Source organism: Drosophila sechellia, chromosome X, assembly GCF_004382195.2.
Source record: "Drosophila sechellia strain sech25 chromosome X, ASM438219v1, whole genome shotgun sequence".
Taxonomy (NCBI): domain Eukaryota; kingdom Metazoa; phylum Arthropoda; class Insecta; order Diptera; family Drosophilidae; genus Drosophila; species Drosophila sechellia.
The window spans coordinates 10,862,096-11,873,114 of NC_045954.1; the positions used below are offsets into that span (position 1 = coordinate 10,862,096).

The 1,011,019-nt window shown below is 42.6% G+C and overlaps 138 protein-coding genes, 8 long non-coding RNA genes and 1 pseudogene across 272 annotated transcripts; 74 read left to right on the forward strand and 73 right to left on the reverse strand.

Moving 5' to 3' along the window:
- Positions 1 to 225: 225 nt before the first annotated feature.
- LOC6617621 (protein sevenless) lies at positions 226 to 14,894 on the reverse strand. 2 transcript variants are annotated; one of them, XM_002041898.2, is made up of 12 exons: positions 14,748 to 14,894; positions 12,142 to 12,969; positions 8,464 to 8,538; positions 7,902 to 7,967; positions 7,389 to 7,784; positions 7,086 to 7,325; positions 6,695 to 7,023; positions 1,978 to 6,635; positions 1,642 to 1,919; positions 1,388 to 1,582; positions 886 to 1,331; positions 226 to 817 (listed from the first exon to the last, which is right to left on the reverse strand). In XM_002041898.2, exons 2-12 carry the CDS (start codon positions 12,856 to 12,858, stop codon positions 520 to 522), a joined length of 7,698 nt encoding a protein of 2,565 aa, XP_002041934.2. In that variant the 5' UTR covers positions 12,859 to 12,969; positions 14,748 to 14,894; the 3' UTR covers positions 226 to 519. The 2 variants fall into 2 exon arrangements, with proteins under 2 accessions (XP_002041934.2, XP_032580553.1); XM_032724662.1 differs by having other exon boundaries at positions 12,142 to 12,981.
- A 2,945-nt stretch (positions 14,895 to 17,839) lies between these two features.
- Positions 17,840 to 18,742, forward strand: LOC6617622. Its single transcript, XM_002041899.2, has 3 exons — positions 17,840 to 18,007; positions 18,076 to 18,214; positions 18,281 to 18,742. Exons 1-3 carry the CDS (start codon positions 17,926 to 17,928, stop codon positions 18,540 to 18,542), a joined length of 483 nt encoding a protein of 160 aa, XP_002041935.1. The 5' UTR covers positions 17,840 to 17,925; the 3' UTR covers positions 18,543 to 18,742.
- A 157-nt stretch (positions 18,743 to 18,899) lies between these two features.
- LOC6617623 (growth hormone-inducible transmembrane protein) lies at positions 18,900 to 20,622 on the forward strand. The gene is made up of 6 exons (XM_002041900.2): positions 18,900 to 19,317; positions 19,385 to 19,496; positions 19,575 to 19,716; positions 19,815 to 20,151; positions 20,251 to 20,383; positions 20,445 to 20,622. The coding sequence occupies exons 1-6, from the start codon at positions 19,098 to 19,100 to the stop codon at positions 20,524 to 20,526; spliced, it is 1,026 nt and encodes a 341-aa protein (XP_002041936.1). The 5' UTR covers positions 18,900 to 19,097; the 3' UTR covers positions 20,527 to 20,622.
- A 305-nt stretch (positions 20,623 to 20,927) lies between these two features.
- LOC6617624 (lanC-like protein 3 homolog) lies at positions 20,928 to 23,470 on the forward strand. Of its 2 annotated transcripts, XM_032724879.1 has the most exons (3): positions 20,928 to 21,259; positions 21,322 to 21,382; positions 21,500 to 23,470. In XM_032724879.1, exon 3 carries the CDS (start codon positions 21,586 to 21,588, stop codon positions 22,843 to 22,845), a length of 1,260 nt encoding a protein of 419 aa, XP_032580770.1. In that variant the 5' UTR covers positions 20,928 to 21,259; positions 21,322 to 21,382; positions 21,500 to 21,585; the 3' UTR covers positions 22,846 to 23,470. The 2 variants fall into 2 exon arrangements, with proteins under 2 accessions (XP_032580770.1, XP_002041937.1); XM_002041901.2 differs by having other exon boundaries at positions 20,928 to 21,382.
- Positions 23,471 to 24,515: 1,045 nt separating this feature from the next.
- On the forward strand, positions 24,516 to 28,994 carry LOC6617625 (apyrase). 2 transcript variants are annotated; one of them, XM_002041902.2, is made up of 8 exons: positions 24,516 to 24,767; positions 24,988 to 25,213; positions 25,271 to 25,468; positions 25,533 to 25,935; positions 26,252 to 26,409; positions 26,463 to 26,559; positions 27,390 to 27,744; positions 27,803 to 27,964. In XM_002041902.2, exons 1-8 carry the CDS (start codon positions 24,628 to 24,630, stop codon positions 27,897 to 27,899), a joined length of 1,674 nt encoding a protein of 557 aa, XP_002041938.1. In that variant the 5' UTR covers positions 24,516 to 24,627; the 3' UTR covers positions 27,900 to 27,964. The 2 variants fall into 2 exon arrangements, with proteins under 2 accessions (XP_002041938.1, XP_032580768.1); XM_032724877.1 differs by lacking the exons at positions 26,252 to 26,409; positions 26,463 to 26,559; positions 27,390 to 27,744; positions 27,803 to 27,964 and adding exons at positions 28,064 to 28,221; positions 28,273 to 28,372; positions 28,436 to 28,787; positions 28,846 to 28,994 and having other exon boundaries at positions 24,605 to 24,767.
- Positions 28,995 to 29,321: 327 nt separating this feature from the next.
- Positions 29,322 to 33,107, forward strand: LOC116802334 (heat shock protein 60A). The gene is made up of 3 exons (XM_032726615.1): positions 29,322 to 29,477; positions 30,836 to 32,206; positions 32,270 to 33,107. The coding sequence occupies exons 2-3, from the start codon at positions 30,836 to 30,838 to the stop codon at positions 32,618 to 32,620; spliced, it is 1,722 nt and encodes a 573-aa protein (XP_032582506.1). The 5' UTR covers positions 29,322 to 29,477; the 3' UTR covers positions 32,621 to 33,107.
- A 76-nt stretch (positions 33,108 to 33,183) lies between these two features.
- Positions 33,184 to 45,487, reverse strand: LOC116802333. Its single transcript, XM_032726614.1, has 3 exons — positions 41,758 to 45,487; positions 36,447 to 41,697; positions 33,184 to 36,373 (listed from the first exon to the last, which is right to left on the reverse strand). Exons 1-3 carry the CDS (start codon positions 44,444 to 44,446, stop codon positions 33,682 to 33,684), a joined length of 10,632 nt encoding a protein of 3,543 aa, XP_032582505.1. The 5' UTR covers positions 44,447 to 45,487; the 3' UTR covers positions 33,184 to 33,681.
- Positions 45,488 to 46,068: 581 nt separating this feature from the next.
- On the forward strand, positions 46,069 to 47,641 carry LOC6617627 (26S proteasome regulatory subunit 6B). The gene is made up of 3 exons (XM_032724976.1): positions 46,069 to 46,198; positions 46,273 to 46,356; positions 46,415 to 47,641. Exons 1-3 carry the CDS (start codon positions 46,163 to 46,165, stop codon positions 47,534 to 47,536), a joined length of 1,242 nt encoding a protein of 413 aa, XP_032580867.1. The 5' UTR covers positions 46,069 to 46,162; the 3' UTR covers positions 47,537 to 47,641.
- A 66-nt stretch (positions 47,642 to 47,707) lies between these two features.
- Positions 47,708 to 49,872, reverse strand: LOC6617628 (signal recognition particle receptor subunit alpha homolog). Its single transcript, XM_032724975.1, has 3 exons — positions 49,656 to 49,872; positions 48,949 to 49,587; positions 47,708 to 48,881 (listed from the first exon to the last, which is right to left on the reverse strand). The coding sequence occupies exons 1-3, from the start codon at positions 49,770 to 49,772 to the stop codon at positions 47,793 to 47,795; spliced, it is 1,845 nt and encodes a 614-aa protein (XP_032580866.1). The 5' UTR covers positions 49,773 to 49,872; the 3' UTR covers positions 47,708 to 47,792.
- A 1,353-nt stretch (positions 49,873 to 51,225) lies between these two features.
- On the reverse strand, positions 51,226 to 57,758 carry LOC6617629 (kinesin-like protein Klp10A). The gene is made up of 5 exons (XM_002041906.2): positions 57,581 to 57,758; positions 55,626 to 56,804; positions 54,227 to 54,473; positions 53,358 to 54,158; positions 51,226 to 52,017 (listed from the first exon to the last, which is right to left on the reverse strand). The coding sequence occupies exons 2-5, from the start codon at positions 56,648 to 56,650 to the stop codon at positions 51,697 to 51,699; spliced, it is 2,394 nt and encodes a 797-aa protein (XP_002041942.2). The 5' UTR covers positions 56,651 to 56,804; positions 57,581 to 57,758; the 3' UTR covers positions 51,226 to 51,696.
- Positions 52,027 to 53,350, reverse strand: LOC116802033. Its single transcript, XM_032724973.1, has one exon. It carries the CDS (start codon positions 53,067 to 53,069, stop codon positions 52,179 to 52,181), a length of 891 nt encoding a protein of 296 aa, XP_032580864.1. The 5' UTR covers positions 53,070 to 53,350; the 3' UTR covers positions 52,027 to 52,178.
- An 838-nt stretch (positions 57,759 to 58,596) lies between the features above and the next one.
- Positions 58,597 to 59,732, forward strand: LOC6617630 (putative protein TPRXL). Its single transcript, XM_002041907.2, has one exon. The coding sequence runs from the start codon at positions 58,792 to 58,794 to the stop codon at positions 59,635 to 59,637; it is 846 nt and encodes a 281-aa protein (XP_002041943.1). The 5' UTR covers positions 58,597 to 58,791; the 3' UTR covers positions 59,638 to 59,732.
- A 674-nt stretch (positions 59,733 to 60,406) lies between these two features.
- LOC6617631 lies at positions 60,407 to 61,198 on the reverse strand. The gene is made up of 3 exons (XM_002041908.2): positions 61,007 to 61,198; positions 60,830 to 60,938; positions 60,407 to 60,761 (listed from the first exon to the last, which is right to left on the reverse strand). The coding sequence occupies exons 1-3, from the start codon at positions 61,071 to 61,073 to the stop codon at positions 60,671 to 60,673; spliced, it is 267 nt and encodes an 88-aa protein (XP_002041944.1). The 5' UTR covers positions 61,074 to 61,198; the 3' UTR covers positions 60,407 to 60,670.
- Positions 61,199 to 61,301: 103 nt separating this feature from the next.
- On the reverse strand, positions 61,302 to 62,969 carry LOC6617632. Of its 3 annotated transcripts, none has more exons than XM_032724250.1 (3): positions 62,882 to 62,969; positions 61,611 to 62,049; positions 61,302 to 61,546 (listed from the first exon to the last, which is right to left on the reverse strand). In XM_032724250.1, the coding sequence occupies exons 2-3, from the start codon at positions 61,895 to 61,897 to the stop codon at positions 61,438 to 61,440; spliced, it is 396 nt and encodes a 131-aa protein (XP_032580141.1). In that variant the 5' UTR covers positions 61,898 to 62,049; positions 62,882 to 62,969; the 3' UTR covers positions 61,302 to 61,437. The 3 variants fall into 3 exon arrangements, with proteins under 3 accessions (XP_032580141.1, XP_032580142.1, XP_002041945.2); XM_032724251.1 differs by having other exon boundaries at positions 61,611 to 61,988; positions 62,882 to 62,967; XM_002041909.2 differs by lacking the exon at positions 62,882 to 62,969 and having other exon boundaries at positions 61,611 to 62,237.
- On the forward strand, positions 62,939 to 64,846 carry LOC6617633. Of its 2 annotated transcripts, none has more exons than XM_032724252.1 (3): positions 62,939 to 63,028; positions 64,230 to 64,362; positions 64,427 to 64,846. In XM_032724252.1, the coding sequence occupies exons 1-3, from the start codon at positions 63,019 to 63,021 to the stop codon at positions 64,545 to 64,547; spliced, it is 264 nt and encodes an 87-aa protein (XP_032580143.1). In that variant the 5' UTR covers positions 62,939 to 63,018; the 3' UTR covers positions 64,548 to 64,846. The 2 variants fall into 2 exon arrangements, with proteins under 2 accessions (XP_032580143.1, XP_002041946.1); XM_002041910.2 differs by lacking the exon at positions 62,939 to 63,028 and adding an exon at positions 63,584 to 63,823.
- A 403-nt stretch (positions 64,847 to 65,249) lies between these two features.
- Positions 65,250 to 65,987, forward strand: LOC6617634. Its single transcript, XM_002041911.2, has 3 exons — positions 65,250 to 65,382; positions 65,451 to 65,613; positions 65,748 to 65,987. Exons 1-3 carry the CDS (start codon positions 65,286 to 65,288, stop codon positions 65,827 to 65,829), a joined length of 342 nt encoding a protein of 113 aa, XP_002041947.1. The 5' UTR covers positions 65,250 to 65,285; the 3' UTR covers positions 65,830 to 65,987.
- Positions 65,970 to 69,632, reverse strand: LOC6617635 (GTP-binding nuclear protein Ran). Its single transcript, XM_002041912.2, has 3 exons — positions 69,528 to 69,632; positions 66,985 to 67,483; positions 65,970 to 66,908 (listed from the first exon to the last, which is right to left on the reverse strand). The coding sequence occupies exons 2-3, from the start codon at positions 67,417 to 67,419 to the stop codon at positions 66,693 to 66,695; spliced, it is 651 nt and encodes a 216-aa protein (XP_002041948.1). The 5' UTR covers positions 67,420 to 67,483; positions 69,528 to 69,632; the 3' UTR covers positions 65,970 to 66,692.
- A 975-nt stretch (positions 69,633 to 70,607) lies between these two features.
- On the forward strand, positions 70,608 to 73,898 carry LOC6617636. Its single transcript, XM_002041913.2, has 4 exons — positions 70,608 to 71,024; positions 71,100 to 71,135; positions 71,812 to 73,303; positions 73,404 to 73,898. Exons 1-4 carry the CDS (start codon positions 70,887 to 70,889, stop codon positions 73,544 to 73,546), a joined length of 1,809 nt encoding a protein of 602 aa, XP_002041949.1. The 5' UTR covers positions 70,608 to 70,886; the 3' UTR covers positions 73,547 to 73,898.
- Positions 73,899 to 74,108: 210 nt separating this feature from the next.
- LOC6617637 (protein quiver) lies at positions 74,109 to 75,072 on the reverse strand. Its single transcript, XM_002041914.2, has 2 exons — positions 74,896 to 75,072; positions 74,109 to 74,627 (listed from the first exon to the last, which is right to left on the reverse strand). Exons 1-2 carry the CDS (start codon positions 74,954 to 74,956, stop codon positions 74,233 to 74,235), a joined length of 456 nt encoding a protein of 151 aa, XP_002041950.1. The 5' UTR covers positions 74,957 to 75,072; the 3' UTR covers positions 74,109 to 74,232.
- Positions 75,073 to 75,766: 694 nt separating this feature from the next.
- LOC6617638 (cytoplasmic dynein 1 light intermediate chain 1) lies at positions 75,767 to 85,603 on the forward strand. The gene is made up of 8 exons (XM_032724781.1): positions 75,767 to 75,972; positions 76,351 to 76,554; positions 82,258 to 82,448; positions 82,515 to 82,915; positions 82,981 to 83,210; positions 83,283 to 83,394; positions 83,466 to 83,651; positions 83,713 to 85,603. The coding sequence occupies exons 2-8, from the start codon at positions 76,463 to 76,465 to the stop codon at positions 83,980 to 83,982; spliced, it is 1,482 nt and encodes a 493-aa protein (XP_032580672.1). The 5' UTR covers positions 75,767 to 75,972; positions 76,351 to 76,462; the 3' UTR covers positions 83,983 to 85,603.
- On the reverse strand, positions 77,911 to 81,019 carry LOC6617639 (armadillo repeat-containing protein 2). The gene is made up of 7 exons (XM_002041916.2): positions 80,619 to 81,019; positions 80,350 to 80,548; positions 80,137 to 80,274; positions 79,437 to 80,062; positions 79,189 to 79,372; positions 78,903 to 79,133; positions 77,911 to 78,838 (listed from the first exon to the last, which is right to left on the reverse strand). Exons 1-7 carry the CDS (start codon positions 81,017 to 81,019, stop codon positions 78,017 to 78,019), a joined length of 2,601 nt encoding a protein of 866 aa, XP_002041952.2. The 3' UTR covers positions 77,911 to 78,016.
- A 3,449-nt stretch (positions 85,604 to 89,052) lies between the features above and the next one.
- On the reverse strand, positions 89,053 to 90,074 carry LOC6617640 (farnesol dehydrogenase). The gene is made up of 2 exons (XM_002041917.2): positions 89,477 to 90,074; positions 89,053 to 89,394 (listed from the first exon to the last, which is right to left on the reverse strand). Exons 1-2 carry the CDS (start codon positions 90,050 to 90,052, stop codon positions 89,218 to 89,220), a joined length of 753 nt encoding a protein of 250 aa, XP_002041953.1. The 5' UTR covers positions 90,053 to 90,074; the 3' UTR covers positions 89,053 to 89,217.
- Positions 90,075 to 90,853: 779 nt separating this feature from the next.
- LOC6617641 (annexin A7) lies at positions 90,854 to 91,624 on the reverse strand. Its single transcript, XM_002041918.2, has one exon. The coding sequence runs from the start codon at positions 91,460 to 91,462 to the stop codon at positions 91,031 to 91,033; it is 432 nt and encodes a 143-aa protein (XP_002041954.2). The 5' UTR covers positions 91,463 to 91,624; the 3' UTR covers positions 90,854 to 91,030.
- Positions 91,625 to 103,442: 11,818 nt separating this feature from the next.
- On the forward strand, positions 103,443 to 104,034 carry LOC6617642. The gene has a single exon (XM_002041919.2). The coding sequence runs from the start codon at positions 103,598 to 103,600 to the stop codon at positions 103,949 to 103,951; it is 354 nt and encodes a 117-aa protein (XP_002041955.1). The 5' UTR covers positions 103,443 to 103,597; the 3' UTR covers positions 103,952 to 104,034.
- A 6,192-nt stretch (positions 104,035 to 110,226) lies between these two features.
- LOC6617643 lies at positions 110,227 to 110,798 on the forward strand. Its single transcript, XM_002041920.2, has one exon. It carries the CDS (start codon positions 110,372 to 110,374, stop codon positions 110,708 to 110,710), a length of 339 nt encoding a protein of 112 aa, XP_002041956.1. The 5' UTR covers positions 110,227 to 110,371; the 3' UTR covers positions 110,711 to 110,798.
- A 16,936-nt stretch (positions 110,799 to 127,734) lies between these two features.
- Positions 127,735 to 204,864, reverse strand: LOC6617644. Of its 6 annotated transcripts, none has more exons than XR_004362453.1 (8): positions 204,299 to 204,864; positions 199,713 to 200,084; positions 199,244 to 199,306; positions 143,804 to 143,995; positions 139,937 to 140,010; positions 133,457 to 133,669; positions 132,616 to 132,835; positions 127,735 to 129,970 (listed from the first exon to the last, which is right to left on the reverse strand). XR_004362453.1 is itself a non-coding variant. In XM_032725103.1 (8 exons), the coding sequence occupies exons 1-8, from the start codon at positions 204,354 to 204,356 to the stop codon at positions 131,756 to 131,758; spliced, it is 2,004 nt and encodes a 667-aa protein (XP_032580994.1). In that variant the 5' UTR covers positions 204,357 to 204,861; the 3' UTR covers positions 127,735 to 131,755. The 6 variants fall into 6 exon arrangements, 2 of the variants coding, with proteins under 2 accessions (XP_032580994.1, XP_032580993.1); XM_032725103.1 differs by having other exon boundaries at positions 127,735 to 132,697; positions 132,746 to 132,835; positions 204,299 to 204,861; XR_004362450.1 differs by lacking the exons at positions 199,244 to 199,306; positions 199,713 to 200,084; positions 204,299 to 204,864 and adding exons at positions 152,896 to 152,937; positions 153,386 to 154,302.
- LOC6617646 lies at positions 154,872 to 155,502 on the forward strand. The gene has a single exon (XM_002041923.2). It carries the CDS (start codon positions 155,019 to 155,021, stop codon positions 155,385 to 155,387), a length of 369 nt encoding a protein of 122 aa, XP_002041959.1. The 5' UTR covers positions 154,872 to 155,018; the 3' UTR covers positions 155,388 to 155,502.
- Positions 204,865 to 210,028: 5,164 nt separating the features above from the next.
- Positions 210,029 to 212,753, reverse strand: LOC6617649. Its single transcript, XM_002041926.2, has 2 exons — positions 212,014 to 212,753; positions 210,029 to 211,118 (listed from the first exon to the last, which is right to left on the reverse strand). The coding sequence occupies exons 1-2, from the start codon at positions 212,751 to 212,753 to the stop codon at positions 210,029 to 210,031; spliced, it is 1,830 nt and encodes a 609-aa protein (XP_002041962.2).
- Positions 212,754 to 216,407: 3,654 nt separating this feature from the next.
- Positions 216,408 to 217,210, reverse strand: LOC6617650 (protein sisterless A). The gene has a single exon (XM_002041927.2). It carries the CDS (start codon positions 217,124 to 217,126, stop codon positions 216,557 to 216,559), a length of 570 nt encoding a protein of 189 aa, XP_002041963.1. The 5' UTR covers positions 217,127 to 217,210; the 3' UTR covers positions 216,408 to 216,556.
- Positions 217,211 to 219,157: 1,947 nt separating this feature from the next.
- LOC6617651 (protein BUD31 homolog) lies at positions 219,158 to 220,160 on the reverse strand. The gene is made up of 2 exons (XM_002041928.2): positions 219,947 to 220,160; positions 219,158 to 219,863 (listed from the first exon to the last, which is right to left on the reverse strand). Exons 1-2 carry the CDS (start codon positions 220,038 to 220,040, stop codon positions 219,523 to 219,525), a joined length of 435 nt encoding a protein of 144 aa, XP_002041964.1. The 5' UTR covers positions 220,041 to 220,160; the 3' UTR covers positions 219,158 to 219,522.
- Positions 220,161 to 220,265: 105 nt separating this feature from the next.
- On the forward strand, positions 220,266 to 228,975 carry LOC6617652 (receptor-mediated endocytosis protein 6 homolog). The gene is made up of 7 exons (XM_002041929.2): positions 220,266 to 220,368; positions 222,936 to 223,104; positions 223,173 to 223,319; positions 223,382 to 227,145; positions 227,210 to 228,058; positions 228,130 to 228,226; positions 228,296 to 228,975. Exons 2-7 carry the CDS (start codon positions 222,958 to 222,960, stop codon positions 228,434 to 228,436), a joined length of 5,145 nt encoding a protein of 1,714 aa, XP_002041965.1. The 5' UTR covers positions 220,266 to 220,368; positions 222,936 to 222,957; the 3' UTR covers positions 228,437 to 228,975.
- A 65-nt stretch (positions 228,976 to 229,040) lies between these two features.
- Positions 229,041 to 234,390, reverse strand: LOC6617653 (kinesin-associated protein 3). Its single transcript, XM_032724813.1, has 9 exons — positions 234,027 to 234,390; positions 233,493 to 233,610; positions 232,528 to 232,693; positions 232,162 to 232,476; positions 231,960 to 232,096; positions 231,708 to 231,896; positions 230,169 to 231,644; positions 229,837 to 230,093; positions 229,041 to 229,774 (listed from the first exon to the last, which is right to left on the reverse strand). Exons 1-9 carry the CDS (start codon positions 234,344 to 234,346, stop codon positions 229,630 to 229,632), a joined length of 3,123 nt encoding a protein of 1,040 aa, XP_032580704.1. The 5' UTR covers positions 234,347 to 234,390; the 3' UTR covers positions 229,041 to 229,629.
- Positions 234,391 to 234,683: 293 nt separating this feature from the next.
- Positions 234,684 to 239,583, forward strand: LOC6617654 (transmembrane protein 68). Its single transcript, XM_002041931.2, has 4 exons — positions 234,684 to 235,336; positions 235,447 to 235,585; positions 238,072 to 238,738; positions 238,803 to 239,583. The coding sequence occupies exons 1-4, from the start codon at positions 235,291 to 235,293 to the stop codon at positions 238,920 to 238,922; spliced, it is 972 nt and encodes a 323-aa protein (XP_002041967.1). The 5' UTR covers positions 234,684 to 235,290; the 3' UTR covers positions 238,923 to 239,583.
- Positions 239,584 to 239,594: 11 nt separating this feature from the next.
- On the reverse strand, positions 239,595 to 242,712 carry LOC6617655 (mannosyl-oligosaccharide glucosidase). The gene is made up of 2 exons (XM_032724814.1): positions 240,953 to 242,712; positions 239,595 to 240,888 (listed from the first exon to the last, which is right to left on the reverse strand). The coding sequence occupies exons 1-2, from the start codon at positions 242,604 to 242,606 to the stop codon at positions 239,993 to 239,995; spliced, it is 2,550 nt and encodes an 849-aa protein (XP_032580705.1). The 5' UTR covers positions 242,607 to 242,712; the 3' UTR covers positions 239,595 to 239,992.
- A 79-nt stretch (positions 242,713 to 242,791) lies between these two features.
- LOC6617656 lies at positions 242,792 to 243,669 on the forward strand. Its single transcript, XM_002041933.2, has one exon. The coding sequence runs from the start codon at positions 242,929 to 242,931 to the stop codon at positions 243,538 to 243,540; it is 612 nt and encodes a 203-aa protein (XP_002041969.1). The 5' UTR covers positions 242,792 to 242,928; the 3' UTR covers positions 243,541 to 243,669.
- A 151-nt stretch (positions 243,670 to 243,820) lies between these two features.
- LOC6617657 (uncharacterized protein C1orf131) lies at positions 243,821 to 244,568 on the forward strand. The gene has a single exon (XM_002041934.2). The coding sequence runs from the start codon at positions 243,894 to 243,896 to the stop codon at positions 244,440 to 244,442; it is 549 nt and encodes a 182-aa protein (XP_002041970.1). The 5' UTR covers positions 243,821 to 243,893; the 3' UTR covers positions 244,443 to 244,568.
- Positions 244,569 to 244,665: 97 nt separating this feature from the next.
- Positions 244,666 to 245,209, forward strand: LOC6617658. Its single transcript, XM_002041935.2, has one exon. It carries the CDS (start codon positions 244,818 to 244,820, stop codon positions 245,139 to 245,141), a length of 324 nt encoding a protein of 107 aa, XP_002041971.1. The 5' UTR covers positions 244,666 to 244,817; the 3' UTR covers positions 245,142 to 245,209.
- Positions 245,210 to 245,324: 115 nt separating this feature from the next.
- On the forward strand, positions 245,325 to 249,903 carry LOC6617659. The gene is made up of 2 exons (XM_002041936.2): positions 245,325 to 245,981; positions 246,393 to 249,903. The coding sequence occupies exon 2, from the start codon at positions 246,406 to 246,408 to the stop codon at positions 249,223 to 249,225; it is 2,820 nt and encodes a 939-aa protein (XP_002041972.1). The 5' UTR covers positions 245,325 to 245,981; positions 246,393 to 246,405; the 3' UTR covers positions 249,226 to 249,903.
- Positions 249,904 to 250,485: 582 nt separating this feature from the next.
- LOC6617660 (segment polarity protein dishevelled) lies at positions 250,486 to 253,306 on the forward strand. Its single transcript, XM_032725460.1, has one exon. It carries the CDS (start codon positions 250,954 to 250,956, stop codon positions 252,823 to 252,825), a length of 1,872 nt encoding a protein of 623 aa, XP_032581351.1. The 5' UTR covers positions 250,486 to 250,953; the 3' UTR covers positions 252,826 to 253,306.
- Positions 253,307 to 253,839: 533 nt separating this feature from the next.
- On the forward strand, positions 253,840 to 256,327 carry LOC6617661. 2 transcript variants are annotated; one of them, XR_004362560.1, is made up of 3 exons: positions 253,840 to 254,145; positions 254,212 to 254,517; positions 254,580 to 256,327. XR_004362560.1 is itself a non-coding variant. In XM_002041938.2 (2 exons), the coding sequence occupies exons 1-2, from the start codon at positions 253,937 to 253,939 to the stop codon at positions 254,369 to 254,371; spliced, it is 369 nt and encodes a 122-aa protein (XP_002041974.1). In that variant the 5' UTR covers positions 253,840 to 253,936; the 3' UTR covers positions 254,372 to 256,327. The 2 variants fall into 2 exon arrangements, 1 of the variants encoding a protein (XP_002041974.1); XM_002041938.2 differs by having other exon boundaries at positions 254,212 to 256,327.
- A 600-nt stretch (positions 256,328 to 256,927) lies between these two features.
- LOC6617663 (tyrosine-protein kinase hopscotch) lies at positions 256,928 to 263,849 on the reverse strand. Its single transcript, XM_002041940.2, has 11 exons — positions 263,193 to 263,849; positions 261,917 to 263,078; positions 261,451 to 261,611; positions 260,509 to 260,715; positions 259,978 to 260,297; positions 259,455 to 259,917; positions 258,989 to 259,338; positions 258,490 to 258,926; positions 257,772 to 257,950; positions 257,537 to 257,701; positions 256,928 to 257,470 (listed from the first exon to the last, which is right to left on the reverse strand). Exons 2-11 carry the CDS (start codon positions 262,976 to 262,978, stop codon positions 257,281 to 257,283), a joined length of 3,534 nt encoding a protein of 1,177 aa, XP_002041976.2. The 5' UTR covers positions 262,979 to 263,078; positions 263,193 to 263,849; the 3' UTR covers positions 256,928 to 257,280.
- Positions 263,850 to 263,953: 104 nt separating this feature from the next.
- On the forward strand, positions 263,954 to 264,698 carry LOC6617664 (mitochondrial import inner membrane translocase subunit Tim8). The gene is made up of 2 exons (XM_002041941.2): positions 263,954 to 264,151; positions 264,215 to 264,698. The coding sequence occupies exons 1-2, from the start codon at positions 264,062 to 264,064 to the stop codon at positions 264,389 to 264,391; spliced, it is 267 nt and encodes an 88-aa protein (XP_002041977.1). The 5' UTR covers positions 263,954 to 264,061; the 3' UTR covers positions 264,392 to 264,698.
- Positions 264,699 to 265,247: 549 nt separating this feature from the next.
- LOC6617665 (disks large 1 tumor suppressor protein) lies at positions 265,248 to 301,979 on the forward strand. 35 transcript variants are annotated; one of them, XM_032725785.1, is made up of 20 exons: positions 265,248 to 265,363; positions 269,603 to 270,287; positions 272,666 to 272,797; positions 277,618 to 277,742; positions 278,800 to 278,976; positions 283,480 to 283,638; positions 289,922 to 289,945; positions 290,871 to 291,422; positions 291,484 to 292,186; positions 293,414 to 293,501; positions 293,559 to 293,772; positions 293,848 to 294,261; positions 294,322 to 294,424; positions 295,346 to 295,420; positions 296,373 to 296,417; positions 298,246 to 298,326; positions 300,791 to 300,940; positions 301,035 to 301,317; positions 301,372 to 301,463; positions 301,542 to 301,979. In XM_032725785.1, exons 2-20 carry the CDS (start codon positions 270,269 to 270,271, stop codon positions 301,646 to 301,648), a joined length of 3,543 nt encoding a protein of 1,180 aa, XP_032581676.1. In that variant the 5' UTR covers positions 265,248 to 265,363; positions 269,603 to 270,268; the 3' UTR covers positions 301,649 to 301,979. The 35 variants fall into 35 exon arrangements, with proteins under 35 accessions (XP_032581676.1, XP_032581700.1, XP_032581701.1 ...); XM_032725784.1 differs by lacking the exon at positions 265,248 to 265,363 and adding an exon at positions 268,792 to 268,852; XM_032725783.1 differs by lacking the exon at positions 265,248 to 265,363 and adding an exon at positions 268,815 to 269,224.
- A 346-nt stretch (positions 301,980 to 302,325) lies between these two features.
- Positions 302,326 to 307,285, forward strand: LOC6619856. The gene is made up of 3 exons (XM_032725609.1): positions 302,326 to 305,623; positions 305,689 to 305,883; positions 305,947 to 307,285. Exons 1-3 carry the CDS (start codon positions 305,548 to 305,550, stop codon positions 306,993 to 306,995), a joined length of 1,320 nt encoding a protein of 439 aa, XP_032581500.1. The 5' UTR covers positions 302,326 to 305,547; the 3' UTR covers positions 306,996 to 307,285.
- A 76-nt stretch (positions 307,286 to 307,361) lies between these two features.
- Positions 307,362 to 308,683, reverse strand: LOC6619857 (putative gustatory receptor 10b). Its single transcript, XM_002044034.2, has 3 exons — positions 308,371 to 308,683; positions 307,590 to 308,312; positions 307,362 to 307,531 (listed from the first exon to the last, which is right to left on the reverse strand). Exons 1-3 carry the CDS (start codon positions 308,608 to 308,610, stop codon positions 307,373 to 307,375), a joined length of 1,122 nt encoding a protein of 373 aa, XP_002044070.1. The 5' UTR covers positions 308,611 to 308,683; the 3' UTR covers positions 307,362 to 307,372.
- Positions 308,684 to 308,766: 83 nt separating this feature from the next.
- Positions 308,767 to 311,252, reverse strand: LOC6619858 (gustatory receptor 10a). Its single transcript, XM_002044035.2, has 2 exons — positions 309,912 to 311,252; positions 308,767 to 309,073 (listed from the first exon to the last, which is right to left on the reverse strand). The coding sequence occupies exons 1-2, from the start codon at positions 310,977 to 310,979 to the stop codon at positions 308,915 to 308,917; spliced, it is 1,227 nt and encodes a 408-aa protein (XP_002044071.1). The 5' UTR covers positions 310,980 to 311,252; the 3' UTR covers positions 308,767 to 308,914.
- LOC6619859 (odorant receptor 10a) lies at positions 311,241 to 313,274 on the reverse strand. Its single transcript, XM_002044036.2, has 5 exons — positions 312,266 to 313,274; positions 311,990 to 312,177; positions 311,641 to 311,930; positions 311,435 to 311,587; positions 311,241 to 311,331 (listed from the first exon to the last, which is right to left on the reverse strand). The coding sequence occupies exons 1-5, from the start codon at positions 312,811 to 312,813 to the stop codon at positions 311,281 to 311,283; spliced, it is 1,230 nt and encodes a 409-aa protein (XP_002044072.2). The 5' UTR covers positions 312,814 to 313,274; the 3' UTR covers positions 311,241 to 311,280.
- Positions 313,275 to 314,713: 1,439 nt separating this feature from the next.
- LOC116802170 lies at positions 314,714 to 315,803 on the reverse strand. The gene is made up of 2 exons (XR_004362544.1): positions 315,623 to 315,803; positions 314,714 to 315,151 (listed from the first exon to the last, which is right to left on the reverse strand). It is a non-coding gene; the product is annotated as an uncharacterized LOC116802170 (long non-coding RNA).
- A 1,744-nt stretch (positions 315,804 to 317,547) lies between these two features.
- LOC6619860 (glutamine synthetase 2 cytoplasmic) lies at positions 317,548 to 324,515 on the forward strand. Of its 3 annotated transcripts, none has more exons than XM_002044037.2 (5): positions 317,548 to 317,746; positions 318,969 to 319,141; positions 322,986 to 323,326; positions 323,419 to 323,610; positions 323,678 to 324,515. In XM_002044037.2, exons 1-5 carry the CDS (start codon positions 317,736 to 317,738, stop codon positions 324,068 to 324,070), a joined length of 1,110 nt encoding a protein of 369 aa, XP_002044073.1. In that variant the 5' UTR covers positions 317,548 to 317,735; the 3' UTR covers positions 324,071 to 324,515. The 3 variants fall into 3 exon arrangements, with proteins under 3 accessions (XP_002044073.1, XP_032581501.1, XP_032581502.1); XM_032725610.1 differs by having other exon boundaries at positions 317,608 to 317,746; positions 318,957 to 319,141; positions 323,678 to 324,471; XM_032725611.1 differs by lacking the exon at positions 317,548 to 317,746 and adding an exon at positions 318,631 to 318,785 and having other exon boundaries at positions 318,957 to 319,141.
- Positions 324,516 to 325,277: 762 nt separating this feature from the next.
- On the reverse strand, positions 325,278 to 348,683 carry LOC6619861 (ecotropic viral integration site 5 ortholog). Of its 5 annotated transcripts, XR_004362542.1 has the most exons (10): positions 348,142 to 348,683; positions 332,926 to 333,370; positions 331,520 to 332,555; positions 331,340 to 331,454; positions 331,098 to 331,115; positions 330,085 to 330,752; positions 329,908 to 330,025; positions 329,740 to 329,838; positions 328,853 to 329,163; positions 327,709 to 327,793 (listed from the first exon to the last, which is right to left on the reverse strand). XR_004362542.1 is itself a non-coding variant. In XM_032725605.1 (9 exons), the coding sequence occupies exons 2-9, from the start codon at positions 333,155 to 333,157 to the stop codon at positions 327,656 to 327,658; spliced, it is 2,424 nt and encodes an 807-aa protein (XP_032581496.1). In that variant the 5' UTR covers positions 333,158 to 333,370; positions 348,142 to 348,682; the 3' UTR covers positions 325,278 to 327,655. The 5 variants fall into 5 exon arrangements, 3 of the variants coding, with proteins under 3 accessions (XP_032581496.1, XP_032581497.1, XP_032581498.1); XM_032725605.1 differs by lacking the exon at positions 328,853 to 329,163 and having other exon boundaries at positions 325,278 to 327,793; positions 348,142 to 348,682; XM_032725606.1 differs by lacking the exons at positions 328,853 to 329,163; positions 348,142 to 348,683 and adding an exon at positions 335,061 to 335,143 and having other exon boundaries at positions 325,278 to 327,793.
- LOC6619863 (sphingosine kinase 2) lies at positions 336,848 to 340,020 on the forward strand. 2 transcript variants are annotated; one of them, XM_032725608.1, is made up of 2 exons: positions 336,848 to 336,942; positions 337,840 to 340,020. In XM_032725608.1, exon 2 carries the CDS (start codon positions 337,906 to 337,908, stop codon positions 339,874 to 339,876), a length of 1,971 nt encoding a protein of 656 aa, XP_032581499.1. In that variant the 5' UTR covers positions 336,848 to 336,942; positions 337,840 to 337,905; the 3' UTR covers positions 339,877 to 340,020. The 2 variants fall into 2 exon arrangements, with proteins under 2 accessions (XP_032581499.1, XP_002044076.1); XM_002044040.2 differs by having other exon boundaries at positions 336,855 to 337,040.
- A 415-nt stretch (positions 348,684 to 349,098) lies between the features above and the next one.
- Positions 349,099 to 353,269, forward strand: LOC6619864 (serine/arginine repetitive matrix protein 1). 2 transcript variants are annotated; one of them, XM_002044041.2, is made up of 4 exons: positions 349,102 to 349,506; positions 349,601 to 350,824; positions 350,992 to 352,092; positions 352,530 to 353,269. In XM_002044041.2, exons 1-4 carry the CDS (start codon positions 349,392 to 349,394, stop codon positions 352,610 to 352,612), a joined length of 2,523 nt encoding a protein of 840 aa, XP_002044077.1. In that variant the 5' UTR covers positions 349,102 to 349,391; the 3' UTR covers positions 352,613 to 353,269. The 2 variants fall into 2 exon arrangements, with proteins under 2 accessions (XP_032580849.1, XP_002044077.1); XM_032724958.1 differs by lacking the exon at positions 352,530 to 353,269 and having other exon boundaries at positions 349,099 to 349,506; positions 350,922 to 350,999.
- Positions 353,270 to 353,824: 555 nt separating this feature from the next.
- LOC6619865 (TWiK family of potassium channels protein 7) lies at positions 353,825 to 371,198 on the forward strand. The gene is made up of 8 exons (XM_032724959.1): positions 353,825 to 354,353; positions 367,627 to 367,788; positions 367,858 to 367,981; positions 369,549 to 369,698; positions 369,994 to 370,185; positions 370,241 to 370,356; positions 370,419 to 370,511; positions 370,577 to 371,198. The coding sequence occupies exons 1-8, from the start codon at positions 354,111 to 354,113 to the stop codon at positions 370,730 to 370,732; spliced, it is 1,236 nt and encodes a 411-aa protein (XP_032580850.1). The 5' UTR covers positions 353,825 to 354,110; the 3' UTR covers positions 370,733 to 371,198.
- Positions 371,199 to 371,806: 608 nt separating this feature from the next.
- On the forward strand, positions 371,807 to 377,901 carry LOC6619867 (cytochrome P450 4g15). Its single transcript, XM_002044044.2, has 6 exons — positions 371,807 to 372,541; positions 373,185 to 373,382; positions 373,823 to 374,005; positions 376,300 to 376,997; positions 377,093 to 377,384; positions 377,491 to 377,901. The coding sequence occupies exons 1-6, from the start codon at positions 372,343 to 372,345 to the stop codon at positions 377,652 to 377,654; spliced, it is 1,734 nt and encodes a 577-aa protein (XP_002044080.1). The 5' UTR covers positions 371,807 to 372,342; the 3' UTR covers positions 377,655 to 377,901.
- Positions 377,902 to 378,316: 415 nt separating this feature from the next.
- LOC6619868 (ubiquitin-like modifier-activating enzyme 5) lies at positions 378,317 to 379,845 on the forward strand. Its single transcript, XM_002044045.2, has 2 exons — positions 378,317 to 378,732; positions 378,825 to 379,845. The coding sequence occupies exons 1-2, from the start codon at positions 378,452 to 378,454 to the stop codon at positions 379,756 to 379,758; spliced, it is 1,215 nt and encodes a 404-aa protein (XP_002044081.1). The 5' UTR covers positions 378,317 to 378,451; the 3' UTR covers positions 379,759 to 379,845.
- A 212-nt stretch (positions 379,846 to 380,057) lies between these two features.
- On the forward strand, positions 380,058 to 381,071 carry LOC6619869 (signal peptidase complex subunit 2). Of its 2 annotated transcripts, XM_032725221.1 has the most exons (3): positions 380,058 to 380,238; positions 380,375 to 380,979; positions 381,047 to 381,071. In XM_032725221.1, the coding sequence occupies exons 1-2, from the start codon at positions 380,200 to 380,202 to the stop codon at positions 380,933 to 380,935; spliced, it is 600 nt and encodes a 199-aa protein (XP_032581112.1). In that variant the 5' UTR covers positions 380,058 to 380,199; the 3' UTR covers positions 380,936 to 380,979; positions 381,047 to 381,071. The 2 variants fall into 2 exon arrangements, with proteins under 2 accessions (XP_032581112.1, XP_002044082.1); XM_002044046.2 differs by lacking the exon at positions 381,047 to 381,071 and having other exon boundaries at positions 380,375 to 381,039.
- Positions 381,072 to 381,281: 210 nt separating this feature from the next.
- Positions 381,282 to 385,714, reverse strand: LOC6619870 (dentin sialophosphoprotein). Its single transcript, XM_032725219.1, is given in 1 exon segment — positions 381,282 to 385,714. A coding segment is annotated over 1 exon segment (3,969 nt). The 5' UTR covers positions 385,528 to 385,714; the 3' UTR covers positions 381,282 to 381,558.
- A 1,315-nt stretch (positions 385,715 to 387,029) lies between these two features.
- Positions 387,030 to 439,078, forward strand: LOC6619871 (death-associated protein kinase related). Of its 2 annotated transcripts, XM_032726654.1 has the most exons (6): positions 387,030 to 387,260; positions 387,587 to 387,889; positions 436,664 to 436,876; positions 436,938 to 437,113; positions 437,195 to 437,513; positions 437,881 to 439,078. In XM_032726654.1, exons 2-6 carry the CDS (start codon positions 387,756 to 387,758, stop codon positions 439,049 to 439,051), a joined length of 2,013 nt encoding a protein of 670 aa, XP_032582545.1. In that variant the 5' UTR covers positions 387,030 to 387,260; positions 387,587 to 387,755; the 3' UTR covers positions 439,052 to 439,078. The 2 variants fall into 2 exon arrangements, with proteins under 2 accessions (XP_032582545.1, XP_032582546.1); XM_032726655.1 differs by having other exon boundaries at positions 387,030 to 387,889.
- Positions 439,079 to 439,103: 25 nt separating this feature from the next.
- LOC116802337 lies at positions 439,104 to 440,985 on the forward strand. Its single transcript, XM_032726657.1, has one exon. The coding sequence runs from the start codon at positions 439,130 to 439,132 to the stop codon at positions 439,460 to 439,462; it is 333 nt and encodes a 110-aa protein (XP_032582548.1). The 5' UTR covers positions 439,104 to 439,129; the 3' UTR covers positions 439,463 to 440,985.
- Positions 440,986 to 441,378: 393 nt separating this feature from the next.
- Positions 441,379 to 444,636, reverse strand: LOC6619872. 2 transcript variants are annotated; one of them, XM_002044049.2, is made up of 4 exons: positions 444,531 to 444,636; positions 442,300 to 442,462; positions 442,043 to 442,228; positions 441,379 to 441,911 (listed from the first exon to the last, which is right to left on the reverse strand). In XM_002044049.2, the coding sequence occupies exons 2-4, from the start codon at positions 442,414 to 442,416 to the stop codon at positions 441,732 to 441,734; spliced, it is 483 nt and encodes a 160-aa protein (XP_002044085.1). In that variant the 5' UTR covers positions 442,417 to 442,462; positions 444,531 to 444,636; the 3' UTR covers positions 441,379 to 441,731. The 2 variants fall into 2 exon arrangements, with proteins under 2 accessions (XP_002044085.1, XP_032582547.1); XM_032726656.1 differs by having other exon boundaries at positions 444,525 to 444,612.
- Positions 444,637 to 447,312: 2,676 nt separating this feature from the next.
- On the forward strand, positions 447,313 to 448,516 carry LOC6619873 (peptidoglycan-recognition protein SA). The gene is made up of 3 exons (XM_002044050.2): positions 447,313 to 447,735; positions 447,794 to 447,912; positions 447,974 to 448,516. Exons 1-3 carry the CDS (start codon positions 447,431 to 447,433, stop codon positions 448,156 to 448,158), a joined length of 609 nt encoding a protein of 202 aa, XP_002044086.2. The 5' UTR covers positions 447,313 to 447,430; the 3' UTR covers positions 448,159 to 448,516.
- A 194-nt stretch (positions 448,517 to 448,710) lies between these two features.
- On the reverse strand, positions 448,711 to 455,751 carry LOC6619875 (DNA-directed RNA polymerase II subunit RPB1). The gene is made up of 4 exons (XM_002044052.2): positions 455,331 to 455,751; positions 452,496 to 454,739; positions 450,187 to 452,431; positions 448,711 to 450,060 (listed from the first exon to the last, which is right to left on the reverse strand). The coding sequence occupies exons 1-4, from the start codon at positions 455,409 to 455,411 to the stop codon at positions 448,967 to 448,969; spliced, it is 5,664 nt and encodes a 1,887-aa protein (XP_002044088.1). The 5' UTR covers positions 455,412 to 455,751; the 3' UTR covers positions 448,711 to 448,966.
- Positions 455,752 to 456,041: 290 nt separating this feature from the next.
- On the forward strand, positions 456,042 to 456,952 carry LOC6619876 (transmembrane protein 242). Of its 2 annotated transcripts, XM_032724098.1 has the most exons (4): positions 456,042 to 456,200; positions 456,287 to 456,528; positions 456,590 to 456,749; positions 456,806 to 456,952. In XM_032724098.1, the coding sequence occupies exons 1-3, from the start codon at positions 456,134 to 456,136 to the stop codon at positions 456,719 to 456,721; spliced, it is 441 nt and encodes a 146-aa protein (XP_032579989.1). In that variant the 5' UTR covers positions 456,042 to 456,133; the 3' UTR covers positions 456,722 to 456,749; positions 456,806 to 456,952. The 2 variants fall into 2 exon arrangements, with proteins under 2 accessions (XP_032579989.1, XP_002044089.1); XM_002044053.2 differs by having other exon boundaries at positions 456,043 to 456,200; positions 456,590 to 456,952.
- A 1-nt stretch (position 456,953) lies between these two features.
- On the reverse strand, positions 456,954 to 457,671 carry LOC6619877. Its single transcript, XM_002044054.2, has 2 exons — positions 457,423 to 457,671; positions 456,954 to 457,364 (listed from the first exon to the last, which is right to left on the reverse strand). Exons 1-2 carry the CDS (start codon positions 457,628 to 457,630, stop codon positions 457,021 to 457,023), a joined length of 552 nt encoding a protein of 183 aa, XP_002044090.1. The 5' UTR covers positions 457,631 to 457,671; the 3' UTR covers positions 456,954 to 457,020.
- A 192-nt stretch (positions 457,672 to 457,863) lies between these two features.
- Positions 457,864 to 458,823, forward strand: LOC6619878. The gene has a single exon (XM_002044055.2). It carries the CDS (start codon positions 458,014 to 458,016, stop codon positions 458,722 to 458,724), a length of 711 nt encoding a protein of 236 aa, XP_002044091.1. The 5' UTR covers positions 457,864 to 458,013; the 3' UTR covers positions 458,725 to 458,823.
- Positions 458,824 to 458,963: 140 nt separating this feature from the next.
- Positions 458,964 to 461,342, forward strand: LOC6619879 (transcription factor grauzone). The gene is made up of 4 exons (XM_002044056.2): positions 458,964 to 459,176; positions 459,245 to 460,386; positions 460,446 to 460,830; positions 460,890 to 461,342. Exons 1-4 carry the CDS (start codon positions 459,051 to 459,053, stop codon positions 461,229 to 461,231), a joined length of 1,995 nt encoding a protein of 664 aa, XP_002044092.2. The 5' UTR covers positions 458,964 to 459,050; the 3' UTR covers positions 461,232 to 461,342.
- Positions 461,295 to 461,788, reverse strand: LOC6619880 (enhancer of yellow 2 transcription factor). Its single transcript, XM_002044057.2, has one exon. The coding sequence runs from the start codon at positions 461,662 to 461,664 to the stop codon at positions 461,359 to 461,361; it is 306 nt and encodes a 101-aa protein (XP_002044093.1). The 5' UTR covers positions 461,665 to 461,788; the 3' UTR covers positions 461,295 to 461,358.
- A 244-nt stretch (positions 461,789 to 462,032) lies between these two features.
- Positions 462,033 to 463,984, forward strand: LOC6619881 (transcription factor grauzone). The gene is made up of 4 exons (XM_002044058.2): positions 462,033 to 462,255; positions 462,322 to 462,995; positions 463,054 to 463,251; positions 463,310 to 463,984. The coding sequence occupies exons 1-4, from the start codon at positions 462,130 to 462,132 to the stop codon at positions 463,944 to 463,946; spliced, it is 1,635 nt and encodes a 544-aa protein (XP_002044094.1). The 5' UTR covers positions 462,033 to 462,129; the 3' UTR covers positions 463,947 to 463,984.
- A 192-nt stretch (positions 463,985 to 464,176) lies between these two features.
- On the forward strand, positions 464,177 to 465,585 carry LOC6619882. Of its 3 annotated transcripts, none has more exons than XR_004362581.1 (4): positions 464,177 to 464,247; positions 464,451 to 464,529; positions 464,643 to 464,659; positions 464,802 to 465,585. It is a non-coding gene; the product is annotated as an uncharacterized LOC6619882 (long non-coding RNA). The 3 variants fall into 3 exon arrangements; XR_004362582.1 differs by lacking the exon at positions 464,177 to 464,247 and adding an exon at positions 464,257 to 464,278; XR_004362580.1 differs by lacking the exon at positions 464,177 to 464,247 and having other exon boundaries at positions 464,254 to 464,529.
- A 383-nt stretch (positions 465,586 to 465,968) lies between these two features.
- LOC6619883 (kinesin-like protein Nod) lies at positions 465,969 to 470,899 on the forward strand. Its single transcript, XM_032725603.1, has 7 exons — positions 465,969 to 466,202; positions 466,267 to 466,461; positions 466,567 to 467,101; positions 467,236 to 467,381; positions 469,480 to 469,670; positions 469,734 to 470,444; positions 470,507 to 470,899. The coding sequence occupies exons 1-7, from the start codon at positions 466,086 to 466,088 to the stop codon at positions 470,610 to 470,612; spliced, it is 2,001 nt and encodes a 666-aa protein (XP_032581494.1). The 5' UTR covers positions 465,969 to 466,085; the 3' UTR covers positions 470,613 to 470,899.
- On the reverse strand, positions 467,131 to 469,354 carry LOC6619884. The gene is made up of 2 exons (XM_002044060.2): positions 467,727 to 469,354; positions 467,131 to 467,670 (listed from the first exon to the last, which is right to left on the reverse strand). The coding sequence occupies exons 1-2, from the start codon at positions 469,337 to 469,339 to the stop codon at positions 467,391 to 467,393; spliced, it is 1,893 nt and encodes a 630-aa protein (XP_002044096.1). The 5' UTR covers positions 469,340 to 469,354; the 3' UTR covers positions 467,131 to 467,390.
- Positions 470,900 to 471,283: 384 nt separating the features above from the next.
- LOC6619885 (protein rhomboid) lies at positions 471,284 to 477,503 on the forward strand. The gene is made up of 4 exons (XM_002044061.2): positions 471,284 to 471,775; positions 475,913 to 476,274; positions 476,342 to 476,684; positions 476,748 to 477,503. The coding sequence occupies exons 1-4, from the start codon at positions 471,536 to 471,538 to the stop codon at positions 477,054 to 477,056; spliced, it is 1,254 nt and encodes a 417-aa protein (XP_002044097.1). The 5' UTR covers positions 471,284 to 471,535; the 3' UTR covers positions 477,057 to 477,503.
- Positions 474,877 to 475,871, reverse strand: LOC6619886. 2 transcript variants are annotated; one of them, XM_032724542.1, is made up of 2 exons: positions 475,848 to 475,871; positions 474,877 to 475,519 (listed from the first exon to the last, which is right to left on the reverse strand). In XM_032724542.1, the coding sequence occupies exons 1-2, from the start codon at positions 475,854 to 475,856 to the stop codon at positions 474,956 to 474,958; spliced, it is 573 nt and encodes a 190-aa protein (XP_032580433.1). In that variant the 5' UTR covers positions 475,857 to 475,871; the 3' UTR covers positions 474,877 to 474,955. The 2 variants fall into 2 exon arrangements, with proteins under 2 accessions (XP_032580433.1, XP_002044098.1); XM_002044062.2 differs by lacking the exon at positions 475,848 to 475,871 and adding an exon at positions 475,680 to 475,823.
- On the reverse strand, positions 477,431 to 483,147 carry LOC6619888. 4 transcript variants are annotated; one of them, XM_032724539.1, is made up of 9 exons: positions 483,036 to 483,147; positions 481,712 to 482,096; positions 481,429 to 481,637; positions 480,577 to 480,918; positions 479,866 to 480,482; positions 479,716 to 479,803; positions 479,394 to 479,662; positions 479,175 to 479,313; positions 477,431 to 479,101 (listed from the first exon to the last, which is right to left on the reverse strand). In XM_032724539.1, exons 2-9 carry the CDS (start codon positions 482,088 to 482,090, stop codon positions 477,929 to 477,931), a joined length of 3,216 nt encoding a protein of 1,071 aa, XP_032580430.1. In that variant the 5' UTR covers positions 482,091 to 482,096; positions 483,036 to 483,147; the 3' UTR covers positions 477,431 to 477,928. The 4 variants fall into 4 exon arrangements, with proteins under 4 accessions (XP_032580430.1, XP_002044100.2, XP_032580431.1 ...); XM_002044064.2 differs by having other exon boundaries at positions 480,577 to 480,795; positions 483,036 to 483,146; XM_032724540.1 differs by lacking the exon at positions 483,036 to 483,147 and adding an exon at positions 482,323 to 482,572.
- A 332-nt stretch (positions 483,148 to 483,479) lies between these two features.
- Positions 483,480 to 486,605, forward strand: LOC6619890 (ATP-binding cassette sub-family F member 1). The gene is made up of 3 exons (XM_002044066.2): positions 483,480 to 483,588; positions 483,660 to 484,751; positions 484,820 to 486,605. Exons 2-3 carry the CDS (start codon positions 483,662 to 483,664, stop codon positions 486,436 to 486,438), a joined length of 2,709 nt encoding a protein of 902 aa, XP_002044102.1. The 5' UTR covers positions 483,480 to 483,588; positions 483,660 to 483,661; the 3' UTR covers positions 486,439 to 486,605.
- A 4-nt stretch (positions 486,606 to 486,609) lies between these two features.
- LOC6619891 (replication protein A 14 kDa subunit) lies at positions 486,610 to 487,354 on the reverse strand. The gene is made up of 2 exons (XM_002044067.2): positions 487,014 to 487,354; positions 486,610 to 486,942 (listed from the first exon to the last, which is right to left on the reverse strand). The coding sequence occupies exons 1-2, from the start codon at positions 487,248 to 487,250 to the stop codon at positions 486,841 to 486,843; spliced, it is 339 nt and encodes a 112-aa protein (XP_002044103.1). The 5' UTR covers positions 487,251 to 487,354; the 3' UTR covers positions 486,610 to 486,840.
- A 422-nt stretch (positions 487,355 to 487,776) lies between these two features.
- On the forward strand, positions 487,777 to 493,066 carry LOC6619892. Its single transcript, XM_002044068.2, has 2 exons — positions 487,777 to 489,806; positions 489,876 to 493,066. Exons 1-2 carry the CDS (start codon positions 488,520 to 488,522, stop codon positions 490,731 to 490,733), a joined length of 2,145 nt encoding a protein of 714 aa, XP_002044104.1. The 5' UTR covers positions 487,777 to 488,519; the 3' UTR covers positions 490,734 to 493,066.
- A 2,369-nt stretch (positions 493,067 to 495,435) lies between these two features.
- On the forward strand, positions 495,436 to 537,235 carry LOC6619893 (tyrosine-protein phosphatase 10D). 3 transcript variants are annotated; one of them, XM_032726731.1, is made up of 12 exons: positions 495,436 to 495,877; positions 524,870 to 525,119; positions 526,771 to 527,052; positions 527,248 to 527,295; positions 528,249 to 528,921; positions 528,996 to 529,420; positions 529,483 to 529,914; positions 530,358 to 531,755; positions 532,166 to 532,848; positions 532,925 to 533,183; positions 533,246 to 533,374; positions 533,666 to 534,006. In XM_032726731.1, the coding sequence occupies exons 1-12, from the start codon at positions 495,764 to 495,766 to the stop codon at positions 533,914 to 533,916; spliced, it is 4,944 nt and encodes a 1,647-aa protein (XP_032582622.1). In that variant the 5' UTR covers positions 495,436 to 495,763; the 3' UTR covers positions 533,917 to 534,006. The 3 variants fall into 3 exon arrangements, with proteins under 3 accessions (XP_032582622.1, XP_032582623.1, XP_032582624.1); XM_032726732.1 differs by lacking the exon at positions 527,248 to 527,295 and having other exon boundaries at positions 533,666 to 534,005; XM_032726733.1 differs by lacking the exons at positions 527,248 to 527,295; positions 533,666 to 534,006 and adding an exon at positions 535,251 to 537,235 and having other exon boundaries at positions 495,437 to 495,877.
- Positions 537,236 to 537,423: 188 nt separating this feature from the next.
- On the reverse strand, positions 537,424 to 538,455 carry LOC6619894 (COMM domain-containing protein 10). Of its 2 annotated transcripts, none has more exons than XM_032726734.1 (2): positions 538,280 to 538,455; positions 537,424 to 538,147 (listed from the first exon to the last, which is right to left on the reverse strand). In XM_032726734.1, the coding sequence occupies exon 2, from the start codon at positions 538,145 to 538,147 to the stop codon at positions 537,542 to 537,544; it is 606 nt and encodes a 201-aa protein (XP_032582625.1). In that variant the 5' UTR covers positions 538,280 to 538,455; the 3' UTR covers positions 537,424 to 537,541. The 2 variants fall into 2 exon arrangements, with proteins under 2 accessions (XP_032582625.1, XP_002044106.1); XM_002044070.2 differs by having other exon boundaries at positions 537,424 to 538,226; positions 538,280 to 538,454.
- Positions 538,456 to 538,862: 407 nt separating this feature from the next.
- Positions 538,863 to 554,177, forward strand: LOC6619895 (transcriptional regulator of filamentous growth FLO8). Of its 3 annotated transcripts, XR_004362338.1 has the most exons (7): positions 538,863 to 539,156; positions 540,733 to 541,003; positions 541,578 to 544,120; positions 547,248 to 547,421; positions 548,965 to 549,307; positions 550,575 to 551,279; positions 552,552 to 552,714. XR_004362338.1 is itself a non-coding variant. In XM_032724336.1 (6 exons), the coding sequence occupies exons 2-6, from the start codon at positions 540,742 to 540,744 to the stop codon at positions 552,560 to 552,562; spliced, it is 3,333 nt and encodes a 1,110-aa protein (XP_032580227.1). In that variant the 5' UTR covers positions 538,867 to 539,156; positions 540,733 to 540,741; the 3' UTR covers positions 552,563 to 552,714. The 3 variants fall into 3 exon arrangements, 2 of the variants coding, with proteins under 2 accessions (XP_032580227.1, XP_032580226.1); XM_032724336.1 differs by lacking the exon at positions 550,575 to 551,279 and having other exon boundaries at positions 538,867 to 539,156; XM_032724335.1 differs by lacking the exons at positions 538,863 to 539,156; positions 550,575 to 551,279; positions 552,552 to 552,714 and adding an exon at positions 553,275 to 554,177 and having other exon boundaries at positions 540,742 to 541,003.
- Positions 554,178 to 554,836: 659 nt separating this feature from the next.
- On the forward strand, positions 554,837 to 564,009 carry LOC6619897 (phosphorylase b kinase gamma catalytic chain, skeletal muscle/heart isoform). 8 transcript variants are annotated; one of them, XM_032724663.1, is made up of 12 exons: positions 554,837 to 554,998; positions 555,533 to 555,648; positions 556,112 to 556,249; positions 556,786 to 556,964; positions 557,031 to 557,315; positions 557,381 to 557,471; positions 558,020 to 558,156; positions 558,221 to 558,318; positions 559,038 to 559,121; positions 560,392 to 560,889; positions 563,033 to 563,191; positions 563,264 to 564,009. In XM_032724663.1, the coding sequence occupies exons 3-12, from the start codon at positions 556,158 to 556,160 to the stop codon at positions 563,396 to 563,398; spliced, it is 1,758 nt and encodes a 585-aa protein (XP_032580554.1). In that variant the 5' UTR covers positions 554,837 to 554,998; positions 555,533 to 555,648; positions 556,112 to 556,157; the 3' UTR covers positions 563,399 to 564,009. The 8 variants fall into 8 exon arrangements, with proteins under 8 accessions (XP_032580554.1, XP_032580560.1, XP_032580559.1 ...); XM_032724664.1 differs by having other exon boundaries at positions 554,852 to 555,016; XM_032724665.1 differs by lacking the exon at positions 554,837 to 554,998 and adding an exon at positions 555,029 to 555,103.
- A 147-nt stretch (positions 564,010 to 564,156) lies between these two features.
- On the reverse strand, positions 564,157 to 564,688 carry LOC6619898. Its single transcript, XM_002044074.2, has 2 exons — positions 564,484 to 564,688; positions 564,157 to 564,404 (listed from the first exon to the last, which is right to left on the reverse strand). Exons 1-2 carry the CDS (start codon positions 564,590 to 564,592, stop codon positions 564,169 to 564,171), a joined length of 345 nt encoding a protein of 114 aa, XP_002044110.1. The 5' UTR covers positions 564,593 to 564,688; the 3' UTR covers positions 564,157 to 564,168.
- Positions 564,689 to 566,673: 1,985 nt separating this feature from the next.
- On the reverse strand, positions 566,674 to 570,069 carry LOC6619899 (alpha-(1,6)-fucosyltransferase). Its single transcript, XM_002044075.2, has 4 exons — positions 569,326 to 570,069; positions 568,414 to 568,963; positions 567,740 to 568,164; positions 566,674 to 567,675 (listed from the first exon to the last, which is right to left on the reverse strand). The coding sequence occupies exons 1-4, from the start codon at positions 569,568 to 569,570 to the stop codon at positions 567,036 to 567,038; spliced, it is 1,860 nt and encodes a 619-aa protein (XP_002044111.1). The 5' UTR covers positions 569,571 to 570,069; the 3' UTR covers positions 566,674 to 567,035.
- Positions 570,070 to 570,263: 194 nt separating this feature from the next.
- LOC6619900 (protein bfr2) lies at positions 570,264 to 575,151 on the reverse strand. Of its 3 annotated transcripts, none has more exons than XM_032725758.1 (4): positions 574,704 to 575,151; positions 573,900 to 573,950; positions 572,911 to 573,833; positions 570,264 to 572,510 (listed from the first exon to the last, which is right to left on the reverse strand). In XM_032725758.1, exons 3-4 carry the CDS (start codon positions 573,707 to 573,709, stop codon positions 571,660 to 571,662), a joined length of 1,650 nt encoding a protein of 549 aa, XP_032581649.1. In that variant the 5' UTR covers positions 573,710 to 573,833; positions 573,900 to 573,950; positions 574,704 to 575,151; the 3' UTR covers positions 570,264 to 571,659. The 3 variants fall into 3 exon arrangements, with proteins under 3 accessions (XP_032581649.1, XP_002044112.1, XP_032581650.1); XM_002044076.2 differs by having other exon boundaries at positions 573,900 to 573,953; XM_032725759.1 differs by lacking the exon at positions 574,704 to 575,151 and adding an exon at positions 574,167 to 574,302 and having other exon boundaries at positions 573,900 to 573,953.
- A 2,004-nt stretch (positions 575,152 to 577,155) lies between these two features.
- LOC6619901 (thioredoxin domain-containing protein 5 homolog) lies at positions 577,156 to 579,994 on the forward strand. The gene is made up of 3 exons (XM_002044077.2): positions 577,156 to 577,428; positions 578,480 to 578,882; positions 578,944 to 579,994. Exons 1-3 carry the CDS (start codon positions 577,238 to 577,240, stop codon positions 579,598 to 579,600), a joined length of 1,251 nt encoding a protein of 416 aa, XP_002044113.1. The 5' UTR covers positions 577,156 to 577,237; the 3' UTR covers positions 579,601 to 579,994.
- Positions 579,995 to 580,094: 100 nt separating this feature from the next.
- LOC6619902 (BTB/POZ domain-containing protein 17) lies at positions 580,095 to 583,926 on the forward strand. The gene is made up of 4 exons (XM_002044078.2): positions 580,095 to 581,111; positions 581,283 to 582,267; positions 582,335 to 582,492; positions 582,586 to 583,926. Exons 1-4 carry the CDS (start codon positions 580,773 to 580,775, stop codon positions 582,838 to 582,840), a joined length of 1,737 nt encoding a protein of 578 aa, XP_002044114.1. The 5' UTR covers positions 580,095 to 580,772; the 3' UTR covers positions 582,841 to 583,926.
- Positions 583,927 to 584,440: 514 nt separating this feature from the next.
- LOC6619907 (synaptic vesicle glycoprotein 2C) lies at positions 584,441 to 596,612 on the forward strand. The gene is made up of 4 exons (XM_002044083.2): positions 584,441 to 584,613; positions 594,172 to 594,699; positions 594,772 to 595,428; positions 595,489 to 596,612. The coding sequence occupies exons 1-4, from the start codon at positions 584,571 to 584,573 to the stop codon at positions 595,896 to 595,898; spliced, it is 1,638 nt and encodes a 545-aa protein (XP_002044119.2). The 5' UTR covers positions 584,441 to 584,570; the 3' UTR covers positions 595,899 to 596,612.
- On the reverse strand, positions 584,965 to 589,252 carry LOC6619903 (mediator of RNA polymerase II transcription subunit 29). The gene is made up of 2 exons (XM_002044079.2): positions 588,743 to 589,252; positions 584,965 to 587,517 (listed from the first exon to the last, which is right to left on the reverse strand). The coding sequence occupies exons 1-2, from the start codon at positions 588,966 to 588,968 to the stop codon at positions 586,682 to 586,684; spliced, it is 1,062 nt and encodes a 353-aa protein (XP_002044115.1). The 5' UTR covers positions 588,969 to 589,252; the 3' UTR covers positions 584,965 to 586,681.
- LOC6619905 lies at positions 587,290 to 592,823 on the reverse strand. The gene is made up of 2 exons (XM_002044081.2): positions 592,390 to 592,823; positions 587,290 to 587,517 (listed from the first exon to the last, which is right to left on the reverse strand). Exon 1 carries the CDS (start codon positions 592,695 to 592,697, stop codon positions 592,452 to 592,454), a length of 246 nt encoding a protein of 81 aa, XP_002044117.1. The 5' UTR covers positions 592,698 to 592,823; the 3' UTR covers positions 587,290 to 587,517; positions 592,390 to 592,451.
- Positions 587,431 to 591,924, reverse strand: LOC6619904. The gene is made up of 2 exons (XM_002044080.2): positions 591,244 to 591,924; positions 587,431 to 587,517 (listed from the first exon to the last, which is right to left on the reverse strand). Exon 1 carries the CDS (start codon positions 591,736 to 591,738, stop codon positions 591,316 to 591,318), a length of 423 nt encoding a protein of 140 aa, XP_002044116.1. The 5' UTR covers positions 591,739 to 591,924; the 3' UTR covers positions 587,431 to 587,517; positions 591,244 to 591,315.
- Positions 593,628 to 593,897, reverse strand: LOC6619906. Its single transcript, XM_002044082.1, has one exon. It carries the CDS (start codon positions 593,895 to 593,897, stop codon positions 593,628 to 593,630), a length of 270 nt encoding a protein of 89 aa, XP_002044118.1.
- A 4,177-nt stretch (positions 596,613 to 600,789) lies between the features above and the next one.
- Positions 600,790 to 616,181, forward strand: LOC6619908. 2 transcript variants are annotated; one of them, XM_032725347.1, is made up of 8 exons: positions 600,790 to 601,096; positions 602,154 to 602,251; positions 609,999 to 610,104; positions 613,024 to 613,177; positions 613,248 to 613,375; positions 613,445 to 613,592; positions 613,690 to 613,812; positions 613,875 to 616,181. In XM_032725347.1, the coding sequence occupies exons 3-8, from the start codon at positions 610,027 to 610,029 to the stop codon at positions 615,281 to 615,283; spliced, it is 2,040 nt and encodes a 679-aa protein (XP_032581238.1). In that variant the 5' UTR covers positions 600,790 to 601,096; positions 602,154 to 602,251; positions 609,999 to 610,026; the 3' UTR covers positions 615,284 to 616,181. The 2 variants fall into 2 exon arrangements, with proteins under 2 accessions (XP_032581238.1, XP_032581239.1); XM_032725348.1 differs by lacking the exon at positions 600,790 to 601,096 and having other exon boundaries at positions 601,862 to 602,251.
- On the reverse strand, positions 610,251 to 611,324 carry LOC6619909 (farnesol dehydrogenase). The gene is made up of 2 exons (XM_002044085.2): positions 610,653 to 611,324; positions 610,251 to 610,588 (listed from the first exon to the last, which is right to left on the reverse strand). The coding sequence occupies exons 1-2, from the start codon at positions 611,226 to 611,228 to the stop codon at positions 610,409 to 610,411; spliced, it is 756 nt and encodes a 251-aa protein (XP_002044121.1). The 5' UTR covers positions 611,229 to 611,324; the 3' UTR covers positions 610,251 to 610,408.
- A 276-nt stretch (positions 616,182 to 616,457) lies between the features above and the next one.
- On the reverse strand, positions 616,458 to 623,399 carry LOC6619910. Its single transcript, XM_032725346.1, has 3 exons — positions 623,253 to 623,399; positions 619,351 to 619,660; positions 616,458 to 619,241 (listed from the first exon to the last, which is right to left on the reverse strand). Exons 1-3 carry the CDS (start codon positions 623,397 to 623,399, stop codon positions 617,605 to 617,607), a joined length of 2,094 nt encoding a protein of 697 aa, XP_032581237.1. The 3' UTR covers positions 616,458 to 617,604.
- A 10,875-nt stretch (positions 623,400 to 634,274) lies between these two features.
- LOC6619911 lies at positions 634,275 to 637,471 on the forward strand. Its single transcript, XM_002044087.2, has 4 exons — positions 634,275 to 634,574; positions 636,318 to 636,455; positions 636,521 to 636,644; positions 636,698 to 637,471. Exons 1-4 carry the CDS (start codon positions 634,296 to 634,298, stop codon positions 637,048 to 637,050), a joined length of 894 nt encoding a protein of 297 aa, XP_002044123.1. The 5' UTR covers positions 634,275 to 634,295; the 3' UTR covers positions 637,051 to 637,471.
- Positions 637,472 to 637,628: 157 nt separating this feature from the next.
- LOC6619912 (casein kinase II subunit beta) lies at positions 637,629 to 646,310 on the forward strand. 6 transcript variants are annotated; one of them, XM_032726387.1, is made up of 7 exons: positions 637,629 to 637,749; positions 638,441 to 638,516; positions 638,788 to 638,890; positions 638,948 to 639,139; positions 639,719 to 639,908; positions 640,008 to 640,089; positions 644,742 to 646,310. In XM_032726387.1, exons 2-7 carry the CDS (start codon positions 638,445 to 638,447, stop codon positions 644,808 to 644,810), a joined length of 708 nt encoding a protein of 235 aa, XP_032582278.1. In that variant the 5' UTR covers positions 637,629 to 637,749; positions 638,441 to 638,444; the 3' UTR covers positions 644,811 to 646,310. The 6 variants fall into 6 exon arrangements, with proteins under 6 accessions (XP_032582278.1, XP_032582281.1, XP_032582282.1 ...); XM_032726390.1 differs by lacking the exon at positions 644,742 to 646,310 and adding an exon at positions 643,103 to 643,564; XM_032726391.1 differs by lacking the exon at positions 644,742 to 646,310 and adding an exon at positions 640,594 to 641,142 and having other exon boundaries at positions 637,630 to 637,749.
- Positions 646,311 to 646,715: 405 nt separating this feature from the next.
- LOC6619913 (endoplasmic reticulum chaperone BiP) lies at positions 646,716 to 651,793 on the reverse strand. Of its 3 annotated transcripts, none has more exons than XM_032726383.1 (3): positions 651,556 to 651,793; positions 649,596 to 649,741; positions 646,716 to 649,155 (listed from the first exon to the last, which is right to left on the reverse strand). In XM_032726383.1, exons 2-3 carry the CDS (start codon positions 649,718 to 649,720, stop codon positions 647,310 to 647,312), a joined length of 1,971 nt encoding a protein of 656 aa, XP_032582274.1. In that variant the 5' UTR covers positions 649,721 to 649,741; positions 651,556 to 651,793; the 3' UTR covers positions 646,716 to 647,309. The 3 variants fall into 3 exon arrangements, with proteins under 3 accessions (XP_032582274.1, XP_032582275.1, XP_032582277.1); XM_032726384.1 differs by lacking the exon at positions 651,556 to 651,793 and adding an exon at positions 650,959 to 651,064; XM_032726386.1 differs by lacking the exon at positions 651,556 to 651,793 and adding an exon at positions 649,982 to 650,055.
- A 2,089-nt stretch (positions 651,794 to 653,882) lies between these two features.
- LOC6619914 lies at positions 653,883 to 661,301 on the reverse strand. Of its 4 annotated transcripts, none has more exons than XM_032726379.1 (8): positions 661,194 to 661,301; positions 659,919 to 660,302; positions 659,453 to 659,637; positions 657,981 to 658,160; positions 656,379 to 657,324; positions 655,666 to 656,078; positions 655,278 to 655,605; positions 653,883 to 655,212 (listed from the first exon to the last, which is right to left on the reverse strand). In XM_032726379.1, exons 2-8 carry the CDS (start codon positions 660,031 to 660,033, stop codon positions 654,680 to 654,682), a joined length of 2,700 nt encoding a protein of 899 aa, XP_032582270.1. In that variant the 5' UTR covers positions 660,034 to 660,302; positions 661,194 to 661,301; the 3' UTR covers positions 653,883 to 654,679. The 4 variants fall into 4 exon arrangements, with proteins under 4 accessions (XP_032582270.1, XP_032582271.1, XP_032582273.1 ...); XM_032726380.1 differs by having other exon boundaries at positions 661,198 to 661,299; XM_032726382.1 differs by lacking the exons at positions 659,453 to 659,637; positions 661,194 to 661,301 and having other exon boundaries at positions 659,919 to 660,008.
- On the forward strand, positions 660,301 to 661,300 carry LOC116802304. Its single transcript, XR_004362672.1, has 2 exons — positions 660,301 to 660,843; positions 661,148 to 661,300. It is a non-coding gene; the product is annotated as an uncharacterized LOC116802304 (long non-coding RNA).
- A 353-nt stretch (positions 661,302 to 661,654) lies between the features above and the next one.
- Positions 661,655 to 681,858, forward strand: LOC6619915 (breast carcinoma-amplified sequence 3 homolog). 2 transcript variants are annotated; one of them, XM_032726378.1, is made up of 8 exons: positions 661,655 to 662,783; positions 667,908 to 669,103; positions 669,414 to 669,717; positions 669,782 to 670,712; positions 670,780 to 671,086; positions 671,161 to 671,411; positions 671,478 to 671,630; positions 674,150 to 679,086. In XM_032726378.1, exons 2-8 carry the CDS (start codon positions 668,232 to 668,234, stop codon positions 677,530 to 677,532), a joined length of 6,201 nt encoding a protein of 2,066 aa, XP_032582269.1. In that variant the 5' UTR covers positions 661,655 to 662,783; positions 667,908 to 668,231; the 3' UTR covers positions 677,533 to 679,086. The 2 variants fall into 2 exon arrangements, with proteins under 2 accessions (XP_032582269.1, XP_002044127.1); XM_002044091.2 differs by lacking the exon at positions 674,150 to 679,086 and adding an exon at positions 679,323 to 681,858 and having other exon boundaries at positions 661,659 to 662,783.
- Positions 681,859 to 683,295: 1,437 nt separating this feature from the next.
- LOC6619916 (probable cytochrome P450 28c1) lies at positions 683,296 to 685,704 on the forward strand. Its single transcript, XM_002044092.2, has 5 exons — positions 683,296 to 683,498; positions 683,569 to 683,914; positions 683,973 to 684,383; positions 684,438 to 684,561; positions 684,621 to 685,704. The coding sequence occupies exons 1-5, from the start codon at positions 683,311 to 683,313 to the stop codon at positions 685,067 to 685,069; spliced, it is 1,518 nt and encodes a 505-aa protein (XP_002044128.1). The 5' UTR covers positions 683,296 to 683,310; the 3' UTR covers positions 685,070 to 685,704.
- Positions 685,705 to 686,386: 682 nt separating this feature from the next.
- On the reverse strand, positions 686,387 to 689,713 carry LOC6619918 (histone-lysine N-methyltransferase 2D). Its single transcript, XM_002044094.2, has 2 exons — positions 689,628 to 689,713; positions 686,387 to 689,455 (listed from the first exon to the last, which is right to left on the reverse strand). Exons 1-2 carry the CDS (start codon positions 689,631 to 689,633, stop codon positions 686,684 to 686,686), a joined length of 2,778 nt encoding a protein of 925 aa, XP_002044130.2. The 5' UTR covers positions 689,634 to 689,713; the 3' UTR covers positions 686,387 to 686,683.
- A 5,258-nt stretch (positions 689,714 to 694,971) lies between these two features.
- On the reverse strand, positions 694,972 to 696,104 carry LOC6619919 (transmembrane emp24 domain-containing protein 3). Its single transcript, XM_032725856.1, has 2 exons — positions 696,003 to 696,104; positions 694,972 to 695,921 (listed from the first exon to the last, which is right to left on the reverse strand). The coding sequence occupies exon 2, from the start codon at positions 695,842 to 695,844 to the stop codon at positions 695,212 to 695,214; it is 633 nt and encodes a 210-aa protein (XP_032581747.1). The 5' UTR covers positions 695,845 to 695,921; positions 696,003 to 696,104; the 3' UTR covers positions 694,972 to 695,211.
- Positions 696,105 to 696,278: 174 nt separating this feature from the next.
- Positions 696,279 to 698,508, reverse strand: LOC6619920 (nudC domain-containing protein 1). 2 transcript variants are annotated; one of them, XM_032726173.1, is made up of 3 exons: positions 698,409 to 698,508; positions 696,980 to 698,257; positions 696,279 to 696,920 (listed from the first exon to the last, which is right to left on the reverse strand). In XM_032726173.1, exons 2-3 carry the CDS (start codon positions 698,235 to 698,237, stop codon positions 696,436 to 696,438), a joined length of 1,743 nt encoding a protein of 580 aa, XP_032582064.1. In that variant the 5' UTR covers positions 698,238 to 698,257; positions 698,409 to 698,508; the 3' UTR covers positions 696,279 to 696,435. The 2 variants fall into 2 exon arrangements, with proteins under 2 accessions (XP_032582064.1, XP_002044132.2); XM_002044096.2 differs by having other exon boundaries at positions 696,980 to 698,508.
- Positions 698,509 to 698,606: 98 nt separating this feature from the next.
- On the forward strand, positions 698,607 to 708,365 carry LOC6619922 (copper-transporting ATPase 1). The gene is made up of 4 exons (XM_032726171.1): positions 698,607 to 699,890; positions 704,432 to 705,678; positions 705,749 to 706,540; positions 706,606 to 708,365. The coding sequence occupies exons 1-4, from the start codon at positions 698,921 to 698,923 to the stop codon at positions 707,359 to 707,361; spliced, it is 3,765 nt and encodes a 1,254-aa protein (XP_032582062.1). The 5' UTR covers positions 698,607 to 698,920; the 3' UTR covers positions 707,362 to 708,365.
- Positions 708,258 to 712,458, reverse strand: LOC6619923 (nardilysin). The gene is made up of 4 exons (XM_032726172.1): positions 712,102 to 712,458; positions 710,284 to 712,044; positions 709,932 to 710,216; positions 708,258 to 709,866 (listed from the first exon to the last, which is right to left on the reverse strand). Exons 1-4 carry the CDS (start codon positions 712,290 to 712,292, stop codon positions 708,693 to 708,695), a joined length of 3,411 nt encoding a protein of 1,136 aa, XP_032582063.1. The 5' UTR covers positions 712,293 to 712,458; the 3' UTR covers positions 708,258 to 708,692.
- A 266-nt stretch (positions 712,459 to 712,724) lies between these two features.
- On the forward strand, positions 712,725 to 714,714 carry LOC6619924 (AH receptor-interacting protein). The gene is made up of 3 exons (XM_002044100.2): positions 712,725 to 712,890; positions 713,045 to 713,221; positions 713,303 to 714,714. Exons 1-3 carry the CDS (start codon positions 712,798 to 712,800, stop codon positions 713,993 to 713,995), a joined length of 963 nt encoding a protein of 320 aa, XP_002044136.1. The 5' UTR covers positions 712,725 to 712,797; the 3' UTR covers positions 713,996 to 714,714.
- A 192-nt stretch (positions 714,715 to 714,906) lies between these two features.
- Positions 714,907 to 716,301, reverse strand: LOC6619925 (BLOC-1-related complex subunit 5). Its single transcript, XM_002044101.2, has one exon. The coding sequence runs from the start codon at positions 716,090 to 716,092 to the stop codon at positions 715,043 to 715,045; it is 1,050 nt and encodes a 349-aa protein (XP_002044137.1). The 5' UTR covers positions 716,093 to 716,301; the 3' UTR covers positions 714,907 to 715,042.
- A 581-nt stretch (positions 716,302 to 716,882) lies between these two features.
- Positions 716,883 to 718,815, forward strand: LOC6619926 (pyridoxal phosphate phosphatase). The gene is made up of 3 exons (XM_002044102.2): positions 716,883 to 717,052; positions 717,423 to 717,806; positions 717,965 to 718,815. Exons 1-3 carry the CDS (start codon positions 717,050 to 717,052, stop codon positions 718,502 to 718,504), a joined length of 927 nt encoding a protein of 308 aa, XP_002044138.1. The 5' UTR covers positions 716,883 to 717,049; the 3' UTR covers positions 718,505 to 718,815.
- Positions 718,816 to 718,914: 99 nt separating this feature from the next.
- LOC6619928 (4-nitrophenylphosphatase) lies at positions 718,915 to 721,124 on the reverse strand. The gene is made up of 6 exons (XM_032724297.1): positions 720,394 to 721,124; positions 720,176 to 720,257; positions 719,948 to 720,114; positions 719,762 to 719,896; positions 719,498 to 719,705; positions 718,915 to 719,434 (listed from the first exon to the last, which is right to left on the reverse strand). The coding sequence occupies exons 1-6, from the start codon at positions 720,400 to 720,402 to the stop codon at positions 719,091 to 719,093; spliced, it is 945 nt and encodes a 314-aa protein (XP_032580188.1). The 5' UTR covers positions 720,403 to 721,124; the 3' UTR covers positions 718,915 to 719,090.
- A 105-nt stretch (positions 721,125 to 721,229) lies between these two features.
- On the reverse strand, positions 721,230 to 730,586 carry LOC6620974 (anoctamin-6). 4 transcript variants are annotated; one of them, XM_032724293.1, is made up of 10 exons: positions 730,373 to 730,586; positions 728,255 to 728,499; positions 726,712 to 727,226; positions 724,821 to 725,393; positions 724,702 to 724,757; positions 723,868 to 724,438; positions 723,183 to 723,804; positions 722,915 to 723,120; positions 722,561 to 722,842; positions 722,254 to 722,499 (listed from the first exon to the last, which is right to left on the reverse strand). In XM_032724293.1, exons 2-10 carry the CDS (start codon positions 728,265 to 728,267, stop codon positions 722,254 to 722,256), a joined length of 3,084 nt encoding a protein of 1,027 aa, XP_032580184.1. In that variant the 5' UTR covers positions 728,268 to 728,499; positions 730,373 to 730,586. The 4 variants fall into 4 exon arrangements, with proteins under 4 accessions (XP_032580185.1, XP_032580184.1, XP_032580186.1 ...); XM_032724294.1 differs by lacking the exon at positions 730,373 to 730,586 and having other exon boundaries at positions 721,230 to 722,499; positions 728,255 to 728,267; XM_032724295.1 differs by lacking the exon at positions 728,255 to 728,499.
- A 101-nt stretch (positions 730,587 to 730,687) lies between these two features.
- LOC116801958 (glycine-rich selenoprotein) lies at positions 730,688 to 731,670 on the forward strand. Its single transcript, XM_032724299.1, has 3 exons — positions 730,688 to 730,846; positions 730,914 to 730,998; positions 731,061 to 731,670. Exons 1-3 carry the CDS (start codon positions 730,828 to 730,830, stop codon positions 731,281 to 731,283), a joined length of 327 nt encoding a protein of 108 aa, XP_032580190.1. The 5' UTR covers positions 730,688 to 730,827; the 3' UTR covers positions 731,284 to 731,670.
- Positions 731,671 to 731,780: 110 nt separating this feature from the next.
- LOC6621303 (glycine-rich selenoprotein) lies at positions 731,781 to 732,625 on the forward strand. Its single transcript, XM_002045441.2, has 3 exons — positions 731,781 to 731,938; positions 731,996 to 732,080; positions 732,140 to 732,625. The coding sequence occupies exons 1-3, from the start codon at positions 731,920 to 731,922 to the stop codon at positions 732,384 to 732,386; spliced, it is 351 nt and encodes a 116-aa protein (XP_002045477.1). The 5' UTR covers positions 731,781 to 731,919; the 3' UTR covers positions 732,387 to 732,625.
- A 38,606-nt stretch (positions 732,626 to 771,231) lies between these two features.
- Positions 771,232 to 772,854, forward strand: LOC6620297 (NADH dehydrogenase (ubiquinone) complex I, assembly factor 6 homolog). Its single transcript, XM_002044464.2, has 4 exons — positions 771,232 to 771,451; positions 771,521 to 771,635; positions 771,860 to 772,485; positions 772,699 to 772,854. The coding sequence occupies exons 1-4, from the start codon at positions 771,270 to 771,272 to the stop codon at positions 772,778 to 772,780; spliced, it is 1,005 nt and encodes a 334-aa protein (XP_002044500.2). The 5' UTR covers positions 771,232 to 771,269; the 3' UTR covers positions 772,781 to 772,854.
- An 868-nt stretch (positions 772,855 to 773,722) lies between these two features.
- LOC6620293 (poly(A) RNA polymerase gld-2 homolog B) lies at positions 773,723 to 778,994 on the forward strand. 2 transcript variants are annotated; one of them, XM_032726299.1, is made up of 7 exons: positions 773,723 to 774,905; positions 774,963 to 776,443; positions 776,512 to 776,983; positions 777,037 to 777,250; positions 777,307 to 777,450; positions 777,739 to 778,048; positions 778,111 to 778,994. In XM_032726299.1, exons 1-7 carry the CDS (start codon positions 773,877 to 773,879, stop codon positions 778,535 to 778,537), a joined length of 4,077 nt encoding a protein of 1,358 aa, XP_032582190.1. In that variant the 5' UTR covers positions 773,723 to 773,876; the 3' UTR covers positions 778,538 to 778,994. The 2 variants fall into 2 exon arrangements, with proteins under 2 accessions (XP_032582190.1, XP_002044502.2); XM_002044466.2 differs by having other exon boundaries at positions 774,966 to 776,443.
- Positions 778,995 to 779,041: 47 nt separating this feature from the next.
- On the reverse strand, positions 779,042 to 784,431 carry LOC6620294 (regulator of nonsense transcripts 1 homolog). Of its 3 annotated transcripts, none has more exons than XM_002044467.2 (4): positions 784,100 to 784,431; positions 783,809 to 783,990; positions 780,414 to 783,746; positions 779,042 to 780,345 (listed from the first exon to the last, which is right to left on the reverse strand). In XM_002044467.2, the coding sequence occupies exons 2-4, from the start codon at positions 783,974 to 783,976 to the stop codon at positions 780,304 to 780,306; spliced, it is 3,543 nt and encodes a 1,180-aa protein (XP_002044503.1). In that variant the 5' UTR covers positions 783,977 to 783,990; positions 784,100 to 784,431; the 3' UTR covers positions 779,042 to 780,303. The 3 variants fall into 3 exon arrangements, with proteins under 3 accessions (XP_002044503.1, XP_032582191.1, XP_032582192.1); XM_032726300.1 differs by having other exon boundaries at positions 779,042 to 780,348; XM_032726301.1 differs by having other exon boundaries at positions 779,042 to 780,348; positions 783,809 to 784,041.
- A 991-nt stretch (positions 784,432 to 785,422) lies between these two features.
- On the reverse strand, positions 785,423 to 786,276 carry LOC116802293. Its single transcript, XM_032726303.1, has 2 exons — positions 785,804 to 786,276; positions 785,423 to 785,716 (listed from the first exon to the last, which is right to left on the reverse strand). The coding sequence occupies exon 2, from the start codon at positions 785,665 to 785,667 to the stop codon at positions 785,455 to 785,457; it is 213 nt and encodes a 70-aa protein (XP_032582194.1). The 5' UTR covers positions 785,668 to 785,716; positions 785,804 to 786,276; the 3' UTR covers positions 785,423 to 785,454.
- Positions 786,277 to 786,374: 98 nt separating this feature from the next.
- Positions 786,375 to 795,989, reverse strand: LOC6620295. Its single transcript, XM_032726302.1, has 7 exons — positions 795,803 to 795,989; positions 791,124 to 791,365; positions 790,386 to 790,469; positions 790,178 to 790,315; positions 789,963 to 790,102; positions 787,705 to 789,907; positions 786,375 to 787,621 (listed from the first exon to the last, which is right to left on the reverse strand). Exons 2-7 carry the CDS (start codon positions 791,298 to 791,300, stop codon positions 787,472 to 787,474), a joined length of 2,892 nt encoding a protein of 963 aa, XP_032582193.1. The 5' UTR covers positions 791,301 to 791,365; positions 795,803 to 795,989; the 3' UTR covers positions 786,375 to 787,471.
- Positions 795,990 to 796,587: 598 nt separating this feature from the next.
- LOC6620296 lies at positions 796,588 to 797,839 on the reverse strand (annotated as a pseudogene).
- Positions 797,840 to 798,933: 1,094 nt separating this feature from the next.
- On the reverse strand, positions 798,934 to 802,001 carry LOC6620298 (leucine-rich repeat-containing protein 20). Of its 2 annotated transcripts, none has more exons than XM_002044470.2 (4): positions 801,480 to 802,001; positions 799,536 to 799,679; positions 799,297 to 799,464; positions 798,934 to 799,228 (listed from the first exon to the last, which is right to left on the reverse strand). In XM_002044470.2, the coding sequence occupies exons 1-4, from the start codon at positions 801,763 to 801,765 to the stop codon at positions 799,077 to 799,079; spliced, it is 750 nt and encodes a 249-aa protein (XP_002044506.1). In that variant the 5' UTR covers positions 801,766 to 802,001; the 3' UTR covers positions 798,934 to 799,076. The 2 variants fall into 2 exon arrangements, with proteins under 2 accessions (XP_002044506.1, XP_032581478.1); XM_032725587.1 differs by lacking the exon at positions 801,480 to 802,001 and adding an exon at positions 799,879 to 800,077.
- A 1,607-nt stretch (positions 802,002 to 803,608) lies between these two features.
- Positions 803,609 to 808,212, reverse strand: LOC6620299 (PDZ domain-containing protein 8). The gene is made up of 8 exons (XM_002044471.2): positions 807,667 to 808,212; positions 807,338 to 807,598; positions 807,028 to 807,220; positions 805,555 to 806,818; positions 805,329 to 805,478; positions 804,640 to 805,272; positions 804,328 to 804,574; positions 803,609 to 804,265 (listed from the first exon to the last, which is right to left on the reverse strand). Exons 1-8 carry the CDS (start codon positions 807,829 to 807,831, stop codon positions 804,077 to 804,079), a joined length of 3,102 nt encoding a protein of 1,033 aa, XP_002044507.1. The 5' UTR covers positions 807,832 to 808,212; the 3' UTR covers positions 803,609 to 804,076.
- A 1,108-nt stretch (positions 808,213 to 809,320) lies between these two features.
- On the reverse strand, positions 809,321 to 861,312 carry LOC6620300 (voltage-dependent calcium channel type A subunit alpha-1). Of its 15 annotated transcripts, none has more exons than XM_032726765.1 (36): positions 860,172 to 860,203; positions 857,134 to 857,558; positions 856,266 to 856,584; positions 856,052 to 856,191; positions 853,922 to 854,022; positions 853,369 to 853,524; positions 853,084 to 853,304; positions 852,886 to 852,989; positions 850,748 to 850,863; positions 849,963 to 850,022; positions 849,795 to 849,899; positions 848,554 to 848,751; positions 847,971 to 848,484; positions 846,851 to 847,186; positions 845,166 to 845,729; positions 841,153 to 841,296; positions 840,594 to 840,795; positions 838,997 to 839,161; positions 838,775 to 838,885; positions 838,573 to 838,656; positions 836,652 to 836,657; positions 833,601 to 833,603; positions 830,952 to 831,134; positions 828,997 to 829,091; positions 826,852 to 827,133; positions 826,070 to 826,272; positions 825,649 to 825,857; positions 823,532 to 823,591; positions 820,872 to 821,089; positions 820,172 to 820,181; positions 817,021 to 817,142; positions 816,801 to 816,964; positions 816,044 to 816,244; positions 813,841 to 813,992; positions 813,398 to 813,642; positions 809,321 to 813,334 (listed from the first exon to the last, which is right to left on the reverse strand). In XM_032726765.1, the coding sequence occupies exons 3-36, from the start codon at positions 856,482 to 856,484 to the stop codon at positions 813,184 to 813,186; spliced, it is 5,844 nt and encodes a 1,947-aa protein (XP_032582656.1). In that variant the 5' UTR covers positions 856,485 to 856,584; positions 857,134 to 857,558; positions 860,172 to 860,203; the 3' UTR covers positions 809,321 to 813,183. The 15 variants fall into 15 exon arrangements, with proteins under 15 accessions (XP_032582656.1, XP_032582657.1, XP_032582665.1 ...); XM_032726766.1 differs by lacking the exon at positions 860,172 to 860,203 and adding an exon at positions 860,048 to 860,133; XM_032726774.1 differs by lacking the exons at positions 828,997 to 829,091; positions 833,601 to 833,603; positions 850,748 to 850,863; positions 857,134 to 857,558; positions 860,172 to 860,203 and adding exons at positions 830,530 to 830,621; positions 852,241 to 852,356; positions 861,080 to 861,312.
- Positions 861,313 to 862,150: 838 nt separating this feature from the next.
- LOC6620303 (serine protease gd) lies at positions 862,151 to 864,131 on the reverse strand. Of its 2 annotated transcripts, XM_002044475.2 has the most exons (5): positions 863,832 to 864,131; positions 863,629 to 863,779; positions 863,405 to 863,564; positions 862,780 to 863,331; positions 862,151 to 862,677 (listed from the first exon to the last, which is right to left on the reverse strand). In XM_002044475.2, the coding sequence occupies exons 1-5, from the start codon at positions 864,042 to 864,044 to the stop codon at positions 862,167 to 862,169; spliced, it is 1,587 nt and encodes a 528-aa protein (XP_002044511.1). In that variant the 5' UTR covers positions 864,045 to 864,131; the 3' UTR covers positions 862,151 to 862,166. The 2 variants fall into 2 exon arrangements, with proteins under 2 accessions (XP_002044511.1, XP_032582666.1); XM_032726775.1 differs by lacking the exon at positions 862,151 to 862,677 and having other exon boundaries at positions 863,241 to 863,331; positions 863,387 to 863,564.
- Positions 864,132 to 864,354: 223 nt separating this feature from the next.
- LOC6620304 (protein twisted gastrulation) lies at positions 864,355 to 865,276 on the reverse strand. The gene has a single exon (XM_002044476.2). The coding sequence runs from the start codon at positions 865,258 to 865,260 to the stop codon at positions 864,517 to 864,519; it is 744 nt and encodes a 247-aa protein (XP_002044512.1). The 5' UTR covers positions 865,261 to 865,276; the 3' UTR covers positions 864,355 to 864,516.
- A 953-nt stretch (positions 865,277 to 866,229) lies between these two features.
- LOC6620305 (fibrous sheath CABYR-binding protein) lies at positions 866,230 to 868,984 on the reverse strand. The gene is made up of 6 exons (XM_002044477.2): positions 868,739 to 868,984; positions 868,577 to 868,680; positions 868,446 to 868,517; positions 867,132 to 868,384; positions 866,868 to 867,054; positions 866,230 to 866,800 (listed from the first exon to the last, which is right to left on the reverse strand). The coding sequence occupies exons 1-6, from the start codon at positions 868,827 to 868,829 to the stop codon at positions 866,405 to 866,407; spliced, it is 2,103 nt and encodes a 700-aa protein (XP_002044513.1). The 5' UTR covers positions 868,830 to 868,984; the 3' UTR covers positions 866,230 to 866,404.
- A 103-nt stretch (positions 868,985 to 869,087) lies between these two features.
- LOC6620306 (sushi, von Willebrand factor type A, EGF and pentraxin domain-containing protein 1) lies at positions 869,088 to 879,978 on the reverse strand. 2 transcript variants are annotated; one of them, XM_032725143.1, is made up of 15 exons: positions 879,835 to 879,978; positions 878,070 to 878,658; positions 874,517 to 874,779; positions 873,378 to 873,852; positions 873,149 to 873,301; positions 872,939 to 873,088; positions 872,683 to 872,859; positions 872,225 to 872,520; positions 871,757 to 872,165; positions 871,476 to 871,655; positions 871,286 to 871,412; positions 871,109 to 871,221; positions 870,688 to 871,041; positions 870,104 to 870,628; positions 869,678 to 869,811 (listed from the first exon to the last, which is right to left on the reverse strand). In XM_032725143.1, the coding sequence occupies exons 2-15, from the start codon at positions 878,236 to 878,238 to the stop codon at positions 869,678 to 869,680; spliced, it is 3,525 nt and encodes a 1,174-aa protein (XP_032581034.1). In that variant the 5' UTR covers positions 878,239 to 878,658; positions 879,835 to 879,978. The 2 variants fall into 2 exon arrangements, with proteins under 2 accessions (XP_002044514.1, XP_032581034.1); XM_002044478.2 differs by lacking the exon at positions 879,835 to 879,978 and having other exon boundaries at positions 869,088 to 869,811; positions 878,070 to 878,238.
- Positions 879,979 to 883,247: 3,269 nt separating this feature from the next.
- On the forward strand, positions 883,248 to 885,903 carry LOC6620307. Its single transcript, XM_032725557.1, has 6 exons — positions 883,248 to 883,487; positions 884,218 to 884,761; positions 884,827 to 884,953; positions 885,028 to 885,179; positions 885,245 to 885,576; positions 885,635 to 885,903. The coding sequence occupies exons 2-6, from the start codon at positions 884,321 to 884,323 to the stop codon at positions 885,786 to 885,788; spliced, it is 1,206 nt and encodes a 401-aa protein (XP_032581448.1). The 5' UTR covers positions 883,248 to 883,487; positions 884,218 to 884,320; the 3' UTR covers positions 885,789 to 885,903.
- On the reverse strand, positions 885,726 to 888,142 carry LOC6620308 (glutathione hydrolase 1 proenzyme). The gene is made up of 4 exons (XM_002044480.2): positions 887,934 to 888,142; positions 886,888 to 887,873; positions 886,621 to 886,814; positions 885,726 to 886,562 (listed from the first exon to the last, which is right to left on the reverse strand). Exons 1-4 carry the CDS (start codon positions 888,022 to 888,024, stop codon positions 886,055 to 886,057), a joined length of 1,779 nt encoding a protein of 592 aa, XP_002044516.1. The 5' UTR covers positions 888,025 to 888,142; the 3' UTR covers positions 885,726 to 886,054.
- Positions 888,143 to 890,215: 2,073 nt separating this feature from the next.
- On the forward strand, positions 890,216 to 894,655 carry LOC6620309 (regucalcin). Of its 2 annotated transcripts, none has more exons than XM_032724901.1 (3): positions 890,216 to 890,313; positions 893,596 to 894,314; positions 894,377 to 894,655. In XM_032724901.1, exons 2-3 carry the CDS (start codon positions 893,596 to 893,598, stop codon positions 894,567 to 894,569), a joined length of 912 nt encoding a protein of 303 aa, XP_032580792.1. In that variant the 5' UTR covers positions 890,216 to 890,313; the 3' UTR covers positions 894,570 to 894,655. The 2 variants fall into 2 exon arrangements, with proteins under 2 accessions (XP_032580792.1, XP_032580791.1); XM_032724900.1 differs by lacking the exon at positions 890,216 to 890,313 and adding an exon at positions 893,156 to 893,249.
- Positions 894,656 to 894,810: 155 nt separating this feature from the next.
- On the reverse strand, positions 894,811 to 895,593 carry LOC6620310 (chromatin accessibility complex 16kD protein). Its single transcript, XM_002044482.2, has one exon. It carries the CDS (start codon positions 895,484 to 895,486, stop codon positions 895,052 to 895,054), a length of 435 nt encoding a protein of 144 aa, XP_002044518.1. The 5' UTR covers positions 895,487 to 895,593; the 3' UTR covers positions 894,811 to 895,051.
- A 1,077-nt stretch (positions 895,594 to 896,670) lies between these two features.
- Positions 896,671 to 898,771, forward strand: LOC6620311 (LSM12 homolog A). The gene is made up of 5 exons (XM_002044483.2): positions 896,671 to 897,330; positions 897,645 to 897,775; positions 897,832 to 897,948; positions 898,025 to 898,156; positions 898,591 to 898,771. Exons 1-5 carry the CDS (start codon positions 897,186 to 897,188, stop codon positions 898,717 to 898,719), a joined length of 654 nt encoding a protein of 217 aa, XP_002044519.1. The 5' UTR covers positions 896,671 to 897,185; the 3' UTR covers positions 898,720 to 898,771.
- Positions 898,772 to 899,116: 345 nt separating this feature from the next.
- LOC6620312 (pleiotropic regulator 1) lies at positions 899,117 to 900,996 on the forward strand. The gene is made up of 2 exons (XM_002044484.2): positions 899,117 to 899,312; positions 899,371 to 900,996. The coding sequence occupies exons 1-2, from the start codon at positions 899,194 to 899,196 to the stop codon at positions 900,698 to 900,700; spliced, it is 1,449 nt and encodes a 482-aa protein (XP_002044520.2). The 5' UTR covers positions 899,117 to 899,193; the 3' UTR covers positions 900,701 to 900,996.
- A 99-nt stretch (positions 900,997 to 901,095) lies between these two features.
- LOC6620313 (ubiquitin carboxyl-terminal hydrolase 7) lies at positions 901,096 to 906,923 on the reverse strand. 2 transcript variants are annotated; one of them, XM_002044485.2, is made up of 5 exons: positions 906,590 to 906,923; positions 906,388 to 906,428; positions 904,554 to 905,983; positions 903,037 to 904,434; positions 901,096 to 902,980 (listed from the first exon to the last, which is right to left on the reverse strand). In XM_002044485.2, the coding sequence occupies exons 3-5, from the start codon at positions 905,793 to 905,795 to the stop codon at positions 902,231 to 902,233; spliced, it is 3,390 nt and encodes a 1,129-aa protein (XP_002044521.2). In that variant the 5' UTR covers positions 905,796 to 905,983; positions 906,388 to 906,428; positions 906,590 to 906,923; the 3' UTR covers positions 901,096 to 902,230. The 2 variants fall into 2 exon arrangements, with proteins under 2 accessions (XP_002044521.2, XP_032580109.1); XM_032724218.1 differs by having other exon boundaries at positions 901,096 to 902,968; positions 906,388 to 906,923.
- Positions 906,924 to 907,435: 512 nt separating this feature from the next.
- Positions 907,436 to 909,154, reverse strand: LOC6620314 (probable cytochrome P450 311a1). Its single transcript, XM_002044486.2, has 4 exons — positions 908,961 to 909,154; positions 908,535 to 908,912; positions 908,082 to 908,434; positions 907,436 to 908,029 (listed from the first exon to the last, which is right to left on the reverse strand). Exons 1-4 carry the CDS (start codon positions 909,109 to 909,111, stop codon positions 907,457 to 907,459), a joined length of 1,455 nt encoding a protein of 484 aa, XP_002044522.1. The 5' UTR covers positions 909,112 to 909,154; the 3' UTR covers positions 907,436 to 907,456.
- Positions 909,155 to 910,659: 1,505 nt separating this feature from the next.
- Positions 910,660 to 913,468, forward strand: LOC6620315 (probable cytochrome P450 318a1). Its single transcript, XM_002044487.2, has 7 exons — positions 910,660 to 911,024; positions 911,087 to 911,278; positions 911,468 to 911,668; positions 912,075 to 912,144; positions 912,197 to 912,512; positions 912,575 to 913,064; positions 913,186 to 913,468. Exons 1-7 carry the CDS (start codon positions 910,856 to 910,858, stop codon positions 913,359 to 913,361), a joined length of 1,614 nt encoding a protein of 537 aa, XP_002044523.2. The 5' UTR covers positions 910,660 to 910,855; the 3' UTR covers positions 913,362 to 913,468.
- An 18,292-nt stretch (positions 913,469 to 931,760) lies between these two features.
- On the reverse strand, positions 931,761 to 933,073 carry LOC6620320 (ubiquitin carboxyl-terminal hydrolase isozyme L5). Its single transcript, XM_002044492.2, has one exon. The coding sequence runs from the start codon at positions 932,932 to 932,934 to the stop codon at positions 931,912 to 931,914; it is 1,023 nt and encodes a 340-aa protein (XP_002044528.1). The 5' UTR covers positions 932,935 to 933,073; the 3' UTR covers positions 931,761 to 931,911.
- Positions 933,074 to 936,262: 3,189 nt separating this feature from the next.
- LOC6620323 (collagen alpha-1(I) chain) lies at positions 936,263 to 942,030 on the forward strand. Of its 5 annotated transcripts, none has more exons than XM_032725176.1 (3): positions 936,263 to 936,333; positions 936,817 to 938,830; positions 938,897 to 942,030. In XM_032725176.1, exons 1-3 carry the CDS (start codon positions 936,292 to 936,294, stop codon positions 941,827 to 941,829), a joined length of 4,989 nt encoding a protein of 1,662 aa, XP_032581067.1. In that variant the 5' UTR covers positions 936,263 to 936,291; the 3' UTR covers positions 941,830 to 942,030. The 5 variants fall into 5 exon arrangements, with proteins under 5 accessions (XP_032581067.1, XP_032581066.1, XP_032581068.1 ...); XM_032725175.1 differs by having other exon boundaries at positions 936,817 to 938,533; positions 938,600 to 942,030; XM_032725177.1 differs by having other exon boundaries at positions 936,817 to 938,005; positions 938,138 to 942,030.
- Positions 942,031 to 946,271: 4,241 nt separating this feature from the next.
- LOC116802268 lies at positions 946,272 to 946,842 on the reverse strand. Its single transcript, XR_004362637.1, has 3 exons — positions 946,673 to 946,842; positions 946,464 to 946,596; positions 946,272 to 946,407 (listed from the first exon to the last, which is right to left on the reverse strand). It is a non-coding gene; the product is annotated as an uncharacterized LOC116802268 (long non-coding RNA).
- A 326-nt stretch (positions 946,843 to 947,168) lies between these two features.
- On the forward strand, positions 947,169 to 947,614 carry LOC6620326. The gene is made up of 2 exons (XM_002044498.2): positions 947,169 to 947,359; positions 947,419 to 947,614. The coding sequence occupies exons 1-2, from the start codon at positions 947,189 to 947,191 to the stop codon at positions 947,596 to 947,598; spliced, it is 351 nt and encodes a 116-aa protein (XP_002044534.1). The 5' UTR covers positions 947,169 to 947,188; the 3' UTR covers positions 947,599 to 947,614.
- Positions 947,615 to 948,387: 773 nt separating this feature from the next.
- On the reverse strand, positions 948,388 to 949,350 carry LOC6620327 (moonshiner). 3 transcript variants are annotated; one of them, XM_032726176.1, is made up of 2 exons: positions 949,099 to 949,349; positions 948,389 to 949,041 (listed from the first exon to the last, which is right to left on the reverse strand). In XM_032726176.1, exons 1-2 carry the CDS (start codon positions 949,279 to 949,281, stop codon positions 948,772 to 948,774), a joined length of 453 nt encoding a protein of 150 aa, XP_032582067.1. In that variant the 5' UTR covers positions 949,282 to 949,349; the 3' UTR covers positions 948,389 to 948,771. The 3 variants fall into 3 exon arrangements, with proteins under 3 accessions (XP_002044535.1, XP_032582067.1, XP_032582066.1); XM_032726175.1 differs by having other exon boundaries at positions 948,389 to 949,044; XM_002044499.2 differs by having other exon boundaries at positions 948,388 to 949,350.
- A 13,133-nt stretch (positions 949,351 to 962,483) lies between these two features.
- On the reverse strand, positions 962,484 to 963,078 carry LOC6621287. The gene is made up of 2 exons (XM_032725655.1): positions 962,835 to 963,078; positions 962,484 to 962,763 (listed from the first exon to the last, which is right to left on the reverse strand). Exons 1-2 carry the CDS (start codon positions 962,946 to 962,948, stop codon positions 962,551 to 962,553), a joined length of 327 nt encoding a protein of 108 aa, XP_032581546.1. The 5' UTR covers positions 962,949 to 963,078; the 3' UTR covers positions 962,484 to 962,550.
- Positions 963,079 to 963,204: 126 nt separating this feature from the next.
- LOC116802105 lies at positions 963,205 to 963,714 on the forward strand. 2 transcript variants are annotated; one of them, XR_004362474.1, is made up of 3 exons: positions 963,205 to 963,458; positions 963,507 to 963,597; positions 963,656 to 963,714. It is a non-coding gene; the product is annotated as an uncharacterized LOC116802105 (long non-coding RNA). The 2 variants fall into 2 exon arrangements; XR_004362473.1 differs by having other exon boundaries at positions 963,205 to 963,454.
- Positions 963,715 to 967,282: 3,568 nt separating this feature from the next.
- Positions 967,283 to 968,261, forward strand: LOC116802094. Its single transcript, XR_004362468.1, has 4 exons — positions 967,283 to 967,517; positions 967,607 to 967,774; positions 967,844 to 968,085; positions 968,142 to 968,261. It is a non-coding gene; the product is annotated as an uncharacterized LOC116802094 (long non-coding RNA).
- Positions 968,262 to 969,923: 1,662 nt separating this feature from the next.
- Positions 969,924 to 970,458, forward strand: LOC116802109. Of its 2 annotated transcripts, none has more exons than XR_004362477.1 (3): positions 969,924 to 970,202; positions 970,251 to 970,341; positions 970,400 to 970,458. It is a non-coding gene; the product is annotated as an uncharacterized LOC116802109 (long non-coding RNA). The 2 variants fall into 2 exon arrangements; XR_004362476.1 differs by having other exon boundaries at positions 969,925 to 970,198.
- A 9,839-nt stretch (positions 970,459 to 980,297) lies between these two features.
- Positions 980,298 to 981,933, reverse strand: LOC6620198 (ADP-ribosylation factor-like protein 3). Of its 2 annotated transcripts, XM_032725238.1 has the most exons (4): positions 981,647 to 981,933; positions 980,911 to 981,578; positions 980,713 to 980,799; positions 980,298 to 980,641 (listed from the first exon to the last, which is right to left on the reverse strand). In XM_032725238.1, exons 2-4 carry the CDS (start codon positions 981,547 to 981,549, stop codon positions 980,540 to 980,542), a joined length of 828 nt encoding a protein of 275 aa, XP_032581129.1. In that variant the 5' UTR covers positions 981,550 to 981,578; positions 981,647 to 981,933; the 3' UTR covers positions 980,298 to 980,539. The 2 variants fall into 2 exon arrangements, with proteins under 2 accessions (XP_032581129.1, XP_032581128.1); XM_032725237.1 differs by having other exon boundaries at positions 980,299 to 980,641; positions 980,911 to 981,933.
- A 2,903-nt stretch (positions 981,934 to 984,836) lies between these two features.
- Positions 984,837 to 991,063, forward strand: LOC6620206. The gene is made up of 5 exons (XM_032726068.1): positions 984,837 to 984,942; positions 985,002 to 985,052; positions 985,119 to 985,294; positions 985,415 to 985,743; positions 985,806 to 991,063. The coding sequence occupies exons 1-5, from the start codon at positions 984,938 to 984,940 to the stop codon at positions 990,975 to 990,977; spliced, it is 5,733 nt and encodes a 1,910-aa protein (XP_032581959.1). The 5' UTR covers positions 984,837 to 984,937; the 3' UTR covers positions 990,978 to 991,063.
- A 16,404-nt stretch (positions 991,064 to 1,007,467) lies between these two features.
- On the reverse strand, positions 1,007,468 to 1,007,991 carry LOC116802093. 2 transcript variants are annotated; one of them, XR_004362466.1, is made up of 3 exons: positions 1,007,728 to 1,007,991; positions 1,007,585 to 1,007,675; positions 1,007,468 to 1,007,526 (listed from the first exon to the last, which is right to left on the reverse strand). It is a non-coding gene; the product is annotated as an uncharacterized LOC116802093 (long non-coding RNA). The 2 variants fall into 2 exon arrangements; XR_004362467.1 differs by having other exon boundaries at positions 1,007,724 to 1,007,991.
- Between the last annotated feature and the right edge of the window lie 3,028 nt (positions 1,007,992 to 1,011,019).

Sequence of the window (1,011,019 nt, forward strand, 5' to 3'; positions counted from 1 at the left end):
TCGGTAAATTCAATAAAATTAAGCATAGTCGTGAGTGGCATTAGATTCGGAATTACAATGAAAATGAGTTTCGAAAGAAGTTTCGCCGTCCCAAGTCGCTGATATTATAATTTAATAAAACAGCAAAGTAAATAAATAAAGAGCACCACAATTTCAATTTGGTGAGAAAATATGGATATTAAACACTTGCATGTCAGCTAAAAATGTACATTAAAAAACATAAGCTAGTACCAAAAATATAATAATATATTTAAGTCTATCCATTCATTGAAATATTACAAACAAATAAATAAATAGCTGTGCAAATAAAACTTATAGACAATGCGCTTGCCCATAATTCCTGTATCTGAGATGAAAAAAAAGTATCTTAATCCGAAATAGAATACAAACTTGCCTTCCTCATCGACCATTTTTCTCCACATTCTCGTACAAATTAAACTTAGAACTTAGATGCTAAAGCTTAGATGGAAAGCTAATTGTTTTGAGAAGACCTTTGTGAGGGACACGGGAGCAACCTTCCTAAAGTCGGGAGACTCCCTCGTTGGCATACAATTGTTTATCCTTGGGCGGCGCTTCCCGCAGCGTCAGGTTCTCATCCTCCGGCTGCTCCTTGTGCTCCCTTTGCTCCTCCGTGGGCTGGCCATCGAATCGCATCTTAAACTCCGGCCTGGAGCAGCTGACCACCGTATCCGCCGTTGCCGAGGCCATTTGGCTGCGCCGCAGATCGGTGCTGATGGCATGGAGTGTGTTGTAGCAGCGCCGGAAACTGGGCCGCTCCCACGGATCCGTTCGCCAGCAAAGCAGGAGCAGGGAGTAACTGGTGGACAGGATTAAACAAGGAACAACTATCGGTAAAGGATAAATTGAAAGCAATGATAGACTTACAGCTTCTCCGTGCACATGGGCGGCTGCTGGAGCCGTCCGCCCTCCTTGACATGGGCCAGCACCTCGAAGTTGTTCCTCGCCGCATACGGCTGCTGGCCCAGGGTGAGGATCTCCCAGCAAAGCACCCCAAAGGCCCACACATCCGACTGTGTGGTGAAGAGCCCGTCGACGAGACTCTCCGGCGACATCCAGCGCACCGGGAGCAGGCCCTCGCCCTCCTTTCGGTAGTAGTCGCTCTTGTAGATGTCCCTCGCCAATCCGAAGTCGCCAATCTTCACGGTGCGCCGACGATCCGTGCTGCCCGTCGATTCCGTGACCAAACAGTTCCGACAGGCCAGGTCGCGATGCACGAAGTGCATGTCCTCCAGGTAACTGCAGCCGTTGGCCACATCAATGCACATGGCCAGGAGCTCGGAGAGCGAGAGTCCAGTAGTGGGTTGTGGCTCCTAGATGACAACATCTTTAGTAAATTTATAATTATTACATCTAAATCTTAGCCCACCTGGGTGCTGGTAGCCCTGGCGGCACGTAGGTAGCTAAGCAAATCGCCCGCCTCCATGTGCTCCATGATCAGCGAGATGGACTCGGTGTCGAAGCAGATGCCCACCAGACACACGATGTTCTCGTGCTTGAAGTTGCTCATCAGCTGAGCTTCCTGGAGCAGCTCGGCAAATTCACTGGCTCCCTTGCGGAGGCTCTGGAGGATCGAAACCAGGTCAATAGTGGCCCCTTTTCCGGCTACCGCAGACTACTCACCTTGATGGCCACTCGTTGCGGCTCCTCGGAGTCCTCCGTCTTCAACTGACCCTCGTACACCTCACCAAAAGCACCGCTGCCCAGAAATCGGAGCAACTTCAGTTGACTCCAATTGATTTGGGGCAGCAGGGCGATGTCCGCATCACTCAGCGTGGTGGAAAAGGCGCGATTCCTGACGGCCATCAGCTGCTGTTGCGTCTGCAAGGTGGACAGGTTGCTCCAGATGCTGGGACGGCTCTGCTGGAGCAGTTTCTTGGCACGCAGGCGTCGCTTTTGAACTGAACGGATATAATCAATACAATATGTTGCCTTTCAAGCCCAAATCTCCTGACCTACCTTTTCGGACGAACACCAATGCCAGAACGCAGCTGGAAACGATGGCAGCCGGCGCAATGATGGCCAGGACCAGGGATCCTCTCTTCTCCGGCGAAACGAAGGGCTCCGCCACCCGTTCGCTCTCCTCGCTGTAAGGTCCCCAGCCGTGCTCCAAACTCCGCGCACGCACCCGGAAGAGGAGCAACCTGCTCGAATGCAGACTCTTCACAATGCAGCTCAGCTCGGTGGTGTTGCAGAAGTCCAGCCACTGATCCTCCACGACCACCGGCTCCTCTGCCCACGGCAGCTGTTCCAGTGACCCACCGCTGTTGCGCCTTCTTCTACGCCTCCGGCGAATGTCGCTTCTCGCCTGGAGTGCCTCCAGATTGTAGAGGGCAATAGGTGCTCCATTACCGCGGGCCGCCGTCCAGGTGACACGGAACACCTCCTCGGCGATGTGCTCCAATTGCGGTTTGCCCGGCTGACTGGGGGCATCTCCCAGAGTCTCGTACTCCTCTGCTGTGCCATGGTACAGTGGAGCTCCCGGAGTCGCCGCATAGCCCAGGAGCAGGCGACACTGATAGCGCGTTCGTGGCTGCAGTGGCTCCACCACCATCTTAGTGTGATTTCCGGCCACATTGCGACGCAGTTGCTCATCTGACGATCGGCATTCGAGCTGCAGGGATCCCAGAGGATCCGGTGTTCCCGCCCAGGTGAGACTCAGAGAATAGGGTCCCAGCTCCAGGAGCTGCAACTCCGGTAATTCGGTGAAACTACGCACATGCAGCCGCTCGCTGCTGTTGCTCTTGGTGGGCGTGGCATGGGCCTGAACCCACAGGCTATACCCAGATCCCGGCTTGATTTCGGTCAATCGATGAGTGCCCGCCGTCTCCAGTCGCCGCTCATGTGCCTCCCATTCCCGCCGATCCTGGACATTCTCACCATCCAGTTCCTGTTGCCAGTGGAGCGTGTAGTAGACACTTTCGCTACGCAGCTGCTCCGGCGGCAACCAGCTGACCTCCAGTTCCCTGGGACTCAGTACACGAACACTGAAGTTTCTTGGAGGCGAGGGCGTGGCAGAGGCGGTAAGGAGCTCCAGTGGTGCCAATGCCAAGGTGGGTAATGCCAACTTCTTTTGGTAATAGCTGCTCAGAATTCCTGATACGCGATAGCGGGTGAAGGGCAGCAAGTCTGTAAGATTCAACGATTCCCCAGCACTGAGCAGCCACTGTCCCAGGGGCTCCACCTCATGCTCTTGCTGCTCGGATCCGTGTTCCTTGGCTAACGTAAGATTAAATTGGTATCTTACGCCAGGAACAGGCAGTGGACAATCTTCAGAGGCTGTGATCATGGGTAAGTGTAATTGGCATCTCTGCTCCTCACAATCGGTAGCTTTCAGGAAGGATCCGCCGGACGAAGGAAGGAGCAGACAGTTCTTGGGCGGATAAGCCTGATAGTTGTGTGCCTGGAGCAGCCGCACCTCCTCCGGCTCCAGTTCCACCGTATACTCCAGCTGCTGGCGCCGGCGACCATAAGCACGAAGGCTCCAGTTTTTCACGGCATAAAGGTATCCCGAATCCTGGGCCAACTGACTAGCAATAGAATCCTCGCCCAGCAAATTCAGCTGTGCCCGCAAAGCGCTGGCCGTGCACAGCTGGCGGGCCACATCGTAGACACACAGCTTGCCCTGGGTGTCCACCAGGTTCAAGGTCTCAGATCCGGGCTCTAAGCTTCCAGCATGCAGACGGATTAGCGGCTGAACCGTTGCCCATTCCAGCTCCGAGCCATCGGTTAGATTTCTGCCCCGAAGCGAACCATTTCTCGGAGATCCATGCTCGTACTCCAACCAGATCAGGGATTGTGCCTGTGGCAGAGCCACCAGATCCTTCAGCAGCCGCCCCCTGGGAGTGCTCCACACCCGATCGCCCTGCAGGATCTTCCCTTCGAAGTTGCACAGATCTAGGCGATAGATTATCGCCGCCTGCGGTGCAGTGGCATCCAGTTCCGCCCAGTAAACGATCCGCTGTATCCAGTCCACGGCCAGTGCCAAGACCTCGGCCCTCATCCTGGCCAACTTTGCAGGAGCTGATCCCGGGACATGGGTGAGCAGCTCCACGTGCTCGTTGACCCACAGCAATCGCTGCTCGCCCTCGATGCTCACCAGATGCTCCACCGGACTGGCCGTGTGCACCAGTCGCATGCGATTCCGCGTGTCCAGGTCCAGTTCGCCAATGAACTCCGCATTGGCATAGAGTACGCGGGGCACCGCCTGCACCTCTGGTGCAACATGAAGGGCATGGCTAGCTGCGCCCGCTGCTGCTCCCGTGGCAGCCACACGTGCCTCCACCTGAAAGTGGTACGTCTGATCCGGTTGCAGGTGCTCCACGCGGGCCTCCAGGGCACTCTGATTGAGGCGCAGCTCCTCGTGCAGCTCAGAGCCCAGCCAGCAGCTGATGTGGTACTCAAGCGCCTGCATCGGCGCCTCCTGACCCTGTTCCGGCGCATCCCAGCGGAGCACAGCACTCACATTGGCCTCCTGCAGGGCGGTGGCCAAGCGCTCCACGAACACGCGCAGCCGACGAGGCTGACTAGGACCCACGGGCGGGGTGGTGAGCTGCACCCGAGTGGTGTCTCCACTTCGCCACGCGGTTCGCGGTGTTATGCTGATCTTCAGCTGCAACTGCGCCTGAGGCAATTGGGTCAGCCGGGCAAATGGTGTGCTCAAATCCAAGGTTTGCAGTCTTTGACCGAACTCGAGGAGCAGACGATAGGAGACGCTGTGATTGCCAGCGGAAGTAGATGGCTGCCAACGCACATGGAAGTCGTCCCAGTGGCCAGCGTCCAGACGCACGCTATCCGGGACCACGGTCATGGGAATAACCCCCTCATCCGGCGGAGGTAATGGTTGTGGGTCCAATAACTGCAATGCGGAGGCAGGAGAGGCCTGGTCCGGAGTCGGTAGCTGCATGACATCCTGAGGAGCAGCCAAGCGGACCAAGCGAGCTCTCCTGCCACTCCGCTCCAGCCAAAGAAGTGCGCCCAAAGGCCGCAGGAGTTGCAAACTATCCGGGACAGCCGGGAAGACGCCCTTAATCTGGTGGATCATCTGCAGCGCATCCCCGCCTGCGGTCAAGGGCGCACGATACAGACTCAGTGCACCAGAGCCTTTAACAAGCCAGAAGAGCTGATCCTGCTGGGTGTCCAGCACAAAGGAGGCGATGCTGCCCTCCAGTCCATTAACACGATAATAGGTGACCGCTTCGTCGGGCGTGGATCCATGTCGCGAGAGCTGGGAGCTGGTGGCATAGTACAGGTGGCCCTGACGCGAATCCAATGCCAGGAAGTTGGCCTCGAAGATGGGCAACAGTTCCCGACTACCCGACCATGGATCCATGCGCACTACGCAATTTCTGGCCAGATCCGTCCAGTAAACTCTTCCGCCCCGCCAGTCGTAAGTCACCGAACCCACATGCTGCAGTGGCTCCGATATGGGGCATCCCCATTGGCTGTGCACCATATTGATGCAGTGCAGCAAGCCCTCGCCAGTGACGTAGTAGCCTACGCTTTCATTCACCATGGTCATGGGGCCGGGTAGTCGCTCCAACTGTTCCTGCTGCACTTCCAAGCCCTCGCCCAGCTCGTTGGTATGAATGACGCTTCCCTGCCGGCTGGCCCATCTCAAGCGATGTGGACCCAGTGGCCAGGTGCGGGCTGCCAGCGGTTCAGTCCACTCGCCCGGCTCTCCATCCACGTTTATTGCCCTTACCCGCAGTTGGTAGAGATTATCCGGCTGTAGGCGCTGCAATCCAAAGATGGGTCCACGAATATTCCGAATGCTAAAGGCACTTTGGCTGGCCACATCGAGCACTTCCAGTTCGTAGCTCCAGCTGCGTGCAGCATCCGCCGATTGGTAGGGATTGCGTTCCGGCTCCTTCCACGAGATCTTCGCCGCCTGTGCTCCCAGCAATGCCTTCAAGCTGTGCGGTTTTCCTCCAGCGCTGGTCAGTGGTTGGCTTCTCGGCACCAGGAGTATAACGGCCCAGCAGTCGGGCAAATTCTTTAGAGGCCATAAGGCACTGGGACTGGCTGCCTGACCCTGCTGCTCAACCAGGATCAGCTGACCAGCATCGGGCAGGAGCAGGGAGCGACCCAGCAGGGCAAAGCTTAGCCAATGACTGGATGCAGGTCCATTTCCAGCTCCATTCGCAGGCAGAGGAAGCGGCAGTGAAAGCTTGAACCCACCATCGTAGCTAATCTCTAGGAATTTGCCCTCCTGCGGAAGCATTAGATGGATGAGGAAGTGTTGCGGCTGCACCAGGAACCAACCGGGTTGCCTGATCCTCACCAGGCGATGGCTCATTCGACCATGCAGATCCTGACGCCACAGCGACTCCTCGTTCCTCCAGAAGATCCAGCCATTCAGGGCATCCACTTCCAGCTGCTCAACGGGCAGATCGAAAGACTCGCCCACTTTCTGTGCTGCTTCACCCAGCAAATCCGTGCTGATAATCTGGAAACTGGATTGATTTCGCTCTGGCGACTCCATGGCGAAGTACAGTCGGTGATGCAGCCAATCGAAGCTCAATCTGCGAGGAACCCATCTTCCACTGGAAATGTTACCCAGATCCAGCTTGAGCTGCTGGGCCGGACTCACCATTTGGCCGGATTCAAATTTTAAGCTGCAAGGATTTCATCGGATTTAGCCAAATAATTTGTATGTATATCTAATCCTTCCCACCTGCGCAACTCTCCATGGACGTTCAGCAGCCACAGTTGTTGCTCCCGCTTTGACCAGGCGATATCCGCCAGTTCCTCCTGAGATTGATAGATCATGGAATTCTCACCGGCCGGTTCCAGCGATTGCCACATCACAGCCCTTCGTCCGGCGAGCAGGACACTTTCTGTCAGATCCTTGACAGGCTTTTCATTTCCGGCGGAGTGAGTCTGCACAAATCCCTTGGCCACCGGACCCTCACCCTGTTTGTTGATCATGCTCAGCGCCAGGGTATAGTTGGCGCCAGCTTGTAGCTGGGAAAAGATGTAGCTACCTCGTCCAGCCGGAACCAGCTAAAAAGGTGAAAGATATGGATACTACGGATAATTGGAATGATTGGATGACCATCTCTCACCTGTTCAATTGTGGCGTTTCCCTCCGAGGAACCCAAACGCAGGCGGTAACCCTCGATGGGACCATTGGTGAAGCGACCGGGATGCCAGTGGACAGCCAGGTGGCTGTCGTCCAGACCCAACAGATACTCGATGACCGGAGCCGAGATGGGCGCGCCCTCGGGGGGCGTTTGGTAGGCGGGCGTGGCCGGGGAGTAGAGCACTTCGTCTCTATTCTCGCCGAAAAGCAACTCAAATCGGAACTGAAGAAATGCATACAAATATATACATATATTAAAAATGAAAATGATGCAACTCAAACGTACCCTGTATTGTGTGTAGGGTATCAGAGCTTCCAGTATCTCGCACACATAATACTCGTCACAGTCGTAATCGGCTAAGTTAAACCAGGCACTGGAACCCGCCTCTCCGGATGCATCCTGGTCTGCCTGCTCGAGTTCCAGCTCCTCGCCGTGGTGATCCACAAACTGGTACTGTATGTTGAAGGGTCTGCTGGCCAGGTAGTGCTCCGGAAAGTGCATCGCCCAGCGGATGGTCAGTGGCGTGACCTGTCCTTCCGCCCGTGGAGCTCGCTCCAGCTGCGGCTGCGTCCGCTCCACCAGGTGGCTGATGGCCAGGCGCTGGAGGTGCCAGTAGTCCCGCTGGGCCATCTCGCAGGCGCCGATGCAGGGCATGTCGTACGGGTAGAACTGGAGAGACAGCTGCGGACGGGCCAAATGGGGAGACAACAACGAACGGGGTCAGACTGGATCTGGATATGGATTGGGTAGTGGGTACTGGGATCTGGGTAGGATGATTGGTGATGGGATGCCACTTACGCAGGCCTCCTGGCAGGACTCCAGCTCCTTGAGGGCGCGATACCACTGGGCACAGCCCTTGGTGCACTGCAAAAAAAGGATGTAAAATGTTTAAGGAAACCCGGTGGAACATATCAAAATAGAGTATCTGTCAAGGAGTTGAGTATCTGTTAAGGAAACCCGGTGGAACATATCAAAATAGAGTATCTGTCAATTTGGCAACATTTAAATATATTTTTGTATCTTTAAAACACACCCTGCGCAAAAATTCCCGTTCTTAGTTACTTTACAGGCAAAACCGCTCATTGATGATCAAGTGTAAATTACCAGCGAAGGAAAGGAAAGGGAAAGGAATGGGTAAGGAGCCCAGGAGCAAGAGGGAGCTCATGAAGATCCTCTTCGATGGCTTCCTCAGTTGCTTGGAGAAGGAGAACGACTGGCAGAGGATCATGCATTTCGAGTTCGTGTCCAATTGATCTGGTAACTGGAGTGGTTAACCCAGAGCGCGAACAATGGTATCGGATTACCCGACTGGTCGATCCTATCCCATTTCAATACCGGCTTCCCAAAGTCTTCGACTTACTCGTGTTTTGTAGCACTTCTCGCCATTGTCCGCCTTCTCGCATTTAATTCCAAACTCGTCCAGAAACAGATCCTCCTGGAAAGGGGGAAATAATTACAATGAAAATGTGAAAGCAATTAGTATTTCATTTTGGTCACTTGGGAACGGAAGTTGCGGTGAGTTTGTATGGGAAAAAGCTGAAGTGAGCACATATATATATCAATTATATAACCATATAGCAATGGCAATATAAACGCGATTTCTGTGCCAATGCCGATGGTTCAATTATTTCGATCAATTATCATTGGGGAGCAGGGAGAGAGACCTCGAGCATCTCGCTAATAAAATGAACACAGATATATGTTATATACACTCTCGATTAAGTTCGCTTCACACACATAATGTATTCCTTCGTTTTATTTTTGCATTGAAATTAGATTTCCGAAAACCAACAATGATGCTGCATTAATTTGGCCGAAACTCGTTTTGGCCACGTGAGCCATGAAGATCTAACGAGTTTTGAAGCCATTTGCATAGACGAGACTTTTTGAGCCACCCAAGGATTCCACATACCGGCTTAAAACGGGGTCATCCATGCAAAACTCGATGCTTGTGGCTTAAATACAAAACAAACCCATTCGCCAGATATTAATAAAAAGTATTTTTAAAGTCATAAAAAGTTATGTTTAGATATATACAAACTGTAACTAAGATTTGATTGTAAACTAAACGAAATTCTAACCTTTTTTACGAGTAAATCTCCAAGTTGAACTTAAAATAAGCAAAAATTCCATGGCTCATTAAACATTTCTTTAAACTTCACACATGTATCTCGCAAATCCGCAATCCTTTGAGTTCCTTTACCCCAAAAAAATAAAATGGAAAGCCAGTACTTAAAATCCAATTTGGCACACTTTGAGTTGCCCCCTGCGCCATTTGGAAACTCCTTAAAGTGGCCAACTTTGTTAATTGTGTTGCTCCAGCTTGCTAAATGGACAAGTAATTACCACGGGATTTCCCGCCGTGGATTTGGATTTCCTCACACTTAAACACGAGTGTGTGTACTTTTTTCTGGTGCTTGCACTTTCCATTTTATTTTATTTTTGTTTTGTTTTGTTTTTTTATTTTTTTTGTGATTCGCACACGCGTCAATTTAATTTAGAGTTCTACGAAATATTTTATTAATTTAGCTTGATTGGCTTTTTCACAAACAGAAATAGCTCTTCACACAGCGAAAGCGAGCTCCTCCCTTTGCCAAGCGGAAAAACGAGGGAAAAAAGACGCCATGAAGCTGGCGAAGAACCCCCCCGGGAAACGGGAGACGAGAGACGAAAGATTGAGCCTGGGGCCCGAGACTAATTGGCATTGGGGGTTTTCATGTCGTCATTGCTCATCTTTTGTTGTACAATTTCTATTACATTAACTCGGAAACCGACCCACACACACACGCGTACATACACACACACACACACACAGGCACACACACATTAGAAAGGGGGCGGGGCCGGAAGGAAGGACGCCAGACTGGGTTGGTGTGTTATTGACACCATTATTGTCCCATTGTTGTTGCTGCCGTCAGGCTCTGGAAAAGCGAGCCAAAGAAAATACACTTGTGTGCTTACGAACGCACAGCAGCGCCCAAATTAATAGTAACTCAATTGCAAATATAAGAAATTAAAAAAAAATAATATTGAATTTTGAAGTTTTAGTGCTCTATTCCAGCGCAAATTGTTGGGCTTTATATATCTTAATCTTTTAAGCTAACTTTAATCATGAGCGAAAGAAGGTACTTATTTGTTAATATATATATATATTTTTTTTTAACAGCACTCCTATTAACTGCACCGCAATTATAGCACTACCTACACGTACCCGTACACTTAAATTGACTAAACATTTTGCTCACTCTCGATTCCAACAAGGCAAAACATCTTAATAAAATTTCTTTTGTTCGCCTCGCCTTTCTAGGCTATGCGAAATCCAGTTACTGGTTGAAAATGGAGGTTTGGTTTGGTCTAGTTTATTCCTGGAGCTAAATCATCACCAGCTCAAGCGATTAAAAGCGGGTCATAGGAAGAACTTAAATGCGTAATCAAGGTTTCGATTAAAATGGCAATTTATACAGCATGAGAACTGAACTAAATAGTTAAATCACACAAATTTACTTAACTTAAGCTTAACTTAAGAGTGATTATATAATTTAACAACTGATTCTTGGATTCATCAATGCTCTTCGGTCATTAAATTGAATTCACTCGCATTCTCAACCCCAGATGGCGCTCGCTTATCATTAATTTTTATTGGCGCGATGGGGCTTGGTGTGTAAGTGGAGTGTCGAACTGTGGATTACTGAATTGGCGCTTTCCTAATGAATGAAGTGCCCGCCAAGTCACTGATTTACATGCGGCTACTAACTCCGATTACACACTCTGCGACAATACAGTAATTACTGTTCGCAAATTTGCACCGCAAAAGATGTATATATGTACTTATGTGCCAGCTGAAGTGCTGACTATATACATGTGTATGATGTACTTGAGCATTTTTTGCAAGTAAATTGCATTGTTGAGGGGAAATACTGGGCATCTTGGAGTAATTAACTCCATAAGAATCATTAATATCATCAATTTCATAAATATTTATATTCAGAATTTAGTATTTTAAACTTAATATGTATTAACATTGCCCTGATTGTTGCAATTGCAAACCAATATGTTTAGCACTTTCCAAAGCTTTGACACCATATCTCATATGTATATGCCCTTATCTATATTTTATAATTAATTAAAGGCACACTTTTTTATCACCCCTTTGACGCATTTCACAGCTCGCATTACAAAAACCTCTGCACTCACTTAGCCGCAATTAAAGCATAAACAAAGTGCATCAAATAAAACAAGTCAATCGGTTGCCTAATTAAAATCCTTTTTAATTAAGCTCACCAGGACATGAAACTAAGTAGTGTGGGGAAATTAATGAAAAATATATGTGGAAAAAAAAATATAAAATATACACGTATACAACACTATGGGTGCCATGATGATGATTTTCTGTGCAAAACATGTGACATGTGACATGAGACTCTATATGGCACAAAAGCCAGATAAAACACACACCCACTCAGTATGCAAATTGCAATAAAGCCGAGCCGAGTGAGTCGAGGAGGTAACCCAAATAATGAGCCAGATTCTAATCCCGATCTGTTCTGATTCAGCTAATTGAAATGTCACTTCATCCAGCCCACATACTTGTATGTATGTATGTAGCGTACATTTAATCACCGACTTAACTCGACGATCTTCAATTACACATATCATTTAATAAGCCGAGTGCGAGTGAGCGATTAATGGCCACTGGAATGGTCGGAAAATTCATTCAACTCAATAAGCTAGTCAGCTAAATGTCTGAGAAATAAAAAAAAATTGTTGAAATATATAACTTGGTCTACGTGATGAGTTAGCCAGCTCGAGTTGCACTTGTTTAGATTGTTTTTCGATTATATCGTTGACACAAGCAAAACTGGAAAAAGAAACATTTCGCACCCGAAAGTCGCTTTTGTTTATTTATTTATTTTTTCTTTGCTTTGATGGATGTTGCACAGCCCTGGGGAAATTCATGTTTTAAGCATGTTTTATGCTCTTTTGACACAATGTGCATTATCACAATGTATGTAAATACAATATAAAATATAGAACTCACCTCAACAATGCAGCGCTGCACACAATCCCTGGTCACGCGTTCCAGGACCATTCGCTCGTCGACGCCGTGCTGTTCCTCCGCCGGATCCCGATCCCGATCCCGATCCCGATCCCGATCCCGATCCCGATCCCGATCCCGATCCTCTGGCGAATGCTCCATTGTTGACTGTGGTCTGCTGCTGATGGCGATGCCCTCGACAATGCTTGGCGGAGCTGCGGCGGCGTGCTTGTGCCAGATGGCCACCTTCTCGACCACATCGCTGTTCAGTTTGGGACGCAGCAGACGCATTTGGTCCTTGGAGACGGGTTCGGGACTCTGGTGCACCGTATAGTTGTGCGATCGGCAGACATCGCAGCAGATCGAGAGTAGAATGAGCAGGAGAAGATTGATGATCAGTATGGTGGATATGCCGCCATGACCATCCTGACCACTGGCCAACTGGCGGCCCAAGCGAGCCAATTGCTGGCGAAGATCGAAGGAGCTGCTCTGCTGGCGGACCACAATCTTGCTGGGTGAGGCATTCTGGGAGTTCGACGAGGCGGAGTTGGTGCCAGGTGCCTGCTGGTTGATATGGGTGGTGGTCATCTTGGTGTTCACATTCACCGCGATCTTCACATTGAAGCTGATGTTCAATCTCTTCGTGGGCGCCGTCGCCTTGGCCTGTTTGTCCTGCTCATCCGACTGGTGGTCTACATTTTGGTGCCAAAACATAGTCATCGAGGCACTCGATCTTCACCCCGAGTTCACCGATTTGTGGCGTTCGATTCCTATTTCACTCGATAATCGTTGTTTTCTTCGGCTGAATTTACATTTTAGTGCCGCATTTGACTGAAAACGAAACTGAAACACATACAATGCGCCGCAGTGAAATAAAAAAGCGAAATGGAAAAACGCACAAATAAAAATCAGATTTCAAATAGCAGAGTCAAAAAACCAATTCAATTGGAAATTTTAAGTACACAAACTAATTTCCATTTTATGCAAATTCGAGAAGCAGCAAAAGAGGCAGTTACAAAAAATGAAATGCAAGTCATATTTTACGGATACCCTTTACTCAACATTATGTCATATAATGTTAAAATATATGAATATATTTTATTTATTTGTAATGAATCTTGCTAACTTTCCATTAAAGAGAATTACTTATTTTTTGTAGGCATAAAAAAGCTGCTAAAAGGTCCGAACCTAGTAATTTGCAAATATTGTATATCATCAAGCCAACTTATATCTAATTAATGGATACTCCAATCACTGTGTTTACAAAGTGGCAGTTCTGCCCTTGCCAAATCCAATATTACTATCATTTTTGTCAAACCGTCAATTATCATGAGTTTTCCGGATTATTTCTCAATTTATTGTAACAATTTACGTGTATATTTGATTAATAGTTGTACCAATAGCATAAAATGCAAATATATGAAATATTATTAATAAAATTGTGTAGGCAAATGAATATACCCCACGAAAAAGCTTAGATACATCGCATTCTACTTATTTCAGATGCAGCTCAAAGGTTCAACGCACAATTGCCGGCGAGATAAAACGGGTAAACACAAACACACAATCTGAGTCCGGATCGATAAGCCAAAATCCCGATGATCTCCATAACTGGTTTGGCCAGCTTCCACCGCCCAACTCATACAAATTTCGCCGGGATTTCGTTTAGAGGACATGGGGATGCGGTCCATGGTCTCATGGTCCATGGGCTAATTAATATGGCGTCTGCATAATCAGCTAGCCAAGCGACAAGTTTCAATTAACATGGCGTAATGCATGGCCAATAAGTCACGCCCCCTTCAACCGCCCACAACAACGAACGGGAAGTGGGAAGTGGCCATAACAAATTTATCCTCATTAAGAAGAATAATCGAGCGGAGTCGCACTTTCAAAAACGGAAATCCCCTTTGCCCGCAAGTTCAGCGAAACCATAGAAAAATATATATATGTACATATAATAGTTAATTGCACTTTAATTTCATATTTACCAGCAACAACAACAGCACAGCAGCACGGAAAATGTTAATTAAATCGCCCGATGAGCAGACTAGACCGAACAAATATATATATACATATATATAAACAAAATGAAACAGAAAAACCGAAAATAAATTGAAATTCAAATTGAATAAACCGCGCGAAATAGTGAAAACACGAAAGATCACAGCGGATTAATTGCATTAAAGTTATTCAGAGAATATTATGCAAATGCTGCCGGCCAGCGTTTTGCATTAATTAGTCGAAGGTATGCTATAGTACATATATATACACAGACACATATATATATTTGTACAATCAGAAAGTCAAAACCGATGGAGCCTTAAACTCTCACCCACATTTCGCTCGAATCGACGCTGTTGAAGTTGTTAAGCGCTGTTCACGCGCTTTAATTCAATTTATTGTTGATTTGAGCGGCTTAATTGCATTTTATTGTTGCAGTTGCGGCCCCAACTGAAAAGCAACTCCTCACAGATACACACACACACACAGGAACACTCAGTGCACGCGAAAAAAAAGGGCATTAAAAGTGACGAAATTCATGCAAACACACACATACGCACGGATGTATCTTGTATATTTGAGTGCGCGAAGTACCGAGCACAACTCACTCGACAAAATGTCGCAGATATCTGGATGTGAATCGGAATCTGGATCTGGAATTCCCGAAGCGTTACGTAGTGCGCAGTGGCGCGATCGCAGCAGAACTGATTTGCCGGCGAGCGGCGGCTTTTTAACCAAGCCCCAAGCTTCAAGTCCAAGTCCAACCCCCCAGCTGGAGAACTTGAGCACGGAACTGAAACCGAACCGAAGCGATGCGATGCGATACGATACCATACGATACCATACGATACCATACGATACCATACGATACCCTACGATGCGATGAACGATGAGTGACGAAGCGCACCGCAACCGAACCGAACTGAACCGAACCGATCTGAAAGGCCCATTGATCTTCTTTTTCGTGACGCAGCAACTGTGACGTCACTGGCAGGGCAACCCCTAAACTGGATATCATGGGTAGATAGCCCACCGGGCTTCTCTTTCCATGGGTCAAAGCTCAACTCAATCGGTTGATCGGGTAAGCAGGTCTTAGGTACAGATAGATAGAAATTTTCCATCTTAAAAAACGAATGTATCTTTTGCAAAATAAAATCTTAATAAGAACATGATCTTAAGATTGTGCTTCTAATTGATGTGATGATTTTGGTTTTAAATAAACTTCGGACTTACATAGCAACATCTTTTTATTACTAAAATTTAAGTAATATATATACTATGTAAATGTATATAATTATATTATATTAATTGAATTATAGTACTAATTTTTAGTCTAGATTTATTAAGACTAAATATATTCAAAGCTTACAAGATGTTTAAATTTCAACTTCTTTCAATAGAAAAACTTTATTTGTTTACAAAAGCTTACAAAAATAATTATAAATAAAATTCAATTTACTGTAAACAAATCGTCACATGAATAGCGCAAATCAACGCGATTTTTCGCCAACAAATAAACGTGGCAGAAAATTTGTTTAAATCGTTTAGCCGACTCACTCTGAGCACATTTAACTAAGCATTAACAGTACACCTAAATTGATTATTAAACTAATTGATCGCAAGCAGCAGTAAACGCTCGAAAATAATTGAATTCAATAGGGAACAAGCCCACACAATCAGAAAATAAAGTCATCAATTGCGGGGTATAGAATCGTAATTCTATGAAAAGTTAAAAGAAAAGAAAGTCATAGAAATACATTGAAAATCTTCTAGCAGCAATATCAAACTCCAAAATATCATATTTCCATAACTTTTTAACCGAAAAATTTGCAACGAATTTCTCAGGGGAGTAAACATCTTGCGAAAAGTAATCGCCATTTATTTCATTCATTTACACAAACATTTAGGTATTTTATTACTCTGTAGAATCGAAAACTGGCAAGCTAAGAAATATGCAATATATTAAAGCATTTTCCGAGCATTTGAAGCACACAAGAGTAGGCAATTTTCCGGCCACACATGACTCGTGACTCATTCAACTGACACTGCGGGATGAAAAATTGAGCGGCGAGTGAAAGGCTTGCGTGACAGCTTCCGTTTCCGGTTCCGCCATCAAGTCCAAGTATCCCTTTCGCTTATGGATTTTTTGGCCAACGGAAAGGATGTGCCGCAGACATCCAAACTGCACTCGTGCGCACAATTTCTTGGCCCGAATAATCAGTGGAAATCCAATCTCCCGTCTGGGATCACCGAATTCGCACTAATCGTTTGAAATATTCTGGAATTGATTAGACGGCACACTGATTACAAACACTTGATGGAAGATGCGGCTTATCAGCCCGAGCGATTATCAATGGATTCGCCAGTGGACTGGGTGTTACATACTTATTTCACAGACTGTCACGTGAAAATCAGATTCCCAGCATTTTTTCGAAATAAGGGACAACCCCGGAAATTCACCTTCTGATTGACGTATTTTTGCATGCAAATTTTTTTCCATGTTGAACTTAAGTGAAATTGGCAATTTGGTAGCAATACAAAATGGTCTTGCATACAAATATATATTTCTTCCTTTCAGTTTAGTCATTGATGTTGTAGTTCTTTTTCAGTTTGTTGAGTAAAAGGCAAAAGATTTATTTGACAATTGAAGAGAAACCAGAGTTAGTTCATACGTTTTAAAGCCGTTTAAAATGTAAAATAAAATTATATATATATATATATACCAAATGGTTTATTGAATCGATTTGGGAACTGTTTTTGGATGATTCACCCATCGATGCCCCAGTGCCCGACTGTCTGCATAATGGACTTGGTGGCATTGGATGATCATGATCGTCCGCCGCGAACCAAAACATTGAAACATAAACAATTCTTTGCATCTCAACTATATGTTTATACAATTTTATATAGCAACGGTCAAGCGAATAGGTACAACCAATTCAAAATCAAAAGTAAAACATTACTGAGATTACTGAGATAGTCGACTTGAATACAATTATTAATAAAATCTGCATTTTCTAGTAGTAAATCGGTATATTCTATTAGTTTCTGCGTACATTTTGCTCTATTAGTGAAATTAATAATAATTGAATTATCCCACTGAAAGTACTTTCTATATTTGTGGATTCAATTATGCGAATATATGTATATATTATTATGCTGATTAGGCAGGTCAGACGGACTTATATACACACAATATGGATCGATATTTGTTTCTTTTTGCATATTGCTATAAATCGTTTTCCTTCCACTTGCTTTAATTTTGTGGCGCGATAAGCAGAGCATTCTAAGGTGCGTTTCGCAACTGTCAATCCAATAATTTACAGAAATTAAATTAAATAAAATCCAGAAATAAACTGAAAGTTAATGGCTTTATAAGGCGTAAGAGTCTGAATGTGTAAATGATGTTGCTCTTCAACTGAAAATATAGCTAAATTTGTATGATTGAATCTATTTTTGGCAAAGCAAGGGAATTTTTCAACGGTATTGAGATCTATTTCAATATCATAAACATTTGTTTAAACACCTATGAAACGCACTGTTGGCGGGCCCGTACGCATAAACATTGAGCAGATCAGAGTAAAATTTGTTAAATTTATTGTAGAGAAAACGCGCAAATGTCGTAAGTGTGTGATTCCATACAAATAAACAATGTACTCTAGGTTTTTTAATATAAAAATGAACGAAGATTAACCGAACGGACTTCAGTTGTGCGCTAAACTTTGTAAACGTCGGGCCAAATTTTGTCCGCCGATCTGAGTTCTTTCGAAAAGGACATTTTCACAAATGGAGTCAATTAGCATCGTGATTTATTTAGTGGCCATGATGTCATTGATCATCGGTGGCAGCCAAGCGATTCCCTATCGATGTACGATTTTTCCAAATAACACATATATTTTTCCGTAATATACGTTGATTTCCCCATTCACCCTATAGCCTCGGCGTATCTGTATACTCAGCAGTTCTGCATGGATACATTGACGGGTCGGCAGCTGTATATTGGCGAAGTCTTCACGCGGGAGGATCAGTGCGTCCGCATTCAATGCCTGGAATCGCAGCAACTCTGGGAGGATAGGTAAGCGGACAGCTCTAGTATGCCATAGTATCGGGTAACAGATCGTCGTACTCATCCATGGTCCAGCTGCCAGGTGCCGAAACTGACGCAGGGCAATTGCAAGCCCATTCCATCGACGGAACCGCATGCCGAATATCCCCGATGCTGCCCACTGTACGAGTGCAAGAGCTACGAGTCGAATTCGGGGGGAACTCTGGAGCAGACCAACACATACAACCACTATGGGACCCTGCGATCATCCCATCTCACCGAGATGATAGTGATCGACAGGCGGACACTCCCTCGTGGCGAGATTCCAACGGCGTCGGCGAGGAAGTATCAGGTGTGAAAAGTGACCTGGTGCTCTGTTCCTAGGACTAGTTAGTCTATAGTGCAGCTATAATAAATACATGAATATATTAAGTAACTTGAAATGTAAAATTTTTGTCTAAAGAAATGTATTTTTCCACTGTGCACGCTTTTCAAACTTAGCGCCCTATCGATAGCATTGCTTAGCTTATCAAATAAATTATCTCAAACAACGGGCTACGATTTGAATTCCTCACTTCAGGATCCTTGGTTTATATTTCTATTTATTTTCTCGGAATTTTCAATATTATATATTAGCGCAATATCGATATTAGCGGTATTTGTAGCGTTCTGCGATAGGCATAGTTATCACGTAGCACGACATCGAATAGCGATTACACCACATATCGATAACAAAGCACAAGAGACAGTAAAATAATTAACAATTTCTACGAATCAACAAGATATAAAACTGCAGTGACCAGTCAAAATCAGTTGGAGAAAACGATAGCGCCCCACATAGGAATCCGAATCAAGCAGCACTTACCGAAAGACAACCAATTGCCCTCCATCGGAATTTCACCACAACAACACAATGTTGCTGCGTCTAGCACTTTCTGCCGCCCGTCCAGCCGGGGGTATCAAGATCCTGGCCCAGTCTCCGGCCCAGCTGTTCCGGGCCAATGCCAATCCCAATCTCAATCTCTCCACGGTGCGCACTTACGCCCGCAGGGTGGTTCGCACCCGTGAGCCCGTCGAAGAGATGCGTGCTCCCTCGCTGAAGGAGAAACTGATGGGTCCGCCGAGTGCCAATGGTAAGTCTCTTGTGTAATCCCCCATTTATGTATATCTGTCGTCTAACTATACTCTTCTGGCGTGCAGCCTACTCCATGGGAAAGGGCGCTGCAGCCGGAGCAGCCGCCGTTGGATTGGGCGCCCTGTGCTACTACGGCGTGGGACTGGGAAAACAAACCAGCATCGCGGATAACGCCATGTGAGTGATAACACGATTCTCTACCTTGCGAAATACAGGCATTGTAATAACTGAGATTATACCTTACCTTCCGTTTAGCATGTGGCCCCAGTTTGTGCGTGATCGTATCCAGAGCACCTATGCCTTTTTCGGTGGCTCTTGCGTTCTCACCGCGGCCGCAGCAGCAGCCACCTTCCGTTCGCACCGTCTCCTGGAGCTGGCCTCGCGTGGCGGCATCTTGGTGAGTCCTCTTGCACAATTCGCAGTTGTTGCCACCTACCTGCCCAACAGACACAACAGAACATAACACTTCCTCTTTATTTGCCTTCAATCGCTTAGGCGACCATTGCTTCGCTGGCGCTGGTTATCGGTAGCGGAGCAGTTGCCCGCTCCATTGAGTACCAGCCGGGTCTGGGAGCCAAGCATCTGGCCTGGGCGGTGCACTGCGCCATTCTGGGCGCCGTGATCGCACCCATTTGCTTCATGGGCGGACCGATTCTGACGCGTGCCGCTCTCTACACGGGCGGCGTTGTTGGTGGCTTGTCCACGATCGCCGCGTGTGCCCCCAGCGATAAGTTCCTCTACATGGGAGGTCCACTGGCCATTGGCTTGGGCGTGGTGTTCGCCTCCTCCCTGGCATCCATGTGGCTGCCGCCCACCACGGCGCTGGGCGCAGGTGAGTTTCTAGCCAGTTCCACTGGGGCTAGCACCACTTTTCATTATATTTTATTAATTGCCAAGCGGAGTTAACCCATTTTTTATTTTTTTTTCGCAGGTCTGGCCTCCATGTCCCTGTATGGCGGCCTCGTCCTCTTCAGTGGCTTCCTGCTCTATGACACCCAGCGCATGGTGCGTCGCGCTGAGGTCTATCCCCAGTACAGCTACACTCCCTACGATCCAATCAACGCGTAAGTTAATTCTTCATTCATGCCGTGCTGAAACTCTATCCTATTTGTTTCTATCTTTTAGCTCAATGTCGATCTACATGGACGTGCTGAACATTTTCATCCGCATCGTCACCATTTTGAGTGGTGGTCAGCGCAGGAAGTGAGCACTGGAGACGAAAATGTGATGCGAGGAGGATACCCTCTGAAATATATTTATACTGTTACTAAAATAAACCGGTCGAGTTAGGAAGCAAAATGCACGAACTTTGTGTTTTGCTTTGGCTAATAACAATAAGTGTCAGCTGTATAGTTGGTACTTTTAACAACCTTCAAGCCTAGAAATTAAATAATATATTGTCCATATCCATATGTCCAAATCTTATATACAATCTCTAAAAAGAAATCGTTTTTGAAGACAATTTAAAATGTTAGTACATTTTAAGCTTGATAGCGATAAATGTAGCTAGCTTTTAACCGATATTTATAGCGGTTGGATTCGTTGTTATCGATAGCTTAAGTACTTTAATTACTGAGCGTTTGCGGTATTACCTATTTAGTTAGATAATTACGCCATAGCAAAGTTGTTCCTCTTAGAAGAAGCTCTGTTTTCTTTTTTTAATTTAAATTCAAAAACCGATGGCAGAGTGAAATTGGGCTAAAGGGACTTATCGATATGGAATCGATGTTTCATTCAGCTCTTTTCGACAGGACCTAAGCGTTCCTGTCAGGAATTGTTTAAATATTTCGAGTCGAGCCGGTCGACAGTTCGGAAATAAGTTCTCCCGCAGAAGCGCCAAGTATTCCGGATTTTAGGTGGCTGTGAGAAGAACATCCACGCCGACTTTCCACACTTGACAAGAATACTCGTCCCTGCAAACACACACATCTCGTATTTCGGTGATAATACAACAAAAGTTTGCCAAATACTGCATATATTAAGTTTGCTGGTCAATCCGCAGCTACGTCCCATTGCCAGAAGGTGCTCGACGAAGTCACGACTGCCGTTTCCACCTGAGACAGGTGAGTGTATGAGGAGGAAGAGGTGGTGGCTCCCAGACGCCCGGCCGCGCCCTTAAAGCCGGCAAATCGATTTCCTAACTTGCACTTACCAAATACCGCATGTATGTACGATTTCAGCTGGTGCCATTGCAAGTCGTCCAGTGGAAGAGGCAGACGTCAAGCAGACCGGCCAACTGACCACCGATCCTGGCCAGGAGTTTGCCATGGAACGCCGCTACCTGAAGAATCCCTTTGTCGATTTCGCCGGCGGGGAGAATACACCTTTCGCCAGCGACGAGGAGCACATCAAGAATCTGATCTGCACCTATGTGGACGCCATACTGGAGCACTGTCATCCGAACAGCGATGATGAGGACAATCGCGGGGATCTGTATGTGGGCAATGCCGGCATAGCCTTCATGTTCTGGAAGCTCAACAGCTGCGAGCAGACACGCGATCTCTATCCGGCACTGGATCACGCGGCCTCCTTCATCCGCAATGCCAAGGTGAATGCCAATCGCTACAAGAAGCGCTCCGCCGAGCGCTACTCCTTTCTGTGCGGCAATGCTGGGATCTATGCCGTCTCGGCAGCCATCTCGCAGGAGCTGAAGGACACCGAGGAGCTCTCCGATGACTTGGCCAACTTCAAGTCGGGCATCCCGTGCAGCAAGGAGTTCATGCACACCAAATACGGCTGCGATGAGGTGCTGGTTGGACGTGCCGGCTATCTATCCGGCTGCTATTGGCTAAACGATGTGCTGCCGGAGAAGAAGATAACCGACGACGACCTGGTATCCATTTGCCAGCTAATCGTGACCAGCGGCCGCGAGTACAGCAAGCAGAACCACTCGCCGTGTCCGCTGATGTACCAATACCATGGCACGGAGTACCTGGGTGCGGCCCATGGCCTGTGCGCCATTCTGCACATGCTGTTGGACAGCCCGTGGTTCCGCACGCTTCCCATTTCGGCGCCGGCCGCCGAGTTGCGCGACATCAAGCGCTCGATTGACTTCTTTCTGGAGCTGCAGGACAGCGATGGCAACTTTCCGGTGGCCCTGGAGGATCTGCGCTCGGGCAGGGACAAGCGTCTGGTGCACTGGTGCCATGGAGCACCCGGCGCCGTCTATTTGCTGGCCAAAGCCTATCTGATCTTCAAGGAGGAGAAGTACTTGACCTCGCTGCGTCGCTGTGCGGATATGGTGTGGAAGAAGGGCTTCCTGCGCAAGGGACCGGGCATCTGCCATGGCGTTGCCGGCAATGGCTATGTCTTCCTGCTGCTGTTCCGCCTGACCAACGAGATGAGGTACCTGTACAGGGCGCACAAGTTCATGGAGCTGCTGACCAATGCCGAGTTCAAACTGCGCGCCCGCACACCGGATCGTCCGCATAGCTTGTACGAGGGTGTTGCCGGCACAGTTTGCTACCTCGTGGATCTGCTCGAGCCGGAGCAGGCCTACTTTCCGTTCATGGACGTCTTTCACTAAACCCGGCGACCCACCCCCACTATCCAGCCCGACCAATGCTCAACACAACATACTTTCGAATCAGGAAGAGTTATCATCATTTCTAGTCACTTGTTTGCCGATTTTTTGCTCATTGTTGCCTTTGCGTTCACCCAGCAAACTGGGACGTTGGAGTGAAAGATGGAGGAGGATGCCAGGTGCTGCATAGATCCCAGGTCCCGATGGAGCCCGTATCCGATCTCTGAGCGCACCGCATGCTGGAATGTTCTCAGTCATTCTCATATCAAAATTCTCTGTGCTTTACGCTAAGCAATTAACTTAATACATTGATACTTATACACAGACATATTACATATACATTATATTTATATACAATTTATAGTATATGTATATATATATATATATAGACACTCCTTATATATATATGTATATATATATATATATACAGACTTGCGCTGACATCTTATATACAGACAAACATAATACTTATATGCATAGTGTGCTTTATACCTACGAGTAATCCACGACGAGCTCTCAATCTATTTGTCAATGAGAATGAAATAAATCGTTGTACTATTTTATACGGATATGTACAATCCCGTGGCCAGTTTCGAATCCATGGTCATACGGCTGAATACCCCAAAAAGAATGACTCTTATTCCAAACAATTGTCTGGGTTAAGATAAAGGGAATCTATATATTATACGTTTACCTCTAGAAATCTATAGTTTACTGATTCTTTGTACGGATTATTGCCATGTTGTGGTTTTATTTTTATTTTATGAACTATCTGCATTAACTCAAGTACTTTGGCTGATGTAAAGCTCGCTTATCGGGTAGGAATTGATTGAAATCTGGTTTATCAACGCCTTATAAACCTGATACGATTGCCTTGTGGCATTAAGGTAAGTTCCAATAATATACTAATATTTTCAGGATAACCTTGTGGTTCGCAAAAGAGGGAGATTATCATCCGTTGAGATCGAAGTTCCGTCTATTTGTAATATAACCAATTCGCTTTTGGCGCTATAAACCAAATTGATTGCCTGTTTATTACATGCCTGTGCGGTGGCTGTCCGATTCCCACGCCCATATATATTTTTGTATATTTTATTTTGGCCCAGAACGCAATAAACAATCGCTTGTAGGAGGAGGGACACTTCACTCCACTCCACTCCATGCCATACATCAAGTGCCGTGCATGTGTAACAAGTGTCAGCGCAGTTGAGTATTACCGGAATAACGACAGTCGAATCCGTTTGACCATATCTCGGCCATACTGGCTTATCGGGGATCTATAGGAGCATATCATTAAGTGTTTTGATACCCAGCAAGTGTGAGCACTAAGGGTATATTTGCAGGCTATTCAGTTTGCTGGCCACTTGACAAAGAAAACGGACAACGCGGCGTATGAGTAATGTGCATAGAACCTATTCTTCTTTTTTTTAGGTTCGTTGAAAAGAAAATTTATTTAACTGGAAATTGTAGTTATCCTTAGCGTTAAAATATATAATTAAATGTTTAAAGTTTCATTTTTTGTCTGTTTGCGGGACTAAGCAATATGCCGCAGTTTTTCGCCGTGTACAGGTCATGCATAACGCACATACTTGGCTTATCAGCGGAGGAAGGGTACCAATCCAGCCCAGATCGGATCGGGTGCGAGGCCCATTCAGATTTCGCTATTTTGGCCATTCAGTTGCCTTATCGACGGCCATCGCGTTGGGTGTGCTTACACTTGAATTTAATTCGTTACCAATTTTTTTTCTGGTGAGGTGAAGTGCAGGTGCAGGTGTGCGTCGGAAAATGGCAACCGCTTGCAATCGACTTACATGGTCGCTGTTAGTGTTGGTGGCGGTGATCGCGGTCATGTCCTCATCCGCGCAGGCTACCGACAAGGAGGGCTTTCCCGTGGCCATAATCCATATAAATGACTTGCACGCCAGGTAAGGCACGATCGGATTGGATCGGTTTATGGCCAGCACATGATCGTAAACCATGGCATACTATCAGGTCCACGTACTGATTTCGTTGCGTATGCCGATTTGACTGATTTCCCGATCCCGATAACGATACGGACGATGGGCCATGGCCATGGCGTATCGTTGAGCACGAGTCCACTCGAGATCTAATCCACGCTTCGATTGCGATCCGTTTCATTTGCAGGTTCGAGGCCACGGACACCTCCGGTGGCACCTGCGACGAGGGCGAGGAGTGCATCGGTGGCTATCCGCGCGCCGTCTACACCGTGAGGCGTCTGCTCCAGGAGCAGGCGGAGCTCAATCCCATCTACATCAATGCCGGCGACAGTTTCCAGGGCACGTTGTGGTACAACATCGGTCGATGGAACGTTACCCAGCAGCTGCTGAACCTTCTGCCCGCCGATGTGATGGTAAGTGATGGTATACATATGCGTTGCTTGATCTCCACAATTGACCAACCCTTGCAGACCCTCGGCAATCACGAGTTCGATCACGGAGTGGAGGGCGTGGTGCCATTCCTGGAGACGGTGGACACCAACATGCTGGTGGCCAACATGGACTGCGCCCACGAGCCCACCATGGAGGGCAAGTACAACAAGTCGATGATTATCGAGCGATCGGGCCGCAAGATTGGCGTGATTGGTGTTATCCTGGAGACAACCTACGTGAGTTTGGGTGATTCCACCATGCAGATGCCATATGAATTGAGTGGATTTTATTGTGCTGCAGGATCTGGCCAATACCGGCAAGGTGATCTTCCGCAACGAGAGCGAGACCATTCGCGAGGAGGCGCAGCTGCTGAAGGCCCAGGGTGCCAACATCATCATCGTCGTCTCCCACTGCGGCTACGATGTGGATCAGCAGATCGCTGCGAATGCCGGCGACTGGATCGACGTCATCGTTGGCTCCCACTCGCACACCTTCCTCTACACGGGTGATCCGCCTGGGCCACACAACCCAGCCGGTGATTATCCCACCGAGGTGATCCACAGCTCTGGCCACCGCGTGCTCATTGTCCAGGCATCGGCCTATGCCCGCTACGTGGGCAACCTGATCGTCTACTTCGATGACAATGGCGATGTGCTGGACTACGAGGGTGACCCGCTCTACATGGACCAATCCGTGCCAGAAGGTCAGTACGATTGAGTCAGTAGGGTATTGTGACTTCTTAAGAAAAATTCGTAACTGTACCTCTACTGCTCGAACGGCCTTATAATTCCCAAGTTCTTTTTCTATAAGAACTAATCCCTCGATTATTTCCTTAGTTGCTTGTTTTTATCTTATAATTTGAGTGCTTAATTTTTACTTGTTATTTTTTGTGTGAACTGCAAGTGATTTGTTTTCAGTGTACCTATAAGTTATGTTGTGTTGTTGTGTGCCATGTGAAAGTCCGCGATTGCAGGAGGATTGTATATCTGATGTGTTCTTGTGCATTGTGCTCCCCGTAGATGAGGAAGTTCTGGTGGCCATGCAGCCGTGGAAGGAGGTGATCGACGAGACGGGCAAGTTAGTGGTGGGCAACACCAAGGTGGATCTCACCAAGGACGATTGTGCCGCCGGAGAGTGCAACCTGGGCAACTTCTTTTGCGACGCCATGGTCCATTCTGTAAGTGGGAAGACCTTTTGTGGATCAAGTATATGCAATCTCTTCGCTTGCAGTTCGTTGGAATGGCTCCATATGAAGAAAAGGTCTGGACGAATGTATCCGCCGGACTCATGAACATCGGAGGACTCCGTGTGCCGCTCTACAGGGGCAGTGAGTATTGGAATTTAATATAACATTCTACTTACAGATTTCGTATTAAGTATAATTAGATTTCTTTTAAAAATAACAAAAATATAGGTATACGAAATTCGTTAGTTATATTTGCTATGCGATTATTTTTGGCCAATTTTCAGTAGAAATACTCCTAAGAAAAATTTTAACATTTTTCAAAAAAAGGTATGCCGATTTTATGCCAAAATTGATCACTTTTTAACGCATAACGATGGAGGTTATTCCATTTCGAATGGCATTCACAGTTTAAAATGCAATTTTTTTTCAATTTTTCGCAAAAAAATTATGATTTCAAAAAATTTAAAAAAAAAATTAAATTTTTTAAATAAAAGAAATTGGTATAGGAATCGTTTATTCGGATCGTTAGCTGTATAAAACAGTAATTTTTTAATATGTGACCATTTTTGGCCAAGTTATGGGATATTAAAATCTTCGAAAATATCATAATTTTGCCAAAATTAATCCCCAATTTTTCAACAAAAATTAATACTCTTTTTGTTCATAGGATTGAAGTTATTAGCCCTACTATGGAATGCCATACCTCGTTGAACTCGTCACAAAATTCCCTTTCGAATGGCATTCACAGTTTAAAATGTAAATTTTTGTGAATTTTTTGCAAAAAAAAATGAATTTAAAAGATCAGAAAATTCGAAAAAAAATATTTCCCGAAATCAATGCACGAGTTACAGGGATAGTTTATGTGGATCATAGGCTGCACAAAAAAGTCAATTTCTTGGTTCTGTGATCGATTTTGGCCAAGTTATAGCAAAAGAGTCCTCTGAAAATCTTCATTTGAATGTGTTCCTCAGATCTTACGTACGCCCATATAATCAGCATGTCGCCCTTCGAGAACATGCTGGTGTCCTACAATCTGCCGGGCAGCAAGATAGTGGAGGCCATGGAGTGGGCTCTGAGTAAGGTGGATCTCGAGAACGGCGTGACCGGATCGTACATCAATCTGCAGTTCTCGGGCATCCGGGCGAAGTACGACTACACGAAGCCGGTGGGATCGCGTGTCATATCCGTAACGATTCGTTGTGCGGACTGCGAGGTGCCCAAGTACGAGCCTCTGGTATCCGACAAGCTCTATCGCCTCACATCGCCCACTTTCCTGCAGGCTGGTGGCGATGGCTACACCATGCTCGCCGAGGGCACTGACCTCCAGTACGTACATACAGGCCGCTCATCTTGTGTCCCATGTTGTAATACCATTTGATTTCAGGTGGGGAGTCACGGACTTGGATGCCCTAATCTCGTACAGCAATCACATCAATCCCATTTACCAGGGCCTCGAGGGACGCATCACAGTGCTCAACTGATTATATGTATTATATCCATAATGTGCAATTCTTGCAGTCACAATAAAGTTATCAGGGAAAGTACACAACCATATCTTTTTTCTGGAAGATTATTGATGCTGGGGAATAAGTTTGGAAGCAATAATAGCATAATATAACCATATACCATTTGAAATCCCCTAAAGATGACATCGTTCTGGAGGCCATGGTGCCTTGGCAACTCGAGATGGAACCCATTGCCGAGCGGACAGTGGGCCAAAGTCGCGTGAATCTCCAGAAGAGTCAGTGTAGCAGTGGGGAATGCAATCTGGGTAACTTCTTCACCGATGCCATGCTTCATGCGGTAAGTATTGGTTTTGTATTGCAACTGACCTAGTCCAATGAGAATCTTCAGTTTGTCAAGGATGCTTCATCGTGGTCTGAGGACAGTTGGAGTAACGTAACCATTGCCTTGACATCCACGGGAACTTTTCGAGTGCCTATTCCAGCTGGCAGTGAGTCCTGAAAACTACATGTATCCTTAATCGAACAATAAGACTAAGTATATCACCCCACAGACATCACCTACAAGCAATTGTTTGCCATGTGCCCATGGCAGAATAGACTGGTGGCCCTCAGTCTGCGTGGTAGGCACATTGTGGAGCTGCTGGAGCACGTGGTGGCGCCCATGAATGCCAGTTCGCCCACGCCGCGTTCCTCCCGATTCCTTCAGGTTTCCGGTCTCCGTATCCGTTACGATTTGAGCGCCGATCAGCGAGTATTCAGTGTGCGAGTAAGGTGCTCCAAGTGCCAGGTGCCCAGGTATATTCCACTCGATTTGGAGCACAAGTACCGCGTGGTGGTCATGGAGTACTTGGCGAATGGCAAGAACGGATTCAGCGTAATCAGCGAAAATGCAGAAGATCCAGAGTAAGCGTGTTAAACAATGTTGACCATAAATATAGTATTAAAAACCTTATTTTGCAAGGTTTGGTCCTTTCGACTTGGACGCCTTAATGGACTACATGAACTCCACCGGGCAAATAACGACTGCAATCGAGCAAAGGATTCAGTTTGTAAATACTTAGAATTTGTAGTATTGTTAAAACATTTAATAAACCTAAATAATAAAATATACATATGTATGGTTTCATTTTGGAAAAAACTTAGCTAGGCGCGAAACTATCGCTTTCCGCACTTAACACATCTCTATCAGAACCACATAAAGCTTGCTACGATAGTTATTTATAATTATATAATTGGATTATTAATAGTTGCGTTGTACTTACATCTTTGTCTATCTTACTATGGAAACAAGAAAACTTATTTATCGGTAAAATATCAAGTTATTCCAAAGTTAACTTGCCATGCGAGTCCCCCAAATGGCTGCCGATAATATTCGATTGCCCTACGCAGGCAATCGATATTCGCCGGCTATTTTCGATGGTCGACGAACGGCCACACCGATACACATTAAGGTTAGGAAGTTCGGACCGCCTGTGCGCACATTTCGAAGCGAGTAAACTGTGGTGAAGTGGGCTTGTTGTTTCACATCAAATAGAATCGGAAACGTTCGCTTAACTGTCTCGTCAATAATTCGCAGTACCAGTTTAATTCACAGTAAGTTCTCAATTTCGATTTCCAGCGCCATTCCCATTTGCCCAATTGCATTTTAAGTTTAGGTGCAAGTGTGTGTGTGTGTGTCCCATTAGCGATTATATAAGAGCGAACAATCTGGCCGATAGCCGGCAAATCGTGTTTCCAGAATGTTCTGCTCATTGATAACTGGAAAGTAAACGATGTCTGCATTGTAGTTAATGAATCCAAATAAGAATTTATTAAATCCACCTCAACACATACAAACACGCATACGGGCGCGCACATTGGAAAGCTGGTGGAAACTCAGTTGCACATGTTTTCCCACTGCTTGCCGGCAATTTCACATTTATCAGAAGTCATTGCATGTGCTGCTACTGCTTGCCCTGCTTTCTTTCTTTCCACTCTCGTTTACGGAAATTTTAGATTCATTGAATAACATGCCCTCCGATTTCGGGAGCTACATATTTGTCTTTCGCCCAAGTGCTGGGTTACATAAATCGTTTCTTCTGGAATGCTCGGTGCCGAGATGTTATTGTTGTTCGTTCCGCGGGGGGTGGGCACTGGAAGGAGGGGGCCTGGCCGGTACAGTGGAGCCTCGCTGCTGTAACGATTTGGTTTACATATTGCTATCAGTACTACCTAAACTCATTGATTTGGTTTAATTTTTCCATTCAAAGCATTTCCTTATAAATATCTCGTGTTGCGTGTTTTTAAATCTATTTCATCATTCTATATGATAAATAGATGTTTATTGTTTAAATTCTTCTTATATTTCATTTTATTGTATTCACATTAATAACAAACTGAAAAAAACTTATTCTTTCTGAGCAAATGGCTTATGCAATTCTTATAGAGATATTAATTAGTTTATGTAATTTTCGAAAATTGTGATTTTTATAAACAGAAACTAGATGTATATAAATCTGTATTTATCTTATCCACGTGTTCTATGCCATACATTAGCTATTTGATTATGCTGATAAAGAGTTCTATACATTGAGTTTTATTACACAAATGTATAATTTTCCTTTATAACTCTTCAATAATTCCCAATTTTGTGCGTTTATGTAATTTCCATACATATCCTCGTAAATATTTTTCCATTGGCTTTGCTGTCAGTAATCTGGGAAGCCTACAGAACTGGTTGTCGAAAATCTCAAACGATCTGTGCTCACGTTATTTTCCCAATTTCACATTCAAGAACGAAGATTTCTGACCTTTGACCCGCTGGAAACACTCGCTTATCAACTAAGAAACTACGGGGTAAACAACGCAAAGATACCGCGTCTTAGTGAAACTCTTGGCCAGAACACGTGCTTTTATTCATCTCTTGCTACCAGCTAGTAATCATCATCCCAATTCTCTCTGCTCTTCCACAGATGTTCCGTTTGCCAGTTTCGCTTGCTCGCTCCTCCATTAGCCGCCAGTTGGCCATGCGCGGCTATGCCAAGGATGTGCGTTTCGGTCCCGAGGTGCGCGCCATGATGCTCCAGGGCGTCGATGTGCTGGCCGATGCTGTGGCAGTGACCATGGGCCCCAAGGGTCGCAATGTGATCATTGAGCAGTCGTGGGGCTCGCCCAAGATCACCAAGGACGGCGTCACGGTGGCCAAGTCCATTGAGCTGAAGGACAAGTTCCAGAACATTGGTGCCAAGCTGGTCCAGGATGTGGCCAACAATACCAACGAGGAGGCCGGTGATGGCACCACCACGGCCACCGTTCTGGCTCGCGCCATCGCCAAGGAGGGCTTCGAGAAGATCTCCAAGGGCGCCAATCCCGTCGAGATTCGTCGCGGTGTCATGCTGGCCGTCCAGACCGTCAAGGACAACCTGAAGTCCATGTCGCGCCCCGTGAGCACGCCCGAGGAGATCGCCCAGGTGGCCACCATCTCGGCCAACGGCGATCAGGCCATCGGCAATCTCATCAGCGAGGCCATGAAGAAAGTGGGACGCGATGGCGTCATCACCGTCAAGGATGGCAAGACCCTCACCGATGAGTTGGAGGTTATCGAGGGCATGAAGTTCGATCGCGGCTACATCTCGCCGTACTTCATCAACTCCTCGAAGGGAGCCAAGGTGGAGTTCCAAGATGCCCTGCTCCTGCTGTCCGAGAAGAAGATCTCATCAGTGCAGAGCATCATTCCCGCTCTGGAGCTGGCCAATGCGCAGCGCAAGCCCCTGGTCATCATTGCCGAGGATATCGATGGTGAGGCCCTGAGCACCCTGGTGGTGAACCGCCTCAAGATCGGCCTGCAGGTGGCTGCCGTCAAGGCACCCGGTTTCGGCGACAACCGCAAGAGCACCCTCACCGACATGGCCATCGCCTCCGGCGGCATTGTCTTCGGCGATGATGCTGATCTCGTCAAGCTGGAGGACGTCAAGGTTAGCGATTTGGGTCAGGTCGGCGAGGTGGTGATCACCAAGGACGACACCCTGCTGCTGAAGGGCAAGGGCCAGAAGGATGATGTGCTCCGTCGCGCCAATCAGATCAAGGACCAGATCGAGGACACCACCTCCGAGTACGAGAAGGAGAAGCTGCAGGAGCGTCTGGCCCGCTTGGCCTCCGGCGTTGCCCTGCTCCGCGTTGGCGGCTCCAGCGAGGTGGAGGTCAACGAGAAGAAGGATCGCGTCCACGATGCCCTGAACGCCACCCGTGCTGCCGTCGAAGAGGGAATCGTTCCCGGAGGCGGCACCGCTCTGCTGCGTTGCATTGAGAAGCTCGAGGGTGTCGAGACCACCAACGAGGATCAGGTACGATTATCAATCCCTCTGTTCTGTTATCCGTGTATTAATGTGTATGAAATCCCATAACAGAAACTCGGCGTGGAGATTGTGCGTCGTGCTCTGCGCATGCCATGCATGACGATTGCCAAGAACGCCGGCGTTGATGGCGCCATGGTGGTGGCCAAGGTGGAGACCCAGACCGGTGACTTCGGCTACGATGCGCTGAAGGGCGAGTACGGCAACCTGATCGAGAAGGGAATCATCGATCCCACCAAGGTGGTGCGCACCGCCATCACAGACGCCTCCGGTGTGGCCTCGCTGTTGACCACCGCCGAGGCTGTGGTCACCGAGATCCCCAAGGAGGATGGTGCTCCTGCCATGCCCGGCATGGGTGGTATGGGAGGCATGGGAGGCATGGGCGGCATGGGTGGCATGATGTAAGCAACTGCCACTGACTGTTCGACAGCCGGAGAGGGGGCGGAAGATGTGATGAGAACCGAAACCAACATACTGTTTAAGTCACGATGTGGAACGATGCCGCCGTGTGGCCGACGGCGAACGCAGCTCATCAGTTAACAGTCATCAGCAGTCGAAGCGAGACCCACCAATATCTCTTACATCGGTGCATCCAGCCGGAGACACATCACCCACCATTTGACACACATTCTAATCCTTGATGGAACCTTGTTTTGCTTCGCATTTATCCTTTGGCAAGAGCAGCGCAACATCAGCACACAAATCCAATCCAACCCAACCGGCTGGATGTGCGCTCGCCCAGACTGCAGCGTTCGCTCCGCCACACGCCGTCGCCTCCATTGTGCTCCACGTTTTTTTAACTATTCCTTAACTCTATTTTTTTTTACATGTTATATATGTAAAGATACCGCTAGTTGTAAAATATATTAAATAAATCCGAAGTTAAATTGAGGAAAACCTGGACGTCTTGTATCTCTGGCGGTTCGCTACTGGGTGGTTACTGGCGTCCTAAATGAGAAGATCGGTCGTCCGCTTTAAATTGTTGTGCTCAAATTTATATTTGTTGCTCTTTCGCATTTTTGTTTGTTTTGTTTATTAATTATAAATACATTTAATAAAAAAAAACCTAAATAATGTAACGCTTAGATGTTTAAAAGAAAGAAAAATATGTTGCATATACTCCGCATACGGTTAATGGGTGCGGGGCCAGGAGGTGGCCTCTGCCAAGTGGATGCTCCCGCTGCCGCTCCTACTCCAGCTGATCCCGATCCCGATCCTGATCCTGATCCCCTCCTGGCGCCGGCGTTAACGATTAACGATGACACAATGGCAGTACGTATGTGATCGATGGCGGCGATGGGTCGTCCGCTGCCCGCGCCGACTCCGACCCTCGAGGCCTATGGCTATGACTTGTCTGGCGGCAGGAGGCTGTGCCCCGCTGTGCTGTGCTCCTACGCCAGCTGTTCCTACGTCTGGTGGCGCTGCTCCACCTTCACGTCCACCACGACCGCGCTTTTTACCCACTCCTAGCACTTGCGCTTGGGCGTGCGCCGCTTGACACCGCAGTTGTCCACCTTCTTGCTGCCCTTGGCGATGGCCAGCAGCTTCACGAGCTTCTTGTGCGAATCGCCCACGATCCAGCCGTGCTTCTGGTACGACTCGTTCTCCTCGAAGTGTTTGCCCGGCGACGGTAACGCCTCCTCCGGCTCCAGTTCCGTTCGTTCGCCATCCCGCTGTTCGCTGCCAGCTCCAGCGCCGCGGGATTCACCGTCGGCGGCCTCCGTCTCGTCGTCCAGGCGTCCGAACTCATCGTCGCTGGAGCTGCTCCAGTAGTACAGCTGCTTCTCGCTGGCTGGCCGCTTTCTGCGCGCCGGCGACTGGCGGCTGGTCTGCGATTTTCGCTTGGCCTTCAGATTCTTATTGCTGCTGCTGCTGTTGTTGTTGTTATTGGTGGTGCTGGTGGTGGTGGCGACGGAGCTGCTCCGCGGATGCGGTGCCGGCGGCGGTGGCTGCTGCTGATTGCCGTGCTGCCGCACCTTGTTCCTCTCCCTTTGCGCTTCCGGTGCAGCTGCAGGCAGTGATGGTAGTGCTGGTGGCGGTGGTGTTGGCGCTATTGGTTCCTTCTCCGGTTCAGTGGCCTTCACCTTGGGCTGCTGCCTGGAGCTGCGAGTCCTGGCTGGTGGCTCAACTTCCACCTCCGACTGCTCCTCCTCCTCTTCCTCATCCTCCCTACTTTCCTGCACCCTTGACTTCTCATTGGATCGCTTTTTGCGATTGTTTGTCGTCTTGGTTGCTGGAGCTTTGCTCTTGGCCGCTGCTTTGGACTTTCCCCTGGCAGGCGGAGTTAGCACTTCTGGCGCAGGCGCTGGCGGTGCCTGGACAACAGGAGGCACATGTGCTGGTGCTGGCGGCGGTGGCTGGTTTCGTTGCCTGGCACGTGGTTTTGGTTGCTCCGGCTCGGCAGGTGCTGGCTTCTTTTCGCTGGCGCGATTCTTTCGTTTACCTGCAGTAGCCTGTGGCGTCTGGGCTTTCTTGCTGGCCACTGGCGGAGCAACTGGCTCCGGCTGGGTGTTCGCCTCGCTGGTCTTGCGCTTGCGCTTCTGTTCCTGCTGCTCCTTCTGCTCGATCAGGGCTATGATGTCCTTGGTGGACAAGAACTCCTCGTACTCATCGGAGCTCCAAGTCTCCACCAATTTCTTGGGTCGATTGGTGGCACAGCGACGCTTGGACTTGCGCTGTCCCTCGTCGATCAGCTGCTCGATCTCTTCGTGACTCATGCCCAGTTCGGACTGCAGCTTGCTTAAATCCTTGCGTGGCTTGCGATTGGACGAGGAAGAAGCAGAGGCAACGGCTTCCACCTTGGATTTCCCCTTTGTCTTGGTCGGTGCGGATTTGTTGGCTGCCTTCTTGGCCGTGTTGACCGTGGAGTTCTTCGGCTTCCTGCCCGGTGGTAATGCACTGGGTGCTGGCATGGCCGCCGGCGCTGCCGGTGCTGCTGGCGCCGCCATGGGCTCCACCTGATGATGGTGGTGGTGATGATGGTGCTGATGATGCTGCTGCTGCTGCTGCTGATGATGATGCTGCTGCTGATGATGGTGGTGGTGGTGTGGCTGCATCTGCTGCTGTTGCTGCTGCTGCGGATGATGCCGATCCCAACCCTCTTGCACCATCGTGGGTGGAGCCTCCATTTCCGTTGACTTGCCCGCTGCGCTACCGCCACGCAGCTCATCGAAGATCTGGTCCAGATTCGCTTGGTTCTTGGGCAACGCCTTAATCTTAGCCATCCCGGGCACCACACTGGGACCCGGAAGCAGTGCCGCCGATGGAGCCATCACTGGCGCCGCCTTGGCACTGCTGGCATGCTTGAATATCCGTCCCATGATCAGTGACTTGTTCTCGAAAGTTTTGGCCGTGGCGCGACTGGAACTGCTGCTGCTACTCCGACATCCCGTTCGGCTGTTATCCGCCGACGAGGATGAGGAGGATGATGAACTGGACGTGGAAACGGCACGTCCTCCTGCCTGCGGTTGAGTCACTCGCCCGGCGGCTACGACTCCACCTCTGACCTCCGGTTCTGGCTCCGGATCCACATCGCCATCGCAGCTCAGGGTTCCGAAGTCGTAGTCATCTCGATCCGAGTAGCTGGCCGTCGAGACGCTGTTGTTGTCCTGCTCCTGCAGCAGATTCACGCACGTCTTGGGCTTCTGGAACGTTATGGGCGCCTTCTCCTCCAGTCCAATGTTCTTGAACGGCCGGTCGGGTATGATAATCCTACCGGATGCCGGTGGCAACGTGGCCGAGCTGGCCACACCCGCCGCCGCCTTGATAATGGACGCATGCATGATGGTCTTCGAGGATGTGGAACTCTGTTGCTGCTCCATCGGCCCCGTTGGCGTCACTGTGGGCGTGCCCGTGGGCGTGGGTGTTGGAGTCGGCGTCTGTTGATTCGCTGGCGGCAGTGATGTCACCGTTGGAGCCACCGGTGCAGGCGGCAAATGGGGCAAAAATTCGCCACCGGGCTTCTCACTACCCAGCGCAATGTCCGCCAATTCCGTTAGCTTGCAGACGCCACGACCCGACTTGGCCAGCTCCAGCATGTCCATCTGCAGATTCACGTTCTCATAGCCCTTCATCGCGGCCTTCGTCTTGAAGCGGGACGTCGTGGTGGCCGAAAACTGCGACACAGCCGAGTAGCTGGGCGAGAGCCGATTGTGGTTGCTGCATGGAGGGGGATTCAAGGATGAATGATATGTGCTATGCAACTATGCTATATGCAACTATGGTAACTCACGTGGGCGTGGTGGTAGGGGTGACTGCTGGCGGGTTCCGGAACAGCTGCTGAATGACCGGCTGGTGGCACACGTTAGCCGCTGGCTGAGCAGCAGCAGGGACTGGCGCGGCAGCAGTTGCCTCGGCGGGTGGCGGCGGCGAGGGTGATGGCGATGGCGATGCCGGCGGTGGCAGGGAAAGCGATGGAGATGCGGGCGGAGGAAGCGATGGCGATGGTGAGGCCGGTGGCGGCAGCGAGGACGAGCGAGATGGCGATGGCGATGCTGGAGGCGGCGGTGGTTGCTTTCTGCCTGCCGTCACGATCACCGATGTGGTGGCTGGACCGGCGCCACCGCCGGGATGCGGACGTGGCGTCTCCGCGCTTTTCAGTATATTGCAGCACTCGTAGAAGAGACGCTCGTCGGGATTGAGATTGAGACGAGAGGCGGTCGGAGCTGTGGGACTGTGCTGGTTGTCGTGCAGTCGCAGACTTGCCTCAGTGATGACATGATGCACTTGCTCTTGCTGCTGCTGATGCTGCTGCTGCTGCAGCTGTTGTTGCTGATGGCGATGCTCCTGCTCCCTTTGCAGCTGCATCCTCTCCTGCTCCTGGACCCTCTGCAGCTCCCGCTCGCGCTCCCGCTCCCTCTCCTGATGGGCCATCTGAGTGGGCACCATGAGCACCGAGGCTCGCATCTGCTGCTGAGCTGCCGCCGGCTGCTCCTCCTGCTGCTGCTGCAGCAACGTCTCCGCTTGGCGTTCCCTCTTGTTTTCCAGATCGTGCGCATCCTGCGGACTAGACGGCGCCGTCTGCGACTGCAGGTACTCCTGTGCGGACACCTTGGACACGTGGGCCAGGGTCATGTTGTGCTTGGACAGCGAGGTGGCGGTGAAGAAGCTTTTGCCGCACAGCTTGCAACCGAACTTCTCGGCATCCAGTTCGCTGCGCTGCGTCCGTTTCTTGGGACGCCGCGTGAGTAGGACACTTCTACGCCTCCTTCTCCGGCGGCCGCGTCCGCCACGTCCCAGATCCTGCGAGTAGCTCGTGTACACGCTCATCTCATCGTCCAGATCCATGTCCATCACCTCGGTGTTTGTGTTGTCGTCGCACATGGAACCAAAGTTCGAGTGCTCATCGTTTAGATTCGGAGCACTGCGCACACTCATCGACGTGGGCGGGCGATAGTATTTGTCCTGGTCCTGATCCTGATCCTGGTCGGGATCACCTTCGCCATCGAACTCGTCGTGGGCAAACTCAAAGTCCTCGTTGGTGGTGGCCGACATGATCTTCTCGTTGACGTTCTTTGCAATCTCCGTAAGGTAGTTGTCATCCTCCTCGGGATTCTCGTTTGTTGTCGGCGTCGCTGACTGGTCCTTGGGCGCCGCCTTGTGCTCCGCCTGCTCCTTGTGTATATTCTTGTTGAGCCGCGGATCCCGACTGAAGGTGGCCGCCGGTGGCAACTGCTCCTGTTTATCCAGCTTACTCTGCTGCTGCCTCGTCAGTTGTTGCTCCCTGGCGACGGCGCTGCTCAGGATGCTGGGCCGCAGGATGGAACTAACGGGCAGCTGGGCCTGATTGTTTCCGCCTGCCGGCTGCGCCTCCTTGGCCTCCCTGGCCTCCTTGGCCAGCAGCTGCTTCTCGATGCCAATGGAGAAGGACTCTAGCGAGGATTTGAGCAGACTGATATTCTCATTGGTGGCCTTGCCAACGCCACCAACACCACCAGCCTTTCCCCTTCGATAGTAGCAACTCTGGCGACGCTTCGGCCTGCCGCGCACGGGCGGATTGGCTGGTGACTCCGCCACGGTGTCGACCACCTCCTTCTTCGCCAGCTTCGCGGCAGCCGCGGATGGTCCTAGGGCTGCATTCCGCTTGGTGCTGGGCATCAGCAGCATTCCGGTGAGCAGCAAATCCTCGCTCTTCTCGTACGCCAGATTCTCCAGCTTCTTGAGGTTATCCCTGCGTGCATTGTCGATCTTAAAGCTTTCCAGCAATTGATCGGCCACAATGGCGGCCAGTTCGTTCTTTCGCCGACGACGTTGCTTCTTTTTGGCGGGCAGCTCCTCGTCCTCCTTGACGGGCGGCGCTTCCTCAGCTGGCGTCGCTGCCGTTGGTATCGGCTGCTCCGATTGGGCGAGACTGTGGAAGCCCGACGACGTGTTGTTGTTCAGATTGCTGCTGTGCTCCTCCATCAGGGAGCTGCAGTTCGTCTCGGCCATGGTGGTGGGCGGTGGAGTCGCTGTACGTGTTGGTAGTGGCAGCACGGCGGGCGCCACCGAGATGACGGACACGGGCACTGGTGCCGGAACAGACGTCTCCGGCAGCGGCAGGCTCACGGGCACAGGATCCGGCGATTCCGGAGACTCCGCTACCGGAGTAGCTGCCGGAATGGTCGTTGAATTGGTGGCCGGCATTACAGTTTCCGCCTTCTTATCCCTGAGACTCATTATTGGACCTTGAACCTGAACGGGAAGCTGGGGCTCGACGACAGCGGGCTTGGGAGCTGGGATTGGATCTGGCAGCGATGGCATCTCTTCCTTCGCATCGCCATTCACCGGCAGCGGGATGCACTGCTGCAAGGATGCCGCCGGCAGAGTTTCCTCCAAGGCGAGCAGGGCGGAGCGACAGTCGATGGTTCGCGAGCGCATGGAACGCTTCTTGGGCGTCAGATTCTTGACAGGCACAGTCTGCGGAGCAGGTGTCACTGGCACCAGAGCAACAGGAGGAGCAACAATAGCTGGAATAGCATTGACAGTTTGGGATTTGTCCAGGGCAGCGGAGGAGAGCACTTCCCCGCAGGCTTGCAACGGCATGATGCAGTTGCTCGACTTGGGAGGCGTTTCCTCCAGCTTTTCCTTCTCCCTCTCCCTTTCGCGTTCCCTCTCTCTTTCCTTTTCCTTCTTGGCCTGCTGCTCCTCCTCATCGTCGTCCGGAAAACTCGCCTGGACAGCCATGATGACCGAGTTGATGGCATCGTCGATATGATTGTTGACCACCTCATCCATGCGAGGACACGCCTTGGCCTGTCCCTTTCCGTGTTCCTTTTTGGAGTTGCCCGTTCCCTCAGTGGAGCGCTTCTTGCCACCCGAACTCTTCACGGGATGAACGGGCGCTGCAACCGTTGCGGAAACCGACACTGCTGGTGGACCACTGGAGGGCACCACCACGCCAGTGCCGGGATTGCGCACCTGTGGAATCTTGAGCAGATCCAGGTTGGAGTAATAGTGCGAAGCCAGCGGTGTAGGCACTCCTGGCACTCCCGGCATGGGCAGCTGGCAGCTCACTGGAGCACCACCAACTGGTGTAGGAAGCGGTGCACCACCTGGCTGCGATTGCGGCGCCAGCGCATTTGCATTCGTCACCAAGGGCAGTGGCACCAGTGGCATTGGCAACTCCTGCTGCATCCTTGGCGGCGGCACCGGTGACGGTTTCCTGCTCGACTTCTTCGACAGATCCAGCGGCTCCATTTCCATGTCCAGGCCGATCAGATTCCGGGCCTCGAAGCCACAGATCGTCTGCCGCCTGGCGGGCATACCGCCAGCACGATGATGCGGCAGTCCGACGAGTCCCGGGTCACCCGTGGTGCCGGATATCAATGGCTTGTGGAGCACTCCGCGCTGACTGGTCAGATTGAGGGGCTGATGATCCGCCATCACGAACATTGCTGTGGGCGCGGGATTGGGATTGGGATTGGAATTCGCTGGCGCTTGCAGTTGGGGCATATACAGCTTGGGCAGCATGTTAACATTCACAGGCACTGGCATTCCCTGCATGCCCAAAGGCATTGCCACGGGCACGGGCACAGGCATGGGCACAGGCACGAGAGGAACTGCGACGGGAACGGGCGGCGCTGGATTCGCAGTCGGCACTGGCAGCGTCGCTTCCAGTGGGGGATACTGTTTGAGGGCGGCCAACGAAGCTGGTGGCTTCGGTGGTGGGGCACCCATCTGTTTAGCCGCCGCCTTGGTGGGCGTTCGTCTCGTCGGTGGATGAACCAAAGCGGTGGCAACTGGCGGCGGAGCAGGTGCAGCGACGGGCAGAGGAACAAGTCCAGCGACAGGCAGAGGAGCTGCTGTCGCAACTGGTGGTGGAGGAACTGGCGCAGGCACTACTGGCACTGCCACTGGCATGCTGGCAAATATGGGAGGCTGCAGCGCTGGAGGAACAGGAGCGGCATTCAGAGTGGCTGGAGCAAGGGCAGGCGGTGGAAGTGCAGGTGGTATGGCAACTACTTCCGGCAGCTCCACTGCTGGAGCTTTCCGCACCTGGATCGACTCCGCCACGGCCTCTGGTGTGGTATCCACCTTGATTATGCGCCGTGACACCGCCTTGCGTTTGGGCGTCTTTGGCTGCACTCGCTCCTTTTCGGCGACCACAGCGGCAGCAGGTGAGTGGTGGTCCACTGGTTTCGGTGTCTTGTCGTGCTTCTCAGCCGGCCTATCCTGCTGGAGTTTCTCCTTTTCCTTTTGCAGCGGCGCAGGCGGAGGCACTTGCTCCGTTTTGAGCTTCTCCTCCAGTTTGCCGGTGAGCATGGCTATGCAATCGCTAATCCTCTTGCTGCGCTTAACAGTCGAATTCGGCGTCGCCTGTCGATTGGCGGCGCAGAAGGGTGGAGCCACGGCTGCAGCAGCTGGCGGGGATTTGGTGGCCGGCGCTGGGGTAGTGGGCGGTGTGGGCATTAGCTGCTTACTAGGCGTGGGCGACGCGGGCTCTGATTCATGAGCGGAGGCGTTTGGAGCGGCTGCCTCCGGAAGAGTTTGAGGCAGCTCCAGACGCAGGGATGGCTTTTCCTCAGCGGGAGATCGTGACTTGGCAGTGACTGTCGGTGCGGGCGCTTTGGCCTCCACCTTGGCTGGCATTTTATCCGATTCGACTGATGCCGGCGGTTCTGGTGGGGATTTGACCTTCTCCAGCTTGGCCTTTTGCTGCTGCTGCTGTTCCTGCTTTTTATGCTGCTGCTTTTGTTGTTGCTGCTTCTGTTTGCGGCGACTGCGCTGCTGCTGGGCGGCGACAGCAGCGGCCGAGGAGCCGGTGGCCACCACAGATGAACGCGAACGCGATCTGGTGGTGCGCAGCAGGTGCTGATTGTAGATTCTCTTGGTGCTGCTGCGCTGCTGCTTGGATTTGGATTTCGACTTGACCAGCGACTTGGCCATGGACTTGGCCTTCGCCTTGTTCTTGGCCTTGCGCTTGGCCTTATTGTCCACGGGAAAGATCTTCTTGCAGATGCGCTTGGCGGGCAGGTTCTCCAGCATTTTCCGAATGGATTCAGCTGCAAATTGGATAATATTTAAAGTGTGCAAGGGAACTCGAAGACTCACAGCATACTCACCATCGCTGGGCCTTTGGCGTGGCGAGTTCTTCAACTTGGATGAACTGGACACGCTCTCCTCGCCCTCCGCCTCGCCATCGCCATCTACCTCGGCATCGCCATCGCCATCGCCCGTTCCCTCCTCCACTTCCACCTCCAGCTTTTCCTTCTTGCGCGCGGAGAGCTGCTTGAGCGGCTTCTTGGAGAAGGCACGTCGCTTCTTGGTGCCGCAGTAGTAGCGGTACTTGCGCTTCTTGGCCAGCGACCAGACATAGTCGCCAGAGCAGTCCAGCATGTGGCGATAGAGATCCATGAGGCCGCTGCACTTGCGACCGCACTTGGTGCAGCTGGAAGGAGCGGACGAGGTGGACGACAGCGTCGTGGTGGCAGCGGAGGAGGTGCAGGTGGAGTTGGACATCGAGGTGCGGGTGGCGGTGGACAGCAGCGTGGAGGCGGACGATGAGCTGGGCGAGCAGGACGACGATGAGGACGCATTGCCCGAACCCGAAGCCGGTGATGGTTGTTGCTGCTCCAGTGCCGATAGCGGAGTGGGTGTGGACACCTCGTATGATGAGCGCGACGAGGCCGACGATCTGGTCTCCTCCTCCGGTTGCACCTGCTCCTGCTTGGGCTGCTGCACTGTGGCGGCCGGCGCAATCTGCGGCCATCGGATGCAGTTGCTCTCGGCGGCAAATCGCCCCAGCGCCCGTTTCGGGATGAAGAGGTGGCGAAGCAGATTGCCGGCCAGCAGCTCGCGTCCCACGACCTCGTAGTGCGTGGCGTAGATGTGCGAGTGGCGGAAGGTCTTGTGCTCCTCCAGCGACTTGCGCTGGTCGAACTTGGCGCCGCAACAGATGCACAAATAGAGACGCGGCCGTGCCCACTCGCCGCTGAGCACGACGGCCTTTTGGTTCCTGCTATGCTCCCGCTGGTCCCGCTCCCGCTGTCGTTCCTGTTCGCTGCTGCCGCCTCTCGGCTGGAGCTGCAGCAGGGAGAGAAAACTCTCGTCGGCGAACGTTTGCGGCAGCAGATCGTCACCGGGATGCGAGTCCAGGCCCTCGTCCTCCTCCTCGTTCTCGCACTTGATGACCGCCTGCTCGTTCTGCTCGAGAATGATGTGCGGCAGCAGGCGGTGGTCCAGGATGAGATTTAGCTGATCCAGCAGGCGGCGCTGCTCCTGGTTCTGCTCCTCCGTCAATGAGAGCGAGAGATCGTGCTTCTGACGCATCGTCAGCTGCGTCCACATGTCCAACTTGGAGAGATCGCGCAGTCCCAGGTAGTTTGGCTGCTTCAGCTTCTTGACCAGCCGACCGCCCTCGTTGATCAGAGTGAACTTCTTTACGTAGTCCCATTTCCACTTCCAGCTGTGCTTCGTGTGCGGTCTCCGGCGGAATTTGGCCAGCGGTAGGAGTTCCCCCGTGCCACCAAATTGATCCGCGGTCAGCAGCGTGGGATAGGAGGCGCCGCCAGGTCCCAGCTGGCTGGGTCCGTGCAGCATAATGAGGTCTGACTTTTGGGATGCGGACGACGATGTGGATGACGTTGTGGACGTCGAAGACGAGGTGAACAACCGTCCGTCGAGGTGATTCTGCAGGTTGTGCCGCACATTAGAGATCACATCCTTGTAGAACTTGTCATCGAACACTGAGTTGGCGACGGAGGCGGAGGATGAGACGTAGGCCATGCTGGTTGGCAGCCGGAAGACTGCATCCGGATTGACAGACTCCTGCAGAGCCATGTTACCCGCTGCAGCGGTCTGCTGATGCGACTGCGACTGTTGATGCTGATTCTGTTGCTGTCGCTGCGCCGCCGCCCGACTGCTGCTCCGGGATTTGCTGCTGGGCGTGGCCAGGGGCGGCGGCTCCTCCTCCTTGCGCTGGTTTCGATTCCGATGGCTGGGCAGACGGTTCTGGGTAAGACCAAGGCGAAAGAGCACCGGCTCGTCGGCGCCCATCAGGCCCGGCTTGGGGGCATGGCCATCCTCCGGATGATGGAGCGAATGCTGCTGGCGCTGGTGTCCCAACAGGTGATCCGCGTCCTGGAACCGCAGGCGACACGGCTGGCAGCCGAAATACTTGTCCGCATGCTGCTCGCTGAGGTGCTGGAACAGTTGCTCCAGATGCTTGGCCGGCAGGCAGATCTGCGGGGGCGTGGCCTGGCGGCGATTGCCCTGCTGGCCACACCACTGGCAGCCGGGGAAGCCGCCGGCGGGATGGGAATTGGAGCTGGTGGAACGACCGCTGCAGCGTCTCTCCTGCCGCTCGGTGTGGAACTTGTCCACATGCTTGGCCTGCAGCTTGCCGGAGGCGAACTTCCTATCACAGTACAGACACAGAACCTTCGAGTGCGCGGCTCCACCCAGGTTTGCGGCCTCTTCCCGCTCGCGCTCGCGCTCCTTCTCCCGTTCTCGTTCCCGTTCCTCCGTCATCTGATGCAGCTTCTCCACCAAACGGGGCAGACGCTCCAGCGGCAGGCTGCAGATCAGCGAGAGCGGCTCCTGTTCCGCCTCCGACTGATCCTCGTGCGGTTCCACCTCTTCCTGTTCCGCGTCCACATCCTCCTCCTGCCGGGTCTGCCGTTTCTTGCGCGGATTGGATGCGGCAGCGACCGTGGCTGGTGCCGTTGCCGGTCCAATTGGATTCTTGCCGTTGACCTGCTCCTCCGAGAACTTGAAGCCACGGCGCAGGCCGAAGCGCGACATGGTCTTCATGTGGAGGCCACTGGGTCGTCCGTGGTTGCGTTGCACAAGTTAACTGCTTCGCCACTCCTGCAAGCAGTGCGGGGTGTGCGAACAACAATTTACTGCTGCACGCACACTGCTTCGTTCTTCCTTCTTTTTGTTGACAAATAAACCGCAAGAAGAAGCAGCGAAAAACAAAAACTACTCACACACACACACACACTCGCACGCACACCTGCTCAATTGGAAATTATACAATAAACATTTTCAACTCCTCGAATTGATCTCGCTCTGTTATCGAACTCTATTGTTTTGGCCAACAGCTATATATAGCATCACTCCACTGCACAAGACCACACTGTCCACTTTGGATATCCCGACTTGGTTTCTCCTGCGTATCGAAAATACGTTCCGTTTTGTTTCGTTCTCTTCGTTTTGTTCTATGTTTCGTTTCGTTGTATTGCACTTGTATTCCGGGATTTCACGGGATTGCTTTCCGTTTTGTTGTTTTGTTTCTTGTTTTTTTTTTCTTGTATTTTTTGTTCTTTTCGCTTCGATGCGGACCAGACCAGGAGCGCCAACGGATCCGTATCAGTGCATTGCATTTAAATTTAAGCACGGCATTGCAGCAGCTCGCCCACCAGTGTAGCCCATTCAATTTTCCCTGGCCGTTCTTTCCACCCTAACAACTGCGTTAGGAGGTATCTAACGTTTAGCCCAAATCGATGCGTGCGTACGGCGCAGAGGGGGCGGCGGCGCGGGCGAAGGGGGCGCGGCACGGCAGCAGGACAACGACGACAACGACAACGATACTTTGTGGGAAACGTACTCGGAATCGGAATCGGAATCGTACTCGTACTCGTTCTCTTTCCCGTTCTGATGCTAGCGATATTGGGTAAACGATTTTTCGGCGACGGCGGCGGCATTATCAGCCATCGAATTGTGCTATATAAACAGCAAATTCGATTTCACTGTCCTACCAGCGCTCGTGTGTGTATATATTTGGTTCGTTCGCACACGCACACATAGCACACACAGCAGCAGCAGGAGCGACCGAAATGTTAAATGTGTGTGTTTTTCTACTCTTTTTTTTCTTATGGGAAATCGAAATCGCGTCAAAATGGTCGGGTTTGCCAGTGTGTACACACTTGTACCCACTGGCGAGGAAGGTACTCGAACTATCGATAGTTGCGTCTCTAGCAGCGATACTTTGACATTGTTCTACGTGAATTACTTAGAAAAACTTGTGATTTTATCAATTACTTATGGGCGGTCTGCATTCCAAATAGTTTTTGTTACTAATAAATCTGTTAGCAGCTTTCGTTCCAATCAGAGCTGGTATATATCGCACAATTAACAGACAGCTGATTTTTCCCATCACTAGGTTCTTTGAAAACCTATTTACAAAAAAATACTTTCCGGATATCAATTGAAAAACATGACATGCGATTTTAGATTTATTTTTATATAAAATTTTTGCTTTACAGGCTAATTGGCATATGATATTGTCCAATAAAGATTAGTTGCTTTCTTATCAGAAAGAGTATATATCGAAATAAAAAAACCGATTGAAAGAGCAGCACAATTTGACTACTCGATAGGTAAATGGCCCCATCGATAGATCATATTCGATTGTGGACAGGGTTGCCAACACAACCCACCGCTGGCTTGTTTTTGACGAGTCATTTTCGTCGCCTCGCAGAAAACGCAAACTAATAAAACGAAACTCACTGCTGAACGAAAAGAATGCCGTACAACATGGACGTACTGATGCCGGAGAAGGTGCGTAGTTGCCTGGCTGCGCCGCCTGGCCAGCGTACTAATCGCCTCATTTCCTTTTACTCTTTTTCCACCAGGACGAGCTCTCCGACTTGAAGCCGAAAGATGCGCACAGTTCCCTGGACGAACTGGACATGGAGGATCTCTACGTGCGCTACAAGGTGAGTCGTCCACTGGTCTTCCATTCGATCAACCAACTAAGCGGCCATTGCGTTGTAGAAACTGCAAAAGACACTGGAGTTCATTGAGGTGCAGGAGGAGTACATCAAGGACGAGCAACGGAACCTGAAGAAGGAGTATCTGCACGCCCAGGAGGAGGTGAAGCGCATCCAGTCGGTGCCGCTGGTGATTGGCCAGTTCCTGGAGGCCGTCGATCAGAACACGGGCATTGTGGGCTCCACCACCGGCTCCAATTACTATGTGCGCATCCTGTCCACCATCGATCGCGAGCTGCTGAAGCCCTCCGCCTCGGTGGCCCTGCACAAGCACAGCAACGCGCTGGTGGACGTGCTGCCGCCAGAGGCGGATAGCTCCATTTCTATGCTCCAGCCGGATGAGAAGCCCGACGTTAGCTATGCGGACATTGGTGGCATGGACATGCAGAAGCAGGAGATCCGCGAGGCAGTCGAACTGCCGTTGACCCACTTCGAGCTGTACAAGCAGATTGGCATCGATCCGCCGCGCGGCGTGCTTATGTACGGTCCGCCCGGTTGCGGCAAGACCATGTTGGCCAAGGCGGTTGCTCATCATACGACGGCGTCGTTCATACGTGTCGTCGGCTCGGAGTTCGTGCAGAAGTACCTCGGCGAGGGACCGCGCATGGTGCGCGACGTTTTCAGGCTGGCCAAAGAGAACGCGCCGGCCATCATCTTCATTGACGAGATCGATGCGATTGCCACGAAGCGTTTCGATGCGCAGACTGGCGCCGATCGCGAGGTGCAGCGCATTCTGCTCGAGCTGCTCAACCAGATGGACGGGTTCGATCAGACCACGAACGTTAAGGTGATCATGGCCACCAACAGGGCGGACACACTCGATCCGGCATTGCTGCGACCTGGTCGATTGGATCGTAAGATTGAGTTCCCGCTGCCCGATCGCCGGCAGAAGCGACTCGTCTTCTCCACCATCACCTCGAAGATGAACCTCAGCGAGGACGTCGATTTGGAGGAGTTTGTGGCCAGGCCGGACAAGATCTCCGGTGCCGATATCAACGCCATTTGCCAGGAGGCGGGCATGCACGCGGTGCGTGAGAATCGCTACATCGTTTTGGCCAAGGACTTCGAGAAGGGCTACAAGAACAACATCAAGAAGGACGAGCAGGAGCACGAGTTCTACAAATAGATTATATTAAGTCACACACACTACACCCGCCCCATTTTTTCCCCACACACTAAACTCTTCTTTGTACGCATAGAGTTATATCATTAATAAAAAACAATTATCAAAGTGGCAAGCGATCCCAAATCCCAAACGAACAGTGGACAAAGCATTCCATTTACGGCAACAACAAACTAGACAAAATATATATATATTTGATTCGTTCAAAAGAGATGCAAACAAGGAGCATTGGAAGGATAGTCTGGGATAGGCGGCTGGCTTACTTCATCAGGGAATTGACCACGGCGTTCACATTGATGGCCTTCAGGTCGGCATACGTCTGACCCGTGCCCACGAACACAATTGGCTGGCCGGTGATGTAGGTCATGGAGATGGCGGCGCCCACCTTGTCGTCGATGGTATCGAATTTGGTCAACACTATGCCGTCGATGATGTGCGGGTTCTCGTTGGATGAGTAGTCGGCCAGCGACTGATTGAACTTGACCAGCTGGTCGACGGCTTCGTTGCCCACCAGTGCCTCGCCCACGAATAGCACCAGATCCGGATTGTTCACCTTGATCAGCTTGGACAGCGAACGCATCAGCGGCTCGTTGTCCTGCATGCGTCCTGCGGTGTCCACCAGCACCACATCCACTCGCGTATCGTGGGCAAACTTGATGGCCTCCATGGCAATGCCGGCGGCATCCTTGCCATAACCCTTCTCGTACAGCTGCACCATGCTGCGTCCATCGTGCTTGGCCGCCGGATGCAGTGCGTTCAGATGGCGTGTGTGTGTGCGCAACTGCTCGACGGCACCGGCGCGGAACGTATCGCAGGCGGCGATCAGAACGTTGAAATCGTTCTCGATCAGCCAGAAGCAGATCTTGGCCAGATTGGTGGACTTGCCGACGCCATTGACGCCGCAGAAGATGATCGTGTACGGGCGGCCGTTGCGCTTCGATTCGAGCGCATCGCGTATGATGTCGATGCGCCGTTTGGGCGAGAGAATCCTCACCAGCGATTCCGTGAGCGCCTCCTTCACCTGGTTGGCGATGCTGTCGAATGTGCCCATTTGCTTGCCATCCAAACTGGCGGCCACCGAGTCGCACAGCTTGGCCGCTATCTCAGAGGCCACGTTCTTCGATATCAGATGGTCGCGCATCTTCTCCAGCGCCGGCTGCAGATCCGCCAGCGACATGGTCTTGGCGCCCACAATGCCCTTGAAGTAGGATAGCAGGCCACCGCGTTTGCCCTTCTTCGACTGCACCTGCTCCTCGGCCTCCCCCTCAGAGGATGCGTCCTCGTTGTCATCCTCGTCCGCGCTCTCCACATCCAAGTCCGGGATGACGCCCTGCATTGTGCCCACCAGCTGCGAGTGTGGAAAATAATAATGATTTCGTGATTTCACTTCGGGGAAAGTGAAAGTTACTACTCACCTCGCTGTTGATGTTCTGGTACTGCACATCATCGGGCGAATCCTTGGAGCGATCGAGCATGACGGCATCCTTGGAATTGTCGCTCAGATCCCAGACGCGTGGCTTCTTGCCGGCCTTCTCGGGCTTGCTAGACTTGGAATCATTGGGCGAGGTCTTCTTGGTGGGCTGGAGCTTCTCGCGCAGCTTGCGCCGTTTCTCCATGATGATCTTGTCCATGGAGGAGGCCGTCGCTGGCGACGACGGCTGTGATTTGGACGGCGGCGGGGTTTCCTGGATGTTCACCCGCTTCTCCACCGGCTTCTTGTCGTCCTGTATCATAGAGGCGACGGTCTTCTTCGATTTCTGTGACTCGTTGTAGGAGCGCATGGTTTTGGGAGCTTTCACTTGCTTGGCGGACGCCTCCTCCGCGGCGCTGAGCACGCGCCGATACTCGCGATCGAAGTCATAGTCATCGCCCAGACGTATGTCGCCGTACTTCTCCTTGAAGGCCGCCTGCATGTCGGTCAGGAATCCATCTAGGTAGTTCAGTTTGATCACCTTCTGGAAAATGGCCGCATAGACCAGGTCCAGTTCGTTGTCCAGCTTAAACTGCACGGCCAGGTGGTCCTCCTCGTAGTACTTGGCCTCTGTGTTGCGCTCCTGCAGCCGCACAAAACCACATTAGTGTCCATTGGTGCAGTCACAACAAAATCCATCCATTCACTTACCTCCAGAATGACGCCACGTATCAGGTTGTTGATGCAGGAGGCGAAGTTGCTACCGGACACGTTCGAGTGCCACAGCACCACGCCGCCCTTGGTGAATATCACCACAAAGTCCAACATTTTAGCTACGCTTCCGATCCGTCACTTTCAACAACGACGCAGTCTACTCGCATTGCATTTGCATCAAATCAAAAGTTGCCACACGTTCCACGTCACTTGCCTAGCGATGGCAGCGCGCTCGATAGATACGCGCGTTATCGATATCGAAAGCTGTCACTTTTGGAAGTTGAAAAACCGTTAAATACAAATAATTCAATTTGAAAAATCAAATAAGCAAAATTAATTACACTAGAAGTGTAATAAAATAAAGTAGTTCCAAGGTTACTTATACATTTTTAATGTATATCAGCAGTTAGGGGATTCCCTGTTTTTTTCCCATTCGAAAGAAAATAAAAAAAGTCGTTTGCTTTTGCTTTACACATCTTTAATGTTAAATTTAGTTGTGTATGTTCTCGCTTCATTACAATATAATTTATTATTTATATTTAATAATACATTATTAGAGTCCAAGTCCTAACACTTTCATTATTTATACCGCATAATATCGAAGCACTCATTCAGTTGGTTTTGCCATATTAACATTGTTTTAAAAACTCGCATTTGGTGGATTAAAAAATGGGTTATCATTATCATTCGCCTGCCTTGTGTTTTGTTTAGTGTTTTCATTTTTAAAGTGCTCTGAGGAAATGCCATAACAAAATGATTAAACGTCTTGATTGGATAAATACTTTAGGAGAAGCACGTGAGTATGTTTCGTTCACATTTTCGATTTAGTTTTAGTTTAGTGTGTTTATATTCTCTTTTTTCTTTTCTTGTTAAGGCTAAGATACTAAGTTCTCCGCTATTTGGGACAGATTTGTGTGTGTGTGTTTTTTCTCAGTGTATTTTGCTTTGTTTTATCGTTTTTATCGCAGCACAAGCAGCAGTGTGTGGAAATCCATGATTTGGTTAAGTTTCGTTTGATTTGCTTACGATAGTTTAGTTTTTAGTCGTGTAAACATAATTAAATATATGCAATAAATATTAGTACAAAATGAAATGCAAATCATCTCTAAATCATAATAATCGTATAGTAAAGACAGTTTGCATTTTAAATTCTTCACCGAAGTCGCTTAAAATGACAAAAAAAATATAATGTAAATTATTTATATATAGAATATATAGATATAAAGAAGGGGGATTTAGTTTCACAAAAAAAAAACACTTGCTGTCTAAAATTGCATGTGAAAATCATTAATAGTTACTGGGTATGGGAATACGTATGTAAATCGGATTTGGTGCAAATAAAATAAATTAAATACAGTTTTGTGGCCTTTAAATAAATACAATGCGCGATTAGTTCGTAATTTAAAAACTAGTAGATTTGTGCCGTGGCATGAACAAACAACTCTGGTCGAGCAATTCTGCAAAATGGACAAAATGAGGAAAACAAATCGCATCGGATCGAATCGAATCGCATAAGGTTATTTGTTAAAAATTAAATGGAATCTCATATCATTTTTAGAGTAAAACGTATGCTTGTAAGTAGTAAATATATATATATTGTATAGTAAATGTCTTTTTCTTTTACACAATTAGAATATCGACTGCGCTGAAATTACAATTATATTCATATAATCATAGTTCACGGCGAATCCAAATAAAGTCGTGGCCAGCCTAGCCTAGCCTGTCTTCAGTTTTTCAGTTGAGTTCCATTTTGTTGGGTTGCGTTGCTCTCATAATGGTAATAATGCTGTGGTATCTGGTCTGTTTCCGTGCTTAGTTCATTTGTAAAATATAGACTCCCGACTATTAAATATCAGTTAAAAACTTAATAAACCATAAACTCGCAGCGACATCGACGGCTTGGGGCAAAGGGGATAGGGACTGCACGACAGACACGTCCGTTGGGAAGCCAGAGGGAATTCGTTATATAAAATGTACGGCTGGGTGAGGTGGATGAGTCTGGGTGGTTGTGGATGATCGGGTCGGATGCGGTAATCAACTAACGCTTGCCATTCGGCGAATTGAAGCTGCACGACAGCATCTCCTCCTTGGCCAACTTGGCGCGATATTCGGCCATCATGTCGCGGCACTGGATGGCAATGTCCAGCAGCTGCGAGAACATCGACTCGCCCCGCTTGCAGTACGAATCCTGATCGTAGTCCACATAGTTGGTCAGATTGTACAGTGCCTTCGACTCGGCGAGGAAGGTCTCCAGGGTGGCGTTCACGGTGCGATGATACTCCACCACCATCTCCTCCGTCTGCTGCAGGTCGTCGATTGCCTGGTGCTGGACAATCAGCTCGTCTGACATCTCGTGTTCCTGCAAATGGCAATGTACAGTGTGTATAAGTGAACAGTATAGGTTGTATGTTTCATTAGGGATCTGTCTAAGGGGAAGAAGCCCTACTTATTTCCATACGAGTATGAATTTTACTAGAATTCAACGAGAACAAGTAATAAAATATATAAGATCATTGATGGCTAGTTGGGTATGGTGCACGAATTCCCCTCAATTGAGCTCCTTTCCGCCACGCGGCGTTCGCACGGCAATCGTTTCATCTTGGGCCGCACGACATCTGGCTGCAATGGATTGCGCACAAAGGGCAGATGGCACGCGTACTTGTACAGCAAGTCATCGCAATCCAAAGTCGAGAAGCACAAGACCGTTTGGGAGCGAAGCAGGGCGAAACGCTGCCCGGAATCGATCGGATCCTCGGCAAACTGCGGCGGCGGCGGCAGCAATGGCCACTTCTTCGCGGCCTTCGCCACACCGTCGTCATCCGGATGCGACTTGACCTTCTCAATGAGGCTGGCCATTTTGGTGATATTTAGCGCATAACGTTCGGCCGCCGTCGGCAAGCGCTGAAACGATCGGCTACGTGGCTCCACTGCCTGCTCATTTGTCGCGGTCGAGGGATTGCCTTTCACTACTATCGCATCCTCTTGCTCGTAGGGCACATAGAAGGATTCGTAGTTGCGAGAGCCGACGCGCTTCTTGCGCTCCCGATGGATGGGATACGGGGGATGGAGCCACTGTCGAATGCCCAGCTTGGATACCTCTTCGCCGGTTAACTTGTCGGCTTTCTTAGAGTAGACGTTATAGGTTTTACATGCCATCTTCTTGGGCTTGTTGCTGTTCCAAACGTGTGACGGTTTCCCGTGATCGTTGACTTGCGCCGTGGGAATCGAGCTTGCAGCAGCAGCAGCAGTAGCAGCAGCTCTCCTGACTGCCGCCTGGCTGACCATGCTGTACACGGATCGCAGGGTCCGTGCATTGGTGTAAACCGCCACATTTGGCGTGTGGCTATCGCGTGCTCTCGCCTTTCCCTTGCCTTTGCCTAGCTGGAGCATTGTGTTGGATGGTATCGACATGTATTTATAACGTATAACTTGTAACCCGAACTAAAGGGAGCTGCAAACTGAGTTGAGACCAGTTGCCGACTGACGAAAACCGTAGTGACAATGCCAAATGCCCTAACTAAGCCTACTAAGCTATATAACATATATTATAGAATATATATTATTGGTTCAACGGCATAGTTCGGTCATAGGTTCTCCATTTCAGCATCCCATCTCATTTCAATTCACTTAATTCCTAGCTTAAAATCGATACCTTGTGACTTCGTGTAACTTCTAGGTGACAAATATGCAAATACTTACGCTCAGCGAACTCAGCATGGCCAGGTCCATGTTGCCGGCGTTTTCGTTCTTGTTGTTGTTATTATTATTGTTGTGAATTACCGCACCCGCCGGAGCACGTTTATTATTCGATTGGGTGGCCGGCGCATGCGAATTGGGATGCAGCTGATGCGAATGCGGATGCACCATGTTGAGCTCCTCCTCCTCCTCGTCGTCCGTGATCTCGATGGGCTCGCTGTCGCCGCCAGGGCAAACTTCGGCGATATCCTTGACCACCAGCTCCTTGACACGATCCGCATAGCGTAGCGTGTTGAGCGTGTGCTCGCAGGAGCTAAGTCCCGGCGAGATCATGGCTATCATGCAGGTCTTGCTCTTCTCGCCAATGAACGAGTCGCGCAGCACCTGGGTGAGTTTGGAGACACGGAAGGGCAAGTGGGCCGACTGTTTGCCCAACGCACGAATGCACTCCTTGAGGGCCAGCAGCGATTTGTTGATCTCGGCGCCCTCCATGCGTGTCTGCCGGTCGGCCGAGGAGGTGTCCACGCCGCGTTCATTGCCCGCCAGATCGATGAACGAGAACTTGCCATGGATCTTCGTCGAGCCCTGCGGCCGCAGCACAATCTGGAAGACGGCGTGCGAACGCGACGAATTGGAGTTGGCTGACGTCTGGCCGGATGTGCGGGCAGCATTGCCGTGCTGGATGAGTTTCAGTACCTCCTCGACGCCATCGACCACCTTCTCGGTGAGGCCCACCACCTGCACTTGCTGTTTGCCATCCTCCAGGACGCGCAGCTTCTGCTTGTCGGCCAGAAGATCGAAGACCTAAGGCAATAACAACACAACGTTCGGATTAATAGAGTTCAGTATGCCAAGTTGTATGTCTCACTCACCTTGCCACTGTAAATCTCAAAGAAACTGGCCGAGACGACTAGATTCATGGCGCGATATCGCGGCATATTCAGGGTCACAAAGACATCCTTGGCCGCCATGGCGTAGATGCCGTTCTTGCAGTCCTGCACCTTGCCATTGAACTCGCCGCCCATGGTGTGCGTCTTGCCCGATCCCGTCTGGCCGTAGGCGAAGCACGTCGCCATTCCGCCCTCGAAAATGGTTTTCACCAACGGCTTGGCTGTGTATCTGCGCGGATGGAGTGCAAGATTAAAGATTAGCATGGGTACTTATGTGTATATAACAGATATAGCAAGCATCTAGCACTAAATGGACTGCCACCATGCCATTAATCCTTGATAAATACATCTATTTGCATTCAAAGTTAGCATCTGCCCAGTAAAAATGATTATCGATAAGAATTATACATACGACTAATTAAAATGCAATAAATAAATGTGTAAGTCGCATTGTTTTCTGAGGATTGATAACGCACGATGTCAGCAGTTGATTCACCCATTGGGATTTGTCAACACGAGCGTGCGTTATCATCGGCGCAGTTTTGGGCATTAATGCCGGTCTATATTACTCATGGGGTATACTTTTTGGGCTATACTTAAGCGATTGCCGTGACGCAACTAATGGCGTTACCAATTCCCGACAGCCACACAATACACACGAGTGCGAAAACCGGAAAGAGAAGCTAAGCAAGAAGTTGCCGGAGAAAGGAAAGAGGGGGCAGCAGCAGCCGTAGCAGCTTTAATTCAATTGAAGCCAAACAATTGCTAATGGACAAATGCCGGGCCACAAGGCAGTTACTTTTCGAAATGTCTTCCGCTGGAGAATTGGGTTTAGAGAACTCGGTGTGCAGATCGGCGGACGGAGTGGCACGGCGGGGGCAGGTGAAGCGTCTGGGGCTTCCAAGTTAGTCATTCAACGAATTTGGCTATTTCGGGAGCAACCGCTTTCGGATGCATGTGTGTGGCTCTGTTGCCGTCTCTGTCGGCATGACTCAATGGGTCGCTCCACCAGAGATGCGCCAACGAAACGAGCTCGAAAAGTGATTGGCACTTTTGGTTACTCGGTGGAAAACTGATAAATAGGGTACGCTATAGACTATATATCATTCCACTGCATCAACAAATTGGGCTTAAGATTGAATGTTAGCTATAGAGGGTCATCAATAACTAAATAAGATTTTCAAGATGACTTCTATAGATCAGTACAATTGAAAGAAAGTCGTTTGCTAGCAAGGATACCCATTAGCAGTTGAAGAAGCCTCCCCAAGACATTGGAATGTGTGGTCACCATATCGAGCGTTTGTTTAGAATCACTACTAGTAATTTAAACAGACCATATATGGCGTTGTTTTGGAGCTAGTTATTTGGATTGGATACTCACTTGTATACCATGGCATTGTCGCACGTGTCGTTGAAGGCGTAGTCGAAGCGAAACTTGTGGTTCTCCAGGAACTTGGTGAGGTCGACCTTGCTGCGCGGCTCGTGCACGATGAGCATGTCCTTGCGCGGCACCGAGATGACATCGATCTCCTTGCGATTGACCTCCTTACGGCTAATGGGACGTTTGCGCACGCACACTGTGATCTGATGGTCATCGACGGCCTGGCCATCGAGCAGCGGGACAAATTCTAGCGTGCTCTGATATTCGCGTATCATCTGCGCCGTCTCCCAGTTGGGATTACCCGGATCCTGATTCATCAGCGCCACCTTCTCCTCCTTCATCTCGGCCTGGCGGGCGCGTCGCTTCTCGCGATTCTCCTTCAGTCGCTCCACCTCTTTCAATGCGTGCGATCGCCGGGTACTAGCTCCGCCAGCTCCCTGGGTTGTGGCCGCAGTCGCGACTCCCTGTGCCGCCGGACCAGCACTGGCTGCCGCGCTGGGATTGGGCAATGTGTTATTAGGCACCGCCGAGGCGATCCTTGTCTGCTGCTGGCCGGTGGCAGCTTGCGAGTACCGTGGACGCTGTAATCCAGTGGTCGCCGTCGAGGCGGTATTGCCCGTGGTGTTGGAGTTGCTGTTTGTATTCACGCTATTGCTGTTGACGATCGGATGGGGGATCGACTGGCTCTCCTGGATCTTGTTCAGCATGTTGCCGGCCATGGTCATACGGCTGGTGAGATTGCCACCGATAGCCGATTGTGTGGGATTACGCGAGAGATTCATCGGCGCTGTGGCCTGTTTCTTGGGCTCCGGGGCGGCGTGCTGCTCGACGGTATCTTGTAATAGCTCCGGATTGAGCGTGAGTATGGCGTCCAGTTCTACCTCCTTGCCCTTCGTTTCGCCGCGCTCGTACCATTCGACTGTGATGCACTTGCCTGACTGGTTGATCACCGCCACCACGGCCATGTGAACGCGTCCATCCGTCCGCTTGATCTTGACGCTTTGCCCCACCGTAATCATGTCCATGATCGTTATATCTTTCTTCTTCACCGATCTCTTCCTCTTTCTCCCGGCTTATCCTGCGTTAACTCCGTGTACTGCTTGATGGACAGCAACTGCTTGCAGAAGGAGTTCCGTTAGTCGTAAATGTAGTAACTACGTTGTGGCGTGAAAAATGTGTCTAAACGGATACATAAAAAAAAAAAACCCAATTTAGTCAATTTTGGTCGAAAATAATTTTGTTCCGTTGGATGTTAACTGTTGACGAACTCTGGGGAAACTGGGGGAAACTAAGCCCCGAACCGAACTCAAGGCATTGACAACTAAATCGCAGCCAACTGCTTGTCGAGGTCGCCGACAGCGTCTGTTTTTTTTTCGAGTGTCCCAGTGTGTGTGTGCTGCTTGCGGGGCTGCGTTAGTATGTGTGGTTGAGCTAAATTCAAATGCCAACTGTCGTTTTCGTTGCGTCCGGCAACGGATAACAAAAAGGAAAAACGGCAGCCCGCTGGCTGGGAATTGGAAATAGGAAAAGGGGAGCTCCGAGCCAGCGTAGGATCGCGAAAATCCCAATCGCGTTGCTGCTTTTGTTGTTGTGCGCCCATTTTGTGGGCACTGGCGGCACTGTGCAACACTGACACAAACATAGCGACACATATGCAGCTGCGGCAAGCCTTTTGGCCGAAATGCAGCGAAAAAAAACAACAAACCGCGGCGTTTGGCAGCCAATCAATGCTTTCCGCTCATAATTAGATGCAAAACTGATGAGAGAAAAACACAACACTCGCACACACACACATATGCATGGAGTGGGGGGGAAATGCGTTTGCTTTATCGCTTTACGTCATACACAGAGCACCCACACACACTCGCGCGCACGCAAACACACACACCGATGCAGAAAACAGACGGTCGCGGAAATTTAATTGAATTTTTCGCAATCTGCTGCCTTTCGCTCACCTTTCCTGCTATCTTCCCAACCGCTACAATGTGCTAGCACTTTCCATTAAAAAAAAACTGGCGGATTTATCGACCGATCACAACGAAATATCACAAAATCTGCTAGAAATAGTTTTGCAAGCGACCAGATGTCAGCAACAAAATTTTTTAGTTTCGCCTCGCCATTGTTTTTTCTACCCGCCGCGTTGCGCAGCACTGGACTGCAGCGCAAACAGTGCTGGCAATCAGCCGTTGTGTTTGAAAAGTGACACAATTGGCGTGTTAATAAGTGAATAAAATCCATTTTAAGCGTGGTTCCTATTGGCTAAGAAGTTTTTGGGTATATTTATGACTTTTTTGTAACAATGGCAAGAAGAATCCTGCGAACTTGAAAGATTATTATTAACTTGGATGACTTGGCCAACACTAGGCAAAGTAACCGTTTAAAACGTCAGCTGTTTGGTAATTTATATCAATAAGTAATAAAGAGAAGCGACCGCTTTTGTTGGCATAAGCATAAGCGTATCAAAATGAACCTAATATAATGAAAGGATCGACGTTTCGGCAATATTATGTGTATTTGTGTGCAATTATGCTTTTCAGCCCCCGAAACTAGACAACACTACACAAGCATAAAGTTCGTTATTTTTAAGACCTAGCAAAATTCGCTGTTTAATTAGACAAATTATCAGGAGAACAATATTGAAGGTTGATAAGTGCCTTATCAAGATGAACTGGATATTATTTGACGTGGATGGTTATTCATTTGCTTGGTTTTACCGTTTTATCATTATCGTATATGTACTTGTGTTACTTCTTTTAATTTGATTGTGCTTAATGGCTGTAAATTATCTCTTTTTCAAAAACATTTAGCCATTTATCAATGGACATAGAGCTGTCCATATATAAAAATTGCTTGTACAGTGGATACATCCACATTCGAGACGCGAACAGGTGGGCACTTCGCATCGCGCTTGTCTATCGATACTATCATCCCAACCATCGACTTTTGTTGGTGGGGGTGTATTTGTTTGTGCGTTGAAGGGAAAGCGTAATAACGCCTCCTGATATCGATATCGATATCATATCACAAAAAACAATAAACCCCAAAAGAAACGCTAAAAACTAGTAGTTTTGTGTGCCAGAAAAACGAAATTAGCAGCTGGACGTAGCCAAGTTGCCACGTCAACCGACCGACATCGACACCAGACACCACAACGCCCAGCGCCACCATGGACATCATGGATATCCAGGCCGTAGAGTCCAAGCTGAGTGACGTCACGGTGACACCGATTCCGCGCAGCCAAGTGCAGAATTTCTACAATTACCAGCAGCAGCGGGAGCAGCGCGAGCAGCAGCCCCAAATCCAGATATCTGCCATCCACCACTCGCGTGGATCCGGTGGCGGAGGAGGCGGATCCAACTCATCTAACGCGGCCACCGACTACTCCACGAGCAGCGGTGGCAAGCGGGAGCGGGACCGTTCATCCGCCAGCGACTACAGCAGCTCGTCCAGCAAGCAGAGCTCCGCTGCAGCGGCCAATGCAGCAGCAGCTGCCGCCGCCGTCGCTGCCCTCCAATACTCCCCGCAGTTCCTCCAGGCCCAGTTGGCGCTACTCCAGCAGCAATCGAACACGACAGCCACGCCGGCAGCCGCCGCAGCTGCGGCCCTCTCCCTGGCCAACATGTGCTCCAGCAATGGTGGTCAGCGGAATTCCGGTGCCGGCGTCTCCTCCACCTCCTCCAGCAGCAATGGGCAGAGCATGGGCCTGAATCTGAGCTCTTCGCAGCTAAAGTACCCGCCACCCTCAACCTCGCCCGTGGTGGTGACTACCCAAACTTCGGCCAATATCACCACGCCGCTGACCTCCACGGCCAGCCTGCCCTCAGTGGGCCCGGGCAATGGGCTGACCAAGTACGCCCAGCTGCTGGCCGTCATCGAGGAGATGGGCCGCGACATACGGCCCACGTACACGGGCTCGCGCAGCTCCACGGAGCGGCTCAAGCGGGGCATTGTCCATGCCCGCATCCTGGTGCGCGAATGCCTCATGGAGACGGAACGTGCGGCGCGCCAATGAGAGGAGGAGACGCTGGCGCCGCAGCTGGCGACGCCGGAGTGAAACGGACCAGGAGGCGAGGATCAGCCTCACCTAGGTTAATTCCCCCCAAACAAACAAAAAAAAAAACACGGACAAAATGGGTAATCTTTGTAACAGTTGTGAGTTCATTTCGCTGGAATATCATAGGATTTATTTAATTTCAATATTTTCCAAAGGTTTTATTTATTTTCGTTTTTTGTTTGGTTTTAAGTTCGCATTTTGTTGCTTTATTTCCAAATTTATATTTTTTTTTAGTTTCTTTATTTTATATTTTCACATTGTTTTTAGTTCAGTTTTGATTTGATTAAAAGAGCCTCCAGAGATTGCCTATAGCAAACGCAAAGATCCATTTTGTCCCAATTTAAGCATTAAACTGTAGCAATTTGTACTAACTTGTAAGCCCCCATCAACTTAATGGCCCTCGGGCCGCCGGACCATAGTTAAAGAATGTTTAGACTAGCTCAGGTTACAATCGGTTAAATCGACAATGCTACGAGTACAGCTGCAGCCCAAGTTATTGGACTTTGTGTATCTCAACCGTATACCCATTAATCTGTATCCGTAAACGCAAGACCCAGTTGCTCCTGTGTGTCTGCGTTAGTGAATGCGATTAATTACGAGTATCTGCCGTCGAGGAGATGCAGATACAAATGCAGATGCAGGGCAGGATGAGTGCGAGTTTGTCACTGCCGGATAATAGAGCTGCTCCTCGTTATTTTAGAGAACTATACAAATGCAGATATGTAGATGTAGTTAAGCAGAGATATATCTATACATATATACTTGTTATGCAAGCGAACAGTGTGCATGTCCAAGTGGAATGGTGAATTAGTGGCAATTGACACGAGAATATTTATATATGTATACACATTATTTACTATATGTATGAGAGCAAATACGACTAAGTTCAAGCATGTATACCAGACCGAACCCGAAATCGAAATCGAAATAAATGCGCAATTTTGGTTTTTTTAAACGCATCTCTGGCTAACTTGCTTCTTGCGAGGCGTTGTCAGCAGTTGAACTTGGGACAGCAGCCGGGATAGGGTTTGCTCAGATCCTCTTCCATTTTGCAGGGCCTCAGGGAGGCGATGGCCGGGCATCTGGATGGCACAAGTGGCGAGGCGGTGGGTGAGTCAAGGAGACATCAATCCATGTAAAAGCTACTCACCCCAAGGCAGTCACTTGTTTGGGTCCCTTGCAGGTGTACTGCAGGCAGCGGCCTTCCGGCGTGTACTTCTCTCCGGCCTTGAACTGATGCCCACCGATCTCGCAATCCACTGCGAATGAACAAGAGGAACATGCGGGCTAGAATTGTTTGTGGCATCGATGCACTGCATCCACTTACCGGCGAACACCAGCAGCGAGTGGGCTCCCAGAACGAGCAGGCAGAGTACGAACGTGACGGACTTCATATTTTGTAGCTAACTGATCAACGGATCGCTCGGCTGGGCGACTATATAGTTCCACTTGTTTCGGGGTGCGCCAGCGATTAGACTGAAAGGTCAAGATCTATGTGCTCCCGCGCGATTGCGTCTCACAGGGGTCCTCGGGTTTATCAAATAGGTGGAAAATTCTCGTTACGTACAGATTCGTTCCGGAGGCTGGCGAAACAGCTGCAGTTCCAGTGATAACATCATTAGTTCCTTAAGCTATGTACGTTTTTATTTAACTAAAGATTATATGTTTACTAGTAGGTTGGCTAACTTTGCCACAAGATCAATGGATTATAGTTTAAATAGAGATAGTATCGATGCTTTTGGACCTAGTATCTAGTCTCTAGTATTCGTCGGAGCACTCGAGTTGCGGACAGCACTCGGGAAACTTGAAATCATAGTCGTTGGGTGAGAGGTGACAGCCAGGTCGCGGCCAGGGCTGTTTGTCGCAGCTGGAAGGGATTGGGGGGAATGTGGGATATAGTTGAGGGCATGCGGTCAAATCTCGAGACTTACTGGCGTATCAGCAGCAGATAGTCATCGGTGCACTCCAGGCGAATGCAGTAGCCCTGCTGACCGGAGGGCAGAACGTAGCCATTGAGTGGAACGGCCAGGTCCAGCTCCTCGTAGAGGCAGTGCCCCGCCAGGCTGGGGTGCTGCGTGTGACCACGATACTGGGTGCTGAACCCATTGCCATCCACCGATGCGGCCAGCAGACACGCCACAAAAGCCAGGGACATCCAAGGTGCTCCGGACATGGTTGCTCTCGTTGTGGAATAGCATAGGGACGTCGCCGGAGCCATCTCTTATAGGCGGCGGCCCAAACAGCTTATCAGCTGGCTATCAACGCTCTCGTGATTCCGATTTCGGCTACGTTTGCCTTGCTCTCGTCATCTGGAAGCGGAGGAAGTGGCGTGCCACGTTATCGCACTTGCTGGCACTCGAGGATGTTGGCCTAGACCAGGAAAGTATGCCCCAAGCAAATGCTATCAGGTATTCGCCATTCCACTCATGGGATAGTTGCAAAACAAGTTAGTTTCTCAATCAACAAATATTGGTTAAACCATTTGGGAGCTGGGTAACTAATTATTAGTTGGGTAAACTATTTCAGGAAATACTAGTGGATTAATAGAAGTTTTTAACAAAAATGAATAACTGTCACAATAACTTAATACGATAATCCTACTATTTTGCATACTAAGTAATGTATCTATCATAGTTAGTAAGTCAATCTATACTGTATCAATCTATCTATCTATACTGTACATATCTATCTAAACTGAATCTATCTATACTATATCTATCTATCAAAACTGAATCTATCTATCTATCTATACTATATCTATCTATCAAAACTGAATCTATCTATCTATCCATCTATATCTATCTATCTATACTGTACATATCTATCTTAACTGAATCTATCTATCTATCTATACTAAATCTATCGATACTGTATCTTTCTATCTATACAGTATATATTCATCTGGACTGTATATATCTATGTATACTCTATTTATCTATCTAAACTAAATCTATCTTTCTATCTCTACTGTATCATCTATCTATACTCTATCTCTATCTACATATATTATATCTATCTACATATATTAAATCTATCTACATATACTGCATCTATCAATCTACATATACTGTATATATCTATCTATCTAAACTAAATCTGTCTATCTATATTGTATCTATCTATTGATATTGTATCTACCTTAATTAGCTCCTTAATCTGCAATCTGTTATGGAAGATGCACGCTTAGAAGATCTTAACTTACGAGTTCTGGTGGGAATCGTGGACTTGACTCCATTCCATTCAATCCCAATCGAATCACGGCGGAATTAACTAATGCAAATACAGTCCAGACGAAATCACAATGCACTTGGACTCGTGAGTGCCATTAAATTTGCATAAATGTATCTAGGTACGTATTACGTACCCGGGAATCAAGTGTTGTGTGCTCAACGTACACTGCGAGAAATAAATGGGCTACATACATACATTCCTCTCAAATTTGACATCGGATTCAGGATCAAGCAGGCATTCTAGGTGTATAATTACTTTTTTTTAGACTATAGATTACCATAGCTTGGACAATCCGCTTTCTCCAAGTGTAGCTGGCCGAAATTCGGTGGCACAAAAGAGTTATTTGCGTGCCGTGATTACCGCGCAACCTTGCCACCGTTTCTCGAACCGTGTCACTTGGCTGTCGGGGATTCCGCCTGCCCGCTTCACTCCGCCGCTGCTGGCCGATCCCCGCCAGAACTCACTCTCGCTTTCAGGGCTGGCTTAATTAATTTAAATTCTTAATTTAAACTAGAGCTGGTGGCGGGCGGCGCAGAGCGGAGAACGCCTTAAGTCGGTCGGCAAACAAAAGCCGCAGATGCTATCGCTATCTGGTTGTGCACACACATGTGTGCCACATACTCGTGGTAGTGCCGCACATGGTTCATTATTAGTTTTATATAAAAGCAACAACAATTAATTGTAATTGACTCAGTCGCACGGGCAGCGCTCAACAGCCAAGTCGGATTTGGATTTCAAGCAATCGTGCTCTTAGTTCATCCAGCCAAAGAAGAAACCACCACCACATCCTCCTTCTCCTCCCAATCCTCCTCGGCGACTATGCGAGCCGGAGTCGCCTGTCTCCTGGTGCTCCTGGGCATCTGCGGAGCCGCTCTGGCGGATCTCACCTACCGCGGAAATGCAGTGCATCCAGGTCGTTAAGAAATGAATACTATATTCATACTAGATAGTAGCTAGATACTGTAGTGAAAACTAGATACTAGATACAATAGTGAAAACTAGATACTAGATACTTTGTAGTACTTGAAAGTGATATCATATGAACAAATTCATATGAATTAAAGGAATATATTATAGTTTCTAGATATCCAGATACTATAGTATCTATAATGACTACTAGATACTATAGTATCTATAATGACTACTAGATACTATAGTATCTATAATGACTACTAGATACTATAGTATCTATAATGACTTCTAGATACTATAGTATCTATAATGACTTCTAGATACTATAGCAATACCATATGATATCAAAGGGATATAGTACTATAGTTCCAACCAGATAATGATCGTTGTGTGCTTTATGTTTCCAGACTATCCTGGCCAGTGCTACTACGAGGAGCTCAACCAGGCCATACCCAAGAAACAGTCCTACAAGCCCATCAATCGCGAGGGCTACTGCCAGTCCATCTACTGCAGACCAGACTATGTCCTCGAAATTGGCTAGTAAGTTAAGAGCACTTATTAGAAATATATATATCTAATGCATAATTACTTACTTTTACCTCAGTTGCGGTCGCCACAATCTGGTGCCCACGGAGAAGTGCAGGATCGCCTCGGATATGCGACGCACCTTTCCGGAATGCTGTCCCAAGCTGGTGTGCCAGGAGTCCGAGAGCAACTACATCTAGCTGGGATCCCCTGTCTGCTTAGTATTATTATATAAACATACTTGCGAGTATTGTACATTTTCTATTTTGGCACAATGTTTGTTAAATATTACTTGTAAGTTTAATTGCGTATTTATGTTGATAGGTTTAGTGTTCTATGTTTTTTTGTTTTCTCACCGGAAATATATATATACATCTATTTTTACAAAAACCGTAAAAGGGAAATCATTGTATATATTTCAAGCCAAAAAATAAGTTCGATTTAATTGAAGTAGTTAATCCACAAAATTTGTTGATTTAAAATCAGCCTAAAATCGTACAAAAAAAAGTAAAGCCAATATAAAAATATAAAACATAAATAATTTATAATAAATATAATGATCTTGCTTTAAACTAAACCATGTTCTTGGATTTTATGCGGATATTTTCTGGATTTATGCTCAAAATTCAATGGTTAACCATTCGATTCAGTCAACTGCATCTTCTTCTCTTTCAGACCATGATCCATTTGGACACCTTTGTACGATCTGGAACAGCACACACTCTCTGTGGAAACTACGCATCTGACCAGTCCGCCTCCCTGGCAATTAAGCAATTAGCAAGTGCCAGCGGAATCCCACTCAATCAAGCAGCTCAAAATGCAAATCACGACGGCTGATTCGCAAACGAGCCGCGCTCCAAGTGGCTCTTTTGGGCAACCTATAAATAGGCAACGGGCAGGGCCAGCTCTCGGCTCAGTATCGTCTCCGCGCTCCAAAGATGCACAACCGATGCGGATCCATTTGGCTGCTGGCGGCCGTCCTGCTGCTGCTGGCGCTCCTGCTACCGCAGGCACTGCTGCCCACCGCCGATGCGGGTGAGCTGGCCATGGGATCTCCTGCTACTGTCCCACATGGCATATATATATATGTTTCTTGTACGTAGCCAGCGAACCCGTGTGCTCATACCGCAACTCGGAGGATGAGACCATATTCCTGAAGTATCTGCCGCTGCTGAGACGCGGACAGGACTACGTGGACTTCGGCAAGGATGGCAAGTGCCTCAAGCGGGCCATCTGCACGGACACCTTCAAGACCATTGTGGAGGAGTAAGTGCATCATGGCAGGGGATCTTAATTAGCAACCCAATTCGCATCTAAAAACGATGAAGAAAACTAAATATTTCCCAGCTGAACTTTGACCTGATCTTCAGGAGATTCTCATCTACAATACCTTTTTGCAGCTGTGCACAGCAGAAGGTCACCTGCGGCAACAAGGATCGATTCACCGGAGTTTTCCCTGCCTGCTGCCTCAAGTGTCCCTAAATCCAAGGAGTTTCATTAAGAGAAGTGTATTCAAATGTAGAAATGTAAACAGTAGACGCTTAGCTTGCGGAATATATGTGCTACGTTTCAATTACAGGGTATGCGATAACTATATTTAATGCAAATACAGCTGCGTTCGGTTAGTTTTTTTTCTTCGACGTTTATTTTTTATTTCTTCAGTCCTTAGATTAATAACATGTGGATGTGAATTCGGCGGCCTTTCTATAGGTAATTTTCTCATAGTTTCCAGTGTTTTCCTTTCTTTTTTTTTCAATAGTATTATTTTTCCTTTGGGAACTCAGTTCATTGGCCAGCTATTGCGCTCTCGCTCGCTCCCGTGCGCCGCTCCGAGCATGCCGTCTCGCTCGTTTCTAACATTCACACTTTTTTTTTCTTTTTTTGTTGGGTGGAAAAGAACATTGTTTTATAGTTTTAAAAAAATACGTGCCGTGACTATTTATTTCTCTCTTGGTTTTCGACTAAGTTACTGTTGCCTGCCTGCTTTACCTTTTTAATTACTTTTTTTATTCTTTGCCAAGAGCCAACGTATAAGGAAACAAACAAAAAAAAAAATCAATTATAACCGACTTATTAATGGATTGGAAACCTAAAATCGACGCCAGAATAGTTGCTTGTTTCCCATCGATCGATTGAAGCACATAAACGGGCTGGTAAACTCGATGGTGTAACCAGTAGAACACAACTGCTAATGATACATTCTGCTCCGTACCGGTTCCTTCATCTCCTCTTGATTCAGTGTGTTGTGTGTTGTGTGTTCGGTGTGGTTTGGTGTTGTGTTCTGTGTGTGTGTATGTGTGTGTTCGTGCAAGCCGGATTTCGCTCTAAGTTAACTACAAATAGGCTTATAGCTCCTCGTCCTCGTCGGGCAGTGCGGTCGCCTGGGCCTCCTGCAAGTCGCGCTCGATCTGCGCCTGCCAATCCTTATCCATCTTGACCTCGGGCGGCAGCAGGGCTGGCATGGCGACAAACTCCAGGTTGGGATCACCAACCAGCTTGCGCGCCAGCCAGAGGAATGGTTTCTCGAAGTTGTAGTTCGATTTGGCAGAAATATCGTAATACTGTTCGATGAAAAAGAGACACAAACACAATAGCGTTAACAACTTAAAATGAACCTTCAAAATGTTGCTAATTTACCTGCAAGTTCTTCTTTCGGTGGAAGACGATGCTCTTTGCTTTCACCTTGCGGTCCTTGATATCGACTTTGTTGCCACAGAGGACGATTGGTATGTTCTCGCAGACGCGGACCAGATCGCGGTGCCAGTTGGGCACGTTCTTGTACGTGACACGCGAGGTAACATCGAACATGATGACGGCACACTGGCCCTGAATGTAGTAGCCATCGCGCAGGCCGCCGAACTTCTCCTGGCCAGCGGTGTCCCACACGTTGAAACGGATGGCGCCACGATTGGTATGGAAGATCAACGGATGCACCTCCACGCCCAGTGTGGCCACGTACTTCTTCTCGAACTCACCGGTCATGTGGCGCTTGACGAAGGTGGTCTTGCCGGTGCCGCCATCGCCGACTAGCACGCACTTGAATGTGGGTATATCCTGACCTTCCTGAGCCATCCTACTAAGTACTCGGAGTCTTCGTTTATGCTATATTTCTGGACTTTAACGATGGAGCCGTGAGCTGCAGATGGAACGATAGCGTTTTGGCTGGTTAGCAACTTGCAACTACTATGCTACTTTATATATTTCTATATAGATATATATAGTGTAGCGGAGCTTGAGCAGGAACAGGAGCGGAATGTGTGGGCTAGGATGTTGTTGGTTCGGCGAGCGCCAGGCGACTGACTGCCCGTCCTGCGAGCCGTCCAAAATGTGACGTGCACAATGGATGCGTCAAAGCCCGCCAAGGACAGCGACCAGCTGTTCGGCGAGGAGCGAGCAGGATAACGACAAAGGACACTGCAGCTGCCGCTCCCGCTGAGCCTGCAAGGAAAAGAAGGCCGAGATGCCGAGCCAGAGCGAGATGGCCACAGGGTCTGGCTGCGTGTGCAGGTAAGCAGAAATGCCAGGCGCACCAAACAACAACAACAACAACAAGGCGGCGGCAAATGTCAGGGAGGCGGAAGGATATACTCTGCATCCTCGCACACATTCCCACCACGTTTATGCGCAGCCCAAAACAGTTTGCCACACAAAAGGAGCAGACCCGGAAAACCCACGGCGGCTCTGACCCACAATTGACCTGGGCAATACTAATTTAAACCCGAGCATAGGAAATCAACGTAAATAACAAGGAAGTAATATATGCTGACATTTCTGTTCGCAAATAATTAGCGCGCATAAACGCATGGCATAAGTTTCGGAATATTTGGTGTAGCATTGGAGACATTCAAAACATTCGAAGAAAAGCGCAGTGTAAACAACATTTTCGAGCTAAAGAAACTTGAACTGTATATAACATAACATTTGTTTATTATTTACTACGAACTGTAATCAAAGATATGAACAAATTTAAGAAGTTATGGTTTTGAATGAAATGGCCATATATAAATTTATTTACTAACATAAGTAGGAAGTACTTTCTGAAGGAACTAAAGCAAACTAACAAATTCATCAATAAAGATGACCATATGTTCAGCAGGAATAATGATCAATTTCATCAATTTGAAATGAGGTGTACAATTTGAATGGAAATATTTCGTAAAACGCTGAAAATGGCATTTGCTGACTCATTCCTTTTGGAGGCAGAAGTGAGTAAATTTTGTAAGGATTGCAAGATTGCGAAATTCCAGTACTGTTCATAAAAGCAGGAAATTCCTTATTTAGAGTGCCGCCTGTAACGCCGGCAAATTACAAGACACACGCGCGCGCACACACACACACACACGCATGCACTCGTATTGGTGAGAACCTGTGGACGCTGCGAAGCGCGGCAAAAAAATAAAAATGCCGACATACAAATAGTGCAGCGTTTTCTTAGCTCATTTGCTGGCTGGCAAACAGCAGCAGTCGCGATTCACGTGAAAATCGCCAATCGCATTTATATATTCTAAATAACAAATCAAATTCTAACACACATACGCACACGCACACAGAGTCAAACAGACGCAGACAGACGACGACGGCGACGTTGCCGCCGGCAGAAGAAACATGAAGCAAATTCATTGCCGTTTTTTTTTTTTTTTTTTGCGATTCATGTTTAACCTCACAAAATGCGAATGGCATGGCAATCGGCGAAAATCTTTCGATGGCCAAAGGACAAGGACATTTGTCCTGCTTCAGTGTGGAGTATGAAGCTGACAGTCCTAACTGGACGGCGCTTTTCCACTGCATAGCTTGCCACGAGCCGGAAAAGCAGGGAAAACAGCACGAGGCGGCACCATGTCGTTTTCGTTTTTTTTGGTCAGCGAAATCTCTGGAAGCTCTACACGCCACTTGTTTTCTGCAACTCTAACCGGCAACTGGGATTGTTGACCGGCTGGACTTGGTGGCCAGAAGCCGGGTGGGCGGTGCCCGTCCGGACAGGCAACAGAAACCGCCGGGCCGGGAATATAGCACACAATTCCAGGCGAAGGGACGCCGTCGTCCATATTGCATGCAGATTTGAGGCGTCACTGGCGTCATGCCGCACATGAACGAGCACTCATTCACATCACGATGGCGAATTGGCCAGGTTGGCAGCGAATTTGCACACAACTTAACGCACATTTTGTAGTTCTACTTACATATTGCTCTTAATTCCTCGGAAACCACAAATTTCTTCTTTTGTCGAAACACAACGCAGTGCTGCCAGACTTGAGTGATAAATTAAGTGTAGCTGTTGCCTCGATGTTTTCGTTATCGGCCAGTGTGACAGTGCAAATGTCGAGAGGTTCCAAATTCTGAAGCCTTCTTATGAACCATTCACACCATCCACACCATTTGTTATTATTGTTGGTTGTTATATATGAGATATATGGTGTAGCAAATACACGTAAACGCGTAGTAACAGAAATAACAAAAAATTTCCTCGACTTTTCAGATACAGTAAGACGTGGAGCACGCTCTGTGAGCTGAGTTAAATAATAAATTTAAATAATGGTATAATAAAATAAATAATAATAAATAAATATTAAAAGTTAGGGCAGAACTCTTATTGTTAATAAAGCGGTTCATGATATTTATTGGCTGCGGTATTTGTACTAGAGAAGGTGGCATTTTCAAATGCCTTTAAACTCCTCCCACTTGTAGGCGATTTTCTGAAAAACTGTAAATAACTTTTTGATGAATTTTTCCAGTATCATTACTTATATAGGCCTACATAAGCCTATAAGCACGGCATTCCGGGACAGGCTCTGTGAACAAGAACAAACATAAATGAATTTCAGTTTTCAGAATTCATTTACAAATAACGAAAAAATAAATAAATAAGGACTTCTCCATGTTCAAATATTCCACCATTCCGCCATCATTTGTGGGACATCAGATTGTCCTTAAATGTTCTTTAAAATGGTCTAGCGTGCATTTTGGAACACGCTCTGCGAGTAAAGATATTCGCCAAGGAGTGGGTAGCCGATATTTTATTAATATATTTTATATACGTACTATAAACTAAGATCGTACATAGATAGTTAGATTTTTCTTTTCTTAAAATTTTTTGCAATTTTTAGAACTCAGCTATAAATAACAAAAAAATAAATTAATAAAAACTTTCCCATGTTCATAAATTCCACCGTTCCGCCATCGATGCTAACTTATCGACGTTAAACTGACGCACATCGATTTTATTTTTCCAAATGCACCTAATTAACAGTTAGCTTCAAAATTCGCACATTGTTCTGTGTCGCCGATCTGGCAACGCTACCAGTTGGTGCAACACATATTTTTTTTGTCTTAAATTGTTGTTTATTGTTAAGTTAAGAATATAGTGACCAATCTACCATATATACAACCACATTCGGTTTTAAATCCCACCATACTCCCTTGTGAAAATTCGCCCAGAATTCCCACAAGTGAATCAAATGCAACGCATCCGAAATCAGTCGCGTGCGTGATTCGCACGATATCCGTCGTTAAATATATAACGTCCATATAATCGGACCAAGATGAGCAAGTTCCAAAAGGAGCGCAAGGACGCAAAGTTCAGGTACTACATGGAGAAGTACTTCGTGCTGCCGCTGGATCTGAAGAACGACCTCATCTACTGCCAGCGTTCGCTGCGCGATTTCCTCAAGGTCCACGCGGTAAGTGCAGCAAGTGCTCCTTGGCGAACAGCAGCTAATATTCGTTTCCTTTGTCTCTGTTCTCCACTTACGCAGTTGGTCTCGGAGGTCTTCGATGAGCAGGCGGATGCGGTGGGTTTAACGCCAAAAGACTGCAAGTCTTTGTACTTTGTTCCCAACGCCACATGAATCCCCGATCCCCCCGGGTGAAGGTGGACGCCTGTAGAACACCCCCCTTTCCCTATAAAAAGAAACCCAACTCAAAGAACTGTATGTAGATGAAGCTATGAAACGTAGTACTTTGTTTAGTGTTCCATTTCCAAGAAACTGATGTATACGCGAGAATTTTGTAGAGTTGAAAGTGGCAACTGCGTTTTATGCAAAACTAATAATGCACTAAAATTGGGTCAAATGTATTAATTTCCAAAGGAACCGCGTTCACAACTCCGAATTTTGTCGCAATTACTTTCACTTTTTTACGTTAAGCTTATTTTTGGTTTTTTTCTTGCAAAGAAGACATATGAGCAATATGTATGTGAGGAATTCGATCAGATAATACATTCTATATGAGCAAATATTGCTGATTTCTTAACAGCATTAATGCGCATTAACTCCGCTTTATTTCAATATTTTCCCAAAGTGCGTCCTTATCCATCAATACCAACCTCAATTGTAATTGAAATGTATTCCCTGTTTTGATCAGTGCTAATGGCCATTATCGTTTTTGATGGCCATTAGCACCTGTGCTGATTCCACCTAACAATCCCAGCCACGCCTAATGTGACACTCACGCTCTTGCCATCATTAGGATCCAATACAGATGCGTCGCATCTTGGACGAACTGGAGGAGGAGGTGTACGAGATCAATGCCGAGCAGAAGTTCCTGCTGCTACGCCTCAACGATAGCCTAATGGAATTCTCCGTGAAGCTGAAGGAGAACAACATCGTGTTCCTGCCGGAAATCGCCAATGAGCACGTTTCCGCCCAGGTAGTGCCTTTGATCAGCGATCTCAGCTACAAGATCACGCCGCAGTCGGTGATGGCTCGTGATACCGAGGAGATGCTCATTCGCAAGCACTTCCTGCTGAGCCAGGACGATGAGGCCGGCATGCCGCCGCTCAAGCTCAGCGAATTGGATGAGAATATACCATTGATGCTGGCTCCGCCGGTTAAGGGATTGGGTCAGCAGATCGCCGCCGTTCAGCCGGAGCCAGAGTGGCTCAAAGCCGATGAGGCAACAGTGCCAGTGCCACCGCCGCCGCCACAATCGAAGTCGAAGCTGATGAAAGGGTCGCTGGATTCGACCACTGTCAAGCGGGAAAAAATCACCCGCAGCTCACCGCCGCCCTTGGCGCCCATAACCCAAACCGCGGTGGCTGAGGTGCCATCAGTACCTCCATCACCACAAGCTGAATCTGCACCAGTGAACTTTCAGGTCGTGGCCCAGAGTCGCAAGAACTTGCATCAGGCATTGAGGAGAGCCAGAAAGACGAAGCAGCAGCCACGTTTGTTCGACGACGAGGAGGACCTGGAGATCACCAGTTTGCAGAACGGTCGCAACAAGAACAAGACGAGCGATGGCAAGGGAACACCGCCATCGCTGGAGCCAACGAATGCTGCCGCCAATCAGGCAGCCAAGAAGACCATCCCACAAATGTCTAGTCAGGGGACGGCGAAGAACAATACCGTGAAGACGAAAAACACGCGCAGGAAATCCTCGCCAACGCCCACAGCCAGTGGACAGCCGCAGCCAGCGTTATCGTCATCCGGCAGTTCCGATGATTCCAGTGCCGAGCTGCAGCAGGAGCAGCAAAGACGCGTCGCATCCGCCGCCCAGTGGCGCGATGAGCCGCGCGAGAGCCGCACCCAGCCGGAGGAGTACGGCCAGGAGACGTTCCTCGGCCTCTTTGAGCTCTACTCGCCGGAGGTGCTCAAGAAGCTCAGTCAGCGCCACTCGAAGCGCAAGCGTCGCACCGTTCAGAATGCCAGCGGTGTGGATTTCCACTATGGCCAGCAGTTGAATGCCGTGGACGCATTGGTCATGGGCGTTCGTGGTCAGAAGAAGAACAAGGAGAAGTCCGAATTCCTTCTCTCGCCGACGGAGAAGCGTCTGCAGGCCAACTCGAAAAGGACGTACACACGCAAGAGCAAGTCGCCGGACGAGGTTACGGAGAAGAGCAGCGCAGGAGGAGGATCTGGCGCATCGGGAACTGCGTCTTCATCAGCCTGTCAGCATAAAGAAGGCGGTGCCTCCAAGTGCCGCAAATGCCGCGAGTGCCGCGAATGCAAACGTCGTGTGGGTGAGTCACCAACCAACTAGATTATTTTTTTGAGCCAGCTGCTCTGATGAGTTGGTTCTCTGGAATTTGTATTACCCATTTAATGCTTGTTTTTTCCCAGAGACCGAAGCGATGTACTGCCACTTGTGCAGCGGATTATACCACATGGACTGCCACGAGTTCACCAAAAATCGCCAGCTGATGCAGCTGCAGAACTCTCGCTGCCCCCCATGCTTGCGCGAGAAAGATAAGTTGGAGAAGTAGCGCGTTGCCACGTGAACCAATGATGTTCAATACCCAATTTTTGTTTCTCATTCACAAAGGAATGTGTATTTTTGAATCAACCCTAGTTGCCTCCTCAGTCCAATGGACATAGGCATTTATAAGACGCCTCCCTCTGTTCCTTCTTGTGGCTCTCCAACGCGAATTTGCAGCTCCACGCTCGTCTTTCATACATTTTTGTCTTTCTTTTTTCAGCAAGGACGAGGGATAGTATTTAGGTTTAAGTGAAGTTAAGTTTTTTCCTACACTCTCATAATTAAGAAAAAAGTTTGTATCTACTCGAAGGAGTGATTTAATTAAATATATGCATATAATATTGTGTTTTTGCGAATAATCGCGGATGTGTCGTTTCTTTGTCTGTTCCACTGATAGCTGATTGACCCGAAGTCGGGATCTATGCCATATGTAGCTATAATCATGATTACATATTGAATGTACCTTATTTGCGATTGGAGTGATCCTTGCCTGCCTGAATGAATCTTTATGCTACGAAAAAATGCCCTGTAAACGGCAATAAAATCTTGAGCAGAGCAAGAACATTCGATTTTAAGTATTAACCAAAAATAGTTTGTATTTATCGAACTGTGGATATTGCATTAAGTGTTGCTGAGTATTGGAAGATATATATATACACATTGTTGGCTAAGAGCACAGAAGGCAAACAGAGTTTAGTTTCGCATCCGCTGGAGCAGCCAGGAGGCGATCAGCGGCACCACGGGAATGAGAATCATCGCAGGTGCACTGGACCAGCTCCTCGCGCCGTTGCACAGGTCGCCCTGGCAGAAGCACATGTACACCTTCTTGTAGTTGTAGATGGTGTCCGCACAGCGGTCCATGTTGTCGTCCGGACCGCGCTGCACGCACATCCGCTGGATGGCCAGGTCGTAGTCGTCGATGGCATAGGTGCCGCCGCCCTCGATCACCTTGCCGCACCAGCCGCTGGCGCACGGGATTGCCGCCACTCCCGGCTCCTGCTCCACGTCCGTAGCATTGAAGGTGAAGGGGTCCTTGCAGCTGCCCAGTTCGCCGCGGGATCGGCACTGATAGCAGCGGCGCAGGAGGCCTACAATTAAAGGTTCAAATATTTATTTATTAAATTTTAAAACATGGGTTTAAAAATCTAAAAGTAGATTAAAAATGAAAATTATAAATTTTTTAAATATTTAATGAAATATTAAGCAAATGGGAAAACGATGCATTGGAAAAAGTTAGTTTTTAATTGATTTTCGCCGTTTTTCCCATGTGAAAATCTAATTATATCTCTCATATCTCTCATACACACAACACATACGCAACCTAAACAAAAGACTTCAACGAGAACACGAACTCACCATCGATTGAGACCAAACTTATGAGAAAAATCACAGCCAGTAAATGGCCCGTAAATTGCATGGTCCCGTTTTCTTATTTCGCCTACTAACTAGTCAATAATGAATAATATATTTAATAAATATATGTAAATGTCAAAATCAAGGAAGATTAATCGTGAATTAGTGTTACCAGGCGCAGGAATTGCACCGACACCAAAGGTAAAAAGCTTTTGCAAAACTAAATTAATATTTTATTTAATATATATATATATATAATTAAATTTATTATGTATATGTGTATTTAAATTATTTATAAAACTTACATCATTTTATCAAAAATATCATACTAATCATACTAAATAATTATCGATGGGAGATTTCAAAAATAAAGCTAGCAGATTTTAAGTAAATCATCGATAGTATTGCAAACTTGCATAAGTGTTTGGTAGAATTTCAGTAGATACCAGAAATAGTAACTTTGCCACAACGCCATCTGTTGGAGATGTGAACAAAGTTCACAATGAGATCAAAGCGACACCTATGAGCAGCGTCAAATCGTTATTGAAATATTTACTTTTTATTTATTAGTTACTCGTGATTCGAAGTAAATTGACGGGTATCTGATAGTCAGCACCTCGACCAAAGCGTTCCATCTTGCCATATAAAGAAACAAAAGCTGGGAGAAAAGTTCTAATAAAAATAGGAAATTGTTATAAAAGTGATTGTTATGGGAACGTTATTTCCCGCACCTGCTAGTGCCGAGTGTGACCATACCCGGCTGGCCTTTTGGTATCAGTATTTTTTGCAGTATTTCTACACGAATAATTGGTGCGAAAGAAAAAGCAAAGCAAAGCAAAAGTGAAGAAGAAGAGCAGTGAAGAGGAGAGGCAGTCAGATTCGACGACGCAACGGCGCTGACAAAACTCCAGTGGAAACGCACACGAACGCGGCTCTTCTCCACATAAATACACATTATATTATTTAAGTTTGCCTTGTCCAATTGGAACGATCGAAAAGCTGTCCAGCGGAGAGGACGTGCGTGCAAATCCAGGGCGCGAGTTTTCATCGGAGAGGAGAGCGAAGAGCGTGAGAAACTGCGTACGTAGGAAACGGAATAAAAAAAGTGGGCAATCAGAAAGGAGGAAAGAAAGAAAATAAAGTGAGAGAGAGAGAGAGAGTGAGTAGAAGAGGAAATTTTGCGAATTTGTCAGCAGCTGTGCGTCGTAACTAAAGCAACAGAATTCCAAGTGAGAGTGGGTGGGAGAGAGAGCGCGGTGACAAATGCATAGAGAATTAAACAAAAATAATACAAGTGCGCAGCCTTGCAGTAAAATTATTTAAATAGACTGCTAAATCATATGCAGCCGACACCTGGCAGCCGTCTCGCTCTGTCGCGCATGTGTTTGTTTTTGTTTGCCAACTGTTTCTCATCTTGCCTCTCTCCCCCTCTCTTCCAATCTCCCTCTCTCTCTTTAGCACTCTCTGTTGCAGCGCCAGCACATCCCGTTTCCCAATTGGATCCAGCCAGGAGTGGAGAGCGTTCCAATAGGAGCACCGCAGCTGCAGCACCAACAAAAACAACAACAACATGGCGATGAACAGTGGGACGCAAACGAATGCGCTGACATCATCCTTTACCACGAAGAAAAAGGATGCGGACGCGGAAAAGGAGAACCTATGGTGAGTGCAATTGCAGCAGTAGCGACTACTTCAGCAAGTTAACCCCCCAAAAAAGCAACACAACCCCAATTGAAACCCCAAAATCAATCAACTAAAAGTGATATATGCGTAATCCCCCAAAATGCAAGCACCAAGATAACTCAAGAGATCAGTTACCAAAAAACAGAAACTATAGAACAAATGATTAGGTAGTTCGAGGTGGAAAAGTATGTTCTTTGAACCATTATAAATAAAATTTAATCCCAAACGAGAGAATCTGAGAAGATAAACAAAAAAAAAAAAGTTCGGAGAGGGCGCTTTATATTTCTCTTCAATTTGTTGATAACTTTCTTTTAAAATGACGTTCGCTAGTTGCTTTTTGCCACCACTACTACTACTATTACTATCTTAAACTTCTGCACGTTGGTAACTAATACTACTTAGTTTTTCGTCTTGCACTTTGTAGTTTGCTTTCCGATAGCCGGCAACTCCCAGTTTTTTTTCTTTTTTCTGGAGCCGCAAACCAGCTGATTTCATTGGCATGTTGTCATTTCTTTTTCTACCAATATTCCTCTACTTAACCTCAAATGTTGCAAAAAGATTTGCCAGCTTTTTAGCGATTATAAATTAATAAACAAAATGCGCGAATAAATAGTATTACGAAAATACGGCAAAGACAGCGGTAGGCGAGATAAAGAGGCTCACAAAGAAAAACAGAGAGCAAAATGATAGGGGAGAGAGGCCGAAAAGAGCAACAATGTGCGGGGATGATTCATAAATTCACTAAACAACAAGAAAAAGCAACAAATCGAGGGCAGCGTTTACCATTTTTTTTTCGCTTTATCAGTTTTTCTACACTCATACTTATAAATAAAACCCAGCTTAATGGGCCGTCCGCCAATAAGACCGATTCCAATTGGATTCCAAACTTGGCTCTAAGATGTGCGTGTATTGGCTTCCGCTGGTGTGTGTGTGAGTGCAAACGATGTTGTCATCACCTGAATATGTCGTTTGGCTTAAACTACACTTGTTAACATAATTTACCAGTAAAATACGGAATAGCAGTTGTCCAAAAAATGGATGGGAATCGAGATTTTTTAGAAATCATTTGATATTTAGGTTTCAAATTACATTGTGCTTCTAATAAAAGCTAACTACTGTCTTAAAAATATGTAGTAGAAGTATGGATTTCGAACCATTTCGAATACATTAGGTTTCTATTGAACAGCCCGAGTTTGTAGCATAGTGTCTCGAAACACTAAGAACTTGAGATAGTCTTCATTGTTTATGTTTTGGGGCATATAATCAATGTTTTACTTGGTAATGATGCTACAAAGGGCATATCATTATCCCAGTTAAATCTCGAATGCAGACAACTATTTCGAAACATTTTTTATTGGCTTTGATAATTTGTTTAATGATATTTATCCAATAATGATGCTGGTTTGCATAGAAACACTAAAAACTATCAAACGAACTGATACTACATTTCCTCGATAAATACATCGTTATCATCTTCGTTATCGGCATTTTGGGGTAGCGATGCCTGCGATTGCTGCTGCCTATCGAAGTTGTTTTGGATGCGTTCCAGCAAATCAGTGGCGACCAGTGCGAAATCCTCCCACAAGGCATCGTGCGCTTCCGGATCCGTATCCGTTGCATTTAAATCTTCAGATTCCCGCTCCGGATCATCCTCGTCGTTATCGTTATCCTCATCGCCGGGCGATAATCGATCCTCATCGAGATAATCGGCCAGCAGATCACTTACTTCATCGAGTATGTTACCACTCTGGCAAAGATTGGCCGCACAATGGCCGTCGATGAGAAGATTCCAGAGGGCCTGGCAAACAATGTTGGCTAGAAACCAATCCTCCTGCTCCAGGGATCCACGCAGCAGTAGCGACAGCAGTTCCGCTCCGCGCAGTTGCAGAAAAGGACCTCGCTGTTCGCCATCGCCCAAGAGGTTCACCAGGACACCAATGGCACAGGTGCGGAGCTCATAATCCTGGCCAGCTGCCTGCTTCGTCAGTTGCTGCACCATCAGTGGCAATCCACCGGCGGCACAGAAACAACGACGTGCTTGCTCGTTCCTCGTCAGGTTACCCAGCACACGGGCCAGCTCCACTTTGGTCACCGACGTCTGACAGTTGCCCAACACCTTGGCCAACGAGGCGGACAGGTCGTCGATCAAACTCTGCAGGGATCCCTCGGCCAACGGCTGCACAGCTGCCTGTTTGTCTTGGTAGAAGCACAGATTGTGCAGGGCTCCCAAGGTGGCATGCAGAAGCTCCTGCTGTTCCGGCGACTAAACCATAGATAAGCAAGCAAAGCTATTAGTTTCTGGCCAGGATTATGCACCGCAAACTCACCTTCTTCTTGGTCAACTCCTCACTGGTCTTGCTCAAAAGCTGCAGCAGCACGGCGCCCAAAGAACGGACATTGCCCAAGCCTGCGCCCACCTCCGGATTCACACTCATATTGGCCACCACTCGTATCAACTTGATTTGAGCATCCAAATGGGACACACTGCTGGGTGAGCGTTCGTTCAGCTGTTCCAGGACATTTAGAAGATACTCCATGGCCACATCGTTGTGAAAGTACTAAAAGGGAATAGTAAATGGAACTCATTCCAACTTAAAGTGTTTAAAAACTCACCTGTATGCGCGCGGATTCGTGTTTGGCCAGTATGTTGCCCAGCATGTAGCCCAAACGACTTAGAACCGCCAAGAGACGTTCACTGCACTGCCCACCGCCGGCACACGAAGGACCCAGGAGCAGGCCAATCCTGGCAGCATAGTTGTGCAGCGTTTCACAGCAATCAGAGTCCTCCGAGAGCACACTAAAAATTGGAATAATCACAGCTCAGTTAGATCTTGCCCCAGAAGAATGAGATGGAAACCCACCTGAGTGTGCGCACCACATTGGCCTGGACCTCCAGTTCGCCCATGGATACCTCGGCCGCTCGAATGAGATGTGGACATGCCAATTGCAGTTGGAGCTGCAGACGCTGCTGTTGCTGGGAAACATCTGCCAGAGCCCTCATGGCCGCCGACAGTTGATAGAGGGTGTGTAGCGGTGGTCCCTGTAGGCGTTTTGTGGCTCCCGCCTCATTCAACATCTGCAGGTGCAGTATCATCAGCTCCACGGCGCCATGGCGAGCCAGGCGGGACACCAACGTTTGCTGACCCGTCAATTTCCTGGGACAGAGCGAACTCGATATGGCCGATAGAGCGGGTGGCATTAGAGCAGGAATGGGCAGCGAATGACTCTCGCCGGAGGTCTCCAAACCAATCCAATTGCGGTTGAGGGCATCATCCCGCTCCTGGGCACTGCTGGCGGTCAGGAAGCGTATGCAACCATAGGCATAAATGCAAGCCTCCGGTTCATCCAGTGGCGATGCGTGTCCCAAACCATCGATAAGCAGCTCCAGAACGTCGTGTTCGTGGAAAAGGGCGTCATGCTGCTCGTGCCTGGCCACCTTGAAGATCAGCTTGCATGCACCCGTGAGATTGCTGCCCGTCACACGAAGCTAAAGCGATTTGAAAGTATTCAAATAAAATGGGGGAAATCCCGAGTGGAATGTCCAAATGGATGATGACTCACAGCCAAAACCACGCGAGCCACGGCCAAAAGGACTCGTGGTGAAGTACATTCCACCAAACCGTAGAGTCCTCCTAGGATGAAGCCACGCTTGTAGTTGCGCTCCTGCTTTCTCACGCGTGTATAAAGCTCCTGGAGGATCTGTGAGCAATATAATTAATAGTCGAACCACTTGCTCTATTGAAGAAAATGATGAAATACTTATTGGAAACTGACCGCATTAATGTGCTGCACTGTCTCGTCGCTGCAATCCTTCAAACCACTGTGCTGCTTGAGCAGTTCGATCAGCGTTTCCGTGCTGGATTGACACAGCAGAGCTCCATTCCGGGTGGGCATGGGTGTGGCAGATACGGAACCCGATAGAGCCGGCAACTGGCGGGGCGTCGATGGTTTCTCGTTCTGCAGATAACGCATGCTATGTGAGGCCAGAAGAAATGGAAACGGATGAATGCCTGTGCCATGGAATCTAGCAATGGGTAACCTACGAAAAGGCACTTGGTGGCCGCCCAGCAAGGGCAACTTTGCCATACAAAACTCGTCCCGATTCGCGGGGCGTAATGGGTCGTCGAGTGCTGACCAAACGAGCACCACCGGTGGCCAAGAGTGGAACGGCGTTCACCGATTCGCCCAGGAACATCTTGGCCTCGCTTATGAGTTCCGCGGATGTCTTGCGCCTGCCCATTCCACTGGTGCCACTGGACACCAGGCCCAGTTTGTTCAGACTCTGTTCACTGGCATGCGGCTGGTGGTGGCGCATCTGGTGGTGCTTCGCCAGCTGCTGCTGCCTGTCCGATTTGTCCGAGTCCGCCGGCTGCTTGGCCATCTCCGCCGGATTCGCCTGAGGACGTGTCTCGCTGCGCGAACGTCGCCGCAATAGCAAACTCATCCTGGATCGCAATACTCCAATTTGTTAATATTGAGAAAACAGTGCAACACTCGACCAGCGCGACGAACAGTTCTCGATGGACTCCTCGCAGGCAGCGAGGAGGTTTGCCTGGAAATTTTACGTTTCGTTTGGCTTTTTCGCGTGCACCATGCCAACGGGCTAGCACTCCACCCCAGCCAACACCTCTGCCCCAGCGAAGGAGTCCACCGAGCACCAGCCAACCAAATAGCCACCACCAAATGGAGAACGTTAAAGCGTTCACTTACCACTGCCTGTACAGTGGGACGCAGGTGGTCTATTGCCCCAAAGTGGGTCAACGCAATGGGAAAGGATAAGGCAAATTGCAGAGAAGGCTGTGGGTTTTAATTGCTTCTCGAAAATGATCGAAAGTTTCGAAAGGAAATGGTAGAAACTTATAAGATTTAATGGAATCCATGTATTAACAAGAATAGAGTGAACTTAACCCACTCTATATATCTTTGCATATGTATGTGAATTAATAAATCCCGAGCCACTGTGCCATATTGGTACGTAAATGAGAAAGCGCCGCTTTCAATAAAGGAACCGACCAAAACAAAACAATCGCCACGAACTCGAAAAGTGCTGCTCGGTTGGGCAATCGATATTCCCCATAGTATAGTCAGAGTCGTCGTAGTCTTGTGGAGAAAGCGGGAGATACGGCGGTAACGTGCGGAGCAGCAGAGCAGGTACCTGTGGTCGATTTGCATGTCCTGGATGGGACAGGACCGGACATTGTGTTGGAGCAGAAAAGTATTCCCAACCATCACATTCACAACAATTGAAAAATTATTTAATTGGTCTAATTGAATTGCCAGACAGCGTCTAGCGACGTTTCGAAAATCGCATGCAAAACTATATATCAAATATTGAAACACTTTGGGGTGGTAAATATGAGAGGCGTGGCTGAAGCATATAATAAAGGTGCTGGGGGGCTCCATTTGGGGGTCCGCCAATTAACTTGATGGCCGGAATGTTGCGAAAAGGGAAATGCGAATGAGTGACGGAGCTCTGACCTGGATACGATTACGTGTGTCAGCGGAAAAGCTACGAAAATGAGTTTACTTCTGGATATATGGAATACTAGGAACATAGCTTTGTATTTCAACTGCTTAGATTTAAAGACTTCTGTGGGGGATTACTTTGCTGAACAACCCACTCATTAAATTTGAACAAACTAAGCAAGTTGCATTTATAAATTCCGAATTTATTTCTTGCAGGTCAGCGATATTGAATGAAGTACAAACACAGGGCAGCACAAAACTTCCATCAAACAAATCTGTACTAGTATTAGGCGACAATGCCACCGGAAAGACGACACTCATTGCCAAACTGCAGGGCGTCGAGGATCCGAAGAAGGGTTCCGGCCTGGAGTATGCCTACATTGATGTCAAGGATGAGTACAGAGACGGTGAGTGATCCGATATCTGTTGAAGTTTTGCAATTAGTAATTGATCTTATGTTGCTTCTATTGCAGACATGACGCGCTTGGGCGTTTGGGTCCTGGACGGTGATCCAGGACACACAAACCTGCTTCACTATGCGCTCAACGAAACGAACTATGCACACACACTCGTCATCCTCACCGTTTCGATGACGCAGCCGTGGGGCTGGCTGGAGCAGCTAAACCATTGGATCAAGGTCCTGGGCCAGCACATCGATAGCCTGCAGCTGGACGCCAAAGAGAAGGAGGCGGCCCGCCAGCGACTGACCACCACGTGGCAGAGCTACTGTGAGGTGGGCGACGATCTGGATCCGGGCTCCCCCGTCAAGCGAACGATGCGCAACAACTCGATCGACGAGGATGACCTGCTGCCGCTGACGGAGGATGCACTAATTACAAATTTGGGCCTGGACATCGTTGTTGTGGTCACAAAGGTGAGTGCGACATGGAAATATTGAAAACTATTACGGATCTCTAATCTTTGGATTTGCTTTTATAGACGGACTACATGACCACGCTAGAGAAGGAGTACGAGTATCGTGACGAGCACTTTGACTTCATCCAGCAGTGGATACGTAACTTCTGCTTGCGGCATGGCACTTCGCTCTTCTACACGAGCGTCAAGGAAGACAAGAACTGTGATGTCCTCTACAAGTATCTGACGCATCGAATTTATGGTCTACCATTCCGTACGCCAGCGCTAGTCGTTGAGAAGGATGCGGTACTCATGTGGGTGTCCCTTTTCTCTATTTTGCACTAGTTGCCATAATTAGCATTTTACTTATCTTTGTATCCCAACAGTCCGGCTGGCTGGGATAGCCTGAAGAAGATTAGTATTTTATACGAGAATATGCATGGAGTCAAGGCCGAGAATCCCTACACAGACATTATCAAATCGCCACCAACTAGAAAGGTATGTTACTCCATTCATTCATTTGCTAAAATGCTATGAGGCATTGCTTACATATTTCACCACTCTTCCAGGCGGTTTCCAATCGCGAGGCGGAAGTGCAGACGGAAGATGAGCAGGCGTTCCTGGCACGCCAGCAGGAGATCCTCAAGCAGGGCGACCAGGTGCGCGGTGAGTCGCCACTGCGATCGCAGGGCGTGGGCAGCAATAAGAGCGGACCCCGAACGCCCGGCACCACGGGACAGAGTTCGCCCAAAAAGGTATGTACGCCCAATGCACACCAAAAGTGCATATAAAGCTCAATCGTTAACCCATTTTCAGATTGATCCCAAGCTGACGCCAGCAACGCCCGGCGCCGAAGGTGTTCTGGCCAACTTCTTTAACTCGCTGCTGCACAAAAAGTCGGGCAGTCCGGGTGGCGGCGGTTCCGGCGCAGCGGGTAATCCGGCGGGTCCGGGTCGCACTGCCAACGGTACGGATGCAGTAATGACGCCCGAGAAGCTGGCCGTGCGCACAGATGCGGCCGCCGAGCTGGATCGATTATCGCGCAGCGTGAAAAAGGAGATCGACATGTCGCAGAGTGATTGTTGAGCCGTAGTCAACCAGGAGCAGCAACACACACACCACAGCATAACAGCAGAACAGCAACGGCAGCAGCAACGAGAGAACCACAACAGCATGAAACCGTTATTTAAGCATCAAGTGAAGGGCAGAGACTCGTTGAGAGTCGCAGGATAGCTGGGCAGCCGCGAAAGGGATCATAATTGGAAACAGCTGCCCTGGATAATTCAATGGTCATCTAGTTGGTGTACGGTCTTTTTATCAGTTTCGCGGGGGCTAGCTTTTAACTTCACGGAACGTGATCAATGCCCAGAGATTGTTCTGCATAACCACTTTAAAACTTTCAAGGTACTCATTTGATGGGTTGCCTAGCCACTAGTGATTCTTTTGCGAGCCTTCTGCTTTATACTCAAACACTTTCGCTAAGAAATTAAACAAAAAAACAAAAGGAAAACTAGGAATGAGAAACAACGCTGAACAAGAGTTGAGACATTCGCCACTTAATGGATAAGCTTAGGAAAAATGTTTTCTATTTGAAGAAGGGAAATTGTCTGCGAGGCATCTTGTTGTACTCCTCCCAGCGCAGCTGGCCCCGCTCTGCATGTGTTTAAAGGGCCTTGGCGAGATGACAGACCGAGAAATAGAGAGAGGATAATGATAATGGTAACGATAATGATAACGCTAAGGATAAGGATAAAGTGAAGTAGGTTTTTTTTTCGTTCGCGGGTCCACACACACATTTGTATAATAAATTATTTAATGAGCTGTAAAATGTAATTAACAAACGGCAGACAAACGAGAGATTCGAACACGATTCAAGATCCCTGCGATGATGAGTATGGCTTGCTCCCTAGCCTGTATGTACTTTTTAATTATATTAATTATTTACACACACACCCACTCACACTTCTGTCGATTCGGTAGGCGAGACGTTTACATTAGTATTTATACCAGGAGACTTCGAGGCGCTCCTCCATTGACATGTGTACATTTTAAGTTTGCTTTTGTTCCAAATCCAAATCCAAATCCAACCAACCAACCAAGCAACACACCAACCAACGAAGCCCATTGTAATTAATTTTATGCCTCCTCAATCCCTTCGATTTTAATGTAGAACTCTTTCGTTATCCGCTCCAGAAGAGCAACCGCAGTCCGTCTTCATTTTAAAGCCAGTTTTTATTTAAGCCATTTTAAACGAGCGTGGATCACGGAGGGTACGCATGCATGTGTCCTGATCGAGGAGACCCTGTTAGACCAAGGCTGGATCGCATCTCGCCAGGCGAAGATTACTCTATTTTACTCTATGATTCGAATCGAGAAGTAGCTTTCCTTTTGCCATATGTATTCCACCATATGTATGCTCTTCTCGTCGGGAGATATAGTTTCCATAATATTCCACAATTTTTCATGACCTCTCCACTGCTCTTCCTCCCGCATTCAACTCTTTGCCTCTCGCTCTATGCCGTGTGTCGTTAGAAGCAACCACAAAAAGAAAATATATATAATTAACAAAAAATAAAAACGAAAAATTAACTGAATGATTTGTGCTACAGAAACTATTTTTATGTATAAATACAAAATAATTATATTAAATATATTGTATAACATTATATACAAATATATAAAACGGAAACCCAGAGCAAATTAAAAACCTTGTGCAAGCGAATTATTTAAACAAATTGAACGGTATTCGAAAACTCCCAAACAAAGAACAAAGCTAAAAAAAAACACACACACACACAAAACTAACTTAATGTAAATTAAACACACACAAAATATAGACAACAAATCAGCGTCGAAAATTGCAACAAAAAAGTAAAATAATTTAAATAAATTTTCCAAAAACACAAAAAGTAAATCGTACAAAAGGTTGTTTTTAATTGTGAGCTACTGAATAAATTCTGAGATGCAATAAATTGCATAGTGACGAAGGATACCTAATAACTTTGAATAAGTGGTACTCTTATTAGTGATGAAAGGCTCGTCTGAACGAGAAAGAAAATGCAGCTAGGTATTTTCATTTTGAAAGTTATTTCTACAATCATTTTTGTACACTTTGCAAAATTGTATACTATATCTATGCTGATAACTATTTCAAGCTATGAAAAGGAAGTTTTTTAAAATAAGTAGTATAGTTTAACTGATCAGCATTTGGGCTATGGGTTATAGGTCTAATAGTAAGGTATTTAACATGTGAAAGGTGAGCGATTCTGGATAGTGATGATGAGGCAGTGGCTCCACCTGTTTGTCAATTACCCAAAGCTCCCAGTGCACGCGTCTATCCAAAGAAACCAAGGACAGCGAGGAACAGCTGCCAGCTGGCTTGGCTTCCCTGCCCTTCCCTGCTAGCATTGCCTTGATGGTACCAAGGATAACACTTTGCTTGACCTTCTCCCAGTATGTGTGTGTGTGTGTGTTGCAGAGAACGCGTGATAAATGATGTCGCCAGTCTACCTCAGTCTCTGCGCCCTTTTGGGTCCTTTGGCTTACTTATTGTTTCAGCCCGCATCCTTTGTGCCCGGCGACAGTTTTGCCAAGTTCCATCCCCTTACCACCCCCCTCCGCTGGATTTTCCCTCGCACGTGCTCATTTTCCTTATTGCCCAGCCTGACTTAGCGCCTTTTCTGCCAGCCTCGATTTGGCTCAAAAAAATATTGACATTGATTTTGATTTCCTTTTTGCGATTTGATGGCTTGCCTCCTGCACGTAGCATAGACCATATACTATATACTACATGCCATATGCCATACCATCTACCATTTACCATCAACTTTCCACACACAGTAACAAAGGATTCTGCTGCACCAGCTGCCAAATGCCGCGAGCTGGTTGCAAACTCGTATCAAAGATACTTTTCATATTAAAATTATATGAGTTTCAATACTTACGCCAATTTTGGGCACTTTAAATTGATATAACTGCAAGTTATATGCTAGAATACATATGGATGCTAGAATGTATCTTTGGTAATTTCTTGATTAAATATGATTGAATTAAAATGTACTTTCCACTTTTATAACTTTCAGTATGCATAATGGATTAATGTGGTCCAGTATATAAATAGATCTACCATGTAAACATCGAAAAAGTTAATAAACATCTAATGCATTCTGACATGTTATTTGATAAAAATTCAGCAGCTTTTAAATTTGCCATTCATTAAATTTGATTGCACTTTTTTCTTCGATTTGCGCTGGCTTTTTGTTTTTTGTGATGGACAGCGAATAAATTGGCAAATAATTTATGCATACACAGACGGCGCTGCAGCGAATAAAATGCAAATCAAATTTTACACAATGTAATTAAGTTGCATTTTGCATTTTTTGTAGTTGTTGTTTTCGTTTGGTTCGATAAAAATCTAATAATAATTAAGCATGCCAGAGATGTGTGTTGGTTAATCGAACAAAATGCATTTACATAAAAATTCTTGTGCAAAATCTTAAATAGATTGCATTGTTTAGGTGCGAAGCCATTTCTTTTCGCTTGAATCGTTAAACCAATTAATCAATTTGCGTTTGATAAGCATGCGATAATCCCACAACTAATTATAATAATATCCAACCAAGCTGTTTTCTGTTTTTTTTTTTCCTTTTCCAACACGAACGACGCGTCTTTCTAGCTGAGTTTCCATAATGACAGCTTAATTGGAATTGGATTCGGATGCGGAATCGCTCGGGATGTGTAGATTGGAGTCCCTGGAAGGGGGTAGTATGTATGTAAAACTTTTGACAGCTGTCGAGGCCATCAAAACAAGTTTGATAAAAGAGCGGCGAAAGACGGACGGACGGACAAACAACGGAGGAGGCAAACAAATAACAAATAAATGCGCGGAGGATGAAAATTTATCAATCTCAAGTTTCGCAAAACAAAAACAAATGGCTGAATAATCGGGGGCGGGGGCAGGGGGGAGGGAAGGAAAGTCCATGAAGGAGCCAATAAATTATTTGCATGCCATTTGCATGGCTAGAAATATTTGATTTTTAGCCAAATAGAAACGTCAGTATTATTTAAAAAATTATTTAAAATTAAATGAAGAATAAATTATGCATATTTAAGGGGTTTTTTAATCAATTTATTATTACCTGTTAACGTCGAAAAACAACTAAAATTAATAATGCTACATTTTCTAACTCCAGCAATTCGAAACACATTCTTTTTGGTTTTCCAAGGACATTTTCAGCTGGCGAAAAGGCCGAGAAAATCGTTTTATTTAATTATTTGGTGCGGTCATCTTTTGATTGCAGTCAATTGGAATTTTCGCAGCTGCAAATTCATTGAGAGCAGTGTTTACTTGGCTTTAATAGACTTGGCCCAGGATGTTCCATTGTCCTTGAAGCGAGTGAGGTCCTGTTTTATGCTCTCCTGCTGCAGCTAGCTGCATCGCATTTGTCTGACAAATTGAGTTTCCGGACGGACACCAAACTCGGAAAAAGCGCAAATAAAATCAAGTGTGTGGCCAGCAGCAAGAAATACACTGTAACATAAACGGTCTAAATAATCATTGGGAATTAAAGACAATTTTTTAAAATTTATACGAATTTGCTGTGACCATTTTCATGCAGGAACTTCCCACAGCAGATTGGTTTTCTTTGGAGAAAATCGCAGAGCGGTTAGTAATTTTTCCCAGTGTGCACAGGAAGCTGGAAGAAGCGGAACGCTCTAATGACTCGGTTTCCTCCTCGAATGAAGCTATTGCTCGAAGATGCCCAATTGCACATGACACTCTTTGACCACAGAGCATTCCATTTGTGCAGGATGGCTTGGCTTGCCTTATTTTCCCATTTATTGCTCGCCTTTTCTGTGTCAATTTTCAATTGTCCTCCTTTTTGGCCAGCAAAAAAAGCCAACAAAAATTGTCAATTAAAGCCATTAGGGCCATTGGCAATTAGTTGCCAGCCCCATTATGCGGAAAGTCATTTGCCATTGCTCGCATTTACTATATAGTACATATATATGTTTACCATACTGAATTTTCAATTTTCCGTTTTACCATGAAAATGCTCTCCCATTTATTTATCGCATTCATTTCATGTGTTGTTACTGCTCAAGACAGGGAATTTCCATTTCAAATTTAAGTAAATTAAACCAGCGTACCAGCTTAAATTTAAATAGTTTTTTTTATTGCAACGTGTATAGCTAAATTATGAATATTTAAGTGTATAAGAAAATTTGGTGAATATGGTGCCTCATATTTACTGTCACGGCAAAAATATTAAGATGAAGAAAAAAATATATAAAAAAAGAACAGAGCTCCTGGAGCTCCGTCTACATGGTCTCGCCAAGTGGCTTGATGATCAGCTCGTGCACCTGGACATGTGGTGGTGTGGCAATGGCGTACAGCACTCCCTGTGCGATGTCCTCGGAGTGGAGCATTCGATCTTTGATGGCCTCCCTAATGCTGTCCGGCAGGATTTCCGTGTCCACCACGCCCGGACTGACGCTCTACGATGGCGGGAAAAGCCAAAAAAAAAGGGTTAGGAAAATGTTCAATCCGAAGAAAGTGAAAAGTGGAGACGGAACCCACCGTTATCTTGATGCGGGTGCCCAGACCAAAGAACTCCTGGCGATATCCTTCGGCCAGCGCGGTAACTGCATGCTTGCTGGGCGGATAGACATTGACATCGGGCGCCACGCCCTCCGTGGCCGTCATGGTCTTGTGTCCCAGGATGCTATTGATGAGCACCACATGGCCGTCGAACTTGCGCTCCCGCATGGAACGCACCGCTCGCTGGGTGCACAGCACAATGCCCATGATGTTCGTCTGCAGTATCTGCTGCATTACGGACGGATTCATGTCCACCAGGTAGCCGGATTGCAGGGTGCCGGCATTGTTGACCAGTACATCGATGGCGCCCAACTTTTGGATGATCCAATCGAAGGCTTCGTTCACGGAACTCTCGTTGCCCACGTCGCAGTAGAGGGCAAAGAGTTTGCCGCGCTTCTCCGCCGGCAGCTCCTTTTGCAGCTCCTTGACGCGATCGACGCGTCGGGCCAGACCCACCACCGTCATTCCGGCGAGGACCAGATCCTTGGCGATGGCCGATCCGATGCCCGAACTGGCGCCAGTGACGACGGCAACGCGATTCTGCCAGCGTTCCATGATTTTCGCTTGCGATTTGAACGATGATTACTCGAATCTCGGCCAGAAGATCCACTTTTTATATCGCTGCGATGGTTGCGTGCGCTCTCCGAACGAGTTCTAGCCTAGTACACTGAGAGAAAAGTTAGAGCAAAACAATAGAATATATATATAATATATATAATGACTTGGTGTCATTAAGATTATGCTGAATCTAAGTAATTTTTGTATTAACCATCGTTTCTTTTTTAAATAATAATTTCTGAATGAGTATACCCATTTTTTTTGAGTGCATCTTGTTAGCGTGTTGAGAAATTGCCGTCTCATCACTGTGACAACCAGCCACGCCCCTTGATACGACAAAAGGGGCGGCGGGCGTTGTATTTGCTTAGTTAGATACGATGAAACTTATTGTTTTTTATTGTAAGTTACAATGCGAATCTCAAGAACATATATTTATACGGAGTACTCAAGATAATCATACGGTGGAAAATTGGGTCTATTAATCTTATAAATGGTTTGCACCTAGTTATTTAAATTTGATTTTTCACAGCTTATTAAATATATTAAAGTGCTGATATAGAAGAATCAAAATAAATAGATTGTAAGCTTGATTTGTGCTTTGAATATTTATATAAAAAATAAAACTAAAATATTAAATAGTAAAATAACAATAGTACTCTTTGCCACACATGACATTTTGCTTATTTAGTAATTAGCATATGAAATATATGTGATTTGCGTTTACAACGCTTCTCACATTCAATTTGCCGCATCTCTGTATTTATTATTGCAATTAACCCTTTTATACACACCCACCTATTTGTGCCAAATGATGGATGGATGGATATTTATTTTTAACATTCCAAGTACAAGTCGTTTGGTTCGAACACTAAATTATGTATATGGCTGTGTAAAGTTAAGAGTGGCCCAGATGCTATTCCCTTTGGTCGTTGTTCAGTGAGGATATTCGTGCTGGCATTGTTCGTGTAATTGGTCCTACCAGTAGCCACCTTTGGATGCACCGCTTCCGCCGTAGTTCATGCTCATGTCCATGCCGTTGTAGGCGCAGAAGGCTTCGCCATTGTCCATGCACGGTTCATTTCGTCCGGGAACATCTCCAAATATCGTGCGATCCACAGAGGGCACGGGTGGCGGCACTAAATGCTGTGGTATCATGGGCATACCACCCGGCATGGCACCTGGCATGGCACCTGGCATGGCACCCGGCATGGCGCCGGCTCCTCCGGCATATGGCAGCATGGAGTGTGCCTGAGCTGCGCCCTGGCCGGGCCAACCTCCTAGTCCGCCGGCTGCTCCTAATCCTGGTGCTGCTGCTCCAGCGGCCGAGTGCTGCATGAAGTCACCCATCTGCGGATAGACGGGAGCATTCACCGGCTGGCCATTCCAGTAGGAAAATGTGTTCGACATGTTGTGAGTTGTTGCGGACTAAATTCAAAATACAACTAATTTGTGAAACTGGTAAAAAAGAAACAGTTTTTTTTCGATTTTTTTTTTTGACCAAATAAAATTTGTACAAAATTTTGCTCCGCTGAACGGTGTGTACTGTTTGGGATCTAAAATAAAACTGATAATCTGGAGCTCCGGCTGGGGTACCTCGAATTTTCGGCTTGACATTTAATGTCATGGATATGTTGATCGGAAATTTTGGTAACTTACCTCGGCCGAATGCAGTTGGCCATGAAAATATATAAGATATAAAATTTAGATTTATTTTAGGCTTAGCTCTTCCATAAAATGCCTAAGAATATATGCCTTTTTAAAATATATTCCAATAGTAAATGATAAGATACCATAGTATATTTGAAATATTTGATTTATTAACCTGACATAAGAACGTATATAAAGGGCATAAAGTTTTTGTGCTTCTAATTCAGGTCATTCCGTGTTATTTAGCATACAATTTTATATTGTGATAAATGACATTTCTTTTCATTTTCATTTCATCTTTTTGCTCTCGTGTCTTGATTCCTATTTCTATGATTTTCTTTTTTGGTTTAGCCTTGTCGGAAAATGGGGGCGGTGGGCGGCCGGGGGGCGTGGCGTGGCCAGCGTTGTGTTAATTTTTGAAAAAGGACGCCAACTGTCGTGATGCAGCACAGATGATAATGACGAAGACGCGGCAACAAACGTTTGTCCAAACGATGGGTATCAAATGGGTATTAAAGACTTGGTACCATTAAATAGAAATAAAAAATCATATTAATTGTGTTACTTTGCTAGCTATAAAACAATTATAATACAATCTTTTAAAGTAATTAAACATTTTGGCAAATATAAGCAATTATATACTATTTCGTGTTTGACTTTCAACTTGATCTTATAGCCCATCTTGCACGTTTTGATTCACACATGATTGGCATTTAAATACGGTATTTTTAAGGTTCTCACTCTGTTGTCCATTCACATTCCACTTGATTCTTGTGCCAAGCATAAAATGCAAAACACTTGAACTGAGTGGAAACGAAGGCGACAGTAAAATAAGCAACAACAAAATGTCTCATAAACCAAACCAAGATGCAGTGAGAGAAAACGCATACTAAAAGTATATTTATCAGTATGAATTATCACTTTCTAATACTGATTCACAATCAGAAATGAAATGTTTCAACACTGCGTATGCTTAATATTCAATGCAGATATTGCGTATACGCAACGTTGACCGTATTTTATTTTTAACTGTGCCTGCGAGTAAGAAGAATAAGCAGTAAGCTGCAAAAAAAAAAAGGAAAAGAACGCAACATGGCAGGGTGTTGATAATGATAGCAAAGACAAAGGCCCACGCCTAATGGGACACAGAATGACGACTGAGGGGCGATGATGAGGCGCTGGCCGGATGGCAGGAAGGCAAGATGGCAGGATAGCTGGATGGTTGGATGCTTGGATGGTTGGATGACTGTAAGGCCGGGTGACCATCCGACTGTCAAGCCCACGTCCTTGACGCGCTGCAGTGGCGACATCGTAGTTAAATTGCCTGTCCTCGGCCGGCGTCAACATTGTGTCATTGCTAGTATTAAATCAGAGCCAAACAAATGATGATACATAAGTGCGACACAAGTGCGCAGAAAAAGAAAAAAAAAACAAAAAAAGCGAAGATAACCGAAATGCTGGGTGGGAAAATTAAAATTACAGCACATAGCTTTGGTGCACTGAGAGAAAATTCCAATGGAAAGGCACACATTTTAATATTTCAGGTGCTTACTTTAACTATATACTAGTTGCAGTGCAATAAAATTGAAGTTAATTAAACCGTTACTATTATTTATAAAATTATTTATAAATTATGATGGAATTCCTCTGTTTTTTTTGTGTCTTAAGCGCTGTGAGTGATCAACTGAGTTCATATTTCACCGCCTGACCTTGGGTCATTCCGAATTATGTGATGCCAACTATGCCGGATGAGAGACTGATGGGCCAGTGCAGCTGGGTTCTGGGAGAAAAGCGGGAAGACAAAGAAGCTAGTGCATAACATAGTTCATCAAGTTTGCAAACAAACGCATACCACAGTCGGACTTCAAGGAGCGAAACGAGGGGGAGGGGGGGATGGGACTTCGACTTGGGTCAAATATGTTAGCAGTTGCATTCTGTTTTGGCTCGGAACAGCAAACATTCAAGTAGCTGGCAAAGGACAAAGGACCAGCACAGTGGGGCAAAATGAAAAAGTAAATATAGTAATGAAACAAATTTGACTTGCTGATTAATTAGTAAGTTAGTTGGCAATATCGCATTTAAAGAGAGCTTTATAAATTATAGATTTATATGACTGCCTCTTAGTGAATCTTCACCACTGTAGTGCAGTGTACTTTTATCGCATTACTACAGCCGGTGGACCACTTTTTCCCTCTCTTTCCAACCACATTTACCTATTTCTTTCGCCGGCTCTGTCTGTTCGCCATGGGTTTCCTCCCATGCCATTAGCAAAAATGGGTAAATAAGCTTAGTTCAACTCCACTTCGAGTGGCGACTTCAGTGGGTGGGAGCGGGATGGCAAATGGCCACTGGTGGGAGCGGGACGGGGATAGTTGCAGGCGGGCGAAAGTGGTGAAAGCACTTGAAAAAGTGGCAAAATAATTACCGATAACACAAATGCCCAGGCACCGATTCCGAACGGTTGAACTTTTTTCCGTGTGTCCGCCGTTTTTCCCGCCCCCTCATCGCAATTTTCCCCCGCCGCTTCACGTGGCTTTTCCTGCTTTTCACCCGCACCCCCAACTCTCTCCTCCGATTTCCTTCTTTTTCTGTGTTTCGCTTGTAGAACTCTGGCTTACATAAATTCAATTGTGCGCCTCTGCGAGTGTGTTTGTGTTTGGCTGTCAGTGCAGTTAGGCTAAACCGATTTGTCTCATCCCAATCCCACCCCTCCCCCCTCCACCCGGCGCACTTTTCCATTTTCCACTCACGATCCTGAATTTCCCTGCAGGATATGCGCTGTTTTCAAGAAGTTTTCGATCCACGCTACAATATTGAATGCCTTATGTTTTAGATTTCATTTTTATTTAAAAGAATTGAAAAGTAATCTCAATCTTTGGCTTTGTTTCTAGTGCTACTCTAAGGTATATTTTTAATTTACCTGTTGTATAAGAAAGCTTAATGAATCTATAAGCGAATAGTTATTTTCCTGATATGCAAACATAATACTTTGATTTCCTAGCCCAGAGTATTCACTCCATCAGCGTTGCGATTTTGAGGACAGGCTTTTCACCAGTTTTTCCCAACCTTTTTTTTTTGTTTGCACTGACCAGTTGACTTTGCTGCTCTCTGCGTCAATTGATGGCCCTCGAATGGACTGAACTCGAGCGGACTGAGTGGGGTCTTCAAGCTCTAGTCCTCCAAAAAAAAAAAAATAAAATAAAATATATCAAGTGTCGTTTGTCAAGTCAAAGCCAACATTCGATAATGTTAATTTGCAGTGGTAAAATCCAGTGAATCCGAATATTGGGTTAGTAGTTTGGACCAGTTGCGGTGAACCTCTTAATGACTGCCGTCTAATCACTCCGCTTCGGTGGAACTTTCTTGTCCGGATTTCTGAGCGCTCCTTGGTGCCTTGGAGCGGGGATTCTTACCGCATCACATAGCCATGCCAATTTATTTAATATGCCGTACGTGAGCTTCCGTTTGCTGTGCTCTTCAGCCAACGTTTATGGCCACTGACTCTGATTCTCGTCCTTTTTTATTTTTTTTGTATCCTGGCCAGCCTGCCCGAATGGCCTTGTGTGTTTTTACTTTCTCGCATTTCATTTCATTTCATTTTACTGGACGTTTTCAAATTTTTCACTTGAGTGAGCTTTAGCAGGCGGTTTCACATCTTTAACGATGTGCAGGCGAAAAAAAAGCGAAAGCGAAAATTTACTGCAGGAACAGGAAGAGAGGACTCCGAACTGGCTGTCCGACCATTTGTAATAACCAAAGCCTCTGGGGAGACTAGCATGTGAGAGGTCCTTCGCTGGCCAAAGCCTCTGCACTAACAGTTGGGCACGAAAACGTATGCGAGTGCTATTGTTGGCAGTTCAAAGGACATATAACTTTAAAAAGCACTTTCAAAAGTGCAAGTATGTTTGGTAAGTAAGTGTAACAAGTTGCAAAACCACTCAACAAGTACAAGTGTAATTAGTGTATAATGATATATGTTTGGTATGTATTCGGTTATTGGTCACTTTAAGCAAGAAGTGTGCACGATTTTCTCAGCGTGTATGCTCCTGTATAATCAGCTGTTTGTGCTATCCTGGTCTTCCGGCCAGCTTACAGCTAAAGAGGATTCCGTCAAGGACACCACGACGGCGAATTGTGTTCGAGTCGCAGCTCATTCGTTCTCATCGCCATCAGTCTTCTTGGTCCTGCTCAAAAAGTGAACCCGACTTGGTCCAAAATCCAAAATCCAAGTCCGACCTCGCCTCATATGCGAGTCTTTGTGTTTGCGCATTCAAGTGGCGTGGTGCGGCAGCTGTGCCGTATGCCCATCCCCATCTCCATCCTCATCCGCATTCGCATCCGTGTCCCCTTTATCCAGTCCTCCCTGTTGGCCGGCAATCCGCGCCGGACTTAGATCCACAGAGAAAGAAAATGTGTGAGCATTTAAAAGCATTTACTGAGGGGAACTCAAAAGTGAAAATTTATTACTTTTAATGCAATTAATGCATTTTAAGTGCTAATAAAAAATGAGCTATAGCTGCATAGATGATTGATCAGTTTTTGTTGGCCAGTGTATATGTACATATCTTTCTCGCAACGCTTTTCTGCTCTTTTTGCCTAGCATTGCGGCACCAAAGTGAGTATTTCCATATTTATAGTTTCTGAAATAGCTTCTAACTAGCTTAGCCGGCTGGCTTTTCCGAGAGGGAAAAGGTTTCCCGGGCGTCCGAGGAGTGCTTGGATATTCTCGGCCACTCCTCGGCAAATTGAATATCTCTGGTCATTTTTGCATAGAAATTACTCGATTTTCATGGCGGCCGGCAAACAATGAAATTGAGTGTCCTCCATTCGCTAGCTTTTTGTCAAGTGATTTTTTCCTCAGCTTTTCCATTGCTATGTTTTCGATCGACTTCGAAATGTAGTTTTATTTTGGGAATTTTATATAATAAAAGAGTTTGTTTTGTATAATTTGTAGTAAGAATTATTTATTTATATTTAAGAGTCATTCCCCCAGGATCCCACATAGTTTCCCATTCACGGATGAACTTATTTGGAGTCAAAGGCATCGCTGGTTTGGGGATTTGGGGGAGTGTTCATTTGGTGGGGGGATCCCGACACTCAATTACAGTTATTCGTAGTTTAGGTCTGCCTGATGACCTTCAACAGTTTACTGACATTTATAAATTTTTATAAGGTTCAGGGGTTCAATAACGCAGCATGACAAAATTTATCGCCACAACGTGTTCATAACACACGCACATACACACACACACAGACTGGACAGCGGCACTCACACAATCAACGCGTAAATATATGCCGGGTTCAAGGGGTTACGGGTTTTCAAGGGTGGCGGAGGGGGGTGGGGTATAAAGGGCAAGAAGGGGGCGGTGGGCGGTATATTGATGGCAAAACTTCATGAAGCATAGCCAACTTTTTTCTCATCGCCTCCGCTTTTATTTTTTTGCAATGCGTAAATGTCAGATAAGCCTGTTCACACACACACACATGCATTTTCTAGAATATAAAGAATCAACTAACTAATACCCTGTAAAAAAAGAATATAAAATATATGATCAATACATTAATGTATATTTTGCATAAGAGCCTTCTGTGTCACAATATCTGTGCATAATATACTCATCTATTTATTATATTTGTTAGGTTATTATAGTAATGTTACAGTAATTATAGTAATGTAATAGTTATACTTAAATTACTTCATGTCGAAATTACCCTTGCTGAGAACTCAACACTTGGTATTTCCGCTGGTGCGTGCAATTTTTAGCTTACAGCTGTCAGCTGACTACATTTACAGAGGGAAAACTAAACGAAACAAACAATTTGGTGGACTGCAAACGAATCGAATCAGAAGGGGAAATCGGAGCCAAGAGGAAAATCAAAGGAGGAAAAATGGCAAACAAAATAAAGGTGCACGGAAATTCAAAGAATATTTAATAATTCCCTGAAAGTTTGACTTTAATGTAGTGAAAAAAATATACATTTTAAAATAATTAGAAGTTTCATTGGCAGACTAACATTTTAAAAAAACCATAAAAATTAAATTAATTTAATATTCAATAAATCTATTGAAAATTGTGTATTTGAACATGAAGTATCCATTTCTAGTCGTATTTGAAAACATATATTTAAGAAAGGAACACAACATAAATTCTAATAAATTCCACATTTTCTTGCAGTGTGATGCGAAGAATGTCGATGTGGCGGAGTACTGCGGAAAAGGACTAGCAGCATTCGCTTGTTGACTATGCATGAGGCGGAGACACCGCAACTTAGTTGGAGAAAATCCAGGAAACTCCGGAAAACCCTAGCCCCACGGAAAAGCCACCCACGAAAAACTCGGACCTGCCTCGCTGCCGATTGCCAAATGAATTTTGTCAGGCAGCGAAGGTTGAAATTGGCTTTTGCCTTTTGGCGAACGTATTTTGAATTTTAATGCGGCCCATAAGAGGAAGACATGGCTAAGAAGCAGAGTAACCCTTTTTTCGCCAGCCGCTTTTGTTTGTCGCTTCAGAAAAAAAAACACACACAAAACAAGGGACTATTTCATTAGCAAGAGCCCAAAGCGAAGATTCGCTTAACCCGTTGATCACATTTCCAAAAATTATTACACAGGCAAAATAACTACTGTTTTGTACAGCTTATGATAAAAAAAGAGCACTATCACTCGTTCGTTTATTGATTTCCAGAAAAAATGTTGGCAAAAATGTGATTTTTTTAAGCGTTCGATTTGCTCTAACTTGGCCAAAAGTGGTCCTACATACAAAATAATGACTGTTTTATACAGCTAATGTTCCAAATAAACGATCCCTATCACAATTTTTTTCATTTAAAAAAATTAATTTTTTTTAAATTTTTGCTTTTTTGTAAGGGGTAACATCATAATTTTTTGCGAAAAATTGACAAAAATTTACATTTTAAACTGTGAATGCCATTAGATAGAAAATTTAATGACGAGTTCAACGAGGTATGGCATTCCATATTTGGATACATAACTTCATTTCTATGAACTAAAAAAGCATTATTTTTTGTTGAAAAATTGGGGATTTATTTTGTCAAAATTTAGATTTTTCAAAGAATTTAATTTGCTATAACTTGGCCAAAAATGGTCACACATTAAAAAAAATTACTGATTTATACAGCTAATGATCCAAATAAAAGATTCATATGACTATTTTGTTAATTTGAAAAAATTAATTTTTTTCAAATTTTCCGATTTATTGTAAGGGGTAACATCATAATTTTTTGCGAAAAATGGGTAAAAATGTACATTTTGAACTGTGAATGCCATTTAAAAGACAATTTTACGACGAGTTCAGCGAGGTATGGCATTCCGCATTCGCACAATTATTTCCATTGTTATGACCAAAAAACTGTTATTAAAATCTGTAAAATAGGAAGAGATTAAAATTCGGTTTTCATCGGTTTCTTTAGCTGTTCTTCCAATTGGTTTATATCAAAACCGACTTCCTTTTTTTAGGTCCTGTGATTGCTAAAAACAATATTTGTATTGTATTAAAATAATTTAGCACACGAGCATATATTTGAAAACGTGGGCATTCGAGGGTTAAGCCGTGCATGGCTTTGGATTTTGTTTAGCTTAAATCAACACATCCCGACACCGAAACGCCCAACTCACCGAAGATACTACAAAGCAACCGCATTGGGATTGGATTAACATTCTGCCAGGATCTATGGCACACTTGTGCGGGGACAGGAGGAAAGTCGGCGAGGATGCGGCCGAGACGTCTAAGAACTGAGTGCCATCTTAGTTGCGGTTGAACACTTGCCTGGCTTGGCGGAAAAACTGGGTGGCGGAAAAGCCAAGTGGGGAAAATTGCAGCATATTTGAATACTTGATTTCTTTTATTAGGTGTCCTTGCGCCTGTTCGTCTGTGTGTGTGTGGGCTCTTAATTTTCAGCCTCAAACATAAATCAGTCAAAGAGGAATTTATTAAAGCTTCGTTCGCAACTCGATTGTATTGCATTCAATTGAAAATTCCTTTGCCATTTTGCTGTGATTAATTAACCAATTCTATTTATCGCACATAAATGCTCGTATATTATCGAAAGTTAAAGCTAATAATTCAATTTTAATGGCACATCAATTTTATCAAATTATTTCCAATTTTTATGTGGCTCAAGCAAAATATGCAGGAAATTGTTGGGTTTAAACAAAAATGCATTTCAATTTATTTGATTTAGCTTAAAGCAAAGGCTAGCTATTTCAGTTAGTGCAGAAATGTTGTATAAAATTATTTTCTTAGCCGCTAGCTTATTGCTTTTTCCTTTGAACCTTTATAAAAATATATCATTTCCTCTGGTTTTCTATTTTATTTTTGTTGGCTGGCTTAATTCAACGTTTAAGTCTCGTTTTGGGCGGCGTTTCATCGCCACGGCAGTTGTCATCGTCCGTTTGTGCGTAAGGTCGTGACACACATTTGACAAAGAGGACCGACCTGTCCTTTGGCCACCACCCACTCCGGACTCCCACCTTCCGCCGCCGTCCTTCCAGGGACCAGTGTCCAGTTCAGGGCCTTTGTTGTTTAGGTTTTGGGCTTGATTAGACTCCAAGTGTGCCTAAGCCCATGCGTGGTGGCCATGTGGTTGCATGTGGGTGTTGGTCGCTGTGGGTGGTGGGTGGTTCGGTTTGGGTGACCTTGCTGTTGGCCCGGTCTTGGAGCGGGGCCAAGTCAAGTCAAGCAAAAGAGCGCGACCATAAAAGTGACGCTCGGAAATGGAAACAGACATGGAAACGAGCAGATAAAACAATAATGCGGAGTGGGTATGAGCCAGGAAATTACGGAGCTCCAAGTGGCCCAGGTGCATTAGCTTCATAATGTTGCGACCAGAAAATCAAACTTTCAAGTTGGCAAAAACATGCTAATTGAATTGGCTATATATTAAAAAACAAAATTGATTAAAATAAAATATAAATATAATAACAAAGTGGAAAGCTAATTAATTAACTAACTAGAGTTTTTGCTGTATGATTTAATGTAGGATATTTAATATTTTGTGAACATAAGAATTGTTACTCATACGCCTCGTTGGCCAGGGATTTTTACCAGTCAAATGGGAACGAAAGACAACATGAGGCGGTGATGAAGGGGGTTGGGGTGGGGGCTGAAAGGCAAGGCTAGCATAATAATAATAAGAAACAGAACCAACAACAGCAATTAAAACGGCGGCAACAACAAATAGGAATGTGATGAAAATAAAAACAGAAGTGAAAAGCCGTCATCCATTCTCTAAACTTACCTCTCTTGGGCCTTACACTGCTAGAAATTGCGGGGCTGTTTAATATGCAGTCGTCAGTATTTTCAAATAAAAAAATAAAGTTTGAAAAAAGGTTTTTAACCTATTAATATGGTATTTTTGAGTATTTTTTTTTAATTCAAATACCAATTGGTAATGGAAACTTGGGCTTTTTCCAGTGATCCTGCCACCATTTCCCGCTTTTAATGACGCAGTGGCAAACACTCGGAAGGCGTCGACCCACTTGGCACAAAGGGGGCGTGGTGAGTGCTGATATGTATGGGTGCACACATGTGTATGTGTGTGTGTGTGTGAGTGTGAGCGCTGAGCAGCTGTTAAATATTTGTTCAGTTCTTTTTTCTTTCTCGCTGCAACCATTTGAAATGTATTAATAATTGTCAAATGTTTAATTAGCCAAGCGAACACAAGCTCAACTCGTTCGTTCGTTCGCCAAGGAAGCCATTCCAGAGCCCCAAAAGAGACAGCTTTGTCACGACGAAATACACAGCAAGAAAAAAGTAGGAACTCAGAGTGATGAAACTAAAATTCAATTTCCCAATTTATATTTGCATCATATTAAACGATTTTTAGCTGTGCCAAAGTAAATCTTTGTTTTAAAGCGAACTTATGGAAATTTATATTTCTCAAAGTTCGCTTCAAAATATGTTAGGAATTTTAATTGGAGTATATGAAAAAAAGTAACTGGCGAGATATTTAATATTAATATCTTAAAGTAACAGCGGAACAGTTTACCGGCGCCAAAAATATGCGTAACATGCTGGAACAGCTTCAACGCAGCAGCAGTATCAGCATTTGCCCCCCGTTTGCCGCCCACTTAAGTCACCCACCGCCCCCTCACCCCCCTCAACCATCAGCTATTCTAGGCACCGCATTAGGAAAGCCAAAAGGAAATATCCTGCGCCTGGGACTTTTCCTCGTCGTCAGCGGAAATATGCGATAGAGAGAATTTCCCAGAGTGCGATAAAGTCTGAACTTCTCGCATGCGAGAAATTTTGTCATCAATTTGGCTGGAAAAGAATTTAAATGATATTCAGGGAAAATTTCAGAATATGTATTTAAATGACTTAGATAAATATAAACTAATTTCTGATCAAGGATCTATTTGGCTTAAGAACGCAAAATTGCCATTAAAACTGTAATTAATTCTTCATTTTATGCAAATAAATTCACTTAAGATTTTATCACCATACGAGTATAACCTTATCTGTTAGCCTTTATTAAAGTCCAATGAAGATACTTTCTATGAATGTGTTTTGGTTAGTGCTCATATTTATTTGCGGAGCTAATTAAATAGGATTAGTTGGGGCAAAGCAGATTAAATGGAAGAAAATGTGCATGTTCATTAAAAGGATTAAAGGTGTGCGTTCTGCTTTTATGAAGAATTTAATACAGCTTTAATAGGGAATTTCTTGTGTATATATACTTAGCGATAAGCATAAAGTTTCCAATTGTTGTTTTACTTTAAAATTATGACTCCGCAGATATTATACAAATATCTATGTGTGTGGTTAAGTTTTATGGCATTTAAAGCGCATTAAAATGAAATTAAATATTCATTCGGAAATTTAACTGGCAAACACGAAGAGGAAGAGCGAAGCGATGATGATGATAATAATAATAATAATAATAATATTGACAACAATGACAGCGCAACTGACACGATTTCACTTAAATGACAGATGCAAAAAGAACGAGAGAAAATTATGTCCGCGAAATGAGAGAAAAGGCAAATGGCGTTCGTGGAACTTTTTATGTGCTACTAATTATTCATTAAAGAACAGATTTCGCAGCATTACGAAGACGCTGCCGAATGAAAAAGACAATCAGAAAATAGGATTAAAACTATCAGTATGCCATTATTTGTGCCACTTGTATCTGGTTTTAATGTTGAGCATTTGCCGTGTAAAGTGCATAATAAAATTGTAGAAAATTTAATTATGCGCAATTAATGCGCATTAAATGCACGCAACAGCGGGCGGCGAATGATCCTGGGCGTAAAGTGGGCGTGCTCCTGTCCAGAGGGGCGTGTCCATTGATGTCGGCTAATTGACTGCCATCGAAGTGGGTGGCGTTGGCCATTGGGGGTGGCATAACCAAATGCTCGGTCAGCTGCTAATTAACATTCTCAGTGGGCGCCAGCGATTGATGGAGGCGGAAAAAAGGCGAGGATTCCATGCCATCTAATCCGGAGTGCGAAGGCTGCCATGTCCTGTCCAAATGCCAGGAATCGACAGAAAGCGCGACCTTAACTGTCAATTAAAATCGCGCCCAAAAGTAGGCTATTCATTTTTCACAGCAAAAGAAGAGAGAAAAAGTAATCCAAAAAGAAGAAAAACTGAATTAAATCCTAGAAAAATTCGAAAAAAAACTAATGTTCCTTAGTAGGCGTATTTACTTTGAAATTTACAAAAATTATATAGACATCAAGCTATCCATGAGAATATATTTCAGATCCTTCAAAGTCAATGCTGGTAAATTTTCAGTAAGGTACAGGTCACCAAACCGAGCACATCAAAAATCAACTTTCGGCAGCATTTTAAAAAAGTTTAAAAATTTCGAATTACCAAATTTCGAGACAAAATTCATCGACGAATTTATTCAAGACAAAACAACACAGCGATGTCGAGCGAGTTTTCCTTCTGGAACGGCCAGCCAGTCAATGCGCCCATCTTTCCCCAGATGGGTGATGCCATGAACGCCGGCCACGTCGGTGGCCAGTGGTCGTCCAGTGTGGCGGCACCAGCATCCAGCGGTCCAAGGACTCAACCGATGCCGCAGGGCATGGGCGACTTCCAGCCGATGAGATGTCCACCAATGCCACCCAACTTCTTTGGCCAGCCGCAGGGCATGGGATCTGGATTCGGAGATGATCAGGGACCCTGCGAACCGTGCATCGATAATGGAGAAGCCTTCTGCGCCTACAACGACTTGGATATGAACTGTGGCGGCAGAATTAAGGGCGATTTCTGGTAGGAAATCTGTTGTCCCATCCAAGACCTTCTTGTTCACAAAGTCGTTGGAATAAATATCGCATTGTTGTCTTCTTGCTAGCTCAAGCATTGGCTACCTTATTTTTGAAGAGGGTTTACGAAATACTGTCTTGTTTGAAACAGGGTTTTATACGAAGTATTGAAGGATATTAATGCTAGATTATATATACAGGAATGCATTTAGCTATGGCATACAAATCATTAAAAGATTTTATGTTTTGCGCTTTGCTGCAATTTCGCACAGCTGTCGTTTGACAAACGACTGCAGTCAAAATAATAGCGACCATAAATCTAAAAAAAAATAATAGTAAATGGCTTACAAAAGTATCAATTCTGCGGAAGAGCTTCTAGTCTTTGAACTCATCTCCTCTCAGAATGCTTAAAGTAAATATGTGTAATAAGATTGTAAAGCTTTTTTAACAATATCCAATCAATTTTCAACTCTAATAAAACACAGAATTTTGCATAGTGAAATGCATTTAAGTGGAGGACTTGCGATGTCCTCTAGCGGATGCATTATCCTTGCTCTGCTCCGTGGCTACAAATTTATGGCGAGCCCTCGGCTCCGTTTGATTGGGAATATTATCTTATTTTATGTCAACTCCTTGCCACTTCCCGCCCCTTTTGAAGGCCATCAAATGCAAAAGTTTATGGCGGAACACGCCCCCTTTTCGAACCCACCATGCATTTGCCATGCATTTTGCATGCCGATGGCGTTGGCTTTTTATGGGTGTGTGCCGTATTTATGGCCCAACTATGGCACCTGCCCCCCGCCACCAAAGGCAACCATTTTATTCTTATTTTTAAAAAAATTTATATATTTAATGAAATTCCTCTCTCAGCGAGTTGACTATTTAACTTCTGGCGTGAATGATACTGAATAAATGCACCACGGGTGATCAATTCGATATGAATTCGATATAATTGTAATCGATTTCGATTGATAAGAAAGATATTGTAATAAGCGATGGAATAAGCCAACCAACTTCCTAATGTTTTGCAATCCCAGCTAATCCGAAATTTGTATTGCAATTTGTTTTGCATTCCCGGCAAATTTCGCATTCGTTTTGCATTCGAGTAAATTTCATTTTGAACAAGAAGTTTTCCAAAACAAAACTTTGCCCATTGCACACACACACATGTTTTGGTGATAGGGGGGAGGCAGCGGTGGCATAAGGGGGCGTGGCCGTTTGGTGACCCCATAAAACTTTGAGCGTTCGACCGGCAGAAGCCAAAACAATGGCATAAGTCATTTTTAATTGCCTTTTATCGAGCGCATGAATGGGGATATTTCTTTGGTAATTGGAAAATATTTTGCGACCAACTGGCTTCTGTTCACTTGAAAAATAGGCATATACTACTCTTTTGAAACGTATAATGGATGGTAGTAGCCAATAGGTTTAAATTGAAAAAGTAAAGTTGTTGGGCAAAAGATAACACGGCTCATTTGTTCAGCAATTTAAATCGTTTTATATAAAATATAGCTTATTTATGAATTTTGTATTTACAATTTATTACCATGGTTAAGAATAGTTTTCAGTGTACAGCAAGTACCTTTTTTCACGCCGTATTTTGGCCAACTCCCGCTGCTTGGCCACGCTCAACTTATTAGTGTCATTTGTTTTTTCTTTTTTGTTTTCGGTTGGCGGGCAAAGTCTGAAGAATGACAGGCGCCGCAGCGCCACTGACATGACAGACATCCTGTTTCCCTGGGAAACGGAAACCGGACAGCCTCCCCCACCGAATTTTCCCATTTTTTGCGCTTTTCCGCCGCGCCGCACAGCACTTTCCCCTCATTAGCGTGCGGCCATAACAAGTAGCCGACCCGTTGACCGTTGGCCGTGCGGCTAACTTATGCAAGTTACTTACCTGTGCTTTCACCTGCCGCTAACCGACGCCTACCCCCTCCCGCTGCCATCGGATTTATGGGCCTGGCTATTAATCAAAGCCAACAGCAGATCCTGGTTTAGAGCCTGTTTTGATTGCCGGAGGAGCCGCAAATTTATGCCCACTGAACAGGCCCGCTTGAACATTCAATTTTTGAAATTGCCTGCGAAAATGTTGAGATTGCAGATGGCTGAAATATGAGTTTCGGTGCGGAGCAAGATGCTTGTCGATAATTATTGCTGGCAGTGCGGATGAGGGAGAATTACCTCGTTGTTTCCCTTGGGGAAATGGGCCCATTTTTGCCCCTGGCAGTTGTGGATCGCTGAGGTTGTCCCAAAATGGGAGTTGGAATGTGAATCCTTTTTATTTTACCAGCTGCATTCGGTTCTTGGCATATTGACAGGGCACATGTTTGCCCACATCCCGGCCAGATTGCGACGCTTCTTCGGTGCGTGAACAGTGGGCCAATGGATCAAAAATAATTGGATGGTAACTATGAAGAGCAGTGTTTAAATTTGATTCAATTATGTACTACAAATGGTAAATATTTTTTGAATTTTATCAAATATTTAAATCATTTAAACCTTGAGTTTTGCAGCATTTTCCAACGACTCGATCACCACGATGGCCTGCATTTGCATATGTTTCTCATGCGTGCGGTGAAAAGAATGGGCTGGAAAAGTGGGCGGGGCTGGCAAGGCGGGTGGGAAGTAGAGGCATTTGTGCGAGAAGTGCAGCTTGTTTGTCTTGCACTTGCGACTGTCGCAGGATTGTCAGGACATTGTCGCATTGATGAAGCGTCTTTTTCGGTGCGCAGGGAATGGCGATGGCGATGGGGGACTGGGTCTTGGGTGCGAGCCTGTCAAAGGATAAATCGCATCAATCACACGGCACCATGTGTCGCCTGTTGGCTGAAACAATAACACACAGGATGGGGGCAAAATAAAGCCAGCGAAGCAGAAGTTCTCGCACAAATCTTAACACTTTCGCCACTTGGGCGTTTTTATTAGCCAGTTTTCCTGGCGAATCGGCAAAACGAGACCGTTCCAATTATCCTTCGGCTTCGCTTCTACCGTTTTTCTATTTTTCCACCCTTTTTTATATTTGTTTTGTTTTATTATTTATGATTGGGCACGGAACACGTGGCTGCTCGGCTGGTTTACTCGGCGCGCTAGAGGCACATACATCTTCCTGTTCCGAAGACGTTTGACAGCGGCACTCATATGTCATACCGGCGTGGTTGTTGTCCTGTATCATTTATCCTATATCATATATCCTTGTTGTTGTGGGCTTGTTTTGGATTTCATGTTTAACATTTTACAGCAACGACAGCAGTTTGACAGTTTCTGGTATTTATTGTGGATGGCAAAGGGAGTACAATTTTTGGGGCCAAGCAAAACATAAATGAAGGCAGAAGAAAAATGATCTCTACTTACATATTATTCGCAATAAGTTTTAATCTATTTCAAAATTAATTCAATTCTATTATGATTTCTCTTGCCAAAGCAACATGGCGTATGCGCAATAATTTGGTATTGATCACCTATACGTCACGTTGCCATTATATTATTATATATATATATTTTTGCTTATTGCTACTTATGACAGCGTTAGCCAAATCATAGTTTCCTAAATGCTCCTAATTTATTGGCTATCTATTTCAGCTAAAAGGCCCACCTGTTCGTTTAGTGGCGGCTCAAATTGATAACTTTGATATATTGTTTGGCAAGTGAAAATGTGGCATCAATTAAAATGCTGTGTGGAAGCGGCAGGGTTAAGCCGCATGCAACATTGGCAAATTGCAGCTCAAGTGCTTAACTCGGCTCATTTCGATGCAGGCCGAAAGGCAGCACTTATTGTTAGTAACGGACACTGCCAACAGCAACAGCAAAAGCAAAAGCAAGAATGGCAGCAGCAACAATTAGGCTATGTAATTACGGTCAAAAGGGGTAGTGGTAGGGGGGGGGGGGGGGGGTAGGTGTGGATAGAGGGGGAGGAGCATAAAGCAGCACCAAAAGGAAAACAGAGAAAATAGCCCCAATAGCCAAGCACTGTGAAAATGGCCAAAACATTTGGCAGAAACTAAGGGAAATATAATATAGTGGGTTTGACTTACTAAAAAATCATAACAACTTATAAAATTATAAAAAAAACTAAATTTGTTGAATGCCTTAAAATTTCTAGTACATTTTTATAAATCGCAATATTATAAGTATATAGTGAACTAGTTACTCATCAAAAAGTAATTGCGTAAAAGTAAAAGTAAAATTTTCACTATTATTATTATTATTATTTTGTACTATTTATTAATCATTTTGTGAAATTAGGAGCTGAACAAATGTTTCGCTAAGTGAAGTGGCAGTGAAGTTCTGAAGTGGCATGTAGCCAGGAAAATAAAAATAAAAGCCAACGGAGAAAACAAAGGGCAGACATATGACAGAACAAAGAGCAGAAACACTGCGAGATATCCAGAGACATGTCCAGTGCATTTGCATTTAAATGGTGGGAAATTGTGGGCGGGGTCAAAGGGCGGGAAAAGTGAGTGCGTGCATGCTAACGATACACGGAAAAAAATTAGGTGACTAAATGAAAATTTTATAATTTAAAGTGAATAAAAACTTTTGCATAAAATATCTTCTAATCAAAGTGGCTTTTATATTATACTTAATTCCCAAAAAAAAAAAAATATTTTATTAATTTGAAAAAAATTAAATACGAATGTTTCAGTGTGCGCCAGGCGACATTGAGAACAGCAAAATGCAATACAATAAACATGGAATGCATTTCGGCCCTGCCTTGTCTGCCAGCGTGTGTGAGTGCGTGATTGCAGAATACACCACATCATCAGCCGCTTCACCCACTATCCCAGTCACCTAACCACCCAACCACCATGCAGACCCCCCACCCACCTGCTACTCAACCCATTCACAAACCATTGAACAAAATGCCCAATTTGGTCAACGTCAACGTTTTGAAGCGACTACTGGCTAAAGGCAACAGCACATAAAAAAAAATTGACTAATTTAAAAACAAACCACAAATATTAATACTAATATTTATCAAAAAATTTATAAAAGCCATGTTATATATATATAAACATGCAAACTTTGTTAACAAACTGCAAGTGCTAAAAGTTGTGATAAACTAAAGGATATTATGGCTTAAGGATACATTTAAGATTGCTCTCACAACATATAATAATATTATATATTTTGTAAAAAATTGTAAATTGTGTGTGCATCTTTTTCTGGGTGCATTTCCCGTTAGTTGACCCCCAGTGAATGTACCACACGTAGCACGCATTTCCAATTTAAACTTGAATACGCATAAATTAGTGGGTATTGCCAACTTGGTAACAACAACAGCCGCCTCCGGGTGCAGCAACAACAATGGCAGCCATGATGACAGGAGCAGGACGTGGATGGTGGCCACCTTCTAAAAAAGGTCTAAAGGGAAGGGAAAGGGGGGAGGGCGGTCGAAAGTGGTCGACAGTGGTCCGCAAATTGCTGCAACAGATATAGTCATAAAAGGGGCGGCACCATGCATGTGTAACTAAAAAAGGCGTGAAATGCGCGAAACTTAGTTCAGCTGTTTAAATTCGATGAGAGCGCAGTGGAAAGTGCACATGGATCCACATGGATCAACTAACTAATTCCAATTAATTGTAGTTTAATTGCTAAATCAATCTTTAAACTTTTGGCAATGTTATAAGATAAGATGGGGCAAGAAAAAATGAGCCCGAAGGACACGCCATTCCCAGGAGTGTCCTGACCCATTCCACTGTGCCGAAAAATGGCGGGTTGACTTTTTCCCTGGGTGGGATGCGCTTCATTAGGCATGTGTTTGTTTGTGGCCTGCGGCCGAAGCTGGACCGGAGCTGACACTAGAAAAGTTTGACCAGGCAGCGGATTGCTATTGCTCCCCTGGGCGGAGTCCTCCTGCCCAAGTCCTTCCTCCTCCTCCTGCTCCTGCTCCACGAAGGGTCGAAAGATGTGGCGCTGGCAGTTGCGAAACGGAACTGGAAATGCGTGTGGGACACGGATTAGGGATTGGGTTTTGGGAGCTGGGATTCGGCGGCCCCTTTACAATGCCACTTTGCTTAATGGCCCGATACTGAGCTTAATCGTTTTGTTTCAAGTTGCCATAAAAGGCCATAAAGGAAATGCATACATCATAAAATGTTTAATGCGAATCTCTTTATGACCACCAGCCACAAATTAGCCATCGAGCATGAAAAAAAAGGGAGGAATATTCCCCCTTTGAGTTCTATTTCCAAGCATTCTAAGATTAAAGTAACTAAAATGTGTAAATTTGCAGCACAAGTAGCCCTTGTGATCGCTGTCATATCGATTTGGCCAGTTTCCAAGAGAGCTGGGGTCAGTTGAAATCCATTCTCGATACCATTCAGATCGTAGTCCCACAAAAAAAAGTACCAAATTCAAAACACAATTTTTTTTACAAAAAGAAAAAAAAAACAGTTCGTAAATATTTCCGATTCCGTACAAATTTGAGCAACATGGTGTGGAATACGCTTTCCTTCTGGGACGGTCAACCAGTCACTTCCCCGGTGTATCCCCAGATGGGGGATGCGTGGAATCCCAATACCTCCGGCTACCAGAATTTCCATCACCCTCAGACCCATTCGCATAATAATTACTATCAGCGGATGGGCATGGGTGACATTCGCCAGATGAGCTGTCCCATGCCGAACTACTGTCCTCATTTCCGGGAGCCCGGATTGGACGATGTGGATGCCTTCTACGCCTACAACGGCATGGATGTGAGTCAGGCCTACGGCGTTGGATCTCAAGCTGGTCAGGGAGAAGGATCTGGAGCGCGGGGCGATTTCTGGTAGTAACCCAACAACCACTATTTGGCGTATGCTCTTTCATTTTCTGTGCGTTTGATCTATGGAACTATTAAAATGTTTTATTGAATAGTAATACCTTCAATTTGTCAATTTCGGGGGTCAAATCCATTTTGTAAGTACATTTGACATCTGATACATCGCTTGCATGTGTCGCATTCGCAAATGAAAAGTTAAGAGGTGCAATTGCAATTTGCCGAAATGAAAGTCATAAAACAATCGTTGCAATTCGTTTCGTTTCGTTTCGATTCGATTCGAATCGATGGCCTTCCTTGGGCATCTCATATTTCTGCAATTCCCATTTTACGGACAGCCTGCAGCCTGCGGCCTGTCATGGCTCGTCCTTAATTGATATGGCTGCGCAAATATTTTGCTATAATTAAACAGTTGTCCGGCTCCAGGATGCCGGGATCTCTGGCTGCACTGCAGCACTTAATGGCCTGGCCACAAACATTTGTCCAGACGCTTGCTGCCACTGCCTTTCACCAGCCTTTCACCTGACTGAGTCCAATGCCTGAGGGCGGTACGGAACGGTACGGTACGGGGGGCGTGGCCGGGCATGCCAGTCGGCGGTTTGTTTCCTTTACGGATCGAAGAGCAGGACTCCGGGCGAGCAAATTGCAGGCGCGCTGCCGTTTCGGCAATTCCGGACCAAGTAAAACTTGATTAATGTCCGCTATTCAATTTCGTCTTTATCATACCCTGGAGCAAAACGATCTCGCAAGGGGTATCACGAGACTATCTTCATTCAGCTCAATTGAAGATTAACGATGTGCAGTTCCCTAGAATTTAAGAATTAGAACAAAGTTGGCTGTTCTACTTAGAATGTGTTACTTCCCTTTAATGATTTCTATTATTATAACGTATTTTTAATTAGTAAATTATTGGATACTGCATACATAGCTATTTTAATCGATTAACATATGCTGAAAATGGATTTCATCAGCCAAATATACAGGAAGTATATTTTGATTCTCAAAATAACGCAGACATTAAGAGGTAGCTAATGGGCTTAATCCTTTGTTGTTCTTCTATGCAATTAAGCCCGAAAGTATTTAACAACAATTCCAGTCGAGTTTTCAGCCGTTTGGCTGGAAAATGTAAATGGAAATGGGAAAAGCGGCGAGTCGAAAGGAAATGGCCAAACGCAAAAGGCGTTCAACTTGAAACACATACACAAACATATATATAAACTTATATATATATATAGAACGCTTCGGGGGAATTCCGTCCGCTTTCACCGCCTTTCTCCATCCATTGTCCATCGCTTTGCTGACTGTGTCAAAAATGTGTTGAAAAGTAACAGCAAAACAGAAAGTGACAGCCGTAAAAAGCGTTAGACTTGCCATCTAGCAGCCATTTTGTGCGCTGACAAATATGGCGGCAACTGGGGCGGGGGCGTGGCAAATCGGGGGCTGCTGGCAGATGGAAGAGATTTTCGCATTTCGTATCATAAATCCCGGACGCTCAGCGGCGAGGAGGCGGATCCGACGGGCAAAAACGATTTACGACCACACGAATGCAGATATCAGACAGGAGTTACAGTCAGTCGCATCTGTACTGTGTATGATACAGCGGTACAGTGAAGACTCGCAATAAAGCAGCACGCTACTCAGCTAAGTTAGTCTATTCATCTTTTATATTTCATAGATTTTTTAAGCCTCTTCGCCAGTTATTTCTAAGTACAGCTACTTGCTAAGTAGTAACAGTATAGAATGCTTGTATCTTAAAGATACTTTCTTGCTTGTTACAAAGATACTTGCATAATGAGCTACAGTACAGAAAAGTTTTCGACTTAAAGTTCCAAACTTAATCACTTTTCCATTCACTATTCTAATGACCAACTATTTCCATTTCATTAGTTTGCTCAAAGAGTTTTCCCTGTGCAAACAATACGTATCTGTATGTAAATAAATAGCGCTACAATTGCTGCGTTTTCATTATCGCTTCCAATTCGATTGCTTTTGGACTTTTGATATATGAAATTGGCAAAAGTTTTTTGTTTATTTGGCGCTCAATGTTAGGGGGCTGAAATGAATTTAGGATGAAAATGGCTGTCAGCCGAGCAGATAACTTAAATGCCAAACAGACATGAAATGTCGGTCTCAAAAGTTTTTTGTTTAATTTCGCATATAGGTTCTGTTGCCTGTTTGTTTCAATTAGATCACGTGACCTTAAATCGTGCGAAATTCTCGACACTTCTGCAAAAACATTAACTCTGTCTGTGGTTTGACTTTCAAAGGCCTTCGTTCCGCCAGTCGACTCATTTCTTATTATATTCCGCCGGCAATTTCACTGATTAATTGCTGGGGTAGCATTAGCTCCTTTGCCAACTTTTGTTTTTATTTTTTTGGTAATTTTATGTGTTTTCAGATACAATTCGTAGGCATTTTGGGTAGCTTAGGCTATCAGCTGGCATGGGCTGGCATGATTAGATATAAACTATTGGAACTACAAAAATTTATACAAATATCAAAAATAGATTATTAACACAATTAAATTGCACAGAAATCCCTGGTAATTTTCGGCTTTTCCCATTTCCCTGAATACTTCCGTTTGCCGATTGCTTTGCTGACCTTCCAAATGAGACTGGACAAACAGTTGGGAAGCGGGGTCAGGGGTCGTTGCGGTACCGTGATTTCGCCTGCAGGGTAACATTTAATCGAACCCTGGAGGCAGCACATTCCCGCCTACTTGTTAACACGCCTCCACCAGCCAAAAGCTGTTTACTTTGGTCGTTTCCCTTTTGGCCAACTTTTGTGGTAGCGACGGCAACAGCTCATCTGTTTTTATTTATGTATTTCATTTATTTAATTCAAACGTCTGACTGAGTTGTGCGCTCTGCGGCCACGCCCCCTTTTTGGCGCCGCCCCCCCTGCGCCCCCCTGCGTCCTGCGAGCGGTCTTTGCTTCGTTGTTTAGTTTTGGTCGGAATTTGCATTTGGCCGAGTCCTTTTCCTTACACACTGAACGAAAATTGTTATTAAATGGTTAGGGTCATAATGAATTAACTGAAAATATACCTATTTGAATATAATATTTTTGAATATATTTGAATATATATACTTTGAATATTTTTGGCTTAAGAAATGAACATATTGCCAATATTTTTCGCAGTGTTCTTTCGCGGCCTTCTGTTTGCTTTGGTGCTTTTCTTCATTAAATGCGTTTGAATTAATTTATAATTTGCTGACGCTTATTTATGCCGCCTTATTCTCGCCAGCGATTCTTCATTTTCTCGTTTTCCTGGCCATTTTCACGCCTCGCCTCGTAACTGTAATTAATTGTCATCGAATTTTCAACGAATCAGCCCATTTTTTCTAGCGCATTTTCATTTTTATTCCTTCGCTGTTGGTAATCGCTTTTTCTTTTCGCCGCCATGCCCAAAAGAATTAGAAATCTCAGTTTGAGTTATGATGTTGATGTTGTGGTGGCTGCTTCATGCATCTTGAATTTTGATATATGAGCTATGGGGGTTCCAGTTCTAAGTTTTTGGCCATCACTTGGTTTTGGCCACTTGCACATCAACTTAGATTAGCCTGACTTATTGAGGAGGCTTATATGGCTAACATAATTTGTTCATATTCCATTTCAGCTTAATTTGTCCAACTAAAAACTAGAGAGTAAGTTGCAACTTATCTATTTCTTGTGAAAAACTGTTTGTTTTCGGCACTCTTTCGTTTTGGCCAATAATAAATGACGAAAGTCCTTGAAAGCCTTGAAGATCTGTCATTGCTGCGTATTTTCGTTTTAATTTTCTGTGCCTGTTCCCACTCTGAGTTTTCCAATTTTCCTTTGTGCGTCGAGCACCACAGATTCTTGCTTATGATTGAGCCCAGGGCCAGGCCAAAAAAAGAAAATGGAAGGAACGAAACAAAGGCAGTACGACTGGAGTACAGGAAAAAGGGTTCAAGTTGAAATGGTAACAGATATTTCGAGTGACACACCAAAAGTGTGGCAATTACAGAACACAAATTGTCAATTGATTGCCACTTAACACGTGCGCTCACTTCAGACGCAAAAATAGACAAAGGACGATGAATCGCAGGTCCGCTGAGAGATCCCTTGTGTCATCTGTCAATTGAGCCGCTCAAAACCCTTTCCGCATTTTCCGCATTTCCGTTGGCCAAAAAAAAAAAACAGAAATCTAGCCAAATCGAACTGATTCGAACTTATGCTAACTGAGCTGCGATAAACTCGACTAAGCCGAAAGTTCGCCTGATTTATCCTATGCAAAAGTCATTCGGCTTCAATCGGTCGTGAAATTGTTTAGTGCATTAAGACGTTGCTGATTTCCCGATTTCCCTCAGTCGTGTATTACATATCTTCATCAAATATTGACAGATGGTAATAAGTCAAAATCAATTGCAAGCCATTAGGTCGGAATATTTTTTTAATAAATGCTTTTTGGGGGCTTGGAGCCGACCAATGTTTATTTTCGCATTTAGGACTTACTTCGTAACCACCTTTAAGTTGACTTTGCTTGGCTTTGAAGTCGTTTAGTTCAATAAAAAAATATATTGGCGGGAGTACAGAAAATCAAACATTTTACCCACATTAAATAGTCTTGAATTTTTAGATTTAAATTATTCAAAAAGTCGGCACATTTGTCTAATTTCCCGCTTACCATCTTGAACTTATATTCCTGATTCTTTTGTGCGGCAACATTAGTCATTTGGACACTTATTCCCATTTTTTTTTGTTCTACCATTTCTTTGACACTTCTTTGGCCATTAAGTGGGTGGCACAAAAAAGAGGCCACTCCATTGTGGACTGTAGCGAACATCAATCAAGAGCTTTTCGTCCTGTTTCAATTTCAATTTCAAACTCGAACACAAATCCAATTTGCAGCGCCGGCATTTAAATGAATGTTTCATTTATATCTATAAATACGCGGCGCGCAGTTAATTAAACATAAATGAATCAACATAATTATATTGTGCACACAGACGACACTCACACATGTCCAATTGTCTCTGTGTGTGTGTGTGTGTGCCGGGTCCTGTTGATTTTATGCAATTTGCTTATGCAAATTTTATTCGCGTAATTTCGCGTATTTTGCCAAGTAAATTTTTCATTTTCCCTTTTTTGTTTTAGCCTCCTCATTTTTTTTTTGCCACCGAATTTGAGGTGAGCTCTATGCACAGTCTGCGTGTTTTATTTTTTGAATATATGTATGAATGTGTCCTCAAATTATGAAGCCGCTTGTGCTTTGCATTAAAAATCGCAAATTTTATGGTCTAGCGTTGGTCTGTAGTTTCACTTTAGTTTAAATTCACATTATAATATATGTATTTATAAAATATAATTTATTTGTTAACACAAATTGGTATATTTGTTGTAAGAAAAACACACATTAATATATTTTCCCCAAAGATTTCATATCCCAAACATATGAAACAACTTGCATCCCAGTGGACAAACCAAATCTGAAAGCAAACAAACAATTTTTATACCTTAAGTCAGTGATGGTTTAAAACACTAAGCTGTAATTGGGGAATTGGCTTGGCCAAAAGCATGGACATGGCCAAAAGTTAACGCACACAATTGCGCAATTCCCTTTTTGGCCAAAAGGTCAACGAATAATAAGTTGGGTAGAAAAGCGAAACGGCGAATAGCTAATACTCTTTGATATACTATTTTAATGGGGTATTTTTTTCTATAGTCGTCCCAATATGGAATGCCATACCTCGTTGAACTCGTCATTAAATTTCCTATCCATTGGCATACCCCGTTTAAAATGTAAATTTTTTTCAGTTTTTTTCAAAAAATGATACAAAAAATTAAAAAATTGAAAAAATTTTTTTTTCTCAATTAACAAAATGGTCATAGGAATTGTTTATTTGGTTCATTAGCTGTATAAAACAGTAATTTTATTTGAATGTGTGACCATTTTTGGCCAAGTTATAGCAAATTAAATTCTTCAAAAAATCTAAATTTTGCCAAAAATAATCCCCAATTTTTCAACAAAAAATAATGCTTTCTTAGTTCATAGCAATAAAGTTATTATTCCAAATACTGAATGCCATACCTCGCTGAAATCGTCATTAAATTTCCTATCTAATGGTATTCACAGTTAAAAATGTAAAATTTTGTCCGTTTTTCGCAAAAAATGATGATGTTACCCCTTACAAAAATTTGAAAAATTGAAAAAAAAATTTTTTTTCTCAATTAACAAAATGGTCATAGGAATTGTTTATTTGGTTCATTAGCTCTATAAAACAGTAATTCTTTAGAGTGTGTGACTATTTTTGGCCAAGTTAAAGCAAATTAAAGTCTTCGGAAAATCTAAATTTTGCCAAAATAAATCCTCCATTTTTCAACAAAAAATAATCGTTTTGTTCATAGCAATGAAGTTATTAATACAAATACTGAATGCCATACCTCGTTAAAAAAATTTAAATTTAAAAAATGGTTACATAAATCGCTTATTTAAATCATTACCTGTACAAAACAGTATTTTTTTGAATAAGTAACCGCCTTTGGCCAAGTTATACTAAAACAACTTTTAGAAAGTATAGGATTTTTACGAAAATCTAGATTATCAAAAAATGGTATTTAATTAAAATAAGTTAGGTCATCCTTTAAAAAAATTATGTTATACACACAAAAATGCTTTATACGTTTAATATATTTAAAGATTTTGGCAAGGTGGCCGAAATAAACGAGAATGCAAAGGGAAATGGGAAAGTGTAAGAGTTCTCAATTCCCCGCAGAGGAAAACCCAACCGTACATGCAGCCATTTTCCAAAACTGTAACTCAGTTTTCATATGGGCATAGCCAAGTCCTCATGAAGTGCCAAATTATATCATTAAAACTTTAGCCAGAACAACAGAAAGTTGAACTAACGCTGAAAAATGTTGGCCATTTCCCCCCCCAAAAAAAAAGAAACAAAAATAACAAATTAGAGGGGCGCCTCGAGGTTGCCAACTCATTGAGCAATTCATTTGTGAATTTATTCATAAAAACAAAGTTGCACTTAAAGCGAACTTGCACTTGCAAATCCGAGAAGGTGAAAGTGGGATTCGAGTTTGCCGGAAAATGGGCTTAGACACTCGAAACCAGAAGCCATAATACATATGTCTGTTGGTTGGGCCAACTTTGTTGCGAGAAACAAAACTTTGGCGAAATGTTTGAGTTCTACATTACAGTGCGTTTCATGATTGTAGTACATAGGAATTCTTTATTTATTCCACAGAATATAATGATTTTTCATGGCTTTTAAGCAAGTAAACCATATAAATGTGGAAATAGAATTCAAGGATATGGATTACTACTTTTAAACAAGTATTCTCGACTGAAATGGTTTCATTTAAACACATATTTATGAACCACACTGTATGACACCCTTGAGGGCGTCAGACCGCGATGTACAGATAGAGATACAGATACATCCGTATTTGTATCAAAGAGACTCACAGAGATACACCCAAATGTGGGTCCACAGACATTTGCATGGAGTGTGGGCAGGATTCAGGGTCAGGGACACTCGAAAATGGCGTCAAGTAGATCCGTATGCAATCTGATGTACACTGGCCTTAAATCAACTTCCAGTAACATGTCGAGCAAAGCGAAGAGTTTTCCGGGAAATGAACTTAGCCACCCAGCCAGGCGTCGACACAAAGATATGGCCAAGATGCCAGTACGTTTTCAATGGACTTCGCAGGAAGATATTTCCCAGAAAGGAGATATGCTAGGTGAATACACAGGACAAAGTGGAATTCAATGGAAATTGGCTTTGCCAATCTGTATGCAAGGAAAATATTTAATATTGGCCTTTGAAAAGTTAATATACATAGCTGTATCCTTTCATTGGAGTATGAATATTATTGGTTATTAAATAAAGTCAAGTAGCAACTATTTGTGATTATCCTTAGCCCAGGACTATAACTTCTGCCCTTAACCAGGCCCAAATCAATGAATTGTAATTGATAGCCGAACTTTTTACGAGGCGCAACAATCGCCTTAAAGCAGTTTTCGCCACTTGTGTGCGTGTATGCGTGAGTGTGTGGGTGACGAGGTGTGTATGTGTGAATATTATTGAAATTATTTAATAACATAAACACGCAAACTTTGGCGACAAGGAAAGGGAAGGGTGGGGTGGCCGAAAAAAGCTGGCACTTCGGCACTCGGTGGACTACAAAAACAAGTCCCGAAAACGTGACAAAGCCCGACACACCTATAACAGCAACACCAACACATATGAATATTTCATATGCCATCCGGAAGGGTGTTGTCATATACATATACGACACACACACATACACGTGCATACATCCATACATATGTACACGAAAAACAGGGGCAAAAGCAAACAATTTCACTTAGTTGGGGCTAATAAATGTCAACGATAATGTTGAACATTATTTTTTCTTCTCGTTTTTTTCACGGCCCGCATTCTCTATCTTTGTATATCTGCTTCTGCTTTGGGTCACACACACGTATGCAAAAGGTGTACGCCTGGAATTACAGGGTATTACGAACAACGTGCACTTAGATAAATGAGGCAGAGATAGCAAAAGCAGAGGTGGTATCAAAAGATTTGAAAATTAGTTTTGGGCTTACTAATTATGTTATTACGTATGATTATAAAATGTTCCCTCCGAGAAGATAGGCAGAAGTATTAGACTCATAATGTACCAATCAATTTACAGGGTATCCTGAAACGGAATCATCTTATTGGACTACCATCCCTGATGAGCAGCAGTGACCTTGTCATAGTTTCGGTTCTTGTTGCGTCCTGTCAACATTTCCGCCTGGCAAATGAATTTCTCTCCAAGATTACCCCTCCCTACTCACTGCTCCCTGCTCCCATCCTAATCCTTATCGGCGAGCAGAAGGGGTGGTAAAGGGTGTAAGGGATTCTGGGGGACATCTCTAATTAAATTAATTACAGTTGTCAGAGGCAGGCGCAGATAACACATATGGAACATGGCGGGTTGCAATAAACTTATGCTGGCACATCGTCAAAATCCAAGGAGTCCTGCACAGGATCCATGTGGAGTATCCTCGCCGCCTAGTTTATGACAGGCGGGTGGTCTTTTTTGGCAAGCCAGTTGGCTTAGCTGGGAAAACTCATCAATCTAATCCCCAGTTATTTCCGTGACATTTTCTTTGTCAACGCCAGGCGGAGGACAACTAAGACTGCCGGGCGGATGAGTACGAAGGACATGACTCTTAAAGGCGCAAAATGGCCTGCTGGAATAGGCGACACTTTCATTTACATTTTAGTTTACGTCTTCGTCCTACCCGGTCCTTTTCCGGGTTTATGTTACCACCTTGTAAGGCCATAAAAAAGATGTCCTTCTTTCGGCCAAACTCGAATTACCCTTGCCTTTTCGCCAGCCAGCCAGCCGACGAGGAGGTGGGCAGGACATTGATTCCACTTGCTCTGCCAGTTGTTTGGTGGGCGTGTTCCTGGATTTTAAGTCAATCTACTCGATGGTTATGGCCCAGTTAAAGGCAGTTGGCCCTGCAGTCTAGAGACTGATGGTATTTGGGCCAGAACTGAGTGAGACATTCACAAAACAAGGCTTTCTAGCTACATTTAAGCAACTTTAGATAGTTTGCTAATAACTAGAGACCGGAAATTCCTTTGGAATGTTAAGATACCTTCCATATTTGGCTAACAGTTCTCACACTTTTGAAGTCTCGCCGCAAAGCGATTGCAATCAATCGAAGTTTGCCTCACAAATGAATCGAAGTGGTTAATTAACATGCCTGATTGGTTTATGCAAATCGCTATGTGATTGGTTTAGGCCCGATTTGAGAGCAAACAAATAATTCGCCACGATTTGCATGTTCAGCAGTTCGCACTCCATTTCCGGGTAATTTTTATTCCGCTTTTGGGTTCGTTTCGATACGGGGATTTGTTCTTTTTTTTTGTATTTTCTTTTTCTATTTTTTTTCTTGGGTTTTCTTGTTTTTTGTTGTTATTGTTTTTTTTTTTTGCCAACCGCAGCCGCAGTGTTCATTTATTTATCGATATCGATGGGGAAAATGGTCTCTATGCCGGCACGTGATGGTGTTTCCTTCCATTTTCCAACCCAAAAACCCCCACCTCCTGGCGCTCCATGCCTCACCACATCGCTTTGTTCCTGACCCGACACTAAATTATCGTTTTCAATGCTTTGCTTGAACTGCCATTTGCTGATTGCCACCGGTCCACAAAAATGGAGAGACCCCTACATACAGATGTCCCTATAATACACACAGTCGCGGTCAAAATAAGTGGTTTTTAAAAAAGAACTATCTAAAAACCCATTAAGATCTACTTTACTTTCAAATAAATTGAGTTTCAAGAGATTCGGCTGATTTTAATATTAAACAAAATATTTTGAAAGAGCCCACTAATTTCTTGACCTCATCTGTGTTTATATGTGTGCATGTTTCGCATTTGGCTCGTGGCATATAAATTGGCGCTCTTTTAACTTCGGCTCAGATTTGGATTTCAATTCAATTGCATCGAGTGTCGTTAGAGTCCGTGTGGCATGTGTTTGTAATCCTGTCGAGGATTAGGCCTAAGCCTTAACCAAGCCAGCCAGCCACCTACCGACCGCCCCGCCTACATTGCCACGCCCCTCGATGACCATTTGCCGTCAGTCGTTGACTTTTTACTGTCTACATGTGGGCACCTAATTGATGCAATGCATTTGAGCCGCCAGTCCTGACATAACTTTGCTTTTAAGCCCCACTCAGTCCCGCCAAAATGGGGAGGGGGTGTCGAAAAAAAGGACCCTGGAAAAGAAAGTGGAAAATGGCAAAGAAAAACCCATCTAAAAGCACATAGGATCAACTTCAGCAGGGAGCAGCCACTCAGGTCTATTAGATGAACTGAAAATGCCAATTGAATATCTTGGCTAAAAGTAGAGGGAGAGCCTTAAAGTGTAAGTGAATCCAATTTGTTGTAGTTTTAAACAATTAGGAACGTGTTTGGCTAAATAATATTGCACTTTTTCCAAGTTATTCCAGACCAGTTGGCACATGTCGCATTGTGGAATTCCTGTTGATAAATTTGGCGCTCGAAACTCAATGGCCTTCATTGGCCTGCTAACTGGAAATTGTTTAGAGCAGCTGCATCTTTTTTTATATGCAGCCGGCACTTAATCTTGATTTATGTGGCCACTGGAGCGGACAACGAATCTATTACGCATACGCCCCATTTGCCCGCGCAAAGCCGCAATAAATGAGCGAAATCAGCAGAATTGGCCAAGTGCAACCGCTGAAACTGCAGCTGTTTATGGACTCATCAACCGCAGAATGCACACGGGAGATCCAAGCGAGCAAAAGTTAAGGTCAGGTCAGTCAGCTAAATCCAAACTGATAATGCCTCGGGCTTAGTTAGCGCCACCATCCATTATTCGATCTGCAGTGGGCGAAATGAGTGTGGTGATAAGTCTGCGTGTGAAGTTTACCTCTTTCTATAAATTATATATTTTATTGCATATAGTTTTATGTGAACTATGCTGTTTAATCGTGGCATTTAAAGATAACGAAGAGCGAAACTTCGGCCCAGGGTTGATTTAAAATCAGAGCGCACTAGTAACCGAAAACTAAACATTCACCTCAGCGTAGTAACTACATCCGATACATTGACTAATTGGGCATGCCATTGTCCTCGAAATCCTCTATTTTGATTACTGAAATTGCAATAGCAAAATGCCAAATTGTGCGAAATTATTATGCTTAATAACCAGCGTTACTTTGCAGCGGCATAATGACAATGGTGGACGAGTTCCGCTTGTTGCATGGCTATGTGTGCTGTTTCCGGTTAACGGTTGTGTTCAGCATGAATGGCAAATGCCACGGCAGTTAAGCAGTGCTGAGCGTTTTCTAAAAATCAAAACAAAAAACGAGATATATTTTCTTTTTACAAGTGTGGTCTATTCAATTTGAATAGAAATTTCAAATACATATAAAGATCGCTAAATAGACGAATGTCATGAAATCCGAGGCAATTGATGGCCACTGCGGTGGGTGGACTGTTCCAATGTGGCTCATTCTCAATTGGAACAGAAAGTGTCGCGCACTGTTATCGTCCTTAATCGTCCTCGGGGACCGGGAACGTTATTTTGCCAGCTGCACCTCTAATTACGCCACATTATCCTCGAAGCCAGGACCAGCGAACAATGTCCATTCTTGGCCAGCACAAATACGTATGTATATACACCTTTATTTCGGCATTTTCGTTCCGTTTCGTTTCGGCCTGGCCGTTGGGTGTGTAATTTATGCGCATATGTTAAATGTTAGAGCCACACTCATAACTCAGACAAAAATATGTAATCAAAAACATTAGGGCCGCATAATGGCTTCAAGAGACCAAGTTGGGGAAATGCTTTGGCATAGATGGTATGCGATAAGTGAAAGCTTAGAATGGAAATGTTAGAATATTATTAAAGGGCTTGGACTATGATCAAATACAGCCGGATGTTATCTGACTTAAAAACTCTCTTTTTTTTGGTTTAGGTTACATTTATCATTAGTTATTAAGCTCAAACTTGGCTGTACTTTTCCAGTCAAGGTCACGATTTGGCATGTGGATGCAGTGACCTTGGCAATGGCAGCACTTTGAGTGCACTTCCAAGCCATTGCACATGTCAAACGATTCGAGGATGATGATGTCAGCGAAAACTCGCTCCCCAAAACACTCGCACATAAACTAATTTGCAATAAATATGAAATTTAGAAACCAGTAGTCGAGCAACATTGTGGTACTTTCTCCACCAAACCCCCAGCTCCCCGTGGATTTTATGGCATTTGCCTTTTGGGCGATAAAAACCAAATAAGCAGCGACTGGCTAACAACTTAGTCCACCCACATATCATCCACTTACACACACACACACGCATGTAAGTTTTAATAATCATAAAAAGCAGAAACGCGCAAAAAACATGTAAAGAACAAAAGAAAAGCAAATTAGAAGGGGGAGGAAATAAAGAAACAAAATAAATAAGAAAGGAAATGAAAGCAAGAGGTGGCAACATTCCAGCAGCAGACAATAGACAAAGTTGAAATGCAATTGAAAAGTTGGCAAAAAGAAAAAGGAAAATCCACTGGGAGGGACTTGGATGAATTCGTGTCTCGGGGCAGCCACAAGAAATGTCATAAATGTTGACTCAGTGTCCTGCGTGACTGCCAATGTGGGCAACTGCACAAGGAAAAATCCATACTAGTCTTCAAATGCCAAAATATGCGCTTATTTCAAAAGGAAATATCCTTTGAAAGTGCTCAAACGGAATTATAAAGCATGTTGTACTAAAAGTTTCTTGTTTTAGAAGTTAATATCCTAAAAAAACCGCTATTATGAAAAATATGAAACCCATTGACTTCATATAACCACTCTATACTTGAATTTATTTTCTAATACTATATTAATTTCCTCTATGTGTGTGGATAAGGACTCGCCAAATCCACATGTAAAACTTTATTGAGGGCAAGACGAAGGGGGGTGGGGGTGTGTGGTAGTTGGTCGAGGGGGCGGGGCTTGGCTGAAACTGTAAAGCTAACAAATTAGCAGCCAGGATAAGGGCGGGGGCGTGGCTGATGGGGGGGTGGAGGGTGTGTGGAAAGTTTCCTGCAACCGGACAAGTTTAACAAAAGTCTTAACATATTTTCGTAATCCAAAAGTTTACTACAAATGCGACTTAATTGTTGGTGAGCGTTGCCATCTTCCGCCAAAGCTTTTCCCACCTCCTTTGTGCCGCTTTTCCCGCTTTTCCTGGCTTTTCCCGGCACTCACCCCCCTCCCCCCACCACCGCAAACAAAAGCCCGTAGAATGCCAAGGAGAAAACCCAAAAGGAATTCGCCGTTGATGATGTTTTGCGCGCTTTTTATTAAGTGATTAAAACAGAAAGCAAAATAAGGAGAGGCAACTGTGTGTGGATAAACTAAGATTAGAGCTCACAATTAAATTTAAATGTGAGTTGGTCGCCTGGCAATCAAGTTCGAGTATCGAGTACTTGCCGAGTAGCAATTAAAGGTCCTGCCTTCAAAGGATGCGTACACATTTTCCGATTCCTGGACACCACGAACAATGTGTCCTTGCGGTCTAAGTCGTATCCCTTTCCCGTCCTTTCCCGCCCTTTCCCGCCCTTTCACCACTTTCCACTTTCTCCAGCCGTTGGCCAAAATCTGAGAGTGTTCGATTATAGCTTTGGTTTTTCGGTTTTCGGTTACGGCCTTTCAATTTGGGCTCCGACTTGGTCTTAAGTCGACTCGAGATGTAAGTGGTTTGCTCAACTTCATCACGGCGCCTTGGCCCGACGGCATCAATAAGTGTGTGTGACATTTGTGTCACATTTATGTCCAGTTTGCAGCTCTCGCTGCTCGCAGTTCTTTCAGTTTGGGAGGCATTAATGTGTCCTGGTTTACGGCCCGGTCATAGTTCGTGTCCGTGTCCTTGCCCCTGCCGTTATGTCCGTATTTATTACGCCAACTCAACTGATGTCCAAAAAGGGGCACTGCCACACTGAGAGAAACTAGAATTAGTAAATTACTTTTATAGAATATTTGCTGGCAAATGCTCGTGATGGTTACTTCTTTTTCATTCGACTTTATTAAACTTTTCTATTCGAACTAGTCATAAACTGTGATGATGGCTATAAGCAGTAATCCTAATTAATTGTTACGATTTTTTCTCTGTGTGTCCCCGCCGATGGTGGGACACTTTCATCTGTCTCCGGCACAGATTCTGATTTTCCGACCCACCCGGAGCACACAAAATAAAGACATAAAAACTTATGAAATCTTTTCCTGGCAACTGTCACCGAATGTGATTATCCCGAATGATATAGGGGTTGTTCATGGTGGTTTGTTAATAAATAGTTGGACAGGAAACAGGATTAAATGCGAGTCCTTGATGGCTTTTATCGATCGATTATCGGCCTGGCCAAAATAGCAAGCAAAAAAGGCAGAAAAAAAAACGTGAATACCGAATGCATTTATGGCCAAATGGTTTTATTGCACTCTCGGCCCCTCAAGGCATGCAGATGAGGCACCTGGTCTCCGAATCCTATGCCGATTCCGAATCGGATCGAGGTCCTTCGATTGGCTTAGTCAACTTGGACCGGCAATCCACTTTAATCGCCGTCAATGTCTGTGCCAACAGTTTGGATAATCCCGTAAATATTTATGCGCAACTTGGCCTAAAAGCGGATGGCCAAAGAAGAGCAGCAGAGCAGCAGCTGATGACAACAATGGCATAAATGGTTTTACCGTTAACTTAACTCGAAAGCACATCGACCATGTATGTCGACAATCGATAATATAGGATTTCTCCATTAAAGGAGCAGCAGTAGGTGGCCCGAACTTAATGCCAATGTTGTGCTAACTTCCTTGTAAGCTGCCGAGAATGTAAGCCAGTTGCCAAACTCACATGAATGCCTGGTGAGGAGGGGGATTAAAGTGGCACATATGCATGGGAAATGGCATAAGTTTCTGGATTTTCACTAGAAATAAAAGTGAAGAGACTAATTGTAATCAAGCGATGATCAAGCAGCTTATGTAGCTATTGAGATATATTTATATATATATTTATAAGAGCAACTATTAGCAAACACATAATCTCTCTAGCAAGCCAAATAGAAGAAGGCCGACATTGCTGTTGCCGTCACGATTCCGGCCAACTCCGTTTTGGCCAGCATGGAGCACCAGCTCAGTTCGGACCAGGCCAACGTGCATGGACATTGTCAAATGTGGCTAGGAGCGCGTACGTGTGCGGCTGGCCATTTGGTATTTGTGGGCCAAAGGAGTGGAGTGGAGCTGCGACGACCGTTTTGGCATTGAAACAAATTGAAAAGTTGCGTTTGTCCATGAAATTGCGCACACCGTTGTGTCCCTAATGGAACATGAAGGCGATACTCCGGGCCAGGGCAATTACACCACGTCCCACACTTGGCCCTGTCAATAACTTCATTTCCGGTACAACGTGATTTAATTAACGATTACCATGCTGACCGCTACCCCATCACCCCACCCCCACCCCCCCCCCCCCCTCCCGTTGGCCCCTTCGCCAATTTTTTATGTAACAATTAAGTGGGTTTCCTTGTGTGCGTGCCCGTAGCCCGACCGCATTATAATTGCAGGACGTGGCCAGTGGAGAGGAGCTTCGATCTGGATTGAGTGGGGGCGAATCATGCGGGCATAACCAGCTAATTCCGTATTAATTTCCCGCTCTGATCGGCATACAAATGCGCCCACTGCGATTCCATTAGCCGCTCGGCTGCATTCCGCATGCATCGGCTAACTTTTCCACTTCAACTTGGCCAGTTGGACCACTTTGGCCAACCGGAAACCTACAAAAGTTGGCTGCTTCCGCAGGTCAAGATATTTTCTACTGCAAAGGAAAGAGTTCTGTTGCTTTTTTGGAATTTTTTCATATCAATATATGATTAATATATAAATGAAAATACCGCCGCAGCATTTGTTTTTATATTTCATTTGGTTTTTTATTTTTCTTTATACCTTTTATTTTTATACATATTTTAACTTCACAAAAAAAATATTTGTTCTTTTTTTTAATTAAGTGTTTTCATGCTCATATTTTTTGGTTTTTCGTTTTCATTACTTTTTGGTTCATGCAGTTTTGCATTTAAACGACACTTCTTTGTAGTTTTGAAACAATGTGTTTTGTTTTTTATTGCATGGAAAGTTTGTTCGCTTGGTATTATCATTTAAAATTTACACCAAAAAAGATCAGCTATGTTTTACGACTAGTACATTAGTATATTTGTGTATATACTCGTAAGTTTATCAATTTGTAATTGTGTTTATATCGTGGCTCAATCGCATTTTGGCCCAGAAGACGTACATACATCGATCGATTGATAACACTGGAAATTCTCTTAGTGGCTTTAAAACGTCGTTTGGCCGATAACAATTCGGTTTTTGATATATATGTATGTATATATAGTACTTCCGTTTGCCTTCTGGAGTCCCCCAATAAATGTCGCACTTAGGCCTATGCTATGACATGTATTTTCTGCTCTTTGTATTTGGTTTTAGTTCTTGTTAGTTTTTTGGTTTTCTTTTTTTTTTTTTTTGGTTTTTAACACACAGTATATCGCTCACAAATAAATGGCTAATACAGTTTTTACATTAACAACTGAAAAATTCAAGTGATTCTCTAAAACGAGAGTTTCTCTGCGTCAATACTTGTTTAATACTTACTTTCATTGGTAAAATTTGATTTCAACAGCTTATAAATTAGGAAAAAACACACACTTCATATGCATATATTTTTTTGTGTTTACAATTATTTGCATTTGTTTAATCGTTAAGGCTTAGGCCTGGAAATTACTTGCAACTAGGTTGGCAATCCTCCAATTTATCAATTTTTTCTGCTTTTCTCTATCTGTTTGTCTCTGTCAATTTGCCAAGTTTTTCTTTGGGGTTTTCTCTATGTTTTTATGTTTTCTTGAAAATTTGACACTTTGTTTTTGAAAAAGATTTTGCATTAGTATTTGATTGCTAATTCACACACACAGACGAGTAGAGAGATATAGAGAGGGAGACAGTGATAGTTAGAGAGAAAGAGAGGGGAGTACTATGTGTGTGTGTTAGTCTGGGGTGGGAGGGTATTATATATGTCGTTTAGTACTTCTGTGGCTCCTTTTCGATATTGTCGTGCCCTTGATCAGACCGATCATATGTAAATACTACATATATGCAGTGGGAAACCAATAGTTCGAAGGATTTAACATTGAATAACCTTGAAAGTGGGCAGAAAATCGATAACATTTATCCAAAAATAATACAGTTCTTCTTCAACTACGACAGCAACAGTTTTGTATATATGGGCTTTATTTATTGGACTCGGTTTCGATTTTTGTTTCGTCTATTAAGAAGAGAGTTTTATTGTTTTTGAAAGCTTTTTGTGGGTGTTTCGGCTAAGGTACAAATTTGCTACAGGTTCAATCTAAGTGGAATAGAGTTATCATCAGCATCTCGGTTCGATTTTTTTTTGTTCGATTACTTTTGGAAGACTACAGCTAAGTACACAGCTATGTATTTAAAGGGTTTAAAAATGCAACAATTACTTTGAGTTTAGAGTTAATATAGAGAAAGATTTGTAGTTGGTTTAACGGCGAAAACAAACCACTCACTAACTATGTACAACAAGATGTCCAATTAACCATTTTCCAATTATCTATTAGCTAATAGTTCTCCATTTATTTTCTGTGTGTCCCTTAGTTCTAGCTACAAAAAATTACAATTACACACCTATGCACTTGTTAAATACTGTATGCCTGGTACATATCTATACATATATATATGCTTTGTGTACATATATATTTATGTATTTATATATATGTATATGTAAATATAATATGCATATACAGCGGATATCGTTTTATGCTACTTCTTTGTTTGCTGTGGTCCAATTTCTGATTCAAACTTTTGTTTTTATTTGATTTAGCTTGCACACTCGCACACACAACAGGCACACACACCAGATGTATATAGTACATATCGCCCCCGACTTGATGACATTTCATCATTGTCACTAATTTGCTAATGGAGAATATATGCGCAGAAACAATACACTCAACATTACGCATACGCCCCGGGGAGCATTTCTCCATTTCTCCAATTCTCGATTCTCCTTCACGTCGCTTTTGTATTTGCGGCTATTATTTTGATTTACACATATATTTACCCACAGGCTTTTGCTTGTGCATGTGTGTGTGTATGTCGTGTGTTTACATATATTTCAAATAGAAAGTCAAACTGGTTCCAATTTAATATAATTAGTATTTTTCTTCTTGCTATTTTCTTTTCGTATAAATATAGTTTCTGGGTAGTTTAAATTTCTCTCTATATATGTTTCATTAAATCGTTAAGAGTAAGTTTTTAGGTTTAGTTTTAGTTTCATTGTGTAAAGCTTTCGTTTCGTACATTTTCAATTTTCAATGGGTTCCGTGTAAGTTGCGTGCACTTACACAGTGTCAATTTTCATATATCTGTGTTTTCTGAAGGCAAGCAGTGGCACTTCCGGTGCGACAATGTACTTACAGTTCAGAACTGCACTGCACTGCTTGCAGCCCTTTAAATGCGACCCAGACAATTATGCCGATAAAATCGTGTTTTCGTTGGCCTCTCCAATTTTTCCGCACACTTTCATTATTTTTACAGTTGCACAAACACATCCATAATTGCATATTAATGGACGTGCGGTACCTAGATTTTTATTTTGGCAGATTCGCGTTGTCTTTCTTGCTACGCATTTCATTTAGTTTCTATGCAAATTTCTGCACATGTGTGTGTGTGTTTATTTAAGCGAGTGTGTGTGAGTTATGTATGTGCGGGCCAGAATGAGAGAGAAAGAGAGAGAGAAAGAGAAAAGAGAGAGAGAGAGAGAAAGGGAGAGAAAGAAAGCAGATATTTTAATTGCCATACACGAATTTCAATTCCCATGCGTTTGCATCCTTGTTGATTTTGCCTTGCATATGTGTGCGGTGTCGGTGTCTCCTTGGTGTGTTCAATGTGGCATAATGAAAACAACAACAAAAGCATGACAAGCAATAACAGTTAGCAAAAAAGTTAACGCTCAGCAAACTTCACAACAGTATGAAGAACACGAATTTCTATGTGAAATAATGCAAATCAAATGGAATTCAAACTGGCAGCCTTTTACATTTATCCAATAAAGTAGAAAGATGCTTTCAATTAAAACAATTTGGTTATTTGACTCATTTTTCGCCAAAGACCAATTCAATATTCAATTTGCATTTGAATGACAACAGCGTTTTTGTTAAAGCCAAGTGATGGCCTGAAATTGGTCTGTTCATTAATCTGCATATAGATTTTATTTAATATGATTTCTGGGTATTTTACAGAATTTAATTAACGGAACGACAGCATTTCAATTTTCGCTTTTAGTCGGAACTATTGCAAGAAAAAACCTTCAAGTGAGGCATTCAAATGTTGAAAATTATTCTGTCAAAAAAGTTTTTCTCTCTAGCTCTCCCAATGCACACACACACACATTTAAAACACACCCACACACTCTAAGCTTCATATATAGCAAGCATTTTCGTTTGAGCAATTTTTTCCCACAAGTTTTGATAGAATCATCCATTTTTTTTTTACAATTAATATTAAAGTTTTTTTTTGTGGTTTAATATACTTTGTTTTTCCATCACAGCTAACGTCAATTTATGTAACTCTAGGACATCTATCAACATTTCTAAGAAGACTTTTCTGGGCACAAATGATAGAACTCAAGGGAACATAAAGTAAACATTTGAATGCTTTTCATATATTTTCGTTTTTGGTTCACTTTCACTTACATTTTCTATAGATTTTTATACGTATTTAAGACTATAACACATTTGACAGTTTGCAACATCAATCGATACACACAGAGAACGTTTTAAATTTCTTGTAAACTTCATTTGTCTAATTACAGTACAAATTATAGGATAAATCGGAAACATAATGCACAATCGGGCGGATCTCAGCTTTAACATCCAATTATATTTTAGAAAATATCTATGGCTTTGTATTTACAATTTTGTATCCTTTTTTTTTAACAATTTTCTATTTTTTGTTAGTTTGTAAACAAACAGTTAAAAACTTAAATTTATGTTGTATCCCTTTAAGAATTAAAGATAAATTTGAGTTAAATTACTAAAGACAATCAATATATTATTTTTAATAATAATAAACTTTAGTTATTGCCGATTTAGATTTTTCAGAGATCCGCCCTGAAACACACATATATAATTTATTTAAGCACAAAATATACATATTGTATACATATATTCAAACACCGAAACGGGAAAGCGTTTTACTGGGGGATGCCACACAGATCTCTAGGGGCTTAAAATAATTCAAATTCTCCGTTTGGGTCCAAAATTGAATTCTATGGATAAATACCGATAGTCTATTCATTCTTGTATAATTTAAAAATGATTTTAAGCATCTAGAGATATCAGTGCCATCCTTTCAAGGGGATTTTGACTGGGGTGCAAAGTGGCTTGTTGGTTGGTTGGTTGGGTGGTGCTGGCAAGAATACTCACTGCTCACCGCGATTAGCAGGAGACACCCTGCTTGGCCACCGTGTACCAGGTGCTCACGGTGACCAGCGACGGCGAGTCGGGGGTGGTGGGCGGTTGTGGCTGCTGCGGATCGACCTCGACCTCGGCCCCGCCCACAATCACGTTGAGGGGTGCAAGGGGGTGCAGTTCGGAGGGCGGTAGCTGTGACGGATCTGCTGGTGGCGCAGGTGGTGCAGGTGGACCAGGTGCTGCTGCAGATGCGGCTGCTGCAGCTTTCGATAGCGGAGCAGATGGGCATGCCCGGTGCTTCCGCGGCCGGGACTTGCTCTTGGACTTCTGGCTCTGCGACTGGGGATGATGGAAGTGCAAGGGCTGGGGTGTGTGGAGGTCGCGACCCACCTGCGGCCCCACCTGCGGACACCGGAAGCGAATGGCCTGCTCGTTGGCCACATTGATTTCCGGCCACCGGGTCAGCTGCTGACCGTGGTGACCCTGATGGCCCTGCTGGCCCTGATGGTGACCCTGTTTGCTCTGGTGGCGCTTCCTGCTCTTGCTGCGCTTGCGCGACTTGGACTGCGATTGCGATCGACGATTGGATCTGGGCTGCTGCACCACCGACTGCGACCTTTGGCAGTGGCGGCAGACAAAGGATCTGTACTCCTCATCGGAGTCCTCATCATCCTCGTCCTGGTCGTCGTCATCCTCCTCCTCCGCTCCGTAATCATATAGGACATTGCAATTAAGTGTTGTTCCAGTGGCCGCCGAGGCGGTGGTGGTGCTGGGGGTGCTATCGCCATCCATGTCGATTATGTGACAACAGTTTTGATGTCTAGTGCTATGTGGTTGCTGCTGTTTTTGCTGTTGCTTGTTCTTCGTCTTGTGGTTGGACTTACGTTTCTCTGGCTCCTGCTGCTGATGCTGCAGATGCTGCTGCTGTGCCGACAGCTGATGACGCCGCCGCCGGGGCACCGTGTACTCATCGCCCTTGTCCGTCGGATATGGTCAGAACGCTGTGTCGAACACGGACATCGACCGGGAGATGGCGTCGTCATTGCGACAGGCCTCCAGAAACTCCTCCAGCGTTACCACGCCATCGCGATTGGTATCCATTTTCTGTAGGTAAGAAGACAAGCAATTACATGTTATAGATTTTAATGGGTGTTTTCTTTATTTCTAATTTCAATCCATATTTCTGTTGCACATTAAAGGAAGCAACAGCTTGCACAGACCGCTGAGTGCTGACTGCTTGCCAACGGCACTGCTTTGACAAACTGCTTCCGTTTCCGGCCCCCAAACGCGTGCTATGGAATTTTGATTTAGAGCGTCGGACAGGACAACTTTCGGAATGCGCCATGAATGATCCTGGCCATCTATCATCAATTCACTCTCGCATGCCGCTGTTTAAGAGCTTTCGCCGGTCGCATTTGATGCGCTCAATTTATTCGGAATGCCAACGACCGCTAATGACAACGCGTGACTGGCAAGCCAAACAGGACGATGTCCTGCAGATGAAGCCAACCTAGCCTGCCCATCCATTCTGGCCAGCCTGAGTTTGCTGGCCGGCAAATTGAAATAGACAATTTGAATTTGCATAATGCAAAGTAAATAAGTTTCATGTTCGCGAGTCAAATTCAAATTGTACGCGCGTAATTAGCATAAATAATGGCAGCGAATTTGGAATTCGAAGATTTTGAGTTTTTAGCGGTGGCGGCATCGCCGGCGACGACGACTCACCTGGAAGATCTGCTCCACCTTGCCCTTGATCTTCTCCTCCTCGGGACACTCGTCCGGCAGGCGGCCCATCAGCTCGTATATGGCAGTTACAATGTCAGTCATTTCCTCCCTCGTAATGAAGCCGTCGCCATTGATGTCGTACAGCGAGAAGGTCCAGCGCAGCTTCTCCTCCACGGAGCCGCGCGACAGTATCGAAAGTCCTTGAACAAAGTCCTGTGACAGGAAGAGAAATAAGTTGGCATAAATACGGCTGGTGGTGGTGGTTGAGGCGGAATTACAGGTATAAAAGAAATTGAAAATATGTTTTAAGAAATTGCTCGTAAACCGCAGTGAAGTACACCTGCGTTCAGCATTCTAGTTCTAGGCAATACTCCATGAATTTGTACAGTAAAGGATTAACTATTATTAACAACTATTATCTTTTCTGTACTATCCTACTAATATTTCTGGTTGATTTTCACGTAATTACTAAACTAAAAAGGTTATTTGGCATTGAATCAATAGCTTTATTAGCTGCGCCTCGACTGTACTTCTTCCTCTTCTTCTTATTTCCGGCTGCTGTTACTGCCGCTGCTGAAGTGGACATTTATTTCTATGCTTTGTATGACAAATGTACCTAGATAAGAACTTGCAAGGAGAATGGGGAAAAGTTTTTACGACCCCCCAGCCCACTTTTCGGTGCCTCAGGAGGTGTTGAGGCATTTTTGGGAAGGCCACAGCTGGCGGTGAACTGAATCTTGCTTTTGCATACCGAATGGGCGAAGTCTGGGGGCAAAATGAAGACAAAAAACCAAAAAGAAATAATACGAAAAAAACAGGAGCAGGAATACGAATTCGGACAGGGGCATCATTTGTGTCTTGTTCTCTGGCCATTTGGGCAATTGCAGCGTCCGACTAATTTATCAAACCGAAATAGAATGGAAAATAAAAAAAAAAAGAATTGTACGAAATTCACCGGAAACGAGGCAAGAAACTTTCACTATTCGACGTGGACAAATTGCCAAGTGGCAAGCTGGCAAAACAAGCTGAAAAATGAAAATTCGAAGTGAAGTTTGCACTCTGGCCGAGTGATTAAGCGGATTTATGATAGTTTTTCCATGCTGTGCCCAATGCTTTGCACTGCTTAATGGGAGTGAATTGGACCATGGAGTGGATGGCTAATAAGGCAATCGAGTGACTTTGAGCCCCTCTTTGTTATCCCCATCGTTTTAAGCAAAAATGGCAACGATAGTCGCACAGAACGGAGAAATAATCCTTCAATTAGAGAGAGAAATTCCGTTCAAATTTCTTGACCATATTGGGATGTGAATGCATTCTTAATGACCAGTATTTAGTTATGCAGAAAATAATACTTGAAAATAATCCGTAACATATTTCTAAGGAATATTGGCTTCATTGTCGAACTAACATTGTTCGATATTTAGATAGTCATTCATCTCGAATTAAGGCCTTAATTTGTTCGAGGGGAATCAAAAGTTTACCATTTCCATTCGAATGTGAGAATTGACCAGCAGTTTTAGTTTTCAGCCGTTTATTTCAGGGTTTGTTTAAGTGATCAAAACAAACTGCTGGCTGCACCACTCAAGTGTCATGTTAACCTGGTTGCTTTACTTCACTGCTTGCCAAAGGCGTCCACTTTCAATCCTTTCTACGCAGTTGCCATGCACTCCTGCTGGATGCCATCTCTATGTGTATGTGTATGTGTCTGTGTATGCATGCATATGTGTGTGTGTCTATGTGTTTTTTATATTTATTTCCCCCCCTTTGGCCAACGCCACTCGATTGCTTTTATCTCGCACACTTGAGCAATTTATCTTTTCTGCCAGCGTAAACAGGTCACACACTCTTTTGCCATTTTACCCCTGGCATATTGGCCCTGCCCACAATTTCACAATTTCAATATGGCCGTGACAGGTTTGCTGTTATCCTGTTTTGAGCTTTTTGCTTTTCTTTTATTTTGCCCTAGCCTGGGCCATTTACTTCTGCCACCACTCTGGTTGGCAGTTTAATAAACGCGACTGTCATGCAAATCGCGCATAAAACACCTTGCAACAATATGTGGAACTTAATTGAAAAGCGGAAGTCTACTTAGTCAGAGCGTCACACACAAAACTACGGAATTACTGCCGTGCGAGTGGGATGTGTATAGGTTGGTCCTTGGGGGGGTTAAGGGTGTGGGGGCAACATGGGTTAAGGGCGCTTCTTTGTACATGCTCTATATCGAGTACGTGCCTCGTAGTCATTACAATTTTGAGGTCATTATTCAACAACGAAAATGGCGAGCAGGCAAAAAGGCAAGAGCTCGCAGGAGATAAGCTGTCGAGGGAAAAGCGGAGAAAGCAGGGAAAGCGGAGAAAGCGGGAAACGCGGGAAAAGCCAGTGGAATGTGGGTAACTGTGGGCCAAATAGGGAGCGAACGCTCAGAGATGGACGGCTGACGTGATTGCGATTATTTCCAGCCAGACACTCGAGGATGTAACGCTGACTGCAATGCACTATTGATTTCTAAATTGCACTCGACTGTTCATAAATGCGAGCGAAGGCCTGCAAATTATCCAATAAAATATTTATGAACTACTATGTTCAGTGGGCTGAGCCCTTCAATTGCACGAAGCCATTAAGTATGACGTTTTTGCCATAAGAAATGTTATTATTGCTATTAAAAAAAAATAATAATAATAAATTATTGGTTTCAGTTGGCATTTTATCCGTGTCACGATCTCTTCTCTTTGCCTCTGGAGTTTATCCTTTTCACCCAGAACTGTCCCATTGTTTGACTTGGGTTTTGCGTTTCTGTTTAGCTGCCATGCCCGGCATTTCCTTTCCTTTCCTGCACTTCTGTCTTCTGTCGGAATGTCATGGACTCGCCTACTCCTATTTTTTCGCCTCTGCCCATGTTTTTCATTGTTTTTCCCCTCCGACATTCCCTGTCCCCTGCCCATTAAGTCACAGTGCCTGACAAAGTTGGCGTTAAAATCGCCATAATTCATCGTTTCAATGGCAGTGTGTGTGTGTGTGCGTGTGTGTGTCGGTGTGTATGTGTTCATGTGTCTGTGAGCTTCCTGTGCCCCCAACTGCTTGCTTCTCTGACAACCGGAAGTGGAGTTCATGCTCGGACATAGCAGGGGCAGTCGCAAGTCTCTGAATAAAGCGAAAAAACAAGAGGCACGCCAGAAAAAAAGAAAAATAGACAAAATCATTCGCAATTTGCATGCGCCACGGGGTGCGGTGGTTGCTCCTCCTCCCGATTCGCGAAAATTTATTCGGTTTTTTCCTCATTTTTCCGCTTCTGCTTCTGCTCCTGCTTTTGTTTTTTTTTTTTTTGGCCAGCTTTTGTTTTGCATTCCACTGGCTGCAATAGAAATGTTGACAATGACAGGCGACAACAGAGAAACACGCGAATGCGCTGCAAACTATAGATTTTCCCCCCAGGCCGCCAGCATTTTTATTTCAATTTCGAGACATTTCACTTTGATTTCCGAATTTCGAGCATTATATTTTTCGGTATCTTGGCACTTTTCCCCCATCCAGCCAAAGCGGGCGAAAATGCTGTGAAAATGCATTTTGCATTTTCCATGGACGATTCAAGCTTTTCCCATTTTTGATGAGCAATAATTTTGCCTAATTCGCAAAATATGCTAATGTCACAGCAGAAAATTATGCCGATTTGAGTATTTTAAAGCTAGATGGCTTTTAAATTTAATTGTTAATTGATTTGATAAGGAAAGTATACTGCTTACATTAATGTGGACTTAGAGAAACTGTTGCAGTCTAAATTTTAAGCTCCAACTGATGGCAACTTTAAGGAGCTTGTGTTTTTAATGGAAATTATTATTACTAAAGCATGCTAAAACCTTATAAACTCAGCCTTTGTTTTCTGCGAATATACTTAGTACTCGACCCAATTCACTTGCCTCCCCCAAATGACCAAACACTTTTCGGTATCCAAAAACTTGAATGTCCTTTAAGATGGATGGGTTGTGGTGGGGCAGGGGACGGTGGTGTTCTTTTAATGCGGGGCGTCTGGCGTCTGAGTGTGTACTTGGCGTATTACAACTTTTATGCTGAGCCAGTTAATAGAGCGCTTAAACATCTATCTGGCGATACTCTTTGTTCCCCCGACTTTCTGTTCCCTGGTCGCTGTCACTAATAAACCGTAACTAAAGGCGCTTACCAGGCCGAGAAGATGTGGCCCCATTGACCTCAGCCCGTCCTTCTTCTTGTTGTTATTGTTGCTCTTGTTCTCGGGGGCGTTTTGCAGCGTCATTTGGCGCCATCCCCCTTTCATAGCCCCCCATTTTACCGCCCCTCTGAGCCAAATCAGCTTCATTTAGAAACTCACGATGCCACACAACTTTTGATTCTAAGCTGCACTGGGAAAAATCGTTTGGCAGTTAAACTCAGAGAAAAAATAGTTTCCCAGATTTTTTGTGAAAAAAAAATTTGGTATTTTGATCAAAACTTTGGAAATAATAACCCAAATAACCCAAAACTTCATACCTCGTTGACTTTGTTTTTTAAATCCCAATCGATTTGCATTCAAGTTTGGGAATTCTAGGATTTTTAAATTTTTCGCAAATTTTGATGATGGTACCCCTTACAAAAAATTCGAAAATTCGGCCAAAAATTAATTTTACAAAATCAGTTTAAAAGTGAAAGGGGTTGTTAGTATTGGTTGTAAGGAATACAAAATGGTTCTCATTTTTGCTCTGTGGCCATTTTTAGTCGAGTTATAGCCAAAGAAGCCAATTTAAAATTTCAGTTTTTTGCCAAAAATAGTTTACCAGATTTTTTGTAAATAAAATATTTGGTATTTTGATCAAAACATTGGAAATAATAACCCAAATATGGAATGTCATACCTCGTCGAGCTTGTTTTTTAAATCCCAATCGATTTGCATTCAAGTTTGGGAATTCTAGGATTTTTAAATTTTTCGCAAATTTTTTTTTACAAAAAATTCGAAAATTCGGCCAAAAATTAATTTTACAAAATCAGTTTAAAAGTGAAAGGGGTTGTTAGTATTGGTTGTAAGGAATACAAAATGGTACTCATTTTTGCTCTGTGACCATTTTTAGTCCAGTTATAGCCAAAAAAAGGTAACTTGAAAATTGAATTTCTGGCCAAAAATAGTTTCCCATATTTTTTTCAAAGAAATAATCTATATTTTTTGCCGTGTAGCTGCCTCAAACCAAGCCAAAGCAAACTGTACTCAACTCGACTCGGCTGTCAGCCATATTTTATACTTAAAATGTCTAAAGTAATTTCATTGTACTTAAGTCCGCAGAGTCTGCTTCTGTTCCTCCCCAGAATCGTGTGGCTCCACCTACCACCCATCATACAGCACCCACACGCACAACTCCCACCCACCGGGTGACCTCAACAATTTCACTTTGCGCCGCATCATCGTCCGGACATTAAGAAGAGGCGCAGCGAGTAAATTAAATTGAATTGCTAGAGCCTCTAGACGTCCGTCCGTGTACTCGAGTCGAGTCCTACGCATTTGCCTGGCCATTCAATTGGCAAGATTAATTATCGATAACGATAGCCGGCGATGTGCGGCAAGGATGCGATTCAATCACAACTATGGCCACACTCTTCTCTGCTCAATTATGTAGTTGGTTATAAATTTTAGCAATGCTGTATTATCTGACGGAAACTGAGTGCAGATACGCTGCGAAAAAAAGTAATTCTTACTCGCACATATTAAAACTGATTATGAGCAACTGAGGCAACAGCGATAGATATTCACATTGGAATCATTGATGCTATTGCATCATCTACCATTCTGATATTCTATATTTTCTGCCAGTGTAACCCCACAAATGGCTAGCTATTGGGGTATATGTTAGCCCACTCGCACGACAGTGTGTTTCCTTGTGCTCGCTTAAATTGCAAATGGCACCGACAGAAAGAAGTGGGCGCCACAAATTGTTGTACGAAAGTTGATTTCTAAGACAATTTCTCAATTTCCTCCCGATGGTCCAATCTAAATCGCAATTTAGCCCGAGGACCAAGGACACACGGCCGAACTCCATTAGTTGCTCTTCATTGGAAGCGAGATTGAGATTGCGATGAGGAGACCTGGTCAGGATCCAAAACACACACATATCGCACACGGAAATAAGCTGCTCAAATGCTTCCCATTGCATTTCTCATACTTGTCTCTGGCCGCAGGACGCACTTTGATGTCGCACGAAGGGAAAAGGGCCTGCGAAATTTCCACAGCAATGAAAAGCTGTGCTGGCGACATGGCACTTTTCACATAGAATTTGTGGATATCATCAAGGCCAAGGCCAAGTTTCGTTAATCAATATGGAAATATTTCACACAATTTGAGAATTTAGCCAGTCACATACCAAGCATATTAACAAATGTGTACCTCAACTTTAAGCCATATCACTGCTGTTAAACTATGGCTAAGTATTTTGAAGTTAATAGAAATAAATTGTATGGTACTGAAAGTCAAAAGTACTAACTTACCTCGAAGCTGACAATGCCGCTGTGATCCTGATCCAGTGTATTAAATACATAGTGGGCGTATAAGGTTGGATTGGCTGTTTATGTTGGTTGTGGCGCATTTTCGACGTTGGTTGGTTGAATGAAAACAAGAAAAGAAGGGCGTTAAATAAGGACATTCCGCGGGTTGGCTGGCAAATGCTGGCAAAAGTCGACCAATTAGGTCTCAACTCAAGCGGTTAAAGTTTTGGTAACATTATCAAATGAACGCTACACATACAAATACACAGACACACACATATAGGTGAACAAATATAATACGAAATACACTTGAATGAAATAAACAAGAAAAATCGAATAAAACAAAATAAATGAAAGCATTTATATTAAAAATGTAAGTAAATAAACATCTTTGTTACTTTTAAACCATAACTAAATGTTCTTTCTTTCTCAATCTCAAAGCTGAATAAAACTAAGTCCTGTTTTTTCCCAGTGCAGGGAGCGATAGCGGTTCAATAGTTCGATGGAGCCCGTTCTTGCTGCGCAACTTCTATGTGGGTCGTCTTCACTGTGAAAACTTTAGCTTTTCCTTTCAGTTTTGTCAACCGCAAAAGTTTTTCCATGTTTTCGTTCCACTTGCTGCTATTATTTGTTAGTATTTGTGCTTTTTGTCTTTGCTGTTTATCAGTGGAAAATTCAACATTTTTTGGGACTCTGGGTAGCCGAAACTTTTCACCGGATGGGGTCAAAGGGGAATGGGAAACAGTTTGCAGCTAATTATGCGAGTGTCTCCTGTGTCTACTGATAAGAACTGCTTGCGCACACTGCTTGTGGCTGATGTTGAAAAAGTGTTGCCTACTTATGAGGGTATTGCCAGTTCAGGGGACTTTTCCCCTTCGGCTAGCTTCTTCAGCCTTGTTATCGCCGACTTTCCGACTTTCAACAGAGCACTTAGTGTCCCCGTCGCGTTTTACGCTGTCAGAAAAATTTCTTTATCTGGCCATCACATAACATTTTGATTATTGCGCTTGCTCTCGCTTGTTCAGCTACTTTTTTACGATTCGCGTTTATGTTTACGGCTTGATGCCAAAGTTTTTTTCTTATGTCTTTATACGCTCACAATGTTTACACCTTTTTGGCAGGAAGTCAGTTCATAAAGCCCCATCAAATGACATTCGGGGCCACAGAGGTCTTTCTTGAAACGCGAACTCATAAAGCTAAAGTTCAGACCATTGCCGAATTTTGTTGCGTTTACAGTTTTGCAGTCGATAACTCCATTTGGGAGCAAGTTTACTAGCTTGCTAAGTGGAAAAAGTTTCTGGTTAATGAGCACTCCATTCAATTAAATGGTATCTGTGACTTATTGCGATTACTAGTTGTAAACTGTACTTTTTCAACACATTGTAGAACACATTGAAATCAAGATCTTCTTGTTAAAAATTCCCAGCACTCCGCCTACTCAAAAGTCCCAACACAAATTGGGGATTGAACTTTAAACTTTGCAGCGCCTTAAAACCGTGAATCGCACTGTATTCACGTACCGCGCGGGTGTATAAATTTATTTGTCAAAATTTATTGTCGCTATTTGATGCTTAATGTCCTTTTATGACGCATGACGCAGGGAGCCACGCCCACAAGGTCACAGCTCAATGGCAAGGATGGCATCTGCTCCTTGGGTTTTTTGTGCGTCGTGCCAAATCAAAAATGACTGCAAATGTGCCATGTAAAAATTGTTATAAAATTTGCGCAGAAATTTGCCAAAAGAAGCCGCGAGAAAAACAAAGCAAAGGGAAAAAAAAGGGAGGAGAACAGCCCAAGTGATAAATCACCATCTTTGATGATGATTTTTTTTCTTCCCGTCTCGTGTGTGTGTGGTGTGTGTGTGTGGGCGTATGTGGGTGGCTGGCTGGTTGTGTGTGTGGCAAAGCAGCTTATCAAAATAAAAAATGATTTCATTATTTATTTTTCATCAGATAACGGCCGACATGATGAAGAATAAGAGGCGTGCTCGGGATTGGGAGCAAATACTGCGAATTTCTTGTTTCCGTTTCCGTCTGTCAATGGGCGTTGGTGTTGGCCACCATTGTAGCTAGTCAAAATAGGTTTATTATAATAATTCAGTGTCGCAACATGTGTAGCAATAACTTTTCCCGAACTGGATTCAAGCGGCCTTAACGAAATTTATGGCCCATGTCTGGCTGAAAGACGAGGTGCGCAGGAATTCTCCAATTTGTGCGAATCGAAGGAACTCAATTTGTTTAGCTGATGGGCTAACGCAACTAAAACCCTTCAGTTATTTACTATATATATATAATCATTTAGCTATTTAAATTGCCCTGCTAAAAATAAATCCTAACAATTTGTCACGTCTAATCTAATACAGAGATTTGTCACGTTTAATCTAATAAAAAGAAGTCAAAAAAGTGTAATTTTGCTTTTAAGAAAATTAGCTACAAACTCAACCCTTTCCCCAACTTTTCTTTACATTTCATTTCTTTGACATTCTTGTTCTCCCATTTCCCCATTTTATTTTATTTTTTTTCTTTTTGGCAACAAACCCTTATCCCAAACCGAATTCCCAGCCCGCAGCAGACCCTTGCCCGCAGTAATCTATCAGAAATTCAGTTAGTTACCGGCCACTGAAAGAATCCATCCCCTTTTCATCCTCGGTCTCATCTTCAGTTTCAGCTTTTGCAAATGTAAATGTAAATTGTGCACAGGCAGAGAGCCCGGCAAAACCGAAAGGGAAAAAAATATATAAAAGTAAAAAATGCAGAACAAAATTTCACTTGTTGTTCAAACGAGGTCAAGTGGGTGGCTCGGCTGCCACGCCCCCTCTGCGACCGCGACTTGTGAAACATGATTTTGCTTTTTATGCTTTTTTGCTAATTTGCTTTCTGCATTTCATATTTCCAGAAGCCAAGGGCCAGCTCGGCCCGGCCAAACAAAGAGTCGCCTTTTGGCCAGTCTGAATATAGCCGAGCATCGTCATTAGCATCATCCTCGGGTTCCCAATACTCCCCTGGCCAACCGGTCTTCCAGCCCATCCTCATCTCATCATCCGCATGATGATGAACTGGCTTTCCCCGATGATCATCCGCAACTCTTTGGTTGCCCCGCCCATGGGTCATACAGTTTTATCAATGGCTTTTGGCTTGGGTTCACTTCTCCTGGTCACGAAGGTTGGAGGTTGGGGGGCTAAGTGCTTGGGTCGGTGGGAAATCTCCAGTCAATTGCCATTTGTTTTGTGGTCCTTTGCTAATCGTAACTCTCATTTTCATTTCCATTTTCATTCGAATTCCGCTTTTCCGTTTCCGCTTTCGCCCAGTTTAGCCCAAATCAATTGGTGTTAAGTGTTGGAAACGAATGGCAGTTTTGGGATGGGCTTAATTTGTTTCTTTACAAGTGAATTGTATGTTGGCAAGCAACAGATATAAAACAAATTGAAGAAATATAAAGTACACAAAATTCAACTTAAGAGCGTTGAAAATAATGTGACTCTCACACACACTCTCTCACGCAAAACACATCAACACAAACGACAAACACTAAAACAAACACAACAAAGAACTAATTTGCAAAGTCAACATTTAATTCTAGATTATAGTAAGGCACGGAACTGGAACACACACATCTAGATCGATAACAAAATCGATATCGTTATCGAGATCGAGATCGGGATGTTGCAAGTCGAACTACACGATGTTTTGGTGGTGACTGTACTGTTTGGCTAGCGTGTGCGACCGATAAGTGCTATCGGCTAATCGCTATCGCAATTTAAATGGCGCTAATGCAGATATGTAAGAGCAACAATACAGTAAGGCAGGCGTTAGTAATCACTAGTTCAAGTCAGAAGGGTTAACGAAACAAAGTATACTGTACCGCACGAACCTCCCTGTGGAAAGAACTGCGAGTAGATCACTTTGAAGGTGTCCTCCTTGACGACGCCCGTCGGGCACTCAGCCTTAAATCCCCGGTAAATTCGTTTGATCTCGTCTTCCGTGAAGCGTGTGGCGCGGCTCAGGGCACTTAGCGAGTCGGGCCTGTACCTTGCCGGCGTTTCGAACTCCTCCAGTTCCGAATCTGCAAGTTTTAACGGAAAATTCACACATTAAATGGGCTGCAAAGCTTATGTTAGTGCATTAAAATAATTTTTTCAGGTATTTTTGTAGAATTTAATAGTGTTTTAAGTAAATTTAAGAAGAAAGCAATCAAATTAATGTCATTAAAAAGTTGTTGGCCAGAATTGTTATTGACAATGATTTGCAGTATTTTTTTTACGAGCTTACAAACTAAAAGTCACTAAGCAATGACGCTGTTCAACTTTTAAAGTATCTTAAATCTATCTTAAAGGAATCTCCTTTGATTCGAGTGGTTCAGTGCAACGAAATATTTTATATTCAACAAAGTCCAATTTGAAAGCTCTCCTTCTTAGAAATGTATCGTCTTTTAACTTTGGGAACATGCCTCCTAAAGCCTTCAATTGTTGTTCTCTTAGTTATTTTGCCTGAGCTGTCTAAAGGCAGAACTGCGAGAATACAAATTCTTTTAAATTTTCTGGAGCAGTTGTCTGATGTACGACAAATCCGCAGCATGAATACGTTCGTTGCCTTTGGGGCACGTTCTAGTCCCAGCTTGCTATTGCCACAAGATGCCCGTAAGAAGGCCCCTAGAAAACCCCTCGAAAGTCCTTTATGCCTCCTACCAACCACCTCTTTTGCCCAAAAAAGCGACACACGCGATTTTGATCTGTTGAGTCGCTCGAAGTGTTTGAATTGACTTGCCAGTTGCCTTAAGTATCTTGTACTTTGCCTGTCGAAAGTTTTTCGCTACTTTCCCAGCTGCCTTCATGGGCGGCGTGGCAGGTGTCAAAGGGGGGTGTGGTTATCAGTGGCAGTTGGGCGGTTGGGTTTCCTACCAAAAAGGTAAAAGCCGCTTGAGTTTTTTTTTTGTGCCTCGGTCTGACTTTGACTTCGGCGTCGGCGTGGTTCCTTTTCAATGGTGAGCGGCAAAAAAAAAAAATGCTCTTTGTGGCTGAGACGCCTCAATTTTAGTTAATTAAAAGTTTTAACCTCACACACGCACACAGCGACTACTTTTAACTGCATTGCAAACAATTTGGGGCATACTTTGTATATAGTCTTGGAAATCAGAGGAATAGTGAAGCCAAGAGTAATGTTTGGCCTAATTAGATATAAATTTAATAAACAAATAGTTCTATTATATATTGTCTCAACTGTTTGTCAAGTTTAGAGATGTGCCTATATTTTTTATATTTATTTATTCTTTTATTTATATATATATATTTATATACATATTTATTGCTTTTATATATTTATAGCTTCCATATTTATTATTATTTGGCTCTGGTATGAAACCTTTTCTTTTAGTGTTCATACAGTTAGTTGCACACACAGAGAAAATTTGGTGAGTTGAGCTCACGCGCTTGACAAATGGCTGCTTAAAAATGCATGAGACCAGGCGGGGGAGAAAACAGAGGGGGGGGGGGGGGGGGGAAGCGAAGAGAGTGGGAAATTCTAGGCAAGGGCGTTGAATTGTTGGCCATGCTAAGCGTCCGAAAAGCAGGTTTCCACCTGGTAACAAAAGGATAGGCGGAGGGGAAAAGGGAAGGCTAAGGGTAAAAAATGCATGGGGTAAGGGGGGTGGAAAATGTGGGAGGTGGGTAGTGGGTGGTCTGCAGACGACGGCCTGCAGTTGTCGTTGCCTTTGGCGTTAGTTTTTAATTTGCTAGCTGGCTTACGCCACACACACGTGTGCAAATGCATTTTCATTTTGGTCAAAATTGGAGAGTTAAAGTCGAGCGCTTATATATTTCGTTTTACTTTCCACAGGGAATTTAATCAAAAACTAAAAAATCTGAAGGCAAACAAAGTAGCTATGACAAATTAAAAAATATATGAATATGTGTTTATGTTTATACATATGTATATTACAGGGTTTTCGCATAAAATTGCTCTTCGTTTAACTAATTTACTTCAATCGGTTTTCCTTTTGGTTTCTCTTCGGGCATTTCTTTTCGTCTTCTCACTGACACTCACTTTGTCTGTTTTTATGGCTTCCTTTTTATTTCTCGTTCCCATTTCCATTGCCATCTTTTCTGTCGTTCCACTCGAGTGGATTTGCATTCGCATTCTTTTGGGTTTCTGCGTTTTATGTCTCTGGCATCGTTTGCATCTTTCTCACATTGTGAGCAAATTGTTGACGAAATGCATTAAGTCTAATATATATTCATGTGCAGCTGGCATCTGGCGTTTTGTTTGCCTTTAATATACCAAAAAAAGTTTTCCCTCAATTCTTTCTGTCCTCTGGCCTCATTTTTTATTTGGGTCCCACTTTATTATCAGTTGCTGGCGCTAAATTCTCACGTAAATGTCTAAATTATTTGTGCGACAAACAAAACGGTTTGCGTTGATGATGCGACAGCTGTTGGGCGAAAAACAAACGAATTTCTAACAAAATAAATCGCAAACAGCGCCCAAATGCAGGCAACGTTTCTTTCGGCAAACTGCTTGCCGAACAGGGTAAGCAGTGCATGCTAGGCCACTTGACAATAGTCTACATTTATATTTAACCAATTGATGTCATTTTTTATTTTATGCAATTTTATGTTTCATAAGTGCTTATATGCTGACAGAGCTGAAATATTAAGAAAATATATGGAAAGGAAAAAGTGGCTTTCATTTCGAACTACTGAGTACTAGTCTCTTCGAGCGTTGCGCTTAATCGGCTTTTGTGGTTTTTGTTTTGGTTTTTATTTCGATGCCACCTGCTGGGGTCAAGGTGTGAAAACACATGCCTCATTTGGTGTGGGTTGCTGGGCGTAAGGCGGTGGGCTGGGGTAGGGGGCGTGGCAGCTGTGCTCTGGCAATTGGCAAACATAACAATAAACAAGAGGATGACAGTGGCAGGGCATTTGCGGGCAGTTGGTGCATGGATTGCCATTGTTGTCCGTGTAATTTCAGATAGAGCACAAAACAACCGAACCCAACTGCAATTGCAGTGCCACCACGCGGTGCCACGCCCACTTATTTGCCGCCCACCGCCCACTCACCTCATCTTGCATGAGTTCGCATAATAAGTTCCTGTTTATCTCGACTCGGTTTGCGTTTGTTTGCCCAACGTTGTCTGCATTCGCCCCCGCTTAGCCCCATCCTTTTCCCCTATGCGTGTGTATGTGCATGCGAGCGTGTGTGTGTGTGTGTGTGTGTGTGTGTGTGGCTGCGCAGGTGTCATGTTTCCGTTTCCGCTGCAACAGCGGCAGCAGCAGCCGCCAGTCAAGTGCAAATATTTTTGCATGCTGCACCACACACACTCACAAACAGCTGGGGCCAAAATAATAGTGGTCAATTAAGAAAAAAAAATATATATAGTATATAATTGGGTCGCCTTCTATTCAAATTAAAATTTGAAGAAATTTATTTTATTTTCTTGTAGGAAATTTCATTTCCATTTCCTTTTGTATTAATATATTCTACTATTTTGACTGCCATTGTATTTGCAGAAAGTGAAAAACCGCAGCCAGCACAGCCCCCTTTTTGGGTTTTTGGGGGTGTGGCACCGCTTGGGTTTTTATTAGGTATGCAGTTCTTGTTTCTGTTTTGTTGTGCAGTAAAAATATTTGCTTTCGTTCAATTTCAAGTGTGCGGCATGTCGATAAGTGCCAGCGACTGCAGTTTTTCCAAATGTTTACCTCGCCAACAGCCACGCCCCCCACCTTTGTCAACTATGAAAGGGCAAATTAATAAAAAATATATATATGTATATGTATTTTTTATATTTTGGGGAGTGGCGGAAGATGGGCGGTTTCTCTGGCCGGTGGAATGCCTTTGAAGATGCGCACTCAATCGAAGTACTCACAGATACTCAGACACGCACACATGCACACAGAAAGAAAGAGAGAGAGAGCTGGAGTGAGAGAGGGGGAGGGAGAGCATCTTCAAATGCCTTTGGCTGATTTTACTGCTTTAATTTTTATCTCTGTGTTTCCGCTTTCTTCCTGCTTTTCTGATCGGCAAACCGAACAAATAAAAGAAATGTTGGAATATAAACGCTCTTCGCGTGCAAAAGGAAATTCATTTTATGCTGGCTATTGAATTTTTTTTTTTGGTATTTCGAAAGCTGAACTTCTTTATGTTCCTTAAAAATTAAAATTACTTGAGAGTGGGAGAGACTGCTTAATTGGCAGCTGCAGTAACTGAATTTTAGTGCGTAAGTGCTTATTAGAAAATTAAGCTTGTTATTCAATTGCAGAAAATTAGCAATGTTGTTTTTGATATGAAAAACTTTTGAATTATAAATTATTTTGCCAAGCTTTAAATTGATCCGCGACTGTTTAAATATTTAAGAGGCTAAATAGCTGGGATCCAAATTTCTGGCGTATGTATTTTTCAATACAACCTAAGCTCTTCGCTCTCACATTTTAAAGCCTCACTTCAAGCCAGAGGATTTTCATTTACTGGTCTTAGCTGGGCAAATAGTTTTTTGTATAAAGAAATGTGTACTTTAGCCGCATTTTCCCTTTCCCACTGCTTTCTTTTTTTTTTCGTCAAGACGAAAATCCCACTAAAAACAGATTTATCCACACATGGACAGCACATAGGAATATAGAAAGGAAAAAAAACGGAGGGGATAAAAACTGGCAAAGAAGGCGAGTAAAAAGTTGGACTGCAAGTTTGCCGCACAGACAATGCTCCGACACTTATCTCATTTAATTTCGTATAATTTTTTCCTCCTCAGGCGGCACACACACATGAAATGCAAGCAGTGCAACTTTGTGCCATGTTTTCCATCACATTGTTGCAGCTTTTGGGTGGCTTCGGCGCGGTGTGGGGGGGTTAATGAAAAAACTTTTTCGGCTTTTGCTTTGTTTTATTGCGCATTTTTGCGGTCGTGATTGTTGGATCCAAGTTGCAGTCGCTGCCTCAGACAATGGGCAAAACAAATTGCTGGCCCACAAAGGGGGCGTGTCCAAATCCCTGCACGCCCCCTGATAAAAACTCACACACCAACGCACACATATGTATGCATGTATGTACGTAGGTGTGCGAGGGGCCAGATAATGTGAGAGCCGAAATGCACTTAACTCATTTACGGCCGCGCCGAATGTGCTTAAATAAATTAAAATGTGGCAGGCCCTGACACTTAAATGCATATGCACACGAAAGGCGAGGTAAGGCGAAGCAGTCGGGCACCTGCCTCGAAGTCTTGGTGCCCTGGAATATTTTTAAACTTAAAATTTATAAAAATTTGGTTTAAAAGTATTCAGCCATTTTGGTTACTTCTATAGAACTAGCCAAGATGGCCTTCTAAAATGTAAAGCAGTGCACTCTGAGCACTGCTTTCTCAACACACTTCCGGTGCACTGCTTTCCGATCATTGTGAAAGTGTTGCTTATTTATAGGTATAAACTTTTTTTACAGTAGCTGCTGCTGTTGTAATTTCTCGCATCCGAAGGCGACCACCTGAGCCGCATTTACAGGGTATGAAAGCCAAGTTGCGACACAGTTACCGCCGCCGACAGGCGACATCCTTGCCACCTCCGCATTCGCTCGACTGACGGTGAAAGGCGAGAAAGTGTGCCAAGAAGCGAGTAACAAGAGACAGTCAAACAAAACCGTGACACAGGGAGCTGGCAGAGCTATGGAGCTGGCTAGTGGAGGAGAGTGCTTCCCGACAGTGGGGCATTGGGGTAAGCGGGTCTCAAAGGACTCGCTGCACTTAAAACATCGCGGTGGCCATTAAAAATTATATGCAATAAGCAGCAGCGACGGCGAACAAACAGCAAATAATGAAATCATAATTAAAGCCAGAGTCGGCCGAAATAGTGCCTCAAGTGCACAAAATGAAGCGACCACAAAATGCAGACAACGGATTCAATTACCTTCCAGGCTCTGGATTCCGGCATCGCAAAGTGTAGACATCGGTGTGGTGGGCGTGGCATAATGAAGAAATTATCAAGTGCATTAAAGCGCAGAAGGGCAAAGGGACGCAGGAAGATGAATACACTGATTGAGCTGCCCCGAGGATAAAGCAGCAGAAAAACGGGAGCAAATAAAAGGCAGCAAGCGATGGCAAAGGACAGGACAATAAAATGCAGCCAGCGGCACTGGCAGCGAAAAAACAGAAGCGAATGGAAAAGAAGCAAAACATCCAGCGAACACGAAGGGAAATCCGTAGAACGCAGCCAAACCGACGGAAAAGTGGAGTAAGCCAGTTACCAAAGCCAAAACGAGCAGCGGCTTCAATTTATTTTCAACCTACGCACACACACGCGCCATAATTGTTTCTGTCTTAATTTCATACACTTCCCGAAGAAATATTCTAGTAAAAAAATAATAATGTCTATAGAAATTTATACCAGCATATATAAAATATTGTTTTCTAATTATTAACATTTCATTATAATATAAATAAAAATTCGTATGATAATATTTATGCCGTGCACCTAAGTCAGAAGCGCCCTTTTCAGTAATTTATATTTTTTGCTCGATTGCAACTTTGCTCGCTTTCATTTGAGTCCGTATATTTTTAGCCTTGCCAGGATACTCAGCTCTGCTCCCCCTTTGGGACCTCCTGATCTCCCTCGTGGCCCCCGGGCCATGGAAGCCTCCATCTGCTCCACCCTTCTTGTAATTAATTGAAATGCCTGTCGCGGCCAAGGCTGACGAAGGATTCTCAATGTCCTTGACTTTGGGGCTCGAATGTGGAGCTATGGAATGGGCGAGAACTAAATTGGACAACTTAAAAAAGCGCTAGATCAATTAGAGATGTAAGTATAGAACAAAAGTAGAATAAAAATAAATAATATTGTTAATGCCTTTACAAATATATGTATATTAAGCATACGTTTGATTTTATAACCATAAGCCTTTAATTTAATTTGTAACAATTTTGTGCACAATTTGCCACCAAATGACCACCACAAATGCTCGTTATTTCGCCGCCAACAAGTTTGCCCACTAAAACAAATTTAAATTCAATTTGCGCGCGCTTTAAACTCAATTAAAGTTTCTGGCCTTAAATAAAATTTAAATGCCATGTCATTTGATAACATAAGCCAGCGATTTGTCACTTGGGTATGGAGCCGTGGAGCCGAGGTATGAGAAATGGAGTGCCGAAAGTTGGGTGGACTTTTTGGGTGGTTATTTTGGGGCTGCTGGCGCAATGGAGTCGCTGCTTTTCGCAGGAAGCCAACTTGTCATTCATCAAACTTTTTCAATAAAACTTTTGCGCCGCTTCTCATCGCTGGCCAAGCTGCAAATCCGTCGCCCATTGCAAATGCCGAAAATACTTTCTCCGAAAGTGGTGAAAGTCAAGTGTGGGCGACTGAGATGCATAGTTCCCCTGCTCCACCCGTTCAATTTCAGTCGAGAGTTTCGATTTCTTGTCTACTGCCATTGTCAACAGTTACCCATGGCCAGCTACCCTGATCCACTGCCACAATTTCCATCGGAATCAAATCAAGACATAATTAAACATATAAAATACCTTATCCCCAAAGCTACTAAATAACTAATAATAAACTTAATTGTTAAACAGTAAATAAGTGTAAGACCTTTTTTAAAATAATTCTAGAATATTTTTTAACCCATTTAGATAGTTATGTTTAAATAAATAAATTTGTAGAACATATAGCATCAAATGAACCCCATATTCATCTCAGTGTAAAACATTTGAATTCGAAGCTCTGACAAACAAATATTATATTGTTTTCCATATCGATTTCCTCTCCAGCCGTTCCTGCATTCAATTTTCAGGATGAGCCATGCAACTTTTATGTTGAGCTCATCATTTTGCCAACTGCTCTTGAGGGGAGGAGGGGAGGTGGGTGATGAAAATTGGGCGGGAAAATCGAATAGGGAAAATACTGAATGGCAGGGAACTAAGCGGAACAGACAAAAAACAAGGATGAGCAAGAATGGAGCCGGAGAGCTCTGGGCGGGCAAATTGACAAAAGAAGCTGCTCGAAGGACTCGATGGCTGAGTGAACTTCCAAGGAGCCAAAGCAGCGATGGGGATCCCCGCTCATAGTTGAGCCGTAAACAATCAATGCAATCTCAACTTGGGGAGCACGAGCAGCCGGAGCTCCATCAATTTCCATAATTAATCATGCAAGACACAGCAGACACAAAAGGGTTAAGCGAAGGATTTCGTTGCTCTTCAGATTAAATCAAATCAAATCGAATTGGAAAGTAACAATGCCAAAGTTTTCCTCGACAATCCGTTGAGGGTTTCCAATAAAATAAAAGAACTTATACAAATTTGATTGATTGTGCCTTTGCTACAGGCAAAAAGATTTGGGCTTCAAATTCGTAAATCTACTTAACAATATTTAGGAAATTTAATATGTTATGCGAATGCCAACACTGCGCATGAGTAATATGTTATAAATCATACGCCGTGTTGGCAGAGCACATTTTTTATAACAATAAAAGCATTCTAAAACGAAATTCAATTTAATGTTTAACAATTATTTTTGGCCTACGGCAATCACCTCAGATCTAAAATACTCGTAAATAAAATTTCAAACACAATAGAGAGGCCAAGCAATTTCCAGCTTCAGGGCTCGCCCACAACAACAAAAAACGCCTAATAGATTTTCAATAGAAAATCCATTCAAGGCCGCTGTGATGATTTATCCGCCCCAAAAAAAAAAAAAGTTCTCCATGCATAAATTTCGGCCAGGCGACAAAAACAGCCGCGGAACCGCAGGCGCGTTTTACGAGCGTTTTTTCCCGCCTGCCAACCTCAAGATGCGCAACAAAAAAAAATATGTATATCTGCAACGCGGCCAGGCCAACGGCTGTGGATTCATGGCCATGAATTGACCCAAACTGAAAATGGTTAGCACGTTTTTGGCAGGGGTTAGTCATGGCCAACGGCGAAACAATCGGGTTAAAGGCGGCGCGGTTAGGGTAAGGGTTAAGGGGTCCAACGGGTGAAGAACAGACATTGCCGCTTACGCTTTGCGATGCAGCCCAAGGCAACCAGCAGAGTTCTCACAGCTACACAGAAAAAAAAAACAGAAATCAAAAAGAAAAAATCAAATATGTAAAGTACACCCTGAAAAAGAATAAAAACAGAGGATGCAGCGATGGCAGGTGAAAGTCGAAGAGTGCTTATGAAAAACTAAAACTTTACAGTATAAAAGTGCTCTTTAAAAACAGAAATCATTAATGGTAATATTTAAATTTTCTTCTGCAAGAATGGTTAAATTTAACTAATTTTTTAAAGTTATAAGTAGATACCAATAGGTGTCAAAAATTAAAATGATATAATTCTTAAGAACTGACAAATGTTAGAAAACCTTTTCATAATATCAAAAGTTTTGTGTTTCCCTCTTTCCTCACAAGAAATCTGCATAAATCATATCTAGCTCAACCCTAGAACCCTAGGAAAATGCATGAAATGCCCAAGTGGATGCAGTTGCTCCTCATACAGAAGCTGCCTTACCATTCTGTGTGGTGCTGCCTTGGAAGAGATTCCGCAGATAGGTGATCAGCCGCCGGTGGAGCGGTCGATGCCGATGGCGCGATGATTTCCTATGCGAGGAGGAGGACTCCTGACCGCCGCCGCCCTGCTCCACATCCTCCACGTCCAGGGTGGAGACAATAGCTGCCCCCGAGCCCGCTGCACCCGATCCCGGACCACTGGCCACCAGCTCCTTGCCGCACTGACTGGCGTCCACAATGATCTCGATGCTGCGCTGCGTGCTGGACTTTTTAATGCCCAATGCCGCCGTGGAGCAACTGCTGCCGGAGGGACCACCACCGCCGGAGTTAATGGTGCTGATGAGGGCATCTGTGACACTGGATCCGGTGCCAGCGATGCTGCTCACCGTCTGGTGATGCACCTGCTGCTGCTGGTGCTGGTGCTGCTGGACCGCTCGACCTGTGAGCAGGTGATGCTGGGCGCTCGAGGGCAGCTCGTTGACGGTGCCATTGCTGTGGCTTCCACGGTAGATGAGCTCCGTTTCGTTGCTCACCTGGCGCAGGGCATGCAGTCCGGTGTGCGATGCACTGCTTGACATTCCGGCCGAGGATCCACCACCTCCGCCGCCGCCTCCAGCTCCTCCTCCTCCTCCGCCGCCGCCGGAGCCACCATTTAGACCCGTGTAGTAGGCGCTATTCGGTCGCTGGCTGTGCTGCACCTGCGGCCCGGCCATGATGTTTTACTCTCAGTGTTTGTTTTGTACTGCTGGAGCGGCTAGAGTTCCACCTCCTTCTGCTGCTCCTGTTCCTGCTCCCGATCCTCTCTAGCGGCTGGCTTTAATTGTCGCTGGCTGGTTTTAGTAGTTTTAGTAGCATGTTGGACAGTTACATGATTACGGCGGTGACTTTGTTAGGCAGATAGGGGTTAAGCGGCGCGGCATCTGCGAGAAGCGAGTAAAATCGAGCAGAATATATATTAGTTCCGATACCAAGGCATTAGTTTCTAAACCGATCAATATCGCATTTTCTTTAGCTTAATTTAGAAATTAAGAACTGTATAAACAAACAGTACCGAATGTTTTCGAAGCTGGTAACTTTATTGTGTTCCCATATTATTTTCTAATTATCTTAATTTGATCGGAATAGAGTAAATAACAAAGAAAACTATTTCCAGGAATTTTCATTTATTCCATTTGCCAGCAGCGTTGCATTTGTGTGTGTGTGTGTGTGTTAGTGTGGGTGCATGCGTGTGTGTGAATTATAAAGCTGTTGTAAGCGCACTTGTTAGCCCATTTTAATCCTATTTACTAAATGATACACTAAACTAGACAATTGCCTTCTCAGTAAATTGCGGCTAACTTAGTTGCCATGTATGTACATCCATTGAGATGCTAAGGAATATTGTAAGCTAATAAATTTATGCAAAATATTACAACTAAATGAAACACTTGTAATTCCAAGTAAGTAGGCCTTGCAATGAAACTCGCATAGATATATCGGCATGGGGGACTTTTGATCAGTATTGGGGCAAACCTTACACCGAACAGTTCGGAAAACGAGCCGAAAAAAATTCAAAATTTTTCCGTGTGAATAACTCCGTGTTTTTCCACATTTTCTACCGTTGCCGTTTAATCGCTGCTGCGCTCACCATCACCATGAAAACCCTCGAGTCCGACGACAAACCCTTCAATCCCTTCTACATTGGCCCACATCCCAGCAAGGCGTGCGCCATTCCCGAGATTCCCGGCCAGCAATGCTCGCCCAACTGTCAGCCAGCTCCTACGAACGCCAATGGTTCTCCAATGGATGCCACGGATGCCAACACCTTGCCAAGCGGAGCTGCGGGCGGAATGCTAATCGTGGCCAACATATATAGCACCGTTGAGGTCCTGGCCGCCGCCGCTCGTATGGGCGGAGCAGCGGGCGCTGGAGCGGATCAGGGTGCGTCGTCTTCCAACAACACCACATGCAAGCCGTATCCCTGCATGGAGGGCGCTCGCAGCGATGGTCCTGGCTGTGGTTAGACCAGAGGAAGTTCACATAGGATCAGGAAGCTTTATCTACCAACTGGCTATTTGAATAGGCTAACCCGCAACACCAAGTTGCCCCAAATACAATAATAAAGCCCCACAAAACCAATCCATTCGTATTTTTTCTTTTTCCTAGAAGGTAAATAGTTAGCCAAATGGAATGCCATACCTCGCTGAACTCGTCAGAAAATTGTCTTTCAAATGGCATTCACAGTTAAAAATTTATTTTTTATACTTTTTTGGCAAAAAATGATGATGTTACCCCTTACAAAAAATCAGAAAATTTGAAAATAATTAATTTTTTCAAACTAACAAAATGGTCATATGGATCTTTTATTTGGATCATTAGCTGTATAATAACAGTAAATAATTTTTGAATGTGTGAACATTTTTGCCCAAGTTATAGCAAATTAAACTCTTCGAAAAATCAAAATTTTGACAAAATAAATCCCCAATTTTTCAACATAAATTAATCGTTGTTTTGCTCATAACAATGAAGTTATGAATCCAAATATGGAATGCCATACCTTGTTGAACTCGTCATAAAATTTCCTATCTAATGACATTCCCAGTTTAAAATGTAAATTTTTGTCCGTTTTTCGCAAAAAATGATATTGTTACCCCTTACAAAAAATCAGAAAATTCGAAAAAAATACATTTTTTTAAATGAAAAAAATTGTGATAGGAATAGTTTATTTGGATCATTAGCTGTATAAAACAGTATTTTTTTTTAATGTGTGAATATTTTTGGCCAAGTTATAGTAAATTAAACTCTTCGAAAAATCAAAATTTTGACAAAATAAATCCCCAATTTTTCAACATAAATTAATCGTTGTTTTGCTCATAACAATCAAGTTATGAATCCAAATATGGAATGCCATACCTTGTTAAACTCGTCATAAAATTTCCTATCTAATAGCATTCCCAGTTTAAAATGTAAATTTTTGTCAGTTTTTCGCAAAAAATTATGATGTTACCCCTTACAAAAAATCAGAAAATTGATAAAAAATTATTTTTTCTAAATTAACAAAATGGTTATTGGAATCTTTTATTGGAATCTTTATAGCAAATTGAATTCATTGAAAGTATGAATTTTTTAGCTAAATGATGTGTTTTCAGAAATCCTTTCGTTAGTTATATCATAGCAATTGATCTTTGGCTGAATGCCCTTTTTTTAAAGAAAGCCAGATGGCTACTTAAATTTTCGGTGGCTAAAGAGTTTTCCCGTTAACCGTTCAACAATAAACGATTCGAGTGGAATCCCATTTGGGGAGCATTATTTTTGGAAAGAAATTCGTTCGCACATTTGCAAGCCGTTGCGATGGATTTCATCTGGAGCTGCAGTTGCATCATTTATGGTTCGCTGGCAACTGGCAAATGGATCAGGAGCAGCAGCATCCACATTCGCATGCACATCATCCTTTGGCCCAGTCGTTTGGGGCGCTGCAGGAGTGCGGTGCGTTCGGCCTGGAGTCTATCAAACGTATTGCTTTTGCAAATTCAATGAAGTAAAAATTTATTATTTATTGATAGACTTATGCAACTGCACAACAGCAGCAGCAGCAGGAACAGCAACAAGGAGCTGAACACTTTATGCCGCCAACCTTGCACCACGAACAGTGTTGCAAAGTTGGCGATATTCGAACCAGTTAACCATTTACTTTTAGACCAATATTTTGACATTTTTCCAAACTAGAAAGTATAGATGGTAGAAGGAAAAAAAAAACGGTAGAATATATAGAATTTAATTAATTTGGAATACATTTGGAATAGCATTTAGAATATCCGTTAATTGATTTTATATTTTTATTTATGTATTATTAACCTTTAAAGTGCCTAAGTAAAAAGTTACTCCTTTTGGTATTGAACTAAATCTTAGTTGAATTGTGTGAAAGCATTCATCAGCTTTGCTGTGATTTTTTTGGTTTTATTTTGGCATCCCTGTCGAGGACAACAGGTATGTATGTGTGTGTGTGCCTTTGTGTGTGGGTGCGTGCATGTGTGTGTGTGCACTCGTCCTGGTACTTGGCAAAATTGCAGTCGATGCTGCTGCCAGTGCTTTTGCTTTTGCTTTCTTTGCCAGCACCTGTTTGCCAAATGATTTATGCATTTCACCCATTTTGCCGTCGACGATGCCACGTGCAACAAAACTAGCAAACAACGGCAAAAACTGCAACAAATGCAAGTGCAACCCGCCGGCAATAACAACAACATTTAATGTGATTTTCTTGTTAAATGCGAGTTGAGTCGAGTCGCGTGGAGTCGCTCTGTTCGCGAAGAAAAATGGAGCACTTTGCTGCCAGTTTTTATTCGTCGTTGTCGAACCCTTAATAGTCGTTAGTTTGTTAAGCTTTTAAGCTACCTCTTCTATTTTTTGAGTGCTTGTCGTTAACGGCATGTCGTTGCACCATTTTACAATTGCCGCTCTAAAATGAAAAATGATAATGGGGGCGACTTGTTTAGATTATTCTAAGAGATCGCGAGGGAAATTCGTACAAAGAAAAGCATTTTTAACCGTTTATCGGAATTAGCTGAAAATAATGCCATTGAATGTAGATTTTAAACTTGATTTACCCAAATATCGAGCATACGCACCGTGTGCTGGCAAAGAGACAGCCCGAAGACAAGCTGAAATCCATGACGCCCATTTCAGCAATTCCATTTCCAGCTGTCAACAAATCGAGTGCAGAAAAGAAACAACAACAGCTGCGTGAAGCGGGGGGGCAACTTAATTTATTGAAATGTCCGGAAATGTAAGCATTAAATGCGCCGCACCACGACGAATGGAAAACAAAGCATAAATATCTATTAAAATGAGATTGAAATAAATTACAATTTACAGGGAAAGTCAGGGCAATGGGAAATGGCCAAACGACACGCCTTCCCAGGCCATTTAATGCCGGGCATCTCGAGCGTCTCCAGCGTCACCCACATTCCCCATAACCATTATCCCACTCCCATTCGCATTCGATTTCGAAGGTCAGGTGGCAGTCTCCTCGGGGTCTTGAGCAAAAACTGGAGTGCAGGGCAAACACTTCTCCGATGGCGAGATGGTCGACATGGTCGAGGAGCAGCCATGTGAACATGGGGGGAAATTAAGTGCAAGGATCCATGGATCCATGGCCATGGACATCGGCGAGAGAAAGGTGAGAGAGGACAACAAAAGGACTCGCATACTTAGACGCACTTGAGCGTGAGGCAAAGATGGCTTGCGATGGAATGGGGCATGAAAAATGGAGGCACCACCGACGAACGGCAGAGGAAATTAAGCTGAACTTTATTATAACAATACACAATAATCGTGTGCCAGCAACGTCTCGAGTTTCCTCCGCCTGATTTTCCGTTCGCCATGATGATGGAGTGCGGCGGAAAACGGAAAGCGGATATGCCGCTCGAAAGGTAAACTGCAACGGAAGCCAAACCGCACAAAATTATGATGAAAACAAATACAAATCTCCTGCCTGCTGGTTGATCGACTGCAGCAATGCCCCTTAATAACGAGTTTCGTTCCCATAACTGAATATAATACGTTGTGATGCAACGAATACCATATTATTTACCTTAGAACTCGATTTGAAATACTGCATAGTTACAACATTGTTGAGTTAACTGATAGGTAAATTGAGCTTTCACATTTTTCCCACCCGCAATAAAACGTTTTTTTTTTATGACTCCAAACAAGTCACGCTCAACAAGTTGAATGGCATGCAATAGCAGAATAAATTAAAACCACCCGGCAATTTCTCACTTTCCACAAAGGACAAACACGCTCGAATGCTAATCGATGGCGAGGCGAGGGATTTTCTCGCAGTGCATTCACGTACACCGCACGCCGAGGCGCTTAACTAAACAAGCAGCAAAACGTGCAGTCAGGCGGGAAATGCATTCCAGTGCAGCTCTCGCTCCTGCGGTTGCATATCGGCTCCACCATCACGAAATCCCAGTAAAATGTCAAGTGCACTTCGGTAGAGCCCAAACCCCATCCCCTTCCTGCCGCAGCCACGCCCGTTTGCATCCTGCAGCCCTAATACCCAGGGGCTAAAGGACTCGACTCGCGACTTCCTGGACTCGCAGATTCCTGGAGTCCTTGCATACCAATAAGTATGCGCAATATTCAAACGGGAAGGTAAAAGGAAATTGGATTTTTGTTGACATTATTTTATAACAAGAAAAAAAATCATAAAATATCCGGGTACCCCCTTAACCGGCCAACTAACAACAATGGACTTTTTGGCGGCGTCATGTCAGTTTGGTCCGAGAAATTCTCAACTCATCGAAAGTTCCTGCCCTTTGACAACAAACGAAAAAAGAAAAACAGCCAACATTTTTCCTCCTGGCATCTGCTCTGGTTTTTACTCAGCTTTTCCCTTTTGCATGTGTGTGAGTTGTTGGCAAGCATATTTTGATTTTGCATAATAAATTGCGTTCTGTGTGCGAACGGCCAAGACAAAGTGGCAGAATATGGGGTATGATGGGGTTATAGGTAGCTGTTAGATAATAAATCGACACAAGGGATACCCTCTTAAATACGCACTTTACTGCTTCACATTGTTTTGTTAAGCATATAGTAATATGCTGCGCTGTACGCTAGAATAGCGCGGTTTAAGCACCAATGGATAGCCGTTAGTCGTTACAGCTATTTGCATTCGTGCATTTTTAGGCAACTCGGGTGTTTCACTCTCGCCAATGAGAAATTGCAGCTCAAAAGCACTTTGTATGCTGGTGCATCTGTTGAGAGCAGAAACCAATCAAATTTCCATGTTTGATATATTCCATGAAATATTGTGTTGCATATGCTTTACTTATTTATATTTTTTTTCTCTCTTATTTGTGAACGAATGGGGCAACTGCCATTTTTTTGTGAGCTGCAAACGAACTGACAAACAAACGCAACGCCCGAAAAGTAGGTGGTGCGCATAAGTGGATGGGTGATCTGGGTGGTGCAGTGGGTGGATAAGTGGTTGAGTGGGACAGGGGGATGGCTGGATTTTTCGGTCTCGAGAGGCAACAGAATGTAAAACAAATCGCCGCCGGCATTGGAAACTGATGAGGTTGGTTATCGCAGTGGCGCAGAGGTAATGACACGCCCACAAGCGCAACACCATGGTGATCTAGGCAAATATGTGTTTAGAACTAAACAGTGGTGGTTAAAAGTATGTGTACCTCACTTAAATGTTGTTCTCTTATTAAAAAAAAAATAAATAAAATATAAAGATTTTACAAAACCTTTTGTTACATATTTCTTTATACCTATTGCAATAGATTGAGTTTGAGGTAAATAAATATAAATATTATGGCCTTTATTATGCAAATATCTCCCTGTAAATGGATACCCTAAGCCAACTTAAGCCCCAAAGTTCATAGGCATAGATGAGCGGCAGGCAGGCAGGCAAATTTCATTTTAAGCCCCTGAAAATCATTTCTTTTCCGTGTCATTTTTTGTGGTCTTACTTTTGGCACTCACTGTGGGTAGCTGGCTGGCTGGTTGGCTGGCTATGCGTTCGTGTTGGCTTGGCAGCCGTCAAAGTGCAAAATATGGGGCTCAAGCGTCATCTGGATGCCTTCACCTCTGCTCTGGCCACACAAACACATGGTTGTAAAGTTGCTCGGGATGCACGTGAGCTGCTGCAATCTGTGGCACACTTTTCGCAAAACGCCAGCGAGTGCTTTTCCCTTCCCACGCCACCAACTGAATTTTCTCGGCTTTTCCGCAGCGGAGGGGGGAAAATGGTGGGTAAGGTGGAAAGGTGGGACTGAAATAACAGCAGCTGGAATGCAAGCAACCAACCAAGTCAGCTAACTGTTTTCATAACCCCAACTGGATAACATAAGTGCACTTGAAGAAATATTCGAGTGACAATTAACGAATTATTAACTAAAATCTAGTAGGCTTAAGTTCAATGCTAAAAAAAATCAGAAATTGAACGTTTTTAAAGACAGTATTGATTGTTAACACATAGGCCCAATTATGTATTCATTTTTTCCGAATTTTTGTGTGGTTATATTTTTATTTCCCAGTTATATTTGGCAGGACATATTGCTCTCTGCGAGCGTATCTATAGGGTCCTTTCCAGCTGTCTAATTTTTCTATTTCGCTGCGTTTTTCGCACGTTTATTTGCGAAAGCGAGAGAGTGGAAAACCCAAAACCCCGATACACCAAACTTATGTACCTTTCGCTCCTAGCCTTTACCACTTTCGAGGGAGACGACTCCCTGCCCCGCTTTTCACCTGGCCTTTTCCTATCTGGTCCCTGTATTTATGGGTTTGCGCGTGTTTCCTGCCAGTCTGCCAGTGTTGCCATCATCGTCATCATCATGCTCAACGCGCCAGTTCGCCAGTCGCCAGTCGCCATTGTGGCAACTTGAGCATCTTTTGGAAAATACAGAAAAACACACGGAAAATTTCTGCCGAGTGGGGTTTCATTTTCAAGTGTTTGTCTTCCTTCACATGGCCCCATGTGGGTGTGTGGTGTGTTATGTGAGTGTGTGCGATGTGTGTGTGTGTGCGATTTGTGTGTGCCAGTTGTAGAAGAGAACGTTTATTTTTCAGCTGTTGCTGCCGTGACATGGACACCCGCAAAATGGTTGGCCTGTCAGCGACAAGGATGCCCCCAGTCAGTTACTCGCAGGATGCTCGGCAGGATCAGCGGCAGGAGGAGGAGGGGGAAAAGCACTTCACTTGGCCACGAAAAAATGCTTTCAATTGTTTCGCTCAGGAGATTCACATTGATTTGAATCCGATTTGGCATGGGTAAACAAGTGGCAAGATGCCATACATTGAGGGAAAAAAGCAGTGCAATAGTTTTCACAAATTCTGTTTCCAATTAAAAAGTTAAATTCTAAACTCGTATTCGTTTGCAGTTGAGTGCTGGCTATTCTTTCGTCATAACTGGCTAAAATACAGCAAATTGTATGTGCTGATTGCCCTTTCTGCAATTTTCACCTACATTATTTCGTGAGGCCATCCCCCTTCATTCGGGTCACAAAGTAACCAAATCCCCATGGGTGCCCGCTCTAAAACTTATCTACGGGTATATCCGTGACAGGTGTATATGCATTACATTTCAAACACAAACACACAAAACATAATACACACGTGGCGCAACTCGAACTCGGGTGGGGGAAAGGAAACTCGATTCGCGTGCAAAGCTCGTAAATTAATTTTTATATCCCTTTCAATTACTTTTCGATGCCACTGCCCCCGCACCATCAGTGCGACCAACTATCAATGCATACTAATGAGTAACTGGTTTGGGGAGGCGGAAAATCCGTAGATCCAGATAGAGCTTATCGGTCCGATTTCATGACCACAGTACTCGCTCCTCTCGATTCTCTCGATGCTCTGGCCCTCGGTCAATGTAATTGCCCTTGTTTCTTGTTCCTGCTCCTGTGTTTTTGGTTTTGTTGCTGCTGCTGTTCCCATTGCAGTCTGGCCATTAAAATCCAAGGAGTGCTCCCACCAGCCATCTCCTTCCAGGCCCAATCCCATTGCCATGGCCAATCCCAGCCAGGAAAACTCCCCGGGAGCCACACGCAGCTTAACAACTTTTGTGTGTAAGCTTTCATCACGATTATGGCCATGGTAAGGCGGTAAATGGTATGTGGGTTGGAATCGGGCTAAAGTTTCACAGAGGCAGACAGTTTTGTACAAGGAAAGGCATATTCCATGCATCGTTCCGAATTATTGGCTTCTTTATTAAATATTTAAATATAATCTCTACGATATTTAATCTTATTAAATCAGCTTTAAGATTATGGTTCTTAGAACTTAAATTTGGCTTTAACTACACCTTTTTAAACCGAAATTCAATTGGCTTGTAAGCTATTTAATGCATTGTTCATACAATTTTATAGCAAGAGTTCTATTTTTCCAGTGCATTTGATTATAAGTTTTGCCTTTGCTCACACTCGGCTTACATTATCACATCGACACAGAAAAAATTTCGAAAGAAAAATAGGAACAAAAATGTGTTAATAAATACAAACTCTACCGGATATACACACACACACGCAGGCACGCACACCAACTCACCTGCAAATAAAAATGGTAGCTACGTCTATTTTGCATAAATGCCACAGCTGCTTCCGTTACCCCCCCCCCCCCCCCCCCCCCCCCCCCCCCTCTCCCTCCACCTCCCCCATTCAGCTACCTTTATGGAAAGCATTTGAATTAATTATACTAAAAGTTGTGAAAATAGAAACTCTTTTGCACCTGATGTCTGACACAAATCCTTGAGGAAGGAGCGCCAGAATCCTTGTAGTTTTATCCGCCTTTTGTCTGCGTATGGTGTGGAGAGCCCCCAACTTGCAACCCCAAAAAGGCCCCAACCATCAGCACAATCACCCCCCATTTAACCCACAAAGCCAACTTAATTTGCAGTGAAATTAAGTGTAGACACACAACTCAGCTGAGGATGCCAAAGGAATTACTCATCTCCAGGCGAGGACAGTGCGTTTCACGGCTTTAAGGCGTTGGGCGTTTCTTCAAAACTGCAGGAATTTCAATACCAATGATTTGAAAATTTCTTATCTGGCTATAAAGAGTATATTTTTCATTTAATAACTAAGGAATTTGAATACATTTTATTTAGAGAGGTAGCTGGTTTGCAATGTTTTCGCTTCCAATTGGTTTACCACTTGCAAGTAGTACATTGCACAAGTGTTTTATCATGGCTAAACTATTTTAATTTAGCTGAGTTCCTAGCCGCTTTGATTAAAATTTGTTTACCACTTTAAATAACTAGTGAATTGCAAGGGATTGCGGTCGAGTCACAATGGTAATGGAATTAAATGCGGAATAAAATCGGAGACAGCGGCCAGAGGTCTCGACTATCCGGGCTTAAAGAGGGAAACCCAATGCCGGGCGCACGTACACCCGGACACCCGGACACCGGACTCCGGATTGTGGACCACAACAACAAGCACAAGTTATCCGGACAATGGACACCACGCCGCTGACAGGCGTCTCACAAAAAGATGAGGGCATCCGATGACGAGCTGAGTTGGGATGAGATGAGAGGCGGGATCCTGCTGCTGCGGCTGATGATGATGATGGTGTGGCCTCCGAATGGAACTATACCCCGCATTGATGTTGCTGTTGAGTTTTATGGCCACCGGGCAAATGGCGCCTCAAATGGAAAACATGAAACCGAATTAACAGCCAAACGGCCCAAGAAGACGACTGCGGCGGAATGGTGAACGACTTCCGGAAACGTATGCCGAAGTGGTACGCTCCTCCTCCAACTCTTGGGCCACTCGGGTAATTATCGCCTGACCGACCGACCGCCTGCCTGGCCAACTCCAATCTTCTTCATTCGCCAATCTCCTACCAGCGACCAGACCCGGAAAATGCCCCCTCATGTTGTCGGGTTGGGCCCCGGAGTCACGAGTCCGTCGCCTCCACTGATGTCATTGCGTGGCTTGATGGATTTGTGTAATTTCTTTATGGCAACAACCGACCCCAACCACCCGATTTGGGTCCACCCTAGAAGGCTGTGGCAGGCTGGGCCACCCCAGAACCCATCATAAATTGAAGCTGGATTTAATTACAGCCTTTGGCCCTGCCCAAGTTTTTCACACGCCTTTGCGGCGACAGCTGCGTTTTTGCAATGCGAATTTGAATTTGAAAGCTCGGGACGACAGTGGGGCAATTGGGAGTGATGTCGAACACAAATTGCCAAATGATATCATAGAAAATAAACTTATTAACCAAATGTTAAGCACAACAATTATAATAACAATTGCATAGAAACTTACTTAACTTAAAAATATGGAAAGTCAGGGAAAATATCTAATCTAAGCGATTTCAAAACGATTGAAACCAGCGCATTTTTGTGCAAATCTTCTTCTGCCACCTTTCTTCCGCCCCTTTCTGCTGGGAAAAAAGTGGGCGTGGTGAAATAAGGAATGCGGAAAGCAATGCATGTCATTTCAAATTTCGGAAGGAAAAACAGAACCAGTTCACAGCATTTCCACCAATTCTCGTTTGATTCTTGAAAATGCACAGAAAATAAATATTGAAAATGTTAGTTAACTAAAATATAATTAAGTTATTTTTCTTATATCTCAACAAAGATTTTTATAGATTTTTAAATATTTTTAAATTTTGAATTCATTTATTTTTTGTTATTTATTTTTGTTTTAAATTTTATTAATTGGAATTAAACAAGCTTACTGCTACCTATATGGCAGCTTTACCAGTTTTACATAAATTTGAATTCATAGTACCTATTAATAGTTGTACTCTATTGTTTGTTAACTTTTTTTTGTCGCCGTGTGCTGATTTGCGGCATTTATTAAAATCACATTTTCACGAATTTCTTTTCGCACTTTGCCGCTGTTGCTGGATTTTTTGTGCAATTCATTTCCTTAATGCTCCGCTGGGTAATTTGGGTCAAAACTAATTAGACGGCAGACGTGACTTTAATTACCCACAGACCAAGGAGCCAAGGACGTCGGCCAGACGAACGGCGAAGGACGAAGGACGATGGGTCTCTCTCCCTCTCTCTCTCTCTCTCTCTCTCTCTCTCTCTCATTTTTCGCAGCGATTTTCCCTGCACTTACCTCGCTAATCGATGGCCAACTCATAAATTCAGCGACAAAACGATTTCGAGCGTCAAACACTTTTGCCTAACCTTCAATTTACACTTGTCACGTGCGCCGACTGCCACGCCCCCCGGCGCCCAACACTTAATTACTTAATTGGCTATTAGCTAAATGGTCACAGCACGTTTATTTCAATATTTTTTCAGTTTTTTCCTAATATTTTTGCTGCCATTTTGACGGGTGCAACAAAGAGCCCGCATCTGAAATGTATTTTCTTCATGCTTTTTTACGCTGCATTTTTTTTTAAATTTTTTGTTATTTTTTTTGTTTTGTTGAGCTCAAATTGCCGCAATTTGCATATGACCAATTTTAAGTGTGTGTATTTGATGGGCGGGAGGGGGTTAAGAAGGGGGTTAAGAGCTGCCGCACAGCGATTCATTAACCCATGAAACTCAGCTGACCACGACTACAACCAACCACAGACCACAGAACGGCAGGCAGGCAGGTAGGCATTAAAGCAACCGAAATGAGTCCATCTGTTCGAGGATATTTACAGGACATTCGACGGCGGACAGATGTCGCCAAAATATGAGGGTGCTCAAAGGATGCAGCTATGTAGTGTTGGGTATTGACGCAACTCACACATTCTTATTACAAACAGTCAATAGGAGTGTTGTAAAAACATTGAAATGCATGAAGGATATACTAGATAGATATCCTTAAAAAGTGTTAAATGTATATAAGCTTGATTCTTAGTTAACTTTTCTATATATTTTACTTAATACATGGAGATATTGTGGTGCACCCATTTTTTTTAGCTTATGCCGAAACGTAGCCACCCAGGCCATCCGCAGGACCTCAGGGTAAGCCACAACGAGTCGAAGAACAAGGACACTCTGTCTGAGGCACATGTTTGCAGTTGATTTACCGATTAACCAAAAACGACAAACAGCAACCGCAACAGCGGCCACATGCATATGGATATGTGCATATGTATATTCCCTGTGCCCCAGCCATTATCTTAGCCCCCTGAAGCCCCCCTCCCCCGCCAACCTTCTTACCACGTAAGATCCAGCAACATCTGCTGCCAAAATGCTTAAGGCAATTCAATTTAATTAATATTATAATTAAGCGCAGATAGCAAAATGAACCGACTTGCTGCGCAGCTGGATTTAGTGTGGGCGGTGGCTGGAATATGGGAAATGGGGGCGTGGCTAGTGAGAGAGGGAGAGAGAGAGGAGTGGGTAAATGCATTCCATCACCGCTGCGTGTGCTGAATTATGTGAGCAATTTTCCAAGTGAGGATTTCGGTTTCGCATTGTTGCGGTGCATATGCGAAAGTCTTTGCACAGGAAACACTTTACATGTGATGTACATATAAAATCCTTGAGATTCCTACGACATATGCAGGATTTAAGATTGCATGTGTGCAAAAAGCTGGCATTTGTCATAAATGAGAAAAGTTTAAAGGAACCCAAACTAAAAGAGAACTCACGAAGGACGCTTTCAAGCTATTTACCTTAGCCGGTTCTCCTGATTTGTTTCCTACATATAATTTAATAACTTAAAACATAATACCAAGATAACAATATTTAACTATAGATTAAATGATCCTGAGCAAGGGGAAACCCATTATTGGAATGGAAATCAATAGATTGAAATAATTCATTCGGTATTCGGGCTGTGGCCGCCGACTTACTGCAATTAATCTCAAATGAAGTGAGCTGATTCAGCTGGAATCAGCCAGAGAGAGAGAGAGGGAAGACGGGCGAGTGAGCGGGACGGAGCATGGGAATCAGAGGAGCTTTCACGCCTCGCCGCTTCAGATTTTGGAAGGATAATTCAGGTCCTTGGCTCTCAGATGTTTAGGCATTTGATTAATGCCAAAAGAGAAACAAATAGCTAAAGTCGACTGCGGGCGAAAGAGACGCAAATAGGCAGAAAAAAAGAGAGGCCAAAGCTGCGATTAATTCGAACAAATCAGACAAACTCGAAGGCGTTGGAGCGAAGTGTGACATGGATTGCATCAAAGGATATGACTGGAGCGCATTAATAAAGCCCGGCACCTAATACACTAAATATCAATATCCCCAAGGCCATTTAATCGCACAATTATTTATTATTGAGCACCCAAATGGCAGGCAATAAATTAATTTATCGTAATTGATGCCTTGCAAAGTTTGGACTTAAAAGCAAAAAGATAAAACAAAATGAATAGCTAAACAATTATATGAGATGACTTGGCAATCGAGTATCTTTCTAAGATTTAGCTATGAAAATCAAGAGCATTTTTAATTGGCATAAAAAGGTCATTAGACTTATGTTTTAATATTTAAGATAATTTAGGTAAATAAATACTTTTGCTGCTATTTACATTTTTCCTCTGTTCATTCAATCCGCGAATTGCTGGAAAACAAGCACTGACACCCCAGAAAAACAAGACGTTGCCGCTTAATTGAGTTGCAGGACGAAAAACAAAACCAAAAAAAAAGTAAGGAAATAAGAGGGAAAACGCTGAAGGACACGACACACGGACCATGAACTTTAACTCGCGGCGACTTTTGGGTGGAATTTTAAACAAATTCCGCCGGCTAATGGATCGCATTCAATTAGCCAGACAGGATGCGCAGAAATTGGAGAAGTCGTGGTACGGAGGGGCATGCATCAATCTTCGGAAGGGGCACAACCATTCCTTGGCTCCTTTGATTTTCGGCTAATTAAGTTCGTTGAGATGCGTGAATTTCGAGTTAATCAAATGCCAATTAACTGACATTTTCATCAGGCAACCCAGATCAACTCATAATGAGCTCTTTTGCCCGGTAATGAAGACATGACCAACATGTGGATGCCTTTGTTCTGCCCAAAATGAATCTCTTTTTCTTACTATTTCTTGTTCAATATTTTCTTGGCTACCCGCATTCAGCTGGCACATATAGTATATATATATATTATATATATATATATATTCTACAAAGACGGACACATTTCCGGCTCATTGATTGCACTACCATCGAACAAAAGCTAGCAAAGTGTCAACTTTTCGAATTGATAGCCAAAAAGATAGCAGGACATGAATGGCAACGAGTTGGGGGGAAATATTATAGACTTTGCCAGATAATAGCGCGCTATATAGAAGGGAAAATAAGACCGAATTCGAAAACCAATGCAACTATATATTGAGGGGGAAATAGATATCAGTTACAAAACGAAACAAATTTGGCGAAAATGGTGGAGAAATGTGAGCATAAATAGGAACACAAATGGAGCACAAAAGTGGCACACAGTGTCCTTTTATTTTGACAAATTTCTGTGAAAACTGGAAAAAAACAGCGAAAATGTTTCAAGTTTCTTCTACAGCTGAGCAAATACAATGTATACACACTTCTTATATTTATATTCATTACATTTTGGTAGTATATCATTTTACCATACATTGAAAATGAACAATGAGTTCTTGAACGGGGTCGAATCTAAAATATTAAATGTTGCGCCGCCGGCTAATCCCAGTTCGACATCCTGGTAATCCCAACCGGGGGATTTATTACCGATTGGCAAAGCCATATGCCCATGAGGGATTTTCAGTTTTGGTCAATTTGAGGGCCTTAGCGACATAATATCGATGCCGGATCTAAGGGCTTAGGGTCGCCAAACCAATTAAATTGGCTTTCGAATGGAAGGGGCAACTTTAAATGCTTAACTCCGTGGGGACTTTCAGATAGATATAGCAACAAATATATATATATGTTTGTTTTATTCTTCTAGCTGCTTTGGCATTTCCTTTCTGCCATTCTGCAATGTAAATTATTCAAACTTGGAAATTGTGACAGTGGTATATGTATCTATACATATATATACATATATCTATATCTATGTAAGAGCGAGATCCGAGAAACGTGCAACTCATGCTCGACATCAACAAACGTGTTTACGAGCCCCAATGAACGAGGCAAGCACTCGCCCCGTCTCTTTCCAGCGCTCCGCCGATTTTTTGTCTCTTTCGAGGGCTTTGGACCCAGCGGCAACAACAACATGAATATGCATAAAGCGCTAGGTGGGATCCCCATGAATTAGTTATGAGGTTATAAGGCATATTGCCAACTGCTTCATAGAGGCCACCTGAAAGCAGTCCTAATAAAATTACGTGAAGCCTTGCAAAAAAAAAGGACAAAAATAAGGAAGGAAGGAAGTAAGAAGAACACAAAATAGTACGGCAAAAGAAAAATAGTGTGGTGAAAAAAAAGAGAAATAGGGTAGGAATAGGAAAATGGCAACGGAAATGGAAAGCCACAAACCAACAGAAGGTAAGAAGGTAAGCCTGCTATTTTCCCACCACTGAAAAGGAAGGATACTTTGAGACTCCTGGGAAAAGCGGGACAAATTGATAAGTACCAGTCTGCACATAGAGATTATTATCGATAGGAAATTATTATGGTACTAGATGCAACCTATACTTGATTATCTCTATATGTCTTGATTAAGTAGCGCAAATATTTAGCTATTTTCCTTCTTTTTTTTGGTTTTGTTGACCCCAACATCCATCACATGTGACCCCAAAACAGCAGCAACTTGTCTTGCAGCAACTATGACCGAAGTAATCAAATTATTAGTAAAATATACCAGCACTTTAATGGCCACTAAACGCAAACGTTTGTGCTTAACAATTTATGCAGACATTTATGTGCACAAATATTTATATGGGTTAACTTGCTATCTGTCCGACTTCCGTCTGCTCGTCTGCGTTTGTGTGTCACTTGCCAGACTTTTGCGTTGTGATATGCAAAATGTTGTCATAAATACGGCGTACAAAAAACAAGAAAATTTTCCCCTGAAATGAAAGCAGAGAAGCTAGCACAATTCTGGAAAATAAAAATAAATAGCTGGGTCAGGTGGTGGACATTATTCAGGGTATTTCCATCCAAAACTTCGACTCTCGCTCTGCAATGCAAATCGCAGTTTAATAACGGTGTTGGTTTGTTTTTCTATGCAGAAATGAAAGGATTGTTTCCAAACTTTACATACTCAAATTGGCATTGCACTGCATTCTTAAATTGTTCAAAAACTTACAAGTTGCTCTTAAATTTTAGTTTAAGCCCTTGCCGCTTTAATAATTTTGGAATATTATTTTCCGCTCTGGTGGGCAATTAATTTGCTGCTGACTGCACCCAAAACTGCATTTGATTGATTAGTGTAATTAAGTGGAAGGCCAGAGGGCACAATTCTAGTTTTTTTGCTTTTTTTGTTCGCCGCATCAAGTATACGCCACGTGCACAGTGCTCAGCTGGATGTCCAGCGATAAATTGACATGAAAAATCCATTTCGCTTGACTCACTTCACAGGCAATTGTCTTTAAGAGGTCTTAAGCACTACACATACATATAGCGGGGCAAGTTTCCATGGCCTTGCGAATGCCAGGCGGCGACATAAGCTTATTAAATTCCATAAGGATTTCACATAATACAGGCAGCTACTTATGGCAAGGATTAAACAAACATGCCGACTTTACAAACTTGGCACAAGCTCGACGAGGGCCCCCATTGCGCCCAAGACGAGAGACTGCGCCAAAGCCTTTAACTGTTGACCAAGTCGTTGACACACATGCACACGCCAGCCACTTTGCCCACATCCTCCACATTTCCCACGCTGCCCACTTCCACCACTTGCCCCACCAACTGGGCCACTCGACGGGCGGTCTCCGGAAAGCTGCAGTGCCATCTGCTGCAGCTCATATCTTTCCGATTTTCCCCACTAAGCAAAAGACAATCGAGATTGGCGGGAACTTGTTAACTCCATTAGGGCTACAACAGCGTTCGCAAAACTAGTGGTGAACTTAAAATAATTAGTAGCATATTTTCAATTTAAAAAAGCCTCCCGAGAGAGTCTAATATTAGGTTAATTAGCCTGCTGCGAATGTGGAAACAAAATCCCTTTGACTTGGCACTTGAAGGGCAATATTTTGTAGCATATACATGGCAGAGCTACGTGCCCAGGTTGCCAGACTAATTACTTTAAGGACTCGCGGTCCTTGGCGTGAGATTCAACAGCCACAGCATCAACAGTCGCCGACAACAAAGGCAAATGAAAAGTGTAAACTTTTTAGCATTTAATTAAAAGAAAAATTAACGCAAACCTCAAAGGGCTCAAGTGTGCACAGGGGGCTGGGCCCACAATCGTTTTAACGTATTCCAACCGAGCTTATTCCCTTAAATTCAGAAATATTTTTCCCCTTTTGGACTCGTCGTCGCGAATGGGTTAAAAAGTCAGTCCTCTGATTCCCGCTGATGATTTGTCAGATCTGTCGCAATGCGTGTCACGCGCTTGTCACGCGCCTGTCACGCGCACAGAATAAAGCGGATGGATATAAAAAATATATATATATATATATCAGATATATATATACAGACAGACAGACCCAGAATAATGACAGAGAATCGGAGAATCCACTTGATTGCGGTCCTCGCCGAGCAATCAACGTGGCGTATGAGTGATAATTTGAAACACTTTCCGTGAAGATTGCAATGAAAAGATAATGATTCACTCAGGCGTGCGCTTTTGAGAAAGTGTGAGAAATGCCATTGTTAAAACACTATTTTATTTGCCAAACAAATAAGTGTTGACTGTAACACTTCCTGTCAAGATTGAATTGAATGCATGATTACTCATGCATATGCTTTCGATAAATTACACCAAGCACTGCAATCGATATACGTCCAGTGATTATTCAAGTTTAAATTTCGTTTAAATTGAAACTTGTAAAGTTTCAAATTTGACCTCCTTAGCATTTAATCAATACTTCGCGTAATTCGTTGTCCTTCAATTATTTAATGTGCCGCCATCTGTCTCAGGCGCCCAGCATTTGGGATGCTGACAATCCTTGACGCACTGCGTCCACCCATCTGCCAGTTGGGCAAGCAAAAGTTTGCGAAATGGGGTTAAGTCGAACCAGGAGACAGGGTAAATTGTTTAGCCCTTGCACAACACAGAAACTTTTCTTATTTTCGCGGCTTTTACATAGTTGCTCCCCTACCCACACCCACTTTCTCCGACTTTCACCGGCATTCTCCCTTACCCAAGGGTGCTTTATTACAATTTAACTTTTCTTTTATTGCAACATTTTTGTTGCCCCTTGCGTTGGGCTCTGCGGCTAACCGGGCAAGGACTTTTCCACCCAAAAAATACACAAAAAAAAAAAAAAAAGAAAAATATAAGAAACCCAAAGGCAAATCCAAAAACCCGAAAACCCAAAAACCAAAAACCAAAAACCAAAAACCCAAAGCCAAAAAGGGTGGAGGACATTAGCTGCTGGTCGACGGAGGAGGCGAAGTAGTCGTTTGGTATCCAAAGGAGCCTGATTATGTGTCATATGGCACATGCGAAGAAGTTGCCTTTGGGTCTTCTTCCATCTTCCATTTAGAGGAGAAGTTCCGCCATCAGCTCATTATATTCAATAGCCAGGAATCTTGAATGCAGAGGGTATAAACGACAGACGACGGCAATAAAAATATAATAAACTTATAATAAAACATAAAGTAAACACTTAACTATATCATAAATACATTTATAGTTTTATCAAAGAATAAGCTGATTTTGGTAATTGGTCATATAAATTATGAAATATTTATGAGCTGGGAAATGGATATGAGATTCAACTATTTGATAACATGACTGTAAGTATGAAATGCACTTGATCGCTTCAATTCACCTTTTCCTCGGTAAATAGTATCCTTCAGTCGTAACCTATCTATCTGGCAACCATTTCCATTTTCTTTTCCTTTTTCCTTGCCACCAAGATTTCCATTTGGCATGTGTGTGAGTGTGAGTGCCGGCATCTGTGTTGTGCATTGTGTGTGTATGTGTGTGTGTTTTGGGTTTCCTTTTATTTTATACGTATTTCACTTCATTTTGCCGCCGTATTGTTGTGTGTCCTGCCAGCTTCCTTGTTTCCTCGCTCCTCTCTTTTCCCACTCTTCTGTTGGGCCATCTTCGTCCCTCTTTCACTTATTTTTTTCCTGTTTTCCGGCCCTTCTTGCCGAAGTTCCTCCGCCTTTTTCTTTGGCTCATGCATATTTGAAATTCCCTTAAAGGCACTTCTGTTGTTCACTTCATTCTGCTGTTGCTTTTGTTATTATTGTTGTTTCGTGCTGCGCTTCAGACAGCAGAGGTACAAATAATAGTGATGATTGAAATAAAACGAAGCATCGGCAAAATCATAACATCACCAATATCCTTATTTTTCCATCGTATCACCACTAGTTTATTGACCCACACTGTGTGTGCTGCTGTTTAGTGTGTGTGAGGAGAGTGTGTGGTCTAACCATCTCTGTCTGACTCACTGGGCCGCCCTTTATCATTCTTATCATCATCAAGCGTTGACGGGCCGTGCCATTGTGGCGACCTTAATGGTCAAATTTAGGTGTGTGCCTGTGTGCGTTGATATCCGTGTGTGCGAGTGTGCGAGTGTGTGTGCTTGTGATTGTGTGGTATCCTTAAACTGCAATTCATGCCTGCTCCAGCTTTTTCCTGCTTCTGCAATTGTGATGATGGCGCATTTTTATGGCCAACGAAATTTAATCGAGTTTATCGTATAATTTTGTGTTTTTTTTTCGTATTTCCTCTGTGCTTGTTTGTGTGTGTGTGTGTGGGTGAAGGGCACTTAAGACGTGCTTATTAGCCCTATTAGTAATAATTGCACTACCGAGCAAATTTAGTTGTCTTGTGCATCATCATCTCACGCTCTCAGCATTACAGCATCCACATTTTGGCTTATTTTGTGGCGGGCACTTAACTTCTGAAGCAGCCTGGTTGTCCTTGCCACTGGAAATCGGGTTTCTGCGGCTTTTGTGTGTTGCTCCAACTCCGTCTATCGTCGACCAACCCACGAACTTAACTTTCAGCTGCCTCCAAGGAGCTGCATTTACTTAGCTATTTAGATATTTATCTTTATGGAGCCTTGTCCAACTGACTTTTATATGCGAATTAATATTTGAATAGCCTGCCAAGCCAACTGGAGAGGGGGACGGACATAGATTAAGGCCAGGATAAGTGGGATTTCCCGATGAGCTGGCATATCAAACGTTAATTTGTTCCATTTATTTATTGGTGGCTCTTAATGAAGTCATAAGTAATAAATAGCAAGTCTGAACCGGGTTTGAACATTATCGGGGGAAGCCATTTATTTTATTGCCTCTACCGGGTCATATATTACTATTTATTAGTGCCCCTGGGGGGTTAATATATACACATATTTAAATACACAAATCCATATTTGCTTTATTTGTAGCTTGGTTGAACTACGATGACACCGCCTCTGAAATTATCCCTTAGTTTGAAAAGAATTTAGCCATGACCTTTCAATTTATATTGCATTTCATAGGATACTTTGTGCGCTTAAATTCCAACGACCAACATCAGTGGAATTTTTCCGATTTTTTGGAACTCCCGTTTGGCCTTCTCACATGCCGGCAGTCAGCAACTATTTCCTAAACAAAACCCAATGAAGGGCCAGCAAATATTTGGCTAATCAAATTGACAAACAAGCGGGAAAGTTAAAGAAGTGGTTGGAAACGGAAAAATATAAATAGACTGACATGGAAATAAAAATTGAATAAAGAGCACCAAAATAACTTAAGAACTATTTTAAGGGCTTTCGACCAATAACTTGTCCAAAATGTTCACACATTCAAAAAAATTACTGTTTTATACAGCTAATGATCCAAATAAACTATTCCCATAATCATTTTGTTAATTTAGAAAAACATTTTTTTTTTCAATTTTTCTGTTTTTTTTAAGGGGTAACATCATAATTTTTTGCGAAAAACTGAAAAAATTTTACATTTTTAACTGTGAATGCCATTCGATAGGAAATTTAATGTCGAGTTCAACGAGGTATGGCTTTCAGTATTTGGATTAATAACTTCATTGCTATGAACTAAAAATGCATTATTTTTTGTTGAAAAATTTGGGATTTATTTTGGCAAAATTTTGATTTTCAAAGAATTTAATTTGCTATAACTTGGCCAAAAAAGGTCACAACTTCAAAAGAATTACTGTTTTATAAAGCTAATGATCCAAAGAAACGATTCCTTTAATCATTTTGTTAATTTAAAAAAAATAATTTTTTTTTCAAATTTTTTAATTTTTTTTAAGGGGTAACATCATAATTTTTTGCGAAAAACTGAAAAAATTTACATTTTTAACTGTGAATGCCAATAGATAGGAAATTTTAATACAAACTCATCCATATACAGCATTCCATATTTGGGCAACTATTTAAATTTCTGTTAAACAAAAACGTAGTTATTTTGATAAAAAAAAAATTGGGATAACAAACTTTGAAAAAATGTCATATTCTTACAAGTTTTTTCACCCTAACTGATTAATGTCATAATTTGCGCACAATACTTTTTAGCAGCCCATATTATTTATTTTATTTTTAAGAGACTTTGCGCTGCGGAAGAATTAGAGTGGGTCAAAATGTCTGGCGGGCGAAAGTGTTTTTGATAATGGCGTCAAGGACGCGACTGTTGAAATTTTTGGTGGGCGATGAGACGGTCGGCGAGATCAAAGCCGATGATAAACTTCGCAGCAAAGTGACCCCAAGGAAAAGTTGAGGGTGGAGCATATAAACCAACCAAACATTCGAGTAGCCCATATTTAAACAGGCTACTCACCATTTTGTCTTCATTTTGCTCACTTTGCGTTTTTCCATTCTTTTATTTTTTTTTTTTTTTTTTTTTGCCCTTCAGACAGCCGACGGGCATTTAATTGTTTGTCTTTCTGTTCGCTTTGTATCTGGCTTTATCTGGGCACTTTGACATTGTTTTATGGCCAACGCCCCGCTCTTCGCAATTTTCCCCGCTTTTTTTTGCACTTTTCCAGCTTTTATTGCATTAAGCGCCTTATTAGATGGCTCAGCAATTTGCATTTTACCTTTTGTCAAATGTTTTCACAACGCGCAAACAATGAGCACATTTTTATTTTATTTTTTTTTTTTTGGCGAGAATGGGCTGGAAAATGGGCGGTGTTCTTGGCACTTTCGCAATTGAAATTGCCAGCCTGGTAATTGGCTTTTTTCGCCACTAAAACAAGTTGTCTTTTAATGGAGCGGCAAAACAAACTATTTGCATTTGTATTTAGTGATTAATTGAATGGAACTGGGTGAATAACAAAGAGACAACAACATAAACGAGTCAATGGAATCACTTGAGTAAATGAAAACAAGGTTTCTTGAATTTAAACTGCTTTAACTTGGAGTGGAATTTAAAAATCGAAGAGTCTCTAAAACTAAATTTAATAATAAATTAACAACTAAAGCCGTGAAACTTAATGAAACCTGCGGAAAATTGCATTATGCAAAAGAAAACACTTGAAGTGTTGCTCTTTATTTAAATTTCGCATGCACTAAATAATGCAATAAATAATAATTTTAAGTGGTGTTAAAAATTAGATTAAGTAATATTAATTCAAAGTTCTTCTTTGTATAACTTTTAAAGGGTATCTGCGATGCGACTACGTCCACACAAATTATATATTGACTCTGCCTCTCATTAAATTCCTTTTGATTTTCGCATAGTTTTCGCATGCAATTAATGTTGTTGGCCATTTTGCAATTGACCAACGGCAATCGGCAATTGTTTGCTGGCCATTTCATAATTTGCCAATCATTATTTATGGACGCTGCATTATGTGCGCTTGATCCTTTTGCGGAAATTAAAAACATTTGCTCCGCCGTCCGTCGCTTTTTGTGCACTCCGCTTGTTTTTAATAATATTTGTATTATTTATTTCGCACTGGCATTGCGGTCCACTCCGGACAGGTGGCCATAAATATGCTTAATGAATCGCACAAATTGAAAAACCGAGCACTGTTGACAAGAATCTGGGGTGTGTTTATTGTTTTTTCACCGAAATGAAATAGGCAAACAAATAAATTAACAAAAAAAAGTGCACTCCTTGCAAACGAAACTAAATCATTGAATGCATAGATTGTCGGCCATGAGTCGTGCAATTAAATTTATTAAACTTCGATCAATAATTCAATATCAGCTCTGACCGCAACTCAACTGAAATTTGTACACGGCGCAAAAAAAAAGGTAAAATTAAATATTAGAGAAAGTAATACATAGGGTAATTTATCAGCAGAATTTGGCAAGGAAAAGTTGGCTGCCAAAATGGCTGACTCTTGTTGAAAGTTATTTAATATAAATTTATTTAATATAAATTGCTAAAGTGCAAAAACATAAAATTGAGAAAATTCTTAAATGGAAACTTATTTTTTTTAGAACCCGAATTATTTTCTTACACAACCAGCTACTCCATCTTCGTGTCCTTTATTTGTGTGACTTCTAACCAATTTTGACTAGAGAACGTATCATATTTTCGAGAATTAACACTTGGCCGAAATGTTGGGGGTTAATTGAATTTCTGTCTCACTGGAAGTTTATTTTTTTTCTGTCTCTGTTTTTGCAAAAAGCACGTTGATGGATGGCTGGTTGCTCATCGAAGGAAGAGAAAAGTATGCGGTTGCACAGCAAAAAAAAAGCGCTATAAAATGCATTTTATAATTTATAAAAAAAATACAAAGGACTCTTGAATAAATGAAACACTTTTCTGTGCTGAAAGATGGCACAGAAACATTATATCACTCACAACTATGCCACCATAACAATTTGCTGACATAGCCTAGATTTTGTTATTAAATATGGGAATATTGCAGAACACATCGCGTTGAAGTTCAAAAGCAAGGATATTCTTTTCTTGGCATATGTGTGAGCGCCTAACAGCTTGACCCAGTTAAATGGCCAGCCAACACATGACCATTAATTGCCAGCCAACTGACCGCAGACCCGATGCCACGCCCCCTTTGCAGTGCATATACGTATCCGTAAGATACTTTCAACCGTTGGCGTTGACTTGATTGAGTTGCAAGGCAACCAGACGGCCTAGACAATATTTGATGGAGAGATAAAGCCGGAGAAAGGGCTAAAATGGGTAGCAGTACTCAAACGAAGCTATGCAAGTGCTACTTTTTTTTGCCAGCAAATGGAAATGAGAGACTGTCCAGCTGGGTGGCTTTTTTGGGACTCGAAAAAAAAACTTGCAATGCTGCGTTTTTTTTATTTCATATGCCTGCCCATAAAATATATGTATATGTATATGTATGTCAATGCTTGTGGGCGGTTGGGTGACCTAGTTGGTGGGCGTGGCCGAGGCTTTCAATGGAGCCATGAAAAATAGTTGCGTCCACTTTGAATTATTCACCAGCAGGTGGGCCAAATCAATTTGAAAATACGTTTTTATCCATGCCTTTTGCTCCCTTAAGGGGCCAAATGCCAGGGTAGCCACACTCACCAAAAGCGTTAATTGATGGGGATAAACGGCATGGCGTTGCGAACACTTGATACCCTTTACAAGTGGCTATGGTATAGGAATTTAACCATAGTGTAAGAGTTAATTCCCAAAGTAATGATTTTCTCTATTTACTATACTTTTCTTCAAAGGAATATGTTTTCGAACTTCCTGCAGTCCTTAAATGTCTTCTTTGATACCCCGTAGTAAAAGGAGAAAATATGAAATCAAATTGAAACCCCATTGGCGTGGAAGTAATTTCGCTTGGCTTTCTGTTTTATTTTTATTTTTTTTTTTAATTTGCTCCCATTTGGCACTCACATCCCGCACACACACACACATACATATATGTGCAGCTCTTAACCCCCGTTCGCCATTAACCCATTGGCTCTTTGTTAAAAACTTTGCTGCATTTTTGCCCCCCTATAATTGACCCAGTCAATTAATAAATGCTTTCACTTGGCCCAACCCTGATTTCTTTCTTTAGCGGCTTTACGCCCCACTGCCTTCGCTGCAGTTGCATTCAAAAAAAAAAAACGGATAAATATGGCAGAAGGCAGCAAGTAGAATATCTTAATTACAGCATAATTAAAAGTAAATTTTTATTATATTTTAATTTACTCTCTCCCTCTCCTTTCCATCCTGCCCACTCCACGAAGTTATTTCACTCATTAAGTTAATGCGAAAAAAGGAGCGGAAAAAAATGGGAAAAGGTGGAAAAGGCCAGATGAAGGTGATTTCGGAGCACCCCACGAATTTTCCGAGTATTGGGGAAAAATGTGCTCGAAAACGGCAAGGAAGCGTTGGGTAAAAGCATACTCTAATTAAAGCCGATGGCTTTCTAAAAATTATGACAATTAGCAACACTTTGCTTTAAGTAAAGATGGTGTTTTATAAAATTGTGTAGTGTTGTGTCAGGGTTTAAAGATACTTCTTATTACAGATACTTTTATCATGGCAAGGATTTACTTTTCATAGAGCATCCGCGGATCGTTATGCTCGACTTGCCGCCTAGAAATTAGATTACGTATACGTATGTGGCATTAACTCCACGAAATAATAATTGATGAGGGTGGACGCTGGTGACCCAGTGTCTTGTCGGTGGATGGATCCAAATTTTGGGGATGGCTGGGGGCTGCTGACGCACAAGCAACACCGAAAAAAGTTTTATTTATAGCAGCTTCCCCTTCAGGAACAAAAACCAAACCGAACCGAACCGAAAAATAGAAATAAAGCGAAAAAGTTGCCATGGATCTGTCGAGGACAATGGAAATGTTAGCGGTGGCTATACAAAAAGGAAAATAAAAATAAAAAACACACAGGATACACAGAAAGTGATATATATCTAGTTATGTATGTGAAAGCAAACAAAATCAAACTTTGCAGCCGGAATTTATTGAATTATTGAACAGCGAGCAGGTCCCTAAATTTGTTTTCTATTTGTTTTTTTTTTTTTGTTTTTTATCAAATCGAAATATGTGAATTTAAAGGACCAACTGGCATAATTAGGTATCTATTCGCAGTGCTGGCGAAAGTGAATTTTAGATCAACCCTTTTGGCCCTTGACGAAGCACTCGCCCCGTGGCCGAAACCCAATTAAAATGCAGTTAACTGAGATTGACTGCCTTGATTTGGCCTGATTATGTTTCTGGCCACTGGCTAAAATAAGAGGGCGATTTAATTGGAGGAAACTGAACTTGCTCTAATTATAGAGGAGTTCATTATAAGCCAAATGTGGGGTATCTATATTTTCGACTTTTGAGTTCTTTTCATTTTCATGTTGGCCTTTCACTTTGCAACAAGTTTTTTTCAAACTTTTACGACTTCAATAACTTGGCATTGGATTTATTCACTTTTTTACCATCGCGGTGAATTAGCTTGGTGGAAAAGTACAATATTTTACAAGTACGTCTTTAATAGAACCCTGTTACGTCGTAGTTCAACACTGATTTATATTGGTTTATGAAGTTCCCACTTAAGATTCTTGGAAATGTCCGACATTCAAGCACTTTCAATTCTTTCCAGCTGTTTGACGCCGAGAGCTAAACTTTTTCTGGGAAATCCAAGCATTTGCTGAATAATTTACAGACTTATTAACTGGAATACGAACAATAGGCAGTAGTATCTTGCTTCAGTTTTATTGGCCCTAACGGTGACTCCAGTCGCAGCCGCTGCAGTTGATCTTCCTGCAAATCCTGCGAGCCAAGGACAACAGTCAACAGCTTAAGCCCGAAGATTGGACAATGCGATGGTGAAATGAATAAGGCACTGGGTGCCAGATGAATTGCTGGTAAAGCTCGTAAAAGGATACGAAGGGACTAGTGTACAGGAAACCAGGAAGCAGACAGCCAAAGCTGGTCACTGAGAAGCTTTGATAATGACTACAAAGTTCAACCTCTGCAACCATGGACGACGGGCAGAGGACAAAGGACATTAGTTTATGGCGACGGCGAATGTATCTGTATCTGCGAGATACAACAAGCGTCATGTAACATATTGCGTACTTTAACAGCTTTCTCTGTTGGGGAAGCAAAAAACAAAGCATATGTGAAGATAAGTATATATTTCCCATGAATCATGTTCTAAAAACACTTTAGAGTAATTTAAAATTGTATATATGCCATTAATACAGGATAAATGTAAATAAAACCCATTTTCATATTAAATTTGGACGTGCAAATTATAGGCTTTCGTTCTCTGCACTGAGTACATCAAAGTATCTCAAAGTCGCAGTCCTTTTGCTCGACATCTCCTCAAATGTATCTTTTTAGCTGGTGTATCTTTTTGTGAGCCCTCAACTTTGACGACAGATTGACGCCTTTTTGTGCGTGTGTGCGTCTGTTAGCCGAACTGAATTTCCCCCTAGAGCTATTTCCTATTTTTAGAATTGCCATCATTTGCCATTCCTGCTTTTTGGCCATACATTTTTTGTTGGTTTTCTTCTTTTATTTTTTGCCCAAACAATGCCCGGGAAAGGATCTCAGACGTAACCTAAATTTTTAATTTAACTGGACAGTTTTTATTTGCGTATGTGGGCCATAAAAAGGTCCCTTGAACGACAAAGAGAGAAAGCTGGAACTTCCACAAACAGTTTAAAGCTTTAAAACCCTTACTTGACTGCAATTAACTTAAATTTGTAGTTAATTCTTTGAGTTGCCCAGCAGCAGGATAAACTAATTTTAGTGCAAAGGGATTTCGCCAGATTCATCTCAAATTTGGGGCACTCAATGTCAGATTTTCCGCATGCACAGCTACAAATGCAGCTCGTATCTGAAGCGCTGTCTGCATATTAAAACGCTGTCAAAATTGCACGGCTAAGTGTCATTTCATTTGACGCTTCCCTCTCTTTCACTTTAGCTCGTGCCGTCTCTTTCCATGTTACTGGCCATCAACTGCAGCAAGCACTCACACATATTACCCCTAATTACCAGGGCCTAAAGCCCACAGTTCCTGAAACCGAAAATTTCGATAGCTCTCGCTTTGATCACCTGACAATTTTGCGGCTGGGAAAACTGACAGTTTCTAATTTTCCCACCGAGTTCAGGTATTTAGCCATCAAAACGTAACTATTAGAAATCACACGAAACAATTTACCCAAATATGTCGGCATTTCGAATGCATCCACTAATTGTCGACTCTAATTATGCATTTAATGACGAAATTATGCGTTTTGTAGACGTATTAAGTGTTCAAATTAAACGACTACTTCAGGTTTTTGGGAGAGATACGTTCACGTTTACAAGAATTGGTATGCAATTGTTTAAACTCATACGCTGGTTTAAAATATTTTCCATCAACCTTGCTGTCTCCGAACTAGATTTTTTGGCAAAGCAAGAGGTCAAAGTGGTGCTCATAAAACATTTTTATAAAATTTTTTCAGCTTGGCCCCCTGGCGCAATGGCTGTTTTCGTTGAGCTGAAAAATTAAAATTTTATTAAAATTTCTCCCCAGATCGTTTTCATTTTGTGCCGCAGAAAGTGGCAAATAATCTTGAAGTTGTGTGTATGAAAAGTGTGCAAGGACTCTCTCCCAGGAATTGGCCAAGATGATGGAGGCAATGAGAATGGCCAAGAAGAAAAGGCAGCGGCAGACGAAGAGGAAAACTGAATGTTCGCAATCGATATGGTGAGCTTTTTTCGGGTTCACAGCGTGGAGACAGTGCGAATTCCTTTACCTTAATTAAAAAAGTTTACAATTTCTCCTGGCACTGTGACAGCCCCGCCCATCCTCCACCGCCCCCTTTTGTGTGTGTGTGTGTGTGTTTCTGCTTTTGCCTTTGCACTTGTATTTGTGTGTCACATAATAAGCCGGGAAAGTGCGTCAAAAAATCAACTGCTAAACAATGAGCAGCAACTTTGCCTCACTTGCCACCATTTTGCTCCTTGAAAGCCTGCGGGAATCAGCTGCCAACTTATTTATTCCTTATTCTCCTACCCCCCGCACAGCAAAACCAAAACCCCAGTGTTTTATTTTATTTTGTTTGCTGTTTCTGGCGTCGGCTGGCAGAAAGTTTTAAAATAAACTTGCGTCATAAAAATTTCAAAAGTTTTGCCAAAGCACGAAAAACAAAAACAGAAATTTGCGTTAATTTTGAAGCCAACGAGGAACGAAATGGGGCGAAACGAACCGGAATGGAACGGAAGGCGCTGGCAAGAGGAAGAGCAACATTTGCTTTTTATGCTCATGTTTCGTCGCGCTCAAAAAGTTGTTCTAATAAATGCTGATGCACATGAAAATAATTACAAAATGGGCGGAAGAAAAACAATTCAATTTTCAGCTGAAAGGAGGAGAAACACTTTGTCCCTAAATCTATTAGTAATTTTATGCAAGTTTAATAGTCTCGGCAAGCAGTTCACACAACAAATACTTGCTATTAACCTTCTGAATTAATCACCCAACATATTTACTGAAAAATTTATAATAATCATAATTTCAAACTTGAGCAAATGTGATTCTTGTCATAATTTTAAGATGCTCGCAAGCTGTTTCAATCTCCATTTTTTATGGTCATTGCTGCCTGGCATCTTCATCATCGTTATGGACATTTCAACTCGTTTTCATTTTATGATCCGATTTGAAGGTCATAAAGCCAAGAAATTTTTTTTCGACAACAAATCCGTTAAGACTTTTTCGCCCCTCAGCGCACCGAAACCAGTAGCTTTTGCCCTTTCCCAAGCGACTTGCGGGCTTTGTCTTGGCCAGAAAAGCGGCGCGAATGACGAAGAAACGCATTAAAACTGATTTATTGCTGCAGATAAGTTTGGATTTATATGCCAGTGGCGGAATGTCTGCTCTGCTCGCTTCACCAACGCACACAATTTTCCGCCGCGATTTTCGGCAAAAATGTTGCCAGCGCTTTGCGTGCCCTAATCTGTTGGAATTTACCCCGCAGTCAAATACAAAAACCTTTGGCACATTTAATTAAGATTTAACCTTTAATTACGATTTAAAAAGATTACAATGTCAAATTCACGCTATCATCTAACCCAACCACCGCCCACCCATCGCCCACTTCCCACTTCCTTTCCTACACTGGTTCCACTTGGCGTCGCATTCCCACATCGTCAGCTACTTTCGCCGAGAGCGATTCTCGATATGCGACCACGGGAAGGATGTGATTACATTCGGGGGCTAGCAGACCAGCTACGAGTATTGCATATCATTTTCTATTCGCAACACTGCGAGAAAATATGGCAAAATGTCACGACACAATGTGTGGTAAGTCTGGATAATTCAGGACTACTGTTCTGATATCAATTGAGTAACTATAGCTAAGTATAAAAGTATAGGATATTGTGTAGATATTTGAATTTGAATAATATTTATAGTTTCTATAAGTGCATGGTCATTTCTCGCAGTGCAAGGTTCTCGAAACTCCTTGCGAATTGCGAATTTTTCGTCCTTTCATGCCCCTCCACTCAATGGCTCGCAAATTATGCAAGCAATGGGCGTAGCAAACTAAATGATGCTATGGCATTATCGTTATCGTTATCGCAATCGTAATCGACCCTGTAATTGTTCTCCCCCCCAAGCAAAATGGAGATATTCATGCAAATGCCAACAAAAGATGAAAAAAAGGGGATTGGCTGAAGGGGATTGCCTTTTGAAATCGGTGACCCCGACGTGATGCGAATCAAGTGTAATTTATTTTGCTCAACACTCTCGAATTCATGTCACTTGTGCATTATTTGTAAGCAACCATCAATTGGCTGCATGTAAGTTATAAGAATCTATGGATCAACAATAAGAAGAATGGGGATACAGAGTCTTACATTTTATTTGTTTGATTAATGGTATTTAACGCAATAAGTATATTAAATTTGATTAGCGCATAACACAGAAGCGAATTGTTGACATTGGCTTTTAATTATGAAATTTAATTTAATCGGCTTCGGATAAAAAATCGCTGATAAATATTAGATAGCGTTGTGTAAAACTTTTCAACGTTCTGTGTAAACAAAACTGAGTTTGTTCTTCCTACAGAGACTTCCTCTTCTTATTTTTCATTAAGTTTTCCTTTTTCACTTTTGCGAACCTTTTGTGAATTGGTGTGTGTTTGTGTGTGTGTGTGTGTGTAGCTGGTCTTGTTCTCGTTGTTTTTGGCGTCATTGTTTCGCTTAGCGATATTAAGAGCTTTTGTTGGGTCCGCTAGTTTGAACGAGCTTGCTTGTCTAACACCTCTCTTTTTTATGCACTGAAAACTATTTTTAGGAATAGTAAAAAACATGGTAATATTACGCTAATTAAAAATATTACTATAGCTAGATCTAAGCGATTAATGAAGCAGTTTAAATAGTATTCAAACATTTGGCTGACAGTTTCTTTTGAGCTTTTGCTCTCAGTGTAGAGTCCACTCAGCCACGCCCCCTTCTCACTGGCACCAAGTGTGTGGGCGTTAATATTCATTACAATGTCAAACGCAATATCTTGGGACAAACGCAGGGACATGTTCTTGTTCTTGTCGTCCTTTATCTGGGCTTTATCCCTCCTTTCCCCACTTCCACCCCCCTCCGAAACATGCTGCTTTCACTCGGCCTTTGCTTTCTCCTATTTTATTTTACTTTATTTATGCCCATGCCTACCCATAAGTTTATTATTTATAATCTCACTCAAGTGCGACACTTTTCTACGAGTGTGCTTACATTTGATCCCCCTGCCCCACTCCGCACACTCGCGCCCAACTTTTTATGTACGCCCTTTGGCAATCGGTTTATATTTTGTATGGTTTATTAACAATTTGCGCTGCACAACAAAGCAAAGTGTATATGTATGCTTTATGGACGCACACATACATAGTAGAAACCGCCCAGTGGGCCTACTTTAATGACCGCCGCTGTGGCGCACAAAAATATTGTCGCCTCAGCGGAAAGTACAAGGCAAAAAGAAATGTTTTTTATTGCATTTTATTGTTAAAGACATTTCCACTTTTATGCTCTCATAAAACCCAGACAAATGCGCCATTTTGTGCCTCCAGGCTCCAAATTGAATTACACAAATACCATATTTGTGAAAATAAAAGGGCAAACGAAAAACCTTAAAGTTAATATGCTTTAAATGCCATATCGCATAACAGACTTTTCCTATTTTAAAGCGCTGTTTGATTCGTTTTCAACATTTTAAGCCTGCATTAAAATGTCTACCGATTTATTCAAATTTCTATTCACCACAAATGGCAAAGTGAAATAATAATCATTTTTCCCATGACAAAATGTAATGAATGCCCTTTGCTGCACTTTGTTCCTTATTTTTGCCGTTTTCATTTTCAAACTGCAATTTGTACTAAGCTGATTGCGAATTGCAAAATTTATCATCATGGTATGGAAATAAGTTATGTAAACATATAAAAGGGACGCAAATGTGTGCGGCTTTGAATGTTTATTTGCCAGAAATTAATAAAGCTTTTCGTACTCAATCTCGTCATAAGCTCTGAAAATTCTTTTGGCAAATGCTAACATAATTTAAATTAAAGATATCTGTAAATTACTAGAGTTAATCGAATTAATCTTTCCGATAAATTTAAGGTGATAACATATCGTGCTTAATTGTATAACAATCGCTAATCGAAGCTAAAGAAAACGATTTATCGTCGCGAACGTTTAATTATTCCTTATAGATAAATGCAGCAATTAACCGTGAAAGCCTTTGCATTGGATGTTTTTCCCGACATCTGTTCTATTATTTCCACATGCATTCACTGCTATCGATTAATATCTATGGGTCATTGTGTTGTCTGGATAACAAAGGACTGAAAAATTATCGATTTTCGATTTGTGCGTGCGTGTGTGTGTGTGTGCCTTCTATGTGTGTATGTGTGTGTTCGGCAGGCATTCAAATAGCGGGCAACAAATGTCGTTTATTGTACACATACAAAAGGGGGAAAGAAGAAAGCGGAGAAAGCGGCAGGGAGTTGAAAGGACAAATGTCAAAGAGCAGCCGACGCCTGCTTGATTACCAAAAAAAAAAGGAAAAGACAGGCGGGTGGAGGTTAAAGGGAGGAACGTACAAGCTGAAAGCAGAACGAAGAGGAGCACGGATAGTAGACAAACGGAGGAGAGGAGAGGACGAATGCGAGGAGACGACGGAGCAGGAGGATAACAAAGGGCAATGCGCTCAGCCGCCTGTTGAATGTCAAAAGTAACGGTATACAGACCCCTTATTCTGCCTGCAAATGACAATGGAAGCCATAATAATGTCGCTGTGTGCGTGAGTAAGTGCGAGTGAGTAAGTGAGTGCGTGAATGTGTGCTAGTGAACTCAACGGAGTGTCGGCATTTGTGGCTGTGTGTGTTGGTGAGCGACGGGCGATGTGAGAGCATTCCATTTGCCTGTGTAATGCAATTTGCTAGGAAACCTCCTTCAGCTATTTTTCCCCATTTCATCGTTTCTTTTGGCCATCCTTCGATTTTCCATGCCGCCAAAAAGAATGCGAATTTTTATACAACATAATGAACACTTTATTTGTTCTACAAAATATATTTAAATTCAGTAAATAATTTATTGAGAAGCTTTATGCTAATGCTTCTTATTGACAGAGATTAGCTTACCAAAATTGGTGTTATGATATTTTTAAATATTCATTCCATTTTCAACACCAACAGCTGTTTTTGTTGCATGTCCTTCGCCGCCCCTTGTGTGTGTATTTTTTTTCGCCCGCCACAACAACTAATTGACTTTCAATGGAAGCTGCGCCCTCTCAATTACGCCACGTAACTTAGTTAGGCTTGTGATGTATGGCACTATGTAGTACAACGCGCACACATTACCCCCGCCACCTAAGCAAAAAAAAAGTTCATTTTGATTATGGGCCGCAAAAAGCCTGCAAAGTAAAATGTCTTTATTCAAAAAGCCAAACTACATGACAACAACGTTGGCAGGATAACGAATCAACAACAACAACGGCAGGAACGATGACAGCAACAACGCCTGTAAATCCTATAAGCCACAATATTTACTGTGATGGCACAGTGGGCGATGTGGGCATGCAACGGGGCAAAAAAAGGGGCGCCAGCAGTAGTTATACGAAAATGGGGTGCGAAAAAACCAGAAAATCCACCAATCCCATTTTGCGGTCAAGGGTTCGACGAGATGCTACATTTCATTAGATTAAGAACCAAATTTTATGGTAACATAAGTTATATACATTTGTTATTTGTTAAATATAACCTATAACTACAAATAATAATAATTATAACCTGTACAACAGTACGTATGGGTAACATCTTAGCTCACAAATTGCTCATACGCACCGTTGTTTTTCACTTGAGAGTCATTTAAAGTGTTTTAAACTTTAAAAAACGGAATATAGCCCAGAATTCTCATCTGACCTGCTCTCTAAAACACCTCGCCGTTTTCACACGGATTGCTTGTGGAAAAAAGGCGGGAAAGCAGAGCAGGAAAAACAAATGATGAAGAGAAGTGAAGAGAAGGGAAAGGTAAGAGATGGGAAAAGGCAGCTCTGGCAACAAAGCAACAACTAAAATTGAAAGGCAGACAAATAAAAAGTGACGAGCAGGAAAACACATACATGCATAAGAAGGGGAAAAAGGGATGCTGAGCAACATGATAAAGGCACAAAAATCAATTTCTGTGTCATTTTTTTCCTTTTTTTCTCTTTTTTTTAGGCGCCGCGTGTGAAGCAAGACGAGAAACACAAAAAATGCGTGCGGTTTCGTAAAAAAAAAGAAGAACAACAAAAAATTGAGAACTTGGGGCGAGAAAAGTGGGTGGGAAAAGCCGAGGTCCCGAACCGCACAAAATGCCGCTCATATTTCAAAACAGTTTCGGGAATGTCCTTGGATTTGTCAGTGCTTTTTCTCGCCGGAGCGAAACAGGAAACAGGAATAGCGGAAAAAAGGGGAAAAATACAATTAAGTGCAGCCAACGCATAAATCTTTCGAACAAAATAAGTCGCCAGACGGGGAATTTTGGCCAAAATTGTTGCCATTGTTATTGATAAACCCCGAGCGAAGGGCCAAAATAACTTCTGGGAACTGCATGGTCAGTTAAGAAGTTTGAAATGCCATTCAGTTTTGATAGTTGATGATAATTAAAAATGCTAAGAATGGCATAAATCTAATTATAGTAGTGAACACGAAAATTAAGTTCCTCATAATTATTTGTAAGCCACCTCTACCATTTATAATACCCGCAGTATTTTGAATTTAATGCGATTTTTTGCGTAATAAAAAAACAGACTAAATATTCACCGCAAAAATAAGGATTTTATACATATTCCCAACCCAAATGAAGACATAAAATCCCTCAGATTAGGTAGCAAACTCCCCGGAAAATGCAAAAATACCGCCTACAGAGGTAAAATGCGAACGAGCAAATGTGGGCGCACGCTGGGCGTGGGCGTGGCGCTCTGGGCGAGGGAAAATATTGCTGACAAGCGAAAAGCACTAGAAAATTTACGAACGAGTGAATTTTGTGCGGTGGTAGTATCATATATTTTGTAGTGAGTATTTCGCATTTTGTAGTTTTTGATGTTGTGTAGTTTTATATTTATTGCATTGTTTACCGAGCGGGGCGAAAGGCAATGACAAGTCGGCCTGCTGCCCCGCCCACTTTTCCATTTTCAAAGGGGGCGTTGCTTTGCCGTTAGCAACAAAGTCACAAGTTATTTATGTGAAAGTCTCGTTTCGTCGTTGCGTGTCTTTGCATTGGATTCGATTTGACGCGAGTGCTTTGATTATTTTACAGCCTTTTTCTGCTTTGATTTTTCGCCCGAATTTCCCGCACCGAATCCCAAAGCCCCCCGATTTTCCCGGGCGTGCGTTTTTCTGCAGTCTAGCCGGGGGAAAATTTATGCCGACATCGCCTATATTTATAGACACCTTCACCTGTCTTGCCAAAAGTCACTTACGAAATTAAATTTGTTGCCGCCACTCGTGCCCTCTCTTTCGCCCCATCCTTGTGCCAACTCTTTCTAGCCGGATCCATTGCAATGGTAAGAATATACAAATTTTCGTTGATTTTTTCTTTGTCTTAGATTGTCAACAGATTGTACTCAAAGGTATTGTCAATTATTTTTCTTTGCTCACATTTTTCGCTGCCATCGATTGGTGGTAGTGTTGGGAAATGGAAAGCGGGGGGAATGGCGCAATATGGGTAACGGTTATGTGGATGGCGCGAAAATCACAGGAATAGACGGGAAAAGAGTTTCGCCTGGAAATGGTTATTATTTGTAACCTATTATATTTTGTGACAAAAAAATATTATAATCTATTAATTTATGTATGACCCATTTTGCAACAAAATTTATGTTCATATATTTAGATGAATAATAAAAATATTTATTGGCATCGTATGTAAATAAACTTTTAATGCATTTTAAAGTGCTTTAAACAGTCTTAATAGCCAATAATATTTGGGTTAACTAAACTAGCTTGATCAAGTAAATAAAGAGTGAAATTGAAGTAAACAAGTTGTAAACGTAATGAACTAAAAAAAGACTGTAACTCGTATGGAAAAAGTTTTAACTTTCCCTTCATCTCGTCTAAATTGTTGAAGTTTTTAAAGGTGCGTGGAAAGTAATTGAAATGCGGGCTTAAAAACTTTTTAATGCAACCGGGTTTTGCTTTCTTTCAATTCAAAAAAAATTCCTCGTTTCGTTTATTCACTTGTTTGTCTTCTGTGGCAACATTACGATTTTTTGGTTTTCCGTGGAAAAACAACGTTCTCAAATTGAGCGTAAGTAGGTAAAATGCCAAACAAAGTAGGAGTAAAAGTAAAGTAAACCATTCCAGTGACATGTCTTTGGCATATTAATAAATAATACATCAGAAATCTCTTGGGCATATTATCAACATACACTCCCTCACTTTTGACTCGTTTATTATTTATATTATTTTATTGTGCACTGCGTCGTTGACAAAATGTTGTTTTCGCCCAATTTCTTATATTTTTCCATAAGCAAAACATTGAAGGCATATAACGAAATCAGTAAGCTATTTCAAATGTTCGATGATTAAAACTTATACGCAAATTGGTCCCAATAAATACTCGTTAAAAATTCCATTAATTTTACGTGTGTATTCCATATTAGATTGCTTATGCCGAAATGGAATAATTTAAACTTAATTTAATGATAAACGCATGAATAAATGCGTTTTTTTTTTGTCGCACAGTAACAAATTAATTTAGCTTAAGCTTTTGCAGCCGGCTTTATTATTTGTAAATTCCATTTAAATTGCCACAAAGGCGAACGCAATGAATTTAAATGAATTTCGAGCTTGGTTTTAAATCGTTTTCCGATCGCATTTTCCGCATTTCCCAGCTAAATTGTTGCGGGGCTGCCGCTCATCGTTCCAAAGCAAATATTTGCCATGTCACAATGTTGCAAATACTTTTGCAGCCAGTTACAAAAAACAAAAACAAAAAAACGGGCAAATAATAGGTAGTAACAAAAAATAGATAAATAAATCACTGCGAAGGACGACAACATTGCCGTTGTTGTTGTTGTTGTTGATTGTTGATTTTTTAGTGGTGATTAATACAATGTTAGTGTGTGTGTGTGTGCTGAGCATTTTTATGCACTTGCTGTTGGAATTTTCCTTCGTGGCTTTTCCACTTTCCTTTTTTCTGTTGGTTGTTTGTTTTCTTTGTTGTTTGTGCAGCGCACGATTTCATTAATTATTTATTTATTTGGCTACTCACCCGCAATTGTTGTTGTTGTAGTTGCTGTTGTCCTTGTTGTTTTTGCTGACTTGCTGTTGCTTTTTTGTTTTTTGTTTTTCTTTTTGGTTTGTTGTTTGATAGTTGCCACAAATCAATCAAACGCCCGACTCGAATATATATAAATCGGTTTGTTTATGGATCTGTATATATTTAAGTATTTTTCTATGGAATTTCTCTGCTTACTTTTTCGCTCTTCACATTGTTTCTCTCAGTGTATCTATGATTTATGCCACAGAAATACATTACTTTTGCTACTCGTGTCATGGTGAAAATAATAAATTTATTTCATAATTTATATCCTTAAACATTTATTCATTGCATCGGTCAGTTTGTTTAATCCGCCATTCATGATTTATTTAGCAAGCGAAAAGTGCGAAAGTGCGAAAGAACCGAGAAAATATTATGAAAAGATACCATAATTCGATCCAGCCGTTAAATACAAGTGTAAACATAAGTTTAACATTGTACTCGATTAGAGTAAACAACTTGTAAACTAACAAATAACTGGGCTGCTACTACAATTTTTTCCCGCTGAGCTTATAATGTTTTTAAAAACTTCTCGCATACATATGTATATAAAGCAATTCCATGAATAATACCTGACTGCTTAAGAGCTGTCATTGCCTGCATAGATCCAATCTCGAAACTATAATAATAATAACAATAAGCACCACCGAGTGAAGGTGCCAAATATTTATGCACATAAATCGACGCCAAATGTTGGTGGCCAATAGTGAATTACACGCAAATTACAATCGCTAAGAATAATCAAAGCAATTTTAATTCAAATTCAGCCGAGCAATGCATTTTTCAAACGAAAAAGCCTTTTGTTTACGCCACAAAAACGATGAAAAACGGCCCAAAATGCTAAACAAAAATGGTTTCTGAATGAAAAATCAACGCCCAGCGAAGTGAATTAGTGTCGCTCTCTCTATGACCATATATTTTCTGGCTGATTTCTGATTTTGTATGACGCTTTAAACACATTACGAAAATCAACAAATAATGTTTATCGATTACATGAGAACAGTGAGCCGCGTATTTGGTTCACTCACATTTTGTGACGAGTTTCCATTCGATTTCTTCTTCCATTTCTTCCGTTTGCCAAACTTGACACTAAGCCCTTTGATTCAGCTGGGAATTTGGCTCCTTTGAGCCAATCAGATTTGCATTAGCTTCAGTCGAAAGTTGAGCGACACTCAATGGCGAAGGAAAAATGGAAAAATCAAAGAGAAAGGCGACAGTTGGAAAGGCAAAGCCAAGTGGAATGTATCTGCAAAAACCAGCCGCTGGTCGCAAAGTAGTTTGACCAAAAGGCCCACTCGCAAGTTGGCCCAAAAATGTGTCAACTCACTAAGGGCAGCCTGATGGAAAGCTGCTTAACGAACTTGAAATATCATTATGGTTATGCAATTTTTAGCTTGATAACTTTAAGCTGCACTAATATTATTATCAAGTTAAAATAATGCCAAACTAAGGCAATATACCCGCTGGCAAATATCACCAATTAAGATGGGCTTTATCGCATAATGTCTCGCATTCCTTGGCACTGACTTTAAATGCAGCAATTTTCATAAATATTTGCAGCTGCGGCCCAAGCGGCGTATGTGTAATATTTCTAATGCCCAAAAAAGATTTCGCTGCAGCTGGCCAAATGAAATGCGCTCAAAATGCTCCAGCGCACACAGGGCGTATGCGCAACATTTTTATAATTATGCGTCGGCAGCTGCAAGTTAAACACGCCAAATGCAATTAAATGCTTTAAACGGTGTTCACTGTTTTTTTTCGTCCTTTTTTTTTGGCAAATTTCTGCTATATTTTTTGAATTTCCTTGCCTTTTTTTCATTCTCAGCTTTGTTTTGTTTTTTAATTAAAAATTGAAACTAAAGCTCCCAAGCAGCTTAAATATTTAACAAGTGAACAGGAATGGTGTGTGTGTGTGGGTTAAGGAATGGGGGCAGCAGGGGGTTAAGGGACGACCCATGCGGAGACAATTAGAAATGCTTTTCGCAGGCGGCAAAGGGGGCGTGGCTGGCGCGTGTGGCAGCCAGTTTTTATGGGAGAAGAAATTCCGTTTTATGCGAATGCCATTGCATACTTTCGGGAGTTGGAGAGTGCCAGGCGAATATTACGTTTACAGGGTGTGAGATTGGTCTAAAGATATTTGCTAGATTGCTCTTTACATTCTGCTCTGTACTGTGGATTTTAAGGCCAAAATGGTATGCATTTAAATCACATAATTTCTGACCAGAAGTAGTCAATTGGCAGGGTTTCATATTCCACGCTCAATTACAGGGTATATTGCGCCCTAATCCATTGCATGCCGTAATGGCATTGTGCCCGGCAAGCATTTGTAATTAATTTGGCACAGAGACACACGGGCTTAGTTTTTTGTTGGTCGAACAAAGCAAATCGCCGGGGAGCACACACACACACTCACACACAGGCAACAGGGAAATGGGTTGGGAAAGTCAGTGGGAAAACTCTAAGGTGCGACTCAAACATTCGGGGACTGAACACTTGAAGCCAAAATGGTTCCATTCCAAAGGGCAAACAGCATGCGAATTGAGCCATGGTCCATCCCACAGCCGTTGCTGTCTGATTGCGGCGAGGTGCTAAGCCGATTTGGCTGCTGAATAGGCTTACACTATTTAATTTGCCATCACACTGCTTTCAGAGTGTTTGTTTTTGTGTAGCGTATTTAAGCCAATTTTAAGTACAACAGAGAGCAGTTTAACGCAGGCAAAAGTGCTTTTAAGTTAAGAAACTTTCTTTGGGTAAATAAATATTTAAATCCAAGTTTAACGAACTCATTTGCTAATCTATTTTTCAAATATCTACTTAAATAGGTGCTTGGATTGTGTTTTTTCCGCTTCACTATAAATATATAAGCTTTGCCAGAACTTTAAATTAAATTAATTCTTTGGAAAATCGTTTAAAATAATCTTCCAAGAAAATACAAAAATCTACTTCCGACATTTAAATGTTTCAAGTCAATATTGAAATAAATCTAAAAAATTTCCACAGACACTTGCGAGCAATTTCAAAAATGTTTCGGGAAATTCTCATGGTCATTATATTAAAATTTTAGAGCATTTTTACTGCTTTCGAAAACGACTTTTTTATAGGGTATTTGATGAATTATGCATTCATTTCATGTTGTTTAGGATAAATGTTTTTGAGCACATAAAAAAAATACAGCCGAACAACTGGGGAATATGGACTTTTCCAATCGTATTTCGTTTTATATTTGATCACAGAAAAAAAAAGGTTTAACCAAAACTCACAACAGGAACTGTTCTATATTTCGTTTTTCGATAACAACTTTAAAATGTTTTTTTTTTTTAATTTTTAAGTTAGCTTTTTTTTTGGCCCGCGCCAATTGACAAGACGACGAGTAATTTTCCCAGATTTTCCCCAGTTTTTCTAGTTTCTTTCTTTTCGCTAGTAAAGCACGTCGTGCCGTCGGCAAAGCTGAACGAGAACTGAAATCAGAATCAAAAAATGCGATGGACGATGCCGAAAAGCGAGAAGCGAAACGAAGTGAGTCGAAGCGCGGCGAAAGGAGAGCAGGCAGCGATTTTCCCGCTTTTCCGACCATCTCGCATGCGAGATTTTCTATCGCAGCGATGGGAAATTCTCTGGGCGCACCGAATTTCCCTTGTGACGCAGCAAACGACAGCGAATCTGAAGGTTCGGCTGGCTGGCTGACTGCTTTTCATCTGGGCCGATTTTCTATTTGGCCAAAGAGAGAGCATCACTCGGTCTCGTTTTTTCTTTGGCCAAATTGTGGGCCTACCTGTTGCTTAGCAACTCGGCTAAAAAGCGAGGAACTGGAAACTGGGAGCTGCGAGCTGGGAACTGGCAATTCGCGGATTGGCTTGGGGTAGGTAGTGAAGCACTCATTATTTCATTGTCGGGTGCCAAAAAAAAGTTAGAATTTCGTTTTACTGCCAGCTGTTGCCAATAAAACAATTGAATCGTGTAAAATATGATAATATTTTAATAATACAAGAGCCCATTGTTTCTCACACATTGTTTACCCTATAACAACTGAAAATTAATAAAAATCAAGTTTAACCATTTTTCAAAATGTATTATTATTGTTTCCAAAAAAAAACCACGATTCTTATTCCTTTTTTAGATCCCATCTGCACAATATGCATGTATGAATTATAATTTACAGTATAAATAATGAATTACCAATATCAAATATACAAAATAAATACTCAAAACAACCCACATAAATAATACAGAATAAATTCAGAATTACCTGCCCTCCTCCGCGCTTCTCATTCGAGACACTTAAACAGCTTCGCCGGCCACTTTCTCCAGTCTTTCTCGTCAGTGTTACTCATCAAATTACTTGGCACTTAATTGATTCGTGTGCGGAAAAGACGAGACTGGGAGCCCTTGAATGGCTTATAATTCCCCAGCCCCCCAGCTAGTATCCGAATTACTGACTGCAATTGATGCGACTACCGGCGCAATGCCCACACTCGAATGCTATCATCGGTAACTCATTTACATGCGAATTTGCCGAATGTCATTTGGATATTTTGACAGTCTTGCCTTCGACTCAAGTGGGCATACGAAAACAAGGAGCCATATGTTTGCACTAGCATTTTCCATTCCCATGTCTTGACCTGACCCTCTTCAAGTGCCAGGGAAAGTCTGTCCTTAAGTGACGATATTTACAACGAGGATATTTCTTGGCTTAAGTCCCGTTAATATTATATTATCAGAAAATGAATTTACTTGAAAATGTATTCCATATGTTTGTCCACATTTATCACATGTTTAATTTCTTAATTTTGGAAACTTAAGAAATGTTTAAATAATAATAATAATAATAGATTTCTATCGTTTTTATCGCTCAGCTGGCACTTTTTGATTCCATTCAGCAGTGGCAACGGCAAAACTACCAAGGAAAGCCAGAATGAGACCAAGAATGGCAAATGCCACTCAACACTCAACATGCCAAATACAAACAGAGAACTGAAACAAGAGCAAGGTGGTAAAAGGGGGGCGGCGAAGGGGCGTGGCTGCTTTGGGGGCTGTTGGTAAAGGGGAATCCCAGGGCATATTGAAGGCAGCAGAAGTGTAAACAGGAAACGTGATATTTGACAGATGAGTGTAGATATTTAGATACGAACATAAATACTACTTATGCCCTGGGAAACCACCCCGTGCAGCCATTTGCTGTGCCCGTCCCCTAGATGCCACCCTATCCCTAATATGTCAAAATTTCTCGCAGTGTGCCGAATTCTCCAGTGTTTGCCGACGCCTCCGCAGTCAGTGTCTCTGGTGTCTTATTGATTTTCTCCTATAGCTTTCACTTGCCGCAATTTGAAGTGCTACACTCACACACCCACAGATACTCACGCATACAGACGCAAGCACGCATAAAAGCGAAAAAGAGATGAAAACGGAGCCACCAAGAAGGCAACGAGAGGAATAAACCACAAAGAGAGACATGAGGCGAAAAGAATCGAAAATAAGTAAATATTTTGATGGATAACTGCTTTTCTCCTGCTTGGCAATGCTGATTTTCATCACTTTTCAAATAAAAAAGGAAAAAACTTACAAAATATAGGTGAATAATTAATTAAAAGTTTATTTGTGGAATGGATATTCGTATGGAATAGGGCATTGTCAAGAAGTGAGTGCAAATAAATTCTATTTTAGCTAACAAAGAATCATTAAAAAAGTGCAGAGATGCTAGTTGTATTGTATATTTGAAGCATCGAAACATTTTCTACTGTATATTTTTGATTGTTTTACCACTTTATCTGCGCATACAAAACCAATTTGGTTCCCTTTGCCACTCGGGCGTATGCTCGATAAAATCCATGGAGCCCTGAAACCGCACCGATGCATCGGTGCCATCGCGATGGCAAGCCACAGTGAAAGCTCACCACAGACGAACGGGGATTTTCCAAGCCACTCGGCGAACTCTTGAATCTATTGCATACTTTTGCGGGCTGTGACAAATGTCGAAGAGGTCGTTTAACCAGAAATTAATCAATAAAACCGCTTTGATTGTGGCTGAGAAAGTCATACATCCTAAGACTGTGATATTCGACAGATACGGATACGGATGTTGTTTAGTGTGGCAAAGTGTTAAATCGAATCGAAGTAAACTAATTAGTTCACAATTAATTATTTGGTGGGAAATGTGAATTTAAGACCTATGGAATTTATGACCATAAAAGGTTTTGACAGCTTAAGATTTGATGATAATTCGTTTATACACTTTAATCGTGCATTTTAAACATGAGATACTTTTGCATACTTATATTATAGCTACCAAGTTAATGCGAAAATCCCACTGATAATATTAAAGATTAATTAAAAAATAATTAATCAGTTCAATTCACAATAAATAACGATAATTAATCACTGACTCGCATTTACTCGTATTTATTGTCCATTTCTGCAGTTTCAGACAAAAGTGGCTTTCACTTGCATTCCCCGAATAGTTAATTATAAATTCCGTATAACCGCTTAAAAAATATAAATATTTAAATCAGCATGGACACAAACTGAGTAAATATCGTACATAGAAGAAGTATTCATTTATCTACCCGTCAATTGCGCACTTGATGTTTAATGACTGACAGATTTCCACCCGCCCTTTCGATTTTATATTTCCCAGCGAAACAAAGAAAATGCTTGAAATGTATAAATATATATATATGTATATATAAGTGCGATAACGAGCGAAAAAAGGAGAAATACGTAAGAAAAATATGATATGGAAATGAGTTTGCATTTTACTCACAGTCATAATAGTCGTATCGATCCGCTTCGCTGGGATTATTGCTGCCCATGATTTTGGCAAAAACTGTGGAGAAAAAATACAACAAGCGGATGGTTGAAAAAACAAGAAAACGATTTAAGAGCTGCCACCAAAGGGTTAACAACAACGTGGACAATACAAACACAACGATGGGAAATCGCAGCAATTCAATTAAAATCGCTGACACAGACTCAAAGCGCTTGGCAAGGGTGAGGAAAAGCGTGAAAATCGAAGTAAAGCTGCCGGAGATTGAGGCGAATGAAAATAGACGCTAAAAGGGTTAAATGGAAATGCAGTTTTGGGCAACAAAAAGACATGCTTCTTTTGCCCGCTCGAATGGGCAAAAGTCAGATTAATACTGTGAGAAAAACTGCAAAACTGATATAACAGCAATATAGTTAGTTATTAATTATACATATATGTATGTTTTATATTTCCAGCAGCTACTCACGTTTGATGAAGGTCCTGCGAATGCGCAGGAAGCAGGATCGCGAGCGTGACAGGCGGACGAGCTCCTCCGGATGCGATCCGTTCTGGATGCAGATGATCGGCGCCAAGGGGGCGATGCGGCAGTGACTGCGACTGTGGCTGCGACTGCGACGCCGTCGTTCCAACAATGGAATGGCAACGAAATTCGGCGCCGGCTGAAGATGCAGCTGTTGTTGTTGTTGCTGCTGCTGCTGCAGCTGCACTGCACCGATTTCCGTTTCCGGTTCAACGCTGTTGTGGTGGTTATTATTGGTTGTACTATTGCTATTATTATTATTATTTAGACTGCTGGCATCGATGATGGTTATCACGTTGACAGCTGTCTCCCGCGCCGCTGAAATTTCAATTTCAAACAATTATTATAAAAAATACGTGCCAAAGAATTTTCCCTTAATCGATAATAAGTAACTTCAGTTTAGCTAAATGTCTTCGTTATATAATCTAAGATAATATATTATTTATTTAACTACAGCCGCGGAGAACATGTTCGCAATAAAAATGCATTTTACGTCAATGGGATATGTGTGTTTGACAAATTCGTTTTTTTCCGCTCACACATCATCTCGTGAATCATTTCGATGAATGCGAAGCGAGGGTAAAAACATCCAAGAATGGGGTTAGTGTGTGGGTGGCTGGGGAATTTCAATTTTCCTCACCGCTGTCATGTACCTGTCAATGGAATCGAGTTGGTGTTGCTGCTTAAAATGCATTTGAGTGCTGGTAAAAGTGAAGCAAAGTGCACTTTTCACACGGCGCGTTTTCTCAGCCAGTGTTGTACAAATTAAGAAAAAAAGCACACATCTGAAAAGGTATGTTAACTTCTGCAACAGAGCGTCTTTCCAATCGTAAATAATATTCCCATTCTGATGATTGCGATAACAATCAATCAAAGTGCTGCCTGCTAATTAAGTGTTGAAAAGCACACAAGCAAAAGTGCTCAACAAATACAAATACCAAACGAATACGAAACGAATGCCAACGAATACCAAAACGAATCTCAGCTCACTCACTTATCATCTCAACAGCTTGGACAGCCCTTTTCCATTTGACTCAAATGCAATTCATTTGATTTATTTGCCCTGCCAGCTGCTTAGCTATTTTCAAGTTGCAAAGAAGCTGCACTGCAAATGAAGGGGCCAACTTGAATTGGAGAATTTTTGGGGAGTTACCGTGACTTTGGGCTGGCAAGTGAGAAAAACACACACATTCGCTGGCAGCTTTTCTTTGGGGATGTTCAGTAAAGTGTCAGTGTCGCAGGCAAGGGGGGTCAAATAAATCGTTTAAAATGTAACTAACTATACTTAGATTTAACATTAGCTAATAAGACGAGTTTGTAACTGAGCTTTTTGTTCAAAAATTAATTTGAACCCATACTTTGTAAGTAGAATAACCGTATTTTTTCAGCACTTATTAAAACCATCTACTTTTTGAACCCCTTTGAACCACAGCCATGTGCCACCGACTCGGCTGGCTGGCTAATTTCTGGCTGATGGCCAACTGCAACTGGGTCTTTGGTTTGGGCGATTGGCTGCTCCTCCGATCTTGGTGTCGTTGGTCGTGTTTATTTGTTGCATATTTCAAACTGCTATCCAAGTGCCAACAAATGGCCATTCAACAGGCTGGGCGTGGAAAAAAAACCAAGAATAGAATAAAACATTTATCCTGGAATATGAAGCACAAATGCGATTCGAAGAAATCATAAATAATATCGGTTTATTTGCCATGAAGCCCACTCAATTAATTGCATTTCTGTGGCACTTTTAATGCACTATTTCGAGTGTCGTTAATTGTGCATCCAGAGCCTGCCACATGCCAATTGCAATTAGAATAATTGTTATTATGATTATTGGCACGTAGCACTGGCAATCGTAAATTTGCGCCTCGTTAAAACTCGGACAGAAAACCATAAACAAGCTAACAGTTTGAATATTGTCAATATCTCAAATAGCTTCAAGCTAATTTACAATCTTGCAAAAGTATTGGCAATAAATTAAACTGTAAAATGGTTTAAAAAAATTATAAAATGCTGTAAAAGTTGATACTTTAAAATGTATATGACTTTAAAATTAAATGAATATTTTAAACATATTTAATTTAAATTTAACACATATTTAATATTTATTTAATTAGATTTAAATTAATAAGAAATCAATTTACATATCTATTTAGTCAGCTATGAAAACTTCAGAAGCCATAAAAAAGTTTGCAAAAAAATATTTGAAACGTGTCTGAAAATAAATATGAAGTTTTTTTTTATTTAGCCAAGGGAAAAACATTTTCCAGGCGGCCTGCGTAAAATCTGTAAATAGTGCGATTTGTGTATATAAATATGTGTGTTGTGCATGGGCAAAGAAATTATTATTGTTATAATTTAGCTTGAAAAACAAGTAATTTTATAACCAAACATTTAAAAACAATCCTTACAGAAGCTCATAAAATCGCATACGAGAAGCCAGAGCCAAAATATTTATATTAATGATATGCATAAATACCCAATCCGCCGTCTTGTAAAAACTGAACTTTGCAGATCGCCGGGCGACGGAATATGTTTATGACGGGAAAACGAGACGCAATCTAAACAAAATCGCCGTTTGCAATGGAAACATATTCCAGACATTGTTTAGATCGCTGGCTTTTCTGGTCGACGGCTTTCAAGTTTTCAGCCTTCTGGCCGAATTGCAGTTTGATGGATAAACTACACCGATCAGCCGTAAATTGTCCCGATCGAAGGCCATTCCGTTTGCGGATATAATTCTGGCCAAGATTTATGACCCCAGCAGTCCGATTGGTTATCAATCCAAAATGCTATTCACATTGAGGGCAATCAATTGCAATGCCTGCGAAGGGTATTTTATCGGCGTATTCTGCGAAAGTTTTGCTCAATTTATATCATAGCTTTTTCGAAGTCATAAAGTTTTTCACGGCTTATGTGGGAAAATATTGAACAGCAATATTTTAAGACATTCCAAGGAAAATCAAAGAAATACACATAACTTTTATACGTCTTTATAGTAAAGTATGTTCATATGACTCATTTTATAATTTAAAACATAACATAAGAGGTATAAATTTTCATTAACCACCAAAGGAATAAATTTGTGTCCTTAAAATGTTTTATTTGCAGATGTAGTATTACATATAATTATTTAAGCACATCTATTTACTTAATGGAAAATCCCAGTGAGCTCATGTTTTTCACGCTTTTTCCGGGAAACAATTTCCCTGCAGCACAGTGTTCGTTTTTGCATCTGTCATTGGCCCCATTTCCACCTTCTGCAGCATTGCAAATCGATCAAACAGTCGGCTGAGATTGAGATTCAAATTTTTTGGGCAACGCAGTCTGACAGTTAAATGAACACATTTCACATATCACATTTTCCTCCCTTTTGCGCGGACAATAAACAATAATAAACACGGATACGCAATGCGAAAAACTTGGCAAATTGTTTTCCCAAAAACACAGTTTTTTTTTTTATTTTCCTCAAGCAGATTTCCGTTTTCGATCGAGCAAATCTGGTTCCGTTCGAATGAAACGAAGAGGAGTCATTAAATGTTCAAACATCAAAGATTTTCGAAAGCGGTTCTTGATCATTTTTTCGCATTTCCTACGGCAAAATAGTGAATGGTAAATATCTATTAATATTTATAATTTATTTTAATTAATTAAATTGAGAGAAGTGAGTGCGATTGCTAAACAACTAAATATCGAAGGCGAACTTGTGGGTGCGAACTGTTTCCCTTTGCTGTTCGCCTTTTTGTTCGGCACAAATAAAATATTTGGTTAGCTTTTTAAGACCAGAACACATGTTGCTCTGGGCCAATTAATGGTCGGAAAAGTTTCGCTGAGGTGTTTTAGATGATATTATCATGAAACTTATATTTATTTATTCAGTTTTGATAATCGCGCCATATAGCAGCGATTATGTTTGGTATGGGGCCATGTGATGGCCGTATTCCTGGGGCCACCAAATCTATTTCCAAATGCGAATCGCAGGCCATTCGAGGCGCCATGGGTGGTCATACTCCTCATGGTTTCGAGGAAAACTCTTTTCCCTTTTTGGCTTTTCGTTATAAATTTTCTTTCTTTCGTTTGTGAAAAGCCGCTTTGATGTTGGCAGGTAGCATCGATAGTATAAAGTATGGATGGCAGTGCATTTGGATTGCGAAAGTGAAATTAAACGAATTCCTCATCCAATTCCGGTCTGTGGAAATTGCTGGACAAACAAACCGAAATTAGCCCGGAGAATTTGCGCCCCCCCTCCCTCTGAATTTTGTGGGCAAACAACACACAACATTTCGTATGCAAACTCAAAATCAAACAAATACGAAAAACAATTGGTCAAAATCAAATTAAATTCGCTGACGGCGAGAGTTCTCATCCAAAATGTTGTTTATCTCTCGATTTTTGCTGTTTTGCATTTGGTAAATCAAGTAAATGAATAAAAATAGACGATTATGAAGGGTGCAACCCATCGATTGGCAGAGCAATTGAAGGTCCTTTTATTTTAAATACTTTTATTTCAAATACAAAATCTGAGAATAACTTACAGATGTCCACAACATCGGATGGCGCCTCCATTTCCATGGCATCCAGTACTTCCGGCATTTCGACTCTGCACTTTTTGAATTTTCTGTTAATATACGATTATTTTGTATGTGCTGACCGAAACTCCATTTTCGAATCCAACACAAGAAAAAAAAACAAATTATTCACTGCGCGCACACTGCAGGTGTTGCCTCTTCTATTTTTTGGCCCGCAGTCGACTGCATTCGGAAAAGGCTAAAATTAATTTTAGACCAAGACCAAAACAAATCCAAAATACAAAACAGAAAATAAATTGTAAAAAAAACAAAATTGTAGCGTAAATATTACACACACAGAGCACCGAGCCAAAAACTATCCGCAAAACTTTGTGACAAAAGGGAAAATTTGATGGGCTAGAAGAATTGCACTCTGTGTCTTCTGGAATACTGGTTTTAGTCTATATTTTCTTTCTTCTTTACTAATATCAATTTTCACTCTAAGCTGCACTTAGTTTTTAATTAATAGCTTGAAAGGCAGCAAAATGCACGGATATTTTGGATTTCCCGGACTTTCGATCACGTCTGTTTGCGCTGACGGCTGTCCGGTTAATGTTTTCTTTTACTTTCCATTTCGTGTTTTAGCTTTGGCCTCAGCCCCGCATTCAATTGCTCTCAAACTGGAATTTTCGCGTGGGAGAGCGTCTAAGGAAAATGCGGAAAACTCATGAGAGGAAAAGTGCTGGGAGCAGTGTGCGATCGGTCGGTTTCACATTCGGATGCGCTCGGCTGATTGCCGATTTGGAAATGGAAAATGAGAGTGGAAAAGTGGTGAGGAAAAAGGAAACTGCAGGAATGTAACTTACTCCAAAAAAGCAGATCATTTGTAGAAAAAATAGAGCAAATATGATCGATACAGTAGCTATTCGATAAAATATAATAATTTTCTAAAACTTATTATGTTATATATGTTGATGCTTGTAATAATAATTTAAGTAACAATTTTATTTTGAAGAATATTTACACTTTACATGTGCAGCAATCATAAATCCACACCATTCAATTTTCTTCAGACTGACAGCGTTTTTCTGGATTTTCCAACCTCCCCAGTTTAATATGAAAAATCGCAATCAATTCACATTTGCAGTAGACAAGGCTGTGACAACGCCAACATTAAATGGAAAATTGAAAAACTACGAAATTCGCGGACGGAGCGGAAAAAGTTCAGAGAGTGCCGTGAGTTTTCCGAGCTTTTCCATGGATTTCCATTCGCAGGTGCATCAGTCGATCGCCAGCTGTTTGTGTTGTTGTCTGTGGGTTTTTCTACGGAACTTCAATAATGAACAAATTCCCAAAACTTGTTGACCTGTCATATCATTGCATGTGTCCGCTTTAAAATGGTGAATATTTTGCAGGAAGTTGTCAAGCTGAAAATTGACAATGCATTTCAGCAACACTCAAAGAAAAGTGTGCCCAGACTTAGCTTTAAAGCAACTTTAAAGGAATATTGGGTGTATTGTATTCTCAATTTTTTTTTAATTTCTTGTTTTATTTTCTTAATAAGTGTATTGTTACTAAAGAACAGTATTATATTAAAGCCATTTATATTATAAGAATAAATGACTATTTTATGTGGTCAATCAATTAATTGTACATAATAGATCCATTTACTCAATATGACTTCCGCAATAAATACCATATGGTTTGTTAAATCGCATTTCATATAGCCCATAGTGTTTGAAATGTTTATAGCATCGAACGTATATCGTTTTGTCAGATCCCCATGCCGAATCGACCATTTCGAATCTCATTTCCCAATATAATTTCAACGCAAATAATTGCCGCATTAATTATTATGATTGGCAATTAAGTTTAACGCCAGTGGGCGTAACCACGCCCCCACTCAGGCGAGGTGTCAAAATGCCTTCGCATTCGGCCAGCAGGGCAAATTCAATAATTTCCTTAAACACAATATTGTCTGCTGATATTTGAAAATGGCAACGAAATGGCCAAGACAAAAAATGGGCGAAAAACAAATCAAATAAACAAGGACAGGCAAATTTTCGTATCGAAATCTCTGACGCCACAGAAGCAAGTTAAACCAATAACACAAAAACATGATCGACTCAATATAAACTAATTGAAAAATTGTGCTCTCCTGGCGGCGTCACTATAATTGGGATACCCTGGAAACTAGGAGTGGTTAAGGCTAGCTGCAAACAGCGTAAAAATTTATAAAAATTCAAATTTATCGTAAAAAGAAGTGCACAATAATTTGGAACAAAGAATACATAAACTGTTTGCAAAAAATATTAAAAAGAAATATATCTTTGTTTGCTTTTAAGGTATCAAATATTCGCTCACATCACTGAAATCCTTTTAAAATGCATGCGAAATAATTTTTCACTATCGGGCGTAATAAAATTGTACGTTTTGTATAAAAACACGAAACAAAAAATGTATGAAAAACCGAACTGAATAATAGACAGAAATCCAACGGGAAGAAAAGCTACTCACCGCAAAAAACAATAATAACAAAAATTTGTGGGTAAATGCGTTGAAATTTATGACTCTTTAAGGTTTACAATATATGTACATTTTATATTATTTACACACAAAATGCAAATCACAAAGGAAAAACCATAGAAAGTAAAATACACTTTATGCCTGCTGTGCAGTATTTGTTTGTATGCCAGTTTTGAGTGCTTTGTTGCTGTTTTTTTTTTGGTTTTGTTTTGTTTTGTTCGTATTGTAAAATAGGAAATAGTTTACTCAAAAGCTAGTTAGTTAAGATGTATCACTTGGCCGGCGAATCAGAAATACATGATTTATATCGCGGATTTTCCAGATTTTCAGAGACTTATCTGGGGTTTTTTTTTGGAACCGAACGCGGCAGCGGACAAAAACAAAATGCAGGGCAGCGAGAGAGAAAAGCAAGAAACATATTAGGAAGAAGCGGCAGCAGATCCAAAAAAGCAACCAAAGATAAACAAAAGTTATGAGTTGGAAATAAACCAAAAATTTTGGATCTTACTCAATGAGCGCGCGTGCCTGAATTTTTATTTTGATATTTATTTTTTCATTTTTTTCTCGTTTTGTTTTAAATAGTTTTCATTGCGTTTGCTTATGGACCTAATTTTTTGTTCAATTTCCTTTTTTTTTAGTCTGTGGGTTTATTTTTAGCTGGAATTTGAATAATTTTTTCAGCAGCAGCAGCAACACTACTCCAGTTTTCGTGGGTGGCCGCTCTCTGGAATTTCATCTTCACTCGATTTTCCCAATCTGCATTATTCGTGAAAATAAAGCAAACGAATGTGAGTAAAGTTCATACAGTCCATATCCCTATTACACACTTAAAAAAAAAATTATTGCTTATTTAAGAAAAATAAAAAAATTCACAATTGCCATCAAAATTTGAGCAATAAAGCACAAGTCCATCAAAATGAATTAACACTGTTGGCAAAAAGTGGCCCGCAAGTGCAAAGAAAAATTCCGTGGAATTCGCTTTTCGGTTTTACTTCTTATTTATATTTTTTTTTTTTTTTGGTAATAAAAATTGATGGTCTCTGGTTTTTGCGCTTTTGGTCATAAATATTGCTGCTTTGTGTTGAAAAACATTTATGGAAATGTATAAAACATCTGGGCACAAAGCTGAAAGCCAATCAAAGCCATTAATTAACCATAAATGACCACTAAGCGAAACTACGGAGCGGCAAAAACTACGTGCTTTTCAATTTCCCATTAACGAGATCATCAAATTCGACTTTACTCCAGTGGAAAAGTGCTGCTGCTCTCATCACTGGCGATATTTAAATCGAGAACCGGTCAATAAAGTGCGATTGGCATGCTCGTCACGTGTTTTCGGCAATGTCCTGCTTAGTCCCTTCCCTCTCTTTCTGCTTCACGCTACCCATCTCTCTCTATCTCTTAAATTGGGACTCATCAAATAATTGACTTTACAAAAGTGCTGAGAAATCAGCTTGTTTTGCTAGCAATGTTAGCATTTTTTCAGGATTCTTTGCCTTTCGAATATATCACGTATACGACATGTGCGCCACATTGAAAAGTTTTTAGTTAAAAATTACATTTGATTACAGGAAATTAGGTGTAAAATATTATTTAGTAGTTGCATCATTATTCTGCAATTTTTCTATATAAAATGTTAATTTTTGTATATTTATTTTGCACAACACTGCTCTGAAATGTGGCAAAAATAAGTGGAAGAAAGTGAATAAAGCGACGATGTCCTGTCAACTGGCAATATGGGACTCGCAAGGAGGAGGTGTCAGAAGGTGCGCGAAAGGAAAACATGGAAAATGTGGGGGAAATGGCAGGACATCTGAGCATCATTAGATCAGTGATGAGAAGGGGGGTGATGAAAGCGGCACTCAAAATTGCGTTCGCCTTATTTTCTGGAAGAATTTGTCAACTTGTCACTTTCCCTCAATTTCCACACAATGGAAAAACTAGCAGAAAAATGCTGGCGACATATTCGACAGACTTGCATTATTTGCTTATCAATAAGGTAACATTGTTGTGATTTTTATTTATGTTATGTTAGTAATGCTAGTGCTCTATGAAAATTCCACAGTATTATATTATTGTATTGCTGCGAAGACCTAAGTAGCTTGAAATCCCTATTCCATCAATGGCACATTCGGCGCATCCTGCAGCTAGAGTGTCCTTGTTGTTACAACGTTGTTGTAAGCGTTGTTGTAAACATTGTTGTTGAACGCTGCTGTTCCTGTCACGATAAGATGACTTGAGCTCGCGCATATTTCATGTGACTGCCGCTTTCGGCGAATTCGCCCATCTCCGTGCGGATTTGAATATTTAAATAAACTGCTCACTGGTGGTGTGTTGTTGTGTTGATGTGTTGTTGTGCCGTTGTAATTGTTGTTGTCACTCGCATTGCGGCTGTTTAATTGTCATTTCGTGTGCAGCAACCGAAATGCCAAATAAACACAAATTTACGCAGGCGACCGATTGACGTGTGCAGGAGTGTTTGTGAGTGAGATGAGCACAGTGGTTGATAGGGTCTTTAAATTATAATAAATTCATAATACATACATATATTTATTTAATTAAGGTATGTGTGTACTTGTCTTATTAGTACTTTAAATACAAAGCATGGCTTAAAACTACAAAATTTAGATGTTGAAATTAAGAATGATTCTTGAAGCTCCAAAAAAATTCACTTATAACATTAATTTTTTTGTTATTTAAAACAGACAGAATCAAGCACCAATATTTTTTATTTAAATGTTTTATGTTTTTAATAGATTTATGGTATTTAAATCGCGTAACTCCAGTTGCGACTGTCGCTTTGCATTGCAAATGACAACCTTGAACCGCCAATTGCATTTTGGAGGCTGCCAATTCGATTTGAACCGTGACTGGTCTCGGCCAGAATTGCAATCGCCGCTGGAGCGTATCATTGTTAACTTGGCCAAATTATATCAGCGATGTGTTGGCCGTTTTGGCCCTTTTTGTGCCGCATGCTGTATGTGTGCTGAAATTGCTTCCTCAATTTCGCCGCTGGCCTATCGAAAATGAAATTTGCAAACGGTACAAGCGAAAATGAAATGTTAGCTGAATTTTCCTTTTTTTTTCTTTTGCCAAATATCGAAAGAATAAATGACAAACAAAATGTGTGAAATTGTTGATTTTATTGTCGTTTGATTGGGCTTACTTTGAAAACAGTTTTATATTGATTTAAGATACATTTCAAATACATTTTATGTACAAAATGCTTATCTATACCCCTTTCTTTTGCAGTTTTCGCCTGAAATGCTCGGCTAGAAAGCCGAGAAAAGCCAACAAATTACCCCCGATGACCACGTAGAAGGCCAACTGCAGATCCCCAATAGTTAGGACCCTCACAAGTTCGGATTCAGCATCGGCTTGCAGGATGCTCGACCTCATTTTGATGTCCACCCAGGACTTCTCGTCCTGGATCCATTTGACAATCAGTCCAGCATTCAGGAATCTCAAAAGCAACGCATTTACAGCATCTTCCCATGGCGAATCCCTCGGCATCACATACGAGATGGTATAGTACTTGGGGCACTCGGGAACCACCCAAATTTTATTGAGCAGCGTTAACTGCGAGGATTCCAATATCAAGGAGGTATATCTGGAGACCCCAGACTGGTTCCTAAATCTGGCCACCTCATCGATGACATCCGCACGTAGATCTCGATTCCAGGTGAGTTTATTATTGAGACTCGCGAATAATGGCGATGTTTCGCTGAAGAACAAATCATCCGCCATGGATGAGTATTTGTAGACCACCTTCAAGCCGCTTTCATCCAACTCCTGCATGGTATTTATATCCCTATAGTACAATGGATGTATATACACCGTGGCCAAGCTGGACTCGAAAATCGCGCCGAATATCACGCTCACCAGACACAGCGTTCCAATGAACATCCTTTCGGCATAGCTCGCTGGCAGGTGACTCAAGTTGAGTCGCACCCAAACCACCCAAGTATCCACCACAATGCCCAATGCCTGTTCCAAAATATGCTGATTGCCCAGACTCACTATCCTCAGCTTCAGATTAATCACCCGCAATGTTAGCCAAATGAGAGCACAAGCAAAGGCGGTCAGCACGAAGCCCAGCCAAATATCATAGCCAACTGCAAATATGGGCAATATCGATTGCGGTATACGACTGGCTTTCGGCACATATATGCACAACTCATCGTCGTACACGGCCACAGTGAAGTCCATGTACTGCTGCACCAGGTAATCCTTGACGAAGAATCCCGTGAGGCAAATGTCCAGTCCATCGTTGATGATCGAACCGATGGCGCCATTGTAGCTCCCATTCGCATAGCGTTCTCTGTTGCGAAGTAAGTGATTTGAATATAATATCATTAGTATCGAATGAAATAAATAAATATTATATCCATTGATGCAGCATACTAAGTTTGTGCAGAAAGATATATCTTTAAATAATAGGCTTTTGCCAAAATCCTTTACTTGGGTTTTACGCCTAAAATAATAAGATTTTTGTACACAGCAATGTGTAATCTGCTGCAAATTTTTGTCCAAATATGGAATGCCATACCTCGCTGAACTCGTCATAAAATTGCCTTTAAAATGGCATTCACAGTTAAAAATGTAAAATTTTGTCAGTTTTTCGCAAAAAATTATGATGTTACCCCTTATGAAAAATGACAAAATTTGAAAAAAATTAATTTTTGTAATTGAAAAAAATTGTGATAGGAATAGTTTATTTGGATCATTAGCTGTATAAAACAGTAATTTTTTTGAATGTATGAACATTTTTGGCCAAGTTATAGCATATTGAATTCTTCGAAAAAATCAAAATTTTGACAAAATGAATCCCCAATTTTTCAACAAAAAATAATGCTTTTTTAGTTCATAGTAATGAAGGTTTTAACCCAAATACTGAATGCCATACCTCGCCTAAATCGTCATAAAATTGCCTTTAAAATGGCTTTCACAGTTAAAAATACATTTTTTTGGCAATTTTTCGCAAAAAATGATGATGTTACCCCTTATGAAAAATCAGAAAATTGGGAAAAAATTAATTTATTTAAATTAACAAAATGGTGATATGAATCGTTTATTTGGATAATTAGCTGTGCAAAACAGTCATTTATTTGGATATGTGATCATTTTCGGACAAGTTATAGAAAAATTAACTAAATGGTATTCCAAATTTTTCTACAAAAAAAATGAAAAAAATAAAAAGACATCGAATTGCTTACCCAAAGTAATTTTCTTCCGGCTGCTGCAGTAGCATGGTGAAATTCAATCGCTCCCTGAGCATTTGGGCCACAAGAAAGTCCACGCCAGTGACTCTGGTCAGCAGACCGGATTCCTTATCGAATTCCGGACGAGTGTAGACGGACTTAAACATCTGGATGCGCAGTGGATAGCCAGCCATGTCGCGGAAGAGCAGCTTATCCAGGGTCTCCGAGCCGTAATATCGCACCAATCGTCCAAAGGCGGAATCGCGACGCTTGAAGGGATCATAGATCCACACACCATCTCTGGTTAGGAAAAACCGATTATAGACTTTGTGCTGCGTCCACAACTGTCGGCAGCTGCCCTCCAAACGGAGTTGTTCATCTGCGGACAGGTCCTCGTCTTGATCTGCCAGGATGTAGAAGAAAGTACCAGCTTTCTGTATCGGTGCAGCCGCTCCACGATTGGTCAAAAGTTGATCCAAACTCATGACCAGGACTAGATTTCTTCGGCCAAACGGATCGTCCATCCAATAGAGATTCTCCTGATAGGTTACGATGCTCAGCGGAATTTCCGTTCGTTGCAGAAACCACTGGACATAGGGATTCTCCTCGTCCCGATGATCTGAACCCGCTTGCAGATAAAGTTCCAGCTGCGCCAAATCCCTGGTGGGTTCCACCAGCAGTCCATCCAGCCGGGTCAAGTTCAGCGTTTTCATGTCCAGCATGGAAAGCAGGAAAAGCGATCCAAGCACCGCCATTCGTATGGGGTTTGTTAGCACAAATGACTGGAGAACTTTTCCAGTATCCAACCCAATCCGTTTCAATCCACTCGAATCCTGTTCACAACTTACTCCGGCCCATTCCTGTTTTGACACCTGCAATTTTGTTTGTTTGCTCGCGCACAATTAGAGACTCGTTATGTCAGGTGTTTTGGGTTGTCCAGCTCTTAAGCAAACATAATTATTATAACCTGCCATTTGGCTGGCTACCAGGGGGTCTCTTTCCCGGAGTCACCATTTAGGATGATTTAAGAGTTCAACTTATTATATATTAATATTAGCTATACTTTAGCAATTCACTTCATTTTAGTTAAATTTTACATAAATTAGAGATAGTTGTGGAATATATAAAAACTTCACCCTTTCGTATCCGACACTGTTGATTATTATTTTTTTATTTCGTATCGAAACACAAAGGTGTTTGTTTTTGTTCCATCTATTCCCATTGTTGTGCTTTTTCATCCATGGCCAAATCAAGTAGACTCACCTGAACGCGGAAATCAAAGAAGAAGCCGAGGGGAAACTCGATGACGATTTTTCCCCCAGCGAGATTTTCCGGTGGTCAAGCTAAGCGACGCTACAGTTGCACGGTGGTATTGAATGGCATTAAAATTAGCATTTTTAAACCGATTTTTATTTATTGATAATAATAATAATTGATAAATAATTCACTAGATAAATGCATGTTTATATTTTAGATTAACATTATACACTAAACGCTTTCATTACATGGACCACTGTTCTGCTTTTTTCAACTTCCACTAAAAAGTTTCGGGCTCAACTCGCCGTTTCCTTGTTCAGGACCCCAATCGGGCGTATATATATTGATATTCATGCAGTGGCACTTGTATATGGACACCGAGTGCCCGCTGTCCGATAACCGCTGGCTGGCGGAGCAACAAAGAGCATCAATAAACTTCGCCTTGTATAGTTTTCAAAATGAAAAATAAATTGGAAAATTGAAAAAGCAATTCATCGCATTAGGAACGTGCAGTGAATGGAGGTGGCTGCTGTTGTGATACCACTCGCCCCTCGAAGCGTCGCCGATGCCCATTGACAATGCCGAAGCTTTTTATCGTCTTTGTGCCAGGTGCGTCCGCCAGACAATGGACGAGAGGGCGGTGGGGCGCATCCTTGACCAGGACCTCCTCAGTGCTGTTCGCCAGCTGCTAGTTTCGTGGGAATATCTCTGAAATGTGGAAGGAAGTCTGGAAAAAGGATTCAGATATTAGGTACTTTTTCACCAAGCAGCTGAAAAGAAGGCAGCAATTTTGTAACTATTTGTAAAGCTATTTGATGTGTGATTGCATGATAAAGATACTTTCCATCAGATACTTTCCTTCAGATACTTTCCTACAGATACTTTCCTTCAGATACTTTCCTTTAAATACTTTCCTACAGATACTTTCCTTCAGATACTTACCTTCAGATACTTTCCTTCAGATACTTTCTTACAGATACTTTCCTTTAAATACATTCCTATAGATACTTTCCTTCAGATACTTACCTCCAGATACTTTCTTCAGATACTTTCCTCCAGATACTTTCCTACAGATACTTTCCTCCAGATACTTTCCTACAGATACTTTCCTACAGATACTTTCCTCCAGATACTTTTCTTCAGATACTTTCCTTCAGATACGTTCCTTCAGATACGTTCCTTCAGATACTTTCCTTCAGATACATTCCTTCAGATACTTTCCTTTAGATACTTTCCTTCAGATACTTTCCTTCAGATACTTTCTTCAGATACTTTCCTTCAGTTTCCTTCAGATACTTTCCTTCAGATACTTTCCTCCAGATACTTTCTTCAGATACTTTCCTCCAGATACTTTCTTCAGATACTTTCCTCCAGATACTTTCCTACAGATACTTTCCTCCAGATACTTTTCTTCGGATACTTTCCTCCAGATACTTTTCTTCTGATACTTTCCTCCAGATACTTTCCTACAGATACTTTCCTCCAGATACTTTCCTTCAGATACATTCCTTCAGAAACTTTCCTTCAGATACTTTTCTTCAAATACGTTTCTTCAGGTACTTTCCTCCAGATACTTTTCTAAGATACTTTCCTCCAGATACTTTTCTTCAGATAATTTCCTTCAGATACGTTCCTTCAGATACTTTCCTTCAGATATATTCCTTCAGATACTTTCCTTTAGATACTTTCCTTCAGATACTTTCCTACAAAAAACGAGATATACTGATCTGTTTTGCAGCGCCATCTACTTCTAGTAATACTATAAGCTGCAGTTACCCATTTTCTCCATAGCATCTGGATGGCCTTCATCACTCCCGGTTTCCTTTTCATTTCTGAAATTCTTCGACTGCATTCAACACAAACGAGCTGAGCTTTTATGGCCGAGCGATAAAATCAAATTGAAGTTCTTTTCCGGCACTTTACAAGAGGGCGTGAAAGAGAGAGAGTTGTGTGGGAAGAATGAGATGGGTGAAGTGGGTGCAAAGTTTCACCCATTTAGTATTATGACAAACAGTGGTGGACAGCGCATTAGTAACTGTACCCAAATATTATAGTAGGCACCAATTAGGTACTTTCAAAATTAGTTGTAACTCCTTTGCAATCATAATATCTTCGTTAGGTACCAAAATTAATGTTGTACCACAGTAGGGTACACGAGGTACCTTTCCCTGCACTGATGACGTTGAATCGCTGAATTGTGTGCACTTGAGTGAGCGAATAAGAGTGAGACGTGCGTAGGTAAGAAGCAGCAGCAGAGAGTTGGGGGGTAGTGGGGGTTAAGCCCGAGGAAAACTGCAGCGATGAAATCATTTGTAACCTGGCACGTGAAAATGAAATTTTTGAGCGAGCATCAGCTTGAAATTCGATTGGCCATTGTGCCGAAATGCGTTTTATACTCTCGTCTTTACATTGCTATTATTTGCTCCTGCATTCATTCTTAATGTTGTACTATTAAAAAATATTTGTGAACAGTAGTAGCGACTAACAGATACCCAAATAGTTGAAAAGATATGAAGTGAAATAGAATAACTTTTTGGGGTAAAAAACAATCCGAAGTATCTATAATTATGCTTTTCATTACGCAGACATCAAGATATTATGAAAATGGCTTTTAAAATATATGTATTGTTCCAAATTGTATACATATAGTAGTTACATACCCTTGGCAAGCATTTAGTAAAGCTTCCAAGTGACTGTGCAGTTCGCAGTTCTTAAATGAAAACACCAACCAGAAAGTGGGTTGCTATTTGCAGTAGTAGCCCCACTAAATTTAGCCACAATCTCTTACAGAAACCTGCTCTTAAGGCCATTACTTCCATTGCATTTGCTGCTTTTGGCAACGCAAATTGTTCGCAAGCCAAAAAAAAAGAAGAAAATAAAAGAATGGAAAGGGGGAAAACGTGAAACGGGGAAAGCGGAGTGCAATCATGTCGGATCAAATGAACTGAACTTAACCAAGTCGAAATGGGTGCATTGCATTGGCCCAATGCCGATGGGATTACCTTCGGTCAGGCGAAGGAATCCCCAAGACTGCCGATGCGTTAAATTCAGAATAAGTGCATCCAAAGTATGGGACGTACATATATCCTTGACTCTATAGGATATTATATACACACATATAAGAAATATTCATAGAATTAATAAAGCATTCGTTTTCAATATGATTCTTAATTTTATTTAAAAATTTAATAATATGCTTAGACTAGATACTAGATATAGTCAACAAGAAAAAAAAGTGGTATGGCTAATGCTGGACTAGTCAGGGATCCGTTCCTATGAGATATGTAACTAAACTACGATATCACTGCTCCATTTCCAGGCCGAAGGTGGCCCGCATCCGCTCGAGGGTGGCGGCGGGGAATCCCCGCTCGAGCAGCTGCTTCTCCGCCTGGGCAATCACATCCCGCATCGTGTCCAACATGACGGCGCTCTTCTTCAGCTGCCCGCTGACGAATTTGTGCCGGAAGCGCAGCTTGGCCTTCTTGATCTTGTTGTTGTAGCGGGATTTGCGGCACGACTCGGCCCTCTGGCGCTGGGCATCCTTGACATCCGAACCAGAACCGGAACCTGATCCGGAACCCGATCCGCGGCAATCCATGGCAAGCTCCGTTTTCAGCGGCGGCGGTGCACGGCGCTCCACAACAATGGGATTCTCGAGGAGCATCTGGTCCACGTAGCGTTGCTCCTCGTCGGCGTAGTGCATCTTGAGATGATGCAGCTGCTGGGACACCAGCTCCTCGATCTGCTCCGGCTTCGATGATGTTGACGATGCTGTTGATAGTGCGGGTGAGCTGCTTCCGTGATACGGTGCGTATACGTGACCCATGGCCGCGTAGCTCAGGGTGGGCAAATAAAGATGACTCCGTTCCATGGTGAATTATTCGGTGTGTGACGTGGTCTTGTGACTGCTCTCGTCGAGATTTCGTGTGCTAATGCTGCCATAGGCGACATGTCAGCCCCGTTTTATACCATTTCCGCAGGTAGCTTGCCATTGGACGCTGGATGGGTTATTCGCGGGTTCTACTACCTTCATGAATGGCGGTCACTGGGATTTATGATCTTGTTTTCGTCAATCTCGCCGCCTGGCTGGACACCGCCTACCTGCATCCGGATTGGCCGACGAATCACAGATATGTAAACAAAGGGATTAGGGTAGCAGACGTACTAAATCTACCTGATAATTGGTCAAATTTAAAAACAAAAGGATCAGGTGCTAACCAATATATGTATGCAAATACACCCCATAATATAAAATATATTTCAAAGCCAAGAGATAGAGATAGAGATAGAGATTCATACGATTCAACTGATAAGGGCGTCATTAAGTCCACAATAATCCCAAGGTCAAGCTGGGCTGCTCGTTTGCCGATTCGCGCCTTATCTAACCGAAATAAGTCAACAAATGTTGGGCATTGTGGAAAATCAACCTGCTTGGGCAAACACGAGTATGTCAAGCGTGGGGATCAGGCGGCGTTATGCGATAAGATACACCAATATCGATTGCCATGGCTACCTGCTAAAGTTGCTATTTGTCCGCGCGGGATCAACCCATCTGGAAGTGGGTTTCCCGCATCAGGTAGCCGTTTCAAGGAGCCACTTTCGACGTGGTGGCAAACAAGTTGCGGCTTGTTGTAGTGGGATTAACCCGTCGAACCCACCGCATTTAGTCTATTAATTAATTTAACAGCCCTCGAAATGATGAGGGGTTCAGCGACCTGCTTAGCAGGCCTCAAAGGGTTAAACCAGAAATCTCTTTGGCTGAGAATAATATCCCATCCCAATAACCCATCCATAAATAGTTGCTATCTCTAGCTGATGTAATGTAATATTTAATATGTATTTAACTAGCCATATTATAGAACAATATGACCAAGCAACTTATGCTAATTAAATAATCAGTTAATTGCTGAACAAAGGGCAGTAAACAATACCCAAAATATAGTTTCCACTTGCTCCTTTTTCGTGTATTTCAATTTACAACGCCGCACATGTGTACCCACTCGAATTACATAACTGGCATAAATAACTCCGCTGGGTAATTGGCAAAAACAATTGAGTATTTTTAGTGACCGAAAGCAGTTTTAATTCGAAATCCCCCATTTTAGCCAGATGGGGGCAAGCTGTCAGCGGCAGACGGGCAAAAATTTTTCCATTTTTCGCATTTTCCATTTTCCATTGCGGCATTAAACATTTGCCATGTGAACAATAAAATCGACAGCGCCGCGTTTGGTTGGTAAATGAGAAAATATGCAGACAAGTATAATTAAAAAACCATTTATAATCATTTTCGACCAAATCCCAATTGGCCACCCAAACGAAAGCAAAGCCAAGCTCCGCAGGAGCACTTGAAGCCTGACAGTTTTCCAGCTCGAGAATCAGTTGGGAATGCCGATGCACGGAATACTCTAGCTGAATTGAATGACTCAAGGAAATATATACGCTTGTTTCTATATACTAAAATATATCTAAGAAACTGGCTTTTATTTGATATAGGGCTTCCATTTTCGGACATTAAAAAGGCATTATACCCTTAGAAAGAGTAATGAAAATCGAGGAGCAAGGCGACGATAAATAGACGCACATGAAGGAGTCTCCGCCACATCCCCGAAAGCGACATTGAGTTTGAATTATGTCAGCGCAGCAATAAATTGTCCAAGGCATTAAATTAAAATATATGTATGTATAGTAGATATCGTTTAAAGGAAAGCTGTGAATTCATTAGAAGGACGTACTTAAATTGCTTATTTCACTGCAGAAATTGTCACAACTCACATATTGTGATGGCTACAATATAACAAATGAATGAATGTTTAAACTAATATTCAAAACTTCGCTGACTTTAAATGTAAATACACCGACATAGTATGTAGGAAATTCAATTTATTAAATGCTTTTAAACATGTTCTTAAACTAAAATCGTTATTTATTTGATTAAACTACAAGTTGTGTCTTATAATTTCTACTTTTTCTATACATTCTAATACAAAAAATTTCTGCTTGCATAGTGTTGCGGATATCTTTAATTTCTACAATTTGTTAACAAATCGGTACGCATTTTCTAACGTTGCCTTGTCGTTTACATAATCGTTTTATTGCAGCATCTTTTCAGATGTTTAGCATGCAATTAAACAAATTTGTGGCTTGTATTTAAATCTATTTACATACTATGAAGAAACCAGGCGAAATCTAAAATGGAACCGACTGAACTATGTATTATAAGAATTATTTGTGTCGAATAAAGATGCCAATGATGCGTCCACATGGAATCTAACCGGAGCAGCCGCGACAACCGCAGTGGACACACTCAACGATGCGACCCTCCTCCAGTTTGCATTTGGGCACCCGACATATGCAGTTCGTGCCGAAATTGGTGTCCCTCGTTTGAATGCAGCGCAGACAGCAGAGGTTCTCGTATCCGGACTTCTTCCACTTGGCAATCAGATTGCCATCGGCGATCTTCTCCTTCAGACAGTAGTCGTACAATTCCCGGCTGATGGCTTTCCGCCGATAAAATAGATCGTAGATGTAGCGTGTCTTCTGGTGGTGGATCTTGAAGATGGGCCAAAGGGATTCCGTGATGCGTTTGCCTTCGTGCGGTTCCGTTTCGGCTGTTTATGAAGGATAATAGTATATGTATAGGATTAGAGCAAAGTTTTCATTTTCGGAGAAGCCGCCGCCACGCTTGTCTTACCTTCGCGCATTTTTTGCTCCAGTTCTTCGAGAGTTGGTTCGATTAGCTCCCAACCGTCTGGCGGTGGTTTGCGACTGCGGCGAACCTTGGGCATCTTAAATGTTCAATTTAATAACTGTAGAACTGTTTAATTTCTTTTAAAAATGCTTGATTTCGCTTGAAAAAAAAATGAACATTTAACAAACAGCTGGCTACTTAGCGATGACACTTTCCACAAATGTCGTCCCCAGCATCAAACGGTTATCGAGCACTCACTATCGATAGTCCGTGTCTAAGCCGATTGGCGATAGCACTTCATTGTTTTTGTTGTTTTCCTTTTGGGAGACGCGTGTGTGTGTTTTGCGTGTGATAATTTATTTATTTTCCCGTTCCGTTTGTTTATGCACAGTAATTTAAGTTCAGTTTTTAGCACAGGCGCAGGAGTAAGTAAAAATTACAAAAAAAAAAAAAAAACCAACAACAAAGCGAGTAATAATTTGTCGAAGTGAGTGCGCAAAAGTGCTGTGATTGTGTGCGCGCGTGTGTGTGAGTGTAACACTTAAAAAATGGTCTAAAAAAACTAGAGATTCATTCATAAAAAAAGCAACAACAAAAGGGGGTCGCCGCCAAAAGAAGTGGAGCGCATAAAGATGTGCTGACGAGATGGGGAGACAAGCAGAGAAGAAGAATCAGTACCAACAGCAATAACATCAATAACAGTTTGGCCTTCTCCTATTGCTAGCGCCCTCTCGCTCCCACACGTACACCCTTGCAATCAGCGCCCACATAACGGACCTACGTTTTGGTGTTACTTTTCATTTTTGTGCTACTTGTTGTTGATTTTTTTTTGCGTGTGTGTTTATGTGCAATTCTCGCCCAAATTCTTTGTATTATTTAGTGCTTGGCACAACAAATAACCAAATAAACTGAACTATTAAACAACCCACACAATTGCAATTGCATATCCACCCCCCAATTCGCACTGAACGCGCTCGTGTGTGTGTTTGTGTGTAATGAGCGCAACAAATCAGTTTTGTTTTGTTTTCTCGTATTGCAAATTCCTCGTTTTTTGTGCGCTATAAAAGTATGTACATATGTGCAATGAAACAACAGTCACCGCCAATAAACAATATTCCCACGTATGACCGACCCATTGTTTATCTTAAGAAAAGGCAAAGACTTTCACACACTTATCGATAAGATAAAATTTAAGCCAAATACAAAGGCTAGTAGATAGTTCTTTCTCACTCGCCGTATGCGACAGTTGCGGCCAACATAATATAGCCAGCTTTCTATTATTAAGCGGACCTACTATTTTCGTCACAGGCAACTACACATAAGTATGCTTAAAAAAATTAGCTTTTACAATATGAATCACATAATATCAAATATGCGTATAAATAAATAAAATAGTTGTCGAACAAGTCATTTTCTGAAGTTCTCGCTGTTTTACATACTGATATTTGCTACGTTTAACGGTGAGTCAATGCCAAGCTGCTATTACAGTGCCCACCGCTGTAACCTGCATAACAACAGCCGTTAATTGAGGCGCAAATATTTGTAGTTGTCTCCCCCTCTTTCTGGTGCTTTGTCCGCGGTGTGGTGAAGGGGTTGGTGGTGCGCCGAGTGACAGGGCATTGGCTTTCGTAATTGACGTCTGCCCTTGACCAAGGCCTAAAAACAACAGCGAAATCGGCGGCACTGGAATGGAAACCGAGATCACAAGCTGAGCCATTGTTCGTGCAAGACTTAAGCCATTTCAAACGACTGAAAACCAATATCTAACTATATTTTTAAAGTCTTTGCAATGCTTCTTGCCACAGAGAAACAGTGCGGGGCGTTTGAATAGCACCACTATGTAGCAAAATATAGAATATACGAAAATACAGCCCATATTAATGTACAGTTTGATATGAAACTTGACTTTATGCCTGAATCAAGATTTAATTTATTTTATTTTATAATATAATCTAGTAATATATTATAAAAAGAAGCTGTTCTAGTCTTAGTACTGTTGTATTTCTGATAATATGAGATTTTTTACGCAGTTTCCACGCACCCAATCATATTTTTCTGCTCCGACTGTGAATTCGTAATCAGTTTCCACTTAGTTTCACTAGTTATTCAGTTAGCTTGGGCCTACATTATTCGAGAGACGCCAATTAGACCGCGTGATACGCTTTCTCATGCGATTTTAGACGTCACAGGTGCAAACAATGGGAATTAAGGTCAGGTTGTAGGGACTTTTAGCGTATCTGAGCACAAAGATCCTCCGTCGCATCGAAATAAACTGATCACGATCTGGCACACCCAACTTAATGTATTTATCCGTTTGTAATGGAGATTTTAAAAAGGTACAATGTATATAAACTTATGTATGAATCATATTATAAACAAAGAAGGAAATATAGTTAATGTAAAGCGACATTATCTAAGCAATGGCTTTGGTACTTGAATATTTTGACAGTCTATTTAAAAATCGATTCGTTTTTAAATCCCCAATTGTCATCCATCAAATGTTTAAAATTCATGTATGTTCATCAATTAAGTGGCGCTCAGCCATTAAACTGGATGACAGCCTGGTTCTATTTGAGTCGCGAGTAACAAACTGATATCAAATGGCACACATTTCCATAAATAATGCAAAGCAATTTAAATTGCGCCAATGCGCAGTTTTTAAGGCAAGGAAAATTGGAAAAGCGAATGGGAATGGGGGAAACGATTGTAGTTCAGAATGAAAGTTAAGCTGAATTCACAGAGATTACTGACGGAAGACAAAATTCAACTATCCCTGATTTCAAATCTCTTTCGAACATAACAAATGTGTAAAAAGTTACGGACATCGCTGGAATTATAAGTAAACAGAATTGGATAAACAATGGACGTACTCTTCCGTACGGAAATGAATGCAAAAAATAGATAATTCTATTTAATTTAAAGCACATTAATATGTAAATATTAAATTAAATTAAATATTATATTAATTAACATTTTGACGCTCTTTTTCCAGCCAGCGAAGGCTGCACCTAGCCATGGAGCCCCCCGCTGCTGGCAATCTGCTGGAGATCATGGACCTGGCCCGCACTCTCCGCCAGGAGCAGCTCTTCATCCAGCAGGAGCAAGCGGCCTTTGCCCAGCTCACTGGAGCCTTTGAGACCAATGCAGGGACCATAACCAAGGTGGGTTTTTCTATTTCCCACAATCACTACTCCTAACACGAGTTACTAACACTTTGGCTCATTCGCAGTTGGCCTTTGTGTGTGCCCAGCAGCGGCAGATACTCAATGAGCTGCTCCTGGCGCGCACAGATCAGGATCCGCTGCTCTTCTGCCGCCGAGCGAGTGCCTACGATAGTGCCCAGTTCGTGGACGCCAAGCAGTTGCTGCCCTATGAGGTAAGGAATAGGAAAGAAGTACCATTATCTGTCTAATAATAATTTGCTTGGTTAATTTCCAGCACGCATTGGCCTACGAAGATCTGTTCAACTACTTGTACAATACACCTTATTTGTTGGCCCTATCCCTGGCCACCGCAGATCGCTTATCCCTGCTCTCGGCCAGCCAGCTTGGCCAAATAATCAATACCATAGCGACGGGCCTGTATGGCAATGCCATCAATACCAAGGATGTGGAACTGCTGCTTAAATTGCTGCGGGAACTGATTGAAATTCAATTGCTGACCAGCGAACAGCCCAGGCGTTTGCTGAGAACCAATAGCAGCTCCTTTGCCCGACTTTATCAGCGATTGGTTGAGAGTCTGTTCTCGGCGAGAATTTTCCTAACCGCCGCGCTCCATGCGCCGCTCATGAGTGTGCTGAGTGAGCACGAGATTTGGCTGGATCTGGATCCGCACAAGCTAATGCAGACCTTCACGCCCAAGGAGCGGGAGAAGCGCTTTGGACGCGAGGGTGATGAGGAATACCAGCGAAATGTGGCTCGCTTTCATGCGGAAACTTTGGGCAAGCTGCACTCCCATGTCCAGGAGTTTGTGAAGAGTTTGCAGCAGAGCTGGGCGCTATTTCCCAGTTCTCTCAGATGGCTACTCCAAACACTGAGCCAACAGCTCCGGCAGTCGTTGCGCCACGAGGAGCAGGAGATCCGCCAGCTGCTCACCGACCTGGTGTTTACACACTTTATTTCACCAGCCATTGCCAGTGCTGATCTCCTGGGCATTATCGATGTTAATGTGAGTGAACGAATGCGGCACAATCTCAATCAGATTGTTAAATTGCTTCAGCGACTGGCACTTAACGATGAGGACAGCGAACTGGTGCAGCTGATGGACCTCTTAATGCTGGGACAGACTGGCGAAGATGTGGTGGCCATATTGCCGCAACAAAGTGACTTCGAGCGTTCCCAATTGGCGATCAATCAAAGGGAGCTGGCGCAGCTCGTGGAGTTCTTTCGTTTACTAACTGCCAGGGACGAATATGACATATCCGTCGAGGAGAGGCAGCGGCTGCAGAGGATTCTCGGCAGGATACCCAAGCAGCAGGTGCAGCAGCAGCAGCAGCACCAACAGCAAACACCCAAGGATGCGACAGATTCCCGAGAAAGTCCGGAGAAGAGCAAGAAAAGCAATAAGAGTCTGATGAGCCTAGGCAAAGCCAAAAAGAAACTGGCCAAAGGCATGAGTTTCAGCAGTGGCAGTAGTAACCACAATCCGGTTCCAGTCTCAGAGCCATTGACCAATGGCCAGGCCAACACCTCGAATGGCAGCGGAGGACTGGGTGCTGATCTCGAGCACTGTTCCTCGCACAGCGGCAGCAACACCAGCTTGAGTTCCTGCGGAGCTAACATGCCAACTACAAATGATCACCTGGACATGTCCGCCTCGTCGGATCCCGTATTGGTATTCAGCCTCTATAATGCGGGAGCAAAAAGCAAACTGAAACCGCTAACAGAGGAGGAGGTCTTGAAGATGAACAGCATCGGTCAGGATGGCAGTAATCTGCTGCCAGCGGTGGTCACCACTGCTCCTTTGGCGCCATCTTCGAACAACGACGATGTGAGTAGTCTGGAGGCCATGCGACGGCCGCAGGATGATGCATCGATAGGAAATTCGGATAATCTGGAGGCTATAAGTGAGGCGGCACATTCAGTTGCCAGTTCGCTGGACTTGGAGGAGCAGCAGGAGCGAGATGTTCACGAAAACGAGGACAATCTCTCCGATATGGTTTCGGCCAATGTGTCGGGCAGGGGAACACCGAACATCAGTGGTCGGGATACACCGTCATCGCAGGTAACTGATGGTGATGGTGCTGGCGGGGATTTGGGCCATCATCATGGTGTTCACGCCCGGGCAGCTGCCAATCCCCAAATGCAAAAGATGCTGCTATCCAAGGCCAGATCCGACATCGAGGATAAGTTCTGCAAATTCGAGCTGAAGAAATTCGAGGGCGACGAAAATGTGAGCATCATATCCGATACGTGGTCCACGGATGTGCTGGCCTCCGATTCGGAGAACACATTGGATGCCACAGTGAGCGAACGCGGAGATAGGGATAGAAATTTCTCCACACCCCTGATACCCTCCGCCGTCGTCCTGCCCGGCGATAACAATTTCGTTGTCGAGGCTTTGGCCAGAGCTGGTCGCGTCTCGGGCGTCCATGGACCACAGTTGGATGCATCCGATCAGCGATCGGAGAGCAATTGGAGCACTGATGTCTTGGCCAGCGATTCGGAGAAGCTGGCTGAAATAGACACCGATGACAATGTTTCCATTACAACCAAATCGGATACGACGGCGCCACAGGCAGCGGTCCTCGACGACGACGATGAGGATGAGCAGACGCCCGGCAGCAGTGGCGATGGTGACCCCGATCCGGATCGTGGAAACGGCAGCGAGCGTAGCCAGGAGGATTCGGCCTTCTTCGATGCCGTCAACTCCTATGAGGATGCCAATCTGTATCATGGCGCCTCTTCGCTGGCCAGAAGCTCGGTGCGGACCAGCTATCATGTTCTGGGCGGCGAGAGCAGTTTCCAGCAGCAGTACAAGTGCAGCGGAGCAGATTCCAGTGGTCGCAAGACCACCCCGCTGATGGGTACATCCTGCATGCGTCGCCAAACGTCCGCGGAGAGCAGCATTAGTAATCAGAGCCTGAACTTGGAGGAACCGCCACCGCCGATGGGCAAGCATCATCACCATCACAGAGAGCATCATCATCGCGACTACCATCATCATCACCGGGAGAGGGAGAGGGAGCGGGAGCGTTCGGCACTTAAGAAGAAGAAACACCAGCAGCAGGAGAAGGAGCATCGCGATCTCATCGATTTCAGCGACTGCAGCGAGGACAAAGAAGAGCTGGCGAGGAATAGGGATGAGGAGCAGCCACCTGGGTTGGTGCAACAACTGCTTGATATGATTAACCAGGATGAACAGACCGGCGCAGTTTTAAGTTCCTCGCCCAATGTGGAACATCGTCGCATCTCCATTGAACAACGCTCGGCCATCATAGATGGTCGGAGAAATGGCATTCTGGCGGGCAGTATGCGGCGCCATCAGAGCTTGAACTACGAGAATCATGAGATTATGCTGAACTCCATGTTGCCCAAAACCGACGATGACAAGCAGGAGATGCTACTTTGTGTGCAGACGCAGCAAATGCAGCTGGAGGAGCGAAGAGGATCAGCCGGTTTAGGGCCAGAGGTGGACGGAGCTGGCGGAATAGCAGCGGCTGGAGGATCGGGCCTGAAGCCACCCACCAAGGCGACCGGAGCCATACCAAAGAGCATTAGTTTCGACGCCAGTGCGGACAAGGACAAGCAGGCGTATCATCGGGACGGGGAACGGGATCGCGAAAGAGACAGGGAACGGGAACGTGATCGAGAAAGAGATCGGGAGCGAGATCGCGAACGGGATCGGGAGCGAGACCACCACGGTGCTGGCATATTCAACAAGCTTAGGCAGGGCATCTTCAAGAATCGGCGTGGAGCCAGCGCCAAGAATGCAAGCAACCCCATTAACCAATCGAATCCTACGGCCAGCTCTTCTAGTGTCCAAGCGGATATTCGCAGCGTTAGCTTCGATCCCAGTGCCGGATGCGATAACTTCGGCACCCACTACTGTGATACGAGCGAGGACATCCTGGCCAAGTACCGGCGCAAGGTGAGCAGCTCCAGCGAGGCAACCAACTCCGATTCCACGGGCAATGGCCATGGTGGAGGGCCGACGGGATCCGGAGGAGCAGCTGCCCATCTGCATAATCACATGAACGGAGGGTGAGTGAATAATGCTCTCAATGTCGTCCTATATTCTATAGCATTTCGGTGTACCACCTTTCAGGCAAATTCCTGGCGTGGTCTTTGGCTGTGTGAAGCAGAAGCTGCGCACGGTGCTCTCCCGTACGGATCTGCATAGTGGCGATTTCCGTCAAACATCGACCACGTCGACAACGATGGCCACACCGCTACAGATCTACCTGCAGATCCAGCTGGCGCAGTGCATCAGCCTGCAGCGATTACCACAGATCTCGCACGTGGCCGAGGCCCTGCGCTGTTTGGCCCAATTGGAGCGACCGCAGCATGGCCAGCTGCTGGCCGAACTGCAGCGGGATCTGGAGCGACGACAAAGCTACCTGCAGTACCTGATGCGACACAGGCAACAGCTCCTGCTGCGATCGGAGCAATTGGAGCAGCTGGAGGCACGATTGCGCGGCGAGGCGCGCAGCAGCCAGAGATGTCTGCTGCAGGCACTGGTCCGGATGTATCTGGCCTGGGCCCGTCAGCAGGAGAAGCTGGAGCAGTTCCAAGCGGAGTTCGCCCAGCTGCGGGCCAGCGATGAACGCGTCGAGCTCACCGAGGAGTTTGTGGAGTCCCTGCTGCAGGAGCTGCGCTCCAGTGCCGATCTGCAGGACGAGTGGCAGGTGGACGCTGCACGCGTGGCCATCGAGCGAATGCTGCTGGAGCAGATGTACGAGCAGGTGATGTTCCCCAACGAGGATGCCGATGTGTCGCGGGACGAGGTGCTCTCGGCGCACATTGGCAAACTGCAGCGCTTTGTGCATCCCGCCCATCCGTCGCTGTGCATCGCCCAGGTGTATTTGGGCGAGGCTCCGTGGACGTTTGCCCAGCAACAGCTGTGCCACATGGCCGCCTACAAGACGCCGCGCGAGAAGCTGCAGTGCATCATCAAGTGAGTCATGTGTGAAGTTCCCATTTGGTATATCATTGCTTTACATGCCATTGTTTCGCACAAAACTTTAGCTGCATCTCGAGCATCATGAGCCTGCTGCGCATGTCCAGTGGTCGGGTGCCCGCTGCGGATGATCTGCTGCCCGTGCTCATATACGTAGTGATAATGGTGAGTCATTAATGGTGAACCATTCAGCGGTTGCTATTAACTAACTAATCCTTTTCCATGCCTGCGCAGGCCAATCCCCCCTATCTGCTGTCCACCGTGGAGTATATCAGCTGCTTTCTGGGCAAAAAGCTGGAGGGTGAGGACGAGTTCTATTGGACGCTCTTCGGATCCGTGGTCAAGTTCATCAAGACCATGGACTATCTAGACTAGCGATATTTGTTAAGGGTCTAGGTGAATGTATTTGTAGATTTGTTTATCGCTTTGTTGTAGCCATTACACCAATCTCCCATCCCACTCTCTCCTCCAGTCGATATTTTCCATATTTATATATGTATATGTATATGTATGTCTGTGTCTGATATTTGTGTAAAAATTTGTTAAAAACCATAGTCTAAGTGCAAAAACTGCGGCAGATGTGCGAAGCGATCCAAGTCGAATCGAAGTGGAAACGGAACACCAATCAGTGGGAGATGCCGATGCTGAAGAGGAGATGTCTAGGTTAAGCTTAGCATTGAACGCTAGAAGGCCTCGCCTTACGGATATCCACGATATATATACATACATATATATATAGTGAACTAGAGAGCATATTCTTCTATTTATATATACACGTACCATACATACATACATAGATATATGCATGTTTATCGGATCGGTCTAGCCACTGTCATAAGTATGTTTCGGAAACGAACTGCAACTTAATATTCCTTATTGTGTAACACAAAATTAAAAGCCAATATTATTTCAAATTGTTGCATTTTAATGGGGAAAAGTACTCAACCCTTTTTTTTGAACCAAAGAAAACCACACGAACTTGGTGAACATTTACATTAGCTTTGTATATATTCTTCGGCGTTTCATTATCTGTTCATTTTTAATATTACAATTTGACTTTTGTTCGTAAAGATATTCGAAACAACGAAAAGTTTGGGTTCGGTAAACTAAAACAAGTACTAACTAAACTAAAAACGTTCGACGTAATACTTTAAGTGAGATATTATTGCACAGTAATTGCGTAGCGAGCAACCAAAGGGGAAGCTAAGCGATAAATCGCACTTAAATAAATTAAATATGAATAAATAACATATAAAAAAATACCAATAAGTAAGTAAGTAACCAAACTTAAACTAACCAGTGTCTGTGCGACGTTGATCGATTTGAATGTCTTGAGTACAAAGTTGCCGCGACGCTAAAATCATTTAACGTCTTTGACTAACAAGCGTGAAAGGTGTCGTCTATATATATATATATATATAAATATCCAATAAATCCAAGCAGAAGGTCGTTAATAGGCAGAGTGACTAAACATGTACACGGGGTGGGGGGCGATCGGCAGAAGCATCTTAATTCAAATTTAATCGTTTCGGGTTAGCCTGCTGCAGAACCTTGCAGAACCTCCTCCCTTAAGCCATCAGCAGCTCCTCGTGCAGGCCATCGGCGTCCAGGGATTTGTTCGACTTGAATATGAAGTTGTTGTCGCTGGAGCCCTGCGACTTGGAACTGGAGGTCATGTTGTACAAGTCATCGAGATCCTGACTTCGGCGATAGCTGTGCCATGGGATTAAACACTTATAAGCTCGAATCGAAGTGGAAACTTGGGCGAAACTCACGTGCTCAGTGGCCTGCTGTAGGTGGACATGGCCGGACTGGCCGGATAGTTGTTGCTGTGGTTGCTGTTGCTATTGCTGTCATTGTCCGCATTGTCGTTGTAGAGATCGCAGTTGTCCAAGTACTCGGAGCGCAGATACGTGTCCAGATCGTTGTCGCACTCGTCCTCCTGGTCGGCGTAGTCCTGCTCATTGTCCTGGTCCTGCTGCGACTCCACCATGCACAGCCACTGCGAATTGTGGTTGCGGAACTTCTCCAGCTGCCATGTAACAAGAAGAAGAAACAAACCAGTTTGTACTGAGACATGCCATATTTGGGCTGGCAAGCAACTCACCTTGATGCGCTTGGCCCACTCGCCGTCGCTTATGGCGATTATGTCCAAGCAATAGTCGCACACCTTGCGGATCTCCTCGTTCTTGTCGTGCATCAGATCGATGAGATAGGCCGGCGATTCCGTCTCCTTGATCATGTACTCCCTGGTGCTTTCGTGCCGAAGGATTTGCTGAAACACAAAGATGATCTGCAGCACAATCTCGTCATCCTCCTGCTTGGCTTTGAGCAGCTCGATCAGGGATATAACCACTTTGGCGCGGCAGAAGAGCAGGGCACACAACTCGTCGCAGGCACAGGTGCCCAAGTAAACAATCGTGTCCAGCACAAGGTCGTCCATTCTGGAGCACGGCAGCAGTATCTGTCTAATCCATGGAATCAACTGGAAGTTCTGCAAGATCTGCGAGTAATCCAAATCGGTGAGGGCCAGGTTACCCAGAATGCCGAGGCACTCGACTATAAAGGCCTCGTCATCGCAGATAGTCAAAATGCGCGCCAGATCTCCCACATAGTCGATGAACTGCAGCTGCAGGGACTCGTGCTGCGACAAGTTGCGCAGCAGCTTCATCAACAAGGCATCCTGGTACTTGAAGGCCCGATCCATCAGGCTATGCAATCTTTGGCCCTCCACCATAATCTGGGCATTACGACGATTTAGCGAGAGATTAATGCACAAGGCAATGAGATCCAGATCGACTTTAACATTGAGGTTTAGGATTATGGCATCCGTGGCCATTTGCACGCACTCCGTTTGCGTGAACATGCCCTTCACTTTGTCGTCCAAGCTCATGTGGTAGAGTATCTTCACAGCAATGCCGTGATGCTTCTCATCGTTGATGAACATCACCAGCATGGGCAGATAGCCGGCGGCAATCATCTTGCGACGAAGTCCGCCGTCGAAGGAGAGATTGAAGACCAGCTTCAAGGTGACCTGCACCAGATCCGTGTGCGTGCTCTGGAACAATCGTGGCAGCTTGGCCACAATGTTCAAAGCGCCCATCTCGTCCTTGTTGTCGCCCACAATCGATAGCTTCTTGAGGAACGTGCTGACGAGCATGAGTAGATCGATATTCTGCCTATCCAGCGCCTTGACCAGCATCTTAACGATATGCTTGCGGCGCATCTTCTCCTCCAGCTTAACATTCTCGGCCATGTTCAGCAGCAGGTAGAAGGCCACGCGCAACAGCTGCTCCTGCTTTTTGGCAAAGATCTTGAGCTGCTTGTTCAGCCGATCGATCTCCTCCTTCTTCACCTTGGGATCATTCCTGTCCAGCGACTCGTTGCTTTGGGCCTTCAGTTCAGCGGGCACAGTCGGAGTATCACCGCCAGGTGAACCGCCGGCGCAGAGGGACTCGTGATAGCTGCTATTCAGGATCTGACTCTTGATCAGCGACGACGACATGGAGCCGTGAAAGCTGCTCCAATTGCCCGACTTGGGACGCTGTTTTAGCTCCGGAATGCGACGACGCGGCGGCTCCATCTGAAAGTGAATTATTGATTATTTTATAGATAGATTTCTCAATAAGTTAAAAGGATAGATTACCTCCTTGGGCTTCTCCTCGTTCATGATGTCCAGGAAGTCGTCGGTGCTGCGGTTCAGCTTCTCCTTGCTGGCCTTCGCCGAGTGTGGAGTGGAGGATCCATTGGGTTGCTTACGCACGTCCAGCTCATTCCGCATTGTCTCGTAGCGACGCAGCTCATAGTCAATCACATCCATGCACAGCGATCCAATCTGACAGAGAATAACAACGATTATATGAGTGCTCAGAACTGAATTAAGAAACTCAATTTCTACCTTATATTGCACAATGAGCGGATGAAACTTGGTGTATGTGGAAAAGCAGAAGAATATGTAGATTATGTTGGTGGAGAGATCCAGGGACTTGCGCCAGTCCTCGCGCAGAACACGTGACAAGGCGCTGAGGCAGGCTTCTAAAATGATGAAATAGTACATTGGGTTTTGGTTCATACCTACAGAACTGCAAACTTGTCCTTACCATTCTTTTCCAGTTCCTCAAGATTATCGGGATTTCGTGCCATCTGTAGAATCATTGCCGAGCCACGAATGCGTTCGCCCAGCTCCTCGTACAACAGCTCCACATACTCATCGATATTGTTGATGGACACATCTGCCGTGGGTGTGGCGGCACTCAGGACATTCGAGACACCATTGCTAGCTCCAGTGGATCCTCCGCCGCTGCCGGTGCTGCTGGTCATGGCCGCCACACTGCTGTGCGATCGGGCAGAGGAGCGGGTGTGCGAGGTATGCAGCGCCGCCGATCGCCGGCTGTGAGTGTTGTTATCCGGAATATCTAATGGGTAGTAAGTTAGCATGGATTTCTGCTTACAATCGAACTGCTTACCATTGCTGGCATTATCCTTGCGATTCTTCAGATAGAAGATTATCTGCTCGACGTCATTCAGCTGGGACTTGTGGATGAGATCGCACTTCTCCACCACTTCTCGTGCCAAGGCAGCCGGATCCGTTTTGGCGTTCAGCGAACGGAGTCGTATGATTTTTTGACAGTGCTGGGCGATTAAATACAATACATGCATTAGTAATGACTTAAATAATGTACTATTAAGCTAATTGTTTTTACTGTTCTTTTGCTTTTTATAAACATTGAGTAAGAGATTGTTTTAAGATTGAAGAACTAGTTTAGGACCACTTCAGTGGGCAATTAACCACTTCGCATGTGAACCAAACTGAAAACTTTTATGGTTGCCAATATTTCTGGCCAAGAGCGACAAAAAAAACAAGAGACTTACTATGTATTTATGGTCGTGAACAATCGGCGAAAAATGAGCTTGTCGCTCAACCAAAAAACGTGAATTGAGGTTAAAGACCCGGCCAACCAACCGCTTTTGGGTATCTTTTTTTTTTGTTGTTTTACATTTTTCACTCACTACTTGGAGCGCAGGCCGTCATCGACCCAGTTGTTGTTGCGTTATCGATTGGGCCGCTCAATGTCACCTTCTGCCCCCCCCACCCCTTAACCCTTTTCGGGGCACACCGGAAGAAACAGAAGTACCTTTTATAAGCACTCATTCGGATGTTTTTGTAGAACAATGACTGCTAGTATTTAAACTAATAAGTACACATCTGGATAGATTTTTCAAACTATTAGATTAAGGATGAAGTTTGTTTCCGTTTTTTTATGAACCTAACATAGTTAAGAACTAATTTACAGATGTTCGCATATTGTTGTTATTATATTTTATCTCTATCAACATCTTTGAAATTCTAACAATGCTGTTGCTACTTCAATTTTCTAAAATTTACTAGCATTTTCTCCCAGTGCAGCGATGTGTAACCGTGCGTTCTTACCTTCTTTTCCTCGATCATCGGATTGTTGGGCTCCCCGAAGACGGTGGCCTCCAGTTGGTAGTTGACAATCAGCGCCTTGTCCGTGGGATGCGGTTCAATGGATCCGCCTTTCCACCTCCTTCGTTTTTTGTTTGTTTTTTGTTGCATTCGTTTTGGATTGAGAGCGAGACAAATTGTTGGATCAATCATAAATTATGCGGTTCAATGCGTAATGAGGTAATAGATTTTTCAATCCAATGGAGAATGTTCTACTCTTGAGCCTGACTTAACGTGTGCTATTGTTTTATTAAAACGAACAACAACGTTGAGAACCCAACGAATAACTAATAACGGTTGCAAATAACAAAAAACAAAAGGAGGAAGCGTGAACGCAAAGTGGAAAATCAATAGAGAGCGCCAGGTGATTGTGGCTCTCTTTCTGACGCATGACGAGTGTTTTAGCTATTTCTTTTGTTCTTCGGCCACTTGTACACCCACACATGAAAACAAACATGCACACACACGAACGCACGATCTAATTCCATACATACGCACTTTTTAATAAACTTGGCGTCATCGTTTGTTTGCATTGCAGTTGTTGTTACTGCTGCTGCTGCTGGCGGAGAGCGACTAGAATTTGTCAAATTGTTTATGGAAAGCACGGGCTCCTCTTCGGTGGGCGGCGGATGCGAGGGGTGGCGATTTTGGTGGCGCGGAGTGGGGCTCCTTTGCAGCTGCTGCTCTCTTTGCGCTCTCTTCTGCTCGCACAGATCGCCGGCAATCGCATTTATTATGTAATAGACGTAGTGTATCACAATTGGCAGCAGCACCAGGCCCGAGATTATTTGGAAAATTAATAACAAAACAAATTGCATGCGATTGCAATGCGACTTCCGATTTAATGTCGATAAGTGCTAGTGCTGGCACAACTGTCTGCGCTCGGGCGCTACAATCGATGGTGCCACGGCACCCGGCAATTATCGATAGAACTCAATCGATAACAACCCAATAAGCGAATGTTCAAACTCAAGTTGGCAGTTATATTCCAATTGGGAATTTTCCATTCATAACATGTTATAAACTTTGTTGTTCATCGAACTTCCTTGTCCGACAAAAAAAAGCGGTGATTAGCCAAGAGAGCATCACTGTTCTGTTCTGGCTGCCAAGAACCAAAGTCCGGCAACGACTGCAGCCAGAACAGCTGGGCCGGCGTTGCCAGGTGCAAATAACGTAGATGAGCAACAGAAAAGCAAACGAAATGAAATGAAATGCAGGAACAACAATAAAAGAATCGCTACTTTGTAGTATTATTAACCAAAAAAAAGCGCGGCGCGATCACAATGTTTCTGACTGCGAACGGCGTCGGTTGTCTCTACTGCGTGTGAGCCGAGCGGAGCGCAGCGCCGCGAATTGTTTACATTCTGCTAAGAAAATCACAACAAACAAACCAGCAAACAGTCGCGACTGACAATAACAATAACAATAGCAAATAACATGCAAATTAAATGCATTTCAAGCGGCGCAAATACTAAATACTGATTCAAATGAAACGCACGATACGATGACCATTTAAAAGAATCGCCAAGCAGGAAGAAGCGAAAATAATTCGAGAAGCGCACAGCGAGCCGAAGAAAGTGTAGAAAATCAGGCCAAACCGATTTGTTTTTTGTTTTGTTTTTGTTGTTTTTTTTTTTTGTTCTCCGTTCTGTCGTATTTTTCCTTCTTTTTTCTAACACTTTTTTTCTGTGTTTTTGTTGTGGTGGGCGGTCGCTTCTCTTGTCGCGCAAGAACAACAAATGCGGTGGAGCAGCGCCTGAAAATGGAATTTCTGGAGAATTTGTACAAAACGCTGCACTCCCTGCTGTGTGAGTAATATCGAATATTTGGCGCCTGATAAGGCGCACCACCCACCTATGTACATATGTACATACATAACAAATGGGCCTCCCAACAACTGCACACCCTGTGATTCTAGCCTCCTACATCGATCTGGACTACTCGCTATGGCTATATCGCTTCCTCACCCCCCTGATTGTCACCTTTCTGCTGCCGCTGGTCTTCGTGGCCCTCATCTACATTTCGTTCCTGGTGCTATTTATCTACAAACTGCACAGGTAAGCGAAATGGAAATGTTGGAAAGCTGCGTATAAGTTGGGTGAGAAATTGGAATTACAACAATTACAGTGTGCTTCGCGGGCTCAATTGCAACTGTTAATGAACTCTCTCATGCTGATCGCGCACTTTTGGAGCCAAGTTTCCCCCACTCACTCCAACCACCCATCCCCCCTATTAGCCGGCGTCTTCCGTCCCGCTCTGCACCTGTAATTAAAAGGGCTCACAAAGAGAGAGGGTGATGGGAGGAGGGGCGTTGAGTGGGAGAGAGTGAGGCAGCCAGTGTTGCCAACAAAAAAAGCTAGATAAAACAAAGCACGGGAATACAGTGCACACTCCATAAGGCAAACAGCAAACTTAATGTGGTGCATTAAGCTTAGTTTTCACTGTTTTTTAAGGAACTTCTTATATTCACATGCATTTCAACTCAATGCAGTTGTTTCACAAAATGCTGATATGACAAACTGCGATTATCTGTTGAATCATCGAAATAATAATAAAAAAAAAGTGCTCAGCAATAATTAATCGTTTTCGGCAAATTAAGTAAATTTACTTAAATACGATAAGCACTTATAATAATAATCTACATGTGTTAATCGATAATGCTGTTTCTAGCTCGAAAAGGTTTTTGAAACTAAAGCAATTTTTTGAGTTCTTAAATTTCAGTTGTAAAATCTGATGTTTTCGATCTAAAAAAAGGCTTCTTTCGAAATTCTGTGATATATGCTGGATTGATAGATGCACCAGGTAGTAATAAATTTGAATTATTTCCATCTAGATGGTATATATATTGTTGGAATATAGCCAAGTTGGGCTGCACTGACTACACTGACCCCTGAAGAACATTACACCCTCGACCATTGCACCGATACTGAAAATGAAAAGCCAAGTCGAACGGCAGGTGATCGACTCGGCCAACTTTTACTCGGCTTATGTATATATATATATATATATACTCATATATATACATGAACTGGCCTGTGTTGGCGTGCTTCTATTTATTCTACATTTCCAACTCTCTAATGCCCAACCGGTTGGCCATGCTAATTAGCCGCGAAGCCCTAATGGCTAAAACCAAATTGGGCAGCGAATTCTGCAGCTCACGGGCTAACTGCACACGGAGAAAAGTCGGTGCATTAGCCCGATTTCAAGAGGGTTCAAGAGGGCTAAGTAAATACAATTCATTCGATTTATGTTTGTTTAGGAATTTAGTATATAATATCACGACGCTAATACGTTGCTCAAACAAGATTATATTTTATGGCGGACTTGGGCTTAAAAAATGCATTACAAGCATATAATATATTTATATATATACATTTCTATATTATTCCATGCAAAACATTGCGTTTTTAATGCAAGATAAATATTTGTATGATAATTTGCTTATTTTAAACATTTCTGCATGAAAAGGAAGTATAATATATATTTTGTTATTATTATTAAAAGCTTAAATAGTGCATAGTTACCAAATTAGTGCCCAATTTTACATTAAAAAACGAGCAAAACTATAGCTATGTTTTTCTCAGTGAAAAATGCCCTTTATTTTGATTACGATTCGATTAGAAACAAGGCAGTTTCTTTTTGCCTAGCATTGTATTGCGTTGTTGAACTGACAGGCTTTACTGTACCGGTGGCTACCCCCCTCCCCTCGCTTCCTGGGTATATGGGGCGTAATCAGGGGAATTATGGAGCCACATTGAATCGAATGCAATTAGCTGTTGGAGCTCTTTGCCGCTGGTTTAATCGCTCTACTTGGACAAGTTCTGAGATAAAAAGTTGACGATGCATAAACGATGTTCTCTCTTTTTTTTATGTGCCACGATAATTATACCATCGTTTTAAGAGTTACGAAATTGCCCAGCGCGACCTTGATATCCGTAGAAAGTAATGACATCCAGAGATTAGCGTGTTAAATCACTAAAGAAATGCAATATCTTTTATATATATAATATATATATATGTATATTAATTGGCTGATATGACTGGGGGATACTTGGCGATTCCCCAGCGACTTTGTTTTGGTCGCCAAGGGGCCAAAAGATTCGTGAATGAACCCTGTTATCAGCGGCCCACTAAACGCAGTTCTTTTTGCCAAGGTGAGGCGAACTGTGTTTATATATATATTGATTTATAAGTTATTTGATATGGAGAGACACGACCATCTTGTGCTGATAACACCTGCGGACAGGCAAACTAAATTTAAACATAATTATCAGTGCCCGCTTGTTCCGACAACGAATGCCAAATTAATTAAGAGAGCTGGCCGAAACTGGAATGACCTTCCCGAACTTTAGTTTTCACCCTCGATGGGCTGCAGATATATATATATACCTGATATGTCAGGCATATGATGCGATATCACTCAGTTAATCAAGGGTTTATACCAGAGCTTAAGTTCAGATACTTTCTAAAAAGCAAAGATTTATATACTATATCATATGTAATTGTTTATGCCAGTTAGTATAGTTAATCTTGCATCTTCCAGGCAGGTGATAATGCGCGCCGTGCAGGGCGATCGCAATTTCTGGCGAGTAGGCCGCAAGATCGTGGCCGCCATTTGGGATGCACATGCTCGGATCTATCATGGCTACGAGGTGATCGGACTGGAGAACGTGCCGCAGGAGGGACCGGCGCTGATTGTCTACTACCATGGCGCCATACCCATCGACATGTACTACTTGAATTCGCGAATGTTGCTGCAGCGCGAGCGTCTGATCTACACGATCGGCGATCGGTTCCTGTTCAAGCTGCCCGGCTGGGGCACCATCTCGGAGGCATTCCACGTCAGTCCCGGCACGGTGCAGTCGTGCGTGAGCATACTGCGGGATGGCAATCTGCTGGCCATCTCGCCGGGCGGCGTCTATGAGGCACAGTTCGGCGATCACTACTACGAGCTGTTGTGGCGCAATCGTGTCGGTTTCGCCAAGGTGGCCATCGAGGCGAAGGCGCCGATCATTCCCTGCTTCACGCAGAATCTGCGCGAGGGCTTCCGCCAGGTGGGCATCTTTCGTACGTTCTTCATGCGACTGTACAACAAGGTGCGCATACCGGTGTATCCCATCTACGGCGGCTTTCCCGTCAAGTTTCGCACGTATCTGGGCAAGCCGATACCCTACGATGAGAACCTAACGCCGCAGGATCTGCAAATCAAGGTGACTTTCGATTCATACACACTTATTGCCTGGCTAATGCGCTGCTCGTTTCCATTCCCCGCAGGTGGCCACGGCCATCGAGGATCTGATCAATCAGCACCAGCGACTGCCAGGCAGCATCCTGCTGGCCCTGCTGGATCGACTGCCCACGTTCAGGCGACGCGTCCGGCGGAAGGAGGAGTGATCCATGGTCGTTTAGCGCATAGAGAGATTAACAGATTGAGCTTGGTCCTGGCCATACAAAAGACTTTGTTCCATGTACTTCATGCTATGGGTGTGTGGGCAGCGCCATATATGCATATATCTCACTTTGTAAATGCCTCCCCAGAACTTTGCCTTCGAGTTCAATGCGATCCGGACGAGCTGTGTGGCTCGAGTATGAATGATTCGATTAGCTCTTTAGATACGACCAAGCACTTGAGTCGAGCAGCGAACAAAGAGGAACTGCATCCTCCAGCTAAATGTTTTTTGTATATGCATGCCTCCTCGACGGAGACACGTGCCACTTGACCACTTTCCCTACCTACCTTTGCTTTCCTTTTAGCATAAATGTAGACTTATTCACACTAAGCAATTATGTCGCTAGTTTTCCATTAGGTATATCATTTTATGTACCTTTTTTAATGCAACAGTAGAAAGAAAGACGATTTACATGTGTGTATGTATCATCAGCCTGTGAGTGTGTGTGTGTGTGTACTATATAGTTAAGGAAATCTTGTATAATATAGCTATAACACCGGAGTATTCCCAGCGACAGGAATTTTCATTAGATCTATGGAATAAAAGTGGAATCAACTGAATCAACTTGCATTGCAAATGGTTTAGTAGTAGTTACTTAAATAAAACTCCACACTGGTTGTCATTTTAAAATTCGTCTATTTAACGCTAGGAGAAATGATTACTTTGCATTCCCAGTATCTTAAGTATCGTACAGCAAACTGGAGCGTGGAATTGCTAACTGGGAATAGATGGGTTGTTTTTCAAGCTTACAATCAAATATCTTATAGCACACTAACATTGAAACAAACTACTTAAGACCACAGCGAGCCATAAATCTTTGGGATAACAAAAGAATCTCCACAGATGATCTTCCATAGTTTAGCTAAAATTTAAGTAAATTTATTTGGTACTACAGATGTTTGTGGTTGAAGCACCCAACTATTCCAAACGCATTGATCTTCGCAAGGAATCCGGGATCGTTCGTTGAGGAACTCACAGCAGTTTTTGGCAGGCTGATAACCGGTTATGCGGGATCTAGAACTGCTCGGCCATCAGCAGGACGACGGTGGCCGTCCAGCCGGTGAACGGATTGCAGCCCTTGCCCTCGCCGCTGGTGTCATCGTACTGCTCCCACAAGTAACCGCTGCGCTTGTACTGCCGCAGGATGTTGCCCACCAGATTGTCGCGCAGTTCGGCGTAAATCTGACGCGCCAGCGCCGCATTCGGTCCATCGATCTTGCCATAGTGATGCAGAGCCTTGGCCGCCAAGTAGTTGATATTAATCCAGATGGGCCCGCGCCAATACGGCGGATCGTGCTCCGTATTGCGTTGCATATACAATGGCGATCTCTTCGACAGCGAACGCAGACCGTAGTTGGTCCACAGCTGTTCTGGATCGCGCAGATCGTTTAGCAGCTTGGTCAGATACGGCGAATCGTGATCCAGTTGCTCCAGCAGCAGCGGAAACAGGCTAACGTAGCCAAAGGCGCTGTCCACGAACTGATAGGTCGGCTCCTCGCCGGTCACACGTCGCATCTCGGGCAGCTGGTAGTGCTGGTGATGATGCCGCTGCTGCTGCTGCGGCGCCATGGACGGCGGACGCTTCAGCTTCACCTGGTCCGTGTGCAGGCCCCAGTCGGCGTACTGTTCGCTGTACGGCGCCAAGTGGAGGCGATTCAGACGCACATTGTCCGTTAAGTACGATGCCGTCTCGTAGTACTTGGCATCGTCCTTGCCCAGCAGCGTGGACAGCTCGGCCATCACACCGGCGGCCAGGGCAATCCAGCAGCGCAGGTCCAGGTGACGCTCCTTGTCCGTGGGATGCGAGGCGCGCGGATAGTCGTCCAGGCCGGAGGACAGGCTCTTGGGATTCAGCTCGCGCATGGTGGTCGCGTTCCTGCCGCGCCACAAATATGTGCCCATCACCTCACCTGGAATAGAGCAGTAGTTAGTAGACGCCACATAGAAAGCGATGCAGGTGGCTTGGTAACTTACCCTTCTGCGTGGTGTTGAACCAATTGAACCAGGCCTGGACACGCGGATACAGCCGCTCCAGCGTGGCCAATCTTCCGTTTTGCGACAACTCCGCCCGGTGGCTGGTCAGCAGTTTCTTGAGCGTAAGGAAGAACGTCGGCGGATTGGCGTTGCTGTTCCGTTGCGTGACGAACTCCTCGGGCACCTTGGCCAGCGCCTCAACGCCCAGGATCTGCTCCCTGGGTATCCAACCCTCCACGTTGAGCAAATCGAACCAATGGCATATGATGTCCAGCTCGATGTCGACGTCCCACGCACTGATCAGCAGGCCGTGGAAGCCCTCGTCCCAGAGGAAGCCCCTGGGAAAGAAGCTACGCGACGGCACGGCCGTGTACAGTGGAGCCTTCCAGTAGGGCACCGGATTCTTCGTGTACACCGATTGCACGCGACTGGAGCCGTAGAAGTAACCAATGCCGCCCAGCAGATTGCTGAATGCGTTGCGCGCGAATCGCACCTCCTCCGGCGAGTGACCCTTCTGCTTCAGCTGGAATCGATCCTCGAAACGCTGCTCAAACTGGGCTATTTTCGCCTGCAGCGAATCCTGATAGGCTCGGCCCGTCGGCGGCTTGGGTATGGACTCGCCCAGCGAGAAGCCCGACGTCGACTGGTACGTGATGTCCAGGGTGAAGTCCACCTCCGCCGTTATCTGTATGGCTATGAAATTGGGCTCCGGATTGGAGGAGGGCAGGCCATTCTGCGAGACTATCTCGCCGGGCAGGCCGATGAAGCGATTGCCCCGCTTGTCGGCGAAGGCGCGGAAGTGCGAGAAGAGCGTATCCTTGAGCTTGGCCAGCGACGGCGCCACCGTGCTGAGATAGGATTTGTGCAGGATCTTGCCCTTGACGGCATGGAAACGCACTTGGAACTCGCCCAGGCCCTGCGCTTCGCCATAGACGCCCGGCTCCGGACTCTTGTCGTCCGAGACGTACTTAATGTGCCCATTGGTGCGCTCATCCAATGCCACGTACCAGATCAGCGAGATGCTCTTGTCCCACGCCCTTGTCGTATTCCTCACCGATATCCTCGCAGTCCAATCGCCGCCGTACTGCTTGCCCTCCGGATACTTAACGAACGAGGTCTTCAGCTCGAAGGGCAGATCCTGGATCTCTTGGACGCCGAAACTGCGGCCATCGTGATGTGTCCAGCCGTACGAGTCCAGTTTATCGCCCTGCTCGCACCAGTGGCGAATGCCCTGGCCACCGGGGCCCAGATTACTGGGCGTATACCACATCAGGCCCATGACCAGGGAGTGCGGATCCCTCGTTTTCATCCCGAAGTACGTCAACGGACGGTAGGAGCCCCAGTAGCGATCAGGTTGCTCCAGGCCGGCATGCACCACCATCTTCTGGTGATCGAAGGGCGTGTTCACGCGCGTCTCCAGGTAGCCCAGATAACCGAAGTAAGAGGCTATAGCCAGGCAAACGCAGCCGATCATCGTTTTCCATTTGTCCAGGATCAAATTCGAGGATAAACTGAAACGCGGGCTGCGCTGCTTCTGTTTGGCATTGGATGCCGCTGCTGCTGCCGCTGCCACCGCCGCCGCTGCTGCTGCGCTCGATCCGGATGAGGATGCAGCGGGCGTGGAGCCCGAGGAGCTGCCCGTGTTCCTGGCCATTTTGCGCTTGTCCCTTGGCTCTGCTTTATCGGCTTTTTGTTGTTGCTTCAATTTTCTTGCCAGCGCATTGTTTTCTTTTTTATTTCGATCTGCGCTGCGTTGCCGGATCGTCGCAAAGTAGTTTCAACTATTTTCTATGCGGAATGACAAGGGTTTGTGTCCCAGCTATATAGTATATTTGAAAATCATAAATTAATCATTTTCTAAATTTGTTCTCAAAATTTTGTAACAAATCATTTTTCCGTCACATTTCACAAATCAAATCGAAGCTTATGCGTCGCTTGCATTCATTTTAAATTCTTAGTAACCTTTTTTTGGGAGAATGCTTAAATATTTGGCTGGAATCTTCGTCAGTCCGCGCAAAGATTACGCGAATGGTCGCTTCAAGATTCCGCATCCGAAGAAACTGGCCGCCAAGAGGAAGTCGCCCCCGGTGAAGATATCCACGAGGAGCGTCATCAATGGCGGCAGGTCGGCAAACGGGAGGCTCAAGACGGAAAATAGAGCCGTATGGCGACGTCGAGAGGGCAATCCCCACCTGCCGCGTCCACACAGCCGATCCTCCCAGAAAGCCATAGGGATCCGCCTGGATCCCATCAGCTACATCGTAAATGTGCCCAATTCCACTTCATCGCTCGACGACGACGAGGAGGAGGAGCCTGTGTCGCAAGTGCCTAACGCAGAAAACAATCTTAAGGTTCGGAGGTATCGGAAAAAGGATTTCGAATGTCTGATTCCACCGCCAGTTAGTCGCGTCCCGAGTTGGACGGGTCCTTTGAATGCCAGTCCCTTCAACCAACTGGATGAGCAGGATTCCATCGCTGGGGATGCGGACGCCATGGCCTGGAATGCGATTTGTTTGCCAGATGATTTTTGGTCGGAGGATTCGGACTCAGAAATCAATAGAAAGTTGAGTAAAATCAATGTCTTTTAATATACTCAAAATTTAGTTTTAATATTCAGTTAACCATTCAGTAAAAACTTATTATGTACGACATTTTACAAGTTAATGAGAGCATGTAAAGAAATTGTATACTTAGTAAATAGCAATACCCTACAAATTAAGCACTATTTTTTAAACGTATTTTCAAATAAATTGATTTTGTGACTTAACAAACATATTAAACGCGCCACCTTACAAACAACAAGCATGACAATCGGCGCTGCCAGATAGACCGAGGCGCTAAGTGAAAATTAGTACATTTTTGGCACTGTACATGTGCATTCAATATTTTGATTTTACTTTTCACTATTATTGCTGCAAATAATCAGAGAACTGACTGCATAATGAACGTCAGCGCTGATTTCAAGCCGGTACCCACGCGAGCAGCGTTGGCACTGCAGCAGAAGCAGGAGAACACCGAATTCCAAGCACACGTCTTCCACGAACCGCAGTTTTCATCGAAAAGTGGAGCAAAAAAGCAGGACGACGGCGCGCAAAAGTCGCACAAAACCAAGGAGGGCGGCATCGAACTGAATCCCGAATTCGATATCAAGAAGGCGCGCCACGAAGTGCTCAATTTTGCGATCAAAAACCAACGTGTGATCAAAAACAAGACCAAAATGGAAATGTTTCAGCTGGTCAAGCTGGGCGCCAAGCCGCTGAAGAAGGCGTCGAAGAACTACAAGGAGCTGAAGGACGAACGCCAGCGGCTGAAGAATATTCGCGAGGAGCGCAAGAAGTTCCATCAGTTGGGCAAAAATCAAACGGGCGCCGCAAGCGTCAAATGCCGCACCAAATCGCAAAAGGAGCGCAACGACAAGAGGCGCGCGCCCGTTTCGCACATCGATCAGCACTACGGCAAGGCGCAGCCCAAGTTTAAGACGAGAAAATAGTTGTTTACCTAGCTCTTAGTTTAATACTAAAACTAGCTTAGTCAAAGGATGGCATTGTTTAAAAATCTATTCCTTTTCTAGCCCTAACGTCAGGCTTAAGTTAGGCAATAAATAACTATACCAGCACTGCCAGCATCTTTAACTGTATAAATAACAATTTAAATATTTAAACCAATTTAAAATATGATCACTTAATTTAGTGCATATTTTTGCGGCCAGGTGGCAGCTTCGCGCTTGCAAGTTGACTTGCCATATTTCTCGCCAATAAGCGCATTTTCCGCGTTACCCAACACGTCCACTTTGTTGATACGTGATTACGTGAATTATTTTTGCGAATTAAAAGCCGCAAGCTAGCCAGCAGCCATCCAGTGCAACATGTTCTCGCCCTCACGTGCCCTGCGCCCAGCCCTTAGCCGCTGCTACAGCCAGATCAAGGGCGGACCCGTTTCCAGCGGCGGCAGACCCAGCGCTCCAGGATCTCCAGCTGTATCCTCGTCATCGGGCGGCGCATCCTCGCCATCGGTTGTGGGACTGACCAGCAACTGCGTGAAACCGAGCAGCGGACCCGTCGGACCAGGTGCCTCCGCCACCGGTGGCTACAAGGTGCCCGAATACTACAGCTTCAATCGCTTCAGCTACGCCGAGGCGGAGGTGGAGATGGCCAAGTACCGCTGCCCACAGCCCTCGGCCCTCAAGTAGATATAGACCAATTGTTGATGTTAAATAAAAGAAATGCCAATTAAAGAGGAAAGCTGAGAATTAGGAAATCGGTGGTTAACCAATCTGTGGCCGTCGGGCCAGCTGGGCTGGCAGACATTTTGCAGCACTGGCCGACCGACCGACCGACGCTTTACAACACCGAAGCGCAGCAACCCTCCCCTCTCTATCCAGTTCCATTTTTCCATCGACAGCAAATCATTTCGAGCGCGCGAATCGTAATCGTGATAATCGTGTCAGAAAGCAAATACAATTTGGTGCGCACATTCAGCTGTTGCAGTTGCAGACGAGCCAAACGATTTGTGTCGTCGATCGCGTGGAATTTCGCGTGCAAAACGCCGAAAAAGGCCCTCGAGAAAAGTAAAAACACACAGGGCCGCCGTGCATGTGTGTGTGTGGTACAGTTGGGTAGAAAAACATCGCCATCGCGCGTTGCCACCTGGTTGCGTTGCTCCTCTCACTCTTTCTCGTTCCCTCGCATTTATAATTTTTTTTTCTTGTTCCGCCACCATTGCCACCACTTTTTCTGTTCTGCTTTCTGTGCAGCAGCTCAGTTGTTCGGTTCGGTTGTTGTTATTGTGTTGTGCATTCTGGCGTTTTGAAAACAACCGAAATAGCAATAGGCAATCTCTTGCCCAAAAAGGAAGAAAATAAAAAAACAGTTGCCCATTAAGAGTGGCCATCCGCAGCAGCAGTAGCAGAGTTGCAGTGAGAGAACAATAAGCGAAAGAGAGAGCGCGGGCTTGTGAAAGTGCCAGCGAAAAGTGCGATTAAATTGAAGGCAATCTAAACGCCCGAGAAAATGTTAAGCGATTTTCGAAGGTAAGTTGCTGAATTTCAATCAAACGATATTCTCATCGCTCCATATTCCTACGTATGTGTGTGTGTGTGCATGTAGCTCTATGTATGTCGTGTGTGTGCCTGCGTGTGCATGTGTGTGTGCAACGACTGGCGCGCGAAAAAGTGACGAAAATAGGCGCTAGAGTTGCCAGAGTACATTACACACATATCAGTGGAATACAGTGGGCCCTGGCTAGGCGATACGTGTGCAATGTTGTAACTTTCCAATAATGCCGCGTACTTGAATTTCCAATTTCCATTGCGTCATTTGGAAAAAATTACTAATTGCATATGGGTGAATCACACGATCCCGCTAGCCACGATCCACTGTACTCATCCTATATGGTCACAATGTAGCTAATAATCCATTCCGCCTCTTGCCCACGATTCCAGCTACCCATGAAAGATGCGAGCTGGAAAAAAGGAGGCAGCTGAAAGCGTCAAGACACGTAATTGCATTGTCTACGTGAGGAATCTGCACGAGGAGCCGTCTTTGCGTAAAGGCACGCCATCCGGCCAACTGAAAAGGAGGGATACCCAAGGGGAGGTGCAGCAGGAGCTGCGAGGGACCCGCTCAAGACGTCAATCCGTCGTCCAGGAGAAGCTCACTCCGCGGACCAGGCACGCTGTGAAGCCAGCAGCGTTATCGCCATCATCATCGCCGCCATCGGCGCGTTCCAAGCTCATCAGGGAGTCGGCCGTCAAGGAGCAGCCATCCAGCAATCTGGCCAAGCGACGCGGCAATGTGCTGCTGGGAGGCAGCAGTCATCACCTGTCCATTAGTGCCCACAAGCTGGGTCTGGTCAAGCCACAGCGACGGCGATCGATTCAAGCGGAGACGCCCAAGATGTTCAAAATGGTGTCCAGCAAGCGTATATCGGCGAGTCCGCCGCCCACCATTGCGGCCAGTCGTTCGCGCCGATCGATCAAACCGAATCCAAAGTATCTCAGCGAGGATATAGTGACGCCAAAGTACGTGGCCGCCCTGTCCGATGGCGGTGGCCAGTCCTTCGGCAGTCGCGGCAGGCGGACCAAGCGTCTGTTTTCGAACGACGATGAAATCAGCGATATGATGGAACTCGATGAGGACGATGATGACGAAGTGGCGGACGCCGCCTTCAATCCGCAGCTGCACAAGTCCGACGAGGACGACGACGACGATATAAGCGAGGCCGAGTACGAGCAGGAGCTGCGACGCAAGCAGCCGCCCGTCAAGCGTGGACGTGGACGTCCACCGAAGGCGAAAAATGTCAATGCCAATGCCAGCGCGACCAGTGCCGGCAATCTGACTTCCACCAGCGGCGCCACACCGAAGATATCCATAAATTCGAGCAGCGGCCGCACTGCGTCCACTAGCCTGCAGCAGATGCGTCGCACAATGGCCACGAATATGGCCAAAAGCAATGCCAGCATGATAGACGGATCGGGCACGGACAAGCGCACTGCGTCCGCCACGGCCAAACGTAAAATGGACACTAGCGAAAACGAGAGTCCTGTGCCACGAAAGCGCATAATCATATCGGGCGGCTCCCAGCAGCGCAGCGGACCGGCCGTGGTGAATGGCGCCACCAGCAAGATGAGCGCGCAAAGTGCGAGCACGGCGCGACCCAAGGTGGGCCAGGCGGGCAGTGTGTCAGCCAGGATGCTGCCACAGCGACGCGGCAGCAGTAATAAGATAAACTCATCGGCGAACTCCAATTCGAATTCGATCAGATCCACGTCCGCAACGCGCTCAACTGGCGGTGGTGGTGGCAAGGGTGGCAATAGCAATGATGCGAAAAACGATTCCGAATCGGAGGATATGCCCACATTCACCATTGTGAACATCGATGACATTATCAATCAGGACGATGTGCTCATTTCCAGATCAAACACTGCTATGGCCTCCGCAGCCGGCGTTAATCCAATCAAAAAGGTCGCTTTGGGCAGGCCCCGTACCAAGAATATCGGCACCGGCCATTCGGGTGCCGGCGATAAGAAATCCATCACTGTCAACAACACACAGAAATCCCTGCCCGCTGCTGTGAATCAAAATAACACGACGGCGGGCAATCAGGCCAAGCGCATCAAGATCCTGGCCAGCAACAGTAGTGTCAATACCAAAATGGGACCCGTGCATATCCAGAGTCAACTGTCCAAGCCCCGGCCCAGGATACTCAACGCGGAAATGGGCAAGAAGACGCAGTCGATGAAGCCGCTGATGAGCATGGGCAAGGAGCTCTGTCCCACGGACGTCGACACCGAAGAGGACGATCCGGATCCAGATCTCGATTTCGATATCGATAATATACCGATATCTATTGTGACCCGTAAGAATGCCAATGCCAATGCCAAGCCCAAGCAGGTGACGACGACGACGACGGTGGCGTCGTCGGCGGCGGCTGCTCCAGCAGCATCCGCGGTCAACAAGTTGAACAACAATCGGCGCAATGTGCTGTCCACGACAGCGTCGTCGGTGAATGCGCGGATTGCGAACCGGAGGCTGAGCAATCTGCTGGCCGATAACGATGTCCAGACGGTGTTCAAGAAGCCGAGCGTGCTTCCCCAGCGTCGCAGCAAGGAGAACCATTTGCTGCTGCAGCAGGAGCAGCAGCTCGACAAGGAGCAGACAACGCTGCGCGAAATATTGCCTACCGGCGGTGGCGACGATTCCAACAGTCCAAAATACTTTCCGCCCGAGACCACAACGTTTCACGAGGAGGATGGCCGTGTGGTGAAGAAGATCACCTGCTACGAGACGTGGAATGTGGTTAGCACGGACAAGGAAACGTCGTCGAAGGTGACGCGCCAGCAGAGCACCTGCCTGGAGCTGGCGCTGGTCAAGCTGGCCAATGTGGCGTCACGGATTAGGGTGCCATCGGGCAAATGGACCAGCAAGGTGACGCTGTACAAGGTTGCGCCGTCGGTGATGCCCCGCCAGACAATGACCATCTTTACGGGCGATCTCAAGGCGTACAACATACTCGAGGAGGACCGCCACAAGTACCAGCCGTCGTGCGTGCTCTTCCGGCGCGCCGTCGTCGACAAGAACAAGTGTCGGGTGCCCTACGATCGGGCCGTCATCTTCAAGAACAAGTGCTTCTATACGAACATCGATGGCAAGCATGTAAATCTGTTGGGCGCACCCGAGACGGTTGCCACCGTCAAGGATGTGGAGATCCTGCTGGACGTCGTCGATCGCCTATCGATCAGCAGCAATATTGTCGAGCTGGTCAACGCCAAGTGAGCGTGGAGTCCTGGTCCACGCTGGCCACATGAAGAGCACGTATCACATTGTAAAAATAATTCACACACAGCACTCCCCTGCCCATCCCCCTCCCCCTACACACCCACAAACACAAACACAAACAAACAAAGCGGACACTCGATAATTCGTTTTATGCAGTAGTTGTATTAAAACGGATGCAAGTTTTTTTTTTGTAAAACCATTAACTTAGTTTTAATAGCTAGTGTAGCGTAAATTTATGTATATTTATATATGTATGTATATACATATATACATATATACATATATACATATATATATATATATATCTCGTATATTCTAAACAGCGGACGGACATACATAAATACAGGAAGCAGATGTATCTATGTAATATAAACTAAACTAAAGAAAACAGTTAATCGTAAAATGCTCGCCCAACTCTCGAAGTGATTGCGAACTTCCGGGTGGTCGAGGTATATCAATTATGATTTTAATTTTAAGTGCGTTGGATTACATAGCCCCCCTTCGCCTCCTTTTTTTTTAAATTGCTATTATCGTGGTCGATTTAATAATATAAAACCGGGCGTACATGTGCCTACGCCCGCGTGGAGGACTAGCCAGTAAGTTAGTCGAGTGTATATCTAAGTGATCCCAATTCAAAGCATACAAATAAAAGCGAAAACTGATTTAAATAACGAGCGCCATAGCGTGATAAATGGCGGGCGGGGTTATCTGGAAATCGGGCAGCTATAAATAAACTGCGGCCAACGATGGAGATTTCCGTGGGAAAAGCTATAGAAGATAAGGAACGCAGGCTTCAAGTGGATGGATGGATCAGTTTCCTTGGTCAAGTTTCCAGGAAAAGGATATGGACTACTATTAAACAGGAAGCTCTTCAATTATGATACATAATTATATGGTAAATTAATAGAATTAAGAGTTTAATATATCTGTAGTTTTAGATTCTACATGTTTTATGTAATGGAAATTGCTATTTTTGTTAAATTACAATAAATATTTGGTTTTGAATAAGTATTCAAATTAAACGATATTTATCGATAACTTTGGTATTTAATTTCAAAAGTGCTTGAATTACATTCAAATTGTAAAGCAAATATCGTTAGAGAGAGCATTTCCACTAGAAATGAAATACATTGTAGTTTCAAGTTGTTTTGCATGCGCTTTTTCGGAAAATTCGTTTGAGAAATTGTTAAGAATGATCGAAATCGAATCGGTCTGGCAGCGCCGGCAGTGTGACCAGCTGCCCGGCGCTTTGGCATTCCGTGCGTGACGAGCGGCTAACACACTGTTTTTTTTTAGTCTCAAAATTCTAACAAATTTATTGATAAACTAGCAATATGCTCGTTTCGCCCCACCCCCGCTGCGTGCACCGATATTAAAGCGCCCCAAATCGTGCTAATGGAGCAATATCGACGCCGTGCAAATCGACGAATTAACAGCCGCCGCTTCCATTGAATCGAAATACCCAGCCCAAAAAAAAGAGAAAGAAAAAGTAAAAGAAACGCGTGCGAGAGCGAGAGGGCTAGAGCGACCAGGGGGAGAAAAGCAAAATCGAGTGAATTTTGTTTGTTGTATCGGCTTTTCCCTGGATTAATCCCGTTTTCCCTGTGATTTTCCCCCACCAACTTTCCACGCCACCTCCCCCTCGCATCCATCGCATTTCGTTTTGATCGCGTTTTATATCGTCGAGGAGTTTTCCCGGGGATTTTCGCAGTCGGCGCAGCTAAAATGGACGCGGACAGGGGCGGTGGGCAGGAGACGAAGGTGATATACCACATCGACGATGAGACGACGCCGTATCTGGTGAAGATCCCCATTCCATCCGCCCAGGTGACGCTGCGCGATTTCAAGCTGGTGCTGAACAAGCAGAACAACAACTACAAGTACTTCTTCAAGTCAATGGACGCCGATTTCGGTGTGGTCAAAGAGGAGATAGCCGACGACTCCACCATACTGCCCTGCTTCAATGGGCGAGTGGTGTCCTGGCTGGTCTCCGCCGACGGTACCAATCAGTCTGATAACTGCTCCGAGCTGCCAACCAGTGAGTGCGAACTGGGCATGGGTCTGACCAACAGGAAGCTACAGCAGCAACAGCAGCAGCATCAGCAGCAACAGCAGCAACAACAGCAACAGCACCAGCAGCAGGTCCAACAGCAGCAGCAGCAGGTGCAGCCTGTCCAGCTGGCGCAGCAGCAACAGCAGCAGGTGCTCCATCACCAGAAGATGATGGGCAATCCGCTGCTGCAGCCGCCACCGCTCACATATCAATCGGCATCCGTGCTCTCCAGCGATCTGGACTCGACCAGTCTCTTTGGCACCGAATCCGAATTGACGCTGGACCGCGACATGACCGACTATAGCAGCGTGCAGCGATTGCAGGTGCGCAAGAAGCCGCAGAGGCGCAAAAAACGGGCGCCCAGCATGTCGCGCACCTCCTCGTACAGCTCCATAACCGACTCGACCATGTCCCTAAATATCATTACCGTCTCCATCAACATGGAGGCGGTCAACTTTCTGGGCATATCCATTGTCGGCCAATCGAATCGCGGCGGCGACGGCGGCATCTACGTGGGCAGCATCATGAAGGGCGGCGCAGTGGCACTCGATGGACGCATCGAGCCGGGCGACATGATCCTGCAGGTGAACGATGTCAACTTCGAGAACATGACCAACGACGAGGCGGTCCGTGTGCTGAGAGAAGTGGTCCAGAAGCCGGGACCCATCAAGCTGGTGGTGGCCAAGTGCTGGGATCCGAATCCCAAGGGCTACTTCACCATTCCGCGCACGGAGCCGGTGCGACCCATCGATCCCGGTGCCTGGGTGGCGCACACCCAGGCCCTCACATCGCACGACAGTATTATTGCCGACATTGCGGAGCCGATCAAGGAGCGACTGGACCAGAATAACCTCGAGGAGATCGTTAAGGCGATGACGAAGCCGGACAGCGGCCTGGAGATCAGGGATCGCATGTGGCTAAAGATAACGATTCCCAATGCATTTATCGGCGCCGATGCGGTCAATTGGGTGCTAGAGAATGTGGAGGATGTGCAGGATAGGCGGGAGGCGCGAAGGATCGTCTCGGCGATGCTGCGCAGCAATTACATCAAGCATACGGTCAATAAGCTGACCTTCTCGGAGCAGTGCTACTACGTGGTGAACGAGGAGCGCAATCCCAATCTGCTGGGCCGAGGACATCTGCATCCGCACCAGCTGCCGCACGGGCATGGCGGCCATGCGCTTAGCCATGCGGACACCGAGAGCATCACCAGCGACATCGGGCCGCTACCGAACCCGCCCATCTACATGCCATACTCGGCCACGTACAATCCAAGTCACGGCTATCAGCCGATCCAGTACGGCATCGCCGAGCGACACATCTCGTCGGGATCGAGTAGCAGCGATGTGCTGACCAGCAAGGATATCTCGGCGTCGCAGAGCGACATCACCTCGGTGATCCATCAGGCCAATCAGCTGACCATCGCCGCCCATGGCTCCAACAAATCCTCCGGCTCCTCCAATCGCGGCGGCGGCGGAGGAGGCGGCGGTGGCGGCAACAATACCAACGATCAGGACGTATCCGTATTTAATTACGTATTGTAGAAACCTTTCTTTTTGCAATCAAATTGTGTTTTTAATTAATTAAATTAAATATGTACGATTATTCTTTTTTATATACGAGTATACAAAGCAAGCAAACAGCAAACCACAATATAATAATTATAATTATAATAATAATAATAATAATAATACTTATGTATATGTATGGTATGTGTAAGTCATAGAAAAGAACGCGAAACACCCAGCCGCAACGAGTCAAGGATCAGCGAGGGCTCGTGAGGCAGCAGGAGGAGCAGCACAGGGATATCCGTGTCCGGCAGCAATCGGTTGTGGACCCGATCAGATCAGATCAACTGAGATATATGATATATGATATATATATATATATATATATATATAGGAACGGATGATGCGCAGCGGAGCGGAGCAGCAGGAACGGCAGCACGACGGGCGAGAATGATTTTGAATAAAGTTCTAAGAATTTAGTAATCACAAAGTAAATAAATACAAATAAAATGAATAATCGATGGCTTTTCCATTTTGCATGAGGTCGGCTTCATTATCGCATTTCAGCTGTTTTCAAGTGCAAATCTAATTGCCAAGAAGATTTTTAAAATATTCCTAAGACATATTAAGGTTTGTTCGAGCATTGAGGAATATTCATTAAAAAAGAAAGCTAAGTTGTGTTAGTTCTTATTCCTTTGTATAGATTAAAAATATTTAAACACTTATTAAAGCCGACAAACTTTGATTAGCCCAACTTTGCATCCTGAAAAGTAAAAGTCTCAACAAGATAATATTGTTCTTCCCCCAAAACCAAACAATGCGCCATCGAGAACAATCCTCGAAGTTGTGTGCACTCGCAGCAGAAACATTCCGGGCATGGGTGTGCACTTCATAAAGAAAAGAATAATGAAACCTATAAATAGAAAATCCATTTCGAGCAGCAAATGCATTCAATTCAACCGCCCAGCTCGGCCACTTTGCAACACTAAACCCGAAAATCGATAGCAACGAACGTGCGTGCTGTTCGATAAGCACGCCAAGGCAATTTATCGCTTTCTTTCCAGAAAGTTCGCCAAGCCAATAAGTTCTGCTGTGGGGAGAAACGCAAATTTCCAGTTAATTTGGATTGTTTAAATCCGAGAAAACGATGGCAACGGATGTGGAGCCGGCGGCGAATACGGTGGACAAGTTCTCCGCCAACGCTGAGGAGCTGGAGGGCTACTATCTGATGCTGGAGGCGGGAAATATTCCGGAATTGCAGTGGCAATTTCCGGGACGCAGGGCTCCTTCGCCGGAGGCGGGATCTGGCGGCAATAGCAAAGAACTCGAGCAGGCCACCGACGCCATTGAGCAGGAGTAAGAACAACTGCAGCAGCATCCGAAGGTTAACATAGCTTATGATTGATTTTCGTGGCTCTGCAGACCGCAGAAGGCCAACGATTTTGATTTCAGCGACGATGTGGCCCCCACCCAGATGCGCGTCCGCAGCCAGACGTCCACGCCAAAGTCGGCCAAAAAGAAGACGGCCAACTTCGCCGGCGTCATGGAGACGCTGAAGAAGAAGAACGCAGAGAGCTCATAGCACACGCCGAAATTCTGATGCTGATCCGCCCCAGGCAACCGGTTGCAGATCGTACTCTATCGCCATGCGGACTAGCCTACAAGCATCAGTCGTCTTGCAGCCATCGAGAGTAGGCGCTGTGAAGCTCTACTGCAAATCGGATCAATGTAAGGATTTAGAAAGAGTTTGAACTTCAACTCACTTAAGATTTAAATTACCATATTTATAGTTAGCATTTAGAGAGGAAGTTTCAACTTCAAAAAATGGACTTACTATGACCTCTATTAGTTAGTATCTAAAGAGGAAGTTTATACTTCAAATCAAAGGCGTGTAATGACTTAAATCACCATATGACTAGCTTGTAGCATAAATTGCAGCAGTCTTTGGACTTCTGAGAACTCAACTCAGACCATATATGTAACTAGCTTTTAAGGTTGTTAACTGCCATTGCATTGGTCAGTTCTTCATTTTAGACTAAGAACTTGTAATTGAGAAGATAGCCTAGAACTAATCAACTTATGTTTAAGCAGAGGGATGTGTATCTGATCCTTAATTAGCACTTAGGAAATTTACGTTCTAAATGATAATTATCCTTATTTGATCTATTATGACAATATTCTTGATAGTATTGTCCGAAACCGACGTTTGAAGACTAGAATATAGGAAAGAACGGATGTAAATTTATATCCAAGTCGGGTAAAGCGGAAACCTAGATAGGCAACTGGAAATCAGTCAACTTCTGTACATACAAGAACTGAATTTCACAAATAGCTGTTAAAACTAGAATATAGAATATAGTATAAAACAGATGTAAATTTAAATTTAAGACGAGTAAAGCAACTGGAGATCAGTCAACTTCTGTACATACGAAAACTGAATATAGAATAGAATTAGAATATAGAATAGAATTAGAATATAGAATAGAATTAGAATATAGAATAGAATTAGAATATAGAATATAATTAGAATATAGAATATAGTATCGAACGGATGTAAATTTAAATCCAAGGCGCGTAATGCTAATTACTAGATAGGCAACTGGAGATCAGTCAACTTCTGTACATACAAGAACTGAATATAGAATAGAATTAGAATATAGAATATAATTAGAATATAGAATATAATTAGAATATAGAATATAGTATCGAACGGATGTAAATTTAAATCCAAGGCGCGTAAAGCTAATTACTAGATAGGCAACTGGAGATCAGTCAACTTCTGTACATACAAGAACTGAATATAGAATAGAATTAGAATATAGAATATAATTAGAATATAGAATATAGTATAGAACGGATGTAAATTTAAATCCAAGGCGCGTAAAGCTAATTACTAGATAGGCAACTGGAGATCAGTCAACTTCTGTACATACAAAAACTGAATATAGAATAGAATTAGAATATAGAATAGAATTAGAATATAGAATATAATTAGAATATAGAATATAGTATAGAACGGATGTAAATTTAAATCCAAGGCGCGTAATGCTAATTACTAGATAGGCAACTGGAGATCAGTCAACTTCTGTACATACAAGAACTGAATATAGAATAGAATTAGAATATAGAATATAATTAGAATATAGAATAGAATTAGAATATAGAATATAGTATAGAACGGATGTAAATTTAAATCCAAGGCGTGTAGAGCAGATTACTTAGTTATTAGGCAACTAGAGATTACTCAACTTCTTCAAACAGCTTTTAGCTGTGCTGATTAGTTGCTCTAGTAAACGATCTTAAACAATGGCTACTTCTCCTTATGAACTAAAAATAGACTTCTAAGAATTTTGACAAACAAAGGAAAACGTAACTCTATCCCTTTCGTTTCCGTAGGAAAACCTTATATATAATAAGATGATATGATAATATGATATATGATGTTATGTATAGATTGGAATTCCCATATGGAAATGATAAAATAAATGCATATGCTGCGAACTCAATGGTTTGCAGTTAATAAAAGTTCGCATTTAAACACGTAAGAAAATTGATTTATTTCGGAAATATCCTTTCTCGTTAACAGCAATAATAAGTTATTGTGCCTGCGGGTGTGTGGTTGTGCATATACCGGCTTGTATAGTGGCTTGTATAGCTTGTAAATATATAATTCGTTTCTGTTTCGAAGTATTGTAGGTTAAAATGGCATTTGATCAACATTAATTGACATACCTTACGACTATATGTGCACATGTTACATTTTTTTTTGTTTTTATTTTTTCGTAGATTAGGCGGTTCGACTAAGTCGCCGAACAGAACAACAGATCGCAGCATCCTTTCGATCCTGTCGACGTCCATTCATTTTGTAAATTACCGTGTGTTGCCGTTTCGCGATTAAACCCTTAACTAATTTAATTATTATTTACACGTTATATTTAATTTAGTTTTGTTTAGTTTAGTTCAGTGTTTATGCGTGTGTGGGCATTACAAAAAAATTGAAGCTCAAGCTTAACAATATTTAACAAAGTTGTCTAAAATGTATAACACAAAGTAGGGTTGAGAATTTGTTTATACATATACATTTTTTTTTTTTTTTTTTTTTTGGATATATTAATTTAAAACTGATATATATATACATATATCATATAAAGTGTGGACTTTCGCTTAGTCAAGATTGGGGGCGTAATGACAGTGGAGGTAGGGGGCGTGGCCAGTGGTAAGCACAATCAAATAAAACTAAGATCTGGCGAGAATCCAAACAGGCTTGCGATGGCGTGAGTGTTCCGGATTTGGTATGGTGGATGATGGATGAATGGTTGGTTGGTTGGGGTCAATGTGATTCTTCCGATAGCGCTTTAAGCCAAGGATTTCGTCAAGTGGTTTTTGGGATCTGGCTTGTGTTGTTTTAAAAACGTACATTTTAAATGCTAACATCTTAAAAGACCCTATGCCTAAGCGTGTGTGTATATCATTTCATTCAGTTGTCAGCAGTCACTCGGCATCCGCCGGCTGATTCGTCGGCGACTGGTGTCCATCCGTCGGGTGCGTCACCTTGGTGGCCACCTCCTTTGTGATGATGTCCACGATGGTCGCGAAACTGGGCCGCGAACGGGGCGTGGCATGCCAGCACAGCTGCATCAGGTCGTAAATGAAATCGGGACAACTGGCCGGACGATTTAAGCTGTAAGCAAACGGAATTACATTAGGCGACATTGGTATTCACATCGAATTACACAAGATAACTCACCGTTCGCCGCTCTGAAGGCGATTGAGGAAATCCTCCTGCGATGTCTGGATCGGCACCAGGTTGGGCTCCTCGCCGCGCGAGAACATTTCGAAGAGCGTCACGCCGTAGCTCCAAACATCCGAATACGATGAGAATCTGCAGGTGGAGATGGCCTCCGGAGAGTACCTGTCCAATGGAAAGCAGAGATATTCAGTTGCGAAAGTGGCCCACATCAATCCAGCTTCATATTCCTTACCATCTAATGGGAATATCCCGCTTGCTTTTCGCATAGTAATATCCATCGGAATTGGCAAACTGCGCCAGGCCGAAGTCTGAGATTTTGACGCAGTCCCCATCGCCGTTGTGGTCCACCAAAATGTTGCGGGCGGCCAGGTCGCGATGGATCAGTCCCATGTCGGACAAGTATTTCATGCCCTGCGGTGAGAAGTATTTGGATTAAGTACTTGATCAAAGGGAATATCACTTCTAAAGTCATAAACATGAATTTTTTTGTACCAAAGCTGTTGTTTTTTTTTTCTTTTTGTCGAAAATGGTCAGTTTTTTGGCCACATCTTGGGTTGTTGTAGCCCAAACATGGATTGTCATACCTCGTTACGCTCGTATTTTGATTCCCAATCGATTGGGGTTCAAAATGGAAACTTTTAATTTTTTGAGATTTTTTGCAAATTTTGATGATGTTACCCCTTACAAAAAATTCAAAAATATGCGAAAATTATGAATTTACCAAATTCAAAAAAAAGTAATAGGATTTGTTAATTGGGATCATAAGCTCTAAAAAGCAGGCATTCCCTTCGACATTTGACCATTTTTGGCCAAGTTATGATGAAAAAACCCTCGAAATAATTGTAGTTTTTCCTTTGAGTTTCACCCTTTTTTCCCCGGAAAACTAGTTCCGTTCCAAAATGTTAGCAAATCATATTCATATTCATATTCGAGTGGACGCGGGCACTTACATTTGCAATGTCTAAAGCGAAGCTGACGAGGCGTGGATTATTGAGATTGGGTGCCGTGAAGCGCAGGTAGATGTCGAAGGAACCGGATTGCAGGTACTCCATGATGATGCAGTGCGACTTCTCTGCCCAATACTTGAACTTGACTATGTTCGGATGACTGAGGGTGCGCATGATGCCGATCTCGCGATGAAAGTCGGTCGACACCTGCATGGTGTTCAGCATTTTGATGGCCACCTGCTCGCGCGGCTGATCCTTGTCGTTGAACTCCAGATGACCCTTGTAGACAGTGCCATAGTGACCGCGCCCGATCATGTTCTCCATGTTGTAGATCACTCGACATTCGCTGGTCAGCGGTATGACCATCAACATATTCGAACGCGGAAAGGGTAGGAAGGCTAGGTCGCTTCTATCGAACACGGCCTCGTCTCCAGTTCCATCTGGAACGAAAAAAAAGAGGAATGTATGCCAATCTCTTGACGCTTTCGCTTGCCCAACTTACTCGTTGCGATCTCGGGTGGCGGCATATAATTGGGCAGAATTTCCGACCTGATCGTGTTGAGGCGCGAGAAAATGTCGTGGTGACTGAAGCGCTTGGTCTCATCATCGGACCAGCCATCCATGATTGTCTCGAATATCGGCGCCGGACAGATGTCCTGATCGAGCATCTTGAGTATGTTGCCATCGAGATTTTTCTGCCTGAGTAGCTGCTCCTGGCGCAGTGTGCTCAGATCTTCCTTGCAGCGCGAGAAGATCTCGTATATGGTGGTAGCGAAGGCCCACAGCTGGGCAAACTGATCCGTTTTGGCCGCCTGCAAATTGCGATAATACTTAACAGGTATCCATGGCGAACTGAAAGTGGAGATTGAATGATGTTATAAAGTTCTTTAAAGTTTGCTTTTTGCTATTCTTATCAAAGAGTATGACCAAACGAGAAAATGATTAGGCGGAAGTTGTCGGCTACTCACTCGGATTCTTGGAAGGGACGCGGATAGCCGGGATCGCTGATTTTCGCGTCTAGCACGTACGAATTCGGATCGTACTTGGTCACGTACAGATTACTGCATCGTATGTAGTTGTGGATAATCTTGTTGTCCTCCAAATAGTGCATGCCGCGCACCAATCCGTGCATCAGGTCCAGTAGACAATGCAGCGTTACATTGGGCGTCGAGTGCAGGAACTTGTTGAGCGGACCATACCGCGAATACTCCATGACCATCGTGTACGGATCGGCGAGCGTTAGGCCGTACAGCTTGAGGAACTGCGGCGACTGGATGAGGCTCCATGTCTGCGCCAATCGAAAGAACTCCATAAAATTGCCGTCGCTCTTCAGCATCTTCATCGTCACGGACACATCCTTGACGGGACTCTGTTGGATCCAATCGCCGCGCATCGTAAACATCATGCCATCGTCGCTAAGCGAAATCGAATCTGCAAAAGGCGAGCGATTAGAACGAAGCAAGGCAATTGAATATATACAGTATGACCCACCTGGATACCACTGCAGATCCGTTCTGGGATTGAAAATCTGCGGATTGCGGCGCTGCAGCTCCGCCTCGCTCAGTTGCAGGTCAGTCTTTTTGGCCTTTAGGTTCTTTGGCAGCAGCAGTAGCAGCAGCGGCGGCTTGTCGTACTTGGAGGCGGGTATGCGATAGCGATCGGGACTGTCCGCTTGGATGATGTGCGCCACTTCGTGCAGCGAGTTCAGTACGTGCTCGCCGTTGTTGTAGCTAAGCTTCCACTGCGAGTCCTTGCGCCCGATCCTGAATGTCTCCGTCTTGCAGCGCTCCTGATCGGTTTTCTTGGCCATGCTGCAAAGGTAGAGGATTTTCGCATGAGATAAAACCGATCACATTTCATTTGGGCATCATGAATCACGACAGGCAATCAGTAAGCGAAACAATTGGCCACATAGCGCACACAGCATTGTTGTGTATCATGTGGCATTGCATACAGAAATGTTTGTAAGCCTGATAACCGGCGTGGAAGTAACTGATAGTGTGAACGCGCGCGTGTACTCACATTTTGGTGTTGATATCAATGTAGTATATGTTGTATTCTCGATCGCATTCGCGTACAATATAGCTGCCGCACTTGTCCCCGTTCTCGTGCAGCTTCATCAGCGAATAGGCACCGCCGATCGGACCATGGCAGTGGAGGGAGCTCAGCTCCTCCAGGGAGGGCGTGCGGTACGAGTGGCACAGATCCTGCATCCATTTGCTCGACAATCTGCAAGGGAAACGGATGGGAAATATGAGTAAAAGCTTCGCTCATTTGTTGAATTGTTATTATTATTATTATGTTTGCATTTGCAAAGTGATTCATAGCTGGGAATCAATTGTTTCAATTATGCGCGCAATTGAGTCCTAAAAATGAGCATGCAAATAATCAACTTTATTGAGAAGTACTTAAGTATATTGGACTGCAGATTGACGCAGTGCGTTCTTTTCAATTCCCCATGCGATATAAATAGTAGTGTAACATTTAAATGCGATTAGTGCGGAATTATTTAATTAAGTTAACTGGAGAAATCTCCTGCAAGCATTTAGTTTCAAATTTCTTGCTTGTTTTTTTTTTAGTCTGATAACAAAAATCGACACAATAACTTAGTTTAAACAAACTTTTGGGCTGTGGATTTAAACAAAAAAAAGGAAGCATTTCAAGCACTGTACTTAGTCGCGTTATCAAATGTCATATTTATGTGGGAATCATAAACTGTGTAATGGCTTGTAAGTGGAATTATTTAGCGTTTGCCATTGTATAATGTTATGAAATGAGTTCGTGGAATTAATGGCTTGATGGTTTTTTTTAAATCAATGGATGTTTAAAAGAAACAATTGATCAATTTGATTAAGAACATTGGGCACTGATTATTTACTACTTTCTGGGAAAAAAGAACAGATTAATAGCTGAAATTTAGGTGGAAGCAGTCTGAAGCTCACCGAGTACGAGTGGACAACTCACCTGATGTAGATGCCCAGGTAGGAGATGAAGGACTTCATCTCCTTCTCGGTCTGGAACTGCATCTCGTAGCCCTTGGGCAGGCCAACGATTTCCAGTCGCACAGAGGTGTCGTTGATTTTGGAGATCATAAAAATTCCCTCCACGGCTCCAACCAGGATCCACTGCAGAGGAAACAAGGATTATCAATGAGCTGCTAGTGCAATTACATGTGTCTGTATGTATGAACATTTCAAGATTCTTTGCCACCGATAAGCCACTTGATTACATTCGCTACGAACCAAGACAATCGCGTTAATTAAACTGAGAAGTCTACGAAAATGTTTTTAAAATAATATCAATGGTATTTCCATATTTAAAATGGCCAGCTAAATGAGTGATCTGCATTAAAATGCGCTTATCGATGGGAAACCAAATACGATTTCAGCAGGAAACATAGCAGATTATGTGACCATATAGTCACAATTACCTTGAGTGTGGCCTCGGAGGTGACCCTGGCCACCTTGAGTCCCGGCTCCAGGGAGTCGTGTGGAAAGACTCGCACATAGACATCGATTCCACCGCTGGTGGAACGTCGTTTGGCCTTCTTGCCACTGCCGCCGAGTCCAACGGAATTTGTGTTGGTGGTAAGCGTGGACAGAGTGTTGCTGGAACCGGAACTGGACAGCGACGACGTCGAGTGGGCCAGACTGGTGCCGATGGATCCGCTGCCGCGGGCCACCTCCTCGTTGGGCAGATACTGAACGGTGCAGGTAAACTGTTCGGTCATATAGGTGGGCGCCAGGTGGGAGACCTGATGCACATAGTGCCACTTCAAACGCTCCACACTCAGCGAATTCGCCTTCAGATTGCGGAAAACCTCGCGTATCTTGGAGCCCACAAAGAAGCTGTGGGCGCGCCACAGGCTGGGTGGCAAATACAGTTTGTAAAGCTTCTCGATGGACCGCATCGCCTGCTGATCCTCCGACTGTTCCTGATCGTCGATCAGCATGTCCATCACGGCTAATCCCGTTGACTTGTCCTTGTGCTCCGGATAGCGAATCTCCGGGATTTGCTCGGTGCGCATATCGTAGCGCATCTGGCGGTAGAGGAACTTGTGGCTCCGTCCATCGATCAGCTCCAGCTGGCTATCCAATTCGGGCACACGGAACCGCATACGAAAGCAGTAGACCAGCTGGCAGTTGAGTCGCTCGCCGGGCAGGCACCACGTCAGATCCAAACGCACCAGCGGCGAGGGCCGTCGCGATGTCGAGTGCTCCCGTATCCCGTAAAGCAGCTGGGCAATTGGAGCAATGCCCAGCTGGCGGCACATCGTATTGCAGATCTCCTCGCACAGCATATTGGGATGGAAGCGCTCAAACTCGCTGGTGGTGAAGTTGAACACACGGATTGTGCCATCGTTGGTGTGGATGCTCTGCGAGGAGGTGCCGCTGCGCAGCGAGGAGTTCGTCAGGCTGGCGCTGTCCGCCAGCGAAGTGCGTCCGCTGCTGCTGTCGTCCATTCTATCCTCTCCCCCGTTGGCCAAGGCCATGAGAGGATTGTCGGTGAGTGGTCCCTTGTGGGCTGGGTGCTTTGCTCCTGCAAGCCCAGTTTCTTGGCTGGAGCAGTTTCCTCACGCGACCTCACTGGAACTAGAGCATGGGAGCTTTTCTAGGAATTTGGCGCGTTCTATTCGCTTCTTAATCTTCTTGTTGTCAATAACAATGACCACCGCGACTGACTTGAGTTGCTACTTTTGGGCTTACTGCGAGTACTCCTAGAATCGGCGATGCTCTTAGCCTTGCAGTTGCAAGGATGCCCCGAACTCCAGCGCGAGTTCCATGGATGTCGCTGGCGGAGAACAACCTGGACTGCTTCTCCACCTCCTGCACTTTAGCAATCGCCAACGTTCCGAGCCAGAGCACTGGAAATCGGAAATCACAGTGCACTGGTCCGAAATTAGACACCCGAAACGCCAGCAAGATCCCGAAATTTGCGGGGCGTTTTGGGAACAGGGCCACGGGAGTGGACGACGATATGGTCGCACCTTGTTTATAGAAGCCTTCGATCTGAAAGTGGGCATGCAGCTGAAACGAAGCTGCAATTACGAAGCTACAATACAAGCCACGAATATCAGTGAAATTTATCGGATAATTTGCACCTCACGATTTCGATTGGCCGACGGCCGAGCCACTTTGTCATCGATTGTCCAATGACCTGTACTATCGCACCAGGTGAACCAATGGTTGGCAACGCGAAGTTCTAATTCTTTTTCGATAGCTTGCACTAAATATAAATATATAATTCTTGAAAATTGTACACCCTCATTGCCATACATTCGCTTGACTGCAGCTTTTGGAAACTTAGTTTTTTTTTCGTGGAAATAAGAAAATTCGGATGGTAAAGAAGTAGCATACTATTATTTGCACTCTATATACTAGCCATTTAAATACGACAACAGTGCAATATGTATATATGTTCCAGTATCGAATAGCTTTGCTATCGAATACACATCGATTTTTGTAACTCCACAGTTCACAGCTGTCACTGCCGTTTATATAACCTCAAACCTTAAAATATATGAAATTCCGGACAAGCCCGGTCAATTTGTAGATTGCTAACTGAAAATCACACGATGTCCGATTTTGAGAACCTTTCCGGCAACGACAAGGAGCTGCAGGAGTTCCTTTTGATCGAGAAACAGAAGGCACAGGTCAATGCGCAGGTGAGCCGAGTCCCCAAACATTCGTAATCATAACAATATGCCCACACTTTATATCGTCGCCAGATACACGAGTTCAACGAGATCTGCTGGGAGAAGTGCATCGGCAAGCCGAGCACCAAACTGGACCACGCCACCGAGACGTGTCTGAGCAACTGCGTCGACCGATTCATCGACACCTCGCTGCTTATCACCCAGCGCTTCGCTCAGATGCTCCAAAAGCGCGGTGGCGGCGACCTGTAGAGTTGTTCACATCATCGACATTGATACCGGGATCTGGGTATCAGAGTCCGTGGGCGCTTCCGTCACTGTCCTACTGTTAAATCTATTTTTAAACAAAAAATTATCATGTAAGAACATTTTTTTCCGCGCTGCGTTTAGCCGCCGGCATCCAAAGTATGTTGCCCGTAGCCTGCACCCAGCCCGAAATTGAAATCCGTGATTCCAGTTCCGGAATTAATCTTTAATTCGGTAGCGCAACTCAATTGTTTGGTCGGACCTACGTTAGCGTACCAAAAATAAATACATCTTTCGTTTCGTATGTTTAAAATGCATTGTGTTGTAATGGTGTGTGCTTGGATATTCTTAATCCCTTTTTAAATAATGATGAAATATTGTAGATAGATGGCTTAATATTATGCTGAATTGAAATTGGATTACATTGTTTTCTGAAAACATTTCATAAGGTTACATTTAAAAGTAACCCCTTTAAAAAATTTAAATTTTATTGGACGGAAAAGGGGCTTAGAATAAAATAGTAGAAGGTATTCCTTAAGTGTTTATTAAAAAAAAATAGTTATTCCATATAGATAGTTATAGTGCTCCCACTCGATAGTATTAATCGGGATAGTATTTTAACTTTCCAATTGAATTTCCTATTCCTATTTACGCAACTTTGAACACACAAGTGTAGCTGCCATTTACTGTTTAAAATTTAATACTAAATGTAATATTTATGCATTTTTGCTAAGACCAAAGGTAAATACAGCAATACTTGCGGAGTTATTTCGCGCGCTCGATTTGAACGTTTGCCCAGGACTTCTGATTGGGCAGCACGCGCAACGCGGCTCTGGTCACACTGATCCCAACTAGAACTAGTGTTCCCGTGAGCAGAGCAGAAAACCGTAATATATATTCTCCAACGTGCTGCCGCTACTTATTTATATTAAACATAAAATGCCCGAAGGCTGTGCCAAACGCATGTCCTTTTTGCCAGTGAGTGTGTGTCCGTGTGTAGTATAATATACAGTCGGTGTCGGTTTCTGTGAAGTGCAGAAGTTCAGAAGGAGAAGCGAAAAGCGTGAAAAAGGATCAAGTGAAGAAGCATGAAAAGTTACCTTGATTTGCCTGTAGGACTAAAAAAGGGACATTACACTTTTTAAACGGTGCAACTTTTAGTTTTTTTTTGTGCCTCTCCTATCTGTGTATGTGTGTGTGGTGGTTGTCCTCCTCCTTGCACTTGTATGTGTGTGAAAGGGATGTTGTTGTAAATACAGATGATGATATAAAGCAAGTACAGGAAAAGTCAAATAATTGCCGAAAGGGCACGTGTGTGTATGTGTGTGTGTGTGCGTAACGGTACAGCAGCCAGCTGATTTTTTTTCCGTGCGAAAACACTGCAGTTGCAATAAGTGTGTATGTGTGTGTGTGGAGCATACATAATTCGCAGCATCCATTTTTTTTTATTTTTTGTGGGGGGGGGGGGGGGGTTAATTTGCAATAACGGGAATTTCGTTGCGGATGTGTGGTACTGGTATTAATAAGTTTACAATGCTCTCTCGCTCTTTCGTCCTCTCTCTTTTGCTCTCCCTCGCCGTCGCTCCGTCCCGCTTCCGCCTTTGTGCATACATTATGTGTGTATTATTTTATTGTAGTATCTGAGTTTTTCGTTATGTTTTTTTTTTGTATTTGTTCGTTTTGGCTAGTCTATAAATAACACGCACACCAAAACGGTCGAATAATTATGCTGTGACTGAATAATTAATGACCACCTCTATCTGCGACCCAGTTTTCCACCCGCCTCCCCGCCCCACACGCCGTTCGATTTTCTCCGATTTTCCTCCAGTTTTTGACATGCTCGCCACTCCGGTCCACCGAAAACAACTACAATTACAACCACGGGCGACATGTCAAGGTCAAAAATCCGCCAGGCGAACGTCAATCCGTAACGGTTAATATCTCGCTGCAATTGTGTGTCTCGAATGCGTGTGTGTGTGTGTGTGGAATTGAGTGTTTATTGCATATGCTCTCCTTTTTGCTGCATACTTTTCTGGGTTCGCGCCTGCAGCAGGTGAATGCGTGTGTGTGAGCATGTGTGCGTGTGTGAGTCCGTTGAAGTGCTTATGTGGCCTACAGTGAACGCTCACTAACAAGGAAACTCCTACATGCATAAAGTATAATAATTTCATATGATTAGATAAATTTTATTTTGATCTTAATTCGATCATTTTTCGACTTTGTCCAATTATTTAACATAATGTTCTTTTTCTATATTTGTACCATAAAATCCGCTGGGTCAGTGTTCACTGTACCACGCACACATGCCCGCTAAGTAGGACTCGCGGACCATAAAAATAGGCAATACAATCGTACACACACGAGCGTGTGTGAGAAAGTATGCATATCAATTATACGACGTGTGTGCGTCTGAAAAATAAAAAAAATAGTACTTCAGTAAACAATTAAAAATAGGAAACAAATGACGCACATAAATTAAACGTATAGAAATCCAACTCACTCACTAAATCAAACAGAGCGTAGTTACACCGCAAGAAAATGGGGCGTCAATTCAAAAATAACCTTGACATTAGGATAGAAATGTAGCGAAATAATAAAAGAATTCGAAAACCATAGATGCAGAACTTAAGTGTAGTATTATATTATTCCTTTTCATATAATATATGCACATATCCGTTTGATTATCAACGCGAAGTATCCATTTCATTTGTGTGTAGGCCAAAGTACGATTACGGCAAACTGCGGGCAGGATAATAATAATAATAACCATAATAACCGGTACGTAATTCCCAAAGGTGATTGAACCCCACAGCCATCGTGGTTGTTGCTGCTGTTGCTGTTATTATTATTATTATTATTCTCGTTGTTGTTGCTGTCTTTGCCGATGCGCGTTTCCTAGTTTCCAGTCGTTAGCTCAGGCTTTCCGCCTCTCCGCTGCCACTTCCTTGCACGCCCACTCCCCCTCACCGCCACCACTTCGTCCGACCTGCCGGGTTCGCTGTGTATTGACCCGTCTAGTTGTTCAATTGTTTTTTAAGTAATTCGCGTCACTGACGTCCACCACATTAATCAAAGTGCCTTTGCCCGATGTCTTTCCCTCTGGTAGAGAACCAAGAAGCCCGAGGATCCCGACTTCTGTCACTTCCTGTCAAAATAATGGACTTCCCGGCAGTTAGAATTGTCGGCTCGGACATTTCCCTGATATTTATGGCAATTTATTTAATAATTTCCAACAGTCAGTCATTTGTTGTCGAAGGAAATTGCATAGTTACGCACATTTCAACTGTTTTGAACTTTCAGATCTTCGTTCTCTTGAATATTTACCCCTTTTTATGACCAAGTTTCCAATACTGCAAGGTTTCAGATCATTCAAATGTTTATTTTATCGCTCATCGCTCACATAAACTTTATTATGATTTGGTTTCTTGTTAATTTCCAATGTCGGAGGACTACCCTAAGCGAATCTGAATTGTGTGTTTGGCTTATTTATGATATCTATAAACAAATTGGACAGAGAGCTTGTTGATATCGCTTGGTAGGGCAGTAGAGCGAAGTATTGCACATATTTGTTTGGAAATAATGGAAATATAAACATTTTCCCTTCAAGCAAATTCTCCTTATAGCACTCCAAAAGCAATATAATAAATTTGAACGAATATATACAATAACCCATTTCTTTGGCCAGATATTGACCAAAAAATGCTAAAGAGTCTGTAGTTATTCTTCTGAAAGGAGTAAGGGAAGCGTTTCAAGATAAATGATAGATGGGATGATAGATAGAAAGATGGAAAGATAGAATGATAGAAAGATAGATAGACAAAATGGAAGATTGAAATATAGAAAGTAGAATGGAAGAAAAATAGAAAGTAGAATGATAGAAAGATAGAAAGTTTCTATAGATAGAAACATAGAATGATTTAAAGATAGAATGTAGATTGATAGAAATATAGAAAGGTAGAAAGATAGCAACATAGAATGATAGAAAGGTAGACATATAGAAACATAGAGAGATAGATAGTTAGAAAGGTAGAAAAATATAAAGATATAAAGATAGAAATATAGATAGTTAGAATGGTAAAAAGATAGAAGGATAGAAAGATAGATGGTTAGAAAGATAGAAATATAGAAAGATATAAAGATAGATAGTTAGAAATATAGATAGTTAGAAAGTTAGAAAGATACGTGTCCATATAGCCCATCTGGTATCTGGCATGGCATCCGGTGTACGAGTATATGTGCTGGCACTAATTGTTGGTCCGGCGAGCGGCGCTCGAGAATCGCTCGGGATTCTCGGTCGGAACGAGAGAGAGAGAGATGGTGGCCAGCTGAGAGGATGGGTGAGAGGTGGAGAGGGGGCGAGAGGCATGCGATTGAGGGCCAAAAGCAGAGCACCGTTATTGCCTCAGTTGGACGTGTGTCTGTGTGCGGTGCGGGTGTGCGGAATTTCGGTCTTTCGACCTGGCCAATGTAACAAGTTATCAAGCCAAAGGCACTGCGATATTCGCAAAAGAAAAATCGCCTGAACTTTGACCGCCAACTATCAGCATTCACTGTATTCGATTCCCTTGTTATGCGTTCTTTTTTGTTAATTTTTTGTTTTTGTTTCGAGTGAAACTAGATCAACTGCACGGCAGAAATAAAAAACCATTTAGCTGAAATAGCAAAAAGCAGGCAGCCACTCACACAGACTGGCGAAAATATGTGAATAAAATCGGAATCAGCTCGACAATGGCGATCGCGAAACAAGCGGGCAGACGAGAATTTCGACATCGCCGCGACGCTTTTCAAGTTTTCTTATTTCCCAAATATGAGTGTCTGAAAAAAAAGTCAGCAACAGTGGTCAGTCGATAAGGGAAATCGGTGTTTTATAATATTATAGGAATATTTTTAGTGCGGCATCATAAATTAAATGATTTTGAAACATTATTCAAATATACCATATTTCTGAATATATTTCATTACTGCTAAAATTTTCATAAAAATATTTGGATATTGAAGAATATTTCCAAAGCTATTAATATTCGATCACAAAAAGAGAGTTACTACTGTACCCATTTTGTTGCAATCGGAAGCGCATTCAACTGCGCCCGTGTGTGTCTGCAATTTTCGTAATTTTTTTTGTTTTTATGATTATACAACAAAATGGGTTCCGTTGAGCAAAATCCAAAGGAGCCGTGTTCCTCAAACCTTCTCCACTTGTTTTCTTTCGACTTTCAGATGGTGAACGCAATATAGAATCAAATCAAGTGAACGAAAAGTAAGCAAATAAACGATGAGTTTTTTTTGTGTTGGTGTTGTTGTGTTGTGACGAGGAGAGTACGACATTTCGATGATAGTCGCATTGCAATATAAAGTGCAATATAAATGCTATAGAACCGATTGTGAACGAGGAGCCATTTAGATGTGAAATGTGAAAATCGCAAAGAAATCGACAGAAAACGCACACGTCAATGTAACCACAAAGCTGCCCCAAGAAAAAGAAAAGTAACATACATATATATAAAAAAAAAAGAATTAAAAAATAAACTAACAAACTGAAAGCGCAAAATTAAAAAAAAAAAAACAAATCTCGAACTTTGTTCGAAAGCCAAAGTATCTAACAAAATAATATTTGTACATAATACACCATCGAATAGTACGGATAGCATATATATATACAGATGTGCTGGCAGAACTAAAAGCAGGAGGACTCAAGGAAAAGCCAAAGCGATTTTCCCGCACATTTCCACTCGAAAGCGACTCCAGTAAATTCTCAAAATTGCGACCCACGCTTTTCCCAGTTCGGCGGCGTTGAACCACACTCAAAGCTGCTGCACCACCGCCATTTCCGCTGCCATTTCCACCAGCACCACCATAAATAGTAGCAGAAACACCGCTCACAGAATGCCAGTGAAAAAGCAAGGTAAGCGAAAAATTGCACTTTTATTCCACATTTATTCTGTTTTTTATTTTTTGTTCAAAATATCTGTCTTTGGCATCCATTCAATTGACCGCCTTATGAATGGTGGTCAGTGAAAATTGCTGTCAGTTTTAAGCAATTGAAAAAGTAGTTTACAACTTTATACATAAAAACAAAATGGTTTAAGACCACCTTCTAAGATCTCATTTTACGTAATTCTATGCATAACAAATTTGCAAAAATAACCTTAATTATTCTAAAATAAAGTTAAACCCTAGTAAAAGCTTTGCTAAACTGCATTGATTTGCTGGTGAAAGTTTTAGGCACCACATAGTATATAGAAAGTTGGCATTAGTTTTTCAATTGTAATTTTAGTAGATCATTTAACTTGCTCGGGCTGCGCAAAGTTTGCCTTCAAAGCTGTTTCCAATTACACACGAGATGGCACTTTTGGCCAAACAAACAATGTAGCCAACTGTGCCTTCAAAGCTCTAAAAAAATATAATAAAAAACCAGCTAAATTAATGCAGACAAAGAATTTTATTTGATTATGTCACATACAAATCATATTTGGGCAACTCAAATGGCCAACAGAAAAGATGAAATGAAATGGGGCGCGGGTTGGTAAAGGGGGCGGGGCTGAAAGAGGAGCAGACGAAAAATGGGAAAACCGGGGAAAAGCGCTGCCAGCAGCCTCGCAAATGGTCAGTGAAGGTCAACGTCGGCGTTTGACGCGTGCTGAGGACATCAAACTGCGGCCACAGATACAATGTTCATTTAGATACGAGTGTGTATAGTTTGGGTTGTGTGTGTGTGTGCTGTGTGTGTTTTGGGACCATAATGCGACTCGATTATAATAATAAATTATGTGTTTAATTTTTTGGCAAACGCAGCCCGAATGACAAGCCAGCGACGGTATGGCACTTGACCCCTGACCTCTCCGCAAGGGGACATCAAACTATGCGCAGCACACAACTTTTCACAGCTTGCGTATATATAGGTAATTCAACGTAGTTTCGTTGGAAAATGTTTGAAAAAATGTATATGCATGTGTTTTAACACCAAGGACTTTTGACACCTTGCGGGTTACAAACGGAATGAGTTATTCAGATTTTCAAGTTTAAGCATTTAGGATGGGGAATGTGAGGCACACACCTTTCATGGAAATAATGGGTTAATAACTGGCGTCCGACAAGCGGTGAAAAATGTTTAAAAAGCGTCAATCTTTATTGATTTATCGGCGGTATCAGCCACCAAACTATGACCATATAGAGCTCAAAAGTCTGGCCAGTTGAGTGCGGCACTTGGGCGCGAAGAGAGGTGTCTTCTTGGCTGGTCCTGGTAATGGATTCGGATACGGATTCGGAGCGGGAGAAGAGCAGCGATCCCAACGAGGGACTGCTCAGTAGCGATGACAAGACATTCCACGACGATGATGAGCCGGCGGAGGACTCCTCCCCGGCGGACGATGAGGAGGAGCCCGAGGAGGAGGAGTGCCTGCTGCCGCAGAAGAAGGCACAGATTCGTTGCGACCAAGACCAGCCACCTTTGGTGGTCTTGGTGCAACCGTCGGCGGAAGCCATAGAAGTGCCCGAAAAAATCGATGAAACCAATCCGGTGGCAGTAGCCACCAAAGCTAGCGATATGGATGGTGACTCGCAACTGGAGGCGGAACACCAAATGGAGACCGTAACCGAACCGGATTCCAAGCCTCCGAAGTGTCCAACATCCCTGCGCGATAGTGTCCGCGAGTCCGTTGAATGCTTCTATTCCGCCCAGGATCTCCTGGAGTACGGACACATGCTGTCCTCCACTTCGATGGTCCGAACACCGGATGTGGAGTCTGGCTACTTCGAGAAGTCCGAGAGCGATGCCTCGCGCGACGAGTGGGAGGGTCCGTTGTCGTCCTCCTCGGGCGCAGCCCGTTGTCGCATCCTGTCCGGCATTTCCGGACTTTCCGTCTCTTCGTCGAGTCGTCACAGTGCCGAGGGTTTGCGCATGGAACTGAGCCGATTTCGCACCATGATCGAGACTCTCGAGCGGGAAAGTCTAGAGAAATCGCAGTCGGAGCTGCAGTTGAAGGCCAAGAGCAAGCCGAAGCCAAAGCCCAAGCAGAGATCCCATGTTCAGGATGCGGCTGGGGAAAGTGGTTCGGAACAGGGTTCCGAGAGGGGCTTCTGGTCAACGATCTTCGGCCAGGCGGGTCTGGGGATCAGCCAAGATGAGGAGGAGCGCACTGCGGACATACAGAGTAGGCACTAATCAGTGGGGAAAATGGGCATAATCCCTTGGGTTTTTGGGTTGATTTCATAATAAAACAATCGAAGTTCAACCAGGCTATGATCATTTGTATTAACCATATTCTTTTCTGTATATTTCAGAAGCTCATCGGGCTCTCGAGCTGCTCGAGGACTACCACGCAAGACTTTCTGAGCCGCAGGATCGGGCGCTGCGTATTGCAATCGAACGCGTTATACGCATATTTAAATCTCGCTTGTTTCAAGCGCTGTTAGGTGAGTAATCGATAATGTATCGATAAAATCGATGAAAATGTCATATATAACTTACTTAGACGCTCAGAAGTGTTTGCCTTTAAAAATATATAAATAATTGGCTATATGAGTGCATTTTTGTGAAATACTTTATTATATATGTAGGTCACTGTGCTAAATAAGTTTTCCACAAGTTGGTTATGAGCAAGAGCCTTAACCAAGCTCATCATCATCGTCTATTGATTCTGAAACTTTAAACGCAAACAAAGTTGCGAACTTTGTGCCAAGATTGTTAGAAAGTAGTTGATGAGCCGGAATCCTTGAAAGATCCTTGAAAAGTAGTTCTTATCTGTGCAGTTGCCTATCGCCAATCGATTTTCTTATCCCTTCCCTCGCGCGGCAAATTATTTTCACTTGACAAGCAGTGAGCACAAAGCAGCAACAAAGGGAATTGCAGCAACAGCGACAGCAAAACGATAATATTGCATAGGATTTGGGTCAAACGGCCCAAGCAGCGCAGCAATGGAAACAGCAGGCGTCCCATAGTAATGCGGCTAATTCAGCTTGTTTTTTCTTTACCGACTCTGCTAACTCAAAAGGGTCGATAGACGGCCTGATTAGTGCTCCAGTTGCATCATGGAATGCATTTTGGTTGCAACTGGCGAAGGAGCCATTGATTTTCACTAACAACTTGTTGGTTTCCCTCATATTCTACCTATAGCCTGAAGCTTAAGATTAACCTACTATCACTATAAGTAAATACTTTCCTATTAAGAAAAGTCAATTTCCCTGCCATTGTTGCCGAATCCATTCTATATTCAAACAGTTTTTTAAGCCGTTCCCATTTATTGACACCTATTTGCCCAAGATTTGACAGCTTGTTTTCCTCACTTGACAGTTTTGTCTGGATTAGCTCTTAGCTACTTTTGGATTTTTGGCAGCACTGTTTGCTGTACACTTTTTTTTGCTCGCCCATCTCTTTTTAGTAACGTATCCGCCTCTCATCTCTCCCTGTCCATATGTCCATCCATTTCGAGACGGTCGGTTGGTCTGCAGTTGTCTGTTTTGTGGGGCTTGCCTGTTGTATAATTTGCAAAAGTTCTGCTCTACCGCCGCGCTCCATCTCTTTCTAGTCCCCGATGGCTCTCTCCCGTTCGCTACCCCTCTCGCTCTGTGACCCCGTCCCTTTCTATTGGACCCCTGGGTGCAAATTGTGTTGCCCGCTGTCAGTGGCAGTTGCATAATCCTTTTCGTTTCGTTTCGCTTGGGTCCTCTCCCTCTACCTCTTTCTACTCTTCCCATTGTTTTGGTTCTCCTTGTTCCTATTCCTCTTGTTCGGCGTATCCCGCTGGTGCTTCCTCTTCTCCCGTTACCGTTACAGTTTCAGTGGCTGCGCTTAGCGTGTCAGAAATGTTAAACGGCTAACAAGCACACACAAACTCAAATGCAAACAAGCCAAACACGTGACACGTTAGAAAACAGGAGCTTTTGTATGGCCAAAAACAAGGGTGGACCTTAATTCAAACACTCGCAGGGTCACACTTCGACAGAATATGATCAGTCAAGTCGTTTTGCTGGTTCAAAAGGAAAGCTAAACAAAATCAAGAAGATAGTTTTTCAAAGCGATGTCCTTACTTGATTTTTCTTATGATAGATATGATAACATGTATTACAATAAAAAGAGTTCACAGCCTTGAAATCAGCCCACAGTTAAGGTCCACCCAAGGGAATTTGAGGTGTGTGTGCGTGTGAAATAATTAACAAGGTATTAGCCGCATCCCAAACACCCGAAACGAATGAGTGTGTGTGTGTGTGTTCTGGGTATAGTATCAAACTTGAGGTTAGGTTCCAGTCTCTTTCCGTCTCTCTCACGCTTTTGTTCAACATATTTGCATTGAATCTGTTATGCTGTAATGACACTGAAAACATTTCAACTGCGTTTGAAAGCACTACTACTCAAAAATTGTTTGCTACTGTGCACCTGATAACACTGCGTATGAGTAATATCGTTTGAAACACTATGTTTGGGCATCCGAGTTTGGTTTTTCCATAGTTTTTGGATTGGTTCTCAGTGTTGCACAGGCACCACAATTGACACTCAAGTTGAAGCGAAGGATAGAGATAAGGATGCGCCAGGGGTTGTGTGGGACGGGGAGAGGGAGCAAAAGGTCATGAAGAGCCATGTGCGGGCGAAATCCCAATTTAATTGGCCTAGAATTGGAATCATCTGCAGCACACTTACATTTACATACATACACGTGTGTATGTATATGTAAACGAGTGAGATACAATTGCGGTTAAGCCAATAGAACCATCATACGTGAAATAAAATGTAACAAGCATTCGATATTCATTTTTAAATCTATACGCAGCTTACTATAGGTCAATTAGTTTCTAACTTTAAGTTATATTTATTAATTGCGATTGAAATCGCTGCTATTATTATACCCAACTATTGTAGATGATATATACATATGTATGCAAATATATTGTGGATACTTTTGAGGGGTCTTATCGATTTCCTGGAATTCCCCACAGCGAGATAAAGATAGAGAGAGATGGCGTAACCTGAAGTTTAGCATCTCTTTTTCATCGGCATTGGCATTCAGCTGAGGCCAGCTAAAAAATGTAGCCGCAATAAAAATTAAACAAACACAAATACCGAGGAAAACCATGCAGAACACAAATTGAAGGCGCACAAATAATGGAGGAAAAAAAATAACAATGCTTAAAAGGGCATTTTCGGGAAGCATTCCAAAGCATTCGATAACTCATTTTAAGTTCAAGTGGCCGAATCCATTGCATAACGTGTACAGTGGTCTCTCGATAAAATGCAGTCAATTCTTCTGTGAAAACTTACAAACTTTAAACAATTTCTTCTTTTTATATATGCTTAACTCATTTATTAATCGTAGCGAAACATATTTTTTTAGGTATCTGAAGCTTGTAAGAATGTTCGAAAACGTTTTCGAAAGTTTCGTAAGCTTGAATAATATTAGTTGGGTGTTATATTCAATATTCAGCTGTGTGAATTTGAAATATGTAGTTTCGAATTGCCTTGCCCAGCTCCCCAGGGAAACCTTTAGTTTCCCACTGAGCTGTACTTTATGTACACACATTTCAATGACTGCGCGTACTTTTCCATGCAATATTGGTGGCCCAGCAATGCCCCATGGAATTCCTTGCTCTCTCGCTCTCGTTCTATCCGACCAGCTGTCTCGCTCGCTCCTTTTGGGGCTGTCCTGTTTTGGGGCGCAGGAAATTAAATGGGCGCCATGGATTTCGTTTCAATTTAGCTTTTTTCTCTTTTTTTTTGCCCTAAAAAGTCGGATTTTTGTTTTCCCCCATTTGGGCCACTTGACTGCTGCTGAAGCGAAACATATTGGCAGCAGCATGTGGGTATATTGTGTGTGTCCGTATAAGCACTGCCACGCCTCCAACGCCCGTTCCCTTCCGCTGTCAGTGGCAGCGTCAGTTTGCATTGAAATGTATGCATTCGAGATGCATTCTGACAGTTTCTGATTTCCGCTTCCCGGGCAAAAGCTGCTCAATGCCTCAATGACACTGCACTAAGCCAACAATTAAAGCCCATTTCACACCGACGGACTGTGTGAATTTAAAGCTGGCTGTTTGGAGGATTAAATAATGCAAGATCTAAAAATACGATTTAAAAAATTAATTTATTTATGCATTGAAAAATGATTGAAAATATCTACTGATTTGTCTTCAATAAATGATAACATTTAATTGTTTTTTAACTTATGCATCAATTTAAACTATTTTTCCGTTTGGTTGTGGCATTTTTCTCAGTGTACCTTCGCACTACAAGTTAACTGCAGAATGCCAACAAAGTTTTCGATCCGTTTGTTTATTCGTTCGACTGCAGTTCAGTTGCTTGTTGTCGTTATTCAATGTGTTCAACATTATTAACCGCAGTGGCCCCTATTTTTTTATTTATTCCCTGTTTGTTTTCACAATCCAAGAATCCGTTCTGGTGTGAAGGAGTTTATCAAAATTAATTACTCGGCTCTCGCTTTCGGTTTTGAGCTTGTTTTTTCCCTTTCCGCTGAGTAGGCAAATTAAAGCAGTTCGATTCGGAAATATCGGAAATAACACACACAACAGCTTTAAAAGCGAGCGACTGAAAAAATAAACTGCCCATTTGAGTCGAGTTTCTTCTCGGAAGGAAATCATGTGTGAGGTAAGCAAATTTGTATTCCGATTAAATGACCAAATTTTCTAACTTGTTTTTTTTTCTTTCAGAATTGGACGCGAAAGATTTTAAGTAAAGACATATATTGGAAGAAACCTTTTTATCTACACGCCAAAAATTTCAGGATTTGAGAAAACGTGTCATCATTAACGAAAAATTAAGAAATATTTAGCAAAAAGATAGAAAGAGAAGAGCTAAAGTATTTGTATATTACAGTACAAGGCTATTAATATAATATGTTAAATTTATATATTTTTGATTGTAAAAATTTATGATATTCTCATGTAATTCTAAAACTATCGATGTTTTTTAAACAACAATAAAAAAATATTATATATTATATACTAAAATATTATAAAAATGTAGAATAGAAACAAGAATTGATTATATTTTAAATGTAGAATAGAAAACCTCCTTGTAGGCATATCTGTCCCACAGAAGTATACCATATTATATAAATATATTTATACATTTAAAAGTGAACAGTTTTTCTGAAAGTTTAATTAACATTGCTGTTTAACCATGATTGCTCCTTAAGCTAGAACAAAACTGCAAACAATATAAGAAAATAGTTTTAAGAATTATAATTATTATTATGTTATTTATTATGTATTTCCTTCAATTGCAGATATACAAGAATTCTATGAATTGACATTATTGGATGACTCGAAGAGCATACAACAAAAGACAGCGGAGACCTTGCAAATTGCAACCAAATGGGAAAAGGATGGCCAGGCAGTCAAAATAGCCGATGTGAGTAGGATCTGTAGGATCGTGGACTTTAAATTGCTTTATATATAGTATTTACAAATCCTGTGTTTGGGCTGAAAGTTAGTGCTTGGTAATACGTATACCCAACTAGTGAACTTATCTCCTGTTTACACCTTAGATCTCAGATCTTAGATTTTCATTTCAACACCATTAACTGTCATTTCGTGAAACATACTTGTGCTTCTGCCAAATTCATAGTTATGATTAATCATCCATTCATTCATATATTCTGTTTCTATTTTTTCATGATTAGTTAGTACCTTTTTCTGACATGAGTTTCTAGTTTTATATAGTGTTTATATTAATCTGTATTCTGACCTGTTCTTGAATCTAGATGGTTTTGTCGCTCCTTAAAATGTATTCTTTTTCTGTTTTGATCCCAAATTCAATTCCTTAGGAGTGCATTTTGTTTGATATATATATATATATATATATATATATATATATATATATATATATATATATATATATATATATATATATATATATATATATATATATCAAACAAAATGCACTCCTAAGGAATTGAATTTGGGATCAAAACAGAAAAAGAATACATTTTAAGGAGCGACAAAACCATCTATATATATATATATATATATATATATATATATATATATATATATATATATATATATATATATATATTGACCTGTTTCTCTTCAATTTTGATATACCCTTTATTAATCAGTACAATCTATTTAAACGAGTTTTTAGATACTTTGGTTCCTAAATTGTGCCACTTAGTATGCAATGATATGTTACTTTGTTCTTAGAGTTTTTTTTTTATTATTTGAGTTTCCTTTGAAACCCCTGATTATTTCTATATCCGCGCTCAAGTTCCGGGAGCATTTACTTCCGTTTCCGCCGTTGTTCGCATCTCACTCGATCTGCTCTACTCTATACTGTTCTCTGTTCTTCTCTTCTTCCACTCCACGCCTACAACAAATACTACAACTTATACTACTACTACTACTCTACTACTATACTACTATACTACTACTACTACTACTACTTACTATCCCCGAAAATCGCACAGTTTATCAAATCTTCAAACCTCAATCGCAATTGCGCCTATGAGTTTAACAACGACGCCTCATCCAATCAAACCAACCAATCAGCACTCAATCAGAATCAGATCGCGAATAATGTGAGTGCCCAAGCGCAGGCCGAGGCCCTCAGCAGAACATTTAAGAGTGAATTGGAAGAGATCTTGGTAAGAAACGCACAGCATACATCCCATTAAGATCATAAACATATGCCTAATATCCATCTGCCATAGTCACAAACTCTGGGAATCTAAGCAAACATAACCTATATAATTACCAAGTATAATTAACTGATTATTAGCTCACTGCTAGATGGGTATGAACTCTTATTGTTCTAAAAATCTCAGTTATGCAGGCTAATATCCTTCGTCCCATTTAAGTGGCGCCCCACTTGGCCCCGTGCATGCAGTTAATGAAAAAAAAAAAAAATCGAGAGCACAGGCATTAGGTGCCCCCATGGCTAATTGAAATCTCTTGAACATGTCCCGGGATCCGAGCACGTGGTGAGTGCTTGGAAATGGTCGGGAGTGGTGCTCAATCCTCGAGAGAGAGGCGGTTGAATGTCCTTACGCCCAGATGTCCCCTCGAATTGCTGCGACTTAAGTGGCGGTGACAACCTGGTGGGGCACTTGGAAATTAAATAGATATGTATGTACATATATGTGCGGGGACGCAATACCCCTTTAAGTGATACCCCTCTATAGGGTATCAGTTAAATAGGCCAAATAAACCAAGAACAACTATACAAGTTTGAGTTTCTTCAACCAAACATCATATGATTATAGTTAGAAATCAGCGAAATAGGCAAACTTTGGAAGGTAATCGCTAGTCGTATCCTTTTCGCTTCCGTTGGAGGTGATTGATGTCGCTATACTATACCTACACATTAAAAAAAAATATATAAACGAAAAAGGAAAGAAAAACTAGGAGCAGACACAAAGGCTCAGATTTCCAACCTTTCGCTTTCGCCTGCCGTCCCGCTCGCACCGCCTGCTGCCGTCCCACTTGCACCCACGGCCCGCTCGGCAATTTACTTTGTTTGTTGTCCTTTCGCGCCCGCATTGTTGTTGCCTTTTTGTTGTTTGTCGCCTGGGACATGCGTACTAAAAATCGGAGGGTCGTCAAGTCGTCGAGTCGTGAAATTCAGAAATCGTGAAATCGGAACGGCGAAATAGCGAAACGGCGCTGGTACACGTCACAAATCGGGCAACGGTAAACGATAGGCGCTAGACGAACGGTAAACTGTTGACGGCTACAGTGTGCACTCGCATATGAAACACCTTTTGTTTCATTATATATTTATATTGGTTATATATTTAAAAACATGGACTTTTGTTACATTTTCTTGTTAGCTTACATATATTATTTTGTGCAACTTTTCGTTTAGCGAGGCTTTACTGCATCGCTTCGATAAATCTGTCTTGGGTTTGAAGGATGCTGCCGGCAAATGTTTGTTATCAGTGCTAACCAATGAATGATTGCCCAAGGTTCTCATTACTTAGTTCTTTTGCCGCTCTCTCTGTTTTGTTGCCAAATTGTTGTATTATTTTTTTTTTTCATTTCTCACTTTTTTTTCTTGCCTTTTTATTTTATTTTTTTTTGTTTGGCCGTGCCGAGGCAGCGCCGCTGGCAGCGACGTCGACGGAGGCGGTAACACACGAACACACTCGGTTTTTGGCGAACGGACATAGACCCGTGGGTCTGGTGTGGTCTGGTGTGCGGTGGTATTCCTCTCGAGGGTGGTGCTGGGTGCTGGGCCATTCCGGGGGGTGGAGGGCACGCCGGTGGGTGGCGTATGGCGCAAAGGAAAAACAGCAGCGGCAAACGGAACGGCAAGGGCGGTAGTAACAGTCGTGCCGTTGACGCGTCGAGTCGCACAACAATTTTGCATAGCGGCGCGTGTCTGTCTGTCTGCCATCTCCAAGTGTGTGCGTGTGTGTGTGTTTAGGTGGTGTGCGTGTGTGGGTGCGGGCAATACCCTTTAACCCTCCAGACGCTGTTTAACCCTCGTTAAACGTGGGCAGGCACAAAAAAAAAAAAAAAACAAAATATAAACGTATAGCACCCACACTTTTGGTTCACAATTCGCATGGTTTTTGTTTGGCTTTTTTTTTAAGCAAAAACTTCAAATATTAATTAAAGATGTGTAAAATTTGTAGATTAGAGCATAATAAGGCTATTTAATGCGCAAATTGTATACATCAATTATAAATATTATACAATAAAAACGAAAGAAAACACACTGCGTATTCAACGTGCAACATATCTTAAAAACAGATATTAAAGTAGTTTATTTAATTTTTCCTTTTGTGTGAGCTCTATCGTGATCAAGTCAATATTTCTGTTTCTGTTGTTATCAGTCGCTGGCCGGCTAATATTTTTTCCCCAGTTTTCTTCGCGTTTCCCTGCCACATGCGTGTCCATCACTCATCGACTTTGGCGCCAAAAAACAAACATTTTACATAATTGTAAGACAGAATGTACACATCGAATGGGAAAAAAAACGAACAAGATACATAAAACAAGACCCAGTTTGGGGGCATTGCTAGGTGGCAGGTGAACAACGGGGCGGATGAGCAACATCAGGCATGATTCCAAATATTACGTATACGCCCCACGTGCCCAACAGCAATCGCTGACCAATTAAAAGCACCACCAGATGGCGCAAATTAAAAGTGACTAAACCCGCACAGCAGTTAATTGAGCCATTACTTTAATTAATCGCTGGAATTCGTAATAAATTCACAGCCATACGGTTGACACGTTTATGTTTAATGCGAAATTCCGTACAAAATTAATACGAATTTTCGATATTAAGTTTTCAGACCATAGACCATCTTGATGAACAAGTTGAATACATTTGCTTGAATATTTGCTCACTCAGCCCTTTCGGTTTCCTTGCTATTTTCCGACTTTTTTCGGTTTCTTTCACTGCCACTCGTCGAGTTTTTCATTCATGGCCGTCTGGCATTGGAAAACATGGTTAGAGCAACAAGAAAAACAACATAAATGAGACGAGCAATATATCAATCTATTTATTTTGGCAGCTCGCATCGCTTGCCGTTTCTTGCGTTTCTTTCAGGCCAAAAAGCGCTTTGGATTTTGATTTTCTGCTGCTAGTTTCGAGAGCATTTTCCCACAGCAGCTACTACAGAATCTTTCGAATTTAGAACATCCGCACATGAAAACACATGTTTCTTAGCTCCGACTGTAAACAAAAAGTGCTCGGCATTCGCTTTTTTGAACCTTGGCATACACTCTATAAAAATCTGAACGCCAAACGAAACTTTCTGCTCCAAAACTCAAAAGAAATGGTGAAAAATCATCTAGAGTTGCTGTTTTATATCTCAACATTGAAGATATCAAAACTAATGCAAACATAAATCATAAATAATACATTTTAAATGTAAATATTGATTCTGGCCAAGTGATCACAAATCAAATTTCCCTCAATGAAAACCAAATAAACAAGTTTCGCAGAAAATAAATGATTGTGATTAATGACTCATTTCAATCTTTGAAAATATTTAGCATTACCCAGCGGAATCAGTTAATTCCGATTAATAAATTGTGTGTATTGTTCTTTTAAATATTCACCTACCAAAAAGTTTTGCTTCGAAAAAGCTATCTTTTTATATGCTTTTCTTTCATTTGCGAGTGGCAAATATGGAAATCGCAAACAGATTTTTATCTGTCGCTGTCTGTGTGTGTGTGTGTAGCCGGTGGAAAACAAACAAAGACAACGAGGGTGCCGATTTCAATTCCAGTCGTTCCAGCTTTTCCGCTTTTCCGGCTGCTTGCACACAACTTGTTGCTATCGCAACTCTTCAGTGGCAAAGTGGGCATCCCATTGTACTGTTGATGTTGAGCACTTTACATGATTTCTTTCGATAAATTACAACACAAGATGATATAAAGAATAAATTAATAACAAAAAACCAAACAAGACGAATTGTGAATCCATACCATCATTTTTCAACACTCAGAAATTTACTTTTTAAGATAAAATGAAACGCACAAAGTGAAAAACTAAAAACCAACCAAATCCCACCGATTAAAAAAAAACAAGAGCTTTAAACTAAGACATATCGCTGGGGAAATTTGGACACTAATACACTGTGAAAAATGATCGACTGGGTGTCGATAGTGCGACATTCGAGGCGCCGCTTTTCCAATTATGTTGGTTCGCGGTCGCCGGTGCGAATGCGTCGACGTCGACGTCAATTGACGGCGCCGCCTCCCCAACAACAACAGCAGCAACACTACCATCAACAACAACAACAGGATCAACATCAATCCAGGGAGCGCCAGAAAAAGGATAAGGAAAAAGAAAAGGAGAAGGAAAGCGAGAAGGACAATGAATCGGGGGGTGGTATCGGTTCGCGATATGCCTGCTGTTGTGCCAACGTAAGTGGGGGAAGGTAGCGCCGAATCCTATCGATATACAAAAAGCGATTTACGATATTTACATATATCGATTTTTATGAACAGCCAATGTGCAAATGTAAGACTTTATAATATATACATAAGTTGGCGGAATGGTCTTATCATGAGAAAAGGCTAGGAATGTGGCAATTAAGAATAACATCGATATCGAACGCTTGTTCGATACACTGAACGATTATTTTTATATTCTTACTGATCGCTCTTCATTTGGGTTTCTTTCGCAGAATCAGCGCATGCGCATCGAATCGGACACGGAAAATGCCAAGGAGCCAATTGCCGAGCAGCAGCAAAAGCAGCAGCAGGCGCAGCAGCGCAGTTCCCGCTCCCCGCAGCAGCAGAATCCGCAGCAGCAGGGATCCAAATCCAGGAGCGGGTCCCAGACTGTAAGTTCCTGCAATTTAATGATATGCGCCAACAGCCTCAGCTGAAAATTAGCCACAGATACAGATACAGTCACTCACACAGACATACCCAAACGCACACCAGCGCAAGCGAGTCCTCGTGAGCCTCCATCCACATCAGCACCAACATCCACATCAACATCAAAGCCAAATTCAACACCAACACCATTACCAACTTCGCCATAACAACGGCATTCAAGCCAAAATGGTTAAGCGCGCCTTTGAGTCCACCTAGTTTTCCCCGCCATTTTCTCGGTGTGGAAAAGTCCTCGAGGGCAGAGCAACCAGCTCGCGGAAAAGCCAAGGAGGTGGAAAACAGCTGGCTTTGTAATTAGCCCCCTGCTCAAAGAATTCATTAGTTCGCAGTTTCGAGGCTGCTCCCATTTGCACTTCATTTGGGGTCTTCACAAATGAATCAAACAAATTAATTAATTTTCCGGAGGCTTTGATTAAATTGCTCAACATTACTCATTTAACTCATAAGGTTGAAAATTTCGTTATTGCTACATTTTGTGTGTGTACATTGATTAGTTAAAAAACGACGCAACCACAGTTTATCTCTTAAAGTTTATCGCTAAGTTAAGCTAAATTTAAACCGTCTTATTCATATTGTTTAATATATGAGGAGACCAAAATGAGGACAAAGATAGCCACCTTCCACTAACATTCAGTATGATAAATACATTGCTCTAGTTTTTTGGTATGGAATCGAGTCAAAGACCGGATTAAGTGCCATATTCAGACAACAGATGGAATTTGAATTCGATTTTTCAAGTTGCATGTTACACTGCAACGTGGGCGGCAACGCCCACAATTTTAAATCGCCAATAGTGAGGCCAGTGTAATTGGGAGCACGCCAGTGTATTTATCCGCCTTTTTGCCCATTTTCCTGCCTTTATAACGAATCGTTTCTTACTTAAGACGCTTAAGGCGCTCGGCCTTCTCGCTTTTGTGGGCCAAGCGTCGCCCATTTCCGTTTCCGGTGCGCTGTTGTTGTTGCTCGTTGTAGCTAAACTGGCCAGAAGGGAAATGTACATATAGCAACGAGAACGGGAAAACTGCCAACGGGCGTAACACATTTTCTTTATATTAAAGCTAACGATGTTTATACTAAGTTTTTAGTGCACGATTTTGTTTGATTAGTGTTTACCAGCGAATAGGGTACTTTGTAAAACACATTAAATCAAGCTTATATATATAATTTTAGCTTAAGTTTCGTGCATGTTTTGGTTATGATTAATGTTTTAAGTTGCCAAATTAAATTTGATTTTGATTTAAGAAACATACCATGTGAACCCCATTTAAAAATATACATACATTTTGCGCTTCTAATTTGACTTGTTTGTTCGTATTTATTGCCTTGATGATTTATGGTTTGTATTGATTTTTATTTTAAGTTTTGAACATGATTATTTTCGCAGGCTGAAAATGTAATATTTTAAAAACTGTTATATTTTCGGAATGCTTAGCGTTGACACAAACCATTCTACAAAACAAAATCAGAATTCCATTATCGCTTCTGCTTTTTTAATAATGATTACAATATTGACTCGATTGAAATGCGCCAAATTATTGCGCACCATAAAAACAGTTGATCATATTTTAAAAACAACTTTAAAAATGTATAATTAAGTGAATAGATAACTAGTATTTTTTGGTATAACTGAACGATCACTATGTGGTCACTCTGTTGCCAATCGATAGGCCGAGCTAGCTGCAAAAATCGATTCTAATAGTTGGGTGTGTTGTTTTCGTCGCGTTCGGTTGCTCGCTTTATTTTTTGTTTGTTTATTTTGTTTTGTGCATTGGAAATGTGAATACAAGTAATTAAAAACGAATGAATTGTTTATGAGTCATTGGCATTGCAATACAGTCGGCGGTGACATATTACCGGAGTGTGGGAAAGGGAGCGAGCATTGCCAGCGCAAGCGATAACGATAGCCCGCCGCCTATCGATCGATACGGAGGGGGAAAAATGCCAGCAAAACAAGGAGACAGAGAGAGAGAGTGTGAGAGAATCTAAGTCGGTATACCGAAAAAAAAAACTCGCTCTCCCTCTCTCGCACACTCTGTGTGCGTACGTACGTGCGTGTGTGTGTGTGCGTGCTCCGTGTGTTGTGTTTGTTGTTTCGGTGGCGGCGGTGGCAGCGGCCTCTTTTCAGTTTCCCGATCGCTAAAACACAAACAACACGCTCGTGCGTGCGATTTAAATATATAGATGTTTCAAAAGTCAACCTCTCTGTTCGCAATTGTGTGCATTTTCGTTTGTCTAGTGCAAAAAGTTGGATAATCACAGGCGGCAAATAAAATAGTAACGAATCGAGTTCAAGAAGAAGAAGAAGAGAAGAGGAAGCAGAGACAGCAGCGCCGGCATTTGTCCGTGTGTTGTTGTTGTTGTTTGTGCGCGGCTGTAACTTTAACCCTCGAACGCCATAAGAATAAAAAACCAAGTATAACAATAAGTTATAAAATCAATTAAACAAAAGCCGCTGCGATATGACAACGAGGAAAAAGAAGCGCGACGGCGGCGGTAGCGGCGGCGGATTCATCAAGAAAGTTTCGTCGCTCTTCAATCTGGATTCGGTAAAAATCGGTCTTACTATATCCATTATCATTTCTACACACATATACAAATAGTATGTATGTATGTAGATATATAGCCAGCAAGCAAAATATCTGTTGGATATATGTAGAAAAAGCTGGGCATCTGCGATCTATACATATAGTGCGCGATGATTCCATGGTTTATGGTACCCTCTACGCGTCGTGGGGTATGCTGAATTCGTTGAGGAGTATGTAACAGGTGGAAGAATATATATATATTTTTGATCAGGATCACTAGCCAAGTAAATCTGACCAAAAAAGCTGTTTTACATTCAATCTATCTAGAGCTTCACTATCTGAGTAAAAGGTATCTAATAGTCGCGAGACTATATAGGGACTATAGTGTTCATTCTTGTTTTCAAATCAAATTCGCAGTCGGACTGAAAGCTTGCCGATTTTCCTCCATTCAATAGCGATACACAAGTGTTCGGACAGCTGTGGGCACGCTTTTAGTGGCAAATTTACTTCAATTATTTTAGTATTTGTTTACGCAGCTTCTAGGATTTGTTTAAGAATTGTTAAACCATTTAAGAATGGTTTTAATTTATGTGCAAATTGTATAACAGTTGTAAATTCAATTGTGCAAAAAGTTTTTTATAACGACTATATAATTCCTATTGGTTGCTTTTACATTTTTTTTTTACGCAACTTTGAATAAGTTTTATATTTTTGCCCACCACTGTGCGCACACTCACACAGTTAGGTGCGTTGTCAACATTTTAGCGTCTTTGCATTGCCTTCGCAGAAAAAAAGTACAAGAAAGAAAACAGACTTTCCTTCGTCTCTTTCTAATGCTCCGATCAACGGTTCTTCTCTTGTTGGATTTGTTATTGTTCTCACCACTCTTTTTGTTGTTGTTGTTGCTGCTGCTGCCCTTAATATTCCGCACAGGCGTTCTTGTTGTTGTTGTCCCCAATTCGATGTTCCATCTCGCTCGCTCTTCTAATTTTTGACAGAAACCGTTTTATTTTCGTAAATTCTACCACCCACAAAAACAAAGGAATTTACAGTGGAAACTGGCTAAATAAGAAGGCTGCATAGGTTGGAAAAATAAATTCCAGAGTTGAGCAAGTTTAATAGCAGATCATTTGATCACTTCTAACTGTTATTATAAATAAGACTATTTTCCCGAATATGCACTTTTAAATCAAAGGTGGTTTTCCCTGTGGATCCAGTATATATATATCTCACCCGATTTTTCCGCAAAAACTTATAAACACATCACGCGTCTGTCGGCTGCAATAACAACAGCAACAACAACAAATGAACGCGAAGGACAAGTTTACACATTGAACCATAATTTTAGTACCACCCACCGCTCCCCGTGTGGCCGGAATAATACAATATTGGAATATGGCTTTGGATTTCCGTTTCGGTTTCGTTTCCCTCGCAGGTGTTTCGACCACGATCCGTTGTCACGTCCGATCGCATACAGTAAACCCCTGGGCATTTTGCCAACATTTCTATACTCGATTTGATCAATGAAGTGCAACGCAGCTTGACGCATTCAAATTTCTCACTGGCCGTGGATTATTTGCGGATTATTAATCAGCTATGTATGTACATATGCATACATATATGGTTATGCTATAATCTTTGCTTTTATGTGGCATAGGTATCACTGGTCTATACTATTTTATGTCCATATCCATATATACAGAGGTGGTCAAAAGTATTTTCACTTTTCACATTTCACTCAAATGCACTTTGTGAAAATAATTTTGACCACCTCTGTAGATTTGACTTCTTTCCACGGATTTCTCACGCATTTCTCCTGTGACTCATGTTTGTTTATCGTTAGCAATTGGGTCTCTGGTTTTTCTGGCCTTTATGATCTGTTTGCTGCTAACTAAAAATACTGCAAATTATGAGCTATACATTTTTATGATCACATACATATTTGAAATGTGTTCTTATTTTTTGGCATTGCAGTAATCTGCCCTGAACATGACTAGGTACTATTATTAACTATTATTCCCATTATTCCGTTTAGACCTTGAAAAGCTCGTTTAGAATTTTCCACTAGTGCATTGCATTGCCTATTAGATTTCACTTTTACCACTTTGCATGCAACGCGAGTAATCGAATAGGCACTTAAATAGACTATAATTTAATGATTCATTTGATTTAAACGTTTGTGCTTACGACACTATGGCATCTCTATTCCTTAAGTAACGAAATTCCATGTGCAGTTGGAATTCTTCTTCGGTTTTCTTACAATGGCTTAAGAATTTTATCGTCTGCGGTTCGGTTTTCCGCATTTTCAGTGTGCTTGTGGTCCCAAGCATATGTTTATCATAGATAAGATAAGCGCTCCATATAGTATGTGATATGATTTGGCTTTAGTGCCAGCTACTAATTTCAAGGGTGTGCAACTTTACAAAAAAAACAAGGTCTACGAAAAAAAAGTGTAGAAGTAGGAGAAAAAAACCGATTGTAGCTCGTTGGCCCCGTTAATATAGCGTGCTGTTGTTGAGGTTTTTTTTCTTTGGGTTTTTTGTTGATTTTTTTTTGCTTGGAGCTTAGTTGGCTCAAAGTCTTGTGTGTGTGTTTGTCCCAACACGCCCATGGCGCCCCCTTCCCGCCCGCCGCATTCCTACCCCACCGAATTAAGTGAGTTCCGATTGTTAACTTTATGATGTAATTTTTCTTCTTTTATAATTCTTTTTGGGTTGGAAAAAGTGTAACCAGAGTTGTCAGCGGAAGCAGGAGCGGCACGAACCTGTTAGCCCAAGTGGCCGCGTACAGTGTTTGCCCGCTAATGGGTTTCTCGCAGATGTAACACGTCTTTAGCTGTAATTACAGACATTAAGCTACATGAAATGTGAATGGGTTAGCGTTAATCTGTTGGCATTTTATGTTCCCTTCAGTTACACTATGAGTTCTAAAGAGATTTTTCAACTATTTTACATATGTTTAATCTTATCATAATCGTTAATTGTAATCAGAAGCGAAAGAAATCGCCTGTAGCGACGCACCACTGTAGCTGCAGCACGAAGTATCCTCCAGCGATTAACCCAAAGAGCATATATTAATATTTTTAGCCCGCCTGCTTAGGCTCCCTAGGCGTATACTTGACTTGACCCACTCCCAGGGTTAATTGGCAATTTTTCGCTAGACAAGAGCGTCCGATATGGGAATTTATGGGTGGGGCTGCGGCGGGTTAAGTGGGTGGAGGAGGGTTGGAGCGACGCCCACTTTTGCAGTGCATAATGTACAGCTTCTTGGGGTTAATGTTGCTGTCGTCGCCGCTTGATGAATTCATTTACACTGGCCTGCTAATCAATTGAACTCGTTTAACGATGCCGCAACCCCCTCCCCCCCGCCCCTTAACCCACTAAGATCGCTGCGAGTTGTGCAAGCTGTGGTTTTTGTTGCCATTTTTAGCGCACAGTTGTTGCTTTTCATCCATTTGTTGTTTGTTTTTTTATATTTATTTTTTTTTGGTCGCCTGTTAATTGCAACGAGAGTTTTGGCTGCACGGCCCAGTTAATTCAAGATATTTCGAGACTCCAATGCCATTGACACCGATTCGCCGCCATCTCCGGCGAGGGTGCGGCCGTGGGGGCTTTGTAGGGTTAATACCGTATGCTAATGAGTCACCGAACCAATTGGGCATCCTCTCTAAACGTTTCTCTTTCACTTTCATCACCTTCTACAGCTCCATAAGGCATCGTCCACAAAGGTAAGCCACACAACAGACGGATCCAAAACGAGATTAGAACCTTAACCCACCTGTTGCCATTTTCGAATTCAACTTCATATTGCAAAAATATAAAGATAGTTTAAACTTGTTATTGGTTTTTTTGTAAATGTATATAAGATTTAATTTAAAAGATCCCATGTTTATAAATAGCTAATCATCATATATGTATTTCCTCCCAACTTCATGCAATATGTAGTAAAATCGAAAATGGAAACGGGCCAAAAAATCAACGTTGTTTGTCGTCGTCTTAACTGCATTTGCATTCAATTGTGTGATCGTCTCCGTTCATGTTGTTTTATGTATTCGCCGCCTAACTGAATTATCCATGCAATGACATCACAAGTCGCTGAAAAGCTGAGAAGCGCATATTCTTGAAATTAGCTCGAAAGAATGTTTTTCGGGGCGTATTTCTAGATATTTCGAGCAATAACCAAGCAATTTACAACTGAAACAAGTGAATCGCTTGCTGCATTTGTTTTAAAGAAAGTGACTTAACGAAGCACCCATGTAAATATGTAATTACTCTCAAAAAATGCATACCTATTACCCACCCAAATATGTAAGATCATATGTATACAGTCTTGGAAAAAGTTCGATACGATCAACATTTTAGATTTTATTATGAAATAACTTAAACAATGGTTTACATTCATAAATTCCATAAATGTTTGGAGCGTAAATCAACTTTCATATGATTATTTTATGCATAAACATAAAACATTTTTCATATTTGTGTTATTCATGTATGTACTCGCATAATAAAAACAGCTTTCATTACATTTCATCATTACCACAAAAAACACTCACTCACCCCGCATTGTTTAAACTATCTATTCCTTGTGTAATGATTTCCAAGCAACTAATCTCTTTATGAACCATTTTAATGACCCTCGATCTCCTCCAGGTGAATGGCGATGATAGCTGGTTATACGAGGACATTCAGCTGGAGCGCGGCAACTCTGGATTGGGCTTCTCCATTGCCGGCGGTACGGATAATCCGCACATCGGCACCGACACCTCCATCTACATCACCAAGCTCATTTCCGGCGGAGCAGCTGCCGCCGATGGACGGCTGAGCATCAACGACATCATCGTATCGGTGAACGATGTGTCCGTGGTGGATGTGCCACATGCCTCCGCCGTGGATGCCCTCAAGAAGGCGGGCAATGTTGTTAAGCTGCATGTGAAGCGAAAACGTGGAACGGCCACCACCCCGGCAGCGGGATCGTCGGCAGGAGATGCCCGGGATAGTGCGGCCAGCGGACCGAAGGTCATCGAAATCGATCTGGTCAAGGGCGGCAAGGGGCTGGGCTTCTCCATTGCCGGCGGCATTGGTAACCAGCACATCCCCGGCGACAATGGCATCTATGTGACCAAGTTGATGGACGGCGGAGCAGCGCAGGTGGACGGACGTCTGTCCATCGGAGATAAGCTGATTGCAGTGCGCACCAACGGAGTAGGTTCATTCCCTTTTGATTGCTAGCAACTAATTTGATAATTGTATATCCTTCCGACAGAGCGAGAAGAACCTGGAGAACGTAACGCACGAACTGGCGGTGGCCACGTTGAAGTCGATCACCGACAAGGTGACGCTGATCATTGGAAAGACACAGCACCTGACCACCAGTGCGTCCGGCGGCGGAGGAGGAGGCCTTTCATCCGGACAACAATTGTCGCAGTCCCAATCGCAGTTGGCCACCAGCCAGAGTCAGAGTCAGGTGCATCAGCAGCAGCATGCGACGCCGATGGTCAATTCGCAGTCGACAGGTGCGCTAAATAGTATGGGACAGACGGTTGTCGATTCACCACAAGCAGCCGCAGCAGCAGCAGCAAATGCATCTGCATCTGCATCAGTCATTGCAAGCAACAACACAATCAGCAACACCACAGTCACCACAGTCACGGCCACGGCCACAGCCAGCAACAGTAGCAGCAAGTTGCCGCCGTCGCTTGGCGCTATCAGCAGCATTAGCATTAGCAATAGCAATAGCAATAGCAATAGCAACAGCAATAATATCAACAACATTAATAGCATCAACAACAACAACAGTAGCAGCAGCAGCAGCACGACGGCAACTGTTGCAGCAGCAACACCAACAGCAGCAGCAGCAGCAGCATCATCTCCACTCGCCAACTCCTTCTATAACAATGCTTCCATGCCCGCCCTGCCTGTCGAATCCAATCAAACAAACAACCGATCCCAATCACCCCAGCCGCGCCGTAAGCGATTCATTTGTTTATTATTTAACCGATATTCTGTTGTAACTAATTTATGCTTATCAATGTCCCGGTCGAGTGTGTTTATCGGAGGTCCTGCGACCTCCTTGCATAAATGCACTTGTGCTGGGCCCTCATCTCTGGTATTTGTATCCTTTCTTTATCTTCTATAACATTTTATTTGATATGATTTATGATTTATGATTGCTATTGTTTGACTATCTAATTTGAACAGTTGCTTTCAACTTGCATTTGTGCATCTTTTCCTATTAATACTTTTTGAATTCATGCCCTGAGAAATTGTATCTTTCTTTATCTGTGTTTAATTGCCAATTCGTTTTAGCATCTGAATTGTTAAACTATTTTGTGCATTTGTTTTGGAACCGCTCGAGTGCATTTATGGAATCTATGGTCTAATAAAGGCACTTGAAGCGAGTTCAATTCCTTACTCTCCAATCATCCCAATCCTTCCTCCTTCGTATATATGCTCCAATACCAATATTTCCCTCCTCTTCCGCCCAAAAATATCTACTGCTATTGCTGCTGTGCCACGTTAATTTGAGGCTCTAGAAAAGATAGCTTTCATTTTCACACGCTGGAAGCTGCTCTCCCGCCTTCCCCTGTAGTCTCCTCCACCGCCATGCTGTTGATTTGAACATCCCGCCCTCCGAAGTTGCGCCTAGTGTTCTAGAGTTGTGTTCTGGATCAGACCGTTATAGTCTGATCAAGCGATCTTTGTGTTGATTTGTTGTGCTGTATATTAAGGTGATATTAAGCGGTATTGGTGTGCCTGGGATCTCGTGTATGCCTGTGTATAGTGTGTGTTTGTGTTGTGGCGGGGATAACAAGTGCAATCTTCAGTTTCCGTTCTGTTGTCTTCCGTTTCTGTTTCCGTTGGCCTCAGTTTTTGTCGCAGTCTTTTACTTTAAACAGTTTCTTTCTCTTTCTCGTCGGTGCCAGCTGTCTCTGTCCCTTTTGCGTTTGTCTCTCTCTGTCTGGACAATTCTGGACGCGCTGAAACCGCAAGAAAACATTCTATTTCTCAAGGCATTATTAACCGCTCTATATCTATCTCTCTCTATCTTTGTCTCTGTCTCCCTCTTTATCTATCTGTCTGTCTCTGTCATTTCTTAATAATAATAATAATAATAACAATAACTCCCATTCAATGTGCAACAAAAACGACCGATAAACCTAAACCAAAATCAAAAATTTCTGATAACAACCTAGAGCCCGGCTCGCGATACGCCTCTACAAATGTCCTAGCCGCCGTTCCACCAGGAACTCCACGCGCAGTCAGCACCGAGGATATAACCAGGTGAGTGGCTCGATCACTTTTCTGTACACACCGATATTTAATAACTCGATTTCACAGAGAACCGCGCACCATCACCATCCAGAAGGGACCGCAGGGCCTGGGCTTCAACATTGTTGGCGGCGAGGATGGCCAGGGTATCTATGTGTCCTTCATCCTGGCCGGCGGTCCAGCGGATCTCGGCTCGGAGCTGAAGCGTGGCGACCAGCTGCTCAGCGTGAACAATGTCAACCTCACGCACGCCACCCACGAAGAGGCAGCCCAGGCGCTCAAGGTGAGTCAAAGTGAAATTTCACCTGAATTCAATCGAAATCGAACAATTAATGAAATGTTATTATTATTATTTCAGACTTCTGGCGGTGTGGTGACCCTGTTGGCGCAGTACCGCCCAGAGGAGTACAACCGTTTTGAGGCACGCATCCAAGAGTTGAAACAACAGGCTGCCCTCGGTGCCGGCGGATCGGGAACGCTGCTACGCACCACGCAGAAGCGATCGCTATATGTGCGCGCCCTGTTCGACTACGATCCGAATCGGGATGATGGATTGCCCTCGCGAGGATTGCCCTTCAAGCACGGCGATATCCTGCACGTCACCAATGCCTCCGACGACGAATGGTGGCAGGCACGACGAGTTCTCGGCGACAACGAGGACGAACAAATCGGTATTGTACCATCGAAAAGGCGTTGGGAGCGCAAAATGCGAGCTAGGGACCGCAGCGTTAAGTTCCAGGGACATGCGGCAGCTAATAATAATCTGGATAAGGTGAGTGGTGTCATATTTACAATGTTATCTTATTAACCATTCGTATTTGCCATCTCGCAGCAATCGACATTGGATCGAAAGAAAAAGAATTTCACATTCTCGCGCAAATTTCCGTTTATGAAGAGTCGCGATGAGAAGAATGAAGATGGCAGCGACCAAGAGCGTAAGTAGACCAAGTCAAGGGAAGCCAGCAGTCCGACTCTGTCTCACAGTCTCAATCGTTCGCTCTTCCTTCGGAGATGGCCAATAATGGGAGAACATCAAGCAACTCAAACTCAAGGCGTTTTTTGGTTTAGTCCTAGGCTTAAGGCTCAAAGACTTTCTCTACTGAATTTCTGTCTGAATGAGAGTGTGTGCTTTTGGGCGGGTGTTTGATTGACTTGTGTTTGTGTCTGTTCTGCTTACGGAGATAAGGAGATATATAAATGTCGTTGAAACTTCTATCGCGAGGTCACCTAAAACTCACTGTCAAAGTCCTTCTCCTGTTCTTTTTTTTTTCTATTCAGTGGTGATTTCTCATAGTTATGTCTTTATGCTGTAATATATGTTTTTAAGTTAATCATCCTACGTGTACGTATCATAAGATTCAGAAAACTCGTTAAGTACTTTGTAACTTGTGGGCATGAAAGGATGCAAGTTTTCTTTTTACACAGGAAACATTGGATAAGAATAGTCATCAAATACTTAAAGTTAATTCCTGTCCCATTTCGTTGTGTTTTATCTCCTGAGTTGAAGTTTTTAACTTATTAAAATAAATTAGATAAATGTTTCGTTTGATGTTTCTGGTTGAAAAGACTTACCCACTGACCCAACCGATTTTTTATTGTTTTGTTTTATGCATTTTATATGATTACATTACTGTTTATTTTCATATGTTTTCCCAACCGAAATCCGTGATGTCCAAACACTCATTCTACCCACATTTACCAAATTCCGGATGAACCGATCGGATCCATCGACGAACCGACGAATCAACCACACTGAAACAAAAACATACTCACACATTTCCTGTCCCATTCGATATGCTTGGATGTTGGATGTTGTATTATTTTGTGTGTGCCCCGATCCCGAACTATATGTTTAGCCAATGGAGTTGTGAGCAGCACCAGCGAGATTGACATCAATAATGTCAACAACAACCAGTCGAATGAACCGCAACGTAAGTGAAAAGTGAAAAGGTTTCCAAACAGAGCCGAAGCTGGCGGTATAAATGTCGAGATGTATCCGCTTGTAAATGTATTCAGGTGTCAGGGCTTCTCAGATGGTCTAGTCTTGGTTAACAATCACACACACACACATAAACAACACCTTGTATACGAACACACCCATACACATATTAGACAGTAAGCTATAGTCACACGATCTTACTAACAGTTAGTCCTCGCGGGGAGTTATATAGCTCATGGCCATCTATCGTGTATATAGTCTTGGATTAAGCTAAAGATAATCGTAACTGTATCTGTATCCGAAGAGTGTTCTTCAGCGGCAGGGTTGCACGTTTTACATCAATGTACATCTTACGATACATCATCCACAGCCCATCGAGATGAAACCAAGTTGATTTCGTTCTTTAGTTCATTTAAAAAGCTTTTCCTCCCGCAACTCTCTACTGACAGTACATTTATCTTCTTATCGCTCTTCTCTCTATCAAAAAAATATACAACCTTAAATTTCTGAGTCCAGCTGCTTTCATCAAATATCTACATCACTACGACTTAAAACAGTTTTTGAAAAACCAGCAACAACCTTAAACTTCTTGCCATCCTGTTCCTATTATAATACATACAGAAGAAGAGGGAACATTTTGATGGTTGTTAAACCTTACAAAAATCTTGAATTGTTCTTACATACATATTTTATTTGCATATAAAACATAAAGCTTACACTTCTAAGCTAATCAATTAATGGTATTCGATGCGATAAGTTCCATTCAAGATCACATTTTAAACCAATTATAATAATATATAATGGTGTGTCTACTCAAATGAACCGATTTCAACCGCTGTTCTGTTTTAAACTGACCAAACATATCTCTTTCGATTTCTTCTCTTCTGTTTTCTCTCTTTTCTCTTCCCTTTCGGTTTCTCGTTTGTTTTCTCTTCGTTTTCTAGCCTTTATGCTTTGCTACACACAAGACGATGCCAATGCTGAAGGAGGTATGTACTCGATCAGATCAATTTACCAACATATCTACTTATACATAACAATCTATCTATATATCTGAGTAAATCCACTGAACATAAAAAAAGACGTAACATACATTTAACCATGCTAACTTTCGATTTTCATACATAGAAATGCATTTGCTGTACGAACTAACACAGTTTCAGCAGAAACACATGCGAATAACCACTTACCTGCATATATACATACATAACATACCTATTTACGTACATGCATACATCAACACATTACACGTGATTACTGTTCCTTGATTTTTAGTTGGTTCCGTTAGAGATTTTGGTTTTCAGCGCTTTTTATTTGCATATATACATCTGTACATCACATGTATCTGGCGATCTCTACTCGTACATCACTCTCTATCGCTATAAATACATGCCAAGAATCTCTAAATATATATAGTCCATTATATTCCATATATATAACCGCTCCGCAAGACAATTGCGGAATAAATGAATCGCCAAAATGTAACTTTTGAAAGAACTCTATCATATGCATGTAAATGTCCATTAAATGTACACTAAATGTATAAAGGAATTAAAAAAAGGAAGTACATATGTTAAATCGGAAGTACGTCTGATTTGCATAGGATATCTGAATATGAATCTGGCCCTCGACACAAAAGGGAGCCCAAACATCGAACCTTCTTACAATCCCACGATGATCTTCCAGGGAAAAGATCTCTATTTTGTAGGGGTTTCTGTTCGTCTTTTAAGTTAATACTTTGGATCCCCCTGGTTGTTCACATTGCATAGTGTGTACATACATATACGGACATGCAGACAGAAATCAAACTATATACCATTTCGATCTCAACTTGCTGTTCTATTATTATGCGCTTGTATCAATCACACGTCGTGTTTCAATGTTGCCACACTCGATGCGATATATACTGTACATATAAATGTAACTGGAATGGCGTACTTGATGTGAATACAGAACAGATCATCATACAGATACACCACCCAGATACAGACAACCGAAGTAATGATTTCCTTGGACAATTCTCAGTTCGGAATGCACACGAATTAACCACACTCGTACACAGGGGAGGAACTCGTAACTAAGAACCCAAACTCAAATATCTCATTTACCTTTTCGAGTTCCATTTTTTTTTTATTTCTCAGTCAGTCACAGACAGACAGTACAAGACATGAGTAAATGGTGATTTCGATTTCGATTTGTTGTTAATCCTTTGGTATTTTTGTTCTTCTTTTACATTTAACCCCTGTGTCTGTGAACTACTTTGAATTCTTGTGTTGTTTGCCTACTACTCAACTACTACCAACCAACCAACCAACCAACAACTACAACTACTTCAACAACAACGACAACAACATCTACTACCGTTCGAATCTACTACTATTCTACTACTATATCTACTACCGATTTATAACTGTGCGTAAAACGCAAACGCAACGCCACTCCATCTCTCTCGCTCTCTGTTTCTCTGTTTCTAAATATATATCGAACTATATATTTTGATGGAACTACACCGAAACTACACACAAATCCTTAATTTGTAAACCTCTGTTTAACTCACAATATTTTCTCTTGTTCTAAATACACACAATCCCATACCACACATATCAATATCACTCTATATATAAATATTTAACTTCTCAAATCAATCAAACAAAACGAACAACAAAAAAATTGAAACCAACAATATGACCACCGATATATATATCTCTGTATACATATATATTTATTATAACCATGCGCTCACGAACTGCGACAACAACCAACTACTAAATTCTTCTAAAACTACGCTATCATCGCTATCGACTAATCACTGCTCAGGCGAGATTATCTACAGGGTGGAGTTACCCGATATGGAGCAGATAACTCTGATCTACTTGGAGAATAATGATGCTGACTATCGTAAGTCGAGCATCTGAACAACCAACAATCACAAAAAATAAAAATCAAAACAACCACAAGAATCAACAGCAAAAAAAAAAAAAAAAAGCAACAAGTCTCTTCTCTTTTTGTAATACTAGTGAAAAATACAACAAAGCTTATGTTTTCTTCTACTTAAAAAGAAACGAAAGAATGAAAGTTAAATATTTAGTTATGAATACAAAGAAACAAAATTTTTGCAAAATCTATTCCTCTTGTTTATATTTTTCGTTCTTTCTTTGATTTCTGCCTATCTCTTGCTTTGTCTCTCACTCAAGCTGTCTCACTCCATCACTCTCTATCTGTTTCTTTCTCTGCTATATATCTATCCATCTCTATGGCGCTTTGTTCCAAGAGAATCTATTTGAATAATAACATTCTGCAAAGGCTTTAAGTAGATTTGGTTTTCTTCCTTTCATTAAATTCATTTCGTGTATCGGAGTATTAACCTTTAAGCCAAAAACTTCATTCTTGCTAGTTGAACAATTGTTTTTATATTATTTAAAACCATATGCAAATGCTGCATACAAACTGTCTTCAAGATTTAAGTGAATTTTCAAGCCCATCCATAAAACTTCCTCGGACACATCGTGTTTTGTTAATATTAGACCTTATAGTTTGTTTATAAGTTCTTCAACTGTTGTGAATTGTTGATAGTTGCGTAGAATCGAATGATGATAGCAAATTATGTGAACCCACCGGAATCACACAACTGACACTTCCACACCCCCTATCGTTTGCCTATTTCTCTTGTTATTTTTTTCCTTGGTTGCCACATTGCGTAGCATCACCCGAGCAGTAACAGAAGTTAACCCATGGATGTGGAAAATATCCGATCCCCACCCGAATGAGCTGAGCCTAGAAAGTACACTTTCTCCTTCTGCCTGGATAGTTGTTTGTCCCAGTCCCTTTCTTAGTTAGCCCAAAAACACACCCACTCACCTCGTCGACACACGTCTCTCTATATATGTAGGTATATAGAGTTCTAGACCGATTCAAATTCAGTTGGTTTGTTGATGTTTTCATGTAATGCTTGTATAGTGTGTCATGTCTTTTGCATGTGCCACCCCAACCGAATCGCCGCAAAATCAGAGTTTTTGTTTGGAAGAATTCAATCAGATTTAATACCGCTCCCCCGAAAACCTTTCGTCTTAGAGTTCAGAGATAATTGTGAATTTTAATTGCGGGTTAAGATGAAACCCAAACACAAACCCAACCAGAAGTGAAACTGAAATAAAGGAATTGTACAAATCGAGGGAGTTTTATTTGGCTTAATCGATCAGTTGTTAATCCAACCCGTAGCGCTCAACGTTCGTGTCTCTGTAAATGAGTCCCAAAATGTGTTGATCTGTGAGTTCTGCAAGGCGTCAAGTGAGTAAATCCCATAACCCACCACCTGGTTAAGGAGAAGTGCGACTGCGTTCCCAAAAACACCTCAGCAGCCAAAAGATATGTGAAAACCCATACCTCCTGGGTGCAACCAAAGACAAGTTAATCACCTAAGCTAGTTCTAATGATCTAAACATAATTATACCACTCTCACTCTCAACAATCGACACACAGATTTTGATTTCATGTTGTCCAATGTTTTTGTGTGCCATGTATGTAACATCATGATGTCATGTATGTAGTATGTAACCATGTAAGACACGTCTGCCAACTGTCTGTTAACTGTTTGCTCGTAGATCGCCTGCTCTATGTACTACTATTTATCATGATTATCATTTCTATATCCTATATATGTATACGACCCAAGACATACATAAGTGTAGTAGCTTTTATTACCATTCCACATTTTGCATTTACATTTGGATTTGTTTTCGATTGATTTCGACACTACGTTTCACATCATTTTATTGTACCTTTAAGTTTTAAGTGACTCCTTCTTAGGAAACCCGATTGAACATTGAGCATTATTTCCTTCGAATGTTTCCTCTGCTCGATTTTTAAGTTATCCACCAAGCACAGTGAATGCTTGATAAGTAAAAAAGTATAACTTGACAAGTATTGACTGATTTTGTACTCTCTTATTTTGCCAATTCATTCCGGAAAATATTATCAATTGAAATTTTGTTGTAAATTTTTGTGTGCGAGAGCTTTATTTTTAACGAACCTAATTTAGAGATACAAATTTTTCCAATAAACCCTTAAATTTCGTAGAAAGCAACTGCCAACTAGCTGAAATTAACCATTGTATACACATTTAGTTCTATCCTAACTGACATGCCTTGATCTTTTCTGATCTCTTTAAATATTAACTTCCAATTGCAATATAGACCGATTTAGAAGTTTGTTTGTAGACTCCCTGATACCCAAGATATATTTGTCCCAAAGAAATTCCCACCTTCCATTCCCCCTCCGATTCCCGTTCATTTAGAACACTTTGCGATGATGTAGAGCACCTGCACGTCAAGGTCCTAATCCAATTGCTTACCCTACTTTCCAGCTTCCGAGGAGAACGTGTTGTCCTACGAGGCCGTACAGCGTTTGTCCATCAACTACACGCGTCCGGTGATTATACTGGGACCTCTGAAGGATCGCATCAACGATGACCTTATATCAGAGTATCCCGACAAGTTCGGCTCCTGTGTGCCACGTAAGTAGTGCATTATGTGCATTATGACTTTTCATGATGCCCCCAAATACAGCGATATTTTAACCAAGTGCAACATATGCTTCTTTCCATTTAGACACCACCCGACCCAAGCGGGAGTACGAGGTGGATGGTAGGGACTACCACTTTGTATCGTCTCGCGAGCAAATGGAGCGGGATATCCAGAACCATCTGTTCATCGAGGCGGGACAGTATAACGACAATCTGTATGGCACATCGGTGGCCAGCGTGCGCGAAGTGGCAGAGAAGGGCAAGCACTGCATCCTGGACGTGTCCGGGAACGCCATCAAGCGACTCCAAGTGGCCCAGCTGTATCCCGTCGCCGTGTTCATCAAGCCCAAGTCGGTGGATTCAGTGATGTAGGTTTTCCGCATGTCCAAAGATTTCCCATGTTAATGGTTTTGTTTTCACAGGGAAATGAATCGTCGCATGACGGAGGAGCAGGCCAAGAAGACTTACGAGCGGGCGATTAAAATGGAGCAGGAATTCGGCGAATACTTTACGGGTATGGTCAAGATAATATAGAAACATCTTATAGATATGATATCTTATGATTATTCTTTTATTTGCCACCGAACTACAGGCGTTGTCCAGGGCGATACCATCGAGGAGATCTACAGCAAAGTGAAATCGATGATTTGGTCCCAATCGGGACCAACCATTTGGGTACCTTCCAAGGAATCTCTATGACCAACAGCCACCACAACTTGGACACTGCCGCCTCGAGTTCGATGTCGACCGGTCTCGAGAACAACAATAGGAGCAACAGCAGCAGCAACAAATCAGCAGCCGCAGCAGAAGACGCCGCACTGATGATGCATCACAGTAACAACAGATACTAATACAACTACAACAACAAGAACAACAACAGCAACAGCAACCACAGCAGCAGCCACACCGACAACAACACTGACAACGACAGGAAACGAAAATGAAAACGGATACGGAAACGTAACCACGGACCTGAACTAACCAACTTGACCACAGACAGAACAAATTTATAACGACGCAGCCGCAGCAGCCAACTTAATGTAGCAAATTGTCCAAAGCAATTTTTTTTGGATGCACTCATTGATGTACGATTAGTAGATTAGGTGAACGTACATCCACCAGCTAGACGATGATGAAAATGAGCGAACATCAGAGCAAAGCATTTGGCATATGAGATGAGATATGGGTGTTCAAACTGTAGCGGACAAAGGTGTATAGTTTTTAGTTAGAACAAAGTTGGATATAAACAAAAGAAGCGAATTATAATATATATATATATATATATATATATTATATATATATATATATATATATATATATATATATATATATATATATATATATATATATATATATATATCAATATATATATATATATATATCAATACATCAATATATATATATCAATATATATATGAATGTATACACCACTTATATAGACTAAGATCCGATTATAAAAGCATAGAGACGAGCGAAGATGAGGGCTTTCAGGAGTTCGTTAAGCGCTAGAGTGTTGTTTGTTTATGTTGATGTTTATATACGAGAGCCAAGAGTTATAGCCAGTTAGTTATGTTGACGATAATGTGTTTTTTTGATATATATTGACCTGTATGAATATGTAAACATGCAGGCGCAGGCACAGGCACCCCACCCATGCACACCGATGTTTTGCCGGTGACAGTGATGTTGAGGCACAAGTGCATTGCATTGCATGGTGGTTAACTTTAAGTACGACAATGTTTAGTAGCTGACTACGAATAATGACGACGATGACGGGACGCAGATGCAGATGCGGATGTGAATGCGAATGCGAACGGTTGCGGATCTAGCGGAAAGTCAGACAATGACGATAACGATTTACGATTACGATCTAATGATAATGATAAATATATATATTGATGAATATTGACGCTAATAACGATGGAGATGATGAAAAACGTTGGTGCATTTGTTGTTAGATGTATGTAATTTTTCCCACTCGCCTTTGCCTAAAAGCAACACAAAATTGAAACAAACAAGAACGATATATAAAACGGATAAAAATTAAATCAATAAACATGCGTATGATAAACACTAGTAACTAGCGGAAAAGTTGCATATAGAACCACGGACATTCATTCACACATCCACTTACTATACTATATCTGTACCATTTAGCCCATAGTCCGCAGAAGATCGTCGAAACAAAGTCATTTTACCATATAAAAACAAAACATCCGCATAATAATGTAAACTACGACAGCAATCGATTGGAAAAGGAGAAATTGAATTTGTTGTCGCGTTGATTTAAACCTATATAATGAGTAAAATATTGTATATTTAACAATCTATAAAACAAATATAGTATGTAGATAATACACACATACACAAACACACAAACCCATAAATAACATACACACACACAAATGGACTACCGCTGCGGTCTAATTATATACACACCAGACAAATCGAATTGCAAAAGCAAATAAATAAATAATTAAGGAAGTGACGATGGAGAAGCAGAGCTGGAGATGAGATCAACTCAAACTAGATAACTATACATATATTTGCTGATTAATTTATGTAAACCAATATACGATTTATAGCCAACGCACAGAAAATGTAAAACAAAAAAACCAACACATACGAAATTTGTTCGAAAAAAATTTAGCTAAATTCAAGTTGAGTGTTAACATTATAATTCATACGAATATGCATATATTTTATTTTTTTTAACTCTCCATCTCTATTGCTCGCTATCTTACGAACTACTTAAAACATTTTTTTTTAATTAAATTTTTTTGTATATTGCAAAAACGTCGACGACGCCACAGCAGCAGCAGCTATGGATATTATTTCAAAAATATATACATATAACTATTATACGAATAAAGAGAAAACAAATTCATTATAATTTTCACAATGTATGCGCCGAGAGCATTGTTATATTTAATAAACAACCTAAAACAAAAAGGACAAACAATGGAAAACAAAATAAAAACTATGCGAATAATTTCCACTCTAAACAAAGCAAAAGAAAACAAAACAAGCAAAAAAAAAGAAGAAGCTGAGGAACTCTAAGTGTAATAAACTAATTAAAAATCGAACTTCTTAATCAATTTGATACATCCAACTAGCATACGGAAAGCATTGCATTAACTAACATTAAACGATGTGCAGAGGAGTTAACTATAGATAATCGCTTAAACAGGGTGACTATTCGTAGCAAGTGATTTTTTTTCGCTCAAACAAAAATATTTAAATCACTGGTTAAGGCCCATTTTCCATGCGGTTCTTCCGAAAGCGAGGCCCCCAGTAAACGAAAAACCTATACCAAATTCAAATCACTTTTCCAACTAGCCTTAGATTTTACTAACAAACATGAAACCCTCGAGAACTAACTATCAAGCAATTATCAACTAGATAAAGAAAATATATATTTAAATTAGAGGCCCCAAGAGCGGCTGAGAAGGGCGACTTTCTTTTCTCAAAAAAAAAAAGAAAAAGAAAAACCCAAAAATAAGTATGATACAAAATGTATAACCCTTTCGTCCCAGATGATATATATATATGTATGTATATCCTATCCACCACACACACGCGCGCGCATACAAAGCATGGGAAAGCGTTTCATCAAAATTGTGCCTTTTCTTTTTGTTGTTGTTGTTGTCGAATCGAATCGAATTTCGATGAAAATATACACACACATAGACACATGTACGGGCAGCTTTCGTATGGTTTCCGCTCACACTTATGTACATCCCGTTTACATCACATTTACATCCTGACCCACTGCCACCCCCCATGGAAACAAAAAACAAGGAAATCGTTTTTTGCTAGTCATACCAACCATGAAAAACTAGGAAAAAGGAGAAAAAGAAGAAGGAATCTTTAGCCTTAGCGATCAGTAAGGAAAGTAAATCAAATTCAATTTCGTTGAAGTTCGCGAACAGATCGGCAGTAGAGCTATATATGCTATACATATATATATACGATAGTGCTAAAACCAAAACGGAAATCGATGGATAGTAATGAGTTTAAGAATTGGGTTGATACAAAAGAATATATGGGCTAAAACACACAAGTACACCCAACATATGTACAATACTCTCATGTTCATGTGCGAGATACAAAATAAGAGACCCCATTCGGCCTCAAATGCGTTTTCATTATGTGTTATGTCAAATGTAATTTGTTCATCAGCGGATGAAACACTCGCCCACACCCCAAAAACACACTCGAAATAAACCGTAATAAAAATACGTAATCATATGCCTGGCATTTTCATTATTCAGTTTTCATGAACTTGATTTTAGATTTTAGCAAATTGACGAGGAGTGTATTCACTTTTTGTAGCATACTTTTCAGGTTGCAGCTGAATCTCATTGTGTGGCTATTATTTTCATTGTATTATGAAAGTATATAATAAAATCGAACAAGAAATATTTAACATTTGTTTACAGTTTATCTGGGCAGGCGTCATATCTAATGTCGTTTTCTTTGGGCTTGCCTTCCAAATTATATAATGGACTCGACTCGAAAGCCATCGTGAAATTCGGTCTCAAAATTCGCCTTCTGTTCTCCTTTTTAACCCTTTTGCATTTCAGTTACAGTTGGCAATGGCCTATACCATCAAGTTGGACTGGATAAGGTTGATCTTGAAGATTTGTGGCTCCCGACAATGTCGTCTTATGCGTAGGGTTCATTAGGTTGCTTATCATGTAGAATATTTCACAAAAGTTGTACCTAATCCTCACCAGATGATGATGCCAAGCCGCGGATCTGCGCGCAGAGTCCCTGGAGACGCCTGATGCAATTGACCAGGAATAACTCGAGCAGTACTTCCGGTGGCAATGAACCCCGCAGACAGGACCCAAATAAGCCGAAGCCCAATAGCAAGCAAATCTCATACACCGAAGGACAAACACCTTTTAGGATCAACACACATCCAAATGGTAGGGTTTCTAAAGATTTAAACTGAATGAAATTTGTAATAATATAGCTTAAAAATGTGGTAGCTAACCTAGTAAGATTGCATCCTTTGGTGAGAGACCAGGACAAAAAGACGAAGAGGCATAAGCGACGCCTTCCGTTTGAAAAATCAGCAACATTGAGGTTATACAATGCGCAGCGAAGAGAGGAGCAGCTGGCCAGGACCATGTTATCCCAGGATTGCAGTGACTCTCACTCATCTAGCTCCACCATACCGCTTAAGATTCTTCAAATGACGCAAAGGGATCGTATGATGTCCTCGCAGCTGGTAATTGATGCGATGAGGACCAGGAATATGGAGAGAATGGTGCGAAAATCGGAGGCCAGGATGTTGAACGAGCGGGTCAAGAAGCTACTGGAGAAACAGAAAGAAGCTAAAGTGGAAGTGAAGAGGCAGCAATCGGACGATGACTTCACTGTTCCCAATCCAAAGATCATGGTGCCGGAACAGCGGCCACTGGAGGTCCAAGCGGTGGTGCAATTGCTAAAGAAGGCCATTTCCCTGGTCCATTTCGGTTACGAGGAGCCCTCCAAGGTGAAGGATGTAAGGATCTCCAGGATGCAGACCAAGCTGGACATAGATGGCCTGCATCCTTGCGGCAGCTCCATTGATTCCTTCGCCAGCACTGACAACCCGCCGTCCTCCAAAGCCTACCACATGCGCATTCGCTGCACCAAGAAATCGGAAATCCAAATCAAATCCAACTCTCAGCAAATAGCCGCCAGTCTGATGAAGGAGGAGCAGAGGCGCCTGGATCGATTGAGGGCGGAAAAGGTGGAGTTAATCAGGTGTAAGGATAACACAAGACTGGGTTTCATAAACAGGAATGAAGGTGATGGCAGGCAGGCCAACTCCACAAATCCTGCCACATCCTCCAAGCCAACAGATCTGAGCATGAACTCCTTAATTGTCGATCCGAAATCTTTTCTCACAAAAGTGCTCGATAAGAAGGAGGTTCTGTCGGTTGATCAGGTTAATAATTTCGTGGAAAATCCGGATGTCTTCTCAAAGGCACCGAAAAGAAAACCAGCGACCAAGTCCAATGGAGGACCTGCTAAACATTTGCCACAATGAAATCGCATGCTTCAAACTATTTTTTCTATATCAAAAAAAGAACCTGTTAAAAATTCCAAAAATTTATAACGTTTGTTATGCTTTATGCCTAAATTAATTTGAAAACTCAACCCATTGGTTTGCAATAAAATTAAAACATAAATCATAGCAACGTTGGACTTTGTTCCACAATTTATATTTATTTCTTACGTTTATGCTTAGCTTAATTCCTCTAGGTTTCACGGTTTTTCGTTCAATAAATATATTGGCTCCGAGGTATGTTTTCATACCACCAGAGATCCAATCCTCCAGATTATCCTGGTAATTAACTTAAGTGAAGCAAACTGCTGATTGAGTGCTGATTGCACCGGCGTAATAATTTCTTTGGAATGGTTAAATTAGCCTGGTATGTATCCAATCTGAATGATTATGATGCCATAGGACAAACTGCAGTTGATCAAAGCGAATGCACATCGCATATCCATTCGAAACATGCCCAAAACCTTGTTTTCTGGCGATGATCGTCTAATAGCTCGTCCCAAAGCGCACATTTCCCACTAGAAAATTAATAAGTATTAATTAATATAACTTATCCGAATTATATAATTTTCCTACCTGTCTGTAAGTCGTCCTGGAAGAAGCCACATCCTCTGGACTGGCGCAGATTTGGTTCTCCTCGGCCAGAAGCTTTTCACAAACGACCTGGAGGAGCACGACGTCCCAAAGGATGACCAAAAATGAGCCGACCGTGAGCAGCATCTTCAAGCCCCTGCCACGCAGGCCCAAGGCGTCGTGCTTCTGGATGAACATGGTGTAGCCCAGGTAAATGGTGGCCGTGTTGAAGAACACCAGGTGAATCAAGGCTATGGCCACCAGCCAGGCGAACATGCGATGCACCCGCCTTCCAATCCTCAGCAGTCGCTCCCGTCTGCGCAGCTGCTTCATGAGGTCGCTGTAGGAGCCGTGCTCCTGCTGACCATTCAGACGCAGTGCCTCCGACAGATTGAGCAGCAGCAGAACATAGACCACCTGAATGGCATCCCTGGCCAGTGAGTTGTAGACGAAGTACAGATTGGCCAGTAAATCGTAAACATTGAAGGGTCGCAGGCCCCAATGCATGATGGCACTTAGGGCAAAGTTGAAGTTGTGCAAAAAATTGTAGACCTTGGCCAGAAAAGCCAGGCAATAGAAGCGACTGTGCTCCTTGAGCTGCAGGTCCTGCTCCAAAATAGTGGACACCTCGTTGTACGTCTGGCACACCTGCCGTTCAAATAGAAGGTGCAATAAGGTGCTGGTCACTGTCATCAGTAGCTGCTGGAATACGTTGCAAGTGGTCACCTGCAATTTGTTTGCAATTGATATGATAAGTATGTTATAGTCTCAGATTTATTCTTACCTGATTCACGAATCCCTGCCGCCTAAACATGCCCTCCAGGAAATACGTCATGGCGTATCTATAGTAGGCATAAAACGCCACCAAGTTGATGACCATCAAAAGCCAGTCGTATGTCTGCAGAATTCTCGAGTGAACCAGACGCCGTCGAGTGGGACTGTAGTAGTGGCTGGAGAATCCCAGGACCACTACCAATCCCATCCAGAAGCGCAAAGCCAGGCGGCACAACTTGCCCACTCGCATGGTGGCCGGCAACTAATTGGCTGGCTCGACGCCATCGTCCATCGTCCCGAAAGTAGCACAACGACCACCCATTGATGTCCTTATCTGAGCTTATGTACAATTGGACTGCTATCTTCAAAGGACACACCTCATTCGAGAGAAGAAACTTCAACGCCATTAGTTAAACGCTTTTATTCAGCTGCATTAGGAACAAGTATTTGTGGTTCTAAAACTATTAAACATTTTCTAGACTTAAAAAAAAACATAGCTAAGCATTTTAAATTCGGCTTGTTGTGATTATTGCTGATTATTAATTGAACACTAACTAGGACTTCTTGCGCAGATAGAGATCGAACTGCACCAGAGTTATGAAGTAGGAAAAGGCGGTGACAGCAATCAGGTACACCAATCGGCGATCCAGGTGCAAAAGTCCACACAGCATGGGCGGTTGGTAGTTGAGCAGCTCCAGCGAAAGGTGTTCTATCTGAACGAGATGTAAACAATTCTTTAAATTAGTAAATACTTCTGAAGATGCAATAAAAGCCGGCTGTATGATAAAATAAAGCGTAGTAAAAAAAAAGGAGCTTCAACTCTACAACTCAAAGGTTTAAATGCTATAAGTAATCTAAAAATGGTCATTAAAGTACAAGAATTACTGTTTTGTGCAGCTAATTACCACTACTAACTATCCCTATCACTTTTTAAAGGATGTTGAAAAATTAATTTTTGGGTCGATTTTCGCATTTTCGGTATTTCGGCATTTCAAAATTTGCGAAAAATTACAAAAAATTAGAAATCCAAATTTTAAATACAGTTTTATTAGAATTTTTAATACGAACTCAACGAGGTATGGCAATCCATATTTGGAAAATTATTTCCAATGGTGTGTCCAAAAAAACAAATATTTTATTCCTTTAAATCTGGAAAACGACATTTGGCCAAAAATACGATTTATACAAAGGGTGTTTTTCTCATAACTTATATTAAAATGGTCATAAAAGTACAAGAATTACTGTTTTGTGCAGCTAATTACCTCTACTAACTATCACTTTCACTTTTTGACGGATTTTGAAAAATTAATTTTTGGGTCGATTTTCGCATTTTCGGTAAGGGGTAACATCATCAAAATTTGCGAAAATTGACAAAAAATTAAAATTCCAAATTTCGAAGGCCAATCGATTGGGAATTAAATTACGAGCTCAACAAGGTATGACAATCCATATTTGGATCATTATTTCCAATATTTTGGTCAAAATTCGTACTCTTCTATGCAGATTAACTTTTTCCTTTATATATATTCTTTTTATTTTTTAGTGGCTCACCTCCCTGGTTAGTCGCTCATCCATTTCCCGCGGCTCTGCGAATCTCCGCATGGTCAGAGCCACCGCCTCCAGCTCCAGCTTGATGTGCTCATTGGTCAACGTAACAATATAGGTGTCTATGTAGAAGCCCGTGGCGTAGACCGAACCCACAACCACCGGATAGCTGACCTCCTCCAGCGACTGTTTGGCCAGCATGTGGAACAGGGTATAGAAGTTGGTCAAGTTGTTGATGAGCGTGCTCAGCATGAGTCCGATCAGCTGGAACTGATGCATCCGAAAGCTCTCGCGCTGCAGATCGTGGATCTCCCGGCACCGCCGTCTCAGCTCCTCCAGGCGATCGCTCAGCTCACAGCAGTGATGGAGCAGCATGCCACCGGGTCTCAGACCATCCATCTCATCCCTAAGCGATCCCAACTGGAGATTGAACTGCCTGTAGTACTTGAGCACCGATCCATTGATCCAGTAGCAGTAGTCCGCCATGTTCTCCGTGTAGTTCCACAGCACAAAGGCGTAGATCGCAAAGTGGACTCGCACCTGGCTAACTGAACCCTTGCCACCTTCGCCGTACTGGGCAAATATGCCACACACCTGGATCATCATCATCAGATTGATCAGGCAGAACTTGAAGTACATGAAGAACTCAAATGGTCGCTTGGGCTCCTGTGGAGCGTTCTGGAACTCGAACTCCAGATGCGTCCTCTGCATGGTGCACCTCTGGTTGATGGCCTCAAAGTGCACGGTATTGGCCACATAGGTCACAATTACGGTGGCATATTTGATGGCCGTATTGGCGAAACTCACATAGAACAGCAATTGCAAACGCCGATCCAGGGTATCAGTTAGGGTGCGAAAGTGGTAGCAGAAATATCCGGGCAATACCACAATCAACAGCATGCTGAATAGGTGACCATATGTAATCAGGAGCACCTTAAAGCCACGTTTCAGCGCCCTTTGGGGCACATAATCGATCACCACTTGTCCATAGATCAGGGCGTACACATGTCCATACCGATAGAACTTGAACTCATGTCGCTCCCAGAAACTCTTGCGCTCATCCGGCGATGTCATTCCGGGTCCGCTTCACCCAGCAAACTGAGCAACTCCTTTTTAGTTGCGTGATGTGGGGTATAGTGTAGTTAGGAAGTGGGTAGAAAGTGGGTACAGTGGACATGGAAGTGGTGCAGTCAGCGCCTGATTATTGAAGATGGCCGATATGGTAGGCTCGAAAAAGGATAGATAATCTCCTGCTAAGTTTCTATTGCATAGGAAGTATGGTTATATGGTAATAAATAGAATTGAGCTATTCCCTTAACATTAAGTAACTTTACTTAAATTAGAAAAATACTGGCACTTTATATTTATTACCAATTTACTGAAAGGACTTAACCAGCGCAATTATGGAACCCGAAGTTTGAAGAATCTGCAAGGTAGTTGGTTAAAATTGATTAATATGAACTTAATAAATTGTTTAATAAATTCTTCTTATTTTTTATTATTTCTACCATTCTTCTGAAGAAACTTACCGCAGCAAAGGTAGCCAACGAAGGCGAAAAGAATGGCACCGCCATGGAAACAGGACGCTGGGATCTGAGGATCAAAAGCTGAACGAGTCGACGTTGTTGAGGCCTAAAAAGCTGCCACGGACAGGCGAACATGATGCGGCACAGACCAGTGCTCTATGGGCAAAGGATTTTGAAATCTATAGCATAGAATCTATCGCCGAACTCACACTTTCGGCCACCAGAGTTCCGCCATAGCAATAGACCAGCAGTTGGCTCAAGGCGGCGACCGTGTAGGCCACATAGAGCAGGGCGCCCAGACCATTATTGCCCAGTGTCAGAAGATTAACCATGCTGAATCCAATCACCATGGCGGCGGACACGAAATGGGCCAGGGTGATAATGGTATAGCGATCCCGAAAAAATCTGGTCAAATCGATGATGGCATTGTGTCTGATGATCACTGATCGCATCTTCTGCTCCAAAGTGTAAAGCTGCACTGGCGACAGTTCCAAGTGATCTTCAAGAATAAATAGAATAATTTAAATATTTTCTTGGAACTTTTTCATACCCACTCACCGGTGTAGGGCCTAAACATTGATTCTATCTCCGCCTGGAGCACTTCGAAAAGAGCTGATAAGTGGGCACAGAACTCGAAATAAAAACCATCACAGCCGCCGAACATAAAGATGGTCACATAGCCCGTATAGGCAATGAATACGTAGGTCAGGGGAAAAAACGGATAGCTTAGCAGAACTTTGGGCATTCTATTGCCATTAAATGATATAATCGCATAGGATATAGTAAGTCAAGTTAGTCAGCATATCATTATAGATGCATCTGAGATCATCTTACGTCATATTGAAGGGTGTAAACCAGACGAAGTCCTCGTAACGATTCTGGAGGTACAATATGATGGCGATCAGGATCGGATTCAGGTTGTAGGTGGTGCAGGTGAAGAATCCGGCTGACAGGGGCCAGAAATTGATGCGGGCCGCCATGGCCGAGTACCTCAGCCGGATGTCCCGCTGCTCGGGTCGCTCCCATTTGGGATCGAAGAGCAGGGCCCTCAGGCGGTTCCACATGATGGAGAGATCCCGACGAAAGCGCAGCATGAGGAACATCTTGAGCAGCGTGACCGCCGATGTGCCAGCTGGACAGAGGGTCTCCAGTGCCATGGTAATCTGCTGTCCGTCTAGAAAACGCATGCCAGCATGCAGTTCGGTGGCCACGCCAATGGACAGTATTGCGAAGTGAATCAGTGATCTCCAGGGCCATGTATCACCAGTTCTTCCCGGCCAATAGCCCATTATGTCTAAACTCAAGCGGGGCACGGCAAAAAAGTACACATCCAGCTCTTGATCGCGTTTCAGAAAGCGATACCACTCGGACATGGTGGACATAGCTGTGTGAGCGACATCCTGGCAAGGAATACTCCTTATATAGCCAGTAGTTGTAACCCTCTTTCATAACAAGTCTTGCATCCAAGCTAATTGACTTGTTATTCGGTGAAAGTTTGGCCAAAGTTAGAACAGTAACTTTTGCATAAGTGGTGCATACGGTCGGGGTCACCTTCTCGATTTCCTTTTGATTCATGAGCTCCACTTGTTATACATGGATCGGGTTGGACGACAGGCACAAGTAGCCGGGAACGAGTCGCAATCAGAGCTAATGCATCAATTAGCGCTAGCCGCTAATTTCAGTAATCAAAATACAAACAAATCAAGATTAAGACACTCGGACATCGGACTCCACGAATTCGTGCGTTTTTAACTAATCTCTAGCCCACTCACGCACCTGTTTTGTTTCCTGTTTTGCTTGTTCACGTGATTTAAGTGCGAGCAATGATATATTTGGGATTCTGGTTTTGGAATAACACTATAGGTAATACCCTGGAAGATCCCAGTTGCACTAGAAGGGGTTACTTAGTTTTCTAGATCATAGGTCCAAAGTTCAAGTCCGAAACTGGATTGTATTGAAGTTGGAGCTCGGGAAGACCTTAGCCCCTCTACCCGTTGGAATCCGCACCTGTTCGCCCCGATGCCCATCACCTGCGGAGTCATAAATCATGCAAACCTGTCCGCCGGTGTGTGTTCGAGTTCGAGTTTGCGTTTTCGAGTGCGATCATTGATGTATTGAAGTTTTTTTATTTTTATTTTTGTCAACGCCACAGACGAGTCTAAGTTATTTTTTCTCTTTATGCCACTTTTTTATGTAGTATATATACTTAGATTGGCAGCGCACGTTCCTCGGCCCGGTGACGTCAGCGGTGGCACGCACACAACTGTGGGCTTACGGGGTATCGGATTGGTTTGATAGCTTTTATTTTTGTGCGTTTGATCGGGTTTGATAAAAGCCGCGACGCCATCGAAGGTCGATCTAGAGCAGCGATAAGGTCACTCCACATGTTCAGGCCCCAAAAAGGTTCTTCTCAAAGTTCAAAGTTCAAAATAGGGAAATGTATATTAAGGTAGTTAGAATAAACTCACTGAAGTGCAATAAAAAGGAGACACTATCTTAATATGTTTAATAATATAAAATAGCCGGATTTAATGGCCAATTTGGAGCTTTCTTGTCCACCGCCCCCTCGTAAATGCAAGGGCATCAAATTGATTTAAAACACTGGACGATCATAGTAATGATGATGGGTAAATTGCTTGATTCGCGGGATTGGGATAGATTTGATGGGCATAATTGCAGCGGCAGTGCCGAGCACCGAGCACCGAATGGCTAGCAAATTGAATCAACGCCAATTGCCCAGTGGTTGCCCCTTTTCCATTTTTCTAGTTTTCACTTGGCTTAGCATCAGCAAATCGCAACTTTCTAGCAACTGAGCTACCCCAGCCCGCTAAGCACGCACACCCACTGCTTAACACGCAACACGGATACAGTAAAGCTCCGAAAATGAGAAACTACCTACAGTTATTGTAATATTTTCAATTTTATATGAATAAATAAATTATTTATATTAGAACTTCACTCCCAAAGCTGAGACAAGAATATCGATATCAAGGATCTAACATGCCCGGTGTCCACTGTACTGGCACGGATAGAGAAAAGGGAAGCATTCCCAGCACTCAGCTCAATTGAGATGGCCTGACATTGTTTTTGAAGAGTCACCCGGAATCACCAGAATCCATCGAGGGAGCCGAGCCGCCATAATTTCGGATGAGGAGGGGCTTGGGCACGGGATTTGGGGGTACGAGAATATCCGATTACGCCGGTCTGTTTCATGACAAGCCGATCTAAAGCAAACCCAACTGAGCTGGCCCGGCACCCCAAATATCCCCAGAACCATGCACATGACTGTTAGATAAGTTTATTAAGCGTGCGGGCCCGAAACTCAAACTGAAACCGAATGCGAATGCGAGTGCCATAAAGAAGTTAAGCAATTCAGACAGTTTAGAGCATAAATTGTTTAATAGAGTTTATACGCCAATTGGGGGCATAAAGAGTGTCGCATTTTATAATTCGGTTTTTTTCTCGTTCTTCTTTTCACTCCGGCGGCTATCGTCCATCGGGCGATGAGTTATGCAACGTTATGACGGTCCTCAAGTGGCCAAAACCCAAACAGAAGAAACTTAATACGAAAAAGAACGAAATCCACTCGATCAAGCGATCAAGATAATCATTTGTCGAAAATGGCACCTAATATTTCGATGACCCCCATTAGGGTGCTGATAACGATTCCAGAACATTACGTGGAGTTCACTGGAAACAAAGCTGCTTCTGTTAATTATCCTATTGAATGAAACCATAAAAACGTAGCAATAACTAATTATACGGTAAGGTACAAAGATAAATAATTGTAAATATAAATACCAGTTAAATAAAGATAACGAAACAATACCAAATGTGACACCAACTATTAGCACCCATTTCAGTGTATTCCCTCAATTTCCCACCGCCGGGATCTAGTCCAGAATCGGATCGAACCGAACTGGTGACCCCGATGAACTGACGCTGCTCGATCGGAAAACTGGCGCCCAACGCGGGGCCTAAAAATAGACCAAATGCCCGATGATGATGGGCCTCGATGATAAATTGTGCCGCTTGATGACCGCCAATTAAAGTGGCGAAATTAATGCGAAATATGAGAAGTGGTAATGCCAATTCAAATTCCCCATTTACCACAGTCTGCGCCAATCAATTAGTCATATATATGTGTATAAATGGGAGACCATATAGTTTCTGCCGCCTTCACCTACTTACCGCTCAGTCGGTTATCGATGCCACGCGTCGCCGGCTCTTCCTCTAGCCGGGTATTTATGGTGGGCCACCTCCTGGGCTCCTAATCTTGACCAGCTAGCCAAGTTCGAGGCGCTATCGCAGATCAAAGTTTTTCGCGTTCCTTTTTTTTTTTTTTGTTTCTCAGCTTTACGGGCTTTATGGCCCTGCGATTGCCTGGCCGTCGCCTAAGCCAATTTGAATGCAGCCGGCGAGAGAGAGGCTCGCGAAAAAGCCTCGTTAAATACGAGCAAACACCAGAAGACGGACGACGACGATCGACGGATGGATTACGGAGGCGGTGGACAGAGGCGGGGGGCAGTGGACGGAGTGGGGTGATGACCGCAGCGGAAAACGCCTGCGCAGTTCACGTGATAGCCAGATAGCCAGAGTGGGCAAATTAGCCGATTTTTTGGCAAAATATTAATATGTTAAGTATTATTAAAAATTAAAATAAATGATATTTATGATATCATATATTAATACATTAATATTTCAGCTAATATCACTAATTTATTCAGTAGGCAAACAGCTATAAACAAAGCTTGAGTAAAGATAACTTACTAATATCACGCATACGCCATGTTGTCTGCGTTGATTCACGGAAATTGCATTATACAATATATATATATAAGCTACAAAATTATCATTTGCATTTCCTAAATGACTAAATGAGAAATTTTGATTAATTTACTTACTAATTGTGAGAAACTCAAAATGACGTATCACTCATACGCAGTGTGGGCCAACTTTATATGGGCACACGTGATGTATGATTAATTTAATGGCACATTGCTGAAATTACGCATTTAGATTTAAAAAACTGTAGTACCCAAGGAATTTCAAGCCAAATTTGTTATATTTTCTTAGCCATCTCTGAGCGGAATCGATTAATAGAAAATTATTTCACGTTTGCCTGTTTGTTGAATTTTATGTGTGTCTGTGCGTTTTCGACTGGCCGGCACATATGTTAATTGTGCATTTAAAATTGAAATAAAATGTAGCTTGTCGCAATTTATTTGATACGTGAAATTGTTGTTTCTTTTGACCGTCTGCCCGTCCAGACGTTTTTATTTGCGTTTAAATTTAGATCAGCTGGCGAATGGTTTACACCCAAGGAGAAAATGAGTTTATCGAACTATGGCCAAACATGGCCATCAAAATAAAATACTCGATAGATTTTAAATGTAATAAAAAGCGGTGTAAATTAGGGATTGTCTGTTCGCTCCGCACAAAATAAATACTAATATTAGTTTTAAGTTAAAAAAAATAAACTTGGCTGTTTTATTTAGCACATCTTTAGGAAGTAGGAACAACTCCGCGAGAATCTTATTTCCACTTACCATTTTAGGCAGTGGCTTGTAAAATATGGAAAACTGCCCTGATAAGTTGTAAATTCCGTTCAATTTACATTACCGCCTAGACGCAGCCATAAAAAATCGAAGCGAACAATTAGCCTTTTTGTGCCAAACTCGTTTGCAATTAACAAATTCACACCTTCGCCTGGCAAACATGGCTAACATTTTGCGTTGGGTGTGTGTGTGTGTGTATGGGTTCAGGATTCGCAGTTGGCAATTTTTTCTTTTTTTTTTATTCGTTGTAGGGGGCTTCGGCGGGGGTCTGTCACTTTTCTGGGCCAAAGGAATTGCTCCCTTTTTGGGGCCTATTTACTTTCGTTTCGCGACCTGACGAGCCGAGCACACAGCCAAATAATAATAATAAAAAAGTGAGAATCTGGAAAAGGTAATTAGCACATGGTCGTGTTTGCTTTATGCGCCATAAAAATAATCAAAAAATCGAGTCACACATCCGAACATCCCCCCAGTTGTCCGAGTGCGAAGTGATCGGTGATCGGAGACCGGAGATCGGAGCCTATAAAAGCGGATCAATCGCCGCTGGATCTGCGCAGTCGCTCCTAAGAAGTGCCCACTGTATCAGCTCCAAGATCGAAACTCCCAATTGGAATTAGAGCAAACAGCTCCCAGCAAACAAAAATTAAAAAAAAACAACAAGAGAACAAGTGTTAGGTGTCAAAGTTCGCGTGTGGAATTACTACTTTCATTCACAGTTCGGGAAATCATTGAAATCACACAATAAGATGCATTCCGCGTAAGTTGTTCATCATTACATCAGCCGACTGTCCTTGTCCTTGTCAAAAAAAAATAAAAATAAAATAAAAAAATAATAATAATACTATTAACAGCTTAACATTTGCTGGCGATCCAGCTGATAAGCGACATTTACTCATTTACACGCATTTGCTGGCACATCAAAAGTGAATTAAAAATAAACAAAACAATTTGGCAACTCAACCTGCAACTGTAAATGTACACTGCACGCAAAAAGGGGTAATTGGGATTACACAAAAAGAAAACCAACAAAATGCACAAAAGTGTGGACATCTTTTTCGGTTTCAAGAGTGATTTGAGTATATTTTTGAAGTGAAATCAGCTGAAGTTCCTTTAAAATTGACATTACCCGAAATCATGAAGTGCTCGACTATTTTTTTCCGTGCTACCGGAAGCGTCAGCCAGGAATCCAATTGGGAGAGCAGCTCTCAGGCTCTCTCGCTCTCGCGCTCACCGGCGACAAACTGCAAAGCGTCTAATCAGACAGTGGCTGGGAGTGGGAGGCGGGCGGTGGGCGGTGGGCGGTGGGCGGTGCGGGCGAGCGAGCGAGCGAGGCAGCAAGGTGGATGAGTGGGGGAGAGGGGGCGTTGATCGTGCGGCGACTGCGCTGCGACAACAGCTGTTGCTTTTGTTTTCAATGGCGTGCTGCCCGCCTTCGCTGCCGGCGTCGCAGTCGCAGTCGTAGCTAGTTTGTTGTAACTATAGTATACAACAACAACCATAACAACAGCTACAGTGACAACAACTACAACAACAACAATAATAACAACAACAACAACAACGGGGGGACGACGCGGGCGCGTTGCTTTTGTTTTGCTTTGTTGTTTACTGTTGGTCATTATAAATTGAGTTGGAACAAGGGGCTCCAGCTTAGTCGTGTTCCAGTAACGCTTCCGCGCACACCAAATCCAATTCAGTACCAAAATCCCCCAAAACAGCGCAAGGACACAGCAGACAGCCGTCGTCCCGCCACCAATCAGAGATCGTCAGTCCAATCAGAAGTGCATTCAAGCAATCAGGTGCGGATCTTAAGTTCCACACGACAGCAAAAGCGTAGGGGTCGCAACCCCCCATCGCCCCCGCCTTCCCCCACCCCTTTGCCGGGACGAGTGCCAAACGAACATTGTTTATTTCTGATCCGCTTTCGATTTGTATCATTATTTTTTTGGGTGCCCTAATCGCAAGAGCAGTATGTCCGCTAGGATCCTGGAGGACTCGCCCAACGCGCGCATCAACAAGACGATCCTCGATCGTTATCTCTCCCTGCCGCTGCAGGAGAACATCGTTCAGGCCACTTATGTGTGGATCGATGGCACCGGCGAGGATTTGCGCTGCAAGGACCGCACCTTGGACTTCATTCCCCAGAGTCCCAAGGGTGAGTACCACCAATGAATGTCCATCAGATCAGGAGTTCCAATGAAAGTTGTGATTAAAATCAAACAGATTCAAACAGTTGAATGGGATTTTGAGTACTTTACCACACTGCCTTAACATTAACATTATAGTGCATACAAAAAAAAAAAAATAGTGCAAATGCAGCGTATTAAAACGAACAGTAATCACAATGCCCGATTAGTTAGTAGTTAAAAATCGCTTGGATTAAGTACTTGAAAGGCCGGCATTAAATAATTACCAACTTATCGGAACATAGGTCGTGTTCGCACTTGATTTATGTGCCAAATACTCGGTTTTGTGTGTTAGTGTTATGTTATCTTATCTGGAGTGTCTAGAGACTTCAAACTGTCTCCGTCTCAGCTAGTTAGTTGGCTAGATTTATCACGCTAATTCGACAGAATCGCCGATCCGCGTTGGTTTTATAACCCGCTGCAAATGGTAATGGGTATTTAATAGGTCGCGTGTGAATGAACTTAAATGCAGAAAATGTAGTTAATCTCAAACTAAGTTAAATTTAAATGCAGAAACTAAGGAATTGGCAAAAAACACGCTACTTGCCAGGTGCTAATTAGTCAGACGCCTTTGATGATCGAAAATACAGGCACACTCTTAAATTAGAAGCTAATTGAGTAGATTTCTAAACTCGGAAACCCCTCAAGTTCACACAGTTCCGTATAGACCAAATAATGGAAGATGATAGACCAATAAATCAAACATATAACATAACATATATTTATTATTCCCATATGGTCTATGCTTCGCACTATCAGCTTAGCATAGATAATAATCTCTTCCTAATTAGAAACTATATAAAAGTACATGTCATCCACTATCTGCCGCCTGCAAATTGCCAGTCTTTTAAATCGCTTTAAATTCGCATTTGGCAGCAATTACTACGCAATAGCTATATGCTATATGGGGCTATACTATAAGTAGATCTGTGCGATTTTACGATCGTCTGAAAAATCTAGCCCATAAACGCCCCAAAAAAAAGAAAAAAAAAAAAAAAAATTGTGTGGCAATGGCCACGTCTGTTGCGGTTTTTTTCTGTTTTTTATTTTATTTTATTGATCCCTCTCACGGGGTTATATAACCCCAACAAAGCCAACCCGGCGATGGGATGACCTTTGCCTTGGCACGATTCTGGCGACGGTTCTTGGGCTCCTCCAAGTTCGAACGTCTGGGGAAGTGCTCGCGACGCTTTAGCTTTATGGTTTAAAAACAGAACAGAAACAGAAACAGAATTTTCACGACTCGCGCGTATGATAATGCGATTTAATCGGGGCGGAGGGGCTTTTTAACAGGCCGTATGGACTTGAAAGAGTTTTTATTGAGTTTTTTTTTCTGCTTGGCACTAATTGATGGCATTTTAATGTGCAATTAGCCGGGGCGTGTGGAAAGAGGAAGCAGTTTAGGGATATGACTTATGGGGCACTGTAAAGTCATTTCGAACTCTCTAACTTTGGCTGTGACACGCGCTTGAAGTGCTCTAATTACGCGGAAAAACGTGAATTTTATCACTCAAGCAAAAGCAAGTGTTTAACAACAATCAGTCATATAAGTTTATCAGCTTCACACAGCTATGTTTATTTGGAATCGAAGTACATTTAGTTATTGCACTTGGAAATAACTAAATTTCTGGAGACTCTACTTTCTTTGTAATGAAAAACCCCATAAGCTGTGTGACAAGGACGGATAGCTGTCGCCCCCAACTTTTTGACTTGCATTTGCAAAAAGCAAAAGCAAAAGCAAAAAAAAAACAGAACTCAATGCCTTAATGTGCACAATTACAAATGAACTCACACGCTCTACCTCCCACTCGCACCAAGGGCCTCCAATTGCCGTTGGAGCAGGAGGGGTATATAGAGCGTCGGTGTGAGAGAGCTGCAGTTTCCTAATATTTATTTTAATTACTTTTGAAGAGTGAAAAAGCGAAGAAGGGGAATTACACTCTCCATCTCACATTTCAGGTTCAAAGTCAAATTGTAATGTGCCACTTGGATTCAATTATTACAAAATTGCCAGGCAAATGACATTTAATCGCTGAAGCGTGCCTCTTTCAATAAAGGACAATCGATTTTGTTGTCTAATCCTTTTGCCAACCCCCCAACCGCGAATATCATTTGCAATCAATAGTAATTGACAACTTTTTAACCCGATTGCATTTATAAACACTTGAGCCACAAAATTGCCAGTCACTTCAAGGATGGGCACGTCAGAAAGAGATAGATGCAAGTACTTGGTGGTAGAAAAGTACAGTTTGCTAAATTGAAAAGACTTACACTTGGAAAAAATGTACTTATTTAAAAATAAACCCAATTAGGAAAGAAATCTGCGGATTAGTTATGTTTTTTTTTTCAATTATTTTATTTAATTTAGCTTATTATTATATTAATCTAATGTTGAGAGCTTCATTTTGCTGAGTGTAACTCTTTTTACGATCTATTGATTGGAGAAGTGATTGAATTTCGTGTTTTAAGATCCACTAATTTGGTATTATGTTTGCTTAACTACTTGATTAAGTAGTAGTTTTCAAGATCAATGATCTTTAGGATTGCAATCTCCAACGACTGATAGTGGCTGATAATAGCCGGCCTTTTGCATTATTTGTCGCCGTGTAGGACAGAAATCGGAAGCAAATAGCAACAGTAGCTATTGGGGGGGCTGTTCAGTTTCGCGAAGGTGAAATCGCGGGGGGGGGGGGAGCTGTGGGCGTTGGGTGGCCGGTTGGAGAGCAAGGCTAATAACTGTAGTGTTGCCGGCACAGTGACACACTGACACACGTGCGTTGAGAACCAGTCGTTCTTGCTGCGTGTGTGTGTGTGTGGAAAAATCTACAGCTGCTTATAAATTCGAGTGGCAAACAGATACACATACACACACACACGCGCACACATGCGGACCAGCAAGTGGGAGAGGGATGGGGAGCGGAGATAGGAAGCCAACACGAGATACCAGATTGTAAATGAAAACGCTGGCTCAAGGTCACCCCTCGCCTGTTACCCCCCCCACTTCCCCGCCAAAAGATTTGCATAAGTGAAATATTTTCATTAGCATTATTTACATACGGGGAATTAACTATTTATTATCATAAACAACAGGCAATGGGGAAAAGGGTTGGCGAGCAAACAAACATTCGTCACCCAACACCTCTTGATTATCTCAACATTTTTAATATTTATTTATTTTTTTTTTTTTTTGAGGTTGGGGGGGGAGGTTGCCGCTTGCGCTTTGAAACTTAATAAGCACAATTGTTTAATCCATTTGAATTTATACTTACGTAAACAAAGGGCTCTAAAGATGTAACGTCACTAAAGATACAATATTTTCTCTCTGAGGAAAACGTGTTCACAATAACACTAAATCATTTGTATATAAATTGGGTACTTTGACTCACTCTCCACTTAACTTTAAAATAGAAGTCTATTAAGTTAGTCTATTAATAGTAGTAAATTAATATATATATATATGAAAGTTCGAGCTAGTAACAATTTAGAAGCTAAATAATGATTTTATGATTTAATAGCAGAACGGGGATAAATCTGTACCGGTTTTTACAGTACCTATCATTTTGCTATGTAAACATTTTTCAATTGGATTTACAAAAGTACGTTAACGAGTTATGGTTTCGAAAATACGGGGGATGTGAACTTTCGAACGGAACCCCGCAATCGCAAGTCAATTGCCCTCAATTATATTTAATTCGAGGGTATCGCATGCTAAGTGAGCGACGAGGTCACCCCTTTCAAATTAACCCCCATCGTGCACAAATGTCCAAAGACTAAGCCCCCCAATTTTTGCATTTTTATGTTCGAATCTTGCAGAGCTACCCGTTTGGAACTACGATGGAAGCTCGTGCTACCAGGCCGAGGGCTCCAACTCGGACACCTACCTGTATCCGGTGGCCATCTACAAGGATCCCTTCCGGCGCGGCAACAACATCCTGGTGATGTGCGACACCTACAAGTTCGACGGCACCCCCACGGACACCAACAAGCGCAAGACCTGCCTGGAGGTGGCCAACAAGTGCGCCGCCGAGGAGCCCTGGTTCGGCATTGAGCAGGAGTACACCTTCCTCGACTTCGATGGCCATCCGCTGGGCTGGCCCAAGAACGGTTTCCCCGGACCCCAGGGTCCCTACTATTGCGGCGTTGGTGCCAACAAGGTGAGTTCGTTTATTTGATAACACTTTTACCCAGCCAATGGGGCGTATACGTAATTTGATTTTTAAACACATATTTTTGAATTGGCTTGCAGGTCTACGCACGCGACATTGTGGATGCCCACTATCGCGCCTGTCTGTACGCCGGCATCAAGGTGTCCGGCACCAATGCCGAGGTGATGCCCGCCCAGTGGGAATTCCAGGTGGGACCCTGCGAGGGCATCTCCATTGGTGATGATCTCTGGATGGCCCGTTTCCTCTTGCACCGCATCTCCGAGGAGTTTGGCGTAAGTTTCATAAGCTACGATCTCTGCGGAGCAAGAGTGACTATATATATTTGCAATATCCGCACAGATTGTGTCCACTCTGGATCCCAAGCCGATGCCTGGCGATTGGAACGGTGCTGGTGCCCACACCAATGTGTCCACGAAGGCTATGCGCGAGGATGGCGGCATCCGGGACATCGAGAAGGCGGTGGCCAAGCTGTCCAAGTGCCACGAGAGGCACATTCGCGCCTACGATCCCAAGCAGGGCCAGGACAATGCCCGTCGTCTGACCGGAAAGCACGAGACGAGCTCCATCAACGATTTCAGTGCCGGCGTGGCCAATCGCGGATGCAGCATACGCATTCCCCGCGGCGTCAACGATGATGGCAAGGGCTACTTCGAGGATCGCCGCCCCAGCTCCAACTGCGATCCCTACTCCGTGGTGGAGGCCATCTTGCGCACCATCTGCCTGGACGAATAGGACGGGACATGGGACATGCCTATCTCCCGAATTGTTGTTATCGATTTATAGCTTGTTGTTAAACCACCTTTTGATCCACTGATCCAATGACCCACGAACACCCGATCAACTGAACACCGAACGCGAAGTTATTTGCATAACGTAGGATTAGTTTTTACCTAACGTATTTCCCACAACCCAGAACTAGAAACCTAAGGCAGCCCCCTCCTCCTCTTGCTGATATTTTCAAAGTTTTTTTTCTTTTTTTTTGTAGCTGCTGTTACTTAGGTTTTAGTATGAGTTTTTTTTTGTGTTGACCTATAAAATATATATTAATGTGGTCAGCGTAATGACGATGAAATGAAGAGGAGCAAGAACCCAAAAAAGACATCCCCACGAAGAAAAAGAAAAAGAAAAGATAACATAAAGCTCTAGTATCAAACAATTCCCTGAGACCCCGAAAAAAGTAAACTCAGCCCCCTACTTGTTAATGATATTAAATAATTAACTTTAATCCTAAACTACATACATATACTCTCTAGTTAAGTAAATGCACTAAAAAATAAAAAAAAAATAAACAATACAAAGCGGAGACTTTCTTGATTACTTGGTAACTCGCCAGATATCTAATTGCTAAGATCATTTTACAATTTAAAAAGAATACTTAGTATGCCAGCGAACGTCTAGACTTTCTCCTGAGTCGCCGGCACGCGCTGATTTTATACTGTATATATAGTACATATATAGTATACAGACTGCATGCAGATAAGGATGAAGTTCAGTTCGGCGAGAGTTCATTGATGGGGTTGATGTACATATGTTTTCCACTGGCCGATAAGCCGTATTTACCCCAATATAAAGCCCATTTTTGTTGGTTTTCATTTTATTTATTTAATACTAAAAATTGTAACTTTGATTTCGTTTTGTATATCCGTTTAATTTTATTGATTTGTTGTAGTTTTAGTTGAATTTTACTTCTTTCTGCTCTTCAGTTATCAGTTTTATCGTTATATTGATATAGTTAGGTATATGTAAAGTATATAACACTATTTGTTGTGGTATTTTGTCAACTACTTTCCAGTTCTTGTGAATTTTTGTTTATAATTTTGTCGCCTGGCTTTGCTCAATGGATCAACAATGAATGAAACGATGAAACGCAATCAATAAGTGCAAATCAAGTTGAACACAGAACACATAACACCGAAGACTATAGACTGTTGACTGTAGAGTCTTGCTCAATGGAAGCTGAACTTGATTTATTTGAATTAAGTATACGCACTGAGCGAGTGTGCTCGCTAATTAATTGCGTTCGAAGGAGTTTCGATCGTTCTCGCCGCCCAAGGTCAACAAATCATTACCGTCTGCTTTCTGTCTGGGCCCAAAAGTCGTTGGCATTCGCACGCTGAATTGATAAACGCCAAGAGTCTTTCTTTGCACATTTCCACATTTATCAAATCGAACTGACAGGGCAGGGCATTGAAATTAGCTGCTATTGACGAGGGGGTTCATTATACTACCGCCCCGATGAGTCACTTAAGTGGGGGGCCCAGTTGTTTGAACGGTAATTCGCACGAGTTCCACACTTATTGGTCAATCAGTTAACACCGAACTCTGCGCAGGCCAAGTCTAGACTTTGGCCAACAATGATGCTCTCCATTTGCGTGTATAAATTTGTATAAACTATTTTAGATATCTTATAATTTGTGCCTTCGCTTGCCATAACATAATACGCAATTAACTCTAGACTTGCCAATTTTTTAAGATTCGAGGCTGTTGGAGGGAATTTGCTTATCTTTCACATCTTTTCTTTTCTTGGGGGAAATTTGACTTTCTCGGGAATGTTTGCTATATTTAAATGTCTGTTAACTGCTGCTGATTTTTAATACTGCCCCTCCCCCAGCAGCCTCCTCTTTTAGCCGCAAACATATCATTATATATATATATAAATGTGGTACATACATTACATAATCATAATCATTAATTATCGCGTAGAACAAAAAATTCTAATAGTTCTGCCAAAGTCGGGAACAAAACTTAAGCATTACATACATACTTAGTGTTTACATAACAAAGTTTTGTGACATCATTTTCGACATTCTTAAAAGCTACGAATCCTACTTTTACATAGATCTCTTATTTCTCTCGCTGTTTTTTTTAATCGGTTTGTCATGATAGGCAAATCAATGGAATTACAAAAAATTAAGTTAATTAAGTTAATCGGTCTTAGTTGCGATAAGTAACAAACCTAAGCACTGAGGACGTCATGCTAACAAATGATAATAAAAAATTGTCATAGAATACGAAACGCAATTGAAGCGAAAGTAAATGTATAATATTGCACATGGAAAACATGGTTCAACCTGAATAATTGTATTGTTTGTGAATAATTGTTGTTAATCGTTCGAAAGTCGATGTCCAAATCGAAATCGTTTTTCGCGACAAGCTGCCAAATATGGGTTAAATTAACCATAGAAATCATATAATTGTATTTTGTTTGTTTTGGGGATAATGACAAGTGTTACTGTTAACTAAGTAGAATACCGTAAGTAGTGTGAATATCGTAGTAGTTATCGTAATATCGTTCTTAAACGGGGGAAATTGTGGGCCCCTTTCTCGTGGTTCTTTCACATATCGTTTTAAACTATTTTTAATAGTTATATATTGGTTTCTCAGTTTCTCATCCTGCATTTGGCCACGCTTGTTACTTTGTCTTTCGCACTTGGTTTTATTTTAGTTATCGTTTTAGATTTAGATTGGTTTAGCTTACTGCTTACTATACGAGAGTTACAAAATTCATTCCAGACAACTATGTGTTTGAGTGTTAATATCATTCTACAGGGATGAAATCATAATACAAATCAAGTGGATAAACCAAGCATATTCCGCACACTTTAAACAGGTGTGGGTGTTGATTAAAATCGTTTTTTTTTTTTTTGTTTGTAGCCAAGAACAATTGGATTCGCTTAAAACTTACATTAAAAGTGGTTCACAGGATGCGTGGGTTGGGAAATGGTTTTGTTTTTCCCTCAGGGGGTTTACATAAAATTCATTGCATTGCATATGTGCCATACATCTAGGGGATATCAAAATGCCAATCTCCTAACTCCAATCCATCGCATCGCATCGAATCGGATTAGTTGCCGTATTGATTAATGTACAGGGGTGTAAAATACTCTCACAATATCGTTTCAATTAGGATTTAAAATAAATAAATATGAGTGTGTTTCGATTGCAAAACATAACAGTAATAAAATTATTGCAAAAAAAAAAATTGATTATAATAATCGTAATAAAATATCCACATATCGTAATAGTAGTAGTACAATTTTAACGAATATTATACATAACTAATATTGTAATGGGATTGCAACTATTCTGCCCTCTTTCTCCTCCTACTTCTCCCTTCACTCGATGCTACTCCCTCCCTTTCCGTTTCCGTTTCATGATCACAGGCCCCTCATATATATAAATATATATAAATCGCCTACAACTTTTACCCACCCATATAGATTTGGGTGTATCCTGTACTTCCCTCTCACTCGCTGATTTTCTCCTGGTTGTGGCTATTGGTTGGTTAGGATATGCTAGATCTGATCCATCTGTAGGTTATGTGGAGAGCTCCGTGCTCCCGCGCCTCACCATATTCAGATCATTGAAGTCGATCTCGGTCGATTCGATCGATTGGATCGAGGAGCTGCGCAGTTTGGCGCCCGGAAATTTGCCACGACTTTTCAATGCCGTCAGCTGCAGTAAATCGAAAAGATTTATTAGTTAAATAGTTCGTTAAAAAATAGTTATAAAATACATACGTATAAAATACGATTACAAGGCTAAAGCAGTTGCTAATTTTGATCATGCGGCATTTGAAAATTAGACATTTTTACTTCAAATGAACATAACTTTCAAATGTAACTATTATACCAAGTATCACAAAACTTATAAAAAAAGCCGCCTTAAGTGCTTTAACCTAGTAATTAGAAAACAAGTAACATAGATCCGACTACAGATAAATCTTATTTAATGTCCGTGTAGTGGAACGTGTCTTAAATACCTTATTGATTAGTGTGCTGTAAGTGTGTCTGTTAGATAAGAAGGCATGCGAGCGTGCAGAAAATTAATAATATTACAAAATGCATTTCGATAAATCATAGCTATAGAACACTCCATAATCCATAGCAAGGTCGCAACAAACTCGTGTCAAAACAGCATCATTCTCATGTCAAGACCAACGATTACAATACGTCATTACAAGTACGCAAAACAAATAACAGAGGCTTTCGATTAAAATCAAGCCGACACCTTCCACATGGCACCATCAGTCAATCTTAAAGCGAATGCTACTCGGAGTCATTGACCCACATCGAAATAAGTGATATAGAATCGATCGGAACTAGAAGGTATTCCATATAAAGGTTCGCGTACAAGCTCAAAGCTCACAGAAAGCTTTTTTTCAAAATTCGGAGAGATGTACACTATGCAGCACGTCTAAGGTACAGTAATAATAATATATTATTTTATGCTGTATAGTTTTGAGCTCTAAAAGTTATTATGCGTAAGTGAATATGGCTTACTAAAATCGACTTTCGGATGAACTACGATGAACTAGCAATACAAAAATGGTTAACTGGGGGGTCATTCATGCATTTTCAAACTATGGAAATGGGATTCAATGGCGAGGATTCTAGGGACTACAGATCGTGCGAACGAACTATGGGATGGATGGTAGGGTCAACAGCAAATGCTACAGATACGCAATGATTAAAACTACTGAGTTTTTTTGTTTTTGAGCAGTTTCATAGAGACCTGGGTTGAGTTGGTAGCTTGGCCTGCTGCTTGACTTTTGAATTTCTTTAACGTTTTCGGGAGTTGAGTGTGTGTGTGTTTGTGTGTGGCAATATAGATTAGAGGATAATTGTGGCTTCTTGACTTTCAAACTGGGTTTCGGTAATTTGCTTTTTAAATCTTCTTTTTTTTTTGTAATTTTCATAATTTTGATCGTTTTGTTTCGTTATCAATCAATTTCGTGTGTTTTCGTGTTCGGGGGCGGTGTTAAAATGAGTTTAGCTTATCCATTTCCACGGCTCAGTGTCGGGGCTGGTTATTGGCGTGGGATACTATGGAGCAAGACCAACAACGCATTGTATTTTTTTGTTTTTTTTTTTTTTGCGTGTGAAAGAGAAATTCAATGAGAAATACAAGATTATTATCTTGGCTTACGGAATGGGTTTTCAAAATTAGCCAACGAAAATTAAAAACAAAACGTACAATAAAATCCCAGAATAGCAATTATAAATGGGTGTACAGTAAAGCACAGCAAACTCAAAAATTCTTTAGTTTTTTCTTTTAAATTAGTATATATATGTATATTTTGCTATTTGAGCATAGCAATTGCATAGCAAACAGATTTGACTCGCGCTCAGCTAGCAAACCAAGCATATTTATAGTGAAAATCCGCTACAGGAGGCCACAGCGTGCTCCTCCAGATTGGAAACGTGTCTCTGATCTGGCAACTGGTTTAGTCAGTTGGGTGGGTGGACATAAAATGAGTGGGTGGGACGTGTTAATATTGAATGTCTGCTGCTGCTGGCATTTGAATGAACTTAAAACCAAACCGAAACCGAAACCGAAACCAAAAGCAGTGGGGGATTAGCGACAAATGCTGTGGGCATTGCAAGTCATCCCGCGCTCACCTCCGCCTTCATGTCGGCCAGCCTGTCCTGCAGGTCGCGCACCTTGTCCGAATCATCCAGATTCGCGCGCAGTTCGCCCTCGGCGAGCATTTCCGAGTTCTATAATTTAGTAAAAATCAGTAATTTCAGAAATGTGCAAACAAGTTATCAAATGCAGTGAATAAATACCTTGGTCTCAAGTCGGGAAATTTCCTGTTTCAGTTCAGCCACCGTTTGGCTTTGCTCGGTGAATTTGATTTTCACATTCATCAGCTCATCCTTCATGCGAGATTCCAGATCCGAGTATCTAAAGATGAATTCATATATATATAACGTGACATGGCTCGTGAAAATAATGCAACTAACCTGTGTTGCTGTTCACGCGCCTTGTTGGACATGTCCTTCTCCCGGGTCACGGCCATTTCGAGCTCCTCCTTCAGCTTCTTGTGCTCCTCGTCCTGCCGCCTCAGCTGATTGGTAGACACTTGGACTTGCGTCTCCAGCTCCATGACCTTGAGCCGCAGCTCCTTGAGCTCGGTGAGCGTCTCCATCTCGCGTATGCGCGTGGTCATCAGCTCCTCCTCGAGCTTCTGCGTGTGCTCGCTGCTCTTGGAGCTGTCAAAGAAGTTGGTCAGCAGCTTCTTGGGCGTCGAGTCCACAGCGTTGGTGGTGCGTTCGCTTTCGCTGCGCTGATTCTCGGCCAACTGACGCTGCCACTGGCTGCTCAGCTCCTGCACCCTCTGCTTGAGATCCTTTAGCGAAAGCGAGGCCTCGGCCTCGCGAAGTTTACTAGCAATCAGTTCATCCTGCAGATGAGCCACCGAATTGTCTGGCGTCGTTTCCCGCAGCGTCTTCTTGTCCTCCTCCAGCTCCTCGACCTTGGCCTTGAGGTTCCTGATCTGATCCTCGCTTTCGGCCAGTCCCTGACGCACCTTCACTAGTTCCTCCAGCAGACAGGAGACCATCTCGTCGCGCTGCTTCAGCGCCTCCTCCTTCATGCAGAGCTCGTCAATGGACGACTGCCGGGAGTTATTCTAAATGTCAATCGATAATGGGATTAGTTGAGCTGTTTTATGTTAACATTAAAGGATTTTGGGCATGCAGAATGTGAGTTGTTAGCTATGAGACAAAAAAGTCTACAGGGTTAAGAAATCGCATTATGTACTTATCCTAGATTATAGTTTTAATTTAAAGCGAAGTACGATTTCCGAATTAAATGTTATTGAATACTCGCTGGGCGTACTGATTACAAATACGATATTCTATTTATGTATTTAGGGCAAAGCAATAAACATGCAAAACAACAGAACGGCAGAGTTATTGTATTGTACATTCAAACTACAAAGCAAGGTTGCGTGAACAACTCACGAGATACTTACGCTGTCGATGGATACGTTCTGTATGTGATTTGAGAATTTATTTTGGATTTATTTGTTTTCATATTAAAGCGAACAATTTGTGTGTGTGTATTTTGAAGCACCACAACCATAAGAAATCAAATAAAATAGAAAAGAATACAGAAGATTAGCAACAGATTCCGTTTTAGTTACAGGACAAATGACCGAGACATGGGATCGCATATCGCCGAAGCCAATTGGGCTGTTCACCCAACAATACTCACATTCTCCTGCAGCCGAAGACTCAGGCCGCGCACCTCCTCGTTGGCGTTTTCCAGCTGATGCGAGACCTCCAAGTATGATCGGCGCAGCTGCATCAGCTCCGTCTGAATGGCATAGCTGTATGGGAAACAGGAAAACAACCAGTTTATATATGCATTGATAAACATATTCCAATTGCCTACCTAGTTTCCTCCTCCTCAGCTCGGGAGACCTGACCACGCACCAGGCGATCGGCCAGTTCGGCGCTCTCGGCCTCCAGCAGCTCGTTGCGCTGCTTCAGCAGGCAGTTCTCGCGTCTCAGTCGCCGCAGCTCGGCCATCTCCTCCTGCTCCTTCTTCTTGAGGTCCTGGTACTCCTTCTCCATCTTCTTCATACGCTTGGTATTCAGCTTTATGGAGTACGCTAGACTGAAGAAGCCCTCTACATCCGCCTCCACGCGACCGGGCAGCTCCTTTTGGAAGAACTTAAGCATGGCCTCCATGTCCAGGCAGAGCAACGTTTCCTTGCCGGTGAGCAGCAGGGCCAAGGCCACCTTGAAGATGAACTCCATGCCCTCGCTGAGGAAGACGTCCATGATGCGACAACTTAGATTGACATTCAGAGTGGTCGTGTATAGGGTGAGGAACCAACTGGAGGCGTACATGGTCGTCTGGAAGCCCTGCTGCTGGAAGTGAATGTGCATGTCGGGTATTTGCTCCTGCACCAGATTCTCCAGCTGGTACATGCACAAGCCCAACTCCGACATGGAGGGCTTGAACATGTGCCGCATCCGATGTTGCTGCATGATCTGCACGAGCACAGCGAATGCCTCCTCCTCGGGCATTTGCATCAGCAGCAGGCCCACAATGAATCCCGAGCCCTGGCAGTAGCCCACCTCGCGATCGTGCAGGGAATACGCTTTGATCACATTGAAAAGGGCCTCCTGTCCGGGTCCATCCTTCTCCTTGAAGAACTCCACCTCGGGATAGGTGCGGGCAATGTCCCGCCGTATGACCTTCTCGCAGGCACTGGTCGCCTTGATGTACTCCGCATACTGCTTCTTGTCGCCCTCGGACGCTCCACTCAGCTGCTGCCACACGATCGCTCGGAAGTGGTGTGGAATTCCACGACGCACCAGCTCACTGACGCAGGGATTCTTTCGTTTCAGTGCTCCCTCCCAGTCATTGAGGATGGTGGCCCACGTCGTCCAGATGTCCTCTTCGGCCACCGAATTTCCACCTGAAGCGAACACACTAGTTAGTCATCGAGCTCTCTTTGTTTAACCACTTGCTACTACATATTATGACATATATTACCCAGGTAGTGGAACATAACATATCACAGTTTAGCTTGTAATTTTGTTAATGTGTTTAGTCACCGATTATTAGTCAGCTTGTCACCTAGTCACCTAGCCACCTATTCACCATTTAGCTATCTCACATCTCGGATCCCTTATCGATAATATCTATTAAAGTGGATTTTGCTTTTGGTCGTTAAAATAAAATGATAAACTTTAACCCGAACAGAAAACCAGATAGGATATACCGAGTATTTAAACCTTGGTAAGGTAATGCCACTTGAAGATCCACTACCACTAACTCATACTTACTCGATGAGAGGCTGATCTGACTCGTGTCCGAGTTCTTGCGACTGTGCGTGGAGTGCAGTGAGTTGAGGGACTTGGCATCGCTCTCGATGAGCTTGTTGGCCGCCTCCAGCTTGGCCAGCAGATCCATCTCGGAGGTGGGCAGGTTCTCTTCGCCGGGAAGTGCGCCGCCCTTCACGTCCATTTTCGCTTGGCTCTCGGCTGATGAGGCAGTGGTCGTTGTGGTCAGGGTCATCTTCTGACACAGAACGACGTTCTCCGATCTTTGATCTCAGTCTATACTCCCCTCTTTCACTATTTTGCGTCCCTGGAACACCCTTTTTCCTCGAATTCGATTGCTTCAATCTGTAGTGCTCCTGATACTGATCCTGTTCCTAATCCCGAATCGTGGTTAATAGTTCTTTGCTGCTTCTCTAAAACCGCCACATGGTGCTCCTAGTTTCGCAAACTGTAAGAGAAGAGTTGGAAAATTGTGTTGTTAGTTAATTTGTCAATTGAGTTAGTGGCTGGCTGGCGAAACTGAAGTTACCGGAATTCGAGAAGCCAGCGAAATGAACTCCTCTCGAGATCTGGCAAGTGCCACATAATGGAAATACTACAAAATACTATATATGTACATATATACATATATATTAAACAAATAGAAGCGCGAGTGCAAAGTATTCCACTCTGTTTGCCAGCCTCTGTGTTTTTGTTACCCTCTTGTTTTGTTTATTATTCGTGCGCCCTACAAAACCCGTGCTTATAAAGGGGGTTAGAGGGGGGAAGGCGGACCAGAGGGGGGTGTGGGGTTTGGACCTGCAACTGAACAATGGAAAAAGTTGTCAGGGCTTTCTGTTGATTGCCTCTAGGCGGCAATTTCTTTGCGGCGGGTATGTTCAACTTTACCACGCAACTAGATCAAGTTTAACTTTCTTCTTTTTCGCTCTCAATAAAAAAAGAGCAGCGAAAATGCTTAACAAATAAGGTAATTAACTGACTTAGAAAATAAGTAGTTAAAATTAAAGCAGAACTTAGAAATGCAGCCATTAATTAGAAATATTGTCTTATAAAACATAAAAAAACATGACAAGTGAAATAATATAAACTATATTCACTGAGAACACCATATTCTTATCAAGAATTTCCGACTTTTCTGGCTGTCGCGACAAAAACATAATAAATCCAAAGGAAGTTCAAACTTGTTACAAGAAACGCATCAATTATCAATTCGGAGAGAAAAGATAGAGCCACAAAGAAGGCAGAAAAGAAACAAGACAATAAAAGGCGCAATTTTAGATTGGTAATTATTAAGACTCAATTTTGATAGCTTCCACATTCTTCGGCGGTTTTTTAATCAATCAGTTTGGTTTTAATGCAGTAAAAAACTGCGGATGATTTTTTTAATTTTCAGTGGAAGTAGGACGCTTTTATCAACGTTCCGATAATCGAATATTATTGCCGCAGTTACTGTTTTCTATTAATCCGACATTCCTAATTAAACTATTCCAAGGAAATGTTTTAATTGGTGTATCTATGGATTTGGAACATTTCGAATTTATCAAGTTTCATTGTATCAAGAGGTATGTGATCTTATCTAAAGGTATCAAAATTTGATAAATGCTGATAAACAAAGTTGTCATTTATAAAAATATACAACGAAAACTAGCTTATTTTAAATGTAACCTTTTCTTTTTGTGTGCACTATTTGCCGTTCCTAATGGATACACTTGTAGTCCATCAGCTGGCTCTTAACCCCCTTCCAAGCCAGCTGTTCATATCTGGCGGCACTCTGAGCCGCCTTTGGGATTGCGTCTGCTCCGTCTGGCCATTATCTAATGGACTCCTCTGGCCAGACAATGCCACGCCCCCAGCCCCCCCACCGCCCACAGATGGCTGCTCCTGCCCCCCCAATCGGTGTGGTCTCAATAGAACTGAAAGGCAAAGTAAATTCAAACAAATATGTAGGTCAGGAAACGATAAACAAGCAAGCAGCCAATGGAATACTTTTCGACTTTTCGTGAGCAAGTGCATTCAGATGTATGTTTGTATGTTTATAGATATGTGTGCGTTGCAGTTGCACCACTTGAGTGGTTCCCTTTTCAAATGATAAATCAAAGTTTTTAAGCTTTTGAGACTAATGAACGAGTTATAATTACCAAAGTGGAGTGTATGTTATTGCCCCTACTGCACTGTCTGCATTGCTCCTACTTTTTTTTTTTGGTCTGATTCACTTAGGTGCGAACGCAAAACCTTCCATGAATCAGTGAGAAAACGTTTTAAGCCCATTAAATATTCCATTTTGGCGTGTCTTTTCTTACAAGGCATATCTCTCAATTTAGCTACAGTAAAATACGGGTAGGTACGTCCACTTGCGTCAATATTATTGACTTAGCGAAACTTAGGTGTGTTTAATTTGGAAAACTGAAAACAATTTTATTGCCTTTTTTAAAAGGTTTGTTTAAAGCGAAGGAATGGTTGCCACTATATGATCAAAATGGAAAAATATATATATTTATAATACAAAAGAATTTAAATCTTAAATGAAATGTAATATTAAAATTTTGAGTTACTTTGCTTCAAGTTAAAATCATACATATAGCTACTTAATTATTCGTTTAAAATTCATATCACTTTGGGTGTTTTTTTCGTATTACCACTGTACTTTGTATGTGTCCAGGAATGACCGTGGCCAATATCAATAGACTGTACAATCTTTATTTCGCTTACTGATATCGATAAACGCGCAGTTTAAAAGCAAATAGAAAATATTAAAAGAAAAAAATACAATTTGTGCACCTGCCAGAGGCAAACAACAAACAAATTTGATTATTCTGAAGAAATTGCGATTTATTTATGGCAAGCCTGTAAAATCGCAAATTGACATAAACATATCAAGTAGATCCAAAACCAACACCTGCCAGCCGATTCTACCGAAATGGTTACTTACATTATTTTTTTTTTTTTTTTTTTTTTGCCATTTAAGAGCGTTAAATGTGACACTTTGGGTGAATTGTGATTCGGTGAGTCACTGGGAGACATGATAAGCGATAAGATCTGAGGACCAACGTGACGTATACGCAACATGTGCCGCAATGCCCCTTCTCCACTGCCTATTACTCACATATCCCACGCAAAATGATCGATTAACACAATAGACAGCTCACACACACACACACACACATGTGTACAGAGAACTGTTGGGGTTAAGTGCCGTTTTATTGTCTATGTAAGCAAACAATTGCATTGTCGGTACATTGCAAAAAGCTGGCACATGCACAGTGGTCAAACAAATTCGTGACTTCTTCACCTTTTCTATTGTATTTCCCTATTTTATTATACTAGTCCCAAAAATTCAATATTTAGCAACAAAAGTCCAATAATAATACATGTACATACATATACATATTTATTATGCATTGATAATGCATTTGATTTGAATAGTAACCCAAAAATGCAACACTGCTACGCCCAAGGCAAATACAATTTATCGACTGATCACTGTACCTAAAAAAAGACCTCAAAAATGCAACATTCCCACATCCCCAAACGCACAATGCCAAAAAGCTCGCGTTCCCAAAGTCAAAGGCAAATTGTTCAATTGCAGAAGTGCACTGAGAGAAAAGCCCCCGCGGCCAAGCAAGTCAAAAAATAAAAGCAAAGTGGAAATGATAAAGACTTGGCGCAAAGGCAGCCCACAGGTAAATATCTCATCGATACGATACGTGTTGATTAGATTTCGACATGACATACAAAAAGCCAAAAACCCACAAGTGTATGTGCGCTGATGTGTGTGTGAGAAAGTAAAAAGCAAAGTAAAAAACAACGGCAAAAGCAAAGGCAAAAGCAAAGGCAAAAGCAAAGGCAAAAGCAAAGGCAAAAGCAACAGCCATACAGTGCAATCGTAAAACCAAATCTCCATTGAAAATAAGGTTAGTTCACCCTCGCGATTCAGAGTTTCAGTACGAATTGTCGTGTCAAGCGCACAGGAAGCGATCGCAACCCGGATCGGATTGGATCGGCCGGATCGAGCCGCCATATGTACTATATACACGCACATATACATCTATATATATATACCTATATATCGCAGACTTTACCGTGAACAGCGTCGATCGCATGTGGACAAACAATTAAATGTAATGCCAAACCAAAATAGTAAATAGTTAATAGCGAATAATAATCGGCAGTCGGGTCGAGCTATCAACAAAAAAAAATTAATAATAATAACCCTTAATACGTAAACATCGCAATGGAAATTGCCAAATAAAGCGTAAATAAAATAATACAATTCCGTATGCCACAAATAAACAATAAACAAGACAGCGCTATCAACATTCAATGTGCATAGTTTACACAAAACACTATACGTTTCTATATAAATTAATAACTAATAACTGCAACAATAAAAACTTAAATTCTCTTGTGCACTCAGATATAAAAAAATATTTCTTTTAAGTATGAGCAATAAAAAAAACTCAGTTCTATATTGTTTGTTACTTTATTACTCCATTTCCGAGCAACACAAAGAAAATGATAAAACAATGAACAAAAATTGTTATTAACAAATGTCAAAAGAAAGAAACTTAATCATTAACTGGTTTGCAAACTCCACAAAAAGTTAACAAATTTATTTTCTTAAAGTGTAATTTAAGGAGTTTATTTTGGTTACCATTCAAGTGAAATCATCACCAATCGCGGCGCATATAAATTTCAACACAAATCCGAGGGAAATAGAAATAAATGTATATATATAGTAGATATTATTTACTGGAACAAAAACCAGTTTTGAAACTCAAATTTCACATAGATGGAATACAAATAATGATAGTAAAAGCCAACGCACAATAAACAGCGAAATAAACGAGTTTTCAAGTTGGCAATTATAATGTGTTTTTTGTTTTGTTTTTTTTTTTTTTCTATTTTTTGCATGTGAAGACAAGGTCAAAGAAGCGCTAAAAAGAGAAGTTAAGTCGAAATAAACACGAAGATACCAACGAAGTTATGACGGCCAACACAGCGACGTCGGAGGAAAATCTGCTGGGAAAAGGTGGACAGCCGCATGAGCCCTCCACGCCCACCTCGGATACGGAAGTGGGCGGCGGCACGCCCACGGAACTGAGCGAGATCTTCTTCGTAGACAACAGTCGGCGCAAGCAGAGCATCAAAATCCAGGTGAAACTGTGTCCGGAAGGCGTTTACCTGCGTCGCGAAACCGACGAAGATGACCACATCTATGAGCAGCTGATCAGGATCGATGATATCATAGGTTCGCGCTACGGACCGCGTTTGAAGAAACGAGCCCGGGGCGGTCTAAACTCCTGCCGCAATCCAAATGTTCCGGGCCAGGAGGCGGATCCGGAACCGGATAGCGATAATAGCGCCTACTTGTACATCTATGCGTACTTGAAGAAGGAGAAACCGTTGCGGCGTGTCCAAACGCTCAGGATTCTACGCTTTCGTTCGAGCAATGACTATGGGGTGAATCTACAGACCGCCGAGTTGTGGCATCATACGATTCGAAGGCACAAGCGTGGCAATGGCAGCAGTTCGCCCGCCGATTGTGGCAAACAGTTGCTCATCCTACTGAATCCGAAATCCGGTTCGGGCAAGGGGCGTGAGCTCTTCCAGAAACAAGTGGCACCCTTGCTGACGGAAGCAGAGGTGCAATACGATCTCCAGATCACCACACATCCGCAGTACGCCAAAGAGTTCGTGCGGACCAGGAGGGATCTGCTGGAACGCTATTCGGGCATTGTGGTTGCCTCCGGCGATGGTCTGTTCTACGAAGTGCTCAATGGGCTGATGGAGCGCATGGATTGGCGCCGAGCCTGCAGGGAGCTGCCGCTTGGCATCATACCATGTGGCTCCGGGAATGGTCTGGCCAAAAGTGTGGCCCATCACTGCAACGAACCGTACGAACCGAAGCCCATTCTCCATGCCACCTTGACCTGCATGGCGGGCAAAAGTACACCCATGGATGTGGTCCGAGTGGAGCTGGCACCGCGGGACAAGCACTTTGTGATGTACTCCTTCTTGTCGGTGGGCTGGGGTCTGATAGCCGACATCGATATAGAGAGCGAGCGATTGAGATCGATTGGAGCGCAAAGGTTTACGCTGTGGGCCATCAAGCGATTAATCGGGCTGCGCAGCTACAAGGGACGATTGTCCTATCTACTGGCCAAGGGCAAGAAGGAACCACCAGTGGAAGCGGCAAAGGAGGCGCGAGAGATGCCTGCAGAATCAGACCAACCGAAGCGACCGTCAACCGCTGTTGCAATCCGTTCATCTCTGCCTCTGAATGCCGGGGAATTCCATGATCTACCCGAGGAGGAGGAGGTGGAGGAGGTGGAGGAGGAGGCGGTTTTGGATGGAGAACAGTTCGCCGATGCCATATCCCTGGATCGTTCGGTTTATCGCCAGCATGCCGACAGTTGGCACTCGGCCATGTCCAGGCGAACGGCATATTACTCCCTGGGCGGACCCAGCATGCGATCCAATCGCAGCCGGATGAGCATTAGCCAGCGGATCGAGGCGGCCAATGCGGAATTCGCTGAGAGGGTGCCAACGGGCACCATTCCGGGATTACAGATGCCACTGCCCAGCAGCGAGGGTTGGATCTGCGAGGATGGTGACTTTGTGATGGTCCATGCCGCCTATACGACCCATCTCTCCTCCGACGTTTTCTTTGCGCCCGAATCCCGTCTGGACGATGGCCTCATATACCTGGTTATCATCCGGAGTGGCGTTAGTCGCCATCAGCTGCTCAATTTCATGCTGAGCCTAAACACAGGCACCCATCTGCCCATCGGCGAGGATCCGTTCATCAAGGTGGTGCCCTGTCGGGCATTCCGCATCGAGCCGAGCAGCTCCGATGGCATCCTGGTGGTGGACGGCGAGCGGGTGGAATACGGACCCATTCAGGCGGAGGTTATGCCCGGCCTGATCAATGTGATGACCACCAGTGGTCAGTAGTGGAATTTTTAATCCGTGTGCTTTGCAAAGACGAGATACATTCGAAGAATGTCAACATTCAATGGCTTCTTTAGATCAAACTTAGTTTATAAGAAGCTCACCTAAAACTTGTTGCCTTTCCATTAATAATACTTACTAAATTCATACCTTTTTTTATCTGCTAGGAACTTATTAGGTGGTAAAGTTGACAAAAGTTCTATTATCTCTGTTTCTATTGTTAGTGAAAACCCATTCTCATGGCTCTGAAACGCAATCTGTAATTTTTCCATCCGCCCATGTATCAAAAGAAAAAGGAACTTCACACTATGCACTTAAGTAGTTGGTTATAAGTTGTTTTCTGATATTTTTTTTTTTGTCGTTATTAATCGGTCGATAGTGTTAATTATTTTAAGAACCATACGTAGACAAATAAACCAAAATGCTATAAAAAAAAATGTGGCAAAAGATTGTGCGGGTACAAGGGCTACTGGTACCTTGCAGGTGTTTTGTTGCCTTGGAAACGACTGATTGATTCTATTGCATATTTAGCAAATTCGGCTTTGCAAATTTGCAAATTCACAAATACACTGAAAAAATGTGGGAATTCGCCGCTCATCCGGTTGCATGGCGATCTTTATCGATATTGGGACCCCAAAGTTGGGGCCTACGAAAGCACCAACACGAAGGCAAATGGAAACGCACCTGGTCGATGTTCAAGTGGGGACTTCATACTTGTGTTAATACAAACACCGATTGGCCAGATTAACCCTGACTGAATAGGAAAAAACAAAAAAAAAAAATAAAACAAGCAAACCGATTGCTAGGGATTACGGTTACCCAACCAACCAGATGGAAAATTAACACCTAGTAATCGTGTGTAAACACTAAAGGTCAAGTTGGTCAATTTGTGGCGATGATGTAGCGCTAATCCATGGAGTTCATAGATATGTAGTTACCTAATTAATCAGGCTAAACAATAAAACATCATCAAATATTAACTATTTGATATAGAAATTCTATGAAAATACGCTCATGCGAAGACAAGACTTTCCTTACTGAATTGAAAAACACAAAATGCGATAGAAGTGACCCATTTTCCCCAGTACAGTGTAATTACGCAGCCTTTCCTTTTCTCTTTTATATCGCACACATCAGGTGGAATTATCTTTGACAGGCACTAAAACAAGTTGAGCAAATAAACACTCTTTGATAAAATTACATTCGAAAATGGTAATAAACTGGTAGATAGACCAAAGACCAAACGCTCACACATCCAGAGCGGTTTCTTCATTGATATTTGGCTCAAAAGCGCTTATGTAGACGAGTCTAATGCGGATACACTGATAACAAGTTTAGCTCTTATCATTCACACACACACACACACGCGTTAAACGGCTTGAAATACTAAAATCAAACTTGAGGTATACTTTTAGGCCATACTAGTTACTGTTTTTGATTTGTTATTAACAAATTACTGTTGACGTCACAGAGGCACGAACATTTTAACCCGATTTCCGATCAATGAAAATCAATAGGTATGTGTGTTGGTTTACGCTCATTCAAAGTAGTCATACTTTTAGGCGGTACCATTTTTGTGACAGTGCGACATGGATATATGGAAACCAACAAGTTTACCTACACATACTTACATATAGAAACTTTGATTTCGTTATTTTGAAATATATAATGAAACCATAAAATATGAATTTATATATGATGCCATCTGCTATATATTCAAGTGGTGTGCTTTGCGGGTGACCACTGTACCACTAGCATGTATATTTTTGTGCTGAATTGGCAATCCAGTGACATTATTTCACTGCCACTATCAATTCAACGCAAAGATAATTGCGACAACAACAACAACAAATCGAGCGAAAATAATGCCAGCAGACAAGTGTACATACATATGTACATCCATATGTATAGACGGAATGAATAACGATAACTAATTGTAGTCACAGTCTGTTAACAGATGTTTACATTCCGCTGGTGGACTTTAATTAATGGATCTTAAATTAGACAGAAGAAGCAAACCATAAGTTTGCAGCTTAAACGACAGAGGACACAACATATAGTTTGTGCATATATGTATGTACATTGTACATCTATACATTTACATATATTTCTTGCATGGTCTGCGAGTTGGGCCCCTTAATTATTAACGCCCACTGTGGGTTCTAAGACCTCTCAAGTTTCTACAGCCTTAAGCTTGAGTGCATATATGTATGTACATATAAAAAAATTATATATATATATATAAATACATATTTATGTACCAGCACATAGAGTGAAGAGTGAAGTGGCATGTGTGTGCTGGCAGATATTTCTGCACTATTTCCAGTCTAATTCATTCATAAAAAGTTCTTCACATTTCGCTTTTTTACTTCAGCTTCTTGGCTTTAAGTCGCTGGCTTCGTTGGCTTTTATGAGAATCGTTAGTTCCGAGCCGACTCATGGTTTTGGCATTATAAATATATGCATTATGCATACATATATGCACGACCGTTAGAATCGTCGGCAGCCCGCAGATGGAAAAGGCAAACAAAGAGTATAAAAAACACCATCACAATTTCCGATTCGATTCGCGGGGTATTTCAAACCAATCGCTCGCTTTGTCGCAGGTAAGTTTTTTTTTTTTTTTTCAGCCAGATTTTTTGTGACTCATGGCATTTGGGATGTACAGTATGTATATTAGGTATTTCCAAAACTTGTTTTGCTCACCCTTTCACTATCGATTTCTAAAATATCTGTTTTTAAATACTGTTTTGTATTCAATTGCTTTAATTCATGGGAAGATCGTTTAGACTCAAAAACTTGCAATCAAAACATTTGCGTTATTAGCAAGAATATTTAACTATCAATAAATCTTATATGAAATAACTCAGACTTAGAAATTGTATCAGATTCGATTGTACATCCTATTTGGAAAGTTTCTTTTCCAAAGTAGAGCATAGAATATAAACATTTATAATAATCTTTGTGCCAGCCACATGGCAGTGTTATTTTATTTTATCTCAGCGGTTTACTTAAATTATACATCTGTTGCGACCGCAGTCACATCTGCTCCACATCTTTTGCCGACAGCCTGTCGCGCGTATGACCCATTTGAATGGACTCCACTGTACCGGGGCAGCGATTAGTCAGAAACCTGATGGTGAATGCTTTAGCTAATTTTTGTCCGTCTCTTTTTGACTCTTGCCACTTTCGAACAAATCACAATTTGCTTATTTCGTGTTTTTATTTCACTTTGTTTTGTTTTGTTTACGAGTTTTGTTTGGTTTTTTGTGTGTGATTTCTGTTTCATTTTTTTTTTGCCGGACAATAATGAATAATACATGGGTGACCGGGGCGATAGCATTTAGCGAAGTTCATTTGTTGTCTTGCTAATTTGCGCACGCACACACGCCGCATTTGCATTTGCATTTGCATCTGCAATTTGCATTTGCATCTTTTAATGCAACGAGTCACGCCCCCGAGCCAAATAGTACCACTTGGCACACTCGCGTCCATGGCTATAAGGCACATAAATATGCACACAGCCAGTGCGCTGATTAGCCTGTTATCACATCATAGCTTGGTTGGCTTAGAAACTCATTTATTCATAGGTTTGAAATATGAAAGTGTAGATTTATGCAAGTTCGACTTTAAGCAAATTGAATGCAACTAGTATCACAAATTTCTCAACGGATATGTTGGTTATAAACCCATGGGATGGCAGCAAATCCTAATCATACGTCTGACCCGTATAAGAATGTTCCCTAATATCACAGCAAAGTTGTTGTGCTTCGCTTGCGCTTGCTGTCCCCAATGTAATTTAAGCCCAATCATCAAAAATTCAAGAGTGCCACGCCCACGCAACCCCACGCCCAAACCGCCGCCCACTTGTGTGTACATGCATATAGATACAGATACATTTACAGATACACAACACCGATACATATAGAACCAAGCCCTGAGTTGGCCAACTCTCATTAACCCAATTTGAATTGTTGACTCGCTGGCTATCTCGCTCGAACGCACGCCAATCGAGCCCTTGGCAATGGTGTGACGTCAGTCACAGTAAACACTCGATAATGAAAGCTGCCTAAATTATTCACATATTTTTGCGACCCCCTTTTTTTAATAGTTCAAATATTTGAAACATTTGGTTAATATACAATGGGTTTAAAAAATTATTTTATTTTGAAACAATGTTCATTTTAAGGCATAGCTAGGGTTTCACTTAAGGAGCGACCACTGTCCCTGGGTGGCAATTACAGAATGCATTTACCTGTCTGCTTGCCACAATTAGTGGAAATGCCAATGTGGCCACGTACATACATACATAATTCCCAAGTGTCGCCCCAACTCGAACTCAATTTCCCATCTATCGCCACGAATTCTAAACAAGTGAAAAACAAATGCAACAGTGGAACTGATAGGCCGTAGTTACCCATTAAAAACCAGAAGCAGGAAGGGCCAAATAGAAGGCACAGGGGGGTGTACGATGCCTATACGATAAGAATTCGACGATTTCTTCAATCAGTCGAAAGACGCACTCCGCTCGAGCACAATTCAAGATTTGAGAACAATGAAACTTTATCGCGCAAATTACATTTACAGATGCAGTCAGAAAAATAGGTTAGTTTAGTGGTTTCATATAAATTCTAAATCAGCTTTTATAATTGCATAATAACTGAATAAATGGTAAGTTTGCAAGTGAAATACACTTTAAATTGTATAGTTTACATTTAATTTATTAGTTATATTTCAACAGCTTTTGTAGTGCATTTGAGTGGATCGAAAGGGGCGGCACGATGAAATAAAGTTTAGCAAACTGAAAATATGAAAAAAAGGGGAAAAGCAGCGGCCAGATGGAATTATGAAATACAATTCCCCTGAGTTTTTTTTGGCCAGCCCACGGAAGCCCAACTCCCAACTCCCAAACTCATTAACATAATTTATTTAGCACATGATGTTGTATGCTACTAGTACACTTGAAAAAAAAAAAACAGCTGAGATAACGCAGAGTAATATTTTAGCTGTTTTTTGTTTTTTCATTTCAGTACTTAATGAGATGATCACGAAAAGCAATGACCTTTTAACTTAATCATTTCAATTAGCAATCAATTTAAATGTCAAGTTCAATTCCAAAAGGGATTGTTACGACACGATTCGAAATAATACATCTCCATTTACAGTGTACTCGTACAATTGTTGTTTCAGTTTCCATTGGCTAAAATAAGTTCCCAGTAGCATTCACAAGTGCTTCAATAAAAAGTGTTTTCAGCGCAATATTCGAGCCGTTTTGGATTTCAACACAGCCGCAAGAAACCGAATCCGAAACCGAGACTAAAACGGAAATTGAAATCGAAATGGAAATGAAAATGGAAACAGACGAAACTCCTTCAGTTTCCAACAATAATAAATAGCAAAAACGATATGTGTCTGCAATTGCTGTTGAATGACTGAGTGAAAAAATATAGGGAACGGCAAACAAAAACAAAAGCAAAAAAAACCTCAACAAATCAGGAAAGAAAACTGGCTGGCTGAAGAAAACAACAAACAAACCGACATTGTTGGCCAAACTGTAAATTCATTGCTTGAAATCTGGAATTCGACCAAACACACAGTGGCTGTTGACTGACACAAACAAAGGCAACCATATCAATGTAAATACAAAAAGTACACAAATTATAATAATAAACAATATTTCTGGTTCAACTGATAGAAAAATAAAGTAATTATTTCGCACTTATCGAGCATTCACTGTGCCCCGAAATACCAGCACGTCTGCATTGGAGATTGGCACACATATCGGTATCGCCACTACCGCTTCTGTTGTTACCTGCTTTTCTATGCTTTGGGGGAGGTAAATCAGGTAAGCCTCCAGTTGGCCAAGTGGCCACAATAGCTTGGCCACGACTGTGTGGATGCTGGATGCCGCCCCATTGTTGTTATTTTCGATATTTCTCGGCGTTACATATGTATGTGTGGGTTTTATGCTGTGGAAGCTATTGCCTCTGATTTTACATAACGGCACTTTTTGCTTCGCCAGAAAGGGACGGCTAACAAAAGGTAGCTGCGCAATCGCAAGAGACGGCATGAGGTTGTCAAACTTTTTCGAAAACATATTTCAACGGAAGTAACGAAATGCCAATAAAGTAAAGCCACGCTACATGGATACTTTTCGTTGAGCACCAAGAAAGGTGGCAGCTCGATCATGAACTTGACTCCAATAATTAGTATTCGCTTAAACAAGTAATTACAGATATATTTTAGAATTTTAAATGCACTTAAAATGTTAACAAAATCGTATTTATTTCGGAGTCTTTTTTTTGCACAGTGATCACTGTAATTTCACAGTTGGCTTACTTAATTTGCGTTTAGTTTTGTTGCGCGAAAACGTGTTGGCAAGCGCTTGGTATGATCCGTTAAAAAATATGTATACACACATAAATACAAAATAAACGCCGATAGGGAAACAGACTCAAGTGCAAATTATTTTTGACATATATTTTTTGCGGCTTTGCGGCGAAGGTCGAAAGCTCGCGCGATCCAAATGGGCAACATAATAAGCAGCAACAAACAACCGCCAAAATATCATAAAACAATGCAAATAATGAAACATGGCGAAAACACTTGAGCAGATAGTTGAAAAACCCGCTAAACGCAAAAAGAATTCCGTTTGAAATAACCCAAAAAAAGTATCTTGACTTTTGTTATTTATCATTTTTTTTTTATATATGTATATTTGTTTTTTTTTTGTTGGCCAGAGAAGGCAGAATGAAGGCTATCCTGCCCCAACCTTCTCCAGATAATGACGGATGATACACCAACACACCCACGCGCTCTGCAAATTTATGATCATAATTAACATGACGATGACTTTCTGCTCCATGTGCTCCACTAGTTTTAATGCTCGTGATTTAAATAAATAGCACAACTGAAATTTGAATAAGCACGCAACAATCCCCGCGCACAAAAAAAAAACAAAAACAAAAGACTTGAGGGCGATGGGTCGAGTACAGCAGAGGTCAAAAGACTATGGCTTCATTTTCAAAGCAAAGTAAAGTACTGTAACTATCTGCCTTTGGGCATCTTTAAGATCTCAATATCATTTAGCAAAAACACCTCAGTTGCACGTAGATGTAATCTACATACGGATATAAATCTTATCACGACCGGCAGATAACCAAGAGTTCAGCCATCTTTAAGCTAGTTTCAAGGAAATTCGCTGCAGCGAGTTTGTTTTTAATGCAATGAAATTGTTAAATTAACTGTATTCATATTAAACCAACAACACAAGGTTGACGTAAGCTTAATAAGCTAGTAACTTACTATTTTACTACCAAATTATTGCTAATTTTTTCACCCCCACTGTTCGTTGCGTCTATGTGGGCCATGTGCAAGGTGGCAACGCTGCCTGCAAGGTGTCGCCGAGTTGGCAATGCGCAGGCGCAGAGCGAGCTAGAGCGAGATGGAGCTATGCACAGTGAACATTGAAGAACAATGCAGCTTGTGTAAAGTTGTCTGAGGTTTTTAGATTTTATTTTTAAATATTACTAAGCCATTAGTCGTTATTAATGGTTTACTGAAGAACGGACGTAGACTTATTATTTCCATTTTCTAACTGACAAATAGTTTCTCCACCCCTCGATTGCTGAATTTTCCCACTGTGCGTTAGGCTCACAAAAAGTGGGTGGAAAGCAAAGGAAAGGAGAGCAAGACAAGGTTACAACAGAGCAAGAACAACAACAACAACACCAACAACCAGTGGCAGGAGCAGCTGATGCGGTGGGAGTGGAAGAGCAAAGCGAATTGGAAAGAGGAATTGGGAAAGGGAAGCGGGCAGTGGGAAATGAGCAATGGGAATGGCAATAGGAATGGAAATGGAAAAGGAAGGAAGAGCAGGACTGCCCTGTTGTCATTGTTGTTGTTGCTCAGCGAAGCTGCGAAGAACGATGATGAATGATGATGGACAATGAGCGATGAGCAATGGACAATGGACGCTTTTAATTACATTAATGCGCGAAATTTAAGCATACTAAATTTGTTGTACCCGTTTTTCTTTTGCTGCTTCGCTAATTTGTAAAAAAAAGGTAGCAACTCACACAGACACACACACGCGAGCAGAAACCCACACAGACAGCGAAAGAAAGTTTCTGTATTTTTTCTTACTCCACTTTTTTCGTTGATAATGTTTACACACACACGTTCAGTTATTTTACGGAAGAAGAAGTGAAGATGATGAAGAAGAAGAAGAACGACACATAAAATATAAATAAAGATGCTGGAACTCACCTTTGCTGCTGCTTCTTCGGCCACTGTGAATGAACCGTTAGGCTGGAACAGGGGGTGGTGGTGGTTGTGTTAGTGCGCTGCTGCGCTGCTGTTGTTGATGTTGCGGCAGCAACAAATTGCCGTTGTTTATCGTTTTTTTATCAGCGATTCGTTTTCAATCAGCTAGACTTTTCCACATCCGACCAAATCAATATGTCGCGATCAACTCGTATCCGATCGAGAATCGTTTGCATTAACTTTACGCGACAATTTTGACGACACTACCGAACTTTTTGCTGCTGTAAACGTCACACAAACACACACACACACACGCACAGGCAATTGCACACACCTCAGCAGCAGAAATTTTTTACCCTCGCTCTCTCTCTACCACTATACTGTTCTGTATGACTTTATTTTTATTTATTTACTATTACTTTTTGTAAAGGGACTACTTTAATTCAATCACTCGTTATACATCGACCGAATATTGCACTGGAAAAAAATACAGCGTTCGTTCGACGACGGTGAATTCACGAATGTTTTTTTTTTCGCCCACTGGCAGTGTGACCGTCGTGCAAAAGCTGAAATGAGCCGCTAAATAAGTAGCACCATATACTAGAATTCTCAGAAACGCAGATAACCGATAGATTAGTTTCTACTGCACTATCGATTATCTAAACAATACAAAAAATACCAATGATAGCTGTTTAGCTTGGACTCAAACCTGTACAGTGGGCTACAAGTGCTGTTATTACATGTTTGTAAATGATTTTCAAACATTACAACATGTAAGATGTAAGAGAGATAAGTATGAATCTTCATGAAGTTAGGTTGCTCAGAGTTAGGTTGTTGATCGGCATTTCAATTGATGATCTTTGTCGTTTAATGATAGGGAATAGGCTTTTTGTTGATAAATTTAAAATAAATTGGCGCCATAAATAACCTATAAAAATGCGCCGAGGCGGTGAAATAATTTCGCGGTCTCTGCGCACGGTCACATCGGCTGGATGGCGTCTTTAGGAGTGCGTAAAATTAATAAGAAAAGTTGCCTGAATGCAAACGCGATTTTAAAGGTGGAATCTGCTGATTAAGTGGACAAATCGAGTGCTCCTCGGGCCACAATTAATCCGTGGTACAGTGGACCCAATAATTGAGCAAAACACACAGCTCTAAGCGCATATAAACCGTATATTTTAAAGCGGGAAATCTGCGCTCTTTGCTAATTTTCATTTTCGTGGGAAAAACGCAAAGGGCGGAATCCTGCGATAATGGATATTTTTGATATGGTCAAAGCGGCGCCGCCGCCGCAAACTATTAATCCGGTGGACACCAAACTCTCCACTCCGTCGCCCATACCGCCCGATTCGCCAATCGACGTAAATGGTAAATTAAGCATAATTTTGTTTGCCTGTAAATTGGCTAGCGATCCTCAAAATTTAATCAACAACGTCTTCTGTTTTTTTTCATTTTCTGTCAGACCTCCTGGAGAGTGGAAACGTGGACGAGAACGACTTACACACGACGAGAAAATCGAAGAAAGTCGAACATTGCATTGATCTATTGGATTCGGAGACATCCTTCGACGATCTCGACGATCTCGACGAGCTATTGAACAAGAAGAGTCGTAAGAGCGTGGCTACCTCAAAACCGAAAAAAACGAGGAAATCCACTGTCTCTGCATCGACGCCACACAACAAGAGTACAACAGTGTCCATGGAAGACGTAGGCGAGGCCTTCGAGGAGGACCAGCAATCGATGGTGGTCGGTCCCACCAAGACGAAGGCTCAGCAGAAGATGTTCAGCGATCAGCAGGCGCCGAACGTTAAGAGAAAGGTGCGGGTGCGAATACGTCGCCTGAAACAGCCAGAAATCGATTCGGCCGTCGAATCGTTGGCCAATTCATCATTTGTCAATGTGCCCGAGATCGTTAACCAGAGCGTTACTAGTGGCCGTAGCAGGCCCAAAAAGAAAAAAACGTCACCCAAGAAACAAAAATCATCAACAGCGCAGACCAATTTCCACATCAAAGTTCCTTTGCAGAATGGCGCCAAAAAGCGTGCTCTGAACCACTCGTTGCGCGCTCATACACCGCCGCCCAGTTTGGCCAAGAGGGCTGGAAGCACACAGTCGGCACTGAAGCCAAGTCCCAAGCCCAAGATCAGGGCGAAGAGATTCTCCGGTCGCGGCCGCAACACCGATCCGGATTTGGTTAAGCGTTATGGCGCGCGTTTCTTTGGCTGTGTGGTGAAGGTGAGGAGGACGCGTTTACCAACTGCCAACTGCCCACCCATTGGCGTCGGCGGTCTCAGGAAGGGGTATCCCAAGAAGGCGGTGTCCTTCAGCGAGGCCGTCGAGATTCTGGGCAGTCCCGGGGGTCCATCACGTCGGGCTACTTTCGGTTCGCTTTCATCGAGAGGAGCTCCGAAACCAACACGCCTGCAGCGTGTGGATGCCACTGGCAATGTGCTGGAGGACATAGCACTGACCTCCACGCCGCTCTTCTCGCCATCTTCTGGAGGCTCACGCGAGCGGGGTAGGCGCCGCTCATGCAACGGTACGCCCGTGGTCGGAAGGCTCAAGCGCTCCAACCAGAATGTGCAGCTGCGCAGGTTGGGCCGCCTGAGCATAGACAACAACTCCTCCAGGTCTGGTGCAGATGGAGATGAAGATAATGATGATGACGACGATGAGGAGTATATAGGTAGGTAGATTCATTAATTGAACCGACATCAAACTGAATGTAATCGCATTAATCGTGTCTCATTTGTTATTAAATGATTTCGTTATTTTTATGACAGGATTTGACCAAATGAAATTAAAGAAGAATTGAGCTAAAACTAATGCAATTCTCTCCATTTTCACGTCCAGTGCCCAACGATGTGCCGGGGTCCCAGAGATCTGGAACGCCTCCGCCCAAGAAAAAGAAGATATCCTTTACCACGACTATCAGTGATGATGAGGACGAAAAGCCGGTAGTGAAAAAGCAGAAGGATGCACAAAAAAAGCAGACAAAACCCCTAAAAGCAAGCTCAAACAAAAAGACGGACAAGATGCTAAAGGAAAAGGGGACGACTGACAAAACGCAAACGAAAAAGGAGAAAAAGACGGAAAACTCAAATGAGATTGTTAAGGGTGTACTTCCACAACCAGATGTGGAAATTGAATCCTCCGATGCTGATGACCAAATCAAACCACCAGCGAAGGAAATCCAAACGGAGGAGCGAGAGGGAGACGCACACGAAACTGAGACAAATGAAGTAGAAAGAGATAGAGAAGAACAAATTGAGGATGCAACAGAGCAAAATACAGATGAGGCGAAGGAAAGAGTAGTAGTAGAAGAAGAGGAGGAAAAATCGGAAGATGATCAAGAAGAAGCTTCGCTAGACGAGGACGAGGAAAATCTGGAGGAAAAAGCAGCTGAAACCATCGATAAGCCCGGCGAATCTCCAGGAAAACCAACGAACGAAGACAGGGTTGAGAAAGTAGAGGACGTGGTCGAGCAGGTCGAGGAGTTCAGTGACTTGCCGACCCCACCACAGCTCCCGTCCACAACTGACGATAACGAAGATGACGTGCTGGAGATTCAGACGTCGTTGGACGATGTCCGTCAATTGCATACGCCATTATCCCGCCAGAGTACACCCAAACCGCGCAGTCGTCTCGATTCCGGTGACTCCGATTGCAGCTTTAAGTCCGCCAGCGAAAACGCCAAGCTGCTAGCTGGACAAGCCATAGAGGAAACTGAGAAGGATGCAAGCAAAGAGTCGGACGATGACGAGGATCAAAAAACAGCAGCAACCATCATCGATGTTCCCATCGATTCAGACGAACTTCCGGCCGAGCTTATGACCCCGCCCTCGGCGCCCAGGACAGTGAATGGTGATCCCAGCAGCGCATCGGCGCCATATTACTCGTCCATTGATGATTCCATGGCCACGATAGATGACGTCATCAGGGAACAGCTATCCGGTAAGTGCCAGACGCTCTCCGACGTCGAAAGGCAATCTAAAATAATAACACGAATAATTAGTCAGTTGAAGTAGGGACTGTTAGGTTATTTTCTACTTTGATTATTTTCAATTTGTCTCGCTTTTCACGAAACTCCTCTATTTTGTGAGGCCAAAAACCCTCACGTTTAAGCTTTAGCGACACTTGGTCATTGGTCAAGCATTCCATTGGTTGATTTAATCATCATTCGCCCGTTGCGTACATTTGTCATTAGAACAACTACTTAATAGGCTTTTTTTTTTGTACTTTCTACAAGTCTGGGTATCTTAATTAGGTGTAAGTGTTTACTCAATGCACAATTTCCAGTTGCAATTTGAACTTGCTAATATTTCATACTTTCCTAGTTGTTAATTTGAATGCACCTTCTAATAACTATTTGCTCTGCTTGTGCCTTTTAGAACCCGACTTTCAATTGAACTCCAGCCGCCATGCAATCTCGAGGGGTACACTGGACGAAATAATGACCGCGTTAGAATCGTAGTAAGCTGGCAAACAGATAGTCAGATAGCAGATACAGATCCAAAACGAAGCATACACACGGACACAGACATAGCTACAAACTCACACACACAACACACGCAGTTTTATTAAGGACCGATTAAATTCTACAGTTAACTGAAATTATAATTAGTTCTCCCTACGATCAAGAATTAGTCATACGTTTATTTTTAAAGACATATTCGATTTGTAGGCTAACTCACGTTGAAAATACCAAAGTATTTTTGCAAGAGAAAGCTATTGGTGCATACTTTAATATTTAGCACTTATGATTGCTGAATAAGGGACAAAAATCAACACAACTCACTCACTCAACTTGCAAATGTGTGCGATAGACCATGGAAATTAATATTTTAATATAATTAACGGTTAAGCGGAATCAGAAAATCAATTTTCAATGTTTAAGCTACTTAAACAGAGCGTTACCTTAATTTTACTTTAAAGAATACGTACTGTTCGTTTCTCCCCCTTTTTTTGACAACTTAGATTTAAGCAAAAATTGCGTTCATGCACATATATAAATATAAATATATATTTAAGTATGGATCATCTTAAATGTACTGTAAATTCAATGTATTAATGTACATCATCATGAAATGTATGTATGTAAAAAGAAAACAGATTAAAAATGTATAAAATATGTTGCCAGTTTTCGATGGGATTGGCCGAGAAACTTTTTTGAGATTTGCCGCCTTTTGAAGATGTTGCCACATTCGAAATTTGACGTTGCCATACTGTGAAAAGTTTTGTACCGTTTATTTTAAGCTATGCAAAAATAATATTATTTTTATTACTTAATCACTCATACATAAATACATAACATTACATGATTTTTTTCACAAAATATTCTACAGTTAAAAAGAGATTTTTTTGTGACTAATTTGGAAAAATTGTTTCTTGCCTTATGAACACACACTTAACTTTCTTATATATTAATCAATCAGCATAAATTAAGCTCGTTTTTTTTTCATTTTCTTTTGTATAATTAATATAATAAAATGTTTGTATACTTACGCAACCATCGCTCAGTTTTTTCCTTTTTATATATTCGTATTATTATAAGTATGTATTATTTCCAATGTTCAATGATTTTACGTTCGTTCAGTTTCGCTGCCAACGCTGCCACATGCTTGCCCCCAAAGTGGCCACCTTTCGTGGGGAGCCCTGCGTATCCAATGCAGCGCCAAAAGCAAAACAGTCGCAACTTTGACTTGTTGACGGTTGGTTCTCCTCGGGATTCTGGGGCTGCGTCGAATTCCAGATCGTTTGGCGCGAGTGCGAAACATTTCAAAAGTTGCCCCTTTGCGTGAGACGTGCCCCCGAAATGTTGGACTCACAGGACCAAGGCGGCCCGGGCCCCTGAAAACCAAAACCAAAAAAAAAGAAAGAATTTAAGTAGTTATAAAAAAAATACACAATTAAATGATAGCACAAGTAATTTGGGCATAGGCCGGCCAAATCAACCAGAAACGGAGTGCAGAATGCCCATGAAGAAGGTGACGGTGAAGGAGTACGATTCGCAGGATGAGGCCAGCACCGAGCTGCTGGAGAAGCTCAAGCATCTCGACCGCCGTGTGGATGCCGCCGAGAGCGGCGGCGTGGCCAAGGGAACTGCCGGCGGCCGAAGGAGCACCGCCTGCTGGCAGTCGATGAAGTGGAAGTCGGCGCTCAATCACATCGGACTGCTCGTCTCCCTGTCCATTTACTGCGGCGTGGGCGGATTGGTAAGCGATGTGTTGGAGGAATGGATGGTGGGGGCGCCGCGTGTGCCCAGTTCGGTGCCCACCAGACCCGAACATAACTAGGCAAATATTTAATTATTTTCAATATGTTTTTATTTATTTATTTTTGTTTTTCCCCCCACTACCACCACCCCCCTCACTTTGGCTCGCCTTTTGCGGCTGCCGCGAACATGCAAAATGATTTGTGTTGTTGGGCCAAAAGCCGAAAAATGGCTAGCGTTCAAATTGTTTGGAAAGAAAGAAATGCAAAACACACATAAATACAGTGACCAATCGAGCTGGGGAATTAACTGGGCCCATAAGAAATATTTCAAATCCATCTAATGCCAACAAATTTAAAAAGCCAATCAAATATAAAACATTGGACCCATAAATGCTGTCACATTTAATTAAATGTTAACTCTTAAATTATGAATCCAACGATCGCACACTGTACCAAATGCGATTAAAAACAATAACCCAAACAGAGCGCAAATTTATTGCAGTGGGAAATAGTAAAAATTAGACCAAAATTAAGTCATAAAACTATTTTGTACATTGAAGTGCCCCGCCTCCCCTAATTGCCACTGCACACATATCGCCACATATCCAGACGCCCAAATCTGTCTGGCTGGCGGAGCAGGAGGCAGTGCATCATGTGGACCACGTCCAGGCCTTCTTGGCCTTGTCTAAACATTTACATTTTCGCCAATGACGTCGTGGTTTCAGCTCTTGGCCAAGTTATAGATACATATACACTTGTACATATATGTATGTGTATTTGGAAATGATGCCGTCAGTTGTCCACGACTGCAAACTACTACTTACTGGCTGCAGTTAATCCGCGGCAATGTTGGAACTCCAGCAGGAGCTGGAGTCAGCCAGGAGTCCTAATTGCTGTGTCCCACGACTTGACATATGGCCAAGTGTCGTGCCGGTTGGGTATTTGTTATATTGCCTCTCAATTTCCGCGGACTACAACAATTGGCCACTGCGAAACGGATACGAGGGTGTGGGTGACGGGCCAAATGAGCCAAGCGACTGAATGTCGAAGCTTATCGAGAATGTCTGATATATATAGAGGATATACGATGGAGATAGCCATATATATAGCATCTAAAGCAGACTATTTGTGCTTAAGTAGGCGCAGATTAGTTGATTTCTAAGATGTTAAGTTATTTATCATTTATTTGACTTGAGCTGGCGAACTTAAAATAAATGTTGTTAGCAAATTGACTCTATTTTAATGTACTTCTATCGACGGACCGCCTTGGCAACTAATGATGATTCATGGCGCCTTGAGTTGCTCGATATTTTCCTCTCGGCCACATCGAATGGGAAATCGCACAGCATTATCTTGGCCAAATCGCTGATATATCGGGCGATTTGCGCAGATTTCTGGCAACTAGAGCCGTGCATTAATCAGGCAACACATTCGCATTCATATGGATTGTCGAGGAATCCCGACCCCATTCTACGCCCTAGCCGAATTTTCCGACGAACGGATCGGTACGGGACCCTTCAATCTCTTGGCCACACAACACATGTTGGCCAATTATGCGCACTTCTCACTTAAATGGCTCATCAAATTTATTTCGGATTCAAATTCACATGGCGAATGGCATTTGTTTTATGTTTCGATTTACAGAGGCCTCAATCGCTTGATCTTTTTCTTCATCCCCATAAACTGAATGCATTTGAGCTGTTGAAATACAAATTATAAGAGTAAATGGCAATTTACAAATCATAATCGTTCTTAAATTAGGTGCCACGTGGCATACAAAATATTGGCAACTTAAAAGTTAACCCTGCGACTTTTGGTTTGCAATTTCGCACCCACTTACTTAACCCTTTAAACGGAAATGAATCCTGCGACGTGAGCGGAAGTGTCCACATCAGCATATCAAGTCATTCAAGTTTTCGCACAGTTTTTCCTCTATGTTTTCCGATGCCGGAAATCAGTTTCGGTCACTTGACCAGCGACAAAAACTAGCATTTTCTTCGATATTGGTTTTAACAAAAGTTTTGGTTCCCAAAAAATACATAGCTTTAAAATATGATCTTTGGATTTTGGGTAAAAGTATAGAGTTTTGTGTTGATTTAAAAGCCTCTTTGTTAGTTTTAAAAAGTTATAAGTATCTAAAGCTTACTAAATTCAAAAATTAAATAATACAATATTTAAGATACTGATATGTTTGTTTTTTAAACATTTAAACAATATTTCTATGGCGTCATCCTTTTGGGTGTCTCCATTTCCCGGAGATGAGCCACTTTAAAGTGAAATCACTTTTTGGGTGGCACAAGTCCATAAAGTTTTAATTGCTTTTGTTGACGAGCTGGCCATGAAGCAATTGACATTTATCTATTTAATGCGTTCGCTTCCTTTTTTCCCCACGACAGCAAGTTTATTTATTAATTAAGCCAAATTCCCAGGGGATCGAGGGGAGTGGGTCTCGAATTACCAGCAAACAGCCTCCCTTTCACATATGGCAAAAAAAAGGAGAAAAACTCGTGGGATGAGTGGCCATAAATCATTTTAATTAGCATTTTGTAGCATACTTCAAGGCGTCGTCGATTCCCTGCACGTATGTGTTGTATGTGTGCTTTCTCCCTTTATCTGTGTGTGGCTCTGTGTCCTTGTGTGCGTGTGTAAAAAATTTCACTTTGTCAAAAGTTGTCCGGCGGAAAAAGTTAGAGGCCGAGTGAATTAAGTTGCTGGCCAAAACAACAAAACGGCCAATTAGACTCAAGTCAACCCAGCCCATTTTCCCACTTTCTCCCCTTTCTGTCCATGGGACATTGAACAGCTAAGGCCAAGTTATTAGCAACTGTCAGCAATATGTAACAATAATAAAAAGGAAACATCTTTAAGTGGCTCGGCCAGGAAAAATGAAAAGATACTGGGCAAAATTAACTCAGTTTAGTAAATATTCTCATAATTTCAATGATTCTCAATAAATTACAATATAAACTATTTAAGCTATTAAATCTGGTATTTTTTGTGTAATGTTTTTAGTATTTGGCTTTAGGACAACTATTTGCTTGACCCCTGCTGTCTTGTCTTATATGTGGATTGTCTCATGTGTTTGCTGGTGTTATCTGATTAACTGACCCATCCAAGCCTGCCCAGAAATGATTTTTCATATCGAGGCCAATTTGCTTCTTGGCCCTGAACGCAGGCCAAAACAGCAAAAGACAAAGCCAAAAGTCAGGAACTAGGCACGGCCCAATAGACGCTTTTCCGCTTTTCCGCATTTCCAACGCGGATGTTTGCAGCAGGTAAAGCAAAGACGTAGACGAGCGAAAGGACAAAAGCGCGGCGAGGAAAATTCATTTCGTAGAACGCTGGAAAATCACGTCAGGTTCACATTAGCAGCATATTTTGACAAATTTTCTTGGCCAGCCATCAGGCTCAAAGGTTAGACAAGCGAAAACAAGCGATATTACAAAAGATAGTTAGTCTGTCGGCTTTTCATTATATATATTTTGTGGCTATGTATAATGAAACATATATATTTCACTTTTACTTTGGTGACTGCTACATAAATTGAGTTATTCGCTTTGTGCACTCTGACCACAAGTCCATTTGATTTGGTTTGCTAATGCTAAAACCTACCTTCTTGCAAATTCCAATCATGTACGCTCCATTTGCGCAACCCGAAACTTCAGCCTAAATTACAAAAGGATGACAATCCTGGCAATTCGCTGCCAGATGGGCGTGTAAATAAACGAAGTCTGTTCGAAGTGTTTAAGTGTATTAAGCGAAAGTCCCTCATCCTTGCCACGCATGTGGCATACAAAGCGGCATTTGCGCAATTTGCAACCGAAAAAGGGAACACAGATCAGATCAGTTGGAAATCGCCAGTCATAGTCATATCCATCGTATCGAATCGAATCGAATCGAATCGTTCATTTTCGAGGGCGCAAAAGTGGAAAGCCATCGGCAATTTAACACGCAAGAATGAGCCGGCCCCCTTTTGTTTTACATGTGTCAAGTGGCACGAGATACAAATTATTTTTGGCCAGCGGCCAGGAAAATGAATATACATATAAACTGAATGAAAGTATGCACATCGAGTGGATGGGTGGGTGTTTGCTGCGAGTTGGAGAGCCGTAAAATTATTAACAAATTATGCGGCGACAGGCAGGTGACAAGTATGGGACAGATTTATGCGTCGAGTCGCCAAGTGTGAAATGAATTTATATCCAAAAAAATCGAGAGTTGCCCCTCCGTCGCGTGTGCCATCCAAAAATACGATATAAATATGCATCGAATTGAGTCATTTGGGGAAACTCGTTAACTTGCACACACTCAAAGCGGCTGTGTACACAGATCTTGTATATACTCGTATATAGTGGATGCACAGACGATCCAGGTCACCGAAGTGCATGGGGCAGTTAGCCCCGATCCGCTGGAAGCTGAAAGCTGAGAGTTGGATCCATCAATCAATCGTTAATGTCCCAGCCAGTTGGTTCATCGCATTTATCAGTTTTTACTTTTAATTGTTTGTTTACACGATGCGATTTATTATTTATATATCCCTGGGCCCCCATATAAATCTGGCCCAAATTTGGCGAATTTATGTACTTAAAAGTGCGAGAAACGGATTTGACACGAATGTTTTACGGAGCAACTTTTTTTTCAGCGAAAGTTATTCGCAAACTTTTTGGTAAATAAGCGCTTGCAGATTTATATAGTTATAATATAACTTTCCATTTCGAGCCTATGAATAACTATTCCTTTGCTAGAATAAACGAAATGATTTCTCCAAGAAATTGTAAACTTTTTTTTTTTTTTGCCAGTCACTGTTTGTGGGCGGGGCACATCGCACACGCCCCTTGACAATAGCAACAATTAAAACACCCCCACCCCCCCTACCATCACTATCACTTTCATTTTTCCGCATTGTTGGCTTGTTCGCATCGTTCTCACCTTGTTTTCTTATTTTCTTTTTTTTCTTGCGGCGCACGAGGCGTATGAGTAATATGCGTATGCGTGATTTTTTGTATGCTACCATGTAGCATATTCCACATACCCCCCCTCTCGTTTCGGTTTCTATCTTTAAGCGTGAAGCAAATAAATTTGAAGAATTCTTTGTTTGCATCGGACTTTTTCTCGATTTCGTTCTCGTTCGCGCTTCCAGCTCGCGGAAATAAATTGAAAATCATTTGTAAACTATTTGCAGAATCGCTGTATAATTATGATGATGATTGTTGGCCGTATGTCTGCCAAAACAAACTGGCCATTGAAAATGAGCTGGCATTAATAATTTATACAATTTATTAGCGCAAATTAAAATAATAAACTACCGCTGCCGTCGATTTGATTTATTTATTTGCTTAGCATAATGCTTCGTTCGTTGCGCGAATATAACGAATTTGTGGTGTGAAATTTAAATTGGCAACAAGGAAAAATAAAGAAAAACAAATATCAACATGGAAAGAACCAAACAATTTTATGTGGAGTTGGTTGTTCTTGCTCTTCGCAAAGTCTTGTTATTTTCACTTTTTTTTTTGTATTCTGCGGTTTTTGTAGGTGGGTGTAAGTGGGTGGAAGTGGGAGGAAGTGGCTTATAACAAAACGTTCGACGGCGAATTAGCATAATTGAAACGGAGTTGTGGCAAGTACTTCAGTTAACGGAAAGGAAAAAAACTGAATCAATGCTCTTTTGTATGTAAAATGTGATTTTATAACAGTAACACTTAAATTTTAAATCACAATTTATTTAAACGCATTTATAATGTTCTATAAATGGAAATACAACATTTTTATTAGCAAGAATCGATGGGCGTGTGATCGAATCCAGATGCTCATTATGATTTCTAGCATATGATAGCTTCTACTAGAAGACAGCTAAATGAGCAACTGACTTTGATCTCTGCTCTATGGGTTCTTTGGCATGTCTAATATTTCTATATATTTATTCCATCAATTTCTGTGAATTAATTTGTTTATGTGCTGCTAAAGGAATATTGTTTATTGGCCTTGGCATAAGAGAATACACTTTCACCGTCATTTGGACCATTCGCACCAATTACCAGCAGTTAAGAGCCATGCCAGCAAGAGGAGCCAACACAGAATTTGGTGGCCAAAAAACAAGCGAACTAGAACTCGGTCAACTTTTTAGTCCCGGCCATTGTGGCGCCTTGCGTGCTGCACCAAAATCACTGCTAAGCCAAAATCCAAGCCAACCTCAGCCCCATTAACCCACCTCCAGCTCCACCAGCTCCTCCAGCTCCAACTTTCAACTGGGCCAATTTGCCCCTACCTTCACTTGAACATTGACGCGGCTTTGATTGTTTTACTTCCTTTCCCGCAGGTCGACAGTCGACATAATCTTAGACATCAGGCAGCACGCGATTCCGAGTCGAAGCAACTCAATTTTGAACGGAAAACGCAGAGGAAGAAGCAGATGCTTAAAAGGTTTGCCCAGGGTATCAACAGGGCATGCTGGGCTAACTAAAACGTAGCAGAAGTTCATTGATGTTCCTGCTGCTAAGTTAGATTCTCCAACTTATGTACAACTCGATGCTATTTATAAATAATTAACTTAATGGGTATATTATAGTTGATATGTGCCGATTCCACTTCCGCGGCAAAGTTGCGTGCAACATTTTTGCATGTCGAAATGGCGTTGATTGATGGTGACTTTATGTGTGTGGCCGCGAGTGTGCGCTAAATGCACATAATGCGCATACGCAGCGTGTGCCGGCGTTTGGGCCAAAGTTTGCCGCGACTCAGCATATTTTCCGCCTTGGCAAGAAGCAGAAAAAAAGAAGAGAAGTGAGCGACAGGCGGCAAACAATAAAAACACTTACACACTCACCAGCAAGTAAATAGATGGATGTAATACGTTGCTGAACTTTGACAAGCGGCAAAATGCATTAAAGTTTAACTTATTGAAAAGGGGGGCGGGGTTGGGGTGCCGAGTTATGAAAGTTACACAAGTCGATTATGTAAATTGCCAGCGAAGTTCAGACAATGTTAGTAGGTCTTGGACTTAAGGCGCCTTGGCTACGGACTTATGTGTAACTTTCTTAAGCTAAATTAAATTTTTTGACAGCATTTACTTGCACATTTTGCTAGATTGTTTATTAAATAACAATGCCATATGATTTACATATGCATGTGGTAACTTAAATATCCATTTCTAGATTCAAACCAGATATAGCAGACTATTTTGGCCAACTTATTATAGCCTATCAGTTTCATGGCTTGAAATGATGCCATCGCTTGCAAATTGAAAGTAAATAAAATAGAATAAAATGAAATGAAATGAAATAAAGTGAAATATGCGCGAGTGAAAGCCACAAATCATCGTGGCCAAGCCAAGAACAGCAATCTCATTAGTCAACAAATTCATCCGGCAGCTGGCCACAGCACAGTGTCAATCAAAAGTCAGCGTCCATCGCCCCCCCTTTTTCACATGGACAGTTGCCAAAAAAAAAAAAAAAAAAATACTGATGCCATAATACACCCAGCTCATAATTAGAAAATTAAAAAACTATCATTCTTGGCTGTCCACGAAATTTGCCTAGCACTTCATTATGTTCGAGCAATCATTATGTGTGTTTTCATTTCTTGTTTCGCTCATTAAGACACTTGATCTCGAAATATTTATTAGAGATGAGACTGAGTCCAGGGATTTTTCCAATTTGGACAGCTCAAATTCATGACTCATTATATATGCCTGATTCCGAAAATGGGTATATAACAATTTTAAACACTGCATATTTAGGGCGCAACTACAACTTTCTTGTTATTTCCACGAATCTCTCTTATTGGCACACGCAAAGTTGCTAGAGAGGAGCATGGATTAACGCTATTTCTAAGCTTTCAAATATTATTTATAAACTTGATTATAAATTATATTATCTTATATACATATATAGTTTTTTATTTGAATGAAACGTTTTTATACGTAAAGGTAAGCAAGCAATCAATATTCTGTGGCAAGCTGTGCGATACTATCGCATACTATCGTAAGTGGCATCCGTCGCCAGCCTCCGCCTCCACACCCTTCCCCCTACCCCTGCCCCTACCCCTGCCCCTACCCCTGCCCCTACCCCTGCCCCTACCCCTCCCCCACCATCCCCTTGTAATGCCCTTCCATGTGGCACGCAATCCGAAGACCTCCATTCCGATCCCACGGGCGTAATCTTTCTGCTGCCATGTTTGGCTCACTCGCACTCGCAATCGCGGACGCGGAGCGGTAAAAAACGCACAAATCAAAGGCGGAACTTACATGAAGCAAAACAGGCAGTCAGGTGGGCGGGGGCAAGTGTGTTTGGAGTGTATAAAATGTATATATATGTATATGAATATTAGCTCCAACAGCTGATTTGTTGTCGTGCCATGCAAATGGCACCCAACTCTGCGATTTCCTCTTTTTTTGGTGGTTTTTCAACTTCTCCATTGGCTTGTCACGTGCTGATGGACACGCAAAAAGGGTGGGTCATTCTGGGGGTAGCATGGGTCAAAGGTTGAGTTGAATGTGGGCTCCACTCACGTCGCTTTTACTACGATTTGTTGTACCCAAAAGCAGCGCACAGAGCTTAAAGTCGGCTTTAGATTGAGTCAAGTGATTTGGTGGAACGTAGAGATTGCGTTTTACTTGGAAATATTCCAGTAATTGAAAACTAACTAATTAGATTCGAAACTGAATATGCAATTTGCCAAAAGAGATCATCATCTCTAACTACTTAACAAGTAATTGCAATTGTTATTATGTGCTTCATTTGGGCTTACAAAGCAGTGGCCATCCATTCCTGCTGATTTCCAATTCCTCAGATGATTTCCCATTTCATTCGGTTCGTTTGGATGGCAAATCAAGTGCTCATCCTGGCCATGTGGCTGAATGGGTCTAGAGTCTAGACCCGATGATAACGATGGCAATCTCTGGTAGCTACCACCATGCCCAGCCCATGGATGAGCTTCGTCCGCTGGCGATGGCCGATGTGGGTCAGGCGATGGCATTAGCATAAAACGAACATCCAAACCGGCGCTCCAGGAATCAGGAATGGCACTTACTCGCCGCCTTTTTGCCGGCCATTGCCATTGTGTCCGGAATTGGTTAATTAACCGCAGGTGGGGCACAGTCCACAGTCCGGCATTATCATTCCTTTTCGACTTTAATTCGATTTCAGTCTGCTGTTTTTGTTTCTTTATCTTTTTTTCTTTATTTTATATTTCTGTGCTGCTCGGCCTTGGCCATAATAATTACGCATAAATATGTCAAGTGGGCCAGGGTGCGAATGGAGCATGGAGTGGGCCAAACGGCGGGTGGTCCTCGTCGGGCTGCTGTGCCGTTGGCAATAAAAAGCCATAAACGTTTATACATTTACCATTATAATTGGGCCTTTTTCCTTTGTGTGTGTGTCAACGAAACGATGCGGATGGGGATTTGCCTGGAAGTGTTTTTGGTTTTTGCGTGGAATCCAACTGTTCCAAGTGCCGCCGTGCTGTGATTCTGCTGCTCAGCAAAGAATTTATTACGCTTCAGTTGAGTATAAGTTGATTATTGTAAAATAATAGTCACACCATGCAGAATGATTTATTAAGGTGAGTGAAGCAAAACACACTCATTTCTATTCAGTTTTATTAGTTCAAAAGTTCTTTAAGGATTCACAACCCTATGAGATTTGTATCTCATAAATACTTAATTTCATATTATATACACCCTTTTAAATCCTAATCCTTCACTCAGTTACTAACCGAAAGTGTGGATGCCCCGGTTTTTGGCACTGCCATCAAATCGCCTAACAAGTTCGATCGTTAAAATCTTACAATAGATCTTCGCGTTAAGAGCCCTCAGGCCATTCGGTTTTATTGCGACGAGCGCGGCGCACTCAATAAATAATCAAAACTTAATGGACTGACAGCGATTTATGCGTGCAACAACAAGTTTTGTGGAAATTATGTCTAATTTGGTATCAAATCATAAACTCATAAAATCAACAAGACGCCCGCGGTTTTAAACGCGAACGACAGCAGCGGCGCGGAAAATGTGGGAAAATGTTTTCTCTTTTCCCATAAACAAAGAAGTTTCTTTCTTTTTAACATTATTTAAGGTTGCTGCGAAATCAAAAGCTCAAGAAACGCGCCCAGCAGACGCCGCTGTCCATTTTTCGCATTTTCCACATTTTTCGCATTTTACACATTTTCCGCCTTTGCCACATTTTCCGCATTTTCCACATTTTCACAACGCTTCCGTTTTGGCAGGACTGGCCGAGAGACCTTCCTTGCTTGGGTCAGGGTCCTGTGAGCAACTGGCGGTCATTGCCGCCCATGAAACTAATTTTCAATAAATAATAACAATTTATATTTATTATGCATTCGCTCGCAATAATGTGCGCTTCTGGTAAGTAATCATAAATACGCAAGGTTAAGATTTATTGTTATTTTTTGCGTAGTGTATTGATTTTGGGCCATTGTGATATTGGGCTTTTAAACAAAGGGTATGTAAGTTCAGTGATACGAACTGAATGATATGTATTTATATAAGACCTATAAGAACTGAAATATATGGTTAAATATTTCTGATAATACATATGAATATGATGATGATATGATATGATATATGATATGATATGATATATGATATGATATTATGATATGATATTATGATACAATATTCAATATATGAATATCTTGCTCTATTTCTACAATTTCAACTCATATATGATATATATATACTCAGATATGCTATATATATACTCAGATATGATATTCAGATATGACTTTCATTACTCAAATAAAGTCTAAATTATTTTTTCTTATATCTATCTATCTATATCTAACCCCCTGCTCATCCGAAAGTTCAGCCTTGATAGATCCCGAAAGTTGCCAAAGTTGCTTATAGTCAATCCTGCGCCCCTCTAGTGAATCCTTCAGAGGATGGTGTATTGAATCAATCCGTGACCTTGTGCCGAACTGGTGCTGCCGTCCAGTCTACGGATTGTTTACTGACCGTAGCCCACTTTTCGGGGCACTCGCGGCGGAAATGAATTATCGCCCGCTAAATGGGCGCGCACATCATTATTGCCATACTTATTTGCTCATGGAGGCAGCCGAGCAACATTTTAGATGGGTTTCTTCTTCCTAGGTTTTGTTCTTTTTTTTTTTTTTGCCATTTTTGTTATTTGTAAATGAAGAGAAATCGCAGTGGACATTAAAAAAAAGCAAAAAGGGGAGGAGCTGTAAAAGCGGGGATTACGAAACTGGTTCCGGTCTCTGGGCTTTTGTTTGTCAATCTGGATTAGCTGGGCTGCCAGCTTTACTTCTATATTAACTGCCACTCCCGAAATGTCCGGAATAACGCTGAAAGAAAATATAGTTACATAAATATTACAGAAATATATATGAACATCTTTACAGATAGCTTAAATCTTATCTATATAGCTTAGATATCATGTAGATATCTAGATATCATAGATGGATTAAGTAGTTTACAGATATATAGATTTCTTTATAACCCAAGTAAATACTAAACCAATGAATATAACCAAGCATATACAATTTATTTGTTAATTATTTAATCTAGGAATTCTTAGAATTTTTCTGTTGTGTATACCATGAAGGTGGTTCAGGTTCAGGTGGTCATTTTGGAGCACTCCATTATTTCCATATGTCGTGCGTTAATTGCGGCACATGTATGGTGATGGCTGGGATGGTCAGGGGTTTCAGGATCTGGAGTTGGGAACTGGGTACGGGGCACGGGGCATGGGGCTTGGGGTTTGGGGATTCCCCACTCTGGCTCCGTTCCTTGTGATTTATGGTGTGCAAAGTGGGGTGACAAAGTGACAAGTGCCATAAGCCGGTCACGGCGAAGAGTTGTGGGCAGGAAGTCACTTTGCGAAACAGTGATTTTACGAGCAAAACGGGTAACGAGTTACTTGTCATAAATTTGGATTGGGGCTTAACCCAATTGTATAGTTTGTAGAGCACATTTCTAGTTTTAACTAACACACGCATATTTACAAAGAATAATGTTATAGCAATAGTTACTTACTTACTTACTTACGCATATCTCAACCTGTAGATACATTTTAAGGTACCCACATATCTTAATCTGTAGATACATGTTAAAGTAACCACATATCTCAACCTGTAGATACATTTTAAAGTACCCGCATATCTCAACCTGCAGATACATCTTAAAGTACCAACACCAGTCACGGTTTTTGCTGCCCGGAGTGCAGCTCACCCTGCCACAAACCTTCACTTATCATAACTCAGGGGAACCCCCTGTTTTCCGGGTGGTCAGGCAGCAGATGGGGCAGGGCCCAGGGATAACCCCATGTCCAATAATAATTATAATTTATGCGCCGGCACAGAAATAAACACAGACGCAAACTTTCAGCTGTTCGTCTGTCTGCGGATGTAGCGAACCAAATTACAGATCTGTATCCCTGCTCCTGCCGCAAGTATATCTATCTATCTGTGTGTATATGTATGAGATGGCTCCATTGGAGGTTGGACAACTTGTCGCCTTTAAATTGGTCAGGGAGCTGGTCGAGGGATTGATTTCGGTGGCCGGGAATTAATTAACCAAGTGCAGAAATGTGCAACTGGGCAACCAATTCAATTAATCAAAATGGAGACGTGCGTGGAATGCAAAGCATTTAGCAACTCTGTCAAAGTCATGGAAAGTGATGGAAACACTTTGGGTCACTCAAGGCTGCCCATATATCTTTCTTACCCCATTTTCTTTTCAGTGTGTGTGTGTGAGCCGAAGAAAAATTGTCTGACACATTTAAATTGAATTTCCAAATTCATTTGGTTTCTCTGTCTTTTTTTTTTTTGCAAACATTTCGCTGGCTGTCTGGTTCGCCTTTCGATTTGCTGTTAAAAATAAAACTCGAAATCAATTTGTACAAACTATTTTTATATCGAAAACAACATACTACAAGTTAAACAAATTTCCAGCGATGATGTGCGAGAAATTGAATGAAGATTGGATTCTGTTGTATTTACGTTTTCTTTCCATCACTTAAGAACATCAAACAATAGCATTTCGAATTCCGCTGAATGGGCATTTTTTCTTCTTCCTCTTTGGCTCATTAAAAATAATCGTTAGGTTATTGTTCATCATTATTATTAGTCGTCGGGGGCGAAGGTCACGGGGGAAAGTTCAACATTAAGCGGAATTCGAATGCGTTTGTATTGGGTGCTGGGAAAATACCCATTCTGCATTCCCCAAATAAATCTTATTTATTTAGTTTATTTTTCCTAACTTTTTTTTTTTTTTGCTAACTTTTCACATATTTCCTTCAGATATTTCGCCATTTAGAACGTCCTGCGGAAGTGGATCGCCTTTCGCATCTGAAGGATATTGTGAAAACGCACAGAGAGCGCTTTCTGCACACCATACTAAACAACACCGAAGTGCACAATCTCGACGAGCTGTTGTCCTTCGAGCTGGCCAAATATGAAGCGGTTGGAACCCCTATGGGAAACCCCAAGCTAACCACTGATTAACACTATTTAACGAAACCCATTTTGCAGGCCGTTCAACAGGCGGCTGAGGGAGGGCTACTCATTGTGGCCGACAAAGACTTTCCAGAGCCCTACGAGCGATGGAGCATCCTGCAAGCTGTGTTCTTCTCATCGACTGTGTTAACCACCATAGGTGAGCGAAGCATCATAAATAATTAATAAATTATTTAAAATAACAAACAAGATCCTCAAAGGGTGGAAAGTTACGGTGTTATGGAGCTATGGTGTCAACTTGGCTGAAAATGTTCAAATATCGAAAAGGGTGTTTTTCTCATAACTTCTCTAATAATGGTCAAAAAATCACAAGAATGACTGTTTTGTGCAGCTAATTACCTCTACTAACTATCACTTTCACTTTTTGACGGATTTTGAAAAATTAATTTTTGGGTCGATTTTCGCATTTTCGGTAAGGCGTATCATCAAAATTTCCAAAAAATTACAAAAAATTAGAAATCCAAATTTTAAATACAGTTTTATTAGAATTTTTAATACGAACTCAACGAGGTATGGCAATCCATATTTGGATCATAATTTCCAATGTTTTGGCCAAAAAACTAAATATTTTCTTCCTATAAATCTGGAAAACGACTTTTGGCCAAAAATACGTTTTATATAAAGTGTGTTTTTCTCATAACTTGTCTAAAAATGGTCATAAAATCACAAGAATGACTGTTTTGTGCAGCTAATTACCTCTACTAACTATCACTTTCACTTTTTGACGGATTTTGAATATTTCATTTTTGGGTCGATTTTCGCATTTTCGGTAAGGGGTAAGGTAACATCATCAAAATTTCCAAAAAATGGCGAAAAAATAGAATTTGCATTTTTGAACACAGTTTGATTGAAAATTTAATTACGAACTCAACGATGTATAACATTCCATATTCGCGCTATTATTTTTAAAGTTGTGGCAAAAAAACGGACTATTTGATGTAAGAAATTTGGAAACACGGCTCTTGCCAAAAACTTGATATTTACAAACGGAATTTTTGTCATAACTTCGCTGAAAATTGTCATATAGACGAAAGAATAACTATTTTGAGCAGCTAATTACCAGTGCTCACTATCCTTATCACTTTTTAAAGAATTTAGAAAAATTTATTTTTGGTTCGATTTTCGCATTTTCGGTAAGGGGTAACATCATCAAAATTTGCGAAAAATTACAAAAAATTAGAAATCCAAATTTTAAATACAGTTTTATTAGAATTTTTAATACGAACTCAACGAGGTATGGCAATCCATATTTGGAAAATTATTTCCAATGGTGTGTCCAAAAAAACAAATATTTTATTCCTTTAAATCTGGAAAACGACATTTGGCCAAAAATACGATTTATACAAAGGGTGTTTTTCTCATAACTTATATTAAAATGGTCATAAAAGTACAAGAATTACTGTTTTGTGCAGCTAATTACCTCTACTAACTATCACTTTCACTTTTTGACGGATTTTGAAAAATTAATTTTTGGGTCGATTTTCGCATTTTCGGTAAGGGGTAACATCATCAAAATTTGCGAAAAATTACAAAAAATTAGAAATCCAAATTTTAAATACAGTTTTATTAGAATTTTTAATACGAACTCAACGAGGTATGGCAATCCATATTTGGATCATTATTTCCAATGTTTTGGCCAAAAATCTAAATATTTTCTGTAAGCCTGATTAAATTATTGAATTACTATTACTATTCAACTATTTCAGGCTATGGCAATATTGTGCCAGTGACGACCGGTGGTCGGGTGTTTTGCATTTGTTTCGCCCTCATCGGCATTCCGTTCACCCTCACCGTGATTGCCGATTGGGGTCGACTGTTTGCTACCGCAGTCTCTGTGTTTGGCAAACACATGCCCAGTAAGTAACTTAAAAAACCAACTGAAAATTACAGGTATATGTAGGTAGCAATTCCCAATTAAAGTGATAATTAAATGGTAATATACAATAATAACATAGGAATAAAAACAGAATCGTACACAGTGCGTATGAGCGATAATTATGCGGCTGCATTGAAAAGCATTACGCATACGCACCGTTGACTTTTAAGCATATTTCATTTGTGCAATTATTGCAATGATGCGTGAAGACGCTGCAGCTGAATGAATACTTTATTAATCATATAAATGCATATGTTCTTATATCAACCCACCAGCCAAACCAAAGTTTACCAACTTTATTGGCAAAACCTGGTTCTATGCCATTTTGGCCGTCGGCTTTCTGGGCGTTTACTTGGCCGCTGGAGCTGGTCTTCTCCTGCTCTGGGAAGATGATTGGACATTCTTCGATGGTTTCTACTTTTGTTTCATCACCATGACAACCATCGGATTCGGTGATTTGGTGCCAAGTAGGTTGTAGGAGCACTCACGTGTGTATTTACTTAATTTTGCCATACTCTTCAGAGAAACCCAACTACATGCTACTGTGCACATTGTATATTCTCATTGGCCTGGCCTTGACATCGACCATCATTGAGCTGGTGCGCAGGCAATATGCCACCAGTTGGGCCAAGCTGCAGGTGGGTTCTACAAGTATGCACTATTTTCTTTGTATTACTTACCAAATTTAACCATTTTCCAGGAGCTATCTGGTCCCATGGCGGAGACTCTACGTCGCTTGGGCGAAACAGCGGGCACGGGCCTGGATTACACAGCCCTGCAGAAGGTGCTTACGGTATGATGATTCCCATTAAAGAAAAAAACACAATCATACGATACTAAATGAAGGTGTACCACCAGGTGTCCATGCCCAAATGGAATAGCAAGAAGAACGAGCACAGTCCCGATATTGCGGCCCTGGAAGCCATCACGAATGCCATTTTGAAGGAGGTCAAGGAGGCGCAGAACAACAAGCCGAAGGTCCTGCAGATCGTCATCTACGAGTCCTCCGTTTAGGATTATGCAAATATTAACCAAAAATCGGGGGAAAGAAACAAGACAGCGAGAGATAGAGAGAGCTTCCAACGATGAAAAGTGCTGCATAGTTTTGGGCGAGCGGGCAGAAAAGCAAAGAAAATATATATCAAGCGAAATATCAATTGTAGTTAGGCTGCCGATCGTCAACCACATGTTACAGTGGACACTGGCTACTGTAGCACTGCCAGACTTCCATAAGTTAGTGTCCGTACTTATAGCTATTATATAGTCAAATGTCTAGGCAATAATATTGCTCATACGTACACACACACACATGCAAAGCACGGCAGGTGATTTAATATCTATAGTAATAGAAAATCTTTTTTTTTTGAGTAATTCTAACCGTATGAGGTAGCTTAGGTTATTGGTAATCTTAATCGTAACTCTTGTCCATACCATGCATAAATGTCATCTTAAAAATAAACCAAGAAAAAGACTTCAACAATCTGCAAGCGTTTTTAACCCAAGATATATGTACATACGTTCAAAAGGGTGATTTTTCGAGTGATTTTTTAAGTGATTTTTCAAGTGATTTTTCAAGTGATTTTTCAAGTGATTTTTCAAGTGATTTTTCAAGTGATTTTTCAAGTGATTTTTCAAGTGATTTTTCCCTTTGATCATTCATTTTCCTGCTCGAAAGCTTTGGCTTTGAAGCTCAGTTCTCGTGACGAATGGAACTTTCACCGGGAGGAGCTTAGAGAAGACCTGAGTTCCGATTCACATGATCCAATTCCACAGAGAACCCCCCAATTCCATACGGCAGTTATTTACTCGAGCACTGTGAGAAAATGTGCCCCCATTCGTGCTTAGATCGTGAAAAATCCATATAAAAATATTTGAATGTGCATTGAACTATAAAAGCATTCTTAATATATATAAAAAATAATAATAAATATTTTTGTTGAAAATTTAAGTTAGTTATTGAGATTAGCGGCGCAACTTTTAACAAGCCGATGCATTTGCTTGCGCGCTGGTTGCACAATTTTTTTCGCAGTGCACATATGCTGCACATTGTTGGCTATAAAAGTCGTTCGCACCGTCGGCGCTGTCTAGTCGCTGGAAAAGAGGCGCGAGGAGTGCGAGTGCGCGGGTCCAACGTATCCAATTTATACACATATCCAGCCGATTCCGAGTCCGTAACTCCGCCATCCGATCCGGGTCCGGTCCTCTTTGCTCCGCTCCGATCCCATCACATCTTTATCCATCGCATCCCCTGTGTGTGGGTTGTGATATTCGCGATCATTTCGCGCTTTTTGCCTCGGCGAGGGGCTGTCACCGTTTAGTTGTGCGCTGGCCGAGCAGCGAGTAACATCCGGTCCACAGATCCGATACGATCCTATCCGATCCCGATCCAACCCAGCCCATGGATAGCTGATCAATCCGTGTGTACTGTGTGGGAAGTGTGCGTGCGCCGATCGATTGGTTTTCTTTTTTGTTTTGGTGTTATTGCTGTGACCTGGTGAACATTGTTGACCGATCGAAACAGAGAGAGAGAGACGGAGAGAGAGAGAGAGCGAGAGCGAGCGGAGCGAGAGAGAGGGGGAGAGTGTGTGAGAGAGAGAGCAAGAGAAAGAGGATCCCGACAAGCAATGGAGGTGCTGAAGAAGGACGCCGCCCTGGGCTCACCCAGCAACGTCTTCTACTTCCTGCTGCTGCCCACGCTGGTGCTTTGGTACATCTACTGGCGATTATCGCGGGCCCACCTGTACAGGTTGGCCGGACGACTGCCGGGACCCCGGGGCCTGCCCATCGTGGGCCATCTGTTCGATGTGATTGGACCCGCTTCATGTAAATCCACTAGACTAAGTGCCCTTTTTTTCGCGGGAATAGCCCCTCAGCACACATAAGGGTTAAGCAGCCAGTGAAAATAGGGAGGATAACCAGTTTTAAATACGGATTATCAGACAAACTCAGAATTTAAATCCAATCAAATCAAAATATTTCATTTTTAATATTTTTTAAAAAGAGATCCTGCTGCTAGTGAGAAATCAATTTGGAATAAGCTTTAAACTCTAAGGAAACATAACTACAAACATTTCTGAAACTTTTATAACACTAGTTTGAAAACTTTTTAAAACACCTCTGAAAGTACCAAATTTATTTGAAGCTATACTTTCTAGACTCAACGTTTCTAGACTCGTTGTTGCTCAACAAATCTTTAATTCTGATTTAAAAGTAATTATCATGCATTTTCCTAAATTTGAAACATTGATTGTTAGTTTTTAGTCGCTTGGGATAAAGTTTCAAAATAATAGTGAAATAAAAATTCGTATCCTTTTATTTTAAGAATATTAAAGTGCTGTCGAAAGACCTTATTTCTCACTTTTAAAATATAACATATACTAGCGCACTAATTATCCTTTATCCAAAATGTTCGTGCTATTGAATTGACCCTCCATTAATTAATCCGTGTATCCTCGTATCCCCGCAGCTGTTTTCCGAACAGTCATCCGCAAGAGCGCCCCCTTCGAGCACATAGCCAAGATGTGGATCGGGCCCAAGCTGGTGGTCTTCATCTACGATCCGCGGGACGTGGAGCTGCTGCTGAGCAGCCATGTCTACATCGACAAGGCATCCGAGTACAAGTTCTTCAAGCCCTGGCTGGGCGACGGACTGCTGATCAGCACAGGTGAGGGGAGATGGGATAGGGGAAAGCCTCCCACATTTAAGGGGTGGTGTCCACTTGCCACTAATGCAATTTGCGAAATCATAAATTAATTAAGCAATCCGCTGGCCTGACAGTTGGCACAACAATGCCGCTATAAATAAAATCAACGTCGCAAAAAAGTCACGGAAAAAAAATGCACAGTCGTTTGCAGTAAAGATATACAAATTTCAAATGTAATAAATTCAAAATGATAATATGATAAATAATATTACACATATTGGATTGAATTTAGAGGAGTTTATAGTAATACTATTTGGTCAACATAGAATTATTTGGTTTAAAACTTGAAACTTGTTAGCTTGAGTGATAATCATGAACAAATTTTGAAGATTGTTGGTATTTTTTAAGAGTAGCTTGTTTGTACGATCGGTTCTACATCCCTGCTTCATCCATTGTTGCAGGTCAAAAATGGCGATCGCACCGCAAACTGATTGCACCCACATTCCATCTGAATGTCTTGAAGAGCTTCATCGAGTTGTTCAACGAGAACTCGCGTAATGTGGTGAGGAAACTGCGTGCGGAGGATGGTCGCACTTTTGATTGCCATGATTACATGAGCGAGGCAACCGTGGAGATTCTATTGGGTAAGTGAACAGATCTACAGATATATGGATATACAGATACAGATATATACAGATATACAGATACAGATAGGTGCGATATACGGATACGGGGTTAGAGATAGCCATACCATGATTACACTAAAGTACAGTCAACCCACACGCACTCGCAATCGCAACGATCATCCGAAATACCCATGCCATACGATACCATAGCATACCATGAGCATACAATCCAGCATCATCATCATCATCATCATTTCAGTTATATGCGTGCGCCCAAGTCACCTAATCCCCGCTAGAAACGCCGTGGATATGGGCACATTATATTGTATGCCACACACAATTGAGTGCAGACCCATTTCCCTATATACTGGCAAATCAAAAATTTGCCGCTTTTGTTGTGGCCCCACAATGGGAGCAAATGAGCTATATGTGCTTTTTCACATATATATATATATATATTTCAAATCCCGGCCCCCCGATTTAACCGAATTATGCCAAACTGATGCAAACTGGTTGGATTTGTCCCCCAAACGATCATGTGGCTCGGTTATGAGAATTCCATAAGCAGCGGTTTTTACTAAGTTAAAACTACCAAACGTAGATCAGTTAAAAAGTTAATCGATATCTTATATGTAGAGTAAATTTGCAGCATATTATTCAAAACATAACTATTGTAGCTCAAAGTAGGCCAAAGTTATTTAGGAATTTGAAAGTAATAGCAAAAACATATAACTTGTACAAATATTTATGCTTTATAGAAGCTTAATAATTGTTTCAGTTTTAGTTTCAATTTCATGGGAATATTACACCGAGATATCTGAAAGATCCATGTTCTATAGCAGCAATAAACAACCTCATATTTCTAGATGCAGGTTAAGGTAATCCCTATGAGTTTGGTCCACCCAAATGGGCTTGTTTATGATCATGCCAATGCCACCCAGACGGCAATTCGCTTAAAGCCAGACACGTTTTGGGCCTGGAGTGAAAAGTGAAACCAGCCAGAGCCTAGACAAATTGGCTGGTGGCCAATGTTAATGACATTGTGGAGCTCGGAGTGCTCGGCCGATTTGGGATTGATTTGTAGGCCATTGCATAATAATCCGAGCCCTGCACAATTGAAATGCAGCCAAGATTGCAGAATGCAATTGCCTTGGATTGGATTGGATTGGATTGGATACGATGTGATGTGATGGAATGGGTTGGAATGGGTTGGAATGGGTTGGGATGTGATGGAACCGAGGCGAACCGAACCGAACCGAAATGCAGCGAATGAAAATGCAACGAATGCGGGATTCGCAGTCAGCAGTGCAATTAAAGACACGTCGCACTGCCATTAAGCATTTAATCAGGAAAATTTGAATGCAACGACTGAGGTTGTTGTTCACGGCGATTATTAGTCAGGGGTATATGGGGTCTGGGTCTGACGCAAACGGGCAATTAGCAATTAAGAACTCAACGAAACGAACCCAAATGCCAGACGAAATGCGAATGAAAAGCCGGGCCAGTTTCCACAGGAAAAACCCAAATGTGTCATTGCATAAGCCAGATTTTCATATTCCTTTTCCGCACGAGCAAAATTCAAATTTAGCAGTGTAATTCAAATTTACTGACCTATCTCATTCGCAACCTGAATCTTTCAAATCGTTTTCAGATTGCGCTCTCACTTTCCCCGTACATTTCGTTTAGTTCAATTCCAGTTATAGACCGTGATTCACTGTGATTGCAGATCGAGAGCTTATCCACAAAAAATAAAATGCCAAATTCCAGGCTCGCAGTTTTCCCACAGCACAAAAACACACATGATTGTACACACGAAGCGGATTTGTCCGTAAGCTCGTTTATGCTGTCATCTATAGATCTATTTATGCATTGTATCTACAATTAGACAGGCGGTGGATGGATGGTGAGCTGGCGGGGAATCCGGGGTCTACCTCCGCCGCCTGTTGTCTGTTTGTTAAGTTCAATTGGCGCTTGGGTCAGGCGAGTGCATTCCACTTCCCCCCATTTGTGCTGGGGGTCCATCCCATCCACATCCACATGCCATCCCTTGCCATCTCATCTCATCTCATTCTATCCGATCTCCTCGCATCCGATCTCGATCGCAATCTGCTCTTCAAATCCAGATACGAGTCTCTGCACTGAAAGGAAAAGTACGATTCAAATGTGATGGGATATTGTTTTCCAAGGGATTTCTACTTGGATATGGAGGTTATACCCATACTTCCCTTTAGTTATGAGTTTATATATATCACAACCTAAAGCTCCTTGTATAAATACACACCCTGCTGAGTGCACCGTTTGGACCATTCCAGAGACTGCGATGGGTGTGTCGAAGAAAACGCAGGACAAGTCGGGATTCGAGTACGCGATGGCCGTGATGCGGATGTGCGACATCCTTCACGCCCGCCATCGCAGCATCTTTCTGCGCAACGAGTTCGTGTTCACCCTGACGCGCTACTACAAGGAGCAGGGTCGCCTGCTGAACATCATCCACGGCCTGACCACCAAGGTGATCCGCAGCAAGAAGGCGGCCTTCGAGCAGGGCACCCGTGGATCCCTTGCCCAGTGCGAGCTGAAGGCAGCCGCCTTGGAGCGGGAACGCGAACAGGATGGTGGTGTTGGTGGTGGTGACCAGACCGCATCAACAGCTGGCAGCGAGGAGAAGGATCGGGAGAAGGATAAGGAGAAGGCCAGTCCGGTGGCGGGACTGTCCTATGGACAGTCGGCTGGTCTCAAGGATGACCTGGATGTGGAGGACAATGATATTGGCGAGAAGAAGCGGCTGGCCTTCCTCGATCTGATGCTCGAAAGTGCCCAGAATGGAGCACTCATTACGGACACGGAAATCAAGGAGCAGGTGGACACGATCATGTTCGAGGGACACGACACCACGGCAGCCGGCTCCTCGTTCTTTCTCTCGCTGATGGGCATCCACCAGGACATCCAGGATCGCGTGCTGGCCGAACTCGACTCCATTTTTGGCGACTCCCAGCGACCGGCCACATTTCAGGTGGGTAACTAATGCCACACATCACCATAGTTAGTTTGTTATATTCTTGAATGTCGAACGTTAACCGCATAAAAATGTCCGCATTCCGATTGCAGGACACACTGGAGATGAAGTATCTGGAGCGGTGTCTGATGGAGACGCTGCGCATGTACCCACCCGTTCCATTGATCGCCCGCGAGCTGCAGGAGGATCTCAAGCTGAACTCGGGCAACTACGTGATTCCCAGGGGCGCCACGGTGACGGTGGCCACAGTTCTGCTCCATCGCAATCCGAAGGTCTACGCCAATCCCAACGTCTTCGATCCGGATAACTTCCTGCCGGAGCGGCAGGCCAATCGCCACTACTACGCCTTCGTGCCCTTCTCTGCGGGACCACGCAGCTGTGTGGGTGAGTTGCAGATACATAACACTGAAGCAAATTATGTGTATATTCGGATCGTCTATTAATGAATAACATTAATGTGTTGTTTCATTTATTATACCTTTTTTTTTAGGGCGCAAGTACGCGATGCTCAAGCTGAAGATCCTACTGTCGACCATTTTGCGGAACTACCGTGTCTACTCGGACCTGACCGAATCGGACTTCAAGCTGCAGGCGGACATCATCCTGAAGCGGGAGGAGGGATTCCGCGTGCGCCTCCAGCCGCGGACCAGGTGAACCCCGGTGGCCGCGACGAACATCAGCTAGGCGAACCAGGTGGACCAGGTGGAGCGGGTGGGGCAGGCGGCGCAGGCGGACAGCACACCGTACACCGTACACCGCAAACAATAAGCTACACAGAACGGACACTTATCCATACATATAACTCCACTTGTTGGCAAGTGATAGTCACCGGTTTATACAGTAATATTGATAATATTAAATAATAATAAACGTGCTCCCACACTCGATTTATTGAATAGTATAATGATTATTTTTTTGTCGCATTTAACACGAAAAGCAACCACAACTATCGTCATCTTCCTTTAATTGTTCTACTCCTCTTTTTTTTTTTGGTTATTTAATAATTATAATACCTATTTGTGTGTAATGATTTTGACAATAAATCTTTTGTGTAATTATACAAATGGATTTTAGTGGGAAATTGAAATGTTTTCATACAGCAAATAGAGCTAAGAGCCATTTGGTTGCTGTTATTACTCGTCTTCTACTTTATGTATTTTAAAATTCAAATATGCGCGCCATGGCAACATTAACCAACACTGTACCAGCAAGCAAGGTAATTTGGTATGTTTTTGGTATTTAAATATCGACCCTTGGCCTTCACTAGCATGCGGCGTTGCCCCTTCCCATCGAACGCAAGTACCAAAGTAATTTGGCCATCTGGCAGCACTGGCCAAAAGTGACACGGCGACAACGAGCTTAAAAGCGAAAGTTAACAATTAACAATTAAGAATTGCTGGCGACCACAGCCAAACACACGAGCCAGAAACTGGAGCCACCCCAACGCTAGGATGTCGCACGCCATCGACGAACTGCAGGCGATCATCGCTGATCTGAAGACGGAGCTGGAGACGGAGCCGAAATCCAGCGTTGGCGTCGCTAGCAACAGCCGCCTGGCACGCGATCGCATCGATCGCATGTCCGCCGAGGTGGTGGACTCCAATCCGTACAGCCGCCTGATGGCCCTGCAGCGGATGAACATCGTCAAGGACTACGAGCGCATTCGCGACAAGGCGGTGGCCATTGTGGGCGTGGGCGGCGTGGGAAGCGTCACCGCCGACATGCTAACACGGTGCGTGCACAGCGAGAAGAGAAGGGCAACAGTCATTCTAACTGTGCTGTATTGATTCAAAGGCTATGTATTAATCAATTGATTTCCTGCAGCTGCGGCATTGGCAAACTGATACTCTTCGACTACGACAAAGTGGAGCTGGCTAACATGAACAGGCTGTTCTTTACGCCCGATCAGGCGGGCCTCTCCAAAGTTGCGGCCGCCGCCGCCACGCTGAGCTTCATCAATCCGGACGTGGAGATTGAGACGCACAACTACAATATCACAACGGTGGAGAACTTTGATCGCTTCCTGGACACAATATCGCAGGGCGGTCGGATAGCTGGCCAGCCGGTGGATCTGGTGCTCAGCTGTGTGGACAATTTTGAAGCACGAATGGCAATCAATGCGGCGTGCAATGAACGCAATCTCAACTGGTTTGAGTCGGGCGTTTCGGAGAATGCCGTCTCAGGGCACATTCAGTTTATCCGTCCTGGCGATACCGCCTGTTTCGCTTGTGCACCACCCCTGGTGGTGGCCGAGAACATCGACGAGAAGACGCTAAAGAGAGAGGGCGTGTGCGCCGCTTCGTTGCCCACAACTATGGGCATTACGGCTGGCTTCCTTGTCCAGAACGCACTGAAGTATCTGCTGAATTTCGGCGAGGTCTCTGACTATCTGGGCTACAATGCCCTCAGCGACTTCTTTCCCAAGATGACGCTCAAACCGAATCCGCAGTGCGATGACAGGAACTGTATAGTTCGGCAAAAGGAGTTCCAAGCCAGGCCCAAACCTGTTGTGATCGAAGAGAAGGCAGTCAGCGAAGAGCCGCTGCATGCCACCAACGAATGGGGCATCGAACTGGTCGCCGAGGATGCGCCACAAAGTAATCCAACGCCCGCCGAAACCCCAGTGATGGGTGAAGGGCTGAGGCTCGCCTACGAGGCTCCTGAGAAGTCCAGCGAAACGTCAGAGGAAACTGTAACTGCAGCTACCGCGGACGAAACCAGTCTGGAAGACCTGATGGCACAAATGAAGTCCATGTAAATTGATTCCGTACTCCGTATTTATACACTTTTTGTAAAACACACTGTTTTTTTTTTTTGGATAAACTCCGCTTAGATTTGTGTAAAATTTGGGCCAAGCCATTGTTTTATTTATTTAAATATAAAGTGCACGCTTTTGTGCGGATTTCTATATTATAACTTTTCGTCAAGCTAATTTGTGCTCAAAATGATTGAAATATTTGAATTACGCGGGAAATTTCAATGCTTGCAGTTTTTAGTATTTCAGTATTTTAAGCTTGCTCTATCTGGCAGCACGGTCAGCTAGCCAGTTATCGATTAGCAGCGATAACAATTGTCAATTTTGTTGTCGCGTTGTCACACAAAAACGAAGAAAATTCCTGAATAAAGAGTTTTTCTGGGCATTTCACAAACTTCTCTTGGAAATCAAGGGCAGCAAAACGCAATAGAGAGCAGATAGAAGATGGGCAAGAAGGATGAAAAGTCACAGCAAGGCGAGGAGGTGAGTAAACCGGTTGCCGGCTTGGCATTTGGTCCATTAAGATGTGTTCCACGTCATTGTAGACTGTAAATATAATATGTTATATTATTAATATGTGCATAAACTAACTCGTTCCCTGTTTCATGTGCCCTGCCAGCTGGTGAAGGTCAACAAGTGGGATGGATCCGCGGTGAAGCACGCCCTCGATGATGCAGTGAAAACCTGCCTCCTTGGCGATCGTCCCCAGCTGAAGGAGCAATTCGGCCTAGTCAACACCCGTTTGGCCCTCTGCGCCCTCGCCGTTTCCGTGGCCATAATGGCCCATGCTTGGGACTTCACCCACCCCTTCCCGGAATCCCGTCCAGTGCTCCTATTCAGCGTTTTGGCCTACTTTGCCCTCCTCGGCATTCTGACCCTGCACTCCAGTTTCCGCGAGAAGGGCACCTTTGCGGTCGCCCTGCAGAAGGACAAGGAGCGGGAGCGCCTGTGGGAGGCCAGCTCCGATATGCGCAAGTACGACGACAAGTACCTGCTGACCCTCAGTGTTCGCGACACGAAAAATGGCAAGCGGCGCGAGCAGAGCAGCAACAAGTCGTGCGCCGCCTTCATCGATCAGAATGGCATCGTCCTGGACAACCTGGTGGCCAACGAGGTCAACCGTCTGTTCAACGCCTTGGCTGCCGACAAGAAGAACGCTAGCAGCCTTGCTTCTAATTAAACCAAATTCCCCACTTTTCTCTCTTTAAATTGTACACATTCGTGGTAAGCCGACTGTTTGTCGTTTGTAATAAGCGGAAAAACTATATAAAATGAATTCTTTGATTTACAGCTTATCATAAATTGTCTAAATCTGATAGAAACTTCACCAATGATTTGTGGGCTATTTTATGCTGATTTCATGGGTTCAGCTGCAAAAATCTAAAAGTTAAGAGGGCGGGGATTTCGGTGGCGGAAGAGGAGAGGGTGCCCAAACTGGAACTGGCGGCGATGAGGAAACCCATATTGCGCTGATAAGGCCATTGATATTAATTCCATATTTAACTTGGCAGTCAAAATTAGGGGTTGTCAAAATCAAAACGTGGTGTATATATTCCAAAATTATATATGTTTTTAGCTGATACATGTGACATACTAAAGATTTTGGCTACAAGAGAGTAAATATGTACGACAATCTGAAGTATATTTACAATATTTTATTTTAAATGGCACAATGTGGAGATGACCCAATCCTAGTGTACCCAGAAATCCGTGTCTTGTGTGTGTGTCTTGACCTTCTTTCTGCGGCTTCCTTCCTCCGGCTTCCTTCGTTAAAACATCTCATTATACATATGTTCATTTCCGTCACCATCTTCTTGGGGCAGAATGTCTTCTCTTTCAATTTGCAATGACCATACTCTCTTTAATGGATATAAATATCTTCTCTCTTTCCAATTTCTCAACTTCTAACTTCTGTTGGGCCAGTTTCCTTTTCATACTCTTCTGCTTTTTCAACACCTGTTTTACCATTTTCGCCTTGGCCTTCTTTAGAGCCTTCAATTTTTCCTTAGCTATCGTTAACCTCTTCCCAATTTTCTTTTCCAGTTCCGTCTCCGGCCTCTTCTCTTGCATTTTCGCCGTGGCCATCTTCTGGTTGTGCAAGTTTTGCTTTATCTTATCTTTCTTATTTTTCTTAGGGAGCTTCTTTGATACCTTCCACCATTCTTCAATTTTCTCCTTATTCTTTTCCATTTTCTTTCTTTCCATCTCCTCTACCATGTCCAGCTTCTTCATCACTTTGCTCTCAGAGGGACCGACATCCTCGGCATGGTTACGTTTTAAGGAAGAGATCTTCCTTGGAATAATTATCTCTTTTTTGCTGGTATCAATGCTTTTAAAGCCTGGAATCATCATTTCATCTTCGTTGCTATTGACAGCGAAGTCCTGAGCACCGAATGTGCTGCCTTGATATCGCCGGCCTAGCAAATTGTCCACATCCACTTCCTCCAGCACACTGCTATTATTGGAATTACGGCTCATTGGATCCGGCGTGGGGCGCTCCTCAGGCTTCTTGGTGGTCACGCCGCCCCCTCGATCGGAGATGACATTCTCCAATGTGCTTGGAATGCTGGGACTGTCATCATTCTTGGTATCACTGCTCTCCGAGCCTGGACTCATTATTTCATCTTCGAAAGATCTATAATCCTCGCTAGTATCACTACTGTCCGAGCCTGGACTCATTATTTCATCTTCGAAAGAACTATAATCCTCGCTGGTATCACTGCTCTCCGAGCCTGGACTCATTATTTCATCTTCGAAAGATCTATAATCCTCGCTAGTATCACTACTGTCCGAGCCTGGACTCATTATTTCATCTTCGAAAGAACTATAATCCTCGCTGGTATCACTGCTCTCCGAGCCTGGACTCATTATTTCATCTTCGAAAGATCTATAATCCTCGCTAGTATCACTACTGTCCGAGCCTGGACTCATTATTTCATCTTCGAAAGAACTATAATCCTCGCTGGTATCACTGCTCTCCGAGCCTGGACTCATTATTTCATCTTCGAAAGATCTATAATCCTCGCTAGTATCACTACTGTCCGAGCCTGGACTCATTATTTCATCTTCGAAAGAACTATAATCCTCGCTGGTATCACTGCTCTCCGAGCCTGGACTCATTATTTCATCTTCGAAAGATCTATAATCCTCGCTAGTATCACTACTGTCCGAGCCTGGACTCATTATTTCATCTTCGAAAGAACTATAATCCTCGCTGGTATCACTGCTCTCCGAGCCTGGACTCATTATTTCATCTTCGAAAGATCTATAATCCTCGCTAGTATCACTACTGTCCGAGCCTGGACTCATTATTTCATCTTCGAAAGAACTATAATCCTCGCTGGTATCACTGCTCTCCGAGCCTGGACTCATTATTTCATCTTCGAAAGATCTATAATCCTCGCTAGTATCACTACTGTCCGAGCCTGGACTCATTATTTCATCTTCGAAAGAACTATAATCCTCGCTGGTATCACTGCTCTCCGAGCCTGGACTCATTATTTCATCTTCGAAAGATCTATAATCCTCGCTAGTATCACTACTGTCCGAGCCTGGACTCATTATTTCATCTTCGAAAGAACTATAATCCTCGCTGGTATCACTGCTCTCCGAGCCTGGACTCATTATTTCATCTTCGAAAGAACTATAATCCTCGCTGGTATCACTGCTGTCCTTGCCTGGAATCATCTTCCCATCTTCGTTGCTATTGACAGTGAAGTCCTGGGCACCGAATGTGCTGCCTTGATGACGCTGGCCTAGCAAATTGTCCACATCCACTTCCTCCAGCACACTGCTATTATTGGAATTACGGCTCATTGGATCCGGCGTGGGGCGCTCCCCAGGCTTCTTGGTGGTCACGTCGTCCTCTCGATCGGAGATGACATTCTCCAATGTGCTTGGAATGCAGGGACTGTCATCATCGCTGGTATAACAGCTGTCCCAGCCTGGAATCATCATTTCATCTTCGTTGCTATTGACAGCGAAGTCCTGGGCACCAAATGTGCTGCCTTGATGACGCTGGCCTAGCAAATTGTCCACATCCACTTCCTCCAGCACACTATTATTGGAATTACGGCTCATTGGATCCGGCGTGGGGCGCTCCCCAGGCTTCTTGGTGGTCACGTCGTCCTCTCGATCGGAGATGACAACTTCCAATATGCTTATTATGCTGAGACTGCCATCATCCATGCTATCACTGCTGTCCGAGCCTGGAATCATCTCTCCGTCTTCGTTGCTATTGACAGCGAAGTCCTGGGCACCGAATGTGCTGCCTTGATGACGCTGGCCTAGCAAATTGTCCACATCCACTTCCTCCAGCACACTATTATTGGAATTACGGCTCATTGGATCCGGCGTGGGGCGCTCCCCAGGCTTCTTGGTGGTCACGTCGTCCTCTCGATCGGAGATGACAACTTCCAATATGCTTATTATGCTGAGACTGTCATCATCCATGCTATCACTGCTGTCCGAGCCTGGAATCATCTTCCCATCTTCTTTGCTGTTGACAGCGAAGTCCTGGGCACCGAATGTGCTGCCTTGATGACGCTGGCCTAGCAAATTGTCCACATCCACTTCCTCCAGCACACTGCTATTATTGGAATTACGGCTCATTGGATCCGGCGTGGGGCGCTCCTCAGGCTTCTTGGTGGTCACGTCGTCCTCTCGATCGGAGATGACAACTTCCAATATGCTTATTATGCTGAGACTGTCATCATCCATGCTATCACTGCTGTCCGAGCCTGGAATCATCTTCCCATCTTCTTTGCTGTTGACAGCGAAGTCCTGGGCACCGAATGTGCTGCCTTGATGACGCTGGCCTAGCAAATTGTCCACATCCACTTCCTCCAGCACACTGCTATTATTGGAATTACGGCTCATTGGATCCGGCGTGGGGCGCTCCTCAGGCTTCTTGGTGGTCACGTCGTCCTCTCGATCGGAGATGACAACTTCCAATATGCTTATTATGCTGAGACTGTCATCATCCATGCTATCACTGCTGTCCGAGCCTGGAATCATCTTCCCATCTTCTTTGCTGTTGACAGCGAAGTCCTGGGCACCGAATGTGCTGCCTTGATGACGCTGGCCTAGCAAATTGTCCACATCCACTTCCTCCAGCACACTGCTATTATTGGAATTACGGCTCATTGGATCCGGCGTGGGGCGCTCCTCAGGCTTCTTGGTGGTCACGTCGTCCTCTCGATCGGAGATGACAACTTCCAATATGCTTATTATGCTGAGACTGTCATCATCCATGCTATCACTGCTGTCCGAGCCTGGAATCATCTTCCCATCTTCTTTGCTGTTGACAGCGAAGTCCTGTGCACCGAATGTGCTGCCTTGATGACGCTGGCCTAGCAAATTGTCCACATCCACTTCCTCCAGCACACTGCTATTATTGGAATTACGGCTCATTGGATCCGGCGTGGGGCGCTCCCCAGGCGTCTTGGTGGTCACGCCGCCCCCTCGATCGGAGATGACATTCTCCAATGTGCTTGGAATGCTGGGACTGTCATCATTCTTGGTATCACTGCTGTCCGAGCCTGGAATCATCTTCCCATCTTCTTTGCTATTGACAGCGAAGTCCTGGGCACCGAATGTGCTGCCTTGATAACGCTGGCCTAGCAAATTTTCCACATCCACCTCCTCCAGCTCACCCCAATTATTGGAATTACGGCTCATTGGATAAGGCGCGGGGCGCTTCCCTTGCTTCTGGGTGGTAACGCTGCCCCCTCGATCGGAGATGACACGGTTCTTGTCGCCAAGCACTTTCATGCTGAAATTCGTGGTTATCTTCCCGATATGGCAATGGGAATGGTGACACTAATTCGGCTGACTTGGGAAGAATTACACGGGAAAATAAAAAAATTTTATCCGCTGTGACGCTGTTACGTGGTGAACGACTTTGTTGAAATGAAATGACTCCAAGGAGCGTGCACCAAATGTCAACTTTCAACTGTCAAATCAATCGGTCATATTTGAAAAAAAAAACAAAATGTCGATAGTAAACATTGTATGTACGGGGCTTTATAAGTGTTTCCTATTTTGTTTTTAATAGAAACTACTCCGTTTCTACTGGTTAAACCCCCCCCCCCCCTCCTTTTCAGCCATTTTTTGGGGTTTCTCGCGATCCCATTTTCTATTTTCGCAGTGGCCAAGCATTTTCCCTAGGTCAAAAGCCGGATCTGCTAAACTTGAATGGCTGCCAAGAGGAGTTTTTGGCGAGTTCGTGGCAAGAAAATCCACCACCCGACCAAAAGAAAAATAAAATCATTTTGTAAAAAACCTGAGCAGATCCGGAGACGACAACATTATTAATAGACGGATGCTAAAGGTTTTTGCACTTGGTTTATTTCTGGTGCTCCGCATTCCTGAGATGCCGTCGTGGTGACAAAAATATATGCAACACACACGAGAAATGCAAACATAACGCATATCCACTGCATATCCCATCCAATACGATTACACTGAAAGAAAATAGGAAAGTTATGATTTTTAAACAAAGTAGAAATGGCGAGGTCTAAAATAGATCTATTCCTGAGGAAGGGATTAAAATGTACAATTTTATCAAAAAAAAAGTTTTCTCTGTCACCAAGTAAACTTTTTTTTAAACTTTGGTTAGACTATATTTTAGATCTCAGTAATGATTTAGAGTGCACAAGAAATGTGCAGTGGCTTGCAAGTGGAGCACACACACCTACACACGGTGGGAAATCAGAGCGGGAAATGTTGGAGGGCGAGAAAAAGCCAGGGAACTGCAAGCAAGCATAAATATAAATATACATTTAAAATTGAGAATTTAATGAAGACTCGAGGTGCCAACTATTTGCGGCCTGTGCCACGCCCCGATAACAGGCGCCACCCAAAACGCACATAGGATCCCAAAAATTATATCTTTATATTACGTTTCCACCACATAACAATAATTGGTACATTGAAATCATGCTTTGAATCGGTCGCTGTGTGACCATGTGCTTTCCGCAAAACTTAACATTGGAAACGTCTTACACATACTTTTGTAAGATGAAATGGTGTTCATACAACTGTATATTAAGTTTCACATTAGTTATTAAAACTGAAAGGAAATGGGGCAATTTAAATTTTCCTATTTCTGCCTTTGCTCAGCTAACATAACCTAATGCTGTTAACAGACTTTCGGTATTTTCTGGTATTTTTCGCAGTGCCTAGCGTTAAACGCAGGACAACAGAGTGACCAGAGGCACTGGCAAGAAATACCAGGCCTCAGCAGCAGATTTATTTTCGTGGTGTGCGTTCACTTTAAGCGAACGCGAGTAATTGAAATTTCAATCCGCCAACGAACGGTTCGTGCGCGCTGCTCCGCTGCGAGTTTCTTGTACCTCCGTGCCTCCGCAAAGCGAAACACAAAAAAAAAGAATAAAGCCTGGCCAAAATCTGCGAGCCGTTTTTTCGTATAAAACCCTTTCTGAAACGAGCAAGCGGAGGAAGAAGAAGAAGAGAAGCTGAGGAGGAGTTCTTCGGAGAGAACGGTACTTAACTGGCGAAATACCGAAAATAACAAAAACAAAAACATAACCAGCAGCAGCAACAGCATCACACATACATACACACGCGGGCATTTTTTCGGGCCTCTCTTGGCGCGCGTGTCTGTGTGTATGTTGCAGTTGCATAGTTTTTGCTTCTTTTAATTCATTTGTGTGATTTTTTTTTTTTTGTTTTTGCTGTTTTTGTCTTGTACTGGAATCTTGTCGCCTTCTCCCTCTCTGTCGCTCTCCCGCGCGCAACGTATTCCGCTGAATTATTTTGAAGCGTGTGTTTTTATCACTAAACTACAATTTTTTTTGGTTCTGTGCAGTTGAGATTTGAAATAGTTCGACCCTCAAAGAAATAACAAGTTACCACTAAAAAAATAACAGCCAATCAAACGAAGGATTAAATACAGCCAAAAATCGAAAGAAGATTCGATCTTCAAACACACTACACACACACAAACACCACAATCCCCCCCCACACACACACACAAAATGTTCACCGAAAAGGGAATTTTTCCCATTGGCGACGGACTTTTGGATGTGGACGCCGATCGGCTGAAGGGACTCCTCGTCTCGTGTCCCGACATCAACGAGATCTACGAAGTGGAACAGACGCCGTTTGCCAGGTGAGTTTTCAGTTTTCTGTTTTGAGTTTCGCACTATTATTCTCCTTTTCCCTTGCCAAAAATCCAACCGAAAATAAGAAGCACAAAAACAAGTTTCTCGCATCTCCACACTGCAAAAAAAATCAGCTAGAAAGGAAAGCATATTGATATTTTACACTTTTTTTTGGGAATTCTGGTCAGATTAGGTTCTGACAATCCAATTTTAAAGAAAATTCTAAACTAGGAATTTCTCTTACTTGTTTTAGGTACTTGAACACCATTAATCTATATCGCCTTATTTGTTTTTCTAAGCTCGATCTTTTCCTTTTCGTGTCATATTATTTTCAAAAGTAATCCAAGATAAATATGCATACTTATGCCAAAAATAACCATATTGAAAATGATCTTTTAAGTATTTACAACCTAAACTTATTTTCCGATCACAATTGAAGGTAACTGCTAAAAAATCACACCTAAAATCAGTGAATTTATCATCGTTTAATAGATTTGTTTTCCTTTTTTCGCGAAAGCAGCTGTCAAATACAATAAAAAATAAAAGCGGAATCCCAAAAACCACCGAAACAAAGCTAAAAATGTTAAAGAAAGTCAGTCAGTGGCGAGTCTGTTTTATTTTTCTGAAAAACTTCTGCGTCTCAAAACTTGTTTTATTTACTTTTTTCTTCTTTCTTGCGACTCGCCTGTGTGTGTGAGCTTCTACTCAACACACACACACTGACATGTGAACGGGAGACAAAAAGAGAGTTTTGTGTGGATAACGGCACAGTGGATTTGTTATGAAAATCGAAAGATTCGTAAACAAATACGTATCTATTCAGTATGAATTGGTTTTGGAAAGAGCTCTGTACCCGAAATTCATGAATTGGGATTTAAAAAATTTGAACTTTTAAAAAAGAATTCGCTTGTTACGTATTTTAGTTTTCCATTTAATTGGTACACAATATGGTCAGTTTCGCGATGGTCCTTATGCACTGTGTGTGTATCAAGAGATTCAGTTTCATTTACTTACCTGATTTCGTTTCAAGGGTTCTGCCCTCCAGTTAATTATGTGGAATTTTAGATTTGTGCAACGACCACTGTGCACCTCGTTCTGCTTCTTCCTCTTCTTCAGTTTCTTTGCCTGCTTCCCTCTTCCGCATCTACCTCCCTCTCCATTCATCTTCCTCATTCTGCTCCCTGCATTTTCTCCCTTTTTTCTCACTTCTCCAAAGAGCAGCTGTTACCGTTTGCTGGCGAACTGACCCTCATGCACCGTCGTCTCTTTCTACGTCCCTCTCTAGGCCCTCTCTCTCTCACACCATATGGTCGGGACAGCCCTATCTCTTTCTGCCAAGCATTGCTCTCCTTGTCTCGAATGCCCTTTGACTATCTTTATTTTCAGCTAGATTTGCATTTTGTACCCTTTTTCATTATATATATATGTATGTTTGTATTTTTTTCGCATTGTGTCGTGTTTTTTTGCCTCATTAGTTTTGTATTTCATCGTTTCTTCAAAGTTCTTCAGACTCCGCCACCCACAACACCCATACCCCCTTTTCACCACACGAAGGTCGTTTGCTTTCGAGCGTTTTGTGGTTTCGTGCTGCCCGGTGCCCAATCTATCATCATATTCCCCCCATTCTTTGATAAGCATTGTGTTATCAGCCAAAAAAAAAATTACAAAAAAAAAGAAGAAAACGAAACGAAAATTAATAATAAAACGTAAATCTCAATCGACGTGTTTGAGTTTCGTAAGCAGTCAGGCGTATGAAATACAATTTTTCTGTCACATCGATCGATGGTGGTTCTCAAATCGTAATTCTTATCAGTGAGCCGTTTGTCCGAGGTGTTTGTTGTAAAAACAAAAGCGCAGTGTAAACCACCGTTTATGTATGTGATGTGGGAAATATTTGACAAAAGTGGCTTCGAAAATCCATACATTTTTAGGGGCGTACATATCGCATTAATGTGAAATGCGATCGCAACAATTAACTGTAATTTTCTAATTTAGTTGTTTGCCAAAATTTAATGGATTCAAATTTGTTATAATAAATTCAACTTTCTCGTAAAATGTTATGCTTTGCTATTTGTTGTTTTGCTGATCACTTTGAAGTCTTCAAATTTCTCTATTTTATAACCGATTTGATTTTGCTAATGTGCTTTTATAATAATGTTTTATTTATTTAATACCATTTGGCTTGTATATTTACACTCATAATTTCGTTGTTTTCTCGATTCAAGTTTTAAGTTCTTTGGGCCGTAATATATATTCATTTTATTTAGGTACATACATATATTAAAATGCAACTCCCTTGGAATTCCGTTTGCCGAAATTGCCTTATTTAGCAGAAGTAAATGTTCTGTTTCAGACGGGTTTTATTTTTCCTTGGCAATAGTGCTCTTTTTCACCTTTTCTTTTGTTGGCCATTTCGTTTTGGTTTCTCATGATTCCCTGGTTCCGTCGTATTCGCTCAATACCAACTTGTTGCTGCTGCGTTTGCTTTCGTTTCACGTTTTGTCTTCACTTTGTTAAATTCATTTTTATGTACTTTATACCTTATACTTAATATTTCTTTTTGTTTTTTTTTTTTTTTGGGTCGTTTGCGGCTTTATCAACGCATTATTTTTAAACGTTTCGCCGAAGAAATGCGTTCTTTTGGCTACAAAAAAAGGCTTTAGTTTTTTATCAGTCGCAAAGAGATAAGGAAAACGAGGTGAGGAAGGTGATTTAATGGAGGGGAACTCTTTATTTTATCGCTCGTTTGCAGTGCCATAAATATCATTAAAATCTTCCGCAGAATTGGGATTTAGCTAAAAGTGTTGCAACTGTAGAGAGAACGGTACAAGTTAAGCTCTAACTTTTGTTGTGACAGATTTACTATTCAATTTAATATAATATAATATAATTAAGCACAGAAAGTGTGTTACATACAAATTGAAATGAAGTTGCTAATCGCGCAACAAATGCAATTTATTTAAATTAACCCACCTATGTCACAATGTTTAACCCTAATGACCGACCAGTGGAATATAAGAAAACTGCCAAAATGGAAACATTTGACAATTGCAAGCCGTCAATCAATGCGAATGGCAAATAATTGTGGGTTGGCGAGGGGGGTTTGGTGTATCGCGGGGGGATTCCTGATTTCTGCAAGCCGGAATGCCAAAAAATGTTGGCCAATTGGGCGACGCACATACACAATGTTTCTTATAACTTTTTGAGCTGTGCATAATTCGACTTGGATGGATGGGATGATGATATATGGAAAAATAAAAATAAAAAACCAACTTTATGCTGCTGCTGCTGCTGGCTTATGGCCCAATTTATATGGTACAAAAAAGAAAAAAATTTAAGAAAAAGAAATACAAATTGACAGCGAGACAAATGAAGTTGTGGACACCGGAGTTTCAGATTTGCTAGCTGCTTTTTCAGTTGTCTTTGGCCGTGTTTGCCTGTTTGGCCATTTGGTTGTTGGACTGTTGTGGCTGCCACAAGACTTCACAAAGCCCACTTGACTTCAGCATTGGCACATTGTCCAGTTTTTGTTCGTAGCCCGGAGTTTTTGGCCTTTCAATTGGAAATTAGGACGCACATTTTGTGGGCAGTCGAACGCTTGCATAATGGAAATTTTATTCAATTTTTTGTGCAAACTTATAATGTGTGTACATATGAACATATATAATATATATGTCTATGGTTTTTGGCAGAGAATGCGAATCAATAATAAATAACAATAATTACAATTCAATTGAAGCTCGCACACGAGGAAAGTCACACCTTTGAGAGGCCTTTATTTATTTATTTATTTGGATTGAGCTTGGGATAGGTGTATATTTGTCCATTTATTATTTATATGTCTGCAAATTGTATGCATGTATATTTGCCTAGGCGACGAATATTAAATATTGTATTCCCTAAGCAAATTCTTTAATGTCTCTATTTACCTGAACTCCATACTTTTTGTCAAATCTCTTGACAAATATAATATAAAAAATATAACATAGTGTAATGCATAAAATTTCACCAAGTGTCAAATGTTGCGCAGCCAGACTTACCCACTGAAAAGCGAATTTTCCCCAATGCTTTTGGCACTTTTTTTGGACCTAACATAACCTCATTGAGTGTGACTGACGTCACGGGAAAATCAACCCCCAGAATCCCAACCAAAGCGAGGAAAAGCCCGGGATAATGGAAAGGTGGTGGAGCTGGCCGCCCACACAATAGCAAATACATACATAGGCAAACAGCTGATAGATGATGACTTTTGGGCTCCGGTTTCTCTGGACTCACAAACAAATTTGTGCGTGGGCGAGGTTCAGCCCTTGGGAAAATAACATAAAAGCCTATTATAGCCACCCTCTTCGCCAGCACACGAACATCATTTATTCTCCAGTCAAAGTTTTCTGGTAATCTTAGACGCAGCATTAAGCGGTGCGAGGGGGGGGGGGGGGGGGATGGGGTCATAAATATCGATCAGATGTTATGGGGTCGTGGGCCCAGGTTGGGATGTGCCAATCGCACATCTTGGTGTCCTTAAATGGCTGGAGGACCCATTGAAAAAGTCAACAGGACTTGAGACTCGGAATAAGATATAGGGGTAGTTGGAGGAAAGACTTCCCTACAATGGGCGGAAATTTGAAGTGGCTTTGCTAAATATTGCAGTGATAATAAAACTTATTAATAATTTTTAGCATCTCTTTGGCTATTTAAATGAAAAAACAACGTGTGTTTGTTCCAATTCTTATTTGTTTATCTGCATTCGGTGGTTTGTTTTAATGCATTTGTTTATCTGCTCAAGCGTACGCATTAAAATTCAACTTTAACTGCCCAATGATGCCCACCCACATAAACCCATTGGGGCCGTTGCTCCGTTTCGAATCGCCTTTTTGTTTATTTGCAAATTAATTTTTCAAATTGCCATTTTGGCTAATTAAGCGAAACCAAGTCGAGACGCCCACGCTGCCAATAATTTATTGCCTCGCATTGATACACATTTGATTATCGCTTTTATGGCCTGCGAAATGGAAGAAGAACTGTCGATGATGAGTTCATTTTAATTGAGTTTTTCAATATGCCCCAACTGCTTCTTCTTCTTGAAAGGGGGGGGGGGGGGCTTGTGTCAGTCAGCAGTCAACAGTCGATATAAAAATGTTGGGGTAGTTTACTGGAAATGCGACCTTGACGGCGATTCTATATTGCGGAATGATGGAAATTTCAGTTCTGGAAAATGTCGGCGGGACATGGAAAACCCCATCGCGACATGCGATGAAAAGCCAGCGAACTCTTCAGACCAAAAACAGACAAATTTTCAATGGTGTGGCGGCTAACATTCATTCATTTGTTATGCATGTGAATAAACAACAAATGGTGGTGCTTGTAAACTGGTATAATTATTTTATAATAAAACGCACCCGCATCAGGAAGCGAAAGCATCACAACACTTTTGCGTTCGAAAACAAGAAAAGTTTGTGTTTTCTTTAGATAATTACCGCGTTGACAACTCCGAAGAAAAACAATTAAAGACAGAAGACCGAAGACAGAAGACTGAAGATAATAAAAAGGCAAGCGAGCTGAGGGGAGCGAAGACGCCGAAGAGCCGGAGCTAGATATGTAGAAAGAGACAAAAATAATCGCAAGCTAAGCTTGAGGAAAGTGCAATCAACATAATTTCCGCTGTTACAGGGCACGTTCAATAAAGTGAACCGTTCCATAAAGGAGTTTCCATACATTTTCTCTACCCTGCAATGTAGCTTAAAGTCGTCCTTGTAACACACTTTGCACAACGTATTTGTGTTCACTCTGTGGTGCGTTCACTGTGGCACAGTGAAAATAGGGGTAAAATGCGGCAGCAAAAACGTGAGAGCCAGATATCAGAGAAACAAAAGCTGCTTATCAAAAGAAATGCAAGAAAATATGTGTCTCTGTAAACATTTCCTAGTTGTTGTCAACACTGGATGGAAAATCCGGTGGGTGTTGGAGGAGGAGGAGGGGGTGGGGTGTATGTTCAAAAACCTTACCCCAAAAACAAACGAACGAACAACTAAAACCGAAAGGACAATAAAATGGATGGCAAAACATAAAATTAGAGGAAATGTTCATGTTCTCGACCAAAGTGAAATATGTTAGCCAATAGAAAGTACTTCCAAAAATAAATCGTGCTGTCGACAACCCTGGACATTGACATTAAATAAATGGGCATGGATTGCAACCCTTGGCATGTGGAAATGGTAAACCACCTACGCCCCCACCCCACCGCTCGTTTAATATTTGTTTTTCGGATCTTTTTGGCTACTACAAATGCACTGAAAAAAAAAGGAAACCAAGTTTATATTTAATGCAGATACTAATGCAAAGGTCTAAATCAAAATCTACAGCTTCAACATTAGAAAATTATCGTACATACGATATATTATCCCTTTTGTGTGCGAACAGTTTCGTTTGCTGATCCATTTGCCACTCCATGTGGCATGTGTTAGCCTTCCTCCTCCACTTGCCCGCTGCATTGAACTTTAATTGCTGCCATAAAACCCCCTCCTGCCACATTCCCGCCCAACGCCCCTGGCCCTATTCCTTTTGTTGATAAAGCTGCAGCTGCATTTAATGAGGTTTTTGGCTGTCATTTCGACGGGGATGGGTATGGTATGGGTATGGGCCAGGGGGATGGTTGCCAAGGGGGTGTGGCTGCGGGGGCAGGGTCATTGACAGGGTGACTAAGTCATGGTGACAGCTCAATGTGAACTATGCCCAAATGGCATGCGACAATTTGGCAAAAGGTAAACAGAAGGGTGATCAATAGAGGAGGGTTGGCAGTATTGATTGTTGCATCCCAAATGGTAAGCCACAAAAGCCATAAAATTAGGAAATGCAATTTGGTCAAGTTCTGGAAATACCACATAAAATGTCAAGGACAACTTGACAACTTCCTTTTAGCCTAATGATTTAGTTTGGCTTTTGCGCACACAGCTTGTTATTATTATTATTATTGTCTTTTGTTCATATATTTTGTGTTGCTTGGTTTTTCGGCTTCAGTTGCTTTGTTATTGAGCAATTTTTAGGCCATTTTTTTTGTGTTTTTTCCATTTCCGCTTGACGCGCTGTTAGCTGGCCTTTAACCTTTTAGTTATGAATTCTTTGTTACCCCCCTCCGTTTTTAACGTATTTTATATATGTTTTTAAATGCCTTTTTGTGCTTAGTTGAATTCAGCGAAGGCCGTGCAAAGCCAACGAGTTTGAAATCAATGTGCAGTGACCTTGACAGGGGAACGGCACCCCTCCCTCAAAAGTGAAGCGGCGGTTCTTGCAGATTTTTTGTATAATTTTTTATTCACATAAACATTGCATCAAGTTGGTATTGCAATAGAGTTCGTCTTCAAGTCTCGTGATTACAGCACCTATGTTTTTTTTTCGTAATACTTGTGTATATAGCCCAGTGGAAATTTATCTAGGCACACAAACTACATACCTTGGCTGGGTGGTTTTTGGGTGGTGAGTGGGTGGTATCCAACACCCCCTCCCCAGACTATCTGCCCAACTTTTGCGACGCGTTTTATCATCGCTTCCCTTTGTCTCTGTTCTCGGTGAGAATGATAAGATAATAAAATGCGACTCCGCAACGCGAGACATTTTTCGAATAATTTATTCGCTGAATGCACAGTGAGAAACGCTGCAGACCTTCAAATATCTACATAAGTAAATTATATGGATAAAAGTCCAAAGACTTGCCTTGCAAAGCCACTGCGAAATATTTCTCTGTGTAGCCGGTCAGCTTATATTTCTGCTCTACATTTCTTTGTATCTATATGAGTATTTGTGAATATTTGGTTGCCCTGCACTTGAGTCGCATTTCTACAATACAAAGCCCGTGTGCTTTCCCATTTTCCTGCCGCCCAACCTTCGCCTTCTCGCGTTTCCATGGCTCACAATTCCAAATTCTTCGGCTCAATGACGCATTTCATTGGGGGGGTGAACCAACAATTTTGTTCTTGTCTCTGCTATAGTATTTTTTACACATTTTTCTTTCTTGTGCCATGCCAAATACAAAAGTCAAAATAAAAAGCCGTGGCCTGTTGACATTGACATGGCCATGGGCAACAAAAGGAGTCATTTTTTGGCTTGATTTTATAATTTTTTTTTTTTACTGCGGGAGATGTCGAGAAAGGAACAAAAGTTGGCACTGGTGGATTCGTTTTGAAAAGTTCAAAAGTGAAGGGACGTACTCCTTTGTCCCTCAAATGGAACTGACGCACACATGGGTACAAATGATTGGATGGCTCGCTGGGGTTTAGTTTTAAGCAATATTAGCTTAGTGGTATACATTGTCCGTAGTTCATCCAGCACTTTGTAAGCTTTTGCTGAAAGATTTCCACTTTTCCAAGCACTTCTTTTTTTTTAGAGAACTAGTTCGGTTTGCTGCTGACTGCACAGCGAATGATGCAAGTTAGTTGTTTCGTGCGTTGTTATTCAATCGCCGACAACAAAGTTGTGTTGCGCATGAGAAAACAAATTTCCATATGACGACGAGGGGACTTTGATCGGGATGGCACGGTATGGAGCTTAAGGGCTCTACTATATCTCCCTGTTTTCGTATATAGTCCAGATCAGTTCAGTTCAGTTCATTTCATTTAAGTTGATAAGAGGCGCTGGTAGTTGAAACAGGACGGGTGTTGATAATGAAACTGGCAAGTTGACATTGGCTTGATCGAGGAAAAGCTACGAAGCTAATCAAGCGATTAATCGATCAATCAACTGACACTGAAATTAATGAGCCGCACACACACACACACACACACACACACACACGCACACAATTGTAAAGTAATCGAGTAGAAAGAGCGAGCGACCGATATATGTAATGTACATAGATATATTCCAACTACATAGAGTTCAATTCCAAAATTGGCCAGGCACAAAGGTGACAATGAGGCGGGCTTTTAATTTAAAGCTAACAAAATGCACACGATGGTGGCGGGGGGATTGAAACATTTCCGCTGAATTAATTATAACTGGAAACAAATAATGGGAAGCTGAGAAATGCATTCGAGTGACTAACCAAGCAAAATAAAAGAAAATGAAAAAAGTCCCGGCACACAAGTGCAATGCCAAAATGGCATTGGGCCAAGCCGTGAAAAAGGGAAAAAGAATAAAAATAAATCAAGAGAAATGGAAATGGAAAACCAAACCTCGTTCCCCAAAGCAGAGAAAAAAGTACAAATCAAATCTGAAACAGAATTGGAAGCCAGCAAAAAGCCAAGTTTATGGTCAAGTTGTAACCTTAGTTTTGGCATTCACTTTGGATTCGATTTTTCTTTGCGTTTTCCACATTTTCACTTTTTAACCCTCAAAACTGTACCCATCCGATATCTAATCGATGGTCAGGTCAATTAGTCTGCTTATCGCTCGAGCGATAAAAACTCTGGCCGATAATAATACGTAAACTATCACTCCAAAACTGCTATGCACTTAACTTTTGGCTCGGCTTTTTGTTTTTGCAGTGCCACGTGAAAATAGAAGGGCTAGTTTGTTTATAAGGGATAAGCCAACAGTACTGATAATTTAATATAATTTATAACCAGTATTCGTGAGAACCACACGAAATGTTATCCCAAAGTTATTATTTCAATGGCATATCGATTATTTCGATTGTTAATTAGTTGACGTAAATAGTTTCTGAACAAATGTACTAGTTTTATTGCAAAACAGTAAGCACTTAAAGTTCTAATGAACAGCTGTCGTGCGCAAAATTCTTATCAACAATTAATTTGTAAAAAGACAATTTAAGCTGCCCTACCCAAACAGCCGACCACGAAAAATGATGACTAATTTTAAAATGCTAACGGTGCAATCTTGCGACGAAATTTCCGCACTTCACGCTCGAAAAAAATACAACAAAACAAAATAATAAAAAAAAAGAAGAAAGAAAAAAGCTGGCAAAGCCAATTTACCGTTGCATCAGAAGCCGCTAACAGCGGCAACAACAACTACAACAGCAAATGAAATTGTCTAATTGCCGAAGCAACAGGGCAGCAACTTTTGGACAACATTTGGTCAACGCGGCGTATGCGCAACATTTTCAACCAAGCAATGAAAACAGTTTACGTGATTTGCATGAACAATTGTCGAAGAGAAAAAAAACCCACGAAAAAGTGCACTTCAAAAAACCAGAAGTTAGAAAACCCGTATGAAGAAGCAGATGAACATTTGTTTTTATTTTTGCTTGTTGCTAAATCAAAAAAAAAAAAAATCAAAAGAGGTAAATAAACTTATTACTTTTGCGCCTTTTCTTCTTTTTCGTTGGCCACCAACTTTTCCCTGTCACCCACCCACCCCTTTTGTTGCCCATTTTATGCTACGTTCTTACGACTTGTTTATATACCCTTTAATAGGGTATTTCAGACATGGACAAAGCTTGGCCATGCCCTTTGTTGTTGGAAACGAAGCATTTCTATGCTTACCAATCAATAAATTGTCCGAAATATTTAAATTCATTTAATGGCACATACTATGTGCATATATTTGTTGTATTTTTCAGGGTAAGTTAGATGTTAGTTAGATGTTAGTTAGATGAACTAACTGAAGCAAACTCCATTTCTTCTTTGCCATAATTTTCGTATGTTTATGTTAATTTTTCGCTTAACAACAATACACAAAAACAAAATTGTTGGCAAAAAAACGTGACATCGTTTTGGGACTTCAAAATTGGTTTGGTGCTGTTGCTTTTGCTGTTGTCTCTTGTTGAAGGCTTTAACCCATGTTGACCCTGCTCCCTCTCTATCTCTATCCCTGTCTCTGTCGCCCTTTCTTTCACTCACCTTTTGCATTGTGTGTGTTGCCACACACCGAAAATGGCAACAATATTTTTCTTATTTAACTCTTTTTTTTTCTTTTTGTTTGTACCGCTTCGGGGGCTTGACAAATTTGAAATTTAAATTTTTACGGTTTTTATTTCGAGTTTTTGTCGGGGGTTTTATGGGAAATCGTTGCTGCAATTGCTTTACATCCGAAACGGATTTTTCGGTTTCGTTTCTAGTACTCATTTAATTGAGAGGTTAATAAATGAGGCGTTTTTTTCCAACGCAAATTGAGAATTTTTCCTAGCGATTCGATTATCTAATACTGAAGATTCCCTGATTCGAATTCTTTCGTACTTTGTAGCATTGTTGTCAAGATTGCATTTACATTTGCTTATTTATTGCCACACTTTGTGCGAATTCCTTGGGCTGGCAATATATTTATTTCGCTCCCATTGAAATGAACTCTACATTCATTCATTGATAATTCGCACACTCATTCACTCTTAACCCCTTACGAAACAGAGGAAAACAAAACAACATTGCCCACATGTGTGGAAATGTGTTTCACTTTTTAATTAGTTACATATCTCTTGGTTTTTTTTTTCGTTTGTTTGCTACCCGTTTGCTTTTTGTTTTATAATTCTGTTTTTTTTTTTTTCATATTAAATTAATCGAGAATTATTTTGCAATTGTTGCGTAGTTTTTCTGGTTGCATTTTCCTCTCTTGACCGATGTAATTGCTTTAATTGTTATTCAAGAAATGCGCCGACTGCCCGTTTTCCCTCGATTCCGCGATTCGCGATTCTCGATGAAATTTGCCCACCAACAGAGACAATTAATGGCTTATGGCTTATTTTGCAATTTGTTATAATTGAGTGAGTGCAATATGCAATTGCAATAGATCGTGCGTTGGGGGCGTGGAGGAGGGGTTAAGCGGCATTCGGTATTGGCTTCAAGGCGACATTTGCTTGACTGTTGCTAAGAAAACCTGGCAAAATGTGCGCGGGGAATTGACATGATTCGACACCTTAATGCTCTATAATTTTGAAGTCAAAAGAGCACACTACACCCTCTTAACCTTTTTAATCGAGCATTGTATACACAACAATATACTTAAGTAATAGCTTTCTTTTACGAAACTAAGGAAAAGCTTCCTGAAAGTCTAGAAATCTTTATTTTGCATCATATAAGAAGGGCATACCAAAATTCAGATCGGTTGGCTAACTGAATCCCAAGTTACCCATAGAACCAACGATGAAAGACCGAAAAAGTCTTTTCAAAGCACACACACACACACTGACACCCCGCATCACACTCACTCACGCACGTTCCGCACTATAAACGACCTGGCATGTCAAGTATACAAATTGCAGAAAAAAAAATGAGAGAACGCCAGAGAAGAGAATAGAGTCAAGAACGGATTGCGGAGGAGAGATCAACCCAACCGCACCCGCAAGTAAAATACGAAACAATATTATAAAATGCAAAAAAAAAATCATAAAAAAACATAGCGAGGAATGCAGGAAAAGGCAAATCAAATCAAATGGACAAACCAAAGGAATGCGGCTTTAACGATCATGAAAGAGTGAGACGGGTAGAGAGGGGGACGGGGGTCTGAAGATGCTGTCAAGGTCGTTGGTGTTCGCCTTGAAACCAACAACAAGAGCAACAACAACAACAACAACAGAGATGCAGCGAATGGAACTGCCAAGAAAACTGGTCAGTCTGCAAGAAGATGCAACCAAGCAAAGCGCAAGAAGAGCGGAGAATCGGAGATGGCATCGTGCCGTCTCTTTCTCGGCTTCTTGTTAACCATCTCGTACGCAAACCATTGTTCTTTGAAAAAGCAAGCAAAAAAAAAAAATAAATACTACAAAAAATTCTGGAAAAAAATTGCGAACTCCAAAAAGTACTTGACTAATTAGCAAGCACCACGAAAAATGCTCATGATCATGATGATGCGAAGATGATGTTGATGGATCCCCCAAAAAGTCTGTCCGCTAAATCACAAGCCAAACAAATCTGACAAATGGCCACGTCTTCCACCGCAGTCTCCTCTTTACATAATTTGCACGCTTCAAAGATTTTCGAGCTGAAAGGGTTTTTTGAACCTCTCCCTAAAAACTGAAAAAAAAAATAAATAAGAAAACAAATTAAAGCGATCCATTAACAGCAGTTCAATGGACCGGGAAACTGGGAAAGAGCAAGGCCAGCTTATGGGCATTTAAAGAGCTTTAAATATAAAGTTATAACTAATATAACTATAGTTATATAACTATATAATATAACTATAGTTGCCAAAAAACCATCTTTCGAATTTGATTGTCTCAATGTTTGTCTCTATGTAAATTCCAAAGTACTTTTTGTAGATCATTAAAGATTGCATTTAAAGCCCCGCGTGACCTTCCGTTTACCTTTCTCCGCACCCCCGTCTCTCCACCTGCCTATGTTGACTAATTAAATGACATTTATTATCCTTAGCTAACCAGCTTGAAGGTCTCTTTGTGATTGGATAACTTGAAAAATGCTTAATAATTTCGCATTTTTCGCTGGCATTGTTTGTAGGCTCCTCTTTTGTTGGGATTAGGTTTTTTCCTCATTTCATTTTTATTGTGTTGTTTTTTTTCCTGCCTTAAAAGGTAATTAACACTCGTCCACGTTAATTTGTTTTTAATTATTGAGATTTATTGATTTTTCTCACATTTCGGCCAAGCCTTGAACTTTTGAACTTTTGTGCAGTTTTTTGGCTGGCGTCTTGCTATATATATATATTTTTTTTTTTTTGTTCAATGTCTTTGGAAACCAACCTAGCCAACAATCGAATGAGATATATCTCATATCTCCCGAACTCGAACTTCATGTGCTTTATTCTGATTTGCCTGTGGCGTTTTTAAAAATAACTCGGCAAACGAAAATAAAAATCATAATAATAACATCGTAACCACATGGAGAGAATCGTATTTATAGATTTAGTACGAAGGAGGAACTTGCAGCTTTGGGTGTGGATATTTCTGGCCAGTGTAATTTTTTTTCCACTAAGTTCATTCTATTTCTTTTCATATCATTTTGTTTTGTTTTGTTTGTTTCTTTTGGCATAAATTAAAATTTTTATTGTTTGGAGCAGCGAGAACTTCTCACATCCCATATATGCATGAATGTACATATGATGGGGCATTTTTACTATATAAATATTATTGTTGTTGCTTCTTCATCTTTCGGTGGATTCCTTCATTGTTCGCTCTAAAAATAATGTATATTTCTTTGTTTACTTGCAGGTAAGAGATGCCAAGATAATTGTTATTGTTATGATAACTATTCAATTTGATGGGCCACGGAATGCTCGTGTAAGTGGGAAAAGTTCTCAAATTTCGAGTGGCTTCCAACGGATATTTAGAATATGTATGTTTAATAACTATTTACTATGTATGTGCCTGATCTTGATAAGCCGATCCACTGCCAAGATATCCCATAATTTGAAAATGATCAACTGCAGCAATCACTGCAGATCGAAGCCGAGATTGCCTAATTAATCGTGATGGCGGACAGGTAAACAGGCATCGAATCGCAAATCACAAATGGGATGTCAGTTTGCCTCAAGATCAACGATCATTTCGATCGGAGTTCGTTATTCCGTTTTCCCCGCAAAGACAAGTTCTTCGTGGAGTACACTTTTCCAGGTTATAAACTTCAAACTGTGAAGGGCCTTGCATAATTTGTGCCTCGTACCTGTAACCTGGAGGCCAGCTGCTCTCTTCGAGATGAAAATGCCATGAAAAGGCAGCCGTGATGGGGGGGGGGCTGGGAAATCGGGGGGAAATCCGGAGACAGCGCGAGATCGCCAAAGCATGAAAAGATGATGAACAAGTTCTGGATGCGGCCAGTAGAGGGGAAAGGAAAGGAAAGTCCCAAGTCAGAGTCGGAATCGAGTTGAGTTGAGTCGGTTGGTCGGTGGGAAGTCAAAGCACTTTAGAGCACTTTGAACTTTTGCAGTACACGACTCTATATCTCTATATAGCGTAATGTGTGCAGCCTAAGTGTGCATGTATGTATGCATGTGTTTGTAAAACAAATTGTGGGCAACACAGATGGCAGAGGGTCGGAATGGAGTCCCAGTTGGTTAATGAATAGGAAAGAATTCTACAAATAAATAAATAAATGCTGTTGGAAAGAAAACGGAAAACGGTAAATTATCTTCTATTTGAACTTATTGCACAATTGAAATCTTTCGTTTTGCTCGCAGGGTATTTAGAAGGGTTCTTTTAGAATTATAAATATATAGTGTTCAAATTTTTGAAAAAATATTAAAAATTACTGAAAAAAGAGTAATTTCGTATGGAAATGAAATATCCAATTGTTTGTCCACTAATAGCTATATTAGTGTATTGCTTCTTCGTTAACCTTGATACACGAAAAATTCCCCAAACGAAGTTCTTCTTTCTCTTTTGCCTATATCTTGATTCGATTTGTTGAAATTGTAAAGAAACTCAACGGTAATTGATTGAAGAGAAAGACCGGATGATGACAATGATGATGATGATGATGACGATGATGGTAGATGATGATAGTTAGTTAGTTGCTTGAATCGATCGATCGATCGATCAGTTTAGGGCATCAAATATAATTTCTTTAACCTTAACATTGTCTGCCCATCGCTGATTGATTCCCAGCAAGTCAAGTCAGTCAGTCAGTCCATCGACTTGTTGTCCAGTCATGCAGAACGGAATAGCCCCAAAACCCCACAAAAAAAAAAAATATATATATATATATACAACAAAAATACATACATAAAAAGACCGACTCGTCGCGAAGCTCTTCTCCAATTGTTAAGCACCTCTAATTGCGAAAAGCCCGACAACAGAAAATAAAACTGTTTTCAGTTGGAGCAATTTTTTTTTGTATTTTTGGGAAAGGTTTATTAGTCGAGCGCGTGAGACATTTGTCAAGAGATGTGCGTGTTTTAGAAGGTAAAGGGGGCTGCGGAGGTAAATTACTCACAAAAGTTCAATGTCAAGATTTTCGTTCACTTTTTCGAACAGTTTATTGAACTTTTTCCCCTTACAACAAAATAAATAGCGTCAAAGCCCGAAAAATGTGATTAGTTTTTAATGGAATCCATTTTTGATCGATTCATGTAATTTGGTAGATTTTTAAGGCTTTACACTTTCTGGTTATAAATATATATATTTTTTTTTTATCGATTTAAATTTTAATGTAAAGATAGCTGGGAGAAAAAACACATTCTGATAAGAGCAATTCATAAATATTTGTTGAAATTCCTCAAGCTGTTGTTGATAGCATTTATTTACAAACTGAAAAAAAGCATATTTATGTGCCTTAAGGAATTTGCTCATCTGGGAGATAGAAGATCGTCGGAAAAGTTTTTTAGCTTGGTTTGAGAACCTAATTAAGGCGAACTATGAACGAGTTTCCATTTATTTGTCAGAAAGGCAGCCGAAATATGTGAGCAAACAGAGCAGCAGATAAAGATACAGATACAGATACAGATAGACGGCATACAGATGCAGATGCCACAGATACAAATATGGATAGACAGAGCAGAGATACACACACGCCAAAGATACTTTTTGTTTGGGACCAAGTCTCCAACTCCAATTTGGCGCCGCATTTTGCCGTTAGTCATGCACACACGTACCCAAATGTATATATAAATATATATATATACATACATATCTATATAAAGCTCGCCGATCAGCGGACAAATATTTCAACTTGAAATACAAAAACTTCTTGGAAAACATTGGCAGATAGATACACACAGATACACATATGTACATAAATGCCAACTCAGCAAATACTCTTAAAAGTATTTTATTTTTGAGCCAGTTTCAGGTTTACTTTGTTGTATATCAAAAACTTGCGGGGCAGAGACGATATATGGATATATGGCTATATAGCGATATGGAGAGAACTGAACTGAACTGAAATGTTTGTTGTGCGACTTGGAAACGACCTTTGCAGGCATGTTATTTTTGTTGTTGTGGCCAATACCTCATTTCGTTGCCATGTCCAAAAGTGGGCGGCAAAGAGACAAAACCGAGACAAAACCAGATCAGATCTTAGCCAAACCGATTGGATCGCTCAGCAGATACTTACTCGTACTCACTGAATTGCAGACTAGGCCAAGTCAAAGCTCACTTGTCTGCGGCTGGCCAGAGTAAATCACAACTAACTAGAATGTTTATAAATCAGAAAGTTATGTAAAGCCTGCAGTTGGGCGAATGATAATCCGCGTTCCACAAGACATTTTTGTTATTAACATAAATTGGTAGATTTATTTATTAAGTAACTATTAGTATTTTAAGTTTTTTGACTACAAATTTACTACTTCAACGAAACGAATCACAAGGTTGGTGGCACTGAATGTTGTGGCATCTTCTTTGCATCCGGCTGGAGATCATGATTACCATCATACCATCATCATTATCGTCATTGTCACACTCATCCAAAACTGTCACATTAACTTTGATGAGGTGGTGTGTGTGGTGGTCTAAGATCGGCGGTGTGGAGATCGAAGAGACCGTAGAGCCACCGAAAGTAATCGTCGCTTGGAAAAGTGCAGGCGAAAACTGAAAGAAGAAATTGTATTTATTTTTTTTTTTCTCTCTCTCTCTGTTGCTTTTCTTTTAACTTTCACCTGATGCCGGCGACAGCCCAGCGGCAAAAGACGCTAGCAAAACGCGCGCCGCTCGCGCACAGCATTAGAAGTGATCATGATTGCGATTATGATCGTGATCGTGGCCATGATCATGATTATGATCATGATCATCCACATGATGGAGTTGTGCCGCAAAAAAATTAACGCACACACGCACGCTGAAATGTCACCGCATAAATAAAAAGAGAGTAATACTAATAATAATAACAACAACAACAACGAACAGACAACGGGCAACGAAATTGTGGCAAGTAAATGGAACTGTGTTGGAAAGTTTTTCGATATGTCGCCCATATGTGGAAAGGTAATCCAATCCTCGCCGCGATATGCGAGCCCAAGTGAAGGTTTTCCGCCCCCTTCAACGCATTTCGATTTTCCAATTTCATGACAATGACCTCTATGGTTCACAACTATTTGTTTGTGAAAATCGTTGATTTAAAATATTATTACGATGACTGAAAGCTTATTTCATATGCGTTTGACTCGATTGTAATTAATCAAACAAACATATCTCAAATTGGAGGACACCATATGGGGGTGCTGTAAAAACGGAGTCCCTTTGAAAGAAATAAAAAAAAAAAAAAAATCTCTTGGCAAGGCCAACACAGGCATATCTCAGTGTGTGGTGTTGACCTGCTTTTGCTTTAAATTTACCCCGCTCCCCGTATTTCAAACTGCGTTATCTTTTGCCATGGCACACTGACTTGACTGAAGAGTAAAGAGGTACGACTGCGGACCGAAGACTGTAGACTGTAAAATGTAGACCGGAGACCGGAGACCGGAGACCGAAGACCGGAGACTTGAAGACCGACCGGCACATAAACCAACCATTACCGCCATTAAAGCCGCAACAACAACAGAAAGCGCTTGCAGAGAATTGTAAAAACAATCGTAAACTAAGAAAACAACAAAGCAAAGTTCGTTTTGTGGCTCCGCAGATTGCGCACATGCAAACAAATTGCAAGCAACACTTGCACACATGTGCATACACACATGACCGCGAGTGTGTGCAACCACCAACTGACCTTAGCACTCGACACATCGCACACACAACATCCAACATTCAACATCCGAGCCAGCAATAATGTAGTGACTGACTGCTAGCAAAAGATGCAGCGAAGACTGCAGAATGAAGAATGAAGAATGAACTTCGCACAATGGCGGCTTGTTAACTATTTTGCGTGGAAATACATACCCTAACTGAAAAGAGGTTGTTAAGGTTTATAGCGTAAACACATTGCACACAACTCAAGTACTCAATATTTACAAACCGAATTTTGAAGAAAAAACAAATCCTAAAGAATTCGCGGAATCTTAAGTGATTGATAATACTCCCGTTGCTTGCTAGTTTTTAATCCCCAACATTTGTTTGCAATTTGCATAAATATTTATTTCATTCCAGGGTATTTAAGTCAACGTTCTTGCAAAGTCTTGTGTTTATTTTTGTTAGCATTTTTTTTTTTTTTTTTTTTTTTATGTTGACTTGCTGACTGACTGCTCCACACGAAAATTTGCTTTTATTTCTTACCTTCGCTCCCTCCCCGTCGCACATTCGCCGTCCCGCTCGCTTCTTGTAAACAAAAGACCGTTAATTGACATAGAATTTTTTGGTTTATGCCGCTGACGTGAATACACAAACTTCTCGGTCGAAATAATTTCCATAAAGTTCCGTCGTCAGCGGTCATATACCTACATAATTTCTTCTTTTTTTTTTATTTTTATTTGTATTTTTCTTCCTTTTGTAGTTTAAAACAAAAGCAGTTTGTCTATCGCAGTTCAATAGCCTCTTGAACTGTCAACTCGGAGGTTTTGAACTCGAGGCAGAAGTGCCCAAGTGCCCCATTGTAACCTTTTATGCTGTCATTTTTGGTCAGAGGGGGGAAGCAAATACGAATCGACCCAAATTTATGTGTGGGAAATCAGCTGATTGCCCAAGAACACGATGGTACATTTAAAATTTTAGGAGAACTCCACAGGTGGGCTTGAGGGATATGAGGGACTGACAAAAAAAAAATGGTCGGTGGACACTCTAAAGACACTCTAAAGATGAATGGATGATAATTTTATAGTTTACCTTCTTAGTCATAGGTGGTAGTAATTTATTAATATTTATAACTACAAACCATATTATTATAGATCTCCTTCAAAATGCGAGCATATGTAAATCCCCTTCTTAAAGAACTCAATTTGTCATCTTCCTCTTGCCTAATTTAAACGAAATTAAAAAAATCTTTGTTTTGCGAGCAAACAAGCCCAAGTTAAATGATGATTGATTCCCATTCGTTAATTACATGGATGCAGATTTCCTGATAAACATCGGCATCAACTCATCAACAGCATTATCATCATCTGTCATCGTTTCAGGGGATCGTCTGCCACCCCTCCCACCTGCCATCTCCTCCTGCGATGCACCATTTTAAAGCGCGGCAATTGCAATTGAAATGTTGCGTTAATTGTGACTAATTAGTCATCAATACAGCATAGAAAATAATTAAAAGATACGTCTATATAAGAGCAGGAAACTTGAAGAGATTGACGCGAGAATGACTGATCGACCGAATGAATCAATCAGCACAAACGAGTTTACATTGACCTTTGTCAAACAGCAACTGCAACAAAAGCAAAAAACATAAAACAAACAAGTAAATAAATGAAAAAGTGCTTAAAACACAATGGCAACTACAGATAGTTCTAAGATAACCATGTTTGCTCGAAGGGGAAGGGGGAGTTGCCATGATCATTATAATAAGAAGACGCGGCCATAACAATAACTTTTCATATCTTATGCAAATGAACTTGAAAATTATTTTCATTGCAACTCATATTATCTCTGCGCGCTCTTAGTCATTATGAAACAATTAAAAGGAATACTATATATTGAGCAGAAAATGAAAACAAATAGGAGAATAAGACCATTCGGGGCGTCGGCGTGGGCGTTGAGCTCTATCTGCACAGATACTCGTACTCGTACTTCCAGATTTCCGCTCCATTACTCACCCAGGGATCCATTTGGCGCAACGGCAATAACCATCAATTATCGTCTGTCAATTGCGAGTCTTGTAATGTGTATCTCAGCGATACAGATACATGGCACCGCCGCCACCGCCATCGCCTGCCATTAGATATATTGATAGATTTTTTTATTGCAAAACTTTATTATTCATAATTAATTGATTTTGCATTTTGCATATGGCCCGCACTTCCCGCCGCTCTACGGCTGCTACTTTACATGCTCATTATAAGGATCCCAGGCGATTGCATAATAAAAAATAACGATTTTTCACTTTTGTTTGCTTGCCATTTGTGAAAGGTATACCACACTACAACAATACACTATGCTCAATGGGGGATTGTTGGTAACCGATACAGATTCGGATCGGATCGGATCGGTTTGGAGCTGGTTCGCAAAGAGTTCAACAAACCGCTCGGAATTCAAATCCATTGACCCAAAAACCACTCACAATACATATTTGCAATAAATGGCAATTGAAAAACGATTTAAGAAAAAAAAAATAATAATAAACATAAAAACAGCTCGCAACAAAGTAATAGTGAAGAAAAACAAAAGTGCCAGATCGCAATGCAATATCATTAAGCAAACAATGAGCAATCAGTGGAGGAAAGTTTAATTCCAGGCCAAGGCCAAAATCAGCAGGAAGAAAATTAAGGTACCACTGGCCGATGGAGCGAAAGGGCTAAAAAAAAAAGGAAAAAGTGGCACAAGGCCAAGATAATTTACGGAATTGCCAATCAAGGGAAAGATCAATGAGTGGGCGGCAGGAAATGGACAGGAAAAATATTTATCAGCTGTCAATGAAATAAGAGACCAAGTGCTCGATGTTGGCGAAGGAAGAAGCTAGTTTAAAGTAGTAAAAATATTTATATATTGTTAAGTATTTACAAAGTGTAATCAGGGTAATAAGCCAATGGTGTTCTGCACTAGTCAAAACCATAATAGCAATAATAACCGATTTCTAAACGTTGTTTCTTTAACACTAGTTTCTCACCCCCCTTTTTTTTTTTTTTTTAATTTCACACATTACGTATACGCAGCATGTGCCGCCTTCGGCATTAACGGAACAAAAAGCCACAACAACAAAAGCATTTTTATGGACTACCTTGAACGACCTTGCCGCCGTTTAGGCGCCAGCTAAACAAACTTGGTCAAAATGCATTAACAAAATCGAAATACACCGAAACCAAAACAAAAACCGCACGAGAGTCGCGCTTAACATTTTTGTAGCCTTTTCGTTTCGTGTCGTTTCGTTTGGATTTTTGATTTGGGTTCGATCTGAGTGTGTGTGTGTGTGTGTGTGTGTGTGTGTGTGTGTGTGGTGTTGTGCACCTGTGGATACATCATAGCTACATTTGTATCTGACTATTTCATTATTATTCGGTTACGCATTGGTGTTGTTGTTGGTCTTGCTGATGGCGGTGGCTGCTACTACTTTTTAGGCCTTTTTTTTTGTGAACCCATGTGTGTGTGGGCTGCACTTTGGTCAGTAACTTTTGTGACGATGATATGGTGTCATCATTGACACCACAGCACCAAAAATCCAGCCATAAAATACGAAATAAAACAAAATAAAATCAAGACGTCCAACAGTCGGCGACGCCCACGGAGGTTTGACTCATGGCTTTTCGACCAGGCCTACAACCGTCCTTGTTAACGTCTATCAGAAGAAGCAAGAAACATGGGTGAAACCTACAATTTCACTGCCGCCAACTCTACACATTATTCAAATGACAATTTTATTTTACCAAGGAATAGGCATTAAATTACCAACAGACTTAACGGTTTGCGCTCCAATGCCATCTAGACCAAGAACAAATGGCTTAATTAGGTTAAGAACTGGCGAAAAGAAGCCGACTTTCGCCACCAAAACAATGGCAGCACAAATTTGCCTAACCGTTACAGTAAATATGAATATAGCTCTGGCTGCTATTGGCCAAAGCCAAAAGCACGATTCGTTTGAGCCACAACACAACCTTGAACTTGATGTGGTTTTGGCCAAGCTCAGACATTTATTATATACCCATATATTTAATTACAATCGCTTCTGAAGACTTTGGCACGCAGCTCAAAGAATCGTGACAAACAATTTGGCTGAGCAGCAAACTGAATACCCAAAGACCACAAAAAAAAGGTTGAAAAAACTCTATATATCGAGCAAAACTGACAAGTCGCGATTGCCTGACTGTTTTGACTGTTTATGGAGCGAACACGACACCCCGATTTCGATTTGGCAATCAAAAAACTTGGCTAGCGACATGCGGAAAATGAAAATGGCACCGCAAAGCAGCTTATTACAAATCGAAAACAGAAACATTTTTGTTCTAAAACCTATTTAAGGTGGCGATCCAAAAACTGGTAGAGACTCAAGCTTGAATGAATCAAGTTCAGCTCCGATGTTAATGATTGAGAGTGAATAAATGTCGAAAGTGTGCAGAAATATTTAAAAAAAATGCACATGAAATCCAGTTTATTTCTGCTCAAATGGCAGAAGATCAACAAATGCCAAAGGACTTGAATACCAATAAAATATGAAAGTAAATATATGGCAGAGCTACTAAAGATACGTGGTTAAATAATTCTGTAGATTAAAGATATATTTGAAATTCCCCGCAGTGAATCATTCGAATATTTCATAAACGGAAAAGTTTTGACGAAATAAAGATCATGACGGCAATAAAACTTTGAGATATATCAACATATAATGGCCACTTGGACACACACACACATATACACACTCAAGATGCAGGCCATATGGGAAAAGCAAGCAAGTAACCATTATCTTGGTGACAAATTCACTTCCTCGCCTTGCTCGCATGTAAATATTTATGCCTCTGCCAGAATCTCTGAATATGGCAAAACCCCAGTCGAACCCGAACCCCTTTTGAAAGAATTCTTCCGATGCAAACTAAACCGAACCATACCGAACCGAACTCAACCGAACCGAGTCAAGAGAAACACCTAAGTAAGCTGGTGTATTATGAACGTGTTTTGTCTAGTTTTAATTAGCATAATTTACATGCAAATGCTAAATAGAACCGGGCATTGGGAATGGGAATGAATAGCTGGCTGGTTGGTTGGCTTAGCTTGGCTTTAACTTGGCTCAATTGTGAAATGTGTCGAGTGGTTTCGAAGTTTGATTTGACAGTCGAGAGGCGAGATGATGACGATTACGATGACTATGATGACTGCGATGACTATGGTGATAATGATGATCACAACGACCATATATCGGGCGTGTTCCAGTGTCAAATTAGACGCCATTAAAGCAACTGCAGGTGGTAATAGTGGGGGGATATGATGTCTGGGGGGGATGCTGTAATAACAATGATAAATCATAAGTCCAAACCCAGCTATAAAAACGTATTAAATGTATTAAATGCGATATAGTAATTGCCATTTGGCAAAACGCGTTTTTGGCGCGTGAATTCCAGCTCGCCGCCACCCGCGCAATTTGAAAATAGCTAGAAAAAAAAAGCGATCAAAGGCAACGCCATTCGATACGATCCGAATCCAAAACCAAATCCGAATCCGAATCGATTCTCGCTCCTCCGGTCCAGAAAAAGATGCCAAATGTAGATAGGAGCCCGCCAAATGCTTGATCATTGCTTTTTTCCGTGTTTCGCCGCCAAAACGGGCCAACATTTGTAGCTATTGTATATAAGTTTATTTTTTTTTTTAATTTTTACTTTACGCCGCAAAAAAAAAAATATGTATATATATAAATCTAAAAACAAAAGCCGCGCTCGCGACAAAGCAGCCAGCTCATGATTTAATGCGGTTTTTAGTTGCCCAGTTTGTTGGCAACGTCAAACTTCAATTAGCTTTTTAACTTATAAACTTAAACGTTCAATAAATTGTGATCGCCGCGCTTGCACCACCCCCTTCTTGGCAAATTAACAACGAATACCAACAACTCACGGCTAGAAAAGTCCAACGGACATCGATGCAAACACGTTTAGAGCGGGGCTCAAAACAGGGGCGTTGTCAATGGGGGTCACATGTGAAAAATTAGAGAATTGTATGAGAATTGTAATTACTTAGTCGTTAACTTGGGTTTGTATTTAGATTTGAGATAATATTCTCCATACTAATTAGGATCCCCCTTGCCAACGCCCATGTTGCCGGAGCTAATCTCAAGCATTGATTTATGCATGCAAAGCCAGAAATAATAAACGAGGAAATGGACTGAGTCAGTAACTCAGCAAGTTTCACGGATAGAAATATGTCTGTCTGAAAATTAAGTAGCCAAGAATGTTATCACAAACTAATCTGAATCTGAATCTGAAATGCAATGCAAATAACTCCCACTCGAGAAATCAGTTCCCGTTCACTTGACTGTTAACAATCGCGGTTTGAATGCATAGTTATATTCGAATTAATCGATTGATTATGGGTGCATACTTCGACTCCTTCGGCCAACTGAATGCCCAATTATTTGCATTGGCACAAAGGCTAAAATACGAGAAAATCCCATTTACTTTTCGCTGAAATTGAATTTTCAAACACGGTCGGGGATAAAAGTCCCTGAATAAAAGGAGAATAGCGAAGGGGGCGGTGCCTTGCATTGATAACCACAATTTGTCTGGGGACAACTTTGACCCAATTATGAAATGGAAAAGCGCCGGCGAGCTGAGGAAAACCCAGCAGCATACTAAATGGGACAACGAGGCGTATGATTTATGTGCTAGCGAGCGAATGAATCAATGGTTAAACGAATGAATCAATTCCAAGAAGAGGCAACAACAGACCAGTTTGTTGGCATTCAAAAATCGTTGAATAAAGAAATTAACTTAAATAGTTTATGCATACAAAATATACAGCAAATTAACCAATAATGTTTCGTACTACAATTACAAGAGATAATTGAAAGATATTCTTTAGGAATCTAATCGTTTAATCAAAAAACAACTTAACTGTTGTAGACAATAGGTAATTATATAAAAAAAATGGGAAGAATATGAATATTAAAATGGATTAAGAGTCAATTCTATAGTATAAAGTGCCCACTCAATATCTTAATTTAGCAAATAATTAATAACAAATTAAGACACAATGAAGAAGTGATAGAGAAAAAACCAAGTGAATCATTTATCTAAGAACTTGTTCTGTGAATCATCTCACCACAAAACCAAATCAATTGGCAGTTAATTACAGTTACTTGTTCGCTTTGAGTTTCTGGCCGAAAGTCATTCATTAGCCAAGTCAACGAGCAGCTTGCCCAGAAGCCCCTATAATAATAGAACAAATGTTTTATGAAGTTCTATTTTTTTTTTTTTTTTCGACGCGTGCAAAAAATCATTTTTTCCCCCTTCTTAGTTTTTTTTTTTTTTTTGTGTGTGCATTTTTTAAGTGCGCGTTTTGTTCTGCTTTGCTTATTGTGTTTCTTTTAATTTCTATGATTTTATTACGACATTAGCTTTACCGTTTACAGTCGGTTAAGTACTTGGCTTTTTTTTTTTTTTTTTAATTTTTCCTCGCTGTATTGGGGGCGATGTTGAGGCGTCTAAACAAGCGAAACGTTTTGCCGGTTGTTGCGACTGCGGCCTTTGTTAAATTGCCGCCAATAGCAACAATAGCAACAAAAATGCCACAGTAATTCCAGCAATAACAACAACAACAACAACAACTGGCGAGAGCAATAACAAAAACAAGCGACTAATGTGCAGCCAATATTTATTGTCTTAACAATATATTTATGCAATAATTGCAGCGAAGTGGTGCCATTAATTATCTTTTTGCCACTCTCTCTCTCACTCGCTCTTTCTGTCTGTCCCTGTCCAATGCACCCACACACACACACACGCACACACACACTTGCGGAAGCTGTTGCTGCGATGACCTTAAGTGGTTTGCATCTCCGCTAGAAAGCCAGCCGATTGCACAACCAGTGCCACCGATCCCATTTCCATATCCATATCCATATCGATATGATCTGATCTGAAGGTTTTCGCCGACTTCGTGCTCCTAAAAATCTAAATTAAAAAATGTAAATCTTTGAGTAAAGCCTAGTACTAAGCAGTTGCAATTTTATTTTAGTGTTTCACAATAGAATAGTTCCATTGGAACCCCTTTCTGAATATGAATATATAATTCCAAAATTTAATAAGCAAATCTATCTTGTTCTAATGATTAACTGATTAATACTAATTAATCTACTTATACTTTTACTTCTTGCATTATTCCATTTTAAATACAATCCAAGTTGATTACTCCAAGGTACGCACTGTACTTGTTTTTTAAGTTTATTTATGTATTTTTGCAGCCACCGCCCGCTGCGTTTTGGCCGCGTTTCCCGTGCGTTTTTGGTCGCTAATTTCGTTGTCTTTTCTTCTCTTATTTTTGTTGCGGGTGGTCGTCAATTTGGCCAACTGCTTGATGGCTCGACTGGATGGTGTGTGTGTGTAATAATCCAATCCAAGCCAGTCGACACACGTGGCGGGGGTGTGGCTCCTGCTGTGCTCAAGTTTACAAATAAAATTAAAAATAAAAATACAAATTAAACACCAAGGAAAAGCGGCAGAAATCCATATATGCACATATATTTCTATGCTCAAATGGGTTTCGTTGCGAGATTTTCCAACTCACTCGCAATTGCCGCCAGATTTCTTTTCATTCTGATATTTTTTTCTTTTGCATGCACATTTTTTTTTCCTATTTATTTAAATTGAAACTAAAAAACTTGATGAAAACAAAAGCAAAAAACGAAACTCTTTTGAACTTTTGCCGATGCCATAACGAGCGGACGGCTGTCGTTGCTAAATGCAAATTAAAACGGCAGCAAGAACAACAAAAAAAGACAACTAGAATAACAACAACCACAACAATTACAGTGCAACAAACAGACACCCACAAGAAGAAGAAAAATGTAATAATAAGAAAAAAAATTGATAAAAAGAGAACGCCACAGAAGAAAACTGGGTAGAGATATACAACTATAGCACCCATAGGCCTTCCATCTTATCACTCGACCCCTTTTCCTCACGCCATAAAAATGGGGCGAAAAAGTACAATTTCTGGACAAAAATATACCCTAATTTGAAAAAAAATCATACTTTAAAAATATACCTATTAAAATATGTAAGTCTTATACTTTTCAAGCCTTTAAATAATGTAAATTTTCTTTAAACTTAAAACTTTATTAAATTGAAGTGACCTATTAGCTGAATATTTTCAATTGACTGACTGCCGAATAGTGTATTCCATTATTCGTTGTGATGCAATTCGCGAAGTTAATTTCTTATGTTTTCCGCTTGCTGTTCGTCTCGCTCGTTTTTTTTGTGCTTCTGACTCTTCGATAACAATTCCCAACCCGGCATTCGTTTGTTTTGTTATCGTCACGCCTCTGACCCCGCGACCCCTTTTTCCGCGCCGCCCCTGTCCACAAAAGTTGATTTTGCTGCGTGCGATATGAAGTATAGGGAAATCGCGCGGGGAAAAGGCGGCGGAAAACGACTTGAGACTGCTACTGCATTTTAATTTATTTCGTTGTGCTATTTTACGCAAATTGAGGACAAAAAGAAAAAAAAAAAACGAGTGCTACAACAATACACGCAATGCGGGCTCCATGTTATTGTTGTTTTTGTTGTTGTTCGCAGTGGTGTTGCTAGTTGATAAGAAATTGTCATTTTCCATGATTGCGTCTAGCCCGGCAGAACTGAATTGAAACTGAGAGAAGAGGGTAGACAAAAAGGTGCCTCCAAGTGGGGCTCAAATCCGGGCAATGCACATACACACATGTACAGAGTCCCCAACTTAATCAATGAAATGTATAGAGTATAGTTGTCTATCTCCATACACTGTGCAGCTTATCTATTTGTATTATTCATTATAATTTCTAAAAGCTCCTCAACTGCTATGCAAAATGAAACCCTTTCCCTACGCCCCTGTATTCTTGCACATATGAGCAATTGAATTAATGTTTGTGTTCTCTTTTTCTTTTCTTTTTACAGGTAAGCTTTTGCTCCATCCATAGATATATATATAAAAAAAAAAATGTGAGGAAATTTCGCTGGAACCGAGCTGTGTGAGTTTGCCCCATATTACCCGTATAAATATCTCTGCTGGTGGACAAGGTTTGCCTGAATTATGACACATTTGCTGCGGAAACTAAGCTTTCGGGTAAACTAGACTTTAAATGTCCAAGCATAGGGCTTAGAATATGCTTGTCTTGCACTACTAAAGTAAAAAAAAAACCAATTTATTAGTTTCTCTAGCCATATTGTATCTCAAGTCCTGCGGATACTAGATCTCTAAAGTTAGGGGAAAATGTTAAGTGAGTTATCTGGTAGTTTTGCTTGCTGTCGCCTTGCTTCAGCGAAAATTGCCAACTGTTCACCTGTCAAAGGAGGCTGTAAATAAATTTTAAACATTAGTGGCAGCCACGCCCCGTTCACCCACTGCCGCCCCCTTCATGGATCCTACCGTTTCGTATCCACTCCCAAAATTGTGTTAATTGAATTTGGTTTTTTTTTTTTTTTTTTTTTTCGGGGTGTATTTTACAATTTTGGTGTACTGCCATTTGCCAATTTGCCTGCCATTTGCGGTCACGTTTTTGTTTTCTGCACAGAGAAAAACAATAGTTTTGCCCGAAATGCATTGAAAAACTAAATGTAAGCAGCAAACTTTTTATTCAAATGAAGCATTTTTAAGCATGGCCAATAGTTTTGTGCTTGGTTTTTGTATGAATTGAATTGGTAAATTTGTTATTGTGTATGAATACGCCTCCCGCCACCCACCGCCCGCTTTAACCCGCCTGGTACACCATTAACCCTCGTGCCACTTCACATTTGGTTGCGCAAAATGTGTTTAACACTTTTTGGCCAACATTTTTGCTTTGTGGGTCAGCTCATTGAAAAGTTGACTGCCAATTGCAGTTAACCAATTAGCAATACTCTTTGTTGCTGTTTTTTTTTTTTTTTTTTTTTTTTTTTTTTTGTGGACAAACCGCTTTTCACTTACCCGCAATTTTCAAGCAATTCTGTCAACACACAACAACAAAAAAAAACAGAAAAAAGCCCAACAAAAATAAAACCTTTTTGGCCAAAGCATTTACGTTCTTGGCCCAAATAAGTTGTTGCTTTCTCTCTCCACCTCGTTTATTATAAAATAATTGACAAGCCATATAAAAGCTAAACGCGAAGATGACAAAGTAGAAGCCAAGATCCGTCAGGTAAAAAGCCCGCGGGCAGGAAAAAATTAAATAACATTGCAAGAAATGAAAAGCGCGAAAAATGTGTGTGTGTGTGTGAGGAAAAGAGAAGAGTTGATTGCATTATATCGAGAAGAAGCCGGCTGAACTCGAAAAAGAAAGTAGCCGAGAAGAAACCGCAAAAAGAGCGAAGAAACCAAACGCATGGTAGAGCAAAAAGAAAAAATTCAAAAAACTGAAGAAGAAGTCGCTGAAGAAATGACTTTCTGTTGGCCAAAAGAACCACCTTGAAGATTGGCAATTCAGAGAATCGGAAACATGTACAGCTAAATAAACCACAAATGTTATTTCCACATTCTTTGCCATACCACCTAAATGGAGTTTCTTTTTGATTCTTCTTTGGGCTTTCGTTTCTTTCTCTTCAGTTTCATTCACAGATTTGTAATTCTCTTTGGTTCATTCATTCTACAAATGTAAAGCTGGAATTTTAACGGCAAGATTTGCTACCAAATTTAAGCAAATGTAATTTAATGGCAATTTTTGAATACCATTTCGAACACAAGATCCTTGTACCAATTGCATATTCCCGCGTATTCGTGATTCAATCCAACTGAATGCGAAATGATTTTCAAGCCACCCGCTTGGCCAATTTTCAAGGTAATGTAAGACAACAAAAATTGCATAAAACTCGCCAAAGCGCCTAGCAAATATAAAAAAAAAAATGTGAGAGAGGGGAAGGGCGTGCTAAAATTAACAAACGGCGGCTGCTTTTGTCTATATATATATTATTATCTAATGGGCGGACCGGCGACTGGGACACATTGTCCAAGCCAAGACCGCAAAGCCAGACGCACAATGACTACTAAAAAAAAATGGACAAAATTAAAAAAAAAAATTGAAAACCCGGGGAGGGAACAAAAAAAAAAAAATTGCAGTCGAAGCGTAGAAAACATTTCATGGTTCAATGCCAAAGCAAAAGCGAAATAGAAAGAAAAAACCCAAAAGGAAACATTTCGTGTTACAACTTAGACGCCGCGCTTTCTGCGACAGAAGACAGTCTTTTCTTTTACTGTTTGTTTGTTTCTTTGCTTGTCTTTTTTTTATTTATTTATCTATTTGGTTGTTTTTTTTTAAGACCCACTAAACGCTTGGCCAAGTTGTCCAGGGGGGGCAAAAAAAAAAAAGGGGAGGGCGGTGGTGGTGGGCCACTTGGGGAGGAAACTGTTTTGTCGCCAACTTGCGGTAATTATTATGTCAGTCGGTTGGCGGCGATTCGAGAGTAGGCATACACTGCGCGAAAAGCAGGGAGCGCTTGTTTCCAACTAACCTGGCGATAAATTAACATACAGATTGAAAGGAAACTCATGAAAGTATCTGCTGCATAAACAAGTATCTAAAGCAAATACAAGTATCTAAAGCAAATGCAAGCCTCTTTATGCTTTTACATATGATTTTGTAGTTCAAAGTGCACTTTAAACTTGGCTGGGTGAAAGCTAAGAACGCAAAGCTTAGAACTTGGCCCTTTAAACCTATTATCTGGCATAATCTTGGTGTTTTCTAAGTTAGCGAGGGATATTACCAATTTTTTTCTTTTTTGCCAGGTGTAAAAAGAGGGTTAGGTGGGGAGTGTTGGTAAGTGTTACATACGTGTATATATATGTATGTATATAGAAAAAAGGGGGCCGTGACAGCTCAGAACTCTGCGGACGCCTGCGGCATTTGCAATTAGCCAAACAGCGGTTTGCGGGCAGGCACCGAGTGAAAAACAAACAACAAAAGTGAATTTAATTGATTTGCATATTTGTTTACGGTGATTACAAATCGCAGGCGGTGAGCTGGGGTGCCTAGAAAGGGGTGCACCACCACGCACATGTGTGTGTGTGTGTGTGTGTGCTAATCTATATAATCTGCAGGCCAACTTTTCAAATCGCCAACACAACGCGTTGGCGTTTGCGAACATAATTGAAGCTGCTGCCTGGCGCCAGTTTTTCCAGCATTTTCCTTGCCCCTTCGATTGCTCGCTATGCACATGTAATTTGCAAAGACAATTACCAGATTAAAGGGTAGAACATAGCTAGTACCTTTAAGCCAATTGTTGCTTGGCTTTAAGCGCTGCTTTTGGTTGTTTCAAAAAACATATGTATCGTATATATTTAGAGGCAATTAACATTTCACTGCATTTGCCTATCGGAAAAACCGCAATCATAGTTGCACAACTATGAGAAGCCCTTTTCAAGTGTTGCCGAAACTTGTTAGCCATTTTAAACTTCTAAAAGTCTCGAAGAAAGTGGAAAGTTTGCAAACATTTACTTGAGCGGGAAAACGAGATAGGCGAAACCCTTGCGGTGGTTGCGACTTTATTTAATTTTCTGCACTATATGCAGCCGGATTTTTCAGTTTTTACTGAGTTGGCCAAGGAAAAGTTTCTTGTTGGCTGCACTGTTACATATTAAAGGGAAAAACAAGCGAGCGAAAAAGAGAGGTGAAAACAAAGCGCACTACAAAATAGACAATGGAATGTTGCGGCCCAAAATGGAGTTGGCTAACACCAACACTCTACATGTGTTTGTATTTCGCTGGTGTGTGTGCGTGTCTGTGTGTGGAGTGTGCAATTGTCTTCTTTGCGGTTTCGAGGCGACTCCGACGCGACTTTCGCAGCCGCGTCCGCATTTTTGCCACTTCTTCCAGGCCAATACAATCCAATCCGTCTTCATTTAAATTTTCATCTTCATCTCGAATGCAAAATAGTGGCGAGAAGAAAAAACTACACAAAAAATAAGCTTCCCTTTACATAGGAAACAGTGTTGCATAATTTATGAGGGGAAATTGTTATACTTTCTTGTTTTTTTTTTTCGCACAGCTTTTTTTTTTTCTTTTCTTCTGCTAATGCTGTGCAATAATTCGCCAACATTTAAGGCAGCGGCCTTGAGGTTTTTTTTTTGTTTCATTATTTGCCTATAAGAGTTTACACTCTTTTCTACAAGCCTAAATAATTCCTAATTAACCTGTACTTATTTTTTTTAACATTTTAAGTACCAAAGTGAAATAAAAACTTCGTTTTATTCGTCATTTTTAAAGGCTTATAAACATTCTTTGCTTTTAATTAGTCAAAAATGCTTCGTGCTCTTTCATTTATTTTTGTTTATCAATCGATAATATCAACATGGAATGTGGAAGAGGAAGCGAAACTCAAATTGAAATTTAATTGAAAAATGGCAACGAGTAGAAAACTGAAAACGAAATCGAAGAAGAAGCGTGGCGGCGAGCTAAGAATAAATAAACAATCGTATTTTCCTTCGCTTAATTTGTGCATATGAATGAATGAATGACTGATTGACTGACTGAATGACTGACTGGCTGGCTGGCTGGGTGAATGAATGAATGATCGCACGCATGAATGAATGAAACCAAAAGGCCATCGAAGAGGGTGAGAGCGAGACAGGGCGAGAGGCAGAGAGGGAGCGAGACAGGGTGTGGGAGATCAATGAATGAAAAGTGCGATTGTGTGTGTTCGTAATTGAAGTTAAATTTGTTGATTCTGATCCATACCATGGTGGGCAAGTAACTAGGTGCAGAGCAGGTTGTGCCCGTCAAAATCAATCAAAATCAAATCCATGCCACTTACCTTCTCCCTTTTCCTCTAATGCATTATACAACACATTTCCCTATTTCAATCAATGCAGAAAGATCGTCGTACATCGTTTGAGTGTTCGATCGAAAGCTGTCATTCGATACCAAACGACTTCCTGAATTTCTGTTAACTATTTCCCAACACCTTTCTCCCCCCTTTTAGCCCTTCGGCATCGGCATGAATGAATTGCAAACGAATAAGCTGAGATACTCGATATATTCGGTGGGCTATCAAATGGCCCTACAATTCATTCATGGGGGTGTAAACAATGATTATCAATTGCAATTGAAAGGGAAACGTGCTTAAAGCGTTGTAATCGATCATTATCGTGCCTAAAGATATATTTCGCTAGTATCTCTGTTTTGGCAAAATATTTTAAATATGAATAATGGCTTAAATCCTCCTGATATCAGATGAGTAACAAGTGAAATAGTGTTGAAGTGTTGAAATTTGCTTGCGCATGGCGTGATTCACTAGTTGTAACTTTGATCGATCAATTCATGAATACCGATTGCTGAATTAATTATACAGGAAACATGATGATTTTATGTGTCCAAAAAGAGTTAATTTAAATTCTTTCGGGGTACAAATCCTTTTCCCCCTTTTCTTTACTCTGTTCTTTTTTTTTTTTTGATTCCTGGCCCATTTAAGTGGTCGGCATTGTGAGTGTATACTCCAACTCCCTCGCTCTTTGTTGCTCTTTTACTGTGACCATCTCTTTCTAGCGGAAGTAGTCATACAAATAGAATCATTCACATGCTTGTATAAAAAAATCTTTACGCATGATTTTACCTCGTTTTGTTTGCTCCCCTCCGAAGGGAAACAACAAAATGTGTATATATAGTATAAAAGAATCATAAAAATGCATCGCCTCATGTCGCTCCCTTGCGACATGGGCGTAGTCTATGGGGCAATAATGATAAAAACATTAACCAACTTTCTGTAGTAGAACTATTGGAATTCCTGCACAAAGAACCCCCTTTTCAGTATATTTTATATTATTTGACTACGCCCATGTGTTGGGCTGCTCTTCTTCCGCTGCAATTGGCATGTGGATCGCACTGTGCTCGTCCAGGGGCGGCGGGGGTCAAAGGGGGTGTACGTGCTGGGCATTAATGCGATGTCCCCCATCAATACTTTCCACTAGAAAGACTTTGCGCCCTTGCAACCAAAATGAGTCCAATGCCAAGTCGAGCTTTAGAGATGGGTGCGTGATACCAAAGGTTTTTGAAGTTACTTAAATATAAGTTAAAAAAGTTTAATTTATCCTCTTTGCCAGATTTCAATTAGCTAACAAAAACGCTCAGATATTCAATTCCCATTCATTTAGCATGCTCCCACTCTCTATCTCTTTCTGGAATCCTGCTTCAATGCTGTCGTCTTCCTCTGGCACAGTGTTGCTCTCTCTTTCGTTTGGGACAGGCGGAAGCCACCCACCGGAGAAGAGGAAAGTTGCTGAAACCGAAATGAAACTTCACTTTTCACTCGGCCACCAGACGAGAGCAAACCCCTCTTTTCTCAGTTCCCCCCCCTTTTTTTTTATTTATATATTGCATACCCCTTTCTCCAACTTCCCCTTGACGGCGTCCCCCGGTTTCTGGACCCCCCTCGCCACCGGGCCCTGGGTTAGCCGGTTGCCATGATGCTGCAAACCTGTAAAGTAAAAGCTTGCATTTTCAGCGTCACATGTTTGACCCATTTTTCGACCCCCCCCAAAAAAAAATGAAAAATAAATGGAAAAAGAGCCACAAAAAAATTAAAACTTTTGCACTGAGGTTTCGGTCTAACATCGTTGCTACCATCTTGGGTATTTACTACTCTTTGTGTTATTTTGTATTGCATTTTTCCATTTACTACTACTTCCTCGTAAAAGTGTAAAAATATTTACACACTAGCGAAGGAGACGGCTGCTTAAAAAGATATAAAAATAATTAATTGCCAATTAATTGTTTATTTCACACACGCAAGGTGTGGTGGCATAACTAAATAAAAATCAACATCATCATGATATATGCATGTATAGAAAGAGAGATCTGTGTGGATAAAAGCTATGGGCATGGGTTCAGGGCTAGAAGGTGGAAATAAGTCGAGTGTCCTCGCCAGGGATTAAAGACACCAATCAGTTCGATAAGTACAATAATAAAAATTCATTACAGACCATATTTAACTTTATGACAAAGTTTAATCTAGACAAATAAAAATGTTTTTCTGTTTTATTACCTCTAAATTAAAGGGTTTTATTTCTAAGCACTTTCTTATGTGCACTTTATCTGCCTTGAAGCATATCAAAAAGTTAATGTTATCATTGATCTTTCACACGAAGGCTTTAACACGTATATTTCCAAGTATTATCACCCAGCATTCCCAGCATTCTTAATCTTCATTTTATATAGTATTTTTTTCTTCTGCCGATCCACGCATATTTAATGCATTTTTGATACCTTCGATAGTAGGATAGATAATCATTACGATATGTTTAATTGATAAGTTATCGATAAATAAACCATTTCGGACGACTATCATTTCATTTTTATTTGTGTGTTTCCCCATCGTTTAAATGCTGGCATTTGCATGGCCCCAATGGCTGGCTCTTCTAGACATTTTCCACCGCTTTTCCACGGCTTTTCCCCCGCCATCGCTCACATGCTAGGCGGGTTTTATTTATTTCTCTTTCTTTCACTTGGCCAAGGCTATCCGGCTATTTACTTACCCCCTTCTGCCAATCTGCAGACTGGCTTTGCGTGCCTGGATTTCGATTCGATTATTTTCGTATTTAATTCTCTAATGTGAGCGCAAAAAAATGAAACAACGATATATGCTTGTTTTTTTCCTCGCATTTTCTTTTGAGTGGCAGCTTTTCATTAGTTTTCCATTTGCATTTCGTTTCCACTTTGGCGGCCAGTAGTGCCAAGTTTACGCTCATCATGCCATTTGTTGATTATTGTTATTATTAACATTTTTAACACGATCAACATTAACATAGTAAAGATTTTTCGTCTTCTATTTCATTCAGCTAGCTTTGTTTTATGAGTTGAGATAAGGAAAATTGTTAGCACAAACGATTTCATAGATTGATGTGGAAGTATAATAAATTTGTAGTTAGCGATTGCAAGATGAAATCACATTGTAATCATAAATTCTTTGATGTCATCCACGGGACAAGTTGTATAAAATCATTTAGTTAGCTTATGACTAATATGAATAAAAAATGGTATTAACAGGGTATCAAACTGTATGATCAATGCAAGCAAGCATGGAATCCCCAAGAAGTTTCTTTCCAAATCCCTGAAATCGTACCCTACTCTTCCTTCTACAAACCCCTTCAATGGATTCATTTACTCTATAATTGTAGACGGGATTAGGCTGCGGATTGAAGATCTCCAGACACGCTAATGGGACTGCTGGGCATATAAATCTTTGATTCAGCGAGACGTGAGAACTTTTAAATGGAAACCGAGTGAAGAAAGACTGAAGAATCAGACGGCTGGGCAGTCGGCTTCTGCATGCGAAGAATTTGGAGACTTTAATTTACTCTATAAAATCGAGCTTTTGTATTTCATTTATGCCACTGCACAATCTTGCTCTCTCTCCCTCTGTTTCCTTCGCCTTCTCTGTCTCGCCTTTTCCCACTTTAGCAACGAAAAAATTGTTTCCATGAAATTTCCCACAATTTTCCCACTGCGAACTGCCGTGGAAAACGAGTTTTCATCAAAACGTTTGCCGGCAGTGGCGTGGCAAAAAGGAAAAAGAAAAAACTTTCAATGCTTGGCGGCTGTAAGCTAAAAAAAAACCCCTTTTTCCCACTCCGCCCATCCACTGCAGCACTCCCCCATCAATCTACCCCACCCCCATTTTCGATGCACCCCTGTGCCGCCCCCTTTGTCGCCAGAAAATGCATTCGCATTCATGTGTGAAAACATTTCCACTTTTTCCCAGAGAAATGCCAGCAGCAGGCAAAGAAGAGCTCTAGAAAACCAAAAGAAAAGCGGGGAGGCGAATTTGCATAATTGACTAGCATTCAATTGAGAGCGGAACTGCTCTCGGCTAAAATAAACAAAAAAAAAAACTAAACAACACAAACATTTCAGCGACAAACAGGAAATAAAATAAAGAATTTCATAAAATTATTTTATACCTTAAAGGTGTCGGAGATTGCGAATTATTTCCGTCGAAAAATAGTCAGCATTTTGGCTAAAACACGGCAAATAATGGTCCAAAAATGGATTGCCATACCTCGTTGAGCTCGTAATTGAATTCCCAATCGATTGGCATTCAAAATTGGGAATTTTAATTTTGTGCCATTTTTCGCAAATTTTGATGATGTTACCCCTTACCGAAAATGCAAAAATCGACCAAAAATTAATTTTTCAAAATCCGTCAAAAAGTGATAGGGATAGTTAGTACTGGCAATAAGCTGGACAAAACAGTTTTTCTTTTAGCTTTAAGCTCATTTTTAGCCAAGTTATGCTAATAACTTCATTGAAGTCGCTATAAAATGATCTAATGATTATGCCATTCAAGTTGGCTTATATGACCTTATGGAAACTATTTTTCAAAACTCCATATCCCAAAATTCGTGCTAATATTCTTTGCGACTCGTTCGTTTGCCGTCTTCCCCGTTTCGTTTAATTGAACTGTGTGACTCATTCTACTGCCTCTCGGCGAGAAGAAAAAACTTGAATGAAGAATCTGAGAAGGTAAAATGCGTTCCTGGTCGATGAATCATCGTCGGATTTCAATAAGGAAAGGATTGCTGCTTAACCGTTAATCGAATCAGAAGATTCGTAGTCACCACGCTGATTTCATGATGTAATCGCAAATGTTTCGAGTTTGGTCTTTTGAAAACCGCATTTGAAGAAATCTTGAGCTTTCAAGGGTTAACCGCGTGTGGGTTGCCCTGCTGCATTTGTATGTGAGCGTTGCATGAGTGTATTTTGCGTTGGACCAAAGTCAAAAGCAAGGCAGACACCCCCACCCAGTTTAACCCCTAGTCGCCCCTGGTTTTTTTTGCTCTTTGCCACTTTGTCGTGTAATCCAACGCTTTGAACTTTAACGCTTCGCTGGTTTTCACGCATGCAGAATTCAAATGCTTACTATATTTAATTTTTTTTTTGTTTTCTGTTCGCCTTACATATCGTTGCTATGTGCCACACGATGTAAGAGTTTTGTTGTCGTCCCAATTCTGTCAATCAACTGCAATCTTTTTTTTCCAAGCTCTCGTATTTTTGTGGGTGCCAAAGCGTTTTGTTTGGTTAATGTTAAACCACAAAAGGCCAAAGTCAAAGTATTAATGACAGCTAAGGCAAGGGAAATAACAGCGACGCCATATCATCATCCAGCCGGCCAAAGGGAAAGGCAGGCTCAAAAGCCCAGAAAAATGCATCAAATTGCAGTTGAGGTCAAGGGCTAAGCCCAAAGTGTTGATTTAACCAACTTATTTTGTATTTAACCCCTTGAATAAAATATAAACATACATATGTACATGCTCATAACAAGTGAATCACGCGGCCAACCAAACGAAGAAAAACCAGTTGAGTGAGGAAGAAGGGGTTAACAAATTGGGGACTTGACTCAATTCTGAAACTTGGGCAACAAACTCTCTTCTAAGAAAGCCCTTTCTCTGCGCTTTTCTTGTGCCGCGAAAACCAGTTGAATTAACCAAGAAATAAAACTAGTTCAAACCGTTAGTCCACATATCATACATCATTTCATGTTATTGTTATTATTTTCCTCATTTATACAAAATATACACATGCATACGTATATGGCTATTTTTGCTGCTTTTTTGGTTAAGTTTCAATTCCGATTTTTATGTAACCTCTTAAGCGGCTTAAAGAAAACAACAACAAGCTGGCTGTGCGACCTTCGTCGCCAGCTGCCACGACAATTAAACACGAGAAATCATAATTTGTGGTGACTGCCAGTTGGATTTCCTAAGAAATTCCCATCTCTCGCTGTGCCCTGCATGCAAAATCAGCGCCCGTCTTTCTTTTATAATTCCTCATCTCCTGCTGCATATCCGCATATCGAAGAAGCGACAATAATAACAGGAAAACAAAAAGTAAAACATGCCACATAAATGAGCATAAACTTGAGAAGAAAATAAATGCACCTCCGCGCGAGCTGAACCTTTGAATGGATACCCTCTGAGACTAATGGGTACATTAATATGAAACAGAATCGAGTTTTGGCCAAATGGAATAACTTGATGTGTCGTATTGTGGCGATGATCTACAGAAGTGCAATAAACAATAACACAATAATACAATAAACTGTAGCATCATGTGAAGTATTTATGAAATGAATAAGCTCCCAACAGAAGGATATGGTGTATTGAAAGCTATAACTAACGGACAAGCGATACGGACAAGGTTCTTTGTGCTTTACAGTTTACCAAATTAGTATCTCATGTAGCATAGGTATGATTCTTCTGTTGAAGGAGCATTGGTATTCCTCGCCTATTTTAGAAACTAGTACCCTCAAAATGTGGTCTATTCGAAATGCACCATCCCGGCAAGGGCATTATATCGTTCTCTTGTTGCATCGGGCATGACTCGAGGCCTTGATTGCACCGATGACACGTACAGTACACCATATACAATATGTTAAATGCGTGTTCCGTGCACTTCGTGCTATCTCTCAGTCCGCGACAGCAGTTTTTACGTGTCCAACGGACAACGGCGACAAAATGATGATTCCCAGCCGCAGGAACGAGACCGATGATATTCTACTGGAGAGCCAAAAAGAGATATAGCTCTTCGATTCGTCTTCCCTTTCTTGGGCGCCTGATTTTTTATATTGGCAAGGTCAGCACATGTGTGTGCAAGAATATATATATATATATATACATACATTATATAGTATGTATGTATGAATACTTATATCGGCAAACAAATCCCAATGTTGTTTGCAGTCTCAGTTTCTTGTATTTTGTTTTTGTCCACGGTGTTGTGATTCTTGGGGCTGGCCAATAAATTCATTTTGTCTGGTGGCATGTGCCCCGAGATTAGCCCCACAGCTGCCACATGGAATGGGAGTTGCGTGGAGTGTTGGATGCTGTGGATAGCAACTGGGAACTATAGTTCCCTCGTGGAGTTAAGGTTACAAAAGTCAAAGATTAGCCCTTAAAGTGCAATAAATAAGGATGATCGAACCGCTTATTACTACTCCTACTCCATATATGAATATTGCATTGAATCTAAACTAGTTGCCCCAAACTGGCCAGCTCAGCCCGACTGCAATCAACTACAGTCGACAGTCGCTAAACAAGTCAACATGTCTTGTGATCCGGCTGCAAAGAACTCGAGGAATGCGTCGCCGTCTTATCAATGGCCAGCCAATCACAGTCGATACAGAAATAAAAAACAAGCACAAATGGAAATAAAATGAAATGGCCACTGGCAGCTCAAGGATATCGGGCAGGCCAAAAGCCAACTCAGATCAATTGTGTGACTGTGGCGAACAGAAATCGAAGTGGGGAGCAGCGAGCCAGTACAAGAGGAACAGGCAGCTGTGTGTGCCATATCAGCCAATTGGCAATTGCTAAGCTAATTTATCATAATTAAAGCCGCTTAAATGTTGCTGTGAAAGCGCGAAAATAGGTGAGCCGAACGGAAGCTGCTGAAAAGGGATGTGTGCAAGTGGGAAGGCATCCAGGGGTTAAACCAAACCAACTAAGCTAACGAGCCTGACACATTTTCAAGTGGGTGTCGATGGCCCTGCGCCTATCTCTCTCTGGCCACGTATGGCCCTCTCTTTCTGTTGACTGACTGACTGAAATGAATGTGTCAAGCTGAAGTGGAAAACGGGAAATGGGAAGTAGAAACGGAAATGGGCGTAGGAGTACGGTTGCAAAAAGGATACGAATGCATGCTGTGCGCCAAGAATACTCGGAAATGCATGGCAATGCACAGTGGGTGGCCAAAGTCTGCGTTCGGACCTGGCCAAAGCTATCAAATATTTATTTTTATGCTTTCCAATTAACATTCGAATGGAAATCGGCTAGCCAAATATTAATTCAGCGCTCCTACTGATTCAAATACACATTTGCATACATTTACGTTCGACATGGATTGGCATTTTCAATGATGTCTAAACTATGTTCACATTAAAATAATATAACCACGAAATCGAATGGGGTTCGATGGTATTTTACGGGCTGAATATTATATTTAATTTAATATATAATATTTATGTGGCATCCTAGAGATCCCTTACTTTTGGCACCCACTGTACTTACACCACCTACATTGCAGGCTCTTTTGCCTGAGTCTGCATATATGAGTGTGCGATTTTTTTTGTCTGTAAGCTCCTCGTAATAATGTCAAGTGCTTAAAGCGAAGGCAAAATCTCTCCGCCCGGGCAGAGATGCAAAAGAAAAAGAAGAAAAAAAAGGGGCGGAAAAAACATGAATTAAATATAAACAAAGGCGGGAAAAACAAAAGCACCCAGGACACCCGATTATGAACCTGTCCCTGTTGACAAACCCTCGTCTCGGGGGCTTTGACACGCTCCTAATTGAAAAGGAAATGCATAATGCAAAATCCCAAATGCAAGGCGCAAAAAAAAATGCATGTTGTCATGTGTTCTGCGTTTTTGTGTTTTACGTGTGTGTCGCGAGCAAACAAACAGAGCTGCAAATTAATGAAATAACACAAAGAAATTAATCCTTGACTTTGGTAAAACTCAAACACCAACTCGAAATACAGCTAAAAAAAAAAAAAAAATTAACGCAAAATTATTAAATGAATTAAATGCACACACATGCAAACATACACACGCGCTTGGTTGCCTTTAAGCTCTGACCAAATTTGTCCACAATTAAAAACAAAGCGCGCGCGACGCCCACGCGATTTGTGCGCGTTTTTTGCCGCTTCGCCAGTCACAGTCGATGCTTTTTTTGTGTTTAAGCTGACCAAAAATGGCCAAGCGATCGTCGAAAAAAGCCACCAACTGGGGGCTCTAAGACGCATTAACAATTGACACATTTAACGGAAATTATTGATGTCAATTTGCAAATTGGAAAGTGCCCGACGTAAAAAAAAAAAAAACAAGCCAAAAGCCAATACAATATCATAATCACAATCATCGCACAATATATCTAAAGCAAAATCGTACATTCGAGTGGGCTTCATTCGATCTGAGATTTATTCTGATACTCGTAGCTGGCCAAACGGGAAATGAAATATGATTTGGACAAAGGCCGAGCAAAAATGAAAAGAAACGCGATTTGAGTATCTCGGATGGGCGAAACAAATTTTGAAATAAGTGAACAGAGATAAATCTGCCAATCTTATAAGAAAATATATACTTCTCATATAATTTGTTTTATTAATTAATTCCTTTTGGGTACTTTACTTCAAACTCAAGTTTATTTAAGATTCCCTGTGTGTTTTACAACACTTCGACTTATCCTTGTATTTTGGCACACTCACACCTAGTCGCTTGGCCCCGTCTGTTCGTTTTCCCTTCGCTGGAAGGAAACTGCCCTTGCCTTGGTTTGTTGACATTTTGTGGGTCAAAAACCTAATCAGAACCACCTCGATGCCCCGTCCGTCGCTTCGGTGTTTGCCTTGTGTTGTTATTTGCATAACAAGAGGCTTGTCTCCCCGTCCTCCGCCTCCAGGGACCCCATCCTCTGTGCCTCCATCCCTCCATTCCACCATCCTCCTTCCCAGCACTGTGGATGCACTGGCTGCCCTGCAGCTTAATAATATTATCGTGACGCATGGGCCCTCATCTCGTCAGCGCTTCTCCTCCATATAGTAGTGTGTGCATGTGTGAGTACGATGGTCTGTCTCTTTCGCTCGCCCGCAGGCTGTCTCTTTTGCGCGGCATTCTTGCATTTCACCTCTGGGCAATGCACTGCTTGCACACATTCTTCGCACTGCTTGGATTTCCTGACAAATTTAATTGTCACATTAGAAGCAATCCAGCACACTGAGAGAACATGCGATGCTGTAAAATATAATCATATTAGTAATGATTAATATTGATACCTTTGGAAAATTAATTATTAGTATATTCGTTTACTATTTTATTACGATTTTGAGGAATATCCTGTTTGTTTTTCGTTGATCATTATTTCAGTGACATTTTTTTTTTTTTTTTTGGCTGTGTGCATGAATGTCTCCTGTCTCGTTAGTCACCTTTCAAACAGTCAGTCAAAAAAGAAAACTATTAGTTGGCTTGACGTTAAATGTGATTGGGAATGGGAATGGGGATGTGGATGGGGTTGGGAATGGTTATGGGTATGGGTATGGCTATGGGTATGGGGCGATGAGGACGCGGATGACGATGACGATGATGACTCCACTCTGCACTTCACTCCTGGTTCATTGCACTCGCCGTCTCTCTCTTTCTGCTCCATGCGCACATACCCGTCCTTTTCTTTCGCTGCACTGTGCTAAAAGCATCCATCCAGCCCAACAGCAACAACAACACTTAGATGCACTTTGGGCCCAGACCATCAAAGGCAGCAATACAAAAAAAAAAAAGAAAAGAGGGAAAGAAATAGAAAAACCTCGAGCGAAAAAAAAAGAAAAGAACGTCGAAGATGCTGGGCAAATGAAGAAGAGGAAGCTGAAATTCTTCAGGCCGTCGAGAAGTGCAAGTTGCAAAAATGTTATTGTAAGTCCACAAAGAGGAAATATCTGGGCACCTGGATAGGTTGATCCATTATATATAGCCAGACTGCTCAAGAGACCGATTCCTTAAAATGCATCCCAAATGGCGCTCAAGTTTTTTTGTTTCGAAGGAACTTGGGATGCAGATGCAGCACAATAAACTATATACATTTAAAAGCTGTAAACAAAAAACAAGAAATTAAATAATATCAATTAAATGCACTTCATAATTCAGTCGATTACAATAACAGCAAACCAAAGTTCGCAAACTATATGTAATTACCATACCATTGAAACTCTCATAATTGCTATTTAATTAAAGCGAATGGGAAAGCGCGAAACCTTCGGAATCGTTATGAATCGAATATTTCAGCCATTTCCCATGATCGTTTTGCCGCTTTTGGCCGACTGGCTAACCTTTTGGCTATAGAACAAACAGCACCCGCCTAACAATTTGCACCTTGTTAACAAAACAAATTCTTAAATTCGCAATTTGCAATTCCCAATTAGCTAATGAATGCCAGTGACATTGTTCCGCATCGCATTGCATCAGCATTAGAATGGGAATTGGAATCGGAATTGGAATTGAAATTGAAATCGGATTTCGAATCGAAATGATTCGATCGAAATGTGGGGGAGTTTTGAAATTACAACGATCTCAATGCGATTTGCCAATCGACTGCAGCTGCTGTTCTGTTTGATGTGTTCTATTTGTTGCTGGCTTGTTTATTCGTTTATTTGTTTGTTTGGATTTTGGTTTACATATTTGCCTAATCGCTAGTCCACTCCGACTAACTTAAAAAGCCAAACAACTAAACCAAAAAACCAAAACTGACCCGCTCAAGAGGTGGAATGCGTAAACACGAGCGCCCCGGCGAAAGGCGAAAACAATTAAAATGCCATAAACAACCCAAAAAAAAAAAATACGAATAAAGAAACCAAATGAAACAATACGATTTGCAATCTGCTATAGGAAAAATTAAAGAGGCAACGCTTTTCTGGCTCTCCGTGTGCGGTTGTTTATTTAATTGAGCCGCGAGTAAACAAAAATCCACTTGAAATTATTTGCACATTTTGGCGGGTGATTTGTTTAACGAGGGAGAGAGTTAAGCGAAAAGGCCATCACACAGATCACTCATCGGAAAATTCAGCAATTTAATGTTTAAATAAAAGTCCATTTGAATGATAGCAAACATTATAAAAAAAAAAAAGAAAAAGAGTACGAAATCATTATATTACAGAAAGTCTTAGTTATAGTTAGTTAACCAAAGTACCCTTCTTCTTCTGTCTTCCCCAATTGGGCAACATTAAATGAATAGTAAATAAATCGAGTAGTGTTTACTGTACCTTTCTGGGTATCTTTAATCGCCACCTTCAGAAAACCACTAAACTTTCGCAACATTTACGATTTATTTTCCCAATTTTCTTGCTTATTGTTTTCCAATCTCTCAGCCTGGCGGTAAATGACTGGAAAAGGGCAATGTAAATATTGCGCAGCATTATTATTATTTTTTTTTTTTGGAGCCCCCATCATCAAGTCTTAACCCCAGCAAACCCCCTCGCAACCGTTTCCCCCCGCCTTCCATAATCCCGCTGGCATTATCTTGACACGTGCACGCGCCGCGTTTTCTGCGCGTTTTTAAACGCCACCTTATTTGGCCCTCGGTTTTGGAGCCTCCATCTCCACTGTCATCTCTTCACTTCTCGGTGGATCGGATCAAGAAATCAGCATTTAAGGGGTTAAAGGGGCGGGCTGAATGTGCCATGTTTGTATGTAGATCCGATCAATTGACGATCATTTGAGGCGATCAAACAAAAAGAAGAAAAAAAAAACTGCCAAAGCTGACCAATTTTAGAATCTTCTCCGATTCCACACCACTTCGAATCGAATAAAATTCACTCTCGAATTTTTTGGGATCTCTTTATAAAGCATTTATTATTATTTATTTATTATGTTTTGTCGAGAGCTTTCAAAAAAGCCAGAAGACAACGCAACAACAATACAAAAAGGGCAAAGCTGCGTGGGTGTGTCCAGTTTAATTCTACGCCACCGATCAACCATGAACTCTCGACTATAGCCAACGTATTTTGCCCCTATATCATCATCATCACATAGTCATCATCATCGTCATCGGGCTTGACCTTTTAAAGTTCAGTTAACCAAGTGCCGGACACTTTTTAGTGTCCATAAATACGAAAAACACTTGCAGTCAGAATAGTACATTTCAAAAAAAAGCAAGTAATTGAAAGGTATTAAAAGTCGCTATGCATTACTCTTTGTCTTCTATTTTAGTTAGGTGTTATTCTTTGTTAAATTATATCTTAGGTGCGTACCTAAGAATTCCTCACCGATTTTCGCGATTTTCCGCCCATTACCTTTAAGTTGAACTGTTAACCAAATCAAATTGAAAAATCCCTGAACAAAAAAATGTCCATCCAGTCCAAAAAAAGTCGTGCCAAAAGCATTTCAACTGTCTTACGTAACGGACAACAGCAAGCAATGAGCAAAAAAAAAAAAAAAAAATCCACAAAAAAAAAAAAAGAAAAAAAGAAATAAAAACAGAAACAGAAGAGCAGATAAAATCCCAAAAAGGAGAGTAGAAGAGGGCAATAACTTTATTACGATCAGAGAAGACCTTGCCCAATTAGGCAATGTTTTTTGTTGTAGTGAGGAGTGCAAAAATTGTAATTTAATTAAAATTTATGTTAATGCACAGTCGTCGCAACTTGTGGCTGGCTGGTCGAAACACTTGATACCCTGCCGTAAATGGGGAAAAATAAAATTGAATTAATAATGGGCTAGCATTTAGTAATAGCAATGTACCTCTTATAATTACCCCCTACCTTCCGTTAAAGTAATCCTTATATGCTGACAAGCATGTTTCTACCCTCACCCTCACAAAAAAAAAAAAAAAAAAAAAAAAATTATCCCACATGATCCCCAGGTTCCTGCAACATTGTTGCATTTTGTTTATTCTCATCGCGTATGCAAATCGCCTGGCTAATTAAATCAAACGAAAACATGCATACGAAACCATTGGGAAATTGAGTTGAGGCCCAGACTTCCTTCCATATTCCATATGTATGTCCATGTTGCTGTTGTGTTGTGCCGCTGCAGGCTTTAAATATTTCAATTTGATGCCGGGACAACTTTTATTTTATGACCCGCAACACTACACAACAGGCATGTTGTGTTGTTTGTTTAGTTGTAGACTGCCGACTGGCCCAAATGCTAAACACGGCAGCCGATTCTAGTCATGGATGCACCGCAATAAAAACCTTCTCCTACAAAAACTGAAAATATTTTAACCAAAAGATAGTAAAACTCGTAATAGCACTTCTTATCTTAACATATACCTAAGGTAACTCTTACCAAACTCGACAATTAAATATATTCCTCAGCTAAATTGATCATGCATTGCATAAATCTGGCTTTTCTCTCTCTGTAAGACCAGACAACAACTGTCACTGGAGGAGCTGGTGAAAGCGGGAGGGCAAATAGACATAGAAAGACAGGAGCGCCCGAGTCCAAGTCAATGTTTGTTGTTGTCGTCTGTCCGCTGTCAATGTCCGGGAAAGAGACAGGGACAGTTACCAGGGGCTCGAATAGTTTAGCGAGAGAGAGGGGGGTCGAAAAAACTTTGGCTGCCGGAACGTAGACACAGAACTTGACAGCTCCCCAAAGGCAGGGAGGGGGATGGGGAAGGAGGGTGCCATCTCCGCCAGAGGGGACAATTAGAAAACCAGTGTGGCGAAGGCGACGACGTCCAAGCGCTACTCATTATTGATGGCCAGACAAAGCCCCTTTTTGGGATCGAAGGAGCTCATTAGCTAAGTGACGCCAATGGGCCATCAACCGACTATCAAAATTCAGAAGCAATCTGTGGAAATTTTTGTAAGGCGCTCTTTCTTATGGTTGGAAACTATCGAAACGCATGCTTTAACTATATAAATAATCGGAATTTCTCTTACTTATCGAAAAAATTGACAACAGTATCCATAAAGTTGATAACATGGTTATCTTCATCTCATTTGTATTGTCTGTTTTCACTTAGTCTTGAGCTTGTTAGTAGGCTTTAATCATTTCGCTTAAATGATTTATGCATCTCGCAATATTTGTAATAGTAGTATTAAAGCCTTTCGGCTATTATCGAAATTATCGATAAGTAATCATACTCCCAATGCTAAGAGTATTTGCAATGGGTTGTGATCGAAATAAGTGCCTCCCTTTTATCCATTCCCCCCAAACCATTTAACCGATCGAGGCTTGCGTGATTGTCTTCTTGGCGGGATGAGGTGGGTGGTGGGCGGTGGGGTTCCCGACAAGAGAAGCAGCTGGCCAAGTATTTGGTATGCCAGCTTTGTCACCAAAGCTTCTTTCCTCTGGCCACCGCTCTGGGTTGGCTCTGGCTCCTGTTCTGGCTGCCGGATCGCATCGCCAGTTGTTGTGTCGCTTCGGGTGTTGGCAATACTCGTAGTGTTGCTGTTTTAGTTGTTTTAGTAGTTTGCCTGTTGCCGGAAGCGCAATTGCTTCATTATGGCACGTACTTTGTCAAAAGGCGTCGCGTTGAGTCACTTTTCGTTCGATTTGTGCACTACAAAAAAAAAAACAATTTGAATATCTTAGCAAAACATTAAGATTACCCCTTATGTGTAAATATTTCTGTAAAGCATTCGCTAAGAAAATTGCCATAAGGAATGAATCAAAATGGCTTCGTATCTAACTTTTTTTAATTTTAAGCTTTTTCGTTCAGTGTTTATTATCTGACCAGCGTTCCTTCTTCTTCAAAAATCCACTTAACTTATGAATGAAAAATAATCGCAGCTGGCTCACGCACTGTGTGGGCTGGTCGTAACAGAAACCAGTGGCTCTAATCCAACCAATCAATCTAATACCATCTCCATTCGCAGGGGCAAATTCGCCGCCGTTCGACGCGCCATTCACAAGAACACGGGCTCTCACTTTGCGGCAAAGTTCCTAAAGCGGAGGCGCCGGGCGCAGAGTAGCGACAAGGAGATCAAGCACGAGATCGCGGTGCTGATGCTCTGCGAGGGCGAGGACAACATCGTCAACCTCAATGCCGTCCACGAGACGCGCTCGGACACAGCACTCCTCCTCGAGCTGTAAGTAAAACGATATATACATATGAAATGGGAATCTAAATGGATTTTCCTTCCTTTGCAGGGCCACTGGTGGCGAGCTGCAGACGATCCTGGACAACGAGGAGTGCCTGACGGAGGCGCAGGCCCGCCACTGCATGCGCGAGGTGCTCAAGGCACTGAAGTTCCTGCACGATCGCTCCATTGCCCATTTGGACCTCAAGCCGCAGAACATCCTGCTCGCCGGCGAGCGCATAGAAGGTTTGTATACTTTTGAATCAATTATGCAGATGCAAGCAGAATGGCCTGAACTAATGGATTGCCTTTTAATAACAACAACAGATGGATTGAAGCTGTGCGACTTTGGGATCTCGCGGGTGGTGTGCGAGGGCATCAATGTGCGAGAAATGGCCGGCACACCAGACTACGTGGCCCCCGAGGTGCTGCAATACGAGCCGCTGTCCCTGCTGACGGACATCTGGTCGGTGGGCGTGCTCACCTACGTGCTGCTATCCGGATTCTCGCCCTTCGGCGGCGACACCAAGCAGGAAACCTTCCTCAACATCTCGCAGTGCGCCCTCACCTTTCCGGACAACCTCTTCGGCGGCGTCTCGCCGGTGGCCATAGACTTCATCCGTCGCGCATTGCGAATTAAGCCAAAGTGAGTGTCGGTTTTGTAATTCAATGTATCAGCAGTAGACTAGACTAGACACAAATCTTTAATGAAATGATTCCTAATTTTGTGGTCAGCTGATTAATAATGTTTATACGCATTGATTTAAATATGATGCATGGGATTAATGTAAAGCTTCTGCCTCATGACATTTATTTTGATTAACATGAAAGGAATTCGTAACTTCCGTTGCTGTGAATGCATTACCTATTCCATTAAACAATCAGTGGATTTCCTGTACGTGCCATTTATCGTTAGAAGTTTTGTAAACAGAATGTAATAGTGTTGTTATATTAGAATTTATTTATAATGCAGTTGGTTTAAATTTATTCACCGTGTTTAACTATTCTTGCAGCGATCGCATGAATGCCACTGGCTGCTTGGATCACATCTGGTTGAAGGACGACTGCTCGCTGGACAGACAGATTTATCTGCAGCCCCAGAGCGATGCCGAAGAGGAGGAAGAGGAGGATATCGACGACGATGTGGAGGACGAGGAAGAGGAGGAGCAGGTGGAGGAAGAGGAGGAGGCACAGAACGTGGAGGAGCCAACGACAGAAGCACCACAGCAGCAGCAACAACCTGTCCAGCAGCATCAGCTAGCCAAATCCGGACAAATTCACAGCAAACCGACGCACAATGGCCACCATCGGGCGAACAGCAGCGGCAGCATCTCCAAGATACCCATTGCGACCAGCAAACTGCAGAGTAGTCCCAGCTCCGAGACCACCACGGCCATCCACACGCTGACCAGCAACAGCAATGGACACGTGCACAAGCCCACTCAGATTGTGACGCCAACGCGAAGAGCTTCAGATTCGGACAAGGAGAACACGTATACGGCCACGTTTGTAAAGAAGCCAGTCGCCACCATCCAACTAGGCAGCTCCAATGGCATCGAGGATGCCACGGTGGTGGCCACCCTCACTCTGTTTCCCGACGCACCCACCACACCAAAGGTGATTCGCAAGACGCCGACGGGCGAGTCGAATGGCTCGGCCACGTCTGTCAAGGCTCTGGTGAAGAAATTTCAGCTGGAGGACTCGAGTGGTTCGGCGGTGGCACGGCGCAGTGGAGGAGCGGTGACCAGCAGCAGTGGACTGCATTCGCCAACGACGACATCGGTCAGGTTGAACAGCATTCGTCGCGCCTCGGAGCCGCTGACCACGGTCTACAAGAAGCAGACGTCACAGAATGGATGCAGCGGCACTTCGAATCCGAGCCCAAGTCCCGGCAGCAGTCCCAGCACATCCGGCAGCACCGCCACCCTGCTGATCCACAGCCAGCGTTTGGGCAGCAGCACAGCACCGGCGAGCCACTGCGTCGCCGTTCCAGTAACAGCCACAGCCACCTCCGCCAGCAGCAGCAGCTCAGGGAAGTCAACAAGTGCCGCCCACCATCTGCACCACCATCACATGCACCACCATCATCATCACCACCACCATCATGTGGTGATTGCGGCAAAGAATGCCGCTGCCGTCGCCGCCACCAACAACTTGAGCCTGGATCAGGGTATCATCTGTTAGCTAAGGGCCAGCCGGGCCAGCCGCAATGCCAAAAGTTTCTTTCATCGGTTTCTGTGCTGCATGTAACCACCAGCTGCCATGGCTACCACCACGACCACTAACACGACACCACATCCTCCCCCGACCACCGCCCACTGGCAGAAGGCGAAGAGGAGTGGCTACGAGTCACCTAGCTGCAGGATCACTAGGAAGCGAAGTGGCGATTTGAGGAGCTATGGCTACGGCAAAGGATCACCGTTGGGAAGCCGGTGGAGTTGGAACGGAATAGGAAACGGGAACGGGAACTTGAACATGAACTGGAATTGGAAGTGGAGCTGGAATTGGTGCTGCAGCGGGAGATGGAAGTGGAAGTGGAGAGGGGATCATCCGCCAGACTGGCACGAAGACGATGATGCATTGATTTTGATTTGAGCTTAGTTTAGATAATTTTTTTACGGCCTTAGCATCTGGAGGAAGTGCCACACTATCTCACGGTTGCCACTTGAGAACCTCTTCTCATTCAACGGAAAATTGAAAGTTTTCATATTCATCATACCAAACTTTGCAGTTATATAAGTTAAAGAAATGGATGTTTTTTTAATATTTGTTAAAATGAATGTAGTATTAGACTACACTATTGGACCTTTTCGGTGGCAACCGTGAGTTGGCGACCCGCAGCATACCCCACACACACACACACACACACACACACACACTAGAAAAACGAAAAACAACTTAGCTAAAGTCACGAGAATGCGAAATGTGAGGGAAAAAATGAAGCTAAACGAAAAAAGAGATGAATGTGAAAGATTAAGGGATCGAACAGAGTGTTAGGTGTATTAGAGTAGAGTAAGCTGATTTCAACGGAATTTTTGGTAGACATATCATCCATGTTTGTTACGCGTTTAGAGGAAAACACTAGGAGCTGCTGAGGGGGGGGGTATAGTGTTCATTGTTTCAACGAATATATAAATGTCAATTTTTGGCCCATAAGGCGAGCAAGTAAGTCCTTTGGCCTAGCATAAATTATACAACTAAATACAATATCTATATATACGTACGCATACACATATAGCCTATACATAGCATATATATGTACCAAAAAGTGAAGTGAAACGACATTTGAGAGCCAGCCCGCCATTGGTTATGTAGTGTGTTTGTTAATCGGCCAATCAGTGAGTGCATCAATCAGATGATAATCAATCATATAGCATAGCATAGCATACAGTGTTATTCGCCTAGGGGGAATCAGAATTTAGAGAATGTTACCAGCCAAGCAAAATTGTTAATCGTGTGTCTCGGTGTGTGTTCAATCGTTCAATCGTTCAAATCGTTGCATAAATGTTGCCTAGAATACATTACATTACTTGAAGGAAGGCAGGAAGCCAGCCACATGGATCATATTGGAGGACATCTAGAGGGACATAACTAATTGCTTAGCCCACATAGGCGACCCATCCACCATCTATCCGATCCTTAACCCGATTCCGATTCCAATGCCGACCCAAATCCACATTCACATCCAGATCCAGATCCAGTTCCCAGTTCCCAGCTTCCCCAGTCGTTCGCTCCTCGTTTTAAGTCGGTTTTTGTATATATTTCCAGCCAGCAGAATTCAAAATGCAGCCAGCAGCGAATATAATTAAATGTAATTCTTTTTTTTTCGATAATCATATCTTAATGCTTGATATACGAGTTGTATTTATTAGGCGAAACGTTTGTGTGGTCGGCGATCGAAGGAGGGTCAGTTAATTGTTAAAGAAAAATGCTTAATTTATCGTAATCGATTACCCTTTTCTTTTATATTTAATACTTGCGTGTACTTCTCTTAATTACTATGATTTTTTTTTTAATACACCTAAACCACTTATTTGTGTTTACTGTATATGTAAATTAGTAGTTAAAGGCGAGGGCTTTATGGCCACCAACAGATAATAAAAGCTGCGCCAGATGGAGCGAGAAGTGTGTTTTAATTATTATTAGTAATTAGTAATTTCTATTGATTTTTTGTGTTTAGAGAATCTATTTCTATGAGAAGACAAACAAAGATGCAAATTCTATTATATATTATATTATATAGTAATTATTTTATAGATAACTAATTTAAAATATATTCAATAAAAACCATAAAAATTAGCACAATGTATTTTCTATTCCTCTTCGTTGTTAAATTAAATGAAATTGTAATTTCATCGAAAGTATTTGCATTTCCCGCACAGCCCAAAAGTATGCAACACTTTTTTCAAAATCAGAAAATAAACCCAAAGTACACTGGCCAACACAATTAAGGCATGGCGACAATAAAAAACAAATGCAGCTGAAGCAACAAATATACAAACTACTGCACATTTAAAAAAAAACATATAGACACACATCTTTATTCGAATACATGACAATCTGTTTGGTACAAAAGAAAGTGAGACAAAAAAAAAGTTTTGTATATATCGGTAAAAGTACAAGTAAGTGTAACTAGCGCCAAAGAACGTTTCACAGTACAACAAAGATTCCGCCGCTTGGCACCCACTTTCTCTACACCTATGTATGTATGTATATCCCTGGGCTCTCGCCTCCTCCTCCTGCTTCGCATGGCCAGTGGCTAGGGTTGGATGTGGGAAGAACAAATGCTTCGAGATTGCAAATTCCACTCGCTGAGGGGCTGGGAGATGGCCGAGTGGGCGGTGGGTTTTGGGTGCTTTAGTGCTTAAATGCCGCGATAGGATCGATGGGCCAGGAAGGCGCTGATGAAGTACAGCACCGTATTGACCAGGCCCAAAACGCCGGCTGCCATATAGGCGTCGTGCTTCACATCGCGCAACTTGAGCAGCAGGATGGTGGACGAGACCAGGATCAGGATGGCGGCCACACTGTGGTAAATCAGCTCCTGCAAAAGGTGAATGGTCATTGAAATGCAGTGATTGCAGATATAAGGCCAAGCATACATATGTGTACGTTTGGAGTTCCATGGCTAATCCTAAGTAATCCAAAAGATATAGCAACGATGATTATACTCACATAGATCGTCTTGGCAATAATGCCTCCCGTGCTGAGCGACGTGAGGCAGGCGAGGAGTAAACAGAACGTCCCTATCATAAAGGTAACGGCCATCAGATAATGGAACAGATCCTGCTGGCCATAGAAGTACTTGTGGTAGTCCTGGTAGTTGAACGCCAGAATTCCCACAATGGAAGCACCAATGATCTGCGCAAAAATCGTAATGGAAGGTACATTAATTTTAAAATTGAGATGCAATTTTGGGAGTTGTAACGCACCAGCTCGAAAAGCTTGAGGATGCCGGGGAAGGACTTCAGATAGCCCGTGTTCAGGACAATGTAGGAGGTGTTCGTGGTGCTGGTGGTGGTGCGGGTAATGGTCACTGAGTGCGACATCTTCGCTCTGCTTCGGTGGTTCTTTTCGGGGGGTTAAAGGTGGGGTCTGCAAAGACAAGTAAATAAATTAATAAATAAATTGATAGCAAAACGGCTATTAGCTACTAATATTAATACAGGAATATTACAAACTTCGGTGATAAGAACTGAAATTAAATTATACTATTTATCAAACACTAAATTCCTCAAATTCGTGGAGATAAGCAAAAAAGTTTGCTAGTGATTCATGCTAAGTATATTTGCATACATGTGTAAATCTCTAATTAAATTATTTAATTAAAATGAGTAAGACTCTTAGGTTTTTCTAATTTCACTTATATTCCCCGAATATCGTAATTCATATGGTGTGTTTTTTTTTTTTGTATCTTTTGTACTTTTTGGCCAGCTGTTACAGATCGAACGCCCTTGCCACGCCCATCGATCTGCACTGTATCCATACAATGTTTGTGTATTTTTGGCCATCCATTTGTTGCTGTTTTTGTTTTGGATTTTTGCTGTTTGTCTAATTTTAAAACAATTTTCAATGCCGGCCTCGCAGGCGAAAAAGCGCCAAATGTGTTATTGAAGCAGTGGGAGAATCGGAAAAATCTATTTACTTGACCGACGAGAGAAAACCCCCCCTCCCCGCAACGATTTCCCCCCTTCTTGGGGATCGTACAAAATAGATGAATCGCTCTCGTCTATATGTTCGCCTAGGATTGGATATAAGTCGGTATGTATGTATGTACATATATGTACATATGTATGCATAAACGTCATGAACTTTATGGTCTGCTGCCTGCTGTTCGTTGTGGAAAAGCTGAAGGAAAACTGAAGAAAAGCGCCGCGTTCGTAATTGGGACACACACACACACACTTTAAGTGTACAGATGCCGTGGGTGGGCATAATGTAGGGTATTCGCGAGTGCCGTTCCACACCTCGAAATCAGATTGTGACTATAAGATCTGACTTCAGATTTGATGATTGGTAATCAAGCCGAAAAACATTGTAGGCAAACAAATAAAACCAGTAAAAAAAAGCTTAAAACAAATAACAAACGGAAGGATAGTGAGATTAATGCCAAATTAACTGCTCTGCTATAGCCATATTTACTATATTTGGCTTAAAACAAACAAGAATAGTAAGAACCATACACAGGAGTTGAAAATCGTAACTAATATTATATTTTTGATATTTAACCAAGGAAGGAAGAATTCGATTTAGAAAAAACTACAAGATTTATGGCAATTGAAATTGGAATGGGGTTGGATTTCAGAACTTAGACCTTCCTCAAAATCGGTGGCGCATTAGACGAGTCCAAAAACGATGACGCCACCGGTGACGCAATAGTTTACACACAATGTGAATGATGCTCATAGAAATTCACAAAAGTGGTAGAGGCACATATGTACATATATCCCAGTGGCATGGAAGGGGTGTGGCCCAAATTCCGAAGCGTAATACCGAAAACCAAAAAAAAAAAATCAGAAAACAAAACAAAGCGAAAACCAAAATAACAAGAACCCATGTGCGACATTTTATCGGAATTAAACAAAATACAGTCCGAATATTGATTAGACGGCGGATTTCCGCCGAAGAGCGGAATGATATCATAGGCATGAATGATATGATATACGATAGTTTAATTCGTATGCTAAGCAACTTGGGCCAAGCAACAGGTTGTTGTTGTTTGAGCCCTTCGAGATTCCCTTCCCCTCGGAACCGGAAGAGATGAACAAAGAGGCCGCCTTTGGTAATTTCACAAATGACAACACTTAATCAATATACATAAGTACCAAAAAAGCAAGCTATCAAATGGTCTGCTGATAAGAGTATTTCCCCACTGCAAACGCGACTCACATTCGTTTCGCATTTTCGACCTCTGGAAATGATATCATCGCCGTCAATAATAATGCAGTTTAATGCTTGTAGGAGAAAAAAAAATTAACAACATTTTAATGCACAGCCAAGTACCGAAAATTCCAATTCCTTGTGCTTTTCGAAATGTTCAAAAAAGTATATACAATAAAAAAAAGAAAACAATAAAACACACATATAGTCCCAGCGGAAGAAATGGGTGGCTATGTACCTCTCTCTGTATATCTAAAGTTTTCGGTATGGATCTTACTCTTACTTTTCTCAAAATTCGGCGTAGGACTCGGCCAACTGGTTTTCCTCGCACTTTTCTTTCGACTTTTGCGTCTTTTCGCGCGCACGTTGCAAACGAAACTGAAACCGAAACTGAAAAATAAAAGCGTTTGGCCCGCTGCCTCTGCCTCAGTTTTCAGCGTCGCGGTCGACGCAGCCGAGACGAAAACAAAACACGACCCAGCAGAAGCCTTCCAGCCCGATTTACTGCGACTCGACGCGGCTGATACCCTGTATCTTGGATCACTTCACAAGCGAATTAGGTTTGGTAGTTCAAAACATTCATTGCAATTCTTTAAATAGGTCGATTTTTGGGCAAAAAATGGGAAATAATGGTCCAAAAATGGATTGCCATACCTCGTTGAGCTCGTAATTGAATTTCCAATCGATTGGCATTCAAAATTGGGAATTTTAATTTTTTGCCATTTTTCGCAAATTTTGATGAAATGTGAAAATCGACCCAAAAATAAATTTTTCAAAATCCGTCTAAAAGTGATAGGGATAGTTAGTACTGGTAATTAGCTGCACAAAACAGTTATTCTTGTACTTTTATGACAATTTTTAGAAAAGTTATGATAAAAACACCTTTTGTATAAATCGTATTTTTGGCCAAATGTCGTTTTCCAGCTTTAAAGGAAGAAAATATTTAGTTTTTTGGCCAACATTTTGGAAATAATGATCCAAATATGGATTGCCATACCTCGTTGAGTTCGTATTTAAAATTCTAATCAAACTGTATTTAAAATTTGGATTTCTAATTTTTTGCCATTTTTCACAAATTTTGATGATGTTACCCCTTACCGAAAATGCGAAAATCGGAAAAAAATTAATTTTTGTAAAGCAGCTAAAAAGTGATTCAGATCGTTAGTTTGTATCAAAAGGTGCAAAAAGCATTCATTCTTCCGGCTGCGTGCCCCATTTTGGAGGAGTTACGATGATAAAACACTTTGAAAACCATTAAAAAGAACTAAAACCCCAAAAAACCGAGAAAGCTCTTGCGTCGGACTGGTCGATGCCACCCGTAGGCGTTTTCATCCAGGGTATCAGCAAGGCAATTCAGCCAACAACGCCAACAAGTTGACTTCAGACTGCTGGATAGCGCGGTATAAATGACGCCTGACGTCATGATGTCATCGAGTGAGCGACAGAGCAGCCGAGCAGCGGAGCGGCCAACCTTAATATTTGTAATCTTCAAGTGCAACTAGGCCCCCGGCCACGCCCCCATGACACTGTTCACTAGCCGCCCACGGATTGGCAATTAAAAAGAAAGGAATTAAACTTGCTAGTGGAAGCTCCTTCGAATTTTTCTCTGACTCAGCGCAACCTAAAAGTGGTGAGTGAGAAGAGTGGGTGAGGGGGATAGAGAGTGCACTGGAAAGAAATAGTAGTGTGTATTCATATTACATTCTATTGTAATTATTATATAAATATGTAAATGCTTAGATAATGTATCTAGTACTACAAAGTACGTATGCATACTGTATTTATATGATTATAAATATCTGATCGATCTCATCCTACATTATTTATGGATAACCCATTTATAAACAACATATCTATTACCATTGATAGCAAATACCATTTGCTTGCTTTTCATCATTTGTTTATATCATAAACATGTTGATAAAAGTATCTCATTCGGTGAAGTAATGCTAGAAATTAGATAGTCTTTCTAGCCGTGCAGCAGTAAAACACTGAGCGGTAAGTCCGATGAGTAACGCTTCTGCGGTGGAGATGACGCCGGATTGCCCCGCCCCAGTGGGTGGGTGGCAGTTATCGGGCAAACGGCTTTTATCAATAGCGCCAATAATAACAGAACCCAAAATAGAATGAATGAATGAATGAAAAAAATGTATGCAGTGCTTAAGCGTAATGCATTTGCAATGCGGATCGCCTTCGGAGGAAAACCTTAAGGCAGAGACATGCAAATGCAAATGCCATGAGTAATTCACAATTTATAGACACCACACATCGCAATGAAGTTCATCGCATGGGGGTCAATTATTATCTACTTTGTAAAAGAATCTTTAACTTTTCCCGCGAGCTATTCATCCTAATGAAACTCCCTCTTACCCAAAGCGAACTCTTTTACCCCTGGAAATTAGTGTTAGAAAAGAAAAGCGGACGGCATAAACAATTTAAACGCATTTTTCATTGACCTACAAAATATATTGTTTGTTTGTTAATTTTTTTATTTTACAAAAACTATTACCATTACCATTAAGTTCTATTTAAGGGAAGTATACGTTTTTCCTCGCCCTGTTTTTTAATCCATTAACCATAAATTGATTTAATGTACGCCATGTCGGCATGCGAGCCTTCTATTTTTTTTCATTTATAAACTCGAACGATAATATATCATATATTCGTGAGTAATATTGCTTCATTTATACTTTATTTCATAAATTTCTTACACAATTTGCAAACAAAAAAACCCTTTCAATAAAAAATAAAAAACGCTCTCTGCGGGGCTGTTATCAGCGAACTTCTCGCGAGACTTTCAGCTAATCATTGGATTAAACTGATTGTTAGTATTTGTGCGTACAGTACATATCACATATTTTACTGCTTCTGGGGAAGCATTCGTCACTAGCTGAAAAGCGGAAATGCCAACACAGATCGGCTTTTAACCCGTTTTAAATGGTTGTTTGGGCTTTTTGCTTGTCGCTTCGCAACAGTGATGCAAAACAAAAAGAACCGAACAAAGAACGCGGAGATTTGCGACGGATCGGAAGATCTGGAGATGGCTAATGGTCGGGAGTCCCCTGTGGTGGCTCTGTGGGATCGTAAGCTTCAGAAAGCTCGGATCGTTGGCCCTGATAAATCCGGGAGATAGGCCACCGAGATCAGTTCTCATCCAGCCTCAGATCTTAGCACATCAACATCATGCAGACCGTTCGATTCGGATCTCCTTGGATTATGGCCATCGGACTGGTGCTACTGGTGGCACTCGTCTCCGCCGGAAAGTCGCGTCAGCGTTCGCCAGCCAATTGCCCCACCATCAAGCTGAAGCGTCAGTGGGGCGGCAAGCCTTCGTCGGGACTCCACTACCAAGTGCGTCCCATCCGCTACGTGGTCATCCACCACACGGTCACCGGCGAGTGCAGCGGACTGCTCAAGTGCGCCGAAATTCTCCAGAACATGCAGGCGTATCATCAGAACGAGCTGGATTACAACGATATTAGTTACAAGTACGGCTGGTATCTTCGCAATGATCCAGATAACCATTATGATAACGATCTCTTTCAGCTTTCTGATCGGCAACGATGGTGTCGTATACGAGGGCACTGGTTGGGGATTGCGCGGTGCCCACACCTATGGATACAATGCCATTGGCACGGGCATAGCCTTTATCGGCAACTTTGTGGGTAAGTTGCAAATAGATATTCTTCGCTATGTGGAGCACTACATGACCAACATCTCCGATAGATAAACTCCCATCGGATGCGGCTCTCCAGGCGGCCAAAGATCTGCTGGCCTGCGGAGTGCAGCAGGGGGAGCTGAGCGAGGATTACGCCCTGATCGCTGGCTCCCAGGTGATCAGCACCCAGAGTCCCGGACTGACGCTATACAACGAGATCCAGGAGTGGCCGCACTGGCTCTCAAATCCCTAAATCAACTACAAGGAATAGCAGTTGTCTGCCAGCGTGAGCACATCAGTTTAGTAAAGTAATTAATCCAATGTTGTTGAGTATTTTTTTGCGGTTTTTATTTTATAATTTTCTATTTTGTTTTCTGTCATAATTTACAAAAATGTGTCGGACATAAAAATATATATGAATATATAGGTAGCCTATGGGTGCCCACGTGTTATGCTTTTATACGTAACTTTTGTGTGCAGGCGAAAACAACTGATCGGGTTAATTGGAGGGTATATGGAAAGGGTTTATGGAAAACGCTACAAATAGTGTTTGGCGTTGGCTTGTTGAATTGGTGTTTTTAATAACTAGGGTCTTTATACTAACTTTAGGCCATTTAAGGATAGGGATATTAAAAAAATGTGAAAGTACTTTGCAGAATAGTGACAAGAGTCTTCCAGTTAATAAACAAATTCATACAGTAGGTTGTGCAAAGAAATAGATTCGCATTATCAAATACAGTTCGAGCATTGCAACTTGAAACAATTTGTGCAAATATAAATGGCTTCGAATTCGCTTTTCTGTTAAACGCAAACAATTCAAATTGTTTACTTTACCACAAAACCAAATACGAAACTGCACGCTAATTTATACAAATTACTTAAAGCTTCTATTGCAAACAGTATTGAATTTTCTATGAGAGACCTATTAGCTGTATAAAAACTAGATGTTATTATATTCACCTTTCCCGTTTCGGGCGGTCAAGCGTAGTCGGTACTTAACTACGGCTCGACCGCCCCGGGGATCGGGACGTGCTGGGGGAGCTACCCCCGTCCTCCCTTCCTCAGTCTTCGCTCTCCTCGAACGTGGGACTGCTGGGCGAGTAGGCCGGACTCGTGGGACTGTAGTGCGATGGTGCCGTTGGCGAGTACATCGGTGACGTGGGCGAGTAGTTGCGGGCCGTCGGTGTGTACGTTGGCGAGGTGGGCGAGTACTTGGTGCTGCTCGGCGAATAGATGGACATGTTCGGCGAGTAACGCGGACTCGTCGCCGAATAGGTCGATCCTGTTGGGCTGTACTGGTTTGAGGGCGAGTGCTGTGGCGAACTGGGCGAGTACAGCGGTGAGGTCGGCGAGTACTTAGGCGAGGCCGGCGAGTACTGTGGAGATCCTGGCGTATATTGTGGTGATCCTGGAGACCCATCGTACGAAGGTGACGGCGGCGAGTACGTCGGCGATGTAGGCGAGTACTTCACTCCCGTTTGCGAGTAAGCTGGCGAGGCTGGAGAATATTGCGGGGACGCTGAGTAGTTCGGACTTGTCGGCGAATATGAGGGTGTAACGGGTGTGTAGTTCGGACTCGTTGGCGAGTACGAAGGCGATGTGGGCGAATAGCAAGGCGACGTTGGCGAGTACGAAGGACTCGACGGCGAGTACGATGGTGATGTCGGCGAGTAGGATGGTGAATTGGGTGAGTAGTTGGACGAGCTGGGCGAGTACGCATTGCCCGGCGAGTAAATGTTGCTACCACTGCCCGCAAACGACGGACTCGACTGAAACTGTGCCGTGGGCGAGTACCCCGGGGATGTTGGCGAGTATCCCGATGAAGATGGCGAGTAACCCGTCGACTGGGGATTGAAATTTGGCGTTGTCGAGGCGTAACGTGGACTTGCATAAAGCGGCGATGTCGGCGAATAGTTCGGACTCGAGGGCGAGTAATTGGGCGAGGCTCCACCGGGAGAAGATGCCGTGTAGTTCGGACTTGTTGGCGAATAAGAGGGAGAAACACTCGGCGAGGCTGGGAAGTACGGCGACATCGAAGGTCCTGGTGAACTGGGCGATGAGCCCGGATGAGCCGGCGACCAGCTAGGCGACATTCCGGACGCATCCGATGCAGCCGAAGGCGAGAAACTGGGACCGCCAGGAGTCATGGCACTTACTGCAAGCACAAAAAAGAAAGAGATGAAATATTTTAGGCAATCGAATAAAAAGAGTTATTTAAAAAAAGATACAGCGTTGCTGAGTCGGGAGTATAATCAAAAACACATAATGGATTGGTACTCACCGTGGCCGGGTGGAGAGAAGTATCGCGGCGTGTTGCAGTTAACCCACGGCGTCATCGGTGGTGTCATGCTCGGTGTGGATCCTCCGCCAATGAACATAGCAGCGCCACCTAGCATACTGTTGCCCAACGTATTGGGAATCTCGATGCCGAAACGACACTTCTCTGCATCGAGCAGAAGGTCAAAGCAGCCAGTACCCATTTTGGGCAGCTGTCCCATGATGATGTTCTCAGACACGCCCCTCATGGGATCCGTTTCGGCGTGAGCGGCGGCATCCATCAGCACGTCCACTGTCTCCTCGAAGGAGCATCGCATAAGGGCACCAGTGTCTTGCCTGTTAATGCCGTGACGGGTTATGGCCATTAGATGGCCCTTGGCTGTCATCACATCGCACAACAGGGCCAAGTGACGATAGTTCACGTACAGGCCGTAGAACTGCAGCACGGCGTTCATCTCTTTTTCGACAGACTTTCGCACCGCCTCGATGCCCAGCACCTGGAAAATCTCGCAGATATCGTTGGAGGATGTTCGGATTGGGTCCACGTCACGCTCAGACAGCACTTTCATCATCGATGTGCCGTCCGTCTCGAGCAGCCACTCGCCGATGGCCTTAAACTCTCCGTTCTCAGTGATCACGATACGCTTCTTGCTGTCGGTCTGTGGCAGATGCATGTACACCTTGCCGATGGCTTCGATACCCTGCAGTGTCATGTCCGACAGCATGTTGGCCTCAATGCAGCGCAGGAACATGTCGTCCTCCATCTTGTCGACGGCCTCGTCTTCGTCCTGGAACTTGTTCTCTTCGTTGTTCATGATCCTAATGCGCAGCACCAGCTTATCGGCATTGTCGTCATTGAAGATACAATTAAGATCCTCCCCGAAGCCCACGTTAATCTTCTCGGCGATCTGTTCCATTGTCAGCTTCTTGTCCGTCATCCGCTTGCGGTCCAATTCAATACGTAGCAACCAGGGCGAAATGCGTGTGGGATCAAAGTCGGGCATTTCGTAGTAGACATTCACAAACTCTTGATCCTCGGATATCACCGTTCTCTGGGGATCCGGGTCGTAGTAAATAGCCGTATTGGCCGTAACCTTGCGCAGCGTGGTATGCTCCAGGCGGCACAGTACGTTCTTGGCCTTCTCCGCATCGCGGGCAGCGCCGCCAGTAAGGAAAACGGTTAGCGACGGCGCTTTGGGTTTTTTGGATATGTTGATGATCTCCTTGAGACGCGGCACACCCAGTGTTACGTTCTTTGAAGACACACCAGCAAAATGGAAGGTGTTCAGTGTCATCTGAGTAGCAGGCTCACCCAAACTCTGGGCAGCCAGGGCACCCACCATCTCGCCGGGATTGGCCTGGGCCTGTTGGAAACGCGTCTCTATTTCTCCGACCAACCACTCAAACGCCTCCGTGGAGAGGCGGAACTCCTCCGACACGTATTTCGTACACAGTGTCGAGCGGATTAGGCACTGGAATAGCAGCGTGGCGTTCTCGTTGGCCTGCTTTGAAATTCGATCATTTCCCGTGACAATAACACACCGTTCGAGCAATGTCTTAACGCCCTTGATCACCCGAATGGGCGAGAGATCCGTGGGCAGGCGCTTGTTGATGTGAAAGATCTTCTGCACATTCCAGATCATACGCTGCAGGTTGCACGGCAGTACCACCTTGGATTCGCCGTTGGGGAAGATTTGTCTCAAACTGTCGCGATCGGAAACCAAACGATCCCACTCTGCCTCCAGTTCCTGGATGGCTTCGCTGCTGTCGGTCATCTCCTTGATCACATCATCCGTAAATACCTTCTTCATTAATCGCTCGTTGCTCCAGTCAAATTTGAAGCGCTTTTCAAACGACTTGTTCGACAGTTTCACCGTTGGCATGTTCTGGAACTCAACCAGCTCGCCGCAAAGACCGTCTTCGCCGTAACGCAGCTGAATAAGCTGGCCCACCGAGTTACGCACTGTACCGTCGTAGTTTACCATCACCGACTCCATAGCCTTTATAAGACGACGCTGGATGTAACCGGTTTCAGCTGTCTTTACAGCAGTATCGATAAGACCCTCACGACCACCCATGGCGTGGAAATAGAACTCAGAGGGTGTCAGGCCGGCAAGATACGAATTCTCCACGAAACCGCGCGACTCAGGACCATAATCGTCCTTAATAAAGTGGGGAAGAGTGCGCTTGCGGAAACCGTAGGGGATTCGCTTACCCTCCACGTTCTGTTGACCCACACAAGCAATAACCTGGAAGATAAGAATGCCAGCACATTAAATGAGTTCGAATGAAAATCGCTAGTCAGTTGCTCACCTGGGATATGTTAATGTTGGAACCCTTGGAACCAGACACCACCATAGCCTTTAGATTGTTGTACTCAGTGAGAGATTTCTTGGCCGAACCACCAGTCTTGTCACGAGCATCGTTTAGGATACGGTTCACCTTGTTCTCGAACGTCTGACGCAGAGTGTTACCCGGCGTGGGCTCCAGCTCCATGTTGTGGGCTTTTTGGATAACGTTTATCACGTCGTCCTTGGCTTTCTTGATGGCCTGCTGGATCTCGTTGTAGGTCTGCGGATCGGCAATGGTGTCACCAATACCGATACTATGGCCCTCGAAAAGCAACCAATTGTTGATCACGGTCTGAATGTTGCCATAGAACCGACCAGCGATGTCGTGACCAAGTTCCAGGAAACAAATATGCAGCAATGATCCGGCTGATGTACCCAGTGACTTCTTGCAGAGAATGCCCATGATAAGTTCGCCGTGCTCCACCATTACCTTGGTGTCACCGGGCGAGATCCACTTGTACGGTCCTTCATCCTCCTCGTCCGGATGCGTGGAATGAGTGCGTATCATGTTCACGTTGCCGGGTATGATCAGGGAGAAGATCTGTTTGCCCGTCCACAGGGGACGCGGTTTCAGGATGCAGGGTTGCGGCATTTTAGCGTCCCACGTGGGTAGGAACATGAGCAGATTCATCACCTGCTCGCGCGTAATGAATACGTCGCGCTTGGTCATCTTTCGCACTGCAGTCAGAGTGTCCTGCACGATACCCATGACAGGTTTGTTCGCCTGCGGCGTGATGATCTGTCTGGGTGTGATGTGGATGTTCTCCACCTCGGCGCGCGTCTCCATGGACTGCGGAACGTGCAGATTCATTTCATCGCCGTCGAAATCAGCATTATATGGCGATGTACACGACAGGTTCATGCGGAACGTCGACCAGGGCAACACTTTCACTCTGTGACCCATCATACTCATCTTGTGGAGCGTGGGCTGTCGGTTGAAGATCACCAGATCGTCGTCGCGCAAATGGCGCTCTACTTTGTAGCCGCACTGCAGATGTAAGTCAGAGGATTTAGGATGGAAGCGAAGATCAATACGCTCGCCATTGTCGCGCACAATGTACTTGGCACCCGGATACTGCGAGTTGCCTCTGCGCACCAGCTCCTGCATGCGATCGATGTTGAAGGGAGTGACCAGCTCGGGGAAGGTTAGATTCTGGGCAATGGAACGCGGCACACCGACCTGATCGATACGGAGATTTGGATCGGGTGTGATGACAGTACGAGCGGAGAAGTCCACACGTTTGCCCATCAAGTTGCCACGAATCCTACCCTCCTTACCCTTGAGTCGCGCCTTGATGGCTTTAAGGGGTTTTCCCGACTTTTGCATAGCCCTGGGCATGCCGGGCATATCGTTGTCCACCAGTGTGGCGACGTGGAACTGCAGCATCTTGATGTTCTCCTGGATCACATGCGCTGCCGCTCCACTGGCCTCGTTTTTGCGCAGCTCATTGTTTGCCTTGATGATATCGGACAGCTTGTGTGTCAAATCATCCTGATTCTTGGCAGCACCGAACATCACGACTGCGGGCCGTACGGCCAACGGTGGAACAGGCAGGACGGTCACGATCATCCAATCGGGACGCGCATACTTGGGATCCATGCCCAGAATAAAGCACTCCTCGTCGGTGATATGCTTGAGGATTTCCCAAACCCGCTCCGCCGAGACCACGATCTTCTTCTCCTGCGAATCCTCGTTCTGATGCTTCCACTCGGCGGTGAGATCCAGTCCTGTTCTCCGGATCGACGGCTGGTAGTGACCGCAACCGCCGTGACCGGGCTTTTTGTTTGGATCCGGCTGCTGGTTCTCCTTGGTGAGATCCATGTCCTCGCCGCCCTCGCAAATCGTCTTGCCCTTGCACAGATCATAGACGTAGGCTAGGCGCTTACGCGGCTGTCCCCTGGACTTCATCACGATCTCCTTGATCTTTGGATTGTGTGGCGAGACAAGCATTTTGGAGCAATAGAAGCACACACATCGCAAAATCTTAATTGTCTTGGTGATGAAGCCGATGTGGAACACTGGTTTGGCCAGGTCAATGTGTCCAAAGTGACCGGGGCACTCGGTCATGTTGCCGGCGCACGTCTGACAGCGCGACGTCCTGTCTATGACACCCTGGCGCGGATCCATCAATCCGCCCAGCTTCGGTCGTCCGCCCTCCATCGTCTCTGCAAACTGGACGCCACCCTCGGTGACGGACATGCGACGCTGCAAGCAGGAAAGAAGTAACACATGTTGATCAACAAAAGTCAAATTCGTAAAGTGCGTGTCATATTGATATGGCCAACAGGTTCTTGAAGGATCATAGTTAGAATATATCTATCTGAATTTCCTTGCGTTGAACCCTTTAGATACTCATCAATAACTTGATATTCGAGATAGTAGATTCCCAGTTTCCAAAATCTTGTGTTTTATTTTCCTATACTAAAAAATACTAAGTCTTTTCCCAGGAAACTAATAACAAGTATACAATTTCTTTACGTAATATATTCATAAACTTTATTGAGAAGTAATGATATTCAGCTGGAAAACATTTCTGATACCACGGAGAGATCCTACAGATACATGATTTGAACTATCAGTATTTGTTGCCCTGCTCCCGTTCCATTTCGAATTAACCTTGCAACAAATCAAACTGGAATGCGTGTGTACATGAAATAACCATTCATTTGTCCATATAACCCATATAAAACCACGATATACGAATTGCGAATTCGATGGAATGCTATTTTTGCGTTTACAATATTGTTCAATTTTTCAATATGGCGTCGATCGAATGAATCTCTGAGCCGCACTTACAATTTCATCAGGCGACAAAATGCCGAACTGTACGCGTTTCACCTGGCGCAACGGCGCCTTCGAGTCCGTGGGGGTGCTCATTCTGGTCGTCGGCGGTGCTGGTGGCCACTAGACCAAAGTGGAGCCTGCTTTCGATGTGTGTGTACGGGTGTTTTTTGTTCCACCCTTTTTTTTTTTGCTTTTGCTTTTTCTGCTGCGTCGTCACACTTTTCACCTCGTGCGAAAGACAAGGGAAGGGAAAAGAAGGAGATCGAACGACGCGAATGCCCAAATTGAAGGTAAGCAATCACTGTTTGTTGCTGGCACGCTGAGCGTGCATTCTATACCAGTCGGGAGCTACAGGCGGTTGCGAATGCGAATTAGCCTGTTTTTTAAGACGCGTTGCGATGTGAAAATGCGGACAACGCCGACCGAAAAGTGTGACTGCAGAGCGAGCGGCAAAATACCATATCGCATAGCGGTCGTGATAACAGGGTTGCCAGACTGGCGTTTTTAGCTATTCTGTTCTATATATCTATTAGCAGTCAGTTATTTATTAAATAAATTAGCTGCAGCACATTAAAATCAAACTTCTTGCATAATCTGTAATAAAGGCCAGAACTTGTTGAATATTTTTAACTATCTTCCAGCATTTCACTTCTAGCTTTTCCTCCCGCCATCTTAGCACCTCTGCAAACGCGTCGGTGGCAGTGGCAGCTGCGGCACCAGTGTTGGCGGTCAACAGCGGTCAAGCAATCAGCTGTGTTGTGCGATTCAATTTGGGCATTAGTAGTTACGACAACAATAAATCGCAATTGAGAAGGATGAGTGAGGCCGGCACCAACGCGGATGCAGTGGCGGCCGAGAAGGAGCGCAAGTTCCGCATCCAGGGTGGGTGGTTCTCCAAACACACACACATATGTGTATATCAGCCAGCGACTGACTGGAGGACAACTCCATTTCATCCTCATTTCTAGCCGCCGCCTTTCTGGGTTTGGTGGGCGGAGTGTCCGCTCTGTTCGGCTTCTCGCGCACGCTGGCCACCGCTAAGAAGACGGATAGCAAGGTCCTACAGCAGGCTGGAACGCGGCAAGGCATGATCCTGATGGACGAGGGCGCCACCCTGGCCCTGCGGGCACTGGGCTGGGGCACACTGTACGCCGTGATGGGCACCGGTGCCTTCTGCTACGGCTTCTGGAAGCTATCCGGAGCCAAGGATGTGAGCATTGCCTCCGGTTTGTTCAATGAATTTCGCTTTTAATCTTTCGTTTCGTTCGCAGTTCCAGGAGTTCCGCCTTAAGATGGGCCATGCACTGCCAAGGATTACCAAGGACGAACCACCAGCCAGCCGCACCGATTTCGAGAGTCTCACGGACCTCATGAAATACCTGGCAGCCTGGAACAAGGAATAAGCAGCTCACAAATAACACACAATTTAAAGTAAACCTAACGCCTAAGTAGACCAGAACATAAAACTAAACCTTTGTTAACTTCAGTTTACATTCAGCCAATGTTTTCAAGGCGCTTGACCGGTTTTCATTTCTTTCTGTCAGATTTAAAGGCAGTCGTCATAAGAAGTGCAACTTATGGAGTTATATATTAGGGTAGGAATAAATATAAGCCAAAAGCAAACTGTCTTACAATCTCCGAGTCTTACTTTAATTTATCAATATCTACAATTCACATATGTATATTTATGCATAGCTTAAGGTCACCGTTGGCTGGCCATATTCTGGTGTATAGCGTTGTTGATCATGGTGTTCCGCATGAATAGGTAGTGATCGTCCAGATTGCACTGCAGCTCCATCATGTCCTCGTGCTCCGCCTGAAATCGGATGGCCGCGTTTGTGAACGCCAACGAGCTTCGCACGAAGTTTTGCAAATTGGGTCCCTGATCTAGGTGACGCTGCTGCTCCTTGTTTGGCTGGAAGCTAACCTTGCGATTGTCCGTGTCCAGTGCCACATGCATCACAAAGTCGAAGAACTTTTGCTGCTCCTTCTGGGCGCGCTCCTTGTACTGCTGCACCTCGTCCTGCTGACAGCTGGGATCCCAGACTGAAAGTCTTTACATTACGTAAATGTAAATTTAATTAACCACCAGGATTGCACTTACTATCGTCCAGGTCAATGTTAAACACAGTGCTTGCTTCGTAGCGACGCGGCTTTAAAGTGGCCTCCAGTTGGGCGGGCACGTCCTTAAGATCGATGTCGGAGAGATCACCGCTCGATAGATCGACGGCACTCATGTTGCCCACATCTTCCAGTACGTCACTGCGGCGTACGGATTTCATTATTTTTTCTGGACTTTCGGCTGGCTCCATCGCGTCGCTTCGTTTGTTTTGAGTTTTTAAATCTGTAAACGCTTGCCAACACCCATCGCTGATCCAGTGATGCCACATCTTTGAACGTAATTCGCTCTGGCTCTTTTCAAGCCAAAACCTTTTATTGAAATTCAAATATACGATTGAAAACTAGCTCTTTTAAAATTACTGAAACTAGCTCAACTGAAAAGGCTGTTATAGTCATTTTAGGAATGCTAAGCAGGTCTAGCGTTTAGAATCACATTTCAGTTTATTGTATTTGTTCAATTAGTAGTCAAACCAAACGAACCAAATCGAGAAACGAATACACAGCTATATACTTTCTCAAAATCAGAAATTTAAAAATTATCCATTATTTAAAAATTATTCAAAATTTCCAAATAATGATTTATGCAATCGTGGTACACATACTGTCCCTGCTGGTGGGCTGTTTCTATCCAGCATTCGCGTCCTACAAGATCCTGAGCAATCAGAAATGTAGTGACAATGATCTTCGCGGGTGGTTGATCTACTGGACTGCCTATGGAGCTTTTGTGGCTTTTGATTACTTCACTGCGGGTCTGTTGGCATTCATTCCATTACTAAGCGAATTCAAGCTGCTTCTCCTGTTTTGGATGTTGCCCTCTGTGGGCGGCGGCAGTGTGGTGATTTACGAGGAGTTCCTGCGATCCTTTAGCAGTAACGAATCCTTCGACCAGGTCCTGGGACGTATCACCTTAGAATGGAGAGAATTGGCGTGTCAACAAGTTTGCTCTGTTCTTAGCCATTTGATGATCTTGGCAGATCGCTATCTCCTGCCCCGCGGACATCGTCCTGCCCTCCAAATAACGCCCAGCATCGAGGATCTGGTCAACGATGCCATTGCCAAGAGGCAGTTGGAAGAGAAGCGGAAACAGATGGGTAACCTATCCGATACCATCAACGAGGTTTTGGGAGAAAATATCGACTTAAATATGGATCTGCTGCACGGATCCGAATCTGATTTACTGGTCATTAATGAGCCTATTTCCAAGCCCAAGGAGAGACCTCCAACACCGCCGAAGCCAATGCGTAAGCCGTCATCGACCAACCAGCAAGAAATTAATCTTTCGTAGCAGTTTATGTAAACTCAATTGATGTCCTCAATATGTCAGACAGAAGTTATCAAGGCTCAAAGCGTTCGAAAAGCATACATCTCAGAAATAAAGTTTATACAAAAAAAGCATTTAAATTTATTAATTTTAGTCACAAAATATTGAACCAATGTGTTGGTTATCTTTTTAGCTATTTTTTCTAGCCTATTTTCTTGTGTTTGCACAATCAGATGCGGAGGTCTCTGTTCGCGGTCTGGTAACGCTCACATAACAAAACTCAGCAACGAATCAAAAACAGCTGCATTTAACGCGATTTGACTCGGGATTTGTGTCCTTCCTTTTATGAGATGATATGCCGACTCTGCCTGGAGGATGCTGAGCACGGGGTGCCCATTTTCGGCCAGGAACCGCCAATGGGGCAACCGGCACATCGCCACCTGGCCGAGCTGATCGAGCGACATCTGCTGTTGGTGGTGAGTGGATTCGGACTTTTCTGCCCCAAAAAGACGTTTTTCCTAATGATTGAATCGTTCGTTTTCAGTTGGCGGAAAACGATGTGGTGTCCACGTGCCTGTGCAACCGCTGCTGGCGGCAGCTGGCCGAGATCGAACACTTCTGTTCCATGGTGGCGGATAAGCAGCGGTCGCTGCACCGCTCCCTGCAGCTGAAAACTGAATTACCGGAGCTGCCCGAACTGACGGAGCCGGAGCCCGCCCTGGTCGTGTGGAACACAGAGTCTCCGATCGAGCCAAAGCTCAGCTATGAGGGCGATGACATCAAGGATCACATACTGTGCGAGCCCGTCATCGACGCCTTGTCCGCGGGCGATGAAAAAGACAGCGACTATGGCGATACCTTTGAACCGGACTTCGAGCCGGAATCGCAGCAGGATGAAGAAGAAGAACCGGAGCCGGATCCGGTGAAACCACGCCCCAGGGGCAGGCCGCGCAAAACAGCGCTGCAGCAAACGCATCAAATAATCAAAAGGAAGTACGAGAAGCGCAAACAGCAGAACAAGGCAAAGATCACAGAGTTATCATTGCGGGAATCAAGAGCCCGGCAAAGGGAACTCAAACGCAGCAGTGCTGGACCAGAGGACGATCAGGATGGCGACGAGGACGAGGAGGAGGAAGAAGATGTCGGGGGCGAGCTAACGTTAGATGCCGACGAACAGCCCAAGCCGCGCGGCAAACGTGGCCGACCCAAGACCAAGAAACTGGTAACCGCCGACGATAATGATGATACCTCGGAGGTGCCCGTCAAGCGCAGCAGCATCAAGGAAATGGACGACTATATAGCCGCCAATGTTAAGCTGGACTGCGCCATTTGCGCCGCCCCGCTGGAGGACTTCAACGATCTCAAGCGCCACTTTCGCGTGGAGCACGACTGCACTGGCTATGTGAAGTGCTGCAACAATCGGTACAAGAAGCGGACGCTGTACGTCGACCATTTGCACTGCCACAAGGATCCACAGTACTTTAGCTGCCAGAGCTGCCGGAAGAACTTCCTTAACCGCAACAGCCAGGTGATGCACATGCTGCGCTTCCACTCGCAGCAGCAGGAGCTGGTCCACCAGTGCGCCATCTGCGAGGCGCGCTTTGCCAAGAAATTTCTGCTGACCATGCACCTTAAAGGACACAAGGGCACCGAGCGTCCCGAGGTGTGCGACACCTGCAGCAAGACGTGAGTGGCGCTAGACTGGTAGGCGAATGCACTAATGCGTTGCTCTCTCACTTTCATAGATTCCGCACCAAGTTTGAGCTAAGTGCCCATGTAAAGCGCATGCATGCGGCTGACTTTACGCCCATCATATGCGACATATGCGGTACACACTTCAGGAGCAAGGCCAACTTTCTCATCCACAAGAAGGCGCTGCATCCGGACGGGCCGGTGGCGGAGGTGCAGTGTACCCTGTGCGGCCGCTGGCTGCGGGACGAACGGAGCCTGCGCAAGCATCTGGCACGCCACGATGACCGCGACGGCGACACCAAGTACCGATGCCTGCTCTGCAATGCAGAGAAGTCATCCCGTGCCGCACTCAGCAGCCACATGCGGTACCATCACTCCGCCAAGCGGCACAAGTGCAGTCTCTGCGACAAGGAGTTCAAGCTGCCGCGGGCATTGGCCGTGAGTTGACCGGCGTATCAGATGCTGATCGTGCTAATTCCGAAACGTTTTCATTGCAGGAGCACATGGCCACTCACACGGGCATCGATCTGTACCAATGCCAGTTCTGTACGCGAACCTTCAAGTCTCACGCCAACATGCACAACCACAAGAAGAAGATGCATCCCAACGACTGGGTGAGAAAGTACTCGCAGCCCAGCAGTAGCATTACCTCCACAGCGGCTCCACTTGCTCACCCCAATCATCCTAACCAGCCTGCTCCTCCAGCGGCAGCTCCGGCTAACCTAGCCGGGCACATGCTGCCGCCACTCGGTGGCATTGCCAAGTCGCTGATTGAGATACCCGATACCGAGGGCTTCGATTTCGTCAGCAACAGCTCCGTGTGCCCCACGCCCGACTGAATCTGTGTGTGTGTCTGTGCTTGGTATCTGTCCCAACTTAGTGTAAACGTTCCCTGGTCGGGATTTATGTATAAAATCGTACAAATAAACTTTATTAATATACAAATCCAATGACGCTGAGTTAAAGTTAGGATTCGTCCTCTGGCTCATCGGCCTCCTCCTCAATCTCCGTGAGAATGGTGCGTATCTTCATAAGCAGCTCCTTTTTGACGGCATCCGGGACCAGGGTGCGTGCCTTGGGCGTTACCTCGGCGATCAGCTGCTCTACGGTGAAGCTGTTGTTGGTGCCCTTCTCAATCAGGATGTTGCGACACATCAGACGCACCTCATCCCGCCAACCGCATTCCGTAAGGCGGCTGCAGAGCAAATCCTTGATTTTGGAACGGTCGCCGGTTAGCACCGTGTACTGGTCAACTGCGCTGGAAATGCTCATCCTTGTGTAGCCTATCTACGCTTTGCAAATTACCAAGTTTCCTTTTCTACAGTCCTTGTCGATTTTACAGCGCCTGCTTTTCCGCTGCATCTATCGTTTTCTCCTATGTTTTCGTTTTGTTGTTGTTGTGTTGTTGGTCCAGTGGCTATCGCAAACAGTCTGGCTACCTTGTAGCTAGTTTTTAGATGGAGACATTAACCAACTTCAAATATATGAAAATATGTTACCAAATATACGTAAATTTTTGATAATTTATAGTTTAAATTGGAATGTATGCACAATTCGTATGTTTTCGATCATTTTCCTGGGTCACTTTAAATTTAAGTTACTTTTAAACGCCCACCTTGGCATCTCTGTCGCTCGAAGTTTATTCAGCCTGCGATCTGGCAACACCGCGGCGACGTCTTAAACTGAATTTGCGAGGCAATTAATTGAATTAATTGCTTTTTCTACAGCTGTAGTGCAATGATATGCCGCCTGTGCCTGGACGATGCGGAGCACAGTGTGCCAATCTTCGACCAGGATGACTCCGGCGATCAGCCAGTGCCCTCCAATCTGGCGGAGCTAATTGAGAAACACCTGCAGTTGGTGGTAAGCAGTGAATTCCGTTTAAACCACCAACATTTGTTTATGGCCAGATTGCATCCTTGTTACCAGCTCCTGCCCAACGATGGGGTGTCCAAGAGCCTCTGCACCCAGTGCTGGCAGCAGTTGGCCGACTTCGAGCAGTTCTGCGCCATGGTGATGAAGAAACAATTGGGCCTGCAGCAACTGAAGATGGAGCCGTTCTCCGAGGACGAGGATGCGGACACAAAGGCGCAGATCCTGTGCGAACCTGAGATCGATGTGAGTCCCGCGACCGCCGACAACGAGGAGTGCAACGAGATCGATGGCGATGCCAGCAGCAACAGCAGAAGCAGTAGCACTCGCACCACATCGCTAGGAGAAATGTGCCTGCTGTCGCCCATTAGACGCCGTATGCGTCTACCCCGGGCAGTTACAGCACCCAAAACTCAGGCGCTCAAGGCCAAGGCCAGGTCGATGCCCCACAAGGCGGAGGCGGACGAGGATGAGGATGGCGAAGGCGAGGGCGATCCAGAGAGCCGCAGCAGCAATAGCCGCGAAATGGACAGCTATATCGCTCTGCACGGTCGTTTGGAGTGCAGCATTTGCGGCGGCGACGATCAGTTTCCCAATTTCGCCGAGATGAAGCGGCACTTCCGGAATCATCACCAGTCTCTCGGTTATGTGGTCTGCTGCCAGCGGCGGTACAAGAAGCGTGCCCTATACGTGGACCACCTGCACATGCACAACGATCCGAATTACTTTAGGTACTAGGCCAGCCCAGGCAATTGATTGAATCCCCCCACTAATGAATGAACTGTGCAGGTGCAAGATCTGCTCCAAGCAACTGGTCAGCCGGATTAGCTACGATGTACACATGCTGCGCTTCCATCCCAACAAGGACGACCTGAACTTCGCGTGCGATCAGTGCTCCAAGCGGTTCTCCAAGCAATTCCTTCTCACCATTCACTCCAGGGTGCATCAACAGGAGCGCAATGAGCAGTGCAAGCACTGCGACAGATCGTAAGTGTAGGCAGCAAGTAGAAGAGCGAATTGATGAATTGCATATATCCGCCCACAGTTTTCGCACCGCCGTTGACCTGCGGCTGCACATGCGACGCACCCATGACCCCGCCTTCGTGCCCTTCATCTGTGATTCGTGCGGCGCCAAGTTCAAGACGAAACAGAACCTGCTAGTGCACAAGCGGACCGTGCATCGCGAGGGCTCCCAGCTGCCCGAGGTACAGTGCCAGGAGTGCCAGGTGTGGCTGTCCGACGAGAACAGTTTGCGCAAGCACATGTACATGCATCTGGATGCCGCCTCGCTGCGTCAGTGGAAGTGCGAGCAGTGCGGCCTGGAGAAGGGTTCGCGGGCCAAGCTGGCGGCCCACATACGCTACCATCATCCGAAGGAATACCACAAGTGCACGCACTGCGCCAAGGAGTTCAAGAGCAGTCGCAGCCTCGAGGAGCACACGGCCACGCACACCGGCCAGGATTTGTACGAGTGCGCATTCTGCGAGCGCACCTTCAAGAACTCAGGGAACATGCATAAGCACCGCCGCCAGATGCACGCCGCCCAGGTGGCCGCCCTGCAGCAGCAGAAGAAGGTGCCGCCCAGCAAGCGCAAGGACAAGGGTGACCTGCTGCTCGACGTCCTGGCCGCTGGAGGCAAGGATATGAACCACGTCATGGGCGCGGGCGAGATGAATGACTGATTGAATCTAAAAACCAAATAAACTAGATTGGAATGACACATAAAACACATTTAATCTGAAATTAGTTTGGGTATTATTAGCTTGTACTATTTAAAAGAGTATTTTGCAATTGGAACGGTTTTGGAATCCCGCTATTTTCGCATTCGTGCTGTTCCCATTATATTTTATTTGGTATTTTTGCAGCCATTAGTGTGGCCAAAACTCGAAGATATCAAGGGCTAGAGGAGCTAGATGTTGCGGCATTCGCGGCCTGGTCACTCTAAGCTAGGGCTACTTTTTATATCATTAATCGAGCGTTTAGGTAAGCGAAACAAAAAGAGCTTAAGTTAGAGGTATTAGTTTGGTTGCTATTATTTCTAAATTAAAAACTACACTTCCTTTGATCCAAAAGACACTGAAAAACACGTTTGCAGTTGAGTTCATTATTTTCTGGTATACATACACACTGATTACGCATTGAATTGGCATTTTGCTCTTGTTTTTCTCCGATTGCCTTGCACTCAGCATAAATTTAACGAAAAAGGAACGTAAGTTCGGGGTGTTTAGAAAGTTCCATCCACTTGGTACAGTTCCCATCGAGCTGGTGAGTACTCCGCGCAGTGCAACGTATACACACTTGAACTCGAATTGTGGCAGCAAAATGGTGGTGACCTATTAATAACATCCGTCCAATTCTCCCTCGCTTTTCCATTCCAGTCTCCAAATAGCTGCAAGTGAGTGCGTTACTTCCGAGATCCTCTCCAATAAAATTAAGACATAGATCCAAATCCAACCAGTATAGCATCCATTGAATTAGATTATCCGACACGTTGCGCTCACGACAATCCTAATTCCATCCTCTTCTCTTTCGTTTAGGTAGCTCGGATGGCCATCGGAAGGGTAAATTGGTGTTACATATAGCTTTAGAGATCGTTTCGAATCACATTGATAATGGTGCGAAACGTTCTCCGAAGCAAAATCATAAGAGTAACGATTTCCGCACAGTCGAAAATGTTTAAGTTGAATTGTCTTACGGACAGTGAGATGAGTACGACTATTTGGAAATCAAAAAGCGAATTGTTTTCATGGTTGACACGTTTGTCAAGCTTCAAAACAAAATGAATGAAATACAATACACAATACTATATAATACAAGACAAGAAAAATGTATCTTGGAACGCAACATTGTACAAGTCGCAATGCAAACTGAAGTCTTAAAAGACGTGTAAAATGTTGCAAATTGAGCAAATATATATGCATATATGGGTAATGTTTTACGCGCCTTAACCAGTCAAAATACTAAATAAATTGGTAAATTTCATATAACTAGTGAAATGTTATACGAAACTTAACAATTGCCAAATAATACAGATCTATTTAGAGCGAGATGGCAATAGAGAGGCGATCTCTCTCGTATATGAATCTAGAAAGGAAAGAGAAGGCGAACCGTGCTGGTTTAGAGCGAGATGGTAATACTACTTAACTGCTTTATGAAAAACATTTGTTTAAATGTTTCACTTCCAACATTGCCGCCATTTTGTTGGCGCTAAAAGTAACGGAAATTCGAGATGCTTTTAGGGCTGCCACCTTGGTTTTCAGGGTGACCAGAATTGAAACTTGAATTACATATCACAAATAAAGACTAAATTGACATTGCAAATACCGTTTTAACTGCCTTTTTATCGATCAAATTCGTTAGTTCTTGTTCCAGTTTTGATAAGTTGGCAATACTGATCCTCCGCGCTTGCTATGATTATCTATGATCAAATAGGGTGGCAGCGCAGGCCAGGGCTGGCAAGGGTGGCGCGTTAACAGAGTGCTGTTATGTTATGCTCATAACCAATAGCGATGCCATTGTGCAGGGTATGTTTTCAAAACAAGTTAAGTTGTATTTATTTTCGGCAAGATTAAATCGCTTAACATCAACTTATGTTTAAAATAGAGGCAGCCCCTACAATATACACGTACCGAAAGCAAGGTCACAAGCCTCAATGTAAATATCCATGACACCAACCCAGACAGTTTTTAATGTTATTGCCGCGATGGTCACACTGCCAAAATCGCAATTTGAAATACAAATGACGCTTGGCTTCGTTAAAAAAGTAAAATACTTACGGTGAATGCAAGCATTATTCAAACAACTTCAATCCATCAATCTGCATGGAGGGCGCCAAATTAAGCGCAGTTCGGATTGCGGTCCGCGAGGCGCCGTACCGCCAGTTCTTGGGGCGTCGGGAGCCCAGCGTCGTCCAGTTTCCACCATGGAGCGACGGAAAGGTATGTGCCCCACCATTGGCTATGTGCACATCTAACGGTATATGACCGCCATCTCGCTTTGCAGTCGTTAATGGTGGAGCAGAATGAATTCCACTTCGATCACGCCTTTCCCGCGACCATTAGCCAGGATGAGATGTACCAGGCGCTGATCCTGCCGCTGGTGGACAAGCTGCTCGAGGGATTCCAGTGCACCGCACTCGCCTACGGCCAGACGGGTACGGGCAAGAGCTACTCGATGGGCATGACTCCTCCGGATAAGGTGGGTTTTTGGGTTTAGCCATCGGTTGATCCTCTGCACGAGATCACTCAAAAACACAGTGGCATAAGTCTTACCCTATGATCTATCGCTTTTAATCCTCTACAGATACTGCCCGAGCATCTGGGTATTCTGCCTCGCGCCCTGAGCGACATTTTTGAGCGCGTGACCGCCCGGCAGGAAAACAACAAGGACGCGATTCAGGTGTACGCCTCCTTCATAGAGATCTACAATGAGAAACCCTTCGATCTGCTGGGCTCCACGCCACATATGCCCATGGTGGCGGCGCGTTGCCAGCGATGCACCTGCCTTCCATTGCACAGCCAGGCGGATCTGAATCACATCTTGGAGCTGGGCACTGGCAATCGACGCGTTCGTCCCACCAATATGAATTCCAATAGTTCGCGATCCCATGCCATAGTAACCATTCACGTAAAGAATAAAACCCATCACTCGCGGATGAATATTGTGGATCTGGCCGGTTCGGAGGGCGTGCGGCGAACTGGGCACGAGGGCGTGGCCAGGCAGGAGGGCGTCAACATCAATCTGGGCCTGCTGAGCATCAACAAGGTGGTGATGTCCATGGCGGCGGGACACACAGTTATACCATACCGCGACAGCGTCCTTACCACAGTTCTGCAGGGTAAGTGCTCCGTTTGGGATCGTCTCATGTTCATTTAGTTAATGGAACCATTTGGGTTCAAGCCTTTATTGATTAGCACTATATGACTACTATAAATCTTAACTGCAACTTCTTCCCTTTTTAATTCTTTGCAGCGTCGCTAACCGCGCAGTCGTATCTGACCTTTCTGGCCTGCATCAGTCCGCATCGATGCGATCTCAGCGAGACGTTGTCCACCCTGCGTTTTGGCACCAGTGCCAAGAAGCTTCGCCTGAATCCGATGCAAGTGGCGCGCCAGAAGGTGAGCCATCTATATGTAGTTAAAGTCCACACAGTCGAGGATCACCTCGCGTATACGCTGTTTAAAAGTAGCCTCGTTGCCCGCGCCCAGGAAACCAGCTCCATGAAGATCCGTTGTGGCCCCCGCCTCGATCCGCTCGCTGATCGCCTGAAGGTCGGGCACATCCTGACCCTGCATCGTTACAATGGGTAGAACCATCATGGCAAGGAGCAGGCCCACGGCCGCTTTGGTAGCCACCTGTTCATCGAATGCAGGACGGGGAAAAAGTTGCTCCACCCGCTCGCCTAGTCTGTTGCGAACACAATACAATAGTTGAAGCTCTAGGATTCTCATACTTTCACTTACCTAATCAGCTGCTGGCCCAACTCTTCGTAGTAATCGTGGAGCATACTTTCGAGGTGCCGCTGCCGGAATCGCCGCGATGTGCAGGTGAAGAGGAAGTACGCTAGATCGGTGACCGGCGAGGCATATCGCATCAGTTGCCAGTCGATCAGGCGCACGTCCTCGAGATCTCCCCGCTCTGCAATCTTGTAGAGAATGTTGTTATTCCAGCAATCGCCGTGGCAGATGACAGCGAAGGGTTCGCAATTGGATCCGCTGACCAAAGGCAGCAGCAGCTCAAAGTACGATCCCCTGGCGAAATATGCCTCCAGACGAACTCTGTATGCATCATCTGCCGGTGCGAGCAGTGCAGATAGGGCGCTTCCCTTCAGATTCTCGAAGTAGACACCCAAGGCATGATCATCGCGTCGCTGCTCAAAGATATCCACCAGCTGCTGCAGTTGTTGCATTTTCTCGGGCAACTGCCGCTTCCCGGCCAATGATATCGCATGTAATTTGGCATATGTAAGCATAACGCGACGCACATGCTCGACGGGTAGGTCGAGAAAGCGATTGTGCAGTGAGAAGCCGGCACAGGTTAGATCCTCCAGCACGATGCACTCGTTGGGCTCATCCTGGCGAGTTCCAAAACAGAGCGCGTGCTGCCGGAAACGATCATATCCGGTTATCTTCCACTTATCCTGCATCAACGCAGTCAGCGGCAGAAAAACCTCATATGCTGCCGTCTCGCGCAGGAAACATGGTCGTGCAAAGAATTGCTTGCGGCGCACGCGATTCTGTGGCGGCAGCTTAACCACCAGGCTGCGTTTCGAATCGGAGGCCGCCTGTAGGCGCCACACCACACCCAAATAGTTGTCGCCCTTGGCACTCGCCCTTTCAAGACGAAGTTCCGGATTGGCGCCCAGCTCGGGCCACATCTGGCTGACCAGTTGGCGAAGGAACTGTGTTACCTGCTCGTTGGGCAGATCTTCTTCTGGCTTGGCTGCGTCCTTTTGTTGCTCTACAGGATTCTCCACCCTGTCTGGGTGCTCTCTATTCACCTTCTCGTTTCGTTCATCTTGTTTGTCTTCATGTGGATCTGGATCTGGAGCTTCTAGATTGCCAGTGAGCTGAATCTCACTCGCTGAGATTTCTGCTATCTTCTCTCTGTCCGCCTTCTCTGCCAGCTTATCCTTTGATTTCGCCTCAGGCTCATTATCTCCTTCCAACAACTTATCACCAAATGTTTGATTCAACTGGGGAATACTTTTCTCAAGCTCCTCTATGCCTTTGAGCTCCGGTCTGTCGATTACTTTCGAATCAATCTCTTCGGCTAGTTGTTTTCCAATGTGCTCCACTTCAGCAACTTCCGGTTTGTCCAACTTCGCCACCCATTCCTCCTTTTTCACACGACCATCTTCTAAATCCGGTACTTCTTCGCTGTTATTTGAATCCTCCTCCTTTGGTTTCTCAACATCAATTCGTTTAGGTGACTTCTGGACATCTGGATTACTTTCTGTTGAGTCTGGCGAATTTCCTTGATCGGATGCCACTTCTATAACTTCCCGACTTTGGCGATCTTTCTGTTCATTCTCGCCCTTCTTCTCCTCCTGCGTCTTCTCACTGGGCTGTTCCATGACACACTACGCCACCGCCGCGAGTGTGGATTGTTTATATAGAGAAACCAAACTATACCGAACCCAACCCAACCGCACTGACCGCAAGTCGAACGATGCAGTTACTCGAGTTTCATTCACCCATCTCGCTCTGATTGCAGCAATCGCTGGCCGCACGGACAACACACGTCCTCCGCCAAGCGCTATGCACCTCGACGGCCATCAAGCCCAACGCCGCCAATCATAACAGCCTAGTGGTTCCGAGCTCCAAATATAGCACGACCAAGCCGCTGAGCGGCGTGCTCCATCGAACTCGCTCCGAACTTGGCATGACGCCCAAAGCCAAGAAAAGGTGAGTAACACGGAATGGACGCAAAGCGAACATGCTCTAATCCTCCCATATCTTTCTCCGTAGGGCTCGCAAGCTATTGGAGCTGGAGGAGACCACGCTGGAGCTCTCATCCATACACATCACGGACAACAGTCTTAGTCTGTTGGGTTTCCATAGCGATAGCGATAAGGATAGGCATCTAATGCCTCCTCCAACAGGGCTTGAGACCAGACAAGCCAGCAGCCAGAACTCCACGCTAATGGGCATTGCCGAAGAGGCCGAGCACAAGGAGTCGTCCAAGGTCCAACAGTCAATTGTTGCCAACACTGTGCCCACAACTGTACGCTGCCAGCTGTTCAACACCACCATCAGTCCCATCAGTCTGCGGGCATCCAACTCTCAGCGAGAACTTAGCGGCATCCAGCCAATGGAGGAGACAATAGTGGCTTCGCCACAGCAGCCATGCCTTCGTCGTTCCATGCGTCTAGCGAATAGCATGCGTTCGCAGAACTACGGCGCCATTCCCAAGGTGACGAATTTGCGGCGCAGCACGCGGCTGGCGGGAATCCGGGAACATGCCACCTCCGTTGTTGTGAAAAACGAGACGGATGCGATACCACGCCCTCGAGGTGCAGTGCAGAAGAAACGTCCGCGAAAAGTGAAACCTGCGCCCAAGGCCTGGATGGCCAATAATACTAGATGTTTTCTGGATCTGCTCAACAATGGAAACGTTAAGCAATTGCAGGAGATTCCAGGGATCGGTCCAAAGTTCGCCTTCAGTTTGGCCTTGCACAGGTCAGTCTGCATACTTTCATTTGCGTTTTACCCAATAACCCACCTTAATCCACATTTTTCAGATCCCGCCTGGGTTGCTTCGAGAATCTCTTCCAAGTCAAATCCCTGCCGATTTGGTCGGGAAATAAATGGGAACGATTTTGTCAAATTAACTGTCTCGACACTTGATTCAATTACTAACTAAATGGAATTTTAATTCGAATATAGTATAGTGAGTGTTATTTATGTGCCAAATACTTTGATTTTACAACTATAGAAGGAGTAAAAAAAAGGAGCCGGATATCCTAAAACAAACAGTTATATGAATATGTGTAATATTTCTCAAGATGTTTACTTATTTTTTATTTTCGACTATAATTTACTTGATGATAGCTAGACTACCTATTAATAAGCGCTGTGTAAGTCAATATTTAATGGCATTTAATTGATTTAAAGTAAAATATATATTTCATTTTTAAGTCAATAATAACAATAATAATAGGACTCACATATTTAGTTTTTTTTTTTTTAGATATTTTATTTTTGGCATATAATTTTTAGACAATATATATATACATTGATTATTGAAGTCGTTTTATTTGCTTTGGGGTTTTATTTTTTGTTAATTGATTGTTATAAAAGTATTTAAAAAAAAAAACTAATCAAAACTAAGAAAAACTTTAAAATAAATGACTTATTAAAAGTGCCCAAATAAATACTATTCATTATCTTTTTTAAATTTAACCGCCTTTCAGCGTTGCCAGATTGGGTTGCATGCGGGATTTGATTATTTTTATTCACAACTCCTGGGTAGAGTGTCATTTGTGCTGCTCCAGCAGCTGGTCACACTGCACAGTCGCGCAGTTTGGTTTCATTGGTGCGAGAAGTCGGTTGGTGTTGTTAATTTTTTTTTTAGTTCGCTTCGCTGTTTTGCAGGTGCTACGCGCTTTATGGCCCGCTCTTAATCTTATCGTAAATCAAACCGCGGCCAATGAGCAGCGTAATTGCACTTTTTGGCTAACGGTAACGGCATTTCCGCACTCCGAATTCGAATTCAAACAAATCGCATCGCATTGCATCGAAAAGCCAAACAACAAGAAGTGGCCGCAAAAATGCCCGTGAAAACAGTGAATCGCCAGCAAAGCCAAACGCCCGCCCAACAACTGCAATTGCAGCAGCAGCGGGACGTCGAGAATGGGCTATATCCCACGATTCCGGCCGAGCGACGATCGCCCCCTTCGCGTCCACAAACGCTGCGACAGGACACCATCGATATGGAGGAAATACCGCTCAATCAGACGAACAGCCAAGAGCCCGAGGATCGGCGCAAAATGCACGAGATATTTGACAAGGTACGTAGAACTTATAATACTCGCAAATCCCACAGTTTTCCCAGCACAAGTAGGAGCTCATCCTAAGTCTTAGATATTTTATGTATGAAGAGCCAGCTAACCAAGTAGTAGCCATGGTAACTAGAACTATTAAGGAATTACTGTTTACTTAGCACTATATTCTTAAACTAAATCTGTGATGCTTTAACGTTGATTTAATAGTTATGCCTCATTATTATCGGATAGAATTCCGGAAATGTAGGATTAAGGTGAGGGAATAATTAATTTCTAGTAGTTTTCAAGTCATTTTGGAGAGCACATAGTGGTTAATCCATTAGAACCAGCTACGAGTAATTATTCCAGTTAAAACTGGCCGGTAAGAAACAGAGGGTTTATGCTGAGATCTTGTGAAATTGCAACATATTAATGCATGGGAAATTGGCGAAAAACAGAAGAACAACTGTAATTAAAACACTCAGCCGGCACTTCGCGGCAGTCACACACACACAGCTATACGTGCATGTGAATGGAGATGCTTGTGCTTGTGGGGTGGGCTGCCCTATTGCCATCTTCTTCTCACCCTCGGTGAAAGTTGAGTTCGATGAATCATCTGAGCATCGATTTGCTATGTCGTCGCTCTTCTCTCTTCGCACTCCACCAAAAAAAAAACCCCACCTTTAACCCTTCAATGGGCCGGCGGGCGAAAAGCGACACAATCAGATGCTTTTGTTTGCAAACATGCCAACAGTGGAACAAACTTAAGGTCAAGCGGTTGGGTGTAAAAAAAAACCCTGTATCTTGCGGTGATTAATAAATACGTGAGATTATAGTGAGTTAAGAATTCGATTATATTGTCTAGAGAATCAACTGCTATATGTATTTATACCACACAATCATAATTCAACATTTCGGTGTATTTAACCCATCACCGTGTGTCTGTCACTCAACTTTGCACCTTCCTAGAATTTCGTATCACATTTTATGAGCTATTTTTCGATGCAGTTTGTTTTCTTAACATTGAAAAATCGTGTGTGGTGCAAAAAAAAAAAAAAAAAAAAAATAGGGGGGCTACTGCTGGGGGACTGAGTTTTCTTATCGTGACAGAGGGTTGGGGGAAAACAGCAAGAAAAAAACCGGTTATAAATTATTGTTTGTTCGCTTTGAGTTCTGTCTTTGTTGTTGCTTTATTCTTTGGTGGCGTTAGTCACTTAACCCCCACTGGCCCACCGTCCCCCGTTGACACCCACCGCCCACCTGTTTGCCCGAGTGTTACCATTATCAATTTAACAATTTGTGGATTTCTGCTTTTCGATTTCTGCCACTGCGAGTGCCTCGACGTACACATACTCCTCCTTGATTCACCATTTGTTTATAGCCATATAGAGTGTTAAGCGTTCATATCGCGTTCAATGGCCCCCGGCAACAGGGGGATTCTATCTACGAATCCATCAGTTGAGGCCGCTTCGATTCCAGTTTAGTTAGCACTCTCTCCTGGTAGATTTGGTCTGATATGTACATACATATGTAGGTATTCTGACCATACGATTAGCATACAAGATGAGCTGCCCATCCAATCCAAGCCCATTCGATGCCGCTGCAAATCGGCATTCCAGACACATTCCTACTCTCTCGGCTGGCAATCTTATCTGAATTCCCTCGCTCCAAACATTCAAGTGGCCAAAATACTCTGTTTGGGTTTCCCGAGCGTTGATTCAATAATCTAGCCATGATATAACAACCAAAATAAAGTACACACCAAATAATGGCAAGCATATAGAGCATATTTTGTCAAAAAAAAAATAAATAAATTAATAAATAAAAACACCAATTATCCTTTCAACCAACATTATTCGTTGCAAAGTTCAACTTGAACTCGAAGGGGACTGTATCATTTTGATATTTTTGAAATATCATGTTTGATATGTCAGAGATAACAGTCTTTCTGATATGGGAAAATACCTGATAGATGACCATTTTCGTTGGTATTATTTTCATTGAGCTGTGCCAAAGAGTAAATCTTAAGTTGTCTGTTGGCTAGTATAGGAAAGTTTTGGAACTTCAGGTGTTCGAATGCTTTTACAATTAACTATTTCCGAAAGCCATATTTCTAACAAACTGACCAAGTGGCTTTTGTGTGTTCCGAATCATAAAGCCAGCAAATGCAATGACCAACAACACTTGACGACTATGACTAAGTCCCAATCCCCGCGAGACTCCATAACCACTGGCAGCTTATCGCCTGGTTATCCAACTTTTTGGTTGTTTTTTCCCCTGTTCTGTTCTTTTTAAAGAACACCTAAAGGTGTAATATATTAGTTTACGACTGGAAAGGAGGCTACATGTGTACACGTACATGTGCATCTATCTAATTACCTATAGTATATGCCATTGTCTTTTCTTTTTTTTTTTTGCGTGAATCTAACTTTTAAGTGCGAGCATTGACTTTTCGCTTGTTTTTCTTTGTTATCCCAGTTTGCAGTTATTTACTTAACTATAACTGAAATGTGATGAACGTATCCATAGAGTGAGCTGATGATGTGCCATTGTTTGTATTCCGATTAAGTTCTGGAAACCCATTTGTTTAAACTAGAGTTTTGTGAATATTTCCCAGTACCAGATACCTTTGAATTACATTTATAAATAGACAAATTCGAAAAAGGCAGACGGCTAAATAATAAAAAATAAACCATACTTAAAAGGGTCAGTGCAGAGCAGCTTATCTATGACAAATGTTTTTTATGATCGAGAACCGGGAACACAAATCGATAAGACAGTAACATCCATATAGGGACTTTCTATTGGCGAAATCGCAATTGAGAATTTCGAACTTCTGAAAGGAATAGATCCTTTTGTAGTTATCAGTGGGTACTGACCTTTTGCAAAAACCATCAGTTGCGTTTAGTTAACTATAACTTTGTAGGCCTTTGTGCAACTTCAAGTGACATTGTTTCGATTTGTTTTCGATTAGCCCCGTTTTGGATTTCTAGTTTCTCGTCTCGATCTGTGGCATTCATTCCTGCCCATTTATGGCCACTTTTTGGCCCGACAGCATTCGCGGCTGTGTTGCAAGTGCTGCTGCTGGTGAAGCAATCAAAAAGGGGAAAAATCACTCAACAAACATATTAATATGTGGGGACTTGTTTATTTGTGAACTCATGCCGCTACGCAATGATTTGGAATAGTTCTTCGGGTGGATGGGATTTATTCAGAGTCCAAGGGAATGTCAAAGAAAGTGGAATTTTGGCTCTTGGGAGCGAGGCAACTGGTGGTCTGCTGCTCCTCCTCTTCCACATCCACAGCATCGTGCCAAGCCTGAGAATCCGGCAACTCCTGCTCCTTCTGATCCGTCAGCTGGAGCAGACGCATCTGCAATCGCTCTTGCTCTTGCAGCTGAACGACTGGACGCCTTGAAGCAGCCACTTCGCGGATCAGCGATGGCATGGCGGTCGGCCAGTTTGGCGGCAGAGTTAAGCCAGTTGTCCTGCCCTGCCGCTCCAGACGCTGCAACTGGCGGCGCTCCATGGCCACCAGTTCCCGCTTGGCCCGAGCCCGCACTTGGTTGTCGCTGGTCGTGGTGCAGAGACTCAGGACCGCAAAGATGCCGGCCATGCCCAGGTAGAGAACCAGTACGGTCATAATGCCGGATGATTCCTGCATCGGCTCTTCCTCCGCCTCGACGTCGCATGTGGGCGTCGGTGTCCAGCCAAGCCAAGAGGTCACGTGGCGGGTCATCTCCATCAGTTGCGACATCGTTCTCGGTTGAATCTTGAGGCGAAGATACAAATAAACTGATAAGTATAGTTTATACTAAATAATTATATCATTAACCGATGGCAACATTGTTGATGGCAATGGTAGTTTCTTTACTTCCTTCTAGAGATGAGTCAGTAGTCTAGTTGTAAGAGGTAGGAGATATGATATGTACCCAATTGTAATCGGTGTTTCCAAGATGTTGTTGTTTTTTCTGGATTCGGTGCGGGTCTGTCCGACCACACGGAATTTCAGCTGGGAACTGAGAGTTTGAATCCCTAATATTTTCAAGCCCCCATGACGCTTTAGTATATGGCCTACTGAGTAGTAAATGTTGACTTACCAAGTTCATATGTGTGAGCCTAACCACGATGACTAACCAACCAACTATATATGCCTCTCACACAGCACGACTCTGACAGAGATGGGCTGATCAACACGCACGAGCTGAAGGAACTGATCTCGGATGGCTATTGCCGGGACATTCCCGCCTACATCGCCGACCAGATCCTGAAGCGCAGCGACCAGGACAACGACGGCCACCTGGACTTCGAGGAGTTCTATGCGATGTCCCTGCGCCACAAGTGGATGGTGCGCAACATGCTGACCCGCTACTGTCGCTACGTTGTGCCGCCACCGAAGCCCTTGGAGGGCGATGAGCCCGACGGTGCCTACGAGAAGCAAATGTCCATCTGCCCGCCGCCGCTCACCATGGTGCTCTTCTCGATCATCGAGATCATCATGTTCCTCGTGGACGTCATACATTTCCAGTGAGTAGTGATGGTACAATTGGTTGCATATGATAATATCTATTAACTATTAATGTGCTATGTTCAGGGACGATCCCAACTACCAGGATCGCATAGGCGAGAGCACAAGTGGACCGGCGGCCACCTTGTTCATCTACAATCCGTACAAGCGCTATGAGGGATGGCGCTTTGTTAGCTACATGTTCGTCCACGTGGGCATCATGCATCTGATGATGAACCTGATTATCCAGATCTTTCTGGGCATCGCCCTGGAGCTGGTGCATCACTGGTGGCGCGTGGGTCTGGTCTACCTGGCTGGCGTGCTAGCCGGTTCCATGGGCACCTCGCTCACCAGTCCTCGCATCTTTCTGGCGGGCGCATCGGGTGGAGTATACGCACTGATCACAGCGCACATTGCCACGATAATAATGGTAAGTCGTTGATATTTTTGATACTATTTGATATTCCATCATTACCTTCTGGTGGCCAAATAGAACTACTCGGAGATGGAGTACGCCATTGTCCAGCTGCTGGCCTTCCTGGTCTTCTGCTTCACCGACTTGGGTACCTCGGTGTACCGCCACTTGACCGACCAGCACGATCAGATTGGCTATGTGGCGCATTTGTCCGGTGCCTTGGCCGGTTTGCTGGTGGGGATCGGTGTGCTGCGCAATTTGGAGGTGCGGCGCTGGGAGCGCATCCTCTGGTGGGTCGCCGTCATCGTTTACTTTGCCCTCATGACCACTGGCATCATCATACACGTGTTTGTTCCCGACTACTTCCCAAAACAGGAGTACAACTAGCCCTACCCCTAACTCTAGCTCTAGCCCTAGCCCTAGCCCTAGACCATGTCCAAAGTGCACTTCGATATTGAGCCGAGGTTGCAGTACGCACAGTACTAACTATAGGATTCCCGACCATGTGCCTATGCCAGCTGCGAACATAATTTATTTTCTTACACCTTGCCATGTCAGCTTCATCCCAATCCGAACGTGGTGCACGCATGTCGTACGTATTTTTATATACTTATATACATACATATATGTATTCTCGATCCACATGACGCGACGCGACGCAACGAAATGTCAACGGAGAACAAAACTCAGCTGCATTTGTATTATACATTTCGTCGACATTTTTTTTTCAAGAATAACAAGAGATATCTTTAAACAAAGTGTACTGTATATTTTTGGAGATTTATTATTAAGATCTTATATTTAAATGCAATAAAAACAATGTCTTTGTACGAAGATGATGGGTTGTTTTGCGTATGAATTATATTTTTTAATTGTGTCATTCATGTTCGATTGTAATGAGTACAACTTCGCAGGGCCAGCAGGACCAACAGAACTTACACGCAATCTTACATAAGTACTATAATTCTATAGTGAAATTTATAGTTCACTTCCCAAAACTGTGATTTAAGTCGATTTAGTACGCCCCAGCAATTAACCCATTTATTTATTGTGTTTACAGGTTTTTGTTTTATGTTCATTACAAGCTGATTGCATCGTCCACCGCTTGGGACAACGAAACGTACTGAACGTCGTTCAAGGAAATTGTTGAGAGTGTGTTTAAATGTGGTGTGGTGTTTGGGAGTGATGCTTCTCGAAAAGACTCAGTCTTGGCATTCTCTGCTACTGGGAGGGCTTAAATATGAGCTAACTTATGGCATCTAGGAATTGTTTGTCGGCTTTGGAGGCTTGAGGAAGGTAACCATGGTGCTGTTGAACATGTTCACCTTGACAAACGTAACAAAAGTTGTTGGTGCCACATCGCGCAGAATCATCAGCAGGCGCTTGGCGGGCAAAAAGGTCACGCATTCTGTGTGATCTGTTTCGGTGCAACAGTCGTCGGGAGCACAATAATTTAGGTCATCGTCAACCGGAACTCCCGGTACAGGGCGCTGCACGGGGATCACATCCTTCTTACTTCCCTTGTACAGCTCACCCGTTGCACTTAACAGCTGGGTAACCAATCCCAGGCGGAACACGCGAAGCTGTGAGGCATTTTCGCGAACGGCACGCATCACGGAATAGATCACGTTGGCCGAATTTTGAAGACACTTTGGGACCAGCAGCAGGTCCGTAACAGTAGTGCATATTCCAATCAACGAGGTTAGAAGGTCATCCACCTCGACGTTCACCAGCTCCAGTTGGTTTACCGTACCACCGCTGGCTATACCACCCATAATGTGGTACAGCGGAAAAGTGGTATTGACCATGTGCTTATTTTCCAAGCGGAGTCTGCGTAGATCCGTTAGATAGGGCAGCACTTTCAGGCCAAATTCCTTGGTATTCATGCCCTGGCATGAAGACAACACTAGCACCTTCAGTTTTAATAGTTTCTTCAAGAAGCTGAAGTCCTGCGAGCCTATATAATTCACTCCACGAATATTCAACTCGGTTAGATGCAACAGGTTGCCCAGAGAGTCTAGTGATTCCACTTTGCTTCTGTGGTCCGTCATTAGGATTTCGAGCACGCGAAGCTCAGCGCATTTCTGTTCCAGGTTGGAAAAACTATAAGTTGGACTGCAGCAGATTGCCCTTAGCTCCAGCAGTTGGGGCAAGTTACGAAAGATCGCATAAATGAACTGGTCATCTACTGGACAAGTGCGAAGAACGCGCAATGATTTCAGGACGCTAAGGTCGAGATTAGCGAGAATATCTTGACTCGGCAAAATCGTGCCCAGCATGTCCAGTTCGCGAGTGCCATTCTTTGCGAGTTCACGGATAAAGCACGGCCAGTTGCTGATATGGGTATGGCGTAGCGTGACTGTGCGCCACACACTCCTATCCTGACTGATCATGGACCAAGTTTTGCAAACCTGCGCCATATTTACACGTTCCTGTATGGTATGGGATGGGATGCGATGAGATGGGATTACGAACTTTAACTTTACGATGACCTAGACATTTTACCTTCATCGTCATGATTTTCATAACGGCCATCACTATCTGGCATCCGACGTGGGAATCGGTCAGGCTCTGCACCAAATTGGAGCTAACATTGTCCTTTGAGATCGTTTTAAGGCCAGTCAAATTGATCTGTTTTGGAATCCTGATAATTTGGGGAAATACATATAAATAACTGTGGGTTTCGTAGGTCTTTGCGTTGGTCTTGGAACTAAACCGACTCACACTTTCATATTGAAACCAATCGGATCGGCTTTGATGGCTACAGCCTTGCGCCCTCCAATTACAACAACCTCTTGTTCCTTTGTAGCGGTCTGCTGCACCACGTTTTCTAACTGCTTTTTCTCCGCCTGTGGAACGGATATTTCATCTTCCACGGTGACTTCTACCATACTGATGTCACTGTCGTAATCATCATCATCACGATGACGATAATTTCCTGCAGCCTTGTCCAACCATCTCTTTTTGGCAAATCCCTTCTCATAGATACACTTCTGCAAAAGGATATTATAGGCCTTTGAATGTCCAATAGCATTTCGTAAATTACCTTGCACAACTTAGGTCCAGACGGATGAACCGAAGCCGTGCAGCTCGCACAAGGCTTTGACTTCTTAGGGGCTGCTTTTGCGTGGGATCTGGACATGAAAATACAGACTATATAGAGATCGAAATGTGTATATATATACAATATATCTACCTGCGCCTGCGAATGTTGGAATTACCAATCGGTGAACTGCACGAGCTGCTGTTGGTGTAGTTGGCTGCATCAGCCCGAGAATTCCCCTTCACCGCCATGGTGGAGGTCCAGCCCTCACTCGGTGGACTTGCCCCTTTGGGCACCTTGGGCTTCGACACCCGCTTTCCAGTGACCGCCAAGGTAGGCGTCTGGGGCATAACGCTGGACGGATTGGCCAATCCTTCCTTGCCCTTTACCACCGCCTCTTCCTTTGCCACCGTCTTATCCTTCACCACCGGGACATGCTCTATCTCCGCCACCTTTGGGGCTGGGTTACCATTGGTGCGAGTCCTTGGAATTCCAGAGCTGCGTATAAAGAGATCTCGTTCGACGCCTGTTTGCTTTAGGCGTGCGTAAATAACTTTAAAAGAGGTGTCGGTGCATGTTTCTTTTTCGTCATTTTTCATTTTGTTCGTCTCATCGGTCAGCGGCGTTTGGCTACTGAAGCGCATGGAACAACGCGAATGCATCGGAGGCGAATCATGGGTGGACATGGAACGTTTTATGATGCGAGCGGACATAGCGTCCTTAGTTTCTATAAGAGATTTGTGCGAGGTATCCTGTTTATTAACTTCAACCTAAGGGGAACGAAACAAGCGGAAGAGAAGGTCAATGGTTAGTAAGTCTGCGATATTTCCGACTCTTGGCATAACATTTTTTTAGGGTCTCCACCTGATTGTTTAAGTCTGATGGTTGCATGTTGGTTGCTGTTGTACTGGAACTGGATGTGGTTGCAGTACCAATTGCATTTGGATTGTTATTTGTGTTCAAAGGTTTTTTAATGGCTTCATCCAATTCCCCCCCGGTGGCGTCGAGTTGCGATGTCATTATCGGCGTTGTTAGAGACTGCTGCTGCTGCTGCTGCTGCTGCTGCTGCTGCTGCTGCTGCTGCTCCATAGATTTATTAGTGATATGAGCCGGCTTTGCTGAACCTGCTGCTGTCTCCTCTTGCGGTTCCACTCTCGGAAAAACCTTTAGGCCACTCCATGGCAGTACACCTGACTTGGCCGTCGACTATTGACGTCGTGTGCAGATTGTGTATTGTTTGGTTGAGATTTGAGATAAGCACAGATACGATTTCGTGTTGAGAAATACAATAATACAGAACAAACAAAACGCTGTCCGCGCTCTAACGGACACACAAAAAACAAACATAGTCCTCTGTATACCAGTTACCAAGTTTGGATTGGAATTGGAATAAACCTAGGGCATTAGCCAATAAATAATTAAACTAGAAACCTTAAGCTCTTTGGATGTATTAAAATTTCCGTCCCAAGATTATTTACAATATTTTTATGTTTACTTCGATGGGGCTATTTGAGTATAAGTTTATACTCAAAGTACTTTGATTCATTATGTGTAATATGTGTAATTATGTGTAATATATGCCGACCGAAAGGGAGATTCAAATTAGCCCATTTGTGGATTGGACATGAGTATACAGAGAGGTATGTTCTATAAGCTTGAACAGACAGCAGCAGGCCAGCTCGTCTCCTGGACAGCACCGTCATCCCCTCTACTCACCAACGGATTTTTATCCGAGTTACTTTCGATGTTGGATATGGGCGTTAGCTTTGGGAATTCCCCAGTCCACCCCATCAGACCTAAATCGCACGCTTCAAGTTCGCGCCTGCTGCGCATATACTGACGGAGATGTGGACGTGGGCTACGGCGTCTGTGGGGTTCAGAAGGTCTCTTGTCCCTTGTTGTCTTTGAAGTCATAATCATAGTACCTAAGTGGGTTTACATGAGATGTGTTAGAATACGCTACAGATGCTGGTTCAATTATTTATTTATTTATGCTTACTATTTTTATCCTGCTCAGTGTTCGAGTCTTTGAAGCTAGAGCTATCCCGATGAGCAGAAAGATTCGCGTTTGTGGCATTGGCATTGGACACCGGCAGGTCGCCGTCAATAATGTTGCGTCCTATGCCGGCACTCTGTTTACCGATGGAACCTTTTCCATCTATAGCACCTAAAGCACCTTTTCCATCTATAGCACCTATAGCACCAATAGCACCGCCTGTGCTATTGACACCGGAACTACGTCCTGCAGCTGTAGATGATCCGACTAAGGAATCAACGTTACCATTATCATCAGTATCCGACGATGAATTGGTAGGGCTGGTAGAGTATTCAGCTAAGGGCTTCTTGTTACGCGGCTTTGACGGCCCAGGATTGTCCATGTCGCTCTGGAATGATTGTGCAATAAATCAAGCTAAGTTTCTGCCTATTTGTTGTAAATTTTCTCATAAAACAGTAATACCCATTCACTTATAGAAGCGATAGGCAAACAATTCAATATATCGGCTGTCAAAAATATTGACCTTGAAGACCTGGGTTGTCACCTTTTACAGTAGCGACGTTTTATTGCCGAGTCATTTTATTTCAGAAGTATGCGATGTAAAGTCTACTCACCAGAATTAGCCCTTTTTGGTACTTTACTGTAAGCAAATTCTGAAAAAAAAGCTTTTTGCTCTATATTCTCCTCCTTCCATATAAAACAGTAATTTTGGCTATCGAAAATATTACTTAGCAACTTTTCGAGAAAGACAAGAGTTGTCAGGCCTGCTGTTTAGAAATTAGCTTTACAACAAGCGAACGCCGATTACAAATGTTAAAAAAACTAAATATGTTTTCCTATTCGGACAACACAAGCATTTGGTTTCACACAAGGAGCTAACACTGTATTTTACGCATTTGTGTTCGTTTGCCGGTAAATCTGCACACAACTCACACACACACACACGTATATAAATTTATACAAATGTCAGGGTTGTTGCTTCGCGGTTTGTTTTCGTTACGATTCTGCTTTGATCGCCATAATTGTAAATCGAGAGGAAACCCGAAGCTCACACACGAAAAAACTGAATATCGGGTTCTTGCACTTTCGCCTTCACAAATTACACAGTTTTCCTTTTAAGTTCAATTTACTAGAAATCTTTCGGACCGTTTCGCTTTGTCACTGTGTTTATCAGCCTATGCATTGCCGCCTCTTCGGTGTATCGCGAACTTGCGTTGCAAGTAAGTGTGTGTGGATGCGACGCTTATTAAATCTGCCGCGGATTGTTCACTTAACCGTGCCTAGATCGTGTCGAACTCAACAATTTTGTTTCAATTTTTAAGCTTACCTTTGAAAAAGAAATAAAAAGTTCACTTAAAAAGACACTGAACACGACAACTTCTTTCGGAAATATGAATTTAACTCACAAGCGACTTAACTTGTCGACTTCCATTCACACAATTATTCGGTTAGATGGAAAATCTCGAAAATGATTATTCAATACTATCGAATAAGTTTTGGGATTTTCCTAACACATTTAAATACTAAATATTAGCATAAGATATGTTTTAAAACATACCAACATATACCTTCACTGAGATCACAGATTTTATTCAAACGAATGTCTAATTTTATTTTATTTTTCTCAACACTTGTATACTAAAAGTAACGTTTATCGAAATTGCCACTTCTGGTGCCACCTAGCGGTTTTTCCATCGCACAGTTTCGTTCCATGTGCTGTCATCGATAGTCCAACAAAAAAATATCGCGTGCAATCATCCCTGGCGACACAACTGGTTGTACAAAGTACATATGTATATAGCGATATTACATACACCTATATACTGCCAGCTCTGCACGTGAAATTCGAGGGCGGCTGTAGTAATCTGTGATCAATTCAAGTGAGTCAAGCGCTAAATGCAAGTACCATCTTGCCATACAATACCATCTCTTTATCCCTATGTATTCACAGACATGTCCAAGGCCAAGGGTAAGAAGAAGGAGCGTTTTGATGACGACGAGGAGCAGCTGGAGAAAGTGCAGGAGAAGAAGCTACCGACGAGCAAGAAGGGCGGTAAGAAGGGAAAGCGAGGAGGTGGCGGCGGCGACTCCAGCGACGAGGATGTCACGCCCAAGAATCGGGACAACGAGGATCTGGAGAGCATAGCCTCCTCGAATCAGAGCAAACAGCAGTCTGCCGGCAAAAAGCAGGCCAAGAAGGGTAAAAAGGGCAAGAGGAATGATGACTGGAGCGACGAGGATGAGAAGCCAGAGAAGAGTTTGCCTGCCAACGACCTGGACGATGAAGATGACGATGAGGCGCCTCTGGCATCCAAGCCAGCTGCCAAAAAGCCACAGCCAAGCAAAAAGAACAAAAAGAACAAGAAGAAGAACGACGATTTCTCGGACGAAGATAAACCGGAGCTGGACTTGGACGACCAGGACAGTGAGGACGAGGTGGAAGTGGTTGCTGCCAAGCCAGCCTCCAAGAAGTCCAAGAAGAAGCAGCAGGCTCAGCAAAAGAACAAGTTCGCCATGAGTGATGATGAGGAGGATGAGGTCGCCGAAGATCTGCCAAATGACAGCGAAGAGGAGGAGGAGGAACAGGTGTCCAACAAGGCGGCCAAGGAGTCAAAGAAGGAACAGCAGAAACAGCCCGAAAAGGAAGTTGATGAGCAGGAAGTGGCGCAAGTCCTTAGCGAAAAAGTGGCGAAAGTGAGTCTCAAGGAAAAGACACCTGAGCTCGTACCCAAGGTCGAGCCCGAACCCGAGCCCGAGTCTGAACCCCAACCCGCCGAGGACGGCGAAGCCGAGGCAGATCCCAAGTTCGAAGAGAGCAAAGAAACCAAGGAGAAGAAACTCACTCACAAGGAGAAAAAGAAGCAAAAGAAGCAGCAGGAGTACGAACGCCAAATGGAGGTGATGACGAAGAAGGGTGGTGCCGGTCACTCGGACTTGGACAACAATTTCACCATGTCGCAGGTGCAGAAGAGCGCAGGTCAAAAGGCGGCTCTGGAGCAAGCCGTGGACATCAAGATCGAGAATTTCACCATCTCAGCCAAAGGTGAGTCATCATTGCTATAACTTTTCGTTGTGCATTATGAATTTTAAACCCGAACATTTATTTTTTAGGTAACGATCTATTTGTGAACGCCAACCTATTGATTGCACATGGACGCCGTTATGGTTTGGTGGGTCCCAACGGGCACGGCAAGACCACCCTGCTCCGGCATATTGCCACCCGTGCCTTTGCCATACCGCCCAATATCGATGTGCTGCTTTGCGAACAGGAAGTCGTAGCTACCGATAAAACGGCCATCAATACAATCCTGGAAGCGGATGTGCGTCGCACAGAGATGCTAAAGAAGGCCGATGAACTGGAGAAACAGTTTGTCGGTGGCGATTTGACTGTGCAGGAGGAGCTAAACGATACCTTCGCGGAACTGAAAGCCATTGGAGCCTACTCGGCGGAAGCCAGGGCACGCAGAATCCTTGCCGGTTTGGGTTTCAGCAAAGAGATGCAGGACAGGCCGACGAACAAATTCTCCGGAGGCTGGCGCATGAGAGTGTCCCTAGCAAGAGCTCTCTATCTGGAGCCCACGTTGCTTATGCTCGACGAACCGACCAATCATTTGGATCTTAATGCTGTCATTTGGCTGGACAACTATCTGCAGGGCTGGAAGAAGACCCTGTTGATCGTGTCCCACGACCAGAGTTTCTTGGACAACGTCTGCAACGAGATCATACATTTGGATCAGAAGAAACTGCAATACTACAAGGGCAACTATTCCATGTTCAAGAAGATGTATGTGCAGAAACGCCGCGAGATGATCAAGGAGTACGAGAAGCAGGAGAAGCGCCTGCGCGAGCTGAAGGCCCACGGTCAGTCGAAGAAGGCAGCGGAAAAGAAGCAAAAGGAATCGCTCACACGCAAGCAAGAGAAGAACAAGTCCAAGCAGCAGAAACAGGACGAGGATGAGGGACCGCAGGAGCTGCTGGCCAGGCCCAAGGAATACATTGTCAAGTTCCGCTTCCCGGAGCCATCGCAGCTCCAGCCACCCATTCTGGGTGTCCACAATGTCACCTTCGCCTTTCCGAGCCAAAAACCGCTGTTCATCAAGGTTGACTTTGGCATTGATCTAACTAGTCGAGTGGCCATCGTGGGACCCAATGGTGTGGGCAAATCAACCTTCCTGAAGCTGCTGCTGGGTGAATTGGAACCGCAGGAGGGTGAGCAGCGCAAGAATCACCGACTTCATGTGGGCCGCTTTGATCAGCACTCAGGTGAACATCTCACGGCAGAGGAATCGGCTGCGGAGTACCTGCAGCGTCTGTTCAATCTGCCTCACGAAAAGGCGCGCAAGGCATTGGGTTCCTTTGGTTTGGTCAGTCATGCACACACCATCAAGATGAAGGATCTTTCCGGTGGTCAGAAAGCCCGTGTGGCCCTCGCCGAGCTTTGCTTGAGTGCGCCGGATGTACTAATTCTCGATGAGCCTACGAACAATCTGGACATCGAGAGTATCGACGCCTTGGCGGAGGCAATCAACGAGTACGAGGGTGGCGTGATCATCGTCTCCCACGACGAGCGTTTGATCCGTGAAACAGGTTGCACTCTCTACGTGATTGAGGATCAGACGATCAACGAGATTGTTGGAGAGTTCGATGACTACAGAAAGGAGGTTCTCGATTCGCTCGGCGAGGTGGTCAACAATCCTAGCGTGGTGGCCAATGCGGCTGTGCTGCAATAACCCTCAAGTTGCATACGGACTTGGAGTCCATGCAACTGGTCATCACTCGTCAGCCGGCTCGCCCTATGTTAATTGTTCAACTGTTGAATTGATTATCTGCTAGTTAGCCTTTTTATACCAACATATATACAATAACAAATTGTGAAAGTAAATGTTATTACACAAGAGCGGTTAAGAATGTGTTCTTTATATTATTGATCTAATAAGAAAACAGGAATTATGAGAGTATTTTGTTGTAGAACATACTGGTTGAAAACACCCGTAAATTGTACTCGTAAAATATGTAGATGCTTTTAATATATAATATTTAAAGTTTATGCCAGCTCTGGGTGTTTTCCAAGAAAATGAGAAAAATAACATTAGAGTACATAATATTAATTCTTAAATATAATTGTGGACATCCTAGCCGCTGCGATAGAAGGCCTTGACATTGTTAATCAGGTGGCTCAATCCATTATAGCCATCCTTATCGAAGTCGATGTTCTCGCCGCCAAACTCAATGACCTGCAAGTGAATAGTGGGCAAATGGTTTGCGATCATATATGTATATGACTCCATGGATTGAGTGCACCCACCTCTTTGGCCCTGAGGGTGTCCGCGCCATGGGGCACTCCAATGACCTCCACCCAGGCTCCTTCGGCGGCGCCCAGTTCTCCTGGCAGATTGATCTTCAGCTTGTGGTTGTCCGTGGAACTGGCCAACAAAGTGGATCCCGCGACGCTTTCAACGCGAACCATTATGCTCACGGTTTGGCCGGAAAACTGCTTCAGCATGCCGCCGTTGATAATCGAGCGTGGATCAAAGGCATCCATAATAACTTCTCAGTTAATTCACGTTCAACAAACAGCCTATTTCGGCAGAAAATGAAATGCTGTCAACGAGAAAGAGCGCCAATACAGCTATCAAGTATGCTAATCGATAATATTATTGCATTACGTCTCATATCGATATTATTCGAATTTTGTTGCAAAAATATTTATGGATTTATTGAAACGTCAAAAGTTATTACTTTCCCACAGTAAGAATCTAATAACTTTTTGAATGTATAATAATAATAAAACCAATTGTGTTCTATTTAAACGGTGATTTGCTGTGTGTTATCTGGTTACTAAATATAATAATCCAAATGTTAAATGCAATACGAAATATAACTCTTTTTTATAACATCAATGTGTAATGCGATATTTAAAAAAAGTATCCGGAGTTGCGATATATTCTGAAAATTTACTTCACACCTTATAGATTACATGTATTACAACAATGTTATCGACAAGCAACAAGATGTTCGAGGTTTTCTGATACTTCGTCCGGTGTGAACGTGCGAATTTTAGTACGACAACCAGTTACATCGATGTATCGATAGTTTTTAGACTGGCCAATGTTTATTGTTATAAAATAAATGTTAAAAATAAACAATTAATCACTTAGTATAAACAAAAACTAGTGCAAGCAGCAAGTGCGTTGTTAAAACGACCCCCGCCCTTCGAATTTTCTTATTGCGGGCATTAAAACGCAACAACAACAACGCCACCAGCAGCAGCAACAACAATAAGCAGGAGATTCAGATTCGCAACGCAATCAAAACGAAAAAAAAACGAAAAATAAAAAACTACAAGGCGAAACGCATAAATAAATAGGGAAGCAAATAATAGTAATAATAAGACTAAAAGCAAGTGGAAAAGTACGAAAGCGAAAAGAGAAAACATATGTACGTCGCGTGAGAGTGACGTGTGTGTGTGTGTGTCAGTGAGCGAAGGAGAGCTCGGTAGAGAGGGGAGGCGAGCAAAAACAAAAACAACATCACAGCATAAGCGAGACCTTGAAAACTTTAAAAGCAGCAAAAAAAACAACACAACAGCCAAAAATAAGAAACTAAAAGCTGCAAAAGTAATAAAAAATATATTTTAGCCGAAAAATTTCCATAATAACAATTCTAGAAGTGCGGAGCGTACACTCTGTTATGGAGAGTGACGATTTTCATTTACCGCAAGGCGCCAATTAAAGGGGAAAATCCATAAATCGAGGATTACAAGTGAAAAACAAGGAGGCAGTAACTCCAGAAAACGCCCGAAAAGTCCAAAATGGCAGCAGCAGAGACGGGCAACACGGGCTCCACAGGATCCGCTGGCTCGACAGGATCGGGATCGGGATCGGGAAGTGGGAGCTCCTCAGATCCAGCAAACGGACGGGAGGCCCGTAATCTTGCCGAGAAACAGCGACGGGATAAGCTTAATGCCAGCATCCAGGAGCTGGCCACCATGGTACCACATGCAGCCGAATCCTCCCGTCGCCTGGACAAAACCGCCGTCCTCAGATTCGCCACCCATGGCCTGCGACTTCAGTATGTCTTTGGCAAATCCGCTTCCAGACGTCGCAAGAAACCCGGTCTCAAGGGAACGGGCATTTCTGCCTCACCTGTCGGAGATCTACCCAATCCCAGTCTGCATTTAACGGACACTCTAATGCAACTGCTGGACTGCTGTTTCCTCACCCTAACCTGCAGTGGCCAAATCGTTTTGGTATCCACCAGCGTGGAGCAGCTATTGGGCCACTGTCAGTCCGATTTGTATGGCCAGAATCTGCTGCAGATCACGCATCCCGACGATCAGGACCTGTTGAGGCAGCAGTTAATACCTAGGGATATAGAGACCCTGTTCTATCAGCATCAGCACCACCAGCAGCAGGGTCACAATCCCCAGCAGCACTCCACTTCCACGTCGGCCTCAGCCTCGGGCAGTGATCTGGAGGAGGAGGAAATGGAGACGGAGGAACACCGTCTGGGGCGGCAGCAGGGAGAGGCGGACGAAGACGAGGATCACCCGTACAACCGACGAACACCCAGCCCGCGGAGAATGGCCCATCTGGCGGCCATTGATGAACGACTACGCATGGATCGCCGCTGCTTTACAGTCCGCTTGGCCAGGGCTTCCACGCGAGCGGAGGCCACGCGTCATTACGAGCGGGTGAAGATCGATGGCTGCTTTCGTCGCAGTGACTCCTCCTTGACCGGAGGTGCCGCTGCCAACTATCCCATTGTCTCCCAGCTGATACGACGCTCGAGAAACAATAATATGCTGGCTGCTGCTGCAGCGGTGGCAGCAGAAGCGGCGACGGTCCCGCCCCAGCACGATGCAATTGCCCAGGCGGCGCTGCACGGGATCAGCGGCAATGATATTGTCCTGGTGGCCATGGCCAGGGTGCTGCGAGAGGAACGGCCGCCTGAGGAGACGGAGGGTACTGTGGGCTTGACCATATATAGGCAGCCAGAACCCTATCAGTTGGAGTACCATACGAGGCATCTAATCGACGGCAGCATCATCGACTGTGATCAAAGGATTGGTCTGGTGGCGGGATATATGAAGGATGAGGTTGGTATACTAACATCATCTCCCTGAACAGTTTATAACAACTAATCGTGTATTCTCCACTCGAATCAGGTGCGCAACCTTAGTCCCTTCTGTTTCATGCACCTGGACGACGTTCGCTGGGTGATTGTGGCCCTTCGACAAATGTACGATTGCAACAGTGACTATGGCGAGAGCTGCTACCGTCTGCTGTCCCGCAACGGGCGCTTCATTTACCTGCACACCAAGGGCTTTCTGGAGGTCGACCGTGGCAGTAATAAGGTGCATTCCTTTCTGTGCGTCAACACGCTGCTCGATGAGGAGGAGGGCCGGCAAAAGGTGCAGGAGATGAAGGAGAAATTCTCGACAATCATCAAGGCGGAGATGCCCACGCAGAGCAGCAGTCCCGATTTGCCCGCCTCGCAGGCGCCGCAGCAGCTGGAGCGGATTGTCCTCTATCTAATAGAGAACCTACAGAAGAGTGTGGATTCAGCAGAGACGGTTGGCGGCCAGGGCATGGAAAGTCTAATGGACGATGGCTACAGTTCGCCAGCAAATACATTAACCCTCGAGGAGCTAGCTCCCTCGCCCACGCCCGCCTTGGCCTTGGTGCCGCCGGCTCCCTCATCGGTCAAGAGCTCCATCTCGAAGTCGGTGAGTGTGGTCAATGTGACGGCGGCCAGAAAGTTTCAGCAGGAGCATCAGAAGCAGCGTGAACGAGACCGTGAGCAGCTTAAGGAGCGCACCAACGCTACACAGGGCGTGATCCGGCAACTGAGCAGCTGTCTCAGCGAGGCGGAAACGGCATCCTGTACCCTATCACCAGCCAGTAGCTTGAGTGCCGGCGAGGCACCGGACACGCCCGATCCGCACAGCAACACATCACCGCCACCGTCGCTCCACACACGACCCAGTGTCCTGCATCGAACCCTGACCAGCACGCTGCGATGACGGGCTGATGGAACCTGGTTTGCCTTCTAATTGGGTGTGGAAATGGACGTCATTGGTAGCTCACATGCCCACATACGACTTAGTATCGGTAATATAATCCTGGCCAATCGCAAAGTCAAAACCCAAAATGTATCAGGAAGATTAATCAGATAATTTGAAAATGCAGCCAAAAAACTGAATGTGTTTTTGACAAAAAGAACGTGGGTTGAAGAACCTTTTGTTTTCGTATTCACATTTCCAAGCTTTGGGCAATCAAACAATTTTAAGTTTCAGTATACATATGTATAATGAGTTGGCTTACAAAAGCAATTAACAAATCAAGCAATTGTGTAATTTAATATGGGACTTTCCGCGATTTTTGCTTTCTACGTACTTGTCAACTTGTTCCAAACGCATTCTTCATTATACAGCAAACTGATTCATAAGGTTTGCGTGTTGTAAACGAAATTAACGCGGTTTCATTTGAGTTTAAACATAACCAAATGGATATGTGATGAATATGCAATATAAGCTCGCATTTATTTTGATATTATGACAGTAATAATGATCTGATCACGATAATCGGTTTTCCCAAAACATAAGCGATACATTTTGGGTACATTTGGCCATAACTGTTTCTGTGTGTGATTTCGGTATAAAGAAGTAGTTTGATTACATGTTATATTGAATGGCGATCGGTGGGTGCTGCTAAATGCGTTCCATTATCAATAATCTTCGTTATGTAATTACGTTTAATTTGTAAATATGTATGAGTGGTGAGCGTGAGTGAGTGGTGTGTGTGTGTGAGCGTGTGAGCATGGGTGTGAATGAACATTAGATCAGTGCTCGGATTTGGTTTTAGTTGAAATTTAAGCCCCATTTCCCCGATTTCCCAGTTATCACCTTCCGCCCCAAAACACCAGTGTAAAAAGAGTACAAAAAAAAAAAAAGAAAATAGAAAAACAAACAAACAATTATATATTTATTTCGCCCTAAGTCTAGAACGTGCTAAACACAACTCATTAATAGTTAAACAAACGGATGTTGCAATCGATGGAAATTAAACGCTTGCTTTTAGATTTGCCGTCTCACTCGAAGAAAGAGAGAGGACTACATATGTACAGTCAAACTTTCCAAGTCAAACTCTTCAGTTTTTGAATTGGAGATTTAATTAACTTGTCAGTGAACAATGTTTTTATTTTATGAAGAAGAGCATATTATTTTTATATATATATATTTATATCACAAATCTTCTTCGATATCCCTTTGTAATCTATAAAAACACTTCCAAGCGCAGCTTTATTTTTCAACAGTTTTAGTTTTGGGAACATTACAAAGAATATAGAGAACGATATTAGAAACTAGGAAAGCCAAAATGTGTATTTTAAAATATGCTTACAGCTAACTTCCCCATACTCCATACCCTTATAAACGTTGTAGTTTGTTATAAATTTGTTCAAAAAAAAAAAAAAACCTAAAATCCAATCCGCTAAATACAATATAATCATTGAAATTGTTCTAAGTTACACTTCTATAATGTCTACCGGACAAAATATGATTAAGTTTAAATTCCAAAGTGTTGTTGAGGTTCGTACTAGCGAAGTTTGGCTGTAGTTCAATACTCACAGAGAGGGAGCGAGACATCTTCCCATCTCGCTCCGACCTGTTATCAAAGCCTTTGCCATTGTCCTTGGCGTTGCGTTCTTATCACCGGCGTATCGGAGGGAATATATGATTTTTTTCAGCAAGTGGTTTTAGTGGTAAATATGAGGCGGTGGGTGGTTTCGGGGGGTTGGGGCCATGGCGGTTGGTGATGGGCGTAGAGATGTGGTGAGGGTGGGGGTTTGGTTTAACACGTTTCGTTATTTTTTGTTTTATAGCGAAATTCCTGTAGCTATAAATGTATGCATACATATATGCTATTAACTTTTCGTTTAGCTCAATTTTCTGTTTGTATTTTTAATTATAACTCGGTTTGTCTAGTGTGTAATTTAATTAAAAGTCCAATGCTAATTCCCCAGCGAATCGTTCAGTGTTTGTTCAAACGAGTTGTGCTCTTTAAACACTTTTGGCTTATCATTTAATTTTTGTTTGTTTTCCTTGCGTTGTTATATATCCAAATAAAAATTAAAGTTTGAATTGTTTTTTTTTTTTTAGCAATTTAGTTTTAAGTGTAATGTCAAATGTCAAGAGGTATACTCTGTATAAGAATAATAATGTGTAATGTAATTTTTAGAACTTGCTAATCTCTAGCAATTAAAACATAGCCTGTAATTAACAATAATTAATTATAATAACCAGTAACAGTTCATGCAAATGAAACCTTAATAAATAATAAATTATATAAAAGAAAATTAAAGTGTTTTTATTTAATGAAGGAGTTGGAATACTACACTTTTCTATAGTGGGTACATAGGTTTCAATCGAAAAACTGATTTGAAATGCGCGCCCCATTATTGCTGCCTTGCTCGCGCGCATTGTGGCCGAATAACGGTGATTCAATTCCCCTCTGAGGTGAGTTTGAACTATCGATTATAATCGATAGCATTCGGATTTCGGAAACAAAGAACACCTTTTGAGTTCGATCAGATCGGTTTTGCGCGGAATAAACAATAAAATATGAAGTGTTTTGTTTGTTAACATTTCGTCGTACATGCTGTCTGGGTGCGCATATACAGCCTATCGCCTTGGCTCACTGGAGCTAAGAAGTCCAATTAGACTAATAATAATTACGGAACTCTGACTTGTAATGGCCAAAAACCTACTGCCGCAGTGCTTGGTTCACGTTAAAAACAATCGAGTAAAAGAAATTTAATTGTATTTAACTATTTTATAACCACGCAGCAAAGTAACGGTTAATGCTTATTTGAAATAGTTCACAGTTACAAGCGACCATAGAAGCCGCAGAGGTTCCTATCGATACTATCGGTGTGTCATCGATTATTTGTCCAGCTCTACAGGTGAAACGAGCGTCGACGATTCCGATTCCAATTCCGATTCCAATTTCGACTCCGGACTCGAATCCGAATTTGAATCAGATTCCAATTCAGTGTGGAGAAGAGCGAACGGGAGTGCGGACGGTACGGACGCGAAATCTATTTAGGCGGGCCGCAAAGCAAACGCTCGAAAAACGCAAAATTTGTCGATTGTCCGTTCCGCTTTTTTCTTGTGTCTGTGCTTTGCGTCGCGTGCCTGCGTGTACGTGTAAGTGTGCGTGCGCCTGTGTTTGTTTTTTGTTATTTTTTTATAACCAACGACAACAACAGAAGAGAAGTAAATGAAATACACAAATTAACGGTGTATATATTTAAATGTTTTAGTTTTTTTTGGTGGCGTGCCGAATGAGCAAAATTTGAGAAAAACGCAGTGGAAAACGTAAGAAATGCTGAAATAAAGCTTAAAGTAAAAGCAGAAATTGAGAGTTGTTTGTGTGTGTGTATGTGTGTGCAATAATAATAATAACAAAAAAGATTGGTCGAGGGGGGGCAGACACAGGCAGAGCGAGAGAGGTAGAAGCAACACCTACGCAGCTTTTTTATGTGTTATTTCGTTTTTTGGCATGCCGCTGCTTTCTCTCTTGCACACGCAGCCTCATTTGAATATTTTGTTGTTCTGCGGCAAATTTCTCCACTTCCTGTTTCTCTGACGGCATTCAATATTTTGGGGGATCTTTTTGGCTTGTTTCATAAAATCTCTATTTAATGCTCACAATAAGTTGCGAAAAATTTCCAGCCGCATTAAAAAAACTTGTCCCACATTCAACAATAAATAGGAGGTGAAGAAATACGTTTTTAAAAACTTGTTTTGTTTTTGTGTTTTATGTGCCGAGATCATAAAGCTCTCTCTCTCTCTGTATCTCTCTTCCTCTCTATCTCTCTTGCTCTTCTCTCTCGACCAGAAGGAAAAAGATCAATCAAATCTGCTCTGCTCTTCTTCTGTCTTCTCCTCTCTTTGCAACAAAGTTGAAGGTCTTTTTTGCATGACAACGTTGCCAAGCGCAGAAAGCAACAACAACACAGTGCAACAAAAAAAAATAAACAATACACAGAACAAAATTAGAGTAGCTTAAAAGGAAACACTCCTAAATTAAATTAGTCCTACACCAGGATTACTGATTTATTAGAAGTCTATTCAAAAGATACAAGGATTACAGCTTTAATCTACCAGAAGATATGATAATTGTCAAAACAATTTGATTTTTGTGCCGTGTATCGTTTCGATTTCGCAAAACTGGTTTTCAGACGTTTAGTTTTATTTGTTCTTCATATTTATTTGTTTTATTTGCTGGCTGCGATATTTTAAATATTTCAATGACGTCAGCGGAGGCTAAATTATTGATCAGCAGTATTTTTTTGCAACTGCACAAGACAGTGCAATTAATTAGCACTTGCCTGCGAATTAGATTTAAATGGAATTAATGCATTGCTTAATCACACAGTTCCAGGAATGAAAACTTAAGAAGAACGGGTATTTCAATATTATGTTTATGTTTAGTTTTAGTTCCACTGTGCAGAAATATAGAAAGAAGTCGCAGAAAAATATGTAAAAAAGGAACTGAAGCTTTTGGCGCAAGCGCAAAGTGTTGGATAAGAAGAAGAGGAAGCGGAGCAGGTAGAGAGCAGGACAGCGCCACTATCTAGCTATCTCCTTCTTGAGATCACTCTTTCAGTTATTTTTAATTCATACTCTCTTGCAGATCACGAAAAAAAAACAAACATACAAAAATATGTTATAATCAATTCAAATTAAACCAACAAATTGCAAGCAATTGGATTCAGGATAAAAATATACAAAATTTCACCAAACTGACGGGAAAACTGTGAAAACAATGCATTTAATCAAAGTAAAGACTAAACTCGCGCTGAAAATGCCCGAATTCGAAAGAAACTAGCGAAAAGCGCAATTCAAAAATCGCACAATAAATTGCAACATCCACAGCAACAACAACCATAGGAACAAAAAAAAAATAAAATAAGACAAGAAGCAGGCAACAAAAGAGAGCCAGGAGGAGAGGAAAACAACAACGAAAACAGCAAAACGACGGCCCCAAAATGTTGTACCAGCTAAGTAAAGCCACTACTAGAATCCGGCTCAAAAGGCAAAAAGCCGTTCCACAACATCGCTGGCTCTGGAGTTTAGCATTTCTGGCAGCATTTACACTAAAGGTAAGCGAGAGGGCCAACAAACATGGCCAAAAAACAAACAGTAGCGGGTGGATTTATAGGCCCGTAGAATTACCAGTTTCGTAGTTTTAGCTTGGGAAAAACCATTATTCAACATAACTTTTCATCTTACATCATTATTCATACATATGTACATCAATACAATAGAAATATGCAAAAATAGATAGAAGTTAAAATTATATGATAAACAACAATAACCTCAAAGTGTGCACCATTAACTTTCTAAATTTGAGGGCTATCGGAACGACAAGGTTCTGCAAACATTGTCCGAAGTTACTTAATTATTTATTTGTGACGCCCCCGCCCACGCCCCGCATTAAACCACCCACATGGAAATCATCGTCTTCGTCACTTTTGTCTGTGGTCTTTTCCCATGTTAATTAAATTTAATTATTTCGCATCGTGTTTGCTTTTCGCCATTGTTTATGTGAATGTATTTGTCTCACTGGACACAGTACTAAAAAAAAAAACAAACAAACAAACTCCAACCCGATCAAAGACCTTGAGGAAACAACAAACAAATGCACAATAACCGAACAAGATTTGCATTTTGCATCTTAAGTCGTGTGCTGTGCAGATATGAAGTAGAATGCATTCAACAGAAGACAACGATGATACCCTGTACACTCAGAAGAATTAGGTATATCAAACTTAACAGGCAGTTAGATTTTCGTTTCAAGGAATTTGTCTAAATACTTTGCATGCCTGGCATTTTTAATTGATACTTGGAGCTGTGTATTGCATAATAAGTAATTGCATTGCCGATTCCTCGATGTGTGCAACCAGCTGAGTGATGCAATCGATAAGGCTAGCAATTTTCCTAATTCGGTTTTTCACTGTTGCACTTTTGCACGAATTTCAATTTTCATAAAGTTTATACTTTATGGGAAAATATCTGAGAATAGGGTTTTTCATAGGGCATCGAGTCGTATTTTTACGTACTATTTGCTTTTTACTCGTTACTGGTTACTATGGATAATTAATGTGGGCACGACTTGGCATGAATTCTGTACCCGCAATGAACCGGCTAGAATTCTGGATCGGTTTCATTTTACATTGACAAACTTTCATTTGTTGGCTTTTTTATTTGTTTATTTGCTTAGCAAAATTGTTGGCGCGTAACGACTACTATGTATGTGTGTAAACATTTATTCTATTTCTAGTACAACTATCCAATTGTTTCCCGGTAGATCCATTTCAATTGGGTTTTTTAAGTCATTTGAGATGTCGGTTTGTTTTGTTTGTTTTTTTTTTCTTTAACTGCACCGATAATTGGGCAGAAATATTTGCCATTTGGTCACATACAATCTCAACTTATTTCGTCGCTGGTGGCCATAAGTCACGTTTCAGTTTAATAGTAAACACGAGTACGTACATACATTCATTAATGCGAGTACACATCCATAAGATACTTTTCGCTTATATTCTTTTCCGTTTAAAAAGGTACAGTGTTTAGCCGAATTGTGTTACCGATTATTATGCGATAATGTTGATAGCCTTAAACAAATAAGCAATGGATACATATGTATGCACCGAAGTGCCCGATTAAATGGAGCGGAAAATGTGGCTTACAGAGAAAATTAAAAACAATTATCCCAGTAGGAATCTGAGGGGAACGAGGAAGTGTTGGGTAATTAAATGCCGGCCAGAATGCTCAGATGCACAAGGCAGATAGGACGACACTCTCCTCCCAAAAGAAGCCCCGTGGAAGACCACACCCATTTCATGTCCAGGACACGTGTCAGCCGTAGCCGTAGAAACAAAAACATCAAGATGGGGCACATTTCTTCCAGAAAATAGCCGAGATTGGGGGAAAAAGGTGGCAAGAAGTCAGTCGGTGCAGGATGGCAATTAAATGCAACCCTGCATTGTCATGCAATTGACACCGAAAACACTTAGGTTTTTACCCCCTCGACTGCCGGAATGAAACCCCTTGGTTTTCTTTTTCCAACCAAAGCATAAACCGAATTCTACTCGAAAATGTGCATAAATTAAGTAACAATTAAGCCAAGTCGAGCTGAGCTTATTAACCCTGCGATGGCATGACTAATTGATCTTGTTCGAACTTAGCAATACTGGAATGAGTTAGTTGGAAGTGCAGAATAAAGTGAAGATTTCCTTAGAACTTTGAACCTGAAATTATATTCGATATCTCAGATCATTTCCACTTAACTCGCATAATAAACCAGAATTATTAAAGATATTCGTTGTCGCTTTGGCACACTCTCCCGGTGCGCTTCGTCACTACGCGGACTGCCGTTCACACTGATATATGCCAGATCTACTTTTGCGCGAGTCTTAAAAATATCTTTCAACAATATTTTTTGAACGAGTTACCACTTCGCTTTCCACTCGCTTTCCCAGACATCAAACGCAGACTGAAAATAGAGCCTAATGCCGGAAATGCAACATCAAAATGTGAAATTAAGAGTGCAAAATCGAAAAGGAAAATGTGGGTTTTCGATGTGGGGGGAAACTGCTTCCATAACTGGGTCCATTTCTCTGCCTGCAACATTATTTCAATGATCGATTAAGGCCCGGGGAATCGTTTGGCCAATCCTCCCCGCCTTCAAGAATAGTTTCTGATTGGAAAAACGAGCATTTTTCGGCATCGAGGAAATGTTTGGCCCATTCAGAGTGTTCCTCATTGTCCTGTCACAAAAGCATGAAAAGAACCGAAAACGAAATTGCTCTAACGGTGTTTGCTCCCGTGAGGCGTTTTTCGATTCACCCACTATTTATAAGGGTGACTTTTCCGCACAACTCTGGGCATATAGAACACCCATATATGTATATATCTTTTAAGGTATTTACAACTGCGGCGATGAATGCACTAGTAGATATATAACATACAAAAGTATGTATTTTTTTATATTTAAACTTCTTGTGAATCCTAGTTCGTTTTTTAACACTAAGTTTCATTACAATACTGTTTAGTATTTCGAAAGATTACATTACGAAAGTTACATCTTTTGATACTATTTTTCTAAGTTAGTTCTACAACTGTGAACGCGTCTGTTGCCGAAATATGTGTGTGTGTGTGCGTTTACTATGCGAAGTCACTTAATATTTAGTTCACTGTACACATGATTCATAACCGGGGAGGTTTCTTCCAAATGAGGGGAGTTATTATATGAGGGCGAGGCCGGAAGGAGACTGCACTAGTTCCTGCCGCGACTTGAGCATTATGAAAGTCATAATTTTTGTATGCGAAAACTTTGTTACACGTTTTGTCTGCTTACTAATTACTTGTGTGTGTGTGTGTGTGTGTGGTTGTGTATTCTGCAGCAAAAGGTCGATAAAATGAATTGGCACAAATGGGGAGCTGAAATCTGGTGGCCAAAACTAGACCAGAATAGAATAACAACATATGGTCGGATTATGTGGTGTACCCAGTCTAATCCATTTCGAAATGCAAAACAGCATTCTTCACGGAAAATGTGTGCTAAACACTTTCAATTCTTATTTGATAAATTGTGAAAAAACGATTCAAACTTTCCCTACAACTTTAATTACCTATATTGATCCGCTTTGCATGCTCCCTTTTTTTTTTTAATAAATCCTGACTCCATTTGTGATTAGCTGAACTTGTATTAATTAAAATCGATGCACGTACATTCTGTGCTGCAATCGTAAATCCAGATCCGTTTGTATTCAGGAATTCGCAATTTCAAGTGAACAAAAGGAGAACAAGCAGGGGGGAAAATAATAATAATAATAAAAAAAAAACTAATGAAAAAATGCAATGGAAAATGGGCTGGGAGGCGGGTTGGGGGCGGCGCTGTTTTGCAGTTGCTGTTTGTTTAATTGAAATTTATTGACTGCCCGCTTGTAAATTGTTTCATCTGGAGCCGGCGAGCGGGGGGAAAAGAGAGGAGAACCAGATGCAGGGTGGCCGAAGAAATCACACCCGGGTTTTCCCCATTTTCTGCGCCACTTTTCCCCATGCGTTGACCTTTTCACAAAGAAAATCTTGCGAAATAATCCATAAGATTCTTGCGTGCCCAGTAAAATTACTCCATATGGACGCATTAGAGTAGCTCCATCGAATTTTCCGGGCTTGTCAATCTGTTTATTGGATAGTTCTTAGCCCGATGCCTGTCAGTTGGGCCAAACTGACAGGTTGTCTGTTTTATTCCATATTTTGACAGGCGAAATAAGGTGATTTTTAGATGTGGAGTGAATGAAGTATGTCTAAATACTTGAGCACTGCAACTAAAACTTTGACATCAATTTAGGGTAGAATGTCTATATATATATATTTAAGAGGTAATTTCGAACAGCACTGAAAAAATATCTCATATTAAACGTGCCAATTGCACTTATTAACAATCCCAATGCAGCAAACCACTTTCATGGGGTTATTATACTCGTACATATATCACCAATTCTTTTGTAACAATGAAGCAAGCCAACTGGAATCGAACGAATCCACCCAAAAATCGAAGTTGAACAGGAAGGGAATGGATAGCGAAGACAAATCGGAACGCATCAATGATTTGCCATTGCAGGAAATAGTGACCGATGTCATTGGCCTTGAAATTTTTGTAAACTCGACAACCCTCCTCCAATGGGGGAAAGAAGGGAAAACTCCCTCTAGGAAAACTGTTTGGCCAGCACGATCGTAATTTAGTTGAGTTCGAAGGGTGTGAATTCATTTGTCGATTTAATTATTAGTTGCTGCTGTAGCTAGTGCACTTAAAAAAAAGTGGTAACATTAACATTATTAAATATTATATTGAAGCATCTTATTACGTGACTTGTGCATGTGAATAACATTTTATAGGCCAAGTTGTTTAGTTGCCAACTATTATACAAATATTGATTCATTTTTCTCTCAGTGCCGATTTGTGAAACCCAATTCCCTGGCACTCCTGTTTTATTTTTCTGTGCCGCAGAAGCGTCGAATGCGTAGCGAGGGTGGATAGAAAAAATGTCCACCCCCCGAAGAAAATTATCGAGTGCGTGCGTACAATTCACTGACCTTGGGATATATGCACTCGTATTTGGGAATCGGAATGCGGAAACCTCAAACTCAATCGAATCGGGGTTGCAAGTTAATCCACTCCACATGGTCCACCAATTCAATTAGTCGATGCGAGCAGAATCAAAGATAAAAGCAAGACGGTTATTTGCCATCGATAAATGAATAATGAAAGAATGTCTTTTACTTCAACATGAAAGTGATATCATATAAAGGGCGAGATAGTAACTGATATCGTTCAAGATATTTTCCCTTTTTTCTAATCAAATCTCTTCAAAATGACACCAATCTAAACCCGATTTCGTAGTGTCATAGAACTTTAAACTTCTTCAAACGAAGTTAAATTGGACATAACAAGGATGACAGAGTTCCTGCACATTGCATATTCATCGCTTGCAACCCAATCACCCGCCAGACTGGGCTATGGACTCCATAATTGAGGTGCTTTATGCTCCAGGAAAAAAAAAATGTGCAGGAATATTCAGAGGATGTGCTCCTCCAGGGCTTGGAGTCTCTGAACGAGCATGTAACTAGACGCTAAATAACGTTTAGCATGGAAATGGCAACATTTCGCACAGTTGGCTTCGGCTTCACCTGTGGCCAAAACCACCACCACCACCACCACCATCTGCATCTGCATCTCCATTTCCACACACTTCCTCAAGCCTTCCAACTTCACTCGTGACTTAAACTGTTTGCATAAACATTTCCATTCTTTCTGCCATCCACATACGGCGTTCGCAACTCGCAACTCAGCCAAATCCCACCATGCACCATCATCCAGCATTAGGACTACGTGCTAAAGTGCACTGAGGAGTCATCGGCGTCTTCCCTGCAAATTCAATTTACCGCAAGTTTACCAAACACTGCAAAAATTATCACAAACTTTGTTCGAAGTTATTTTAGTTAGTTGGGTTCTTTGAAAAAAAGTCAAAAAAAGTCTCACAACAAATAACTACAAGTTTGGCCCACCCGGGGGCGCCACAAATGTTGTTCTGATTTTGTAATGCTTAATATATTCAATTGGTTAATGCTTTCAACTCTTATTTAAATATTATATTAAAAAAATTTTTTTTTTAATCCAATTACGATTTTTTCTTATTAGTGAAGATAAAGTTTTCAATAACAAAGTTCATAATTATTTCAACTGTTCTTTATTTTCTCAGTGCCCACGCTGTTGACAGTTATGCCAGGTTGTGGTGGGTGGTTGTGTGGCACGTGGAAATTGGAGGTGTATCCTTAAGCCGTTTCTTAAACGTAGCAATCAGCTTACATGGCCATAATTCGCATAGGGTTTCAAGTCAACTGTGAATATATGATATCGTGTGCGCCAGCGACATTTTGATCGTCCTTTGCAGTTTGTGCGAGTTATCAGCACATTAAACGGTTCACGAATTCAATGACCATTGGCAATTTTCGGTGATAAAGTTCATTAAATGGCCTTTTCGACACGTGTGTGTGTGTGTGAGTCGCGCTTTATTAGCCCAGTATTTTATTGCCATTTTTATGGAATTCACATTTTTGACATTAAGAATGCTGAGACCTTTTCAAGTTTTAATGAAAAAAGTATATATTATTTTTGAAGTATAATAAAAGTTGAATGATTTACTATCCACCTCCAAAGGGAAAAACGCAGCACAAAGAAGGGAAATCAAAGCAGATTTTACCCTCTCCCTCTGTGGAATGCATTTTTAACACTTTTTTGGCACGCATTTTGCGCCACTTTTCCCAAGGGTGGAATAAAAAAATGAAAGGGGGTTCCTCCAGTTACGATGAAAATCGTGGGGTGTGAGAGGGCAACGCGGGGTAGTTCGTTCTGACTGCCTTTATTATTTATCGATTGGCATTCGATTGGCCATTCTGCCTGTTAACAGTTCAGCTGGCGAACAACGGACGACAGACAGACATCAATTGATTATTTTGGAAAAGCACCTCAAGCTCAAAAACATCGTATTTTTTCAATTTACTCAGTAAATGCGTTCAGCAGCGTAGAATAAAGTAAAGAAATGTGACTACTTGGCATGAAATTTGAAATTTGTGAAGCCTTAAATTAAAAAAAATAAAATCTGAAGCCAAATAAGCTGAAAAAGCCGAGACGAAACCAAAAGAAAGCAAACAAACAAACATATCAAACGTCCCTCAACATCTGTTGAAAAATGTTTGAAGAACCAAAATGCCGACCGACACAAGCGAATGGAAAAGGCCAACATATGTGGCAAGCTAACCAACCAGCCATCTATTTTTTGACATCTTTCTGGTATTATGTCACTAGGTGGGCAACGTGTCGGGCTGGCTTATGCTAATTTATTGCTGCACCAGAAGCTCCGGGACTCAGGTTGTACCGATGCTTCCTACGCCTGGTGCCAACTTTGGCCACCACCCGCGTACAATTGAGATATTTGTGTGCTCTAGTTATTTTCTATTTTTTTTTGTTATTTATCCATTCTTCCATTTCGACGAGGGGTTCTCGGAGGTTTTCAGGGGGGTTAAATCGCAGGGCAACAACAAATGACATTAACAACGCTTAGAGCAATTACACAGAGACAGACGACGTATGATGGGCAGGGTGGGTGAAGAAGGGTGCCTCTGGGCAGGGGATCGGATTATTTATAATGAGGCAATAACAATTTGTGCTGCAGTTGGTCATGACATTCGATTAAGCTGTCGGATGGCTTGGCTTTTGTCTCTCTGCCTTCTCACATAAGCAAAAGTTAAGCTGCTGGTTGCCGCCTTTGAATGTTGTATAACTAATTTGTATAACTAAATTTGTTTCCACATTATCATCTTCTGTAATCCGTGTAGTTCTTACGAATTCCTTGCCAGCGATTGAAAGTTATTCAATAATCATACATAATTTATGATGCAATTGGATTAGAATGTGTATTTAAATTCCGTTTCTCGCTCTTATCATTTCAGGTTCGTAAACTAAACTCACGAATTTAACTGTAAAACGTCTATGGTTGCCCGATGAGAAGAAAATTCAACTCTGTGAACTCTCACCACTGAAAGAAAAAGGGGGAATTGCGGAAACTCAGAGGTTTAGGTCTAATGCCACTTGAAAGCACTCAAGTTGTCGCAGTAATGCTCTTAGGAGCAGCTACAACCATATACGCATATGCATTTATATACCATACAAACATATGTACATATAGTAAAATTGCAAGGAGTGGGCGAAATCCATCTCATTGTTGCTCACATAATTCAGTTTTATTGTCAAAAAGTGACAAAGACAAAGTTAAGACAAGTCGCAAACAATTGTTATATTTCCAATATATGTAAACTGCATCTTTAAAGATTTAAAGGCTTTGAAGACTTATCGTAGATTTTGAATAATTTTATATTATTTATTACAAAGGGTTCTTGAAAAGCATTATTGTCAGCCCGAAATTTATTCATGCACTTGGCCCCTGCATAAACTTACTTGCTGCATTTAAATGCATTTAGAAACGCCGAGCTGGCACTGAAAACAGCCAGGTGGAGACGACAAGATATGGGATATGGAAAGATATGTATGTGCATGGGGATTGGTGGGTCAGGGGGTTTGGTGGGGGGCTCCATAAAAGGTCGGCCTTAACCCCTGACAGCCCCCAATGAATAGAGACGAGCTGTGGAGCCCGCTAAGCTAAGACAAAGCTTTCTGGTTTATCTGTCTGCACCAGGCAAGTGCGACTTCTCTTTCGCACTCTTTTGTTTCTGTCTCTTTTTGCCAACGCACACACACACAAACACAGATCAGTGTGTGAGTGCGGCTCTATGCGGTTTATTTATGCCGTCTGCCTGATTTCCGCTTTTTAAATGCTTCTGCCCTCTGTTGCAGCTTCTGCTGGTTTGCTGCTTGAGCGAATACACTGGAAAAAACCGAAGTGAAATTCAAATGATCACTTGCACGAATAATACCAGCCCAACTTAGAACCCTTCTATTATCTATGAAGATTATATGCATTAATTCAGACAACTTAATCAAAAGTTGATATGTACATATATTTATATTAGGTTGGTACTGCCTTTAACTTCTCTCAGTGTATGCTACATCGCTTCTGTCCTTCAAATCACACAACAACAAATTTATTTCCATTCTGTTCTTTTCTATGCGTTCGCAGTTAATTTTCGCTTTTTGTTTCATTCCGTCTGTCCCCCTGCCAGCCTCACTCTCCATCTCTTTCTGGCGGAGGTGCTAAGTGGAACACCAATTGGCCCTGACAAAGGCATTGCAATTAGAGAGGGGAGCAAGCGAGAGGGTAGACGGGCCTGAGTGAGATGCATAGAGATTGAACTGTGGGTGCATAGGAAAGTTAATGGAGAAAGGATTTCTTGTAATAGATCCGTTCCTAATGAACAGCTCCATTTCCTCAATTTGAGAAAGGAAGAGAACTCGAGAAAGTGAGGAGAAATTAATTATAAAAGGGTGAAAAAGTTCTCTTCATCAAGGAGACGTTGGCAAAGGATTGAGAATTAATGTAGAGGTAGAAATTGAAGAAAAGTTTAAACAATGTACAATCATTTGATTTATGGGCTTGCATACATTTTAAGTTTTTTAAACTTTCTGGTTTAAGTTTAAACTGAGATCTGTCAGTTTGCCAGTGTTTCGTTTTCAACGTTCCTACAAAATCGTAGCTCGATCAAGAAACTCTCTCATTAAATATACACTAATTATCTACCTGATACGATAATTTCCGTGTTAAATTCAACCCCGACCACATGGTAACCTAATCAAACAGCAATTTAAAGCATTTCCCCATCGCCACCATCCAAAGTAAACAAATCAAACGGGGTGCAGATAATAAATGGGTGACGTACGGTGGCGAGTTGCATGCAACCCGAAAGAAGAATTAGATGCACTGACCGCAAACTGAAATGGAATTCCCTTGTCCAATGTGTCCGAAAGCCGAAAGGTCAACGCCAATAAAAGGTTTTGTGGATGGATGGATGGATGGATTGACTGTATGCAAATGAGACTAATTAGATGACAGGACACGCACACATGATTAAAACGAAATATTTCGGTTTTGTCGGGGTCACCACATTGGCTATTCTTCGTGTTTTATTTAACCCCGTCCATCCAGCGGACAAATAGAGTTAAAAGCCGAAATTTGAAGCGGTTACACATAATTGTCAACAAATTTGAGCATGAAAAACCTCAACCCCCCACAGAAACCTCAAACATTTTCAAGTGTACACCCTGCTGAGCATTGAAATACTTTTAAGCCAACGCTAAAAGGAAAATGATTAATTGCATTTGCTTCACGGCTAAGGAAAAATGGAAAAACGTCAAGAACAAGAGATTTTTCCAGCTTCTTAAGTAATTCCCTTCCAGCCACTGCCAACACTTTTCGAGGGTTGATGAACTCAAAAAAATCTTAGCTTTTTGATTCGATTTTAAATGTATATATTTGTTTTTGATAATATATATCTGCAGTCAGGTTATGTCGAAGGCATTAGAACGAGTATTCAGTTGCAAGAAAAGTCTTCAAAGCAGTACTTTACTTCCGAAGGGCTTTTCATTTTGTGTAGGCGTGTTCCTCCGTGCGACTTTTACTTTGCCGCCTGATAAATTAAATTGAATTCCCCGCCTTTGCCGGGCTGTGGCGATGTGATGAAATCCGTTTAAACGCAACTTTATATAGACACCCCGTCCCCCAAAACTGGATACCATCCCCCTTATAAGTCTGCCACCCCGCCAAGCTGTCGCATCAGATGATGATGATGATGACGATGATGGTGGGAGCAATGAGCATTTGTTGTCGCTATGGCGATGGGAAGTGCTTTTGACCAGCTCACCAACCCCCGAACTCCCCAGGAAAAATTGTCTAATTTCTGAAGGATTTTGGTGCAAAGGGGGAATAACTCTGGACTCGGTACTCCTCAAAACTCTACCCCACTTTATCCCTTCTTTTGATCAGGAGGGGGTGTGGAGTGGGGAAATAGTTGCTCTAGGCTTAAGCTTTTCCTGTTTGTTGTTGCTATTGTGGTTGGTTTGCTTGTAGTCGCAGGTTTATTTCATTTGAAGAAGGTTATAAAAATTGCCAGCTAGAACTCTGAATGCTTGGGGGGCAGTAAAAGATAAGGGACAAATGCATGGAATAATTAATGGTAAATGATTTTTCGATGGATATACATTTGATGAAGATGGATGCTCTTTCATGCCCTCTTCTTTGCCCATTGAGTTTTAATTACTTAAGGTTAGGAGTACGCTTTGTGATCAGGAATATGATTGATATTAGTTGGCTATGTTATGAGTTGAATTCGGTGTTGCAAACTTTAGTTAACGTTTTAAAATCAGTGATATTGCACCAAGAAAGAGAGAGAGAGCATCGGTGTGGGACCTACTGAAATGACAGTAAAGTAAAGAAAGTCCGTGTTTAAATCACCTTTTCCCCATTTCGCCTGTCTGCCTTCTTCCACCCTCCTTTAACCCCCATTTTTGAAGTCAGCTCGTTGATTTTATCGTCTGCTTTGACAGCTGTCACGCCGTCATTGTTGAATGCCATTGGTGTTGCCGTCGAGCATTGTTGTTGAAATTGCGTTGTCGATGTTGTTGAGTGTTGTTATCATTGCATTCCCCCAAGTGATTCGCAGTGATTGATAGTCGGCAAAGATTTTTGCGAAAAGGAAATGAGTTTGCGACATTTGGGGAAAGGTGTTGACTGAAATTTGTATTCTGGTTCTGATTTGATTCGTGGATAAGCGTTATAAAGTGGATAATTAGTAAAATGGGTAAACATTTGAGTGAAAATCATGGCGGATCCACTAGTAAGATTTGAATAAGGATACAGTTTGGATTTAGGTACTAGTGTCTCCCAGTTCGGAAGTTGTGATACTTGTATCAAATGCACTTTTATTAATAACTGGAGAAAGCTTTTGCGAATTGTGCCCGCAACAAAAGATCACAATTTCATTTCCGTGCTACTCGCTTCCTAGCAATTTCCTGACGCCAGGTGTCGCATTTGTGCATTAATGCTCACCTCATCCATTGTGCTCCGGTAAATTGCATCTGTCTCACTTTTGGTGGCTGTCTCTGTCAAGATTTCCCCCACAGACGACGAATGGAAAAGTGTCGAGGAAAAGTGGAGAAGGTGTATGTGTATGATGGGGTCGGGGTAAACGGCTGAAGTAGCTAAAAGGGAATTGTTTTGCTCTAGTTGTGCATTGTGTGATAGCTGGAAAGGTGGAGATTGCAAGGGAGCAAAGCAAAGGTGTATAGAACACACACACATATTGATCGTTGCGGACCCAATGCGGGCAAATAAACTGAACTATGCATGAACCCAAATCAAATTACCTGTCTGGGTCCACGTCGGACTTCATTAAGCGGTGGAAATCACCTCTTTGGTTCCTGTCAAACCCCTATTTGCCTCCTTTCACCCGGTGTCACAGCTAATTTTCCATGCAATTACATGCAGTTTACTGTGAAGTACTGCCAGTGGTCTCCTCGACTACGTTTTTCACATCCCTCCGCCTTCGCCTTCGCCATCCACTTTCACTCGTCGTGTTGTTGTCCTGTTTGGCCTTTGGGGCATATCCCTTCTGCCGTTTGGTCTTTTAATTGCATCAGCAACGCTTGATTTAACTTGTTCCAAAGCGAGTCATTTGCCAAATGGAAAAAGTCATTTTTGTAGCCATACAAGAGGGACTATTGTTGACCAATATTCCAATAAAAGCATGGTAAAATAAAGACAAAGCCGAATTGGAATACAAAGAAGATCTGCATCAATTTCATAGTTGGATAAAAAATGATGAGCAAAAATTCTATTCATTTATTAATAAAAAATAAAGAACCGGCTAGTATAATTGAAAACTCCACACAAAAAGCATTTGTAAGCCAAATAAAGAGAGGAGAAATATTTGGAAAAATCTGTATAGACCAAAAAAGTGGCCATCAAAGGTGGTCGGAATTAATCAATGAATTTTTGTGGGAATTAACAAGTGGGTCAGATGAAATGCCCATGGAAAACGCACCGAGATACGAACAAACACATGTAAGTAAATACGGAAGGCAAACGGAAGTGGAGTAAAAACAACAGAAGCTTGCCGAAAAAATAAGACTTTTGTGAATGATGGCTGCTGTATCGCTGTCTCTGTCTGTCGCACCATCTCTTTCGCACTTTTTTTCCCTCTGTTCATTCATGGAAATTCAAATTTTCGCCGCTGTTTTCGCATTTATCTAACGGCATTTACTGCGCAACAATCGTGCCCTCTCCCTCCTTTGGCCATTCGCCCTCTCTCTCGCTTCCGGCATCGGGCCCTCTTTTTCGCTCTTAAGCTTTTGGCGCTGTACCACATGACGTATACGTATACGAAAGTTCTGCCGGCAACTCCTCACAGGAGCGAACTGTCTCTGTCTGTGTGTGTGTGTGTCGGCGTGTCTGTGTGTGTATCTCCCGAAATATATTGATTTTCTCTATTCCCTTTTATTAAGCATTTTCTGTTCACTGTGGCTTTTGTTGTCTGCATTTGTTGTTGTTCTCTTTTCTACCCGCAGACGAGACTTTCCATTTTTGTTGTTGTAACTTTTGCAGCAAAAAAAAAAAGGAAATCACAACAAAAAGTTTGCCGGTTCCGGGTGAAGAATACATATAGTTGTAATGCTCATTTAATATTTCCCCCCTTGTATTTTTTTTATTTTGTTGCCTGACAACCCTGGCACAGTGTTGTAATTTGATTTGTAAAGTGCTTTACATACATACATACTACATTCATTTATTTTCTAATTAAGAAAATGTTTAAATTATATTAAAAAATACACGAAAATATACTATGCTATTTATAACATAAATATAATATAATTTTCGGATATTTCCAAATGGTATAAATAAACTTCGAAATATCGTGAATTGATCCCACTGTACAATAAGCACTACATTTGCTTTCTCAGCTTTATTTTTGTTGTACTTTTTTCTGTCGGCTCTTTTTTTTTGTGCAGCTTCCGCTTTCACATAGTTGGGCTTCCATCTGCCACTCCCATTCCCTGAGCCGCCCACTTTCGACCCTCCCATTTGAAAGAAACATTTTGTAGGAGAAAACAAATTGAATTTGTCTGCCCGGTATTCCAAGATTTTGCCGGCAACCAAAGAGAATCCCTCTTTTTTAGGAATTCCCTTCGGAGAAAGTGCAAAAAAGGGCCAGCAAGTACAGTAACTAATTTTGAATATTATTTTTATAGAGAAATTTATAGGAATTATGTATGGGAATCTTTGGAAACATATCGTATATCTGTATGGAAACTTAACACCCCAATATTTAAAATACTGTACAGAAATCTTTAAAGTTAAGCAGTTTTTACTTTATATTTAAACAAAAATGGTATATTTTATGGGGTCCTACTTAGCGAGTGCTCACTGTAACCCTTAGCTTCACTTTCAGGCGGCTCTTTGTAACCGTAAACAAAGCGCCAGGGGAAAAGGTTTCCGGGAAAAGTGGAAAAAGGAGCGGATCCTGAAATGGCTACAGGGCGAACACATTTGTAAACACTCCCACACAAACACATACATACATACATATGCACACACTGATGATGATACATACATACTTATGTACATACATACAAACATCACCCACACACTCGTAGCAATTTATATACTATGTGCAGACACACACTTTGTGGCTGAAAATTGTTTGCACAAATCTTTTGGCAAGCAGTAGAAGGATTTTTTGTATGAAATGAAACTTTTGCCAACCGAAAAGTTCCTGCTGATGATGAACAAACCAAACTTATGTGTGTCTCCTCTTCATGTCTAATAGTATTAAAGTCGGAAATATTCATATTCATTCCGTTCAGCCAGTGAAAGTTTTCCTTCCGCACAGATTTCTCTTTGAATTTTGCATAGATTTTTTAAACAAACGTTGAATGGAAGGACAGGACGCAGGATTTCTTCTGTCTGCACTTAATTGAATTTAATTCCCTGATTGTGTGTATGGCTTTCTTGGGCTATGTTTTTTTTTTTTTTGGGGGGTATCACAGCATCTAATTGGATTATTTAGAGATTCTGCATAGAGGTCCAAGAAAGACCTGAAGTGTGTGTTGTAAATTAACTAAAAGTCCTTGCAAGTCCTTACATACATGTGACTTCGAAGTGAGCTCGGTATAAAGCTACTTGGCTTTTTCCACATTTATGCTGCCTACTTTTATGGGCTTCCATTTTTGGTTGTCTCCTGTTTCAATTGCTAAGTAATAATCACTTTTGTCATAACAATTGTATGAAGGTTTTTTCCTAAGAGATTTATTGTTTTCACATTTTATGGTCTTTAATCAAACATTAGAGTCTGCACTTTTCATTCGGTATCCTTTTACAATCCGGCCAACCTATTAATCATTCCATCAATCAATCAATTCATTAAATTCTCGGACTTTCTCCCCTTCCCATTGTGCAACCCTTTTTTATTTTTGGCCAAACTTTCTTTTTTTTTTTGCCATCATCTGGCTTTTTTTTATTTCTTTGACGTCTTATGCGACTTTGATGGCCATAAAATGTCATGGGATAAGGCGTCATAAAAATAAGATGCGGAAAAAAGGGAAAACGAGAAAAGGGGAGTTCTTTTTGAGGCTTGGGGAAATGGAATTTCAGTGCGATTTTTCGCAGTAAATTAGGCAAATTAAAATGGCAAATTTATGTGCAGCACACGCCCATTTCTCCATTTCTCGCTCAAGGATGTGATCAAGAAATTTTGCAGCGAGAAAGCTGAAAGCCGAGAAAGGATAAAAAACGGGCAAAAACAAAAAGGAAACTGAGTGCAGAGATGCAGAAAAAGGAGTTGGGGATTCTGTTGGGGTAAGCAAAACAATAGGCGGCACATGGCAAGGAATAAAAGCGGAAATGCGAGTGGAAATGGGGAAAAGAAGACGTTGATTTGTGGCGCTGGATCCGCCATAATGTCCTTGAAAGGATGTGAGTATATTTGTCTGTGTGTATGTATATGGCTATGTATACAGGTGGCCCATAGCCAAAAGCCATTTTCCGCATTTTCCAACACTCGCCCCACCATCATTTCGACGCCTCCGACACCGCATTCGCTATTATTCCAGGTCTTATTCCTTTGGCCCTCCATTTCCCATTTCCCTATTAACCGGGAATTGTTTGCACAAATATTTCCACCGCTTGCGGCCTCAAAGGAAAACAAAACAAAAGCTTACAGTCCACACGGCATCCACAAAAGGAAAAGTATAGCGATTTTCATCTAGGATTACTCTAGGATTCGTTGGCAAATATTTTACGGGAGCTCAAGAAGAAGAACCTTTTGGATAACGGGATTGAAATGTGCAGACTTATAGTTATTTCTGTTGTAATCAGTTTATATCGAAAATAGTAATCCAAGTGATTTGAAATCACTAGCAAATTATGCTTTTCTTGGCATAGTTTTTGAATGATTTTGCACTTGAAATCTAAAGTATCAAATTCCGCATTCTACCTATCTTGGCAATTAGAAAATTTAAATTGCCCGAGAAAAGAAGGCAAACTCTGTAGTTGCTCTCCCAAACTCTACGTACATCTGTCTGGCTTTTAATATTCTGCTGCTGTTTCTTCATTTCGGAGTTTGGCAAATGCAAATTGCCGCACAGCTGCCGTAAGTTACTGCCTCCTAATCCTGCAGATCCTGCTCTCCTGCTTTCCTGGGTGGCTGGGTTCCTGCTGCCAACGTTTCAGCCGTTGCTGCAAAATGAGAACAGCAAAATGTTAATTAATTTGAATTTCAGCACCAAGTAGGGCGGGCCAGTCTGCCGTCATTTCCCATTGCCATTGTGTTTTGCTGCAGAGAAAACAATTATGTTGCTTCTAAGCTTGAATATGATTTTTAATATGCATATCATTTGGTTTGTATGAATAAAAAAAGAATAAATAAAAAGAAGCCTACAGTAAAGAGTAAGAAGTATTTAAAATAGCCGCCGCTAGGTGGCGCTCGGCTATCTTATAATCAAAGCACTCCTGTTTCTTTATCACGATGGATTTTAACCGAAAGACCCTGTTCTTTTTTGCTGCATACATTTAAAGATAGCTTTTTAAGTACTTTTATAGCCCATTACATTACACTTTTTTGTACGGTGTATATGATAGCACTCCCGCGAAACTGGCAAACTGATGCAATGACAAACTGACGCCGCTGTCAAGTAGGAAATGCGATGCATTGTTGTAGTTTGTTGTCGCTGTCGCTTATAACAATGACACCAAATTACATCATTAATGAAAAATATAACACAACAAGAAGGCGGCTGTGAGCTGGGCGCTGGAGATGAAAACTTGCATCACGTCAACAGACGCGGCCTGCTTTTGCCACATAAATATATGTACTTATGTATGTACGAGTATATATGTATACATACATATATGAAAAGCAAAAAACCATAGGTACTAACTAGCATATGCATTGCACACACATACTCGTAGATAACCTTATCTAAATATCTACAAGTGTTTGTCTGCATACTTGAGTTTGAGTTTTGCGGTTTGAGTTACATGCGAAGTGAAATCGCTGGAAAATCCCAAATAGGGTGAGAGGAAAACCTTACAAAGAGAAAATGCTCGAGCACTCGAGCATTAAAGTACTTGATATACATTTTTGGTTCTGCGGAAAACCGAGCTACTTAATTCCACTGAATAATGTAATTCCGCTTTCAACGACTTCTAGTTGCGAAAATTTGTGAGAGATTTTCTTTAATTTACTACATTTTATGACAGTTTTATTGCTACAAGTTGAAGTTATCGAATGAAACTTTATTTAATTTTTCCCAATTAGTGCACCAAATAAATGAAAAAGTTTTCATTGAAAGTTTCATCCACAAAAATTGATAGTAAAAAAAATTCGTCGCTTTTCTGCAATTTCAATGCGTTGCATTGCGAAACCAACACGAAACTTTCGGAAATTTCAGCAAAAACTTGGCCATAAAGTTTGCTTCTAAAGAGAAAAAATCTTCAACTTTTGACACTTCCGTGCACTCCGACGCTTCTCAATACATTTTCCAGCACTGGCAGGTGTGGTTTATCGCGGAAAATTGGTCCTCAAGCTGTCGTTCTAGCCGAATAGTGTGTGTTTTTGCCCATATGCACGTATCCATGTATATTTCTATCTTTTCGCATCATCAAAAACCATCAGCTGAAAATGTGTTCGCTATTGGTGGTTGGTTGGTTATATTCATGCACCTACATAGATATAGTATCTATAGCATGGAATATAGTGCAGAGTGCCGGTTTTGGTTTTCAGCAAACAGCTTTTGGTTCAACAAACTTCAATTAATGGCACACGGCAGGTTGGGCTTTTGTTGTTCCGATGTTTGTTTGTTGGCCAAACTAGGAAAAAATGTGGAAAAATAGCGTTGAAAAAGAAAACTTTGCGACACTTTCAAGTGTCGACGGCGGCTGGTGGTGGGCTCATAACGAACACCAGTTGAGAACTAAGCAAACTGCACTGGCAGAAAAACGTGGTAGTTATTATCGGGTCATGTTTTTAACAGTAGTTTTAAGATCTTATGAAGGTGACAATAGGTCATATATTGCCATAATCTCTGCTGACTTCTTCGCAACGGTGTATTTTCAAAGTTCCAATTCGTTTTTTCCAGTGCATCCTCCCCATATACCCTACCCACTGGCACTGCGCCCTCTGTCATTCAACTAAATGTTGCCTAGCCTAGTTTGGTTTTGGTTTAGGCCTTATGGAGGTTTAGGCCTCCGCCACCAATGGAGTTTTTGAATTTTCCTATGGTCTTTCTACATTTCACTCCACCCCACCAACACCACCTCCCATTTAGTTTTCACTCTCTTTTATGCGTTTTTGTTGGCTTCTTCCTCGCTTCTTCTGCTGCGTAAATATTTATGTTGCTTAAAATGTTGCTCTTTGGACTTGTATGGCAGGGGCGTTAATGCCTCAGTGGGCGTGGTTCAATTACCGCGTCTGAGGTTTGTGCAAAACTCACTTCACACATTTTTTATGCAGGAATAAGTTGGTTTCATTACAATGTTGGGCATAAATTGGAGAGAGCTCAAAGTAATGCATGCAAAGCGGGCAACAAAGTTTTTAATTACAAGTGTGACATATTTGCGCCAGTTGTTTGGCTTAAACAACAGAGGACCAAGGTGGCCCAATTAATTGGCAGCACAGGAAAAGGAGAAGGACGCTGTTCATTTGGGCCCAAAATCAGCGCAATTGGGTATCCCATCTGCCTTGGCATCAATCTGCCAGGATTTGGCCAACTGGGCTAAGAAGCGATTCTCCACTCACTCACTTTAAATCCTTAAAGGATTGAGTTCAGCCAGCTGAATTGGGGCTAAGGCCTCGCCACGTTTCGCTGCACATGCTAAAATGGCAAAATGTGCAAAAAGCAAGTGGCTGCGCAAATCCAAATCCAAATGCAAATCCAAATGCGAACGACGCCGAGTGCAAGTCGAAGTCATTTAATTAAAATGCTGCATGCTGCATGCTGCTAACTTTTAATTAAGATTTAACGCACTCGCCATTTAAATCTGAAAATGGCAACTTAATGGAGAAGATACTTAAAAAAAACAATATAAATAAATACTGCAAATACTCACATGATAACTAATCTCTGGAAATGAAATCAAAACCAACTAATATCGCTCAATTTCGCCAAGTTTTTCGTGTTCGTCGATGGAAAATAGGTTGGTGTATAACGAATTTCCCCAACCTCATTTACTCGGTTATGGGGAAAATCCTAACTGACATTTGACATGGCCAAAACCAAGAAAGCTTTGTATTGGCAAAATGTCAAAGGGGCCAACAGCCAAATCCGAAATCGAAAGAAAAGCCGGAGAAATGCAAAGCACACATTAAGGTTAATTCCCCGAGATGGGCATTCGACAATGTATTAATAATGCTAATTTATTGATTTCGTGTTGCACAACTCGATTTTGCTTCCACTCATTTATCTAATTCCACTCTTTTTGTTTATTGCCGATGGTGACCCCGATTACGTAACTGTGTTTTAAATATATTTGGGATTTTAAAGTGTATATTTATCAGAACAAATAACTGAATATTTTTTAGCTTAAATCATGAAAACGACATTTGGCCAAAAATACGATTTATACAAAGTGTGTTTTTCTCATATCTTATCTAAAAATGGTCATAAAATCACAAGAATGTCTGTTTTGTGCAGCTAATTACCACTACTAACTATCCCTATCACTTTTTGACAGATTTTGAAAAATTATTTTTGGGGTTAATTTTCGCATTTTCGGTAAGGGGTAACATCATCAAAATTTGCAAAAAATGGCAAAAAATTAAAATTCCCAAAAAAATTGAATGCCAATCGATTGGGAATTCAATTACGAGCTCAACGAGGTATGACAATCCATATTTGGACCATTATTTGGCAACTTTTAGCCAATTTCCAAAATATGCCCAGTGCGTTATCATGGCTTTTGGGTTCAGACTTTTACCTTAAATAGCCACTGAATGTACTCCCATTTAAATGACCAGTTTTCCAGTTGCCTCAAAGAATCAGCAATCCTCCCCAAAATATTTTCATTTGTATCCCTATCCCGCATCGTTGAGCAGCAAAGAAAATGGCAAAACGAGGAATAATATTCAGTGCAAAAGTTTCTGGCAGAAAGAGAAGAAGGAAAATAAGAGGAGGCTAAGGAGAATTGGCAGCGGAAAATTGTTTCCATCTTTTGGCATAAATATTGATTTTTTCTTTTTTGCATTTGTTATTTTGAATTTTGCATATATGTATGAATGTATGTAAGGGAAGCTAACTGCAGACCCTTCACAATTTCTCCCCTCATTTAAAACATAATTTATGCAATCCGCAGCAGAAACTTTGATGGCAGGAGTAAAAGGGTTTTCAAAAGTGTCATTTTCAGCGCAGCAGAAGTCGGCTCATTAAATTCCCATTGTGCAGTTTTCATTTTTCATTGACTGGCGAAAATGCATTGATTGAAATAGGCAACAATTAAACCGAAATGAATTATGGCGATTCAATCGAAATAAATTGCAATAATAATACACATAAAAAACAATTTGAGTGCAGATAAATTCTCCTGTCTAAGTTTCAAAATATTAGGTGTGAAATAATATCAGTTAAATAATTCGTGAAATGCAGAGTATGCATTTTTGAAAGAATGGGAAGAATACTATATATAAAATGTTAAAACGGTCATTTTGCCTTTATTTTTGACTTTGGGAGCCCATTTAAATTTACATATTCTCGTACATATTTTTCCACTTGCAATGAACATACAAAAACACGATGAACAACAACAAGCACTTGACAATTTTTCCCCCTGGCTTTTCAATTTACATATACACATTCGATATGCAGAAAAGATAAGCAGCAAAAAATTAAAATGGTGAGGTGTTAAAAATATTATGATAAAGCTGAAACAGACTTGTTAAATTTTCAACATTCAGAATACTCAGTAAAGTAATTTTTAAACGAAATTATAATTAGTTGGTAGGTGATAAATAAAATAGTCTTAAAATTAGCATTATCGAAATATTGTTAGAGAAATAATGACGGTTTGTCAAATCCACGAGATGTACAGGCCGTCTCATTCCCACAGTCTACCTGTCTCACCTGTATCCTGTATTAAGCAATTATCAAGATGGCGCCTCGTCTGTGTAACAGGAACTTTTGAATGCTCGCTCACTTTCACATACAGGTAATTTGCCCATGTGTGCAAGAGCACACACACACGGACACACGCATACGGGCACAAACTGCGCCTAGACATGCCATCCCTTTCCCTCCCGCTGCCTATTTTCCGCCACCCACCGCCCACATTTGCCGGCACCTTTGGCTCCTTTTATATGCCCATTTGTCACAATATTTGCCATGAAAGGCAACTAATAAATTCTCTTACTGCGCTACTTGGCCTTTCCTCCTCCTTTTGTCCCTCCTTTATCCACCGTTTCACTTTGTCTGCAAGTTTCCAACTTCTGCACACACACTCGCACACGCACGCACACAGGCCGGCATACACATGTCAACAGGGCAAAAGTTTCATTGGTAAATTGCCTGGTCAAAAGCAAAAGGCGAACTGTAGTTTGCTTCCAGGGAGGCTAAGCAAGTCAGTCCACGAGTGAGTGTAGTTATACACTGAGAGAAATCTGTATTTACTACAAAAAAAAAAGAAATTATGAACAGAACATATTGTTAAATTGACAATTTAAAAATACTTCAGCTAAGCAACCATATTTCACAAGATAGTTAAGAGCAGTTTAAAATTTAAACATATATTAATACATCAACTTAAGCATAACAACTTTATAATAATTGTTATTGTTGGCACATTTTCTCTCAGTGCACAAATACATAAGTTGGTATATCCTTATGTCGGGGAGCCTAACTCAAGTCCACAAATGCTGTCCTTTCGCTGTCTGCTTGTGCTTTATGACTGAGCCATTCACAAAATACTTTTCTATACCTTTGGGCATCTTCAGTGCCAATGGGAATGGGAGCTGGAAAATGGGAAAAGTAGAAGGTACCGAAGCTACTTAGACACTGACCACCGCCGGTGATGAGGATTTGGGCTTTGAGGTTCCTTTGGGACATTTGTTGATTGCAAAATTGAGCACTAAGGCCAATTTGGCAATATTTAGTTAGTTTTTCTTCTTCCTTAGAACTACATTCATTTCTAAACTTGAAGCTAACGAACATTTGTACTTATTTTTGGCGATTCAAGCCCACGGTGAACTGAACTTGCCAGACATTAATGCAAAGCGGAAGTCGTAGGCGGAAAATAATGATCGGCTGAGCTTAAGATTAAGATTCGTCGGATTCCGCTTGATTCGCAACTGCGATTTCGACTTGCAGACAATTCTCTCGGCTCCAATTTAAGTTTCCGGCTTTCGTTGTCAGTTATTAAAGTTGCGGATAATGTTGATAAACTGATAACTGGCGATGTTATGACAACGAGCAAAACAAACAAATAAACGAGCGAGTGAGCAATTCTAGTCACGCATATTAACCAATAAAAGAAAGAAAGGTGAAATGCGGGGTGGAGGAGGGGGGGGATAGGTCTTAAGCGATTTAAATAGCCGCTCAACTGAACTGAGCTCGGCTCAGAGCACAAAAACATCCGTAATAAAAGTAAAAAAACAATAATACGGGTGCAATGCGAAAGAGGAATTCCAAGAGAAATAGAAATGGAAATAAAGAAAAGTAACGAGAAGAAACGAAAAGAAAAGCGACTGAAAACAAAAACATATCCAAAAAAACGAGACGTGCAATGAATGGCAATTTGAACGCAAAGAGATGGCGAAGAAGCAACAAATGAGCATAAATTGAGGCAATTGAGGGGGGAGAGTGGGGAGCGAAGTACACTGCAAAATATAAATTTACCATATTTCACCTTTAGAAACAGTCATTGGGCTACCTTTGTTTAAATCCTATATATACAACATAAGAAAGGATTGTTGCACACTTAATATCCTTGTTAAAATACCTTATATGTATGTATATTTTAAATTAAAGAAATATTAAGAAATATTTCGAACTGAGAAAAGTCTTTTCTTGGTGACACAAAACAATTGATCGTTAAAACGTTAAGATCCGCTTTTTTATTTGTGTACACACGCAATAAACAGACAACTTATTCATACATATGTATTTACATATCTCGCTACCCTGCCTTTTCCGCCACGCCCACTTACTCATTTCATTGTTCACTCTTTATCTTGACCCCCCATCTACCTTCATTCCCCATCTACCTTCATTTCCCCATTCCGCACCACGTCTGTCTTCCACCTTTCGCCTGTAACCTGCAATTCAACCGCCAACTTTTCACACTTCAACTACAGCAACAGCAATAGGTAAAGAACTAGTTGCAACTACAACAGCGTCTGGAGCCAGGGGCGTAGGTTCTGTTTTTTTTTCAAAGGGGGGGATGTAAGCTGAAAAATGTATTCCATATGTATTACATCATATATTAACCATATCCCAACAAGGTTAGTTTATTGACTATATATGATTTCACATCACTATTATAAGATAATAACAGCATATTGCTTTGAAAAGAAATGTAGAGTTTGAAAGAGCGTTGCCGGACATTTATTTTATGATTAGCAATAGGGCATCCTCTTCGTGGCGCCACTGCTATGCGCAACCGACTGTCAGTTGGCTGTCCGAGGCACGAACAAGCTCGAGACCCCCGAATGGAGCACTTTATGCTAATTGCGCTTTTGCCTCTCGGTCAGGTAGCCCGGCAACCAATGCAACTCATAGACAAGTCAAGTGCTCTGCTATTCGCTGAGTGGAGTATGGGAAAGGGGGAGGGGGGACTTTACAAGTAAAAGTTCTGTGCAAAAAAGAGATACAAAAAAGTAGCTTTCAAGTGCACTATTACTGGCTAATTAATGGCTTAAAGCGATCTTAGCAATTATGTTACTCACTTCAAGATGAGTAATAGCTGACTAAATAATAGTTAACAATTTAGCTGTGTTTTTTGCGATTTGCAACGGGCATATTGAAAATAGTGTGGCCTTGCAACACAAAGAAGCATGCACAGCATACAGTGTGAACTTGCAACGCTAAGAAACATTCATTTCCACGTTGAAGTTTTAAATCCTATTTTCCGTTCCTAAATTCCCGCATTTAAACGGATAAACAGAATGCGAACGATATTTAGGTTTCCAAGTGAGAGGAGCAGGGAAAACTTGTGTTTACAACTAAGTACCCAAGTCAAGAAAAGGTCAGGACAGAGGCCAAATTTTCTAAGGGCGAGTATTTACGTGCATTTACCCTAAAAAGCACTATAACAAAATGTGCTCCAGTTGTTTTCTTGTGCTGGCTTATCTCTGGAAAATGTCCAGCTTTTCTTTATTCAGTTGTTGCCGGCATTGTGTTTGTGTGGGCCATGTTGCCATTGTTCTACTTATATTGTTGCTTCTTGTATTGGCTCGTCTGTGAACTTCTTTTATTCATAGGCTGTGCCCCACCTGAGATGACGTTGAACTTTTAACTTGTGAGCTCTCATAACTTCCCGCATCTTGATTTCGCTTCTTATTTCTTGTCCAAATGTCTTCATGGGCTTGAAAAGGTAGGAATCTAGTCGGCAGACTCTGGGGAATTTCATTCTTGGCAGTTTGAAATGCAATTTTACGCGTATTATATTGTTGCTAAAAGTATTTGGGCTAAAGTTTTAACTGAATGTGAGTAGCTCTAAGTAGATCGAGTGCATATTTCAACTTAGGTTCCAATATTGTACCCATGTACAATATCCCATGGCCTAATCCCAAAATGCCTTTGGTTATAACGGCTTTGGACTTGTTAGCCAAACCGTTTTGGCTACTGTGTTTTTAATTATTTAAATGAAACTCGCCCGCTGTCGTTGTTGTTTGTTTGCAGCGTGTGTTTGTTTGCTCCGCTCGTAATGTTTGCTTTGCATTTGTTTGTCTTTTTGATTGTTTGCTCTTGGCCTTTGTTTGCCTTGGCCAGTCTGCATCAGCAGCTGCGACAGCGACGGCAAAAGTTGAAGTTCATGTTTCCTTAGTGGCTCACGGCTAAAAAGCACGCACAAACAAATCGCAGAAAAACCAACATGACGAATAAATATGATTTAAATGCGGGAAAAGTCTTTTACAGAGACATTTTAAACATCAAACATCAACTCTCTAATGTGTGTATTTTAAAAAACAATATCTGCAGTTAAAACCCTCTTTCTGATCGACTTTAAACAATGATCATCCTTGATAATCTGCGATGTTTTCGAAGCCTTGGCCATAAAACCACTTTTTTACGAACTTCAAGACCATGTCTGGCTTAGGGTTTATACTCTATACGTTAAATAACAAATTCGAAGGCTTTGTGGCGCATTGTTAATTGCCATTAATTTTATATTATTATTATTATTATGACTTCTTGTGTATTTCTGCAAAAATCGTGGCTTTGCCTCTGGCTTAAACGCACAATGTGTGAGTCACAAAGCGTGGACTTGAAATGAGAGGAGTGTTGTACATATGGGGTGTGGTTAAATTAACTCAAATGGTTTGTGCCCGAGCAATTGCAAAATAAATAAAAAATAAATAAAACCGCCAGCGAAAACTCATGTGCGAATAATGCAAAGTGTAAATTGAGCATTTAAGTGAAACGAAACCACAACAAATCGTATATATATATCCATATCCATATAATAGACTTCTTCAATGGAGTATGCGATGCGAATATTTAATTGCATAATGTGACCAGACTGACACACTATGCGTTAATAATAATCAACAAACTTACCATCATCATCATCATTAACGCTGCCATTGATTTCAGTGATGTGCGTTTGGAGTTTTTCCAGTCAAACGGCTTTTTATTCAGTCTTGCACCGCCGTTGTTAGTTAGAGCAGGCTATAATTCCCAACTGGTTAAAGCCAATCTAAGTTCTGTTGATAAGAGGCTGCTTCACTTTAAGTTCTCTGGTTTATAATGCATAAAACCCATTGACTGCTAGTTATATGGCTTTGAAATAATATCATCTCTAATTCACACCATCATCATTATCTTGGCTAATGACTAATGGGCCATGGTAGCTGTTGAGCTCATGTAATGGCCAGAAAGAAGTGAAAAGAAAACGCCAGTAACAGACGCACAGCTTGAAAAAGCGAAATGAAGAAAGGAAAACAAGAAGCTCAACAAAAAGTGTTCAATTATGCAAGCGAGTTACAGTTAGGCGCCCACCAAATCAAAAAAAAAAGAAGAAAAAAATGAAAACATTAAATAAAAGAGGTAATACGGGTATTCCATGGGTAAAAGTGGAGTATAGCCGTTTTTGGAGCTGCTGGCCAACATTTCATTTCGATTTCGAAGCGAAAGCGCAACGCAAATTGCAATTGAATTCATTTTGTACATTTTTCTTTTTCACTTTGCCATAGTTTTCTGGCGAAAAAAGTGTTGTGAAAATATTGCAAGTAAGCCGACTGGGGTGGGTAAATAATAAATAATTGATTGTTTGACCGATTGATTGAGTGAGTGACGACGGTAATTGGCAAACTCCATTCCGTATGCAATGGAATGGGTTGCGTTGGAGTGCGATTTTGCGACGGGGGTACAGGTGGGCGCCACTAAGTGCTCTCTTTAAAGTGATAGGCGCAAAAAACAAAAAAACGGGGAAAATTGAGCTGTCAAATCAAACAGGTTGACAATGCTTTTTGCTAAATGGCAATGTGAAAATTGCCACTGAATTAAGATTTGCATACGCTGCTGATTTTTTGCACGTTAAACGGGTTTATGCGTGCCTCAAATTGGTGATTATTCTGATAATATTTACAACTCAAGAACTATGGAAATACGATTAAGGGAATAGTTAAATTTTAATGGAATTTTTTACGAAACACTCTTAATAGTTGTTCTTGGCATAAATATGTATAGTTATCATAAAGTTCTGACGCATAAACATGGCATGCAAGCCACTTTTTATTTGCCGACCAAAGTCATCAATCAAGCCAACAAGTTGAGGAACTTTTCTTTTTTTTTATCCACTTCCTGGCGCCATTTTGTGTGTGTTTGAGTTATACCTTTTTCATTCTGCTGTTCAAACGCTTTCAGATTGATGGTCAACTTGCTTCTGCCTTTTTATGAACTTTCTGTACTCTGTACGGTCATTTGAACACATTTGAAAACATTAGAACAGTCACGCCTCGCATAAAAAAAAATAAGAGTAGTCCCGCAATTTGATCGAATTGAATTGCTGCCAAATGAAATTACAAAAGTTTGCACAACCGCCCCTGAGAAATTGATAGTTTCAGTTGAATTGCAGGATATAACCACGGGTTTCGTTCATTTCCATTTCTCTAATTGAGCGTTAAAATTGAGTGGTTTGCAAAACGTCAAGTAATTGGGGATAGTAATGACCTTAGGAACTAAGAGGAATTTTAGGATTAATCGTGTTTTTCTGGTAAGGAAGGGTCTGTATTAAACTGCTATAAAGATACAAAGCTTTAAAAGGTTTTTTAGCTCTAGAAAACATTTGGTTTTGAAGTTATCAAATGTATGTACTTATTCTAGGTTCTTAAAGTAATATTAATATTTTACTTTCTTTAATTCAAAAGCTATTTTTTATATAAATTTTTCAATTTAAAGATGAACTACATTTCATAAAGTGTACAATTGTCTCGCTTTAATGCAAAGCAATAATGCAGAGTCTGGATTTAAGTCTCAACCGACGGCGACTGCAATTCCGTCATTTTAATCCTTTAATGTGCCGTAGTCCTTTTCGCCGCGCCTGCCGTCCTGCGGGATATGTGGCAGCATCTGTGTCCTGCGTCCCATGTCCCTCTGCCAGTCAAATCCATTATACCTCCTGTTTTTTATTTTATTTTTGCCGCTTGCCTCATTTTCGCGGCAGTTTCATGGGGGACGGGGTGAGGTATCGAGTCCTGCTAGAGGAGTCCAAATAGTTGGAAGTGGGCGTCGGCAGAGCTCATTGTTTGCGGTGTTAATATTTGGCGTCTGGCACCAACAGACAGCGCCAGGAATGCCGACGGATGCACTGAGAAAAAGTACGAAAACTGTAAAAAAATAAATCAGTATTAAAAAAGGCAATAAATCAGAGAGCTAATAAGATCTCTCTGACATACATTTCATAGATCACAATTACTTACGCCCCATTTCTCTCTGTGCAAGCGAGCTGAGTAACAAGGACAACCGTTAACGTCAACACCCACTCATGCCGTCCCTGTCTGTATCTGTATCTGCATCTGCATCTGTATCTGCATCGGTAGCTGCATCTCTATCTGCATCATCGTCATTATCATCAAGATGTGCCATTTAATTGTCACTCGCGTTGCTTTTTGTTTGTTTGCCAGTCGTCCTTGTTGCTTTTGCTGCCGGTATTGTTGCTGTAATGTCATTGCACTTTTTGTGCTAACTGAAAATGACGGAGGGTAAACTTTAAATGCAAGTACATAACAACGAAGTCAAACGTAAACGCATATAAAGGGCAATGTCATAATGAACTATTTATTTAATGAATAAAAAGTACGTTTTAAATTGTATTACACATTTCGAAGCTCCTAACTAACTAAATGTTAAATGTTGCATATCTTATTTCTTGCAGGACGTTCGATGTGCAGATCTAGCCATAAGTATACCCAATAATCCCGGCATGGACGATGGGGCCTCCTATCGACTGGACTACAGTCCGCCCTTCGGCTATCCGGAGCCCAACACGACGATTGCCTCGCGGGAGATCGGCGATGAGATTCAGTTCTCACGCGCCCTACCGGGCACCAAATACAACTTTTGGCTGTACTACACGAATTTCACGCACCACGATTGGCTCACCTGGACGGTGACGATAACAACAGGTGAGTGATAAGTGATAAGAGTAGTCCTGTTATTACTGTATACTTCAATTGTATCAATACCTATAAGATATACGAACATAAGAGGTTGTATTACAAAGCTTTCAACCATATTACTCATACGCAACGTTGACTTAGAACTCATTTACCAAATGCTCTTTGTTGCTTCAACTATTTAAATATATAGCTATTAAATTATAATGTTATTTAGATCTTTGAATTCTAGTAGCATAAATAGAACAAATGATATAACAAAGTTCTTCTGGTAGATCAACGTGGCGTATGCGTAATTTTAAGTTCCTTTAATGCGTATTCTCCAGTATAGGGCAGTATACCAAATATATATAATCGATCGTCATCTTGACTATATATGTATATTGTTGTCTCCCTTTCACTTGCAAACTCTGCTGGTTTTTGAGTAAAAGTGGTTGGCTATTACTGGTTTTGTTTGTTTTGCCTTTGTTTTCTCTCATTTTTTATTGTATTTGTTTTTTTTTTTTTGCTGTCGATCGGCGCCGATAACTTGAAATTTTTGTACACTTTCTTTAGTTGAGCAGCTTGGTTCATTTGTTTTTTTTTTGCAAAAACAGCAGTGAAAATAAAAACAAAAGTGCAGAGAAGAGTGTGTTTTTGCGGAATTTCTTGAAAATGCGTTGGCAATAATAACATAACAGCCTTTTGCTCATTATTGTAAACAGTTAAAACTACAAATGATACAATCGTTTGTAGCGCTTTTCTTTCCTCTTCTTCCCTTCTCCGATAACTTTTCCCCATTTTCCCCAAAACGAGACCCTTGGGTAATTTATAGGCATAGACTGGCACTCAACGCCCTGTTTTTGTCCCCACTCCCACTGCCTTTATCAACCCCTCTTTTTGGCTGGACTTTCGCAGGTGTCGGTCGAATTTTCACCCTCTGTACTTTTTACAGTCGCAAAAATATCGAGTTACTCGTTTAAATCACATTTTATAACTGATCTCAAGAAATATATTTTAGATCCTTAAATTAGTTTAGATTGCACTTAATTTCTTTGCATTTGCTTCAATTTTAATAAATTTTCTATAAATCCTACATAACAACTATTATGCTGGCAAATATGTTTCTATGCAATTTTCTAATTCCCAGAACATACACATATTTTGTATCAGTGTAGACAGAGTGTACTCCGAACTCCCACTCCAATTAACCAACTTTCGTCCTTTTCGCTGTACCTTCCCTTTATCCGTTTGTCTGATTGATTTCGTTACTTAGTTCGATTTGCTCATTAGCCAGCTTACAAACATTTGTCGAGGGGGCTGTTTGAAGGGGGAAGGGGGAGGGGGGAGGGGATGTGTACTATCGAACTGCAATTAGCAGTTTGTGGCACTTGCAACTCGTATTCGGTTGCATGTTTCGTTTGCTCTCTTTCAAACACCACGCAACACAACAGGAAAAGGCAATTAGATGGAAGCCATTTGGAGGACAAGGCCAAGGCAATTAGTTTGTAATCTTGCATCTTGAATTTCAAACTATTTCGAACAGGGGTAGTTGTAATTTTATTTCTAAATCCTTTGAACAGGCTTCCAAAGCTTCTCCAATTGCAAAGCCTTTGGAATATTGATAGGAATTAAATCCAAATCGAATCGTATTAATTAACGTGCTCTCCCCAACCTGCAGCTCCCGATCCGCCATCGAATCTGTCCGTTCAGGTGAGGAGCGGCAAGAATGCCATCATCCTGTGGTCTCCGCCCACCCAGGGCAGCTATACGGCCTTCAAGATCAAGGTGCTCGGACTGTCGGAGGCGTCGAGCAGCTACAACCGCACCTTCCAGGTGAACGACAACACATTCCAGCACAGCGTCAAGGAGCTGACACCGGGAGCCACCTACCAGGTGCAGGCCTATACCATCTACGATGGCAAGGAGTCGGTGGCCTACACCAGTCGCAACTTCACCACAAGTGAGTCCATCCAACTCAATGAATAACTAGAATAATCCAAACCAATACACTCAAAAAACGAAGATAAGTTATTGTTCTATTCGGTGATGGTGACTTAACCTGATTAACTTCTTTGTCTCCCGCTTTCATTGTAACTAAAAACCAAATATACACGCACAAAACATGAACTTAAATTAAAAACACAACAACAAAAAGGTCGAAGGACGCGGCATAAAGAATTGCTGGACATTAAGATCCTAAGAGGTAATATCTAAGCTTATACCACACCAACCCAAAGAACTAATCCCTCCCCGCCTACTACTAACCCATAATCCACTGATTTGTACACTTAAAGAAAACATCAGCACACAAAGATTGGCAATTTCAAGTATTTATACGATTTTCCGTTCATGCGACTCGCACATTACCCATTAATTTTCATTCAGCATGTTTAACCAATTAGTTTACTAACATAAGCCATCAATTGCAGTGAAATGTTTCTGGTAGTTAATTTCTGTCAGTGTACGTAGCACATAACTGACCTCAAGCCACCCCCTTTTGCACAGGCTACAGTCCAAATTGCATTCCAAAATGCATTTTTGATCCGACAATTGGCAACCGCAGTGCACTTTCTCCACCCAAAAATGGAGGAGGAGGCCTTTCCCCATTTTCCCACACTTTTTCCTGCCGCTTTTCTCGCAGTTTTCCCATCGCACAATGTGGCTTGTCCAGCCACAGCAAAGCAACCGAATCGCAAATAACAGTGGTCACTTTGCAAATGCAACGTTTGCTGGCATAGATACTTTAACCGGAAATAATCGTACAAAACGCCAGGGGAAGTTGGAATTTAACGAACAGTAGATTATTATATACTTGATTATATATAATTGCTAATGATTAACCCTTTTACTTGTATGTAATTTTCGGCACTGAAGTTTTCCTTAACTAAACTAGAATATAATTTATTTAGTACTTAAATCTGTGCCACTGTGCCAAACAATTTCTAACTAGCACACACACTCATACCATACACACACACGCACACACACTGCCTGCCCAAAACCCAACAATTCTAACATCCCCGCAACAAAAACTAAAACTCCGACCCAACCAAAAATTCCGTACGCGACCGCAACTAACGCAAAGCCACTTCTCTGTCTTGTCCGGCGAATCCACATCCACTTCCGCATCCACAACGCGCAATTGGGAATCCGCAGAGCCCAACACTCCGGGGAAATTCATCGTCTGGTTCCGTAATGAGACGACACTGCTGGTCCTGTGGCAGCCGCCGTATCCGGCGGGCATCTACACGCACTACAAGGTATCCATCGAGCCGCCGGATGCCAACGATAGTGTGCTCTATGTGGAGAAGGAGGGCGAACCGCCCGGACCGGCGCAGGCTGCCTTCAAGGGTCTGGTGCCCGGTAGGGCGTACAACATATCCGTGCAGACGATGTCCGAGGATGAGATCTCATTGCCGACGACGGCGCAATATCGAACGGTGCCGTTGCGTCCGCTGAACGTGACCTTTGACCGCGACTTCATTACCTCCAATTCGTTCCGGGTGCTGTGGGAGGCGCCCAAGGGCATCTCCGAATTTGACAAATACCAGGTTTCGGTGGCCACAACACGACGCCAATCCACGGTGCCGCGCAGCAACGAACCGGTGGCATTCTTCGATTTTCGCGACATCGCCGAACCGGGCAAGACGTTCAATGTGATCGTGAAGACCGTATCCGGCAAGGTCACCTCGTGGCCAGCCACCGGGGATGTGACACTGCGACCACTGCCCGTACGCAATTTGCGGAGCATCAACGATGACAAGACGAATACCATGATCATTACATGGGAGGCGGATCCGGCCAGCACGCAGGATGAGTACCGCATTGTGTAAGTAATCTTCGGGATTTTTTTCGTTTTTCTAGTTCAACTTTATGGTAATATTTGCCTTTTACGTCCAACAGATACCACGAACTGGAGACATTTAATGGTGACACCAGTACCCTGACCACGGATCGGACTCGATTCACCCTGGAGAGCCTGCTACCCGGCCGCAACTACTCATTGTCCGTCCAGGCGGTATCCAAGAAGATGGAATCGAATGAGACTAGCATCTTTGTGGTCACCCGACCCTCGTCGCCCATCATCGAGGACTTGAAGAGCATCCGGATGGGTCTGAACATCAGTTGGAAGAGCGATGTCAACTCCAAGCAGGAGCAGTACGAGGTGCTGTACTCCCGCAACGGAACCAGCGACTTGCGCACCCAAAAGACCAAGGAGTCGCGCCTGGTGATTAAGAATCTGCAGCCGGGTGCTGGCTATGAACTCAAGGTGTTTGCAGTCAGTCACGATCTGCGAAGCGAACCACATGCCTATTTCCAAGCAGTTTGTAAGTTTGATGAGCAAGATTTTATAATATATTTTTTCTAACTAAAAACAATTATATTTAAGATCCGAATCCACCACGTAACATGACCATCGAGACGGTGAGGAGCAACTCGGTGCTGGTCCACTGGTCACCGCCGGAAAGCGGTGAATTTACCGAGTACTCGATACGCTATCGCACGGACAGCGAACAGCAGTGGGTGCGCCTGCCCAGCGTTCGGTCCACGGAGGCGGATATCACCGACATGACCAAGGGCGAAAAGTACACCATTCAGGTGAACACGGTCAGCTTTGGCGTGGAGAGTCCAGTGCCGCAGGAGGTGAACACCACAGTGCCGCCGAATCCGGTGTCCAATATCATTCAATTGGTGGACTCACGGAACATCACTTTGGAGTGGCCCAAGCCAGAGGGTCGCGTGGAATCGTACATTCTTAAGTGGTGGCCCAGCGATAATCCCGGTCGTGTCCAGACCAAGAACGTCTCCGAGAACAAGTCGGGTGAGTTAGCGATCGATTGGATTGTTGGCGCCTTCTCGAATCCTGAATATAAACCGCAACCACTCTCACATCCTTCTGTCTGAAACCCCCCCTCCTCATCTTTTAAAAATCATCCATTTTCTTTCTGAATTTTCGAATTTCATCTTAACTGCTTCTGCCGTTAGACTTTGATTCGTTTTTCTGGAAATACTCTTCATTGCCCTAAATGGATACCCTAAATTCCTTTGCCTGCAATCTGAATATATTCTCCATTTCTCTGATGGATCAACTTTTCCAAAGTATTTCCTTGTCGGCTATGAACTTGTTACTCTTGTTAACCAAACCATTTATACCACATCTTTTCCTTTTACCTTTCCCTTTCAACTGCAATCTTCTGAAGCTTCACCCTGTTCTGTTCCACTCTAACCCTTCCCCTTCTGCTTCTGTAACTCATCCAACAACAGCCGACGATTTGTCGACAGTGCGTGTCCTCATCGGCGAACTGATGCCCGGCGTGCAGTACAAGTTTGACATCCAGACGACGTCGTATGGAATCTTGTCGGGCATCACCAGCCTGTATCCGCGCACTATGCCGCTCATCCAGTCGGACGTGGTGGTGGCCAATGGCGAGAAGGAGGACGAGCGGGACACCATCACTCTGAGCTACACACCCACGCCGCAGTCGTCGTCCAAGTTCGATATCTATCGGTTCTCCCTCGGCGATGCCGAGATCCGGGACAAAGAGAAGCTGGCCAACGATACGGATCGCAAGGTGACGTTTACGGGTCTGTTGCCTGGTCGACTGTACAACATCACAGTTTGGACTGTGAGCGGTGGTGTGGCCAGTTTGCCTATACAACGACAGGATCGCCTCTATCCGGAACCCATCACTCAGCTGCATGCCACAAACATCACGGATACAGAGATCTCACTGCGCTGGGATTTGCCCAAGGGCGAGTACAATGACTTCGATATTGCCTACCTCACGGCGGACAATCTGTTGGCCCAGAATATGACCACCAAGAATGAGATCACCATCAGTGACCTGCGACCCCACAGGAACTACACATTCACCGTGGTGGTTCGTTCCGGCACTGAATCGTCGGTGCTGAGGAGCAGTTCACCATTATCCGCTAGCTTTACGACCAATGAAGCGGTGCCAGGTCGAGTTGAACGCTTCCATCCCACGGATGTCCAGCCCAGCGAGATCAATTTCGAGTGGTCGCTGCCATCCAGTGAGGCAAATGGCGTCATCCGCCAGTTCTCGATAGCCTATACAAATATCAATAACCTCACGGATGCGGGCATGCAGGACTTTGAGTCGGAGGAGGCATTCGGTGTGATCAAGAATCTAAAGCCCGGCGAGACCTATGTGTTCAAGATTCAGGCCAAGACTGCCATCGGTTTCGGTCCGGAGCGGGAGTACCGGCAAACGATGCCGATACTAGCGCCACCACGTCCTGCCACCCAAGTGGTGCCCACCGAGGTCTATCGCAGCTCATCGACCATTCAGATTCGGTTTAGGAAGAACTACTTCTCGGATCAAAACGGTCAGGTGCGCATGTACACGATCATCGTGGCCGAGGATGATGCCAAGAATGCCTCCGGCCTGGAGATGCCCAGCTGGCTGGATGTGCAGTCGTACAGCGTTTGGCTGCCCTATCAGGCCATAGATCCGTACTATCCATTCGAGAACCGATCCGTGGAGGACTTTACCATCGGCACTGAGAACTGTGACAATCACAAGATCGGCTACTGCAACGGACCACTGAAATCGGGAACCACCTACCGGGTGAAGGTGCGGGCGTTCACCGGAGCGGATAAGTTCACGGATACCGCCTACAGTTTTCCCATTCAGACAGGTGAGTGTGGGGTTAACTGGATAGATATTAAATGTAAGGTAGTCACTAGAACTCATAAAGTTCAAATGAACTTATATCTATGATTCAGATAAACTAAGTTTGTATTTGTAACAAATGATACCTAAACCGTAAATCTCTCTAATTATCCAACATCTATGTATGTCTGTTCCGATATATACTTGTATATAGAAATGCTAAGTTCGCCGGGTAAGCAATTTTAATTATACAATATTGTATTAACCTCATCGTTTACTTAGTTTAAATATAAAATCCATCTTCAAAGTTATGTTTTCAATATTTGAATTTACGAATTTTTTGGCATTTTTTAGCATTTTTTATGATTTATAATTTGGTTTACTGCAATATTTCCTCGATAATCTTACTAATGTATTGTATACTTCCATCCACAGATCAAGACAACACCTCACTGATTGTGGCCATTACGGTGCCGCTAACTATCATCTTGGTGCTCCTGGTGACGCTTTTGTTCTACAAACGACGACGCAACAATTGCCGTAAGACGACCAAGGATTCGAGGGCCAATGACAATATGTCCCTGCCGGATAGCGTAATCGAGCAGAATCGCCCCATTCTGATCAAGAACTTTGCGGAGCACTATCGCCTGATGTCCGCCGATTCGGACTTCCGTTTCAGCGAGGAATTCGAGGAACTGAAGCACGTGGGCCGAGATCAGCCGTGCACTTTTGCCGATCTGCCCTGCAATCGTCCGAAGAACAGATTCACCAATATACTGCCCTACGATCACTCACGTTTCAAGCTTCAGCCGGTGGACGATGATGAGGGCAGTGATTACATCAATGCCAACTACGTGCCGGGTCACAATTCACCGCGCGAGTTCATCGTGACCCAGGGACCATTGCATTCGACTCGCGATGACTTCTGGCGAATGTGCTGGGAGAGCAACTCGCGGGCCATAGTCATGCTGACCAGGTGCTTTGAGAAGGGTCGGGAGAAGTGCGACCAGTATTGGCCAAATGATACGGTGCCCGTCTTCTACGGGGACATCAAGGTGCAGATACTCAACGACAGTCACTATGCCGACTGGGTGATGACCGAGTTCATGCTGTGCAGGGTGAGTTGTCCATCAAGCACGATTACGTACACTCCATACTCACTAACGACCTCTGGGATATCTCTTTGAATTCTAGGGCAGCGAACAGCGCATCCTGCGGCACTTCCACTTCACCACCTGGCCGGACTTCGGTGTTCCCAATCCGCCACAGACACTGGTGCGCTTCGTGCGCGCCTTCCGCGATCGAATTGGTGCGGAACAGCGACCCATTGTGGTCCACTGTAGCGCCGGAGTGGGAAGGTCGGGCACCTTCATCACCCTGGATCGCATCCTGCAGCAGATCAACACGTCTGACTATGTGGACATATTTGGCATTGTGTATGCCATGCGCAAGGGTGAGTATTTATTTGATGTTACCATTGTTAAATGCACATCTATATCGGTTATCAATTTTTAGAGCGCGTTTGGATGGTGCAGACGGAGCAGCAGTACATCTGCATCCACCAGTGCCTGCTGGCGGTGCTCGAGGGGAAGGAGAACATCGTGGGTCCCGCTCGCGAGATGCACGACAACGAGGGCTATGAAGGTAGGTCGTTGGCCCAGGGGCATTGATACTTCCCCAGCTAAGCCCCAACCGTTCGTTCGCACACTGACTAACCAAAGAGAAAGGAAAAAAGAAAGAAACCAGATGGACAAAGAGCCCCAGGACATTGTGGGACTTGCAGCCAGCTGCTTTTTTTTCTGTTTAGTTACTTAGTCCTTAGTAGACCTAAGCTTTATGTTTCGATTTTCATTCTGGTGATGGGTGACTAACTATGAGCAAAATCATTTTCCTTCATTTCCCCCCCAAACAATGCAATGCAAACGCAACACGCAGGCCAACAAGTGCAGCTGGACGAGAACGGTGATGTGGTGGCCACCATTGAGGGTCACCTGTCGCATCATGATCTGCAGCAGGCCGAGGCGGAGGCCATTGACGATGAGAATGCGGCGATACTCCATGATGACCAGCAGCCGCTGACCAGTAGCTTTACTGGACACCACACTCACATGCCGCCCACCACATCGATGAGCTCCTTTGGCGGCGGAGGTGGAGGCCATACAAATTTGGATGCACCGGATAGATGACATTCGGTTGTCAACCAGAGTGATAACAACAATTCGGTGGTTATCGTCCTGGTTGACAACAAGCCCAGCTCGATGATCTGCAAGGATAGCAAGGGCGGCAACATCGATGTGCTCGAATCGCAGCAGCAGCAACAGCAACAGCAGCCCAACCAGGGAGGCCACAACATAACCACCATATCCGCCGTCAACGGCTACAATACGCTACAGCATAGACGGAAATCCCAGCTGATCACGTTCAGCTCGTCGTCCTGTGATATCAAGAACAGTCTCAGTCATGAGTACATCAATGGATCCAATGGATCGGCAGCTAATGGTCCACCCAGTTCCGGTTCTGGTTCCGGTTCAGGTCCAGGCAGCAATCGGGCCAGTCGTGCCAATGTCCGATTAAGTTTCGCCGAGGAAGATGTGATGATCTTGCCACAAAACCACAGTCAGCAATCCAATCATCAAGATGACGAGGTCTTCACGCGACGTCGTTCGCTTCTGGAAGTGGAACTCGGTGTGGAGGTGGGCGAAGATGGTGAACTGGCACCCCACGAAATTGAAGAGGATCTCGAAGAGGAGGACGAGGATGAGGAGCTGTATATGCACGATGAGTTCGAGACCCACATCGACACCAAGTCGAATAATGCCAACGATGACAGCGGTGGCGGCAGCTACGAGGACTCCCATGCCCTGCACTCCTCGCTGGGGGGCAGCAATCGAAATAGTCTGGAGAAGGATGACGACGACATCGAGGTGGATGTGATCAGCACGGACGTTAGCTGTTACGATCAGCTGCTCGGCAGCAGTTGCAACACGCGAAACGGCGATGACGACGACATAGCCACGCTGGTCGGCGATGGCGACTATTCCAAAACGAAACTCAGCAAGGCATCCAGATTATCCGGCCCTGGAGTCGGCGGACTGGTGGTCAGCGGGGGAGGAGGTGGAACTGCCATCGGCGGTGGAATCGCTGTTAACGGTGGTGGTGTTTTGGGAAATGGTGTTGGTTCCGAGGCTGGCGGCGGCATCATCTATGCCAATCCGTTCATGGGTTTGTAGACACTTACGCAAATCCCGAGGAGTGCGTTCAGGTGCATTTCATGGTCAAAACAATATCTTTGTAAATATATAATTTCTGTAGTTAAATTGAAAGTTTTCACCGTGAAACGCACTATGGCCACATTCCGTAGATGTTTTGTATATTTCCTGATTGTTTTTACCTGCATGATTACCTGTTTGTTTCAATTATTGTATGCCACCTTTATGGTTTTCTAACCCCGTGCATGTGCAAAGCTTTTGCTTTGTAGTCATCGTACAATTCTAACCGTGCCATTTTCACTGTCTTTCAGATGACGAGGGCATTGCAGAGTCGGGCATGTAAAGCCATTCCAGAACCCAATACTCCACCCAATCCAAGCCAGCCAAGCAACGAACCAACCAACTGAACTCAACTCAACCGAATGGAAACCCAACCCAACCCAACAGAACCCAACCATCTTGTGGCAACTACATTATTATTTACTTAAGGGACGAAGTGCGGAGAGAGCGCGGAGGAGGATCAACGCTTGATATTATACTTGGATATATGTGTACTACACTGGATACTACTGGATATATATATATACTCTACACCGCGATCTATCGAATGGGAATGCAGCAATCTCGCCAAACAGAACGAATACGCATCAATTTATACATTTTATATATATATATATAAATATATATATCTAAGATATCGAGGAATCGGCGTACAATGTAACCGCAATTGCCGCTTTAAACCGACGGCAATACTAAATACTGGAATACTGATTGTATTTTTACGCTAGCCACAATTTGATATAAACTATATATCTTCCAATTTTTTTGTACACCTAATGTTAGTTGAAATATGTGAGCGAGACGAGCAAATTTTTGTAGCAAACTAAAAGCGCTAAATGTTTACTTTTTTATATTATTATATATATAAATACTTGATAAACATATACCTAATATTAGACCTAAACTAAACTAACTATAAATGGCACACACTCATACACTCACACAAAAACACAATGCAATAATTGAGTTACATAGTTTTAAACAAATGTTAAAACATTTTGCTGCAACCGTCGGAGATGTAGTGTACAATTTTTAGTTTCTCGTATTATTTTTTTTTTATGTCTGTCTTGTGTTTAATTTTTTGTAACTTTTTACAAAGCGTAAACTGTGTATGTATGTGCTACAATGATTTTTGTTTAATTATATAAAGTTTTTATTTAAAAAATCGAACACCACCTTGCATTCTCCTCATTTGAACTTGGCGCTCACACTTATTACTTATATAGGTCGAATACAGCGGGCGTTGGAGGTCAATCCAATCAGCAGAAAGTAATGCAAAACACCGAAGTTAATGTTTAAACATAAACACACAAAGTGAAAAGAGTCGTGTTTCCATATTCACTTGATTTAATCGGCATGCGATGAAAAGAAGTGTTTGGATATTCAGCTTAAGACTCTAGCTTTTAACAATTCAGCAAGCTTCAATCGATAAAATTGTTGTATATATTAAATAGTTTAACACTGTGTAATTTTATTTATCCTAGCTCGATTCTAAGTGCTTGCCCAAATGATCATTTAAATTTGCTAACCCAAAAGAACTTATTTATTGGTTTATTTAGACAAAATTGAAATGAAGTGCATATGGAAACGCAACTCACAAACAGACAGCACAAATAGAACAACAGGAACAAATGACCAACGCATTTCGAAAGGCGATAATCATTTACACGAAAAACCAATATAATTAAACAGAATCCCACGCAAACTGAAGACTAACTAACAACCAAGTTAAGAAGGGCTAGTTTAATGGAGCGACAACTAAATGTAACAATAGCAATAAATTTTAATGAAAATTGTAGTCCAAATAATTTACAAACATTTGCATTTGTCCAAACTTAGTTGAAATGATTAACCGAACTGTGAAAGAGTGCAATAGAAATCGTTTTGCTTCTAGATTAGTGAAAAATACAACGAATCCCCTAATTTGAATACAAAGCAAACCCAAAATCCCCGCCCTCCCGCAATAACAATAAATACACATATGCATAATTATGCAAAAGTTAGAGATGATGAAACTAGAAAGTCTGTATAATGCGTACATAATATACGACTCCATTATATACACACACTCACACATACTAAGGCCGACGACATAACATATGCATATACAATATAGACATATATTAAATATATATCATTGTAATAATTTGTAATGTTTATCAGTAGAATTATGATCCGAGGTGGAGCAGACGAGTAAAACGCATGCAGAGATCCATTAAAGTGTACTGTAAAATGTGCCACATATTGTTTTATCTAAATTTATTAAGGGATTTGTTATTTTGCAGAAGATCCTAATGCATTTTCGAAATCATTGTAACGTTTGATATATCAAAGCAAAACTCTTACTCTAGTAAACATTTGGCTACGTTCGGAAAATTAGCCATAACTTAGGAAAATCCCTACTAAATTAAACAAAAAAACGTGTTTAACATTTGGCTACGATCGTGTTAGTATTGCATACTTTTAGGTCCATCTTTTTGCACAGAGTTTTGTGTGAATTAACAATAAAATTGGCACTGGAATTGGTCGATGGTGTCCCCTATTACTGATTGCCAGGCGCCGTTGCTCCTGAAGCCTTCATGGCCAGCATGGCGTCCAGTTCGCCCTGGATGCTCTCGAACTGATTGTACAGTTCCATTAGTTCCGGTTGTGTCATTTCGATGTTGATATCCTCACCGACGGCCGTTTTCATTTGGAGCACGGCCAACGGGGTCTTCTCCCGCTGCTGGCAATGCGAGGAGATCTCCATGTTGAGCTTCCAGGCCACATCTTCGATGACATTTGATTCGTACCGCTTGCTGGCCAAATTGTTCATAATGGTCGTCGTTTCGCGCACCCACAAACGCAATATGGCATCGATCTTGGCCTCATCCTCCAGCTGGAGTTTCTCGCGCAGCTCACGCTGCAGCAAACTTGGCTTGATGATGAACGTGGAGATGCGACGCAGGATGTAGGAGAAGGTCTTGATCAGCAGCAGGAAGTCCTGACGTGGTACGCCCACCAATCGCTCCAGTTCCTCGAGTGTGTACTCCGGTTCGGTGCTGCTCGTGGGGTTCTCCTCGGTGCTGCTATCCACCCGGCCGGCGGTCGTCACACTGGTGCCCACTGTACTACTGGTGGCACTCGCCGTTGCTCCGCTGGGACTCATCTGCCGGTGGGTGTAGAACAGAACCGTCGTAAAGGTCTCGTAGGGCAAAGCATTGATGATTTTGATGCCCTCTCGGGCTCTAAGATATAAACGCAAGCCATTAATCTCTATTAGAACATTGATATCACATACCTTTCCGTGATCTTTATCCAGTTAATGCTCATTGTTAGATATATTTAATAATTTGTAAGGAACATAGAGTTATTAAGTCTTTAGCAGCACTTTTTTATTTTGGCTTTAATATTATTTGTTTATACTGACCAACAAAATAAAAAAAACTATCGACTTGTCACGGTTCGGCGCTGCCACACAGTTAGTACTGCCAATAATAACGGTAAGTGCTAAAATACGAAAATACTACACCTTGTCGATGTGGTTTTAAACATAATTTTTATTAATTTTTTCGGTTTTTAAGTTAATTTATTTTTCTGTAATTAAGCCTGATTAAATAAACATATAAAATTACAATGTTTTAAATAATATTTCCTGATTTGTTGCCTGCAAAATAAAATGTATGAAAAAAAAACGCTTCAGCAATTATCAATACAAGATTTTCGACCGCACCATTGGACGGTCGACGGTTCAATTTGGTAAAGATTATTAAGTACGTATAGTTTTCCAACTCATTGAAATAATCGTCCTACCTGGCAACTTCGCTTATGCCTATCGATGGTTCGCTCGATAGCGCCAACAATCGATAGACAGTATTTGTGTATTGGAAACGCGGCTTAACTAAATGCAGATTTTTCCGCTGATTCGGCTGCTAAAGATGCACTTTTGAGCCGCAGCGAGTGCACCCACTCCCCCGAGTTCGAGTGCAGTTGCAGTCGTGAAAGCTTGAAAAGTGCGCGGAGCAAGGAGAGCGACAAGTTCGTTGAGCTACAGCGAAACGGAAAAGTGCAAAAGCGGGGGAAACAGGCGCAGCGGAGCGGATGATAAACGGAACTCGGGATCGGAAAATTGGAAGCAAACCCAACCACCGATTATAAAAAAAGGAAGCATCTTAAAAGTAAGGATTTCAAGCTAAAGTTTCTGCGAAAGCGCGAGGAAAACAAAAACGCCAACTAAACTAACGGAACAGTGCGTCGAGATATATGCATGTGTATGTGGTATTCGTATGTGTGACTTTAGCTGCGTGCGATGGTATTGTTCCTGTGTAAATAAACAAAACCCGGCTCTTTAGTCTTCCTTAGTTCGTTTCGCATTTCTCTGCGAGGATTTTTTTATTGAAAACACCTAATTTGGCATAGCATAACTTCCAGTTTATTTCCCTATTCTGCAAACTGTGTGTATCAGTGTTCTGGTGCTTCCAGCATGCCGTAAAAATCGATAGCGCGTCGTCGGTTGTTTATTTTATGCTTCGTCTGCATTTTGCAGCCCCTTTTTATCGCTCTCCTCTTTTCACCCACCCTTGCACTCACTCACACTCTCTCCGGCGGAGTCGTGTGATGCATACACACACACACCCACACACACATGCATACGGCTGATACGGGAAATTAAAAATAATACTTTTTATCGCGGCATGCAAAAGGCAAAGCTGCAAAAACAGACACAATTCCAATTCCAACAGCAATAATCTAGCCATGCAATCAATTTTAGCCAAACAATAAGAAGAATCGTTTGGTTTCAGTTTCCCCGCTTTTCTTTTCCGTTTTTTTTCCTCTTTATATTCGGTTTTATCGCATTTTCCGCTCATTATGGCAGTTTAGCATATTTATGCTGGAAAAATATTGGGGTTTCTTCGCTTCTTACCTTTGTTTTACGTTTTGTTTTGCTGTCGGGCTGTAAAAACAGCAGTTAATCCAATTAAGAAAAATAAAACTCTAAATGCCATCGCCACCACGAATTCGAAATCACCTATTATCTACTCAATAGATATTCATCTTATTTATTTATCTACTCAAAAGATATTCATCTTATTTATTTTCCAAGATAAATATTAAATTGTAAATATATAAAAGTACCAAACACTTGTTCAAATAGAATTTCTGCTAATCGCAGCTGTTTTACAGTCATTATTATTATTATTTATTAACTTAGATTTCTGCAGTTTGCGATTTTATAAAAATGATTCAATTTTTTATCTCGACTTTGCTATTAAACTTGATACATAAGCAGAAAATATTTGCTACAATGACGAATATTTCATTTTCAGCTTATGTGTAACGTAGCTTATTTTTTGTTAAATTAATATTGAAGAATTTACTCTACTTCTTATGTGATATATTGAAAAAATAGTACTTTTGTCTATTAGAATATATTGAAACCGTAACTTATTGGTTAATCTCAAAACTGGTCGAGTAAACAGAGAATCTTGAGATAGTTTCTTGAATTGGTTATAATTTGCATGGTTGGCCTATCTTTTGGGTCGGCTATGCCCGCCTCTTTGCTTCGTAGAGGAGCTTGGGCACCGGGCACTTGCAATTGGCACCAGCTTCGGGCCAGTCAGTTCGCCAGACTTGGTCTTTGGGTCGAGATGTAGAGCTGGATAGTGTGCCACACTATATAGGGGATACTACTGCGATACGGATACCGCGAACACGGCTGACATGCACTAATGCTCCGAATAATGCCTATTGCAGACGGGGATAATGGAGTCACAGAAGCGGCCTTCGTTGGATTTACACACGGATGTGCCAGCAGGATCAGCAGCTGGAGGATCTGGGCTGGGAGCTGCAGCTGAGTTGTCGCCCACTTCCGGTTTCCTGCCGGACATGCCGCAGTGGAAGAAGGACCTCATCCAGCGCCGGAAAACGAACGTGGCCCGCACCCAGGCGGCGTCCATCACCTCGCCCACCGATGGCAGTTGTGGGGCTTTGGCAGAAGCCAACGCAGCTCCAGGTGCAATTGCAGGTGAGTGGTGGTTGGACAAACTGGAATACTTTCACCTGACATGCAAATTAAAGGTATTTTCAAGCCAAGCATTTCTGTCAAGGCATGTTAGGTGCAAGTATTCGTATTTCTAATAGCTATTTCTTGCATTTTTGTGCAAACGGAATACTTGCAATTATTTTTCTTATCCGTTTTAAGAAATACCGTTCGGTACTTATAATAATCTCAACGAACTTCGGAATGAGTTTTAAAATATTTAAAGACTGTCGTAGCAAATAGTAATCAGTGTGAAATATATTGACTGGAAAAATGCGAAAGACTAATTGTGACTTACACAATCTGCAATTGCTCAGTTGGCATTAATCAGCCATAAGTAATGGTAACAAGTGTTTTTAATTCGTTTTGCCAACAGTTGCGATTTCCTATACCAGTATACTTTTAAATTAGCCGCCTTACATATCGATATTCGCTTATCGATAGCTCACAGAGTTGTCAGACTGCGGACGAATAAGATGAAAAAAACAAAGTAATGTTTTAATGTTTTGTCTTTATAACATTTGTATTTGGTTTCTTTCTCCAACCCTTTTTACAACAGATTTCACAGAACCGGCGACAATCAGTAGCACTAGTCAAAAGAGAAACATGATCGGTTCAGAGGAAAAGGCTGAGAAATCTTCTATTTCGAATACCAATTCCGATTCCACTGGAGGTCATCACTCTGTTGTTGCCGTCTCCCTTTCGCCCGATGCGGCAGCAACAACAAATGTAACAGTAACACCAATACCAAAGCAGCGATCGAGTTTACTCAACACAAGAAGTCAGGAGAGGGAGATGGTGCGATATATTCTAAGCGAGAGCGGAGAGCGCGATGGAGAGCCAGAGAGCGGCGAACAGCCGGCTGGTGTGGTGAGTAGCAGCCGGTGCGGTGAAGTTGAAACTGGCACAATTGGATCGCCGTCGTCGTCAGCAAATCAAAATCCAAACCCAAATCATTTAAAAACGAAATGCAAACCGGGACAGAGCGTTGCTGAGGGCAAGCCTTCAGCGAAAGAGACCATCGTCGATAACAGCAAGAGCTGCAGCAAAACCAAGAGTATTTCCGATAAATTGCAGAGCAACAAGTTTATAATTCAACAGCAGCAGCAACAACAACAGCAGCAACAACAGCAACTGTCGCCCACAAAGGTAACGGTAAAACCGACAATGGTCGCCATGCAAGAGATGAAGAAGACAACCAAACAAAATGGCCAGCACCGACATCTAGCGGGCAAAATTGGCAACGTAGCAGGAGGAGATGTGGATCCACAACATGCACCGACGAATCCCATACCAGATTCATTGGACACCGGTGAGGATCTGAGCTACGGGCCCGGAATTGTGTCCAAGCTGCGATGCCGCTACTTGAGCCTGGCCCTCCGCGAGTCCCGCCAGCAGAGCAGTAAACAACGCCTCCAACGCTCCACCAGTCTGAACACCCTGCTCGACCGCGACGATGACGAGGTGGAAGTGGAGGAGCCCGAAGTACCCAACAGCCAGGTGCGTGCCAAATCCACACCGCCACCGATATTGGGGGCAAAACCGACACCGAAACCCAGCAGCCAGCAGCAGCGTCCCGTCAGTCTGGGCGCTAATGGAACTGGATCAGCTGTTAACCCGCCCTCGAATTCGGATCAGGCCCAAACGGGCGCCGTTGCCAATGGAGGCACAGGATCTGGCCAACGATCGCGTCACTTTAAACGCGGCAACGAGGTGATGAAGCGGGCACGTTCCGTGGAGGCTCTGCTCTGCGAGAAATCACCATGGAACAGCCAGAGAATCAGCACTGCCAGCGCAGCTTCAGCAGCAGCGCCTTCACCACCTGCTCCCAAGGCCACAGCCGCTGCTCCCTCACCTGTTACATCGCCCACCTGCGTTACCATCGAGGACAAGATCCACAATGCCCGCGAACGACTGCACAGCGGCACGGATACGGCGCCACCCAAGCGTCTGACCTCCATCATCGATGACACCGAGCGGCCGCCACCAGATCTGGTCAAGCAGACGCTCAAGATGTTTGAGGCGAGTGCCAATCGACGACCGCGCGCGGCCCATCGTTCCAATGGTGTTGGCGGAGTGGCCAGCAAGGTGGCCAACTACAAATCGATCATTAAGGATCAGAAGCAACCATCATCAGCAGCTGCGACGCCTCCGCCGCCCGGCATGGGTTTTGCCTCCTCAACGCCGCTAAGGCATGTCCATCCGGATATTATACCCCGTCAGGTGGATTCGCCCGTATCGGCGTTGAGTGTGATGATGCGTCGCATGGAGCTGCAGGAGCCCGAGACGCCGGAAAGGGAGACACGGGACGCAGAGGCCACACCGCAGAGCGAGGCGCCAAGTGAGACTGAGCGAAATGATCGCGATGAAGGCGATGGCGAAGTCGATGACGACAACCACAACTACAACGACGACGATCACGACGACGGCGACGAAGGCAGCGACAACAATGAGCAACGCGATAAAATGGGCGCGGCGGCGGCAGGCGATAAGCCTAAGCCCTCAGCGGAATCGGCAGCGGGAGGCGCCCAACGATCATTCGGTGCCTCGACGGAGAACGCGCATGTAGCCAGCGGGAGTAGCAGCAGTACCAGTGCCAGTGTACGCAAGCTCAACAACAACAACGACTCCAGCAGCGGACCAGCGGTGACCAAACAGATCGGAGTCATCCGTCCGCTATTCAATAGCCAGGGAGCTGGAAGCATGCCGCTAACGAGTCGCGAGATCGAAAAGAATCGCATCAATGAGATGAAGAAGTCGACGGCCACAGATGCCGGTGGTGCGGTAACCGGATCGGGTTCCGGATCCGGAACGGTTGCTGGTGCTGGATCAGGAACCTCGCCCACCACTAGTCTCGACAGCGTGATAAACACCAAGGAAGCGGCCAGCAGCGAAACGGATGCCAGTGCCTCGCCACTGTGGACACTGCGCAAGCTGAGGAATCAGAGCCAGTCGGCCGGCGGAGGATCGGGTCCCAGTTCGAGCCTTCATTCCACAGAGAACACCTCGATGGTGTTCAACTTTTCCAAGAGCACCAAGGAAGTGCCCGACTACATCGAAAGCGACGTTGTGATTTACAGGCGCAAGCGGGAGCTGCCAAAGGTGAGTCCCCGGATTGTGGAAATGGGTACTACGACTAGGTACTAGGGTTTCCATTTCCATTCCTTCACGCAATTCTTTCGTGCGTTTCGTTTTCATTTTTACGAAATCTTTCCCGGAAGAGTCACATTTTAGAAGTCTTATCGGCGGGCAGCCTTGCGGATTATTTCATGCTTAACAATTACCCCCCATGCATTATTATTTTCGCCGATAGTAATTTGGTTTCTTTCGTCCGTCCCCAATATCTTTGTTGTTTTGGCTCATTTTCCTTTTCTTTCTCGCGTACTTTTTTGTATTATTATTATTTTTTTTGTGTCATACGGCGGCGGCAGCCATGCCGTATAAACAAATATGAAACAAAGCACACAGAGAACAGCGATCATGCGCATTTCGAAATTTCAGGGCGAGAACGGAACTGAGGAACTGCGGAGAATTGGGTGGCGCAGTGACAAAGCGCCACTTGGATACTCTTTCTTTCCTTCATTTGAGGAAACTCGTGTGCCATATGTATGTACATGTATCTTGATATCTTTGCCTTCTGGGAAATTAGTCATGTGTCGTGAATACGTCGTTAATAACGCCAATATTGCCAAGATGACTGACTAACTGCTCACTTGCAATCTCCGCCAGCTGTTCGATCGCTGATCGTTAATGGGTATATATTTATGGGTTGGAGTTTTACAGATTAGGAAGCAGTTGTTAGTTGCTTTAGGAAACTTTGTGTTTTTTAGTTGGTATGGCATTAGGAAACTATTGGGTTACACTTAATATATCTGCAATATATACAAGAGATCAGTAATGGGATGTAATATCAGTAATATGTAAATGCATTATGATACAGTTTCGATGGTTAGGCCTCCTCTTTCAATTATCATTGAAATTAGCAGAACCACAGGTTTCCAATGACTTCTGATGGGTATGTGTGTGTGTGGCCATTTATTATCTGCCGGCAGCCAAATCATCGTGTTGATCAATAAGTATCTGGCCAAGATTACACAGCACAGTCGGTTAATCACAACAATACGGCGATCTGGCAGATCAGTTGGGGGGATCTGCCACTGCCACTGCCATTGCTGGTGCTATTGCTTTAGGAAGTGGCAAACCCCTAATAGAGATCGAGGCTTGCATCACAGCTGCGAATAGTTCGATGTGATCTTCTGGTCCGAGTCAATTAAAATTCGCCTTGAATAGCTTGCCGATCGATAGCCCCGGATCGTGTGCGACATGAGCAGATGCCCCTCCTATATATGCATATACATAACTCGATATATATATATGTACATAACACATATATCTGCATATTCTTTCCCAAGTCTGCTTTGTTCCCAGCCAGATGCAAGTCTCATCTTCTGGCAGTCTTCTGTCTTCGGTCGCTTCTTCTTCGTTTGGGATCTTCTGTGGCTGCACTTTTCGAGATCGGAAGAATGGGAAACCAGTTTTGAAGCATGCATATGGACATGAGAAGATATTTCTGCGCTTCCTGCTGCTGCCAGCAAAAGTCCGAGTCTATGTGTACACAGTGCCCATGAGATATTATGTGTCTGTCTCTCGGTCTGCCTGTCTGTGGGGAACTTTATTCTTGGGGCACACAGCAGCTCCTCGGGATGCCGGTTTCGATGGTATGGGATGGGATGGGATGCAAGGCAATGTTGCTCCTTACAGCTGTTCCTGTTGCCTTGCCAGGCATGTTCAAAAATACCCTTTATTTTGTGCAGGCAATTGAGCTTTTCTTATTGTTTATATTATGATCAGAATTGCTTATCAATTCAATAGCTCAACTTGAGACATCAAATCAATAGAATGATTCTTGTTTATAGTAGATATCCAATACGTATGGGTTGATTTGATATGAAAGAGATACTACCAAATCTCCACAATAGTTTCTAACCCAAATATTAGTCTTCGCAATTGGAAAAGCGAATGGTGCAGCCCATACTCTATAGAGTCTATATAGCTCTCCCTTAGCTTTAGACTTTGCTTTCGGTGCGGTTGATTTTTCCTCTTGCCTTCTTCTCGCTGGCAAACCCGTTTTGTTTGTGCTTAGTGCCGTTCTCCTCTCCCTCTCTCTCTCTCTCTCTCTCTCTTTCTCAGCTGCCATGTTTCTCTCTATGTCCATATCCATATCTCCATATCTCCATGGCTCCATGGCTCCATGGCTCTCTTCGCCCTCTTCCTGCCACTGAACTCAATTTTGTCAATTCTTTTTTGAGGCTCACTTCTACTTACTGTGTTTGCTTTTGCTTTTTGCCTTTGCCTTGTCTCTTTTATCTCGCTATGAACTTTATTATCTGCGGCACTGGTATATATATGGCATATATAGCATATGGTATGGGGGTCGATTTGTGCCACAAAAAAAAAGTATAAAAAAATGGGCCAAAAACAGTGGGACAGTGGGTTTTGGTGAGGGAGGGGAGGAAAGGAGAGGAGAGGAGCGGAGCCGATAGAGTAGATATATGACATGGAACGGGACTGGGAACTGAAATTGGAACCGGGGGACCTGGACTTGGTACTTGGTACACTGCTTTGGAGCTCTGGAACCCCCGGCGTGAGTCACAGATGACCCATAACAAAACGCCGATTAAGAATGGCTTTCCATGAATTTCACTTTTCGAACACATGGTGACCTGGAATTTGGACAGATTTTCGTGTGGAAGGGGTGAAGCTGATCCTCCTTTGTAAATTGTCGAGAGACAGCCATTTAAATCCAAAAAAAGAAACAAATATGAAATACTTATGGTAAACGAGTTATGCATCAGCGAAAAGAGGAGGGTTGCTGGAAGTTCTGCAACTTCTGTAGGTAGTTAAAGCGAAATAAAGGCGTGTTAACCATTAAATGATAATATCTGAAGCAGCAGAAGAACATTGCAAATAGCTTTAACAACATTCGAAAGCAATAACACATTTTTTAAGTGCCTTGTTTGCATTTTAACGAATTTCATTTCCCTGCCAACAAAACGTTTGCACTGAAGATAATGAATATTTTTGTTGGGGGTGTTGTATACTAATTCAAAATCAAAATCTACTGATTTTTTATTATTATTATTTGAACTATTTGAACTACTTGGTAATGCCAAGAGTCAAGTATTTTTTGGTTGTACTAATAGTTTTTTTTATCATCTTATCCTTTTAGCCAAATGAACCTGGCTTCGTGCTGCTGGGCGATCTCTCCGTGGAGACGTCGACGGACACGGACTACGACGACTACTCCATGTGCCCACCATCGCCGTGCGATGTGGAGTTTGAGAACGCCAACATTGTGATCGACGGCAAGTCCAGCATACGCCAGAAACCCAAAGAGTCTTCGGTAGGTACTACACCAATGGATATTGCCGGGATTCGATTGGAGATCGCCTAGATCTCAACTCAATCCCAAGCCATACTTGTATGCGTTCGTTACATACCCCACTACTTGTGAGTGAGTCAGGTGCGGCGTTTTGTTTTTTGCTACCGAAGGGTAGATAGCATTGGTTCTTTTTTCAATTGTGTAGTTGAAAAGGATAAGATAAGATTACTTGTGCCCCTTGGCAAGGAGGGAATGTACATACACACACATTCGAACTGTTTGACCACTCACTCGATGGGTGGTGAGGGCGTCCGATAAGCGGGAATGTAAAGCATAAACACTTTTGCCTTATATAACCTTTATATCGAGTGTGTGTGCGTGTCGGTCGGTCGTCGCCTGTCCCAGGGACTATTAATCAACCCGCATTAGGCTCGCCTTATTTCGGGATTTGTTTGCCCATTTTGTGATTGTGCTGCGGCCAGATCTGTTTCGCCTGTCGCTAATTTATTTATTTATTCCTTTGCTCGGGTGCGTTCCATCAGTGTGACTGATATGGGAATCGCTACTCGACTATTGTCTTTAGCCTCAGCAGCCACCGGCTGTATTTCGGTATCAATTCAATCGTATTACGCGTATCGCATCGCATCTCATCGAATTGCGTCGGCCTGTTGGGGTTTGTTCTCCGATAAGGAAGGAGCCCGATTTCTGCAGTCATTGGGGTTGACTCATACATATGGCATTGCGATAAGGCATCCATCGATGAGTAAGTGCCGACCGGGTTTGCGAGTTGCTTTTGTAACAATCTATTTGCCATTAAACCAATGTCACGGTTAAATGCCTTTATTGCCAGCTGAAAACTGGCCAAAAATTATCAAATGCATTATGCATTTGCACCCCACATTGCCGAAAGTCCATCAATCAGTGGGATATTTTATTTTTATTTATAACAAGGTATTGGTCCAATGCTTTCGTCTAACCTTGAATTTTTATGGCTAGCAGAGAAACTACTTAGTTTCGAACATATGTATATTCAATGATTTCTGGACCGCTAAATGTAAATCGAACCATCTGGTTATGCAAATTACATTTAGACCAATAGTCAAACGAAACCAAAATAAAGGTTAGAAAACAATAAACATATATAAGTGCCTTTAGAGGCCTTAAGTTAATATGTAATCTTAGTCAAAGTGCAATATCCAAATAGTTATCACTAATTTCAATTGCGTCAGTATTAATGTAAATTCTACATTCGCTTCGTTATCAGCAATGCCAGCTAGTCATACATTTATGCCAAATTAAAAATGGTTTCGTTTAAAGGGAAAGTGGTTGAGTGGCATGATTTCAGTTCACTACGGGTATTAATTATATGACTCAAAACAGTTAGGCGTGTAAAGATTTGTCGCAAAAATGGCATTTGATTATTAGTTATGGTTATTATTCAACAAATGATTAATTATAACATGAACGCTGCTGACTTCAGATTCTGATACCCCATTGAAGCCCATCGAAGTGAAACTAATCTCAGAATCGACCACTGATCAGATTTCTTTCGATTTTCCCACAGTTCCGCGTGCAGTTCAATGACACGCTGACGTCGACGTTTGAATACCCCTCCGAGGCATCGATGACCATCGAGGATCCGCCGTACGCCGATCCCTTCGGCCATGTGAGCAAACACCATCAGATGCTGCTCGCCGAGCAGATGCACCTGTTGCAGCACCAGGAGCAGCTGGACCTGGAGCAGATGCACCAGCTGGGACTGGCGCCGGAGCAGCACCATCATGTGACCGTCGACGAGATCATCGAGCTGCCCACATCGACGGCGGGACATGGACATGGCATCGGAATTGGACACAGGGCGGGTGCAGCGGGGGGCGGCGGCACGATGCTGGGGAATTTACCGATGGGTAAGTAATATCTGTTCCACCGAGTCCATCCAAGCGTGCATTGTATTATTATTATTATTATTATTATTTTTTTTTTTTATTGTTGTTGCTGTACGTTGTACGAGATGTATGTTGTGTGTTGTTGTATGTGGCATGCAGCAGCGAATGATGATGGAATGGCTTTTGTCTTTGTCTCTCTCTGCACTCTCTGTCGCCGTCTCTCTCTCTATATATATCTCTCTCTCTGTCTGCCTGATTGCCTGCATACTTGCCTCTCTATCTAAAACAATCTATACCCGTCTCTATCTCTGTCACTTGCCTTGTCCTTAATCTTGACTTACCATCAACCAGCGTTGTGTTCTTGAGTTTTGTTTGTTTGTTTACCATCATTAATACCCACTCATCCATCACACATCGTCGCGATCTCTTTGTTTTTTTTTTTTTTTTTTTTTTTTTGTGTTTGAGTTCAACACTTTCGTTTGCCTTGGGCGGATGGCGAATATAGCAATTGAAAAACCCCAAAGACAACTCAAGACACTTGTTTAGCAATGAACGTAGAAAGGTAGTGCCAATAAGCAGCAGGGAAATATATGTAAATCAGGTGGATAACCATTCTTACAATGCTAGTTATAAAATGTGACGATGTTAAGGAATTTACATGCACAATCTTATGCTCCATTTAGGATTTACAATGTTCTAATTAAAATGTGTCCAAATTAAAAAAATCAATGTGTAGTTCTCGTACAAACTAGAGTTTATAGGACTACGAACCCAGTTCGGAACTGGGTGACCTGGAAGCCCACATCCAATGCCTCGCTAAACTCTCGGGTATATAACAACGAAGGTTTCTGCACTTTACAGATGCTGATAATAGAGCCACAGAGCATATTGTCTCCGTATCCGTTTCTGAGCCCGCTCCACAATTCGCTCCAGCCTCCGTCTCCGCCTCAACTTTCGTAACCGTCTCAGATCCCAAATGTCGTAGCGCCAGGACCTCGGGCAACGGCGGCTGCTGGCCGTGGCCGAAGTTCCGTACGGTCCTTGGTGCTCAGTTTCGCCGGCTGACCAGGCGCATCAGGTGGGTGCAGCCATCAGCTAGCAGCAGCCCTTCCAATGCCCCGTTTACCGATCCCCGATCCACCTGCTCTTCTATATACATACGCTATGTCACAGCTCTCAACGAACCAAAAGCTAAACCCAAGCCACCGAGATCTCCAAATAGCAAACCGTCGTGCTGTGGTCTTTTCTGGCTGAAAGGCTTTCAATTTCCCCTCACGCATATTTGCAGATTACCCAAGTTTAGGGAGGGGTATTATCTTGCCACAGTCGCCACAACAGCAGTCACCGCAGCGGCAGGAGCAGCCAGAACCTGCCATAGCCACATCGGCAACAGCAACACTGGGAGCAGTGGCAGGATCAGCAGTGGCAATGCCAACCGAAGTGGAAATCGAGCCACCACTACCAGCACCACCAGTCACAGTCGCCAAGCGCCCGCAGCTCCCGGCGAAGCCTCCACAGCAGCAGCAACAACAAGCGGCGCGTAGGGCCAGGCCATCGGTGCTTTTGAAACCGCAGTACGCCTGCTTCCTTCAGCACGACGATGATGCACCCAAATCCCAGCCAGCTGCTGCTGGACGACCGCGCAAGGCAGCCTCGTTTTCATTGGGCAATCAACGCCAATCGAAGGAGCAGCAGCAAGATCATCATCATTACCAGCCGCAGCATCAGCAGAGTAAATATGAACGCAGCGATTGCAGTAGGAGTCGGGGCAGTGGCGAGAGTCCAGCTCCAGAACTCCAGCAGCGACGTCGTCGGCCTAGTCTGCCGTCGTCGCTGGCTTTGTCCAATGCCAGCTCGGCCCTGCTCCAGGCACGCATTCCAGGCACCACGCTCTACTATGTCTGATGGCCACCCGATATGAAAAGCACTAATCTCCAAACTCCAGATAACCAGATACTCCAACTCCGAACCGATTTGAAACCGCCAGCGAAACGTAGGCATTGCCCAAGCTTTACTATATGTTTACAACTAGGCTAAAGAACACCCATCATCCCCTGGATACCTCTTGGTGACCCCGTTCCGCTCCCAAAAAATAAAAAACAAATATATATGTTTTGATGGCCGCTAAACTGTAAAGTGTAACCCTGTGCATATCCGACTCACTCCAAAACAAATAACTCAATGCGGAAACCAGGAACACCAAACCCGAACACACCAATCACAACACACACAAGAAAACAAACACTGGGGCAACCGGACACTCGAAACACACGTTTAATCGATTCATAGATGCCACGATGCTTCCCGATGCCGATGCACTGACGCCGTTTATCGTTTATGCGATGCTCTGGATAAAAATCAACAGCAATTCGCGAATTAGCGATCGAAGAATACGCGAAGGATGATGGATTTTAGAACTAACCTAAATGAAGGATTATGCTGGTGTCCCCATGTTTCACTAAATCCAAACCATGTTCCTATGACTGCTGCTTGATAATGCCCTGCTCCCCCGTCTGTATTCATTATCCAAAACCTTAGGTATAAGATGCTCCATAGTCTATAGCAACCATTATATGGTATTTTACCTAGTAAATCGTATGCCAAGCATCATATTGAACTGTAGTATGCCCACCCAGCTCATGTGGAAGTTAATGATGATTGTAGAAAAGTATTTAGGTCACCTATAAATGTTGGAAACGCTTAAGAATTAAGCTAACTATTCAGCTAGAGATCGAAGAAACCATTGCGATAATTGATAACTAAGTGTTCAGGCAATTTTGGGGTGTAACTAAGCGTTTAATAAACCAAAAGCAAGCCTTCAGTTGCAACTAAAGCTGCAGACAAATCAAAGAACCTTATGTAGCGGCTGAGTTCGACATGTGTCCGGTGTAAACCAAACAAAAACGAATCATAGAACACTAGTTAGTGACTATTTTCATTTGAGTTACGTACTTAAGTATACATATTTGTGCACCCGTGTGAGTTGGCGTTAGTTATGTGTTATGTGCTTATGTATGTTTGCTTTGTTTGGCTCAGTTCGGTTTGGTATGCAGTTGTGGGGCATGTATTGAATTGCAATTTGCGATTTGAAATTGTAGCCATGTAGTTACGCTAACCCACCTTCTCGCCCCCGCTGTTTCCCGCCATCCAAATGGTTTTTCATTTCAACAACAACCTTTTGTTAAAGTCACCGCTGTCGCTTTGTTTGTTTGCTATTTGTTTACTTCTATTTCTATTTTTTGTTCATACCAATTTCTTTTTGCAGATATTATTTAAATGTAACAGAATACATAAGCAAAGCGTTGAAATAATATCTATTGTATACCAAAACCAAAAATATCTATGATAACAAACAAGCAAAGGCAATTAAATCGATCCGTAAACTGAATAACCGATTAATAACTGCAGCCGCTCAACCCGAACCGCAATAAATAACTATCAAGTAAAGAATAGAAGAACTTAACAATGAGAAATGCAATATTCAATATGCGAAATGCCAAATGCCAATCCAAATAACCCAATAACCGATTCAAGTGCGAGAACAGATATGCCACACCTCTAACCCAGTGCACTTGCTCTGTCTGCTCCGCTGGGCAATCAAACTAATCGCCAATTCATATTACTATTAAGGTAACTAACCCAGATTAGAACAGACACTCAAACACACCAGCCACCCACACCCACACTTGGCACATCCTAGTCATATCATCAACTTCCATCGCTCATCTCCACTTCCATTTCTCCATCAACTGGTCATGTTTCGTTTTCATTTGCTTGAAAAGATCCAGGCGAGATCCTCCTTTATCCACAACACCGTCACCTCACCTCGATTATATATACATATATATATATATATATATATTCTCAAATATATATTTCCCAACTCGGTGCCACCTTATTTACCATTTTACTAACCCCAAATCCTTCCAAGGATTTAAACCCACTTGAAATTAAGATATACAATCGACTAATCTCGTTCTAATTGCAGGCTCCACGGCTCTGGGCTTCTACACGCCCATGAAGGGCACGGCGATGGACAACCTATTCCAGCTGGGTGTCACCCGGTACGCCCTGCCCGAGAGCAGCAGCAGTGGGAGCAGCAATGGCAGCCACAGCCCGGGCAGCAACGGGAGCAGTCCAGCCGGAGCTGCAGGCAGCCGGTTGATGTTCAACGGGAATGGCAGCATTATGGGCATCGGCGAGGGACTGATCAAGGAGGGCGACTTGGCGGCAGCGGAAGCAGGACCTGGAGCTGCAGATGGAGTAGGTGCCTCCAAGAAGGGTTCAGTTGTTGACGAGGATGATTACCATCTGACGGCGACGCCGGGCGCCGAAGTTGTGTACAGCGAGGGTACACAGAAAACGGATTTGCTATATTAGGTCGCCCTGCCAGCCAAATAAACGGAGCGTCTAGCTCTTTTTCTACCGGTTTCCACCAAACTTCAAACCCAAACTCCAAACCTTCCGAGCATAGTACCCTACCACATCCTGATCGTTCCCCCAATTGAAAAGCGTGCGCTTAGGTAAAATATCAATTTCGGTTAGACACGAAAACAGTAATGAAGGAAATAAAAATAATAACAACAAGGCAACGTAAACCAAGTATGGCAAGATATCCATCAAGATACGTATATAAATAGATATTATTTGTAAGTTTGTAGGCCTAGAGATCCGATGTGTATGTGTACAACAGCAAGCGTGTGTGTCAGTCTTCTTTATAAATATATATATATGGTTTTTTTTTCGATAAATTAATAATTATATTATTGTAATGTATCTACATACGGCACTGAATGAACAACTTTGCTGCTGCAATTGTATTTGTATTTGTATTGTGTATTCCATTTACGGCATTTTGATAGTAAATATACAACAACAACAAATCAACGTATTTCCGACTGCATCCAGAAGGTTACTGAAACCTTAATTCACGAAGTACGCGACGAGCGGTCAGTTCCGCCCGAGTATTAACTTAATGGATCCTAACGATCCGATCTTGTGACCCATCATCATCCCTTTCCGCGACCCTTCCAAAACGAAAATGAAGAACATTCTAAGCTCCGCTTGCCCATTCGGCGGAAGAAAGCAAAGGAAAATGTAACATTTGCCTCATAATTATTATATACATTTAGCGCTTATTGAATATTTTTTACAATTGTATTCCGTAAATAAATATAATATACATCAACTTCTAGTTGCGTGTTTTAAGTTAAAGGATAGCAAAATATTGGCAACAATTATTGTTAAAAGTTAACATTGAATTATTATTAAATTCTATGAAGTGATTAATTTTAATAGTGCAGTTATGTTTGTTATATTTAATTGGTATTTAGAAACGGTTTCATTTAAAATAACTGCTTTGAAGGTTTAATTTTTTTAGTGCGTCTTTGCTAACCATGCCAATGGGGATCAAGTCTTTGCTAAATTGGGTGGGTGTCTTAGCTAGTTGTGTCATCCCTGGTCGATGTATGTCTTTGCTAAAATTAAACATCGTAAATAGATATCGGTATGTTATCGATATGACAGATTGTCGGGAATAATCGATAGTATTACTCCGATATCGGTACTAGTGCCACCTCCAGTTTTGTGATTGTGTCAAAAATACAGGGTTTTATTGTTGCACTAGCAATTTAATCCGAGGAATATATATTTTGTGTAGAGTTATGTTCGAGACGTCGTTGCCAGCGATTCAAGAGGCGAGCGGTCACACGTGTATGTGTTTCACTGGCGGTACGGGCGCCAACTCCGCCAAAAAGCGTACTACTTTTAACCTTAGTTGACATTGAAATGTACCCGCTTAGTTGGATGTCCACGATGGTGCGTGTGTGTGCGTATATGTGTGCTGTGCGGCGTATGTGTGCGCGAGTGTGTGTGTGGGATTGCAAAGGAGGATGGGTGAAACGAGAGCAGAGCAAAAACAAAAACAAAAGGAACCTGCTGCACATAGTCGGTGCATGAGAGCGTGCGTGTGTGTGTGTGCGTGCTAGCAAAACAACTGCAAGAAATCAGCAACAGTAGTAAGAAGAAGAGAAGCAGTATCAGTGATAAGGAGGCTAAACAACAACAAAAACAGCAACGATAATGTGCACCCTTTTGAAATGCAAACAAAACAAAGTTGTAGTTGTGTAATCATTCGTTGTGAACACACCGCACACACACACACACACTTGTGTAATAATACATTTTAATTCTATTATTTTTGATTTAATTTTTGCCTGTTATTCAAATCGATCTGTGTTTTTGCAGTTGGCATTCGTTATTAATTAAATCAGCCGCCAACAGCTGAGCGAGAGAGCAATTGAGAGCAACAGGAGAGGATCCACTTCCAATCGAATCGGGTGGAATCGAATAGCAGGGGCTTGGTAATTAAAAGGAATACCGAACTGAACTGAACTAAACTGAAACGGAACGAAGCGAAGCGAAGTGAGGCGAGGCGACAAGAAACGAAAAGAAAAGAACGAAAGTCGGCAGAGTCGGAAAGTCGGCAAGTCTGATTGTCGGCAAAGTCGCAAAGTCGGAGAGTCACAGTCTCAATCGCAGTCGGCGAGAGATTCCACTCGTGTCACACGTCCGTTCGTTTCCACACTGTCGTTATAAAAATAGCAACGCCTTAAACGATCGCATCAACCTCATCAAAAGAACACTACCAGAAAACACAGCACCCTCCTACTCCTCCATCGCCATCGCCACCGCATCCCATCCCCATCATCTTCATTAGCAGGCAGCCTGACAGAGTAACTAACTGATCTTGATTGCGACCATAATCACCGTCATCATCATGTAATCCTTCACTAACCAATTGCTTTCCGCTCGTTCACCAAATAGATTCCACACTGCCGTTTCGGCAGCCGGCAAGATTTCACGAAATCTAATGGCCAAGGACGAGGAGGATGACCTGCTGCCCGACAAGGATGCGGCCAAGGGCTTCTATGCCAAATACGAACCCAAGGAGATTCTGGGCAGGTAAGAATCAAATTACACTTGCCGTGATCTCAGACCCCTTATCAGATCCTTTTGATCCTGCACTTAACCTGCACAAATACGTTTCTTTCTATTTTCACTTTAAATAATTAATATTCCTGGCGTAGTTAATTTTGCAACTTAAAGATCGTAGAAATATTGATACTTGTATCCTCAGAAATCACTAGAACATCCAAATATCGATCGTTTCTGCTTTCCCAAGCTCTTACTGCCAAGTCTGCAGTAATGCAGTTTGGGCTAAATGGTGCCAAGTGAGTCAGCCTCATCAAGCTTCCATTGCATGGAGCAATGGCATGGGCTGCTTTTCAAGCGGCGCCTGTCTGCCGGCCACTTCTCCGCCCACTCACGCCACAACGAAGATCAGAATTTGCCAAGCAAATAGTAGAGACTAAGCGAAAACAAGGGCTAATTACATATTACAATTCTAGGGATTAGAGATTAGATAAATTCCCGATCATGGCAATGTCAAGTGCAGCAGAAGCAGAGCTCTTTATCTACATGCAATGTTTGTCTTACAGGGGCATCAGCTCGACCGTGAGGCGATGCATCGAAAAAGAGACCGGCAAGGAGTTCGCCGCCAAGATCATCGACTTGGGCGCCACCACAGAGTCGGGCGAGACCAATCCATATCACATGCTGGAAGCAACCAGACAAGAAATCTCAATACTGCGCCAGGTCATGGGGCATCCCTACATAAGTTAGTCTCACATAGCAACCACATTTACTCAATTCCACCACTAACCATCTACGTTATCGTGCACAGTTGATCTGCAGGATGTGTTTGAGTCAGATGCATTTGTTTTCCTCGTCTTCGAGCTGTGTCCCAAAGGCGAACTCTTCGACTATCTGACCTCTGTGGTGACGCTCTCCGAGAAGAAGACGCGCACCATTATGCGACAGATCTTCGAGGGCGTCGAGTACATACACGCCAAGAGCATTGTCCATCGGGATCTTAAGCCCGAGAACATCTTGCTGGACGAGAACCACAACGTTAAGATCACTGACTTTGGCTTCGCCAAGCAGTTGCAAGAGGGCGAGAAACTTACAAGTAATAACGACACAGGATCCTCCTTTATTTGCTAAGCTAAACTATATGTAATTTCCCTCTTTCAGATCTGTGCGGAACGCCGGGCTATTTGGCACCCGAAACGCTCAAGTGCAACATGTTCGAGGGATCCCCCGGCTACTCGCAGGAAGTAGACATGTAAGAGCGTATAAACTAGCCACTTATTACTGCATTACACCTTTTTTTTGGCTCACGTAAATTATAGAGGTAATTTAAGCACAAAAAGTATCACATTTATTGTAATACGAATTGTCTGCTCAAATTACTAAATTGCTCATGTTAACAGCTAGTTTTATTATTACAATTTTTTGCTTACATAAATATAAAAGAAAGGCCTAAACTTTTTTATCGATATTAGACCCGTTTTCCTTTTTTTTTTTATAGACGCAAATTTTGCTGATAGTTGTTTATACATACATTGCCTTTACTGGTGTGATTCGTGTCAGGCAATTTGTTTTGATCTTTAGGTCTGCATTTTAATGAATGAGTCATGAATGAAATCTGAGTAGTTCCGATACCGACGTCTATATTTCTTCGGTTCAGCAAAACGTAGGGCCTTTTGTATTTTCGAGTTCTTTAACGTTTCCCACTGGTATCTACGTTACTTGGTTTCAGCAAAAAATTTTAATAGGAAAAATTGACACCTTTTACCCATTTCTTTTTCGATTTCTTTTTGTTGTTTGCAGATGGGCCTGTGGCGTGATTATGTTCACGCTGCTCGTCGGTTGTCCACCTTTCTGGCACCGCAAGCAGATGGTTATGCTGCGGAATATCATGGAGGGCAAGTACAGCTTCACCTCGCCGGAGTGGGCTGATATTTCAGGTTAGTCCAATTGATATGCACATGCCAAACGTATGCTTACTTGCTTTGTTTCGATTGATTGCAGAGGATCCCAAGGATCTGATACGCAAATGTCTAGTCGTTGATCCTGCGCAACGTATAACCGTCAAGGAAGTATTAAGACATCCATTCTTCAACCAAATGGTAAGTGCTTGAATTGTTGGCAGCCGCCGGGCTCCGATTACCACCACCACCACTACTACAACCGCCTATAAAAGAGGAAAATCAGTCAAATTAGTTCAATTAGTCGCCAAGAATGAGGTCCGCCTTCGAGTCGCCTTTTGTGTTCGGGCAGCAGAGTTTAGCTTTCGGGTTCCTGTTCTTGTACATAGATACTAGATCTCTAGTTGATGGGTTTAACCTCGGGTGGGTTTATCTTCTACACAACCAATCCACCCAACCAAGCAAACACATGGCCCTGCAAATGTTTCTAAACACAACGTACACCTAAGAACACACACTCTGATGGAAAATAACACCCACCTGTGACTCACAAACCAACCACTCACAACAGCCTATTAACTGCTTCTTCTTACTGTTACCTCCTAAAATTACGATTATGATTTATAATTCGGTTAGGGTAGCAGTCTAACCACGTAGCTTAGTTCAATTGTCAGATTTATAGCCTGACAGGATCAGTCATTAGTTTGGATCCCCCGCCCCCTTAAAAAAAAAGAAAAAGAAATGAAAACCCTTCGGACCCTCTTTGCGTTTTGTTAACTTTTTATTTCTATGATTACTATTTATTATACCAAACATTTTCTTTCTTCTTTTCCTTACATATAAACTATATATCAAATCGTATCCAATTAATTTTAAACGAACCCAAACGAACGATAACGAACACACACTACCATCGATAGCTGTTCGAGCAAAACATTGATGGCCTCAAGCGCAGCCTGTCGACCAAGTCCCGACGAATGAGTCGCATCACTGAGATCGCACTGGTAACGAACCGTTCCCGGACTAACCCAAAGCTCTCTCTATCTCTTAATCTCTCTGTGCTATGTGTCTCCGTGTCCATATATTGATATGGGAGACGTAATCGTAATTGCTGTAATAACGATTATCCCGATAATCCTGTTATTCCCGATAATAAAATCAAACAATCGGGCCGGCAGACCCAACTAATGACCATATGCAACCCTGCCGGCCCAGCATTCGTGTGTCTGTGTTTCGTTGCATTCTGTTCTGTTTCGTTCTGTGCCGATCTAATATAACCCAGCTAAACTGTACATCATAGTGCATATCAATTGTATACTATACATGTTTATTTATTTAAAACCCGTTCAGGTCATCTGTGCCAAGCATAATAACTTTTAACCGGTCGGCAATAGCCAGCGAAAAACGAAACAAAATCGAATACGTACCCGATCTGCTTCGTTTTTGTTTGCATCTGATTTGATTTGCTTGTCGACTGATCGATACACCACAATGATAACAAAAAAGAAAGAATATATATATATATCCCATTTCCAATCCCATTCCTTTTTGTACTCGATGTTTTTCGTCGATTTTGTGTGTTTTTTGTACAAATCAACCGATTGCCTCGATAACTAAAAACGATAACACACGTCTGCAGCTCAGCGCTCGCCATTTGAATCATAATCTGTCAAGTTAATAACTGTGTCTGCATGCCAACCAATCAACCAAACAAAAATCTAGCAGGGTTTCCTTTATCCCAACCTCCAAAGAAAACCCCAATTCCTAATTTGAGTCACTGCATGCAAGCGTGCATTAACCATTCAGTTAGCGAGAAGAAGGATATAAAGGCAGTGAGATTTGAGAGGATTTGGTGATAGTACCCCCCATACCTTGAAGAGAATTCACAGAGTAAAATAATAGAGTAGAATAAAATTCAAGATATCGGGCGTACTTCAGATACAATACCCCCACAAGGTGCATATAAGTATGAAAACGTAGGTATATATTATTAGTAGTCCACTAGGATGTTGTACAATTGCCACAGTTCATATAAGTAGACTGTAAGTTGAAGTCATTTTAGGTATTATATTCATATACGTATAAGAAAGTCCTGTGATTCACCCAACCCAATTTTTGATTTAACCCCCGTGACTGATAAACCAATTTTAATTTCTTCCGGGCCTAATCTGCTGCTGCCTCTGACCCTCCTGCCCACTGCCAATCTCATCCTTCCTCCGCCTCGCCTCGCCTTCGGTTTTTTGTGTTTATTAATCGCGGTGTCGACGGGATCAGGTGTTAATGGGTGACCGTCGGCATCCGGCCCCGCCCATCGCGGCCGCCCACACGAACAGCAGGCACCTGCTCCAATCCGAGACGTCATCGAATCGCTTTAGGCAGCTGAACAGCAGTGGCGCCGGTGTCCCCAATTACCTGTACTGTGCGCCACAGAGCTCCTACTCGTCGAATCGAATGCGCGACGGGCCGCTGGACGATGCGGCTGCCAGTGCTGCATCCGCCACCTGCCATGCCATGTCGCCATCCAGCGCCTCCAACTCCTACGCCACCAGCACCAACACCAACACCTCGGCCTTGGCATCCGCCTCCTCCCACAAAACGCTCACGGCGACGGTCTACTATCAGCAGCAGCCGCAGCAGCATCAGACGCAGCAGCAGCAGCAGTACCAGCAGCAACAGACGACACAGCTGCCGGTGCAGCTGCAGTTGCAGCATCAACAATTGCAGGCCGGTGGCGATGGCAAGCAATCGGTGTATGCACCTCCTACAGTGCAGGCAGGTTTTCCAATGATATTCTTTGATCTTGCTTACCCATCACGAATGGCCCAGCGGGCCATGGCAGGAATCGCTAGGGAAACGTTAAATTGCATACCACAGAGCATTAGACTTGCCTGAGATTTTTAGACAGTGTGGTTAGCCATTCAGTCATTAAAGGAATACTTAAAGCTATCCTTTTAAATGTTTAAATGCCTTTTTTTGACAATTGTTTATTTGAACTTTTTGTTTAATGTGTGTTTTATATTTGCTTAAATACTTTTAAATGTAATCTTATGTTGATTACTTTTCAAACATTTAACATTCCTTATTAATTTGAATAATAATTTGGTTAAACACTATGTATCAGTCAGTTTTGTATGGAATTTTTCGTTTTTGCTAACGTTTTTTGACAGCCGCGTGGGTTTTACCTAATATTTAGTTGCCACACGTACTATTACCGATTAATTTCTAGTGCTTTTAGTTGATTCGAATCGGTCGACTCCACTCATCCACAATCATCAGAGACAAGCTGCACTCGATTCACCTTCATTGTATCACTCACCCATTAATCCATTTCACTCCATCATGTCGTTCGGCTGTCTCTTTCTAAATGATGTTTGATCCGTCGATGGATCGTTATATCTAGCGATCGATATGCTTTCCACCGCTGCTTTCCACCCAAAACCAAACCAAACCATTCGTCTACTATTTAGCGTAAGACTTTGAAAGTACCTCTACTGCATTATACTATTACTATTACTATTACTATTATTGTATTCCCTTATAGCTGACACTTAGTCATATCATAGCGAGTAAACACTATGTTTGTATTATATGCACCTTTCTCTAGTACATATCTCTCGGGTGAACTGGATGATATTTACAAGAACTGTATGTAGTTGACTTGCTTCTGCCGTTTATACCTCTGTGTTGTAGCCCCTATAGTAAATAGTATAGTAGTATATAGATCACTAATCCCGCCACTCAGTGTCTCTCATTTGTCTCATGTGTCTTGTGGAGGAAGTCAGGATAGTTAGATAAGCTAACTAGCATGATTGACTTAAACTTAACTATCAATAACCCTACATTCACACTGTGTACATATATACACCCAAAGTAAAACTATGGTGCTTTTCGATCGTAACAAAAGTTATTAACCATTGCTTCTAATTACTTTGTAAAATCAATTCTAAGCTTTATTTTATTCGGATTTAATATACTTTTGGGTGTGCATATGCTGCCCATCTATAATCGTATCAATTATGAAATAACGCCAAAATCGATTCACTGACGGATTATTTTGTTTAATTTCTCCTCTGTTGATGATGTTATACACGTTTTGTTTGTGTGTCATGTTCTCTATATTGTCAGAGTCTCAACGCCCTTATAAGATGTGTGTCTATAAGTCGGTGTTGTGGAGACTCCCTTGTGAGTAAACCAAGTCAAACTGAGATAGATTTGCATTCAGTATTATATCCATACAACCACGCCCACTCCGCATATACCTAAATTTATCATCTATGTATATTCGTACTATCTGCCTAATGCCACACACATGTGTATATATATCTATCTATGTATGTATGTATATCGTGCCAGTTGTCAATGTTGTGGTTCACGTCGAAATGTTTCTCTGACTGTAATTACACCGCTAACCCATTGCCCTAACCTCTGACCCCTGACCCCAAACTGTTGGCTAATGGCTTTCGGTTATGGCTTTGTTGTCTTCTGTTACTGCCTCCGCTTGACCATCTAAACCTAGAATCATTCGAAACGAAAGTAACTAATGCCACCACGAATCACCCATCGAAACACTGACCTCGATGTTGTACTCTTCACTAAAAAAATAACAACCAAAAGAAAAGGACTAACACTACTGGGCATATCGAAACATATCGCTGTCCACGATCCGTGTTGTTGTTCCTCGTTTGTCCGAGGAAGTAACCATTAACCATTAGGCTGTAGTTCACCAACTGCTAACCACGAGTCGAGTTAACAAGAAACCCATAATCCCCTGCTAATTTAACCCGTGGCGTGTGCACCTCTAACCCAAACACGAAGCCAAAAGAAAGAGATCGATCCGCATTGCCGAGCATCCAGATGGTTTAATCCGTATCCTTTGCCCTCTCTCTCTCCCTGTCTCTCTCTATCTGATGTTTAGCTGCGCAAACAAAGTCGCTTCAACGCGCGCAAAAAGTTCCAATTCGCCATACTCGTGATACGGGCCGTCATCCGCATACGGCGCCTGCGCTTCACCGCCGAGCCGCTGCACGTTGAGGAGGCCATCCGGGATCCGTATCGCGTCAAGGTTCTGCGCAAGGTGAGTTGCCACAAGGATCCATATCTCGAATATACATATACTTAGCATGTACTAATTCAACTTTTGTTGCAGGTCATCGATGGCTGTGCCTTCCGTGTCTACGGGCATTGGGTCAAGAAGGGTGAGGGCCAGAATCGGGCCGCCCTCTTCGAGAATACTCCGCGCACCGAGCTCCACGCGCTCTATATCAACAATCTCAGCCGATAGAAGTCGGTCGGGCATGGGGCATGGGGCTTGGGGCATGGGACGTGGGGGGTGGCAGCGTCCCGCTGATCTACACGAGCACACACACACACAGAAAGCAAAAAAAGGAAACACAGCAACAAGAAACCTAGAAACAAACAAACAGACAAACAAACGAATTAGCAAAAGCAGGAAATTGCGATTGCAACTGGAGAGACACCACACCAAAAAGGATTCAATCCATCCATACATTCGGCTCGTTCTGGACGGATATACAAATCGCCTAGTAACATTACCTCCCTGCCTTCGTCGTCCTTGTGATTTTGTTTAATACTTTTAAATTCGATTTTATTGCGTCTAATGCGCCAGCCATCTAGTGTAATCAGTTAGTGTAGTGAGTGTAGCGTTCAACCACGGCCACGCATACCAGCCCGATGGTATATGGCTACCCAGTGGTTCAACGTTATTATCCGGTGCCAGAACGAGCCGAATCGGATGATGAGATTGAAAGTTGGGTTGGGGAATGCACACACACACCTCATCTCATCATACTCCACACCCAACTAAGCCCACACAAGCAAGCGTACATGCATATGTATTTTCTGTTAATGATTCTATTAAATTATTTAATTGTATTGCTAAGCGTTTACATTTTAATTGTTATGTTGTAGTATACACAATAAATAAAACAAACAAAAAAAAAAAGAACGAAATAATAAGCTGAAAACAAATCCATTGCCCATTGCCTCCTAGTTAGTTGAGCAATTTAAGGATTATGGCAATTAATAATGACTTTAGATGTGCTTGTCGCAATTGTATTTCCGCTCGCAGCACGCGGGAAATTCGCGATTGATGTTCACAAAGTCGCGCTGCTTGCAGCCCGGCGGCGGAGCGACTGCATCGCAGGTTTTGAAGGTCACCAAGCCATCCGCATGGCATTCGGCCCGCACACATGGCAGATTCGGCGCCAGACCCGTCTCCCCGGGCGACAGGATCGTGTGCGTGTCCAGCACACACTTGCCGGGATGCGCTGCAAGCAAAGAAGCAAATAGTTAGTATCGTATATGACTGACTGGCTGGCACCCAAGTGGACAGCACCACTAACTTACATGGATTGTTCAGTTTGACCTTGGCAACGGCCGCCTGGCCACCGTGGCCGCCAAGGATGACGACCAGGCCGAGGAGTAGGAGTGCGGCAACGGTACTGAACTGCGACATACTGCTTGACACTGGATTTGGTTTTGGCTAATCTCTGGTGGTAACTCTGGGATCGAGCGAGGTGTTATCAACTGGGATGCTGGTCCGCAAGTGCTGATGTTTGAGCCGCACTGGCAATGTTTTATACGCAGCCGGGGGCGTCGGTTATCAGAAGGCGAAACTGAATCCGAATTCGAGAACGAAGCCAAAGCCCCCGGAATGAGACGGCTTATCCGCTCCAGCTGCCGACGACACCGACGTGACCTTGTCCAACGAGCGGAGCTCCTTTTTCCGATTCCCTGATTGCCGGTTTAGCTGCCTGTTTGGCCGCTTTGTTTTAATTTTATTTTTTTTTTATTATTATTCTTTTTTTTATATCTGGGATCTTTTTTTTTTTGTTTTTTACTTCCCTGCGGTTCATTGAGTACTTAATTACATTTACAATTGCTTCACGCACACAGACGCCTTTAATTTATTTATGCACACACACACACGCGCGTGCTTATTGTATTATTCTTATTTTGTTTTATTGACGGTGTGTGGAGGCTTATCGCGTTTCGAATTTTCGGCACCCGTTTCGTTTTTTTTTTATTTTTTTTTTGGGGAATTTTCTTGTTTTGGTGTTTTGGAATTCCTGCGAGTTTTTTGAGAGTAGCAGTGTTTTACCGCGACTTGACTCATCATCACGAGGGCACGCATCTTCAATTTGCACTTTCACCGGCGCCTCGGGGTTCTTGAACCGCTGCAAAGCGATCATAAAAAACTGGTCCTTCAATATTCGATGATTATATGTATATATTTACAATACAGTGCATATTATTGATGAATGATCATTGATATTCAGCTCAGGTTAAAAAGGCTTTCAACCCACAGGCTAATGTAATTGATGTAAGTCATACGAATAACAAGCTAAAATCAACAAGGTTTTTTTTTTGAACTCCAAATATGTCATTTTGTTCAAAATGTTATATTTGCAATTGGTTTTTTCATCATAAGATATCCTAAAATGGTAAAATAGCTGAAATAGTTACTTTTCTATGCAGCTGGTTATCAATCCTAACGATCCCTATCACTTTTAAAAGGATTTAGGGAATTTTATTTTTTGAACAATTTTCGCATTTTTTGTAATTCATCAAAATTTGCGAAAAATGGCAAAAAATTAGAAATCCAAATTTTAAATACAGTTTGATTAGAATTTTGAATACGAACTCATCAAGGTATGGCAATATTTTTTGGATAATTATTTCCGAAATGTTGGCCAAAAAACTAAATATTTTCTTCCTTTAAATCTGGAAAATGACTTTTGGCCAAAAATACGATTTATACAAAAGGTGTTTTTATCATAACTTATCTAAAAATGGTCATAAAAGTACAAGAATAACTGTTTTGTGCAGCTAATTACCACTACTAACTATCCCTATCACTTTTTGACTGATTTTGAAAAATTAATTTTTGGGTCGATTTTCGCATTTTCGGTAAGGGTAACATCATCAAATTTTGCAAAAAATGGCCAAAAAATAAAATTTCAATTTTTGAACACAGTTTGATTGGAAATTTAATTGCGAGTTCAACGAGGTATGACATTCCATATTCAGGTTATTATTTTTGAAGTTATGTCAAAAAAACTGATTATTTGATGACCGAAATTCGGAAAAACGGCTTTTGCAAAAACTTGACATTTACAAAGGGAATTTTCGTCATAACTCCTCCGAAAATTGTCATATAGATGAAATAATAACTGTTTTGAGCAGCTTATTACCAGTGCTAAAATTCCTATAACATTTTGAAATCAATAAATAATTGATTTTAAAACAAAGTAGAAGCCGGTCTCTGCTGAAAACCAACCAGGCATAACCAGTAAGTAGCAAGATTCCCTTCTGAAATTCCTGTTCGCCTGGTAGCAGAGCCCACAGGCCAGAGTTGCAGAAAAGGACAATCGCTTTCAATAATTTCTTTTTAAAACATTACTATTTATTTCTTTTCTATGACGCTTGAATTTATCAGTTTTAGTTTTGTTTTGCGTTCGTTTTTTATCTTTGTTTTTTTTTTTTAACTATTTTACAGGTGATAGACTATATTGCGCTTAGTGAAACTACATGCACTTCTATATATAATTTATTTATATATATAAATATATTTATGTATATTCTTGTCAACATAATTTCTTCGGCTTTCGACTTACATCTTATTAAAAGACTTGTACAAATGCAGAATAAGAATAAGATTCGGAATCGAAATCAGAGCGTAAAAGTGCGCAGACGAGAACTTGAAGAAAAAGTCACATATTGATGGACAAGTACAGAAAGAGCGAGATTTCATTTGAGATTCTGGACATTCGAAAGATTCTGAATGCTGATCCGAGCCGAATCGAAGTGCACCATGGAAATTCCAGGTGGAATGCGGCAGATAGGATTTACAGATCGATCAGCAACATGGTCGAGAATGTAGTGATGTGAGCAACTAACTAAATGCCCGCATAGAGAGGCAGCTTGGCGGTGTCCACCTTCTCCTCCACCTTGAACGAGGGGAATAGGCCGCCCTGGTTGGTGCGGGTGTTCTTGCCCTTGGAATTGCCATCCCAATGGTTACCAGCCACCGAGACGAGGTCACCAACACGCAGCTGTAGATCCTCGTGCGTGCGCGGCTTGTGGGCGATAACGACGCGGCGATTGTGCGCATTCTGGCCACCGTAGTAGTATATGTCGTCCAGCGACTTGAACCGATGCGCTGCATCCGGATACATCGTCTGCATTATCTCGTAGGCCACGCGACACACCTGCGACGAGAAAGTGCACACCAGATGATCGGACATGGAAAGCAGGTGGATATCCAAAATGATCCCGTTCAGGGCGGTGTCCGTGTATCGCGTGGATACGGACGCCATGCGCGCCACCTCCGGATCACCAATGATCTGGTACTGCGGGTACTTTCGGCGCGCCTCTTCAATAACTTGGGCGTCATCCGACGCGAGGAAAATCCGACGAGCCACAGTGCTGCCGTTTACCTCCAGCGTGCGGTAGTAATCCTCGACATAGGTCATATACTCCTCCACACTGTGGCAGGCCGCCTCTGTGCCCACTTTGTCCGTGCGACGGACATGAACGCTGTAAGGAAAAAACCGAATATTAAATTTCTTCAAGAAAACAAATTCACTCTTGATTCACATACCCAACAATGGGACGCTCCCATCCCAAATTGCGCATGCCAGAGGTAAGGAAATCCCGCGTCGTTGGTTGCGGTCGAAGCAAATACTTAAGGAACTGACCCACCCACCAAACGATGGGGTCTCCATGCAGACGCTTAAGTCTCGGCGCCAGATCCTCGGGAACGGCGAGCGGCAGGTACGGCGGTCTCGGCATCAGCGAGTCGATGATGGGCAACACCAGCACCTGGGTGTTTGGCTTGCCCGGCCAATTGTAGGTGTTGGCGGTGCCCGCATCATGGCAGCTGTTGGACACCGGCTGAAACACCTCCTCCCAGCCGCCCTTGTGATACCGCCATCCGCGGGATTTTAAGATGAGCGTCCGCTCGGTGGCGTAGGCCACTATAAAGCAATACACCACATGGTGCAGTTGGCAGCCGTAGCCACAGCCCTGGGGATTGAGGAATTATTAATTAGATTAGAGTCGTCGATAAAAACATATGAAAGCAGTTACAGAATGAATAGCTAATTACTAATAACTATATAGAATTACAAATTATAAGCCGATTAAGTGATTTACTTGTTGGAAAGTAAACCATTTCCTAGGTATTTAAATATACTCATCGGACTGACAAGTAACGTGGTACTTACCATAACCAAAAGATTAGCTCAAGAAATGGGAATAATCTATAAAACGCACCTTGTTGAGCTTACAGACCAGCTTGCGAGCATTCTGGCAATCACTGGGATTCTGTAGATGGTGCAGGCGCCGCTGTACCAAATCGCTCAGATCGCGTGCCTCCTTGTGCCGCCAGGCCTCGTAGCCATCGGACTGACGCATCCGCTCCATGTCGCTCAGCAGAGAGCGCTTGTGTTCGGCGCCTTGGAGCAGCACCTGGTTGATGGACTCCTCCAAATCGGCACTCGCGTGACCGGCGGCCACTGCCTTACGCACTTTGCCCAGTTCGCTGCTGAAGAAGTTCCAGATCTCTGCGATGTTCGTCTGGATGCGTCTGCGCGTGAACTCGTACTCCAGGCTGGGCTCGAACTCGCCATGATCGGGGACACCGGCCTCCAGATCATTGGGCGCTCCCTCGGCCACATTATTCCAACCGCGCAGATCAGCGGGGGCGGACTCGAACATGGATTCTGGTTCCGGGCCGGCGACCTCGGGCGCCAGCTTTGGATTTAGCGCATCGTTCTCCAGCCTTTGCACCAGTTTCATTGCGCTCTGCTTGTCCAGTTGGTCACTGGAAAATAAAAAGATGGGGGTTCAGGTTAGCAAAGCAGCTTATCGCATGTAATTCCGCGAACGTGCCATGAATAATTAGCCCCGCTGCTGATAAATCATCATAATGGTGATCGCAAAAGTGTAACTGCTATGCTACAATGTTTCAGGAAGCTATATATAATACAAATACTATTGAAGCTTCTTTATTTCTACATAAACCGAGAACTGGTTATTGATTGATGCTAATCTCTTTGATATCACAGCTATGGCGGTATTTAAAATCGCAATTAACCCAAAAGGGGTTCCAGGCGAGTGCTAACAATGATATATTTTGTGCTATTGTGCTGCCCCGGCTGTATCCCCACAGCTCCAGCCACCTACCTCATCAACTCGTCGATAAGCTGTTTAAGTTCCTCGTTGCGCTGCCTCGTGTGCTCCAGCATCTGGAGCGCCTGTGATATGCGACGGGCGTTCAGCTCACTCTCCCCGGCCGCCTGCTGGCCCTGAGTATTGGTCAGCTTGACCACGAACACGTAGACTAATCCGATCCAGGCCAGTACGAATATGATGAGGGCGCGTGCCCAGGAGTTGGCCGAAGCCCCGAATAGCTGACGCACCAGCAGCATGACGGCGTTCCCACAGGTGCTCCTGCTCCTGCTCCTCCTCTGGATTCTGCCCTCCGCTCGTCGGGACCACAATCGATCTGCCAGGGGATCAAGGAACGGAGCTCCGAACGGGGGGCGGACTCGGGAATGCTCTCTACGTGTACTTCGATGTCGAGCTGTTTCGATTCCGGCGCATAGTCCCAATTAACTCCGATCCGGCCAGCAACCAAGGCGATCCAATGACATGGTCGGCGGGGCTAGGTTCCTCTTCGAGTTATAGATATTCTATAAAGGATATATGGACGTATGGATGGTGGCCAGCTGGAATGCAAGTTTCACGCAGCTCGATCAATGCCGGAATGAAATTTCTGACTGACGACGGATGGGCCGGCGCTCTATATCGCCGATCGAGCTGGCCAGGTAGTCGTGGCAAATTCGAATTAAGTGCAAAAGTATTCTATATATTTCCGTCCTGTTCTGTGTTTTCTTTTGATTAGCACTAGAGCTGTGTAGCTAGCACACCATGCTATCGATGCATAGACATCGATACATCTGCCCACCACTTGAAGAGCGTTGCCATATTCGGACAAGCCATAAGATTATTTCCGATAAGTCGATGACTAGTTCCAACGGCTCTCGATGTAACGCTTATTCAAACGCCAAATGCAAAAAACCCATTGAGGTGATAAAACAATTGAAGATGCTTGTGGGATGTTTTCAGTTTTATGCCGTGTTCTCTTAATATTTCACATTTTATTCGCACTTATGCTACTAATAATAAAAATGATTATAATTTTCAGATGTGTTGTTACTTTCAAAGTTCCGACCGATCTGCGAGTGGTATGGGTCGTGGATATCGGGGAAACCACCCGGTACCGGCAACCCAAACCACGCGGAGATCGGACGACCTGCGTCGGGTGCAATTAAGATGCGGACTTCTTATGCTTCCGTTTCTTCTTTTTTCTCGTTTGGAAATCAAATGAAAAGTGATTATCATATAAATTATAAAAAATTCAGTATATGTAAAGTTAAAAAAAAGTTTTACACATAATATAAATTATATTATTATAATTACGACCACAAAAATTTCTTAGTGTTGAAATGAGTTTTGTTTTGTTTCTTCCGAGTGTTTGTGTGTTTAATGTGTGTGGGGAGGGGGTGTATTGTGTGTGCGGCGTGTTTTGAGTGAGAGAGATAGAGAGAGAGCGCGAGTTGCTGCGGGTCGAAGGTCGAGGGGGTGGTGGAGATGGTGGTGGGGGGCTTGCTTGGTTTATACGACAAGTTTTGATTTATTATTAAATTTAAATACCTATGTATATAAATTACGTTTCTGTTTTATTATAATTATTGTTGTTTCCATCTTAATCATTTTGTTTTCTTTCGCTTTTTATTTTTTTTCATATTTTTTTTTTTTTTTTTGTTTTTTTGTATGTAGTGGGCAACTGCGGCATTTGTAAATTTTCTTTATATTTAAATGTTCCTTTTGACTGTGTAAAAATATCGATTTCCATCTGATCTTGTTTTGTAGTTACTATTCATGTTTGCATTTGCTTTTCGTTTCAGTTAAATTACGTTAACGCTGCATTCTGAACTCTCTTTTGCTGCTGCTGCTGATGATTCTGCTGCTTGTTCTTCGGATTCTTCTGATTCTTCATCTTGGCGCGCTTCCTATGCTATTGAAATGTTGTTTGTGGTGCTGCTTACTGCCTTCTGGATCGGGATCCTATATTCCGCTCTGATCTGATCGGTTATGTTCATGTTATGTTGGGTTGTGTGTGTGTTTGTGTCTGTCTGTGGCGTGTGTCGTTTCGTGTTGTGTGTATGACAGTGGAGTGTGTTGGGTGTTCGCTTCTCGTTATATGTTGTATATATATATATATATAATATATTATATGTATGTATAGTTAGTTGCTTAATAGTAGAATTTCTTGAATGTTGTTGTGGTAAAGTGTAGGTAATGTTGCTCTATGTCTCTATGTCGACTCAACTGCACTACATACAATGTCTTTCCACCGGATACGCGGCGAAACGAACCGTGCCGAGCCGAACCGATCCCCGTTTCTGACACGCATCCGCATCCGTATCCGTATTTCGTTTCCTCACCTCCGCCTCATTCGCTGCGCAGTTTCTTTAGCTCCGGTGACTTCTCCCCCACGCCCACACCCACTCCGCCGGCGTTCTTCAGCTCCATATCGCAGTGCAGGGCAGTACGCTTCTGTCCAATGGCTGGTGCCGAGTCTGCACCCGCTGCTACCGGCGAAACCGCATCCACCGTCTTGTTCGCCGCCAGCTGCTGCAGTTTACTGTCCCTCACAATGCCGTTGCTGCTATTGCTCTCGTCAGCCTCTAGCTCCGCCTCATTATCCTCCTCCTCGTCCAGCTCATCTTCCTCCTCGTCCTCCGCCTCATCCTCATCCTCGTCGTCCAGGACGCCGTTCCCGTTACCATTTCCATTGGCTGGTGCTGCAGTCGCTTTGCTGGCTGGCTGTGGTGCTGCTGTAACCGCTTCCTCTTCTGCCAATGGAGCAGCCTGACCGTTGTTGGTGATCGAATTGTTAGTTTTGTGGGGCTGGCTCGGCGCCTGCTTCTGATTCTGGCTCGAGTGCTGTGTGGGAGTCAGGATGGGCAGGCTGTTGGTCTTGGGCGGAGCCTCCTGATTGCTTTCAGAGTCCGAGGCGAGCGGTGTGCCACTCGAACCGATGCCAATGCCAATGTCTAGGGCGATGGGCTCACCGTCCTCTGTGGAGGTAGTGGCCGTTGTCTGTGTGGTGCCATCGTTGTCATCGATGATCGGCTCCTGGGAGGTGGAATCGTTCGAAACAAAGTTGGAATCACCGTCCTGCAGGGCGGCGCCAACGGCAGCTGCGTTATTCTTGGCCTCACCCGACTGTAAAGGCATCAGAGCAGCCGGGTTGGTGTTCTCATTCTCTGTCTCCGATTCTGTAGCAGTGTTGCGACCGCCTGGGGGATAGAAAGCATTGGATTAGCCATCAATAGTCAATTTGTTAACTCAGCAAACTGCGGTCAGAGTAATCGAACAATGAAACTCTCTGTGTTTAAAATTATTGGACGTCCTAACACTTTTGCTAAGCTGCCAACAAGTATAAGCTTAGTGATAATATGTTAAAAGTTACCAATTTTACAGTAGTAACTTTAAAATTCCTCCTTTTTTTTAACATGACACCACGCGTAGCAAATAAATTTTAAATTGTAAATTGACTCCTACGATACTACAAACATATGTTTAATGGAAAATTCCGGAAAGGAAAAAAACTTGGTTTCTGGAAAAGATTACTCGGTTTGTGTGTTTTGTTGCATGTGTGTATCTAGCCGCAGTTACCGGATCATCTTAGCTGCTTACCTGCTCCCTGGCTTTCGTCGTCCAAATCGACACCCACACCATCGTTGGTATCGTCGCCATCGAGCACCTTGCTGCTGTTGCCGTTTGTGCTGAGTGAACCGGTGCCAGTGGCAGAGGCGCCGGATCCCGGCGGCGGCATATCGTCGAGCATCTCGGGACTGAGATCATTGGCCACATAGTGAGACCAGAGGGCCAGCTCCACGCGATGCGGCGACCAGTGCGGCGTATCCCCGCCCACCTCTGCATTGAGGCGCTCCACGGTGGCCTGAATGTGATTGACGAAGTTGAGGTACTCCTTGGTGGTGTAATCGATGCCCTCGATCTCTGGTATGGCCATCAGGCACTCGTCGGCCATGAATGGTGCCGAATCGGGAGCGGCGGCTGCCAGCAGTGCACTGGCCATTGTGGTGCCGACGCCCTTGAGGTTCGATAAAGCTGTGATCGCCTGCTCCAGATTGGGCAGCTTGCGGAAGGCCTTCTTTGTCTCCTGGATGACGGCGCGCGGTGTGTTGACCTTGACCAGGTAGGAAAGCTGCGGATAGAATTTGCCGCGCGACTGCTTCCACTTCATCGACTGGACGAGCTCATCGTATACCATATGCGCATCCTTCCCGCGTGCCTTAATCAATTTAGGCAGTTCATTCTGATACCACTGATCAAGGCGGATCAGCTCTTGCGGCTTCTTGCAGCGCTTCTCGGCCTTTAGCTTAAGAACCTGGGGATAGAGCTGGTAGCAGTACTCGAACTGTGTGGTGCTCCCGGTCTCGAAGAACGAGACCGTCGCCTTGCCGTTGGACATCTTCTGCGGATGCGGATGTGTCGTTGTCGCCTGCTAATGATTGGTGGTATCGCTGTATCTCCGTATCGTGGTATCTATCGTCTTGGGTCCCAGGACGTTGGCTGATCCGCAAGTGCCCGGCTGACTATATATGCGGCGATATATGTACTTAGGTGTAAGCTACTATACGCCAAATCAATTTATTGCTTACTGTTTAATCTCCTGCTTTTCCTGTCCGTTCCGAGCTGCTCCTGTCAACGTACTGCTATTCGTGCGTTGAGAGTTCCCGGCGAGAAAGAAGCGAGTACGTGAGAGACAGAGAGAATGCGAGTGCGAGAGAGGGAGCACGAAGAAGCAGCAACGCAAAGGAGAGTGGATGAAAAGAGAAGAAAAGAGGCACACAATTAGGTTTACAGTTACGATTACATATGCAAGGGGGATCGGTGCGGTGGCATCGGGAGGTAGTTCGATTGATTACTGTTAATGCTGCTGCTGCTGCGGCCGTGTCTCTGTTGTTTGTTGTATTTACTCAATCCGATAATCGCTCACTATTTGCCAAAAATCTGCTCGCTTCCGCCGCCGTGTGCACAGCACACAAATCGAATTTTTACAGTGCGGTCGTCGGGTTCTTTTTAGTCCGCCATGCACTCACACAGGCAAACTGACAGGCACACGGACGGACACACACACACTCACTCAGCACACTCGCTCTCGCCACCCAAAGAGAGCCATGCGCTCATACACAGGCAAAAACACGCACACCACACACACACACTGACTTAAACACACACACACTTATATACTGAGGCAACAGCAGCAGCAGCAGAAAATTTCTTTTCCATCTAGGTTTTCGAAAAAATACGAACGCGAGCATTAAATAAACGAATGGTACTATTTTTTCGCTGTTGTTGTTGTTTGTTCTTTTTTCGTACGTCTTGTCTTTTTGGCAAACGCTGAGAACAGCTTTTCACTAGCGCACTGCACGCACACAGATGAGTGGGTGAACAACAAATACCTTTTAGTTAGTCGCCGCCAGTCTTCCTTTCCGTCCACATCCAAACAACTACTCCAATGCTTTGCTGTTTTTCTGTGTTGCCTCTGCTTTGCTTTGCTTCGCTTCGCCTCTGTGCTTGTGCTGAGCTGCGTGCTTCGTGCTGTGCCCGTGCTGTGCTGCTTCTTCTTCTTCCTCTGCTGTTTCAGTTTCTGCTTCTGCTTTCTGCCTGCAGGGGCGCCGTTGACAACTGACAAATAAAAAGGGGTTACTCTGTTCTCGAAATGAGCACGCCACCGAAAGCACAACAAAAAATTAAAAAGGATCGGAGCGGAGCGATGCAGCTGTGCGATGTGCTGCTAACTCGTGTGACGGGAATTGGGATTGCGAATGGGAATGAGAGGGAATACGAGAAGCGAATATGGGAATGACGAACGACGACGAACCGGGAACAGGAGTTGTCGCTCTATCTCGCCCGCACTCGCTGCCCGAATGTATCTGTATCTCTCTGGCACCCTTGGCGTTCCATTTCATTTTGCCGGCGACGTCCGTGCTCTCTGCCGCCGCTCTGCCATCGTCTCTGCCGCTGCGTTTATGCGCAGTGCGTCATTACACGAATACCTGTTCAAAGCGGAGGCATAAACGCGGCTTTGTCGATCAACATCCATGAAACCGAAAGCCATGTTCGGGTTATAGAAACTTCGAGTAAAAAATACCTATGTATATTGAAGCAATGTTTACCCTTATTAGTTTAGTTAATGCAAATATGTTTTATGTTTTTACAAACAGCAGCATGTTCTTAAAAATATTTATCTCTATATTCAGGCCCTTCGATTAAATCAGTACTAAGTTGCAAAACAAAAAGGAATGGGTTCTGTGAGTGGGTTGGGCTCCAGTGAGACTTGTTAATAATTTAAGAATTCGCGATATTCTAGTGTAAACAGCGTGTCTTTGCATGTTCGCTGCTTTTGTTGTGCCAGTTGTCAGCGGCAGCGGCGTCGTTGTGCCATTATTCATATTCATGAGGGGGTGCGTCAGGTTTGCTGAATTTTACCGACTTGTTTGCGCGAACCGAAATTATTTATGGCTCAGCACGAAGAGCGATAGAAATGCATGCATATGTTGTTGGTTGGTTAAAAAGTTGCCCTTACATGCAGTTAAGTGCATAGAATTTGTCTACTTGCGCATTTAATAAAAATGCATACATATTAAATAATGTACATAATTAATCAGCGGTTTGAGGGTTGGAACATTTACAGATGGAACTATAGTGATCAAAAAGTAGCTATACATGTATAAATATCGAAAATATTACAAAACTGTTCCAGCTTTCAAGCATTAACTAATTCGAGAACAGCTGCTGGTTCCATAATCGAGTACACACGTGTGCTACTCAAAGTCTAAGCTAAATGAGCGGTCGAGCGGCAACTTGATATTTAAAAAACAGAACCCTACTTAACAGTCGACTCAAGTTCGATCCCCCCGCCGGTACGCCCCTCAGTTCACCTATCACTCGTTTGCCTTTGCCGCCATCATTCGCTGTTGCTGTTTTTACCCTATTCGTCCAGCAACATAGCAGCTGCAATTTAGTTGTTTCTGTTTGTGCCTTCCATGTGCCTGCCATTCGTTCATTATACCCTTGCATAGAGCATTATCACTTTTTTAGATAGCGGTAATCCTATCTAATACATTATCAATGTGATCAGTTAAATGGTTTCATATGTACTTCAGTGCGATTTGCCTTCCAATTTGATGATCTACTAAAATGGCAATTGACAATTGCTGCCAAATTGTTCAAGCGAAATTTAATTTACTAGAAACTATTCCAGTTCATAGAGCATTAAAACGTCGGCTAGACGCAGATAGCTTCCTTTTCTCGCGGCGATATGCGTGCGATGTATCGCATCGATACTCGATGCGGATGCCCATCTGTTTTGCGACATTTTCCCGCTTTCCCTGTTGCAAAACCCGTTTTTCAAATTACAAATTCGAGTATATTTCAAAACTTATATTGATTAATTTTCTAAAATCCCCACTGGAGAGCGACATTCGTATTCGTAGTGGTTGGATTTGTATTCTCTCTTTGCCATGACACAGCTGTATGTATTAATCATTCGGTATACAAGCAACTTTTTCGCACAGGCCCCTTTCCAAATCAACTACGTCTCTGTGTGTGCGACTCGCTCGTTTTTGTGTTTTGCCATTCTCGCTGTTCACGCACCAATACACACAAGTGGCTGTTCGAAGTTGCCAGATCAACGTTTTACCGGTGCCAGAGTGTTTTAAACTTGTAGAGGATGATGTACTTGTGCTCATATATTTTTTGTGACTAGAAATTAAATTCTTAAAAAAACGTACATAATTCCGTTTCATTATTATTTTATAATATATAGTTTCTCTTAAAAACGTGTGTACTTTTTTGAAATCGATGATCAGCTGGCCTTGCCTGTCTATCGATTGCCCTTTTTGGCATCTCTAGTCCTATTCATCGAAATTTTATTTTGTATCCGGACGTGGTCCCCCAACACTTTCAGATCTCTCCAAGCGTTCCGTGCATCATGTTGACCAGGTCCATTTTATCCGTTGCCGTGTGCGGCCTCCTTCTGTCGCCCCTCCTGCCCATCACCCGTGCGTCCCAGGAGAAGGACGCCGGCAAGCAGGACAAGGAGTTCGCCGTGGAACTGGACCCGGAAACCTTCGACACTGCGATTGCCGGCGGCAATGTCTTCGTCAAGTTCTTTGCTCCATGGTGAGTTGCAATTCGATTTCGGTTCCTCCACCCCTCCATTCCGCCCTGCGCCCACACCTGAACGAAATAAAAAATCGCCGTCCCAAATTGGCCAACTTTTGCCGGCGAATCGCGGCGGTCCACATAGGTCGTCTATTTTGTGTGACCAAGCCACGCACACATAATTATCAGTGGGTGTTTTGGTTTACACATTCATTCAATTTCTGGCAATTTTATTGTAATGAAACAGATTGTTGATAATCAACAAGTATTTACAAAAATGAAATTTAGCTTACCAAAAATGGTCTTAGAAGGCTAGCGAAAATAAGTATTTAATTAGCAATTTAACAATAGTCGCCTTTATTTGTAGTATTAATAATATAAACTGCTAATCCTGAAATAGGTATTATTTTAAATACGAAATTCAAACCGATGCAAAAATAGCGAAATATCTTTACCCTCATAAATCCTAAAGAATTTGAATCTGAAAATCAGAACATACCTTTTGTTTTGTTAAAATTGGTATATTTCGGCTTGTGAGAAATTTACCTGATGATCGTGAGTGACATAAATTCGTGACCCCGGCAATTTGGTCAAAAACTAAAGATCCGTGGAATTGAAGATTCGTCATGTCTGTCGAGCAAATCGCACGTTCGCCGATAAGACGATCAAAGGGGCTTTGTTGTCCCCCTTGATTGACAAACTAAATACTCCAGGTTTCGGCAACTATTATAGTTTTCATAGCGCCCGGCTCTCACGTCTTATTAAAAGCCATCCCAATGTCTATGAGCTAATTTGATTAGGTTCAATTATGTTGCTAGGAAGTGCCATGCGATTAGAGGGGGGAGTTTAAGGAAGCTCGAAATGCGATTCGGGACAAAGCGCCAAGTCTTATCGCTGTTCATTGTTTCGTGCTCCTTTGTATGGGGGGAAAACAATGTGAGTTTGACCGATTTATCGATTCCTATTTCAAAATCAATTTAATCGCAATAGATTAGGTGTTAAATATTGTTTGTTAAATGTGAGTCATACAGAATTCGTATCCATTTCATATGGCATTTTTTAATCGTAGGTGCGGACATTGCAAGCGTCTTCAGCCGCTGTGGGAACAGCTGGCCGAGATCATGAACGTGGCTAACCCCAAGGTGATCATCGCCAAGGTGGACTGCACCAAGCACCAGGGACTCTGCGCCACGCACCAGGTAACCGGATATCCCACACTGCGCCTCTTCAAGCTGGGCGAAGAGGAATCGGTCAAGTTTAAGGGCACTCGCGACTTGCCCGCCATTACCGATTTCATCAACAAGGAACTGAGCGCACCCGCCGAGGCGGATCTGGACGAGGTCAAGCGCGAGCAGGTCGAGAACCTCAATCTTGGCAAGGTGGTCGACCTCACCGAAGACACCTTTGCCAAGCACGTGTCCAGCGGCAATCACTTTGTCAAATTCTTCGCACCCTGGTGCAGTCATTGTCAGGTAAGCCGAATTCAATGACTGTTCGCCTAAAATGCGTAACTGTGGCATCCTTTTCGTACAGCGTTTGGCACCCACGTGGGAGGACCTGGCCAAGGAGCTGGTTAAAGAGCCTGCCGTAACTATCTCGAAGATCGACTGCACCCAGTTCCGTTCCATCTGCCAGGACTTTGAGGTCAAGGGCTATCCCACTCTTCTCTGGATCGAGGATGGTAAGAAGATTGAAAAGTACTCGGGTGCTCGTGATCTGTCCACGTTGAAGACGTACGTGGAGAAAATGGTGGGCGTGCCACTGGAGAAAACCGCTGGCGAGGCCGGCGATGACAAGGTGGCTATCGAGGAGGTTGCCGGCGAGGAGGACGCAGCCAAGAAGCTGGCCCCACAACAGCTGACTGGCGAGGACGAGTTCGACCAAGCCATTGCCGAGGGCGTTGCCTTCATCAAGTTCTATGCTCCGTGGTGTGGACACTGCCAGAAGCTGCAACCCACCTGGGAGCAGCTGGCCACGGAAACGCACCAGGCTCAGAGTTTCGTGAAAATCGCCAAGGTTGACTGCACGGCGCCGGAGAACAAGCAAGTGTGCATCGATCAGCAGGTGGAGGGCTATCCAACTCTCTTCCTGTACAAAAACGGTCAGCGCCAGAACGAGTACGAAGGCAGCCGCTCACTGCCGGAGCTGCAGGCCTACCTTAAGAAGTTCCTCGGCCACGACGAGCTCTAAAGCGTCTGCCGGTTCACAGGGAATCAGCAGTAGTCGAATGATCAAATAATCGCCCGCCAAATTAATTGTAATCGTAATGATTTTTCTCCAGCATAAACCTCTGTGAGGAGTCCGCATTTAATTAATATATCCAACAACACCCAAAAGACAACGCGCTAGCTGGAATTTTGACTCCCTTTTCCTCTATTTTCGTTTTTGTCCCTCTTCCTTAGCTGTCTTTGTAGACCTTTTTTTATACATATTTGTTTAGTGTTTACGTAAATGGGGCACGGGACTGTGTGCGCGAAGATAAGCCATTTAGCGAACTTTAATTTCAATTTTAAAATCATTTTGTAGCCTACGTTTTTAGGAAAATTTGTCAACACAAAGCAAATAAATATCAATTCGAAAACAATAGCCTGCTGTTTAAAGTATTTTATTATTAAAGTTAGCTTAATACGGTAAGATCGCAAATAATAAACCGTACATATGGTTTATTTGAATAATTGTTTGGGAAAAACCACTATTTAATGTTCCGAGAAAAGCTGAAAAACCAGTTGTTTATTGGTTTTTTGAATAAATAATAATATGCCAATTCTGAGTTAAGGTTTAAGCTGACTTATTGGCGTCCTTCAAATATTTATTTAACACACTTTAAAATCCATGTAGATTTTGATGCCAATTAAAATTATTTAACAGCAGGCAGGTTTTTGAATTGAACTTTTAGCAACGCGCGCTAGTGTCGATAACCATTTATCGATTACTGATATAGTTGAGTATCTTAATTTGGGCTGCCAGATCTACGTAATAGATTAATGTATTTATATTGCACTTAATTATCTAAATTATCTAAAAATCTAAAATTGCTGAACCCGGTAAAATACTACTGAAAACGAAATTGCATTTTGGGGAATAATTATTACGGATACGACTAATCTATCCATATATCGTATATGAAGTGTCATCGGTCTGCCCTGCTGTTTGCAATGCATGCCTGGCACACTGCTGCTTCGATATAAATCGTATCGTGTCTGCATCGTCTGTAGTTTGTTCTTGCATTTGAAGTGAGACTTTTTGCCGTGTCTTTGGGTCGTGCTTACGGAGCACGTAGGTTGTCCTTGTGCCAGTTGTCAGCGCAGAACGAATCCCTAGCCGGGTGCAAGGGTATCCATACCCAATATCCCCGATTCCCGATGAACGACAACGGTAACGGCGGAGCAGCGCCAGTCTCCGCTGGAGTGTGCGGTGTTGGTGGTGCGCACGGAGCGGCTGCTGGCGCTGGTGGTGCTGGCGGTGGCGGTGGAGCTGGTGGCGCAGGTCCGGGCGGAGGTCCCGGTGGCGGAGCAGCTGCTGCGGACTTGGCTGGCGAGGCAGCTGGAGGAGCAGCAGGTGGCGATGCAGCCGACAATACACAAGGAAATGCCAATGGAACCAGCGAGAGCCCAGCGAACGGACTTAACTCTAGCGAGGATCTAGACGCCAAGCGGCGCAAGTGTCGCGAAACGGAAGAAGGCCAGGATGAAGCCAGCACGGTGTGTATAACGCCAAAGATATGATCTTATTTGCCAGATTACCAGCCATATGTGCTATCAACATTTATTGATTTTGTCCACTATGAATGGGGACTAGCTCAGACCTTAGTATTAAGTTAAGTTGATCCTGGGTGAATGTGCTCTAATCCTGATTAAATCTTACCCATCTAGATGATCGATGCAAATAGTGTGCTCAATAAGATCGCCAACCTGTACGCCGAACAGCTTATGTCGGACATAGTACTACTGGTGGACGGCAAGGAGTTTCCCGCCCACCGCGTCATCCTCTGTGCCAGCAGCGACGTCTTTCAAGTGATGCTAATGAATCCGGAGTGGAACGAGTGCAGCAAGCATGTGATCGAACTGCACGAGGAGGCCTGCTGCTCGGCGGTGTTTCCGCAGTTCATCAAGTACCTATACGTTGGCCAAATCGAGGTCACGCTGCAGACGGTGATGCCAATGCTGGCGCTGAGCGACAAGTACAATATTCGCGATCTGATCGATCTCTGCGTGGACTACATGAACAAGCACGTGGCCAAGGCGGCCACCAGCGGTTACCTTGTGTCCTGGCTGCAGTATACGCTCTCCTTCACGCCCACCCACAACGATCTCACCGAAACGCTCAAGCGGTTTCTCAAATGGAACCTCGAGATGGTTGCCGAGTCGCGGGACTTTGTGGAAATGGACCCGGCCATACTGATACTGCTGTTGCAGCAGAACGATCTGGTTGTCACCAGCGAGTACAAATTGTTTGACATCCTGCAGACGTGGCTGCTGCATCGTCGCGAACAGATGGAGGCCACTGGCAGTGGCGGTTTCATGGAGCTGATCGAACAGACTGTGTCCCACATACGCTTCGGCATGATGACGCCGCGCCAGCTCTCACACCTGCTAATGAATCCGCTGGTGGAGTATCACAAAGAGTTCCTCGTCGAGCGCATTGCCATTGGCATGAGCTATCAGTCGGGCCATGAAGATCGTGTGCGGGAGGTGCGAGCCACCGAATCGGGTAAGCTGCAGTTTACGCCGCGGCTCTATTGGAACGACACCTGGAGCGTCGACATCGATGTGCACAACTTTACCGCGATCGAGGACTATAAGAACTATGTGACCTGCTTCTTTTCGCAGCGACACATTGCCGAGACTGAGGAGGACGGTAAGTAGTGGCCGACAGCTGACTTCGATTGATATACAGAAAAAGTTTACGATTACTTAATCGCCAGATCCTTGCATGACATGGGAAATCGAGTTTTTCCCGCGAGGCGTTAGGTATAACAAGGCCAAAATGGTATGGGGCGAGGATGTACCAGGCTGCTCCTTGAACACAGTGCGTCTACGGGTTACCTGCAAGCATCAAAACATCGGAGAGGAGCGATTTAAGGTAATTAAGCGGCAACCGTAATATTCTGTTGCGGATCAACGAGTATTGACGCAATTTGTAGCATATTCTTTCATGCATTATTCCTATTTTCAGATCGCCGTGCTGATCGTGGGCATGCAGAACCAGATTATGCACATCCGCACTGTTGCAGAGCGTACGGAGTACTTCTCCGATACGTCGCGCGTCGTCAACCTGGACAACCTGCTGCCGTACGAGGAGCTGGAGCACACATCACTGTACTTGAGTCCCCATCTGACGGGCACCGCTCGTAACACGCTTACCCTGCACGTGGTCATCACGCCGATGGGCGCCCACACCTGCCGAGATACGCCACCGTTTCAGTTCTAAAAAAAAAACAAAAAAAAAAAAGAAAACAAATTAAGAAGCGGTCCTGTGGGCATCTCAACTATAGCACTCCGTACTTCCCGGCGCATCCACAGGCACCTCATGCATCCACAGCCACCACTGTATTTCAACCTACCATTTAACATGTGTATGTATGTAAAAATCCAATGCGACTGCAAATCCCCCTGGGCTCAACCTTTGCGATCTTAACTGACGGTCTACTCCGGTCGATTGCAATATGATTTGTTATTAGTTTTTTGTTTTATATTACACTATTTCCTTTAAGTTAGGCGCAGCGACAATTACTGCTGAGTGAGTAAGTTCGTAGGCGGAGCCATATTCAGTGATTGATTGGACACGACGCCCATTTGGTACTGTATTCACCTGACCATTTCGCAGGAGAATCGCAAATGAAAATGGACTATGGAAAGGAGTTTTTCTAATAAAAGTTAAACTGTAAATTAAAAAAAAAGAAAACCATAAAATCGCTACCGACATGGCTGAGAAAGAGAGAGGGTCACGTTTGGCTATTTGCCATCTCGTTTGCATGAGGCATCAGTTTTAATGTTTTACAGCCAATAAAAGATACATATGTGTAGCTGCTTAGGCTTTTGGATACCTTTACGAGTGCGTTTATGGCCCGGGATCAACCTGTCGCGTCTCGGGGGCCTATCTTTATGTGTGCTCTGCTGTCCATATAGTCTACAGTGCGGAACACCAAATATGTCATATGTAGATGGGACTCTGGGCTCTGGTCTCTGGATATCCAGATAGCCAAATAGCCAGATAGCCAAGGCATAACGAATATATATGCACAGATGTGTAAATCGGTTCAGGTATCGGCCATCAATCGAATTGATTTAATCTTGGCGTTAATGTAGCTGTTAAATAAAATAATGTCTCTTCAAAAATCAGCTATGGTCTATTATTATGCGTTTTTATTAGACTGAACTAATGAGTAGAATTACTGTCATTTAACGATATAATTTAGTGATTTCGGTTAATTTAATTATTGCCTAACACGTTGACCAGTCATTTTGTAAAATAACGTCTCTGAGAAACCTCGAATAAAGGTGTGTAAAACTATAACTTAATGTTTTTATTACCTCCTGTAGTACAAAATACGATAGGCTTGCATGAGAATATAAATAAAGCATTTTATTTTACTTTAAATCCGAACTATTGTTTTATTATTTCTCATGGCTTATCATTAATTCAAGGGAAATTACCAATTAGTGACCTATCTGTATCTATACCTATGGCTATACCTTCATTGAGTCCGTTTAACAACTGTTGTCATGCTCCACAAATATCCACAAATTGCTTTTCAGACATCCAGTCCCCAGGGGGCTGTTCCTTGATCTTATGCGATGCCCCATTTACGATCGCTTGGTTTAGTCTTATCGCCGATCTTCCAGCTTGCTAGCTCAACTAACCAAGAACTTTATCACCACGATACTGACTTGCAAATTGCTTGAAGATGGCTGGATGGATGGCGGTTATTCAAGATTTACAGCTTTTGTTTTCGTCTTTATTTTTGGTGCGGATATCTCTGGCCGGGTTTACGATTGTGTTACCGTACCGAGCTTTACAGAACGCAATTGCGATCGGACTTTGAAGCACGTACCTCTGCGTTCGGATACCCGGACATACTTCTATGTCCACAGACCCACGGAGCTCATCAGTTGGCCGTGGACCGTGCCGCCAGAAGTTCCTCGAAGTTCCAGGACATCATGGATAATCCCGGATATGTGATTGACTGCGAGCGCGAGTTCGGTGAGTGAAAGAAAGCAATGGTTCCCTATGGGTTCTACGGTTTGAAGTGAGATCTATTGCAACATGGAAATCTGTGTGATACAAAGTTGTGAAATATAAGATGATAAATATTATAACGATAGTAGTCGCATGGACCAAATGACTTTTTTTTTTTACAAGTGAAGATAGTGAAAATATCCCAAAGCATAAATAAAAGATCATGCTTAACTTATTTTTGTTTGCTATGCTTTATTATTGCCAAAATGACTTTGTTTTTCTTGGTATACATATATAAGATATATGCGTTATATAAGATATATATGCGGTATATGCCCATCAGTTACAGATTCAATTCTATATCGTATGCATATCGTTTATACGTATGTTATTATTGATGAATTCAATTCTCGTGTCTTTGGATGCAGATGCAGTTTTACTATCTCTCCCTTTCACTTACTCTCTCTTTTCACCCCTCTATCTCGCGTCCTCTCGTGACCACTTTCCTTAACTATCTCTCCCGCTTTTTCGCTTAGTGTAGTTGGTTTTTGATAGGTTTGCATTTAGTGTTTGAGTATGTGAATAGAACGAGTCAATGTCACGTCACACATCGGTTATATGCCCCATATATATGTATATATGTATATAACCACATATTTGTTCTTGACTTGAGCACGCGCAGGTTTTATCTTGAGAAGCAACGCGCCTATGGGTAATACGTCAGCTATTTATAGGCCACTTTATAGTGCGAATCTTCTGAGTATCATAAACGTTGTAATTGGGCTTACATTTGTTTATCCAATGATAAAGTTCCAAAACTAATATTTTGTTTGAAAAACATATGTTACATAGAAAACCTAAAGTGCTTTTCGAAAATTTTTAAAACCTTTGAAATAGGTTTTTGCCAATTTGAATGAAAAGTAAAAGTACATATTTAGACGTACATAATATAGAATGCATACACCGATATCTGATCATGACATAGTTCTCTTTTTGCGAGAGGCGACTTGGATTGTGTGTGATTCAATCTGATGATGCTGAATTCTAGTGACATTCATCCGCTGCCCCGCTTGCAAGGGGGGTATACTCCTTGGATGGGTTACTGGTAATTGGTAATTGGTAATTGGTTACTAGTTACTGGTTACTGTTTACTGGTAAACTGATTACTCTAGGGTTGCCTAATTATTGTAGTTGGTGTAGCGTTCGCTAGCTGCCTGGAAGCAGTGTCCTAGGTGGGGTGAGTTTGCTGCTGAGCTTGGTGAGGTGAGCCGCCTGTGTGATCCGTGATCCGTATTCCGTGATCCGTAATTCGTGATCCGTGATCGCTGATATCTTGTGACTTTCTACTGAAGTGGGTCCCGTATTATGCGTGAGTGTGTGTCCCTTTCGAGTGTGTGTTTTTGAATTGATTTGAGTTGAGTTGATTTGAGTGGATTGGATTGGAGTGGTGTGTGGTTGGTACATCGACTATCGTTTAGCTATGGTTTCAACTATCCTTTTGCAGTACATAACGTTTATTAACCTCTATATGTGGCCAGGCCTGGCTACGTATATATGGACCAATTTATAGCTCAGTACTGATACAAGTCAAGACTTATCTATAGCAGAAATGAGTTATACAACCGATCTACTTGCTTTGGCTTTAGTTAACATTATTATAGAATAAGCGATTACAACTTTTGTTCCTAAGTTCTAGCTATAAAACGTTAAATTTGTTCAATTGCAAACGCATTCTACGCATTAACTGAGATTATATTTTTACCTGTAAATTTCAATATGAAATGTCTAATATCGCTATCAATTTGGAAAACATATCTACTCGAACTGATTAATTGAAATATTTTCCCCATGCTTATGCCAGTACTGAGCTTAACTGAGTTATTTCTCCATTCAAATAGGTATGACAAGGTATGGAGGGTATTATTGCCCATATGTTAGTCATTTTTTTTTTTTTTTTTCTTGGGCAGTTACCATTTCTGTGAGCTAATCTCCAATTCCGATCTTGACCGTAGTGTATATACCTCTACATGCATTAAAAAAAAAAAAAAATAAAACAATGAACCGCGACGTTTCCTGATTTGGGTGCAGTTCCTTACTTCTCGAAGATCAGCTCGCCGGTGAGGAACGGATTGAGGTAGGTCTGCGCCTCGTAGCCAGAAACCGAGGCCGTCGTGGTCCTTCGCCGGCCGCCGGATTGCGCCCCGTTCCGCCTCTCGCCGTGGACATGACCGTGGGCGTGGTGCGAGGGACGCTTCTCGTCGCTGGGACTCAGGATCAGTGGAATGGGCATCGAGGTGTATAGCTGCAGTTGTGGTGCCTGGACAATGGTTCCTGCGGCCGGATTTAGTGGAGCGTCCATATAACCATGTGGCAAAGTGGCCGCAGTGGCCAAGGACGCGTCTCCTCCGGCTGTGGTGCTCGGCGTGGAGCTGGCCATCGAATTGGCAATGGACAGTTTCTTTTGACCACCGGCTCGGGCTCTATGATGTTTGTAGTGACCGCGATGTGTCTTCCGCTTCAGGTGACCCATTCCGGTTACTTCGACCGGCGGCGAGGTGTCCAGGATTAGCGGCATGTGAGCCTGCTCCGTTTCTGCATCCAACTGATCGCCACCCATAGCGTGACTTATGTTGCCGGGTTGCGGGCTATATGGTCCTAAAAGCGGCTTCTTGGGCGGCTCCCTAGGATGTGGATGGGGATGTGGATGTGCCTGAATGATGGTGGCCGTGGCAAAGACCTCCTGGAAGCGATTGTTTGCCTCCAGCTGCTGCAGTTGGAGATGTTGGCGCTGCAGCAGTTGCTGGCGCTGCTGCTGCATGTGGCTGAGGATGCGGTACTGCTCGAGGATGTGCTTGTAGAACTGCTCCGCGGTCACTTCCGATGAGTTTAGGAGGCGAATGGCTATTTTCTCGGGTATCACAATTTTATCTGCAAGAATCAGGAATCATAAGGATTTGATTAGTTTGTTACTTATGAGTAGTATTTTATGGAAATCTTAACACGTTTCTCATTCAAAATCATATATTCCTAAATATTCCTTGTAATTGGTTGAGTGTTTTGATGCCCATTTTTGCGGCTCTTAATTTAAATTTAAACTGAATGGAATTAAATTGCGAAGCTCCTTCAAAGGGGGGCAAAACTTTAAAAGCGAACACTAACCATATTACCTTACATTCAGCTCTGGTACAGTGCATTCTCGCTATCATAAATTGCAATTTGTTTGGCTTGCTGGCGTATAACTTTCATTGAGCTCCCAGATTCCGCATTTAATTGCATCAAATTAGATTTATTGAACTGCAAACTGCAAATGGAAGTACACCAAGGAAAACTGCACCCTAGCGTGCTTATGGCGGTGGGTGGCTGGGTGGTTTTGCGTGGTTTTGGGTGGTTTCGGGTGTAGTCGTGTGCATGACACCCCATTGACCCAATTTCGAGTTGATTTACAAAAACTGAACAAAAAGCGAAGAATCAGCGGAAGGAAGGAGGCGGAACAAGCTGAAGCCGAAGCGAGTGGAGCGTTGTGGGCGGCTTTTTCACGTACTTTCCCGAGAAAGTGCTGCCAATTGCGATATTTTGCCAAGAAATTTGGGTACATTCTATTTAAACGTTATAACAACAACAGAGTGCTTGGTAGAACAATTGAAGAACAATTATATATTCAAACCATCAATTTAAAAAGGAAAAAAAAAACTTTAATAACTGTCACTTCTTTGAATCAGATATGGCAGTACTTATCCATAATGTGTTCGTGCATTTTCCGTTAAAAGCACTTTATAATGAGGCTTCAAAAAAAAAAGGGTCAACATTATCCTGCCAACCATCGAAGCCCGTCTAATGGTAATGGCTAACTACTAATGGGTAGTCCAGCCCCAACGTTCACCCTAATACCCATACCCATCCCCTTGGCAATCGTAGTACCGCTAGCTCTTAACTCTGGTAGCCTAGATTCGGGCTTTGTCCCAGATTGACCGCTGGCCGCAAATTACCCGGCGCGTGATTGGTTTCTGGCTTTTTTGGTCACATGGTCACTGGTCATTGGTCACCGTTCATTGGTCATTGTTCACCGGTTGGCAGTCATCGGTTTATGATGGAGCAGTTTGGCCGATGATGTGAAGTGTACAGTGATTACACGGTTGACTAACCGCTGCCTTACCGCAATGCGTGGCCTTGGTGACAAAGGGCCGTATGGTGGGGTCCCAGATGAAGATGTAGTATAGGGATAGCATGATGGCCGCCAGTGAAACGCAAAGGACATAGACGGCGACGGTCAGGATGCGGATGACCTTGCGGTTGCTCTGCTGCGGCTGGTAGCATCGGCTTATTGTCTCCGTGGGCGGCAGTTTCACTTTCTCCTCCAGCGAACTGTGTTTCGAGTTCATTTTTGATTCGATCTATTCGTTTGTTTTTTGATTGTTTCGATATGGCTCTTCTTGATTTTGGTTGCTTTCCTCTAAAAATTTATTTGAGTTCTCTTCACGTTTTTTTTTGGCAGTGTCCCGTTATAGTCTAGTATTTTGTTTTTGTTTGATAAATGCAAAGTTCTTTTCGGTTTTTAGCTTGCCACACGTGATTAGTTTTACATGTAAATGATATATATTTGATTCGAATTAATTTATTATTGGTGTTTATGCGTGGCGAGCTTAAAAGTACAAAAAAGGGCGCGCAAAAACTTGTCTGCCAACCGACGCGTCGAAAGTGTGAAAGCGAAATGAGAGCAGAGAGAGAGATTCTGGCAGGAGTTGGTACCGTTTTTCGCCTTCGTGCTTTTGCAGTTCCTGCTTCGTGCGAGAGCGAATCGCTCTCTCGCACTCGGTTTTTTCTTCCTTCGTGGCATTTTCGGCTGCCTTTGGGGGAGTTTACCATTGCATTAGCGATCTTCGCTTTTAATTTCATTCATAAAATCCATCTCTCTCACTCGCGCTCATTTGCATTTTTGGCTGCCCACGCTCATTGTTGTTTCTTCTGCTTCTTTTTTTTGTGTTCTTTTCATTATTCCGTGGGCATTCCTTGAAGGCGAAATAAAAACAAAAACAAACCGCACGTCGGCACGTTGCCGCTCTTTGTGTGTCAAGTGCAGTTTTCACTCCCCTGAAAATCAGCGCTCCCCTTTTTGCGTTCGATTTACATGCGGAAATTAAAATGCGCGCTTGAATTAATTTTCCATTATTTCAATAATTTCAATGCCAATCAAATGTTGTGCCAATTGAGGCGTTTGTTCGCATCGATAAAATCAAATGTTGTGCAATTTGTGGTGGGCTGTTGGTGGGCGGTGGGTGGTAGAGGCCTTTGGTGGGCGTGGGCGTGGCGGTGAACTGCTGGCTTTGACAGCAACCTTCGCAGGTGTCGCGAAGGACGTTTAAACTTTCGCCCCCACCCCCACAGCCTACCTTTAAACCGCCGTGCACACCTTCGTTTTCCGTTGCCTTCGGGGGGTTAACAAACTGCAACTGGGTCACTAGGACAAGTCGAGAGAGAGATTGAGAGAGAGAGCGGCAGAACGAGCAGGAGAGAGCTAAGGGAGAGAGCGAAACGAATGCAGCGCTCGGCGAATTGAAATGCAGACGTGCGAGTGAGAGAGCCAAACGGTATTGCAATGTTGGTCATTGATTTTGTTGTGTAAGTTCCATACACACACACACACACACACACACAAAGAAAGTGCTGGGAAAAGAGATAGCCAGTCACACACCCACATGCATGTGCAGTTACAGGTTGCACTCCAAAACGGAAACGCTGGATTATTGTAATGCCCAAAAGTATGCTACAAAAGCATCAAAATGGGTATATTGATATTTATCATATCTGTAACAACCTAGAATCCTATAAACTATATCCATAAATCTAACAGAATATTCATAAGTCACAGGTTGTTATTAATCAAAAACAAAAACCTATTTGTCGATAGTGGTTTAGTGTTCCAGAAAGTTCCACTGGCGCGTGTTCGCTTAAAACAAAGCTCCACTGTACTTGCACTTAAATGCATATTCATCATGTGGGCCAGGATGTAGGACACGCTCACACTCACACGCAAGTTCACATGCATTTGCCGAGCAGCATTGTTGCAAAGTTTCCTTCAAGGAGTTTAATTCGCCAACGTGGCCAGGTAGAGCCCTCATCCTGCCTATTCTGGCCTCGAAAATGTTTTGGGCCGGCCTTTAGCATTTTCCATTTCCCTCCCCCATCTTCCATTTCCCACTTCCGTTTCCCTCCAGCCATTTTGCCCATGGCAAGTTTAAGGATGGTTTATCCATCTGCTTACTTATGTGCAGACAAAGCTGATTAAGCAGCTCGGGCAGCCGGAACGATGGGATAACTTGGGCTATGGGCCTTGGCAAGCGAATAAGGGTAAACTTATTCCCCCAACATGCATGATACAGATAATTAAACTTAAAGTTTTGCTGGGCGAAAACTTTCTGAGCCAAAAAACGATGGGCGAGACGGGCGGTTTATCAACTTATTAAGAACTAATGGCATGGCTCGAGTAAATGTGTGTGCAGGAAAGATATTGGCTTTGAATTAATTAGACTAAGATGGTTTGCCATTCAACATAAAATGTAAAAGCAATAAATGCTCCGACAACATTGCGTATGAGTAACAAAAGCGTGATCCTCGAATATAACTCATACGCCACATATGTCAGAACGGGATTCTTACCAAAAATGAAATTAAATTTCACTAAGTTGGGAAATATTTCGATGAATGAAGTGGATGTGTAACCAGGCTGCTCTAGCCGAAGGCAGGACCCTTCTTCTGGCCCTTGTAAACGGGTGGCATACGTGAGTCCCAGAAGAAGATGTGGTAGATGGACAGGAAGAAGCCCAGGCTGCAGAGCCCGCACAAATAGATCACGATCACGAAGTATCGGGCAAATCGCTCGGTACACGTGGGCTCTGCGAACACAATCTCCTCCAGCTGCGGTGACTTGGGCACATACGATGTGGCACAGGCACTCCTACGCGGTGCACTGCTGCTGGCCAAGCGGACGCTGCTGCCACTTCCGGTTCCGGTTGATCCCCTGACCGCATCCTCAAGCACCTCCACCTCCTCGCTCTTCACATTCGATTCGATGAGATTGACAATCTTGGCCAGATTCGCCATGCTGGCGGCATTGCCCAGACCCGCTCTGGCGGATTCCGACGTCGTGGACATTACTGCGGATATGTAATTTACTGGTCGCGTCCGTCCAGTTCGCGTTGTGGCAGCTACTGATTTGGAATCGCCACCGCCATTAAATCAAAATCACACAAATGACGCCATATTCCCCACCAGGCTGTGTGGATAGTGTAGAGCAAATGGGAATTGGTGGTTCAAACTCTGCGATTCGTTGGCACGTAGCAAAGCGGATTAGTTTTGTGCCTGGCTGTCAACTTTTGATATTGGCCACGGGGGCTAATTAAGCCACTAAACCAAACCTACAAACAGTGTTGACTGCTTTTTGCCGAGTAAAATCTCTTCAGCGGATTTAATCCACAATAGGATTAAAGAGTACTCTCGCCAAATGTTAATGCAAAATATAAAGGTAAATATATTGTATTGTGCGATTATGATATGGTTATAGTATGATGCACCTCAGTCGAGATGAAGAAACCCCAAGAGCCAAATTCTGTAGCATACTTTTTCGCGCAGTTTTTTCCAGATTTAACATCAGTGAATATTTTCTGTGTGTGTTGCATATTGAATAGCCAATCTAATTAGGTAGCAACGATTTAATTGACAAATAGCCGAGCTGACAGCACTGTCACAATGCGAATGGCCCTAAATGCTGTCCGCTGTCGTGGTCAGTTTCACGTGGCCACTTACCCAATTCCGGTCACTGATGTCGCTGGGAGATGGATGGCCAACTAACTGAAAGCCATCCGATCCTAGCCAATCGGATGCGTGTGCTTGAACACGGGCAGCGGCGGCATGCGTGAGTCCCAGATGAACAGGTAGTAGACCGCCAGTGTCAAGCCCATGCCGCTCACGCCGCCCATGTAGAGCATCAGGGTGAGCAGGCGGAAGGTCTTGGACTCGAAGAAGTCATTCGACTTGGGCATCGGGATCTCCTCATCCTTGGCCTCCTTGACCACATCGGCCAGGTTGGCCATCAGTGCCGATTGTCCGCTCATGAGGCTGCTTCTTGTTTATTTCGGGAATGTACTGAATGACCCAAGCGATAGAGAAAAAGGTGGCCAATTGCAACCGTAACCGCCTCTTCGAACGAACTGAACACAATTGAGCAATTGCTCCGACTGTCCGTGGATCTGGTCTTTGGTTGTGTTTCTTTTGCTGTTCGTGCTTCCTCGATTTTCGCATTCCGCTCGACGGTTTTTTGCGGTTTCTTTGGGTTTTTGGGTGGCGTGGACACCCAAAGGGTTGGGGAGCAGCGGGCTTGGATTCATCGTCTTGGCGGCCACGCTAATAAGATTCGCCAGTTGCACTTTGAGTATCCCAACCGAGCGCAACCCATTCCAACCGGATCCGCATCACGTGCTGCGTTCTTGGACGCCATCGACGACCACTTGACCCGGTTAGGCGTCACTCCTCCAATCCTGATTCCGTGCCCACTTCGCTTTATTCTTTATTCTTTTCCCTGTCTATTCGTTTCCCTCCTATTCCTTCCGTTCCGTCCATATGCAGATCCTATATTCATGTTTGGCCAGGGAAATGAAAGTGACGATGGTGATGGGCAGTGTGTCTACATGGTATAACCGAATTGAAAATCTTCTAGAATGTTTCATTCAAATCATTTGATTCATGAATCATATAGAATCATATGTTATTCGCCTTTTAAATGTTTCCACCTCTAAATTGTTTTTTTCTGATTTGAAAATAAAACTTTGTAATATTTGAAATATTTCCTTTCTTTGTAGCTAGTAAATAATTGTATATTTAAGGGCATCTCCCAGTCGAGATTTCCACTTGGTCATACTTGGCCCACCTTTGCTAGCATTCCCAAATCCAATTAGCAGCAGTCTGCCCTCCATCTCCAACCCGCACTGCCTGCAATTGTGAAGGTACTGGTACTTACCACCCGGCTGGGTCAAGTGGTCAAATGGTCACTGGTACTCGTGCACCTTCTGCACTGGATGGCCGCCAATGGAGACGGGGAACTTAAGATGGATGTCCGGCATGCTGGAGTCGAAGAACATGAGATAGTAGAGGGCCAGCACCATTCCCAGGCCACTGATCCCGCCCATATACAGAAAGATCGAGATTATCCGGAAGGTCTTCGATTCGAAAAAGGCTGGTGGTGGCTGCTCCTTGGGCAGGCGCACATCGTTATTTTCCTCCGGCTTTTCACCCAAATCCAAAGTGGACGAGGCCATGATTAAACGCCAACTGAGCTCGGGATTCCCTGCCAAGCCAACTGCTTGGGTAAAACTTGAATTATTCCATAAACTCTAGGGTTTCACTTTGAATAACACTGATTGACTGATTCCATTTGATTGGTAAACTGAAAAAAAATCAGCTAAAGTTAAGAAAACTTTAAGATACATACATCAAGGATACTTTACATATTTGTTAATTCGAAATTTCAGATAGACTCAATAGCAATATTCTCAATAATTATGGCTCAACAAACATTTTCTCTCTGTGTAGCAACCGTGGAGGGTGGTCGCGAGGAGAACCTGTCGGAGAAGCCCCGCCCCCACACTTTCGAGGAGGCCATCACGCTGACGGGAGTTGGCCGCTTCCACTACAAGTTGCTGCTCATCTGTGGACTGTGCTTCATGGGCGTGATGGTGGAGATTATGGGCGTTAGTCTAATCATGAACCAGATGAAGTGCGACCTTCAACCGACGCTGGATCAGCAGGGCATCCTAGCGTCCGCCGGATTCCTGGGCGTTGTACTCAGCTCACATGCCATGGGCTTTCTGGCGGACACTTGGGGTCGGGCAACCACATTGCGATACGCCCTCTGTCTCAGCTGCGTGTGCTCCCTCGTTTCCGCTTTCTCGGTGAACATCTGGATGCTGATCGTGTTCCGCTTCCTGACGGGCTTCTTCATTTCCGGCGGACAGGCGTGCGTGTTCAGTTTGTGCGGTGAGTTCCATGGCTTGGGATCGAGGATCAGGCATGTGACCCTGCTGTCCGGATTCCTTTGCACGGCCATGATCTTTGCGCCAGGTGAGTTACTATTGGCAAAGTTAATGGTAATTACCTAAAAACCAATTTGAATTGCTGTTAATGTTCTTTTAGCCATGGCAATTGGCATTTTGCCACTGCGTATCGAGACCATTGTCTTGGGTATGCGCTTCTCGTCCTGGCGCGTTCTGCTCCTCGCCAATGTGTCCGTTTCTCTGCTGGCTCTGGTGGGGATCACCGCACTGCCCGAATCGCCCAAATATTTGCTGGTCCAGGGACGTGGCGATGAGTCGCTGGAAATTTTGCGCTTCATTTTTGCCAAGAACTCTGGCCGAGATCCCTCGGAGTATCCGGTTAAGGAAGTGGCTCTGGAAAGCGGTGGCGTCAGCTTGTCCGATGTCCATGGTTTCCTGGATGCAGTGCGCCTCGTTTGGCACCAGACAGTTCCGCTATTCCATCGCACGCGACTGTGGCACACCCTGAACATCTGCTGTATCCAGTTCCTCATCTATTTCCTGGCCCAGGGCATCTTCATGTGGTTCCCCACCATCCTGGATGAGCTGGGCACACGTAATGGCAATGATACGCTGCTCTGCAATGTCCTGAAGGGTTTTAATATGGATTCTGGGTCAGGGGATGAGGCGTCGAGCTGCTCAGTGGAAGTGGACACCTCCACATACCAGGTGATGATCATTATCGGCGCCTGCTTTGTGCTGATCTACCTGATCTTTGCCTTCATCATCGACCTCATGGGCAAAAAGAATCTGCTGAGTGAGTAGCCAAAAAGAGCGCGATTATTGCTTATCCCCTACTAATCCTTGTCCATTCCAGTGGCCTGGATGGTCGTGACCATGATCTGTTTGGTGGCACTGCACTATGTGGAGCAGTTCGCCCTGGTGGTGATCGCCCTGACCGTTGTGATGGCCATTGGCAATTGTGGCGGCCTGGTTAGCACCATAGCCATGGAATTCTATCCGACGCACATCAATGCCATGGGCATGTGCTTCATCATGATGGTGGGTCGTTTGGGCGCCGTGGTGGGCAGCAATATCCTTGGTCGCCTGCTCTTCGCCAGCTGCGATCCGATGTTCTGGGCCCTATTGGTCTTGGTGGTGCTGCTCTGCACCTTGGGCTACTTCCTGCCGGAGAAGACACGCAGCCAGCAGGAGAAGCCCTCTGCCACAGCAAAGGCCATTGTGGCTGCCACCACTAGTCCCATTTTCGCCATTAACTCCAAGTAGGATTAGGCACCGTTAAGTAGAGAGGCTTCATACAGAACATCCATTCAACAACCCATCCATCATCCATCGTTCTATATATTTTCGTTTTGTTAAATACTGTATATATTAAAAACAAAGTAATTTTTGATTTCAATATTATTAAATATGCATTTATACATTATTATAGTCTGAAGTAGAGTATTCGTAAGCTTAATAAATTTTAGGACTTCTGTAAGTTTCACGCTGATACACTCAGTGTATTTAAAAAAAAAAATAACACATTTAAATATTAAGTTAAACTATTTGTAATGCAGAGGAGTGGTGATGGTAAAGAAGAAGTTACACCCAAATGGCTAAGGAATCGAGAACGGGAACAAGAGCAGCCGCCTTGGAAATGGGAAATGGATTAGGTAAATGTTTGTGCCCATTCCTCCGCCAGTGGCGATGGATGTTGTCACCGAGGCAACAGGCACAAGTAGAAGTAGCTGCATTAACATTCCACGCATTCGTCGCTGGGCGCAGGAGGAGGTGGTCACGGGATTGAGGAAGACTAAACGCATTCCAAGTGCCGTCACCAACTTCACTTCAACTGCTCTCCAAGGTAGCGGGTATTCCTGGGGCTTGTGCGGCATATTTGTCACAATGATTAATACTATTATTCTGCCAAATCATTTATAACTATATCATTTAAATAAATAGAAAGCAATGCTTTTGTCCGTAGACTTGTCCGCTCAAGAGAGTAACGATCCTTTGCTGTATTTAAAATGTATCTTTTACAGGGCATAGCATAGTCGAGCCACTTAAACGAGTTCTTGCCCGCTTGTCGGCCAGTGTTGTTGTGCGCCTCTTTTATTTTGTTTGTATTTATTCAGCAAAACGGTATTTGCTCCGCCGGCTGGTCACAGTCTGCGCCTGCGTCTGCGTCTGTGGCGGCACCTCCAACCCGCCGATCAGGTAGGAAATGGGCAACCGAGCAAGTGAACAGGTAACCAGGTAAGCAGCCAAATAGCCAACGAGCCAAGCTAGCTGGCTGGCCAAGCAACAAACCGTTGCCAATCATAACACACACGTTGCCACAGTCAAGCCAACCGACGGCGAGACTATGAGACAGTGTCATTGCGGATTCCTAACGCCGATTCCAACTGCAAGTCCAATTCCGATTACCTCCGCCACAATCCCTGGGCCCAAGCAACGATCGCCATTGATTGCCTAACTGCGCATTTCTCGACTTATATGGCATTGGCCAGATAACCACCTAACAACTGCCAGTCCCCAGTCTTCAGTTCTTCACTTCTCCAGTCTTCGTTTCGGTGATACTCCAGTGTCCACCGTCTGAGTCTCAGTTTCGTCTTCGTTCTGTTCCCAATGCCAGTTCCATTAGCCAACGGCATTGCCATTGCCATCTGCCGATGAGCCATCTGTGGGGGCTAGCTGAGAATCCAGTCCACACAGTCCAGACAACCCACAACGCCCTGGCCACCGCCCAATTGTGGAGGTGGCTCGGGGTCATCGTAGGGGAAACGACATCGATTCTCATTCTAACAAATTAAACTATCGTTATCTACAGAACTAATCAGATATATTTCGCATCGGGGTCACCTGTTGGCAGGAACTGGAATAGTTCTTCGAGATCACTTGCAATAAGAATAACTTTAATTATTTTCAATGATTCGGGGTCACCATCTTTAAGAGTCGGGTGACAAATGAGGCATCCATCTTCCTTGCCCATCGACCGGCCCACTAACCCATAATGCTGGCAAATTAGCATCGACATTAACTCAGTGGCTATATTACCACCTCCTCCAGTCACAAATGCCATGATAATGGCAACAACACTTGCGATGATGGTTCGTAATGGTGATGACAATGAAAGAGTCTGTCCGCGGAGACAGCTTCATTTACTTCTGGGTCACGATGCTTGGTTTCTTTGTTGCTGGTGTCAAATGACTTGGGACATCATTGGAGCCTCATGGAGGTTATAAACATCGCACACGCCCCAAATGGAGCAGCATCTGCCGGCGAGTGACAAAAATAGTTAAATAGCCGACTTAGCCAAATTGACACTTGGCGACCAAGGAGGCAGCGTAGAAAAAGAGGGATGCACTAAAAGAAATGTTAATAGCAAATTTAAGTCATAGATTAAATCAACCAATCAACAGTGAAGTGGCTTTCATGGGTCCAAATTAGTGACGAAAAGTTCTTTTTACCCGTTTAGAAGAATATAATTTCATTTCAAGTTACCTTTTAATGTATAATGCCAATACATTTCTCTGAGTGTAGCAGAAGACAGCAGCAATAGGAACAGCAGTCAGAGCGGAGATGGATTTAGAGGCAGCTTTAGAAGTGCGTTGAGGAATTACAATAATGACAGAACGGGCGGGAGCAGGAATACGGTGAAGGAGGGGGCAGTATGAGTTGGTCCGCCTCCCGACCAGGTATGTATGTCTGGTGGCCAAGGAGGAGGTGAAGCAGCGGGCGGACAAAGTGTGCCGATGGATGTCTTTGAAACGGGCAATGGCGATAGCTAACACGCCAAGTGGGAAGAAAGAACGAGCAACTGAGACGGCGACAGACGCCAAATTCAAAAGTGGACTGCGCATGCGTGGAATGGGAATGGGAACGAGAAAGCGATTGCGAACGGAGCATCAGAGAATCAGAGAATCGGAGAATCGCACTTGAAGAGTTGGGACAGAAACAACTTTGTTGCCCTGACTCCCATGTTGAGCTAATGAAGCGGGCCAAGAGGTGGTTTGGTGGAACGACCAGGAGGACGCCCGCCAAGTCAAACGTTATTTAATCACAATCGCAATGGCCTCAGTGGAAGCAACAACAACAGCGTCAGCTCCAGTCTGGCCTGGGAGAAGTAGCTACGACAGGTGCTGCTGCCGCAGCGGTACTGAATCCAAAGGAATGCATCAAGGCACAAAAAAAGCAGTCCAAAAGATGGAGGATACCTTTTCGAACTGGATTATACTTATCATTACCCCTTCAAATTAATGTGTTACGTTTTACAATTGATTATTTAAAACAGTTTAGAAATTGTTGTTTCAAACGAATTTGGTTTATTAATTCAAGTGCAGGTATTGTAAAATATCTTTTTACAATACAATATAAAATGGTAAGTCAATAAACTAGTTCGCTAAAGGAAACTTCAAAATAAGGAGCTTTGTTAGCTCACATTCTTCTGAAGCCCAGTGATTCTTCCACTTTCTTCCGCTAAAGACATCATGCTCCCAGGTGCTCAAAAGCAGAGGGTACTAAATAAAAAACCCGATGTGGCAGCCGAGACTCTGGTAGAGGCAGTCGCAGTGGCGTGTGGAGTATGCAGGCGCGACGGCCAATCAATTCTCAGAAATGAAAACGCCGTCTTCGGTGGGTATTACCGTTGCTGTTGTTCTGCTTCTGCCGCTGGCTCTTCTGATTCTTCTGGCTCTTCACATTTCTCCGCCTTGTTGTTGGCACAATTGTGCGATGCAACACACAGCAACAGCCACATAAACAGAAAAGAATGCGAAGAAATGCAAAATGCAAACACCACGAACCACAACACAACCACTTTCCAAATGCATTCATGATGTTTACCGTTTAAATGCGCCCAGTCTACAAAGAGAGATAGAGCCAGCACGTGGGAAAGAGATGGAGAGAGACAGGGCGAACGAGAGAGCGAGTGAGGAGCGAGGAGCAGCCTCTCAAACACTAACAACAAATATGGAGAAAAGCAGCTGCCAAGTAGAAGACCAAGAGGAAGAAGAAGAACGAGGAAAAGAAGAGCCAGCATGAAAACCGTTGCAGATTCTGGTGTGCAAAAGTATGTGTAAGCTTGCCAATTCCGATGTGTGTTAAAGAGAGATGGAGCATAAGATCGCAAGAGGAAACGGATTTCGTTCTTTTTTTTAGTTTATTGCTCAAATCAGCTCAGATCAACTTCTGTTCCCATCTTGATTAGTTGTCAACGATGGGCGAAAACTGTTTAACCGTTATGAGCCGGCAGATCGGTTCCCAGCCCCAAAAAGCTAACTTATGCACCTTGCCCACCTGAAAAGCTGGCTACAATATTTCGCCCGCATGCGTACAGTATTTTTCGGATAAGGTATGAAGGGTATAACGATTTTTTTGAATGGCATCAAGGTGCTTACATTTTAATTATTATTTTTGAAGCGTTTCTTTACATTTTATAATTAAATTATTTTGAATAAATATAAGCTTCAAGTTCCTAGGGATTTTCTTATAATCCTATTACGCGTTTCGTACATTTCATAATGCAATAATTTAATGTACATATGGAGAACACTTTAGGGTATCCATTAGGTCGAAAGCTTCTCTACGAAACGAGCGCGCCGAAAGTTCAAGTTCAAGTCAACGTCGGCTGCGCTGCCAGCTTTTCGCTGCGTTGCCATTTTCCTGCAGGAGGAGTTTTCAATATCTCGCGATCTTCTGCTGATTGAGTGGGCGTTCGAATGTATGTATTTTTATTGAAGTGCTAGATGTAAGTTTCTTTTTATTGGTCGTCTAATTGGCAGGCTATTCTATGTCATTAGGCCGCTTGATTAGCGCCACCAACAACAACAACAAGAACAGTCGCAACAATAACAACAACAAGTTCTGGCTGAGCTGTGCTCATTTGCGCAGCTGCCAACGCAGGTGTAAAAAGCTCGTCGCGCAGTCGCAGTCGGCGCAGGCAGACCTACTCTCTCAGTGTGCTTGTGTGTGTGTGTCTAGCTTTGCCAGCTTCTTGCGCTGCCTCTCTCCCCCTTTCTCTTTTGCTCACTCTACTGTGCTTGTGCTGCTGCTTCTTCTTCTTCTTCTTGTGCTGCTGCTGTTGCCTCTTTCTTCGGCTGCTGCTGCTGCGGCTGCTGTTCCCGACAGTTACATTAAGAGGCCAAAGAAAGTATCGCCTGGCTGGCTCGCGTATTTCGCGTTCGTCGCTCGCCGAGTCCACACGTGCTGCTGCTGCTAACGGTCGTGATCGGTGATCGTGATCCGTGATCCCATGCCCAGTGTGCTGTCCAGTCCCGCCTACAACAAATGTTGTTAAAATAAATCAATTTCAAATAAAATATAAAATCAAATAAGTAACACCACCCGAAGTGCTTACAAGTGTTAGTGCAATTTTTTTTATTGTTCTTGTTGTTGCCACTGCCTGTTACCGTTACTTGCTTAAGCTTAGCAAGATACCGAGAAAGAACGAGAAGAGAGTTGAGAAGAAACGTCCCCGCGAAGTGAGTGTTTCTTCCATCCAAAAGCAAATAATTTTTTTTGTTTTTTTTTGTTTTTGTCACATTGCCAATTTGAATTTTGAGTTGTGTGAAATATCCACGATTTGCAACTTTACCAGCAACTTATTCTATTCCTTTGGAGAAGCCAGTCTACGGCTTTCCAACATCTTAAGTCTATTTCTTTTCCTTCCTGTAAAGACTTTATCCAGAATCTGTCATTCCTGCATCTTATTCTTATTCCTCTCTCCGCAGAGCCAATTGCATTGCTTGAGTTCTGTGAAACATCCAATCTTAGTCTTTCCAGCATCTTCTGCCTCGTCTTCTTGCACTGCCAGTGGAGCCGATTAACCAGCTAGACAGCAAATGCAGCCGAGCATTTCATGCTTTCTAATTTTCCCAATTAGCACAAATGCGGCTGGCTTGTTGCCTCCGCTTCTTGTGCGCCCCTGCGTCCTCTCGTCTTCTGCCACTGATTCTTCTGCAGCAGAGTGGTGTCTTCTCAGCCTGGCCAGAATCGAAATCAAAATCAAAGGTGTTGCATGCACTGCGCCTTGGCGGCTGGCACTTTCCAAAGTTTTTCCCGTGTGGAAAATATAACAATCATACATAATAATAGTTAGTCATAACAATCACACGTACCAAGAAGAAGAGACGCGAGACTTAGAGTCCCATAAAAAAGAGCAACGTCATCTGGCGGATCATATTCCCACACGCCCAGCAGGTGCACTATTTATTGACCGAACTCCAAAGCCCCCAATTCTCTCTCCCCCCCTGTCCACGGCCACCCCGCCCAACTCGCATACACCTGTCAAATGGCAACTAATCATCAATCAGTCGCCATGAGCACGGACTTCTCTCGGACTGAAAAGTCTCTGATGACGATGATGATTCTTCTTTATTTGCGTTACGTGTTAGGCGGTCCGGTTCGGTTTGGTCCGTTCTGTTCCGATTTCACTTCTGTCCTCCTCTGCTCTGTACATTTTAATGCCACACCATTTTGCTACTTTTTTTTTTTTTTGTTTGTGCCTCACTCACATTTTAATGCATTTGCCAAACGCAGAGCCGGGATTTCACAAAAGCACGGAAATATAAGGAGTCCAGAGCAGCTGTAACACACTCAGCTGTGTCCTTGACCTTCGGAAAGATTGCACTTTATCGGTAAGTTACGCACATTATCTATCTTTTATTGAAACTACTAACTTAGTGGTAAGATATTTTCATATTTATAACTTTTAGAACTGCGTAAGATATAGAAGCATAAGTTGGCTAAGCTTGCTCTTTAAGGATTCCTAAAGGAAATTGTGGTCATGTTGTATCTTATAAGACAGTCTTCAGACTGTCAGTCAGATTCCCCAGCAAATCAAAGAATACAAACTAAGAACCCCTATCTATGTACTTATTAATTAAACAAGCCAGACGATGGTCAATACAAGCCAGACACAGATAACACGAGGATAAGAGTGGCCAAGAGCACGTTTATTAGCATACTGTTTTGACATCTTTTACTGTCCACATTGCCACCATTAGGCCGTGTGGCAATGCGACAGGCAGCAGATGAAATGTTATGACAACTTTCGTCACTTGGCACTTGGTTCATTAGTCTGCGAGTTTGTCTGCGGAGAGCAGATAAATAGAACAGATCTTTGCACAGATACGGGGCCAAGTAAATGGAGAAGTGAGTGGTAGCGGTGCAAATGCATTTGATCCGTTTTGGAGCGCATTAAATGCACCGTTAACTACTTCGAATTCTAATTAAGCTGATGCGACAATCCGAAGCACGCCGCTGTGGCACAATAAACTCAATTCCAGGAGGCCAGATTGGCAGCAGCAAACAAACACGCGACTTGGCCATAAATGCAACGCCAAGTTGCAGCCAGCTAGTTGCAAGTCTCGTTGTCGCATTCGCATCGGAATCGCTATTGGTATCGGTATATCGGACAACGGCAACTATCTCCACGCTGGACTATCTCTTTGTTTGGCCTCAAATGATTGGCTTTAACCATTATTGGTGGGACCCTAAGCCTCACCTTACCTTACCCCCTAACACTTTTCGATTCAAGGTCTGATTCTGCCCCTTTGTTTCTTCATTCATTGTTCCCGAGCCCCTCGCTCGACTCCACTCATCGATGACGCATAATTTATGAGCTGCTGCCGCGATCGACCCAGTAAATTCTATTCCCAGTGCTCTTTCACATCCATATACCATATACACATTCGCAGATACATCGTAGCAACAGCAGATACATGGATACAGTAGATACAGATACAGATACGAAGACGTGTACAATATGCAGATGCGGATACAAGATAAAACCTCGTCGACAAGTCTTTTCATTCACAGAATGTTAATTTGTATTCAGCCAACATCAAAGATACTTTGGACACTGGAAAATATTTAGATTGTGTGTTTGTGTGTGGCGGGGAGAGGGGGGGGGGGTCTATTGAGTTTGAGATGCCGGCGTCTCGTCGTCTAACTGTTCTTTGCCTTTCTACAAACATTCCATAATGAAATGGAAACTTTTCGTGGCACATTTCGGCCCTTAGTGCATCTTTGGCCCAATCAAACGGTTAGAAAAGTGAGAGTACTGATGGCTAAGATATCTCAAACACTTAGGAATGTTGTTGAGTTGAGATTACAGTTGAACAATACGGTCGAAAGTAAATATTCAAATAATCCAATCCGTAGAGCTTTCTTACAATTTTTCACGTAACTTGGTCAAAACAGGCCGTACAGTCGAATGGCATCAAAATTTGTAAAAATTCGTAAAAAATTCGTAAAAAATTCGAATGGGAATTAAAAAACCTACTCAACGAGGTATAACATTTCTTATTTGGGACATTATTTCGAATGTTATGGTAATGAAACCGATTGTTTTATTACGCTAAACTGCTTTTGGCCAAAATGCACTACTTACAATAGGAATTTTCACCATAACTTGGCTAAAAATGGTCATATATCATAAATAATAACAGTTTTAAGCATCTAATTACCCAGTTTAACGACCCCTATCACTTTTTGAAGGATTTTGAAAAATTGATTTTTGGGTCAATTTTCGCATTTTCGGTAAGGGGTAACATCGTCAAAATTTGCAAAAAATTACAAAAAATTTGAATATCCATTTTTGAACACAGATTTATTGGAAATTTAATTACGAGCTCAGAGAGATATGGCATTCCATATTCAGACTATTATTTTAAAAGTTTTGGCCAAAAATCGTATTATTGTATTATGGAAATTCGGGAAATCGGTTTTTGGGAAAATCCCCTATTTGCGAGGTGTTTTTTCATCATAACTTGGCCAAAAATGCTTATAAAGATGAATCAATAGCTGTTTTTTAGAGCTCATTACCAATACTAACTAACCCTATCACTTTTTGAAGGATTTTAAAAAATTGATTTTTGGGTCGATTTTCGCATTTCGGTAAGGGTAACATCATCAAAATTTGCAAAAAATTACAAAAAATTTGAATATCCATTTTTGAACACAGATTTATTGGAAATTTAATTACGAGCTCAACAAGGTATTGCATTCCAGATTTGGACGAATATTTTTTATGTTGTGGCCGAAAAACGGATTTTTTGATTGCGGAAATTCGGCAATTCGTAAATTCGATATTTGCGAATGTAATTTTTGTCATTACTTGGCTAAAAATGCTCATAAAGTTGAATAAATAACTGTTTTGAGCAGCTAATAATCAATACTAACGATCCCTGTCACTTCTTGAAGGTTTTAGAAAAATTAATTTTTGACTAAATTTTCGCATTTTCGGTAAATTTTACGAAATTTTCATTAAAATTTCCGAAAAATGGTCAAAAATTAATATATTCAATTTTGAATGCCAATCGATTAGGGAATAAATAAGGAGCCCAACGAGGTATGACAACCTACAATGCAATGTTCCGGCCTAAGAACTGATTATATTCATCCGGAAAATCCAACAAATTAGTTAAATTTGCTATTAAGGCGTGGAAATTATGCAGAATCGGTCCTCAAAGTCGAAGCCACTCTGAGTGAGCCTTAAAGCAAATGCCATAAGTACATACATATTTAAAGGCCGCGAGTCCTCTTCAAAAGCAGAGTGCCAAGTGACCCAAGGGCACAGCGCATCGAGCAACTCTTGAACACTCTCTGGCATAAACATGCCCAATAAAGATGTTAGCTTTTCGTCTGTGCATCCGATGATAAGCAGCTGGATGGCTGGGTGGCTGGCTGGCTGGCTGGGCTTGGCTCTGCCGTCGAGACGGTCTGCCCCATTGCTACCAGCTCCAAGCTCCAAGTTCCCAGCTCCACAATCCCCAATCCCCCACTCCGTGTCCCATTCTCGATTCCGGCCAGCATTGTTTGCACTTGACTCTGATGGCTGTGGGGAAGTGGGATTCCGAGTGGGAGTGGGAGTCATGGATGCTGATGGAGGATGAGCGGTCTCTCAGTTGGCAGTTGTCATGTTGACAACAGACTGCCAAACAAAAGTTTCGCTGCAACGGCCTCATCGCACCGAGTGAATAGGCGGGGAGGGCGGTTTTGGTGTTTTGCAAATGGGTCTCCAAGCCGAAGGCATGATTCCCAGGCTCTGGGCCTGGCCCAAATTTGAATGGCAACTGCAACTGTCGGAGGATGGAATGGTATACCATAGTGCGCCATGGCATGGTATGGTGCGGAATGGAGTCAGGGGCCATTTGACACGTTCTCGGTCTTTGCCAGCGCCATTTGAACGTTTTCCAGCTGCAGAATAGCTGTTGACAACAGCTGCAACAACTGGGAAACATCTTCACTGTGTCGCCTCACATCCCATTCCCATCCCACTGCCATGAGATTTAGTGGCAAATTGTTGCCTTCTTCGAGTCGAGGAGGCCCACAAATTTAATATTCTGAAGCTATTAACTCTGGACTGTTCGCAGCTTGTTTGGCAAACTTAAGTTCGTAAATTGGCCATCTCTATGGTTGTGTTTTAATTGCTGAGCCGGCTTTTCGTGCCAGCCAAATTAAGCCGCATAAAATTGCATTTGGCGATTGTGTACGCTGGCAAATGCGCCCCGAAAAAAAAAAATTAAAAACGGTTGCCAAAAGTGGACAAACTTGCTCGAAAAATAAAGGTGGCTAAGTCGGAGGTGGCTAGCTGGTTTGTAACCAGTTTAATTAAAAGAAAGTGAACCATTTAAAAATGTATTTTGATTTCGGCATTGCGCTTTTCCCATAGCCAAAGCATCATTATCATTATCGTGATTATTGTGCTTTTCACTGGGGCACGGTTAGCTAAAAATACGAGATGGTTATGGTATACATAGATGTATCTCATCAAAAAATAAGCCAAGCCGAAAAGATATATATACGTTTATATCTGTATCTAAACTGAAATGAAGCATGGGCTGGTGATTTACCGTTTGCTTTTTGCACAGACCGTTATTCGATTCGAAAGTGGTCGGCGCCATCGGCATTTCCAAGTCGGATCCAACTTCATTTCCACTTCCATTTCCACTGGCATTTCCATTTCCACAAGAAAAGTGAAAACTGGGGTTAACCGTAAGCAAAGTTCGGCATTGATCGCCTTTTGATGCGACAACTTCTATTCGATTTCGATTTCGTTTTGATTCGATTTTGATTCGTTTTTGATTCATATTCGTTCGTTCGACTCGATGACTTGATGCATAGTTAATGAGTCAACGAATGGATCGCATCAAATCAGATCTATTGAAGTGCTTCTATATGTTTGTATGTTTTTTGGCCATTTAGTTGGATTTTAGGGGGCCCAATTCACCGAGCGTGTCGAGTTAACTTCTACTTTTCCGCTCTTCCGCTCTACTCCGCTCTTCTTCACTCTTCTTCTCGCTTCTTCTCCTCGCCGCGCGTTGCAAGTGCGATACTGTTAATTGCACCGCGAGCAGTGGAAGAAGACGAAGAAGAAGAAGAAGCACCACCATCGGCGGCGTCATTAATTAAGCGCCACTAGAGCGTGCAACACGCGGCCAAAGAGCTCTAGCTCCATCGCACTTTCTTTGGCTTAGTTAGTTAGCTAGCTTAGTTGTGCCAGTCATGTCCCCAAGCGATGGGAAAGGTGCTACATACATTTCTATCCTAAAATCAAAGAAGAACTGCCTCTTTTATGAATCTTTGATTCGTCTTCTCTGGCACATTGAGTATAGAACAGACAGCTCAGTTCCTAATCCATAGTCTAATCCATAATCTAGTACGGTAAAGAGACCCGCAGATATGTAGATACCACCCATCAGTGCCCCTTGGGTAAAAACTCTTAATTGGACGCCCTCTGTCGGCGCTCATGCAAACTAGCACCTGAGTTACAGTTAGTCTAGCCGCAGTCTGGAGTTTTTTTGTTCACCTATTTGGGCGCTACTTGGCAATTTTGGGCTCAGATCCGACCAGTTTTCACTCTTCACTCGCTAGATGAAAGAGAAAAAAAAAATAAAGAGTTGAAAAAAAACAATAAACAAGTGGAGAGAAATTAATTGGCTCCGAATTAAAGACAAATAAGCATATCGGCTGTTTGCCGTTTACCGTTGGGTCTGTATGAAGTCGGGTTTTTTTTTATTATCTCTCAGTTTTTTTTTTTTTCTTTTTATTTACAGTTCTGCGCGAGAATCTCCAGTGACCGCATTTTTTCGCTTCATTCGGAGGCTTGTCCATCATCTTTTCGTGCATTCGAATCTCGAATTCGGAATCTCGAATCCGCGGCTTCGAATTCGCTTTGTTTCCCAATTTCATTTTCACCTGTTTTATAGCCGCGCACCTGGGTAAAAGTGGGCACACAAATCGCACAATGAAAAGCAGACAAGAAATGAGATTTTATTATTATTGTTATTATTATTGCTCTATGGCTATGTGATCTGTGCTCTGTGCACTGTGGGCTTGACTGACCAACCGACCGGCCGACTGACTATCTGATTGATTGATTGATTGCCGGCGTCTCCTTAATTGCTGGTCGATCTCTGGTGAACAGGGAAAGTGCAGCCAACGCACAATCGACCGGGTAAATATTTGTCGAATTTATTTATACGCCAATGTGTGCGAAAGAATTGAACAAATTGGAAAGTTTGCAGTGAAATGTTCGTCAATCAAATAGCAATTAATGGCATTTCCTGATGATTCTCTGCGCCTAAAAAAGGTTCTATAAATAGAAGGTTCTCAATGGGGACACCGGAAAGTTCCATAAAGGTGACCAAAAAACGTTGTGCCAAAAGGATGATGTAATATTTCAAAATATTAAGTTCTTTAAAAACTCATGTACTGACATTCCACTGGGAATTTGATGTCTCAATAAATTAGTTTGACATTTGCCACATAATGTGGGCAGTGGGTCGCATGACTCACGACCAGCGGAGTTACCTCCAACTCCAAACATAACTACCCGGCTCCAGCTCCAACTCCAACTGCAACTCCACCTCCATTTCCATTTTCATCGACATCGATCTCAGGCACCTTAATTTGCAATGTTGAAATGACGCTCCCGGGGGTTCCCGCGATCGAATGGATCAGAGTCGATGGTGATCGGCAGGTTGCAAGTTCCAAGTTCGGGTTCGAGGATCAGGTCCGGGCGAAATTGGCCGCCCGGCCGTTTATTAAATTTCAATTTGTTTATGGCTTCTTTTCGTGGTCGCGGCCGCAGCCTCACATTTGCGGCCATTTCACGTAGTCGGGCAATTTTCGGCCGATCCATTTGGCCATTTGGCCAGTGGTTCAATGGCATAGTGGTCCAATGGTCCAGTGGTCCAATGATCCATTGCTGCATTGGCGCATTGGCCGGGGGCGTCAGGTTATGTGCGATCTGGCCCCGGATACGAGCAGCGCGCTAATGACGAGCATCGACATCTTTATTACCCCAACGGGCTGCATCGACGAGCTCAAAAAAAAAAAAAAAAAAAAAAAAAGGATGCATGAGGGCCTTTAACAATTGATATTTAACATACGAATTGGTCGGAGGACGACAACGATGATGATGATGACGATGTGACCGCGCCCACTCTGTGTTCTTGTGCCGCCCCAGCAAAAAAAAAAAAAAAAAAAAAAAAACAAGGGAATTTCATGGGAAAAGACGAAGAAAGGCAAGAGGAATTCGATGGGAAGAAGGTCTGTGGACTGGGCTGTGTAATTAAGTCAGATGGAATTTGCTTAAAGATACAACAATTCAATCGGAAGGTTTAATAAATAGCGGAAATATTTGCGATATATACCTTGATAGCTTGAAGATATTAATTCCCTGCTATATCTCTTTGAAATAGTTTAGCCTAAAACTATCCCGATTTGGGGTTTTCTTCTGGCCAACAACCACCATCGCAATGGGATCAGGAGATCAGTCAATCTCTCAATGCAATTGCCGCAATTTTTATGGCCACATTTACTGCGGATCACGACTTTCGCTCCCTCAACCTGTGCCGCATACCGAATTCGTGCCTACAAATCGATTGCTTGCCGCGAAATATCTACTATGTATAGTGCAACACAAGGCCCTCAGTTTATTGTGCAAATGAGATCAATTAAGAGTGTGCAATTAATTGAATATATACTCCATATATACAGTGTTGATTAGCTGGCACGGACGTAGAATAACACACGCGCAGTGCAGTGAAAGCGTTTCAATTATACATATCTGTTGTGTTTTGGGGGGGAAACAGCTGATTTCTACTTTCTAAATTGAGCATTATTTAAATTGTAGTGAAATAAGATAAATACTATGAATGCCAGTAAATAATATTGTTAAGGTTTTTCACCTTTTCTTGTTGCCCAACGAACAAGCAATCCATTAAGAAAAAATAGGTGAAGAGAGAAAAAACCAGTTAAGACCACTTCTGGATTTCCCCCTTTCAGTGCTAATACACATATTATTGAGGTAGTCCCAGAATTTAACTACTGTTTAAACTTATCTGATTGTTATGAATTTTTCGCTATTTTCAGATCCGATCGCCACGCCCACAGCGCCAACATGTGGAGCCCACAAAAAGGCCCTACACGACTGTGGGACCTTAGATTTAGTAGCTGTATATTTATCTTACACTTAATGGTGAGTAAGCTAAATCTAATTTAAACAATAATAATTTGTGTGAACCATGGGCAAGCAACAACAAAGAACAATATCTTATCTACGGAAATATGATTACAATTTGTGTGAACAACAAATGTTTAAGAAAAGTTAGAAACAATTACGAATTGGTTTGCTAAAGAATTTTAATCACATAACGTTTGCTGCATATGCATACATACATACATAAATATATAATAAAAATAAAATATAGTAGATCAAGTTCATATGACACTTCCTTGTTGTAAACACAAATAGCAGGTGCATCCAGTGGGAAATCGTACGTCTAGAGGGTTTCTCCTATGGGCTTGATGGTCAGCTCGTGGATCTGGACATTTGGCGGGGTTTGGATGCAGTAGCTGATGGCATCGGCCACATCCTCGGAGCGCAGCATTGGAAATTCGGGAATGCCACCGAGGGCCTCCTTGTCGATGATCTCGGTGTCCACGGCACCGGGACTGATGCTCTGCAAATGGAATGGAAGTCATTGAAAACCCAAATCTAAGCAATAGCTCTCTCTGCCCACTTACCGTGATCTTGGTCTGGGTCTTGTTGTTGTGGAACTCCTGACGCAGCACCTCCGTGAGAGCGGTGACTGCGTACTTCGATGGCGAGTACATGCCCATGGTGATGCCCGGGTTGTTGATCACCCGGTGTCCGGCCACACTGTTGACAATCAGGATGTGTCCATCGTTCACATTGCGTCTCTGCAGTGACTTGAATGCCTCGCGGGTGCACCACGAAACGCCCAGCACATTGGTATCCAGAATGGCACGAAGATCAGCGCCATTGCCCTCGTTGGTGATGCCAACACCAATGCGAATAATGCCAGCGTTGTTGACCAGCACATCGGCACCGCCCAGTGTGGCATCGATCCAGGCGAAGGCATCGATCACCTCCTGCTCCTGGCTGACATCGCACTTGCGTCCATGGAAACGACTGGCCTGTTCCGCCGGCAGCGAAGCCTTCAGCTCCTTCAGACGCTCCTCGCGACGTGCCAGACCCACGACCACCAAGCCCTTGGCCACCAAATCCTTGCAGCAGGCAGCTCCGATTCCCGAACTGGCGCCTGTGACAACAGCAACGCGATTTAGCCAGCGATCCATAGTTTGTAATTGCTATTTGTTTATATATATATCTGTATATATATATCTTTGTATATACGGTTGGTTTGCGTTCGCGACCTGATCTAGAACTGCTCTTTCAATGCCGACCCACTTGCTTTTATAGATCACCCCAACCCAGTCCCCTGCAGAGCCGAGCATTTCCGAACTGAAATTCGAGAGAGTAGTAGTATTTCACCATTCGTCTCCATTTTGGCCCGAGTCCAAAACAATCTCGCCCTTCAGCCGACGTTTTTCAATTGTAGCGTAATCGTGAGTCTGCATAAAGCCAACGCGCCTCCGTCGATCAACTCATTCTCGAAAGATACTCCAAGCATATATATATACCTACTATGCAATAGCTCTCCCCTTTCGACTATGATGAGAATGAGCGTGAGTGGAATTCATTATGGGTCAGCACATTTGGCTTGGGGGAGGAGGCTTCCGAAGACGGAACACCACATTGTGTCGCTCGTTTAGAATGATATGGAATCGCTGGCAATCGTCTCTATTTGTTTGATGTAGTTGAATTCAAACATGACGTATATTTGTTTTGCTTGAAAACTGCAGTTCATTGTAAGTAAGCAGTTTGTTTTGCTTTTGGAAGGGAAAATCATTGATAGTAGGCAGTTTATAAGTTTATAAGTATAAATAAACATATGTACATATTATCAGACTAACGAAAATCGAATTTAAGCAAGAGCTAAACTTGGGAAACAAGTTGATGTTTTTATTACGTATACGTACTGTTGACTGTTTGCATTTGACTATTACGTATACGCACTGTTGTCACTGATTATGTTTCAATGTTTTATTTAAAAAAAATAAGCTTGTAAATGCAATAATGCTAAACTATAAGTTGGCTTGATCAAGATGTAAAACAATTACAACGCATTTGCATAAACTAATTTATACAGTAACAAGCAACAAGCAACTGGAAGATCTGGCTGCGATCCATAAGATCCATTCCTGCATTTCCATTCTCGTCCGTTGTGGCGACGCCAGACAATGTGGCACCAGCTAAGATCGTTTGCTATATACCCGGTTATATAGATCCATATATATATATATATATATATATATATATATATATATGAATACCCACTTGTTCAGGAGCCACACATCCAGTAAGTCAACTTTTACTGCGGACGGGGGCAAGGAAAATGCAAATTCCTTGAGCCAGCGACTCGCTCAGACTTCCCTCGATTTGATTTTGCTGATCGAAGACGATCTATGCGGCATGTGGCAAGGCAGTTTGGGGCAGGTATCTGTATGCAAATATGCAAATATGCAAATATGTCAGGTGCAACTACCTCCCGAAAACCACAAGCCCCACAAGCCTGATTGGACTGCACTGGTTCCAGTTAGATCCCCCTCAAAAAGCCAAACGGATGCTGGCCAAGTGGAATTCGCTTTCCCATTTCGATTGGCCTTCATTGGCCATCGAAATGGGGGGAACTGAGGACAGCAGACCGAAGACCGAAGACTGGAGAGCCTGAAGACTGGAGAGACTGGATTGCCGTTTCGTTTTTATTGGCAACACGTTTGTCAGGTGCCAGGTGCCAGTGGAACCGTTAGGAGCCCACCCACAAGGCTGGCCAATGAATTTCGGGATCGGGAATATCAAGTTATAGCTGATATCCATACGACTTGTAATTCATAGAAGACTTTTACGGGTATTTCTGTTCTTTAAGCGGTTCATCACTTAAACTTCGTCCAGCCTAAAATGCATAAAAGTTTTCTTTTTCTTTCTATACAATTAACTAAATTGTGATTCTCGGCTTAATTTTAATTACAGTTTAGTTTAGTCATAGCTGGTAATGAACTGTGGCCCATGGAACGGCCAGACGGAATGCCCAATATCGTCTCACTGGAGGTGATGTGCGGCAAGGATCACATGGATGTACATCTCACCTTTTCGCACCCGTTCGAGGGCATTGTCAGCTCCAAAGGTGAGTCACCTTCATCATATGACAATGTCCCATATAATCCTTTAACTTATCGACTTCATTATCCCCAAAGGACAACACAGCGATCCGCGTTGCGTTTACGTGCCGCCCTCCACGGGCAAAACGTTCTTCTCCTTCCGCATCTCGTACTCCCGCTGCGGCACCAAGCCGGATCTCAACGGACAGTTCTACGAGAATACGGTGGGTGGTTAGAGTGCTCCTCTATAGGAAGAACGTCGTCTGAACATCCTATTTATCTTTTAATGCCAGGTGGTGGTTCAGTACGACAAGGATCTGCTGGAAGTCTGGGACGAGGCCAAGCGATTGCGATGCGAGTGGTTCAATGACTACGAGAAGACCGCCTCCAAGCCACCGATGGTCATTGCCGATCTCGATGTTATCCAGCTGGATTTCCGAGGTAAGTACTTTACAAACATATATTAACTAGTATTATACCCGTTTTACTCACGTGGTCTACTATTGTGGAAAGCAATTAACTTTCTTCGATCTTGCAGGTGACAATGTGGACTGCTGGATGGAGATTCAGCATGGCAAGGGACCCTGGGCGCCGCCAGTAAGTGGTATTGTACCACTCGGCTCAACTTTGACCCTGGTAGTGGCCATCAATGATTATCGAGGTGAGAAGAGGACTATGCGTTAAGTGCTAGATGTAATCTAACTCATACTCGATCTCTGCCAGGCGAATTCGACATGCGTGTGAAATCCTGCGTGGCCTCCGATGGATCTGGTCATGTGATCAACCTGTCCGATGAATTTGGCTGCGTGCTGCGACCCAAGATGATCTCACGCTTCTTGAAGGCACGTGCGCCCGACGAGAGGGCCACCGTGATCACCTATGCCTTCTTCCATGCCTTCAAGTTCCCGGATGCCCTCAGTGTGCACATCAAGTGCAAGGTGGAGATTTGCCGCCACGGCTGCCTCGATCATTGCCAGAACACGGGCGTGGGCGGTGGTGGCGGTGGATCCGGCGAGAGCCTGGGATTGGGTCTCGGCCTGGGACTGACCAATGCCAATGAGCGCAAGGATGTGCACATGTCGGATGCCATGGGCAGTAGCAGCAACGATCTGCTCAGGGATCTGGCACTGCCGCCGGGCGGTCAACACGGCATGGGCATGGGAATGGGTCCAGATCACGACATCTTCTACGAGGACATCATTCACGATCACAAGCAAACGCTGGGCGGCGGAGGAATGCCAGCTGGCGGAGATTATGGCCACGAAAAGAGTGTTAATCTGCAGCCACGACCCGTGCACGAGGAACAGGAGGAGGCGGATCTCTCTGATCTGTTTGGCGATGAGGATCTTGCCGACTTGGACATGGAAGGCGGCGAGGGCGAGCGGTACTTGGGCCTGAAGAAGAGCGGCAAGTTCCCACACGGTCCACGGCAGCTGGAGGCCCAGAAACGTATGGGTGTACCGATGGCGGGACCCCGTTCCCTGGAGCCACACGGTCATGGCGATGAGGACGTGCCACGACCCGTTTACAGACCACAGGCGGAGGCGTTGAAGCAGCCACGCGAGGATCACATCGATTTGGACAAGGAGGAGGATGAGAAGGAGAAGGAGAAGGAACAGAAAACGCAGCAGGAGGACAAGCTGACAGGAGAAGCAGGTGCAGCAGCCAGCAATGATTCCTCCAAGAGCCGTCGCCGTCGTTCGTTGGTCATTTCCGATCGCAAGGTGCGCAGTGCCGACGTGGGCGTCAGCGGTCTGTACGATGTTATATCCGAGGCGGATCTGGCCTTCTCGCCGGACTCCAAACAGGAGGCGGTCACCGTGTTCCAGGGCAAGATTAGCGAGGAGGTCGTCTACGGCATTTGTATGCCAGTGCCCGGCTTCAGCATTCTCTTCATCGTTGTCATCTCGGCCACGATCGTGTCCGCTCTGGTGGCCGGATCCCTGCTATATCGCTATCAGCTGCAAAAGGAGGCGCTGGAGAAGCAGACGCCCATGCCGGTGACCGGAACACTGGCCTCCTGGATGACCCTGCGACTCTTCCGCCTGCGACACATGCAACAGCAGCAGCAACAACAGCAGCAGCAGCAACAAGTGAGGCAGCCGAGTTCAGGTCACGAAACGGTGCAGTGATCATCATTCGGCATCAAGATATAGATCGCAATCAGAATCATAATCAGAACCATAATCAGAATCGGAATAGCAATCGAAAGCGAATTCAAAATCGAAATGGAAACCAGCAGAAAGCGAAATCAAATCACGTTGCCCACATCTACGCCTTCCATTATTATTTATTTATTATGATTATTGTTTTTTTTTTAAACGTATTATTGGGTTGTTTGTTCGGGATCCTGATCCAAACGAAAAGAGATACACATGGTGCAGATATCAGATATCAGAGATCGGGCAACAATGCAATACTCAAACTGCTCGATTCGGTGCTGAATGTTTTAAAAGTTTTTTTTTTGCAATTTGTTTTTTGGTTGCATTTAGTCGTTAAATTGCGTAGAGGAAATCATAGAAAAATAATGGAAGAGTACGCAAAGAGAGAGAGAGATGCACAAACAAAATGAAATGAAGACTCCGGAAAGGTGCTCCGTGCTTAAGGAGACGGATGTTATGCAACGCATCCACTAGGCGTAAGGGAACTTATTTATTTATACATATATCTATAAAGTATACATACGAGATTTAGCTGTAAGTCGTGTGGTATGGAAATTTTTAATTTTATTTTGCTTTCGGACACTTGTTTTGTTTTTTTGTTGTGTGCTCTTTTCAACCGGCATCCAAAACATAATTAGGGGAATTTTAGTTAAATTTTAGTACATTCTCACTCTCACTCACACACACACTCATAAAAGCACAGACTTACTGACGCACACATACAAACCGACTACCATTTTCCATTGAAAGTATGAAGAAAAGCAAATGCAACTCCTTGCATGCATATCAAAATTTAAAGTTAAGTGCAAATTTTATAACTGCAAAATTGACAATTGAATAAAGACTAGTTAAGATGAAAATTAAATAACCTGCCATTGTTGGATTTCATTAGAAGCTTTATGAAACAAAGGTACGCTATTAATCCACACCACTTGCACTTTGCAAGGTGTCTAAAAGTATGCAGTGAAAAATGGAACGCAGACTTCTGAGGCAAATGCGTTCGTCTATCGGACTTAAAATAGTGTTGCATAGTTTTAGACACATTTGTAGGTAATTTCTGTGGCACTAAGCCATTTTAGTGATTTCGCAACACTTACGTAGCATATTAAACACCCTTTCCATAAAATCAAAATCATTAACAGCGTTTTAGGGATTCTAAACAATTTATTGAACACTTTCTCTTCTCACTCGCATTGCTCGGCTTACAAAAGTAGACAAAAAAAATCGAAAATATATATATAAGGCGGTATATATGTGGGTATGTATACGATATGTATAAGTCATTATGCAAATAAATAAGTGGACTATAGGGCGTACTATCTGGGAAAATCTCTGACAGTGGGACGCAGAAGTATTCGGCTTAGTCTACGGCTTAAAGCGCTTAAAATATTTAGTGACTAATTCAAGTGTATATTTGTTATGCATATGTTGTATAAGTGTGCGTGTATGTGTGTGTCTTTGTGTGCAAAATGTGCGTGTATGCGTGTCTACAAAGTCTTAAGAGAGTCTTACGAGAAATACTCTAAGTAATGGATTGTATCGGCTCAAATGCTGAAGAAAGCTACAAGTGATTGTCAGATGGATATATGTACGAGTATGATGTGGGCTGATCATGGCTTAGCACCGTTTTACATGAAATAGAACCTAGGCTTAAACTAAAACAAAAATAGTCGATTATCGGACTGCCACCAAGGAGGGAATGTGGAAATGATAGAAACAAACAGGAAGTGGTGTGCTGAAGGGGGTTTAGAGCTACAGTTTTCACGAAACGGAAATGGAAATAGAAATGAAAATGGAAAAGGAAGTGGAAGTGGAAGAGGAAGAGGAGAACCCAGTAAACGGCTTGAGTTAATGTTAAATGATTTGTATCAAAAATTATACTAACGAAGTGTACGCTACAAATTTAAGAGCCGCAGACGCAGACACAACTGTACCTAGAACCGGAAACGGAAGCGCTGAAAGAACGCAGTAGCTAGTGATGACACTAATTGCAGTTACTTTTCAAATCGGGGTCTTTGGACGTGGACCTTCTCACTAAGACAAAATTATAATTAATTTGTTATAAATAGAATACGATTATAGCAAATATTTTCTTAACCAATTTATATGGTTTTCGATTTCAATTGTAGAATTTGATTACTCGATTTAAGACTGGATTTGAAAAGAACTTCTTCTGTTTGCCACTCAAAAGACCTGATCCCGAAGAAGCTATCAGTAGTGCCATTGCCCAGCCGCCGGAAATCGGTAATCCGCCCGCGGAACTAGTTCCAGTCGCACAGTCGGGGTCGTGCTCACGACATCGCCCGCTTCTTGGAGAGCGTTCCCTGCAGATCCGCCGGCGAGGGAAGCTGGATGACGGGGAGCGGTGCCAGCTGGGGATTTGTGAAGGCCACAGCCCGCTCCTTGGCGCTGCCTGCGAACGAGGAGAACGGACGCAGTCGGACGTAGAGCACCGCAGAGGTAAGGCAGGACGTGACAAGGATACCCAGGAGCACGATTAGCGTGATGGCAAAGCCCGGCGTGGTCATGCAGATCAGGCCCTCCTCGCGCAGTGGAAATACCATGGTCTGTGGACTGCGATCCACGCCGGAGTTCGCGCCATTCGGTGAGCTTCCATTACCGCCGGCCTGCTCATCGATGGCGAAGGTCAGATCGCCGGAGGACACCACCTTGATGATCCTGTTCAGACCCACCTGCGGTTCGGCCACCGCTCGGGCACGTCGCTGCACCCTTCGCTCGTCCCGCCGCTTGCCAATCGCGCTGGCCACGTGGTAGGCATCCACATGAAGTTGCGGCGGTGGACCGTACTGCGATTCTGGACCCACCTGCAAGTGGTGGACATCCTGCAGGTTCGTTTCCGCCGAACATTGCTCCGGACAATGGTAGCGACAGATCTGGATGGTGCACTGGAAATGCACCTCCATCGAGTCGGGGAACTTAAAGGCCTGGAAATGGGCATAGGACAGCACGGACGCAGATGCTCCAAAGTTCTTGATCTTGGTGAAGCGCGACATAAGCTTGGGTCGGGTGACACAGCCCCGCTGGTCGACCAATTGGATGGGCGCCCTCTTGCCGTCGTGCGCCACACAATTCCTCACCAGCATATCGAACTTGGAGTCGTCATCCTTGATCGCCAGCACCATGGTCATCGTCTGGCCGATCTTAACCAGTCCAGAGACTTCGGATGCCCACGGACCCTTGCCCACCTGGATTTGCATCCAGCAGCCAACGTTATCGCCAGCAAAATCGGCCCTCACCACATCCAGCATATCCACCGGGAATGGACGGAAGGTCACGCTCTTCTCGTACTGATCATGCCACGTGCAACGGAGTTTCCTGGCCTGATCCCACACCTCCTGCACCTGCGGATCGTACTGGATAACGATGATGTTCTCGAAGTAGGTGCCTGCTCCCGTGCTGCCCGCCTCATGGCCATACCCCTGGCCATAGTTGTCCGTATTGCCGGCGGTGCCGCATTCGTGCAGTCCAATGTCGAAGCTCGCCGAGCTGCGTCCCAGTCCCGATGGCAAGTGGACGCAGTTCATGTTGCTGTAGTGACCCTTGGAGAACACAATGCCATTGAAGGGCTTGTCGAACTGCACGAACACCTTCATCCCGTTCTTCTCGCACTTGACGTCCAGGGACACAATCTTAGGCATATCCTGTACAGGTGCCGCCCATATCTCATTGTTGCTCGATCCACCCACACTCAAGTCGGGCACCTGCACCTGCTGCTGCTGACCCTGCTGCTGCGTATGCTGGTGTTGCTGCTGCTGCTGTTGCGGCTGCACCTGCAATTGCAACTGCGGCGGGGGCTGCGGTCGCTGCTGCAGCTGCGGTGGAGGTGGTCCCTTGTAGAACTGGGCACCCGGCGGCGGAGGAGGTCCGAACGGCTGGCCAAAGCTCAGCGGAATGTTCTGGTGATTGTCTGTAAGTGCAGCAGCAATATAAGTATTTTTGTTAATATTATTGAGCTGTTTATACATAATTATTCAACCATTTCATATGCAAGTAGTTGCTAGGCTAATTTCACTTACTTCGCATGGTGAGTGCCACATTTGGAGGCGGCTGTGGCATGTTGTGCTGGTAGTGCACCTGCACCTTGGGCACCGATTGGGGCAACTGCATCTGGATTTGCGGCAACTGCTGATGCTGCTGCTGCTGTTGCTGCTGCTGCTGCTGTTGTTGCTGTTGCTGCTGCGCCTGGGCCTGCTGCTCCTGCTCCGATTCCTGGGCCATCTGGTCCAGCTCGTTCTCGTGATCCCCAAGAGCGATGGTCAGATCGTCGTCGGGTCCACCGGCAATCGCCTTCACCACCTCCACATCGTCCGCGCAAACGAGTGCGACCTGTAGCCCCATTTTCGGGTTTGGGGTTGGTGGGGGGTAAGATGAAGAGAGGGTGAAAAGATGAGAAGTTGCGATGATGAAGAACGGTATGATTTCAGTTGGGGAATGTCAAATGGAATGGGCGCAGAGCAGGTAGTGGCAAGTGGTAGGCAGGTTGCAAGGCGGATGCGGCATGCAACTCAATTGCATAAGGCAGCAAAAAGCCACTGGCTGCCGTGGAGAAAGAGAAAAACAAGAGAAAAACCACAGGCACTGCAACAATTTCGCTTTTTTCCGACGTCTGTTTGCCGATTGCCGTTTTCTGTCCGCCGTCTTCTGTCTTCTGTTTTCCAACCAGCAACTCTTCTTGTGCCACATGCAACGTGCGGCGACCCAATTGCCAGGGAGATCCGCCTGGCTTAAAAGGCGATGTCAAGGCTAGAACCAGACCAGACCAGGCCCCAGACCAGACGGCAACACAAACAAAAGGCGAAAGACCATGGACGATGGACCCAGCCCCAAAGACCGAAGACCGAAGACCGAAGACGGAAGACGGAAAACCCAAGACACCAGACATTTCAAGACCCAGATTGAGATCGCAATCGACATGGATGGAACAGGAGATGCCGGCCTGGGATGATGGTGGTGTGTACCCGATAATAGCCGGGTAACAGATTAGATGCAATCCAGATAACTTAGATGGTGGGAAGCACCAGGTCTTTACTTCTGTACTTTTCCAGTAATGTCAATATTAAATGTTAGAAAATAATAACTCGGATAGAATTAACGAGTAATACAGCAAACTTTAACTGATAATGGACAAAATTTCAAGTTAATTTCTATACAGATAAATAGATAAATATATATATGTGCATATATATAAATAAACCTTTCTCTCTGAATCTGAATCGTTTTCAAAATGTATCTGTATCCTTTCTAATCAAGATTCCCATGTCGCATCTTGTGACCAACTGTGCGATCTGCTAATAAACTTAATTAATTTTCCATTACTTTCTTTTTGCGTCCTTCACTTGGCGCGGATTGGATTGGCCAGTGGCCATGTTCCGGGTGACCATTTCTTCATTTCGCCCGGCCATTCAGGAACATCTTAATCCGCGTCGATGGCTTGGCCGTGTACTTGTCGCCGAACTGGACTGATTCAGTTACCAACTCGCCAAGTTTCCAAGTTACCTGGCTATCTCGGCAATTAGACGAAAGAGGAGGAGCAGGAGGAGCGGGAGGTTGGGGGCACTGGAGCAATTGCGGACAGGTGGACGATGATGGCCATGGCCATGGAAATGGCGATCATGGCCAAGATACCCATACCCATACCCAAACCCATACCCATAGCAATCCCATGATGAAGATGCCCAGCGAAGATGGCGAGGCTGCATCCCATTTGGCCAAATCTGTGCCGCACCGCCGAAAACAACTTTCTCCGCCAACTGGGAAGCTGAGAAAACTGAGCATCCGAGTGCCCCAGTGTCTCAGTATCTCAGGTATTGGATTTTTATATTTTTGTACTTGGTTTTTTTTTTTTGTTTTTTGTTTTCTTAAGATGGGATGTCGCAACGGCTGAGACGGCGGCATCCTGAAGCAATCCTGTTTGGTAGAAAGTGATGTGGCAAGCGCGGCAGACGATTGACGACAAAAAGGTAAGTAAGCAAGTAGATGGTAAAATCGCAAATGCTCGATGGGGCAAGATGGCAAACGAGTGGGCCACGAACTCGGGAAAACCCACTGCTCAAAATTCTATAATCAAATTTGCATTGATTTGGAGCAACTGCAGCGGCAGGCCATGAATACCAAAAAATGACTAGTAGAAAGCATTACAAAGTTACATTTTTTTAACCACATTTTTTCCCACTAATACGCCGCCACATGCAAATCCACCAAATGAGCATTGAAATGTATCCTGTTTCGTTTTCCAACTCATATGCGAAACTAATCATCTCGAGAGAACTGCGTTAATTGAAATGTGTGCCAAGTGGGCTACAGTGTTTGCCCATCCAAGCCAGTGGGAAGTCGTGAGTTTCAATAGGCCTCCACTTCCCAAATCCCCCATTTCAAACACCCTGTGCAGTCCCCCCACGTAATACGAAATGGAGAAGACTAATGATGCGACTAAAGACTAAAGACTCAAGACTAGAGACCAAAGACGGAAGACAGAAGACAGAAGACAGAAGAAACCGGCTGTTGTTGCCAATCTTGACCTCGACCAATGCATGGTGCTAGGCTGTTTTTTTTTTTATTTTTGGAGGGGATTTCGGGAAGAGGCTGTCTGCCTGGCAGCGCACCAAATCGGGAGAAAGTGAAACATTAGCAGAGAATCGGAATTCGGCAAACATTTGGGCTGGAGGAGAATGGCGGATGGTGGATAGAGGACGGAGGGTCAAAGGTGAACGCCAGGTCGTTTGGCAGCATTTCTCGACCCCAAGATGAAAGCGAAAAGGAGGCGAAAAGTGGAGATGATGCTGGTTAAAGCAATGAAAATGCTTCGTTTTCCTATGCTTTTTTGGCTACCAGGCTAAATTGTGTCATCGCCCCAGAATGGCCAAAAAACGCTGGCGAACAACAAAAAGAATAACTTTCTAACGTCATGAACGCTGGACGAAAAGAGATTCGGTCTGGGGGATGGGCCTGGGCATGGGGGTATTACCTGGGCAGCACATGGGATGCACATGGAATTTTTAATATGTGCCAAAAGGCGAAAAAGAGAAAGGAATGCTGCGGAACGAGTGCAGAATTATGCTCTGTTATTGCTGAATTCTATTTGCACACATGGAAATACTTCAAAGGACATATAGCCTCAAATTGTTGCAAATGCAGCATTCTTTTAAAACCCGCAATCTTAGTTAAAACGCCACCATTACTATGTATGTTTAGTTTCTAAATTGCAGAGATGGCAACTCCGATGTGTATCCTTTTCATTACCCGCACTAATTACTCGATTTTCCGTTACTTTCCCCGCTGCTCAGTTCACTTGGATATGCTATAAATATATGTGTTCCTGATTGATTCCAGGAACTAAAAGCAGCACATGTAACATTCGCACAAGCTCGAGAAACGAGGCCATGCCAATTACACGTCCCATTCCAGCACATTCCCACCCATTCCGTGCCGTTCCATTCGGCTCCTCTTTATTCCGTTTCATTCCGGCAGAGGCGCTCTTTCACTTGCACACATGCACACTTGGACTCACACGCACACGACGAGGCAGACGACAGGCAGACAGAAGGAGAGGGGGTGGGCGGCAAGGCGGAGAGAGCAGGATGCAGAGCAGTGTCGTGAAAGGGGGAGGGGGGCCAATTGCACCTATTTCAAAGATAATAATAGGCACTGCCTGAACAAATTATGAAATGCTTTAGTTTTGAACTAAACATTCCTTGTATATTCAAGTGGCTATTGAAGAACCCAATCTAATAAGTGTAAGCTCAGTTAAAACCCCCTTTCATCAAAATCCCCGCACGCCACTGAAAGAGAGAGAGAGAAGCTTAAGCCGGCTGCTGCTAATGGGAATTATCTTTTTATGAGCTGATGTTGCTTGTGCTGCCGTTGTGTCTGCGGCTTTTCGCTTAAATTGATTTCAATTATTTGCATCGGCTCAACTCACCTGCAGTGAAAGGAAAATGATAAGCGGCAGCCAAATCTTCTTAGCACCGATTTCTACGTTTCTTCGTAGATTTCTGCAGCGCACTTGCTTGTGTTGTTGTTGCTGCTGCTGCTGCTGCTGCTGCTGCTGTTGCTGCTGATGTTGCATGTTGCTGCTGTTATTGCTGCTGCTGCTGCTGATTGTGTTGATGGTGTTGCTGTTTGTTAAGTGTGTAATTAATTTGTTTATCGTTATTCGATATTTATAGTGTTGTTGTGGGCGGTCAATGAAGGAGAAGAAGAAGCAGAAGAAACGGAAAACGGAAGAGGGAGAGAGAACGTGGCGAAGAAAGTGCTTTTCGCTTTTATTTCTTCGCATTGTTATGGTTACCTGCTATATGAAAGTGTTTCCCGCTAATTGCAATTTATTAGCAATTTCTCAGTCAACTCAATGATGATTGATTGACTTGCTAAGTGTGGTGGGCCCTCTTCTTCATCACCCTTTCTAGCCCCTTTCTAACTCCACCCACTGACCATAAATGTAAAGAATGAAGTGAAAAAGACTGACAGGCAGAAAGAAAGAAAGGGAAGCTGCGACAAGTCAAGAAAGAAAAGAATCTGTTTAATGACAACTCACTTGAGAAAATAAAAGGGTAACTGCGGAGGTGAAAAGTGTTAATAGGTTTCCCCATAACTCAAGTGGGTCATCTTGGCCCAGACAAATACGAGTGGTCTTAGTTGGCCAATTAGAAGGCCAAAGATAGTGACAAAGGTGTGAGGAAATTCCGTCGAAAGAGAGAGTGAGGAAAGAGTGAAGGCGAGAAAGCACCAATCTGGAAGAATTAAGTGAATTCTTCACTCGCTATTTATTGACCTTGAAAACTGATCACTGACTTTTGTCGTTAGTGATGATTATTAATGCCTAATTTATCTATTTTCTCACTTAGTTCGAGGTTTCTCCTTCATAACAACAATCTAAACACTTTTAAGTTATCCCCAGGATTTTAAGTGGCAATTCTTTGCGTTTCAATTTACTACCTTTGTTTTATGAAAACAGAAAGCTTAATAACATTGCATTCTAATAATCTATTTATGTTGTTCTGTGTTCCTAACCCATCTGTATTGATACGTTTGTGATGAAATAATATAATACCTATTAAAAGTTTTTTTTATAGTAAAAAGTAGCTACCCTTTTTAGTTGAAACATGTAACTTAGTAAGTTAGTAACCGCAACTTGGTTACGAAAAGTAGCCTCTGGGCCCAAGATCTCTCCCTATATCTACCTCGTATTTCCCTTATCATTTTCGTATTTTAGGATCCTCTCACAGCTGTTCTGCTGTTTCCGTTTCCGCTGCGCACTAGGCAACTTCCGGCTTGTGGATCCCATCTGCCGGCACTCACCTATTTGGTCCTAGGCCCAATTCCGATTTCGATTCCGGGATGTTGCAGCAAAGTTCCGATTCCAATTTCAATTCCAATTCCGAATCGAAATCAAAAATTCCGAAGGCTGACAAACAGGATGCGTTAGCGGCAACTTTCGAAAACAGTTGCACTTGAACGGTGGCCGTTACTTCTGCCCGCCGATTATGATGTTGTTGCTGTTGCTGCTGCAGTTGATGCTGCTGCTGCAGTTGCTGCAGTCCGCCGATGTTGCCGATGTTGCCGATGTTGCCGATGGGTTGCTGGTAATGACAGCAGCGGGCGAGGAGGGCGGCGTGTTGCACGCGGTCAACAATTAACGATCGCAAGTGGAGCACACACAAAAGAAAATGCAAACAAAAAAAAAAAGAAAAGGACACAAAAAGCGTGTTGATCACCACTTTGCTAACCGTTTTCCCAGCGGTTCTTTCCGTTCCGTTTCGTTTGGCTTTGCTTTATGTTTGTTTGTTTTTATTTACTTATGTTTCTTTTTTGTTTTTTTTGTACATATGTAAATTGGCTTGTTTGTTGATTACGCTCGCATATATCGAATATATTTGTTTGTATATCGGGTATTTTTTGTGTTATTTTTGTTTTTCGCTAGGCATGCGGCTGAGAGCAACGAGGATCGATCGCGCCTGGAGGAGCAGAAAGAGGGAGCAACGCGTCTGCTTCGCGCCGTGGTTAAGCGCCGAATGCTGCAGACACCTGCTTTCTCGCAGCGGAACACTTCGCATGCGCAGCAGCAGCAGCAGCAGCGGCAGCGCGCACTGTCGCCGCCAACGTCGCCGCCTTCGTCGGCAGCGAAATTTCTTCTTTCCATTGAGGCCTCCACTGAGGCAGTCGGCCAAGTCCAAAGCCAAAATACGATGCCAAGTACGACTTGTTCAAGTACAGCTTGCCGGCTCATGTTGCATGTGGCTGTTGCTGCTGCCTGTTGCTGTTGCTGCTGCTGCATGTTGCTGTTGCTGCTGCTGCATGTTGCTGTTGCAGTTGTTGGTGTCGCTTTTTGGGCCCAAATGTTGCTGCAGCAGCATTGCCTTGGCCATTTCTATTGTTGTTGCAGATACTGCTCATGTTGTTGCTTGGGCCATGCTGCTGCTGCTGCTTGTGGCATGCGTCGCCAGTTGGTTTCCCCCAGCCTTCTGTTTGTTTACACTGGGCAGCAGTTAGTTGTATGACTGTATGTACGTGTGTACGTGCAACTTTCAGTTGCGCTGGGTTACAGAAGCAGCAGACGACTTCGTTGACAATTGCATGTGGCACAAGTCCTCTAACTGTTTGCACTTTCTATTCCCCTCCTGCCGCCTGCCGCCTGCCACCTGCCGCCAGCCTTCTGCCTGCTTGCCACTGACCAAGCCCACAAGACGCGGACTCCACAATTATTGGCCACTGCCCATGCTCCAGTTGTGGCAAGCAATCAAGCCGAGCAGCGGGGAAACGCGTGTGCGGGCGCCCTTCGATTGCCGCACGCTGCGCCGCCCCAAGTGGGTGGCAACTGGGTGTTGCAAGGTGGCTTGGCCGGCTTGGGTGGCAGTGAATACGTAAAAACTAACACACACACACACACCCAAGTGCGGCAGAGATATCGTGGCTTTTTCCTGGACTTTTCTTATGCAGACTCCCCTTGTAATGTTTCATCGACTGTTCCACTTTTCCATAAAATATTTTTGCCAACTGCCGCATTTGGCATTGTCGAGCAACAACAAAAACTGTAACACCAGCAACTGAGGCAACAACAAGCACAACACTTGTGCGCCACTTGCTCTCGTTGAAATAATAGGATGAGCAAGTGAGCAACACCAGCGACAACGAAGCCAATTGATAACCAGACGGCACAGTGGGGCAAAAACATTCATATCTCTTGTTTCCTGATTTTCCAGGATCCAGAACAATGGAATTATTGGTCAAAATATGGATTGCCATACCTCGTTGAGCTCGTAATTGAATTTCCAATCGACTGGCATTCAAAATTTGACCTTTTAATTTTTGACCATTTTTTGGAAATTTTAATGATGTTACCCCTTACCAAAAAGGCGAAAATTTAGTCAAAAATTAATTATTCTAAAACCTTCAAGAAGTGACAGGGATCGTTAGTATTGATTATTAGCTGCTCAAAACAGTTATTTATTCAACTTTATGAGCATTTTTAGCCAAGTAATGACAAAAATTACATTCGCAAATATCGAATTTACGAATTGCCGAATTTCAGCAATCAAAAAATCCGGTTTTCGGCCACAACATAAAAAATATTCGTCCAAATCTGGAATGGAATACCTTGTTGAGCTCGTAATTAAATTTCCAATAAATCTGTGTTCAAAAATGGATATTCAAATTTTTTGTAATTTTTTGCAAATTTTGATGATGTTACCCCTTACCAAAAATGCAAAAATCGACCCAAAATTTAATTTTTCAAAATCCTTCAAAAAGTGATAAGGATAATTAGTATTGGTAATAAGCTGTAAAAAACAGCAATTGGTTTATCTTTATGACCATTTTTAGGCAAGTTATGATGAAAAGACCCTTCACAAATAGCGGATTTTTCCAAAAACCCTTTTTGCGAATTTCCGTAATAAAATAATCAGTTTTTTTTACCAAAACTTTAAAAATAATAGTCTGAATATGGAATACCATATCTCGTTGAGCTCGTAATTAAATTCCCATTCAAACTGTATTCATAAATTGGAATTTTATTTTTGACCCATTTTTTGCAAATTTTGATGATGTTACCCTTACCGAAAATGCAAATTTTGACCCAAAATATATTTTTTCAAAATCCTTCAAAAAGTGATTGGTATAATTAGTATTGATTATTATCTCTTCAAAACTGTTATGCTTTTAACTATACGACCATTGTTAGTCCACAAAACACTAATTTACAGAAATAAATTATTAAATTATCAAATTTTCACGGCTTTTTCAAGTAATTGTTTTCGAAATAGTCCATTTAATGTGCAGTATTATGTTTAATGAACCGTGAATGAATTGTAAATTTATCAATTATCATTTTCACGATCAATCGACACTCGCACATTGGAGGCAATAATCTCTGGATGGCCATTTTAATGACCCAATGACCCACTGTGCCGCCCCATGACGATCCCATGTCGTTCCGGGGCATTTCATCGCCATTTCAATTCCACTTTGCGGTTTTGAGTTTTTAGGGGCGCCACGGCGCGTCCACCTCGCGCGATTCATTCCTGTTTGCTAAATATGATCAAAAAGACCCGTTTCGAAATTGGAGTAATTTCGATTGGAGTCACCAGTGGCGGGGACGGCGGGGCCGGCGGTGGGGCCAGCGATGGCCCAAAGCTGCTCCGGTTCCGCCAGAAAGTGGCGTCTATCGCTGCGCATTGCACACATTAAGTAACACGCGCCATTCAGTCTGCCGTCTACCGTCTGCTAACTTGGTCAATTACTTGGTCAATTTTGCATGATCCATGATGATTCGCATTCGCATTCAATACGAAATCTGTGCGGTAGAACCGTGTGCAGCACATGGGGTACATACGTATACGTATGTGGCATGTGGCATGCTGGCATGGTGGCATGGTTGGTACGTTGGGCATATATCATATAAAGAAGGGCAGTAACTCGCTGGATTTTTCTGGTCGCACGCCTCACGCATCTTAAGCGGCATCGCGAGATGTCTTATTAAAAGTATCTTGTTACTTTCACCATCCACCGCCGACTTGAATTGCGCTTCAATTTCTCACAACTTTTTTTCCGTTTTTATTTTCTTCTTCTGTGTGTTTTTTTTTCCATTTTTTTTCTTCTTATTTTGTGGGCTTGTTGGCTGACCAAATGTGGTGGCACATGTGTTTGTTGTGCTGCGTTGCAAAAGGTCTGGGTGAAAACGAGCAGGTCGAAGTACGTCCATCGGAATTCTACGGTTCTTGCGTTGCATCTGAGGCTAATGCAACATATAGTACACCCATACACATACACATGCATATGTATATCTATATATGTGCATACTACATACATACATACATAAGTTGACGGGCCAAAATCCTCTTCGCCACGCCGGTTTTCTAGCCAACTATTTGGGTCGCTCTCACAATTTATTGGTTTAGTTTTCATTGCATTGACACTTCATCATCGCCGGGCAAAACAGCCTGCGTTTGTCATCTGTCGCGCTTGTTGCTGCTGCCGCTACCGCTGTTGCAACGTGCCGCTGCTGCTGCTTGCTGTTGGTATAACCTTTCGGCTGTTTGGCCCAGAGGGGTTACAAGGTGGCAATGGCAGATATCGACCAAAGTGAAAATGCCGACAGCAAAAACAACAAGTGCCACGACAGCGGCAGCAACAGCGATTGCCGCAAGTGCAACTGCAACAGCAGCATGTGTCGCCACAAGGCGGCAAAAGAGCAAACAGTAGCAATAGCTGCCATTAGGCCATGAGAAGACACTTTTTGTCCGCGGTGGGTGTGGAGATATTAAGCGAAGAAGCCGCCAGCCAAGGGAGCAGAATGGGGTTAAAGCCGCAGCCGCCGCTGCACTGCGAGAAACGCGCAGTAATAAGGCTTATAACATATGTAAGAAACGCAAAAAAACACAGAATGAAGTTGGTAGTTTACCATATGCTCCTCATTTTATTTTCCATTGTGTTACAATAGTTACAACTTAAAATACGTAACTAGCTCTTAGTGATTTGTTTCGAATTGCTTACACTATTGTGGCGCATTTTCTCGCCGTGCACGGCCAGTGGCATGCCAACTCATGCCTTTGGAGGCTTAGAAAGTGCCTCCTTAGAATCCCATTCGGATGCCCGCCGCCTGACAGACAGTTTGGAGCTTGGAGCTTGGAGCTCGGATTCGCCGGGAGAGCCACTTGTCTGCCTATCAATTTCACTTTCTCGCCTCGACAACGCTCAAATGAAATTAAACGAAACGAAAGAAAAATAAAACAACATTGAAAGTCAATTAGCCGCTGTCGAAAAAGATTCTTCAGTCGAACCAGTCCCCGGCTCCACAGCCCCTTGTCCACTTCATTCGATTCCAAGCGATATGATACGATCCAATCCGATCCGATTCGATTCGATCCGCTTTGCAATTCGGCAATCTAAGCCAGCAGCACACACGCATGTACATATGTATCTCGAGTATTTCGGAGTATCTGAGAGTACGTATCTCGGCATCCCAAGTATCCGAGCGAGTATCTTGGCCCGCGGCCTTATCTTCAGCCTGGAAATCGAATGGAATTTCAGGTGCGGACTGAATGGCTGGATGGGTACGATCCGTCGATCGATCGATGCGAGTCGGTTATGAAAGTTCCGCAAAAAAAAAAAAAAAAAACAATATATACACTTTTCGGATACTTTTAAGAGCTACATTCTCGCCATGAAAGTTTTATTTCTGGGAAATGAGATGAAGAACTTGATGGGTTGGGTAACACTTTGCAACAGGCACAACTTAATTTGCTCTAAATACGAGAGATGCAAAAAAAAAATAGATTGCTTAATTACACACACTTAAAAATTACTTTGAGCCCGTCTAATATTTCACTTGCTAAGTATATAATAAATTTAGTTTTCACTCGTAAATTAGAAACCCAAAAAATAGTTAAACACTCAGTGCAAATATTTAGAGATCATGCAAAATGTCATCGTAAATTAGATGGGCCACTTAACTGGCGTTGAACTTACCACTCATATTAGGAAGATCAGTTTGAAGAGCATCGTAGATCACTTTCCTCGTTTTTCCACGACATTCCTCGCATTTCCTTTCTTCGGGCCCATAGATTTCAGTTTTTAGTTTTTGGTTTTCAGTTTTCAGTTGACCCCAGTCCATCAGAGGAGGCATTTTCCCAGACTCGAAGCGCCCAAGTAGTGACCACAGCGTTGACATTGGAGAAGGGGACACAGTCTGCGAGTCTGGTGAGGATGGGGAGGCTGGGGAGGCTGGGGAGGCTGGGGAGTCTGGGAGCCCGGCCATTCGGACAGCTAGACAAACACACCCACTTTCCAAATGAAAACAAAATCGCGGACCACCAAATAGCAGCACGAAGTCGGCTCCATCCTCTTCCCCCATATTTCCCATTTTGTTTTTATTTTTCTACTCCATCGCCATAAAAATAAAAAAAAAATGAAAAAAAAGGCGAGTGTCTGAGCCGCAGACCGACGATCGTGAAATATCGATGCTGAATGCGCCGCACATGCGCAAACAAAACGGAACCCACTTGATGGGCTATGTTTTTTCCTTTTTCGGACGATCTTGGACGCCGCATGATGGATGGTGGCCATGGGAAGGGCACGCACAAACCCCAAGACCCCAATCCCCACCCATATCCCCCCACCGATGGATACCACGCCGTTTTTCCAGCATTTACGAGCTTGTGTCTCTGCATAATTGAGCCAACGGCCAGCGAAAACTAGCCATGATCTACGGTGTATCATGTGGCAGCAAGTGTGGCACTCCAAGTAATCCCACACGCTTTCCCAGCCACACGCACTCGAGATCTGGTGGAGGAGCAGCTGATGGCCACCACTGCACTCCAGAATCATGACAGTTGATTTACTTGCAAAGGCCAAGATCTTAATCAACTAATTGCAAGAAATTAGTGGAATATTGAGAAAATATATTAGTACGATGAAATGATATTAGTAGGATATATTAATGTTAAGTTATACGTTTAAGATAAGATTAATTTATGTATCTAAACCTTCTGTTTTTTTGTTTCTAATATGTATTTCATATTTATTAACTTTATGAGCTTGCCAAGCTACTTTTAAAAAAATCTCCAACTTCAAAGTAATGGCCATGTAAAATATATATGTACATATATATATATATATTTGCAATAAAACGAGAAATTTGCCTATCGCTAATCAAGAAGGTCGATTGTCTTGGCAGCTGAAAGTTGCTACCATAATCCATCGGTCTGATCCCAAGTTCGGTATGCCATTAACGAACCCACCGGACGTGGACACCATCCAACAACGTCCAGCTCAATTTCTGCGCTAACTTTTTTTTTATTTTTTTTTTTATTCCATCAATTTGTTGTTGCGTTTTATTTTTGCCATTTTATGCGGCTGTTGTTGCGGATTGCTTGGCAGGGGGGCATCGATCAATTGCAAATAGAAAACAAATCTCCAATCAGCCGGATTGCTTCCATGGATTGCCCATGGGTGGAGCATCGAAAAGGGGGGGAAGGGGACTCAGCTGGATGGGTTGCGGGTGGGCAATTGGCAAAAAAAAAAAAAAAGAGACACCAAACGCAGCGATGCTGCGAAAGAAAGTGTTAAGACCAATTTGGAATATTCGCTGGTGAAATTTAAATCATTTTCAAATTTAATTACCGGCAAATAAACGTTTGACATTCCACACCGCACCGCACCGCGCCAGACATTCCGTCGACTGTCACCTGTAGCTCAAGCTCCAGCTTCAGCTCCAGCTCAAGCTCACCTGTGGATTCCGATTCCGGCTGCAGAGACTTCAGTTTTCAGTTGCCCCACCTGTTGCCCCATTCAGTTTTTGGATGGCAGCTCGAATTCGAAGTCGGATTCGGGTGTGGCACTCCCAGTGAGTGAGGCATTCCGATTCCGGCTACAGACCCCCATTTATGTGGCCATTTCGTTTGGATGGATGGATGATCGGCTGGCGTGGCCGAAAGATCTCAGCCAGAGTCGTTCATTCAGAAAACGCAATGGGTAGCCGGATGAGCACACTGAGAGAAACTGGCGATAACTAAAGTGCTATTGCTCAAAATGTCATGAGTGAGTTCGAATATTCCATTAAACTTTTAAGCCAGCTCACTTTCTGATTTGGTATTCCAACATAGTAAATATCTTTGGCTGAACTTGATAATACCCAAATAGTTCTATAACATGTATTTTTATAGGTTGATTATAGTTAAAATTAATTATTCGAATTATAAAGTATATTTGAATATCTCAATGATATCCTGTTTACTTGAATAGGCTTCAAAATGTTCGCCCACATATGGGTTAAGGTCATTCGGAATGTTGGCCTACTTATTCGGTTTCGCTATCTTCCCCCCCGCTGATCCTGTCCTTCATCCGCCCTTGATCTTGGATTTCATTCATCCGCACACATACGCACGCACAAGCTCCATTTAGAGAGAGAGAGAGCGTGCAGAGAGAGTGGAAAATAGAGAGAGCGAGAGAGCGAAAGGAGCAGGCGACATTTCTTCGATTGCGCACTTGTTGCTTTAGTTTGTTTCATTTCGTCTCGCTGCCGCATTAAGAGCCGCTTTTCGCTTCGGTGCGAAGGAGCACCGGCTTCGAAGGAGCGAAAGGGGGTGCAGAGAAGAGAGGGGTGGGGAAAGGTGGGAGAAAGGCGATGGAAGGGGCGAGGAAGGAGCTGCCGTAGAAGCCGGAACTGGCCGCTAACGCATCGCAACGCAATGCGGCGACGAAAGTTGGGCCGCTTTTTTGGGCTGGCCAACAAAAAACCAGACGGCTCCAAAAGAAATGGGAGAAAAAAGCAAAAAAAAGAGACGAAGCTAAAAGAAGCTAAATTGCAGACGCAGGCGGAAGAAGAAGCGGCGGCGGCGGCGGCTGCAAAAGTAGCAACCTTCGAGGATGTCCAGTTTCATTCCAGTCCGGTCGTGAAAATGCCGCGCAACTCGTTTCGCAATAAAGAGAAAGTGTCCAGCGGATCGCGCTGTTCGTTCTGGCGATCGTAAAGAATAAATTTGCAGGCTATTAAAATGTTTCCTGTTTCCACTCACCACCGCTCAACACTCCCCGCTCTCACCCGCTCTTTTTCGCATCCACTTCGCCACCCCGAAAATTTCGCTCTCCGCGGCGAGAAAGTTGCCTGGAAATCTGGAAATCTGCATCCATGCGACAAGTGAAAACAAGATGCAGCCAAAAATACCTACTCGCGTTCCCCAGACTCTATATATTTCCATGCAAGCCTGCAAATATGTGTATGTATATGTTTACATATATATATACATGTATGTGCGCATTGGAAGGCGTTGACTGGACTTTACTGGCAAACGGACGTTATAATTGATAAGCGCGACTAACTCACCCGCGCTCTTGGGAGCGAGGAGAAATGGAACGGCGACTGATTAAATTCCAATATTAAACTGCTGAAAAGAGATGGCATCGCCTTGGAAAACCGCTAATTTTTCGGTGGTAGCGATTAAAGGAATTACTGGAAAGCCAATCATATCTTGGTTCTCAAATTGTATACTTTTAATTTAATAATTCAATTGATTATATTGTACACGAATGGCACGACAACTGCTACTTTTTTCCGCTCAAATCCACTCCTATATATGGCTAAAATCGAGCCAAGTGCTCAGTAATGTCGCATTTATTTCCAGCTACCCGATAATGACCCAACCACAGCTATTCCCATAGAATTCTGTGGCAATAAGAAGAGGCGCCTTATCCGCAAAAACATCCGAATCCGTTGCGTTCCGATTTGTTGTGCACTCGAAGAAACAACGCTCAACATTTAATAATAATAATAATATTAAGAGCTAATCAATTTGTCTTTTGTAGAACAAGGAATTATTTTGGAACCCTAGATTAAGACACTTAAATATTGTGATGATACAGAGATCTTCAAGACTTTTCTTCCAAAACTAATGTTATTGCACCACTTTGTGCCAAGATTTTTTAGAGTGTACTTATTGCTGGCTGCTAATGTCGCACGCTACTCGCGGAGATGGCGCAGTGCCATCGAAAACAGTTCCAGCTACAGCGCAACGGAGATCGAGCGTCTGAAACCGCCGGAAGATCAACGACAGTAAACAATTGTAGCTCACCGTCATCCGGAATAATGGAGGCGATCATGGGCAGGAATGGATCGCTCCTACTGACCGCCGTGCTCATAATTATCCTGGATGTTTTGCTCATCCCAGTCGGTGCCAACATGTGGACACGACACAATAGCAATGCCTATCAAACCAGGAGGCGCTCAGGTCCCAGCAATCGGTGTCCCAAGGTAAGTACATCACCCACTAGCCCCTCCCGTCAAGGTCAACTAAGCATTGAAGTGCATACATATATGTACATACAGATCATACTATGACTCAGACTCTTGATAGAGATGTAATCTTGCTAAGTGAAAAGCCCCTTATGAAATTCAAATTATGACTAAAACTGAGACACTTCCTACAGAAAATAACAACAATTGTTTTAAAGCAACCAACCAGATATTAAGGTCACCTTCGGGCTATAAATTTGGCTAAGCGAATAGAACGGCAGACAGGCGAGGCAATCCATTAGATAGTCAGACGCAGGTGCAGTTTTGGATGTACAGGTTCCCGTCCCTGGTCACGTCCCCGGCCTCTTCTAACTGGATCACTTTCTTTGGCAACGCTTCGATTCGATTTCATTCTAAGCACAGCCGCCGGAGGAGGAAAGCATCTCAAATCCAAGCCCAAAAGCGAGTCAAACTCAAAGGCTCATCAATATGCCGGGCGCACTGTGACACATTTCAAGTCGCTAGTGATGGCACCATCTAGTTAGCTGGTAGAAAAAAAATAGCGCCTACAGTCGAACTTCCTTAAATCAAACGAAAGCTATGAACCTCTAACCTCAAAGATATGATAATATTCTGTTATAATAGTTCTATGGGTCTTATAGTAGACTTTCCTGTGTCCTCCCCCACTGGAAATCATCCAACGTTTGGCGGGAACGTTCCATCTCTAGCGAGTAGAATGAATGGGACATAAAGCGAGCGCAGAAAGAGCCAGGCAGAAGAAATGGGCTCACACCGATGCCAAAATCAATCACACTTTCTAAGTGGCTCAGACGTCGTCTGAGTCTTGTCTTGTCTTCTCTTCTCTTCTCCGCCCGCCCCCTTTCTGCTCGCTCCCCTCTCTTCGCCGTCTGCATCTCCGTTGGCGGCGACAATTGCACTTTGATGCAGGTGCAGTTCGACAAATACTGCTACGAATACAAACACCGAAAAGCGAGCCAAAAGCCAGAAAACAATCAGCAATAATAGACAAAAGACACGCACGTAGAGACCCGAAGAAAGAAATGGCGGGAAGACAGTACCGAAAGAGGGGGTGCAGTGAAAAGGGGATAAGGGGGGGCAGCACATGCGGTGCAATGCGCTTTTGAGGCGCATCAATCAGAGGCTGTCTTCCAAAACAGCGAAAGAGACGGCAACAGCGGCGCAGAGAGAGAGACGGCCATACTGACTCCTCAATGAACTGTCAGTAGTCAATCACGGTGACAGCGCTAACGGCTTTCGTCGTCTGTCGCTTCTTCGACTCTTTCACCAACCGAAGTTTGTTTTGTTTTGTGGTCGCCAGGGCTAACTATGTAAATACACACATGCAGCTAGCTAAGTTGAATTGGGATTTTAGTCAAGAGGCATTTGTGGTCTAAACGTTTATTGGGCTTATTTATTAGCAGCCCTGACCTCTCAAATTTCATAAAAATGATCGTTCACTAGGGTTTTTAAATACCCATTCAAAAGTACCAATGTCTCAAAGGTGATTATAAATATAAGATATGTATGTGAATCTTTACCAGAAAACATCGTTGTCTAATGTATGTATATATATATAGGTAATAGAAAAAGACTCCCGAGATACTAAAGTATAATAGATCTCGTTATAAATAATATTTTAAGGATCTCTAGAGATGTTCCTGTTTCTCGGTTACAATAACATTATAAAGACCTTCTCTAAAATACTTATCTAACTTATTTTGGATCTTATTTTCCGTTCAGGTGGGCGCCATTAAGAACTTTGACTTGGAGCGCATGATGGGCTGTTGGCACGTGGTTCAGTATTACGCATCTACAGAGGAACTTCCGGAGTACGCGTGCATGCGCAGTCACTTTTCCTTCTCCAAAGAGGATCAACATGTGAGTGGCAGCAAGGATCTCTATCCCCGTCATAAATTATACCTCAATACCTTCATTTAAATTAGATAACGATGAACTTTAGCTACATATTTGCGGAGGATCCGTTGCGCGAGAAGCTCGTGGGCAACATCACCTGGATGATACCAAAATTCCAAGAGCCAGGACATTGGCAGCATACGGAGGACATCTGTGAGTGATGGAAATCTTTATATATACATGTAGTTGAAGATACCTCCTTGCAGATGAGGGCATCTACAACACATACGTTCTGGACACGGACTACGACACGTGGGGCCTGGTGATGCACTGCGCCGAGAAGAAGAAGCAACCACGTTACCTGTCCGCCCTGCTTTTGTCGAGGAAAACATCGCTGGCCGACAACGAGATCAGCTTTCTGCGCGGCAAGTTGCCGCAGGACATCGACACGTCCTTTATGTTCAACATCGGGCAGAAATCGTGCGACAATCTAATGGAATCCAGTCGAGACGATCCGCTGGCCTATGTGGTGAATGGACGCCAGAGAGCCAAGGAAATCTTCAAAATTATCAATAAGCCTGACGGCAGAGTGCGCGCGAGAAGCGAATCAAGAAGCTAAGAGCAAGGCGAGAAGATGGCAGAGTGAGAGCTTTGCGAGAAACGAGCTACTGTGCTTTGAAAATAAACGGTAATTAAAGCACAGGATACAAAAAAACAATGCGCTCTGAGCGAGTTGAAGCGATAAAGCAGGTTGCAAACTGCTCTCTCGCCTTGTCACCTGAGCTCGCAACTCGCTTCGCTCTCACTCTGACAACTTTCGAGCGATCTAATCAATCAACTAAGAGAAAATAATCCACGAATAACCGATTTATTTTGTCGATAATTCAAATTTAAAAACGCACGTTCAAAACATTCAATATAGTGTTACCATACACCTAAACGAAAAAATACCCTAAAATTAGTAGTAAGACAATCGGTAAATTGTTTGACAAATAGCAAAACAGCCAACTAAATGCTGGTAATAAACCATATTATAATAATTGGCTTGCTTTTATTTAAGAAATAATTCCGCGTTTTGTTTGGTTAATTGCTTTCCCGAACCAGTGTTGCGAAACGCAAAACCCTGATTAGCCGATACATCGCTTAGCGATGACACGGCGCCACATCGATTGGCAATTGCCTGCGGACAGCGCAGGACAGCGGTAATCGATAGTCGAGATTGCATACCTGATATCATCGTCTTCGCTGCAATATTTGCCTTTACCGGTTAAGCTGCAGTGCAAAAGTCAATCAATTTGCGTAATTATTAACAATTTAGGTGAGTGCTGGCCACTGGAAGACAGCCGCAGCGGGAAAAATACAGAATAGCAAGTTGGTGTGCGTTGGATTGCGCTCATCAGTGTGAAGGCGTGCGTGTGTGCGTTTGTGTTTGTGTGCGTGTGGTGGCCCCTGTATATGTGTCTCTTTTTTTTTTCAATTTCCAACAGTGTGTGCTTCTTCTTGCTGCTCGGCACATTTTGTATGAGCGCTTGTCAATTGTCACAATACGAGTATAAAAATTTATTTTTATGCTCCCCAATTTCAACGGTGCGATCATCGAAAACTAGTAACATTACACAAGCAACGCGAATTAAACGAAAAACCGAAAACAAAAACCCCGAAAGACCAATCCAACCAAAAAAAAAGAGGAGGAAAGAAGAAAAAAGCGGAAAAAGAGAGTGTGGTGTGTGCGAGCAACAAGAAGCGAAACCAAAAGGAAACGTGAAGAAAGCAGGGGGGTGGATAGACAAGAAAGTGCCAAGATTGCGTTCCATGATATTTTAACAATAAATTTCGCACGCCAGCCCCAAATTACGCAAAATAATCCCCTTAATGTATGTAATAGTGCGTGAGCGTTTGCCTTAGTGTGTGTGCCATGATTGCATGTGTGGTATGCGTGTGCAGGATAATTTGTCAGCAAAAAAACGATGAAAATATGAATTAGCAACTCCATTCGCTTATCTTTGCAGCAAAATGAGCAGCTCCGAGGAAGTCTCCTGGGTCACCTGGTTCTGTGGACTTCGTGGCAATGAGTTCTTCTGCGAGGTGAGATATTATGATCATATCAGCATCAACGACGAATTACCCGCGTTGTTCGCTGTAATCGCGTTATCTAAGCGCGCGCTGTAAGTGCAACAATTGCAAAGTGCAGCCCTCAATCTCTGCCTTAGCGCGCGCGTGTGTGTGTGTGTGCCGCAAGGTGGGGCAATACTGTGCCCAACTGTACACACATGCCCAGATAACCCACGATATAGTGTATAGATATATGGCGGCATATTCCAGTACAGATCCTAATTGCATACGCTTTCGTTTCCAGGTGGATGAGGACTACATACAGGATAAATTCAATTTAACTGGTTTAAATGAGCAGGTACCCAACTATCGCCAGGCATTGGACATGATCTTGGACTTGGAACCGGGTAAGATCGGAATGGACTGTCGTAGTGTATGTAGCTAATGCGCATTACCATCCACAGAGGACGAGCTCGAGGACAATCCCCTGCAGTCCGACATGACCGAGCAGGCCGCCGAGATGCTCTACGGTCTCATACACGCCAGATATATACTAACAAATCGCGGCATCGCTCAAATGATCGAGAAATATCAAACTGGCGATTTCGGACATTGTCCACGTGTCTACTGTGAAAGTCAGCCCATGCTGCCATTGGGTGCGTAACCAGATCCTTGATCAATCTTACCTATAGCTATTAAAAATCGTTACTAATCTTTCTGCGCGAAATTGATTGTAATCTTAAAAAAACAACACATCCTCGAGGAACCTCGTGCTTTTCAAAACTTAAGCTTCACCTAGCAATTACATAGCCAGAAACTATCAACGCGATCATTTGCACATCTAATTTAGTTCCCTGAATAGCATATCAATGGGGATTTCCCATGAAATCTTACACCCAGAAGAAATCAACTCATTCTTAATAGAAACTTCCCTAAACGTTGTTATCCATCAAATAAGACAAACTTTAATCAAATGCATGCACAAATGTAAGATATAATTTCACATTGTAATAAACAAAGTGCTCCATAAGGCAATCTCGTTCAATTTCTGTGAAAATTAACTAGACCAAAGTGGCTAGACGAGCCTTGTAGACATTTCTGTGATCACTATGCATATCATGTTGAGTTGAATCAAGTTAAATATGTTTGTACCAGATTCCATCAACGAATTCCTGCTTTATCTAGCTCTTTAAGTTTCACTGCCACTGCTCTAATCCTTTGATTATCATCCTCAGGTCTGTCGGACATCCCCGGCGAGGCAATGGTGAAGACCTATTGCCCCAAGTGCATTGACGTGTACACACCAAAATCGTCGCGTCACCACCATACCGATGGCGCCTATTTCGGCACTGGATTTCCACACATGCTCTTCATGGTGCATCCCGAATATCGTCCCAAGCGTCCTACTAATCAGTTTGTTCCAAGGTAAGATTTATTCCCAATACAGTACTATAGATGCACATTGTTGATACATTCTCTTTCGTTTTATGTGCCCGATACGACGACAACTTGATCTACACATAGGCTGTATGGATTTAAAATACACAGCTTAGCTTATCAAATTCAGCTGCAGGCAGCAGCCAATTTTAAAATGCCACTACGAGCGGTAAATTTAAAACTTAATAACTAGCTATTAGTATCCTTCCCACCGTTTACCCCACTCTCTCATCTTTTTTGTTGTATTTTATTTTGAAATCTAAAAATCTATATATTGACTAAAAAAAAACACAAAGCCACCAAGGGATCATTCAACTACTAAGCATATAAATATATTATATCTTTTTTATTTGTTTTCTCTCCCCACACATACAAAACCACCAAACCAACCACCACCACTACAATAAAAAACCAAACCAAATCAAATCAAACATCCATAAAATCCGATCGACAACCTGAACCTAAATATGATTATGAATACAATCATGTCTCTGCCTGTCTGAATAAAACCAAAATATCGATACATTATCGATCGTTCCAATCGATCGATTCTTAAAATTGGGTGTAGAAAAACTAATAAAATAAATACACCACATACGCACGAATACAACAACAAACAAACAATCCATTTAACTGCATGTAAACGAAACAAAAACATAAATCGAAATGATAGTTTACAACGGGAAGACCGATAGACAGTAACACACAACAACAACAACAACAGCCACACTGAGAGACGGAGAGACAATTGTATTGAGGTTTTTAAACGCTAGGCGCTTTCATTTATATAAATATAAAAACTAAAAAAAAAAAAACAACACAAAAAACGAAAACCAACTGCGTTTGTATTTCAAAGAAACAGAAGAAAATGTATAACGAAACAAAATAGATAAAAGGACACACAGCCACACGCAGATTCATTTAGAGCCCTTAAGCACTCAGACATGTGGAACTTTATGCGATGTTGATTTTTTATTTAAAACACTGCAACTTCTTATTAATCTAAACTTTATGAAAATATTCAGAAACATGTATTTGTGTTACATTTTAATATTACCGCTGAGCAAAATATCCTTCGCATTGAAGTTTAAGTTCAAGGACTATACATGCATAACTCTTAAATACACACATACACAAACGCCCACACACACACGCTTATATATAGATTATTTTCTTCAGTCAATTAACCAATTAAATGTGTTTTTATATGTTCGTTTCCTCACTTTTTATGTATTTATGTATGTTTTGTGTAACATTCTAAGACACTGGCGGTGCAACACTTGACCAAAAAAAGATAAAAAGAAGAAAACAAAATAAGCAAAATGATACTCGAATTAGACAGAAAAAAGAGAGTGTGTGAGAGAGAGAGAGAGAGAGAGTTAGAAGTATAGAGATAGGTATGAAGAAACTAATTTAAAGTAGAGAAAACAACGATATAAGCAACATAGTACTTCCAAATAATAGAGAACACAAATACCGATCAGCATTTATGTAAACGACAACGCAAATAAAACCCTGTATAAATTCCATAGCCCAATGCGCCAGTCAAAAGCGCGAAGAGTCCCAAAGTAGTGACCGGCAAGAAGATGGCTACTGAAGGAAAGAAGTTACCGGAACCCCAACTCCCAAAGAAGTAGACGAAAATTAATGAAACTAACAAAAACATCCAGTACAGTCATCCCCATCCAACCAAACGCCCACTCACCCACTGATTTACACACACAGCGACTCACTCACACACATAAATACCGCAAAACCCCCCTAACACCACCCACCCATACACAGAATGAATGCAAATGAACGGAAGCAAAAGCAACCGCTTGGAACATAAGGATGTGGATCGAAGAAAAGGATGAAGATTGGCAGCAGGACACGAGCAACGAACCGAACGAATCAAGCCCCAAAATTCCAACAGACACACACACACAATGAAACAAGCACACATACACACTCATGAGCACGCACAGACAAGCGGAAAGCAAAAGAATGGCAGCAGGATCCCTTTTCTTTCCATGATGTGCACACACTGTTATCCAACCGATAGTTACGGCAAGTGTTGCCCTATCGTTCCCAGAAGCAATAACAAACTTGTAGCAGTGTTCAACAATCAATCAAAAGCGCAATAAGAAAACGAATGATAAATAAATTGAAATCTGAAGCCAGCATTAATTTCATTGCAGAATGTGTGTGTTCGTTCAGTAAAGTAAAGAAAACAAAAAAAAATCGGAACGTACATAATACATATATAGCTTTGGCTTTGTTCCAGTTGTAGCGGCATTAATCGGTATAGTTTAGTTTTTTAAGGGTCCAAAATTGGAAACTTTTCCATTTCAAATTCTACTAAATTCAACTCGCCCTCCCCTTGTTGTTCTTTTTATTTCTAATTCTTAACTCTAAACGTATTGTATGTTGTGTGCAAAAGCATTATCACCCAATTGTAATAATATAGAGAATAGCATTTTTTCTGCCAAAACGAATTAATTGAATTTGATTTTTTTTTTGTTGTTAAGATCAATATGAATATTTGCGTGATTAGGAGAACGCAAAACAAAAAACACACAAACAATAAGTCGTGAAGTGAAGAACGTTTTTTAAGAAAATTAGAAATAAAGTATAAATATATATATATATATATGAAAATCTATATAGAGATCGATAGAAAGGCCGAGGACCGTTGATAAGTTAATCTGAACGTGTGCAGAAAACTGTTTACAATTAATTGATGAGAAAATAAAACGAAACGAGAAATGAAAATAATGGAGAACAAAAGTAATAATAACAATAACTAAAATAAAAACGAAACTGATATTTAATACTAAACGCAGTCTATCATTTCGCGCCTCTTCGATTTGAACGTCCCACAATCCACTTACAGATAAAGTCAAGAAAATATTATATTATTTTTGAAAATCTTTCTTTTCATTGCAAACATAAAAAAATGCCGCTCTGCCCTTTACTAACACTTAGTTATATTTGCCATTGGGCCCATTGTCGTAACCGTAATTGATTTGTAGAATTGTGAGTGGCTGCACCTTTTGTTTCCATGTAAGATTTTCGATACGCACGCACAAGGATTGTAATATGTATGTCGCAGCAGTGTTTTATGTTTCATGGGTATTTTCGTGTACAATTTTAATTTGATTTCACTTTTCCATATGCTTCGCTTTTTGCAATTCCTCAAGGACTACATTGCACTCTGCCAGGAGATCCTGAGTCGTCCTGATCCCGAGGCAGAGGCCGAGTGATCGTCGTCAATTCATTTTCCACAGACGAACATCTCTTACACAGAAATTGCATATTTCGAGTCCTAAAGTTGCAAAAATAATGTTCAAAAGCTAAAAAGGATAGGAATCAGTTTGACAGTTTGAAATTTAGTGTTGCCAGACATTTTTTATTCTTTGAAAATAGAGTTCAAATAGATGTTACTTTAGGATTGCCAGTTCAAACACATAGTTGGAGAAGTTCTACTGCTAATATATCTCGATCCATTCACCAACGACGACACACTGCTTCATATTACCTGTGCTTACAGAAGCTGGCTGCTGCAGCACCCGCCTGGCCCATTTTTTATTTATCCTAATGCGAATGTGAAACGAATATGGCAATGAACAATCATGTGAACAAATAAATATGCTGAACTTATACATTATTGGTTTATTTTAATTAACTTAACTTAAATAGGCCCAATCGTGCACCTTAACCGACATTAACACACATACGAATTTACAGTAAGTTCGGCACTGCTTGCTTCTCCATTTCCATGGACATAAAAAACACTAACTCCCGAAAATCACAAACCCTACACTTACACCTGGGAGGGCGGAAGCTCTAGAGATTTAATAATATTATTTCAAAAAGAAAGTATTAATCCAGTGCTTGCAGCGGTATTGTTTTAATCACCTAATATATAGTTTTAGAACCATACTTTGCAGCACTTCTCAAAAATCTTTTCATTTATGTAGGCCTAACATTATAAAAACCAAATGCATTTTTCAAGTACGCTTTTGACTTTACTGTATTTTTGCTGCGCTCAAAAAATTAGTTTGAACTATTTAAATCTCTAGAGATTTCGAGAGTACCACAGAAATTTTGAGATAAAACGACACAATTGGAAAATTAATTGAAGCACACAGAGACGCAGAGACACACACATAATGAAGATTGCTAAGAATTTGGAGATTTAGAAGGACACTCATATCACCGCTCCGTTTTCCCGGATTTCCCATGGAACTTTTCCGTTGGCTCGGCCAACTCATTTGGTATAGACATTCACGGTTCAGATCAATATCCTGATGCCATTCCATGCCATTATAATCTCAACCCGTTTTCCAATTTCGAAACAAAGTTGACTGAGTCACTCTTAATGCAATTGTACTATTTCATACATTTAACAAAACATTCAATTACATATCGAAAGAAACAAATGCCTCATCTAAAGAGCAACTTTTTCCAAATCAAGTTCATAATTTTTAGTTTTGCATTAAAATTAACATTCCCCAACATGTAAATACTAAAACAATTTTACTGTTTCGATTAAGAACTTATACAAATTTTCAAAAACTTATCCGTGAACTTGCACTAATTTTGATTCTGCCGAAATTGGAAAGACGGTTGTATTTACACCAACTTACTCCCACAATTGATTGAATTCATATTGATGTGTGTGTTTCTTCTTTCTCTTCCGCTTTCTTTTTCTACTTTCTCCTATCTTCCACGTTTTTTTTTTCTTCCTGTACGCGTGTTTTTTTATCGCTTGTTTTTCCAACCATTCGCTATGATCTGATCCGATTTCATAATGGTAATTCGCTGATCCCCGTGCAGCAACGTGGTCAGCCGCCCAAGGACGAAGAGCCTGAGAATAATGCCGATACGGTGCCCAAGCGCCTCTAAGCGCAAGCAGTGCAGCCAAGCAGTCCAGCAGCCGATACACCACAACACACACCTGAAGACAGACACAGATACAGATACAGATACACACACACATGCAGGGCGGCCCACACTGAGGAAAACAATTTGGATATAGACAGGAGGACCAACATCAAAATCTTCAACGCTGGATCCAAAACCAACAACAACAAGTCACCAGTAAAACGCATACAGACATACATACACAAACACACACAGCCAGCTCCTGTTCGAAAAAAGAAGGAAAGTAGGATCAGGTGCAGTGTGTCCAGAGTTTTGAACACAAAGGTAAAAACTAATCTAATAACAAGTACAAAATTGAGTAATGCATTATTTATTCCCATGTTTTGTGGTTTTTTATCCTAAAATAATTGTAAGACTTGTTATTATTTTCCTATTTACCATTCGAGTGCATCAAATGTGCTAATTTAAAGTTGACGCACTTCAAATACCAAACTATTTATACTTGTACTTTAAATATTGGATGCTGTGTTAGAAAATTTTTGAAAATTGTTCCTGAATTGAGAGTTATTAGATTACTTTTTACGCTGGTCACACTGAACAGGTGTCGTCAACTATATTCTTTGCATTTTATTTATTAAGTGAAATGAAAGGGGCTAAACCGATTTAGATATATAGTATCTTTAAAATATTTAGTCAAGTGGCCGTATAAACACCCACCTTTGTTCCCTCATTTCCAATACTTCCCTCCTGCCCGCAAAGAGCCCATTTCGATTTCGAATCGCCCAGCCTGTTTGCTTCCTCCTCAAAGCCTGCTACTACTTCAAAAACTTGGATATATCGAAAGCTGAATGCAGCAAATCTACAACAACAAAAACAATAAGAACGGAAAACAAAAACCCAAAACTGAACGTGACCCGAATTCGAATGCGAAATCGTTCGGCGTTCCCTTTTTTCGAAATCTGAGAGTGCATATACTTATATAGAAATACATATACATAAACATATAAACAATATACCGTTAGCTTATTTATTTATGTACACACAACACAAACACACACACACACACACACAGAACATACACACACACACATCCAGACCTGTTCCCAAATTCGAATCGGGTTTAAATTGAGCGAAACCGGAAATTCAGTTGTTTTCACTCACCCCATTCACTCGATGGGGTCAAAATCGCCGCTATTCCGAGTTCGTTAAATTCAAGATCAAATGCGAAAACGAGAACAGAACTGATATTGAAAACAAACAAGAACAACAACAAACAAAACGGAAACCAACAAAATATTTTATGTATTTTTTTAATGTATTTAAGAATAATTAAGATTAAAAAAAAAAGAAAAACAAAAATGAAAGAAAGCAGTTGGCGTAAGATGATGATAATGCAGTTATCGCAGGAATTATATAGCAAAAATCAGAGATAAGGTTGATATGTTGCGCAAGGAAATGAAATGATGATGCATTTCGATGCCAGCGAATGAGGAGAAAACAATAAAGATGAAGAAAAACGAACAGTATTGTTATTTATTTGGGAAAACCAACACCGATTGATTACCCATCATTTCCCATGCCCAATTCAAACAAGCAGATTTCATTTTTTCAATTTTTTTTTTATTTTATTTTTAAATAAATTAGAAAATTCTTCGTAAAATCGAAGAACCCATTTATGAAGCCTGGCCGATGGTGTGTGCCGCTGCTCTCTAGTGGTTTCCGTATCATTTCGTGGTTTATCTCTTGCTTTGCTGCCGTTCGCATTCCTCATCAACCTATTCTCCTCCTCCGCACGACCCGCAGCTCCCTGTGCTCCTCTCTCTCTTCTATATCTCATCAACATAGCCCGATTCCCCGATATATTCGCACTGCTATTGGGATATCAGAGGGGAAATATGCCCGAGGAATTGGTACCACATTACTCGCTTATACATATAACATTTGTCTGTTTGTTTTGTTTGTTGCTACCGCTTTACATATCCGTAGGCTAACCTATTGATTTGCGACTCCTCGGGGATTTCGGGGCTTACAGTCGTCACATTTATGTGTATACATATATAAAAAAAATTTACAGTTTTACATAATTATGCAGCTAACGTGAGGGGGGAGTGGGCGGAAGGGCGTGAGAAATGCGAGGAACACTCGAATAAATCGTTATTACATCTCTCAAATTTTTTTGCCGACAAAAAAATACTTTAAATTTAAGTGTAGAAAAAAAAATGTATAAAAAAAGGATTGTGTTTTTTCTTTTGTTTTGTTTTCATGTTTTTCGAATGGATTTCTTTTTGGGAATTTTGCCTTAAAGGTCGAATGGATGGGGGGATGGCTGCTGAGGGCTGTAAAGTAGTATTCTTTTGCTGTTGTGATCTTTCTCTATCTTTCTCTTCTTGTTGTTGTTGTTGTGGCTACTGCGTTTCCAATTAAGTTATAATTGTTTTTTTCAGTCTGAATTCCAACACTATGATCTCGAATGGATGCAGGCTGGGCTGTGTGTAAGTTATGTGAGGGGGGGTGTCCATCTTACAGCTCGTCCTTGAGATCGGCATCATCGCCGCCCTCTGGAGGAGGAGCACCACCAGCACCCTGGTACAGCTTAGCGATCACGGGCTGAACGATGGCCTCCAGATCCTTCTTCTGCTTCTTGTACTCCTCGGGATCGGCATCGGGATTCTGTTCCAGCCACTTGATCGACTCATCGATGGCCGACTCCAACTTGGTCTTCTCATCGTCGCTCAGCTTGGCGCCCAGCTTGTCCTTGTCACCGATCTGGTTCTTCAGGCTGTAGGCATACGATTCCAGTTCGTTGCGGGACTCCACACGCTCCTTCAGCTTCTTGTCCTCATCGGCGAACTTCTCGGCATCGCGGATCATGCGATCGATATCCTCGGGCGTCAGGCGGTTCTGGTCGTTGGTGATGACGATCTTTTCCTTGTTACCGGTACCCTTGTCCTCGGCACTGACCTGCAGGATGCCGTTGGCGTCGATCTCGAACGAAACCTCAATCTGGGGAATGCCACGGGGTGCTGGTGGGATGCCAGTCAGATCGAACTTGCCCAACAGATGGTTGTCCTTGGTCATGGGACGCTCGCCCTCGTACACCTGGATGGTGACGGTGTGCTGGTTATCGGAGGCAGTGGAGAACACCTGCGACTTCTTGGTGGGGATGACGGTGTTGCGGGGAATCAGTTTGGTCATCACACCGCCGACGGTCTCAATACCCATGGTGAGTGGGTTCACATCGAGCAGGACAATAGCATCGGTATCTTGTTCGCCAGAGAGCACGCCAGCCTGCACGGCAGCACCGTAAGCCACAGCCTCATCGGGATTGATGCCTCGGGATGGTTCCTTGCCGCCGAAGAAGTCCTTAACCAGCTGCTGCACCTTAGGGATACGAGTGGAGCCACCGACCAGCACAATCTCGTGCACGTCCTTCTTGTTCATGTCAGCATCCTCGAGCACCTTCTGCACTGGCTTCAGGGTGGAACGGAACAGATCCAGGTTAAGCTCCTCGAACTTGGCACGGGTCAGGGTCTCGGAGAAGTCATCGCCCTCGAAGAAGGATTCAATTTCGATGCGCACCTGGTGGGAACCAGACAGGGCACGCTTGGCCTTCTCAACCTCACGACGCAGCTTCTGAACGGCGCGGTTGTCCTTGCGAATGTCCTTGCCCTTCTTCTTCTTGTACAGCTTGATGAAGTGATCCATCACACGCTGATCGAAGTCCTCACCACCCAAATGAGTATCACCGTTGGTGGCCACCACCTCGAACACTCCGTTATCGATGGTCAGCAGGGAGACATCGAAGGTGCCGCCGCCCAAATCGAACACAAGCACGTTCTTCTCGCCCTCCTTCTTGTCCAGACCGTAGGCAATAGCCGCAGCAGTGGGTTCGTTGATGATGCGCATCACCTGCAGACCGGCAATCACACCAGCATCCTTGGTGGCCTGACGCTGGGCATCGTTGAAGTAGGCTGGCACGGTAACGACGGCATGGGTGACCTTCTTGCCCAGATAGGCCTCAGCGGTTTCCTTCATCTTGCCCAGAACCATGGCGGAGATCTCCTCGGGTGCGAACACCTTGGCGCCCTGCGACGTGTCCACGCTGATGTGGGGCTTCGAGTTCTTCTCGACAACCTTGAAGGGGAAGAACTTGATGTCGTGCTGCACATTGGTATCGGACCATTCGCGACCGATCAGACGCTTGGCATCGAAGACCGTGTTCTCGGGATTGGTGGTCAACTGATTCTTGGCGGCATCTCCAATAAGACGCTCACCGTCAGCGGTGAAAGCGACGTAGGAGGGAGTGATGCGGTTACCCTGATCGTTGGCGATGATCTCAACGCGTCCGTTCTTGTACACACCAACGCTGTAAGAGAATTTGGGTAAGAAATATTTAGATTAATAACGAATCGTAAATGAAAGCAGTGGTAGAGATACCCATTTACAAGTGTGAGTAGTGCTAAACTTGAACTTGAGTCACTTAACTACATCGAAAATTTCTTATTACAATGCGCACGTGGAAGTGTGTCAGCTAAAATTACTAGTATGGGAGTATAGATAAAGTCCCCTTTTTTTAAGAAGCAAAATCTTATACATTCTACGTTATTTTAAGGTCATATCTACATTACAAATATTTAGTTATAACTGTGATTATGACCCGTAATAAGAACTGATCAATTGCAATGTACACGTCTAAAGCATAAAAATGAACTGTAGGATTTATGGCCACTGTATACTTTATGATCCAGATATTTCACGTAAGCATAAATGGGTTTTAGAGTCGAAGGACGAGCATGTCTAACTTACCAGGAGTACGTGGTGCCCAAATCAATGCCGATCACTGTGCCCAGCTCCTTGTCCTTCTCCTTCTTCTCCTCGCCCAGCGAGAGGCCAACAAAGGCCACGACAGCCAGTAATATGCATAACTTCATATTGAAGATCTCTCAGGAAAACTGCAAATAAGAAAGGGATTGCGTTAATTTTCGACCAATTATTTCAAGCTCGGCTTTTTGTACACGTCAACACAATCACACACATGCAAACACAAATGGGCACAGTATTCTTTTTGGCTCTCTCTCTCCCTCTGCCAGAGAACCAGCACTTATGACGTCGGCCAACTGTCAACATGTACCGTTAGCTGTGCCACTTTGGCAACCTTATTATTTTAACCACGATTCTACCAGTATCAGTACCTTGTAAATCTTACTAGTAGTCAAGATCGAATAAAGAACACGTCTACTCCAATGGCTAACTGCCCGGCAACTGCTAAGCGGTGCGCTCATCTCCGTTCTGCTGACATTGACCGACGTCGACGTCGCCGGAAAGCAAGAAAAGGAGAGAGAGAGAGAGCGAACGAAAGAGCAGCGAAATTTGTATACGTGTAACATTTTTCTGGTTCTTTCTTTGCTGCTGCCGGTGAGAGAGCGGCCAAATAACTGGTTTAATTCTTTTCGTTCTTTCACGCACGCCGAGAAACTTCCCCTCCCCACGCACATTTCTAGAAGGAAAGCTGGATTTGCACAGCTGTTTGTAGCTTAACCAATTGGGTATTTTATTCTTTTCTTTCTATGCCGCACTGACGTGTACTTTGCGACCAGCGGAGAGAGGCACACAGAGAGAGCAAAGGGAGAGCTTATAAATCTGCCAAATAAATGACGTGTACCAAGCGGATTGAGCGCAGACAAACGCACACAGATAGGCCTACTCCCACTCACACAGACGCCAGAATGCGCAGGCGCTTCGCGGTCTTTTAAAAAAAAAAAGGAAATGCAAGCTAAATTAACCGTAAATTAATGTAAAGGGAAAACAAGAACTTCACCTAAACGCAAGCTTAGGCTGTAAGAAACTAATACGAAGAAGAAGACAAAGTTCATTCACCGAACTTGTCATTTGTGTATTATAACTTATTCGTGCGTCACGACCACCACGTCATTGGTTGGCCTTTATTGGTTGGAACTATAATAGAAATTAATTTCACACGTTTCTATTTCTTTAAGGGCACGTGAGGGCCAAATTTTTATAGCAGACCCCTTTTACTTTTGCCAACATGGCGACTGTAAAATTGCAGTGTATTGGTGTCCCTCTTTGCCATCGGTTCCTTTACACGAATATTCTAGCAGTGCAAGTGCACTTTCCTGTATTTAGGCCTTTTCTTTGAATAAACACTTACACTTATCGCTGAGCGGCTAACAATTTCAAATTTGTTTCGATTTAATGTGCTTTCTCGACGCTTCAAAGTGAACTGACAGGGCAGTAGAATATGTGGCTGCTGCTTATCTGACGTTTTTGCCGGCGCTTTCTACGTTCGCACACAGTCACACGCTGCGGCACACACACACACGTGCAACTCTGGGGCCAAAAAGACACGTCAGTGGTAGATCGGTGTTGGAAAGCACGCGATTGTTGGGCCAACGAATAACCGCTTTTTAAATATGTTTTAGAGTTACCAATGTGTCTGTCAAGCAATCCTTTTTTATACTTTTATAAATACTTTTCAGTCAGTTTAAACGCTGAATTTTTGCATCAACTTTGTTTCAAAATAAACAAAAATAGGATATAAAAAAAAGATACAAAGTAATTCAAGCCACTGAATTCCTTGCAGCACATACTAATAAAAAATATATATATATATATTTAAATATGCACTTAATGCTGGTTCTTTTGGGCCGAAGTAAATGTGATAAATATTTTCCTGTTTCTTAGATGTTAATACCAACAGCATCCACTCATATCAACTTTCAATATCATTTTCTTTTCGTATACTTACATTTTCTAACTAAAACTATTAAAAAAAATCACTTATTTAGGTAATTGTCACTTTTTGTCACAGAAGTATTAGTCTTTGTTGTTTTTTGGCTTGGTTTTAATTGATCTAATGGGAATGTAACGATTTCTTGTTTATATTTGCGGTCACAGCGCGTTACAATATTCTTGGGGTAATAATTTGTATTTAATAAATCGCGTTTCTCTTTTGCTGTGCTGTTATTCCTTGTACTTTTGTTTTGAAACTGATTTTCGCTCTCTGTTTTCCGGCTATTTATTGCTCTTTGCTCTCACGTACCACTGACGTGTCGATGAGTTTAGTTTTCTAGAAACATCGATAGAAATCTGGCAATCGAATAAATCGAACAAATATTACGTTAGACCAAAATGAAGGTATTGAGAATATATAATATGTTGATTTATTATTTATTTAAATTAAGACTTGAATAAACAAGCTATCATGCATGTGTAGGTATGTCCAACTATTTTAGACAAATAATTAATAGAAAATTAAAATAATATATTACTATTTCTAGTGTACGGTTTACAATAATTTTAATAATCATTTTTTTAAAATTAACTTATTTTATATATATTCATTTGATTGAATGTCTTTTAATCGATAGCTATCTTTAGCTGTTCCATCTCTAGCACTGACGTGTCGCAGGCGTCGCGGTTCCGCCCACTGAAGCTAACTCTCTCTCTCGCTCTCTCCCAAAGCTTTTCACTATTTGTTTACCCAAACATTTTCGTAGCGGAGAGCGTACGGTGTTTGGCCTTCTTCTTTTTCTTTTTATGGTGTTTGGTTTGTCTGATGCAAATATGCGTTTGCCTTAAGTAACGCAGCAACGAGCACTGACGTGTACATTGCCCCAGGTTAACCGTTATGCTTCCAGCTGGATCTGGATGTTTGCCGTTACTTTAAGTGGGACGTAATTATTGACGATTTCCCAAAACTATTTTTAGACTTGGTAATTGTTCCACCCGATATTTAAAGTTATAATTTGGGTTCTTATTATTATAAGCAAATAAATACATTAGAAATTTAATTTTAGGCTGATTAGCAGCTGTTTTTTAATGCTGTGACAACCGGAAATGGTTGTTGCTGCAATATTAAAATGTAAATACGAAAGATAAATTTTACGGAATGTAAAAATAACTGCTTATCCATAGTTTTGAGTGGTTAACGAACGGAGTTTTGTATTTATAATAAAGGTCGCTACTCGTAATAGAATCAAATCTTTTTTTTCAAACTTAGCTCTTTCATACATATGTAAATGTTCTTTATATATTATATTATTAAAAAATATCTTGTATTATATATATATATGTATGTTCCTATTGCTATTTCGAATTCCATATAGCAACTCTTGATTTTAGCACTTCCCAGAATTTGTATTAATAATATTTATCCGAAAAGTAAGATTTAAAAGCTGTTTACACAATACACTCAAATTCTGATTCATAAATGTTTCGATAATATCATGACTTATATTTGGGGGGATTCAAATGATACGTTTTCCGAAAAAGTCGAAAACACCACGTTTATCTGGCACTTTCCAGGCATTTCGTCGATCTTCATTTGAAATGATAATTTCCATAAATTAAGCGACTACCGATAAGACCAATCCCCAGTCTATATATGTAGCATATTTATAGCGAGTTCTTGACTTATCAGTCCGCATCCGCCCGAGAATGAAAAACACCCACTTTTTAGTTTTCTTTTCTATTTTTTTTTTTGTCGATTTTCGTAATGACACTCATTCAATATCAATATATTTTCATAACAATACATAATAGCATGTAATAATCTTTTTATCATCTCCCCGCTCAGCGCCCCGTCGATATCGTACCGTACTTTACATTATAAACGTAGACGTTGACCAAAATTCTGGTTTGGAATCCAGCCAATTTAGGTTTCTTTCTGTCGCAGATTGTGTGCAGGAAAAACTATGGACAGGTTGTACTCTAAGCAATACATTCAATAATCTCTATTCGGTAATTTTCATATCTATTCAAAAAAATTATAAAAAAAAAAAAAAAAGAATTGATACAATCTAGGTTCTCTATGGCAAATTTGCTAAAATTGGATTATTGATAATGAAAATAAAGGTCGACGTGGTCGAAGAATGGGCCACATCATCTGCTCTCCACAATATTTAAAGCTTACGACATATAAACATTAATTGCTTTACAATGCTGTCGTGTTTTTGTTTTGTTTGGTCAAATGTGTTTGTGGCTATTTGTGAAAAGTGAACTAAAATCGCTAAGGTTTTTATACGTATATACATATATATATATGTATATGTGTATATAAAAAGTCGGAGCATAAAGAAAAGCACATCGAAAAACTATTATTAGTTAATAGTTTGTATAAGAGTATAGTTACAGTTTTCTTCTTTCTTTTCGGCAATAGAGTGCACAAAAATGGTTTGCTTTCTTCGTATATAATATATAAAGTTGCTTTAAATTGAATTTGTATGCTTGGTTTTCCATCGCGAGTTGCTGAAACACTTGAGTTGCATAGATCCGTTTTGAGTGTGTTCTTAGTTTTTTTTTTTTCCTTTTTTTTTTGGTTACCATTGTGTGAGAGTTTTTTGGTCCGAAACTGCGACACGAAGTGATTTATTCTATGGATACAGCATGCTGGCTATGCTGCACCTTTGCGATCCTAGAATCGCCTCGCCTGCTAGTTAACAATATCAACAAAGGGCAAGCTGGTGTTACTGAAAGAGTGTGGAACCATGGAGTAATCTGTGGACAATACCTGCCGGCAGTTGGCCTCAATTATTTACAACAGACAACTAACAACTGCTTGCTTTAAAAGTAATGTCGAAAGGTTGATCAAACATGGAAGCTTTTCGAATTAAATGTAGTATTTTGTGACCCATATCATGTGAGAAAGCCAACTGGCTTGGAATTATCCAAAGATTACTCTTTGCCATTGTCAAACCAAAAAAAAAAAGACACATTCTACATATATCTGTGTATATATAGTGGTGTATATATATATTCTGTGTTCTGCTTGGTGCGGTGGCAGCAAATTGTTTCATCATTTTCCTCCATATCATCCTCATCATCAGCATCATCATCATCATCATAATCCTTCAAGTATCTGCGTGCGGCTCCTACTCGTGCCTCACCCCGCAAATGGACAGGAACGTACTGAAGTTGTGCAGGCTGCAGGCCGGCAGCACTGTGTAGACAATGGCGGCCGTATCCTGGCACTTGAGTCGGAAATCGTGCAGCGCCTGTAGCAGCAGATCCGTTGCCGGTGCGGCATTCACTTGATAGAACAATTTCAGGTGGATCGCCGGCACTGGCTGCTGCTGATCTCCGCCAGCACCGCCCGGTTGCGTGGGCGTGGCCGGTGGAGTTCCCGAATTTGTCGGTTGCTGGGCCTGCTTCTTGGCCAGCGGATAGTCCTTCAGCAGACGATTAACCACGTACGTAAAGATTTCGTCCAGGTGTTCGGCACTAACCGCTTGCGCCAGACGGCAGTGATTCCCTAGAATGTCGTCGCTCAGCTGCGTCAGTTGGGTGGTGGACGAGGCCAGGCCGGTGGACACATAGCAAACGATGGCCGCACAATTGTTCTCGTAGTTCCAGCGTCGTCGTATCGAGATGGTGTAGTCGCCCACCGAACAGCCAGTCTCCTCATCTGTAAAGCAAAATAGTGAAAAAAATAAGGATATGTTTTCGTCATTTATAATGTGTGTGCCTTACAATCGAATCGATCGTTGTGCGTATGCGCCCACACCTGCCATTCGACGAGTGCCTCACGCGGCAGGGCCGGCAACACTATATAGTCCATGATGGCATTGGTGGTGCGACGCTCCCACTGGCGACGCGCCTCGCCAATGAAGGCTGGATGGGTCACAAAGCAGATGCCGTGCACCACATCACGCAGCTGGCCGTGGGCGTTCATCGCCTTGGCAATCCGGCTGATGTGGCGCAACGTGAGCTTGCACTGCGGTCGGATGCCGCCCTCTATGATTGTCATGCTGCCGGGTACGAGGGCGATCTGGCCTGAGATATACGTAATGTCGCCAATCTTTAAAGATACGCGAGTGAGTAGTGATTGAATATAGCCATTGGGATCTGTAAATCTCACCCTGGTGGACTGGCTATATGGACCAATGTTGGCCGGCGCCCAGTGCGAGATGCCCTGCACATGCATCGTGTTCCGTCGTCCGTTGAGCAGCGCCGCCGCAGTCTCCTCGCCCTCGCGATCACGCTCCTCGGCACTGGATATCGTTCCGGCCACCGGCTGGCGGTAGGCAATGGCCTCCATCACCACATGGCAGCCATCGGGCAGCGGACACTCGACACAGACGCGCGTCGGTGGATTATGGAAGTCGAAGGCGCGATGGTAGACACGATTCAGCAAGGGATACTCGCCGATCGAGCGGACATATAGCGTGACATAGCACAGATCCTGCAGATCGTAGCCCTTGGACTGGCACAAATCGCGCAGCGTGTCCAATGCCTGCTGCATGCCCTGCTCAATGCCCTCCGTTCCGGAGCCTGTCGAGGAATTAAGCAAATCATTAGCAATCGATTTTGCAGTGGATATAAATGTCAAGCACGATGGCCTCTTGAAAAATCTACTCGCAGTGTTCTAGTGTTAATTTACTTCTACTTTGGTAAGACATTTTTAAATAGTTTTAGTTTCAGTCTAATTTAACTACGCAATTTGTCAACATCAAAATTGATTATTAGACACGTTAGTAACAAATTCGAAATGGGTTAGTCTACAAAGATCAAGTGGCCACCGTGCCCATTGAAAGTGATAGCATAGAGATGCAATAGAGACTCTTTGGATACCCTGTATGCCCGCCAGCCACATCCAGCCCTTGGCATTGATGGCCGCTCTGGCCTCGTTGGCCAGTGGACGGAATTCCCGCTCGTACTTCAGCGGACTGGGCGGTTGTGTGGTGGCCGAAGGTGCTACTGCTCCTGCACCTGCTCCTACTCCAATTCCAACTCCTCCTCCAGCTCCTCCCGGATGACAGCAGGTATTGGCGCTGAGCCCAAGCGAGGAGATGGCCAGCGACAGCGAGCCGCACACGGCGGCCGTGCTGCTGCCGAGCCCATGGCCACCGCCCTGGCTCTGTGAGCTGGCCAGGCTGCTCAGGCCGTCGGCGGTGGTGTTCAGCAGCATGGACGCACAGGCTGAGGTGGAACAGATTGGCGGTCCTCCAACTCCGACCAGTATCGGCGCCGCCGCTGCTGTGGGCTCGTCGACGCTGGCGCTCTTCGTGACAATGGGTATCGGCGAGGAGGCGGTGGCGGCCAGATGGCGACCAAAGGAGTTACTGCGCGATATCAGCTCACTTTGGCTAAGCGATTCGCGCAGCCTGGTCTCCTTTTCGATCAGTTCCAGCTCCGTTTCGCTGAAATCCGGATCGCTGAGGTCGCTGTACGTCGATTCGTTCAGATCGCTAATATAGTCGATTGAACGCTTCACGAACACCACCTCGTTTCCGCCGCTGCTGGCCGCGCCCGCCGCCTCCTTTGGCTGCAGCGTCAGTTTGGTGAAATTGATGTAGCCCACCGGGCAGATGGGATCGGCACTGCTGATGATCGTCTGGATGTCCTCGACAACGATGCGCTGCCGGAAGAGCGGGCAGTCCAGGGTGAATGTCTCATACTCGCCACCCTCGCCGCACACATTCAGTCCGTACTTGTCGCGCATCTTCAGCAGGTGCGGCTGCATCTCCCGCAGCGACTTGCCCAGGTGACGATCCGGCACGAGGCCCAGGGCAGCCACCTGTGTCCGGGATATCGGGGGAGATGGAGGCGCCATGGATGGTTAAGCGGGGTAATATTGCCACACAAGGAACACCTTCGATGGTGGGCAGATTTCCAATGCTAGCTAGGTTTACTTTCGGCATATGAACTATTTTAGACGAAGGTCTCCAGTAACTACTACTTTTCATTATTTACTATGACTTCTGCATTCAAAACCTCCATCGTTCGCAAATGGAAATGTGGCATATCATCTCTCTTTTAGCTCGCAATTTACTATGTTGTTCATTTGCGTACAATACACATGTTGAAGATTCAAATTGATGGGCAAACAAAACATTAAATTATTTAGTTTATTTACAATTGCTGCATATGGCAGTTGGAGTGGCAGCATCCAGGTGAAATAGCTCATTTTCAGCTGAGCAAGTCGTCGAGCGTTCTGTTTACATGGGCTAAATTTAGCACAAATGACAACTCAGCTGAGGAACTACATACGCATGTAGATAGCTAGCGTGGATTGGATACGATTATGAAACCCACAAACGATTATGTCATGTTAGTCCATCATCCTAAGTACAACCCCTTTAAATCTGCCCAACATCGAAGTTGTTCCTTAACTCTTTTTCTTCACTTCTTTTTTGGATATCTCAACGTGCTGGTGGATTCCTTCGTTCGTACCTTGATGATGATGGCGTGCACCTGGCAGTCGATCATCTCCTGCAGCAATTCAGTCTGATCTCTCCTCCACAGATAGGCCAGGGATATCAGGTTCAGGCGACTGCACACGTTCTCCACACGCACGCGTTGGTAATCGGAGAGGATGGCGCCCACGGCCACCGCATCCACCTGCAATTCGTGCTATGAATTGAATGCAGAATGAGTATATATCGAGCGGAAAAGCAGATAAATATAAATGCTACAAGTGCATATAGGGCGAGGAGTTGGTTGAATAAACAATTAATGAGCTATTAGAGATGATAAGCAAAACTATAGGAACCTAAATGGAATAACCCAAAACTGGAAAATGAGTTGCCCAAAAACCCTACTTGCTTGTTGATCTTAAAGTCATCGTCATAATCAATAAATTCATAGTGAATTATTAGTTCCTATATACGACACATTTTCAATGCAATTAATTTCTTATCAGCTCAAAGCTGATCAAATTGTAATGCACGATAACAGCTAAGCGAATGCAAAAATGTAATTACACTGTGAGTGCAGGCGATACTGATACTGATGGGTCGGTTAATAATACTATAATGCCAATGAGGCCTGCCAAACTGTAAACACCATCAACAAAAGCAAATTGTATGATTATATATTATAATACTCCTGGTTTGCGTTGTTATTGTTTTGGTTTCTGCGGTCTTAATACTTTTTGTATCAATATTTTGAGTTTTTTTATTTTTTATTTTTTTTTTTGCCTTATTTAACCCGGTGGAATGGTTCACGTGCACGGCAACAGTTCGGTTCGTCCCGTCTCGATTGGTTGGGCATCGCGATAAGATTACCTATCGACCCACCGACCCACCGGCGCCTTCCCATCGCGAATGGATGGATGTACATATACATATACCGAGTATGTGAATATTTAAATGCGATTGCGCCCACCCAATTACCAAGTGGTTTGCGGTTGCAGTTGCAATCTGGGCTGCAGTTGATTGATGCGCTGCAACGCGGATGAGTGGGCACGACCAGGAGCCCAAGGACATGGCACAACAAGCGCGGATAGACGAACCAAATCGCAGATCTCTGATAGGCTCACGAACGAAAATTATAAACTATTACGTACAGTAAACAAAATGTTTTCCACTAATATATAATATATTTCAAGCTCGTAAAGATCCAAAAAGGAAATCCCAAGCTCATTTTCTTGCGAATATTGTTTTGATACTGTCTGTAGCTAGTTTTGTCGGTGTATGTAATCCAAACCCACTGAAGGTCATACATATAGGTATATATATATTAAAAATTAATTATTATATACCGAACTTGAAGGGCTCAGCAAAACAAGAGTATCAACACAGCAATTGCAGTCGATTTCTCCCCACTTTTCTTATCACCCATATTAATCAGTGTTTGGGTAAGGGGTTCGGGATTGAGGTTTGAGTTTGAGTTTGGTGCCGGCCAATCATTAAGCAATCAATCACCTTGCATGTCTCCAGCAGACTGTATAGATCCTCGACCTCGTCGTCATCGGTGGGCACGTACTGCTTGCCGGTCTGGGTGCTCTTGCCCTTGGTTTCGCGCCGGTACAGTGGCAACCCCATGGCGCTGGCCAGTATCTCGATGCCCATGTGGCCGACCGTCTGGTACATGAAGCTGTCCAGTTCGTCTGGAAATTGAAGATGCATGATGAGGAGGCGCACAGCGGCAAGAGATCAAATAAGGCGTATCGGTGGTAAGTGATAGTGCAAATAGGAATACACCAAAATGGCACTGTTGGAATCTGTTCGTCACAATAATCCAAATTGAAAGCATATCTTCCTTCTTCAGAATTCAATCATGATTGAAAGGGGATACAGGGTATGTACGATATTTACGTTGGGATAAAGGAGATGTGGTACGTTTTCTATATCCTTTAAACTAAAGACTAAGTGATCGTTGTGGACTCACCTCTGTCCTTGGGATGCAGATTGGCCAGGGCGACGATTTCGTGACCCTCGGCGACGCACTGCATCATGTTGTAGCAGCTGTCCTTACCGCCACTGACCATGGCCACTACCCGCATCTTGAAGACGATTTGCGATGCGGTTTCGCTCAGTGTAATGGCTTGTGCTAGTGTTTGTGTGCGTGTGTGCTTGCGTGCGTGTGTGTGTGTGTGTGTGATGCCTCTGCCTCTCTTTTATCTTTAGCTTTATTTTTGGCTTAGTTTGTGCTGCTCGTTAGTCCCGAAGTGCGTGCTCATTTGGTCTGCTTTTGTTGACTAGACTGATTTGCCGTGTCTTTTGGTTTGTTTTTCACTCTTTTCTCTCTGCCGCCACCTCCGCCGTTCTTGTGCTGCAAAAGAAATAGCAATATAAAAGTAAAAAAACACACACCATAAAAAAACAAAAACAAATAAATATGGAGGAGCTGGGTAAAGAAGGAGAAGGTAAATTGCCTGATTACAAAGCTTTCAAACTGTAAAAGTGCCCGTGTGTAATTGTTTTAAAACCGTAAGTGCTTGTTGCTCGTGGAAATTGAATTAAAGCTGGGAAAATACCCCCCCACACACACATACACGCATGCACAGGCGATCTGATTGCATTATCGCAGGACCTCGCTCTCCGGCTTCCATCCTCTCCTTCGCCGCTGCTTCATTCTCTTCCCCTCTTCCAATTGGAAAATTGCACGAAGGTCACACACACAAACATATACGCGCGGGCGCGCGAATAGATAGATGCTTTTATTTTGCATTTGTTTAGAGCAGAATATTTAAACATGTATAAATCTACGTTTTATAAATAAATCGAATTAGTTACGCCGGCAGAAGAAGCGCGTGCAGCAGCAACAACAAACATGCGGAGCAGCAAAACTAGACGGCGCAAAGAAAACGAAAGTAAGGCGAAAGGAAATCAAGGAAAAAAAAACGAATGTGCCTTATATACAATCACACCCACGCACACACATGCATCCACAGATTTGACCCAAATATATTATTTTCAACATATAACACTTTCTTCATTTCCTTTCCATTTTTCCCAATTGGATGAACTCACTCTGGATACCAAAACACAACCCAACACGCACACACACCCACACGCGTAAGCAAAACCGCAAATAAACACACATTTTGCGAATTTCGAAAAACAACAAACTTAATGCGCCATGTGGCTGTTGTGCAAAAATATGCCGCTGGACAGGATTAGAGGAATGCTGCGGCGAACGGGAGCGATCATGAACGCTTACCAACCCAGCTGGTCGAGCTTTATAATTGTTGTGCGACAGAACTTTACGCCAACGTAAATGGCCAAATTAATTTTTTTTGCCGCTAATGCAGCGACAGTGTTGCCAAATGGCGGTGGTCTGAATTCAATTATCGGTTCCGGCCTAGGGCAATTATATACTAAATAATACTACAAAAGCTCAAATTTGAAAATGAAAAAAAATACTAATTAAAATATTTATTCAATAATTCGATCTTGAAAGTATACGTTTTTTTCAGAGCATATGGTGTTTTGTTTTTATAGTTAAAAAGACGTTTATTACCAAAACAGCTTGATATGAATAGCTATATCAAGCTGTTTTGGTAATATTTTAAATTAATTGACGGCAACTAGAATAATCCGTTACACAGTCGTACACTCAAATACAAAGTTGCATTATAAAATTTGGTATTTCATGTTACAGCTGCCACGGTCACACTGGCATAGCACCAGAAACCAAAAGAGCGAGACAAAAAACAAAGACAGAAACAGCGCAGCAACCAAAATAATAACAATTAATAATACTAAGTGCCCGCTAAAGATATTGCACGAATAAAGGCAAACGCTCGCCAGCAGTCAGACCAGCTAGTACTAGTTTTTTTCCCTTTCGTTCTGGCAACAGTCTCTCTTGGTTATTTTATTTTTTTCTGTTGCGACGCATAAATCGTCTCTTAATCGATATATACATATATATATATATATATATATAGACCTATATATATAAGTTAACGGGAGAGTACGAAAACAAGGCGAACGTTTTGCAGATTTAATGTCGCAGTTACTTTTTGTGCAGCAAAAACAACAGTATTGGCAGTAAGCGACAGCAGCAGCAACAACAACAACGATAACAATAACAAAATCATAAACGAAAAAGGACGAAAAGGAAACTTAAGTAAAACGTACGACGCAGCGCAGTCGTTGTGTCTGTATTGGTGCGTGTGCGTGAGTTTGTGAACGCGAGTGGAAGTGAGCCAGCAATAGGGCTCTGCGTCGACGGCGGCAGCGGCAGAGGAAGACGAAGAAGAAACATACAAAAAATAGTTCAGTTTTTTTCAAACAAAACTCGAGCTCCGCAGTTGAGAATTTGCTGCGCGTCTCGAAAAAGCTTGTAATAATTAGTAGACGCCCAATATTAAGCAACAACAGTTGGAGGGCGTGGCAAATCATAATAATAAGAAGCACATAAACACAACATAAGGGGGAGACGGAGCGAAAGAGAGAGAAAGAGCAAGACGCAATTGGAGATTTTGTTGCTGCTGCTGCCGCCTGCAACAACCAAAGATAATAATAAAGAGGAGCTCTAAACAAGAACCAAGAACAACAACAGCAACAACTGACAAAAAGCACACACCATAAAGGAAATCAACAACAAAACCTAAAGCGAGAAAGAGAGACCAAGTGAGAAAGAGTAGGAGAGCGAGCAGCTGAAACATATGATTTTTGTTTGTGTTGTTGTTTTTGCGCGCGCTCTGCGGAACGTGTGAGAAAAGTGGAACGAGCGAAACGAGTGGCAGTGTTGTTGTGTTTCAGCTGCTGCTGATTCAACCAGCGAACAGCAACAACAACGCAAGTGGTAAGTTCTTCCTCTTCTTCTTCTAGTTGTTTTTGTTTGACGCGCAAAAAAAAAATTGAAAACGAAAAGGAAAGAAAATGGTGTATATATGTGTACGGATATGAAAAATCAAATCCTCTATTTATGCAACTATTTGTTTATTGTTGCTCTGTCGAAATCACAGACGTGTAAGTTGTGCAAACAAAGAGCCAAGAATAGAGCGAAATAAATGGGGAAGCGAAGCAGTGGAAAGAGAAGGAGAGAGCAGAAATTGTACCACCAAGTATTTGCTGTTATTTAAATGTCAAAAGTAGTGGAAATTTTGTTTTGGCTGTGACGCGAAAAAAAACAATATTTCAAAACACAAACAATGAAGGAAAAAAAATCACACAGATACATTCACCCACGTATATATATGTGTGTTTATGTGCGCATTAGACGGCCAACAACAAAGCAGTGGAATCAAAACGAACTGATAGTGGAACACATTTGGGCAAAGTGTGCTAAAAGTGAGAAACCTGTCATAGAAAATAGAAAGCTATTTACCATAATTTGACAAGGACAAATATTATATTTTACTGCTTAACTTTAACACAGTTTTCTTTTTAATCTACAATCTCATTGCACTAAAACTTTTACTTCAAATACAATATGTGTTCATTTTTATGTTCCACTGTGCGACGCTGCAAGGCAAAGAGAGAGAGAGAGAGAGATTGAGAGAGAAATAAAGATCTTAGCTGCAAAAGAGAGGACAGCAACAAAATTTCGTTGCAGCTGAGTTGCTGAAAAATGCGTTTGTGTGTGCATTCAAGTGCAACTGGCTGTGGTTAGAGGTTTGTTTTCGTTTTCGGCTCTCTTCTTCGCCATCTCTCTCTGTCCCACTCACTTTTCGACTTCTGTATATATTTTGATAATTGCTCTGCTTTTGCCTCTTTGTTTTCCAGCTGAATTCGAGGGCAAAAGCAAGAACAGCAAAATGATGTCGTGTAATCAAAGAATAACAAAAATATTTGGATGGCACAAATTGTTTTGGCTTCATTTACAAAATTTAAAACGCACATTAAAAGTGACATTTTTCAATTGCCACCACCGCTGCTCTTCTTCATTCCGCTTCATCACTGTTTGCACCCCACTTTACCCCTGGTCCCGTCTGTGATTTTACCTAATAGAAATGTTTGCCAAAAAATCGCCCAATGTTTGTCCGAGTTGAAAATAAGCATTGCCATTGAAAAAAAGCAGAAACACAGAAGTAGAGAAACAAAACAGTAAAAGCGAAAATGGCATTCCGCCTGTCAGCACTACAGTATTACTTACTTTCGAAATTTCTAATTTTAATTGACAGTAATTTTACTGACAGTAAACGAAAAATGCACTGAAATCAAAAACTATGTAATAAAATACTGGCTCTGTAATTGCCTTATTATTTTTTAATTACCATAAAAATATCTTTGCTTTAAACTGTTCATCTTGAAGGGATTTTACTGTGCTAGTATGGCCTATGGGCTAGTTTTATCTGCTCTAGACCAAGAGGTTCCTTTGTTCGCATCCAAGGACTGCCAAAGGTTGAGGGACGTGGACGGAAGCCCATGTGCCTTATCATCTGGTGAGGTGTATATGGGGGCGTGTGTGACTGATATACGTATGCATATGTACATATGTATTTTACGTTAATCTGCATCAATAGGAATTATTTCGCCCGTCGTAATCAAGTAAAAATAATCAGCTGTGTGTGGGTTGATGAACTTGTGCTATTAAAAAAAAAATCTGTTTCACAAATACTTTATAAAGTTGCTATGTACATATGTACGTATGTAGAACTCGGGAGAATAAGCACTCCAAAATATAATAGTAACCAGGAGATAGATATTTATTTGTATAATTTAAAACAGGTATTTCTCAGCTCAAAATTGCTCATAGCCTAAAAACACGTTTAATTATTAGAACTGGTGAAATTAGTTGTCTAATATCTAAACGGTGTGTCGGTGTGTGATGTTTTTGAGAGGCGATGAATAGTAAGACTGCAGGGACCTGTTCGCGAACTGCAATTGTGTGCGAGAGAGCTGTCGTTGTATGTTCTTAGCCAATTGTAAAAGGAAAGCGAAAGACTTGCTGAGATTTTGTCAAGTGGCTTTTGGCACTGAGCAGCATAAACAATGGGGCTTCCAATGCAAAAAAAAAAATCATGTCTCTCTTTGCATTTCAGCGGTACGATGGAATTGCATTGGGCCTGACACTCGTTTATGCGTAGGCCGAGTTCCTGTTTGAACTTGCTCTGGAATTGATCGAGTGTCAAGGATGCGTGTAAACTAATTCGAGGCCAGGTGCAGTCTTACCTCCATATAAAGAATATCAGTTAACCAAACAACCTAGCAAGTCAAGATAGGAAATGCAACATGCTCAAAAGCACATCAAATAATCTGAACAATCATTTAAATGATTAAACAAAAAGCAACGATCTTGGAACTCAAAATAAATATTGAGTACAGATATACAAATCCATATATGAAATTACTATTTTGCTGACCTACATTTTTGATGCTGCCTTTGTTTCGGAAGTTTGACTGTATCAACATTGAGGGGTCTGTCTCTAGCTCCCTCACTCTTCACTCTGTCTGCGAATTAATGCCGTTTGGATGCCTATTGCTAAACAAAGACAAATGCGTTACTTATGGTCGTCGTGTGTGTGTGTGGAAGCGAGCGAGAAACAGCGAGGGGGTGGTCGATTGTCTCTCTTTTGCTCGCTAGTATGTCGCTTTTAGGTTTGTGTGACATTGCACGTTCCTATTTCAGTTATTGTTTTTGTTGTTGTTTGTGTTGCGCGTGTGCCAAGCCAATTGAGGAATGCAGTGATGCAGCTGCACTCCTTCCACTCTCCCGATTCTGTGGGGGAGCTTAACCCTTGGTTCCCTTTTGAACCCACCACCACCCCCTTGGTCCTGACATTCCGTTTGGGAATTTCAAGTGCTCTAGAGCAATGTGTGCCCCATCTCTCGAAATTCCTCACTGGATTTCGCAATTTTAACAAGCGGTTAATTGAATCATTACGCCTTTACAACACGACTTCGTGCCTTATCATTTGTTAATTCCAATACGGAATACTATAGACGCATATAGCTGTGGTAATTACCTCATTTCTATCTATATGTGGCGAAATACCCGTTTAATCAATTGCCACCACACGTGGAAAAGTTTTGCCAACTGCATATATTCATTATGCATTTTATATGATCAGTCATCATCGATAGGGATCGTTCACCCAACGTCCTTGGAATGGGTTAAATGGTAATTGAATCTGCGAAATGGTTTAAGAGGTAAAGAAAAATTTTTTAAAATTATAATAAGATGATTAAATTAGCTGCGAAGCTTAAAACTGCTTGGAAATAAAAAGTAAAGATAAAAGAGAAATGATTTTCTACGCAGGCTCACAAGGGTTAATGTGTTTTCCTTTCTTGGACATTTGGAAAATGGGAAATGGAGAAGAGATCTTAGGCTTGGCTTAAACGGTTATTTCCAACAAGAAGGGAAAACGAAACGGAGAGAAGAACAAGCTCATTGCGAGCTTCTTTGTGGTTTGCATATTGCGTTTTGCTGGCGAATTTGAGGTGAAAAGCAGCAGAAAACCCAAACTAGAAGCTAAAAGCTAAAGCAAATGGCTAAAGATTTCTTCGTGACTTTGAGGCTTGTTGTTGTGGTTTGAAGCTAGCTTTTCTTTTCTTACGTTTTTACAAAATTTACAAATTTTGTTTTATTTTTTGCGCTGTTTATTTATTTTTTCGATACCTCCTATATGTAAGCGTATTTTGTTGCTGCTTTATTGCACACAATTTTCACCCATGGAATTGAAATTGACAAACGTGGAGGAGATGGGCACAAAAAGCCAAAAAGCTAAATTTAAGTAAAAACAAGCGCAGCGAAGAAATACACGTAATGCGCTAATAAATTGGTAACAAGAGAGTGAAGAGGGGTCGGGGAATTGGGTGCAGTGGGTGGGGGGTGGCACTGTCCAAAGATTAAAGCAATTTGATTGAGACAAAGGGAAACGGAACGAAATGGAATGACCAAAAGAAACTATGCAATGTGCGCATTAGGGTGGACCTCAACTCAATGTTCAATCATACATTTTATATCACGCATACGTAGTGTTGTCATTTTTAGGGAGCTTGTTTTGGAACGAGCTCGCCAATGGTGACCAATGGTTACCAATGGTAACGACACGTAATTTTTGGTTGAATGCTAAAAAACTAGTTTTAGTGTTAATTCTCGTATTTTTTGTAAGGTAAGGTAACATCATCAAAATTTGCGAAAAATTGCATAAAACTAAGATTTTCGAATTTGAATGCCAGTCGATTGGGAAATTAAATTCCCGAGTTCAACGATGTGTGTACAAATTACGATTTTTGGTCAAAATTATGTATTTTCATCATAACTTGTCTAAAAATCGACATAAAGTTGAAAGAATACCCTTTTTATGCAGCAAAATACCAATGCTAACGACCCCTAACATTTTTGGAAGGATTTAGAAAAATTAAATTTTTTGTGAATTTTCGATTTTGATAAGGCGTAAAATTTTGCAAAAAATTCGAAAAAAATAAAATTTCCAAATTTAAATGCCAAAGAATTGAAAATTTAATTACGAGTTCAACGGGATATTACAGTCCATATTTATACCAATATTTTAAATATTGCCGGAAAAAAACAATATTTTTCGGCGGAAAATCGGAAGTTCAAATATCTTTGGACGTATTTTTATTTTTTAGCTTGACAGCAAATACTTAAAATATTGCTTTGTTCAACCAATGTTTAATACGTTTACTGGGCGTAAAGGTATTTAATTTTTTTAATGATTAATCAAGTTACTTTCTGGTATCGCTTGTTTGTGCAACCTGTTTTTTGTGCATTTTAGGTTGTTTTGCTGTACTTGTACTTAGCGATGAATCAACCCACTTATACGAATAATAATGACTCGCAAAAGCGAACAAAAGGTTGGGCAGACTATCAACATAAGATCTTTAAACTATTGGTGCACAGTTCATTTTTCGAAAACTCGACCAAAGGTCGTTTGGGTTCACCCTAAAGAGAGTGGGACAGATGAATGTGAGAGATTGTTCAATTTGTTTATTTATTGTCTTTGCTTTCTATTTGCAGTTGACAACAAGAGAGCAAACGAGAGAGGGACAAAGAGAGAGCGAAACAGCTGGGCAAAAGAAGCAACCGATCAGACGCAGTGTCTCCATAGAAGGCAAACAAGAGAGAAAGAGAGTAGGCGAGAGAAGCTAGCGAGCGAGGCTGCCACCCGCCACCCACTGCCATCAGCCATCCACCATTTGCCACCCCCAGCCGGCCGCTGCCCATTGACCTCCAGTGTGGAGGCACTGCATCATTGGCAACAGCTGTGGTAGCAGCTGGAAGAGGAGCAATTCCGGCGGTCAGCAGTCACCACCGGCCATCCCCCCCAGCAGCCGCTGCATCATGTCCGCGGACTCGCCACGCCGTCATCCCTCTGGCGTGGTCGGTTCCGGCATTGGATTGGGCTCCGGATCCGGTACTGGCTTGGGCTCCGGCTCTGCCGGTGGCAGCAAATCGGGTGCCGCCGTGCCGGCCATTGTACCTCCGCAAACAGTGTCGGATCGATCGATCCTTGACTCGGCCATTGGTTTCATCAACGATGTGACGCTGGCCAATCAGCCGGTGCAAGATCCCAAGGACACGATCACCTGGGCCCGTTTCGAAACGTGTGCGGATGTAAGCGATCCACGTTTCGGTGATGACTGGGAACTGGAGGGAAATGCAGCGCCACCACTACTGCTGATTCTCGGCTACGGTCTGGGCGTCCAAGTGTGGGCCATACCAGCCAACGGCGAGGCGGTCGAGGTGCTATCCTGGCGTCACGGCGTCGTCACTGCGCTTCGTGTGCTGCCCACGCCGGCCACGGCTGTAGCTCTGGATGAGAATGGTCGCGCGGATGAGCCGGTCGATGCGTTTGCCGAGAAACGTCCCCTGGTGGCGTTCGTCGACGGAGGCAGTGCAGCGGCCAGTGGTCTACTGGCTGGCAGCTCGGGATTGGGTCTGGGTGGCGGCAGCGGAGGAGTCACAACAGTTGGCGGATCGGTTGGAGGTGTCGGTGGCATCGGCGTGTCGGCCGCTGCCCAATTCAGTGCCGTAAACTTCATGTCCCTCAAAACGGGTGTCCAGGTGAAGACGATCAAGTTCAAGAACGCCGTGCTGGACATCCAGGCCAATCGATCGGCGGTGGTCATCACGTTCCACGAACGGATAGCCGTGTTTGATGCCAGGACACTGGAGGACCGTCTCACTATTACCACCTGCTATCCCAGTCCGGGGTAAGTGAACTTTATTCCACGTTTAAAAGAATCCACATAATAAATTAGTTAAAATATAAGTTAATTATAACGCCTAATCATATCACATTAACTGAATGTGATAATGATTAATGATAATGAGGATCTAATGGACCTAGTTTTCATTACACGGTGACAGTGGATCATTTTAGATGGTCCATTAACTTTGATAGTGCCTCTTAGTTTTATTATAATTGGGTTTAAAAGTGATGATAGTTAGACTTAGTTGAAAATATTCACCGCTTGTGCTGCTGACGTGAACTTGTCTAATATTGATTGTCTTTCTTGGCAGGATCAACCCCAATCCTATTGCTCTGGGACCGCGCTGGCTGGCGTATGCGGAGCATAAACTGCTCCACTCCAAGCGCAGCGGCGGCGGATGCGATGGCGAGGGTGTCCCCAGCTACACGGCCACTGTTCTCAATGCGGCCAAATCCCTGAGCAAGGGACTGCGAGAGTTTGGTGAACAGGTGGCCGCCGGCCTAACGGGCACCACCGCCGGCAGCGGCGCCAGCTCCAAGAGCAGCAGCTTCGACTCGGCCAGCGGCGGTCCGGATGCCAAGCAGTCCGGTGTGGTCACCATCATCGATGTGAAGGTGCGTGAATGAATATTTATAGTGCCATACTCGATGCATAACTAATCATATTTTTGATTGGCAGCATCCGGTGAAGGACTACAGCCCCACGTCGGGTACTCCGTTGAGCTCCACAGCTGGCTCACAGGGCGGCGGCGATCCCATCGTTGCTCACTTTGTGGCCCACAGCGAGGCTCTGGTGGCCATGGAGTTCGACAGCTCCGGTATGCTGCTTCTCACCGCCGATCGACGCGGTCATGATTTCCACGTGTTTCGCGTACAACCGCATCCTGTCGGTCCCAGCCTGGCTGCCGTGCACCACCTGTACGTGCTACATCGCGGCGACACTAGCGCCAAGGTGCAGCACATTGGCTTCTCGCTGGACTCGCGCTGGGCTGCCGTGTCCACGTTGCGCGGCACCACCCACGTCTTCCCAATCACGCCCTACGGCGGCGCCATGGGCGTACGCACGCACACCTCGCTGCATGTGGTCAATAAGCTGTCCCGTTTCCACCGGAGCGCCGGCCTCGGAGCCGATGGACGCTCCAGTTCCCCGATCTCGCACTCGGAGAGCACGACGTTCGTGCAGTCACTGCAGCCGTATCATAATCCCACTTTGCCGCCGTATCCGCGGCCTTCGGTGGTGCAGCCGCTGGCCCAACTGCGCCAGCCCTTCACTCTAGGATCACCGCCAGGATCGGCGGGTCTGGGCGGTGGAGTGGGCGGCAGTGGAGTGATGGGCTCTGGCGTTAGTTCCGGCGGTCATGGAGTCGGTGTTGGTGTAGGCAGCAATAGCCAACGGCAACGACAACGCCTCTCCTCGCTGTCAGACGATAGCGGCAAACCACTGAGTGTCTGCTCCATCTTCGCCAAGTCGCGCTCCTGGCTGCTGGAGCCACCAATGGCGACGCGAGAGCAGCCGCATCGTGTCCAGCGCAAGGCGGTAGACTCGCTCTTCGTGATGGCCGGCCACGGGGCGCTCATCCAGTACGATCTGGACACGAAGCTAGCCTCACGTGAGTCACTCATTTAGCTTTTACGTAGCATCTACTGTATGGCACACAATCATCTTATCCATTGCAGATGTTGCCAAAGAGAAGATTTGTGATGACACGCCCATCGAGCTGGAGGTTGAGGCCCGCGCCCAGTGGAATCTGGGACGGCGCAAGGATGGATCTCAAGAAATCGCACCACCGCTGGGGCTGGACAATTGGCTGATTAAGGATCGCCATGCCAGCCTGCTGTTGGACAGCGCCCATCAATTCGACGATCCGGACGAGCGGACAGAAAGCTGGTTGGCCCAGGTGGAGATCATCACGCACGCTGGTCCCCACCGCCGCCTGTGGATGGGGCCGCAGTTCGTCTTCAAGAACTACAATACGCCCAGCGGGTGAGAAATAGTTGATTTGTTCGAGCGTAATATGTTGAGTGAAATCTAATCCGTATATGTCTATCCTCTAATAGTTCCAATCTGAACCACGTCGATGCAGAGGCTGTGGAAATTGGCGTGACCAAGACGACGACCACCACGTTGCCCTCGACGGCGGCTTCATCTGCCTTGGGATTGGGTACGGTGGGAGGCAAGGATCGGTCCAGTCCGCTCAATATGCCCCTAAGTGCAGCCACATCGGTGGGAGGAGCTGGTATTGGCAGTTCGGCGGTCACAGGACGCAGCGGTGCCGGTGTACCGGTTCTCATCGAGTCCGGGTCGTACAGTAAGTGGTGAAATCTTCTCTCAACGTACCAATGTACGAACTCTTATATATTCATGAACGAAACAGGCAGCATTGAGCAGAGTCCCAAGTTGATGGATCGCTTCCGACATGGTCACTTGGATTCGGATTATGGCCACGGCGATACACGCCTGAAGGAGGATTTGGCGGATGCCATGCGAGAATCGCCATCAACGGCAGCAGCTCGACGTGAGACTACCGGTAAGTGGCAGGCAAATCCTATATCGTCCTGGATAGATGTACACAAGAATTACGCATGTTGTGCAAGACAATTCGAATGTTAGCCGCTGATTCCGGGAATTAACTTGCTTGTGTGCTTCTGGACGGGATCATTGAAGCGGGTTAGCTCCCGGAATCAAAGGCATCCTCGTTGATCATTTGCCGATTCTCGATGTCTTCACAAATCTGTTTATTAATTGTTTACGTTCTATACAAACGTTTTATGTTCTCTTTCTACATTTTCGATTTTTGATTTGTATTTACGTTTTTGTTTTGGGAACACATATATTTATCTATTTATATATATATATATATATATATATATATATTTATGTTTTTTATTTCGAACGCTTTCAAAATGAAAATGTTTAATTCAAAATATTTTTGGTGGTCAAACATAAGAACAAAACAAAAAAAAAAGCTGTATTTTGATCTTGATTATGAAACACCACGAAATTGGCATTGGTTGTTGGTTGTTGATAATGATGATAAACTTTGATGATATGATGCTGATAATGATGATGTTATAGCCATCCCTCCCACCTCTCACCCTTGCATGTTCCTTTTACTCTACTTCAAACTCATTTCACCAAGCTTTCTCCTCATTCTCCATCCATTCACATTTCCCTCCTTTATCTGTGTGTGTGTGTGTATATGAGTGTGTGTATTGGAGTGTTTTTGTGGTGTAAGTGTGTTGGTAATTTTTTTAAACTTTAGTTGTTGAAACTTTATTTTTCTAGCCGGAAACAAAACTCACTTAACCAAATTATTAATGAACTTATCTTTGGTGTTTTTGTCTAGCCCTAAAATGAGATACCACTAAAATTAATCTATTTCTATTTTATTGACAACTAAATTTAAGCTAACAACATTTTTGCCACAGCAGTGTCCACTATCTAAACGAAAATATAAACCCACAAAACCATACCCCCAAAAAGAATTCTTCTGCAACACCTTATATACACATCTACTTTTGCCCCATTGGTCGCTGTTAATCCTGTCGAGCACTTAAACCCTTGGAATTTGGTCGGACGGATCGGGTGGAATGTATGGAGTTATATATCCTCGATCTTGTCTGATTTTCCTAATGAAAATTTGAACGCTTTTCCCAACACAAAGCAGCACAGTATTTCCATTTTCTTCTTCTCCACCACAGACTTCTGATCCTATTTTACTTTTCCACACTTGATTTCCCCATTAATCTTTTTTTTTCAGTTGCAAGCTTTATTTTAAAAATTTTACTCACCACAAAAGTTTTTTCAACACACTTTTTTACAAGCTAAACTATCCATTCACTTTCCATTTTTTGTAATTTTACCCGTAAAGTAAAAGTTACAAAGAGATTATATTCTGTTCTGTCCGTATCTTTTTTCGCTTGTCCTTCTGCATAATTGTCTGTTGGTATAAACTTCTTAAAAATACCGACAGATAACGCTCTTTTCTGCGAGTTTTTCGAAAAAGTACATTTATTTTCAAATTTATTACCAATGCAACGGGTATCAGATAGTCGAGCATTCGACTATTGCGTTTCTTCATAACTGCACATTGATTCCTAACTTTTCATCACACGTCTGCATTTTTTATCACATGCATTTTCACCATTGTACTTTGCTGCTTCCCCTTCCTTTTCTACTGCTTCACTCCACTTATGGGCGACTATTTTTCGTCCCTTGTCTCTTGTGATTCGTTTGATGCACTTAAAAATTTGTGTTCCTTAAAAAAAAAGAAGAAAAGAAAAATTGTGAACCGAAAGTTTCATTGCACGTGCGAGTGAGAAAGCATTAGAGTGATTGGGGCGAGTGAGATGGAAAGAGGGAGAAAGCAAGGGGAGAGAGAGAGAGAACGGTGGAGAGGAAAGAGCACATTAATCTACATGAATCTCTTAATAAAAAGCCAAAGCCATAAAAATTTCGAAAACGCAATTCAAAATTCACGATTAAACTATTTCCAGTTTCGTTATTACTTCCCCAAATTCAATGTCACGCTATTTTCTTAACTTTATTTTTAAATTATTTTCGTTTTCACACTAAAACAAAACAAACAAACAAAAAAAAAAAGACAGTTAAAAATTGATTTTCGTTTTTCATTTTTTAGTTGCCCAATACAAATATATATATTTACAAATTTATATATTTTTCTGTTTCACGTTCGATTTTTCCTTTTTTGTTTTGAGTGTTTTCCGCTTCCTTTTCAATCGATCAACTGCTCGAGAAAAACAAGTTTTAATAGCGCCTACTGCCAATAATGCATTACAAGCTTAGCTTAAATGTTACAAAATATGTAGATCAAACAGATGCTGAAATGTATTTTCCAATTAAACATTTTCAAAACTTCGAATCAGTATCGAAATCAGTATCAAAATTCGCCTTTGGCTTTTTGTTTTTTGTTTCTTGTACGAACAAAACTGCGCTTTTCTCATAATTTGTTTTCTCTTCTATTTCTCTTTTTTCTCCGCTCTGTGTTCTGTGTCCTGTGCCCCAACGTTGTTGACCCGCCTCCAGTTGCAACTGTTGATCAGGCAGCTCCCCCGTGTGGCGATCACCTGGCTACCGGTGCCTCGCCAGCTTCAGCGGATCTTCTGGCTGCCGGCGCCGGAGGAAGTGCTTCCTCGAATTGTGATAATGCCTGCTATTACGATGCACTCGCCGAGCACGAGAGTCTCAATGATCCGGACGAGGTGGTGGAGGATCAGCATCCAGATACAGAGACGCATTTGCACTCAATGGACTCCATTTCAGCTCTGGCATCCGTTCTGCCCAACATCTGTAGCTATTCGCGTGTGGAGAAAATGGTCAATCCGCTGGGCACAGTGACGGATCTAAATGCTGGCATCTCCGGTGAACTGCAGACGGATATGCTGGACGAGGTGGTCGGCCAACTGGCCGCCGAGGATACGGTCATCCATGAGAATTGCGATGAGGCTCTGTTCCGGCCAGTGGTGGCCATCTTTTGCAGTGATCCGGCTGAGAGACAAAAGCTCCTTCAAAAGGATCAGCAGACGGAAGAAGCGACAGCATCGGAACTGGAACGCGAACAGGCCAGTTGCCAAACGCCCGTTGTGTTGGTCAATAAGTTGGTTGTACCGGTGATTGCCAAGGAGGTGGACGAGGTGCTTGTCCAGAAGGAGAAGCAAAAGTCCCAGAAGCAATCGCACAAGGCACAGCAGCAACAACAGAAAACCCTAAGATCCCTGGCTGCCGCCGAGGATGCGGCACAGGCGCAGAAATTCGCAGAGCTTTCAAATCTCAACAAGCCCAAGGGCAACAGCAACAACAATAAAACTGCCAGCCAGAAGAGTGGTAGTGGAACGTCCGAGGATGAGACCACCACTATCACACTCGCCAAATCAGCGAAGAAGGCCAAGAATAACAAGCAAAAGACCAGCGCAAAAGTCAGCGAAATGAAGCCAGAGCAGACGAATCTGGACGAGAAGAAGGTTGCTGTCGAGAAAGAGGAAAACGAAGAGAGGGCTTTACCGGTGGTCAAGGAAACCACCAATAAGGAGGATTCGGATGCAGAGTCTGATCATGCAGATAGTCTGCTGGCCAACAAGAGCAGCATTGCGGCCGTCATGGTGAGCAGTGCCAGTGCCCAGGGATTAAGTTTGCACGTGGAGATGAGTGCGCCGGATGCGGAGCAAGACGAAGATGAAGAGATAGAAGAGCTCGAGGAGGAGCCACCCAAAACAATGTCTAAAGACAACAAGAAGAAGCAAAAACCAGGAGATGCAGTAGCAACCATGACAATCGACAAGGAGAAAGAAAAAGCCAAGGAGAAGGAGCTGAAGCTAAAGGAGAAAGAACGGGAAGCCAAGCTTCAGGAGAAAGAAAAAGAAGAAAGGCTTAAACTGAAGGAAAGAGAGGAGAACCTTCGGATGGAACGAGAGGAAAAGCTTAAGGAAGAGAAGATCAAGGAGAAGGAACGAGAGGAGAAGTTGAAAGAAGAAAAGATCAAGGAGAAGCAAAGAGAGGAAAAACTAAAGGAGGAGAAGCTTAAGGAAAAGGAACGAGAAGAAAGGATCAAGGAAAAAGAACGCGAAGAAAAGGCTAAGGAGAAGCAACGAGAAGAAAAGCTAAGGGAGGAAAAGATCAAGGAAAAGGAGAGGGAGGAAAAACTCAAGGAGAAGCTAAGGGTAGAGAAGGAGAAGGAGAAAGAAGAAAAGCTCCGAAAAGAGCGTGAAGAAAAAATGAAGGAAAAGGAACGAGAAGAGAAAAACAAGGAGAAGGAGCGAGTTGAAAAGATCAAGGAGAAGGAACGAGAAGAAAAGCTAAAGAAAGAAAAGGAGGAAAAGCTCAAGGTGACGGAAGAGCTGCTCAAGAAAAAGGAGAAGGAGGAAAAGGAGAGAGAAGAAAAGCTCAAGGAAAAGGAAAGGCAAGAGAAGCTCAAGGAGAAAGAACGGGAAGAGAAGCTCAAAAAGGAAACGGAAGAGAGACAACGAGAAAAGGAAAGGGAGGAGAAGCTAAAAGAGAAAGAGAAGGCTGAAAAGCTTAAAGACCTGGAAAAAGAAGCAAAGCTAAAGGAAAAGGAAGAACAGCTCAAGGAGAAGGAAAAGGAGGTTAAAATCAAGGAGAAGAAGGAGAAAGACAAGGTCAAGGAGAAGGAGAAGTCCCTAGAAAGCGAAAAGCTCCTCATCTCGGCAACCGTTAGCAATCCATGGAGGCGAGTCGTCGAGGATGCTCCACCCAAACTGCCTGCGGTTCAGGACTTTCCCAGTCTTGGCAAGAAACCCACTAAAGCGAGTCCGGAGAAGAAGCGGGATGAAAAACTGCTGCCTGGACTGACTACTCCCCCCAAAGAGGTGAACGACACCTTTGAGGACTTCTTGAGCGGCTTAAAGCCACTGGAGGCCTTGCCACCTCTTCCTGCTCTCGAACCCCTGGAGGTTAAGGAGGACTCGAAAAAGGAAACTGTCAGTCTAATCAACTTTGAAAGTCCGTTGCAGGAGACAGCATCCATACCGCGGAAGATTTCCCCACCGCCACGTGGTTTCACCGAACAGAATTTGATCCTCGCCTTGTGCGGTTCCCTGCACTATGAAAATGAACAGGAACGGATCCGGGAAACGGAGGCAGAGGTGCAGCCTGAGGTGGTAACTACACTGGAACCGGTATACATTACCCTGGATACGATGGCCCTGCAGAAATCCACCTCTACATCGAATAACTCATCCGGATCTGAGGAGATTGTCGTCATGGAGGAACCCGTAAAGAAGCTGAGCAAGAAGCACAAGCGACTGAAGCAGCTCCAACTGCAGCAGCAGCAGCAGCAAAGGGAGCGGGAACCGGACGACGAGGAGCTGCGTCCCCTGATCAGCATCAGCATGTGCGATTCCCAGCTGGACGTGCCGGATATACCAGTCAGGGCCATGCCCGACGACGATGAGGGAGTCGAGGAGGAGCCCAAGACGGAGCCGGAGCAATCACTGCCCGAGGATCTGCTGCACTTTGGCAGCAGTGGAGTGGCCACCAATGCCACTACAACGGACAGCGAGGGACCGGTGCCGGCCACCACATCCGATGATAATGTGGTGTACGGCTCCTCCAGCACAACCAATGCCGCACCGCACAAGCTGAAGACCAAGAAGCTGGAGCACAAGATCAATCTGATAGCGGCCATCGAGGCGGCCACCTCCTCGTCCACATCCTCGGCGGAGGAGAGCAGTGTGGAGACGACGGTACATCCAGATCCTACGGGCCTCGGTCTGGGCATTGGCCTGCAATCCCATTCGCCGGTCGCTGCAGTCGGTGCTGGAAGCTCGACCACGGGTGCCGCTACAACTGCATCTTTGCCCGCTGCCGGTGGCGTTACCTCTGTGGGATTGGCCGTAGGCGTGGCCAGCCCACCGAGTGCCACAAAGAAGAAGACGAAGCGCCGGAAGAGATAAGAATTAGCGATCTGTTTGCTGTGCGTCTTTAGCCTGGTGGTGCTGTGGCATCTGTACGCCGCCAATCGACAGGATGGAGCACCCACTGCCCATGCGCTCCAACAACAGCAGCAGCAGCAGCCGCAACAGCCGCTGCAGCCGCCGCCACCGGATCATCCACCACCATCGGAGGAGCCAGGTCCAGCCATTTTTCAGCCCAATCCCATGCTAAAGCAGGAGGAAGTTGAGCAGCCGGTGGGCAGAACCAGAGCCAAGTAGAAGAGCAATGGACGCCAAGCAAACGAGTGCAGGAGGTCACAACTGTGAGCTCCACACAAGAGATTCGCAAAACTATATACATGAGATGGAGATGGCAACCACGACATGATGATGACTCTAGATTCTTAGATTTGTAGCTGAGTGCAAAAAAAGTATATCATTTCAGTAACCGCGAAACAAAAAGAAAACCAACAAAAAACAAAACAAAACACAAAACTCTGCAAAAAAATTGTGATTTATCGAAAAGAAAAACAACAAGTTAGTTATAATGCATAATTTAAAGCGAAACGAAACATAAACAAAAAAAAAAAAACAAAACGACTGTAGCTACTCGTTTAGACAAAAAACATAAAAGAATTAAGGAAAAGCGACAAAAATATTTAAATACTAACCGATTTTTAAGTGCAAAGTTATATTGTTAGCTATACATCTCTAGAAATTAAAAGTATAACAATATATATATATATAAACCAGACACACACATATATATATACATACATATATATATAATATATTGAAAAAGGCCTAAAAGTAAAAACAAACTAATTAATGCTCTCCAATTGTACATAAAAGGCGCCCGAAAATCCACTCAGTGTGGAAATCGAAATTTGTAAAATTGATATCCTGCCCCTTAGCTAACACACACACACACACACACACTATACACACACACATGCAGCTAAAGCTTGCAGGACACACAGTTGGAATTCAATGGTTAAATAGTAATATTCCGACCCATAAATGGGTGGTATTCAATAGAACGAACGACTTTTCCCCCAAACAAAACTACATTTTCCTGCCCAAGAAGCAAACTGCGTGTAAGAACTACTGCAAAGCGACTAATGACTAAACTATGTGGATTATAATACTAATTGTCCAATGTCACAATTGTTTAAACTCGTTTTCTAGGCTTTGCTTTTGTTAAGTTTTCTCCATACTCGTTCAAGTTTCATATAGATCCTCCCAAACTCAAGGTCTCTTTTTTAAATCCTATTTTTTTTTTTTGTTTGTTAATTTATTCATTTTATTTGAAATGGTCTCTGTTTTGTTTTTATTTCGTTTTAATTTCGTAATATGTTCTGTTTCTTGAAAAGATTGTAAAAAGTGAGGAAATCAATTGTTTTCTGTATATAAATATATGTATATCGTATAAAAATTACATCTAACTCGCAGTATTTATGATTTACGTTTGAGAGATGGATGAAAAAAGGAGGCAAGGAAATCGCTAAACACTAAAATTTAATTTAATTAAATGATGTATGATTAAATAAATGCAATTTTAGTTAAAACAACAAATGTGGCCATCAAGTGTTGTTATTGGGAATCGGAAACATGATTTTTGCAGCGATTTGGAATAAATTTCCAGTACTTTCAGTTAATATAAATGCATGACAAACCTATTTTAGATTTGAAATCTTAAAAAGATTAATTTTTAGATGTTTTTATAACCAATTTCTTATGCTGCGTATCCTTTAGATACATTCAAAAATGAAAAATCATAAACTTATGTGCATTGTATGTATATTTTGTAGGCAACTATTTTACCACGGATCAGCTGGATGGCTTGGCTCTGAACAACAACAATAACATCAACAACAACATAATCCCAACCAAAGACAACCCGAATCCCAATCCCAATACCAATACCAATCCGAATGCGATCCCGAGCAGCAACAAGGTCCAGAAAGCGGAGGTCGCCGATGCCGGAGACTATCCCATTCGGCATTCGTACGGCGATCACGGCGAACTGTCGACGGTGGTGAACATCGAGGTGTTCGACGACCAGCTGAGCATGAGCAGCATCAGCACCAACAGTCGCCTCTCCCTGGAGGGACCGCCATCGCAATCGTCGCCGCCGCTTAGCCTGACCAACGGCCTGATGGACACCAATCTGATGCACTTCAGCGAGAGTGCGCATGGCACTGGAGTGGCGCAGGCACATGCGCATGGAAGGGGTGCCAATCGCTACGAGGTGGACGACGACGAGGAGGAGGAGGAGGAGGAGCTGGATGAGGAGCCGGAGCCGGATGAGGATGAGCGGGAGGATCGCCCACTGGGCAGGCGGAATTTGTGAGAGTTAGTGCAGAGGGCGGGCCTGTTGGGTGGCCAGCTCCACCAGATGCGACGTATGTGCGCCCAGCTCTTTAGTGCGCACGCTGGCGAAGATTCCTAGACGAAGCTTTTGGTGCCGTTGGCTACACCCTGTATTCTCTGTAACTGCATATGCATCTGCAACTGCATCTGCCTCGGTATTTGTATCTGTATCTGTGTCTCCGACGAGCTAACGTAGATTAATTTTTTGCTTGTTTTGTTTAGTCCAAGTAGTCGATAGTCGATATATCCGGCAGCGTTTCTGTAGCCATTATACTTCCTATTATTTTTTTTTGATTCTGATTGATTCTGTTTTTTTGATTTCTACGAAAGAGAAGAATACGTACTTTCCCCGAGAGAACTAAAATGTGAAATGCCAATGCAATAAAAGTGAAAACAAAATCGTGTGAAAAGATATATAAGCATAAGAAATAGATCAGATCAGACCTCAGCTGAATGCCGTGATATTTAAAATAAAATTTAACAAAAACAAAGTGAAACGTTATGAAAGGAAATGAATTTAGGAGCGTAGAGCGAGCGAGAGGCGAAATACAGTACATTATTAAATATATATATATTAATAAATATATGTATGTATTCAGAGATCGAAAGGCGCATAAAGCAACCACAATGAACCACAAAATATGAATTATGTAATAGCATAATAATAGCTGCATCTACTTACCCTAGACTAAAGAAGAGCTCCTTTAAGCCCAAAATTCGCTTATTTTTCCAACTCTTATTTTATACCATAATTAAGTAGGAATTTAGTTTTATATACTTTTCTATTGTGAACCAATGAAGTCCAGTTTGAGAATTCACTCTGCGTTTAGTGACTAATGATTTATTTTTACGGATTTTCCTTACCAAATTTTGTGAAATGCACTGAAAATAGTTAACTGATTCCGAGTCCTGAATATTCTGCCTTCAGCATTCACAGTCTTGTTAATAATTCTTCGATGCGGAAACGAGAATTCATTCCAAAACAAATACAAAAAAAAAATAAATAAATCGCGCAATAAACATTAACGTAAAGTCCATAATATAAAGTTGCCCAAATAGATGAGAAAATTTAAACATATCCATTTACAGATATACATATAGTATAAATATTTCCACATTGGTGCATTAACGACAACCCAACAAAAGAAAAAAGAAACAAAAGTCTTGAGAGAACAGTTCAAACTTCATGGCAAAACATATATACTATATATATTTTTTTATAAACGTTGAACGAATGATCTACACATTTATATATTATAGATGAGCATACTAAGAGATCCCATCCCACAAATAATCAAAAATCAATCGCAGATAAGGAACGAGAATTTGCTTTTGTTGCCGCTTCATGTTTCCACCTAAATGTAAAAAGGGTAAAGATACAAAACTGAGGTCGCTGAAATCAAACATAGATACAAATAGCATACACACACACACACGCATACTGCTGGCCAGGTTGAGGTTGTGGATATAGAAGATTGAACATTTTATATAACAACATATTGAAGAGAGGAGATTGAAAGTTTTGTGCAAGGAGAAACCGAGAAGCATACAAATATTTTTTATACTTGCAACTGTCGTCTTCACTTTGTGTTTCGATTTTCAGCAACAAATTTTAGCCAACTAAGTCTACGGATATGATTTCGCATATATACACATATATACATATAGACATATAGATACACAAATTGGCAGACCATTTACTTAAAACCTATACCTAAATATATGAGTATATACATATATCTACGTTTATGTGGGCATCTTATCCCGATGTTCATTTCATGTCGTCGCATGTTTTTCCCCTTAGTTAATCGAAAATCAAACAAAAAAAAAGTCTATAAGAGAAAAATCACAAAAAAATCTATCTTTTTTAATTCATTTGTATAACCGAAAGTGTCATAGAATTCATTTGAGAGGTCGATTCTAGAATTGATTCCACCATATAATAATAATAAATGCATAAACTAAAAAACTCAACAACTATCGTTTTTCTCTGCAAGGATTTTGAGTATAATAATTCCCTTTAAAAAAGTGTTTTGTATATATTATTATATAATCCCTTGAAAGAACTAAAATTCGATTTAGAAATTGTATTTTCCAATGTTTTTCAATTACTTTACTTGGTAAAAAAAAAATGTATATTACGATGTGATATAATCATAGTTTTTGCTGCGATCGGTGGGTTGATTTCGAGGGAAAGGACTCAAATATTTAACCACTGCGCCGGGTACGTCGGACTTTCTTGGTTTTCTTGTCCTTGTTTTTCTTGGCACTATTTGCCAAAATCGAGGGTAAAACTTCTGTTCGTAATTGAAGCATTGTTGGAGCTGTGAGGCATTTTAATAATATCTTTTGCACTTGCGATTTTGTTTGATAGTTCTGTTTCATTTTTGTAGGCAGTTTTTGAGAAAATGTTGGTTCTTATTATATAAGATATATGAATCTGATACAATATATCAGAATATATCATTAGGGATCTTCGCATATCTTGCAGACCAGCGGAATCATCACCTCAAAAGCTGGCCAAGATCTCTTCATGATGAGCTGGAGTCCATTGGATACGCTCTAGTCTCGAGATTCGACTGGCGAAACAATGTGAATGCCACTGACTAGTGGGCTCTTACACTTAATAGTGGGATCTACACTTAAAAACCACCCCTACCTATATATACCTATATATACCTGTATATACCAAAAGTAATCAAAAGTAACCAAAACTTTTTAATAAATATATAAAAAAAAATGTAATATCTATATTTGAATATATAATATAATATAATATATAATCTCGATTTCGCAGTTGATTGATTAGTTCACTAAGCTGACAAACAAGCAACCTCATCTAATGGCATTCGTCACAACGCAAATGGCACAGAAGATGGCAATCTGTCGCGATTCGAAATTGCAAGTGTTTTTCGCTGACGTTTTTCGAAAGAGAGAAATGCTTTGCTTGGAATTTTCTTCTTGCACGAGTCGTTGGTGAATAAATATTTACACTCAAATATGCGAATAAAAAGCAGCTCAACTAAACATTCGACAATGGCCTCTTTTGTTGAATTAAGTGTTCCGCGATTGTCTTGTGACTCTTGACTTTGCTTCGTTCAGGGTTGTCAGGTTGTTGGCAGTTACTTTCACTACCGCTGATCCTAACTTGCTTGTGACCTGTGACCTTTGCTTGAACACGTTCTTTGCTCGACTTCGAAATGCAGCTACTTAGTTGTTCTGATATAAGAGCAGTTCGCTGGTCAATTCGATAATGGCACCCCTCCTAAGTTCCAGCGACACGCAAACCCACATAAGATTAATGCAAAATGGGAAATAATAAGCACGCTACGGAGGAGATCCCCAATCTCCGCCGGTCTCCTTGTGCCCCCCAGATGCGCGTATCCGATTCAATTTCATACACTCAGTTTCGCTTACAACGTCGTCATGTTTGGATCGCTTCTACTGGGGATTGCCACCTTTCTGGGCGCGATCTACGCCTTTCTGGTGTCCAACTTTGGCCACTGGCGGCGGCGCGGAGTCACGGAGCCCAGAGCCCTTCCGCTCTTCGGTTCCTTTCCCAACATGATTTGGCCACGCCAGCACTTCACCATGGACATGCGCGATATCTATATGTGGGTATCCTCATATTTGAGTTGGGTTTTAGTGGATGAAATTACGACCTATACTATGTTTTCTTTGCAGGCATTACAGGAATACCCATAGCTATGTGGGCTGCTATCTGTTGCGTGCACCCAAGCTGCTCGTCCTGGAACCCCGCCTGATCTACGAGATCTATGTGAGCGCGTTCAGTCACTTCGAGAACAACGATGCCTCCCAGATGGTGGACATCGCCAAGGATCGCTTGGTCGCCCTCAATCCCTTCGTGCTCGAGGGCGAGGAGTGGCGCCACCAGCGGGCGGTCTTCTCCACCCTGCTGACCAATGGTCGCATACGGACCACTCATGCCATCATGCAGCGCGTCTGTCAGGATCTCTGTCAGTTCATTGCGATAAAGTCGGCTGGCGGCAAGGATCTGGACTGCATTGATGTGAGTATCACTTGAAACTTCTTCGAAAAGGATGCACTAGCTCGAGGTTCTTGTCCAGCTGGGTCTCCGCTTCACGGGTGAATCGCTGTTTGACTGCGTCCTGGGCATCCAAGCGCGCACCTTCACCGACAATCCACTGCCGGTTGTGCGGCAAAACCACGAGATGTCCGCCGAGAATCGAGGATTGGCCATTGCCGGCGCCGTCCGTGGCCTCTTCCCGAATCTTCCGCGCTGGTTGCGTCCCAAGGTCTTTCCCCGTTCCCACGATCTATTCTACAGCCAGATGATTAGCGAAGCTCTTCGCCTGCGCCGTTCCAAGCACCAGGATCGCAACGACTTCATCAACCATCTGCTCGAGATGCAGAGGGAATTGGATCTCAGCGAGGAGGACTTGGCCTCGCATGCCATGACCTTCATGTTCGACGGCCTGGACACCACCTCCAATAGCATTGCCCATTGTCTTCTGCTGGTAAGTTGCTTCCTCTTGTATTAGATATATTTCAACTCATAGATATCCACTTAGCTTGGTCGTAATCCAGATTGCCAGGGGCGTTTGTACGAGGAACTCCAGTTGGTCAATCCCGATGGTTATCTGCCAGATCTGGATGCGCTGATAGACCTGCCCTATCTGAGTGCCTGCTTTAATGGTGGGTCATGGGTCATGGAACATTGAAGTACCAAATATCACATCCATCTACCTATTCAGAAAGCTTACGAATCTATCCGGCTGGCGGCTGGGCATCAAAGACCTGCACAAAGGAGTACGAGCTCCGGGGTAGCCACCACTCGGAACCCCTCAGGCTGAGGCCCGGCGACAATGTGATGGTGCCCATCTACGCCCTGCACAATGATCCGGATCTGTATCCGGAACCGGATCTTTTCCGACCCGAAAGATTCCTGGACGGCGGTCTGAAAAACTGCAAACAGCAGGGTAGCTTTTTGGGTTTCGGGAACGGGCCACGTCAGTGTGTCGGGATGCGATTGGGTCTGGCCATGGCCAAGGCCGCACTGGCGGCCATTGTCCAGCGATTCGAGGTCCTGGTCAGTCCACGGACACTCAATGGCACAGAGTTAGATCCCCTGATCTTTGTGGGCGTCCACAAGGGCGGCATTTGGCTGCAGTTCGTCGCACGGGAAAATGTGACTAAGAAATAGATGGATCCATTAGTAAGTTCGAGAAAGAAGTTACAGCAGAAACACAAAAAAGGTTTAAGCTGTAGAAGGGGTTGAGTGCAGGAAAATTTAAACAACTATAAACTGAAACCTTTTAGTAAGTTTAAAAATATAATATTCTCGGCTAAATTCTATATTTCTAATTGTTTGCTACAAAAGATTTCAGTTTGATCTATTTTATTTTTTTTTTATATTTTTTTTACACATGGGGTTTCCCATCAACTTTTCAAAGACTTGTATTTTCTTTTCATCTCTGTATGGTTCATCAATGGAAATTAGAGTGGACCATCGCTTTTGTTAGGCTCAGGGTTTAGCTGCATTCAGTTGGGAATTATGTCATCGGGCGATGTCAAAACACTGGAATTATAATTCATCAAAAGGGCGGAGGTAATAAATGCATTCATACACTGAGAGAAAGTGGTGTAAACAGAATAATTAAATTAATTGTGTCGAATATTTATTCAAAATCATGTTAATTACCCCAAAGAAATCCTGAATTTTAATTCAAAATCATGTTAATTACCCTAAAAAAATCCTGAATATTAATTCAAATTAATATTAATTAACCAAAACAAATGATGGAGCATCTTAATAAATATTAATGATATTATTCACAATGGCGACAACATTTTCCCAATAACTTTAAATGAGTTACTTTCAAAATCATGTGGTTTTTTATGCCTACAATATTTGGTATTGAGTAAGGTGCGAATAATTGTCATCGTAGCACGAATAAACTGAAAAATGAAACGTGTAGGCCACAAATCCGGTCTGCCTTTCACTATTAGCCGCTTACTAAGAGCGGAAGCAAACAAATAAATAAAAACCCGTCAAAAGCCCACTGTCCACAGCCCCCAAATGAAAATGAAACCACAAAATCCACGAAGGTCACGCGTTTGGGAGAGAGTTTTGTTTTTGGGTTTGGGTTGGGGAAGACACGCCTCTTGGGATGAATAATTTCGGATCAGAGACATCGTCTAAATTATAGTGGCAATCATAGAGATGCCACAACATGTGTTCACATGGCTGTTTTAAAGTAATAATAGTTATAATAGTTACTCGAACTAATGATTCCACTACTGCTTAGAATGCAGTGCAAATGATTTATAAAGTTGCTACTACAGATCTTTGAATATTCAAGTGAATATAGTGAATACTGAGTTTTGAGTTTGAAATCGAAACCAATTTGAGACGAATAAAACTCGAAATGCACAACCCATTTTCTGTTGACCATAAAAATCTGAAGGTCCAACTCCAATTTCCGATAAGCCCAATCCCCAACGAAATTAAACAGTCACATTATTTACATATTTTACGTAAGTATAAATTTATTAGGTAAGAAATTCGAATCGGTTGTTATTGCATGCAAATGATTTGATTTCGAATGCGATGATTGGCCAGTTGAATCGCTTGTTTGTTCACAGAAATTTCCTGCGAAATGAGGTGAAACATCGACATCAGAGTTGGAACAAAAACTAAAATGCAGAATAATAAAAAAAAAAATAGTGCAGTGCAGACGCTGGATGGATGAGATAGATATATTAACAACTAATCAGTGCTGGGAATTGCGCCCGGGTCCAATCCTGGTCCAATCCTCTACAGACTGGCCACAGGACGCAGACGCAGTGGCTTCGACGCCTGCCGCACAATTCGCGCCCTGGGACGCGCTGGTGGCAAGTAGGCATTGCTCTGTGGCAGCAATCGCAGTGGCTGCTGCACATCGTCATAGATCTTGACGGTCTGCACATGACTCTCCGCACCACTGTGCGCATTCTGGGTGACCACCTTGACCACCTGATGGCGTCCCTGCGGCTGCTCATTGGTCGCTCCCAGAATCTTGATCGTCTTCACACCAGCCTGATCGAGTTGCTCCAGCACCTTGAAGGTTCGTGTGGCATGTGGCTTCACTATCTGTACGGTGCGCACACGGGAGCTGCCACGCAGGGCGGGTGGTGCCACCACGGGCGCCGTCGCCGCCATGGCCACATTCACCGCCACCTGAACGTCCTTGGGCATGAACTTCTGCAGCGATTGCTGCGCCTTGAAGCTCAGCGTGGGCTGCAGCTTCTGCTGGCTCTGCACCACGCGATGGTAGTGGTGGTGCAGGTGGTGCTGGGCCTGCTGCTGGCGGGGCACAGCGTTGCTCACGTAGGCGGGGGCATAGAAACGAGGACGCTTCGATTGCTCACGGTACATGGGCGCCACCTCGATGATCTGTTGCTGCTGCTGCTGCTGGACATGATGATACTGCTGCTGGCGTAGACTGACTGGCTGCGCATAACGTGCGAAGGGCTGCACGGTGTTCATGTAGCTCCTTAGGGAGTGGATGTGTGTCACCTGGGTGGGCGCTGGAGCTGGCAGGGAAATGGCAATGGGAGCGGGTCCACTCACGTGGATGGTAGCGCGAGGAGCGGGCGCGGACGCTGGAATGGGTGCTGCAACACGCACTGGAGCTGGAGCAGGAGCAACAACTCGAACGGGAGCGGGAGCAGGAGCAGCAACTCGCAGAGGAGCTGGAGCAGGAGCTGGAGCTGAAACATGCACTGGAGCAGGAGCAGGAGCTGGAGCCGGAGCAGCAACTCGAACAGGAGCAGGAGCGGCCACTGCTGGGGGCAGATAGCCAGAAGCCCTGTATTGCTGCTGGTAGGCACTTGAAGTAGCTTTAGCCTGGACAACGGCAACAGGAGCTGGAGCTGGAGCAGGAGCAGGAGCAGCCAGGGGAGCAGGAGCTGGAATGGCAACGGGAACAGGAGCTGCAACTGGCGATGGAGCTGGGGCAGTGGCAGTTGGAGGCAGGTAAGCAGGAGCCGTAAACTGTTGCTGGTAGCTGCCGGCAGTAGATGTTGCACGTGTGCTTTGAGGAGCCAAAGCTTGTTGCTGCTGCGACTTGGGGCGACCATAGACGATGTCTGCGTTTTGCTGTTGCTGGGCAACCTGCAACTGAGACTGCACGACGATCTGTTGTTGCTGTTGCTGTTGCTGCTGCTGCTGCTGCTGCTGTTGCAACAGCAACTGCTGCTGCTCCTGCTGTTGCTTCAGCAGTTTGGTTTGAGTCTGCAGGCTGTGCAGCTCGGCAATGGCGGCCTCGGCATTTTCGGGCTTAACGAAATCATAGCCATCGGGAAGGGCACCAGGATTGCTAATGGTTGCCTGTGTAGGAGCAGCATACACCTGTTGCTGCTGCTGAGGTTGCTGCTGCAACTGTTGCTGTGGCTGCTGGTACGTGATCTGAGTTGGTGCCTGAGGACGTGGTTCATCGTAGCCAGGTGGCAGATAGCCAGGAGCACGATACTCGCCGACAGTCTGCTGCACGGATGCAACACTCTGTGCGGTGGCAACATTCTGAACGGACGACACACTCTGCGAGGTGGCGACACTCTGGCTGAGCGACACGGGCAACTGATCGGGATTGGAGAACTCGTAGCCAGGTGGCAGATAGCCAGGAGCACGGTATTCCTGACCCTGTTCCTGCACTGAAATCTGCTGCTGTTGCTGCTGCTGAACGGATTGAATCTGCTGCACTTGCTGCTGCTGCTGTTGCTGTTGCACCTCTTGAACTTGCTGCACCTGCTGCTGCTGTTCCTGCTGTGGTGGCAGATATGTTGGTCCTTGGAAGACCTTCTGTTGCTGCTGGTAGCTGATGGTAGTTGGCAGCTGGTAGTTAGACACTGGCTGAGCAACTGCCTCGCTGGTGGTGGGTGGCAGATATGCTGGTGCCTCGTAGTTCTGTTGGCTGTACTGCTGTTGCACCTGTTGCTGCTGCACCACTTGCTGTTGCTGCTGTGGAACCACTTGCTGCTGCACCACTTGCTGTTGCTGCTGCTGCACATACTCCTGCTGCTGAATCACTTGTTGCTGCTGCTGCTGCTGGACAATGGGTGCGGCAGCCGTGGGTGGCAGATAGGCCTGACCACTGTAACCCACCGAGGATGCAGCCGGAGCCTTGTGCTGGAAATCATGCTGGTAGCTCGAAGGGAAGGGCACGGGAATCGACGCAGGAGCTGCTGCAGGAGCAGCTGCAGCCGAAGTGGCAACTGGCGCTGTAGCTGGCGCATCGGGGAAGTTGAGGAAGCTCAAGTCCAAGCTATCATCGTTGGCATGACCACTTGCAGCCTGACCCTGAGGCGGCAGATAGGCGGGTCCCTTGGCGGCGAAATGGTTGTGCACCTCAAAGATCTGATAGCCGGAATTGCCGTAGTTGCTCTCCTGGAAGCCACCGCCCGTCTTGTAATAATGCTCCTTGGTGATCAGCGGCTGTTGTTGCTGCTGCTGCAGTTGCTGCTGTTGCTGTCGCAACTTGAGCGATATATCCGCTTGGGTTAATCCGTATAGTGCACAGATGGCGAGCGCAATGAAGGCGCCAAAGAACTTCACCGAGAACGAATCGTAAGAGAACACAAAACAAATACTTTGAGTCACAGAAAAAAAAGAACTTATGGATATTATATCACTGTCATAGGATGGATGAATAGATGAATGGAATGTAAATGGATCCTTGGCTGAATGGTAATCCTTAGCCATGGGCAAGTGCCCCGCTTACATTCATCTTCACAGTGGTCGTGCTTGAGCCCTCGATGTCCAACCGATCAATGATGCCCCCATTGACCCAGCCACGCGTTTTATAAAAGAGCCATCCGAAAACTAGTCGGCGCATCTTCATCGACATCGATCGACATCTCCATCTCTCCATCTCCGCATCATTTTGCCCTGTTTGTCGAACCTTCGTCATCTTTCGCCAAGCTCCAAGCGGCCCAGTGGTGGTCAGTGGACAGAAGGGGGCCTTTCATTAGTTTGGGGCTAGTTACCATGGGATGCTGCGCAACATTTTCGAATAGTTGCGCTGTGGCTGCTCGTTCGCATTTCGCTCGGATATTCAGATTCCGCTTATTGAGTTATCGCCGCTCAGCTACACGCAGAAAAATAGTATAGTACATAGTATATTAGCAAAAAAAAAGTTCGATTTGCCTACTTAATAATATAATTATTATATAATAATCAATTATAATTTTCATAAAAAATTTAAAGAAGTTACTTGGAGTAAGCTATCTTCATACACCTAGAAAAATTTGATGGATTAGATGAAAACGATCGCAATATCGGGTTTCGATATCTTGGCTAGATTTTGCGATCGAAGTTCTGAAATCGAGATCGCTGCGAATGATTTTTCCATTTCCAACTTACTTCAGTTTCTCGCAGTGCATGCCGACTAATTCCCGAAGCCGTGTGCTTTGGGCGGATGTAACTAATACGCCTGCCGCCAAAACGCCTCGGACATGGGACATCAGTCACCGGTGGTCAGTGCGTTCTCCGTCCGGATTGCGCAATACTCCGGCTCGTTATCGACTGGCTTGGATTTCCTGTTATTAGCTATTTAGCTCTGCATTTGCATCGGTCTCGGATACGGATACGGACTCGACTTCGGATTCAGATACGCGTTTCGCAAAATGCTTGCTAAAATATCTGGCTGGCATTGCCAAAAATTATTACACCTGTCATTAGCAATGCGTGTCGGCTGATTTCGTTGGGTTTTAATTTTATTTTTATTTGTTTTTTTTTTTGTTTTTCGAGGGCCTATGAATTAAACATTAAACATTGATAAGCATGTCGCCTCACCGCTGTCGCGAATAAAGTTTCAAAAAAATAATACCACCTGCTAAACACGATATATTCGTAGATTCTTGTGCAACATCAGTTGATATTTTACGATGACTTTAAAGTTTAGTATATATAAAAACCCCTTTTTAGTGAGGAAGGCAATTATTATCAGTACTTTTAAATGGCAATATATTTACACAGTGTAAAATATATATTTTATCTTTTGAATATAATATTTCACCTCTGTGCACCAAAAATCGAAACTAGGCCCACCAAAATGTCAACCATTCACAAATCGCCTAGTAAAAAAAAAACCACATAAAACATGACTCTATTCATAGGCTTTTGATACCAATCACAACAAAACAGATTGGATTGTATAACCATTATAGCCACATATGTATCTTTCATTTGGTTTTCCGCAGAAACGCGTGTAATTTTCCCATGGCGATCGGTTTTCGGGGGGATTTACCCCTCGCGCCGCTAATCGAGAAAACCTTGACCCATCTTGGCTCAAATATTTTATGCATATTTGGCCCACCGACTGGCCAACTGGCCAATGCACACAAAACGGCCCAAACGATCGCCAACCACTTGGCCAACAGACGCAAGATTCAGACGAGATGGCCAACAAAGGCGGGACATGCAAATAATTGAATCGAATTGAATTGAATCGAAATATTGGCTAAACAATATCGAAATGGTCAAAAGGGTCTGGCCCAAAGATACTTATTAACTGATTAAATAAAACAATGTGTGAACATTTTTTTATTGTGGAGATTGCACAATTATTTGCATATTATTTCAAAATGTTTTATGACCATATATTGACATGATCTATAGTTTAGAAAAAATGAGAAAAAAGGTTAGCAGCTTAAGAACTCATTATAGATAAATTATAAACTATATATGGAGTATTAGATTGCTAAATTATCTTTTATAAAATATTTACACTTAAATTTTAAGTTTTAAATTAAAGACGTATTTTATTTTGTAAAATATATAATTTAGCAAGAAATAATCATCAATATTATGTTTAAAATAACTAAGTTATTTTATAATTTTTTTTAAATGTGCTTATAATTATTAAGTCTTTAATCAAATAACGCTTGTTGCCACAGTAATTACAAGCATTTAATCAAATTATCAAAGGGATCTCTTAAAAATTAGTTATGAAATGCATTTGTAACTCAATCCGGAATTTTCGTGCGTCTCATCCTCAATTCTTTTGGGCCATAAATTTCGGCTCAAGTTGAATTAGCATTAGATATGCATTATTAATTATTTATGAGTGTTCCCCTGCAGTTTGTTGGCATAACTACAAAATTTTGCCTGGCTTGTTAATTATTTAATTTCTCGCTCCCCGTCTCTCTCTTTCTGCCACTCTATCGCTCTCTCTTTCCGGTTCTCTGTGAAAATGTTAAAATGCTCAAAAACATCAATATGTATGTATGGTACATCCATACATATATTCACATTAACAAACATCGCCACCCATTAGTGGGCCATTGGAGGTCGATTTACATAGTTATTGGAATATCTACCAGTATTGAATTTGTGCCACATTCGAGCTGAAACAGCAACAGCTTGCACTGAAAGAAACGAGGTGTTTCTTCATATATAAAAAATGTAAAAATACCATTTATGATATATCTAGTTTATCTTATTTCTTATTTTTTATATTTGTTTTAGGCCGTAGAGAAGGGTAACTGAAATACTTATCAAGAAATTATCATTTTTATTGCTACTATTATTTCTTTCAGTGCATTGCACATATTTGGCAAAGACGATAAAGATAAACAAACTTACTACCACAAAAAAAAATCACGACACGAAAAATGAAAACGAAATGAAAAGGGAAACCGAATCGATTTTAAAAATGCGTCTGCCAAGAGGGCAGATCTATAGCTTTTCTATAATATGATAAATATAGTTAGAATAATCTATATATATATATTAATCATAGAAACATTTTCATTACAGACGCAGTTCAGAAATCTTTCAGTTTAGAAAACTTTTCTTTCAGAAATCAGTGTCTAAATGAAGAATATTTAATAGTTAAAAATATATTGCCCAATCTTTTGACTATATTATAATAAGCATAATTCGCTCATTGCTTACCTATAAGGAATATTACTTGCCATTTTCCAGTAATTACTGAGCAACCCTCGCAGCATCCGATCCAAGATCGCCCATTTGACGGATGAACCGGTGTCGTCGGATTACTAATTGACACATAAAACCCGTAGAGACTCCGGCAGCCAAAGCGGCGACCTCTTGTCCAAAAAAAAAAAGTGAGGAGGACAGGGAGTGAAATTCACATAAAAATGGGCGTGGCGCTTTAGGAAGCTTGGGCTTATTTGTTTTGGGGGCCTCCGGAGTGACGATTCATTGTCTATTGAGCCACGCCATGCAAAACTTGGGAAACTTTTGAATTCAAAGTTTTTAATAACCGCCCGCTGGCCGCAATTAATTGCTGCACATGAATAATTTATATCAATCAACGATTGTTTATGCAATAAAGGATTGTAGGCTATACAAATATCCTAGTACTTTTTCAAATAAAATATAAGCCAGAACAGAGATACATAGATACATTGAGCTCGCTTTAATCGATGAAAGATACATGATGAAATGTAGATAATACATTGAGCACGCTTTAATCGATGAAAGATACTTGATGAAATGTAATTAAGGTTTCATATCGGTTTCTGGGTCTGCGATTTAAACTGTGACACGCGTGCCAGTGATTATTAGTTATTACTATCATTATAACTGGGTAATTGGCACCCCATGTGCGATTAACCCCATTTTTGGGGGATCAATCGATCCGGATCCGCTGACAATTCATTTACAAAAGTCCTTCGCATCGGTTAACCCTTTCACTTTGGCCTTAAGCTGCCGCTGGCCATCTGTTGTTGCCAAGTCGCGAATTCCGTTTGGGCCAATATCGTTTAGGGCCAGCGCCAGGTAATTAATTAATGTGGAAAAAACCAAGCCAACAAAGAAATTTCAATGTATGAATAATACTATTAACTAATGGGATATTTAGAATATTTAATATTTTGCAAAGTAGTTGTTAAGCAAAAACAACAATAAACTGATAACAAATGTACCCACAGGATAAAGTGTGTATTTATCATTAATTTTACCATTCAATATACATTTGATTAAAAGAAAAAGAGTTAAAATTTTTGCCAAATCGTTTTTGCTTTAGCACTTTTTGCCTGAATGGGGCAATAAACAATTTACTACCAACGATGTGTCACTGTCATTGTTTTGGACTGATTTAAATACTATTAATTGGCCGGCGGACAAACGGCGCTATTTGCATACCATTCATCGCATTTGATATCTGGCCATATATACATATATATATATATATATATATTTGGCAATGCCATATATGCGCTTGACAAAAGATCTGCGAAATTCCAAGAGTCAGTCAATGAAGATCAAAAGATGACAGTCCGTACACAAAGCGGTTAAAAAGATTTATTACATTCGGCGGTGGCAATAAATTGGTTTGCATAATTGTCGTTTAGTAACTCGAATCCGAACGGATTTCAAAATATCCAATACCATTTTGATATAACGGGGTGCGAAGAGATATCCTCTTATCAGCAAGCCCAAATGTATCTCAAAAGTTGACCAAGTTGCACGAATAATTATAATGCCGATAAGATTGATAGCACGAACAAGATTAATGCATTAATAAAAATCAATGATAACTTTTCGTTTCTGATAAGTATATCCCTTTTATTCCACTTGATGGGTACGTGTTACAATTATCATATTCGTGGTTCCTTTAATTTGTATCTTTGTATCCATTCAATTTGATGTCATATCTGTATATTAACTTCCTTTATAGAGACTAAAACTTAATTTCCGTGTGAAGCTAATATGAATTCTGCATTAAAGTACATTTTCTAATACCACCTATTCTCACACGCGGCTAACATTCTTTTCTATTGACTCAGCTGAATTTTGGAAGATATATATATATACGTATATATACGTATATATATATACGTACAGATCTGAGCTATATCTATGTAGTATAATAGCGGCCACGCCATCTGAAATGGGATATGTGGGATATATCTTATGAAAATTCAGTTGATTTGGTGTCCAGATTGGAATTAAGATAGAGTTACATAGTGCTAGATACTTTTACAGCGTGAAATATAGATCAAGTCAATAGGGGTTTTCGATTCTTTGTCCGATTTCCTTGCTTCTGGTCGAGATTCATGCCCGATTGACCCCCTTCTATTGAAACGCTTTGTGAGTTCAGGTTTTTTATGTATTTTACCGGGTGGGGTCTTAACAAAAAATATTACATGTGTCGTTTGGGGGGTTTTTTTCCCGATAAAGAAACCTTGAGGGGGGGATGGGGAGAGGAATGAATACGTTGTGGCTAAGACGAGATTGACAACATTTCGGGGGATTTCGACAGTTGGGTATTGGAGGAGACCCTCTCCATCCGAGGGCTCTGAACTAAGCTACATCCCAACATAAAACCCGATCCTCTAGAGCCGCCCGTAGTGCGCCTGGCTGGGCTTTCGGTCCGTAAAGAAGTTCCTCAGCACCAGAATCTGGACGAGACCGATCAGGATGATTGCGGCCGTCTCCACGGATGACCAGACCATAACCCGCTGATTGAGATCTTCGGCCCGTTTGCGACCTTGCGCCTCCCTCAGTCGATGATGCGTCTGGGCGTCCAGGATGTCGTTGAGGCCCTTGTGAATCGCCTGCGACGATGTCTCCATCTGTGTGAGCACCGTGGCATGTTCATCCACACCGGGCAGAGCCGGCTCCTCGCCCACTTGGAAGTCCACGTAGACGATCTTGTGCGAGAAGGCCGAGAATTGATTGCCAAAGCACGCGGTGTACACGCCCGTTGTCTCCGCAACGAACTGATGACTATCGAAGGTGGCCTTCTCCAGATTGTAGATGACCTTGCCCTGCGGATCCTTTAGGGTGACGTCCACGTCTAATTGACCACCGGCCGACACCTGGAACTCAAAGTAGGCGCTCGAGTTCTTCTTGATCTCCTCGTAGAAGCAATCCACCGCGTTGTCGGCCAGATCAAAGGTGAATTCGACGGCAGAGATGCAGTGCATCATCAGAGCTACCGCAAGTACAACGATTTGTGTGTTCATGGTTCACCCTTTTTGCTTTTTGGTATTCCCTGCTGGATTCGTATGATTCCCTGCTTCACCGCCTGCTATACTTCCAGCTGCAAGAAAAATGCGCTCGGTCAGTGCCAAGATTCCGGCCAAATGCAATGCCACCTGTCATTCCAATTCCATTTACTCACCAGCCTCCGTCCGGATTACGTGACGTGTTTTTGTTATTTGTGATATGCTATCGATATCGCCAACAGTCGGCGTTCTTAGTTATCGCCGCACGATAAGTCGGGGTTCTGACGTGTCAACACTCTTTTCCGCCACTCGCTGTGCAGCACTGGAGACCCACGTAGATAATATTGGCTACTGTGAGCAGCAGAGTTGCCACTCGTTTATTTTGGCGCCATTATCAAAATTTGTTAGGCACTAAAAAATAAACTTTAACAATAAAAATAAATACAACCATATATTTTTAAAATTTTATTTCGTCATCACTCAAGATTGTTGTAAGTCTATTAATTTTTTAAAATATACATTTCAGAATTATAATTGTGAATCCAAAATTTTTTAAAAGTAAATGGAGAAAAAAGGAAAAGCTACTTTCCAATGGTAGCTGAACACGGTCTACACCTGCAGGCGTACCAGTTCTCGGTTGGAGAGAATGGTGATCACATTGTTTGCTGTGGTTATGCCTAGAATTTCTTCTATGGCGTCGTCCAAGGTGATGAAGTTCTGTTTACCCAAGGTGACGGGAGGTCCGTTGCGCCTGCGGAGACCATCAGCGGGGCTACGAGACGGAAAGTAGATGAGCAAGTAGCGAACAGGATCACATATGACCACGTAATCCAAATCCGGACTGCAGACGGTGAATTTCCGCACATCCTTGGAGGCCTGCACGTAGCCGAAGGCGTGAAGCTGGCCCTCGTGGCGGACACTCCATTCATCCGGACGACTGGGCTGGTACATCTGTAGCCATATGGAGGCGTCGACGCCCTGGCGGGTAGAAAAGGCGGCCGGAAAGCCAGGACGCAGCGTGGTGGTGAGCACCAGTGGCGGAGGACCAAGAAAAACAGTGTGGGTGATGCTCCCGCTGGTCAAATTGAAGCGTACTAAAAGGAGAAAATGTATTTATTAAGCATATGCAGCAGATATATAATGGAATGCTCACCCATCTTTATTTCTTCATCTGCGGATATTAAGTCGCATTCTTCAACGGGATCCTGCAGATTTGGAATGGTCAGTGGTGGATCTTGAATTGGATGTTCTTCCTCCGGTACGTCATCTTTCTCCTGCGCAAGCAAACGTGGCCAATTCTGAATCTCCGCCTTTGTAAGTGACAATTCTAGGCCATTCTCAGCCAACTTAAATGCACTTAAATCATCTCCCACACTGGCGTATAACTCTTCGGTGAATATAACCTCATCCAAATGCTTTACAACGACAGTGGTATTAGAACCGCTCACGTCAAACTCTTCAGCGGATGCAGTTGATGGTACATTGAAACAAATGAGCACATTATCATCCGTTTGGGACCAGCTATAACTAGGTGGGCCACCATTTTCCAGCTGGCCATCGTGATCATCTGGGGAATTCAAGCGGGCAGCGGCTGCTTCATCAGCTGCCCGACGCTCCTCGGGAGTCTGAACATCGTGGTTGCTGGCAATGACTAGGGAATCGGCGCGAGGCTCAAAGGCGCAGTAGTGCAATGAGCCAGTGGTCTCTAGCCGTTGACAGATATTATATGACCACTCGTTTTTGGTGGGCGAATGAGTCCACCGTGCCCAGGTCAAGTCCATGTAATAGACGTGCGTCTGATCTGGGCCAACTGCATCACGGCGTGCCACATGACCGGCCACCAGCGAGATCTGCTTGCGTTCCTGCAGCACATCCAGCCGGGCATCGAAGAGTGCAAAGCCGCGATTACCACTGTTATTATTTACCGGCGAGCGTGTAATCCGTTCCCACTCCTGCACACCGGTGCGCGATCTGTCTCCGGTGTCCACAAGATGGTAACTGGTCATACCGTCGCAGATCACACAGAATCGCTCCGAAACGAAAACTATTGTGTAGTTGTAGTCACCCGGCCGATGTAGTTCCTCATCGCCCTGATCGTTATAGTCCACTGTGAGGACAACGCGCTGGGCACGTGCGTTTCCAGTCTGTAGATCGTAGTTACACTGCACCAGCTGATGGCGGTTGTTGAAGAAGTAGCTGCAGTGACGCATCCATGGATCGGCTACCAGGTGATTGTGCTGGGCAAAGAGCTCCGTGTGCAGCAGCGAGAACTGATTGCTGCTCGGTTGCACCGCGTAGGCTTCATATTCATGTTCCTGCCGAAGAACTGGCACCGGATCGAATGTCAACTTGTAGCCAGCAAAGTCCGAGTGCACTAGGTTGCGGTCCACTTTTAGTTCCACCACCGGCATCTTGAGTTACTTCGTCAATCCTTATTTGGATTTTAATGCAGATTTTGAACAAATAGAAATAGATATTCCGAAACAAATCAAATCAAATCGGCAGTCGACCGGATAGGAATGACAGCTCGGGCGATGGCTCGTATCGACTTCTGATCGATGAGTGGGGGATATGTACGATACCTTGGTAATTTTAAAATCTAAGAAGATTCCATTTTTTTGGTTGAAATTTAACTAAACAAAAAAATAGCAAAGAAACCATTAGTTAGTCACAAATTGTTTTTTTTGCTTATCGAATCGAAAGTTTAAGCAATGTATCGATATACCCTACATGGGTATCTCGCTCATCTCGACAAAGCCTGCCTATCGACGGACGGCCATCGCTAGTTGCGTGCCGTGGGAAAAACATAACGGGAGCGGAGCAGCTGTTGCCTGCTAATTGAAAAATTAAACGCAAAATTGTGAGTTTCGTGTGGAGTTTGGCCAAGTGAAAAGCGTTGGCGGGAGGCGACTACTACACCACAACAAATCAGTAGCAGCTGCAATACGACTCACCCGACTCCACAAATTTAGTTTAGTGACACAATTCGGTACGTGCGATAGGGCGAGGGGCAACTCAAAAGTTCAAAATCTCAAGTATCTCAAGTAATTCCGCATCATCGTGTTCCGCCCACCCAAAATTATGCACATTGAGGATGCCAAGTGACGAGAGAGTAGAAGCGACGATGTCCACGGTGCGCCTGCCCATTGTGGGCATGACTTGCCAATCGTGTGTGCGCAATATCACAGAGCACATTGGCCAGAAATCGGGAATCCTTGGCTTGCGCGTCATTCTCGAGGAGAATGCGGGCTATTTCGACTACGATCCCCGACAAACGGATCCCGCCCGGATAGCCAGCGATATCGACGACATGGGCTTCGAGTGCAGCTATCCAGGGGAAGCAGCAAATCCTCCCACAACTCCTGCCAGCGCATGGACCACCATACGGGTGGTGGGCATGACCTGCCAGTCGTGCGTGCGCAACATCGAGGGCAATATCGGCACCAAGCCGGGCATCCATTCTATTGAGGTGCAACTGGCGGCCAAGAATGCCCGCGTTCAGTACGATCCCGCCCAGTATGATCCCGCCCAGATAGCCGAGCTCATCGATGACATGGGCTTTGAGGCTAGCGTGCAGGAGCCTCGATCCTCGTCCCACTCGCCGTCGCCCGCCCCCGCGTCATCACCCAAAAAGAGGGCAACTGCTACTCCTCCACCTCCTTCATATGCTCAAAATGGTTCGGCAGTGGCCATACCCGTCGAACAAGAGCTACTGACCAAATGCTTCCTGCACATCCGAGGCATGACGTGCGCCAGCTGTGTGGCCGCCATCGAGAAGCACTGCAAGAAGGTATACGGCCTGGACAGCATTCTGGTAGCTCTGCTGGCCGCCAAGGCGGAGGTCAAGTTCAATGCCAATGTTGTGACGGCCGAGAATATAGCGAAATCCATAACGGAGCTGGGCTTCCCCACCGAACTCATCGATGAGCCGGACAACGGCGAGGCGGAGGTGGAGTTGGAGATTATGGGCATGACTTGCGCCTCCTGCGTCAACAAGATCGAGAGTCATGTGCTCAAAATAAAGGGCGTGACGACCGCCTCCGTCACACTGCTAACAAAAAGGGGTGAGTGTTTTTTGTGTCCTTAAGCTAAGTGGCTTTCTGGAACTAGTTTATCCAGAGAGAATTTCAAATCACGTTCTGGGTCATGCACACGAATCGAATTGCGGGTCTAGTAGTCTAGTAGCATTCCACAACAAGTGGCAGTGCCAATTGTTATGCAATATTTATAATAATAAACACCTTGAACAGGGCCATCAACCGATATGCACCTGTTGCGCTTTATTTACCATAGACAGCTGTTGGGATATTCTGTTTAAATTTGAACGTAAGGGATCGAATAATGCAATCGGAGTAATGAGAGCTAACAGAAGCAAACTATTGGCAATCGTCGGTTAATGCATCTTATGGCAAATATCAAATATTAATAAGCCATTCAAGGGAATTTCGTAGAATGCCCTATTATTTGCTTATCATTTCGCGGAAAGCGACAGCTGTTCCTTTTTATTAACCCATTAGCATCGAGATCGAGTGGAATCGGTGCAAATGTTTCTTTTATTTATTGTTCGCTTTTCACAATTTCCACAATTGAAAACTGGCCCAGCAATTGTTTATTGCAACTGATATACTCGATTTGCTTTATGCTCCGTGGCCGGGGGGGTTTAGTTTTTTTCTTTCTTTCCTTTTTTCTGGGAAGGGGGAGGTTCGTTGATAAGAAAGTGCGAGGAACACTAATATGCACACATATATATGTACATTATAAACCATACACTACTAACTATGCTTTCAGCAAACAATGCCAGTGGCAACTAGATTAAAGTGCTGGAATCCAGAACGCTCGTGTGCGTGGGCAGTGAAGTTATCTGGAGCACTTGGGTGAGGGGAATTCAAATTGGCGAGCCGAGAGGCGGAATATTTTAAATATTCAAGATATTCGCTGGAAACACATAATATAACTATTATTTTGTGGGGCAGCTTGAGTTTTATTTGCCAGATTATAGCGAGTTTTTTTTTTGCGAGTGTTCAGGAAGAGAGATTAGCTGACAAGGGGGGAGCTCAATTAAAATGCGATGGGCGGGCTAAAGAACAAATGAAATTATACGAGCTCTTTGTTTTCATAAACTTCATACTGGCAATCGCATTTAGCAATTAGCATTTAAGCCTTGAAACTGAAAGTCCGCTTGGTCAAAGAAAAATCAAAACAAAAGTGAAAGAGCTACAAACACGCCTCGAAATACAAGTACATACATTTATATACTTATACATATATGCGTGAATGTTTAATAATTTATATACCCGCGATTGGCGTTCAAACGGGCGAGTAACTAATCTCGCTTTTGTCTGGAAAAAAAAGAGGGAGACCTCTCTCTTTTCAGCTTTGTTGGACTCTTTCTGCTCCGCATGCGTGGCCACGAACTCCACTTCCACTTTGTACACAGCGAGAATTGGGGCTAACTTTGATATTAGCACTAAATAGAAGAGTGCTATCTACTTTCGCATATTATCATATAAAATCTACTAATATTTGGAAGCAGAAATCGTACTATATTCAGCATGTTCCTTTACTCGAGTGCTTATGTTAGGCACACACTTTTTCTTCCAGTGCATTTCCAGTTTCATTCACCTTCACTTTGATTTAGAGCTCGACTCCTTTACTTTTGCTTTGCCCCCCAAAAAAATGTTGCTCTTATCTCGAGTATCTTGATTTGAAATTAGTGAACTAGTGGCGAATTATGCAATAACTTTTGCTTTGAGCCACCACATTCGCATTGAATTCTGGCTGATTCACGAATATCGGTTTGCATACCTGTAGTTATGTATGTACTAAGGTGTACGTGCGCCGTTTTGAGAAGCTCAATTGCAAATTCAAAAATGGAAAATGCATAAATGGGGGGAGCCTCATAATTATGATTGCAATGGAACTGGTTTTTGTTTTCTGTTTCAGTTCAACTGACTTTTTGCGCTTTTTTCGCATTCGACATGGAGATATGCACACGGTGGAGAAAAGCGAGTGAAACTATTTTGATTAAATGTCACTGAAAATTATTTCAGACATTTAAAAGTGGTGTGAAAACAGCGAGTCCACATGAATATCACTCGCTGGCAGCGAGTCATACTGGTATATCATACTGGTATATGAGACACTATATCGTTTGTTTTTAAGTTTTTTTATTTAGTTTATTTGATTATTTTGAACGTACATATACTTTTTAAGATACTTAATTGCATTGTAATCATTTTCGAAAAACAAATACGTACCAGGCATACTTCTGAAAGAGTTCATAGTTGTTTTTGGGTCTGCGAAGTTGGACTTCTGCCATATGGATTGGGCCGATTCCGTGCGGCTCCTTATCATTCAATCAACTAGCACTTAAACTTCATTTAGCTAGCTAAACTTGTTGATTGCCAATTGTTACTTGGCTTGTTTGCAATTTGTTTGCCGCAAGTCGGTAGTTGAAATTGGGAATGTAAACTGTTGAGCAAAACATATGTTTTCCTCCGATTCTTATCGTCCGGCGATAAGTGAACGACAGAGAAAGAACCACAGGCAATCTCAATTCAAATTGAAAATGTTCTAAAATTGTAACAAACGAATCGCGGGCGATAAGATGCAATAGGCGGGCAAATAAAAGAAAGAAAAAAAAAAAAAACAGAAAAAAACTGAATCGAGAGCCCTAGAAAATGTACATTTCGACGACTACTTGCATAACGCATAAGGGTTAGATTAAGATACCTACATATATTACTTATACTACTTTACTTTTGATTCCTTGAAGTTCGAAAAAGCGATTTCGAGTGTACGTACACACGACCCGCATCAATTATCAATTGAAAAGTGGGCGAAGATCGATGGGTAGCACTGATAATTAGCGGCAATTGTCACATTCGGTGTGATCAACCCTAATCCTTCCTCAATTTTTGCACACGACCCATGGTCTGGTGTCCACTGGATGGCCCTCTAATTGAACGATAAATAATGATATCATGGGTTATGTCAGCTCCCAATCTTTGCTATTAAAGCATATTTGCAGATGACTAGTTAGAGATTTCCATAGAAACTCACATTGACATCAATTGAGGGACTTTACCTGGATAAAACATTTTCCCTTTGTCTGATTAATAAATAATAATAAATAAAATAATTGTTTAATAAACAAACCGTTGCTCTAATCTAAACGTAAGTTGGCCTAGTTACAGTTTACGCTATGCCGAAACGTAACAGAATGATCTTTTGTTATATTCTCACGTCTGATAAGAAAGTTGAACTAACAACGATTGCAATGAGTAGGCAAAAGTGCAGGCTCACAAATGTTGATCGACTGAAATGTTGTGTCTGCTAATAAAATATAAAAATATTACTAAGCGCAGCCGATGAATAAATCCAGTTTTCTTGGTTTCTATAATTCTTTTAAAATAATACTTGGCTGGTGGAATAATTAAGTAAATTACTCATTATAGAACTGTGTGATAAATATGGTATATGGATTTCACCTTTGCAAATGAAGGAAAACCAATAAGACGATGAATGGGAGAACCTACTGGGGGAATAACATGGCCAACAGATTGGAAATAATGTCGAGAAATTCCATTTTGCGGGCCAAAATTGGGGCGACAACATCATGCTCTCTAATCATGTAGAAACGGCAGCGATTCAGTTTACACATTCGACATAGTTGAAAAGTAGCTATCTTATCTACAAATTGTGCTGGGGGGAAAGGCAATGAACATACAGCTGCGATATTTTGTACCCAAGATTCCCGGAGCCTCTGTGAGCCCCACGGATTTCTCTATAATTCGGCTGCTTGATGCGATAGTTTTGGCCACATGCCTGATATATGGGCAAATAATACTACCTTAAGTTGTGTAATGAGGCAAATGTATGTGTATGTATTGCAACCGAATCGATTCAAATCTGTCGCCATCGAACCGGTTGTATGCTCCAATTTCAATACCAGAACAACCGGCATTATTTCCACAAACACTATTCATTTGACGCCAGCGAAAAAGGAAACCCACATGGGTTCCCTACTCCTCTGTCCATGTCTAGCATAAGGAAACCCTTCTCCTATAGAGTTTTCGCTGGGGTCTTTGTCAAAACAACAGGAGTGGCCATAAAAGTGATAACAAGCTGCAGAAACTGTGATGAAATTGATATGGCATTCAGATATGCGAGTGTGCACATTCAGATTGAGGTATACATACTCATCGAAATGAAATCGAATATTCCTGCAAAGTGGTAATATATCAATTCCCTAGATATACATGTAGCTAAGCCTAATTATTTTTCTTGGCTTGTACGCTTGGCATAGCTATTATCGCTATTATAGATCAGCAGTATATAGCTTTCACCTCAATCAACTGAATCTGTGATAAATATCCTATGTGAATATTCACTGGCCATTCAAAGTGGCTTTCTCTATTATTTTTTGTTTTACGACTGGTTCTGTAAACGTTGCACATGAAGCAAGTCCGGTTTTTTATTGTACCAATTGAAACGAACTAGGCTGAAATGAGGAGGAATAAGTGAGCTACTACGTCACTGTAATTAACTTATTCAACTGATTTGAATAGATAGCAACTTATAATCTTAATCTTCATTTTTACAGGCAAGTTCCGGTACATCACGGAGGAGACGGGTCCCCGGAGCATCTGCGAGGCGATCGAGGCGCTGGGATTCGAGGCCAAACTGATGACCGGCCGGGACAAGATGGCCCACAATTATCTGGAGCACAAGGAGGAGATACGGAAGTGGCGCAACGCCTTCCTCGTTTCGCTAATCTTTGGCGGACCCTGCATGGTGGCCATGATATACTTCATGCTGGAGATGAGCGACAAGGGACACGCCAACATGTGCTGCCTCGTGCCCGGTCTGTCGATGGAGAATCTGGTTATGTTCCTGCTATCGACGCCAGTTCAGTTCTTCGGTGGCTTCCACTTCTATGTGCAATCGTATCGTGCGATCAAACACGGCACCACGAACATGGATGTACTGATCTCGATGGTCACGACCATCTCGTATGTGTACTCGGTGGCCGTGGTGATCGCCGCCGTGCTGCTAGAGCAGAATAGCTCCCCACTGACCTTCTTCGATACGCCGCCCATGCTGTTGATCTTCATATCGCTGGGTCGCTGGCTGGAGCACATAGCCAAGGGAAAGACCTCGGAGGCCTTGTCCAAGCTGCTGTCGCTAAAGGCGGCCGATGCCATGCTGGTCGAGATATCACCGGACTTCGATATCATCAGCGAGAAGGTGATATCTGTGGATTATGTACAGCGTGGCGATATCCTAAAGGTGATACCGGGAGCCAAAGTTCCAGTGGACGGCAAAGTCTTGTACGGTCACTCCAGTTGCGATGAATCACTAATCACTGGGGAGTCCATGCCGGTGGCCAAGCGAAAGGGATCCGTCGTAATCGGCGGTTCCATTAATCAAAATGGTGTGCTCCTCGTGGAGGCCACGCACACGGGTGAGAATACGACGCTCGCACAGATTGTGCGATTAGTGGAGGAGGCCCAGACGAGCAAGGCGCCCATCCAGCAGCTGGCCGATCGGATCGCCGGCTACTTTGTGCCCTTCGTTGTTGTGGTGTCCAGTATCACGCTGATTGCTTGGATCATCATTGGCTTTTCCAATCCAAGCCTGGTGCCCGTGGCCATGGAGCATAAGATGCACATGGACCAGAATACCATCATCGTTAGTTATGCATTTAAATGTGCCTTGAGCGTGCTGGCCATTGCGTGTCCATGCGCTTTGGGCCTGGCCACGCCCACCGCCGTAATGGTGGCCACTGGAACGGGTGCGATCAATGGCGTGCTGGTGAAAGGAGCCACTGCCCTAGAGAATGCCCACAAGGTGAGCGAGCGCATAAGCATGCAAAACTTCAACCCACTTATACGCTTTTTGCGCTTCCCAAATATTTCAGGTAAAGACTGTGGTCTTCGACAAGACCGGCACCATAACCCATGGCACTCCGATGACCAGCAAGGTTACCCTCTTCGTCACAGCCCAGGTCTGCAGCCTGGCGCGGGCTCTGACGATCGTGGGAGCCGCCGAGCAGAACAGCGAGCATCCGATCGCCTCCGCCATTGTGCACTTCGCCAAGGATATGCTCAACGTGGGCGCCACACCCCAGGCCGTCAGCTTTGGCAAGAGCAGTCACTTCCAGGCTGTGCCCGGATGTGGCATCCGCGTCACCGTCTCCAACTACGAGCAGACTCTGCGACAGGCGTGCAATGCCGAAGGAATCATTAACTACGAGAACCTGCATCGCACTCATCCACAGGGTTCGGTGCCGGTGGACAATGGAGCCAGTATCGAACACTTGCTGCCGCACCGCAGCGTACGCAAGTCCATGGAACTGAACAATCAGCAGTTGCTATCCGACTTGGTATTGGATCCGGAGGAAGAGCTCCTCACGGATCAGAAAATCATCGATGGACCCGAGATTCTGGTGCTGATCGGCAATCGCGAATGGATGGAACGCAATGCCATCGAGGTGCCGCTGGATATCAGCGATTGTATGACACATGAAGAACGAAAGGGACACACCGCCGTGCTATGCGCCCTCAACGGGCAGCTGGTGTGCATGTTTGCGGTGTCCGATATGGTCAAGCCGGAGGCCCATCTTGCCGTCTATACACTAAAGCGAATGGGCATCGATGTGGTGCTGCTCACGGGGGATAACAAGAACACGGCTGCCAGCATAGCCCGTGAGGTAAGTGTCCAGCGTGCTAACAGCAATACTGATCCTAGGCTAATAAACGTATGTATATTCATTAGGTTGGCATCCGAACCGTGTATGCGGAGGTTTTGCCCTCACACAAAGTGGCCAAAATCCAGCGGATACAGGCCAACGGTATCCGCGTGGCCATGGTGGGCGATGGAGTCAACGACAGTCCGGCGCTAGCGCAGGCAGATGTGGGAATTACGATTGCAGCGGGCACGGATGTTGCCGCCGAGGCATCGGACATTGTGCTGATGCGCAACGATCTGCTGGATGTGGTGGCCTGCCTGGACTTGTCCCGCTGCACGGTGCGTCGCATTCGCTACAACTTCTTCTTTGCCAGCATGTACAATCTGCTGGGCATACCGCTGGCCAGTGGCCTGTTCGCACCGTACGGCTTCACCCTGCTGCCATGGATGGCGTCCGTGGCCATGGCCGCCAGCTCCGTGAGCGTGGTATGCTCCTCGCTGCTGCTCAAGATGTATCGCAAGCCCACGGCGAAGACGCTGCGCACGGCAGAGTACGAGGCGCAGCTGGCGGCGGAACGCGCAGGTGGCTCCGAATACGAGCTGGACAAGCTGTCCCTCCATCGCGGCCTTGACGATCTGCCCGAAAAGGGCAGGATGGCATTCAAGCGGTCCAGCACATCGCTGATTTCGCGCATTTTCATGCACGGCAACGGGGGCATCACTTCGCCGGATGGCAAACACGAGGAGGGACTGCTGGATCCCGAGGAGCAGTATGATGGCCGCACCAAGATCGTGAGGAGTCGCTTCCATGCCAATGACAGCACCGAACTGCAGAAGCTGTGAGCTAAACGATGGCAACTAGCAAGCTAGCAACCACAATCCAACCGAAGACCTTAAAACGACAAATTTTCAGTGAAATTATTAGCGGACTTTAAATTGAACCAGTAAGAGAGCGAATTATAAAAACCTATGTACATATTTGCAAATTGTTTTGACAAAGGTTGAGCACTAGGATCCTAGGGTTATCTTTGTACTACGTGGCAGTCTAATATGAGTTTGTGTGACTCAACATAAGGGAAAAGATATAGGTATCTTAAGAAAGTATTCTCGGTATGTAAATATATATATATATAGCTTAATCACAAAGTCATTCGCTTTCATTTTAAGTATGCTTTTTGAACTACTGAGGTGCCTTTTTTTGTCTTTCCTAACTTTGAGAACTACAAACGTTGTATTGGAGATTGTTGAAAACAAAGATGACATTTCGCCACTGATTCTAGAGATCTTTTGTTCTTTGTGGCCGGTTTTCCATTTCTTAGACCCGCGCACCCAAACCGTCCCACTTTTCTATATAATTGTTATTTTCCTATATTTTTTTATTTTATTAAGAAAGTTCGATACGACAGCTTCTTCTTTCCCACTTGATTATATTATTATTATTATTATTGTATGCAAACCTTTTTTTTTTGTTATAATCGTAAGTGCAATATTTTTATTATTAAGTTCAACTGAACAAAGGCAAAGGAGTCCACAGACCAGGTTTATCTCCCAGACATCAATCATTGAAATATTGTTACTCATTGTTAATTCACATTATCATATATATCCACATATGCAAAGGTAAAATAAATCAAAAACGAAAACCGAACAAAAGGATCATTTGACCCCATATCGGCTTTAACACTTGTAATACCAATTGGGCACAAGCGCATAAGAAAAATTGAAACGCAAAAGAACGATTAACATTCTTTATGTGTAACTTTATTGTTAATAAACAAAAAGCACTGATGTACATATTGTATGAATAAAACGATAGATGCGGAAAGAAGAGTCCCCATACCAGCAAATTGCATCGGAAGTTGTTTTCTAATTAGGCAACTTGATCACATCAGATTTTGAATATTTTTTCCTGAAGTACGAAAGTCCATTGGAATCGAACATATATGGTGTCTCCTCTATGCTTTAAAATGCATTCGTCATTTGCTGTGTTTCTAATTTATAATTAATGAGCGTATTACAACATAAGAGTAAATTCCCGACTTGGTCAGGAGGATGTCGTGGAAAAGAGGTTACTTCCTGTGTAACTAATCGTCTACCTTTGGCTAATTAAAAAAAAAATCGAAATCGTAGATAGTTTGTTGGGTGGTGGTGGGTGGTTGGTATGGCCGTAAATCTCACACCTGACGGATTACACTCGCAATGTGAGCAGAGATCAATTCATCCTCCTCTTTCGTCGGCTGGGTCTTTTGCTTGGGAAAAACGTGTTGATCGTCCTTGAATTTACAAATATCCGTGATAATAAATGCATCGTTGAATGAAACGGGCAGGAAGACGACATTCAACTTGTTTTCTAGTGCATAAAATAGATCGTCTTCGTCGGCCACCTCCTTCTCCTCCTCCGATGAAACTTCTTCCTCCTCGTCATTTTCAGATTCACTCTCATCATCCGATTTGCTAGCGTTGTTGGCGGTGTCTTCGTCATGGGTACCACACAATGGTTCCGGGACACCTTCTGGCCGATGGCCAATCACCTGTACGGATAGCTTCCTCATGTTATTGCCGTCAATACCCATAACAAAATCAATGATCTCATTCTTTTGAAGCGTGCGCAATACTTCAATCTGGCGCCGTCGACGATCGAAGAGATAGTGTTCGTTAATGATCTCGTCCCAGTTGCGATTCATTTCCGTGCTCAATGCCATGTCCGCCACCAGCTTCAGCTTGATCAGCGAGTCGCGAGTGTGTTCGTATTCATCCTCAGGCAGGTGGCGCAGAATTTGCAGCATTTTGGCTCGGAACACCTCGATGCGGCCCTCCACATGGCTGGACGTTGTCTTTGTTTCCTGTGAGTTAACCATAATGGAATAGCCAGCAATGCCGTAGTTGACTCTAACAGTGGCGCCCACATGGTAGCCCAGCTGCTCTTTGGTCCTCAATTGGTCAAACAATGGTTCGTCCACGAACATCATCAACAGATCAAGAATGCTCTCCACACGAACGGTATTGGGTCCGATTTGATAGAAGTTTGTGATCACCGTGTTTGTATCCTGCTCATTGAGCGCATGGCATCGGATAATACTAGTTCCCACCGGCAGCTTTACGGTAACATCGTCCAAGTAGTGTCCACGGTCCCTGATCTGCTTGCAGTCGAGGCGACTTAGCAACGAGTTCATTACATTGTGAGCGGACTCCTCCGTATAGTTGCCCTGGATGAGAGACTGGATGTATAGTTGCTTGGGGAACTCCTGGGCGAACTCGCGCATCTCCTCCAAAGTAATACCGTTTAGGCACTTGAACTTGTCGATCATCAGCCAGCGGACTCGTTCCAGAACACAGAGACGAACATCTCTGAAAAATGGCGAGCAAGATGTATAGTTTAGTATCAGCATTGTGTAATTTCAGGGATTTCTTACCTGTTCAGTGCCTTTGGCTTGATCAAAGTGTTGAAAAAGGTTTTACGCTGGTTCTTTACGAAGGCAGAAAGCATATTTTCGTCGAGCGTCTCTGCCACATGGAGCATGCCTTCGGCAATGGCTTCCACGATGAGATGCAGTTTTTCATTGTAGCCGCACACTTTGAGGAGCAAGCCCTTTTCGATGGTGCTTATGGTGTAAGAGAGTCCGGCGCTTATGGCTGGATAAAGTTCCTCGCACACATGGAACCTGACCATTTCCTCGTAAAGTGAGCACATGGCATCGCTGAACGAAAAATTAGGTGTTAATATATGAGAGGAACTTAGAGAACGACGCGTATGTATGTACTTACTTCTTGGCACTTTGCCGCTGCAGCGGCGAGATAAAATAGAAAGCCATATGGGCTTCAGGTAAATCGAACTTATCGTCCTGGCGGAACCAGAGCTCGCACGTGTCCGTCTTGATCAGCAACTTCGGGGATTCGGGAACTTCCGGCTTTCCCATCGAGTGCCAATGCAGTGTGAAGTCTTCCGTGACAAATTTATTCGGCTCGGGCAAGAACAATTCCGGAAGGGGCTTCGAGTCCTCCCACAGCTTGCGCCACTTCTCTGGCATTGGAATGGTGGCGTACTCGGTGCCGAACCACTCTTCCGTCTTATCAAAGGCGGAGACGCCTTCATACTTTTTGCGTGAGGTCACCATCAGGTTGAACTTCATCTCATTCAGGTGGCTAATCAGTTCTTTGAGATGCTCCTCATTGTACTCATAGTAGAGCTCCTTGCCGGTGAGAATATCTTTTGGTGGGAAATACTTCGAGTTCAACACCAGCTCCTGTACATTGTCAAAGGCTGGACGCTGAGCATTGAAACGGAAACCGGTTTCCTCGATGCGCTGTTGCTCCTCGTAAACTTCCTTCATCGAACCGCAGTTCGAAAAGAGCTTGACGTAGGCAAATGTTGCGGCCAAGACCTCGTCCAGATTCTTAAAGCCCTCGTCGGTGAGATAAATGCAAATGTTAAACAGGGCATACATGGAGTTCATATCAAAGCCGTTCTCATCGATGCCAGCAATCAGTTGGAGAGCCCATAGGCGGCGTCTCAGGTAGGAGCACAGGCTGCCACGTCCCTCGTAGCCCAGCAGATACGAGAGGAATTGGTCGGGCTTGCTGCGGTAATACTGACGTACATTCGGCAGCACCCAAGTCAGCTCCAATTTGGTCTCGTTCTCCACCGGCTTGACGAAGAAGACCTGCTCGTGGAACTCGGCCTTAAAGGCGTCCTTGTAGTTGAAGCTGCTCAAATCGGGAGCCTTCACGTCATTGTGTGGAATACCAGAGAAGTGGCTCACCACGAGTGCTTCCAGCTCATCGATGGGCATACGAGCCTGCAGGCAAACGTACATGCGATTGGCGCCATAGTGCTCCTTGCGGATCTCGTGCAAAATCTTGTGCAGCTCCGCATCGTCGACGTTCTCCTTTAGCGACTTCATATTGCCCCAGGCAAAGGTGACGTGGGGGAAACCTTTGGTGGCCAAACTGGCCAGCAGTTGATCACGCCTGGTCTCATCATCCTGAAGAATCTGCTGGAACTCTGAGTCCACGGCGCTGCGCTCGCGTTGCATAGCCTCCTGCTTCATCAGCGGAGCCTTCATCAGGGCCGTAAAATAATCTAAACTGGAGTCCAGATGCTTCTCGGCTACCTCGAAATAGAAAAGCGTCTCCTCGCAGTCAGTGTTGGCATTGGTAAAGCCGCCGCATTTCTTAATATGTGCATCGAAAATGTTCTCCTTTGGGTACTTCTCGGAGCCCATAAAGATCATGTGCTCGAGAAAGTGTGCCAGTCCCTGGTATTTTGTGGGCTCAGCAAAAGATCCATAATCAATCAATAGGGCGCAGGCGGCCAGTTTCTCGTCACCTTCCTCGCTGTCCGTTTCCTCGCTGCTCTCACTATTGGTGGAGGTAGATGAGCTGGAATCGCTGCGTGAAGTCGTGGAACCGCTGGTCGACAGACTCGACTTATTCGAGGACGACTCAGATGTGGTAAAGCCATCGTGTGGCATGGGACTGGGATCAGAGACAATCAACGCATGCAATCCATTCCCCAAGAGCAGAGTCCTAAGAGAATAGCAACCATTGAATCTAGTTCAACTGGGTTAATAGCCCTCAACTTACTTGTAAAGCTTCTTGTCCGTTTCCGACTTGTCCGGTGTGTCCAGATACTTGACCTGGTCGGTCATTTTGCACAACGAGCTGTATGTGATCGCCCGTACGCCGGCTAATTGAGTAATTGGGCTCCGGCGTTTCGTACGTACGTGAAATTCGAATCTCCTGAACAACTGTGCGCTGTATCGCTGCCAGAGCATGCAAAACTCGAATGAGAATAAGACGTATGAGAATCCGTATCAACTGTGATCGGATCTATGGAAAATCCAGATGGAAAAAATCACAGGCTGTCCAATATCCGACGCAAAGGCAACTAATTTATATGTTAACCATACAAGCTCTTAATCGAAAGACGTGGGTTTAGTGATGGACCAGGTGCTTGGGTGTCGCCTTATCGATAACGCCGCGAATGTGAAATGGTTTGTGTGACGACGGTATTTTTACATATAGGGAAAAAATTGGAATAAATTTTGTGATATACGACAGTGTTCTTCATAGCTAATTGATTAGTGATTCAGTGTGGGCTTAGACGAAGGAAAAAAACTACACATAAAATTTCTATCAATAGGTAATAAAAAATACCAAAAGCTTTGCACCGTTTGGCGCAGATATCGAGAACCGATAGGCTTCGATAGGTTCGGACAAAAAACGTCTGGTATCGAAAGGAAATTGTGTTTATTCCAAATAAAACCGATTCCAGCGGAGATGCAGTCGCGCAGCAAGTCCGATATAAAGCCCATACAAAAGGAGATCCTCAATCCGGGAAACGCCTACATAGAGCTAACCCCGGGCACCAGGGTGAGTTACCAAAATCGCTTGGCAGTTTGGCAGGCTTAGTTCCATCGGCGACAGCTGCAGCAGGAGCAGAACAGTGGGAAAATGGGCCAAGGCCACAGTCAGTGGGTGGTGCAACCAACACATCCTCACGCCTCATGATATTGCCCTTTTCCAGGTGAAGTTCCACTTTCAAACGCGGAGGGCCGGCGACAGTCGCATCATCGATGATAGCCGCAAGATGGAGAAGCCCATGGAGCTGGTCCTGGGGAAGAAGTTTAAGCTAGAGGTCTGGGAGCTGATTGTGCAGCAGATGTCCCTTAACGAAGTGGCCAAGTTCACGGTGCATAAGTCTGTAAGGGAATGTTATGTACACAGAGTCTGGACAACCTGATACTCACTGACCTAATTATTCTCCGAAATCTCGCACCTGCAGCTCTGCGCTCAATATCCTTTTATATCCAAGACCCTGCGGGACATTGGCAAGAAACCGGAGGAGCGACGTCACTGCTGCGGAATGACATTGCAGAACGAGGGCATTGGGTACACCGACCTGGATGAGCTGCTGCAAAATCCTGCCGAGCTGGAGTTCATCATTGAACTGTTCTCCATTGAGCTGCCCGAGCAGTACGAAAAGGAGCGCTGGCAGATGTCCGACGACGAGAAGATGCTGGCCACCAGTACGCTGCGCGAACGGGGCAACAACTTCTATAAGGCCAGTCGGTTCACAGAAGCGGAGACCTGCTATCGCGAGGCCGTCGGCATTGTGGAGCAGCTGATGCTGAAGGAGAAGCCGCACGACGAGGAGTGGCAGGAGCTGGCGGCCATCAAGACACCGCTGTTGTTGAACTACGCGCAATGTCGGTTGATCGCCGGCGACTTCTACGCTGTGATTGAGCACTGCAACGAGGTGCTCACCCTGGATCCGCGCAATGTCAAGGCACTTTTTCGTCGGGCCAAGGCCCATGCGGGTGCCTGGAATCCAGCACAGGCACGTCGCGACTTCCTCGACGCTTTGGCCTTGGACGCCAGCCTTAAGTCGACCGTGTCTAAGGAGCTCAAGTCCATCGAGGATCAGCAGCAGGCCCGTAACGTCCAGGATCGCATTCACATGCAGAAGCTCTTCTAGAACATAAGTTGCGTCAACGTGCTGCTCATGCTGCTTGTCTATTGGAGCAGCTACCTGCAGCGCTAGCAGTACTTGTCACTACCTTCTTTCCTTTCGCTGGCCGTCAGCTTCGCTCATGGTCTCGTGCTGCTCTGCTCGATGGCGAACCTATTCCTCTGCTGCTGGACCCTCAAGAAGCTGCTGCGAGCACTGCAGGGGCTCAGCTGGTGATCTTGCGACCACATAACACAATCAACCACCTCGGTACCATACCACCTCATTTTGTGAGATCTGCATTTCGGGGCACTATATGCCCATACTCATCCTCCGCCTCGATTCATATTCAACGGTGAAGGCTAAAGGGTCTAAATATAATGTAAATTTACCATCCAGATGCTTGTGTGGAATTGTAATCGTGTGTATATGGAATGCAAAATGTTGTTTGCGTAGCGTTACCAAAAATAGTAATCAAATGTTTCACATTTGTTGTCCATAGTCGTATATGTATGTTTGTATTGTATTGTATATCCCTATATATGCGATATTTACTCGTAGCTAGAATCTACTCTAAATCTAGACAAATTGTGTAAGATGTAATAAATGTGCTTTTGACCGCTGTCTAATTGTTAATTGTAGTTGGAGACTTTATTGTTTGTATATATGCGGCGAGCGTACGTAATAATATGCATTTGCATAAGAGAATACACTGTATAAAATAAATATCCGAACCTTTAAATGGACAAATAACGTCGTAATCAATTTGTTTTCGCCCTTTATATGAGTTTTAAATGATTATATTGTGGTGAGATATCTATTGTGGTTGGCTGAACGAAATATAATTATCGCATTTGCTAAGCTAGACTCACTAATGATAAAGAATTTTTTCCTGATTATATCGTAACTATTCGCAGTTTGGGAAATAAAATATCAAATTGAGTTTAATATTAGGTTTGATTTACTAATTAAAAATCACGATTAAGCGGCATCGTTAACGAGTAATATACACAATAAATACACGATTATTATGAGCTAGGAAAATCTTTGGAGACCAATAAGTGTGTGGGGATCCTACAGCCGCCACAGGCGACTGCTGTTGCCTCCGATGGCGCCCTCAGCCTCGCCGCGCAGCTTGTTGTCGTCGGTGCGCCAGACGAAGGGCTCCAGGCGGTCCTCGTCGTCCAGGAAGTTATTGATCGCCTCCAGACTGGCTATGTTCTCGTGCAGCAGCGAGTTGCATCTGCTCAGCTGATGCGATATGCTCCGAATCTTGGCGAATTGCTCGGCGTACGAGGCGTACGTTTTCTGCATGTCCACGAATCCGGCAAAGAGGGTGGTGATTGAGTTGCTCACCACCTTGGTGCGTTCCACGAGGTGATTCTGTTCGCTGGCCACATAGCTGGCGCACAGATTCAGGTGTGTTTGCATGCGGGTACATATGTTGACCAAATGCTGCGAGTTTAGCCGCTCAAGAATCTCCGCATCTCGTGTATTGGTCGCTGATGTGATGGACTCACGGAGCACGGGCAAAAACTGCGGTATATTGCGCAATCGTGCCAAGTCCATGTCCACATCCTCGCCAGCATCGCTGGCACCGGGACGCACAATCACTATATTATGACTGGAGGCCGTGGACTGCGGTCGCTTCGGTTTCACGGCGCTGGTGAGTCCACTCGGATGTGACTTCCTGGCCGCCGCACGGCTGGCGCTGCTCTGCTGCAGGATGTGAGCCGGCTTGCTGCGTATCTTGGGCGAATCGCCGATCGGCCGATCTGTATAGGACACATATGGCAGGTCGGAGCAGACGCTAAGCGGCGGCGAAGGCGGTCTGCTCAGTTCGGAGCCGCCGGGCGAAGCGGCCTCGGCGATGATCTGCTTGCTAGCTATCACAATGCTAGCTGGGCCCACTCCAGTTCCCGGGCCCTCCACTGTTCCGCCTACTCCTCCTGTCGTCTGCTGGCGATGACCAACTCCGCGTCGTTTGTTGGCCGCCGCCGTGGCCGCTAGCATCATGGAGCTTCCATCGCCGAGGGATCCAGTGCCCGCTCCTGGTAGCTGGCGTCCGTCGAAGATCTCGTGGCCATCGGCCTCAGCCCGCTGCTGCGAATGCTCGGCGCCCATTTATCGATCCGATGCCTGGCAATTTCGACTCTAAGTACCGCGTACTCCTGGCCCGAAGTATGTGGTTAGCTGGCGCTGTCACTGCTGCTGTCCTGGGCACACCTGCTGCTTCATTTCCAGTGGCCCAAGCCTGCGGATTTACACCTGAAAACAAATCGATGCCAAAGCCTCAAAACGAATCGCAACAAAGTCTCATTAAGGTCCTAAAAATTTCCCAGCTGCCCAGCTGGAATGCGCTAGTGCGTTTTTCGGTATTAAAGTACAGATAACGAGCTATTTCCACTGCACGCATGATGTCAGCTTTCAAATAGAGGGGTTTCCATTTTCATTAAAACTAGGCTTTTCTTAAAAATATCAATATAAAAAAAGTTAAGCTATAATAAATAAGCTATAAAACTATAAACTATAAACCAATGATATTGAAATTATTAAAATATGTTTAAGTTAAATAGTTGCATATTGAGAGCTTTGAGTAAAGTATTTTAAATACAGAAATATTAATTCTTTAGTTTTAAGATCTAGGACATGGAGTTTAAATTTGAAGCTATAGCTTATAACTTTCAATTCCTGTCATTTCCTAGACTTTTAAGGTATCTGTTGATATTTTTAAATATAAATACTATAACTTTTGTTTGTAAGCTCTTATACTTTCGTTGTCTCTTGTTTTGAGATCGTGCTCCATTGGGGACTGTATAAGTAGGGGGATGTCGTTGAGGTTCAGATAAGACCAGGCGATAAGTGGAAAGCCCTCTCTTCCATTGCTTCCGTATAAGTTCGCCAGTGTTTTACCATAGTGGCCGTCGTCGTTCTGCCGTTTGAGGTGCTAATTCTCAGCATCGGATATAGATTCGGTTTTGGTTTTGGTTTCGATTTCAGCTCGATCAATATTCAGCAAAGTCAGTTGGCTGACGACCGTGATCGCAATAGCAACACTTTCACCCACCAGAACGGATTGCAATGGTGAGCAGGGAACGGGGCTTTGTTGGAATAATCTTATCGAGGTGCACCATCGATCCCCACCTAAGTGTTTTTCAAGTCTACGCATATACTATTATTATTACTTTCCATATTTTAGACTAAACTTTAACTAATGTTGGTCTAGATCACGGATGCTAAAAGATGTTTTGTCACTAAGAATGGAATTTTTCTTTTATTGCTAGGAGATAAGAGCTATAGATAAATTAAATTTTGTGTACCAAGCGCCGAATTCGTTTTTTTCAAAAAATTCCATTACTATTCTTTTTTACTAGTTTTGAGTTTAATTATTATTTAGTTTTAAACCGTTCCCTGCTCCTTTTAATCTTTACTGGATTTTTAATTGTCACCTTAGGCCAAACCACAGCACATTTTGCAGCTGAGCGAGGAGCAGCGGAGCAACTTCGTCGACTCCTTCGACCGGGTGATCAGCGACATCGATGGCGTCCTGTGGACCTTGGAGCACAGCGTGCCGCGTGCCGCCGACGGATACGCCGCTCTCGAGCGGATGGGTAAGCAGCTGACCTTTCTGACCAACAACAGCGTTCGCACGTCGGCGCAGTGCGTCAAACTCTTCGACAAGATCGGGATGCAGGTGCGCCCGGAGCAGATTTGGCATCCGGCCCAGTCCATCGTTAGCTATCTGCAGAACATTAAGTTCGATGGGCTCATCTACATCATCGCCAGCCAGTCGTTCAAGACGGTGTTGCGCGAGGCGGGATTCCAGCTCCTGGACGGGGTGAGTGGTAACTAAGATGGGTGGAAAGTGATGCTGGTTTTCAGTGCAGCTGAGCCACTTGCCAAAGATTAGAATCCTTGCATCGTATAGTTTCACATGTAGTTTGAACTTGAACAATCCATTAACCTATCTATATTATATACCAACTCTGCCTGTAGCCCAACGAGTTCATCGAGGAGAGCTATGCCAGCCTGGCCGAGCACATCTTTGGCAGGGAGCCGGTGCGCGCCGTCGTCATCGACGTGGACTTCAACCTGACATCCCCGAAGATTCTGCGCGCTCACCTGTACCTGCGCCATCCGGAGTGCATGCTCATCGAAGGCGCCACCGATCGCCTGCTGCCGGTGGCCAAGGGAGTGAGCATCATAGGTCCGGGAGCCTTCGCCTCCATCCTGGTGGAGTTCAGTGGCAAGAAGCCGATTACGTTGGGCAAACCTGGTCGCGAGTTGGGTGATCTGCTTGTCGAGCACTACCAAATCGTTCAGCCCAGTCGAGTGCTCATGATCGGAGATATGTTGGCCCAGGACGTGAGCTTTGGACGCCAGTGCGGCTTCCAAACGCTGCTCGTGCTTAGCGGCGGATGCAGCAGGGAGCAGCTCCTGGCCGAGACGGATCCGCAGCGCATTCCGGACTACTATGCGGACAGCGTCGCCGATGTGGCTCAGATGCTAGGCGAGGCGCCCAAGTCGCGTGTCTAGACGGCGTCCGGCGGAGGAGATCGAAAAGCGATATATCCATTGGCTATAGCTGTAGTTATGGGTACCTGGGTAGCTGAAATAGTGTCGTATTCCTAACAAGAAACAAACAGAGTTGACGAACTTGGGAGTTCCAGGCAAACAAAACCACTGCAACCATTTGGTCGTAAAAGATCCATAGATGTGCAGTGCATATAAACAAATAAATAGAAATATATATAGTCTGGCTGAAGCAGCACTATATTTTATTAACTGATACGGGATACCCCGCAATTCACAGAGTTCATATATTAAAGGTTGTGAACAAATAAAAAGTTAGTTTTATTTAGAAATTTCGACAAAACATAGATTTAATGGTATTTATATCAGATTAAAAAAAAAAAAAACAAAAAAGACATGCAAGTTAATTGAAACTTTTGCACTTATAATAGTATATAGTGTCTAGATTATAGGGTATTCCCCACTTCCGAAGTCGAGGAACACATTGTGCAGTGAGTAATTGGAGTCACTTTGGGTTTCCGCCTATTACCAACAAACAAACTTGATTAAAAAGCCGCAGATAAGTTTGACAAACACTTGAACACTATCATCACATCGAATGCGCCGAGTCAGAGTTACTCGATGCCGGATTATTGGTTGCTATCTGGCCCAGGCAATCGGCCAGATAGTCGGGCATCTGGGCATGGTCAATCGGCAGGCGCTGGACATCCTCCAGCTTTGTGCCGCCGGTGAGGACGAGGAGTGTCTGGTAGCCACTGGCGCGGGCGAATCCAATGTCGCTGGCCAGACTATCGCCCACGAAGAGCACGCGGCTGGGCGGGATTTCCCGATGGCGTTCCAGCAGAAGCTTGCGCAGATCCTCGCCCGGCTTGCCCAAGGTTATGGGCCGACGGCCAACGGCCTGGGTCACCACATCGATAAAGGCTCCAGGTCCTGTTTTGGATTGGAAACAAAGGGAAAAACTATGACATGGATTTTCCGAAAGACCATGCTTACCTATAATTTCACCCTTGCCAAATGGAATCAAAGCATCGGCAGCTCCGGCGAGGAAGAGGCACTGGGGATTTTGGAGCTGGAAATGGGCACGCATCAACTTGGCCGCCGACAGGTTGAAGTCAACGTCGATGATGACCGCATCCACCGATTCGCCCGAGAAGATGGCCTCGTGCAGATCCTTCAGACTCGTGATGATTCCCGAACCACTCTATTGAAATTCCATCTAGAGATTGGATTGCCTTCACCCAGATCTCTAGTACCTACCTCTTGGGCCAAACGAAATCCGGCATTTACGAGGACTTCCTTGAATGGCGACGTGGCCAGGCAGTAGATGAGTCCCTCGAAGTTAATGGACCTCAAGTGATCGCAGATGGTTTGGGCAGGATGAACGATTTGATGCTGGTGAGGAAGAGATAATAGTTTATGTAGTTCCCAATCATTGCTGCTCACCTCATGAATCGTTAGATGGCCCTGTTTCTCAAACTTCTCGATGTGCTCCTTCACCGAACTGATGCTGTTGTTGGTCACGAAGGTCACATCCTTGCCAAGATGGGTCAAATGGGCCAATGCCTCGGCGGAACCGGGTATGAAATCCCTCAGTGGATACCAAACCACACCTGGAGGAACAAGACCCACTCATGACCATATATTGTGTAGGTACAAATGAAACAAACTTGCCATCGCAATCGCACAAAACCAAATCGAATGAGTCAAAGAACTCATCGCGTTCCTTTTCAGTCATATTCTTTAGATACTTAACCTACGGAAATAGATATTTTTAAACAATTGAAAGCTTATCCCTTTAGATCTGATAAATTGAAAATCAGGCAGCTGAATCGGCTTATTCAACCAGATAATGATTCTCTTATTTATTATTTCCATTCTACCCTACACACCGAGCTCATTCCGATCGAGTGATAGAAACTACGACACAAATCCGGATTTAGAGAGATTTTAGCACGGTATTCCAATTCCAATTCCAATTTCGATCCAGATTCGGATTCCGATTCCTCGCAGCGCAAAGTTCCAGTCCAGTGATGCGACTCAATCGAAGTGCCAGAGACATATGTGTAACCAAGTCCAGCGAGACGAGCTCGCCAATCGGGAAGACCCAGCCCGAAGAGAACTGCCTGGTCGTGGAACGAGGAACGATTGCATTACACATTTCAAATTGCATTAGACCAGCAGCAGGCAGCCCAGCGTGTGCAGATTGTGGCGAGGTAAGTGGCACACACTGCGGGCAAATAGTAGATCAAAATATATATATGATATTTTCAAAAATCTTAGTACAAACTAAGAAAATTGAAAATATAGCAGAGATCTATGTAGATCTATAAGTCTGCGTCACTCGCTAAGATCGCACGACCACCGCAGATTTGCATAGTATAGTAGTAATTGTGGCTGCAGGTGCGCTTCGTCACTACGCAGTTTGTGTGCGTGTGTTTTCCCAGTGTAGTTACACCTCAATCGCTCATAATCCGTGGACTGCTCGACTGGGAACTAGGTGGTGGCAAGGGGCAGTAAGTGGTGTCTCTGTCAATTGAATGTTGTCCAGCCAAGTCGCTGGGTGGCGTTCCAATTGATTTGCTTTCATCGCCTCTCAATTTAGCAATTTGGATGCTACCTTATCCCATGCATCCGGTTTACTTATCTACGAAAATATACTTGTATTTGCATATGCATCATATACAAACCCATCATATACTACATATGGATAAATACAGGGCGATGATCACCGTTCACATTAATGGAGTTAAACCCATTTGATTTATTTGTTATTTTTCATATTTTCTTTTTTATCCCGGGCACACAACACAATTTGTTTTGTTTCTGGCTTAATCTCTATCGTAATCGTAGCTGTTATGATTAGTTTTAGTTCGTATCGTATAAATATGTTTATCAAAACAACAATTCACTATAGGTGTTACGCACTGGTAAGTAGCATTTAGAGTTCTACAAAATATTGCGAAATGTGCAATGCTCTCGCTTCTCGCTTGGCCAATAATCAATAATAAAAACGATGGATTTGTGGGGGGTTTAGGAGCAGGTGGATGAAACGCACATACATATGTCTGAGTTCGCTTCTCGGTTTGTGGGCAACATTGCAAGGTACATTGGATTGTTTCTTAGTGTCTGGATGGATGGGCTGCCAGCTGCTCATTCAGCTCGCACCCACTTGTGGTGTATATAATTCGTGATCGTTTTGCTCATGATCGATCCAACATGGCCACCAGGAGTTGCCCCCTTTCCAAATCATAAATACCCCTCGTTAATGCACTTCGGACGTGTGGTGTGGTTTGGTAGTGTAGTGTGGTGTGGTGTGGTGTATATAATTTAAAAATATTCAAATACATATACCTAGAATTGCAGTACATCTCTGTGTGCTGCTAAAGCGACTTGGCCTTACTGTTGATCCAACCGGGTGATGGATGATTCGGGTTACTCATTGTACAAAATACAATGATCCGTTTGGGAAATCAACTAACAATATAAAATCCTATTCGTGTATGTATATAAAAATGCAATTGCTTGACTCGGGGCTCCGATGCCCCATATTCGTTGAGCATTTCCAATGCAAACACAGTACAAAAATCATCGTAAGTACGAAGCACTGCATCCATGCGATCCCTATAGATCGACAATCCCTAGATATTCGCGTGTCGGTATATACAAAAGTCTAGCTAACTACGTGTTTCTGGGGGTGGGCGGAAACCAAGGAATGATCTGACGAACATGCAGCTTCCATTCGCCGCTTCCTACACGAACGAGGTGGCTTCGTCGCGACTCCGGATCACCGTTTCGTTGTTCCGCTGACGCAGTTCACCTTCCGACTTCTGTTGCCCATTGAGTTCCGTCTGCACCAGTTTCATGGCGTGCTGTTTCTCGTACTCGATAATGTGCTCCCGCAGCAGGAAGTTCTCGCGCTTGATGCGCTTCAGCAGGCGACCAGAGACATCCGGCACGGCCCAGCGCAGGATGCCCTGCAGCATGGTGATAATGTTCTGTGGCGACACGATCAAGGTTAGCTGGAAATTTTATGTGATTTGCACTGATCATTCTCACCTGGTAGATGACGATGAAGGCCAGCCGACCCGTCAGTATCTTCCAATATATCATGGGGCGTTTATAGGGATGCGGATCTTCCGGCGAGTTTCGGAACTCCGTGTAGCGACACACCGTCTCGTTCACATGCTGACTGCCACCGAGCAGTGGCTGCACCTGAAAGTCCTTGGTGTTGAACACGGCCAGCGTGAAGTTCAGATAGTTGTTCAGCTCGGGATCACCCATGGAGGCGGCATACACTATTTTTGGTATGAGGTTCGTGCTAAATGCGATTATCATTGCCTGCAAAGAGGATAAGGATTTGGATGACGAATTGTAAAGCAATTGGGGCAGACATATCTTCCACAGACTCACACTCGAGGCCACGGCAATCCGCGTGACGACGGTCATGATGCTGTGCCAAACGCCAATGTCGCGCGCTCGCATTCCCACTGGCCGTCGCAGGAAGCGGAGCATCTTTATGGCGTCCAGGCGCACCTCAATCACATTGTTCAGCAGGGCCAGCAGCGGCGCCAATGGAAACGCAAGACTAAACAGTGTGATGAAGCCGAATTGCACAACTGCGCAGGAAATTTTTTAATAAATAATAGAGAACTTCGAGCTAAGTTAGAGAAATTCGTACCCATTTCGAGGTATTCCACGTAGAGCGAGTTGTTCTCGGCAGGCAGTAGATTGTAGTCCTCGGTGAACTGGTTGTAGGGCACCAGACGCTGGTCCTGGTGGCTCTTGTACCAGCCGTGGCGGTAGCTCAGCTCCTTGAAGGTGCGCATCAAATAGGGGATTAGCATCTCCACGATGGCATTGACCGCCTGCTTGCCGGCCATAATGATTACCAACTGCATGCAGAGCTCCATAAGGCAGCCGCCAGGATTGCACTCCTCCTGGCGAAAGCCCAGCACGCGATTGTACTTCGCCGGATAGCCGACGAATTTGCCCTTGAGGAAGGCGATGTAGAAGAGCGAGGAGTAGTAATTGACGAACTGGAACACATAGTTTTTGATAGTTAGGCTCTCATCGTACTCCGTCTGGGTGCGACAGTACTCGTAGTTGGTTAGCTTCACAGCCAAACTCGAGTAGACCATGTCCAGCAGCGAGATCACTATGAGGTCAATGATGCCCGCCGTCATGGGCAATATCATAACCTTAAAGGTCATGGAATTCTCGCTGCCCAAAATGCTGTGCGATGCTCGCTGTGCCATTCTATAGATGATTATGCCCGCTATGGCAATGACTGATATGCAAATCTGTAAGAGAATAAATATTATAATGCGTCTCCAATGGCACCAGATCCGTCGAGGTATACTCACAAACAAGACCATAATGCTATAGCTGGTGAAGTTTGGCAGGAACTTGAAACTCCAGAAGGGTACATCCGGATCCAAGATGGTCCGCTTGCCAGCCTGGTCCTGCTCATATGCTTTTCCGGCCAGTCTCTTGGTGCGCGATATTCTGGCCAAGTATTGCGGACGCGGGTGCTCCACGTGGTGGGTAAAGCCAGTCAGTCCCCAGCGGTGCACCAGGCCCGCCGAGTAGCGTTTCCAGAACTCCAGATAAACCACTGCCCAAATGGCCATCGAAAAGGCAAACACCACTGTCATATTGTTGTCTATCAGATAGTTGAACTTGGAGGAGGTACACGTCTCGTTCAGTCGCCAATAATCGCAGCTGCGGTCGCACTGTGGACACATGATCGTTCCATTGTCGTCGCAAATGTCCCGGCTAATCGGATCGCTATTCCACGTGATGAAGCCGTACAGGAAGCAGAGCACGCCGAATACGCTAATGGGTATTAGCATTTGCGTGTAGAATCCCAGCCAGGCAAAGTAGAGTGCCACCTTTGCTCCAAAGTAGTCTTTGATTTGGTCCAGTGGTTGCAGGCTGCAATAAAGTGGTTGTAATGTTTCCATTAGTTGGTTTCCTCAAGTGCTAATCTTATGATATAATAATTTTTTCCGCTTCTATAGCTCCATAGATCTACCAGGAATGCTACATTCGTTCAAGTTATAAGATCTTCTAACATAACACCTGCTTCAGCGGAATTAGATTGTATGTCTGATCGAGCTTGCTTCTGAGAGATCAGATTTCGCTCCTCGAGCGGGCTTTCCAAGAAATCCAACTATTGTTTAAACAGATTTGCTTACTTCTTCCACTTGGATATGTTGGCCCACTCCTTTAGCAGCCGATCGCGATCGTCTTTCTGCAATAAAATATGTATACCTTATGAGTGGAAAATTTGAATTGAAATGGATCTAGAACCCACATCATGCAAGGTGTAGGCGCAGGTGTACACGCCATCCTGGACGAGCTTCTCGATGCCCAGATTGTCGGCCGTCTCCTCGCCCTCCACGAAACGCTGGCGCTGCAGAATGAAATTGATGATGGAGTAGCGGGTGCTGGCGTCAAGAAAGTTCGGGTGCTCTGTATCGTACAGCTCCAGGTAGTTGCGGGAAAACTCCAGATGGATGCGCGGTTCGCGTTCCGGAAACAGGGCTGTATTCAGTTGGACGGAGCTGAAGAGACTTTTGCACATGCGACTGAAGCAGGTCTTGAACTCGTGCGCCGATTCGGCGAAGATTTGATCCTGGCCGGGAATCGGCTTGAGCGGCACCTTGATCTTCAGTATTTCCGCATAGCGATACAGCACCTCCGCCGGCGCATGGATCTTGATGAAGTGGACGCGCTGCACCTTGTTGTGCTCCAGCTGTAAGCCCTCCCGCTGCAGATTCGCCTCAAAGATCTCGCACTTGCGCCGATGCTCCTCCAGCTGCGTCTCTCCGTTGTACGCCAGCACAAAGTCCACGCTCCGTTTGCCATCGTCGAAGCGTCTGTATGTCTGCAGAGATTCCGAGAGATCCGGAGAGGAGCACGTGATGAACAGCGGAAAGAGAGTAACGGAGATGGAGAGCATTAGTATAAATCAGTGTCACGGTGAGTCACTCGAGAGCGATCTTAAAAATATACATTTGCTTATCAACTGGACGGAAACAAAGCGTGTGGGTGCGTGTTTGCCTACTGGCCATTTCCCCCTGGTCACCCCACCCTATCACCGTGGCGGACTCCTCCCGCCGATCTCCCGAGCGCAATCCGCGCAGGAGGCAGCAGTTTAGCATGATGACAGCCCGGGCACCAAACCAAACCGAACCGAACCGAAACACAACCGTCGTGCTCGAGACACTACACGCAAATATTGGATTCTGGCCGCTCTGCAGGCTCTACTGGATGGCCCAGGTGTTTGCTGCAATTAGTAGCGCTGCTCCACAGTAACAAAACGCCCGACTTAGATACTAAATAACAGTATACAAAATTCGCATTAAGTGTTCATACCCAATCCCGCAAGCAAACTATAGGAAATAGAGAAATATAAACAAACAAAAAAGAGCGTGAAAGAAGGCGGCATATAATCTCAAACTACATATGTAAATGCTGCTAATGTAGCAGCGGGGCAATCGTATGTGTGACTGGTGTGGGTACAGTGGTCGCTCCTTAACGCGAAATCCTCTTCGATTCTCTACTATGAATATGAAAGTTACGGAGCCTCTATTCATTCTTCTATGTGTTGAGTGACACATAAAATCTGATAATGAGCTAAATTCAAAGATTCTATTTTTAGAAGATACTCTATAGACTTTTAAAAAATAAAGCTGAGTACTTGTTAGATTGGCATCTAAAAATATTATTAATATATTAAATAATGGGAATTGTTTCGAATTTCGCTAAGTAATCAAACAATAAGTTATAAAATAATGTTTAGACTATCGCTTTGTTTTGCATTTCCAAAGGGAACACTATGAAATTAGGTATGAATTTGAAAAGAGATATTCTAAGTACTATTGTTAAAAGTTCCTTCGGAGTGCGTAGGAACAACCACTGCACCACTGACCATCGAAACTCGTGTGTGAAAGCTGGGAAATGAGCGATCCGGCAGATGGGTGAATGTGACTGGCGAATGGCGAATGAGATGACTGACTGACTCCGGCGCATCCGCAACTGCAAGACAAACATGGAGGTGAGATCGATGGACGTGCGAGGGATAAGGACATCGGCGGCAGTGCAAAAGCGTGGCTTTCAACCGGAGCCATGTGCTTAATCGTTGTGGAACGTATTTGGTTTTGAAAGTTGATTTGGAATCGTATGCTACTGTCGTTGTTTACCCTTGATTTCCACTGGGAGTATGTTATTGGCAATTTCTTATCTTTATTAGAAATGTTGCTACTAGTTCTTAACAGACGTCTAGAGACCTCATCGTCACCACCTCCTTGTCCTCCATCTCCGGTCACACCGATCCCGGTGGGCAGGTGGTTTCGTCCGTTTTGCAGGGCAATCGTTTGGGCGGCAATAGCGGCATCCGTGTGATCACCACCACCGCCGCCGTTGAGGTGCTCTAGTGCTGTGGACTGGCGGTATCCTGGCTGCCAGGCCAGCGCCGCGTGCTCGGCCGCTGCTCCGCCGCCCAAACGCAACCTTCCTCCTCCGCCTCCTACTCCTCCCTCATCGCCCGCCAGATCGACCGCCGAGTGGTAGATGGTGTTGCGCGACTGCGAGATCGACTTGCGATGTGCCGCCGCAGCAGCCGCCGCCTCCGATTCCGCCAGCGATATGGTGTCGAAGTACAGACTCTCCCGCTCGTCCATTTCAGATTCGGGATAGTCGTAGTCGTGGGTGCGGACTGCAACGAAGTTTGAGATTAGTCGGAAGTACTGGAACTCGCATTACAAGTAGGTGAGATTCAGATGAGATGAGTTGAGTTAAGTTGAGCTGAGAGGTGAGGTGAGGTGGTGGTGCTGATGAGTTAGTTGTTACATTGCCACATTTCAATTACACAAAATAGTGCACAATTATATTTAATTTATAAGCGTATCTATCAAGAACAGTAACAACAATTTGGTTTTGCATTAAATATAGTATGAAATATGATCTCTTGATGTTCTTTTAGTTTAACAAATGATAGCTGATTGTTCTGATTTAGCGATTTAAAAGATCATTCTATAAAATTACTTTGAACTGGTAAAAAACGAAAGTGCTTGACCCAATCCCCTCTAGAACGAACATCCAATTGGGCATCATGACATAATAGCAACTTCATTAAATTATTAATTGAGATTAATCGAAATATCAGACCCGCTAATATTAATTACTGATAAGCCCCGAAAATCCCGATAGTGAGTCTGTGGCGATGATAATGGGGATGATGGAATTTGATGGCCTTTCAGGCGTACCCAATTTGGAAGCCAACTTATCGGGCTCCAGCTGTCGCTGATACCGCCGCCGCCTGACTCATTTAAATGCGGTCAATTACATAAGTGGCCCACAAGTGCGTTTCCATGTTTATGGCAGAGTGCGTGTGAGAACTTCGATGAATGAATGGATCGAGGGTTCACTGGATGGACGGATGGATACACAAATGGTTGGTGTGGCCACTGCTGCCGATGGTGATGATCAGTTTCCGGCGCCGGAAACCCCCAGCCCAGTTCTAATCCCAAACTAAAAACGGACAAACATAACCAAATCAAGCTCGAAACAAGAACTTAACAATGACAACGCTCCAAAGATCAATATTATGCGAACGAAATGAAACAAGTTGGACGATCCGACATATTCATTAAGTGTGTACATAAATAGCAGAACAACCAAACAAATTTGCATGACAACGGGTGCGATGTTGGGAATGGTGGTTTACTCAGTTAACTTATTTACCCGCCGAATACATGATTGGTGGCTGGGGAAGAGCAAGGTGAATGTCTTGACGACAGTTTGTGGGGGAAGTCGATCGATCGCTGATCCCTCCAGCGGTCTGTTACCAGCGATCCAGCTGATCCTGCTGAGCCTTCTGCTCCTTCTGATTCCTCGTCGCGAGCGACTCCCTCTTGAATCCTGAATCTTTCGGCACTTTCTCGGCGGCTGCGCAGCGGCACCGACTTCCACGCATTACGATACTCGGACTGCCGGCAGTGGAAGAAGAGCAATTGATGCAGGGAATAAGGTCGTGGCTCCACAGGACAAAAAAAAAAAAACGAAAAACTGGAAATTTCTAAGCAACAAATTGAAACCAAAAGCGAAAGCGAAACACTCGGAGAGATTCACCCGCGAATGATGTCAGAGGGAAAAATAAATGTTGAGCCAGTGGGAATGAAATGTGCGTACAACGCGAGTGTTTGGCGATTACTGAAAACAGAGTACGAAAAGAATAATAGAAGCAGAAATATACACAAATTCGGTTCGGGTTTGCCAGCCAGCCAGCCAGTCAGGCAGCTAACCAACCAACCTCACAAATCGCCGACACAATAAACTGATTGCCCAAATAGGCGTGCAGCTAGAAGTGACGTCGCACAGTGGCCGGAAATCGGTGGAAAATGAGTGCCATAAAGTCTATGCACCCCCAAGAATATAAAAATATGCCAGACTTCAGAAGCATCCAGAAAAATAGAAGAAATAACTTCTGTTCAATCAATTTTTCAGTTAAGGGATCTTGCAGTTCTACATACTTTAGTTTCAGTATTTCAAAAAATGGTCTTGTTTCACATGATATTTATATGAAATATTTAAGAAAATTAAGAATATTATAGCTGCACATCATATGTATATATATCCCACTGTAGTCATATGAACATTAATACAGAAAAAATCTCCATTTTCGTCGAATATTTCACGAGAGAACAACTTTTTTTTGCTCATCTTAAAAAGTAAATAAATCCGAACAGTCGATTGTGGTTTAGATTCAATTTCTCATGTGTTATGCTACTATTGTGCCATATATACACAGCTTTTAATGCGATGGTGAACATTTTTTTCTAATTTTCCACAATTTTATAACCAGAAAACTGATAATAGGTGATGCTTATTTTAATGCTAATTTATGGTTCTATAAAAGTTGAGTATTTAGAAAATGGGAACCCACTACATTTGTAATCTAACTACCGCAGTTGGTAAACATTTTTGTATTTTTCGAAAGAAATACATTTGTTTTAACATAATAGACTGCCATTGACTGCTTATAAAAAAAAAAAAAACATCGATTCTGATTGATGTCAAGTAGTTGACCCGTCTGGTTTGAATATGCTAACAACGACAGGATTTTTATATAAAATATATAAAAGTCGAGAAACGGGCAATTGTGATATAGATTTATGACTCTTCCTAGAGACAGCTCTTCCAACAAAATTCAACCTGATAATGATTCAAATACTAAGTGCAACCTACATTTGTTTTCGAATGTCAAAATCCAAGGGAGAAGCCAGAATCATTAACCTTGACGGAGTACAGACAATCCCTGGGTGGCAGACGCATGTTTGACGGGGGAGAACGGGTTAACATGTTGGCGGCAAAGGTAAAGGTCAAGTTGCTCCCGCAGATTGTTGACAAACCAAAGTGCGAACCGAATGCTCGTATAGAATTCTTTCTGTAGGAACGAAACCCGTTTTTGCATGTGTATAATGGAACACCCATAAATTAAAGGTGGGAGGAACTAGTCCAAGACACGCGAATCGGTTGAGAGAACATGGAAGCATGCCGGAGAAAGCTATATTCCCAAAAATTCTGAATACCGTATGACGATGGTGGTGATGATAATGATGATGATGGTGGTGATGGCCTTTCTGATGATGATGCACTACACCTTCGATTCTGTCTATGTGGACATTTCTATTTTTAGCAAACTGCAGTGGGCGAAAATAAACGGAAGGCCTGCCGCTGGTGGACCATTGAATACTATAGCTACGGAATATCGAGATTTTGGTTAGGAACAAGCTGTTAGTATAGCTGGCTATGCCCTGCCAACGTGATAATTCCAAACCCATTTATCTTTGTTGGTCTCACCTGGGTTTGTTGTCGTTGACTTTAGCTGGTGTTCACCGTAGTTAACATACCCACTGGCCCCCCAATTGAATGCCGCCTCCCGCGCACTCCACTCGATTTGCACAGCCGACAAGCAATTATTGTGCTTAAAGAGACCGCCAGCGAGGCTTGTTTTTAATAAATTTACTTAAACGCCACAACCGAAACGTCCGCGGCCAGTGTTGCCAGATGCATTACATTATCCAATCAGCTGTTGATTGGGTTATTCGTTTTGTGTTTACTAACACCAAATTATCTATCGATAGGTAGATGTTTATGGTGTACGATGCTAGTGACTTGACATTGCAGCTGGTCCATCCCTAGTAGTATTTTGAGATATTTGTTGAACCTAAAACATTCGTAAAAAACATATATCTCCGTTAAATAGTGCATTAAATCGAGGGTGGCTGGAGCTACCCGGAGGATAGCGAGGCGCCATGGTGTACATCGACCATAGTGAGTGCAATTGACTTGGGTACACCCTTGAATTTCCCTCACTTTTCGCATTGGCCTAATTCCACAGATGGGCGCGTGTGGGAGAAGCGTCCCTGGGACTGGCGACGGATTGTGGAGCTATTTGTCGGGATATGGTTTGCCATTAAGCAGCTGTGAGTCTACCACTAGACTGAACGTCGTTCAAAAAAACTAATGCTGTATGATTCCCCCACAGATTCCTCACATTCCTCGCTCCCTTTACGGGCAACGATAACCAGGCCAACCCTCGTCGCGGAAATGGATGGGGAGGCGGTGGAGGATGGGGCGGCGGCGGTGGAGGAGGTGGCGGCGGTGGAGGAGGAAGACCTGGATCAGGATCAGGAGGACTAAGACCAAACCGCCGGATCGGCCGCATTCAGCCGACTATGAGCTGTAATATGCCCGCTGGAGGCGGATGAGGATAGTAGCGACATCCGGTTCCCAAGACTCTTGGGAGGATGTCGCGCCGACAGAAGGCTGGTCATGTCTAGCAGCACCCTAAATGGCCCAGATATCACGGTTTATCCCGCCCACGTGGCACTTATGACGCAGTTGTCTTAAACTCGGACTCGAGCGGGCAATTGCTGAATACGATAGATCACTGATTCCTTGGCCGCTGCTTCATGGCCGTCGTCGGTTCCATTTATCAACTATTAGCTCCAATATATGGCTACAGGTTTTTTTCTATCGGTCTGCGGGTTTACATTCGTTAATTTACAATTGCAAGTTCGAAGTCACAGTACCCAAATAGGATAGTTATTCTGGTAAAATACATAAATAAATACCAACCATAACTTTTGCAAAAAGCTTTTTTTTAATGAATTCATAAAAAACTATATTCCAAAAGAATTTATATTAACATATGAGACTATCGAATGACATCAGCGTAGGCTATGCGATATTTGTTTCATCAGCTGCTTTGCTTGTCCATCTCTAAACACCACGTCAATTTCTTTTTCTACACAAACAGATCAAAATATTCAGGTTTGGCCCAGATTTGGAAATATTTGAAGGAAACGAAAGATATTGAACGCTATATTGCGTTTAGCTTTAAAATGGCGTACGTCGATCAATGTGAGTGCTAGTGAATGAGCATATGATCTCCAGAATGCTAAGCCCCTTGTTTTGCAGATGGTCGTCTGTGGGAGAAACGTCCTTGGGACTTGAAACGAGTTTTGGACATATTCGTGGGTATATGGTTCGCCGTCAAACAGTTGTGAGTGCTCAATGGGTGTTCCGAGTCTAGGATTCCTTAACCCATATCCCTCCTTTCAGGTTTGCATCGTTCCTGTCTCCATTCACTGGAAATGATAGCAACGGAGATAACTTCCGTCGAGGAAATGGATGGGGAAGTAGCAGCTGGGGTGGAGGGGGCGGTGGTGGTGGCGGTGGTGGTGGTGGCGGAGGTGGTGGCGGTGGCGGCGGAGGTGGATATCGCGGAGGCGGATTAAGGCCTAACCCACGAATTGGGCGCATTCCGCCCCCCTCCCAATCCTGCAGTGCCGGAGGATGCTGCGGCTAAGCCAATAGTTCATGCATTTTGGTCCCCGGAGCTGCTTAACCAAAATGCTCCAATAATTAATCCAACTCACCTCTGTGATGCGGCAATTGAAGTAGATAGGTTTTTGTTTTACGTTTATATTAAAGCTATGTTTTAGTCATAATGATTTTGATTAATTGGGAAAATTCAAAATATGCAATCATATATGTATGTACATTTTCATAAAAATATACTTTTTAAATTCCCTAACTTACAATGAATCGTACTTTTACATTCTTTTGACTTATATTTGCAACAATTTTCATAAAACTGTTAATAATTGCCATTTACAGCGAATCAAATATTTGGTTATTTGAAATGAAATCAAATTTCGAATTTATATTTATTGATTTTGGGAACAAGACAGAAAACCGGCTTTAAATTGAATATGATCACACCGCTAGAATAACTACCTGTACTCCTAATGAACAATACTAACCACCCCTTTCACTTTTAAACGGATTTTGTAAAATTAATTTTTGGCCAAATTTTCACATTTTTTTTAAGATTTTGTACCATTATCAAAATTTCCGAAAAATTGAAAAATCCCAGAATTCCCAAACTTGAATGCAATTCGATTGGGATTTAAACAACGAACTCAGCGAGGTATGACATTCCTTATTTGGGTCATTATTTTCAATGTTTTGATCAAAATACCGATTATTTTTTTCACAATAAATTTGGAAACTTATTTTTGGAAAAAACTCAATTTTCAATTTGCCTTTCTTGGCGATAACTAGACTAAAAATGGTCACACATCCAAAAGGATTACCATTTTATACTCCTTATAACCAATACTAACCACCCCTTTCACTTTTAAACGGATTTTGTAAAATTAATTTTTGGCCAAATTTTCGCATTTTTTGTAAGATTTTGTACCATCATCAAAATTTGCGAAAAATTTAAAAATCCCAGAATTCCCAAACTTGAATGCAATTCGATTGGGATTTAAACAACGAACTCAGCGAGGTATGACATTCCTTATTTGGGTCATTATTTTCAATGTTTTGATCAAAATACCGATTATTTTTTTCACAAAAAATCTGGAAACTTATTTTTGGCAAAAAACTCAATTTTCAATTTGCCTTTTTTGGCGATAACTTGACTAAAAATGGTCACACAGCAAAGAGGATTACCATTTTATACTCCTTATAACCAATACTAACCACCCCTTTCACTTTTAAACGGATTTTGTAAAATTAATTTTTGGCCAAATTTTCGCATTTTTTGTAAGATTTTGTACCATCATCAAAATTTGCGAAAAATTTAAAAATCCCAGAATTCCCAAACTTGAATGCAATTCGATTGGGATTTAAACAACGAACTCAGCGAGGTATGACATTCCTTATTTGGGTCATTATTTTCAATGTTTTGATCAAAATACCGATTATTTTTTTCACAAAAAATCTGGAAACTTATTTTTGGCAAAAAACTCAATTTTCAATTTGCCTTTTTTGGCGATAACTTGACTAAAAATGGTCACACAGCAAAGAGGATTACCGTTTTATACTCCTTATAACCAATACTAACCACCCCTTTCACTTTTAAACGGATTTTGTAAAATTAATTTTTGGCCAAATTTTCGCATTTTTTGTTAGGGGTACCATTTAAAAATCCCAGAATTCCCAAACTTGAATGCAATTCGATTGGGATTTAAACAACGAACTCAGCGAGGTATGACATTCCTTATTTGGGTCATTATTTTTAATGTTTTGATCAAAATACCGATTATTTTTTTCACAAAAAATCTGGAAACTTATTTTTGGCAAAAAACTCAATTTTCAATTTGCCTTTTTTGGCGATAACTTGACTAAAAATGGTCACACATCCAAAAGGATTACCATTTTATACTCCTTATAACCAATACTAACCACCCCTTTCACTTTTAAACGGATTTTGTAAAATTAATTTTTGGCCAAATTTTCGCATTATTTGTAAGGGGTACCATAATCAAAATTTGCGAAAAATTGAAAAATTCCACAATTCCCAAACTTGAATGCAATTCGATTGGGATTTAAACAACGAACTCAGCGAGGTATGACATTCCTTATTTGGGTCATTATTTTCAATGTTTCGATCAAAATACCGATTATTTTTTTCACAAAAAATCTGGAAACCTATTTTTGGCAAAAAACTCAATTTTCAATTTGCCTTTTTTGGCGATAACTTGACTAAAAATGGTCACACAGCAAAGAGGATTACCGTTTTATACTCCTTATAACCAATACTAACCACCCCTTTCACTTTTAAACGGATTTTGTAAAATTAATTTTTGGCCAAATTTTCGCATTTTTTGTAAGGGGTACCATCATCAAAATTTGCGAAAAATTTAAAAATCCCAGAATTCCCAAACTTGAATGCAATTCGATTGGGATTTAAACAACGAACTCAGAGAGGTATGCATTCCTTAATTGGGTCATTATTTTCAATGTTTTGATCAAAATACCGATTATTTTTTTCACAAAAAATCTGGAAACTTATTTTTGGCAAAAAAAATCAATTTTCAATTTGCCTTTTTTGGCGATAACTTGACTAAAAATGGTCACACAGCAAAAAGGATTACCATTTTATACTCCTTATAACCAATACTAACCACCCCTTTCACATTTAAACGGATTTTGTAAAATTAATTTTTGACCAAATTTTCGCATTTTTTGCATCATCAAAATTTGCGAAAAATTTAAAAATCCCAGAATTCCCAAACTTGAATGCAATTCGATTGGGATTTAAAGAACGAACTCAGCGAGGTATGACATTCCTTATTTTGGTCATTATTTTCAATGTTTTGATCAAAATACCGATTATTTTTTTCACAAAAATCTGGAAACCTATTTTTGGCAAAAAACTCAATTTTCAATTTGCCTTTTTTGGCGATAACTTGACTAAAAATGGTCACACATCCAAAAGGATTACCATTTTATACTCCTTATAACCAATACTAACCACCCCTTTCACTTTTAAACGGATTTTGTAAAATTAATTTTTGGCCAAATTTTCGCATTTTTTTTCCCATTTTTTGTAAGGGGTACCATCATCAAAATTTCCGAAAAATTTAAAAATCCCAGAATTCCCAAACTTGAATGCAATTCGATTGGGATTTAAACAACGAACTCAGCGAGGTATAACATTCCTTATTTTGGTCATTATTTTCAATGTTTTGATCAAAATACCGATTATTTTTTTCACAAAAATCTGGAAACCTATTTTTGGCAAAAAACTTAATTTTCAATTTGCTTTTTTTGGCGATAACTTGACTAAAAATGGTCTCACAGCAAAGAGGATTACCATTTTATACTCCTTATAACCAATACTAGCCACCCCTTTCACTTTTAAACGGATTTTGTAAAATTAATTTTTGGCCAAATTTTCGCATTTTTTGTAAGGGGTACCATCATCAAAATTTGCGAAAAATTTAAAAATCCCAGAATTCCCAAACTTGAATGCAATTCGATTGGGATTTAAACAACGAACTCAGCGAGGTATGACATTCCTTATTTGGGTCATTATTTTCAATGTTTTGATCAAAATACCGATTATTTTTTTCACAAAAAATCTGGAAACTTATTTTTGGCAAAAAACTCAATTTTCAATTTGCCTTTTTTGGCGATAACTTGACTAAAAATGGTCACACATCCAAAAGGATTACCATTTTATACTCCTTATAACCAATACTAACCACCCCTTTCACTTTTAAACGGATTTTGTAAAATTAATTTTTGGCCAAATTTTCGCATTTTTTTTTCCATTTTTTGTAAGGGTACCATCATCAAAATTTGCGAAAAATTTAAAAATCCCAGAATTCCCAAACTTGAATGCAATTCGATTGGGATTTAAACAACGAACTCAGCGAGGTATAACATTCCTTATTTTGATCATTATTTTCAATGTTTTGATCAAAATACCGATTATTTTTTTCACAAAAATCTGGAAACCTATTTTTGGCAAAAAACTCAATTTTCAATTTCCCTTTTTTGGCGATAACTTGACTAAAAATGGTCACACAGCAAAGAGGATTACCATTTTATACTCCTTATAACCAATACTAACCACCCCTTTCACTTTTAAACGGATTTTGTAAAATTAATTTTTGGCCAAATTTTCGCATTTTTTGTAAGGGGTCATCAAAATTTGCGAAAAATTGAAAAATCCCAGATTTCCCAAACTTGAATGCAATTCGATTGGGATTTAAACAACGAACTCAGCGAGGTATGACATTCCTTATTTTGGTCATTATTTTCAATGTTTTGATCAAAATACCGATTATTTTTTTCACAAAAAATCTGGAAACCTATTTTTGGCAAAAAACTCAATTTTCAATTTGCTTTTTTTGGCGATAACTTGACTAAAAATGGTCTCACAGCAAAGAGGATTACCATTTTATACTCCTTATAACCAATACTAACCACCCCTTTCACTTTTAAACGGATTTTGTAAAATTAATTTTTGGCCAAATTTTCGCATTTTTTGTAAGGGGTACCATCATCAAAACTTGCGAAAAATTTAAAAATCCCAGAATTCCCAAACTTGAATGCAATTCGATTGGGATTTAAACAACGAACTCAGCGAGGTATGACATTCCTTATTTGGGTCATTATTTTCAATGTTTTGATCAAAATACCGATTATTTTTTTCACAAAAAATCTGGAAACCTATTTTTGGCAAAAAACTCAATTTTCAATTTGCCTTTTTTGGCGATAACTTGACTAAAAATGGTCACACATCCAAAAGGATTACCATTTTATACTCCTTATAACCAATACTAACCACCCCTTTCACTTTTAAACGGATTTTGTAAAATTAATTTTTGGCCAAATTTTCGCATTTTTTTTCCCATTTTTTGTAAGGGGTACCATCATCAAAATTTGCGAAAAATTTAAAAATCCCAGAATTCCCAAACTTGAATGCAATTCGATTGGGATTTAAACAACGAACTCAGCGAGGTATGACATTCCTTATTTGGGTCATTATTTTCAATGTTTTGATCAAAATACCGATTATTTTTTTCACAAAAAATCTGGAAACTTATTTTTGGCAAAAAACTCAATTTTCAATTTGCCTTTTTTGGCGATAACTTGACTAAAAATGGTCACACATCCAAAAGGATTACCATTTTATACTCCTTATAACCAATACTAACCACCCCTTTCACTTTTAAACGGATTTTGTAAAATTAATTTTTGGCCAAATTTTCGCATTTTTTGTAAGGGGTACCATCATCAAAATTTGCGAAAAATTGAAAAATCCCAGAATTCCCAAACTTGAATGCAATTCGATTGGGATTTAAACAACGAACTCAGCGAGGTATGACATTCCTTATTTGGGTCATTATTTTCAATGTTTTGATCAAAATACCGATTATTTTTTTCACAAAAAATCTGGAAACTTATTTTTGGCAAAAAACTCAATTTTCAATTTGCCTTTTTTGGCGATAACTTGACTAAAATGGTCACACATCCAAAAGGAATACCATTTTATACTCCTTATAACCAATACTAACCACCCCTTTCACTTTTAAACGGATTTTGTAAAATTAATTTTTGGCCAAATTTTCGCATTTTTTGTAAGGGGTACCATCATCAAAATTTGCGAAAAATTTAAAAATCCCAGAATTCCCAAACTTGAATGCAATTCGATTGGGATTTAAACAACGAACTCAGCGAGGTGTGACATTCCTTATTTGGGTCATTATTTTCAATGTTTTGATCAAAATACCGATTATTTTTTTCACAAAAAATCTGGAAACTTATTTTTGGCAAAAAACTCAATTTTCAATTTGCCTTTTTTGGCGATAACTTGACTAAAAATGGTCACACAGCAAAGAGGATTACCATTTTATACTCCTTATAACCAATACTAACCACCCCTTTCACTTTTAAACGGATTTTGTAAAATTAATTTTTGGCCAAATTTTCGCATTTTTTGTAAGGGGTACCATCATCAAAATTTGCGAAAAATTGAAAAATTCCAGAATTCCCAAACTTGAATGCAATTCGATTGGGATTTAAACAACGAACTCAGCGAGGTATGACATTCCTTATTTGGGTCATTATTTTCAATGTTTCGATCAAAATACCGATTATTTTTTCACAAAAAATCTGGAAACTTATTTTTGGCAAAAAACTCAATTTTCAATTTGCCTTTTTTGGCGATAACTTGACTAAAAATGGTCACACATCCAAAAGGATTACCATTTTATACTCCTTATAACCAATACTAACCACCCCTTTCACTTTTAAACGGATTTTGTAAAATTAATTTTTGGCCAAATTTTCGCATTTTTTGTAAGGGGTACCATCATCAAAATTTGCGAAAAATTGAAAAATCCCAGAATTCCCAAACTTGAATGCAATTCGATTGGGATTTAAACAACGAACTCAGCGAGGTATGACATTCCTTATTTGGGTCATTATTTTCAATGTTTTGATCAAAATACCGATTATTTTTTTCACAAAAAATCTGGAAACTTATTTTTGGCAAAAAACTCAATTTTCAATTTGCCTTTTTTGGCGATAACTTGACTAAAAATGGTCACACATCCAAAAGGAATACCATTTTATACTCCTTATAACCAATACTAACCACCCCTTTCACTTTTAAACGGATTTTGTAAAATTAATTTTTGGCCAAATTTTCGCATTTTTTGTAAGGGGTACGTACCATCATCAAAATTTGCGAAAAATTTAAAAATCCCAGAATTCCCAAACTTGAATGCAATTCGATTGGGATTTAAACAACGAACTCAGCGAGGTGTGACATTCCTTATTTGGGTCATTATTTTCAATGTTTTGATCAAAATACCGATTATTTTTTTCACAAAAAATCTGGAAACTTATTTTTGGCAAAAAACTCAATTTTCAATTTGCCTTTTTTGGCGATAACTTGACTAAAAATGGTCACACAGCAAAGAGGATTACCATTTTATACTCCTTATAACCAATACTAACCACCCCTTTCACTTTTAAACGGATTTTGTAAAATTAATTTTTGGCCAAATTTTCGCATTTTTTGTAAGGGGTACCATCATCAAAATTTGCGAAAAATTTAAAAATCCCAGAATTCCCAAACTTGAATGCAATTCGATTGGGATTTAAACAACGAACTCAGCGAGGTATGACATTCCTTATTTGGGTCATTATTTTCAATGTTTTGATTAAAATACCGATTATTTTTTTCACAAAAAATCTGGAAACTTATTTTTGGCAAAAAACTCAATTTTCAATTTGCCTTTTTTGGCGATAACTTGACTAAAAATGGTCACACATCCAAAAGGATTACCATTTTATACTCCTTATAACCAATACTAACCACCCCTTTCACTTTTAAACGGATTTTGTAAAATTAATTTTTGGCCAAATTTTCGCATTTTTTGTAAGGGGTACCATCATCAAAATTTGCGAAAAATTTAAAAATCCCAGAATTCCCAAACTTGAATGCAATTCGATTGGGATTTAAACAACGAACTCAGCGAGGTATGACATTCCTTATTTGGGTCATTATTTTCAATGTTTTGATCAAAATACCGATTATTTTTTTCACAAAAAATCTGAAAACTTATTTTTGGCAAAAAACTCAATTTTCAATTTGCCTTTTTTGGCGATAACTTGACTAAAAATGGTCACACATCCAAAAGGATTACCATTTTATACTCCTTATAACCAATACTAGCCACCCCTTTCACTTTTAAACGGATTTTGTAAAATTAATTTTTGGCCAAATTTTCGCATTTCATCAAAATTTGCGAAAAATTTAAAAATCCCAGAATTCCCAAACTTGAATGTAATTCGATTGGGATTTAAACAACGAACTCATCGAGGTATGACATTCCTTATTTGGGTCATTATTTTCAATGTTTTGATCAAAATACCGATTATTTTTTTCACAAAAAATCTGGAAACTTATTTTTGGCAAAAAACTCAATTTTCAATTTGCCTTTTTTGGCGATAACTTGACTAAAAATGGTCACACATCCAAAAGGATTACCATTTTATACTCCTTATAACCAATACTAACCACCCCTTTCACTTTTAAACGGATTTTGTAAAATTAATTTTTGGCCAAATTTTCGCATTTTTTGTAAAATCATCAAAATTTGCGAAAAATTGAAAAATTCCAGAATTCCCAAACTTGAATGCAATTCGATTGGGATTTATACAACGAACTCAGCGAGGTATGACATTCCTTATTTGGGTCATTATTTTCAATGTTTTGATCAAAATACCGATTATTTTTTTCACAAAAAATCTGGAAACTTATTTTTGGCAAAAAACTCAATTTTCAATTTGCCTTTTTTGGCGATAACTTGACTAAAAATGGTCACACATCCAAAAGGATTACCATTTTATACTCCTTATAACCAATACTAACCACCCCTTTCACTTTTAAACGAATTTTTTAAAATTAATTTTTGGCCAAATTTTCGCATTTTTTGTAAGGGGTACCATCATCAAAATTTGCGAAAAATTGAAAAATTCCAGAATTCCCAAACTTGAATGCAATTCGATTGGGATTTAAACAACGAACTCAGCGAGGTATGACATTCCTTATTTGGGTCATTATTTTCAATGTTTCGATCAAAATACCGATTATTTTTTTCACAAAAAATCTGGAAACCTATTTTTGGCAAAAAACTCAATTTTCAATTTGCCTTTTTTGGCGATAACTTGACTAAAAATTGAAAAATTCCAGAATTCCCAAACTTGAATGCAATTCGATTGGGATTTAAACAACGAACTCAGCGAGGTATGACATTCCTTATTTGGGTCATTATTTTCAATGTTTTGATCAAAATACCGATTATTTTTTTCACAAAAAATCTGGAAACTTATTTTTGGCAAAAAACTCAATTTTCAATTTGCCTTTTTTGGCGATAACTTGACTAAAAATGGTCACACATCCAAAAGGATTACCATTTTATACTCCTTATAACCAATACTAGCCACCCCTTTCACTTTTAAACGGATTTTGTAAAATTAATTTTTGGCCAAATTTTCGCATTTCATCAAAATTTGCGAAAAATTTAAAAATCCCAGAATTCCCAAACTTGAATGTAATTCGATTGGGATTTAAACAACGAACTCACGAGGTATGACATTCCTTATTTGGGTCATTATTTTCAATGTTTTGATCAAATACCGATTATTTTTTTCACCAAAAAATCTGGAAACTTATTTTTGGGCAAAAAACTCAATTTTCAATTTGCCTTTTTTGGCGATAACTTGACTAAAAATGGTCACACATCCAAAAGGATTACCATTTTATACTCCTTATAACCAATACTAACCACCCTTTCACTTTTAAACGGATTTTGTAAAATTAATTTTTGGCCAAATTTTCGCATTTTTTGTAAAATCATCAAAATTTGCGAAAAATTGAAAAATTCCAGAATTCCCAAACTTGAATGCAATTCGATTGGGATTTATACAACGAACTCAGCGAGGTATGACATTCCTTATTTGGGTCATTATTTTCAATGTTTTGATCAAAATACCGATATTTTTTTCACAAAAAATCTGGAACTTATTTTTGGCAAAAAACTCAATTTTTCAATTTGCCTTTTTTGGCGATAACTTGACTAAAAATGGTCAACATCCAAAAGGATTTACCCAATTTTAATATCTCCTTATAACCAATACAACCACCTTTATTTACATTTTTTTTTTTTTTCTTTTGATCAAAATCGATTATTTTTTAAAATTTATTTTTTGAAAAATTTTTTTGCCTTTTTTGGGTAATTGTTGTTACCAAGATCATTCAAATTATTTAAGGCCAAATAGACAAATTTTACGCATTTATTTGTAGGGGTAACATCATCAAAATTTTGCGAAAAATTAAAAATCCCCAGAATTTCCAAACTTGAATGCAATTCGATTGGGATTTAAACAACGAACTCAGCGAGGTATGACATTCCTTATTTGGTCATTATTTTCAATGTTTTGATCAAAATACCGATTATTTTTTCACAAAAAAATCTGGAAACCTATTTTTGGCAAAAAACTCAATTTTCAATTTGCCTTTTTTGGCGATAATTGACTAAAAATGGTCACACGCAAAAGGATTACATTTTATACTCCTTATAACCAATACTAACCACCCCTTTCACTTTTTAACGGATTTTGTAAAATTAATTTTTGGCCAAATTTTCGTCATTTTTTGTAAGGGGTACCATCATCAAAATTTGCGAAAAATTTAAAATCCCAGAATTCCCAACTTGAATGCAATTCGATTGGGGATTTAAACACGAACTCAGCGAGGTATGACATTCCTTATTTTGGGTCATTATTTTCATGTTTTGATCAAAATACCGATTATTTTTTTCACAAAAAATCTGGAAACCTATTTTTGGCAAAAAACTCAATTTTCAATTTGCCTTTTTTGGCGATAACTTGACTAAAATGGTCACAGCAAAGAGGATTACCATTTTATACTCCTTATAACAATATAAGCACCCCTTTCACTTTTAAACGGATTTTGTAAATTTTTTTGGCCAATTTTCGGAATTTTTTGTAAGGGGTACATCATCAAAATTTGCGAAAAATTTAAAAATCCCAGAATTCCCAAACTTGAATGCAATTCGATTGGGGATTTAAACAACGAACTCAGCGAGGTATGACATTCCTTATTTGGTCATTATTTTCAATGTTTTGATCAAAATACCGATTATTTTTTTCACAAAAAATCTGGAAACTTTTTTGGCCAAAAAACTCAATTTCAATTTGCCTTTTTTGGCGATAACTTGACTAAAATGGTCACACACAAAAGGATTACATTTTATAACTCCTTATAACCAATACTAACCACCCTTTCACTTTTTAACGGATTTTGTAAATTAATTTTTGGCCAATTTTCGCATTTTTTGTAAGGGGTACCATCATCAAAATTTGCGAAAATTAAAAATCCAGAATTCCCAAACTTGAATGCATTCGATTGGGATTTAAACAACGAACTCAGCGAGGTGTGACATTCCTTATTTGGGTCATTATTTTCAATGTTTTTGATCAAAATACCGATTATTTTTTTCACAAAAAATCTGGAAACTTATTTTTGGCAAAAAACTTCAATTTTCAATTTGCCTTTTTGGCGATAACTTGACTAAAAATGGTCACACAGCAAAGAGGATTACCATTTTATACTCCTTATAGACCAATACTAACCACCCTTTTCACTTTTAAAGGATTTTGTAAAATTAATTTTTGCCAATTTTCGCATTTTTTGGGAAAAATTTAAAAAAAAAATCCCAGAATTCCCAAACTTGAATGCATTCGATTGGGATTTAAACAACGAACTCAGCGAGGTATGACATTCCTTATTTGGGTCATTATTTTCAATGTTTTGATCAAAATACCGATTATTTTTTTCACAAAAAATCTGGAAAACTATTTTTGGCAAAAAACTCAATTTTCAATTGCTTTTTGGCTATAACTTGACTAAAAATGGTCACACAGCAAAAAGATTACCATTTTATACTCCTTATAACCAATACTAACCACCCCTTTCACTTTTAAACGGATTTTGTAAAATTAATTTTTGGCCAAATTTTCGCATTTTTTGTAAGGGTACCATCATCAAAATTTGCGAAAAATTAAAAATCCAGAATTCCCAAACTTGAATGCAATCGATTTGGATTTAAACAACGAACTCAGCGAGGTATGACATTCCTTATTTGGGTCATTATTTTCAATGTTTTGATCAAAATACGATTATTTTTTTCACAAAAAATCTGGAAAACTATTTTTGGCAAAAAACTCAATTTTCAATTGCTTTTTTGGCTATAACTTGACTAAAAATGGTCACACACAAAAGATTACCATTTTATACTCCTTATAACCAATACTAACCACCCCTTTCACTTTTAAACGGATTTTGTAAAATTAATTTTTGGCCAAATTTTCGCATTTTTTTGTACCATCATCAAAATTTGCGAAAAATTAAAAATCCAGAATTCCCAAACTTGAATGCAATCGATTGGGATTTAAACAACGAACTCAGCGAGGTATGACATTCCTTATTTGGGTCATTATTTTCAATGTTTTGATCAAAATACCGATTATTTTTTTCACAAAAAATCTGGAAAACTATTTTTGGCAAAAAATCAATTTTCAATTGCTTTTTGGCTATAACTTGACTAAAAATGGTCACACACAAAAAGATTACCATTTTATACTCCTTATAACCAATACTAACCACCCCTTTCACTTTTAAACGGATTTTGTAAAATTAATTTTTGGCCAAATTTTCGCATTTTTTGTAAGGGGTACCATCATCAAAATTTGCGAAAAATTAAAAATCCAGAATTCCAAACTTGAATGCAATCGATTGGGATTTAAACAACGAACTCAGCGAGGTATGACATTCCTTATTTGGGTCATTATTTTCAATGTTTTGATCAAAATACCGATTATTTTTTTCACAAAAAATCTGGAAAACTATTTTTGGCAAAAAACTCAATTTTCAATTGGCTTTTTGGCTATAACTTGACTAAAAATGGTCACACAGCAAAAGATTACCATTTTATACTCCTTATAACCAATACTAACCACCCCTTTCACTTTTAAACGGATTTTGTAAAATTAATTTTTGGCCAAATTTTCGCATTTTTTGTAAGGGTACCATCATCAAAATTTGCGAAAAATTAAAAATCCTAGAATTCCCAAACTTGAATGCAATCGATTGGGATTTAAACAACGAACTCAGCGAGGTATGACATTCCTTATTTGGGTCATTATTTTCAATGTTTTGATCAAAATACCGATTATTTTTTTCACAAAAAATCTGGAAAACTATTTTTGGCAAAAAACTCAATTTTCAATTGGCTTTTTTGGCTATAACTTGACTAAAAATGGTCACACAGCAAAAAGAGATTACCATTTTATACTCCTTATAACCAATACTAACCACCCCTTTCACTTTTAAACGGATTTTGTAAAATTAATTTTTGGCCAAATTTTCGCATTTTTTGTAAGGGTACCATCATCAAAATTTGCGAAAAATTAAAAATCCAGAATTCCCAAACTTGAATGCAATCGATTGGGATTTAAACAACGAACTCAGCGAGGTATGACATTCCTTATTTGGGTCATTATTTTCAATGTTTTGATCAAAATACCGATTATTTTTTTCACACAAATCTGGAAACCTATTTTTGGCAAAAAACTCAATTTTCAATTTGCCTTTTTTGGCGATAACTGACTAAAAATGGTCACACAGCCAAAAAGGATTACCATTTTATACTCCTTATAACCAATACTAACCACGCCTTTCATTTTAAACGGATTTTGTAAATTAATTTTTGGCCAAATTTTCGCATTTTTTGTAAGGGGACTCATCAAAATTTGCGAAAATTTAAAATCCAGAATTCCCAAACTTGAATGCAATTCGATTGGGATTTAAACAACGAACTCAGCGAGGTATGACATTCCTTATTTGGGTCATTATTTTCAATGTTTTGATCAAAATACCGATTATTTTTTTCAAAAAATCTGGAAACCTATTTTTGGCAAAAAACTCAATTTTCATTTGCCTTTTTTGGCGATAACTTGACTAAAAATGGTCACACACAAAGAGGATTACCATTTTATACTCCTTATAACCATACTAACCACCCCTTTCACTTTTAAACGGATTTTGTAAAATTAATTTTTGGCCAAATTTTCGCATTTTTTGTAAGGGGTACATCATCAAAATTTGCGAAAATTGAAAAATCCAGAATTCCCAAACTTGAATGCAATTCGATTGGGATTTAAACAACGAACTCAGCGAGGTATGACATTCCTTATTTGGGTCATTATTTTCAATGTTTTGATCAAAATACCGATTATTTTTTTCACAAAAAATCTGGAAAACTATTTTTGGCAAAAAACTCAATTTTCAATTGGCTTTTTTGGCTATAACTTGACTAAAAATGGTCACACAGCAAAAAGATTACCATTTTATACTCCTTATAACCAATACTAACCACCCTTTCACTTTTAAACGGATTTTGTAAAATTAATTTTTGGCCAAATTTTCGCATTTTTTGTAAGGGGTACCATCATCAAAATTTGCGAAAAATTAAAAATCCTAGAATTCCAAACTTGAATGCAATCGATTGGATTTAAACAACGAACTCAGCGAGGTATGACATTCCTTATTTGGGTCATTATTTTCAATGTTTTGATCAAAATACCGATTATTTTTTTCACAAAAATCTGGAAAACTATTTTTGGCAAAAAACTCAATTTTCAATTGCTTTTTGGCTATAACTTGACTAAAAATGGTCACACACAAAAGATTACATTTTATACTCTTATAACCATTACTAACCACCCTTTCACTTTAAACGGATTTTGTAAAATTAATTTTGGCCAATTTTCGCATTTTTTGTAGGGGTCCATCATCAAAATTTGCGAAAATTGAAAAATCCAGAATTCAAACTTGAATGCAATTCGATTGGGATTTAAACAACGAACTCAGCGAGGGTATGACATTCCTTATTTGGGTCATTATTTTCAATGTTTTGATCAAAATACCGATTATTTTTTTCACAAAAAATCTGGAAACCTATTTTTGGCAAAAAACTCAATTTTCAATTTGCCTTTTTTGGCGATAACTTGACTAAAATGGTCACACAAAAGGATTCCATTTTATACTCCTTATAACATACTAACCACCCCTTTCACTTTTAACGATTTTGTAAAATTTAATTTTTGGCAAATTTTCGCATTTTTTTGTAAGGGGTCATAAAATTTGCGAAAAATTGAAAAATCCAGAATTCCCAAACTTGAATGCAATTCGATTGGGATTTAAACAACGAACTCAGCGAGGTATGACATTCCTTATTTGGGTCATTATTTTCAATGTTTTGATCAAAATACCGATTATTTTTTCACAAAAATCTGGAAACCTATTTTTGGCAAAAAACTAATTTTCAATTTGCCTTTTTTGGCGATAACTTGACTAAAAATGGTCACACATGCAAAAGGATTACCATTTTATACTCCCTTATAACCAATACTAACCACCCCTTTCACTTTTAAACGGATTTTGTAAAATTAATTTTTGGCCAAATTTTCGCATTTTTTGTAAGGGGTACATCATCAAATTTGCGAAAATTAAAAATCCCAGAATTCCCAAACTTGAATGCAATTCGATTGGGATTTAAACAACGAACTCAGCGAGGTATGACATTCCTTATTTGGGTCATTATTTTCAATGTTTTGATCAAAATACCGGATTATTTTTTTCACAAAAATCTGAAACCTATTTTTGGCAAAAACTCAATTTTCAATTTGCCTTTTTTGGGCGATAACTTGACTAAAATGGTCACACATCCAAAAGGATTACCATTTTATATCCTTATACCAATATAACCACCCTTTCACTTTAAACGGATTTTGTAAAATTAATTTTTGGCCAAATTTTCGCATTTTTGTAGGGTACCATATCAAAATTTGCGAAAATTAAAAATCCAGAATTCCCAAACTTGAATGCAATTCGATTGGGATTTAAACACGAACTCAGCGAGGTATGACATTCCTTATTTGGGTCATTATTTTCAATGTTTTGATCAAAATACCGATTATTTTTTCACAAAAATCTGAAACTATTTTTGGCAAAAAACTCAATTTTCAATTTGGCCTTTTTTGGCGATAACTTGACTAAAAAATGGTCACACATCCAAAAGGATTACCATTTTATACTCCTTATAACCAATACTAACCACCCTTTCACTTTTAAACGGATTTTGTAAAATTAATTTTTGGCCAAATTTTCGCATTTTTGTAGGGGTACCATCATCAAAATTTGCGAAAAATTGAAAATCCAGAATTCCCAAACTTGAATGCAATTCGATTGGATTTAAACAAGAACTCAGCGAGGTATGACATTCCTTATTTGGGTCATTATTTTCAATGTTTGATCAAAATAACCGATTATTTTTTTCACAAAAAATCTGGAAACCTATTTTTGGCAAAAAACTCAATTTTCAATTTGCCTTTTTTGGCGATAACTTGACTAAAAATGGTCACACATCCAAAAGGATTACCATTTTATACTCCTTATAACCAATACTAACCACCCTTTACTTTTAAACGATTTTGTAAATTAATTTTGGCCAAATTTTCGCATTTTTTGTAAGGGGTAATTCAAAATTTGCGAAAATTTAAAAATCCAGAATTCCCAAACTTGATGCAATTCGATTGGGATTTAAACAACGAACTCAGCGAGGTATGACATTCTTATTTGGGTCATTATTTCCAATGTTTTGATCAAAATACCGATTATTTTTTTCACAAAAATCTGGAAACCTATTTTTGGCAAAAAACTCAATTTTCAATTTGCCTTTTTTGGCGATAACTTGACTAAAATGGTCACCAAAAGGAACATTTTATACCCTTATAACAAAAACACTTTATTTAAACGATTTTGTAAAATTAATTTTGGCAAATTTCATTTTTTTTCACTAAAATTTGCGAAATTTAAAAATCCAGAATTCCCAAACTTGAATGCAATTCGATTGGGATTTAAACAACGAACTCAGCGAGGTATGACATTCCTTATTTGGTCATTATTTTCAATGTTTTGATCAAATACCGATTATTTTTTTCACAAAAAATCTGGAAACTATTTTGGCAAAAACTCAATTTTCAATTTGCCTTTTTTGGCGATAACTTGACTAAAAATGGTCACACCAAAAGGATTACCATTTTATACTCCTTATAACCAATACTAACCACCCTTTCACTTTTAAACGGATTTTGTAAATTAATTTTTGGCCAAATTTTCGAATTGTAGGGGTACATATCAAATTTGCGAAAAATTTAAAAATCCAGAATTCCCAAACTTGAATGCAATTCGATTGGGATTTAAACAACGAACTCAGCGAGGTATGACATTCCTTATTTGGGTCATTATTTTCAATGTTTTGATCAAATACCGATTATTTTTTTCACAAAAATCTGGAAACTATTTTTGGCAAAAAACTCAATTTTCAATTTGCTTTTTTGGCGATAACTTGACTAAAAATGGTCACACATCCAAAAGGATTACCATTTTATACTCCTTATAACCAATACTAACCACCCTTTCACTTTTAAACGGATTTTGTAAAATTAATTTTTGGCCAAATTTTCGCATTTTTTGTATCCAATCAAAATTTGCGAAAAATTTAAAATCCAGAATTCCCAACTTGAATGCAATTCGATTGGGATTTAACAACGAACTCAGCGAGGTATGACATTCCTTATTTGGGTCATTATTTTCAATGTTTTGATCAAAATACCGATTATTTTTTTCACAAAAAATCTGGAAACTATTTTTGGCAAAAAACTCAATTTTCAATTTGCCTTTTTTGGCGATAACTTGACTAAAAATGGTCACACATCCAAAAGGATTACCATTTTATACTCCTTATAACCAATACTAACCACCCTTTCATTTTAAACGGATTTTGTAAATTAATTTTTGGCCAAATTTTCGCATTTTTTGTAAGGGGTACATCATCAAATTTGCGAAAAATTGAAAAATCCAGAATTCCAAACTTGAATGCAATTCGATTGGGATTTAAACAACGAACTCAGCGAGGTATGACATTCCTTATTTTGGTCATTATTTTCAATGTTTTGATCAAATACCGATTATTTTTTCACAAAAAATCTGGAAACCTATTTTTGGCAAAAACTCAATTTTCAATTTGCCTTTTTTGGCGATAACTTGACTAAAATGGTCACACATCAAAGGATTACATTTATACTCCTATAAATCTAACCCCTTTCACTTTTAACGGATTTTGTAAAATAATTTTTGGCAAATTTTCGCATTTTTGTAGGGGTAAAATTTGCGAAAAATTGAAAAATCCAGAATTCCAACTTGAATGCATTCGATTGGGATTTAAACAACGAACTCAGCGAGGTATACATTCCTTATTTGGGTCATTATTTTCAATGTTTTGATCAAATACCGATTATTTTTTTCACAAAAAAATCTGGAAACCTATTTTTTGGCAAAAAACTCAATTTCAATTTGCCTTTTTTGGCGATAACTTGACTAAAAATGGTCACATCCAAAAGGATTACATTTTATACTCCTTATAACAATACTAACACCCTTTCACTTTTAAACGGATTTTGTAAAATTAATTTTTGGCCAATTTCGCATTTTTTGTAGGGGTACCATCATCAAAATTTGCGAAAATTTAAAAATCCAGAATTCCCAAACTTGAATGCAATTCGATTGGGATTAAACAACGAACTCAGCGAGGTATGACATTCCTTATTTGGGTCATTATTTTCAATGTTTGATCAAAATACCGATTATTTTTTTCACAAAAAATCTGGAAACCTATTTTTGGCAAAAAACTCATTTTCAATTTGCTTTTTTGGCGATAACTTGACTAAAAATGGTCACACATCCAAAGAGGATTACCATTTTATACTCCTTATAACCAATACTAACCACCCCTTTCACTTTTAAACGGATTTTGTAAAATTAATTTTTTGGCCAAATTTTCGCATTTTTTTGTAAGGGGTACATATTTGCGAAAATTGAAAAATCCAGAATTCCCAAACTTGAATGCAATTCGATTGGGATTTAAACAACGAACTCAGCGAGGTATGACATTCCTTATTTGGGTCATTATTTTCAATGTTTTGATCAAAATACCGATTATTTTTTTCACAAAAAATCTGGAAACCTATTTTTGGCAAAAAACTCAATTTTCAATTTGCCTTTTTTGGCGATAACTTGACTAAAAATGGTCACACGCAAAAGGATTACCATTTTATACTCCTTATAACCAATACTAACCACCCTTTCACTTTTAAACGGATTTTGTAAAATTAATTTTTGGCCAAATTTTCGCATTTTTTGTAAGGGGTACATCATCAAAATTTGCGAAAATTGAAAAATCCAGAATTCCCAAACTTGAATGCAATTCGATGGGATTTAAACAACGAACTCAGCGAGGTATGACATTCCTTATTTGGGTCATTATTTTCAATGTTTTGATCAAAATACCGATTATTTTTTTCACAAAAAATCTGGAAACCTATTTTTGGCAAAAAACTCAATTTTCAATTTGCCTTTTTTGGCGATAACTTGACTAAAAATGGTCACACAGCAAAGAGGATTACCATTTTATACTCCTTATAACCAATACTAACCACCCCTTTCACTTTAAACGGATTTTGTAAAATTAATTTTTGGCCAAATTTTCGAATTTTTTGTAGGGTACATCATCAAAATTTGCGAAAAATTTAAAAATCCCAGAATTCCCAAACTTGAATGCAATTCGATTGGGATTTAAACAACGAACTCAGCGAGGTATGACATTCCTTATTTGGGTCATTATTTTCAATGTTTTGATCAAAATACCGATTATTTTTTTCACAAAAAATCTGGAAACCTATTTTTGGCAAAAAACTCAATTTTCAATTTGCCTTTTTTGGCGATAACTTGACTAAAAATGGTCACACATCCAAAAGGATTACCATTTTATACTCCTTATAACCAATACTAACCACCCTTTCACTTTAAACGGATTTTGTAAAATTAATTTTTGGCCAAATTTTCGCATTTTTTGTAAGGGGTAAAATTTGCGAAAAATTGAAAAATCCCAGAATTCCCAAACTTGAATGCAATTCGATTGGGATTTAAACAACGAACTCAGCGAGGTATGACATTCCTTATTTGGGTCATTATTTTCAATGTTTTGATCAAAATACCGATTATTTTTTTCACAAAAAATCTGGAAACCTATTTTTGGCAAAAAACTCAATTTTCAATTTGCCTTTTTTGGCGATAACTTGACTAAAATGGTCACACATCCAAAAGGATTACCATTTTATACTCCTTATAACCAATACTAACCACCCCTTTCACTTTTAAACGGATTTTGTAAAATTAATTTTTGGCCAAATTTTCGCATTTTTTGTAAGGGGTACCATCATCAAAATTTGCGAAAAATTGAAAAATCCAGAATTCCCAAACTTGAATGCAATTCGATTGGGATTTAAACAACGAACTCAGCGAGGTATGACATTCCTTATTTGGGTCATTATTTTCAATGTTTTGATCAAAATACCGATTATTTTTTTCACAAAAATCTGGAAACCTATTTTTGGCAAAAAACTCAATTTTCAATTTGCCTTTTTGGCGATAACTTGACTAAAAATGGTCACACATCAAAAGGATTACCATTTTATACTCCTTATAACCAATACTAACCACCCCTTTCACTTTTAAACGGATTTTGTAAAATTAATTTTTGGCCAAATTTTCGCATTTTTGTAAGGGTCATAAAAATTTGCGAAAAATTGAAAATCCCAGAATTCCCAAACTTGAATGCAATTCGATTGGGATTTAAACAACGAACTCAGCGAGGTATGACATTCTTATTTGGGTCATTATTTTCAATGTTTTGATCAAAATACCGATTATTTTTTTCACAAAAAATCTGGAAACCTATTTTTGGCAAAAAACTCAATTTTCAATTTGCCTTTTTTGGCGATAACTTGACTAAAAATGGTCACACAGCAAAAGGATTACCATTTTATACTCCTTATAACCAATACTAACCACCCCTTTCACTTTTAAACGGATTTTGTAAAATTAATTTTTGGCCAAATTTTCGCATTTTTTGTAAGGGGTAAAATTTGCGAAAAATTGAAAAATCCCAGAATTCCCAAACTTGAATGCAATTCGATTGGGATTTAAACAACGAACTCAGCGAGGTATGACATTCCTTATTTGGGTCATTATTTTCAATGTTTTGATCAAATACCGATTATTTTTTTCACAAAAATCTGGAAACCTATTTTTGGCAAAAAACTCAATTTTCAATTTGCCTTTTTTGGCGATAACTTGACTAAAAATGGTCACACAGCAAAGAGGATTACCATTTTATACTCCTTATAACCAATACTAACCACCCTTTCACTTTAAACGGATTTTGTAAAATTAATTTTTGGCCAAATTTTCGAATTTTTTGTAGGGGTACCATCATCAAAATTTGCGAAAAATTTAAAAATCCAGAATTCCCAAACTTGAATGCAATTCGATTGGGATTTAAACAACGAACTCAGCGAGGTATGACATTCCTTATTTGGTCATTATTTTCAATGTTTTGATCAAAATACCGATTATTTTTTTCACAAAAATCTGGAAACCTATTTTTGGCAAAAAACTCAATTTTCAATTTGCCTTTTTTGGCGATAACTTGACTAAAATGGTCACACATCAAAAGGATTACCATTTTATACTCCTTATAACCAATACTAACCACCCCTTTCACTTTTAAACGGATTTTGTAAAATTAATTTTTGGCCAAATTTTCGCATTTTTTGTAAGGGTACCATCATCAAAATTTGCGAAAAATTTAAAAATCCCAGAATTCCCAAACTTGAATGCAATTCGATTGGGATTTAAACAACGAACTCAGCGAGGTATGACATTCCTTATTTTGGTCATTATTTTCAATGTTTTGATCAAAATACCGATTATTTTTTTCACAAAAATCTGGAAACCTATTTTTGGCAAAAACTCAATTTTCAATTTGCCTTTTTTGGCGATAACTTGACTAAAAATGGTCACACAGCCAAAGAGGATTACCATTTTATACTCCTTATAACCAATACTAACCACCCCTTTCACTTTTAAACGGATTTTGTAAAATTAATTTTTGGCCAAATTTCGAATTTTTTGTAGGGGTACCATCATCAAAATTTGCGAAAAATTTAAAATCCCAGAATTCCCAAACTTGAATGCAATTCGATTGGGATTTAAACAACGAACTCAGCGAGGTATGACATTCCTTATTTGGTCATTATTTTCAATGTTTTGATCAAAATACCGATTATTTTTTTCACAAAAAATCTGGAAACCTATTTTTGGCAAAAAACTCAATTTTCAATTTGCCTTTTTGGCGATAACTTGACTAAAAATGGTCACACATCCAAAAGGATTACCATTTTATACTCCTTATAACCAATACTAACCACCCTTTCACTTTTAAACGGATTTTGTAAAATTAATTTTTGGCCAAATTTTCGCATTTTTTGTAAGGGTACCATCATCAAAATTTGCGAAAAATTAAAAATTCCAGAATTCCCAAACTTGAATGCAATTCGATTGGGATTTAAACAACGAACTCAGCGAGGTATGACATTCCTTATTTGGGTCATTATTTTCAATGTTTTGATCAAAATACCGATTATTTTTTTCACAAAAAATCTGGAAACCTATTTTTGGCAAAAACTCAATTTTCAATTTGCCTTTTTTGGCGATAACTTGACTAAAAATGGTCACACAGCAAAAGGATTACCATTTATACTCCATATAACCAATACTAACCACCCCTTTCACTTTTAAACGGATTTTGTAAAATTAATTTTTGGCCAAATTTTCGAATTTTTTGTAGGGTACCATCATCAAAATTTGCGAAAAATTTAAAAATCCCAGAATTCCCAAACTTGAATGCAATTCGATTGGGATTTAAACAACGAACTCAGCGAGGTATGACATTCCTTATTTGGTCATTATTTTCAATGTTTTGATCAAAATACCGATTATTTTTTTCACAAAAAATCTGGAAACCTATTTTTGGCAAAAAACTCAATTTTCAATTTGCCTTTTTTGGCGATAACTTGACTAAAAATGGTCACACAGCAAAGAGGATTACCATTTTATACTCCTTATAACCAATACTAACCACCCTTTCACTTTTAAACGGATTTTGTAAAATTAATTTTTGGCCAAATTTTCGAATTTTTTGTAGGGGTACCATCATCAAAATTTGCGAAAAATTTAAAAATCCAGAATTCCCAAACTTGAATGCAATTCGATTGGGATTTAAACAACGAACTCAGCGAGGTATGACATTCCTTATTTTGGTCATTATTTTCAATGTTTTGATCAAAATACCGATTATTTTTTTCACACAAAATCTGGAAACCTATTTTTGGCAAAAAACTCAATTTTCAATTTGCCTTTTTTGGCGATAACTTGACTAAAAATGGTCACACATCCAAAAGGATTACCATTTTATACTCCTTATAACCAATACTAACCACCCTTTCACTTTTAAACGGATTTTGTAAAATTAATTTTTGGCCAAATTTTCGCATTTTTTGTAAGGGTACATCATCAAAATTTGCGAAAAATTGAAAATTCCAGAATTCCCAAACTTGAATGCAATTCGATTGGGATTTAAACAACGAACTCAGCGAGGTATGACATTCCTTATTTGGGTCATTATTTTCAATGTTTTGATCAAAATACCGATTATTTTTTTCACAAAAAATCTGGAAACCTATTTTTGGCAAAAAACTCAATTTTCAATTTGCCTTTTTGGCGATAACTTGACTAAAAATGGTCACACAGCAAAGAGGATTACCATTTTATACTCCTTATAACCAATACTAACCACCCTTTCACTTTTAAACGGATTTTGTAAAATTAATTTTTGGCCAAATTTTCGCATTTTTTTTAAGGGGTACCATCATCAAAATTTGCGAAAAATTGAAAAATCCCAGAATTCCCAAACTTGAATGCAATTCGATTGGGATTTAAACAACGAACTCAGCGAGGTATGACATTCCTTATTTTGGTCATTATTTTCAATGTTTTGATCAAAATACCGATTATTTTTTTCACAAAAATCTGGAAACCTATTTTTGGCAAAAAACTCAATTTTCAATTTGCCTTTTTTGGCGATAACTTGACTAAAAATGGTCACACATCCAAAAGGATTACAATTTTATACTCCTTATAACCAATACTAACCACGCCTTTCACATTTAAACGGATTTTGTAAAATTAATTTTTGACCAAATTTTCGCATTTTTTGTAAGGGGTACCATCATCAAAATTTGCGAAAAATTTAAAAATCCAGAATTCCCAAACTTGAATGCAATTCGATTGGGATTTAAACAACGAACTCAGCGAGGTATGACATTCCTTATTTGGGTCATTATTTTCAATGTTTTGATCAAAATACCGATTATTTTTTTCACAAAAAATCTGGAAACCTATTTTTGGCAAAAAACTCAATTTTCAATTTGCCTTTTTTGGCGATAACTTGACTAAAAATGGTCACACAGCAAAGAGGATTACCATTTTATATCCTTATAACCAATACTAACCACCCCTTTCACTTTTAAACGGATTTTGTAAAATTAATTTTTGGCCAAATTTTCGAATTTTTTGTAGGGGTACCATCATCAAAATTTGCGAAAAATTTAAAAATCCAGAATTCCCAAACTTGAATGCAATTCGATTGGGATTTAAACAACGAACTCAGCGAGGTATGACATTCCTTATTTTGGTCATTATTTTCAATGTTTTGATCAAAATACCGATTATTTTTTTCACACAAAATCTGGAAACCTATTTTTGGCAAAAAACTCAATTTTCAATTTGCCTTTTTTGGCGATAACTTGACTAAAATGGTCACACATCCAAAAGGATTACCATTTTATACTCCTTATAACCAATACTAACCATCCCTTTCACTTTTAAACGGATTTTGTAAAATTAATTTTTGGCCAAATTTTCGCATTTTTGTAAGGGGTACCATCATCAAAATTTGCGAAAAATTTACAAATCCCAGAATTCCCAAACTTGAATGCAATTCGATTGGGATTTAAACAACGAACTCAGAGAGGTATGACATTCCTTATTTGGGTCATTATTTTCAATGTTTTGATCAAAATACCGATTATTTTTTTCACAAAAAATCTGGAAACCTATTTTTGGCAAAAAACTCAATTTTCAATTTGCCTTTTTTGGCGATAACTTGACTAAAAATGGTCACACAGCAAAGAGGATTACCATTTTATACTCCTTATAACCAATACTAACCACCCCTTTCACTTTTAAACGGATTTTGTAAAATTAATTTTTGGCCAAATTTTCGAATTTTTTGTAGGGGTACCATCATCAAAATTTGCGAAAAATTTAAAAATCCCAGAATTCCCAAACTTGAATGCAATTCGATTGGGATTTAAACAACGAACTCAGCGAGGTATGACATTCCTTATTTTGGTCATTATTTTCAATGTTTTGATCAAAATACCGATTATTTTTTTCACAAAAAATCTGGAAACCTATTTTTGGCAAAAAACTCAATTTTCAATTTGCCTTTTTTGGCGATAACTTGACTAAAAATGGTCACACAGCAAAGAGGATTACCATTTTATACTCCTTATAACCAATACTAACCACCCCTTTCACTTTTAAACGGATTTTGTAAAATTAATTTTTGGCCAAATTTTCGAATTTTTTGTAGGGGTACCATCATCAAAATTTGCGAAAAATTTAAAAATCCCAGAATTCCCAAACTTGAATGCAATTCGATTGGGATTTAAACAACGAACTCAGCGAGGTATGACATTCCTTATTTTGGTCATTATTTTCAATGTTTTGATCAAAATACCGATTATTTTTTTCACACAAAATCTGGAAACCTATTTTTGGCAAAAAACTCAATTTTCAATTTGCCTTTTTTGGCGATAACTTGACTAAAAATGGTCACACATCCAAAAGGATTACCATTTTATACTCCTTATAACCAATACTAACCACCCCTTTCACTTTAAACGGATTTTGTAAAATTAATTTTTGGCCAAATTTTCGCATTTTTTGTAAGGGGTACCATCATCAAAATTTGCGAAAAATTGAAAAATTCCAGAATTCCCAAACTTGAATGCAATTCGATTGGGATTTAAACAACGAACTCAGCGAGGTATGACATTCCTTATTTGGGTCATTATTTTCAATGTTTTGATCAAAATACCGATTATTTTTTTCACAAAAAATCTGGAAACCTATTTTTGGCAAAAAACTCAATTTTCAATTTGCCTTTTTTGGCGATAACTTGACTAAAAATGGTCACACAGCAAAGAGGATTACCATTTTATACTCCTTATAACCAATACTAACCACCCCTTTCACTTTTAAACGGATTTTGTAAAATTAATTTTTGGCCAAATTTTCGCATTTTTTTAAGGGGTTCCATCATAAAAATTTTCGAAAAATTGAAAAATCCCAGAATTCCCAAACTTGAATGCAATTCGATTGGGATTTAAACAACGAACTCAGCGAGGTATGACATTCCTTATTTTGGTCATTATTTTCAATGTTTTGATCAAAATACCGATTATTTTTTTCACAAAAAATCTGGAAACCTATTTTTGGCAAAAAACTCAATTTTCAATTTGCCTTTTTTGGCGATAACTTGACTAAAATGGTCACACATCCAAAAGGATTACCATTTTATACTCCTTATAACCAATACTAACCACCCCTTTCACTTTTAAACGGATTTTGTAAAATTAATTTTTGGCCAAATTTTCGCATTTTTTTTAAGGGGTACCATCATCAAAATTTGCGAAAAATTGAAAAATCCCAGAATTCCCAAACTTGAATGCAATTCGATTGGGATTTAAACAACGAACTCAGCGAGGTATGACATTCCTTATTTTGGTCATTATTTTCAATGTTTTGATCAAAATACCGATTATTTTTTTCACAAAAATCTGGAAACCTATTTTTGGCAAAAAACTCAATTTTCAATTTGCCTTTTTTGGCGATAACTTGACTAAAAATGGTCACACATCCAAAAGGATTACAATTTTATACTCCTTATAACCAATACTAACCACGCCTTTCACATTTAAACGGATTTTGTAAAATTAATTTTTGGCCAAATTTTCGCATTTTTTGTAAGGGGTACCATCATCAAAATTTGCGAAAAATTTAAAAATCCCAGAATTCCCAAACTTGAATGCAATTCGATTGGGATTTAAACAACGAACTCAGCGAGGTATGACATTCCTTATTTTGGTCATTATTTTCAATGTTTTGATCAAAATATCGATTATTTTTTTCACACAAAATCTGGAAACCTATTTTTGGCAAAAAAAACAAATTTTCAATTTGCCTTTTTTGGCGATAACTTGACTAAAAATGGTCACACATCCAAAAGGATTACCATTTTATACTCCTTATAACCAATAATAACCACCCCTTTCACTTTTAAACGGATTTTGTAAAATTAATTTTTGGCCAAATTTTCGCATTTTTTGTACCATCATCAAAATTTGCGAAAAATTTACAAATCCCAGAATTCCCAAACTTGAATGCAATTCGATTGGGATTTAAACAACGAACTCAGAGAGGTATGACATTCCTTATTTGGGTCATTATTTTCAATGTTTTGATCAAAATATCGATTATTTTTTTCACAAAAAATCTGGAAACCTATTTTTGGCAAAAAACTCAATTTTCAATTTGCCTTTTTTGGCGATAACTTGACTAAAAATGGTCACACATCCAAAAGGATTACCATTTTATACTCCTTATAACCAATACTAACCACCCCTTTCACTTTTAAACGGATTTTGTAAAATTAATTTTTGGCCAAATTTTCGCATTTTTTGTAAGGGGTACCATCATCAAAATTTGCGAAAAATTTAAAAATCCCAGAATTCCCAAACTTGAATGCAATTCGATTTGGATTTAAACAACGAACTCAGCGAGGTATGACATTCCTTATTTTGGTCATTATTTTCAATGTTTTGATCAAAATACCGATTATTTTTTTCACACAAAATCTGGAAACCTATTTTTGGCAAAAAACTCAATTTTCAATTTGCCTTTTTTGGCGATAACTTGACTAAAAATGGTCACACATCCAAAAGGATTACCATTTTATACTCCTTATAACCAATACTAACCACCCTTTCACTTTTAAACGGATTTTGTAAAATTAATTTTTGGCCAAATTTTCGCATTTTTTTTCATCAAAATTTGCGAAAAATTTACAAATCCCAGAATTCCCAAACTTGAATGCAATTCGATTGGGATTTAAACAACGAACTCAGCGAGGTATGACATTCCTTATTTTGGTCATTATTTTCAATGTTTTGATCAAAATACCGATTATTTTTAACACAAAAAATCTGGAAATTTTCAATTTGCCTTTTTTGGCGATAACTTGACTAAAAATGGTCACACATCCAAAAGGATTACCATTTTATACTCCTTATAACCAATACTAACCACCCCTTTCACTTTTAAACGGATTTTGTAAAATTAATTTTTGGCCAAATTTTCGCATTATTTGTAAGGGGTACCATCATCAAAATTTGCGAAAAATTGAAAAATTCCAGAATTCCCAAACTTGAATGCAATTCGATTGGGATTTAAACAACGAACTCAGCGAGGTATGACATTCCTTATTTGGGTCATTATTTTCAATGTTTTGATCAAAATACCGATTATTTTTTTCACAAAAAATCTGGAAACCTATTTTTGGCAAAAAACTCAATTTTCAATTTGCCTTTTTTGGCGATAACTTGACTAAAAATGGTCACACAGCAAAGAGGATTACCATTTTATACTCCTTATAACCAATACTAACCACCCCTTTCACTTTTAAACGGATTTTGTAAAATTAATTTTTGGCCAAATTTTCGCATTTTTTTTCGCAAAATTTGCGAAAAATTGAAAAATCCCAGAATTCCCAAACTTGAATGCAATTCGATTGGGATTTAAACAACGAACTCAGCGAGGTATGACATTCCTTATTTTGGTCATTATTTTCAATGTTTTGATCAAAATACCGATTATTTTTTTCACAAAAATCTGGAAACCTATTTTTGGCAAAAAACTCAATTTTCAATTTGCCTTTTTTGGCGATAACTTGACTAAAAATGGTCACACATCCAAAAGGATTACAATTTTATACTCCTTATAACCAATACTAACCACCCCTTTCACATTTAAACGGATTTTGTAAAATTAATTTTTGGCCAAATTTTCGCATTTTTTGTAAGGGGTACCATCATCAAAATTTGCGAAAAATTTAAAAATTCCAGAATTCCCAAACTTGAATGCAATTCGATTGGGATTTAAACAACGAACTCAGAGAGGTATGGCATTCCTTATTTGGGTCATTATTTTCAATGTTTTGATCAAAATATCGTTTATTTTTTTCACAAAAATCTGGAAACCTATTTTTGGCAAAAAACTCAATTTTCAATTTGCCTTTTTTGGCGATAACTTGACTAAAAATGGTCACACATCCAAAAGGATTACAATTTTATACTCCTTATAACCAATACTAACCACCCCTTTCACTTTTAAACGGATTTTGTAAAATTAATTTTTGGCCAAATTTTCGCATTTTTTGTAAGGGGTACCATCATCAAAATTTGCGAAAAATTTAAAAATTCCAGAATTCCCAAACTTGAATGCAATTCGATTGGGATTTAAACAACGAACTCAGAGAGGTATGGCATTCCTTATTTGGGTCATTATTTTCAATGTTTTGATCAAAATATCGTTTATTTTTTTCACAAAAATCTGGAAACCTATTTTTGGCAAAAAACTCAATTTTCAATTTGCCTTTTTTGGCGATAACTTGACTAAAAATGGTCACACATCCAAAAGGATTACAATTTTATACTCCTTATAACCAATACTAACCACCCCTTTCACTTTTAAACGGATTTTGTAAAATTAATTTTTGGCCAAATTTTCGCATTTTTTGTAAGGGGTACCATCATCAAAATTTGCGAAAAATTTAAAAATTCCAGAATTCCCAAACTTGAATGCAATTCGATTGGGATTTAAACAACGAACTCAGAGAGGTATGGCATTCCTTATTTGGGTCATTATTTTCAATGTTTTGATCAAAATGCAATTCGATTGGGATTTAAACAACGAACTCAGCGAGGTATGACATTCCTTATTTGGGTCATTATTTTCAATGTTTTGATCAAAATACCGATTATTTTTTTCACAAAAAATTTGGAAACCTATTTTTGGCAAAAAACTCAATTTTCAATTTGCCTTTTTTGGCGATAACTTGACTAAAAATGGTCACACATCCAAAAGGATTACAATTTTATACTCCTTATAACCAATACTAACCACCCCTTTTACTTTTAAACGGATTTTGTAAAATTAATTTTTGGCCAAATTTTCGCATTTTTTCGCATTTGCGAAAAATTGAAAAATTCCAGAATTCCCAAACTTGAATGCAATTCGATTGGGATTTAAACAACGAACTCAGCGAGGTATGACATTCCTTATTTGGGTCATTATTTTCAATGTTTTGATCAAAATACCGATTATTTTTTTCACAAAAAATCTGGAAACCTATTTTTGGCAAAAAACTCAATTTTCAATTTGCCTTTTTTGGCGATAACTTGACTAAAAATGGTCACACATCCAAAAGGATTACCATTTTATACTCCTTATAACCAATACTAACCACCCCTTTCACTTTTAAACGGATTTTGTAAAATTAATTTTTGGCCAAATTTTCGCATTATTTGTAAGGGGTACCATCATCAAAATTTGCGAAAAATTGAAAAATTCCAGAATTCCCAAACTTGAATGCAATTCGATTGGGATTTAAACAACGAACTCAGCGAGGTATGACATTCCTTATTTGGGTCATTATTTTCAATGTTTTGATCAAAATACCGATTATTTTTTTCACAAAAAATCTGGAAACCTATTTTTGGCAAAAAACTCAATTTTCAATTTGCCTTTTTTGGCGATAACCTGACTAAAAATGGTCACACAGCAAAATGGATTACCATTTTATACTCCTTATAACCAATACTAACCACCCCTTTCACTTTTAAACGGATTTTGTAAAATTAATTTTTGGCCAAATTTTCGCATTATTTGTAATTTAAAAATTTGCGAAAAATTAAAAAATCGTAGAATTCCCAAACTTGAATGCAAATCGATTGGCATTTAAAAAACAAACTCAACGAGGTATGACATTCCTTATTGGGAGCATTATTTCTAATGTTTTGATCAAAATACCGATTATTTTTTTCACAAAAAATCTGGAAACTTATTTTTGGCATCAAAATTTGCGAAAAATTGAAAAATTCCAGAATTCCCAAACTTGAATGCAATTCGATTGGGATTTAAACAACGAACTCAGCGAGGTATGACATTCCTTATTTGGGTCATTATTTTCAATGTTTTGATCAAAATACCGATTATTTTTTTCACAAAAAATCTGGAAACCTATTTTTGGCAAAAAACTCAATTTTCAATTTGCCTTTTTTGGCGATAACCTGACTAAAAATGGTCACACAGCAAAATGGATTACCATTTTATACTCCTTATAACCAATACTAACCACCCCTTTCACTTTTAAACGGATTTTGTAAAATTTATTTTTGGCCAAATTTTCGCATTTTTTTTGTACGCGTACCATCATCAAAATTTGCGAAAAATTTAAAAATCCCAGAATTCCCAAACTTGAATGCAATTCGATTGGGATTTAAACAACGAACTCAGAGAGGTATGGCATTCCTTATTTGGGTCATTATTTTCAATGTTTTGATCAAAATATCGTTTATTTTTTTCACAAAAAATCTGGAAACCTATTTTTGGCAAAAAACTCAATTTTCAATTTGCCTTTTTTGGCGATAACTTGACTAAAAATGGTCACACATCCAAAAGGATTACCATTTTATACTCCTTATAACCAATACTAACCACCCCTTTCACTTTTAAACGGATTTTGTAAAATTAATTTTTGGCCAAATTTTCGCATTTTTTTTCATCAAAATTTGCGAAAAATTTACAAATCCCAGAATTCCCAAACTTGAATGCAATTCGATTGGGATTTAAACAACGAACTCAGCGAGGTATGACATTCCTTATTTGGGTCATTATTTTCAATGTTTTGATCAAAATACCGATTATTTTTTTCACAAAAAATCTGGAAACCTATTTTTGGCAAAAAACTCAATTTTCAATTTGCCTTTTTTGGCGATAACTTGACCAAAAATGGTCACACATCCAAAAGGATTACCATTTTATACTCCTTATAACCAATACTAACCACCCCTTTCACTTTTAAACGGATTTTGTAAAATAAATTTTTGGCCAAATTTTCGCATTTTTTTTCGCAAAATTTGCGAAAAATTGAAAAATCCCAGAATTCCCAAACTTGAATGCAATTCGATTGGGATTTAAACAACGAACTCAGCGAGGTATGACATTCCTTATTTTGGTCATTATTTTCAATGTTTTGATCAAAATACCGATTATTTTTTTCACAAAAATCTGGAAACCTATTTTTGGCAAAAAACTCAATTTTCAATTTGCCTTTTTTGGCGATAACTTGACTAAAAATGGTCACACATCCAAAAGGATTACAATTTTATACTCCTTATAACCAATACTAACCACCCCTTTCACTTTTAAACGGATTTTGTAAAATTAATTTTTGGCCAAATTTTCGCATTATTTGTAATTTAAAAATTTGCGAAAAATTAAAAAATCGTAGAATTCCCAAACTTGAATGCAAATCGATTGGCATTTAAAAAACAAACTCAACGAGGTATGACATTCCTTATTGGGAGCATTATTTCTAATGTTTTGATCAAAATACCGATTATTTTTTTCACAAAAAATCTGGAAACTTATTTTTGGCATCAAAATTTGCGAAAAATTGAAAAATTCCAGAATTCCCAAACTTGAATGCAATTCGATTGGGATTTAAACAACGAACTCAGCGAGGTATGACATTCCTTATTTGGGTCATTATTTTCAATGTTTTGATCAAAATACCGATTATTTTTTTCACAAAAAATCTGGAAACCTATTTTTGGCAAAAAACTCAATTTTCAATTTGCCTTTTTTGGCGATAACCTGACTAAAAATGGTCACACAGCAAAATGGATTACCATTTTATACTCCTTATAACCAATACTAACCACCCCTTTCACTTTTAAACGGATTTTGTAAAATTTATTTTTGGCCAAATTTTCGCATTTTTTTTGTACGCGTACCATCATCAAAATTTGCGAAAAATTTAAAAATCCCAGAATTCCCAAACTTGAATGCAATTCGATTGGGATTTAAACAACGAACTCAGAGAGGTATGGCATTCCTTATTTGGGTCATTATTTTCAATGTTTTGATCAAAATATCGTTTATTTTTTTCACAAAAAATCTGGAAACCTATTTTTGGCAAAAAACTCAATTTTCAATTTGCCTTTTTTGGCGATAACTTGACTAAAAATGGTCACACATCCAAAAGGATTACCATTTTATACTCCTTATAACCAATACTAACCACCCCTTTCACTTTTAAACGGATTTTGTAAAATTAATTTTTGGCCAAATTTTCGCATTTTTTTTCATCAAAATTTGCGAAAAATTTACAAATCCCAGAATTCCCAAACTTGAATGCAATTCGATTGGGATTTAAACAACGAACTCAGCGAGGTATGACATTCCTTATTTGGGTCATTATTTTCAATGTTTTGATCAAAATACCGATTATTTTTTTCACAAAAAATCTGGAAACCTATTTTGGCAAAAAACTCAATTTTCAATTTGCCTTTTTTGGCGATAACTTGACCAAAAATGGTCACACATCCAAAAGGATTACCATTTTATACTCCTTATAACCAATACTAACCACCCCTTTCACTTTTAAACGGATTTTGTAAAATAAATTTTTGGCCAAATTTTCGCATTTTTTTTCGCAAAATTTGCGAAAAATTGAAAAATCCCAGAATTCCCAAACTTGAATGCAATTCGATTGGGATTTAAACAACGAACTCAGCGAGGTATGACATTCCTTATTTTGGTCATTATTTTCAATGTTTTGATCAAAATACCGATTATTTTTTTCACAAAAATCTGGAAACCTATTTTTGGCAAAAAACTCAATTTTCAATTTGCCTTTTTTGGCGATAACTTGACTAAAAATGGTCACACATCCAAAAGGATTACAATTTTATACTCCTTATAACCAATACTAACCACCCCTTTTACTTTTAAACGGATTTTGTAAAATTAATTTTTGGCCAAATTTTCGCATTTTTTCGCATTTGCGAAAAATTGAAAAATTCCAGAATTCCCAAACTTGAATGCAATTCGATTGGGATTTAAACAACGAACTCAGCGAGGTATGACATTCCTTATTTGGGTCATTATTTTCAATGTTTTGATCAAAATACCGATTATTTTTTTCACAAAAAATCTGGAAACCTATTTTTGGCAAAAAACTCAATTTTCAATTTGCCTTTTTTGGCGATAACTTGACTAAAAATGGTCACACATCCAAAAGGATTACCATTTTATACTCCTTATAACCAATACTAACCACCCCTTTCACTTTTAAACGGATTTTGTAAAATTAATTTTTGGCCAAATTTTCGCATTATTTGTAAGGGGTACCATCATCAAAATTTGCGAAAAATTGAGAAATTCCAGAATTCCCAAACTTGAATGCAATTCGATTGGGATTTAAACAACGAACTCAGCGAGGTATGACATTCCTTATTTGGGTCATTATTTTCAATGTTTTGATCAAAATACCGATTATTTTTTTCACAAAAAATCTGGAAACCTATTTTTGGCAAAAAACTCAATTTTCAATTTGCCTTTTTGGCGATAACCTGACTAAAAATGGTCACACAGCAAAATGGATTACCATTTTATACTCCTTATAACCAATACTAACCACCCCTTTCACTTTTAAACGGATTTTGTAAAATTAATTTTTGGCCAAATTTTCGCATTATTTGTAATTTAAAAATTTGCGAAAAATTAAAAAATCGTAGAATTCCCAAACTTGAATGCAAATCGATTGGCATTTAAAAAACAAACTCAACGAGGTATGACATTCCTTATTGGGAGCATTATTTCTAATGTTTTGATCAAAATACCGATTATTTTTTTCACAAAAAAATCTGGAAAAATATTTTTAATAAAAAACTGAATTTTCAAGTTGGCTTTTTTGGCTATAACTTGACTAAAAGTGGTCTCACAGCAAAAAGTAGTACCATTTTATACTCCTTATAACCAATACTAACAACCCCTTTCACTGTTAGACTGATTTTGTAAAATAAAATTTTGGCCAAATTTTTGCATTTCATCAAAATTTCCGAAAAATTGAAAAATTCCAGAATTCCCAAACTTGAATGCAATTCGATTGGGATTTAAACAACGAACTCAGTGAGGTATGACATTCCTTATTTGGGTCATTATTTTCAATTTTTTATCAAAATACCGATTATTTTTTTCACAAAAAATCTGGAAACTTATTTTTGGCATCAAAATTTCCGAAAAATTTAAAAATTCCAGAATTCCCAAACTTGAATGCAATTCGATTGGGATTTAAACAACGAACTCAGCGAGGTATGACATTCCTTATTTGGGTCATTATTTTCAATGTTTTGATCAAAATACCGATTATTTTTTTCACAAAAAATCTGGAAACCTATTTTTGGCAAAAAACTCAATTTTCAATTTGCCTTTTTGGCGATAACCTGACTAAAAATGGTCACACAGCAAAATGGATTACCATTTTATACTCCTTATAACCAATACTAACCACCCCTTTCACTTTTAAACGGATTTTGTAAAATTAATTTTTGGCCAAATTTTCGCATTATTTGTAATTTAAAAATTTGCGAAAAATTAAAAAATCGTAGAATTCCCAAACTTGAATGCAAATCGATTGGCATTTAAAAAACAAACTCAACGAGGTATGACATTCCTTATTGGGAGCATTATTTCTAATGTTTTGATCAAAATACCGATTATTTTTTTCACAAAAAAATCTGGAAAAATATTTTTAATAAAAAACTGAATTTTCAAGTTGGCTTTTTTGGCTATAACTTGACTAAAAGTGGTCTCACAGCAAAAAGTAGTACCATTTTATACTCCTTATAACCAATACTAACAACCCCTTTCACTGTTAGACTGATTTTGTAAAATAAAATTTTGGCCAAATTTTTGCATTTCATCAAAATTTCCGAAAAATTGAAAAATTCCAGAATTCCCAAACTTGAATGCAATTCGATTGGGATTTAAACAACGAACTCAGTGAGGTATGACATTCCTTATTTGGGTCATTATTTTCAATTTTTTATCAAAATACCGATTATTTTTTTCACAAAAAATCTGGAAACTTATTTTTGGCATCAAAATTTCCGAAAAATTTAAAAATTCCAGAATTCCCAAACTTGAATGCAATTCGATTGGGATTTAAACAACGAACTCAGCGAGGTATGACATTCCTTATTTGGGTCATTATTTTCAATGTTTTGATCAAAATACCGATTATTTTTTTCACAAAAAATCTGGAAACCTATTTTTGGCAAAAAACTCAATTTTCAATTTGCCTTTTTTGGCGATAACTTGACTAAAAATGGTCACACAGCAAAGAGGATTACCATTTTATACTCCTTATAACCAATACTAACCACCCCTTTCACTTTTAAACGGATTTTGTAAAATTAATTTTTGGCCAAATTTTCGCATTTTTTGTACGCGTACCATCATCAAAATTTGCGAAAAATTTAAAAATCCCAGAATTCCCAAACTTGAATGCAATTCGATTGGGATTTAAACAACGAACTCAGCGAGGTATGACATTCCTTATTTGGGTCATTATTTTCAATGTTTTGATCAAAATACCGATTATTTTTTTCACAAAAAATCTGGAAACCTATTTTTGGCAAAAAACTCAATTTTCAATTTGCCTTTTTTGGCGATAACTTGACTAAAAATGGTCACACATCCAAAAGGATTACCATTTTATACTCCTTATAACCAATACTAACCACCCCTTTCACTTTTAAACGGATTTTGTAAAATTAATTTTTGGCCAAATTTTCGCATTATTTGTAAGGGGTACCATCATCAAAATTTGCGAAAAATTGAAAAATTCCAGAATTCCCAAACTTGAATGCAATTCGATTGGGATTTAAACAACGAACTCAGCGAGGTATGACATTCCTTATTTGGGTCATTATTTTCAATGTTTTGATCAAAATACCGATTATTTTTTTCACAAAAAATCTGGAAACCTATTTTTGGCAAAAAACTCAATTTTCAATTTGCCTTTTTTGGCGATAACCTGACTAAAAATGGTCACACAGCAAAATGGATTACCATTTTATACTCCTTATAACCAATACTAACCACCCCTTTCACTTTTAAACGGATTTTGTAAAATTAATTTTTGGCCAAATTTTCGCATTATTTGTAATTTAAAAATTTGCGAAAAATTAAAAAATCGTAGAATTCCCAAACTTGAATGCAAATCGATTGGCATTTAAAAAACAAACTCAACGAGGTATGACATTCCTTATTGGGAGCATTATTTCTAATGTTTTGATCAAAATACCGATTATTTTTTTCACAAAAAATCTGGAAAAATATTTTTAATAAAAAACTGAATTTTCAAGTTGGCTTTTTTGGCTATAACTTGACTAAAAGTGGTCTCACAGCAAAAAGTAGTACCATTTTATACTCCTTATAACCAATACTAACAACCCCTTTCACTGTTAGACTGATTTTGTAAAATAAAATTTTGGCCAAATTTTTGCATTTCATCAAAATTTCCGAAAAATTGAAAAATTCCAGAATTCCCAAACTTGAATGCAATTCGATTGGGATTTAAACAACGAACTCAGCGAGGTATGACATTCCTTATTTGGGTCATTATTTTCAATTTTTTATCAAAATACCGATTATTTTTTTCACAAAAAATCTGGAAACTTATTTTTGGCATCAAAATTTCCGAAAAATTTAAAAATTCCAGAATTCCCAAACTTGAATGCAATTCGATTGGGATTTAAACAACGAACTCAGCGAGGTATGACATTCCTTATTTGGGTCATTATTTTCAATGTTTTGATCAAAATACCGATTATTTTTTTCACAAAAAATCTGGAAACCTATTTTTGGCAAAAAACTCAATTTTCAATTTGCCTTTTTTGGCGATAACTTGACTAAAAATGGTCACACATCCAAAAGGATTACAATTTTATACTCCTTATTACCAATACTAACCACCCCTTTCACTTTTAAACGGATTTTGTAAAATTAATTTTTGACCAAATTTTCGCATTTTTTGTAAGGGGTTGCTAAATCTTCGACATTTCCAATGGACAACAACATATACGTTTTTTAAAACATGTTGGGCACATCTTTGCGTGACTATTTTTTGATAAGTTATTCTTTGATTTAATTCTATAAAACAATTTCAATAATACAAATACACCAGAGGTCATTCAAAAGTCGAGTAACGCGGCCTTATTAGCTTTAATCTTCCTGTTGGCTCGAATGGGACGAATCAAATTGCTGGCAGATTGAGGTCAGGCTGTGGCGTGAAGTGTAAATGGAAATGGAGGTGCATGTCAAATGGAAAAAGATTTCGGGACCACCTAACATCCCTCACTTGGGTGAGCTGAGATCCCTGCGTTCGCTTTCGTTGAGCAGCAATCACTTGCTGTATCTGCCCAGGAAGCTTACTTGTTTGAGTTTGATATCACTGGACGTGAGCAACAACAAGATCGCTAGTCTGCCTCTCGAGATTCAGCTAGAGAACAAACCTCTGACCTCGCCTCCGGCTAGCGTAAGTATATATATATATAAAATACATATTTTAAATTACCTTTGCTTACCTGTGCATACGCGGCCTGGTGCACGTGTTCAAGTTTTTGGAAACGTAGGCCACCAAGGACCACCAAGAGATCCCGGTCAAGTGGCAACTACGATGAATACACCACCAGCGGCAATGTTCTTGAAGCACCACAACAACAACAGCACAACAGTCAAGAAGTCGGAAAAAAGAAGTCAGGAAAATGACGCATGGCAAAAAAAACAATACTTACGGAAGGTATAGTTTAAATATACCTAAGCTAAGCTATAATAATCTATTATAAATTTACCAACAAGTCACATACAGGATTTTGAATCTTCCGCCAAAATTAATTTCCGAGTAATCGATAATACCCCAAATGTGGCCACTTTCTGACTAGCCGAGCGCCATTTGGCAGCACCGCTCAGAACATATGTTCAGTTGTCTGGTGGAAAGAAGAAGCACAGATGCGGCGCCTGGTGCGAAATTGGAATTGCCGATTGTTATTCAACGCCAAGTCCGGCCAAGAAATTGTCAGGCATGCCGGAATTCACCAGGAGGCCAAGATCAATGCGGTTCCCAAGGAAAAGAAAGTGGTTGAGACGGACAAGAATGGATACGGAGCCAAACATTGCATGAGTCTTGTCGAGTAAGTAGCGCAAACTTGTCGATTGCAGTTATCCGTGTAATTGAATATGGATATATTTCGGATAACCAGGAAATACGACTACGAGAACTACCTGTGCACCTTGCTCCTGCCGCGGGAACTGCGACGAGCTGCATTCGCCCTACGTGCATTCAATGTGGAGGTCTCCAGATCGGTTAGCGGCCATGTGAGTGGAGCATCGAAATTCCTTGGGCTTATTTGCTAAGTTAGAACAACGTGGTGCCTTAAATTCAGAAGGAGCTGTTACTCAGCTGTTAACAGAGTTTCTTGTATACACTGAAAGAGTGGAATTTCTCTCCTCCTTTTTAAACGGAAACCGCGTATTTTTTTTAAACTTCTTTTTTCATTCTGTCCAACAAAATCGTTTATATAATGTATGTGTCCTTGCAGCAAATTGAGCCGCAAATAGCTAAAATGCGCCTTAAGTTCTGGCACGACTCCATAGACAAGTGCTTTGAGCCGGATACCCAACGATCGTACGTGGAGGACCAGCCTGTCCTGCGCGAACTGAAGCACACGGTGGGCAGTCGCAAGCTAAATAAGGTCTATTTGCGCCGTCTGGTCACAGCACGTGAACGTCCGCCCACCCATGCATTTGAGTCGATACGCGAGCTGGAGGAGTACACGGAACAGACCTTCTCCTCGCTATTGCTCCTACTGCTGGAGGTGGGCGGAGTGCGTGACCTGAATGCTGATCATGCCGCCTCCCACTTGGGCAAGGCCCAGGGCATCGCCACCCTGCTGCGATCCATACCGTTGGCAGGACGTCAGCAGGCGCCCTGCATTCCGCTCGAGGTGCTAGTGCTGCATGGCGTCAGCCAGGAGCGCATCATTCGCTCCAAGAGCGACGACAAGGGTGTCGAGGACTGTATATTCGATGTGGCCAGTGCCGCTAATACGCACCTAAAGCTCGCCAGGCAGCTGCACGATAAGGTTCCACCGCAGGTGCGCAAGATCTTCCTCTCCGCCGTGGCCACGGATGCATATTTGGAGCGCCTCCGCCGTGCTAACTTCCTGTGAGTTCCTTTGTTCTATATAACTTTGTTTTATTTTACGACAAACACAGAAGGCAACCAACTTCTTTTTGTAGTTAAGATGTTATTTTTATTTGCCTTTTTTTAGACTTCTTTATTTCACCTAGCTATAGTTTGTATTTTGTTCAGTATTCATGGAGGGGACCCTTCTTATTAACAAACCCATAATAATAGAATAATTTTTCTATCTTATAGGCTAACCCACAAGAGCTGCGTAGGCCGCGACACCCTATTACCAGCACGTTTATTCTGGAAGTCGCTGTTTAATCGGTTCTGATAGCGATTATGTTAGTAGTAGTACGAAAAAATTCTTCATTGTTGACTTCTTTAATAAAAATTACTTTAAAATAAGAGCTCTTACTTTTTCTCGGATCAATAGAAAAGGATTTCCAATTTTTATAAGAATACGAAGTGAATCGGATCGTAGATCTTTTGGATGAAAAGGGTTAAGAGCGGATGCAGGAATATCGCTATCTCGCTTCAAATCGGGACGTAAATACTATCGATGACATGTGCACCAAAGGTTCGTCCCGAAGAAGGTATCGGTGGATACGATGCAAGACCCGATTGGTACAGTAGTTGCTAGCTGATTTCAGAGCGTTTCGGGAGCAGTTTTAGTTTTTTATGAATGTTAGAATTGATGTGGAAAGTGTGTGTTGGATATTAATGAGAACGGAGCAGTGCGACGATCGCTCAACAAGATAAGCACCGTTTGTTTTTGGTCCCGTTTCCGGCTTCCGGTTGCTGGTTCCGGGAAAATTGCAACGCCCCCGTATTCTTGGCATGGTGAGTTTTTGGCGCGCTTTCTTCGCACTCCTGGATTGAACTTTGTAAGCCCAGATTCCCTCTCTATTTTAGTTGCCGGCCTTTATTGCCTTTTTTATTTTGCCCACTTTGCGTTGCGATTTCGCTTCTCCTCGCATGTAACGGTTCTTGCAAGCCTCCTATCACACACAACGATACGAGAAGATCAAAGAGAGGAGAAGCAAGGTGACCGCAATTTACGAATACTAGGATAGTGTGTGTGTGAAAATACGGTACTTTACACTGGTGGACGTTGAAAGTGAAAGTCAGAGTCAATATATAAAAATCCTGAAATGAAATAAAGTGTATCTGACTAAAAGCACCAAAATACAAAAAGAAAAGAAAAAGTAAAAAAATATAAAAATACACAAAATTTATAATACATATATATCAAAACAAAAAAAAAAAAAACAATAAAAAATCTAAAAAGTTTTCGAATTTGAAAAGGAAACTAAAAAAATAAAACATAATTTTACCCTAACTTAAAACTAGTTCTAAGCAACTGAGCGCACGGGCCGAGCACTCGAGTCACGACAGCAGCATACCCTAGAAAACCCGATACCTGGGATATGTTCAGCACCCGAATATCCGGCGATATGAAGATCTTTGCCGCAGATGTTGCCGAGAGCAGCGGCACAGCAACATGCAACACGTCCGTGCAGCAGCAGCAGTCGCAGCAACTCGAGTTCCGGCCACGAATGTCCGCCGGATCGCCGATCTCCAAGCCGGGACAGTGTCATCTGAAGTTCGGGAAGTACAACAATAAGACGGTCAACCTGCTGCGCCAGGTGAATAGTTGCCACAGCAGTAACAGCAGCAGCAACACTAGCAACAACAACAACGAGGTCATCAAGGGACAACAACAGCAGCCAGTTCACTACTGCAACAGCAACAACAGTCACTCGTGGGCCCGAAAAAAATACTTTGGCAATGGCAACAACAGCAGCAGCAACAGTCTGCTGCAGCAGCAACAGCAGACATCTTCGTACTTCCAGCGGCAGCAGCAGCAACAGCAAATGCAGCTGCAACAAGAGAAGCAGGTGACGAACAACAACGATGCGCTGATGAAGAATCAGAATGTTGTCAACGCACTCGTGTCTGATTGCAACTCTAGCGACAGCAACAACAACAACAGCAGCACCTGCAACAACAACACTAGCAGCACCAGCAACAATAACACTGGCAGCAGCAGCAGTTGCATCAACAGAACAAAGCCAGCCAAATGGCTCAATGAGAACAGTAGCAGCAGCAGCAGCAACAACAATAATATTAGCTGCAGAAATAACAACACCAGTAGCATTGATACCAAGCGACGCAACTCATCAGTGGACGCAACTGCCGCCTACTATCGCAAATCGGAATCCGGCAGCTCGGAAGGTGCAGCAGAATCGACGGAAACGGATGGAACTCGAACAGGTAGCTGCAACAGCAACAGGACCACTGCAGAATCGTCGAGTGCAGATGATGTCACTAAAGCAATCATGGGTAAGAGCCAGGATCAGGAGCAGGATCAGTCGGTCAAGCAGAGACCGCGACAGCAACCTCTGAGTTTCTGGAAAACTAATTACCCACAGACAAGCGCCAGTCAGCTTAAAGATGTGAGTAGTTGCTTAGATATGCTCTCAACTCAGGGCTTAATCCATGACTACTTTCAGAAGGAAACGGTAGCAGCAGTTGTGTCGGCGGCCGCAGTAGCAGCTGCAGCAGCAGCCGCAACATCATCGGAGCAACAGCAGCAACAGCAGTCACTGTCCATCGAGCACAGGCGCAACTCGGGCTACCAGCAGCATCAGCAGAACAACTACTATTCGTATTACTATTCGCAACCTAAGCAGTTGACCATTGCCTCGTTCCTGCAGAAGGAAATGCTTCCGGATAGCACTGAGAAGTCCAGCAGTAATACGGGCAGCAGCAACATGATTAGAAGTAGCAGCAACGGCAACAGCAACTTCTCACGGCATCAATATGGTCATCAGTCGACGGGGTCTGGATACCAGCAGCAGCAGCAGCGGTACCGGAATGCCCAGAATATCTATCAGCAGTACCAGCATCAGCAGCAACATCATGCGCAGCAGCACACGCATCCGCACTTCCGGCGGAAGCACAGTGACAATGGCAGCGGCATCAACAAGAAGATGCACTATAGTCCACCGGGAAAGAGTGGGGATCCAGCGGACAGATCCGCATCTGGACAGCAACAGCACCACCATCCACATCAGCAACAGAAGACCATCGAGATCTTGGCCAGCAGCCACTTCAACGCCATGCACCGCCGGATGCAGGGTGGGAATAATAAGAACGGATACTATCAGCACAGCTATAACCCGATGACGGGCGAAGTTGGTTCCACGCCCACGCGCTCCGAGCACCAAAATATCTATAATCTTACTTATATTCACGTGGACACGGAGGCAACCGGCGAGACCGCATCATCAGCGGGATCAACACCGGTGGTCAAGCCATCGCTGCTCAGCAAGCCGAACATTTCGATAACGCCAGCTTCGAGTACAACGCCGACAGCTGTGGACAGAGCACTGCTACCGGCGGTTCGCTCCGTATCTGCTCCGGTGTCCGGTTCTGTTCTGCCGGCGCCAGCGAACCACGTACGAAACATGTTTCCACCGCCACCGCTGGCTATGCTTGGTAGCCACGGATTGCTGTCGCCGGTGACCACGACAACGCCCACAAAAATGATTAGCTGCGCCCAGCTAGATGAGGCCATAACTGCCGCGGCCGCCAGTTGTGACAAGTTGTCCACGAGTCCCAGTTATAATCAGGCGGGGCACTACATTATGCCGCCCCAGCAGCAGCAGCAGCTGTCGTCGCACCCAATCCCGACTGGAACGAGTTCACATCCTCCGCCGCCGCCCCCGCCACATATGTTCTTTCACTTTGCCGACGGCCTCAGCAATCCGGGTCAGGGTCACCAGGCGCCTCCAGCTACCGTGTGGCCACACTCTAGCTCTCCCTGCTACCCGGCTTCCTACGGATCCAGCTGCGGAAGCGGAACTGGAGCCGGAACATCACCGCACAACAATGATGGGAATGCCGGTGCACTGCGACCAGCATCGCCAGCACTTTCCTCATCCTCACTTGGCAGTGAGTCCCACTGGAGCGGTACAAGCAATCGCAGTCGGTAAGTTCGAGACGGACTGAGGTCAGGTGAGGTCAAGCTGATGATTGGGTCATTGCATTTATTTCCAGCTTGGGCCACAATGTCCACCTCTCCATTTCGCCAACTCCCAGCGCACTGGGATCTGCCCAGCTATCACCGCATCTGCCCGAGATGCGTGTGCAGCATCCACTGCACCAGCAACATCCTCCATCGCATGCCAGTCATCGTCCACATGGTCAGATGGGCGGACATGCAATGAGCTCCTATGTCCAGCACCGCCCACCGCCACCACCACCACATCCGTCCATCTCGTCGCCGAACCCGACGCCAGTTGCTGCTGGAGCCGGAGGGCCTTGGTACGAGATGATCCTGCCGCCCGATCGCTACTTGGCCCAAGCGCGAAACATTGAGGTCACCGTGCAGCCAGAGAAGCTCATCTGCATGTGCAAGTACGACAATCTGTCGGCGGAAATCTGGAAGAGATTCAGGGGAGCCCAGCAAACGCACAAGAAGTTTAAGCTTAAAATGCGTCTCTGGCGCTACTTGCACCTATGGATGCATGTAAGTTAAAATAATCGATGTGTGAACATTATTAATAGCAACGTAATATTCAGCAACCGATGTTTGAGAGGTATCGCATCTGCCTAGTTGGATCCACCATCACGGGCTTCGGAACGGACTCCTCCGACATCGACATGTGTCTGCTGCCCGAGCAGGGGGTACACCCCCACCAGCATCAGTACCACCAACACCATCACTTCCACAACGAGAAGCGAACGGAGGCTCTGATCATTCTCACTTTATTCAACGCGGTGTTGAAGGACACGGGTAAGGATAGCGTATTCCGTACACTGATTTCGGCACTGAGTGACTGTCGTTTGCAGAGGTTTTCCAGGACTTCAATCTGATCGAGGCGAGAGTGCCGATTCTGCGCTTCAAGGACATCAGCAATGGCATCGAGGTCGATCTTAACTTCAACAACTGCGTGGGCATCAAAAACACCTATCTGCTACAACTTTACGCCCAAAGTAAGATGACCTTCAGAGTCCTTTCGAATTAAAATTTAATTGTGTATTGAAAATTCTTCATGTTCTTGTCAATGAAAGCAGCTTAAACAGTTCTGAAAGAATGTGGTGTACGTTTGAGTGCCTGTCCTAAATGTTTTTAAAAGCTATCTAGCAATCCTTTCAAAAGATAGTGTACAAGTAAGTTTAGAAATGCGAGTTATCGTCTGAATCCATTAAATATGTTCGATGTCAATTGTGTTTCCCACTTTGTATAGAGAATATGCTTTAACTCAAACTATGTCCTTGTAGTGGATTGGCGTACACGACCATTGGTGGTGATCGTGAAGCTCTGGGCGCAGTATCACGACATCAACGATGCCAAGCGCATGACCATTTCCAGCTACTCGCTGGTGCTAATGGTTCTGCACTACCTTCAGCACGCATGTGTGCCCCACGTCCTGCCCTGCCTGCACTCCATGTACCCGGAGAAGTTTCAGCTGGGACAGCAGGACTGCCTGGATCTGGATCTCATCGAACCCATCGAGCCCTACCAGGCGCTAAACACCCAGACGCTCGGCGAGCACCTTCTGGGTTTCTTCAAGTACTATAGCAGCTTTGAGTAAGTTCCGATCCGATCTTGAATCCATTGCAGGTAATCTCCCATTGTTCGTTTGCATACAGCTTCCGAAACTTTGCCATCTCGATTCGAACTGGTGGTGTCCTGCCGGTATCCACATGTCGAATGGCGAAGAGCCCCAAGAACGATGTCTACCAGTGGAAGGAGCTAAACATCGAGGAGCCCTTCGATCTGTCCAATACGGCGCGATCCGTTTACGATGCGCCCACATTTGAGCGTGTGAAGGCCGTCTTTCTGGTCTCGGCACGTCGCCTCGATCACACGCTCGACCTGGCCACCATCTTCCGCCCCATTCACCACGTGCCCGAGCACTTTCCCCAGCTGCAGCACCAGCAGCAGCTTCTCCATCCCATTTCCGGTCAGCAGCGAAGTACTGGAGGAGGAGGAGAAGGTGCCAATCCAGTGTCCAGCACATTGAACCCAAATGCAGCCTCGACCTATGCCGAAACGACTGCAGCGCATGTCGCCTAATTGGAGCCCTTTAAATGGCAAACATAAAAAGAAAGCACAACAACTTTATGGTACTTGGAAACAAGAATGAAGAAACTAAATGGATAGGTAATATGTGCACCAATGTTAAATCGAAACAGAAAAGCTTGTAAATTGAAATTCAAAAGAATCCGAACCGAATCCGTACGGAAAAGAACGTGAAAGCAGCCGCCCGACTGGAATCGAATTTCAATAGACTTTTACATTACATTACATCTTGTTAAATGTTATTATATTCTCCTATTTATACCTATAAACACTCGAATTGTTTGCTCGAATTTCATTAATTATTGTAAACAGCCACGGAGGTTTGCGATGTTCGTTCCTCCAGTGGTGTGTGTGTATCTTTTTGAAAAACAACATGTCAACCGAAAATGTAAAATTGCAAGTTCTGTAAATTAAAAAAGCAACAAAACAGCCAAGTGTCTGGAAACTCGAATTTATATTCAATTTTCACATGCCCCAAAGAGAAAATTCTTGGCGCACTTATTGGTTTTTTTCGCAAGGGAAATCTTTATTTTGAATTTCAAACAAAATGTTCCATTTTCTTGAGACAAATAGTCGCATGAAGGAAGAATTAACTGACAATATATGGAAATATATACAATTTGTATTTCGTTTTAAAAACAATGATCAGGCATCTGGAACTGCATTAATATTATAAATAACTAAACTTTTCTGATCCTGATCATTTATTCCGTTGGTTCGGGGTTTGTTAATGTTTGCGTGTTTTTTTATGGTGTTTTTTTTTGTGGTGTACTTATGTAGATCGGTAAATCGCAATGCGTTTTCCTATCAACCATTCGATATCCGATCTGCGCTGGAAGCATGCATCCGCTTTGGGGGATCCGCCAGCGTTCCCGAGCGATTTAAAATGGTGTATCCATGTGTTTTGAGTTTGATTTTGTTTCGTCTTGATTTTTTGTTTGCGTGATTTTCCTTGTTTTTGTTTGATTTTGTTTTCGTGTTTGTTAGGATAACAAATGCATCAAAAAAGAGTCCAAAAAATGTACAACAGTGGGCATACATATATGGGGATCGGTGTGTGAGTAAGCCGCTTTGGCTGGGAAAATGTTAAAACAGGAGCTAAAGATTGGCTGCAGCACTAGAGGCCAGAAGAAGGTTAGAAGATAAGCCACTTGGTGAATACATGTCCTGGGCGGGAGTGATTGCGTCTTTGTTAGGCTCCGGCTGCGAATCCTGGCTGGCAAAAGAGAAAAGAAACGTGTCGAGAAGTTGTCCCATCTTGTGTGGCGCCTCGCTGGCAGATTGTCTCATCCGTGGGCGAACTCCGTCTTGGGAGCGCACTCGTGACCAATTGCCAATGGCCGGTGGCCACTGGCAAGACGCCTGGCTATGACACCATGGCCCGCGGCGCTACGGGAACAGCGGCTGCAGCTGTGCATCCTGGCAGCCTACAGTGATTTGCACTCGACATTTCGATCATACGACATTCCTCTCCCGTCTCAGTCTTCTTTATAACTTTGCAACTCCACATCTTGCCATCTCCGTATCCATCTATCACGCTGCCTCGTCTCGATTTGCCATCTCTAATGTCCCGCTTTCTCCTAATGTTCTTAGGTCGCATTGTTTCCCGCATCTGTCGTTGTTCCCGTGATAGTCCTATCTGCTTTGTCCCTGCTGCCTACTGATGCTACTCCTTGATGATGACTTCAAAGTTGAGTTTGTTGTTGTTTCGTTTGTGTTGCTTGTTATCGATTGTAGTTATTGCACCTCCAGCCGGATTCTCAATAAGGCTGTGAGAACTGATTCAAACTCCGCTCGCCCGACTGCTACACACAAATAATTCAAATTACCTAATACTCTTTTGATTCAGAAATATCACTTCCACACTTACCACGTTAAAGGCAACATCCTGGGAAAGCAAACCGTCCATCTGCGATATTTGCCCAAAGTCCTGTGAAAGTTCTGGCTGCTGGGACAGAGCAAAACCGCTGGGCTGGGTCATCTGCAGCGACAAAGGCATCGGCTGCTGACTGTATGGAGCAGCATTGGATACCGAGGTTCCTTGTGTTTGCGGTGCTCCACCAGTCCCACCGCCCATTACGCGCGATTTTCCCAGCTTGTGGGTCTTCTTATTGCCGCCTAGGGAGGCGCTTCGTCCGGCTCTGACTCCAGTGACTCCAATACCCGAGTTACCCGGAGAGAAGTTACCCGACTGCTGTTGAATGGCGCGATTCTGCTTGACCGCCATGATCGCCTGCTGGTGCTGGTTGTAGAAACGCGGCGGAATATTGCTCATGTTCATGAACATGCCAACCGGCACTGGCATGTTGCCTAGGGTTGCTGCTCCATGCTCGTTGGATATATAGCCAATGGAGTCGTGGTGGAGTTGGGCAGCTGCCCAACTGGGTCCTGCCCCTCCGAAGTTGTTGTTGCCACCGGCCGCGCCATTGCCTCCGCTGCCCATGCCAAAGCCCATCATGGAGTTGGAGCTGGGAGCACCGTAGCCGAGAGGTGAGTTTCCGTAGGGACTACCTCCACTGCCACCATACTGGGCGCCATTCATTGCCTGTCCCACCATTTGTCGACCTTGGCCGTAACCGCCACTGCGATCGTAAATGGAGCCCGGTACCATCACTTCCTTAGCGTCGGCAATAATGGTAGACATAAAATGTGCCCCAATGTTCATGCTGTTGACGAGCTTCTTGGGCTTTTGGAAGTGGATGAGCGACTCCTTAAGGTTATTCAGAGATCCCTCGACGAGCACCTTACGGTCCTTGTAGAAGTTGAGCAGATGGTTCCACAGCTGCTGCTTGGCGAGCACTTTGGGATTGCCCACAATGATGATGCCGAACTTGGCCCGGGTAAGGGCAACGTTAAGGCGACGTGGGTCGTTCAAAAAACCGATGCCTTGACGCTCGTTAGATCGCACGCAAGACATGATAATGATGTCCTTCTCACGTCCCTGGAACGCGTCCACACTGGCGATCTCGATTTCCTGGTATAGGCGAGAGTGCAGGCTGCCCTGGTATTGCATGTACTGCACCAGGTACGCGCGCTGACCTTCGTAAGGCGTGATGATTCCAATTTGTTCCGGCTTGATGCCTGCCTTAAGGAATCGCGTCGTAATCTTTTCTACGTTGGCCGCCTCTGTGCGGTTGAGGAACGAGGTGCCGGAGCCGGCAATCTCCTCCTGTCCCTGCGTCACCAGGAAGAACATCGGTCTCTCCGGCTGTGGCCAGGGGAAATCCAGCTTAAGGCGACGATCCTCCGCGCAGACGCCGTTCTGCAGCGATCCCTCGTAGAAGAAGTTGGACGGGAACTGGGACAGCTCGGGGTGCATACGATATTGCACCTCCAGCCGGAACGGACGGATGCCCAGAACCACCAGGCGCTCGAACAAACTTTGCGAAAGCCCGGCACGAGCTGCTTTCTTGCACATAACAACAGGTCCCAGCTGGCAGTGATCGCCCACGAGGATCAGCTGCTTGGCGCCCAGCACCACTGGCACCATGCACTCCGGCTCCGTCGACTGCATAGACTCATCGATCAGGATCGAGGTGAACTTGACTCGCGATAGACGTCCATCGCCGGCGCCCACGCATGTACAGCAGATAACGTCGGCAGCCTCCAGCAGTTGGTTCTCGGAGGCACGTTTCAGGCTGCGGTAGCGCTTTTCGTCAGCTGAGCTCAGCTCACCGGTCTCGTCTTTCAGCTGCTGCAGCTTCTTTAGCTCCGAGTTGGTCTCCATGTTACGGATTTGGTTGTGCAGCGCCAGGAAGCTTACCGGGCTATCGATGGCCTCACGACTTTTGGCGCAAACACGCACCACTTTAAGGTTTGTGCGGTGGATCTTCTCAGTTAGCTGATCCACGGCCGTGTTGCTGGGAGCGCACACCAGCACTGTGCCACCATGGAGCTTGACCAGCTGGTAAACGATGGTCGCCGAAGTTACGGTTTTGCCCGTGCCAGGCGGCCCTTGGATCAGCGAGAGCGGACGCTGAAGCGCGTGTTTCACGGCGTACACCTGGCTGCGATTCAAATCGGGCAGATGCGGGGCACTAAAGAGTTTGGGCTGCGGGCCGCGGAACAGCACCTCGTCGTTGGAATTCGCACGACCGTGGCCCAACAAGCGCGAGTAGATGAAGTTTGACACCGAGTTGCGATCGATGGCGAATTTGCGCAGAGCACGAGTCATGCGGTCAAATGACGTGCACTTCCAAATAAAGTCCACCGTAAAGTTGCTGGTGCACTTGACCGGGGCACTCGTTGAGGATTTCAGCTCCAGGCCGACGTCATCGCCGAAATTGTCCGGCACCTTGATAACGTGGCCGATCTCGCTCCACGGATTGTACAGCTCGCCCACGTAGTGCAGGCGCAGCTCGTCGCCATGCATGAGCTTCATGTCCGAATCGGTCTTCGCCAGCGTAAAGTAGGCAATGGTCTTTTTGTTGAGGCCGACGTCCCAACGTACCTCGATGTTCTCCTGCGTGGCCGACTCTTTCAGCTTTTGGTCGTATTCGGCCTCGAGGCGGACAAGCGGCCCAAAGGTCTTCTCGTACTGATAGCCATCCTCGTAGCGGAGTAGCACATGTGCTGGCTCCGAGTCAATGCCTGGCTTCTCCAGATCTTGGAACGTGGCCTCAATATTATCCTTCCATAGCTCCTCCAGCTTGTTGATCTGAGCGGCTGAGATTTGGCGCGCTCGCAGCTGTCCCTGTTCGCTGGGTTGCTTTACCAGCCAGGCCAAAAAGCAGCGGTCTGCAATTAGAGGCTTCCACTGCTCCTGGTCCCAGTTCATGTCCTTTAGCGAATTCTGGGCGGCACACGGCTGGCGGCAGAGCAGCACGACCACAGAATCGGCCTTGGCCGGAATGAAGCCAAGCACAAAGACGTTGCGCACACCACAGGAGTAGCACTCCAGGATTGTCTCCCCCAGGGGACCTTCCCCGTGGAGCGTCACCTCGCGGTGCTTGGCCCTCACCAGATGGTTGATGATGTGCGAACCGGAAGTGCTTCCACGACCGTTGCAAAACCATTTGCGGCAATTGTTGCACATGACCACCGTGGCTGGATCATGGATGCCGCAATACTTGCACGCATGCGGCGGCAGCTCCTTCACATACGAGCTGCCAGGCTCGTCGTCCTCCTCTTCGAACTGCAGATCGGCCAGATCGTTGGTGATGCTGGCCAGTCGTGGATGCGAGTCTCCGGCAGAGCGGCGTGACTGTAAATTAAAAAGGGTATATGCTATTTGGGTTTAGCGGTATGTTTTGGGGGACAACTCACGTGCATCTCGAGCTGATCATTCTGGGTCTGGCTCTGTGAGTTGGAGGGCATGGTGAAGTCCCGGTAATCATACTGCGTGGGTTGAGTATCCGCTCCCGGAAGCAGCTCGTTGTCGTCCATGTCCAGGAACGACAGCGCCGAGCTGGGCGCGTACGTGTCCACGCTCATGGCGCTTGTTGTTTCTTCTCACCCAAGGTGATTATGGTGCGTTTCCGAAGGGATCGTGATGAGATCTAGTTAGCAATGAGCATTGGCCGATAGGTACGTTACCCGGATGGGGCTGATGCTTACCTGCAGTACCTGTTCCAAGACCACGGATCGCTTGGTCAGTGTTTCCGGAATTGACAAATACCTAAGCTTGGAGCGTGGCCGCGATGATTATGGTATGGTGATGGTGTCGTGTGTGCGTTTCGCGCTTTCCGTATTCGGGAGCCCGCCGTTCGGCGCTCTTTCGAAACTGTGGCTGTTGTGTGTTTTGAATTAAGTGTGTTCAAGAGTCCCACGCTATTGCGGGGAATGTAGGATTAAAAAAACGAACACTTTCTTGCTCGTTCAATAAATTTGCCCGGCCTGTTTTGCCAGTAATAAATATACGTCAGTTTGCATTTGACTCACGAGGGGTCTATCGATAACCGCAGATGGCAACATCAATCGCTAGTGTTGACTGTAGATATTATCGGTGACGGGGTGAATAAAATATCGTTTAAGTATTGTGCCTTTAGTAATTCGTAAAATAATTTTCTTGCTAAATACATACAAAAATTACTGCTTACCAAAATATCTCCCAAATTTAAGAAATGAATAAACAAGCATAGGATTCCCGTACTGCGTATTTATTTAACGGTACTTATATAGTAGACTTTATGATGAACTATTACAAACAGCATTTAACCATTAGGTTTAAATTGATACCGTTGGTACCGTTGGAATTATGCAATCTGTTGGATAAAATGGAGGAACAAATAAAACCTTCAAATATTTCCCACTGGTTAAAGTTTTAGTTGCGAATGCAATCATTATAATCAAAACTTTTTCCGTTATCAATAAATATATGATATAAATATATATACAATAATATGATTCATCAAGATTTACCTTCAATAGCAAGTGTTCCTTGTAATTATTAGGGGAATTGAAAACAAAACAAGAGAGAATGCTTTAGTCGAGTTCCCCGACTATCAGATACCCGTTACTCAGCTAGTGTCTATGCGAACGCGAAATTTCATCATTTTTCTGGGATATCGATATATATTGGGAAATACAATGAGAAAAAAATTTAAAATTTTCTAAAGTGTGGGCGTGACTGTTTTGTCGGCTTTAGGGCGTTAGAGTGGGCGTGGCAGAAAGTTTTTTGGCAAATCGATAGAAATTTACAAGACTAATAGAATTAAAAATAAAAAAAATAGAGAAATATGGTTCAAAAAAGTGCCTTCTGCCTGTTGCATACTTTTAAACGTATCTAGTATACCCTACGATCAACGGGTATAAAAATAGGATACACTTAAACTCAAAAACCCAAATCTTAAATAAACAAGGAAACCAATCAAATGTGAACGAATCAGCATAATAAAATACAGTCAAGGTTTTCCCATAAATAATAATACAGTGGTTACCTTAGATTGAACCACTTATAACTTTAACTTTGATTAGCTTAAAAAATATACATATATAGAAATACATATAGCCAGACAAATCAAAAATATGAGAACGCAGCAGCATACTGCAGCCCAGAAAAATAATTGTAGCTTATATTCAATAAATAAATTGTGGGAATAGCTGGCGCAATCCGCAGCATTAACTTTTCCTAAAATATTTCGTCTGTAGTATTGTTCCTGGTTTGAATCGCTGTTGATTTTCATTTTAGAATTAAAGGCGGTCGCACTTAAATTAGATTTGCACAATGTCCACCTATAACACAAAAACGGATTTCAAATATTTGTTATAAAATAACCAACTATGTAATATTTATATCATTTGTGAATTGGCATCACTCACTTTAATTGTCTGCAATTTTTGGATGCAAAAAGCTGTACTAAACAATTACTTAACAGATCGAGATAATTTACGTGTTACCCGCTCGTGTCTCTGAAACGGTTTGAGTTCAGAAAAATGTTGTTTTACTTGAATTGAGCGAGGGCTTCATAAATTTACATTCATTCGCATGTATGTATGTGCATATGTTTGGGCATTTTCCTTAAATTGCGACAGCGAAACAATCAAAAAATGCGCATTCATCATTTAAAATATACACTTGGGAAAATAATTGCATAAACCTTAAAGGTAAATGTTTACAAATCTTGCTATTATTCATTTATTTCATTTTATTCATTTATTTACTTCATTTTATGAATTAAGGTAGCAGAGAAACTGATATATTTTTTTGATTTTGAGCATTTGAATTTGAATATTTAAACACATAAACGTTCAAATTTTGGGTGGTTGCATATCAAACTTAATTTTGCAATTGATGCATTTTTTTCTGATATTATATCTCCTTTTACTCGATTGTGGTGGTATTGAAATGCTTTTAAGAAGTACTTAGAGTTGAAATGAAACCAAGGACGCCTTTGTTAGTGGGTATTTTTATTTATTTATAATTTATTTCAAATTATTTTAGATTATACACATTTTGGAAGGCTTGCCCAGCCAAAAAGCGAATTAAATATGTAAGTTTGTTTATACGGCTGTAGCATGTCGCTTTCGCTGATTTCGCGACAATTATTATTTATCAATTAAACTTATAGTATATGTCTTGGACGGATTAGTACTATGTTACGCGAAAATTGATTATCATGAGAAAGTATATCGTGTGTGCAGCCTGGAAAGGCATCCGATTCATCGTGTATTTGCAATCTACTTGTGTCATTTGTTCAATTAGGATACCCCAACATTAGGCTACTCATATTCAATTCCAATATGCAGTGTATCGAGAAGAATACTAATCAGTAGTAATACTTTTATTTCAAACCTGTGTATGTATCTATCCCAACTACCATAGTGTATATGTATATTTTTAAAGACTGAAGGATCCTCGAATCTGTTCAAAACTCAATCGTGTGCATGTGGCAATTTGTTTATATATACATTTGTAACTAGAAAGTATTGGACTTGCGATCAACTAATTTTGACGATAAGTTGAGAAGTTGTGACTGCTCATACAAATTTCCTATCGAACGGCAGCGTAACATTTAAAGAACACATTTAGCTAGAATTGTAACCATCTGGTTAATTAACTACCCTGCTCTTTTCACTCATCTTTGAACATCTTTGATTAAATGCGAAATCTCAGTTGGGAGTGCAGAACACACGAATCGAATGGAGTTGATACCACTGGGAAATGAATTTCAAAATTACGATAAAAAAAAAAATAATAATCAGAAAACCGAAAACTAAATCATCATACGCTTCGAACTGACAATCAGATTTTTCTTTATAGTGGCTACTTTGTCAGGCAATTGTAATTGGCACGTTTGTTAATTATTGTAAGGTTATTGAGTACTCATGCATATATGACCCATTGATTCGAATTACATGTAAGGGGCATTCTCGAAACTGGCTGAACTGCCCTCGATTACTCGCTCCTGATGGGACAATGGGTGGCTCATCTGGATGTTTTGTGCTATATCGATTGTTAGTTTCAATGGGCGTTGTCTTCCAATCCGTTTACCACTTGCGTGGAGGCAAGGGCATCTCCTTCTCCGCATGGTAGACCCTCCGATGGGTCTCCACGTATTCACTCTGCGTCTGGGTCTGGGACAGCACACGTTCGCCGCTCCTGCCGGTGGCTAAGGCCACTTGATTCGACGACAGGGGCTGCAAAGATTTGATATAGGATGTGCGCATATAGGATCCACGATATGAGAAGTGATTGGGATTCGATTGGAAGGCTGACTCACCTGTCGGGCGCGGCGAGTGTGCGGAGTGCCCTCCGGGGAGGAGACCTCCATCTCGTCGGGCGCAGTCCAGTGCTCGGTGAACTCGCTGGCGGATCGGGCCAGCGAGGGATGGCTGAGGGAGCGGTGGAAGGAGCGCCGATCGTCGTCGTCGTAGTACTGCATCCTGTAGTAGCTGCTGGCGTCGCTCACGTTGTCCGGATGGTCCACCTGGTGCGGGCGCCCAAAGTCGACGGTCACCTCGGACATCGAGCGGAAGTCGTTGTGGTCGGTCTGGTAGGAGGTGCGCGAACTGCGACGCGATCGCTGCATATTGAAGGGTCCGCCAGGTGCCCCGCCAGGTCCTGCGCCTGTCATCAGCATGCCGGACATGCCCGGATCGTTGCGGATGGTCCGCACACTCGATCCACCATCGCTGTCGTACTCGTAGAGCGTGGGCAGCGAGCTGCGACGGGAGCGGGTGTCCCATGGCTGCGGTGATGCCTTCTTGCCGCGCCTTGGCGTGCGCATCTCCACGTCGGGATCATCGTCGCCGGGCGGAGCCAGGATGCGAATGATCACGTCCCAGGTCTGTGGCTCGAACATGCGCTCGTACCGGGTGTCCTGACGAATCCGCTCGAAGTCCTCCCTCACCACCGCCTCGGTGAGCATGGTGCGCAGCGAGGATTGGGTGGTGATGATCTCCTTCCACTTGGCCCGATCGTCGTAGGTCAGATTGTGCACGGAGCTCACGTCGTCTTGGCCCACCTCCGACATCTCGGGCTCCTCTAGGATACGGATCAGCACGTCCCAGTTGGGCACATCCTTGTCCTGTGGCGGCACCTCGATCGGCTTCATGTTGCCCACCAGCTCCGGACTGGTGAGCTTTAGCTTGTTGTCGTGGATCTGAGCTGGTAGCTCCGCCGGCGGCAGACTGAGCTCGCTGCGCTCCATCTTGGGCGTAAGGGTCAGTCCAGAGGCACTGGATATGTCCGAGAAGTTCTCCCACAGCTGCTGCTCCCGGTCGCCAGGATAGTTGCGCACCCGCACATCGAACTTGGGATCCACTTGCGGTGGTGGTGGTGGCGGCGGCAGTGGTGCCCTCGGCTTGCTCTTGTACTCCGTGACCCTACGCTTGTGGCTCTCGATGTCTTCGATTGTCTTCTTTTCAGTCACCGTGCGCAGGTAGACATCGTCGACGGTGTGCGAGGTCACCGGTGGCTCCAACGCCGGCATGAATTCATCCTCGTAATAGTGCATCGTTTCCACAGTCATGTCAGGTGCCTCAGAGGACAAGTCCGTGATCTCACTGGGCGCCGGGCCGTCGGTGTAATCGGACCAGGTCTCTGGGCGACCATCCACCACCTCGTGATGGGTTCGTGTGTACACGGAGAACTTGGGTTCGACGACAGCCGGCGGCGGGAGGGGAATAGATTGGGGTGCTTGCGGTGCTGGATGGAGTTCGGGAACATAGGTGAACTGCGAGTGCATCGTCTCGACCTGCGGCGGCAGGGAGTCCATGGTGAGCACGCTCTCGCGATCCTCGTAGGCCTCCATGATGGTCGAAAGATTGTTGCGATCCGGACGCAAAGTGGCCACACTCTCCGTATCCGAGGTCACTGGGGATGGAGGTGGGGGTGGTGACTTCTTCACGCGCACTTGGACATCGAATTTGGGCGAATCCACGGCGGCCACTGCCTCCTGTATGGGAATCGAGTGGCGGGTCACCGAGGTGGTGGTCAACACCGCATTCGCGGACGGCATCTCCTGAGCCGGAGCATAGTGATCACTGTAGATGCTGGAGGTTTCGTGGACAAAGGCGCGATTCTCGAAGCTACCCGCTGAGCTAAAGGGCAGTGATCTCGTATCGATCTCCTCGATCTCCGAGTGCGATTCACTGGGATAGTCGGAGGGTATCAGTGCACCTTCGCTGCCCGAAGAGCTGTATACTGCCTGCAGGGCGGCATGGGCTCTGGGGATCTTGACGCCCTCGAACGCACTGATGTTACCCACACTGCTGCCACTCAGCTTGGTGATCTCCGATCCGCTGCCCATGCTCATCGGCAGGCGACGTACCACCGGAATTGACCGACTGCGCAGACAGTAGTAGGAAACGGCGAGTCCCAGAAGGAGGAGCGTGAGGAACATGATGGCGCAGATGATCATCAGGATCTGGATGCTCTTCAGCGGCGGCTGCAGCACAGAACTGGTGGCGATCGGGTTCAGGCTGTGGAGGAGCATAGATAGTATCCAAGCAGATAGGTTCGGATTGAAGGACTTACATTGGAGCCGGCAGTGCAGGTGGAAGCGAGGGAACTGGAGGTGGATAGCGGCAGACTATCGTGATGATCTCGTCGCCGTCCATTTCCAGATTGGCGTGGAATCGAACAATGATGTTGTTGGTGAACACACGGGTGGGGTTCTATAGAGGAGAATGGAATAACCAAGACTCAGATCCATCTGCAAGGTATGTAGCTGTCGCCCTGAAGATACTCACCTGGATGGTACCGCATCCCTTGAGCGGCAACTCGAGTCGGTAGCTGAGGGCTCCCTTTCCACTAACGCGGCACGCACTACTGCGATCATAGTCAGCCTGGATAATGCCATGGAACGGATCGTTGAACTTGAGATCAACCTGTTTGGGGGAAAAGCTTAGTTAATTGCGGCTTTGGGATGGGGTAATCCTCGAAAGGAGATCCAATTACCTGCATGGAACCGGCGGCGCAATTGAGAGCGGCCTTCGTTCGGTTGAGGAAAATCAGTGGACTGATGTCGTCCAGTTTGGTAACCTTTAAGAAAGTATAGTAGTTTTTAAAGCCATATTTTTGCATCTCCGAGAATTCCGTTTGGTATTTCCATAAACAATATAAAACCTCCTCCATATGCCCAATAATAATTCCCATATAAACGTATAAGCTTTGACTTTCCACAAAAAACTAACTAGGTGGCTAGGTTCATGCATATTTAATGGCCACTTTCTGCCGTGCTCGTGCTCCATTTCGATCCAAGACAATGGGCCTGGGATTTTCCCTAGGATCTGTGCAACTGGCTCTGTGGCGAACCGAGCATCCATTGTGAGTGTGGACCCCACTTCCATCGGAAGTACAGTTGAATATGGAGCCCAAAGTTACTGATATAACACTAGCTTATAAAACGGAAAGATGAAAATGCATCGCTAACATATCTTTAATTTGTGGTTGCAGTTGCATTTCCTCATTAAAACCATTGCATTTCCTTTCTTTAGCCCATTAGCGATGTATCTATTCTTTTCAGCTGCGATTAAGCCCAGTCTTGGATGCAGTTTTCGACATTGACGTCCGTTTAAATGGATAAACTGGCCACGCTTGATGGATGGCACAGCCATGACGCCCCACCTGGCCCCAACTGGCAATTCCAAGGGCGTTAAACCGAGCGAATGGAGTGCGGTTGGAGTGATCACTCACCTTGCCGTCCAGTGTCGCCTCCTCGGGCAATCCGTTGGTGGTGTAGTTACCGCTGTCTCCATGCTGCACGTAATTGGACTGGGCCGCCGTCTGGCCGGCGAGGCAAATCAGCAGGAGAGCGGCCAGCAGGCCATGCCGTCCTCTTTTGGCCAAGAGTGGCCCTTGGTCCGAGCTCATTTCGGTTGGCAGTTCCACGCGGGGCTCTCCAGAGCCAGAAAAACAGACAAAACGTGGGGTTCGGGCTGTGAAAAAGAAAGCTCAATTAGGGTTTTCCCTTAAAGGAATGGAATAAAAAATAAGAAGTCATGATGTTATCTTTCTCTTTAGATATAAAATAGTTACGTATTCCAAATGGCATACCCATAAAGCGTACAACATGACGTATGCGTGATAAACATCTAATACGACCTGTGTACCATAAGAAGTTCTATCTTTCTCCTAGACTTTCGCGGAACTTCAAAGTAGCTCTGTTAAACAACTGAGCATAAATCAGATAGTTGAAGTGCATAATTTATTGCCATCGCAAAGGGTACCGTTCAGTTGAACCATCATCCGAGTCTTTGAATAAGCTACCTCCACCTCGCCCATTGTATTTATTTTGCTTTTGGCTTTTGGCGGCCTTCTGTCAACGACCTTCGCCCCAAATATCGCGATACGGAGATACATAGATACATGGATACCTAGGCACATACACATATGTATGTGATTCATGTGGAGCACGGCTTAGCTATAAAGCCAAGAACCAATTTTCAAGCGGCTTTTGCTGCGATCTGAGTTCTTTTGTATCTTTTTTCACTTTGCCTTCAATTTTGACTTTGATGGACAAGCGTGGACCGTCGCAGATGAACAGATGTTCGATGCGAAGATTGATAGGTCAGCCAACTTGGTATTTGAAGAGATTTGCGACTGCCATACGCAGATTACACTGGCAAACACAAAATACACAATGATACAGCAGCACTTTTGCCGCAGAAAGAAATATCTTTACTTGGATGCTGATAATTTGGTTTTCTCATCCAGTTTATTTATTTATGCACGCCATGCCATCCACTTACACTTATTGCATAAAAGCGTCTGGGCTCACGCAATGCTGACAAGACAAGAGATTCGATGTAGAAGTTGAGGCCATTGGTAGACCAATATAGACAGACACCTACGACAATTTAGCCATATTTGTCACAGGCACTCGCCTTGAAGCGGATCTCCATCCATCTGCCGACTGCATTGCGACAAAGCAAAGCAAAGCACAAGCAAAGCACAAGCAGAGCAAAAGCAGAGACTAAGCAAAGCAAAAGCAGAGCCAGTTCGAGTCGATCCAAGACAAAAGTGTAGCGAAAAACCAGCAATGGCAGTGGCTAAAACTCTACTACTCCGATATAAGCTTACCACTTTTAGCAAGAACGGGTTTTTCACTCAGCCAACCAACACAAGGCACAACACAGTTTCAGCAGACAGATTCAGATACGACGAAGCTCGGCTACAGCCACAGATACAGATACATTGGCTGGGCAAAAAGCTGGGCACGTAGGAGCGGATTTTGGCCACAGCCCTGGCAAGGTAACTTAATGGTACACCTGGGCCACAATCCTGTTCCAGCCGCTCGATTTAAGCCATACAGCACTCGAACTGCACTGGAAATGCATGTACTTGTCAAGGTTGCTGTCGCGTTTCAATAGACAAACTTTGTTATCATTCGAGTGACTCACGAAGCTGGCTTAAATAGGCGCAAAGAACTTGTTTTTGGTTCCACCGGAAACCCTCTATTTGACTGCCCATTTCAAACGGAACTTGAAATATATTATATATATGATTTCTCTAAACTCTGATCTTTAAAATCCCGTGTTTTTGAATTTCGCTTGAACAGCTAAGCTTTTAAGCTGAGTTATTTTATATATTCATATGTACATACATATATACTATATTTTATGGGGGCTGTAAGTGCAGTCAACCGGAAAAATTCTAAGGTCCTATGAGATAAGATGTTGACTCAATCATTAAAAATGCAATGAGTCAGTTGAATGCGCCGAAGGGTTTTCTTATTCATTTTTCACAAAGGTAATTGCGCGATGAAGCATATAAGTAAACATAGAAACCTATTTATGTTTCTTTTTTTTAGTTGTTTAAATGTATAATAAGTAAGATATCGCTTTCTGAAATATATCGTTTTTTTTTATTTATGAGTATCTTTTTAAATGTACCTTATATGAATAAAATAACAACCAAAATATTTAAAATCTTCCCCAGTTGGAAAATAAAATATGAGCTCACAACTTTGAATACTTTCCACCAAATAAAGAGTTTTTTTTATGTTACTATCCTAATTGCACCGGAAAAATCATAAAAAGTTTTCTAGTTTTATTTTCGTGTACGTGAGGCCGCGCAAAAAATCGCAATTAATTGGATTAGTGTTCTTTCTCATGTAAAAATTTCGGCACACACATCGAAACACACGTGTATGTGCAGCACACCTTTAGCCATGTAAGTGGTTATGTACATATGTATGTATGTATATATGTATCTTTTGTATGCAGCTTCACAGGCACACTCGCACACCAGCACACACATACACCAACCAACACTGGGAGACCAGAAGGTATCTGTAGGATAGGTTCGCATTGTCGCTCAGTTGGAAAAAACTGGTATTTTGACTGGTCGCTCGCTCCGAGTCTCAAACACCCCTGGTAGCTCCACCATGCTCCACAATACTCCGCACACCGCTCCCTCCAGATCCGAGCTATGGTTTAATGATTACGCGACGAACGAGAGTTGGCAAGGCATGAGTGCCAGTTGAAATACAAGTGCACCGAGAGAAATAACAGAGCACATTCTTGAAATCTAATCTATTCTATTTCCTTCTTTACACTGGATTGTAAAATTAACTTATACTTTTCATATTATATTTAATTTTATAATAATATTGACAGAACCCTGGCAGAATTACAAATTAGTAAACTTCTTTTATAGATTTTTGCTCGGTGTACGCCAGGTATGTATCGCGAACTCGGGCTGCGCATGCGCTGTGCGCTTATTGAGCCGTCCCAACCGCTCTTCGCCGCCCCGCATCGCTGCCTCTCTTTCGCGCCCCAAAGACGAGCTTGCCTCATCGAAATGCGTAAGCATCGGAGACACTGCTCGGCGTTTGGTGTTCAAGCTCTGGAAAACAACAGCTTCAACGGCGGCGTTTCGACAGCATTCCAACTGGGCGATACCCACGCATTAGCCATGAATACTCGTACCTCCTGGTGTACAATCAGCACTGAAAATCTGCTGCCTGGTAACTACTAGATTCTGGTTTGGCACACGTTTTACCTTCTTAAGTGGTGCAGTGGCGAAACTGGACTATACTTGTCCTATACTTGCAACATATTTGGTTGCAACCATCTTATATAATCCAATAAGTACCCATATCATGATATTCGTTTTAATTGCTATCCATTCGATATGTCTATGCTTCTAGTGAAACCATTGGTACCTTGCTCTATTTGAAGAAGTTTTAAGGTACCATACAGTATAATGTACCTTTAAAGAATTCTAAGCCAGTTCTAATTGTCTTTTAGACACCAATTACTAGATGACTTGTAGAATATGTTAATGCAGAATCTAACTGCTAGAGTGCCATTTAAGAGCACAAAAGAATGCACTTCCAAAAGCCATTCCAGCTAATCGATTCAAATTCGGCCAAGAGCTAATTGAAGTGCAGCGACTTAAGAGCCCCATAAGCCCAGTGGCATCCGTCCACGAAAAATAGCAGTCGTCACGATGGCGATAACAATTAAATTTGATGAAATCATCAAGGCGGTGAGAACTCTCCATTCTGCCACACTTCCGCACACGATCAGATACAATTGAGTGGAGTGGAGTGGAGTGAAGTGAAACTTTCTCGGATCAGAATCAAACGCCATTTATTCTGCCAGGGGATTACTGTACCTTACTTTTGATCCCTTCTTTTCATTTGTCTGGCAGGGAAAGCCAAAGATTGGTTCTTTTGTGAATGGACCTGCCTCGATTGGAAACAGGGCGCCATTGTCCACTTGACCGCACACTGCCTATTCGAAATGTTAAGCTTTTCAATTTTTCTATTTGCGGCCGAGAATCGTATCCACCATTCCACTGGGTTAGGATTAGTAATGCGAATTCCTGGAAGACCGACGACGATGATTTATATTCAGTACCCAGAAGGCATCTCAACTGAGAAGGCGTCACACACACCTATCTCAAACTCAATTGAGTTGCAGCACAACACATTTCGATGTTTGTTTTTTTGTTTACGTGTTAGCACAGTTGCATTATTGAACAACTTAAACAATGATCTTGTGTTTTTAGAAGGTTGGTGTGTTTAGGCGATTAGCTTGTACTTTTAATGGGCCATCATATCGTAAGCCGTCTTTTTTTTATCAGACTATAACACTACTTGGGTCATTATAGTTTTTCTGGTTACCAACTTAAAAACTTAAAACACTCAAAAAAATAAAACCAAACGTAGTTTCACAGACGAATGTTATTCACAAATGTTGTTTTCTATGCCATTTTCAAATGCTGTTTGCAAGTTGGGGTATTCAAATTAGCCACGAAGAGAGGCAGAGCTTTCGCAAGTGTATTACGGGAAATAGATATGCAAATAACAAAAACTACAACTTAAACGAAATATGAAACAAAACAAAAAAAACGCTGGTATATACTTTTTCCGTTTGAGTCGCGCTTCGACGTCTGGTTGATTTTGGATTTACTAAATGCCGATTTGTTTCTCTTCTGGCTTTTCTCACTATACTTTTTTTTTTTTGGAATTTTGTGTGATCTGAGACCAGACTTGTCTCTAACACTTGTCCGTGCCCGAACGCGCTCTAGTGGATTACTGGCTGGCGACTGACTGTTTGCTTTGGGCCAGACTGGTTGGATCGGCCTTCTCGGCCCACAGCTTTTGAGCCAAGCTCCCAAGTCGCCAAGTTGCCAGTTAGCCAGGTTGCCCGGTTGCCGAGCTGCGGCTGTCTCCCCCCGCCAAACAGCTCTCTGGCTCTCTGGCTCTCTGGCTCTCTCTGTGGCTCTCTCTGTGGCTCTCTCTTTGGCTCGACGGAGATGATCATCTAGCTATAACGAGCGTTTTCTTAACCGAAGATGTCTAAAAGTATGCTCTAACTGGGCTTTGTTTCTCATAACTTGGCTAGAAATGGCATACAGCCGAAGTAATAACTGTTTTGAACAGCCAATTATGATTGCTAACAATGACGGATTTAGGCAAATTAATTTTTTCGGCATTTTATTAAGGCTTCATTACCAATAAAAAACATTCCTTAAATTCCTCTGCTCCACTGAGATCAGGTGCTACTACAAGTTATAACAATTACCATGTAAGCTGGGTATTTGAAGCTTCGGTTTGCTGCACGACCCGCCAACATTTATTTATAAATAAGTTTGCACATTGTTGATGTGCAGGATTAACAGCCTCCCAGATCAAAAACATTTCTAATTTGCGTTCGATGAATTGTTTTTATATTGTGTTTATACAGACAAGGACAAGCGAATTGTTAATATCGGGCAAAACGATGAAATCCTTTCGTACAACGGGACCGGTACCATCGATTTGATAGCTATACTATTTAACCCGTTGGCAAAATGTCAAATGTTGAAGGAGGCTTGATGTTCGTTTCCCAGCTGCGTTGCAAAATTTGTTAGTTAATGCAAAAGAAATAGGACAGTATAATTACTTACTTTGATGCGTTAAACGGTAGTTTTGCCATTACTTTCATGTCGTTACAAAAGGTAATGTGGCGTGGCTGCTAGCACCTGTATCAGCAGGATGGCAATTAATTTGGTTTATGGCTTAAAAGTGGGACGTTCCTAGACTTAGCAACTGCACTCTGTTCGTGTAGGTATCTTGTATCTGTTTGACTTGCATGGCAGTATGATTATTCGTTTGGTTTGCAAGGCAGTATGATTTTCTGTATGTGTGCGTCTAGAAAACAAAAAGATTTGTATTTTTTTTTCTAGTTTCTCACTTTTTAAAAATTCATTCTTTTTTCAAACTTCAACTTCAAACATTCAACTCACACGTCGCTGCGTGCTGCGTGGTCAGTTTCGGCACAGAGATATTCACCATAATAATTTTCACTACTGCCGGCGTTCGCCCTCCAACTCGCCGCAGATGCTGTCGCTGATTTTGCCCGGATCAATCCCGGGCAAGCCGCACAAACATGCTGTGGGCGGCCAAGCGCTTGGCTATCTTCTTGGTCGTGCCCTTGCCCATCACGCGGTGCTCGAGTACCGAACAAGCGATCGTAAAGACCCGCTCGTGGGGCAGACCCACTTCCGCTTCCGTTTCATACAACGGTGGTGGCCATCGCAGTTGCACGCACATTTCCTGCAGCATGCCAATCGGATTTCCCATGGTCCCCTCGCCGGCATCTCCTCCGCCCGTGGCATTCGCATTGCGAAGTCACTGACGGACCAGCGGAGCTGCTAGGCGATTCCGGCAGCTGCGCGCCGCTCAGCTTGTCGATGACCGCACGGTCCGCCGCATTCTTGGCCGCCTCCTTCGAGCGTCCTGCACCCATGGCCGTAAAGGGCGTATCATTGACCTTAAAGGACACGCGAAACCGGAAGGTCGGCTTATGTAGGGCGCCCTCGATCTGGACAAGTTCATAGCCGGGAGTAATTCCCCGTCGGCTTAGCAGCTCTTGCAGAATGCTGACGTTTTTTGTTTTGCTTGTACAATTTGTAGCTTAGCAATTACACAATAATTTGGAAATTTTTAGATTTTTCGTTCCGAAACGAGTTGTGCTCCAGACGAGCTCTGGTGGCAAACTGAATATATTTCGGGTCGGGCAGGGGTACATGGATTTGACAGCTCCGTTTGTTCGATGAAATTAGATCCAAGGACAATGTGATCAGTTGCCATCTACAAGGTATAACATTCCATATTTGGGCCATTCCTTTCCATATTCTTTACTCCTAGTTACCAATACAAACCATCCCTATCACTTTTTGACGGACTTTGTTAAATAAATTTTGAAATATTTAAGAACCAAGAATTTCCACTTTTAAGTTTGAAATTTCAATGCGAGCTCAACGAGGCATGGCATTCCAAAAAAAATGTTGTTCTTTTACGGAAAATCAGGAACCAACTTTTGTTAGCTGTAATTTGGCTACTAAAGCTAACTTGGCTCATCACTGGGTAACTATTGGCCGTCCCTCTCTTTCTCGTGCTATCGTAATTTGAGCTCTGGTTTCGGCTTAAGCCTCGTTTACCATTGCTGGTTCAGCGTATTTCAACCATATTTTAGTTGAAAAACCTTAAGCTTGCACATTTTTCCCACACATTTTCAGAGTCACTAGAAAATAAATGAGCTGCATATATAGATTTCGTAATGTAACAAAGAAATTTAAAGTATAATCGGCAAGTATTCGTTAATATATGTGTATATATATTGTAATTTTGCCCAGTGTATCTTTTATTGAGCTATCGATCTGCACTCTCTCAAGCTCCAAATGTCTCTCCCCACCTAAACATCAAGCTTTTGGGTTCAAAAGCTTATGCTTCTAGTAAAAAGCTTCGCATTTAACCAATTTCCAATGATTTTGACCAAAAAGTGCATTCCACAATAATTAGATCAAGCTTGTTGACCAAATTTTTCCATTTCACAAAACTCTTTTTTAGGAATTTACCTGTGGGCTATAACTTCTATCCAATTCTATTAAAATATCTTTACATATATTGTCTAACTAATTTGAACTAGACATTAAAATAATACATTATAACTTTACTAATGCATAGCATTTCCCAGAACGATTTGCGCCGAATTTCATAACACATGGGTGGGTTTTTGATAAATATATATATAGATTTTATAAACAGAATAAATAAGTTGAAGGAGGGCCGTTTAGGGCGCTCTCTTTCGAGATAACGAGAGATTTGTGTGTGCTGTGTTGGAAAATGGATGGACAGGACATGCATCCGGTTTACCAGTCGTCATCGACATCCTTGGAGATCTCAAGGAGGAAGGGGGTCTTGAAGTTCTGCAGCTTTCGTCGGCAGTTTCTGCTCAGCGGATTATTGCGAAGATCAACGAGGGCCAAATTGTCACTGGTAATTGCCTCATCGGTATCAATTTCTAGTGGATTCAACGTACTTGGATCATTAGGTATTCCACAAATGGACGGTTTTTGTTTTTAGACTTACCCAAAATGGCATTGTTCTGGGCATCCAGACTGGCAAGACTCTGAAGCTTAAAGACTACTTGTGGCAAAACGATGAACGAGTTGTTCGAGATATTCAGCTTGGTTAGCGCAGACAAGCTGGCAAATTCTTCTGGCAGCCTCGAAAGTTTGTTGTGTGACAAATTAAGATCTGGAAAGGGATAAACGATTTGTAATTTAAACATAAGAATATATTTTATATATTATTGTTGGGCAACCCACCTGTGATGGTGCTAAACTTTTGCGAAAACTTGGGCGAAACGCTTTTGAGCACATTGCCACTGAGATTGCAGGTGATCAACTCTGTGTTTCGCATAAGATGATACACTGCATCTGGAATTTGCATCAGTTCACAGCTCGAAAGATCTGAAAGAACCGAAATGTATACGAGTGGTAAATAACCTTCAGATATGGATAACTGAAACAATAATACTGGGTTCAAGAACAGAATGCATGCAAAAATAGCTTTTTGCCATTAAAAAGCTATCATCCAACATAGTTCTTTAAGATCGCAATGTATGGGTTATGGTTACATTGATTTGGCTTATATCTCACGAACTCCTACCTAAATGAGCACTCTCGTTGGCATTCTCACAACGCTCAATCACCCTAACCACCAAGTGCGCCATCTCCAAGTTTCCATGCGATCTCCTCGATTACTACCGATCGCAACCAGCCTTATCACTATACCTATATGTATATATGTATATATAACTTCACGATTCTCTTTGTGTTCGCTCACAGCCGAATTGGTCAACACTGAACACATGAATGGAACTGACTAAATATAAATACATACATTTCCCCATCTGCGCACGCAACTTATTATGCGAAAAGAGCGCCGATATCGGGCGACTCTCTATACTCTAAATGCTCTATACAGTTATAGTGACTCACGATCGCGAAAGCTTTTCGTCGATTTTCGAGTATAAGAGCGAGAGAAAGACTCTGTTTGCTTCGCGGAAACTGCGTTTGTCCACACTGGGAAATTGCGATGTGTTTTCTTTTTGGGGAAAACCAATGAAGTAAAATTGAAAACAAAAACATTGATTTACAACATCTTACAAAGAGTGCCGTTGTATTATTTGTATGTTTTAAAAGCAGAAGCACTCGTAAACATATTAATAGAGTATTTCTGAGAAAAACATTTTTTTTAATGTTTTCGGTTCATGGAAAACGAAAACTAAATAAATACTCCGTTCTTTTTACGTTGCGTTAGGATGTGATATGTACCATTACAAAAATGCCTTAGCATTAAAAATAAGTGCATACATTTAATACATTTTAGTTATTTAAAGTTGCATTGTTTTTAGAAATATTTCTACTGAAATTCATGTGACCCTTACTTTTATAGCAATTAGTTTATAGCATCGTAAATGTTGCCTTACTACGCTATTAAATTGAAACAAATTGCTCAAAGTTAAGACTCTCAGATACCCTTTAAGACAAACAGTTACCAAAGTTTGGCTACACTTCTTATATCAGTTGTGCTAATAATAATAATAAGCTAATACTAATTGCCGATCTTTTGGAACGAACGTATTCTTAAGATTTCTATAACAATTCCTTCGTTATTTAAGAGTTTGAATCGAGGGATCTCGGTCTTTGATTTCATTCATCATCACAACAAATAACCCTGAAGAATAGCTGAAGGCAAATCTGCGTAGAATCGTAGAATCGCAGAATGAAATCGTTTGGGGGTTAATGTCTGGGCAATAATTAACACACCCACTGCCACTTATCGCGCCCATTGATAATTTACCTTTCTTTGTTAACCGATGGGAATTCGTGGCAACAATCTGGTAAAACAATGCAATACCAATATATATGTACATACGTAGTAGAATCGCAATCGGCAGAGACGCACTTTCATCGGCAATTTGTGCGGGGAGTGTTCTTTTCGGATTGGTAATGCCCCTCAATTATAAACAAATTGTCGGCCTTTGTAAGGGGAAGTCGGTGCGCAATAACTGAAATTGGCAATTGGCCAATTGTCCATACTACGACCTATATACGAATTTGTGCATATATGGAAGGAATAAACAGAACCCGTATAGTAGTTGCAACTGCGCCACAAGCAAAAATGACTGATTCACGAATACACATACCTATGTATGTGCTATATGCATAAATAATATAATTATAATTATATTAACCATAACTTACCCAGCTTGTGATTCTCCTTGGCGTCCTCGCACCGCTGAACCACCCGGATAACTCCTTGTCCAGCGATCGGGGGGCAGGTAACGATTCCGCCGATCCTCGCTATATGCGGCGGAATACTCGGATCGTCCGATAGTCCGGACTCCTCGCTGGGATCCTCACTGGAGATGTTGGTGTTCCGGTTGTCGTTGCCGTCGTTGGGACCGTTGTTGCCATTATTACTACCATTATTACCACCATTATTACCACCGTTCGGGATGTTTGTTATGTCGTTGCCAAATGGCCGCATCTTTTGTTTTTTTTCTTTTTTTTTTTGCGATTGGTTTGAACTAGTCTTTGGTGTGGGTATATTTTAATTTGGCTTTGTCCACTGGGTTATCACTCGAAAAAAATATGTGTGTTTTTGTATTTGCAATCGAGCAAGTGTGGCAAGTGCGATTGGTTCAAGATATATCTTTCCTATTATTTGGATTGTTTAAACGCGAGCTACTTCGCAGCCAACTGAACGTGACTATCTTCCGCATTGAAATATTGAAAATGCTTTTTACTTTCGGTTTTTATAGCACAAAGAAGAAAGAAAAGCTGCGCATAACAAAACAAATGAAAAATAAAATGGGAAGAAAAGCAGCAAATAATAGCACAATTTGGCATTTTGAAGCGCACACCGATTCCCAGATACTCTTTCCTTTGCTCCGAAATTAGCCCTGCGATACAAGGTACTATTAATTGGATGTTGCCAAGGCTTGATTGGTAGTATGTTTAAAGAAAATGGGAAGTGATCTCATTAATTTCCATACAAAAGTATCTGTCAGATTATAGTATTTAAGCTTAGGACTAATAGATCAAAAAGAAATATAAAATATTGAAAAATATATACTTGTTTAGGGTAATTTAAATATGTATATCTATAAATATATCTAATTTAAATATGTTATGTTCAAATAAAGGGGTAGGGTGCATCCAATTAACCCCTTCTAAAGGGTGTAACTGCTTCGTAACAAAATGTCTTGTCATCTTAAGAGCAATAGCCTCTGATATAAACAGTCCTTCTTTCTCTTGCCAATAAAATAAGCTTGTTCTATCTGCGGAAAAGTGTAAAAGTTCAATGCGAAAATAGAGAGTGAACGTTTGAGAGAGAGAGAGAGGATCGCACCGTACACTAGTCAGCAAAATAATGGAAAACATAATACAAATAATTTAACAAACCTTAAGTTATATAAGATCTGAGACATATGTATATGCATATACATTCAATATATGTAGTTCATTTGGAACGTCTGTCCAATTTGTTAGCCAGTGTAAATTGGCCAACATACTTATAGAATCGACTTTTACGCATCAGCCCCGTTCGCTGTTTTTTTCCAGTCAAAAACAACTCGTATTGAACACCTCATTTCCATGTATCATATATGTAATTATAAAATAATAAGCAAACATTTGTACACTTCTTCAAGATAATGGCCATTTTCAAGGTTGTCAAGGCTATTCTACCCATTATCTTCAATTTGCGCGGAATGAAGATAATTCCATTTGATCAAAGAGAGCTGCACAAATCCAAAAGGCCAATTTTAAGTTCTGCTCCCCAAAAGCTCCACACTGCACTTTCTTTAAAGTTGGGAAAAGCTTTCGCCACTAAACAATAAACATTTGTAATACCACAATACCCTATAGATACGCACATTATGTAAAATACACGAACAGTTTCATCTATTTAATAATAATTAGGATTGAGATCTTTTTGTATCTAATCTAAAAGATCCGGTGCAGTACCATGTTTAATTTCTAAAATTTCATATCCTTCAGATGAGTATATCTGTATTGAGAACAAAGTGTCTTGTCATCTTAAGAGCAATAGCCCCTGATACAAACACTCATTGCTGCTGGCGCGGAAAAGCTTGTTAAGTCTGCGGAAAAGTGTAAAAGTTCAATATACATGGAGAAAGTGCGTCGTATATAAATCGTACTTATAGAACCGATCATATGATTTTTCTCTGTTCCGGAACTGTCTGTTGTCTCATTAGATATCACTTGGTAGTAAAAACATGCCATTCTGAACTTGACATTTCCACGTTCACGTCTCTCATAATTATATGCAGAATGCAGTATGTTTGTAGAGAAAATCAATGCCAAAATTTTAAAATCAACGTCAAAAATATTTAATTTAATTTGCACACACGTTCATTACGTACTCTATTACATACCGATATACAAACATTTTGCTATAAAATATTAGATTGAATATCATACGAAATGTGATAGAACTTGGTTAAAAATGTTTATTTGCCAAAACAAATTGGAACTCTATGGATGCCATTGATATATCCATTAAGTTTGGGTTAATCCCATATTATGTATGTACAAATCGGTTTCAAAACTGACAAATAAGCGTATTTTGATCGAAACAAATGGCTAAAATTGAAATACTTCTAGTTAAGTATGCCACAACACGAATTAAAAATGCCCATTAGTTCACTAACACATTTCCAGTCTACTACTTAAGATTATGTACGAGTTCACGCGAATACACAAGTATTTAACCATTGACATTACGAAGATGACGGAGATCCTTGTAGTCCATGATCCCAGGATCGCAGGATCATCTACTGCAGCACCACACCCTGGGCATGCTGCAGACCCGTGCACAAGTACAGCATGATGATGCTGAGCGCCTGGACACGCTCGTCCGATCTGTCCGATCTCCAGGGCGAGGATTCGGTGGCCTTCTCCGCATCGTTCATCAGCGTATAGCCCTCGGTCTCCGCATCCAGGGCTACTTTCAGTTTCGTTAACTAGACATAGGAACATTATACATACATATATATATATTTATCCATAAGCCATGCAGACTTACCAACTCGTTTATCTTGGCCACACGCTCATCGGGCGGCAGGGCAACGTATAGGAGTTTGCTGGTGCTCTTGGCCAGATTCATCAGATCCTCGTTGCGGGTGTGACGGATGATGGGCTCCGTGATGACGATCACCTGCTCGAAGCTGAGCTCTGGACAGTCCAAGGGCAAGGCCTCCAGGTGCTGGGTGACGCTCTCGAAAGGATTCTGCTGCAGAGCAGGAGTCGCCTCTTCCACAATCGACGATTTTCTGTCAGTATTCAAATATGGTATTCAATAAGTAGCCATTCCAGTTGGTTCTGTATGCGAACTTACCGGGATGGCGTGTGCTGTGGACTGGGAGGCAAGCTCTTGGAGTTCACCTGCTGACCACTGCCAGTTAGCGAGGATACGATGCCGGGAATGTCCAAGTTGCTCGCCTGCCGCTTGATGCCCTGGGCCAGCATCCCGGTGAGGCTGGATCGATGTACATCCAAGCCAGAGGCCGTTGGCGATTGAATTTGCCCCTGATCTCCAACAGCTGCAGCAGACGTCTCATCCAACGGAGTCGCACCGGTGCTGGAATCAAGGATCTGCGGATTGTCGGCCTGTGTGATGGTGAACTCCGGTCGGCTGGCCATCGAAGGAGTAGAGGAGGTGGCCGGCATGGAGCCGGTACAGTCCACCGGACCGCAGACGGTGGCCATCTGGCACTTGACTATGCACTTCTTGTGGCAGCACATGGAGCACTCCTGGCACTGCATGGCGTCCTTTAACCAAATCTTCTTGCCGCAGAAGTCGCACTGTGTCGCCCGATGGAAGTGGGTTCTCACGAAGTCGTGCGCCCTTGGAGCGGCTGTGGTGGCACTAGAGGATTCGCCAGATGTGGAGCTGTCCGCCATAGAGCTCGTCAGCTTAAGGAACTGCGACTGATCTTCTGAAGCTACTCGATCGCCAGATAAGGGGTTTCTGCATTGGGAGCATAAGAATTAGTTTACTCTTTTAATCCGGAACTTGAAGCTTACCTGGCCGGAGACTGGGACTTGGATGTGCTTTTGATGGGAACATCACCCACCGTCAAATTGGGATTGCCCATCCAGGAGAAAGCAAACAGAATGTCGCCAAAGCAGAGGTTCGGATTGAAGCCGGACTGATTGGACAGCGGATGCGTCTTTCTGGGGATCAGTAAATATATATATCAAAACAATTGTGCATCCTGGAGTGTCCAGTGGCGGTTACTGTCTAACTTACACAGCCTGCAGTGATGCCGGATTGAGACTGATCTGCTTGAGGCACTGATTCAGACTGGTTTCGGAGCACTCGACCAGGATCTGACCGATCTGGACATTGTTGTACCCCAGAAGCACACTCTCGCCGGCGGATTTGCCAAAGACGCAGACGTTGAGGAAGCGACTGGAATTGTCCAACTGGAAGCTGCACACGTCTTCCATGTGGATAAGTGGACTAAACGGACAGTCGATGGTGGAATGCTGGTAGAAGTAGTTGACCGGCTCCTCCACCTCCTCCTTGCCTTTGTCCTTATCCTTATCCTTGTCCTTGTCCTTATCCTTGTCTTTATCTTTGTCTTTATCCTTATCCTTGTCCCGATCCTTATCCCCGCTCTCCCGACTCATTGTCTTCTTGATAGCCTTGGCAATGAGGTTAGACTTCTTGGGGGAATTGGTTGGTGTTCCGCTCAAGCTGGGCTTCACCACCAGGTGCTTGGGTGTCGGATCAGCGGTTGCAGGCTCATCCGTTTCCAACTTCGGCTGGCAGGGATACGAACTTGGCAGATCGCCGATATCCTCGTACTTTTCGAAGTCCTCCAGTATGGCATCGTTGCGAATAATTCCAGGAATAATGCGCTCGATGCGCAGACAAAAGACAGTGGCCTGCAGCGTCTTGACCACCTTGGCGATCTGCTGAATGGTGGTCACCGGCCTGCCCTCGATGGCCACCAGGACGTCGCCGGCCAGCAGGTTGGACTTGCAGGCCGGTGTATTCGGGAGCACGGACTCGATTCGCACCACCTGGCTGCCGCTCTGCTTGAAGACGATTCCAATCTGCTGGTTCTTCGCCTTGTGAATGAACACGTCCAGCGAGATTAGCACATTCCGGCTGTCCCGCTGACTGGCCTCGATAAAGGGCACCGGCGCTAGCGTGATGGTGCAGTACGTCTCACTGGCACCCGGGTAGCCCATCAACCGGGACAGCTCCGCCAGCTTAACGGTGAGCAGGCCATTCGGCTGAATGTCACAGTCGCCCGCGTCCTCCTCCGCCGTCCAGTGGAAGAAGGGCTTGTAGCGCAGTTTGTAGTTGGGTAGCGTGTGTTTCCGGCGCACCGCCTTCCGGATCTGGTTCGAGATCAGGTTGGTTATGTTCGACTGCATCTGGCGGCCTTGGTACTTCGACTCGATGTCCAGGATCAACTCCGGATCGCCCAGGAAACTAATTGACCAATGCGTGTAGGGCTTTCTCGTGAACTGCAGACGCGCCATTCCCGAAAGCTGTTTGACTGCAATAAAAGATGTCTTGATGTTAATAAAAATAGTAGGAATGAGTAAAATATATATGTACATATAAGAACAACATTAAATATTTAAATATTTTTAAATATACACAAAACCCATGCATTTTTTTTTCATTCCCAATAGCTTTTCCAGATTCGTGCAAGGCTGGTGGTAGGAACAATTAAAGCCCATTCCCTGTCGCCAACTTACTCACCCCTAAGCGTTATCGACCCCTTCTTGCCCAGCACCATGTCCGCGTCAATGGAAGTTGTGAAATTGCCAACGTAGTTGATGTCCAGCAGAAGGTCGAGGTTCTCGATGCGCTGCTCATCCTTATCCAGTTCCACGTTGTGCACCGATAGCGACTTGACGTCTGGAAACTGGTCGCCCAACTCGAGCTCTTTAATCTGAAATATAATAGATGATTTTTTAGTACACCAATTAACTTTGCAACTAACGAAAGGGCATAATATCACTCTAACTCTTTTATATTAATCAAAAACAAAACTCGAAATACATCTCACCGTGAGCTTGTCCAGCAGTTTTCCGGTGGTAGTTTTCGAAATCAGTTCGTCCAGCTCGATGGACAGCTTGCGATAGAACCATTTCCGCACCCGATTGGAGTTCTTGAACTCGTGGAAGAGAAACTGCATGACAAAGTTGAGGGAGACCAGGGCGGAGGCCCGCCGGAGGCTCTCCTGCTGGTTCTCGCATCCATTGCCAGCGCCACCTCCCAGTCCGGAATTGGATAGCCTCTTCAGGTTCCTGGCCGTCTGCTTGATGTTCTGCGATTGTGGAGAAACGAAGTTGGAAATTGTCAATCGAGGAAGGGAAATGTACTCCAGGTACTTACCAATGGTAGGGTGTATTTAGCATTCGCCTGCTTCTGCTCCTCGCTTTCGTCGGGCAGATTCGAGAACTTGATGAAGATGAGGTACTGCAGCAGGATCATCACCACACCGCCGATCAGCAGAAAGATCAGGCAGAGCAGCAGAATGTTTGAAATGGGTATTTCCATGCTGGCGACGCCTTCAATTCCCACTCTCACTCAAATTTACTGTCTATTCCTCCGGATCGTATTAGCTGGAGGAGCTGCGAGGCTTCGATTGGACCACCTGGGGAGTCCAAAGCTCCACTGGCCACTGTATATCTGATGTCAGTCTTTTCAATTACGTTCTGAATGTGCTCGCATTGTATCACCCTCGCCCAGTAGTTCGTTCGCAGTTCACACGGAGTTTGGATGCATCCGTATCTGAGCTCTTGACCCATCCATTTGGCTGATACCCTAGCCGATTTCGCCAATTTGAGGCTGTTCCCAGCTATCGGTAGCTGTAAACTTACAACAACTTACAACTGCTGAATAGGCGACATAAAATCAATATGTATCCGCAGCAGTGGCTGCACCTTTTTTTGTGCCGTGGCCCCAGCGCAGTGCGCCTGCGCCCGGATCAGCTGGCAATCTTCCTGGGGGTTGATTCGCAGCCAATCCAATGCGGAGGAAAGTCATCAGCCGGACCCCTTGGAACAGCTGTTCGGAACGGTGGACCCCAATTGCCTTGGGGTAGATAATTCCGAGAGGCGTTGCGGGCTCTTCAATCTCTCAAGGATGCTGGGATCCATGTGCTCATCCATTTAGTCAATATAAACTAAAATAGTTGGTCATGTATTGAAAAGGTATCAAAATCTAGTCAATGCGCAAGTAAAACACAAGATGTGCAATTTTTGTGTTATTTTTTTGACATTTATTTTCTTCTTGCTTTTTTTTTATTATGGTATTCCTTTACTTTATGTAAAATAAGAAAGTATTAATAGTTTTATTAACAAATTTGTTGAAGGCAGGTATTTATGTTATTATATGTTTATGTATGTATATCTTGTATATAAATTACGAGTCATCTTTATAATTACATAATTATTAAATGTAGTTTAATTATCTCTAGCGTATCTTAGTAATTAATTTAACTGCTTTATTCACTAAGTATATTAAATTAAGATATTTATATTTATATTTATGTTTTCTCTCATATATTTATGTATATGTATTATCATTACAATTTAGCCGTAACAGTTACATTCTTCTAATTTTAAACTAATTTTATTATTATTAATTTTGTTTCCTTTCCTATTTGCGTATCATCCCCTCTCACATCCTATATTTTATATTTCTTGTTGCTTTGTAAAAAAAAGTCAGATCTACTTACATATATGTATTTCCTTTTTATTTTTGCTTGTTTCCGTTCTTATTTTTGTTTTAGTTTTCTTAATTTTTTTTTTTTTTGTTTCATGTAACCGCTCACACTAGACAGTAAACAAATAACAAAATATGCAGTCGAATCGTTAAGTTTTGGGTTCAATGGTTAAAAATGTTTGCCATTTCGACATGAGTCAAGTTTAACAACACAGGAGCGGACCGTTTGGGTCACCTCAATTTTTGGATTTGAATTCAAGTGTACGAATTGAGGATTGGCTCGGCAGCAGCCTTGTGTGCACTTCATCATGGTTGCATGCATAAGTAACCAGATTGAGAATATAATGACTCTGGATCTGGATCTGAATCTGGATCGGGCAATGCTTTCCATGGCATCTCCATGCAAGGATCTGGAGCTGGAAGAACAATCGATCGCAGCATTGTGTAACAATATATATTTTTGTTTTAATTTTGTAGTAAATGGCGGGACGTGGTGCCCGAATTGTTCTTCCCCGGAAAGTGATGTTCATATCGGATCCCTGCACTTGGCACCTAACCATACAAGTAGGAGTACATCATGTTGGGCAGAGTTCGCGGTCGGCCAGCTGGGAGCCTTTTACGAAGGACGAAGCGAAGGTTGTGAGCATTAGAAGCGAATCGAATGGAATCGAGTATGCCAATATTTTAGCTAACTAAATATTTCCTCTATAGGCATCATGAACTGGATAAACGTCTGATACTGAAATGCACATCAGTAAACTAACTTCATACTTTGTACTCATTTCTATTTTTTTTTTTTTTTTTGTTTTTCGGTTTTGTTTTTTCTCGTATTTTTTTTTTATTTATTTTCTTTGGTGTTTTTTATTATTTATCTATATTTTGTTTAGTTTTGGCATCGGGGCAATGATTCAGTAGTAGTAATTGAGCTAATGAGCCCTAAGCTGCCCTTCCAAGAACTCTACTGTTGTGTGGGGATATCGCTAGTTATAATTCGAATGTTAATGTTAAGCAAGCGGTGCAAAATGAAGGTAAAAAATCGGATCTTAGCCTAGGACTGAGGACTTGAAACATTTGCCGCGTGGACAAACTTTTACTGGAAGTAGTCAAAAGTGAACCTCGGAAATACAACGTGCAACGTGTATACAATTAATTAATTGATTAATTAATTCATTGGAGAGTGAACTTTTATATCGGCGATCTTTGTTCTATGTTTTTTCCTTAGCGTTGGAGTTCCCATTTTATTTGATACTAGTTATAAACTATTGTATATTTATCTATGTAGGCGTGTATATATATCTTCAATGTATTTCTTTGTCAGCATCCGTAATTAAGATAATTATAGAAGAATACGCTTGTCGGTTACCTTTCTCACACTCCACTCCATTCTCTTTGTCTAGATTTTAGAAAATCGCCATCAAATCAAAAATTCAAGGTTTTCAAAAACTTCACAACGTGCAGGAAGTGTTTACGAACAATTATTTTTCAAAATTAAATCAACAAGTAAAAAATCGTATTCACACAATGATTTTTGCTATTACAAACTAATAGCGAACGAAACCTCCAAATTAAGGATAAAATAGTAACTGAAAAATGCGTTTTGGAACTTCGGAAATTTTCGGAGATTTTTAAAACTTACGGCTCACAGCCAAAGGACATTATAAAATGGCGAGTTTCTAAGTTAAATGGCGATCTTGACCTTTTTTGAGTGTATATTTGGGTTAATCGTTTCTAGGTTAGTCGTTTTCCCTATTCAGTATTGCTCAGTTAATATTTAAGTATCGTACACAGCTAGAGTCAGCTCAGTTAAGTTAGTTTAGGGCAAGTGTTTCTGTTTGCTAAATGTTTTTGTTTTAGTTTTTTCCTTTAACTTCCGTATGCACTCTACGCTAGTCATCGTCATATTCGTAATGGTAAGTTCATTTGCTGTGTAAATTCGCATTACTGCTCAGCTGCTATAATTATTTACTTAAGTTATGGATTCTTTTCTTTAAATTACAATTATTGTGCGCTCTTCGATATCCCGTCGTCCAACATGTACGATTCGTCTATCTATACACATGATGACTGCATTTTCTGGTAGTGAGTTGGAGGGGCTGTGTGCATGGCTATAGTATATTTGAATACATTACGTTTGGTGTGCCATGAGCTCTGCATTTTTACACATTATACACATTCAATTCGAGTGTGAGGAGTCGGAGGTGTATATATTATATCTACACATGTTTTTGTTTACGTCGAGGATGCTCGATTGTGAGAATAATGCCTTGTTTGCTTGTCATTTATAAATACATATGGACATCGAGTTCTTTCAACTGATCGGAAAGTTTGCGAGGAGCTTATTTCAGCATACGAAACGCATTAACAGAAGCATAAACCTCTCTTCGATTACAGATTACAGAGTAACTATGAAAACAACGTTTCATTCGCTAAGGCAAATATATGTATGATAAATAAGCTATTGTAAGTTAGCTAGAGTCTGTATACACAAATGGCACTGAATGATGCTTACTTTACAGATACATGCTTTGGTCATAATTGAGTTATTTGGATCTAGTTTTGGACTTGGATTTGGATGCAATATGCTGGACTTGCCATGTTGCGTGGACTTCTACTAATCGTGGGAAAAAAGTATCCGCTCGAGTATAAATACACAACTGAATGTAAAAAACAGTGGGGGACTAAATTGCGCTGAATTGTTGCTAATATTCGCTATAGGGATTCGTTCCGATGAAAGTATTTATAATAGTAGTCGTAGGTAAATATGTTACATAAAAAAGAAGAAAATAAATAAAAATTTCATATCTACAATTATCTGGTATGTACATTGAGTAAATAAATAAATGTCGCCTTTAAATACACATAATTGAAGTACTAACTTTTAATACAAACAAGTCAAAAACGCTTGCAGATTACCGTACCGATTGCTCGAGCTAAATCCTAGATAACTTACAATGTATGCGAGTACCTACAATCTTTATTTCCTATGTATATTTTCGACCTAGATCTATGTGTGTGTTCTGCTTGAAAGAGTTCTGTTATCGTTAGCTTCATTTTGATGTGCTCTTCGTCTAGACTTGCCCTTACATTAAAAAAAAAGTACAATACACTTGATCATATTCATATCTAAAATTAAATTGTCTACTCCTATTTCTAAGCAAATAGTAGCTCTAATCTGTTTACAATCTCCCCACGTCCACTCCCAATCCAATTGCGTGGAATAGAATCACTCTCACATTCTTTACACCTCGTTTCAGTTTCAGTTTGAATTTCAATTAAAGTTGCACTTTTAGTGGATCTGGTTTCTGGTTTCCAGTTTCTAGTTTCTAGACTCTGGCTACTAGTTTCTGGACTATGAACTATGGATTGTGGCGTCTGCATAATGGATGCTCGTTCTTGATCCTATCCTCCTTACAGCGTATGATACGAATACTGCGGATAGTGCTGGTGATGCTGCTGCAGTGGTGGCTCGTGTTGTAGATCTGGTGTAGTTAGTTCTGGCTGGTGATAATGATGAGCTGGTGCTTCGTCCATTCTGTCATTATCAGTTGCTCGTTCGGTATTATAATTAATGTCATTATCTGAATATATCTTTTTAATAGCTAATGGGGACGTTATTGTAATTGGTACGCTTAATATCATTGCTTCAGTTTTAGTTGTCCTTGGTGTTATTGCAGTTGTTCCGGTTTCACTTCTCTTCATAGTTCTGATGAATTCGATATCGGAGTGGGGCGATGTTGCTCTGGTCTCCGGCAATGATGCCATAACTGGGGATCCGTATGGACCCGATTGCCGGTACCATCTAAGCCACCCATCCTGATGCAGTTGTTGCTCCTGCTTCTGTTGCGATTGCGGTTGTCGATTCGGGTTTAATTCCTGTAAGCTAACTCCAGCCAATTTGATATCAGATATAGTTGTTCCTAGTTTCGGTGTCGATACGTTCGTGCCATACCTTTGATATAGGTGCTGCTCTTGGTGTTGTCGTTGGTTTTGGGTTTGGTGTTGGTGTTGGTGTACTGGTGGACAAAGGTATGGAAGGGTTTGCAGATGTTCGGGTATCTGGTAGCTGTGTCGTATCGTATCAAAATTGTGATCTAAGTTTGGTGCTGACAAAGAGGAGCAAATGGCCTGATGCTATACCCAGATCTGATCCTTTCGATTACGCGATCGCAATCAAAGCCTTTGCTAGCACCAATCCTCCTCATCCGAATCGGAGTGTCGAGGGTTCAGACCACTCTTTGGCTTAAAACCGTTTAGAACTGGAGATGGCAGTACACGACCTGTTCGGCCCATAGCCAGCGCTTGTTCAAACGACAGCGGTGCTATATATTCCAGTCTGCGGGACATATGGGCATATATTACTTGAGTGCTCCAATACTACATATATAGCACCACTCACCTTTCTCTTTCGACCTCCCGCTCGCGATCTCTTTCGCGCTCGTACAACTCCCGTTCCCGATCCCGGTACTCGTACCGCAGGTCGTATTCGTGCAGACGATCGCGATCCCTATCACGATCCCGATCCCTAAGGCGTTCGCGATCCCGCTCGCGTTCTCTACTACTATAGTACATATCCCTTGGATCTCGCAGCAGGTCGCGGTGGTGTGGTAGCGAGTGAACACTGTGGGGCGTTGAGTGGTGTGTCTGTCAGAAAAATTAAACATTATTAATTATGATAATTCTATATAGTTGTTCTCTTTGTTTTCCTATGAATATTAGTTGATATTCTACTGAAGATTTGGTTATTCTCATTATGAGCAAACAGTCGTTTTGATGCTTTCATCCCACTCGCAGGCAGAGTGAGTCTAGGGTATCAGATACCCTCGATCGATAGTCACTTACATGTGTGGGACTGGCATTCAGCTTCGGGAAATTGATATTGGTTGGCTTGAGCTGCAGTGTTGACGGTTTGCTGGGAGTCGGAGGAAGGCGTCTTCCGATTCCGGCTCTTCGGGAGGCCAGTGTTGGGTAACTATGCTGTACATGCGTTACACCTGCGGGAAATCGAAAAATTACTTCCCTGTGGGCTGAACAAGTGCAGTTTAGGGCATAAGTCGTTGCAAAAATACTCTGCTGTTATGATACTGAAAAATGTGTACCTAAGTCGTTCTTCATTGACATTAACATGGACTTAAAACATACATACAAATATATGAAACATAATATAGAATGGGACATGTTCATTTGGATTAGTTAGGACTAACTAACTATCTATTAACTGAAGACAATCAGACAGACTTTATCGTAACCAGATTTATGTGGAATTTTATTGTGCGACATTTAGTGGGATTATTTAGTCTCAGTAAGGACTATTGAATTCTGAAAGTACAGGTCAAAATCAGCGTTAAATGATTTAAGATTTCATTAGTTATTTCTAAAAATACATGTACAAGCATTATAGAAACAAGATTTATTTGACAGGTTCTTTCAAAACTCCTAGCTAATATTTTTTGCACAATTATGATTTTATGGTTATTTTACGATATTGTGTAAAGGATGAACATGTCCCAATCAGAACGTAGTTTACATATTAAACTTTAATGTTGTTTAAAAATTGTTGCTATGCCAAAAATGCATTCACTGTATCTACGTTCATAAGCGTGTGGAATTATTTGAGCACCCTACAGAATTATACAACTTAGAAAAATATGAAACAGTAACAACAGTGCTATATAATGTATTGAGAGAAATATACACAAGTAGTTGGATGATTTGGGGAATGGGCCGGTCGGCAGCTAAATTGTTCATGGCAACATGCGTGACTGTTTTGATTTCGATTTGATCTATAGAGATACCATTTATGCAAAAACGAAAAGGATGGATTAAGAAATGGTGCAGATTACTATTGACGCACATTCACAGATAGATAAGATAGATAAATATGCACACACGTCTAGATACTGAAACACCCGAAAGCTGCAACCCAAATTATTCCTCTGGTTAATATTACATAGACGGGTATGTATGTAGCTCAGTCGATTTCACCGCCCAAAACTGCTACAAAAAACAATACTGGAACATTGCCTGCATATCTGTGGTAGTAACTGGGTGTTTTTTTTTTTTTTTTTTTTTTTGTTTTTTTTTAGAACAAGAAGCAAGCTTTAAATAGAGATTCTTGGTCAGTGTCTTATCCTGTGCTGGTCAGGCTGACAGAGGTCAATTTCGAACAAAAAAAATAGATACATGTACTACATACTATGGCTTACGAACTTCACCTTCTTTGTGGGATAGACTAGGAAATGATGTTCACTTATCTCACCCCTACACATTGCTGTTCTATAACATATTCACACTCCTCTCATATCGATGCTGTTTTTAAAAAGTGACCAGTACTGGGTGTTCTCGTCGGAGTCCGTCGAAAGTAGTCCTGACTCAAAATGGTATATATTTAAACTCCTCAATTGCTATTCAACAGTTCATTTGCCAGAGAGATTCAGTGTGGTAGTTTAATGACGAGGATGAATGTCTGTACATGTCAGCACCATACATACGAGATGTGATTATATTATAAGGTAGATGGTACGAGGATGGCTTCTAGAGAAATGAAAATAATAACGCTGCTAGTGTAACAAGAGTACGAGTACGAGTACGAATAGTTGGGCACATAATCATGAGTTCTTCGGTGTGGTAGATCGCAGATCTGAATGAATTTGAGAGCTGTGTGGGATGTATGAAAAGAGTAGTTGAACTATTCGATTAGTTGAAGCTTATGGTTGACTGATTGGCTGATTGATTGATTGATTGACTGTTTGTTTTCTGATTGAACGTCTGGGCATGACAATACATGTATACATGTTAAGCATGGTTGGCAACTATGTACGAATACAAGTTAGTTACGAGATACGAGTTACGAGTTAACGATTTACGAGTAAGCATGTCTGATCTTTGATGTTTGTTAAAGTTGAGATGGTTGAAGTCGAAATTTGTGTAGAAGAAAATACTAGCATATATAGAAAACAAGTTGAGTAGTTGTTTTTGTTAAATTGTTTAAAGTTGATTTTGATTGAGCTTGTTGGACTTTAGATAACAAGTGCTAAGGATGTACCCATATCAATCCCATAACCAAGTCTGTCTCGTTCACGCATCTCCTGAAGTCTAGCGGGACTCGGCGATCGTGATCTTTGACATAGACTGGTTGTCCCATATGTGGGATAAGGCAGTTGAGTGCGTTTACTGCGAGACAAATGACCACCATATCGAGAAGGCGAAGGCGAACGGGCCGGACTTGTCGATGCTGACCATGAACCTATATTGTACATATAACAACAATAATAAAAAAAAGTAATAATTAAGGATGTCGGGGCACAACATTTTACGTATTGGATCTTAGCAACATATTTTCTCTTCTCTTCTTTTGTTTTGTTTGTTTTTTTTTTCATTTTGGTTTTTTGCGATTTTCAAATTGCTTTCGAAGAGATAAACGATAAACGATAGAGAACCGACTTAACGGAAACGATAAAATTATTATTGAAATATAATATATTTGTATTAAAAGATTTCGTTAATAGCTATGGAATTGTAGACATATATGTATATATGTATATAACTACGGTTCTACAAAATAGATCAAAAATCCCTGGAGTATCCAAGTCCCTGGTTTTGTGTGTGCCCCATGCAAGCCGATCTCAAATGGATACGAAGTGATTAGGGGCAACATCAAGGACAGACAACTCGATTACAGGATAATGTTGACGAATCCCTAACCAGATCATTTGGCTTACAACCAGCACACACACACACACACTATAGTCAGTTGGAAGTAATTAATGGTTAAATGCCATGGATGTCGAGCCAATAAATACCTCTTGGATACCGCGGATGACTGTTGCCATGCCTAGGATGACGAGTCTCCTTGACCATCTCTACAACATTAGATACGGTATCGGAGAACCCGATATCATGATGTATGTATTGATGGCCACGCCGTCGAGGACTCGGAGATCTGGCCAGTGGAGAGCCGTTGTGCCTGCCGTATAATTAATTAATAAGGAAATCTTTCAATCAACTTTGCAGCGTTCTTACCTCAAGCTAGGCGATCGCCGATGGCCATTCATATACGAATGTCCAGGATGTAAATGGCCAGCATCGGCACCGGTAAGCGACTCCTGCGAGGGATGTCTCGACGCGTCCTGCAGCTCCAGCATCTAGTTGGAAGATGATTGTGGAACGTTTTAGTAAGCCAACTGGTTCACCATGAATGCTACCACTCGAAATCAGTCCAAAAAGATTGAGAAGTAGTTCGGGGTACGGGGTTTGGGGAAAGCAGGTGGGTGATTTCGATTGGGGGAAACACTTCCAGATGGTCAAATCGATTCTAATTTGGTCAGCATTTCAAAGTTTTTGTGTTTATTTGGTTTTTTGTTTGGGACTCCTCTAGACCGATTTCTTGTGGATTCATTCATTGCAAGGATACGTAAGTTTAAGTATATCTGTGTATTTATAAATTTAGAACTATAGTTGTCCAATGCCCCGTAATGGAGCGTTGGCAATAGATATGTATATATGCTTGTACTTGTATATAATGCTACAAAATAAATATACATAGAGACATGTATGCTTACTTTGCGGGATATAGTATTTAGGGGATATACGGTATACGGTATATAAAAGTAAACAAAAGCAATCATTACTCCACTGCAACAAAATACATATTCAAATGCGTTTTTAATTGTACTAGTTTGTATAGAAAGGTTCTTAAATGCGGGATTATATTGGTTTTGTATTTGATGGTTAACCTATTTTAGGGCATGTAACATTTAAGGAATTCCATACACTACTCGGGAGTATACATATACATACATATATACTTGGTCACTTTCTCTAGATAATTGGGATTCTTTTGGGTTCTTTTATAATCGACTGGATGTCTGCTTATATTTGAGGTTTTTCTGAAAATGATATGACTGCCATATTGCGTTTCATCTTACGCCAATTGTTTAACATTCGACTTCATCTACGTTATTGATTTTGGTTTATTGTCCTATATTTATGGTGATTTGATGTAGTACAAAAGAAGTGAAACGCAAAATACGAAGGAACAGCTAGTATCAATCGATCTTCGCATCCGAAAAGTGAAGATTTAGCCAGATTTCTCTACAAGATATAAAGGATAGCTACTCATGCAAGTGATTGTGTTTATAGCGACTAGTTGATAAAGCAGTGATATAATCTCAATAACAAAAAGGCGGAACATTGAAAGCTAAGCAAATGTGTAACTATAGGCAGGCACTACTTAGTCAAAATTCTTTGGATAAATGTGTGGTGTGATGGTGGGTAATGGGTTTTGGTCAGGTCCTGAGTCCTTTTCCAATTGCTCCTTTTTGGGCCGTGGAAAGAGCAGCTTCATCGAGCGCCAATTGATTTAGAATCGATAAGGCCGACGAACTTACTTACCGTTCACAAACCGTTTCGCATTCGTGATTGGACTGACGATTAACATTCAAATACCAAAACTGTTTACTTATTACATTCAAATCGAATTCGAAAACAATTACTACCTACACATAAAGCCGCCTTTACATGTGTAACTAGAGGGTTAACTCGCTAGAAATCAACAATCACTTGGGCGAATGGGGTATCTTCGCCACACTTTAAGTCTAAACCATTATAATACAAGTTACAATTTGTGTGCTAAGTGGCTGGCTTTAACTCTAAGAGAAAAAGCCATTCTCTAGTTATGTATATAGTAGTGTTACAGTTGTTGCCCTAAGAGTGGCTACAAATTATTTCCTGATAAATTCATTCACTTGCGACCGAGAATTCAAATGTGGCTTTATGTGTACGTAGAAAAGTCGATCAGGTCATTTCCGGATCTCACTTCCGATGTCCCACCGGAAGTCGGTGACATTGAACGTGACAACTACAAGTGACGTGATTATTCAGTCTGATTGAACCCAAAATTATCGGACTTTGCCCAAAAGGCTGTTGTGAGTGGGAACAGAGTTAGAACCGCCAACTTATTTCACATGGCTGGCACGCCAGATGCGAATTGGAATCAACGATTGTCAATTGTTAATTGTTAATGGGGCAGACTTGATCTGTGAGTAGGAAAATTGCAGTTTCTGGTGTAAAATGAAGGTGTCGCGGTATGTCTAGGTCGCAATTGTACTGGGATTGGTGAGTTAATCATACATTGCTGGCATGTTGTACGTGATAACCAAAGATGTTATTGCACTTGCCTATGCTTACACTATATTCCTAAAGGACCTCGCAAACCAGTCGGCGCAACGGGGTCAAACACTCATTGGAATTGGTGAAAAACGATTGCAAGTCCGCTTTTTGAAACTACAAGTCAACTAAGCCTGCTCAAAGAGGCCACTCAACTTTGTTAACGAAGTAAACTATTTAATAACTGAATAATGCACAGAGAACCACAACTTAAGAGTCATTTATCAGAAGAGTGCGTTTTCAAAGTTAAAACCTCATATCTTTCATTGATGAACTATGGTTCACTGTATATTTTCAGGACTGAATTGTGGGATCAGACGGCAAAATCGGACTGCGATTTATTGGGGTTGAGTGGAGCTTTGCAGAGCCCTTCGGTTCGCTGTTCGTTGCCACTGTTAACTGCTCAACTTGTCCAAGAAACCAACGAACCAAGGAATGCCTAAGTACATGGGAGTACATTTAGTGGTTATAGAAACGATCAAATTACAACATTGAGTACGAGTACGAGTACTAAGCCAAGTTTTGCGTTTCTAATGTTTTTTTGTTAAATTGCTATGCAACATTTAGGTACGAGTATGTATTGCACTATTGAGTAAACGCAAATTAAAGTTTTATAGTAGGTTGAATACGCAGTACACACATGTGCGCATGTATATATGATGTATGTATGTATTTATATATATTCATATTTATGCATGTGGAGCTAAGCTGAGCACCCGGCAATATCTGGCATATTATATATTCATATTGTACATAGTCATAGATACGTCGTACATGGGCGCGTACAGCTATACATATACTTATGAGTGAGTATGTATTTAAAGGTACTAGTTGATTACTTGACTTAATCGGTTTGTGAACAACATTTATATCGGAAACGGAGTATGGACACAAAGAGTATTCACATAAATTTATATAATACACAATTAATTATTATTTTTGATTAGTAAAATTTGTTGATAATTTCATTTTGGTTTACCGCTTGGAGTTTATCAAACTTATTCACCTTTTTGTTTCTGAAATATTTAAAAATTAGAAGAAAAACAATTTACTTATGTCAATGTTGAAGAATGCACAAAGGCACAAAGATCTTGTAGTTAGTTGCTAATAGTGTTGGTAGGTGTTGTTGTTAGTAGTAGTAGTTGTATTTCGATAGTGTTGTGAAGCGAAAGTTATCTTATGCATGTACGTATGTATGTTGAATGTATGCTATGGTCCTTCACGATCAGCGAGATTACTGACTTATCTTCATGGGAAGATATAAAGATTACATCTGATTTTTGGAGAAGCTGCTTGCAAATCTTTAGATAAAAGTTACTTGAACTCAATACTTTTATTTTGGGTTTACAACCAAACAGCTGTTGTAGTGTTGGTAAATACGCTTTTAAGATCCTGAAACTTTATAGAGAATGTTTTACGGAATCGCTCGTTGACTTGTTCGTTTAGCTGGGAAAATGAATTTACAACTGAAGATTATATAGCATACTTTCTTGCGCAAAGCGGAATAGATATTCCGGGAACGAGGTCAGAGCTTAGATCTATGTATATAAAGTACAATCGAGTAAAGAAGACCACTCGTCGTCGTCTGGTTTTATGGCTGATGGAGATCGAATGAATGGACTCAAATGGTGATAATGGCAATGGCGATGGTTATGATACTTTGCACTTTACGGACTATGGTTAAGATTGAAGCTGGTTTAAATTACCTAACTGATCGCTTTCTGATCGTACTCCGCCGTGCTAGTGTTGCCAAACTGTTGTGTTCGGCATCACCGTTTGCGTGGTGGTGGTGCGTGCTGGCTAACAAATGTGTTTGTGAGTTGGCGGCTCCTTCCCCATTCGGCTCGAAACTTATGGAGCCCTGTCGCGATCCTCCTTTGTCAAGGGCGGCCATATCGAGAAGGCAGTTAAAGAATGATTGTTTCTACGGATTTTTCGATTTTGCGATTTTTTGATTGGCAATTGGCAGTCGATTTGGTAGACAGGAAAGTGCAGTGGTTGTAATTCATAGTTTTAATTGCCATTCCGTTCCGTTTTGGTATTGGTATTGGTTTCGTTCGTTGTTGTTCGTTTTCATGAATATTTTTCGTGTATTTTGTTTATATATATATTTTTTTTTTTAAGTTGAAGTTGTTTTTAAGTTGTAGAAATACAGATTTCAGATAGTGTTGCAATTCAATTAAATTGTTGTTTATTGTAGACACAGTTGTGGTTAAAGTTGGGTGATTGGTGAATATTTGATGTAGTAACATTGCAACGCATTGGGATTGGTTTTGATTTTGTTTTTGTTTTGGTTTTTGTTTTTTGTATAAGCATTGAAAATGGAATGTAAGAATTATTATAGAGTAATTAAAAAGTATAAGTAGATTACAGAACAGAAATGATAATTAAAAAGTATCGTTATTATCGCATATATGTATGTACATATGCATAGTATATATTTTGGTTTATACATATGTACGATTGTTAATAATGGAGCGATAGCCCCTGCTTAATATCTTTACATTGAGGTATGGTAGTATATAGCATTTCGAGATGTGTCAAGCTCTATTCGGATTGTGTCGGTATTATGTGGGTTGGTTTAGAGGAGGCAATGTATATAAGAGATGCTTTCGCTTAAGATTTCATAAATAGCTTAAAAGAGAGGCTTGCTTAATATGGTAAAAGCATGCGCAAACATTTTTACAACTCACTATGATTTAAAGAAAATCTAAGAGGTACCACTATGAGACAAAATTGTTACGATTGTTTTTAATATTATTGTTATTATTATTATGTGCCGATTTAGAGAAATGGTCAACCAAACAAGTGAGTTTTATTAAAGTTTTGACTATGAATAACAGAAAAATAAACTATCGGGTGGAAAAGAAAAACAAAACTAATGCTTGCATGGCATTTAAATGTTTGTATCAAATTAATAATAATCTTACATGCCCATATGACATTTGAATATTTGGAATATTGCAATATTTTGAATCAACCAGATTATTATATATTAAACCCTGGTTTTCATGATTTGCTATATGAGCTGTTGATATTTCTTATTTGAATATAGTGAACAATATTTAAAACCTCTTTTAAAAATATCTTCGAATACTTTGCTTTTAACACTTTTAAGTCTCATGTCATATGGGCATATAAGCATAAAAAAATTGGACCGATTTCATTCTTCCATGCTGCTGTTTTTATTAATTTTTTAATTAGTGTCTTAAATTGATGCGATCGCTTGGTTACCTTAAGCATGCCTATTCAGCAGAAAAGATTACAAGAAATTCAGTGGCAATTCGACTTGTAAATGAAAATATTAAATATAGGACATTTGCCTGAGATACTATCACAAATGGCCTGGTTCATATGAAGAATGCTTCCATTGAATCCATGTGTCTTTGAATCTAATCAAATTCCAATATGTACACATACTCTAGAGTTTTTTGTATCAAGGGTTAAGTATATATATATTTGGTCGGTATATTAAAATGCAGACTTGCGATTGAGTGCAATTGAGTCCGATTCATACTTAAAACACAGTGCTTTACTTTTGTAAAGTGTACAATTAACTAAAGGACAATTACTTCAAATGCATCAACACACAAGGACTCAGACGTTCCACAATGTAAAAATAAATATTAAAATCGTAGATCCCTACAGAATTATATTTTCATCGCCAGACTAATAAAATATTCAATTGCTCTATATTCACTTTTTATATATCGATTTTTCCTATATGAAAATAATATTTACAATCCTTCGTTTCAAGTAAAAGTCCTCTGCTGCCATCGTGTTTGAAAATTGTAACAGACTCAAGAGGACGAAGGACTGGTTTCTATGTCAGAACTTCCATCATCACTTGCGCCATTCCAGCTCAAAAGAATAGGCCTTAACACAAAGCTTTTGCCAGGACCTCAGAGGGTCCTTTTAAGGGATTTAAAAAGCAGGCAACCTATATCAGACCACGAGGCATTAGCCCTGTAAAGTGCACACTCTTCTATGGCTATTAAAGTGTGATTGACTAGTGGGTGTGTTAAGCGAAACATAACCATGGCATTGCAGTTGGGTGTTCATCTACAGCTGGATTATTATATAGGATATAGGTGTGTTTTCGTACTGGATTTCGGTAATTGGTATTTGGTTGCACTTTATTTCATTGATATGATGGGTAGGCAGGCTGGTTATTCTGGTTTCCTAGTGATATTATTGCTCTTAGGCGAGTATGCAAAACATGCCTCTAGCCGAGAATGGTGAAACAGTTGGTTGTACAAAAGTAGTAGACGCAAAACATGTGGAAGAGGAGGAGCTTCATATTTAAAGGCGAAAGTAAAACCAAGCGAAAGATAGATAGGTATATATATGGAAATATATTATATACCGGCTCCGCGACTGCCGTTGGGCTATATTTATGCTCATCGTCGTGCTCCAGCTTCTTCCGCTATCATAGATCATCGATGTAATTTACATTTTACATCGTCCAATTATCATTTACGTTCAGTGAACGTGGACCGAATGTCAATTATGGATTTTTTAAGTATCAATTTTGAGTTGTCAATTGATCGTTTGTGTGTTGTGCACAAAAACAGGATAACAGATAAAACATTTGAATTAATTATTTCCATACGAGTGTGTTTAACCCACATGAATTCGCTTTGTTAGGGAATTTCATAGAATCATGTTTTTTTTTTTAACAATTTATTGTAAAAGCGAATCCGAAAGTGGTAAGATTTAGAAATAAAATGGAAGTGTTAGGATGTTCCTTGACCCTCTAGTAATACGACTAATTTTGCGGATATTAAATGTTTCCAAATTTTCTCTTGTGTTCACGTTGTGTAAAAACAAATGGCAAACCTCTAGAAATATCTAAGTATCAATACATACAGTTTTGTGTAACGTAGTTAACTCTGTTTTTGTTTTGTTTGTCGTATCTACTTAGAACGAACATACAATCGCAAACTGGAGAATCAAAATACGAACTTCTCAACTCTAACGATATATATGTAGGTATATATATTTGAGTATGTAGTTACTTAAAGATACTCGACTTCTACTAAACGGTTTTCAATTGCTCATTATACGAGTTAAGTTTAACCGTCACCCCTATTGGGTTGCAATATTTTCAGCTATCGATTTGGAATCTCTTGATTTGATTTTGCATCGAGAAGGAGAAAACTATGCATCCCACATAGTGGCAGATCCAAGAGTTCTAATAATAAACAAAATATCAGGATGGAATCATAGTTTATTTAAATTTGCTCGTTAATTTTCCTCTGGATCCGCCCCTTTTGGTCCCACATGCCTGCCCGTAGATAATTTCAAATTTTGACAGTTAAATATATTGTATTTGGGATCGGATCTGATCGGGCCTGATTTAGCCAATTATGGGCAGTTGCGTGTACACATACTTTATAATATATGTACGCAACTATGTGGTTATATAAATGCGATTGTGTAATTCTAAGTTTCGTGTATTTGAGTCACATACAAACGGGCATGTATGTGCGGAATATATAGGGTATTGTATATACAAATGTGATAAACATGAGGTTGCATATAAAATTAATTATATACCTCCTTCCAGTTCTGCATATTTTCATTATTTCGTTAAATTTGTTTACGTTTTTTTTTTTTAGTTTTAATTGTTGTTTATGAAAGAGTTCATTTATTCAGTCGTATGAGAAGAGAAATCATAATATCACATATTTATTCCATGGTATATAGATTTTATAGAATATTTTGTAGTTGGTGTAGTTGGTGTAGTTTCGTTTCAAAATGTAGGTTGTTTGGGGTGAAAAGAAATTTTATCTTTGCTCTTAAGCAGAAAATCGCCCTAAAATATTTAATAGTAGGATGCTTGTTATTTAAAAACGTCGTGTAAATATAAACCTTATTTTGTATTATATAGTAAGTTTCTGTGTTATATACATAAACGTTCCGAAGATAAGATTTTCCTGCTTCAAATGCGGATTATAAAACCTTTTATTTCTAATAAAGTATATTTTTTGAAAAGTCAAAACTGAAAAGCTTGCAACACTTGAGGTTTATATCTATTCTTGATATATATATATGTACATAGCTTAGGAAAGTTGAAAGTTGTGACGCTTTTTTATAATTCAGGGCGATTTTTTAGAGTGCAGCATGAGCTTTAATTGCTTAGAATTTGCAAGAGACTGATAGATAGATAGTTGACTTAAATAAATCCCTAATCCTGGCTAAATGTAAACTTAGACTTATCATTACATTAAAGAGGACTAATCGACGTACTCCAAATAAATCTGCCTGAGTTTCGGGCCTTACTGATGCCTAAGGATTCCTAACGGGTCGAACCTTAAGTGTCTACCATAAAACTGGGTAATATCTTGACTGGGCGAGTCAGTCCTGGGGGACAGGTGGTCTGACCACCGAATATCGACTCATCTTCGACTCTACGCAACTGGAGTTGTGCGGTAGTTTGTGTTTAAGGAGCTGAATGAGTGGGTATCTTGAGTGGCTTACCGGCATTCCCGAATCGAGTTGACCGAACCGCGTGCTACGCCAGGACTCCAGGATGAGGAAACCTGCATAGATTTTACCCACTGACAGTTTGCCCTTGTTGAGCTGATCGCTGGGCGGCACCAGCAGGTTCAGCATCTTCTTCGCCTGCAATGGCCAGATGTTCGTGATGGTCTCCCGCAGTTCCATGTCCGCCTGGTCCATCTCCTCAGCTGATGGTTAGATGAATATGTTAAGTATAGAGCATTATATTGATTCCATAAAGAACATAAACCCAAATTACACAACAGAAGTGCTGCGTTTTGAAGTCAAATCTATAAATTCTAAACATGCCATTTTGTTTCTTTAAAATTGATATACTACTATATAATACAAGTGATACATGCTAAATATTTATACATTGACTATCAGTAGAAATACATACGCGCTCTCATTTTGATGCTGAGATTCTCACGAATCAAAGCGAATAACGTTGTGGTGAACTGAACTCTCAATTCATCGTCCAATGGCATATTCATTCTAATCAGTTTCTTGTAGGCCAGTCGGTTGGGACACTTGTTGCCAAAACCCAACGGTGGATCCATGTTCTTCAGCATGTCGTACATTTCCGTGTAGTGTATTTTTCCACTAGTTATCCGGGGAACACAACAAAAGTTAGATGCTTAGTTGTTTAGTACCTCAGCTCGGGGAACTTGTTCCGCAACAAAGATCATATCTATAGTCGAGTGTACAGACTATGATTCACCCAGCACTCACATTTCAACTGCTATTCGTGAAATGTGAATACCAGGCATTAACAGTGTAGATAATCGTTTAAATTGGGTAATATCGGACATATTTTGAGTCTCAGACTGGTTTATTTCATGCGAGGAAAAAAGTAAAGAAAAATTAAGTACTCGGCATTGCATTTTACCCAATCCTTCGGCATTTTCCGGTCGTTAGATAGGACTTAAGCTCAACTTGTGCACAAAGCCGCTCGGGAGCGATGTCAACCAACGAGTATGAATCAAATACGACCAAATAATAATCGTTTAATATAGAAAGACAGCCCAGATTGGCTTAAATTTCTCCTGTTCGAATGACAGAAATCGAGTGAAATCAAAGTGAAATCATAGGATAAGAACATAAAATCTGATTTTGAGTGGTTGGTGGGGTAAATGTGGCATGTGTTGTTTGTGATGCTGATTATATTAAACAGATAATTACGTCGCATTTGGATCATATTCCGCCCATATGCGCACAAATTCGTCTAAGTGATGGGCACCCAATATGCTGGAGTCCCTGGTGAGATAATCGAAATTATCCATGATGACGGCGACGAACAGATTGAGCATCAGGAAGGAGCAGAAGAATATAAACGATACGAAGTAGGCGTAGGCCAGTGTGGATCCGCAGTACTCCCCAGGTGCCTTCTCGGCGTCATCGTCGCAGGCCTTGCCCTTCAAACATGCCAGCATTATGTTGGGCCAGGCCTCGCCAGTTGCACACCTGTGCGTCGTTCAGTTACATATACAACAATATACAACACGGTTAATTAATGCGGCTTAATCGTGCCCAGACTTACGGCTCTACATGTGCGATTGATTGGTCGGTACGAAAATGCACTTGATGTTTATAAAATGGGTCGGTTCGCAACTACTGACCAACTTCTAGGTATTTACAGATACCTGGCACTCGAAAGCGCCAGGATGTTCAAGTGTATATACATACGGATGGGGGGACGGCGGGGGTATGGTATATCGGGAACTGAACGATGTTATCGGTATAAAGCTTACTCTATACATGATTACGAGGTATACATATGCACTCTCTTCAAGGCTAGTTGCTATCTACCTATCTATCTAGCCTATCTATCTACGAGCGATGGACACATATTGCTATATATCTCAGGGATCGGAAGGATTGCATAGTACGAGATACATACTATCGCAGCTATGCAGCTTGTTCAATTACCCTGAAATATATGGCTTTCTCATAAATTACCATTAAATTAGTATTAAGCTTACAAATTCTCAATTACACATTAAATATATATGCTATAAAGTTAGGCCGTTCAGTAAACGAAAACAATTTGGAATTGGTATGATTTTCTAAATTCTGACTCTGGTTATATGTTCAGAATAGCTAGGACTATTTTTTTCTCAGTATACACTATAACGATTGATTTACATACAGACTAAGCTACGGTTTAAAATTACTTATGGTATTCCGGACAAACGGATATTTATGCCAATGGGAATTAATGTTTTTATTCCTACAGTCTTTTCATACCTAGAGTTATGGTGTTAATAATGGAATATGATGATATGGATTTCATACAGACATATTTCAATCGAGAGTTCTATTAACTTTGCTATCGATATAGTTATGTAGATATAGAAAATTGTAAGTTGGGATGGGCGTCAAAAATCGTTTTGCGACGTACAAGTATATAACAGCTATATATGTATGTATGTTTATATAAGTAGCTATAACGTAAATTACCAGCAATACTGTAAAACTATTGAACTTTCATTTAAATCTCAACTGATTAACTGCAATAACGAAAAGTGCAAACTTTGAAAAATCAAGCTGCGCTCAAATTTAGTAATTTTTGAATAATATATGTAGCTCTACAGGTTTGTAAATACATTGATATTACATACATATATGTATACGTATATTCCAGTTTTGTTGAATCAGTGTCACAACTCTAGAACTCAATCTACTTACACAGGTATCAAAGAACTTGAATTGTTGTTTTACGCAAAACGAATGTATGTAATGAAATTGGTTCGAGATCTGAGTGGTTTTATATTGTAGTTATGGATTTACCACCGTTTATATGGCTGTCACAAATCCGATATACTCCGCGATCAGCTTGGAGAACCTCGAAAAAGTTACAATTCATCGTACTAGAAACCAATAAGGGTTACATAGGTATATGCTAAGAGAGTCGTTCTAAAATCTAGATTTTTCTATACATGACTTCGAGTTAAATGAGCTAGGCTATTAGTAGTTTGAAATTATTTTGGGAGAATCCGAAAATGGGCTAGGACTTAAAGATCTCTATTAGACGAATATATCCCATTAAGGCTACGAATCTCTAAGTATCTAACTCACACATATCGTTGTTGCTAGGGTTTTTCACTTTCCAAGGTGCTAACCACCAGGACCCTATCGCTACTATTTAGTTATAGGATATGTTAGATCGCGACTGGAACGAGTATCTATCAATGCGAACATATGGATAGTGGTAAAGTTAAATTATGCTAACTTGTATTATATGTATAACTATTAACTTAATTACTGAGAGACGAAACTTTTTGTTGGGTTATAACAAATGACTGGAGAGATCTAGGAGTTACGTACCTGAATAGCAACATGACGCCTTCAATAAATGATTGGAAGTTGTTGTGTCTAGTAATGGAATTTTCCACCGTACCTAGTTTGATATTCCCGAACACCTATTCACGATTCAGATATCGGTAAAGAATGCATTGATTATTGGTTCATTTTTGTTTAGTAACTGAAATGGTTAAGTTATATTCGTTATACACATTACACAGATTTAGATTCGCCTCCACCTCAATAGTATTCAATATTCTCCACAATGCTGTCTCTACTACCAATGCAAAACCCGCGGATCCTGACCAAAAAAAATATATATAGAACGGCAAATCCATGTGTGAGTGATTCAGGACGATCAGGACTACAATGTGTGCCCACTTTCCCCGATTTGCAAAGTCGATGTGGATGTGTAGGTGTGTTTGATTGGATAGTTTGGGAATTGAGTTGCATAGCTAAAACTCTATGACAGTTAACATTGGAACGGGAAACGCTTATTTCATTTACTCAGAGCTCACGAATCCAGTAAATAAATTCAAGTTTCGGGTTATTAAAAAGCTTACTTAACGAGGTTACCGAATTTATAAATTATACTTATAAGTGTGCTATTTACTGAACCCACAAAACTAAAGCCAAATGATAATTAATGCAAACAATAATGACTTCTGGATACCACAAAGAAAAGCAATTCCTTAAACCTTCAAATGCATTTGGCATGTATACTATTAACGAGTTTAGTTAATTTACTTTATACGTTTTTCCTTTTAAGCTGCGTGTTTTTTTACAATAACTTCCGAACAATAGATAAAATATTTATACAGTTGACAAAATCTGAGCATCTTTGATTGAAGCATATCTACTAAATAATTTCAAAATACATCATTGTTACAATATTATGAATCTGTTATTGCTTAATCGTTTTTTTATGCTAACTCGATTCGATTTGGGAAATTGGGAAAGTTTTCAGCTTTTTAGATGCACTACTGGCATCTTTGCAAACACACAAATATTAAAAGGAAAATAACTTCTTTAACTAGCGCATCTATGTACAACATTAAAACAAAATGTGCTATGTAAAAGCTACATTCACATTCGATTAGTGATAGAAACGAGTTCGGGATAATGGAAAGGTATAAAAATCAAAGCTACCAATAGCATACGAATATGTAGCTCGATTCAAAGTCACAAATCTCAACTGCAACTGCAAACAATACGGATCAAACAACTTTCAAACGCATACACTGTATCCACGATTTATAGCGAATATGCATAAGCTTTTAGGGTTTTTCTTTTTTTATTCGAACAGACAATGGATTGATGGTTATAATTTGGTATTTTAGATTATGGAAAGTTGAGCACAACCACAGCGGATGGATGCCCTCTAGTATAATTACACCGACCGAATCCACCACAATCGTAGGATTATTTCGAATAATGACTCGACATATGACTACGTTATGATGTTGAGTAGAGTATATAGGTGACTGTGGTGCCTTTATCGTTTTGGGTATTCGCTATTGAGTTACTATTGCTAACTAGGTTACAGTTCTCGTTTACCGAAAGAGCAGCATGATTCCACCGGAGAACGACTGGAAGTTATTGTGGCGGTTGAGTTGCGTGTCCGGATCATATCTAATGTTGCCGAAAACCTTTTGGTTTGATGTAAACATTATAATTGAATTGAATAGGCATTAAATGGGTCCAGCATTCATGTATTTGTATTATTTGCTTCAAACGAAACCAATGTCCTCGTTTTTTTTCTAATCTAGAAGGCTAGTTCAAAAAGTTACTAATGCAAAACCAAACAAGAAAACTAGTTACTTATTCTACGTGATATTTATTTGTAGATCAACCGAATATTCAACCCCGAAAAGCATTTGACAGTGGAGATAGCCTATTTAACCCTAGCTAAAAAAAAAGTCCACCAGTGTTTATCGTTAATCGTTTTCGGAAATCAGGATTTCCGGTTTTTGACTTACCTGCATGCCGATAATGGCGTATATGAAAAATAGCATTGCTATAAGCAAACAGACATAGGGAAGTGCCTTAAAGGATTGCACAAATGTCCACAGAAGAATTCGAATCGTGTATCCTTGACGAAGTAATTTGATAAGTCGCGCCGCTCGAAATAAACGCAGGAAGCCGACGTTGATTGAGTTCGACTGTAAAATATTATTGGCCAAAGGAAGAGAGTCGAAGAGATAAACAAACAAATAAAAAAACGAGAGAGAGAGAAAACAGAACGGATAAGGAAATTGGCATTAGACTGGTTTCAAGTTCCCATCATTACAGTGCGAATTCAATGAGCTCGGCTCACGGAATCCAAGGAACTCGGGAAACTCAAGGAACTCAAGGATCTAGAAGGCGTCGCCATCGATCTACGTGATTCGATGCATTTCAATCTAAGCTATCGATTATTAGTAGTAAGCAGTAGGTAGTAGTCAGTAGGCAGTTAGTAGCTCGTTCCGTTAGTAGCAGTAGGTAGTTAGTAAGAGTAGGTTGTAGTTGGTGAGGTGCAGTAGTATGGTTTAGTAAGTAGTAAGTAATAGGTAGAGAGTTACATACATAGAAGTGGCAGTAGTAGTTTCTTGGGTTAGTTGTACGTTACAATCAAAGTAAATAATTGAAGCTATTTTAGTTAGTTGTTTGCTCTATCGCAAAAGGAACAGAAATGAATTCATGGCAAAGACAATTAAATTTGAATTTTCGCAAAAAGTTGATCAGCAAAAAGAAAAGTAATCTATTTAATTAGTATTTTGTGCGTATCAGTGTCGGTGTCGTTCTGATTCAGTGTTTTGTGTTTAGATTATCACCCAAAAACATAGTGATTTGTGCGTGGGCATCTGCCAAATACTAATTAACAAACTGTACGGAGTAGAAAAAATTACACATATTATTTATTAGTTTGTTCGTCTAAGGAAGCAATTTGGAAAAGCGATGTTTGTGCGTGGATACTTAATAGTTTTTATTTAAAAAATTGTATTTTGTTTTTTTTTTTTTTTTGTCTAATCTAATCGTCCCAAGGTAAAAGTGGAACATGCGAGGCGTGTTCTACATATGTGTACGTAAATTGAATTTGAAATGGGCCTAGGCTGGCGAAAAACCAATTGGACAGTACAACAGTTAGGTAAGTTATGTACAATGAAATTCTCGATTTGTGAAGAAAGTGAACGTTGCAGTACTAGTTGCTTGTACACGTTGGGTTTGATTTTTGTAAAACTGTATGGTCGAAATCGACGGGGCTTTGGCCAAAATATTTTACGAATCAGCTGTTGAAATCGTCACATGGGCGGATGCAAGCCAGGGTTGCATTTAACCAGGGTTGCGTCCGATCATGCGCGATGTGAATGTGGCATTAAGTGGCGGTTAAAATGTAACCGCCACATCAACCGCTGATTTAAGGACGCATACCGCCTCACCGTAGGATCTGCATTGATAAATCACATTCGACTCGACACTGTAGAACATGGAATTATTTATATATATATATATATATATACTATTGGTGGTTATATTAATATTGCGTATGTACACTGAAACAAACAAAATTGAATTCAATACCGAACGGCATTGATAACTGGGTAGTCCTGAAAACGCAATGAATTGTTATTCGAAAAAGATCAAAATTGAAAGTTATTAACATTATTACACTAAGGCGTAATCTCTCTCGGATCAATTTAGGCCAATTTCGGGATTACCCTATTGCCAATCCCGTACGGATGTGAATTTGGTGTGAGTACTTAACTAATGAGTTTGCATATACTTAAAGTTAGAGAGTGTGTATATAGAGACTACGGAGTCTAGAGCGGATGAGGGATATTAGATGTTTGAGTAGCAAGTGGTGACACTACAGTGTCCTCGTTGCCTGTTGCAAAAACATTGGTGTGAAGTACGTGATCAAAAAATGAAAGAGACTCTAGCGTCGCAGTGTACGTATCCAATGCCACGGTCGAGAGTTATATACACGGGATATAGAATGGCATGAAAGCTAAGCAGAGAGGCTAAATCACTACCTGGGATTCTGCACTCGGCTATATAGTAGTTGGAACAGCTCTGCGGGTTATGCGGGATACAGATTTAGATATAGACAGAGATTGAGGACAGTTCAATGAAGAATAATTCCACGCTGTTGTTCCTGGCGAAGATGTGAGTCTTGGGAAACTTGGAACGACGCACTTAAAAGTAACTTGGATGGACTAATCTAACCCAAAAATCGAAAATTATGGATGCGGGTAAGTACACACAAGTATATATATTCATGATCACAACCCTGACTATACTCGCTCATTTATATATATATGTAAATATATATAAAGGTTTATATATGGTTAACTAGCTAAGAGTAATAACGTAGAGAGTGGGCGAACGAATAAAAGAAAGTTGAACTTGAATCTACAGATGATTCATCGATGTGATCTACTCGTATATAAAGAATTTAAGTTCAAAATGGAAATTACAATTCGTGGCAAACATTCTGATTGAAGTTAAGTTTAGCTAAATTTGCTAATTAGAGAAAAGAATTTTGTATAGTGTTGTGTTGTGGTTTTGTATCATATTGTATTGTTTGTCATCGTTGATGTTGTAGTTTTGAAAGTAGAAAGCTTGTAAGGATAGATTTGTTTACTTACATCCTGTTAGTCAGAAACCATTTTCAATTGAAATTTTTGGATTTGTTTTGAGACAAATCAATGTGCACACAACTCATAAACAGCACAAGAAACGATTCGTATATATATTTGAATATATATATATATATATGTATATTTTTTGACGACTCAGGCAATTGTTCAATCATTGTTGTAGTTGTTGTTGTTAGTTGTAGTAGTAGTAGTGGTTGGTGTTGTTGAATTTATCATTCAGCAGTTTGCAATCGATTGCAATCAGATATTCAGATTTGTAGTTCAGATCGTTGCAATTTACAAGACGAATAACAACAGGGAAATGTTTATGATATTTTTTGCATTCAATTGGTTTCGTTTTTTTTTTTGGGTTTCGTTTTTTTTTTTTTCAGTGCAGTTAATATATACTCAGACGTTTGACGATCGATCAATCACAGGTCAAACGAAATTCGTTGGGCGGCGTTCAATTTGTTGATTTACGTAATGGTTTTAACACAGTTTTTGTGATATTTTCGTTTCGTTTCGATTCGTTTTTTTTTTTTTGTTGTTTTTTTGAAAAATACAGAAAACAAATAAAGTAGAGTTGAAAATTAGTAGGACAAGTTTTCTGCAGTTTCTAGCAGGTATACAAAGATAGATCAAGATCAATATCAGTAAGCAGAGAGTTTTCTATGTTGTTGTGTGTAAATTATGTATGTCATTGTTCTAGTGTCTCGATTGTTTTCTAATTCATTTGGTTGGGGAAATTACAGCTCAGCAAGGGTCTAAAATTTGATATATTTCTATTCGCGCAGATCGGCTTAGCTATGCTAGGCATTTGTTTTATATTCACTTCTACAAGGGCTGTTATATTCGAGCACAGAATTGTATTTATTAAAAATGAATTGAAAACAGAAAAGAGAGAGAGTGGAAGGTTGATAGACGAAATGAATTACGAAAACCGAAAGTTACCTCGGATAATAGCATTCGTTTATTTTTTTTTCATTTTTTTGGTACCTCTCTTACCCAGGACTTGACTTTTGTAAGGACTCGCTGGTATTGTGGTGGAACAACCAATGCAAGCAACTATAACCACACATTTCAGCATTGGAAACTTCTTAAGCAGTTAAAAAGAATTGGGTTTGCGTGTGTTTAGTAAGCGGAAGCCAAAAACTTATTGGATAGAAAAACTCCGAGTGAATTGAACGATCAAAACCGCAAATGTGTGAGTGACTCGAGTTAATGGTTATACCAGAATGTGTATCTGAAGGTGCAAAATGTGAGTGGAACATGCAGGAGATGTAACGAAAGCTAATCCAAAACCCTACTAAAAAGTTGCAGTCATGGTGGTGAAAGATGTGAGCATAGCAAAACTGAATGTGGCGGTGTTAAATAGAATTGTTTTTTTGGGGGGCATTAGTTTACTTTCTTATTGAGGCGGGAGGAGTAAGCATATCTGGAAAGCCATCCTGTGACTAATGATAGAGAGAAACTACTGGCTGAGCCGGCGAAAACATTACCCAGAGAGAAAACTAGCAGGAGCAGGCGGAAAATGGGCTGGGGTTTTCTCAATCAATCACAGACGAAAAAAAAACTAAAGACCAGACAGTAGTATTTGAAATCATGCTTTTGAAGAGTCAAGTTTACGATTGGTTCAAGATCAACAGAATTCAATAGACGTACTATATGTTAAAGGTTAATCCAGTCTGAGCCTTTTTGCTGTTTTTTTTTTATGTAAGTACCTCTTTGGTTGGCCTCAATGCAATTTACTCGCTGACTTCGAATGCGACTACTTACAGTTACTGATCGACTGTTGGGCAGCTCAGAAAATACCTCATCCGATGCACAAGTTCGATGTGATAATGATGGCAATGATGCTGATTTTGATCAGGATTTGTTTATATATCGTTTTATATATCGAATAGTTTCTCGAAGCATTATTCAATATCGGATGTTCTCATGTTAAAAGAGGGTTTGCGTATATTTTAAGTGTGCATGATTGACGACAGTATGAGTGAGCGCAACGAGTTTTGGGTTTTGTGTTCTGGATTGGTGACGAATGTCGTGAAATTGCAATATCGATTAAACCAAAGAAGTCCATGTGCACTGTTAACCAAACGGAAGCAAGTGGATCAAAACTCGAACAAAAGTTGCATAATGCGTATGCATACTGTAGGCACTTTAAGATCAACACCATTGGTTCAGCAAAGGGTCTTACTAAAATTAAGAGTCAGATATAACTAACTTACAGCTGTAATTGGTCATTGATAAGCTCAACAGCCTGAAGCAGAGTATTTTGTTATCGAATCCTTTAGTTGTTCATGATCTCTTGCTCTTTTTTATTCAATGATTAACTATATACCATTTACTATAACCATTTAAAAGCAATTTGTTTTGTATTTATATTAATATTGTAAATAAAACTTCCTTGCTTAATCAAAGCCTAGGATTTAAGTTTGTGAAATATTGATGAAAGCAAATATTGCAAGGACTTTTAATTGAGCTTCCAAACTCCCAAGGATTTGATAACACATATACATATGCATGGGTCTCCCTTTCGTTGTACATTCCACCATTATATTACGCTTGACTATATAAGCCTATATAAGCAACTTTTTACAGGAGACAGAAAAGACAGTTTATAGGTAACCATAAAATACAGATAGATATAGTGACAGACAGAAAGACACAGTAGCAAGTACAAATCGCAATGTAGTGTGCTATGCAACAGAAAATCTGAATGCCAAATCGGAAACGGAAATGAAAATAGGAAATTTAAGCAAGATGGATCAACTAAGTTAAATTAGTATATATAGTGTCGCACGGAAAAATTGAGCTAATGGTCGGTGAGTTAATAATTATTGTGATAAGAACTAAAATGAAACTAGGTAGATGTTCTTAGGCACAAAGAAAATGATAGAGAAGTTAATAGAGTTAGAGTTAGATCGTTCTTAAGGTGGAAGGCCATTACTTAGCGTTTTAAGCGTTTTAAGAATCTAAATTCATCGATTGGTATTGGAATACACATTGAAAACTTTTCGGATAAATGCAAAATCAGTGTAGACAGTGTTTCGTACTTACATCGTGCTGCAGGTTGTGTCGTTTGGTTGTACATTTTGTAATCGATGTTCGGATGTAGTTGTTGTTGATGATGATATATAGAGATATAGCCACGTTCACACATACACGGACACCGGAAACCGGGCACATATGTGTGTGTGCACGTGCAAGGATGCGATTATGCATGTGTATATGTGCGTGCACGCGGTTGATTAACAGACACAGTAGCAGGACATACACATACACATGCATGGGATTGGATTTGATTCGATTTGTTCAGATGATTGATCATTTGTAATCGACATTGTTGATCGATTGTTTGATTAATTTGGTCGATTAATTCGATATGTTGATTGATTCGATTCGATTGGAATTCCATTTCAGATTTTGATTGATTTCATTTGATTTTTGTTCACATTTTGTATATAATAATCGGTTGAATTTGATTGGTTCAGTGAGTTGATATATAAATATTTTGTTTTTTTTTTTCATATACAAATTCGTGATTTGGTGGCATTGGTGATTGTGGTAGTGGGTCAGTGGGTCAGTGGATCGGTGGATCAGTGGATCAGTGGTACAGTGGTTGGTGGTGGTTTTTGGTGATCGAGAGAGACATATATAGAGTTTGTTGCACATTCATTGCATTTGGTATTTGTAATTACATAGATGGTATTGTTGTTATTGGTTGTATTTGTTTTTGTTGTTGTTGTAGTTGTTTGTGTTGAAGTTATTATTGTTTGAACGTTGATTGAATTCGATTTAAATTCATTCCCGATGTGGCCAATTGCAAAGGACATATAAAACGTGGCGTTCGCATATATAAATTACATTATATATAGGATAATTGTACACCAGTGTATAGATGTGGAGATTGGCGTGAGTTATATATATGAAATTACACATTTTTTGAGATGTGTGCGTGGGTTTTTTGGATTGTTGTCATTATTGTGTAGATATATAGTTATATATATCATTGCGTGAGTGATTATTATATATTTTATGTAATTTATTTTATTTATTTGCATTCATCGAAACATATTTTTGGATTGATTCGGATTGGGTTTTCCCGATTTTGAAACCACATTTGGTTTTTGGTATTCGTACATAAATAAATATGGAAAAGGAAATCAAAAAAGATATATGATTATTAATTTCTGTAATTTGTGATGTTTTGTTTCGTTGTTGTTTTATTTGGTTATACTGATTGTGTGTTTTCGATATCATATTCATAAAAAAAAAAACCAACATAAATTCTAGGTGTTTGAATGTAAAAGGATAATTGATAAAACATGTTAAAACAGTGGGTGTAAACTGTACTGTCCTTGCCATCTGTGCATAGTGCCAAATCCTGACTGTTGCGCTGGATAAAAATACGACTTAATGCTAAACGGTAAAGGCCCGCAAAAAAGTGTATTAGATATATGGTTTAAAAGTCCGCAAAATCGGACGAACTTAGCTGATTCCCCCTGTTAAAAGCAAATCGTTGAAATGGTTTTCAAGAGCCAGATCCAAAAGCTAATGACTCTTGAAAGATGCTAACTGGAGCAAGCATTTTTCAAATCTTTTTCCCTGATTCTCTGAATTTTTCGAATAAAATATTTGTTTGCAAAACAACATTCGTGTGTATGAGAGCCTAACGTTGGTTACGAAATTATATAGACTTAAAGATTCACCCGAGATGCATATGAACATACGCATCAGGGTAATCATATAGATACTTATTTTAGATATATTCTTCTTTCTTAGTTGGGTGTTCTTGGTAAGGTGTGCTTGTGTCAAAGTTCAAGTGTAGACTTGTATCTTGGCAAAATAATGAAGCTAGATACATTTGTTATTAGGTTTGGCATTACATTGTTTCTTGTCTTGCAAAACGGCACAGAAATCGAACACAACAATAATATGTATGCTCTGGGTTGTGTAATGACAAGCAACTGATAATTACCCCGAATTCCATCCAAAGTGCATCCACAATACTGCCCAAAACGGTGATTAAATCGAATATGTTCCACGGGTCCTTGAAGAAGTTCTACAACGCGATCAAATTCAGATTATGTATTATTATGCAAAGTAATAGACAGTAATTAATAATACAAAAAGATAGCTAGCTTTCCCATTCAAGAATATTCATAGTCACAAACACTCACCTTAACACCGAATCCAATGATCTTCAGCACCGTTTCTACACTAAACATTCCGGTGAATCCCATGTTGATGTACTTCAGCGACTTTTCGTACATGTCTCCTTGATTGTGATACTGTGGAGATTTACAGATATAATCAGATACAATATATATAAGATTTGGACATAGGATCGATAGCAGATTAGTATACATATGCCCAAAGTGCTTCAAGGCCCAGAAACTTACCTTCATCATCAGCAATAGGGTATTGAATACGATCAACATCATAATGAAGTACTCAAAAGGCGTTGACACCACAATTCGCCACACTTTATACTTGAAGGTGTTCCGATTCTTGGGCATATAGCGTTCGAGAGGTCGTGCTCCTATAGTAAAATCGATGCAGGATTTCTAGAGTGAAGAGAAATGTAATTATGCAGATGAATTTCGGATGTCCTTGAAGTGACGCTCGTGGCTAAATGCATTGCACAATACATTTTGTACCAAACGTTAACATCTTAAATGTTAGTAACACATTAATTCGAATACCAGTTGGTCATTTACAAATGGGATTTCAATTCTATATACACACATTAATCATCAACATCGATTTTAACCACTACATTTCGTTACCAATTTCAACAAATCATTTCAAATCAAAACAAACTCAAAAAATATATATTAATAGGTATATGCAAATTGTTTTGAAGCAAAATAAAAAGTTCTACCCCCTTAGTTAAAGGCGAATAATACATTCATCTAACACATGCCCAATTTGAAATTTATGGTTTTACTTTCGAGTTTTGTCTAGCAGGATGTGTCTGTATTTGGATGGCACAAAAAAAAGGGATCACCCATTTAATCGCAGCTCCAGGTTTCCGAAAACAAAAAGTTTAAACTAATAATACACATTTCTTACGATAGTTCTTCTAATGGCGGATGTTGTAGAATGCATACTTACAATCGTCTTTGTTCGCGATTTGCGATTTGGTGGACAACGAGCGTTTGAAAAGCTTTGGCAACTGACTTAACGATACAGATCGTTAAATATTCCAAAACTAATGCGGAATATTTAAGGACTATCATCGTGTGTGAAATGATATATCTCTATTTTCCGGTAAATGTTCACTATTTATATCAAAAACAAAGGCAACTAATCGAGGCTTCTAAGCGAATTTACATAAATATTTATATGTATATATGGTTCTAGGGACTAAGGACTAAAGTCGTTTTGAGGCCCACCAAAATACACGGGAATCTATGGGCGGATCTATACGCAAGTATATCTATTCAAACATATATGTAGAGATATATGTATATGGAAAGAGAGTGTTTTTTTTTTTTGTGGGAGGTGTTATTGGGGAACATCCACAACGAAGGGCGAAAAAGCAAGGCAAACATTTCGAGTACATACGAGTACATACATATGTATGGAGCTAGACTAGGTTTTACGTTCTTGGATTTGGACACATTCGATGTACGAGTATTTGGCTCAGTGTACAGTGTGTACTTGTTGTGTTGGAGAGTTCGTTGACTTATAGGTATTTATAAGTATATTTTTGAAAAGTAGTAGTTTGTTAGTAGTAGGCAGTTGTGGTAATGTCGATAGCGGGCTTTTACGAGTTAGTGAAATGTACGTGCAAATCTATCAATTCAGTAATAATTAACTTTAACTTTGTTAATGGTTTTTTGGTTTTGTTTTTTTGGGTTTTACATATACGACTAGCAGTACATTACACACACAACACACACATATTTATAAGCAGAGAGAGAGAGAGACGGAGAAAGGTAGAGATTTGGACTCACACATGTAGGTATTACGGGTCGAATGGGTGTGGCTCACCTGATTTTTGTCAATTTCGCCATCTTGTAACTCAGCTTCGCCTTGCTCTTGAAACGTAATAATAATCAAGGCGACGAATATGTTGACGAAGAAGAACGGAAATACAATAAAATACACAATATAAAATATGGACATTTCGATCCGGAAATTTTGGATTGGACCCCTATCTTCATAAGTGGCAGCCATAGAGTGTTGCAAGACCCTATTATTCGTATATTCGTATATTCGCAGTTCATTCGGAATCGAGTTCGATCGATTTCGAGATCGATGTGGAATGCATTTGTCGTTTTGTACACGGATGTGTGTGGATGGACATTCAGGTGCAGTTGTTTTTGTGTTGTGGATTGTTGAAGAAAGAGAGGCAAAAGATATCAGTTAGCTATGTCTTCCATTTCGATTTGTTCATCCGACAGATAGACAGATAGAGAGTTCGATAGACGGGATACAGATACATTTTACAGATACATATAACAGTTGTAGATATGAATGTAGATATAGCGGGGGGAAGTATACAATATTCGATCTTATGAGCTATAACAACAACAACAAATTGGCTTACTGTGGCCATCCCTCGCCGGTCTGAACGGCGAACAGGGTCAACATCGCAGCGGCAACATTGTCGTAGTGAAAGGCCCGGGGCTTCCACACCCGTAGTTCCTGTCTTGGCAGCAGTTCGTCCTCCTCGTACTTGAAGTACGAGCCCCTTTGGTTGCGTATTTAAGGGTTTTTTTTTCGGTTTTTTTTTTTTTTTTGGTTTTCGGTTCGTTCAATGGGGGTTTTCATGTTTATGGTGTGGTTTAGTCAGTTAGTTATGTGGATTTATATTAGTAATTTGATTGAGACTCATTTGAAAAAATACCAAAATAAGGTTTGCACATTAAACACTAAGTTCAAAACGAAAAAAAATATAGCAATGAAACTAAAGTTTGGCAAGCATCTAAAACGGAACCGAACATCAATTGGGAATCGTTGTTTTGTACTAGGTTTTTTTTATTTCCTTATGTTTTGTAGCTTTTGAAATCTTAATGGAGTGGAGTGGTGAAATGATTTTAATGTGAAATCGAAGTCTAGTAAACAGAACGACAGTTAGTTTTCTATAGAAACACATACTGGGGTGCCGTAAAAATCGTTAGCGATTTGGAAAATCAATCTGTGCCGCAAGATATTCAAGATTTTAGGACTTCTGTTTTATGTACTACCAATAAATTTCAGGATTTTTTGACACCCCTTGATTTTGAGTCGAAGAAATACGGTGGACCTTGTTTTTTGTTTTTTAAAATGACATGAGTGGAGCAAGAAGCTGCTGTCACATCTACATACTGCATTGACCTTGTACGAGTGGGCAATTTGACTTGGAATACGAAAGTTCAAACCAAATCAACACTCGATACGGTCTGAATAGGAAGGCGTACAAATAAAGAAATGCTCGAAAATTACTACATACAATAAAAAAAAAGGAGAAATTCTACGCCCATTACCCGTGGAATGGATGAATGGAACCAAAATCTATGGGTCGACTTGGATCTGTGGATCAAAAGTAGAGCTCCCTTTTTACTGGGACTACGTGGTTCGTAGTTGGTAATTCGTGGTTCGGCCCGTTGTCGGTTCGGTGATGTGTAACAAAGCAGCTGCGCTCAAATGAATGGGTTCTCAACGTTAATTTAAAAGAAATCTAACTAGACTACACACCTAGTTTATTTAAAAAAAAGGTTAAAATGCCAACGAAAATGTATTCGAAAACTTTAGCTGTCTGTTACGAGCCTGCACAGGCTCTATTTCCTAAAGTTGAACACGAACCGATTTCAAATTTTGGGAACATTTTGAGTTACTCAAAAAAAAAAAAGAACAGAACATTAACTTTCATCGCTGGCGGCGTATAGACGTGAGTGTAAATGCTAGTGGGCGTTGGGATGTACGTGTACATATGTATTTGGTTTTTTAAGTAAAATTTTTATTAGATTTGATTTGGTTGTCAACTAGGGTTGACCACAGTTATTGCATACGAAGGCCAAACAGCTAAAACAAATCGATACTCATTGGCTTTTGATAGTCGTTGAACGTCCCTCGGTTGCAACGCAAGTATCGTGCTTTGTTTTTCACTTCTCAACAGCGTCGAGTGTAAGAAATACGCGGTGTTATATAATAATATAATACACATAATGATACTCTTTATACACACATAACTTGGGAAAGAGCGCTCGTCATCTAGTTGGATATAGTCTACTACAAAATATGGTTACGATTCCTACGATAGCACTATTCTTTTTTTATGTTTATTTTTTTTTTTATTTTTTTTTTTTTAAAGATCGAAAGACTTATACTGGAACATACAAGTAATGGCGTGTATGTATGGATGATGGCTAGATATTGGGATACACACGTACTACTTGGTTTGGAGAAAAGCTTTGGAGTTAAAGAGGAAGCCAGGACCGTGGGCAAGAACTGAAATTCGAACTGGGCAGGTGGACTGCGTCTGGAGCTTCTTCAAATATTCGATCTGAGTTACCCTATCTAGTAGTCTAGTCTAAAGACTGCTATGCGCGTGCTTATTAAGAAATCTTCTGGTAGTAATATGGACTCTTTGGTATTTGGAGAATACCCAATTTGCAAGTAAAAATGAAACATTTAAATATTGATATAATTATGGTAGTACGCAAGCTAAACGCGAAGATTCTTGGCTAGTTCCATTGGTATTGGTGTTACCCGAGCTTTGGTTTGTGAAGACAACATATACAAACATACACTGATACGGCTTAACTGATTAAATATACATATATAAAATAATTATAGAAAATTAGGCGTAACTGGAAAGGTATTTCAGGTGGCAACTAGAAACTGTAGGTTTTCATTTCTATATCACAGATGTTGGATTCGAACGCATTTTCTCTCTATTTCATATGCTTCTTTTTATCAGTCACTTTTTGATTCGGTTGGTTTTCTTTTTTTTCTTCTTTTCTCTTTTGCCTCTTCTTTTCAATTTTTGTTTATGGTTAGTTTTGGGTTTTTGTTTTTTTTTTCTTTTTCTTTTTTATTGTGTTGTTTTTGGCCCGTTTAATCGCGTGACTGTTAATTAGACAAGTCAGGCAAGAAAAACATGGCGAGAAACTATAAAATGCTACTCTTACATTCTGTTAAATCAGTGCACCTTTTTTGGTTTCATGAAAACAAATATGATAATAGAACAAACGAAAGGGTAATAAAAATGCTCAGGTTAACGAAACAATCGTACAACACACATACAAAACAGGAATGGATCTGGAAATATATTATATAATATCCTAATTGCTCTCTATTAGGACCACTTCAAATTTATACATAAACGTGGGCATTCATAGTTATATACACTAAGCGGGATAGATTATCTAACAAAGGCCTCAACCTGGTTTCTCTCTGCATCGTTTGGTTTTAAATATCCTAGTTGCAAAAGCCCATCAAATATTAATTAAGCTATTCTGAGTGTTAAACTCGCAAGGAAGTAGAATATTTGTAAGCACAATGTCGAAATATTACAGCTAAACATCAATGTATTCGGAGTTTTGAGAGTGTTGTGTAGGCAAAGCACTCCTAAAAAATGCATCTGGCCTAGAAATGTATATAACTTGTAGTATTCATCCCTCACTCCCATCACCTAAAACCACAAGAAGTCTCTGGTTTTCATATGGGTTTAGAACAGTTGTGCAATTCCATCTATGATTTAACTATGTTGTGTAGAAAACAAACGTAGCACCACCAGGATTGATTTACTCAGCATTTTCGAAGGCTGCCCTTTTAAGTAGGCAACATAAAATAGGATAATCGCTAGTCCTAACACACATAGCTAAACACCTACATATGTATAATGATGCATCGGGTCGATTTGAAAGACATTTAGTTTGTTAAATTACTCACTTTAGCTCTACTGTAATAATTGGTGTTTAGGAAAACATTAAAGTTACATTATTTTCTACAACATCTAGTTAAGTCTTACAAACTATTGCACAGCCGACCAGTTAAAAAGTTATAGAAAAGTTGTATAGAGCCAAGGCAATTTGAATGGGTGATGGAAGAGGGTGGTACTATTTGCTTGAACATAGCTATACATGTACGTGTAAGAGCCCAGAAAAATATCGGGAAATGTACGTACGAGTGGGTGGTATGTGTTTGTTCTTTCCGGATCTATAAGCTACATATGTTTCGAGGTATTTTCAATCATCTAGTTGTATAAATGGACCTTAGACAAAGAAACACACAAAGTTAGCAAGAGAGACAGATAGAAAGATAGTCATAGAGAGCGTGTTTTTTGTGGTAGAAAGTAGGGAAAGCTAGAGCGCTACAATGTAACGCGACTATACGATTGTATTGGATTAAATGGTCGAGATGGTAAATCAGAAAAACCGAAAATAGAGATCACTACGGTGGGACAATGATATTGAAGTTGGCATCTCGGCCGGGGTTCCTATGGCAAAATGATAAACGAATAATAGAAAATAATAGCGACACAACATTTGGAAAATCAAGAATAAGATTACGAAGAACTTAGGTAAGCGAACGAACAGTTTGGTAAACTTTGAATTGAATATAAATGTTACTTACTGGCACTCTGCGGAAGTATGTTTACTTTCGTCCGTACAATAAAAAAATTTTCCATTGAACAATTGTACTCCAATAACAGAAAATATAAATTGAAACAATATGTACACGATTAGAATGTTAACAACATTTTTCAATGAGTTCACGACGCAATCAAACACGGCTTTCAATTTCGGTACACGCTTAATGGTCTTCAATGGGCGTAGTACACGCAATACCCGAAGCGATTTAATAGTCGATAAATTTTGTCCAGCGCTGCTACCGCTCATATCGAAACCGAAACTAACAGCAGCGCATATAACGACCACAGCATCCATAATATTCCAGAATTCTCTTAAATAGCTGCCAGGGTGCAGGATCACACCCAAGTCTACAATTTTCAGCAACATTTCTATCGTGAATACGCCGGTAAATGCATAATCGAAATAATTCAATATCTTGTTTCGCCTCGAGTTCTCACGAACGGGATCTTCGGCTGCTAATGCTATTGATGACATTGAGATGACAACCATAATGAAGAAATCAAAATATGGCAAATTAACCACCCAATGGGCGCCGCGTCGTATGCTGTATAAGTCGTACGTTATCGTTATCGTTATTCATTTTGAATTGATCGAATTCATCATCGGTGAATAGGTTTTTAAATTGGTTTCGATTCAGTATTCAGTACATATAAATATATAGAGTTTGGTTTAATCATGTAATCAATTAGGATCATGGTCGTATTTTTGCATTCGGGATTGCGTCAAATTCGGTGGCAGTTTTTGTTTATTATATAGTTTTGATCGTTTTTGATTCGCAATTCGTTTTGGTGTGGGTAGAAAATTTCAAAGGTTTTTGTTCAGGTTTCAATATCAGATCCGATTGTAATTTTCGCATTATTTTTTGGGTTTTATTGATTTGTTTTATTTTTTTTTTTTTGGGTAACCGTTCATTTTTATTGAATTTGTTGATGGTTTTCATTTTTGTCATCATTCCAATTCGCATTGAATTTGTTTAGGTTTCGATTTAGTTTATTGTTTGTTTGAATTTTGAGATGAGTTCGTTGTTTATAATGAATTGTTGTTGTTAAGCAGTTTGTTGTTGTTTGGTTCGAAGTGTCGATGATTTTTTAACAAAATTGTTGCAGTTTTTCGAGATGATTTTGTGGTGGTGGTTGATGGTTGATGATGACGATAATTGTAGTCGGATATTGTGGTTGAATATATTTACAAACACATGTCAATTCGTTAATTTGTTTGTTTGTTTGTTTGTGTGCAACATAAGATTGTAATTCAAAACAGGAAAAAAGGTAAAAAGAAAAGAGTATATTGCATCAGTAATTGATTAAGTTGTACTACGGTTATAGAAGTTTATCAGATATTAGAATATGTCATTGGCTATGGATGATATACGTAGTAACTAGAATAGGATACTGTATAATATGGATAAGGAATACTTCTATAGAACCCGTAAAAACTTTCGATAACCTTCAAAACTGGATCATGGCTACAAAATGATCAAGGCATCATTATAATATCATATAGAGAGTGTTCCAGTAGTCTTATTATCTCCCTAGCAAACGGGATAGGATCCTGGAAGAGACTCGATTAACTTAACACTAGGATGGAACCCTAACTGATAGCACTACGATTGAATGACCCATGACCATGATCAATGGACAGCGGATTGAGTGATGGAATATTTACGGATTGGTTGGTGATAGTATGAACATCGATGAGTAGGGCAGCATCGGCTTGGGACCCTCGGTCACTTCCTCCTCCTCTTTCTTCTCCTCCTCCTTCTTCTTGCCCTTGGACTTGCTGGGGGCGACAGCACTATCGCCGTTCTCCACATGGACTCCATCCGCCTGGAGGGCCTCCATCTCCTTCTCGAGCTCCTGCAGTTGTTTCTCTTTATCCTCTTCGACTTGTTCCTCTTCGGCTGCTGTAAGTTCTTGGGCATTCGCCAAATTATCAACGGCGATAGCCAAGAACACATTCAATAGCGTGTAATTTCCGAAGAGTACCAAAACGATAAAGTATCTGTCGAAAGAGCATCAAGAACACACAAAAAACAATCAGAGTTGAACACACTCAATTGTATCAATCTATTTTTGGGGCATTAGCTCAGGAGAGGAACCTCCTCGATGATATGAAACTCAAAAGATACGTCAACGTGTGCTGGGAAATTCTTAAAAAAACGTAATCGGGTATTAATTGTACGGCATTGTGGGGGCTGTTTGAAAACTGGGGCAACTACGTTTGGTTTTGAGAAACCCATTTCATTTCATTCAATTTTTTCTGTTCTGCTGAATTGCTGTAAAGAGAGATGAGATTGAGAATAGACAAAAGGTATAGCGTTTAATTGGCTGTACAGTTTCAATATCAAAGACCAAAGGCTCTCTACACTTACGGATTAATGGGTATTCACGATGAATGATATAGTTAGTGGGTGGCTTGATTGGCGGTTTCTTGGGACTTGCGCTTGCAGAATTTTGGTGCGTAAAATTCTTCAAGCTCGTAAGTCTAAGGTCGATTGCACACATTAATGGTTCGACGTTCAATGAATTGCGAATATGCTCGCTTGGTAGAAATATCATAATCATATTGTCGCTATCATTTCGATTTTGAGGGATAGAAGAGGGGCGGCAAATAGAATCATAATCCTAACGTCTTTGATCGAGATCAAAAGGTTTTGCATTGTGCGTTAACTACATTTACATTTACATTTACTGGTACTTGTTTGTTCGTTTGTTTGAGTTTTCGACTGGCATACATACAATGCACGTGATAGAATGATGGGTACGTAATACAAACATAAACTTACATAGAGTAAATCATTCCTTTCTGCGCACCACCCTGAGATATGATGCCCTGGTACATAACCTCGTTCCAATCTTCGCCAGTGAGGATTTGGAATACAGTCAACAGTGCTATCGGGAAAGTGTTAAAATTGGTTTCGGGCGTGCCTCCGGGCAGATTGAACTGGCCGCCAAACAACTGCATGCCCAGTAAGGCGAATATGAGGATGAACAAGAAGAGCAGGAACAACAATGAGATGATCGATCTCATCGAGTTCAACAGAGAGATGACTAGATTGCGCAGCGACGACCAGTACTTGGTGACTTTGAAGATGCGCAGCAATCGCAGGGCACGCAGCACAGACAGACCAAACGAACCGCCTTTCACCTCGGACCAGATCACTTCGAATATCGAACCACTAATGACAACGCAATCAAATCGGTTGAACGACGACTCAAAGTAGATGCGGGGCCCCAACGCGTACATCTTGATGAACATCTCCGACATGAAGAGTCCCAGGAAGATGAATTCAGCATAGTCTGCAGGGAATAACACACAGTTTACAATCATTATCCAATGTATATATAAATGGATATCGTGATACGTACACAGAAACTCCGTGAGGAACGAGGGCTGGCCATAATGCTCGACGGCAACGCAGACTGTGTTCAGAAAGACGAGGACGATCACGAACCAGTAGAACCACTGCGTCTTCACCGTGTGCCGGATCCAGAAACGAAACCTCTTCTCCGCCCGCCAAAATCCGGTACAACTTCCTTGAGGTTTCGAGCGCGTTTTGAGGTAACCTACAGAGAGCAGAGTTGGACAGTTAATCAGTTTAGAAGCCTTTAAATACATTGATATATCTCCACCTATGATTACAACCAGGCAAGTGTTGTGACCGTTGTTTAAATACGGGTGCAGTGCACTTCAAAACAATCGACTCTACTGTTTTGAAACGCACTGTTGGCAACAAATAATGTACTCAAATATAATGCGACAGAGGTATGTTGTTGTTGATCTTAGCGATAAAAGAGTATGATTGACTATTTGTAGAAAAGACGACGTTGTACAAGTGCGAAGTTGATTGTTTTGGGTGGGCACTATCTCTAAGAAGAAGGCACTCTGTCCTTGCAATTATAGTCCTTAAAGGTTCTATCTAATGTGCTTATATTCAAATACCAAAGATCCTTCAGCCAAATTCATACCCTCACTACCAGAACGTAAGTAATCAGTGTCTTATTTTTGGGAAAATATGGGCTTTTGTTTACGAAAGCGAATGTTCGTTATGAGTTAATTAGTTGATTTTAGTTTACTAATATTTATGGAGATCGTGTAGCCCAGATACATCTAATACCAACTACTTTCTCGTATTTACACAAGTGACAAGTTTACATATATTTTTCAAGAGTTTCTGTACGATGAGAACAATGAGTTGACTCAAATGTATTTATTTTTTTTTTTCTTTCTAAAACGCTAGTTTTAGAAGGGATTTCAACTATCTGACGCTTGTGCAGATTTTTCACGTTGTGAAAAAATAAATAATAATTTACTTACACATTTTGGAACATATTCAAGGTAAGATTTACAATTTCGTTTGTCGTTGTAAGTTCAAACATAGAAATAAAAAATGTATTAATTGCATATCGAAAGTTCGTTAAAACGCAATGCAATAGGAAAACTAAAAAGTTAAAATAAGTTTGCAGCCAATTGTTTCGGTTTCGTTTATTTGTTATTTGCTTTATCCCATTAAGCATCCATTTCATTTCTTGGAATGTCTTTTATGTTGTGTGTTTATCAATTATAGACCTGAGCTCATTGAAAACTATATTCAAAATATCTTTCTTACCATCGTCTCCATAATCTTCCTCCGCTTCCTCTTCCTCCGTATCCGTGGATTTTGATTTTCCCAAACTTTTCAGCTTTTTCCGCTTGGCAGCGTTTCGTCTTCGAGCTGAAAGGCAAAATGTTGTTATCATTATATATGAGTGCCACAATCCATTTTGTTAGAACTTACCCTCCATTATGTGCATTTTCTCTTCTTCCGTGGTGCGCTCCTCGGCCAGGATTACCTCCTCTGAAATAGCATCAAAATCCAGTGATTGGTGATGGGTCACAACAAGTGGGAATCGATTTGATCAACACATAAGCAGAAAGGATATACTCGTATGTACATTATAGTCAATGTGGTTAGATGTTTATATATTGGGGCGGCATGAGGGATATGTGTCCATATTTCCACGAAAACTATTTTAATTCTGAGTATATTGAGGAATTTATTCACTTTCAAATTTGGCAATGTATAGGATTCGAGGGTTTCAATTCTATGCGGAGAGGGATGCTAAGAATGTGCCAAAAGTGTGCTGGCTATTAAGAAACATCTCAATACAACGTATATTTTATTCTTGTATCACTTTAAATATGTATGAATACATCGTCATTTTATATGAAAATGATATAAACGATATCCAGTTAATGTATCTTTCAGTGAAGCAATGACATTGAAAAAGAATCTTATATAACGTATTTTCTGTGATCCCTGTACGAATTTCGAAAGTAAATTTAATGTGATTACATTTGCCCTATTTTCATTGAATTCAGTTTTATAGTCATAGAAAAGGACCTGATTTAAATGTTGGCATATATCTCGTTTTTATAATATATATATGTACATATGGATGTGGATGAATATGGGGCGCATAGTGTTTAAATTTTTATGTTTGTATATATGTGTGTATGAGAGTTATTCATTGTGTGTGTATATATAGATTTACAAACAAGAAATAGGGGTAAATACTATACCAGCTTTACAAATCCATTCAACATAGCCGTTTAACTCTCTTTCTAGTTGCTGCTGCCTTCTAAGTTTAAGAAACTCTTGTCTATTTTCTACTTTTTCTCGTTCTTTTGCGAATTCACTACAAAAAATAATTAAATAGAACGTGATAAACCAAAAAACAGGATTGATTGATTGCTAAAACGATCATGTATGCTTTGGTATTCGGTAATACAATATCAAAGTTCACACCATACTTTCGTCATTGTTTTTGTACGAGTGTAATCAACAGAGAAGAATAACTTAAAGATTCGTAAAATCAAGAATATTCCAGTGCTTTGTTTTCTTTTTTTTTTTTAGAACACAACAAACGGGCATAAACAGAAAGTCGAAATTATTTACTGGAAATGAAGTAACAGAAATGCAATTTAACACATATTTATATATATTATATATATTTATTGCGCCTCCCCGACGGGAACCTTCAATGAGGTCAAAAGTCAAGGAAAAATATATATAAAAGAAGGGAAATGTGTTAGATTATATGTGTGCATACAAGCATGTATAAGATGATTTATTCGGTGGCGACAAATAAATATAGAGTACGCATGGGGTGATGATGCCATAGCGTCATCGGGTTTTGAATAACTCTAATCTTGCCCTGATTCGCTGGGGAGTCTGGGTGTCTTGGAGTCTCTGAGTCTGGAGCGATGATACATTTTGATGGCGATAGTTAACCGGGGACAGAACATTGATATTGATAGGTGGGTGCACTGCTCTATCAGTGTATATAGTGTATGGGGAGTGTACTATATAGCCGAGATATCGAGAACGAGGCGGCGACTCAACAACAATTCACGAGTCCGCTGGCGGGGATTGTATGTATGTAAAGTATATAACTGGAGGTTAAGTTGACTAACTGCAGTTGAGATAGCTATGTATTTGGTTAGTTTGGTTTATTTGGACTGGGGGAATTCAACTTTATCGCTATGGTAGTAAGAATCGGGTTAAGTGTGTGGCAAAATGCAGAGTATATAATACGCATTACGCACTGCAGAGTATATGGATTAGATTATTGGTTGGTTGGTTAGTTGAAACTATAGTGGGGTGAACGGCATTTTGCAGTTAATATTATTAATTCGGTTCATTGGAAGTACATAGTAGTTGTATTGTATTGATAGTTAGTTAGTTTTGGGTACCAGAACTCTTTGTAGCCGGGGAATTGCTTGCGATCTATTTAAGAATACATAACTAGCAGCAAATCAAACACGTTCTTTATAAACTGGTTAAGGAAGTATAGGTCGGAGTTTGCTTTTTTGGTTTAATTAGATGGGTGTTTAACTCAATGAACTCGCTCGGATTCGATAGCATTAGCATTACGATACGAGTTGACTTATTGTTCTGTTTTGGCCGATAATAGTTATAATTAGTTATAATTGCAGGTTGTGTTGTATGACGTTCGGGTTGATTATGGCAGTTTACTTTGGTTGCACTTAGATATAGATCTAGTTGTATAAACCTGCTTGTGTGATCCAGTCAAGGTACGAGACCATTGCTGTCTGAAACATGGCCCGAAAGCGGCATTTTTGAAACTCCATGCGACGTTCGACACGATTTCGTTCGTTCGAAAACTCTCTGAATTCGGGAATACGATAGTTAAATGCATTGAACAAAATTTCGGAAAAAGATAAAAAACAAATATATAACGAAACGTACAAGTTGAATGCAAATCAAAATGACAGTATATCAAACACGTACATACATATATTTCAATCGTCCGGCCACAGGCGAAAATTTTGAATAATTTACAGCCAAATTGACTTTGTTTCATTTTTTTTTTTGCACCGTGTATGCACATGCACGTAGCTCTACGTAAAACCGATATATACATATGTATAATCTGGCAATTGGACACACTTTCTTTACATTTCATCTTTACAAAAATATTTAAACGCGTCAGAAGAAACACTCGACGACATTCCATATGGAAATGATCTAAACATATGTATGCAGTATTTTCAGATCCCATTTTTTCCATAATGTTTTCTTTTTTACTTTTTTTTCTCAGTAGAACAGAAGTAATCGAAATCATAAGTAGAACATAATGTGAACTGGTGTAGAAGTGGCTTCATCGGCAAAATAAAGCAATTCGCGATCAACTTACCCACTGAGGACACCAAGAACTAAGTTGAGCATAAAAAATGAGCCTATAACTATAAGAGGCACGAAATATATCCAATTAAATCCTGAACCTAATGCGTCGTTGGTCTGTGAATTAGAATCGATTAGGATATGAAACATATTAACCAAGATCAGTGATCACTGATCGAGTCTACTCTCGTATTGATTAATTTCAACTTACCCAATACAGTATTGACGTCCAGCCCTCCATCGTGATACATTGGAATACGGTCAACATGGCAAATCCGATATTATCGAAACTCGTGATACCTGAATTTGGTCCCTCCCACTTCTCCAGACACATGCTCGTGGTGTTATTGCATACGAAGGAGCCGGTGGCCTTTTCCAGGATGTTGTCCGTGTTGCAAGGCGTCTCTGATTCGCCCTCCTTTACTAGTTTGTCTGCTCAGAAACGAAATCGATTAGATGCGCGATCGCGGAATATAGTCATTCAAGGGCATATTACTTGGATCTTCTAAGCTATAACAAGTCTTATGCAGTGCGCCCGAATAAAACTCGAGTCCAATGATTGCAAAAATTACGATTGCAAACAACACCAAGAGACCGATTTGCAGTAAAGGTGCCATCGCCTTGATTATAGATTTTAAAACTACTTGTAAACCTGTTGACGTTGCCGTTCATCCGATCCAGAAACGATTCAGTTAGTTAGTGGTTTGGAGAAGATGGACGTTGGATTAGAAATATGGATATGCTGGATATGTGTTTCACATTTAGGACATGATTGTCGCAGACATGGATAGCTCCACCGCGACAATCATGTGCCCAAACAACCATTCTAGTCAAAAAGAGTACGTTTCAAACGAAATCGAAAACTAAGTGGTGGCAAAAATGCAGGCTCTTGTCTCACTCGTTTTCCACTCACTCGTACTAGAACTTAAAACAGAATCAAAAACAATCTCATGTACGCACATTAAAGAGTCTGGAGCGATATTTGGTTTTAAAATCAAGAATGTAAAGACAACAAACGACATGTAGATTTAAACAGAGGAACTACTCACTAGGAATTCCAGACACTAATTTTAAGGGCCGTAGCACACGAATGGCTCTAAGTGTTCTTAGGTCTACCTCGGGCCCTATTTGTGGGTACTGTGTCATGAATCTGTTTGCAGACGTTAAGCGATCGAAATGAAGTTATATATATTGATTAGCGATACTCAATGGATACAGATCAGATAATCATAATTGGAATATCGAAATCATACGTGTACGTTCGAAACAAAATTTCATACATATGTATTGTGCAGCTTAAATCGAAACGTGAATCGAAAGCAAGAAGCAACTAAGGAGAGTACAAAATTTAAATAACTTAAATAATACAGAGTAACGTTTAACGCGCGGTTAGTTCATATTTTTCGCACACACAATGGGTAACCCAAGCGAAAACGCAGAATAGTTTAGTTTTGCTCTCCATTCCGAACAATATTGGTCAATATTTTCAGGCATTAGTGTTAAAGAGCAAATATAAACTATAGTTTTGGTCATCTATAGAGTTGAATATAAGTTAAGGCTATAATTTAAACTATATATAACATGAATCTATTGCTTATAACATACACACTGCTTATACCAATGTTCTAGGACAGTATAAATAAATTTTCCCTTTAAGAGATACAAATTTGCGATGTATAAAAAATAATAAAAAAATTGAACACATCTAAAACTGATTTTGGTCAGTCACTCTATAGTTTCGGCATTATATATTGATGTAAATTTATCATTTATGTGCCAGCTATTATCGAAAATCAATAATATTCGCTATTATTCTACCACCTTTAAAAGGGGGTTCATAGATGACTTGCAAGTTGCGATCTATTTTAAATCGAATGGAAAGGTAACTTGAATTACGTTCAAGACTTAATGTCTAATATATAAACATTTTAGTCGTCAGAATCACACACAGTTATATAGTCTTTAACTCACTTATATATATAAATATCTAGTTTTTATAAAGCTAATATAATATTTTTTAAACATAAAGAAAAATAGCTAGTCGAAATCACTACAAATCAGAAAGAATATACAGCTATATGTATATATGTATATATTCATAAAAAACTACCGAGTGATAGCCACGAAAGATAATACGGTTTTAAAGTTCCTAAATTCGTGGCTACCACTGTACATGAATTGATTTATATTTAATCCTACAAGTTAACACATTGCATCCTACTGATGCCATCTATAGTTGAATAATACTAATCCTATTTTCTTTATAATAATATTTTACAACCATGCTACCGTTTTCCTGAATATAATTTATTTTGTTTCGTTTGAAGGCTCAAAGGAAATCGTAAGCTTGATTGTGATATTATTATATATGTAGCTACTTAATATATAACTAATTAATATATTTTAGCATCTAATTCGTGGCTCCTAGCATCTAAGTTTGTTTCTGTTTATGCCGTTTTCGCTACTCCTAATCCAATTAAATTTATATTTAAGATCCATATAGGTCAACTAGCTTTTTTGAGTGTAATTTGTTTACTTAATATATATGTTTACTGAAGAAAACGATGTATTATCTGGCCTAGGTTTTTGGTAGTAGCAACTAATGGTTCTTTTTGTTGGCAGATGTCTTACTTGGAATTCGGGATACGAGCTTCAGTGGGCGTAAAACACGAAAAGATCGTAACATACGCAGGTCAACATCTATATTGGCCTCAGCAAATATCGTCATGGCTCTGCAATTGGCATTGTTATTTGCCATATCGAGTTCGTTACACGAATTTGAACATATGGAAGAAGTTGTTAATATAGTCGCTTACTTATAATACATTTATATGCTTTAGTTGAGGCAAATATCTTACCGCAACACAAAAATTTAGTGGGCACTTAATAACTAAATACATATCTTAATAAAGAGTTTGAGTGGTTTTAACAATTTTATATCTTACAACTAAAATGGATCAGATCTATAATGAATGTAGAAAATGTAACTAAGTTTTTCTAGGCGTATTAAGTTAACTTTTTCTTGCGATTCATTATGATCAAGACTTAAACATAGGTGATATTGCTTTGGTTTGAATAAAAACAGATAATGCTTGCACGGCGTGTAGTTTTTTAATACGATATTAGTTGAAAATAAAATTGGTGCATGTGTTTCGAAAATAGTTTGGTTCATTATTTACCCCGTAACTACAACGAAAAAATCCATGATGTTCCAAATATTCCTGAGATAGGAGTGTTTATGCAGAACAAGCCCTAAGGCGAGGATCTTGAGCGACGCTTCTACACAGAAAATGCATAAAAAATAGGCCTCCGTTTTTTCCTAGTTCAATGACCAAAAACGTAGATCAGTCAATCCGTTCACGTTCCGTATACCAATAACATAATTGATCTTACCAATTTTTGAGCCAATACTGTCTTGTCGCCCCCTGGCAAGTGCTCCTCTAGTGCCAACACAACACAGTTGGCTATGATTGTCAATAACACAGCGTATTCAAAGGGCGGCCATTCTATGATGAATCGTGTGTACTTTCTAATTGGGTTATCCTCGGTTAGAATAAACAATGACGTCGGACCACCACCTGGTGGGTTTTCCTCTTTTTTCGGGCCACCCATTCTATCAGCTAAGCGATGGGCTCCCTTTCGACCCAAGTGCCCCCCGCCTAAGGAGTCCTGTTGATGCTCTGCTTGCACTACTTCCTGAGCCGCTTCCAACCTGTATGGAAAAGGATAGAGTGTAAAATATTTACATATGCACTTCCTACGCGAATCAAATTGAGCTATTCCTAGTCAGTTACTAGCGCCTAACATACATAAACCAGATTTTAATGAAGGAATAATTGTTTGGCTTGTATGTGTACCTATATCATTACTGGCCTTATACATTTAAATTAAAAAAAAGGATTTCTAACTTAAATAATCTCAATTCTTGTTGTCTCTAAAGTATTTATAGAAGTATTGCTCATACGCCATGTGGGTGTTGGTTTTGGTCTCTATATTTCATATTTTGCTCACATTACATGCCTGGTTTTAATGTGGTTTAAATATAAAATGAAATTAAAAAGAGACTTTATATTTTGACTAACAAACATCCCAAGGAAATATTCCGTACGGAGTTTACTATTAAGTTTGGCAAAATATATTACATTTTTTTTAGCTTGAATTCAAGGGAAGGGAATGTCAGTCCCGTCCCGAGATTCAGAACATCAAGCTGTTGGAATTCTGAATTCATAATATTTTGTAATTAGATGAAGGTGTCACGTACCGTCACTGTATCCAATTTCTGATACTTTTGTAACGACCGCTCGGCCATAATTATATTAAACAAGGTCAACCACAATACGCATTTGTCGGGAGTGACACGCCGTCCGTATGGAACGATAGCGGCAACTGGACATTTAGCTCGCGAGTCCGATGGCTGTTGCTGGTGATTACTGGAGGATGTGGCGGTTGTTTAGGATGGAGGCTGGTGGCTGAAGGATTCCGGCTGCGATTCCTTAACTGCCTTAACTCGCGTCCTCGTCCTGAATCCCTCGATCGTTGATTTCGGCTCGTCTGTTTTTTTTTTTTTTTTCTTTTATGCACGTTATTATTTATCCCTTTGACGTATTTATCGCTCTTTAAAACGTTGTCTTTTATTATTATTTATTAAGTATTCCGCATTACCACCGTGTTATTATTGCACTTGAACTGAATTTGAAAATACGAATTCGATTAGATGCAAATCACACTCACACACACACACCCGATTCGATTTTGATTTTGATTTCGATTTGAAGTGAAACTGGTCAGATTCCGGAATCTCTGTTTCATTCGCTTGGCTTTGCGGTGGTTTTGAGTGTTTCGATGTTGTGCTACTTATTTTGCCAACCGATAATTATGATGCGCTCGGGTCAATTCAGTTCATGACCTATTGAAAACATGCTCATACACTCGCGCACGAACATATACATACATATGACTGGATGGGAATGGGTACGGGCATGGGTATGGGAATGTGGTTACTTAGGTGCATGCCAAGTGCATGGCTGGTGTTATTTTTGTACCCAATATGGGATGTATCTATAGAGAACCAGATCCACAACATTTAGGACTGGCAATGGCTATGGACACGGTCAGCAGATAGATGTGGTTATTTCGGTTATAGGTATAAAATTCCATTACTGGAACACGCCATGAATGAAAAACGTTAGGGGATGAAAAAGTCAGAGGCTGAGAGACTGGCACACATACAAATGCATGTGTATGGAACACCAAAAAAAAAAGCTCAATACACTCGCACACACACACATACACGGGCTGTGGTGAGTTGTGAAACGGTGAGATTCTGAATTCCGACTGGAAGAATTCTGAAAACTTGTTTACCTTTTCGCGAGTATTCTTGAATTAACAAATTAGCCCATAAGGCAGTGAAGCTACGAACAAGGTTTTATCTTTACAGTTATTTGCAGATTAATCAAATGTTTTGATTTATTTCGCTGATAACAAGAATTGGCATTTGCAAATTTCAACTCTCTCCATTCCATCCACACACACACACGTACCGGCAGAAGCTCTCTCTCTCTCTCTCTCTGGTTTCAACAATCACTGGGTCACACCGATAACGATAACATCGCAGCCACAAATCGCTTGCCTACTTTTAAGGGCCCAGTAAATCTGGTTGCATTTGCATTTAAATTAACTATTGCCCTATTTGGAATAGGTCATTTTCAATTGCGCAAAGCAATGTCTTTTCCTTTAAAGGAAATCGTTGCTGTTAAAAGCAATTATATAGTTCCAGCTCTATTTTCCCTAGTGACGTCACCAGGCACAGTTGTTTGCAGTTTTTTTTTTTTTGTATGTTGACGATGTTATTCGGAACGAGTTTGGGTTTTTGGAATGGGCAGAAGCTATATATATCTGTGTGTCTGACTACAATCGGGCCACAGTGAGACCAACGAACCTGTAATTGCCAAAAATAAACAGCAACAATGACACACTTGCCATCGTCGCCCCCTCTTAACTAACGCTTTATGTTATTTTTTTTTCTGGAAACAGTTACACTTTTAATTGGGCTTAAAGGACCAACTAACTGAAATTTGATATGTCGTTATAATTTAGTTACAGAGCACACGACTACCACAATATTTGTTCATATGCTGGCATTCATACGAATATTCATATGAGAATTGTACAAAGAACAGAGACAAACAAATTTTTCACTTCCGTGCAGAGAGGAGCACATCATTAGAATTCGTTTCCGGTATGGAAAACATACACATGCGTATGTGTGTGTGTGTGGTTGGGTTGGGGAATTTACGACTAGTAAATATTTGTGTGAACTGGGAATATAGTTAATTTAAATATTAATTCAGGGGGTGCTTCCTGCTACATCGCCGCAATTCATTCACCTCCAAAGTGCGTGTACACGTCACAAAAATAAACGATATACCGATAGGCTAAAACACCCGAAAACTCCATATCTCCTTTTCCTTCTCCTTCAGCTTTAGCTTTGGCTTTAGCTTTTCCTTTCGCCTTTGCTTTTCCACTTGCCTCTTGCCACATCGACTTCCATCCACCGCAATATATAGCACCACCAACGCAACATTCCGCCCGTTGTGCTACCGACCCGCTGACCCAATCCCAACAACTATGTATATATATATATATATGGCTATACATATATATGTATATGTATATGAATATGTATATGAATATGTATATTCGTGCGGGTGTGTTGGTGTGTGTGGTGCGTTCGTGGTGCTTGTTAACTTTAACTTTTACAACTGGTTTTTAAGGATAACTTGGGTAATTGGGACTTGAAACGATTGTATATATAGGTATATGTATGTGGCTAAAAATAAAAATTAGATCTGGGTGCCTGGAGGAGCACAATCAGAGGTCGTTTATTGGCTTCACTAAGCCCGAATAATGCTTTTCACTTGGTTTCCCGATTTCTTTTCTTGCTATTTTTGCTGTCCTCGCCGCCATTGTCGCCAATTCGACGTTTTGCCATTGGGTTTTCTCACGATTTTCACGCTTTTCCGACTATATTTCTTGTTCTTGGTTTGGATGTTTGTAGTGTTTTTTCACCACTCGACCCGAATTCGGATGCCAGCGCACACAACATTCGAAATGTGGAATTTTCACAGCACTTTTAAGCCCGCATTGCGAGTGATTTGCACTTGATTTCTTAATACCAGGCTTCTGTATTCAGCCACATTTTGGTTGTCGCACATTTGCTGTTAAATTTGATGGGTCCGAGTTAAAAATAAAAAACAAAAACCGCTTCTACGGGAGCTGTCACCACCGACTTTGTCTCACCAGTTGGACGAAAAACTCAACAAAACGCAAGACTTCAACTCGGCGACTTTGTATCACATACTACCACATCGCCAGGGTCCACACACACGCACAAAGGGCAAAAATATGGGGAAAAAATCTACCAGCCCTGCGCTCTGCGTCCGCCCGAAAGCTCCGTACCAAGCTTCAGTTCAAGCTCAATCGGAGGGGTGGATGCACTGGCCAGCAAGTGCGGGCGAGAGCGCATGCGTGTCCTCCAAGGAAACCCGCTCGTAGGACCGTTACAGTCGTCGATTGAGCTTTAAGCTCCGCTTGCTCTTCACCCCTTGGGAACAAAACTATCGAACTTTCGAGAAATCGAGGTTTTAAAAACCGGGCTTAAATCATAATTCTAAACTTTAAAAAAAAGATGGGCGAAGTTTAACCTACTTAACCATCCTAAGAGATATTTAAATATGTTTAAGGTTGCTGATTTACTACTGCCAAAATTTTTGATAAAGCTTTAAGCTCTGAATACTTTCAACCCCTTATTATAAAAACCATTGCATCAAGATATCGGTTATTTGAAAACCCGGCTTTAACCGAATTACAAAGAATCAAAGGGGCTCTCATGCTTGACCTAATAAATGAGTTTAGAAAACAAACGAGCAACATATTTAACTCTATTTCAGACCTAATTTTATCTCTGTGCATTTCAATAACCATTGTCAGTTGATTCAGTTATTAAGAACAGCAAAGTATTTTCCGAAAAGGTGACATTCCATAATAAGTGAATTTTTTTTGTGCATTCTATCTATAATAAGTTTAGGCAAGTCAGTTTAAAGCTAATGGATTTTTACAATTTTTCAATACTTTTCTAAATATCAATTGATCTTTTAAAAAGATGTTAAGTTTAAATAATTTATATTTAAATTGTTGGTGGTACTCACATTAGGTCGCCTAGATTTGGTCGCGTCTGGACAAGAGCGAAGCTTTCCGGAGCCCGGCGCCTTTTGCTGGACCCTTGCGAGCCGTAGTGCGTGCTCCGCCGGATGACGCCATCGCCGATGATGGCAATATTGTCATCCAGGCCGTTGATGTTGCTAATGGTCAATCGCGCCATAGGAGATGAGCCCCTTCTGCGACGAGCTCCCACTCCGCCCAGCATTCTGGGAATCGGTGAATCGAACTTTGCAATGCGCGAAATGTACTCCAAATATGGCCATTTCTGTAAAATATTCACTACCAACTACCGGGCACGTTCACAATTCAATGCGTTGCACTTGTCTGAAGATCTTCATCGATTGCGGATGTCCGTAGACGAACGGGCCCAGAGCCCCGGGTGTGATGCACCAGCTGCCACGGTCCGGACGGAACTAAAAGTGGATGGCTACCGCCGACTGCTGTCGATGCCCCAACAACCCAGCAAGATAGATAACGGCCCAGATGGCGATGACGACGATTGCGGCTGATGACGTGCTTGATAGTAGTCAGCATATGCGCAGTGCAGTCTGCCGCTGGTAATTAGGGTGTCCAGGTGTCCATGGGTGAACGCCACTCAGACGGGCCAGGCCGCCCACTCCGGAAATTGGCAGCTTCCTTTGTTCACGAGCACCAACACACTGATAACAAAGGCATGGTAAACGTTACTCTGTATTACAATAATTTTCGATATCAAACATACCTGTGATTCTCTCTACATACATGTTTTCTTTATGTTGGTCGGAGGAACTTTTAAACATTGCAAATTTCGAGATTTTTAATGTTAATTTTAAGGTGGAGATCCAAAAGCGCAGCCATTCTATGGGAAAATTGCTTTTGGCTTTCCCGTGCCATAATTTATTATTTGAATTGCCCTACTGTCTTAGATAAAAGTATAACTGAAATGCCATAATCAGAAGTTTTCGTAGTGAAACTAGCCAAAAAAAAAACCGATATCCGCTAATTACTCCGAGTAACTTTTTCCCATCGCCATGCCCAAGGGGCTATCACAGCGCTCACTTAGAAATGCGTTCCCATACACATTTCGGATGCGATTCAAATTACGAAGGCCGTGATCCAGTCCAGAAACTTGGCCACGTCGGCATATATGATGTACTGGTTCTTACAGCAAAGCTTATGGCTAGATTCCGCATCCGGTGACTCTACGGCAGGCAGGGCCGCTGATACTGTGCCACGCAGCATCCAGCGATTGTTCCGGCGTATGAAAAGTCCGGCCCCCGATATACCGGTGTAAATGCTCGCACCGCTCTGATGCGTATCTTTCTCCCCCTGGATGCCGGCGCAAAAGGTTCGGTTTGAGGACAGGCTGCGAAAATGGGCATTGGCCCGAAAGCATTCGGCATTGCCGACAATGGGAGCCTTTACTACCTTGGGTGCACTGGCATCGGTGGAGATCTTGCCCGGTAGCCCCGACGACAGCTTCTGATCCTGCGTCCTGTTCGTTCTGTCAAAGCTCCAGCCGATGACGATGCCCCGCTCGCCCACAATGTACTCCGTTTTGCTGGAACCAGACCACAGGCAAGCGGGTCGAATGAAGGTGTTAAATCTGCGAAGAAAATAATGGTATGTCAATATAATAAATGATATTTATATTGGGTCTTAAATCGCGGTTTAGATTGAATATGTATACTTTAGGCATCGGACCCACCGAACTTCGTCCTTGAGTATAATCACTGCGATATCCGCATCGTAGCTGCTCAGCTGACTGTTGAAGTCGGGATGAATGTAAATGCCATCGACGGGGGCCGCCAGAGATCCCTCCTCGTTCCAGTTCTTCAGATTGTGGCGACCCAGAAAGACGAGCACCTCGTTGGATGTATAGCGTTTGTTGAACAACTTGAAGCAGTGCGCCGAGCTGATTACCACGCGTGCCGAGATAAGCGAACCGCCGCACTGAAAGTCCAGGGAGGTCAGGTTGTTCACATAGATGGCCGCTAGCCAAGGCCACGATCCTCTGGTGATCGATGGCAGGCTATCTGCGCTATCGCTTTCTATCGCTTCTGCTTCTGATTCGTCCACAAACTGATGCTCCAGGACATCATCTTCATCGTCATCGACAAAAACTGGCGATGTGATGCCATCGGAGCTCTTTGGTTCACCGATTTCGCCATGTAGTGATTCCGTTCTTTGGGACAAGTGAAAGTCCAGATCCCTGTCGATGCGTCCGCAAATCTCCTTGGGCGCCTGGGCAAAGGGTTTTCTACAAAAGCGGACATTAAGTAACGAATGAATGTGACGATCGTGTTTTAACCGACCAAAATCCGGATGCATACTTCTTGAACTGGATGTGCGGCGTACTTGGCTGCTTGTCGTCCGTTTTTCGCACCTCCTCCTCCTCCTCGGGATCCAGCAGCAGGGAGCTCTTCTTATCCGGTATAAAGGACAACTTCCTGATGTGCTCCAACTGGATTTGGGTCATGAAGATGCTGTGCTCTGTGGTGCGGGCAAACAAATCATGGGTTAAATCGTTTGCTACCCAAGTTCCATGGATACGCACCGCCGGATCCGAAGCAGATCACATGATTGTTGGCCGACATGAGGAGCAGCTTGGGCGGAAAGTGATGTTTGGGAAAGCGGATCTTGTACAGCACCGGTGCATTGTGGGTGAACTTGCCGCGTGTGAGTAGCTCGATTTCGCCCAGATAGTTCTGTGTGTACTATGAGGATTAGGTAACATCTGGATGACACTGTACCACTTACCGTGGTGGGCTTGCCACGCATCGAGAGCGTCACTCGGATGTGGAGCGGCTGGTGGCCGTCCGGACTGCGCACGGCCATCAGGCCGAACCATTCGCTGCCGTCGAAGCGGTACTGAAACACCTTGGGGCACGGACTGATCGGCATTCCCTGGGCGACCGCCTTGGTTACGTGCTCGATGCAGAGGATGAGGATCGCCGCCAGGTGCAGCCTCATCGTTAGTGTCTGGGAATGCCCGGATGAAAATGATTTTCACTCAAAACAAACGTAAACAACAATGCCGCAATCTCGATCGAAGCTTTGACAGTCCGGGAACACTGTGTGCATTTTATCCACCAACAGAGTTGCCAGACCAAGAAAATAGCCCCTGTTAGTTGAAGTGAGAGAGAAATGCACACGCAAGGGAAATTGATCCTTCAAATTCTCAATTCCGTTCAAGTTCAAATTTTAAAAAGATGAATAAATTATATCCCACAAATATTGATTCAACGTAACATTTACTGGATACTATTAGAACTTAATGGGATATTTTTATAATTTCCAAGTTTATTGCTGTCTTTTTTAATATGAACTTAAATTAGCAAGGCATTTGGTATTTTTACATGGATATTTACAAAGAGATCTTTTGGCATGATGAGCTCCAAGCTCCAAATTGGAGAGCCACATTTATTTGAAATTGTCTGTGCTATTAGGAAAATTCATCCTCCTCGCCATAGCCCCACTCGTCCTCGATCTCCTCGTTGCCAAAGAATCGCTCCAGATCCTGTTCAGCCTCCGCCGGAACGGTATCGGCGGTGAGCAGCTGATCCTGATCCTCCGGACAGCCGCGGCAGCGACTCTCGTTGATTCCGTAATTGAGGCAATTCTCGCCGACGCACTCGCAGCATCCGTCGTGGAACCATCGATAGCTACTGGCTCCCATGCTCTCGCATTGCTGCCGGCACTTGTTCGCCCGGATGCACGAGTTCACATAGATCACGGTGCATAGGGTGACACCTGCAGCCCCGGCATTTCCATTTCCGTTTCCGGCATCACCGCCTGCGCCGCCCTGGACGCGCTGCTTGAAGCCGGCTCGCATGGAGAACCGTATGGTGGACCATTCCTCGTCATCCTCGGCGGTTAGAGTGTCGAACAGCTCGGGCACTCCCTCAATGTCGCCAATCTCCGAGCGCGGCGTCAGCGAGGGCAGGACATCCTTGTGCTTGGGACACATGTCGAGGCAGCCACAGCACTCGATGTACAGTTCGCCAAGGCAATTCAGACAGTCCTTGCAGCAGTGGCAGTCATTCAACTTGCACTGGCAGCTCTGGGTGATGAGGCACTTGGACACCACCGATCCGCAGACCACCTCGTTGCATCCATCGTCGTTGGCCAATGATGACCACGGTGCGATTCCAACGAAAAGTATGACGAAGTAGCACAGCAACTGCATTCTGGTCAAGATCTCGCGGCCTTATGATACATCCACGATTACGGCATGCCTTTATATGTTTTGGTTATAATAGTATCCAGGTGGTCAGGTAGATGGCTAATCCTTACCACAATTCGCTAATCCTCGTGTCGCGAAAATCAGGTAGTTGCCCACATCAGCCGGGCTGGTCATTTAAAACCATTTAGAGGCAACTCCCCCTATAAAATAAGGGATGATCATCTCAAAATAACCTCACCTTTTACCTATATTATTGACTAATATGAACCGCCATAAAATAAGCCAATTAGGTAACATAAATAAAGTCCACTGCTTGGCTGACGCAAAACGCAGATTCTTAAACCTATGTCTTAACCGCAAACAGGTATTATTAGCTCTAAGGAGCTAAAAATCATCACATGGCTAAAAGAAAAACTGTTTTGCGCAGATATTACCAATGCTAAAGACCCATATCATTTTTAAGCGGATACTAAGATATTAATTTTTAGATCAATTTTTGCATTTTTGTTAGGTATCAAAATGTGAAAAAATTAAAAAAAATAAATTACTCAAATTATAATCCAAATCGACTGGAATTTAAATAACAAACTAATTAAGGTATAACATTCCATATATAGACCATTATTTCGAATGTTCTGACCAAAATACTGATTTTTTTTATTTACAAAAAATCGGGGAAACGATTTTTGATGTAACTTGGTCAAAAATGGTCACAAAACCAAAATAATTACCGTTTTATGCTCCTAATTACCAATACTAACCATCCCTAACACTTTTTGACGAACTTTGTAAATTTATTTTTTGACCAATTTTTTGCATGTTTTGTAGATCACTAAAATGGTCAAAAAACTGAAAAAAATAATATATCCAAATTTGGATGCCATTCGATTGGGAATTTAATTATTCGAAACATTATTTCCAATGTTTTGACCAAAATACTGATTTTTATTTGCATAATTTCAGATAGCTATGCACATTTCAAACGCAACGATTTTCGTTACGCAACAAATTTAATGGGTAGCGATATTACTTTTTCTTTTTTTTTTTATTAAATAGATAATTTTAACATTTCAACAACTTGGAATTTTTGCGCATACACTAAAAACTTTAGTAGCCAAATAATGAGTGCTATTGGTTGTCATACTGGTTACTCGGCTGCTGGCTCAGGTGCTGGCTCGGCAGGAGCAGGAGCTTCTGCCTCCGGCTCTGGTGGCGCTTCGGCTGCAGGTGCCTCCTCCTTGGGCGCCTCATGTGGCGCCTCATCCGCTGCTGGGGCTTCCGGAGCTGGAGCTGGAGCCGGTGCCTCCGGCGCCGCTCCTTCGGCGGCTGGCTCAGCTGGTGGTGGGGCTACCGGTGCGGCATCTCCGGCTGGCGGTGCTTCGCCAGCCGCTGGTGCGGCATCTCCTTCCACGGCAGCGGGAGCCTCTGCGGCGGTAGCTTCTGCTTCGACTGGAGCAGGAGCCTCCGGAGGATGAGCCGCCGCTGCAGCTGCAGCTGCAGCCGCAGCCTCCATTTCCTGATTGATTTCGGTGGCCCGCTTGCTCTGAAAAAACGAAATATGATTAATATATTTGTTATTGTTGATGTAATAATATTTAGATATAACCTACCTTCTTCTTTTTCTTTTCGACCTCGACGACGACCTCCTCCTGGGGCTTGTAGTCCTCCGGGAAGAACTTGAGCGCCTCGTCCTTGCCGACAGTTACATTGGGACTCACATAGCTGGGACCGTACGAGACCAGGGATAACATCATGTTGGACTGGACCTTGTTGACCTTCAGCACGATCTTGTCGCTCCTGCAGTTGGGCAAGAAAGAGATTGAATATTGAAGTACTATTGAACAACTTGGACTAATCCCGGCCAGAATACGTACGCTGCGTGAGGGCTGCTCTCGTACTTGTCCGTTGAGGTGGCAATCAATTCGGCCTCATCCGGTTCGGCGCTTGAGAAGAATCCATAGAGCGGCACATCGTCCTTGTGTCGATCGATAACATGCATGATCTCCTTGCGCTTGGAGGCGTCGAAGGCCATGATGACGTGCGGCGGTTCCGGTTTGGGATCCGGTGGCAGAAATCCGGACGTCTGACCGCGGAAGAACACATAGATGAGAGCGGCATGGGTGCGTCGGCTGTTGGGCACCCAAATGGGTGGCATTTTCACCGTCTTGGTGCGAGTGAGTGGCTTCGGTGGCTCCTCCTCTTTGATCTCCTGCACCTCCTCCTCATCTTCGCCGGCCTCATCGACGGGATCCACTTCCAGCTCGAAGCCGGGCATGGATGGGATCCCGCCCATTGCATCGCCTCCGGGCTCAGGCATGACTGTCTCCTCCTCGCTGGCCTCCTCCTCGGCATCCAGATCGGCTGCTTCCTCTTCGGCCAGATGCGCTTCCTCGTGGCTAATGGACTTGGTTTTGGCCTTGCTCTTGGTCTGGTGCAGCCTAGCCTCCTCCTCGGAGCTTATCTCCTCCACCCAAGTCTCGCCCTCCTTCAGCTCCACCTCGACTTTTAGTTTCATGGTTGTGATAAGCGGCGGTATAACATGCTCCTCGGGTATATCATCGTTGGGCGGCGCCACTCGCTCCTTGGTCAGCTCGTGGGCATAGGCCATCAGGACGTTGGGCACTGTGCCGATGCTTTCGTCAATCTTCCAGAAGCACATGAGCAGCTCCTTGCCGTCCAGTTGCTCGATCACATCCGGCGGCATGGGATTCTTGCATGCAAAGTTCACAGTCTCGAACTGATCGCTGCTCACCTGGATGACCCGGCGATCCTTGCACTGCATCTTGAGCGCCTCGGCTGGTTCGGTTAGCTTCTTGAACATATCGCGATTTACCTGCGGTCCAAAGACCGTCACTCCAATATCGGGCATATTCTCCATAATGGAGTCCGTCACATGGGTGAGGTAATCAATCTGCTTCTTGTGCTTTATCTCGCGCTCCGCCCGCTCGGCCCGCTCGATGGCCTCCATCTTGATGCGCTGCTGCTCCACCTCGATGGGCTGCAGTTCGTCAAGTCTGTAGGTGCCTGGACGCGATGCCTTCTGCGTGGTCTTCTCTAGCTCTTTCATCAGCAGCCCCACCAGCTTGGGCACATCCGAGCCGAACAGAAGATTAACGGCCCTGCCGCCCTATAAATCAGATATTATATATCCCTATGTCTAACAATCCAGTGATAAAACTAAGACTTACGGTCACAAAAAGCCAGATGGGCTCGCTACGCTTATTGAATCGTTTCAAGGCCGTGATCGTATCCGATTTGCACTAGGTAAGAAATCAATTAGGGAGCTGAGGATCAAAGTGAATAGTACGAATTAACCCACAATGGCCAGATGCAGATTATCGCCGCCAACATCCAGTTTGATTTTACGCAAGGATCCGACCATACCCTGGCAAGGACCACACCATTCCGAGTAAACATCCAAAACTGATGGGAGGGATTACTTATAGAGTTTTTCAGACCCGAAAATGGGCTGCAGACAAACCCAAGAGTCCTGGCCGCTCCATGAAACGCTCCAGCTCCTCGTCCGTCTGGATGTCAGCCTGCAGTTGTTGTTGTCCCCCCTTCTTTGCCATTTAGCCAAAAATTTGCATACCAACTTCCGAAAACCAAAAAAAAAAAAAGAAACGAGTTTTGGATTTTGTTTCTGAATTTTGAACGCCTATTTTTGCCCCTTTCAATTGGATGCCAAAACGAAACTGAATGTTCCATGAACTATTGATTAAACAAGACGCCCCATTTTCGCCCGCCTCCCAATTTATTTGTTCCATTTACCAGTTTTTTCTCCTTTTTTTTTTTTTGCATTGAATTTAAATACACTTGGCAATCGTAAATAAATTAGTCAACCACAATCGTTTAATTGTTCGTAAAATTAACGCTTTTTACATTACACACATTGGCGAGTTCTTACACATTGCATAACAAAAAAATTGTTCACTCCTCTCACGCTACAAATACAATTCGAATAATTTAAACAATACAAACAAACAAAAATACGAGTATGAATATGGAGCGCATATCTTTCGGCTCGTGATCCAAAATTCCTACGCGACAAGTCACGATTTCAGTACATGGACTGCAGAGTAGGTACATCGATTTGGATATGTTAAGTTCATATAATAATTATAATTATAATAATAGTAATAATAATAATAATAGATTATGCGGTATATGGATAGACCTATGTCATACGAAGGGGCTACAGTGTACATGTGCGCAGGGTGAGCAAGTTTTAAAATTTAGGCGAACTACGAGTAACTCAAAACCTCCCTTAAACAATTAATATGTACAGTTATTAACACAAAACTAACGTTTAACGTTCGTCAATTAATTCTGTCATCCGTTGCCATCCCTTTGGATTTCGATATCAAGACAAGGATGCTTATATAAATAAGGATATCGATATATATATCGATATCGATCTCTATCTCACGGAAATCCCGTTGATGGTGATGACATTACTGGCCACCGGTTCCGGTTCGTAAACCTCATCATTGGTGCGCATCTCGTAGGGAGCGTCGTAGAATTGCTCGTTTGGTATTTGATCGTAAATGTTTTCTGTAAAGAAAAAGAAACAAAAAATATATAGATAATAATGTAGATAATAAGTGAATTTCTAAAATAGTTTTACATGTTCATAATATTTAACATGTCATTTTAATATTAAACGTCCTGAAGATTTTCAAATATTTCTAAACTTTTTTATATTTTTGAAAGCTTAAAACATTTATAAACTACTACTGAAGAAGATTTAAGTATTCTACCCATTTTTAAATATTCGATACAATTATTGTGATATTGTTTATATATTTATGAATATTATGTTCCATATAATTTAATTCCCACTTACCCGACCGATTGTTGTTCAGTCTTTCACCATTGCTATTTGCATCCGGATTACCGCCACCGTTGCTCCTTCCGCCGGCTCCGCCGTGGAACGTGTTGAACGTCGCCGACGGATTGTTGTCCATGTGCATCCGGTTGTTGGCCTCCAGTGTGGAGTAGGACATTACGGCGGCATTGCGCTCGTCCTTCGTCTCTGCCGCCTGCACGTTCTCCGTATTCTTGACGGGTCTCGCCTTGTTGCGATAGAGGAAGATCAGACCAAAGATCACCAGCAGGGCGACAATCACGGTGGCACCAATGCCCACGCCCGTGCCCAGCTCCGAAGTCTCCTGACCCTCCGCCGTGGCCAATTCACAGCGCGGCTGCTTGCCGCTCCAGGCTCCATCCTCGGTGCACTTGCGCAGGTATTGGCCAATCCGGTTGTAGTTCGGTATGCAGTGATACTCCGCCGACCCGCCGTACAGCGTGGAATCGTTGACCACTATCACCCGACCATTCTCGATGGCCAGCGGACGACCACAGTCGACGGCTGAGTTAAAGACGTTGCGAGGTGAATATGAATCTTTGGTTAGAGTGGCATATACTTACGTCTGCAGGTGGGACTCTTGCCAGTCCATTTGCCATTTTTCTGGCAGACGCGCGTATCGTTTCCCATCATGATCCTGCCCTTGGCGCACTTGAAGGTGGCCACGGAACCCACAGCACGCGGACCCGCCTCTACGATCAGATTCTCATTGATGTTGGGCGTATCGCAGACCACCTCGACGCATTCCGGCGCCTCGTGGCTCCAGTTGCCGTGCTCCGTGCACAGGCGTCGTGATACTCCGTTCAGCTTGAAGTTCACATTGCACTCGTAGAGGACAGCGGCGCCGTAGTAGGTGGCATTTGTGGCCAGGACCACCTTGCCATTGTTGATGCCCTCCGGAGCACCGCACTCCACATCTGAAGAGGATTGCAAAATATGATATCATGAACTGCATTCTTGGTAGGATTGGTTCTATATACTTACACACACATTCCGGAATGGTGCCGCTCCATTGTCCACTATCCGTGCAGGTGGCCAGTGCCTCGCCCACCATCTTGTAGCCCCGTTCGCATCGGTACTTGGCCAGTGCTCCAATCCTACAGAAGAAAGCAACCCATAGAATTAGAAGGAGCATTCCGAATGGTGGGATCTATCAATTACTTGTAGGTTTGAGCTGTGTTCTGCGAGGATTCAGCGGTGCGGATAAGTGTCCTTCCATACATGCGATCATTCCCGGTGACGGAGAGCAGACTGTGCGCAGCCAGTTTCGGTTCCGGACAACGGATCTCTGTGGAAGATGTACGCGATGAGCAAGTGCATCGTTGGGACATCTATTCGCTTGGATACTCACCCTCGCACTTGGGCGACGCATCGCTCCAGACAGCCGATTCCAGGCACGTGCGCTTGAGGACTCCGCTCAGTTTGTGCGATTGGGAGCAGCTGAAGACCACCTCGGAGCCCACATATGTGGTATTCGTCACGTACTTGTGGCTGCCATAGGGAATGGGCAGGATTGTGCCGCAGTCGATATCTGTATCGAAAGAAAGATTATATTTTATATATATATAATAATTATAATTACTATGTAGAAGTAAGAAGGTTCTTCTGTAAAGATGGTAACCGATGACTTACATTCACAGTAGGGCGCATCGGCACTCCATTCCCCGGAGTCCAGACACTCGAGCACCGGAGTGCCGTGCATGATGTGACCGGGATCGCAGTTGTACTGGATCTTCGAATGGACATTGTAATCGTAGCCGATGACAAACGAACCGGATGGCACCGATGGCGTCTCGCAGGTGACCAGTTCGCAGACGGGCGCCTCACCCGACCACTTGCCATCCCGGGTGCAATAGAGCTCCGACTGCCCGTCCAACCAGTGATCCTCGTCGCACTCGTACTTGACCACCGAATTGACGGTGGTGGTGCCGTTCAGCAGGATGGCAATGCCACGATTTGGTCGTGCCGGTGCACCACAATCGACGAATCTGCAAGAGGGCGTCTTGCTGGACCACTCGCCACCCAAGCCGCACGAGATGATCTACAGAGTGAAGTTAACTGCCTTAGTTGGTGTACGTAACGGGTTGATTCATTACCTACCGCCTCGCCAACCAGCACATAGCCCGGCTCACAAACGTACGTGGCCGTGGAACCGGCCCGCTTGTCATTGAATCGCACATCGCCACCGGCTATGGGCTGCGGATCCGGACACCAGTCCACCAGGCACTCCGGCTGCTTGCCACTCCAGCCGTCCACGGCGCACGTGCGATTCTCATTCCCGATCAGCGTGTAGTTCTCGTGGCAACTGTACGAGGCCACCACGCCGAAGCTCGTCCGCTCCTCCGACATGTGGATGGAACCAAACTTCAGCTCCGGCAGACTGCCGCAGTCCACATCTGCGGGAGAGTTCAAGGATTTCGATGTGAGATTTTTGATTGAATTTAATTACAAATGAAATTGCAACCCATTTGCCATAATATTTCTGCATAATTGTTTGATCATTACACTTCTCTTTGTTTTGGCTAACTGAAGCAGTGCGATTGCACAATATCGCTTACATTTGCAGGTCGGCGAGGAGCCACTCCAAGTGCCATCGAGTCTGCACTCCCGTTCCGTCTGACCGAGCAGCGAGTGGCCCTTGGGACAGGTGTACTGGATCTTCTCGCCCAGAGTGAACTTTTTGCCCATGACAGTGGTGTTTTGCTGGGCATCCGGCGAGCCGCAAGACAATGGAGCTGCCGGAAGAAGGTAAAGAGACAAAATGAGACGAGCTGGTGATGTGCCGCCATGTGATGGAGCACTGGCAAGACCTACAGTGTTGGCAGATGAAGTGCAGATAGTCCAGATTGCAGCCCACATCGTTCCACAGCCAATTGCGACCTCCATCGAGGACCACGCAGTTCTGCTCGCCATTGTAGTTGTTCGGCTGGTCCTTGCCCCAGGTGGGCTTTTGCACCACATCGCCTGGAAGTTAAGATCAATCATTAGTTAAATGATAGCAAGTCGCTTATTGGCCAGACCTACCGTTCACCCATTTCCAGGTGCGCGATGTGATGCCCGGCTCCTTTTGGGCGCCAATCCACACAAGCTGCGGCTTCAGTTCGCTCTTCCGGCGCTCCAGCTCGGACAAGATGTACGAACTGGTGGCGCCACGAAAATCGTGTACCAAGTCGCCACCTATGATTATGGAGGAATTCATCAGTGCCGCCGGTGGACATGCCCACATAGCGAGGCGGATGGCCAACTAACTCACCAGTTTGCTTGCAAATGGCTTGCGCCTTGTCGAAGCTTTCTCCTTTTGTGATATGAAAGTCGTAGCAGGTTTTCGAGAATGTCGTTACCACGGTGTCCACACCGATTTTCGGACTCAGGCATCGATCCATGGAGAACTCGTCGTTGGTGAAGGTCTCCACCTCGCACAAGCTGAGGCTGCCCTCCACGCCCACCAGCTGAATGGCCACATACTGGCCGACCAGTGGGCGCGCGCACGTGAAGGTCTTCACCACGCCCTCGTCCAGGGTGCCCGGATACCAGGCGCACAGCGGATTCCGCTGCAGATCCGCACTGCTGTTGCCCACACGGATCTCCAGATCCTGCAGTGGCTGATGGCCGCAGCAGCCGCGCGTCGTTATCCGCACCACGTGCACCGCCTGCGGGGTGAGGAGATCGACGCGCCACCACGGCGATGGCTCCTTCTGCGTCTCGGAGCACTCCTGGCCATCGGGATTCTGGGCAGGGAATCGGAAAAGAAACTCATTTTATTCCAAGCCAAGCGATTGAGTAGCTAATGCAGTTATCTTAGTTAGTTTGAGTCTCAAGATAAACATTTTCTACTTGGCCAACATGGCGGATGAGTAATATTTCTAGTTATTTGCATATTATATATTATTTATTATCTATAAAATTTTCCACGCTAACTTAAAAAATATATTGCCAAGCTTTATTAACAATTTCAATAGCTTTTAGTAAATTCTATTATTTTAAATCTATGATATTAATTTTAACAACTTGTTTTAAATCACCTTTTGGATATGAATACATCAATATTTTTTGGCGCAGCCTGACAGATATTATTGTTATTGTTTTTCATTCGCTAAAATGGCAACTACAAAAAAATAGACAAAACTAGCAAACTGAATGTATAATTTGCATGCGATTAATACAACAATTTGACACCTGAACACCTTGAACTTTGACTTGTCGCATGAAAAAACGAAGCATGCAAATTGCAACAATATGGTTGTTAATAATACTATTCGCACTACGGATTAAAAATATATTTGGTAGTAATTAAATCAGTTAAACAGGTCAAACCAAAAGTAAATGAAAGTAAAATTGGCCATTTGCATGTTGGATTGGATGTTATGTGTCCAAAGGACGTGGCCAACTCACCTTGTTGCCCGGCTTGCCATCGTTCGCATAGCTAGCAGGACCGCTGCGCGTGTAGGAGCTCTGGTTGACCGGCTTGCGGTACGCCACATTCACCCCGCAGAAGGGCAGGTCCCGCTCCCAGCCCGTCCGCCGGTCACACTTGACCGCCGATGGCCCGAAGAGCTCGTAGCCAGCGTCGCACTCGTAGTGCGCCTCCGCGATCTGGGAGTCAACGGTGATGGTTCGCACCTTGGCATTCAGCGGCACCGCCGGCGGACCGCAGACTGAAACAAAGGTAATAAACAGCAGGCATAAGACGTTGATATTTGTATGATATATATATCTATACTATATATACAACACGAAAGACTTAAATCTCGAATATCCACACACTCGCCGCTTGACGCAATCGAGTTCTTTTTTTTGCCGAGAAACTGGATTAATTAAATGTAGCCAGAAAGCGAGTTTTAATCGCTTTAGACTCGCCTCAGCTTAATTCATTTTCGAAAGTGCTAATTGCTGTGAGTTTTGGATTTATCGAGGGAAATGCTAAAGATTTCAATGGGTGTTAGAAAATGGGTGTTAGAAAATGTTAGCAAGCATTTAAAAATTGCTCAAAAATACTTAAATAAAGGGTAAGTAAATACACAATAAACAATAATAAATAATAATAAATCGACTTACTTAAGAGAGAATATTTCCTATAAAAGCCTATTTAAATATATCTATTTTTTTATTTTTTTTTTTATTTAAAAAAAAAACAAATTTTTTTTTCTTTAAAGTAGAGTGTTAAAAAATATATCTAAAGCACGTAGAGCCGCAAAAAAGCAAACCAGTTAAGTCGGCTGAGTTGGGAGTTTGCTAAACGATTCCTTATATAGGACGCCAAAAGTCGTGTCTCTTTGTGTTTTTTTTTTTCATTGCGTGGGTATTTTATTTTTTCTTTTTTTTACTTGCTCGTATCTCTCAGCCTTGTTTCTCCATCCGACGAAACCCGTGACCCATTCAGGAAAATTGTAATTTTATAAACGAACACTTTGAGCTAAGAACTTGTGAAAAGTATTTTTCCTATTCCCATGATAAATATGCAAAAGCCTAAAAATTCCAATGCTCCCACAATTGTTTGTTGCTCACAAAATTAGCAAAAAAAAAAAAAGACTACATAATTATGCTGTTCATAGCTTACATATATATGTATATTTCTTTGGGCCTGAGTAATTTCATTAAGAATAAAGCGGCAATTAGGGGACAATGTGAAAAAGAGCGCGAAACGGTTTGGCAAACATGTTTTTGGCCAAGTTAAAGGGCACAAGTTGGCCAAGCCAAGCTGTCTTGTTTCCAAGGGGAACGCCGTTTTGCGAGGCAAACAAAGTGGTTGCGAAATGCAAAGTGCGGTTTGAGTGGCCCAGTTACCACTTTTCTGTATTTGCCGACTGTCTTTCGAACCTAATCTCCCAAAAAGATGCACAAGCCAGTTGAATTCAAACGTATATTCACCTGGCTTATTTTTTGGCAAAAAAAAAAAACACAAGCTGTCTCGAAATCCGACTAAATCGAATTTGAAAACAGTATTTTGCATACGTAGGTTTCTCAGATCGAAATTGGCTTTTATTTGTTATTCGACTGCAGCTGTTGATGGCAGTCAGTCTTGACTGCAAAATGGTAAAATGGTAATGGTAAAAAAAAAAATGGTAACAGCTGCGCTCGCTGAACTCGATGATGTTATTTTTTCCCAACCGCCAAAGAGCCGTTATTGTTATGAGTTTTGAATCGCATTCATCCGGTTTTACTGGTGTCAATGATCTTCCTACACACTCCCAGCCATCCCCCATCCATTCCTCCATCCGTCCATCAATCCCTCCTTTCCTCCTTTCCTCCATCCATCCAACCATCCAACTTCCTCCGAAAGGTAAAAATGCTGAAAGGGCGTGGATCGTTGAACAGCAATGAAGGAAACCAGATTTTTGACAATTTTTTTTATAGGAGAACCCAGTAAGGATGCCTAAAACATTTATGGCTATGCTACAGGCCACGCACAGTGGGAAAAATGCGGGAAAACTGGTTTAAATGAAGAAGAAGCCACCAAAGTAGTTACATTTTTCATACTAAGCCTCATTTACTTATGAAGTTGTAATAAGTTGTAATAGGCAATGAAAAGTTATATATTTTCTATTTTTTACATAAAAAGTCCTGATTAATCCCACTGTGCGTTGGTTCGAAAGTTGCGTATTTAACAAGATTTTTTGGTCTGCGATTCATGGCTGACCTTCGAAAAACTGAAGTCAAGGCGGAATCAGCGTTCAAAGACCTAAAAAGAAATTGTTTCGAAATCTATGAATTATCCCATATTTATAACTTTTTTTCTACCTGAAAAAAATGCGCAAATATCAGTGTTTTTAAGCCACATAAATGAGTGAAAATAGCTGCTCAGTAGCAAAAATAAGCTTTGGGTATTGTGGCTTATTAGAAAGGTGCCCCATATTGCCGATGTGACAACATCGGTGGACGACGATGATAATCAAACGCAAATCGCCAAGGGAAATTGTTATTTAGTGCACGTAGGAGGGCGCAATACCTAAATATATAACTACATACATATGTGAATGGTTGGATACCTGTAACTGTTGGCTAGTAAATCAACAAACGGTGAAATGTACAAACGCAATCACGTATTGCACGACGTGAACTTGTGAAACTTTTGAAGTAAGAATGTCACAAGCAAAGTGCCTTCCTCGAAGCCAACATAAAACCCAACTCAAACACAAGTCGTTCAACCACTGAGTCTTCAGTCTTCCAGTCTTCCAGTCTTCCAGTCTTCCAGTCTTTCCGTCTCCGAGTCTTTGAGCATTTCAGTCTTTCGAGGCACTGCGTCTGTGAAACTTTCACTGCTCCACTCCAGCCCGGCTGTCCATTTCTTCTCGCCCCTCCCTCCAAATGACCCAAAAGAGTTAGCCCCATTTACTTGGCGGCCGAAGCAAACAAACAAACAGCCAGAAGAAGAAGAAGAAACAGGCCATAAGGCAATTTATGTCTCACAGTAATTGGGATGTCTCTTCCCAAACTCTAATTGAAATCACCCCATTAACTGCAAGATCATTACTATGGATTTTGTATGGAAATACTCAAGTAGTTTTGTTAAGAAATTCACATAAAATTTAACATTCTAATCTTACTGATCATTACATTCATTATGAGTTTAAATAAGATTACTTTTCTTCAAAAATCTTCTTTAATAGAGAAGATTGATTATCATTAAAATATGGTATACAGATTCCGAAAGTCACCACTAACAGCTTTTTTTGAACCCCAGGATTGTGTGTTTCTTTTAATTATTTATATAAATATTTATTAAATTTAAGAATAATAAATTACCCGAAGATTACATAAATCGAAACGCGTCTGAACTTATAATTAACTTGAAGCTGCTCATCTGGCGCTTTCCCAAGATCACAAAGAACGACTTGAGAAATCTCAGCGTGGTGACCCCGTTTAGAGGTGATAATTGGAAAATACTACGAGTCTTATATACATATATATTTATATATAGATTGTATATAGTATGGGATGAACTTACTTTGGCCATTCCCAGCTGCGCACAGTGCCAGCAGCAGCAGCATAATGAGTGCCATTGCATTTGGAGGAGTCATGTCTCTTTTTGTGGCCCGTTGCAATGGATATGTGGATATGGATGTGGATGTGGATGTGGCCACGGATGCATCCAGCAGCATGTTGCAGCAAAACATTGTGTTTGTCTGCTGGTGGCAGGTGTGCTGGTATTGTTGTTTCCAATGCCCGGGATGTTGAAGTTGAAGTTGATGATTATAATGCCCGATGCCGTTCGTTGGCTGACGATTAGCATTAGCTTTGGCTATATAGCTTTAGCTTTTGTTGTTTCAGTTGGGGTGTTTTTTGTTGTTGTTGTTGCGGCATCAGCAGCGATTAATTTATGCATACACTTGTCGATTATTCATATATATATATGTATATATATCTCGCTATTTTTTGTGTTGAGATTGTTGTAAAATTTACACATAAACATAACACATAGATGGCGTGAGCGATCGTGATGCGTTCATTAAGGTTTCACTTTGCATTCACACTGAATTTCCACTGGCTAATTATGATGTTTTATGTATATTACATATAGCACTGGATACTGGATACTGCATAAAATCATTGTAATAATCGTGATAATCACATACATAGTATTCGCTGTCGGCCGTTGACTTCACCCTCACCTGTCCAATTCAACCGCTTGCCCAAGTTCCCATACCTTGCTAGCTAATATATACATATCCATATGTATGAACAACTATATAGATATAGATATAGTCTGTCGGGCCGTCTGAGCGGCTCAGTTCCATTCGATTGCTTCGATTGAAAAAGTAAAAGTAAACTTTAAATGGCTTCCCTTTTTGGGGGCTGCCCGGCTATGCCATGGGTATTCGAAAGAATAAGCCACAGACATTCGATGAAATATATATGTATATAGATACAGATACATATAGTATGGTATAGTATAGTATGGTATGGATAAAAGAGAAACAAACGAAATCGCCCGAGGGCGAGTGTTGTGTATTGGTGTTGCTTTCAAGGTTGCAACTACTACTGCCACTCTATAAAAACAAAATAATAAAAAAAAAAAAAAAAACAGAACCCACTGGGACTTGGTTTCACTTCGCCCCGGGGATATGGATCTGAAAACTTGAAACTGGGTACCATCCGGTACAACTTTCGTGCGAGAGCCAGGCCACTATCATTTTATATATGTATGTGGTATATATCTTTCACTAATTATCGGCTACTGTGGATAGCCGCTGGTGGAGAATTAGGAAAGTTTCGGCTTGGGCACTCTAATTCTTTTTTGGTCGGTGCTAATTTGAGCCGTGCGTGAAAGTACACGGTTTTTTATTATTTTTTATTTTTTTTTTTTTTGGCTCGATGGAGAACTAGAAATATTGGGGCACACACACACACACAAGCACAACACTCGATCAAAAACATTCCCGATTTTATTTGCATATTATAGTATGTGTGTACACATACGTATCTCAGCCATGATTCAATATGACCGGATTTAGCCGTTTTTCTGGGTGGGAGCTGTAAGACAAGCAAACTCACTGAATCTCTGACCAGTTCACACACAAAAAAAAAAATAAATAAAAGAAGAAAAGAAACACTTTGAAAACCACTAAAACAAAAATATATACAAAACAGTAACCACACACAGGAAAAAAAAAATAAAATAAAAATAAAGAAAAAAAAAAAAAAGAGCGCGACTTGGTTTTGCGGCTGAATTGGATTGCCGAGGAAAATGGGAAAAATGAATGGCTGGCTACCTATGAACGTGAACTTATTTCTCGTTTTGGGCGACCTGGGCGCATTTGCACGAGTTATTGCTGCTGCTGTTGCTGCTGCAACGGCGAAACAAAAAACCGCCGCTTTCCGATGCGAAACTCCCAGCACGTCTGCTCGGAATGAAAGTTGGCTTATAACTGGTTTTAATGTCCCACAGAAGTTCGCAGCGAACCGCACTCCAAGCTGTATCAAGCCACTCTGCACCGCAGCCGAACCCATACGAACCAAGCCGAACTAGCCCGAACCGAACCGACCCGAACCGACCCGAACCGACCCGAACCGACGCAACACGTTGCGAACTGCGCTGAGCTGAGTACTGCGCATGTGCAGCGACGACTCGCCAATGGAAGCAACCATGGGACAAAAAGAGGCGCTTTTCCCATTTATGAGTTATTTTGATAAAGATCCTACATAGTTTCAGAATCTGCCACAATACGATACTCCCAATATTTCCTAGGTTATACATCTTTTGTTAGCCTTTTCAGTTGAATCAGTTAGTAAGTTGGCCAAAATGGCCCATTGTGCACCGTCACCAACATGAGGTTGATTGGTAGGTTGTCTGCTTGGCTGACCGATCGCCGCTTACACTTGACAAACAGACATTCTCAAAAGTTACTAGATTTTCCCAAAATTGTTAAAATATTTGGAAAGGCGAAAGTATGCTTGGAGAACTTAGAAAACAATGTGCTTCTCACACACTTTTCTTATCACTTCGATCCGAAAGCGAACTTTACAGTTTATTATTTATTAACTCAACCGGTTCTGAGTCGAAAGTATATATAATATATATATATAAAATATTTTATATAGATTTTGCTTGAAACTTTTCTTTATTTTTGTAATTATGCGCTTTTACAAGTGGCCAACTAATGCGGTTTTGATGGAAGTTACTTATGCATATATTTTGATTTTTGTTGGTAACTTACCAGTTCAGTCCCATTTCTCGCAGTGTAGTAGCCTTATTTACCGCTCGACGAATGGCGGTTGCTTTTCGCTGGTCGCTTGGCTGTCTTTGCATTGTGGCGTCGTTGCCGACGCAACGCGAAACACAATATGCGCAATCGCAGAGCTTTACACAATTCGCTCGAGAGTCGGATCGGATCCAAGCGTTCCATACGCTATATACTATACCTTCACTGCCCCCCGTCCACCGAGGCAGTTCATCCGAGCCATCAAGGAAAACGCGGTGGCCAACTATTAGCATATTATCCACCAGATGCTGGACGCACCTTTCTTCAGGAATCTATCACGCACATCCGTTGACTTGGAACTTCTTTTCATTGGAAAGAATCTTTGAATTTTTGCATATATTTTTTAGAAAGTCCGTATTTGGATAGATTGATTGTTTAGAATTCTACAAGAGGCGTATAAACTTATGCCGCCAAAATGGCTAAGCTATAAAAAATTTGTGTAAATTTCGCAATTAGCGGGGGCGAAACAGTCTTTCTTTTGGCAACAAAAAAGTTTTGCTAATTAATCTTGTCTCCCTTTTTGATTCTAGAAATGTTGGATAAAATGTATTTTACAAATAGATGCCTGAATTATAAGGTTTCTAACTCTAAAGCTACATAAAATGGTTATTTTTATACAGAATTTAATAATTAAATTTCAAGAAAATAAGTTAACTCCAGTAGCTATAATTATTAGGAATATATATGAAAGTGTATGCAAACTTCGGCTTCCTCGTTTTCCAGACTTCGCTGGCCAGTTGGTTCCCAGCAAAGTAACCCAAGCCGACAAGTTAACACAAGTTAATGAAAGAAGTGGGACTTAAAACCCGTACTAAAACTGGATCACAATAGTAGCCGTGTTCTATTTAATACCGATAATTGGCAAATGCCCAACGTTCTAAGTCGCAAACTGTGGCAAATTGTGCAAGTAAAAGGTGACGAACGGACTTTCGGATTTTATTTCTATAGTTGTTCTAATTCCAGGTTCAATATACCGCAATGACAAGTGCTATTTTGGCAACAAAAAAAAAAACTCCGAAACTAAAAAGAAAAATCTATAAACGAAACTGGCGATTATAGTTCAACTAGCGGAAAAAGGAAGTCAAATTTGACAGCTTTTTGTGGGAAGCGGGATTTTTAAAATTTGTCATCGTAACATTTTCGATTCATTCTCAATCCAACATTGCGCATGATTAACAATTTATTAACGTTATTCCGCAACATTTCGCAAAGTTGCATTGGTCCGTTGACCAGGCTTTGTCGTCATCTTCGACGTGAAAACAGTCCCCCTTTTTTTTTGCCCCCAACTGACGTCAGTTTATGGTCTTTTGAGCCAGCATTGCAATGCTTCAGTTGGCATATATTATTTAACATTTTTACCTATGATATAACTAGATTAACTGCTAAATGCAAAGACAACTGCGAAGCAATTCAGCGGTCTTGAAATCGAGGGCTAAAACAAAAGAGTGGCCAGCAAAAACTAGCGTACTAGCCATTTTAATCAACGTCTTAACGTCTTGGCTTAGTCGTCTTGCCAACTTTAATAAGAGCTTTTTATATCTAAACCGGTCAAACTGAAAGCTTAGTATAATCAAGCTTGCGAATATGGGCTAAGATATACCCAAATCCATTTAAATAGCAAATTAGTGTTAAGTGAAATTTATCTACAAAATACATTTCGAACTAAGAACTTACGAAGTACTAATGACCTATTAATGATCTATGGTAAAATATTATACAAATTTAGGTATTGGTAGAACCTGGACATCTTAGGCTTGTTCTATAAACTAACACTAATACTATATGCTATAATGCTATAAATGTTATAACAAACCAATTTTCCTAATGAATAAATATATGTGTTCTTCAGTTCATTATCAATGTAAATGGTGTGATAAAAAACGCAATTAGGCGATAATTTCATGAACATATGACCGTAATTGCAGAAGATATTTTTATTTACCATTTTTAAAGGGATATATTCATTTTAACACTAAATCCAGCTCTAAAGAACATCTTAAAATGATTCTCCAAATATGCAAAACTTTTTTAAAAATATATTTTTTTCACATATATTTAAATATTTATTAGTTTCTTCTGGGATCAGCTCTACCCCATCCACATTCCGCAGCAAACCGAAAATGTGGAAAAGCATCTGTTGCTTTTCCAAACACTGAAAGTGGGCAATAGTTTTAACCTTGGCTAAAATGCCTTCTACAAGACCGCACTTTTCCCAACTCTCTCTCTCTCGCGATCTCAGCTTGTGTTTTACTACTTCTCCGAGAGAGCGAGCGAGAGTAGGAGAGAGTAAGAGCGAGGTGTTGGGTAGTACATGTGCATTCAGGTATTTAAGGCCATAGGTGTACACACACACATGCATAGATAGAGAGATAGAGAGCATAAGTGGAAATGGCTCGCTTTAAATCGTACTCGATGAGAATTATTTTTAGTTTGTTTTCGCCTTTTGGTGCGTACAGTTGCACTGACGATCCGTCCAATCCGCTTATATTTTTATTTTTTTTATTATTTTTTTTAGTTCAGCTTCAGTTCGATTTTGTTTTGATTTCAGTTCGTTTTTAGTGCGGTTCGGTTTTTCTTCTTTTTTTGTTTCATTTTGTGAACGCTGCTTTCCCCGCCTTCGCTGTTCTCCAACGCAACGATTCCGAATCGGACTATTTCTGTTGGTACGACAAGTTTGCTCTTTATAAAGTTATAAAGTTTTTAGTCTGGCCCGCCCAACCGACGATCAGAAATGTTTTTTGTTGATTTCGATGTGTGTTATGTGTGTGTGTCCCTAAATAGATCGAAAGTAGTGGAGTTTGGCAATCAGAGGTTTATATATTGATTGCACCAGCGGCAGAAATATCTTCGTATTTTCCCATTAAACGAACGCCTGTCCAGCGATCCGTAACTTTAGAACGGAGAAATTTTGAGAGTTCCAACAAACTGGCCAAGTAACGAAACCAGCAAATACCAATATCGTCGTTCTCTGGAATTTGTGAATAACTATCATTACCCTCGCTCTCTCTCTCTCTCTCTCGCTGTCTGCATCTCCCTCTCGCCGATTGGTAGCATCAATGGGATGCCAACGACCCATTTAAAAACCGGAAAAATCTATGAAACCGGAAAAAATTACTAATCTTTACGCACCGGTGCTTTGAGTTAATAGAACTAGAAATTGTTTCAAAAACAGATCAAATATATATATAATATATCGATTAGATTGCAATCTCAAAATATATAAACATTTAGGATCTCATATTTGCTAACAAAAATAGTAGCATAACCAGAGGCGTGGGAATTGTTATTGAAAAACAACAAACTTTGCATCATTACTTGATTATTTAAGAACTCATATTTCATATATGTATGTAGCTATAGTTTTGTAAACTAAATAAACATTTTTTCTTACAGCGAATGCCGCCGAGAGTACTATGCTCGTAGCACCTGAAGCACTGCTTCCGCCTGGTTACCTCCTAGTTCCGAAATGTCCATCTAGCCAGGCGATTGGGGAGTCATGCCAGTGCAGCAAGTGCGTCCCGTGAGCACCTACGACAACTTGGGCGTCTCCCAGTCCAGGCAGCTGACGGCCGCCGGTATGGCTGGCGAACCGGAAGCCGAAGTCGAAGTGGAGCTCAATGGCAGCCACACCAGCCACAGCATAGCCGCTGTGAAGGCGGCTCTCAACGATGCCAAGTCCAAGTTCTTTGGCATCAACAACTATGAGTCACCCGTGGCCAGCAAGAGTGCAGCCGGAGTGACGACGATGGCCAAGCCGGAGCCAAGGTACCAAAATGTTCCGCAACGCGAGGAGCTGCCGGCAGCGGCTGCTCCCGATCCTCCAGCGCAACCAGCACAGCCGCCGGCTCCAGCTGGCGATCATAGTAGGGCACTGCGCTATGCGACCACCTACGAACAGATTCCGCTCAGCGACTTGGAAGCACCGCAGGCATCGCAGGTGAATGACGCCATCTAGATAATCGAAAAGTCCAAATCAAATGTCCAACTCTTATTCCAAAACAGGCCGTCTACATGAGCACCACAGTGCCGCAGAACATGAAGGGCATGAAGATCGCCGGACGACATACGCCAACTCGCAACAGCCTGAGGCACAGCCGCATGATCGTTGTCAATCACAAAAACCACGACAGTAAGTGCTCCAGCTACATGGAGTGTGTGGGGGTCATCAAAGTTTGGCTATCTATACTTATACTTTATGTACAGGTCTCCAGGCGACCAGGAATCTGAATATATCGCGCCAGCTTCTGGTTATGCAATTAGCTGTTGGTCTGTTCATTGTGGCTCTTGCCGCTTGGATACTAATCCTGGCCCCCAATGCGTCCATATTGATCAATCCGTATCTGAGTGGACTGTCGGTAAGATGAATGTGAAGTGGATGGGATTAGTATGTATAATAAGAATAAACTTATCTCTTGCTCAGCTGCTTTTGGCCAGCATTGCGGGGCTCATACTGCTGCGACGGGATCACAAGATCACGGAGCACCGACCGCCCAACAGTTGCTACAAGGTCCTGCTGGCCGAGTCGTATGTGTTCACTGGCCTGGCGCTAATCTTCTGCTGCTTGGCCCTCGTCTGTGCGGCCATTGAGTTCGCGGAGCTCATCTCATCCGCAGACGGAGAATGTGGCCCAACATCGAGCTCACTGCTTAGCTATCACAATTGCACCTGCTTGGCGGCAGGTGAGATGGTGGCCAACTACTCCTCCTCCAAGGCTCCAACGGCATTCGCAGCTGACCAGGAGGAGCCGTCACAGTAAGTTTCCAACTGCAGTATGCTTAAACATCGTTATGGAGAATATTCTACTTTCTAGAAACGATGGTTGTGCCGAGCTCCGGATCGAATGGAAGTATCTGCTCGCCTTCTCCATGGCGCTCAACACTCTGGGCATTGTTGCAACATTCTTATACATAACGCTATTTATTTGTTGCCACCGCAAGCGAGAACACTTTTACACGTCTGTGTAGGATATTACCTAAATTAAACATAGTACTTAAATTATTTTAGCAACTGATACAAATTACAAATAAATTATTATTCATATCTAAGTACTATTAAAATAACACAACGTTTAAACAAATACTGGTTGTTTTTTCATTCGTGCGGCTTACTAACTTCTTCAAAAATAATTGGTAAATTCAAACATATTTGAGCAATTAACGTGTTTCAACATAATTAATACTTTGTGTGAATACTATATGTGAATACTATATGTAAAAAGTCATCAGACTTCTTAAAATCCACTAACTCCACCTGGCTTCCGAAAATCCGAGTTCACCCAGATGGTATCGTTTGCTTGAGCGATTCCACAGATGACGGAACCGCGGTTCTCATAACGCTCGCATCGATGTCCCCTCTCCACCAAGCTATCCACATAGCTCTGCCGTAGTCCATACTCGTAGATCAGAACATTGGGCAGCATCTGGTGATGGATGCGACTGGCATCGATGGCGGTCTTGATGCTCGCCTCCTGCCACAGGATGCGCACGAGGAGAGGCAGGAGGGCGGAGATTATTTTGGTACCGCCAGCGGCACCCACAACCAAGAGAACTTTGCCAGTGGCGCGTTCGGTGACAATCACTGGACTCATGGAGGACATGGGACGGGCAGCAGGAGCTACACCATTCGTGCCAGCCACGAAGGGCAGATCGAAGTAGTTCTTGAGCTGCTCGATGGAGAAATCCGACATGGCGTTGTTAAAGATGACACCTGTGCGTCTGCCAGTTCGTCCACTGCCAAAACTGCAAAATGTAAAGGTGATATAGGAATATTTATAGAGCATTCTTAATATATAATTACTAGAAATTGATGGAGCTGGTCACTGAAACTGCATCGTTTTCATGGAGCACTGAAGTGTGCGCTGTGCCGTGCTCATCTCGTATTTGAATACCAGGTGCAGCTCCATAGAAGTCTGGGCGGTTAAAGGTATGTGTGTGGTTAATTTTGCTAGCCACGGATTTTGCCAATTCATAACTGGTCAAGTTAGCCAAAAGCTGTAGGATAACGGGTACATTATTAATCAATTTCAAAAGCACACGAATTGGAAAGAGATGGATATGTGCTCACCTCCTCGCTCGCGGATTCGTCCAGTTGCCATCGCTTCACGAATCCAAACTTCATCGCCTCGACCATCAAATGGATTTGGCGTGGGCTCATAATTCCCGCTTTTGCGAATTCCGCCCGGAACTCCTTGAGTATGTTCATCATGAAGCCGAGAACGTGACCACTGCCAGGTGGAGGAGTCAAATGGAGATCATACTCATCCAGTGGCATCACAATCGCCCTACTCAACATGGCGTGCGCTTGGTTGAGGTCTTCCTTAGTAATTGCACTGCCCGCGTCCCCCAAGTCGGCCAGCAGATCATCGGCGATAGATCCGCGGTAGAAACTGAGTGGTCCCTCGTTGGCCAACCGATCGTAGGTGGTGCACAATTGAGACGCGGGGCGGATGAGATGGCCCAATGGCCAGAAGCGCCCGGTGGCGGGATCGATGAACATTCGGCGCAGGCCGGGATCGGCCCTGATCATGTCCTGGTTGAGTATGAGCGCATCGTACTGGTGCTTATACAATCGGTAGCCACAACGACACAATTCCAAAGTGGGCAGCACCAACTCCTTCCACTTCAACCGCCCGAATCTCTGGTGGGCCACCGCATAGCCGGCCAATTCAGCTGGCACGGCAATGGACCAGCCGGATCTCTTGAAATCCTGCTCATCGCGAAACGACGAGAAGTTCTCCGCACGCAGTGCCAGCGGCGCCATTTCCCTGGCCAGAATGCTGTAGGATTTGTTCTCCTTGGCCACGTAAATGTTCATGACCATGCCGCCACCGATGCCCATGCTCTGCATCCCGATGAGTCCGTTGCAAATCAGGGCCGCCAAGGCGCCATCCACAGCACTTCCTCCGTTCTCCAGGACTTTTCTGGCCAACTGGCTGCATACATCGCTGTCGGAGCAAATGGCCGCCTGGGAGAACCGATGGAGCGGCGAATTGGAGGGCGGCAGTGGATCCTCCGGGTTTGGCGGTCTCCTTGTCGTCTTCCTTGTGCCAGCTAGAAGAGAAATGTGGGTTAATTGTGTGCAAATAGCTACTTCTTCGTCGCTCAACCCACCATTTCCGCCCGGATGTCGGTAGATATAGACTGCCACCAGGATGACAATCACCACGGATATCAAACTATTCAATCCTATCCTAATGTACATCGCTAGCACCTAAATTTCCATTGTTTTCAACCCCATTGCCGCACCATCGCAGTTCAAATAGAAATATCCATATCCTTTTCATTTCAAAAATCAGCTGTTCTCTGCTCTTTTCTAGTGGTCAGGTCATACTGCCGTCGATAGGTCTAAATAATCGAATATATATACTAAAATTTTGAAAAATCTTCGGCGCGTTTTTGTTTAAAATTTGTGCCACTTGTTATCGAATGTCAGCGTATGCGCGTTGCCAGACAGTTGGCAACTCCAAAGAGTGTAGAAGGTGGCAGCCCTTTAAGCTACCAGCTGACCCCATAGAGCGTTTTTGTTGTTGTATCTTTTATCTTTTCTTTTACCGCTTTGTTTAGTAATTATTTTGCTTAATTTAAGCATAGTTAATTGTGATTTGCTAATTGCTCATCTTCAGTAAGTAACCACAGGTTGCAAGGTGATGCACAGACGCCGCAAATCTGTCTAATTTGCACAATTATTATAACCTTGACATAGAACAGGGGGCAATAACATTATCGATGAAAACAACAACAAAAAAACGGTTGATCAAGCGCTGTTTATCTTTTTGAATGTAACTGTAGTTCGGCAACAATATGTTTTCATTAAAAAAATCCCCATTTACGTATATAAATATAAACAAACATATAAACATAAATTGTATTTTTTCATGCCTTGAAGTTCAAAAAGACCAAACGCAAAGCTCTCCAAAATCGCACGAAATTATATTTGGCTTAGACGCGTTTTGCACGCGATTTTGGTGCGGTTTGCCACTACTTTTGTTTTTGGCGCGTTTTTTGTGCGTTTGAATTAAAGAATTGCAAAGCACAGAACATTTAAAATAACTGCTTTAGATATATATTATTAATAGTAGCTAAATAATCTAAATTCCTATTGAAAATAATACCTCTAGCAATAATCCCACACAACCAAAAGTAATAGTTAACTTCCAACAGCTGTTTTAAAATTATAAACAAAATGAATATTTAAGTGCTTAGCATTTGGATTTCAGTGGCTACTCTATTGTTACGATTTATTTAGATTTATTGCAAATTTGGTTGGAAAAGGTCGCGCTTTCCTTATCAATAATGCCCATAAATCTTACAGCAATTAATTAAATAACAATTCGAATTTAAAGTACCGATGAAAATAGAAAAAACACCAGTCAGGGGGTAAACCTGTGTGCCAGCCGTCTGCCGATAAGCAATCCATCTTGGACCGTCCAGATTCGGATTTGGACTTGGATTCTGTCCAGTCATGGCTCCCAATCCCATGCCCATGCCCAAATCCAGGGCAGCGGGAGATGCGCCATAAATAACTTGGCACTGGAGGTCACTTGGGCAGCTGATACCATGGACCACCACATGCACCATGTACTTGGAGATCCATCCTTTGGCACTTTGGCACTTTGGGACAGTGGCTCGGATGCGATTTATCGCTGCAACTTATCTCTCGTCCAGCGGAAGCATAGAAATGCGCCCAAGAAATGAGAAACATTGAATGTTTCAAGTTAAAAATTGAAATTTAATTTTATCGCCATTCGCCCACTCCTGTGCATTTATTATTGTAAAAAATTGGCATAATGCCTTAACCCCACAACTTTTACTAAATTTGCTCAGCTTAAGTTTAAGTTTAATGCATTTTTAGTAAAAAAAAAATGCAAGTGGATTAGGTTAAGTTAGGTGAAAAGTTAAGATTAGCCAGCTGAAAATTGAAGTTGATTAGTAGTTAGTTGAAGCCAGCAAATCCTAAAACACATATATTGAACAACTGCTGGTTAAATATTATTTTTTATAGTTACTAAGATACTTTTATAAATTTAGGGAGCTTAATTATTCTGAAAATCATTTTCCAACATTTGGGCTTCAGTTTCTGTTTTCTGTTCAAAAAGTTTTCAAACTTTGCGACGCTTAAACTTGAAAACTTCTCATTACGCTTTTCAAAACTGCGATGCTGCGCTTTCGCAATCTGTTTTGGAATATTTTTTGCAATTTTCCATCGGGTTAATTTGACCGTTGGCGACTTCTGTTGCTCTGTTATCAGACCGGGCTATCCAGCCCTCCAATTGTCCGCTTATCAGTGGGCGGAGGAGGAGGTGAAGGTGGAGGTGGAGGAGGTTTTGGCGAGATTGTATGTCACGCCCGTGCCAGCTGGGGTATATAAGAATTGGGCCGGATCGGATGGCATTCAGTTTGAACGCGCTACTCAAGGGAGCCGTGTCCAAGGATTCTCGATTCTCCATTCTCGATTCCCGATCTCTCAGCTCAAGCTTAAACTATCTCCAAGGTAGGTGCTCTCCTGCGTGGATTCCCCTTTTTTTTCAAGTGTGTTAAAGTGATGCGAAAAAGAAGGTTTAGCTTATGCTGAAAACTTTTTCGAATAAAAATCGAAATAACATCAAAATTAAATGGAAATTTATGAGCTTACCCAAAGGAATCTATATAAATTTGCTAAAAAAATATAGCTTCAATATTTTTCTTCTATTAAAGTAATAGCACAAAAACTTTTTTTTTTAATTATTTTTTTTTTTTATTAAAAAAGAACTGAAGTCGAAACAAATTTTGAATGAGAAACAGATTAAGTATTAAATTTTTTTCATATGCTCTACCCATCTGAGCAGTTACTTGTGAGTTACTTTCATATGTAATATTCGCGCGCTCTTGCCCCACTGTGCCCTCCACATGTGTGCGAATTTTGTGTGCGGGTGCTACCCGCCACGCACATCGCGGGTACTTACAAACACACAGTATAAATCTGAACATGCAGACAAGACACCCCGTTGTGCGCGCACCCGAATCAATACGGTGCCCTGCGTCGCGGGTGCCGATCATACTCGGCACCCATAACGGAGGGTAGAGAAGACAAACAGTCAGAAAAAGACAAATGCCTAAAAAGGGATGAGTGACAAAAACACTTGTGGGTTTACCGTTAAACACATGGGTGTTTCCAAAAATACTCGGGTGTTTCTAAAAATACTCGGGTGGTCTTGTAGATAGTCGAGTGACAGACAAGATGCGTAACTCCATACGTTTACACACTATTCTTTCGGCGTGGCTTTAGACTTTGTCGAATACTTTGTAAAATATGCCCTTCATCTTATTATTATATATTATTACATTTATATATATTATATTATATTTTATTATATTATATATTATTAATATATATATATATATGTAATTTAATAATTATATTATATATATATATATATATTATATTATATATTATTATATATTATATATATTATTAACCTTATTGTTATTTAAATATAGATTATAGTAAAAATAATAGTACATAATGTCACAAAATTCATTTCAAAAATGACTTTATATAAGAATATTTGTCATTAGAGTATTCAGGTAGCGACGTGTGAAAAATTAATAAGGGAATGATTCGAAACGGGTGACACCCATTGAGTACATAAAAGAGCAAAGACATGAGCACAAAATTTTTCTTGGGTATTCCCTTTTACCCTTCATTTCTTATACCCGTCGCGCTTCCACCCATACATATTTTAGACGTACAAAAAATGACCTGCGGCCGATCGTTGACTGTGCGTCCACTCACCCAAACGGCTCTTGCGCAGCAGGCCTCGGGTGGTTTTTTTACTCGTAACAAAAACACCACGTTGGTAAAACCAAAGACACTAGAATAACAAGATGCGTAACGGCCATACAAATTTTTGGCACGCGATTTTTTGGCCGTGGCTCTAGAGGTGGCTCCAGGCTCTCTTGAGTTTTTGTTCGAGAGAGAAAGAGCGGAGAGCGCTACAGCAAACAGCTCTTTTCTACGCATACAGTGATAGCATACAACTGTATGTGTGCACACGTATGCTCATGTATTGTAAATTTGGCAAAATATACCCTTCACCTTAGAAGTTCGTTGACTTTAAATCTATATTATTTTTTATAAATTGGCACCATGCGAAGTGCACAAATGAAAGTAGTGCCTTCTCATTATGGTTTTATGAAAATAATGAATGTTATGCACATAGAACAGATTTGTTAAACAAACTTATAAAAGTTTTGCTTTTTAAGCATTGCAAGTGGACTGTGATGATAGCTGATAAACAAAAAAAGCAAGCTAAGCTCAGCATTCTATCTCATAAATAAAAAAAATGTATATTTAAATAATTGGCGACTGAAAACTGGACGCAAAATATAAAAAAAAAAACAAAAGTTAGAAAAATAACTTAATTGGGGAACATGGAAATGTTTTAATGTTATACATTAAAATATTTCAAGTCGACTCGAAGGCCTAATTAATATAGGACCCCATTACAATTCTAATGGCCTCCCCGTGGTGTTCCCTGGGTACCGAATATTACATATATTACAAATAATTAATTAATATAACATAATATAAATAAAATAAGAATAAAATATAAATATGTAAACGGTAGCTAATTCGAGCGGCGATTTTAACAAACGAATATAAAAAACTTTAAAATTATAATAGTCAGGGAATTTTTATTTTATTTCATCATATTGCTACGAAATTGGCAACAACTCCAAATATGTAAATTCGTTTCTTCGATCAGAATTGATTTCGGCCCGAAAATCGTCTTCTAGCACAACACGCACACATATACGCGTTTTCGTCTCTTGTTTTTACTCACACAAGCAAGCAAATTCTTTTTTTACATTTCTTACGCTCTCAGCGTGAGCGAGCGGAAAGAGAGCAAATTTGGCCTTCACAAAAAAAGTGGCTGCATAGTGCCAAACGAATGTATGGCCGTTACTCATCTTGTTATTCTAGTGTCTTTGGAAATATGATGAAATTCCCCGAAATGATGAAATTACTGTACTTCTGGAATATTCTAACACACAATACAATATGAAATATTCTAGCACATTCACCAGCTTACAAAAGTATGCGTCGACATATATTTAAATGGGAAATACTTAACAAATTGTTTAAAAATATAAAACCGGAAAGTGGCATATGTTAAAAATCTAAAAAGAAAAAAACTCCACTGTGCGGCCTGTGGAAAAATTGAACTTAAAACATGGAAATGGAAGTAAATAAATAATCTCGCATTGTGTTCCGCTTGCGATGATGACGAGGCCGCCGGTTCTCAGCCAGTAATGTCAAGCCCCTGGTCTGGAGGTAATAAAAGCAACTCCGGGCGACGGCTTTGGGCTCAGTTTGGATTCGGAGCCACCGAGCGCAAGATGATGTTACTAATTCCCGTTGTTGCAGTGTGCCTTTTCGGCCTAACGGTACTGCGTCTATAAGTAGGACTAAGAGATCGATGAAAAAAAGTGTTGCGAAAGTCAAGTGTTTGAAAATAGCACGGTTTTGAATTCGTTTTAAGTGGATTTTGCATATATTCTGATTATTTATCCTGATAATTCTATATAATCGCAATGTTGACAGTTCAAATCTTTAGTTTTGTTCTTAATTGTTTAATCCAATTTAAATGCGCTGATTTTAGTCTAATTGAAATGGCAACCTTGATAAAAACCCTGAAGTGCTGTAATGCATTCCACCAAATGCCACATAAATCCATATATAATCAATTGGATGCACTAATCCGAAAATCGCTTTTCCCATTTTCGCCAACAGATGTCGTACAAGGTGGAACCACTGCCCGATTCCTACGCCGGCCTGGGCGAAGGTCCTCACTGGGATGTGGCCAGGCAGAGCCTGTACTATGTGGACCTGGAGGCGGGCAGCCTGCTGCGCTACGACTATGCCCAGAACAAGGTCTACAAGACGAAGATCGAGGGCGAGACCTTGGCCGGATTCGTGCTGCCCGTGGAGGGACGTCCGCAGGAGTTCGCCGTCGGCTGCGGTCGACGCGTGGTGATCGTCAACTGGGATGGCGTCTCGCCCAGTGCCAAGGTGGTGCGCACCCTGTTCGAGGTGCAGCCGCTGATGGATAAGAATCGTCTGAACGACGCCAAGGTGGATCCCCGTGGTCGCTTCTTTGGCGGCACCATGCGCTACATTGGCGATGAGTTCGAGTTCCGTCACGGCGAGCTGTACCGCTGGGAGGCCGGTGGCCAGGTGTCGGTGATCAAGGGCGATGTGGGCATCTCCAACGGACTGGCGTGGGACGAGAAGGCCAAGAAGTTCTACTACATCGATACCACCGACTACGAGGTCAAGTCGTATGACTATAACTTCGATACCGGCGTGGCCACCAATCCCAAGGTGATATTCAACCTGCGCAAGAACAGTCCCAAGGATCATCTGCTGCCCGATGGAATGACCATCGATACCGAGGGCAACCTGTATGTGGCCACCTTCAATGGCGCCACCATCTACAAGGTTAATCCCAAGTGAGTAGTTCACTCTAGCATTCCAATCGTGGTCGAGCTTTAAATGTCCTACTTCATTGCAGCACTGGCAAGGTCCTGCTGGAGATCAAGTTCCCAACCAAACAGATTACCTCCGCCGCCTTTGGTGGCCCCAACTTGGACATCCTGTACGTGACCACTGCCGCCAAGTTCGATCAGCCCGCTCCGGGTGGCACCACCTTCAAGGTGACCGGACTGAACGCCACCGGCTATCCCGGCGTCAACCTGAAGGTCTAGGAGCAGCAATCTCTATCCTTAGCCCCAGTTAAATGTACCAATCGAATCCAAGTGCAATTATATGTTATGCTCTTTAACGTTTTAAATCGCGTCTTTCAACGTTCTGCATGCCAGTAGGGAATTCCTTTTTTGCAGTTCAAGGTCAGCTTAAGGATCACACTCCTTCCTGGGAATATCCAGGATCTGGATGAACATCATCATGTAAACCCATATGCCATATGCTATTAACTAGAGTATCTGATTTCGAACGGCAATCTTATCAGGCGCAGACACACGGTAATCATCCGCGGATCTTATGGTCATTTGGAGGACGCAGTGCTCTTATGCTTCTTTATTAATCAGTGGTTCTATTAACAATTTTTCACTTATCGTCTAGTCTAAAATTAAAGATAGCAGGGTGGCAATAAAATCAGTCGGTGTTTTGATGGATGGATGGATGATCCACTCAATTTCCGTGTAGAGAAATACATCTGCATGACCGTCTATTCATCAGACTCCGATCCCGATTCGGACTCTTCTTCGTCGTCGTCGTCGTCGTCGTCATCGTCGTCGTCGTCGTCGTCGTCGCTGCCGGCGGAGCGATTTAGTCGCAGCATCTCCTGGAACTGATGCACACGAATCTTTTGCGGCACGATCTGCAGCAGAAACTCCAGATTCTTGTTCTTGTTGACCACCTGGGAGAGGTGCTCGTATTTGAGCGTTTCGCCCGGTCGCTGGCTAAATTCCTCCGTGTACGCCGCACCCGCCAAATGGCGAACGAATAGCTCCGTGCACTTGGTCATCAGGAAGAGCACCTCGTTGGTGATCAGGCCCGTGTCCATGGAGCTCTTCATGATCGTACGCACGCGGCTGAGGGGCAGAAAGGTCTCCGCGGTCGGTGGACGCTCCACGGGCGGTTGGCTCCTTGGTTCGCACATTTGTTTATCTAATTCCCAAGCAAACTATGGCTTGGGAATTTTTGGTTTTAGAGCTGGGCTCTCAAGCGGAGCTGGGAAACTATCGATGCTACCATCGAGGAATCAAATTCGTAACTTTCTGAGCCACTATCGATTCCTTTTTGTCGCTATCGATGGGTATGTATATAGAGCCCCTAAGATACTGGAATGTAACTATACCTACGATTTGCACTAGCCATTAGGAGAAGCATTCATCAAATTTTCTTTATATCAGCATTATATAATTCTATGAATAAATAGTACCTACATTTTTATGTTTGCCATAGCGACAGTCTGAGCGCTTGATTAGCAAAGCTAGACTTTTAATAAGAAACCGAAGGGCTTCCCTTAAAGCGAACAATGCTGATATTTATTTTTGAAAAAGAATTGGATTTACAGAATAATATTTTGGTTATTTTCTTAGTTAAATTGACTTGAATGTTCTTTTTTCGTTGGAGAGCTGTTCTCCCATTTAGCTTCTTATATTATTATTTTTTTAAATTTTGTTTATCACACTGCAGGGTAAAAATAATTTTGTTCTCTAATATTTGAAGTTATAGTTATAGCATTAAATATATAGAAATCCATTCGGAAGTGCCTATATTTTCAATGATTTCAATAATTAAAAAAAAAAATGATACTATTGATCGTATCGAATGTTTGCTCTCAAGACATCGAAAATATCGAATGACTACATTATCGAAAGTTTCCCCGCTCTAGCTCGGCTAACAAGTATCGATAAGGACGATGGAACGGGAATTCGCCCAAGTAGCGTTTGCCGATATGCTATCGATAGTCAAAACAAGTATTTAATAAAAGTTTTCGAAATATTTCAATTTTATGTGGAAAAACAGCTCTAAGCAAATTCCTTTAAGTCAATCAAGAGATTAGGGGTAAAAAGTCTAGGATCTACGTGTTTTTTAAGGAAAAATTCAAAACAAGAGCATTTAGACAAGTCAATATTATCTATATTCTATCTTTTCAGTATGCAATCAACTTTGTATTTTAACACTAATAGCTTAATAATCTGCCTTAATTTTTGGACTCTTATATAATTATAAAAAAGGAATTATTATTGCACATGATTTGCTTGCAGCAATGTTGCCAGCCTTTCGCAATCGATGACTATCGAACCTATCGCTGCGCGGCATGTGCAACACTGCGTTTTCTGCCCCCTTTTGGCTGTTGTTTCGTGTGTTGACCAATAAATTTTTCGGGTACTTTTCCAACTTTTCAATTACCGAACCGCAATTGCCGCCAAAATCGATAGCCGATAGCTAGTCAAGCGAGTAAGCAGCGAATTTTTTGACAATTCACGCAAGGATCAGGAGCATTGGAAGCAGGAGCAGGATCTCGACCAGATCGCCAGGAAGCGACATTTCTATTGGAGCGGTTTAAGTGAAAGCGAGGGAGCTGCACGAGCGAACGAGACAGACAGACGGCGAGAGTGAGAGCGAGCGAGAGAGATAGTGAAATCCTTTCGAGAATTCCAGGAATTCAAGCATCCAAAACAGCTGCTGCTGCCGCAAAATCATCAACATCATCTCCGTTTGTGAAACGTTGTTCAAACAGCGGCGTGCCAACAAACCAGTATCGACATTTAGATCTAGATTCAAATCCCCTATCCACATAGCTTGTGGGTGCACTTTTCCAGTTGGCCAATCTCAACCAGCAATTAAAAATGGCCGCTGCCGCTGCGGGCGCAGTGAATGCAGTGAACGACTGCTTCAGCATCGGATCCACAGTCGTCTGCACGACCTGTTTCAACGAGGAGGTGGAGGGCGAGGTGCTAGCCTTCGATCACAACACAAAGATGCTAATCCTGAGTATCCTTTTGCAACAAAATCACCGAAATGCATGCCCACACACACACACACACACACACACACCTTGCCCGCCGGGTGAAAGCGAGCACTTTCTCCGGCTGTCCACAGGGATCTGTTGGATTGTCTGTCCTTTAGTTAGATTCATATATAATTCTAATTCACATCATTTTAACTGATAGTATTTTCATATCACCTATCTCTTATCAAACTGATTTTTTACTGCTTGACAATGTGGTTGTCCGTGCATCGTATATCTTTGCCCCTGGCTTTGCCCCCGCCATTCCTGCTCTTCTCTTCCCTTTCCAACCGCATAGAATGCCGATCCAAGTCCACGGAGGAGCTGAGTGATATCTACGCGATGAACCTCTCGCTCTGCAGCAACGTGCAGGTGATCAAGGAGTGCAACGGCAACTTTGATGATCCGCAAAAGCTCAATCTGGAACAGGTAAGCATGACAGGCTCTGCCCAGAAAGACTAGAGCATCTTTACCCACTTAAACAGGTCAAAATGCGCCTGCGGAAAACAGTTGAGCGAAGACAGGACTACTTGAAGTCCAAGAATGCGGATGTCAGTCCAGAGGCACAGGAACTCTATAGAGCGATAGCCAAACAATACGGGGTAATGACCACTTGCACGATGCCTTGGATGTCAACGTTAATCATTGCCATTCCTATTGCTATTTTGTATTTTGTAGTACAATGAAGTCTCCTGGCAAGGACTTAACATACAGATCCTAAATGAAGTCACCATCTCGCCGCCGTACCGAGTGGACAACGTGGTGTCCAGCTCGAACAACGAAACTTCATGCAACTACATCAAGCGCATCGTAAGCAATTGCCCAACCGCAGCAACTTCAAACAAACTGTCATAAATCGGAAATTAAGTTCGTAAAATCTTAGATCAGCTCATTTATCTTTATCACACATTAGGTTATGTTCAGAGGAATTACTGAACGATTCCTTTTGAAACCTTAATAAATAGAATTAGTTGCCTTAAAAAAAAAAATAGATCAGCTTAAGCAACGATTTAGTTGAATTAATGTTCAGAACATTCTAGATTTGCTATTGTTTATAGGTTATTCACATGTCAAGCGAGTCCTAAATGTTTCAAGTACTTCCAAATGTGGTTTGGGGTTTGATTTTATAAACATACCAATGCACAAAGTTGCGGTCAAAGATATAATGTTTTATGACAGAATTGTGGCAGGTCGGCGATGTTTTGCGTTCATTAGTTAATCCTTACTCCATCTTTAATCCCCAGATCAAACAGTTCTTCAACACGAGGCCATCGCCGGTGCCGGAAAGCGGAGCTGCGGCCAGCACCTCGTCACCATCGGTGTCTCCCACGTCCTCATCTCTTGCATCTGGATCGCCGGTTCCCGCAAACTAATAATAAGCTGCAAAAAAAAAAACAAACAAAACAAAACAGAAAAACAAAAAAACAGAAATGTGCTTCAAAAAAGAAAAACGTATTTTTTTTTAATCTATCGGTGGGCGGATCAAGTTGATACTTTCATGGGTATTCGATAAACGATTCTGAAATCGTTTATTATCCAATCGCTTTTATGGAGCTTTGAATTCAGGACCCACAATTTCTCATATCGACAAAATCATTTGTTTCTTATCGTTAGATAATTCTATTAGATACTAGAAATTTCAAATTAGATATGTATTTACAAACATTCATTTAAAATGTTAATAAAATGAGCCTTGAAAATGGATGCTAACATTTGGCTATAAACAAGCTAGCAGACAGCACTGTTCGATAACCGATAGCCCGATTGTTGTGATTGGCTTGTGGTCAGCTGCAAAAGCCGCGCCGCATTTTTAACAAATTTAGCGAATAAGCAATTAATAACAAACAATGGCCACGGAAGAAGTGCAAAAGCACAGCGTGCACACGCTGATATTCCGCTCCCTGAAGCGCACCCACGATCTGTTCGTCTCCAACCAGGGAAATCTGCCCGAAATCGACGATCGTTTGTGAGTATACTGAAGTTTGCAACTTACGCATTGGTTATTTATGTTTTTCCTAAAACAGAGAGAAGTTGCGACGTTCCATCAAGGCGAAGGATGGCTACGGCCTTGTGCTGGACAAGGCGGCGAAGATAGGCGAGGCTAGGAAGGCATCAGGAGCCCAAACGCCGGGCGACAAGCCGCTGGCCATCACCGATGGCAGTGCAGCGGATGCGGCCAGCGCCGCCGGCAGTCTGGTTAAGTACAATGCGGGCGCCAGGCCAGCGGAGAAGGCAGGGCCACTGGTTGCCGGCACACACACATCCCTGGTGCGCGCCTCCCTGGCGAACAGCAATGGTGATAAGAGCGCCAATGGCACCATCGCCAGCCATCTGCAATTGATACCGAAGAAGGCGCCCAGCATACCCAAACCCAAGTGGCACGCACCCTGGAAGCTGTCGCGCGTCATCTCCGGCCACTTGGGCTGGGTGCGCTGCATCGCCGTGGAGCCGGGCAACGAGTGGTTCGCCACCGGCGCTGGTGATCGTGTGATCAAGATCTGGGACCTGGCCAGCGGCAAACTGAAGCTCTCGCTCACCGGTCATGTGAGCACAGTGCGCGGTGTGGCCGTCAGCACGAAGCATCCGTATCTGTTTAGCTGCGGCGAGGATCGGCAGGTCAAGTGCTGGGATCTGGAGTACAACAAGGTGATACGGCACTATCACGGTCACTTATCGGCTGTTTACTCGCTGGCCCTGCATCCCACCATCGATGTGCTGGCCACCTCCGGTCGCGACTCCACTGCCCGCATCTGGGATATGCGAACCAAGGCGAATGTGCACACACTGACGGGGCACACGAACACGGTGGCTAGTGTGGTGGCGCAGGCCACCAATCCGCAGATCATCACCGGCTCCCACGACTCCACGGTGCGTCTGTGGGATCTGGCCGCCGGCAAGAGCGTCTGCACGCTGACCAATCACAAGAAGTCCGTGCGGAGCATTGTACTGCACCCATCGCTGTACATGTTCGCCTCCGCCTCGCCGGACAACATCAAGCAGTGGCGCTGTCCGGAGGGCAAGTTTGTGCAAAACATATCCGGCCACACGTCCATTGTCAATTGCATGGCGGCGAACAGTGAGGGCGTGCTCGTTTCGGGCGGCGACAACGGCACCATGTTCTTCTGGGACTGGCGAACCGGCTACAATTTCCAGCGCTTCCAAGCGCCCGTCCAGCCGGGCTCCATGGACAGCGAGGCGGGCATATTCGCCATGTGCTTCGATCAATCGGGCAGCCGGCTAATCACCGCCGAGGCGGACAAGACAATCAAGGTGTACAAGGAGGATGACGAGGCCAGCGAGGAGTCGCATCCGATTAACTGGCGACCGGATCTACTGAAGCGTCGCAAATTCTAGAGACCTAGTTTTTAAGCCTAACTACATAGACTACGATTTTCCGAACGATTTCATTAAAAAGTACTTTAAACACGCTCGATTCTTGGAGTAAACAAAACCACCGAATGGAGTTTCCAGTCAAGAATCCTGCATCCAAGTGCAGAGGGAAATGAAAGCGCTCTCCAGTTGAATTCTTGGTATTTTTATTGGGTTTTTGTTTCGTTTTTCGTTCCGTTTATTTTGTACACATAAATAGAATTATTTGCTGCATAAATAATAATAGCATAAGCGGTAGGTTAATAAAATATGATTTCTTATTGGCTCTTTTCTCATTTGATTGGGTTCTTCGAAACGGAAACGGATGCGGGCGCGGATCTCGATTCGTTCGCTATAGTTAACAAGGAAAGAAAAGCACTAAACTGTGTATTATTGTAATTTATTAATTAATTTTATGTTGTCTAGTCCTTTGCGTACATTGTTATCATTTCATGTTTAAAAATCACAAATAATTGTTTGAAACAAATCCTATATTTTTCATCTCCCTTACGCCTTCTTGCCATCTCTTTCGATTTGCTGCTCGAATATATGCATTATATATATATATATATCCACCGCCATCGTCTTCAAGTTTATCTTGCGTCTCGTTTGGTGAATTTTCTCTTTACTTAATCGTTTTGTTTCGTTTAAAGTTAAACTTGTTACATAGTTGCGTTCATTTGTTTACAGCTCTTCCCCTCTCGTTTACCTATATCTATGTATATGCTCCTCTTGCTGGTTGCTTTCATTTAGTTTATGCTCCTTCTATTAGTTTAGGCTTTTTCTCATTTCCTTTCCTCGCCTGCTCTTTCTCTTTCCTTCTTTACATGCTCCTTTCATTCTTTGTTTATGTTTTATTGGGCAACTAGCAACGAACGCTTATTTACACTTGGACAAAAGCGAGTTCACTTCTACTTCTGCCTGCGATTAAACAATTATCGATTAAGAATATTATGTAGTATAGAAGAATAATTATGTAGTTGAGCCTAAGCCTAAATTGAAGTTACTTTAGTTCAAGCAATGAGTCGCTGGACTCCTTGCGAAAGCTGATACTCTGGTCAGGATTGTTCGGCGGACGAAGCGGAAACGGAGACGAGAGAGTAAAAGGAAAGGAAGAGCGGTAAAACGAAGTAAGAAGAGGGGGAGCAAGCTTGCGCGGCATGGCGTGGCCAGTGGATCTGATCTCCAAACACTGCCGTCGGCGTCGGGGACTAATAAATACCTAAATATTACTTAGCTGTTATAGACTACAAACAATTTATATGTATAAAAGTAAAAAGTGTAAGTTCCGCGCTTGTATGTGTGTGTGGTGTCTATGAATCGTTTCCAATGATTGGGCTCTTTGTTTTCGAATTTTGAAGAACAATAAACACATGTGGCAATGATCCCTTGCCCGCTATCCATCGCACTTTCAACATTGGTTCCTTTAATCCCGCTCGGCACGCAAACTTGCTCCGCTCCGCCATCATCCAGTTTAGAGCGTGTGTTCTCCTCATCCTCATTCGTATCCCCGCCTTAGTTGTATATCTTGATGGCCTTCTCGGAGAAGTTAAGCGAGCTGCGCTTGCGCGACTTATTGATGTGATCCAAGCCAAAGAAGGGCAACTGGCCGCTGGTCCACGAGCGATACACCTCCAGATCAACGGGCGTATTGTCGTTCACATCCACACTGTGGCCCATGGAGATCACACAGAATTTGTAGTTTTCCCACTCCTTGTCCTGCACATTCAGACGACGCTGGATGCGCTGCTTGACCGCACCGTACGGCTCGCCGTGGCGCGCCTTGGTTAGGAAGGGTATGCCGAATGAGTTGTACAGCTCCTTGCTGAAATGGGCCACTGGGATGAGGAACTCGTTCTCCGCCAATTGCATTTCCTCCGCCGGCACCTCCTCGATGCGAAAAGTCTTTTGAGCGCCCTGTGTGGTCGTTATGGACTCGTTGGACTTTAGCAGCGTATCCAGCGGTATATCGTCCTTGCATACCGCCACAATCTTATGATTGCTAATCTTCATCAGGCGCAACTTGCGACGGCTGTTCTCCGCAAACGAGATTTTCTTGGCCGCCTCCTCCAGCAGTCCCTTAACCGTATCGTTCTTGTTGGGGTACAGGACCAGCTCCTTCTCGTCCTTGAGGTCGCTGCTCACCCAGACGCACTTGAACTGCTTCTTGTTGTCCAGCTCGTGAATGCTGAGCGACAGTCGTTGATAGAAGATACGCTTCGTTGAGCTCTGTTTGGTGTAAGAAACCAGATCCTTGATTGTGCCCTTCAATAAATAGTAAACTTTAATGGAAAAGGCATTAATTGCATATCTATATTTACCTTAAATGTGTAGGGCACGGCATTGCCCGCCGTCTCCTTGTAGTTGTTGATGCACATGAAGAACTGCAGCTTCTGTGGATCGGTGTTCAAGCGCTCGGCCACCGCATTGGCCAGCTGATCGTAGTTATAGCGATTGGACAGCTCCAGCGTAAAGTCCGGCTCATTGGGATTGCATTTGTCGCTGAAGATGATCTCAATGCGATAGACCAGATCCAGGAAGTAATCCCCAACCGTGGGCAGGTCGAGTTTGGCGTCAACGTTTTCGCGCTCGAAGATTAGGATGTGACCTTGCAGATGATCCTGCGGTATGAACAGCGCACTCTCGATCGGCTCGTTCAGATTGACCAGCTTCTTGTCGGCGTACTCATCGTAGATGGTCAGCTCGGTGTCCGGATCGAAACCCAATTTGCTATTCACATCCGGCACCAGATCAATGAGACGGCGGGTGTGCGGCTGCTGGGTACATCCAATGTAATTGAGACGCTTGTTGCGCGGATCATAGTACTTGATGAACAGCAGGGCTTCGGTCTTGGGATTAAAGGGCGGCAGGGGACCAGGTACATCCGTCCAGGCCAGCTGCAGCCAGATGACCCACGGTTTCTGTGACGTTGATATCTGCTCGATGGTGCGCGATCCCTCCGCCACGAAATCGAAATGCAAGAACTTTTGCGTCTGGGCGGTGCACAAGTTCCACATGCGCATGCGTTGGCGCGACACACCGAAACCCCTAACGAACATGTCCACCAGCTCGTCGACAGTCTGATTTTGTTTGATGCGGAAGACGCGCGGATGGACCTTCTCCAGATCGAAGAGACGACGCTTGTGCTGCTCCTCGAAGTTCTCCTCGAGGATCACGTGCACGGACACATAGGTGTTGGCCTCGCCGCGCTCCTTGCGGCGCGCCATTTCGATGCGCTTCTCCAGATCGAGACGCTCCACCAGATCGCTTGATATCTCGCTCTCCGTTATGTCGCCGAGTACGCGATCCAACTCCGACTGGCGGATGTAGACCAGCATATAGGCATTGCTGCACTTGGCGTGGAACGAGATCTCGTCGTCCATGCCGCCGTAGTTCTGTTCGATTGCCTCCTGCTTGCGGCAACTGGAGACCACATCGTCGTCGAACTTAAACCAACGTCCGTCAGCCTTTGGATTAATGAAGACCACATAGTGCCCGCCATGGTTATCGCCCGAGTGCACCAGCACGGCGTGCAGAACGTAGTCCGCCAAGGTATTCTCGCTCTCGGCCAGGTAGCGATCCAGATTGATCTGTTCGTAGAACTCGAAGCGATCGTTGTACTTGATCGAGCTGTCCGTGACGGGATCGTACTGGAAGCGCATCAGGTGCAGATGCAAAACGGGTGGGAATGAAGTGAAGATGACACCCTTGCTGGCTTCCTAAATTCGCAAGATAATTACTATCTATTACTATCATGAATAAACTGGCAAATATTGTTTTAAATAGTAGCTATTTTTTCTTGGCTTTTGTTCAATTCTATTCAAATCCTGAGACTCACCTGCAAGCCATGCACACCAGCATCGTATTTGTTGTCACCCTCCAGCGTTTCGGGAGCTACGTAATCCTGGAAAGACTCGTAGATATTCTTCTTATCCTTGATGTTCAGCTGGATGTCGTAGAACGTCTCGTAACGTGTGCTGTTGTAGTCGACATTCTTGCACTTGATGTACGACGACATTTTTCCCTCGAACAGACCCGGTATGGTGCCCTCCAGGATGGTGCCCTTCATCTTCGACTCGAGCTTGTCGAGCAGCACGCGCAGAAACTCCTGGACATCGTGCTGCATGAACGAATCGAGCGTTTCCCAGCCAAAGGACTTGGTTAGCTTCTTGGTGCCAACGGGACGGTCACCGAACTGCAGTTCATGGAACACACGCTGCAGCGATAATCCAACTGATTTGGCACTATCGTCAGCCTCCGTGGGTATGCGATAAACAGACAGTCTTAGCGAATTGGTGAAGTACAATGTCTGCAGCAGCGAGTTCATATAGCAAGTGGCGCCTTGGTTTTTAAGGCCAACATAGCCTGTGTGCTTCTTGGAGTCCCACAGAACGCCATGCGGTGCATCCGCAACGACGTGAACCTCCAGGGTGATGCTGTTGTTGTGCACATAGCTCTTTTCGGAATCCTTCAGCTCCTGCCAGGTGATGAAATTCGAGTAGCCATAGTCATTCTCCTTGGAGTAGAACAAATGCTTAATGCGGGCACGCGTGAAAGGCTGTGCATCCGGCTTGTGGCACTTCAAACGCAGCTCGGCAATGGCATTGCACGACCAGGTGGGCGAATCATTCTCCCCATTGCACTGCAGAAAGAAGCCGAGCGCACGATCATTGGGTATGACCATTATCCTCCATGGCAGCATGCGAACAAACACTGGCGGCGACAGTCTCTGCGATTTCAATTGTACCACATTCTCGACGGTAAAGGAGAATGTGGTCTCCGATCGGAACTGATCCTCCTTGGACTCATCGTCAATGCCCATGGCCTCGCCGTCGCCGAACGAAGTGGAGCTACTATCTGCCAATAGTTGTTGTGGCGGCATATTGCCGTTCTCGCTGGGCAATTGGGTCACTGCACCAACGGCGTGCAATTGTGGCTGGATAAGATTCTTGAATTTCGGCAATTGAGGCGGTGAATTCCGCTGCTGTTGTGTCTGTTGAAGGTCACTGGTGAGGATCTCGACCTCTTGGGTGTCCTGGGTGTCCATTGCTTCAATAGACTGATCTGTTTCAATTTCCATTTTAGTCGGCACTTGAATAGTGCTAAAATTGGCGGCACCTCCGCGGAGGATCGGATTTCTCTGGTTAGGATTGTCGCTACTCACTGGATGCGGCTTTCTACTGGACGATGGCAGCCGCTATGCGGCTTCTTCTTCGCTTTACTTTTGTTCGTCTTCTAACTTCGAATTTGTCCACTGAATAGCAAGTCCTGTCGTAAGCAAATGTTCAATTACAATGATGTACGCATAAGATGGGAAGACATACATACATATCGGCGCACATGTACATATATATATATATATATATACATATATATTGTACAATGACTGGATGAAATGTGGTACATACGTACTAACACTTATATGCATGTACCAACTTGCATATGGATAAATGTACAAGTCTATGTATTTTGTTTCATGCAATTTGTTGCGGCCGAGGAGGAGAAGGAAGAAGAAGCAGCAGCGGCGGAATCAGCTTTAAATGCGTCGCCGCTTCACCGTCTTCTTCTTCGCTTGCTCCGCATACGCAGGGGCATGCACTTATTTTGCGTACATATGTATGTACATCCGCCGATGTACATATGGGATGTAAGTATGTATGTATGATGCTTACCTTGCTTGTTCGTTCGCGACCGCTCGCTCTCCGATTTTGCCCTATTGTGGAATACAACAAAAAAAACAACAAAAAATAAGAAGAGTGGGTGGCGGAGGATATATCCGTGGGCGGGCGGCAAGGCTGTTCTCACGCACACACGATGGTTATACGGCAATTCAAAATGAAATCGGCGATGTAACACAAATGTAACGTTTCGCACCCAAAATGTTGACAACAATTGCAGATTCTTTGCGTATTTTTCGCCGTATGCGTGTGCTTGCCTGCTTTCTTTCCAGCACTCGAAGTTATGGCATTTGTATGGGTGTGTGCGTTTTTCTTTTGCCTTCGCTGTTCTCTTCCGTCGCTCCGCTTGGGTTTTTTTTGTAATTTGTATTTTTTACGCCCAAGCAAGGGAGCACGTTATGCCGAAAACAAAACGAAAAAACTAATGCTGTCACAAATGCTAAACTTTTTAGAAACGAACAGCTTTGAAGTATTTAACACGGCACTGCATCGCAGCGTTAACGTATCAATTAATATTTTCGCACACACACATACACATACACTCGTGCAGCTGTCAAAATCGAAACGATAACGGCAGCATATGTTATCGGCGCCAGCAACGCTGCGTGCTACTCACGCGACTATCGATAGCTACCAGGGCGGCAGAAGGTGGACAGATGTAGCTAGATTGTAGCTATTTCCTCGACAGACTCCCTCGAATTAGAGGTGGACAAACATCGATGTTGGCGGACATCAATGTTTTCGATGTTTTTGGCGAAACGTGCAATTTATACACTTTTCTCCTGCGTTGCGAATGGTAAAAACATCGATTATTTCTCGAAAAACGTCGATTATTGTTATTTTTCGAAGACATCGATGTTGGCATCGAACGTTTAGCTTTTTTCTAACCTAGTTTAATTTAGAAAAATTGTATTTCCGACAGCATAATATGTGTTATAAATATTATATATAATATATATATATTTAAATATTGAATATATTTATATATATTATATTTATATATATATATATCTAAATATATATATTTTTACTTAACTAGAAATGAGATTTTAAAAGACCTTTTTTATTGTTTTAAAAATGACACATTTATGCCCTGCTGGGCTTTCAAAACCATTTGGGCCTGCAGCCTGAGCGGAGCCTGCTCCGGCCTCAGTTCCATTTGGAATTCCCTGACAAGGCGGGCGGTGAGCAGCTTCATCAGCAGCAGGGAGTACCGCCTGCCGATACAGACGTGTGGTCCGCCAGAGAAGGGAATGTAGCTGAAGGCGGGTGGGGCGTAAGCGCCATCCTCCGGCAACCAACGTTCCGGCTTGAAGGCATACGGATCCGGATAGTATTCCTTGTCGTGCGCCAATCCGTACATGTTTATCCACAGTGTGACGCCGGCGCAGTAGGTGCGTCCTCCAATCTCGGTGGACTGCGTGGTCTGGCGTCCAGTGGTGGGCACAATTGTGTGCAGGCGCAGCACCTCCTTGATCAGCGCCTCCAGATAGGGCAGCCCGTTGAGGACGTCCAGATCCATGGTTTCATCCAACGCCACATCCTGCAGCTCCTCTCGCAGACGCGTTTGCGTTTCGGGAAACTTCGCTAGAGCATACAGCACAAACGACATGGAGGCCGTGGTGGTGTCCACTCCCTGAAAAGCATCGAATATAAAAGGAATAGATCGTAGTTAAAGGAAAACCCACCGCAAACACAAAGGTGTTGATCTCATCGCGAATTTCCCGCCGACTCAGCGATCGACCCTCGAATTTGGCCAAAAGGAGCGTGTCCAGGAGATTGTGGGTTCTGCCCGCCGCGGGTTCTTCCTTATCCAGCAGCTTCTTGGCGCGCTTCTCGATCACCGACTCCATTAGGGTGTGGATCACCTGTAGCTGCTCGTCGAGATCCCGCCGGAGTTGCGTGCGTTGGAAGATCCAGTCGGACGAGAGGAGCGGATTGATCATGCGCTGGAAGAGGAGCTTGCTGCTCAGATGAAATGCCTGGATGATTGGCGAGTGATCCACGGACTGGGTGTTCAATTGAGCGCCCATTGAGGTGTCTGGAATGGGTGGGAAAACGGTGTAGTTGGTTACTACTCTAAGTTAGAGGGTATCTGATAGTTCACAGATTGAATATACATTTAGAGTTATTAATCTCACCCACGATGGCGTCTAGGAGGCAGGCGAAGAGCGGATCAGTGACCTCCAGGAACTCTCCCCCGGTGGCCGCCAGTCGCCCGACCAAGCGCTCCACATGCCCACCAATCGCCGGAGCAAAGCTGCGCAGCAATTGGGGCTGAAACGCGGGCGTTAGGAGGCGACGCTGCCGCGTCCAATGGGCACCATGGCTGATCAGCAGACCGTTGCCGATGAGCGGCTCCAGCTGCAGAAAGGTGTCCGCCTTGCGGAGCGTGGGATCATGGAGCGCCTGGCGCGTCTCCTCCGCCGAATGGAGGAACACCCAGAGCTGTGGGCCCAGCCAGAGGCGATAGGTGGCACCGAAGCGATCGCGCAGCTCTGTGAAAACGAGAAAGATGTCTGATGAAAGACTATTGCGGATCGCTATTGCGGAGCAAGTGCACCCACATTCCGGTCGGAGTTTGCCCACCATCTGAGCATTGCCAAGGAGTGGAAATGCCCACGGACCCGGCAGACTGCTGCCCAATCGCAGCAGTGCCCACTTCCGCACCAGGATCCATATGCCCAGGGTGATCAGTAGCAGTGGCCACAGCGCCATGTAGCTGGTTGTGTTCTCCTCGAGCGATTCGATCGAACTGAATGGTTTAGCTAAATGAAACCTGATTGGCAGCTAATCTGTGCTGGAGTACATTAACCCATATCAAAAATAGTTATTTTCATTGTATTTTCAACTACGATTATGATAAAAAAAAAAAACGATAAAAATATAGAACTGGTAGCATAGTTAATGCCATTCCCTTTTCAAAACTATAATAAAATAAATTAAATGTGTTTCAAATAATTTTATTATGTATTTATCAGTAATAATACAGTTAAGCCCACATGGGCTTTCTAGGGTTAAGCACTGGATCCACTAACAGATCAACGAACTGTTAACAGTTAACAGAGGCCTAGATTAGATTATCGGATTTTACTCAGACGACATTTACTGGTATATATAAATATATATGTAAATATATATTTATAAATATGCACTTAGTTTATTGTGCCGATGGTTTATGCGGATTATTGAATGCTAACAATCGGTATTTGCTGGCTTTTTCCATCGATCAGAGAGCAATATGTAATCTGCGACTGGAACGATTGAGAAGAGTGCAGTTGTCTGCAGCTTGAACTTTGACCTTGCCAATTTAGATGCAATATCTTGAGGCGACTATGTAGGTAGAATGTTCCAATTAGATTCTTTTATAGATATAGGCTTAAATCTATCTAATTGTACGATGGTTTATTGTGAAGACACAGATATAATTATAACCTAATATCTTATTGTATTGTACATATTGTACTGCATACTTTTTGGCACCTTTGAGTATCTGAATTCACTCTCATTGCTAAAATATTGGAATATATTCGATTATAGTTGATTATATTTGATTAAATTCGATTATATTTGATTATATTGGATAATATTTGATTATATTCGATTATATTTGATTATATTTGAATTTATTTGATTCTATTTGATTATATTTGATTATATTTGCTTATATTTTATTCTATTTGATTATATTAGATTATATTAGATTATATTAGATTATATTAGATTATATTTGATTATATTTGATTATATTTGATTATATTTGATTATATTTGATTATAATTGATTATATTTGATTCTATTTGATTATATTTGATTATATTTGATTATATTTGATTATATTTGATTCTATTTGATTATATTTGAATTTATTTGATTCTATTTGATTATATTTGATTATAATTGATTATATTTGATTCTATTTGATTATATTTGAATTTATTTGATTCTATTCGATTATATTTGATTATAATTGATTATATTTGATTCTATTTGATTATATTTGCTTATATTTGATTATATTTGATTATAATTGATTATATTTGATTATAATTGATTATATTTGATTCTATTTGATTATATTTGATTATATTTGATTATATTTGCTTATATTTGATTCTATTTGATTATATTTGCTTATATTTGTTTGTTTTTGAACTAAACCATCGATGATGACCCAAAATGCCGCCCACTGTCCGCCGGGCAATTAAGAAAGTCATTTCAGTCGCCGACCAACGGTGTTGCCAATAACTGTGTGTACCACATTTCGGCAGTTGCCAACTGTTGGCCCAACCGATCGGTTCGCCACCTCCATTGGAGCCACCACCAAACCACAGAGCCACCAAACCCCCAACCTGAGCCACTATTACCACGTTGATTGCAAGTGTGCTGCCTACAAAGCACCACATTAGGCCGTAAATACGCGGCGTGGAATCGCTGACCATTTGTGGTAGCGACACTACCGATGATGCACCTGAACGTGGCCCTTTGGGCGTGCGGCGCCCTTCTGGCGGTGCTCCTCGCCTGGCAGCAGCGCAAGTGCTGGCGGCTCATCTGGCAGCTGAACGGATGGCGCGGAGTGGTCCAGCAGCCGGTGCTATGGTTCCTACTCTGCATCAATCTGCATCCCAACAGTTGAGTGAGAAGAGTGGCGGCCATTGGAATAGTTTCTTATATGGCTGGCATTCCATTGCAGGCATTCTGGAGAAGGTATCCCAGTATCGGGTGCACTTCCAGCGCCCGCTGGCCGTTCTCGTGGGCACCCGAGTCCTACTCTACATCGATGATCCGGCCGGCATGGAATGCGTCCTCAATGCGCCCGAGTGCCTGGACAAGACCTTCCTGCAGGATGGCTTCTTTGTTCGTCGCGGTCTGCTTCATGCCAGAGGTAAATAGCTGAATAGCTTAATAGCTGAATAGCTGAATAGCTTAATAGCTTAATAGCTGAATAGCTGAATAGCTTAATAGCTTAATAGCTGAATAGCTGAATAGCTGAATAGCTGAATAGCTGAATAGCTAAATAGCTGAATTGCTGAATAGAAATTTCAAAACAGCATTATTATCCTCCAAATTGAAGGGCAAAAATGGAAGTTGCGCCGCAAGCAGCTGAATCCCGCCTTCAGTCACAATATCGTGGCCAGTTTCTTCGATGTCTTCAATTCCGTGGGCAATCAGATGGTCGAACAGTTCCAATCGCAGCCGAATCTCCATGGACAGGCGGTCAAGTTCACGGCTGCCGAGGATTTGCTCAGTCGAGCTGTTCTCGAGGTGTCCTGCTGTAAGTAGCATTGACTAGCAGCTAAAAATAACCAATAAGATCTAAAACTAACTAATTAACTGGCTTAATACGCAAGTCAATTTATTTAGCAATCGATTTGTAAATCATCAATTAATTGCAATCAACCTCCAACTGGAGAATCCGTTGCGGAATTTATAAACAAATTACTAATTGCATTTACTGCCCTTCGAGGGGCGACACGTTCCCATCGTTTCCATGCGACTCACGTAGCCGGAATATGAATGTGGCTATATACCAATATATATAAATATATATATATAACAATATATACTTGTATATCTACATTATTTTATGAGTGTTTGATTGGATTTGCTGTGTAGAGAGAGTTAATATTTTATAATTTTGTGTGATTTTTCTGGCATGGAATCGTTGTACTCTCTTGCAGTGACCATCATGGGCACTCCAACCAATTTCACGCAATTGGATGACGCGCACATTGCCCACAGTTACAAGCGGTGAGTGGAGTTGACTCCTTGCTACTACAACTAACATTCCAATCCCAACCAGACTGTTGGAGATCTCAGCCGTTCGGGTGGTGAAGCCATGGCTACAGATACGCCAATTGCATCGGCTATTGGCGCCGGAACTTTACGAGGAGTCCAGAAAGTGCGCCAAATTGCTGGAGGATTTCGTCGGCGGCATCGTGAGGACGAAGCATCGCAACTGGCGGCTAAGGGACGCCGTTGGCGGTGAAAAGCCTGGAGAGGATTCGTCCAACGGCTGGCAGAGGCGCATCTTCATCGAGCAGATCTTTCAGCTGGCCGCCAATGGAGAGATGACGATCGAAGAGATCATGGACGAGGCACAGTCCATGGTACTGGTGGTGCGTCTCGAAATGTGATGTTTAATATGCATTGAATAGGATAAATTTACCCCCGTTTCCAGTCCTTTGAGACGGTGTCCAATAGCATAATGCTGGCCCTGCTCTGCTTGGCCACCAACAAGGGCGACTGCCAGCGACGTTTGCTGGCGGAGATCAGGGCACTCGTGCCGGATGGCGGCCAGGTGGGCTTGGAGCAGCTGCAGCAGCTGCGCTATCTGGATGCCTTTGTCAGCGAATCGCTGCGCCTCTTGACCACCGTGCCGATGAATCTGCGCCACGTCAGTCGCGATTTCCAGCTGGCGGGCAGGCAGCGCGAAACGATCGTGCCCCAAAACAGCATCGTGGTGCTGGACACCTTCAATATGCAACGCGACGAGCGCTGGTGGGGCGCCAACGCCAAGCAGTTCGATCCGCAGCGGTTTCTCGACCAGGAGCAGGAGCAGCTGTCCCAGGGGCAGAAAGGTTCGGGATCGGGCGAAGCACGGAAGCAGCGTGATCGGCGACACTCCTACAGCTTCCTGCCCTTCTCCAATGGTCTGCGATCGTGTATCGGTGAGTTGGACGAAGTAACACGACTATCGGATACCCATTAGTGAGCTGAAGATCGTGAAGATTATAAAGATTGTTAGCTACATTTTACGACCATCTTATTTGTATCTTTTTATCTTTTTAGGTCGTCGCTATGGACTTTTTATCATGAAGGTGTTCCTGGTCAAGCTAATCTCCAACTTTGATTTTCACAGCGATTTTGAGCTGGAGAAGCTGCAGTTTGTCGAAAACATATCGCTAAAATTCAAAAACGCCGATGACATCTTGCTGACAATCCAGCCACACAAGCTGTCCACTTGAAATGCATTGTTTATCCCCTTTCCAAATACTATAATTGCACTTTTTTTTGTCATATGTCTTATTAAGTTACAATGTAATAAACAAGCTTATGCAATAAATTCCCTTATTTTTTTAGCACTAAAAGTATACTACTAACTTTTCCCAACTATTTGAATTTTTGTGCAAAGCTTTTGAAGTTCGTCGAGCAGAAAGCTTAGTTAAGCTTGCCACCATTGCAGCTTGACCCACAGGTGGCGCTAGCTGAAGAAGTTTAAAATGAATATCTATATATTTGAAATCTATATATATTCAACTAATAATATTAAATATTTTTAAAGCATTTTCAAGCGCTTTTTAAAAACATAAATTTCTTTTATTTATGTACAGCGTTTTATGTGTTTTGTGCAACACCAAACTAAAGAGGACTAACAAGGATTCAACAAGGATAATTTGTTTTTCAACAAAAGATCAAAAGCCCTACTTGCCGACTTCAAGTGCAAAATGGGCAGGGGGCAAAAGTGCAGCTGTCATGGGAGGCGACAAATGTCGGGCGATTGCCGAGCACACGCGACTGCTAATGTGGCAGGACATGGCGAAAGGACTCCACTCGTACGTACGTATGATAATATGCCACAACTGTCAGCAATATTTCCGCTCAGCTCCACTCCGTCGCCGGGTTTTCCGCCAGATTTGCACGTCACCTATGCCTGCATAGCAGTAGTACCAGCTAGCTTACCTTCAGTAACTTCAGTGCCTTCAGTGCCGGGCACATTCACATATCATTGTCAGGACTCGAGTCCTTTTGACTTGTCTGAAGAGTGGCGTCCAAAGAGCGTCCAAAATGCTGGCATCGCCTAAGCAGCTAAACGACAACAGCAGCAGCAGCAGCGGGAGCAGGAGCAACATCAACATCAGCAGTCAGCCGAGTGGCATCATTATAACTTGGTCTACACTGCGCGAAATCCGCCAAGGATCTCACTCATCGCAGCGAGGGGAGTTCTCGATGGAGACATCTTGTTATTTCCCAAATCATTCAGACAAGTGCTCTCACGAGTTTGGCGATAGCCCAGCGAGCTTGGGATCTGGAAACACAGAGCAGATGGCTTTTCTGCCTATAAACCCAGAGATCTATGCATTAGTCTATTCGATTCTATGCACTTATGTATGTTCTTTATAGTTACCCATAGTTAGTTGCATCAAGAAACTTCTAAAATGGGAATCAAGAGGTACTACAAAGCCTAAAAGTCATATTTAAATTCGCTTGAGAAGTTTGTGTGTAGATTAGGCCAAAGTAATGGGTATGTGCTAGTTGAGTTCTCCTGTCCTTTTGGGGTGGAAGAATTTTGGCTTGTGAGAGGAACTTACCTTTCGCCAGGCAAATGACGCCGTCAACGAAGTCATTAGGTGTGTGGGGGGTGGGGGAGTGGCAAAAAGGGGGCGTGGGCGGTGGGCGGTGTGTGGGTAATGTCCTTGCAGTTGCTTCTACTTCTGCCGTTGCTGTTGTTGTTGCTATCGCTGCTGGCATTAACTTGACACTTTCCCCATTGCCGTGAGTGGAATGCATTTGGTGCCTGCGTGTCCATGTCCTTCGTCCTTGCGCCAGGATGTGTGCGGAAATTTATAACCCCCCCCCTTCACCCCTCACATATTTACTTTGATTGATGTGCCGGCACGAAATCGCCGAGGATAAAATATGGCTGGCTCCACTCTAAAACGGAGTCTTAATTATTTGCCGAAGCCTCCGGAAATGCCCGTAATTCCGAACTGTCTGCAGTGGTCAAGCTGGAAGAAGAAGAGTAATGCCCCAAGTCCATTGGGGTTATCCGCATCATGGAAGATTAAGATTAGTACGCAAACAAGCCATACGAATTGTAAGTAAATTGTATTAAACTTTTTGCATAGAAGCAACTACAAGATAGCTGTTTAGTTTTAAAAGTTCGTATGATGGAACTTTTATGGCTGATCAGATGTCCTTTTTTTTTTTAGCTGTGCCTGTTGCCAGGACTTGCCGGTCGGTCCACTCGAATCAGGTTCCTAAAATGCAAATCGTGCTGAATTGCATTTTTCAGCAAAAATGCTCGGGGAACCGAGCCGGCGAGTTTCAGCCACTGGACTTTTGCTGTGCGAGGCGTTGATAAATGTGCCAAGGAGCATCGGCTGAGCGGCCGGAGGATGTGGGCGCTGACATGGTGTGGCAATGGTGACCGAAAACGGACCATGGCCAGTGTCAGTGCCACTGATGTCGTTAAGTGCGACAGAAATCCACTGAGCCGCATAAAAACGAAAGCGTGAAAATGCCAGCGGCCAGCTAATAGAGGAGTCTGCCGCTCCGGCTGGCACCACCAGAACCATGCGAGCCACCAGGAGCATCGGGAGCCACCAGGACCACCAACCACCACCACCACCACTCAGATTCACATGCAGTCGCCAGCGATGGAGGCATTCCAGTGTGGCCGGCATTTTTGGATCATTTTTCTTAGTTTTTGTTGGTCCTTTGGTTCCTTCGCTGGCAACGTTGTTGACAATTTGTCGACGTGTCAAAAGAGTCAACGTGAATGTGACAAGTGACGCTGACGAGACAGGCGCCTACCCATCCTCCATCCTCCAATCTCCGCCATCCCAGCCTCCAGCTCCTGGTCGAGATCCTGCTACTGTTCCTCTTCCTGTTCCGGCTGCTTTTTCGGCCTACTCTATCGCAAAGGCTTTTACACATTGCCTTGGTTTTCAAAAAAATGTTTTCCAACTTCTGCAAACTTTCAAACTTACGATGTTAACTCCAAATGATGATGCGATTTTTATTTAATTGGTTATTCCTGCAGTAAAGTGTCGAACTATGAATGCGTCATCCAGCTGACTTAATTATTATTTTTTATATATATTATATTATATAACTTGTATTTCAAGAGCATAAGTGCAGCACAGTGACATCAATTTTTGGCCAGATGATGTGGCATACGCGATGGATTCCTGTGACGGCGTCGAAAATTAATTTCACCCTGATTCCTCGAGGGCGAGGAGCAACTCTCGACATTTGGTCATAAACGGCATAATTGATATATATACTGCATATGGGAGCGTGTGCGGATAAAGCTCATCAAGTGCTAACAGCGGTCCACTGTCCATCGTCCATCGTCCATCGTCCACTGGCCCCTTGTCACTAATTACATGCATGTCAATTTTTCGCTCATCGTTGCATCGTCGCGCTGGGATTGGGCAATGGGCAATGGGATGGGCATTGGGATCGGGATTGCTGGGCGGGGCATCCCCGCAGCTCTGGCAGCTGAAAAACCAAACATATTTGGACAGTTTGTGGGCGGATGGCGGCGTGGCGTCCATTTGGCGCCCAAGCCATCTGCATCTGTCCATCGGATGCGATGCCATGCAATGCAACACCCTTAACGATGTGCAACGCGGCGTATGCGCAATATTTTACAATATTTTGTACACTTTTTCTCTTGAGCTAACGAGAAAAATTCGATCTGCTTGACAGGCTCACTGTTATTTTGTTTTTTTCTTTTCTCAAAAAGAAAAGAAGACAAAACGAAGCTGTGCAACGTGTCGTATGCGCAATTTTTTAACCTGTTGCTTGAATTACCCATCAGTTGTTGCAAAGATATAACTGATTTTAGATTCAAAATCTTAATAATCCATAAAAAAATATAATAGCTGAAGAGCAATGCTTACATACTATATTACCAAATCAGAACTCAAAACTCAGAACAGCAGAGCATTGAATGCCTCGGCTTGCAGCTTATTTCTTACTTTATTCAATTTTTCATTATTTGCTGACAGCTGTCGGTAAATGGAATTGTTTATTACCTGTCGTCTGCCCCTGTTCATGTCCAAGTCCATGTCCTGCCACCTGTTCCATCCCATCGGCGCCCAACGGAGCCCATTGCCCTGCCATCCCATGGCTTCCCATCCAGCGAGCTGACCACGTGGGTGATTATCATAACGTTTGGACTAACCCGACTGCTCCATCAACTGCCAGCTGAATGTTGACAGTTTTGGTTAGCACAACAAAACGCTATTGTGGACTAACAACGGCGCTGCCCTGCCAGCCTGATAATGATAATGATGGATGTGTGTGCAGAAATCAGGAGTTGAGGGATGAATGCTACGGAGCAGTGGGCCAGCAAAAGGGTTTAATGGCCAAATGGGGCAACTGAAATGTGGAACGTGTACTGCGGGATTACGGGGCTTTATATTGAACCCAATTTGAATCGCATTATCAATGCGTGTTCATTTGGAAAGTTCCGTTGCGAAAATTATTGAACAAGGCAATGCGAAAATTCGATGATGAATTATGGCGCACGTAATGTATTTATGCTATCGCCTGGAAAATTTAAAAAACCAGCCAACTTGATTGGTTAGAATTTATATATGATTTAAGGCCTAAAATCTTGCTTGCTGCTTACTGCTGACATCGATTCGTTTGGACCTCAGACTGCAAATGCATGCGACACCCTTTTTCATGGCTCCACAGGCAATCCTGCCACCCAAAAAAGGAGTCTAATTGCCAGTGCCAAAGTGCCAAAGAATGGAGAGGAGGTGCAAAAAGAAGTGGGAAGAAAGCCGACCTGGCAGCAGCTGCTGCCTGCCTGCAACTGCAACTGCAACGGCAGCAACACCAGCCACATCTGCAGCAGCAGCAACTGAAAAAGCAACAGCAAAAGCAGCATCGTGGACTTGCAACATGAGAACCAATTAAAGACATCGTTGGTGTCGACGACGGCGGCGTTGCTGGCAAACGTCAACGTCGAAAACTAATTAGCATAACAAGCGGCAGCAAAGCGAACCGGGGCCCAAACTCCGCTCCAAAACCGAACCGGAAACTCGGAACTGGAGACGGAAGCATCGCTGGTCACCAGGCGGCTGGCGAGGCGGAGCAGGAGGATGCGGATGTGGATGAGGTGGATCGATGCAGCTGGGCCAGGGATGTTTGTCGATAAGAGGTGTAAACAAGAAATATCGAAAATACCGTTGGATAGTTATCGAAGTTGCAGCGATTTCTGTGGTAACTTGTAGTTTAGTTGAAAAGATCACTCAAATGCAATGTTGGTCACACTACACTGCGATTTTATGTTTTAAACTTGCTAGCTTTAGTCACACTGCACATATTTAATATTATTATTTTGTTGATTATCAACTTATTTGCAGCATCCCTGTTGGCCGAAGGCCAATGCCAAAATCTCGGCCATGTAGCAGACCAATGTGTGGGCTCCTCAAATCAAAAGTGCGCCCCTGGAGCCACACACACATGCACATACATACATATACATTCATATATAAGCAAATACAATTACAAGGCGGTCCGCCCACAACTGCACGTTGCAATCGCTGGCCACGCCCACCGCCCAACGCCGCCTACGCCTCCGCCTCCGACTGGCATTAATAAACTGTCGGCATAAATAAAAGGCAACCAAAATGGAGGAGGAAAGTCTTGGCAAATGGGAAATGCCATCCCAGTTGGCGGGGAAATGGGAGAGGCTTAGGCGGAGAAAGGCGCAGAAAGTGCGAGGAAAGTGGAGGAAAATGGGGAGCTTGGTCAAAGCGTTATGATTTATTCGCTAATGGCACTGAAAAGAAATCAAAGAAAATGTAATAAATATTCAGTAAGCACACCAAGTAACTAATTCGTACCTGAAGCAACTGTTTAGTTAACAAAGCAAATTACTAGGAATCATATTGCTGATTACATCACGAAAGAGAGACCAATTCTTTCAGTGTATTGCCCGCAATGACATCGATGCTGCAATGGCGCTTTCTTCCGGACGCCAGAATGCACAACTAGCGCCACGATTTTTTGGCTCGACTTGACTTGGTCGGAATAATAAAGGCCATGGCAGTGACGGTTCCCAGCCGCCCGGGTAACTGGTAGGTTCTGGCCGGGACTTGAGTCTTGGCCTCGATGTTGACTACTGCGTCCGCTGCGGCGGCGGCGTCGCATGTTTGTGATGGCGACGAGACAGCCAGCGAGACAAGCTCAAAGGGATTAAATTAAAATGTCCTTTGAGTTGTGTTTTAATTACTTCCTCTCTGGCAATGAAAACTGTTTCAGACACGCCCACTCCCAGCCGCTGGCCAAGATTTTGGAGTTTGCCAAAAGTTTCCAGGGGGGGTGGAGCGGGAATCAGAGATCTGGCTGCAGTGGGATCACTGCAAATTAGGCAGGGATCAGCGCAGGATTTCCGTTTATTGTGAGGCATAGTCCAAAATCGGTTTCCGTATTTGAGATTTCTTAAGGAAATATACATATATGTATCCAAGGAAACAGCAAAGTGTTAAATTCAATTGAAGCAGTGCTGGAAGAGATGAATACCCAACCAAGATCTCCGAACTGTGGGCAACCGAAAATGGCAGCCTTAATCCTGTTTGGAACATTAACGGCTTAACGCTGGGCTCAAGTGATGATCAAGTGAGTCCTTTTCGCAGTGCCCTTAACCCTTAACCCCACAAAGCCCAGCAAAGCTGCTTTCCGTTAATGGCAACATCCGCACTCGCATCCGCATTGGCATTCGCAGCACGCATAGATACATTTACATCTGTGCGCTGCATTGCCATTCGCATCCGCAAACGTATCTGTAGCCGAAGCGGCGAATGCATCTGTATCCTGTATCTGTATCTGCAGCGATGGCTCATTCATTCTTATCAGCGTATGGGGGATTTGTCGCCTTTCAAGACAGACAAACAAATGGCAAATTAATTGCCCGCCCGCCGTCGAGAATGGGACCACTTTGGTCTCCGAAAAGGCGGACTGCCATCGATTGTTTATACGAGTATATTTATTTATTTATGCCGCCTTCGATTGGCTACAATTGTCGCTTATCTGCGTGGCGGCGTGGCAGGCGATCTGGGCGCGGATGTGGACGCGGATGTCGATGCGGATCCATGCTTGCCGTTCTGCCATGAATTTCGTGCCCTAGTCGCCCGGCGAATGTTTTTCATATCGGAATCGGAGTCAACGGGTAGGTGGAATTCGTTCCAGGGGGCTTTGCATACATTTTCCCTGACTCAGCCCGGACAACATATTTTAGGCTCTCCATTTCCATCTCCATCCGCAGCCACATCCACATCCACATCCACATCGCCATCGCCATCGCCAATCTCCATCTGACTCCGACTTGCTTCCCAATCGCTCCGCCTGTCCCGCTCAGCATGGAATTTATTTGAGCAAATTTACGAATTATTGCCAGAGTCCTTGTTGGAGACGAAGTCGCTATTGTGCACTGAAAAAAATTAATGCAATGCAATGATTGAAAGCTACGTCATTTAAATAATTTAACATTTTCAGAGACATCATTAATATCCCAAATAATATAAACAAAATATGTTGTTTTCCTTAAAAACCTTTTCTTTTTCAATTTAATATTTTGCGATAATAAAATACATATAATAAATACATAATAATATAATATAATACATAATATTTAATAAAAATAGATTGATTGTCAACCAAAACTAATTTCGAAGGGTGGGCAAACGAAAAAAACTAATTTTAAAGGGTGGGCAAACGAAATAAACTAATTTTAAAGGATGGGCAAACGAAATTATTTAGTTTTAAGAGGTGGGCAATCGAAATTTTTTATTTTTAAGAGTGGGCAAACGAAAAAAACTAATTTCGAAGGGTGGGCAAACGAAAAAAACTAATTTTAAAGGGTGGGCAAACGAAATAAACTAATTTTAAAGGATGGGCAAACGAAATTATTTAGTTTTAAGAGGTGGGCAATCGAAATTTTTTATTTTTAAGAGTGGGCAAACGAAAAAAAATAATTTCGAAGGGTGGGCAAAGTAGACCGAGGTAAACTTGAATGTCTTATATTTTCTAAAGTATAAATTTTTTCAAAATTCTAAAGGGTGGGCAAACGTGGGCAAACGATGTTATTGCGATTTAAAAAAAAAAAAATTGAAAAAAGTGAAATTTTTGATCTTCGAAAATTTTCGAAAATTTCAAAATTCTAAAGGGTGGGCAAACGTGGGCAAACGAAGTTATTGCGATTAAAAAAAAAAAATTTTGAAAAAAGTGAAATTTTTGATCTTCGAAAATTTTCGAACTTGTTCGAAAATTCATATCTCAAAAACTGGACGTGGGCAAAAAAAACTAATTGGTGGGCAAACATGGGCAAAAAATGGGCAAACGATTCCAGCTTTTAAATTTCAAAAATTCGATTTTTCCGAACCCAGCTTCTTTGAGCTGATTAACGAGCTCAGTTCTCGATTCAAAGTCGATGATACAGTGGCTCTCATGTTTGCCCCGATATCAGAGGATACCGAAGATACCCAGCATAGGCAGGCAATATCTTGCACAACAAGGACATGTACCAATTGGCCCGCCCAAAGGGCTCAGTGGGCTGGGTGGGGGGTGTGGGGACATGAAAGATGTAAATCAAATCCAGGAAAAATGAGACCAACAAAAGGCGATGAGGGAGAAGGAGGTGGGTGGGGAGCAGGGGAGCAGGCTGGGCCAGCCAGGACAATTCAATCGAAAGGGCATGGCAGATGACAGGACGAGAGTCCTGCCGCATCCTGGGGGCTAACCCATGGCAATGCCAAAGTCGAGGACACGTCAAGCAGCCAGCTCACTCGATTGAGGTTCCCAGCTTCCAGGTGGCAATGGGCTATGTGAACAACGGATTTGGATTGGGACAGGAATTGGGCAAGGGTAAGGTGCTCCTGCCAGAGACTTCTGCGCTTCCGATGGCTCATAGTCAGACAGAGGCAAAAACTGCCAATTAACCAAACAAAGAAGGCAACAAAAACAAAAAACGCAGAACGCAAGTTAGATTTTCAATGAAACTGCAAATACTCTTTCCAATAAAAAATATTCATATGAATAGGATTTGGTGTTTCAGGTGCCTACAGTTTGGTATAAAATTGGTTAAACATTTGTTCATATATTCATGTGAATGATTGCCATTTGTTGGCATACGTACTTAGCCAAGTTTGTATACCCTTTCATAAGGCATTTGAAAACAAAACACCCGCAGTTCCGAAAGCGGCGTATTAGAAGGGTTCGCCGGTCCAAGTGGGCAGGATGCAGAAAAAAAAAAACCAAAAAGCGAGAAAAAACAACATAAACACGAGACAAGGACTGAGCCTGAATTTGTCCTGGCCAGGATACGACTGCGTTGCTTTGCGTTGCGTTGGTGGAATCAATTAAAAATGCTATGATTTTACACTTGATTGCATGCGTTTTGGGTCGTCCAGGCAACGTGGCCAAGAGCCTACTCCACTGGAGTGTGAGTGGATTGAAGGACGCACGATACGGCATACCGTTCGGGACTGGGTTGGACTAGACTGGACTGCGCTGGGCTGGGCTCAATGGATGTGGCATGCACCTGAACTTGCCGCACGTCCGGGACCCTGCGTACTGGGAGTTCATCCGGCATTGACAAACATGCCATACGCTCAATGACTGCTGGCCAAGCAGTCCGGTCCTCTTCCGTCTCCTCGCGGAATCCAAGTGGAATGGGCTAAACTGACCCAGAGCAGCTGCCGTCAAGTGGGCAATTAGGCAAAGAGGCGGACCTCGGAATCGCAGAGGCACGCGAGTCCTGCGAAAGGATAAAGATACCCCCAACCACCAACAACCCGCTTATCAATTGATTTATACAAATTTCATATGTAAAAATAGTTGCCATTTGGGCTTGTCTTTACTTTGATTGGAAATCCAGCCATGGCTAGGATAATCTTTCAAAATTCCAAAGATTTTACTGCATTTTAGATTCATGGTAGACTTCACCGGATGGCAATTAGCATTTCGGTTTGGGTTTCAGTATTTATTTCAGCTTTGCCGCCGGTGTCTATTTGTTTGGTTGGTTTTTTAATCAAAGATTTTAAGCTGTAATTAAGCAGACCAAAAATTGCATTCCATATGTGCGTCTCTTTCCCCCATGCCAGCCCTCTCGCTCGCACACACCCACTCGCACACAATGGACTTGTTCAGTTGTGCGCTCGTAATACCCCAAAGAATTTAACACATTTTAGTTCAAATTAAATATTTAATGTAACAACAAATTGATATTTGAATTATTAAAATACAAAATAATGCGTCGCCAGAAGCACACACACAAATGCACACTGATCCATACATATGCGACTGAATGTGTGTGCATATTTATTTTTATCCAACACAATACAGTGCGTATCTTAAGTGTTATGCCATTTAATGGGCAACCTAATTAGGAGCTGGATAAAACTTTATACAAACATTTGTGTAACCATATGAACCATATCATTTTAAAGTGGATATTGAGAAAATATTTTTTTAATTTTTGAATTTTTTGTAGCATCATCAAAATTTCCAAAAAAAAAAAAAAAATGAAAAAATTAAGATTTTCATATTGAAACTCTATTCGATTAGGAATTTAAAAACAAAATCAACGAGGTGTGACATTCTATTTTCGAATCCTTATTTCCAAAGTTTTGGTCCAAAAACTTATTATTTTTTTTACTGAAAATTAGGAAAACAACTTTTCGCAAAAATTCAACATTTACGATGGGAGAATCTTTATACAATGGCTAAAAATGGTCTTATAGATAAAAGAAACACAATTTTGAGCAGCTAATTACCAATACAGTCGATCCCTATCACTTTTTGTTCGACTTTGGGAAATTATTTTTTGGATGAATTTTTGCATTTTTTGTAAGGGGTAAAAAATTTGCAAAAATTGGCAAAAAATTAAAAATCCCATGTGTGAACAGTTTGATTGGAAATTTAATTACGAGCTCAGCGAGGTATGACATTCTATATTCAGGCAATTATTTTTAAAGTTGTGGCAAAAAAACTGATTATTTGATGACTGAAATTCGGAAAAACGGCTTTTGCCAAAAACTTGATATTTACAAACTGAATTTTCGCCATAAATTCGCTAAAAATTATCATATAGATGAAAGTAAAACTTTTTTGAGCAGATATTTACCAGTGCTAACAATTCCTATCACTTTTTGAAGGATTTAGGGAAATCAATTTTTGTGCAAATTTTCACATTTTTGAAAGGGGTAACATCATCAAAATTTGTAAAAAATGGCAAAAAATTGATTTTCCCATTTTTAAATACAGTTTGATTGGAAATTTGATTACGATCTCAACGAGGCATGACATTGATCATGCCATGATCAGACCATTATTTTCTAAGTTATGGCCAAAAAACAGTGTATTTTACGAAAAAAATTGGTTTTTGCAAAAACGCAATATTTACACAATAAAATTTTGCAAAAAAATTAAAAAAAAATTACAAATTCGAAATTTAAATGCCAATCGATTGGCAATTTGAATACGAGTTGAACGAGGTATGGCAATCCTTATTTGGTCTAGTATTTCGCCAAAAATCTAGATTTAAGATTTAAGATTTAAGAACTACAGTCGCGAAACGCACTGCACCCATGCATGATTCAGTGAAACGCATTTGCACATGGCCAGGTGGGTTGGCTGCCTGACAGCCGGTCAGTTGGCTGGATTTGTTGTCCGGCTGCTGTTGATTTTGCATGGCGGAAATATCAGCGACAAAGTTACCAAAATATTGAAAACAAATAAAATAAAATTTGCATAAATAAATGCTTTTTATGTGCATGCCGATATGCACGCATTTGTGTGTGTGTGTGTGCGAGTGTGTATGTTTTCAATCCCTAAAGCACTGGATTCAAATAATAAAAACAGAGCCGACAGCCGTGCAATAGCAACAAATTAACAACAAACATGTCGTCGAGCAGCAAAAAGCCAAAAACATGCCAATTGTTTGTTAAATCCAACTGAGCGATGCTGGGAAAGGGGGGAACGGAGATGGGAGGGGGGATGAAAATGTCCTCTGATGCGATTAAAAGCGAATCTTTTTGGGCATTCCTTTTGTTGGTCTATGCCAAAAATTCCAATAAGTGTCCATAAATATTCATAGATACAACCATGGGTTTTTTTTTTTTTTTTTTTTTTTTTTTTTTTTTTTTTGGCATTTTTGAGTGCCGGCCATGACGTTTCATTTGTGCATTATTATTAGCCATGTTTATTGCCAAATACTTACACGCCGTATTAGGCAACTCGAATAATTAATGAGAACGAAAATAAAGTTGAAAACATTTTTGTTTACTACTCGCATTGTTCAATTTGTTCATTTTAATTTATGTACAAGTTGGTGGCTTAGTTTATATTATTGGTTAACCGAAAATATGTTTCAAATTTCCCATTGCGCCGTGTTATTTGTCTGCTGCGAATTTATTTATATTTATTTGCTTTACTCGGGCCAAAAAGGATGCCACCGCATTAAACCTCCAGCGTATTTCATTTAAAAATGTATGCATTTGATTAAAGTACTTTGCTTGATTTTTCATTATTTTCTATGCAAATTGGGTGCCTTGCGCGAAGATTGTTCGACTTTATTGAAATTTAATTCAAGCTTTAATATGTTTTTTAAATTGAATTATTTATAAGTTTATGCAATCTGTAGTTTGGTTTAAATCTTAGTGTTTAGAGATTTTATTTTGTATTTTTCATAAAATATGATTTGAATATCCGGTTTATATGTGAAAATCTGTAATTAATCTGTAATTTACATTGGTTTAATTGTTAAATGTATAACTAAGGGTATATCTAAGTTTTAATTGAATCATTTTCGCTTTGATTTAGTACTTTTATCGTTCGCTGGCAATTTTGATTTAAGCGAAAATAAAACTGAAACCTAGCCAGATAGGGCTATCTATTGCCTATCTTTTATGATTTTGATTTTTTTGGACACGCATTTCCAATTTCCATTGCCGTTGGCCAATAATTCTTGACCATTCCTCGACTTGGTTTTGATTTCGATTTCAGTTTTTGAAATGGGCGCGTGGAGTATTTGATTTTCCTCTGGCTGGTTGAGCATTAATTTAGTCGAAACAATATATGAAATAAAATAAAAGCAAATAGACTACAAGTGAATAAATAAATAAATCAATTTTACAATTCTGTTGTGCAAACAATAATAATGTATGACAAAATGATTGCAAACTGAATGCGCCCGCATAAAAATAATTTGCCATTTTTCAACCCATCAATCGATTGTTTTTTTTTTTTTTTTATAAATGTGTTTGTTCTAATATTTAATTAATGTAATTATTCGTTAATGCGCGCTGGTCAATCGGCGTTTTAAAGAGTTAAAAAACCTTTAAATGTATATTATTTTATTAGAAGCTTATTTTTAAAATGATTTTTTGCTGATGAATATTTCAAATGCCTTCTCAGTTTGTTGCGATAAAATGGTAAAGTGACATTTTCAGGCTCTGTGAAATGTAAAACAATTCCTCAATCTAAGTGGCTCAATCCACCAACCACTTCACCTTGTCCCCTTCTATTTTCGCATTTTGGTTCCCCGTTTTATTTTATTTTTTTTTGAGATGTCTTATCAAATCACCTTTTGCCTCTTCGTTTTGGGGCACTGGCAATAATAAAAGGAATGAAAGGAGGGCCAAAGGAAGTACAACAAAGCAATCGGAAGCAGCGGAAATCAACGGCAAACAAAAGCCAAACACAGTCGCGCTGTGCTGACTGCAGCCAGAAAATGTCCCATTTCCATTTTCGTTTTCATTTCCATTCCAGCAGACCGCCCACCACCCACCAGTGCCACCCACTCGCTTTTCCGCCCACTCCGCGGGGCATTTTCTCCTGTTGCTGCCGCTGACAGTTTCCTTTTGCCCCTGACGCTCGGGGAATTTTTCTTCGTTTTGTCTTTTCCTTGGTCGCGTGCGCGCGCGAAAATTAGGAAAATATTGTTTTGCTTGCTTTGCACCGATTTCTTTTTTCTCCATTTTATTATTTATTTCGCTTCTATTTTTTTTTTTAATCCAGCATCAAATAAGCGGATTTCAATTTCAATGCCGAATCAAAGTGGCGGCATGTTTATTCGGTGGGCGGCCGCGGGGGCGTGGCCGCCGATGTGGGTGGTGTCAGTCGCAGGGAGCAAAGAGCCAACTGCAATGTCGCCACTTTGGCAAAAAACCTATGGCTATTACAAAACCGAAATTCAAGGGATTTATGCATTTAAAACCAAAGATCTATGGCAGCAGAGTTAAAAGGAATTAATAATAATATTTGTTTATAAACAAACTGCAGAACAACATACAAAATTTATGTTGTAAAAGTATCTGTATCTTATATTAGGATGAACCCTTTGGAAGATATTTCATTAGGTAGATTTACTTAGAACTTCGATTATTAAATAACTAACTAAACAACTAAACTTACTAAAACAACTAACGTGGTTTATTAAGCATGTGAATTTTATTAATTTATTTTTTTTTATTTTAATAATTATATATAGTAATTCGTTTGCTAATCAAATCATTTTACGACAAATGAATGATTTGAATTTCATCTAAAGCTTTAAGTTAGTTTTAAAACCAGCCACTGTGACTACTCGCCAGTACTAAAATATTAATTATTTTGCCCGCTATCGATTCGATTGGGGTTTCCTCCTCGCTGGGGTCACCATCCCCAGAAGTTCCCTTTTCTCTACTGACATTTTTTTTTCTATATTTTATTTTGTATTTGATGTAGTGGTTGTTGTAGTTGCGGTTACCGCTTCGGTCTGCTGTTGTTGTTGTTGTTTTAAATCCATTAGGATATGACAACCCCCTGGTTAAATTCAATTAAATTGTTTTCTCTTTGGGTTTACATTTCTTGGCAACTTTATAATTGTTTCATGTGTTTAAACCACTGGCGCCGTTGGAAAAGCCGCCGAGCGAAATGGCGCAAGTGGGAAAGGGATAAGGACAGGGAGCACGCCAGCGCTCCGGTTGGAGCAACAGAGATGCAGCACCAGGACATAGGACGGCACGAAGGACAATGGACAAAGGACGATGGGCAACTGGGGACCGTGACGCCGGGACACCGGGACTCCGAGGCGCAAAGCCAAGAAGCACAGCATAAGAAATGTGTACGTACGATTGCCCAAGGTGAAACGGAGCAGCACCAGGATCTGGAGGGGATCGGGCAAGCAGGATGGCAGAATGGAACGAAGTTTTCAGTAGCCTCAAGAGATTTTCCCAAGCCATTCTTCTTTTTTTTTCGTTTTACACAATTTTTTTTTATCCCTGTGTGTATTTTCCTTCGCCAGTCATAAGTATACATACATATATACCAACCATGTCCTGGGTTCCAAGGATCTGGGCATTCGTTTTGGTCTCTGTTTGCCGTTGTTGTTTCGTGAAATAATCAACGAAAACGAGAAAAAAAAATTGAAAGTAAGCAAGAAATAAATAATAAAACAAAGACAGGGCAGCCGGCAGATGCGATTTTCTTTTACAATTTGTTGAATAACCAAAGCGATCGCCGTTTAGAGCTAATTATAATTAACTCAATCAGTTGTAAGTCAAAGGTCATATCTATTACAATCTTAGCGTATCTATAAAAATACAATGTTAGTAATGTCAATTTAAGGAAGCACAGTATTGACTTAAATGATATTATTATTTATTTATTTATAAAATGTTTGAGATCTTTAATTGCTTTCAGGTTTTGCTCCCACACCTTCGAAACTTTTGGTTTGTCACTGAATTTCAGGATTTCGACCCCTCGAACATATTTTCGAACATTCCGTCTTGAACATGTGCTGGTTTTTTTTATTTTGTTTCGCCAACCCCAGTGCTCTTCACCCTTGTTAATTTATTTTCCATTTTTTTTTTTTTTTTTTTTTTTTGGACAGTCACAGGCGCCAGTTCGCGAAATCACAGCAGCACACACAACATATCCAAAATGGGGGGAAAAAAGATTGAAAATAAGAAACAAGAAACCAAAACCCTCCGCTGAAGGAGGTGGAGTTACAGTTTTACATGTAGTGGTGGTGGTGGTGGTGGTGGTGGTAGCGGTGATGGTGATGGTGACGTCGACATCACCGGCGGCTGACGGACCAGAAAATAAGCATCCTGGCTCATTCCGCGACGCTCCTGGCCACTCCACCTGGCTTGTCCGACTGTTCACCGCCGCTGATGTTGATGTTTTTGGCGTGCGGTAAATGGCAAGGCCGAGTCAGCGGTGGTCTCGAACCCGCAACACAGCACATCATCCCATCCCATACCATACCATCCCATACCATATCATACCATTCCAGCGGAGCGTTTCGTTACTTGGCAGTCACCGCGCAAATGTTACAAATATTTGAAATATTTAAAATGGTACGCACACACAGGACACAAATATGTGTGTGCGTGTATGTGCCAACATGTTGGGTGGGTGGCCCCAAAACTTTCTCACCGAGACCTTTTTGCATTATTAATGGCAAATTTCAATTAGCCTTTTGAACTAGACGCAGCCAAGCGAGGGGCGACCGAAAAGAAGTGCCAAATACTGCAAATCGGTGACTGCTTTTCATGGCATTGTGTTCATTGGTTAGCTAATAATATAAAAACGAAAAATTAATTGGTTTTTTTTATCAAGCATATTGTTAAAATTTTCTAGATTATAGAGTATAGTTTCAGAATTTGGGGTTTGGAAAATTTCAGGCAACTAGACAAATGAAACAGCAATTGCATAATTTGGACCACAAACTTTTGTGACCACCCTCGCTAATGCCAATTTAATGTTTTTGTTTTGTTTGGCATAAAAGTTGAATGCCTTGTGTGTATGTGTGTGTGTGTGAGCACCTGTGGACATATTTCAAAGGTGAGTAGGCAAACGAAGGGGATTCCCCACCTCGGCCACGCCTTCACTTTTTCCGCAGAGGACTTTCCTTTCCACTCACTCGGAAAAATCATTTGCGTAGCTACAAGTTTTTTAATATGATTATCTAATGGTAATATCTCTTAGTATGTTGATTTGAACTAAGCATACAATTTAATCTAAAACATTATTTGTTGTTGTATTAAAATGCATATCGATTACATATGCTGTGCGGTTTTTGCGAGTGCTGGATTTCAGCCTCTATAAACTCCCATGGGCATGTGTGTAAAGGTAAGCACTTCCGCTTCCGCTTTCATGTTGTGTCCTCTTCCACACCCTCAACCCCCTCCTCGTCCTCCTTCTCCACCGCCTCTTCCGCTTCATTTTTGGCCAAAAATATGAAATGAAAGATAAGCAAACCCGAAATCAGCTTCGCACACACACCACAGGCTTCAAAAGGTAAAGTTGCCGACCTTGTTCGCCCGCACAGATCTAAATTATTTAGGGATAATTTGAGTGTGCAGCATTTTTGTTATGATTGCTCTGCTGCACTCGTATTTACATATGTCCACGAGCAGGAAGGAAATGAAAACAGTGTGCAGGAGCAAGTGTAACAAAAGGAAATCCAGCCGAGCGGGAAAAGAGATGGAAAATTGAGCGGGCGCATGTTGAAATGTCTTTTGGTTATTTTGCGGTTTTTTGTACTACATTTTTTCTTTTTCTTTTTATTTTTTTTGTACTCCTGCTGTCTGTGTGTGTGCATGTGTTTTGCCTTTTATGACAGCCACTTCTCACACCCACTGGCACTTCAATTTTCCCATGTCCTTGCGTTTCTGGCCGTGCATTATCCTTTTGACCAGAAGCTTGTCATGCAGTGAAACCCTGAGTGAAGCAAACCGATACCATTTCATAGAAGTAACCGCAAGTATTTTTCAATGACAACCGTTCTGCATCCTGCGAAAAGGAAACTATGCAAAAATCCATTAACATTTAGTTATGAGTTCAATCTAAATATGTTGGAACTTACCTATGAACTCATACATTGTTTTTAAAGTAAAATGTATTTTTTTTTTAACTTTCCATCGTTGAAACGCTCGAAAAAGGTTTACAGCTTCTGCATCCTCCTCCACTCCTCTAGTCCTCGCCCATCATCATGGTTGTCGTCGTCATCTTGTCGTGGGTGTGCGACTCCTGCGGCAAATGAAAATTAGTTGTTTACTTTGTGCAACATAAACAAATAAGCGCAGCGTCCACCGTCCAGAATATCCACCACGTCCCGTCCCAACCGTCATACTCATCCGACTGTTGCAAATGGATGCTGTAGGTTTGGACGTCCTCCGTTTGGATTGGCCCCATCGAAGCATTAAAAAGAAATCATTTATCAGAGCCACAGACGGTTGCGGATGAGGAACCGTCGTGGCTGCAGCAAATGCAAATTGAAAACCGACGACAAGATGTGGTGGGCAGAGCCTCAAGATGAGGGGCACTTGCGCCGTACTGTTGGGCCAAAGTCCAAATGGAATCTGTCATAATTCGCGGCGACAGCACTTGAATGGATACTCAAGGTTTGGGAATTTGTTCTTAAAACAGAGACAGTTTGTTGCACCCATTTTGCATACATTTAATACATTTAATCCCTACGAAATCCCCAATGCGACAAACTGTTCTCGAAACTCAAGTAGATAAAGACGCAATCTTATCACTTAATCGTGCTGAACCCTTTTGTTTGATAAAACGAGAACCGAAGTGAATCAATCATGATTGATGGATGAATAATGCATTACACGATATTTATGTTATACTTCATTTATTAAATATACGTCTAGGAATCTACTAAATCTCGTTCCTAGTTCCATCAAAGTGGAATGTGTGTTCGGTTCCGATTAATCGATGATGCAGTTCAGAGATGTCGCGTAATTTGGTTTGATATCATCATCTATGTTAAGCTTATTGAGGTTGTTGGTCCATAGCGTCTTTGTTCGACTTAGATGGACAAGACCGATCCTTGGCCTTGTCGCAAATGGCCATCAATTGGCCAGTCTCGCCCAGCTGCTTCAGTAGCTCAACGATGAATGGCAGATAATTGTGGCGACGACGATTGTTCTCCTTGCGGTAGCGGCGCTTCTTCTCCTTCTCGAGTTTCACAAAGTATATAAGGGTGGCGATCTCCGCCTGACAATCCGCGTAGCTCAGCGGCGATGATAGTTCGACCAGCATTTGGATCTGCCGCTCGTAGCATCGCTGACGATCCGAGACCAGGGCCATCAGATTGAAGTGGATCTCTCCAACGCTGTAGCGCTTCATGCGTTCCTCAATAATCGGTCTGACCACATCCAGCCAGTTCTGTTGCTGGCCGATCTCGCCGAGCTCGATGGGACCCTCTTTCATTCCGTCCAATTCGTAAAGTTTGCCTTTTATTGGCATAAAGCCCACAAAGTGGTAACAATCTACGTCTTCCGAATCCGCACTGTCTTCAACCACAAAGAGTTCGGGTCGAGCAAAGGAATTGTGTACCTTACGGATCTTTTCCTCTTTGGCCAAGCATTGTCCACGGGATTCCGGACACAGATCCTGGCAGAAGATCTTCAATTCGCTCAAAATTGGACCCAAATCGATGTCTTCATGCTGGAGATTGAGCAGCAGGCAGATGAGAGCCTGTGTGGCACAGGCATTCGTTACCACCTGGCGAGCAAAGAAGATGTCACTCCTATCCGTGACCACGCGACCAGCGGGCATGTTGTCCAACCATTTGAACAGAAAGATCAGACCATGGATGGGCTCCAGGTGACGAAAGGCGTCTGCATTCATGGACCAGATCTCCTCCACCTGGGCACCCGTGCAGCCAAAACCACTAATCATCTCGGTGAAGACCCCCGGATCGCTTTCAATCAGGCACCAGTTGTTTGCGGCGGTTGCCCCTTTGGCGGTGACCGCCTCGACGGTTGCTTGTCCAGGATTGTCTGTGTCCATGGCTAAAAGAGTTATAACTTTAAATTAACCTTTTGGTCCTAAAATATGTGGTTTTTTGATTTTTGTATCAATTCCAGTTAAAACCAACTTCACTATCGGAATTTTGGATTTGTTCTAAGTTTTTTTCTTGACACTTGACATGAACCGTGTGATGTACATACATATGTATGGACATGCCAACTTGATTAATTGACTGCTGATGATTTTATTTTTATTTTTGGTTTCAATTGGACGAATTTGCAATGCAAAGGGGTTGAAATTTACCCCTTCGGGTGATCCAATTAATACAATTTTTCTCAGTGAACTATTAAAAGCCGAAACAATTATATAATGATTCCCACCTTATTGTTCTTTCGCATTAATCTTATCAATATCTTTCTTCCAAGAAACACTTTTAAATTTAGAAACCCAATTTAATTTTGTTTTTATTTTTAATTGCCCGTCTGAAGATTAAAGCTACATCGCTGGGCAAACTGAGTAAAAAAATAAACTTTGCTTTAAATGGCGTCATTTGGAATTTTTTGAAATTTTGAAGTGTGCTCTCTAATCTTTAGAGTTTAATTGGTTATGGCAACACGGTCACTTTAAGGAATTTGAACTTCGAGTTCGAATATTTTCGAATGTTATGCAAAATAAAGCTAGAATTTCTGAGCATACCCTTCTCATTTTCAATCATAATTTCGGGCTTCTCAGCCATCGAACCGCAATTGGCCATCGTCGGAATAAATGAAGCCCTAATGAGCCGCAATCGATCAACTTTGCTGATATGTGGCTCACCCTAATGCGTATATATCCTCCTCACTGTCGTGCACAGTGTGCATCTGGGCGTGGGAGTCACTGGCTGGCTGGCTGGTGGAATGGGGGCAACAGGGACGTGGCAAATGGCGTCGCATCGCCAGGGGATTAACAGGCAGTAGCTGGGGCCGCCTGAGGGATAATAAGTTGGAGCATCAAATCAATAAAACGCCCACACTGGCCCACGGTTGCGACACACAAAACACACACAGGCACTCGCATGGCACAGTGGCCATTGGACATGGGGCATGGAGCATGGAGCATTGGGCATGGAGCATGGGACATGTGAGGATTGTGCGGGTCCCTCGCCCCACTGCCACAAAGAATTCGCTGCATCAGTGGCTGCAATTGCGAAACATTGTTAATTTATGCAAATTTAGCCAACGCCGCTCGCTTTGTGAAACGCCAATGAGGCAAGAGAGTCGAGCCGCGACGCGGCGCTGCCCCAACTGGAAGCCTCCGCAGCAGTGCAACCACCAACGGCGTCGTCATAGCCGCGACCATGGCCAAAGCCGCGACCGCAGCGCCAACAACATTAACGGAGGAGCTGCAGCTGCAGTTGCCACTGCAAAGGCCGGTGTCCCTGCTCGGGCGCCATCTGCGAAAGGTGGAAGTTAAATCGCTGGTCCCATCATCCGGTTGGGCCCTCCGGGGCCTCCGTTGCATAATTTGACCCACCACCACCACCTTGGCGTATTTGCATTTGCCTCCATACATCCATCGCCTAGATCCCGATGCCAACCACAAAGCCTATTTAGGTTTGGGTCCACTACCAGCCACTGGGTTTCGAGCGAATTAGCACTCACCTAGCCAGAAGGTTTCTCATCGATGGCCACTCTAGCAGTCATAATAAAAAAGAAAAGATTGCAGTTTAAATTAAACTACAATTTATTAGAAGCTTAAAGTAAATAGTAATATATTAGATAGGTGATCAGTACAGAGTTTTATTGCTTACTTTATAATTACTGTGTCAAAGTTCAAACCAGCCACACCACTATAACTAACTAATAACTGAACTACATATAAATTCATGATATCAGCTCTTCTATATAATTGCAGTGTATACATATTTGATAATACAAATATATGGCTAACTGTATTTATTGTGTTGTCTAGACACACGAAAACCGCAATTTGACTGCGCCTGCATTGCATTTACCATTTTTTATTTATTTTTTTCTTTTCCAACTCGATATTTCGTTTTTGTTGCACGGCTTAACCGCATTAATGGCAAATAAAAAAAAAAATGAAAAAAGTAAAGCAAATTCGCCAGTTCTGCCGCTCAAAGGGCATATGCAATGGTCCGGGAGAAAGGGCAAGTTCGAAGTTCGAAGGGTGCCGGTGGTGGGAGTGGGACTCGTGGGATCCATGACAGATGTTGGGCGCACCTTTCGACCTCCGGGGCATAATGTGCACTACAGGTGTCCATTTCATATGGTAATTATGGCTCCGGGGGAAACTGGGATTTCTTAACAGAAAATAATGCTAAACTTAGCACAATTCTCAGTTTGGTTTAAAGTGGTCATCGTGGGCACAATAAACAATATGAAACAACAATGTAACGTTACTAAAGATTGTACAAATTTAGCTGGATAAAATTTAAGTGATACTTGAACTCTGGAAAACTCGGCCTCCGATCGTAAATTTGTAAATTTCAAGGGCTCCTCCCCTCCAGTTATACAATATTTTTTTTGGGATCCGCTCAGACTCTATGTCATCTGACAAGATCTGTCCCAAATGATATGCATTTGGGACAGCAGATCACAGCTGAAGCGTTATCTTAAAATGGTAAGCAAAAAAAAAAAAAATATATATATATAAAGAAAAAAAGTGTTTACACCATTTGACTGCGTCATTGGCGAGAAAACTGCACTCTGAGATTTACTCGTTGGGTTACGCGGTCTGTCGACCCCAAAGAATCGGATTGAGTGAAAATTTACGAAGTTGTATGTGAATTGTCTGTCTGTGGGTCTGCTCTCTGAATATGTGTTATTATGTTTATTCAACAAGCTGGGGGCAAATAAAGCAAAGACTCCAGTCAACGGAAATGCGCAGCCCGCTTTATCAACATTTACCTTGACGTTAGTGTTGGCCAAGATTAAGATAACGTATTAAAGAGTCAAAACAAATTGGCCAGAAGAAAATCTTCTAAAACCTAAGATAACAATTCTGAGTCATAGCAGGCTTATAAAGTGCGTACGTGATACATAGAGCCATATCATCTGGGCTTGATCTCCACTATATCATCTGAAAGTTATAAATTATATATCGCTTAATGGGGATTAGAAGATATTTGTCAGTTGATTTTTTAAATATAATATAATACAACCTGTGCCGCAATACCATAAATTGGTTTAGCCAAAACGGTTATCGGCGAGAGCAAACAAGCGATTATCGCGTATTTGGCCAGCGTCAGCAGAGATTTCGCTCGGGAAGCTGGCGAGATTTGAAGATAGCGAGTTTTTTTTTTTTTAGCGAGATTTGCATAAAAACCCTGAAGGCTGGCATACTGAGGATAGTAACGATTCTTCATTCGAACCAAAAACACATCCAACGAACACGATGACAACGAACCGAATCACCAGACTTCTGGTGTTGCTAGTGGTAATTGCATAATACCGGAAATTGCAGCCATCGCGTCATCCAACGATCCAAGTTCAATCGCAACTTGTATCGCACACAGTGTCGCAATGGATTTTTGATCCGAACTCGTTTATTTTTTTTTTGTTGCTGTTCTATTTGTTTATAATTTACTGACGAGTTGTATTTTATTGAAATTCGGAAATCGGTGGTGGCACTTGGATACGCACATGCCGCGAAATCACGAAATCCCAAAAACATAAAATGCAACAATCAAAATCGAAACCGTAACCGAATCTGTAGCTCCCGGGACTCTTGTTACTTTGGATAACGTTCAAAGCGCTCGGCGATCACTCGAAAGTATCCTATGCAAGTGAAAAGAAATCACAGTGTAATTGTTAAGGTCCCGAGACAAACAGTGCACCGATCCAATCCCATGGAGCCCGCATCCACTAACACGATCTCTTCCTCCCCCCACAACCCGTGGGTTCTTTCTCTATCCCACAGTTGACCGCCCTGGTGGCCAGCCATCAGGCGCATGCCGCCGCCGTGGGACTCAAGTGCGGTGGCAAGAGCGCCGTCTGCGTGGGACCACTCTCCTATCAGCAGTGCGTTGATGACCTGACCTCCGGTCCGGTGGTGCCATGCGCATTGAACACCCGCTGTGTCACCGATGGCCTCGAGATCTGTGTGCCGGTCAAGTCGGCCGCTGAGGCGCCCACGGCGGCTGTCGCCAAGATGGTGACCATCACAGACAGTCCCATTGTGAGCGAGTCGGCTCCACTTGTGGATTCCACCACCAGCGGTTCCGGCGTAGAGATCTCCACCGAGGGTGCACCAACCAGCGCTGTTCCAACTAAGCCATCTACTCCGGTTGAGACCACTCAGGCACCGGTAGAGACCACCCAGATTCCGGTTGAGACCACCCAGATTCCGGTTGAGACCACGCAGATTCCGGTTGAGACCACCCAGATTCCGGTTGAGACCACCCAGATTCCGGTTGAGACTACTCTGGCTCCGCTTGAAACCACCCAAGCTCCCGGCGAGACAACTACAGCAGCCATTGAAGAGACTACCACTGGGTCGGAAGCACCACTGGATCCGGAATCGACGGTGCCCAGCGATACCACTCCCGTGGACTCCACATTGGCACCCGGATCGGAAGGCATTTACCCAACCATTGAACCCAACACACCAGGAGAAGATCCCAACGCTCCTGCGGTAACTACTCTTGCTCCTAGCGAAGTCGATCCCAACAGCCCCATCTACCCCAATTCCCCTCTGGACCCGAACGCACCAGAAGAATCTACTAACGAACCCAGTGCAGCTCCTGGCACCCCGGCTGATGTAACCACTGCCGCTCCTGGCACCCCAGCCGATGGATCTTCTGCCGCTCCTGGCACCCCGGCTGATGGATCTTCTGCTGCTCCTGGTTCTCCTGCTGATGTCACTACAGCCGCTCCTGGTGCTCCAGCCGATGGATCATCTGCCGCTCCTGGATCTCCCGCTGAAGGATCTTCCGCTGCTCCTGGCTCTCCTGCTGATGTCACTACTGCCGCTCCTGGCGCTCCAGCTGATGGATCATCTGCCGCTCCTGGTTCTCCCGCTGAAGGATCTTCCGCTGCTCCTGGTTCTCCTGCTGATGTCACTACTGCCGCTCCTGGTGCTCCAGCCGATGGATCTTCTGCCGCTCCTGGTTCTCCAGCTGAAGGATCTTCCGCTGCTCCTGGCTCTCCTGCTGATGTCACCACTGCCGCTCCTGGCGCTCCAGCTGATGGATCATCTGCCGCTCCTGGTTCTCCAGCCGATGGATCTTCTGCCGCTCCTGGTTCTCCAGCTGAAGGATCTTCCGCTGCTCCTGGTTCTCCTGCTGATGTCACCACTGCCGCTCCTGGCGCTCCAGCTGATGGATCATCTGCCGCTCCTGGTTCTCCAGCCGATGGATCTTCTGCCGCTCCTGGTTCTCCAGCTGAAGGATCTTCCGCTGCTCCTGGCTCTCCTGCTGATGTCACTACTGCCGCTCCTGGTTCTCCAGCTGAAGGATCTTCCGCTGCTCCTGGCTCTCCTGCTGATGTCACTACTGCCGCTCCTGGCGCTCCAGCTGATGGATCATCTGCCGCTCCTGGTTCTCCCGCCGAAGGATCTTCCGCTGCTCCTGGTTCTCCTGCTGATGTCACTACTGCCGCTCCTGGTGCTCCAGCCGATGGATCTTCTGCCGCTCCTGGTTCTCCAGCTGAAGGATCTTCCGCTGCTCCTGGTTCTCCTGCTGATGTCACTACTGCCGCTCCTGGTTCTCCAGCTGAAGGATCTTCCGCTGCTCCTGGTTCTCCTGCTGATGTCACCACTGCCGCTCCGGGCGCTCCAGCTGATGGATCATCTGCTGCTCCTGGTTCTCCAGCTGAAGGATCTTCCGCTGCTCCTGGCTCTCCTGCTGATGTCACCACTGCCGCTCCTGGCGCTCCAGCTGATGGATCATCTGCCGCTCCTGGTTCTCCAGCCGATGGATCTTCTGCCGCTCCTGGTTCTCCTGCTGATGTCACTACTGCCGCTCCTGGTGCTCCAGCCGATGGATCTTCTGCCGCTCCTGGTTCTCCAGCTGAAGGATCTTCCGCTGCTCCTGGTTCTCCTGCTGATGTCACTACTGCCGCTCCTGGCGCTCCGGCTGAAGGATCATCTGCCGCTCCTGGCTCTCCAGCTGAAGGATCTTCCGCTGCTCCTGGTTCTCCTGCTGATGTCACTACTGCCGCTCCTGGTGCTCCAGCCGATGGATCTTCTGCCGCTCCTGGTTCTCCAGCTGAAGGATCTTCCGCTACTCCTGGTTCTCCTGCTGATGTCACTACTGCCGCTCCTGGCGCTCCGGCTGATGGATCATCTGCCGCTCCTGGCTCTCCAGCTGAAGGATCTTCCGCTGCTCCTGGTTCTCCTGCTGATGTCACTACTGCCGCTCCTGGTTCTCCAGGCGATGGATCATCTGCCGCCCCTGGCTCTCCAGCTGAAGGATCTTCCGCTGCTCCTGGTTCTCCTGCTGATGTCACTACTGCCGCTCCTGGCGCTCCGGCTGAAGGATCATCTGGCGCTCCTGGCTCTCCAGCTGAAGGATCTTCCGCTGCTCCTGGTTCTCCTGCTGATGTCACTACTGCCGCTCCTGGCGCTCCAGCTGATGGATCATCTGCCGCTCCTGGCTCTCCAGCTGAAGGATCTTCCGCTGCTCCTGGTTCTCCTGCTGATGTCACTACTGCCGCTCCTGGTTCTCCAGGCGATGGATCATCTGCCGCCCCTGGCTCTCCAGCTGAAGGATCTTCCGCTGCTCCTGGTTCTCCTGCTGATGTCACTACTGCCGCTCCTGGCGCTCCAGCTGATGGATCATCTGCCGCTCCTGGTTCTCCCGCTGAAGGATCTTCCGCTGCTCCTGGCTCTCCTGCTGATGTCACCACTGCCGCTCCGGGCGCTCCAGCTGATGGATCATCTGCCGCTCCTGGCTCTCCAGCTGAAGGATCTTCCGCTGCTCCTGGTTCTCCTGCTGATGTCACTACTGCCGCTCCTGGCGCTCCAGCTGATGGATCATCTGCCGCTCCTGGTTCTCCCGCTGAAGGATCTTCCGCTGCTCCTGGCTCTCCTGCTGATGTCACCACTGCCGCTCCGGGCGCTCCAGCTGATGGATCATCTGCCGCTCCTGGTTCTCCAGCCGATGGATCTTCTGCCGCTCCTGGTTCTCCAGCTGATGTCACTACTGCCGCTCCTGGCGCTCCAGCCGATGGATCTTCTGCCGCTCCTGGTTCTCCAGCTGAAGGATCTTCCGCTGCTCCTGGCTCTCCTGCAGATGTCACCACTGCCGCTCCTGGCGCTCCAGCTGATGGATCATCTGCCGCTCCTGGTTCTCCAGCTGAAGGATCTTCCGCTGCTCCTGGTTCTCCTGCTGATGTCACTACTGCCGCTCCTGGCGCTCCAGCTGATGGATCATCTGCCGCTCCTGGTTCTCCCGCTGAAGGATCTTCCGCTGCTCCTGGCTCTCCGGCTGATGTCTCTACTGCCGCTCCTGGCGCTCCAGCTGATGGATCATCTGCCGCTCCTGGTTCTCCAGCTGAAGGATCTTCCGCTGCTCCTGGCTCTCCTGCTGATGTCACCACGGCCGCTCCTGGTTCTCCTGCTGAAGTATCCCCTCCCGCTGGAGGAGCCCCTGCTGATCCGAATGTCCCCGCTGGTGGAGCCCCTGCTGATTCCAATGCCCCCGCTGGAGGAGCCCCTGCTGATTCCAATGCCCCCGCTGGAGGAGCCCCCTCTGGTTCCAATGTCCCTGCTGGAGGATCCCCTGCTGATTCCAATGTCCCCGCTGGAGGAGCCCCTGCTGATCCGAATGTCCCTGCTGGTGGAGTCCCTGCTGATTCCAATGCCCCCGCTGGTGGAGCCCCTGCTGATTCCAATGCCCCCGCTGGAGGAGCCCCCTCTGGTTCCAATGTCCCTGCTGGAGGATCCCCTGCTGATTCCAATGTCCCCGCTGGTGGAGCCCCTGCTGATTCCAATGTCCGCGCTGGAGGAACCCCTGCTGGTTTCAATGCTCCGGCTGGTAGCTCCCCTGGATCATCTGCTCCGGTACCAAATCCGCCAGCTAGCCCAGTTGTACCATCGATTCCTGTACTTCCTGGCGGATCTGGCTCTTGGCCTTGGCATCCTCGACCGAACATTCCAGTCTTGCCACCAACCTGGAGGCCTCTGCTGCCTGGACAAAATGGCTCAGGTGCTCCTGGGAGTGGGCTAATCAATGGCAGCGTCAACCCGCCCCAACGCCCCCATCCCTTCTGGCCCAACTGGCAAAACTGGGTGAACAGCTGGCGACCAACAAAGCCAGTTCCTAGCACCGAGGCTCCTGCCCAACCGCAGAATCCTCAGCAGCCGCAGCAACCCCAAAACCCACAGCAGCCCCAGCAACCGCAGAATCCTCAACAGCCTGGAAACAACAATCCTGAGACCGCCGAAAGCGTAGAGCAAGCTGCTCCAGTACCACCAGCCAATGGACCAGCGTCCAACGAGAATGCCTCCGTCGAGGAGCGCAACAAAGCTTCCAGCGAGAAGTCGAAGGACAAGCCAAAGTCCGGTGAGGATCAGTCCAAGGAGCAGGAACAGAAGAAGCCCAGCTCTGAGGAGAAAGAGAAGGACAGCAAGGAGAAGAACGACAAGGACAGCAAAGAGAAAAAGGACAACGATAGCAAGGACAAGAAGGACAAGTCCAAGGAGGAGAAGGACAACGAGTCCCAGAAGGACAACGAAGGCGACGACGAGCCGAGCTCCAAGGAGAAGAGGCAATACGTGAAGGACCTGATCAAGAAGCTAAAGAAGGGTGAAGAGTGCGACGAGGACGACGTCTATCCGGATGTCCGGGATTGCCGCAAATACTACCGCTGCGAGGTCAAGAAGTCCGGCAAGCACAAGTTCGCCCACCTGCGCTGCGACAAGAAGGAGCGATTCGACTGGCTTACCCAGTCCTGTGTGCCCAAGGACGAGGCCCGCTGTCTGGAGAAATAGGACTGGCTTGGGACACATATCCATCTTCGTTCGATTCTCCGCTTCGCAATGATAACGCCACAATCAACTGCACTTTAATATTGGCAATGATATTCTAACTCCATTTCCTTGGTCCTACCTAATTTATTGCACTTAAACTTAAATATCTTACATTTTTTTGTTTTCCCTATTAAATCTTGAACTTTATGAAAATCTGGCAAATCGGTTGTTTCCTTTTGGTGTAATATAATATATACTTTCTATAAGATTTCGTTTCTTTACGATTTCCAAAAAGATAAAATCGAAATCTTTCAATACTTAAACTATTCGAATGCGTTTAATGCACAGCTGTTTTGAGTCTCGTCCAGTCATCTTTCTTGTTCCTAACAATTTGCTGATTATGCCTCCAATCCTTCTCGATGGCGCATAATGAGTGGAGGAACTTTGGTGGAACGAAGTTTCCGCAGCGCGCTTCCTTAAAGCATCTCACTTACACTTGCCAACTTTTTTTTTCTTTCCTATCTAAATATTTAGTGTAGCATACAATTTTGAAGTGAAATGTAAACAGAAGCAAAAAACGCGTTGAGGGGAAAGTGCATTGGGCTGGCTCCGGTTGAGGCCAGAAGGCAGATATAGCCGAGGAGCCGGAACTGGAGTTCCTGACCCCCAACTACGGGATACCAGATCCAGAAAAAAGGGGGATATATATATATATATATATATATTTATGTATATATATGTAGAGAGAGCAAGTGAGGGAGTGAAGCAGAGCAATACACTTAAGTTGATTCGCTGTCATCCATTGCAGCTCATTTATCATTAGACGGAGTCACACAGGACCAGGCCTGGCGACAGTTTCAGTGTCGTCTAAGCAGGACGAGGACGGAGAGATGGATCAAGGAGGAGCGGGAACATGGGCGCGTCAAGAGCAAGAAGCAAGAACACTTTGCCGGGAACGAAAAGCGGGGAGACCACGACAACGACGACGAAGTAATTCAATTTTTATCGTGGGTAATTTTGTAACGAGAAACGAAGCAAGCAAATGCAATGGGTTTGGGGTTTGCAGCTTTACGGGGATATAAATATATATATATAAATATATATATATATATAGTGTTGGGTTGTGGGTGTGGGCTATAGAGGACCATCGCTGACCGTGCTGATAAGAACGAGATGGAAATGTTATACAGCCACTGACACGAGAATTGCGGGCTGACACCGAAAGCCAAGGCTTTAACCATCCAAAGCCAACAAAGTCACAGCCTATACCTAAACATCTATATCTATAAAAACATATATTTAAACAAATATTGCTCGATATATATAATGATCTACTCGCTGTTAGCCAGAGTAATTTAAGTTAACATGCTGACTACGCAATAGACAGCATTTAAGTTAGAGAGTACTTATAAGTTGAGGGAAATCTCAATTAACTATAAGATCTGAAATTAGTTGACAACGCCAGAGGGTTAAGGACCCAGCACGAGTCGAGGTCGACAAAGAGGAAGGATGAGCTAGCTGCCGCCTGGCGGGTGGTGTCGTGACACGGAGTGGTGCAACGCAATGTGCGACCATACGTTGAAAATTCAATTTGCCTGATGACTTGCTGTGGTTTAAATACGGCCAAAAAGCGACAGCGCACATTAAACTCATTGCCGCCGTTGTGGCCAAACGGATAAAAGGCGAAACGGACCGGCGACGGGCACCATGGCTACAGCATCATGGTTGGGACCCATTGCCCAACAGATTCACCCATCCATGTCCGGCCAGCTGCACATTATATACTTATGCATACGATGCAACAAAAAACGACGAGGAGCCACACTCAAAAAATAAAGGACAAAACCAAAAAATATAAAAAAAAAAGGAACAACAACAGCAGCAGCAGCAGGACAAAAAATAAAGCCAGCAGAATGAGACAGCGGCGCGCAAAAAGCGTAAACTTTGTTAACTCCATTTGACAACACGGCGGAGTGGAGCAGAGTGCATGGAACATGGTGCATGGAGCATGGTATTCAGGATCCCATAGTCCATAGTATGGAATCCAGGCCGGCATCCCGGCCACATGGACGCGCACGGACCCACTTGAAGCCAGGCCGTTGATTGCATTTCATGCGCTTGGAAAATCAATTTTTATTTAATTAATGTGCCTCGTTGCATGCATTACACATATGCCGGAACCATGGTAAAAGTACCACATACAACAGCTAGCCCATATATGGGTTGAGATGTCCATGTAATAATAGCGCAGCTAGCTGAAAGATTTAGTTATCCGGCATGGCCAAACTGACCCTATTCCATAGCTCTATTAGTTTGACATAGTTTTACGGTTAAGGTTGGAAAGTTGATGAGCAGCGTACTCCCTCATCTGTAGGGATTTCAATTTAAATGTATACTATGCCGGCTAAGTACTATGCATTCCAGCCATCCAGGAGCAGGAGTGCCAGCTGAAGACCGCCTTCCGCCTACTCGATTTCCGTAGAGCCACCTTTCGCCAAGTTCTTGAGCGCCCACGAAACCGAGGCGAAGCTCTCCATCTTCGGTACTCCAAACGCCAGCAGCCATCCAACGCCAGGGAATCCAACTGACCGAGCGCGGGTCTGGCTTTGGGAATTCGCGTAGAAGCCGGTAACATCAATCAGCGATCCCATCTAAATGCCATCAAATGGCATTTTCCACTGCCGCCTGCCAGGAAGCACAATGACGCCGCGGGGAGTTCGCCGTCAAGCGGTGGGTTGGTTGTATGGCTGGTTGGATGAGTAGGTGGCTGCGTGGGTGTTTGTTCTGGATCTCCAAGGTACTGCAACAAACAATGGCGGGAGCACACTAACTGGCAACTTGTACTTGTATATTTAATATTCACATTTCAATTGTTTTTTTTTTTCCACTTTTTGTTTTCATTCGAGCGAGTGAGTGTGGGTGGGTTTTGGTTCGATGGTGTGCAGCCGACTTTCACCATCACCCAAACGGATTCATTGCGTAATTTATCCAGCTTGGGGTTCAGTTCGGTTGGGTTCGGTTCCTTGGCCCCAGTGACTTCGCCCCTGTTTGCTTTGACTTTTGAGCTTTCCTTTTCTTTTCCTTACTGTCAAGGAATCTGGCAACAGCTACTCCTGCACATCGCTACTTTTGTATATATAACATTTTCATAAAGTTTCGTGTTATTAAAAATGGAATATATTCTCGCGCGAATACGCAATGGAATATTAATAGCATGAAAGAGCTTGAATTTTAATACAGATCCACAAATAACACTGGTACATAAGTAGCTGCTGGCAAGGCAGCACAATTTCATGTCCTTGGGGAGTCGGGAGAGTGAGCGAAAGTCCTTTTCCTGTCAATGGGAAATCTGTGCATATCTCCGTAAGGGTCAACAATCACGTTTTCACTCACTGGTGTGCTACACTTTCACGAAATCATCAAGATATTCATTTTTAAAATATGGTTTATGGTTTGGGATTTGCAACAAATGCAAACCCTTTACAGTATCCACAATCCCGCAGCTATCTTGGATTAGTTATGAGAAATTGATAAGATTGATAATTTCCCATATATTATCATAGGCTAGAAGCTGCTTCGTTTTTGGTTCAGTGCAAATGAAGGTGTTCCGTCAAAGGCAACATGCTCGACGTTTTCACAATACATCACAGCGTGAAAATGGAGAATGGCCAACAGGATGACCCAGTCAGCGGGCCCGAATCCTGACCAATCTGGGTGCCAAAGTTCACAGTTGGCGGCTGCCAAAGGTTAAGTCAGATCCAGCTGTCCGCCATGCGGATGCGGGGTAATTGCCTTGAAAGGCCGCTGAAAGCCCTCAAACAAATTATAAATTGTTTCTCCACGGCGAGAGGCCCGGCTCAAAAGGGGTTAACAACATTTGACGTCATCCGCCCCAATTCAACTCACTCATTACCCCGACTCTGGATCTGGCTATGGCTCCATCTCCATCCGCAGCTTCTCCTTCCTTGTCCTTCTTCTGTCTGTCTTATCTGAGGCCGCTGATCCATCACCTGGTTCGCATGGCGCACGGAGTCGAAAGTGCCGGGTTCCGGACTCTGGCGTCCTGAGTCCTCAGACTTCGGCTTATGAGGCCGTCGTGGGGCATTTTCTGATTGCGTGTGCATTTTTAATGCCGCCTGCCTTTTGGCCTTTCAGCCACTACGCACTTCATTCATCAATGTGCGCCTGGCCTAAATGGAGCCACTCTCCGCTGCCTTGGTGGCCACCGCCTTCCTCCCGCCAAGACAAATGATGATGTGTATCCAGATTCCTTTTCGACATTTCCCTTTTGTTTTACTCGCTGCGGAGCTGACCTCCTGCTCCTCGATTTCATCATCCCACTCCTTCGGCAGAGTCGTTTACTTTTGTCGAATGGCTTGCACTGTAAGCTCTATACAATGATATGAATATTATTTTATTTGATAAGATAACTACGACAAAGTTATTAGGCCAAGTTTAGCAGATTTTGTTTAACTAACTAGGAGATATCTATTCAAATTCTCATTGGGTATTTAAAGGGAAACATTTGGTAGAATAGTTAGTTATGGGATAGATTAGTATGCAGTTAAGCTTTAAGATTTCAAGAATTGCTCGCAAATTCTGCAAAGATAAGATAATGTACTATGATGTAATATATACATATATGTAGGGTATACCAGTGTCGGTCATCAGAAAGTTCTTCTCCTTGCGCTCGCAGTGCTTACTTTGATTTTTATAAATTTTAGATGGCACACGCCTTTGCCTTTTGCCATCGCATCGCCTTCACCTGCGTTTCTTCTGTGCTGTGCGCTAATGAAATATGAATAATTAACACTGTGTTTTCTTTTTGTTCTACTTCATTTGGAGTTCATTATTTTTGGCTCACTGCATTTGGCCCTGGTATTTGACTTTTGGCCTCGCCCGCGTTGTCATCTTTTGGTGAAGGGATTCTATTCCATGAATTCCGGCTAATTACGCCGGAGCGAAGCCATTTATTCCGTCAATTATTTATGCAAAAGCTACATTGCAAATTGGTTTAAACTTTGCTTGTTATTGTTTGGGCTTCGATAATATTCAGCGATCCGATCACGATTCTCAGCTATATGTTATCGATTACAAGGAACCTGGTTCACCTCAAGTAAATTATTTCATCGTTAAGTATGTTTACATATGCCATATGTATTTAAACTAAAAACGTTAAATATTGCATGTAAATATATTTTAATATATAAATATTATTTTGGTATTATAATACCGAACAAGCACACGGACAATCCTTTGGTATATAAACTTATCGAATATAATCGATGATTGACTGTAATCGTAAGCGGCGTTAGTTTTAAAGAAACTAAAGAAGAACATTTCGTTAAAAGTTTGAGAGCGTTGAGTTTTGGTGGGAAAAATGGCATTCTATCTGGAACACGTGTTCACAGGCGATCGGTATGACTTGAGCGAGGGCATCCAAGTTCTAGGGCGCCACTCCTCTTGCACCTGTGTATTAAAGTACGACTACATGTCGCGATTCCACGCTCTTGTTCGCGTTAATGGTGGCGACATTTTCATCAAGGAGCTGGTAAGATGCGAAATACGATGGTGGAACCGATGGTTATCACTTATTTATGCCTTCCGCAGGGAAACAATAATGGCGTATTTCTTAACTATTGGCCAATGCGAATCGGCATGGGTTGGCACGAAATAGTGGCGGGCGACATCCTGTACTTTGGGGTACAATTAAGCATCGATCACGATGGGGAGATCCCGAATACGTTCGGAATATTCACCGTTAAATCATATGAACAACCCAACGAATAACCATTACTTTTCTGACTTGCTTAAACGTTGAACAGATTTTATACAATTTAAAGTTTAAGAGAAAAATGATAATGTACTCAATATACATGTATTTACTATACCTCTACCTATTGCTTCCTCACTTGGCTGGTAATTATGTAAGAAGAGATCGGGCTCAGTGTGCAGATTTGTAAAGGATTCCCCATGACAACCACCATAATATTAAGTTGTAATGGCCAGAAAGAATATAGAAAGGCCCGGGCAACGACTAAGCTGGCTTGTATTATATAAGTTAAACGTTTTCCCCATTGACTGCTGCCAGTGCTCCAAAGGATATTTTGGATTGTAACGCTCTGAGTGTCGACTGACTCCCACTGACCCCCCACTGACTAATTTGTCACTTTTGTTCTCGCCTCGAAGGGACTTTTTGGAATATCTTGCTTGTTTTTGTTTTTTTTTGTTTGTTGCCATTTTTGGCACTTTTTTTTGCTGGCAACCCTTTTCAAGAGCAATTTCGTATTCAAATGTTGTTTGACTCGGTGTCTGTCTCGCTTTCTCTCCATTTAGTTGCTGTACGTGTTCGTTGTGACCCCTGACCCACGATTTCCGTTTCCATTTTCCCCGTAGCCAGTACATTTGGACCACATCCCCCACCGGGGAGCTCTCATTCGCACGTAATTAGCTGTTAATTTGGACTACCACTTGGCAACCGGGCGTGGAATTTACTTTGTAACTTCTCCATGTTTCGGCGTGTGGGACAGAGCCGCTCGTGGGTAAATTGGGAAAACGTTTTTGATTTGTCCCACAGAAGACGATGGGATTCGTATGGTTTATTAGCTCTGGTTTTGCTTTACACTATGCTTACGTTTAATTGGTATGATTTTACAAAGGTTAATTTGGTTACACAAATGTTATTTTGATTATACAATTGTTATTTTTACTATACAATTGTTATTTTGATTATACAATTGTTGTTTTGACTATACAATTGTTATTTTGATTCTACAATTGTTAATTTGAATTTACAAACGATACTTTGATTATACAATTGTTAATTTAAATTTACAATCGATATTTTGATTTTACAGACAATATTTTGATTTCACAAACGTTATTTTGCTTATACAATTGATATTTTGAATTTACAAATGTTTTTGGTTGCTTATCTTAAGACGCTGTAAGGACTACATTTTCTTACAGGCGACCAATGTTGTCAACAAACGCCTGAAGCTCGGCTTGACCCTGTGCGTCGGGGACTGACATGATCTTGTCGAGAATCTGCCAGTGAATGTGTTTATTCAATAGTCCCTGCTTGATGACAAAGGCGCGCATCAGGATGTTGAAATGGCGAGCTCTCCAAGCGGGACGCAGTCGCGGAATATAGATCCGATTGTTGACCATCTCGTTGTCGTCCACATCGTCGATGTAGACCTCTCTGCGCTCCTCCTCGCTAGGCTGCTCCTGCTGCTTTGGAGGGATTTTTTTAGGCTTCTTTGGGGGTGGAGGTCGGGGATTCGTTACCGGCTGTCGGTTGGCGAGCTTCGCCATCCATTTAGATTGCAGGGCGGCCAGCGCCAGGTACTCCTTGTGTGTTAGGTTTGGCACATCGCGGGACAGTTCCTCCAGCATGTCGATCATCACATTCTCCGGAAAGCTGCACGACTCCGGTATCCAGTTGCCATCGGTGGGCAAAATCTTGGCCATGGAACCAAGCAATGTGGTTACAATTTCTCAATGTTATTGTTTTATAAAAGCTACGCCGATAGATCGTGCTATCGATCGATAATATGATAATCGGCTTACCGCAATGCGTGGGAGGATTATAGAACGTTCACACTTATATTGATGTTATAAGCTATTAAATAAATATATATGTATATAATATAATGCCACAAAATATATTATTTATGTGCATTTATAAATGGTAATTTAATTTAAATACCAAGTTATCTTGCAATCGAAAGAGCCGAGAATATTAGAAGAAAGACCAAACTTAAAGAATCTTTTAACTTAAACTGCGACAACCTGGGCGTTGGACAGCTTCAGTTTCATGCGAGCCGTCACAAGGACCAAGGAGCATTGAACATTGGGGCACCACCACCTGCAGTGCAGCCCCTGGCTCCCTTGCCCATCCATCTGGTGAGCCAAGTAACCCCGGGAACTCAACTGACAAGCAAATTACTTGACCGGGGCCACACCAACCACAAGTCAAGGTATGGCTGGCAACCGTTAACTTTGTAGCTAATTATAAATGAAATCCGATATCAAAAGGCACACTGGGACACACCTTTGTGCAACACCCAGGCACCACCACCCACTCACACACACGGGGGGTTGCCCCATGCACCCCCCCCACACACACACTGAACCAGCCGTCGAATACACAGACAATGTCAATTCATTTGGAGTCTTGGAAGTCCTGGTCTTGGAGTCCTACGGTCCTGGAGTCCTGGATTCCAACCGGCCGCCAGTCTGTGGTTCTCGGCAAACAAACAAATAATGAAAACAGCACAAAGGGGCAGGCATCCGGGCGGCACTGGCGGGGGGAGGGGTGGTATGGTTGGTGTATTGTGGGCGTGGACCGAGAACAAAGTGGAAAATTCATAAAATGTCATTGTCGCTTTATTAAAACGCGCCAAAAACCTTCACGATGCCCCACCACCACTAGCAGCGCAATCTAACCCCCATTTCTAACACACAATTATGCAGTGAAAACAATTGGGTATTGAAAGCAATTTAAGTATAATAAATAAATTCATTTATGTGCTTTATAAACTAAAATCTAATACAAATGTTTTAATTCTGAGATTTTTACTTAATGATTGTATATGTTTTATAAACCTTATTATAAAGCGATCATTTCGATTGGCAGAATTTTTAGCGGTGCACCCACACATTGATGTCAATCGTAGTACAACGAAGGGGGTGTTTCCGCGGGGGGATTTTGGGGGATGGGTGAGGTTTTTGGGGGCGCATGAGTGGGTGGGTGCTTTGGCAAATTGGGCGGACGGCGACGTTGTCTGCTTTGCCATCGACAGCTGTTGGCGTCATTTACAAAAGCTTTTTGGCCGTTTTATGGGATTTTGCAACAGTTTCATTTTCATTTTGCGCAGGGCGCACACACACACACACACTCATGAGCAGGAGAAGGCGGTGGGCGGGGGTGGAGTTTGGGGGTCGCATAATGCCGCCATTAGAAGTTGCCGCCAAGCACTTGCTAACGCCAAAAGATGATGATGAGCAGCAGCAAGAGCAACAAGGACCATATGCCATATGTGTATGCAGTGGCATTCGCAGAAGGGGTCTAAACTATTTATTTATATATTTAAGTACTACTTTTAAACAATAAGTGAAGGTAGCAGGGTACCCTTAAAAACAAGATTAAAGCCTTTGATTGGAAGTTACTTTCTAAAAGAGAAAATATCCCTATATAGACTTTAGTTATAAGCCCCCTTTATCATATGCCAAAGACGCCCATGTATGTTACGCCGCAATTGTATCTGTAGTTGTGCGATGTTGCGACAACGATAATAGCTCCAACGTTTGTTGATTCGTTTGCCGTCTATATATATATATGTCTGCCTGCCCAACCTACGATTTTATTACGCCCAAGCCCCCAAAGTCCACGCCCCGGTCCCCACCCATGCACCCAAAACCATTTTCCCTTGCCCCTTTTTCCCAAGCGTCGTCATCGTCAGCGTCATATTTGAACTTTTAATATTGACGCCATTTAACACGTTCGGGTGGAAATTTTATAAATGACTCTGTCTGTCGTTGGCTGGCTCCCTATTATGACCCCCCTGTAGCCTCCTTGTAACCCCCAATAACCCCGTGTTACCCCCCACTGTAAACGACAACCTTCGATCCCCATCGACGCGACAAGGAACAATGATGATAATGATAATGATAGTGCCGATGATGATGGCGATAGCGCTGATTATGCGGCTGATTTGGGCCGTGAGTAGTTTGGCTTGAAAATGCAGTTACTACGTTGAATTACTCGACTGTTTGTGGCCATGGCATAGATAATTGAATCATGATTTCAAATTGGCCAATTGGTTTATAACTTAAATGGCATGCCTAATAAATCGATCAAATCAAGAGTTTTTAGTTTTGATATTTGAGTATTTCAATTTTATATGTTTGGTGATCATCTTGATTGGAATCCAGGATAGTAGCTCCAAGTTTCGTGTACTCCTTGTTCAAACTGTCAGTAGTCACTTGCGGCTTTTACGTTGGATTGTCTGCGAATTAGCTGGAGAGAGCAAATCACTTAAAGCGACCGCGCAGCTCAATCACGGCAACTCCAGGACTTTTGGGGCGGTACACTGGGACATTAGGACAACGGGACATCAGGACATCAGGACACGACAGTGGAGTCACTATCGAATGTCAGGAGTGTGTGGCATCTTATAAATCGATATGAGTGTCTGTTGCACAGACAGCGAGACTGAGACTGAGACTGAAGTTCGATCGTTACTGCCGTCGACAAGAGTGCCTGTCCTGGCATACACTGCAGGAAATTAAGTAGTTATTAAAAAAAAACAATTTATTCAGCTGCCTTTATTGTCGTTTTGCACGAGAGAGCTTAAGATTGACTATGTTTTAGGCCAAAGTAAAAAAAAAAGTATTTGCCAGTCAGTCGAAAGACGCCGCACAAGTGACCCCTTTTTTCTGCCTGTGCAGCATTGCGAGGGGTGCAAATGGGCGCAGGGACTGTGGCAACGCGTCATCTTGTCAAATATTTCGCGCTAAATTAACACGACAGCGCGCCCAAATGGAGTAAGAAGATGTCAGCCGGGCCGAAAGGACAGACCTGGCACAGAGTCGCTAGTTGCAAGTGCCGGGTCCTCAAAGGACGCCAAAAAAAAGAAAAAAAAGTACAGCTCAAGTGGTGCAGGGGAGTTGCAAAAAGGGGAGCGGGGAAAGGGGCTGCTGGTGCGGATGGCATTGCCATGTGCCGGCTCCTTTGCACATACATACATACTGGCACATAACTCAAATAGCGACGCAGTTGTCTGCACCACCCCCATTTGTATGTGTGTGTGAGTGCATAATTTGTTGGCTTTGTGCAACACGCTTGCAAAAGTTAACACTAACTAAGGACAGGCGGCAAGACAGACAGGGTGGCAGAATGAGAGGGCTTGATAGACAGAGAGAGAGAGAGAGAGAGGCGGCTAGAGTTGGTGTGACAGGGACAGGGGCTGGGTGTGAGAAAGAGATGTCGAGGCAGAGCGACACAGACACGGCATATTATTAAAAATGATAGCAGCAATTTAGGCGCCGGCGTAATTAAAATTAGTCAACCTAATGATGCATCATCATCATTATCAGACAGCGGTGGCAACGAGCTAAGAAGCCAGCCATTCAGCATTCCCCATTTTATTACTATCACTACTATTCAAAGTGGTAATAAATCGGAATTTAAAGATCTTGAAAAATGATCACAACATGAAATAAAACAAAACATTCATCATAACTCAAGTTAATTTCATAAGTCATTAATTTTAAGTGACCATTACATAGATTTATACATTTCCAAGTGAATAAAACTCTATGAATTCTTATCAATTTCAGCTAAATGGCAAGCTTAAGCATTTCTACGAAAATCTGCGGTCATAACTCTGCACATCGAAATGCCAGTTGTAAGTACATAATTTTCTTGCATTTATCCTTCCCTTCGATGACGTCATTATGGGTGGCGCATATGGCACAAAAATTGGGAGGAGGGTGTCCTTACAGGCACCCAAGGACGCATTAAAAGCCAATAACAACATCCGTGATGAGCATGAAATTAATTTACAGAAAGCACTTGATGGGCTTATTGACAGACGCGGGCATCGCACATTTATAGCCGGCCATTTGCGCTCTAAAACTGTGTGGATATATCCATGTGTATATATCTATGTGTATAGGGATATACTATATGGGGGGATGCAACCATAAACAGACGCACACTTATTAATTAAAAGCATACATTAAGGCCACATTCACCCACACAGATGCGCACAAGGAATAGCGCTTTATGTGCGGCCAGATCATAAACTCCATAAAATCCTTATACGACCACCATCTACCACTGGGCACTGCGCAAAAATGTGGCCAGCATATGATGGAAACAACTATTCTATATTTTAAACTGCAAAATATTAACAGACCCACATAACTATTTTACCTTTAATATTTAATTTAATGCTCAATGCTTTATATTTATATTTGGAGCATAAAAAAGTATTGAGTTCTATAAGTATACATTTTTAGAATAATATTTTCGTATTATTTTCCAAATAATTTCGATTTCAAAGGATGAAATGAACTCTCTAAAAATTCTAGTGTTGGTAAATCATTGAGTGTTCATTATTTTTCTCAGTGCCTGCTGGCAGCAACATTTGGTGAGCATATTGAATCGCCTTCTTGGCCTTTTCGGGATAGCAATTGGCTTTGGTTTTGGCTTTCGCTTTGGAGCTCATAAAAATTGGCTTAAACCACATCAATGTTGGCCTGTGTGTGTGTGAGAGCACGATTGTTTATATGGGCCACTATTAAGAGAGTTGAAAAGTTGACATTATTTTTCGTTTATATTTAATCATAATTTCAATTAAAATTGCTTTTACGACACTGCCAACAATGACGTAGTGTTGGCTAAATGGGAGTGCATCGTTAAACTCGTAAAACCGAGTGTGATGACTAAGTAAATCACATCGGGCGGGTTGAGGGGATCATCTGGAATAGTGAAAGCAAGGGTTTTTAGGGCTGAGCCATTATTTGCAGCTGCGCGGGTGAGCGAAAAGTTGTTAAGAAATTGGGGAATTAATAGCTAATTACAAAATAGAGAGAAATTAAAATTACTGCGCAAATATTTGCTAAGATATTACAACATTTCAAATAGTTTGATGGGGTATCGATTAAAGCTAGAATTTAAATTGCTAAGCAGTGATAAATTTGGTCAAAGCCTATTTGATAATTAGTCATTTCATTATACAAATGAAATGCATTGATTAATCGTCGATAACGATAACCTGGCCAGTTATGCACTCGACACAAATGCTGCATTAAATGCAAATGGGAAATAATTATCTGATTGTGAGTCAGCTGCAAGACAGAGATGGGTGGGTTGCGAGAAAGAGATGAAAACAACTGCACAGAAGTCAATAAAGGATCAAAGGAGAATGCAAATCGCAATCGCTAGTGTCAATGGCTGTTTTCATTTTATTCGCCTGTTGTTTTATTTATTTTCTAATGATTTATTTATCTCTTAGCCTTTGTGGTCCGTCGCTGTAGATGTATCTGCATCTGTATCTGTATCACTGCCTGTGGCTGTACATGCATTTGTATCTGCATGTGTATCTATGTCCGTAGATTTGACTTTCACACATGGCACGTACCGTACCGGACAACATGAAACGAAATACAAATAAATATTTTCGCAACAGCTGCAGTTGAAAATATCTACTATATATGCCATAAAAAGCGCCTCCCATTCATTCGCATTCATTCAAATGCATGGCACTTGCCGCCGCTTGCAGTGCAACCCCGCCGTTGCATCCCCCAATCCGACGAGCTCCGGCCGGCCGGACAACTGTACTGAACTGACCTGACCCCTCCTCCTAATCCCCTGCTAATAGTTCCATCTCCACGACCCTGCGGTCATTGCATTTGCGGGCAGTTCAATTAAATTTTCCCAGTTCAATGCATGCGGGTGGCCCAACACTAACTAATAGATGGAGGACGATGGCGGTGACGACGGGTTGGCAAGGCATTTCTATCACTTCATATTTCTTTCTATTAGGTGGAAACACGAACCCCCTGGCTCAATTAATTTATTTGTTTATTGCATTTCATACGCCATATTTAAATCATGGGTTTCTGGAGTCGGGGGAATCAGGCGATATGGGCGCACACACTCGTATCGTTTATCATTATATGGCCTATTAATTACCAAATACCGTTTGCCAGTCTGCAACCCCTGCTCATCCATGGCTCACTATAATACCCAGTACAAAGGGGTATGCTGCATTCGTGATCATGTGGATAGCAGGTGGAGATCGTTGAAGGAATTTTCATCGAGTGCTTACTGCATATTTGGGGGAATCTTAAGATCGAAAGCATAAAGTGCATGAGTCTTAAAGGGTTTCTGATATAACTATGTATATATTCAAATCTAATTAAGATATTAATTTACATTTAAGGCATAAAATGTTATACTCAGCTTGTTTATAAATTATAATTGCTAAATTTCGATTGGCGGGTATCCGAAAGTCTGAATAATGAACAACTTTCTTGTTTTCAAATTGCATTTGCACTTGTTTTTATGGCTTTTGCCGGACTCCTGGTCCTTGGTCCTTGGTGCTTGCATCCTGGACCTGCTTCTGGTTCTGGCTCTGACCATCGCCTGCAGACGGACGGAATGCAATGCAAGTGCAGCTGGCGCCGTTCCTGCAGTGCTGCTCCTGTAGGAAAATGCAAGGGGCACAATGTGGGCAAATGTGAGTTGGAGGTGTTGGCTGCCCGATTGGCTGCTCCAGTGCTCCTCCTGGTGGCGCTGCTCCTCCTCCAGATCTGAGTTGCTCTGTTGTGTCTGGCGCATTTCACATGATAAATGATGCAACAGACTAAACGTTGAAAATCGCTGCAACGAGAACGCAGTGCAGAAATGAGTTCGAATCCGCCCCTTCACGGGGATGAGAATGGAATTGGGTGCTGGGAGCTGGGAGGATCTGGAAACTGGGAACTGAATCGAAAAGGATTCAGGATGGGCGATGGCAATGGCAATGGTCGCCTAATAAGCCAACACACCAGAGCGTGACAAAACAAACAAATTGATGGAATGCCAGGCATCATAAATAATGACTTGCGATCCCCAGCAACAAAGGACAATAATAAACTTGGAGCAACTTCTGTCCCATTTTCTCCGGGGATATGTGAGCAAAGTGAATCCAGAGCGTTTGCCTTAACTTAAAAATTCCAATCAAGTAATATGGTTCAATTAATTGGATAGTAGTTAGTTACATTTTTTAGGCTTTCTAAAATGAGAAAAAATTGAAGCAACCATCTAAGACTTGACTAAATATACCCTGATTTTAGTTAATAACATTAAAATATTAATTTGTAGATTAGATTCTGCTTTGATAAGATCTTTATTATATGTATATTCTTGAAATTGTTAGTAAAACATCTTAATGTCAAAGGAATTGATTTATATATGATAATATATGTGATAATATTTATATTTCTGTACAACTTGTCCATTTTTAAATGTTAGATCTTAGTGACTTAAATGTTATTTACTATTTAATAATATTTAAGTACTTAGCTCTATTTATATTCACCCCACTTGTTCTACATGCAGATGACAATGGGGCGCGAAGAGAGTCCAAAAAATGTTCGATACGCATATTGTTAACGGAGAGGTGGGCAGTGTGGGCGGTGGGCGTGGCGGGCCGAAATCGGATATGTGCACAACAATACACACAGGCTCATGTGGGGCACACGACAAATTCCGCACGGCCGGAATACATATGCAAAATGTATAATTAACCAAACACACACGCACACTTTCAGAGTAAAAAGGACCAAAAAGGAGAGCGTAGGTGCTGTGTGTGTGGGTGTGTGTGTGTGTGGGTGTGTGTGTGTGTGGGTGTGTGTGTGTGGGTGGGTGGGGAAATGTTACGGCCGCTTACACAGACAGCCGGGCACTTCGACCACGTTCCTCGCTGATCCCTCCTTGCCATACTGCCACTTCTTGCACTCCTGCCACTTTGTCCTAACCGGCCGGACATGGCCGGCAAGGCATTGAATATTTTGACTTTACCAAATACCCTGCCAAAAGGGTATTGCCAATCGTTAAGGACAAGGGCCAAAAAAGGGACTAAGCTCTTCTGGGATGGCATTTAAAGGAATGACACTCTCTACTGATAACTCTGCCACTCGAAAAAGTGCAGTATGTTCTTTTTTAAACATCTAAACATCTATAGATTTGCATTTTCTAAAGTAAACCAATATTATTATATATATAATATGCTAACTTGCATTCAATTTCTTCAAAAATCCATTTTGCAAAATTCGCCTCTAATTAAATAAGATCATTGTCATTTTGGACACCACTTCTAGCTTTTTAGCAATTTCAGAGCATCCAAATGTCGTGTTACTTTCTCTAATAATCGCACCCATTCACTTTGCTCGTCCCTTTTTACGAGTGTAACCTGTGTGAGTGAGTGCGGCAGTGGCAACAATGAAACGGGCAAAATGTTGCTCATTTTTTGTCGGTCCTTCCGTCCAGGCACTCTACCCCAGAATTTTTGCCCAAACCATACCAATCCAACCCCCTCCCCCCAACCATCCGTTCCATGGTCCTGGTGATGTTTGGTCCAGTGGTTGCTCCTTTGGCCAATGTTGCTGCTCCTGCTGCTCCTGCTGTTGAATGCTGTGGTCAGCATTGCTGCTCCACCTGCTCCACCCGTTTTTGCAAAAATATGGAAACATTTGGCACTAATTGCATGTGCTCAGCAGCAATGTTGCTGCTGCGGAGCGACAGTTATGACAGCGGCAATGGAAAATGGAGGCGTCGGCGGCGGCGGCGACTGCACAAAGCACAAAAGAAATTGCGCAAAAATGGTTGTAACAAAAGAACAGGACACGCACACACACACATACCCACACACACACACATGTAGCCGCCACATGTGAAATGGGACAATTGCAGGACATCATAAACGTTTGCCACACCGCAAAAAAAGCCAAATAACTTCCACTAAAGATCTTAAAGCATCTAAAGGTTTTGCAATGAAACATAAAGAAAATCCATAGTTATCAAAGCAGAAATGATTATTAGCTATTACTTTATCATATAGAACATTTTTTTCCACTGTATCCCAGGGCGAGGCCAAAAATGTTTCAGAAAGAACCCAAGAATGAGCGAAAGAATGCGCGTGGCGCAGAACAAGGAAATTGGGGGTATGAGTATGAGTATGAGTATGGGTATGGGGAGTCCTTCCGCAGGACTCCTGTTGCTCCTGTGCCATTCTGTTTGCTACTCCTGTCTAATAGTTGTTACACACACGCATAAAAGCCAACGACGAGCAGTAGCAACAGCAGTCCCTGAAAGCGAGAGAGAAAAAAGCGTCAAGAGAATGGTGAAAATCCGGCGGAAAAGTGGGCAAATGGTGGGGGGGGGGGGGGGGGGGGCAAGGACATCCTTGTAAATGGCAATGACAAAGGCAACAATCCGCGGCATATGCACGTCCTGTATACGCCAGCATATTTTACTGACCATGGGCTTATGGCCCCTTTTCGATAAAAATCCAGACACTCGAACGTAAAGAGAGTGCCGCTTGAAAAGATGGCCAATTAATGAAGAATTTCCAGTGCCATGATTGCGACAAAATTAAACATCATTTGGCATTATTAGCATCATTAGAGTTCTTAAAAATTTGGGTCATGGAAAGAGGAGGTCATCGAATTGAGTGTATAAATATGTTTTTATTTATTGTGGCATACTTTTAGACATCCTTGGAAACTATCTCTTAACTCTATCTATCTATCTCTATGGCCAATTGAACGATAATGCCGTCAGAAGAGAGGGCATTCCAAAGACCAATAACCGTTATTGGCGGGGCACTCACCTGTTACCTGTTTGAGTGAACCGCTATTTTTATTCCCACCTGCACTGGAGTTTCTAATTGGTGGCTGCGTTCGTGTGGAAGCGCCTCAAAATGGTGCTTCTCGAGACAAAGTCCTTTTGGCAACAGCAGCCACTGGGACTCGTCTAAGGGGGAGGGGGAGGGGGAGGGGGAGGGGTTAGGGTCAACTCATTTTGGCCATGAAGAAGACATCAAGGGTAAAAAAGAGGCGAAAATTTATTGAAGAGCAAACTCATTTGACTATAACTTATGATTGGATTATCGGTTTAGTATGGCATTTGACAGCAGCCAGCCATGTGAGTGTGTCTGTGCGCCTTTGTGTGTCTCTGTGTGTGTGTGTGTGTGTGTGCGAGAGTATCTGTGTGAGTATCTGTGTGGGCATCTGTGTGTCTGTGATAAGACATATGTCTGTGCGCCTATATGCAGGCTATGCAAGCCAAGAGCCTCGGTGGGAAAGTCATAAATGCGCCGCAGACAAGCGGAAAGATGCTGGCTGACTGTCTCCCTCCGACTGTCCCCGGCACTTTTACCTCTTTCTCCGCCCAGCCAATCCCCCCGCACTCCTTCCATCACATTTCAGGCTGCTCCTTTTGGCCAGCAAATTCGTCTGGCTGGAAGGCACTGAAACAAAAATACTATATATAAATTGAATTTTAATGTTTATTTTTGTTAACATTGTTAACATTAAAGATACTAGTGATGTATTTTGTTTTTTTGTTTTACCCCATAAAATAATACCGGCCGAGTGATAACTTTTTTTAAAAGAGCTGTCTAAAAGTATGCAACTGTATGCTTCTAAACAGGCAGCAGGAAACGCAAAGTTCATTTTATGTTGCATACTTTCAGGCTGCCGTTCAAGTGATTTTACTTGAGTAGCTTCTTCGGAACTCTACTCTTTGTTTTGTTGCTATATACAGTGGCATTAATTACATTTGATTTAATTTTTAACGTCATACCATCATTTCTTTCGGTGCACTTGCTCCTTGGTCTCCGTCTGGGTCTGAGTTTTGGTTTTTTGGGCTTCGCTTTGGCTGCTTCATTTGGCTGTGGCAACATGCAACAGCAAGAGCAGTCAACGCGATTGCTTTATGTCTATGCTACAGCCTGCAGCCGCCAGCCTCCAGCTTCCAGCGTCGAGCATCTAGCTACCAGAGCCTCATCCTCATCCATGAGCACCCCATCGCCCCTTCCGAAAGTCACCCCCTGCGCTTTGTGTGCTAGCCTGTTAGGGTCTGTTTTATTGCGCCATAAACACGCACTTAGGCACATATACGCAAAAAACATAAGCAAATACGAAAATATGCACTGCGAATAAAAGATTGGAGCTTAACTTTGAAAACTGTGTTTCTAGTATAGGAATATATAGTTCAGAATGTATTATATAGTATTAAAGTGGGGTTTTCGTGGCTCATGTTTTATTACATCAACATATAAAACATAAACATATTTTCGCCAGTGTACAGATACTTTTGCATGTATGGCCTAAGTAGTCCCAGTTCCCCGGCCACCTTCTAGCCATAACTTTCGTTAGCCTTTGGAAATGTGTAGCCGAGTGTAAAATTTTGATTTTTCAACCTACACAAACAAAGAGCGGATGACTTGGGAGGGGACACAAAAGAAACTGGGGAATGCGGTGGGGAGCCAAAGGGGCTCAAGAGGCTCGGCAATTTGATAACGATTTCAAGTGCTGAACACTCCAAAAAAAAAAACATTGCAAATCCGCAAAGAAATGGGAAATCACAGAATTAGACCATGCTAATAGGAAAACTCCCAAAACTGGTAAAATCTAGTAACATTTAAAGTAAATTAGCACTAATACTAAAACTACTTTCCATAACGACTAACTTACCAATCTGTAAGGTTATGTATGCCACTAAGTTTCTAGTTTGATTTTCAATCGAATTTATACGTTTGTATTTATTTAAAGAAACACCATCTGTGTTTCCCTTCCAATGGGAAATGAATTTTCCCTGCGGAAACCTGAAGCATAATTTTGCTGTTCTCATAATGCGAGTAGGTCAAAGGACTTGGTGCCAGTATGGTGTGCACTTTGCCCAAACTTTAATGCATTTAGATGGGGCAAATGGAATGTCCTTGCTCCTGCTTTTTGTCCTGCTCCTTGTCCTGCTCCAGCTCCAGCTTCAGCTCCTGCTACTTTTTCCGGTCGCCGTTGCCAAGTGTAGCGCCATAAGAGACGCAAAAATCTCGGCATAAACTAATTATGTCTGCTTTTTAGGCGCTCAGGCAGGCGAACGAACACATTCGCACACATACATACGCACATACGCAAGTCAAGATATTGAATTTCCCAGTGAAATTTGCTTGCAGGAAAAGCTGCTGGCAGATTCAACAAGTTATATGGTTGGGTATGTGCCCCATTTTTGCTACCCCCCCAAACACATTCGCACAAAATACGAATGTTCCAGAAAAATGAGGTGTATGTTCGGTTTATTTTTCGGTTGTTTCTTTTCACTCTGTTTTAATAAAAATGTGAACAAATTATTTTCGAGTGGCCTTAGATTCGCCTCCTTGGCCATAATTGGTTATCCTTCGTTTATTCACCGACTGTAAGCCAAGTTTCACATGACAGTTATGTAACGCCGCAAAGGACTCTGCCAACATAACAGTATGTTGCGCTCTCCGAAGAGAGCAAGGACAACAGTGATGTTAGGTTCGAAAGAGAGCCAGTAAATAAGGGAGAACGCAACTCTCTTAGGTAAACTCTTAGATGAAGTATAACAGTTGCCCGGAAACAAACTGTTCAATTTGTAACGCCTAAGAGAAAAGTTCCGCGGCCACTTAACATTAAACTAGAACTAAAACTAATGTTTTTCTTTAAAAATTTCTAGAAAATGTTTTAGAAATTCTTTTTAATATTTTTAAATATATTTTTCAATGTATTTTAGTAGAATTAAGTTGTTTACTTTAGGAGAATCCTTTTAGCCAAGACACCAATCCGCGAATATAAGAGTTTGGCATGCCGCAAATCTCTGAGGCATTTTATTAGCGTAAACTTCATGTAAACTCGATAATCAATTCCATTTTCCGAACTCTTTTTCAAGAGTTTTCTCTTAATTCTTATCCTTCGACAAAGAACGCAAGCGCACAGAAAATATAAGTCAAGTTTTATAGCATTTAAATAATACTATTTCGGAGTGTCGATTTAATAATGCAAAGTGTAAGATCTGACACAATTTATTCGGCAAATAAACTCTTTTGAATTATTCAATTGAGCGAAAATCGTATGCAACAAAACTCAAAAGCTGATTAAATTTAAAATACTTTATTCAAGCATATGTTCGATTCGATGCAAAAAGATCAAGCGATTTAACGCTTAATAGCCGGTAATGCTGCCCGATACGCGAAGATATCCCTCGATATTGCCAAATTTGAGCTTAACAATGCCATCGATGGCATCGCGGTAGGTAATGATCATCGGACCACCGAACCTTATCCCATTTACGGCCATACATCCGGTGCGACTTTCGTTTTCCAGAAACAATGCCTTCTCGCCGCGCGTCAAGCTGGCATGGAGCTTATGCAACGACTTTTTGTGGTATAAACGGATTATTCAGATTGGGATATGTACATATATACACATATATATTCACAACTCACCTTATCGGGCGAATAGTAGTCAAGACTCTTGTCGTTTTCATCGCTGCCGATGCGCCAAACTTGATAGGTGTGCAACACCTGGGTGGGTCGACCCTCAAACGATATGCTGGCCATTCGGATGCAGTTCACCACTTTGAGTTTAACTTCTGTCGAATTTTCCGGATTGCCTCGAAATTTTGTTTTCTGCTGCTATATGCAATGGAATACGATATCGAACTGAATGTACGACCAAAATTATTTTGACATTTGTCTCAGCATTGCCTACTGTGATGCGGCATATTCCTGATCACTTGGTCCTTGAAACTAGTGTCATCGAACAAACGGAGCTGTCAAATCCATGTACCCCTGCCCGACCCCAAATATATTCAGTTTGCCACCAGAGCTCGTCTGGAGCACAACTCGTTTCGGAACGAAAAATCTAAAAATTTCCAAATTATTGTGTAATTGCTAAGCTACAAATTGTACAAGCAAACCAAAAAAGAAAAACTACACAGAATGTCGTACAACATTTGTATTTCTAGAGTTTCATGCTTTTGTTGACTCAAATACTCGCCATTGCTTTTTGTAAAGACATGAAAGCAATGGCAACGGATTGCAAAGCAACCGCTTAACACAAAAAAGTAAGTAAGTGAAGTGTGCTCTTTTTTTTCCATTAACTAACTAATATTTCAGCATCGTCCTGCTGAGGGGTTTGCTTAAAGTCTAACATATTATAGTTAATTCGACTTATCACTACATGCTTACATATATAATCGTGGGATTGGTAAGCTACAAAATTAACAAAAAAATTAACCGCCACAGAAATCTTACAATATTTCCAGAGTTTCATGCTTTTGTTAACTTAAATACTCGCCATTGCTTGTTGTAAAGCAGAAATGGGAAAGAAATTTCGCAACGCATCTGGATAATTGGTGATGGGCATCTCCTTTGGAATCTGACAATTCGATGGTACCGGTCCCGTTGGACAGTAGCTTGCATCGAATCTAACATGTTATACAACACTACTCGACCAAAAACTATGGTCTTAAATGGGATAATGTGCGTTTAGAAGGGTTAAAAATAAAATATTGTTAAATTAAAACGGAAAGTGTGGAATCTTTTCAAGGGGCTTGTATATATGCGTACCTATGTACATTCCAATTAGTAGTGCCAGTCGAAAGACAATGCTCTGAAATTGTGGGAGGTTGAATCGGGTAAACGGGGGAGTGGCACCGGGAATATCGGCGTATCGTGATGCGTGATTCGTGATGCGGTTGCTTGCAACGTGACTACTCGATAAATTTGTGATCAAAATGCAGACCCAAATTAAATTATCGATCACAGACAGATTTCAGACGTGGATTCAATTACAAGGCATGTGCGGAGTTGGACACTCGAGAGGAGGCTTGTGGGTTAAGGCATCTGGTGGCTAAGGGGGTTGCCCTTTGTCTTCTGAGCTGCACAAATACATACGCATAAATTTGCTTTGCTATTTACATAAATGTGTGTGGGTGGTTTGGGTTGGTAGAGGGTTTTGGTTTGGGTTTTGCGTTTGAGTTTGTGTTATGACATTTGCTTACGAAATGAACATCATTATCGGCATACTTGGGCTTTCCATTTAAGCACACACACTTATGCTTGCACTGCTACAAATTTTATTAAGTAATAGATATATATATAAAACACACAAATAAATAATATAAGTTTATATATATATGTATCATGCTGAAGTCTATCTATATAAGGAATGTGTTGTGTTTTTCTTAAGTTTTTATATATAGTTATTACTTAGATATAGTCTGGCTGATCAAGGCACTTATTTTTTGAGTGTACACTTGGGTGCTTAACGGCCAGTTCCTGATGTTGGTTAATTAGCCACACAGATACACACACCTGATGGGGCACTCCCACTCCCACACGCCCACCCTTTAGTTACTCATCTCGCAACGTAATTGGTCTGTATACAGTTGTAATTATAAACCACTAATAAGATTCGAACATGAAGCGATTTTCAAACTAGCATTGAACGTGGCAAAGCGGTGGTAAATGAGAACCCGCCCCCCACCCCCCGCCGATATTCCACGTTGAATTGAACCCTTCTTTTCCTGTCAGTTGTTACGGCTTCGTCGGCGTTCCCACATCAACAAGTTAATTTCGCATCGGCGGGACGGAGTGGGGGTGTGTGGGAAAATTGGGTGTTTTTGAATCTCAGTGCATTCAAATGGTCGGAAAATGGGGGCGTGGCTGGGCGGTGCGTTGGCGACGGCGCTTAAGTGACTATTTAATGCGATTAAAATTGGAAAAGCTTCGCTTGACCAGGACACTCTGTCGAATCGAGGAGGGTGCGCCGGTGTTGGGTAGGTTGTTCAAAGGGTCAAGGGGTTAAGGCTGCACCCGCCCAGTAAGTTCAAGGGGTCACAGGTTAGCCCCGTAACCGATGACTCCCAGATGCACCGCTTCCAAATTGCATTTGCTTGCGAACTCCCAACTCGTTCATGCTGGCAAATGGAAATGATTGAGTTCCTGGGAAATCAAGTCAAAGAATATTAACCCGAATTATGCTCCAAAATGGTCGAGAACTAGAAAACTGAGTTTCGAGTCGATAAAGCTTCCGGTACAAAATCAATTAATTGCCTCCATTGCGAACGGCTTTTGCGAATTTCGAAGGCTACAATGTATAAATATAAATATAAATATAAATAAAAATACAAAATAAACATATTCTTACAATAAATATAACTTGAATGTTATCCAAGCTAAGTTAGTAATCGTTTATTAACAACTTGGTTTGCATTTCAATTTGTATCAACTTGCATAGGTAATTCCAATTGACCATTGAATCGATGACCTTGTCTAACTCGTTCTCTTCCTCTTGAGCTGAGATTACGCGATTCGGGGACCATCTTCGCATCTCTGCCAGCGACGAAATGAAAATGAAAATGGAAATTGACAAGTGGCCAAGCTGGCAACTGGCAACTGGCGAGGATGTGATGACCACCAAGAAGAGGAATGCACTCACATGTGAAATGGAAAAAATTATAATCCAAATAAGAGAATGCAAAAGGATATGGATGTGGCGAGCGAAGTTTCGGGGTCAGCAGGATTCGCTGGGAAACCCAGTGGAGACCGGGATGAAGCCACCGGGGGGCTGGATGGTTGGCTAAGAAGCCGGCGAAGCGGAGCGAGGCAATCGAAATCGATGACGGATACGCTGGCAGGACAACAAGTCATCGGCTGTCCCGCAGATTGAGCTCCTGCTCCTGCTCCTTGTGTGGCTACTGCTGTAGCCATTTTTGAAAATTTCTTAAAATTCAATAAATATTTATGAGTTGATAATGCCAAAGGCACACACACACTCACACACACAGCTGGCATGGTCGCTTGGTTGAATTAAATGGATTACAGATACACAGTGGCGTTCAAGCTTTATGCGAATGTAATATTAAATAATATTAATATAAAGTGTGCAAATATTAAAGCCTTAAGTATGGATATTTATAAACAGTTTAAAATAACTAATTGTGAAATATTTTTGAGATATAATACTAGTAACTTATGTAAGATAATTGTTTAACTTCGAAATTTTATAGTTTTTATTTATGTTCTTGTGATAAAAATCATAAGCAAAAAACTACTAATATAACTAAATTATTATTAGGGATCGAAATAAAAATAAAAAGACGTGAGCACTATTTTTGTGGCCTCTGCTGTGCAAGGAAGCGCTCAGCGCCACGCACAAAATGCAAACACGCACAGCGGAATAACATCAGAGCGAGAGAGAGAGAGAGAGAGAGTGATGGGGCGACAGCGGACGAAAGAGTCGGACATAGAATATGGGATACACCATATGGTAGAGGGCTTGAGTGAGGCGATGGGTTCAAAGGGCACGCCAAGATGCTCGGTTAGCCGGCTTGTGCTTCTCAAAGTGGAACGGAACACATCTCAAGTAAATGTGCATAATTCATACTCGCAGTTATCCGTTTGCAGTTCGCATTAGTGGACAATCGGGTGAAGGACATGCCACGAGTGTCACAACTTGGTCCGATTCGACTCCATTTAAGTGCCCCACCCCAGCACTGTGCACAAGTTTCGATATTCTTAATAATAAATAAAGTATATACATTATGCTTACTGCATATATAATACCATTTATTTAAGACTAGAGTAAATAGGTACTTAAATAGTAAGTAAGTTTTATGGTCAAGAAGCAACTTTGGCTTTAGTATTGCGATGACAATTGTGGAATAACATACGTTCTTTAGTGAAAAAGAAATTAATTAAATAAAGTTGAATACTTTGTGCAAATGCATATATGGGTGTCTTTATGATGCAGCAATGAATTTCCGGATTTGGTCATGGCCAACTGCCTACATACCGCTTAGAAATTCCTGATCACATTATCCTTGGAACTAATTTCATCGAACAAACGGAGCTGTCAAATCCATGTACCCCTGCCCGACCCGGAATATATTCAGTTCGGCATTAGAGCTCGTACGGAGCACATCTCGTTTCGGAAAAATAAAAATGTGAAAAAAAACACAAAATTTTTCGTTTTTTTTGAAACCAAAAAAAAGTTTTGGTTTGCTTCGGTTCGCTTCGGTTCACTTCGGTCCGCTTCGGTTCAGAGGGACGCTCTTACAAAAATGAAATCAACACCTAAAATAACACATATAATCACACTGATATATAAACTGAGTGCAGTTGGTAAGTTTTTTTTTTTTTTTTTTTTTTTTTTTTTTTTTTTTCGCCTTGTAAGCTCTGAAACGAAACGTATGTTTATCCTGAATATACAGATGCTTCTACCGCACTGACCTAGTGAATCCCGTTCACCATTCCATATGTTAATTGATTGCTTGGCAACAATCAATTGCATAACCAAACCAGAAATACACGCCATTGCTTTTTGTAACGACGTGAAAGCAATGGCAACGGATGCGCAGCAGCCGCTTAACACAAAAAGAGTAAGTAGCTACTTTTTTTTTTTTTTTTTTTTTTAATTCCCCCATTAACTAATAAATTTTTTAACGCAGCTGGGAAACGAACACGTGATGTTTGGCCAACGGGATTACTATGGTATGTCCCTCAAAACAATGGTACTGGTCCCCTTGGACTAGATGATCGCATCGTTTTGGATGCGACTGGTGCGCTTATTATATATGGGGTTTCGTTCCGCTTGCTAGTTGGTAAATGGCCGTTCTTCCGTTCTCATCTCTTCCTTCGGTTGGTTCAGCTTAAATGCAAACTAATGAAGATCGTTCCTATCATAGGATAGGTATGTTTAACAGCATTTCAACCCATTCAATTGCATTAATCGTACTGTCATCACAGATATAACGGAGTAAAACTCGATGGGACCGGTCGCGTTGGACGAGAGGATTGCATCGTTTTGCTTGTTATTAGCATTTCCTTTTTTTCTTGTCTAAATAAACGCGATTCATTGAACGCAAATTAGAAAAGTTTTTGATCTGGGTGGTTGGTTGTGTTAATCCTGCACTTCAGGAAGTCCTGCGGGGTCTTAGCCATCGTCCCAAACACGTCGACGCAGATGAACAAAGTTTGGCAAACAACAAGCGCGGACCGATGCGCAAACTTATTTATAAAGAAATGTTGGCGGGTCGTGCAGCAAACCGAAGCTTCAAATACCCTAGCTTACATGGAAATTGTGGACTTAGGGTAGCACCTGATCTCAATGGTGCAGAGGAATTTGAGTATTGGAAATAAGTAGTAAAGAACGGTAATTGGTTTAGCGGTGTGACCGTTTTAGTCAAGTTATAACCATAAAATCTCGAGATGATCCCAAATTGGGTTTCCCTAGTCGTATTTGTAAAAAAACATAGTCGTAGTTCCCATTTGGCAGACTTCGCCCAGCCGACCCAGGTTTGTTTTTTCCCATTTTTTTTCTTTCTTTGTGCATAACTGTAAGTTGGTCCTGGGCGATTGTCTTCCGTCTCCCTCTGTCTCAAATTGTTTGTTGGCGGGGGGAGCGAGAGGGGGCGTACGTGATGTTCATATTTTCATAGATTCAATAATTCATAAATTTTATGCGCACACGCATACATTGATATGCGCTGATTTAAGCATCCTTTCTGCGGAATGTCCATGTCCTGGCTTTTATTGGCATTCCACTGTCTCGAAACTTTCTGCTAAACGAGAAGGATCTTCGGGCATCAGACAGGATACCACCACACATTTAATCCACAGGTTGAAATATATGAGCACATTACGAGCATGTGCAGTAGCACACACTCGTTTAAATATTACTGCACCAGCGGGGTTTTATTAATTGATTTTTGCTTCATATTTAATTCTTGATGAAAATTAGTAGACATTCTTTTAGACGATACAAAATCCCATCAATGCTTAACCTTTTTTGAAAAAGATAGTTTTTCTGAATTTTGGTCAAAAACTCATATGTATTTTGTCCATAAGTTTATTAATAATGACCCAAATAAGGAATGTCATACCTCGCTGAGTTCGTTGCTTAAATCCCAATCGAATTGCATTCAAGTTTGGGAATTCTGGGAATTATTAAATTTTTCGCAAATTTTGATGATATACCCCTTACAAAAAATGCAAAAGTTTGGACAAAAATTAATTTTACAAAATCCGTTTAAAAGTGAAAGGGGTGGTCAGTATTGGTTATAAGGAGTATAAAATGGTTTTACAACTAAAATATGGTTGGTACGCTGAACCAGCAATGGTAAACGAGGCTTAAGCCGAAACCAGAGCTCAAATTACGATAGCACGAGAAAGAGAGGGACGGCCAATAGTTACCCAGTGATGAGCCAAGTTAGCATTAGTAGCCAAATTACAGCTAACAAAAGTTGGTTCCTGATTTTCCGTAAAAGAACAACATTTTTTTTGGAATGCCATGCCTCGTTGAGCTCGCATTGAAATTTCAAACTTAAAAGTGGAAATTCTTGGTTTTTAAATATTTTAAAATTTATTTAACAAAGTCCGTCAAAAAGTGATAGGGATGGTTTGTATTGGTAAAGAATATGGAAAGGAATGGCCCAAATATGGAATGTTATACCTTGTAGATGGCAACTGATCACATTGTCCTTGGATCTAATTTCATCCAACAAACGGAGCTGTCAAATCCATGTACCCCTGCCCGACCCGAAATATATTCAGTTTGCCACCAGAGCTCGTCTGGAGCACAACTCGTTTCGGAACGAAAAATCTAAAAATTTCCAAATTATTGTGTAATTGCTAAGCTACAAATTCTACAAGCAAACCAAAAAAGAAAAACTACACAGAATGTCGTACAACATTTGTATTTCTAGAGTTTCATGCTTTTGTTGACTCAAATACTCGCCATTGCTTTTTGTAAAGACATGAAAGCAATGGCAACGGATTGCAAAGCAACCGCTTAACACAAAAAAGTAAGTAAGTGAAGTGTGCTCTTTTTTTTCCATTAACTAACTAATATTTCAGCATCGTCCTGCTGAGGGGTTTGCTTAAAGTCTAACATATTATAGTTAATTCGACTTATCACTACATGCTTACATATATAATCGTGGGATTGGTAAGCTACAAAATTAACAAAAAAATTAACCGCTACAGAAATCTTACAATATTTCCAGAGTTTCATGCTTTTGTTAACTTAAATACTCGCCATTGCTTGTTGTAAAGCAGAAATGGGAAAGAAATTTCGCAACGCATCTGGATAATTGGTGATGGGCATCTCCTTTGGAATCTCACAATTCGATGGTACCGGTCCCGTTGGACAGTAGCTTGCATCGAATCTAACATGTTATACAACACTACTCGACCTAAAACTATGGTCTTAAATGGGATAATGTGCGTTTAGATGGGTTAAAAATAAAATATTGTTAAATTAAAACGGAAAGTGTGGAATCTTTTCAAGGGGCTTGTATATATGCGTACCTATGTACATTCCAATTAGCAGTGCCAGTCGAAAGACAATGCTCTGAAATTGTGGGAGGTTGAATCGGGTAAACGGGGGAGTGGCACCGGGAATATCGGCGTATCGTGATGCGTGATTCGTGATGCGGTTGCTTGCAACGTGACACGGGGGGCTCTGCTACTGAATTTTAGGCTTTTTTCATTTTTTGATAATTTTGATCATACAAATTTTTCCAATCGAAGACGAAGGTTGGTTAATAACACCATTTTTTGTTGTCATTATGGTAGTTTTTAGAAAAGTTTTGATAAAAATGACCATCAAGAGTTTTTGCAGTCAGTCTTTTGGTTACAACTTTAAAAGAAAATATTTGAATATGTAATGAAAAATAATCGGTATTTTGCTCAAAACATTGAAAATAATGACCCGAATAAGGTATGTCATACCTCGCTGAGTTCGTTGTTTAAATCCCAATCGAATTGCATTCAAGTTTGGGAATACTGGGATTTTTGAATTTTTCGCAAATTTTGATGATGGTACCCCTTACAAAAAATGCGAAAATTTGGTCAAAAATTAATTTTACAAAATCCGTTTAAATGTGAAAGGGGTGGTTAGTATTGGTTATAAGGAGTATAAAATGGTAATCCTTTTTGCTGTGTGACCATTTTTAGTCAAGTTATCGCCTAAAAAGGCAAATTGAAAATTGAGTTTTTTGCCAAAAATAAGTTTCCAGATTTTTTGTGAAAAAAATAATCGGTATTTTGATCAAAACATTGAAAATAATGACCCAAATTAGAAATGTCATACCTCGCTGAGTTCGTTGTTTAAATCCCAATCGAATTGCATTCAAGTTTGGGAATTCTGGGATTTTTCAATTTTTCGCAAATTTTGATGATGGTACCCCTTACAAAAAATGCGAAAATTTGGCCAAAAATTAATTTTACAAAATCCGTTAAAAAGCGAAAGGGGTGTTTAGTATTGCTTATAAGGGGTATAAAATGGTGATTCCTTTTGCTGTGTGACCATTTTTTATCAAGTTAGAAGGATTACAGCCTTCGTGAGTATTGAATTTTCGTTAAAATAAATAAAATCTGCAATAAATTAGAATTCAATTTTGAAAATCTAGTTTGTTTATTATCATTTATTATATTTATTAATTGTTGGTGTTAGTTCAATAAAAAGCTTTCTTAAAAGACCACCTGCAATAGTTGGAGTGGTAAAATTCGAATACGATGTAACTGGAATGTGAATCGTAACTGCACTCAATTTGCAGATCGCTAAAAGCCGCCTCCAATGACTTTGCCGATGAGTTGGCTAATAGTGTTGCCTACTTTTGCGGGACAAGTGGGCGGGAAATTCTGGTCATGGAATTTAAGGACATGCGACAAACATGCGAAGCACATACATATGTACGGACGTGGGATGACATCGTCGACACTTTCAGTTTTTTAACTCAATTTTCAATAAAAACAGTGCAGGAAACTTTTCCTCGCTGCCTCACTTTGTTGTTAACTTAATTTCGTTTGGCGCTGTTCAGTTGGCAGTTTCGCAGGCTAAAAGCATTTCATTGTTGTCCAACTCTTTCCGCCTGCTGTTGTTCTTGCTCTTGTAATACGCACACAACCTACACACACCCAGCACAACAAAAACACTTCAACATACCGAAAAGGCATTTTACACGCACCGAGAGTTTCCACTTACATCCGCTGGAAGCATCCAAAAGGGCAAAAAACAAGAACCCATGGACAAATGGAGTTATCGCCGATCCTTTATATATAGCATTCCAAAGTCCTGACACATCCCTGCTCCGATTGCTAATTGAATTGATCGATTGCGATCCGCCGGAAGAGCCCATGCGAGGCAAAATTCAAATCCAAAGGACTTCGACTCTGGCGTTGACTCCAATTCATTTCAGTTACCGACGAGCTGGGTAACCCAATATGCCTCAGAGTTTCCTTATCGCCACCCATCGCTCGTTATGGGCATATTTGTTTATGGTCACCTAGGGTGAACCAGAGCTTTGTTCTTTTCCGACTTGTATTAATTTAGAAAACTACATTTGATATAGTTATTATTAGAATTATAGATAATTAATTATGACTAAATTATTAAATGAAATGATTAAAGTTCTTTTAAATAGCGTTTTGGTCCACCCTACTGGCACCGCCCATCGATGGCATCGCAATCATTTTTAGCCACTAATCACTCTCGAATAACAGGCCAGTGGCAGCGTCATAATAAAAATAATGATGTGACATAAAAACAAATTCCTGAGTACAATATGTGGCACTGCCTTCCCTTTGAGCTCCACCACTCCACCAAGTCTTCGATGTATTGTCATAAATCTTTCATTGATTGCAAACGAAGTCGTCGTGGCGGTTGGAGTGGGTGTTGCACGGCATTCGATGTCTGTTTCGATGGTGGTTGCTGGTTCAGGGGAGACACACCGTGGGGTGTGGCAAAATAGAAATTGTATAAAGCGGCCAAGCTGAAATAGATATAAATATTTTAGCTCCTGTGCTTCGTTTCTCCGTTTCGCAAATACCCTTCCACGCGGCATGCGTGTTGTCCTTCAAACACTTGCTCTCATCTTTATGGTATATTATAATAAGATTTGGGTCGCATTATTGCTTAATTTTTTAAGATATATTTACTGAACACTGGACTTAAAATATTTTTTTTTTTTTAAAGCGGAGAGACAGACATTTATTATTCATTAATCTTTAACTCACTAGGAATCGTTCAGTTCCTTCTGAACTTAACCTAATGTGTAGCTTAAAAGATAATATTTTGGATACTGTTCCTTATTTATAATATATACAAATGTACTTAAAATCTAAAGAAATTTCTAGTAAAGCTGAATAAAGGTTGACTTGAAAGCTCGCATTTTGTGCGAACACTGTTCTTAATGATTTCATATAGCATATAGGGTCTCCATCGATTCGTTATAACTTCCACGTATGTCCTTGTTTGTCTGTGACTCTTCTTTTTTGTGTGTTCGTTTATCTTGTTTATCGTGGATTTCATTATGCCCGTGGTTGCGTGTCTTTTGCTTTGCGGTGGCTTATGCCGCCATTCGATTTTGAAAATGTAAATCTCTTGTCGTCGTCGTCGCTGTCGATGGAAGGTGCCTCCTTGCCTGCTGCTCTTGGCTTTTCCTTGTTACCGGCTTTGCCCGATTCCTCTCGACTTGCCCGCTTGCTTTTCCATTGAAGATGGTAATGTTCGGCGGCATCGTTTGTCAACATGTCGGCTGCGCTGATTGGTGATTTTGATCTGAATTATTAAGTTGCTTTTAATGCGTTCGCTTTTGCTTTTTGGCTCCTTTGCCTTGGCAACGGATTCTACTGGGCTTTTCTTTGGCACACTTTTAAGCCGCGCAACCGGGGGAAGTCATTGGGCGATTGTCGTGGAATTTACCTGCACTACTACTACTACCATTGAAATTGCAAGCTAAAAATATGCGCAATTCATTCTAAGGGTCATCAAATTGGGGCTTAGTGTTCAAGGGAAGTGACAATTTAACATTCCATCTTCAATACGAATAATATGCTTCTAAAAATCAACAATTTATTATTAATATGCATCAACTTTGCCACTAGTGTTAATAAATATTTAAAAAAGAACATTTAGCAAACTAAAAGTGAGTTAGCTGGCATAAGAAATAGAAATACTGAATATTTCGAGATTTTCCGACATGTAGAACTCCAAAACATAGCCAGCTGATGCTAATCCTTTTCGCTGCTGCAAAGAGTGGGCACTTTCCTTTTTTTTTGTTTTCTTGCGGAGCCAAAGTCCAAAATCCTTTCACCGCCAGGACTTCATAAATATGCCAAAAAAAAAGCGGACTCTATCAAAATGCCGGGGCAACCGCTTCGGTTTCGGTTTCAGTGTTTGCAAAGGAAGCAAACGGGCCGCAAGTTGAGCAGCTAGTAAGCAAGTAAATTGAGACACGACAGACACGTGAGTTTGATAGATTGAAGGATATACGGGGGGCATACTACACACACACACACGCATGTTTCCTGGAGCGCAGGAATCCTTCGTCGTCTAGCATCCTTGCTCGTGATTGTGCCTGTGTGCGTATTTCATTAACGTCGCCTTTGAAAATCCATTCATTTATCAAAAGCAAACTTCAAACACGCACAACTTGCGTTGTGTGTGTGCGTGCCAGGATGTCTTCGAGTGTTAGCATGTGTGTTTGTTGGCAACAGATACTGCAACAATTTAGCAAGGAGCGTCGTAAAAACGAGACGGCCAAAGGGATCAATGAAGTATGCCTAAGAATCTGTCATTTATGACACATGACATACTTTATGAGGCCTGCCAGCGTTCAGCAGAATCCTGGAAGCAGGATACTGGCTGGGAATTTGGCCAAGGACCACGACTTTTGGGGGGCCAGGATAATAACAGCGGCGATAATAAAGATAAGCCGAACGAAACTTGGCCGAAATGCAATTGAAAGTTTTGCTCTTGGCAACTTGACGCCGTCGTCCAAGAACATAAAATCCGTGTCCTGCGGCTGTGCGTATCCTTGTATCGGCTTTTCGCCCTCATTTTACCCACCCTCCCCCCCCGCACCATCCTAGGCCAAAGTCATGTATGTATTTGTAACTCTTGAAATCTGCTCGTAAATCTCATAGACTTTGCTTTATCGAAGCTCCTGCTCCAGCTCCTGCTCCTTGTGGCATGTAATCCTTTTTCCTTCTTTTTGCTGTCGGCTCGTAAAGCGCCTGGGAATTTATATTTATGGTTTATTACATACACACACATACATTCACACACTGGGAAATATGACGCCCGCCCCGCCCTGGCCCCGCCCACTTTCCATTTGGCCAATTTAATGCGCTAATTTCGTTTAGAGATTCCCTTTCGGCATATGGAACATGAAATTATGCGCCTTTCAATTGTTTTTCAGTGATTGGGGTTAATTCTTGGATTGGTTTTTGTAAAAGCAATCTAAAATTATTATTATAAAACTGAAAAATTGTGCTTATTATTTAATTTGCCACTTGCATTAAGTATAAATTAGTTTATCTATCATAATTAATAAGTAAACAAATTTAAATTCACCACTAATTGTTGGATTATTCAATTAAGTTTTAGTTTTTGTTCCACATTCATAAATATATATCATATCTCCTGTGCTTTTTGATTTTTCCGCCACATGGGCATGCTTATGTTAATTCATAAATATTAATCCCTTAATTACTATCCCCGTATACGTGAGTCGCATGCCTTTTCGCCATTAGCCTTTTAGTGTTTTATGGTTTCGCCCAGTCCCCTGCGAAATGCGAATACTCTGCTCTTTGATGGGCTCCAACTCCCTGAGAACCACGAGGCCTGGCCAAAAAACCTCCAACTTCCAAACTGCCAACTGCCAACTCCAATTTCCCATTTACCAGCTTGAGCTCGATGCGCATTATGAATTAAGCACAAGGCAGTGCGCCTCACACAATAATTGCAAACTACTGAAGCATTTAATATTTTGAGTGCATTTCCGCGTTACGCGTTGACCAACAAAAAAAAGAAAATAATAAATAAAATAAAAATAAAGGGAAAAATGTTTTAAAACAGAGACGGCGGCGAGGGGCCATAAGCTTATGGCCAAAGGATCTGAGAGTGGAGCCGGGTATTCCCCCCGTATGCGATTCGCATCGCATCGAATCGAATGGCATGGAATGGAATCCATTCGAATCGAATCGAATCGAGTTGAAGCGGATGGAAATCGAAAGTCGAGGGCTGGAGATTGAGCCGCCGGCAAAGAAGAGAGGTCAGTTCTCACTCGGTCGATACGCCGTAAAGTTAATAAAGAACCCCTGGGGGCGATAAACAATTTGCGTTGGGAAAAGTCGAGATATATATGTATGTATATAGTAGTGTGGGTGGCGAAAACCCAAACATGGAGCGCTTAAGGCGGACCAACGGACTGCGAACTTGAAATTCTAATTGGCATTTTATGCCATTCCGGACGAGAGGGGCCGTGATTGAGGTCCTGTCCGTATTCGTGGCCAGCTCCTCGCTGCTGCCCCGTCGAACAGGTGTGAAATCGTTGACGAATTCTCACGAATACGTTTAATCCGCTTTCGGATTTTTGCAGCTACGTCCGTGCCAAGGATCTGTCAGGAAATACAGTCAATATTGTTTAACAACATACTGGTTAAGCGAAGTACGTCTTCTGGCTCAAATATTGCTTAATCAATATAAAATTAAACTACATAAAAGGTTTTTCATTTGTTTAAAATACTTTACTTCAAAAAATACTTCAATAATAGTACTACCTAAATTTTCAAATGCATGTTAAGGAAAACTCACTGCGAAGTAAACCCTTTAGCCACCGCCATTCCGTTTGATCCATTGAAGTCGCACTGTACAGTGGAGCAACCTCGGCCGCTTTGCATTTTGTGGGCGATATCATGTTGGATTAAAATGAGCGCTCCTCCGCCTCCATCCTTCGCGTCCTTCATTCCGGCTGCCCTGGAAATTAATTTCGTGCACATGTCCTGCAGCCTTTTTGCGGCAACTTTGTTTGGCGCACACACAATGAGCGCAGCGTATCGCATCGTATATCGTGTCACCCGGTTTACCTCGCCAGTTCATCCCCCCCACCCCCCCCCCCCCTCGATCCCCACCTCGCCAAAGTACCAAAAAAGGCGCAAAGGAACAAAAAAGGAGGCGAAGGAAACGAATTGTCCACAGCCTCACGTGTTGACCGCAAATGTTAAAGCGGCGTGACTTTATTCGATTTTATTGTATGAGGCTTGGAGTTGTGTGGCCGCCCCCCAGAGGCGGATTGGTTACGTAAAAACTTTAGACCCGGATCCGTTTAGCATAACAGCATTGTTGCACCGAAATGAAATTGAAACCCGCTCTCATTTGACCGGGACAATTGTTTTCCGCTGACCAGGAGTGGAGCTATGTTAAAAGAAAGTTATACTCTATTGGGAGTGTAAAATGGGAATGAGAGATGAGCTATCTTAGATAAATATGTATAAAACTAAATAAACTAGTTAGTATTATGCCTGGCATACATATATACATTAAGATATGTATTCTTAGTTAGGAGTTCATTTCAAAGTGATTTACTACCCATTCGTGGAGTGCCGACAGTTATCGAGTTGATGAACAAGTTTGGGACAAGTCCTGGAGATTAATTTGCACTTTGGGCAATGGCTTATCGCCGTTCACTCCCTCAAGGGGGTAACTCACCCTCCTTCTTTTATGTTTTTTTTTTTTTTTTTTGTCCCATTTTGTGTTGTTTGACAACTCGTTGGTTGGTTGGTTGGCCGTCATACGAGCGCATAATCGTAAAAAGTCTGCAAAATGTCCATAAATGGCGATTAAATCTTTATTTTCCGCCTTGACGCACGCGGTAGTCACCCTGAAAAAGTTGTACGTATGTATAACCCTTGATGAGGGTTGTCCTCCCTCCTGTTCGGTTATTCGGATATTCGGATATCTGGATATTTGGTTACGCGTTTTCGAGCGCCGTTGACTGTTGACAGACGTGTGACAGGCGCGATCGTGCAACCTGATGATTTAATAACTCGCCCGGCGAAACGGATTAGAAGTGCCCCTCGGAGGACAATGACCGGAAGGATAACGCACACCACGTCCCTTGGTATTGAACAGTGTTGGGAAATAAGAAAGCGTACTGGGTTTATTTTGGCTAAAAATTAGAAGGATACTCCAAAAAGGTTATAGCGTATATTAAGTAAGTGGTTAAATTATAGGAGACAAGATGTACCATATGTAGGTTTACTTGTACGAAGAATTTCTATATTTTGTATTATTTTTTACGCATCCCTATACTAGTTGAAATTGCAACTAAGAAGTAAATACAATGCAGCAACTGTATCTTGTAGATCCTTTTTCACGTTGTGCTGCAGAGGGATATCTAGCTATGGGATATTACCAACACTGTTGGCCGGGGGGTTGCAAATTTGCAGATACAGATGCTGCTGCTCCCCCCCTGCCACAAAAACTAACCATCCAGGATAACGGTGAGACATCGGTGGGCTCTCCTTTTTCAGTTGTTGTTCCTGTTTTGGGTGCTGTTGTTATTGTTGTTGGTGTCACCGCAGCGTATCCTTCGTGAGCCCATGTTTGTGTGTGTGTGTGTGTGTGCGGCGTGTGTGTGATTGATGACAACTCGAATAAGCGATGATTGATGCTTATTTTACACTTTTCGCTACAACACACGGCGACACATGTTTGTTTGGGTGCGGTAAGGTGGTATTGGTATTCGTATTCGTACAAGGCTTGGTGTCCTTGGCTATGTGCGTTTGCATTGGTGTGTGTGCGTGCGATCCTGGCAGTTTGGACTAACTGCAGCGAAGGCTGGTGCAACAGCAGCGGCCACAAAAAAGGGAACGTCAATAAAATTTAAATTCTATGCATATTTAAACACAGAAGTTACATACGTAAATTTAAATGACTTATAGTTTTGTCTCAATATTAATAATTATTTTTATTAGAGCAATATATACATTTTAGCAAAATTCCTATTGCTTAAGTGCTGTAGTATAATATTTGTGATGAATCCTATGTGTGAATCCTATTGTTTCAACCGTGTCTGTGCGCCATGGGATTATTACGAGCACACGTTCCGGCGTCTCCAGACGCCGACGAGCCGCAATCATCAATGTCACCATCTCTCCGTCCACCAACCCGAATCCGGAGTACTGAATACTGAATCCTGCATCCTGCATCCACCTCATCATCCCTGTTATTCGAAAACAGGGAAGTGGGTGCGAATCGATGTCAGTGTATTAGTAATTGTTTGATTTCACCCGCCTCCTGGAATCACCGACCATGTGTGTGTGTGCGCTCCTCCTTGCGGTTTGCTTATTGCTGTTCGGCAATACATCATCGACTGGCTGACACTCAACCCGGTAACCACCTAACCACCACCCACTCCTCGGCGATACCCACGTTCATATCCCATCAGGATGTCTGGCCAGAATCTGGTCGAAAGCGATGCCTTTTTGCATACTTACTTTCATACAGTTGCGGTCTAGATAATAGCACAAATAATTTGAGGGGATTTATGTAGGTTTCTTCTATGTGATGGTTATAAAAGCTTTTAGACTTAACAAACCTTAAGCTGTTGAAATGGAATTTTGATATAAATGCAAAGTTTCTATATGCTTGATCAGCATTAAACTAGAATATTTGAATCAATATGAAAATTCGATGCTATCTTATTGAACGCTGGTGTAGTAATAGTGGCAGCCTTTAAGAAATGTAATTTAAAACGCCACACAATGTCAAATTCAAAATCCTGGCCACTTGGTCCAACTTGTAATTGTTAATTAGAGCTGACAACGAACAGAGTCGACCGGAGGGCTCGTCATAAATTGTGCGAAATGCATAATTCTCCGCTTACCAGGACAATTGATTAACTTTTGTTCGATTCGAATTGACAGGCTAAACAGTGGATATGCCAAATTCAAAATCAACACACATTCAGAAAACATTTCTGTTGAGTTGTTCTGTGTTCTGTGTTATTCACTTGAATTTGCGTTCCACTTGCACTCACTTGTTGTTCAATGGCATTGAGATATTTGGCTGATATCAATTCAGTGGCAAGTTTTGTATTTCACAGCTTAACTTTGATCAATGACGATGACATGCAAAAGTGTACAATTACATTGGAGATTTCTTTACAATTTGAGAAAAAATATAATGACTGCTAATTGTTTGAATAAAAGGGTTTCACATTTAATTCAACATGTTTTTGTTACAATTACTAGACTGAACTAAGGGCAAAAATAGCCACTGGTAAAAACACTTTAATGGTTTAATTTCATTTTTTTTTGGCACTTTAAATGCGCACTTGATCACTTTTTTTTCAAAACTAGTTAGTTTCTTCTGGCTGCGAATTTACAAAGAAAATGTTGGGTGGTGCTGTACTGGGCCGTCTTTTTGTTCCACCAAATCCTTGGATAGCAGGCAATATCTGTGGGAATTTCAGTAATAAATAATGGTGTTTTTAATTTTAAGTTATTATTTATACAAGACTTGGCTCACCTTTCGTGTCTGTCGCCGAAAACGATGTCTATGAACTTGAGCTAGTTTTGCGCTGGGCAAAAGCGATCGCTTTCGACGCTGCCAAGCCTGGAAATTAAGGAAAAATTTAATATAAATAAGGATTCAGGATAATTGGATTTGGAAAGTTGCACAAAGGAAAGATAGCTTTTTTTATGATTTCTTGGTATGCTGCCTCACCTGCATATTTACATCGTATCGAATCCGCTGATCCAATTGCGTTTTTCTGGCCATCAACTGGTGGCATAGCCATCGAATTCCCCGCTGCAAGTCATCCGTCTCGTCCATGTGACAGATGAGCAGTGGGCAGCCGCAGGATTTGGCCAGCTCCTCCAAAGCGAAGGCATATTCCACGTCGTACAGCTGGACTCCAACCCGATGACGTGATGCCACCAGGAGCACTGGTTTACCAGCCAGCTGAGTGCCCACAAGGCAATCGGTTAGCAGTGAGAATGTGCCCTCCATTTCCATTGGATCCGCACCCAGATCGAAGCAATATATCAGGGCATGCGAGGAGGCATAATAATGCTTCCACAGGCGCTGCATCTCCGCATTGCCACCGACTTCGGTGAGCTGAAGCCGTGCAGGTGGTGGCTCCTCTGCTGACTTCATTTGATAGCAACGCACTCCATTCGTGGCCTCCTGGTCATCCTGGCCACGTGGCACTCTGCTCAAGCGATGTCCCAGCTCCGTCTTGCCACTGCCCGAGGGTCCAAGGATCAGCACCTGGAATTCCTCCATCGGAGGCGAACTAGTCCGACAACAGCTGATGGTTTGGTAACAACAGCAGTCGCGCAGCTTGGCGCACAGTAAACCCATCTAACACCGGGCCATTTTTGTGAATATATCTATCGAAATTTGGTCGGTTTTCACTGCAACTCTATTTGTGATTGAATGGAAATGCTTGTTTATTTACCAGCCACCGGCGGACAGCTGACTGTGACAGGTAGTCGTCACGGGCAACGCCAGGATGTCCAATGTTTTGGCCAGTTTTCCTGGGCCAGTTGTCAAGCCAACCAATTCGACGAGGGCTGGCATTTCCACGTAAGTGGTTCCTAGTTCACATTCGATGCGGGGTGGTTACTCCAAATCTGGGACACGAAAGGACCCTTATGTGAAATACCAATAATGGATATTAAAAATATGAAGAACTGGTGAAGTTAGATGGTAGAACAGTTTTTCAATAATTTATTAAGCATTTTATGCAAACTGAATCCCAGATATTCGTTCATTAGAAAATGCTCTATTTCGAAATTATTATTATTATGCACATAAAAAATGTATTTTAAAATTTTAAATTATCTTAAAAAGCTGTTAGCATGCGCTAAGCAAATGTTAAAATTATGAATGTTACTTAAAAGTTAGCTTTAGTTAGCGTTATTTTCCAAAGTACTGTATATCTTTTGGAAGTTTCGAAAGAAAAGCTTTAAGTCAATATGCCAATTTTCGCCGCTGGCTGGCGCCACTTGTCCCAAGATACAATACAGGGATTTTTCTCAGATGAATTCTATGTTTTACGAAGTCCTTTTCGGGACTTTTGCATTTCCCACCTTGGCTTAAATAAGAGGAATTTGAAAAGTTACCCGTTTTGTGCCACCCCCAACTTGCCGCCGATTTTCAAACACCAATTGTTTGTTTGTTCAAACCAAACTTGGCTAGTTATTGATTTGATAGCATTTCCTGATTGCCAATGAGCTGAACAAGTGGCCTTTTGCTTTGATAATGGCCAAATAGCAATTGCCCGATGTTTGTGAATGTATAATCTATGCACACACATAATGTATCTTTGATGAAGCTGCGGTGTTTGTGGCTTTGTGGTCTCAATGGGGCAGAAAGGAGTTCTTGATAAACTCGCGCTAATCGCTCTCCATGTGGCCGCATGTGTGTCCATGTTTGCCCCACCCAAGTCCAAAGTCCACAGTCCTTTGTGCCATTCCATCGCATTATGATGTCAATGGAGTCTGGGCGCATGTACCAACCCCTTCGCCTTCATCTTTTTGGCCAACAAATTGGAAAGTAAGCAAGCTAAACGTTCGCCGAACTTTGGGGGGGAAAGAAAAGTCGTCTGTAGCCTTGAGGCAGTCGCCAGCAATCCTTTTGTCCAGGTCCTGCTCCTCTTCCCGAACACAAGGAGTAGAACGCAGGGGCACAGAATATGTTGCACAAAAATGTTAGATTTAGTTTTAATTCTAATTCCTGTATTCGTTTAATGTATAATTCTGAGTATTTTCTTATTTAACTTAACTAATAGTTATTTGGAACAATGTCTATTAGTAATATTTTATATATAATATTATTTTAACAAACAATTTATCCTAAACTTTCTGAAAATGTGCTTTCCACATATGATTTCAACTGTGTGCGTTAGGCAAATATTTGTTTTGCTAATTGCAAATTTGTTTATATGGACTTTACCGGATTAAAATGTGCTCCATATTTATTTGAGTGCACTTCGGCCTCATATGAATATCAAGTTTCTGGGCTTATGGCCAAGCCCGACGACTGACATTAGTTTTGCATGCCTTCGCCATCGTCTGCGTCCATTTTAATATGCGCATTAATGCGGCACAAAGCGGTGCGAAAAGTGACAACCCGGTAGCTTCGTCCTGCGTTTTGTCAGGTGAGTGGGCGGATGGATGAGCTGGTGGCAGGATGCGGGTGGCAGGAGACGGGTGCATATGCAAATACGCGGCTGCTGGAGCAGCAGTTGATTGCTTGCTGCACGGCACCCTCACAAATTACAGTCGAATAGTGAGTGGGGCAACCCACAGAATGCTAGGCGATTCGAAGTCGCCATACTTATTTATTAAGTTAATGTTTAAACTTTTTAAATGTCTATGCATGGCACTATATTACTTGGCTATACGCAACACTTTTAGCAGTTATTTATAGTGATTGGGTTTCACAAATGCGTGGACTACTGCTTGAACAGCCCTCGCATGTGTGGCTTTTGCCAAGCTTAAGTCAAATATTTGCACGTGGCTGACGCCGTAGGACCTGCTCCGCCTCTTCAGCTCCACTCCACGGCATTACAACCCCCAGCTAAATGAAGCGGCTCGTCGTAATCGCTTCTCGACGCACGCCGGCCACGGACTCACATTCAGATTGTACCGCAGTACCAGAACCAGGAGCAGGAGCAGGAGCAGGACAAGGACCGGGACCAGAATCAGGAGCAGGACCAGGCCACGACCAGGATCTGGCTTCATTCGATTATTCCTGTGCAGCGGCATCATTCCGTTCGCTTTCCGGTTGCCTTGGTTCTGGGTCCTAGCGTCATTTCGTCCTGCGTCTATCGTTCTTATCCCAATCCGCGTTGACTATTCCTATGCCACATGGCGACGTCATATTTCCTTGTGCTTTGGCGTACGAGCGTCCTTCTTTGGTTTTTTTTTTATTATTTTTTTTTTTGTACAGCTCTCGCAGATTTCGCAGCTTTCCCGACTTTCCCGGCCAGCCGCACTTGTCGAGTCGTTCACCGTGGCAAAAGTTTAGCCAGCGGAGCAGCAGCTTGCCTCGGATTTCATTTCCGGCATGTTGCGGTTACGTTAAGTAACGGAGATTGCATCGCTAATGATGCAATTGTGTTTGGCGGAAATGAAAGCGGTTTCGTGTGACGACTTGGCGCGCTTAGCCGGCTCGAACACCTCGTAGCCATCATCATCATCTTTTGTTCTGTCCACCATAGATTCAGTCTTCTATGAAAAGCCAATGAAGTCGAAGGATAACCGAATGAAAAACTATGTGCCCGCTAAATGCTAATTGCATCTGCTTTGCTTTCGCCTTCCTTTGGCCTATTTAAATCGAAAAAATTGGCAAGAGCGAACGGAAGTGGTTGTCAAGTAAAATTGAAAAAGAGAAACGAATAAAATGAAATCAAGCCGCTCTCGGCGCTTCTCAAACAACCTGCCTTAATGAGCTCTCCATAATTGTTTAATTGGATAAGAAATAGAGTCACGGATGCTTGACACACTTTGCCAGTCTGTCTGCGCAACATGAAAAGCGGAAAAAAAGGAAGAAATTGAAAGTGGGAGTGGGAATGGAACTGGGTTGGCATCGATTCCAACGAATCGGAGCAGCCACTGACCTACTGGCCTATTGATTTTCATACAACTTTCCTGGAGCAGACGACACACATCTCAAACACTTTCGGAACCAGATATTCTCATCCAGATTGAATGCCGTGCCAATTTCACAACTAGCGGGGAAGATGAGGTGAGTTGCTAACGCAGTTATCTATGGGAATGCGCCCATTTACCCAAGGATTTTCACAGTAGGGACAGGGGGCAAATCGGTCCAAATGCGTCTGTGGAATGCAACAATCGGTGAGTGTATCTCTCGCATTAAGCGATTGTAGGTTTTTACACAAAACATTGGGCCTTTCTTTTCAGAAGCCCGAGAAGCATCCAGGTAGCACGTTGTCCACCACAGGGTGCCGATTTGGTTAGCACTCCGGAGCATCTTCGTCCTGGATTTCGTGGACGGGCACGGCGATACAACCCCAACGATTTCGGTTTGACGGGCAATGAGGAATGGCGCCATCCAAGGATGTTTAGGGATATGACCTGTAAGTATTTGAATGAATTGATTGTAATACATTTTACAATCCAAAATGTGATTAGATTCGAAAGTATTTTACTTATTTAATTTTGAATTGATTTCCTTTTATTTATTTATTTTTATTCAGATGAGACGGATGCGGCGGCCATGGAAACTTTTCGCCAGGCTCAACCACGTCGTCAAGCGTATGAAACGGGAATTAACCTGAGCAATCTGCCAGAGGAGTGCCTGGCGGATATGTCGGCACCTGGATTTGATCTTAGCCTGCCATCGCAGATGTCCGATTTGCGGGAAGAGTTTCTGGCCGATGTTTCGGCTCCGGATATGTGCGATGTCTCTGAATGCCATGCGGATGATGTTTATGATGAAATTCTGGATCGCTTTAGGAGGATTCGAGAACGCATGAAGCGTTCCAGTCAACTCCGCGGATTGGATGATTGCGCAATGAAACAACATGTAAGCATTTAATTAATACCATTTCCTTTAAGGCGATTAATGTGAATTGTTTGCACCTACAGCAAACGCATCGCAGAATATACACCCGCCGCGACCCAAGTGGCCATATAACCAGTCACGTGGATGAGACGACCATTTCAAATGCACCCTCGATGGATTGCACACAGGCTAATGATGGCGGTGAGCCTGGACGTCATCTGAATTTCTCTCTACCAAGCCGATGTGAGAACCTAATGGATCAATCAATGCCCTCGTATCATGAAGCATCGATGCCAAATAAATGCTTTGAGGTCATGTCGTCGCAGGACGTTCTGGAGGACGAGACCATGCCATCGTTTGACAATAGTTATGCATTTTCGCAACGACAGCCGACAATGACAAGCGAATGCCTGGAGGATGTAAGCCAGCCATCTTTCGAAAGGAGTAGATCTCGTAGACAGAGTCCCAGACGGCAATTGACGATGCCTTCGCAGAACCTTTGGGACATATCAGCGCCATCTTTTGGCGATACAACCAGGGATCGAACTACTAACGAGTGTCTGAATGATATATCAATGCCGGCATTTGAAGAGGTATCCAGAAGCAGAAGTCCGCGACGGAGGAAGATATCCAGGAGTGCGCGTAATACAACTGATAAAGTCAGCTCCAGACGACAGGCAAGTGAATGCCTCGATGACATGACCATGCCATCGTTTGGAAGATCATTGAGTGCGTCACCGAACCGAAGTCGTCGCCAAACGCAAAGATTGATGACAAGGTCAAATATTAGCGATATATCCGAGCCCACATATGTCAGTATCTCAAGGGGACCGGGACCAATAGCAAACGAATGCCTAGATGAAATTACTATGCCTTCTTTTGGGGCAATATCGAATGTTTCCAGGGGAAGAATGTATCGTGGACAAACAATGTCCAGCGAATGTTTGGAGGACATGACAATGCCATCTTTTGGACGCATTTCAAGAGGCAAAAGTCCAGATCGATATACATCCAGAATGACAAGCGAGTGCTTGGATGATATGACCAAGCCATCCTTTGGTGGAGTTTCAGGATCCACCAGAAGGCAGTTAACGCGTTCCAACGCGTGTCTGAATGATTTAAGTGCACCATCTTTTGTGAGGAGCAGTTCTCAAAGATCGAGCTGCCGGCAGAGAACCAATATCAACGATATATCAGCCCCTTCGTTTGCCAACTCAACCAAATGTGGAGATACAAATGAATGCCTGGATGATGTGTCAATGCCATCTTGCGGAGGAATATCGGAAACATCGAAATTAAAACGATCAAGACGTCAGCAGTTAACAATGCCATCGCAAAATATTGGAGATATATCTGCGCCATCATTCGCAAGTTCGGGTAGAGGTAGTATGACCAATGAGTGCTTAGAGGACATATCGATGCCACCTTTTCGAGATGTGTCTACCAAATCCAGGAGCAGAAGTCTAGATGGCCGACAAAGTACAAGACATCGTTCGATGACCAACGAGTGTTTGGATGATATGACCATGCCTTCAATGCCTGGAGTATCAGCTGCGTCCAGAAGACAAATGACCCTGACAAGTGAGTGCCTGGACGATGTTAGTGCCCCATCCTTTGATCGAAGCGTCTCCCGAGGCTCCAGCAGAAGACAAGGAAGACTGTCATCGCCGAAACCATGCGCGAGTTCCACCAGATGTCGACCGACAAATGAGTGCTTGGATGATATAACCATGCCTTCGTTGGCCTCCGCACAGGGGCAGATGACCATGCCTAGTGAGTGCCTGGAGGACATGAGTGCACCGTCCTTTGCAGGTGTTTCTGTTCCATCTAGAAGACAAACTACTGGCCTACCCAGCGAGTGCCTTAACGACATGAGCATGCCCAACTTCGGCAATATTTCTGGAATATCGCGAAGAGGTGAATGTGAGCCAGCATTTGAAAAAAGTAAATCGGTTGGATCGAGTTTCCGAGGTAGACGCACCATAGGCAAATCTCATTCCTCCACTGAATGTCTAGCGGATGTGACAATGCCATCATTTGGTGGGAATTCATATGCTTCTAGGGGTAAGAGTACCTCACGAAGTCAGAAATCCATGCCACCTGTAAGGGACTTATCTGAAATGCGGACTGATGAATGTCTGGAAGATGTAACGATGCCTTTTGTTGGAGATTTATCGGGTAGATCCAGAGCAAGTAGTCCGCGGCAAAGATCGACGACTCCTAGAAGAGGGCAGTTCACAAGCGAGTGCTTGGATGATCAAACAATGCCATCGTTTGGAGGTGTTTCACAATCTTCAGGTCGTAGGACTCCCAGACGACATACTAAGGATATTAGTAATAATACTAATGAATGTATTGAGAATATATCAATGCCTTCGTACGTTAACAATACGAGAGCCTCCAACGTAGAAACCTTTAAATCAATGCAAGGATCATGCTTGGATGAAGTTACCATGCCATCCTATGGCACTTCAAGTCGATTTACAGCTACAAATGAATGTCTCGAGGACATTTCCATGCCTTCATATCGCGATAATACCGGATCGCTTAGGCAAAGATGTCCTACACCAATTCAGAGCTCCAGACAAGAATGTCTGGATGATATGACTATGCCATCTTTTGGAAGTACACTGCCAACTTTAGGAGAAACTCCACGCTCAACTAGGCGAAATGGTCCTAGGCCAATCCAGAGCTTAAGGCAAAGAACGTTAACCAATGAATGCTTGGATGATATGACTATGCCATCATTTGGAAGATCTTACGGAGGACCTGTTACTAATGAATGTCTTGAGGATATATCGATGCCTCCATGTGGTGAAAATACAGGATCGTCTAGGGGATGTAGCCCTATGCCTCTAGAAAGTACAAGACGGGGAGCATCGATGGTGCACAGATCCAGACATGGGGCGATGACTAACGAGCGGCTGGATGACATGACGATGCCTTCATATGGAACGAATTCAGGAATGTCTAAAAGAAGGTGCCCCACACTATCGAGAAGAAAGAATCAGAGTGGTGCCACAGAGTGCTTGGATGACATGACCATGCCATCGTTTGGTGATCCAAGTCATGGAATTGGATTTAGTGAATGTCCTGAGTCCTTCAGATTGATTACAGAAAGGAGGCCACAGCATTTCCAAATATTTCAAGGACCGATGACCAACGAAAACTTGGATAATATAACTATGCCATCATTTGGTAGATCTTGCCACGGACTTGTTACTACTGAATGTCTTGAGGATATATCGATGCCTCCATGTGGTGAAAATACAGGATCGTCTAGAGGATATAGCCCTATGCCTCTAGAAAGTACGAGACGGGGAGCATCGATGGTGCAAAGATCCAGACATGGGGCGATGACTAACGAGCGGCTGGATGACATGACGATGCCTTCCTTAGGTAGTTCAAAACATGGTCAAGCTACTAGTGAATGCCTTGAAGATATTTCAATGCCTTCATATGGAACGAATTCAGGAATGTCTAAAAGAAGGTGCCCCACACCATCGAAAGGAAAGAATCAGAATGGTGCCACAGAGTGCTTGGATGACATGACAATGCCATCGTTTGGTGATCCAAGTCATGGAAGCCCACAGCAAATCCAAATATGTCAAGGAGCGATGACCAACGAAAACTTGGATAATATGACTATGCCATCGTTTGGTACTTTAGGTCAGAGTCAAGCTACAAATGAATGCCTTGAGGATATTTCAATGACATCACATATAAGGAATACTAGCTCAATACCAGGAAGAAGCACCACGCCAAGGACGCTGTATAGAAATGAAGTGACCACTAACGAATGTCTAGATGACCAGACAATGCCATCATATGGAAAAGTATTCAGTACACCCAAAAGGCAAATGACTTTGCCAAGTGAGTGCTTAAACGACGTGAGTCAGCCGCCCTTCGTAAGAAGTACGTCTGAGGAAACCAATCGAAGACATGGGAACTTGACGTCCCAATGCATAGACTCGCGAAACCCCAGGCCAAATCAAAGGTCGATGACAAATGAGTGCCTGGAGGATATGACAATGCCAACGCTTGTCGAAAATTCCGGGTCATCTCGTCACGGGTTATTGAACAGCTTTCGCTTGGAGGACATCAGCATGCCCTCTGGAGTCTCAAATCGAACCCAGGGCAGTGAATGCGTTGAGGTTAAGGTGAGCGGAGCGCGCGGAGGACCTACGACCAACGAATGCCTCGAGGATGTGAGTGCACCCAGTTTTGCTACAAGCTCTCGCATGACCTCAAGACATATACCCGAGATGACAAACGAGTGTTTGGAGGATGTTTCTATGCCGCTAAATGAATCATTAGCTATGAATGATTCTAAACCAATAGCCCGACGTCCGCCCGACATTTCGTATCCCTCGGAAATTTTGGCCAACGAGAGTGCTCCTTCGTATCATTCACGGCAGGATAAAGCTGATAAATCTGCTAATTGCCTTTCTAAGTCTCCGCAGAAAACCGCCAGAACTCGAGCTCGGGAAAATTGTAGTGGCGCTCGATTGGAGGATGTGACAATGCCTACATTTGAGGACGTATCCTATCAACCACGTCGCCATCAATTGACCATGCCCACCGAAAATTTGGAAGATCAGACTCAACCGGATTTCTTTAACTCCACGGCTTTGCCAAGTTCCACTAGAACGGAGAAGCACAATGCAATAAAATCCCATCGACAGGGGCAGACAAGTATCTGTAAACAGCTTGCCGATGAGAGTGCTCCAACTATACTGAAGGACACCACACAGGGACCCACGGAAGTGGTGAATAAAGTGATCGTCCATAGCTCGACAACTTCAGTGACCAGGGTTCTTCGGAATACGTCAGAAACCTCTAATAACTCCGGGCATCCTAGGATAGATGACCTTTCAATGCCACAGTTTGAGTCCACGGGTGTTAGCTCTCAACAGGATACCTCCCTGCATGGCTTTCAATCCATGGATAACTATAGACCATTCGATGAATTGATTTATAGCCAGAATTCGGTAGCTAATGAAACTCAGCCCGAGACTCCTCAACCAACTCCTCAACCAACGAGGTCTCCAAATCGCAGTCGAAGTATTCGAAAAGTACCAAGCACACCAAGAACACCAAGAACCTCAAGACCACTAAAAACACCAAGTACACCAAATATTCGAGGAGCCACTTCCCCCAGTTCTAGTACTAGAACTCCAGGACATCCATGCGATATGAGTAGCACCAATTACCGCAACGGAAAGTCCCAATGCTACAACCGAAAACCCTGCTAGAAGGGTAATATTTAATGAATTTTTTTTATGTAAATTGGTTTTAATACGGCCTGGAGGTAAATTTTTTAAATTTTATAGAGGGAAAGAAAAAAAATGAAAACTTCAAACGGAAACGTTATTAATATCCCTATTCTACGATAGACAAAGTAGTGGTATTAATTTATTGATACCTTGGGCCACAGAGTTAAATACTAGGTTGATTAATGTTCATTACCTGAATGCGATTGTAGATTCACGCGAAAAACAAGCTAAAAAGGGTTTGAGATAGAATTTTCAAAGTGTTCAATAATTTACACCATATTGAAACAATTTCCGCGACAAAAGCCATGCAAGGTTTATTGCAGTAAAAAGAAACTGGTACTCGTACGTGCATATAGTATATCTACAAAATTGTTAACAAATAGGTTCAGGAATCGGAGAGGAAGCTCTCAGCGGAAGCGCGTTCATTGCTGGCTTTTGTCAGGGGTTTGGCCTTCTGTTGTTTCTCCAATGCTCATTTCCTTTGTTGCTGCTGTTTGTGTTACTATTGCGCTGTTTTTGTTATCGATGCTATATAGGGTAAGTAAGGGGTATCTGTATCGGTGTCTGTAGCAGACACTCAGACGAGCGTGTCGAGCGATGCGAGCTATTTAAAAACAATTTATTTTTAGCAAGTGAAGCGCCACAAGCGAAACAACCTGTCGACCCACTGTAAAGACCCACCCATTAAAGCCCTACACAGAGAAAAATAAATTGTAAATGTAGGGTGTTTGAAAATAATCACAGGAAAATATTTAATAGTGAAATGATGTGCATTGGTACAAATTTAAATGCTCCTGCAAATGGGAATATATATATGGCGCCCAACGTGGGCCTTCATTACCATAATTTTGTATTCCCGTGTGGTGCACATATAATTTGGGCTTCGAGTGCTAATATCCAGTATATATATCCAGTATTTTTGTGATAGGTTTATTCCAGTGTCCTTTGCATCGGTGCGTCCTCACCTCGTTCACTACTCTTCAGTTCCGCTCTTGTGACTGCGACGTTGATTTCGGTTTGAAAAATCGGCGAGGTCGGTTAGGAAGGTGCCAGAGGTATGCAAAACAAGAGCTGCAGATGCTTCAGTTTGGTTTTCCAATTACTCAACATTTCAATGCAAAAACCGCCTGGCTGCAAAACGGGACGGCAAGCGGGGGTGTATAAAGTCAGGAGAAAGATGGCGACGTAACGGTTAACGCCGCACTGGGTAACCCGTTGAAGAATTGAATTGGCAAACGCACACACACACACACATCCTTATAGCCAACCCTATCGGCAGCCCCATCAACATCCACATTCACATCGAAATCCCCGTTTGTGAGCGGCGGTTGAGATTGCGGCTGAGATGCGAAATGTGTGGGGGCGGTGACCCAGCTCACATCTGGGGCTAAATATATCTTTCGATTTCTTGTCAGAGATAAAATTTCAATCACGTTTACTTCACTTTCACTTGGCCGTACCCGCCCACTGACCCACTCAATCACAACCAGATTCAACCTGGTTCTGGATGTGTTGGCCGGCACTCAAAAGTCGGCTAAGCCTTGCCTTACACTTGCCGATTGCGTTGGTGAAGTTCTTTCAAGCTAAAACTGGGGTATTCTTTATTAATTGAAAGACATATGTACTATATTTATATATCTATATATGTATTGCTTAGAGCTCTTCTCTTAAGTATTGACGACACAAAAGTTTTTAACATTTAATATCATTATAATATTATAAGCTCCAAAGACTAAGTTACTTAATCATTTATTTATATAATTGCTCAAACATTTGCACTCGAGTTAAATCGAGTTACAACACTGATATTATCCGGTCCTGGGTACTTTTCGGACAAAGCAATCGTTTGTCAACACTGAAGTGGGCGCGAATAGCTGGGTGGCGGATGCAGAACTTGATTTTCATTTTCATTTTCATTTCCATTTTCCATCATCATTTTCAGAGGACGAAGGGTGGTGGCGGGAAAGCCTCACACGTAGTAGCCACTTAAAAGTTGAAAATTACAATTTACAGTTTTAGCCCCCGAAGACTCGTTTACCCACGCGCTCACACACATGCATACATATTTAGTTTATTTTTTTCTATGATTTTTTTTTTTTTTTGCAGTTACCATTCAAGTGGCAGTTAAAATGGCTTCAGCCTCAATTGCTGGCATCCTGGTTGGCGTTTCGCCGGCTGCATCCACCATTTTACCATTCCCACCAATTTACCGCCCTACCAATCCTACGGCCAACATCCTACATATAACATTCAACATCCAGCGACCCGCTGCATTAGGAAAGTTGACGCTGTTGATGCTGTGAGCGATTTATTGTTTTTGTGTAGAAAGCGTAAAATGGAACAAATTTCCTCATAACCCCCTCCTTGAAGCCACATACAAACAAACACACACACACACACACACACAGTCACACACTTACATGCACGGGAGACCAAGTCTACATCGCCGTGAAGACGGACGTCTTAAAGTAACGCTGCGCGAAAATTCGAATTTATAGTAGTTGTGTCGGCCGGTGTGTGCGGCATACTGACAGAGCTACACGGTGGAGTCGCGCCACAGCTTTGCGCTACAATCGCGCGAGTTTATTGCGCGCCTGTTTCAGGTAAATAGGTAATCTATTTGCTGGCGTTTGTTGCAGCTGAAAAAACAGCTGATAGCGCTGCCAACTAGGCGCAACGGGTGATCTGGAGAGGGCGGCGTTGCCAGATCAACCGTGCGATCAGTGTTGTGTTGCGACAGTAGGGCGCGAAATTCAAAATTAAATTTAAATTAAACCGTTGAAATTTAATTTAAAGTTAATTTTGTTACGGGTTACTGGGAGAGCACAAGTCGTGAAGAAAGGGGAAGAGGCGCAAAGGTCGCGGACAGACCAAATATCAACCTCTCACCGTTTTGGTGCCTAAGCAGAGGCTCTGGTGTCCGAGTCGAGGCGGTACAAACCTCCATCCGTATAAGCCAGGGGGAAATCCGTGGCCTACGTGGGAACCCCTTTCCAAGGCTGGTGCTTCGCCTAGGTAACTTAGGCCATCCTTTAGTTGATGGACAGCTCAGGGGGGGGCAGTCCCCCTGATCGCAACGACCCGTTCAGGAGGAGCTCCCGACTTTCGAGATCCCCCACCAGAGGAGTCAGTAACCCGACCCATGGTGACGGAATCTCAGTCCCGTCTGTGGCGAGGGGTGAGCACGCAGGCTCCCAGCCGCCGTTGACTAGCGACTGCAGCGATGCTGTAGAGGTGGAGAACATGGCTCCTACAGCAACTACGACCGCGACAAGCCAGAAGACGATGGACCACATTGCCGTGCCATCGCAAAAGACGGGAGGGAAGTCCCCAGCTGGTTCCCCTCATCGGTCTTCGGACCTGTCCACGGCTCTCCAGAACGAGGACCTGAGGGGCATTCTCGCCAGGATGAATGGCAAGATAAATATCCTGCTATCCGCTTTCGAGACCCAACGGCACGTGACACGAGAGACAAAGGGCATAGCTTCCGAACTCTCAGCCCTTAACAACAGGGCTATAGAGCTGTACGAAGGTACTTCTAGCGAGCACTGCTTGAAGAGCAGTGGTACCCAGACGGAGGTACAAAAGCCTTCCAAAAAGGCTCCTCAAAAGGCGCAGGTACCCAAGGTGCAAGTGCCAAACGCCCAGGCGCCCAAGCCGAGCAACGGTGAAGAAAAGGCGCCTAGACCTATCGAGTCCAAGCCAGGCAGCTACGCATCTGTCGCCAAGAATGCTAGCACGGGTGCAGAGTGGACCAAGGTGAAGCCTACGCGCCTGCGTAAAAAACCTGAGGCACTCATTTTAAAAAAGACAGGAGAGGCTTCGTACGCAGAGATGCTTCGGAAGCTAAGATCGGACCCGAGCCTTAGCGAACTGGGCAGCCATGTACGTAAAATCCGGAGAACTCAGAAAGGTGAGCTGTTGCTTGAGGTAGAGGGGAAAGCTGCGGAAAGCGTCCCCAAGTTTAAGAGCGACCTGGAAGCGGCGCTCAATGACTTGGCCTCTGTGCGCACGGGAGCGCAAAGAATAGCCCTATCTTGCAGCGGCTTGGACGAGGCTACGACAGCAGCTGAGCTCCACAGCTGCATGGTCGCCCAATTCCAGGGTCTGCAGATAAACCCTGAAGATATCAGGGGCCTTCGCAGAATGCGGGATGGCACGCAGATAGCCTCAGTGCTGCTGAACGCGAACGTGGCGATACCGGTCCTTAAACAGGGCACCGTAATCGTTGGATGGTCAAGATGTCGCTTCACCCAGGACGTCCGACCCACGAGATGCTACAGGTGTTTGGGATATGGACATCGTTCAGCAACCTGCAAGGACACCGACAGGGCAGACTGCTGTCTTAGATGCGGTGAGCGTGGGCACAAAGCAAAGGGGTGCGTTGCAGCTCCAAAATGTCTGATCTGCAGCAGCGAGGTGGACAGAAACCACCCGACGGGTAGCTTTGCGTGCCCGACCTACAGAGCGACCCTGAAAGAAGCCAAGAGCCACCTTAATGCACGCCCACATTAGCGTAGTACAGCTCAATGTCAATCATTGCGCAGCAGCTCAGAGCCTCCTGGCCCAGACTGCGGCTGAGCGCAATGTAGACATCATGCTCCTAAGCGAACCCTACGTCTCAGGTAGTGGACAATCATCCATGATCCTTGACGAGACAGGTAAAGCAGCTATCAAATGCTGCAGCCCTCTCCACGTCCAGGAACTGGCTGCTTTACCTATGCGGGGTATCGCTTATGCGAAGCTAAACCACGTGCACATGTACAGCTGCTACGCTCCGCCGAGCGACACCCCCGATCAGTTCGAGGAGTTTCTGGAGGCGCTCGTGGACCATGCGAGAGGGCGAAGCCCGAAGGTCGTTGCCGGCGACTTTAATGCCTGGGCAGTGGAATGGGGCAGCAGGACATCCAACGCCAGAGGCCGAGCTGTGATTGACGCCATGGGATTGCTGGACCTTATACTGCTGAACGACGGACGGAAGCCGACGTTCAACAACGATAGGGGTACGTCCTTTATTGACGTTACCTTTGTCAGCAGAGGGCTAGTGGACATCAACAACTGGATGGTCCATGACGTCATGACGCTGAGCGACCACGCCCTGATCTCCTTCAGTCTCTCCCCGGAGGGCATGCCCAGGAGACGGCAGAGCAGAACAGCCGGGAAAGCATGGGACACCAGGAAGATCGATGAGGCCATGCTGGCCTATCAGATCAATTCCCTGGAAATCCCAAATGGGGACGCAGAGAGTATGGCGGCAGGCCTTATGTTTATGCTCGAAGATATCTGCGACGCAACCATGCCTAGGAAAAATAAGGCACAGCGCAAACCACCCGTTTACTGGTGGAGTGCCTCCCTAAGCCAACTAAGGTCTGACTGCCTCAGAGCTAGGAGAACGGCGCAACGAGCCAGAGGCAGTACCCACCACGCGGAACTCTTAGAGGTTTTCAGAAGGAAACGCCTAGAGTTCAAGCACGGCATCGCGGCTGCCAAAGCTCGGTCGTTTAAGGAGCTGCAGGATGGCGTAGACAGCGATACTTGGGGCCTCGCCTACAAACTTGTCACCAACAAGCTAAGGAGGAGAGCGGCAACCCCATCCGACCCGGGGGTCCTGGCTAACATAGTAGGGGAGCTATTCCCAAAGCAAACCACTCTATGGAGGCCAACAGAGGCAGCCCCTGCCCCAGATTTCCAGTGCGTCACGGAACTTGAAGTCGTCGAGGCAGCCAAGCGCATCAAACCTAACAAAGCCCCTGGACTAGACGGTATTCCTGGAGCTGTTATAAAAGCAGTGGCGCTGGGTAGACCTGAAATCTTCAGGGCCACCTTCCAGCAATGCCTTCTGGACGGAATCTTCCCAACAAGGTGGAAAAGCCAGAAGCTAGTCCTGTTGCCGAAAGGGAAGGGACCAGCACATGCTGCAAACAGCTACCGCCCCCTATGCCTACTGGATATAGTAGGGAAACTATTTGAACGTATCCTGTATACTAGAATAGAGGCAATCACCGAGAGCAACAACGGCCTGGGAAGCCATCAATATGGCTTTCGGAAAGGAAAGAGCACACTGGACGCTCTTTCGGCCGTTAGTATCATCGCCAAGACCGCTCTATCTGGTGATAGATGGTTAGGGGGCAGGAAGGAATACTGCGCTATAGTGACTCTGGACGTAAGGAACGCATTCAACACCGCCAGATGGCCCGTAATACTCGCAGCCATGAACCGCATGGGGATCCCGGAGTACCTAAGGATAGTCGTTGGCAGCTACTTTAGGGACCGGGTTCTATGGTACGATACTGAAGATGGCCCAAAAAGATACCGAGTTTCGGCAGGTGTTCCCCAAGGATCGGTACTTGGACCAATTCTATGGAACATTATGTACGATGGGATCTTGGGCATCAACAGGCCCGTAGGAGTAGAGCTGCACTGTTTTGCTGACGATGTGGCAATCACAGCCGTCTCCAAAACAATCGCAGGGTTGGAGGACAAATGCAACTCTACGATCGGTGCTGCCATTATGTGGCTCGAGAAAGCCGGGCTAGCAATAGCGGCTCACAAGACCGAAGCAGTCCTTCTCAGCAGCAGGAAAAAGGTGGAGAACATGCTGGTCTCCGTCAATGGAACACAGGTGACCTCTCAAGAGTCCCTAAAGTACCTAGGAGTAATGATAGATCGCAGGCTATCGTTCAAGGACCACGCGAGCTACGCCAGCAAGAAGGCAGCAGTCACAGCCTCTTCGTTGGCCAGGCTGATGCCCAACGTCGGTGGCCCAAGACACCCGGCCAGGAAACTGCTGGTGTCAGTAGCAAAGGCTTCTCTGCTATACGCTGCACCAATCTGGAGCAATGCCACTAGCAGGGGCTCATACCTGAAAGGAGCTCGTTCGGTGCTACGGTCAATGGCCCTCAGGCTCATTAGAGGTTTCAGGACCATATCCGAGGACGCGGCGCTAGCCCTGGCAGGCCTGCCGCCAATTGATCTGGAGATCAAGGCTCTCAGTCTAATGCGAAGCGGCGCTTCCAAGCAAGAGGCACACGAGTGGCTAACAGGTGAATGGCAGAGCAGATGGCAGACTTCGCGTCGGGGGAGGTGGACTCATCAGCTCATCCCTGAGTTGACGGTCTGGGCAGAGTGCCAGCACAAATGCTTGGACTACCACCTAACCCAGTTTCTTACGGACCATGGCTGCTTCCGGGCCTACCTACTCCGGTTCCGTCACGTAGAGTCAGCTCGATGCTTGTTCTGCGTCGACGGTGAGGAAACAGCAGAACACGTGCTAATGCACTGCTCCAGGTTCACGGCGGAGAGGGAGCAGCTAAAGACGCTGTCAGGTACCCCGCTCAGCCCTAGTGGCTTGTTCGCGGCCATGCTGGCGAACAGCGAGGCTTGGGAGCTGGGACACAGCCTTATCATCAATATGATGAAGCGTGTCCGATCAGACGAGATGGCCAACAGAGTGGATGCCTAAGCCCAAACTGGCGCCCTGGGTGACGGCGGGCGAAGAATTCTACTCCAGAGTTCCCGACTCGTCGTAAAAAATCAACTAAAGGAAGAAGGAGCCGCCAAGGACTACACTGAAGGCAGGGGGTGCGACCTGGCCTCACATCCTGCTCACCGAAGTCATACCTTGACTGGCAGTCCCGGTGAGCGAGTAAGGACTGAAGAGCACGCGGAGGTTTTTGTTTTAGTACGTAGGCATAATTCCAATAGGTCTTATGAATCGTGCATGCCACCTACGAACAGTAGGTGGTATCTTTAGAAGATTTTAATTTTCCTACCGTAAGTCGAATAAAAAAAAAAAAAAAAAAAAAACACTTACATGCACAGCAGTGATGCCGGCGACCCATTTCAAAAACAGGACAAATCGAACTAAAAACAAGACAGAGCGCTATAGTCGAGTGCTCGACTATTGGATACCCGTTAGTCAGATTATGTAGCGTCAGGAAAATTGAGATTCAGATTGAGAGGTACAAGCAGCGAAGCGAATGATGTAGTAAGGGTAAATTGAATGATGCATCAATATACAATTATATACTCTTTAACGAATCAATTATACCCTCATTTATGCCATGACTAAAGGGTATAATAAAACGGCATTAAAAGGACAATAAAGACAACCGGATTTGGGTGAAAATTTCGGATGTTTAATCAGATTTCCCCCACAAAAGGTAATTAATTTTTATTCCGATTATAAAAGCAATTTATATAAAGAGCTTTTCTGTGAAGAATTTGCATGCGTACTTATAGGGATTTAAATAAGGTAGATAATTTCTTCAGTTCATGGCGGAAATCAGTGATATTATAAAAAAAGCCTTAAAATACATTTAGTGCGCTTTTATACATAGAGAGATGTTAAGTATTTAATTAGATATTTAACATTTATTTTCAAAAATCGTCAGCACTTACCCGCACACACACACACACACACATACTCGAAGTGTTTGCCTGTGAGTGTGGTTGCACACTTTTAGGCTGCAACTGCAACTGCTGCTCCTGGTTTTTCGTTCTACCATCCTTTTTTCCGGCCCCCTCGTCCTTTATAGACCCCCCTCGCCCCCCATGACCATTCATGGCTAGGCAGTTAATTGTAATTCTGCAAAAATGCTGTCAAAGTTATGCGAGTGCGAAAATGTCCACGGGCAAGGGGCAGATGGCGGTTTTGGATTTCGAAAGTTGGGGCAGTTTGGTGCAAATGGTGGTAAAAACGGCAATTGAAGGGGGGCGGAAAAGGGCAAACCAAGCCGTTGGGGGCGGTGGACAACAGCAGTCGACCAAACCCGCATCCGAGTGGATCGCTGTTTGTTTCCAAATTGCATTTTAAAGCCAGTGTCGGCAGGCTTTAAGCCAGCGGCATCGATTGGCCATGGTCCAGAATTCCGGAAGTGGCCTAAATCCGAACAAGCTGGCTTCGTTAATCGTTTTCGGTTTGCCAGCTCGTATTTTTAAAAATTCCATGCATTTGGGTGTCGCATTGTTATGGCCAGATGTGTGCAATGAAAAAAACACAAAAAACAGCAATGCATACAATTTTTAAACATTGATAACACCATTGCAAAGCTGCCGAAAATATATATATTTCATATAATTTTTGAAAATATTCAAATAATAATCTATAATATTGCCCCAAGCTTGTGTAATTACTTCCTATTTTTGATCCATTAGACTTGATCCTTTCAGAGCATCTACAGTATAATCTTACCATTCTAAGGTTCTTATTAATTTCATTCTTCAGTAGTTAACGCATCAATTATCCTTCAGCTAAGAGCATTCAAATAAAGCAGTTAGTGTTTGATTTCATAGAATTTCCTTTGTTAGCATTTTGTTTTGCAAACTTTCACGCATTCTATTCTTGATGAAATCTACAGTAGCTTTGAATAACTTTGTGTACATCGCAAAACTAATATGAAATGCAATAATAAAATGTTCAAATTCCTTTTAATTTCGTAGCCCATCGAAATCTTGTTTTTGGCCCACTTTTAACCATGACGTTTCGAAGTTTTCTTGGCTATGCAACACTGGCAACCAAACACCAGCCCACCCATGATTTATCCGTTGACGTTTGGCGAATTTGGCAAATCAGTGCCGGAACTTTCGCAAATGCTAAAAGCAATATTCACACGTTCATAATTTACAATCGCAAAGTTTCATCTGCCATTTGGTTGGCTTTCTGCATATATGTATATACACATACGAGCATGCTTGTACATCTATATATATTCCCACATATTTTACACTTTTTTATTCGCCCCCATACAGGAAGGAAATTATTACTTACATCAAAGATTTGCATACATCGTCTTAGTGGGTTAGGCAACGGCAAATTTGTCCCTGCCAGGGAAAGCAGGAAAAGCGGGAAAGTCGATGGAAAGAATGGGATTGTGCGGCAAGTGAAGGAAGAAGTTAAGTAAAAGAATTCGAAGGGAAAACTTTTGCCTTCAATGAAATGAAATAAAATTGCATTACAACGGCACAAAAAGGGGCGGGGAATGGGGGACACCATTCGAATGGAGAATGGAGAGGGTTCCTTTGCGACGTGTGCGAAAAACTTTCGCCTTGGTCCCATTTTTATTCCTGCCAATGGGCAAAGTAAAGTCAACTCAAGTCAATGAACGACACACACTCGCACACTCACTTGGACGCACATAAATTTGTTTAACCCGCACATGTGTCAAAGTTCTTTCTGCCTTTCCTCATCCCGCACTCGTAATTTTCTTTTTTTTTTTTTAACCCAATTTCCGCAATTAAGTTTATATCATTCACCTGAGCTGACTAAATCAGAGGCAAAAGCAAAGCAAAGTAAAATTTCCTTGTCCAAGGACGAGGAGGAACTGACAGGTGAACTTTGAGCCAGCTGACACTACGTTTATACGCCTCGTGTTTGCAAAATGAATTCGAAAATAATAAGCAGCGTACTTGAAGTGATTTTAATATTTTTTGATATTCTAAATATTTTACTTAAATGAAGAGAGTTCGGAGAATACTTGCATCCCTTTGAATTCGCCAGATCTTTAGCTTAAGTATGTTTTCCAAATTCAAATAAATAATTTGCTTCATTTGTTCGCACAAAAGCATTAGAGGCAGGCGCATAAACTTGAGTGATATGCGTTTGTGATTCTGATTTAGTGATGGTCGCATGCCAAACGCTGCAGCTGGCAAAAAAGGGGAATCACACAAAGGCGGCGGCGGGATTCCCCCATTTTGCCTGTGCGAGAATGGTTTTGGTTCTCTGATTTCACTCTCTGTTTGACTATTGCTTCATTAGGGTTCTATGCAAGTGATGGACATGGATATAATGCAGGCGATACAGGTGCTGCAGATACAGATACAGCTGCAGTGACAGATACAGATAAAGCAGTTGGTTGCTTAATTTCAAGATAAAAACATGATTACTGCAGTTCAAAGAAGAAGGATAAAGAGCTTTTTTTTTAGTTTTGTAGGCATTATATGTGCATACTTAGCATAAGCAGTGAGTGAACTGATTTTAGGCCCCTCAGGGCCTTGTAAGGACATTTTGTTTCTTATGGAGCAAGGTAGTAGTTATTGTCTTTACAGGGAATAGATGATCCTACGGCTCGATAAATTCCAATCGTTGGTCCTCTAAGGATTCGCGTTCTCGTGGTTGGTGCTGGCCGGCGTATAAAGATTGATATAGTGACGCAGCAGACAACGAGAACTGTCTTGGGGTAATAAATGGCAGGACAAGGGAATTTGCCAAGTTAACGAAGCGTTCTGGACCAGGACAACACACACACACACACATACAAAGGCACAAGCATAAGCACACAGAGAGAAAAAGCAGTCGACTTAAGACGATAAAGAGACGCGGAGGGATGAGAAGTGAAGTTACAAAGGAGAGCTGCATTAAATCCATGCTTGTTTGTTTTTCATATGTACTCGCAAACAAGGACGAGTGCCACATATGCACCTATCGCACAATGTATCTGTGCTGTGTGTGTGCGTGCGTGTGTGAGCGGCGCGGCTTTGCGTTAGTGGAAAAAATAATTCTAACAGCAACTCAAACAGGCAAACAAACAGGCAAACAAACAAACAAACCAACAGAAAACATGAAAAGCGGCGCAAAAACGGAGAAAATAAAAGAAAACTGCACTGGAGAGTGAAAGAGATAGACGACAAAGTGGATAGCGAGAGGGAAGCGCAACATTTGATGTTTGTGCTGAACAAACTTTGGCACGAAAACTTGCTCCAAAAGACACCTGAGCAGGCTTTCCTCCTCAATGTGCCCCATCCTCCAGATATCCAACCAAAAGGCTCGAAAATTCATCCGTACCCAGCCACGCCCATCGTCCCAAAGATCGATCACGTGTTTGAAATGCGCCGACAGGATGCACGGAGAAAAAATCTTGGCAACTGCAAATAAAAAAAAAAAAACTGCATTGTCGGCTTGGAAAATCACTTATACGCTTCATTTTCGGGAGTTTCTTTTAAACCTATTTAGAAACGTATAACCTTTAACAAGTTGAAATCACTTTCACCAGTTTGACTAAATCGCTCAGATAGAAAAGTATCTCAGACAACCCAAAGAAAGTTGTTTTGCATACTTTTAGACAACTTAACCAGTGTTCTGAAGGCCTCAGAGATTTTCTCAAAAAACATCATGTTTTCTTTTGCCGTGCAGGAAACACGTTGGGCGACAATGGAGGGACATGTGTTTGCATTCAATTCATTCAAATATATTTTCAGCAATTTTTTCTTGTCATTTCATATGTGATGATGGGTGCTGGTACACCCCGTACCCTTCGCCCCACCCCTCTGCCTGCGTGTTCTATCGTCTCTTGTGTGTTTTCTCCATTCAATCATTTCATGGACAACATGTAGCTTAGACATCTATTCCATGTCACCGTGTGTTTGTTGTCTGGTGATTGACCCACAAAAAAAAGAAAAAAAAGAGAGGAGAAATGTCGGTAAGGAAAAGGAGTGAAAGCCACCTGAGTAGATACCACACATCCTGTCCCTTTTTGCCTCCGTTGCACAACAAAAGACTTGGCGCCCGATTTGATTAGCAAGAGTAGCAGAGCGTCCACATGGAATAGAATGCTGTCATGTGTCCATACTGCTTTTCCACTCTCCACAATTCCACCATTTTTTGGGTCCTCTAAGTGCTCCGACTTGAGACACAGTGCATATAGCAAATAGCATATATAGTATACACCATATATCTTTCGAATGGGCTGGACGATTGCAGATGCATTTATGAATTGCACATGACTTGTCGAGAGTGGTGCAGAATGGTCGATGGTGTTTCTGGATTGATGGGGTTGCAGCAACCACAACTCGGATGGATGATGCAAAAAGGGAAAAGCACTTAGCCGGGCGGTATCCTAAAAGAAGATATGAAAGGAGTCCTAGAAGTCCAAGGATGGCATTTTTCTTCTTACCGCTTCGATGTATAAGATACTAAATTGCACATATGTATTTCAGTTGGTTAAAGTCACTTGTTTAAGTTTAAGCTATGCTTTGACCAATTATTAAGAAAACCAAGCTAATTGCATGTACATGAATTAAATTAAATTTATAAAAATACCATGTTTTCTATTTTCAAAATAACTTGCAAACTTCAATCAAATTTACGCCAATAATGTTCAAATGTTTGCGTGTGTGTGCGTTTGAAGGGAGGTTGTGTAAAATATAATGCAGTGCCCGTAGCACCACAATTTGGTTTACCTTTTTGGCTCCACACAATTTGGCTGCTCTGGCTGCCTTAGATTCTCATCCTGTTCATCGCATAAAGTGTGAAAATGCCAAAAATTGTCGTACGTTGCGGTTTTTTTTTTTTTCGAGTACCAACCTGTGTCCTTGCCCTCTCTTTGGGTTTACAAAGCAAAAAAAAAAAAAAGAAAAAATGTAAAAAAAAATATTGCAATTTTGTGACTGTGCTACGTGAATTTTTACACCGTTTTTACACCATAGTTGTGGCTGTGTGTGTGTGTGTGTGTGAGTGAGCAAGTGGATTTGCTGTTTGTCTTAGTACTTTCCCCACACTGAAAAACATTCATAAAGTTGACTCACGCTTAAGTAAACACGAAAAGTGTAAAATGATTTCATCTGATGATGATTTGGCTTTGGGAATTGCACGCTCCATTTCGTCACTTACGAGTCCTGCACTCGTGTAAGTGTACGGCATGCAATTATGTATTATTACACACACTACCCACACACACACACACACGCCACCCACACACACTCAAATGGATTTCCACAAAATGTAGAGCAAACAAGCTGGGAGACATTTACATATAATAAAGCAAAATTCCATTCGTTTACGGTGGATGCTCTGTAAAGTGGAGTTGCCGAGCTTACTTAGCAGTAAAATACACTCTTAGCCACGGCTAGCATTGATTTAAAATCCCACCCATTTTGGTGTATTAATTATAAAATCTTTTTTTTTATATACATATTTAAATGCTTTTTTGAATTGTATTTAACTAGTCAAGTTTCGCATATTTTTTTGCATGGCGCAGCCGTTTAATGAGTTTGTCTAACATGATATGACGCGGAAGAGGCCCTCGGGCATTTCGGGCTGCCAACAAAACGCATTCAATTGGATGCATTTCCTCCGGTCGGCCGACTGCAATTTGACCAATTCACTTTTGGCTTTTAATTAAAAAATATGTTTGCTTACTCGTGCGTTTGTGTGGAAATCCTGAATAAAGCGTGGCAAAAACCGCATTAATCTGGCAAACATTATCGGTCTGATTTAGCCGCTTGCTTTCTGTTTTTTTTTTTTTTTTTACCCCAGGCTTAGACAAAGTGGCATTTTGGGGCATTAGCCTAATGCCAACACAAATCCACCTAGAATAACGAACTGTTTATGGCCGTGTATCCCCCAAGATGATTAGCCAAAAGCAGAGCCAAAGAAAATCTGTGCACAATGTGGCACGTTGTTGGGAAACCAAACAAATTTAAGATCGAAGTTAAGCATACTCATTCGTTTGTACTCTATTATGCTTCTCAGCTTGAATTTTATTATTTATTTAGAATAAAAGTGAAGCAGCTTCCTGATTAATCGCATAAACACAATCTATATAACGTTTTCGCTTCATGGAATCCGAAAACGACTAAATAAATCTGCGATAATCTCATTGCCTGGCAAGTGTATCCTTGTGAAGCGCCTAGGAGTAGGCAATGCTTTTGATAAGATCAACTTGGTGGCACACTCTTCGTGTGTTAATGTGGATTTCATGGGGGTTTTCGGTGGTTGGGCGTTCAGCACACACTTGTTGAGGATGTAACTGAAAGCACACACATTCAGCGAGGCACACACATTGAGAATTTCCCACCAACACACACACACACACACTTGGTAGAGGGCGTGGTAAAAAAGTTTTCATAATTGACGACAAGCTGCAGGATCGCAGGGCCCAACATTGTTGTTCTCCGCATTTTCTCCCGGTGTTCCCCTTTTCAGCGCGATGATGATGATGATAGGCAAATATTTTACGTCATTAATTAGCGCATGGCAGCGCGCTTGAAACTATTACGTAATACGATAACACCAGCAAGAACAACAACAACGGGAACAGCATAAACTATTATGTGCAAAATTTTTAATGACGTTAGTGGGTGGGCTTTACAAAGGGACGCCGGGTTGAAAAAAAAAAACCGAAAACGAACATTGTTCGAGGCACTTGCATTCCTCGTCTGCTTTCCCTAACCTCAAAATATATCCTTTTTGAGGTCCCAAAACTGAATTTGTGTATGAAACTTTTAGTAAGTAAGTGGTAATATGACTTTAATAGAAAAAAAAAAACTAATTATAAAAATGTTTATATTTCCATTATTATAGATAAGTCTTTTATAAAAACTGATATAGTATATGTTTAATAATTTTTTATGAAATCAAAAAACAAATGACATTTCCTTAAACTTTCTTTTGCAGTGTAAGCTTTTTGTTTACTTTACTTTTCGGTTTCTTTCGCTGTTATTTTTGATGCCCTTATAATTAAATTATTTAGCGCAAATTTGTGCACAGTTGTCGCCTCTCCCACATACACACACACACACTCACCCACTGGCACAAAAGGACACTCTCACGCACATATTAGATATGTTATCATTACTACATAGCGCCCTCCCGCTCATCCGACGCATCTGGCCCGCTCGCACACTGCCTCAGTTCATCTCTCATTCGCAGGATAATGAGAATTTAAATAGCAATAAAGTGGCGCTGCAGAAGATAAAGAACATTCTGAGTTGAGTTGGGTAGGTTGGTTTAAGCGATGCCAGAACTTATCAATGCCCCGCCTAAAAAAGGCGCAAATATAAACGCTGCCAGTTCGTCACTTCGTCGGTCCGTTTGTCCGTCCGTTCCTAGGCAAACTTATCTTTCAGTTTAAAAGTTATCTGCACTAAACGATCCCAAACGTCTTCGTTTATTAGAGGTATTCTCTAAATCGAAACGGATAAGACCACTATACGAGTTCATATAGCATTTACAGGAATATTGGAAAAAAAACCAACCTTCGTCTTCGATTGGAAAAATTTGTATGATCAAAATTATCAAAAAATGAAAAAAGCCTAAAATTCAATAGCAGAGCCCCCCGTGTCACGTTGCAAGCAATCACATCACGAATCACGCATCACGATACGCCGATATTCCCGGTGCCACTCCCCCGTTTACCCGATTCAACCTCCCACAATTTCAGAGCATTGTCTTTCGACTGGCACTACTAATTGGAATGTACATAGGTACGCATATATACAAGCCCCTTGAAAAGATTCCACACTTTCCGTTTTAATTTAACAATATTTTATTTTTAACCCATCTAAACGCACATTATCCCATTTAAGACCATAGTTTTTGGTCGAGTAGTGTTGTATAACATGTTAGATTCGATGCAAGCTACTGTCCAACGGGACCGGTACCATCGATTTGACTGCAATATGTGTAATCCCGTTATCGAATTCCAAAGGAGATGCCCATCGCCAATTATCCAGATGCGTTGCGAAATTTCTTTCCCATTTCTGCTTTACAACAAGCAATGGCGAGTATTTAAGTTAACAAAAGCATGAAACTCTGGAAATATTGTAAGATTTCTGTGGCGGTTAATTTTTTTGTTAATTTTGTAGCTTACCAATCCCACGATTATATATGTAAGCATGTAGTGATAAGTCGAATTAACTATAATATGTTAGACTTTAAGCAAACCCCTCAGCAGGACGATGCTGAAATATTAGTTAGTTAATGGAAAAAAAAGAGCACACTTCACTTACTTACTTTTTTGTGTTAAGCGGTTGCTTTGCAATCCGTTGCCATTGCTTTCATGTCTTTACAAAAAGCAATGGCGAGTATTTGAGTCAACAAAACCATGAAACTCTAGAAATACAAATGTTGTACGACATTCTGTGTAGTTTTTCTTTTTTGGTTTGCTTGTACAATTTGTAGCTTAGCAATTACACAATAATTTGGAAATTTTTAGATTTTTCGTTCCGAAACGAGTTGTGCTCCAGACGAGCTCTGGTGGCAAACTGAATATATTTCGGGTCGGGCAGGGGTACATGGATTTGACAGCTCCGTTTGTTCGATGAAATTAGATCCAAGGACAATGTGATCAGTTGCCATCTACAAGGTATAACATTCCATATTTGGGCCATTCCTTTCCATATTCTTTACCAATACAAACCATCCCTATCACTTTTTGACGGACTTTGTTAAATAAATTTTAAAATATTTAAAAACCAAGAATTTCCACTTTTAAGTTTGAAATTTCAATGCGAGCTCAACGAGGCATGGCATTCCAAAAAAAAATGTTGTTCTTTTACGGAAAATCAGGAACCAACTTTTGTTAGCTGTAATTTGGCTACTAATGCTAACTTGGCTCATCACTGGGTAACTATTGGCCGTCCCTCTCTTTCTCGTGCTATCGTAATTTGAGCTCTGGTTTCGGCTTAAGCCTCGTTTAGCATTGCTGGTTCAGCGTATTTCAACCATATTTTAGTTGAAAAACCTTAAGCTTGCACATTTTCCCACACATTTTCAGAGTCACCATTTTATACTCCTTATAACCAATACTGACCACCCCTTTCACTTTTAAACGGATTTTGTAAAATTAATTTTTGTCCAAACTTTTGCATTTTTTGTAAGGGGTATATCATCAAAATTTGCGAAAAATTTAATAATTCCCAGAATTCCCAAACTTGAATGCAATTCGATTGGGATTTAAGCAACGAACTCAGCGAGGTATGACATTCCTTATTCGGCATGACATTCCTTATTCGGGGCATTATTTTCAATGTTTTGAGCAAAATACCGATTATTTTTCATTACATATTCAAATATTTTCTTTTAAAGTTGTAACCAAAAGACTGACTGCAAAAACTCTTGATGGTCATTTTTATCAAAACTTTTCTAAAAACTACCATAATGACAACAAAAAATGTTGTTATTAGCGGGTTACCAATTGTTGATAATATTAAATTGCGGCTACAATTTTATTTATTTGTCACGTAGGTGAAAGAGGAAATTGAATTAGATAGTTAAACTAGGAGGTGCCATTTCGATGACCTCGGCTGTAGCTCAGCGAGTGTTACTAAAATGTCATTTGGAAGCGTGTTTACGGCAAAACCCGTTTGCAGTTTCCGCCGGATTCCTAGTCAGGGCCTTAGCCGATCTCGCAGTAAAACTCGTACCGAAGTCATAGTCACCGACTGCGTCTGTCTCGACTAAGGGGATTATGAATCACCCGAAGAGATATTCCCGCATTCAGTTTCGCTCCAAGGGACTCAAGAAATCAGAAGTTCAACTTGCTTGTTTGGCGGAATGCAACATTAATCTAATGGCATTGGGGTATTTAACACGAAAACCGCAAAAATGTTCTTAAACCAATAAAAATGTTTGAAATGCTTGATTTAAATTTAAAGGCCCATATAAAAATGATAAGATTATATTTAAAGTATACATATATCTGAATCCGTTCTTTTTCTCTATTGAATGGCCAGTGACAATGGGTGATTCCTTGTTGCATACGACGCCTGAGGCACAGACACATAAATGCTTATTAGCATTAGTAGCACATTATGAGCAATCGAAGAACAGACACACAATCACACATACGAAGCTTTTTCGAGGGTAGGAACAATTTTGCGCCTTCTCAAAATGCTCCATGTTTTAGGGTTGAGCTGGCATTTGGCATTTGCCACCGCCAGCCATTGTTGTTTGGGGAATATTGTCAAGCGACTTGTGTGTGTGTGTGCTTGCCCGCCGGTTTCGAAGCTGGCTGGTTTTGAATTTTGCATCCCGCATCCAGAATCCTGTATTCCGTATCCAGCATTCGAATCCCGACTGGATACGAGTCCCAACCGGCGGCATTAAGCTGCAATTAGAGCCTGCGTGACACCCGTGCAACTAATCAGCTACTTTCTGGATAAAAAAGTGAAATAATGTCACTTCAGAGTCAACACAATTGCATTAAACGCTTTCTGAAAATGTTGCGATGGAATTCGATGTGTTTGATCTACTTAAATCATTTCTGTTTCCAAAGTTCGCAGTGCACATGCATGGTCATGACTAGCTAGTTTTGTTGGGACTGTACTTGAACGGCAGGCAAGTTTCAAATGCAATCTTGGCTCGTCGTCAAATCGCTGCTGCCAAATATTAACCAGTTACTGTTCCTTTCATTCAGCACTTTTTGCGCTCTTCTTTTTTATTAACCCCTCTACTGATTTCGTCACGCGCAACCGGAAATTACTTGCCAGTTTTTTTGTTTCCATTTTTTTTTGTTGCCCTACCAGCACTACTCCTAGTAGTTCACACTTGGCAGATGCGACTTTTCCGGCGGAGAAGGAGGTGGGCATTCTGCACCATCCGTGACCCCCACTTTTCGCTGCACTTCCTCCTCGGTAGCTGGCGCTCTCTTTTTTTCTATCGATAACAAAAGGAAGCCTTATTAGAGTGTTCCTTTATTTGAATGCCACATTTCACGCCATGTGGTGGATAAATGCGGGGATAGCCGGGGGGTCGCGTCTATTGTGAGAGTTGGTCTTTTTTCCAGCTAGCGCACGGTGTCCCCGCAATTTCCCCGAAGCCATCATGGAACCCACGATGAACCCCCGCAGAAACCCCAAAACCTCGACAAGTTGCCATTGTCAGCCATTGGGGGTCCTTTGTTTTAGCCTGGGCTTTGTCAGCTGGGGCAGCTCCTTCAGTCGTCTGCTTTTCCCATTACCCCAGCACTTTCCATTGCGCCACCCACGCCATCCACTACGCCAGTTTGCCGGCTTTTCTGCATTTTCTTTGGCCGCCATCAGTGGCAACTTTTCATTAACCAAAAAAAGAGCTACCGTGGATGAAAACTCCCATCATACATGCTAAAAAAAAGACACTTTCCAATGGACACTGGCAGAAATATATATAAAAAAATATATTTTTACTTACAGTTAACATTTTACAAAAGAAACATTAATTTAATATAGAAACCAAATATTAAATTATAATTTATTAATCGCTATAAAGGTTATTAAAATTTCCACAATCCATAATTTTTATTATAGAATACATTTTTATTTAACTT

What these genes read in the sequence shown, in the direction of transcription:
- LOC6617621 (XM_002041898.2), bottom strand. Translation starts at nt 12,858, where the DNA reads ATGACTATGTTTTGGCACCAAAATGTAGACCACCAGTCGGATGAGCAG. An exon ending in GAAACGCCACAATTGAACAG is followed by an intron (nt 7,024 to 7,085) that starts GTGAGAGATGGT and finishes TCACCTTTTTAG; the next exon opens with CTGGTTCCGGCTGGACGAGG. An exon ending in CCAGGGCTACCAGCACCCAG is followed by an intron (nt 1,332 to 1,387) that starts GTGGGCTAAGAT and finishes GTTGTCATCTAG; the next exon opens with GAGCCACAACCCACTACTGG.
- LOC6617622 (XM_002041899.2), top strand. Translation starts at nt 17,926, where the DNA reads ATGGAGTCAATTAGCATCGTGATTTATTTAGTGGCCATGATGTCATTG. An exon ending in CCAAGCGATTCCCTATCGAT is followed by an intron (nt 18,008 to 18,075) that starts GTACGATTTTTC and finishes TTCACCCTATAG; the next exon opens with CCTCGGCGTATCTGTATACT. An exon ending in CAGCAACTCTGGGAGGATAG is followed by an intron (nt 18,215 to 18,280) that starts GTAAGCGGACAG and finishes TCCATGGTCCAG; the next exon opens with CTGCCAGGTGCCGAAACTGA.
- LOC6617623 (XM_002041900.2), top strand. Translation starts at nt 19,098, where the DNA reads ATGTTGCTGCGTCTAGCACTTTCTGCCGCCCGTCCAGCCGGGGGTATC. An exon ending in GGGTCCGCCGAGTGCCAATG is followed by an intron (nt 19,318 to 19,384) that starts GTAAGTCTCTTG and finishes TCTGGCGTGCAG; the next exon opens with CCTACTCCATGGGAAAGGGC. An exon ending in CCCTACGATCCAATCAACGC is followed by an intron (nt 20,384 to 20,444) that starts GTAAGTTAATTC and finishes TCTATCTTTTAG; the next exon opens with CTCAATGTCGATCTACATGG.
- LOC6617624 (XM_002041901.2), top strand. Translation starts at nt 21,586, where the DNA reads ATGGAACGCCGCTACCTGAAGAATCCCTTTGTCGATTTCGCCGGCGGG.
- LOC6617625 (XM_032724877.1), top strand. Translation starts at nt 24,628, where the DNA reads ATGGCAACCGCTTGCAATCGACTTACATGGTCGCTGTTAGTGTTGGTG. An exon ending in ATAAATGACTTGCACGCCAG is followed by an intron (nt 24,768 to 24,987) that starts GTAAGGCACGAT and finishes TTTCATTTGCAG; the next exon opens with GTTCGAGGCCACGGACACCT. An exon ending in TTCTGCCCGCCGATGTGATG is followed by an intron (nt 25,214 to 25,270) that starts GTAAGTGATGGT and finishes CAACCCTTGCAG; the next exon opens with ACCCTCGGCAATCACGAGTT.
- LOC116802334 (XM_032726615.1), top strand. Translation starts at nt 30,836, where the DNA reads ATGTTCCGTTTGCCAGTTTCGCTTGCTCGCTCCTCCATTAGCCGCCAG. An exon ending in AGACCACCAACGAGGATCAG is followed by an intron (nt 32,207 to 32,269) that starts GTACGATTATCA and finishes ATCCCATAACAG; the next exon opens with AAACTCGGCGTGGAGATTGT.
- LOC116802333 (XM_032726614.1), bottom strand. Translation starts at nt 44,446, where the DNA reads ATGAAGACCATGTCGCGCTTCGGCCTGCGCCGTGGCTTCAAGTTCTCG. An exon ending in ACGCCAAAGGCCCAGCGATG is followed by an intron (nt 41,698 to 41,757) that starts GTGAGTATGCTG and finishes TCCAATTTGCAG; the next exon opens with CTGAATCCATTCGGAAAATG. An exon ending in ACCCCTACCACCACGCCCAC is followed by an intron (nt 36,374 to 36,446) that starts GTGAGTTACCAT and finishes CCCTCCATGCAG; the next exon opens with CAACCACAATCGGCTCTCGC.
- LOC6617627 (XM_032724976.1), top strand. Translation starts at nt 46,163, where the DNA reads ATGCCGTACAACATGGACGTACTGATGCCGGAGAAG. An exon ending in ACGTACTGATGCCGGAGAAG is followed by an intron (nt 46,199 to 46,272) that starts GTGCGTAGTTGC and finishes TTTTTCCACCAG; the next exon opens with GACGAGCTCTCCGACTTGAA. An exon ending in ATCTCTACGTGCGCTACAAG is followed by an intron (nt 46,357 to 46,414) that starts GTGAGTCGTCCA and finishes ATTGCGTTGTAG; the next exon opens with AAACTGCAAAAGACACTGGA.
- LOC6617628 (XM_032724975.1), bottom strand. Translation starts at nt 49,772, where the DNA reads ATGTTGGACTTTGTGGTGATATTCACCAAGGGCGGCGTGGTGCTGTGG. An exon ending in TACGTGGCGTCATTCTGGAG is followed by an intron (nt 49,588 to 49,655) that starts GTAAGTGAATGG and finishes GTGCGGCTGCAG; the next exon opens with GAGCGCAACACAGAGGCCAA. An exon ending in ACCAGAACATCAACAGCGAG is followed by an intron (nt 48,882 to 48,948) that starts GTGAGTAGTAAC and finishes CCACACTCGCAG; the next exon opens with CTGGTGGGCACAATGCAGGG.
- LOC116802033 (XM_032724973.1), bottom strand. Translation starts at nt 53,069, where the DNA reads ATGTCGATACCATCCAACACAATGCTCCAGCTAGGCAAAGGCAAGGGA.
- LOC6617629 (XM_002041906.2), bottom strand. Translation starts at nt 56,650, where the DNA reads ATGGACATGATTACGGTGGGGCAAAGCGTCAAGATCAAGCGGACGGAT. An exon ending in GACAATGCCATGGTATACAA is followed by an intron (nt 54,474 to 55,625) that starts GTGAGTATCCAA and finishes CCATCCGCGCAG; the next exon opens with ATACACAGCCAAGCCGTTGG. An exon ending in CCATGCTGAGTTCGCTGAGC is followed by an intron (nt 52,018 to 53,357) that starts GTAAGTATTTGC and finishes TGCCATTTGCAG; the next exon opens with GAACACGAGATGTCAGACGA.
- LOC6617630 (XM_002041907.2), top strand. Translation starts at nt 58,792, where the DNA reads ATGGACATCATGGATATCCAGGCCGTAGAGTCCAAGCTGAGTGACGTC.
- LOC6617631 (XM_002041908.2), bottom strand. Translation starts at nt 61,073, where the DNA reads ATGAAGTCCGTCACGTTCGTACTCTGCCTGCTCGTTCTGGGAGCCCAC. An exon ending in CTCGCTGCTGGTGTTCGCCG is followed by an intron (nt 60,939 to 61,006) that starts GTAAGTGGATGC and finishes GTTCATTCGCAG; the next exon opens with TGGATTGCGAGATCGGTGGG. An exon ending in AAACAAGTGACTGCCTTGGG is followed by an intron (nt 60,762 to 60,829) that starts GTGAGTAGCTTT and finishes TGTGCCATCCAG; the next exon opens with ATGCCCGGCCATCGCCTCCC.
- LOC6617632 (XM_032724250.1), bottom strand. Translation starts at nt 61,897, where the DNA reads ATGGCTCCGGCGACGTCCCTATGCTATTCCACAACGAGAGCAACCATG. An exon ending in TATCTGCTGCTGATACGCCA is followed by an intron (nt 61,547 to 61,610) that starts GTAAGTCTCGAG and finishes AATCCCTTCCAG; the next exon opens with CTGCGACAAACAGCCCTGGC.
- LOC6617633 (XM_002041910.2), top strand. Translation starts at nt 63,730, where the DNA reads ATGCGAGCCGGAGTCGCCTGTCTCCTGGTGCTCCTGGGCATCTGCGGA. An exon ending in CGGAAATGCAGTGCATCCAG is followed by an intron (nt 63,824 to 64,229) that starts GTCGTTAAGAAA and finishes TTATGTTTCCAG; the next exon opens with ACTATCCTGGCCAGTGCTAC. An exon ending in TATGTCCTCGAAATTGGCTA is followed by an intron (nt 64,363 to 64,426) that starts GTAAGTTAAGAG and finishes CTTTTACCTCAG; the next exon opens with TTGCGGTCGCCACAATCTGG.
- LOC6617634 (XM_002041911.2), top strand. Translation starts at nt 65,286, where the DNA reads ATGCACAACCGATGCGGATCCATTTGGCTGCTGGCGGCCGTCCTGCTG. An exon ending in GCTGCCCACCGCCGATGCGG is followed by an intron (nt 65,383 to 65,450) that starts GTGAGCTGGCCA and finishes TCTTGTACGTAG; the next exon opens with CCAGCGAACCCGTGTGCTCA. An exon ending in TTCAAGACCATTGTGGAGGA is followed by an intron (nt 65,614 to 65,747) that starts GTAAGTGCATCA and finishes ACCTTTTTGCAG; the next exon opens with CTGTGCACAGCAGAAGGTCA.
- LOC6617635 (XM_002041912.2), bottom strand. Translation starts at nt 67,419, where the DNA reads ATGGCTCAGGAAGGTCAGGATATACCCACATTCAAGTGCGTGCTAGTC. An exon ending in ACCGAAAGAAGAACTTGCAG is followed by an intron (nt 66,909 to 66,984) that starts GTAAATTAGCAA and finishes TTCATCGAACAG; the next exon opens with TATTACGATATTTCTGCCAA.
- LOC6617636 (XM_002041913.2), top strand. Translation starts at nt 70,887, where the DNA reads ATGAGCAAGTTCCAAAAGGAGCGCAAGGACGCAAAGTTCAGGTACTAC. An exon ending in TCGATGAGCAGGCGGATGCG is followed by an intron (nt 71,136 to 71,811) that starts GTGGGTTTAACG and finishes TGCCATCATTAG; the next exon opens with GATCCAATACAGATGCGTCG. An exon ending in CGAATGCAAACGTCGTGTGG is followed by an intron (nt 73,304 to 73,403) that starts GTGAGTCACCAA and finishes GTTTTTTCCCAG; the next exon opens with AGACCGAAGCGATGTACTGC.
- LOC6617637 (XM_002041914.2), bottom strand. Translation starts at nt 74,956, where the DNA reads ATGCAATTTACGGGCCATTTACTGGCTGTGATTTTTCTCATAAGTTTG. An exon ending in AAGTTTGGTCTCAATCGATG is followed by an intron (nt 74,628 to 74,895) that starts GTGAGTTCGTGT and finishes CTTTAATTGTAG; the next exon opens with GCCTCCTGCGCCGCTGCTAT.
- LOC6617638 (XM_032724781.1), top strand. Translation starts at nt 76,463, where the DNA reads ATGGCGATGAACAGTGGGACGCAAACGAATGCGCTGACATCATCCTTT. An exon ending in CAAGGATGAGTACAGAGACG is followed by an intron (nt 82,449 to 82,514) that starts GTGAGTGATCCG and finishes CTTCTATTGCAG; the next exon opens with ACATGACGCGCTTGGGCGTT. An exon ending in AATCGCCACCAACTAGAAAG is followed by an intron (nt 83,395 to 83,465) that starts GTATGTTACTCC and finishes CCACTCTTCCAG; the next exon opens with GCGGTTTCCAATCGCGAGGC.
- LOC6617639 (XM_002041916.2), bottom strand. Translation starts at nt 81,019, where the DNA reads ATGAGTTTGCTATTGCGGCGACGTTCGCGCAGCGAGACACGTCCTCAG. An exon ending in CAGTGCAGCACATTAATGCG is followed by an intron (nt 80,275 to 80,349) that starts GTCAGTTTCCAA and finishes TATTGCTCACAG; the next exon opens with ATCCTCCAGGAGCTTTATAC. An exon ending in ACGAATCCGCGCGCATACAG is followed by an intron (nt 79,134 to 79,188) that starts GTGAGTTTTTAA and finishes ATTCCCTTTTAG; the next exon opens with TACTTTCACAACGATGTGGC.
- LOC6617640 (XM_002041917.2), bottom strand. Translation starts at nt 90,052, where the DNA reads ATGGAACGCTGGCAGAATCGCGTTGCCGTCGTCACTGGCGCCAGTTCG. An exon ending in GCACCCGCATCAAGATAACG is followed by an intron (nt 89,395 to 89,476) that starts GTGGGTTCCGTC and finishes CCGCCATCGTAG; the next exon opens with AGCGTCAGTCCGGGCGTGGT.
- LOC6617641 (XM_002041918.2), bottom strand. Translation starts at nt 91,462, where the DNA reads ATGTCGAACACATTTTCCTACTGGAATGGCCAGCCGGTGAATGCTCCC.
- LOC6617642 (XM_002041919.2), top strand. Translation starts at nt 103,598, where the DNA reads ATGTCGAGCGAGTTTTCCTTCTGGAACGGCCAGCCAGTCAATGCGCCC.
- LOC6617643 (XM_002041920.2), top strand. Translation starts at nt 110,372, where the DNA reads ATGGTGTGGAATACGCTTTCCTTCTGGGACGGTCAACCAGTCACTTCC.
- LOC6617644 (XM_032725102.1), bottom strand. Translation starts at nt 154,097, where the DNA reads ATGGCCGGGCCGCAGGTGCAGCACAGCCAGCGACCGAATAGCGCCTAC. An exon ending in GCGGCATTGTCAGCTTCGAG is followed by an intron (nt 133,670 to 139,936) that starts GTAAGTTAGTAC and finishes TTCCTGTCACAG; the next exon opens with GACTTTGTTCAAGGACTTTC. An exon ending in AGGTGGAGCAGATCTTCCAG is followed by an intron (nt 132,836 to 133,456) that starts GTGAGTCGTCGT and finishes TCTTACCTACAG; the next exon opens with AAAATGGATACCAATCGCGA.
- LOC6617646 (XM_002041923.2), top strand. Translation starts at nt 155,019, where the DNA reads ATGAAAACCCTCGAGTCCGACGACAAACCCTTCAATCCCTTCTACATT.
- LOC6617649 (XM_002041926.2), bottom strand. Translation starts at nt 212,753, where the DNA reads ATGGCGGTGCTTGGATCGCTTTTCCTGCTTTCCATGCTGGACATGAAA. An exon ending in CCGGAAGAAAATTACTTTGG is followed by an intron (nt 211,119 to 212,013) that starts GTAAGCAATTCG and finishes ACTTCGCAACAG; the next exon opens with AGAACGCTATGCGAATGGGA.
- LOC6617650 (XM_002041927.2), bottom strand. Translation starts at nt 217,126, where the DNA reads ATGGAACGGAGTCATCTTTATTTGCCCACCCTGAGCTACGCGGCCATG.
- LOC6617651 (XM_002041928.2), bottom strand. Translation starts at nt 220,040, where the DNA reads ATGCCCAAGGTTCGCCGCAGTCGCAAACCACCGCCAGACGGTTGGGAG. An exon ending in GGAGCAAAAAATGCGCGAAG is followed by an intron (nt 219,864 to 219,946) that starts GTAAGACAAGCG and finishes CTTCATAAACAG; the next exon opens with CCGAAACGGAACCGCACGAA.
- LOC6617652 (XM_002041929.2), top strand. Translation starts at nt 222,958, where the DNA reads ATGGAGCCCCCCGCTGCTGGCAATCTGCTGGAGATCATGGACCTGGCC. An exon ending in AGCAGTTGCTGCCCTATGAG is followed by an intron (nt 223,320 to 223,381) that starts GTAAGGAATAGG and finishes GTTAATTTCCAG; the next exon opens with CACGCATTGGCCTACGAAGA. An exon ending in CATAATCACATGAACGGAGG is followed by an intron (nt 227,146 to 227,209) that starts GTGAGTGAATAA and finishes ACCACCTTTCAG; the next exon opens with GCAAATTCCTGGCGTGGTCT.
- LOC6617653 (XM_032724813.1), bottom strand. Translation starts at nt 234,346, where the DNA reads ATGCAATTTGTTTTGTTATTAATTTTCCAAATAATCTCGGGCCTGGTG. An exon ending in GACGCCAAGTTTATTAAAAA is followed by an intron (nt 233,611 to 234,026) that starts GTGCGTATGTAT and finishes CAAAAAACGAAG; the next exon opens with GAGGTGGAAAGGCGGATCCA. An exon ending in CGATGATCGAGGAAAAGAAG is followed by an intron (nt 232,694 to 233,492) that starts GTAAGAACGCAC and finishes TTAATCGCCCAG; the next exon opens with CACTGTCAAAAAATCATACG.
- LOC6617654 (XM_002041931.2), top strand. Translation starts at nt 235,291, where the DNA reads ATGGAATTTCTGGAGAATTTGTACAAAACGCTGCACTCCCTGCTGT. An exon ending in TTTATCTACAAACTGCACAG is followed by an intron (nt 235,586 to 238,071) that starts GTAAGCGAAATG and finishes TGCATCTTCCAG; the next exon opens with GCAGGTGATAATGCGCGCCG. An exon ending in CGCAGGATCTGCAAATCAAG is followed by an intron (nt 238,739 to 238,802) that starts GTGACTTTCGAT and finishes CATTCCCCGCAG; the next exon opens with GTGGCCACGGCCATCGAGGA.
- LOC6617655 (XM_032724814.1), bottom strand. Translation starts at nt 242,606, where the DNA reads ATGGCCAGGAACACGGGCAGCTCCTCGGGCTCCACGCCCGCTGCATCC. An exon ending in GTTCAACACCACGCAGAAGG is followed by an intron (nt 240,889 to 240,952) that starts GTAAGTTACCAA and finishes GCTCTATTCCAG; the next exon opens with GTGAGGTGATGGGCACATAT.
- LOC6617656 (XM_002041933.2), top strand. Translation starts at nt 242,929, where the DNA reads ATGCTTAAATATTTGGCTGGAATCTTCGTCAGTCCGCGCAAAGATTAC.
- LOC6617657 (XM_002041934.2), top strand. Translation starts at nt 243,894, where the DNA reads ATGAACGTCAGCGCTGATTTCAAGCCGGTACCCACGCGAGCAGCGTTG.
- LOC6617658 (XM_002041935.2), top strand. Translation starts at nt 244,818, where the DNA reads ATGTTCTCGCCCTCACGTGCCCTGCGCCCAGCCCTTAGCCGCTGCTAC.
- LOC6617659 (XM_002041936.2), top strand. Translation starts at nt 246,406, where the DNA reads ATGCGAGCTGGAAAAAAGGAGGCAGCTGAAAGCGTCAAGACACGTAAT.
- LOC6617660 (XM_032725460.1), top strand. Translation starts at nt 250,954, where the DNA reads ATGGACGCGGACAGGGGCGGTGGGCAGGAGACGAAGGTGATATACCAC.
- LOC6617661 (XM_002041938.2), top strand. Translation starts at nt 253,937, where the DNA reads ATGGCAACGGATGTGGAGCCGGCGGCGAATACGGTGGACAAGTTCTCC. An exon ending in ACCGACGCCATTGAGCAGGA is followed by an intron (nt 254,146 to 254,211) that starts GTAAGAACAACT and finishes GTGGCTCTGCAG; the next exon opens with ACCGCAGAAGGCCAACGATT.
- LOC6617663 (XM_002041940.2), bottom strand. Translation starts at nt 262,978, where the DNA reads ATGGCCTTGGCCAACGGGGGAGAGGATAGAATGGACGACAGCAGCAGC. An exon ending in ATTGATATCAACACCAAAAT is followed by an intron (nt 260,298 to 260,508) that starts GTGAGTACACGC and finishes CTACCTTTGCAG; the next exon opens with CATGGCCAAGAAAACCGATC. An exon ending in CGCCTTCAGAGCGGCGAACG is followed by an intron (nt 257,471 to 257,536) that starts GTGAGTTATCTT and finishes GTTTGCTTACAG; the next exon opens with CTTAAATCGTCCGGCCAGTT.
- LOC6617664 (XM_002041941.2), top strand. Translation starts at nt 264,062, where the DNA reads ATGTCCGATTTTGAGAACCTTTCCGGCAACGACAAGGAGCTGCAGGAG. An exon ending in AGGCACAGGTCAATGCGCAG is followed by an intron (nt 264,152 to 264,214) that starts GTGAGCCGAGTC and finishes TATCGTCGCCAG; the next exon opens with ATACACGAGTTCAACGAGAT.
- LOC6617665 (XM_032725773.1), top strand. Translation starts at nt 271,629, where the DNA reads ATGGATTCGGATACGGATTCGGAGCGGGAGAAGAGCAGCGATCCCAAC. An exon ending in AGGCAGTCAAAATAGCCGAT is followed by an intron (nt 277,743 to 278,799) that starts GTGAGTAGGATC and finishes AAAATCGCACAG; the next exon opens with TTTATCAAATCTTCAAACCT. An exon ending in AAGTCGGTGGATTCAGTGAT is followed by an intron (nt 301,318 to 301,371) that starts GTAGGTTTTCCG and finishes TTGTTTTCACAG; the next exon opens with GGAAATGAATCGTCGCATGA.
- LOC6619856 (XM_032725609.1), top strand. Translation starts at nt 305,548, where the DNA reads ATGGCCTATACCATCAAGTTGGACTGGATAAGGTTGATCTTGAAGATT. An exon ending in CCGACAATGTCGTCTTATGC is followed by an intron (nt 305,624 to 305,688) that starts GTAGGGTTCATT and finishes AATCCTCACCAG; the next exon opens with ATGATGATGCCAAGCCGCGG. An exon ending in GATCAACACACATCCAAATG is followed by an intron (nt 305,884 to 305,946) that starts GTAGGGTTTCTA and finishes AAAATGTGGTAG; the next exon opens with CTAACCTAGTAAGATTGCAT.
- LOC6619857 (XM_002044034.2), bottom strand. Translation starts at nt 308,610, where the DNA reads ATGCGAGTGGGCAAGTTGTGCCGCCTGGCTTTGCGCTTCTGGATGGGA. An exon ending in GGCAGGGATTCGTGAATCAG is followed by an intron (nt 308,313 to 308,370) that starts GTAAGAATAAAT and finishes AACAAATTGCAG; the next exon opens with GTGACCACTTGCAACGTATT. An exon ending in CCAGGACGACTTACAGACAG is followed by an intron (nt 307,532 to 307,589) that starts GTAGGAAAATTA and finishes TTAATTTTCTAG; the next exon opens with TGGGAAATGTGCGCTTTGGG.
- LOC6619858 (XM_002044035.2), bottom strand. Translation starts at nt 310,979, where the DNA reads ATGACATCGCCGGATGAGCGCAAGAGTTTCTGGGAGCGACATGAGTTC. An exon ending in ATGAGCGACTAACCAGGGAG is followed by an intron (nt 309,074 to 309,911) that starts GTGAGCCACTAA and finishes CATCTCGTTCAG; the next exon opens with ATAGAACACCTTTCGCTGGA.
- LOC6619859 (XM_002044036.2), bottom strand. Translation starts at nt 312,813, where the DNA reads ATGTCCACCATGTCCGAGTGGTATCGCTTTCTGAAACGCGATCAAGAG. An exon ending in GAACTCTGGTGGCCGAAAGT is followed by an intron (nt 311,588 to 311,640) that starts GTGAGTTCGGCG and finishes CTTTGCCCATAG; the next exon opens with AGCACTGGTCTGTGCCGCAT. An exon ending in CGTTGGCTACCTTTGCTGCG is followed by an intron (nt 311,332 to 311,434) that starts GTAAGTTTCTTC and finishes ACTACCTTGCAG; the next exon opens with ATTCTTCAAACTTCGGGTTC.
- LOC6619860 (XM_032725610.1), top strand. An exon ending in GCGGCGTTGGTGCCAACAAG is followed by an intron (nt 323,327 to 323,418) that starts GTGAGTTCGTTT and finishes ATTGGCTTGCAG; the next exon opens with GTCTACGCACGCGACATTGT. An exon ending in GCATCTCCGAGGAGTTTGGC is followed by an intron (nt 323,611 to 323,677) that starts GTAAGTTTCATA and finishes ATATCCGCACAG; the next exon opens with ATTGTGTCCACTCTGGATCC.
- LOC6619861 (XM_032725605.1), bottom strand. Translation starts at nt 333,157, where the DNA reads ATGACCCTGACCACAACGACCACTGCCTCATCAGCCGAGAGCCAAGCG. An exon ending in GCTGAGGAGGAGGAAACTAG is followed by an intron (nt 331,455 to 331,519) that starts GTAGGCAATTGG and finishes TTTCCCATACAG; the next exon opens with CTATGCCATTCAGACGGAGC. An exon ending in GCGCGTGAACAGCAACACAG is followed by an intron (nt 330,026 to 330,084) that starts GTTAGTTGCATT and finishes ATTCATCTTTAG; the next exon opens with ATACTCGGATCTGGAATCTC.
- LOC6619863 (XM_032725608.1), top strand. Translation starts at nt 337,906, where the DNA reads ATGACGGCCAACACAGCGACGTCGGAGGAAAATCTGCTGGGAAAAGGT.
- LOC6619864 (XM_002044041.2), top strand. Translation starts at nt 349,392, where the DNA reads ATGGATATTTTTGATATGGTCAAAGCGGCGCCGCCGCCGCAAACTATT. An exon ending in TTCGCCAATCGACGTAAATG is followed by an intron (nt 349,507 to 349,600) that starts GTAAATTAAGCA and finishes ATTTTCTGTCAG; the next exon opens with ACCTCCTGGAGAGTGGAAAC. An exon ending in CGACGATGAGGAGTATATAG is followed by an intron (nt 350,825 to 350,991) that starts GTAGGTAGATTC and finishes TTTCACGTCCAG; the next exon opens with TGCCCAACGATGTGCCGGGG.
- LOC6619865 (XM_032724959.1), top strand. Translation starts at nt 354,111, where the DNA reads ATGCCCATGAAGAAGGTGACGGTGAAGGAGTACGATTCGCAGGATGAG. An exon ending in GTTTGGCAAACACATGCCCA is followed by an intron (nt 369,699 to 369,993) that starts GTAAGTAACTTA and finishes TCAACCCACCAG; the next exon opens with CCAAACCAAAGTTTACCAAC. An exon ending in CCCTGCAGAAGGTGCTTACG is followed by an intron (nt 370,512 to 370,576) that starts GTATGATGATTC and finishes GTGTACCACCAG; the next exon opens with GTGTCCATGCCCAAATGGAA.
- LOC6619867 (XM_002044044.2), top strand. Translation starts at nt 372,343, where the DNA reads ATGGAGGTGCTGAAGAAGGACGCCGCCCTGGGCTCACCCAGCAACGTC. An exon ending in CGGACTGCTGATCAGCACAG is followed by an intron (nt 373,383 to 373,822) that starts GTGAGGGGAGAT and finishes CCATTGTTGCAG; the next exon opens with GTCAAAAATGGCGATCGCAC. An exon ending in AGCGACCGGCCACATTTCAG is followed by an intron (nt 376,998 to 377,092) that starts GTGGGTAACTAA and finishes TTCCGATTGCAG; the next exon opens with GACACACTGGAGATGAAGTA.
- LOC6619868 (XM_002044045.2), top strand. Translation starts at nt 378,452, where the DNA reads ATGTCGCACGCCATCGACGAACTGCAGGCGATCATCGCTGATCTGAAG. An exon ending in ACCGCCGACATGCTAACACG is followed by an intron (nt 378,733 to 378,824) that starts GTGCGTGCACAG and finishes GATTTCCTGCAG; the next exon opens with CTGCGGCATTGGCAAACTGA.
- LOC6619869 (XM_032725221.1), top strand. Translation starts at nt 380,200, where the DNA reads ATGGGCAAGAAGGATGAAAAGTCACAGCAAGGCGAGGAG. An exon ending in AGTCACAGCAAGGCGAGGAG is followed by an intron (nt 380,239 to 380,374) that starts GTGAGTAAACCG and finishes GTGCCCTGCCAG; the next exon opens with CTGGTGAAGGTCAACAAGTG.
- LOC6619871 (XM_032726655.1), top strand. Translation starts at nt 387,756, where the DNA reads ATGTTCACCGAAAAGGGAATTTTTCCCATTGGCGACGGACTTTTGGAT. An exon ending in GAACAGACGCCGTTTGCCAG is followed by an intron (nt 387,890 to 436,663) that starts GTGAGTTTTCAG and finishes CTCCATTCGCAG; the next exon opens with GGGCAAATTCGCCGCCGTTC. An exon ending in CGCCGGCGAGCGCATAGAAG is followed by an intron (nt 437,114 to 437,194) that starts GTTTGTATACTT and finishes TAACAACAACAG; the next exon opens with ATGGATTGAAGCTGTGCGAC.
- LOC116802337 (XM_032726657.1), top strand. Translation starts at nt 439,130, where the DNA reads ATGGCTACCACCACGACCACTAACACGACACCACATCCTCCCCCGACC.
- LOC6619872 (XM_002044049.2), bottom strand. Translation starts at nt 442,416, where the DNA reads ATGTCGCACTCAGTGACCATTACCCGCACCACCACCAGCACCACGAAC. An exon ending in TCCTCAAGCTTTTCGAGCTG is followed by an intron (nt 442,229 to 442,299) that starts GTGCGTTACAAC and finishes ATTTTTGCGCAG; the next exon opens with ATCATTGGTGCTTCCATTGT. An exon ending in TTATTGCCAAGACGATCTAT is followed by an intron (nt 441,912 to 442,042) that starts GTGAGTATAATC and finishes CACCTTTTGCAG; the next exon opens with GAGCTGATTTACCACAGTGT.
- LOC6619873 (XM_002044050.2), top strand. Translation starts at nt 447,431, where the DNA reads ATGCAGACCGTTCGATTCGGATCTCCTTGGATTATGGCCATCGGACTG. An exon ending in TACAACGATATTAGTTACAA is followed by an intron (nt 447,736 to 447,793) that starts GTACGGCTGGTA and finishes GATCTCTTTCAG; the next exon opens with CTTTCTGATCGGCAACGATG. An exon ending in CTTTATCGGCAACTTTGTGG is followed by an intron (nt 447,913 to 447,973) that starts GTAAGTTGCAAA and finishes CATCTCCGATAG; the next exon opens with ATAAACTCCCATCGGATGCG.
- LOC6619875 (XM_002044052.2), bottom strand. Translation starts at nt 455,411, where the DNA reads ATGAGCACCCCCACGGACTCGAAGGCGCCGTTGCGCCAGGTGAAACGC. An exon ending in CCAACATTAACATATCCCAG is followed by an intron (nt 452,432 to 452,495) that starts GTGAGCAACTGA and finishes CTTATCTTCCAG; the next exon opens with GTTATTGCTTGTGTGGGTCA. An exon ending in CTTCTCTCCACCCGGCCACG is followed by an intron (nt 450,061 to 450,186) that starts GTGAGTACCAAT and finishes TTGTGCTTGCAG; the next exon opens with TAAGTGCCATGACTCCTGGC.
- LOC6619876 (XM_032724098.1), top strand. Translation starts at nt 456,134, where the DNA reads ATGAGTGAGGCCGGCACCAACGCGGATGCAGTGGCGGCCGAGAAGGAG. An exon ending in GCGCAAGTTCCGCATCCAGG is followed by an intron (nt 456,201 to 456,286) that starts GTGGGTGGTTCT and finishes CCTCATTTCTAG; the next exon opens with CCGCCGCCTTTCTGGGTTTG. An exon ending in AGCTATCCGGAGCCAAGGAT is followed by an intron (nt 456,529 to 456,589) that starts GTGAGCATTGCC and finishes TTTCGTTCGCAG; the next exon opens with TTCCAGGAGTTCCGCCTTAA.
- LOC6619877 (XM_002044054.2), bottom strand. Translation starts at nt 457,630, where the DNA reads ATGGAGCCAGCCGAAAGTCCAGAAAAAATAATGAAATCCGTACGCCGC. An exon ending in TAACATTGACCTGGACGATA is followed by an intron (nt 457,365 to 457,422) that starts GTAAGTGCAATC and finishes AAAGACTTTCAG; the next exon opens with TCTGGGATCCCAGCTGTCAG.
- LOC6619878 (XM_002044055.2), top strand. Translation starts at nt 458,014, where the DNA reads ATGATTTATGCAATCGTGGTACACATACTGTCCCTGCTGGTGGGCTGT.
- LOC6619879 (XM_002044056.2), top strand. Translation starts at nt 459,051, where the DNA reads ATGATATGCCGACTCTGCCTGGAGGATGCTGAGCACGGGGTGCCCATT. An exon ending in AGCGACATCTGCTGTTGGTG is followed by an intron (nt 459,177 to 459,244) that starts GTGAGTGGATTC and finishes GTTCGTTTTCAG; the next exon opens with TTGGCGGAAAACGATGTGGT. An exon ending in TGCGACACCTGCAGCAAGAC is followed by an intron (nt 460,387 to 460,445) that starts GTGAGTGGCGCT and finishes TCACTTTCATAG; the next exon opens with ATTCCGCACCAAGTTTGAGC.
- LOC6619880 (XM_002044057.2), bottom strand. Translation starts at nt 461,664, where the DNA reads ATGAGCATTTCCAGCGCAGTTGACCAGTACACGGTGCTAACCGGCGAC.
- LOC6619881 (XM_002044058.2), top strand. Translation starts at nt 462,130, where the DNA reads ATGATATGCCGCCTGTGCCTGGACGATGCGGAGCACAGTGTGCCAATC. An exon ending in AGAAACACCTGCAGTTGGTG is followed by an intron (nt 462,256 to 462,321) that starts GTAAGCAGTGAA and finishes CCTTGTTACCAG; the next exon opens with CTCCTGCCCAACGATGGGGT. An exon ending in TGCAAGCACTGCGACAGATC is followed by an intron (nt 463,252 to 463,309) that starts GTAAGTGTAGGC and finishes ATCCGCCCACAG; the next exon opens with TTTTCGCACCGCCGTTGACC.
- LOC6619883 (XM_032725603.1), top strand. Translation starts at nt 466,086, where the DNA reads ATGGAGGGCGCCAAATTAAGCGCAGTTCGGATTGCGGTCCGCGAGGCG. An exon ending in GCATGACTCCTCCGGATAAG is followed by an intron (nt 466,462 to 466,566) that starts GTGGGTTTTTGG and finishes AATCCTCTACAG; the next exon opens with ATACTGCCCGAGCATCTGGG. An exon ending in TGCAAGTGGCGCGCCAGAAG is followed by an intron (nt 467,382 to 469,479) that starts GTGAGCCATCTA and finishes CTCTGATTGCAG; the next exon opens with CAATCGCTGGCCGCACGGAC.
- LOC6619884 (XM_002044060.2), bottom strand. Translation starts at nt 469,339, where the DNA reads ATGGAACAGCCCAGTGAGAAGACGCAGGAGGAGAAGAAGGGCGAGAAT. An exon ending in TTGGGCCAGCAGCTGATTAG is followed by an intron (nt 467,671 to 467,726) that starts GTAAGTGAAAGT and finishes TGTTCGCAACAG; the next exon opens with ACTAGGCGAGCGGGTGGAGC.
- LOC6619885 (XM_002044061.2), top strand. Translation starts at nt 471,536, where the DNA reads ATGCCCGTGAAAACAGTGAATCGCCAGCAAAGCCAAACGCCCGCCCAA. An exon ending in TGCACGAGATATTTGACAAG is followed by an intron (nt 471,776 to 475,912) that starts GTACGTAGAACT and finishes CCTCTCACACAG; the next exon opens with CACGACTCTGACAGAGATGG. An exon ending in GTGGACGTCATACATTTCCA is followed by an intron (nt 476,275 to 476,341) that starts GTGAGTAGTGAT and finishes TGCTATGTTCAG; the next exon opens with GGACGATCCCAACTACCAGG.
- LOC6619888 (XM_032724539.1), bottom strand. Translation starts at nt 482,090, where the DNA reads ATGGACAATCCTGGGCCGTCAAAGCCGCGTAACAAGAAGCCCTTAGCT. An exon ending in CATCAGACTTAAACAATCAG is followed by an intron (nt 480,483 to 480,576) that starts GTGGAGACCCTA and finishes CGTTCCCCTTAG; the next exon opens with GTTGAAGTTAATAAACAGGA. An exon ending in TCCAACATTCGCAGGCGCAG is followed by an intron (nt 479,804 to 479,865) that starts GTAGATATATTG and finishes TTTCATGTCCAG; the next exon opens with ATCCCACGCAAAAGCAGCCC.
- LOC6619890 (XM_002044066.2), top strand. Translation starts at nt 483,662, where the DNA reads ATGTCCAAGGCCAAGGGTAAGAAGAAGGAGCGTTTTGATGACGACGAG. An exon ending in TTTCACCATCTCAGCCAAAG is followed by an intron (nt 484,752 to 484,819) that starts GTGAGTCATCAT and finishes TTTATTTTTTAG; the next exon opens with GTAACGATCTATTTGTGAAC.
- LOC6619891 (XM_002044067.2), bottom strand. Translation starts at nt 487,250, where the DNA reads ATGGATGCCTTTGATCCACGCTCGATTATCAACGGCGGCATGCTGAAG. An exon ending in ACACCCTCAGGGCCAAAGAG is followed by an intron (nt 486,943 to 487,013) that starts GTGGGTGCACTC and finishes ATTCACTTGCAG; the next exon opens with GTCATTGAGTTTGGCGGCGA.
- LOC6619892 (XM_002044068.2), top strand. Translation starts at nt 488,520, where the DNA reads ATGGCAGCAGCAGAGACGGGCAACACGGGCTCCACAGGATCCGCTGGC. An exon ending in CGGGATATATGAAGGATGAG is followed by an intron (nt 489,807 to 489,875) that starts GTTGGTATACTA and finishes CACTCGAATCAG; the next exon opens with GTGCGCAACCTTAGTCCCTT.
- LOC6619893 (XM_032726731.1), top strand. Translation starts at nt 495,764, where the DNA reads ATGTTGTACCAGCTAAGTAAAGCCACTACTAGAATCCGGCTCAAAAGG. An exon ending in CAGGATGAGTACCGCATTGT is followed by an intron (nt 528,922 to 528,995) that starts GTAAGTAATCTT and finishes TACGTCCAACAG; the next exon opens with ATACCACGAACTGGAGACAT. An exon ending in CGTCTCCGAGAACAAGTCGG is followed by an intron (nt 529,915 to 530,357) that starts GTGAGTTAGCGA and finishes ATCCAACAACAG; the next exon opens with CCGACGATTTGTCGACAGTG.
- LOC6619894 (XM_002044070.2), bottom strand. Translation starts at nt 538,311, where the DNA reads ATGAGCATTAACTGGATAAAGATCACGGAAAG. An exon ending in TGGATAAAGATCACGGAAAG is followed by an intron (nt 538,227 to 538,279) that starts GTATGTGATATC and finishes TTTATATCTTAG; the next exon opens with AGCCCGAGAGGGCATCAAAA.
- LOC6619895 (XM_032724335.1), top strand. Translation starts at nt 540,742, where the DNA reads ATGGAGTCACAGAAGCGGCCTTCGTTGGATTTACACACGGATGTGCCA. An exon ending in AGCTCCAGGTGCAATTGCAG is followed by an intron (nt 541,004 to 541,577) that starts GTGAGTGGTGGT and finishes TTTTTACAACAG; the next exon opens with ATTTCACAGAACCGGCGACA. An exon ending in AGAAACCCAAAGAGTCTTCG is followed by an intron (nt 547,422 to 548,964) that starts GTAGGTACTACA and finishes ATTTTCCCACAG; the next exon opens with TTCCGCGTGCAGTTCAATGA.
- LOC6619897 (XM_032724663.1), top strand. Translation starts at nt 556,158, where the DNA reads ATGGCCAAGGACGAGGAGGATGACCTGCTGCCCGACAAGGATGCGGCC. An exon ending in CCCAAGGAGATTCTGGGCAG is followed by an intron (nt 556,250 to 556,785) that starts GTAAGAATCAAA and finishes TTTGTCTTACAG; the next exon opens with GGGCATCAGCTCGACCGTGA. An exon ending in ATGCACCTCCTACAGTGCAG is followed by an intron (nt 560,890 to 563,032) that starts GCAGGTTTTCCA and finishes TCTGATGTTTAG; the next exon opens with CTGCGCAAACAAAGTCGCTT.
- LOC6619898 (XM_002044074.2), bottom strand. Translation starts at nt 564,592, where the DNA reads ATGTCGCAGTTCAGTACCGTTGCCGCACTCCTACTCCTCGGCCTGGTC. An exon ending in GGTCAAACTGAACAATCCAT is followed by an intron (nt 564,405 to 564,483) that starts GTAAGTTAGTGG and finishes CTTTGCTTGCAG; the next exon opens with CGCATCCCGGCAAGTGTGTG.
- LOC6619899 (XM_002044075.2), bottom strand. Translation starts at nt 569,570, where the DNA reads ATGCTGCTGGTGCGTCAGCTATTCGGGGCTTCGGCCAACTCCTGGGCA. An exon ending in CTTATCGACGAGTTGATGAG is followed by an intron (nt 568,964 to 569,325) that starts GTAGGTGGCTGG and finishes TTTATTTTCCAG; the next exon opens with TGACCAACTGGACAAGCAGA. An exon ending in TGGTCTGTAAGCTCAACAAG is followed by an intron (nt 568,165 to 568,413) that starts GTGCGTTTTATA and finishes CTCAATCCCCAG; the next exon opens with GGCTGTGGCTACGGCTGCCA.
- LOC6619900 (XM_032725758.1), bottom strand. Translation starts at nt 573,709, where the DNA reads ATGTCCAACGGCAAGGCGACGGTCTCGTTCTTCGAGACCGGGAGCACC. An exon ending in CGACGAAAGCCAGGGAGCAG is followed by an intron (nt 572,511 to 572,910) that starts GTAAGCAGCTAA and finishes TCTATCCCCCAG; the next exon opens with GCGGTCGCAACACTGCTACA.
- LOC6619901 (XM_002044077.2), top strand. Translation starts at nt 577,238, where the DNA reads ATGTTGACCAGGTCCATTTTATCCGTTGCCGTGTGCGGCCTCCTTCTG. An exon ending in GTCAAGTTCTTTGCTCCATG is followed by an intron (nt 577,429 to 578,479) that starts GTGAGTTGCAAT and finishes TTTTAATCGTAG; the next exon opens with GTGCGGACATTGCAAGCGTC. An exon ending in CCTGGTGCAGTCATTGTCAG is followed by an intron (nt 578,883 to 578,943) that starts GTAAGCCGAATT and finishes CTTTTCGTACAG; the next exon opens with CGTTTGGCACCCACGTGGGA.
- LOC6619902 (XM_002044078.2), top strand. Translation starts at nt 580,773, where the DNA reads ATGAACGACAACGGTAACGGCGGAGCAGCGCCAGTCTCCGCTGGAGTG. An exon ending in GCCAGGATGAAGCCAGCACG is followed by an intron (nt 581,112 to 581,282) that starts GTGTGTATAACG and finishes TTACCCATCTAG; the next exon opens with ATGATCGATGCAAATAGTGT. An exon ending in TGCCGAGACTGAGGAGGACG is followed by an intron (nt 582,268 to 582,334) that starts GTAAGTAGTGGC and finishes CTTAATCGCCAG; the next exon opens with ATCCTTGCATGACATGGGAA.
- LOC6619907 (XM_002044083.2), top strand. Translation starts at nt 584,571, where the DNA reads ATGGATAATCCCGGATATGTGATTGACTGCGAGCGCGAGTTCG. An exon ending in TGACTGCGAGCGCGAGTTCG is followed by an intron (nt 584,614 to 594,171) that starts GTGAGTGAAAGA and finishes CTCTCTGTGTAG; the next exon opens with CAACCGTGGAGGGTGGTCGC. An exon ending in GGCCATGATCTTTGCGCCAG is followed by an intron (nt 594,700 to 594,771) that starts GTGAGTTACTAT and finishes ATGTTCTTTTAG; the next exon opens with CCATGGCAATTGGCATTTTG.
- LOC6619903 (XM_002044079.2), bottom strand. Translation starts at nt 588,968, where the DNA reads ATGAACTCGAAACACAGTTCGCTGGAGGAGAAAGTGAAACTGCCGCCC. An exon ending in CACCAAGGCCACGCATTGCG is followed by an intron (nt 587,518 to 588,742) that starts GTAAGGCAGCGG and finishes TGATTCTTGCAG; the next exon opens with ATAAAATTGTGATACCCGAG.
- LOC6619904 (XM_002044080.2), bottom strand. Translation starts at nt 591,738, where the DNA reads ATGTCCACGACGTCGGAATCCGCCAGAGCGGGTCTGGGCAATGCCGCC.
- LOC6619905 (XM_002044081.2), bottom strand. Translation starts at nt 592,697, where the DNA reads ATGAGCGGACAATCGGCACTGATGGCCAACCTGGCCGATGTGGTCAAG.
- LOC6619906 (XM_002044082.1), bottom strand. Translation starts at nt 593,897, where the DNA reads ATGGCCTCGTCCACTTTGGATTTGGGTGAAAAGCCGGAGGAAAATAAC.
- LOC6619908 (XM_032725347.1), top strand. Translation starts at nt 610,027, where the DNA reads ATGTGGAGCCCACAAAAAGGCCCTACACGACTGTGGGACCTTAGATTT. An exon ending in GACAGTTCTACGAGAATACG is followed by an intron (nt 613,376 to 613,444) that starts GTGGGTGGTTAG and finishes TTTTAATGCCAG; the next exon opens with GTGGTGGTTCAGTACGACAA. An exon ending in TATCCAGCTGGATTTCCGAG is followed by an intron (nt 613,593 to 613,689) that starts GTAAGTACTTTA and finishes TCGATCTTGCAG; the next exon opens with GTGACAATGTGGACTGCTGG.
- LOC6619909 (XM_002044085.2), bottom strand. Translation starts at nt 611,228, where the DNA reads ATGGATCGCTGGCTAAATCGCGTTGCTGTTGTCACAGGCGCCAGTTCG. An exon ending in AGACCCAGACCAAGATCACG is followed by an intron (nt 610,589 to 610,652) that starts GTAAGTGGGCAG and finishes TTCCATTTGCAG; the next exon opens with AGCATCAGTCCCGGTGCCGT.
- LOC6619910 (XM_032725346.1), bottom strand. Translation starts at nt 623,399, where the DNA reads ATGCAACATCAGCAGCAACAGCAGCAGCAGCAGCAGCAGCAGCAGCAA. An exon ending in TCATTTTCCTTTCACTGCAG is followed by an intron (nt 619,661 to 623,252) that starts GTGAGTTGAGCC and finishes ATGGGGCTACAG; the next exon opens with GTCGCACTCGTTTGCGCGGA. An exon ending in TGTGGCACTCACCATGCGAA is followed by an intron (nt 619,242 to 619,350) that starts GTAAGTGAAATT and finishes CTGCACTTACAG; the next exon opens with ACAATCACCAGAACATTCCG.
- LOC6619911 (XM_002044087.2), top strand. Translation starts at nt 634,296, where the DNA reads ATGGCGCAGTGCCATCGAAAACAGTTCCAGCTACAGCGCAACGGAGAT. An exon ending in CCAGCAATCGGTGTCCCAAG is followed by an intron (nt 634,575 to 636,317) that starts GTAAGTACATCA and finishes TTTTCCGTTCAG; the next exon opens with GTGGGCGCCATTAAGAACTT. An exon ending in TCTCCAAAGAGGATCAACAT is followed by an intron (nt 636,456 to 636,520) that starts GTGAGTGGCAGC and finishes CATTTAAATTAG; the next exon opens with ATAACGATGAACTTTAGCTA.
- LOC6619912 (XM_032726387.1), top strand. Translation starts at nt 638,445, where the DNA reads ATGAGCAGCTCCGAGGAAGTCTCCTGGGTCACCTGGTTCTGTGGACTT. An exon ending in GATCTTGGACTTGGAACCGG is followed by an intron (nt 638,891 to 638,947) that starts GTAAGATCGGAA and finishes TACCATCCACAG; the next exon opens with AGGACGAGCTCGAGGACAAT. An exon ending in TTAAAATGCCACTACGAGCG is followed by an intron (nt 640,090 to 644,741) that starts GTAAATTTAAAA and finishes ATCCCCGTGCAG; the next exon opens with CAACGTGGTCAGCCGCCCAA.
- LOC6619913 (XM_032726383.1), bottom strand. Translation starts at nt 649,720, where the DNA reads ATGAAGTTATGCATATTACTGGCTGTCGTGGCCTTTGTTGGCCTCTCG. An exon ending in TTGGGCACCACGTACTCCTG is followed by an intron (nt 649,156 to 649,595) that starts GTAAGTTAGACA and finishes ATTCTCTTACAG; the next exon opens with CGTTGGTGTGTACAAGAACG.
- LOC6619914 (XM_032726379.1), bottom strand. Translation starts at nt 660,033, where the DNA reads ATGCGGGTAGTGGCCATGGTCAGTGGCGGTAAGGACAGCTGCTACAAC. An exon ending in TCTGCATCCCAAGGACAGAG is followed by an intron (nt 659,638 to 659,918) that starts GTGAGTCCACAA and finishes TTCAATTTCCAG; the next exon opens with ACGAACTGGACAGCTTCATG. An exon ending in CATATAGCCAGTCCACCAGG is followed by an intron (nt 655,606 to 655,665) that starts GTGAGATTTACA and finishes GTATCTTTAAAG; the next exon opens with ATTGGCGACATTACGTATAT.
- LOC6619915 (XM_032726378.1), top strand. Translation starts at nt 668,232, where the DNA reads ATGTCCGCGGACTCGCCACGCCGTCATCCCTCTGGCGTGGTCGGTTCC. An exon ending in CATCGAGTCCGGGTCGTACA is followed by an intron (nt 671,412 to 671,477) that starts GTAAGTGGTGAA and finishes TGAACGAAACAG; the next exon opens with GCAGCATTGAGCAGAGTCCC. An exon ending in AGCTCGACGTGAGACTACCG is followed by an intron (nt 671,631 to 674,149) that starts GTAAGTGGCAGG and finishes ACCCGCCTCCAG; the next exon opens with TTGCAACTGTTGATCAGGCA.
- LOC6619916 (XM_002044092.2), top strand. Translation starts at nt 683,311, where the DNA reads ATGTTTGGATCGCTTCTACTGGGGATTGCCACCTTTCTGGGCGCGATC. An exon ending in AGGATCTGGACTGCATTGAT is followed by an intron (nt 683,915 to 683,972) that starts GTGAGTATCACT and finishes GTTCTTGTCCAG; the next exon opens with CTGGGTCTCCGCTTCACGGG. An exon ending in TCTGAGTGCCTGCTTTAATG is followed by an intron (nt 684,562 to 684,620) that starts GTGGGTCATGGG and finishes CTACCTATTCAG; the next exon opens with AAAGCTTACGAATCTATCCG.
- LOC6619919 (XM_032725856.1), bottom strand. Translation starts at nt 695,844, where the DNA reads ATGAACACACAAATCGTTGTACTTGCGGTAGCTCTGATGATGCACTGC.
- LOC6619920 (XM_032726173.1), bottom strand. Translation starts at nt 698,237, where the DNA reads ATGCCGGTGGTGGAACTAAAAGTGGACCGCAACCTAGTGCACTCGGAC. An exon ending in AGATGAAGAAATAAAGATGG is followed by an intron (nt 696,921 to 696,979) that starts GTGAGCATTCCA and finishes TTCTCCTTTTAG; the next exon opens with TACGCTTCAATTTGACCAGC.
- LOC6619922 (XM_032726171.1), top strand. Translation starts at nt 698,921, where the DNA reads ATGCCAAGTGACGAGAGAGTAGAAGCGACGATGTCCACGGTGCGCCTG. An exon ending in CACACTGCTAACAAAAAGGG is followed by an intron (nt 699,891 to 704,431) that starts GTGAGTGTTTTT and finishes TCATTTTTACAG; the next exon opens with GCAAGTTCCGGTACATCACG. An exon ending in CTGCCAGCATAGCCCGTGAG is followed by an intron (nt 706,541 to 706,605) that starts GTAAGTGTCCAG and finishes TATATTCATTAG; the next exon opens with GTTGGCATCCGAACCGTGTA.
- LOC6619923 (XM_032726172.1), bottom strand. Translation starts at nt 712,292, where the DNA reads ATGCTCTGGCAGCGATACAGCGCACAGTTGTTCAGGAGATTCGAATTT. An exon ending in CAGCGGCAAAGTGCCAAGAA is followed by an intron (nt 710,217 to 710,283) that starts GTAAGTACATAC and finishes TTTTTCGTTCAG; the next exon opens with CGATGCCATGTGCTCACTTT. An exon ending in AAGCCAAAGGCACTGAACAG is followed by an intron (nt 709,867 to 709,931) that starts GTAAGAAATCCC and finishes GCCATTTTTCAG; the next exon opens with AGATGTTCGTCTCTGTGTTC.
- LOC6619924 (XM_002044100.2), top strand. Translation starts at nt 712,798, where the DNA reads ATGCAGTCGCGCAGCAAGTCCGATATAAAGCCCATACAAAAGGAGATC. An exon ending in AGCTAACCCCGGGCACCAGG is followed by an intron (nt 712,891 to 713,044) that starts GTGAGTTACCAA and finishes GCCCTTTTCCAG; the next exon opens with GTGAAGTTCCACTTTCAAAC. An exon ending in AGTTCACGGTGCATAAGTCT is followed by an intron (nt 713,222 to 713,302) that starts GTAAGGGAATGT and finishes TCGCACCTGCAG; the next exon opens with CTCTGCGCTCAATATCCTTT.
- LOC6619925 (XM_002044101.2), bottom strand. Translation starts at nt 716,092, where the DNA reads ATGGGCGCCGAGCATTCGCAGCAGCGGGCTGAGGCCGATGGCCACGAG.
- LOC6619926 (XM_002044102.2), top strand. An exon ending in GATTCCAGCTCCTGGACGGG is followed by an intron (nt 717,807 to 717,964) that starts GTGAGTGGTAAC and finishes CTCTGCCTGTAG; the next exon opens with CCCAACGAGTTCATCGAGGA.
- LOC6619928 (XM_032724297.1), bottom strand. An exon ending in GGTTTTGTGCGATTGCGATG is followed by an intron (nt 720,115 to 720,175) that starts GCAAGTTTGTTT and finishes TTGTTCCTCCAG; the next exon opens with GTGTGGTTTGGTATCCACTG. An exon ending in GCCATCTAACGATTCATGAG is followed by an intron (nt 719,897 to 719,947) that starts GTGAGCAGCAAT and finishes CTTCCTCACCAG; the next exon opens with CATCAAATCGTTCATCCTGC.
- LOC6620974 (XM_032724294.1), bottom strand. An exon ending in ATAGCATTATGGTCTTGTTT is followed by an intron (nt 723,805 to 723,867) that starts GTGAGTATACCT and finishes ATTCTCTTACAG; the next exon opens with ATTTGCATATCAGTCATTGC. An exon ending in GGATTGCCGTGGCCTCGAGT is followed by an intron (nt 722,843 to 722,914) that starts GTGAGTCTGTGG and finishes TCCTCTTTGCAG; the next exon opens with GCAATGATAATCGCATTTAG.
- LOC116801958 (XM_032724299.1), top strand. An exon ending in TGGTTTGCCATTAAGCAGCT is followed by an intron (nt 730,999 to 731,060) that starts GTGAGTCTACCA and finishes ATTCCCCCACAG; the next exon opens with ATTCCTCACATTCCTCGCTC.
- LOC6621303 (XM_002045441.2), top strand. An exon ending in TGGTTCGCCGTCAAACAGTT is followed by an intron (nt 732,081 to 732,139) that starts GTGAGTGCTCAA and finishes CCCTCCTTTCAG; the next exon opens with GTTTGCATCGTTCCTGTCTC.
- LOC6620297 (XM_002044464.2), top strand. Translation starts at nt 771,270, where the DNA reads ATGCGGCGCCTGGTGCGAAATTGGAATTGCCGATTGTTATTCAACGCC. An exon ending in CATTGCATGAGTCTTGTCGA is followed by an intron (nt 771,452 to 771,520) that starts GTAAGTAGCGCA and finishes TCGGATAACCAG; the next exon opens with GAAATACGACTACGAGAACT. An exon ending in CCAGATCGGTTAGCGGCCAT is followed by an intron (nt 771,636 to 771,859) that starts GTGAGTGGAGCA and finishes GTGTCCTTGCAG; the next exon opens with CAAATTGAGCCGCAAATAGC.
- LOC6620293 (XM_032726299.1), top strand. Translation starts at nt 773,877, where the DNA reads ATGTTCAGCACCCGAATATCCGGCGATATGAAGATCTTTGCCGCAGAT. An exon ending in GGTACAAGCAATCGCAGTCG is followed by an intron (nt 776,444 to 776,511) that starts GTAAGTTCGAGA and finishes ATTTATTTCCAG; the next exon opens with CTTGGGCCACAATGTCCACC. An exon ending in AAGTACTATAGCAGCTTTGA is followed by an intron (nt 778,049 to 778,110) that starts GTAAGTTCCGAT and finishes GTTTGCATACAG; the next exon opens with CTTCCGAAACTTTGCCATCT.
- LOC6620294 (XM_032726300.1), bottom strand. Translation starts at nt 783,976, where the DNA reads ATGAGCGTGGACACGTACGCGCCCAGCTCGGCGCTGTCGTTCCTGGAC. An exon ending in ATGATCAGCTCGAGATGCAC is followed by an intron (nt 783,747 to 783,808) that starts GTGAGTTGTCCC and finishes TTTAATTTACAG; the next exon opens with TCACGCCGCTCTGCCGGAGA. An exon ending in AGGATGTTGCCTTTAACGTG is followed by an intron (nt 780,349 to 780,413) that starts GTAAGTGTGGAA and finishes ATTTGTGTGTAG; the next exon opens with CAGTCGGGCGAGCGGAGTTT.
- LOC116802293 (XM_032726303.1), bottom strand. Translation starts at nt 785,667, where the DNA reads ATGAAAATCAACAGCGATTCAAACCAGGAACAATACTACAGACGAAAT.
- LOC6620295 (XM_032726302.1), bottom strand. Translation starts at nt 791,300, where the DNA reads ATGAGCTCGGACCAAGGGCCACTCTTGGCCAAAAGAGGACGGCATGGC. An exon ending in AGGGATGCGGTACCATCCAG is followed by an intron (nt 790,103 to 790,177) that starts GTGAGTATCTTC and finishes TCTCCTCTATAG; the next exon opens with AACCCCACCCGTGTGTTCAC. An exon ending in CCTGCACTGCCGGCTCCAAT is followed by an intron (nt 789,908 to 789,962) that starts GTAAGTCCTTCA and finishes GCTCCTCCACAG; the next exon opens with CCTGAACCCGATCGCCACCA.
- LOC6620298 (XM_002044470.2), bottom strand. Translation starts at nt 801,765, where the DNA reads ATGCGGCCATTTGGCAACGACATAACAAACATCCCGAACGGTGGTAAT. An exon ending in CAAGGAGAATCACAAGCTGG is followed by an intron (nt 799,680 to 801,479) that starts GTAAGTTATGGT and finishes CGGTTCTTTCAG; the next exon opens with ATCTTTCGAGCTGTGAACTG. An exon ending in AAAGTTTAGCACCATCACAG is followed by an intron (nt 799,465 to 799,535) that starts GTGGGTTGCCCA and finishes ATCCCTTTCCAG; the next exon opens with ATCTTAATTTGTCACACAAC.
- LOC6620299 (XM_002044471.2), bottom strand. Translation starts at nt 807,831, where the DNA reads ATGGAAATACCCATTTCAAACATTCTGCTGCTCTGCCTGATCTTTCTG. An exon ending in GGGGTCGATAACGCTTAGGG is followed by an intron (nt 806,819 to 807,027) that starts GTGAGTAAGTTG and finishes CTTTTATTGCAG; the next exon opens with TCAAACAGCTTTCGGGAATG. An exon ending in AAGTCCCAGTCTCCGGCCAG is followed by an intron (nt 805,273 to 805,328) that starts GTAAGCTTCAAG and finishes CTCCCAATGCAG; the next exon opens with AAACCCCTTATCTGGCGATC.
- LOC6620300 (XM_032726774.1), bottom strand. Translation starts at nt 861,297, where the DNA reads ATGCTGGGCGGAGTGGGAGCTCGTCGCAGAAGGGGCTCATCTCCTATG. An exon ending in AAAGGAATGATTTACTCTAT is followed by an intron (nt 847,187 to 847,970) that starts GTAAGTTTATGT and finishes CTCTTTCGACAG; the next exon opens with ATACTTTATCGTTTTGGTAC. An exon ending in ACCGGCGAGGGATGGCCACA is followed by an intron (nt 840,796 to 841,152) that starts GTAAGCCAATTT and finishes TACGAATAATAG; the next exon opens with GGTCTTGCAACACTCTATGG.
- LOC6620303 (XM_002044475.2), bottom strand. Translation starts at nt 864,044, where the DNA reads ATGAGGCTGCACCTGGCGGCGATCCTCATCCTCTGCATCGAGCACGTA. An exon ending in TGCGTGGCAAGCCCACCACG is followed by an intron (nt 863,780 to 863,831) that starts GTAAGTGGTACA and finishes TAGTACACACAG; the next exon opens with AACTATCTGGGCGAAATCGA. An exon ending in CCGCACATCCAGTTCAAGAA is followed by an intron (nt 863,332 to 863,404) that starts GTATGCATCCGG and finishes CCGCTTTTGTAG; the next exon opens with AAAACCCTTTGCCCAGGCGC.
- LOC6620304 (XM_002044476.2), bottom strand. Translation starts at nt 865,260, where the DNA reads ATGCAGTTGCTGTGCTACTTCGTCATACTTTTCGTTGGAATCGCACCG.
- LOC6620305 (XM_002044477.2), bottom strand. Translation starts at nt 868,829, where the DNA reads ATGGCAAAGAAGGGGGGACAACAACAACTGCAGGCTGACATCCAGACG. An exon ending in GGAGCGGCCAGGACTCTTGG is followed by an intron (nt 868,681 to 868,738) that starts GTTTGTCTGCAG and finishes CCCTCCCATCAG; the next exon opens with TTTTGGATGTTTACTCGGAA. An exon ending in CCATCTGGCTTTTTGTGACC is followed by an intron (nt 868,385 to 868,445) that starts GTAAGTCTTAGT and finishes TCTGATTTATAG; the next exon opens with GGCGGCAGGGCCGTTAATCT.
- LOC6620306 (XM_002044478.2), bottom strand. Translation starts at nt 878,238, where the DNA reads ATGTTTTGCTGCAACATGCTGCTGGATGCATCCGTGGCCACATCCACA. An exon ending in ATGGCAAGCCGGGCAACAAG is followed by an intron (nt 873,853 to 874,516) that starts GTGAGTTGGCCA and finishes TTCCCTGCCCAG; the next exon opens with AATCCCGATGGCCAGGAGTG. An exon ending in ACTGAACAACAATCGGTCGG is followed by an intron (nt 869,812 to 870,103) that starts GTAAGTGGGAAT and finishes TTTTCTTTACAG; the next exon opens with AAAACATTTACGATCAAATA.
- LOC6620307 (XM_032725557.1), top strand. Translation starts at nt 884,321, where the DNA reads ATGCCAGTGCAGCAAGTGCGTCCCGTGAGCACCTACGACAACTTGGGC. An exon ending in AAGCACCGCAGGCATCGCAG is followed by an intron (nt 884,762 to 884,826) that starts GTGAATGACGCC and finishes ATTCCAAAACAG; the next exon opens with GCCGTCTACATGAGCACCAC. An exon ending in GACCAGGAGGAGCCGTCACA is followed by an intron (nt 885,577 to 885,634) that starts GTAAGTTTCCAA and finishes TCTACTTTCTAG; the next exon opens with AAACGATGGTTGTGCCGAGC.
- LOC6620308 (XM_002044480.2), bottom strand. Translation starts at nt 888,024, where the DNA reads ATGTACATTAGGATAGGATTGAATAGTTTGATATCCGTGGTGATTGTC. An exon ending in CCGACATCCGGGCGGAAATG is followed by an intron (nt 887,874 to 887,933) that starts GTGGGTTGAGCG and finishes TTTCTCTTCTAG; the next exon opens with CTGGCACAAGGAAGACGACA. An exon ending in ACGAATCCGCGAGCGAGGAG is followed by an intron (nt 886,815 to 886,887) that starts GTGAGCACATAT and finishes GTTATCCTACAG; the next exon opens with CTTTTGGCTAACTTGACCAG.
- LOC6620309 (XM_032724900.1), top strand. Translation starts at nt 893,202, where the DNA reads ATGATGTTACTAATTCCCGTTGTTGCAGTGTGCCTTTTCGGCCTAACG. An exon ending in TGTGCCTTTTCGGCCTAACG is followed by an intron (nt 893,250 to 893,595) that starts GTACTGCGTCTA and finishes TTTCGCCAACAG; the next exon opens with ATGTCGTACAAGGTGGAACC. An exon ending in ATCTACAAGGTTAATCCCAA is followed by an intron (nt 894,315 to 894,376) that starts GTGAGTAGTTCA and finishes ACTTCATTGCAG; the next exon opens with CACTGGCAAGGTCCTGCTGG.
- LOC6620310 (XM_002044482.2), bottom strand. Translation starts at nt 895,486, where the DNA reads ATGTGCGAACCAAGGAGCCAACCGCCCGTGGAGCGTCCACCGACCGCG.
- LOC6620311 (XM_002044483.2), top strand. Translation starts at nt 897,186, where the DNA reads ATGGCCGCTGCCGCTGCGGGCGCAGTGAATGCAGTGAACGACTGCTTC. An exon ending in AAAAGCTCAATCTGGAACAG is followed by an intron (nt 897,776 to 897,831) that starts GTAAGCATGACA and finishes CCACTTAAACAG; the next exon opens with GTCAAAATGCGCCTGCGGAA. An exon ending in CGATAGCCAAACAATACGGG is followed by an intron (nt 897,949 to 898,024) that starts GTAATGACCACT and finishes TGTATTTTGTAG; the next exon opens with TACAATGAAGTCTCCTGGCA.
- LOC6620312 (XM_002044484.2), top strand. Translation starts at nt 899,194, where the DNA reads ATGGCCACGGAAGAAGTGCAAAAGCACAGCGTGCACACGCTGATATTC. An exon ending in CCCGAAATCGACGATCGTTT is followed by an intron (nt 899,313 to 899,370) that starts GTGAGTATACTG and finishes TTCCTAAAACAG; the next exon opens with AGAGAAGTTGCGACGTTCCA.
- LOC6620313 (XM_002044485.2), bottom strand. Translation starts at nt 905,795, where the DNA reads ATGGAAATTGAAACAGATCAGTCTATTGAAGCAATGGACACCCAGGAC. An exon ending in CTGGTGTGCATGGCTTGCAG is followed by an intron (nt 904,435 to 904,553) that starts GTGAGTCTCAGG and finishes TTGCGAATTTAG; the next exon opens with GAAGCCAGCAAGGGTGTCAT. An exon ending in CCGTGCCCTACACATTTAAG is followed by an intron (nt 902,981 to 903,036) that starts GTAAATATAGAT and finishes TATTTATTGAAG; the next exon opens with GGCACAATCAAGGATCTGGT.
- LOC6620314 (XM_002044486.2), bottom strand. Translation starts at nt 909,111, where the DNA reads ATGGCGCTGTGGCCACTGCTACTGATCACCCTGGGCATATGGATCCTG. An exon ending in GGGCAAACTCCGACCGGAAT is followed by an intron (nt 908,913 to 908,960) that starts GTGGGTGCACTT and finishes GTCTTTCATCAG; the next exon opens with ACATCTTTCTCGTTTTCACA. An exon ending in CCTCCTAGACGCCATCGTGG is followed by an intron (nt 908,435 to 908,534) that starts GTGAGATTAATA and finishes CACCCATTCCAG; the next exon opens with ACACCTCAATGGGCGCTCAA.
- LOC6620315 (XM_002044487.2), top strand. Translation starts at nt 910,856, where the DNA reads ATGATGCACCTGAACGTGGCCCTTTGGGCGTGCGGCGCCCTTCTGGCG. An exon ending in TGTTCTCGAGGTGTCCTGCT is followed by an intron (nt 911,669 to 912,074) that starts GTAAGTAGCATT and finishes ACTCTCTTGCAG; the next exon opens with TGACCATCATGGGCACTCCA. An exon ending in ATTGCCCACAGTTACAAGCG is followed by an intron (nt 912,145 to 912,196) that starts GTGAGTGGAGTT and finishes AATCCCAACCAG; the next exon opens with ACTGTTGGAGATCTCAGCCG.
- LOC6620320 (XM_002044492.2), bottom strand. Translation starts at nt 932,934, where the DNA reads ATGGACACAGACAATCCTGGACAAGCAACCGTCGAGGCGGTCACCGCC.
- LOC6620323 (XM_002044495.2), top strand. Translation starts at nt 936,292, where the DNA reads ATGACAACGAACCGAATCACCAGACTTCTGGTGTTGCTAGTG. An exon ending in GACTTCTGGTGTTGCTAGTG is followed by an intron (nt 936,334 to 936,816) that starts GTAATTGCATAA and finishes TCTATCCCACAG; the next exon opens with TTGACCGCCCTGGTGGCCAG.
- LOC6620326 (XM_002044498.2), top strand. Translation starts at nt 947,189, where the DNA reads ATGGCATTCTATCTGGAACACGTGTTCACAGGCGATCGGTATGACTTG. An exon ending in ACATTTTCATCAAGGAGCTG is followed by an intron (nt 947,360 to 947,418) that starts GTAAGATGCGAA and finishes TGCCTTCCGCAG; the next exon opens with GGAAACAATAATGGCGTATT.
- LOC6620327 (XM_002044499.2), bottom strand. Translation starts at nt 949,281, where the DNA reads ATGGCCAAGATTTTGCCCACCGATGGCAACTGGATACCGGAGTCGTGC.
- LOC6621287 (XM_032725655.1), bottom strand. Translation starts at nt 962,948, where the DNA reads ATGGCCAGCATATCGTTTGAGGGTCGACCCACCCAGGTGTTGCACACC. An exon ending in ACTACTATTCGCCCGATAAG is followed by an intron (nt 962,764 to 962,834) that starts GTGAGTTGTGAA and finishes TACCACAAAAAG; the next exon opens with TCGTTGCATAAGCTCCATGC.
- LOC6620198 (XM_032725238.1), bottom strand. Translation starts at nt 981,549, where the DNA reads ATGGGTTTACTGTGCGCCAAGCTGCGCGACTGCTGTTGTTACCAAACC. An exon ending in GATACGATGTAAATATGCAG is followed by an intron (nt 980,800 to 980,910) that starts GTGAGGCAGCAT and finishes CTTAATTTCCAG; the next exon opens with GCTTGGCAGCGTCGAAAGCG. An exon ending in TTCGGCGACAGACACGAAAG is followed by an intron (nt 980,642 to 980,712) that starts GTGAGCCAAGTC and finishes AAATTCCCACAG; the next exon opens with ATATTGCCTGCTATCCAAGG.
- LOC6620206 (XM_032726068.1), top strand. An exon ending in TCTGTGGAATGCAACAATCG is followed by an intron (nt 985,053 to 985,118) that starts GTGAGTGTATCT and finishes CTTTCTTTTCAG; the next exon opens with AAGCCCGAGAAGCATCCAGG. An exon ending in ATTGCGCAATGAAACAACAT is followed by an intron (nt 985,744 to 985,805) that starts GTAAGCATTTAA and finishes TTGCACCTACAG; the next exon opens with CAAACGCATCGCAGAATATA.